The sequence below is a fragment of the Phacochoerus africanus genome, chromosome 9, assembly GCF_016906955.1.
Source record: "Phacochoerus africanus isolate WHEZ1 chromosome 9, ROS_Pafr_v1, whole genome shotgun sequence".
Lineage (NCBI taxonomy): Eukaryota > Metazoa > Chordata > Mammalia > Artiodactyla > Suidae > Phacochoerus > Phacochoerus africanus.
The window spans coordinates 97,949,001-99,089,128 of NC_062552.1; the positions used below are offsets into that span (position 1 = coordinate 97,949,001).

The 1,140,128-nt window shown below is 44.7% G+C and overlaps 5 protein-coding genes, 2 long non-coding RNA genes, 1 other non-coding gene and 2 pseudogenes across 22 annotated transcripts; 6 read left to right on the forward strand and 4 right to left on the reverse strand.

The window, feature by feature from the left end:
* The first annotated feature begins 23,349 nt into the window (after window positions 1-23,349).
* On the forward strand, window positions 23,350-583,558 carry RGS6 (regulator of G protein signaling 6). 5 transcript variants are annotated; one of them, XM_047795886.1, is made up of 19 exons: window positions 23,688-24,156; window positions 51,859-51,962; window positions 403,857-403,956; window positions 484,231-484,281; window positions 487,504-487,610; window positions 488,826-488,877; window positions 495,719-495,783; window positions 499,076-499,152; window positions 501,963-502,044; window positions 503,955-504,020; window positions 505,484-505,582; window positions 506,671-506,732; window positions 525,432-525,542; window positions 533,961-534,086; window positions 542,367-542,553; window positions 557,992-558,081; window positions 561,900-561,953; window positions 574,442-574,508; window positions 583,231-583,532. In XM_047795886.1, exons 2-19 carry the CDS (start codon window positions 51,879-51,881, stop codon window positions 583,395-583,397), a joined length of 1,647 nt encoding a protein of 548 aa, XP_047651842.1. In that variant the 5' UTR covers window positions 23,688-24,156; window positions 51,859-51,878; the 3' UTR covers window positions 583,398-583,532. The 5 variants fall into 5 exon arrangements, with proteins under 5 accessions (XP_047651841.1, XP_047651842.1, XP_047651839.1 ...); XM_047795885.1 differs by lacking the exons at window positions 23,688-24,156; window positions 574,442-574,508 and adding an exon at window positions 23,350-23,465 and having other exon boundaries at window positions 503,955-504,029; XM_047795883.1 differs by lacking the exon at window positions 574,442-574,508 and having other exon boundaries at window positions 23,692-24,156.
* LOC125135613 (uncharacterized) lies at window positions 55,538-71,708 on the forward strand. The gene is made up of 2 exons (XR_007137013.1): window positions 55,538-56,844; window positions 71,466-71,708. It is a non-coding gene; the product is annotated as an uncharacterized LOC125135613 (long non-coding RNA).
* On the reverse strand, window positions 578,850-624,530 carry LOC125135611 (uncharacterized). 4 transcript variants are annotated; one of them, XR_007137011.1, is made up of 7 exons: window positions 624,452-624,530; window positions 601,942-602,051; window positions 589,313-589,435; window positions 584,365-584,522; window positions 583,069-583,358; window positions 580,009-580,196; window positions 578,850-579,913 (listed from the first exon to the last, which is right to left on the reverse strand). It is a non-coding gene; the product is annotated as an uncharacterized LOC125135611 (long non-coding RNA). The 4 variants fall into 4 exon arrangements; XR_007137012.1 differs by lacking the exon at window positions 589,313-589,435; XR_007137009.1 differs by lacking the exons at window positions 589,313-589,435; window positions 601,942-602,051; window positions 624,452-624,530 and having other exon boundaries at window positions 584,365-589,292.
* Window positions 624,531-642,068: 17,538 nt separating this feature from the next.
* On the reverse strand, window positions 642,069-912,099 carry DPF3 (double PHD fingers 3). 4 transcript variants are annotated; one of them, XM_047795002.1, is made up of 12 exons: window positions 912,031-912,099; window positions 797,135-797,295; window positions 776,550-776,657; window positions 765,843-765,902; window positions 757,293-757,420; window positions 750,737-750,832; window positions 740,231-740,309; window positions 718,979-719,116; window positions 699,934-700,062; window positions 653,248-653,360; window positions 643,290-643,371; window positions 642,069-642,773 (listed from the first exon to the last, which is right to left on the reverse strand). In XM_047795002.1, exons 1-12 carry the CDS (start codon window positions 912,060-912,062, stop codon window positions 642,703-642,705), a joined length of 1,197 nt encoding a protein of 398 aa, XP_047650958.1. In that variant the 5' UTR covers window positions 912,063-912,099; the 3' UTR covers window positions 642,069-642,702. The 4 variants fall into 4 exon arrangements, 2 of the variants coding, with proteins under 2 accessions (XP_047650958.1, XP_047650959.1); XM_047795003.1 differs by lacking the exon at window positions 765,843-765,902; XR_007136912.1 differs by lacking the exons at window positions 642,069-642,773; window positions 643,290-643,371; window positions 653,248-653,360 and adding exons at window positions 686,283-688,002; window positions 695,682-697,106.
* Window positions 663,037-663,580, forward strand: LOC125135191 (ferritin heavy chain-like; annotated as a pseudogene).
* Window positions 912,100-949,030: 36,931 nt separating the features above from the next.
* DCAF4 (DDB1 and CUL4 associated factor 4) lies at window positions 949,031-980,196 on the forward strand. Of its 3 annotated transcripts, XM_047795693.1 has the most exons (14): window positions 949,031-949,147; window positions 960,550-960,646; window positions 963,076-963,176; window positions 963,614-963,771; window positions 964,495-964,577; window positions 965,713-965,815; window positions 968,485-968,628; window positions 969,527-969,576; window positions 974,414-974,493; window positions 975,803-975,901; window positions 976,022-976,119; window positions 976,961-977,134; window positions 977,457-977,571; window positions 979,132-980,196. In XM_047795693.1, exons 2-14 carry the CDS (start codon window positions 960,558-960,560, stop codon window positions 979,323-979,325), a joined length of 1,488 nt encoding a protein of 495 aa, XP_047651649.1. In that variant the 5' UTR covers window positions 949,031-949,147; window positions 960,550-960,557; the 3' UTR covers window positions 979,326-980,196. The 3 variants fall into 3 exon arrangements, with proteins under 3 accessions (XP_047651649.1, XP_047651650.1, XP_047651651.1); XM_047795694.1 differs by lacking the exon at window positions 949,031-949,147 and having other exon boundaries at window positions 960,639-960,686; XM_047795695.1 differs by lacking the exons at window positions 949,031-949,147; window positions 960,550-960,646; window positions 963,076-963,176; window positions 963,614-963,771; window positions 964,495-964,577 and adding an exon at window positions 964,632-964,820.
* Window positions 980,197-984,211: 4,015 nt separating this feature from the next.
* Window positions 984,212-1,041,627, reverse strand: ZFYVE1 (zinc finger FYVE-type containing 1). Of its 3 annotated transcripts, XM_047794792.1 has the most exons (14): window positions 1,041,394-1,041,627; window positions 1,039,038-1,039,950; window positions 1,014,522-1,015,026; window positions 1,008,998-1,009,212; window positions 995,145-995,251; window positions 991,947-992,055; window positions 991,325-991,422; window positions 991,123-991,240; window positions 989,432-989,602; window positions 988,274-988,454; window positions 987,647-987,760; window positions 985,140-985,875; window positions 984,671-984,741; window positions 984,212-984,571 (listed from the first exon to the last, which is right to left on the reverse strand). In XM_047794792.1, the coding sequence occupies exons 2-12, from the start codon at window positions 1,039,548-1,039,550 to the stop codon at window positions 985,643-985,645; spliced, it is 2,364 nt and encodes a 787-aa protein (XP_047650748.1). In that variant the 5' UTR covers window positions 1,039,551-1,039,950; window positions 1,041,394-1,041,627; the 3' UTR covers window positions 984,212-984,571; window positions 984,671-984,741; window positions 985,140-985,642. The 3 variants fall into 3 exon arrangements, with proteins under 3 accessions (XP_047650748.1, XP_047650747.1, XP_047650750.1); XM_047794791.1 differs by having other exon boundaries at window positions 984,671-985,875; XM_047794794.1 differs by lacking the exons at window positions 1,008,998-1,009,212; window positions 1,014,522-1,015,026; window positions 1,039,038-1,039,950; window positions 1,041,394-1,041,627 and adding an exon at window positions 995,427-995,722 and having other exon boundaries at window positions 984,671-985,875.
* On the reverse strand, window positions 1,005,928-1,006,064 carry LOC125137043 (small nucleolar RNA SNORA21). The gene has a single exon (XR_007137351.1). It is a non-coding gene; the product is annotated as a small nucleolar RNA SNORA21 (small nucleolar RNA).
* A 7,188-nt stretch (window positions 1,041,628-1,048,815) lies between the features above and the next one.
* On the forward strand, window positions 1,048,816-1,049,133 carry LOC125136530 (cytochrome c-like; annotated as a pseudogene).
* Window positions 1,049,134-1,068,649: 19,516 nt separating this feature from the next.
* On the forward strand, window positions 1,068,650-1,130,874 carry RBM25 (RNA binding motif protein 25). The gene is given in 23 exon segments (XM_047794653.1): window positions 1,068,650-1,068,836; window positions 1,080,184-1,080,300; window positions 1,080,413-1,080,533; window positions 1,086,619-1,086,668; window positions 1,087,963-1,088,130; window positions 1,091,526-1,091,583; window positions 1,096,655-1,096,815; window positions 1,103,346-1,103,531; window positions 1,108,301-1,108,354; window positions 1,108,592-1,108,675; window positions 1,112,134-1,112,420; window positions 1,114,588-1,114,813; window positions 1,115,178-1,115,244; window positions 1,115,247-1,115,266; window positions 1,117,968-1,118,041; window positions 1,119,584-1,119,734; window positions 1,121,229-1,121,503; window positions 1,121,505-1,121,551; window positions 1,121,927-1,122,103; window positions 1,122,106-1,122,200; window positions 1,122,524-1,122,622; window positions 1,124,125-1,124,172; window positions 1,129,295-1,130,874. Coding segments are annotated over 22 exon segments (2,583 nt in total). The 5' UTR covers window positions 1,068,650-1,068,836; window positions 1,080,184-1,080,258; the 3' UTR covers window positions 1,129,388-1,130,874.
* Window positions 1,130,875-1,140,128: the final 9,254 nt, after the last annotated feature.

Genomic DNA, 1,140,128 nt, shown 5'->3' on the forward strand with positions numbered 1-1,140,128 from the left:
GAATTCTTCCATCTCATCTAATAGAGAAGAGAAAATCTGGTTTGAATATTATGGTGAGTAACTGTTATTTGCTGTAGAAATCCATTAATTCATTTATTGACAATGAATGATGTGTTTATTCCTTGCTAGTCACTGGATATACAAAGATCATTAAGACATTTCGCTACCCTCTAGGGGCCCAAGTTTAGCAGGAGACAACAGTCAATAAGTGAGCATGATGAGGTATCACAGGCCCACAGAGAAATATGTCCAGGGTACAATGTGGCCTCAGAAGAGGGAGTGTCGGCTCTGTGGAGGCAAAACTTCCTAGGGGTTGTAAATTGACTTCTAAGTTGGGTCTTGACCTATATAAGTCAGTGTTGGTTAGGGGAATGGGCAGTGTAAGACTGATGGCCAACAAAGTTATAAGATTATCTGGTGTGGAATTCCTGCTGTGGCACAATGGGATTGGAGGCATCTCTGCAGCACCAGGACACAGGTTCGATCCCCAGCCTAGCACACTGGGTTAAAGATCTGGCATTGCTGAAGGTGTGGTGGAGGTCTCAACTGTGGCTCGGATCTGATCCCTGGCCTGGGAACTCCACATGCAGCAGGGTGGCCAAGAAAATAAAAAAGATTACCTGGCATATTCTGTAAAGCTGAAAACTGAATGCAATTTAGTTGGAGTAGAACATACAGTTAACCTGTGTGAGTGTGTGTGTGTGTGTGTGTGTGTGTGTATGTGTGTATGTGTGTGTGTGAGAGAGAGAGAGAGAGAGAGACAGAGAGAGACAGAGACTAGACTGCATATTCTCTGTTCAAGAAGGTGCAATTGAAGGCTTTCAAGCAAGGAGATATGTTCAGAGCTACATACTGAAAATCCAGGCAGCTGGGTAGAGGATAATTGGGTTGGGAGGCGTTTCTAAACTACAGGTAAAGAGACTAGTGAAAACTCTATTACAAAGGGTCCCGGCAAGAGAGGATGAAGGCAGCAGCAGTGGGCAAAGAGCAAGGGGACAGATTCAAGAGGGATTCAGGAGGGTGTGATGAGAGAATGAGTGATGTCTAGGAAGATGCCAAAATTTCCGTCTTGGGTGATTGAGCCGTGGTGCCACTTAAACCCAAGAGGAAAGCTGCAGTTTGGGGAAACATGAATTTGTTTTGGAACTATGTTCCCTGGGGCCTGTATGGCCAAGTGACAGGGTATGGAGCAATTACGCTTGAGTTTTTTCCCCAGCTCTGTTGGTGTGACCTTGTTAAACTTTCCAAAGTCTCTTTGTCTGTAAAATGTACTGCCTGTCCTGGCTTGATCTGAGGTCTCAAAGAAAAGAAATATGTGAATGTGCTTTGTAAATGTCTTCACAAATGTAAATATTTATGTCTCTAGGGAAGTACAAAGTGTAAAAAGCAGAGTCATCGGCACATTTAGCTTATAAATGGGCAGAGTGCGCGGCTGCTTTGCATTGTGATCCAGCATCCAGCAGAGATTTCTCTGTGAAATTGCCAATATCACTGCTTGTCCTCCTGACCAAGATGGCTTAATTCCTAGGAGACTAAGGTGTATTCCATTGCCCTGCAACAGTCCAGTTCAAGAAACAACACATATCTTTTTTTTTATTATTATTCTTTATAATGATTTTTTATGTATTTTCTAAATCTTATTAAATCGCTTTCCAGTCCTACTTGCCAGGGTGGACTAATCATCTATCTTCAGTCAAAACTGAGATTCCCATTGGATCACATAAAAAATCCCATTTTTCATTGACGAAATGAGTTGGGTTCAAGGTATGTAGATAGGTTAAGAAATATTACACGGGCAGCCCCTTGCATGAATGGGGTATACTAATTGTCCTAAGTTCAGGCAAATCCATAACAACTGTTAGTTCAGACCCAGGTCTTTGAAATCCATTGGCTGAGAGAAAAATGAGCCTGAAGTACCCCTATCCCACAAACCCAAGACAGCTCAGCATCCTTATCATCCAGACCGCCCCCCCCCCACACACACTGTTACGGCAGCTGCCCAGCAGCCCTGCACCCCAGTGTATCAGCTCTAGCGACAGCCCTGTGGCTGTAGCGTACTGGCTCCAGCAGCTCTGTGGCTGCAGTGTATCAGCTCTTTCACTGGGCGAGAAACCAAGCGAGCACTCGGAGAGTTGGAGACCTCAGGTTTGTTATGCTGGCGGGCTCAGAGGAGATTGCTCTCCAGAGTCTGAGCCCCGGAGATGGGTTTCACAAGGCTCTGGACCCTCTTCCAGGTCCATGCTTGGCTGGTTGGACTGGGGTGAGGTCAGGCAAGGGAGTAGATGAGGAAACAGGTTTACAGAAGCAGATGTGTGTGTGTTGGGGGGTGGGGGCCGTTGGCTGGACTTTGCTTAATCATGGCCGGGGTCTCTCCTTTCTACCTTTTTATCGGGGCATTTTCTCCTACACACAAATTGGGGATTTACTCTGTTTTTGTGTTCCCAGTTTGCTCTGGAATAACCATGTGACTTATAAATGAGGAGGGTTTGTAATGCCAAAAGTGTGGAGAGGGCCCAGAGGGACACAAAGCCCCCAAACTAAACCACTGAGGGTGGGAGTTGCTGAGGAGGGAGGAGGGTTGAATGTACCTGATGGAGCTGAAAGGGTAGGAAATAAAGACTTTCTCAGAAAAGGAGGCCAGAATAGAGAAGAAGAATGAGAAAGTGTTCTGACTTCATTGAAAATAATCTTTGCAAATTGGGAAACTATCAGCATGGGGCAACCACCCTTAGAACAAATATTACTGATCAGTATTTTAAATGCTAACTCACCTCCTGGGAGAAAAGACTTAGAACAGTGCTTCTAGAGAAGGATACATGTACTGCTGGCAGCCTGTGAGATGGCTCTTGGAGTTTTCTTTCATCTCAATAGTTGCATATTTATTTTGATTATCATGCTCTTTGGCAAGTCATGATAGTGTTCTGTTGAAGGCAGTGAAGCTTTCTTTTAGAATAAATTTGTTTAAGGAAAAAATGAGCTGATTTAAAGAAAAAGTATTTATTAAAAGAAACAGGTGAGAGTATGGAAAAATAGAAAGGTAGTATTAGAATGATTAAAGTTGAGGGAACATCAAGAGTTGTGCAAAATTTGGTAGAGGGGGTAGGAAGGAAGGGGAAGGAATTGACATGTTTTGTGACAGCCACAGACAGGTAATTTCTCATCAGGTTACCTCATTGCAGGAGCTTTTCTCTCATGAAGATCATTCTCTAAAAATGCAAATAATTCGAGGAGAGCGTCATATCTAACGTTATGTATATAAGCACATTTCTTAGTGAGCCACTTACACTCTGGCGGGGATGTATCTGGAGGTCAGACAGGACTGGGCTGTAGTGGGAGTGGCATGGATTGAATTCCCAGACAGTTCACCAACCTTATAATTCTGTCCAGGTCTTGAGTAGACTCTTTGGCTGGCAGTGTTTACCTGGTGCAATGGCTGGTTAGTGGATTGAGTTCAAATGACGAGAAGGTTGAATTTTAATGTGATGATGAACACCCCTTGAGGGTAGGCTTGAGGCATTGTGGCAGGTTTTTTTTTTTTTTTTTTTTGGTTTGGTATGTAGACCCTGTAGTCCTTAGACTAGTGCTTGGTACATGGTTCATAGATGCTCAATACATAGTTGCTAAGGAATACCGGTGGAAAATGGCACAATATATTATGTTTATACTTGCAGATGAGTAGAAGGAGCCCAAGAGCCCAGGTTTGAAATGATAAAGAACTGAATTCACAGCCCATGTCTGTCCTTTACACGCTGTGTGACCTTGGGCAAGTTACCTCTCTGAATCTCATCTATTAAATCGAACTAATCAGTGAACTAATCAGTGATGCGCTGGGAAATGTTTTACAGCTGGCTCTCCAAGAAGAAGCAAACCTCTGCTTTGTAGCACTTGCTGATTTCTGGGGCATAAATATTCCCATCAAGCTAGAAACTGTTTAACAGCTACCTTATAAAATTCCTGCAAATCTAAAAATCAGCTCTCATAAATGACAGGATACAGTCATCCCTGGAGGCAATGGTACCAAGCTCATAGGGGTGTCAGTTATTCTTGGAACACATGCTACCTGCTAGCACTGTGCTTGGATTATCTTGTTTAGTTCTCATAACAATGCTATGAGGTAGAAACTATTGTTATCTCTATTTTAGGGATAAGGAGACAGAGTGTTGCAGAGATTAAGGGATTTGCATATCAACACGTAGCCTCTATCCTTTCTGCTAGACTGTCTCCCTTGTTCCTTGATTGAATCAAAAAGGACAAGTACCCCATGCAGCATCTGGCATATAATAGATGCTTAATTAATGTTACTTTCCTTTCCTTCTTTACCATTTCTTTTGTGTGTATGTATGTGTCTTTTGTCTTTTTCAGGGCCACACTGGCAGCATATGGAGGTTCCAGGCTAGGGGTTGAATCAGAGCTGTAGCTGCTGGCCTAGACCACAGCCACAGCAATGCTGGACCTGAGCCGAGTCTGCAACCTACACCACAGCTCACAGCAATGCCAGATCCCTAACCCTCTGAGCAAGGCCAGGGATCGAACCTGCAACCTCATGGTTCCTAGTCGGATTCGTTAACCACTGAGCCACGATGGGAACTCCCTTCTTTACCATTTCTATGAAAAATGTATTAGAAGAAAATGTCCTGGACCAGATCCCAGATAGCCCTGGGAAGGTCTAGTCATAGACAATAACCAGAAACATTGTTTTTTTCTTACTTTTCTTTTTGTCTTCTTAAGGCTGCACCCAAGGCATATGGAGGTTCCCAGGCTAGGGGTTGAATCAGCTACAGCTGCCAGCCTATGCCACAGCTCATGGCAATGCAGGATCCTTAACCCCCTGAGCTAGGTCCGGGATCGAACCTGCATCTTCATGGATACTAGTCAGATTCATTCCCGCTGAGCCATGACAGAAGTGTTTTTTTCTTTTTTTATTTTCGAGATTGCATGTTAGGTATCGGGGAAGGAAAAAAAGAAATACATAAGAAACTATGACGATACAATAAAATCCAGGTGTAGTTTTAAGTACTTCATACATCAAATTGTTGTCTAATGACCCATTTAACAAGCCAAGCTCTATGAGCCTCTAGGGTTCTGAAACTGACAGCACTTGTGACTTGAACCTAGCCAGAACCCAGACTGGGACTTGAACCCACGTGCCAGCACTGAAACCCAGCCAGAACCCAGATTGGGACTTGAAACCCATGGTAAAAAAATTAGAATCACTCTCCTAATGTCTGAACTCTTTTTGCCTCAGTGCAGAAAGAATTCAGCAAGAGACAATGTGATAGGCAAGAGACAGATTTATTAAGATAGGGCACTTGTGAGAGCTGCAAGTGGGCAGGCAAGGAAGCTCTGCCCCGGGGATTAGGTGGGTCTCAGTTTTCTCATCCAAGGGGAGTGGGGGTGGGAAAAGACTGCCTCTTCCTCTTTCTTCAGGTAGTAGCTCCTCCTCGGTATCCATAAGAGAGTATTTGACCCTGTTAGGTCAAACTAGGCCTGTCCTGGTGCTTATTCCAATCAGCCGAAGGGCGGTCCTCAAACTCCTGTCCTTGGTCGGAACCGGAACCGAATGCAGGCCTCGCCCCATCCCCCACCCAATGACCCGAGGCCTATCTCAGGCGTCCACTCGTCAAGCAAGCCTGCCCTGTTCTGACGGCCCTCTTGAGCAATTATTACCTTACAGGGATCTCCCAAAGTTCCCTTAGGCGTCTATCTGGGGTCCTTTCCTGGGACTCCTACAACTACCTGTGTAACCATCCTACCCCATCCCTTTCAGTTCCTTGGCAGGAGGGTACATGCTCCTCCACCAAGTCCCTGCCCAGGAAGGGAGCTTTGTAATAATTCACCAGCCAAGTGAGAGCCTCTTCCCTGCCTGTTCTCTGTGCTGTTGGTGTATCAGGCTGTGAGAAACTAAGAAGTTTGACATCCAGCTGTTCATTAAATATATACTATTTGGAACAAAACTGATGTATTATGTTTGCTTCCAAAAGAGTATGAGATATTTTCTTCACATGGGAAATATGGGCATAACTTGGGTTAGAGGCAATTGGGCTGAGGGGATTTGACTAAGGGCTAGAGTCTCCTAGCCACCAGTTTCCCACAGCCTCCTGCCTGGCAGAAGCAGCTCCAGGAGAAGCTGGAAAGGCCAGGTACTTTTCTTCCTCTTCTTCTTCTCCTCCTTCCCCTCCTCCTCTTCCTTCTTCTTCTTCTTCAAGGGCCACACCCACTATTAAACTTAAGCTCCTAGGCCAGAGACTGAATCTGAGCCACAGCTGCAGTATAACAGCATGGCTGTGGCAACACCGGCTCCCCTAAGCCACTGCATGGGCCGGGAAATTGAACCAGCATCTCCACAATGATCTGAATTGCTGCAGTCAGGTTCTTAACCCACTGTGCCACCGTGGAAACTCCAGGCCGGGTACTTTTTTGAAGGGAGCATGGCCAAATAACCCACCCAGTTCTGGCCAATGAGACTTAAAGGGAAAGATGCGAAGGAACAATTGTCTTTACTGAATAAAGCAAAGACATGCAAGAATAAACTCCACATCTCCCTACCTGCTTTTTTTTTTTTTTTTTGTCTTTTTGCCATTTCTTGGGCTCCTCCCCCGGCATATGGAGGTTCCCAGGCTAGGGGTATAATCGGAGCTGTAGCCACCGGCCTACGCCAGAGCCACAGCAACGCAGGATCCGAGCCGCGTCTTCGACCTACACCACAGCTCACGGCAACGCCAGATCGTTAACCCACTGAGCAAGGGCAGGGATCGAACCCGCAACCTCATGGTTCCTAGTCGGATTCGTTAACCACTGCGCCATGACGGGAACTCCCCTACCTGCTTTTTGACATTGTCTTCTGAGGATGACAGACACGAAGTCTCTAACTGGATAGTTAGCCTGGAGGTATCTACCTCCCTATTTCTTGTTAAATAAGATAAAGAAATATCCTTATTGTCAAAAGCCCGTTTGCCATGCATTCTCTATTTTGCAGCCCAAAGCCTCCTGTACCAATAATTAAAATGGATTATCAAGTTTTCCTACTAGAAGTTAACTGTTAGAACCCAGGGTTACCAAAAAGCTTTGTGAAAGAGAGCTTTCTGCTGCAAGTAACTCAAAGTTCTGACTCCAACTGGCTTTTCACAGGGAAGTTTATCACCTCATGCAGCAGGAAGCAGAGTTAGGGTAGATTTTAAGTGGCAGGCACAGGGCCTGGCTTTGCTTCTCTGAGACTCTCCTATTCTGCTGTCCTTGGTGGCTTTGGTCCTCAGGCCAGCTGACTGCCAAAGTCTAGGTGGCATCACAAGACAATGCTCAGTAGAAGAAGAGGACTTGTCCATTCCTGTGTCTCTTTCAGAGATGTGAAGAAATCTTTTTTTGATGCTGATGTTTCATTTTCCATTCTTTCCTAAGTCGTTCTCTACCACTGGGAACATAAGATCTTCATGGGCTATGTTTGCAGAGGAATGAATATATTTAGGGGAATCCACACCAAAGACAAGTGTCACTTTTTATTTTTAAAATGTTTTTCCTCTTTTTTTCTCTTCAGGGCTACACCTGTGTCATATGTAAGTTCCAGGGCTAGGGGCTGAATTGGAGCTGCAGCTGCCAGTCTACGCCACAGCCATAGCAATGACAGATCTGCAATCTATACCACAGCTTGTGGCAATGCTGGATCCTTAACCCGCTGAGTAGGGCTAGGGATCGAACCTGCATCCTCAGGGACTGTGTGTCGAGTTCTTAACTCACTGAGCCACAACGGGAACTCCCAAGTGTCACTTTTTAAATATCCCTCCTCTTGGAGATCTTTCATGGACCCTGGTGAGTTTGTTTTCTATGTTGAATCTCTGCGAGCCTTAATTGATCTTTTGTTGTTCCCCTTCTAACTTCGTCTTGAGATTTAACTCATTGAAGTCCCTCCCTGCTGACAAGTGTTTCTTTAATTTTATCCTTTGGTTTCTCTTAAAAGAATTGGATCCTTTTTGCTTCTGGGTTTCTATTCTACCCCACCCCTAGAAATTATAAAACAGGTGTTCTTTTTAAAAAAATGGGGTGCCAGTTCCTTCCAAGAAAAAAAATTGTAATGTACAAAAACTACTGTTGTCATAGTTCAAAATGTTTTATCTCTATTTCTTCTTCTGCTTGAGCATACTTTTATGCTTATAAAGAAAATAGGCACCATGCCTTTAAGAGGTGATAACTGTCAGATTTTTAGATTGATATAAAATTACTTAGGGAATCAGAGCAATTAAATGTGAATGGACTTTTATCTTGGGGAAACTTTAAGATTCAACTTGGAGGAGAAAGGTGGTAGGGAAACTCGTGGGTCAGGTAAACCCTCTCCTCATTTGATGGAAGCCCTGCCCTTTTCATCACTGCTCACGGCTCCTTTTCTTGTATCCACATGCAGCAGATTAAGCACCAAAGACTGACTTTGTACCTGGTTTTTGCTGCTGTTAGACTCCCCGGGTGAATTTTGGGCCAGCAGTAGCTGCTTCGGCTGTTGGAAGACTACCCCACATCCTGTTCCTCCTTCCCCGCATCCTAAAGGACCCAGGGACCACCCTGCCCCACACTATGTTCCTGGGGGGACTCTGATGCCACCCCCAGCTTCAGGGTTGGGAGTAGTCAATCAGCAGTCTGCAGTCACTGGCTCAGGGCAAGCAGGTGGCAGTCATGGCCTGGTCAGGAGGAATCACAGGTTGTTTTGCATAGAATGCTATGGTGGACACATCCTCTCCCCCTCTCTGGTAGGTGGATATGGAGTTGGGTGCTCCTTACATTATGCAAGGCAAGTAGAGAGACTGAAAGCAAAACAAAAAAAAAAAAAGCAGATGGAAAGAAACTGAATCAAGACAGGCTTGGGGCCTGACCTGGCTCTGGACCTTCCAGTGACACATGGGCCAAGAAATCTCTTTATTGTTGACTGAGTTTTCTAGTCGCAGCCACCCAAAGGGCTGCACTTATGCCACAGGCTGAGGGAGAATCTCCTCTCAAGAAATTTTAGTAAATAGGCCTATGTATTTCATAAGTCTAGGTTCCTCAAGGCAAGTAAGTTATTTGCCCAAGAAAGGGAGGAAAATGAATCTTTTGTGTTTTGAGGGTTGAAAAGAAAATTAGCCTGATTTTGAGCCTAGAGCCACAGGCCTGGGAGATAAAAATGGTTTAGGAATTCTTTAGAGGCTGAACCCTCACCCATTCAGATGCAGCGAAGGCATGGGATTTCTAAAGGGACCAGCCAGCAGGTGCCTGCAAGGACTGGGCAATTAGGGCATTGAAGGCTGCTGTGAACCTGGCAGAGTAGCCATGGAGGTGCCTGCTGGCCCAGTCAGGTAGCTTGTCTGTGTCCTGGGTCAGTAGTGCAGGGCAAAGTGTGGAGGACCCATGATGCACAGTCATGCCGTTTGTTAAAATGCAGATTCCCGGGACACACCAAAGCCACTGAATAAGAATGCCTGGGTGCACAGCCTGGAAACAGGCATTTCAAGAAACATCCCAGCCGAGTTTTAGGTGAGTACCATTTGAGAGCCCACGCCTTAGAGTGTACAAAGGGTTGAGGAAACTCAGTCCACTTGTCACTAGCCAAGCAGGAGAAGGACCAAAAACAAGTGGCAGATAGCCCAAGGTCAGGGTCCTAGCAGATCCGGAAATAGAATGCCATGGGTTACCACTTGGGGTGATGGCCCATGTCAGGGTCATGTGGTCCTTAGGACAGACCTCACTGCAGACTGGCTACAGGGTTGATGTCATGCAACCTTCTGCTGCTGTTTTAAAAAGCATATATAGCCGTTTGGCAGGGAAAAGATTTTTACCACCACTGTTTGCAAGTGAAGACAGAAGCATGGCATTATTAGACTTCTCCAAGGTCAGGCAACAGGGAGTTTGGAGATATGGAAACTGCAGTGGTTTCTGCCTGTGACCCTGTGAACCCTCAAGCTTAGGAAAGGTCGTGGCCTGGGCAGCAGACCCCCAGGTGGGCCTGCGGCTCCTCCATCATTATTTTTGAGTCCTGAGTGTTCTTCAGCTAAAAAAGCAACACAAATACAAACAACAGTGGAAACTTTGACAAGTGCCTTTAGGAAGAAAGTCGGGCTGGAACCAGGAGAACTAAGCTCTGTTTCAGCTGTAAGTCTTCAGCATGCCACGATTCTTTCTGGCCCTGTTTATTCATCTGCAAAATAAGTAGCAGAAACTCAATGGCAAATGTTATTATCCAAACTTCTAACGTTGGTGTCAGTGTTTCCTTGTGATTTTATGTCTCCCATAGAAGTCCGACTTGGAGGAATGTTCTAAGTATACATTTTATACTAGTCGTGCTTAGATTTTTCAACTTGAGTTTATCTCATTTGGACAATGCGTCTCCTATCTACCCACACGGTGTAATTAAAGGATGAGGCTGCACTCACCATTTACAAGCTTGTTTCCATTTGCTTCATTAAATCTGTTGCTAAACCCTTGATTCCATGAAAGAGTTAGCCAATAGATTCTTTTTCTTCATTTTGTCTAATTTTAGAGGCCTTCAAATGGAATGAAAATGCATCATTTACCGGGATTGGGATTTTATTGCCACAATTCTTCATTAATTGAGAGGAAAGAGATCCAGAGATCCAGTTTACCCCCAAATAATTTTGTGTTCCCGTTTGGGTTGATTCAGTGGTTTAAAAAAGTCTCCTACTTAAAAATATTCCCTCGGTGTAAATATTTATGTGTGTATATTTTCTTAAACCTCGATCTTTTTCCATTACGTGAAATAGTTTTCATTCTTGGTAGGAAATTCCTTTAAACAACCTCATGTCCTCAAAACCAAGCACTCTGATAATTTCCTTGGGGATTAGTTTTTTTTTTTTTTCTCTTTGCAGAGAGTATGTAAAATATTTATTGATTCAGAGTCACACCTAATTTACTTTCTTGACATTGATTATTGTATTTTTTTTTTGTATCAATTAGTGACTAAAGAAACTGCCTCTACAATAAGCTGATTTGTGAAGTTAGTGTTGAGTTCCCATGGGGATGAACTCCATTTGGTCGTGTTAAACCTGCAGTACCATTACTACTGATATAGTAAAATACTTTAAACATTTTTTGTAATTGAGCCATAGTTGGTATATAATATTCTATAAGCTTCAGGTGTACAACATAGTGATTCACAATTTTTAAAGGTTATGCTGCATTTATAGTTATTGTAAATTTTGGCTATATTCACTATGCTGTGCAATATACCCTTGTAGCTTATTTATTTTAGACATAGTAGTTTGTACTTTTTAATCTTTTACCCTATATTGCCCTACCCCTCTTCTCTATCTCTACTGGTAACCACTAGTCTGTTCTTTGCATCTTTGAGTCTGCTTCTTATTTATTATATTCACTAAAGTGTTTTATGTTTTAAATTCCACATATAAGTGACACCGTAAGTATTTGTCTTTCTCTGTCTGACTTATTTCATTGAGCACAATACCTTCCAAGTCCAACTATGTTTTTGCAAATGGTGACATTTCATTCTTTTTTATGGCTGAGTAGTATTCCTTTGTATATAAATACCACATCATCTTTATCCATTCATCTATTGCTGAACACTCCTTGGGGATTAGTTTTTAATCACCATAGTCAATTTTTCAATTTTTTCGAAGAAGTATGACTTTATTGCATTAAAAGGATACATATTTAAAAGAAAACCAAGTATAATACATAGCAAGCAGCAGGGACTTGAGTTACTATGATAAAGATTTGTTTGAAACCCACCTGAGATACAGAATAGCTGTGGTTTCTAGGTAGTTCCATTTAAAATATTTCGTTCTTCTCCTCTTCTTGGTTAAAGAATAATTTTTCTTTTTCCCAGAAAGAGATATTTGCAGTCAAATCACATGTGATCCACCCTCATGCTGGGGGTAAATAGGAAAGAGAGAAGGGCCCGTTTTCTTTATGGTCATGCTCCTGGAGAATCTTGGGAAACTCCAGGTAAGGAGTGGGTTTTGTCATTTGTAGCTTGTAAATCCTCCACAACTGCTCCCAGTCTCTCCATGGCTTCTTGAACAGTCTCAGCCTTTGAAGGGAAGAAGAAGGAGAGCTGATTCTTCCCTTGGCTTGTTCAGTTTTCCAGGGTAATGCATGTGGGGGTCAGGGCAGGCCCTCCTCCTCTTTCTATCACAGGAGTCCTCAAGCTCTAGGCTGCATCAGGACCACCTGAGTTATCCATAGATCTTGTTACATCACTGATTTTCAGCCCCCAATGCCGGAATTTCTGATTCAACAGAACTTTGGGGCTGTGAACCTGTGTTTTAACCTGCCTGTCAACAAGACATATATGTGTTAGAGGTGTATTTGGACAGGAAAGGAGGCAGTTCATCAATATTTGAAATATCCTACTCAGAAATGCCCATTCCAGGAGTAGTTAGGAAGCCCACAGAGACTCTCATCTAAAGCCAATGTGTGTTTCCATCCCAAACCCCCAGCACATCCCCCATCCCGCAACCTGTCTCATTTGGAAACCATAAGTTTTTCAAAGTCTGCTATAAAATTGAGTTGTGATGATTGTACAACTATAAATGTAATAAAATTCATTGAGTAATAAAAAAATAAAGTCTGCGTGTGGGGGGGTTGGGCGGGCTTCCTAAACACAGCTTCAATGGCCTTTATCTCCCATTACAGAGGATTTGTCAGTTAGCAAAATGCGCATTGGAAATACTTTTTCGTTGTGAAATGAGTGGCCAAGACAGCTCAGAAGCCTTATCATCCCGGCTCCAAAACCGAGGATTTAATTTTGATTGCTTCTGTGTTCACAGTTCACTGTAGAATAATTATGTTCCTTACACGTGAGAGGAGTTGTAATGTCAACAGTGTGATCAGGGTCACAATGGAAGGAAAACCCCAAACTGAACCACTGAGGGTAGAGGCTGGCGAGGAGGCCTGAGAGTTGAGTGCACATGATAGAGATGAACTTTATGGAAGAGGAAGAGGTAGGAAATAAAGACTTTATCTGAAAAAAGAGGCCAAAACGGAGAGCAATAGGAAAAGGGAAGTTTTTTTGAGTTCATTAAAATGAACTTTTAAAATATTTTTTCTTGAAAATTGTGAAAAGATCAACATGGGGCAACCATCCTTGGCAAAGCATTTCTGATTAGGGTATTTTAAATGCTAATTGCCTGCTCATGTCTATATTAAACCTAATGGACACACTTATATCTTGTTGAAATGCAGGCTAAAATGCATTAGTTTCTGATGCCCCAGTTGGATGCCTCATAAGAGAGACAAGGACAGTGATTTTCAGTGGGAGAGGAAGGCCTGTAGGTATGTATGAGGATATCTGTGTGTGTGAGAGTATGTGTAATTTAACACAAATTATATACTTTGAGAATTCTCTACAGCTCTTTAACCCTCTTTTGTTCTGTGTAGACACTTAGGAAATTCTCTAAGTTCCATGACTTTAAGTCCGACCTATTTTTTTTCTGCAGCCCTCATTTCTCCCTCAAAGTACTGAAATGAACATACAGCTTCCCAACAGACATGTCAAACCAGCATGGCCCCAGACTGAGTGCTGGTCTCTAGCACCCCTGTTCCATCTCATGGTTCTTCACTACGGTAAATGACACTAACCTTTTTCCTGGATTCTAAAGTTAGAATCATTCTTTTTTTTTTTTTGGTCTTCTGTCTTTTCCAGGGCTGCACCCTCAGCCTATGGAGGTTCTCAGCCTAGGGGTGGAATTGGAGCTGTAGCTGTCAGCTTACGCCAGAGCCACAGCAATGCAGGATCCTAGCCGCATCTGTGACCTACACCACAGCTCAAGGCAACACCAGATCCTTAACCCACTGAGCGAGGCCGGGGATGGAACCCACAACCTCATGGTTCCTAATCGGATTTGTTAACCATTGAGCCACGACGGGAACTCCATCAAGTTAGAATCATTCTTAACGCCTCTCTTTTTCTCACAATATTTATACAATCTGTCAACAAGTCTTATCAGCTCAATTATATCCTGATCTCAACCATTTCTCATTGCTTTTATCTCTATCACTCTACTCCAAGCCAAAACACCTTCCTTGCTTACCATGCTGGCTTACCATGGCACAGTCCTTGTGCTTCCCCCTCCATGGTCTATTCTAAACACGGCAGCTAGAATTTAAATAATAAATATGATTATGTTATTCTCCTACTCAAATCCCCCAAACAGCTTTCCATTTCACATCAAATAACATCCAAAATCTTTATCACGGCCTCGATTCTGCTGTGACCTGAATGTCAGGTACTTCTCTGAACGTGTCCCCTTCTACTTTCTGCCTGAATTCTGCTGCTCTTTGAACATGCCAAGCTCATTCTTACCTCAGAGCCTTTGCTCTGTTGCTTCTGTCTCAGAAGGGTTCACCCTAGATATTTGCATGGCTCGCCTACCCTCTTCAATTCCGTGCTCAAATATCACCTTACCATAAATACCTTCTGTAACCTCCTGCTCTTTTTTTTTTTTTATTTTTAAAATAAATTTTATTGGAGTACAGTTGACTCAGAAAGTTGTGTTCATTTCAGGTGTACAGCAAAGTAAATCAGTTATACAGATGCACATATCTGTTCCTTTTCAGATTCTTTTCCCATATAGGCTATTACATAGTATTGAGTAGATTACTCTGTGCCATACAATGGGTCCTTGTTACCTATCTATTTTATATATAATAGTGTGTATATCAATCCCAACCCCTAATTTATCCCTCCTGCCTTACATTTCCTCTTTGGTAACAAGGGAGTTTGGTTTCAAAATCGTTGAGTCTGTTTCTGTTTTGTAAGTTCATTTGTATCATTTTTCTTAGATTCCACATATTAGTGATCTCATATGATATCTTTGACTTACAATTTCTTTTTTTTTTTTTGTCTTTTTATCTGTTGTTGTTGTTGCTATTTCTTGGGCCGCTCCCGCGGCATATGGAGATTCCCAGGCTAGGGGTTGAATCGGAGCTGTAGCCACTGGCCTACGCCAGACCCACAGCAACGCAGGATCCGAGCCGCGTCTGCAACCTACACCACAGCTCACGGCAACGCCGGATCGTTAACCCACTGAGCAAGGGCAGGGACCGAACCCGCAACCTCATGGTTCCTAGTCGGATTCGTTAACCACTGCGCCACGACGGGAACTCCTGACTTACAATTTCTAGGTCCACCCATGTTGCTGCAATGTAACCTCTGGCTCTAAATAAAATTATCCAGCTTTATTTTTTCTTCATGGCATTTATTATTGTCTGACAATATATTTATTTCATTCTTTCTCTTTTCTTTCTATTTTTATCTTCCTTACTACAATATGAGCTCCACAAGGACAGGCTTTTTTTTTCTTCTTCTTTTTATCTGTTTTGTACAGGGTATATTCCTAGCACCTAAACCATGCCTGATATCTAGTAATAACTCAATAAATATTTGTTGAATGAATTAAAAATCCCTCAAAACTATCCTAAGCACTTGAAGTGAATCCTTTAAGCAATAAACCGCAAAAGGCTTACGACATTCAAAAATAGTCTATGGCCCTAAAATTAAAAAAAGAAATAGAATAAAATTAAACCTACAGGAAAGTTATGATGATAGGGCAGTGTTTCCTTATACCCTTTACCCAGTATTAACATAACCATGGTACATTAATCAAAGCTAAGAAATTACACAGGTGTAATACTCTTAACTGAACCGCAGATGTCCTTTGCCTATCATCAGTTTTCCCACTCATGCCCCTTTTGCATGCCAGATCCAATTCAGGATACTAGTTTGCATTTAGTCACCACATATTTTTAGTCTTCTCCAATCCATGTCAGTTTCTCATTTTCTCTTTGCTTATTATGACCTTGACAGTTTTGAACAGCACTGGTCAGGTATTTAGGAGAAGGTACCATGCTCTTTTTATTCATTTGCCACGGAAGCCAGTGCGACAGGAAGCCAACAAAGGGGAACCCCAAAGCCAGCTGAAAATTTTGCTCTAGCTTACCTCCAGTGGGCTCCTGTGTGAATGAGTTCCTACTCTGATAATTAGGAGGTCGTGGAGACGAAGGCCATCAAGAGAGCAGGGATTAAGAACCAAGACGTTTTTCCCCAGAAGCTTCCAGCAGATTTTTCTGTCAACTCACATTGGTCAGATAACATGGTCACTGAGATGAAATTACCATCCTTAGCTTAGTCTAATGAAGATCCGCTCTAGTGGAAGAGAGATTTGGTCCCCTACCCTGGCTCATGCCACCGGAAATGAGAGAAGACAACAAAGAAGGAGGAAGTTGAGGGGCATAGGGGATGGGGATGGGCTTGGTAGACAATCGTGTCTTTTAGAGTCTGTTAATATATTTGGTGTAGCAGTCAAGTTCAAATGGGGTCATGGCATCCTAGGAGAAGAGCATATCAGAAGTGCGATGATGATCCAAAGATGGCTTCTGTGGAGAAACAGGCTGGTATCTTCATGCAATGAAATACTACTTGGCACTAAAAATGAATGGATTGCTGGTACATGCCACATCATAGATGAATTTCAAAGGCTTTATGCCCACTAAGAGAAGCCTGACACACAATTTTGTATACTGTATGTTTTCAATTACATGACATTCTAGAAAAGGCCAAACCATAGGGACAGAAAACAGATCAGTGGTGGCTCAGTGAGGGTGGAGGGAGGTGACTGGATGCAAAAGGGAATGAAGGAAATGTGTGAGGCTGATGACAGTGTTCTAGAGAGTAAAAGAAAACTGCTATTGGGTTTTGGGTGATGGTGTGAGAAAGGACGAAAGGGCTTTGCAGGAAAGTTGACTTTGAGCATAGGGTACAGTTCGGTTTTGAGAAATGGTCATCTACGCAGGTTTTGGTTTGAGCAAATGGCACAAATTTCATTTCTGTGTTCTTTAGCACATCAATTAGAAGTAGGCAAACACAGACTGCAGAGGGCTGAGAAGACCCTAGGAGCCGAGTTCTGATTCTTAAATATTTGCAAAAGATTTTGAATGAATTAAAAACAGTTCCATTAAGAAAGCTTTGTCATGTTTTACAGACGGTGTTGAAGTGCTCAGTTTGGGGGGACTACCTGTCTGTAACTGGCAGGTTTTGCTTCTACAAAGGATCTTTCTTGAAGTACATCCCCAACTATTTACCCCAGTCCCAAACAAGTATGTTTGAAACTATTTATCAAAAACTGGGAATCCCAGAATCTAGCATCAGCGAGACAGGGTAGAGGAGAAGAATAGATACTTTTGATTGGGGGGTGGAGGCTCTCCACTACTTCAAGTCATATCACACAGATAGATGGCTATTCTGTGACAATTCTGACCCCAGCATCCTGGATGGTAATCACTGTCTGAAATGATGCCCAGGAGGTGATTGAAGGGAGAAGCTTGGTCTGAACATTTGGTGTAAAGAGAATCCCATGGTTTGTTTGGGGCTGGTGTAGGGTTCAAAAACCTTGTTATTGTTGATATAAATTTTCTCCCATGTGCATGGTAGTACACACATGGAACCCTGCATCTTGATCTTGAACACTGGGACTTTGTAAATACACATTCCATGCTGGCCTAACTTATAAACTTCTGAGTTTCAAAACATTACCATTCCAACCTCGTGATATAAATACATCCATTCCCAGGCACATGATGTTCAAAGCTGCAGATCAAGTACTAAACTGTATAACCATACTGGAAAGAGAAAAAAAAAAATCTACTTCATATTGTAGTTAGCTGGCCTGCCATAGACCTCACCTGAGAAGAAGATGATGCAATTAACAGTAATGGAAATGCCGGGCATTTTATGGAGGAAGCAACCCACAGATTGTGGGTTTGTCACAAACTGTTGCAGGATATGACCTTTGGTTGACTTGTGAGCTGACCCTTGGCAACCAGAGTCTCCCCACGGCCTCTCCTGACCTTGCAATGGACTTCTGCCTACTATTCTCGCAGTGTTCTAAGAATGCAGGCTGAGAGAGTAAGGTGTTTGTTGAGATCACCTGGATGATATAGGGGACTGCACCCAGGTAAGGCCTCTATATAAACTTCTAAGATTCTATATGTATAACTGAATCAATTTGCTGTACACCTGAAACTCGCACAACATTGCAAATCTACTATATTTCAATGAAAATTAACTATAAAAAAGAAATTACAATAAAAATATTCTAGCAGAATGTGGAAATCTCCCAGTCTTACAGCTGCTCAAGACAAGCCTCTTATGTAAGTCCCCTGGCTTGTTAAAACTGCCAACTACCAATCTGGAGTGGTCTGCCTCTTTCTTCAGTGTCTCACGGCCCTCCATGTATATGGGCCAGTTCTCAAAATGTAACCAAGTAGGACTTTATGGGGTCTCCCCAGGACAGACCCCCCTATCCCACATCTTTGGCTGCAGCTCCTCCCTGAAGTACCTAGATAATGGTATCTGGTGCACAGTTCCCAAGTTGTATTTATGGAGGCTTAAACCACCACCAAATGAAAGGAATTAACTACTTGATGACTGGCGCCTAAGCATTGATAAAATTAACCTGTGTGGCATTACCCTATAACCTCAGTATCAACATCAACCAATCAGAGAACTGTGTGGGAGCTGATCACAGTACCCTGGGATGCCCCTCCCAGGATGCCCCTCCCTCCCCCTTCCTTTAAAATTGCTGAGCTGTGGGCGTTCCCATCCTGGCTCAGTGGAAATGCATCTGACTGGTATCCGTGAGGTTGAAGGTTCCATCCCTGGCCTTGCTCAGTGGGTTAAGGATCTGGCATTGCTGTGAATTGTGGTGTAGGTCACAGACACAGCTTGGATCTGGCTTGGCTGTGGCTGTGGTGTAGGCCAGCAGCTATAGCCCCGACTCAATCGGTAGCCTGGGAACCTCCAGATGCTGTGGATGCGGCCCTAAAAAGACCAAAAAAAAAAAAAAAAAAAAAAGGCTTTGCTGAAACCTATTCCAGAGTTTGGGTGTTTTGAGCACTAGTTACCTTGGACTCCTCGCTCGGTGCCTTGCAACCAGTGCTGCTATTTCCCTCACCACACTCGGCATCAGTAGACGCACTTTACCGCATGCAGGTGAGCAGACCCAAATTTCCTTTGGTAACAAAACCAGCACAAATATTTGCTCATAGGCAGATTTCCAGGTCTCATCACTACAAATTTCAACTCAGTAGGTCTCAGGAGGTACTCAAGAATCTTTACTGCCAAGTTTATTTACCCTTTGGTTTTTTTTTAGGGCTGCACCCGTGGGACAGGGATGTTCCCAGGCTAAGGGTCCAATCAGAACTGCAGCTACCGGCCTATGCCACAGCCACAGCAACGCCAGATCCAAGCTGTGTCTGTGACCTATACCACAGCTCATGGCAACGCTGGATCCTCAACCCACTGAGCGAGGCCAGGGACTGAACTCATGGATACTAGTTGGGTTCGTTACCACTGAGCCACATGGGAACTCCTACTGCTAAGTTTTAATAAGTACCTCCAGGTGATACAGATGCCTTGGCCTTGGAGCCACCCTTTGAGAAAGACCCTTTTCTAAAATATCTAACCAAAAAAAATTATTTTCCTTCAGGATTTAACAGGGGCAACACCTACTGAGAATCTTTTTTTCTCTTATTGCTAAAGTATAGGGAAAAGAGTCCTTAACTCAGAAAAGAAGACTACACTAGTGAGTTAAAAAAAAACGTAGGGGCTTGAGGAAAAGCAGCATCAGCTGTCAAGAGTCACAAACTCACAGTCCTGGAAAACGGGCCACAAGGTACCAGGTGATTATCCTCCCCAAATCCACTGCCATAAACACATGCACCAAATGCATTGATACTAACCATATTTTCCTACCTTGGCTTGCCAAAGCAATTGAAACTAAATCGTCAACTCATTTTCATTCTTTTGTTCAATTTGTCACCCAGCTGGAGATCTATACCACAATCAATTCTATTACATACTTTCCTGAAACTCCTCACTCGATAGTGAAGTAATCAAAAGATTCAGGATTTTTACCTATAAATGTATTTTATTTTATCCTTTAGATGACTTTTGGGAAAGCGCCTTATAGGCAGGATGCCCTTAAGAAATAATTGCTGAGTGAACGAATGAGAGGCTGGGCTGAATCACATTCTCATCTATATTTACAAAATTGTAGAGCGAACCATATTTTCCATAGAGCTAACAGTTGATTTTTAAAGAAAACCCATGATAAACATTCTGAAAAGATAAGATGGCTTTGGAGGGTAATTATCTTTTTTTAAACCTTTTATTTTGAAATCATTGTAAATTGCAAAAAAGCTGTAAAAAGAGTTTAAAGAGCTCCCTTAATACCCTTCAAGTTGTTAACATTTCTGAACCATTTGAGAGGAAGTCACAGATGTGATGCCCCCTTTCCTTCATATTTCAGTGTGTATTTTCTAAAAAAGAGATTCTCCTAAATACAGTGCAATATCAACATCAGGAAAATAACATTGAACCAATTCAACAGAATGCACTGAAATATTGCTGCTTATTTCATTAATGTCATTTATATGTCTTGGACCCATTCAAGATCACCTCTTGCATTTAGTTGTCTCTTTAGAGTCCTCCAATCTGGAATGATCTTTGAAGATTATATATTTTATCAGGAGGCAAAACAAGTTGACTTTTCCCATTACTGTTTATTTATGTAAACTTTTGCCAGTTAGTTAAGACGGTATCTCCCAAGTATTACAGGGGTAATGTTAATTAATGAGTATGTTGTGCTTATTAATAATTGGTAATATATTGATAAGAATGAGTAGTTTTAGGGATATGACTTAAGACTTTTAATATCCTGTTCCTCATCAAACTTTTTACCTACCAATTTTTTTATCCATTGATGATCCTGGCCTGAATCAATTATTATGATGATGGTTGCAAAATGATGATTTTCTAATTCTATCTTTCCTTCTTCATCTATTGCATTCTGTTAGTAGAACTTCCTTTCTTTTTTTCTTTCCTACTGTCATCATGGACTCATAGATTCTTATTTTACTCAGATGTTGCAACCTGTTGATGTCATTATTTATTTTGAGACTTAAATGGTCCTATATTTGGCCAGTGAGAACCCCTTCAAGCTGGTGCCTGTATTCTTTTGAACTTTCTCTATAATTAAGTACATTTCTTATTTTCTTGTTCAACAAATTATTCCAGTTCCGCTCCCTAACCATGCAACAATAGTTCCTTTTGGTAGAGAATGGTATTTAGAAGCAAAGTCTGAGTTCTAGGTGTGTTCACCCTACTGGGGTGCTAATGCTTTTAGGATCTCTCAATGGACAGAGTTAGAAAATATCTCAATGTATATATACACACACATATGTACTTATATTTTTTCTGTTTACCCAGATAAATTAAAAATCATTTCATACCATCTCCTTTAATTTCAAGCCACATCACTGGGTTTATTCTAATCTTTCCCCTTTTGATATCTGTAATTTCCTTCTCCAACAGTGAGAAACCTGCCTCCCAATATCCTTCATATATTTACTTGTTTGTTCAATTTCCCGTTTTGTAAGCCAATCTTTTGGCCATGCCAGCACAAAGTGTGGCCTGTCTGTACCTAGTTATTTTTTATCTATCTATCCATTCATCCATGTACAAATTATATTTATAATAATTACATAAATTATATAAAATTATCAAATACATGTAGTATATATGTGTGATATATGTACATATATGTGTGTAATCAAATGTCTTATATGATATCAGATGTTCTCCATATGTATATAAGAAATTTTTTTTTTTTGTCTTTTTGCCTAGAAGGGCCATTCCCGTGGCACATGGAGGTCCCCAGGCTGGGGTCCAATCAGAGCCGCAGCCGCTGGCCTACACCAGAGCTACAGCAACGCGGGATCCAAGCCGCGCCTGCGACCTACATCACAGCTCATGGCAATGCCAGATCCCTAACCCACTGAGCAAGGCCAGGGATCGAACCTGCAACTCCGTGGTTCCTAGTTGGATTCGTTAACCACTGAGCCATGACGGGAACTCCTAAATGAGAAATTTTATTCAACTTCTTTGCCTTTTTTTTTTTAAAAAAAAATTATTGTTGATTTACATTGTTCTGTCAATTTCTGCTGTACAGCAAAATCTTTGCCTGTTTTTTAATCAATTTTTTTGCTATTGAGTTGTATGAGCTTTTACTTATTTTGAATACTTTTTATTAAATAGATGGTTTGAAACTATTTTATCCCATTCTATAGGTTGCCTTTTCATTTCGCTGTTTCTTTTGCTGTGCACAAGCTTTTTAGTTTGACATAGTCTCATTTATTTTTTGCCTTTGTTGCTTGCATTTTTGGTGTCCTATTAAAAAGACCAATGTCAAGGAAATTGTTCTCTTCTAGTGGTTTACAGTTTTGGATCTTATATTGAAGTCTTCAGTCCATCAGCAGTTACCCCCATCTCTCAGTAAGCAGCCCATTCTCTAAGCGTGGAGTTGCAGCCAGCTTCTCAGCTGCACTTAAGTCAAGTGCTAAATCTGGGGGAGGAAAACATTTATATTCAAATTTTAATAAATGAAATGGCTGGGGCACCTATTGAAGTTATATTTTGCCCACTGGAACGGTATGGTTTCCTTTACTGGCAGGTTTTCCTCTAGGTTTGGTGGCACCTCTCTAGAGGACTAGCCCATGGTAATGCACAGGTCTTGTGTACTGTTGGCCAGGGAGCCTGGACAGCAGGTGGTGTTCTTTTATCCATTGTAGTGTTTAGCAAGGCACGTGCTAATTATTGTTTATTAGATGACAGAATAGATGCATCCGTTAATCAATACAGAATGGTGGGAAAGGAGAGGCATGTTGGGATGGATACCCTGGACCCACATGGATGAAGACAGTCCAGGGTATCCATCCTTAATGGAACTTAGGTATTTTATTTTCAAGCTTTTCCCCTTGGTGACACAATACGATTCAATAATAAATCTTGAGCTCATCCTTGGTATCGCTAACACTGATACTGCACCAACTCCAAGGTTACCAAGTCCAGCACCAACAATCTTGTTTATGTCCACCTGCAGCTTCCTGAATCTTTAAACATCGAATTTCAAAGCTCCCACAATTAAAGAATGCCCTCAGTTCAAGTTACCCTTTCTCAGTTTCTGTCTTCAACTCTTTCTCTTCGTTCCCTGAGATGATTCGCAGAGTTAAATATTCTTGAAATTTCCTTTGTGGTGTTCCAGATAAGAAAAACCATAAAGCACTCCAAATACAGCATATGGTGTAAATGTTGAATCAATAAAAACGACAAGGTTAGTAACACTATCCCTGACGATCGCGGTGGCCCGTTTTAATTTAGAGGGCGCCAGCTGCACGTCAGCGAGGGATTCAAAAGCTAGCGGGCAAACCCCTCCGGGCCAGGAATCACTAAGACAACCCTGACGGAACCAAAGTTTCCAGCCACGGCCAGCTCTCCGAATGACGAGCTTCCGCCTCCCTGAGCCGCTCTGCCAGTTTTTACGTGGGAACTGAAGCATCAGAAATTTCTAGGGTTTTTTTTCCCCCCCTTCCTGGGGCAAATCTCCGTCTGCACCTTGCGCGGCGCTTGGGAACAGGTGAGCCGGGCGGCGGCGCCCTTGGGACGCGCACAGGTGCTTCGGCCCCGCCCCGCCCCGCCCGGCGCCGCGCCTATCAGGGCCCAGGTGCCGGCACCCAGGTGCGCCCAGCGCGGGCTGCAGCTCCCCTCGACACCCGACAGCGGGCGCCGCTGTAGCAGCTCCCCGGGCGGCGGAGCTGAGCGCCTTCGCGAGTTGGGGCAGCTCCTGTGCTCGGCCCTGCTCGGCGGCTGGAGCTCCGCCCGGACGCGGGGTTCCTGGAGCTGCAAGAGCGGCCGGGCGTCGAGGGGGCGGTCGGAGCTCCGCAGACCCCGCTGGCCTGGGGCGGGAGAGGCTGGCGAGAGGGGAACGCCCGGGAGCACGGAGAGCGGGGCCAGTCCCCCGGCGCGCCGAAGACACCCGAGCGCCCCGCGCCCTGGCACCATGAGACCCGCCGCGCCTCCTGGCCGGCTCCCGGCTTCGCTGTTTGCTCTCTGAGCCCCCGCGCTCGCCACCGCGGAAAGTCGGAAAGACCAGGCGAGACCTTGGAGAACCTCACGGAGACGGACCCAGACGTCCCCTCCGCCCCCAAGAGGCTGCCGCCCCTCGATCCCTGGGCTCCTCTAGCTGTACCATGAACCTGGCGTAAGCTTGGCGTTAGGAGAAATTCAGAAGCCGGAGGGGGAGTCAAGGCAATTCTTTGGTTGCTAAGGTAATTGTAGTTGTGACAAAAAAAATGGGCAAGAAACAAATGAGGGAAGGGATGTGTTAAAATGATATGCCCTCTTCCATTCATGTGTGTCGATTTCGTTGCATCTCCTGGGTGTGGATGCTTGTCCATTTCAGATATGTGACAGGTGTCGGTGTGTGTGTGTGTGCAGTTTGGGACTGTAAAGGCACGAGATTACATAAGTGGTTAGGCAAGCTGGCGTGTGGAGTTGTGTGGGATGGGTGCAGGTCTGCATATAAATCATGTTCCTGGGTTTCTGGGTGTGAGACACTCCTTGGCCGGGACGAGCTTGCAGAGGGTATGTGCTTTTTAGGTACTTATAATCTTCTGATTCTGTCATCACAGGTAGGGCAGCTTCACCTCTAAAGCCGATGTTCATTAACTTTTTCTCTGAATTTGTGGTTTGGAAGAAAAGAAAGCGAGCGGTGAGGTGTGGAGAGCAGGGGTGGGTGGTAAGGTCTGCTGTTCGGGGACTGCGGCAGGAAAGGGACAGTAGGTGTTTGCTCTGTGAGGATGACAACTGAACGGGTTGCAGGAGACAGTGTTTACCGTCCCTATCAGGCTGCATAAGAAGTGGCCCAGGGAGATGCGGAAGAAAAGGGACCCAGAAAATGTAATTTTGTTCAGAAGGGAAGCTGCTGAATTTTATTATTTTTTAATTTGATGGAGTAGGAACATTGTTCCTTTCTCTCTTGTGGAGAGAAGTGGCGTTTCCGTGCTACAAATTGAAGGTATTTCGGGTCTTGTTCTTGGCTTGGAATTGTTCCCTCAGCATTTATCAATGCTCAGCAGCTGGATCTGCAGGTAGTTTCTGATCAATACCTTTTAGCCATCCCAAAGTGAAACTGCCACAATAAGCAGTAGTAGGTAAAACCTCACCTCCGGCCCTTTTCACAGCAGAGGGGGATGAAGGATGGAAGCCTAAGAACCGGGCTTGTGAGTGTCCGAATGGAGTTAGAGACTGAGCTACAAGTTTGTGTGTGTTCTGTCCAAAAGTGTTAGACTGAAAGGAAGCCATTAGATTTGGCTTAACAGGTCAGGCTTTTAGAGATCAGTTTGCACAGGCAGATAGGTTGTCATGGGGAGTGGGCACTGGGGGGTTGGCGAGTGGTATAGTCGTTATGTTACATTCTTTCTTCTTCTTCTTTTCATTAACTTGTTAATTTTGCAGTGGGTGGGACTGCCCTGTGAGAGAAAGCAGGTAAATTTGAGACTCTTCTGGACGCACCTTTGTAAGCAAAAGCTCCAGTGCTGAACAACAAAAACCGAGATGGTAAATACTTTGAGTTTAGCTTAGTAAAGCGAAACCGTTGTGTACATTTGATAGTCTTGTGTATTGTAAATGTTGAAATATTACTGTGTATATAGACATAATAGTAAAATGTATAGTTTCCCCAAATAATGTCTTTTCCTGAAAGTGTCTGTAAATTCTAGAAATATCAGATCTGATGAGGTATGTTCAGGTATGAACTAGGTAGCCACTGGCATTTCCTTTTTCAGAGTAATTACATTTGTCCTTTACTTCCCTGTCTCCTTTAAGAAACTTTAATTAACATGCACTGAATTTATATTGCTGAGCATTTCGGTAAACCAATGCTAGCTTTTCTTCAAGCAACGCATTAGTCTTATCAAGTGAAGTCTTACACCAATGCTTTTGTGGCAGAAATGTCACTTTAAATGAGACAGTCTTTATTTAAATTTTTTTTTTTTATAATTTGTGGAATGAGATGGAAAACAGATTTTTTTTTAATGAGAAAATATTTCTTGAGAAAGAAAAAAATTTGTTAAAGGATAATTAGGACAATGAAATTTGCCAGTTCTTTTGGATGTCTTATGGGCCACAGGGATAGACTTTTATGTGAACGTAGGATTATTCTCTTTCCTGTTTCTCTGAGAGTCTCCCACAAATTTTATTCCCTGAACTCCCTAGACTTTGCCAGGAATTTTCAAACCTTCTGTTTTGTGCTAGAGGTTAAACACAGGGAGATGTAAGGAGCAATGCGTCACATCAATGTTTTTCAAAAGAGATGCTTTCAGAGATCTCAGTACTGGGATTAATTTTTCCTTTAGCTTCACAGTTAGCTCATCTTAATTCATAGTGCTTTGAACCTAGGAAAGCATTTAACCTCTTCATTTTCCATGCCAGTTGGGAGGAATATAGTTACTGAATTTCATCTTCATTGTAACATATGGCATGGTATAAATAATTACTATACACACACTATCCTGCTATATAGAAAGACATCAAATTACAAAATAAACCTTTATGTTGAGTGATATGGATGTAACATTTCAAAAATGGTTTTACTTTTTCTTGATGGCAAAAGTAATAAATAACCATTGGGAAAAATTCAGGAAAATACAAAAAAGAAAAAAAAAAAGATCATTTGTAAGTCTCTCACAGAAAGTGAACCACTATTGACATTTCTGCATACTATATGCTCTTCTAGACTCTATGCTATTCTGATCACATTATTCATTGTATTTTCACCTTTCTCTCTACCTACCACCTCCCCCAACATCCCCAATTTTTAAATTGTAAATGAAACTTGGGTGTATGTTAAAGGTTTGGGGAAAAAATTACTGATAGTTGATGGATGGCTTTGATAGATCAGGTGTTAATTTTTGTTAGTCTGTGGTCTTTATTTTCAAAGAGAGTATTTTTTTTTTCCTGTTCTCGTTGAAAACCATGGTTTATACTTTGGGTCAGCAATACTTGGTGTTCCTTATAAGGTTTAGGGATTGAGCATCAGAAGAGAAATAGACCATTGGCCATGCAGGGGTAGGGGTGGCAGTGGCAGTGGCAGCAGGAAACCTGACTTCTGGTTTCAGTTTCTCCACCAACTCCTCATGTGGCTTTTGGCCTCTGGGCCTGTTTCCTAAAGGACAAATGACACTTTTTGATTTAGCTCAATAAGCTAACCACATATTAGATGTTTTGATGTTTGATGAGGGTCATCTTTGCGTGAAGCAGACTTTTTCAAACACGGGCTTGGGATTCAGTGGGTCTGGGTGGGGCCTGGAAATTTCCGTTTCTAACACAATGATCCCCAGATGATGCTGATTTCACTGGTCTGGGGACCACCCTGAGAACTAGATGGTAAGCTCCCAGGGGGCAGAAACGCTGTTGCACTTTTCTTCACATCCATCTGCCCCACGGCCAGGAGGGGGCCTGCCAGGAGGTACCCAGTAAACACTGGTTGAATCAATATCCACTTTCCCCATGGAGGAAAAACTTTCCGAAGTGGTCAAGATAAAAGAATCATCCAGAATTTGGAACCATTAAATCTATAATAAAAGTAGCAATCAGTCATGAAACCCAGTTCATCCCACTGCAGTGAGAGCGAAACTGATCACAAGCAGGCAGTTAAAATGCACATTAAACCTAACGAGTTACATTAAGTAACAACTCAGAGTACCTGCTTGAGACATTACAAACCACAAGGCTGAGCCAGAGCTTCCCAGCTGCCTCCCTGGGACCTAGAAGAGGCAGTCATTTTCTACCACACACACATTCCAATACGGGGGAGCACATAAACTGTTAATTATCCCAACTACCAAGGCAGCAGGTAAAGCAAGCTGTGAATGGCCCAGACTCCCCATCCCACCCGCAAAGGCAGCACAGGCTCCTCAAAGCATCTTGACGGTTCTCCAAGGAGGTAGGTCCCCAACTTCTGCCAGAGGAAACAAGAAGAAGGCATTGAGTTGATGCATTTGCTAGCGAGGATGTTCCAGCTAGCTGAAATGCCCCAGCCAGAACTTGTCGGCCTTCCTTGTGTGGCTACTTTGTGACTAGAAAATTAATCCTCTCCTTCCACCTCTGTGCTAGAAACACAGGGTGCTGAGGACACCCCTTTTTATGGATGGAGACTGAAAACTGCATAAATATTTGACTATGAACAGAAGTTCCTGGGAGGGAGGCTATTCAGATGAGTTACCATCGGGACAACTGTCTGGGCATTCGAAATACGTTGGTAAAACTGTTGCTGAAACTCGGACTCTGTGCACTGGCACCAAATTGAATCACAGAGACAGTTTTGGGTGAAGTAGAAAAGAATCACTTCATTGCTTTGCCAGACAAAGGGGACCACAGCAGGCTACTGCCCTCAAAACTGTATCCAGCCCTGGAGAGGCTAGTGAGGAGTTTTTTTGTTTGTTTGTTTGGTTTTGTCTTTTTAGGGCTGCATTGGGGCACATGGAGGTTCCCAGTCTAGGAGTCAAATTGGAGCTGTGGCTGCCGGCCTACGCCATAGCCACAGCCATGCCAGATCCTTAATGCCTGGAGCGAAGCCAGGGATTCAACCTGCATCCTCATGGATACCAGTCAGTCTTTTTTGCTGAGCCACTCCTAGTGAGGCATCTTTAATAGTTCAAGGAGCAGGGTGTGATCAGCTCCTGGACGTTCTTCTGATTGGTTGGTGGTGAAGTCATTGGGCATCAGCATCATTAACCTCCTGGTTCTAACCTGTCTGGGGCCCCTGAGCTTGTGGGTGGCCTACAGTTAACTTCTTCCACCCAGTGGGGGTTTTAGCATCTGCAAAACAGCTGAAAAGACATGGCTCGGAATATTATCTGCAGTCTTTGAGAAAGAACTAAAGGTCCTTGGCTTCACTGAATGGATAAAGTATTATTATTTTGTCTTCCCTGACCGTTTTCCTTTCTGCATTTTCTCACCTCTCTGATCACATTTATTCCTCAACTAAAGTTTTTCTACAGACAAAAGGCAGGCAGAGGACATGGCTGGGGGTGTAATCTGGGAAAGCCTCATAAGGTCCTGCTCGGTTACAAAACCTTCAGAGGAAAAAGCCACCTTTAGGTTGTGCGTGGTAGCGTCCCCTTGTCCACCAGGACATGTCCTGCTCTAGAGGCTATTTTCTGCCGCAGGAGGAGGCACCCATCAGAGCCTCCTGAGATGAGAGGGTCCTGCATGAGTGTGGACGGGGGAGGGAGTGCAGGGGTGGCCGCCCTCGGAGGTACCTGGGGAGCTTGTACTGCACTCAGAACAGGCCAGCGCTGAGCCCACACAGAAGGGCAATCCAGAGTGCTTCAAGTAGCACAACAGACATTTTAAACCTTTGTTTCTGAACCTCAGTGTCCTCTGTAAAATAAAAACAAAATGTATATCCCATGAATACGTGTGGCTGTGAGAAGATGCTAGGATCCCAGACATCAGCATCCTGGGGAGGAGCCCTGGTGGCTGCGGAAGAAGGGCCCTGTGACACCTTACTTGCTATTTTCAGAGTTTTCTTTTTTGCCTTTTTGGGGCCATACCTGAGGCATATGGAAGTTCCCAGGCTAGGGGTCAAATCGGAGATAACAGCTGCTGGCGTTTATCACAGGCCAGCAACACTAAATCTGAGCAACACTGGATTCTTAACTCACTCAGGCCAGGGATCAAATAAATCCGCATCCTCCTGGATACTAGTTGGGTTCCAAACCCACTGAGCCCCAACGGGAACTCCTCTAATGGTTTCGACAATGAGCTGTTGCTCACAACCGTGGTTGTTCCCTGGGAAAGATCTGAAACCAGGCCCCTTGCACGAAGGCCAAGGAGAAGGAAGAGGGAAACCCTCCAGATTGGCAGTTAGCGGATGTAATAAGCAAGGAAATCCACATAAGAGGCTCCTCTTGGACACAGCAAGAAGAGTAGACCTCCTTATCTACTCGCCAGCACCTTAACAGTTTTGGTTTTTTCGGCCCCTGCTTATATTTTGAGGCCTGAACTGGGCTCAGTTCCGTCCAGATGACTAAGGTCACCTTCCTCTTTCAAGGCTACCTCCCTGCAAGTGCTCTGGGGGTGGGTGGGGGCGGGGAAGGGTGGGCAGAGCGCATATTCCCAGGACAGGGGAGGGGGTGGGGCCTTCCGTGCCCGGCTTCAGCTCGAGGGTCAATCCGAAGCCATGACCTCTCTGTGACCTCCTCCACCGTGAGTCTGTTGGGTAATAAATATTTCAGGGCAGTGGTTTCCAACTTTTCCCCTGTTCCTGCGGGCTTGCTCCGTCAGCCTAGCATTTCAGAAACTCCTTGGTCCCTTGGACAATCTTGCTGTGAGGTTCCCTCGCTGGGTGTAAGGAAGCAAGCGGCCCAAGTGGCAAGTGGCAAGGGGCGGAGTGGGACCGATCTTCCTTTGTGGCAGCCAAAGATGGATCTGTTTCCTTGAGCCTTAAGGCCATTCACCACCAGCAGGAAGAGAAGCAAAAACCAGGGGGCGCGGCTCCATGGATATCTCTTGCACACCCGGATGGGGCCCTGTGCCATCTTCCTCTCCTTCCTTGGTATCTCTTACAGCCCTTGGCACATGGTAGGGGTTTGGTAAATGTTTGTTGGGTTACTGACGTGCAGAGTGACAGCTATGGGTGGGTGAAAATGGAAGGAGGAATGACTGATACTGGTGTGGGTGCCCCGACTGGGACCAAGATGCAAATGATTGTAACCCCTTTCCTATTGTTTGCTTGATTTTGCCTTTTTGCCTGGCTAGATCCACCTGAGATCTGGGATATAGTGAGGCCCTCGTTTGTAATTATGCATCAATGTTTGTCTCTCCCACTGGGCTGTGGTGGTTTTTTGTTTTGTTTTGTTTTGTTTTGTTTTGTTTGGCTTTTTAGGGCTGCCTCTGTGGCATATGGAAGTTCCCAGCCTAGGGGTCTAATCGGAGCTGGCCAATGCCAGAGCCACAGCAACTTGGGATCTGAGCTGCGTCTTTGACCTACACCACAGCTCACAGCAACGCTGGATCCTTAACCCACTGAGCAAGACCAGGGATGGAACCCGTATCCTCATGGATTCTAGTTGGATTTGTTCCCGCTGAGCCATGATGGGAACTCCCCCCCCCCTTTTTTCCTTCTTTTTGCCTTTTCTAGGGCTGCACCCATGGTATATGGAGGTTCCCAGGCTAGGGGTCTAATCTGAGCTGTAGCCCCTGGCCTATGCCACAGCCACAACAAGGCGGGATCTGAGCCATATCTGTGACCTATACCACAGCTCTCAGCAACGCTGGATCCTTAACCCACTGGAGTGAGGCCAGGGATAGAACCCACAACCTCATGGTTCCTAGTCAGATTCATTAACCACTGAGCCACGACTGGAACTCTCCTTTTTTTTTAAACCATGATTTTATCCTGCCCCCATCACAAGGCAACGCACATAGTAAATGCTTGAGAGAAGTTGGTTCCCTAAGCCAAAAGATGTCCAGCCTACAAAGCCATGGGTCTGTCATACAGCAATGGATTGATCTTATAAAATAGCAGTCAGCACTTGCAAAGCTTTTTGTAGAGCAAAGCCCTTTAAAGAGAATTAGGTGGTACTGCTCCCATTTTACAGGTGAGGAAACTGAAGGTGAAGAAGAGGTTCAGCCACTTGCCCTCGGTCACATTGTTACTGAGTGGAGAACCAGATTTTAACCCAGATCTTATCCAACTCCCAAATCTCCAGTTTCGCCGGTCTATTACAAGGTCAGGGATAAACAAAGGCGCTTCCCATGAGATCATTTCAGTTGTTTTGGAGAGAAATAAATATATAGAAAAGAAACCAAAAAGAAACAGTTTAGGGAAATCATGCATGGAATTCTAGAAGTCAGATTAGGTAGCAACCAGGTGACAGAGACAGTAAGTACAGTTCAGTTCAGAGAGCGAGCGAGCGGACATTGTATAATCCGACCTGGAAGAGGTCTGGGAAACAGACCTTTGGGAAGCAGGCAGAAATTTCCAGGTAAAGAAAGAGAGAGGACTGCAGGCATCTCAGGGAAGAGGTGTACATAATAACAAGATTAATTATTAAACCAATTCTTGTCAGCTTTCAGAGTAAGAACTCCTATTGTAAAATATTCATCGTCGGAGTCCTCTCAGACCACCGTAGCTGAAATAGTTAACTCCTGCCCCTGCACAGTGCTCTTTGTGGCCTCCTCTGCTCCAGTTTTCTTCAGCGCTTTGTCCTCATGACATTGCCCTCTATGTACTTGTGTGTGTTTTGTCTGCTTCTGTCCACTAAAATGCATACTCCCTGAGAGCAGGGACTCTGTTTTATCCCCTCCTGTGGCTTCAACATCTATCAGAGGCTGGTTAAGTAATTGTTTAAGAGGTATTTTTGGAAGGGAGAAAGGAAGCGGGGACGAGAGGGAAGGAGGAAGAAAAAAGCCTTAGAAAATGGGCTGTCCACTCAAACACTCAGCCCGTTAGGTGAAGCAGATGAATGAACGAAGTGGGGTTTCTTTCATAATGGTGACTGCCGTTGTGTTTTTTTTTTCATCAAAACCATGCTTTGTGTGTGTGTGAAATATATAGAAAGTTTTTACTCCCAGAAAGAAATGTATTTATACCCAGTATTCTTGAAATATGGGGCTCTCTGCCTCCTTTTTGAAAACAATATGGGTATCAAATAACACTTTCCTTTTTTTTAAAAGCCAAATAGCCACAAACAGTGATGATGAAGGGCATTTCGTGCTGGACCTCAAGGTTGGGAAGCATTAGGGACGGGTGAGGACTGTGTTAAAGGAAAGAGTATGTGCTGCTCAGAAAGCCCTCTTGGCATCCATTTTTCATCAGTAGCAACTAATTCCAATTAAGGAAATAATATATGGATCTACACTGCCCAACAGAAACAAAACACTTGTTTGAGTTGGTTGTGTTTTTTTTTTTTTTCTCTTGAGACCTCTACAGAAGAAAGACAACAACTTAAAAAAAAAATCATGTTTATTTCCCCCCTAAACTCCTATATAAGTGCTACTGTGTTTAGATTCCAAAGCAAGCAGGAAGCTACCATTATATTATTTTGCTGACCATACATACATCCGAAAACAAAGACTGATTCAGCAGCTGGTCAAAATAGAAAGGATGCATTCACAAAGAATACATTTATTGATTATATTCGAGCTTTTTTTTTTTTTTTTTTTTTATAAGAGGAAGGCACTTTACCTTTCAGTATGGCAGGTAGTTTAGGGGCTTGGCTGCTGGTTCCTCCCCGAAGCCAGGGGTTTGTGACATTAGACAAATCGTTTAATGCTGTTGATCTGTGTTCTCCCCAGGTACAGAATAAGGCTGAGAAGCTGTGATTGCTTTGATGGCATTCCTGAAAGAGAAAGTATTACTGGAAATCTGTGATTTAGTCAACTCTTATTTAGGGGTGGGGACTTGGGGAAGGAGAGAGGGTATTCCTACCCCAGGTCACAGTTGGTCTAAGGTCACTGCTGTTCTTCTTTTTTTCCTTGCTTTTTAGGGCCACACCTGAGGCATATGAAAGTGCCCAGGCTAAGGGTAGAATCGGAGCTGTAGCTGCTGGCCTATACCACAGCCACAGCAATGCCAGATCCAAGCTGCATCTGCAACTTACACCACAGCTCATGGCAACGCCAGATCCTTAACCCACTAAGCGGGGCCAGGATTCACATCCAAATCCTCATGGATACTAGTTGGATTCGTTTCCACTGAGTCACAGTGAGAACTCCCACTGCTGTTCTTCTTTGCTCCTTGTCCTGCTTGTCCACGATGACCGAGGCCTCCCTACTGAAGGGCCTTTTCTAGGTGATGATTAATCAGATACAGCTTCTGTGTTCAAGAAGTTTAAAATTCTGTTGGAAGGAGAAAGATGGAGAAGCCATGTGGTAAGATAGGCATGTGTAAATGGAACAGGGGAGGGATTGCTTCCCACTGGGAGATTTCATTGAAGAGGTTGAATGGATGAATTGAATGTTGGAGGACCAATCTGTTGGGGGCCTGTAGAGATGAGGCAGGGAACAGAGAGGTTCAAAGTGTGCCTGAGACACTTCAGTGTAAGTAAAAGTATAGAGGTGACAATGTGTGCAAAGAATTTTTTTTTTTTTTTGGTCTTTTTAGGGCTGCACCCATGGCATATGGAGGTTTCCAGGCTAGGGGTCAAATCAGAGCTGCAGCTGCCAGCCTATGAGACAGCCACACAACGTGGGATCCGAGCCATGTCTGCGACCTACACCACAGATCACGGCAATGCCGGATCATTAACTCACTGAGTGAGGCCAGGGATTGAACCTGCGTCCTCATAGATGCTAGTCAGATTCGTTTCCACTGAGCCACAATGGGATTTCCTTTTATTTATTTATATTTATTTTAAATTTATTTTTAATTTTTAAAAATCTGTGTGTGTTTATGTGTGTGCAAAGAATTTTTAATGTCTCTGCTGAGAGTCAGGTCCTGAAAGACCTTTCAGGCAGAGGAGACCCTGTTGATGAACCTAGAACTTAAGTGAAACACAGGGATAGGGGAAATCTAGATTGTAAGCAAATTATTTAAATTTTGCTAAATATTTATGTTTACTGAAAGTAAAATGAGAAAGCAAAGTAGATTGAGTAGCATTTTCCTCACCTTACGTTGGTAATGGAGGGTATGTCACAGTGAATTTCTAGCTACTTCTTACTAGTACCCAAGAGATTTTTCCCCTGCAGTGAAATGCTTGCAAGTGGTTTTGAGTTATTATCGTTGATGCACAATTCCCATGCAAATGGCTATATCTCCCCAGCTGCGTCGGACTCTCAGTCCAAATGTTCATTGCCTTTTAGACTTTGAGACTGAGAGCCTGACCACTGACTCCCAAGTCCTCCTGTGGCTCGAGGGTAAAGTGGCTACATCTTGGGATAAACTTCATTTAACTTGCTTGGCATGACTGTTTAGGAAGTTCTCAGATATCTCACCCCAGTGCGTAGGGTATTTTGCTTCATGCCAAAGCATATGCTGTCAATTCTAGGTTTTCATTTCTTTGGCTTCCTTTAGCTCTCAAGAGCTTTTCTGCAAAAACCACTTCCCTAGCCTGCCATCTGCCTTACTCTCCCACTTAAAAAAAGCCATTTCGATTCCCCAGTTTCTTATAGTTTCTAATTACCTTTAACAGGATTGATCAGTTGGCTATCAAAATTATATTTGGAACAGGTCGTTTTAAGTTGAACTTTTATTATTGGGAATTCTTGGTTGGGGAAGTGTCTTGTGGTTGAGATTGGCCATGGTGTTGGTTCTGTGAGGATGAATAGTGATTGACAAGACTAGAAATGCAACTTGGAGTCAGTGTATTGAAGGACTCGAACGCCACATGTCTGTAATAAAGGTGACGGTGATCGTGGTGAGTCAGAGCTCTCTTGGATGTAGACAGAAACCAAAACAACTGCACTAAAGCAAAATTCAAACCAACTCAAGCACAAAGGAATTTATTGGACTAATCTATCTGGGAATTCAGGCATGGCCAGCATCAGGGATTTAAATGAAATCAGCACTTCTTCCTTGCCACCTCATTGTCTTGATTCCCTTGTCACTGGCATTGGGGAGAAGAAGATGGTCATCAGTCTCCCTCCCGTCATATCCTTTCAGTCCAGTCCATCACAGGGAAGGGGACTTGTTTTCATCCAGTGTTCTCATCTCAGTCACAAGGAAGGACCCTGACTGGTTCTGATCCTGATCAGGACCACGTTTCTACCTTGGTCCAATCAGTGTGTCCAGTGATATGGCATAGTCTGCTGAGGGCAGTTCACAGGCCCATCTTTTTATCAAAAGTAAATTTAACAGCAAAGTATATGTTATATACACACACTCACCCATACGTACAATGGGCAAAAAGGCACGATAATCTTCTTAAGCTTATCAACTGGCTGAAGGGCTTTGGATTTTATTTGCCGGGCAGTAAAAAGTTATTAAGAAAATGTGCAGAGGAGTTCCCGTCATGGCTCAGTGGTTAACGAATCTGACTAGGAACCATGAGGTTGCGGGTTCGATCCCTGGTCTTGCTCAGTGGGTTAAGGATCCGGTGTTGCCGTGAGCTGTGGAGTAGGTCACAGACGTAGCTCGGATCCTGCGTTGCGGTGGCTGTGGTGTAGGCCAGTGGCTACAGCTCTGATTAGACCCCTAGCCTGGAAACCTCCACATGCCACGTGAGCGACCCTAGAAAAGACAAAAAGACAAAAAAAAAAGAGAGAGAGAGAAAACGTGCAGAGTATTTCACGTTGGTGACGGTGGGTCTATGTCTACCCACAAACATCCGGGTTGGTGTGTTTGTACAGCCTCTGGCTCCTCCCTCACCATCCCTGCAGCTGCATCCCTGCAATCACATCACTTTTTGCCTGGCTGAACCTGAGATGGCTCGAGTGCCACCTCGAGAATCAGATGGCATCCGAGATGGAGTCAGAGATGCTATATATCCTTTTCCCGGAATATTTGTGCTCTGTACAGAAAGTACAACAATCATTCCTCAATGACTTTTAAAACAGTAAACACATCCATGTTATTGCCCCCAGGTTAAGAGAGAATCTTATTACCATTCCCCCAGAAACTACCTCAGGCACCCTCCCACCTCCCAGTGGTACTCCATACCCTTTTTTCCTGGTGGTGACTGCTAACCTGATTTCTAACACCATAGCATTCTCTTTTTAAATATATGAAATGAAATATATGGAATTAAATATGTATATATTCTCTTTTTTTTGTGGCTTCTTATGCATAGCACTGTTTGAGAGGTTCATCCGTGATGTGATAGGGAGCCATAGTATATTTATTTTTACTGCTGTGTAGCAACCCACTCTGTAACATTTCACACTTTATCCGTCGACTGTTGATGGGCGTTTGGGACATTTCCAGTTGAGGGCTGCTGTAAATAATGCTGCCATGAACTTTTTTCTATGTGTTTTTTGGTGCACATATGAACACATTTCCGCTTGGTATGCACAGAAGCCTGGGTTTTTGGGACCTGGGGACATATGTTCAGCTTCAAGAGGTCCTCATAAAGAGATTTCCTAAGTGGCCGGACCAGTTTATCCTCCTATCATCAGTATATGAGTGTTTCCATTTCTACACATACTTGTGAACACTTGGGATTGTCAGACTTTTGAATTTCAGCCATGACGGTGGGTGTGTGGTGGTGTCTTACGTGGTTTCAGTTTGCTCTGGTGACTAATGATGTTGTGCCTTTTAGTATTTTTTGGTCACTTTAATCTTTTGTAGTCCCTCTTCAAGTTGATTGCCTGTTTTTCGGTTGGATTGTTTATCCTTTTCTTACCGATTTGGAGGTTTGTTTGCTTGTTTGTTTGTTTTTAATTCTGAATACAAATATTTTTACCAGTTAAATGCAGCTAAAATGTCTTTTCCTATTTTGTGACTTTCCATTTGGCTCTCTTTTGATGAATAGGAGAGCTTACTTTTAATAATCCAATTTATCAGTCTCTTCCTTTGTGGTTATTGTTTTCCATGCCTCATTTAGAAAGTTTTGCCTACCCTAAGGGTCATGAAGCTATTTTTCCGCTTTAATTTACAGAAGGCCTAATGTTTTGCCTTTTATTTTTAGGTAAAAAAAAAATCTGTGTCGTAAGAAGATCTGTATTTTTCTGGTTTTCCATATATATATTAACCCAGCCCCACTTATTGAAAATTCTCTTCTTTTCCTCTGCTCTGCAATGTCATCTTCACTATAAATCAGATGATCATGTATATGTGGGTCTCTCTGTCCTTTCCAGCCCCTTCCATTGTTCTGTTTGCCTATTTTTATAGGATATCACAGTGTCTTACTTAATATAGTGTAATAATAAATCTTGATATTTGGTAGCACATCTCCTCCAGCTTTATTATTTAAGAATAGTTTAGTTATCCTTAGCTATTTGCATTACTATAAATATTTAAAAAATCGTCTTTTGATGGAATTTTGACTGCACGAAACCCCTAACCCAAATTGGGAGTAAATTAATATCTTTAGAATGTCGACTGTTTCATTTTAATAATGCAGTGTATCCCCTTCATTTATTTAGAGCTTTCATTTCTTGTAGTGTTTTGCATTTCTGTGTTGTAAACACATCACACATCTTTCTTTAGAAATAATCCTTGTGTTTGAAGGTATTTGTTGCTATGATAAATGGTATTTTTTAAAAACAGCGTTTTCTGATTGTTTGTTGTGGGCATATAGAAAATAAACTTGACTTTTATATATTGACCTTGTATCCAATGACTTTGCTAAATTCACTTGTTAATCCTGTATGTCTAATAGGTGTATTATGATGGGTTTCCCATGTATACAGTCAGATTACCTGCAAAAAAAAGTTTTTACTTTTTCCTTTGCAATCCCAGCGCCTTTTAGTTCTTTTTCTTGCCCACTGCATCGGCTGAGACCTCTAATACAGTGGTGAGTAGAAATGGTCAGAGTGCGCATCCTTGTCTCATTCCTAATCTCTGTGGGAAAGTTTTCAGAGAGTCAGTCTATGTGTTTTTAAAATACCCCTCATCAAATGAAGCAAGTTCCCTTACATTTGGAATTTTCCCCATGTATTTTCATGAGCAGATGTTTTATTTGACAAGATACCTTAAGGGGTTATTGCATAGAATGTCCACGTCCCTCTGCACTTCCCTTTTTCTTTTGGGTCATGGCCCCATAGGTCCTCCTTGCCTCAGGAGATCTTTCAAAATTTTACCAACTTTTCTAGTTCTCGAGGGTTGTTGTAAGGTAGACCTTCATTGTGGGGGAATGGTACATTCGACTTGTACTATTTTTTTTTTTTTGTCTTTTTGCTATTTCCTGGGCCACTCCTGGGGCATATGGAGGTTCCCAGGCTAGGGGTCGAATCAGAGCTGCAGCTGCTGGCCTACGCCAGAGCCACAGCAACGCGGGATCTGAGCTGCGTCTGCAACCTACACCACAGCTCATGGCAATGCCAGATCCTTAACCTGGTGAGCAAGGGCAGGGATTGAACTCTCAACCTCGTGGTTCCTAGTCGGATTCGTTAACCACTGAGCCACGGCAGGAACTCCTCGACTTGTACTATTTTTGTCTTCTATCTACATAATATGAGTAAAACTGTAAAACAGATCCTCAGGAACCCATTCAGTTGTTCCTTCTATGACCTATATTGCTCCTGCCTGGTGAGCTTTATGAACAGATCCTTCTTTTGTGAAGTCTTGCTGTCTCCAGAACGGGACAGCCTACTACGGTGACCCCAAGTCTAGGGATACATAAAAGAGCTGGACCCCGTACTTCTTTATTTCTTTATTTTTTAACTCCTCCCACAAGTTTTATTTTATTTATTTATTTATTTTGGAACCCCTGCTTTTTGTTTTTCTTAATTGTTATTCCCCAATAAATTTTTTTTTTTCTCCTACTGTACAGCGTGGTGACCCAGTTAAACATACATGTATACTTTTCTCTTTTCTCATGGACCCTGTATTTAAAGGCCTCGTTTTACCTAGACAGGTAAAGATACTGATTTTATCTGTTCTTCAAATTTTAAAGAGAAAAGTAAAATCCCGAGGAATAAAAGTGACATTCTCTTTTAAAAAACGCCAATAGGACGGCTTTTCATCTTGGGTCCCCTGAGAGCGCCTCATCCTCTTCAGCTCATAGTCATCTCCTTCTCGTGCATAGAAATCGGCAAAGCTTCTCTGTCACTCCTACCTCTTCTCTAGCCATCATTCGCTCTTTCATGTGAAGGGAGAGAATAATAAAATGTTATTTCTGCCGTCCCTAGAGGCAGTAGTATTAGTCAGTGGTATTAGACGTTATAATTATAGAACCCATACTTATAAAATGTAAGTCCTCTCCCATGAGAGGACAGACCCTTGGCATCTGAAGACCTGAGGTTTCATGCTGGCGCTGTTACTGACCAGGGAGGATGATAACATTAGAATATAACTCTTTCTCCCAGGCCTGGGTTTCAGCCTCTGAAAAATTAAGTGATTGGCCTTGTCCAGGGAACAGCCCAATTTTTGTGCAAAGGATCAAAGAGTAAATACTTTGAGCTTTGTGGTCAAACAGAGGCCACATGGTCTCTGTTACAACTACTCAGCTCTGCCATTGTCGTAGGAAGCAGCCAAGGCAATAAAGTAAACAGATAGGCATTTATTAGTAAAACTTTGTTTCTGGACACAGAAATTTGATTTTTATGCAGTGTTCATGAGTCCTAAAATATGGTTCTTCTTTTAACTTTTTTCAACCATCTAAAAAGGTAAAAACTATTCTTGGCTTACAGACCATACAGCAACAGGCTGCAGGCTAGACTTGTCTCATGGGCCTTAGTTTGTTAATCCTTGAACTAACCCTTGATTGTCAAGGGCTATTCCAGGGCTCTGTGTTAGGCATTGATGTGATAATCTTTTTGAAAATATTTTTTCTGTCCCATGAGCATTGTTCAACAGAGTCCTATTCCTTTCTCTTAGATCAATTTAGAATAAGAAAATAAAAGATTTTCTTTGCTTTACTTCTTCCCCAATGCTTGCTCTTATGGTACGTCCAAGTTTCTGACCGCTATAATTTTCCTCTGCCTGAAGAACTTCTAGCATTTCTTGCAGGGCAAGTCATATAGTGATGAACTTACTCCGTATTTATTTGTCTGAGAAAATTTATTTTTCCTGCACTTTTGAAGGATCGTTTCACTAGATGTAGAATTCTAGGTGAGTATTTTTTTCTTTCAACATTTTAATTATTTATGCCATTCTCTCCCTTATATGATTTCTGATGACAAGCCCCCTATAATTCTTTTTTTTTGTCTTTTTGTCTTTTTTTTTTGTTGTTGTTGTTGTTGTTGTTGCTATTTCTTGGGCCGCTCCCGCGGAATATGGAGGTTCCCAGGCTAGGGGTTGAATCGGAGCTGTAGCCACAGACCTACGCCAGAGCCACAGCAGCGCGGGATCCGAGCCGCATCTGTAACCTACACCACAGCTCACGGCAACGCCGGATCGTTAACCCACTGAGCAAGGGCAGGGACCGAACCCGCAACCTCATGGTTCCTAGTCGGATTCGTTAACCACTGCGCCACGACGGGAACTCCATCCCTATAATTCTTATCCTTGTTCTTCCATTGGTAAGGTTCCCCCCCCTCTAGTTTTCTTTCAAGATTTTCTCTTTGTCTTTGATTTTCTGAAGTTTGAATATGATGTATCTAGGTGTATTATTTTATTTTTTAATGTATTCTGATTAGTGTTCTGTGATCTTTCTGGATCTGTGGTTTAGTGTAGGTCATTAACTTTGGAAGATTCACAGTCATTATTCCTTCAAAGATTTCTTCTCCTTTTTCTTTCTTTCTTTTTTTTTTTTTTTTTTAGGGCCACACCCACGGCATGTGTATTTTCCCAGGCTAGGGGTCTAATCAGAGCTGTAGCCACTGGCCTACACCACAGCCACAGCAACGTGGGATCCAAGCCACGTCTGCGACCTACACCACAGCTCACAACAACGCTGGATCCTTAACCCATTGAGCAAGGCCAGGGATCAAACCTGCAACCTCCTGGTTCCTAGTCAGATTCATTTCCCCTGTGCCAAGATGGGAACTTCCTCTTCTCCTTTTTCTTTCTTTTCTTCCTGGTACCCCAATTATACCTATAGTATATCTTTTGATATTGTACCATAGTTTTTGGATGTTCTCTGTTCCATTAAAACAATTTTTTTTCAGTGTGGGAAGTTTCTATTACTCTCAAGCTCACTGAGTCTCCCCTGGCCATTTGGAGTCCACCAATGAACCCATAAAAGGCAATCTTCTTTCATTACAATGTTTCTGACTTTTAGCATTTCCTCTTTTAAGGAGTGTTTTTTAAAAAACAGTTTCTATTTCTCTGCTTTCATTACCATCTATATTTTCATAAGAAGCCTTAACATATTTAATTACAGTTATTTTAAACTTCCTGTCTTATAATTTCAACACCCGTGTCCTAGCTGAGTTTGGTTTTCGTAGCTGCTTGTCAATTTAGATTGCATTCTCTACTTGCCTCTTAGAATGGCTCATAATTTTTTGTTGAAAGCCAAACATGATGTATCAGTCAATAGGAACTGAACTGACTAGGACTTTTGTGTGCAGTTTTATTTAATTTGGCCAGGAGTTGGGCTGTGTGTAAGGTTTACTATAGTTGTTGGTGCCAGTAGCTTCAGATTCTCCTGGTGCTCTTGTTTTTACCTTCCCTCTTGAGTTAAGGTTTCCTTACATACTCCTCAGAGAAGGAGGGTCTTGTAGGTCTTCGAATCATAATCCACTGTTATTAGATTGGGACCTGTTGGTGTATAAGAAAGGAGCAATGTTCTTTCACCTTCCAAATAGGAGCGAAAGTGGGGCGACTTCCCTTTGGTAGATGTAGCAACGCTTCCCCTCTTGCAAATAGGGGGAAAGACCAAGAACATGAGGGCTTAGATGCGGATGTCTCAAGATGAGGGACTTACTTTCTGCTGGCTTCCATTTCTTCAATGGATTTTGAATGAGCCCATCCACCAAGATCGTGTGCGGAGACGTTATGTGCTAGCCAACTCAGAAAGGCAGAAAGCAAGCTTGGCAGGAAAACCGTTCAGGTTTGGTGGGCAGTATTGACTAACTCATTAAAGTTTGTGCTCAAGAATTGACAATGCGGCTCTTCAGCCTAGTTGTGTGATTTCCTCCCCACCCTGGAGTATCCTCCTGCTCAGATCTGAGCCTGGATGTTCAGATATTGGGTGGCTACCGTGTGGCGGAGAGTTGAGGTCCATTGGTGTTGAAGTTTTGTTGGGAAAAGGGACACAGGAAGGGGAGGTCAGGGCGTTGAAGATATTTGCAAGGGAAGGATGATGCGTGATTGTAATGGTGCAGCCAGGGAGAGAAGCAAGTGGAGGCAGAGCGAGGAGCAGGAAGGGAGAGGATAGAAGGTGTGGTTGAAATGGACTGAATGTTTAAGTTTGAAGAATGTTTGTAGTGAAAGAAGAGTAGTTGATCTGGAAGGAAGGACAGTGGACAGAGTGCACCTTCTCTGTCTTGGACTTCGAGGTGGGACAGTCACCAGGGATGGCGAGGGTCAGCATATGACTATGTGAGATGGTGGCTGAGGAGAAGGGATAAAAGAAAAGAGTTCAGACGAGGGAAGAAAAGGGCAGAGAAACCGGCTTCGATTCTAATGCCAAGGGTTGGAGAAACCCTCTGAGATCTGGAAGCTGGAATCTTCAGAAAATGAAAAGGTTGAACAGGAAATAGCGGTGAGGATGGGTAGGCAGTGGCATAGCCAGATGGTCCGAGTGTCACAAGGGCAGGAGTTCAGTAGGAAGATGGGAGGGAAATCATTTGAAGCAGCAGTGCAGAACCAGGAGGAGGCTTACCTTCCTTTCTGGTCTTGAGACAGATGGGATGAGGACAGCGAGGCTCCAGAGGAGGGAGTGTCCTTGGGGGAAGCCAGGTTTCCATGAAGGTCATAGAAGGTCAAAGTTCAGAGAGGAGGTGAGCGGCCATAATAGGCATATTGTTTACAGAGGAAGAGCTCAAGAGGCAGGAGGAGTCAGTGAGGAGTTGGCAGGGTCTGAGATGTCCAGGGCAGTGTGGAGTTCAGAGCCCTGGTAAGAGAGGATGCCCTGTGAACTTGACTTTGAGCACCCGCTGCAGTAACAGGACTGTGGGGCATGTCTGTTACATGGCCAAGCACATCCTTTTATGTGAAGAACTTTCCACTTCTCCCTCCCAGCTTAATTTTTTAGGACTTTGTTTAATATTTTTCCTTTCTTTTCTTTTTCTTTTCTTTTTTTTTTTTTGCTTTTTAGGGTCACATCTGTGGCATATGGAGGTTCCCAGGCTAGGGGTCGAATTGGAGCTGCAGCTGCCGGCCTACACCACAGTCACATCAATCCAGGATCCAAGCCGTGTCTGCGATCTACACCATAGCTCACGGCAACGGCAGATCCCCAACCGACTGAGTGAGGCCAGGGATGGAATCCACGACCTCATGGTTCCTAGTTGGATTTGTTTCCACTGTGCCATGATGGGAACTGCTAATATTTTTCTTTATAAGCAGCTTTGGTAGATGAGTTTGTTTAGGCTGTCAGGCAGCTGAACAACTAAGGGAGGACTGAATTTATTTTTATGCTTTCAGATAGGATTAGTATGGGGAAGTCAACTTCACTGATTCACTAGGAAGAAGGAAAGAACCACTAGTTAGTTGAGAAGCCACCATGTATCCACTGTACTATGTACCAGAAGGTCCTACTACTAAGTATGCTCTAATTAGTATATAGGTGCTAAATTTTGTACATTTAAGTATATACTTAAATTGTGTATGTTTACAAAATTTTGTTTTATAGCCTTTATATAGGTGATTTCACTGGAGACCAAGCTGACCTGTTGGGAAGTCTATGGGCATTGCAGTCAGTCCTGGATTTGAATTCTAGTTTCTTGGGTGACAAGCTGTTTGACTTTGGGCAAGTTCTTGAGCTGTTCTCGAACCTATGTTCTCGAGCTGCATTTTTCTCCTCCATAGAGTGGGAATGGTAACACCCATCTGTTGGAGTTGCTGTGTGGCATTTTCCAGGTGATTCCAATGAGCAGGCAAGACTGAGAACCACTGGGAAAGGTCATGTGTATTGGTTCCATTTTATGGATGAGGCAACCAAGGCTCAGAGAGGCTAAATAAGCATAGCAACAAGTTGTTCATGGTCACGCCGCTCTTAGGACTGAGAGACGGTTCTTTGACCCCCAGGATCCTGGCTTTATCCATGACAGTGGTTTCGGGTCAAATGAAAGGGAAGTGAAAGGAGCCCCACCTCAGCATCACTGTCCAGTTGGCAGTGAGGGGTGGGAGGAAGGGGTCAGGCGAAGAGAAGGCAGACTCTGTGGAATCTGGGTCACTGGTCCCCCAACCTGACTGTGCTTCCAAATCACCTGGGGGATGCTCCGGTGAAAACCTCCAGGGACCGTACCAGGCCTCCTGGATCAGAATTTTTGGAGCATGGGGACCTGGAGCCTCTATCTTTAGAATCTTCCCCAGGGGGCTCCAAGGCCAATAGTCTGGTTCGGGTCCTTGGACCAGCTTTTGGGAACCCTTGAATTTTAACCAAAGTCCTAAAATGATCAAGTGGTTACTATCCAGCAAAATACAGGGATGCCTGGCATTCAGCAAAACGGGTCCCTGGGGGGTTGAGCTCTAGCACCGTGTTTTCAGCTTGTTGTTGTAGCACCTGAAGCAGTCGTGGAGTGTCTGAACTTTGAGGATAGAGGAGACATCAAGTTGGCAGACTCTGCAGTAGAGTGTGTTCTTTAGAGCTGCTGTGCTTCCTTCTCCCCGCTTGAGGACCCTGCCCACTCCGTCAGATTAGAGCCATATAAACAAGCTGGCCCTACGGAGCTAGCACACATCTTATACATTGTTTTTCTTTTCTGAAATGCTTAACATTGCTGATGTCAGAAAAAAATCCACCAGGTTTTAATGGACTGAGGCAAACAGTGTGAATTGGATATCCCCTGGGGGAGAGGAAAGAACATCAACAGGAATGCTTATTTGGCAGCAGAGATACTCAGACTGTGTGGGTACCTCTCCTACCAGGTATTTCCCTGAATAGGGTTTTGAGGGCTGGGCACCAGGAGTGGCAGGTGTCATGCGTAGGGCTTTTAGTTGTGTGCGATGCTGGTTTTAGTGGTTGTGGTGTAATCGCAGTGGTCGGCCATTTAGTAATGAGATCACCCGAGAAGCTGGTGAAACAGCTGCTGGTTCAGTCTCAGATGCACCGAGTTGGAATACCTGAGGCAGGGGAGGGGTTTCTCCAATGATCCCAACGTCAATGGCCTGGGAACTTCACTTGGCCAAATACTGGCCAGAAACAGGACTGTTAGCTGGTTGCTACTTTCATTCTGTGCCAAGGAAATTCATTCTTGTTTTATTCCTTCTTCAAAAGCAATCCTGCAAGGTAGAGGGTTCTCTGCTTCCAGGTGATGAGCTGGAAGTTAGGGCGGAGGAGTCAGTTGCCAAAGGCCACACAGCAAGCGGCCTGGGTGTGGCCGAAACTGAGATGTGATTTGAGGTCTGACGTCAGAGCCCCTTCCTTGTCCACATCATTGAAGTCCTTCCACCCTCCCAGCTCAGTATCATTACCCGCTGGGCCCTAGGCTTTGCTTGCTCCAGAGAGGCCACCATTCCCAAGGAAAAACAGCTGGCATTTGTTGTAGCTGAAACTACAAATGCAATGCAAGTTTGGAGTGAATTGCTGAAAGTCTTGATTTGCAAAAGGTTTACTAATCAGAGTTTGAGTCATAGAGGCGCAGTTGTTCTGTTCTTCACAGGGTCTCTCCTCGCTATACTTTCCACCCACCCCCCATATTCCTTCTGATCTAAATTGCTCATGAATTCCAAAAATGGATTCCTGAGTTCAGGGCTGGCCCCTATCAGTAAACTCTGGGGAAGACCTTCATGTGTAATTCCATCCACAGGTCCTTATTTGTTGAGCAGTTGTTATGGCTCGTTATCCAGATGAATTTCCAGGAGGAGTACACTGCATCTCAGTGAAATCTTACCAGTTCTGTCATTCATTAAAAATACTCGAGTACCTTCCAGGTGCCTGTCATAGAGGGGTGACTCCCCACCAACCAAGACCGCCCGTGCAGACTCCTCTACCAAAGTGGCTTTCTGGTAGAGGAGATCCTGATAAACAAGTGAGCAAAGTCATGTGAATTCAGATGGGTGCCGCTCCCTGTTCTTTCACTCTCTGTATTTGGCTCCCACCTAATCTCCTTGCGATCACATCATTGTCATGGTTTTCTTTTCCCGGGTGTCCAGCACTTCTGCGGCTTGAGAGGTCCATGCCTGTGCTGTGACCCAGGCTGAAATGGCCTCTTCTCCCTCCCCAGACTCCCACTCATCCTTCTGCTCTGATCTTCGTTGCCACCTTTTCCTGCCCTGTGCTGTCCTAACTGAGCACAGTATCTTGATTTTTTTGGACATGTCTGTCACCCCTCCTGAACTCTGAAGAGTTTCAAGAGGAAGCATCTGTGTCTCCTTTATCTTTCTATCTCCGAGACTTGGCTTCGGGCCATTGGATCCTCAGTGTGTTTGCACCAAGCGTGAATGTTGAGTCCCACGGCCCCTCGTGGTGGGGGGTGGTTTTACATGAACTGCTTCATGGGGAGGGATGCCGAGTCTCCCGGGGGATCCAGCAGTTTGGTGACTCTGAGAAGTTCAGCAGGAATGTCATCGTGAATGGAGGAGTTGAACGGTAGGGATGGAGGAGAGGCAGCATGGAACATTCTGGTGAGTCTTTGAAGATAAGTTAGAAATGTGAAGTTCTGAGCTTTTAGGTTGGAGCTGGAGGGAATACTAGGGATGTTTAGCTAATGTCCAGGTGGGGTCCAGAGAAGCTGTGGCTTGACCTGGTTGCACATCATGGGGGCAGGGATCCAGGCTTCTCAGTTCGGAGGGCTTTCCACCACACTGAGCCTGTGGGCTGTGACAGGTGAGGAAACAAAGGCACAGAGGTGAAGTAACTTGCCTGAGATCACACAGTCAGTGGCGGAGCCTGGATTCAGACAAGATCTTGCCAGTGACAGAGGCCAACTTGTGACCCATAAGCTGTCATGTCTCTTCTTGGAGGTTATGGAATGTGTGATTGTAACACCTTTGCGTTTTTTCTTTGTTAGTTGTAAGCCATCATAGGAAAATAATATTACTAACGTGTTTTCTTTCTACTGAAATGTACTTCTGTGTTTTCAGAAAAACAATACATTTTTCAACTATGAGAAGTCCTCAAAGTATTTACTTTGTGTATATACATGTACATATCAGTAACATTAAAAAGGTTTTTTATTTTTCTCAGCCGCTGAATTGAAAATACCCCTACTTCATTTTTGTTGTGCTTCATTTAAAAAGAAGTTTTTATAGTATATTGTAATGAATGAAAATCTAGTCCTTTAATTTTGGGAACCCCAGCTCTGTAGTTAATGATTTAATTAGAACATCCTTACCTGTGTAGGTTTCACATCTTATACTCTCTAACATCTGCTGACGTATAGGCTAGAAAGTGGTTACAGCGCTATTTTAGAAATGATTCTTCCTAGACACAGGAAAGTTAAAGGACCTGTCTGAATTTCAAAAATGAATTGATAGAGGAACCCAAAATAGAAGCTTTTCTACTACATATTAGACTCACTAAATTTCCAGACCTGGATGCTATCTGTATTCACTGAGCAATCTGAAGTTCAGACCCTGGGATGCCAGCCGCTTCTAACACACAGGAATGTTGCCCTGGGGGGTGGAGGGGGGGCCAGGGCAAGGAGGAGGGGGGCTGACATGATTGTTTCTAGGTCGTTTCTAACCTTGCCATTATTCCACGGTTTCCTGGGTGGAGGATAATATGCGCAGTAAAGTGAAAGTGTTTGTTTTAAAATAAAGCAACAGAAACCCCAGATGGCTCTGTGAGGTAAAGGAAACACATAAATGGACTCAGTTTTGGTTTCTCATGTTCTGTCGTATTCTGTGTTCAGGCAAAAGAGTAGGTAAATCAGTAGTTTTTTTAAAAATACAACAGTGTATTTTTCATTTAACTTTAAAAACTACTGATTAGAATAATCATCAGAGTTTCCATGTAGTACAGTATTCATAGAAATACCGATCACAGTGGGTAGAGATCATAGAATGATGTTCTTTATCTCTGCTTGTTAATCAAACTTAAAAAAAAATTTTAAGGCCACACCTGCAGCATATTGAAGCTCCTGCGCCAGGGATTGAATCTGAGCTGGAGCTGTGACCTATGCTGCAGCTGTGGCAACTGCCAGATCCTTTAATCCCCTGCACCAGGGTGGGAATCAAATCCATGCCTCCACAGCCACCTGAGCCACTGCAGTGGGATTCTTTTTTTTTTTTTTTTTTTTTTGCCATTTCTTGGGCTGCTCCCGTGGCATATGGAGGTTCCCAGGCTAGGGGTCGAATCGGAGCTGTAGCTGCCAGCCTACGCCAGAGCCACAGCAATGCAGGATCTGAGCCGCGTCTGCAACCTACACCACAGCTCACGGCAACGCCGGATCGTTAACCCACTGAGCAAGGGCAGGGATCAAACCAGCAACCTCATGGTTCCTAGTCGGATTCGTTAATCACTGCGCCACGATGGGAACTCCCTGCAGTGGGATTCTTAACCCACTGTGCCACAGCAGGAACTCCTCTGCTTGTTTTGTAACTTTTCAAATGCATCCTCGGAGTTCCCTGGTGGCTCAGTAGATTAAGGATCTGACATTGTCACAGCTCTGGCACGGGTTTGATCCCTGGCCCGGGAGCTTCTGCATGCTGCTGGCATGGCCAAAAAATAAAATAAAATACATCCTAATTCATAAATGATGAAGAAAGTAAGCAGCATTATTCAAATGGGATATTTGGGGCAATTAAATTCTTAGCATAAATTACAAATTCCTGTCTCTTCCCCATCTTCTGCCCAAATTTGTTTTTATGGAGTGACCTTTGGTACCAATTTATTTTATAATAAAATATTTCCTGAGTTTTTATTTTAAATTGAAATGGCCTTTTCTGTCAAGTATGGTATTTATAAAAGTTTCTTTGATGAAAAGCCTATGAATTTTGTACAAATAACCTAGTCAGGCTCTTAGATTAGTGATAACATTTGTATAGGACTTTTACGGCTTTATATAGTACTTTACCCTAGATTTATTTGACCCTTACCTATAAGTCCTCAGTGGAGTTCACATTTTACTGATGAGAGCAATGCAGGGGAAGGCAACTTGGCCTGATTCTGGGCATATAACAGGCATTCAGCACGTTTGCTTTCAAAGGAAATTAACAAGGAACACAACAGGTTATTTAACTTGTTCAAGGTCACCCAGCAATTAGTGCATCATACCAAGAATTGAACTTGCTTCTTTAATTCAGAAATTCCCTGTGCTGTTATTGTCTCACTGCTGTCCTTTCAGGCTGTTTAAAAGGCCAAATCCAGAGTTCCCACTGTGGCTCAGCAGGTTAAGGGCCTGACATTGTTTCTATGAGGATGGGGGTTCCATCCCTGGCCTGGCTCAGTGGGTTAAGGATCCAGCATTGCCACACGCTGGGGCATAGGTTGCAAATGCAGCTTGACTGCAGTGTTGTTGTGGCTGTGGGGTAGGCCGCAGCTGCAGCTCTGATTTGACCCCTGGCCCAGGAACTTCCATATGCCACGTAAAATTCATGTGACTTAAAATTAATCTTAACACATACGTTTCAGTGGCATTTAGCACGTTCACAGTGTTCTGTAGCCATCTCCTCTATCTGGGTCAAAAAGGTTATCATCCCTAAAGGAGACCCCCATATTCATCAAGCAGCCATTCTGTTCTCTCCTTCCCCCAGCTGCTGGTAACTATGAGTCTGCTCTCTGTTGCTGTAGATTTACCTATTCCATATATTTTATGTAAATGGAATTGTACAATATACAATTGTCTTAGACCATTTGGGCTGCTCTAATAGAATGTCATAGACTGGGTGGCTTACAAACAATAGAACTTTATTTCTCACAGTTCTAGAGACTGGGAAGTCCAAGATCAAGGCGTAAGCAGATCCGGTATCTGGTGAGAACTCACTTCTTGGTTCTTAGATGGCTTTCTTCTTCACTGTGTCCTCACAGGGTAGAAGGGAGATCTTTGGGATCTTGTTTATAAGGACATAAATCCTAGTCACCAGGGTTCTGCTCTCATGATCTAATCCTATCCCGCCTAATATCATCAAATTCGGGTTTAAGATTTCAATACAGACGTTTTAATGGGACGTAAATATTCAGTCCATAGCAGTGACCTTTTGTGTCTGGTTTCTTTTACTTAGAGTAATGTTTTCAAGGTTAATCTACGTTGTAGCATGTATCCGGACTTTATTGCTTTGTATGGCTGAATTATATTCCATTGTAGGGATAGACCATATTTTGTTTATCCTTCATTAATTGATGGACATTGAGTTGTTTTCATTTCTGGTGACTAGTGCTGCTATGAACATTTGTGTTCAAATACTACTTTGAATGCCTGCTTTTAGTTCTTAGGAGTAGAATTGCCAGGTTACGTGGCAAATTCTATGTTTAACTTTTTGAGGAACCGACAAACTATTTTCTTTCTTTTTTCTTTTTTGTCTTTTTGTCCTTTTAGGGCTACACTCGAGGCATATGGAGGTTCCCAGGCTAGGGGTCTAATCGGAGCTGTAGCTGCTGGCCTATACCACAGCCACAGCAATGCCAGGTCCAAGCCGCGTCTGTGACCTACACCACAGCTCACGGCAATGCCGGATCCTTAACCCACTGAGCGAGGCCAGGGATCGAACCCTCAACCTCATGGTTCCTAGTCGGTTCTGCTGGGCCACGACGGCAACTCCCGACAAACTATTTTCCATAGTGACCAACCCATTTTACATTCCTACCACAACAATGCACAAGGGTTCTGAGTTCCCTGTAACCTTGCCAATGATGGTAAACATCCTAGTGGGTATAAAGTGGTATCTCCTTGTGGTTTTGATTAACATCTCTTTGATAAAATATTCATATTTTAACGTGTGGAATTAATCATAAAATGGGCTGTGCTAATACAAAATCAGCATCAAAATGATTGGCTTCATCTGTCTCCAGGAGATTATTTAAGACTGGCACATGATCACCCCTAAGAGTGCGTGATTCTGGGCTGAAAATAAAGACGTTGCTTTGGAAGTAGAAGAGTGTATATAGATAAGCCTATATAGTAAGAATTATCCCTTACTTAAAAAAAAAAATACGACTTAAGAGGTTCCTGGTGGCTCAGCAGGTTAAGGATCCTGTGTTGTCTGCTGTGGCTCTGGTCTTGGCATGGGTTTGGTCCCTGGTCTGGGAACTTCTGCATGCTGTGGGTGTGGCCAAAAAACACTACTTAAATTAATGAGAAAAAAGAAAAAAGAAATTACATCGTGTTTTGTTTTCATGCCACCTGCCAAAATATACTTAGTTCTTTGCATTGCCAAGCTTTCTTTTTGTAATTCTTTCGTGTCTTAATGGTCTATTCATTTATTTTCGCAGGACAAGTGAAGACATCCAGCATGGCTCAGGGATCCGGGGATCAGAGAGCAGTGGGGATCGCTGACCCAGAGGAGAGTTCTCCAAATATGATAGTCTACCGCAAAGTAAGGCATCTGCTTAAATGCGGGGGGCGCTGCCTTGTGTGTATTTGGGCTCTGTGTAGGGTTGACTGATGGTTGACTGCTGGAGTCATGTTTATTGCCTGAACTCCCTTGACTGATACATGAATATCATTTTCTTCTCATATCCTCCAATTTTCCCATTAAACACTTCCTGGAAGTTAACTTTTGCCCTGCTTTGCATTGAACACTTGAAAAATATTATATGGATTAGTTTTCTTCAAACCAAAGGTGGCCTACACAATGCAGATAGACATGGCATTGTCCCTCTGCGGAAAGGCCTTAGTGTAACATTAGTTAATTGAATGCTCTTCAAAGCCATAGCACACACAAGATCTGCTCTAGGTGCTGTGGGGGACGGGGAGTGCAAAGGTATGTGTGGGTGAGATGTTTTACAGTTCTTGGAGACATAAGCTATACACGGATAACTGTTATAGAGTCTAAGCGTTAAAAATTCCCCAAAGAGAAGCGAGAGTAGAGTGTTACCTCGGCGGAAGGAGGGTGGGGGGAGACGATTACTTCCAGCCTCCCAGGTCTGGATTGGGCTGTGGAGGATGCGCCTTTGAACTCAGTTTTAAAGGATCCATAGGATTGCTTTATATGGAAAACAGAAGGAAAGAGCTATGTTCCAGGCCCCGAGATGCCTCCAGCAAAGGCAAAGAGCTGGAAAAAAGTGAAGGGCAAGCAGAACCTGTGAGCTTGGGCAGAGGATGAATTATGAGTAATTGGAGTAAATGGAGGTGAGATTTGGGGACGAAAGTCTGGATGGAGCCAGATTTTAGAATGTTGAGTCATAGGCAGTTGAATTTAATTTGAAATACTTTAGTGCCAGGAGATGTAAGATCAACATTTATTTGGAATTATGAGCCTTGCCCCGGGGTGCCAAGGGCACCGTGGAGGCTTTAGTGGGGGTGTTTCTGTTTATATGAGAAAGGTGAAGCGGACACGAATCTAGCAGGAAATGCCCCTCAGAAATGAGTGGGGCTGAGCAGAGCGATTCAAGGGTCTGAATTCACAATGACTTGAAAACAGAATGAATATAACATTAGAAGGTGAGTCACAGATGACTGAGTTTTTGACCTTGGGTAATAGAAACGCATCGGTGCTATTCATTCAAGTAGGAATATTTGGAAGAATATGTTTTAAAGGAAGGAAAGATGCACGTAAGGTTTTATTTGTGCATGTGTTGAATTTGAGAACCTAATTGCTGCTTCTTATATGTCTTTTTAATATTTGCAATGCAGTGAAAATCTAGCCTGACCACATCACATATTAATAAGGAAAATGTGTTCATGCTCATTCATTTCACTAAATATTTGAGTTGTCTGCTAGGTTCTGTGTATTCTGCAAGATTCTGTTCTGTCTATGTTAATCATATGCATAATGTTGAACTAGATATTCCTGGATGCTCAATATGGTGAATTTTTCTCTTCTCCTTGTGAAAATAGAACTCTCAAATGAATCTCACTTTTGGTACCAAATTCCTTAATCCTTTGCTTTGCAAAAGAATGCTTAGATAACCTATCTTTAAGAGAGATGCTTATCAATTATAGTAAAGAGAAAAGAGATTAATGGGGCCAACCAAGCCAGTGAGGCATACAGAATAATAGACATTTATTCACCTCCTAACCCACCTCAAGCTAGGAAACCCTGTGCCATCCTCATAGGAACATGGAATTTGGAGTGAAGACGCGGGTTACATTGCAACTCTGCCACTTCCTAGTGGTATGTCCTGGAATTGGTTATTTAACTTCTGTGACTCTCCGTTTCTTCATCTCTAAAAGGGGAAAAAAAAAGTGGGAGAAAGGATAGTACCTCATGGAGTTTACTGTGAAGATTCATTTGGATAAAGCACATAGAGCATTCTACCCTGCTGGGCATAGAGGTGGTCCATAAGAACGCTTCTTTTATCTTTCCCTCTTGTAGAGACGGTGACCCTTGGAGAGGAAATAAATTATGCAATGTATAAATGTTGGTGCTGTTAATAAGGGGACTAGAGTGCATTCATATAGTGCATTGCTTTCTAAGACACAGGAAAACAATGCACATATTTTTATGTTCTGCAGGAGATTTCAAATCAATGGATTATTAAAGGTTAATAGGAAATGCAAAGGTCATGGAATCCACACACCTTTGTGCAAGAAGGTTTGGGCTTATGTTGAAAGGAAAAACTTGCCACAGGTTTCTGCGATCTCGATTTTTTACTTTTTAGGTGATATCAGGGGACCCTTCATTGGATCTGTCCAATCTGTTAGAAAGAAAGGAGGCACACTTGTTGGCCAGGATGGGTCCAGGACTTGGAGTCATTGAAACCTCATTAACTCGACAAACTTAAGCCATAGTTGTGTTTGAAACAGGGGCTATTCACCTAGTTCTCTGTTGCAGACCAGACATTAGCTCAGACCAAGACTTACCTACCACAGGACACTGTCCCCGAGGTGTAGGCAAAGACTGAAACTTGAAACCGAGGTCGATTCAAAACATTTTCTATGGTTTCTATGGACGTCCTCTTATGTAATGATTTATTCAAGGTCGAAGTTAGAAAATCAAACCTTTTCCCAAGGTCTGCAACAAAAATTTACATTTAAAAAAATGTGCAAATAGCGCTTTCATTGTAATCGTCTTTCTCTGGCTCGTTGTTTCTGTCTCTTGTCAGATGTTTTCAGTGTGAAATTTTTGCTTGGACTGTGTTGTGTTGATTCAGATGCTGACATTTAAAAAGCTAAATCTAGAGAACGGAGCTTTTCGGTAAACCTCCGACTAATAAGTGGGGTGACTATGTCCATAATGTTGTTGTGACTTTTAAATGCCATTTAGGATGGCAACCTTCTGACACATGAGTAATGATGGGTGGGTTTCCTAAGCCTACACCTCTCAGAATCCTCTTCATTTTCTTTTCATGTTTTCTATGTCATTAACTGTGAAAAGTTGTACTTTCTCAAAGTATGATTTATTTATTGACTTGAACAGACTTTCTAATTTGTTTTTTTACCCTTCATATTCACATTTTGGATTGGAGATGTGCATGAAAAATGTATTGGTCTCATTAAAAATCAATTGAAAAGAAAAAATTATTCATTAAGTCGCCTGGAACCGTTAACTTTTTTTTTGGGGGGGGGGGAACTATTCCTGGATCCAAAAGATCTTAGGATCATTGAATTGCCCAATGTTGTGATGATATTGGCTGTACATCAGATCATTTAGGGGTACCTTATAAAAATCCTGATCCTCAAAGGACCCCCTCAAGGTATTTTTGTTAATAGGTCTGAGCTGGGTCCTAAGAATCTGAGTTTGAAAGTGTCCTCTGGAGAATCTGATGCCCAACTAAGCTTGAAACTCATTTATTTAGTATCTTTTAAAATATCCAGATGGAGTATGTGTTGCAAAGAATTAGGGAAGTTGGTGTCTTTTTTTTTTTCTCTTTAGGGCTGCACCCGCAACGTATGGAAGTTCTAGGCTAGGGGTTGAATCAGAGCTGCAGCTGCTGGTCCACGCCACAGCCACAGCAACACCAGATCCAAGCTGCATCTGTAAAGTAATGTCCACCACAGTTCACAGCAACACTGGATCCTTAACCCACTGAGTGAAGCCAGGGATAAAACCCGCATCCTCATTGGACACCACATGGGGTTCTTAACCTGCTAAGTCACAGCAGGAACTCCTGGGAGTTGGTATCTAGGTTTCTGACTTTGTCATTTTTTGCAGATCTTTCAAGAGGTGGAAGAATGAGGCTTTTAGAGTTAGAATTCAGGGATTTTAGTCACTTCATCCTTGGGATTTTGTAGTCAGAACCTTCCTTCTATAAATGGGAAAACTGAACCATGGGGATGTGTGTAACTTGCTGAAAGTTAGTTGGCAATTTCCCAGTGAAGCCACGGTCATGTCCAGGTGACTTGACAGCCTCAGTTAGTGTCCTTTCTTCCATCACATCATCCACTACAGACTACCAGCTCTACATTGTTGGGGCTGCAAGCTGTGGTCAAATTAAATAAATGAAAATACCACGTGGAAGATCTTTCATTTTCAAGGTTATTCTCAGAGGTTTGATAGAACTTTTGAACAACGGTCATGCTCAGGTCTCATTCTACTTGCTAGTGCTCTTGTTTCTTGGGTTAAGGTTTTCTGAAATGTTTCCTTTCTTTTGAGTGAGAGGAGGTTGCTTTCTGATTTTATTTGGTTTTCGGAGTGGTATTAATAATGTCTCTTGACAAATTTCCAGTGGGACTGGAAATTTGATTTGGTAGAACTCTGGGAAATTAAGTGGAAGGTGGAGGAAGAAAATTGCAGCTTAACATGATCCAGGCTTGGGTCAGGACATGGTTCAGTGTGATGGAAGGGGCCAGCAGGGAGCCGAGAGCTCTGGCTTCCTTACTGCTTTGGTTTTCCTGATGGGGAACTTCATCTTTCTGGCCCCGTTGCTTGTTTCACCTTCCTTCTTTTTCTCTTTCTTTTCTTCCTTCCCAGCTAACACGTATTTCTCACACAAGAGGGATGTATTTAGTGTCTATGTAAGATAGAAAGAAGCATCATAAAATGAACAGTTTACCCACAGAGTAAACTCAGTAAATACACTCAATAAATAAAGTAGTGTTTTGGCTTCATTTCCCCTTATGTAAAGTGATGGGATTGGACTAACTAGTGTGTGCAGAACCTTACTGCAATGATTTCAAAGTTGGGTTCTATAAATTTTTGATCTTTCAAAAGTTGAAACACTTCCTTGATATCAAAACAATGTGGTGAGGCTATTTACATATTTAAGGGCTTTTTAAACTTTTCAGAAATATTTCAGACAGTCCTACGTAACCGGAAGTGGATTGAGATTAAACCTAATACAGTTAGGAAGCAGAAGAAAAAAAAATTAGTTGCAGTGATTTAACATTAATCTGTAGCAGTATCTTCTCCGTGGTGACCCGTGTCTTCCACTCACTAATAACATTTAAGACATTTGTACAGTTAACATTTTGCAGTGCTAATTGTATGTTAGGCAGAGAGCAGGAGCACTGTTTAAACAGCCAAACTGGATATTGTCATTAATATATAGTGTCAGGGATCAATTAGGAGTTTTGATGGAAGAAAAAGAAGCCAAAGTTCTTGTAGATGAAAGAAGTTGTTAAATAGCCTTGTCATTGCTGCTATTTTCTAGTTATTCACTCCTTTTCTGCTGGAGCTTGGGTCTCACCTTTGTGTAACTCTGAACCTGCACGTCACTTGCCATAATGATCTAGGACCCTTGAAGTGCTGGGCAGAAGTTGGTCGAGGCATACTTGCAGAAAGTAAATGGGAGTTCCCATCGTGGCGCAGTGGTTAACGAATCCGACTAGGAACCATGAGGTTGCGGGTTCGATCCCTGGCTCTGCTCAGTGGGTTAAGGATCCAGTGTTGCCATGAGCTGTGGTGTAGGTCACAGACGTGGCTCAGATCTGGCGTTGCTGGGGCTGTGACGTAGGCCAGCAGCTATAGCTCTGATTCAACCCCTAGCCTGGGAACCTCTATATGCCGCAGGAGCGGCCCAAGAAATGGCAAAAAGACAAAAAAAAAAAGGTAAATGTAGCAAGAATGGGGGAAATCATGCCTAGAAGATGCAAGGCTGGTGAGAAAGCTAGGAACAGGCCGTTGCTTTGGAATTCATTGCGGACAGTTGTAGCAGTGACCACAGTTGAGAGTCAGAGGACCTGCACACCCTGGTGGCCAAGGCGTGATAAGGATTAGAAACTATTTAATTAGCAAATACATATTGAATGTCATTTGTGTGCCAGACACTGTTAGATGCCAGGAAGGCAAGACGAATACTGATCCCTGAATGAACCCATAGGCCACTGTGTGTGTGTTTGAGGGGGGCGGGCAGACAGGGGTAACTAGACAGTTGCAGTGCACATGGAGGTAAGCTGAGGGGTCCAGGAGCAGTTAGAAAGGTCAGGAGGCCCACATCAGGAGAGAGGATGATGATGTCATAGAAGACATCCAGAGGATTCGGCACCTGCATTGATTCGGCCTTGATTCTTGAAAAACAAAATGAATTTGGCATTTGGCATTGATTCTTGAAAAACAAATAAGAATTCACCTCACAGAGAAGTGTTGTAGGCAGAAGGACTAGCACATGCAAAGGGACAGAGCTTCGACATCGTATTCTGAGTTCTAGAAACTTCAGAGCTGGGTTTCTGTGATGAAGGGTTGAGAAATAAAGCTGGATAGGTGGGACAGGGCCAGATCATAAGAGGTCTTGTCCATCAGACAAGGAGTTTGGACGCTGTGCAGTTATCTTCCCTTTGCACCTCCATCCCTCTATGTGCTCCTCACTGTGCCATACAGCTACAGGCCTCCTGTGACCTCTGGCTTTCAGTTGAATTTGGTCCAGAGGAGCCTGGGGAGAAAGGGAGGGAGGAGGAAGAGCAAGGTCAGGGCATTTCTTCCCCTGGCTCCCTCTTGGCGGGGTCTCGCACTGTGCCCCTTGACTGAAGGTCATTGTACCTCTTTAGCCAGACTGCTCTCCTCCTTTGGACCTGATCCATTTTTCCTCTACTCATCCTTTTGGGCCTTGGGGTGGTTCCAGTTTGAATTAGTACGCATTGGCTTAAATGCAACATTTATTGCCACGGTTTCTGTGGGTCCAACATCCAAGGGCAGATTAGATGGGTCCTCTGGCTCAGGGTCTCTCACAAGCTACAGTCAAGATGTTGGCTGGAGCTGCAGTGTCATCTGAAGGCTCAGCTGGGGAAAGGCATACCTTCAAGCTCACTCCTGTGGTTGTTGGTGGAATTCAGTTCTTCGGGGGCTGTTGAATGATGACCTCTGTTCCTCTCTGCTGCCTGGAGGCAGACACCTCCATCCTTGCCACATGTGCCTCTCCATAGAGAAGGTTACGGCATGGCAGCCTGTCTCATCACAGTGAGCAAGGAGAAGTGCAGGATGGGGGAGTTGGGAGTGGGAGTCCCCCTATCTTATAACCTGATATTAGACACAACATGCCGTTCTTTTTATTAGGGACAAATCTAACCCTTAATCAAGAGCAGGGGTTTCTCCCAGGGCACAGATACCCAGAGGCAGAGGTCATTGTGGACCCTTTTAGAAGCCGTTTACTGCAGGGTTACACTTCTGCAAGCCAGAGGTTTTTGAATGTTCCCTTATGGTTCCCACAGAGCCTGCCACTTCTTTATACTTGGTCCTTTTCTGAAATAATCCTTCCTTGAATAGTCCTGTATTAAATGTGCCATCTGTATTGATAAGCCTCTGGCTCATACAGGTCTTATCCTTGAAGCAAAGGGAATCCATTGATATCCTGTTTTTTTCTTCATAAGGAAATTCTCCACAGAAGGATTTCAGTCAGGGAGGTTGTATGTTCAATGTGGAACACAGGCCTGTGGAGGGAGGCTGCAAGAGAAATGGTAGGATTAGGAAGCAGAAGAATAGTTTGGGGAGTTCCCCTGTGGTAAGGAGTTCCCGTGTGGCTCAGGATCAACAAACCAACTAGTATATATGAGGATACAGGTTCCATCCCTGGCCTCACTTAGTGAGTTAAGGATCCAGCATTGCCGTGAGCTTCAGTATAGGTCACAGATGTGGCTCGGATCTGGCGTCACTGTGGCTGTGGCGTAGGCCGACAGTTACAGCTCTGATTCGATCCCTAGCCTGGGAACCTCCATATGCTGCAGGTGTGGCCCTGAAAAAAAAAAAAAAAAAAGAATAATTTGGTGATTTTACAGGAATTCATGGGAGGAAAAAATTATGTCCAAATCAGTGGCAGTGATAATGGAAAGCAAGGACGTGCTTACGAGATGTTCAGGAGGTAGAATCAACACGATTTGGTGACTGATAAGTTGTGGAGCAGATTTGAGGGTAACAAGTGGGAGCAAGGAGCGATCTTTTCCCTAGGGTATGCCTGCGCGTTGTCTCAAGGTCTCCTGGGACCAACAAAATTTTGAACCAAGTAATTGTAAGAACTGGATTGCGTTCCCCTTTTCCTTGCGTGTAGATCAATCAAGCATGTCATGGAAGAGTCTGACTGGACCAGGAAGTCTGGGTATTTATTGTCGCTGCTTTGCTAGTTCACTTTTGGTCATGCACAAGCTGTTTCTACATCTCACTGAGTCCAGTGTAGTCATTTGTGAGTGAAGAGTTAACTAGGCTGGGTGATCTCCAAAGCACTTTCAGTTCTGACCTTCCAGGGCTTTGATTATCCACAATGAAGAAAACCCCATTGTATTATCTGTTTATTTCTTCATAGCCTCCTTTGCTTTCTTTTTAATTGTCTTTAAAAAGTTAATCCAAATAAAACTTGAAAAGCAGGAAATTTAGTATGTTTAAAACAAATGCCTTATGTTCTTGAACAGAGGGCATTATTTCATTTTCTTTTCTCTTCTCTTCTTTTGTTTTCTTTCTTTCTTTTTTTTTTACCAGTAAATAACATTCCCAAGGATGAACTGCAGAGAGTGTTCTGGGTAACTAATTTAAATTGTTCAATCTGTATTTTAAGATTTCTTTCATTAAATATTTTGAAGTTTTTTTAAAATTGCCTTGGGGAAAAAAATGGCACTGTTTTCCTTTGTCCCTAGGATGAAACTGGTGAGGGGAAAAGCTCCCCATCACATAATCTTGGTTGGCAGGAGACAGGAGTGCAGGCAAGTCCCAGACCAGTGGTATCAGGGTCCACAGATGAAAGGGATGGTATTTTTAGTGTGGAGAATAGCTCAGTGTGGTTTAATATGATGTGTTTCCCTGAGAATAACTTTCTAATTTGAAAGCCTTTGGTGTAGTTAAGGCTTCACTTCATTTTTTTTTTTCAATTTTTCCCCCTCATTTCATTTCAAAGAGCCTAAGATTTTACACTTTGGCAGGCAGTTTTTCACTCTAGCTATTGATACTCCTGAATGCTTACATTATAGACAACCTGCATGGCCACAGAATAAATTCCCCTTTCTCCGGATTTTGAACAAGAAAAACCAAAAGCGAATACATATCTGGGAAAGAAAAATAAATGTGTTCAAATCCTCAGGGGATAAGAAGGTTATTTCTTCAAAAATCATTTACTTTGCAAATACCCATCAAAACTGTGCATGCAAAGAGAGAAATTAGCTATAGACATATACCCACTCCAAAAGAACATCCACCTCTTTGGTGTATGATAGCCAAAGATGGAAATAAATCAAAGGTCTCTTGAAAGGGAATAGTTAAGTAATTATGGTGGAATAAGGGTCATATCTGGTATGATCCCACAGTTAGGTTACTGGACTTCTATTCTGGGAGACCTAATAGTTTCCTTGAAAGGGAGATGGTTACTGACCTCCTCAGATATGGCCAGAGTGACTGGTCTTTATTTTTAAATCCCTTTAAGACTTTACCATTTTTATTTGCTAAATGTAATGGTTATGTAGATGTATTAAAAATTATTGTTTCCATTGTTCTTTATTGCATCTCCGTGCTTTCCTCTGGGATCATTTTTCTTTTGTCTGAAGAACTACATTTATTTATTTATTTGTTTGTTTATGTATTTATTTATGTCTTTTTAGGGCTGCACCGCACCCATGGAAGTTCCCAGGCTAGGGGTCGCATCAGAGCTGCAACTGCCAGCCTACGCCACGGCAACGCCTGATCCGAGCTGCATCTGCAACGTACACCACAGCTCCTGGCAATACCGGATCCTTAACCCACTGAGTGAGGCCAGGGATTGAACCCGAGACCGCATGGATACTAGTTGGGTTCTTTACTGCTGAGCCACAATGGGAACTCCTGAAGAACTACCTTTAGTCTTAAGTACAGATCTGCTGGACATAAATTCTCTCAGTTCCTGTTGTCTGAAAATGTCTTTATTTCATCTTGATTTTTTGAAGGGTGTTTTTCCTAGACACAGAATTCTAGATTGTCAGTTATTTTCTTTTCACACTTGGACGACAAGGTTCATTGTCTCTTGGCTTCTGTAGTTTCTTTGGGGAAGTTACCTATCAGTTTTATGGTTACTTTGAACATAATCTCTTTTTTAATCTTTGACTGCTTTTAAGATTTCTTTCATTTTGGTTTTAGCAATTTTACTATGGAGTGTTATTTTCTTTTTATTTAGTATCCTTAAAGTTATTAGCACTTCTTTTTATTTGATTAGTGTTTGGAAAATTTCAAATAGTGTTTATGCCGAGTTTTCTCTTTTTTTTATTTATTTTTATTTTTATTTTCCCACTGTACAGCAAGGGGATCAAGTTATCCTTACATGTATACATTACAATTACCTTTTTTCCCCCACCCTTTGTTCTGTTGCAACATGAGTAACTAGACAATGTTTTCAATGCTACTCAGCAGGATCTCCTTGTAAATCTATTCTAAGTTGCGTCTGATAAGCCCAAGCTCCCGATCCCTCCCACTCCCTCCCCCTCCCATCAGGCAGCCACAAGTCTCTTCTCCAAGTCCATGATTTTCTTTTCTGAGGAGATGTTCATTTGTGCTGGATATTAGATTCCAGTTATAAGGGATATCATATGGTATTTGTCTTTGTCTTTCTGGCTCATTTCATTCAGTATGAGAGTCTCTAGTTCCATCCATGTTGCTGCAAATGACATTATGTCGTTCTTTTTTATGGCTGAGTAGTATTCCATTGTGTATATATACCACCTCTTCTGAATCCAGTCATCTGTCGATGGACATTTGGGTTGTTTCCATGTCCTGGCTATTGTGAATAGTGCCGCAATGAACATGTGGGTGCATGTGTCTCTTTTAAGTAGAGTACTCCTCTTGGGATTTTGTTCATAGGTTATGACTTTTTCATCTGTGTTTCATGTTTTTATTCCCTTTTCTATGTTTTTTATTCCTTTGTGTTTCAATATGGATCTTTTTCTACTGACTTATCCTCCAGTTCACAAATTTTTTCCTTAGCTGTATCTAACCTGTGGTTAAGTTCACTCAATTGAATTTATAACTTTATTGCTTTTTTAAGCTCTGAAATTTCCATTTAATTCTTTTTGATAATTTCCAATTTACTGCTAAAATGCTCTATTTTGACATTTAATTACTTAAATACATTAATCATAGTTAAGTGAGCACCTGATATTTCAAAATCTATATCACTTGTTGACTGTTTATATTGTCTTTAAATTAAAAAAAATTTTTTATTAAATTCTGGACATTTTTTTATACAACTGACCTTGGAGAGGTAATTTCTAAGGCTCTAGGGGAATGTCATTTTACTCCAGGGAGGACTTAATTTGAACTGTTTCCTTTTTTTCTTTTTCTGCTAGTTAGGCTAGGGGCAGATTACTTTAATCTAATCAGATACAGAGATTATATGTAGCTGAATTTTAGTTCTTGTTAGGGATAGTGTATTTCTAGATCACCTTTACTCTTGGGTGTGAGCTCTTCTGGTCCCAACAAAACCATGGATGTTTACTCAGTTTCCTCATCTTTAGTGGACTCTGGCCTTTAATTTTTGTCCCTTAAGCTCCATGAGACTGCTGAAGGCACTGATAAGCTTCTCAATCATGCCTTTTGCTTAAGAAATTGGTGATGTCTTTGAAAGGAAAAAGAAATTCCAATAGGCAGGCTCATCGTCTTAGCTTTCTTCTTCTTTCAGGTATTGGGCTAAAATTCTTACTGCTTTGGTAGCTCTCCAGTGCCTTTAGACAAATTTAACAAAACCGCATTTTTTCAGTCTTTCTGATTACTCTCAGCAGGCAGGTTATTTAGAAACATTTAGTTAACCATTGCCAGAGGTTGAACCTCAGAATGGTGGCTCAGAAGGACAATAGATCTGTCTCTTACAGTCTCAATTTTTAGGGTAGGCATTTCCTGAGTGGTTTATTGGTCTGGGGAGGCAGGGAAGATGAAGAAAATGAGAGAAACTCCCAGTATATATAGGCCGTAGGATTGACTTGGAGGGTGCGAGAGAAGGGTTCGAGGCTGATGACTAGGATGTGGGCCTGAGTAGCTGGCTGGCTGGTGGCCCCAGTCACTGCAGTAAGTAGGGGGAGGAAGATGACGCTCAAGGGTAATGTCACCGCAGTACTCAAGTAGCATTTATTCACCCCAGTGTAGTTCTGCAGAACCCTACAAAGGGTTACCTATGTCAGGCAAATAGCTCTCATATGAAATGGGCCTGAAAAGAAACTCTATCTTGGGGAAATCTTACCTGGCTCCAAAACCCTTTTTGGTCTAGAAAACAGGACGTCATTTTTGTCTGTCAGTATGACACGCCTACCATTTCTGTATTTGTTTCCAAGGGCTGCTGTGACAAATTACCACAAATCATTTTAATCTGTGGCATAAAATAATAGAAATTTATTCTATCACCATTCAGGAGTTTAGATGTATGAAATCAAGATGTCATCGGGGCCATGCTCCCTCTGAATGCTCTAAGGAAGCATCCTCCCCTGCCTCTTCCTAGCCTCTGGTGGCTGCCCACTGATCCTTGGCATTCCTTGGCTTGTAGAATCATCGGTCCAAGCTTTGCTTCCATCCTCACATGACCTTCTGCTTCTGTGTCTTCATGTGGCCTCCTGATAAGGTCATTGGATTTAGGACCCGTGCTAATCCATCCGGCTCAGATCTACCTTTACTTAACTAATTACAGAGGCCTCCTTTCCAAATATGGTCACATACAGGTACCAGGGGTTAGGACCTCAACATATCTTTCTGTGGGACACCCGTAATAGTTGCTTGCTTGCTTTCTTTTTCTTTCTTTCTTTCTTTCTTTCTTTTTTTCCTTCCTTCCTTCCTTCCTTTCTTCTTTCTTTCCTTCTTTCTTCTTTCTTTCCTGCCTGAGTGAGGCTCAATGATCCTTGCAAAAAAACAAATCAACAAGTAGTTTATTTATTAAAACATTTGTTTTTGTCTTTTTAGGGCTGCACCCACGGCATATGGCGGGGGGGGGGGGGTCCCCAGGCTCAGGGTCCAATTGGATCTGTAGCCACCAGCCTACACCACAGCCATAACAACGCAGATTTGAGCCGCATCTGCAACCTACACCACAGCTCATAGCAATTCCGGATCCTTAACCCCCTGAGCAGGGCCAGGGATCAAACACACGTCCTCATGGGTGCTAGTCAGGTTTGTTAACCACTGAGCCACAACAGGAACTCCAGCAAGTAGTGTATTTATTGAACATCTGCTGTTGGCAAGGCACTGTACTTACTCCCCCTCCCTTTATTGAGAAGGACTAAAAAATAGAATACCACATGGTCCCTGTCCTAGACAATTTTATAGTCTAGGTGGGGAGACTGGGGATGGTGCAAGATTAAGGAAGAAAATAAGCATTTATTGGCTACCCACTGTATACCAGATATTATCCTGAGTGCTGTGCATACACTGAATCATTTGATCATTAGTATAACTTCTTAGGTAGGTGGTGATCACCCTACATTACAGACAAGGGAACTGAGGATCAGAAGGGTTAACTAACTCCTACTGGTATTTGAATCTGGACTTGTTTTATTTTAAAGCATGTGGTTTTTAAAAAAGTAAATTGAATTATGTAAAAAAAGAAAATAAAGGAAATCTCAAGGCTGCTTGTACGTAATTAGAGGAGCATTGGTGTAGACAAGATGGGCTTACAAAGGAGGAAGACATTTGAAGAGAAATGACATGGATTGTATCTTTAAGAAAGGGTAGGGTTTGGTCTGTTAGACAAGCCAAGAAATGATTCTAGGTAATTGGAGCTGTGTGAGCAAATGTGAGATCATGAGAAAACCTAGCTGTATTTAGGAGATAGAGAGTATGTTTTATAATTCGCTGTCTATCCTGTGGAGTTGGAAATAATCACATGCTTCTTTGTATGAAGACCCTGAAGGAAGAACTCATAAAACGTTTTTAGTTTGAAACTCACCTAACAAGATATCAGTAGAGCTGAGATTTCCACCAACTGATTTTCTTCTCCTTTTCCTCTTAAAAAACAATCGTTTTCCATTTTAAAAGAATTCAAAAAAATTCAAATTTTTAAAACCCAATTTTGAAAGAATCAAAGCATGACCTATAGAAAAAACATCTCACAAGTTCCTATCGTGCAAATATGACTACGGTTAACATTTTGGTCTGTTTCCTCCCAATTTTTTTTTTTTTTTAAGGGCCACACCCACGGCATATGGAGGTTCCCAGGCTAGGGGTTGAATTGGACCTATAACTGCCAGCCTACACCAGAGCCACAGCAACATCAGATCTGAGCTGTGTCTGCGACCTGCACCACAGCTCATGGCAACGCCGGATCCTTAACCCACTGAGCAAGGCCAGGGATTGAACCCGCAACCTTATGGTTCCTAGTCGGATTCATTTCCCCTGCACCACGATGGGAACTCCTCCTCCCCGTTTTTCATTTTGTATCAGTAGCATATATGTCATACATCAATCTAATGGATAATCACAGTGCATGTACTAGTTGATATTTCCCTACCATATCCTAGTGTTAATCATTATCATAGTTTTAAAGGTTGCATAATATCCTAAGTGGGTAATGAGCCATAATTTAATTATTCAGTCTCTTGTTATTAATAGCAAAATTTAGAATTCCTAGGTCAAAAGGCATACAGTGTGTTGCAACTCCTAATATACATTGTTTTCTGGAAGGTTAGTCTTGTTTTTTTCGTAGGTACTGGGTTGCCCTGGGTTGCTGTCAAAGTTCTCCATCAGCAGACTACAGAGGGAAGCAGGGGGCGGACAAGATTTCTAATAAGCAGGGCTAGTGTTTTCTTTACTCTTGACTTTTAAACCAGATCCTCCATGTCCTGGCACCTGATTAACTCTGTGGCACCAGCCTTGTCTTAAGAGCATCAGTGCTGGGGGATTCAGAAATTTTCAACTTGGAACCTTTCCAAGCCATTTGCTATTTTATTCTCTATTTGTTTTTCTTAAGTAACTAACTAAATAAGAATAACATTTCAGCCTCTTTCTACTCCCCACGGCATTTTTCCTGCCTGCGCCACCTCTGCCTCCCGTTTAACCATGGGGTTGCTTCTTATGTTTTAAAAGCTAAATACAAAAGCACAGTTCTGAGAAGCAGCCAAGTTCTGCAGCCAAGTTTGAAGAATAAAACTTTAAAACAGCTCTTCTGTCACACACTCGAGAGGGGAGGCAGGCTTTGCTATAAATAAGTCACATTCCATTTCTATCTCATCCTTTGCAGCCCTCTTGGGTAATGCTTTTCATATACGACTGCAGTGTTCTCAGACTGCCCACTCACCCCCTTTCAACCTACCATCTTATATCTCATTTTACTTAAGTGTTGAGGAGTTTGGGACTTTAGGGACCCTGCACAAGAGAAGGATAGGACTTTCCTTCGTAGGTATCAAGAGATAAAGTGACTGACTTGTTAGAAACTACACTTTACCTGGAACATTTTTAGCAGCTGCCTGTATTAGTTTTCTGCTGCGGCTGTAACAAATTACCACCACACTAGCAGCTTGAAACAAAACAGATTTATTCTCTTAACAGTTCTGAGGTCACAAGTCTAAGATGACTGGGCTGGGCTGGAGGCTCTTAGGGAGAATCCACTTCCTTGCTTTTTCTAGAGGCTGCCTGCATTCCTCAGCTCGGGACCTCTCATCCCTCTGACCTCTGCTCTGGCCATCGTGTCTCCTTCTCCCACTGACCCTCCTGCCTTCCTCCCCTAGGAACCCGTGATTATGTGAAGCCCATCCAGCTGCCCCAGGATAACCTCCCCATCTCAAAACCCTTAACTTAATTGTATGCGCCACGTCCCTTGTGCCATGGAAGGTAGCATCTTCACAGGCTTGGGGAATGAGGATGTGGACATCTGCGGAAGGGGCGCTTATTCTGCCTCTCACGCTATCTTGGAAAAAGGAAGAAAAATGATTTTAGAAGTCTGTTATTTTTTAAATTTTATTTTTACGAGTATAGTTGATTTACAGAGCTGTGTCAATTTCTGCTGTACAGCATCATGACCTAGTCATATATATATATAACAATTCTTTTTCTCATACTGTCTTTTATTTTTTTTCATAGCTAGGGAGGGGGTGTGCTGAAGGATTGGTCTTCTTTGCAGTGTTTGGTCGATAGTGGCAACCTAAATTAAATCTGGATTCTCCGCTTGTATTGGGTCAAGTCTGCTTGGGGGCAGAAAAGAAAAGCGTTTTGGCAACCGGCCCTGAGGTTGGGAGGGTGTCTCTGTCAAAGACCTTCCTTCCTCTTCACTGGGGGCTCATATTAGGCCCTGCTCAGGACACAAGCAAGCCCTTGCCATTGAAGGGAAATGACCAAGCAGGTGCTTTCAAAATAATTGAAGGAAACCCTCCTTTACTGGAGCCCCGTACAGTGTGGCCTCCTTATAGGACTATTTGTTGCCAGTTATTTTATATTTGAGAATCTATAAAAATTGTGATACTGAGCAATATAATTAATAAACACTTTCCTCGTGGCTGGCCAGCCAGTGCAGTAGAAGAATGTGACCTTACATTTTTCCCCCCAGCAATCAGAGAGAGCGCTAGCAAAATGCACTCGCCTTTGCCTGAGAGAAGTCAGTCTGCTTGTTGACTTTCCTGAGGCCTCACGTTCCACCTTTTTTCATGTGCTGGTGAGGAGCTGTGACATGTAATGGCCGAGAAAAGGCACACAAGTATCGTGCTGACAGTAAAACTGTCCAGGAAGGGCCTGGCCCTGGATGCTCAAAGGACTCACCTTAGAAGAGCCCCTCCAAAGAGCTAGTCAAGGAAGCAGATGGTAGAGCCTAACTGTCAGCCAGGGGTTGGAGGGGCCTTTTTCTTCCTGAAAGAGAGTGTTCATATCATTAACTTCGCTGCCTTCCTGGGAAGGAGAGGTCTGCAGTTGAAAAAAAAAAATCTACTGTGGCTGATGACATATTAAGACTTTAAGATAGGGGTTGGCCAACTCCTCGCCCTTTGTCCTAGCCCATCAATGCTTTTTTTTTTTAAAGCATTTGTGCTAAGGGTGGATTTACCTTTTGAAGTGGTTGGGAAAAATCAAAAGAGGAGCATTGATGTCAAAAAACTTATGTGAAATTCAAACGTCAGGGTTCCTAAATCACATTTTATGGAAACAAAGCCACGCCATTGCTTTACCAATTGTCTGCGGCTTTTTTTGTGCCTCCATGGAGGAGCAAGTGGTTGTGACAAGAGACTGACCATATGACTGGCAGAGCCTAAAATATTTACAAACTGGCCCTTTGCAAAGCAGTTTGCAGCCTCTGTGTAGGGAGGGGAATTGGAAGAGACTGAAGAAGCATCTGCCAACGTCCTTGTTGGGACAATATTTCCATAGGAACCAAGACCCAGGGATTCTGCACAGTGCTGGCCCATTTCCAGAAACCCAGGGAGAGTCTAACAGCAGAATGGGGATACGGAGAACCTGGGGATCAGAGTGCCTTCACCTGCATGAAGAACATATGGGTCCTGCCATTCACCCCTTGGATAGTATGTTCCCCTCTCCCGAGGGGTCGCAGACTTTACACCTGTACTTTATCGAAGAGATTTTGGTTGGTTGGTTGGTTGTTTTCTTAAATAAAAGAGAGCATATTGAGCTGCTGGAACTGTTAGGCTTTGTGTTCTGAAATGTCCTGGTAGGAAAAGCACCAGCTCCCTATGTTTTAGATACGACTCCCCAGTGGCTCTCATTCCTCCGGGACCCGCTTTGTCTGGGTGACTGGCAGGGCTTCTGCTCGTGATCGCTCCCTCTGACAGCACCTCTGCGGGGCCGCTGTGCTCATTCCCGCTCTGCCAGGCCTGAGAGAGGCTTCTGATGGCCAAGCTCGTGCCGGGGGTTCCACTCCAAGTGTGAAGCCACTTCTTCACAGACCAGACTCTTCTCACAAGACCTGGGAGGCACAGGCCAACCCCCCGGGGAGCCGCTTAAGTCTGATCTTTTCTCTAGGCCAATAGGGCTTTTACAACCTCCTCAGCAAAATGTTCTCACCGCTGAGTTATAGCATCAGGGAGGATACTGACTTCTACGGGTGGCGGATACTGAGTAGTTTCTGTGTCTTGGGGAAGGATGCGGCAGCAAACGTGGGAGTGCAGGGATCTGAGATCCTGGGCTTCTTTTACCTGGATGCATGCTCAGAAGTGGGCTTGCCGGACCATATGGGGTGTTGTATTTTTAAGTTTTTAAGGCCCCCCCATACCTTATTAGCTGTACCAACTTAACACTCACTCGCCATGCACAAGGGCTCCCTTTTCTCCACAGCCCCACCAACGCCTGTTGTCTCTTGTCTTTTTGATAATGGCCATCCGAACAGGTGTGAGGTGATATCTCACTGTGGTTTTGGTTCAAGAGCCAGGATGTGGAAGCAACCTACACGTTTGTCGATGGATGAGTGGATAAAGAAGTGTGATGTGCGTGTACCATGGAATATCGTTCAGCAGTGAACCACGAAGGAAATCCTGCCCTTTACATGCCTAAACCTGGAGGGTGTCATGCTAAGTTAAATAAGCCAGACAGAGACAAATACTGTATGATCTCACTTATGTGTGGAATGTTAAAAATAACAGGGGAACTTGGAGAACCAAAGAGTAGAATGATGGAGTGGGATCAGAACCACCAGGGGCTGGCGGGTGGGGTAGGGGGGGCGGCTAGGGAGATACTGGGCAAACCTCAACTTTCAGTTACCAGATGTGTAAGTCTGAGAATCTAAAAGGCGGCAGGATGAATATAGTTAATATGAGTGTATTGTGAATAAGAAATTTGCTAAAAGAGTACATCTTAAGCATTCTCCCCTCCCCTCCACACAAAGGTAACTCCATGAGGTGATGGATGTGTTTCTTAACTTTATTGTGGCAGGTGTTTCACAGTATATACATTATGGCAAACCATCCTGTTGTACACTTTCAATATATACCATTTTATTTGTTAATTATACCTCAGTCAATTTGGGAAAAACTTAACTTCCATTTGACAGTGCCTTCCAACACTCCTTATCTTTTATACTATGTTCATGAGGTATTATTTATTATCTGCCTTGTGAGCGAGGGAACTGAGGCTCAGAGCCATTAAGAGCCTTGGTTGGGGTCAGCCAGCTTTTAGCAGCAGAGTAGTAGACCTCTGGCCTGGAGTCTGGGGCCCTGTTGCTACGTCCTGTGCTTTCTCTACAAGGCAGGGCCTGGCCTTCGGCCACAGACCATGTCACTCAAACGATCTTAGCCGAGGACCGCGCTCCATCCAGGCACATGGCACTTGGGCTCATCCTCAACCGTGGCCACCCATTGGCCTCCAAAAGTGCATTTGACATCCTGGGTGCTTTTGGACATGATTTTACAATTGTGGCTCTGTTGTACGCAGGAAGGTACGTGCTGAATCCCTTTCTCTTCCCTGTCCCCACATCTGTTGCTTGCATTTCAGCCCAGACAAAACCAAACCAAATCAAACGTGGATTCCCATTCACGTGATCCGTACCACATGGCATCATGCTCATGTTCTGCTCAGAAAAAGGCTGAAAAACCGTAGGGAAATGCATTGTCCATGAACCATACGAGTATGTACCGTTAATCACAACTATCACTTAAAGCTAAATGAGTTATTAAAACACCTCGTCTTAAGCTGATTTTAAATGCTGGAGAGGGAGTTCCCATCGTGGCGCAGTGGTTAACGAATCCGACTAGGAACCATGAGGTTGCGGGTTCGGTCCCTGCCCTTGCTCAGTGGGTTAACGATCTGGTGTTGCCGTGAGCTGTGGTGTAGGTTGCAGATGCGGCTCGGATCCCGCGTTGCTGTGGCTCTGGCGTAGGCCGGTGGCTACAGCTCCGATTCGACCCCTAGCCTGGGAACCTCCATATGCCGTGGGAGCGGCCCAAGAAATAGCAACAACAACAACAAAAAAGACAAAAAAAAATAGTAATAATAAAATAAAAAAATAAACGCTGGAGAAGAGCCACCTCAGGCGTATGTAACACGCACTCTGTCCTGGTCTCGCCCCAGTCTTGCCCATTCCTTCCCAGGATCTGTCACTGGAGTAACCTCTTCTGGCCTCCCCAGGATCCTTGGCCTCCTTCCCTTCTGCATATGTCTGGGGGCCACCTCCTGCTCTCTGAACACTGATCTAGGGATCCCCACAGAGCTGTCCCCTCTCCAAACTCCAAAGGCCTGTGTCCCGCCCACCAAAAGGACACCTCTGAGTTCTCCTCATTTACCATGCATGGAACATGTAGAACGTAATTCCTTGTTTGCTCTCTTGAAGCTCCTTCCTCAGGGGGTTGGTGGTTGGTGTAGCATCATTCACCGGTTAGCATCTCAGTAAGAACCTGAACCGGATTCTCCTCGACAAGAACCGTCACTCACCCCTCTGTGCCATGTCAGTATTTCAGCCACTGCATGTGTTACATTGTGTGTCCATCTCCCTATGCTATTGTAAATGCTTGGCACCAAGTAGGCACTTAATAAATGTGTGGCGAACAGATGTGTTGACTGAACCTTCCTAAAACATATCCCATTTTCTTTCCCAGATGAGATTTGGTGCCACATGACTTCTTTCCGCTGGGTAGATGGTGAAACTCGATCTTGGTTCAGAGATTGGTGGTGTCTCTCCAAGCTTTGCAAACTTATTTGTCTTAGGAATTACCGAACTTGGCTGCTGTCCACATCATGTAACAATTCTGCTAACAGAATTGCTTGCTTGCTTTCTTCCCTCTCCCCCATCTTTTACATTCCTCTCTGTGAGAGAGAATACGAAGAAATGAAGACAAGAATACAAATCTGTATTTCTCTCACCAGTTAAAAATATCTTTCTGTTTTGTTTTGCCATTCAATGTTTTACTTCTATGTCATAATTAAATAGCTTCTTTTCTTCGTGGTTTCTTCCAATTTTTTATTATTGCAGAAATAATTCATGTTTGTTGTAAGAAAATCAGAAATTAGAGACAAAAATACAAAGAAGAGGCATTCTCCTTATGGCTCAGTGGTAATGAACCCAGCTAGTATCCATGAGGATGCTAGTTTGATCCCTGGCCTTGCTCAGTGGGTTAAGGATCCAGCGTTGCCTTGAGCTGTGATGTAAGTGGCAGACAGGGCTCAGATCTCATGTTGCCGTGGCTGTGGCATAGGCTGGCATCTATAGCTCTGATTGATCTGACCCCTAGTCTGGGAACTTCCATATGCCATGGGTGTAGCCCTAAAAAGACAAAAAAAGAAAAAAAGAAAAGAAAATATGTAACCCCTCACCCCTTAATCAAAGAGCTATAGTTAACTTTTGAAGTACCTACTTCCATATCTTTTTTTTTTTTCCTAATTGCATATTTTAGCAAAAATGGAGACTGTTTGCTGTTGGGAAACTTCTTTTCACTGAACAGATTGATAACATTTTCTGAGGATTTAAATACTTCTCTAGATCAGGGGTCGGCAAACCTTTTCTGTAAAGAGCCCGATAGTAAATATTTTTGGCTTTGTGAGACATACTGTCTCTGTTTAAGTTACTCAACTCTGCTGTTGTAATGCAAAAGCATAGACAATATGTAAATGAATGAGCACAGCTATGTTCCAATAAAACTTTATTTACAAAAACTTGTAGTGGGCCAAGTTTGGCTCATGAGTTGGCCTGTAGTTGGCCTGTGTTTGCTTTAGAATATCATTTTTAATGGCTAAGTGGCATTGTATTGTATCAATATATCATGATTTACTTAACGGATCAGAATAATAGCTAATGTTGTTTGAGCCTTTATGCTGATCTGGATGCATTGTTGGGTTTGCTCCATATATTTTCTTACTTTTCCTGTGAAGAAAGATATCATTCTTTCTATTTAACAGATGAAAAACTCAGATAAAGAACAAGTAGGTAATTTGCCTCACCTTAGATGTAAGCTGAAAAGATAGAATTTAAATTTGTTTGGATTTTAGAGGCAATGCTCTTAACCACTCATTATGTTTTTATGCATATTGGTGGTTATTTTCTTTGGATAGATCCCTAGAATTAAAATAACAAGTGCATTTTGTAGTTCCCTTGTGGTGCAGCAGGTTAAGGATCCAGAGTTGACACTGCTGTGGTACAGGTTTGATCTCTGGCCCGGGAACTTCCACATGTCACAGGCATGGCCAAAAGAAGCTAACGAAAAAGTATATCATTTTAAGGCTTTTGATCTGTGTTACCAGGCTGATATGATGGCCATTTCTCAGGTTGCATAGAGTAGGGCTTTGTTCCTCACACCTTTAAGCGGACTCTTAAACTTTTGTGATAACAGGTAAATCAAACCTCATTATTTTAAATCACATTACAAATTAGAAATGCTGATAAACAGTAATGTTATGCACATTTCTCATCTGTATTTCTTCTTAGGTGGATTTTCTTTATTCATGTCTTTTCTTTCAGATCATTTGTCTCTTCTCTTGATTTGTTGGAGGCTTTCAACTAAGGGATTCCTTTGGTGTTTGAGTTAATGTTACTTTGCTCATTATGAAAATAGTCTATTGAATTTAAAAAGATATTGTCTTTATAATTGAAAAGTAATTAAGCAGAAACATATCCTGCTTTTAATGTAATAGCACCAGTTAGACTTACAGAATTTTTTTAAAAAACAGAAGGAAAAAAAAAAAAAAAAACCCTGAAAAATCCATAAGGTAAGAGAGAAATTGTTTCTGCTGGGGAACTTATTCCTTGAGTTTCCATCTCTTAAGTCACTAGGATTTATGTTCTTTAATTGGAACTACTACTTTGCTGTGGCCATGGCAACACATCATAGCTGCCATGAGCAGCACACACCTTGACAAAATATTTTTTTAGAGAGTGGTTTGTAGATGGAATTCATTATCCAGCTTGTTCATGGAGAGTCTAGATGAATTAAAGGGTCGTAGATGCATAATTGTGTAATAATAATAGTAGTAAAAATAGTAAAATTAACAGTTATTATCTACTGATCACTTACTGTATTCCAGCCACAATGCTCAATGCTTTATATTATTTAGTTTGCTCTTCACAGTAATCCCAGGTTGTGGATATTGTTATTATCTCTATCTTATACATGGAGAAATTGAGACACCAAGAAGTTAAGTGTCTTGCCCTGGGCTATGCAGGTGGTAAATGCTGTCACTTGACTTTGACCCTGAAGAGATACTGTCTGAATTTTACAGGCTTATTCCAAAAGGATGTTGGGATGTGTGTTTTCTTAAACAGTGTTAGCATGCATGGCAAATATATTGACTGTAAAACCTGGAGTTAGCACTATTAGACTTAGATAGCACTAGGATCAAGGGCCACAGTGAGTCTGACCCAGGCGTTCAGAACCTGTGCTCTTGTAAAGATTGGAGTTTTGATGCTTCATTAAATTTAAAGAGCTGCCCAAAGGGTAGCTGCTCCAATACAGTCTGTCTTGGGCTTCTTTTGAGGACCATCAAATTGGAAGAGGGCCTCTGACAGGGAAAAGGTAGAATCGTAAGGTATCCTAGGGACTAGGACAGAAGAACCACTTTTTTCTTCCAGTTTTATTGAAATATAATTGACAAAATTGTGTGTGTGTGTGTGTATAAAACACAGCATGGTCATTTGATATAAGTATACATTATGAAATATTTTCCATGGTAAAGTTAATTAACCCATCTGTCATCTCACATAGTTACTTTTTTGTCTGAGAATGCTTAAGATTCTGCGAGCAAATTTCATGTGTACAATACAGCAGTATTAACTATAGTCACCATGTTGACTGTTAGATCTTCGGAATTTATAACAGAAAATCCAGTATCTCTTCACTTTCCGTACACCTCAGCACCTGGCAACCAGTTTTCATAATGACATTTATGAAAGAGATTATTCTTTTCCCATTGTGTGTTCTTGGTGCTCTGGCTAATGATTAGTTGGCCACATATGTGTGAGTTTTTTTTAAGCTGTCTGTTTTGTTCCATTAGTCTGTGTGTCTGTTTTTATGCCAGTATCATACTGTTCTGATTACTACAGCTTTGTAATATAGTTTGAAATCAGGAATTGGGGAGTTCCTCTCCTGGTGCAGCAGAAACAAATCTGACTAGGAACCATGAGGTTGTGGGTTTGATCCCTGGCCTCACTCAGTGGGTTAAGGGTCTGGCATTGCTGTGGCTGTGGCATAGGGTGGCAGCTATGGCTCAGATTAGACCCCTAGCCTGTGAACCTCCATATGCCTTGGGTGGGGCCCTAAAAGGAAAAAAAGAAAAAGAAATCAGGAATTGAGATGCCTCTGGCTTTACTCTTCTTTCTCATTATTGCTTTTGGGCATTTTGTGCTTCCCTATAAATTTTGGGATTGTTTTTCCTAATTCTGTGAAAAATAGCTTTGGAATTTTGATAGGGATTACATTGTATGTGTAAATTGTTTTGCATATTGTGGATATTTTAACAATGTTAATTTTTCAATCCATGAACGTGGGATATTTTTCCATTTATTTGTATCCTCTTCAGCTTCTTTCATCAATGTCTTATAGTCTTCAGTGTACAAATCTTTTACTTCCTTGGTTTAATTTATTCCTAAGTATTGTATTATTTTCAATGCTATCATAAATGGGCTTGTTTTCTTAATTTCCCTTTCAAATAGTTCATTTTCAGTGTTATAGAAATGCAACTGATTTTTGCATATTGATTTTATATTATGCAACTTCTCTGAGTTTATTAATTCAAACAGTCTTTTTGGTGAAGTTGTTAGAGTTTTCTCTCTCTAAAAGATCATGCCATCTGCAAACAAAAGTTTTTACTTTTTCCTTTCCAGTGTGGTTGCCTTTTATTTCAAACAGTCTTTTTGGTGGAGTTGTTAGAATTTTCTCTCTCTAAAAGATCATGCCATCTGCAAACAGAGGCAGTTTTACTTTTTCCTTTCCAGGGTGGTTGCCTTTTATTTCTTTTTCTTGACTAATTGTTCTGGTTAGGCCCTCCAGTACTGTGTTGAATGGACATGGTGAGAGTGGACATTCTTATTTTTTTCCTGACTTTAGAAAGAGTGTTTTCAGTTTTTCACTGTTGAGTATGATGTTAACTGTGGGTGTGTCACATATGGCCTTTGTTATGTTCAGCTACCCTTCTTTTATACCAAATTTGTTGAGGGTTTTTTTTTTTTAAATTCATGAATGAATGTTGAATTTGTCATATGCTTTTTCTGAATCTATTGAAATTATCCTGTGATTTTTATCCTTCATTCTTTTACTGTGTTGTATCACATTTATTGATTTCTGTATGTTGAACCATCCTTGCATCCCAAGGATAAATCCCACTTGATTGTGGTATATGATTCTTTTAATGTGCTGTTATTTTAATGTGCTCTATTCAGAGTTTGCCATATTTTTGTTGAGGATTTTTGCATCTATGTTCATCAGGGATATTGGCTTGCAATTTTCTTCTCTTGCAGTGCCCTTGTCTGCCTTTGATGTCAGGATAATGCTGCCCTTGTAAAATAAGTTTGGGAGTGTCCCCTGTTCTTCAGGTTTTTTTTTTTTTTTTCTGGAAGGGTTGATATTAATTATTTAAATATTTGGTAGACTTCACCAGTGAAACTATCTGATCCTGGGAGGCTTTTGATTACTGAGTCAGTATCCTGACTCATTATTGGTCTCTTCAGATTTTCTTTTTTTTTTCAGGACTCAGTCTTTAAGGCTGTATGTTTGTATGCATGTATCTATTACTCCTGGGTTATCTGACTTGGTGTATAACTGTTCATAGTAGTCTCTTATGATCCTTTTATTTCTATAGTATAAATTGTAATGTTTCGTCTTTCACTTCTGATTTTACTTGTTTGTGTCTTCTCGTTTTTTTCTTGGTCTAACTAAAGCTTTGTCAATTTTGTTTATCTTTTCAAAAAACCAGCTTTTAATTTTTTTATCTTTTCTATTATTTTTCTCACTTCTATTTCATTTATTTCCATTCTGTTCTTTGTTATTCCCTTTCTTATAACTTGAGAATAGTTTTCCTTTTTCTGTTTCCTTGAGGTGTTATTTCCTTAGGCTGATTATTTGAAATCTTTCTTGTTTCTTAATACAAGTGTTTGTTGCTATAAATTTACCTCTTAGAACTGCTTTTGCTATATCCTATAGGTTTTGGTATGTTGTAATTCCATTTGCGTTTGTCTCAAGATATTTTTTGATTCTCCTTTTAATTTTTTTCTGTGATCTATTGGCTATGCAGAAGTGTTTTGATTTCTACATATTTGTGAATTTTACAGCTTTCCTCCTGTTATTGATTTCTGGTTTCATATCATTATTGGGGGAATAGATACTTGATATGATATTAATCTTCTTAAATTTCTTTTTTTTTTGGTCTTTTTGTTGTTGTTGTTGTTGTTGTTGTTGCTATTTCTTGGGCCGCTCCCGCGGCATATGGAGGTTCCCAGGCTAGGGGTTGAATCGGAGCTGTAGCCACCGGCCTACGCCAGAGCCACAGCAACGCGGGATCCGAGCCGCGTCTGCAACCTACACCACAGCTCACGGCAACGCCGGATCGTTAACCCACTGAGCAAGGCCAGGGACGGAACCTGCAACCTCATGGTTCCTAGTCGGATTCGTTAACCACTGTGCCACGACGGGAACTCCTTAAATTTCTTAAGACTTGTTTTTAGCCTAACATATGATCTACCTTGGAGAATGTTCCATATGCACTTGCACATATATATTCTGCTGCTGTTGGCTTGAATGTTTGTATATGTCTTTTAGGTCTGTTTTGTCTACTGTGGGGTTTTAGTTCAGTGTTTTCTTATTGATTTTCCATATGATCTATCCATTGTTAAAAGTAGAGTACTGAAGTCCCCTACTATTATTGTATTGTTGTCTGTTACTCTTTTTGGATCTCTTAGTGTTTGTGTAATATATTTATGTGCTTGATGTTGGGTGCATATTTATTTGCAATTATTATATACTCTTGATGAATCGATCCCTTTATTATTATATAATGACCTTCTTTGTCTCTTGTTACAAATGTGACTTAAAGTTTATTTTGTCTGATAAGTGAAGCTATACCTGCTCCCTTCTGGTTTCCAGTGGAAAAGATGGAATATCTTTTTGCATCCTTTTACTTTCAGCCTGTGTTTATTTTTAAAGCTGACATAAATCCCTTGTAGGCAGTATATAGTTGGGCCTTTTTATTTTAATCCATTGAAATACTCTGTCTTTTTAAAAATTATTTTATTTTGTGTCTTTTTAGGGCCACACCCCCAGTATATGGAAGTTCCCAGGCTAGGGGTTGAATTGGAACCATAGCTGCCTGCCTATATCACAGCCACAGCAACACAGGATCCCAGCCACATCTGTGACCCACACTGCAGCTCATGGCAATGCCAGATCCCCAACCCACTGAGCATGGCCAGGGATCTAACCTGCATCCTCATGGATACTAGTGGGGTTCGTTGCTACTGACTCCAGCAAATCCATGTCTTTTGATTGGAAAATTTAATCCATATAAAGTATTGATAGATAAGAACTTGCTACTGCCATCTTGTACCTGGCAGTTTAGTAGTTCCTTTGTTCCTCTCCTGCTGTCTTCTTTTGTGATTTAATGATTTTCTTTAGTGATATGTTTAGAATTCTTCCTCTTTCTCTCTTGTATCTATAATAGTTTTTTGCCTAGAGGTTACCATACATGTTATAGTTATAACACTCTATTTTATGGTGATTAACTTCCATCACATACAAAATTCTACCCTTTTATGCTCCCACTCCTACCCATTTTATGTTTTTGATGTCACAGTTTATATATGTATATATTTTTTGGTCTTTTTCCTTTTTTTAGGACCATGGCCGTGGCATATGGAGGTTCCCAGGCTAGGGGTCTAATTGGAGCTACAGCCGCTGGCATACACCAGAGCCACAGCCACAGCAACATGGGATCCGAGCTGCGTCTGTGACCTACACCACAGCTCACAGCAACGCTGGATCCTTAACCCACTGATCAGGGCCAGGGATTGAACCCACAACCTCATGGTTCCTAGTCGGAATTGTTAACCACTGCACCACGACGGGAACTCCCACAGTTTGTATCTTACATCATGTATCCATTAACAAATCATTGTACCTAGAGTTATTTTAAATCCTTTTTCTTTCTTTCTTTCTTTTTTTTTTTTTTTGTCTTTTTACCATTTCTTGGGCTGCTCCCATGGCATATGGAGGTTCCCAGGCTAGGGGTTGAATCAGAGCTGTAGCCACCAGCCTACGCCAGAGCCACAGCAACGTGGGATCCGAGCCGCGTCTGCAACTTACACCACAGCTCACGGCAATGCCAGATCCTTAACCCACTGAGCAAGGGCAGGGATCGAACCTGCAACCTCATGGTTCCTAGTCGGATTCGTTAACCACTGAGCCACAACGGGAACTCCTAAATCCTTTTTCTTTTAATCTTTATATTAGAATAATATGATTTACATATCACTTTTACAGTATTAGAACATTTTGAATTTGACTACATACCTACTTTTACCAGTGAATTATGTACATTCATATATTTTTATTCCATTAATTAACATCCTTCCATTTCTGCTTGAGAAATCCTTAACATTTCTCTTAAGGTATTGCTCTTGGTGATAAACCCCCTCAACTTTTGTTTGTCTGAGGAATCTTTATCCTTCATTTGCCAGATAAAGTATTCTTGTTTGGCAATTTTTTTTCTTCTAGCACTTTGACTATATGATCCCATTTTCTCCTGCCCTGCAAGATTTCTACTGAGAAATCCACCGAAATCCCCTGAGGGTTCTCTTTTACGTGATGAATTCCTCTTACTTACTGTTTTAAAAAATTCTCTTAGTCTGATTTTTGACAGTTTTATTATAATGTGTTTCCATGAAGTCATCTTTGCATTGAATCTGAGGACCTTGGCGCTTCATGTATATCCAGACTGGGGAAGTTTTCAGTCGTTATCAGAGGAACTGCTTTTATTGACCACCTAAATTACTTCTAGGTACCTACCCATTTACATACAAAACTCTGTTTCCTGCCAATTAAGGTTTCCCAAACTATAATTTTAGTCTTCTATCGCATGACTCCCAAACCTCTTTGGGCAAGTAGACCTGAGCCAAATACAGCCTATGCTCTCTCTCTTCTTTGTTCAACCTGTTCCTTCCTCTTGGAATGTCTTCCGTTTCTCCGTCTCCCTCCCCCAAGTCTCCATCCTTTAGAATTCTGGGCCTCCCTCAAACCCTGGATCAAATTCTACCGAAGGATCAATTCTTGATTTTTGCAGACAAAATTGACTTCTTGCCCCCTATTTGATTCTTATAGTACTTGTCTTACTTTCAAGTTGGTTATAACCTACTTGTTTGTAGGATAGCTTCTGTGTTCATCCTTTTCCTCCAGCTCCGTTGGAAGGTCCTTGAGAACTGGGATGAAATTCATTTTTATGTGCTCTAGGATGTATGTGGTTTCTTTCTTTCTTTCTTTTTTTTTTTTTGTCTTTTTGCTATTTCTTTGGGCCGCTCCCGCGGCATATGGAGGTTCCCAGGCTAGGGGTCGAATCGGAGCTGTAGCCACCGGCCTACGCCAGAGCCACAGCAACGCGGGATCCGAGCCGCGTCTGCAACCTACACCACAGCTCACAGCAACGCCGGATTGTTAACCCACTGAGCAGGGGCAGGGACTGAACCCGCAACCTCATGGTTCCCAGTCGGATTCGTTAACCACTGCGCCACGACGGGAACTCCTATGTGGTTTCTTAAACAGAGTAATTTGCTATAAATAAATGATGGCATGCCTTAGTCCTATTCTTCAGGATTCTGATGGGAAGAAAGGGAACCTCCAGTGAGAGCTTCGTTACAGATTGGATTGTGTCTCCCCTCAAAACCACACATTGCCTCATGATGTGTCCTTATTTGGAAATAGAGTCATTCTTAAGTATAAATAGTTAAGGTGAGGTCATACTGGAGGAAGGTGGGCCCCTAATCCAGTGTGACTGGGGACCTTATAAACAGGGCAGTTTGGACACAGACACACACAGGGAGAACACTGTAAAAACTGGGAGTTATGCTACAACAGACCAGGGAGCTACCAGAAGCTAGGAGAAAAGCCTCGAGCTGATCCTTCCCTAGAGCATTCGGAGGAAACAGGAGCCTGCTGACACCTTGATCTCAGACTTCCAGCCTCCAGAATCATGAGACAGAACATTTCTGTCAGTGTGTGGCCCTTTGTCACAGCAGCCTCAGGAAACTAACACCAGCCTGGTGTTTTCACCATCCTCAGAGCAAACAAGAGGTGGCGTTTTAGAGGATCCTTTGTAGGTGAAACAGAGGGCTGCGGTGGGGTGGCCAGGTGACAGAGTAACCAGAGCCTTCTCTGTTATCTGCACTCCTGGTCCACAGCTCCAGCCCCAGCGTTCTTACAGGTCTCTGGGCAGCTTTAGCCCCAGAAACTCCCCAGGTCCAACCTGGACACACAGGGTTTCACCTGCAGACCTCTTCCTCCATCATAAGTCCATCCCAGCTCTTGTTATTTATAGCTCTCCTCTCAGTCCCTCTGGCCAGAGCCTTCCGCCATCCCCCCTTTCTTTATCCCCACTTAAAAAAATCTAGGTTTCTACCTACTTTTGAACAATAGGAAGATCTAGCATCCTTATAGCCTCATTACTGCAGGGTGATACTTGGCCAGATTGAGGGCCAACCCTTAGCACTGAGAGTGTGTTGCCAGTCCTGCCTGATAGCACGTAGGCATCGGCGGCAACGGAAGGCTGGCAGGGGGAGGTGGGAACGGCACCCCCTCCTGGGGATGTAAGGGCAGAGCTTCCGGTCCTGGGCTCTGAGTCAGCTGCTGCTTTGCTGCTTTACCCTCTGCAGTGTCACTTCCTGGTTGGGGGCTGCATTCAGAGGCTTCCTAGTCCCCCTGGGTCTCTGGACACTGATCTGTAGATGAGATGATAATGATGTCTACCTCCCAGGAGCCTTGAGAGGAGTAAATGATTTATGCACATCAAGAGATCAGACCCTGGCCTGTAGCATAACCGGTCACTTGTGTTGTCAGAGATTCAGGAAAATCTTGTTGGCATTTATCCGACCTGCTTTATTGTTTTTCATGAAGAAGGGCATGGTGACTCCCCAGTTTTCCTTTGCTTCTCCCCATCCCCCACCAGTTTCACACACATTAAGATGTGTGGCGGGAGTTTACACAGAATCAGGGAATGTGGAGCAAAGCCCCTGGGTGTTTCCTGGCAGCTGAGTCCCCTGCGTACCTGCCTTCTGTGTTTAGGTTCCAATGACCAAAGGCAGAGCTTGGTGACTGGCCTCCTGAGGCCTCCAGTGTTGCCACGGGGGGTGGGGGTGGTGCCTCTAATTAGGTACACTGTTGGGCACGCAGGCACTTACCCTGGGGCCAAGGACAGCTGCTCGGAATAAGCGCTTAATGTGAAATGCAGCCAGTAAGCCCCTGTTAGTTAGAAGCGTATTACCTATGAGTTGAGGCATTGGCAGAGCCCAGACAAGCAGTGAGGACCCTGCTCCCACCCCAGTTGTTTCCAGTCCCTGGATCGGGCTTCTCAGAAGCAGAACTGACTCGTTAAGCTGACATCCATTGACTGAATTTTCATTCATCAGTAGGGATTTACTAAGCAATTCCTGGGCATCAGATACAGAACCAGGCGTCAGTGATAAATAACCATAAGACACAGACCTGATGGGAAGGCATTTACAGGCAGAGAATGGAGAGATGGATGAGACAGCAGTGGTGGCGGGGCTGGGGGCGGGTCACAGAGCTGGATTACGGGATCCCAGGGTGGGGGTCCAGACACAGCCTGGGACTGGGCTGGCAGCAACCGAGAGATCATCATACGTGTCATTGCTGATCTAATGTCCCTGTTAGATGGAGCTTTGTTGGGACCAGGGTTGTGCCTGTCTTTGTGTCGCTCTGTCTCAGTTGCTAGCCCAGTGGTTGGGGTATAGTAGAGGCTCAGTTAACATTTGATGAATAAGGGAATCAAATGATATCTAAAGTGAGAACAAAAGGGTGACAGGCTAGCTAGCAGGAAAGTGTGCACGTGTGTATGTGTGTGTGTGTGTGTGTGTGTTTTGGGGGTGCGGTGGATACTGGCAGGAGGAAGTAGGGTGGAAGGGAGTGGCAGGAGGACGGACGTTATGGGGAGAGAGTGGCAAGAGCTCCTTTGGGGGTGGGCAAATCTGTAATTCTGGGAACGCTGGCTCACATGGTTGGGGGAATGGTGCCATTTCAGGGAGGTATGGGGCAGGCTGATGGTGAGGTTTTAAACAGAGGAAAGACATAATTAGATTGAACATGCACGTTTTTAAGCACATAAGGTGCAGGAGATGGATGGGAGCAGGCAGAGTGGAAGCAGAGAGGCAATTTGATGGCTTCTGCAGCAGTCTTGATTAGAGACGGAGGTGACTGGACAAATGACTGAGACCTGATATGGGGATGCAGACAGATTCAGAAGCAATGAGGGCTGTAGAATTGTCAGGACCTGGCATCTGTCTATGGAGAAGGGAGGAAAGATGTCTGAGTGATGTCACATCTTCTCATTTATGTAGAGGAAGCAGTGGCAATGTAAAACCACAAGTGGACACATGGCGTTTGGGTTGCCCATGGGACGTGCATACAGCCTTAACCTCGTGAGAATGATTCAGTTTGAGATACAGGTTTGGATATTCGTTGGCGTAAGAGATCAGGGTTTCATAAACTAGAGGTCCATGGATACGATTTCAGCAGGCTCATGAACCTTAGAAATTACTTGGAAAATTTAATGCATGAGCATTCGTCTGGAGAGTTAGCTTTGTATCCGCTTTCAAAATGTCCATGTCTCCAAGTAGGTTATGCCTCGATCTGTGTGGTTACTGGAGGTTTCTCAAGCTGAGTGGGAATCAAAGAGAGCCGATGGCTGTGCTGTGGGCCCGGGAGGCTCAGTCAGGGGGGAGCAGAGTGTCGGGGAGGAGACGACAATTTACAGAAAATGTTAGCTTTGCTGTTTATAAGACACGTTTCACAGATATTGTTGTTTCATGTCTCAGTGACTCAACGAGATATTTATCATTTGTCTCTGGGTCAGTTAGAGGTCAGTATGAGACACAGAAACTTGGCTGTAAGTTTTAAACAAGATGGGATTTAATACAAACCACTGGGAGGGCCACCGGGAAAGATTTCCAGAACAATATGGAATCGAGCTCAGAGCATACCCCTGCAACTGCCATTCCAGCTCTGGGAAGCTGGGATCAGAGAGGGACACTGCTGTGGTTAAAAGTCTCATGTTTCCATGACCTTCCTTGACAGCAGCGAACAGTCAAGAAGGAGCCAGAAGATGGCTTCCATCTTACTCCCACTTTCTAGAACTCCTTGCATTGAATGCATCTGTTTAGTGGAATCCCCTTTGACCCGTGTACCTCTAAATTCAGGGAAGTCCCCTCTCCACCTAAAACTCGTCCCCTCTCCACCTAAAAGTGGTGTGAAATAGAAGTAGAGAAGGGGTATTTTTTCCTAAGGGGCCACATAGTAAATATGCCTGTCCCAGTGGGCCATGTGGTCTCTGTTGTAGCTACTTGAATTTACCATTGTAATGCAAAAACAGCCATAAAAAGTACTTAAATGAATGAGCACGGTCGTGTTCCAATAAAACTTTATTTATAAAAATGAGTGCTGGGTTGAGTTTGGCCTAGGGGCCATAGTGGGCCCACCTCTGAGGTAAGCAAGCCACATCGTAACAATTACCATAGGTTCTTTTTACAGGTGAGGGCACTAGAGTTGGAGAAATTCAGGGTCGTTTAGCCAGTGCAAGTGAAAACACAGTCTAGTTATTTTGGTTTCAAAGTCCATGCTCTTGGAGTTCCCGTCATGGCTCAGTGATTAGTGAATCCGACTAGGAACCATGAGGTTGTGGGTTCGATCCCTGGCCTTGCTCAGTGGGTTAAGGATCCAGTGTTGCCATGAGCTGTGGTGTAGGTTGCAGATGCGGCTCCGATCCCGTGTTGCTGTGGCTCTGCTGTGGTTCCCCTAGCCTGGGAACCTCCATATGCCACGGGAGCAGCCCTAGAAAAGGCAAAAAGACAAAAAAAAAAAAAAGTCCATGCTCTTTTCAGCAAACCATGGTGTTGAGACCCTTCCTTTCAAGACTTGTGATCTAAACTAGGAGAGAAATGTGCATTGTCACAGACAATGGTAAAAGCCTCAGGAATGCAGCAAAATATTTTTGCAGATGAGGCATTTTGGACAGGAGGATTCAGGGTAAGTTTCATTGAGAAGTAGTTTGAGCTAGGTATTGAAGAAGGGTGTAATTTTAACAGGTGGAGATGGTCTAGGGGTGGAGAGATAGAAACCAAAGAGCATTTTGGCTGGAAGGAGAAACTTCAAGGCAAGTTAGGAAAATAGCTAGGAATCCAAACTCATATGAACATTGTGACCATCTAGGATTTTAGCAGAGATAAGGATGGATTATGGAGAATATAAGATGTTAGGCTTAGGAATCTGGACCTGAAAAGCAGTAGCATAGCAGTTTTTGAACAAGGCTGTGATACACACATTACGCAGGGAGAATTATCTGGTACCATTGCGGAGAATTATCTGGTACCATTGTGCAGAATTTTTTGAGAATCAGAAGGTCCTGGTAACAAGAACCTGTATCAGAAGTTATTGTGTATCTTTGCATGAGATTACAAAAGAAGCAGTGGATATGAGGAATGTCTTGAGCTATTCCTGGAACTTGTAAAGTTGTATGTGGGTAGAATAGAAGGACGGCTTCGATAGTGAGAAATGAGGAGAATAACAAGGCTTCGCAAGCTGGGAGGAGGAGTTTGGTTTTGTAGGAAAAGTGGTGGGTTCCATCTTGGATGTAATGTGCAGAGGGGATAAGTGGACATATGGAGTTGGCAACTGGAAATCTGGGCTTGATCTTCGAAACAGAGGTGGTTGGGAACTGTCACATCCAGCTGGACAGAGAGCCACAGAAGAGCTCAGGTGTCCGAGGGACTGCGGGTAGTGGACGATGCCCAAAGCAGAATCCAGAGGCCTTAGGTCATCAAGAACCAGGAAAGGGACAGGGATAAGAAAAGAGAGGAGAAGGGGTAGGTGAAATGCCAGCATGGGTGCTGTAGGAAAGGAGTTGGAGGAGGCGCTGTTTCCAGGTAAAGGACTGGTCAGCCGTGTGAGCTGCCGCGGGAGGTTGAGAAGTACTCATGCGGGGCCACTGGCCCCGGCGATCACACCGTCGTGGTGGGTGGCCACCCGCAAGGAGCCATGTCGAGTGTGGTGAGTAAATGGAGACGAAAGGCTGGGGACTGTTCTCTTGAAGAGTTTGATACTGAAAGGAAAGAGGAGAAAAGATGGCAGATTGAAATATTTGTTCTAGAGTTGATTCATTCTTCAGTGCCTAAATACCACCCATCATTTAGGCGTCCACCTGTCTCCTGAGTTCTCCCCTCCCCACCAGACTCCCTAACACAAAAGTAAGTGGAAAGGGGCACATATTCTAGTTCTCGACTTCTCAGGTCCATTGTCTGCGTCGGCCTTGCCTGTGCCTTTGGTTCTGCGGTGGCCTCTACCGGCACCCTGTGTGGTCACACTCCCGTGTGCGCCGCGGTTAAATAGCTGCTCAGAGCCGTGTGGCTGGGCTAAATTTGGAACATGTATTCGTTCCAATCTCAGTCCCCCGTTCAGTGGGAAGAAATCAGCCTCCGACTTTGAAATCTCAGAGGTTATACATTTGTGGAATATGAAATCAGCGTGTTGATGATTTTTGTCTTACCTCCCTGATTCCTTTCAGCTCCACTAGAGAATGGCTATGCCTGGTTGTGAAAATGTAGTCTCTCCTAAGGAGAAAAAAAAAAAAAAAAAAAAAAAAGGAATGCCCAAGCTTCAAAAAGAACTGAGTGTTTTCCATCAGTCCTTTCTGTGATAATAAACACAACAACCACAACAATCAAAACAAGGCAAACTCTGGAGTTTCAGGTGGGAATGATTTCATCAGTCTAAATTAAGGACACATTCTAACACTTATTTCCTCTCACACCTTGATCTGTGGCTTCTACAACATAATCAGTTTGGTCTCCAATGAGTTATGAAATGGATGTAAGAAGAGGCAATTCGGATTAATATTTTTCTCTCAGTGGAATTCTCTTGCTCGCTCTCATATTTAAACAGCTGTGTTACACTTAAATGGCCCTGAGCTATGTTTCTGCAGAGCTCTTTAGAGATGAGAAGCATTGCCGTACTCTTTCACATTTGTATAGAATTGGTTTTTGACGTCTTTAGACAGCCATTAATCTCATTTGACCTCACAACAGTCTGTGAGATAGGCTGTGCACGTATTTTCCTTAAGCCCATCATTGCACATAAAAGACCTGAGATTCAGGGTAGTTAATTAAGTAGCCCAGGGTCACACAGGTTGTGAGCAGCAGATTCCAGACGGAAGGTCAAGTTTCCCAGTTCCAAATGCATTGTTTTTTTCTGTTATGCTTTGGGCGGCGTTTTTGACATGAAAGTTTTCTTTCATTCTTAAGCACGTCAGTGTATGAAACTTTGCATACCATCAAGTTGGTTCCTGACAGCGCATTGATTGCGGAGGGCCGGGAGCAAGAAACCACAGACCCTAAATGACAGTTAACTCTTGTTGGAGGTTTGGCCTTTATTGAATGGAGGTCTCTTGCTAAAGGGAAGGTATACATTAATATAAGGGGCTTGCCAGTCTTCCCCAAACGGGAAACTTCTGGGCTCCCTGGGGACGGCTAAGGATGATGATCACGGAGGAGTTTGCAAATGCAGAAGTACTTTCTAAATGTTGCAGGAGTGGCAGTGGGTTGTGCCCTTCTGGGGAGATAAAATATTTGCGTATTGTTCTCTGGACCCTGCTGCCTTTGGCACAGTCTTGTTTGAGAAATAAGCTTGTTCTGCTCCTCTTAGACATGGTCTGTTACCTCGCTTCATGGTGGTTTTCTGTGCGTGTGAGCGTGTGCGTTGGTGAAATTAAACACTGTGCTACCACAAAACTGAATTTAGTGACGTTGCCAATATCTTGGCCCTCGAGTAGTCTAAATATTCTTAGCTCTGGGAGCTGGCCCAAGAAACTGCTTATTCTCTTTCCTGTGCCACTCAGCATATAAATCCTGAATTACTGCTGACCAAAGATGCGTAAAGTACACATCAGTGACCATTAGTTTCTGTGTTTTAGGGGGTGAGGGAAAGAAAACCCCTGGATGAGGGCTGAAAAATATTGTCATTGTTCTGTGGATGAATGAGCCGAGGCTGTTTTACTCACCTGTTACCTCCATGTCGTTACACTGCACTGAAAGGAACTTTTTTAAACAGCCTTATTGAGATGTAAGTCACATGTCAATAATGCACCCATGTGGTTTGTAATTTTATTTCTCATGAAGAAGTGGTTTACCTTAATTTTTTTTGAAGCAAAATCAACTCGCAATATTATATTAGTTTCAGATGGGAAACAGTGATTCTGTGTTTGTGTACATTATGAAATGATCACCATTTTACATCTAGTTCCCATCTGTCGTCATATGAGATGATTTCAGTATTATCGACTGCATTCCCTATGCTGTGCACTATAGCCCCATGACTTAACCTATTTTATAACTGGTGGTTTGTGCTTCTTAATCCCCTCCACCAATTTCACCCAGCCCTCCTCACCTCTCCCCTCTGGCAAACACTGGTGTTTTCTCTTTATCCATGAGTTTGTATCCTACTTTGTTTATTCATTTTTTTTTTTTAGATTCCGCATATAAGTGAAATCATATAGTATTTGTCTTTCTTTGACTTATTTCACTCAACATGATACCCTTTGGGTCCAGCCATGTTGTCACAAATGACAAGATTTCATTCTTTTTTATGACTGGATAGGTTGCTTCCATATCTTGGCTATTGTAAATAATGCTGTGCTGAACATTGGGGCGCACATAACTTTTTGGATTAGTGTTTTTGTTGTTCTCCATAGTGGCTGCACCAATTTACATGCTCATGAACAGTGCACAAGTGTTCCCTTTTATCCACATCCTCACCAACACTTCTTATTTCTTGTCTTTTTGAGAATAACCATTCTTACAGGTGTGAGCGATATCTCATGGGGGATTTGGCTTGCATTCCCTTGATGATTAGTGATGTTGACCATCTTTTCATATGCCTATTGGCCATCTGTATGTCTACTTTGGAAATATTTCTGTGCAGTTCCTCTGCCTATTTTTTAATCAGAGTAGTTGGATTTTTTGATATTGAGTTGCATGGGTTCTTCACATAGTTTGGATATTAGCCCCTTGTTAAACACATCACTTGCACATATCTTCTCCCATCTAGTAGGTTGTCTTTTCATTTTGATGACGATTTCCTTTGTTGGGCAAAAGCTTTTGGTTTGATGTAGTCCCGTTTGTTTATTTTTGCTTTGGTTTTCCTTGTCTAAGAATTCAGAGCTACAAAATTACTGATAAGAGTGAGGTCAAAGAGCATACTGCTATGATTTATTCTAGGAGTTTTATTATTTCAGGTCTTACATATAGGTCTGTTAATCCATATCGAGTTTATTTTTGTATATGGGATAAGAAAGTGATCTAGTTTCATTCTTTTAAATGTGGCTGTCCAGTTTTCCCCGACACCATTTGTTGAAGAGGCTAAATTTCCCCCATTGTACTATCTTGCCTCCTTTGTTGTAGATTAGTTGACCATATAAACATGGGTGTATTTCTGGGCCTTCTAGTCTGTTCCATTGATTTGCATGTCTGTCATGGGTATTTTGATAAGAATTGCATTAAATCTATAGATTGCTTTGAGTAGTATGAACATTTTAACAATATTAATTCTTCCAATTCATGAGCACGGTATATCTTTCCATTTGTTTGTGTCATCTTTAATTTCTTTCCTCTGTGACAGAGTTTTCAGAGTACAGGTGTTTCACCTCCTTGATTATATTTATTCCTAGGCATTTTATTCTTTTCGATGCAATTGTAAATGGGATGGTTTTCTTAATTTCTCTTTCCGATAGTTCATTATGAGTACATAGAAATGCAACAGACTTCTGTGTATTAATTTTTTATCCTGCAGCTTTACTGAACAATTCACCCATTTAAAGTATACATTTTAATGATTTTTTGTATATTATGTTATTAATTTTTGAAAATTGTGGTACAATGATGGTGGAAAATTGTGGCACGGAACATAAAATTTGCCGTTTTAACTTTCTGATGTACAGTTCAGTGGCGTTAGTTACCATCACAATTTCATGCAAACATCACCACTATTTTCGAAACTTTCTCATCACCCCAAGTGAAAACTCTATACTCATTAAACAGTAACTCAACCTGCAAGGATTTTTGAATCTGCTTTGGTAACTACCTTCTTCAGCTTTTGAGGAAGATTTTGTTTAGTTTACTCTTTCAGAGGAAGTTTATTCTTTTAGGGGAAGTTCCATGTAGGACATGACTTAGGTTGGGTTCCCTCAGGAAGCAGCCTCAGAGATTGGTGCTCTGGACACTGTTAGGGAATCTCACAGGGTCCCCCTTGTCGGGGAGGGGCAGAGGCAAAACTGGCCAGAAGGAGAAGAGGGGCTCCTTTGCAGTCCTAAGGCCTCATCCTACCCAGTGGGAATTCTAGAACTGGGATTTCCTGGGGTAGGGCAGCTAGGAAGGATCTTTTATATCTGCACATCTTCCAGTCACAGGGTTCGGCAAGCCCAGGAAGGGACATGAACTTAAGCTAGTTAACTCTTTTCAGCCAAGGGCTGACAGCTGAGGACTACAAGCCTGCAGTGTTCCCAGCTGCTAGGGGATGAGAACTTCACTCAGTAGTTCCCATTGAGCCACCTGGGCATCCTCCAAAATACCAGGCCTGGTTTAATTGCCCTGGGGCGAGAAGCAGGCGTCCGGAGTTTTGCATGAACCCGCCGTTGGGGCGTGCCTGCCTTTAGTGCTGAAGAGGCATCAGCATAGTCCACACCGCTGTGGGACAGGCCTGAGATTTGGAGGCAGCAACGTTTGAACATAGCTGGATGTTTTTCTAACTCTGTGAGTTCTTCTTTATGTTCTGCTGATAACACTTTGCTGCCAGGCTATTTAAAAACAGGAATGGATGTGCCTTTGGGTGGGAGGGCACTTACAAATTGATAAACAAAGACAGAGAACACTTCCATGAACATTTGGCAAACAGCAAGGATGCATAATTCACAAAGAAGTTCAAATGCTCTCTAAACATTTTAAACTGTGTTGTCTTATTATCTTTTGTGTCTGAAGAAATGAAAATTAAGACTGTATGTACTTACAGTACTCAGTGACGGTGAAGGTGGTGGCTGGAGATTTTTCAAACCCTTGTGTGAGTGTGCATTGATACAGCAAAGAAGCTCTCTAAAATGTCTTTTGACATAACAAACCTGAGGAAGTGATGGGTAAGTGTGCAAAAGATGTGTGCATAAAGATGTCAAAGCTGAACCTTGTTGGCAGTGATGGAAAATTGGGAGCGGCACAAATGCGCATTAATGATATTGATTAAATGAATTATGGTACATACCTACTCAGAAACTAACTATATAGTCATTAAAAATGATGTGGGGGGGACACGTGTTTACAGAGGAAGCTAGCCACCATGTACTTTTTCATGAGAGAAGCAGTTAATAAAAAAAGCATGAGCCTAGTCTTGCATTAAAAATCATATTTGCATTGAAGATGCCTGGGAGAAAAATACCAGATGTTAATAGTAAACAGTGTTTTTTCCCCTGAGTGAAAGAATTACAGGTGAATTTTACTTTCTACCTCATCCCTCTCCATAATATGTAGACTTTAAAATGTGTTACCCATATATGAATTTAATATTTGTCTGTTAATTTTATATTCATGAAAAACACAGAGCCATTTCCAAAAACGACATATTTCCAAAATTACACATACATATACGTACATATGTGGTGTAAGTATATCTCTCCACCTATCTGTCTAGCAGTGTAAAAGGGTACAGTCTATAATCCAGTTTGCGGTTATCCCTAGAATTTAAGGTCATGGGTGATTTTTCTTTCCTTCTTATGTTTATTTAGAGATTTTTATAATAAGATTGGATCACATATAATGAGAAATGAGAGTGGCTTTTACATTCCAGCGTGCTCGCCTGACCTCGTTTTCCATCCACTCTTTAAAATGTGCTTTGCATCTGTTTCCTGTGGAGGGACCTTTGGTTAGCATTTCTTTCTCTATCTCTGTCTTTCTTCTTGTCTTCTCATGTAAGGAATCCCTATTATGTGTTGGAGAATTGTGTGCTTTATTAAATTAGGGGAGTTTATTCCAGCTTTCACATTTGTTATCAAGCTGTGCATTTTCACTTTATTTATCATTTCCCCCCCGTTCACTTTGACCTTTACAGGAGGCATTCCCAAGCAGAGCATTTGTCATCTACCATTATGCTTTTGATTCACCTATTAAATGGTAATGTGTCCTCCAAAAATATTGATATTAAATTAAGTTGTTCCATATTTGCTCTTAGGAAGAGCCTTGGGGTTATTGAATTTACCAGATGGGTAGGATATGCAACATGAGAAATGCATGGGAAGCTTCCAGCAGGCTGGGGCTCTTCCATGTGTCTGATAAGTCTCATTCCTTGCTTTAGGCCCTAAGTTACACATGCATCACTTTCCCTGTCACACCGTCTTGACACCTCCAGGGTAAACTGGGGATAAGTTCTCCATATGTTCTTTATGGTTCTTATTAAATGTTATTGTAAGTCGTGTTGATGGGTATTTTCCCATTAGGCTTGTAGATAGGAAATGTGGTAGCTATCCAGCAAGATGGTCCCCAGCGAGCCTCACGTCCTGTGCCTTTGCAAAGTAGATTAGGACAGAAGTGATGGTTTGTCATTTCCAAGACTAGGTTATAAGTGACTGAGGCTTCCATCTTGGGCTCTTTCTCTTGGGCTGGTCATTCTATAGAAAGCCAGTCACCATGTTGGGAAGACAGCCAGGCAATCTATATAGAGAGAGTCACTCCCATGGCAACAACTAATAAGAAACAGAGTCTGGCAATGACCACGGGAGTTAAGAAGCAGGTCTTCCCCACTGAGCCTTCAGATGTTATAAGTCCCACCCCTCAGCTTGATTTCAGCTCACCAGAGACCCTGAGTTAAAACCATCTTTCTAAATTTAGGTTCCCAATTTCTGACCCTCAGAAACTATGTAAGACAATAGATGCTTGGTGTTTTGGTTGGGGTGGCTTATTACACAGCAATAGGTAATTAATAAGATTTTGATACTAGAAGTGGGTGTTGATGTAATGAAACACTAAAATGTGGTCGTGGCTTAAGTCTTGGCAGTGTGTAGTGGAAAAGCGGTAAAGATTCTGAGGAACAGGTTAATAAAAGCTTAGAGTGCCTTGAATACATTGTCTCTAGAAGTTTGGACTTTGAGGAGGCTCCCAGTGAAGGCTTATAGGAAAATCATGTTGGGACTTGGAAAGGGAGAATCCTTGTTATGTGGTAGCAAAATATTTAGCAATACCGATGCCTGAAGTAATGTGGAAAGTAGAAAATGTACCTAATGAATTAGATAATACAGTTAAGGAGATTTCTAACAGACTGTTGAAAGTGCCTTATATGTATATTTTTTTCCTGTTGCTTATAGTAAAATTGCAAGAAGAGAGGGAAACTGAAAGCAGAAAGTAAGCAAAAAAGAGCTAGGACTTGCTGTTTTTGAAGATTTCCAGCCTCTCCAGACAACACATGATAATAAAGTTAAGAAACGGCTTCTGAACAAAGATCAAATTCAGAGCACTTTTAGGAAAACACGCTTCAAATGTGAAGCCAAGGGTATGACTGTAAAATCTTAAGATCTCAGAAATCAAAAATGGCGTCTCAAGAGTACCGAGCACTCAGCCAAAAGGACCTCTAAAGAGATGAAGGGTTTGCCTTAGCAGATCTTCTTTTTTTTTTTTTTAAAGGCTTTCATTTATTTATTTATTTATTTATTTTTGTCTTTTTGCTATTTCTTGGGCCGCTCCCGCAGCATATGGAGGTTCCCAGGCTAGGGGTCGAATCGGAGCTGAAGCCACCGGCCTACGCCAGAGCCACAGCAACGCGGGATCCGAGCCGCGTCTGCAACCTACACCACAGCTCACGGCAACGCCGGATCGTTAACCCACTGAGCAAGGGCAGGGACCGAACCCGCAACCTCATGGTTCCTATTCGGATTCGTTAACCACTGCGCCACGATGGGAACTCCCTTAGCAGATCTTCTTGATCAAACAGCAGCCCTTCTTGGAGGTTCAAGGACATGGTATCCAGCAAAAGCCCAAGGTTGGGAAGGACTCATTGCAAAGGTGGTAGGTGTGGTTTTTGTCTAATGGGATGAAACCTAAAAGGAGTCACAGAAGACTCTCCGAATTTTTAAGAGACACCATCAGCTTGAAATGAAAGGGATGTAGAGTAGAAAGTGAAAAGATGCTTTTGAACTCCTAGGTATCAACAGGAGGTAAGAAGACTGAGAAAACTACTCAGCTGCAAATGCCTTTTACTGTTTGTGAGAATGAAAGAAGAACTGAAACGCCAAAACCAAGAGTCCAGGGGGTGGAGTTAAGGGTCATATAGAACTATTCTCAGCCCTCAACTCGAGACCTAATCAAGGAACTTGAAACATCTGCTTGGCAGGACTTCAGAACTGCATTCCCTACATGCCTCCCATCCCCCGCTCTGTGAGCAGAAGTCCTCTACTTGTCCCACCGTTGCGTGTTGAGTATGTGGGGGCAGATAACCTGTCACTTTAATCACACACATCCACAGATAGAGAGGAACCGTATGTCTGGGACTACATCTGTACCCAGGCCTGACTGAGATGATGAGAGTCTGAACTTAGAACCGATACTGTGATGGGATGAGACGTTTAGGGACCATGGGAGGGGTTAGTCTTTGTTGCATGTGGGAGAGGGCCAGAGGGTGGACTGTGGTAGGCAGCCTTCAAGATAGCCCCCCATGACCACTGAGTCTTGGCACCCCCTTTTCTTCCCACATTGTAGTACCTTTGGTCTTTGTGACTTTGACATTAAAGACTGTAGCTTCCGTTTGGGGTGTGTTCTTGCTCATTCTATTTGGGATGACTCGCCAGGGGGAAATGCCAGCTGCTATATGTTGAGGACATGCAGGCCCCACGCAGGGAAAAACTTCCAGCCCCTAGCCACGTGTGTGGGTTTTCTTATGAGTGTATCTCCAGCTCCAGTCAAAGCTTCAGATGACGGTGGCCCAGCTGACAACTTGATGGCAACCTCGTGGGACACTAAGCAGAAAAGAATTAACATAGGCCTGAAACCGGGGTCCTTAGAAAGTCCTGCTTGCAAGATTTCGAGAAAGGCTGGCATCTGGGAACTTGGACTTAGGAGGGTTCCCACCATTCTGTAACTAATGGTGAGAGTGATTGACTGAGCCTGAACTGGGCAAACAGTATAATTTATCGTACTTTCTGGGCCTCCGGAATCTGGCTATATGCTAGACAGAGGCCGGGTATGTGAACAGCCACCAATGAAAACCTCTGTCACTGAGTCTCTGATAAGCTTCCCTGGTAGATAACATTTCACAATTTGTTGTCACAATGTGATCTGGGAGGAATTAAGCCCATCCTGGCTGACTCGGTGGGGAGAGGACGCTTGGAGGCTTGTGCCTGGTTTCCTATGGGCTTCGCTCCATGCACCCTTTGCTGATTTTGCTGTAATAAGTCAGAGCCACGAAGGACACCCTAGGTGAGTCCTGTGCACCCTTCTAGTGATCGCTGAACCTGGGGTGTGTTTGGGGGACTCCCAACACGGAGACCCTGAGCCAGAGCCACCTACTCTGAAACTATGAGATAACAGGTGTTGGTCATTTTACGCTGTTGCGTTTTGGAGTAGCTTTTATCCACTCAGTCGTAGGTAAAGTGATACAAGAAAGCCTGTCACTTCTCTCTCCTCAGCATGTAGCTCTGTGTCTGGAACATAGGTGTTAAAGAAATGTTTTGGAGCGAATTGGTACTTCTACCTTTGAAGAATTTTATAGTCTATCTGGCTGCTTTGTGGGAGAAATGGCAATCCTGGCTTGGTATAATGAAGCAGGCTTCCCTTTCTTTTGTCTGGAAGGATCCATCCCAGGGGAGCCGCCGCCTTACAGTTGTCACTTCTGCCTCTGGATGAGGTCCACGTGTGTAAGAACCAGTGTGTGGCCATCAGACCTTGCTCCTCCCTGGTCGGACGGGATAGATGATTTCTTGATTAAAACCGCCCTTTTTTTCTCCTCACTTCTTAGGTCCCCTGATTTTTTTCCCCTCTTTCTCCTATGTCTTGGTGATGAGCACTATTCTTACCCTTCAAATGAAACCTTCTTCCTCCTGAAAAAGTAATTCCCCGGTGTTTCGGGTCTTCATAAGATGTTAATATTTCTCTCCTGAGCCTTGCCTCTCTGTCATGTTACTGCCTCAACAGAAGTTGAGACAAATGAACTTTTCTTGTTTTAATTGTCCCCTCCTCTGCACACTCTCTTGAAATAGACCTCTATGCAAAGATAGCAACCATTCAGGCTAAGATAGCTTTAATGTGGGAGAAAAATCTAAAATATATACTAGAAGTGGACTTCCTTGAGTTATTTACAGTTTCTTAGAGAAGTATTTTAATCAAAGGGTGTGTGTGTGCTCATGTATGGGTCGGTGTGCACCACACCCCCTATACACAACCACACACAGATACATACACATACAACCGCACACACACACAGCTACATACACATACAACCATACACGCACAACCACACCCGCCACACAATTACATACACATACAACCACACACACACACACACACACAACTACACAACAGCCTGTTGATCCCTGTGGCATAGCTTTTGGTTGTTATCAGAACCTTTCCCTCCTTTCAGATCGTCTTCAGTCTTAGCGGATGACCTTGATTCCTGCTTTCCTGATCTGTTTATTCCTGTTTTCCTAAGCTCTCATTTTGATCCTAACCTCATTAAAATGTTCCCCCCTCTTTTATCCAAAAATCATCTGTTCTTTCAAAGACTCCCCTCTCTAGCCTTTCGTTCCTCTTCCTTTTTAACATTATTCATCATTGTTTTTCCCTCTTGCATTTTCTTTTTTCTACCACTTTTTATAGGGATGCTCAGGTAGAAACCTTTTTTCCTCTAACACTAAGTAGAACGACCACCCTTTTCCTTAGACTTGCTTTCTCTTGGAGCTATACTTCTACGTGTCTCCTTTATTTTCCTGCCAAGCTTAAAAGGAGTCCCTTCTGCTGGCTGCCTCCCCCTCGTCATCCCCCTTCCACTGCTTCACCCTCAAAACTCACTGTCACCCTTTCCACTCTGAAATTCCCCTCCAAGGTATTTTAGTGACCAAGTCTATGAACCGCCCTCTGCCCCCGCACACACATAGATCACTTACCTTCTTCAGTCATTTTTTATTGTTGGTGTTGCCTTCTTAGAACTGGCTTTTTCTTCTTTTCTTCTCAATTTGCCTTTTGACGCACTTGCCGTGCTTCTGTTCCTATCTTTTACGGCTACATTTCTGATTATTGACTAATGGACCAATCAACCAAGATGAATCCAAGTTGAGAGAAACTGGTCTCTGGAATGAATGGTCCCTTATGGGGAAGGGAGAGGGATGGACTGGGGATTTGGGATTAGTATATGCAAACTATTACGTTTAGATGGGATAAGCAATGAAGTCCTACTGTTCAGCAGAGGGAACTATATCCTATCTCTTGGGATAGACCCTGATGGAAGATAATATAGGAAAGGGCATGTATACATGCATATGACTGCCTCACTTTGCTCTACAGCAGAAATTGGCACAGCATTGCAACTCAATTTAGTAAAAAACTTAAAAAAAAAGGTTCTGTGCCCTCCCCAGGATTTTTTATTCCCAGGTGCTCAGTTGCTTACATGGAGCATTGAATTGACATGTATTGAATAACATGACATTGAATGAGCTGTCTAGGTACTGTTGGTGGGCAGTCTTGTTTGTTCCATTTGGATATTGACTCCAGACTTGTACATTTCAAGCCCCATATTTCACCCCAGAGGTGATGGTTCCTGGAGCTCATCAGATTCTATCTAACCAAAACCAGGGTTTTCATTTTTCTTTCCCCGAATGGCTTCTCCTCGTGATTCTCTATTTCTGGTTCTCACATGGGGATCAGCTTTTGTCTTCCTCTTCTACTCCGCGCAATGCCCAGATCTTACAGAACTACTTATATGACAGTTCCTCTCGCTGATCTCTCTTTATTCCCAGTGACAGGATTACGGTCTCCCAACTACTGTCTTTGGCTCCATTTATACTTTCAATTCCCTATATTTGGACGGATGGCTCTTTCCACGCAGAATCTTCACCCCATCATGGCAGCAATTGAAAACCATCAATTACTGTTTCTCCATAAACAAAGGAGAAATGTCTTTCTCCCCCTGCCCCCGCCTGTGTGCCCTGTGCTGTTTGACCTGCTCTGGCTGTCCTGCCTATATTTTGCTCATGACTCTCAATGATTGGTCCATTAGTCAATAATCAGAAATGTAGCCGTAAAAGATAGGAACAGAAGCATGGCAAGTGCGTCAAAAGGCAAATCGAGAAGAAAAGAAGAAAAAGCCAGTTCTAAGAAGGCAACACCAACAATAAAAAATGACTGAAGAAGGTAAGTGATCTAGGTTATACACGTAGAATCCAGCTTTGCAGGCAACTCTGGAGATTAAACACAACATCAAGAGTTTGGAGGAAAATTAGTTTTTGTGAAGAAATACACATACGCACATCATTTTACCCGTCGAAGTCACTTTGCCTTTGAGCCTCATCTCCTTTGCATCTGTTTTCCCCCATGGAGGCTTTCATGGTTTCCCAATGATGGAATCCACTTTCCTTTGGGATGTGTAATACTTTATTTCCAGCACTCTGTGACAGTGTTTTTCTGCTCTGTTGGTATTCAGGAGTTTTGTATGAAAATCCATTAGGATATGAAAATAAAATATTAGAAAATCATTATTTTATTTTTTTAAATGTCTCTTTATGAAACTTTAAAATGTACATAGAGCTAGAGAGTATATGTCATTTCAAAATAACTAAATATTCATGTATTAGAAGTACATGTCCAGATTTTTAAGTGACTGGGGAATACATTGAAAAGATTTAGAGGCCAATAGCAATTATATATCACTAGTCGCTTTATAAATAGTCTTTGATATTAATTTTTGGATATAAGTGATTTGACTGACACCTGTCAATGTGTTGATTATTACATGGGTTTCTGCTTTTTTTTTTTTTCTTGGGAAGGGGCTTCTGCCTGTAGAGAAAAATTTTTTTTTAATTTGGATGAGCAAAAGTTAATAAATTAAAATCACCTATAATATAATAACTCAGATAACTATTATTAAGATTTAGTTGTATATTCCTTTCAGTTAGATTTCTGTACATACACACATGATTTTCTTTTTAAAAAGGAAAGGTTGTGTTATAATTTTTATAAATTTTGTACCTTGTTCTTTGCACTTTAGAAGACCATGAATATTTTTTATATTCTTTTTCCGTATATTTTATTGACTTTATTTTATGAAGATATAAAAATAATTTATCTACCTTAATTCTCATGCTTTGGGATTTTTTTTTAGCCTCTTCCAGTTTTTTTTTTTCCCCCTTCTCTTTTTACTATTTAAACAGTTCTATAAGATGGTACTATTAGCCATGGGTTTATGTATTCGTGACATTTCTTATAAAAGTTAAAGTTTTACCTCCATCTTTTTTTGTCCCTGAGGCAGTTTTGTGTGTGGTGAAGAGCGCAGATCAGAATTTGAATTGTGTCTCAACTATTGGCTAGCTATGCGGCTCTGGGAAGGTTTTGAACCTGCCGATGCCTCATCTTCCCTCATCTGTAAATTGGGCATAAACATATCCACACTGCTGTATTGTTGAGAAGACTGAATGAGTTAACTTGTGGAAAATACTTAGTAGTGTAAGTAAGAAAACAAACAAACAAAACCTTTAGCCGTTATTTGTAGTGGGTGTCCCTTGCTGGGTAAGCCAAGTTGATTGTCAAATAGCTCCTGTAAATTCAAGTGTGGTTATATTCTTCAATAAGCTGTGTTACCAAAATGACTCCATTTTTAGCAGTTCTAATGTCCAGGAAGCATGAACAGGCAGTCTCGGCGTGTGGCAGCTGATATAAAGGAAAGTGTATGATCTCTGTCCCGGCCAGATTTAAAAGGTACCTTTTGTAAGCAGATCCCAATTTACTCCACACTTGATGAGGGCTGTTTCAGGTCCCCATTTATGAAGCAGTCTAGCACTGGGCCATCACGGGCACTCAGTAAATACTCGCGAAGTAAATACATATCCATGGACTCATCCGTCGATGCTTTGTTGAAGGTACTGCAAGGTATGTTGTGAACATAAGGAAGCCTTTGCTCGGTGAGCCGACAAGGGGCAAGGGCATTCTCGTCTGTGGAGTGGGATGGGCCCTTGCAGGCCTTCCTCCTGATTTGTATTGGATTTCAAGGTGAGCAGATGCAGAAATCACGCAGGCGAGGGTTGCTCCTCAGAATGCCTCCTCCTCTGCCCACCTGATTCCTGTCCTGTTCCCTCGTGGTGCCCTGTGCTTATTGCAGCTGCTGGATCCCACCTCACTGTGAAAATAGTGTTTCCTTTCTGCCGACCCACAGGGTTCAGTGTTTGATTCACAAGTTTCCTATTTTCTGAGCAAAATACCTAGGTAAATCCCCCACCCCCCCACGCCTGGCACGAGAAGCCGCAATAATTTACAGCCATCGCGGGAGCCCTGTGTTGAATGGCGTGCTCTTTGTAAGCATGTGGTGTCATTTACAACGCTGGCTCCAACATCCTTCACTGGGCTCTGCATTGACTCCCAAACTAGATGACATTGACAGTCAGGAGAGGAATGACTTTAGTTGCTACTGCTGTTGAATTTTTTTTTTTTTTTCAAATCAGATTTACAGTATAAATGGATTTTACTCTCTTCAAAGTGGTGACCTTGGGATAGATGTAATCCTTTGATGTTTCCATTGATGTTGCTATTGCCCCAAACATTTCTGGAATCCTTCTTTGTAAGTTGTCTTCAGAGCCCGTGGCATATTCTTGGGAATATTTTCGAGTCTGACAAATATTCACTCTCTGCTGGAGGCTTTGATTTTTGGAAAAAGGGAAGAGGCAGCCTTGAGTCCAGCGGCTGAGGTGGGTGATGAGGCTGGGGAGCGCTGGTCCTGTCCAAGGCAATGGAGAATTTTAGATGTCTGTTAATGATGTCATGAGACTGGTCCATTTTTGTTCTGAATGGTGTGTTTCTTTTAAAAATAATGTTTCAAATTATAAACATATCAGTGTATAGAATACTATAGGAAACTGTATCACAGATAGGTTTCCAGGACTGATGTTAAATGATTGCTAAGGTTTTTTTTCTCCAAGCAAATTAGTTTATGACATGAATATAGTATGAGGGAGTTCCCTGGTGGCTCAGCAGGTTAGGGATCTGACATTGTCACTGCTATGGCTCTGGTTACTGCTGTAGCAGGGGTTTGATCCTGATCCCTGGCCTGGGAACTTCTACTCCTTGGGCCAAAAAAAAAAAAAAAAAAAAGAATGAAGGATTCTAGTGTGAGCTTAAGTTTAAATGATGCAGGCTAAACATTAACCAGACCAGACCACAAGCCAGATGTGAACAAAGATGACCCCAGCTGTGCCTGGGTCATTGTTGCCCCAGAAGCGAGGAATCCACAGACTCCAGGCAAGGACTGGAGATCAAGAGGCCAAGTTTGCATTGTCTGGCTCAACAGAGATCTTCCCTTAAGACTTGTATCCCTCCCAAACAAGCTGGGCATGAACTGAATTCTTCTTTAAAGGAGGGCAAAAAACTCAATTTTACCTAGTTCAACTTTCCAGATTACATAGAAAGTTGTAGATATCCACATCTGTGACTAGTAACATTTTGCTCTGTTTGTTGGCATGTGTCCATTCTTCTGTCTCTGAAAAAAATAGATTTTAGGCATTCCTAAAACCCTACCCCACTGCCTGCCCATCCCCCGCCCTCCCTCTGTAGTCACACCTCTGCAGAGTTGTCCTGCTTCAGTCCCTCGTGTGTTCAGGCCTTTCAGAAGGCATGTTTTAAAAGTGACATGAATTGTATTATACTGTATATTTCCCTCTGACTTTTTTTTCTTTTTTTTTTGGAGATTTGTCCATGTCGATTTGTTTAATTGCTCTGTAGGATTCCAGCATATGAATAAATCAGTTTATTCGTCCACTCATCTAAGAGAAAGTTAAGAAGATGCCACCGTTTTTTTGTTCTTGCTTTTTTCTTTTTCTTTTTCAGCTGCCCCATAGCATGTGGAGTTCCCTGGGCCAGGGATCAGAGTTGAGCCACAGCTGCTACCTAGGCCACAGTTGTGACCTCCGCCGCAGCTGTGGCAATGCCAGATCCTTGACCCACCTTGAGGGGCTGGGGATGGAACCTGCGTCCCCGCATTCCAGATTTTGTTGCACCACAGTGGGAACTCTGGGCCCACCTTTTTGCTAATACAGACAGTGCTGCAGTAAACATCTCTGTGCCTGTTTATTGCTTAGGAATATGTGCTAAAGCTTGTCTGATGCACGTACCTGGAGGAGAAACTGCTAGAAGAGGCACATCCTCAATTTGGGGTGTTTCCAGACTGTTCTCCAGAGCAGTTGTAATTATGCTCCCATTAGCAGTTACCGTTTCTCCATATCCTCTTGGTTTATAAGATTTAACTTTTTTTCCTTCTTGATGGCCATGGAATGATATCTCATTGTTTTAATTTGCATTTCTCTGCTTCCAGTGTGATTGAGCATCTATTCATCTGCTTAGCGGCCATCTGAGTTTCCTCTTTTGTGAATTGCCCATTCCTATCCGTTGCCAAGTTTTCTGTTGCCACTGGCTTTTTTATTAATGATGTATGAGAATCATTTATATTCCCGATATGAGTTCTTTGTCAGTTTGACGGACTGCAAATATCCTCTAGTCTGCCGCTTATATTTTCACTTTTTTATGATGTCATTTATTCAGTAGAAGTGCTAAATTTTGATAGTCATGTTTATCCGTTTCTCCTTTATGGAATATGTATTTTAATGCCTTGTTGATGAAATTCTGCCCTACCTCAATGTCATGAAATGGTTTCCTATACATTCTTCTAAACATTTGAAATGTGGTGTTTACCATCACCTAGAGTTGATAATTTTTAACTTTTTTTTTAGGGCTGCAGGTGCAGCATATGGAAGTTCCCAGACTAGGGGTAAAATTGGAGCTGTAACCACTGGCCTACACCACAGCTCACAGCAACACCGGATCCTTAACCCACTGAGCGAGGCCAGGGATCAAACCCGCAACCTCATGGACACTAGTCAGGTTCATTACTGCTGAGCTGCAAAGGGAACCCCTAGAATTGATGTTTGTGTATAGTTTGAAACTAGAATCTACTTCTTTTTATTCATGTGGATGTCCAGTTGTCTCAGTCCGTATACCGAATCTTTGTACCACCGCCAGTCATACAGCACTTTGCCGTGTGCATGTGTGTCCCTGCTTTTCTGTTCTTTGTCAGTGATGTGATTGTCCAGCCCCCCTCTGATTACTTTGGGCTCATAGGTCTGAGTTGTTGAGTTCCACCTTCAGAATTGTTTTGATAGTAGCCTTTCTTGTCTTATCACTGACTCTAAAGGAGTTTGTGATGCTGTGCCATCAAGAATGATGCTATCCATAGGTTGGGGTGCCCTTTACTGGATTAAGAAATATCCATTTATTCTTAGATTTGTAAGAAATATTTTCCTGTTTGCCGTATTTTGTTATTTTGAAGAAATCATGAATGAATGTTGAATTTTATCAGATTTTTGGCATCTGAGAAGATTTTTCTCTCCTTCTAAACATACTAATTACATTCTCTTTAGCTCGTTCTATTATTGCCAGTTCTTGGGTCTGTAATCCTTGTGTTCAGTGTGCTTTTATCACCCGTGAGCTGCCTGGGTCAGGCTTTTCTGTGGGAATTGTCTGCAGTATGGGTTGTGGGAGGTCTGTTTTCTTTGTTCCCAATGCCCATCATTGGCCCAGGACCAGTTTTTATGCTGAGTTCTTACGCTGGGCATTTCCAGACTGTAGCCTAAATTTGTACTACAAGTGTTTCAGAAGCAGAGGTCTGAAGTTTCAATTTTGCAGGAAGCCTTTTGTTGTCTTCATTTCAAGCTAGAGATAAACATCAAGCTGAACTGATGGGGAAAAGACGTTTAGCCCGTTTGTCCTATGGTTGTGGCTCTTTTGGGGGCCTCACTTTGGGCAGCAGCCTCCTCTCTTGGGCAGGACCCAGGCTTTGCCTCTTGTCCGCATTTGCTAGTTGACATCTACACCCTTACCCCCTGTCCCTACCCCCATCGCTGCTGTTCTACTCCTCCCTGGTCTCCGTGGTTGCTCTCACCCCCAGGGCAGCTGCCCAGTTGATTCCTTTGCTTACGGTTTTCAGTAGTTGCTTTGTTTCCGGCACCTGGTAGTTTCTTCTTCATTGCAGGCTCAAGTATACATTGGAAAAAAATATTGTATCTGAGATTTCTAAATGCTTATAGCAGGAATGTTTGAATGTGTGTGTCATCTTAGCGCAACACCTTGCTGAAATGAAACGTTGCTCTCTCAATGCCATTTCAGCACTGAAAACCCAAAAGCTCAACAAAACCCAATAAAGCCAACCTCGCCCCCCCCACTGGATCCTCAAAGAAATGAACCGTGAGCTAGGCAGCATATGAAGTCCTCTGATTTTAGCTCATGTAATTCTTAACTCTTAACTCCTCTAATTCTGTAAGTGGAGAAGTTGAGCAGGTGGCCCAGCCATGTCTCAGGGGCAGAGCCAGGCAAGGAACTCAGCTTTACTGGACATTCCCTCCTCTTACATGGTCTGAGCATCAGTACCACCAAGTACGAAGTGTGTCCCTTCTCAAAGTGACTACTGCGAGGGTCTACACGATTTCCATCTGACATTCCTGGTATATTTACGTAATTATAAATTATTTACGTAATTATAATTGTCTCACTTCGTAATTCCAGGATAGAACCATGGTTGTATTTGTCTACAAGAATTTGCAGTTTTGGGTGAATTTCAAGAAAAATCTGAAAAGCAGTGGCCGAGGGGCTTTTAACAGTTGCAAAAAGGAACATGAGCACGCTTTCTCCCGAGCATCACGGAGCTCCAGGGAATTAATAGGGACTCATTGTTTCCCATGTCGACTTTGGAGAAATTGTACCTCACTCCCAGGCTATTAAGACAGGTTTCAAGGATATATTGTCATGCATGTGGTTTCTCGAAGGCCACAGAGAGGTGGATTTTTAGATCCCCTCTCGGTTCATTTACTCATACTCTGAAATTAAGGCTTCTGCAAAGATGGAGTCAGTGGTCATAATATTTCGTGATTAGAGGGTTGCAGAGGTGGCTGACATTTTCATCTTGGTTAATGGCCGAGGATGGACTCCAGGGCATGTCACCTTGTTCATGATCTGATTTAGCGGCATCTTAATTTGAGTTGAAAGATAGCCTTGGGGATTTTTGCTCCGTGCTTGCAAGAGCATTCTGGAATACTGCCCATTACCTGATGCTACCTGAGAGGAGGTGCTTGGGCGATCCTGACTTCTCTGAGCCCTGATCTGTGTTGGCGAGGTGGAGGAGTAGTAGAAGTTCTGTTCTACCAGCAGCATGTGTCTGTATCACTATGAAGCTGTATTAATGACTTTGCCAAGTTTTCTCTATGCACAGTAGGCATATTTGCGAGAGGAGCTGATCTTGCAATCCCCCTATATCTGGAGCAGTCAATTATGAATCTCCTAATTAGCTTGATGTTTGGTCTCCCAGTTAAGTGAGCTCCTGTGAACTCTGCCAGAATCTGGATTTCCAAATGATCTGACAAGAGGAAAGGGAAAGATTGGGCCAAAGAGGCCATTGCAGGTTAATTTCCTGTAGTCAGAAATTTACTCAGCCCAAGCGCCTGCCTCTTCTGTTGCCACAAAATCCCCATTCTTCCCCTTCCATAGGTGTTAACCTGTCCCAGTATGAACTGGATTTACCTCCCTTTTTTGTTTGCAGTATTAGGATTTGAAAGAGCCTATGGCCACATGTTCAAGGTCCAAGGTGTGGCCTTCCCTGGCCAGATCTCACCTCTCTTCCCTGCCTTAAAAAGGAATGTATATATGGGTCCCTATGTTGTGCAGCAGAAATGGACACAACACTGTAAATCAACTATACCCTTTTTTTTTTTTTTTAAAAAAAAAAAGAGGCCCAAATTTCTAATTCTTCCTGGTGTGACTGTTCTGGGTTTAGCGCTTCCCCTCGGCCTTTCTCTTTATAATTTCTTTGAGATATTCACCAATAAATGCTAATATTTATTGAACATATTCTCTACGTCAGATACTTGTGAAAGCGCTTTCATAAAAACGACTCATACTATTGAGCATCTCCCGTGTGCCAGGCACGGCTTCAGGCTCTGGGGACGTGGGACAAACAAAACAAAGGCTGTCCCTCCTGGACACGTGATTTCTCGGCAGGCAGCCGGATAATGCAGCCTAGCAGTACACAAACATAACGTCAGCTAGTTACACATGTGCTGTGAAGAAGTAGGGGGGGAGACGGTGCATGTGGGCCTGGCCAGGGAAAGCTGCTCAGAGGAGGGGGATGCTTGGGAAGAGCAGAGTCTCCAAGGAGATGAAGGAGCAAGCGTGCCTGGCCTCAGATTCCTCCTCCCCACATCCTCAGATTCCTCCTCAGATTCCTCCTCTCCACATCCTGCCGACTCAGAGCCTATCTGATTTCCTCCCCCCCCCCCCCCCCCCGCTCCCCGCCACTAATGGCACCACTTTCCCCTGGAGCCCAGGTTTGAGGCTTGAACCCCAAGCCTTCCCTCCTCTTTCCTTGTCCATTGTCAAACCTCCTTGACCTTCCTGGGAATGGTTGTGGCATCCTGGCCACTGCCTTTACAGAAAGGAAACTGTTGCCTGGCCAAGTGCTTTTCTGTTCCATTTTAGAATGACTGGAACAGCCTCCTAAGTGATCTCCCTCGGCCCAGAGCCTCTCTTCCCACCAGCCCATTACCATCCAAACGCTGGAAGGTGTCCGCTGTCACCTGAGTGCTTCCTCCATGTGGGGCATGGAATCCCCCGCCAGGATCCTGATGCTGCTGCTCTTCCGATTCCCCCCATTTTACAGACGAGGAAACATACTCCCTTTAGGTGACTCGCTGATCCAGTAGGTGGTTAAGCTAGAACTTGAACTCGGGTCCAACTGCACCCACAGGCCTCTTGTGGCCAGGAGCCCAAGCCTCGCCCTGCCCTTGCGAGTGCCCGGGAGCCTGCTTTGATCACGCCTTCGCTCAGAATTCTTTCTCGCTTCCCATCACCTGCGGCGGGAAACCCAAACATCTCGGAATGGCTTTCAGAGCCTTTCCTAACTGGGCCACGCTTGCCCTGGCTGCAGGTTTTATATCTGGGTTCTGCCTGTGACAGCCTCGGTGGGTGTCCTATTGGTAAACACGGAGATAGCTGCGCTCACAAGGCACAGCGGCATTCCAGTCCCTCTGAGTAAAGTCCCTCTCCATGCCCGGCTCAGACCCCTCCTCCCTGACCCTCCTCTGCGTCCATCGTTGCCTCCAGCCTCCACTCAGAAGAGGTGCCCTGCCTGTCTCGAGTCCCAACATCTGATGGCACGAGGCCATCTCTGAGCACCTGGAGCCCTCTTAGTTCTGATCACCAATTGGCCATTCCCGGGAATTTCCTTAGGCCTTTTTCACATGTGATCCTAAAACACTGAGAAAACCCATACGTCTAAAACGAGTATGACTCGGGAGATACGTACTTATTTCACTAAACCTTCTCAGAGCTCCAAGCACATTTGGAGGCGCCCCCTCTGCTAAATTGCCTTCCAGCTTCCCAAGAAAGTCAATTTCCTCCTTTAATAGCTGTGACACATTTTTGGACCCATGACAACACGAAACCCAGTTCACTCACCCATCTGAATCCCCAGGAGGTCCTCCATTTAAAATTTGACAATTTCCCTAAATCACATCCATCCTCAAGAGATTAAAAGGAGAGATTCACTAGAATGTGCCCCAGGAAATTCTGAAATAAGAGTTCCGAAAATGGTCATTGAAAATGTCAGGGGCTGAAAGGAGGAGAAAAGCAGGGCTAGAATGTTCCTCTTATGTCTTAATTCATTGTCCCTCACGTACCTGCTTCTGAGTGGAAAGGCAGAAAAGGAAGCATGGGAAGGAAAAAGGGAATTATTCAGAGGCAGTCGGAATCACAGGAAGCAGTTAAAATACACAAAAAAGAAAATGAACATTTTCTCCCAAATTCAGTCCTTCCTTGGGAGAGAATGGAGCAGGGAATTTCATTTTTCAAATGGAGTGAGAGCTGCTCTGGTGCAATAGGAAAGACAGAGGCTAGGGACAGGAGGCATGAGGTGCAAAGGCCTGGGTCCCCTGGGGCGAGGGGATGCTGGTTATTTGCAGACAGTTCTCCTGAGGTAAGGGAGGGGATGGTACCAAGCAGAGGGCTTGGTCCAGGTTGGATCAGGATCTTGGTTTTCTTTACTCTTCGGGCTACAGGCCACTCTTTTACTTGGCAGTTGTCTCAACAATGAGCTTGCTGAGAGCTGCCACTGAATTTTATTCTACTATGTACATCCAGCACTTAGCCCTTGTCTGGCCCCTCGTAAGGACTCAATACATATTTGCTGAGTGAATAAATACAAAATACTTGGTTACTGGAGGAGTTGAGAGGCTAATTCTGTGCTGTCATTTCTGGTAGCGGCCACCAGATGGTGCCTTCCTAAGAGCAGAGGCCAAGGAAATCCTGACTCTTGGGTGGAGGGCTTAATAGAAGACCGGGGTCTCAAGTGGCACCCTCCGTGGAGTGTGCATGTCCTCCTGCAGCTCATCACACTTTCTTATTCTTCCTGTTGAAGGTGTCTGCAGAGTTCAGACAAATGGTGAGCCCTGCCTTGCTTGACTCGGAGTCAGTTTCATAGGAGACCCAGCAGAATCCTTGGGAAGTAATTCGTTGATGGCTGAACCTTGGGATGTGAGACCAGTTTCATCCCAGGTCTGCACTGTGTCACATGGGTTCCCACTGTTCCTGATTATCCCCTGTTCGCCAGGAGGCAAACATCTACTCTCACCGATCCGGTATTGTCTCTCAAATTCTCCCCTGAAGTCATTTCCAGCCTCACACCCAGCTCTGGCAGCCTGTGGCTTGAAGTGCCGGCACCCTTGCCTCCTTTAAGCTGCTACCCGATGAGTCCCTACTCTGTGCCCATGGTTTATATGTGCACACTCTCAGAACCATCCCATAGGGTGGGCACAAAGCAGAATACCTGCTCAGCGGGCTCAGGCAGCCTTCCCAGAGTGACATGGCCAATCTGTGGGAGAGGGGACTCAAACCCAGGGCCAGCTGCCCACAGGCCTGGCTCTGAGCCTTATTACATTTTATAGAGAGGGCAGTTTCAAGTATCTGCGTGACTGAGATCCGGGGACAATAATGACAAGACAAAATCCACATCCTGAGAAGCCAAGTCTTATAGAGGGAGTGTAGTTCAGCGTCTGTGTGAGCAGACATGCTCAGCTCTTGTCAGTTTTCAGACAGTTTCAAAGGAACAAAGGCACAGCCTCCTTTGTGCCCATAAACCTAATTAAAGATACTGGAGATTTTGATTGGCAAGGGCTGGGAATGGAGATGCTGTATAAGATGGGGTGTGTGTGTGTGTGTGTCTGTGTGAAAGAGAGAGAGAAGGAGGGAGGGAGAGAAAGAGAATGTTAAATCACACGAAGATCTAGAAAATGATCCTTGTTGCCAGGACTAGATTTAGGCAAAGCAGCAAAGTTACATGGACTTTATCTTGAACCTCTAGGTCCACAGAGCCCTCTGCCCTCAAAGAACCAATTCAGTTTCTGAATGCCCTCTTTAAGACTTACCTCTCCTAACACATCATTGTAAATCAACTATACCTAATAAAATGAAAAAACAAAACAAAACAACAAAACAAAACCAAAAACTTACCTGTCCTGATTTTGGCATCTCAGGTTTCTGCTTTATAAGTTGCAATGAATGGTACAAAGTTAATCAAATAAACAGATCAACATAAAGCACTTGCTAAGTAGTGTTTCTTTTGGGAGAAAATGGTTTAACTCTGTTACCAAATCTCCAAGCATGAGAGAGGGTAATGTTGGCGGTGTCAGGAGTGATTGGCCTGCGGGGGAGGAAGGAGGTGGAAACCCAGGTCTCAAAGGACCGGGTTTTAGGGTGCGCTGGACGAAAGGGGATGGGCGGGTTTGGGGTCAGGAGCTCCTTTTGGAATCTCTTATTTCAGACCTTCCTCTGCCTTTCTGCAGCGCCAAGCCTGATCATCCTTGGGTTTGTGGTCCTCAGTGTCTTCTTTGAGCCTTTCCAAAACGTTCCAAGTAGTAATATGCATGATTTATACTTTTAAACAGTTAACGTTGCTAGAAATTGGGCACTATTTCCATATCCTTAGAGGAGCCCTGGGAAATACTGTTATTCTTTCCTCCCTTCCTTCTTTCAGTTAATGAAATGGAGATTCAGGAAGGCCATAAGCTAGTTAACATTAGAGCCAAAATACAAAGCCAGGACCGTGTGATTATAAAGCCATGCTCTTAACAGCTGTATTGTGCTATGAGAATCAAGTGGCAAATCTTAAAATAAAAGGACTCATTATCAGTAATCTAGCAAAAAAAGAGGCCCCAACTATCGATTTATTCATGCAACATGAAGGTACCAGGTTGGGGAAATAGGCAACCTGATTGCATGGCGTTTACCTCACAGACGAATAGAATAAAAGTTTCCCCAAACTTGGGCAAAGCCTGATTGTTCTGTAGCCATGGTAACAAGTAGCCATCAGAACCAATTTTCAATCTGTTCATTCGGTCAACAGCAACTTGTCTTGGTGAAAGCTTGTTTTAAAACCAACCAGTGTCAGCCCCTCCCTTCTGGAAGTCAGCCAATCAGGGACTGACGCTCTCCGGAAAACCTGCCAATCAACATCAGCCTTACCTCAGCTCCCACCTGATGTCAGCCCAGGATTGCCTCTGAATATCCGCCAATCACAGAGCTCCATGCTTTCCAAAGCCTTTTGTGAGATCAGCTTTGAGAGACCTTTTGACCAGCATAGCCGTTCCTTATTATGTGAGCGATAAATTCAGCCTTGTAGTTCGATTTCAGAGTGGTGTTCTCATTATCCTTTGACAAAACAGACAAGTACACACGTGTCAGGTAGTATCTGGCTGTAGAGACAATAGCACAGGTAAGAGGTTAGAGCATCACAGCATGGGAAGGTCAGGAGAGGCTGTTGGGTGGTGGAATGTTTTCAGAGAGACGGGAATGATTGGAGAGGGCTCCGGGCAAGTGAAGATCTGGACCTGGAGCTTTTGGAAAGAGGGAGGGGGCCCCGAGGAAGGAGAGGATGCCCTGAGCATGGGGAAGGAGGAGAAGAAGAGGCTGGAGAGGAAATGGCTGGAAGCTGAGTTTTCAGGGCCGTGGGGGTTCAGATTTTGCTCCAGATGTAAGGGGGAGGCAGGAAACTACCGAGGAACGGACCTTGTCCTCCTCTCTACAAAAGATGTGCACGTACCTGCAGATGTGTGTACACATACAACACACATTCTAAAATTAGGTTCGAAGGGAGTGCCTGTCGTGGCGCAGCGGAAACGAATCCGCCTAGGAACCATGAGGTTGCAGGTTCGATCCTTGGCCTCGCTCAGTGGGTTAAGGATCCAGTGTTGCCATGAGCTCAGGTGTAGGTCAAAGATGCGGCTCAGATCTGGCGTTGCTGTGGCTGTGGTGTAGGCCAGCAGCAATAGCTCTGATTTGACCCCTGGCCTGGGAACTTCCATATGCTGCGGGTGCAGCCCTAAAAAGACAAAAGAAAAAAAAAATTAGGTTTGCAGATCCTTTAGGTCTATCTCCGTGTTTAGACCATTGGGCATGTGAATCGGTCTGTCCACTTCATCATAGAGCTGCTGCATTTGTCAGGTACGTAGTCTGGGGAGGCCGGGGTCAGTGTAGAGCCCCAAACTGCTGTGAAGCCTGCCCAAGTCTGAGGTAGGGGTGATTTACTCCCAAGTACATTAGCCAGTTGTTTTTCTTGATCATTGCATGTAAAGCTCAATGTCTATTTCTCACTCAGGCTTTATCCTGATCACCACTCTTACTGAGGGGATAGATGCCAATAGAAGACTGATGTATGCTGCATTTTAATCACTTTTACAGTTGTTCCTTCTGCAAGACCTCCTGACCATCTTCTGCTGGGAGTGTTTCTGTTAATTTGTGAAGCATGATTTCAACTGCTGGAGGCTGTGAATGTCAGACGTGCTCACTGTTTTCCTTTGGGGACTATTGCTGCCCTGGAGGACTGCATGTGGGTGCTGCTGGCTCTTGCTGACGTTGCCATTGGATTTCCGCTCTGCAGTGATGACAAGGCTAGCCTCGCAGTTTCGTGGGGCTGGGTAGGCTCCTCTCTCATTTCTGGCTGCTTTGCTCTTTGCTTCTCATCAGGCCTGACCATTGAACCCATTCCTTCAGCCTCATGGCCACAATGCTTTGGACACTTGGGGTTGTGTTTTGCTTATTCATATTTGAATTGCAGCCTGGTTGGTTGACATTTTCTCCCCAAATTGGCAGTTGTTTGCAGAATTCCGTAGTACCAATTATACTGAGTAGCAGGAAATAAAAAGTCAAGAAGAGCTACTAGAGCTCAGAGCTGGCTCTTGATCATTCTTCCTTCAAGCTAATACATCTTATACTTATCTCTGAAAGGAGAATTTATTTAAACATACTAAATACTGTGGATAGTGACTTTTATCTTTGTCATAATATTAGTACTGCTAATGCTACCCTTAAAGGTGCAGTGAATAAATCTTTAGAGAAATATCCTTATACTATAGTTTCAAAGGACATGCAACCTTCTGGAGCATACTGCTAAAGTAGTGTGTTTTTTCTTATGAATTAACACAGCCATTGTAATGTGTCTGTAATGGGTATGGAAATCTTATGTGATTCAGTGTAGGTAGGTGAAATAACTAGATGAGACTTAATGCTTTTTTGGCTTTGTGGCTCTGGTGAAATTCTCAGAAATTCTCAGAAGATACAGTTGAAAAATCAACATGGTTTGACTCTCTCTTCTCATTGTTGCTTTTGATTGTTTAGTGAATCAAAAAACATGTACTCCTCTTGAAGTCTTTCTGCCCATTCCTCATTTATAGGTCATGTTGTAATTGAAATATGCCCTATGTGGTTGGAATCATAAAAAGTGGAATTTCTCTGACACATGAGCCAATTTCTAGTACCATACTCTTTGTTTTTTGTAGGAAATGGTTTATTTTTTAACACTTTTTTTCATTTTTAAAGTTTTATTGACATATAGTTGATTTACAGTGTTGTGATAATTTTTGCTGTTTGAATCACAGCAAAGTGATTCAGTTATACACATACACATATCCATTCTTTTTCAGGTTCTTTTTCCATATAGGTTATCACAAAATATTGGATAGAGTTTCTATGCTATACAGCAAGATCCCTGTCGACTCTTGATGTTTGGGTTCCATTGATAAGTTAGGCAGGATTGTATTTTATTAAGAATCTCCTATCATTCGGAATAGTCAATAGTGGATGGATAATGTGTTGGATTTGGACATTGCTTGTAAGTCACAGTGCACTAGTAAACGTTATTTATTGTCATGTGTAGATGAAACCAGTTGTTCATGATCCCTCTTGCAGAGACTACTAGCTGGGTCTCTATAACTGACGTCTATAGCACAGTTTCAAGTGCAGTAGCAGCTGCATAAGTCTTGTCACCCAACGACTGTAGGTCTTTCCAGAAGTTGCATAATAGTGGCCTTTCTGATTGCTGAGATGCATTCATCTCGTCACTTGGCCATGTGAGAAGAATGAAGACTCTGTGTCTTCTGAGTGTGATTCAACCGCTGGGTTTCTTGGTCATGGAGACAGCAAGACCACCCGATGCTCATCGATGTGGACCTCTGTGAAAGTTCTCGAGGCTTATTCTGCTTGGTTTCTAGAGTTGTATCCTTGCAGAGAGGCCCTTCCTCTTGCACACTCTGTGTTCGGCATCCATAAGTGCTCTCCTTTGCTGTAGGAGCAGGAACTGAACGGGAAAAGAGCACACCAAACTGCAGATGTGGTGGAAAATGTGTTTCCTGGTTCCTGCTCACTAGTGGTATGATGTGATAAATAAACTCCAGTGCAATGCCTTGTGGAAGCGTCCCCCCCCCCCCCCCCCCGCCTTCAGTGATGAGAAGCATGTTTCTCCCTTTCTTTGGATGGAGAGAGGGGCTCTAGATAAGAAAACAATTGATATTCTTGGGGCTCAAGATGGGGAGAAAAAGGTCAAATTTAAACTAGAGGCTTATGTTGAAGTCTAAGTAGTGATGGAATTTTTCTTTTTTCTTTGAGGAGGCCAGCAGTCTGCTGTCAATGACAGAATGCATATCTGAGCTCCAGGCAAAATATCTAGCCTTTTCTCTCCCTTTAATTCTTCATGTTGTCTATTGCTCCCTCAATCATTCTAGAGAGGCTTAAAAGAGAAGGAGTTCTACGGTCTTCACATTGTCTGGGGGAGTTCCCGTCATGGCTCAGTGGTTAACGAATCTGACTAGGAACCATGAGGTTGTGGGTTCGATCCCTGGCCTTGCTCAGTGGGTTAAGGATCCAGCGTTGCCGTGAGCTGTGGTGTAGGTTGCAGATGCAGCTCGGTTCCTGCATTGCTGTGGCTCTGGTGTAGGCCGGTGGCTACAGCTCCGATTCGACCCCTAGCCTGGGAACCTCCATATGCTGCGGGAGCGGCCCAAGAAATGGCAAAAAAAAAAAAAAAAAAAGCATTGTCTGGGAAGAAGTAGAAATATCAGTCGATGTTAGCCTTTGATAAGTTAATGAAGCATGTTGTAATTGTTAGAATAACCTCTAAAGAATAGTAAGAGTGTATAATTTCCATGACAAAAGGCTGAAAACAAAATAATTAAAAATAAGCCAATGAGAATGAAGGAAGAAGAGAATTTAAACAGTGGGACAAAAGCTCTGCACACAATGGTAGATAAAAGCCCCAATATTTCAGTAATTATAGTACATATGAATGGACTGAATGTTGCAATTAAAAGACAAAGACTTGGAGTTCCGTCGTGGTGTAGGGGTTAACAAATCTGACTAGGAACCAGGAGGTTGCAAGTTTGATCCCTGGTCTTACTCAGTTAAGGATCCAGTGTTGCCATGAGCCGTGGTGTAGGTCGCAGATGTGGCTCGGATCCCAAGTTGCTGTGGCTGTGGTGTAGGCCGGCAGCTGCAGCTCCAGTTAGACCCCTAGCCTGGGAATCTCCATGCCGTGGGAGCGGCCCCAGAAAAGACAAAAAAGAAAAAAAAAAAAAAAAAAAAGACAAAGACTGTCTTGTAAACTTTCAGGAGATATATTTAAAAGGTAATGAATTAAATTTTTTTTAAAAAGTGGAAAATGTGTTATGCAAATATAACCCAGGAAAGTAGCTATAGCTGATATCAATGTTGATCCTATCATGGACATGTTTGATTCTCATATGGATTCGTGCATTATGTTGTGTCTTTTCATAATCAGAGTTTCTTATAGGGAGAAGAAAGGATCAAATTTTATGGTTAATAGAAAACATGTAATAATTGTAGCTGATTTTCTTTTTCATAAAGATGTAGGTTTTTTACTACATCTGAAGAGGTCTTTCAACCATTATGTAAACTGTACCATTACATAAGAAATTAGAACATAATATTTATTTCAGCCATTGTAATTTAGTTGGAAATATCTTACGTTAATATCATTATCTTTTTTTTTTTTGTCTTTTTGCTATTTCTTTGGGCCACTCCCGCGGCATATGGAGGTTCCCAGGCTAGGGGTCCAATCGGGGCTGTAGCCACTGGCCTACGCCAGAGCCACAGCAACGCAGGATCCGAGCCGTGTCTGCAACCTACACCACAGCTCACAGCCACGCCGGATCGTTAACCCACTGAGCAAGGCCAGGGATCGAACCTGCAACCTCCTGGTTCCTAGTCGGATTCGTTAACCACTGAGCCACATGGGAACTCCTTAACATCATTATATTAATGGTGAAGAAACAGGGAGAATGCAGTAGAAACCAGGTTCCCTGGGGAATAGGCTCTGCAGCCAAAAGCAGAGTCATTCTTTTCCTGACCTACTACTTGACTTATTTTTTAGTAAAAGAAGTCAATGGTGTTCTCTAAGTAAAGCAAGATTTAATTGAATTCATTTGCAGCTGCTATGGGATTCAGAGTCTGAATAGGATTTGGGTGTTAAAATCTAGAAAGAATGAGAAGTAAGACATTTAGCAACAAAAAATTTCTAGGAGAATTTCCTGTTGTGGTGCAGTGGAAACAAACTTGACTAGGATCCATGAGGATGCGGGTTCGACCCCTGGCCCCACTCAGTGAGTTAAGGATCTGGCATTGCTGTGAGCTGCAGTGTAGGTCACAGACATGGCTCAGATCCCTCGATGCTGTAGCTCTGGTGTAGGCCAGCAGCTGCAGCTCCAGTTCAACCCCTAGCCTGGGAACTTCCATATGCTGCAGGTGCAGCCCTAAAAAAATTTTTTTTTCTAGAGTTTGAGACTAGTTAACACAGGACACATAGTGTTAGGTTGTAAATTTGTGAATAAGCATAAATATACACTCTATAAATTAAAACATTGGCCAAATAGCTCTCATTTTTTCAAAGAAGCATGTTTATTTGAATGGATAATCTCTTCTTTCTGGAAAACTTTTGGTTTGCAAATTTTAAACGATAGAATTTCCTTCTGAATATTTTTTTCTGACTTCTATGCTCTTTAAGGAATGTTATTTTACCTGTTAGAGATCATCTATAAATGCATGCTATTTAAAAAACAAAAACATAGGACAAATTCCCCATATATCCATCAAAAGATAATCATTTGGGGTATGTGTACTTCTAGTCTTTTTTCCTAGGAATATGATGTTTATAAAGTAAAGGTATTCTCATATATATAATTTTTCTTTTTTTCCCTAGGAATATGATGTTTATAAAGTAGAGGTATACTCATATATGTAACTCATATATATATACACACATATATATATATGGATACTCATAATATAAAAATATATGAGTGTTCTTTTGTACTATTTAATGTAATTAGCATTTTCTTAAGGGGTAGAGGTACTGTATCAGTCTAGATACTGTGGTAACATAACTCCTCACATCCGAGTGACTTAAAACACAATAAAGATTTATTTTTTTTCTCCTATTGCATGTCTAGTGTGGATGAACAAGGAAACTTTGTTCAGTTGAATTCAGGCATCTGTGATGACTCTGATGGAGGCTCCATTTGGATATAGGCATCCGTAGTCACCTAAGCAGAATAAACGAATATGGTCACTCTTGCACTGGCTTTTAAAGTCTTCTTTCCAGAAAGAAAACATCCCTTGCTTACATTTCATTGGTCAAAGCAAGACACCTGGCCTTGCTGACTTAAAAGAAAGTGCCCAGAAGAAAGAGAACTACTATGTGTCCTGAAGGAAGAGAGCTGGAATATTTGGGAACAGTTCTAGGGACTGCCCCCAAATGGCCCTTGAATACCTTTTTTAAAATAACTGGGACAATATTTCAATGAACACCTATACCATAGATTACAGAGTTAGCCCTTCTATTTACATTTCCCATTCCAATATTGTATTAATAATGCTGAAATGAACATTTTGGTATGTTATCACACCTCCATCCTGCCCCCTTTTTGTGGTACTTAAATTAATTCTTACAGACTATAGCCTGGATTCATTTCCCTGTTATAAAGTTTCATGGCCTGCTGTGCACCTGCTTTGTGACACTTCACTTCTGCCTCCACACTGTAGGTTTCATGTAGGGATCATGCCTTTTTTTTCAGTGCTGTGTCCTCTAACTGGAACATTATAAATGCTAAATATACATTGATGAAGGAAGGAATACCTTAGGAGAGAGCGAAGTGTTTTATTAGAATATAAAATGGTAAAGCTATTATTAAGGCTTTTTCTGTATGTTGTTAAATTGTTTTCCAAAAAAAAAAAAGGTTAAAGCTGTGCACATGTCAGTCAGCAATGGTTAATCAATTCACTGCTGTTGCTATCATTGGTAATTTTTTCTTTGCTATATGGAAAGGCAAAATAAATAGTATTTCAGTGTATTTTCATCATTTTAATTGGCATGTTTTTGATTACCAGTAAGATTTAGTATTTTTTGTCCTTTTTTTTTCTTATGGTAAACATCATGTAACATAAAACTGCCATAGGAATGATTTTATTTATTTATTTACTTATTTTTAATTTTATTGGTGTATTGTTGATTTACAATGTATTAGTTTCAGGTGTACAGCGAAGTGAATCAGTCATACATATACATAAATCCATTTTTTTCCCATATAGGTTATTGCAAACTATTGAGTAGATTTTCCTATGCTATACAGAAGGTCCTTGTTAACCATCTATTTTATACAGCAGTGTGTTTGTGTTATTCCCACCCTCTCAACTATTCCCTCCCATCAACAGTGTCACCTGCGGTAACCTAACCTTAATTTTGAAGTCAGTGAGTTTGTTTCTCTTTTAAAAATAAGTTCTTTTCAGAGTTCCCATCATGGTGCAGTGGAAATGAATTTGACTAGAAACCATGAGGCTGCGGGCTTGATCCCTGGCCTTGCTCAGTGGGTTAAGGATCTGGCATTTCATGAGCTGTGGTGTAGGTTGCAGACGTGGCTTGGATCTCCTGTTGCTGTGGCTGTGGCATAGGCTGGCAGCTGTAGCTCCGCCTTGACCCCTAGCCTGGGAACCTCCATATGCCATGGGTACAGCCCTAAAAGGACAAAAGACAAAAAAAAAATCATCTTAAAAAAAAATTCCTTTGTATCATTTTTTATCAGATTCTACATATAAGTGATATCATATGATATAATTTTAAAAGTGTACAGTACAATAGTGTTAACTATATGCACACTGTTGTGCAAACAGTCTCTAGAACTTTTTCATTTTGCAAAATCAAAACTATATCCATGGAGTTCCCGTCATGGTGCAGCAGAAACAAATCCGACTAGGAACCATGAGGTTGCAGGTTTGATCCCTGGCCTCACTCAGTGGGTTGAGGATGTGGTGTGGCTGACAGCTATGGCTGATTGGACTCCTAGCCTGGGAATCTCCATATGCTGCGGGTGTGGCCCTAAAAGGACAAAAGACAAAAAAAAAACAAAAAACTATTTCCATTGAACCCTTCTCCCAACCCCTGCCCCATTTTCTAAGGCTCAGGCAACCACCATTCTGCTTTGTAAGAGTTTGACTAATTTAGATACCCCATGTAAGTAGACTCATACAGTATTTATCTTTTTGTGACCGGCTTATTTCACTTAGCATAAAGTCCTCAAAGTTCATCCATATTATAGCATGTGATAGTATTTTCTTTCTTCTTAAGCCTGAATAATATTCCATGTATGTATGTATTTTCTTTATCCTTTCATCCATTGATAGACATTTATATTATTTTTACCTCAGGCTATTGCAACTAATCCTGTAATGATTATGTGTGCTGATAGCTCTTTAAGGTCCTGTTTTCAATTCTTCTGGATATATATGCAAAATATTAGAAGTGTGATTACTGAATCATATGGTAATTCTATCTTTAATTTTTTAGGGAACCTCCATAGCAGCTGCACCATTTTATGTTCCCAGCAACAGTGAACAAGGGTTCCAGTTTCCCCACATCCTTGCCAACCCTTGTAATTTTGGTTTTTTTTTTTTTTTTTGATAGTGGCCATCCTCATGGGTTGAGGGGTGATGATATCTCATTGTGGTTTTGATTTGCTTTTTCTTGATAGTTTTAACTGAGTCTCTTTTCAGGTTTGTTGGCCATTTTTGCATGTTCTTTGGAGAAATGTCTATTCGAGCCCTTTGCCTATTTATTTTATTTTATTTTTATTTTTTTCTTATAAATGATTTTTATTTTTTCCATTATAGCTTGTTTATAGTGTTCTGTCAATTTTGTACTGTACAGCAAAATGACCCAGTCGCATATACATATATACATTCTTTTTCTCACATTATCCTCCATCATGCTCCATCACAAGTGACTAGATAATAGTTCCCAGTGCTATATATAGCAGGATCTCATTGTTTATCCATTCCAAAGGCAATAGTTTGCATCTATTAACCCCACATTCGCAGTCCATTCCACTCTCTCCCCCTCCTCCTTGGCAACCACAAGTCTGTTCTCCAAATCCATGAGTTTCTTTTCTGTGGAAAGGTTCATTTGTGCTGTATATTAGATTCCACATATAAGTGATATCCTATGGTATCTGTCTTTCTCTTTCTGACTTACTTCACTTAGTATGAGAGTCTCTAGTTCCATCCATGTTGCTACAAATGGCATTATGTCGTTCTTTTATATGGCTGATTAATATTCCATTGTGTATATATACCACATCTTCTTGACTCATTCATCTGTCAATGGAAATTTAAGTTGTTTCCATGTCTTGGCTATTGTGAATAGTGCTGCAATGAACATACAGGTGTATGTATCTATTTCAAGGAAAGTATTGTCTAGATATATGCCCAAGAGTGGGATTTCTGGATCATATGGTAGTTCTATATTTAGTTTTCTGAGATACCTCCATACTGTTTTCCATTGTGGTTGTACCAATTTATATTCCCACCAACAGTGCAGGAGGGTTCCCTTTTCTGCACATCCTCTCCAGCATTTGTTATTTGTAGTCTTATTAATGATGGCCATTCTGACTGGTGTGAGGTGGTACCTCATAGTAGTCTTGAATCGTATTTCTCCAATAATCAGTGATGTTGAGCATTTATTCATGTGCTTGTTGGCCATCTGTAAATCACAACAGATATTGCAGAAATACAAAAAACCGTAAGAGAATACTATGAACAATTATATGCCAACAAATTTGACAGCCTAGAAGAAATTGGACAACTTTCTAGAGACTTGACAGCCTGCCAAAACTGAATTAAGAAGAAATAGATCAACTGAACAGACCGATCACTAGAAATGAAATTGAATATGTATAAAAACACTCCTGCAAACAAAAGCCCAGGACCAGATGGCTTCACAGGCAAATTCTAGCAAACATACAAAGAAGGCTTATACCCATCCTCCTTTAACTTTTCCAAAAGGTTGACGAAGAAGGAATACTCCCAGAGACATTCTATGAAGCCGCCATCACCCTAATACCAAAACCAGACAAAGAAGGAAAATTATAGGCCAATATCTTTGATGAATATAGACACAAAAATTCTCAACAAAATTTTAGCCACCTGAATCCAACAACATATAAAAAAGATCATACACCACGACCAAGTGGGATTTGTCCCAGGTTCACAAGGATGGTTCAACATATGCAAATCAATCAATGTCACACACCACATTAACAAAAGAAAAGTCAAAAACCACATGATCATCTCAATAGATATAGAAAAAGCATTTGACCAAGTCCAATATCCATTCATGATAAAAACCCTTACCAAAGTGGGTATAGAGGGAACATACCTTAACATAATAAAAGCCATTTATGACAAACCCACGGCAAATATAATACTCAATGGAGAAAAGCTGAAAGCCTTCCCACTAAAATCTGAAACAAGACAAGGATGCCCACTTTTCCTATTTTTTAATCAGGCTATTTGTGTGCCATTGAGTGTTAGGAGTTCTTTATATATTCTGGATATTTTGGATATTCTAGATAACCTTTTATTAGATACACAGTTTGCAAATATTTTCTTCCATTCAGTAGGTTGCCTTTTGACTCTGTTAATTGCTTCCTTTGCTGTGTGAAGTTTTAAAGTTTAATGTAGTCCTATTTGTCTATTTTAGCTTTGGTGGTCTGTGATTTTAATGTCATATCCAAGAAATCATTGCCAAATCCAGTGTCATAAAGCTTTCCCTTATTTCTTCTTCTATAGAAACCTATAGTTTTAGGTTTTACATTTAGATCTTTAATCCACTTTGAGTTAATTATTGTATGTGGTATAAGGTAATGGTTCAACTTTATTCTTTTGCATACAAACATGATTTTCCACTTTTCCCAGCACCATTTGTTGAGGAGACTATTCTTTTCTGTTTGTTTAGTCATGGAATCCATGTTGAAAATCATCTGACTATGTACCATAGGGTTTTATTTCTGGCCTCTCTATTCTGTTACATTAGTCTGTGTATCTGTATTTCTGTGAGTACCATGTTGTTTTGATTACTGTAGCTATGTAAGAGGATTTTGAAATCAGGATGTATGAAGCCTCCAGCTTTGTTTCTCTTCCTTAAGAATGTCTGGCTATTTCATTTCCTTTGAGAGCCCATATGAATTTTAAGATTTTTTTCTACATTTGCAAAAATTGCCATTGGGATTTTGATAGAAATTGCTTCGAGTCTATAGTCACTTTGGGTTGTACAGACCTTTTAACAATATTGTCTTCTAATTCATGAACTTAGAATGTCTTCCCATTATTTGCATCATCTTTATTTTAGCTTTCATTGTATATGTTTTGCCTCCTTGGTTTAAGTTTATTTTTTAAAGTATTTTATTCCTTTTCATACTATTGTAATTGAGATCGCTCTCTTAATTTCCTTTTTAGATTACTCATTGTTAGTGTATAGATACACAACTGATTTTTGCATGTTGATTTGTGTATACTGAACTTTGCTTAATTTGTTTATTCTAAAACATTACAGTATTACAGTGTTCTTTATTTGTTTACATATTTACCTTTAATAGAGAACCTTATAGTTTTGTAAATGTTCATGTTGCTGTCTATTGTCCTTTCATTTCAACTTGAAGGACTCCCTTTAGAATTTTTTTCTAAGGTAGGTCTAGTGGTGATGAACTTACTCAACTTTTGTTTACCTGGGAAAACTATTTCTCCTTTATTTCTGAACCACAGTTTTGAAAGATACAGTATTCTTCATTGCAATTTATTTCTTTCAGCACTTTGAATATATCATCCCACTCTTTTCAGGACATAATGTTTTTGCTTAGCAATCCACTGATAATCTTTTAGGAGTTTCCTGGTGCATGATGTGTAACTTCTTTCTTGCTGTTTTCTCTCTTTGTCTTTTATTTTTGATAGTTTGATTATAATGTGTCTCCATGTGGGCTCTTTAGCCTTATCCTAGTCAGAGTCTGTTGAGCTTCTTGAATTTTTATGTCTATTTCCTTCCTTATTTAGAAAGTTTGGGGCCATTATTTTTTCAAATAATCTCTTTGATCCTTTCTTCTCCTTCTGGAACTCCCAAAATGTGTTTATTTGTTCATCTGATGTTGTCCTATAAGCCATTTATATTCTCCTCACTGTTCTTCTTATTTTTTAAAGAATTATTTTGCTCCTCTGTTTGGATACTTACAAATGACCTGTTTTCAAGTTCACTGATTCTTTCTTATTCTTGATCAGATCTGCTGTTGTTCTCCTCTACTGGATTTTTCAATTCAGTTATTGTATTCTTCAGGTTCAGAATTTCTGTTTGGTTCTTTTTTATAGTTTCTTCCTTTTTGTTGGTATTCTCATTTTGTTCATTCATCATTTTTTCTAATTTCATTTTTTTGTCTATCTGTGTTCTCTTTTAGCTTATTGAATTTTTTTTTTACTATGGCAATTTTGAATTCTTTTTAAAGTAAGCAATAAATCTCTATTTCTTTAAGGTCAGCTTTGGATGTTTGTTTTACTCCTTTGATTGGACCATGTTTCCCTGCTTCTTCCTATGCCTTATTATTTTTGCTGGGATTTGGCCATTTAAAAAAAAAGTCACCTCTCACATTCTTTACAGACTGGCTTCATATAGGAGAAGATCTTCCCCAGTCTGTCTGACTAGACAATCTGGAGACCCCCTTTCTATGCATCTTCCCTTGGCTTGTGTGAATAATTTCCCAATTAGAGACGTTTGCTAATTTCTTTTTCTGGAGCTCATTATCTCTTGTGCCCTCTGGTGTCCCTCTGCATTACTGGAGGCTGTTTGGTGCAGCAACAAGCCACCAAGTTCTCTTTTGTTCTTGGTAGCTCCCAGGCATCCTAATTATTCCAGTTCCCCATTAGTGCTCTGAGTCAGGCCTTCAGGTAGCTCCCTGAAAAGTCAGAATGTTGGATCTACATTATACTCTTCTCTTCTTTTTCCCTCCTGAGCCACAAGTCAGGTGCTTTCTCCTGATCACACTAAGCTGTGCCAAGGAAAATCTTATTGAGGGTGAAATGCAATCACTTTTTCTTACCCATTTCAATGAAGCTATTCTTGACCTTTTGCTTGTCTGGAGTACTGTGACTTCTTAACTGGCTTCTGGAGATCTCATAAAGTCTTTTTGGACCACTGATAAGTCAGTATCTTTATGAGGGAATGATATCTGAGGCTTCCTTTTCTACCATCTTGCTGACATCAACTCCCATGAAGAAAAAGAACCCCCCCCCCCAAAAAAAAAAACGAAAAAACTCCCATGAAGTTCAAGTTTTATACCTGTTGTTGTAGGTCAGGGGGAAGATTCTTGGATTTAAAGTCAGGAGATGAGGTTTCATCCTTGTTTCCATAACTTATGGTAGAACTACTCTATCTTATAAAAATTATAAATGATGCTAGAATGGAGATTATAATGTCATATTGTCAAAACTATAAAATCCAAATGACTGTGTTGCTTGTCTTCTGCCTAGTCTCAGAGTTTTAACCGTAAAAAAATTTCTTTTAATAATTTTATTTTATTTATTTTTTTGCTTTTTAGAGCCTCATCAATGGCATATGGAAGTTCCCAGGCTAGGGGTCGAAGCAGAGCTACAGCTGCCGGCCTATGCCATGGCCACAGCAGCATAGGATCCGAGCCACATCTGCAACCTACACCATAGCTCACAGCAATGCCAGATCCCTGACCCACTGAGTGTGGCCAGAGATCAAACCCACATCCTTGTGGATACCAGTCAGATTCGTTTCTGCTGTACCACAAAGGGAACTACACCTTTAATAATTTGAGTGTTTTGCTAAATATGAACCTAATGAATAGTTATAGTTTTATATATCTATTATAATAATATGTATTAGATATATTACTGTAAGCATTCATTAAATTCATAATTAGAAAATTATTCTGTAAAAATCATCTGTAGCACATTCAACCTGAGTAATAACTCTTAACATTTGGAATATTTCATTTCTATTTCGTATTTATCTGTATGATATGTTCAAAATTGTGTAACTTTAAATGTTTTCTGTACACAGTTCTGTTCACTCTGATCACCAGACTTTATATAATGTACCTTTTTTCCCCTTCATAAACATTTAGTGATTTTTCAATAGCTACATGTTATTCTAATACCTTATTTAACCATATAACCACATCTCATGTTTCTATTTTGGGAACTTATTATAAATATGGGACCATGTGCATCTTTACAGGAATATTTTATATGCTTTTAAAATATGCGATTTCTTTCAAATAGATTACTGGAAATGAAATTCCTAGGTCAGAGAAGAGTGTGGACATGAATGGTTTTAAACTTTTTCCTGTGATTTGTCAATTGCTTTGAACAAAGTCTGACAGTGTCTGTTACATTAATTTTTTTGCCAATTTGATAATAAAATTTATATCACATTTTATTCATATTTCTTTGTCTATTACCAGAGCTGAGCAGGTTTTATGTATTTATATATTAACTTCTGCTTTTGTGGGTTATTTATTCTTATCCATTATGCCCCTTTTTTTTCTGTTGGGATATTAGAATTTTCCTTTCAGTTAGTTTTTGCTCTTTATGTATTATGGGCATTAATACTTTCTTGGCTTTGTGGTAAATATTTTCCACTGACTTATAGCATATATAGCTTTTAATTTTATCTCCTGTTCTAGCATTCAAACCTTTTATTTTGTCAAATATACAACTTTCCATTAATGATATTTTTCCTTTTTAATTGTGCCTACAGTCATGTCACAATCATGTACTAGCTAAATCTCCACATAGGGTAAAACACACACACACACACACACACACACACACACACACACACACATATGTATATATACAAATTTTTGACTAATACCAATTTTCTTCTTGAAGAACTTCTTTGGACATTTTTTGTAGGATAGGTCTATTGGCAATGAATTCCCTCAATTTTTATTTGTCTGAGAAAGTCATTTTTTTTCTTCTCTTTGAACAATAATTTTGTTGGATATAGAATTCTAAATTAGTTTTTCCTCCCTTAACACTTTAAAATTTTCACTCTGCTCTCTTCTTGCATTGTTTCTGACAAGAAATCCACTGTGACTCTCACCTTGTTTTTATAAGGTAAGATTACCCCCTCCCCCATGGCTTATTTCAAGATTTCCTTTTTAGCTTTGGTTTCTGGCAGTTTGAATAGAGTAGCCTAGATGTAGACATTTTGGTACTTATCCTGTTCAGTGTCCTCTAAGCTTCCTAGATGAATGTTTTGCTGTTTGTAATTAAATTTGGAAAATACTTGGTCATTGTTACTTCAAATATTTCTTTACTTCATTCTCTCTTTTTCCCCCTTTTGGTATTCCAATTAAACATATGTTTCACCTTTGAAATTTCTACATGGGTCTTGTATGGTCTCTTTTTTCTCTTTGTCTTGTCGCCTTCTCATCCTCTCCCTTCCCCTTCCTTACCCTCAAATCCTTTCAAATACCTTTAAATTTCTCTACTACTCTTGCATGTGTCTCTTCTATTGTCTTTTGGATTCCCCCCAAATTCCTCAGATAGAGTCTGTATCTTGCAGCTCTTCAGCTGTAACCTACTGTTATGATACTGGGAAAACATGGTACAAAGGTGTGGGAGGAAGGGAAACATTCTGTGACCTTCATGGGTGTTTCTTTGATTGATTGATTGATTGATTGATTGATTTTTGCTTTCTTAGATAGGCAAAAAGGCTAGAAAGTGTTGACATGAGAGAAGTGTCCTTCCTTCAGATGGAATAAAGCTCTGGTAAAGACTTTTCTCCTGGGGAGGAGGTCTTTGTATTGAGAATATTCTGGCTGTATTTCCCAATAGTTGCTGATATGGACTGAATGTCTGTGTCCCTCAAAATTACTATGTTGAAGCCCTAATCCCAGTTGGGATGGAATTTGGCGATGGGGCCCTGGGAAGATAATTAAAGTTAGATGAGGTTATGAGGGTGTGGCTTTGATCTGATAGGACTTGTCCCCTTGTAAGAAGAGACACCAAAGTGCTTTCTCTCTCTCTCTCTATTTCTTTATGCACACAGTGGGTAAAAGCTAGGTCATCTTCAGGCAAGAAGAGTGCCTCATTAGAATCTGAGCATGCTGGCACCCTGAACTTGAAATTCCAGTCTCTAGAATTGTGAGGAAATAGGTTTCTGTTGTTTAATCCACCTGGACTATGGTATTTTTATAACCTGGCTAATACAGTTATACCTCGCCTTTCTTTGCTAGAACCATGAAGGAATCTTTGCAGTTCTTGGAGGTAAGACCATGATAGTAGGAGAGTTCTCCTAAGACTACAATTATTTGGGAGAACTACCATATATGTGTTCCTACCAGTATATGGCTCCAGCAGCTTCTGCTTTAGGTAATCTTATCTTGGATGTGACGCACTGGATTTGTCAATGTTTCAAGGCTGACAGCTTTCCTTGCAATCTCAGTTCTATGACGGGTCCAAGAAAAGTCATTGTACACTTCCTCAGTGTAAGGATGGGAGTGATAGCTACTCAGTTCTTTAAATATCAGAGCTGAAACAGGAAATCTTTGTTTTTAGAGTTTTGATTTTTTTTCCTTTGTGCTTTATAAAATATTTAGTACTGTGAGATCAAAGAATTTCCCCATAAATTACCAATTAAATAATCCATCTCTTAGTAATTTTTTGGATACTTTATCATGTTAAATGCACTTACATTTATTTACACTTGCCTCAGTAATTTTTTTGCACTATTCAACTTGCTCTGCTGTTTAGTCTTTTTTTTTTTTTTTGCACATAAGCCATGCCATTTAAATTTTTTATTCTTCATAGTACATTTTACTATGAGGCAGGACACCTAATTCCTTGTTAACTCTTCTTTTAAATCTTCCATCTGCACTAAAAATTAATCCAGATGAATGTGGTCATTTTTGACATTTCCCTAAACTCATCCTTCCCCAAATCAATTACAGAGGGATCTTGGTCTGAGCTATAGGCTTAATAGCCTATAAATTGATATGGGGATAATTATCATGGCATGAATAAGTCAAGTTATAAAAATCTCTAATGCATTTAAAAAGTAAATGTTATTTTAGAACATTTTTTGATTTACAGAAAATTTATAAAGTTAGTACAGAGAATTTCTCTACCCCCCACCCCAGTTTCCTTTATTATTGATTTGTTGTGTTAGTTATGGCACATTTAGTCCAAGTACTGAACCAAATACTGGTACATCTTTATTCACTAAAGCCCACACTTTATTCAGATTAGCTTAGTTTTTACCTAACGTCCTTTTTTTTAGTTCCAGGATCCCATCTGGGACACCACATCACATCTAGTAAGTCCTGTCTCCTTACGCTCCTCTTGGCTATGGGAGTTTCTCAGTCTGCCCTTATTTTTAATGATCTTGGCAGTTTTGAGGCATACTTCTTAGATACTTTGTGGAAGGTCCCTCAGTTGGGCTTTCTTTGATGTTTTCCTTGTGAGGAGACCTAGGGTGGCGGGTTTTTGTGAGGGGAGACCGTCATCACATCATATCGAGTGTACACACGATGGACATGGTTTATGGCTGTTGACGTTGGACTTGAGCCCCTGGCTGAGGTAGTGTCTGTCAGGTTTCTTCCCTGGGTTACTCTTCCACCCCCTCTTCACACCGTCTTTCTCAGAAGGAAGTGGCTGTGTGCAGCCCACACTTATGGGGAGGGGAGTTACAGTTCCCTCTCCTTAAGGACAGAGCAGCTACATAAATTAATTGAAAGATTTGTCTCAATTTATTAGTCACTTGTTTATTTCAGTATAGACAAATGAATATTTGTTTTCTACTTTGGGCTCTAATTCCAAATACCTCTTTATTTTGTTGCTCCAGTTTGTTCCAGCTGGGAGTTCTTATATTGAAACTGACAGGGGACAGGGGAGGGGGTGGTTAGTGGGGAGGAAGGAAGCTTTGGGATAGAAAGATCAGAAGAAGCCTCTCTTAGGAGATGACATTTGAGCAGTCATTCAAGAAACGTGGCAGAAAAGTTAAAAAAAAGTGGAATGAAAAATGCTAATTACAGGATTTTTTCTTAGGGAGATTTAATCTCTTTGTTTGGAAGAAATGTCTTGATAAGCCAGTTTAAAGTAGCAGATGGAGCCTCCAAAGGGCTGACTCAGAAAGTTCAAGGGGCTGATTTGCTCCAGAAGCACAGTGGGAAGAGGAGACCCAAGGGGAAAGAGGGGGGCCCGGCAACAGGGGGTATAACCCTCGGTGTGGACTCCACCTCCAGCTTTCCGTGAAGTCTCTGAACATATGGACTCCTCGGTGGGCACACGGAGAATCACAAATGGCACATGTGGTTGGAGGACCACAGGGACAGGCAGATCCTGGCTGAGACTCAGGGAGGCAGTTGGGTAGCAGGTCACAGAAGGCAGGCGGGTGAGATGCAGACAACCTGAAAGCAGGTCTTGAGACAAATGGAAGATCAGACAGTGGCAGTGGAAGCTGGGCAGAGGGTCTGTGGAAAGTTAGCGCTGCCAGCCATTCCTACAAGCATACTTTCTAAATTTAAACCAAACCTCTCTATCCGCTTGAAAGTCAGTGGATTAGTACTCAGCTCTTATGTGGGCCTCTGCCAACTCGTGTCTATCATAGTTGCTACTCATTTACACAGTGCTTTGGTGTGTTCTCTTAACATGTCTTAATTTATGGTGACCATAGTTCTAGCGTATATCCTAGAAGGTGTGGTGTGTGTGCCTTTATGAGTGTGTGTCAGTGTAATTGGGGGTTGGGTCCTGGGAAATTCAAGCAGTCTCATATTAGTAAAGTCCTTGGAGGTCTTAGGTCTCTCCTTTTTTGCTTTAAGTCTCATTGGCATCATCTGTTCTTCGTTATGAAGGTCAAAATATTAGTCAGCATTTCCCCCAGGGAGTCTCTCTCTCTCTCTTTCTCTTTTTTTTCCCCCAAATTGTCAAGCTAGTGTTAGGGACATATTCACTCGTTGAGTCTTGTTTTTTGTTACCTGATTATGGCTGTAATGGTGAAATTTCAGTTTTAAACTTTCAGGCATGTCAGATACACACATCTCTTATTGTATTGTATTGTATTGTATTGTAATTGCTTTTTAAATTCCCATATCCAACATCTATTTTTAATCTTATATTTGGTAACTTGAAACATTTTATTTCTAAAATTAATTCTCTAATTATATAGCATTTGCATGGCTTGTAATAAAGACATCAGTTAGGAAGAGTCTAGGATCCAACCCTAGTGTTTTAAGAGTAAGTTACTTATTTTGCTGATATGGGAAGAGGAGGTTGACAGGTGCCAATATGGGATGTAGTGTGTGCAGGGTGTGTGTGTGTGTATACATTTGCTCCCCTCCTCCTTCATCTTCCTCCTCTTCCTTCTTCTTTTCCTTATCCCCCACTCCAAGGAGTTATGCTGGCATTAGAAATATCCCTTAATGACTGTACTTTTCAGATACTATTTCAGAATTTGCTAGCTGATTATAGGAGGATTCTAGGACAAATGTCATGTGGAATCAGATTCTGAGTTCGAACATGGAAGAAATTTATCTCCCTCTATTGAAGTCATACTCATTTTCAGCTACACTGAGCAACTCATGGCCTTCTGATATTAACAAATCATAAAAATTGACTCTACATTATAATATCTTTATTCACCTAGTCTTATGGCCCACTGATTTTGTTAGATGATCCAGTCACTGAAAAATGCACCAGGATTAATGCTCAAATAGTAAATCCCCATTTTCTATAAAGTAGATGCTTTCTACCCCAAATACCAGCTCTAGTAGTAATTTGAGTAGGCAGCTGTTTCCACAACATTATAATGTCATGTACAACAAGAGCTATGGCTGCCCCAGATAACATTCTGCTTAGGCAAACTCTGGTATCTGGAATTTCTACCTAGATGCTTTGGATTGTTAAGCCCTAGAAGTCCATGATTAAAGTGTGTTGTTTCTGAAAAGAGTAATGGAATCAACAGAAATGGCCATTACTCAGCAAGTACTTACCATGTGTCAGGTCCTGCACCAAGGGCCCCACATGCTTTATTTTGTTTAATTCTTCACAACAAACTTGGCTGGTTATTATCTCCACTTTGCACAAGAAGACCCAAAGTTCAAACAACGAGTAAGTGGAGCTGGTAACTGGTAGCCACTAACATTTATTAACTCCATCCTACAGACACACTTTATTAGGTTGCTTAGCTGTGGGAAGGGGGCAAAGGAGAGGTACATGATGGCAGAGGACTCGGAGCAAAGATTCATTCTCACAGGACTGCAAGTCTAGAGTTACTTGAGATGCTGCCTGACAGATGCAGCAGCAACGGTGGTTAATAGGCTTATTTTTTGTTTGTTTGTTTTTGTTTTGTTTCATTTTGTTGTTGTCTTTTTGTCTTTTTAGGGCCGAAACTGTGGCATGTGGAGATTCCCGGGCTAGGGGTCTAATTGGAGCTTTAGTCACCGGCCTATGCAACAGCCACAGCAATGCAGGATCCAAGCCTTGTCTGAAGCCTACACCACAGCTCATGGCAACATTGGATCTTTAACCCACTGAGCGAGACCAGAGATCGAACCCAAAACCTCATGGTTCCTAGTCGGATTCATTTCCGCTGAGCCACAATGGAAACTCCCCAATAGGCTTATTTTTGAATAGGATATCTGACCGTTGCTTTCCATCATGGTCTGAGTTTGCAAACTTCACAAAAGGGGGTATCACCTCATATGTTCCTGGAGGAGGGTCTCAAGTGCTGCCGAACCAGGAGTTCTCCAGGCAAAGTGAATCAAACCTAAAAGAATATTGACTCAGACTTTTCAATGTTGTCCCACTTCAGAACAGGTTGTCACAGCATGTCCTAGAGTAAATAACAGCTAAATGATCACGCTTTGTTAACTGTTCTCACTTTAAGGGAGTTACCCAATGGGACTTGGACTCTAACTTTCTGTCAAGCTTCAGGACTACACATTTCTTCCTTAGTCTTTCTAGGATTTTCTGAGTTAGCGAAACCCTCCGCCCACTTCTGCAGGCATCACAACTCCTGGAGTCTTTTCTTTGCCATGCGTGAGTCCACTCTACCTTCGTCTTACCTCCTTTTAGTGGAAAGTACTAATTTTCCTGGGTTCTGCTGCCTTCTGTCTCCCCTGGAATGCAGCAGAAAGAGCAGAGAATCATGCAGCAGTATGAAATGGGGGATGTCCTTGGGCCAGTTTTCCTTGTGAATCAGGATGGAGATTTATGGCCATCCTGCTTTCCATCAAATATTTACAAGTTTTCAAGTAATCTGTCCTCTTATCGGTGGTTCTCGCAGGTAATGCTAAGTTAGCCTGCTCTCAGTATAGACTGTCCCTTGTCAGAGGGACACCTTTTCTTTTTTCTTTTTCTTTTTCTTAATCAGAGGAAATGGAGATATAAAATTGTTTCCTCAATCTCTAAAATAACAGACCAAACCATCATCATTCCTATTTTTCTTGTTAAACTTTTAAATTTCACCAATAACACATGGCAATTGTAGACATTAAAAAAAAAAAAAAAAGAAGAGAGAAGAGCTAAAAAAATAAAGAAATAAAAACCTCTATAATTCCACCACCCAGGGATAAGGTCTGACCTCATTCATCTCACAAGTACTACGCAGCTATTTCATCCCATGTTGCCTGCTCATTAAATATTGAGAGACTAATATTATTTTTATTACGATGGTGATTCGAAAATAATTGCTCAGAGCTAATTCACAGAGATTGGAATCTCTAGCCCCAGTAGAAAGTCAGGATTTTATTTTCTCAATTGGAAAGTAGATAGAAATAAAGATGTAAGGAGTTCCCATCCTGGCGCAGTGGTTAACGAATCCGACTAGGAACCATGAGGTTGCGGGTTCAATCCCTGGCCTTGCTCAGTGGGTTAAGGATCCGGCGTTGCTGTGAGCTGTGGTGTAGGCTGGCAGCTACGGCTCCGATTAGACCCCTAGCCTGGGAACTGCCATATGCCACAGGTGCGGCTCTAGAAAAGGCAAAAGACCAAAAAAAAAAAAAAAGAAAAAAGAAAAAGAAATAAAGATGTAACCAGGGATTTTTTTTTTCTAAGTGTGTATTTGTATCGGGTGGTTCCAACTTCAAGACAGAGAAAGGTTTTTTTTTCATTCCTGCTTTCCTGATTCATTCTTAGAAATAAGTAGAATTGTTTCTTAGAAAAACCTTGGAAAACCCCCAAGAAGAGAGCCACTGTGATAAGAGACATATGTAAGTGAAAAATGGCAAGTTGAAGGATGTGAATTTGGAAACTGCAATCATTTGGAAGACAGAGGAGCTGGCCATGTCATTGGGCTCAGATTGTCTTGTTTTATCAAGGCCAGTAGGTTCAGAATGAAGGAGGGGTTTCAAACCACAGGTCGGGATATTGGGAAGGTTCAGCAAAATGGTATTAAGTCCCTTATATCTATGGTAAAAACAGATCCAATCTTTTTCAAACCCTCTAAGGCCCACCCGTAGAAAGTGAAGATGTGGGTGAGTCAGGAGCAGTCAGCCAGAAGAAAACACGTGGGTTCAAACATGGTCACCCCAACAGCTGACACAGAGTGACTGGTAGCCACATTTGCCCTTAGAATGCCCTTGGTGGTCGCAGTTGGAGCTTTGTCTCTAAGCTTTGTCCTCTTGTAGTCATCTGCTTCATTTGCTGATGGGTTTCTTTTCTTGAAACTCTGTAAGGGAAATCTTCTATTGACCAATCCCTACTTTTCAGACAGGAAAGGACAAACAATTTTACATACAATGCATTGTTTCTGAAAATTTCTTTGAAGATTTTCTTTATCAAAAAAGCAATTTAAGAAAGTGAAAAATATAACAAACAAAGAACACATACAGAAAACCCCCACAGCTGAACAATAGATTTGTCTGAAACTGACCAGCTAGATGATCTTGATGATGGAGTAAAGACATGGTTATTCTGTCAACAAGAAAAAAGAAAGGCAATTATAAATTCTTGGGAAAACAAAAATTTGCAAAGGGAATTCCAGTTCAACCATGAAGTAAACCAAAATGTGAGAGAATTCTGAGTAATTGATGATGTATGTAGAAAAAGAATACATTTGAACTTCATGCTTGGAACTGGTATAATGATTGTATCTCCTTTAATCGATCTAGTGCACTATCTGAATCACACTGAATAAAAATACTTAAGTAATTGCAACATTAGAAACATTTTATTTTCGATTTTTAGAGTTAAGCTATTTGTAGAGCAGGAAAGATGAATTACACTTACTGAATAAAATGGAAACGCTGTAAAGCTTGCCATTGTGAAATAGTGATATAGGTGATAAAATGTAAGAAATAGAAGGGGCTAAAAGGTGGAATAAAGCATAAGGGCATACATTTTCTCCGACTTCATGATGTAGAGTTGAATGGTATTCTTTAATCTTGATAAGTAGAGATAGAGGTTTTGGTAGATGACTGTATATTAAGGTAATCAATATTACACATATGAAGGAGACAAAAGGGGAGGATGGTGTATCCTAAAATCTTTTTCTCTCGTGTTAGGGAATCAATATAAATTGCTTAAAGTTGATAGAGGTATATGGGACAAAGCCAGCTCATACTTTTCACTCTATGTCCTTGTTCAGACCAAAAAAACACAAACAAAACCATATGCCTCTTTCAAAATGAAAATAAAAACAAGGTGAACACATGATCTGTAAGAAACTGTGATCGGGGAGTTCCCATTGTAGCTCAGTGGGTTAAGAAGCAGACATAATACCCATGAGGATGTGAGTTCCATCCCTGGCCTTGCTCAGTGGGTTAAGGATGCAGTGTTGCCGCAAGCTGCAGTATAGATCACAGACGCAGCTTGAATTAGGCATCGTGGTGGCAACTCCATTTTGACCTCTAGCCTGGGAACTTCCATATGTCGCAGGTGCAGCTATAAAAAGAAGAAAAGAAACAAAAAACTGTGATTGGCAATGACACCAGCAAAACTTCACTGAACTTCCCTATTATAAGACACAGAGTCCTAGATACCGTAAAGAAGCACAGTCCGCCTCTGTGCTGTTTACAGGAGAAGCCCCTGAACAAAAGGGTACCAAGTTCGACAGGCACAATATCTAGGCAAGTGGCAGGCAAAAAGAAAGCAGGGACAGTTTCAAGGGAAAAAGCATTAATGGACAAGAGGGGGTTATTACTTTTAATAGTAAACATTAGTGTCCATCAAGAAATTGCTGTAGTCATGGATCTTTACCTGTGAAAAACCAGCACTAAATTGTGAGCAGATAAAAGAATTAATGAGGAAAGAATATTAGCGATAGAAAAATCGGAGTAATAATTAAATGGCTTAATTTCTCATACATAACCAAATATACTTTTACAAAGGTCTGTATCTCCAAAAGAATCTTGAAAGGCAAGGCTCTTGGGAGTGGGAGGTGTTGAGGCGTCCAGGCAGGTTAACCTTAATCAGAGGTTTCAGACACTTTCCAGTGGAAGGAATGAAAAGTTTTATTTCCGTGACATTTTCTCATGGTAAAATTCCATAACATCGAAAACTTTGAGATAAAGGTATTATCGGGAAATGCTGTCATGGTTTTTAGTATGTGAGCTATAAATTCCGTTCTTATCACTAGGTCACTGAGCAGGAAGACTGCTGATTTTCCCAACTCAGTAAAACAGAGTGACCTAACCAAGAAACGATTCTATTGACCTTCATTCTTCTCCGTCCAACCCTAATGCCCTTCCTGCGTCTATAGATTCTAGCTGATATAGAAATTTCAGTGGCACGGCTCGTTTCCTCTAATGGAAATAAAGATTGAGAGCAAAGAAGGTCTGCTTGGTCCCTATGCAGATGTCAGCAGGTGGGGAGGGGGCAGCAGGCAGGAGACTGAGAAAGATGGGCTTTGAGCATCAGGAAAAGCTCTTCTAACATTAGAGACCTGGAAGAGAAATCTTCATCTAAACCAGAAGGGCTTTTTTTTTTTTTAAAGATCAAATAGCATTGTTGTCTTACTACAATCTTTGGATAGTAGATGTTTTTAGTACATTTGGTACTTAACATAGAACTTGTTAATGTGCTGTTTTATCAAAAAGCTTTAAAGGAATTTCTTAATGGATAAGCAGAAAGAACATGCATGGTAGAAGTGCCTTATTCTCACTCTTCACCCTCCCCCCCAAGACTTTTCATAATTTATTGATTTGAAACATTTGTGAAATCAATATAGACAAATTAGGGAGTGCCTGGGCCCAGGTGTCCAGCTGCAGTGATGAGGCTCATTCTGGATCAACTTGATACCAGATGGTATATAAGGCTTATTTTAACACATGGAATGAAAACAGGGCAGATCAGTGATCAGAATCATACCTGTTTAGGTGCTTCGTCTGTTAAAGTCTCCAGGAACCAGATGCCTCAGCTTGAGGAATTTTTCTTACTGCATTTTTTTTCTTTAATGGCCACACCCATAACATATAGAAGGCCAGAGATCGAATCCGAGCTGAAACTGCGACCTATCCTGCAATTGTGGCAATGCCAGATCCTGTTTTTTTGTTGTTGTTGTTTGCTTGTTTGTTTTGTTTTTTAGGGCCATACCTGGCATATAGCCCAGGCTAGGGGGTCTAATAGGAGCTGCAGCTGCCGGCCTATGCCACAGCCACAGGAAGCAATGCCAGATCTGAGCCATGCCTGTGACCTACACCACAGCTCATGGCAATGCTGGATCCTTAACCCACTGAGCAGGGCACACATCCTCATGGATACTAGTTGGGTTCACTACTGTGAGCCATAAGGGCAACTCCCAGCACCAGATCCTTTTACCCCACTGTGCCAGGCCGAAGATTGAACCTGCACCTCTGCAGTGACCTGAACTGCCGCAGTCAGATTCTTAACCCATTCTGCACCACAGTGGGAACTCCTATCTTGCTGGATGTTTAAATGCCCTTATTTGACATTGGTTCATTTAAGTTCAGACATCAGGAGAGCTAAGAAAAGTAGCCTTGTTGAGTGGTTAAAACTGGCCCAACACTATATTTTTGCTCATGTTCCTAAACATTACTATCAGGTTTTATAGGAAAGAAAGCGGAGGTATTTTTGCAAGGGGATTAACTCTCAAAGGCCACACATAGGATCTTTTCAGATGTGTTGATAAAACTGAGTGGATACCATGTCAGACCCTCAAGGGTTCTTTCAATATGTCTGATATCCAGGACAAACCATATTTTTGTGCAGATTTGCATCATAAGTTAGAAGACAACGTTTTCTACCAGGTGTGTTCTGGAGTCTTGCATCAGAATGGCCTCGGGTGCTTGTTTAGAAGGCAGCTTCCTGGTCCTGTGCCCTGGTTTCTGCACCAGTAGGTCTGTTAGGAATCGGCATTTTAGCATGGTCTCTGGGAAGTTTGTAGGCATCCCAAAGTTTGAGAATAATGCTAAGGGCCACTGTGTTTCTGCAGGCAAACATATTTTTCTGTTTTCTTTTCATGTCATACATAAGTAGGAGTCTAAGAATTTATTTTCGGTGAAACTGGAATACTGTCTTTAGATTAATAAGAGCCTTGTTGTGTAGGGTAAATCACCCCTTCAAAATTCCTCTATGAAGTTGATCTTAAAAAGACGTGCTGACTCAAATGCTAGACCAATCTGTCCTCTCTCCAACTGCCACCTGTCAGAGTTGCGGACCTGAGGCTCGTGGATTCAGATTACTTCCCTGAAAATCAAAACGTATTTCCCAAAGTTTCTAATGGAAAAGAACTGAGCCCATCACCTGCTTTTTAAAGGAGGAAATTGAGATAAGACAAAACGGTTCAGGTAAATTTTACATCACAAGAGTAGAGGGAAGAATAAACATTTCCATACCTGCTCTCAGTTATCTTTTGAGTGATGTTATCATGAAATAAGTAACTCCCCCCTCCCCAAGCCACACTAGATATTAGATAAGGCCATCCTGCCTAACGATGCCTCCTGTGTCAGAGATTAAATTACATGCATTTCTTATAGAAATATGAAGAATGTAACCCTTAAAAAAACTGGGAAATGTCATATTAGAAATTGGGTGGGGTTTTTTTTTGCACTTATTTGGAAGATTTTTTTACCCCCTCTGCTTCTTCCTAGCAGTTCTTGGTAAGCTGCGCCAGAAGCACCTTGGCTGACGCCATGATACCAGTTCTGTACCTTGGCCTGACAACGTTGAGATTCTTGCTCCTAAAGTGAGATGGAACCAATAAGATGGAGCGATTCCAAGTTATGAACATTTGACTTTAGTATTGTTCACAGAACAAATGACCAATTGGAAGAATTGTTTAATTGTTCAAATCGTCCCTTGAATTTCCTTCTCGCTAGATTGGGTTCTGTTGTCTTTACTGCTAGAATTTTCCTTTCCTTCCATTCTTTGGAACTCTAGTGTACAGAACTAGAATAATCCTAAGTCTAGGTTCATGACATACCAGCAATTCTCCATGCATAGCCACCTTCTTCTTCTTCTTCTTTTTTTTTTTTTTTGGACAGCGCCCGTGGAGTATAAAACTTCCAGGCCAGGGACTGAACCCGCACTGCAGCAGTGACACAAACCCGCAGCAGTGACACAAACCCACAGCAGTGACAATCCACTGAACCACCAGGGAGCTCCCCATGGCCTTCTTTTATTTTACTTATTTTTAAATGGAAGACATTTAGAAAATATATATGAACACATTGAATCATTTAAGAAGCAGAACATGGTTTATTTGTTGCATCCATCTCTACAGTCCTTCTTTATCTTATTCTTTTGCCTCTCCATCCTCTGCCACCAGAGGTAACCACTACTCTGAACATTGTTGTTCTCTTGCTCTACCTGCCTCTTCATCTACTGATATGCTTAAAGTGATATATTGTTTCATTTTGCCTGGCTTTGAACTTTATGAAGAGGTATCATCTCTGGCTTATACAACTTGTGAGACTCCCTTTTTCATTCTACATTGTGTTACTGAGATTCATCCATGCAGTCACTGCTGTGTAATATTTTGTTATTATATTGCAATTCATCCATAAATTGTAGTGTCATTCATACTATGACCTATTCATACTCCTATCATCGAGCATTTAGGACATTTCCAGTTTTTGCTTCTCTGACCAGGGCCGCTCTCTGGTCCCAGTGTGCTGACATTTCTCTTGTAGAGGTAGAACAGCAGCCACTGCTGTTATGGCAGAATATGAGATTGCTCAACTTTGCAAGATAACAGTAAAAGTGCTTTCCAAAGCCATTGTATCAATTTATGTTCTCACCAGCGGCACAGAAAAAAATCCTGTTAATCCACATCTTCATCAACTCTTTGTATTTTCAGATTTATTTCATTTAGCTAATTTTGTGGGTATGAATCTACTGAAATACTTTTACAGTGTTTTGTCTATCACTTAGGAAAAAGGCAGAGAATAAAGGCATAAGATCTGATTCCCTTCATCTGTGGTGGTTGGAAAACAATTACATTTTCGTATCACAGTATCATGCCTGCTTTAATGTCACCCTAGATTTTTCTCCTGGTTATCTCTCTGTAGGTAGTTAACAATTTCCACCTCCCCCCCCATGCTTGTTAAAAATGTTAAAACCTTGCCTGCACAATGGGATCATTTGGGAAATTAAAAAAAAATACTAATGTCTAGACTCCACTTCCAAGGACCTTGAACATAGGGTGCAGCCTTGAACATAGGGTGCAGCCTTGAACATAGGGTGATTTAAAACTTCCCAGCAGATTCTAACGCGCCATTGGGGTTGAGAATCCCTGCTTTACATTATACAAAATCTTGAAAAGCAAGTATAAGCTTGGGGCAGCCTGATCCTGTTATTTTTCCTCTTTTCTAAAGTATAAAGTTTGTGTTACTTTGAAGCATTCTCTGGCTTCTGATTTTAAGTTGAGCAAACTTTGAGGTGTTTATGTTGTTGTTTTGTTGTTGGTAGAAGTAAACAGTAGACAGTCAATGAAATTTACTATGGACTCTCATTTTTGCTTGGCCCTTACTTTTTGTTTCCAAACTGTGGATCACAAAGTTTAATGTATGTGAAATTCTCCTGGGAAGTTTTTGTTGTTGTTGTTGTTGTTGTTGTTGTTGTTGTTTTTTTACAATGTAGACTGATTCCAAAGGTCTGGGTTTGAGCCCAGAAATCTGCATTTTCTGATAAGGCTGTCAGGTGATGGTGATGTGAGTGTGTCTAGGGGCAGTCTTAGAGAAAATCTGCCCCCTCACAATCCTGAAGTATAGTTGGGATTCTCATCTATGGATGAGGGAATGGATGGGAATCTCGGAGGAGCTGAGAAACCTGCTCCAGGTTGCACAGCTGCCTAGGCACAAAGCCTTTGCTCTGCTTGCCCTTAGCCCTGCTTCTAGTACTCCTCCATCAAGACACCTGGGATGTGGGGACGTCTTCCAGAGTTTGGAACACCTGTTATCTTCTCTGAACTTAATTTTTTAAATCTAAGGAGAATGCTTCCCCTCCACCCAAAACAAAAACAAAACGCAAACCTTTGATGTCTAGCAAAAGTCACCTCATTCCTGTGGACCATTGCTCCAGACACAGCCCTGGGTGCCTCATGTTATAGACTGTAACCAAGAGCAGATGTTTTCTTTGAGAACTTGCAGGTATAGGTTTTGTTTACCCCGGGTTTGGATTATTTGGGACACTTCGGGTGGCCAGGGAGAGGGTACCCAGACAAGCAAGCAGAAGGAAACTTACTGGCTGTAACAAAGAGCAGGGTGGGGTGCTGCTGGGGCTCGGGGACATGTCAGCACTCAGGATCCCAAGAACCTTTGTCCCTCTCTGCACGCTGATGTCCTTCCATGACTGGCTTCTCTCACTTAGTGGCAGATGTGGCTTTTGACCCGCACAGCTTTGCTGGGAAGGGGGTGCATTGTTTTCCAGCTCTGGGGTGTACACCCTGGGAAGGCTCGGACTTGGCTTTGGTAACAGGCCAGGATGGGTCAGCTGCACGGAGGTGGGGCACTAGGATCATCAGCCTTATGGTGTGAATGGAGAAAGGAGCAGTTTTCCTGTGAAAGGGGGGAATGTGCCCCAGGAAGGGGCTGGGGGCTGCTGGGCGGTCAGGGTGGCTGATATCTCATTCAGGTGCCTGTGATTAATTTGGGAGTGGCAGAGTGACTTCATGGCTCTGTGGTATTTGGCTTTTTGTAGAGTGAAAGTGTTGAGCATGATTCATGCATAAGTAACTTATTCTGGCACACCCGTCCCCACTGATAAACCACCCATAAGGCTAAAAACCTTTACTTGCAGGCCATTGGCTCAGGTCTCTTGAGTTTAAGGCGGATTAAGTTTTCTGAGAAAACTGTTGATAGAGGCTTTATTATAAACTGAGATTGAAAAAAACAAAACCCAGTGTGTTATAGCTTTGTTCTTTTAGGGCCTCAACCATGGCGTCAGTGGACAGTGACTTCCCTGCAACTTGAAGAATTAGTTCTAAACAAGAGGATGGAAATATTTCTGTGCACATTTTAAAACCTTGTATTCTGTGCATGCTCTCCTCCCCAGATTAGGACTTTGCCATGAAATCTGGGCCCTTGGCCTATGTGTTTTAAATTATGTTGGTATTGTGCTACATCTGCGACCGTCTGTCATCCAGCTGTGTATATCTCCATGAAACACAATGTGCATTTAAGTTTCCTTTCCACTTGTGAGCAGATGGTAGCTTGTCGAGGAAACATCATGACGATGGTCGTGTCCATATTTTGCTGTGAAAACCTCATAATCTCTCAATCGTTATGTCTCCTCCTCAAGTTACCTGTAATCAAGGTCATGCCATCACGTATGCGGGCATGTTGTGCTATATGTTCTTTGCATGCAAAGAATGTTTGCTACTCTGGGCACCTCTGCATCCGACTGTGGGACACATTAAGGGAGTATTCCAGTTTGTGTCTGAAGCTGCTTCCGTCAGGAAGGGTGTCCCTGCGTCTGTGGTTATGGTCTTACACAGCCCCCTGTCTCGGGCAACCACCAGTTTGTTCTCTATGAGCTTGGTTTTTTGTATGTTTGTTTTGTTTTTAGATTCCTCTTATAAGTCAGATACAGTATTTGTTTTTCTCTGTCCAACTTGCTTCACTTAGCGTAATACCCTTCAGGTCCATCCATGTTGTTGCAGATGGCAAGATGACCTTTTTTGTGGTTGAATAATATTCCATGGTTTATATATATATACCACCTCTTCTTTATCCCTTCACCTGTCAAGGGACGCTTAGGTTGTTTCCATATCTTGGCTGCTGTAAGCAGTGCTGTAATGAACATGCGGGTGTGTGTTCTTCTCTGAGCTAGTGTTTTTTGTTTTCCTCAGTTATGCACTCAGAGGTGGAATTGCTGGATCATAGAGCAGTTTTAGTTTTCATTTTTTTGAGGGCCCTCTGTACTATTTTCCATAGTGGCTGCACCGTTCATGTTCCTGTTCTCAGGGCACGAGGCTGGTCTCTTCTCCACATCCTTATCGACACTTGCTTGTTGTCTTTTTGCTAAGAGCCTTTCTAGCAGGGATGAGGGGATAGCTCATTGTGGCTTTGATGTGCTTGTCCCTCGTAAGTAGTGTGACAGGGATGTCGAGCATCTTTTCACATAGCTGTTGGCCACATGTATGTCTTCTTAGGAAAAATGTCTATTTAGATCTTTTGCCCATTTCTAACTGCCTTTTTTGTTAGTTTTTGTTTTTTTGCACGGACAGTGAATTCTTCTCATGTGGCTCCCTAAAGCCTTCATCCCAAGACCCTTTTAAGGGTCACTTTGTACTTAAAGCGCACAGGTAGTACAATGTCAGCTGCTGGAGGGACACTCCTGGCACCCACGGTCTCTCCAAGTGCTCAGTCTATTCGGAAAGTTAGAATTTCATTCTTTATAGAATTTCCATCTGCCATGGCAACTAATGCTGGATTAACTCTGCATTTGCTCTCTCCAAGTCTCTTGAAGGAGATGCTAGCCTCTTTGCTGGGCTCAAGCCCAGAACCACAGTGACATCTATCCGTAACTGCTACTAAATCTGCTGTGATGAAACCATTAGCTTGTCCCGGGAAATATTGCTGGTTATCATATTGTCAGTTTGTAACTTTTTTTTTCTTTTTATCTTTGATGTGAGTATTTTCAGAGCGTAGGCATTGACATGCAGAAGACATGGCTGTAATCAATCCAGTTTTCTGAGATGTGCTGAAGCTTCAGCAAGCATCTTAAAAAGTTGTGTTAGGATACCCATCTTCAAAACATTTTCTTTGACGTTGATTCAGGGAAACAGCTGTCGATTGAGCCTGTGTTTTAGGGTGGTTTTCCGTTAGTGGGGGGTGCGCTCATCCTCACATCTTCCCAGTGTTCCTGGTGTTAAATGTTTTGAGAGCGGGTTAGAGTTGGCGGAGGGATCCTCCTTTGGTCATGACATGATGATGACAAATTCTAAAATCACATCGTTATTCATCTATAAAAGCATCTTTTTTGGCATCCATTAACTCACTTATCCTTTATAACAGCCTCTGTGAGGTAGGTATAAAAATCGCTTTTTGTTTTGGTTTTTAGCCAAGTGTGACTTAAAAGTGATCATAAAACTCGGGAGTTCGCATCTTGGCTCAGTGGTTAGCGAATCTGACTAGCATCCATGAGGATGCAGGTTCGATCCCTGGCCTTGCTCAGTGAGTTAAAGATCCAGCATTGCCGTGAGCTGTGGTATAGGTTGCAGATGTGGCTTGGCTCTTGTGTTGCTATGGCTGTGGCATAGGCTGGTAGCTACAGCTCTGATTTGATTGCTAGCCTGGGAACCTCCACATGCCATGGGTACAGCCCTAAAAAAGACAAAAAATAAAAAGCAATCAAGGAGGTTCCACCATGGTACAGCGGAAATGAATCCAACTTGTGAACCATGAGGTTGTGGGTTCAATCCCTGGCCTCACTCAGTGGGTTAAGGATCTGGCATTGCCGTGAGCTGTGGTGTAGGTCGCAGATGTGGCTCGGAGCCTGAGTGGCTTTGGCTGTGGTGTAGGCCTGCAGCTACAGCTCCGATTAGAACCCTAGCCTGGGAGTCTCCATATGCCATGGGTGCGGCCCTAAAAAAACCAAAAAAAAAAAAAAAAAGCCAATCATAAAAGTTGAGAAAGGAAAAACTAATTAGTGATCACCCAATCTAATTCTCTCATGTTACAAATGAAGAAACTGAATTTCAAAGAGTTGACGTCACTTGCTTGTGGGTGCGTAGCTAGTTGGTGATCCAAACAAATTTTTTCCCAGCCGGAAGATGGGTTTAAGGATCAAAGACCGTTGTTTGAGACCCAATTCTCTTTTTTTTCCCAAATACTTTTTTGTCTTTTTGGGGCCTCGTCCACAACATATGGAGATTCCCAGGCTAGGAGTCAAATAGGAACTGCCTATGCCACAGCCACAGCAATGTGGGATCCTCACTGCATCTGCGCTAGGATTCTACACCGTAGCTCATGGCAGTGCCGGATCCTTAACCTACTGAGGGAGGCCAGGGATTGAACCCAAGCCCTCATGGATACTAGTCAGGTTCATTAACCTCTGAGCCACAACAAGAGCTCCTCATTTATTTTTTTCTTTTTCACCTGCCCGCCTCAGCATATGGAAGTCCCCAGGCCAGGGATTGAATCTGAGCCAGAAATGCAACCTACAGCACAGCTGCATCAATGCTGTATCCTTAACCCATTGCACCAAGCCAGGGGTGGAACCAGTGCCTCCACGGAGACAAGTGGGATCATTAACTCACTGCACCACAGTGGGAACGCCCGTGTTTTTTCTCATATTTTTGACTGGGTGATGTTTTATCAATTATCTAACATTGCTGGGCCTTGGTTTTTTCACCTGTAAAATGGATTATTGGGAATATTATATTAGGCTGCCTCTAAAAAAGCTATTAACCCACTGCTTAGCATCAAATAAGTTGTTAATTTATGTCAGCAGTTCACAGCTGATTTTATTTTCAATATTCTTCTCTCAGGAGCTTTGGGAGGGAGAGCAGGATGGCAGTTTTTCAGCTTTTATAGTGTCTTTGTTTGGAAGCCTTGTATATATACATCTGTTCCATCTTTTAAAATTCTCCTAATGCGATTTAGAAGGACTTATCCTGAAAAAAGAGCAGGGACATTGTCTGGGAGAGTCTGATGAAAAGTTGTTACATGTTGGTTCACTGAAAAGCTGGATGAGTTTCTTTCTTCTTGCTTGTGTACTCTGATTTCGCTTAAAACAAGGTACCATGTTGTTTTAGACCTGGTCATGTGATTTGAACCCACGCTTCAGAGAAGAGCCCATGTTTCATTAGCACCCCGTCATGGCCTGTGTTATCTCTTGTTAGGGACTAAATGTATCATCCCCCTTTCCCCATTGATATGTTGAACCTTTTACCCCCCATGTGATGGTATTTGAAAATGGGGCCTTTGGGAGGTGATAGGGGTTATATTGGGTCTTGAGGTTTGGGATTAGTGGCTTTATGAGGGGGTGACAGGGCCAGGGGGAGTGTTGGGGGAGAGAGAGGGAGATTGCAGTCTCTGAGCACAGAGGAAAGAGCGTGTGAAGGCTCAGTGAGAAGGAGGCCATCTGCAAGCCACGAAGAGGGCTCTCGCTAGAAAGAGAACCCTGCCAGACCTCTATCTGGACTTTCCAGCCTCCAGAACGGTGAGAAGAGCAATTTCTGTGGTTTAAACCACCCAATCTGCAGGATTTTGTTAGGGCAGCCAGAGTAGATCAAGACACTTCTCCAGATGGTGTGTTGTTCAGCTACCTGCTTCCTTGTTTGCCTGCACATTTTCAGTAGGTCTCCACGATGGAAGAAGCATGACTGTTCAGATGCATTGAGAATTTTCTCTTCTTTATCCACCAATGTCCTATGCTGTGAGAGGACACTGGGCCCTGCACTCAGAGCCATCAGTCATCTAATTCCTTTCTTTTTTTAATTTTGTTTTTTATTACTTAATGAATTTTATTACATGTATAGGGGTACAACAATCATCACAACCAAACTGTACAGCATTTCCATCCCAAAGCCTTTATCTCCACTGAGAACAGACTTGTGATTGCCAAGGGGGAGGGGCTCAGGGAAGGATGGATTGGGAGCTTGGGCTTAGCAGATACAAACTATTAAATATTGAATGGATAAACAACAAGGTCCTACTGTATTCCATGTATACGGAATACATGTTCCATGTTGAATACAGGGAACTCTATTCAATATCATGTAATAAACTGCAATGGAAAAGAATATGAAATATAATATATGTGTATATATAATTGAGTCACTTTGCTGTAGAACAGAAATTAACATGACATTGTAAACCAACTATACCTCAGTAAAATAATTTTTTTAAAAATCTCCTCTGAAATGAATCAAGAGTTTGGGCAAGTGTCCATGTCCGTAGTTGAAGTATAGGACATGAACACTTTGTAGTAAAATTATTTTGTATATAAATAATTGCCCCTTAAGCAGTTACTCTTCATTTCCATAATTGCTTATAATATTTTCTTTATATTTAGCATTCCTTTACACACTCCTCTCCCCCTCACCCTTTTTTTCAAACCCTGATCCACGTGCTTTTATGTAACCTGAGCCACAAAGACTAGAGTCCTGCAGATATTCCTCCACTTTCATTTTACCTGTTATATCTGTCATTTTCTTACGAAGGGCACTTAGCCTGTCATATACAAATCTCTGCATAGACACCAACACATTTTAGTGATTCATTAATCTTATCTTGTTCCTTTGGCTTCTGATTCATCTTTAGCTGCATTTGCAATCATCTGAGGTCAGTGCTTGTTTTTATCCAAGTGGATAAAAGCAGCTAAACCTGGATCAGAGCCAAGAAAGATTTTTACATCAAGTATCAACAAAATTAGAAGCATTACCAAGGAAATATCAGCAGAGTTTTTGCCGTGTCTTATTCTCAAATAAATTTCACTCATTGGTGACAGAAGTCTTGGGTTGCTCTTGTGAAACTCCAGGAAGTGTAGCATAGTTTAATTTTACTTTTTAATTTTGAAACATGAAGTCTTTCCTTTCTTCTTTCCAGGGATTTTGCCACCAGGGGTTGGGACTATCCATCGAAGGCCAGTTGTGGGTTCACATGTGTGACTGGGTAGAATGTATGAGGTAAACAGGATGTCTTTACCCGCTATTTGATCACAGTCATCCAAGGCTCTGGGAGAGGAATGCGGCGGTCATAAAGGCTTGGAATATTCTGGCAGGATTGTGGGAATTTCACCTTCCTTCCTCTTTTGAAGGCAGGAGGGAGTCATGTGACTTGCTTTGGCCAATGAAATGTGAGCAAAATATTGGAGGCTTTGAGAACTTATATGTGGCCCACCACAGTGATAAGAAGGCAAGTGATATGAAACTCTTATCTTTCTGGGTCCTTAATTGACCTTGATAAATTGAATTGTAGCCAACCTGTTTTAGACATGTATCTTAAGCAATATTCTTTTGTTGGCATTTTTTGAAATAAGGGACTGTGATGTGGCATACTCAGTGCCACCTAACCTAGTCCATTGTAGGGGGTCAGGGAAATAGCCTTATATTCAGGGAGCTTGTAATGTAATTGGGCAGAGAAGATGCGTTTACATCATTAAGAAAGAACTAGCCACTTCACCTGATTTAGCCATGCTTATTACTGGACAAGAGAGAAGTTGATTTGTAACATAAGATTCAGCCTTTGAGCATATTCCTGAGACATTAATTTCAACTGGGAAAAATAACTTTTTTTTAAATGAAACTTCAGATCATAACTGATGAAAACACCTGTTCAAGGGATTAAGATTTGCTCTTAATTAGCTGGTGGATGCATGAGATCTCTAATCCGAAGCTGGGGGGTAAGAAGACCAGTTATGAATTCTCTCTCTTGTTCCTTCTATCCTATTATCTACCTGGGAAATAGAATGAAAAGCTTTAAAACAATACATATTTGCATTGATGGCATCTATTAATCAAAATTGTGCTTTATCTTTTTTGGTATGTGGAGTCAGCCTGCCTGACTATACATATTCAAGCTCATATTGGTTAAATTGCTAATTCATTCAGCAAACATTTATTGGGCATCTGATATGAACCAAGCCCAGCTCTAGATGCTGTGGGTACAGTGTGAACAAAACAGAGTCTCTAACTTCATTTTTCTTACATTTTAGTGAGGGAGTTGGGGAATAAACAAGAAGTACCATAATGTCAGTAAAGAGTGCTATGGAGACAAAGCAGGGGATGAGGTGGAGAATGGCCACGTGCATGATTTTAGGTAGGGTGGGCAGGAAAGTCCTCTCTGAGAATGTGACGTATGAGCAAGAAATTAAAGGAAGTGAGGGGAAAAGCCCTGTGAGCACCCTGGGGAAGAGTATCCCAGGTGACAAAAGTAGCAGTGGTGAAGGCCCCACGGCAGGAACATTGTAGGGTATTTGGAGAAGAGCAAAGAGGCCGTGTGGCTGAGAAGGGGTGATCAAGGGAGAGACTGAGGGGAGATAAAGTCAAAGAGGTGATCAGCAGCCAGATAACCTGGGCCTGCTGGACCTTTTCCACATCTCATGGGAAACCATCAAGGCTTTGAACTTGTGTGAGCCACGATCTGCTTTTTGTTTGTAAACAGATGACCCCAGAGTCATCCATGGAGGGTGGGAAAACATGAAGATGGATTAGGAGGCTTATCGTGAATCCAGGTGGGAGATGATGTAGCTTGGATGCCCCATCCAAGTGGGTAAGTGGTGGTTGTAAAAAGTGGTTGGACTCAGTATATATTTTGAAAGTGTTGCTGCTAGGATTTGCCAATTGGATGTGGACTTTGGCCTGAGCAACTGGCTGAATGATGATGCCATTTTCTTAGATGAGGAGAACTTCTGAGATGCTGTGACCTGTTCAGGAGGCGACCACTGCCTCTGTGTGCCTGGAACGCAAGGGAGAGGTTAGGGCTGGAGGAATAAGGTTGGGTGATCAATGGGTAGGTGGATTTAAATCCACAAGATTGGATGAGATTCCTAATAGAATCAATGTAGTGGGCCAGGAGAAGATGCCTGAGGACCAAGTCCTGGGGTCCAGCATTTAGAGATTGAGTAGCTGAAGAGGAACAAATTAAATGGACTAAGAAGGAACAGCCCCACTGAGGATAGGAGAACATTTGGGCAAGTGAAGTGTCTCAAAGCTACGAGGAGAGTGCCAAAGATAAGGGAGGAGTGAAGAACCACTGGGAACCCTACTGAGTGGCTGAAGACCTTGACCATGACTTGGACTTCGGATGTAGCAGCATGAGATCATGGTGATGTTGACACTGTCATTGTCAGCAGTTGGTTAGGGGGAAAAGCTGACTGGAATTGGCTCAGGTGAGAATGAGAGATGAGGAAACAGAGACAGTGTATCTTGAGAGATTTTTTTTTTTCCTATGGAGGAAGTGGGGAAGAATAACGATATAGGATGTGAGGTCAGAAATAGCTTATTTTTTTTTTTAAAGATGGCAATTACCATAAGGTGTTTGAAAATGTATGAAAGTTATATAGTAGAAAAGAATATACAGAGGGTCTCCTCTAACAGTCAAGAGGAGGTAAAGCTAAGGCATTGCATGTTCTCGACTCATACAGATGCATACAGATGAGTATGTATAACTGTAGGAAGATGCAGTGTTCAAATCTTTTGCTTGCTTCTGTTTTCTCAGGAAAATAAGAATCAAGATCATGAGATGAGTTTGAGGAGTGTGTAGAAAGTATGAAATAGCTTTCCAGAAGCAGGAGTGTAAGTTGGTCAGGGAAGTGTGGTAAGACCATTAAGCAGAGCTGAAAGCCTTTTGAGATTGGTGCCTGATCTTTAAAGCAAAACCAGCTGGTAGAGTTTATTTTCTCTGCATTAGGTCAGTTTCTCTGGGGTAGGGAGAGAATCCAAGGATAATTGCATTTAATCAGGGTGGTGGTTTTGCCAGCTGAATAATAGGGAAGCAGCAAGAGGCTAAGATGGACTGGGGACAAATGCCCGGGCCTGATTGCTGTGTGGCAGGATGGTCCAGGTGGGATGTCAAGGAAGGTGAAGCTGGGAGGCTGGGGTTGACCATGAACAGGTGGTCAAGTCAACAGATTCCGGGTTCACTGACACAGAATTGTTGAAGTTCGGGCATTAGAGGGAATGAGCTGGAAATACCTTTGAAACAAAAAATGGAAGTTTTCCTCAAGCTAAATATCCAAAAGAGAGATTTAAAAAATTACTTACTTTTGCTGCATGGCTGGGGAAAAATATATTTTTCAAATGTGACTTCGACTCATTTTGTATCAGGATATTCACCCTGATATTCTTGGGCAAGTCATGAAAATTAGGCAACTATTTCTGTGTCTTCACTCATAAAAGGAGACGAGTGGAAAAGCAGAACTGAATACTTAGTGATTGTTGGATTCCACTGAATTGCACGGCTTTGTTGCCGTTTAACTGACAGGCTGGAATTGCAGGCATGTCATTTCAGTTAAGCCGTGGAGCCTCACATAAGGAGATAAAATCGGAATATAAGGTCTTGGTTGGCACAACAAAAGAAGCTTTGGCGTGTCACAAATTAGAGATCATGGGATAGATGTCGTCTCTTTGTTAAATAACAGCACGTGAAGAAATCTCCCTCCTGAAGATTTGTCACGTGTATTTATCTTGTGAAGCATCAGTGAATAAAAAAAAAGCAAATTTACTTTGGAAATATAAAAATGTTCTCATCAAATATATGGCAATTGTAAACTTTTATATATATGTAAATATATTTTATATATATGTAAATATATTTAATGTATCTTACGTTTTCTTTATAGAATCTTGGGCATGGAACTATTACAATAGTCAGATTCATTTCGCATTTATTGAAAAGCTACTGTGAGCATTCTCACGTACATTGTGTTTTTAGGAGAAATGCTACTGATGATTAACATATGTTGTCTAGAAGTAGAGCCTTCTGAATTGAAACTGAAATATGATAATTGCCACTTTTATTAAATATCCAGCTGGCACTCTTTGAAAATGTTATCTCAGCATCTAGCATGGGTTTTATTCTGGTTTCCCACTTCCCTATTTATTCTGTTCTGTTGGGGTAGGGGAGTTAGGGTTACAAATTTTGTGTTTTCCCTGCATTATTGCTTGTTATCAGATGGTTTATAGGTCAAGATTCATAGACCTGTCAGGGACTTTATCTCAGAAATGCTGATAAGAGTTATTTCTTGGAATAGTTTTAGATTAATTCTTACAATAATATATGTTTTTGGGTGAATTAATGGTACAATACCTTTAGTCTTGATAAGATGTTTGGTTTAATTTGGTAGCGTCAGGAGGAGGCTACTCATTGCTTGCTTTGCCCATCTTTAACTTCCCAGCAGAATTTTTCCCCTTCAGAATTCTCTTTATGTTGCCATCTTCTCCTTGTCCTTCAACAATAACAAACTATGAACAGTCACTGGGATCCTCAAGGTGTTTCTTTATTTTCAGACCTTTGACACAGCCTCTCCTGACACTGACGGTTTTTCAAGCTGACTGTTTTGAAAGGAGCAGGGAGTGGAAGGCACTTAGGCATCGTGCAGCTTTTGAAAGTGGCTCTCATTATTAACTCATGTCTCTGCCTTTTTTTAAATTTAATTTAAAAAAAAATTATTTCCCCAATATAATTTTTTTTCTACTGTACAGCATGGTGACCCAGTTACACATGCATGTACACATTCTATTTTCTCACATTATCACCCTCCATCATAAACGACTAGACATAGTTCCCAGTGCTACACAGCAGGATCTCATTGCTAATCCATTCCAAAGGCAATAGTTTGCATCTCTTGAACCCCAGGCTCCCCATCCACCCCACTCCCTCCCCCTCCCCCCTTGGCAACCACAAGTCTGGTCTCCAATTCCATGCTTTTCTTTTCTGTGGAAAGGTTCATTTGTGCCCTATCTTCGATTCCACATAGAAGTGATATCCTATGGTATCTGTCTTTCTCTTTCTGACTTATTCACTCAGTAGGAGAGTCTCTGGTTCCATCCATGTTGCTGCAAATGGCATTATGGCGTTCTTTTTTATGGCTGGCTAGTATTCCGTTGTGTATATATACCACATCTTCCTAATGCGATCGTCTGTCGATGGACGTTTGGGTTGTTCCCATGTCTTGGCTATTGTGCATAGTGCTGCAATGAACATGCGGGTGGCATGTGTCTTTCTCAAGGAAAGTTGTGTCCAGATATATATACCCAAGAGTGGGATTGCTGGGTCATATGGTAATTCTATGTATAGATTTCTAAGGTCCCCCCGTACTCTTCTCTGTAGTGGTTGTACCAGCTTACATTCCCACCAACAGTGCGGGAGGGTTCCCTTTTCTCCATACCTCCTCCAGCATTTGTTACTTGTGGACTTATTAATGATGGCCATTCTGAATGGTGTGAGGTGGTATCTCGTGGTAGTTGTGATTTGCATTTCAGTGCTCAGAGGGAAGTTCATAGCAATATAGGCCTTCCTCAAAAAAGAAGAAAAATCTCTGCCTCTTTATTGGTCTGTTAACTCTTTACTTTATGGACTGAGGTCAGAGGGTCTACTGCCCATGCTTGGGAGTAGGCCTTCCTTCTGTGCAGGTGAGGTTTAAAAGTCCTTCATAGGAGTTCCTGTCATGGTGCAGCGGAAGTGAATCTGACTAAGGAACCATGAGGTTGCGGGTTCGATCCTTGGCCTTGCTCTCTGGGTTAAGGATCTGGCATTGCCGTGAGCTGTGGTGTAGGTCACAGATGCGGCTCAGATCTGGCATTGCTGTGGCTCTGGCGTAGTCCAGCAGCAACAGCTCCAATTAGACCTCTAGCCTGGGAACCTCCATATACTGTAGGTGCCACCCTAAAAAGACAAAAAAAAAAAGACAAAAATAAATAAATAAATAAATAAAGTCCTCCATAAACGCACAGGAATCTCAGGAGCAGACGGAGCCATGCCCGACCACTTTGTTGCTGCCTTCGAAGTCTGTACTTTTATTCTCCGATGGCGTGTAGTTTCGCTGTGGGGAGGGAACAGGCCCCTGGAGACATGGCTTGTCTCTCCAGGTTCCATGTTTTGAGAATCAAAGGTAGATAACTGTTTTGTAAAACCCTATATGGGGCCAAAGATTTTTTCTACAGATTTTTTAGGTCTATATTTAGCTCTGTATGTTACTAGTTCAAGCTTAGCAACTGGCAGTTTTGGTTTCACTGAGATTGTTTTCTTTAAATATACAAGGTAATAGCATTTTCATACAAACTGCGTTATATATATGATTTAATGTCATCAAGAGGTTTTAAAAAAAAAAAAAAACTGGTTTTAAGCTAATTTGGCATCCACCTCTTTCTTTCCAAAGAGTAGCCTATCCAAGGAGATGGCCCAGCTTGGGAGATGCTCAGTGGCTATCCACTTAAAAGCTGAAATTAGGTCTGTTTATTTTGTCTTCAGGTAACAAAAATAAAACCCCAAGTGAGTAATGACTTGGGATTTCACTTAAGTACTTAATTTCTTGGGGAAAAAAAAAAGCAGTTTTTGAGACTGAATAATTATTATGCTACTGAATAATTACATTTTCTCCTCTGCTCCCAGTATCCTTAGACTTTAGAGACAAATGTTTTCAAAAAGACCACAAAAGCTTCCAGGACAGATATATTTTGGAATTCAGGGTTCTAGCAGGGTCTGATGTGTTACTTTCTAATCAAACACACTAGGATTTCTGCAGTCAAACCTGAATATCCACACGAAGTAGAATGAAGATGACAATAACCTCACCTCAGTTCAGGTGAGGTTTTGTCTCCTACTGAGTCTTGGCATCAGACTTAAAAACTCAACCAACCAACCAAACAAAACCTTGTTTTCAAGCACTGTGTGCCTGATGTGTTACTGATTATGACCCTGAGCAGTAAATGTTCTGCTTCAGGGTTTTCTGGGCCCCTGTTTGTTATACAAATTGGTGCTGCAAGCTTGCATGGATTTTGGTTTGTTGTAATGAAATCTTAGAATTGATTGATTATTTTCTTCTTCCATCCACGGCTGAGATTTGAGACAGGCAGAGTTTCCTGGCACTCATCCTTGTGTTGTCCATGGTGGTGGTGGTGGTGGCATTTATAAGGGACTGCCCTATATACAGGTGCGAAGCTGGGTAAACGGAGCACAGGCTGGATTCCAGCACTTCCTTGTTTGCCGTGGCCCTGCTGCTGGGCTCTAAACCAAAACTCAAGGAGCCTGGAATTAGACTGTGACCTCAAGGCAAAAGTGCACTTCAATGCATATCTTAACTTCACCAGAATCATATATATACATGTGTGTATATATCCCGTATATATATGAGACTCAATGTGTGTGTAGGTATGAGATGCTGTGCGTGTATAGGGATGGAATAATTTGTGTATATAGGCATATATTTACACACATAAGGCACATATATATACAAGACTCTATGTGGAGATAGGTATATACATGAGACTCTGTGGAGACAGGTGTTTATATGAGACTACGTGTGTTGCAGAAACTGCAAAAACTGTGGCAGTGGAAGGAGACAAACAGCACTCGGAGATATGGAAAAGCAAGGTTTATTCAGCACCAGTGAGGGCTCAGAGGAGTCCCCTCCAGAGTCTGAGCACCAGGTCTTTGTTCTCAGTAACTTTTATACACTACAAGGTCTTGATTTTCCCATGTAAGCATCCCGGACCTCCCCCCATCCCCAAGCAGACAGTGTTCCTCCCTAAGAAACTGAGCAAGCAAGGTTACAGAAGCGGAACTGATAAGCAATGCTGGGTACCTGATTAGCAGGGCTGCTGGCTTGGACATAGGGCACACAGTTGTTACATTATTACAAGAAGGGTGGTATAGTGATGAGCACAGCTGGAAAGGCTTACAGCTGCCTTCTTAGCCAAGGAGGGTTGCTCTTTAGTTAAAACTCTGTTTCACGTGGAGATATAGGTATATATGTAAATACATGTGCAGATATATATATATATATATATATATATGCACATATCTATACATGTACATACACACACACACATATACACACACATATATATAGCCAGTAGATATGAGACCTTTTAAAAAGAGAATGACATCAGGGTGTGGGCAGCATGACTAGTTCTTCTTCTAGTGCTATTGGAACGCATCAGCCTGTATTCACACATCCGCTCCTTTGATTGGAAGGTAAATGTAGGTCTGGCATGCTTGATGTGTTTTAAATTAGGAGGTAGGAGCTCTCTTCTGAGAAAGCTGTGGTTTACAGTCCTTTCAGGTAAGCACCCGTCCTCCACTCAATTAGCAACCTATCTATGATGTACAGATTAAGTTAGTTTCAAATGGATGTTAATTTTCATGTCAGAATATATTCAGCAGCCTCCCATTAGCGTTAAGGTGAGCCTTGTGGTCCTTAGAGCAATATGGCATTGTGCTGTGTCTCTCAAATCTGGCTGCACGTTGAACCTACCTTAGTAAAAATACTAAGGCACCCCAGAAGCTCTCTCTGGTCTGGATGCAGCCTGGGACATCAGTGGTTTTCAAAGCTCCCCAAGTGCTTCTAATGAGAGTTAAATTTGAGGATTACTTGATAGTAGTTCATCATATGGGTGCCGCATTCAGACTTACTGGGTTCAAATCCTGGCTCTGCCACTCACTAGATGTGTAACCTTGGCAAGTTTCAAAATGTCAGCTTCAATGCCCAGTTTCTTCACCTGTAAAATAGGGGTGATGACGACAGTATCTCCGTCTCAAAGTGTTGTCGTGAGGACAAAATGAGTAAATGTATGTAAAATACTTAAAGTAGTGGCTGGCACAAAATAAACACGTATCATTATTTTAAATGTACTACTAATTAAAAATTTTTACCATTGTTGGCTATTTTCTGTCTCACAAGCAATTGGAGGAGACTAAGCAATGAAATCAAATCAAGTTTTGCATCATACCAACAAACTTTGGTGTTTGGTTGGTTTTGTTTAATTTTGTGTTCTGAGGCTTTATTTAAAAGTTAATCCTAGGGAATTCCCTTGTGGCACAGTGGGTTAAGGATCTGGTGTTGTCACTGCCGTGGCACAGGTTCGATCCCTGGCCTGGGAACTTCCATATGCTATGGGCATGGCCAAAATAATATAAAATAAGAGTTAATTCTCATCACCCTCTAAACTGAATGGTATCTGCTGAAGTCATTTAAGATGTTTGTTTCCAAAAGAGTGCAGGAATTAAAAGAAGATATTTGCAGAGACATGTTTGATAGCTTGTTGGTATGCTAGAGAAAGTACTCCCTGCCATAGTGAAAAGTTGAGTAACAGAGAGCATTTCCTTAAAGTGGAAATCAGTAGCTAATTTAACATATACCACTATTGATGAAAACATGCAGAGTTTAAGAGGAAATGTTCAGTAACATAACCGTATATATATTTGAAGTTGTACCAGTGTGGAGCCTGTTTTTGTGAGGATCTATGTACTAAGTGTGTTTTTTCTGAGTTTTCCACTTTGTCCTCAGGGTTTTCTATCCTGTACCATATACAAAGAGGTTTAACTGTTTGGTGTTCTTAGCTTTTTATTTTTAAATTTCTTTCAAGTGGATAGTCAGGTGGTCTTCCATACAGGTTGCATTTGTAAATCATATTCTGTTTTCCCATTACATTTCTATGATAATTTCAGAGAAAATTTATCCACATTTTTGATTCATTTTCAACTGATAATCCCCTTTATTTCAGGTTCTATATTTAGTTTTTGTTCTTCCTGATGTGGAAACAAACTTTCAAATGCACTGCCTTTTCTATAGAAGTATTTTAGTAAAGTGAAGTGTCTTTTGTAATGTAAGTAAAATTTTGTTCAGGATTTTCTGGAGAAATCTTTCATGTTCCTTTAAAATTTTACCTCTGTACTGGATGTGCCTTCATTTATTTATTTTTTTTCATTGTGGTTAAAGTATGTAAAAACATATTTTCTGATTACTTATTTTAGTCTGATCTCTCCAATTAAATATCATTATCACTAAGAAAATGAGCTATTTTCCCATTGAATTTAAAAGTAAACCAGATACAAGCAACTTATACAACTCCACAGCAAAAAAGCCAATAACCCAATTGAAAAATGGGTGAAAGACCTGAATAGACATTTTTCCAAGGGAAGATGTATAGATGGCCAACAAGCACATGAAAAAATGCCCAATGTCACTGATTATTAGAGAAATGCAAATCACAACTACCACGAGATACCACCTCACACCATTCAGAATGGCCATCATTAATAAGTCCACAAGTAACAAATGCTGGAGGAGGTATGGAGAAAAGGGAACCCTCCCGCACTGTTGGTGGGAATGTAAGCTGGTACAACCACTACAGAGAAGAGTACGGGGGGACCTTAGAAATCTATACATAGAATTACCATATGACCCAGCAATCCCACTCTTGGGTATATATATCTGGACACAACTTTCCTTGAGAAAGACACATGCCACCCGCATGTTCATTGCAGCACTATGCACAATAGCCAAGACATGGGAACAACCCAAACGTCCATCGACAGACGATCGCATTAGGAAGATGTGGTATATATACACAACGGAATACTAGCCAGCCATAAAAAAGAACGCCATAATGCCATTTGCAGCAACATGGATGGAACCAGAGACTCTCCTACTGAGTGAATAAGTCAGAAAGAGAAAGACAGATACCATAGGATATCACTTCTATGTGGAATCGAAGATAGGGCACAAATGAACCTTTCCACAGAAAAGAAAAGCATGGAATTGGAGACCAGACTTGTGGTTGCCAAGGGGGGAGGGGGAGGGAGTGGGGTGGATGGGGAGCCTGGGGTTCAAGAGATGCAAACTATTGCCTTTGGAATGGATTAGCAATGAGATCCTGCTGTGTAGCACTGGGAACTATGTCTAGTCGTTTATGATGGAGGGTGATAATGTGAGAAAATAGAATGTGTACATGCATGTGTCACTGGGTCACCATGCTGTACAATAGAAAAAAAAAATTTGTATTGGGGAAATAACAAATAAAAATAAATAAAGGACTTGTGACACTATGCTAGTCATAGCATTTAAAAATATTATTTACTTTATTTTTTCTTATTGTAGAGTTTTATTAACTTGTAAATTCACTTATTCATTCATTATTTGTATACCCAATGAGATAATGTGATACACCTTTGCACGTAAGGATTTTATAGTCTAGGAAAAAATACACATACACACACACTGAGTCTAAAGGTATGAATAGACGTAAAATGAAGATAAAATCCAAATCAGGCTTTTACATTTTATCTTTCCATAGTCTAGCCTGTTTTTTTCTTTCCTACTAAAGAGAATGGATTACTTTTCATTATACACATAATTCATGCTCACTGTAAAAGAGAGAGATTAGGAAAAGTATATAAGAGAGAATTACCTGTGATCCTTCTACCTAGAAGAACTCTTGTTAACATTTTGTTATTTACTCTTATAAATTTTTCTGTGTAGTCACTTTTTTTTTTTTACTTGCTTTTCCTCTGTGTATTCACATGCTGCCTCGGTTGTCCCAACCCACACCAGCTTATGCAGGTCATCAGCATGAGTTCTTACCATTGCTCAGTCCTGGGTACCTTGGGTCTCCTCCAGACAGCAGTGCAGGGGTTGGAACTGGCAGGCCGATAGGAATATGCAAAAACCTAATTGACTGTCTTTACATACCTGGCCAAAATCAGTGGGAAGCACAAGAACTCAGTGATACCCAGGAGTTCTTCCCAACACAGGGCTCAAGGTAACTTTGATGCAATCTTCAAACTCCTTTTCCACAGTCTAAAGCCTTTGACTTTTTTGGAGGTCAGCATGCTCCCACACTCCTATCTAGACCTTGTCTCTAAGAGGTCCAGGCTAGAGCATGTGGGAATTTAGCTCTGTCTTTTTTTTTTTTTTCTTTTTAGGGCTGCACCCGTGGCATACGAAAGTTCCCAGGCTAGGGGCTGAATTGGAGCTGTAGCCACCAGCCTACACCACAGCCACAGCAATGCGGAATCTGAGCCACATCTGCAACCTAAATCACAGCTCAAGACAACGCTGGATACTTAACCCACTGAGCAAGGCCAAAGATTGAATATTCATCCTCATGGATTCTAGTTGGATTCATTACTGCCGAGTCGCAATGGAAACTCCCTACCTCTGTCTTTACAGCAGTTACATTTCGCTCCTTCATTTTTAGAAAGCTTGTACTAGCAGAAGAACAGAGCACTGCCAGAGCAACCGCTACGTGATGCTTCCCTGTGCAGCCTCCACAGGTACCTTGACCTTGTGAGGTTAAATTCCCATTCTGTTCTTAACTCCGTGGGGTAAAAAGAGGATAAAGTATGCTGTGGCCACACCTTTTCTCTGTTCTTGTTTGGTCTTCCTCACTCTCACTTTATTGGTAATCTTACTAATTACTTTATGATAAAATTTTAGTTTTTAATTCTTCAGTTTATTTTCTAATTGAAGTACAGTTGACTTAACAGTGTTCTGTTTGTTTCAGGTGTACAGTGAAGTGATTCAGTAATACTTACATATATATTTTTTCAGAGTTTTTCCTTTATAGGTTATTTAAAAATATTGGGGAGTTCCCGTCGTGGCGCAGTGGTTAATGAAACCGACTAGGAACCATGAGGTTGCAGGTTCAGTCCCTGCCCTTGCTCAGTGGGTTAATGATCCAGCGTTGCCATGAGCTGTGGTGTAGGTCGCAGACGCGGCTCGGATCCCACGTTGCTGTGGCTCTGGCGTAGGCTGGCAGCTATAGCTCTGATTCGACCCCTAGCCTGGGAACCTCCATATGCCGCTGGAGCAGCCCAAAGAAATAGCAAAAAGACAAAAAAAAAATATTGAATATAGTTCCTTGTGCTATACAGTAGGTCCTTGTTGGTTATCTATTGTATATATAATAGTGTATATATGTTAATTCCAAACTTATAATTTATCTCCTTACCTCTTTCCCCTTTGGTAACCGTAAATTTGCTTTCCATGTCTGTGGGTCTGTTTCTATTTTGTGTATCAAATCATTTGTGTCATTGTTTTTAGATTCCACATATAAGCAATATGATATGATATTTATCTTTGTCTGGCTCACTTCAAATTACCAGAAATTAAAGATAAACTATTAAAAGCAACCAGGGAAAAGCAACAAAACAACCTACAAGGGAATTCCCATAAGGTTATTAGCTGACTTTTCAGTAGAAGCCCTGCAAGGCAGAAGGGAGTAGTACAATGCATTTAAAATGATAAAAGGGAAAAAAACGGTTTTTAACAGTTATACAATATTCTATTGTATGGATGTCCCCTTACTTAATCAACTGTTCATGTAACATTTTAATTATTTTTAGTTTTTCAATATTTTAATTAACTCTACAATGAATATCCTTTTACTTGGGACTATTTCCAGATAGAGGATTGCTGGATTAAAAGATATATACATGTAACACATATATATATATACACATATGTATATGTGTGTATGTGTATATATATATCCAAATTATCCTATGGAGGAATTGTGCCAGTTTAGATTCTTACAAACAGGGCATTATAATTTCTTTTTCCCAGAGCCTTGCCCACACAATTCTTTCAAGCTTTGTGCATAAGATAAATAAAAATATATTGATTTATAATTGTTTAATAGAGTTCAGAATCCTCCTATAGCTTTCTTAGACTTTTGTATATAAATTTCCTCTTCATATTTTTGCCCACTTTTTCACTGAATTGTTGTCTTGATGTTTAATGGCTCTGTATATTAGTTAAAAACACCAGACTTTGCCTATTTTACATAGTACAAATATTCTCCCAGTTTTCCATCAGTCATTTAACCTAAGTTTAATTTTATTCGTCCTTCTGAAATGCTGACCTTTTTTTTTTTTCCTGTCTTTTTGCCTTTTCTAGGGCCGCTCCCCATGGCACATGGAGGTTCCCAGGCTAGGGGTCTAATCCAGGCTGCAGCCACCGGCCTACGCCACAGCCACAGCAACACAGGATCCAAGCTGCGTCTGCAGCCTACACCACAGCTCACGGCAACGCTGGATTGTTAACCCACTGAGCAAGGCCAGGGATTGAACCCACAACCTCATTGTTCCTAGGCAGATTTGTTAACCATTGAGCCATGACGAGATCTCCCTGAAATGCTAACGTTTATGTAATACTATCTTTCAGTCTTTTTCTTTCCTGTTTTGGCTTTGAGGGCATGCATAAAAAGCCCTTCCCAACCCAAAGTCATAAAACTATTGGAAAATGATATTGAAATGCCACTCTTTATATGTATTAAATGCTCTTGCATAATTTAGTCTATGTTGAAGTCCTCTGATTCTTCCTTCAATCTCTCTTCCTATGTCTGTTCCTTGCTGTTGTGAGCATAGCAGGATACCTATTTATACCTACATATAAAGACATATGGGTTCAGCAAATACACCTGTTACTCATCTTTAAACATTTTTTTCAGCCTATTCTTGAATGTATATTCTAGTAAATGAGTATTAAACATTTTGTAAAGTTCCAAAAATTTTGTCGTTGCATTTAGTTTACATTACATTTTTAGCTAATTCATGGGAGAATCAGCATCTTTGTAGTATTAGGTCTTTCCATCAAAGCTAGCCTATAAGCACTGACTGCCTTTATTTTCTTAAGTTTTTTTTTTAAATTCTCTATGATGGTATCAAAATTCTCCAATCCCTCTGCACCAGGATTCCTTTCCCCTGGAACCCGGTGTCAGCTCCCTAGCCCGAGGTTCCCAGCCTGATGTTACACCGAAGACCACCTTTCTTTACTCTTCTGGATCCACCTCTCCAACTTCATCCACCCATCGTGGTTGTAGCTTATATATTTAATTATTTCTTCTACCTCCTATTACAGTTAATATTGAACACTTTCTATTTTCTCCCTTTCTCCTTTTGCTGGATTTAGCAGAATTTGTAATTTCCTTTACCCCTAATGATTTGTTCATTCAATTAAATACATCTCTTTTGTCAATGCTTATCGTTCTGTCTTTTAGCAGTCATATATCAGGCCACGCTTCTCCACAGATAAACCAAAATTAAAGAACATCTTAAATATCCACCTTCAACTAAAGTGCTTATTACCATGTTCCAAACCCACATAATTTCCCCAAAGTGAGGCAGGGCATGTAAAAGGTTTTCATGTCATTATCTGCAACCCCCTCCCCCTTCTTCCTAGAAAATCCTGGAGGTAGTTGGATTAATTTACAATTTTAATTTGAAGATACACTTAGCTTTTTAATTTTTTCTTTTTTGGCAGCACGCCTCTATTGCTTAAAGGATTAAAGCTTTTTAAAAAAACATCACTTTTATATGATCTACTTTGACTTAAGTACATTATCACATATGTATTCAACCTATTTTCCTAAAAATACTGCTCAGCCCTCATCTTTATGCTCTACATCTTCCCCTTGAGATCTTTGCTTCTGCTTAACTTTTATTTGATTGGGATGCTCTCTTAGAGCCCTGTGTTCGTATATGTTCTTGAATTTGTTTCCAAAAATACCTTTTTTCCCTCAAATATGTATTTCAACCGTGTGGACTTGGGTGCACTTCTCTTCCTTCACACAGCGTGTGAGCTCTGTTTCATTACTGTTCACTATCCAGTGTTGCAGAAGAGAAGTCCGATGTTGGAGGAATTATTTTTCCGTTTGAAGTTAGCTTGCTCTGTCTCTGTGGAAGATTGCAGAATTTCCCCCTTTGTCCTTGAAGAAATTTCTCCCATTGACTTTTCTATGGAGCCTGAGTAGGATTTCTGAGCCTTTTTATTCTGAACATGCAAGTCTGTCTTCAACTCAGTAGAGCTTTTCAATCTGAAAGCTGAAAGTCAGTGAAGCTTTCTCTCCTTGAAAACAATTATTATGACCTACTTCTTGTTCCTGTATCTGTTGACCTTAAAAGCAAGAAGAAGGTAAGAAAATAATGCAGTAAATTTTTATTTAGCCCAAGCAAGAGTTAACTACTAGCCTCCTGTCATTTTTTTTTCCCAAAAATGTTAAAGTAAAATATATTTTAACATATTACTTAGAAGAGTTAGAGCCCTTCAGTTATTTCCTAATAGGACTTAGACAGCTGTTTGTGATTTATAAGATGATAACAAAGAATGTCAGAATCAGCAGAAAGAAGTCCTGGAGGAAAATAAACACATTTTACAGTGTCATGGGAACTTGAATCTTGGATGACTGTATTGTTTTATAAATATTTGTAAGGCACAATACAATAGAATGTTGTATTAGGTTGCTTTTGGCGGCAAGTTACCAGAAACACCCACTCAAATTGGCTTAAAGAATAAAGAAATGGTTCCTTTTCAATAACCAGGGCTACTTTGGCTGCACCTCAGGCCAGGCCCTCAGGCGTCAGTCACATGATAGGTACCACAGCTCCAGGTGTCCTTCCGTCTGGGTACATAACACACCTCCAGATGTAACGACGTCCTGAAGAGTTAAGATCACCATCTGCCTTTCACGTGTCTTGTTTAGGAAGGAGGAAGCCTTTTCCAGAATGCCCCTAGAAAACTCACCTACAGGGTCTCAATGCCCAAAATTCACGCACAGGCTTAAACCAATCCGAAGAAAGAAGAGAATTCCCATGGTTGACATAGACCAGCAGTTCCCAGCTAGATTTTATCCCCAAGGGCCACTGGGCCATGTCTGGAGACAACTGTGATTGTCATAGCAGAGGGATGTTGTTGGCATCTAGTGGGCAGGGGCCCGGGATGGCACTCAACATTGTACAGTGCTCAGGACAGCCCCACAGCAGAGAAGCATCCAACCCCAAGTGTTGATGGTGTTGAGGGTGAGACACTTGACAGACAAGTCAGAATTTCATCCCTCAGAACTGAGGAGAGGGCTGTTTTTCACTGAAGCACAGGGCTGAGGAGGAGATGGGTGGGTGTCGTAAGGACCACGAAGAGAGGCCACTGCAACCCCCGATGCTCCCTCAGATGGAGCTGGTCTCCTGAGCGTCTCAGAAAGCAGGGCTCAAAGTTGTGGGTTTTGGGCTATTACTAAAAATTAAGAGGTCCCTAGTGGCCAAGTTGTTAGGGATCCGACATTGTCACTGCTGTGGCTCAAGACACTACTGTGACGTGGATTTGATCCCTGGCCCAGGAACTTCTGCATGCCACGGACATGGCCAAAAAAAAAAAAAAAAAAGGTAGGAAAATAAATAAAAATTAGCTGGCCACATTGCATTTGAATTTCATGCTATTCTGAGGTCTTTTTGTTGGCCACACTTTCTGCTAAAGATATTTCTGATGAAAGTAAGCAGGTCTTTATTAAAAAAAAAAAAAAAATCTTAAAGTTCCCTTTGAGGCTCAGCAGAATTGAATTCAACTAGGAACTATGGGGTTGCAGGTTCGATCCCTGGCCTTGCTCAGTGAGTTAAGGACCCGGGGTGCCGTGAGCTGTGGTGTAGGTTGCGGACGCGGCTGAGATCTGGTATTGCTGTGGCTCTGGCGTAGGCTGGCAGCTGTAGCTCTGATTAGACCCCTAGCCTGGGAACCTCCGTGGGTGCAGCCCTAAAAAGACAAAAGACCAAAAAATAAAAAAAAAATAAATAAATCTGAGAGCCTGGGTGTTGCTTGACCAGGAGCCAGACGTGATCCATGGGGGAAATGGCTGGAATTAGACAAGCTTGCCTCTCCCTCTTGTACTGGGCACTGGGACAGTGTGGGAGACAGGCAAGGGGGTGCTCAAGCTTTACGGAGACGCTCGCTAGTACCTGCACCTCAAAACATTAGGGTAGAGAATTGCCAGAAATGACAAAGGTCATGTGTTGAAATTTCACATTGCATAGGCCTTTGCCTTTTTCCTGCTAGAAACACGGTAGTTTTGGAATGAGTAATGGACTAGAACCTTCTAGATTAAGCAGTCAAGGGCCTTCTGCAAATTCTAGGTCGACTTGACTGTTTTCAACTTTGGGTACCTCATCTGCAAAAATAAAGAAATTGAATTATAAGATGGAGCAGTCCTGTGAGCTCCCTTGCCTCAGATGAAAAATTGATCCCTTTCTCAGTTCAAGAGCATGCATGATTTTGATGGCAGCTGCTGTGAGCATTTGCTTGTTGCTTTTATTGTGTTTAGCAATCAGTGGGCAATGCATCAGGTGAAATCTCTCAGGCCTGCGTATATCTGAGCAAAGCTCATTTATTGATTTTTCTGGTGAAACTTGCACATATATAAAAAACGAAGAGGCCAAAGTTAATTTTCAGCGGCTCAGTGTCTAGGATTGTGGCTGCTCATCTCCCTGAAGCCTGAGTTGCTCTCAAAGGATAAAGTAAGCTGTAAAATCTTTAAAATATTTGACCAGGAGGAAAGCATTTCTGGAAGGATCTTAGTGTACCCGATGTTTAACCTGAAATCCCCCCTGCCCACATCCCTGACTTGTTTCCAGGAGAAAGTTGCCACACAAAAAGTTCACTACCTTGAGCCTCGTTATCCTCACTGTTAACATGGATTATGCTAAATAGATCGTTAATTACTGTGTTTATTTGAACTCCGTACATGTAGAATGGCTGAGAGTCATTATCTTTGCAACAGTAAGGCATGAGGGTAGGGCATCAAGAACATAAAAGGGAAAGGAATCAATATTTATTGAGTGCTGTCTGCTTGACAGCCACTTAAATATCTTAAGGTAATAATAATAATGACTTAATATAGCATTAATTTACGTGTGAGGAAATTATTGCCCAGAGAGATGAAGTAACTTGCCCAATGTCTCTCTGTATTAATTGGCAAAGCAGGGATTCCAGCCCAGGGCTGCTTTGGTCTCACACTCTTAGCCCTGAGCCCCTAGTGCCCATAGGAGGTGAGGTACCCCATCCAGAGGCTCTCCTGGTCTATCACTTCTTTAATGAATGGATAATTTCCAAGAGTGCAGACACTGGGGCTGGGCCTACAGGAAGAAAGCACGCCTTAGAAGGGTTCAAATGACCATCAGGAGGAAGAAATTTCCTGACTCGCAGCACGTTCCTTTTGGTTCATCTCACAGTAAATGAGAAAGTTTGCCTTCCTTGGGCTCTCGCGTATTTTGGTCTTTTTCCCCTCCTCTTCTTGTTTGTCATGCCAAGGCCGTGGTGGCTCTTTTCCCTTGGAGATATACCAAAGCCATTTTTTATTTTTTCAGTCTCAGGCATAAAATACCCTGAATGATTGCTGTCCTCAGAAAAGCCTCCAGCGAAGCTGCGCACACATCCAGGAAGGCAGCAGGGGAACCAGTTTCTGTTTTCTGCTCCCTACTGCTAAGATGCTGTGGGAGAGAAAGCAGCTTCCCTAGAGTGTTCTAGACCCCGGACACACTTGCTGGAGGACCCCTGTGGCCTCCTTTGGACTAAAAGCATCAGAGTTTTTCTCCCACAGTGTTCGGTTTTGTCATTTTTTTTCTTTTTGTTTTGTCTTTTTAGGGCTGCACCCACGGCATATGGAAGTTCCCAAGCTAGGGGTCCAATTGGAGCCTCATCTGTGGCCTATACCGCAGTTCACGGCAGTGCCGGCTCCTTAACCCACTGAGCAAGGCCAGGGATTGAACCTGCATCCTCATGGATAATAGTCAGATCCATTTCCTCTGAGCCATGATGGGAACTCCCAGTTTTGTCATTTTTAATTTATGACCAGTTGGTTCTTGGGGTTTTTTGGTTCGTGCTTGCCTCCTGGCCCCAGAAGAAACCGGTTCAGACACTTGAAGCTTGAAGCTGGATGTTTCCACTTTGAAACCTTGAAAATGTTTCCGGGGACATTTTGCTTTCTCTTAAGCCCTTCTCCCTCTCTTCTTTGCTCTGACACCTTCTCTTTTCACTTTATTTCACTTGATCAGAACATATTTAATTCTTCTCTCCCTCAAAAACACCCCAAATGCTGACCAGGGGATTTATGGCGTTTAACTCAAGCAACACCCTGACAAAGCTGAAGCTGACCAGTCCCTTTGCAGTTAAAATCTTGTGAACGGATTCTTAAAAGCGTGGACTAAAACATGGAGAGTTCTACCTGGAAGTGAAAAATAGACATTTTCTCTTAACTTTGTTCTTAATCAGTCAGCTAAATAGTATCCGAATATTTATAGCCGATGAACAAGGCCCCAAATATCCTGACCACTAAATACCTAAACCCCAAATTCCCTGAGTGTTTATTACCATGTGTCCTTAGGACCATAATTATAAAATGCTGAATTAGAATATTTTGCTCTGAGTATTTTTGCTTCCTTTATCAAATAAGATGATAAACATTTGTAAAAATATGGAATGCATTGGTGCATTATGATGGAGTGAAATATGAATAAATCGTAAATACTCTCCACATGGAAAAATCTTGGTGATGACTGGGAGGGCAAAAGCAAGTTTCAGAAGAACACAATGAGTATAATACCTTTTTCATCAATGTCAGAAATAGGCAAACTTCAACAGTACTTTTTTTTTTGGGGAAGGAAATAAACATGAAATTTGGGAGAGGGGTTATGGGAATGGCAGAGAGTGAGCACATAACTAAAGATTGGTAATGTTCTAATTTTTTTATTAAGTCATAAGTTTATGACTTCATTTTATTATTATAATTTATTTTTTTAAAAAAAGGCCCACATATGGGCCAATGATGATAGTTTCTCCTGATTATGAGCAATCAATTCTGATCATCCAAGATCTTTGGAACTAGGTCACATGATGAGCTCATCCATTCCAAATTTGAGATTTTGGAAGTTTCTGCTGTTCTCTATTTTTTTGTATTTATAGCTGTTATCCTCAGAGAACAGTTAAAGAAAAAATTATCTGGATGCTTGTTAAAGATAGTAAGCAGGACCTCAATTCGTGTGCGCATGTGTGTGGTGTGGTGTGTTGTGGGGCTACTGCAATAGCGTTTTCTAGAAGGGTAGAGAGATCAGGCCCAGGTCTGCATACAGCGAGGGCGGGGAGTGGGGGGAATATATAGCCAAGGAGCAGAGTGAGGGGCCCCTGGATGGAGCATCATCAAGGGGAAACCTCAGGGGGAGCGAGGAGGATTCTTCCTAGAGCAACTCCGCAGGATTCAGGCAGGCCAGAGTGATAACATATTGTGGGTAGGAGTAAAGAATTTGATCAAATACCAAGGATGGGGGATTTTCACTGAACTGACTTGGGATTCTTGCTAAAACTGGAATAGGTGGGACAGAGCCCAAGGGCCAAGCCTGGTGAGAAAGACTCCAAGGAGCCTGAGCAGCCTGATTCAAGTTTGGTCAAGGACAAAGCCTCTGTTAGAGCAGATGGGCCTGTTGCTACTAATGGCAGAAATACAGGTTAAGAAGGCTTGAAGCCATGGGGCCATCCAGTGTGAGAATGTGGGAATGGACCATCCAATAACAGAGGGACCTGAGGAGGAGTTGGTGCTTTGGCTGACCAAAGTGAAGACCAAGTCTTTTTTGTTTTTTGTTTTTTTTCTTTTAAGAGCCGTACCTGTAGCATATGGAGGTAGCCAGGCTAGGGGTTGAATCAGAGCTGCAGCTGCCGGCCTATGCCACAGACACAGCAACACTGGATCCAAGCCACATCTGTGACCTATGCCACAGCCACAGCAATGCCGGAGCCTCAGCCCACTGAGCAAGGCCAGGGATTGAGCCCACATCCTCATGGACACCATGCCAGGTTCTTCACCCACTGAGCCGCAATAGGAACTCCAACCAAGTCTTTTTTTAAATTTTTTAAACTTTTATTGACATATAGTTAATTTACACGGCTGTGATCATTGCTGCTGTTCAACAAAGTGACTCAATCATACTTATATACTTATCCATTCTCTCTGATTCTTTTCCCACAGATTATCAGAATACTGAGTCAGGTTCTCTGTGCTATACAGCAGGCAACCAAGTCTTTTCGAATGGTCTCCTCTCTGCGTTTAAGAAAATACATTTATCCTTACAGATAAAGGTGGCTGCCCCAACCCTGTGTGTTGCCAGCACCCAAGCTACCTTTAGTGGCAGATTATTGATTAGATGATGTGCTTTGCTCATTGTGGACCCAAAATGTGGGGCACATTTTTGTTTCTAAGAAATAAATGTGGGTGTCATCCCTTTGAATCAAGGGTGAAAATACAGCTGTGACACTTGCCTGTTTCCTGTTAGCACATCAGCGTGTTTCTGAGTGCCTGGCTCCCTGTTGCTGCAGGTGCTTCCCTTCCAGGTGCCGGCCGAGAGCTTCTCCCAGCTCAGCACTCACCACAGAGCAGGACGTTTCTACCACGGCTTCCGCTCTCTTTGGCGAAACAGAAGTGGAACTTCATTTGAAATGATTCGGGGAAATGCTGCAAAGAGGGCCAGGAAACCATCTCCCCGGCAGCTTTTGAGATCAAGTCACTGTCCTCTTTTGTCTGCACAAGTGAGAGGCTTCCCTGCTCCTTTTATGCTCCCACCGCCTGGCTTCCCAGCCCATTGCTGTCCTCAGCCCCCGTGATCTTTAGAAGGCTTGAATTAGACCAGCTCATTCTCTCCCTTAAAAATTCTCCAATGGTTTCCCATTGCTCTTAGAATAACACCCGCACTTTTATTATGTGCTAGAGGGGCTTTCTGCCTGTGCTCCTTGCCTTGTCTTGTGCCATTTTGCCCTGTGTTCATTACGTCCTTGTTACCCTGGTCTTTTTCCTCGTCCTCGGTGGCCCTAAGCTCAGTCCCTCCTCAAGGCCTTCACTCTTCCCTTCCTAGAGGGTTTCTGCTCCAGAGCTTTGCAAAGCTGTCACAGGCTCATCGTTCCCAGAAGAGAACCACCCAGTCTAAAGTAGCCCAGCTCCCACCCCTCGAGGGACACAGTGTCATTGTCCCTTTGTATTGTTTTCATCTCACTTATGGCTGCCTGAGATTCTTCGAGTCACGTGTGTGTTCATGGTCGCCCCGTTAGAAGTAATTTCCATGCGGGGAATGGGAATCTTGAATGATGCCCCGTTGAATTCCTGATGCCTAGAACACTGCCTGGCACACAGGAAGTGTTCAGGAAATGAAAGCAGAACGGAAGGTCGAAACTCCCCCACTGTTATGTATGTATGTCACGCCGATCCCTTCCAACGAGCATGGGGGAACCTTCCCATTTTCCAGAGTAATATTTCAGAGCGTGGAAAATAAGTGCACATAGCTGGAACAACACTCAATAATGCTGGTGTACATTTCAATAAATACTGTCAAATGAATTAGGACAACGTCAGATGATCTGAGCTTATATTCCTACACATTGTGTGTTAGTTTCCTGATGATCAAAACTGGGTTAATTAGTCTATGCTATGTCTTTTCTGGTAGGGGTATGAAGATATCTGCTTTAGCCAATTTGTTTTTTCGCAGCTGAGAAATCATTGTGGACTTTAAAAGGCAGCTTGCTTGGCCCTGTTTCCTGATCTTTTGATGGAAATGGTTTAGTGGGGGAAAAAGTATTTCCTAGAACCAGATCATTAAATTGTTTTATGTATTTTTTATATGCTGATGCTTTTCAGTTCCCTTAAAGGATAACTCCCTCTTCTCATCCTTTCGCTGCGCCTCTGCCGCTGGTCAGGTCTGGATCTTCCTCTTCGCCCTCAGCCCACAGTTCAGCTTCTTGGGGCCACGGAACGGTCCCTCCGCCCCCTTCACCCACTGCCATACACACACTCGGGCTCCAGTTCCCAAGTGGGCTGATGGGAAGGGAGATTGAAAATGGGCTTTATACTGAACTGGTTCTTTCAGGAGGCATGTTGCAAGATGTGTTGAAAAATTATCAGTGTTGAGGCTGCAGAGAACAAAGAGCTTTATTTGTGGAGGGTCTTAAGAACTGCAGTGTGGGGGACACGGATTCTGGTAAAACCAAAAGAGCATTCTGGGGAAGAGGAAGAGTCAAGGACTCACAAAGGCAAAGGCCCCAAAGTTGTTCAAGAATTGTGATTGGCCCCAATGTAAGAAAGGACATACTTGTCCTTAAGGGATGGGCTGCCATGAGTTATTTTAGAGTGAAAGGGTCCAGTACGTTTCTTGCATTTCTGGAACATTGGACAGATGTTCTGGAAGCCTGTGTTAAGACAAGAAGTGGTCAGGAGTTCCTGCTGAGGCTCAGCTGGTTAAGAACCTGACTAGTATCCATGAGGATGTGGGTTCGATCCCTGGCCTTGCTCAGTGGGTTAAAGGATCCAGCATTGCCTTGAGCTGCGGTGCAGGTTGCAGATGCGGCTTGGATCTGGCATTGCAGTGGCTGTGGGGTAAGCCGGTGCCTGCAGCTCCGATTTGATCCCTAGCCTGGGAACTTCATATGTGGTCAGCGCAGTCCTAAAAAGAGGGGAAAAAAAGAGAGAGAGACAGGAAGTGGTCAAAAATTCAGTTTCCATCTGGGCTGAGATGTGCAGAACTCATACTTCCTCAGGGTCACCCCCACCCCCCCACTGCTCCATTTCACCCTCTTAACATTACTGGCTCCATTTTTATTTTCCATTCACAGATATTAGGTAGATAGAACATACCAAATTTATTAACAATAAACATTCTTTAAGGAACTTCATTTCGATACAGCAACTCTCTTAAATTCTCTTTCAACCAAAAAGTACATAAATCTGAACATGAATGAATGACCACAGTAGCCGTCTAGTCTATAACTATTGACCTGGAGTCAGATAACCTGGATTTGAGTTCTGGGTGGAGAAGCCAGGGAAGGAGGGTTCACATGTGTTGACTGTGCTTGGCTCCATCCTAGGTATTTGTACATCTCATCTCAGTTCCTCCTCATGTCTCCATAGGGGAGATATTACATGTTGCCTCCAATTGGATAGAGCGAGGCCGAGTGCTTTGATGTGACTCACTCCTAAGTGACAGTGCTAGTATGGGCACTTGAATGTGCAGGTCCACCACCCCTGGTCCATTACAACATACATTCTCTGGATCCAACACTTAACTGAACTCTTTGCATGTTAGTCCCTTCATATGTGGAAGGGGGTAAGCATGCTGTGGTACCTACCTCCTGAGGGGTTCTGGGAATCACATGGAATGTAAAGTAACTGTGAAAGCCATTTGCAGCTCTGCAAACACAGAGATGATTAGAACGAACACTCGGTTTTATTAGTCATCGAACCCAGACCCATATTCCCCCCCGCCCTTCTCCCTCTCTTCTTTCCGTTTATTCTTCTAACCCCTCTTCACCTCCTCCCTCCACAGTGAGAAATCCTTCTTTCTGTCCCTTTAAAGTTGCCTGATGGCAAGACTGAGCTTAGACCCTAGAATGTACCCTCTTTCTCTCTGCCTAGCTAGTCTTTAACTCACTGCAGTAGGGCTTTGCCCCTGCTACTCTGCTGAAATCACCAAGTTCTTCCCAAGCACATTTGCCCCATCCCTTCCTCTGAGGGGATGATGCCATGCAGGCCGGTGTCCTTTTTCAGTCACCAACTTGTGCAACTGGCTTTGAACAGTGAACGCAGCTTTGGCAAGGTCATCAAGGACCTCCTACAGGCAAAATCCAATAAACGCTTTTCAGACTTCATCTTGAGTTCTTTTTGATTTTGGACATGGTTGAGAATTCCCTCATAGAACCAACCTCCCTTCCACAGTGAAGCTGATATCGATGTTACTTGTTTCTCCTCCTGAAGATCTCAAATTTTCTCTCAGTCTCCATGGGCTCTTCTTCCGGGAGCTGCTTCTAGGTTCTGTCTGTCTTGAGCTCTCTGATTTCTCACGCCGCCCCTTCCCCCAACTGTTTTTGGAAAGGCTTCAAGAGTGACCAGACGTAAAACCTGAATCCCTTTAGATGTCTCACAGCGCCTTCCTAGTGACTTTATTCCCTGGGTTCTTGTGGGCAGTTCTCCTTTGAATGACCAAATGCATGCATGGGCCAGTGAAAAATCAGGTCTTCTTCGAGAAAGTTAAAGGGCAGTTAAAGGTCATTCCCACAAGGTTCGCTTTTCAGAGACCTTCAGGCTCTGTGGAGGAGCATAGCATTAGCTGCTCTCGGCTAGGCCTTGTTGATGTCCTTCGTCCGTGACCTTGAAATCTGCGTGGGATGGGCTCGTGCCTTCATTGCCACACTCCATGAAAATCTTCTTCCGCCCCAATATCTCTCATACCCAGGGCTCTTTCCTTCTCTTTGTCATCTGGGCACAGGAATCTGCCTCAGTGACTTCCACTGAATCGACAGACCCCTGCTCTGAGCATCTGTGAGTGTGGTGGACTTCACTAGAAACCAAGGAGGGGATGGCACAGGTGTTCCTAATGTACTAGGGCAGTAAGGTCAATGCCAGTTTTAAGAGGCCCTCCAGGCACCCTGTCACAAGAAGGGGACTTTCCACTGGTGACTTTCCCAGGGACCCTCCACCCCCTTACCACCTCTCAGGCTCCTGGCCTCCTGTCTTCTGTCTGCTCTCACGCAGAGCCTTGGGGCCAGGCCCTGTTATACTGGCCGCCTCCCTGGCGGTTGCCTCCCTAGGATGCCTGCCTGTGGGGACACTGCTGAGGTTCCAGTTCCCTTGTTCCCATGAGGAGGGCATTGCATGCTTTTAGCATTTGATGGGACATTGTGGAGTGAGGGGATCTTAAGATTCCTTGACTTCTCAAGACCCAGCTTAGCTCATCCTTAAGGAAGGAAGCCGCAGAAGCAGAGCGCCAGGCTTCTTGCAGGCTCTACATTTCTGTGACTTTTCATTTCATCTGAGGTTGGCTTTGAGAACGCAATCTCCTTTTCTTTTTTTGAAACAGTGGATTTCATCATTTTTATTGTTTTTTTGCTGCAAAGGCTGTTTTAGGTCATCGCAGACTACTAAACCAGTTGTTTAGTGATTTATAATGATTTAGGAAGCTTTCTTCTACTGCCAATATCTTTTTAAAAAATTGCAACATAACTGATTTACAATGTTGAGTTGGTTTCTGCTGTACAGCAAGTGGTTACTTTTAAATATATTGAAATTTATGTGGTATACCGGTATATGCTGTGGATTTTTTTAAAAAAAATTTTACTCTATTTGAAAGAGGATGGGAGTAGTTTGACTGCCCTTGACTATGACACTGGGATAAGCTAGCAGGACAGAGAACCTACAAGGAGAGAGAAGCTGGGGAGAGGAGAGACATGAGTGAACAGCTCGCCCTGGGCCCCTATTCTCAGATGCTCATGTCCTGGGAGGGACATCAGGTTTGACTGTCCAGCTCTTACAAAAGGTGAACTTAACCCTGATCTTTGAGGGAAATCCAACAGTCTAGGGGATGTATTAACTTTGTTCTTTATTTCTTTTGTCTTTTTGCCTTTTCTAGGTCCGCACCCGCGGCATATGGAGGTTCCCAGGCTAGGGGTCGAATCAGAGCTGCAGCTGCCAGCCTACCCTACAGCCACATCAACGTGGGATCCAAGCCGTATCTGCAACCTACACCACAGCTCACGGCAACGCCGGATCCTTAACCCACTGAGCAAGGCCAAGGATCGAACCCGCAACCTCATGGTTCCTAGTCGGATTCTTTGACCGCTGAGCCACGATGGGAACTCCTTAACTTTGTTCTTTAAATTCCACACACTTGGACCATATTATCTTAGCTTCCTATAGGAAGGTTCTTACTATGCATTGTCAGTTTGCTTTACCTTATCCTTTTTGGAAGGATCGCTGTTAGAAAGGTCCACTTGCAGAATGTTTTTGTGCTGTTTACTTCTTTTAAAATATACATTATTTTAGAATGGTTTTTGGTTTACAGAAAAACTGTGAAAGTAGTTTACAGTTTCTGTACCCCCTGCACCCAGTTTGACCTACCTTTAACATCTTATGTTGCAATAGTACATTTGTTACAATTCATGTACCAATACTGTAGAGCATTATCAACTACAGCCCACTCTTTTCCCATAATTCCTTAGTTTTTACCTAATGTCTTTCTTTCTAGTCTAAGATCTTACCCAGATGACCATATGCACTTAGCTGTTGTCTCTCCATGTCTCCTTAGACTCTTTGCTATGACAATTTCTCAGAAGAAATCCTTCAGGCATTCAAACAATGTTTGTGCATGTATATATACATTTATATCACCAATATGACCGCTGTTCAGCCTCAGAAGGCGAATACTGCTGACATGATTGGAGCTCTGTGTGTTCCCTGCTCTATCCCAGTCTCCTTGCTGCTCTAAAGACAGCCGGTATCTTAAATTTGGTATTTCTGTCCCATGCATGCTTTGAAACAATTATATATAGTATTATTTTGCATATTTTTAAATCAAATTTATTTTTTCCTGGGTATAGTTGATTTACAGTGTTAAGTCAATTTCTGCTGTACAGCGTAGTGACCCAGTGTTATATACATCTTATCTTCCATTACGGTCTATCCTGAGAGACTGGATACCATTCCCTGTGTTTTATAGTAGGACCTCATTGCTTATCCATTCTAAATGTATTAGTTTGCATCTACCAACCCCAAATTCCTAGGCAATCCCACTCCCTCACCTTTCCCTATGGCTACCCCAAGTCTTCTCCATGTCCATGAGTCTGTTTCTCTTTTGTAGACAGGTTCATTTGTGCCATATTTCAGATTCCACATATAAGTGATATCATAAGGTATTTGTCTTTCTCTTTCTGACTTACTTCACTCAGTATGAGAATCTCTAGTTATATCCACATTGCTGCAAATGGCACGATTTCATTCTTTTTTATGGCTGAGTAGTATTCCGTTGTGTATATGTACCACATCTTCGTGATCTGTTCATCCGTTGATGGCCATTTAGGTTGTTTCCATGTCTTGGCTATTGTGAATAGTGCTGCAAATGTTATCCTGTAAGCATTGTTCTGCAGAATTTCTTCTGTCATACGTTGTTGATCTATGTTGCTCCAATTTATTTTAATTTCTGAGTCATATTCTATTGTATTAATCCACTCTCCTATTGGTAGACATTTGGTTTTTTTCATTTTTGTTGTTGCCATGGTCATTGCAAACAGTGCTAGGCAGACATGCACATGTGTATACAGCCTACCTTAGGGTTTGAGGGGGAGGATTTCTAGATGTGTGTCAGAGCTTTATCTTTGACAAAACAGTTTATCCATTCATTCATTCAATAAATACAGATTGAACACTTTTACATGGGTCAGAAACTGGACAAGGATCTGAAGGTAAATAGAACAGAAATAATCCCTCCCTCCTCAGGGGTTTACAGTATTATTTGGCAGGAGAAACAAACTAAAGAATTCATTAAAGATAAGCATGAACTACATAGATATATTATAAAAATATAGACCAATAATTAGTGTTGTATGCCATGAGAAAAAAGATAAGGGTTAGTGAGAGATGGTGAATGTTAATATTTATCTTGATATTGTAATTTACCATAGAAATTCCCTGCAAGGAAAACACTGCTCTCTTCCTAAATTTATGTACTTCCTTTCATCAAAAAATGGAAGCAATGTAAAGCAAAAGATTTCCCTTTTTGTCTTAGCTACCAAGAATCTCACATTTAAATGTAATGCCCAGCTACAGTGCCAGGCACATCCCAGTTACTTTTAGTTATGTTTGCGTTTTGGCTTTTTAAATAAAGGGTTTTCTTTTATTTTGAAATGCCTTGTTTCACATTCTCAATCTTTTTTTTTTTTGTCTTTTTGTCTTTTTCTAGAACCGCACCTGTGGTATATGGAGGTTCCCAGGCTAGGGGTCGAATCGGAGCTGTAGCCGCTGGCCTACGCCAGAGCCATAGCAACTCGGGATCCGAGCCCCTTCTGCAACCTACACCACAGCTCACGGCAACGCCGGGTCCTTAACCCACCGAGCAAGGCCAGGGATCGAACCCGTAACCTCATGGTTCCTAGTCGGATTCGTTAACCACTGAGCCACGAAGGGAACTCCTACATTCCCAATCATTTTGGAAGTAACTAAGGTATAGATCTTAGAGGGAAGGTAAGATGCTGGTCATCCCCATTTCTATCTTTTCATACATAAACAATCTTCCTTTTCGGGGGCTTTGCAAGGTGTGTGTAGAGGTCTTGCTTGATTTCAATATGAATTCTCCAAATTAATTGACTTTCCATCAACAGGCAGTTTGTTCCCTAAATACTTCACTTAGACCATGCTTCTTCTGTTTAATCACCACCAACACACACACAAACAGAACTCCTTAGCAATTCCACTTGGCTCTACTGCTATCTTTAGGAACATTTGTCTTGTCTTAACTACTCTCCTTGTAGTTAAGACATCTAGTTTTCTGTGACATTGTTTACTTTCATTATGCCTTAATTATGGGATTCTGATAACCATGGAGGAGTAGAGAGACAATAAATGGGGTTTTGTGGGTGATTAAATGCTAAAGCAAAGCTGAGATGTTTGATAACCACAACAGTTGTTTCTGCAAGTATATTCCAAAAACAGGAATATTATGGTTATTACACAACAAGCAAGGAAAAAAAAAAAAACCCTCCCACAAATCACTCTGCTACTTTTCTCAACCACTGTGCTTTTGAAAGTCTAATGCTCTTTTATCTGCTGCTTTTTTTTTTTTTTTTAGATTGTCAGTCTGAGTAGCTGGCTCTTGATGGCAGAATGCTATTTAAAGCACAGTTCTCAGTGTGAATAAGTCACTTATCTAGACGAGTGGTTGAAGTGGGCAAAAATGTACCTCATCATCAACCATGTGGAGCGTAGTATAGTCTGAAGGAAAATTGTATTTGAGGAGCTGTAATTGAACTCAATCTTACAAGGACTTACTAGGTTTTAATGGATAACAGCACTATTGAGAAGAAATGCATGTGACTGCAGGTAATGGAGAACTGAATCAGTGGTGGTTTTAACAAGCAGGGTTTATTTTTCTCACATGACAAATCTAGAAGAGACGGGCAATTTCTAGGCTTCTTCAGCTGCTTGACAATTCCATCAGAAATCCAGATTCTTTAGTGCTTTCTGTCCTGCTCTTCCTGAGGTGTTAGCATTCATCCTTATGCTTATTTTTTGTTTTATTATTATTTATTTTTTTACAAAGTAAATTTTATTGGCATGTAGGTAATTTACAGTGTATCCTATCCGTCTATTTATTGCCTCATGATTGCTGTGGCAGCTACTGTGCCTGCGGGTAGCATGGCCGTATTCTAGGAGGGAGATGGAAAGTGGAGATGCTGGCTACAGCTCTCTCCCTTTATCAGGATAGTAAAAGTTTCATCATAACGCCCCAGCAGACTTGGGCTTCATTCTAAGTGGCTCTAACAGGGTCACAGGGGTGCCCTACTTTCAAGGAAGGCTCAGAACATGCGATATTTAGCAGAGACATTAAAGTTTCAAACAAAGTGGAAGGCACAGACAAGGAACGCACAGGAAAGGATACTGATGGGGCAACTAATTGCCAATCATCAGCCTGTCATATATTGCACACGAGAGTTTCGTTGTCACGCATCAAATGTAGCAATGAATGCCATCTCAATGAAAATGAAAATCACTACATTTTTATGTCATGCCAATTCCATAGCTAAAATGGAAAGATGGAACATGCTGGGGCAGTGCCTGTATCAGTGTATGTGGTTGGTTAATTTTATCAGCGCAGAGGATGCTGGTGAAGAGAGGATGACCTTGCTGTGTTTCCAAAGATTTTGCTTTTCGTTTTCCCAGCTAAAAACTGACCTTGAAGATAATTATGAAATGGAGCTTGTTAATTCTGTATATGTTCTTGGGAAACACATGCTTTTATGCCTTGATTATCTTTTAGGTGATCACTAGGGAAAGGGAGCAAGAGATAATGAATAACTACATTCAATTAAAAAAAAAAACTGAATTGGGCTGCAAATTTCAATCTCATTTACCTTGTTGCTACAGGTTAAAAAATAAAAACAAAACAAACAAACAAAAACCTCTTAATTTCAGGCTTTCCTTTTCTCCTTGGCATTTGTCTTCCGGTCATGTCTCGCTGTGTAATAAGGCACAGTGTTGTGGGTTGATGGACTCAGCTGAGTGTTCTTGCTGGGGCCTCTCATGTTCCAGCTCTCAAAGGGCAGCTGAGGTTGGAGTCATTTGAAAATTTGGGCTGTGCTAGACGTCCACGATGGCTCCTCATGTGGCTGGCAGTTGATCTTGAGCCTTGGTTCTTGCACGAGGTCTTTCTGTGTGGCATGGTCTTTTCACTCTCTCATGGTTGGATTCTGAAGCTGGGGGTTCCAAGAGATCAAGGCAGATGCTGCAAGGTTTCTAAGCTTAGAGGTCATGCAGGTTTCACCTTCCATTTGGTTATGAGGCACAGCCCACACAAAGGAGAAGGGAGGTGGGAGACATGGTCAACTAGGGACTGTCTTTAGAAATCAGCTATTGTAGTCTCTCCCTTTCCTCCTCCTGGGGATTGAAAGAACCATTAGAAACCAGCCAGAGAATAAAAGGGCGAGGATACTGCCACACATAGCAAGTAATGGAGCCCAGAGGCTAAGATTTGCCATTCTGGTACCCTAGGGTATCCTTTTCATGATGTTTTGAAACATGACAATAGTAATTGTGAGTAGAGTTGAAATCTTTAACTTTATATCTTTAAATTTTTCCCTTTCAGAGGAAAGAGAGAAAAAAATGTTAACTTAAAAAAAATCCTTTTTATACTAATAGTTACAGATAAAACACAAAATGTACAATCCCAAGCTTGACTCAAAACCAAACCCTAGCTTTGTCTTGATGTGCAATTTCCTATTCTTCAGATGTGAATATCTCCTCTTGTACTGGAGGTCAAGCAGAGAACATTCTAGTCCAAAATAGATGAGATCAAGATTGATTTTATTAAGTGCATCATCTTCCTTTGTGCCAAGACCATAGGGACACAGTTAAATACATCTGCATATAACATTGGCACTTCAAATCATTCTCTTTATGTTGGCCTTTGGTGATTTTTTTTCATCTTTGCAGCCTTTTCATGTGAATGAATGGCAAAAGCAGAGCAAGTTTTAAGCATCTTAAGGGATCTTTAGAGATCCTTATCTTGCTGAGACTCAGGAAGGCCATAATTAACAAACAGACCAAGAATGAAGAGGTGGAAAAGAGGGCGGGTATCTTTGCTGCTATAAACTACTAGCTTTCACCACTCTATGCCTTGCCTGTTTCGCTGCTGCTACCTGGAACACCCCTGCTCCCACTTCCTTGCCTGGCAGACTCCCACTCAGCCCCAGATGCAGCCCAGCTGGTGCCTTCTGCGCGTCAGCTGCCCAGACAGGGTGCTCCACAGCTATAATCCCCGGGGCTGCTCCTTATATCTGTATCAGTGTCCCCCTCCCTGCATTGTGGCTTCTTAGGGGCAGAGACCACTCTTAGTTTAATGCCATCCGCCGAGAGCATAGTGTTCAGGGGCTCAGAAGAAGTTTGAAAGCAGATTGACGGTCAACTACACTGATTTGTGGGTTATTTTATGGTGATTGGCAGCGACTGTGTTAGGTGACTTATACATGGCCCTGATCAAAACAAGTCAAATGCTAAAAACAGCAAACTGGACCATACAGTCTTTTCTAATGTCAAAGATGGGAGAAATGGTATAAGAACATGAGACAATTGTTCCGTTGCTTATTTGGCTCTGTTATTAGAGCATACCCCTCTATCTTCTCCAGTCTCCCCATCTTCGTGGTCTGATTGAAGAGGCCCCCTCCTTGTGGTCCTCTTGGAGTCCCCGGGATCTTGGAATCTCCCTTCCTGTCAATCCTTATGGAGCCTTGAATAGACACCACACAGTTGAGCAGGTCTAGACAGCCTCATGTTGCTATCATTTCCCTTGACTATGTCTTGCCTCTTGGCTAAGATGTAAGCCCCCATCCTCACTTTTTCTCTGTCCCTTGAAGGCTAAGTAGGGTGGATATGTGGCAGGCACCCTCTGGACTTGCCCTTGACCGCCTGAAGCCCATGCCTGTGTGGTTATGGCTGAGCACAAGCACTTCATACCTTCACAAGTCCCCTTAGTGGGAGTCGATTTTTCAGAAGGTGTGGCCTGGGAACACTGGTTTAGGGACATTGTTTGTCTTCACACTTAAAGAGCACAAACTTTTGGTCAGTTCAGCCAAATTTGTCTCACGGATATGTCTCAATTGACCCACACAGATTATTTAAAAACAATCAAAAGAGTTTCGACCATTTAACAACACAGGAGACTGCATGTAGGAATCCAAAGTACCAGTTTCTGTTGAAAATTTGCAAGATTTGGCAAAATTGGACTTTGATTCTCAATTAGCAATAATTGCTCCTAAGCAAGTGTTGACTGTTCCCTTCAGACGGGAGATGAATCCTCTCTTCTCTCTTCTCCTATAAAATCATATCTACACTCTCTTCCCATTTATATTCTTGGCTAAATTATTCGAGAAAAGCCTATCATATGTCATATGTGTTACTAAGTGCAAAAAGCCCTGGCACTCGCAAGGCTGCCAAAAGAATGCTTGATATACGAACAGCTTATATATGGATTCCTTAGTTATTGTACACATTTTCAGAGGTATCAGGGTCCTCTGTGCCTCCTGGGGAACTGCATGGTGTTTTCCTCAATTGGCTTATTTAACCGTGATCACAATGGCGCCCTTTTTTATTGAGCACTTGCTGGGTGCTAGTTCCTATTTGGAGCACACATTACCTCATTAATCTCCCAATGACCCTGTGAGATGGGAGCTTTTATTATCCCCATTTTCTGGATGAGACACCGATAGCTTAAGCACCAGGTTACAGAGCCAGGAAGTGGCCTAGCCGGGCTTTGGGCTCCCACACAGGTGGAGGGATTTACACATCTTTAAGATTTATTTCCAGGACAATGTCCATTTCTTTCAATGGCTGTTTGATGGGCATTTAAATGTGCTCAGATGTAGATATCTAGGGTTGTTTGTTTGTTTGTTTTTGGAGGTGGGGGAGTGTTTCTGTTGTTTATCCACAGCGCTAATTCCTGATGTGAGTAGAACATAAAGATGACTAGGCTGAATTCAGATCTGTTTTTTGTTGTTAAGCAATCTGCTCTAAAGAAAGTTCAGGAGTTCCCATCGTGGCGCAGTGGTTAACAAATCCGACTAGGAACCATGAGGTTGCGGGTTCGATCCCTGCCCTTGCTCAGTGGGTTAAGGACCCGGCATTGCCGTGAGCTATGGTGTAGGTTGAAGACTCAGCTCGGATCCCGCATTGCTGTGGCTCTGGTGTAGGCCGGCAGCTATAGCTCCGATTCAACCCCTCACCTGGGAACCTCCATATGCTGCGAGAGCAGCCCTAGAAAAGACAACAAGACAAAAAAAAAAAAAGAAAGTTCAATTTGGGCAGGGTTTCCTAATGTTTAAAGTTTTCAATATAATTGATCCTCAGAAGTCATAACCTTTCTCTCTCTCTCTCTTTTTTTTTTTTTGCATGAATGTAAAAGAGAAATTGGTAGTGAAATATTTGCCAAATGAGGGATTTTGTTCTCTCTTTCACGTCTTTGAATCCTTCCTCTGCAGCCACCTACGTGTAGTGCAGATTCCCTATGATCCATCGGAGACTCTGGTTCTTGTTTTCCCTTCCCTCTCCTCCAGCACCTCCTCCTTCTTTTGCTGCTTTTCTTACTCTTCTCTTTCACCTCTCTTTTTAAAATCTCTCCCAAAGTCTTTATTGGGTGCTAACATGTCAGGGAAAAATATGATGATTTTCTTCTCTCAGAAGACTTAGTTTCATGGAGGCAGGCAAACCTCAACAAAGAATCACTTTTTTTGAAGCTTCACCTCATTTTTCCTCAGTCCTGTGCTCAAGGATACAAACAAACAAACAAACAAACAAAAAATGATTCCTAATATTGGCAAAACTCAAATGGGGCCTCTCACCTATTACAACTATTAGCACATATTTGAGAAATTGAAAAGTCTATAGTGTTTACATTATCCATGATATTATCAATCAGACTTTCATGAGCTTCAAAGACACTTTCACTTAAAACACATTAGTCCATTGAGTTATAGGCATCTTTTAATAGCCCATCCCCGAGACAGTTCCCTGAGGAAAAGAAGGGACCCTAAGGTCCATCTAAGGCACAACTTTTGGGGGGACAGGCTAGACCAAAGTTAGATATTCTGGGTGTCTCAGGACAATTTGTGGTTTTTCAGAGTAGCTTTTCTGCAGGCAGTATTTACACAGCAAGGAAACCACGGTGGGTGAAGAGCATGAATGCTGAGAGCAGAGAGAATGAGACTTGCTTGGAAAATGACGGAGGTGAAAAAGGGTCCTGTGCACAAGAAACACATCTATATACTCATCAAAATGATCTGACAACATATATCCAAAACCCTCAGGGCCCATTTCTTTTGATCCAAGAATGCAGCTTCTGGGAATCTAATTTTAGGAAATATTTCAAACTATGGAAAAATCCATATGCATGGAAATTATTCATTTTGGTTCTATTTATAAAAGCCCCAAACAGGGAGTGCTCTGTGTGTCTCTCAGTAGAGACATGCTTACGTAAGTTGAAAACATTTTCTTTGTGGAATGTCACGCGGCAATTAAATGATGATCTTCAAGACTCTGAAGTAATTTGAAAAATGCTCAAATAATTTAAAAGAACGATAACAGTTGTACACTGGGACCAAAACTATGTAAATGTTCTCAGGGGAAAAAAAAGATAAGCAGGAAATATAGCTCAGTGTTTGTAATTATTGTGTTAGATGGGGGAATGTGGATGACAGTGGTTAATTGTTCTACTAAATGCCGGATTGTGTGATTACTTTAACTATGAAAATGACATACCTTAAAACATTGAACAGTAGTCCTGTGGTAAGAGTGTAACCGAAGCAGATGCAGGCACCTCGCTGTGAGGTGTGAGCAGGGACCACGGGAGCTTTCCCTGGGCCATAGCCGGGATGAGTCAGGGGAGGGGGTGGCTTGAACCAAGGGTCCAGGAGATGAACAGGGAAGGGTTGCAGAGGTGGCGGCTGAGGTCAGGCAGTGGTGGCTGTACAGATGTGAAAGTGTCAGCTGTGACATGGTGTTTGTGTCCCAAACATCAGGCCACAGCCGATGTGCCCAGGAAAATGTTGATTTTTCCCTGCCTCCTCTGGAGACCCTTTCTTCCCCTGGATTGGCTCAGTAGGTCTGGGTTGCTCTCTTTAGGAGCTATTGATGCCCTAGAAGAAGGTCGAGCCAGACACATTGATGGCTCTGCCATAGGTCTTGTGAAGGACTCGCCTTCTTTCTCCCTAGGGCTTTGGCTAGGATTATTTGTCGTTGGACTCATTCCTTTGTATGAAGGTGATGAAGGGGTAATCCTTACAGTGGTCATGGCTGCCTCGTTGGCACCTAGTGTCAGATGTCACAGGAAGCACTCTCAAACTCCCTGTTTTATAGATGAGTGCATGGTGGCTGAGCTTAAGCAATTTACTAGGATTATACAAGTCAGTAGAAGAAAGACAATTAACTTTTAAATGTGTCCATTATTTTAAAAATACCTTTATTGGCTAAAAGTCAGTGGAAGAAATACAATTAACTTTCAAATGTGTCCATTATTTTAAAAATACCTTTATTGGCTAAAAGTGGCAACCTAATGTCAGTCCCTCAATCGTTATTTTTTTCCCCCCTAAAAGTCTACTTGTTCATGAAATCACAGGGCCGGGGAAACCCTGGATTATTTTTCGGAACCCCAAACTTGGGGCCCATGATTTGACAGTGGAACAGAATCTTTAAAATTGGAAACATTCCAGAAAACACAGACGGCAAGATTGCTGAACGGCTCAGAAGAGAGAAGCGGGGATCTGGCTTGCTGCTCAAGAGTTGAATACCATGTACAAAATATCTCCGGGGGAACTGAGAGCTGCATCGTTTAAGATGCAGGAAAGAGCCCTTTCTCAGCGCCTGTACAATCTTACCTGACTCTTCATGGGCCGGGCTCCTTCACAGCTGCATGCCAGCCAGCCCAGGGCCCTCCTTTCCCAGCGGGAGGCATCTTGTAGACGTCTCCAAATGGCTGAGCGTCAAATGTGGCCTGCACTGTCTTTAAGTATCACTTAAGAGACGCAAAAAAATCTCAGCACTTTGAAATGATTTCTTAATATTTTGGTGGAAAATGTCCTGTCTTCTCTGTGCACTGCCACACCTTTTGTGGAATCTTAGTCAAGTTCTTAAAAACACAGGAGGAAAACAACTTTTCATTGCATCTCCTTTTTTTTCCCCAGGAGCAGCAGTCAGCAAGCTAATGTCTACCCTCTTCCTGTGCCGTGGAACTCACGTATTTCTATATATACAACAACTCAGGGAAAAACAACCATAGAGGAAAACATCTCCCCTGGAGCGGGGGTGGGGGGTGGGGGAACTTGCAGAAAATCATAATTATGTTGTATCCCGTGAGGAAAGAAAACCACAGTGTAAAAAGCTTTTTCTCCAGGTCGAAATGACTGTGCCGGGACTTGCCTCTGTGGTCGAGACGGGATTCCCAAGGCTGTGCTAGAAGCCTGCCAGGCCCCTGGAAGCCTAGACTGAGACACGGCATCCCCTCGCTTCCACTGTGGTCCATTCGTCAAAGCAAGTTACTAAGTAAGACCAGCCAAATTCAAAGGGTGGACAACCAGGGGCCACCCATGGGTGAAGGAGTGTGGCTGTTTTTACAATCTACCAAAGGAGGAGTTCCCGTGGTGGCTCAGTGGTTAACGAATCCGACTAGGAACCACGAGGTTGTGGGTTCGATCCCTGCCCGTGCTCAGTGGGTTAAGGATCTAGCGTTGCCGTGAGCTGTGGTGTAGGTTGCAGACGCAGCTCGGATCCCGCGTTGCTGTGGCTCTGGTGTAGGCCGGTGGCTACAGCTCCGATTCAACCCCTAGCCTGGGAACCTCCATATGCCGTGGGATCGGCCCTAGAAAAGGCAAAAAAAAAAAAAAAAAGACGGCAACAACAACAACAAAAACAATCTACCAAAAGAGCGGCTCTGCCAGAGGTTATTAGTAGACTCAAATGAGTTAATGTAAGTAAAGGGCTTAGAAGAAAGCTGGGTACTAGTTTCCTATTTATTATTAATGTCATTACTATTATTATTTCTAGATATTTCCCCAGGAGCTTATTGAAGATCCTTTAATTTTGCCTTTGTTTTGTTTTTTAAAATGATGCGGGAGGAAGAGCAGGGGAAATGTTATTTAAGGGCCGATGTCCTCTGTCGCAGGAAGCAAAGACACAGTGTGTGAGATGTTTCTCGATGGTGCTGTCACCCTGAGGCCAGGTATCCTGTGTCTTCCTGCTTTTTCCTTTCTTTCCTTTTCCTTCCCTTTCCTGCTTTTTCCTTTCTTTCCAATCCTTTATTCTCACCCTTGTAGTGTTTCCCAAATGTGAGTGATAATTCCCTTTTCCAGGAAAGCCGTCTTGTGAAGTTAGGTGTGGGTTTATATTTTTATTATACTGTAACTTAAATATGTACAAACACAAAGCTATACATAAACTAATTACGCGCGCCCATAACTTTTATGCATCCATAAAATTAAAAAAAAATTGCAAATGAATAGATTTAAAAGTTAAAGGCAAGACAAACCTGAGAATTTCAAAGGAATGGGATTTCCTTAACATGACAGATGATGCTGTTTTTACTAAGATTATCTGCCATGGCCTTTGATGCCTCAGTTCTCCCTCAGTTTTCTCTGTTCGGATGACTGCAAACCCCTCCCTCACACCGTGTGCTGTGACAGTATTCAGCCTCGTTTGAGCTCATGGTGAGAGCATCATTTAGGTATCAAGTCCACCTCTGTCCCTTCTCTGTAGCCTGCAATGAGCAGAGGAACACAACTTGGTATCAACCTTGACGGGAAACCAAAGGCCAACCCTGGCGTCACCTGGCAGGGCTGGGTCATCAGCTGGCTCTCTGGTTTCATGCCTTTCACATTTTTTGTTGTTGTTGTTGTTGTTGTTGTTATTGTTGTTGCTATTTCTTGGGCCGCTCCCGCGGCATATGGAGGTTCCCAGGCTAGGGGTTGAATCAGAGCTGTAGCCACCGGCCTACGCCAGAGCCACAGCAACGTGGGATCCGAGCCGCGTCTGCAACCTACACCACAGCTCACGGCAACGCCGGATCGTTAACCCACTGAGCAAGGGCAGGGCCCGAACCTGCAACCTCATGGTTCCTAGTTGGATTCGTTAACCACTGCGCCACGACGGGAACTCCTTGCCTTTCACATTTTAATGAGCAGAGGAATCACCTGAGGGTCTTGGTGAACTGCGGACTGGTTCAGTAGGACCGGGGTTGGGCCCAGGAATCTGCATTTCCAATAAGCTCTCCAGCACGGCTCCTGCTGCGGTCCAGGGACAGCACTTTGAGTCCAAGGCTCTGGTTAGGCCTCTAGATGAAATTTTTAAATAATTATTATTTGAACAAAGATTATTATTTGAGCAAAATAGACATTTAAGGGTCCATAGAACATTCACATGCCGACAGCTATGTCCATGGTCCCGAACCTAAGAAGCACTGCACTGAAGCACAAATGCAGTGTTTGAGTCCCCACAGGAATCAAATCCTGACCTAAGTATGAAACTGCACATGCCATTGAATACCAGGCATCGGCCTGGAAGAGAGGAGGACGTGTGGCTCACGTGAAGCCCTTTCTAGATATTCCAGACATGACTCAGAGATAATTCCTCTACCGGTGGGGCAGGCCAACAGTGTTTTTGTCTCTAATAAATCAGGTCTCTCTCTTTTTTCAGTCGTTCCTCTTCTACATGACTACTCATATTTTGCCGGGTCCTAGAGTTTAAAATGTGGTGGAGCTTTTTCAATTTTAATGTCCGAAGGGCCAGGATTATGTTCTATTCATTTTTGTACTTTCACACAGCAGGCGTGTAAACAGTTGTAGAATTGAATTTATTAGCTTGATAAATCTTGTGAGTGCCCTTTGATTTTGAGTTACCAAGGCTTGATTTTCTGAAAATTCTAGGCCTTTCACTTTCTCTTTTATTTTGTAGGACACTTGTTATTTTATCACGTCTGTTTTTTATTTTTTTCTTCTTTCTAGGAAATATTCCTAAAACTTAAATGACAAAAGAACAGTTTCTGGCTTTTGAACTTACACCACATTTTTATTCTTGCCTCTCAGGTGCATTTAGCCTTTTATTTTTATCTGAGGATAAATATTGAGAGCATTAAAAAATGCTTAGGGATAAATACTTGATAATTTGTGGGGCCAGGGTTTATCTTTTCTAAATAGTGCCATAGCCATCTTCTGGAGAGAAGTCCTACCAGAAGATGCAGTAGAATGAAATTTTCTTTAATAAGAAAGTGCAAGATTGTAGAGAGATACCCAAATGTGCATATAATATCTTTCCTATGAGGAGAAAGAAAACAGTGTCTGATCTTATCAATAAACCATTATGAGGTGTCTTCAACATGGGCACCAAGTACATTCCAACTCTTCTTCTGGATTGAGAAAATTTTACATAATGATTGGAAGAAAAAGATCCAGAGGTCACCATCAGATACTTAGCAAACATAAGTTGTGCAGCACATTCCTGAAGAGAGAGAGAGACCAGGTGTACGATATATGAAAGGCAGGGCAATCTTCTCGTGGCATTAATATGATTTTTCCCTAGTTGTACTTATCTATCTTTCTACCTTCCAAATCCCTCCATACACCCAACCCACCAACCTGCTCATCATCTCCATCCATCTCAGCCATCCCTCCATCCCACCCATCCCATCTGCCCATCCCATCCATCCGTCCCATCTGCCCATCCCATCCGCCCATGCCATCTACCCATCCCATCTGCCCATCCCATCTGTCCATCCCATCCACCCATCCAATGCATCCATCCAGAAAAGCAGCAGCAACGTTGTCTTAGAACTTGTGAGGAATACACATGTTTGAGCTTCTGTGGAGACTTATTAAATCATAAACGAGGGAGGTGGGGGTCTCTTGAAACAGAGCGTTCCCGTGCATGCTAGAGTTTGAGACCCACTGGCTTAGTGAACTGTTATAAGGTAGACATGTTTGGTAACTACCACCTATGTCAAGAAATAGAACTTTTCCAGTTACTTCACAAGTCCCTCCACATGCCCTTCCCAACCTCAGCTCCTTCTAAGAAAACCACTCTAAGTTTTATAGTGATTTCTTCCTTGTCTCTATAATTTTTTCACTGGATTGCACATCCCCAGAATCTCTAGTTTCGTCTTTCCCATGGATATTAACTTTGTGTCCTTCAATGTACAGTTTCCCTCCATTGTCACTTTCTTTATCATATAATTTCTGTTGAAGAACCCAGGTTTTTTGGCCTGTTGGAGCTTCCCAAAGTGTGGATTTTGCTGATTGCATACTCATGGTTCACCTCAGCGTGTTCCTCTACATTCTTTGCATATTGGTAGCTGGATATATAGGCTTTATCAAGCCCAAGTTTGATCCTTTTGCCAAGGCTATAGGTGGTATTGAGTTCTTTCAACCAGAGGCACACGATGTCTAGTTTTACTCTTGTTTTATGTTGACGACCACAGAGGCTGAATACCTAGACTTCTGGGAGATGTATATTGACAATACTCTGCCATTTCATTTCCATTCATTAGCTAGAATAATTTATATGGAATAAATCTATAGCCACTATATGGCTACTAGGTGATAGGGTTCATACAGCAAAGCAGAACAAATGCTCATCTTTCCTTACATCAACCTGATTTCAAGATGGTGAATTATTTCCCTGTCATGTTCAGAAGATGGCCAATTAATTTTTAAAAAATATTGTTATGAACTACTAGGTTTAAATATATTGGAAGAGTATCAAACAATGGAAGATCTTATCTTTATTAAAGCTCAAATGGCTCCATTTGTTGGCCCGTGGGAGAGGAGAGAAATATCCTAAATGATTATCTTGGGAAGGAGTCTATCCTATCTAATGAGTCTTTTTTTCTTTTTCTTTCTTTCTTTTTTTTTTTTTTTTTTCATTTTTGGCTTCCCTGAGGCATATGGAGCTCCCAGGTCAGGGATCAGATCTGAACCATAGGCGTGACCTAAGCTTGCAGCTGTGGCAATGCTGGATCCTTAACCCACTGGGCTGGGCGGAGGATTGAACCCCCGTCCCAGCAGCTCCCAAGATGCCACCGATCCTGTTGTGCCACAGCGGGAGCTCCTGTCTAATGAGTCTTGTAGGAGGGAACAGCCACTTTCGTTTTCTTGCCCCTTCCCTTTCTCCCTCCCTCCCTCATCCATTAGTTCATTGAGCATCAGCGTGTAGATCAAGTGGATGCTCCTTGCTTATGGCAACAGAGCCATTCTCGTGCCATTTTCTGTGTAAAATTTCCACTTGAACTCTTCACAGCCGGTTGCTTTGGTGTCTAGTGCCATAGAAGAAGCAATAGGTAAGATCAGGAATGTTTAAAGAAAAAACTTTTAGTCTGATCCTTTGTAGCTCTTGGCCCACACCTCACCAGGACCATGTGAGGCTGGGGCAGGGGCAGGAGGCCTGGCCTGCGCTTTGCCGAGCCTTCATCTTTTCCAGGGCTACTCACGGCCACGAGCTTCCTCACTTGCCTTCTTGTTTTGACCTTTATCCTTCTCAAACCCATCAACCCACCAACAGACCCTCCCAAACTCTTCTTTCCCTGGATCACGTTCCTACCCAATACCCATATGTGCTTTCTCATTGTTCCCCCAATCCAATCAAAACGCCTGCTGGACTCTCCAGTCTCTCTAATCATGCCTCCCTGAGCTCGTTGCTAGGACCGCTAGCGTCACAATGGCCCGTAATCCTTCTCTCCTTTCCAGCCCGCCCCTCTCTGACCCCTTTTGCTTTTACTGAGTGACATTTTCTTTTCCACGGTTACTGTAAAAGAGATCGATTCTTTTTAGCTAAAGTAAATTACATCCAACTCTCCTTACATGGAAAAAAGGCACTAAAGTGCTGACGGATAGCATCTCGGGAGTGGATGGATGGTCTTGCTGTTTTCCTTCCAGGATGATCAGAAACAAATTTAACTGGTGAGTGGCCATTCCACGTGGAAGGCAAGTGGTAACTGATGTGAAATTACACCTCCCAGTAGAATTCACAGCATTTCTATAAAAGCTGCCACTTACAAATTACAAATATAATAGAATCTCAAATGGGAAGACAGGACGGGTTGTATGCTCTGCCTACATATATCTCTTTAAAATTAAGTTTGAACAACAGAGCCACAAAAACATGTTTAAAGGCCTGTTAAAATTTCTAGAACATAGTGGGACTTCAAACATTCCAGTTACCTTTAGGTATTACTCTTGGGACCCCCACAAGAGGGTTTTGGTAAAAATTCCTTTTCCTGGAGTTCCCCTGTGAAGCAGTGGGTTCAGGATCCAGCATTGTCACTGCAGTGGCTCAGGTCACGGCTATGACACAGGTTTGAGCCCTGGCCAGGTACAGCCGAAAAAGAAAGCCTTTTCCTGACAGAGGTTTCCAACACAGATCAAGAGACCTGGGGAGGCCCACATTTGCATGGGTGTGGCCAGCAGCAGTCACAGGGTAGGGTGGGGGTACATGGCTTGAGGGGGCTGCAAATAGCCAGTCAACCTGGACTCAAAAAGGGAGCCTGGAAGGAGCATTCAGACCTACTGCTTAAATCATGGTGTGCCCATCAAAGGTGGCAGCTTCCATGAGCGATCTGGTCATTAATCCATGTCTACGATGTGTCTAAACTAACTGTTACAGCAGCTGGGTGGGGTTGCTCTCTTGGGCCAGTTCTCAGCTTTGCTCTTCTCCTTGGCTACTGTGCCCCTCGTGTCTTTGGTATAATCTCTCTGAGAGGTCAGAACCCACTGGCGGGGCTCTGGGTCTTAGAGAAATACGGCTGTAAAACACACGAGATTTATTCCGATGGTGCTCGTCACACGGGGCAGACGGTAGCATTTACCGTGTTGAGCGGTGAGGCGTGTTTGCACTCCCAGCCACAGATGGGCTGGGAGGGCCCCCCGGCAGCGTCCCTTCCACACCCTCCAACACACGGGGGCGGTGAGTTAGCTGCTCCCTCGTTTTGTTTCTTTACGCTTGTGTTTGTGTTTCTTTCATGTCACATTGGTGGTGGTGATGGCCGTCTGTTTTGATGCCAACTCCTATGAGGCTGTCAAGTCTTCAAGGGCAGGGACCTGGCTTCTCCTCCAGGGGTTCAGAGGTTCCGCTCTGTGCTCAGGGTCACCAAGCAGGAGTGGCCGTGATGCCGGGTCTGAGTGTCATTCATCAACCTCCAAAGTCTCGTCTCTTAATGAGAAGGCCTGTCACGCCATGGAAACAATAATGGTCCTCAGAGGGCAGCATAATGGGCGTGAAATAGTCATCATCCAATAATAATTACAGGAGTAAGTGTTTATTAGATTCCCAGAAACCGCATGAATCATTATATAGACGTTACTTCAGCGAATCCTTCCAATCGTCCTGTGTGTAGATGACACCCCTCCCCCGACTCCATTTTCTGATGAGGAAACCAAGGTTCCCAGAAGTTAAAAGACTTGCCCACAAGGTCACACAACTAGTATGTAAGCTCCCCCTTTAACCCAAATGGGTGTGATTCCAAAGCCTTGTTGTTGGCTGCTGCGCTTTAGTGCCTGTTGGCACAGGTGGCCCTTAGACAGCCAAGGGACACTCCGGTCTGGGAGCCCCTCATCTGTGTGCATCTCTCTTGCTTTACTGAAGCCCAGACTCTGGGGGTCATTTGTTGTTACCTTGAAAACACACAAAGGGGTGAGCCCATGTTTATGACTTGTCATACACCTGAATCAACTTGTAGAAAATAATTTTCTTATGGGTTGTCCCACTTTTTATGCGAACTCATTGGGGAGCTTGGGAGGGGTCACTATAACCTCTCTTGAGGCCACAAACACCCTCTGCTTCTCACTTAGATTACGGCGAAGGAGTGCCTCTGCAAGCCCTGCCCACCACGTGGGTGACGATGAGGAGTGGTGGTGGGGATGGCGGCAGCGATAACGTACATCCGTGTACCCTGTATTTTCACATGTCTTCTTATTTGGTCTACTTCAGGGGTTGGTTCACCAAGCAGTATGCGTCATTCTTTTTTCCTTGCCCAGGAAGAAACTGGATCTCAGGGGTGCTTAAGTGATAGAGCATTGGATCTGAACTCAGGACTTCCATTTTCTGATGTAGCGTAGATTCTGTTGGAGTCACTGCTTTCAAACTGTCTGCATGGTGGTGTCTCAGAAGCTTCCATGATGAGTGGTGTCAGGGAGCTCAAGGACCTCAAGCGGAACAGATCCACCTTCATCTGGTTGATCTGTGGGACTCTGCATGAGGTTTCAAAAGGGTTCTGGCATTCTCAGTTTGCTATTTGGGTAACAAAGCTTTACCAAACGTAGTTATCTTCATGCATGCGTGTGCAGGCTGGCAGGAGTTTGGCTGGGCTGTGCGAGGCTGCACACTTGAGGCTGCAGCGGCGGGGCCCTCCTGCCTCTCACTTCAGGCGCATGGCTCTGCCATGGTGGCTCTTTTCCATTGGCCGCTCTTGCCTCCTGGACCTGTGGGCCAGCCAGGGCTTGCTCTTCACATCTCCTTCCAGGCTTGGGCTTGGGTCTGGCATACTGTTCCTTCCAAAGCTAGTCACATGGCTACACCCAAAGTCAAGGAATAGGGCAGGTCATGGCTCACCGTGAGGCTGACAGGGGTGAAGCATTAGGGCCAATGACATATTTGACTATAGGGGCTTTTACAAAGTGTCGTATCACTGCACTGTCTAAATCTGAAAGTGGTTGAAGTTCTTCAAGCCATGTGTACCTCTAGGATCCACAGGAGGTGGCTCTATAGTAAAAACGGATCTGTACCCAGAGATCATCAGGCCTGGGAATGTTGCTTGTGAGCGGCTGCTTGTTTGAGTTGTGGTCAGTGCCTCATCTTTTCATCACGTGCTCAGGTAGGATAATGTTTAAGTATATATGTGTGTGTAGGAGACAGAGATAGAGATGCAGGGTACAAACATGCCTCGCCTCCCAACCCTCTCTGCTTCCATCCTTATTTTACCTGAAAGCTTTATTCCATGCTTCATTTTCCCTCCCACCCTACTCTCCCCCAACCTGCACATTAGGTTGCTCTGTGGATCTAGTTTCTCCTCTGCCACCGTCTCCTTGGTTGGTGTCAGACACACATCTGAGCGCTAAGCTTTACCTGCTGCAAGCCATTCCTAGGAGGTTTGTACCTTCTGACCCCAGACTGGCTAATTTGCCTTCATAAACTGTCAGATTCTGTGAAGGTCATTTAATTCTGTCTTCTTTGTAATATGGGTTCAAGAAAAGTGGCTAAGAGGCCAAACAGAGAGAAGTCTGCCCTGAACACAGCATGCCAGCAGTGTTCTGTTTCATCACTGAAAAATATCAAGCAGGATATTTATGAAGATGGACTCCATGTGGAGTTTGTAAGGACAAATGGAAAATATTCAAATGAAGAGAGAATCACAAGAAAAAATTAATTCTGGAGGATTGGGACAGAGAACTTCCCCCTCATCCTACTGCTCTTTCTCCCACCATGTTTAATTACTTGGGTGACAGTCGTTAAACATTGCATGTCACGCTTGCCAGGTGATCCAGAGGCTCTTCACCCGACATCTGAGTGGGAGGGTGATTACCTTGTGGGATAAGTGATTTTGATAAAAGAAAACAAGTAAATTGTTAGGTGATACAGAAAGACGTGCATCTATTCTGTTTAGTCAAAATCAATTTCAGTAACATTTAAAAAGATGGAGAGAATCCTAACCATAGGCACTGTGTAAGAACGTCCCCTTTATCTGATTTAGCAAGCCACATCTTCTAATAATCTGGAGGCTATGCTGAGTGTATCTACATGCTAAAATTCATGTCTTCCTAATAAGATGCCATCTACCTGGATCTCAATAACGTGGCAGTCTTGTCCACGCGGAACATGTCTCAGTACAGAAGGACGTGGTGGCCAACCCCAGTGTCTCAGCCAGGTTTGATCAGAGAAGCAGAGCCCCTAGGCTTTATGATCTGGATTTCGCTGATGCAGTTGTGGGATCTGGTTAAACAGTCAGTGGGAGGTTGTTGCCTCTGTGTCTGAGCCTGGGGCCTGAGGTGGGCAGGGCAGGCCATGGGACGGGAAGATGGACGTGACATGGAGGAAGCAAAGGTGAACTGGGACCCTTGAGATTAAGCTGGACTCCAAGAGGCTGGGCTGGAAGCCATTCTGGTCTCTTGCTGCCTCCAGGCAACTTCCATGATGGGACGACCTCCAAGGAGAAGCTGACCGACCTTCATCATGGAACTAGGTGAACACCTGGCCGGGGGTCAAAGAAGGTAGAGGAGGCGTTTCCAAAGGGCTGGACAGGCTCGTTCGCTGTCGTGTACACACATATAAGCTACAAATAATATACCGCCATCAATATAACAGGGAATAGCCATGACACAGCTAGGTGGCCAGCAGACAAATGATAAATAACACACAAAAGCTGTAAACGCAAAAGCACCGGAGCAGCCACTGCACTTCCTTCTTTTAACTTACACATGGAACGAAGCCTCTTGTGGTCCATGTCAAGTTGGAATTATGCCCGAGGGGGAAGTTTGGGAAAGAGTTTCAGCTGAGCTAGGTTAACACAGTATAAATCTACCACCCTTAGTCTTACAAGCCCATGGGTCACATGTCACCCACCTGGACCGGAATGATCCCTGTTGGTTCACCGTTTTGTAAAGGCCACTCTTTACCTGGTTTACTCAATTAGGGCGCTGGAGTCTTAGATGCAACCATCAGTTCATTATTGCCTGTTAAGGATCCACTTACCTGATGATCTATTTTGTATATAGTAGTGTGTATATGTTAATCCCAAACTCCTAACTGATCCCTCTCCCGCTGATGGGAATTTGTAATGACATCAAAAGGATTATTTGAGAAAAACCAGTAAAGCAGTGTAGCATGCTGCAAGGATAGTCATATCTGCTGCGGCTACGTAAACATAAACAGATGCGAGTATTATGCATACATGTGTGTTACAAATGATATACTGTTATTGATATAACATGGTCCAGCAATGACTCCTCACCAGTGAGATCCAGGCACAAGAGTAGCTTAGTTGGTTAGCAGATGTTGATTGAACGAACACCTCCTGTGTGTCAGGTAGTGCTAAAGGCACAGGGGACACAGCAGTTAATGGAACAATGTTGGCACTAAGCTGCTTACATTCTATTCCAGAGCATCACAGGCAAGATGCTGTGGACTGAATAGTTCTTTGTGGTGGGGACTGTTGTGTGCATTGCCGAAGGCTGAACAACATCCCTGGCCTCTGCCTACCAGGTGCCGGTCCTCCGCGCTCACTCCTCTGCCAGTGCAGACAACTGTCAGATGTCCCTGGCAGAATCACCTGCAGCTGAGAACTACCATCTCCAGGGGAAGGTCAGATAATAAATACCGCTGAGATACTTTCAGGCACGAAGAGATGCCGTTGAGAGTGTAAAGTCAGGCTGTGTGTTTCCATGACCACATCCGGGGTAGTTGGGAATGGCCTGGTGGAGGACTGGCGTTTGACTTGAGACCCAGATAGCCCTTCAGAGGTCTGGGGGCAATCCTTTGAGCAGAAAGAAGAGGCAGTGCGCAGGTCCTGGGGTGGGGGGAACAAGCTTGGGGGGTCGGAGGACAGAAATGCCAGGGGACTTGGAGCACATGTGCCCAGGGGTCGGGGAGAAAGGAGCACATGGGGTGCAGGTGGGGCTGAGTTGCAGGGCCATGGTGTGGAGTCTGCATCAGGCTACTACTTAACCCTGGCTGTTCGGGAAGATTTGATCAAGGGACTGATGTAATTGGATTTATTCTTTAAAAGGACTAGGAGGCCACTGTGTGTGGGGGGGGGGTGGGGTGGACAAATGCCTCATTGTCCTGCAGTGTCATACACTCTGCTTCCTCCGTCCAGTAACCTGTAGGAATCCATGGTAACTCCCTGCAGCTCACTGTTTTCATCTAATAAGCCAATGGTAGAGGGTTTCGAGTCTCTGTGCCAATGATCAAAACTGAACTTGAAAATCTGGCGCTTTCATCATCGACATTTCTTAAGTGCTGGCTGCTTCTGTTTCTGGCCCTTGTATCTACACATCAGCATCCTTGCTCGAGTGCTGGGGCCCATCCTCTGCCCTCTTTTAAAAACAGGCCTTCTATGTAGCCTTGGTGAATATCAAGTTTTCCCTAAGGCTCTAATGGGAGGGACCCCCATAGATTTTGCATTTGGGCGAAATAGGAAAATAACTTACTTGATGACTGCCTATAATATCCTTTTTTTTTTCTTTTTTTTTTTCTTTTTGGCCATTCCCACGACATGTGGCAATTCCCAAGCCTACACCATGGCAGCAACCTGAACCACTGCAGTGACAATGTGGGATCCTTAACCCACTGTGCCACAAGGGAACTCCAATATTCTTTTCTTTTTGATCAAAATGCCTCCACCTATGCATCTACCTCCTTCCTCCCAGCTTCCATCTCCCCACCCCCATACCTTCACAAGGTTGTACTGGTTTTATGCCTATTCATGTTTGCATTCCATAGCATGAGCATCCATCCTCTTTCCAGAGAAGGGGCACTCTCCTTTTCCTGGAAGAGATAATTTGCTTTCATTTGGGACACTGTGTGAATGCAGCCAAGTTGTCTGAGGAGAAGCAGAAAAGTAGATGGTGAGAAGAGTCCTACTCCAGGCAGTGGTGAGATGTGGCATCTGACAGCCTGTGAGCAGGACAGCAGATTCAAGACTCAAAAACACCTCCCTGAGGTCAGTATGGGGTTACTAGCCCTGGACACTACCACAACAAACTCATCCCGAGGCTTTCTTTGTGTGATAGGCCTGCATGACAATGGATTTCCTAAACAAGATCATGCGACATCAAGATAAAATTAATTTCTTTTCACAAAGTTGCCCTCGTGGCTCAGTGGGAACAGACCTGACTAGTATCCATAAAGCCACAGGTTCAATCCCTGGCCCTACTCAGTGGGTTAAGGATCTGGCGTTGCTGTGAGCTGTGGTGTAAGTTGTAAATGTGGCTCAGATCCCATGTTGCTGTGGCTATGGTGTAAGCCAGCAGCTACACCTCCAATTTGACCCCTGCCTGGGAACCTCCATATGCCACAAGTACAGCCCTAAACACACACACACACACACACACACACACACAATTTCATTTCTTCTCGACATAGTCCAGATGCAGGAAAATGTTACACTCTTTAGTTACACTTTAAAATGCTAAAAATTAAGAGTGCTTGGGGTGCTTAAAGAGTTACTTAGGGCAAAAAAAAATTGATTATCCAGAGTGCTTCTCTAAAGGTTACTCCTCCAAATTTTATTATTTGGCATAGGTGTCCGTGGAATCTTCCAAAAGGTATTAATCCATTCTCTTGCTTCAATGCATGTTTTCTTGATGGATAGTACCTATTTTTCTGTTAGATTGTAAGGTTTCCAGGACACATAAAAGATGGAGGATGTGTGGTCGATGCAAAATCATTCTGGAGAGTGATGAGATTGATTTGGGGAGGTAATGTAAAGAATGCAGATGCTTTTCTTTCAGTTTTCCTGAGTAGATGTGAAAAGAAAGCGAGGGAACAACATCTGAAGCTAAGGAGGGATACCGTTGAGCTGAAGACTAACTAAATAGGAGCAGACTGAGCTTTTTTTAACACAGTTCTGAATAGCAGTTGACGTTGACCATGGGCAAAAACTAGCTCTGCAGGCACTTAGGAAGCATTTTATGTTAGATAGTATGGGGCTTGGGCAGGAAATCATACCATGGTTGTCCTCAAAGAAAATCAGCACTGGGTTTTCCACGGGCCATTTGTGCCCGTGCCGGTGGTAGTTTTGTGGGAGGCGAGATTTACAAAATTGACCATGTATTTGAAAGGTCATTGAGGGGGTTTAGGCTTGTGAGTGAATGTTCCATGGATGTCCTTTAAGTTTTTGCTCTTTCTGTGAACAGCCTGAATTTTCATTTGGTTTAAAGATTTAGGGAAACAACAGCCATACATACGCACAAATCAAATTCAGCCAGTATTGATTTTAGCCTTGTAGGAGTGAGGATTATTTTTGGTGCTATACGTGAATCGAAGGGAGCGAGCAAGGAAGAGGGGAGACTGGCTGTCTCTGGCTCTTGGGATGCGAAAGTGAGGACACAGGTCCATACACAAGTTCTTATGATACCACACACGTGGACGGCACGCGTTCCAATGGCCATGCAGAAATATCCCAGCGAGTTTAGGGAGGTTTCTAGAAGGATGGAGACTTCAGCTGGGTTTAAAAGCCAAGGATGGGACCTTGGCAGATAAGATTGACCAGAATAGTCTGGTAGGAGAAAGAGCTTGGGCGAAGGTGCTGCACTGGCTGTTGTTGCCTGTTTTGTTTTGTGAAGACAATTCCTGCGATTGGAGTAGTGGCGGACGTGGAGGTCCTGCAGGTGGTCCTTGATCAATGTCCAAACCGACTAGGCGAGCAGTTGTAAAGGTGTTGCTGACGGAGTTGTCTTGTCCATGCACCACAGCAGCCGTTAGAGGGGTGTGAATAGGAGAAACATCTAGAGGACTAATTTAGATATAAACTATGAAATATTTCCCTAGAAACTATTAAAGAATTCTAGTATCTTAGCACTAAAAAGGACATTAGAGATTATCCATTGAGGTGTGTTTCAACTATCGTGTGGAACCCTTCAAATATCAGGTGGAACAAAAGCCCTCTTACACAAATGCCTCATCTGTAAAACAGATGAGGAGCAGTTCTGGTGGAAACGTGATGGGAAGAGTTTTGCCCGTGTCGTTTTCTCCTCGCTTCATCCCACTAGCAATCCCCAAGTTACCTGCGGAGGAAGCCTAGAATCATGGAGCAGGCTGCCAGGTGAAAGATGAAGTAACTCCAACGAAAGGAAAACCCATGTTTTACAAAAAGGCATGTTCACTAATGTTGCCTTATTTATAACAGTTAAACACTGGACCCAACCCAAATGTCTATCAACGTGCAAGTAGATAGACAAATCGTGGTGTACTCACTCAGTGAAATAGTACTTAGCAGTAAAGGAGCACCCTCTAGATACAGGTAACAATGCTGATGAATCTTTAAGTCAAAGAAGCACAACCCCCAGGAGAGGGAATGCTCTCCCTCCAAACAGAAAGAGCCACCTAGGTCACGTGACCCACGCCCTGTAACTGCATGTCACCACGCCGCAGCTTGGAAATGAGGATTAGAACCCATCCTTCTCCTCTCTGCTATCCTCACCCTTACGATTTCATCCCAAAGAGAAACTGGTGGTGAATTGCACTGTGTCAAAGGGGCCTTTTTTGCAAGTTAGTTGTTTTGAGTTGATGATTCCCCATAGAAATGGATCCCACCCAACTTTAAAGAAAAGAAAAAATAAAAAAGGTGTGACACAGAGAGTACACATTGTGATTCCATTTATATGACATCCAAGAACTAAAACTAATCAGTGGGGTAAGGAATTAGGAAGTGTTGCCTGGGTGGCAGGGAGCAGGATGGACTCGGAAGGGGCACAGAGGAACTTTTTGGAGTGTTGGAAAAGTTTTATATCTTGTTTTGTGTAATGGTTACACTTGGTATTCATTTGTCAAAACATCAAACAAATGCCAAAGATGTACACAGTTCAGGGTATCTTCGTTATACTTTAATTAGTAAAAGTTGAGTTATCAAAGGTCCTTAGAGGGAAAGTTACCCAGCTCCCATAGGCAGTTTCAAGAAAGATGGGAGCTTAGGCTTCCTGGATTCTTGGTCCAGTGCTTCTCACAGTGTTCCCCTCTCTCAGACTCATGCATCCTCTTGACCAACACAGCGTCAGTACTGACTCACCAGTCCCACCGCACCCTTCCCCCAGCTCGAAAACTTGACTGTTGCTGAGATGTATTCACTTGACAGTACTATAGAATTTCTTTCTTTCTTTTCTATTTTTGACTTTTTGTCTTTTTAGGGCCGCACCCGCAACATATGGAGGTTCTCAGGCTAGGGATCGAATTGGAGCTGTAGCCGCCGGCCTACACCACAGCCGTAGCAGTGCAGGATCCTAGCCTCGTTTGCAATCTCCACCACAGCTCACACACAGTAATGCTAGATCCTTAACCCACTGAGCAAGGCCCAGGATTGAACCCATGTCCTCATGGATACTAGTCGGGTTCATTAACCACTGAGTCACAACTCCAGAAAGTACTATAGAATTTCTGACTGAGACTTTAAAATTTTCCTGCAGTGAGACCAGAATTGGCAAACACAGCCACACGTTTCTTAAAACATACTTCATCTGTATTGCCAACCCACTGACAAACAGTGCTCTACTCCATGGGGTGGGGTTGGGGGGCAGGGCTGGTGCTTGTGTGACATGGCCATTTTTTGCTGGTTGGGAATGGAGCAGAGGAGGAGGTACTGGTGGCTTCCATTACAGACCTGTCTACACTGGTGGAAGGTCACCTCTCAAGGCACACCTTGTTGCATAGTCCAAAGGGTCACTTAGATGGATGTATGGTTTAGCTCCATCAGTGATTACTGGCAGAGCACCCCACACGGCTGAGCTAACTGGCCTGTATGTCAAGAGCATTGTTCTAGGCAAAGGTGGGAGGTGGTGAGAGTTTAATACTGACGTCTTGCTCATGGAAACACTGGACAGCCTCAGTGGGTGGATGGCTGCTCTTCTGGCTTTTTTGCCCTCTTTCTGGGCCTGTGTGTTCATGGTCTCTGCCTGGGGTGCGCTGGGCTGCTGCATCTCTGGTATCACACCCATTCACATCAGACTCACTCTATCTACTGAGACATTTTCAAGGGCTGGGACTGTATCTTTATTATCTTTGGGTTCCCAGAACTCACAACGGTGTCTTAGTTTGAAAGAAGGGACTTAACTAAGAGCTATTTTGCCCCCATCGCCCAGGGGATAGTCTGTAATGTCTGGAACAGTTTTTGGTTGTCAGCTTTGGTTGTCAGCAACTGGGGGCAGCATCTTGCTGGCATCTACTGGGTGGAGCCCAGGGAAGGGGCTAATAATCCTAAAAAGCACAGGATAACTCTTCACCACAAATTAGTGCACAGCTCAAAATGTCAGTGGTGCTGAGGTTGAGAAATCCTGATCTAGAATATGCTTTATTGTACAGAAAATGATAAACCAGCAACATCATGGAATCAGCACTTACTCAGAGCTAGGGCCAATGCTACTATTGTTGATTCTCTAAGCATCACGGTCAGACTCTCTGAGATTGAGGGGATATAAGACTGAGTCATGCAGCCACTCACCAAACTGGACCAACCAGCCCATCTCAGTCTATCTCTCATGGTTGCCTTGACTCAGTTTGGGGTGTCTCATCCATTAATCTGTGGCCAGATAACAAGGGCCTTGGACCAAATCACGGCCATCTGCCCATTCTGCTTAGAAGGGGTCTGTGGGGGTGAAAAAATGAACTCACAGATTAAATTGACTTGCCCAAGGCCCCACAGCTAGTGTGTTTTGGCACCCAAAGTCATCATTTGTCAGCATGCATGCCTCCTTTTCACTTTCTTGGATTTCATTAAATGTTTCCACCCCCTCCCTAAGAAAATTGGTTTCCTCTCGTCACCAACTCTCTAGGAATCTTGGTTCAGGGCTTAGTCTCTTAATTAACTGCAGAGATACCACTATGTTTGTTAGAAGCTGTAGTTTCACCTCTTTGTTCCAAATCAGGCCAGCACTCAGGGTTCTACTTTATCTTTTTGTTCAGTTGGCACACTTTGTAAAAATCTTTTCTTTTGTTTAAAGTTAAAAAAAAAATGGAGGGAAAAAATGAAATAGAAAACCAAACATTTTCTCGTGAGGTTATAAATTCGTTGTGTGGCTAAGAGCAAGCCATTTACACATCTCTCATTTTTTAAATGAGAAACAAGATTTCCTTCTAGGTCTTAGAATTTATGATGAGAGGGCTATTTTTTTTCTTTTCCTTTTTTTATTATAACGTATTCTCTTTTCTTTGTTTCAATCTCTGGTATATGACAGATTCAGAAAGAACAAGCTAAAGCAGAGAAATTAGAGAGATTTCTACGCAGTTGGTAGAAATCATGAACTGTAAGTTTTAACCTTTGTCTCTGGATTGGGAAGCTATTTCTCATTTCTCTCAGAAAACTTACCTTCTTAGTCTGCCTCAGTTTCTATGTGTTTTAATGAGAGGACCAAATGTTACATGTGACGTGTGGTCACAAGGAACATATGACTGGCATTTTGGAAACCCAGTGTGACAAACATCACCTAGAATCGGGTAAATTAGGAATTTCCTTTCGTTTTTGTGATGAAAACGTATTTGTAACGCTGAAAGATTAATAAGCGGGTTCTTGAAAAGGACAGGCCCAAGCGTGGATTTTAAGTAATGTGACTTTCAAAAAAATCTGACCTGCACCAACCCTTCCACAAGCACCTTGTGGAAGGCATAAGGGTGCTGTGTCTCTGCTGAGAAATAAATAATTGCTCAAAACCTTGAAAAACATTCCGATGAAAGACACAGACATGGACGGTCCCTGATCTGGTCAAGGACTCACTGGGCCAGGGCTGGATTCCTTTGAGTAATGACTGAAATGACCCCACAATCGCAATAAACAGCAGAATACACAGAGTCACCCAAGATAGCAGCCACTTAAAAACGTCCCCGGAAACTCTTGGCCGGAGCACTAATTAACATCTGCAATGGAAACCAGGTGACATGTGCTTTGTGATCTCCTGCAGCAAGAGTCTAGGACTGAGTTTTTTCCCTCACTGTCTAATAATAATACCAGGCATTTAATCTCTTTGCTAATACAGTCTCTTTTGCTTTCCTATGTTTCTTCCATCTGAGCTTTCAATATTAGTTATAAAAATGTCACTGTGAAGGCAGCTGCATTTTTCATCCTATAAACTCCCAGGGAGCTCATCAATTTAACCTGCTTTGTACAGTTTGCAGCAAACCACTGCAGGCAAGGATAGTCTTAATCAAACTTCTTTCTTCATAATGAACACAATGCTCCGGAAAGCATAGCAATGAATGAGCCGAGGATTCTAGGTAAAGACTTCCTATGTGAAAATCTATATTTAAATTAAGGGCTTTGCAGTAGGATTCTTAACTAACTGTGTGAGAAAAATCACTGTAGGATGCCCCCAAATAGCAAGTGTGTCCTAGGCATTTGAAATAGAATTTAATCTATGAACAGTTTACCCTAGGTTTTAAAAGCAATTCATTGTTGGTAGAAAAAAAAAAATTTGGATTCTTTAAAATAGAAATAGAAAAACATTTGCAGTAACTGGCCATTGTTATGGCTACAGAAATACACAGGTACTTTTCTTTTGTATAATTTTTGAATTATAAGTTGTTTATCTTTCCATAATAGCATTGATTGTAGAAAGAGCTCTTTTTCTTGCTCAGTTTACATGAAAGGGTCTAGAACAGTTCAGTGACAGAGACGCTAGAAATTGTGGACTGATGGAGTTCCCGTCGTGGCGCAGTGGTTAACGAATCCAACTAGGAACCATGAGGTTGCGGGTTCGGGCCCTGCCCTTGCTCAGTGGGTTAAGGATCCGGCGTTGCCGTGAGCTCTGGTGTAGGTTGCAGACGCGGCTCGGATCCTGCGTTGCTGTGGCTCTGGCGTAGGCTGGTGGCTACAGCTCCGATTCAACTCCTAGCCTGGGAACCTCCATATGCCGCGGGAGCAGCCCAAGAAATAGCAACAACAACAACAACAACAAAAAGACAAAAAAAAAAAAAGAAAAAAAAAAAGAAATTGTGGACTGAATTCAGACTGCTGCTTTCTTCCCCCGACCTTCCCACCCCAGGTCCTTATCTAATACTAAGTAGTATAAGGGCCAGAACTCAGATGAAATGACGTGAAAAGAAAAGGTGACCACACAGGGGCAAGAATGAGGAGAGACACCAGTTGACATTTTCCAAAGATTTTTAATGATAATCATTTTCAAAGGTTCTCTTTCACTCGTCAACACATATAAACCTTCTCAACCCCCTGCAGACTCCAAATGTTTGTAATAGAATTAGAAAGCGCTCCAACCCTTGTTTCCTGCAAGGGAAGTCCTTGTGGGCATGGGGGCTGAGCCAACCTCCCCAGCCTGGGGAGAACAAGCTTGCCTGGCTTCAAGGGAGGAGGCCACAGGGATTTAACCTCAGCAGATGCTGGACAGAGCTTTTCCAGACTGTGCCCACCTGGCAGGGGGATGGTGATGCATTGCACACTTCCTCAGTAGTGCTGTAGACATGCTAAATCTTTAGTTTATGGGAGTGCCTGTCATGGCTCAGTGAAAACGAATCTGACTAGTATCCATGAGGATGCAGGTTCGACCCCTGGCCTCGCTCAGTGGGTTAAGGATCTGGTGTTGCCCTGAGCTGTGGTGTAGGTCGCAGACACGGCTCAGATCTGATGTCACTATGGCTGTGGCGTAGGGCAGCAGCTATAGCTCCGATTCAACCCCTAAACTGGGAACCTCCCTATGCCGCGAGTGCAGCCCTAAAAAGACAAAAAGACAAAAAAAAAATCTTCAGGTTATGTATTAGGTTGGGGTTTCCAGAATTTCAAGGGTGTGCTCTGAGCACTGCTGGGGAGCTGCCTCCTTACCTTTCCCAGAACTCTGCAGCCCCTCACCTCCATTCCACTCTCAAGTATAACAGGTTGTCTTCTGCCTGAGTGGTACAGTGACCGAGGGGATGCAGCTTCTTCTTACATCCTTTTCTGAGAAGTCTGGGGTGAGACTCTTTCTTCCTCTTCATTTCCCCTGCAGAGACAGAGGTCCGCGTTTCCCTTACATGTTTATTGTCTGCAGTGTAGGGTCATGGCAGGTGGGCCAGAAGAGGGCTGCCTGCTGGGCGTGGCATACCTCCCAGCAGGGACCTTTGTGTAGTGATGTGGCCGTGTCCACTGGCAGCTCTATCAGGCGAGGGACAAAGCCCCTGTGTGGTCCTGAGGACTGCAGCCCACAGGAACTGCCTGTCTCCCAGCAGCAGCTCCAGAGCACGGGAGGCATCCAGTTAGCCTTGCCGTGTCCAGTCATAGATGCCTCCTGCCTTCTCCAGGGCTCACACAGGGCCTTTGGTAAAGAAGTGGTGCTCATTGTCCACAAAAGAAACCGGATGATGGCTTTACGTCCTGCTGCTTAGTCTTTGGGCACCAGGAGCTATTTTGTTTCATTTCGTATTTGGTCATCTGATACCTTCGAATTCCTTTGGCCTTTGGCGGCAGGTGCTAGTTGGGCAATTCTTACTAAGAAAATTGGAAGATGCTTGTGTCATGTTCTTTTCTTTGCACATCATGATCTTTAAATCGGGGCGCTGGAATCAGCTGCCTGCATGCAGCCAATTCCATGAGGCTTTTTTTTGTGGGGGGGGACTTTTACATCTGTTTTTCTTTTCCATTATGGTTTAGTATAGGATATTGAATAGAGCCTCTGTGCTGTACAATGGGACCTTGTTGTCTTTCCATTCTATATATGACAGTTTGCATCTACGAATCCCAAACTCCCCATTCATCTCTCCTCCACCTCCTCTCCCCCTTGGCAACCGCAAGTCTGTCCTCTGTGTCTGTGAGTCTGTTTCATAGATAAGTTCATCTGTGTCATATTTTAGATTCCACATACCAGTGATACTGTACGGTATTTGTCTTTCTCTTTCTGACTTACTTCACTTAGATGAGAATCTCTAGGTCCACCCATGTTGCCACAAATGGCATTATTTCATTCTTTTTTAATGGTTGAGTAATATTCCATTGTGTACACACACACACCCACATACACACAACCACACCCACACCCCCACACCCACATCTTCTTTATCCATTCATCTGTCAGTGAGCACTTAGAACTACATGCTGCTCAAGATGATGCCCCCACCACTCCATGTAAGCCCCCATCCCTGCCTCCATGCCTCTTCATCTCTCATCTTATCTGTCAGTTCCAGCCCACCCCATGGGTGGGGGGAACAGGGGAAGCATGAAGCTGGAGTGGATGTGTGGGTCGTTTATTATTCAGGAGAGAAAAACTGAATACTTTTTTTTTAAGGTTTTGAGAAGTTCCTAAGTCAAAAGAGTAATGTTAAAATTGTCTTGTCAAAATGTCTTGTCCCTTTGCATTTTCCTGTTTAAAGAGACTGCTATGAACTCTAGGGCCTGCCCAGGGGAGGGTCCTGAGATTGTGATTTAAAATTAAGGTGATAGGGGAGTTCCCGTCGTGGCGCAGTGGTTAGCGAATCCGACTAGGAACCATGAGGTTGCGGGTTCGGTCCCTGCCCTTGCTCAGTGGGTTAACGATCCGGCGTTGCCATGAGCTGTGGTGTAGGTTGCAGACGCGGCTCGGATCCCGCGTTGCTGTGGCTCTGGCGTAGGCCGGTGGCTACAGCCCTGATTCGACCCCTAGCCTGGGAACCTCCATATGCCGTGGGAGCGGCCCAAAGAAATAGAAAAAAAAAAAAAAAACCAAAAAAATAAAATAAAATTAAGGTGATAGGGAATGTGATGAAACTAGGGGAAAGAAATCACTTGGATATAAAGACAGCAACCTATTAAGCCACTTTGAGAATGGTGGGCAAAAATTGCAATATTACTTTAAATATGTAGGAATCATTACCTTTACTTTGAAATTCGTATGAAAAGGAATATTTTGTTTACTACATTGGTCTTTAATTTTTTCCTTCCAGTTTTATTGAGATATAACTGATAGACAGCCCTGTATAAGTTGAAGGCGTACAACACAATGACTTGACCTAGGAACATCATGAAATAATTACCACGTTTAGTGAATTTCCATCATCTCATATAGGTTAAAAAATAAAAGAAAAATGTCTAGTAACCATCTGTCACCATACAGAGATATCACAGAATTATTAACTATATTTCTCATGCTGTGCATTTAATGCCTATGACTCAGTGATTTTATAACGGGAAGTTTGTAGCTCTTCCTCTTCCTCACCTGTTTCTCTCATGCCCTCCACCCCCTCCCCTCTGGTAACCACCTGTTTGTTCTCCGTCTCTGTGATTCTATTTCTGCTTTGTTATGTTTGTTCATTTCTTTCTTTTTAAGATTCCACATATATTTGAAATCAGATGTTATTTGTCTTTCTCTGCTGACTTCTTTCACTTAGCATATTATCTATCAGGTCCATCCATGTTGTTGCTAATGGCAATATTTCCTTGTGTGTCATTCATTCACACATGTGTATATATCTCACATCTTTATGTTGATGGGTACTTCAGTTGCTTCCTTATCTTGGCTATTGTAAATAATGCTGCTATGAACATCAAGGTGCTTGTATCTTTTTGAATTAGTGTTTTTGTTTCTTTGGAAAAATACGTAGAAGCGCAATTTCAGGATCAGAGGGTAGTTCTATTTTTAATATTTTTAGGAACCTCCATTCAGTTTTCCACAGTGGCTGCAGCAGTTTACGTTCCCATCAACAGTGCACGAAGCTTCCCTTCTCTCTACAGCCTCACTAACAATTATTTGTTGTCTTTCATTCTGACAGGTATGAAGTGATACCTCATTGTGGTTTTGATGTGCATTTATCTGATGATTAGTAATGCTGAACATCTTTTCATATGCCTATCGGTCATCTGTATCTCTTCTTTGTAAAAATGTCTTTTTAGGTTTTAGGTTTTCTGCCCCCGCCCCTTTTTCTCTTTTGACAACTGCATTTGTGGCATATGGAAGTTCCTGGGGCTAGGAGTCAAATCGAAGCTGCAGTTGAGGCCTATGCCACAGCTTCAGCAACACCAGATCTGAGCCTCAGCTTGTGGCAATGCCAGATCCTTAACCCATCAAGTGAGGCTAGGGATCATCCCAGATCCTCACAGAGACAGTGTCAGGTCCTTAACCCACTGAAGCACAGTGGGAACTCCCAGTTTTCTGCCCATCTTTAAGTCATTTTTTTTAATATGTTGAGTTGCATGAATTCTTTGTGTGTTTTGGATATTTATCCTTATCATTTATATCATTTGCAAATATGTCCTGCCATTCAATAGGGTAGGCTTTTCATTTTGTTGATAGTTTCCTTGGTTGTGCAAAAGCTTTTTAGTTTGAAGTAGTCCCATTTGTTTATTTTGGCTTTTGTTTCCCTTGCCTGAGGAGATAGATCTAAAAAAATATTGCTGAGACTGATGTTAAAGAGCTTACTGTCTATGTTTTTGTCTAGGAGTTTTATGGTTTCACGTCTTACATTTTGAGTTTATTTTATTTATTTTTGGCCACACCTACGGCATGCAAAAGTTCCTGGGTCAAGGATTGAACTTGTGCCACAGCAGTGGCAATGCTGGGTCCTTAACCTGCTGAGCCACCAGGGTACTCCCACTTTGAGTTTATTTTTGTATATAGGGTAAAAAAGTGATCTAATTCACTCTTTTGCATGTAGCTGTCCAGTTTTCCCAACACTACATATTAATGAAGCTGTCTTTTCCCCGTTATATATTCTTGCCTCCTTTGTTGTAGAATGACTATGAAAATGTAGACTCATTTCTGGCTCTCTATTCTGTTACATTGATGTATATGTCTGTTTTTGTGTGTGTGTGTGTGTGTGTGTGTGTGTGTGTGTGTGTGTGTGCCAGCACCATACTGTTTTGATTCTTGTTGCTTTGTAGTATAGGTTGAAGCCAGGGAGTATCATACCTCCAACTATGTTTTTTCTCAAGATTGTTTTGGCTATTTGGGGTCTTTTGGTTTCATACAAATTTTAGAAATATTTGTCCAGTTCTTTGAAAAATGCCATTGGTATCTTGGCAGGGATTGTATTGAATCATTAGATTGCCTTGGGTAGTATGGTCATTTTAACAACATTAATTCTTCCAGTCCATAAGCATGGTATAGCTTTGGATTCATTTGTGTTGTCTTCAATTTCCTTTATTAGTGTCTTATAGTTTTCCAAGTACATGTCTTTTAACCCTTAGATTTATTCCTAGGTATTTAAATGTTTTTGTTGGTAGATAATATTTTTCCTTTTTTTAATATATTAAGGTGTAGTTTATTTACAGTGTTTATTCAATTTCTGTTGTACAGCAGAATGACCCAGTCATACACAGTTCCCTGTGCTGTATAATAGGGCCCCATTGCCCATCCATTCCAAATGGTATTTTATTCTTTTTGATGAAATTGTAAATGGGATTGTTTTCTTAATTCCTCTTTGTGATAATTTGTTATTGGTGTATAGAAATGCAGCAGATTTCTGTAAATTAAAAATTTCTGTAAAGTAAAAATAGTATACAAGGGAGCATTTGATTAACTATACCATTCTTCATCTTTAATCTTAAATTATGAGATTTATGTCATCTGGGTACAGCCTGAGTACATTTTGATATGTAATTGTTTAATTGTTTTTCTTCAGCTGCGATAAAAAAAAACGCAATAATTGGGCCCAATGTGGTGGTGGCAGTAGGGGCAATGGTTTTGACAGGGGATTAAAGAAAAAAAAAAAAAAGGCAAGTGATCATTTTAAGCTGGATTTCATTACTCTGGGAACAGTGTTTTGTCATAGAACACATTAATACTTTTAAATTGTAAGGTCATGAAAGACTTTTTTTTTTTTTAAATGAAACACTTAATTTTGAGGTAATTGTGATTCACATGTAGTTGTAAGATATAATACAAAGTGATGTCATATTTCCCTTTACTGTCCCCTCCCCCCACTTCATGGTAAAATCTTACAAAACTATAGTATAATATCACAACCAGGTATGATAACCAGATGTGATGATTAGATGATTGACATTGACACAATGAAGTATAGAATGGGTAGCAGACATTTGGTGCCGTCCAAAAAGTTCATAAAACATTTGGTCCACACCAAAATGTCCTTGGACATATTTGGTCTATGCCAGGTTTTTTTTTTTGTTTGTTTGTTTGTTTGTTTGTTTTTTCTTTTTAGGGCCGCACCCACAGTATATGGAAATTCCCAGGCTAGGGGTCAAATTGGAGCTACAGCCTCAGGCCTACACCACAGCCACAGCAACGTGGGATCCAAGCCACATCTGCAAACTATACCACAGCTCACAGCAACACTGGATCCCCAACCCACTGAGCGAGGCCAGGGATCAAACGTGCATCCTCATGGATCCCAGTTGGTCGGGTTCACTAACCACTGAGCCATGAAGGGAACTCCTATGCCAAATAGTTTTTGACAAGAACCAAACATCAAGAACTTTTTGGCATGGACCAAATGTACACATGGACATTTTGGATAGGGCCAAATATGACCAAGTATCAAGGACCTTTTTGTGTGGACCAAACGTCTCATGGACATTTTGGACAGGACCAAATGTCCTGCAAGTGCTCACAGTAATTCCATTAACACATGGCTGCTTTAAGTTGTTCTTTTATCACCAAACCCCTCCCGCCATATCTGACCTTTGGCAGTCTGTTCTTTGTTTCTATAATTCATCATTCTAAGAAGGAACCATACAATATGTGACCTTTTAGGATAGTTTTTTTCCCCTCAGCAGAATTGCCCCATGATTTATCCAAGTTGTCACATGCATAAGTAGTTCATTTCTTTTTTCTTTTTCTTTTTTTTTTTTTCAGGGCTGCACCCATAGCATATGGAGTTTTCCCAGGCTAGGGGTCTAATTGGAACTACAGCTGCTGGGCTATGCCACAGCCACAGCAACATGGGATCTAAGCCGTGTCTGCGACCTATGCCACAGCTCATGGCAACGCTGGATCCTTACCCCACTGAGTGAGGCCAGGGATCAAACTTGCAACCTCCTAGTCACTAGTCTGATTCGTTCCTACTGCACCGCAGTGGGAACTGCTCCTTTCTTTTTCTTGCTGAATAGTATTCCGTGATGTGGATGTACCACAGTTTGTTTAACCATTCACCCATTAAAGGACATCTGGGCTATTTGCAGTTTTTGCCTATTAAAGAAACACAAACAGGACTTTTGAAAAACATGATTATAGAGATGCTTATCGCTATGTCTTATTACAAAGTATTTATTGGGCTGGAGAGAGTAAAATTAAAGACATAGAGTCATTTAGGACTAAAACATATGTTAAAACCTATTGACAATCTAGCTCAAAGGAGCTTGATTCCATAAATGTAGTTATGGTGTTTAGACAAATATATGTTTATTGTGTCCATCAATACAGCTTGTGCCCATATTTTCATTTCTGTTTTCCACCTAAATGATCGCTCAATATATACTGTAAATACTTGCTTTTATTAAGCATTGCTCACACATGTCATTATTTTCATTTGTCCTAGCAATGTGAAAGCACACGATTATGTTGATATTTTTGCTGCCAAGTCCAATTGTTGGATGTTTTAAAAACATTAAATACCCTTATGCACTTGGAGTCTCTGATAAAGAGGCTCAATTAAATAAACAATCCATTATGAACAGAAGTGCCAGCACAGCACAATCCATGAAGTGTCCTATTTATTGATAGATACCAGGTAATCAGTCGAGACGCTCAGAAGCATGTGGTTATGGTTGTAGGAAGTGCAAAGAGCCTGTCTCCTCCCCCTTGACCCCACAAAAATTATCTCTGAGCACCTGCTCATGCACCACATGCTGCTGGCACAGCAGATACTCCTCGCAATGGTCATTTGTTGATGTTGCTTTTAACATAATCCGAAGATTTCTAGGCAAACACATCTTAGAACTCACAGTAAAATGTCAGGTCCTTAGGAGATTTTTCCTGAAAGTTATATAAAGTTTTTTTTTTAATTTCTAGTTTAACCTCAAAGCAATCTTTTGGAAATATTGTTAGTTCCCTTTGAACTTTATTTAAAGATGGAGAAATTGAAATACGGGGACCAGGTGGGTCTGGGAGAACTTTATGGATGAAAAGAAATGAGTTGAATCTCCCTTGCCCTAGAAAGTAGGGAACTTAAAGGAGGGAAAAGTTCTAGAGGATAAAAATTGACAGCTTTACAGAAGAAAGAAAAAAGTGAAGGAGATGATTAGGTTGGAAGCTCCCTGAAGGCAAGAATTGTCTTTCATCTGTGTCCTCAGTGCCTGCTTAGAGTCTAGCCCCAAGGAAGGGCTCTGTAAATGTTTGTGTAATCCATGACTAAGCAAAAGGACGAACAAACAGACTGAAGTGATTTTTGATGGTTAATAAAAATGCCTTTCTCAGACTCTTCAGTGCAACTTACCCTGATAGTGTTGTTTGTTGAGTACCTATGGCTGTATAAAAAACCATTCCAAAACAGAGTTGCTGAGGATAACAGCAGGTTCACTGGGTTCAACTTCCGGTTTTCCAGGGTATCTCTCTGGCAGTGGGACTGGAGTTTCTGGAGGCTCCCCCTGCCTACAGGATATCAGGCCTCTCTTTCCCCATCTGGTCTCAGGGCCTCTTTTTCTCTTTAGGGCTGCACCTGCAGCATATGGAAGTTCCCAGGCTAGGGGCTGAATCAGAGCTACAGCTGCCAGCCTACACCACAGCTCATAGCAACACTGGATCCTTAAGCCACTGAGTGAGGCCAGGGATCAAACCCACATCCTCATGGATACTAGTTAGGTTCTCAACCCACTGAGCCACAGTGGGAACTCCTTGGGCCTCTCCTCTTCAAGTGGCCCAAGAGGAGCTAAACTTCCAAAGGGATGGCTCAGGCCTCCTAAAAGGTACAAAAGTGGAAGCTGTCAGGCCTTTCCAAGGCTTAGGCCTGGGACTATCACTGTGCCACTTTTCACCTTCTTCCAGCTGAGCAGTCCTGGGGGCCAGCCCAGACTTGGAGGGAGGGAAATAAACTCCACCTCTTGATGGCACTCCACTGTGGTTCTCCAGTAATTCTCTAACACCAGCTGGGTGTCCTGCAATTCAGTTCAATTCTGATACCATCTGGAGTTAGCACAGACCCCACAGGTTAAAGGCTCCACCTCCTAAGTCCGCATCCCGACTCAGACACCAGCCACAAATGAGGTATTCCCAAGTTATCTGCTTTTCTTCCCAGCCCACTGTGTTTGTTTCTTTTTTTGTCTTCTTGTCTTTTTAGAGCCGCACCCGCAGCATATGCAGGTTCCCAGGCTAGGGCTCCAGATGGAGCTATAGCTGCTGGCCTACAGCAGAGCCACAGAAATGCCAGATCCGAGCCACATCTGCGATCCACACCACAGCGCACGGCGATGCTGGATCCTTAACCCACTGAGTGAGGCCGGGGATTGAACCTGCATCCTCATGGATGCTAGTCAGATTTGTTTCCACTGAGCCATGATGGGAACTCCAGCCCAGCCCACTGAGTTTGGGGATTTACCCCAGTACCACCTCAGGTTTAATAATTCACTGGAATGATTCACAGAACTCAGCAAAGCACTCTATTTAGGACTATGGTTGACTATTAAGGATACAAATGAACAGGTAGATGAAGAGACGGGGTGAGGGCTAGAGGATGCTGAGTGAAGGAGCCTCTGTGTCCTTGGGATAGGGGTGACTTGCCCTCCTGCTATGTCATGTTCCCCAACCAGGAAGCTCCCCAAACCTCTTTACTCAAGCCCTCATCACCTTGGCATGATTGATTATATCATCAGCCAGAGGTGGTTGAACTCAATCCCCACCCCTGTTCCTCCCCCTGAGTAGGAGGTGGAGCTGAAAGATCTTACCCTGTAATCGATAGCATGGCCGGCGCCTCCCTTGAAACCATCCAAGGGCCCACCTGGAGTCCCCTTGGTAGCATAAGCTCAGCTATCATCCAGAGGGGTTTATGATGAATAATAAAAGACACTCCTATCACTTCCAAGGAGTTTTGAAGCTCAGTGCCAGGAAGCAGAACTGGGACAGAGACAAAACATATATTTTTATTATACCCTAGGGGTAATGACAAAGAATTCATAGCTGGTTTTAATCTACTACATGGGCATCCACAAATTCAAATTGGCCTGTTACCTGACCCAAAATAGATGGAATTTTAAAAGTCACTTTTCCTATCATTCGTTTGGAAAACAGCCCTACTGTGTATCCTCATTGTCACTAGAGTAGGCTCCCAGAACCAGCCTGTATGAATTGATGTGCGTGAAGGGAGAGGGTGGTGGGAAACCCCAGTGACACGTCTCGGTGTTGGACTGGTTCCCAGTAAGGCTCCTGTGCAGCTACGTCCCTGTGCTCCCCCATTCTCACGTCCGCTAGGCTCTGTCTGGAGCAGAGAGCGAAGGCTTTTCGTTTCCCTGGACCAGGCTGTCTCCGTCATGTCCCTCCTCGCCCTCGTCTTCCATTCACCCAAGCCTGAATCCGACCTTTTGCTAACAGATTATTCCCGTGGGCTGGATTCCTAGCCTTCCAACTCAGTCATCTTATAATGGCTTCTCATTTTTTTTTTTAATTCGATCTTGCTAAAAAGTTATTTTGGGATTTGACGGTGGCTTTGGGGCATCATTATCTTACTGAGTCTCGCTGGGAGGTTGCTCTGGGATCTCTTGCTGGAGTCTTGTCTTTAGAGGGTTTTACCGTCCACATTAGCAGTATATAGAATCATTTTGTCCTGGGAAGAACCTTAGTGTCTCCATTCAGTTATTTAAAAATCCTTAATGCCCAGCATCTAGGGTTTTATTTTTGAAGGGACATTTTCTGATTAGCTGCCAGTGGTAACCTAGAACATGATCCCACCTACCCTTTGAATGGAACAGTAATTTTTATGAGATAATTTTATCCCCTTCTCTCACCCTGTAACAGAAATCCTCATGAAACATGTGCATCTCTCCCACATCCCAGAACTAGCTTGGAGTTTGGCCTCAGGCAACAACCAACTAATAGTACCTTGAAGATAATTCTCTGGGGAATTAATTAGGCTAGACTGAATAATTTAAAGGGCAGTCTTGGTGAGTCAAGTAGATAAGAGAATTTCAATGTCAAGGTTAAAGTATCCCCTCCTCCATCATTTCAGCTGTTACCTCTACTTCCTTAATAAACATAAACTTTTCTTTAAAGTAACCCTGTTTTAAAGATTTGATGCTCTAAATTTTGGTGCTTACGGTGGGCTCACCATTGGGCTGGGCTCTGTGGAAGTTTGAGTCATGATTTTAGAGTAAGTTTTTAACAATTGTATGGTAAAATCCTAGGCAGTCTTCAAGACCCATCCCAGAGGCCACCATCTCCTGAAAGTCTGACTGGTATTCTTCTTCAGAATTAGTCATTCTCGGAGTTCCTGTCATGGTGCAGTGGTTAACGAATCCGACTAGGAACCATGAGGTTGCGGGTTTGATCCCTGGCCTTGCTTAGTGGGTTAAGGATCCGGTGTTGCTGTGAGCTGTGGTGTAGGTTGCAGACGCTGCTCAGATCCCGCGTTGCTGTGGCTCTGGTGTAGGCCTGTGGCTACAGCTCTGATTAGACCCCTAGCCTGGGAACCTCCATATGCTGCGAGAGCGGCCCAAGAAATGGCAAAAAAAAGACAAAAAAAAAGAATTAGTCATTCTCTCATCCCTACCTCCTTTAACTTTTTAGACAGTTAGACTACAACTCTTCAGATGTCATCTTGTAATTATTTGCAATTATTTGTTTACCAACCTGTCTTTCTTAGCAGATCTGATTAACTTGGCGGTGGAAACTGTTGGCATCATTCTTTTATGGAATCACTTTATTAAGCATCTGATATGTATCAGGAATGAATTTTGTCCATGTTTCAAAGAATGAAGAAAGACAATCCCCATTTGGGGTATATTCTGTATGTTTATTGCATGTGTCAATCATTTGGCAGGTGCATATCCACTTGACATGCCCTTTTTTTATCAACAGTTAAATTCTTGCATTTTGAAAAATTACTTGATTATGATGGTGGGTGAATTTTCCTCTTAAGCTTTGTTAACACATCTCCAGTCAGAGGTTCAGAAGCTAGTCCTTCTTTGTGGTCTTGTCTCTGTCAGGCACAACCTGCACCAACAGCTTCTGATGAACATCTTGAGACCAGAGACTTGGCTTCATCCATCTCAGTATCTTTGGCAATGTTTTGTTGATTGACCACATTCAGTCAAAAGATATTTGGCCTTGGACTAAAGGAAAAGTATGCCATTGGCATTTATATCCCAGGGGTTTATTTTCAGAGCTGTATTTTTGTGGTATTTGTTCTGACATTCAATGCACTGGGATGGCCTCCTCTTGGAAGAAAGAACCCAGCTGATCAAGGAGATGTGGCAGAACCACATGTGATGTGTTCATCTCTTACTGAGCAGTGACAGCATCCATGCTGCACCTGTTCCTGCATCACCTAGAATGTTCCTTTTTACCTCTTCACTGGCTGCACATCCCTTGAGTTTGCCAACTACTGGAGTGGGATTAGTGTCTTGCTCTTTATGGCATTTAACACAATGTCACCAACAACTTGGCCTAAAGCATTTTTTTAATGATAAACTTCAGAGGATTTTGGTGTCTTAAACTTCCTGGCCTTGGGGCAAGAGATTCACTTGGTTCTAGACCTGGCACAGTACTTCCTGGCTGCTACTGTGGTTTCACCAAAAGACATAGGCCTCAGGTGTCTCAGCTGTGAAATGTGACAATGCACTTGAACAACCACCAAGCTCCCTTCCAGCTCTAAACTTCCCCAAGTCTTCCTTTCCTCTGCTCTGTATCCTCCACTTTCTGGAGTGTCTTTCATGTTTAATATTATGAAATTGTCCCCACTTTAAAAGCTGTTTATAGCACGAGAAAGAGGTGAGGCATAGTTAACAAAAATGTACTCTGAGCAACCTAATTCCTTTTTTTTTCCTGCTAAAGTTCTCCTTCCTCCTCTTCCCCCGACATTTTGGTGGGGGGTGGTTGGATGGGTGGGTGGCTATAGCGGTACTGATATTCAGAGAGGAGTAAAGAATGCAGAATTGCAAGGGTTCATAACAGATGGTTCTATGGTGTCATTTTAGGAGGGTTATTAAAATAACATCTATTTTCCCGAATAGTAGGATGTCTTAAGTGTTTAGGCTTAAACCGGCTATGGAAATAGAAAAAGGAGGAGGAGGAGTCAAGGAAACACCTAGCTAGAACATTTTTGCATGATCTCAATTTTCTTGTGATTCCTGAGCAGCTGACTTGGACAGTGGTGTGTACTTGATTTTTTTAAATGATCTTTATTTTTTCCATTATAGCTGGTTTGCAATATTCCATCAATTTTCTATACTGCACAGCAAAGTGACCCAGTCTCACATACATATATATGTTGTTTTTCTCACATTATCCTCCATCATGCTCCATAGCAAGTGACTAGATATAGTTCCCAGTGCAATACAGCAGGATCTCATTGCTTATGCATTCCAAAGGCAATAGTTTGCATCTATTAACCCCAGATTCCCAGTCCATCCACTCCGTCCCCCTCCCCCTTGACAACCACAAGTCTGTTCTCCATATCCATGAGTTTCTTTTCTGTGGAAAGGTTCCTTTGTGCCATATATTAGATTCCAGATATAAGTGATACCATATGGTATTTGTCTTTCTCTTTATAACTTACTTCACTTAGTATGAGAGTCTCTAGCTCCACCCATGTTGCTGCAAATAGCATTATTTTGTTCTTTTTTATGGCTGAGTAGTATTCCGTTGTGTATATATACCACATCTTCTTAATCCATTCATTTGTCAATGGACATTTAGGTTGTTTCCATGTCTTGGCTATTGTGAATAGTGCTACAATGAACATGCAGGTGCATGTGTCTTTTCCAGGAAAGTTTTGTCCAGATATATGCCCAAGAGTGGGATTTCTGGGTCATATGGTAGTTCTAGTTTTAGTTTTCTGAGGTACCTCCACACTGTTTCCCATAGTGGTTGTACCTGTACTTGATTTTTGAATGCTAGGAAATCTGTTGCACCATTTTTCCAGCAGTCATCATATTTCCCTTTTCTAAATCCTGCCTTACTGGAGCTGCCTCCTCCCCTTGCCCAGATGACCTTGTCTGCCCCTGTCATGGATGCAGTGGATTGATGCAGCCTTTCTCCTGAGGAATTATGTCACTCTGGCTGGATCCAGTTCAAGTTCCCACTATCCCACAAAGGATATCTCTGTACTGATACAAAGAAGGAACTGACCTTATATCTTCCAGTGCAGAGTGAGTTTGTGGTTTGTTAGGTCTTCAATAAAATTCTTTCTATCTTTAAGGGAACTGAGATACGAAGAATTGAAACTTAGCAAACTTCTTGAGGAAGTTTCTTTAGGAACGATGTCTTTGAATTTTTTTGTTCTGCGCATTGGAAGATGCCGCCCACCAAATTGCCTCTTCGGTGGATTATCATTCAGACATTCAGTTATTTTGACATAACTTTTTCTTACATGCTCACCTTAGCGCCTGCTCCCCTGAAAGATGTTGTCCCGTGTAGTTTGTAAGTGAAATGGAGAGAGGGCGCCCTGGACTATGAATTCTTTCATTTTTCCATTCCAGCTCCTTTTTCTTTCTAACCGCACCCTGCACACTTTTCAATGACAGAAAGCCGTTTGGATGGCAGCAGCTCATGGCCCTTGGTGAAGGACATGCTGAAACTTCAGAGGATCCCCACGTTCTCAGACACTACACACTGAGGTGCAACCACTGGGTGTCAAGCTGGATTTCCTCACCAGTTCCATGCATATTTTTGCCAGGGGCCTTCCATATGTTATTTTGTAAAATCCTTTCTATAGTCCTATCTAGTAGGTGTGAACACTGTTATAAAGCAGGACCACATGTAAAGTTCACACGCTAAGGCTAGAAGATACACATGTGAAATCCTCAAGTGCCAAGGGCCTGCTTGATACTCTGAATGCGAAAAGTTATGGTCACATGTTCCTGAAAACTGGAACACAAGCGGGACCTTGACCAAGATCTCTGCAGAGAGAGTAGTTTGATACCTTCCTAGCAGCATCTCAGAGGTGGACATCATGAGTACACCCAGGGGAAGGGGTGGTGTCTTCAACACCCTCCCTGTGATAGAATTGTATTCGCATCTTCCCTGATGGAAATACACTTTACTGCAGTGGGTCTTTACCGGGGTTTTTCTTTCTTAGAGGGAGAGCCCTTCTCTCTTAGAAGCTGAAATGGCTGGATACTCCATCTCCCTGCCCCCTGATGGCGAGAGCAGGGATGTGTTACTAAGAATCGGTGTTTTCATTCTGCACTTTGGAGCTGGAGGAAGCATTGTAGAGGCTAAGGGACCTTTAGAAAAGTTTTAGGGCAGCAGTGTGGCCCTGCAGTGAGAAGCAGCCTGCAGGCCAGTGTCCTGGTGCCGACGGCCACGCCATAGGCAGGTAAATCCTGGGGCAGCCACCCTTGTTTCTGCCTGGTTTTCTAACATTTCTGTCAGTTCGCTATTCTTCAGTGTTCTTCCAACACATCCCTTTTCTGTTTAAGGTAGCCAGACAGAGCTTCTGCTGCTTACAACCAGGGACCCTGTATAATTCAGTCACTTAATATTGTCTGGCTTTGCTTAGTCGTCTGGCATAAACTACCTTCTGTTCAGGCAATTTAGAGACATCTATGGTCTATATATGCATCAATATTAATTTAACTGTTATGTTGAAACCTAGTTCCTTGTAGGAAACCATGATTATTTTCATTTGCATTTAAGAAGCAGAAAACAAAGAAATATTGTTGGTACCGAGCATTAAAATATAAAGCAAAAAAAAGCTGTTGATAGGTAGAGTTTTAGTGCAGCTCCAAAGGTTTATGTGTATATGTTTTCTGCCTATCTATTCAATAGAAACTAGAGAAAACCTTGGCAAAGAGAAAATAAAGCATCAAAGAGGATAAACATATTGAATAAATTATTCAAACCCCCAGTACTTAAATCTTTAACATTCATTATGAGAGTACTTCACATTTCTCAGGCAGATCTTTTTTTCCCCCACCGCTTGAGATTCTGTGCCTACACTTGCATATTAAATAGTAATTTAAAAATCACAGAAAAAGTGGTCAGGCTTCCCCCCACCCCCATCAGACTCTCTCTTATTTCAATTCAATGAGACTCGTTAAGAAAACCATTTAAGGGTTATGAATGCCACTAATTCATTCCAAAATAAAGATGAGAATTTCTCTCACCAACTCCAAGTTTAAAAGGTCCTGACATTTCTCTATGGAGTACCCATCGTGGCTCAGCGGAAATGAATCATGAGGATGCAGGTTCGATCCCTGGCCTCGCTCAGTGGGTTTAAGATCTGGTGTTGCCATGATCTGTGGTGTAGGTGGAAGATTCAGCTTGGATCCTACATTGCTGTGACTGTGGTAGAGGCCAGCAGCTGTAGCTCTGATTGAAACCCTAGCCTGGGAACCTCCATATGCCGCAGGTGCGGCCCTAAAAAGACAAAAGACAAAAAAAAAAAAAAAGAAAAAGTCCTGACATTTCTCAATGGACTTGGCCTCTGTGATCAGTTACCAGTGACCATCTCACTCCATGCTAAGCTGCTCCCCTTGGAATGGGCATGGTCTTTATACAAGGTGAGAAGAAGCTGCATGGGCACTAGCAACCATAACTAGCTTCTTGAAAAGCAAATCAGACTCACATTTGCTTGAGTGCTGGGTAAGATCTTTTATAGGTGGAAAATGAACTATAGCCCCATTACTATTCCAGCTATCATATATCAAGTCTTTAGGGTTGAACAAAGCTTTAGCATCATTTTCATTAGTGTTTTCTCTCCAAAGTCCTGGGCGTGACATGACTGGCACTGATTTCTAAGGAAACTGTGGTTAGTGTGATGGAATTGACACAGGATACTAATTGGTGGTGAGCTGGTGATGGCAGCTGAGTGATGGCAGAGGATTTATTCCATAGCCGAGTGAAGCATGCTGTTTTCTCCATTTTTAGAGGCCTAGGTGCGGTGGAGAGAAGGAGCTGATGACTATTATTATAATAATTAAAAAGGGCAGAAATAACTTCCAAATCATCGTTAGAAATGTCAACAGAAGTCTGTTATAAAATTAAAGCAGGGCACCTGCCGAAAAGCACCCTTGAGAACATTAGCCAGCTTCTGAGAAGATCACATTTGGACTTGCCTTTTTCCAGAACAGCTGTTCATACAGGCTTCTTGTCTTGGCCCCACGTTTGCAGCTGGACTTTTAAGCAGGCTGGACCTTGACCCCAGGAGTAGGTATGGGCCTCTTTGCAGGGGGCTGCTGGCAGGTGTGTCTCCGTCCTTCATTCATAAGCGTGGACTTGATGCCTTACTGTCTTTCTTTTGACTTGAGAGAGGTTATTGGACCCTTTTAACTCCTTCTGGGTAAAATATGCAGTGGTCCTTGTCAAAACATAACAAACTGTATCAGAATATGCTTTCCCAGTTTACTGTTATGTGTAGATGGAAAGTCCCATGAGGGCAAACACCCTGTCATTCCCTATTTACATCATAAGCCAACATTCAGAGACTGGGGCGTATTCTGAGTCCCAGACTTCACCTTGAGTTTCTGGGGCCATTCTCTCAGTAGATGGTGACAGTGGCACAGGGAGGAGACAACACTTAGCTGAGGAGCATCAACACAGGTTTTTTTGTGCCCCCTTCTTCATCGTGCTGACTCGTCTGTGACCCTGGAGCTCCCGGCATCATGCAGGCTCCATTGCCCAGAGGACTGGTGTTAGGAATACTGCTCCCCAGCTCACCCAGGACGCTCTCTCCTCTGCACACAGCCCTGGAGCAGCTGCGTCTATCAGCCTCCCCCAGGGCTGATGTTTCCCAGTCTTCTCTTTGGTCAGTGGCCAGTCACAGTGCCCCACTCTGAGAGTCCGCTCTTCTTTGTAGGAGGTGATTTTCTAGACAACATCTTAAGCTCTGTAGAGCTGCAGAGAGACAGAAATCCCTGATAAGTCGCATAGTTGTCACCCTGGTAGTCCTCCTCGATCTGTCTTTCCCTGGGCAGTGAGGAAGGGCACAAGGCCAGTCAAAGTCCTTGGAGAGGTGACGTCTCATACTCTCCAGAGATGTCCCTCCCTGGGGGTACCTTTAAGAGCCCATTGCTTCTTATTGGCTGTGACACGAATCCTGAACACATCTTTGTAATGCCTGCCTAGGACCTGGGACTCATAGAAAAGTTTAGTGCCAGAAGTAACTTCAGGCTCCCATGTCCCACAGGCCTCCTTATGGACTCAAATTATATTCCTAGATTATAGATTTTACATTAAAAAAGTTTACCCAAGTCTTTGAGAGCACTTTGGACCCTTCATAAATGCTTTTTAATAATGAGGTATCCATTAACTATATACTGAAGTAACTTTTTCTCTGATGTCCCTCTCTTCATCCCTGCCATTAACTTCCCTACTTTGGGGAGCCTCCTAGACAGGACTTTCTGAGAGAGAAGAATGGGTATATTTAGTAGTCATCAGATAGTTACCGCTATGGTGCTGAGTTTTTAAAAACCTGTTAATTGTACCAGCTTAAGGCTAAATTACATGTTCTTCTCTTCCTTCAGTGTTGATGATGATTTTATAAATGCTGGTTGGATAGCACTGTAATTAGTGGGCACCAGCTTCTATTTTGGTAACAATTTATTCTTATACCACATTTAAGAGGTTTCTCCCTCCTGTGGCCACAAAGAGGTAAAAAAAAAAAAAAAAAGGCATCCTTTTTAATAAGGCATCCCAAGCAGTCTTGGTACCTATGAATTATAAATGAAAACTTTTCAGTGATTAAAATAAATATACTGATGCAGTCCCCTTCCCTGCGTCATTGCTTCACGAGGCTGGCATGAAAATTGCCCAGGGAAGTCCCGTGGGTCTCTGAGATCACTTCCATCTGTTTTGTGCATGTTTGTCATGTAAACCAGAGAGAATCAAGGGCAATGGCATGTCAGCTGGTGTGAGCAGAGGGGCTCTTTCTTCCCAGAAGAGTCACCAGCCAACTGCTGATGGTCTTCCTATGCTAGTTGGAGTAGCAGTGGTCGCCTGGTATAGCCAGATCCAGGTTTTGGTCCCTCAAGAATCAATTTACACATTTACTGTTCAAAGATGGCTCCATTCCTTTATTCCCCCCACAGGTGGCATCATGCCTCCCAGTTAGTAGTAGCAGGTGCTGGGGCAGATGGTTAAGGTGTCCGTTACACTGCAAGAGAGGCTCGTAAACTGAGAGTTTTTGAAGATTGAAATAAGAACGGAACACAGTATCAGATGGACACAAGTCAATGTTAATTAATGTGGTTTATCGGAATTCTTCTTTTCCATCTCTCAGACTTAGAGTAGAACTCTTACTGTCATCAGGGGCTGTTGTATAAGAAGTTGGTAGCAGAGAAATAGCCCTCAAAGACCAGAGGCGGTACCTGAAGGAAGTGGGGGGTGGGGGAGCCTGGATGGAGAGGGAAATTTTTCTAGCTCTGTTTCTTCCTCCCTGACCTCCATTTGCCTGTTACTTGATCCATTGTTGATTAAATAACATTGATTTCTGTTGCAGAATTGTACATAAGAGATGACTAGCCTTTTGCTGTTCAAGTCAGAAAAGTTATGAGGATTACAGGTCAACAGTTCTAAGATCGCCCATTGTACCAACATGATTAACAGCTTTGGGGTAGTAATTAATGTCAAGGTGAAAACAATGAACCCTTCAGCAAATTGGAATGAGCCGAGAGAATATTCACCTAGCTTTCCATAGACCTTTCTCCTTCCAGGACATGTCTTTAAGGTCCAGTGTCTAATATTTTCAACTTTTTAGTCCAAATTCCTAACTTATTTAGAGTTATTTTGATGGTTTGTTTAGATAATTAAATTGTTATTTTTTAAACAATTAGGTAACAAAAGTAATACAGAAAAGACAGTGCCTAATTAAATTTTTGTTTAATATCAATGATATTTATTGCCACCAAATTAGAACCGAGGTAACACCAGATTAGTAAGTGGTGACTTTTCGGGATGTGAAATAAAGAAGATCAAAGAAGTTGAAGAAACAACTGGATTCTCCTTTGGAGAATTTCAAAACCATCAATGAGGCACTGGCAAAACTGGGAAAATTATGTCTGAATCTCAAGCCAAGCAGACCATTTGGCTATTACGTGTTTAGGGGACTATCATGTTTCTTGGTGTATTTAGTCTAAAAAACTTTTACCCTAAAAATTAGGGAAAACTTACAACCATAATAGATTGGTCTCAAGTGCCTGGATTCATGACACCAGTCTCTTTCCATTTCTTTCTTTTTAGTGTGGTTTATTACTACTGCCCACTTACAAAACACTGGGAGTCCATAATGGACAAAATACTAAAACTATTGGACTCTTATGGAAAAGTTTGCAAAGTTACATCTTCTGTTTTTAAGTCTCTTTCCCCAGTGGACCTTGCCACAACTCTAGGAGAACCTTCCCTTTCAAGAACTCATGGATCATCAACAGCGGGAAAATGGTTGTGTTTTTGAGCTTTGAGGTTCAACTTTTTTCTTTCTAAGCTTTTTATGCTATAAGAACCCTTTGGTGTGATTTGAAATAGCCATCTCTACTCATTCATAATTTATTGAAAATCTATTTTGGGAGTTCCCGTCGTGGCGCAGTGGACTAGGAACCATGAGGTTGCGGGTTCGGTCCCTGCCCTTGCTCAGTGGGTTAATGATCCGGCGTTGCCGTGAGCTGTGGTGTAGGTTGCAGACGTGGCTCGGATCCTGCGTTGCTGTGGCTCTGGCGTAGGCCGGTGGCTACAGCTCCGATTCGACCCCTAGTCTGGGAACCTCCATATGCTGCGGGAGCGGCCCTAGAAAAGGCCAAAAGACAAAAAAAAAATCTATTTTGAACAAGGTATTGTGGTAGATCTAAAGATAGAGAAGAAAATGGTCCATTCATTCAGCATATAGTTGTTGTGCACACACTGTGTGGCTGAGAACTAGGAATAGAGTGGAGAGTGAAAGAAGACACCATGCCTGCCCTGTTGGAGTTCAGTCTAGTAGAGGGGATACCCATGAATCAAAAAAAAAAAAAAGAAAGAAAAAAATCACACATAGAAGTATAGTGTGCGATATATGATGGCAAATAGAGGAGTTTCCTGTCAAGGGTTTCCCTGAATAAGTGGTATTTAAGAGTATATGAAGGCTGAGGGGAAACTGACTCAGGAAGGAGTGGGGTACAGAATTATATTGCAAGTAGAGGCAGCAGCAGGTGCTCTTCTTCTGTGCTGAGGGAGAGCACAGCATCATTGAAAGAGGGTGCTGGCCATGGTGCTGGAGCCTGGAGAACAAGCAGGAACTCATACTGAGATGAATCTGGGATGGGAGGCGGGGCCAGACCATGCAGGACCTTATAACCACTTTAAGGATTTGGGGTTTGATCCTAAGAGCCATGGGAAAATCATCAAAGGGTTTTTAGCAGGAAAAGCGAAGAAAACACTTTCGTGTTTGCAAAGGCCACTCTAGTGCCACTGGAATGGAATGGTGGTAAGATCAGTTGGGACACTATTTTATCCAGGCAAAAGAAGACAGTATCTCAAATGGACATTATAAGGAGGGGGCTGCATGGATTCTGGAGATGTGGAAGAGGCATAAGCAATGGAACTTGGTATTTATTTAACAGAGTTTGGGGAAGGGGTGTTAGCTTGACCTCTAGGTTTCCAGCTTGCTCAGTAGGGTGGATGGTGGTTCCTGAGAAAAATAGGATGAAGGAAGATTTGGGGGGAAAGTTAAGTGTTACTTTGGACATGTTTAGTTTAACTTGTTGCATGGTGCCATAAAGTAGGCTCTTCTCATATAATCTAAAAAAAAAAAAGGATTTTAGAAAGGTTGAGGTGGCCGGAAATAGAGTGCTCCAGTCACTTAATGCTGCATAACAAACACCCAAAAGTTATGGTTTTAAACAACATTTATTTTGCTCATGAGTCTGCAGTTTTGGTAGGGCTCAGTGTAGCTGGAAGGCTGGGGGCTGGAATCACCAGAAAGCCTTGTTCACTCTATGGTAGTTGATACTGGCTGTTGGCTTGAACCTTCACTGGGGCTGTGGGCAGAACACCTACACATGGCCTTTTCCTGTGGCTGCTGGGCTGCTCAAAGCTTGGTTGGCTGGGTTCCCTGAGTGTCACAAGAATGACGCAAGAGCTGGGCTGAGGTCTACTACCTTTCACACCCTTGCCTTGGAAATCATCAGCATCACTTTCACTTTCCACTACATTCTGTTCATTAGAAGTGAGTCACTAGGCTGGGCTATAGGGTTCTAGGTCAAAGGGAGAGGGATTAGAATCCACTTTTTGATGGGAGGAGCATTGAAGGATTTGCCAACATGTTTTAAAATGACCACTTGGGGCAAGGGGTGAAGAGAAAAAAGCAAAGAGTATTCCAGCTGGAGGGAACAAGTTGAAATAGGAAAGCAAACTGTACTCAGTGGAAGTTCTATTCACTGAATTAGAGAAGGTATGAGGGGTCATGAATAGCGGGGAATATAAGTTAAAAGAAAGATTAGGGCCAAATTATGATGGAACCCAATTTCCTGAAATCCATTGTTTTGAACCCTGAAATGAGCCGTCAGAGAAGGATACAAGTACAGATTCACTATAGAAAGATCAAATGTAGAGATAAAAGTTCAATGAATGGAGTGGGTTAGGAAGAATTCTACTTGATGATAAAATGATTACTGCCAATTTTCTGGTTCTAGTCTACAAATTGTAGATCAAATGTCTGCAGGCATGTTCAAATATCTTCATTTGGGCTTTGTGGGTTGTCTTGTGTCAACTGGAAAGATGAGTCAAAAGAAAGCATGCCTGGGTGATTCCATCAGAGGGTGGGCCTCCTTTATCCCTTAGTGGGTTAACTGCAGGAGTCTTGGTCTTTCTGTTCCACATATGACCTCAGGTTCCTCCCATCTCACTCTTGGACTACCTCACAAGAATGGCCTCAGGACAAGTGTACTGGGTTGAATGATGTCCCCCCGCCCCTCCAAGTTCATGTCCACCTGGAATCTGAGAATATCACCTTATTTTGAAATAGAATCTTTGTAGATATCATTAATGAAGGGTCTGGAGATGAATTCTTCCTGAGTTTAGGGTAGGCCTAAGTCCAGTGACGGCTGTCCCTATATGAAAAGGAGAGGGGACACAGGGACAGAGGGAAGAAGGCCATGTGAAAATGCAGAGGTAGAGACTGGAGTTACGCATCTATAGAACAAAGTTTGCCAGAAACCACCAGAATCTGGAAGAGGCCAAGATGAAGGCTCTTCTAGAGCCTTTAGAGGGACCGTGACCCTGTCAACACCTTGATTTCAGACTTCCAGCCTCCAGAACTGACAAAATAAATTTCTGGGTTTTTTTTTTCTTTTTTCTTTCTTTTTTGTTTGTTTGTTTGTTTGTTTTTAGGCCACCCAGTTTGTGGTCATTTATAATGGCAACTCTAGGAAACTAATATCAGGAGTTAGAGCCAGGCATAGAAAATATTGGCGTGTGCCAAATGCCAAACAATTTCGAATCTGTTCATAATTGTGTATCATTTTCATTTCTTCTATCTTCAGGAAATCAGAAAGTCTAGGATATTTCTGAATGTACTAGGTATGTGAGTCCGGGAGAGGAAATAAGTAGTCCAAGTGGTGGGCTTCCCCAAAGCGCCCTCATGGAACTCGGGCTGGCCCTTTCTTCTGCCTGGTAGATGCTCATAACAAGGGAAATGGTACAAGAGGACCCGCAGGTGTAACCTGATGCCCAGCGGTCCATTCACTGCAGGAGGCGTTGCTACCGTTCTTTGTGTCTATGACAGTAAATAGAGAAGAAAGCAGGCCCTCCCGTGGGAACAGGGGACTGTTAATGCAGGAAAGGAGACAGAAGACGTGTCCCAGTAGAGAAGGAAGTGTGTCGAAATCAGATTGTGCACATAATTACTTTCTCGGACCTTCCTGACATTATCAGCAAGACTGGTGTTTTGATGACGAAGCATAATTAAAGCTTAATTTTTTAACTGGGATATATGCAGCATGTTTATAGGAGGATTGAAATCAGGGCACTGTGTAATTTTAATTGCCTTCAAGAGGTGTGCTTCATGGAGGTGAGTGTGGGGAGGAAGAAGCCACAGGGCTGGAATGCGTGGTGAGTGGCCAGGATGCATCTCCAGCATCTGCAGGCAGTGGGGGCTGTTTGCCTGGATGGAGTTTTCCCTCCTTTTCCGGGTGATGGGGCACAAACTCAGTTCCATCGCTGGCACAGCAGCCAGGGAAGTAGTGGATCTATTCAGGAGTGTACCGGTCAGACCACACTTGATTATGTATTGTAGGCAGAATGCTGATTTTTAAAATATAAAGTTTGTTCCCTCCCCAGAGGGAATCCAGATGTTGAGCAGCAGCTTTGAAATGCTGATCTCTGAATCAGTTCTATCAGAATCATCTGGTTCTGGTTCACTAAATCTGTTTGACAACTTGTGCATTTCTATTTTTTAAAATAGACCTTCCCAGGGGATTCTGGGAGTCAGGTGTGGGAGCTGCAGGTTTGTAAGGAAAGGAACGTGGACTTGGAAACAAGTGAACATGGCCGTGCCCTTTCCTTCTCATGTAGGTTCAAGGTGATGGTTCTGCTTCCTCCAGCCGATGGGATAATAAACTTAACCTGATGGCATTTTGTGATCATCAGAGATCATACCAATGAAGTGACTGAGACATAGTAAATGATCTCAAAATGATAAAACTGCATAAGAATTGAACCAGGCTTCTTGCTTAAATTGGGAGAGATCAGACAGCTCTCTTCAAATACGTACAGGGCAGCCACGTGGAAGAGAGCGCAGATTTATTTCTTGTGGCCTTTCTAGGTCAGACTCAGGCCCAATAGGTAGAAATCAGAGGGAGATAGATTTCAGTACAATATAAGGTGGAACCTTCTAGCAAATGGTCCAGGGATGATGTGGGCTTAATTAGAGGGCAGTGCCTTCCTCATCACTAGAGCAGTTACGGCAGCTGCCCTATTGGAGCCACCCCTGGGTAACCAGGAGGATCGGCTCTGTAGTGGGGTTTCTGGCTTGCTGGGGAGCGGTGGTCAACGTACCCTTGTTTTGTGAACAATCAACACCGTTTTGGAAGTTCTAGCAGAAAGCACGCACAGGTCAGACATCCACGGGCAGTGGTGACTTTTCGGGGGTTCGCCATCAGGGACGTTATTATTACCCTTCCCCCGAGCCCTTCAGAAAGGAATGGGGCGTACTTAGGTTTCTCTAATGACCTGGAGCGCTGCTAGCATTTTAGGGGTGGGGACTGCCTCTGAAAAACGTGCTGAAAAGAGTGGGACAGTGCCAGATAGGGAGAAATGCCTCCACCCCCAATGCCAACAGTGCTCCATGAGAACCCGCGCCTTGTTGACACCCAGTAGGTGCCCTTGAACTGGCCCCTGAGGGTTCTTTTTGGAACATAGTTTGGAAGCTCTGGTGTGGGATGGGCCAGGTTCTAGGGCCTTCCATCCTGGCCCTCCCTGGGGCCACAAGTTTAAAGCCTAGCGTTAAAACGAAGGCGAACTGGGTCTGGCACAAGGCTATCTGTTAAGAGTGGCAGAATGTGAAGGTAGTTGACCTCCTGTTTCCTGGGGACCGGCTTTGCATGAGTGCTGACTCACTTTTGAGAAGCAGGCTAAACTGATTTCCCAGATTATCCCTCCTGTTATCAGTGAGGCATTAGGGGACCATTCAATAGAGAAGAGGGGAGTCATTTGTGTTCACGGAGTTGGATCTCCGTGCATGGTGCACTTACCAGGCTGTGCGGGGAATCTGTTTTTTGACAGCCAAGTGACACAAAAGTCAGTTGTCATTAATTTCGTCCCAGCCAACTCAGGTTTTCAAGTAGATGTTCCTGCTGCCTGCCTTATTTTATTTATTTCTTTTGCAAATGCCTGTCTCTAGCTGTTTAGTTGTTTGCTGTGATTGTGCGGAAAGAACTGGAGACCCTTCTCCACTGGCATTCCGGGTGAGGCGGGTCGTCACAGGGGAATCTTTGATGAGTTACAAGGGCATGGCCAGGTTACCCAGCAGCAGGCTAAGAAAAACACTTCTCAGGGGTGCTCTGCAAGCCAGGGAGAGGTGACACAGCCCTCAGTAGTGGGAAGCGACAAAAAAGCCCCGTGTAGATTTGGCCCTCCACGGAAAGGTGATCAGAGCAAACACCTCCGCTGTGGCCCAGTTGGCGCTGCAGGCTTCATTGTTGGTTTTCTGGGAAGCCAGGAAATAAGCTGGAGAAAGGAATTATTTCCTCCTGAGTGCAGGGGCCCCTCTCACCCACACAGTCCTCCTAGCTGTCACTTTGAGTCACGCCCCCGACTTTCTGGAACCTCAATGATTGTTTCTAGTGAGCTCAAATGTTGTAGGCATGCCGGATCCAACCCATGACATTGTCTGAACAGCAGGCCATTCTGTTCTTCCCTGTCTGGCTTATGCTCTCTGGTGCAGAACAGTGGCCCAGGCAGACCACAGGCCCTTTGCTTCCTAGCCCTCTCTGGAACCCTCCGAGCTTGTCACCTGGAATCAAGGACATGCCACACTGAAGAGGATCTTAAAGGTCAGATCATTCAACCTCCTGCCCAGGTTGTGCTTATGCAGTACTCACAACCCACACTGCAGATTAGTAATATTGTTTTTGGTTTCTCAACGTAGTTGTGTCATTTCAGGGGAGAAGACTTATCCCCAGGGTGCCATAACACCAGTGTCATGAGCTGGGCAGTGATGGAGGTTTATTCTGGTCTCCAACTTAATTATTCGTGGTTTGAATTCTTTAAGTTTATGATGGGTTTTCTGGTTATCAATTATGATGCACTATATGCCATTTTTAAAATATAACATGAAGCTCTGACCTACTTTCAACCGCACAGCGGCAAATGCCTAACAATTGGCGATTTCCCTTCTAATAGCAGCCGTTGGAATCATCCCGCCTACTGGGATGGCTGGGAACTGCTTGATCTTCACTCTCTGGCTTAAGCATTACTTTCTGGTAATGTTATTGCCCACCTGGGTGCAGCTCTGTGCCGTGCTGGGACCTCAGCTCTGTGCCAGGGAGGAAATGAAGACCCACTGGGGAGACGGTCTTGAGCCATTGTTCTCAGACTTGACTGCATGGTAGATTCACCTCTGGACCTTTATAGAAATGCTGATGCTTGGGTTCTGTTCCCAGAAATTCAAATATTATATTGTCTGGGTGCAACCTGGGTCTCAGGAGTTTTCTCATCTCCATGAGTGATTCTCGTGTGCACGCAGGTTTGTGAACCAGTGACTGAAGGGACTGACCATCATGGAGGGCAGTGGCTAAGGGGGGGTTACGAATGGGCTGGTGATATGTGAGAGCATTTTCACCCTAGAGGTCTAATTAGCAGGAGTTTCGGGGGAGTGTTTACTCATTAGGTTGATGAGTAAACAGGGACAGGATATAGCTTCTGAGGGTCAGATTGATGGTGAGGACAGGGCAGATTAAAAGTTCTCTAGCGAATCAGATGGGATCTTCAGTTCCAGCAGGAAAATCTCAAACACGGAACAGAGACACAGGGAGGTGCCATGGGCTGTGTCCACAAGCTGTGGTCAGAGGGAGAGGCTGCAGCCCATTTGTCATGCCCACGTTGGGTCTGTCTCTCCGAGGCACAGTGAGGCTGACTCTAGAGCCTACCTTCTGGCTGGGTGACGGGCTCCTCACTTATCTCCTGGCTCAAGGCTGAGCCTACAGGAAAACAAAGACCGGAGTTCCTTTGTGGACCAAGACCGAGACAGTCAGAGACCAACGGACTTGGACCCAGAGGAGTTCTGGATGAAACAATTGCTTTTAGTCTGTTGTCCTGATCAGGGCAGTCATTAGGACTGACTGGGAAGGTGGGAATGTTCTCAGCTGTCTTCTTGTGAAAGTAATTTCCTCTCCCAAACCAGGCTACCATCACACCCTTCAGCTCTCATGTGGGAAGTGTTGAGGTAGGTTATGTCTCTAAAGATCTCTCTGGATTCCGCAGAAGAAAGATCATGTGGACACTATGCCTGGGCAGGAACGACGGTGCCATTGCACTAAAGCACAGCCCCATGGCATCCAGTCTTCACCTCGAAGTGGACTCCCGCAACTAGAAACCAAAGATTCGACACGAAAAGGCTGGATATTTAACCAATGGAAACAGGGATGTGGTTCAGGATGTGACGCACTCGAAGGCTGAGAAGACTTTGATACCAGGTGTGTGTGCTTTTGACACACTTGAAGCTGGAGAAGGTCTCTTGGGTCGACAATCCAGCTTCTTGTCCTCTAGCAGCAGTGGTGGTCTGTGTGGCTGCAGAACTTCCTCCTTGTTCTGGGGGGGTGAGCACCTGGGTTTCCACTCCCACGATGCCATGGCTGGGTGCCACTCTGGGAGGAGGTTTCCTGTTCTAGGACTTACAGATGGCAAGGATTTTCAGGACCCCTTGGGAAGGATTTGAACTTTTCCCTGGAGACAGCGGGGAGCTACTGGAGGTATTTGGCCAGGCAGGCAACATGCTGAAAGAAATATTTTGGGAATATGGATTTGGCCATCGTGTGTAAATGAGGGACGATGACACTTCAGTGCTGGCTTGTGAAGCTTAAATGAAATGATAGACGTGAATGTGAGGATGCGGGACTGCTGTTCCTTATCCATCCTGTTGCTTTCTTTGAGGTGTGAGCCCCCCCACCCCAAGGACACAAGAGTCTCTTGACCAGTGTCTTAGTTTGCTGGGGCTGCCAGAGCCAAGGCCCACAGACTGGGTGCTTTACACGCAGAGGTTGACTCTCTCATGCTTCTGAAGGTCCATTATCTCAGACCAAGACGTTGGCACGGTCAGTTCCTTCTAAGGGGCATGAGGGAAGGATCTGTTCCCAGCCTCTCCACTTGGCTTACTGACGGCCATATTCTGTCTTCCTTCTGTGTCTGTGTCCAAATTTCCTCTTCTTGGGAGTTCCTGTTGTGGCTCAGCAGTAGCAAACCTGGCTAGTATCCATGAAGACGTGGGTTCGACCCCTGGCCTCTCTCAGTGGGTTAGGGGATCCGGCATTGCCGTGAGCTGTGGTGTAGATCGCAGATGCAGCTTAGATCTGACACGGCACTGGCTGTGGCCTAGGCTGGCAGCTGGCAGCTGGCAGCTCCAATTTGACCCCTAGCTTGGGAACCTCCATATGCCCCAGGTGCGGCCCTAAAAAGCTAAAAAAAAAAAAAGTTCCCTCTTCTTATAAGGACACAAGTCCTATTGGATTAGGATCCATCCTAGTGACCTCACTTTAATTGAATTACCCCTATCAAGACCTTACCTCTGAATATGATCGCATTGTCAGGCGCTGGGGGATTTAACTTCAACATACGAATTTGGCTGAGGGGACACAAATTCAGCCCACAACACCCAGTCTTTTTGGAGACTTCCCCTTTTAGGTTCTTTTTTTTTTTGTCTTTTGTCTTTTGTCTTTTTAGGGCTGCACCCGTGGCTAGCGGTCTAATCGGAGCTATAGCCGCCGGCCTACGCCACAGCCACAGCAACTTGGGATCTGAGCCTCGTCTGTGACCTACACCACAGCTCACGGCAACGCTGGATCCTTAACCCACTGAGCGAGGCCAGGGATTGAACCCACAACCTCATGGTTCCTAGTCGGATTTGTTTCCGCTGCCCCATGATGGGAATTCCACCTTTTAGGTTCTTATTCTTAAGTAATTACAGGCTATTTTAAGAGATATTTCAAGACGCAACAACCCCCTCCTCCAGCCACCATCCACCCCCAAAAATGTTTATCATCCCTTGTTACCTGTTATTCCATCACTAGAATTGCTTGATTGAATGAAGTAGTATTTTAAGATAATTTCTATAAACATGCACCCCTTTTACAGAAGAGGAGTAAAAATAGATGCCAGTGAACTACTGGATGAATTTGTTCACCAAATGACAAACAAGTACTAATGTATAGTAGCTAGTTGGGGAACTGAAAATGTGTGACACAGCATCGAACGCTTAGAATATCCTGTGTGACATTGTGGGAACTGGCAAGGGCTCTGAAGCCAGTCTACCTGAGTTTGAATCCCAGCTCTGCCCCTATGTTTCTGTGTGACCTTCGGCAAATTATTAATCTATCTGCTTATTTGTTCCATCTGAACAATGGGCATAGTAGCAGCACCTGCCTCATAGGATTTTTTAGATGATGAGCTGATACACATAAATCGCCTTGTCTCTGGTCAGCTGTCAATACATGTTAGCTGCTATTACTATTGTTGTGGTTATAGTGTTTCGTGGATTACAAAGCACATCCCTATCTGTTTTCTTCTTTGCCATAAAACAACCCTGTGGAGTAAGAGAAATTAGTCCTACTTTATGGATGGACAGACTGAAGCTCTAAAGCATTAGGTGGACCCTCCCAGGCCATATGGCTGTGTTCCTAAGTTCTAGTTCACCATTAAGGATGCTTATTAGAAGAGAAATAGAAATCCAAAATGACAGGTTTTCTCCAGGAAAGTGAGACCAAAGTGTGGGCTACTGTAAGATGGCCTTGGCATAGAGTAAGCATTGAAGCTCCTGAGCAGTGATCAGAGAGGCGATTGTTGGGGGAGAAGGATTTTAAAGAAGAACGTGCCTCTTGGTCAGTGCATCCATCCCAGCTTGTAACACTGTCCAAAGGGCTGCACATCGAACCCTTCTTGGCTATTTGATAGTAAAGGCAACCTCTGAATGTGATGGTTTCCTAGATCAGGTTTATGGAATCCAGCTCCCTCAGATTTCCCCGTCCAGTGCCAGCTCTGCCAGGTGCCTCCATGTGTGGGTTTCATGTTTCCAGTGCTCAACATATGGCCTGTGATCCTTTTTCTAGGATTCCCAGTGATACAGTCAGTGCACCAGAGTGGGAAAAAGTTCCTCCCTGTTCTCCGAGGTTTGGTTCTCACTGGGGTTCTTAGTGCATCGTCATGCATGGACAGCAAAAATACACGGAGAGAAATCAGCATTCCCTTAGGGATGAGGCAAGGCTGAAGGATGACATCATTAATATGCCATGTACTGCCAACTTGGAACTTTGCAGATATCTGTGAAGATGGCCAGTCTTGCTAATTTCAAAAATTTTTAATTCAATTTAAAGCACTTTATAAAATTATTTTATATCTTACAAAGTATTTATCATTCTAAATTTATCCATATGTCTTTTACCCATTAGATTATGAGCCAACTCATGGGTAAGCACCAAGACCTACTTACCTTTGTACCAGATTGCTCAATAATGCCTGGGAAATAATAGGCATTAGTAAATGACAAATGTTCAATTGAATCAAAAGCTTAGGTATAATCTGTACCACCTCCATGGGCAACCAGCAGTGCCTATATTGTGCCTCAAAGCACAGTGATTTCGGATACCAAAATAGAAGTGATTTTAACAAACCCAGTGTGCTTTAACGAAGGCAGAATTATAGCTGCTTCTTTTTCCCCAATCATCAAAGCAATCTATAAAATTGGAAGAGAATAAATACTTCCAATAAAAGAGTCATCCAGTGCCATAGGAGAGGACTAGTATTTGGTTTACGGATGATTCCCGTTGTTTAATTGCATGTGGCAAGGATGGACCGAGCTGGTGTCAGGTGGAGAAAGACTCTGCATTGCTGGCGAATCATTCACTGTGACCACTGTTATGGGCTGATATGAATTCCCCTAAAATTCATATGTTGAAGCCTTAAGAATGGGACTGTATTTGGAGACTAGGGCTGATGAAGAGGTCATTAAGTTAGGAGGAGCCCGAATCCAATCTGACTGGTGTCCTTATAAAAAGAGGACATTTGGGCATGTAGAGTGACACCAGGGATGTGTGTGTACAAAGGTCACGTGGGGACTCAGTGAAAGGGGGGCCATCTGCAACCCAAGGAGAGGGGAGGGCCTGTGAAGAAGCCAAACCTTCCAACACCTTCATCTCGGACTTGCAGTCTCCAGAGCTCTGTAAAAGGCATTTCTGTTTTTTTAAAAAATTTTATTTTATTGAAGTATAGTTTATATATAATGTTATGTTAAATTCTGCTGTACAGTCAATTGATTCAGTTTTTTGTGTATGTATGTGCATGTGCCTGCATTCACGTGTGTGTGTGTGTGTGTGTGTGTGTGTATATATATTCTTTTTTTCATATTCTTCTCTGTTATGGTTGATCACAGGATATTGAATATAGTTCCCTGTGCTGTACAGTGGGACCTTGTTGTTTATCCACTCTGTATATATATTAGTTTGCATCTGCTAATCCCAAATTCCCATTCCATCCCTCCCCACACGTTTGTTCTCTTTGTCTGTGAGTCTGTTTCTGTTTCATAGATGGGTTCGTTTGTGTCATGTTTTAGATTTCACATATAAGTGGTATCATATGATATTTGGCTTTCTCTTTCTGACTTACATCACTTAGTATGATGATATCTATGTTCATCCATGTTGTTGCAAATGGCATTATTCCATTCTTTTTCATGGCTGAGTAGTATGCCATTGTGCATGCGTGTATGTGTGTGTGTGTGTGTGTGTGTGTGTGTGTGTTCACCACATTTCTTTATCCATTCATCTGTTGATGGATACTTAGATACTCGATTGTTTCCATGTCTTGGCTATTGTAAATAGTGCTGCCATCAACATAGGGGGGCATGTAGCTTTTTAAATCATAGTTTTTTCCCAGATATATGCCCAGGAGTGGGATTGCTGGATCTTATGGCAACTGTATTTTTTAGTTTTTTGAGGAATCTCCATACTGTTCTTCATAGTGGCTGCACCAGTTTACGTTTCCACCAACAGTATAGGAGGGTTCCCTTTTCTCCACATCCTCTCCAGCATTTATTATCTGTAGACATTTTACCCATGGTCATTCTGACTGGTATGAGGTGGTACCTCATTGTAGCTTTGGTTTGTGTTTCTCTAATAGTTCACTTCTGTTGGTGAAGCCCGTCTGTCTGTAGTATTTTGCTGTGGTAGCCCTAGGGGACTAATACAAACCCCCTGCGTGCAGTATTGGCAGGATCCAAGAATTAGAGCATGTAAAACATTTTAAAAAGGAGGTGATAGTAGTAGATGTAAACCTTTTCTTGTTTAGTGGAAGTTTTCTAAGTATCACCGTGAACTATGAAAGAGTCTGTGTGAACTTTGCTTGTTTCTCTCTATCCCGACCCCAAAACCAGGTTTGGAGGAGGCCAAGTGGGATCTTCCACGCAGGTGCCATGGGCTGGGGGCTCACGAAAGACCCTGATGAAGTCGTTGTTGAGATATTCTGTTTCCGTGAGGTTTCCGCGTGTCATTCTGGGCCCTTCCCCTCCAACCCTCGCAGTTAGCAAAACAACAGGAGTTCTAGGCAATGATATCTTCCACGCAGAATTGGGTTTATGGCCAGCCTTGCTTGAACTAAACTATTTGACCATATCCACCTACTAGAGTGCTGGATAATGAGCGAGGAAAAGGAAATGCCGAGTTCTTTCTTGCCCCGTACAATGGTGCTTCTGTTTTCCTTGTTTTCCCCTCAGTCTTAAGTTCTGTGGGAAACCCACGGGAAGTAAGAGATTCTTCTATCCAGGGTATTTGGCTTCACATCATTTCATCTCGTTTGTTCTTTCTCTCATCTGTTCCACTGTGTTTTTATAATATGCTCAAGGGCAAGATTAATAGCCGAGCAGAATTCTGCTATGAAACTCGAGTGACGTGAATTCTTTATCAAAATTCTAAGAACCAAAGCTTTGACTGTGATCTCGCCCCTAATTGGCACTTGTGTGCACTTGACACTGTTAATTTACATTAACTAGAATAAAATGCCTAATGAGTGCAGCAGAAACATGGGAAAAAAACATGCTATCTGGGGAAAGGGAAGTGATTGCTCTTCTGTTACTCATGGGAGGGGAGGGTTGGATTTAGGTGCACTAGTTATTTAGGTAAATAGTGTTAATGAACTTTCTGGAGAGTGAAAGGGACGGACCCTGGCCTGCCTCCCATTCCCTGCAGTAGAGGTCTGGAAGGATGCTGCAGAACAGACTCAAGGCCAAATTACTCTGCAAGATGAATTTGGAAGAATTTTGGGAGTTCTGGAGCGTGGAGAGAAGAGGGGTGATGTATGATGGGAATGGGGCTCTGGGTGACCTAATGTTGGGAGCCGGGGTCCGAGGAGCTCAGCCAGGAGATGGTCCCTGAGGTGGGGGAGGGGACAGCAGGGAACTGCAGAACAGCAGTGGCGACTGTTACTGAGCTTTGCTGCTCCGTAACCTTTGCTACCGCACTCCCCCACACCCTCACCCAAGCCTACTGTGCACACTAGGGATCTGTTTCTCAGAAATTAAAACTCAGATGGTTCCTATGTTCGAGTTAGTTTGAGGTAGCACAAGAGAATCACTACAGGAGATGAGATGCACATGAGATTCAATGGGACCCACAAATCCAAGTCAACAGAGGACAGAGGCTGTCCACCCGCCAGGAATCCAACAGCACTTTGAAGGAGGGCATTGGACTTCCCACAAGTATGTGAGATTGGTGGGGGTTTCATTTGAGTCATCAAAAATAAATGCCTGGGGAGTTCACCTCATGGCTCAGAGATAACAAACCTGACTAGTATCCATGAGGATGCAGGTTCAATCCCTGGCTTCGATCAGTGGGTTTAGGATCCGGCATTGTTATGAGCTGTGGTGTAGGTCGCAGACGCGCCTCAGATCCCGCGTTGCTGTGGCTGTGGTGTAGGCTGGCAGCTGTAGTTCCGATTCAACCCCTAGCCTGGGAACTTCCATATGCTGTGAGCACAGCCCTAAACAAACAAACAAAATAAATAAAAATAAATAAATGCATGAATGGAAATACCCAGAAAGCTCAAGATCGTGGGGAAACTGCAGGTGAGAGACATTTAGGTTTAAGCATCACTGCAGTTACCCAAGCTTTGAAATCCCTGCTGTGAGAATAGGGGAAGAGGACATTTCTGCTCACATAGCATTTGAGACACAGGCTCTTTTACTCTTTTCCAGGGGTGGGAGTGGCAGGAGGAAGGGGTACAAAGCAGGAGGTAAATAAGATGAAAACATTCCACGTGTCAGTGGCTGGTCACCTGAGAAGGTTTTAGAAAAGAGAATAAAAACCTGCTCTAGCCCCCAGCTGACGATTAAACCTGCCCTCTCCTACCCCTCCTCGCCTCCATCCTGCCCTTTCCCTTGGAGCCCTTTGTATTCTTTTATGCAGAGCGATATCCTCCTGAGAGTAAAGGACCGCCCTGGGGAGGAAAGGCATTATCTGCCTCCCGGCACAGGGTCTCAGAACTGTACTGCTCGGTGGTCGTAAAAAGAAAACTGTGTCTTTGATTCGCAGGTGGTTTGTTTTGCTCACGGTATCAAGTAAAACTTTGGCGGAATATGTCATCCGGCTGCTCTCTGGCTGTTAGCTGCAGCCTGGGCTCGAGCAAGCCTGGGGGAGGAAGGAAGAGCGGGGAGAGACGGGGTCTGGACCCCGTGGCCGGAGACCCGTCTCTGTGTCAAGCACCTGGAGTGAATCAGCACCCCGAATCCTCAGCCCGGCCCTTGGCTATAGGGATGGTGCTCCCTTTTACAGATGAGGGCATGGAGCCTCAGCTCCATCTGGCTCTGCAAGTAGCTCATAGCTACGAGGTGGCACCGTGCAGTAAAGGGCCGCAGAACAGGACTCTTTTGCCAGAGTGGGGCACTTCGTGACTTAACCCTCCCGCCCTTCCTTCCTCATTCCTTCTCCTCCTTTCCTTCCTTCCTTATTTCCTTCCTCCCTCCCTCCCTTCTCTCCTTTTTGTTGTCTATCTTGAGAGGAATGGTAATAACTCATACAAAGTAGAGGCACCTTTTGAATAAATAACCCCTTCAACGTGTGATTTTGCACGTCTAGAATTTTAACAAAGGCAACATGTTTGAAGTTATTTTCAAACCGATCTGACAAGGTGGTGTATGACCGGGACGGCTGTCATTTATTTTCTATTCGTAAATTCAGGGTAAGTTTGCAAATGTCTAGAAAACAGGGTGTGAGCAGCCAACGAGGGCTCTGACGGGACCAGGAAGGTGAGGTGTCCTTATGGGTCCACATCCCCTGTCTAAAGGGTGCCTGCTTCGCGGTAGCTCAACTGATACTTGGTGAGTTCAGCAAGGAGCTATGCTAGGGGTGTTTCCCAAAGAAGCCAGGGTGCTCACCTTGTGCCCTGTATTGCCCACCAAGCCTAGAAGGTCAGTCAGACCCAGGCAAGGGTGAATCACACATCACGTGTGTGTGCTCCGGCCTGGAGATGCAAGGACCACCAGACAGGTGGATTTGGTTATGGGGAAACATGATATGCACTAGGTTTTTTAAATCTGGCTTGACCCATAATGAGCAGGACTGTCTCCCAGCACCTAAGCTGCAAATAGTGATGCTTTTCAACCAGCGGCTGCCTCTGAGCTCATGGTTTAAAAGAGTGCTGCTGGGTTTCCTTTGGGCCCCTGCTTTTATTTGTTGTGGTCTCATGGTTGGTTCTGGCACAATGTCCTGCATGGGATTTTACATCTTGCTTCATGAATGGGCGTCTTTCCACCCAAGCAGCATATTTACAAATGCCAGCCCTTCATTTTCTGAAAATACCGCTGAAATGAGCAACTGTGCTGGGCTGAGCATGTGTTTGAGGAGGCCAGGCAGCCAGCCATGGGCGTTGGCTCTTCGTGGTGACATGTCTGCTCAGAATCACTCTTCCTTTTGCCTGGTTCTCTGGCACTCCAAAATCCCCCAAAGGGCCTGTCCATTGTTGACATGCTCTTAGTTTGTAAGGTCTGCTACGCTTAGTGTAAGAATGCACTGATATAAATTGCTTGCACATTCTAGAAAACCCCTTTGCATAAACTCCCTGAATTAATGAATTTATCCAAGCTTCCTGGAGAACATATTTGCAGAGACCTTAGAGTTAATCAACAGTACCTAATCTGAATGTTTTCAAGTTTGTGTTTCTTGTGTAAGTCCTTTCAAACTACCCCTCCTTCTAGCCCCATTTTTGAGAGAGAAAGACCAGACAGACAGACCTCATCATACTTTGCCGGTTTTTAAGTGATGGTCGAATAATTCCCTCCTCTCTGTTTCTTCTTTTATCTTCTTTCCTTTAAAAACCTCGGCTTCTGTTGTGGTTTTCTCTTTCTTTGACTAATTTCCTACTTTTGAAAAGTAGGAAATATAGTAGGTGAGTGGAATTCACCTATGTTCAAGGGTTTCCAATCATTTCTTATATTTGCGAGCCCCTTCTATGCATGTATTTTCTCCATGCTAATCTTCAACATAGACCGGTAAATGGAAGAAGAGATAGTAGGGAATTACGTTGTTTCACACACTCAGGAGCTTCCCAGTTCAGGAATTGTCTGGATGGGGAAGATTTCACTGTATGGGGACACTAGCCTCCAAGCGCATTGCAGAAACCTGTCTCTGACAGACTTCAGAAATAGACCAAAGATGGAGGAAGGCTTGAGAAATCTAAGGGAACCTAGGAGCCTTTCTTAAGGCTTGGGGGTCAAAAATGGTTGGTAGCAGTGGGTCCAGCTCACAATTTGAAAGTGCTGTAAAGAAAAAAGATGCACTTTCCTAGAGATCTCCTGATTTTAGCAGACATCACATGGGAGGGGGCGGCGGTCATTCTACCATTCTGTTTTCTTCCGTGTCACACGCTGTCCATTTGTTGTGAATGTTTTTTGTGTCCAGTTTTTGGTTGCGATTTTTGAGGACTGGTAGCTGGACTAATTTAATTCATCTTCATTCATTCGTTTATCAAATCATTTTGTGTGTGTTTTTGCCAGGTCCTGTTTTAGATATTGGGCCCCACTTTAGAGTCAGTAATTTAACGTCTTTAACGTCTTTCAATTCCTTACAAACCTACTTGCACGTTTCAAACGAATAAGTCATTTTTTTAAATTTTATTTTATTTTTATTAGGTATAGTTGATTTACAGTGTTGTGTTAATTTCTGCTGTACAGCGTAGTGACCCAGTCATTCATATACATATATGCATTCTTTTTCTCATACTATCTTCCATCATGGGCTGTCCCAAGATATTGGACATAGTTCCCTGTGCTGTACAGTAGGGCCTCTTTGCTTATCCATTCTAAAAGACATGGAAGCAACTTAAATGTCCATCCACAGATGAATAAGTCATTTTTAAAGGGAGAATATTTTTTTAAAGCGTGAATGTCTGTTTACTGGGTGTAAGGAAAAGATGGTTTCTGTGGTTTATTCTTGGAGGGAAGTACAGAAGTGTCAAGTGGGATTTAAAAGACTCATCCGAAAAAGCGAGAGGTGAACCCCAGCACCTCCTCCCCAACTGAGTTTCAGTCCTTTGATAAGACACACCCAGCCCCCACCCGCCGGAGTTCTGCCTGTGAGATCAGCAAGGCTAATCCTTTGAGGGTCCCTTTCTTGAAAAGCTAGTGCTTCAGAACTAGTGGACTCATGTTTTATTAGCTTAATAGTCTGATCCTGGTTAGAAATATAGGATTGAAGTTCTAAAAATAAAAATATTTTCTTGGACACATTATTTTTTTTTTGGAACAAAATGGCCTCAAATCTATTGTACATTTAAGCTAGATTTTTTTTTTTTGGTCTTTTTGTCTCTTTAGGGCCACACCCAAGGCATATGGAGGGTCCTAGGCTAGGGGTCAATTGAAGCTGTAGCCACAGCCATAGCAACGTCAGAACCAAGCTGCATCTGTGACCTACACTACAGCTCATGGCAACACTGGATCCTTAACCCACCGAGCTAGGCTAGGGATCAAACCCGCATCTTCTTGGATGCTAGTCGGGTTCGCTAACCGCTGAGCCACGACAGGAACTCCTAAGCTAGATTTTTTTAATGTACAAAAATAAAACATGGACAAGCAACAAAACTAAAATAATACAAAAGGTTATATAAGTAAAATAAAATCTTCCCTCTCTCCCCCTGAATCTGAATCTCTTTCTCTCAAGGTAATATCTGCTAAGAGTTTCTTATTCTAAAACTGTCTACATGTATACAAATTTATATGTGTATTATGCAGTTGTGCACATTTCAACCAAAACACACTTGCTAACTGTCTTAGCTATACATTACTGTATAACAAAGTACCACAAACGGAGGTGCTTAAAACAACACACATTTATAATCTGATGGTGTTGATGGGTCAGGCATCTGGGCATGGCTTACCTGAGTTGTCTGTTTCAGAGGGTCTCATGAGGTGTTGTCCAGGACTGGGGTCCTATCTAAAAGCTTGACTGGGAATGACCCACACTTAAGGTCATTTTTATAATTGTCAGCAAGATTCAGCTCCCTCAGGGCTGTTGGGCTGATGTCCCTCAGGTCCTCGCAGGCTGTGGGCCAGAGACCACCCTCAGTTTCTTACCAGATCATCCTCCCCATCGTGGCAACTTGGTTCATCAAAGCCGGTAGAGCAGGGAATCTGCTCGCAAGACGGGAGCTATAGTTCTATGTACGATAGTCACAGAAGAGACGTCCTATCACCTTTGTCATATTCTGCTGGTTAGAAAAAAGTCACAGGTCCTGTCTACACTAGAGGAGGGCATTCCACACATGCATGAATACCAAGAAGACCGTCCTATACTCTGTCCTCTACGTTATCTGAACACTGAACCGTGATTTTGTTTTAATTATATCCGTACTTCTACCTAAAGGACCTTTGCAGAGGAGAATTCACTGAATGCCAGATGCCACCTCTGGTCTTGCTTTCTTCTTCCTTATCCCATCCATGACGAGGACGAACAAAACGTAAGGGCATGTCCGTGGTAAAACAGAATCCTTATTCCAGAAATTGAATTAACAGGCAATATGAAATAAGGACCATGTGTTTATTGTGGGCAAACAAAAACATTAGCACAAGGAGAAATGGGTCTGAATATGCAAAATACAGTGGCTAGTACTGAAGAGCTCAGGGTGGTGGGATAATGAACAGCCTATACAGCGGGGAAGTTGATCAGTGGCTCTGGTGCTATTGGAGCACCTGCCTCAAAGATCCTGGCTGTGCCTGAAATTAACTCATGGGGTGCATGGTGGAGCTGGGGGAGAGCTGGCTCCAGTCTGCATCCTGCTCCCCTTCTTTTTCTCTCTTGCCTCACCAGTCATTGTGCAGTGCCTGGCACAAATGCATGGGATCCAGGCTACATTCAAAGCTCCACCCACACATCCCTCAAACAGCTGCTCTTTGGTCCCACTCAGACCCCAGAGCCTGAGTCAGGCCTGGCGCCCTGACAGTGGACCTGGGATCCCATCAGGAATTCCACTGTCCATGACCCAGAGCTTGACCCCAAATGCAGCTACGTATAAAGCACACACAGGACTAAACATGAAAGCTGAAGAACACAAACTATCTCATTAATGTTTTTATGTTGATTACATGTTGAAATGATAATATTTTGGATATATTGGTTGAGTTAAATAAAATATATTATGAAAATTAATTTTGCCTCTTTCTTTTACATCCCAGTGTGGCTACTAACAACTTTAAAAGTATGTATGTACATTGCATCGTGGAGATCTAAGACGTTTGCATTGGGAGGAATTGGGTGGGGACGATACGGGGACTATCTGGGCTCTCTTTGCAACTGGTTTGTAAATCTGAAATTATTCTAAAATAAAAGCATTATTTAATAGAATAATAAAAAAATTAAATATGGAGTTCCCGTCGTGGCTCAGTGGTTAACGAATCTGACTAGGAACCATGAGGTTGTGGGTTTGATCCCTGGCCTCACTCGGTGGGTTAAGGATCCGGCATAGGCTGGCAGCTGCAGCTCTGATTAGACCCCTAGACTGGGAACCTCCTTATGCCGTGGTGCAACCCTAGAAAATACAAATAAATAAATAAATAAATAAATAAATAAATAAAATAAAAGTATGTATGTGCATACATATAATAGATAAACAACAAGGACCCTGCACTATAGCACAGGGACCAATACTCAATATTTTGTAATAACCTATAAAGGAAAAGAATCTGAAAAAATAAATGTATATGTGTGTGTGTATAATTGAATTACTTTGCTATACTCTTGAAATTAACACCTTATAAATCAACTATACTTTAATAAAAAGGTAAAGAAAATCCTTAAAAATAGGACAAAAAATTTTTAATAAAATTATGTAGCTCACAGTTGTGGCTCCCCTAACTTTTTCTTGCGCTGTGCTGGTCTAGAAGGAGGACATGCCTTGGGGACCTTGGTCTCATTTGCCTGAGAGGAGGAAGATCCAGAGCAGAGGCCTCCAAAGCATGGGGTCCCGGGTAGGGGCCCCTCTTGCCCAAGGGTGGTTTCGCTTTAAGGCGATGTTCATAATTGATTTGCTCCTTCACCTTCTCAGAGCTGAATGACTTCTAGATTCTGTTCCCATTTGCTCACTGGTCGTTTTACCTGAGGCAAGAAGAAAGGCCTCCCATCCCCCACTGCCACATCACACTCACTTTTGAATCACTATATAGACCAGGCATAGGACGTACAATTATTATGTATTAACCATTGTCTTTTGAGAAGGTGTTTTTCTTTGGATAAGACAGAATCCAATCACTAAGCAATTTTTTTTTTTTTTTTGGCAGCTTCCAAGCCTCTTCCCTCCCTTTCTCTTCAGTTTGGAGAATACATTAATCTTTCTGAAATGATTCTCCTAGTAGAGTGATGACAAAAGGATCAGGAATACTTGTTTTGGACTCAAAGGGGTGAACATTCTCCTGTATGTTTTAACATAAATTCTGCTGGATTACAATACAGATATTTTTTAAGAAGAAAATCTACTTATCCAATCTCTAGAGAAGGAAACTTTAGACTATCCCTTATGACTTGTTTAATAATATGTAGGGCCTATTGCTTTATGACAGCTTTAAGAATTTACGTGGATGCTTTAGACTTAAGCCTTCAGAGTTTCAACCGAAACAATGGCTTATTTGGCGGCAGCTGCGGGGGCGGGGGCGGGGGGCGGGTGGGGGGGTGCCTCTTGCTCCTGAGTAGATTAGATTTGAGCTTACAAGGAGGATTAATGATTTAAATGTTTGAAATCTCTTTAGTTTTTTGCTTCTTTTCTTATTGTAGCAGAGAGCAGCTGTTAATAACAGTTTTTCCTCCTGAACACACAGCTGGCTTATATTACCCAGCCTCCCTTGTGTTAGGTGTGGCCATGTGACTGAGACTGGCCAATGGGGTGTTGGTGTAGGGATGTACTCCTGCCCACACTATCATTCACTCTTCCTCCTTTTCTCCCTCTGCCTGCAATGCAGAGGATCCAGGGAAGAGATTCAGAATATGGGTTTGAACCAGATCCCCAGGTGACGCCTACGCACGTCAACATTTGAGAAACCCCATCCTAGGAGATGACAAAGTCACAAGATGGAAGGAATGTGGGTCCCTGCCTTGTGGCTCAGAGGAGAGCCACCCAGGAGAGTTGCCCCTAGGAACAGCCATCTCAGACTGGTACATATGCTAGTAATCACCTTTCATTAGTACTAAGCAATTAGCCTTCCCTGACTGATACATTCACAGAGGATTTGGAGAGCTTCGTGCATCTGTAATATATCCTCTTCTTACTGATAGGCTTTGCCACCGAAATGATCTGATTGTATTTTCATTATCCAAATTGTTTAATAAATACCAAGGTGGACCTTAAAAATTGACACGAGTGAAACCTTGTGGATACTTTTAGAAATCACCAGAATTACAAAACATTGGCAAATTTGCATTTATCCTATATATTTTGTAAATTTTCCACTCTTTCCTATCTTTTTTTCCCCCCAACTACTTCCTTCATGTCCCAGTAGAACCAAAATTAAAGGGTATAAATTGCCTTTGCTTCCTTGAATGGGTGAGGAGACCACTCTTTTGCAAAATCACATGGAAGCTGAATTCTAAGAAGTTGCAGATGCGTATTTCCGCTGTGGTGCAGCAGGTTAGGGACCTGGCGTTGTCACTGCATTAGCTCAGGTCACTGCTGTGGTACAGGTTTGGTCTCTGGCCTGGGAATTTCAACATGCTGTGAGTGCTACCAAAGGAAAAAAAAAGAAGATACAGTTGCAAGAGTATAAATTTTCATTTCTCTTAACTCCATCATCTTATTTTCATTTGACTATCTTCAACTTCTTCAGGCCAACAGTGATTTCTGTAGCTTAATTATCCAAGTTAAAAATGATCAAATGTATCTTTTTGTTATCCTGAAGGTACAGTTATTTATATATTCATCTATTCATTCCTATTACGGAGACTAGTCCAATCAAGAATAATCTCATGCACCTGGGACAGGTAAGAAACACCCCCAAGATTAGCCTCTAAGGTGTTAATAAGAGATTTACTGATTTTTTTTTTTTTTTTTTTTTTTGCTCTGTAGAACTGGAGATGCAAGACACTCACAAGATGGATGAGTTTACTGGATATCTATGTGAATAGCTGTGTGTTGGACTGGACAGAGTCAATATTTTATTTTATTTTATTTTTTGTCTTTTTGCCATTTCTTGGGCTGCTCCTGTGGCATATGGAGGTTCCCAGGCTAGGGGTCGAATTGGAGCTGTAGCCACCGGCCTACGCCACAGCCACAGCAACGCGGGATCCGAGCCGCATCTGCGACCTACACCACAGCTCACGGCAACACCAGATCCTTAACCCACTGAGCAAGGCCAAGGATCCAACCCATAACCTCATGGTTCCCAGTCGGGTTCGTTAACCACTGAGCCACGATGGGAACTACAAGACTCAATATTTTAAAGCTTCATTAGAATTTCCTATATATATATATTAATTAAGAAATCTAGGTAATTTTTGCTTATTGGCTTACATTATTCTTAGAGCAAAATTCTTAAAATTAAAGCATGTATAAGCCTCATTATTTTCCTTAATTAGACAATATATGTGCACACACAGGCAGACATGTCCGTATGTGTGCATATGTGTGTGTATATACATGCATGCATGTATACACTTCTCATTCTCACACATACACATGTGAAGACAAGAAAGAGAAGCTAAAAGGGTTTGTGCACCTGTGCCTTCACACACATGCACAGGCCTGCATGCACACAAGCATGAGCACACACATTCCTTCAGCTTCCTTCTTGCAGCCAGTTATTATAGAGAGGAATGACATCTGTTGCAAAAATCCGAGCAGAATAATACCATATGCAAGAACCCACAGCCTAGTGGTAGAGAAGAGAAGATTCTTTGGGGCTTTCTGTAGTTGGTCTACACTAGCAGTAGATCACTATTTCCCAACACAGGGATCTCTCAAGGTGTTGGAGAGATTAGGAACCACTGTGGTAGAAGTTTTATCAGATCTTAGCGTTCCATCACTTCTCACCTAAAACATCTTGGGGGTGATATATACTGACATTTTGTTTTTAAGGTGAAGTGTCTCAGAAATCAGAGAAGGAAAGACAGGTCCTCTGGTTTTGTGATAAAGCATCATAGCCTGAGAGTGCATCCTGGCTTCATCATCATAATATCTAGTGGCAGAGGAGGGAAAACAGTACATAGCAACCCCAGAATAAGGGTTCAAGTAGCCTGACCTTTATATTAAAATCTGAATTATGAACAAGTGCTGTGTGTGTTTCTCATCCAATCCTTACAACAAGCCTATGACATGGAGACTGTCTCTGTATCATTTTGCAGAGGAGGAAACTAAGGTACAGAGAAGTGACCTGCCCAGCATCTCGTAGGGGTCTAACACAGGCCATCTGGCTCCAGGAGCCAGGGTCTTGATCACGTTCCTCTCCTGTGGACCTGATGAGCTTGCCCATGCCTCGTGGTCATTCTCTGAGGCTTTGCATTTTGTGATTCTGGGTCTGGCTAACTCACTCAAATGTGGGAGTTTCACAGAGATTCAGACGGCTCAGGGAGATGAAAATGACTCATTGGCAGGGTGGGGCTTCCAAGGAAATCAATTTCATTCCCTACCTAATGGGCTGTGCGAGTTTGCAGAAATCAAGAACTGGGATGATTTAAGATGCGTCTGAACTCTTTTAGCTTTCCACAGAACCTCACTCAGCAGTCCTTCTGAGATGATGTCATAGTTCTGTGTAAGCTAGTAACGCTTCCAGGGAGGAAGCCAGTGTATTTTACAAACGGTATCCTTACGGTACCCTTGAGGCTTCGCGAGCGCTGTTCAGTTGCCGTTTGGCGGACTGTAAAAATTAGGTTGTGGTTTTTAAAGTTTATTTTTGTACCATTGAGAACTCCCACTCTTACATGCATATACTATCTAATAGTCTGTATTCTATATACACACACATAGGTATATGCAAACGTTTCATGAAACACTCTTGGTATGTGTGATGAACTTGGTGTATGACATCCTGTTCTGTTCCACTGAGAAGAACGGTGCTTATGATCCACAAAGCTGACTTCGAATGGGCTACAGTCTAGAGTTTGAAAACCATGGCGCTGAGGGGACAGCCCAGCACTTATGGACATAACCCAGGTGGCGCCCTGCTGACGCCCTCCTGATAGGTAGCAACTACCACCCGCTGTGACTCTAAAACATTAGCTTTCTAAGTACATGAAAAGTTAGCTGTATGGTGTTAGATCTCGCACTGTGTCCTAGAATCCCTTTCACGTACTTGTTGGATATTCATCCAGTGCCACCTGCGAGCCAGGCACTGGCATTATGGCAGTGACTCACAGAGTCACTCCTCTGGGGGACTTGACCGCTGAGTGGGCAGAGCCACAGAGAAAAAAAAAAAATAGGCATCATCTTTCCGGTGGTGGTGAGGGCTTCTGCAGAAACATCAAGTGTGCTGCGCGACAGTGATATCTGGGCAGAGGGCTCCTTCCCACCTCTTTCTGCTCTCACCTTATCTGAGGCTTTTCTTGCTCTCAGGTAGCAGTTTTCAATCAGGGGTGACTTTGGCCTCCCAGGGGACATTTGGCAATATCTCTTGTCACAGCTGAGGCCAGGGAGTGCTACCCATGTCTGTGGGTAGAGAACAGGCATGTGGCTAACATTCTACAGTGCACACAGCAACCGCCCCCCTCTCCGACAAAGAACTTTCAAGCTCAGAATGTCCATGTACCCCAGTGGAGAATCTTTGCCCTAGAGCCATGCTCAGGGGTCCAGGAGGCGTCCTGAAGTGGGCATGAAAGGCAACCCCCTCCCCCCGCCCCCCGCACTGAGATCCCTTTTTCTGGCCCAGGAAAACCCATGTCATAGCCTGTCTCCATGAAAATTGTTTTCTGCAGAGCCCCAGTGTTTTGGCACCAGGATGTGCCGCCTTGGCACTTAGACTTGCCAAGGAGCCTCTAGAACAAAAGGCGCGTTCAGGGAGAGAGCATCGTGACACGGCATATTTTCCATTCTTCTCCATCAACCTCGTGCTTTGAAAGGATGACAGACCTTTCAGTAGGAGCTGGTCATCTGGGCTTTGGACCTCCCATGCATTTTATTTAAAAATGCTCCATAAGCCCCAAATGCCTGGGATCAGAACCTGTGGGCAAAATCCTGCCCCCTGCCTTCCATATAAGAGTTAAATAGAAGCATCTTTGTTACAGCTGTGGCTCCAAAAGAAAAGTTCACCTCTTTTTTCAACAGCACTTCCTATTTCTTCCTGTTGTATCCTTGGCTGCTAGAATTTCCCATCCACTGAGTGATTTGAGAAGATGCTCAGGCCTTCCTGAGGCCCTAGGAACCTAAAATAGATGCCTAGGCCCCAGCCTCATGCTGTGTGTAGGGTGCACAGCTGCAGGCTTCTTGCCTGCCCCCGAGCATGCAGGGGGGTGGCCAGCATGGCGCATTCTCCCTGGAAACATGCCTTAGTCCCAAGTGCTCCTGAGGGACAGAAGACCATGCAGGACTGTTAAGTGACCTGATACAGAACAAGATGCCTGGCTCTCCCACCATTCTTTGGTAACTGTCTCTGAGCCCCCCAGCCATAAGGCAAGGAAGCTCAAGGATGTTTTCAGGAATAAACTTGAGAAAGAGGGTCTCAAAAAAATCTCCCCAAAATATTCACGTGACCCAACTCTTGCGGAAATGCCACTCTCCATCGCAATACCTAGCCAAGCCCAAGGTGGACCTGCTAGGGTGTAGGGACTGTTTGCTAAGGCTTCAGCCCGGGCCCTCACCCCTCCTGCAGGCCAGGAGCCTCCCAACTACCCCAAGATCAGGAGCGACTTGTCCCTTGGATACAGCTTCAGATGGCCACGGACCCTTTAGAGCTGATTAACCAGGTGGTAGCCTGGCTGTGAGCTAGAGAGTCACAGTGACATCAGGAGATGGCAGTTTTGCCGGCAGCCTTCACAGAAGCCCTTGTACAAAATGGACTCTGTTGCTTTTACTCCCTGGATAGGAAGTGGAAAGGGATACAGGACATTCCATTGCTGCCCTCAAAGGAAAGGAGGCAAGAGGACTCCCAGGCAGGTCTTTTTGCTGGGGACCACAGTAAGGGATGGATGTGCCCCTCCTGGAGCAATTTCAGATACAGGGGAGGGACTATACTGTGTGTCACGGGGTGGCCATGCACGTATAGATGTTTTCCTGGCACCTTCTCTGCTTTGACTAAGAGTCTTCCTCCACCCAAAGCCATCCTCTCCGTCCATTCAAAACCCTGTATAATTCTCTCCTTCTGTTTGCCATTTTTATACCATGCACACGGAACTCTTGTGTTCTGGTTAAAATTTCCAACACGAGAAGGAAGAAGGAGTTCCCTCCCTGGCACAGTGGGTTAAGAATCCAACTGCAGTGGCTCAGGTTGCAGCCATGACTCAGATTCAAAATCTGGCCTGGGAATTTCCATATGCCATGGGTGTGGCCATAAAATAAAAGTAAATTTTTTTAGAAAAGTAAAGAAGCAAAAGAAGGCAAAAGAAAGTGTGTCTGAGCGCACTATAATTTTTTAAATTTTCAGCTAGTCATAGTTATATTTCATGGCTTCTGTGCCAATAATCAACCTTTTTTTGAGGGATTTTTTTTTTTATTTCCACAATACATTATTTTTTTTCCTACTGTACAGCATAGTGACCCAGTTACACATACATGTATGCATTCTTTTTTCTCACATTATCATGCTCCATCTTAAGTGACTGGACATAGTTCCCAGTGCTACACAGCAGGATCTCATTGCTAATCCATTGCAAAGGCAATAGTCTGCATCTATTAACTCCAGGCTCCCCATCCATCCCACTCCCTCCCGCTTGGCAACCACAAGTCTATTCTCCAAGTCCATGCTTTTCTTTCCTGTGGAAAGGTTCATTTGTGCTGTATGTTAGATTCCAGATATAAGTGATACCACCAATAACCAACTTTTTTAAAAAGGGTCAGGCTAAGGAGGATGGTTGTAACCTAATGACATCTGTAGTGACTTGCTTCATTTGTTCCTGCATGCGTGCATTCCTTCATTTGACCAGATTTTATTGAGTGCATATTATGGTCTAGGCTGGGGTGGGGCTGGACAAGGGGGAAATGAAAAGATGAAATAAGACCCACTTCCCTTAAGCAAGTTTGAGTGGAACAGAGAAGACTAGGCATTGGCTTAGAAAACTGTACCCTGTCCTAGGAGACAGTGGGTTCGGATGAAACAAGCACGAGCATCAAATGGGTAGTCTGCTCAGCCGGACTGGGTGAGAGGTTCTTCAAGGGTGGCGACTGTGCCTAGATGGTGCTGAGGTGTTGCTGGGTTTCCTGGTGGCTAGCATGTGCCAAATGAGCTGCCACAGTATTGCCGGGGGGATGAAGTGAGGGAGATGCTTTCTGGAATGATCCGTGGAAGAATAGAAGTTGAGGAGACCGGCCTAGGATGATGGGCAGTGCTGGTCTCCACGCTTTCTTAATCTGATAATGAACAAACTCTCAGCCCATGGAGTTTGGCTGCATGTGTCCATATCTTGATGCCTTGAAGTATCACAGAAACGCCCATCCTTGCTCGCCTAGGTTACTGCCAAGGCTCCTCCTCCTCCCCATCTCAGGGCTAATGGGAAGGATGTGGGATCCCATGGAGGGAGCTCTCAGGTGAAAACAAAGACCATAAATGCCTCGGCACGTCTCCTGTGGAGCCCCAAGTCACCGTGCAGATTCTTCCAGTTCACACCTTAGCTGGAATGAGGCACTGTCCCTCCTCCACTGGCCGTGGGGAGAGATGACGCAGGCAAGCGTCCCCACAGGTTGGCATTCTGCAGGAAGGGAAGAATAACCTTCTGCTCCTTAACTTGGGTTTGCTAAGGATGGACCTGCAGACCTGCTCATGTTCCTTCAGAGCAAGCGGAAAAGACCACAGAAACAGACACCACCAAAGGGGCGAGGATTCCAATCAGCACAGGAACCGGTTGAGGACATGGCCGCGAACCAGCTGTCTTGTGTCCTGTCTCCACTAAAATGCTTTTACTCAAATCCCAGCCTTTTCTCTGTCTTTTCAGCCAAGAAAAGAACCAAGAATAAGCCTGAAGCCTGCTGGGAATTCAGACGCTAGGAAGTGGGGGGCAGGGGGGAGAGGCTGGAAAAGAGCCAATTAAGGGCTGTGAACAGTGATGAGTTAATGAAACTATTTGAATCTTCCTGAAAATTTACCAAGAAAGAACATTTTAAAATAGAAGAGCCTGAAACTACAAAGTGCACTAATCTTATCTGTCTCAGTGAACTTTTACACACATAGAGTACACACAAACACACCCCTAGATCATCCTCACTTGGGTCAAGATGGGGCGAACCCCAACATCGCTGATGGAGTGCCTTGTGCTCCTTTTCGATCAATAGCTCTCCAGTGCAACCATTATTCTAACTTCTATCACCACTGATTAATTTTGCCTATTCTTATTCTTGAACTTCACTAAGTGAACTCATGTAATATGTACTCTCGTGTCTGGCCCCTTCCCCTTCACAGAGCATTTGTGAGACTTTTCCATGTTGCTGTATGTGTCAGTATTTTTTTCCTCTTTTTAAATTCTGTGCACAACCCTTCTTGTGAATAAACCACCACGTGCTTATCTCTTCACCTGTTGATGGAAATTTGAATTGTTTCCAATTTGGAAACAATTGCTTTGTTGTTGAAATGGTGCTTTGGAAGCACTGGTTGGTGCTTTGGAATGAAACTGCTGTGACTATTTCTCTTAGATACGTATATAAGATTGGAATGAAGCATTGTAAACTGGGCCTAGGTGTAGCTTTATACCTGGTCTGTTCTGTTCTTCTGCCCAGGACGGAGGCAGTAAACAGGGTCTCTGGGGAGTTCCCGACATGGCTCAGCGGAAACGAATCTGACTAGGATCCATGAGGACGCAGGTTCGATCCCTGGCCTCGCTCAGTGGGTTAAGAATTCGGTGTTGCCATGAGCTGTGGTGTAGGTTGCAGACACGGCTTGGATCCCATGTTGCTGTGTCTGGGGCATAGGCTGGCAGCTGTAGCTCTGATTCGACCCCTAGCCTGGGAACCTCCACATGCTGCAGGTGTGGCCCGGAAAAAAAAAAAAAGACAAAAAATAAACAGGGTGTCTGAAAGCAGGGAGGTTGAAAAACCTCTGTGAGCAGGGTAAGTGGATGCCTTGTGCAGGGGCGGAAGAGCAGGTGCTGGAAAGACCCGCCCAGAGGAAGCCTGATTCCAATCCAACCAGAGACTGAGGAAGACTCATTAGGAATCGCCTTTTACTGTGTCTTGGTTCAGTGAAAGCTGAGTCATGTGGCTAAGGGGCAGGTTTAAGAAATTGGAAGTTTTTAGTCTGCTTTCTAGTTTTGTCCACTAGCACAACACACCATAATTGACCTCGGGCATATCATAGGATCTCTCAGATCCTATTTTCTCATTCATAAATAAAAAGGCTGTACAATGTAATCCATAAATGACTTTTGAGCTCTCATCAGCTCATAGCTGTGTGAATAGTAGCTTGTTGTCAATGATCAATTCTAGTGTGAGAGAAAACCATATGGGGATTACTAAGAGTAGCCCAATTACTTCTTTCTGTTGTCTTAACATCTATCCCTGGATATTACAAGAATATGAAAATATGTCCTTAGGGTTTTCCTCATTAGACCAAACTGGCTACATGCTCTTGGTTCTTCATGGGAAATGGCTAAGCTTCTCTCCTCTCCCTCCACTTTTTGTATCCCATCAGGGAGCACTGTACCCCAGTATTCCCCACAGGTGCTAGTCCATTTCCTCCCCAGCTCTCACTGATTCAGCCGCTGCTCCTGGCTGGTCCACTGACCTGTCACTCGCACTGAAAACCACATCTCAGGACAGACATAGGAGGGTGGACAGTTTTTCTTTCACTCATGCATCCATTCACAAAGTAACTCCAGTTATGGCCACCGTAGCCAGCACCTCACACACTGAACTGTCTCTGACACCCAGCCCCTGTCCACTCCCAGACATGGCACTGCCCTTGCCCTCCTGTCTTGACTTTGGCCAAATCACCAAAAAACCAGCATCCCCCAGAGGACACTCCTGTATCCTAGTGCTTCTCCCTCAGCCTTTCAGCTCAGAGACTGGAGAGAACAATCAGCCCCAGCCTCTCCACTGCCCATCAGGGGCTGTGAAGTGACCTTCTTGCCAAGATTGGGGGGGCAATGCTCTGGAGGAATAGGGTGGGACTCGTAAGGGTTGCTAATTCATAGCCTACTGGATGGACCCCATCCTGGGTGATACCTCCAGATGCTTCCTCCACTCAAACAGCCCAACCTTCTGCAGCCAGGAGACCCCCTTTCTCCTCAGGCTACCCTGGTCCTGGGAATAGATGTATCTTTCCTTTGGGAAGAGGCCATTTGTTCCCGACCCCTCCTACCTGAGACATTCTAAATCTCACTGAGTTCTAGTTTCTTCTTTCTTTCCAGAGCTGCATTAAAATATCTTTATAACGTGTGTTTATTGCTTGTTGAAGTTTAGCTATTTATAATAAATCATTACACTTATGATAATGGAAGGGCCATGTGCGTCCATCTTTCCTTTCTTGGTTCCTAGCTTGATATCCAGGATATACAAGCCCTTCCTACTGAATAAAGAGAAAGTGGAACGTAGTTTTGCCAAGAGCCCTGCTCAAGGTGCTGATGTATTATTGCCACCTGGTGACAAACTACCTAAATTGCAGGAATAGGCAATAAGACAGGATATTGATCCATCTCAGGTAACACCTCAGAATTTTTAAAAGGGAAAAAGTCTTTATAATTTCTGTAAATAACCCCACATTTCAGACTTAAAAGAGCACTTGTGGCAGTGCTGTTATAGATCAAGCAAGAATTGATATATTCTGATCTTGAGGAAAGTCCCTCTATTAAGTTTGTCTTGAAACATTTATATACCACATATTTTTATGTAGACTCCAGCACATAAGCCTGATCTGGTGAAAGCTAAGAGAAACTCAGTCATAAAAATAATCAGAAAATTATAAAACAAATCTAGCTCAAGCCTACTTCTTAGGAAAATAAGATGCTGCTTTGAGGAAAAAAAAAAAAAAAAAGTTCTAGCACCGTAACAGATTATTCCAAAACTGCAAGCAAAGATCTCTTTCCCCATTATGCAAGTTTGTCACCTTTGCTCCATTTCTAGAGCTAGAATGTGTGCTTATTTTGCATGTGAGCACCAGTCTCAAGTGTGGTGGATCTGTTGGGATCCCTCACGTCTAGCTGGTGTGGTCAGGGTAGATGTCAAGTTTGATTCAGCAATCTCTGCCTGACCACTTTGGGCCAGCGAGCACTACTCGGTTTATAATAGTGCCTGCCCCGTGGTGGGTCCAGTGTTAAATGAACCAGCAGATATTTCCAACTGGTACAGGCAGCGGTACTGGATGTGAATAGTAGTGTAGCCCCACAGCAGGGACAGGAGAGGCAAGCCTTCCTTCTCTGAGCCCCTGCTACACAGAGGGCACATCTGTGGTCACCAGGGAAGGAGGGGATACTCAGCCAAATATCTGCACTGCTACCTGGAAGCACCAATTTTGTATGACCCAGATCCACACACACCCCTGTATTCCCCACCCCCCGCCGGGGTGCTGTTTGCACCATATTTGAAGGGGCTGTACTTTCAGGTTATTTGTGAATTGAGTCCTCTCCTATAACAGTGATTCCCAAAGTTTAGTTCTTGAACCAGTAGGATAGGGGTCGCCTGGGAACTTGTTAGAAATGCAGGTACCCAAGACCTACCTCAGACCTGCTGCATCAAACATTCTGGGGGTGGGGCCAGTAATCAGTAGTCTGATAAGCCCACCAGATGAGTCTAATGCACCAGATGAGTCCAATCCCCGCTGCCAGTAACTGGGCATCACAATTTTGAACCCATTTGTTCCAGTGACCCAAGGGCGCTCTGTGCTGGTTCTTGGGCTGATCATCTCTACTTGGGTTGAGAATAACTCGGGTTTTCAGAATTAGAGGTGGGATGCGAATGGGTGATTACAAAGGAAGTTTGGCCTTTTACTGGCGGGAGAACCACAAACCAAGTTCTGTTCTTCCCCTCTACTTAATGTGGTGATGAAAACTGCCAACGATACGGAGATCTGTTAAAACTTGTGTGCCTTACACTTCTGCCTTCCTGTGAGTCGCCATTTGGGGACTTAGCACTTAGGCAACAGATGGGTCCCCCAGGACCAAAAATCTTGAGTTGGACTAAATAAAAGCACAGTCTCCGCACTGCAGCTGTTGTTGGGATTGAAGGTAAGAGGTGTCCAATCGATGCTCCTTTAATTGAACAGAATGGATGTGGTACTTAAGGGGCTTGCTGCAAATCTTATAAAAGACAGACGATGGCAGCTTTGATCTTAGCCTTTATGATACATAGCCCTTCTTAGTTCTCTTGAGAAGATCTTGGACTCAGGATTTTCATTATGGACTCAGGCTGTCATGGGAAATTCTGTCTCAGAAATGCTCCAAAGTCTCTTCTCCTAAGGCATAATTTGGTTCATCATTGATTTTAAAAATGGAAGATTCACGCCCTCTATGTTGAATATAGCCAAGAGAGCCAAAAGGTAAGAAACCTACTGTCTCACAATTCTCTACCGCTGTGTGTATTTAGGTGCTCTCTCAGTTCTGGAAAGTCTGGTCAGAGGATGGGAACTTGATATGGTAATGCGTCCTTAGGTGTCTCTACAGCGTTGATTTAATTAAAAACACTCTCTTTTATTTGTCCCCACTTAATAATAATTCACATCTCAGGATGCCATTGTTGGGACTTTTTGGTTAGTTCAGTGTGGGAAATGGGATTTTCTCATCCTTGACCTTCATGACCAGGTAAGTAACAGGTGCTGGGTGGTTATTATGCCACCAGGATAAGTCAGGCTCAGTGACTTGATGTTTTGATCCAGGCCCTTGTAATTGCTGTGCGGACAGTGTTCAAAGCCAGATTCTTCCTGAGCAGAAGGTGCTGACAGGACACTCATTTTTGCCATCATTCAGCGCACTGCAAGAGAGCAAATTACTTGTTACCTAAATGTGTTTGCCTTTGAAGAATAAAAAGCTGAATTGACACTGCTGGGATTTGAGCTCCAGGTGTAGGGATTTAGGAAACCTATGCATGCTGCAGAATGTGGCTTCGCAGGACTAAGCTGATTCCTTCAGCAAAATGTATTGTTATTAAAACGGTTGCATTGTATAGAGGGAAGCCTTCTTCATCCGGATTTGGAATTTTCGAGGAAATATCTTGATGCGACGGTAAAAGAATCAGGTTCTCTTTAAGCTGGAAACTTAGCAAGCTGTTTCTTTGAGAGTCCTCTTAACAATATGAGGTTTGTTTTCTTTTTCTAACCAGCATTTGAGTGCCTTTCAGGTGCCTGATACAAGGTGGAAGACTAATTCTCATTACAATTAATTGGAGTTACCAACAGTGTGTCTTCACTATACAAATATATAGTGGCGACAATAAGGGTGCTTGTCAGTCATGAGTGTGGCCAATTTTCTACGAAAAAAGGGAAAGGAAAATTACTGAGATGTGTTGCTTTCTGCGCCTTGTTTTCCATTGTGTTCAGTTTGGATTTTCACAACAATTCAGAGATGAAAATTCTTCTTTACATAATGATATCAGGTTTGAGTGTTCCCCTAATTTTTTTCGTCTAGAGAACACATGGCTTATATTTTCTGTGCACTCCAAAAACCCCATAAATTTTAAAATGCTAGGTCTGTGCTGGGAGTACAACCCAGCAAACTGTGGCTTTTTAATTCACCGAGAGAGAGAGAGCGGTTGGGGTGTTCCGGAAACTGCCGAGAAGAACACCCGTCCACATTGAAAGTCGAGTGGAAACATATCCGAGATGAGAGCAAATTAAAATATGGATGATATTTTCAAAGACGTGAGAAGCAAATCATAGAAGCACACACACTCTTGTCGATAAGATCCACAGACATTTTCCAGGGTGTAAGAGAGAAAAAATCCATTCCGGGGAACCCTGCCGATGACTGTTTCTGATTCAAGGTTGGAATGAGCAAGATTTTGCCGAACTTTATAAAATGTATTTTGAGGCATTTAGAAAAACCTATGGGGCTGTGGTGATTGATGATTTTTTTTTTCATACCATATCTTGTTCAGGATATCCGCGAGTATACGAAAGAATAATGTCATGTCAGTTCACATGCCACCGCTCACCCCAAGCTTAGAACCCTTTTCAACCTTGTGGTAAATTCCCCATAACATTGGATGGAGACTACACAGGGCAAAGGTACATGCTTCTGTGGCTGTGATTCTGGAAATATATATTTTTTGGCCTTCAGATATGCTATTAATTACAGTTCAGAAATCCTCTTCTATTTGATCTGATAGGATAGTCTTACTTCAAGTCACCTCAAAATGAGGTCAAGCTAAGTACCGCAAGATATCAAGTATTCAGTAGCAGTACTCCCTTTCTGCAGGGGACAAAGAAAGCTTGGCTTAGGTAATTGCACTGTAATGCTCAAATCTGGCTGCATTGCTTCTGTCCCTGCAAACGACTTTCCACTTTTACATTCCCAGACTTACCTCTCTCCTGCATGTAGATCCAAGCACCCAGCGTAGCCTCTTGTATAATTTGTGTGATTAATGGACTCTGGGTCTGACCTATTCCTTTCATTGTAGGTCTATAAATTATCATAATAATATAGGCATAATTGTGGGTACGTTTTTATATCTCTCTGGTTCTGCAGTGGTCTTATCATTCATTCACTAAGAACAATTACTAATCTTCAACCCCAAAGTAGGACATACAATTCCAATTTGGTCCATACGTGGTGCATCAATTTATAATAGGATGGGGGTGAGGGGGGGTCACAGTGTAGTTTAATGGGCAGCAATAATATACTACACCTGGGAATGGGGAGGGGGCTTATAGCACGTGGGGAAAGTGATTGCAGAGAAATTTAACAACAAAGAAGAAAAGAGAAGAAATATCACGGCAAAAGTGCTGACCATCTCAAAGTAGATGTGAAGAATTCTTTGTCGCTCCTCGGTGAGCTTGAGCTGCCTCTGTGTGACTTCATGTGCCTTGGGGATCCAGGGGGTTTGGCAAGTGTTGAGAAAGAAGGCCTCTTGGCTTGAAAGGTGTATTTGCTTGTATTGGTTCAACTCTGGATGAGTATTCTAGATGATTTATGGAGTCGAACCTGATAATGTGCCATTTTTTTTAAAGAACTGTTTATTAGCAGTTTACACATTTTAAGTATTTCCTGCCATTGGGCGCCCTCTGTAGTTTTTGTACCATTAGCTCCTGATAGGAGTTTTCTAATTAAAAGCAAGTTTATGTTCCTGTGCCTTGTCTCCGTGTAGCCCCATCTCACACATCCTTTGAGGCACTGGTCAGATGTTGTTTCTCTTGCAAAGAGTTTCTCATGGGCAAGAACTGGGCTGCTTTTATCTTTTTACCTTATACAGGACTTACCATAAGTATTTATTGAATAAATGAATGATGCAGTTTACCAAGAAAGTCTCTGAGGCTTACAAGCCCCCTTTTTTTTTTTTATAAAAAATGGATTTTATTGAAGTGTAGTTGATTTACAGTGTTGTGCTGGTTTCTGAGGTACAGCAGGGTGATTCAGTTATACTCACATATTTATGCTCTTTTTCATATTCTTTTCCATTATGGTTTATCACAGGATAGTGAATCAAGTTCCCTGTGCTGCACAACAGGACCTTGTTGTTGGTCCATTTATATATAATAGTTTGCATCTACTAACTCCAAACTCCCAAATCCATCCATCTCCCCACCTCCTAACCTCCACCCCTTTGGCAACCACAAGTCTATTCTCTAGGTCTGTGACTCTGTTTCTGGCAACGCTTCTTTAAGGTAGTTAATAAAGCAATAAAAAATACTGGCATTTTGTGATTACCTGTTCCTACAACAAAAGTTTTCTATACACACACGCAAAACCCAATCTAACAAACCACTTCAGGGAAACCAATAAAATATCATTGCTACTAGTTATTGAGTTCGTATTTGATTTATGCTTCCTTCTGAATATGTATTATACTCATTATGTAATAGCTACAAATAAACAGTGACCGTTTCTTTGCCTATCACAGATATTCTTAGCCTAGAATTTTTTTTTTTAAACCAATAGGAGAAGAGGACTTGGTTATGTTCCTTTATAAAGTCAGTCTTGGGTTTCTTATGGAGTGGATGCAAAAATGCCAAGTTTGCTTTTCTGTCACTTGGCAAAATTTATTATTTTCCTAAGCACATGGAGGTACATACCTTTCTCCTATTGACACAAAGTATTATTTGCACAATTGTAGAATTCTGTTAGGCATATTTATATGTATATTCCTATCTGAGTGTGTCTATGAAGAACATGCTTCATTTTGAGACAGGTCCAATCCTATTAAAATGCCCTCAGAGAAAACTCTTGAAAACCCTGATAGTCATATCCAAGTCCTCTCAATAACAAATTTATTTCTGTCAGTATTTATTACCACAAAATGCAATGCTCGAGATGAAGGATAGGGTGTGGTTAACTGGCGTGGAGGGTGAATTCCATGAACGAGACGGTGAAGTAGATAGAAACGCTCTACGTGAAAGATATTGCCATCATTATAGATCATAAAAACGTGTGTGTGATTTTCAGATGTATCAACCACTTTCCAAACCCTATGTCATTGATCCTCAAAACATCCCTTGTGAGCATGGTTGTTACCGCCTATGTAAAAGAGGAAATGCATCTCAAAGAGGTGATTAGCCTTTAGCTGGTCAGGAGGGTGTTGACTATTTGAGTTCAGTGCCTTTGACCCCAAAGCTTATGCCTGGAGATGTCTGTTAAGCCCAACACACCACCCTGCTTTTTTCAGGTCCTCCCCAACCCCAAGGCAGATGGCACCACCTCATGCCATTTCTCTCTCTGAACCAGACAGAGCCCAAGAATCCTTCTCAATGTAGACAAAAATCTGTCTGCTCTCCTGCCCTGGGTTCTTTCTCAGCATCTTTTGCTGAGGGTTAGTGGAGATAAAATGCAGCCAGGGTTTGCATAAGAACTGCACAGCCTGTCACCAACCTGCAAGCTGCCCCTGCTTAAAGGAGGTAGACTTCCTGTAAAAGGCTCGGATGTGTTTACCTCCTCCAGGAAGTCTGGGCCGCCTCCTTCAGGAGGGGAGAGGACTTCTGCTCAACATCGACTCCCTTTCTTTCTGACTTCACAAGAACTTTTCTCTAATTGGCCAACTTGGAGCGTGCCGAGGCGACCTATTTCTGTCTGGGATAACAAAAACATTCCAGATGACTGACGCCTTTTCTTGGGGACAATTTGACCTTATTCTAACCCTCCCACTCTGCTTGCCAAGGAAGATGATCGCTGACAGGCCTTAGCGCCGACCTCTTTTTATTTCATCTACATTGTTTTTCTACTTTCTTGCAAAAATAGCCAACTTGTCCAAGTGCCTAGCTACTATGGCAATAAGTGCTATTTAAGTAGATGCTGAATGCATGTGTCCCAGCTTCAGTGAGTCAGTGGAAGCAGCCGTGGGATCTGATTGCATAAATGCATGGGAATAGTGTTTGTCTCTGGGGCAACAGAAACTCCTTTTGAGCCCCTGAGAAGACTGTGTGCAGACATCAAAAGGCTGATATAATGATTGTACATGTGCAGGTGGAAGGTTCAGGTCCTCCCTGAATGGAAAATATCAAGAAATGGCCATTTGGATTTTCTGCTTCGTAATCAGAGCAGATGCCTCAAGAAAAAGAATGAACAGGGAAAGCCCTCAAAAGCTTTAAGGGGCTTGGAAAATGTAAAGCCATTATTACTGGTTTATGGTCTTCATTTGGCTAAGCAAATGTCCTGGCTTATTCAGACACATGGGTTTTTGTTTGCTTGCTTGTTTGTTTTTTAAACACGCAATTGACATTAAGAAACTTGAACCTAAATTAATGAGAATTGCCTTACAGGACACTGCTGAACATGTCTCGACTACTTTGGGAAACCACACTGCTGTACATAATTATAAAAGTAGAACTTGGTTGGCACAAAGATGACATTTTTTCAAAGCTGCCTCTGTCACGTGGCTACCAGCATGTCATGCTAACTCTGCCACCCTTAAACTGCACAGGGCACATGGGTGGTCTATTAGTGCTAGTTGGTTCTTATTTCTGCCATAAAGATATGGCCCAGTTCCTTAGATTAGATTCTTGCAAAGCTGGCAGTGGACTTGAGTGCACAGTGATGAGCAGTCTTTTTTTGTCTTGGCAGTAGGCAAAGTAGCAAGCAATGGCCCTGAAACTTCCCTTAAACAAGTTCAGCATTAGGAAGGCTTCCTGATTTTAAACACCCACTAAAGTTCCCTTTAAAAAAGGTCTTACACACTTTCCCACCACTCCCTCCCCTCTGTTCCTGTAACCTTTTCCTATTCTTTTCCCCACCTGTAAAACAGGGGAACTAACAATACATTCAATTCAGTCTTCGTTATTCGCAGATTCCATATTCATGAGTTCACTACTTGCTAAAATTTGTATGTAACGCCAAAGTCAATACTTGCAGCTCTTTTGCGGTCATTTGCAGCCATGCTGCAGAGTGGAGGAAAATTTGAGTCACTAAGTGCCTTCAGTTGGCTTGTTTTACCTCATACTGTGAACGAGCATCCTTTTCATACTCTACTTGGTGACACATTTTTCGCACTTTTGTGCTTTTTGTTGATTTCTCTATTCAAAAAGGCCCCAAGCATAGTGCTGGTGTGCTGTCTAGTCTAGTGGTCCTAAGCACAAGAAGGCTGGAATGTGATCTAACAGGTGTGTTAGATCAGCTTTGTCCAGACATGAGTCACAGTGCTGTTGGCCATGCGTTTAATGTTTGTGAATCAACAGTACACATTAAATAAGACGGCTCTAAATAGAAACACACATAGGGAGTTCCTGTTATGGCTGAGTGAGTTATGAACCGGACGAGTATCCACAAGGATGTGGTGGCGATCCCTAGCCTTGCTTAGTGGGTTAAGGATCCAATGCTGCCATGAGTTGCAGTGTAGGTCACAGTGCAGCTCTAATCCTGTGTTCCTGTGGCTGTTGTGTAGGCCGGCAGCTGCAGCTCTGATTAGACCCCTAGCCTGGGAACTTCCATATACCACAGGTGTGGCCCTAAAAAGAAGAAAAAAAAAAGAAAGAAACACACATAAAACCAGGTTTGTATGGTGGTTAATTGATGAAAATGTTGTGAACAGAGGCTTGCAGGAACCTAACCCTGTATTTCTTGTAGGAGCAGTGGTGTGGTTTTCACTAATTCAGTGTTCAAGACAACTACCTAGCACAGAGTTACCACAAATATGAGAACTGGCTGTACCTACGTCTTAGGATTGTTGTAAGGATCACACAGCATGATGCCTGTGAAATGCATGTTGCCTGGCATAGTGCTCAGTAACCACAGGTACAGCTGTCATTGTCGTCACCGTCGTCGTAAGTTAAAACCCAACAAAGGAAGAAATTACCACTATTTTATCTGAATAACAGGCCTCACTTTGAGTCTTCCTTTCAGTCTTCGTTCTTCCACATTCTCCTTTTGACAAAAGGGCATTAAAATGCATACAATTTCCAATTTTTTTTCACTTGCCATTCTGTCCTGCACTCCGTTCTGTTATGACACAGCCTTCATCTCCCTGGTCTTGTTGACTGAAAGTGTTGAACGTTTTCTTCCCGGGATGACTTAAGAGCAGTCCTTTTCCAGTATGAGTCTGATTAATCTCTCACAACCCTGACAAGCTTTGAAATTCTGTGATTAATTGTAAAAAAAGAACTCAGCAATAGAGAGGAGACTCTTACCGAGCAGAAACATTTATTATGCCATCTTTCTTATCTCCAGTGGCAAACTGCATGCTTTAAGCCAGAGAGTCTGGGTCATTATTCAGTGGAACAAGGTGTTGTGGGCGTAGAAAGGAAGAATAATTCTAACCTTAGTGAAAGTGATGGTCTCATACAGCGGTGGTAAACTTTTTCTGGTTACGACCAGATAATAAATTCGTTAGATGTTTTAGGCCACATGATCTCTGTCACAACTACTCAACCCTGCATTGGGGCTAGAAAGGGGGCACAGATAATACCTAACCACATGGGTGTGACCATGTTCCAATAAAACCTATTTACAGGTGAAGTTCAATTCCAAACAGAATGTCTAAACACCAAAGTGGGCAATTCCTTCATTTATTCTGTTCCCTCCACAAAACTTAGAGTATGTGTCAGGTCTTATACTGGTTGAGAGTAACATCAGGAAGGGTAGCAAAATAAGAATTTCCATGTCTTATGAAGTTTATAGTCTGGAACGGGAGATCTTAATTGTATAAATTAATGGGCAATTAGTCATGTTAATAAAAGCCATGAAGGAAGAGATAAGAGAACAATAAAACTATACGTATATATAATGAGAGATCCAGGCACTAAATTTAGAGAGAATCTACCTCGAGGTGACCATTAGGAGCCCACGGAAATAGTAGGTCCTTGATCATGGTGAAATAAGTGGTATCTATTTGTAAGAACTTAACGATGTACATGCCTAGCAGTAAGTAAATGCCAACTCTTAATAGATTTTCAATGGTCAGTTGGTCATTGAACGAGGGCTCCCCAAAGGAGGTCTTCTACCTTGAACTAATAATCCTGCCAATGACCCTTCAACTTTCATTGTGTGTTGTTATAACAACCATGCCATCTGGATTCTTATTATAAAACCCAGAATTTTTTTTTTTTTTTTTGGTGCTTTTTATGTAACACCTTTTTTTTCTTATAGTTTTCCTTGCCAGCTCCTCATTTGCTGGCATGGGACTGGATTTATTTGCATCATCCACTCCCTTATTATTTTATTTTTTGTATTATTGGTCTTTCTAGGGGCAAATGAGTGTGGTCGAGACATGTGAAAGGTTAAGGGCAACAGCAGCGGTTCAGCAGCCCTGCTCTTTCAAGGGCAGTGATGAGTCACCAGGGTAATGGCCCAGACCCTAACTCTGCTCCAGCTGCACTGGGGCAGGGCCTGGGCCTCCCACATGGGGCTTCTGGGGATATGTTTATGAAGATACGTGGGAGAAGCCCAGAGACTTCTAGAAGAATATGGAGGAGAATCTCAGGGGTGCTTTGTAGGGGCTGAGAATTTGAGATATATAGTTTATTACCAGTAATGTGACCCCAACTTTCCAACTGGCTGTGTGGCCCACGAAAACAGGGATTGCGGTATTAACATGCAGAAATTTCTGATGGTGCCTCTCATCTGGCTGTTCAGTCCTTACATTAGGCCTTTCAAAATCTATGTAAATCCTTGAGTTGAGAAATGTTAAGTTGTCCCATAGAGTGAACTTGTCAAAGCACTACTCAGCAGCGATGAGAAATAGGTTTCTTTCTCTTTACTAGCGATATGTTTATTTTCTCGGTGGGTTTTTTAACTTTTGCTCGTTTTCTATGGAAAGGCTACCCCACTCTTCCAAGTGAATTTTACAGTATCTTTTAAGGGAGAGGCAACCAATCATGTGACTCCCTTGCTTAAAACCCTTCATAATTCCCCAGGGGGTGTTAGGATTAATGGGGCGGTGCCAGGGTGCCATATAAGGGAGCGTCCAAAGAGTCAGTAATCAAGATAAAAAATGTTGAATGCACTATTCCTTAAAAATCTGATAGGCAAACTGTGGCTCACATCTATATTTATAAATGAGGTCTTGACCTACACTCTTCGTGTCTCTGAGAGGCCGCCTCCTTAGGCTTCATCATCATACCTCTCTGTTTCCCTTCATCCACACTGACCACTGTGGCCCCTCTCCTTCCTAGAACTCCCCAGGCTCCCTCCCCCTCCCCCCGTGCCCCAGGCCCTTGCATGGGTTGTTCCCTTTCCCATACCTCCTGGGGCCGGCCCCCCTGCTCATCCTTCAGAACTCACTCAAGTGTCCCTTCTCAGGGTCAAGCTCCTCTGCCTTACGTCCTCATGGATGTGAGTGCTCTGCCTTGAGAGCATTTGGCCAGGAGACATGCACTGGGTCATTCTGTTTATTGACATCTAACTCCTCCAGTTTTTAGTTCCGTGAAGTAGGACCAAGTCTGTTTGTGTGTGGCTCTCATAGCGCAGTACATTCTCACATGAGAGTTTGTAACTCTCATAGCGCAGTACATTGACGATTAATGAACAATGAAGGGGGCATAGCCCGATGACATTGGATCAGAGACTTGAAATAGTTGTTTTCCTGGTGGTGGGTGTGACACAACTGCCTTGTTCACTATTGCAGAGTTTTTCCCTATCTTCACAGTAACTTGGGCAGAGAGATTAGGTTGTGTCATAAGCTCTGTGAACAGCTGTGTCAAACCAATACTTTAGAGGAGGGAGTAGTAAAAGCAATGAAGCCAGCCCCCTATAGGTGAGGAAAATGACTCTCAGAAAGGTTAACTGACGTGCTCAGTGGCCTGCAGCACAGCAAGGTCTCTTACCTGGGTTTTGTGACTCTAGGCTTTGTCCTTATTCCACTCCCCTCAGCTCCCTCTGTCAGGAGAAGGTCCCTGAAAAGATTCACCTTTCACTTTCCAGCAAAAGGACAAAAGAGATTAGGAACCTTTTCTTAGCATTAACACCTTACCAATTTCCGGACCACCTTTCCCACTAATCCCTTGAAACAGCCAATTTGCACTTTGTCTCTGCTCTTAGAGGCTGAGTGTTTGGTATAAGTGCCACAGTGAATAAAACACAATAAAATAAATAAATAAATAAATAAAAGGCAATAAAAGGTATCTCCTGGTGGAACATAATTTTCTTTCTCTTGTTCACTCTCTCAGGCTCACTTTATCCTCTTCACTACAAAGGGCTTAATTGGAACTGGCTCTCTTATTAGCCTTCCAGTGAAACTGGCTTCCGTGGAGGGAGTGTCTCCTGTCAGGCATGTGTACTTGATAGACCTTTGCAGAAGTTGAGCACAGACGAAAGTATTCATCAGAGTGAGAACCCAACACTGGGCCCAAATGGTTCTATGTGGCCAAGGCGGATGCCCTAGGCTGCCTTCTGCCTGACCACTGTGGCTCAAAGTCAGGCCTTGAAAATATTCTATTAGTAGCTCTCACTCCCTCTGATCCGAGGCCATAGCCTTTCCTCCATAGGGAGTAGAGGCCTCAGAAAGGATTGTGTGTGCTCTCAATGGGTTTCCATCCATTCATTGATTCACTCATTAAACAAATAGACACTGAGCATCCATTGTGTGTTTGGCATTTCTGGACCGTGGAGATGCATGGTGAACAGCTCAAAGATCCCTGTCCTCTTGGAGTTTGCATTCTCATGAGGGAAACAGTCAATGACCAAGTAGTCAAGTAAGTTTTATTTCCAATAATGAAGGCTGTGCAGAAAAATGAATTAGGGCCAAGAGGGATAATGCATGATGATGGTGGTAGATGGCAGATGGGGTGGTCAAGGAAGGCCTCTCAAAGAGGTGACATTTGAACAGAGGCTTGGGTGATGGGAGAAGAGGTACAGAGCTCATGTAAAGCTCTGAGTCCAACAGTCAGGAAGAGGCCACTGTGGCTGGAAAGCATTCTGGCTTCTGCGTGCTGTGAAGAATGGATTCAAGTGGAGCAGGACAAGAGTGGGACAGGGAGAGGTGAGAGGCTACTAGAATAATCCAAGTAAAGATGAAGTTGACTTGGAATGGGGTGTTAGCAATGGTGATGAGAAGAGGTCAGATCCTTGTGTGTGTTGAGGGTCATGCTCACTCAACATGAGGGAGCTGCTGGGCCAGAAATGGGCTATGAGGACAGAGATGAGTTAAGCCTCGCCATTAGTTCATTTACAAATATTTATTGATGACCCATCAGAGACCAACCATTGTTCTATGTGTGTGGATGTACCAGTGAACCAAATAGTCAGAGATTCCTGCCCTTGTAGAGCTGACATTCTAGCAGGGGAAAGAAAGAAACAGAAAATTAATTTAAAAAACAATAAATTATATAGCATGTTCAGAAGATGGTATATGTAAAAAGATAAAATAGAGGAGGGACACGAGGAGGGGAACAGTTGCAATTTTAACTAGAGTGGTCAGAGCAGGTCTGTTTAAGAAGTTACTGAGGTTTTTGGCCTGAGTTGTTAGATGAGTGATATTGTCTGAAAAGAATAAATAAATAAAACTGGAGGAAGGAACATGTTGGAGGTTAGAGAGGTGTGATGTTGACCCTTGAACAAATACAGCTGACCCTTGAGCAACAAAGGTTTCAATTGCACAGGTCCACTTATACACAGATTTGTGGATAAAAGGGAAACTTATTACACGGTTGGTGGGAATGTAAATTGGTACAACCACTGTGGAAAACAGTATGGAGATTTCTCAGAAAACTAAAAATAGAATTACCAACAATACCACTCCTGGGCATCTATCCAGAGAAAACCATGACTTGAAAAGATACATGTACTCCAGCGTTCATTGCAGCACTATATACAATAGCCAAGACATAGAAAGAACCTAAATGTCCATCGACAGAGGAGTGGATAAAAAGATGTGGTACATATATACACAATGGAATATTACCCAGCCATAAAAAAGAACAAAATAACGGCATTTGCACCAACGTGGATAGACCTAAAAATTATCATGCTAAGTGAAGTTAGTCAGACAGCGAGACACTAACATCATATGCTGTCACTTACATGTGGAATCTAAATAAAAGGACACAATGAACTCCTTTGCAGAACAGATACTGACTCACAGACTTTGAAAAACGTATGGTTTCCAAATGAGACAGGTTGGGAGGTGGGGGGATGTGCTGGGGGTTTGGGATGGAAATGCTATAAAATTGGGTTGTGACGATCGTTGTACCACTATAAATGTAATAAAATTCATCGAGAAAAAAAATGTGAGAGTCCTCAGAGTCTAGAAGGTTTTTAAAGCCATAGGACCAGAAGAGATCTCCAAGGGCATGCGTGCAGAGATTGGAAAGAGAGCCAAGGACTAGCTATTGGGTCCTCCAAGGGGAAGAAAGAAAAGGGGACTTAGCAAAGGTGGACCTGAAGTAGCTGTTAGGAAGGCAGGAGGAAAATGAAGAGTGTGCAGAATAAGTGAAGGAAGAGTGTAAGGGGGAGAGAGCAATCACCCGTGGCCGAAGCATCAGGTAAGGTGGCGGAGGGGTTGGGGAAGGGAACACAGAGGTTTCTTGTTCACAGGCTACTCCTTGAGCTGCAAGGAGTAATCAAGTTACCAGTTACCACGTTGTTGCCATTTAGCTGCAGTGCGTAGAGTCACAGAAGGGTATCCCCTCACTGCGCCCCTGGAAACACGAGGGCGGAGATCCCTTTGTGTTGGCCAGTTGCCAATGTGGTTGACTTCAGAATAAATGCTTATTCTGCAAGGCAGTGCAGTGGGTCCAGGTCCTGGAGACTCTGCCACACAGAAGATTATGGACTTAATGTTTTAAGCAGTGGGATTTAAGGTGAGATTTTTAAGCCAGGGAGTGACATATTGGAGCCTATTTCATGTAGCTATTTGGGGGGTAGCGGAAGGAAAGACGGGTTGAGATGGAGCCAGTGGTAGGCAGGGAGGCCAGGTAGGAAGACTCTTTCAGAAGTTGAGCCGTGAGATGGGGGAGGGTCTGAACCAAAGGAGAGACAGGGAGAAGGCAAAGGGGAGGAAGCGTCAGAGAGACACCGAGAAGGTAGAGTTGGTGCGTTTGGTCCGCAATTGGAGAGGAGAGACGGAAGACAATGCTCAGGTTTCTCTCTGTGTGACTGGGGCGATGGGGGAGGGATGTGCAGACCCTCATTGTGGATTTTTGCCGGGAGATCAAGGCAAGGGGCTGGCAGATTATCCAGTTTATGGATTAATTATTAAGGCACAGCAGGGCCCTGGGAGCAACCCTCCTCCCTAATTCGCTAGCTGGTAATTAGGCAGTGGCTGATTAATGCTACCGGCTGCCCCCTGGGGGGTGGGAGGAGAGGAGCTGAGCCACCCCCAGCGGGCTGCAGTGAATGAAAGAAGGGGAACCCCGAGTGCCTGTGATTATGGGACATCCCCGCCATCCTCCCAGACACCCAACTCTGAAGGGGTCGCCTTGGCACCAGATTTTCTCTTCCTGTAACTCCTCAGATGTTCTCGGCTGAATGGAGAAAAAGCAAGGGAAGGGGAAAATGTGTATACCCGAGAGTTCTCCTGCCAGTGGTGGTGTTTTGCAGAAACACCATGGCAACCTTCCTCTTCAGCTCCTTGGGATCTGAGTCTTGTGCATGTGTCAAGGGCACATCAAAGTTGAATGTTCTACTTTGGCATTACGACTTGGGTTCTGCTTCCCCCATCCTGCACTTCCGTCCTTCTGAAACGTGCCTGTTGTGATACAAAATGAAAGTTTCCCAAGACTGAGATAGCAGCTTAATGCGGAGTGTTGTAGAGTGACCCTAAACGGAATGTGGTAAATGCTTTTGCATCTATAAATTCCCTAGAGACCCAAGTCACTTTAATTTATGAAGCATCTTCTGACCTCCTGTCCAAGCAGTGTGGGAACTCAAAGGGGGAATGGGTTAATTGTTTAGGATCCCCCTCTCCAGCCCCCTCAATCCCAAACATTCTCGGATTGTTTACCTCCGATACCATGACATAGTGACTATCTCAGATGTCCTTAAATATCCATCTCAGGCAGGAGTCCTGCTTCCATCCTGTGATGGACACTTAAAACACTTTTCAGTGCAAGAAAAAAAGGCCCAGGGAGACGGGGGGTAGAAAGAGCAGAGGGTACTGGCGGGTAGAAGATGGGCAGGATGAAGTCTTTATTTAATAATATTTTAAAACCTTAAAATCAAGGGCCAAAGTTTAAAAATCAGTATTTTATTAAAAAAAAATCCCAATAAATTCCCCAAACCTCAGTAAATTGGGAGTCTGGGATTAACAGCTGCCCACTACCATATATAAAATAAGTAAGGTTTTACTCGATAGCACAGGGAACTACATTCAATATCTTATAATAAATGATATGGAAAAGAATTGGAGGAAAAAGATGATTTATATATCTATAAATCATACTGAATCATTTTGCTGTACACCTGACCCTAACATAATATTATAAATCAACTATATTTCAATAAAAAAATTTTTTTTCAGAGTTCCTGCCATGGCGCAGTGGGTTAAGAATCCAACTGCAGCAATTCAGGTCTCTGTGGAGGCACGAGTTGGATCCTGGCCTGGAGCAGTGGGTTAAAGGATCTGGCATTGTGGCAGCTGTGGTATAGGTCACAGCTGTGGCTTGGATTTGATCCCTGGCTGGGGAACTTCTGTATACAACAGATGCAGCCATAAAAAAAAAAATACTGTAATCCAAGTAATCAGAAGATATGTCACATGGGGGCCAATTTCTATTTGGCATGTGTTACCTAGAGATGAGTTGATGTCCTTCAGAACTTGGGGCATGTGTGGTCCCCAAGCGTCACACTTCCTACCACACTTTGTTGTCTCCATAGCTCTTCCTACCACACTTTGTTGTCTCAGAATTCGCTGATGAGTGATGTTCTTCCAGAAGCCTTCCTTGATCCTTCAGGTCAAGACCTTGCCCACCACTGCTCCTAAAGGAGCCAGAGATCTTTCTCTTTGTATATAAATATTATGTGTATATATATGTGTGTGTGTGTGTGCATGTGTACATATATATAAACTGTAGTAAAAGTATACAATGTGTAGAAAAAAATATACATATAAAATTTATATTTTAAAAATTATTATTTTTACATACACATAAAAGTTTTACTATTTTTATCATATATACAGTTTTTTACTATTCTGTTATAATTGCTTGCCAGTTTATCTCAGTCCCCACCCCTGTGATTTAGGCTCCATAAGAGCAAGTACTTTGTCATGTTTGTTTTTATACCTCCAACATCTTACATAAGGCCCAGTGCAGAACAGGCATTCAAATAAATTAATTTATAAAATAGGAACAGCAGACAAAGTGATCTCCAAGGTCCATTTTCATTGTCATGTCCTGTTGCAATGATGTTCCTGTTTCAATGAACAGGTACCCATGGCGTTGCCATCACGGGTGACACAGCTGGCCTGCCTCTGTGAATGTGAGCACTGGGCTTTGGTTAGGTCCCCCTTTTAAAGCTCAGAGCAGTAGAGGTTATAAGAGGTGGAAAGGCTCTTGGAGTTCAGCCCCCTAGTTTGCAGCTGGGGAAACGGAGGCCCTGAGAAGAGAAGTAACTTTCTTAAAATCACACAGTTGTAACACAGCTTAGAACTAGAGCCTTCAGAGAATAGCCTTCCTGCCTCATTCTCTAGTCTGGAGGAGCCACTGATCCATGTCAAAGGAAAGAATAAAGTGAATGCCCAGTATCACCCGAATAGTGAAAATAACACATGCTAGAGAGGTTTCAAAAACTTAACTAGGTTTAAGGAATCCAGGGTCCCTGGTAATAGTTCTCAAATTCAGGGGTGCTCAGGCCCATTCTCAGAGGACTCTGAGTCCTCTCTGGAAACAGTGACAACACCTGTATTCATCTGCTGCTGAACCCCAGGGCTTTCATTAGTTTCTACAGGCAGGTATGAAACTATCCTGGCCAATGAGGGGGAGAAGGACAGAGCACTGATTTGTAAATGATGTGAACACACTAAGCCAAGGCCCAGGGATGGCACGATGCTGTTTTGCCATGCTTGAGGGCTGTGGCAGTTAGTGGCCTTTTTACATTACAAGCATGACTTCATTACAGCAAGACACCATGATCCATTGCATCATTTTATTGCAGTGGACCATTATTGGTTTTGCATTTCATTTTTACATTTATGTTGGTTTCAGAATTGTAAAAGAGCTGTAAGCAAAAGCACTTGGTATTGAGTTGTGTTTGTTTTATACATATTTAAGCAACATTGCGATAAGAGTAATCTAAAATGATGCTGAAGCTCCAGGAGATTTTATCTTTCCTTTAAAAGATGTCTATGCATTATTTAAGGGTGTTGTATACTGACTTTCTTTCACATTTGTATTTAAGTTATGAGAAACCATTGGCACAAGAGATAATTTCTGTGGCGTGAGCTCTTTTGCTGTCAGAGTGAATTACTTAAAGAAACTTGATGTGAGACATGTGATAGGCTCTTCCCTCAATAAGTGGCTGTTCCTACAAGCAATCCTAGAATCTAAGAGCTAATTCTATTACTTTGAATCCTTTGTAAGATGTTATGATATACCAGGTCTGAGAGGTGAAAACGTGTATCTTCTCTTTCACGTGATAGGAGGCAGAGTTCAGCAAGCTATAGCCTGAGGACCAAATTTGGTCTACCAGTTGTTTTTGTAAATAAAGTTTTATTGAAATTTAGCCACACCCATTTGTTTGCAGATTGTCTATGGCTGCTTTCACACTATAATGGCAGATAGTTTTGAAACAGAGATCTTATGACCTGTGAAGCCTAAAATCTTTACTATCTGACAGACCCCTGGTGTATACCTTCTAAATACCATCATTTCTACACTGTGCTTTCAGCTTATATACATTTCATTTGTTTGATTCTCTAAAGTGACTTAATTAATCTGTCCTGTTTAGGCAATTAGGAAATTCTAGCTGGTTGTGGCTTTGTGTAAGATTCCTTGATTTCTCTAATGAGGGAATCTGCTCTGTTCTCACCATTAATTGCTACTTTCTTTAAACAGTTAGGAAATTGGAGGTTGGTGAGAGGCTGCTGTAATCATAGACAGCTACCTGGGAGAGCTGGCCTGAGGCTCAGCTAGGAATTAAATGCACACATTTCTATCCATCAGCCCTCCTTTGCTGGGTCTCCTACCTTCACCCTGTCTTTCTCTCATCATCTTTGAGATGCAGCACCCTTTGATTTTTCTAGCCTCTCAGCTATATCAAGAAAAGCTCTGGTCTCAACAAAATAATAGCAAACCGAATCCAACAATACATTAAAAGGATTGTACATCATGATCAAGTGGGATTTATCCAAGGGATGCAAGGATTCTTCAATATCCACAAATTAATCAGTGTGATACACCATATTAACAAACTGAAGAATAAAAACCATATGATCCTCTCAATAGATGCAGAAAAAGCCTTTGACAAAATCCAACACCCATTTCTGATAAAAACCCTTCAGAAAGTGGGCATAACGGGAACCTACCTCAACATAATAAAGGCCATATATGACAAACCCACAGCTAACATCCTTCTCAGTGGTGAAAAGCTGAAAGAATTCCCACTGAGGTCAGGAACAAAACATGAATGTCCACTCTTGCCACTACTATTCAGCATAGTTTTGGAAGTCCTAGCCACAGCAATCAGAGAAGTAAAAGAAATAAAAGGAATCCAAATTGGAAAGGAAGAAATAAAACTATCACTATTTGCAGATGACATTATACTATATCTAAAGAATACTAAAGACTCTACCAGAAAACTGTTAGAGCTCATCATTGAATTTGGCAAAGTCACAGTATACAAAATTAATACACAGAAATCAACTGTACTATATATACTAACAATGAAAGATCAGAAAGAGAAATTAGGGAAGCAATCCCGTTTACTATCGCATCCAAAAGAACAAAATACCTAGGAGTAAACCTACCTAAAGAGACAAAAGACCTGTACTCTGAAAACTATAAGACACTGATGAAAGAAATCAAAGATGACACAAACAGATGGAAAGACATACTATGCTCGTGGATTGGAAGAGTCAATATGATCAAAATGACTATACTACTGAAGGCAATCTACATATTCAATGCAATCCCTTTCAAATTACCAAGGACATTTTTCACAGAACTCAAAGAAAATATTTTAAAGTTTGTTTGGAAGCACAAAGACCCAGACTAGCCAAAGATATACTGAAAAAGAAAAATGAAGTTGGAGGAATCAGACTCTCTGGCTTCAGACTATACTACAAAGCAACAATCATCAAAATCGTATGGTACTGGCACAAAGACAGACATAGAGATCAGTGGAACAGGGTAGAAAGTCCAGAATAAAACCCACGCACCTACAGCTAGCTAATCTATGACAAAGGAGGCAAGACTATACAGTGGAGAAAAGACAGCTTGTTCAGTAAGTGGTGCTGGGAAAACTGGACAGCCACATGGAAAAGAATGAAATTAGAACACTTCCTAACACTACACACAAAAATAAACTCGAAATGGATTAAAGACCTAGATGTAAGACCAGACACTATCAAACTCTTAGAGGAAAACCTAGGCCAAACCTTCTCTGACATAAACGACAGCAACATCTTCTCAGATCCACCTCTTAGAGTATTGACAGTAAAAACAAAAATAAACAAATGGGACTTAATTAAATTTAAAAGTTTCTGCACAGAAAAGGAAACCCTAAACAAAATAAAAAGACAACCCACAGAATGGGAGAAGACATTTGCAAATGAATCGACTGATAAGGGATTAATCTCCAAAATTTATAAACACCTCCTACTGCTCAATACCAAAAAAACAAACAACCCCATTAAAAAATGGGCAGAAGATCCAAACAGACAATTCTCCAAAGAAGACATAAGGATGGCCAAAAAACACATGAAAAGATGTTCAACATCACTCATTATTAGAGAAATGCAAATCAAAACCACTATGAGGGAGTTCCCGTCGTGGCACAGTGGTTAACAAATCCGACTAGGAACCATGAGGTTGCGGGTTCGGTCCCTGCCCTTGCTCAGTGGGTTAAGGATCCGGTGTTGCCGTGAGCTGTGGTGTAGGTTGCAGATGTGGCTCGGATCCCACGTTGCTGTGGCTCTGGCGTAGACCGGTGGCTGCAGCTCCAGTTAGACCCCTAGCCTGGAAACCTCCATATGCCATGGGAGTAGCCCAAGAAATGGCAAAAAGACAAAAAACAAAAACAAAAACAAAAACACACTATGAGGTACCACCTTACACCAGCCAGAATGGCCATCATAAAAAAGTCTACAAACAATATGAGCTGGAGAGGGTGTGGAGAAAAAGGAACCTATTACACTGTTGGGATTGTAAATTGGTGCAACCACTGTGGAAAACAGTATGGAGATTCCTCAGAAATTGAAAACAGAACTACCATTTGACCCAGCAATCCCACTCCTAGGCATCTATCGAGAGAAAACCATGACTCAAAAAGATACATGTACTCCAATGTTCACTGCAGCACTATTTTCAACAGCCAAGACATAGAAACAACCTAAATGTCCATTGACAGAGGAATGGCTAAAGAAGATGTGGTACATATACACAATGGAATATTACTCAGCCATTAAAAGGAATGAAATACCAGCATTTTTAGCAACATAGATGGACCTAGAAATTATCATGCTAAGTGAAGTCAGTCAGTCAATGAGTCACCAACATCAAATGCTATCACTGACATGTAGAATATGAAAAAAGCACAGAATGAACTTCTTTGCAGAACAGATATTGACTCACAGACTTTGAAAAACTTATGGTTTCCAAAGGAGACAGGTTGGGGGGTGGGGGGATGCATTGGGGGTTTGGGGTGGAAATGCTGTAAAATTGCATTGTGATGATCATTGTACAACTATAAATGTAATAAATTCATTGAGTAATATAAAAAATAAGTTTGTAAAAATAAAAATAAATAAATAAAAAGACAAGACAAAAGAAAGAAAGAAAAAAAGAAAGCTCTGGTACCTCACTTTTATTTCCATTTAAATTAATTTAGTTTATTCACTTCTTAGTTCCCCCCCTTAAAACTTTTTACACCTACTGTGGAATAAGTAGCTTTGGCCTGTCTTTAAGATTTGACCAATTTAGAGGTATTGATAAGACTGGGACGATTAAGGTAGCCCAAGGAGGGAGAGTGGGGACAGGGATTTTCCTGGAAATGGCCTGAGTCCCCCTTGGTGACTATGGGTCAATACATCAAATCCTGAGTTTGCCATGAAGATCAGAGTCTACGCCTCCTTAACCTCAAAGCCCCACATCTTCAGGAGGATTCCAGACTTGAAAAATAAATTCTCTCAATGTGGTTACCTTATTTATGTAACCACCTGAGACTGACACAAAAAGCAGAAGTTCAGATGCTATTTGGGACATTTGACTGGAGATGACTTCCTACTCAAACATGCCTAGGGAAATGATCAAAGATCTTGTGGAGTATTGTAGGATTTATAGACAGTTCCTAAAAGAAGACATCTACTGCTAAATATATGTTGCTAGAAAAATAAAAAAGAAAGAAACTGTTGGCTAGAAAAATAAAAAAGAAAGAAATTGTTGCTGTAACCAAAATAATGGAAGATACTAGAACGTTCTTAGCCAACTGAGGCCATTTCTGATCATGCCAGCATTGCCCACCCTCTCAAGATTAGGTGGGCTTTTGCTGAGAAATGATACCTCAGAGAGCCAGCACCTGAAAAGCAAAGGCAGGTGGCCACTGAGGCGCTTATTTGGATCTAATTTTTTTAATATAGAGAGACTAGAATCCTACAATCTGTTCTTACCATTGAAATACCTCAAAATTATGTCAGGATTGTTGCCAGTTAATTGCATACTCTAGCAACTAATAATTTTCGCATATATTCTTGAGTTTCTTCAACTAACATTGAGCACCTACTGTACCAAAAGCCTTGGCACAGTGCTAAATACCATTTTTTTATCTTTGGGGAGCTCATAATCCAATGAGAGTAACAGATTTGTGAATAATTACCATCTAGGCTAGAGAAATTAGGAAAATTCCCCTTAATATTGCATTCCTCTCACTCCACACTGAATTTGACATTTTTAGGGTCTTTTTTGCCTCTGTTAATTTTTCTTAATTGAAATATAGATGATTTACAATGTTGTGTAAGTTTCAGGTGTACAGCAAAGTGATTCAGTTAAACATGTATATTCTTTTTCATGTTTTCTCTTATAGATTATTACAAAACATTGAATATCATTCCCTGTGCTATGCAGTATGTCCTTGTTGGTTATCTGGATATCCATTTTATACATAGCCATGTATGTCTGTTAATTCCAAACTCCTAAAATATCTCTCCCCTCCTTTCCCCCTTGGTGACCACAAGTTTGTTTTCTGTCTGTGAGTCTAATTCTGTTTTGTATAAAATTCATGGATATCACTCATTGTTTATAGATTCTACATGTAAACAATATCATATGGTATTTGTCTTTCTCTGGCTTACTTCACTTAATATGAAAATCTCTAGATGTTGCTGCAAATGGCATTATTTCATTCCTTCTTTATGGCTGAGTAATATTCCACTGTATATCTGTACCACATCTTCTTTTATCCATCCCTCTATTGATGGAAATTTGGATTGCTTGCATGTCTTGGCCATTATAAAGAGTGCTGCTATGAACATTGGGATACATGTATCTTTTCAAATTAGACTTTTAAATTCAACAGTGATCATGTGAAGCCTGAGCTCTTTAGATTGATGGATTAATAGTACTCCAAGTGAGTCTACAAGAATTTCAATTAAAGAAATGAATTTGGATATGTTCAAGTTGTAGCTCATTAAGCACTTTCTCTGCTCTGTATCCCCCTCACCGTTTCCACATGCCATATAATTTTGGAGGGCCAGAATAAAAAGGTCAAGAGCAGAGCTTGGCAAACTACAGCCTGAGGACCAGATTCCTCCTGCTGCCTGTTTTGATAAAGCAAGTTCTGTTGAAATAGACATGTCCATTCATTTAGGCAGGGTCTGTTATCTGTAGTTGCTTTGGAACTACAATGGCAAAGTTGAGTAGTTTGAAGAGAGACAGTCTGTGGCCAGAAAAAGCTAAAATAATTGCTATCTTGATTTTCACAGAAAAAAAAAAAATGCTAACCCTTGGTCCAGATTATACTAGACACCTATATAAAGTAAAGAGTAAAATTATTCAGTACCTCTGACTGGGAAAACAACTTGAGAATTGGTACACTGTTCTTTTAACATTGATTAAAAATTCAGAGAGATTTGGGTTTAAATTGAAATCAAATATCTACCTCTTCTATGGCAAATATTGGATAGTGGGCTAAGAAATGTTTAGCATGCGTGTACTCTATGTCTCTCTTGTTTTGCAGTGTGTCTCTTTCTACAAATTAAGGCCTGCTAATACATTTATCCTGAGGCAAGTCATCGTCACCAGAGGAAAGTAAAAATACCCAAATCACTGATGCTGAAGTGAGCAGAAAGGAGGCTGGGTCTCACCCCCCACTGCACAGTTAGAGGAAGGGCCAAATTCATCAGCCCAGGGCACAGAATCTCTTTGGAAGAGAGGTATTCATTGAGAATAAGAGCCTATGTAATATATGTCAGTGAAGATTCCCCTGACTTCCAGATTCCCCCGTGGGCCTGCAAAGAGTTCGCCCTCTAAGGGGGGCCTCTCTGGATCTGAGAAGTTCAGCTCTTAGCCACTCCACAGGCCTTTATTCGGGGACTCAGGGGAGAACTTACACAGCGGTCTGTGTGCTGGTTTTCACAGCACAGTTTTCAACAACTGATTCTCCTAGTTTTATAGCCAAAATCAGAGTCAGCAAGGTCACTTCCTCTCTGGGGAGAGGAAGCAAGATGAGTGCCCAGATGTCCCTGCATGGTGACTTTGCCTCTAGCTTTGCTATAGGCTGGGAATACCTTTCTCCATTGGGACTAGGGATGCAGATCCCTGGAAGGAAGGAAAAGGGGAGAGCAGGAATATGTTAACAGGGGTAGAAGATGGAAGCCTGTACAGCTGTGTTTGCCCCCTGCTGCTTAAGTGGTAAGTTGGTCCCCTGATAAGAAGTCAGACGTCATGCAGAAGGAATCCTGTTTGTTTAGAAAAAGCAGACTGTTAGTGTGTCACCGTATGTATTGTCCCTAGCAGGGTGAATACCAGGTACATAGCACAAATTTGTAGTTAAGTGACTAAATGAATGAATGAATGAAGACCTCAGACTCTGAGGACAGGCAAAATTGTGTTTCAATCCCAACTTCACCAGTTAGTAGCAGTCAGTTATCTACAGCTGCATAACAAATTGCCCCCAGATTTAGCAACTTGAGTTTTTACTCAGTTTCTGTGCATAAGCACTCTGGACATGACTCCACTGGATAACTCTGGTTCAGGGTAAAACCTAATCTCAAAAGTGACTGTACAGCACAGGGAACTATATCCAGTCTCTTGGAATAGAACATGATGGAAGATAGTATGAGAGAAAGAATGTATATATACGTATGACTGGGTCCCTATGCTGTGCAGCAGAAATTGACAAGACACTGTAAATCAACTATACTCTAATAAAAAAAGGTTTTTTTAGAGATTTAAAATAGTGACATACCATCATTTCTAATCGTCTCCTTGGAAACGAGTCACTAAATCCAATCCACACTCACAGGAAGAGGATTTTCTCAGGTAAGAATACCAGGAAAATGGGTTTCCTTGAGGGCCATTCCAGAGGCTAACTACTGTAGAAGCTATGTGATCTTAGGCTTAATCTCACTAAGCCTCTGTTCCATCCTTTGTAAATAAAGCACAATACTGTAGAACAATGCTCATATCCAAGAGGAATACCACTGAATTCCCACATATCAATATGAGATAAAATGCACATCCTTAATGGAGTTCCCATTGTGGCTCAGTGGGTTACAAACCCAACTAGTACCCATGAGGATGTGGGTTCAATCCCTGGCCTCACTCAGTGGGTTAAGGATCTGGAGTTGTCATGAGCTGTGGTGTAGGTCATAGATGTGGCTCAGATCCCATGTTGCTGTGGCTGTGGCGCAGGCCAGTAGCTGTAGCTCCGATTCAACCCCTAGGCTGGAAACTTCCATATGCCGTGGGTATGGCCCTAAAAAGCAAAACAACAACAACCATGAAGTTTGATCACCTTGGATTCCAGTCCATGTCTTCCTGCACAGCCTCTCGGGTCCTCCATGATGTTTCAGTAACTGTCAAGTCTTTAGACCTCTGAGAGCACAAGCAGATAGAGGACAGAAGCAGAGCAGAACCAGGGAGATCGAGAATGCAATCTGTAAATATTCATAGTATAATCTTTATGCAGAGCAGAGATTCCTCTAAAGAAGCCTGCACTGGATAACACCTCACTCATATGTTCGCATCGTATCACCCCCGCACCCCCACCCCTCAGTCACTTCTGTTCACCACCAAGATGCTCTCCTTGTTTCCATTAGGCTTTTACTCTTTCCTCCAAGCAAATCCCCAAATATTTCTTTAATGCATCTCCTCTCTTTCCTGGTGAGCTTCCTGTGCAGTGAATAAGAAACAGTCAGTTCCTCTGAAGCACTGTACATGGCATTATACAATGAGTAAGCAGACTGCTTTTAAAACTTTCTTTAGGAGTTTCCGTGGTGGCGCAGTGGTTAACGAATCCGACTAGGAACCACGAGGCTGCGGGTTCGATCCCTGCCCTCGCTCAGTGGGTTAAAGATCCGGCGTTGCCGTGAGCTGTGCTGTAGGTCGCAGACGCGGCTCGGATCCCGCGTTGCTGTGGCTCTGGCGTAGGCTGGTGGCTACGGCTCCGATTACACCCCTAGCCTGGGAACCTCCATATGCCGCAAGAGTGGCCCAAGAAATGGCAAAAAGACAAAAAAAAAAAAGACAAAAAAAACCCCAAAAACTTTCTTTAAAATTTCCAAAATGGCATTATGTATTTCCATTTTTGTCACCTCTGATAGATCAATCCTAAACAGGTCGGAGTTCATTCCAAACACCAATATATAGGTGAATTCTGAGTTTACCATACATTCAGCCATTTCTGTATACTTCTCCTTCTGCAGCTCTATAGGAGACTATCCATTTAGATCTGTAACTAATCACTTGCAAATTAATTCAGATAATTGCACTTTTAAGCCAAAGAAGTAAATTGATATTCTGTACCAAGTTTTCCAGTGATAAGTATTTTGCCAAGTCTATTAAAAACATTTAAAATTGAAATAGTTTCCTGGCGAATGCTCAAAAACCAGAAATAATGAATGAGCAATGTTTTTCAAAGTGTGGTCTATGAACGAAATGCTGTTTGCCCACTGACCAAAATCAAATTGATAATCCCTAGGGTTGATGAGAAACCATAGACTGTTTGCTGCTGGGAGTATAAATTAAACTTGCCTCTAGGGAGGCAAATTGAGTTTCTATCAGAATTTAAAATATATATCCCTTTGACCCAGAAGTTCTACTTTTAGAAATTAATCTTGCTTCATCCTTGCACATATACAAAAGGGAACATTATACAAGGAGTTTCACTGCAGTACTGTTTACAATAGGGAAAAATGAGAAACTGCTCAAATGGTCATTGACAGTAGACCAGGTAATTCAATCACAGCATGACTCTATTTTGAAGGACTATGTAGTGGTTAAAATAATGAAGCAGATTTTTATGCCTGCACACACAAAGATGGACATCTTAGTTTGATACTTGGGTAAAGTTAAGTCCTGGAGCAGTGTCTCAGTAAGATTCCTTCTATAGGAACTATTACATATATATATATGAATAAGATATATGAAATCATATATATGCCATATCCATACACACACATATACCCACATAGATTTGTTTGGAAGGATACATAACAAAATGTTAATTATATTCCTCTTGGGAAAGGAATATAATTTTCTAGAGAATTGGAAGGTTGCTTCCCCCTTGACTGATATATACTTGCATATTGTTTGTATTTTTTATAGTTAGCATTAATTGCTTTTATAACTTTCATAAAACAATTTAAAAATTACCTTTCAAACATATACAAAAGTAACATGTTTATTTATTTGTTTGTTTGTTTATTATTATTATTTTTTGCCATTTTTTGTCCTGTCTAGGGCTGCACCTGCGGCATATGGAGGTTCCCAGGCTAGGGGTCTAATCAGAGCTGTAGCTGCCGGCCTACGCCGCAGCCACAGCAACGCCAGATCCGAGCCACGTCTGCGACCCACAACACATCTCACAGCAACGCCAGATCCTTAACCCACTGAGTGAGGCCAGGGATCAAATCTGCAACCTCATGGTTCCTAATCGGATTCATTAACCACTGAGCCATGATGGGAACTCCAACATGTTTATTTTTAAGCAAAGGAAAAAATCTATAATCCCTCCACCCCAATACAATTACCATTAATCTTCTATATCTTTTTCTAGATGTGTATTTTTTAAATGTAATTATTTCATGCAGACTGTTTTGCAATCTACTTATTCGAATTCAAAATGTACAATAAATGTGATTATTCCCCCAAAGCGTTACAGAAAAAACACATTTATGTGTCAGTAGATACTAAATTTTACTACATCTCTTGGTTATAATATTATGGTTTTTAGGTACATGAGATCATTGGAAACTAGGAATTAGAAATGGGACAAGATGAACTTTTAATGTAAGGGCCTATTACCTACAACCATACAGTCCACAGTTGATGCCTGAGCTCTGTTACTGTCTTGAATAAAGTCTTTCAAGGCCACCCATTGTCTCCACCAGAGCTCCCAGCAACACCAGAACCTTGACCCACTGAGTGAGGCCAGGGATCGAACCTGCAGCCTCATGGATACCAGTCAGGCTTGTTTCTGCTGAGCCACAACAGGAACTCCTCTCTCCTTTGTTTTTTATTCAACCACCCCTCTGGTTTCCACAGCATCCTGTGCTTACACTGCATCTCTTGCTTTTGCCACCCAACAGGCACTCTCCCTCTCTTTCCCTGAAAAAAATAGCTCATCGTGTGTGGAGCAAGGATAGTAAGCCAGTTAACCTGGAGCAAGTTTAGTAAGCAATTTGTGCTTCAAGCTCACCATCTCTTGCTAGGATAATAACAGTCTGCACCTCCCAAAATCACTAATTGGAGGAAGTGAATTAGTACATCTCAGTGGCTTGGCAGTGCCAGGTACATAGTAAGGGCTCTCTGTGTGGCTGCAGTTGCTGGTACTGGAATCACCTCTGTCTTACTCAGTCTGTCTTGTTTGGTTGAGATAGGTTCTACTCTCTGCTCTAAAAGTAGATTCTTAACTAACTAAAGTGACCGGTTAAACTCTTCATCATAGATTGTGTAATTGGCTCCAAAGAGGACACACAACCCCCTTGAGCCAATGGGAGTCATTATGAAAACTGTAAATTTTGAAGGAGAGAACATCTCTTTTTTTCTTCCAGGCTCGAGCATATGCCAGGCTTCTGGCTGCTGCATGGAACTAGCACAGAAGCAAGCCGAGCAGAGCAAAAACAAAGCACTGGTTTCCTGGGGACCCCGTGTGGGGGCCCTTTCATAAAACACCCCTGATCAGCTCTTCCCTCAACCCTTTGGTCATTTGAGCCAAAATAGTCCTTTTTTGCTTAAACCACTTAGGGTTGGATTTTCTGTCTCTTGTGACACAGGGTTCCAAGACACATGTCCCGTGTCTAACCAACATCATGTGTTAGCATGCCACTCTGCCTACGGGTCTTTCCTCCTTGTTAGATTTTAAGCTCTGTGAGGAAAGGGCCTGAGTCATATTTACCTTTGTATCTGCAGCCCCCAGTGCCGTGCTTGAGTATTCTAGAGGCTAAGCCTGTGTTGAGTGATCAAAATATCTCAGAGGCTACCTTGAGAATTTCAGCAGAACCTGGTCAGTGCCACGGGCTCATCCAGGCTTAAAATTCTGCTGATCAACATAATAGGATAGGGGATGGGAATTAACACTATCAAAGATCTATTAGGAGCTAGGAAATGTATACAATACTTTATATTATATCATTTTATCAAGAAGGCTAATTACCCTTCCTGTTTTCTCTCCCATGATGGGGGATAATTTTATCTATCAATGAAATACTATGAAATCATGATTGAAGTGAGTGATTTTATCTGTTAATGAAATAAGAACAAAATATGAACTATCTTCAGGCGTCTAATACCAATGAAAAGCAGATTAAAAGCACGTAAGCTTTATTCTTTAAAAGGAAGCAATTATTTGAGTCTTTTGAATTGAAGATGCAAGGTTTTATAAATTATTACTGTTGTTTTTGAAAGGAAAGATTTCGATAACATATGCCATTTTAATTGCCAAGCATTTCAATTCAAGTTCCCCTAAGATACACAAAGGGAAGGGCTGGTAGCTAGCCGTATTAACTAGCTGAGGGCAGTGATGTGGTTGTCTAAGTATAGGCCAATGTGAAGGTCACAAGAAACCCTCTGCCCTCTACAGGCTGCCAGTTTATTACCCCGTATTTGGTGACATTCAGTTTGGGGACAGTTGGCCAGGAGAGAAACACTGAACAGCCTTCAATCCAGGTTTTTTGTGCTGACTCAGTCCCTGTCTTGTCCTGCTCAGAGAACATTCAGTAAGAAGAACACCTAAATTATAATGCTTGTCCTCCATCAATGGCCAGTTTGTATTTTTTCAGGTTAGATTTTCAGAAATAAAGAATGAAGATTACACTACAGCCCAGCTCTTTCTTGCTCTTTCCAGCTCTTTATAAAGCATCTCTAGGAGTTCCCTTTGTGGTTCAGTGGTTAACAAACCTGACTAGGATCCATGAGGTTGCGAGTTCAATCCCTGGCCTCACTCAGTGGCTTAAGGATCCATTGTTGCCATGAGCTGTGGTGTAGGTCACAAACATGGCTCAGATCCTGTGTTGCTGTGGCTGTGGTGTAGGCCGGCCGCTGTAGCTCTGATTTGACCCCTAGCCTGGGAACTTCCATATGCCGTGGGTGCAGCACTCAAAAAGAAAAAATATATATTTATAAATATATATATAAATAAATAAAAGTAAAGCAATCTATAGAAATATACTAGGCAATAAATGGAGTTATTTGAGTTATCTGCATGATGTACTTAAGAATTATTGAAACTCATTATTGCTGTATTTATTCAGTAAATATTTAAACAGCATCCCTCTATGGATCAAACTTTGGGGAATACAAAGATTCCTAGAGTATGGTGGATTTCTTCTTGTCTGCAAGGAGTGATAACCAAGTTGAGCTGTCTTTGAATTAACTTTTTCCTTTATAGTGGGAATTTTGATGGGTAGCAAAATTCATCCAGAAAAGTGTTGAAGAATGTGGCTTCTGCATGTAGGTTAAGGATTAATTTTTAGTGAGAGCTATAGGCAGCCCAAGCACACAGTTCTTAACTCCAAAGAAGCTAGTTATTCAGAGAAGGAAGGGAAATGGCAATTCCCTTTAGTGCCTTTTTGCTCATTGTCAGAAAGGTGAGTTTCCAGAATCTTCTAGATCAGATTGCTTATACCTTTCTTGCATAGTTTGGGGCTCCACAAACCTTCATTTTATCCTCAAGTTTGCCCTAAGTTTCACACCTCTTTGTGTCAAATCAGAGCAGGACATGATACCATGTTACAAGTACTTGGTGGAAAATCTTGGAGGAAAATAATTTTTGTCCTTTAGAAGAAGAGTTTTCCTTTTGAGTCACTTCAGTTCTGGCGTATTGAAGTGTCTTTGTCATTTCAGGCCTTTATTCTGATAACAGATTCGATTTTATTTAAACGCTGTCTCAGGGAGAATATTCTTGGGTAACTTTCAAGTTACTGTATCCTATAACGGAGAAAATGAGATGCAGCTTAGCAGTAGAATGCACTTTAAGGACTGGTCTACTAGGTCTTCTGCTTTTTCCTTTCTCCATCCTGCTCTGTCTTAAATCCCCAGGTACTCCAGCCCAGCACTCTTCTTAAACTACTGACTGTCCTGTCCTTTTCTAGTTTGTTTTTAAACTTTTCATAGCTCCCTAACAAGTGTTCTGTAAGTGATAAAGGATTGTAAACCTTAATTTGTATGTATCCATGTTTCCAATCAGCATGCTTAACAAAATATCAGTAGAAAGTGGACAGTGTCAGATTTTTCATCCTTTGTCAAAATCAAAACCCTCTCTTTTACCCTTTGCTTTCAAATATGGGAGAGCCTAAATACCTACCAAAAGGCTAAACATATCGAAGAAATGGAAACAAATATATTTGAAGAGAGGAGGACACTGACACTAATCTTGGCCCCAGGCTGGAGTTATTCAGAAAGGGTATCAAGAAACAAATCTTGGAAAGGACAAAATAATGCCATTTGCAGCAACGTGGATGGAACTAGAGACTCTCATACTAAGTGAAGTCGGTCAGAAAGAGAAAGACAAATACCATATGATTTCATTTATATCTGGAATCTAATATCCAGCACAAATGAACCTTCCCACAGAAAAGAAAATCATGGACATGGAGAACAGACTTGTGGTTGCCAAGAGGGAGGGGGAGGGAGTGGATGGACTGGGAATTTGGGGTTAATAGATGCAAACTATTGCCTTTGGAATGGATAAGGAACGGGAGCCTGCTGTATAGCCTTGGGAACTATATCTAGTCACTTGTGGTGGAGCATGATGATGTGAGACAAAAGAACGTATACATGGATGGGAGGCGTGACTGGGTCACCTCGCTGTGCAGTAGAAAATTGACAGAACACTGTAAACCAGCTATAATGGAAAAAATAAGAAATCATTATTAAAAAAAAAAAAGAAAGAAACAAATCTTGGGAGTTTGCAAAGGCCAGAAAAGTGAGGAAAACCTGGGTATTGAAGCGTCACAGAACCTACGGGTAATGTTTCAAGGAGGAGGAAGTCGTCAAAGCGTCAAGGGCTACTAAAATACCAAGTGTAAAGAGAACTGAAACTATAGTTTGGATTTGGAGACTTGGCGTTCTTAATGACCTTTACAACATTGTTTTACGGAAGTTGTGGGGCTTGAAGTCAATGTGGTAGGCTAAGGAGTAAGTGAAGGATATGGAAACTGACATGGAGCTATGGACATGTCCTTCAGATTACCTGTGAAGAGGGTTATAGGATGGTAGCTGGAGGAACATAAGGCCTTAAAGACTAGGAAATTATTTTTATTTTTTTTCTATTTATTTTTAAAAATGGAAGTATAGTTGATTTTCAATGTCATGTTAGTTTCATGTGTAGAGCACAGTGATTCATTTTCAGATTCTTTTCCCTTATAGGTTATTACAAAATATTGAGTAGAGTTCTCTGCATTGTACAGTAGGTTTTTGTTGATTATCTTATATATAGTAATGTGTATCTGTTAATCTAATGCTCCTAATTTTTCCCTTCCCCTTTCCCTTTTGATAACCGTATTAGTTTTCTGTGTCTGTGGGTCTGTTTTTGTTTTTTAAATAAATTCATTTGTATATATGCATATATACACACATATATACTAAGATTTCACATATAAGTGATATATAATATTTGTCTTTCTCTGACTTCACTTAGTATGATAATCTTTAGGTAGATCCATGTTGCTGCAAATGGCATTATTTCATTCTTTTTATGGCTCAGTAATATTATATTGTGTGTGTGTTTGTATGTATACATATATGTGTGTGTGTGTATATATCATATCTTCTTAATCCATTCATCTATTGATGGACATTTAGGTTGCTTCCATGTCTAGGCTGTAGACTTAATACTTCATTTCAGATGAGAGATACTTGGACAGGTTTAAAAGCTGATGGGAAGGATTCAGCTAGAAGGGAGAGGTTGATTGAATAGTGAAGAGAGAGAATATAATGCAATAGATGATGTTAAGTTCCTGAGATTCACAGTGACCCCAAACCCAAGAAGCATCTCAGGATATACCTGAGATAAAGGATTCACCTGGGAAAGATGCTATCTTCAGATGGCCTGAGAATTTAGGGCTGAGGTTCCCCAGCCTCTTTCAAGTTTGAAAGGAAGAAGAAGGCTGAGTTACCATTTGCTCCTTCTCGGACTTTAAGGCACAGAGTTAATGTTAAATATTGCATCAAGCTTTGGAAACTAAGGGACAGATCAGATCGTGAGGATGCATAAGATTAAAACAAAAAACAGATGTGGCCCATAAAGTCATTACAGGTGAATCTAGCTTTGTCATAACCCAAGAGAGGTGTGTGGTGGAGCAGCTAGGTTTTATCTTGAGTTGAACTTGCAAATATTAAGAGCTGTCAGCAAAGAGACAAGTGTGGAACCAACACATTAGCTGAGGAAGAATGCCTAGAGCCATAGATCTTTTGCCTGGGAAAGGCCAGAGACAAAAAATAAATAAATAAAAATAGCTGTGACCCAGGAACAGTGCCCTCCTGGCACCTCCATTGTTTATCACTCTGTCTGTGTCCATTTTGAGGACCCTCCACCAAGACTTCTAAACTTGAATCCCTGGGCAATGCTTTGGGGATGTGACAGTGCTAATTATGCAAAATATCCATGATTAGCTATCTAATCGTGTAGTTATATTGATAGCTTGACCTAATCAAAGACTCACTTCAGCCGGGCTGACCTTGCTGATTGCCTGTGATGGTTGCCAACAATTTCATCAGAGAGGAGGGTAATAGGGAAACGGGAGGCAGATTGTGTTATGATTTATGTGGGGCCATGAAGGTAGTGTTTTTGTCAGCAGGAGCTGTGAATAGATGCTGTGGGTAGCTGGATATGGTTGAGATTTTTCAAAAATTGGCAGGCGTGTTACTTTTAGAAAATTTCCAGTGAAACATCAAAGATTTAATATTTTTTTTCCAGTTTTGTGTTCTTGCTTTCTGTGACATCTCTCTCCTTTATGCTTAATCAATGTTGGTTCCCCAGTATGTGTTTGTCACTGTTCTCAATTTGGGAGGACGGAAGAAAACCCACAAATTAGCACATGCCATCTAGGAATGATTTTCTAGTTTTTTGCTTGGGCACAAACCCACAGAACAACCCCTGTTGTAGCCCATGCAAGAGTAAAAGAATTCTGCTTCCCTGACACTGGGACAGCCCAGTCCCAAGGGTGGCAGTTGGTACCCTGTCGTCTGTCAAGAGAAGGACAAGAGCATCTTCCCTGCCCATTTCCATCATTTTCTGAACAGCGGGAGACCTTCCAGAGGCAGGACCATTCACAGATTCTTGACCATCAATCCCTTTTGAAGCCCCTCCTGTCAGGCCTATCAACTAATTGTACTGCATTGTCCAGGTGAAGGAGTAAAGTGGGAGGGAGTGGAGAGGAGACCAAAACCGGCGAGACCAGCCTTCTCCTGGGTTATTTTATGGTTGCTTGTGTTAGCCCTGGGAGTCTACCTGTCAGGCCGGTGGTTAACTAGGTTTCTTCTTGGGGGAATATAGTCTCACCAGCATCTCTGGGCTGCCTTCTCACTTCCTGCCACTACTCCTGTATATTCCCCCTGGAAAGCTACTGAATTGGCAGGGCGACTTCCAGGCTTTCCATGAGTGCCTCTCTGATGCTCTGAAATGGGCCAAGAGAGACCCTACAGCCAGACTGACCAGGGGGGTGAGTCACATCCTCTTCTCTGCATCTCAGGCTACACTCTATTGTGTTGTCCTATGAAGCACCCCGGGTCGCAGCACCGTCTAGTGGGAAAGTAGGCCCTTCTCTCCAAAGACCTCTGTATCATCATCACATCCTCATGAATAATGTCTCAAGGGACAGTGGGTCAGGGCAGACTTTTCAAGGGGGAACCAAACCATAATACACTGGCAGCTGCTGTTGCCTAAAGTCTAACAGTCATGGCAGACAGTTCCATGTAGGTGATGCTTTATTCACAAACAAGAGTGGCTTTTGGTTCCGATGGAAATTTCTCTTAACTGCTGATAGTGTGGAGCTTCACCTACGATTCTGGAAAACAGAGGACGATGACGAAGAACCATTCCCCCACCCTCTTGTATTCTGGGAAGCAGTTAACTGCAGAGTCACCTAAGACTCATGGGTGACCCCCCCTTGTTTACCTGTGACAAGGCCAGACACAGACCCTCCAAAGTCCTGTTTTGGGTCTCATAAATGTGAAGCGAATGTGCCGCCCTGACCTCTGGACAAAATGCCTGCTAATTTGACACGCAACTTTAGTTAAGCCCAGAAGCCTCCCCTCATCCTTGAGGTTGAGCAAGCCACGGAGTACAGAGCAGTCCCTCCTGAGTGGTCCTGCCTGAGCGTCTGCTGGCTGCAGACGGTGCCCCCTGCTCAACGCCCCGCCCCTACTCCTCCCAGTCTTGTTCATTCCCCTATTGAGGAGAAGCCCTTTCTGCCTGACCTTGGATCAGACAGAGGCTTCTAGATCTTAGGGTCTGAGCATCGTCCCCATTGCACTCGTTCTCTCCCCTTTTGAAGTAGTTTTTTTTTTTTTTTAAATAAAGTTAACTAAGTCTGAGTCGGTTTTTATTTGACACTGCTCCCTCTGTTTTCTCATTGAATACTGAGTCTTTTGAACATGACTATTTCTTAATGACCTGGCTTCCTCCTGAGACTGTGAGTCATGATGTTGTGCTCAAGAGGTAGTTGTTGATGATAAAGCCGATTCTGGGATATTGGCTCATCTGGCAGTAACACTGGAGCTGATGTATCTCTGCGACAGAGCAGCTACTTTCTTCCATGTATTTTTGAGTTACACTGAACTCATTTGGGTAGGGTATAATGGAGAACTTTTATTTGGCCAGGAAAAATCCCAAAACACTGTTTGAAAAAAACAGTTTTAGGAGTTCCCATTGTGGCACAATGGAAAATGAATCTGACTAGGAACCATGAGGTTGTGGGTTCGATACGTGGCCTCACTCAGTGGGTTAAGGATCTGGCATTGCTATGAGCTGTGGTGTAGGTGGCAGATGTGGCTCGGATCTGGCATTGCTGTGGCTCCAATTCGACCCCTAGCCTGGGAATCTCCATATGCTGTGGGTACGGCCCTAAATACGCCAAAAAAAAAAACAAAAACAAAAAACAAAAAAAACACTGTTTTAAAGACTACTTCTAACACCGTTTAAAATAGCGTTTAAAAAAAATCATAGTTTACATTTTCCATCTAACCTATGTATACAGGCACATGAATATATAAACACACACACATATACACACACACATACATATACATGTATACATAAGATCCTTGTGACTAATTTCTAAATATGTATTTTTCATTTTATAGATGTACACATATATGTATGTATATGTATCTATACATATATATTACAAGAGCTTTTGCTTAGAAATTAGCGATAAGAACCAGATAATGTGAGCTAACTTTCTGTAGGGCTGCTGAGATATAACACAGGCATCTGGCTGCCGTTTTATTTTTACCCCCAAGATGCGAATGTTAGCAGAAAAAAAAATGAGTAACATTGATAATATGATTATTTAATTATACTTGTAATATCTGGAGGAACATGTAGGTATAGTCCTTTATCAGAAAGCAGGTAAGGAAAGAAGCAGGTAAAAGTAGAAGAAAACCATCTTGCCATGAGGCTTTAAGAGCCGTGTGATATTGAAATTATTCCTATTTTATATATGTGAAAAAAAGAGATTTGAGAAATTGTGATTTACATGAAATCACCCAACTTGTAAGAGGCAGGGCCAGGCTTGACCTAAGTTATTCTATGTTCTAGTCCAGGGCTCTCCCCAGCACGCCATGAAGCCCTCCCTCTAGTGAGTTTCTGGTAACAAAGACCAGAGAAGAACCCACATTTTACTCTTTGTTAGTCATTTCACTGTCAGACTTTGCAACTTGTTGCCTCAGTTGTGTTTCCGGCACCAGGGACTGCTATTAACTCCTCCTTTCCGGCCAGCACTCTTGTTCAGGCATGTGGGAGCTCATTGACTTCCAGCCAGACAGAGACATGATCTCCATTCTGTCCGTTACCTCTTTGCAGCTCTGTCTATTTCTGAGTGCCTAGGGGGCCGCTGCTTTGCTGACAGAGGTGGGGATAGAAAGAGAAGAGATGCTGTGTTCCTCTATCAACTTTCCAGATCTCCTGAAGATCCTCCTGAGCTTCTGGAAGACAGAAAATATCCTAGATGCTGAAATAGCAGTGTATTCCACTCAGTGTCCATTCTGTCATCAGAAGACCTCATGGCCAATGGTACACAAAAGTGGAGTCTAATTCTCTTTTGAGAATTACATGGACTGCAGGAGTTCCTGTTGTGACGCAGTAGTAACAAACCCAACTAGTATCCATGAGGACGCAGGTTCGATCCCTGGCCTTGGTTGGTGGGTTAAGGATCCAGTGTTTTGCCACGAGCTGTGGTGTAGGTTGCAGATGCGGCTCAGATCCTGCATTGCTGTGGCTGTGGTGTAGGCCGGCAACTATAGCTCCAATTCGACCCCTAGCCTGGGAAGTTCTGTATGCCGCAGGTGCAGCCCTAAAAAGCCAAAAAAAGAAAGAAAGAAAAAAAAAGAATTACATGGACTGCAAATCTTGTCTATTCCATGGAAATAGCATTTTCATCTCAGAGAGACTGAGTGGTATCCCCAAGGCCTCACCTGGTAAGGGCAGTGCCTCACCCAGAGCAAGGTGCTGTCTTTAGCCAGCCTCACTGGGTGCTGTCCAGTATTTCAGCTGTCGGATCATGCGCTCTCTAAATGCAGAGATGTCATGTCTATTACAAAGGGACCACAGATGGATTTAGAGCATGCAGGCTTTGCCATTTATCTTAAGTCCTCCTAATAGTTACTGTAGGGACAGAAAAACAAATGTAAGACACAGCCCGGGCACACAGGAGTTATCAATCTTATTATTGAGGGGAGAGCAGAATCCTCCCATAAAGGGTAAATTTCTTTCCAGACTCTTTCCACATGAAATGCAATAAGATAGGTAAAGTTCGCTTCACTAACACGTAAAGGAAGCTATGAACATGTACTCACTAAATCGCAGGTCTCACAATTTTGGTACTATGGAAACAGTAATTAAAATATGTTCAAAATGATACTTGCTGGCTGGGAACAGATCCGTTGAAATAAGGAACCTGTAGAAATACTATTGAAGAGCTCACCAGGCTTAAGCCCCGATTCCCTCCCTCTCTTTCTTTCTCTCTGGTTCTTGCTTATCTCTTGTTTTGACTCTCTGCTTCCCAATGTCTGTGTCTTTCATGAGATACATCATTTTTACATTGGGCAACAAGGTCACAGTGCTCTTTAGTAATTACATAGACTTGCTTTTGGAGGGGAGAAACATTTACTTTGTGAATGTAGACAAAAACGAACGAGCCTTGTGGCAGAGGTCGCTGAGACCTTCCTTCGGCAATGGAAAGAGGCTGTCGCTTGTCTGTGCAGGGAGCGAGGAGAAGGTGGGGTCTCATTTTATAGTGATGACTTCTCCTAATAGGGATCTCCTGCGGAAAACCACAAAGCTGTGGGTTCGTGGGGCTGGCATCAGACCCCTTCCCCTGACAGGTTGAAGACAAGGAAAATCAAGGTGCCCCCTGAGGCTTAAATGAGATTAAGCCCCCACCCAATGCATGCCATTAACCATCTGTGGTGGGAAAGTAACAGATTTTCAATCAATGCGTGGTTGAAGAGTTTGAAAATACCCAGGACTCCAATCAAGGTGATGCAGGAGTGATCCCCTGGAAGTAGAACTGAGTGATGGCTGCTTTTAGCTGTGAAAACCTTACCAGTTGTATTCTCATGGGAAAATGTGGTGAGCAGGAGGGTGATGTCAGCCTAGAGCTGGATTCTCACAGCGTGGCCCGAAGACCACCAGCCCAAGATGCTCCTGGGGTGCCTGTGAAAGTGCCAATTCTGGTGCTTCATTGCACAAACACTGAAAATTTGGGGTGGGGTAAAAGAATCTGCATTTTTTTTTAAAATTCAAGTGAAGTGTTTTTTTTTTTATATTTTCTCTTAAAAAATAAAATATGTTTATTACAACTAAAGATGCAAACATTATGAAAGAAAAATAAATCTTACTGGATCCCTGTTTATTCTACCCTGAGGTAGCAATGTGAGTAGCTGGTGAACCTCCTGCCTCATTCACCATGCTACTTATCCAAACATAAAAGCAGTTTTAGAGGCAGTGGTGGCGGTTTTGCTTTTGTTGTTTGTTTTTATAAACTAGGTCACATTATACATATTATTTTGAAATAGGTACTTCTCAAGTCTTAATAGAAAACCCTCTAGGGTGGAAAAAAAAAAAGTCCATATGTTATGTATATACACATACACACATGCACAAACACACCCGTTTTTGGAAATGCAGGTTTACTCCAAGTTGGAAAGCTCTAAGGCTAAATATTGACACAATAGTTAACAAGTAACATACAAAAAAAGTTGAAAAAAAAACTTTGAAGAAATGTATATATAAATTCTTTTAATTATTATATGATTTTCCATGGTATGGATATATTGAGATATTTAAGCATTTCCCCATCAGGGAACATTCAGGTAATTTCCTAATGTTGGGTGGTTTATTTTGTTGCCATTACAAACAATGCTTCTATTTGGTGAGGAGAGATTTGCAGAAATGGCATTTCTGGATCCAAAGCTACATTCATTCTTAATTTTATCAGTATTGAAATATTACTTTCCTAAAAGATTGCGGCAAATTACAGCTGATTGTCGTTCCACCTGCTGATGTCCTATGAAAGTCATTGTGAGCCCTGAAGTGACTATTAAGTCGTTAGAGGAATTACAAGGTTAGGTTCCTGCCAGCTTCTGGACCCAACATTTTTGTCAGCCAATCAATATGTAACTTTGTTTCATGCATTTCTGTTTAGATACAGCTTTTTTTTTTTTCTTTGTAGGGCTGTACCAGTCATCCTCTTATTTATTATGTGTCATTGATTCATTAACATTGAACTCACAGCCAACAGCACTATAACTCATGCCTGCACCATGACTCAGGTTTATAATTCAAGTTTATCTCACTCGCATATTTTCTCTGAAAACATCTCACAGTCTTCTCATGTTTAGAAATTTTAGACAACACTTCAGCATTATGCTTGGAGGCCGTTTAAAACAGCAAAATCACTTTTTACAAAGTGAAAAAAATGCAAGAAACATTCACTAACTAGATGGTGAAAAGGACAGTTATTTATAGTGTGAGAGCTAGAACAAGAAAACAGCAGATCCCCTTGTTTGACCTTAGTTGGAAAATACATGTCAAATGATTCTCTAATTTTACTGTTATGCACATGCCCATGAAGGCTGCATCTGACTGCAAAAGCACTGCGAGTACTCATTTTGGAGTTACAAATAAATTTTAGCAAATAGGAGAATTTGTAAATATAGAATCCACAAATAATAAGAATTGGCTGTATTCCCATCAGCAATGTTTATCATGCTTACGATCCTTCGTCTTCACTCAATGTTATTGTTTCTCAAAAATTTGCGGAATTTTTGTGAAAAAATATTTCCTATTTCCTTGTTGCTAACTACCAGTGAGGTTGAGAGCATTTTCTTGCCTTTTTTTTTTTTTTTTGTACATTTTCATGCGGTCTTTGACCACTTACCTGTTTATAGACTTTGCCTTTTCTCCTATTAAGTGGCTTATTTCTTCTCATCAATTTATAGGAACTTTGTATATTAGAACTGTCAACATTTTGCCCTATGCTATGCAGATATTTTTCCACTCCATTACTTGTCTTATTTATAATTTGAATATCTGCCACATTTTTAAATAATCAGGTATGTCTGTTTCCCTTTGGTGTTTGAGGCTCCCTGTCTTGTTATATTTCTAAGATTACCCAGACTTCAAATTTTTCTTCTAGTATTTTTATGATATAATTGACATTTGAATCTTAAATTAACATTCATCACACAGATCACTAGCCCATGGAACAGAAAATAGAAACCTGAGAAGCCACAAGTTGAAAGTAGTATTCAAGCACTATGCAGGAAAAAGAACACCCTAGCTCAAAGACATGATCTATGTGCCTGCCTGCCTAGTAGGTGCATCTCTTAAATCAACTAGGACCCCATATTGCAAACATTAGACAGCCAAATTCAAATGGCATAGCTAATAACAAATTCAATCCCTCACTGGAAAATTCAAGGTAAAATGGGTTTTTAGGTTGCTTTGATCCAGTAGCCCAATGGTATTTCAAAGACTAAGTTTCTTTCTACTTGTGCTGAGCCTTCCTCAATGTCAGTTTTAACCTAGGGTTGGCTTTCCTCATATTCGTAAGGTGTTTACTAACAGCGAGAAGGAGGCCTACATTCTTTCTTGTTTTTGCACAGTGGCTGTGGTGGGCGTATTTCTATACTGATACGGTTCTCCTAGCATGGTTTTGACAGGGTTCCTAGGATCTAGAACCAGGGAGCACAGATGTCACATGATGAGCATCAATGTCAGTGATGTGGTTGAGTGTTTTTTCTTCTCTGGGTTGTTTCTGGATCTGCAGCATCCGAGTCTGGTGCCAATGCCCTGCCAGAGATTCTGTGAGCTACGTTTATTAATTTCTTTCTACTTAGCCTGGTTAAAGTAGATTCTGGTTTTTGCAGCTTGATTTTCAGCAAAGAATAGTAATCGGTGCTAAAAATGTTTTCACATAACAGACCATTAAGAAAATGGGAATCTGAGATTAGTTATTTAATCTAGTTGGGGTTGAAGTCATGTGGAGTGAAGCATTTTCTCAAATATTGGCTGTGGGTAATTGGAGTGAAGTGTCTTTTGAAGGCAAGGCTTTGGTGGGCTCAAGTAGCTGCTTTCACAACTGTTTTAAATAAGTATGGTTGTACTAGCTACATGTAATTGTGCTAGAGAGCTTAAAGAAAGAAAAAGAAAACGGGCTCAGGGTTTTCAATTCTTGCCTCAAAGTAGGCTCAGAAAACCAAAAAAAAATTCTATGATTGGCCTAAAGGAACATCGTATCTTATAGCCACCAGCTTGATGAAGCTGAACATCAAACATATGCTCTGAGCCTATGCTTTGTTGAATTACAGTATAGGCTGAATTCACAGACTGGCGAGGTTCCTTTAGTGAAAGGGCACTGGAGTGAAAAGAATGGGACCCTGAGAATTGAAATGGAGACATTTGGGAGGACTAGGTGGCTCATAGGTCACTCACACCTGAAGACCCTAGAGAGGATATTCATTCCTCGCCACCCACTCCTGTGATCCCCTCATTTGCTTCCATTCATCTCTCTGAAATCAGATACAAGTGTGTCACAGAGAGCTAATCATAAACTCATACCTGGGAAGAAAAAACTTTTCTTCCAATATTGCTGCTATACTTAATTTTTACATGTCAAAAAAATTACAAGATTTTTCAATTCATTTCTGCATCAATCTCTATAACGTTATCCATTATACACCTTAATTTTCTTCCGAACAAGAACCTCTGTTTTTTGTTTGTTTTGGTTTTGTTTTTGTCTTTTTTTAGGGCCACGCCCACAGCACATGGAGGTTCCCAGGCTAGGGGTCAAATCGGAGCTACAACTGCCAGCCTACACCACAGCCACTGACATGCAGGATCCGAGCCATGTCTGTGACCTACACCACAGCTCATGGCAACACCAGATCCTTAACCCACTGAGCAAGGCCAGGGATTGCACCAGGAACATCTCTTTTTTAAATGACTCAGCTGAAATACTACATTTCCCAGACTTCTTAACATCTAAGGATGAGCAGGGGACATAGGCAACAAGACAAGTATGTCTGCTGATTATTTCTTTAAAACCTTTTCTTTCCAAAGTGCTGCTCTTCCTCTTGTACCTTTTCTCTTTATCTTCTGGACCTGATCATAATGTGTGAAGCGGGGCAAGTCGTCTTCGCTCATGAGGGAGAGGCCAGGAGAGCTGCCAAGACCTAGAGCTGACTTTTGAAAGTCCCTGACTGACAGCAGTTACTGACAACTGTTTTTCTTGATTACTCCATAGGCTGGAAAAAGGAACCTAATTTGTTTAAATTGTTTAGTTGAATTTACTTTTATATCCAGCCAAACTCAGTCATGAAAAAGTAGTGTGCCAGATGGGAGGCATCTGTTTCCCCCTTAAAAAGGTGAAAATCTCTGAGCTTCACTGATGGGGTCACCTTTGATCCCATACCAACCCTGTACCAGTTACTTTGGCAAGAGAAATGCCATGTGCCAATTGGTTTAGTCCAGTAAGGACCCACCTTTGGAGGTGGGGTAAATCCCTTTAAACCTATTGTCTACAGCTCCATGGGGGCAGGGAACAGGTAAATCCTGACCGGAAAAAGTAAGGGGAGTTTGGATGTAAAGCAGATAAGGACCGTGTCCAATCCATCCCAATTATGGATACCCCATTAAAATTTAATACTAATTACCCTTAATCTACTTCCATGACCACTGAACAATCTACTGGTTAGATTTTACTCCTGTGTAATTTATAACAGAGTGATAGACACTATTGATGGGAGCCTTGTGTTTTGATTGCTGGTTTAGTTATCTTTTAAATCTTTTAAATTTAATCTTTTAAATCTTTTTAATCTTTCTAATGCAAGATTTCATGAATGAGCATCTCTGAGTTTAATTAATGTGAGTCCTCCCTCCCCACCTCTAAGATATGGATCTGGTCTGCCTGTAATAAACCAGGTCTTGAGTCTGGAAGGATGAGGGCCAGAGCCCAGACCAGGCACTTCTCCAGGTAAATTGCTGTCCTGGCATCCAGCTCACCTGCCTCCTGGGGATCTCCGTCCGCTATACCTAGCATCTACCTAAACCCTTAAAACTGTCATGAGTGCTGTGAGTGTCACATTTTCTTTCTGAAAGATTACAGGAGTAGATTTGCTCCATCTCCACGAGAGCCCAATGTGCAGTGCAAGGTGGAACAGATCCAAGTTGTACCTTCATAGAGTCAGCATCAGTCCAAAACCTTCACCACTATAAAATGGAATCATTTATTTGATCACCTGAGTTCAGTTTAAGGGTTCTTGGCGGATATAACCAGGATTATACCAATTGCAGAAATGTAGAGTGAGTTTTAAAAAAATGTAAAAAGATTGCTTCTGTAACCCTTATGCCACCAGAGCCTAGCAAGGGAATCTGGGCTATAGGCTACTGGCTCATATTTATTGAGTGTAATAAGATATATATCTGACTAATGGAGATCTTATTAATAGTAATCAATAGGACAAAGAGATTTCTAACTGGAAAAAAGGAGCCCTAAGTGCTCATTTTCTTCAGTATGGATGCAACTGTGACTAAATCACCTTAATTGAATAATCTTCAAGTTTCCTTTCAGTTTCAAAACTGAGTACTCATTAAAGTTAAATATTTCCTGAGTTTTATTTATCTCATTAATTTTCTTAAAATGACCTTTCACGGAGATTCAATTTTTTTTGTTTTTTTTGTTTTGGAACAAATTATAATAAATTGTGTGTTTGTGGAATCCAAATTAATGAGGTCTAACTGCATGCTAATTAAAACTCTTTAGAATCCTATGAAGACTTTCCCTTCAAGAGTTCAGATTTGTTGATGAAATTTTCTCATTAGTCTTCATGATGAGCTTGGGAAACAAATGTTCAGTCTGTCACCCCTAAAAAGAAAAACTCTGGAATATTCTTCCCATTTTTACTATGGAAGGCAGTAACAGAACAGCATAGATACTGAACCTTCTGGTTTTAACATCTTGCAGATAACTCACTCTCTTAAAGAGACTCTTGTAATGATTTAAAGCCCCACTGTAATGTAATGGAGCTGTGACGCTCAATTAGGAGATTCATTAGTTAGGTCTTGATCACACTTCTGATTGTCACCTCTAATAGATTGCATTAAAGTGTTCATTCATTACAGTCATTAGTCTCTGTCAACGATAAGAAGATAGGTGTTTGTGTTCAACTTCTAACCAGGGTGTTAAGTAGTGTCTCTGCTTAGAACACGTACTGGTTGTGGTTCAGGGTGGTGTGGCCCATTTGAAAGCCATTCATTCATCTGTCAATGGACATTTAGGTTGTTTCCATGTCTTGGCTATTGTGAAGAGTGCTGCAGTGAACATGTGGGTGCATGTGTCTTTTTCAAGAAAAGTTTTGTCTGGGTATATGCCCAAGAGTGGGATTGCTGGGTCATGTGGTAGTTCCATGTTTAGTTTTCTAAGGTACCTCCATACTGTTTCCATAGTGGTTGTGCCAATTTACAATCCCACCAACAGTGTAGAGGGTTCCCTTTTCTCCACACCCTCTCCAGCATTTGTTATTTGTGGTCTTATTAATGATGGCCATTCTGACTGGTGTGAGGTGGCATCTCATAGTGGTTTTGATTTGCATTTCTCTAATAATCAGTGACGCTGAGCATTTTTTTCATGTGCTTGTGGGGCATCTGTATCAACAGATGAATGGATTAAGAAGATGTGGTATATATATACTTAATGGAATACTACTCAGCCATAAAAAAGAACAAAACAATGCCATTTGCAGCAACATAGAGGGAACTAGAGACTCCCATACTGAGAGAAGTAAGTCAGAAAGAGAAAGACAAATCCATATGATTTCACTTATATCTGGAATCTAATACGTAGCACAAATAAACTCCACAGAAAAGAAACTCATGGACTTGGAGAACAGATTTGTGGTTGCCAAGGGGGAGGGGGAGGAAGTGGATGGACTGGGAATCTGGGGTTAATAGATGCAAACTATTGCCTTTGGAATGGATAAGCAGTGAGATCCTGCTCTAGAGCACTGGGAACTATATCTAGTCACTTATAATTGAGCATGATAGAGGATAATGTGAGAAAAAGAATGTATATATGTATGTGTGACTGGGTCACTTTGCTGTACAGCACAAAATTGACAGAACACTGTAAACCAACTATAATGGAAAAAATAAAAACATCTTTTTAAAAAAGCAGGAGTTCCCATTGTGGAGCAGCAGAAACGAATCTGATTAGGAACTATAAGGTTGTGGGTTCAATCCCTGGCCTCACTCAGTGGGTTAAGGATCTGGCAATGCCATGAGCTGTGGTGTAGGTTGCAGACAAGGCTCAGATCCCATGTTGCTGTGGCTGTGGTGTAGGCTGGTAGCTACAGCTCCAATGAGACCCCTAGCCTGGGAACCTCCATATGTCATGGGTGTGACTCTAAAAAGACAAAAAAAGACCAAAAAAAAAAAAAAAAGAGCCACTCATACAGAGATAGTCTGGGGAGTTTAACTGGAACAGCTGAGAAAAAGTGACGCTACCCAAACTAGTACTAGGAGAAGAGGATAATTTGGAAGGCCAGATCTTCCAGAGTCAGGAAGGAAGGTAGTTTACAGGAAGGAAGGTAATTGTTTCAACCCATCTAGAAGGCGATTTTGCAATGGAAAGACGAGTTCTATTATGCCAGCTTTACTCTAGATATGGTGGGAAGGACACCTGCATCAGAGTCATTTAGTAAGTTTCTAAAAAATGTCTGCCCTTGGGCCACACTCCAGAGCACTGGGGATAGGGCCCAGGAATCTGTGCGGTTGAACTCCTTAGAATTCTTTGTGCACCTCGAATGTGCACTTCAGATGGGTGGATAAACAACAAGGTCTTATGAATAACACAGGGAACTATATCCAGTCTCTTGGGATAGACCATGATGGAAAAGAATATTAAAAAAGAATATATATGTGTGTAACAGTCACTTTGCCATACAGCAGAAATTGGTGCAACCTTGTAAATCAACTAAACTTTAATAAAAAATAAAAACTTTAAAATTAAAAAAAAAATTTAAAAAGGTGATTTCTGGGCTCACTAAAGATTGAGAACCAGCACAGAAGATGCCTGTAAGAAGAGGGAGGGAAGCAAATTAGATGCAACGAAACCTTCAAAATAGTTTGTAATAAAGTACTGAGGAACCATTTAACTTGTATACATTATTGAGATTTTTACACTAAACAAATAGAGATAAGCTATGAAGGGGAACAGGAGTCAAATTTGTGACAGCTAATGAGAATAGATTTTCTTTCTTTCTTTCTTTTTTTTTCTTTTGTTTTGTCCTTCAGAGGTTTTGGTTTTTCTTTTCCTGCTTTCTGTAGTTTTATTTAGTTGTATGTATTTGAGTCAGCCACATAACATAGGTGTTTTTTTTTATTATACATACAAGAAACACAGGTGTGCTGGAATTTTTTTCTCCTACTTCTGAAAAGCTGTGCATCAGTAATTCATAATTTTTTGTAGGGTACTTTACATTCTGAGAATCTGATAAAGGGCATGGCTTCTGATTTCCACAACTGCATGCCCATAAAGATAAAAAAATTTAGATTTAATTTCTGGGGAGGATTTTTAGACCTCCCCCTACCTGATCTGTGGAGCCCAGATTGAGAACCTCTGACCTGAACTTAAGCCACAGCAAGAAGGAAAGAGGGGAGTTCCCTTTGTGGCTCAGCAGTTAACAAACCTGAATAGGATTCTTAAAGATGCGGGTTCAATCCCTGGCCTCGCTCAGTGGGTTAGGGATCTGGTGTGGCCGTGAACTCTGGTGTACGTAGCAGATGTGGCTCGGAGCCCGCATTGCTGTGGCTGTGGTGTAGGCCAGCAGCTGTGGCTCCAATTCAGCCACAAGCCTGGGAATTTCCATGTGCCCATGAGTGTGGCCCTAAAAAAAAAAGAAGAAGGAGGAGGAGGAGGAAAAAGGCATGGTCTATGTGGAACAAATAGGTGACAGCCACCAGAGGAATCCAGTGTCCCTGAGTGCCTTGACCCAGACCCTCAAATCTGTCAGAATTGCCCCTAACTGATTTGCTTCTACCCGAGGATATTAGAGGCTTAAACTATCTTGGGTGGCAGGTCCCAGATTTCCCCCTTTTTTTGCTCATCAGGGAACCGTAATTAAAGGCAGGTTTAGTATGTTTGGTCCCCTCCTCTAGGGACTGTGGGCTTCTTGTCAGGTTTAGCCTCTATATTTATATTTTGCTACAACAAATGAAGATGATGTTTCCTAGCATTTGGGTTTTGCAGTCTCAGAGTTTAATCTGGGTATATGTGGAAATGACCCATAGCTTAGTCTGAGCCCATTATATATTAGATTTTTTTTTTTAAAAACTGTCTACTTGGGAAAAAGGAAAAATCAAATCTCTTCTAATACCACTACCAAAACTACCTAGTATTATTTAGTGTGTTACTCTAGCATATATTCTGTACCTTTTATTTTCAAAAATAGAACCATACTATACTTAGTGTAATCAAATCTGATTTCTTCACTTCTTAAATATCTATATAGCAATAGATACATCTATTTTATTATATTTACAGGCTGCTCTTATTCTGTAATATTTATTCATATGCTTTATCCAACAAAGTGCCCATTAATGAATGCTCAGTCTCATTCTGTAAATTAGATTTTTTAATATCTTTCTGGGCTTATAGCCATTAACATTTGGGGATTCTTGCTGCTGTTAGGGCTTATCTTGACATCTCTGAAGAAACAAATGCTTTTGTAGAATCCAGTTTTCTTGCTTAAAAAAAAAAAAAAGAATTCCTCAGAGTCAGGGGTATTTAGATGTACTTTTCACTTTATTCGCAAAAACTAAGAATAAATAAAAATCCAAATATATAACCAATGCCCACCCCTCTTGTGAAAGTGATCAGCTTCTGTCCCTGAAATTTCAAAGGAAAAAAAAACAAAACAAAACCCTGAAAATGCCACTGAAATCATTTTGAATTAGGCATTTAGCAGTTTCTAAAGCAAGTTATAAATTGGCCTTCAAAAGCAGTATTTTTTTTAAGAAGGGAGCATTTTAATTGGTATATTCTTGTTTAGCATTTTGCATCAGATGGTAAAGTTTTAGACTTTAGATGTCATATCAGAGTGTACAAGACCAAGACTATAATTTCTTCTGCCTTCTAACAAGCTAAACCATGGCACATAAGCGGATGTGTCTGTGTGGATCTATGGGAGGAAAAGGAAACTCTTCTGTTAGATTTGGCTTGATATTATGTTTGGGGGCCCCAGAGCTGCCACTATCACATAAGCACTTTAGAGCCCCTTAAAATGTGGTCCATGGACCAGTGGCATCAGCATTACCTAGGAGCTTGTTAGAGGAAGGGAACGTCAGGTCCCACCCCAGCCCTCCTGAATCAGAGGCTTCATTTTAGGAAGACCATCAGGGGCTTTTCATATACTTTAAAGTTTTGAGAAGCACTGTCAAAGAGGATACCCAATAAATCAAACCAATCAAATATATGTACAGCCTCCATCTATTGCTCGCCACTAGATATGGAGCATTTCTTTCAAAGGGATTGCTTCTTGCAGTAGTGTTTATAAAGTGACAAACTATGACGATGGTGTTTGTGCCTTAATGTTGGAATGCATGCATTCAATCAAACTGACATCAACAATTTTTGCAAAGAGTGATTCTTATCTCCTACTTTATTTTCATAGTAAAATTATATGTTTCCATATTGAAAAAAAAATACCCTAGTACATAAATATGAAGAAAAAAGTGAATTAGGGTGCCTTAACATCCAAATGGAAAAGAAGAAACTGTTTTTCCAAAGGAAGGGCTAATGCTGACGTGGGCAGAACAGTTGGTGTCATGTTAGTTCTGCATGGATCAGGCAGGTGAAGAGAGAGGGAGTGTCCCTTGGTACCGATAGCGGTCCCCTCTGGAAATTAGGGTCAGTGTTGGGAGAAAAAGATAGTGATGACTGCAAGCCGAGAGATGTTTATAGGTGTGAAGTTGGAAGGAGTTCAAATCTAGTAGCTTTAATTGTCTTTGTGAAATACAAAACAAAGTCACCTACTAAAAGAAAGTAGAGCCAAGCCAGGAACATGAAGAGCTAGTTGAGGGTTTGAAGAATGCCGAGGGGTGTAATTGACCAGGGACAACAAAAAGAATCACTGAGAGTTGTTGGATACCTAAGTGAGATTGGAGGTAGAGATTGGTCAGGGTTCTCTGGAGAAATATACACAATAAGAGAGATGTGTATGTCTGCATATTCTTGTGTGCACAAACATATGTATATACATACGTCTCCAGGGAGAAAATTGCTTCAAGGAGTTGGTTTACACAGTTGTGGAAACCGGCAAGTCCAAAATCTATAAAGCAGTCCTTCGGGATGGAAACTCTCAGTCACGAGCAGAGGCTACAATCCACCAGCATTATTGAGAATGGTGGTCTCCTTAACGTCAGCTGATTGTTGGTAATCGCCACATCTATAAAATACCTTCACAGCAACACCTATGGTGGTGTTTGATTGGACAACTGGGCACGGTAGCCTGGCCACAGTAACACATAAAGCCACGTCTCACAGAAACTGTAATCTGTGGACCAATCCGTGTGATATTTGATTATGTTTCCCCCCATCAGTTCAACAGAGCCAAGCGTCCAATGTAGAGGAACAGAGAAGTTGAACTGTTAAACTGATACGAGATTAGGGGGATTTTCAGCATGGAAACACTGGAGGCTAAAGGGCAGAAAATAGGGAAATGCTATTGAAGAGTGGCTGAACCACATCCCTCAGAGCCAAGGCTATACTGAGAAGTTAGTTCCCAATGGTAAAGTGGTGATAAGAATATCAACCACATAGGTTAAAATAAATAATGCATGAAAAACACTTATGTTGGGCACTAAACTAAGTACCACATTAATTTTGAATTGTTAGCATTGCTGTGGTTTCATTTCACTGTCAAGGAATTGAGGTAAGAGAATAAGTGTGGGACATTGGAGTTTCTCCACTTGACCTTGAGCATCAGTGATTCTCTGGCTATCAAACGCTGCCTCAGGGTTGACCTCCAAAAGGATAGAGAATTTCTCAGGTGGGTAAATTATTTATGGACTTCAAGGCCTGTAGTACTTTAAAAACTGTTCATAAATGTGGAATACCATATTAAAAATGAATTGAGATCAGCTGCTTCCACAGTCTTTGCATATGAAACGTCACTTAAATTTAAATTCACATCAAAGGATCTGGGTTGATTCTTTATGTCCTTGAAATTGGCACAGTTCTTATACTATTTTCAGCAACTATTTTTCAGGACATGTTCGGTGGGGCTGGTCATCCATTAACCTTCAGGGTGAGTGGAGGGACCGCTGGTGCCTATTTCTGGTTTCAGCTTCACAGCCGGGAAGGGAGAGGGTTGCAGGTTTGTGTGAGACAGACTGGAGGATAACGGGGTTGAAGCGGGGTGGGGGTTGGGGGACAGGAGGGGGCAGACAGGACCATGCTCCTCTCTGCCCACAATAAGAACATCAGCTGAACTGGGCTCCTTGGAAGACAAATCCATCTCCAGGGTCACGACTTTTTGTGGTGATGGTGTGAAACACGCAATGGCTAGATGTCTTTCCTGGGTATCCGTGGTGCAGGGGGACCTCAACCACAGCATTCAGAGGTGGTGGCCCAGCTTAGAGATGCTTCCAGAGATGGAGAGGCACGGTTGTGGTTTGCTTGACAGCAAAGTTCAGGGTCCAGAAGGAATGTGAGCTGAATCCCGGTGGTGGTGTGTGGCTTCTATGTTTCATTTAGCACCTATTATGCTCCGTGTTCTGGTAAGCAGTTAGCATGCACTGCCTTTAATTTTCTCAATCATTCCATTTTATACTTTGGGAAGGCAAGTAGTGAAGATAGGCTGGCCCCCTGACAGGACCCCACACAATGACCATTTTCCAAGGTCTGGATCCCAACTGGGTAGGTTCACAATGCCGGTTTGTAACCAGAGGTGAATGAGTGTTTAGGAGACTGACACACAGTATCCTGACTCATAAGGGATTGATGTATAAAAACAAGACTGCCAGCACTTACCTTGCCATGAGGAAGAAAATAATGAGGAGAACCAGATCCATGCCATGAGGAAGAAAATAATGAGGAGAACCAGATCCATGTGTTATTTGACCAGACATTCTCTCTGAAGGCAAGTTTATATGTGAGCACAATTTAAGATCATAAGGTTACTTATGATTATGAAGAAGCATAGGCTGGATAAGGAAGGGGATCTTACTGGCTGGGTCGCAGACTTGTGAGGGTCTGAGGCTGATGCCACAGCCACTCCTACAGAGAGAGGACACCAGTCTCAGCCTCTCTCATTCTCTACTTTCAGTGCCTTTCCAACACTAACTGGCATCCAATGGAGCTAATACAGGCTTTCTTTAGAAAAGAGAATTTTAATCCTGGTCCTTCAATCAAGTTGTAGTCTCACTTGGAGAGTACGGTTTCTCTTTGTGTTGTCTTTGCATATCACTGTTTCAGTCCATTATTTTTGTTACACAGCTCTAAAGTGTTATTGCTCTGTTTCCAGATTCATGGGGAAGGGTAGGAAAGGGGGGAAGGACCACACTGTCAACCTCACCTCCCACCCAGGAGAAGGCACTATCATCTCCATCTTACAGTTGAGTGAAGCAGGTCATGCTGAGCTCCCACTGCCATCCTATGGGGTAGTCCTTCAGTTGCTTGGTTATTGTCAGTTTCTCCCATTCAAAGCCAAGCGTCACTTGAGTGGAATCTCTGTTTTACTCCCTACCCGGCTCCCAGTACCTGGAACAGTGCAGGGCACAAAGTAGGTGCAGGCAGAATAAGTATACATTGGGTAGATGAATGATCAGTTGCTCAGTCTCTGCTCTGTCTGGCTCTAAAGACCTCATTTTGCTGAGATGATGGAGGAGGAGGAATCTGAGAGTATTTGAGCTCAATGAAAATCAAGTGAAGATCAGGGCATGTTCTGGGGCGTGGTGGGGGGGTGGGACTTGTCTTCTGACTTCTTCTAAAAGCACCAGGGTGGCCTGGCGAGACTAGTACTGGTGACACATAGTGACACAAGAATGTTGAAGGCCTTTCTCTGACATGATTGAAATCAACTTTGAAGCTAAATAAGGAAACAATTTGTCCTGCTTTTAATATCTTTTAGATGACACGTGAAACCTTGTATCATGTACAAGTTCTACTTCCTTTATCATTTTTATTTCAAGTATTTCTATCGTGTCACCTCCAAAGATGACAGCATTTGCCAGGTAGCAGCCCCCTGAATTTCAGATATTAACCTCTAAAAGAAAATACATTGGCTTGGAGTTGCCTTTTTGTAACTCCCAATCCAGTTTGTGATTGTACGGCTCCAAGATAGTCTGCTCATTTGCTGGTTGATGGACCTATGTATGTACTCTGCACACTTTATTCTGTGAATAACCCACAGAATTTTAACTCATGTCTAGTACTACCTATCACATGTACGTTTTATAGAGAGATACATAAACTGTCCTGTATTTATTGTATTAGAAAGTGGGATTATTTTCTCTAAATATTCTTAAAAGCCATTAAAATAATATCTTGTTCCAAATCAAATGGAGTGTCTTACTGCCAAAGACTTTTGTACCTTCTTCAATAATTAAAGAAAGCAAGATTTATAGACAATGCAATCTTGATGATGCATTGAAAAATGTGTTACTATAGCAGCTGTGTTTATTGCATACTTTCATTTCCTTAATATCTTAAAATTGCTTTTGGCAAAACGAAAGGGCAGGGTGGGTGGTCAGGGACCCTCCCAACACTCTGTTAGGATAATTTTCATACAAACAGAAAATCGAAGGAATTATACAGTGAGTACCCATGGACCTACCACCTCTATTTTACAATTAACATTTTTCTATATTTACTTTATGCATTATCCATCTATCCGTTCTTCTCTCCACCTTATTTTTTTTTTTGGAGGTGGGGGGAATCAATCCATTTTATTGAGGGATTTGGAGGGAGAGGCGAAGGGCTGGGAGGTCAATGAGATTAGCCAGAATCTCCCATTTTTGATACATTTTAAACCAAGCTTCAGAAATCAGTATACCTCAGCCCTAAACAGTGCAGTATGTATCTCATCAGCCAGAGTTTAACATTCATTTATAGTTTTTATTTAGGTAAAAATGTACATGCAGTGATATATACAAATTTTAACTTTTACGTTCAGTCAGTTTTGACAAATGCATATACCTATATAAAGCCAATCACACAGAGATAAGCAATGTTACAATTTTTCTCAACATGCCTTAATTAGTTTAGCCTCTTCTAGAACTTCATACAGTTCTAGAATTACAGAGTATATACTATTTGGGATAAATACATATAATATACACTGTTTTGCATAAGGCTTCACTCTGCATATTTTTGATATTCATTTTTGTTTGCATGTATCAGCGATCAGTGTCCTTTTAAAGTACTGAGTCCTTTGTTCACAATGTGTTTATCCATTCACCTGTTGATGGATACCTGGCCTCTTTGCAGTTTGGGGTAATTATGAATAAAGCTGCTGTGAGCATTCTTATGTTAAGTCTTTTTGTAGGCATATGTTGCTTGCTTACTTTCAAGACCCCTAGAATATGTAGCTTCACAGGGTCTACAGCCCCCCTCCCCAAAGTGTCCCTGAAAAACTGGCCTTTCCGCAGTAGTCTTGAGTTTTTGGATTGAGGGAATCCTTTATATTAGTGTGATTTTCTACCTCTACACTTCATGTAGCAGTTCCAGCCCTGATGGTAACCTCCCTCGTCGCCTCCTACCCTCGTTGACGGCAAACCAGTGAGCAGGCAAATCAACTGTGTGTTAACCAGTGGAAAGATTTACTGAAATTCATTCCTGGGGGATTTTTAAATGCAAGCCTAATGTCTAAATGCAACTCTGATTATGGTTCTTGGCTAACTGAAGTGACTTCATTTGGACAGAGAGCTGTTTTGCTCCGCAAACAGAACAGAATCTGAACAGCAGCATAATGCTTTCAAGTGACTCTTCAGGCTATTAAACTGCCACTTGCTTTGTTACTGTTGCTGTTAATTAAGTTTACAGCCTCATCATTAGTTCCTGGCTCTGCTATTGTTATTAATTATGGTGATAAAAATTTATAGTGGTAGGCAGTTCCTCATGGAATTTTTTAAAGTTGTATATTAAAATTAGAAACAATATTTAAGTTTCCTTATCAATATACTGAGTTTGGGATTTTTATTTCCAGCACTTTCTACATTGGAAAGATTGTGTGATGGTTTGAGAGTTGAATTTTTAATTGCCTTTCCTTTCCTTCCTAAAATGTTATCTTTGTGGTTTGCAGCAGAAATTTCTGTAACACTTCCATGTGTGGTTTAGCATTTTAATGTTTACCTCTTTTCATAACCTGTGGCTCATTTCAAGAATTAAAATTATGCCTTTACAAAACAAGGAAAAGAAAAGGACCGGCCTAGAAGTTGGTATACAATAAGGAACTCAAAATTGTTTGGCAAATATGAATGTCAACAGGTCTATTTTTATATTGGGGAGAAAGAATTTTCTTCTACTCTTCAAAGATCCTTTCAGCTCATCCAGTAATCAAATTGATATGACATAGATTAACAGGAGAAAAACTAATTTAATTTCATACATATGGGGAACCCATATGAGAGGTTCAAAGACAGAAGCATAAAATGAAGTATATGTATTGCCATCCTGCACTAAGAAATGGAAAAAGGGCCTGGGGCTTCCAAGGGGAGGAAGGCAATTCACAGGACAATACAAAGAGCAGATGTCTGGTAATTAGATGTTTGCCCTGCCATACAGATGGGTCATTCAGATAAAATTTATCCCTGGTCATAATTCTCATTCTGGGAAAGACTGCCAATTTAAATTCTTCTAGGAAGTGTAAGAAGAGGCAGAAGTTTCTCTTGAGCCTGCAAGGTCTCAACTGTCTTTACCTCAAAATAACCCACATGCCAAAGTGATACATTTTGGGAAGGCCCATTCTGAACCCCCTTCAACAAAAACAGCCCCTTTAGTTAGCAGACTGTATCCTTTTATATTTATTTTTGAAAAAGCTTTAAATCCCTCCCTGTTCCTTGATTCAACTCCCCAAACAATATTTGCTAACTGGGTCCATAAATAATTACTGTACATTTTGGTTTGTTCTTTTACCAGAGCTTGGTCCTTTATTTTTTTATCTTCTACTAAGAAGAAACAAACCATCCATAATTCTCCAATTCAGAGAAAACAACTATTGGAATTTTTATATATTTCTTTCTAAATGCCTTCCCAAGTATATATAACAAAGGTGATATAGAGTGTACCCATTTTTTGACTTTATTTTACCCATTAATATTTTAGTTAGCTATTCTTTATTATTGGATATTCAAGTTTTTATAGTTTTTGTCCTTGTAAAAGTAAATATATATTGTGTTGGGTAGCTCTTTAAATAAATATTTGAGAGCATCTCTTATTGTCTCCTTAGATGTCTAGAAATCAAATTTTCATGCTATAGTCATGAACATTGTTTTTTGTTGTTGTTTTTTTTGTCTTTTGTCTTTTGTCTTTTTTTAGGGCTGCACCTAAAAAAAGTTTCCCAGGCAAGGGGTGGAATCGGAGCTGTAGCTACAGGCCTACACCACAGCCACAACAGTGCCAGATCTGAGCTGCAACTGCAACCTACACCACAGCTCAAGGCAACACCAGATCCTTAACCCACTAAGCAAGCCCAGGGATTGAACCCACATCCTCATAGATACTAATTGGGTTCATTAACCACTGAGCCACAATGGGAACTCCAAGATATAAATATCGTTAAGGCTCTTGATACATTGGAAAAATTGCTTTCCAGGAAATTGTGTGAATTTCCTGTCCACTAGTAGAATTTCAGGAGGCCTGACTCACTACAGCCATGTATCTAATAAACTAATAATAATATTGTTATCAAACCAAACTTGAATTCTGCTTGCTGGTGCATAGAAAAGCCAATCTGCTGACATGGGCTTCTGGTGAAGTAAAGTACAGTGGTTATTGCAGGGACCCAAGCAAGGAGAACAGGCAAGGCAGCTAATGGTCAAAAACCTGAACTCCCTGATGGCTTTTAGGGAAGGGTTTTAAAGGCAACATTGGGGGTGAGGGTTGTAGGGTGTGTGATCAGCTCATTGACTTTATTTTGATTGGTCAGCGGTGAGGTAACATAGTGGTTTTGGAAATCTTAGTCATCAAGCTTCTGGTTCCAACTAGTCTGGGCTCTTTGTACTTGTGTTCAACACATGATTACTGTCCTCTACCTGGGTAGGGGTCTTTAGTTTCTGCAAAACAATCAAAAATTTGCATCAGACTGTTTTATACACACACACACACACACACACACACACACACACACACATATATCCCTTGAAGAGGAAATAGGACTCTGTTTTATGATCATTTGACTAATGCTTAAGCTATCATCACTTTTCTTGCTTGACTGCTTTTCCTTTGTTTCCACACTCCCTCACTTCCCTAATTAGAAACTGCATAATTCTGCGCCTTGGAACTCAGGGAAGGCCTAAAAGACTAAAGCTTTTTTCTACAAACAAGAAATGGGGGACACAGAGAGATTTGTCACCAGGTAGGCCTGCAGGTTCTGCTTGGTTTTCATATTCACTTATTAACATAACAGTTTTGAATTCAGAAACTTAATGAATGACATACACTGAAATATCAAATAGGGCCTGTTTTCAAACTTCACTTTGCTCTCGTTGGGAGGAAAAATTTTCTTCTTCTAACTTGAGTGCCGTGGTTGGCGTCATGCAAATTAACTGACAATAAATTAACAGGAAAAAAGACAAAGTTTATTTACATATGCACTGGAGAGCTGCTCAGTACTGTGTATTTTTCTAAGTAACCAGAGATACATGTTTGTATACCAGTTTAACAAAGGACATGGGAGTGGGGGTAGGGGCATGTTAGGTCTTCAGTGGGAAAATTTGGAAGGTTCTGTTGGGCTTTTTGATGTTAATGGCAAGGGGCATCTGTCTCCATGGCAGTTGAGTTTGTAGGGAACTTCCTCAGAGGGAGGTTAATTGCAGCTATATATTGGGGAAGCTCTGCTTTAGATAAAGGAAGTTTAGATAAGATTTCTTTCTATATCTTCTATAGCTCAAATGTTTTCACTTTAAAATAATCTTAGCGTTCCCATCATGGCTCAGTGGTTAACGAATCTGACTAGGAACCATGAGGTTGTGGGTTCGATCCCTGGCCTCGCTCAGTGGATTAAGGATCCAGCATTGCCATGAGCCGTGGTGTGGGTGTGGCCCTAGAAAATACAAAAAAAAAAAAAAAGGTAAAATCATCTTTATTACTAACACTGGGGGGGTCTGTGTCCCCACACTTTTAATTTTTTTTTTTTTTGGTCTTTTGCTTTTTGAGGGCTGCACCCAAGGCAAATGGAAGTTCCCAGGCTAGGGATCTAATCAGAGCTGTAGCCACCAGCCTACACCAGAGCCACAGCAATGCCAGGTCCGAGCTGTGTCTGCAACCTACACCACAGCTCATGGCAATACCAGATCCTTAACCCACTGAGCAAAGCCAGGGATTGAACCCACAACCTCATGGTTCCTAGTTGGATTCGTTTCTGCTGCGCCACAACAGGAGCTCCCCACACTTAATTTTTTAATATCACAAGTAAATATGCTCAAAGATTCATTTTGCTATCATGAATTATGCTGTGAATTAAGAGTAGTGGTATTTTATGCCATTTTAAACAGGTAAGAATTACCCTTGAGGGATGATATTGGAGCATAAAAGGGGAAAAGAAAGGTTACAGGGATAATTTCTATCACAGATATGAATATATTTGCTTGGAACTGACAACTACTTTCAGAAGAAAATTAGGCATGTGTTGACTCTAGTGTATGAGAAACTGACACTGACTTGAACCTAGCCAGATCCCAGATTGGGATTTGAACCTAAGGTTTTTATTTTTTGTTTATTTTGTTTTTTGCTTTTTAGGGCTGCACTCATGGTATATGGAGATTCCCAGGCAAGGGGTCTAATTGGAGCGACAGCTGCTGGCCTATGCCACAGCCACAGCAACACCAGATCCGAGCCACATCTGTGACCTACACCACAGCCCATGGCAACACCAGATCCTTAACCCACTGAGCAAGGCCAGGGATCGAATCCACACCCTCATGGTTCCTAGTCAGATTCGTTTCTGCTGTGCCACAATGGGAACTCCCAAACCCAAGGTTTTTTAATTAGAATCACTCACCTGGAGTCTGGACTTACTGAAGTTCGGGTTCCTTGTGTCTCAGCACAAGAAGGAATTCAATGAGAGACAAAGTGATAAGCAAGAAATGGATTTATTAAGATAGGACGCTCGTGAGATATACAAGCAGGCAGGCGAAGAAACTCTGCCCTGAGGATTAGCTGGGCTACATTTTTACAATCCAAGGAAAGTGGGAAGGGGACTGCCTTCTTCCTTGTTCTTCAAGTAGGCGGTAGGCTTACCTCCTTAGCTCCTCCTTCATATCCAGTAAGAGAGTATTTGACCCTGTGAGGGCAAACTAGGACAGTCATGATGCTTATGCAAATCAGCAGAAGGGTGGTAATGTATGCAAAAATATGTTGAATCATCTCAGGTTTCCATATAATGAGAGGTTTCCTATTTTGGAAGGTCCTCTTTCCCTTAAACTCCTGTCCTTGGTCCTAAGCATCATTATCTTGCTGAACTTGAATGCAGGCCTCATTTTCTCCTTCACTTATATGACCTGAGGCATGTCTCCTGCCGTTATCTATGGTTTTATAGGTAAGCAAGCCTGCTTCATTCTGATGGCTTTCTTGAACGAGTATGAACTTCCAGGGGTCTCCCAAAGTTCTCTAGGCTTCCCTCGCTACCTGTGGTTCCTGCTGGGACTTCTATAAAAACCTGTGTAACTATTCTACTCCATCCCTATCACTTTGGAATGCCATCTTTCTCTTCAATTCTATCCTTGGTCTTAAGGATCATTATCTTGCTGAACTTGAAGGCAGGCCCCGTTTTATCTTTCATTGAATGACCTGAGGCATATCTCAGGCTGTTATTTATGGGTTTATTAATTAAGCCAGCCTGCTTCATTCCAAGATGTAATGAAGGCTTTCTTGGGCAATTAATAACTTACAGTGGTCTCCCAACGTTCACTAGGTTTCCTTCTCTATCTGTGGCCCCTACTGGGACTCCTACAGTTACCTGGGTAACTATCCTACTCCATCCCTATTCTGTGGGGGTGAGAAGGGACAGTAGTTGTGGATTTCAAAGAATTTTTAGCATACGCTTTGATACAGTATTAGCCAGAGTTCACTTATTTCAGTTTGCAGTCATGGGGTAGGTTTAAAACTTCTGAGTGACCCCGCTTGGAATAAATAGCCATGAATATCAGAGATGGACAGTTAAATTAGTTTCTTCTTATTTCGATGTTCACCTAGGAAACATTTTGTCTTACGGATCTTATTCAGTCAAATCTCAGGTTTGTGTATCTTGGCTTTTGCAGCCACCCTTGATGTGAACATCCATCCCATAGCAGCTTTGTGGATAATGTAGTGTGAGAGACATAATCAGAAGGTTTGACAAGGGAGAAAAAGGGCTCATACCTCAAAACGAAGGCTTGTTATTCCTGACATTGAAAGGAAATAACAATTACCCCTTTTTCCCTTTAAGATTCTTTGGCTGGTCTGATAATTAAACTGATATGAGACAGATTAACCAGAGAGAAACAAATTCCATATGTGTAAGATCCCCATAAAAATATGAGACCCAAAGATCAACCAAGTAAGCGAGGTTTGTATAAGATCCTGAGTTAGGAAAAGGGGTAAGGGCTTGGGGCTGCAAAGGGTGGGAGATTGGCAGGAAGGCAAAGGAGATGTTTGGAAAACAAAGGTTGCCCTGTTTATAGATGCTTCTTGGGTAAAAAGATATCTCTGATAATAGCTCTCTTCCTGGGCCCCCTTTCCAATGTAAATTTAGGCATTTGAGGGGAGGTGTAGAGCTTCCCCCAAGTCTGCTGGGGTTGATTACCTTTAGCTCAAAGTAATCCTCCTGTCAAAGTGGCATATTTGGGGGTGACAAATTCTGTTCCCCTACAACATTATGTATTATACATGAAACTCACTTGGGGCTCTCCACTGCATAGTTGACACATAGATTCATTGCTTTCCACCTCTTCCAAGATCCTTTGCAAGTCCTAAAGGCATAAATCACTCAAGTTGGAGGGTATTTCCATTTCAACCAGATAAACTCCTTCCCCTTCTTTTAACTTTAATATGAAAATTAAACGCATTGTTCACTATGAACTACCTTGTTTCCTTTTATGTTGTTTGGAGGTAGGGGTGGTATTTAAACATTTCTTCTAGGAAAACATCTTTTGGCTCTGCCTTCATAACCCTGGTATCTGGTGTCAATGATCTAGCTATTCAGTCTGGGACAAAGCAACTTTTAAATTTCTAGAGCTATGAGGAAGCTATAAAGGGAATGCCCCTCACTCTGTTAGAGAAATAACAGCCTCAGGGACCAGAAACGTTGCTCTCCAAAGGTTTGTTAGAGCTTTACTTTGAATTGTATTCCTCAATGTTTTTGTTGGTCTGAACCAGTGACTCTAATTATATATAGTAGATAGAAACAGCAGATATATTTAGCAAGTTAGAAAAATCCCTGTGGCCTAGTCTAGGAACAGCTAAGCATCGGGAGCCAACCTGAGACTCTGAAGACCCTATTAATTCCTTGGGAGATACTGATGACTTAATAGCCTGGGAAACACAACAGAGCTGGAACTCCAGGCAAGAAAATTATCTGTGAAGGGATGACACTATGAGGTCACGTATAGCTTGTTATCCAACCGAACTTGGGTCTGCTTGCCTGCAGCACAGCGAAGCCAATCTTCTGGCCCCATGTTGTGGTGAAGGAAAGTATAGAGTTTATTTGCAGGGTGCCAAGCAGGGAGAATGGGTAGCTCACACTTAAAAGACCTGAACTCTTTGGTGGCTTTCAGGGAAGGGTTTTTTTTTGTGTGTGTGTGTGTCTTTTTGTCTTTTTGTTGTTGTTGTTGTTGTTGTTGTTGTTGTTGTTGCTATTTCTTGGGTCGCTCCCGCGGCATATGGAGGTTCCCAGGCCAGGGGTTGAATCGGAGCTGTAGCCACCGGCCTACGCCAGAGCCACAGCAACGCGGGGTCCGAGCCGCGTCTGCAACCTACACCACAGCTCACAGCAACGCCGGATCGTTAACCCACTGAGCAAGGGCAGGGACCGAACCCGCAACCTCATGGTTCCTAGTTGGATTCGTTAACCACTGTGCTACGACGGGAACTCCTCAGGGAAGGGTTTTTAAAGGCACTGTTGGGATTAGGATGGTAGCTCATGGACTTTCTTCCGATTGGTCAGTGGCAAGGTAACAGACTGATATTTATGGAGTCTTAATTATCAGCCTCTGGTTCTAACCAGTCTGGGGCTACATGCTTGTGGTCAGCATTTAGTCATCATCCTCTCCCTGGGAGAGAGCCTTAGTTTATGCAAAACGACACAAAGATATGCTCAGATTGTTTTGTACATTCCTTGAGGAGGAACTAGGGCTCTGTTTTACTGCTGCACAATTGTTTAAGCTACCCTTACTTTTCTTACTTGACTGTTTTCCCTTTGTTTCTGCATTCCTTCACCTCCCTAAGTAGTAACTGCTTAAGTCTGCTCTTTGGAACTCAGGGAAGACTTGGAAGACTAAAGTCCCCAAACAATAAATGGGGGACATGGAGGAGCTTTTGTACCTGGGAGGTCCCCACAGGTTTCTGCTCCATTTCACAGCCAATCCCCTTCTCCTTGAGGGAAAGGTAAGGAAGCCCAGGATAAGGATTAGGTAGGATTATAAAGCTGTGAGAGCTAGTATTCCCCTGGTAGCAGTTTTCTTTGGAAGTAAGTATGGGTTATTTGCTTAGAGAGAGGGAGGTAGGGTTGACCCTTGCGGAAAGTAGTGAGAGTCTGATTCAGAAAATCTCCAAAAAAAAAAACAAAAAACAAACACCCCGCTAGGCAAATAATACACAGAACCATGGGATAGAGGCTGGGAATTCTCCTGGAGGGTTCTTGCTGAACCTTTGCTCCAGACTGAATAGCTGTCATCTGTGGAGCCTTCACTGGGAAGTTGCCCCAAGAAGAGTCAGTCCCTACCCACAGCCACTGGCTCCTTCCTTCACACCCGGAAACTGATTAGAGTTAGAAAGTAACTGAATGGAAAAAAGGTGGACAGAGAGCTAGTGCAGGACCTAGAGAAAGTGTCCCCCACCCCAGCACTGCTACGCCTCCTCCTCTTCTCTCTCATGTTCAAGCCTTTGGTGGTGAACCAAAGTGAAGCCATAGGCGCCACTCACCTCAGATGCCAGCAATAATGGGTGTGTTGTTTTTGGAAATTTTTAAAACATTACTGAAACTGACTAAAAGTTGATCTGGTTTTTATTATCGTGTTCCAACAACTCTAAATGATGAACATAATACTCCTCCCTAGAAAATTATTTTTTAATTAAAAAAATTTCACTGAAGTATGATTGATGTACAATATTTTTTGGCTTTTTTTTTTTTTGTTTTTTTCTAGGGCCACACCTGCTGCATGTGGAGGTTCCCAGGCTAGGAGTCTAATCGGAGCTGTAGCCACTGGCCTACACCAGAGCCACAGCAACGCCAGATCCAAGCCAGGTCTGCAACCTACACCACAGCTCACGGCAACACCGTATCCTTAACCCACTGAGAGAAGCCAGGAATCAAACCCGCAACCTCATGGTTCCTACTCAGATTCGTTAACCACTGAGCCACAGTGGAAACTCCTGATTTACAATATTATATTAGTTTCAGAAGTGCAGCATAGTGATTTGCTATTTTTATTTATTAGACTTTATAATAACTTTAAATGAAGTATAATCTGCAAAAAAATCTTGTCTAAGTTCTAAACAATTGCTACAGTGATCTTTGAGTCTTAATAATAAAGTGGCACATTTACGATTTATCCTTTCAGAAATTTTTTTTTTGTCTTTTTGTCTTTTTAGGGCCCACCTGAGGCATGTGGAGGTTCCCAGGCTAGGGGTCTAATCAGAGCTGTAGCTGCCAGCCTACACCACAGCCACAGCAACACCAGATCCTAGCCATGTCTGCGACCTACACCACAGCTCACAGCAACGCCAAATCCTTAACCCACTGAGCGAGGCCAGGGATCGAACCTGCAACTTGATGGTTCCTAGTCAGATCTGTTTCTGCTGTGCCACAACAGGAACTCCTATTTTATTCTGCTTAAGAGTTGATTCGGGGGACTCCAAGTTATGCATTTTGATTCTGTACATACATGGACTCAACTCTACACAGTCAAGTGTGTGTTAGTTAACTTTCTATGACAATTTGACCATGAGGTGTCCAGATTGATCATTATTTCTGAGTATGTCTGTGTGAGAGTGTTTCTAGATGAGATTCGCATTTGAATCACTGGACTCAGTAAAGTAGAACACCCTCTCAATGTAAGTAGGCCTCATCTAACCCGGTGAGAGAATGAATAGAACAAAAGGCAGAGGTAGGAATAATTCAACCCTTCTTTCTGCCTCACAGCTTGAGCTGGGACATATCATCTCGTTCTCATGCCTTCAGACTAAAATTTATATCATCAGCTCCCCTGGTTCTCAGGCCTTTGGACTTGGTCTGAATTATACCACTGGCTTTCCTGGGTTTCCAGCTTGTAGATAGCAGATCATGTGACTTCTCAGCCTCTGTAATGTACAATCAATCAATGATCTCCTATTGCTTCTCTTTGGAGAATCCTGACTTATACAAAGTGTAAATTCATAATGACAGGACTCATTTGAGATTGCTTCCAGAAGATTTTGTGTCTCTAAATCACATGACACCACATATTTCTCTGTTTAGAGAGTATTTTCAAAATGAACAAGGATCTCACAACAACTGTAAGTGTACAGAAACAAGACCGGTCTTGCTTCAGTTCTACGTGCAAATCATTCTCTGAACCTTGTGGCTTTTATTCCTTTCAAAGCACTTCTTTTCCTTCCTTTCCTTTCCTTTCCTTTTTTTCTTTTCCTTTATTTATTTTTGCTTTTTAGGGCTGCATCTGCGGCATATGGAAGTTCCCAGGATAGGGGTCAATTCGGAGCTGCAGCTGTCGGCTTCTGCCACAGCCATAGCAATGCCAGATCCTTAATCCACTGAGCAAAGCCAGAGATTGAGCTCACATCCTCATGGATACTAGTTGGGTTTGTAAACCTGCTGAACCACAACAGGAACTCCTCGAAGGTCTTTCAAAAGAAATACTTGAATGTAATTAAAATGATTAATCCATTATTTTCCCTCCTTTTTTGGTATTATAATTACTGGCCTAATTACATGTGCAAAGATTAAGAAAAGACAATTTTTCTATGTTTTCTTTTCCGGCCTTTATTACAGCTTGTTTTATTGTAAGATCATTTCTGAAGATAATTCTGTTGTATCAATTCTGTGGTCTTAGGATCCATTCTGGGTACAGTCCTGCCCCTGTTCCCACCACCCCTGCTCTCCCTCTCCTCCCTTCCCCATTCCCATGCCTCTTTAAACACCTAGAAACACTTTACTTCTATGAAGACTCGTCTGATTGTGATGATCTAGGGGTTGGGGAGCACAGGGTGCAGTGGGTTGAAGCGGGATCTTAGTTCCCTGACAGAGAATGGAACCCACACCACAATGGAGAAAAGCACCCAATCCTAACCACTAGACCATGGGGGTCAGCAGGCTTGAAAGGGAACCTTGGTCCTTGTTGTCTTTGAAGAAAGAATTCAGCAAAGAGACAGAAGGTAGTGAAGCAAGTAAAAAGCATTTATTAGAAGAAAAGTATGTGCAGAAAGACACACAGGCAGGCTTGGAGAGGGAGTTGCATACTTTTGGGGTAGCTTAGATGATTTAGATGGGGGACGTCTTCTGGATTCCCCCTGGCCAATCATCATGCTGCCTCTTGCTTTGTGCCCATATTTGGTCTGACTCGGGGTGCTCCCCAGTGTGTGCACACATCTTTTAGCCAAGGCGGATTCTAGCATGTGGGTCTCTGGGAGGTTGGCAGGCCATATTATGAGTATAACCCCCTTCCTTTTTGACCCCTGGGGTACCTTTTTGTGCCTGTGTGGTGGGGGAGGACTCCTTGGCCTCAATAATGGAAAATGGGGTCCCCTTGTCTTTTTACTCCAGCAAAGCTCAGCTCTTCCCTGCTCCTGCCTTTATATTTACCTTGAACGTCCGCAGGAGACAAGCTCCAGCTGCTCAACCTGGGGCCTAGCTGTCTTCTGTATGGATTCCACCTCCTTTCTTTCTTTGAATTATTCTCACGTGTTACAGTTCCCCACAAGATGTAGCATGTGGTTGTTTGCCACATGATTTGTTTTCTAAGATTTTTTTTTTTTTTGAATAGGTTGTAAGCTCCTTGAAAGCCTGGGTTATGCCCCATATTTCCTCTTTTGTGTCCCACTCAACACACCGGGCAGAACTATGTGATTGATTAAGATATCTGCTCTGTAGCATCAACTCAAATTCTTCCAAAGCAACTCCTTTACCTTTAAAAACGTCATTGTACTTGCGTAACTTTACAGGATCATTTTTCGTCAGGTTTTTCTGGAACTTTGATCTGGGTGACCAAACACAGCTGCTTTCTTCAGATATTCATTCTAAAGGCACATGGGGAGACAGAAGGAAAATCAATACCAGCACTCAATTTCTGGCTTTACTCCCAAATTAGTTACTTTTACAACACCGAAGAGGTACTCATTGAAAAGATAACAGCAGACTCTAAGCTGTGACAGTGAAAGCTGTCTTTATTTGTATATCCTGTCTCAAGCCAGCAGTTCTCAAAGTATGATCCAGGGAACCCCAGGAGTCCCAGAGATCTTTCAGGGGCTCCATGAGGTCAAATGATTTTCATAACATTACCCAGACATTGTTTACCGTTTTCACTCCCCTCTCACAATCTGAGCCACTGAATCAGAATCTTATAAGGGCCAGGCACCTCTCCTATATTCTTAAAGTGTTGGTGAGATGATTTTATGCATAGTGGGAATCAGGAACTTATGACACAGTCAAATACGTGATCAGATCTCAAAACATCAAGTTTTCGGTAGATAGATTCAATCATGTACATTTAGCTTTCATCTATGGCAGAGGCCCACCTGAAGATTTCAACTCAAGTCTTGTTTAATACATGAGTGTTTTATGACCTTATAGGCTAATTGTTAAAGCCAGTAAGAAACTTGTTGAAGGTGGGAAAATTTTTTTCAAATCCTCAATTATAGTTTACTCCCTGGATAAGCAATACCATTGGAATGAAGGCTTCAAACTATACTAGGAGGAATGTGTTAGATTAATTTTTGCACTACAGGACTGACTTACCTGTGTTTCTTTGGTGCAGAAACTCCTGTGCCAGAGATCCCTAAGGTGCCATCCAAGCATCAAGCATTACGTATAAACAAAATATATAATGTCATTCCCTCGCACATATGTCAGGCATTCTTTTTCAAATGTTATGTATGGACTTGTTGACAGAAAAGATAAAAATTGTTTAAAATCAGTAGGTAACAGAGGACTCCTTTTATCGATTAGTTTAGAAATATTTAATGAGCATCAACTATGTGCTAATAAGCCCCTAGAATACAATATTGAACAAAACAGCCCCAAGCTACAGAGACACACAGATTAACGGATGATTGCCATCAAGTGAATTCAGTGCCAATCCCATTATAGCTATCTGTGGTATAAATTTAGGTGTCTGTGATTCTAGAAAAACTGCCTCTAAAGCCAGCACATCTGCTCCCATCTCCTTGTTAGCCTGTACAAATCTGCTCAAGTGTTAACTAGCAATCCCAGGAGAGAAGTACTATCTTTCACAATTGTTTCAAAATCACCTTTCCTTAAAGTAAACAGTCGCTTGCAATTGATGGATGTTATGGTTTTATCCAAAAGCATTTTCTCAGTCTATTGTTACTCTAAGTAGAACAATAGTCATGGTGGAGGAAGGGCTCAAATGGTGGGGGGAGAGGAGGCTCAAAATGTGTAGACGTGAACAGGCTGAAAACACGAATACTGGTCAACTACATCATTTTATAAAGGAGGACTCTGAAGTTCAAAGAGAGACTTATTCTAGATCCATGGTCTATTAAGGGTTTTTTCCATAGTGCTGAACTGACTCTTGCACAGCAAGATTTCTTAAGGTCCTGTGCCATTCATTGGTGCTGCCTGAACTGCTCACATGGTAGGGATGGTCAATTGTGTTATTGTTGCCAATCATTACTCCTTCTCTACAAAAGTATTACACATCACTGCACATAATCAGGTAACTGATAATGCCTTCTCATGGTGGGAAGTCTGTATCTGTATCCAATGATGTCAGGCTGGGCCACGTGACTTTCATTGGCCAATAAAATGTGAGCAAAAGCATATATCTATGCTTAAGCTTTTAGAGCCATTGTGAGATTCAGCCATGCTCTTTTCTGTCTGCCATAAGAGTAGTGTATTTTAACAGAGAATACACCATAGCCCACATCAGAGCCATGGCCTGCCCACAACTGACATACAATGAGAATGAGAAATAAACCTGTGTTTTTGTAAGCCCTTATGATTGGGATTTCTTAGTTGTTAAGCATAACCTAGTGAAAGCCAACTAATACAGTAGGCTAGAGCTCTGCAAACTTTATCTTAAAGACTAGATAGGAGTTCCCGTCGTGGCGCAGTGGTTAACGAATCCGACTAGGAACCATGAGGTTGCGGGTTCGGTCCCTGCCCTTGCTCAGTGGGTTAACGATCTGGCGTTGCCGTGAGCTGTGGTGTAGGTTGCAGACGCGGCTCGGATCCCGCGTTGCAGTGGCTCTGGCGTAGGCCGGTGGCTACAGCTCCGATTCAACCCCTAGCCTGGGAACCTCCATATGCCGCGAGAGTGGCCCAAGAAATAGCAACAACAACAACAACAAAAAGACAAAAGACAAAAAAAAAAGACTAGATAGTAAATACCCAGGCTTGTGGACCATGTACAGTCTGTGTCACAGCTGCTCAACTCTATGGCTAAAATAACTATAGACACTATGTAGACAAATGCATATTGCTATGTTCTAATAAAACTTTATTTATAAACACAGTTAGCTGGCCCATGAGCTTTAGTTTGCCAATCCCTGCTGTAGGATTTTACTTTCCTACCTCCTTAAAGTTGAATGTAGCTAGTGATGTTGAACATCCACTTGCTTTGGCTAGTGGATCACAGTCATTTTAAGATCTGGTGCACTGAGGGGTGGAGTGGGTGAGGGATAGGCTGGTGGCTTGGGATGGAAATGCTGTAAAATTGTGTTGTGATGATTGTGGTACAACTATAAATGTAGTAAAATTCATTGAGTTAAAAAAATAAAAGATCTGATGCATGTGGTGGCAACTCCATCAGGCTAAGTCTCAAGAGAGAATACTAGAAAGCTGAGTACTGGTCAACTCCTGATGGGTATTTGGCATAACTAGGAAATAAACCTCATTGTTTTAAATTATTAAGATTTGTGCATTGTTTATTACTCCTGCACAACTGCTTGTCTTTACTGCTGTAGGTCCATCTGGCATGATATTTTAGAGAACCCCTTCTTACTACCATCCCAGTGGACCCCATGCGGCATTCGAAGTTACTCATTTCTTTATGATGTTTGGGTTGTTGATCACAATGATAGAATTTACTTAGATGATGTTTAGATTGTAATACCAGTATGTGTGTGTGTGGGGGGGGGGGTGTTCTATTGAACCAGTATGACCACAAATATTTTATAAATAGATCAGTGAACTTAATGAGCTCCTGAATATTTTCAGAAGTATGAAATCATCTGAAGTAGTTTTTAAGTTCAATTTGTGGTGGGTGAAATCTGTCAGCTGTTTGGTTCACACGGCTGCTCTCTGAAAAAAAGACATAACAAAGACCACCACACTCTACATACTTCTCTGGTGTGTGACAGTTAATTATAAACTCTTACCTGGTGAGGAAAATGTGAGTTCATCGAAGTCATTGCATTACATGACCAGAAGCAGCCTGTCTTCCCCACTGTCAAACTCAGGCCTCCTCTGCGATGATCAGCTTGGACCTGAGGCTTCCTTTGCCTTAATCCCTTTCATGGGGAGCCCTATCTGCTTCTTGGCAGTGGGTATATGAGAACTGTCCTTTCTGCAGCCTCTTTTCCTCTCCCAGGTCTGGTTCGTCGCTTCTCTGGGCAGTGTGTTGTCCCACTTGAGCTTGTCAGAAACCCCTCTGCACCTACTCCGTGAGCCTCACTGTTATTTCTGGAAAACTCCCAATTCACAAGGGGCTCTTTGCTTCCCTTCTTATGCCCAAGGGAGAACACATCAGAGAGAAGCAGCAAATCCTTCTGTGTCTCAAACTACACCTCCCAAAAGGAGCCATAAAACAAAAGGCAGAATCCCTTTGTGGCACAGAGGACATCCAGTCCCAAAGGGTTGGGCTCATTGGTGCCACGGCAGAGACTTAGGCTTTCCAGACACTCCTGTAGCATCTCCTACAAGAGTCTTAAAGCTTTTGTTTAGAGTGAAAAGTAGTAGGCTGGTGTTTTGATTATATTGCCTTGGATGAGGCATGGTGAGGCCAGATGCAAATCAAGAAAGAGAAACCAGAATGAGCCTCATGGTTTTGTCACTCGCGGTTCCCTGTGAGAACACAGCACACCACACAGGGCCACTCTGGTGAGGCACCAGCGTCGGTCACCAGGAAGGAGGGGTGGGAAAGGCAGTGGTTAAGTCCATTTATTATGGTTTCCACGGGAAGGAAAGGGTGTGGCAGAGCGCCAGTTGTAGGATTGGCTAATTTGGATAACTCAGCAGATGCAACGGCAAAGGGGGCTGACCTTAGTGGTCTGGGACTTGGCTCCAGGGCGGTTCGGGCAGGTGCACAGTGGCCTGGAGTGTGAGAGAGGGTAAGGGTAGGTGACTGGGAGTGTGGACTCACTGACTTACTGACTGCTAATGAAGGGGAACTGACCGGCCTTTGGCCAAGGCCTCAAAACTAGGTCAAGACAGCACCAAAAAAACTGTAGTACAGTGCAGATACCAAAATACTGGGGGCCTTGTGCCTGCTACAATTCTTCCAGCAATTGATGCCTTATAATGTCTAGAAAGAGTGAAACTAGTGGGATATTAGACTGAAGTTTGTGTTTGTTTAGACAGAGAGATTCTGAATTTGTTTCTTCATTGGTTCTTACAAGAGACGGAGGGAGACACTGGATGTCAGGCAGGCTATGAATGGGGCACTAACATTTTTTATTCAGTTGATACTTTTCAGTGAAGGCTTCCAAGTAATTTAGTCATTTTTCTTTTACGAAAAATTTCATCCTTCTTTCTTTGTGTTCACAATAAGCATTTAACACGTACACTGTCTATAAAATAGCATTTACTTATTTGGAAAACTTGCATTTCCTTCTCACATTTTGCTACCAGTCCTTACTAACTAGAATGAGTTGTTCACATTCAGTAGGAATAGCTTACAAGGAAAGTCTTATTCACATATGTATATTTTTATGTCAGTAAAATATTTCCTCCTTTTTTTGTAGCTTTCCTTTGCAGTTTCTTTTGTGATTTCAGAAATATGCAACACCTGTTGACACATATGAAATGTTTTAAAATTTAAGTAGTCAGATAAACCACTTGTTCCCCCCACACACACACACACAAAAACAGCATTACACTATGCTTTATTCGGTTTTGGAGTTTCATTTGAACATAACTAAAAACTATCAGTGGCTGTCAACTTACTGATCCTGAGGCTGGGGCAAGGCTTGTAGTAATAATACTCTGTAACATACACGTGCACTCCCAAAGCATGCTATACGGATGGGTTAATGACAGCAAGAGGAGTGCTTTTCAAAAAAAATTCATATGAAGACACTTTCTACTTCAGTGGGAGTTTTGCTGGTGATATTAGAAGTTGCTGTGGAAACCAGAATTAGTTGGCACTTATATTTTTGATTTGTTTTAGTGATATTGTCATGTCCCTCCTAGATTATCGCCCAGCACGAGCCACGTTCTAGGGAGCCCTGAGATTCTTCTGAACTACGTTAGACATTCCTCTAAACATCTGGATCACGTTAAAGCAACCTCAATAAGAAGATAATAGTTGAGGAGCCCTGAGGGTTGGCCATTCTAGAGGAGAGAGGGGAAGGGTCAGGCTGTCCCTAAAGCAGCTCTGGTCCACGAGGGGCAGCCCACCCAGGGCCAGCCCACACACCTCCCTCCCAGTAATCACCCAGCCACAGAGCACTGGAGTTGTGTGCAGTGTTTGGAGGAAACAGTTCTGTGGCTTAAAGGTTTACAAAAACACGGTTCTACCATGGCTTATGCGAAAAGAAACTAAGAATAAGAACAATACTGAATTTGAACTACTAATTCCTTAAGACCTGGGAACATCCTGTGCTCTCATAGTTATAATTTAATCCAAATACATTGGACCCATGCTGTAATTCAATTCTAGGCAAAGAGCACAGTTTTGTACACGGCAGATTCATTCTGGGGCGCTCTCCAGGGACTTGGCTACGGAAAAATTCAAAGGCCTTCTTTGGGCTCTTTCACCCGTATGTCTCCCCCACCTGCAGGGTCCAGATTTGAGAGACAGCACTGCAGCAGGGGCGTCTCTATGCCAGGAAATACCACTTTATCTTCCAAGACACGTTTGAATTGCATCCTTTATCTCATGTGCACCCATGTTATATTTGGCCAGATCCTGTAGGCTGGTTCTCAAACTGGGGTACCATCTCGGCCCCCTAATTTGTTGTTGTCAACACAGTGGGTTTTAATGCCTTCAGAAAGGGTATGCTGTATGTACCACTCAGCTCCAGGGGGGCACCATTTGTATTGCGATCACATTGTGTTCTAGGGATCTGTGCCCCCCTCCCAATGCAGTGACTTGGAGTAAGGCCCTCCCCAGCTTCCACAGCATCCAAGTCTGGGTTGCGTCTGGGTTTCATCTGGGTTTGAGATCTCTGCTATGTGACTGCCTTGTTTCTACGAGTCCATAGAGCGAGCACTTGGCGTGGAGCCAGAAGATGTAGGTTGGGTCTTTGCATTTCCTGATTCACGTGTTAATTAATTATCATCAACTCAGTTAACCTTGTGGAATTTCAGTTAATTCACTTATCGGTGGGACCAATAATGTCTATTTCACACAGGTTGTGAAAATCATTTATACCCTGCTTTTATTCCGAAAAGGATCCATATGTTTGTATAAAATATAGCAAGATGACATGAATGAAAAGTGGCTGAGAAAGAAAAAGAGGGGGAAAAAGTATAAAATGGGGCCAGGATGTACCTTCTTTCCAGATCTGCCTGCTTCCTAGGAGGAGGCCACAGACTTTCTTCTGTCCTTCCAGGTAGCCAAGGAGAAAATGGAAACTAGGTCATTTTCTTTCATCACAGTGTCCAAAAGATCCACAGGCTGGTGTCTAGGCAAAAGTATTCCTCTTCCAAATACCTTCACCGAAGGAGACTGCTCTCAAGGGTCTGCTTGGAGGGGACACTGCAGAAGGCAACCAGCAATATCTGCCACAGAGAGAGGCTGCAAAAGGCAGCCCACAAATGTCAGCATTTGTAGGGGCTTTGTTTTGGTTTGGTTTGATTTGATGTCTAAAAAACTTGACTCCATAGTTTAAAAAAAAAATTGATCAACATTAGGATTTCCTGTTGTGGCTTAGTGGGATATGAACCCCACTAGTATTGTGAGGATGCAGGTTCAATCCCTGGCCTCGCTCAGTGGGTCAAGGATCCAGCATTGCCATGAGCTGTGATGTAGGTCACCCATGTGGCTCGGATCCCGCATTGCTGTGGCTGTGGTGTAGGCCAGCAGCTGCAGCTCGGACTCAACCCTTAGCCTGGGAATTTCCATATGCTGTGGATGTGGCCATAAAAAAAGCAACAACAAAAAAATCAGTCAATTTTATAAGATATGATTTTTTAGATTTTCTTCTTTAAACAATGAGATGGTCAGATAACTTCAGAGCTGTGTGTCAAAAGCACTGAGTAGCAGCTGCTTTTTTTTTTTTTTTTTTAATGTAGTTTGTGATGTCAGGTTCACCACAAGCCTTCCCACTCCTTACTGCCTCATTTCCTGCATTATGTTACCTACTTGATAACTTAGGCATCTGATTTATTGACTCTTATTCTACAACATTCTTTGTGTAGGTTTAGCATTGTGTTGTGTCCTGAGAGGACTAGCTGAGAAAATGATGGGAAGATGCTGGCACGCTATGCAGCACTGTACTATAATGGACATGTAGAATATTGTCGTTATTGTTAGTCTCCTGAAATTATATAACTGAGCGTTAAAGTGTTTGACGAACAAGTGTGAGAAACAGTGAACTTCAACAAAGTCAGGACTCTTCCCAAGTACTCTGCTGCTAGCTTACCCAGAGTATCTGCTCCATTTTCTTTTTAATCCCCAAAAGTTAAGAATCTTTCTATGGGAGTTCCCGTCGTGGCGCAGTGGTTAACGAATCCGACTAGGAACCATGAGGTTGCGGGTTCGGTCCCTGCCCTTGCTCAGTGGGTTAACGATCCGGCGTTGCCGTGAGCTGTGGTGTAGGTTGCAGACGGCTCGATCGCGTTGCTGTGGCTCTGGCTAGGCCGGTGGCTACAGCTCCGATTCAACTCCTAGCCTGGGAACCTCCATATGCCGCAGGTGCGGCCCAAGAAATAGCAACAACAACAACAACAAAAACAAAAAAAAAAAAAAAAAGAATCTTTCTATGAATAAATGTGCATTACTGTATATTTTAATCAGAAAATAGTATTATGGCGAAGCTATGTTTTAGTATGCCTTTAATGTATTAAGTATGATGGTTAGACTCTGTTAGACGACTGTAACGGTCATTCCTACTCAAGTGGAATCCCTGTGAAGTTGGCATTTTAAGTCAAGTTCATGTCTGGCTTTTAGACTCATTGAGTTTGGTGGCGCTTTCAGCACTGAGTTGCTAATTTTCCAAAAGCATAATTGGAAGTGAGGATGTTGATGGGACTTTTCCAATTATCAGAAGGTATTAATACTCCGAGTTGAAAATGAGTGATAATTATCTCATGTTCTGAAACACGGTGTTAGATGTGGCTGTGGAATGTTTAGTACAAGATGTCAAAACTGGTCTTGTGACTACCAGCCCCCAAGCTCTAGCTGGTATTAGAGATGATTAGTGATTCGGGAGGAGATTGAAGACAGCCATTTCAGTGAGGAGTTGTGGCCTCCTAAAGAGTGCGGGGACAGCCCCCTCCCATTGCCATGGAGAAAGGAGAGGGGGGCTGTCCCCTCACCCCAAGAGAGAGCAGCTTCAGTCAAGAGGTTGGGGCCATGGCGGCAATGGGAGGTTGACATCTCCCCTTCCAGTGCATGCCTGCTGAGTTCCGCCAGCCCATCGGGGTGGAGCACAGCAGAGACTTTGACTGCGGGGTGGGTATGAATAGAGAGGCAGGTGCCTGCTCCCCACGTAGAGATTTGGGGAGCTAGGAAGCTGCTAAACCAGCCCGTGAAAGTGAGGCGAGGAGAGGGCTGTCAGCAGCAGCAGTAACCTCAGCTTCCACCAATTGGCAGAGAAAGATGTGTGTGTTGTCCTTGAGTCAGGCAGTGCTAGGAGAGGTTGAGAAATTGAGCAGTTAGTTATTGCCAGGCCCTTGCCTGGGAGGTGGCCTTTGGGGGTTAGGTGATCCAGGCAGTGAAGTATCTGCTGAGAGGGTGTTGGTCACTAAAGGCCAATCGAGTGGCTCTTCAGCCACATTAGGGAACTGGGCAGGGGGAGTTCCATGCAGGGCTTCTGAAGAACCTATAGATTCTCCCCTTGAATGTATCAGTATGTGACTGTTGCCTCACACAGACAACTTTGATAGACAAAAGAGAACTGCAAACAGGACCGACCTGTGTAAAAAGACGTTCGGCCCCTTCTGCGCTGACGTCACTTGTCCTTGTGTTGACCCTAGAGGAGCTACAAGCAGCAGGTGGTGGAGGGGAGCAGTGAAAGAGGGGGAGGAAGGTGAAAGGGAAGGCCACGGGCCCCCTCCCCAGTCCAGGTCTTGGAGCTATGGCAGGACGGAGGAAGCTTTGAATGGGCTGAGATTCAAGTTTGGAGGTGAGATGGCTAGACCTTTGGTAAGTGAGCAACTCTTGGTTTCCATGGATAAGCCTGTTCTTACAAGTAGAAGTCATTGAAAAGCTCCAGGATATTCCAGAAAGGCTATCCAGCCATAGAGAAGGGAGCTCCCACAGAAAATGCAACAGAACTTACAAAGAGAGTGGTGAAAGAAAGTGAAACCATATCCTTAAATTGCCACGATTCCATAAGCCAGTCATGACCCCAGGGAACTCACATTGTTTGAGGAGATTCTACTAGGAATCTTTCCACATAAGGAGGCCTCTTCTCTTACCATCTTATGCATCTTGTACATGGTTTTGAGGGGGCAAGTGGGGAGGGGCTCATTCAAACCTGAAGTCTTGTGACCAAAAAGTCAAAATCATATGCTTCTGGGCTTTTCTTGAAAACATTTTCTCTTACAATTGAATTGGTTGTCTTGGTTAATTCAGGTCAAAGGTGACTCTACTCCAGAGATAATTTTTGAGTCATGATACATGATAGTTCAAAACTAGATTTTGATTTTGATCTTCAGGCATGGTGATTTCAAATGAATGACTAAATCGCTGTAACTTCATGGTTTGTGGAAGAAATTAACCAAAAGCATCCTGGATTGCTTCTCTATCATGTCACTCATGCCTTCTAGCACTTCCAGTTTTGTGGAGGCAGACTCTGGCTTCCTGTTTATCCTCCTCATGGCTTTTCCTTTTGGGGGTGTTGGTAGTAGTGTGGGGCTGAATGTGGTGACCCTTATAATGTGACTTACTGTTGAGTTGACCCCCCCCCCAAGAAACGTCATAGGGAGAGTATTAGCTGGCTCAGGTTGCATAACAAAATACCATAGGCCCAGTGGCTCAAATAACAGAAATTTATTTTCTCATAATTCCAATGTTAGAAGTCCAAGATCAGGTGTCATCAAGGTTGGTTTCTGGTGGAACATCCCTTCATGGCCACTTTCTTGCTGTGTGCTCACTTGGCAAGCAAAGAGGGAGAATCAGAGAGAGAGAGAGAGGGGGAGAGGTTGAGAGGGAGAGAGAGAGAGAGAAAGCGCTGGTCTTACTCTTCTTATAAAAACACCAATCCTATTGGATTAGGACTCCACCCTATGACCTCATTTGACCTTAATTACCTCCCTCCAGGCCCTAAATCTAAAAATAGTCACATTGGGGATTAGGGCTTCAATATATGAATCTGGGGAGGACACAATTCAGTTCATAACAGGGAAGGAGGATGCGATTCTTTTAAAGTTTTCTCTTTTTAAAGTTGCCATTTCTAGGAGTTCCTTCGTGGCTCAGTGGTTAACGAATCTGACTAGGAACCATGAGGTTGCGGGTTCGATCCCTGGCCTTGCTCAGTGGGTTAAGGATCCGGCGTTGCCGTGAGATGCGGCTCAGATCCCAAGTTGCTATGGCTGTGGCTGTGGCGTAGGCCAGCGGCTACAGCTCCAATTCGACCCCTAGCCTGGGAACCTCCATATGCGCAGGAGCGGCCCTGGAAAAGGCAAAAAATAAAAATAAAAAAATAAAGTTGCCATTTCTAAAAAAAAAAAAAAAATTCAAATTTAGGAGAGTTCTAGAGACACTTGCTTGTGGAATTTTCTTTTATAAGGACTGGAACCTAGCTCAAGTTAGCCAAGAAAAACTGGACATTTTTTGGCTCACATAGCACATGGCTGAGGGTCAAATATGCCAGCCACAGCTGGATCCAGGGTTCCTCTTGTTATGTGTCTGTCCTCTCCCCCAGCCCTATTTCCCACTGTGTTGGCTTCCTCCTCAGGTGGGTCCTCTCCCTGTGGTGGCATCAGTGACCTGGGGCAGCTCCAGGCTGACCCCGTGCTAATATCTGCGAGGGATGCTCTCCCCCAGGGGAGCAGGGATGCCTGGGGTAGGGAGGCTCACTGATGGCCTGAAGCCCTGAGGGTGGGAGAGGACCCAGCTCTCAAACAGAGAAGATTCTGGCTGGATTAATCTGTAAGACATGCTATAGTCTTGCCCTTCCAAATTTCTGAGATAAGACAATGTATCTGTCCTTTTTTAACGTCTATGGTTTTGTAATTGACAGTTCAGGGAAGGTTCAAATGAGTTCATCTTAATCATACTCTAAGAGATTCTTTCTTAAGGTTGCTAGACTCTTTTGGAAAGCCAGCTGGCCTCACCTCTGCAGGAGTCTCTCTGCAGCCCCTTCAAGTTACACAGCCTTGTCACCGGTGGCAGATGTGCCTCCGCTTCTTTGCTACCTGCCAGCTGTCTCCAGGGATGGCCTGCATCTCTGTCCTCCTCTCCTTTCTCCGCTCCCTTCTGCACACCTAGAGTAGCCCCTCCCATGTGGGTATAGGTGCCTGAGCCCTCACCTGAACATCTTGGAGTCTGAGATAGCTCTCATTTAGAAAAGTCACACTGTGCAGATACTGTATGTAGACACTCCTAGCAGGTGCAGTGGCCAGATTCCCACTCATTCACATTTCTGCTGGGCAACACGTGAATGTTGACCCTAAGTAGGAATAAAGAAAGTCTACAGCAGCCTGGCATCAGTTCAGGCCAGGTTTGGCCACCAAATACATTATGCAAGATTTGTTTTCAGGGCTCGTTGTGTTTCAGAATTGGGAACAAGAGGGCTGGACCCGTATTTACTTGTACAGATAGCTTGTATAGTGGGTGCTTACGAATCCCTCTGTTGGAATCTCAGTAGCTCTGACTGGTCTCCATGAAATGTAAAACCTAAGAAACCTTTTAACTTACAGCAGTACTTTCCAGTGTTTCAAGTATATGAGTGTATCTGTGGGGGTGGATAACTATGAAAAGGAACGGATTTTGTGTCAGTGTCTTCATCTTGAGAGGGTCCTGGTAGGCAAAGAGTTAGAAAGCCACTAGACCTGACATTAAATTTTTCATTTATTAACTTCTTTAAAGGACCACTTACCATCCGGTGGGGAGGAAAGCAACCTCACCAACAATGCTTATTACCAAGTGAAATGAGGGGGGGTTCACAAAAGGATTTTTCACATCTTTTGTCTTTGAGCACAGAAATTCGACAACACTCTTACCAGAAGTGGAAGCATTTCAAGCACACCGAAATAAATTAGCTTACCACTTGGAACCCTGAAGTTCAAGAGAATTTCCAAGTTTATAATGCTTGGTCTCGCCCAGGGAGATGAGGAGGGCAGACTTGATTCCAGCTTTGCTAATGTTCCTGCCAGCTTTTGTCAACCATTTACCATCACGATGTCTCCATTATCCCATCTGTCAGCGAAGAGTCTTTGCTGTATTTCAACATGTCATGTTTTCAAGAACTTCTCAACGCTACCTTCTGGTGCCTGGCAACTGTCATGGATGAATTTGCTGCACCTCTTTCTGATGCCTGCCGGGAGGGAGCTGGAGGAAGGGTTTAGAGCATCTTCTAGTAAATCCAGCTGATCATATATCTGCTGCCATGGAGGTGGGAGGATGGAATTGGGGGCAGCTGTCTTATTAGCACGGTGGAGATTGACTTTTCAGATATTCTGTATAAAGACTTTAGGGTTGGCAGAGTGTGTAGGAAATGTCCTGATCTGGAAAAGACTCTTTGGATTGATAAAAACTAGGCCTGTTTTTTTAAAAATGGGGTTGGGTAGGATGGTGGCACAGGCTTCAGCATCTTTGTGTAAAGGAGGCATCAGAAAACTGGCACACCAAGGAGATTTGGCAGCACAGCAGCATTTCGGGCACAAGCCCATTGACCCCATGTTTTGCCTCCACTTCATGGAGAACCTGCCACCTGGTTCAGCCACAGGCCTGGTGATTCAGATGGAGCATTTCCTGCTGGGCGCTGGTCCATGTACTGCAGGGCAGAGAAGCCCTTTGGGGGCCACCTGCCTGTACAAAGCCTCCCTTTCAGTTTCTTTCCTTCCTATAGCTTCCCCTGATGACTCCAGCCCACACTGATCTTTTCCTTCTCTGAATTTCAGTCATGCTACTTGGAGGCGGGAGGCAGAATGGGGAGCGCGTCTCTTCCTGCTGTCCTGCTTACCAATGTTATGTAACAGACTACCCCAAAATTTAGTTCCTTAAAACAGTAAACATTTTATCATACCTCCTGGTTTTGTGGATCAGGAATTTTGGCAGAGCTCAGCTAGGAGTTTCTTTTGCTCCTTATGGACCTTAATTGAAACCCATGGTTTCAGTTGGCAGGTAAGTGATCTAGAGGATGCTGGATGGATTCACTCACTTACCTGGCTTCTTGATGGGGCCAGCTGGAAGGTGTGCTCAGCTAAAATGTTCCTGAACCACCTACATTGTTTGGTCTCATTACAAGGCAACTGGCTTTGCTCCAGAGGGAGCATTTCAAGAGAAAGGAAGTGGAAGTTATAGGTATCCTAAGCCCAGACCCAGACTCCCTTCTGTATTCTAAAGGGCAAGCAGTTACAAAGTCCTCCCAGCTTTCAGAGAAGAGAGTCTAGACCCCACCTCTTATCGGTGCTGTAGCAGAGTCAGCCGTCATCTTCAATCTTCACACTCGCCTTCTTTGTTACCCAGCCTTCTTCAGCATTGTGCTGCTTTCTGCAAATTAGATTGTCTCATACATTTTTGGTACTCAGGGCAGGATTTAAGCAATACCAGTTGAAAAGAGTTGAAGGAGGGGTTCCCATTGTGGCTCAGCGGAAACAAATCTGACTAGTATTCATGAGGATGCAGGTTTGCTCTCTGGCCTCAATTAGTGGGTTAAGGATCCGGAGTTGCTGTGAGCTGTGGTGTAGGCCACAGACACCACTGGGATCCCAAGTTGCTATAGCGGAGGCATAGACTGGAAGCTACAGCTCCGATTCAAGCCTTAGCCTGGGAACCTCCATATGCTTCAGGTGCAGCCCTGAAAATACAAAAGAAAGAAAGAAAAGAAAAGAAAGAAAGAAAGAAAGAAAGAGAGAGAGAGAGAGAGAGAGAGAGAAGAAGGAAGGAAGGAAGGAAGGAAGGAAGGAAGGAAGGAAGGAAGGAAGGAAAGGAAAGGAAGAAGAAGAAGGAAGGAAGGAGTAGAAAGGAAGAAAGAAGAAAAGAAAAGAAAGGAAGAAAGAAAGAAAGAAAGAAAGAAAGAAAGAAAGAAAGAAAGAAAGAAAGAAAGAAAGAAAGAAAAGAAAAGAAAAAAAAAAGAGTTGAAGGAAAGAAAGTTAGCCCCTCTAACCACTTTCTCAAAGAGACCTCAGGGCTTGAAACAATTTAGGGATACTTCTAACCTCATAGCTTGGGACTCAAAGCTAAGCTGGCAGGCGTTTCTAGATTTCTTCCCAGGTACGACAGACTGAGGGATGCGAGGTCCTGTTCTTTCTACCCTGGGCTCAACCGTGTTAAGGCTGAGCCAGGCTCTGTGAAGGTTCATTTACCTTCCAGGTCATAGTACCTTAGAACAGGGGCCAGCAAACTGGACCGCAGGCAAAATCCAGTCTGTCTCCTGGTTTCAATATAGCCCGTGAGCTGATTAGGGCTGATGTGACAAGGGGGGAAGAGGCACCATTATGAGCGTTAGCAACAAATGTATTTTGTGTCATTCCAACTCCAAGGAGCCAATGACTTAGTAAAAGTCCGAGGAGACACTAATTATTTGAACTGGGAGAAGAATGAAAGACTTCTGTTGTTAGACTATTCCGAACACTTGAATCTTTTCTTTCAGCCCACTATATATTAGTGAGTCTTCATATCAGCCAAAAAAAGGATTTCTGTCCCCATAGCCAATTAATTTCTATCCTGAAGCATAGAATCTGATTATTTCTGTCATTATCTTAGTTTGCAGAGCCACCGATGATTCGGTGACATGCGTATTCCCACACTCACACACACTGCATGTGACCATTTATCAGAAGAATGTCACAACTTTCAGGAGTGAGAATTTCCCCCTAATTCTTCTACACGTGACTTTTAGAGTACTTTTATTTTATATATTGAAATTTGCTGACATTTAGGCTTGTCGTGTAGGCTGTCATTCTAGCGTTCAGAAGAGCCCCTCCAGCTCCTAGGGAGCTCACCTTTCCAGAACAGCACTATCCCCTTGGGTGCCCCTCTCTTGTTAACATAAGAATGACAAGCCAGTACCTAAAGGTGAGTGGCTTTCCTAAGGTATCATACTGAGAACGTGCCATTCTCCTCTTTGCCTCTTCCCTGCTTCCCCCCCCCCTTTCAAATTCCATAGCAATGTTATAAAAACCTCCAGCACAGTTTGATGGGCAAGAACGTTCTCTCCTGGGTGGTTTCCACCTGAGGGAAATGCACTAGCACCCCCGTGATATTTCTCTGACTTCCTCCCACTCCGCATTACAAATCAAAGAGAAAGAGGCTGCATCCGGGAGCTGAGCTCTGGCTCTGTGCCACGTGCCTTTTCAGTCACTCTCTCCCAAAATAGAATTTCATTCACCAGTTACTGCAAGTTACTTGTGACTCCTAATAAACTTTGCAGCAGTACTTCATTTGCTCTGGGCTTAGAGAGAGAAAGAGTTTAGGTGAGCAAGGATGGCTGGGAGAAGGGAGGTTGGTACCAAGGGGGATAACGAGCTTCCTGCAGTTATGTTTTTATCAGGAAAGATGCCACCTTACATGGTATCCTGGTTGAATCTTGCAGTAAATTCTGTCAACAGGCATTACCCAATGCAGTGGGGGAAATTGAAGTTCAAAGGGGTTAACTGGCTTTCCAGGGATATACAGCCCAGTAATGAGACCTGATCTTCCTGCCAAAGCATACTTCTTCAGGCTTCTCGACCTCAGTCACTGGTAGTGCAATGCTCATGTTAAACCCTGAGATGGGATTCTGTGTTTGTTTCTCTTGCATCCTTCTTTTAGTCTAGTCTGCTGGCTTCCTTTTTTTTGGGGGGGCGGTTATAACATTGTATATGTTTGATGTATGCATATTATAATTTGAATCCTGTGTAACTATGTAATGATCACCACCAAAACTTTAGCTTCCAGCCATCACAATACTGTGTTTTTTTGTTTGTTTGTTTTTTTGGGTTTTTTTGTTTGTTTGTTTGTTTGCCATTTTCTTGCATATGGAGGTTCCCAGGCTAGGGGTCCAATAGGAGCTGTAGCCACCGGCCTATGCCAGAGCCCCAGCAACGCGGGATCCGAGCCGCGTCTGCAACCTACACCACAGGTCACGGCAACGCCGGATCGTTAACCCACTGAGCAAGGCCAGGGATCGAACCCTCAACCTCATGGTTCCTAGTCGGATTTGTTAACCACCGAGCCACGACGGGAACTCCCATCACAATACTGTTGACTCCCGCCCTTTGCCTACTTGGCCCTCCCCCACCCCCTCTCCTCTCTCGTAACCACTACTCTGTTAAAATACACCCAGAATCCATCACCTCTATCACTCCCACTCTGTTCCAAACCAGCATCATCTCTTTGCTGGACCATTGTGATAACTTCCTCCCTGATCTCCCTGTGTCTGCCCTTGTCCCCCAAAGTCACTTGCCAGCATGCAGGCAGATAGGTCAGATCAAACTCTTAACTGGAAACCCCATTTCATTCCAAATAAAAGCAGACCTCTACATGGGGCTGCCTCCCAACCCCATGACCCTTCTGACCTTCCTGCTATCTTCGTCCAGGCTTGATCACTCAATTTCAGGCACACTGGTTTCCTTGCTGGCTCTTAAATAGTCAATATCTTTGCACTTGCTCTTTCTTCTGCCTGGAATACTCGCGTCCCGCAGAGCTGCATGATTTATTTTCCACCCTTCTTCATGTTTTTGCTGGAATGATGCCTTTTTAAGGACTATCCTATGTTAAAAACTTTTCCCACACCCTCACCCCACACCCAGAATTCCTCTTTCCTCCACTGCACTTTATTTTTCTCCATAGCACTATTCATAATCTGGCATACTGCCTATCACTCAGGTATTTGTTTATTGTCTGTCTCCTACTAGACTATATGCTCCATGAAAGCATGACTTCTGCCTGTATTATTCGGTGCTGATACCTCTCATAATGCCTGGCACATAGTAGATGCTCAATAAGCTTCACTGGTACATGAATGCATTTTTCAATCTTAGGACCTGAAATCTAAGCATCTCTGTCTTTTCCAGATGCTCACCAGGCTGCTGGTTAATTTTTATATGATTACATTGATAGAAAACAACTCATTTCAGGAAATAGCTCAAGAATGCATGTACAGAAGAGGAAACTGGCCCCTGATTTCTGAAATCCATTTAGACTTTGATATTCTGTGATCACAAAGGCTAATTTTGTGATGGAGAATTGCTTCAGTGTCCCGAGGATGTGTTTTCAAGATGTAGGGTGTCCTGAGGCTGTGGATGTCATCTCTCTGGTCCTCAGTCTTCCCAACTACGGAATATGCAAGTTGGGAAGTTCCTGTTGTGGCATAGCAGAAACAAATCCACCTAGTATACATGAAGATGTGGGTTTGATCCCTGGCCTCGCTCAGTGGGTCAGGTATCTGGCATTTCTGTGAGCTGTGGTGTAGGTCCCAGATGCAGCTCAAATCGCACATTGCTGTGGCTGTGGTGTAGGCTGTCAGCTGCAGCTCCGATTGGACCCCTAGCCTGGGAACTTCCATAGGCCATGGGCGTGGCCCTAAAAATTAAACAAACAAATAAATAAAATATGCAAGTTAGTAGATAATCATTACCTTTCTTTTCACATCAAAAATTGTATCATTTGGAGTTCCTATTGTGGCTCAGTGGGTTCCGAACCCAACTAGCATCCATGAGGATGCTGGTTCAATCCCTGGCCTTGTTCAGTGGGTTAAGGATCTGACGTTGCCTCGAGCTGTGGTGTAGGTTGCAGATGTGGCTCGGATCCCACATTTCTGTGGCTGTGGTGTAGACTGGCAGCTGCAGCTCCGCCTGGGAACTTTCATATGCCGTGTCTATGGCCCAAAAAGGAAAAAAAAAAAAAAGGTTCATACTCAAGTCCTCTTTCTTTCCCTCTCTGCCTTTTTCCTTCCCTCCCTGATTCCACACATGCACTCATTTTATCTCAGTGAAATGTCATGTACCCTTAATTTAATGCATCAAATATGGATTTAGCTCCTACTGTGTAAACTATTCTGAAGGGATATTAGAGGATAAAAAAAGGTAAAAAAGGTAAAAGGATATTATATATGTATAATCTCCCACAGGAAGTTTGCATTTTTAAGGGAGGAGAAAACAAAAAGCTAGAATTCATTGCATGTGCCAAAAAAAACTTTCAAGTGAAATGCTGTGCAAGGGAACCATTTGGCAGAAATCCCAAGAGATTTCCTGGAGGCGGGGCCAGAAGAGGAGACCTTGGTATTTGGGCACAAGATCAGGTTTCCCTGTGCTACATGTTCCTCATTGCATTCAAAATGCTCCTGTTTGCAAGATGTCAGCTCCTGTGCAACTTTCCTGGCACCCAGCCATCGTCTAAAACGACGTTCATGGTCACAGTGTTGGTCTGTGGAAAAGTCTGAGATGGGGTGACAGCCAGAACAAATGAAATCCTCCAAGGCGGGGAGAAAAATAAAGAGAAAGGAAATGAAATGGCACGATCCCAGGAACTGCCACCGGGAAAGGGTGGGATAGAGGAGAGCGGGCAGAGATGATGACGTGTTGGTCATTGTCAACTGTCCAGCCTTTCAGATGTCACCCGAGGACATGGCCACGATTAGCATGCAACCAGACAGTGCACAACGAGTACACATTTTGGCTTGGTTGGCGGCAATGGGCTGCGTTTTTGACAAAAGCAGTTTCAGCTGCAGATCTGGTGCCAGGCTTTCAGAGAAAGAGAATAAATTAGGCTGCTGTGACAAGCTGTTCCATTGCAACAACAATAGTTCGGATGCCCATTGCTGCCTGTCAACCAGGCCTCAAAATACGTCTTCATTTATTGCTGGGCAGTTGGGGAAGGTGAGTCATTAAAGAACCCTGTTATACATCAAGGCCACGATTCTACCTTTTATGCACTTATACCTTACCCCAGCCCTCGTTCTGCCATAATGAACTTTTTAGGACACCAAAAGTTAGGTAGAATCCCTTTCCTTTCTGTGCCAGGTGCTTTTTTTTTTTTTTTTCTTTTGAGAACTGTGAAAAAACATCTGCCCTTCTCTTTAGGAATCAATTTCAGTTCCACAGGCATTCATTGGCCACCTACTGTTTCCGAGCATTATGATGGTTGATGGATGAAAAAGTTATGGTTGGAAAGCCCAGGCCTGTCAATCAGGTTGTCAACAGTTCAAGACAAGTAGCGCCAACAATGAGTTTGGGAGGTAGGAAGAAGGAGACATGGTGCTTTTGAGAGAGTGAAGAACTATTGACTCCATCCCCCTTGTTTCCATTGTAGATATGACCAGGTTCATAGCTGGTCAAGGGTCAGAAGGAACTAGTTGGAAAGTGGAGTTTTATTTTTGTTTTTGTTTTTTAACGCTTATGGTCGCGCCAGCCAACATGGGATCTGAGCCGCATCTGCAACCTACACTATAGCTTGCGGCAACATGGGATCCTTAACCCACTGAGCGAGGCCAGGGTTAGAACTTGTATCCTCATGGAGACTACATAAGGTCCTTAACCCACTGAGCCACAATGGGAACTCCAAGAATGGAGCATTTTAACATGTGACAGAGTTGTGTAGAGTCGTTCCAACTTCGTATTGGTTTTCACTGGCTGCTGTAACAAATTCTCACAAAAATGGTGACTTAAAACAGCACCAATGAGGTGCAACCACTGTGGAAAACAGTACGGAGACTCCTCAGAAAACTAAAAATAGAACTCCCATTTGATCCAGCAATCCCACTCCTGGGCATCTACCCAGAGAAAACCAGGACTCGCAAAGACATGTACTCCGATGTTCATTGCAGCACTCTTTACAATAGCCAAGACATGGAAACAACCTAAATGTCCATCGACAGAGGAGTGGGTCAAGAAGATGTGGTACATATACACAAAGGAATATTACTCAGCCACTAAAAAGAACGAAATACCGGCATTTTTAGCAACATGGATGGACCTAGAAACTATCATGCTAAGTGAAGTCAGTCATACAATGAGACACCAACATCAAATGCTTTCACTGACATGTGGAATCTGAAAAAAGGACAGACTGAACTTTGCAGAACAGATGCTGACTCACAGACATTGAAAAACTTATGGTCTCCAGAGGAGACAGTTTGGTGGGTAGGGGGATGTGCCTGGGCTGTGGGATGGAAATCCTGTGAAATCAGATTGTTAGGATCATTATACAACCACAGATGTGATAAATTCATTTGAGTAATAAAACAAAAGTTTAAAAAAAAAAAAACAGCACTAATGATTAGCTATCAAACAATTAGTTCTGTAGGGCATGGGTCAGAAATATGGCCATGGATCTCGCTGAGTTAAGATCAAGGTATTGATAGGGTATGTTCCTTCTGGAGGCCCTAGGAGGCTATTTTCTTGCCTTTTGCAGATTCTGGAGGCTGCCTACACTTCCTGGCTTGTGGTCCCCTTCCCTCTCCAAACCCAGAAACAATGAGTCAAGTCCTTCTCAAATGACATCACAGTGACTTTTTTTTGCCTCCTTCCACTTTTAAGGACTCTTGTGGTTCCCTGGGTGATGCAGGATAATTTCAATTATTAAAAAATTGTTCATTAGCTGAGTTCCCATTGTGGCTCAGTGGGTTAAGAACCTGACATAGTATCTATGAGGATGCAGGTTTGATCCCTGGCCCCGCTCAGCGGGTTAAGGATCCAGTGTTGCCACAAGCTGTGGCATAGGTCAGAGATGTGGCTTGGATCCAGCATTGTTGTGGCTGTGGTGTAGGCCTGTAGCTGCAGCTCCAATTTGGCCCCTGGCCTGGGAACTTCCATTTGCCATGGGTAGTTTCATTAAAAAAAAAAAAAAAAAAAAAGAATGGTTCTTCAGCAACCTGATTCCATCTACAGCCTTACTTCCTTTCTGCCATGTGACCTAACATATTCACAGGCTCTAGGGTTTAGACTATGGACTGATTGGGAGGAGGAGGAGGTGAACATTATTCTGCCTCCCACAAATTCTCATCCAGCCTCCAAAACCACTGATTGTGATCAGGTTAAGGAGATGCACTTTGGGCCCAGGAGAGAGGAGGGTTGCCTGGCCTTCGCAAGAGTGACCTCATCTCACCAGACCCGGTGCCAATGAGGTTACTGAGGCAAAGGAAAAAGAAGGGGCAGCCTGTTATGTGGAAACAGCACTTGCCTGGTAATCAAAATACTTGTATTTTCATTTCTTTTCTGAAAACTAACCGCCAGCTGACTGTGGGCAAGTTGTTAGACCTCTCTAGATTCCCACTTCGTCCTCTACAAAACAAAGGTAGGGAATTAGACATTCTTAAGTCCTCTTTCAGTTTCTAGTTCTGGCTCGCCATAATTACTTTTTAAATTTTTTAAAATTAATTTTTTTTTCGCCTTTTGGGGCCACAGGTGTGATATATGGAAATTCCCAGGCTAGGGGTTGAATCGGAGGTACAGCTGCCAGCCTATACCACAGCCACAACACCATGGGATCTGAGCCACATCTGCGACCTACACTGCAGCTCACAGCAATGCCACATCCCCAACCCCCTGAGCAAGGCCAAGGATCGAACCTGCATCCTCATGGATACTAGTCAGATTCATTACTGCTAAGCCACAATGGGAACTTCCTTGTTTTCATTTTTAAATCATGACTTTTTGTTTTTTTATTTAAGCACTTTTTATTAGCATATAGCTGATTTACAGTGTTGTGTCAATTTCTGCTATATAGCATTGTGACCTAGTCATACATACATAGATATATGCATTCTTTTTCTCACACTACCTTCCATCATGTTCTACCCCAAGAGATTGGACATAGTTCCCTGTGCTGTACAGTAGGACCTCATAGTTTATTCATCCTAAATGTAATAGTTTGCATCTACCAACCCCAAACTCCCCATCCATCCCACTTCCTCCCCCATCTCTGCTGCCAACAAGTCTGATCTCCATATCTGTGATCTGTTTCTATTTTTTAGGTAGAACTACCACATGATCCATGGCTTTTTACTAGAAATGTTTTACTAGAAATTTTTACCACAAATGGAGAAAGGCTGGCCTGCTGAAAATGTACTGCCATCATTGCAGCGTCAGAATGCTAGAGCCCGTGTACAAATAGTTGTTATCTACGTACAACTCACACTCTGTACTCCTTTTCCTCCTTCCTTCGTGGTGCCCTGGATGACTGTAATGCAGTGTCCGCTCCTAGCCGTTTTTTTTTTTTTTTCTCTTTTGGAAATTATCCCAAAAGAGTCATACCAGTGGATTAGGTGAATTAGAGACAAAACTGGCTCTCCAGTTGAAACACAGCTTTTAAGGAAAGTCACTCAGAGATGTATGAGGTCACGCATAATTGAAAGTGAGCATTCAAGAGTGGCTTGAGAAGGTTGGCTCAGCCTTTCAAAGCTTGCTTTATGGGCAAGAAACCTGAGCCTAAGAAGAGATAAGATGCATGTGGGTGGTTAGACATTATCTTTTTTTTCCTTTAATCAAAGAACTATACATATGAAAGTAACTGGATCTCCTCTTCTCTCCTTCTTTTTCCTTTAATCACAACTGAGAGGAAAGTTTCCAGCTCGGCATTGAATTGGGTCAACAGCTAACACAGTATGAGCACAGGTGACAGGGACAGCAAGTGACATATACACAGGAAATAAACAACACTGTGCAGGTGGCATGGCTAAGCTGGTGAATAGTGCAGGAGCCCTGTTAAGATTTAAAGTAATAAAAGACGAGAGGAAATACGGTCACCAGCCACTGATAAATAGCCCTGCCTTCGGAAGACGTCCATCTCACTTACTGGCTTCTAATGCCTCAGGTATAATCTCTCATGGTGACCTTTATCCTCCCAGAGCGGGCCTAAAGGACACTTAGGAAATGTCGCCTTTGCAGTTGCTGGGAGAGAAAACCCGTGTGGCTGTGGAAAGACCCGAATATATTAAGAATGGCAGGTAAGTGGAGTTGCATCTGTTCGCAAAATTGTTGATTCAGCGTAAGGAGGTATAGAAAAGATGTCCCCAACCCGGGTAGGTGAGATAGTAGTGGAATTTCATCAGGAGTATATTTGGAAGTGTGCCAAGCTGCAGAAGGGCAGGTGTCTCCTGCTCAGGTGTGTAATGATTCAGAACCATTTATTGTTACTCCTGCCCACTGATGCTTCCTCGCCATGGAACTGTGCTACTATTGGACCAGGGAAGTTCATACAGTTGGTGACAAGGTCCTCATCATTCCTGGAGATGGGGGTGGGGGGGTCATTCCTTCCCATGCCACGGCCAGTTAGGAGTGTCCCAGAGAGTCATGCACCCCCAGGCACACCTACAGTGCCCAAGACAACGGATTAGGAGTGGTTCTAGCACCAGTCTACTCAGAGTGCAGACACATCCTTTCCCTCTGACCTAAGGAGTAGAATCATGGCCTGCTTGAGTCCATTAGGTCAGTCCTGAGTCATCTTACTGCCCACCGATGCCACTGGAACTCAGGTGCATGTTCCTGGGCTCTCAAACCAAGGCCCCATCAGTGCTACACCCAGGGCTAGTGGGTTCTGCTCCCTGCTCTCAATGACCTTGAGATTAGGGCAGCTCAACCCTCACCACCAGCACCACTCCAGACCTTCCATTGCCTCCAAGAATGAAAACAAAGGCCACAGGAGTTTGTTCTCATCAGACGCAAGGCTTGCATGGTAGACAGAATAATGGCCCTCGTGGATGTCCACATCTGAATGCCCAGAACCTGTGTATATATTACCTGACGTGGCAAAAGGGACTTGACATATGTGAGCACGTTCAGGATCTCTAGGTCAGGAGATTAGCCTAGATTTTCTTCCTGGGTCCAGTGTAATCAGTAAGAGAGTGACTGGAGGCTCCAAGTCAGAGAAGGTGTTGTAGTGATGGAAGCAGAGGTCAGACTGATGCTGCTGCTGGCTTTGAAGAATAAAGAGGCCACAGCCAACAGCTGAAAAGGGCATGGAGATGAACTTTGGTCTAGTGCCTCTAGAATGGACCCAGCCCTGCTGCCCATTTTAGATTTCTGACACCCAGAACTGTAAGGGAATTAACTTTGCCTTCCTTTAAGTCCCTAAGTTTGGGATGATTTGTTAAACAGCAGTAGGAAACAGATGCAGCTTACCTGGTTCCCTGCCTCAGGATTAACCACTTTCTGGGTTAATCAACAACAGCGCATGTGTTTTTTTTAAATGAAAATTTATCCTCACCTACCAGAGTGAACGTTTACCACCTGGTTTGAAAATATACCACAAATTGGGAGTTCCCGTCGTGGCGCAGTGGTTAACGAATCCGACTAGGAACCATGAGGTTGCGGGTTTGGTCCCTGCCCTTGCTCAGTGGGTTAACGATCTGGCGTTGCAGTGAGCTGTGGTGTAGGTTGCAGACGCGGCTCGGATCACGCGTTGCTGTGGCTCTGGCGTAGGCCGGCGGCTACAGCTCCGATTGGACCCCTAGCCTGGGAACCTCCATATGCCGCGGGAGCGGCCCAAGAAATAGCAACAACAACAAAAGACCAAAAAAAAAAAAAAAAAGAAAATATACCACAAATTGACAAAACATGATAAATCAACTACACTGTAATTTTTTAAAGAGTAAATTTAAAAAAAAAGAAAAGATACCACAAAACATGGTTGCATCAACTGTGGGCAGGTCAGCAATGAACAAAATGTTTGTCTTATGTGATGATTATAGTTGGTGGGTGGGATTACTACTTCTACTCTTTGGATTCTCTACTTCTTTAATGAGCATGTATTAATTTTGTGATTAAATGATATAATGAAACATTTTTAAGGAAAAGAGAAATTTGTCATTTTTGTAGTGTCCTAATCTGTGTGACCTAATCATTAATGAGGACAGTAGTATTGTTTGCCCAAAAAGTAGGTCAAAAAGAGCAGCCCTGGAGTTCCCGTCGTGGCTCAGTGGTTAATGAATCTGACTAGGAACCATGAGGTTGCAGGTTTGATCCCTGGCCCTGCTCAGTGGGTTAAGGATCTGATGTTGCTGTGTGCTGTGGTGTAGGTCATGGATGTGGCTCAGATCTGGCGTTGCTGTGGCTCTGGTGTAGGCCAGCAGCTACAGCTCTGGTTATACCCCTAGCCTGGGAACCTCCATGTGCTGCCAGTGCAGTCCTAGAAAAGACAAAATAAAAAAGAGCAGCCCTCTAAGTGAAAGCAATTACCTTGTATACTAAGAGCAATGGGGAAGAGTGAGTTTTGCCTGTGGATATCTAAATCGTCATGAATCTAATGAGGACACTGTAGTAAGCAGTTCTAAGAAGAGAGCCTCCAAGGGTGTACTTGCTTTGCAAAATCTCTGGATCTATCAATATGACAGATTTTACTTCTATGTTGAGCTGTGTTATTTGGCACAGATTTTTATGACAGGAAGCCTGTTTGGCTGGGCTTGACCTAATCACCCAAACCCTTTAAAGACAGTTTTCTCTGACTAGTAACACAAAAAGGAAATCAGCCCTGAGGCATGGGAAGGATTTTTCCTGCCATCCATGGATATCTAGGATCTATTAGTAAAGCTATTCTTTCACTTCTGCCCTCTAAACTTCACACATGAAGGTCTCTTGTGGCCCATTCTCATCAGATGCCTACAGAGCAGGGAATTCTGGGAAATGTAGCTGAGCCTACCCAAGTTGACACATTGCAAAGCCACCAGAGTCTCTAAAGAGAAATTGTGTCTTGGATCAGGAGGCTTTAGCAGACTTAGAACAATTGATGGCCCAAAAACAGACCTATAAAGGGCAAAAGACATTCATGACAAGGCTCAGGTAGCTGTGGAGGCTGATAAGTCCCAAGATCAGCAGGGCGAGTCAGCAAGAAGGAGGTCCAGGAGAGCCAAGGTGTAGTTACAGTCCTGTGACCGGCAGGTGCAAGACCCAGGATGAGAGAGTGTTTCTGTTCAAGTTTGAAGACAGCAAAAAAATATCCTATTTCCAAGGGCAGTCAGGCAGGAGGAATTCCCTCTTAATCAAGGGATGCTTGGTCTTTCATTCCATTTGAGCCTTCAGCAGATTGGATGAGATCCACTCACCTTAGAAAAGGCAATCGACTCTATATTCAGTCCATCAATGTAAATGTTAAACTCCTCTAAGAGCACCACCACAGACACACCCTCAACAGTGTTTAACAAACCGTCTGGGTACCTTGCAGCCCAGTCAAGGTGACACATAAAATTAACCATCACATCATGGTATAAATATGGTGTGCGTTGGAGTAAGGTGTCAGCTTTGCCATCCTGACCAGCCTTTTGTAATCTCAGGCTCTTCAAATGTGAAGTGGGGGTGATATATTTATATCCCAAACAATTGTGATGACCAGCTTCTCATTGCAGTTTCTCAACAAATGTGGTGAGCACCAACTGTATACCAGGTCCCTTTTCCCACACTGCGGACGCAGTTAGGAAGAGAGAGCATGTCCTCGTTCTCATGGAGCTTATCATTTAGTGAAAAGAGACAGATCAAGCAAATAAACCAATTTATTACCACTCACCCAGTGCCCAAGGTCACAGAAGTTATGTTCACCTGCATCCTGGGAAATAGTTATGATATGCCTTTTCTTTTTTTTCCTTTTTTTTTTTGTCTTCTTTTGCTATTTCTTTGGTCCGCTCCCGCGGCATATGGAGGTTCCCAGGCTAGGGGTCAAATCGGAGCTGTAGCCACCAGCCTACGCCAGAGCCACAGCAACGCAGGATCCGAGCCGCATCTGCAACCTACACCACAGCTCACGGCAATGCCGGATCGTTAACCCACTGAGCAAGGGCAGGGACCGAACCCTCAACCTCATGGTTCCTAGTCGAATTCGTTAACCACTGCGCCACGACGGGAACTCCTGATATGCCTTTTCTAAATGCTGAAACAGCATTGCTTGGCTGAGACTTCTCTGCTACCAAGTGTCAGCCCAGCTCATCTGACTCCATGTCCAGCACTCTTCGTACAAAGCCCTCTTCCAATAGAAAACACAAGCCTGCCGGTCTCGCATCCTTGCAAAACTTAAGTGGAGTCCATTATTTCCTGTGGACAGATGGTTATGGCTTTATACACTTAGAAAACCTATTTAGGCAGATGTTTAAGTGACAAAAAGAGGTGTAAACAGGACCCTAATTAATGGATTTGCAGAGAGTTATTGGTTGCTACTAATTCAGAGATAGCTATTGGTGTATTAATGCAGGGAGTAAGGCATCAAGCTAAAAAGTGAGAAATAAAATAACGTTCTTGGGGCAGGAGAACCCACTGGGAACTTGCCACATTTATTTCATGAGTTTAAGTGATACTGAGTTTCTACTTCTAGAGTGATAAATGCAGTAAGGAAGATAGAAGCCCGTTGTAGGAGAGAGTCTGTAAATGCAAAGGCCCTGAGACAGAAGGAGTGTGATGTGCTTGAGGAACAGAGTGATGGGTGGCTGGGAGTTGCTGAGCAACTGGGACACAGTGACCCAAGCACCTGGAAAGGTAGAGAAGAGCCAGCTCCTGCAGGGCCGTGTAGCCCACTGGGAGGGATTTGAATTTCATACACAGTGCTAGAGAAGCCACTGAAAGATTTTAAGCAGGACTGAAATGATCTCATTTGTGTGTTGTTTTTTTCTTTTAATTCACTGTAGCTGGTATAAAGTTATCAGTTATAAGGCACTTCTAGACATTTAGCTCTGTTGAAAGATTATTGTGTTCTGGATAATTCATGCATTCCAGACTTGAAGTGGATAAGAGGAAGAAACATGGGGTCTTATAGAACATCGGTAAAGACTGCCGGGGTCCTGGCTGGGGTGCAGACCTTTGAGTTGTGGCATCCACGACAGATGGTTGTGAGGACAGTACAGTCCCTGGTTTGTCACTTCTTTCCATCAAACATACCTGATCTTCATATGACCCTTTCCACTGCTTGGTGACTGCGTTCCTATGGATTAGCATTGACTGGTTTTCAGGTCACTGTGACAGATTGTCAATATGTTACCCTTTTCAGGTAACAGAGTTCCTTAAACCATTTGAAATGCCCAAATGTCCAGAAAGCCCTCAATATGTGGCTGTAACGGAGTTGGAATTGCCTAGTCTGTAGCATGCCCCTAGGAGAAGGGTTGGAAGACAGAACAGAACACAGAGGCAGTGGTGGCCACCCACTCTGCCTGTGCCTGTGCTTCCCCTAGTTTAAGACATGAGCCAAAATTTCCTTTCAGCTGGTAGGATAACATAAATATTATATGTGTACAATTTTTAAGTCGAGTTATTCTTCAGGGAGTTCCTGTCGTGGTGCAGCGGAAATGAATCTGACAAGCATCCATGAGGATTCGGGTTCAATCCCTGGCCTCGCTCAGTGGGTCGGGGATCCGGCGTTGCTGTGAGCTGTGGTGTAGGTCGCGGATGTGGCTCGGATCCTGTGTTGCTGTGGCTGGCAGCTGCAGCTCTGATCCCACCCCTAGCCTGGGAACTTCCATATGCTGCAGGTGCGGCCCTAAAAAAAAAAAAAAAAAAAAAAAAAAGTTGTTCAAAAGGTACTAGAAAACTCAGTTCTTACTTTTAAGACTCTTCCACTATACTTGTGTCTTGGTTTCTTAAGTAACACCATAATACTGAAATCCATCCATGACGTGCTACTATTGAATGAAAGGGATCCACTGCTGCATATAGTCTTGATATTTGACCAAGGACAACCTCCAATACTAAGACAGGTTAGCTCCAGGGCTGCCCCTAGGAGTGATAAGCAGAGGAGAAGGTCACACTGGTCCAGTTGGGATGAAAAAGCAACAACCCCAGTGGTCTGCCAGAGCCTCCAAGTCAAAGTGGAAAGATGAAAAGGAGGAGGAGGAGGTCAGAGTCTGGGGAGAGAGAGTTGCGTACTGAGCAGAGGGACAGTCCACCATGCAATGGTGGGTGGCAGTGAATGTTGCTGCCACGGAGACGTAGAGAATGAAATGAGGAGGAAGGCTTGGGGGCGAGAAGGCCAGGTACTTTAGAAGGCTGAGGGTTCTAAGAAGCGCGGGCAGGAGTGTCCAGCGGAAGGCCGGCCCCTTGATGCAGGTGCGTTAGCGTGCTCCTGCCAGAAATGTCCTTGCTGAGACAGAATTTTTAAAGGGAGCTCATTTCCCTGGTTTTGCTCTCTCTAGGTACCTGAATCTTGATTCCAAGACTTAGACTAGGTCCACTTGGTCTACATATTTATAAATGCCAATGTCCAGGGGAGTGTTTGAGCAATGGTAATGCTGTAAAGAGGGCGACAGGCTCTTTGGAGCCACTAAACCCACATTTCGAAAGGAGAATTATAACCAGGGTATATACAATAAGCTAGAAAGGATTATATAGTATTTTCTGATGTCAGTCTTTACATTCTCCCCACGAAGGAACTGGTGTTCATCAGAAGCTCTGCGATTTCTTCCTAGTCCAGTCTAGACCTTCATTTCTCCTTCTCCTCTGCTCTCTGGTGATTGCTTTCTCCCCACTTGATCTGGAAAGTGATAGATGATTCCAAGCCCCTTAACCTCCCTCTCTGTTTCCTTTGGCTCCCATGATCCCCTGACGGGGTTAGTATTTTCTCTCTTTCTGCTGTGGTGTTGAAAGCGTGTTGTCAGGATGAGCCCTCTATTACTTAGAACCCAATCTGTTGATGAATTGCCGATTTCGCAGAAGCACGACTGCCATGCTGCTTCCTGGCCATACAGACAAGTTGCAATCCCCTCCCCTACTCTTAGCAAAAGTTCTTCAGGATGGTATTGTTTAATTGCTAGGTGCCCAATGATATAGAAGTTATACATTCACTTGCTTCCTGGAAAATGTTACTGTAAATGCTGAAACAAAGGTCCCTTACCCAAGACCTCTCTGCTACCAAGTTTCAAAGGTAAGACACAGCCCAGGTCTTCTGGCTCCACATCCAACACTCTTTATGCAGCCAGAGCCCTCCTCTGATAGAGAATAAAAGCCTGCCATACTCACATCCTTATAAAACTTAAGTAGCATGTTATCTCATGTGGACAGATGGTTATGACTTTATACACTGAGAAAGCCTATTTAGGCAGATGTTTAGTTGATGACAGGAAGTGTAAACATGACCCTAATTAATGGATTTGCTGAAAGTTATCGGTTGCTCCTTGTCAGAACTGTTGTTTTTCCTGTCACTCCTCAGACTGGATACGAAAAGGAAAATTAAGCATGGAGAAAATTGGCATTTAAAATGTATGTATTTTTCACCATCAAGCCAAAACAAACTTTTCATTCAAAGAGGAATGAATGAAGAGTTCTTTGTGCTATAGAAAATCATCCATGAGATAGAAGGGATAGAGAAATCCCAGAAAAAGCCATCTCTCCTAAAATGAGAGAGGAGGAAATAGGAGAAGACTTCTTGCAAAGAATTCTGCAGGGGCGCAAAAGCTAAGATTGGACTGATCTCCGATTTTGAGAGGTACACCCAATCTGCCACAGAATCCTGAGCATCCTTTGGACTCATTCTCAAGAAGGTGACACCATCCCCATGTCCCCTACCTGGTCCACCCCAGTGCAGGCTGTTCTAGTTCTCCCCTCCTCATTCCCAAGCAGCTCCCTCATGCCTTCATTAGCTTTGAACCTAGCAGGGGGCAAAGTTTCCTTCAGACTGTCTGCAGGCCCTCTGACCCTCAGCTCCATCCTTTTCTGCAGCTTCAGCTGAAGGCATCTGCAAGCCCCTCTGAACTGATCATTGCTGAGTAGACCCCTTTATGCGCCCCAGACTTTTAAAAGTTCTTGGACTCCCAAGAGCCCCTCTTTGAGGGGTGACTTGCTGATACATCAGCGTTGCTTCTGTCACTGCAGAAGCTGATGGAAGGCTAGACGTGTAGTGGGAGAATGCATGTTAATTAGAAAACCGTCCTCATAGAGGGTCTCAAAGGAAAAGTTCGATTTGCACCTATCTGAGAAGATCCTCACGTGAATTAATTAAAAGTCACTGCTCCCACCAGTGAAACCTTCACGGCTGGGCTGAATTGTCTGCAGCTGCCAAACATGTACAAAGGGGAAAAAAGTTTGAATCTGGGTTCTTTCCACTGCAGAAGGTTCTTTCCTCTCAAGGGAGAAGATAGGGAGGAGGAGTTGGGGTGAATTTTCCTCCTGTTTCTCCTCCCCCCAGATGACCATGGAGCCTCTCAGGGGCTGTAGCTCACTCCCTTCCCATCCCCACCTGCCCCGGCCATGGGCCGGGCTATGGCCAGGCCCTTGTCAGTGAGCTCCCGACTCTTAATCTTTTAGTTCCTCCTTCCCTACATTGTTTCATTCAAGCCCTTAGCCCGGCACTGCTCTGGGACCTCCCTGAGTCAGTCTCTGCCCTCATGTCCTTGCAGGAGCTTAGCAGGCCAGCCAGGATCGCCCATGCTTGTCTCTAATGAACCCTGTTCCCAGACCCTCACTCCAGCCAAACTGCCCTTCCTGTCTTCCTCAACTTAAGATTTTCTAACTCTCCATGGCTGTGTTCAAATCCACTTCCTTCTCTCCCTGCTAAGAGCTCTTTGCTCTTTTTGTCAGGCTCCTAAAATACTCTTCTTATGCCAGCATTGTAGCTGTAGCTCTCGTTGGTTCTGATCTGTGTTACAGGCATTTGCGTGGCTGTTCTCCTCACTAAATTTCAAGTTTTCAAGGCTTGGTGCTCATCTTATTCATCTCGGTAACCTCACGGTACCTAATAGAGCTCTTTGTACAAAGCCAGTGTGGAAAAGTGTGTGTTGGATTGAGAACAGCAGGCCACCCTTTCTGATGAGCCAGAAAGAGGGAGCAGATTAGCTTTTCTAAAGTTGCGAAGGGCAAGGCTGATGAAAAGCTTGTTCTATGAAAGGTTTTTAGGACCTTTTTGGACCCTCATCACTTCCCCATAGCAGGTTTGAAAAAAAATGTCAGGGCTGAGTGCCTCAGTACTACGTATTGTGTGCACGTGTGTACAGGGCCAAATGTCAACTACGGCAGAAAGTCACAGAGGGAAAGAGCAGATGCTTTGTTGTACCTTAGGAGCTAATCATTTTCCAGGGGTTTTCATCGAAGGCCCCAAAGTATATTTTGTTGTTAATCCTGAAATAGTTGTGCATGAATGTCCAGCTGAACATATACACACACACAGGTATGTGTGTATATGTGTGCATGTAGATGTGTGCATATACACACATGCATGTGCATATATATATATATATGGGTATGTGTATTGTGTGAGTGTGTGAATGTGTGTATATGTATATACATATACATGTATGTTTGTATGTATGTGATTGTATATATATGTCTATATATGTGTGTTTCTACATGTATACATATGCATGTGTATTATTGCACCTATGCATGTATATCTGTATTATATTTGTATATATGTGTGTACTTGTGTATATGTGTATGTGTTATATGTTTGTATATACATGTGTATAGTGATGTGTATATGTATATGTATGTATGTTACATGTGTATATTGCGTGTATGTGTGTAGACATGTATGTGTGTAGACATGTATGTGTTATGTGTGTGTGTGTATATATATATATGTAGTGTGTAGAAGGGTATGTGTGGAGATGTGCATGTGTGTCTATATGAATGTGTGTGTGTGTGTGTGTGTGTGTTTTTAAAAGCCCGTGTTAGGTAGCGCATTCCAGAGAAACCCAGGGCTAAGAGCCATGAGCCCAGTACGTCTATTGGACCCACTGCTACAGGGCAGCGATTTCAGACCGTCCTGAGCAAAAGAGGCTGTTCGTGGAGATCCTCGCCCCAGGAGATGTGGAGGCTGCTTTCTTCAGCTTATTGGTTTTCCATGACAGCATGGAATCAAGTTAATCCCCACCAGGGCTCCGAGCCTTGTATTTGAGTAAATTTGTATTCGAGTCACCAGCCCAGATTTGACACCTCGGTGTGGTGAGCTCTGACTGCCATCTGCCCGGCTCTTCTCTCTTCCTGCACAGTCGCTGAAACCCAGGTCTCTGGATGTCACCAGTTTTCACACTTCCTGACCACAGGCACAGAGGAGTGACAGCCTCATGTCCCTCCACCAGGGAAAGCCAAGAAGTTCAGACTCTGGGGCTACAGAATGAAGGCTCAGCTACAGCGAGGAGGAATTTAAATGGCCAAGACAGTCCCATACACTTAGAATCATCATATCCACAGACTGGAGGGAAAGGAGTTCGTCCATGTAATAAAATAAACCTTTGAAAAAGACAAAAACAAACAAACAAACAAAAAAAAACCCACCAAAAAACCTGGAGTTCCCATCATGGCGCAGTGGTTAACAAATCCGACTAGGAACCATGAGGTTGTAGGTTCGATCCCTGGCCTTGCTCAGTGGGTTAAGGATCCGGCGCTGCCGTGAGCTGTGGTGTAGGTTGCAGACGCGGCTCGGATCCCTCCTTGCTGTGGCTCTGGCGTAGGCCGGCGGCTACAGCTCCGATTCGACCCCTAGCCTGGGAACCTCCACATACCACGGGAGTGGCCCTAGAAAAAGGCAAAAAGACAAAAAACAAACAAACACATAAACAAAACCAAGTCCCCCTTCCTATGTCCGGTTTACTGACATTTTCCCCACCACACTGTTTAAACAGTGCCCTCTACAGGCTGTTTCCAAAACTACGGCCCTCTGCAGGCTGATGTGCCTCCCTCCTCTTGTTTAGGAATTCCTTCTGCAGGATGGGCTGAACCCAAAGCTTTCTTGATGCAAGAACTATATGACTAATTTGTAGCTTCTTTAGAGCCATAAAAGTGAACCCTCTCGTTTCGGCGGAAGGAAGGACTCTCATCCTTGTAAGAGATTTCTTTGTAAAAGTCCGCCAGGATTTCAAAGTCTCCTGAACAGGGAAGAGAGGCCCAGAGCTGTTCTGGAAGATGTGACACAGGAACCTTGACACAGGCTGATGGATTGAGAACACGGTCGAGTTTTCTGAACACATCTCTCTGCTCACAGCTCTTAGTTGTCTATGAAGTGCTCTTTCTCATCCTTGGAGCATACTGGTTTTTCTCTGGTGATATTTTTATTGTGATTATTCTGTAAACATCAGAATTTCATCCCTTTTTAACTCATCCTTTGCCAAACAAACGAAAAAACACTCTGAGCTTGTTAGTTGCTTTTACCCTGTTAAAGAAACTGTGAAGAAACATACCCTGAATATAGTTACATCGAAGAGGTGTTCTTACTAAATATTCCCACCAGAAACCCACCCCCCAATCCGTCTTAGTTCCTTCTAAGCCACTCTCTGTAACACGTTCAAGAAAATTGTCTTTTCATCCCCAATTATTAGTCACAATCCCTGTGCCTGTTGAAGATCACTGAAGCAGCACAGAAAAATAAATAGTAAAGCAACCGATGAGGCCTACTTTCAAAAAACTGTGGAACTGCTACCCAGCAGTCCTCAAATTGTGACTGGAGTGACACTTTGAAAGTTTCTTCCTGTGGCTTAGAGTTTGGCTTTTCTTCTTTCTTTCCGCACACCCTAAATAGAAACAAAATCATACATATTCTTGTAATCAAGAGAACTGATTTATCCTACCAGAGAATGCATTGCTCAACATTTGGGGGTTGAAATTCTACAGGATCCCAGCATTACATTGTGTTTTCAAGTAAATGTTGACAAAGTGGCTGAAGTACCCATTCAGCTCCATCATTTGAGTTGTGTATCCTGTACTTTTCATTGTTTGGGTAATGTGGTAGGTTTCCTTTACTTTATAGACACATGCTTCTAAAGAAAACAAATGATCAGACATGGGCTAAACCAAGGTCAGTGAACTTTTTCTGTAAAGGGCCAGATAATAAACATTTTCACCTTGTAGGCCTTATGATCTCTTTGTTGCAGCCCCTCAATTTTGCTGCTGTAGGGCAGAAGCAGCCACAAATGGGCATGATTGTGTTTGAGGCCAGGCCTGTTTTGACAGAGCCCAGCCAAGGGCGGATGTGGGACCCAAAATCCCACCCATGCTCTGCTTCTCCCCTCTGACCACAACGGGCACTCGTTACAGTCTGCATGAAGGTGCCATCTGCTCACAGACTGTCCACCCAGAAGGAGCACCCTTCTTAATGTATTAGTCAGGTTTTCCAGAGACACAGAACCGGTACAATGCATGTAAACAGCAATGATTTATTATAAGGATTTGGCTTGCACAGTCATCGAAGCTGGCTGGCCCCAAGAGCTGAGGGTGAGTCAGCAAGCAGGAGGCCCAGAAGAGCTGATGGCATCTGAGCCCAGAGGTCTGTGAACCAGGGGAGCCGAGGTTTCCGTTCCAGTCTGAAAGGCAGCCTCAAGACCTGGGAAGAGTCCGTGTTTCGTTTGGAGTCCGAAGGCAGGAAAGATTCCCCCTCACTCATCACGGACTCAGTCTTTTTGTTCTATTCATACCTTCGACTTTACTCAGTCCACTGATCCAGATGTTAGTCTCCTCCAGAAATGCCCTCAAAGTCACTCTCTGAAGAGCGCCTGACCAAATACCCAGACACTCTGTGGCTCAGTCAGGTTGACACAGAAAATTAATCCTCACACTTAAGGTGTAAAAAGGTGCCAAATGTGCTAACAGTAGAGCTGAGTACTTTGCCTTCTTTGCTGGGCTTTATTTTCAAAAGTAGCCTCTCACTACATCTGTTTTAGTATCCACCTCACCCTCTACAGACACAGTCATTGTCCAGAGAGTAAATGAGCCGGTGCCGTCATCAGGACCACTGACTGCAAGGACTGGAAACCCATTCAGTCCCCCAAGGCCAGGGAGGGGACAGACAATAAAGGACCAAGCTATGTGGTAAGAGGTGGGAGCCGTTCCCTCTCCCAGAACCCCACGTGGCCCTCCCATTCTTGCCTCTCTTAATTTCTTCATTTTCCCCCACTTGTACTTGCACAGGGTCTGCCCCAGGCCTGTCTCAATGGGGCCTTTCACTGCAGGCATCTACACGCTTACCTCCAACCGTCCAACTGATCGATTGCTTGTGGTCCCCATCCGAGCTTGGAGGGAGAGGGACCTGATTTTCCTGGATTAAGACCAGGTCACCTTTGGAGCTCCTCGACTGTTACTGAAGGGCGTAAGGTCATGTGATTCAAACATGGCTTCCTTGACCCACGCCTAGGTTCTGGGAGTGGGGGATGGGAGCGATGTTAAAAGAGTTGTAGACAGGGCAGGTTCTCCAGGTGAGAACCCTGAAGAAGGTGAGTTCATTTGGTCAGGGATTGCTGTGTTCTGCATATTCGTGTCTGTCTCCAAATTCATATGTTGAAACCCACCCCCAAGGTCATGGTATTAGGGGGTGGTACTAGAGCTCGTGACGGTGGAACCCTCATGAATGAGACATATAAAAACTTGAGAAGACTCCTTTGCCTCTTCTGCCCTTTAAGGCCACAGCAAAAAAAAATAGCTGTTGGTGAACAATTAAGCAGGGTCTCTGGAGTTCCCGTTGTGGCTCAGTGGTTAACGAATCTGACTAGGAACCATGAGGTTGTGAGTTCAATCCCTGGCCTTGCTCAGTGGGTTAGGGATCCAGTGTTGCTGTGAGCTGTGGTGTAGGTCGCAGACTCAGCTCAGATCCCGAGTTGCTGTGGCTCTGCTGTAGGCCGGTGGCTGCAGCTCCAACTGGACCCCTAGCCTGGGAACCTCCATATGCTGCGGGAGCGGCCCAAGAAATGGCAAAAAGACAAAAAAAAAAAAAAAACCAAAAAACAATTTAAGCAGGCTTTCACCAGACACCAAATCTGCCAGCACCTTGATCTTGGACCTCCCAGCCTCCAAAACTGGGAAGAGTAAGTTTCTGTTGTTTCTAAGCCTACTAGTTTATACGGTATTTTGTTATAGCAGCCTGAATGGACTAAGATAAGGATCTTGTTAGCGGTTTTTGCCAAAACCAGAATCCCCTCAAAAAGTTTGTCCTTGGAGTTCCCTGTTGGCCTAGGGGTTGAGGACTTGGTGTGATCACTGCTGTAGCATGAGTTCCATCCCTGGCCCGGGAACTTCTGCATGCTGAAGGTGCAGCCAAAAAAACAAAAAACAAAAAAATTTCTGGTCCAAAAATTGTGACTTAAGCTACCAAGTTCTATCTTAGATGGGGTAGAATATTAAAAGTAGGAGGAAACAAAGCATGCTTTTTCAAATTTTAACATCAGAATCCTTTTCTCAAAATCTTGCAAGGAACTCCAGTAAGTGCAGCTGAGAAAGTGGGAGTTCTCTGGCACGACTGGAGATGGAAGAGGGAGAGTGGGTCTCATTGCTTTTTTCTCCTCATTGGCCTCCTGCCTGGTCCAGAGGTGGCCTCCGAAACTCCTGCAGGGAACTGGTTTGAAAGCCACTGCTACCACTCTGCATGAAGAAATGAAATAATTTGGGGCAATAACATCTTCTATCAGCTTTTGTGGGTAGAAAACACCTTTTCCTTTCAAATTCCCCCACTGTATAAACTTCGTTGCATGTATATTTGGAATATCTTTATAGAGATAAATATAGAATTGTAAGGCTGAATATGATATTGGCATCTGACATTGTGTTGGATCGAAGCAGCAAGGGGGAAGAGAGTAAATAAAAGTAACTGCACTGCTATTAGTGTCTGTTTACATGTGAATGAAATAGCTGTGCATATAAACATCTTGATAGGAGTTTTTCAGTTATTTGTTTAATTGAGGAATATTTACATACAGCGAAATGCGTAGCTTTCAAGTGCACAGTTGGATCTGGTGTCAACGAAGGTGTATACTTATGTAATCCACCACATTATCAAAACACACAACATTTTTGTGGGTCAGGACCTGGAGAAAAAAGAACCCTTCTACACTGGGAATGTAAATTGGTGCAGCCATCGTGGAAAACAATATGAAGCCTTCGCAAAAAAGCTAAAACTAGAACCATCATGTGACCCCGAAATTCCCCTCCTGAGTATATATCCAAAAAAGAAAAAAGAAATAGAAAAAAAACCCAAAAAAAACAAAAACGCTATGTGTGGTCCAAAAAGCAAAATTCATGTAAGAAAACAAGTTTAACAAATTTAACACCTGTAGTCAGTCCCTCACCTGGGCCTGCCCACCTTAGAACACAGGCCTCAGACTCCGCCTCTCCTCCCACCTGCCATTTCCCACTCTTCCCAGGCCTTTGGCTTTTTAATGGACATATGTTTTCATTTCTCATGGATAAATACCTAGGTGTCCAGCAGTTGAATCATAAGGGCGATGTATGCTTCCCTTTTTTAAAAAAACCGTCAATGAATTTTCTAAAAGTGATCACCCGTTTTACACACTCACTTGGCGACATCCTTGCCAGGGCTTGATGCTGTCAACCATTTAAATGTCTGGCTGTGCATCATATCATCTCATTGCAGTTTTAATTTGCATTTCCCTCAACCAGGGGTGTTGATTGCCTTCTCAAATATTTATTGGCCGTTCATCTATCCTTTGTGAAATGTCTGTTTCCTGGTTCATTCTGCTCCAGAGTGCACCCCCTGTGGGCCACTGCATGATGTGCAGTATGTATGACTAACACCTGCCATCTAGCTCAGCCGTCTGGTGTAGGGTATGGTGAGTCCTACCGCTTCCTACTATTTAGGGCAGGAGATCCCTGCCTCACCAGCTGAGTGAAGGGGGGATGATTCGAACAATCCCATGTTAGTATGGAAAGCAATATCTTATTCTTCTTAATAGCCGCAAAAAGTTCTACAAGTACAAACTAATTTATTTATCTTGTTCACTATTGGTAGACATTTAGTTTTACTCTTTGGTCTTAGAGCAATGCTTTAGGGAATTTTCCTGAACAAATGTCCTCTCACATCCAAAGGAGTGATGTCTCAGGAGGTTTAGTATGGGTCCGAGACATGGCACATTTAAAATTTGGGTCAACATTGCCACCTTGCTCTCCCTAAAATGTATACCAACTTCAGCTGTCATAGGTTGTGTCTGAGAACCTGTTCCCCACATTCTTGTCAACCAGGATGTCATCAAACTGTCTAATCTTACCCAAGATGGTAGGTGAAAAATGTCAAGTCACTATGCTTTTCGTCTACATGCTTATTAGAAGTGAGGGTAAGTGTCTTTCCATATCCTTAAGGGTCATTTATTTTTCTAGTCTTTTTCTTCCTGACTTGAGGAAGCTTTTCCTATATAAAGTAAACTAGCCCCTTCTCTGTAATATCGAGGTGAAAACCTGTCATTTATCCTTTGACTTTGTAGGTTTTGCTTTTATTTTGTTTTGTTTTGTTTTATGTTGTTAAATTTATTTTCTTACATTGATTCTGTTTTTTGGATCACACACAGAGATGTCTCCACTTTGTAGTTGTGTAAAAAAATTCTCCTGATATTTTTGCATGGGTTGTAATGGGTTAGTGATTACATTTAAATCTTTGATTCATCTGGAATCTATACTGATGTGAAGTATGAGATAAAGATCCACAGCTTTTCTTTTTTCAGTTGAATACCTGTTTGAAAATAATTCATCTTTTCTCTACTAACATGCAGTATCACCTTTATCAAATTCTAAGAGACGGTTTCTAATCTGTGTTCTGTTCCATGAACCCTTTTCTTTTTTGCTAATGTAAGTATATGTATATTAATGTAACTAACATCTGTTATTATCTGCATTTGTCTTCTTTTTCTTATTCACACTTGCTTTGTTTTCCATATAAATTCTAAAATCATCTTGTCTATAACTTCATGGACAAATCCATTGTTGTTTTTGTTGAGATTATATTAAAATTATGTATTAAGAAAATTAAATCCCTAATATGCTGAGTTTTCCCATCAAAAGATGTGTTATGCATTTTATTTCTTTAAAGGTCTTTATGCTCCTGAACCGTCTTTCAAAGTCTAGTTCATGCAGCTCTTGCACATTTCTCATTATACTTTCCCCAGATATTTATTGTCTTGTCTTCCTTTAAGATTTTTTTTTTTAAATTCTGCTTTTCAGGGCTGTAGGTGTGGAATATGGTAATTCCCAGGCTAGGGGTCGAATCAGAGCTACAGCTGCCAGCCTACAACGCAGCCACAGCAAAGCAGGATCTGAGCCACATCTGTGACCTCCACCACAGCTCATGGCAATGCCGAATCCTTAACCCACTGAGCAGGGCCAGGAATCGAACCTGCATCCTCATGAATACTAGCCGGATTCATTTCCACTGCACCACAATGGGAACTCCCTTTAAGATTTTTTAAATTGGTTATAATTTGCAAATATTAAGGCTCCTGATTTCCAGATAGGAGCTTCCCCTAGCCATCTAATTGAATTTTTATTATTTGTCATAGTTTTCCAGGTATACAGTCATATCATCTCTAAATAATGATGATTTTTTTTCTTTGCTTTCATTTCTTATAGTCCTTATTTCTTTCCCTTGTCTGTTTTGAGTTGGCCTTCAGAATGACACTGAGTAAAGAGAGAGGATCCCATTATCTTATTCATTTTTTTTTTTTTTTGGTCTGTTGTCTTTTTAGGGCAACACCTGTGGCATATGGAGCCTCCCAGGCTAGGGGTCTAATCAGAGCTGTAGCCGCCTGCCTACACCACAGTCACAGCAATGCCAGATCCAAGCTGCATCTGTGACCTATACCACAGCTCACGGCAACACTGGATCTTTAACCCACTGAGTGAGGCCAGGGATCGAACCCACAACCTCGTGGTTCCTAGTCAGATTCATTTCCACCATGCCATGACAGGAATTCCCCTTTATCTTATTCTTGACTTCAGCTTCTGTGGTTTCCCTACACCAAATATCAACAAAGTGACCTCTATATTCCAGGGACCAGGATCGAGCAAATCCAGCTGTCATTCAAAGACTCAACCCAAACCCACCTTCTTCCAAAGCTCCTTTTGATCACCTCAGGCAGAAGCTGTCTTTGTGTCCTCTGAGCTTCAGATTTTGGTCTCCTGTGTTCCTTCCTACAATGCATCCTGTTTCAGAATTATTTGTGCTCTTATATTATCCCCTAAAATTCTATAAGCTAGAGAAGGCAGGGCCTTTGGTGACTTGTCCCCTTGTACCCAGAACTCAGCCTTATATGTAGCACATGCTCAACACTGTGCTGCTTGCTTAATTAATTAGCATGAAAATCTGCTCAAATTAATGCTAAACATCTGTTCAAATAAAATGTGGGATTCTCATACAGAGCCCTTAGCTATGAATAATAAATGTAAATCCAGCTGACAAAATATATACATGTATTCATACTCATCACTAGACAACCAGGGGTGCAAGATTTACACTTTTGCTTGTTACAGAGGGAATAACATAGAATGGATAAAGCTGCGTGCACCCAGAGAGCTGGGAAGTTTTGAAGCTTGGTCAGTTCTTTAAATCTAGATGAGTCACATAAATCATCAAGTCATGCCTTTTAGGTTTAAGCTCAGAATCTTTTTCTCTGAAAAGCCTCTCTCGCTGGGGACAGCAGAACTAGTGACCTCAGTATCAGTGTTTGGTTTCTTTGCAACGTGCAATTGACTTTATCTGGTATGGAATGTCCTTTTAATTTTAAATTTCTATCTTTAGCTTCTCCGTACTTTGTGTTACGTGTTCACTCTCACTCTCCATCCCCTCACACCAAGGATCCACGCACCCTTTGTACATCTATATAAAAAGGTTTCAGGCAGAGCTAGAGTGGTCTGGGGGGAGGGGGGAGCTGTCATCAGCCTGCCGGCACCTGCCTTCCAGCATCCTCAGGGCCTGAGTGAGGATGGACACAGGGACATGGGGGTGGGAGCCTGGATTTCCCAACTCCTCAGGTTTTAAGTCATAATAAGAAGGGAGTGTTTCAAGGCCAGGGACCATGATTTGGCCACTAGAACCTAGTGGCCACGCTGGCTGGCTCACATTTGGCTCTTAAGGAATGTCTGTCCATGAATGAACCACTAAATGTAGTGAATGAGTGAACACGCTTGTGTGTCAGCAGGAGATGGATCTCGACCTGACATTCACTGTGGGCTCTCCTAATTTGTCAAGATGATTGAAGTTGGCAGCTTGTATGCTTGCACTTGGTTTAGGAAAGTTCCATTAAGCTGGTTCTTGAGCGACACTGTGAACTTTAGGTTGCTTACGTGATAAGTATGGTTCTAGTATTAATTCATGCATTTCGAAGAACACACCCATTGAAAGCAACAGCAAATCCTTTTAAGCTCTATGCTCTGGCGAAGAGCTTCTTTCTTTCACACTCAGGAAAAAAAAAAACAAAAACAAAAAACAAAACAAAACAAAAACCTAGTGATGGTGGCAGCAGATCAGTCCCCTGAATCTCTGCTCTCGGCCACTGGAGGAGAAAGCCCACAATGACATGTCACCTTGGCCAAAATCGTACGGTCCGTGTTTAAACTCAAAGAATGGCTTTGTGACTGGAGACCTATTCTAGGTCTTGTGACTGTTTGTCCCAACCTTTATTTTCTGGCAGATCATTCCCAACTCTCTTCTTTCCCCCCAACGTTGGCGTAAACTGCATTTTGTGGGTATACAGCTGCCCGTGTCGGCTTCGTGAGAGGACAGCTCCTCCCCTCCTGCCTCCCTGTCCTGTCCCCTCGGCCGGCTCCTCACACCCCATCAGGCATCTATTATTGATGACCCTTCAGCACCTTGTCCCCGCCAGGGTTCCCCAAGCCCTTGTGCACCGCTGAGCGGAGACAGGTGCAGGGTCTGGTGGGGGGCCAGGACTGCTGCTCCAAGGCTGCCACTATGCCTTTCTCTTCCTGCTGCCAGAAAGGACGCCTGGCACTGCAGATGTGATGGCAGCGGCAGCAGCCAGGACCCGGGAGGGTTTGTTTCTCTTGTCTGTTCTCTAGGAAGCAAAAGGTTAAACCGTTCATTTTCAGAGACCTCCTGGGTATAAAATCCTGAGCCTTGTCTTTCTGGAGTGGGCCGATTCCTAGGCTCTTGACCTTTATTCCAACACATCAATAGCCCATCCCTTAGAGTGGGTTCCGTTACCTTCTATTTGATCAGAACAAAGGAGGCTAATGTGTGTCGTTAGCTTAGTTATTGGGGACAAGCTTTGCAGAAAAGAAATGGATTCTCTGCTCCCCCCTCTTCTGATTCAACCAAGTTTTAACAAGATGCATGGCGTGAATAATTTCCATGGAGTGCCCTTTCTGCCTCAGATTCTCTGCCTGAGGATTCCATAGAGGAGGCTGGAGCCCCGCTGCCCCACCGGACCTGGCCACCTTCACATTTGTATGCATAATTTACACACACGCAGCTCCAGCCACACGTTCACAGCCAGCCTCCCCCGAGGCTTCGCCAGACACAGGCTGCTGCTTTAGAGAATGTTAGACGCACACATCCCAGGGACTCATCCGACTGGCTTATCCCATTCTGATTAGATTTCACTTCTGCGAATTCAGAACTCACAGGGCCCAGGTTCATTTTAGGAAAAGACAACCAGACATCTACTTCCCAGGTCCCAGAAAGTAAAAGAGCTGTTATTATTCTTGAAAGAATAAGAACAGGACCTAGCTTTGTCCCAGGCACCCAGCAAACTTGACTTCAAATTTTATTCTAGAAAGAAGGGAGTGGAGTGCCTGTCATGGCTCAGCAGAAATAAATCCGACTAGGATCCATGAGGATGCAGGTTTGATCTCTGGCCTCACTCAGTGGTTTAAGGATCCGACGTTGCCGTGAGCTGTGGTGTAGGTCATAGATGTGGCTTGGATCCGGCGTCGCTGTGGGGTAGGCCAGCGGCTACAGCTCGGATTCGACCCCTTGCCTGGGAACTTCCATATGCTGCGGGTGCGGCCCTAAAAAGACAAAAAAAAAAAAAAAAATAGAAGGGAGTGATTTGTGTGCTGACTCTACATTAGGAGTGCAGAGAGAAGGGAAAATCCTCCCTTGATTTCTAACCTCCTGCAGGGGACCCTGCACTTAAGCTTTTCCAACCTTGTTCAAGATTGCGTCACAAAAGGAACAGTTCTTTGCTCTAGAAAATATTTTAATGACAGCAAAACAGAGACTGAGAGCCTCATGTAATACTGGTCTTGCCCATTTCCCATCTTCAAAGGCCTGTAATAATCTCTATTATGTGGCTATGTGATTTTTATCACACAACCTCAAACTCTTACATTTTTTAAATAATTCACCAGCAAGAACCAATGTCAGAACTAAATGCTAATAAGATTTGGTCTGGGAGGCTAACATGGTAGGATTGTTAATGTTTAATGCACTCACATCAAAGTGGGATCATCCTGCTATTGAAGGTCAAGAGAGCTTTTTTTGAGGAAAAAAAAAAAAGAAGGAAAGAAAACATGATTGTAGCTGTTCCGTTTTTCTCACTCAAACAAATCCAGCATAAATGTATTATAGCCAAGCCCAGGAGAGACATTTCCTGGCAATCTGGCAATTTCCCTTGTATTGTTCATGTGGTTTGTCTTTTTCCTCTTCCTCTTTATTTCTAATGATGATGATGAAAAGCATCTCTGGACGATGCCGTGTCATCCAAGTACTTCTTTCACTGTCACTCCAAAGGACCACTGTTGGGTTTGATTATGATCATTGATATATGCCGTTCATTTGCATACAAAATTGTGGTTTGGTTTTAGGGCTCTGGTGGTGGAAGTTATCACTGCTGATGAGATAAGGAAGAATGACCTTCAGCCAGGCAGGAGGAAATTGCAAAGAGTTCTGCCCCTGGTTCCCTTGCTAAATCAAAAGATTACAGGGGTCAAGATCGATTTCTTCATTTTTTTTTTTTTTTCAGCTTTTTGCTATTTCTTGGGCCGCTCCCGCGGCATATGAAGGTTCCCAGGCTAGGGGTCGAATCGGAGCTGTAGCCCCCAGCCTACGCCAGAGCCACAGCAACGCGGGATCCGAGCCGCGTCTGCAACCTACACCACAGCTCACGGCAACGCCGGATCGTTAACCCACTGAGCAAGGGCAGGGACCGAACCCGCAACCTCATGGTTCCTAGTCGGGATTCGTTAACCACTGCGCCATGACGGGAACTCCTTTTTCTTTTTTTTTTTTTTGATTTCTTCATTTTCTTTAGGCAGTACTCTGAAGAGGCCCCAGCAGAAAACTCCAGTCCTAGGATTTCTAGTAATTGAAAAAAGAAGCAAGTGTTCTTGGGGACCATGTGATGCCCATAAAATGGCACTGGCTCCTGGGGGAAGCCTGTAGTCACTGGGTTCAGTCCACATGTGTACAGGGATGGCCCCTGCAGGGTTTGGTGGGGGCACTCTGGTGCTCCATATTGAGCTTCCCCACAAGCTTGTAGGGTTGCTTTATTTGACTGGTAAATATTTTCGTGGTACTCAGCCCCAGTTTTCTCTGGCAAATAGTGTTCCATAGCTTTGAGATAAATGCACCTACTGAAAACGCTGGGATAAATCTTCATGCCATTCTGTTATCACTCATCATGTAGCCAAGAAACGTTCATGAAGAAAGCTCTGAAGTGGTCGATAAGTTTTTTTGTTTTTTGCTCATTTCGCCTTTTCATCTTTTTTCTGTTTTAATGAGGGAAGGATCCATCTCAGGTGATAGGGCCAGCCTCTGGTTTTAGCTCTGCCCGCTAACTTGATGTGTTTCTCTATGCAAAGGTCTGAATCTTTCTAGGTATTAATTTCCTTATTTGTCAAATGACCTAAGAATACCTGCTCCAATTGACCTAGAGCAGTAAACCAAGCACGGGGCCCATCAGAGCCTGGGGTCCAATGCAACTGGGCAGGTCACACCTATGAAGCTGGCTCCAGCCACAGTTCCAGGCACAGGGGCACCCTGCAAAGACTCAGCAAAGACTACTGCTTTTTCTTTGCTTCTCTCCTTTTCTCTCCTCTTTCCTTTTTAGATATACATCCCTAGGGAAAGTTGGTTTTATTCTCAAACCCCCTTCTGCAATTTCTCCCACAGGCCTCTTAGGATGGTTCCCTCTGATGATTAAATTCCTTCTTCCTTTCTGCCCCTAAAATCACAGAGCCAGGTGGTAGGACTGAGGAAGGGTAGCTTATATACACAGCCCTCTTACCTCTGTGTCTGTATTTTCCAATCTCTTTAAAAGGTGGCCCAAGAAAATAAAGAACTGACAGCACTGTGACACATAAAAAGAGGCTAGTGTGTGTGTGTGTGTGTGTGTGTGTGTGTGTGTGTGTGTGAGAGAGAGAGAGAGAGAGAGAGAGAGGGAGAGGGAGAGGGAGAGGGAGAGGGAGGCTTGGAAGCAGACCACTGCCTCAGGGACTGGACACCTTGCAGACATCATGGTCCGTTTCTGCTCTTCTCTTGGTCTTTCCTTCAAGGTCACAAGATGGCTGCTTTGGCTCCAGGCATCACAACCATGGTCAAAAGAAAAAACATGGGAAATAGCAGTGTCAACCATCTTGTTTCCTTTACTCATGAAAGTTAAACTTTCTCTGGCATACTCTGTTCTGCAGAATTCTGCTTATGTCCCTTTGGCCAGAACTATGTCTCATGGAAGTTCTTAGCTATATAAAAGACTGAGAAAGAGTGTGTTTATTTTTCTAGCCTTTACACTGGAGGTGATAGAGAAGGGTGTTGAGACACCTCTTGGGTGAAGCACACAACAGTGTAGGCTCTGTGACACAGATAGCAAGTGGCAGGGCCAAAGACTGGGCCCAATTCCTCTAAGCCTGTGTTTAGTGATTTTACCAACTCTACCACATTGCTCTTCTTTTACAAATGCGTTTAGCACCATCCCACTTAGCCACTTCCTGCTGAGATAAGCAGACAGAAGTCACTCCTCATTATGGAAATTTAAAAACAGGGAATACATAAATACATTTACTATGTTTGCCTTAAGGCTCCTCAGAGAAACTCCTGCAAGTTGTGTAAAACTGAGAGATAGGTGGCAGAGAGATTTTTTTCTTCCCATGAGAAATCCTGTGTGTTTGAAGTTTCATGAAACTAGTTGTAGTGTATTTGGAAACATGTAACAGAAATTGTAAGACATTGCTTCAGGCTTTGTGCCCTTCCAGTCTTAAGCTGGCCTTCTTCCCATCCTGCTTCAAGTGACAACCAACTTGTTTTTTGGCAGGAACTATTTACATATGAAGATCATATCTGGATTTCCTTAGTAATGTATTAGACTTAGTTTCCTAAAGCAAGACCAGAGTCAAAAATGTACATAAATATCAGCTTGGGAGATTAGGAACAAAAGCCAAGATAGAATTTCTCCATTGTCATTACCATAGGCTGTTACCACAGCAGGGGAGCTAAGCGGAGTAATTCAGTCCAAGGTAGAAAAATAACAGAATCTTGAAATGTAAATATGTTTCTGTTGGAGATTCTTGAAATAACATTATTGCCAGCTTCCTTTTTTTTAAACTGAGGTATGCTGTATGAGGAATTTTTGTTGTGTTTTCTTTAAACGCTCCCGGCAGTAAATTGGAAATGTAGCACCTGCTAAATGTTTAGTCAGTAGTTGAAAGATTGAATAAATCATGAAATCAGTAGGTGAACTGAATAATAGCTGCCCTGGAGAGAATTATAATTCAGTGTTGACAAAATAAATCCCCTTGCAGTTTTCTGGGGAATCTTTTATTCCTAGCAAGAATGTTTGATAGTCCTAAGTTAATTAAGAGTTTTGACAGATTGGAATGTTATTGAACCTAGTGGTAATGTTTAAGAGCTGCCATTTTTGTGCTAGGTACCAAGGCAAGCAATTTTGTAAGCATTGAGTCATTAAATTCTCTGCCAGCACTGTAGAGTCCTCAGAGCCGTATCCATTGATGAATAGCCAAGACCCTGAGTGGTTGTGTGAGTTACTCCAAGACCACACCTGGGAAGGAGTAAAGTTCATTCACCACTTCTTCATAAAAGTGAGTTCTTCCCCGGCAGTGTTGGGGATCCAACAGCTTGGCTCACTTAACCTTTGTCACAGCCCCTTCTATCTTGTCTGCTCCCTCCACAGAGGCCAGAAACCTCAAATGCTCAGCTTTCCTTGTGGCTTGGCTTGGGGTCACTGGTAGACACAGTTCTATCCAATGATATATAGACAGAGTACCCTGGGAAAGCCCCCCTGCTCCAGTAGGTAAAGGCCCCTTTGGCTTTTGCCCTTTGTTCAGGCATCCAATGACTACTCTTGACCATGAGAAGGAAAGTTGCACAGTTAAGGCTGGCGCAGCAGGAAGACCAGTGCTTTAATGGCATTCTTGACCAGTTGTGCTAGCCCTAGACTGCCTGATGTTAGATTCCTTGTTACACAAGAAAAATAATAATTTCTTCTTGTACTCAGGAGGCCATTGATTGGTGTTCTGTCTCTCTGCCCACCTCCCCATCCCCACAGACAAATCAATACACCTGCATATCTCAAAGTGTGGCTCCTAGTGTATAAGTTGTTCTCCAGGTAAAGATAACTGAGAAGGGTAATTACATATATGTATGGTCAATGTTGCTCTTAGAATTAGGATGCAATTCTATTAAAATGATAGTGCAAATTAGGTAACTGATGACTAATAGTGATTAAAATAAAGGAGGTAATAAGAGGTAGACCTGGGTTCTGGTGCTGGCTATACCCCTTATTGGTTATGTGACCTCGAGCTAGTTAGCTTAACTTAATAAATCTCAGTTTCTCATGTATGTTTGGGAATAATAATAGCCCTACCTTATAGGGAATTTGAGGAGGCCTGTGACACTGGCTCAGGCATGTGATATCCACACAGTTGGTGGTATTAATGTTGCTAATAATAGTAGAATTATTCAGGACTTACAGATTGACAGAACGGTTTTGAAATATATAACGACCAAGGTAAGAATATTCTAATTTTCTCTGAGTTCGTCTGTTGTGGTCCCTTTTAAACTTAATCTAGCATTAGTATCCTTCCACAATTAAACTGATTTTTCTTAAAGGTCAATGATTTCTCATCCTGGAGAAGTTTCTTTGGGCCTTTGCATGGGAAATATGTGTATGTTTGCCCCTTCTCTCTATTTCCATTATCAAAGGTCTTAGCTACTTCACCTAATTACTCTAGCCAGCTGCTTTAGGCCCCTCTTACGGCCTCAAAGTTCAACCCTTGATTTAGTTCTTTTGACTCAAGTCCCCCCCCACCCCCCGCCCCCGTGTTGTACTGATTTGTAAAACAGTGATTCTAAATGCTAAAACTGGAAAGAGGAGCCACGTGAGTCTGTTCTATACTTTGGAGTAGTAAAAACAGCATGGTGCCCTTTAGATTTTAAGATTTTATCAGAAAGAAAGCTCTTCCCATTTTACTCTTGAAAATAAAGCAGAAACACCAGAGGAAAAAGCGTTAAGTCCCATCTTCAATAAAGCTGGGAGATTCTTTATCTACAAACCTCAACATGTGACATAGGGCTGGCCAAATGCAGCAGAGCAGGATTTCAGGAAGAGCTAAGAGATAATGACTGTGATCAGGCTGTAGATTTTAACAAAGCAAATAGAAAATATATCACGCCAAAAGTGGCACTCCAGAGTAGCAGACCCTAAAGAGTGAAACCAACAACCCCTTTAAAATGGCAAGAGTATTACAAAGTGGAAGCAAATGCATCCTTAGACCCTTCCTGAGCCCATGTAGTAGCAGATGAAGGCGAATGGGTAAAGCACAGTTATGCTGAATAGATTGGTTAAGACATTGCTATAGCCTGTTGGCTGAGAATAAGTATAGCAAAAGCAACACATAAAAGCACAAACCTTTGTAATGAGATTTAATTGTGAACCAGGGCAAATTTTTACCAACGCATAATAACATCCTGCTTCCTATCCCACGTAAACTTCTTTCAAGTATCTGGATTAAGAAGAATTCTCAAAAAAAAAAAAAAAGAAAAAGAAAAAGAAAAAAGAAAAAGGGAGTTCCTATCATGGCTCAGTAGAAACAAATCTGACTAGTATCCATGAGGATGCAAGTTCGATCCCTGGCCTCGCTCAATGGGTTAAGGATCTGGTGTTGCTGTGAGCTCTGATGTAGGTCACAGATGTGGTTTGGATTTGGCATTGCTATGGCTGTGGCGTAGGCTGGCAGCTACAGCTCTGATTTGACCCCTGACCTGGGAACTTCCATATGCTGTGGGTGTGGCCCTAAAGAGACTAAATAAATAAATAAATAAAAGAAGAATTCTCCACATTCAATGAAGACTAGCAATAAAAAGGTAGGGAACCAGCCCAGAATACTATAACATACTACACACTACAAAGATGTTGCAATAAAAAGGAGAAAAAGAACTGGGAAAACAGATAATAAATGAAGAAAAGTCGCTACTAGTGATTCTAACAGACAAATGAAAAAGATAATGTGACCATGAACTCAAAAAAAAAAAAATTTAAGAAGAGTTCAAAACAGAGATGAAGAAGTCAGGGATGATATGGTGAAGTGGGAGGAGAGGAGAGAAAAATCATAAATAATACAGTTCACAGAAGACATGAAGTAGGAAAATCATCACAGATATAAAGATGATTTTGAAGCAATGTCAGCAAAATACACACTGCTGAACATAGAAAAGCGAATCTGAAGGACAGATTATCCAAGCAAATAAAGGAAAATGGAAATAACAATTTAAAAGAATTAAAGATGAAATGGTAGATGTGCATGACGAAGAAGATCTTGCAGACACTTAATAAATCATCACTGAAGAAGAGAACTAAAAAAGAAACAAAGATATAATTGCACACAATTTTTAAAAAATAAAAGATGATTTGAATTTATAGATGGAAAAGGTCAACCATGTTCCAGAAAAATTTGCAAAAGAGCCATTAACACTATGCTTTCTATGGGGTATTAATAAGCTTGAAATATAAATAATCATTTGGTCAACTTAGCAGGAATATCAAGTAACCTATATAAGACCTATTTTTTTATCTTTTTATATTTTTTTAATTTTTTTATTACTCAAATGAATTTGTCACATCTGTAGTTGTATAATCCTGTGAAATTGGATTGTTATGACCATTATACAACTACAGATAAGACCAAATCTTTTTAAAAGTCAGGCTAGCCTAAGGCTTCCTAACAGAAGGATTCAAAAACACGGAGATAATGCCTATGAAGTCTTCAATGAAAGAAAAAAAAATGTGTGCCCCAAGAATTTTATGCACAGCCAAACTGTCATTAAATAAAGATGGTATATAAGATTCGTCTAACATTTAAGAGCCCAGAGACGTTAGTTCTCATGAGTCATTCTTTAAAAAAAATTTTAAAGGAAGGACTTTAGCTGACTAAGAGATGAATAGGGAAAATCTGGAAAAAGTACTTCCAAGTGAACACTGAATCCATTTAGTTTTTAGATTAAGTCAAAAATAAATATGGAAATTTGGTTGCAAAAAAAGTATAAGCCCTGAATATAGAGAGATACTATAATTAATATAATATTAAGGATGGAGAAGGAAGAAGGTGGTATGTGTTGATTTTTTCATCATTTATAGGTGAAAGTCAAAAGGTCTCATTTAAACATGATAAATCAATTAATTGATCTATAAGTACTTTAAATATAGAATGATAAAAAGTGTAAGACTATAATACATACATATATAAACATATATTGCCTTATATATATCTATATCAATATATATTTTAAATGAAATTCATGTGATGGAAGGAAGAAAAAATGGAGAACAGTTTTTTTTTTATTGGAGTATAGTTAATATACAGTAGTAAGATACAGGTATACAACAGTATTCACTGGTCATAGTGGGAAGTTAAAAGTCAGTGTTTCAAGAAATAGAAAATTTATTTATTTAGTTAGCTTTTTGCTTTTTAGGGCCACACCTGCAGCATATGGAAGTTCCCAGATTAGGAGTTGAATCGGAGCAGCAGCTGCCAGCCTACACCACAGCTATAGCAACGTGGGATCCAAGCCTTGTCTGAGACCTACATCACAGCTCACTCACAGCAACACAAGATCCCCAACCCACTGAATAGGGCCAGAGATTGAACCTGCTTCCTCCTGGTTACTAGTAAGGTTCATTACCACTGAGCCATGATGGGAACACCAAGAAATAGAGAATTTAAATAATTAAATAAAGTTTAGTTATAAAGGTGATCACTGGAAGAATTAATCATCACACAAACCTGCCCAGTCAGTACAAGAAACACTCTCAAAAACAAAGCAAAGCAAATATAGACCAAAAAGTATAAGACTTTTTAAAAACAAAGCAACAAAAACATAAAGCATGACAGAAAATACTGTGAATTAGGAATAAACACATCTGTTATACCAATAAATATAAGTAGGCTAAACTCACAGTTGAGTAATTAAGTAAAGCTTAACCATATGCTAAAGACTAGATATAAATTTAAACCAAAGTGACTCAGAAACATGAAAGTAAAAAGACAAACAAAGAAATATTATCAAACATCAACAAAAAGGAGAGGAAAGGCCATGATCTTAGTAAATAACAAGGTTGAATTTATATCAAAAAGTGTTAAGCGAGAAAAATAAAGATACTTGGTGATAAGATGTGTTTTTCAGAAGGCAGATCCAGCTATACCAACTAATATAGCATGCAAAGTCATTAAACAAAACTAAGAAAATACAAGGAAAAATAGAAATACTTTAGTTATAGGAGGTTTAACAAATAAAATGGACCAAAAGAAAGTAATGATATAAATGGCTTAGATAACATAATTAGCAAAGTTTCATATGTCAAACTATCCCTAAAAACTGAGAATACTTCATCTTTATTTACATTATCCAAAACTGACTGTACTTTAAACCACAAATAAATTTTCCAAACTTTATCCTCTAATCACTCTAAGTTTAAAAAATAATTGATTAGAAATTATACAATATTTAAAATCTATGCTACAGATTATAATCATGTTATATATGTAGTTATAAGGGACCAGCTAAAGCAGTTGCTCAAAGGAAAATTCATAGACATAAGTACTTAAGCAAAAAAGACAGGAAATCATTGTCTTCCACTCATGAAACTAAAAATAAGAAAAAATTAACCTAAGAAAGTTATAAGGAAGAATGAATGATAAAAGCAAAACAAACAAACAAAAACAATCCCCCCCTCCCAATAAATTAGGGGGAAAAACAACAAATAAACGTTAGGAAAAAAAGCAATAAATTTTTGGTAAATTAATCAAGATGGATACAAATAAATCACTTTCCAGGAAAATGTAAATTTCCAATCATGATCCCTGATGGAAAAAACCTAAACTAGTTAGCATAGAAGAAATACAGAACATGAACAAAAAGCAGACCTCTCCAAAGAAAGTGCCAGAGGCAGAATATTTTACAGATTACTTCCAACAAACCTTTAAGGAAAATGCAGGTCCAATATTATTTACACTCTTGTAGAACTGAAGCTAGTATATATCAATCATAAACTGATAGACAACCAAAAAAAGAAAATATTGCTAATAAATATTGGTGAAAAAAAATCCTAATAAAAACATTAGCAAACAAATCCAAGAGCTTACAAAGACAAGAATTGACTATGACCAAGTGGGATTTTTTTTCAAAGGATAATTTTTACAATATTAGTTTCAGGTGTATTACATATTGATCAAAATTTGTATAGTTATACTCCATTTAAAGTTTTTATAAAATATTGGCTATATTCCCTGTGTTGCACATTATATCCTTATATCATGTTTATTTAATACCTAGTAGTTTATCCCCTTCCCCTGTTTTGCTCCTCCACCTGCCCCTCTCCCCATTATTATCCTCTTGTTTGCTCTTTGTATCTTTCAGTCTCTTGTGTTTTGTTATACTCATTTGCTTATTTAATTTTTTTTAGATTCCACAATATGTCTTTCTCTGTCTGACTTCACTAAGCATAATATTCTCCAGGTCCATCTATGTTGTTGCAAATGGCAAAATTTCATAATTTTTTATGGATGAGTAATATTCCATTATATATATATAACGTACACATATCGCATCTTCACTATCCATTCATCTGTTGATGGATACTTAGGTGGCTTCCATATCTTGGATATTGTAAGTAACACTGCTATGAACATTGGGGTGCATATATCTTTTTGAGCTAGTGTTTTTGTTTTTGGGGGTATATACCCAGGAGTAGAATTGCTAGATTATATGGTAGTTCTATTTTTAGTTTTTTGAGGAGCCTCCCTACTGTCTTCCACAGTGTAATATACCAATGTATATTCCCAAGTGGAACTTAACCTTTAAAAAAAGGTAAGACTGTTTCAAAACTCAGAACCGTCTTAATTTAATAAAAAAGTATTTCTGCATCAAAGAAAATACCATAAACAAAAAAAATGACATATTGAGCAAAATAATTTGCAAAGGACTTTTTTTCACATATTAAAAATGATAGTTAATTCAGTATTGTACACTTAAAAATTTGTCGACCGTGTAGATCTCACGTTAAATGTTCTTAACACATGTACATACACATACACAAAAAAGAACAGAAAAATAAAAAAGAAGCAGAAGGAACCTATTAGAGATGATGGATGTGTTTATTAGCTTGATTGTGATGATGGTCTCACAGTTTGGAGGCTTATCTCCAAACTCATCAAATTATATACATTTAATATGTCTAGTTTTTTGTATAGCAGTTATACCTCAAACAAGGCTGTTTTTTTTTTTTTAAGTAAAAATAAAAAGGACAATGAAGTTGGTACTTCCCCAAAAGAAATACTCATGAAGCAAACAGTGGAAAAATGCCTAATCCCACTCAAAATGAGAGATTTGAACATTAAGCCTCCTGAAAATGCTTGTTTTCCAAAAACTTACCAGGTTTCAGATTGACATGAATCAAAAAGCTTAATTACATATTGTTGGCCACACTAGGGAAGTAAGGTACCCTCATAGATTTTTGGTGAGACCATGAATTTTTACAATGTTAATTAAGAAACAAATTGCTAAGGAGTTCCCATCGTGGCTCAGTGGTTAACAAATCCGACTAAGAACCATGAGGTTGTGGGTTCGATCCTTGGCCTTGCTCAGTGGGTTAAGGATCCGTTATTGCCATGAACTGTGGTGTAGGTCACAGAAGTGGCTTGGATCCCGCGTTGCTGTGGCTCTGGCGTAGGCCGGCGGCTACAGCTCTGACTAGACCCCTAGCCTGGGAACCTCCACAATGCCACGGGTGTGGCGGCAAAAAGACAGAAAAAAAAAAAAAAAGAACAAATTGCCAAATATTTACCAAAGTATAATTTGCATGTGTCTTCTGACTCAGAAATTCCATCTCTGGAAACATTCATACATTGCACTTGTACAGTTGTGTGTACCTGCACTTGTATGAAATGATGTATGCGTAAGAATATTCATTGCCACATTGTTTGTAAGAGTAAAAGATTACAAACGGAATGATCATCAATATAGACTCATTACCACAAAGATCTAGTCAACCTAAACAAAGGAATCTATGTTCTTTATAGGTATGGTTTCTAAGAAAACGGTGCTGTCAGTACTGTAGGGTAAGATACCATTACTGTAAAATAATGATGAGAATAGTAATGATTATTATATACAAAGTGTATGACACAAACATGATACAGTAAATGCCTCAGAGTGGAGACTTTTGTGGCTGGGGTCTGTGTGGAAAGGTAGACTTACTTTTCATTTATGTAGTTATGTATTTATACATTTATTTATTTTTGCGTTTTAGGGCCGCACCCGCAGCATAAGGAAGTTCCCAGGCCAGGGATCCAATCAGAGCTACAGCTGCTGGCCTACACCACAGCCACAGCAATGCGGGATCCAAGCCATGTCTGCGATCTACACTACAGCTCACAGCAATGCCAGATCCTCAACCCACTCAGCAAGGCTGGGGATCGAACCCACATCCTCGTGGATACTGGTCGGATTCGTTTCAGCTGCGCCACAGTAGGAACTCCCTAGACTTATTTTTTAATGTACCTCTTTTCTGTTAAATTTTGTATCCTGTGTGTGTGTTACCTATTCAAATGATTAATCAACTTAATTTAAATCGCGGTTCAAATCCTATGATCTGCTATTTCAGCCTTGTGACCTTGAGCCAACCAACTCTTCTTTCCCTCTCGGGGAGCAGGGATGATCATAACTGCCCCCCCACCCCCCAGCTTGTGCTCAGAGCCGCAGGAGCTGATCATGGGAGTGCAGGCTGCACAGAGCCTGCCAGTTACATGGGATTGCTTAGTAAATGCCCTCCACCGCTTTTCCCCGAGAATTAATAAACTTAATAAACTGCATAATTGAGCTTCGCTGTGTTTTTAATTTTCTCTGTGATACACGAATGACTTAAACATCTGGCTTCCTTAAGCATAATTAAGTAAGAGGGAAAGCAAGACAGATCACCAGTCAGGCATTCATTCCCTGTTGTAAAAGTAACATTTTTTTTTTTTAAATTTCAAGAGCCAAGTCTAGGTGTTAACCAGTCCTTGGCACAGCTAGAATAAGGTTAAAGGACTAAAACCACCCAACCAGGAATCTGTACTGGCTGTTCTCAAATTCCTGGATTCAAACCCTGCCTCCATCACTCCTGGCTGCCACTTGGCAGCTGTTTATCACTAGAGACGTTCTGATACTTCTCCGCCTTTCCATAGTGTCACTTTAAAATGAGAACAACCACCTCGCAGAGGTGCCGTCTGGAAAAAAGGCAGTCAGTCCGCCTAGAAAAGCGCTCGACACATACTAGGCACTCAACAAATATTTCTGGAAGAATAATAAACAGCTCTTCTTTGCCAGAACCAAGAGATGGTCCTCCCTTCAAAATCCTTACAAATGAAGAGAGGGGGTGAAACCAAGACTCAAGTGACTACGGCACCAGCCATTTCGTGGTAGAAAATGAAGAGGCAAAGCGGGACTAATAAAGAGGCAACCAGTGGCCACGTTGCCCAACTATACGCGGAATGCCAGGGAAGAGAAAAGCCAGCATCGGGAGGGCCAGCCCTACACACTTCAAACCCGTAGAGCGCTCAGGAAAGCCTAGGGCTGCTAGGAACAAAGTGAAAGCTGGGATTTAAGAAGTAACAGAGACATTTAAACATTTTCTGCTTTCATGCAATACATTAAAATCTTACCTGACTCAGAAAAATGTGAACTGTATGCAGCATTCACACACATACGCTTAGTTGTTATTTTCGGTCTTGGAAAGTCAATTAAAATTCTTTTGCTTATTCCTTTTTATGCACTCGTACACACATGTGTACATGCATGGACTCAGAAACATATGCATGTATATATGTATATATACAAATGGACATACACACAAACCCACTGTGCGCAGGCACATACATGTGCACTCTGTGGAGTTTCCTACTCCACATATGGTAATTTGGTGAAATCTCGATGAAGAACAAGGGAAGTCTCCAACCACACCTCCGTCCCAGGTTTCCTGGGACCCGCGCACTCCAGGTAGCCAGGGCAGCGTGCCAGCGAAGGCAGCACTGCCTGCTCGCGGGGAAGGTTCATAAAAAACAAAGGGGCAACTCCCACACAGATGCCTTCCCAAGCAGGCTTAAGCTGGCATTAGATATCCAGACAGTCCCTGTCTGAATCCTTTTAAAGGGAAGGCAAGTATCAATTGATTAGCAACATAATATTTTTCATTTTAGAAAAAGAGGAAGTTCCTAAAATTGTGGAGCCCAGGTTAGGTTCATTCGAGCATTATTAGTGGGTTGGCGAAACCCATGGCAGGGAAGAGCAGGACAAATGGGGCCTCCAAGTGAAGAATCCGGGGGGACAGGTGGGGACCACCATGAGGGCAGTGAGCACCTATGCAAAGAAGGAGGGACTGCCAAGCTGAGGAGGAAGGGGCTGTGTCCTCAACAGGGTCTTAAGACCTGACATCATGGGGCTGTTCCTCTTACCACCGCAGACTCTACAACGTACTACTCTCCTCTGCACAAGGAATTCTGAGGTCACAGGCCATTCCATCAAACTTCCAAATGGTGGAAAGGCTCCTTCCTGCGTGGTAAAGCATAAACCCCTTAACGGTATCCTACCCATTTGTGTTCTCCACGGCACCAGACTCAGCAGGTGTGCAGTAAATGTTAGTGTGGGACCAACATCGTAGATGCAAATGTTTCTCCAGCATCGGGAGCCTTGCTAGCATCTGCCATCAGGATCCCGATCCCAGATGATGGTGTTTGGTTTTTGGTTTTATTTTTGTTTTTTTTGCTTTTTTTGGAGCCACCCCTGTGGCATAGGGACGTTCCCAGGCTAAGGGTCAAATCGGAGCTGCCTCTGCGACCTACACCACCAGCTCCCAGCAACACCAGATCCTTAACCCGCTGAGCGAGGCCAGGCATCGAAGCTGCATCCTCATGGATACTAGTCAGGTTCGTCCCTGCTGAGCTACAATGGGAAGTTCCCCAGATGATGGTTTTAAACCTTCCAGTCCACTTCTCCCCAGGGACCAGACTTTGCCCACAACAGCAAATGCACTAAATGCATGTATGAAATGCCCACCTTCTGTGTGTAGCACACAGAAGAGTGGGTGTTAGGGTGGCCCGGCAGAAGGAACCGCACTTGTCTTTCCTTGGCCTGACTGCGTTTCAGCATACCTCGCTGTGTCCTCCTCTGTAGGGGGTCGATCTAAATAAGGGGAAGGGTTGGAGAGCCTGCGTGAGTCCCTCCGGCCAGCAGCACCCTCAGCATCAGGAGCTGGGGAAAATGGGACACGCACGGAAGATGAATACCCTCTTAGCACGTCTTCCCCCGCATGACAGGGAGGTTGTTGGCAAGTTGAAAAAAAAACAGGCAAGGCTTCTGCCATGTTTCTCACTGACTTTGATTCATCTGCAGGGGCATTAACTTTTCATATGCCTCAGCTAAGTGGGATTTTAAAATCTGTGTTAGTGACAGGATATTTAATTTCAGATCCACAGGGCTGGCATCTAAACTTTATATTGCATGCTTGTCAGAACAACTTCCAAACCCTCTGGTCGCAGCTATGCAAGGGATCTGGGGACTCCTGGCCAGATGGGGGCATCAGGGGTTCCAGCTCAGCTTTCAACTGAACGCCTGCAGGGATTTTTTTCTTCGGAGACAATGTGTAAAAAGGTTTTGGTGTGTCCTGTCTTCCCAGACAACGTTCGCGTTTCCATCAGTCTGCATGCTTTCCAAGGCCCCATGGTCTGTCATGGAGCTGGCTTTCCCTTGCCCCCAGTTAATCAATTTATTATAGACAGTGCAGACAGGCTGCAGGCCCAGGCCAGCAAGGGCTTCCGACTGAGACCATCTGGAGGGTCAGTCTGGAGAAGGGCACGATAAAGGCAGCCAACAGATCGGGGATTCTGCTAGACACAGAGAGGAGGCCACCTGGCCAAAAACAAAGACCAAGAAGACTCAAGAAGAGGGTATGGGTCCACCTGACGGGCTTGCTGTGGGAAATCGCCAGGCTGAAAGCCACGCTATTGTTCCAGGAGTTTGAGCTGTTTGCCCACGGAGTTGGAAGACTTTCCTTCCTGAAGGTAGCAGTGTTTCAGAGAACTGACTAGGCCTTCAGACTTCATTTGCAATATCCATGAGGCCAACAGATTGCCTGTTCTCGAGGAGTCTGTTTACATCCTCAGCTTTGCAAGATGAACCTGCCCAGCGAAGCTGTTACTAGAGAGGGTTGAATAGGATGACGTAGTTGTTGCCCGTCTCCTGGCGAACAGCCTACAGAGCTGCATTTCCACGTGGTGTCTGCCAGGGGCTGCCTGACCTGGGGCTTCAAGCTTCTTTTCAGACCAAGGCTCCAAGGTCGAGGATGGTCTGCCCTTTTCTTTCGTTCTCATTCTCCCTCCGTCTCCTTTCTATTCCCTCTGTCTTACCTCACTTCTGGCACTCTCTTTGGAGCACAGCACAAGTGGTACCTCCCACCAGCCTTGAGAACCTCTCTTTAAGGCTCCTCACCACCCCCTCCACCCCAGCAGAGGAGAGAAAGGGGACATGTGTCCAACTTATCATTGTGACAAATGCCCAATTTTGTTTTTCTCCATGGGCTGTCCAATGAACATTTCTTTTACCGTTTGTACTTGCAATGTTTTCTTCCTGAGGGAAAAAAACCTTTCGCGAATGTGAAATTATTCTGATCTTCTAATCTGTGTTGCCTTCCTCAGCAATGCAAAGAGTTAAATGATGCATGAAATCACCTGTCAGCCCCCATTAGATGGGATTGTGTTTACATACCCGGGGTGGCCTATGAATTATTTAACTGAAGGGACTCTTGGCTCTGCATCCAGCCAGACACGGTTCAGCCCGAGTTACTTTGGAGGTGCCGTTTGTGGCCCCGGCTTCCACTTGGCTGAGGAAACTGTCTGACAGACACTGCAGGCTGCTGCCAGCACCGGGTCTCCTTGAGAACAACTTGAACTAAGCTCTTACAGGCTCCAGATGGCTTGCAAACTACACTGGAGCTTTGCAGAGTCCTCAAAGCTTCTCCAATAAAGAAAGTTGGTGATGTTTCAGTCTCAGCAGTAAGGTCGCCCTCATGCTGTGAACTCAGGGGTTATTGTTGGGGTTTCAGAGAAACTGTTTAATAACACCCTTGGTCCCCATGTGGATTTGGAACCAAAGAGAGAGGGAATGACCGAGGAGTGGAGGAAGGTCAAGGTCAAAATATCACCTTATTACCGACTGACCTACCAGAGGGCCTGGCACGTTCTGTGAACCCCAGGATGGAAGCACATGTCCTCGCCCAGTGAAAGACCATAAGCCTCACCCTGTGGGTCAGGATCCCAGTTCCTTTTATGCCAGGAGCAGAGATGAGCCGTATTTTCCACAAGCACCAGGCTCCCAAGAAGCAGCAGCCAGCGACCAATTTTGGGGCCTATACAGTCGGCCTTCCACTTCGGTGGACTTCCATCCATGGTTGGTTGGATTGGTTGAACCCACAGATACAGAGGGCCAACCATACTACACCCTTTTAGATAAGGGACTTGAGCATCCTCGGATTTTGGTAGGGCTGGAACCAATCTCCTGTGGATATTGAGGAATTACTGCACTCATCTTTCAGGGAGGTTTCTCCTCTGTCCTTTTGAGAAGCAGTAGGGTAGAGGCTGTGGCAAGAGAGCCATCTGGAGAGGAACCTTCCCCAGGGAACACAGCGTAACGTGTATGTCCTGAGGGGTCGTGTCAAGCTGAAGATTTGGAGGAAGCGGTAGTCGAGATTACAAGCTGGAGAGGACTTTGGAAGCCATTGAAACCCTTTTCCTTGCAAAAGAAAACTGAGGCACAGGCTCACACATGGTTACACAGCTAGTGAAGAGCAGGGCTGCGTTCTGCATGGCACTGTCTAGTTTAACCACTCCCCGTCCCCAGGGGATGGGGCACAGCATGTGATGGATGGCACAGCAGAGGGCTGTTCACCCCACTATGGATGCCCACACTGGTCCATGGGGGCTTCATCCATTGTGGGTCTCAGCCCTCAGTCCCATCTCCACCCCCACATCTAACCCCTTTCCCCCCACAATGTGTTATACTTAGTGGACTCACAGTAATCTGCCTGCTATTCGTAGCGAATTATAATTTAGGAAAAAAATTGAGTATCATGAGGTTGAGTCAAATAAAAGTCTTTGCTGATGCTTTGTCCTTGAGCTTTTTCAACTCTGAAGAGACAGTCGGGAATGAAATCAGCTCCTGCCTGAGCCATAGGGCAGCTTCGGGGGAGGCGAGGGAGGGGAGGGGACCTAACTGGTGTGTCACTGGGAGGATGCTGCTGCCTCCCAGTCAGATGGGGATCATTGTCACACCTGCTTCTGCAAATGCTCAGACTTCCAGGCAGCTCTGCGGCTTCTTTCTGTCCTCTGGACCCGGCCCTCCCTGCTGGATCGACCTCATTGATAATTTCCACTGTCAAAAGCATATTTCTCCCAGCCACTCAGGATGTTGCTAGCTTTGTGCACTGTCTTTTGCTGGTGTCTGGGGCTCCAAGCCCGAACTGCTTTGGCCTGGGCCCCTGTGGAGCCCTCACGCCATGTGTTGGAGACACAGGAAAGGGGCCTTCTCTGTGTGCCTTGTGACCATGGGGAGGCGACGCCTTTGCCATCACACCCCCAGGGGGCTCTCGTGCCCTCGCTGCCAGAGGAGCCACTGAAATCTAAACACTTGCCAGCTGAGTTTTATTCCTAGCCCGGCAAGGTAACAAGTACACACACACACACAAGTACACACACACAAAGTACACACACACGGACCTGATTTCAACTCCCATCAAATCTCAGCATCCCCAGTTGACCTACACGTGGGCAAAGGCTTTTTATCTGTCAGAAGCGATTATCAGATGGAAGTTCTCTTTCCATGGCACATGCATTATCACAAATGCAGGTAATGCTGTTCTCTCTCCATCTCTCCACCTCTGCCCCCAAACCGTACCCCAACCCTGGCTCCCCAGGCTCTTGAATGCCCAAGGAGAATGTCTGAGGCCAGCATGTAATTGGCGTCCAAAAGGAGGCCCCTGGGGGAGAAAAGGACATTTTTGAGGGCACCCACTCATATTTTTTAAATGAAGCTGTCCTTCCCTGTAAGGCTTAGTGTGGAAAGGCCACCAGCCATGCCAGAGCCCATCCCCCCTGGGGCTCAGGCTGAACCCCTCTTCTCTCCAGGGCAACAGGGCCTGGGAGCTGGGCTAAGAAGCAGCCCTCCCAGCTCTTAAAAGTGCTTCCCTATGGAGTTCCTGTTGTGGCTCAGAGCTAATGAATCCAACTAGTAACCAGGAGGATGGGGGTTTGATCCCTGGCCCTGCTCAGTGCTTTAAGGATCTGGCGTTGCTGTGAGCGGTGGTACAGGTCGCAGACGTGGCTCAGATCCCTACTCCAGTTCGACCTCTAATCTGGGAACATCTATATGCCATAGGTGTGGCCCTAAAAAGAACAAAAGAAAAAGGAAGAAAGAATTTCCCTGTACATCTCATTTGAACCCTGTACCAACCTGGGAAGCAGGGGCAAGTGAAGGCCACAGGGTAGACACATCAGGGAGTGCTTCTCTGTCCTAACTCTTCCACCCCTGCCCATGGGGCCAGCATTCATCCTGAAGCAGGAGGGAGGACTGATAGTCTGGACTGGCCTGGAAACACCCAGAAACCCAGATAGCCCCCCCGCCCCATGAAGGCCTTTGGACTTCAGGGAAAGGAGGGCTGGCTGGCTGAAACATTTTCTGCAAACATGCGTTGCATGATGGAGCTCATCCAATTCATTTATAAGGAGACTGAGATTCTCCGAGGGGGAGTGATTTCCTTGTGACAAAGAAAAGGTAAGAACCAGATGCAGAAAAGCCACCCTGAGGGCTTGTGGAAATGAGACCTCCCCACCCATCCACCCATTCAGCATCTCCTCTCCTTCTTGGACATGCAACCCCCGCCCCAGGGCCTGCACTCTCAGGCCTCCCCTAGCTCCAGAAGGGCCCTTCCACCCCACCCTTCACCCATAGCCCCTCACCCGGGCCTGTCCACCTTAGAACTCAAGCCTCAGACCCAACCCCCCCATCTCCCACTGTCCCCAGCCCTTTAGGGTGGCCTTGTTCTCTAAGGTTTTCTGGTGAGAGTTCATCTGAGCATTAATTCATCCGCAGGGAGGACTGGGGTAATAGGTTAACAGGTTTCCCTTCCAAGCTGACTTAGTTGCATTTTAAGGAATGGAAGTGGCTCCTAGGGACCAGGACCTAGGCTCAAGAAGTACTTCTAGAGCTTGGCAGTAGCAGATCAGAAACTCTATGTAGAAAGGACCAAGACGTGCTCCCGTCATGGCGCAGCGGAAACGAATCCAACTGGGAACGATGAAGTTGAGAGTTTGATCCCTGGCCTGCTCAGTGGGTTAAGGATCTGGCATTGCTGTGAGCTGTGGTGGGTCACAGAGTGGCTTGGATCTGGCGTTGCTGTGACTGTGGTGTAGGCTGGCAGCTGTAGCTCCGATTGAACCCCTAGCCTGGGAACCTCCATATGCCACAGGTGCAGCCCTAAAAAGCCAAAAAAAAAAAAAAAAAGGACCAAGAACTTCAGCCTTGCTTGGAAGCTGCTTTTGCAAAGAAAACACACTCTGTTATTATTATTAATGTCATTGAATTATAGTTGATGTACAATATTATGTAAGTACAGGTGTACAATACAGTGATTTGCAAGTTTTAAAGGTTTTATTCCATTTATAGTTACTATAAAATATTATCTATAGTCCCCGTGTTACACACTGTGTCCTTGTAGCTTACCTATTGCAGATGTAGTAGTTTGTATCTCCTCATTCCCTACCCCCATGTTGCCCCTCCCCCTTCCCTCCCCTCACTAGTAACCATGAGTTTGTTGTCTACCTCTGTGAGTGCCTCTTTTTTGCTATACTCACTAGTTTGTTGTGTATTTATATTCCACATATAGATTATATCGTATGGTATTTGTCTTTCTTTGTCTGACTTACTTAACATAATGCCTTCCATGTCCATCCATGTTATCGTCAATGGAAAAATTTCATTCTTGTTTATGACTGAGTAGTATTCCATTGTGTGTGTGTGTGTGTGTGTGTGTGTGTGTGTGTGTGTGTGTGTGTGTGTACATATATATGACATCTTCTTTATCCATTCATCTATTGATAGACACTTAGGTTGCTTTCATATCTTGGCAGCTATAAATAATGCTGTTATGAACATGGGGATGCATGTATCTTTACACATTTGTGTTTTTGGTTTTTTCAGATATATACCCAGGAGTGTAATTGCTGAATCATACGGTACTTCTGTTTTTCGGCTTTTGAGAAACCTCCATATTGTTTTCCACAGTGGCTGTAACCCGTTTACATTCCCACCAACAGTGTCAGAGGATTCCCTTTTCTCCACATCCTCGCCAGCTTCGTGACTTGCAAACACACTCTTTTCACTTGGACTGTGGTGTTATTTAAGTTGGTAGATATTCAGGCAGAGGGACTGAGCACTGTCCCGTCATGTAATGCTTCCCCAGGGTCTAGGTTACATGCTTTTACACTTGCTACAGTTTGTGGATGTTCTTGCAGATCTGGTGCCAGTCAGGAACTTGGTTTTCCCAAGTGTGTCCTCCTCAGTACAGACGAGGGCCCCATCACCTCCCTCGCTCAGATCCCTATGTTTCTGTTAATGCATCCTATGATCAAATTGACCTTTTTTTGTTTGCTGTTTGCTGTCATATTACATTTTTAGTTGACTCAAAGGAAAAATATCTAATATTTGGGCTGCTAAAGCATTTATCTCTCAAATGATGTGCTCTTCCATGTTTCTGTGCCCTAAGTATAGGAGTTGACATTTAATCCTTATTCCAGATAGTTTTAGAACAAACAAAAACTAGCTCTGGCTGTAATACTCCTCCTGATTCTGGAAAATAGTGTCTTCCTGCCCCTCCTGATCTCAAGTCTAGTCTATGAATCTGGTATTTATTCTCTGCCCTAATGTTAGACATGGCCTCGGCTTTTAGAAAACAGAGCTTTGAAGTCGTATGCTGTGTGGCTTCCTGGGAATCAGACAATATGCAAGATGTCAAATGAGTCAATTTGGCACACGGGACACTGTCTAATCTGGAAATAATTAGCCATCATCTCTTGAGAGAAAGAATGTGTGTGTGTAGAGGGTGGGGGAGGGGAGAGGCAGGAGAGGCAAGGAGCACAAGAGGAAATCATTTTCATTGTGCACTGAACAGCAAGAGTTGGAAAAAGTTCATTTCCATGATCTGTAAAATCACCTGAGGAGTGTCAGGTTTGCGGGGGCTGCCATAAGAAAGTATTACAGACTGAGTGGCCCAAACAACAGGAATCTGTTGTCTCAACGCTGTCTAGCAGATCGGGATCAAGGTGTCTATGGGGTCGGTTCCTTCTGCAGGCGGTCATGGGCGGACCTGTTCCAGACACTTTCCTCCACTCTACTCCGCCCGCAGGTGACTGTCTTCTCCCCATCTCTTCATAGCATCTTCCTTTTACTTCTCTCTGCGTCCAGACATCCCCTTCTAAAGATAGGGCTCACAGTATGACCTCATTATAACATGAGAGCCTCTGTAAAGACCCTGTCTCCACATCAGGCCACGCTCAGAGGCACTGGGAGCTCGAACTTCAATGTAGGACTTTGGGGAGGATGGTTCAGCTCCTAACAAGGTGCTTCACAAGGTGGCATCATAAGAACAGCAGCGATGCAGAGGGGGCTCCCGTAGAGCCGGTAGAGCTGCGCTGGTGGGGACGTCACACCTGAGACGTGGCCTTTCTGATGTGGTCCCACTCTGGAAATGGCCCCAGTCCCCACCACCCACTAGCCAATTCCATAGCCCTGCCAAGAATTTTAGGGCCTGGGAAAACCTTGCTTCTTAGGTGGGAGAGAAAACCCTCTCCCTTCTAAATGGCTGTGGTCAGTATTTCAAATCCAGAAGGTCCTCGCATTCGCATCCCTCCTCTGCACCTCCACCCACAAGCGGAGGAGGGAAAAGGTACTTTTCATTTAGGCAGGAGGGGCCAGGTACTCTACAGATAATTTTTCCTCTCTGGTTCCTCCTGATGACTGGATGGGGTCTTAGCACGTCTCCCCTTAAATGTAAAGTATGGGGGCGTGGCCAGCTGAATGACTGGCAAGCTGCAGGGCCACGCCCCATCTGCCCGGCCTGACTCTGCTCACTTGTTGCAGAAGACCTGCAGGGAGATTGAAAAGAAAAAAGAAAAAAAAAAGTGACTACAAAAGCCGCTTAATCTGTGCATTAACCGAAGTCATTGGCAAAATGACCTCACTGTCCTCTAAGGAACTGGTAGGGTTTATTTTCAGATAAGGGTGTTTATCCCATAGATTTTCAGTATGTGGCCAGCAGTGCATCACCGGCTTCCCAGAGTCGCTTGGGCTCCTTCCTTGATTAAAATCGACATTAAATCAGATGCATACCATATTAAATCTCATTTTCTTGGGAATGAAAAATAAGTCCGTGAGGCAAAGGACATGGAAATAAAAACACCACTTCCTGGCCTAAAACCTCGTCCTTTTTGCAGACAGGTGTGGACTTCTTGGTAAGGTGCTACTACCCACGGCCAGGAAGGTTCTGCCGCGCATCCTGCCATGTAGTGGGACTGGGAACAGGAGGTGGTAAAGTGAGGCTTCCCAGGGGAGCCCGACAGAACTGCTGCAGAGTTGGTTCAAGGGATGACCCTCTCCCAGGTAGCTGGGAACCTACACGGAGGGGGCTCATTAAGTGGGAAGTGACATCACTGACCCCTCTGTGGAAAGCTTGACTCCTCATCCCCATCACCTGTCCCCTAAGGCAGGGGACTGAACACTGAAGAGCCAGTCACATGCACCTGAAGGGAGCCATCAACTCTTCTGTGGTTACTTGTTTGTTTCTGATAGAAGAGGAAGTTAAATCTGTTTCGAAGGAGGGGAAATGAACATTTATTGGGAGCACCTCGGTGCCGGGTCCTGTGCTACAAGCTTTGGCCTACTTCTTCCTTTACAGTTTAGAAATGAACTGTTATTCCTTAAAATGAGTAAAAGTAGTTCCTGGATATTAAAAAAAAGTTGCAGGAATATTATAAAGCAAAGAAGAGAATAAAATTACCTGCCTTAGTCTGTTCCATTTAATCCTCGGTGGCTGAATTGGTAGGGAGAGACGAGCCAATACAAAAAGATCAGAGGGACCTTCTGCTTCTTTCTGAGTAAGGTGAGAAGGTGCAGGGGGGCATTTTATGGTGCAGGAATGCAGTGTAGGCCAACACCCAAACTCTACAGGGGAGATGCAGCCTCTGGGCATCAGTTACCGACCAGGAGGGGTACTCTGGCATCACTCAGAAGTGTGTTCCTGAAAACAGCCCATGGGCTGGGGTGTTCTGAGCAGCATTCATTATCAGCAGAAGAGGCTTGAGACACAAAACCCAAAACAGGATCCCTGCTGCTGTCCCTCTGGCAGCACAGGCCGGGGTTGTCCTAGGCCCCACCCAGCAGTGTCCAGCAGGACCCCAGGTCTCTGAGGGCAGTGCTCAGGGCACCCTTCAGAGTGGAGGCAGGAATTACCTGAAATCAGCAATGTAACCACATATCCTTCTGCGCAGCTCTGTTGAGGCCTGTTCCTCTTCTTCCATAGGCTCCTTTAAAGTTTTCTTTGGGCCTCCCCGCTAAAGGTGAGCACAGAGGGAAGGGACCCCTATGTCCTGTGTCCCAGCACCTGTCACCTAGTGAGCACTCACATGCATCTGGAATACATGATGATTCCTCTTTCCCCTTTAGGACTGTCTTACCTGCTTTTGCCTGTATAGAATTGGAGTGGGGGGGGCGGGGGTTGTCCCTTCTGGTCTACCCCAGTCTCTCTTCCCCATGGTGACTCTCTTGTGCTTTCTGGAGCAGTTGGGGGCTCCATTCATCCAACAGGAAGAAAAGTGACTGGATCAGGGGGAGGCACCATCTGAGGAAACAGTGGAAAAGAAAGGGTTCCCACAGGACAGGTCAGGAGGGGCCAGGCGAACCCAGAGACACAGAATCACAGACAGCTGGGCTGAGGACAGGTGGGCAGGCTTGCCCTCGCCGCTGGAGGGCAGGGTGGCAGCGGTAGTAGCACTGAGAAGTGGTGCCACCCCTGGGTTCTTCCGAGTGTGGACATCAGGGGTTCCAAGCAAAGCAGATGGGGCCTCTGGGGATGGGAGGAGCAGGCAGCTGGGCAGCCAGCAGGCACGCCTGTCGGAAGCGGTGTGGACAAAGTGAGAGGGGAGCCCGCGGACCACTGGGACCCAGGTGCGGACTTCGTTCGCTTTTAATTCTCTAAAGCTTCTCTGGGTGTTCTGGTGTTCCCAATTGTGCAGGAAACTTCATTCTGGCCCTTCTTGTTCCATCTTGAAATACTTTTTTCTCCAAAACTCTGAGAGCCTGTGAAGGGCTTTCATTTCCCTGAGATTAAGGGATGAATTTTCCATTTTAAGGGATGAGTAGCATCTTCTCTGTTTTCTATTTCCATTCAGTGGAGCCCAGGTGTGGAAGACCAGGACTCATCTTCAAAGATGAGAATTGTCTCTTCCCTCCAGAAAGTTCCATTCTAGAGGGAAAGAAGCAGAACTGCGGCAACAGAAAATAAGCCCCAAACAGAGGCATGTGGCACTTACCACTGTTGTAGAGGGCGAAACACTTTATTCTAGTTCTTACCTAACATTCTTGGGATGGAAAAGGGAAATAATACAGACATTCATAATGCATATGTAGGCATGTGCTGGCAAAATCAAGTGACATTTCCTAGAAGAAGAGCTTTGAGCAGGACCTGGGAGTGTGACAAGGATTTGGGTGAGTTTGTGCAGGTGGATGAGTCATAGCATGATCAGGGAGTTGTTTGCAGATAAGTGTGTCCAGGAACCAAAAGGATTGGTGGAGCTGATGCTGGGAAGGTAGTTTGATGCCAAATCATAGAGGACTTTGACTTCCATAAAGGAAACTTCGCATTGATTTTGTAGCAGTAGGGAGCCACAGCATGTATTTACATACATGATTTCAAGCCCTAAAATTCACCCCTCCGCCCCCCGCCGTGGGCCAGTTCAGTTGTTCAGCTTAGAACAGGGGAAGGTGTTGAGGAAAAGTCAGAAACGCTGAATGATTTCAGAGCCCAGGATGTTCTTAGGGGCAGAGGGAGGACAAGGTCTTATGTTTCATGCTCCAGGAAGAAAACTATGTAGTAATATTCCAGGACACTGGAGGGATCCGTTTTCTTTGGGAACAAAGATACTGACCTCTTTCCAGCAGTAAAGGAAAGGTGATTTGCATGTTAAACTAGAGTATTTTGGTAGGAACTTAATAGGAAAGGCTTCGTGTTCAAATTGGGAGCATTTTATGGTGCTGAACTAATTAGTTGGGCAATGTTGCCACGTGAGGTTCCTTGTACAATTCTCCTTGGTAGGTAGGTTGAAGAATGTGGCAATATTTGGGACATAGGGTAGTATTGGGGATGGGAAATAAAAGTGTAGTTGTTTTTCTGTGTGTAGCACGTGGAGTTGGAGTTAATGAATGGGTCACTGTGACCCACTTAAGAAGCTCCTGGAAATAACTTCTGAGCCACCCATCTAATTGGTCCCAGGTAGACCAAAAACTGAAGCATTTAAAATGTCATGGAAGCAATTACTTTAGATTATAGACAGACGTCATCCTTGACATCTTCCCCCAAGCAGACGGCCGCAATTCCTGGTTGACCATGGGTTTGGCTGTTCGGAAAGATCAGAAAGCAGCAGAATATGGGGAAATCTACTCACTTCCTCTGCGGAAGGAGAAAACATTAATCTGTTTTGAAAACAATATACTTATTTTCTAAACATTCACTCTTGAATAGGGGCCACTATTGCTGCTGTAACAAATGAACCACAATTTGAATGGCATAACACAACCTAAATTTGCTCTTTCACAGTTCTGGGGGTCAGAAGTCTGAAATGGGTCTTTCTGCGCTAAAACCAAGGTGTTGGCAGGATTGCATACCTTTTTGAGGGCTCTAGGGGACAATCCGTTTCCTTGCCTTTTCTGTCTTCTAGAGGCTGCCTGCATTCCTTGGACTCTGGTCACTCCCTCCATCCTCAAAGCTAGCAAAGTCCCATCTCCTTGACCTTTTTTCTGTGGTCCCGCCTCTCTCTTAACTGACTGCAGCCGGGAGAAGTCCTCATCTTTCAAGGACTCATGTGATTAGACTAAGCCCACCTGGATAACCCAGGATAACCACTCCATCTCAAAGCCCTAAACTCATTACATCTGCAGAGTCTCTTTCGCTGTAAGGTATTATGTTCACAGGTTCCAATGTAGAGGTTGTGCACATCGTTGGGGAAGGGACCAGTTTTCTGCCTTCTACACTGTGTATTAAACTTTTAAACATAGGATGTGGCCCCATCTTTTGCATCACCTTAAAGCCTTTGGTGAACCAAGGCTGCCCGGGGAGCTACTGTGGCACTAATGTAGTGACCAGAGCGCCAGCTGTTTAGCAAGACTGCCTGGGTTTCTTACCAATAATCCCATCATTTCAAGTCTTGGACAGTTAACCTTCCCTAAGTATCAGCGTGCGTATCTGTAAAAAGGGGAGGGCTCCCCATCAGAAGCAGATGGCACACTCAAATTAGGGTCATTTGTGATTCTAATAAAGAGAGTTTAGGTCCCCTGACATTTCTGGAATGTTTCATCGGTCAGTGTTCATTTTCCTCATTTGTATTGTATCTGACCTTCCGCAGTTAGAGGTTCCTTGTTCCAAAGGACCTGCTCCACTCATATTTTCAAACAAACAACGGATTCTTCTACAAGAGAGATGATGCCTTCTAAGGCTTAACTATTCCAGCCAAGCTCACGGGAAAGTCATTTCCTCTAAAGTGGCATCAGCAAGCCATTTGTTCCCTGACCTAGAATGTCATTCTTGCCTGCTTTTCTCTTCAATTAAATGGGAGAAAATGTTTTCCATAAAAGTAATTTATGAAGCACTACATATGGTAATATTAAAATCGTAAAAATAAGCTTCCAGAGACAAAACAAATAACACTGCTTCATCCTTCTAGCCTGGCACCGCCCCTGGGTAATGTCAGGCTCAGTACATTGAGGAATTGGCTCCTAGTTCAACTGGTACTTAGGTGCCTGTTTAGCAGTTCCTTGAACATTGTTGCTAAGGTTCATGGAATCTTGAAATTTCTGTTTATTTACAAAGCAGAATTATCTTGAAAATGCAAATACCAAATTTATTATAAATTGCAGATATCACTACCCCCAAGACCCTAATATATGAAGTATCCTATTCAATGCCGGAATCCAAGATAAAGTTTGTTAAGAATGTAGCACTCACGTCATGGATTCGTTCATTTACAGATGCATTCATTCTATAATTCATTCAATAAATGTTTACTGAGCACTTACAATTAGGATTAAATGATAAGCAGAACAGTCTAACAGGGAATGCAAGTATGAATTAAAGTGATAATTGATACAGAGAAAGATAGCGGGTCCCATAAAAGCTTATAACAGACAAAGCACTGAGAAATCATAGACAGATTTTAAGGAGAGAAATTAACAGATCAAATTTTCCCCTGAAGAGCATCACACAGGCTGCATGTAGAGAACAGATCAAAGATGATTCAACATCTTCCCAACCATCCTTCATGAATCTCCTCTAATACAAGTTCCTTGTGGCAGGTAATGTTACTTGGTTAACCCAATCCCATTTCTCTTCTCCTCTTTGCATACTTCTATGTGGTGTAGAGGGTGGAAATGCTGGATACCCTCTTCCCAGGTTCCTTTGCAACCACCTGTAGCCATGGGATGCTGTTCTGGCCAGTGATGCTTGAGTAGAGATCTGTTAGGATCTTCTGGGAAGGAATATTGCTTTTCCAGATAAAAGGAACAAGTACAGCTGTACCAAAACTCCCCGCTTCTTCCCATTTTTTTCTTCTTCTTTAACACAGAAGCGATGTCTAGAGCTGGGGTAGCTATCTGGAAACCATGAAGGAAAGACCAAGATGCGTATTCACATAGAAGTGAGTAACTGCGGTAACAAGCAGCCACTCATGTACAGAATGCTTGTTATGCGAAAAAAAAAAAATCACCCATGTTTGGAGTTTGGATGTTTTTTTAATCTTTTATTGAAGTACAGTTGGTTTTCAGTGTTGTGTTAGTTTCTGGTGTATAGCAAAGTGATTCAATTTTATATATATGTATATAGGTGTGTGTGTATGTATATATGTATACACATATACATCATGTGTGCACATACATAGTATGTATATGTATACATACACATACATATATACACACATTATTCATATGTATATATACACATACATATGTATATATATTCTTTTTCAGATTCTTTTCCATTATAAATTATTACAAGATAATGTGTATAGTTCCCTGTGCCATACAATAGGACCTTGTTTATCTGTTTTATCTACAGTAGTATCTATCTGTTAATCCCAATCTTCTAATTTGGACACCCTCCTTTCCCCTTTGGTAACAATAAGTTTGTTTTCTATGTCCATGAGTCTCTTTCTGTTTTGTATAAAACTCACTTGTATAATTTTTTAGATTCCACATGTAAGTGATATCATATGATATTTGTCTTTGTCTGACTTAATTTCACGTCGTATGATAATCTCTAGGTCCATGTTGCTACAAATGGTATTATTTCATTTTTTATGGCTGACAAACATTCCTCTGTGTGTGTATGTGTGTGTGTGTGTGTGTGTGTGTGTGTGTGTGTATACTACATCTTTTTTTTTCTTTTTACTGCTGCACCTGCAGCATATGGAAGTTCCCAGGCCGGGAGTTGAATAGGAGCTGCAGCTGTGGCCTATACCACAGCCTTGGCAACACAGGATCTGAGCCACATCTGTGACCTATGCTGCAGCTATGGCAGATCCTTAGCCCAGTGAGCCACAACAGGAACTCCCCACATCTTTATCCATTCATCTATGGGTAGACATTTAGGTTGCTTCTATGTCTCGGCTGTTGTGAACAGAGCTGCTATGAACATTGGGGTGCGTGTATCTTTTTAAATTAGAGTTTTCTCTGGATATATGCCCAGGAATGGGATTGCAAGATCATATGGTAACTCTATTTTTGGTTTTGTAAGGAAACTCCATACTGTTATGAGTTTGGAATTTTTTTAACTTTCTATCAAAAGCATTCTAAGCTGATACAGTTTAACTGAACACAAATTAGCAGACATTGCCTTTATTGTCATAGCTAGCACAAAGAATCTCAAAATTCTGCTCCTGCCATTGAAATCAGTCTTTTGAATGGGTGGAGAAAAAGGAAAGAAGTCTTGCTGGCTTCCCCTCTGAGTGCCTCTGGAAATGCTATTTCTTAGTGTCTCTAGCTTCTTTGCTGTCTCCAACACATCCTTGATCCCTGAATCTTTCTGAAATTTATTAGTCCATGGTGAAGGGCAACAGATTCTGTTTCTTACCAACTTTTTGTAACCATGGACACTAAATCAGTACCTGGCACTTTGTAGGTGCTCAGTAAATGTCCCCTAAACCAGTAAGTGAATCTGAGAGACATTTAAAAGTTGAGAATAGCCATGTGCTGTGTTTTTAAAAATAAAAGTGAGAAATGGCCTGATCTTCTGGAACACATATGGGATAGAGCATGCTCAGTGAAGCGTGCCCATTTTGGATTAAGAAATATGATTATCATTTGCCAGCTCTGATTCCTGCCTCCAGGCTGATAAGATGTGTCCAAAGAATTATTTTTACTCATTCGCAGACACCAAAACAGAAGGGGTCTTTAATGAATGCAGGCACTAAAGTGACAGCCATTAGTAGCTAGAAATAGGCAACTGATTGCAAAGTCAAGATGAAATGCTTCAATAAAAAAGACCTTTACGCCTAAGGCACACTCTGACTTTTGTTGAAGTTGCGGTGGGTTTTTTTTTCTTTAAATAATAACAACATCGTTTACCTATTCTTGAAGTTTTTTAATCTTCCACTGAGGAAAGGCTGGAGGAGCTAAATAAATTAGTGATCAGATAATTAATTTACACCAACAATATTAGCCTTTAGTCACTTCTGTGGGGAGTTCCATCTATCTAAGCAGAGGTAGAACTGGCCAAGGAGGGGCAGTGTCAGCACCTCTTTGGGTCATGTCTCTGTCTGGCTTCTGAAGCCATCTGTCCAAAATTTTTTCTAAACACCTCAAACATCCCTGGTCCTGCCCAGCACCTTTCTCCCACCTCACACCGCTTAGCACAGGGACACGTTCTGTCTGTATCTCCCTGGCAGATGGGCAGAGTGGGAACCCAGCGGCCTAACTGCTGGTCCTCTTCTTTCCTCAGACACAGCTTTGCATTTGTCAAGTCAGAGAAATCGCTCATGTTTTAGAACTAGAAATCTTGATTCAGCAACCAGGCCTATCACTATCACTGTAGAGAGGAGGGAAGTGAGGTCCAGAGGGGCTAAGTCCCTTGCCCAAGGTCAACACAGCAAATCAGGGAAGCTGAGGCTGGCATTTCTCTTGGGTCTCAGGCCAGTGTTCTTCCTATTGTCCCAGGATGGCTCCAGTTTGTAAAAAAAAGAGGATTGCTTTTCGCTGTGCCTCTTCTTACACCCCCTGGCTGTTTCAGTGAATTGTGTCTACTGTCCTCATAATATTCCTTATTTCAAAGAAAAGCCAGCTGTGGTGTAGTGTTTTCCCTTTTTCCTGCTGTTTGGAAGAATGTTTTACCTGTATGTCAGTGCTAAGCTGTGAGCTCCTTGGAGAAGGGCATGTGGTTGTTGTTAGCCATCCAGGCAGAACTGGCCAAGCTGGCCACGTGGTTTCTCTGCATGGCTTGGCTGTCAGATAAGGGCCACCTGCTTGTTGATGGGCACAGTGTAACTCAGGTCCAACATGCTCCCTAATGACACAGAACTTCACACTAAAGGACGGCAGGGAATTGATGTTGCTCTTCTTTGCCACAAAAGGTACCAGAAGTTAGATGGAACTGAACAGTCAAGAAAACAAAAGCATCTACCTCCCTTCTCCTCTTTTCCAACCCAGGAGCTGATCTTCCAGGAGAAGACAAATCCAAACTAGCCCCTGGGAAAAGAGAGAAAACATCCATCTGTAGTCATTGGGCCCAAATAAACCCTGAGGTGGTTGAAAATCTGATTACCTGAATCAATTTCTCTTGTTTCTCCTCTACCGTATTAGGACTGAGCTAAACTTTCCTGTCAATGCAGACAGTATTTAAGTGCCCTGTATTTAAAGGAATGTCTGCAGGCCCTGGTTGAGGAGAAAAGATGCATCTTAGATTTGATAGTGCTTGGGCACTGGCGACAGGAAGACTTGGGTAAGAATCCTGACTTTGCCATGTACTAGCTGTGTGTCCTTGGATAAATCACTTAACCTTTCTGAGCCTTTAATTTTAAGACCAAGAAAAAAAGCAGATAATTTATTTAAGATACCCAAGACAGTCTTGTTCATAACGTAGATGTTCTGAAAATGTTTGTCACTATAATTTATATAAGCTTCTAGGACCCCATTTTTGACTTGGGAAGGGGGTATATATATATATACTCTCAGCATTTCTCCAGAAACCATGAAAAAAAAAATTCAGAGACAGTATTATTAACTGATGTCACAGTGAACCCTATAATGGAATCAAACTTAGTGATCACAAATTTGCCTGTTGCAGTGATGGTGGAATAGGCCCCAAGAATGTTTATACACATAGTAAATGGTGTAGATGGAATTTCTGCATTCTTTAAAAGAATTGGACTCTGGGATACCCCACCTCTAAGATGTATTGATTCTTATTACCGGATATTTGTTGTGGCTTCAGCAATTTTGACAAATGCATTTTTTTCAAAGCCCTGTGTATCAGCTCCTCCACCCCAGACTCAGTGGCCTACAACAGGAAGCATGTATTTCTCACTCACAAGTCTACAGGTCAGCTGAGTTTTGACTGATCTGGCTATGGGTTGGGTCCCTTCTGCTCCAGATGTCTCTCACCCTCCTTGGAACAGCACCTAGATAGATTATGCAGAAAGGCAAGAGAAGGGGGTAAGCATTTTCACACAGGTACATTGAAAGCCTCTGCTCACATCATGTTCAATAACATCCCATTGGGCAGGTCACATGGCTGAGCCCCACAGTCAAGAGCAGACCTTCTGCCTATCATGAGGCCAGAGCAAGGATCTGGGTAAATATTAATACTGTGGAGTCAAGAATTGAGGATCAATCGAACATTCTTCTCCATCTCTGATGTTGTAAAGTATTCCTGGAACCTTATCCCCTTTCTGTTCACTTAAGGGGATTGTCCTTTGGATCTGATGAGTGATCTACCTCTTGGTACATTGTAGCCAACATAAGAAAATAGGTCTTCTTCTTTAGTAATTAAGTCCTTTAAAGATTCAGTGGTGTGGAAGTTCCTGTTGTGACTAGCGGGTTAAGAACCCAACTGTATCCATGAGGATGCGAGTTTGATTCCTGGCCTTGCTCAGTGGGTTAAGGATCCGGCATTGCCGCAAGCTGAGGTGTGGGTCATAGATGCAGCTTGGATCTGGTGTTGCTGTAGCTATGGTGTAGGCCAACAGCTGCAGCTCCTATTCAACTCATAACCTGGGAAATTACATATGCTGCAAGCGTGGCCCTAAAAAAGAAAAAAAATGTCAGTGGTGTGATAAAGCAACTAAACAAAGGAGAAAAGAATCATGGAAATGTCCCCTGCTTAGCCAGTCTTCAAATCCAATCCACATCAGCATAGACTGGAAATTGCACTAACTAATGTCAAGTCAGGGATCTAACTGAATGGAAATATTGGCTTCCCTCCAGTTCCTAGTGATTTTCAGACCATTCCATAAAAAGCAGCAATGTAACTGATACTTCTGGTTTCATATAGCACCCTAGATCAAAGGCATAGATTGCTTTGAATATATGACCATTTTTCTAGGAATAGCTCTCCTTGGCTATCAATAAGTAATAAACACTCAAACTACTCTGAATTGTTGGTTGAGTTTAGAGAACAGAAGGCAGGGCACTAGCTGAGACTAGTAACAAAAATGTGGATGAAAAATCCTGCTTATCCTGTCATTTAACAGAAGGCCGATCTTCAGAGAATGACCCTTCTTTCTGGTGTGATATATTCAGCCACTGCTTAAGGGGCTGGGAGCTCAAGATTCTTTCTCACTACCAGCATCACTTGTCAGGGAAACCCAGAAATATCCAGAGGAGGGTGGTCTCCCTGCTTGGCTAGTTCTCTGAGACTCTTATTGGGTGAGAAGAGCATCTCAGGGGTTAGAAGCCTGATTTTGGGTCTGGCTGCATTCAAGTTCAGATCCACCCCTGGGTAGCTTTGTAACCTCGGGAAGGTCATTTAACCTATGTGGTGTTCACTGATGCTGCTCACAGATGGGCAGCTCACCTCTCTTCCTGGCACCCGGAAGACTAGACCCCTGGCTCCTTTGTGGTTGGATGGTGACTCATTCTGTCCAAAGAATGGAGAGAAAATGTGTTATAGTAACATCTGGGCTATAACACTTATGCAAGACTCTCTGGATTCTCTCTTGTCCCTCTAGCACACTGACCAGCAGCATTCAAGGTGGTGGCTTCTCCATCAGCCTGGGTCCCAGAGTAACTAGGATGAGCAGATTCCCCTGATGACCTCTGATAGACTTGCAGCATGAGAGAGAAATAAATTTGGTTGTATTAAGACATTGTGATTTTGAGGGTTATTTGTTACCATAGCTTAACCTGGTCTATCCTAATTGATACACCTCACTAAATCTCAGTTGCTTTATCTGAAAATGAGGATAATAGTAGAACCTAGGTTATGAAGTAATTGTGGGAATTAAATAGGATAATATGTGTATAGTACTTAGAATTGTACCTAGCACATATAAATTCTTAAAATATTTTGGTTACTGTATATTATTATTACATTATGTCTTATCCTAATTTTGTAACATGTTACCTATTTCTTTCAGATAAATTGTTAGTCACGGACTTGGAGAAACTCATCCACAAATTGCTAGATAAACTACAGCTTTAAATTTCTAGACTTATAATTATGTGACTCTATTAAGGAAGCACTCAGAGAATCCATCTGGTGTTTCAAATATATTCTATTGCTTAAGGGAACAAAATATGTCAAAAAACTAAATATCATCTTCTCCCCTTTTCCAGTTGCCCTCCACCCAACAAAAAGATCTATGTTCTCGCTGAAGGTTGTTCCGTACCCTATTCTGAGGTCTTCGGCCCAGAAAGTTACATCTAGCTTGTAAATTCTCAGCTACAGTTAGGTTTCCCAATTTTGGCACCTACCTCCTTGGTAGTCTGTCTCTTCTCTCTGCTCTATTTACAGTATATATACACAATATCTTGTTTTATCAATACACTTTCACTTGGCTCCAGACCGTAGCCCCCCATGGCCTTTCTCCTGAAAGTATGGTCCCCACGCCGAAAGGAGAGGGCCCTGCTCTTGCTCTGTGGCTCAGGGTGACCATTTTCACACCACCAGTTACAACCCTGAGTCTTGTCCTCCAACTTTTCCAGATCAGCACTTTCCGTGTCTTTATTTACACTTTTTATTTCTTCCCAGATGTGACTCTGGCTGGATCCTTCTCTGGTCCCAAAGGCAGTCCCTTCTGTACTTCCAACAGCAGTATGTTAATATATTAGGTTAAACTATAGGAAATTATCATTTTTAGGTTGAATATGGCAATTTCACATGATTCAGCTTATATATAAACTCAGTTTGTGATGAGGGGGAAATCCCATCATATACATATTAAATTACATGTTGGATCCCATCAAGAATTTCTCCCTCCTTATCTTCCTGAGCTGGGGGCAGGGGGGAGGTTATTCTTACAGACTATGCTATATACTCTCTCTCTATAACCCCATGACTTCCCCACCCCCAGTCCTTGGCACATAGCAGAATCTTCTACATTTATGGACTGAGATGGAGGATTTTCCTGCTACCTGTGGTGAGCATCCATGTTCCCACATTTTGGCTGCTTATAAAGGTTTACTGCTACTTTGTGAAATGCAATACTACTTGTTTTCTTTAACCTCTTTCAGATTGAAGACATCATTACAAAGATGCAAGATGACAAGACAGGGGGTGTTCCCATCAGAACAGTCAAGAGCTTTCTCTCCAAAATCCCCAGTGTTGTCACAGGTAAATGTTCTCCTTACAAAGTGTTGATGGCAACAAGAAAATATTGCTGCAATGTAGTGTAGCCTTGATTGTGACCTGGGGGGTGTCTAATAATCCATGACTAGTACATATGATTTATTCAATGTCCTTCTTAAGTCTAGTTCTGATCCTGGTTTCTAGGAAGAAGCTATTCTTTACCCATCATTAAGAATGATCTAGGGAATTCCCGTAGTGGCTCAGCAAAAACAAATCTGACTAGTATCCATGAGGATGTGGGTTTGATCCCTGGCTTGGCTTAGTAGGTTAGGGATCTGGCATTGCCATGATCTGTGCTATAGATCACAGACATGGCCTGGATCTGGCATTGCTGTGGCTGTGGCAGCTGTAGCTCTGATTCAACCCCTAGCATGTGGAAGTTGCCAGTTTTTTAGGGTAGGTGTGGCCCTAAAAAACAAAAACAAAAACCAAAAAAAAGGTCTAACCATGACAAGCCCCTCTGTATATGGGTTGAGGCTTCATTCATAAACTGACCAGCCCATCAGCAGTTTGATCTGTGTGGTGTATACAAGCACAGAAATATTAAAGAAATTATTTTAGTTTTAAACAAGCTTTAAGAAAGTCTTATGTTCAAATTCTGCAAAATGCTTTTAAGTATCTAAACTCACTGTACTTGAACTCTTAAAAGAAGTAGTTTTGAAAAGTTTTTCTGCATTACTTTGGGGATTTTGTGTGCTTTGTGTGCTTAAATCTCTCTTAAAATTGTTAATTATGAAATCTATCAAACACACGGGTATAATTTCAAGAAGAAAACAGGTGACACGTACCACCATGCTACTTCATAAATAACACATCATCAGTATCTTAGAGCCTCTGGGGGAGATACTGGATGGCATCTACCTCCTTTTCTACCAGAGGAACCCCTATCTACTTTCTAAACAAATTGTTGCTTTTCTTCAGTCTCACCACATAGGCATGTATCCCTTACTATCCAAATAAATAACCAAGTAAATTAAGATAAAAATTTAAATGACTCCCTAACTATCAAATATGGCAATTTGTTTTCCAATCTGGGGGGACCAAAAGAACTAAGTTTCTACTGAACACCTATAGAATGGCTAAAATGAAATTCCTGACGATACCAAGTGTTGGTAAGGCTACAGAGCAACTGGAACTCTCACATACTGTTGGTAGAAAAGTAAAATGATGCAGCTATTCTGGAAGTTTCTTATAAAATTAAACCTACACTCACCATATGATCTAGCAATCCCACTCCTAGGTATTTATCTTTAAAAAATGAATTTCAGACATGAATATAGACAAAAAGTTGCCAGTATTGATAGCAACTTTATTCATTATCCCCAAAGACTGGAAACAAACCAGATGTCTTGCAGAGGGTGAATGAATAAAAAAATCTGTGTTATAGCCATATCCAGCAATAAAAAGGAAACTGCTAATATATGCACCAACTTGGATTAATTTCAAAGTCATTGTTATGAATGGAAAAAAATCAGTCTCAAAATGTTGCATACTATATGACTCCATGTATAGGACATTCTAAAAAACAAACAAACCAAAAAGAAAAAAGAAAGAAAGAAAGAAAAGAAAAGAAAAGGAAAGGAAAAGAAAAGAAAAGAAAAACTGTAGTGATGGAGAACAGATCAATAGTTCCAGGGACTGAGATTTGTGGGACAGTGTTACTATAAAGAAATAGTCTGAGGGTATTTGATGAGGTGATAGGACAGTTGTGTATTCTGATTGGGTTGGTGGTGATGGCATGAATCTATACAGAGGTCAAAATTAATTGAACAGCACGCCTAAAAAAAAAGAGTCAATATACTGTATGTTACTTTAAAAAATAAATACACTCAGTTGAAGTACCCATAAGTATCCCAACTGAGTATTCAGACTGTCACTGTTGGAACTCAAGTACCAAGTAGGTTTGGCTAATGAAAAATGCTTGTGTTCTTAGTTTTCTAATTATGAAATTTATGTAAATGGAATTATACCAAAATATTGACTATGATATATTATATTTTTCATGCATTTCTGGGCTTTGCTTGATAACATGTTATTTAGGATTTTTGTATCTATTTACAGGGGCAAGACTGGTCTATTGTTTTTCTTACTTTCCCTCTTTCTGATTTGGGTACCAAATTTATGCTATCTTAGTCAGGTGAACCATGGCATATATCTATTTCATTGACATTGTATTGTTCTCTGAAAAATCATTTTACCTTTAAGGTAGCTTTTAGTTGTTTTATTTCAACAATTTTATTTTTATTTCTAAAAGTTCCATTGGGTTCTTCTTTCAATATGCTTGTTGAAATATGGTCATTTGTTCAACAAATATTTATTGAATGTTTATTATTTTCTAAGTTTTGTTGGGCACTGGGGATTCAGAAGTAAATGAAACAGATCAAAATTTCTTTTCATGGAATTTAGATTCTAGTGGAGGAGACAAGAAAATAAAGAAGGAAAATTTGCAGAATTTCAGTAGTAATAAAGGCCAAGGAGAAGAATTAAATATGAAGAGGGGATAAGAGTATTAAAAAATTTTGAAACTAGTGGCCAGGCAAGACCTTCCTGAGAAGGAGACATTTGAGCAAAGTTGGAAGGAGATGAGAGATTGAACTATGTGACTATTGAGAGAAAAGGCATTCCAGAAAGCCAGTGCTAAAATTCCAGGGAAGGCATGTTCCTGGAGAAGAGGGAACTAGGGTTGAGTGAAGAAAAGAAAGGACGATAGGGGTGAAGTCAGAGTGATAATGGTGAGCTAGATCATGTAGTCTCTTGGTTAATATAAAACCCCTGGAGTATTGTGAGCATGGGTGACATGCTCTGACTTAGATTTCAATAGGATCACTCTATTGCTTTCCACATACCCTGGGAAACTGGGAGATTAAGCCCCACACAGGATGCTGCTATAAACATGGTGACTCAGACTAGGCTATTAGCATTGGAGATATGTGAAGTGATCAGATTCCAATGCAAGTTTAAAGGCAGAATACTATTTGGGGAGAGATCAGATGTAGAATATGAGAGGAAGAAAGGAACTGATGATAACTCTATACTTTGGGGTTTGAGTGACTAGAAGAATGGAGTTGCCAAGTTCAATGAGGAATACTGTGAGTGGGGCAGGGGGTTGTTGGTCTGTTTGTTTAAATTGTAAGAAATTTTAAAAAATCATTTTTAGATATGTTAAATTTTACAGACCTATTATACATTCAACTGGAGGTAACAAGCACTTGAGTTTGTGAATCTAAATGTTTTAAAGGAGAGTCTGAGCTTGGATATAAATCATTGGCATATAGATGGCATTTAAAGCCATGGGATTAATGAGTTCACCATGGGAGTGAGTGTAGAACATAGTCCAGGTCCTAAAACTTGGGATACTCTAGCATATAGAGGTCATGGAGAAAAGAAGTCAACAAAAGAAATTGAGAAGGTAGCTGGAGACAAGGAAAGTCAGGAGGATAGGGTTTCTTGGAAGCCAAATTTTCTAGAAAGTGTTTCAAGGAAGAGAAGAGTGGAGCTCCTATATCACATGTGGCTGATAGTCAAGTTAGATAAGGACTGAGACTCAACCACTGAATTTAGCAATGTTGGCTTCACTGCCGACCTTGGTAAGTTCATGTTCCATGAAGCAAAAAACCTTACTGGGGTGGGTTCAAGTCACAATGTGAGGAGAGCAAGCCAAGGTAGCACTATTAATCTTTATAGGCATTTTCTTTAAAAGGAAGAAATGTAGTAATATCTAAATGGATAAATGAGATTAAGGTATGTTGGTTTTTATTTTATTTTTTAATTTATTTTTTAATTGTTATTTTCCCAATACATTTTTTTTCTACTGTGCAACATGGTGACCCAGTTACACATACATGTATACATTCTATTTTCTCACATTATCATGCTCCATCATAAGTGACTAGACATAGTTCCCAGTGCTACACAGCAGGATCTCATTGCTAATCCATTGCAAAGGCAATAGTTTGCATCTATTAACCCCAAGCTCCCTATCCACCCCACTCCCTCCCCGTCCCCCTTGGCAACCACAAGTCTAATCTTCAAGTCCATGATTTTCTTGTCTGTAGAAAGGTTCATTTGTGCCATATATTAGATTCCAGATATAGGTGATATCATATGGTATTTGTCTTTCTCTTTCTGACTTACTTCACTCAGTATGAGAGTCTCTAGTTCCATCTAGGTTGCTGCAAATGGCATTATTTTGTTCTTTTTTTATAGCTGAGTAGTATATGAAAGTCACAGTATGTTTGTATGATGATGGGGATGATTCAGTAAGGGGGAAAATGGTGCAGGAGAAAGAGGGAAAATTCAAGGAGGGATTTCAATAGGGAGGTAAGGGATTGAACCTGGGGCACATATGGGTGAGCAGCTTTAGCTGGAAACATGTACAGTGTATTCATAGGAAGAGGAGATGAGGCATAGTAAATGCACAGATGTACATAAGCATGGATGGGTGGTGGGAGCTTATAGAAGGTTTCTTCTAATTGTTTAAATGTTCTTAGTAATATGGGAAGCAAAGAGATGTTGAAGGACTGAGGAGAGACTAGAAGCTATGAAATCATCATTTAGGAGAGTAAAGAGGTTACACTAGGGAGACAGACTTTTGACTACTGGGTAGGATTAAGGACCCTCTTTATCATTAATATTTATGAATTTAAGGAAAGGCAAATCCCACCAACCACATTTAGTTCTCTTGATTTGGGCATGTATCAGGCAGAAAGTTATACTTCATTAAAAGTCCTCAAAAGGCTCTAGCAAGTATGAACGTATGATAAATCAAGAGAGAGGCAGGAGAACAACTAAAATGAGTGGCCATTAAATTTTAACTAAGTAAGGAGGGAAGCAAGAACATGAGATGAAAGAGAACAGGGAAGAGTAACGATTCCAATGAATGTGTAGGTTCCAGTGGCAAAGGAGTTTTAGAGATTGAGGTGAGAGAAAGAGAGCTGGAAATACAGGAGAGGGTGACTGGATAGTGGAATGTTTGAAACTGAGATTGTAGAGGGGTTGCAGTGCGTCAGTGGTGACAAGATGTAAGGTGTGACCATGGGAATAAGTGACTGAGATGGGATGGAGCTCAGGGAACTAAGAGGTCATGATTTTGGAAGGTTGAGATCTCCAGATATTGAAATCACTGCTGGGGGCGTTTTAGAGAAGGTGGTTGTGCGTCTTTATGCAATGAGAAGTAGAGACCCAGGGATCACAGCATGGGTACAGGTGGTTTAATCCGATGTCATAAAGGTAAAGCTGAGTGTTCTTTAGAGAAGAGGGGGGGATTGAAGACAGTCTGAATGAAGCCATGAGAAGCAAAGAGATTGCTTACCTGCCTTCAAATTCCATAAGCTATAAGGCATGGGGCAGGGAGGATAGCCACCACCGAAGAGGGCTGCAGGGAAGCAGGACCACTGGGGAAGGGCAAGAAGATAAAGGGACTATTAACTGCAAAGGATGAGGATATAAAAAAAATCTTATGATTGACCATGTACTCCAGAGGGCAGCTGAAAGCCTTTCAGGAAGTCGTGAGTGTGTGACCCGGATAACAGATGATGTGGCTGCTCTGTACCAAGCACCAGAGCAGTCACAGGAGATGTGAAGATGAGTAAAAACCTGATCTCTGCTTTTCAAAAGCTGTTAATGTAGTTAAGAGAGACAGACACAAGTAGACCGATAGTTATATGAGCTCCATGTTCTAATAGAAGAATTAACAAAGCAAAGAGGAGAGAATCATGACTTTTTCTGAGTATATCTAAAACATTTCTCTGAGGACGTATATCAGTCATCCGTTGCTGCATCAGCAGCTACCACAAACTATAATGACTTTTCCTTTTCCATGATCATGATTCCATGAATTAGCGATCCAGGCAGGTCTTCTCCTGGCCTCACCCATGGGGCCCTAGACATCTGACGGTTCATTTGAGGCTAGAGGGTCTGTGACGGACTCACTCCCTTGCTTGGCAGGGGTGCCAACTCTTAGCCAAGGTTCAGTTCTCCATATCTCCTCATATCCCTCAGGAGGCTAGGCTGGACTGCTTCACAGCCTGATGGCGTCAAAGTTCCAAGAGGGAGAGTATAAAAACAGAAAGACAGGAGTTCCTGTCATGGCTCATTGGTTAACAAATCCAACTAGTATCTATGAGGATGCAGGTTCAATCCCTGGCCTCGCTCAGTGGGTTAAGGATCCGTTGTTGCCATGAGCTGTGGAGTAGGTTGGAGGCGTGGCTCAGATCCCCTGTTGCTGTGGCTGTGGCGTAGGCCAGTAGCTGCAGCTTCGATTAGACCCCTATCCTGGGAACTCCATTTGCCACAGGTACAGTCCAAAAAGACAAAAAAAAAACAAACAAAAAAAAAAACCGGAAAGGCTTCCTGTTGTGGCTCAGTGGGTTAAGTACCTGAAGCTGTCTCTGTGAGGATGCAGGTTGGATCCTCGGCTTCACTCAGTGGGTTAAGGATCCAGTTTGCTGTGGCTGTGGCATAGGTCGCAACTGTGGCTCTGATTTGACCCCTGGCCTGGGCACTTCCACATGCTGCAGGTGCGGCCATAAAAAAGAAAAGAAAGGCTCAGGCTCTAGATCTCATGCAGTGTCAGGTCCACCACAGTCTATTTCAGAGCAAGTCACAAGACCAGCCTGGATTGAAAGGGATGGAGAAACCAACTCTGTCTCCTGGTGTAGGTGTGGCAATGTCACATTGGCATAAGGAGATATGATTCATTGGAGGCCATTATTTTAACAATCTACCACATGAAATAATTTTAGTACTAGGCTTTACTCATGAGGAGAAAACTGGGAAAGTTCATTTCAAATGGAAAAAAATGGAATTTTTATAGGCTCAAATATATGAAACTTGTGCCAGGTTTCAGTGAAGATGAGCTTCTTTATGTGGTTGGTGTTTAAAATACAAAAAAATAAAATAAAAAAATAAAATAAAATACATTTATGTGTGTATACATATTAGGAGAGTAACACACGGACGGAACAGCCACAGGAATGAAAAGGTATGAGATTTAACCTTAATAACAGATTGTAAAGGATTTTATCCCAAAGGTAATAGGCTGCCATCAGATGTTTTCCAATAGGATAAATCATATCTATGTGTTAGAAGTGGGTGAAAGACAGAGAGGAAGAAATAGGATATCTGAAAGTACTTGGAGAATCTTTAGACGAGGGAGTCTAAGCAGAGAATAAGGAAGGCATGTTACCAACTGCCATAGCATCGCTGAAACTACAGCTTTAGAGCCATATCTTATTTAATCCAATAAGAGAGAAACTGGTATTTCCATTTTATAATCGAGGAACCTGCAAATTCAAGAGCAGGCATTACTTCTCCAAGGTCACACTGCTAGTTAGTCGCAGGACCTCTGCCTAGAGGGCCTGCGGTGAAAGAAGAGTAAGATTCAAGACATATGAGGAAAAGGTAGAATATAGAATTGATAGGACTTGGTGACTAGATGGGGGCATAAAGGAACTCATTCAAAACAGAAAATCATGGACTTGGAGAACAGACTTGTGCTTGCCAAGGGGGAAGGGGAGGGAGTGGGATGGACTGGGAGTCTGGGGCTCATAGATGCAGACTGTTGCCTTTGGAATGGATGGGCCATGAGATCCTGCTGTATAGCCCTGGGAACTATGTCTAATCACTTCTGATCAATCTATACATGTATGTGTAACTGGGTCAGCATGCTGCACAGTAGAAAATTGACAGAACTCTGTAAACCATCTACAATGAAAAAATAATAATAAATAAATAATAAAATTTTTAAAAAATGGACCCAAGTTAACATGATGGATTGACTACAGTCACCTTTTCTTTTTTGAAATGCCACAAAATCATAAATGATTTTTAAAATGATACAATCCCAAAGTGGGAGGCCATTATTATAACGATTGAACATGGAAAGTCAACATCATCCTTGGATTAAATATCCTTGAAAAGATTGTCTCATACAAAAGACAACCAACGCCTCACTCTCAAGATGCGCAACTATGTGAGAGATCCATGGAGAATTGTTTCCAAACACAGACGACAGTGACCACAAAATTCAGGAATCTGACAAGTAAATGGATAAGTGGAACCGACAGCAGCCCTGAGACAACCTTAACCATCACTAGACAGTGGGGAAAACTAAGAAACAACTCTGTTTAAATGATGGAGTCTTTCAAAGGCTCCAATACTGGGAACATTAGCAGATCATTCTATTGGGTTAGAATGCATTTTGCCATCATACTCACCTTCTGATTACTCAATACTGCTTAACCAGACACTAGTAGAAAATCAGCTTCTACTGTCTAGCAAGATCAGGTCCCATACTGCCAACACAGCTCAGGCTGGGGTTGAGGTGAGCAGTCAGACCCCAAGACAGAAGGTAAATCTCATGCTCAGCCTGTTCAAAGAAATGAACGTATAATCCAGCCAGTACCTGCTGTGATACAGAGAACAGTTAGCGACTAGAACGCAGGAAATCCATTTGGCAATTCCAGCCATCACCCGAGATCTTCTGTCTGCACCAAGGACGAATTCCATTGTAATATTGTGAAGCAGAGCCACAGTTGCATCCAGCCCTGTGAGCATTATGTTCAGATCTACAGCCAGGGTGCATCTCCCAGCTTTGCACCCCCACCAACCTCCTTGAGAGAAAAACCCTGGGATGATATTTCAGGAAATCAGTATTCCTCTTTACTCTCCTAAAGTTGATGGTAGTAGAGTGGAGAGCCACATACGAAGAAAATCCAGATCACTGAGACCTTCAGGTAACAAACCCAAGGTGGCAATTCGCTAATATATGGCCACTGTGATACTGTGCCTCTGGAGGCTGTGTCTGCAGAAGAGTCATTGGCCACATTGCAACCTTGTTTCCTGATCAGAAACTTCTGCCAGTCTTTCTGAGCATTTTTGAAGTAGCCAGTGTCCCATCACAAACCAGCAAACACCTTTTCAAACATTTTAGGAGTTTTATCACCACCAACATTGGAGTTTCCCGTTCATGAGCTACAGCTGGGAGTGGCATTGTCTCTTCTGCACTGGGACTCCATTTCCTTAGTAGAGACTTAAAGGTAAAGATTAAAAATGATGGGCATAATGAGGCTGGTGTAACCAGCACAGCGTTTCTCTCTTCCGTTGCCAGACAACAAACTGTTCATACCTACCTGTGACCTACCACCTGAATAAACCAAAAGTGACTTCAGTGGGAGAAGGCAAGAAGAGACAACGCAATGATGAGGGTCCTCTGGTGACAGCTGAAAAATGCAAGATTCTTCCCCAAAGACTGTATTGATGAGGAGCATGTAAGGTGTGTCCCACTGCATCCAAGATGCCATCGCCAACACAAGCTCTAGAAAGAGAGCTTTCACCCTTTCTCAGCGGCCTAGTGAAAAGTCAAAAATGAGAATAACATTCATCTGCAAGGAATAGTCCTGCTTGAAGGCCCATCTCTGCACTGTCCAGCTACTCCACTGAGTTGAAAATCTTACCAGCTTACCCAAAGGTTAAAAAAAAAAAATCAACTGTTAATGACCTACACCAAATAAATAAACATAATACACAGAAACACACAGATGTGTACATCTGTAACAAATGAGTGAGTCTGGGTGAGAAATTCCAAACTGAGTATAAGAAGTTCGCAGAGCAAGATGTATTTGCCGAAAGAAAGAAAGAGAGAGAGAGAGAAAGGGAGGAGGAAAGGAAAAATATAAACCTGGGGGTATGGACATTGAAAAAAAAAAAAAAAGAATTGGTGAGGAATGTGAACAGAGGTCAGGGAAAGAGGCAGAACACCGAAATAAAGTTTTCTAGAATGCACGGGTGGCCATCAAAGGGCCCTGTGGAATCCAAAAGATCAGAGTTGAGTGGGTGTTATTTTTCTCAGATGAGTCCTTTTTGAAGCAGGCTTTGTGGTGCATTTGTTTACAACCTTCCTAATGTTTCAGTGCCCATCAGTTGGAATCCATGACACAAGAGGTGGCGGGCATCTCTTAGCCTTCTACCTTACGAATTATACGTATCGGGTGAATTCCTGCAGGACCCATACAATGCCTGCAGAGAAACAGCTCTTTGAATTATTGATGCTGAAAAAAAAAAATCCTTTTCCCAATGTGTTATTTTCTTCTTTTTCTTCCTGCCTTTAAATATCTAATCTGGAGTTCCCGTCGTGGCGCAGTGGTTAACGAATCCGACTAGGAACCATGAGGTTGCGGGTTCGGTCCCTGCCCTTGCTCAGTGGGTTAACGATCCTGCGTTGCTGTGAGCTGTGGTGTAGGTTGCAGACACGGCTCGGATCCCGCGTTGCTGTGGCTCTGGCGTAGGCCGGTGGCTACAGCTCCAATTCACACCTCCATATGCCTCAGGAGTGGCCCAAGAAATAGCAAAAAGACAAAAAAAAAAAATCTAATCTAACCTTGTTGGTCAGATCCTTATTAAGAATAAATATTTAATAAAAATAAATTTACATTTAAATAAATGTATGGCAAAAGTAATGATAACCTTTGTTGACGTACCCCAATATAAAGACTTGAGGAAGTTTTAGGTTTGGGGGAGAAGACATAGGAAACAGACTGGATCATGTTAAGTTGGAGGTTTTAAAGGGGTATTTAGGTGGTGCTGTCCAGGAGACAGAAGTGAGGACTGAAATTCTGGAGAACATTTTCTGTAAGGAATATGGATGCGGGAGTCACCAGAGCCTAGGTGGCAGGGGTGTCCTGGGACATGACTGGGTAGTAAAATTTATCCATCTTCCTCTCCCCGCTGTGCGCCAGTCTATCCCCTACTTAGTCCGAGATAATGTGCTAACCCACCCCCAGCTTCTATGATTTGGACTTGAAAATTTCATGCTGACATCAGGAAATCATCTTCCCTGCTCAGATAGGAACTCGTAGATAAATTCACAGACCTTGGTAGGATGAAGAGAGTGGAGGAATACCCACTGGGTCACCTGTGGGTTAGATGTCTTGGGGTTAGGAGGGCTCTCCCAGGGAGTAAATGTACTGAGATAAGGAACGGATATATTTAGGAGAAGATCGAACACAAGAGATAGTCATGAGAACACAATTCTTCCCTCAAAAGTGAAAAACTAAGAGCTGTAAGAGGCGAGGCTTAGCAAATAAATGACCTTCAGTAAACACAGATGGAGAATTAGAGAAAGAAAGGATAGGGAAGAAAGAGAACCCACAAGCCAGGCTCTTCGGCTCTGGGGAGAGAAGGCTCATTTATAAGAAACAAAACTGCCAACCCATCTCACCTTCCAGAGGCTTGGTGTTTCTGGACAAGGTGCTCACAGAACAGGCTCTTCCTGAACACCCTACCGCAGCCTTTTCAGGACAGAAGATCAGGCTCCTCGGACCTTCCCTTTTGAACAGTAACTAGGTAATAAAGATGGGAGTTGAAGCCAAGATGGGGAGGTTTCTGAGGTTCCAACTTCCAGCCAGCCAGCCCTCTCCACTCCCCACCTGCCCTGCGTGTGATAGACATAGCCTGGGCCGAATGCCCACCAACTCCAGGAAACCAGCCAGCTTGCACGGCCTTGCCCGGCTGTCTTAGACAGTTATTCCAGGATAATTCTCCGTCATCTGCATGTCATGAGGAATTTTCTGGGCACTTTTTAAGATTAATGTCTTCCAGGCCACCCTCAGAAACACAATTGCCCACCATGTACGAGCTGTAAGACACATCTAGTCTAATTTTGCAGAGAGGAAAATTGAGTCCCAGAGACACGACGTCAGGTGCTCAAAAATCACACAGCTTGTTTGGGACCAAACAAAGATAGAATCTGGATTCCTTGCTAGCATGATAGTGCTGCTTCCATTACCTCATGAAGGAAATGCTAAGACTCCCAAATTGGAACCGTTCCTTGCAAGTGTCTGATGCCTTCCCCCGAAACACGAGAATCACTGGGGTAGCTTATTAAGGATACAGATCCCAGGACATCTCTGTGTGCCTGGGCTCAGGAATCTTTACTTTTGATATCTTCCCAGATTATCTAATACGGGCTGTTTGAATTTGGGAATCAGTACAACCGCCACATGCCTGCCAAGTGCTCTCCAGCCTCAGCTTTAAGAACCTCCAGTGACGAATATCATCCCAACTCTTTCCAGCTTTGGACAATTATGACGTTTAGAAACTTCTTCCTTATAATGAACTGAAAGTTACCCACAACCCCGTAGCTTCAACCCATTAGGCCCAGTTCTGCCTCTCTCACAGTCAAGGAGCAGAGGAATGAATTTGATTAAAAGTATGCTCCCATAGCTCTCCTTGTGAATTTTTATTACGCAAATAATTTTCAGATGGTAATGTTAGGTATATACATGCCTTTTATTTTGTATCTTGGTGTATCTCTCATGTGTATATTTCTATCTCTTCATAGTCCACAAATTTTTTTCGGGGCTTTATGTTGACATAAATATTTAAAAGTATTTTCCTTATGGCTCCTTGGCAGTACAGTTTGAATGAGAGTCTAGAGCTGTAAACTGCTGTGTGACTATTGATCCAGTCACCAGCCTCCTTGGGCTTCAGTTTCCCCATCTGGTAGTTAATAGATTTGAGTAGACAATATCTGTGGTCCATTCTGGTTCTGACCTTCTGTGATTCTTCATAGGATGTATATGAAATATGTCCGAGGTTAGTTCTTTCCACTTAGTTCTATAGATGTTCTAAGTGAATCCATCCTTGGGTTAATCCAGGCCATCAGTTCTCTCTTAAACTGTGATTCTCTCAGAGCAGAATACACAATAACTAGTTTCGGAAATTGATCCACATTTCTGACATTTGTTAAACTCATTCTGCTTCTGTCTTATTGAAAGAATGGGGGACTGGGAAAAAATGGCATTATAGAGATAATTTGGGGTGCCTTAGTAAGCTGATTAGTGGTCCCCCAGTATTATAAGGCCCTAATTCTTGAAACCTATGAATATGATCTTCTATTGATAAAAGGTCTCTGCAAGCGTAATTAAGTTATGGATCTTAAAATGGGGAGATTTTCCTGGGTTATACAGGTGAGCCCTCAATGCTACCACAAGTATCCTTGTGAAAGAGACTCAGAAAGCTGCAGAAGAGGAGGCCATGTGATCATGGAGGCAAAGATTACAGTGATGTGACCGCAAGCTCATGAGTGTCAGAAGCTCCTCAAGAACCTCCAAGGGGCATGTGGCCCTTCCAACACCTTGGTTTTGTCCCAGAATGGTGATAGAATAAATTTCTGTTGTTCCAAGCCAAAAAGTTTGTAGTGGTTTGTCACAGCAGCCACAGAGAACTGAGGTTAGTGCCAAAATTGCACTGCAGGAGTTCTCATTGTAGTGCAGCAGAAACAAATCCAAGTAGTAGCCATGAGGGTGTGGGTTCAATCCCTGGCCTTGCTCAGTGGGTTGGAGAATCAAGCATTGCCGTGAGCTACGCTGTAGGTCACAGATATGGACTGGATCCCACATTGCTGTTGCTGTGGCATAGGCCGGCAGCTACAACTGCTATTCGACCCCTAGCCTGGAAACTTCCACATGCCACAAGTGTGGCCCTAAAAAGGTGGAAAAAAAATTGCACTACACACATTGTAGCATGAAGAAAATGACATTTTAGGACATTCAGATGTGATTAATTGAAATAAAGAAACACTCAAGTTTACAGACAAATTTCTTTCAAAGTTTTAGTGGAAAAATACAAATTATTATATTAATTCTGAAGGCAAATTGTACTGACATGTACCTGTGTGCTATAATTACTCCACAGGTATTAAGCCTAAGTGGTTTAATAATGCTAAAACACAAATCTTATTTATCAAGTCCTAATGCAGTTTAGTATACCTTTTAGATATCCTAAGTAAACCTATGAATTAAATTCAGCCAATTAGTAGTATGTAGTATAATTTATTTTTAATTAGTGTGCCAGAATATATGCATATATAGGTATTATTCCCTCCAAATAGTCACCTTGAAAAGTGGCATATTTATTTCAAAGCTATCATTGCTTGGACTGTTTTCATAATTTCTCTCTGATAAGAGTTTTTAAAGCTTCTAGAATTTGTTAAAATAGTCTCAGCAGAGGCAAAGCCATAAATCCATATATGTATCCACATACACACACACCTACATATACAGATATAATCAAAATTGATTTTGTGACTTCTGCCTTGGAGACTAGCCTACTCAAACCAACCATCTGGCTAAGAGCAACCATAAAGGCTGGGAGAAAAGTCGACTTGATGTCTCTGGAGAGCTCAAAGGAGAGTGAAGAGTTACTGGGCCCAGAGTCATAATGATATGGAAACCCATAGGTATAAACCTGGCTTTTTGGACAGTTTTTACCCTGGGGCCATTTGACATCCAGACAGGCAGCTGCAAAAGCTGAGTAGGGCTTTTGATAACGTCAAGGGATGAGGGTCACTGAAACTGGATCTGAAGACCACTGAAGATGAGGACCCTGAGAAATTCACCGTACCTTCAACCAACCCTCTGAAAGGCGAAAAAGTGAAATGAAAATAGTCAACTTCATACGGACTCAAGGCCAACTTTCAGTAATCATGATAGGCCAGAAAAATCTAAATTCTTGATATTGCTGCCCTTGGGCACTTGGGAAAGCAAATAAAAATACTTTTTGGAGGAAGATAACTTTATTCTAGTCCTCCAATTATTTCCACCAATTGATTGAGTCAGTACACAATCAAAGACAACCAGGCATCTAAGGAGAGAAGTTACCATGAATGAGAGCTGGTAGGAACAACAGATGATTGAAACAAACTCAGAGGGGCTCCAGATAGTGAAATTATTAAAACCCTAACTTTAAAATAACTGTTATGACTACTTCATGACATAGATAGAAGGCAGAAAGTAAATGTTCAACAGAGAACTGCAAACTGTAAAAATCCCATATAACATTTTTAATTGAAATTCTAGAATCAGACAAATTTAATAACCAAGATTAAGAATTCGGTGCATGGGTTTAATGGCCTATTAAATGTGGCTAAGAAGAGAATTTTTGTACTGGAAAATCATTCAGGAAAAATTTCAGAATAAAGACAGAACTGAATAGGATGAGCAATTGAGAAGCGAGGGTGGTAAAAGACATAGAAATATGAAAACATTAAACAAATGTTTAATGGAGTCTTATATGTGGAAGTGAGAGGGAATGGGGCAGAACCAATACTTGAGGAGAAATTGAGAATCTTTTCAAAACTAATAGGAGACACCAGCCCACAAAGTCAGGAAGCCAAACAATCCTCAAGTAGAAAAAAATCCACACCTTGACACATTGTAGAAAAATTACAGAAAACCAGAGACAAGGACAAAATTTGTAAAACAGCAAGAGAAAAAAGACAGGTCTAACTTTAAAAAAGCAATCGTTAGACTGATAGCTAATTTTCTTGAGGAAACAGTTGAAGTTGAAAGACAACAAACTAAAAGCAAATAATTGCCAATCTAAAATTCTGTATAAAGCAAAAATAACTTTATTCCAATGAACTTAACAGCATAAACAAAAGGTAAAAATTCCTTGAAACACAAATTACCAAAATTGACTCATGGAGAATTTTAAAATTGAGTAGAACCAGACTTGTTTAAAGGAACTGAATTTATAATTAAAAATTTCCCCACAAACAAAACTATAGTCCCAGTGGGTTTCCTACGTAAGGATATAAAGGAAAAAGTAATACCAGCTCTATGTCGAGAAGATGGGAGTACTTCCCAGCTCATTTGATGAAGCTAAAATTATCCTGATACCCAAAATAGAACAAAACATGACAAAAAAGTATAGCACATCTCTCATAAAAATAACACAAAATTTTGAAACAGAAAATTAACAAATTGATCTTTACCAGCTTTAATTTATAGTTTAGTTAATAGTATTTTACCAATGTTAATTTCTTGGTTTTCATAATTATACCATGACTTAGGTGTTATCATTAGAGAAGGTGAGTGAGGGAGTATATGGTAATACTCCAGTCTTTTAGTAACTATTCTAATATTCCAAAAATCTGAAAATTCTTATATATATATGATTTATTATATATAATATATATATAAATATATAAGAATATATATTCTTTTTATATAAAATTCATATGTATATATATATCTCAATCACTAAATCACTTTGCCATACACCTGAAACTAATGCAGCATTATAAATCAACTATACTTCAATAAAAAGCTGTTTGGGGGAAAAAGCTTAAAAAATAAAACTTACAATAGCATAAAATACATGAATGTTTAGGAATAAATTTCACAAATGTATACCCGACCTGTACACCAAAAACTATAAAACACTGCTGAGATAAATTAAAGATGGCATAAAGAAATAAAGAGATCTGTCGTGCTCATGGAAAAAAAAATTAGCAAATTGAATCGAGTAATATATCTAAATCAGGAGTTGGCAAGCTTTTGCTGTGAAGGCCATGTGGCAAGTACAGTAGGCTCTGTAAGCCATAAAATCTGGTACAGTTATTCAGCTCTGCTGCTGTAATGCAAAAGTAGCCATAGATAAACATGTCAATGAGTGGGCATGTCTGTATTCCTATGAAACTGTGTTTCTAAGAATAGATCACAGGGCATAGTTTGCTTACCCTTCCTTTAGATGCATTTAAAGGAACAAGATGTTGAGCAAAAGACGGCAGATGCAGAAGGATATATACTGTAGGATTCCATTTATAGAACATTCAAAAACCAACCTATGGAATGATAACATCGAGGGATAGTGATAAAAGTGACAGGAAAAGGGTAGAAGTGACTACTATTTACCTACGGGCAGGTATTGTGATTGGGACAATATATTCAAGGAATACCTGGAATGTTAGGGAAATTTCTTTTAACTTCTCTTATGGTATCATGAATGTTTTCCTTAAAGAATTTAAATAGTACATATTATATGCAATATTCATGATAAAAAAAATAGTTTTTTAAATGAAAAAGTAACTTGAAGTCCATTTGGTGAATAAGGTCTGGGTAAGGCCCACTGCCAGTGAAATTTTGGTTTAAATAAGGTATGACTGAATGAATGAAACTGGTTTTCTTATTGTCCTCAGAAACTGATACATAGTTTATTTCCAAAGAGATTTACAAAAATATTTGTAGCACAGCTGATCAATACTGGTTGAAATAAGGGTGTAGCTTCTGAGTGGCCAGCTCTGAAAAGAACAGTGCTTAATACTGACTGTGCTGTGTTTGCCTTAACCTGCTATAACACATTTTCTTAAATGTATGCATTTTCCTTTCTTCTTCTGAAGTCTGCTTCAGTAACAACATCCTAAAATCCTGTCAAGTTATAATCGTGAAAGCAAAAGGCATACCTCTGATATTCTTGGCCTTTGTACCATTAAAATCTGACTCCAAATGTCTCATTAATTCCTCCTTTTCACGTTTTTCCTTGTTTGACTTTTTTTCCTCCTTCAAGAAGAAATGGTAAGTAGAGTGAAAAAAGAAAAGACAGCCTATTTATTAAAAGTGAAAATACACCACATCCCCCTCTCCTTTGGACTCGAATATTTCTTTTTCAACACTTCTATGAAAAAGTCTGTTTCAGAATAAGACAGCATTTAAGGAGAGCGTGAATTCCAAATTCATTATAACTGACCCAGGGTGACTGAGTCTTTTTAAAAAGAAAGAATCAGAAGCTGTCATGGACACCATACCTGTAACAAGGATGGTAGGTTAGCAACGATGACTATTGATTTCATTGAATCAACTGTTGTAGCACAGAGTCCTATACACTGACACAGCTGCATGCAATGCTGGTAGGCAGTCTATGCAAAGACTGTGAGCATGTACACCATTAATTTTCAGCTTAGCTTCTTGTACAGTTGATGTTGTCATTTTCTTCTATTGAGGACCTTGTGGCCTGATAAAGCTTTAATTTATGGAAACAGAAAACATTTTTATTGTTAGATTAAAATAATTATGGTATGTGTTATATATAAAATTTTTACGCTGAATGTAGAAGTTGTTATTGCATCATTCGTGAACATTTTTTTTTCTTAAACATATTTATGTTACTAAGGCATGCTCTACACAGATAATGCCTAATTCTCCCCTCAGTGGCAGCCAGAAGAAATTTAAAGATATTTTTATAGAAAACTTGGATTATAACACTTAACATAGTTTAGGTTCTAAGACATCAGTTTCTAGATTCAAGAATGATATCACTGGCTCAGGATCTTCTATATAGTTCTGCCCTATATGTTCTTCAGATAATATACCCCTTGAGTATTATTTTCCTGAGAATTAATGATGACAGCAACATTTGTTGAGCTCATCAGAGCTTGCACTTGTTGATTAACAACATTGTCTAAAATACTCCCCCTTTATCCTGATGTATATAAGCAAACTGCTGGGGCGGAGAGTGGGTTGGGGATTCCAAAAAGGACACTCTTTAGAATCACTGTTGTAGATTTTTCTAAAAATGCTTACTAAGGCCAAGTACTTCCTCTCTCTAAACCAAGTGAGAAGGGCTCCAAAAAATCAGTCATGACAATTAAGGGTGCCACAGGGAGGGGCACATTGGCTCCTCTCCCTAACTAGATTCTTCTTGAGCTCTTGAACCCATAGTTCTTTCTTGCTTCTGCCATCAGCAAGGAAAATGTGGAAAAATTCATGGGAAGCTTGGCAGGTATCTCTTTGAGTTTGTGGATATACATGAACCAGGAGTGATGTCTGCTTCTTGAAGCTAAGAGGCTTGGATGGGGCAGCCCACATCAACAGGCAAATAAGAACCACAGTGTGGTGTGATATCCAAGGAGAAAGATATGGAACGTGGTCCCCCAGGATCCCTGTGACCCTTGGAGGCTCAAGGAAAGATCTCTGTGGAGACCAAAAAAGAGGTAGAGAGAGGAGAAATAAAGAAGCACAGCTCACTCTGTTCCACTACAAGTCCCTCTGGAAAGGGCTGGTAGAAGGGAGAGAAATAAGAGTTAAATTGGGATTTAAATTTTAAAAAGAACTAATGCATGTAACCAGAAAGCTAAAGGGTCTACCCATTAAACAGTGACAAAGGAGATATGACTTTTCATGTTTCAGGGCAGTGATTAGGGAAAAATAAAATCATTTTGTGTTTGTACTTCAGTGCGTTCAGATTGTTCAATAAACTAGATATAAGTGATAAGACGAATCAGGGACTTCTCTTTCTGGGCACATAGCCAACTAGATGTCGGAAGAACAATCTATGGTCAGACACTGAATTGATAAGAAAATATGGGAATTTTTAAAGGCTGTAAGCTGGAAAGTGAGAATCCAGGAAAGTTAACTAGTTTAGGATTAACCTTTTCTCAGAGGACTTCCATCAGTCCTAGGTAGTCCAGAGCCTGAATTTTAAGAGCCTGTGCATATGGGTGTTGAATAACAAAATTTTGTAGGGAGACAGTCATTTTAGAGACCCCTGGGGGCAATGCCATTATTGGGTGAATTAGGGATAAAGAGCCTCAGAAAAGAGGGTGATAGGTATAATCATTTAGCCTTGGTTATTATTAGAGTGACAGAAAGGAGAAAAAAAATGTCTCTCTGGACAATTCCTAACACCAAATCTGAAATCTCCTCTTGCTGGCATATATTTTCAAGCCCTGTGTGGCCAAAAAAAAAGCCAAGCAAAAATATAGTTTTTCCATTTCAATACTGCCCCCAGGCACCTGGCAGAAGCAAACACATCTCCTCTCTGGAGGAACACATTTTAAATATGGACCTCAAAAATTCCCAGAAGGAAAAAAAAGTCACTAGAAACATAAGAAAATAAACCAATATGAGTGAAAGTCAGAAAAAAAGTTCAAAAGAAGAATCCAACCCACAAAGATTGTGGATGTTGAGATTATCATATACAGACTAATTGTTAGATCAGAGCATATGAAATTGTCCTTTTTTTTTTTTTTTAACTCTCTACCTGCAGCATATGAAAGTTTCTGAGCTAGGGACTGAGTCGAAGCTGCAGTTGTGACTACACCTCAGCCACAGCAACACCAGATTTGAGTCACATCTGCAAACTACACCACAGCTTACGACAATGCCGGGTCCTTAACTCACTGAGCAAGGCCAGGGATCAAACCTACATCCTCACAGAGACCATGTCAGGTTCTTAACTTGCTGAACCACAGTGGGAACTCCTGAAACTGTCATTTTTGCAAGTCAAAACTGGTCAGGCATTCTCTGGTGGTTCAGTGGGTTAAGGATCTGGCATTGCCACTGCTGTGGCTCAGGTCACTGCTGTGGCATGAGTTCAATCCCTGACCCAGGAACTTCCACATGCAGTGGACATGGCCAAAAAGTAAACTAGTCAATATCTATAATTTCATGTATTTTACCTAATGTTTCCAAAGGAATGAGAGGATATTGAAAGAATCCTGAAGAGTAAGCATTATGTACTCTCAAAAAGGACAGTAAGATTTGATAAGGAGCCAAACAAAAATTCTAGAAAGGAAAAATATAATAAATGAAATTAGAAACTTAACAGAAATATTCAACAGCAGATTTGACTTAGCTAAAAAGAGAAATGATAAACTAGAAGATATAGCAGATGAAAGTTCACAGAATACAGTATGGAAAGGCAAAAACATAAATAAGATGAAAGAAAGGTTGTAGAAAAAAGTGAGAAATTCTAACACCTAATTAAATTTTGAGAAGGAAATAATAGAAAAGCAGGAAGGGCAGTTCATCACCATTTTCTCTATTACTTCCTTCTTGCTTTAAAGTTAATAGTTGACAATTTTCCAGAGTTGATTAAAAACTTCAATCCTGATATTCCAAAAGACAAATGAATTCCAAAAAGGATAAATGAAAGTAAAACCATATCTAGAAAGTAAATGTATTTATACTGACATTAAATTAGAGAAACAGAAAAAGAAGATCTTCAGAACAACTAGAGAGAAGAGACAGATTGCCTTTCCAAAAAAAAAAAAAAAAAAGATTGGCAGGTGACCTCTCATAGGTAAAAATGGAAGCTACAGGGCAATGGAAGAAAATCTTCCATATGTTTAGAGAAAATAACAATCATTTAATGTTCTACATAGAGTGAAACTATCTTTCAACAAGAGCAGAATTATCTTATTAAAATGAAGAGAATATATTACTTACATACATTTACCAAAGGAATTTTCTATAGAATGTGTATCAGGATGTAGGAAAGTTAGCCCAAGGAAAGTCTGAAATGCAAAAGGGAATAGTAAGGAAGGAACACAGTAAGCATGGTTTAATCTAAACAAACAAGGACTATATAAAGCAAAACCAATAATCTCGCCTGTGAAGGAATTAATTAAAAAATAAAATCACTTCTAAATACTGGAAAAACATCCAAATTGAGAGGGGATTGGTGAGTTAACATATATGAAGGTCTGCATTGTTTAGAAACAGGATAAAGACACTTTGTATTTCTACACTGGCAGTGTCCAATGTGGTAACTACGAGCCACATGCAGCTTTTTAAATCAGAACTAAAGTTAAATAAAATATAACAATTCAGTTCCTTAGTTGTACTAGTTTCATTCCAAGTACGCAGTAGCCACCTGTGATCAGGATAGAAATATAGTATTCCCATTCCTGCAGAAATGTTTATTGGACAGCACTACTCTGGCCTTTAATATTTATATACATGTGTATTAGTGTATTATTGCTGCTGTAACAAATTACCACAAAGAGTTGCTAAATCAGCACAAAATCATTATCTTATATTTCCAGGGTCAGAGTTCAAGATGGGTCCTATGGAGCGAAAATTAAATTATTGGCAGGGCTGTGTTCCTTTTTGGAGGCTTTGCAGAAGAATGTGTTTCTTGCCTTTTCCCCCTCCTAGAGGGTACTCATGTTACTTGATTTATGACCATCCCCAATCTTCAAATCCACCAACACCTACCTGAGCTTTTCTTAGGCCCTATGACATGAATACTAAGTCCTCTGCCTCTTCCACATTAAAGACCCCTTATAATTACATTGCCTGCTACCCACCCCCCAGGTAATCCAGGATAATCTCCTCCATCCCAAGGTCCATAATTACATTTGCCAAGTCTGTTTTGTCATATAAGGTAATATTTTCACAGATTCCAGGAAAAGTATGTGGATATCTTGGGGGGTGAGGGGCATTTTTCTGCTAGCTACCATATTGTGTCTTAAATTTTCTAGAGAACTTCTAGAAGAACAGAAATAGAATGTAAACATTTGTCTTCAGAAGAGAAGAAAAACCTTAATCCAACAAGTGTGAAAAAGGAAAGTACCTATATATAAACAAATTGAAAAAACAAACCAGAGAAAATATATAATTATGCTAGTGAGAAATCTATCTAAATACTTGAATAATTATTATATATAAATAGTAAACACTGCATTTAAAAGAGCAAGATTGTAAGATTGCATTTTTTGTAAATCAAACTATATGCTATTTTTAAGAGATTGTCCCCAAAATACAGAAAAACAAGAAAAATAAACCAAATAGTAACTAAAAGAAAGCTGGTATGGCTATGTTAATATCAGAAAAAATAGGACTTAAAACCAAAAAAAAAAAGCATGATTAGAGAAAAGAAAGGTGAGTAAATACAAATAAAAAGGTTTTTTACCAAAGGGACATAAAAATTCTTAATTTTTGTGTGCCTAATAACATAACCTCAATGTATGAAATACCAAAAATTATAGCCCTACAAAGAGAAATCAACATATCCCTAATTATGATGGAAAATATTGATAAATCTGTTTCTATAATTGATAAACAGAGTACAGAAAGTACTATTAGAAGACTTGAACATTAAAATTAGCAGGCTTGGGAGTTCCCATTGTGGCGCAGTGGTTAACAAATCCGACTAGGAACCATGAGGTTGCAGGTTCAATCCCTGGCCTTGCACAGTGGGTTAAGGGTCCAGCGTTGCCCTGAGCTGTGTTGTAGGTCGCAGACGCAGCTCGCATCCTGCGTTGCTGTGGCCCTGGCGTAGCTGGCGGCTACAGCTCCAATTCGACCCCTAGCCTGGGAGCCTCCCATATGCTGCGGGAGCGGCCCAAGAAATGGCAAAAAGACAAAAAAAATAAAAAATAAAATAAAATTAGCAGGCTTGATCAAATGGTTATATATTTAAAACATAGCCAACAATTCAGAATTCACACAAAACATTTATTAAAAACTAAGCAAATAATAGACCATAAAACAAGTCTCAACAAATTTAAAGATTTGGTATTACACAGGCCATATTTACTTATAGCTATGCAATTAACCTGGTAATACTAATAATAGAAGACAGATAACAAATAGGATTGGAAATTTAAAGCCTAAATACCACAAACCCGAGGAGAAATTATAATAGAAATTAGTAAATACTTCAAACAATAATGAAAACCCTGCATAATAAAACTTATAGGATCCCGATAAAATGGTACTTGGAAATTAACAGCTAAAAGCAAATGGGCTATGATTCTAATTTGAGAAATATAAAAATAATAACAGAATAAGTCATAAAAAGTATACAGGTAAAGAAATTAAAGATAGTATAAACTAATAAAACAGAAAAAAAAAATAGATCGAAAGGGCCCAAATCCTCTTTGGAAAGACTAAGTTGACAAACCTTAGGTAAGATCAATCAAGAAAGACAGAAAAAGAGATGTATATAAGAACACATAAATATCAGAAGGAAAAGGAGCTATAGCCACAAATGTAGATGAGATTAAAAACAACTTTATGTCAAAAACTGAGATTTATGTGAAATGGTCAAGTTTCTAGACAAAATATCCTAAATTACCAAAAATGACTCAAGAAAAAATTTTATGAATATTCCTCTAACTTTTAATGAATAAAATTTTAAAATACTCCCACAAATAAAATACCTTTCTAGGTTTTTGCATATAGATTTGCAAAAATTCAAGAAACAAATTCAACCTTAGATATTCTCATAGAAACAATAGAAAAAAGACAAGTCTTTTTCTACCTCATTCTCTGAGATTAACTCAGTCTTGCTATAAAAACTAGGCAGTGCCAGAGTGACATAAGGAAATTACAACCCAATTTCTTTCTAGAATATAGATTGAAATCAATCCTAAACAAATTAATAGAAAACTAAATCTAGAAACATTGGGGGGGGGAAATCATAGCTTCATAGCAATAGAAAATTAAATCCAGAAACACTGGGGGGAAAAAAATCCTAGCTTCATAGCTTTTGGGGGGTAAAGAAAATAGAAATTTTTTATTTTTACTTATTTATATTTGTCTTTTCGCCTTTTCTAGGGCCGCTTGCGGCAGCATATGGAGGTTCCCAGGCTAGGGGTCTAATCGGAGCTGTAGCCACCAGCCAACGCCAGAGCCACAGCAACTCAGGATCTGAGCAGCACCTGTGACCTACACCACAGCTCACGGCAACGCCAGATCCTTAACCCACTGAGCAAGGCCAGGGGATCGAACCCGCGACCTCATGATTCCTAGTCAGATTCGTCAACCACTGAGCCACAATGGGAAATCCCTAAAATAGAAATTTGAAGAGAGGAAGGAGTTCTTATAGAGAACAGGATGCTGTGGGTTGTAGATTCAGGGGATGGTAAAGACACCAGTACAAGCTTTCTTCCTTTTACCGCTTAGAGGGTACAGGAGTGGTCATCTGATTATCATTATATATTTAACACTGGTTTATAATTGCATGGTGATATCTATACTTTAAATATACCTATATCTTTTATTTATATATTTTATTGATATAAAATTGACATTATAGCATCATATCAGTTGTACAACATAATGATTCAGTACTTATATCTATTGTGGAATGATCCCCACAGTAAGTGTAGCTAGCATCCTTCACGTCACCGTATATAGTATCCATCACCATACATAGTTGCAAACTTTTTTTCGGTGATGAGAACGTTCAAGACCTTCTCTCTTAGCAACTGCAAATATACAACACAGTATTATTAACTATGGTTGCCATGCTGTACATTGCATCTCCAGGACTTATTTATTTTATAACTGGGAGTTTGTAGCTTTTGGCCCCCTTCGCCCATTTCATTCACCCCTGCCTCTGCCTCTGGCAACCACCAATCTCTTCCATGAATCTGAGTTCATTCTTTTTTTCTCCCCAGATTCCACGTATACTTGAGATCACGCAGTATTTGTCTTTATCTGTTTGCCGTATTTCACCGAGTATAATGTCCTCAAGGTCTATCCATGTTGTCCCAAGTGGCAAGATGTCCTTACTTCCTTTTTTATGGCTGAATATTTGCCATTGTGTTTATATATGCACACACACACACACATACACACACACACACGCACACACGCACGCCATTTTCTTTATCCATTTATCCATCAGTAGACATTTGTGTATTGTGATGATGCATTTCACATCGCCTTTTTCAGGAGTTTACGACAGTATATATGCATATACTATTACTACAACAGTGTAAAAATCATGTGTAAGTGCACAAGAATGTATGGATGGGGGGGAGAGAGGGTGGGGGGAAGAGAGAAATAGAAAGGAAAAGAATTTAAAGAATATAAAATAAAAATATGTCGTGAAATGGAGATAAATGTAGAAGATGAATTGGAGTTTGCTGTGCTTTCAGATTGTACCCCTAACTCATAAATCTAACTTTGGGCTTTTAGCGGACAGGAAACCACTGAAAACCATTCAAGCTAAAGTATTTTTAAACAGGCTGTCCTACTTTGGGTGTTGTGTGTTTCACCCACGCTGTCAAACTTCCGTAAACAAACCTGGAGCACAATCCATCTGATTGACGGCTCCCTCGGCATTACCCAATTATCACCTATTCCACCCATTAACAGCCTTAGACAGGAGATATTCCTGCATGGAACACACAGCCTCCTTTGACTGGCCCCACGTCCAGCTCTAAGCAAGATTGTGAAGGAAAAAAGCAAAGTTCATGTTCAGTACCAAGCTCTCACCTATTCTTTGTTTCACTCCTTCCCCAGGAAGGTCGTGTGTCCCCTCCCAGTGGGGGGAGGGAGACACCATCTGCAGAGAATTTAAAAATAATAACAATAAAACTGAATTAAAAATTGTTCTGATAATAAATCCACAAATAACAAGTGCTGGAGGGGGTGTGGAGAAAAGGGAACCTTCCTACACTGTTGGTGGGAATGTAAACTGGTACAGCCACTATGGAGAACAGTTTGGAGATACCTTAGAAATCTATACATAGAACTTCCATATGACCCCGCAATCCCACTCTTGGGCATCAATCCAGACAAAACTCTACTTAAAAGAGACACGTGCACCCGCATGTTCATTGCAGCACTATTCACAATAGCCAAGACATGGAAACAACCCAAATGTCCATCGACAGATGATTGGATTCGGAAGATGTGGTATATATACACAATGGAATACTACTCAGCCATTAAAAAGAACGACATAATGCCATTTGCAGCAACATGGATGGAGCTAGAGAATCTCATACTGAGTGAAATGAGCCAGAAAGACAAAGACAAATACCATATGATATCCCTTATAACTGGAATCTAATATCCAGCACAAATGAACATCTCCTCAGAAAAGAAAATCATGGACTTGGAGAAGAGACTTGTGGCTGCCTGATGGGAGGGGGAGGGAGTGGGAGGGATCGGGAGCTTGGGCTTATCAGACGCAACTTAGAATAGATTTACAAGGAGATCCTGCTGAGTAGCATTGAAAACATTGTCTAGTTACTCATGTTGCAACAGAAGAAAGGCTGGGGGGGAAATGTAATTGTAATGTATACATGTAAGGATAACCTGATCCCCTTGCTGTACAGTGGGAAAATAAAAAATAAAAAAAAATTGTTCTGAGAGTTCCCGTCGTGGCTCAGCGGTTAACGAATCCAACTAGGAACCATGAGGTTGCAGGTTCGATCCCTGGCCTCGCTCAGTGGGTTAAGGATCTGGCGTTGCCATGAGCTGTGGTGTAGGTTGCAGATGCAGCTCGGATCCTGTGTTGCTGTGGCTCTGGCATAGGCTGGCAGCTACAGCTCTGATTAGAACCCTAGCCTGGGAACCACCATATGCCTCGGGTGTGGCCCTAGAAAAGACAAAAAGACAAAAAAAAATTGTTCTGTTTTATGTTATCACCTGCAATTCTAAGTAACATTGGTGTTATCATACTCCTCCCCCCCAAAAAAAATTATTTTTTGGTCCAAGAGATCCTATCTGCTACCATTACTGTTAAGTAATAATACCATTTATGTATATGTAAGCTTCAAATTAGTACATTTTAAGTACCTATCCTTAATAACCTCATATTCTACACGGAAGCTAACTCAGAGAACCAGCAGTTACAGGGGCTTCTCAGCACACTTAGCGCCAAGCATTCACTGCGAAAGTCAATGCTTGATGTTTTGATATTAGGAACAGTCCATGTCTCAAGCCTCTATGGCCCTGGTTAAACCACGTGAAAATAAACACTGATGGCACAGTGAATGGAGTAAAGATGAAGAAAGAGAACTTAGTTCACCTCTGGCATTTCTGTGTGACCACTTGGATTTTACATTTGTCCTTAAATTTTGTATCTGAAATTGAAAACAGTGAGAATCGTGAAAACAGCAAGGTGCAGTATTTTTCTTTGGTAAATATTTCAGTTTCAGTTCAAGCATGAAATATTAACTGTATTTTAGAAATAGTGTTGATAAGGAAATGTATTCTCTTTTTGGTCCTTTTTTGGCTTTAAAAGTAAACACAAAAACACATCAAGAAATGACATTATATGACTGAGTGATGCAATTTGACCTAAATCATGCCTTTTGCAGATGTGTCCGTTGTATTGAAGTTCACTTAGTGGTCATTGTCAGTGAGGAGAGGGTGTCCAAATGACCTGCCCTGGGTCTCAGACACACAGCTCTACCCTGAAATCTTCTTTCCCTTTCGGCTCCCCAGGAGGCCAGGGGAAATCTAGAGCTTAGATCAAGAGGAAGAGGCTGCTTTACTGGAGGGGACATGGCTGGATTTTTTTTTTTTTTTTTTGTCTTTTTGCTATTTCTTGGGCCGCTCCCACAGCATATGGAGGTTCCCAGGCTAGGGGTTGAATCGGAGCTGTAGCCACCGGCCTACGCCAGAGCCACAGCAACACGGGATCCGAGCCGCGTCTGCAACCTACACCACAGCTCACGCAAGGCCAGGGATCGAACCTGCAACCTCATGGTTCCTAGTCGGATTCGTTAACCACTGCGCCATAACGGGAACTCCAATGGCTGGATATTTTTAAGGGAATCTTCAGCTCGTGCAACTTTTCCTAATCTTGGCCCACCTAAGAACACACCTTGTTTGCCATTTCTCTTATGGAGCAGTCGTGTCCCTAACAGTTTAGGGATGACTCCAGTCTCCAAGGTGTAGTCAAAACTATATGTCAAGCTTGGGTGTCATAGACATCACACCTGCAATTACATCCCTGTGGCCGTTTCAATATCCTTCTAAATGTTTAGATGTTATGTTTAAAATACGTAAGGGGGTGCCTAGCGTTTCAGATTTCTTTCAGGGATGTCTTGAGGAAAAAGTTTCTGAAGACTGCTGCTGTAAAAAAGCAGTGTTAGCAGGGAGGATGCACGTTTGAGGAGGGGTGGGCTTTAGCAGCCAAGTAGCCAAGGGTCCTCAGTGTTTCTTACCAAAGAATCTCGAGAAAGAAATTTCAGGCAATGGGGATGTACTCCTTAAATCACAGTGAGTCATGTTATTGGGACTTTGCTCCTGGTTAACCAGCACTTGATAAGTGTTTTCTTTCTTGCTTGCTTGCTTTCTTCCTTTCTTTCATCTTTTTAGGGCAGCACCCATGATATATGGAGGTTCCCAGTCCAGGAGTCGAATCAGAGCTGTAGCCGCTGGCCTACACCACAGCCACAACAATGCTGGATCCGAGCAGCATCTACAACCTACACCACAGCTCCCGGCAATGCCAGGTCCTTATTAACCCACTGAGCGAGGCCAGGGATTGAACCTGCGTCCTCATGGATACTAGTCAGATTCGTTTCCGCTGAGCCGCGATGGGAACTCTGTGTTTTCTTATTTAATACTTCGATAAAGTGAGGCGTGGCCGTGTGGGGCCCTTTTGATGAAGGTGAGGCTGGTGGCCAGGGCTGACTCACTCTGCTGGGGGACCCGGGGCTGACTGGCAATGGGCTGAGATCTTCGCAGCCATGGGCATCCCCCCCCACCCCCTCTGTCCTGGGTTGAGACCTGGCTTTGACCTTCAGCATAATGCTGGACAAAGGATTCTAACAGGACAGGTGGACAGGCTGCCTTTTAATCTGTAAGCACAACCAGAATCTGCTTTCAACCTGTACAGTTTCCGTCATGAGGGAGGGTGGACAAAGCTTCTGTCCCAAGTTGACTTTTCATTGTGCCACTGAGAAGCTCCTCGTGGATGTGCTGAAAGACCAAGTCCTCACCTGGGGGCTTGGCAAACCCGAGGAACTGGGTGCTGTCAGATAAGCATTTTCCCTCCTACGAGGTAGTCACGGGGTTTTCCTACCACAATCACGACTCATGCAGCAAGTGATGGAAAATGACCAACCTCTTGGGCGGCAGGGGTTGCCGACCTTCTATTTCCAGTCCTGGCACCGATGGCATGCCTCGCCTTTTTGTCTCACTTCCTCCCACCTGAAAACCTTTGCGGAGACATATCTGATGGCAGCTACTTTTACAGTGAATGCTACTGGGGGGATTGTCCCAGAGTGTGGGGAAGCTCTTGTCCATGAGCTCAGTCAGTGAGCAAAGCGCCAGTACAGTGTCCATGGGGGCCAGAGCCCAGATGGGTTTCCGATCCTCACCACTGCTTCTCATTGGGTGTCGCACTGTGTGGCCCTGTTTCCTCTTCTGGAAAAGTGGGACCTCTGCATGGAGTTGTTATGAAGAGTAACTGGGCAAATGTCCACCCAGCCCGGCAGAGTGTTTACCAAAAGCTTCTTCCTGGGTCACTGTCACCATCTGTACCACCACTATGAAAGAAGCACGAAATGGGGTGATTCCTGGGGCCCACTTCAAGAGCCATTGAGAGCCTCTCTTACCACCCAGGAACCCAACATCTGGGTCACTCCTGACCCCAGTAAAACATCCCTCTCTTCCCCCACCCACCCTCCGACCTATATGGATAATGAGAAAAGAAAGAAACTTAATCGTTGTCTCAAAATTGGCCAGTAGTTATAAGAATACCTATATAATCCTTAACTGTATATCCTAAACTGTAGGATGAGTCTTCATTTTTAACATAGGTTTTCTTGTGTGTGTGTTTTGTTTTGTTTTTGCTTTTTAGGACCACATCTGCACCATATGGAAGTCCCCAGGCTAAGGGTCGAATAAGAGTTGCGGCTGCCAGTCTACACCACAGCCACAGCAATGCAGAATTCGAGCCACATCTGCAATCTGAGCAGAGCTTAACCCACTGAGCAGAGCCAGGGATCGAACCTGTGTCCTCAATGGCGCTAGCTGGGTTCGTTACTGCTGAGCCACAGCAGGAGCTCCTTGACACAGGTTTTGAATTCCAGTAAGTCTTGGCCCAAGTGAAGCAATGTCTTGGTGCACAGCAAATGCCAGGGGACGTGCCCTATTTCTGACCACAGATAAACTCAGAGGAAGGGAACTGGTTTTAAGCCCTCTGCACATTATGACGATAAAGAGAATGGGCCCAGCGTTTACTGAGCTGTCTGTGGACATCGAGACCATTGCCTCACAACCCACCCTAAGGGAGGCGGTGGCAGTGGCATCTTACAGACTCTGTGTCTGTACCCAGAAGGTTACCAGGACTCAAGCACAGATCTGTGAGGTCCCTACCTCATGCTTTCTTCACCACACTATCCTGTGTAACATTTTGCTTTTACCTCCCTAGAAATAAAAAGTATAATTGAAGAATTGTTTTAAAGTATGGCACTGCCTTTTTACTTAAGAATACAGCAAATATTCCTTCTATCTGAAATTCTAAAAAAGGCAAAAATGGAGTTCCCGGGTGGCCTAGTGGTTAAGGATCTGGCGTTGTCACTGGTGTGGCTCGGGTTTGATCCCTGGCCCAGGAACTGCCATAGGCATGGCCAAAAAAAAAAAAAAAAAAAAAAAGGCAAATCCATCATGACACAAAGCATACAGTGTTTTCCTGGAGCTGCAGGTGAGATTGGGAAGAGAATCCACAATGAAGAGGCACCACAAAAAAAAATTTTTTTTTGTATTTTTAGGGCCACACCCACGGCATATGGAGCTTCCCAGGCTAGAGGTTGAATCAGATCTGTAGAAGCCAGCCTGCACCACAGCCACAGCAACGCCAGATCCAAGTCGTGTCTGTGACCTACACCACAGCTCATGGCAATGCCAGATCTTTAACCTACCGAGGGAGGCCAGGGATTGAACCTGAGTCCTCATGGATTCTAGTCAGATTCGTTTCTGCTGAGCCACAATGGGAACTCCACAAAATTCTTTTAAGGTCTGAGAACCGTTTTATCTTAATCGGATGGTGATTACACAATTTTATACAGTTACCAACATTCATCAAACAGTACACTTAAGATAGTGAATTTATGGGAGGTCCCACTGCGGTGCAGCGGAAACGAATCTGACTAGTATCCATGAGAATATGGGTTCAATCCCTGGCCTCGCTCAATGGGTCAGGGATACTGAGTTCCTGTGGCTGTGGCGTAGGCCGGCAGCTGTAGCTCTGATTGGACCTCTAGCCTGGGAACTTCCATGTGCCGCCAGTGAGGCCCTAAAAAGAAAAAAGAATGAAAGAAAGAAAAGAGGTCCTTTATTTATTTACTCACCTTGGTGATATTTGGATTTTCTTTTTTTAACCAGGAGCATATATTTATAACTTGAAGAATATATATGGGAGATATATATGTATATATGTGTGTATATATATATATATTGTGTATATGTATGTGTGTATATATATATACGCACACACATGTGTACATATACACATAAATATTTTATTAATAAAGCAGAGATCATCTATAGACCAAATACTGATGAGATCAGTAGACTGATTTCCATGATTTGGTCTCCATGATTTGTACCTTGTGAACTCTATCTGTTCCTCTCCACGTTGATGCCGTAACTAACACAGTCCTTACACACAGCTGTGCGGGAATTATAACTTTATTCTTCTGTAGCTGAACTTTATTTCCGTATGGGACTCCTTTTCTCAGGGATGCATCTAAGTTTGTGGGGGTAGGGGGCAGGGGGCAGGGGGCAGGGGGCAGGTTGTGGTCTCCAGCAGGAAAGGTGGGCAACTCTCCTGGACCTTGGCCAGAATCTGTGGTCATTTCCCCAGGATGGCATCCATTGGGGAGCCACATCCTCCCCACTACCTGTCCTCCAGTCCACACATGTCATTGCTGTAGCCTCTTTGTCCCAAGTCTAAGGCCTCTTCAGTTTTGACTCTGGAGCTAGACTCCCTGGATTTGAATCCCAGCTCCACTTATTACTGGCTGTGTGCCCTGGCCACTTTACTTAACCTCTCTGTGCTCAGTTTCTCATTTATAAATTAGAGCTATTTATAATAAAAGTACATACTTCAGACTGTGGGGAGGGTAAGTGAGTAAGTAGGTAACAATATTTAAAATACAGTCTGCCGCATGGCAAGAGCTCTATTCCGTAAAATGTGCCCAATTATTAGCATCATATTTTTCTTGTTATTTCATGTGCTTCATTGAGCCTTTATTTGGAAGCACAGAAAATACTGGACTTACCCCTGTTAACCATGAAAATTCTACTGAGAGTTACAGGCCCATCTGCCAGACACATTATTTCTGCTCCTACACCGTGCTGGGAATACAGATTGTGGGGTGGGGGTACAAAGAGATGTGGGACCTTGCAGACTCTCTGTATTTCCCTTAGGAGATGGAGGGATGCAAATTATTTCTGTCCCAGAGTTCCAAATCTTTGCCCTCAGAGAATGTATGGGCTGTGAAGTCTCAGACTCAGAGCTATGACTCTTGGTCCGCTGGGTCTGCTGAGTTTCTGCCTCCCGGGGCAGTAAGTGACATTTCTGTGGCTGCTCCCTGGGGCAAGAGGCAGGACACAGGCTGGGGGATGGAGGTGTGTGGGATAAAGGCTCTTAAATTAATGTACTGAAATATTCTGCAACACCACCAGGGAAAGTTTATAAAGGTCCCTTCAACATCCAAGAGTGAGATTCTATCACCCATGTCCCACAGTCAGACCCCCCGGGCCTGACACACGGCACAGGGAATATTTGGAAACTAATTGTCATGAGTGGTAACCTCTTCAGTGGTATAATTGTTTACTTCTCAACATCCACCGATGATTATGGCTGGTTCGCTTGGTTCTTTAGTCATTTAGACACCAGCCCCACAGTCTATATTCCCAGCATGGTGTTTTTTGAGACTCAGGGGGAAAAAAAAACCTCAAAACAAAACTGTTTGGATGGCTTAGATTCTATTTTGAATGCTCTGAGTAAATTAACAACATTGAAGCCTATCTCATGTGAATAAAAACCTCGGAGTCACATTAATTAAATGAGTCTATTGCATTAATTTTCATCAATTCTTCAGAGTCAACTGCACATCCTCAAACTAACAATAAAAGTCAAACTAGAACTTAAAGTTTGGGTCCAAGGAGAGCACATGCTGAATAAACACGCTTGTGTAGTTAAAGACTCAACAACAGATGGTAGGAACGGCAAAGTGCAGGAAAACTGCAAAAAGTTTTTTAAAATAAATAAAGGGCCCTTAAAATAGATGAATGCCAAACGTCTATTGCCAAATAAAACAGAAGACTTCAAAGAGCCATAGTTTTTAGTGGAGACTGAAGCCTTTCACGTCAGCTATCGCAGTGCCTGGAAGAGTCCCACCTATGGATGTGAGGAAAAGGTTTCATGGGGAGAAGAAGGAGAACATTGGGAGATTTGTGAAAAGTTTTAACTGTAAGACCCACTGTCATGGGGAAGGTCAACATAAGTACTGATTTCATAAATTTAGCTAATGCACCAGTCTTCTCCAAAGTCATTGTCTAATTAAAGCCATTTGCCATGATAGTTGCCAGAAAGGATACACCTAAAATCATAACATACCAGAGTTCAGAGGTCCTTTGTGATCTTCTGGCCCGGGTGACTCATTTTACAGGGAAGGAAATGGAGCCTCAGAAGCTGGCTAAGCAGACTCCCCAAGGTCTCCTGACTAGGCAGTGGTGAAATCAAGGATTAAAACCAGGTGTCTGGCCATTGGTCCAGGGCTGAGATGTGGACCTGACCTGTACAGGTTCCCAGCTACTTCCTGCTGGGGCCACAGGTAAGCACTGATCTTCTCATGTGCCAGGGTTGTGTCCAGGGAGGAGGAGGGTGCTGTCCTGGCTGGAGGCAGAGACTGTGAAATTCAAACATGCCCTGGCAAATAAATGCAAGCACATGGATACATCAGCTGAAATCAGGGCAGAAAGCTTTTCTTACTTAAATTGCCATTGGAAAGAAAGGTGAGCCGTTGACCGTCCTTCAAGAATGTGTTAATTTTTTTCTCTTCCACAGACACTCCCTGATTTATTCCGAAGGGAATGATACATTTCATTTCCAATTCTACTTTTACTTTAAAGAAATTCAGACTTCGAGGAAAAAAAAATCAACTGTATTGTGATTGCTTCAATAGTAAAGGATATCAGCTGTCACGACTTGGGAAACTCATTAGCAAAAACTGGCTGTGAAAAAGGGAAATCTGTCTAGTTCACAACCACTATCCATCTTACATAAGTTAGTAACTCCTTCTGTCTCATTGGAGAAAAACGCAGCACCAAACTGTGCTGTTGAGATCGGCTTCCCCATTGTGACTGACCCTGAAGGCCCCTCAGGCCCGGCTGGTCTCCAAGTCTTGACTTCCTTTACCTCTTTTGCCTCTGCCATCTTCTTCACCTGTCTAGTGTCTTTTATTTATTCATTTATTCCACCGATCGTTCTTATGCCAAGGAGAAAAGTTCACTGCATACCAAGTTCCCTGCATACCAAGCAAGTCTAGGTGTAAGGAACACCCAATGGGAAGCAAAACAGCCCACCCTGCCCTCCTGGAGCATATAATCCAGTGGAGGGAACATTAGACAAGAAATCCCACAGACAGATGAACTGTCATGCTCGTGATGATGCTCAGAGAAGCCCATGGGTAGGAGATCACCACAGGAGAATTTCACTAGGCTAGCATTCAAACGAATGAAAGATAAGTTGGTGTTAGCCAGGTAAAGATGGCTAGAAAGAGAGAGAGAGGCAGAGGAGACAGCAAGTGTAAAATGCCTGCTGTGGGCAAGAGCACAGCCGGGACATGGGATGAAAAGATGACCTTGATGGGAGCGGAAGAAGGCAGAGGAGCATGGTCTGGTGGAAGGCTGGAGGGGTGCCCAGGGACTTTGGTCTTGAGAGCCGTGGGAAGCCACTGGAGGTTTTAAATCAAGATGATGTGATCCGATGTGAGTTTTGAGAAGGTCTCAGAGGGTTCAGCCAGAGAAGAACACTAGGATATAGCACTGCGTGTATGGGTGGGAGTGTGATAAGCGTAAATATGAATACATGTGTTTGTTACCAGGATTTGACTGTGGTTGCTAGTTAGGCGGTCTCTGTAAGGCTATTATTGCCTTCACATCTGGTCAGCTGATATTGGAGCCGGGCATGCAGAGAACAGGCCGTCGGCCAGGGATGATGGATGTAACGTAGGGAGAGTGAGGACTAGCCGGTACCCACACGCACACGCTGGAACCTGTAAGACTGAAACCGTGTGGGTTCTCACTGCCTCCCTTGATGATACAGTTGCGCTGATGGATGATGCCCCCATCGTCATAGAGATAAACACACACCTGGTCCAGGAGTCAGAGAAGCCAAAGGAAAATCCAGGGGAAGGTGGAGCTGTTGCAGGCCTGGCTGCTGCCTCCCACCCCCCCACAATGAGGTGAGCCTGCAGATAAGGGACAACAGGTATGTCCTCATCTGCTGTTTCATTCCCGCCCTCCATTCCACACAGGCATGCCCCTTGTGGCCCATCCTAACTGGAAACACCAGGAAAAGGGAGCCTGGGGAAGGTGCTACAGTCTCCCCATATGATGTTTCACAAAGCTACCCTGGGAGCCTGGTTGCAGCCTGGAGAGCAACACCTTCCACCTTCCCCTCTGGCAGCCCCTCCCCTCGTCTCCGGGGTCAGGCGTGGGCTGTCAGGGCAGGTAGCCTCTCCACTCTGCATTGCCAGCTGTGTGGGGGAGAACTCGGAATTCCCAGGCGAGCTGCCAACAGGCAGAGATTGGAAAGCAGCAGCTAATAACATTACAAGCCGTGATGCAAAAACCCCACCATCACAGAGCAAGTGAAGGGAAAAGAGAGTCCCTTAACGGCTCAGTCAAATACAGGGTGGCAGGCTTCTGAAGATAATATCGAACCCTGTGTGACGTGGCCATGGAACAGAGTCTAACGTCATTCCATCTCTGGTTTGTCTGCCCAACAGATAGGGGGTTTTTGTATACCTTCTCCTGCCTGGGGGTCTCCGAGCCACACACCATGAGAAGATCTGACGTAGTTTGACCACCTCTTTTCTCAGAGTGCTGGGGAGCCAGGATGGGAGAATATTCCATGATGTAGACAAGTATTTTGGGGGATCAGGTATCTCAGTGGTCTTTACTTCTGACTGTATCTTAGAATCTAGGTAGTTCTGTAGCCTTTCCAATGTCCTGGCTCCCCAGAGCTTGGGATGGGGACAAGGCAGCACCAGTTGGGGGGGTGCTTCTAACATGCAACCAGGATCAGAAGCCAGGGGTCCAGTCTAGCTCTCTTGTTTCCCGATAACGAAGCTGAGTTGTAGAGAAGTTAGGTGTGTTGACCAGCAGGGCTGCAAGTAAGAGAACCCCGGTCTCCTGACTCCGAAACTCATCACTTTCTGCTGGGTATCCCACCACACCCCTTGTCAAAAATAACAAGAAACGTACATTAAAACTGCATTCTCTACTGTGACTGACAATGTCATGAGTTTGAAAATATATGTTATTTATTAAGACAGGCGGTGAGACTGGTGCTCAGGTATTCATTTAAACTCCAAAAGCATGGAGGCAAACACATGTGACCTGGTGGTCTTCATACTTACAGACAGACTTGGGCTATTAGCTTACCTTGTCCACAGCATGAGAAAGGGAAAGAAAAAGAGATGAGTCTAGGAATGTATTGTTCAGGGGTGTGCATTCTGCAATGATTCTATAAATTCCAAGAGAGTTTTAATAGCCAGTAATCAGGTCTCCTAAAAACAAAGCCATCGTGGCTCAGCGGTTAACAAATCCAACAAGTATCCGTGAGGACGTGGGTTTGAACTCTGGCCTCACTCGGGAGGTTAAGGCTCCGGCATTGTCATGCGTTGTGATGTAGGTCTCAGACGCAGACTTGGCTGGGATCCACCGTTGCTGTGGCTGTGGTGTAGGCCGGCAGGTGTAGCTCCAATTCGACCCCTAGCCTGGGAACCTCCATATGCCGTGGGTGTGGCCCTAAAAAAAGACAAAAAAAGAAATATAAATAAATAAATAAATAAATAAATAACATATTAACACGCTTAGGGCCACATGCTCCGTCTAAAATAGAGCCTCTGTGACAGTCCACTTCAAAAAAGAAAAACAATAGAAATGGTGAATCAGAATAAGAAAACTTTTTTGTAAATAAGCAAAGCAACATTCAACCTACACTCTGTCCTCATAATTATTATTATTGTTTTGTTTTGTTTTTGTTTGGTTTTTAGGGCCGCACCCTCAGCATATGGAGGGTCCCAGGCTAGGGGTCCAGTTGGAGCTACAGCTGCTGGTCTACACCACAGCAACAGTAACATCACAGCCAAGCCACGTCTGCAACCTGCAACCTGCAACCTGCAACGCTAGGCAACGCCGGATCCTTAACCCACTGAGCAAGGCCAGAGATCAAACCCACAACCTCATGGTTCCTAGTCAGATTCGTTTCCTCTGTGCCACGATGGGAACTCCCTTTTTTTTTTTCATTTATTATTTTTTTTAAAGAAACAAAATCAAGTTATTAGACATTTTCAATCTGTGGCAATAACATGATATGCCAGTATCTACTTTTACTATTTCCTTATTTTTTAATTTAAAGGAAAATCACAGTGCTGTTTCTATAAAAACCATACATACTCATTCCAAAGAAGTCAACAGCTGCAGAAAAGTACAAAGAAAGAAATAATCTTCCAATTCTTACCATCCAAAAATGCCAATATTGAGCTTTAGGTAGACATAAATTTAGACCATTTCAAACTGTGTGTGTGAGAGAGACATAGAGAGGGAGAGAGAGGAAGAGAGGCTGGCTAGCTAGATAAACTATAAAATTAGGATCACGTACTCAGGCCTTTTTTAAATTTTAAAGTATGTATATTCAGATAAATTTTACTTAAATACAGAAGTAAAGGAAACTGAAGTAACACTGAAAGAATTCTGAACCTCATGTAAATGTTTCTCTACTACCCCAAATATTGTTTCCCTAGAGATGCCTTAACAGAAATTATTATAAAAGTCATGGTAGTTATACAAATTTTATTAATCGCATGGTTCAGTTTTATATAGTATCAATCAGCCTCCTGCTGTGCAAGGATATTAACTTCTGCCCATTCCTCTATACCCTCCTCCCAATATTTATAGTTCTTTCTCATTTTTTCATTCAACATGTATTCTGAGGGTCTACTTTGTGCAAGACACTTTCAAGGCGCTGGGCCAATAGCTATAAGCTATAGGCAGAAGGGACAGAATTCTCATCCATCACGGTCCTTGTATTTTAACCGGGAGAAAAAATAAAAGTACACTTTTGATATAGTGCAGATTCTGTTCACTAGCCATAAGTCTCATAATTGCTCAGTATTATTTCTATATTCAAATGCATTCAATGATTATACACATGTAGAAGTCCAACAGACTAGAGAGACAGCCAAAAACACTTTTATGAAAATGGCATACTGTAAATTCATCTCCAGCATAGAAAGTCAGCCTCATCCTTTATGTACCTTCTTATACCTTCATTTCTCACATAAACATCTCCACTTCTGCCTCTTTAGAAGGAAAAGTTCTCTCCTTTCCAGATTCACAGGGAACGTTTCCCCATCCTGCCAACTCCCAGGTTTGACTTTAAGGAACAAGGTTAGGCTGGGTTGGCAGTTGTGGGCTGAGGCTTTCTCCACTGTTTCTGCGAAGAAATGTCTTGACTGACAGTTTTGAAGTGTGTAGTATTACCCCGAGTCTCTTTCCTTCTTTGGTTGATGCTGGTAAACGTATTGATTGGCTTTCACTATTTTGATGTTGTCATTGTTAAGTTAGAGAAATGGTATGATCAGTCTTTGCTATCCTATCTTTACCCAAAGTCTAACTCTTTAAAATACCATTATGAACATAAACCCCTGATACAAAATCAAACCAGGATGTGTTTCCTAGAATAGGGGTAGAGAGATGCATTGACTCAATTTTCCTTGTCGGCTTCATGTTGGATCAACTCCTAAAGAATAATTTCAACTCTGTCTCTTGTCAGCTTTCCCAGCCCTGGCTTGTTCTCCTGAAGAGCTTCAAAGCAGATGGGAGAATCTATGATTATTGGCAAGGTTCATAAGACTCATTATTGCAACCCACTCCATCATTTGTGAGGGTATCACAACTATGTTGTTACTAGAAATAAAGAGCAAAATTCACACATGATTTTCTATGTGTGAGATGTTGCCATGTGGGAAGAGGTAGAATGAGAAGAGGTTGACCAGATGACCTCCCAGGTCTTTCCAACCTTGAGTTTCTGTGGCAGTTTGGGATTTCCAAAAGATTCTAACGAGAAAGACAAGGAAAAGTATCTAAATAAATCAGAAAGCTATGTAAGAAGCCTTCCGAAAGGCCCAGGAATTAGAAGGATGCATGCAATGAAGCAAAGGAAGGTGAGGAGAAATAAACAAGAGTATCCAAAGCTGAAAGAATGATATTCAGGTAGGCTAAGGCTGAGATGGGTTGGAGTCTTATGAACTACCCCCAAATCAAAAAGAGCAACAAAAAGACACATATTTGGACTGACAAGAAGGATGGATGAGGGTCCCAGAGGAAGCTAATAGTTCACTGACAATATTCAAGGATATTTTAATAAAAAGGTTTTTAAAAGGTATGGGGAGAGTGTAGAGAACATAACAAGAGATGGACCAAGTTGGAACCTGATGAGAGTAATTGTTTGGGAAGGGACTTGAGACAGAAGCAGTGCCTGTCAGTGACGGACCCCAGCCAGCCCACAGAATCGGGCAAGGAGTCAGCTGACCCCACTGTCTTTCTATTCTCCCACCTTCCTCTGGTGCTTCCTCCCCCCAGCTGCACCCAACCAGAGGGCAAGGGGACCCACTGAACCAGTCTACCCAGGATAACCTCTCCAGGCTCAGAGCCAGGTGGACAAGGCAGTGATTCTGGAGAGACAAATCGAAGATATCCAGCAAAAAGGACAAAGAGGAGACAGAATTACTTACTATTTAAAGAGGCTGAGTTATTATAATACTTAACAGTGGAGTTCTCATCATAGTTCAGGGTTAACGAATCTGACTGGGAACCATGAGGTTGCAGGTTTGATTCCTGGCCTTGCTCAGTGGGTTAAGGATCCGGCGTTGCCGTGAGCTGCGGTGTAGGTCACAGACATGGCTCAGATCCCGCGTTGCTGTGGCTCTGGTGTAGACTGGCGGCTACAGCTCCAATTCGACCCCTAGCCTGGGAACCTCCATATGCCACAGCTGTAGCCCTAAAAAGACAAAAGACAAATAATAATAATCATTCTTAACAGTGAGAAAGTGATGAATTCAGTGTCTACTTCATGTTTAACTTTTCTATCGAAGACAAAGATCTAACCGGAAACAAAAAAGAACAGAATTGAAGGCAAGATGAAGCCAAGAGGATGAAAACAATAAACCCACACTTACCTCTTTCAAACCTGCTCAGTCTATGGCCTTAAAAGAATTTTCCTCTAAGAGTGCTGAAAAAAATTTTGTTCAATTTACAAAGAAGGTCCAAATAATGTATAGTTGAATCTATAATAAAATGACTCAAAGTAAAAGAAATGTTGAAGATCTTAGGTATCTTAGCCTCAGGAAAATATTAGAATATTTCTAGAGAAATGTTGGTATACACTAAAGTTGGACTTACCCAGGGTGAAGAGTGACACAATGAATGTTAATTAGTAGTGATGTGTACATGGCATAGAGGAGAGAGGGCACAGAACCTGTTCATAGTTTTGTAAAGGACTTGAATGAAGATAGGATATATATTCATATCAAAGTTATGACCAATTCAAAGCTAGAAATGAAAAGCAATTCTAAGCAAGTCCTTAAGAGGCCTTGGGGTATGATGCTATGGGAGGCTGGATGGATGGAAAAATACTACTACCTGAAAAGCTTGAGGGAAGGTGTTTGATGACATTTTCCTGGTACACTCTGGATGGAACCAGAGCCAGAGTGTTCCTCCTCTCTTGGTCTAGCACTGCCGCTGGGCTTCTGAGCTTGGCCCATCACCCCTCAGGGGAACCCCTGTTGCTAGTCCCTCTGTTGCCCACCCAGATGCCATGTGAGCTGTCCCCACGAATGCAGAGATGCTGCCTGCAGCCCTGCGTGCCCCAGGCAGTGGTCCCATAGGGCAAAAGCATGACAAATAGGCCAAATGACAAAATTTTAAAGATCTCTACTGATGGACCAAATTAAATGAAATGTTATGTAATGGAATTTTATGATTAATAGAGCTAGTTTGTCTATCATCTGCTGAAGATGAGCCAGAGCGAAGACCAGAAGAGTGACAGGGATGCCACTGCTGTGGCTGCCGCAGTTGGGAAATACAGTGTCTAAATTAAGGGGAGTGAGAGTCCTCTTGTAGTCTGACAGAGCAAGAGCACTGTCAGAAGTGCTGTCTATAATATGAGGGATCCATTTCCAGAGAACAATGACAAAAGCTCAGCGTTTCCCTGGGAAAGTGACCAGCAGAGTGATGAGGCTGGAAAATCTGTCAACATGAAGACAAGTGAAAGGAACTGGGGACCCCAGAGAAGAGAAAAACTGAAAGGGATTCACAAGCAGTGGAAGAGGGCAGAACTCAAAGAGATGAAGTTGCAGAATAACTGATTTTAAGATCAGTGTAAGCAAAAAATCCTTGAAAGAGATGTTTCAGAGTGTAGTTAGCATCTCTGTGAGATGGGGCCACTAGAGTAGAAATGTGGGGGCAGGGCTGAATGACATCTTTCAGAGGGGCTAGAATTTATCCCCACCAAGTCTTGGCTACCTTCACAGTGCACTCATTCACGAGACTCCAAATCATGAGGGCTGGTGGAAGGCAGCATGGAAAAGAGATGAAAGAGGACCTTCTCACCTTACTGTCACTCTTCCCCTTCCCTGAAAAAGTGACTTGTCAGTCTACTCTTAGAAGGAGAGAAAACTGACCCCAAATGACTATAAGATAATAATAATCCCTTACATTTGTTTAGCTATTTAAACTTCTGAAAGGACTTGAACAAAGCAAAGACAAAAGAGCTTGCTTTCAGGAGAGCTGGGTTCAGGGTCTGGCTCTACCAAAGAAAAACTCTTGCCTTGGGCAATTATCCAAGCCTTAAATTCCCTCCTGGTAAAGCAATGCCATCCACCTGGGTTGGCTGTTGAGAGCTTAGACACAATGACATAGACAATAGTCATGCATGTACATATACAGATGTGAGTATGTACAAATGGTGGCCACCTCAAACCCATGCAGCCTCGTGTCACCACAAGTAAACACACTGAAGCTCCTAGTGACCAGAGTTTGGGGGAAGCACAACCTCACCACTGACACTGGGCCTCCCTGCCCCCAGCCACACCCTGGCTCAGCTAAAGGAATCACTGCCGGGGCTATCCTTTGGTGATGGAGTTTAATGTCCTACTCTCTGAAATGTAATTGGCTTTCACTTCTGATGGTGGTCTCTGCCTTGTCCCTTCTTTCCAAAATCAGAATGTGGCCTCAGTGTCTCAGGGCTGCTGTTTTCTTTGTCCAGCACAGCCCTCTCTTTTCTAGGTGTCCTTGGTTTGCTGAGAATGTGTGAGTCCAGATCTTAATGTTACTGTAGTCAATAAACAGGAGGGGACTGAGAGGGGACATTTAAATATATTCAAAGACATGGGGGAAAGACTCTTGACTGCAGAAGAAAATGCTACTTAGCGAAACATCAGCTAAGCACTTTATTGTACCCCTCTGAGTGTTTCTTGCTGTGAAAACAGGGACAGCGGAGGACGTGTGGGGCTGTAGGTGACCGAGGACTGGAACTGCACAGAGACTGGTATTTGCTTGTGAGCCGAGTATAGGCTGGGGCTATTTTCTACTACCGGCTATCAGATTTATCCCTAAGATGGAAAGATCCCCATCAGTAGTGGCAGGTTCCAATTTTGTGTTCTCTTTCTGTTTGACAGTGTCTGTTCTTTCCTTGCAGTCAATGAGCAACTATATAGGTGTTTTCACTTGAGTATTTCAGAGCAGGCTTACACACCAACTACACAAGGTGTCTATTGGTTATAGGTACAGACTCGGGGACATCAGCCTCCTTGAGGATGTATTCACCAAGGAGGGCAGTGGGCAAGCAGCAGCCACCCCTTGGTTTTTGCCCATCATGGGCATCCTGTCTTGATGTCATAGCTGGGTTGGTTCATGCTGCTCAGATATCCATAGGTAACGTTAACTCAGACTTTATGAAAATAGCTCATGAGAATGACCAAAGTCACATTTGGTAATGAAAACTACATGCAGTTTTCTTTTGTTACATTGATATTGTTATATACTATTTGTAATCAATTATATTGATTTGTATTTATCATGTCATATTGCATTGGAGCTTCTAATACCTAGTCCCGAGATTTTCCTCTCTTAAGCATCAGTGACCACATTTAGCCCCTGTGGCAGAGCACTTCCAGTTCTGGAATGATCTGAGTCCTCTCCTGTCTGTCCCATGCAGCACTGCCCCAGGTCACCTGTGCTAGGGTGCCTACTACATGTGTAGGCAATGCAGTATGACGTGCGTGTGTGTGTGTGTGTGTGTGACCCTCTTTGTCTTTGCATGTACATTTGTGCAGGAAACTGTCTTGCAGCAGTGATTCTGCCTTGCTTCCCTCCAGGACATCTGGTATTGCTGCTCCCTGCCCCTCTGTTGAGCGCTGTATTCCTTAGCTGCCATGTTCACCCCAGCACAGCCGGTGTTATTGCAGGCAGTGACCTAGAATAGCCTCCCTTTAAAGCCCTCTGTGTCAAGAAACATGACTTTCTTTTAGAAGCCAACCTCGTGTGGGAACATAGATGCCATGACCTTTCCAATGTGATGAAATTAAAATTCCCCCAACAGTGGAAGCTCAAGAGAAAGGAATGTCTCACAGCCTCTCAAGAGATAAGGGCACCATTACCATTGTTGTTTTTTTAACCTATGCTCCACTCTTACCTTAACATTGGACACAGTCTGTGTTAACCAGGAGGTGACCAGTGTAGGAAAGGGGGCCCTAGACTTGAAACAGCTCAGCCAACTAATTAAGCCATAACGTTTGCTTTGCTTACTGACATCAGCTGGCTTTCCCCTCTACACCCGCCGGAGAGAAGTAACTTTATGCAAAAGATGTGCTCCCCCAAAAGTTGAATTTAATTCAAGTTTTAGTAAACCAATTCACGCTGGTTAATCTACTAATAACACTTACCCTTTAAGGAAATGTTGAGAGTCCTTTTTTGTTATTCTGTCATGAAGACAGACTTGCACTAGACATTTTTAAGTCGAATCCGTGCTGTTTATGCTAAGATCTAGACACCCCCTGGTGGTTCTCCATGATTTGAGGAGTTGCAAATACTACTAATTTTATTTTAATTTTGCAGTTTTATTTTTATGATAATTGTTTTCAATTCTTCTGATGATCTTTTCAATGTAACCTACATGATTATATTACCTGACATATTTATTATATATATAACCCAATACCACCTAAACAACTGAGTACTACCAGGGTATTTCAGTGCCTGTGTTCTCAGTCCTACAGGAAACTCAACATCATCTAAAATGACATCATTTAACTTTAAATATCTGCAAGGTGTATAAGGCTGTCATTTGCTCGATAGCACCCATCTTGCACTCATGTTGAACTGTATTAAAATCTGTCACCAGGTGCAGAAGTGAAACATCTCTTTTGCCATGATAGGAACAGTTGAATGACATTTTTATAGGCCAGGAGGTTAATTTCTTAGCGCCGTTAACAGATCGATCCAGCATCATGGAGATGACATAGTATATCAGGGTCACATTCGACTTGAAGTGTCACAGTCTAATGATAAAGGACAGAAAAGGGCATATTAGGTAATTGGTACATTTCTGCTAAATGAAGTCATGGCAGGCTGAACAAACAGAAGTTTCACAGTAATTTGGAAGGAGAAGAATGATGGGGGAATTGAGTCATCACAGGGAGTCTGCCCTGTGGCATCATGCCTGCTTTACTGTGCTAGCAGGTGTCTTTCCTGGGTTCCACCTGGGTACATACCATTCTAGCGACAAATACCAAATCATTCTTATTTTGATGAAACAGAGGTTTCACAATTATAGTTGATTTACAATGTTGTATTAGTTTCAGGTATACAGCAAAGGATTCATATATCTATATCTATATTCTTGTTCAGATTCATTTCCATTATAGGTTATATCTTGTAATATATCTCCCTGTGCTATGCAGTAGGTCCTTGTTGTTTATCTATTTGAAATGTAGCGGTGTGTATATGTTAATCCCAAACTCCTCATTTATCCCTCCCTCCCTTTCCCCCTTGGTAACCACAAGTTAGTGAAACAAAGGGTTTATTTTTTTTAAGTTTTAATTTTTTTATTTTTGTTTTTTAACTTTTTTATTAAAGGATAGTTGATTTACAATGTTATGTCAATTTCTGCTGAATAGCAAATTGACCCAGTCATACATATATACACATTCTTTTTCTTATATCATCTTCCATCATATTCTATCCTAAGAGCTTGGATATAGTTCCCTGTGCTGTACAGCAGGACCTCATTGCTTGTCCATTCTAAATGTGATAGTTTGCATCTACTAACTCCAGACTCCCAGTCCATCCCACTCCCTCCCTGCTCCCCCTTGGCAACCACAAGCTGTTCTCCGTGAGTCTGTGAGTCTGTGAAACAAAGCTTTTAAATATGTATTTCAGGGTACACTTGGATTGATTATGTAAAAACTAGTACATTATTTTTAAAATAATAACAAGAATAATAATACAGACTCCAGTGAGGGGGAATCCATCTTGTTCAGAGTCCAAAGATTAAATTCAATAAAAATGGGATGCATAAACTCCTCTTTATGCCACTCTTGTGACTTACAAAAATGGCAGCTGCATGTGGCTTGACCTCAGAAGCACAAGGGTGGCTGTTCAGTGTCAGCAAAGCAACATCCATCACAAGAATAAATTCTTCTTAATTTGAATTTTACCCATCTGTATCTCTGCGTTTAGTTGTGCATTCATTCACTATATACTTGTATAAGAACTAAAAGTGTAAAAAGTTTAATCCTAGTTCAATGTTTGTAACATTGAAATAAAAAGCATGTAAACCAGTGCTGGAGCACCAGGAGAGCTCTGGATACATGGCTCGATTTTGAGACACCTTGATCTGAATATTCCTATCCCTCTCGGGTCCCGAGCCCAGTCAGCGGGTGTTCTGGCTGATGTCCTTCTCTTCTTGTCCCGTGTTCTCTGCTCAGCATGCGTCTCTTGCAAATACGTGAGCTCTGCGCACCAAACCTAAATTCTCACAGAGCATCAGATTTGTAAGTGAATTTGGCTCTCTGCATTTTAGTTGCTCAAAGTGTTTTCAGTTCATAAAGTTAACCCCAGGATATAAAGGGACCTCCCCCCCCCCCAAAAAAAAGGTTAAACATAAGTCATTCTGTTTAGAGTCTTAGGCTTTTTGGTGGAGTGCAGGGGGCTGTAAAGCACCCTGACCTGAAGCTTGGGTGCTTATGCAGCCTGAGTCGGTAGCTGCCCACTGCAAAGAGGACACTCATCCCCAGACCCCGGCTCAGGAAGATGCGAGAAGCTCTGTCTCGGAACACTCTGAGCCAGCTGGAGGGTCTGCTGGGCTTTGACAACAGACTTCCTAGGTCCAGATCCCGCCTCTGACATCAGGAACACGACTTTCTTAATCCCTCCATGCCTCAACCACAAAAGTAGGTCTAATGATCGTGTGAATACCCCCATAGCGGTGTAAGGATTAGACAGGTTATTGGGTAAGTGTCCTTAGATGCTTAGAATAGTGGCTGGCATGTGGTAGGCACTCAGTAAAAGTTAGCTGCTAGCATCACTGTTTCTTTTACTGCTACTGCTGCTACTGCAGCATGCACGGGCAAAGGAACCGAACCCTCCAGGCGGTGGATCAGCATCGCACCCTGACTGTGAGGTCTGCATAAAAGGAAGAAACGGATGGCCACAGCCAGTCTTCTGGTTTCTGAATTGCGTGGTAAGCACCAGGCTCTGAAGGAACGGGAAAGATGTATTGAGATATTGGTTATGACTTTGCTAAACATTCCCAGTCCACGGAAAGACCTGCCAGCCGCCGGTGAGCCTGAGAGGGCTCAGCCCCTCAATTCCTCCATTTCTTCATGCACCTCCATTCCATCCCTCAGCCAACAGCCGACTGCGGTTCAGTGCATTTTGGAGAAGGCAGAGGCGAAGCCGGAAAGGGGATTTGGCTGGAGGCTGAGAAGGGGCAGAAAGCCAGGTTAAAGATCTTAGGGTGCTTTTTTTCCCCAGACAGTAGAGATCCTGGGTTTGGAGACTTCTAAAACCTCTAGCACTCTGTATGAACAGTGCAGCTCCAAATAGATCACTCCTGGGGAGGCAGGGTAACTGGGTGGAAAGCATGGATATGGAGCTGGTTCTGGGTTCAAATCCCAGTTCCGCCACTCATAGCCTGGATGATCTTGGACCAATGACTCAGGAAATCTGTACCAGTTTCCTCACCAACAAAATATAACATGAAATACACATACAGAGCTGCTACGAGCCTTGAATGAGTTAATCTGCGTAAAGCTCAAGGAATGGTGCCTGGCACGTCCACAGGCCCCCTCACCTCTTTAAGCCTCGGTATCCACATCTGTAATAGGAAGCACATGGACCGCATACCTTCACTTGCTTCTATACTCGGGGTTTTGATCAGCAGCTCTAAGGCTGTGCTTTCAGTTTAAGGCGGTGGGGGTTAGAGGGTAGCCTGGAGGAGGTCCGAGAGCTTGGAGACAGGAGGTGAGGTTAGGCTGCCCCTGCTTCCAACACTCTCTCCTTCCCTCCATGCCCCCAGCCCGGACATCCCGCAGAAGGAGCTTGCCTCCCCGGTTAGTGCCAGTGTCTAAACGGCAAAGGAACTCCTTTGCCAGGAAATGGAATTGGGGGACGTGGGGAGAAGGACATCAGTGCAGGGTCAGGAAGGTAGGAAAATGTTTTGTTTTGTTTTGTTTTCTGTAATCACAGTGCAGCCGGGATGCTGATGGAGCGGGCCCAGATGTAGGGAGGCACACCCCCCGCTGAGCTCTAAGCCCGAGCGAGCACATCCCCAACCTCGCTTCCCAGGAGGTGACTTGGAGTCCATTTATCCTGCCCGGCTGCTGTTCCTTCTCACCTCTCTTCATCACTTTCCCTGTCTTCTTCTGTCCTTGAGTCCCAGCAGATAAAAGCTCAAATCTGCTGAGAGAATGCATGTCCCAAGCGGTCAGGTGAATGACAGCCATAACTCCATATAGATAAGCGCCCGCGCTGGCGCCTGGGCTGGCCCGGGAAGGGACGGGGTGACACTCTCCATTATCAAATTGTGCAATTTAGCAAATGGGCGGTGGCAGGCTGGAATGATAGCGAGTTAATCTGTTTTCCATGCACTCAAGGCTTTTGCCAAACAGAGATTCTCTCTGAAGATGCGGAGCTGCAGCCCACCGATAGAGCGGGCTGCTTGGATTGCATTTCCCAGCCCACTACAGTGGACGCCAGGGAAGCTAGCCAGAGAGATGAACGGGCATAGGGATAAATACAAGGGTGTTTTTTTGTTTGGTTTTTTTTTTTTTTTTTTTTACCATGAAAGTAAGATACTGCTAATTGGCAAAACGTCCTCAGGTTTTTATATTGTAATTAGTAACAACAAAAAACTGTTCAAAGCCAGCATTTATGGACAGCTTACTGTGTACCTGGGGTACTTTTTCAAATGCATTATGAGCACTAGCTGGTTTTATCCTCACGGCATCATGGAAATTCACTGGTCTCATTATCTTCAACACATGAGTGAAGCAACAGAGATGCACAGAGAAGTTTGGTAACTTGCCCAAGTTCACACAGCTTGGAAGTGGCAGAGCCGGACTGTGAACTTGAGCAGTCTGGCTCCAGAGTCTGGGAGCGAAGCACACTGTAAGCCTGCCTATGCTGTAGGACAGAGGCAGTGTGAGGGACCAGGGACCAGGGACCAAGTCCTCTCAGTTGGACATTAGAGCAACTTGAAAGTCGAGCCCAGATCCTCTACACAAAATATAATATGTATGTGCATGTGTGATGGTTAATTCAGTTACCTGTCTCCTGGGTTCCTGCTGTGTCCCAGCCACTGGGATGGACTCTGTGAGGTGGAAGAATCAGATGCAAAGCTTCCCCTCAAAGACCCAGTTGGCACAAAAAAGCTCCAGAAATCATTAGAACACAGGAGAGAAGAGGGTAGATGCTAAAAGAGAAGTACATTAAGGACAGGGAGACTCTTTGCACCCGTGATATCAGAGAGGGCTTCTTGGAGGAGGTGGCCTTTGCACTGGGATTTGAAATAGGAGTAAAACCTGGAAATGGAGTGAAGGGAAGGAAGGACCCTCCAAGCAGGGCAAGTTGAGCAAAAGAGGAGAGGTGGGAAAGGGGGTTTGATTCAGGGTACAGTAGAGGATCCAGGTTGGCTGCCTGTGGGTGTGAGACAGAGAGATGCACTCGTAAGTCTTTCACCAGGGGGCCAGGTGGGAGGAGGAGAGATATTGGTCAGAGTCGGAATAGAAGTCAGCCTAGCTAAATGCCTCAATTTACAGAGGATCGCCCCAAGACCCGGCCAAGCACCTTGCATGATGCAGTAATTAGTGGCAGAACTAAGTCCCCAGTCTAGGGCTTGCCCCGGATTTTCTTCATACTCTTCACCCAGTGCAAACACGTGGGTAACAAGGCTCTCACCATGTCAGAAAAGCTTCACTTTTTAATAACATGTTCTCTGTAAGGGTCTCCAGATACGGGGAGTTTGTCTTAGCCAATCAATACCCAGTATTGCAGACAGAGATCAGCCCCCACATATCCTGGGAGAAGCTGAGGATTTGAGAAGCCAAGGTTCGAGGCAGATACTCTGAAAAAGCTGGGCCTCCCCGATCCACGGAAGCTGCTGGCTTAATTACACTTCTTTAATAACCAGTCATCATGGCTGCATAATTTACGAGGCCTGGTGAACCGTGGTTCCGCCTGCTTCAGCTAACTCTGCTTCCCCTCCTGCTGTCCTTTAGGAAATCTAAAACTATCCTTTCCCGCCCACTCATTTTTTTCCCTTTTATCTTTTGGACCGCCACAATTAAAATGTTAATTTAATCTATATAACCTGAAGGTCCCACTTTTAATCTCATGAAAAACCTTCACATGTGACTTATAGCTATAACCAAAGTTTTCCCTTGGCCTTCATTATTTGCCTCTATAATGACATCAAACAGACTTCATATCTTTACCTCTGGAAGTAAGAAATTAAGCAGCTATTCAGAACACCAATGATTATTAATTTAAAAGAAGTAAGAAATCAATTTCCCAATCCCTGATCCCGGCATTTTCTCTAACGGGAGACTCCGCCTGCTGAAGCATCGTGGCTTTCAAGGGCAACAGCGCCACCGTGTGGTCATAATGTGCATCGCATCCCAGGAGCGGTTGAAATGCTGGCCTCAAGCAAGGACCCCAATTCACCCCCAAATAACTTCTGCTTTAAATCGACAGGCTGTGGTACCAAAAACGGTGAGTGCTGTTAGATTTGATTGTGCTGATATTCCATCTTAAAATTTGGAGAGGATTTCTTTTTTTTCCTTGTGAAACTAGGAAGGATAAAACAGGGAGCCACGTGGGCTGGTTGGAATACTTTCCATGAGAGTGCGGAGTAAGGGGAAGGGGTGGAGTTGGAGGGGGAATGAGCTGGCCGGATGGGAGAAGATGAGTGCAGCGATGAGGTGTGGTGGGATGGCCGGGAGACAGAGAGTAAAGCAAGGGTAGGGTGAGGTTTTCAGACGGGAAGTATGGAACATGCAATCGTTTGTATCTTAAATTAAATCAAAGGCTGCCCAGAAATATCTTGGACGCAGAACAGAGAAGTGCTGTTGCCAAAATTCAGAATTCCCAGCTGTAACATGATGCCTGGGTGGCTACCTCCCCACCTCCAGCTGACCTTCCACACCCACTGGACAAAGGATTTCGTTTCTCCTGACTGTGAGCTGAGTGTGTGGGATGCTGTCCCTCCAGTCCCCTGCCACATCACCTTGCCCTGACTTCTCGGGGGTGGCGGTCAAGGAGGAGAGCACAGGATTTGAAACCCTGAGGCTGGAATCCATTCCCAGCCTCCATGGGGTACCAAGGAGAGAGGGTATTCATGGCTGATATTCTTTATTGTTCTTAAATTCTCTGTGGACAACACACCCCTGAGGGCCCGCCCCCTGCCTGCCACCCCCATTGCCTCCACCCTCAGGGGCCACCACACTGCTTAACTTGTCATGTACCACACGGAAGCTGAGGCTCCCATTTTCTCATCTGAAACATGAGAATAATGCCCCCTGCTGACCTCACAGAGTCGTTTCAAAGGTCACGTCTCAAAGGGATGTGAGAATGACATTCCTATGTCATTGTAACTATAATAGGCAGCTCTATATCTGATATATAGTATAAATTCATATATAATATAAAAGATACATAATATCCTTATTATACATTATGCATAATAAAGGAGTGACATAACTCCATAATTTCTTGTTGGCGGCTGTCTTCTTGGAGAAACCAAACCTAGAGTCTGAACGTTTGCTGTGGAAAGATGGCCCTCGGGCTGGAGTTGAGTGAGTGAGAGGAAGAAGTCCATTTTTCTCAGGAGAACTCATGTCCAGATCAGTGAGTCAACCCCAGGAGCCTGAGAGCATCTGTGTACTGGGAAGCGGGTGCCCATATAAAGGTGTGAGTGGGGTCACATTGAAGCATATCCAAGGGGCAAGTAAATCAGTGTCATTCGTGGAGGCATTTGCCGCTCAATAGCCTGGGGGGGTCAATACAAGTCACTAGTAAGAATACAAAGAGGGAGTTCCCGCTGTGGCTCAGCAGGTTAAGAACTGGACACAGTATCCGTGAAGATGGGGATTCAGTGCCTGGCCTTGCTCAGTGGGTTAAGGATCGTGCGTTGCTGTGGCTGTGGTGTAGGCTGGCAGCTACAGCTCCGAATGGACCCCCTGGCCTGGGAATTTCCATATGCTGTGGTATGGCCCTAAAAAGAAAAAAAAAAAAAGAACGTGAAGAGGATTGAGAGAAGGACTGTATGAGGACAGGGACAGGTAAGTTCAAGAAATGCTGAGAATGACCAGACACCACCAGAAGCTGGGAAAGAAGCATGGAAATGGATTCTTCCCTCCCAGCCTTCAGAAAGAACCCACTTTGATTTCAAACTTCTGGCCCCTGGAAGGTGCTCCCTCAGTAATGTTCTGAGTGAGAAACAGAACTTTGGAAGCTTCCTTCAGGAGCCAGTCGTGTCTGGGCTGACGATAGACGAACCTGTGACATAGGCAGGAATCCGTCCCATGGGCAGGGCCTTTTCCTTTCTGCCCGGGTTTCCTCCGTGTAGCATTTGCCGGCTCTCGCGCACAGGGCTGGATTCTCCTCTCAAAAGTGAAAGGCTGGTCCATAAGTCTCAGGTATGATGTGAATTAGAAAAGAACAGTCGTTTGTTCCTTGCAGAATCCTCTATCACATCCAAGTCAGGCGTCAAGGTCCCTGCCCACCCTGTGCCCTAGACATTCATGGAATAACTGAAAACTGCCTTCCCATCCATTCATTCACTCGGCGCTGGACGAGGGTGACGATGAGCTAACATAGAACCTGTCCTGCTGTGCAAGTGGCTGGGGACGTGCACGCAGGCAATGAAGCCATGCAGGTGGCGTTTCAGGTATGAGTTGGGTCCTGTGAAAAATGAAGGTGGGAGTCCCCTGGGGCTGCCGCCAGCCTGGGGCGTCTCCTGGTAGGGCCTGATGCTCTGCCCGGAGACAAGCCCTGTCTCCCTTACCAGGTCATGAGGACCGGCCGAGTGGTCTGTCCTGTACCGTCATGGCTAGACTGTCCCAAGTGCTGTGGGCTCGCGTCCGTCATGCTTCCTGCAGGGCACTCATCCTGGGGTGAGTTTTCTGTGGATTTATGATGTTTTCCTTCAAAAGAAAAAATAATGGGGTAGAAAGAAGTCAAGTGCAACAGATAAATAATCCGAGGCTAGTTCAGTTTAGGGGTGGCAAACTGAGGTGTCAGCAACGCAACCTTTCTTGAGTCGATGAGGTCCAGCCCTCGGGCAGTAGCCCCGAGGTGCTGTTTCCTCACTTACAGGCCTTTCACAGCGAAAACCCTCAAAGGGAGGGTGACTCCTCCCAGGCTGAGATCCTGCGATTTGGAGAGATCGTGGAAAAAGGGTCCTAGGGCAGAGACGATAGCTGCCTTTAACTTACCAATGAAATGAAAAACCACCTCATTGATGAGTATTCCTTGGTGTGGAACAAATGCAATTAATCCTTTCCTTGGTGTCACTGCAGCCTCCTCACTCACCATGTTCACAGAGCTCTCCCCTCAGCATCGCCATGCTGATACGACTCCTTGTAAAGTGCCCTGTGAGCCAGGAATCGGAGCTCTGGGTGGCATCGCTGCCCTCTCTCCTAAGGTCCAAGCCTTCTGGGCCCCTGGCCTTTGAATAGAGTGGAATGTGTTTGGGGTTTTGCTTCTTTCAGTTTATAAACCCTTCTGTGATAAATGTTTTCATTCTGAGTTCAGCTCTATGCTTTAGATGATGCTTCAGTGCTTAGAACCATGCCTGGCATGTAGGAAGCATCCAGTGTTTGATGAACAAATGAGTGAACGAATTCACCAAAAACTTATAGAAGGCTCCTTGTTTAAAAAAAATCTTGACAATATTTGCAAGAGCAACACCAAAGGCAGAAACCATAAGAGAAAGAGCTGATAGATTTGAACATCAAATATTTAAAAACTCTACCTCTTGAAGCACCTCAACTGTAAATGACAAATTGGAGGAGGGAAAATTGTGGAGTACAAACTTCAGATAAAATGTTAGATCTTTCATGCTTATAAAATGATATCTATCCCAACAGAAGAAATACATAATATAGTCAAAAAATGTATTGGAGACATTGAATATTCACTTTAAAAAAAAAAAAAGAGCGATTTTCTCTACAATGAGGTACCACCTCACACCAGTCAGAATGGCCATCGTTAATAAGTACAAATAACAAATGCTGCAGAGGATATGGAGAAAAGGGAACTCTCCTACATTGTTGGTGGGGATGTAAATTGGTAAAACCACTATGGATAAAGATATGGATGCTCCTCAGAAAACTAAATGTAAAACCACCATATGATCCAGCAATCCCACTCCTGGGCATATATCTGGACAAAACTTTCATTCAAAAAGATACGTGCACCCCTATGTTCATAGCAGCACTGTTCACAATAGCCAAGACAGGGAAACAACCTAAATGTCCATTGACAGATGAATGGATTAAGAAGATGTGGTACATATACATAATGGAATAGTACTCAGCCACAAAAAAGAAAAAAAGTAATGCCATTTGCAGCAACGTGGATGCAACTAGAGATTCTCATAGTAAGCGAAGTAAGTCAGAAAGAGAAAGACAAATACCATGTGATATCACTTATATATGGAATGTAAAATATGGCACAAATGAATCTAACTACGAAACAGAAACAGACTCACAGATCTAGAGAACAAATTTGTGGTTGCCAAGGGGGCGGGGGAGGAAATGGGATGGATGGGAGTTTGGGGTTAAGTAGATGCAAACTAATACTTTTAGAATGGATGATCAATGAGGTCCTACTGTATAGCCCAGGGAACTATATCCAGTCTCCTGGGATAGACCATGATGGAAAAAAATATAAAAAAAGAATGTGTATGTATGCATGACTGAATCACTGCCATACATCAGAAATTGGCACAACATTGTAAATCAACTATACTATAAGTTTTTTTTTTTAAAGAATGATTTTCTTAAATGGGTTATCATTTCTCCCAGTCAGATTGGCAATGATAAACAAGAATGAGTGTGTATACTTCCAGAGAGTTTGGTTCAGAATATTCCAAAACCAGTTGGGCCATAGATTCCCAAGCCTTGAAAATGATCCAGAAGTTTCACTTGCAGAGATTTATTTTAAGAAAATCATAGGCGGTATGAAAAGATGCAGCTATTTATTGCTACATCGTTCATCACCCCCCCAAAAAAATGGAAAACTACTTCCACTGGCTAGATACAATATAAAATTTTATTCTTAAAAAAGAGGAGAAAGAGATGATAGAGGGAAAATCTGAGGGGGAAATTTATGTGATTTTTATTTTCTTCTTTAAGCTCAGCTGCTTTTTCTGAAGTTTCTATTAAAGTATTTTACTTTTGTATTCATAAAAATGTATTTTTTTTCTAAAATAAAAAACTGTGGGGAGTTCCTGTCATGGCTCAGCAGTTAGTGAACCTGACCAGCATCCATGAGGACACGGATTCAATCCCTGGCCTCACTCAGTAAGTTAAGGATCAGATGTGGCCATGAGCTGTGGTGTAGGTTCGAGTCGTGCGTTACCGTTCTGGCGTAGGCCGGTGGCTACAGCTCCAATTTGACCCCTAGCCTGGGAACCTCCATATGCCACGGGTGCAGCCCTAAAAAGACAAAAAGACTAAATTAATAATTAATTAATTAATTTTAAAGCTATGGCTGCTTCTGTAATAGTATAATTATTACCAATTAATATAACTCATATTATTGACACTTTACCATAAGCCTCTGGGTTAATCTATATCAAGTTCTTCCTGTAATTCTCGGGGTTATGAAGAGCAAGTGGTTAATCCCTCCCCATGACAAGACCGAGACTCAGAAAAGTTAAGTGGCTCTTCAGTATGGCACAGGTGATCAATGAAGTCCACAGTGCAAGACCGACAGCCCAGTGAATGCCTCCTCCTCTGTGGTCTGTTCCTTCAGAACAAAAATCCAAGGGACCATTAGACTATTGATGGCCTATGAAAGTGTAGAGCTAGCCGTTTTGTCGTTTGGGGAACACTTACCCAAGCATGAGCCCATTTGATTATTAGTGTCGAGCAGGCAGGTAAAATTTAATACTCCCATTTTACAGATGGGGAAGCTGAGGCTCAGGGATGTTCTGTTCCTTTCCCAAGGTTGCACACAGTCGGGGCGAAGTGGAGATTTAAACTTGCTTTTAGTCCACATCTCTTGCTCTGTGCACTTAAGTTTGGCATAAGAAGCTCTAACTTCATTAACATCTCTCAGTCTGTCCAAACGTGTTCCTAGAGGCTGTGATCAGCTTAAGTCCTCCTTGAATGCCCTTTCAAGATGGGTGACATGAGTTAACAAGACTTCGGGGGCTAACCTTGAGTGGCAGGTTGTATTTCCAAAGATGTCTGTAATATTATCACCCACCCCACATGCTGTTCTTCTAGAACTCTGTCATCTCTGCGTCCCTAAAGATGGAGCCAACAGAGTATGGCGGAAGTAACCCTTCAGAACATGGTACTTCATGTTAGCCAAGGCCAAGTCATAAGAAGCCCATGCACTTCTGCCTCATTGTCACGGGATGCTTGCTCTTGGAATGTAGCCACTATGCTGTCAGGAAGCCCTAGTAGTCCCTGGAGAGGCCCACAGAGACAGGAACGAAAGCCCCCAGCTTACACCCTTGGCTGGATTCCCAGCCATTAGCCAGAGGTAACTTGCAGTTGTAGTTCACTTTCAACTTGAAACCTGCCCCTAACAAGCCACCTCAGCTGGTGCTGCAATATGCAAAGTCAGTTGAACCCATCATGCTCCCCTCACATTGCAAATTCCTGAGTAAAATAAATCATTGTTTTAAGCCATTCACTTTGGGAGCATTTTGTTACGCAGCAGTAAATGATTCATACATCAAAGAACCACATCCCTCTTTTAAAATTGATTCGGTATAAAAAATGTATTTGTGTTTATCAAGCACCTATAATGTGCCACACTTTTTTTCCCCAGGGGTTTGGGAAAACAAAATTGATGAAGATCCTTGCCCCTGTGAAGGTTGTGTTTCAGTGGGGAGAGCAGATGAGATAATAAGCATAAGTAAGGAGCATCTAGTACGTGAAAAGGGATAAGTGCTTCTGAAAAGGGAATCAAGGGAGCAGGGTTAGGGCAATTTGCTGTGTTAACAGTGTGGTCAGAGAAGCCTCGCAGAGAAGATGCCATCTGAGCAAAGATGTCATTTCATCCTATTGGTACCCAGGGGAAGAACCTGAGTGGGGTGTCAGATGATGTAGTCTTGTTGGCCTTATGAGAACATGGGCCATCTCAGGGTTTTGAGCAGATCTGTCCTGACATTTTTAAAGCATCCCTCTTTCACCATGTGAAGACCCACTGTAGGAAATCGAGGATGGATGCAGGAGACCAGTTAGGAACAGGCAGAAGACTAAGGCTCAGTCATGGGCAGGAGCAGTGAAGGTGGTGAGAAACCCTAGATTTCAGGACATATTCTGTTTTGTTTTGTTTTGTTTTGTCATTCAAGCAGCATGTGGAAGTCCTCAGGCCAGGGATCGGACCTGCACCACAGTAGCAACACCAGATCCCTAACCGCTAGGCCACCAGGGAACTCTGGCGTATTCTGGTGTTGGAAGGCAGGGCTGAATGGAGTTCCTGACTAATTGGTTGTGAAATGTGAGAGGAAGAGAGAATTGGGGGATCACTCTGAAATTTGGGGCCTGAGCAACTATAAGGATGGGGTTGCCCTCAGCGGAGATGGCAAGGACCAGGAGTGAGAAAGAGGGGAAGAGGGAGAAGGTCAGGAGCCCATCCTACTGCGTTGTCCAGCATTTGGGCTTTATGAGGTTTAAAGGTCCATTTGTTCCACAAATGTTTATCAAGTCATTACTGTGTGGTGGGCACTGAACTTGGCACTGGGGATTTCGAGATGGATAAGAAGCAGTGCATTTCTGGTGGCTCATGTATATGGTAAGAGGAACAGATATCCGGACAGCATATAACAAGCAGTTCAATAGAAATGCACCTGTATGAACTGTGGGACCACATGGAGTTGGGGGTGGGGAGTGCCCTCTGAGCCAAGGTCTGAAGGTGGTATTAGAGACATGCAGGCCAAGTGCTGTGAGCAATGGTACAGCATGTGCAAGGGCCCAGGGGTGGGCAGGAAGAGGCTGGGGGTATAGGCTTGGCCTTCTGTAGGTCCTACTAAGAGTCCTGAACATGGCCTGTTAAAAGCAGGACTTCTCCTGCTTGGCTGGAGCTTGGAATGTATTTGAAGAGGCTATTCTCTAAGAGAAAAAAGATGTTTAAGTGGTTGCACAACCTTGAGAATATCCATTATAATGTATTCTGCATTCTGGCGCCCTGGTCACCCTACTCAGTTCTGACTCCACCTGGAATCTCCGTGCAATTTACAAATGGGTAAAATGATCTGAATTTGAAGGTTATCAGAGTAGAGGACAGACAACTGAGAAGCAAGCATATTTAATGGGTTCCCCGCATGAATAATGATGTCACCAAGCATAACAACAAGATTTGAGATGGAGCCAAAGTCTTCCATGAAAGAGGAGAGATTAACAAAAAGAGAGTTGATAGGCCAGAGGGGTAGAGAGAAAACGGATGGAATATGTAAGCCTCAAATAATCAGGAATTCTTGTGTAGAAAAAAGACATGAAGGACAAAATGATGCCTGCTTTCCTCCTAACCTCAAATTAAGTTGGGGGGGGGGGGCAGAGAGGTGGCACAAGAACAAAGGGTACTGGGGACAGTGAGGGGGGGTAAAGACCACCAGGTAGAGGGATCCTTTTGTGCTGCAGTGAACAGAGAGAACAGAGGTTCCAGATGTGGGCATGGTGAGTGGGTGAGGAGCCAACTCCGGGAAGAGGAAGCACAAAGCAACATGGAGATGAGAATGAGAAATAATGGGGCTCCAGAGGCACTTGGGTTTTACTCACTGACTAAGGATGTAGGGTCGGAGCAGGGGGGATTAGCAGGTGCCAACCTTTCTAATAGCTCAAGTTACAGTTAACCTAATACATACTTGTAGATTAGTTGGATAGAAGGATGGATGGATGGATGGATGGATGGATGGATGGATGGATGGATGGATGGATGGATGAATGGATGGATGGATGGACAGACAGATGGAAGGACTTATTTGTCTCTGGAAGACTCAGGCTTACCTGGAATGATGGTGTTTCTGAGAGAACTCTTGCAGGTTTTGTTAGATCCCTGGCCTTCGCTGCATGTAGGAAGCAATGGATGGTCAAGGAGAGAGAGCCCCCCGAATGTGCTCAGCCCTTTCTGGCACCGGGTTTGTTCTTGAACTTGTTCTTAGCAATCCTGGGGCTCTCTTCTTTTTTTTAATGTGTGTGGTTTTCTTTTTTCATTTTAATTTTACTGGAGTATAGTTGACTTACTGTTGCATAAATGTTTTATTAGTTTTGGCATTCAGCAGAGTGAATCAGTGGTACATGTGTATATCTGGGGTTCTCTTCTGACTTTGCGTCCAAGGTGAACGTCCTCCTCTGTGTTTAGCCAGGACCAAACTTTCAGATATAATCATTAAAAGAGAAACTAACTGGGACAGTGCTCATGTCCCCTGGTGGGACAACCCCAAATCTGGGGAAGGGTCCTGGGAGTGGTGGGGGTGTCTTTCACGGATAACGGTCGGTGGAGAAATCTCCCTTGATGTCATCTCTTGGAGGTGGACACTGTGCACTCTGAGTGGAGGGAGCCATGAGAACAAAGGCCTGGAGGCAGGAAACCCCAGATGCACTGAGCAGTGTGTCTAGTCCTGGGCTGAGTGGACAAATCTGAGAAGTAGCTGAGTCATGTGGTGGAGGAATGTGAAGGACTTGCTTAGCCGTAGACACCCACTGCCTTCGTAATTCGTTTGGCTCTTCGGACAGTCAAGCTACTTGGATTAAGATCTTTGACTCTAAGAATTCCTGTTGTGGTGCAGCGGGTTAAGAATCTGACTGCCGTGGCTTAGGTTCATGTGAAGGCACAGGTTCAGTGCTCGGCCAGGCACAGTGAGTTAAAGGATCTAGCATTGCCACAGCTGAAGTGTAGGTCACAGCTGTGGCTCAGATTCAGTCCCTGGCCTGGGAACTTCCATATGTGGTGGGTGTGGCCATAAAATTAAAAAATAAAAAATAAAGGTATTTGACCTTACTTATTAAGAATCTCTCCTCCAGAGTGGGGAGGGAGTGGGATGGATTGGGAGTCTGGGGTTAATAGATGCAAACTATTACATTTAAGATGGATAAGCAATGAGGTCCTACACTTTAGCACAGGTAACTATATCCTGGGATAGATCACTATGGAAGATAATATAAGAAAGGGAATGTAGATAGGTAGGTAGGTAGGTAGGTAGATAGACAGATAAATGGATGACTGGGTCCCTTTGCTATAGAGCAGAAAATGGCACAACATTATAAATCAACTATATGCCAATAAAACTTTAAAAATAATCTTGCTCCCAAAAGCTTGCAAATTGGGGTGGGGGTGTGTGAAAGTTTACTTCTCTTTGATCCAAATTAATCCCTCTGCAGTTTAGAGCTCCCGCTATGACATTTCTCATGGTTTTGTAGAGAACTTTGTATTTCTCTTTCTCCCTACCAGACATTAGCCTTTTGAATCCCATCTGATTGCTTTCCAGGTTTCCTGCCACCACTCCTGGAGGCCTGAGTGAGACACACAGGGAGGGCTCTCTAGGCAAGTGCCTGCCTAGTTCTCCAAATGGTGATCCCCGTTGGGCCTCCTTTCCTCCCTTTATGCTGCTGGTGGTCCAGGAAATCCTTCTGCTTTCTTTCTCATAAGACCTCACCCTGGCCTTGGTCCTGGGATTTTCCCATTCTGAGTTTAAGGGGAGGAAGCATAAAGGATGCTTGTCATTTGTTTTGTCTATCCAACCTCCAAATGTCTTGCTTTGCTTAGGAAATCTTCAAAAACTGGGTGTCACAGGTGGCAAAGACCACTTCCAACTACAGAAGTGGGAAACACTAGACATGCTCTTGCCCAGCTCCAGGTGCAGCCAGGACGTAGGATGTGTTCCAGGCTCTGCCAATCAGATCTGCCCCAGCAGTCATTGACTGGGAGCCAAGGACACAAGGGACAGAGTAATTTCCTCCCCGGAGCCTGTTCTGGATCATGTTGATGGACATTTCCCAGTTGCCTTGTCTCAAGTCTGATTTTCTAGTCTCCGTCAAGGGCAGACTCGGTAGAACTCCATGTGGCCCAAGGACATGAGGGATGTCATTTGATGAGAGGGAGACAGCTTCTTCCCTGGCCTCTCACCTTCCTGGGGGAAGACTTGTCTCCAGAAATGGACAGCTCTGAGCTGGGGTCATGGCTATGATGCATAAGAGAAAAAAAATAGTGGAGGAGATAAGACATCCAAGAACAAGGATATTGGAGAGAAAACTAGGCATCATTTGCCTTAACCGGACCAATTTATAATTTTTGGTCCATGGCAGAAAATACTCTTCTTTCCTTTGTACAGCAACTTTAGAGTGCATCCTTGAGGACCCCACTTTGTCCTTGCACCTGTCAAACCTACTTTCTCCAGGGGGGCAAAAAAGGAGGATGGTCTTCATCTCACTCAGGTTGAAGCATCTCTCCTTCTGGGGAGGGGGTGGTGGTGAGTGAGAGCCATAAGCCTAGAAAATAAGCTATGTGCTCCCTTTGCTGTAGTTGGGTCATTGTTTATTATAACAAAATTTCTATGACCCCAGGACCACACTTCTAGGAGCAGGCACTTAAAACAGGAAATGTTTAACCACTTTCTACAATTGCAACCCAGTATAATGGCAGCCAGTAGGTGATGCTAGAAAAGAAGTGTCAGTCCCCCTTCCAACCAGAATGATTCATCATTCCACCCCAGCTTATCTGCATCTGGGAATGGAAGTCTGAGAACGTAAGTGACGGCCTCTTTCTTTTCTTTAGCTTTGCACTTGACAACTCACCATAGCTTGACTGGCAAGAGGGGTTTGCAAGGTTGAGATGAGTCAGGTTGGATAAAGCGGTTTTCTGGACTGCAAATAATTTGCCACACTCTGCCTGTTTTCTGTGTGGCCTGTTCTCATTGCCTGTGAAGAGACCATAAGTTGAAACTAGAAAATCCTTTTGTCTCCTAGGCAGCTTGGGGACTAGCCACCATATTTCTTAATTTAGTAAGGATAGTCCAGGAAGCCAAGAAAAGCCTAACTGTAAAAGTCTTTTAGGCAAGAGAGCATCCTAAGTAGACTGGAAAGGAAGCTCATCCTTAAATGGTCTCCTATAATTGTCAAGTTCTAGCTTTGCTTGCCTCCTGAATCATACCCTCCCCTCCTTGCCAACCCTCCCCTGAGCTGTGCAGAATGATTGACTCCGGAGCCAAAGGGCCTGGGTTCAAACCCTAGCTTTAAAGGCCATGTGGCCTCAGGCAAGTACCTACCCTCTCTCCACTTCACTTTCTTCATCTGAAAAATGAGATAATGACAGTACCTACTTCGCCAGGTTGCATATAAATGAGTCCATGTGTGTAAAGTGTTTGGAACAATGCCTGGCACATAGTAAACACTATATAAATGTTTGCAAATATCATGCCCCATGATTCTGTGGCTTTGAATATGCTGTTCTCTCATCCTGGAGTGCAGTGCCTGCCCCCCACCCACCCACCTTACTATTGAATTCCAACTTGTTCTCCAAGATTCAGCTCAGCCAGTGCCTCCTCCAGCAAAGCACTCCTGGCATCCAGGTCTGATGTAGTCTCCGTTGTCTTTGTTCCCGGTGTCCTGCAGATGTATCCATCACAGCACTCAATGCACTGAGGTACCATCATTGGTTTACTTGTCCATCTTCTTCCAAGGTTATAAGCACCTTGATCATAGAAAGATCTTATTGGGCTTGCATCCAGTTGTTAACTTAATCCTAGGACATAGAAATCTCTTGTGTTGAATGAATGGATGAAACCATACTGAAATCCATGAAATTCATAGGTTTATTCACTTGCTCATTTACTTCTCGTTCATTCAAGAAAACCTATTGAACTTCGGTGATGTACCAGGAGTTCTTTACAAGTGCTTTTTTGATGATCTATCTGTAATTTCTGTATCCTTGCATTTAGCTAGGACAAAAAGAGAAAGTAGATTTTGACTATAGCTGCCCACAGTCTGACTTTACTAAGAGTAACTTTGAAGACCAAAAGTCTTCCTGATAACTGAGTTACTTCCTACAAATTCAAAGCTCCATTTTAGACCAGAGACTTCACAGAGGGGCTCGGATATATCTGATTAGTAACTTGCAGCTGAAACAGACATTATAGAGAATGTTCTGCTAAAAGAATTACTTGAATCCTCTTTTGAATCAGTCATCACAATTTTTAAGTCTATTGATGCTACTTTCTTATGTATGTTTCCTCAACATGGATTCAAAGTGTTGCCAGTTCTATTGTGAGAAGAATACTTTTCTTCTGTGCTAAAGCCAGAGACCTTGGCATTTGTGTTATAACTCCACCTGCAGCCTGATGTCACTGACCCCAACATCTGTTTTCCTTCCCTTCTTAGTAACATAGCTCCACTTTTGGTTAAGCACCCTGCTCCCCAGAATAAAACACTATTTCCCTGTGTCCCTGGTGGCTAAGTGTGGTCCATGTGACTGAATCCTGGTGTCTGAATCACGTGTGTGTTCATTTCCTATTGCAGCTACAACAAATTTAGTGGCTTAAAACCATACAAGTGTTATTGTCTTATAGGGCTGGAGGTCAAAAGTCTTCAGTGGGTCTTACGGGAGTAAAACAAGTGGCAGAACTCCGCTTCTGAGGCTCTAGGGGAGAATCTGTTTCACTGCCTTTTCCAGCTGCTAGAAATTGCCTGTATTCCTTTGCTTATGGTCCTTTCCTCTGTTTCAAAGCCAGCAGCTAACTAGTGCTCTCCTCACCCTACCCCACTCTCTCTTCCCCCACCCCCCATGAACTCCTTCAGACACACACACACACACACACACACAAACACACTTCTTCTGTCATAATGCCTCCTCTTCCTGACACTCCTGATGCTCTCTTATAAAGATCCTTGGGATTACATTTGTCTCACCTGGATAATCCAGGATAATCTCTCCATCTTCAGGGTTCACAGTTCTGGGGGTTAGGACACAGATGTCTCTGGAAAGCTGTTATTCTGTGCAGTCACAATGTGTGAATAGAATATGACACTTCTGAAAAATGTGCTTAAAGGGAGATGTCTCAACTGGGAAAGGCGCTATTTAGCTCTTCTGCTTTTCTTTCTTCCTCCTGTCTGAAGCTGGGATGTGATGGCTGGTGCTTCAGCAGTTATTTTGAACCCATGAGGTAACTTTGGGGAATGGAAGCCGAGAGCATCAAGAGTGAAAGAGAAACATTAAAGAGTGGAAGAGAAATATTAAAGTGTGGATTCCTGAGGACCCCGTGAAGCCACCTCCACACTTCTTTTACCAAATATACTTCTATCTGGTTTAAGCCCCTATTATTTTATTTTTTGTTTGTTTGTCTTCCTGGAATGTGCAGCCGAATCTAATCCCAATCCCTCAAAACTGTACATGGCTGTTGTCTTAATAAACTCCACATCTGAGTCTCTCAAACTCCTATGCTCCCATGGGTGTGATATGACCATTACTGAAAAAATGTTTTAGTAAAATGTGCAGTGTTTTTATCCATGTTATTTGATCAGATACCAGCCTTTACTTCTGCCTGTAGGCTGAGCCAATACAACCTCAATATTAATCTGGGCTTTTAACATTTTTCCAGAGCTTTGACCATATTCGACTGTAATACCACCTGGAGAATCAGGGTAGGCAGGAATGGGCTCCTGACATATCAAGTTCTGGTCCTGAATAACTTAAAATAGGGCATGGCTTGATGCCCTCTTCTCTAACATACATGTAAATAATCTGCCATAGCAAATAGCGAGGTAACTTTCCGCAGTGAAGATCTGGCCTCTTTTACTGTCAAGATTCAGAAGCAACCCCGAGACATAACCAGCTCTAGCACAACGAGCATCTAGAAGAAAAAGCAGCACAGTTATGATGCCAAAATTCGAATCATTGATTTTGGCCCTCATACTTCAATCAGATGTTCATTGGACATCCCCAATGTGCCCTCTGCAGGGAGTCAGGGAGGCTGAGCTGAGGAGACAGGGTCTCTCTTTAAGGACCCCCCCCCCCCATGCCATGCACTAATAGAGAGACAAACCAAGACATGAGAGCAGTAGACTTTGTTGTTTTGTTTTATTATTTCCAGGACCCCTCAGTTAAATTCTGTGATCACTGACAGCAGCCGTCCATCGCTGGCATTCCTCATCCAGCTCTCTCCTCATTCGTGGTGTGGGTCTTGAATACTCTTGATTAATTCTTGCAATATCTTTAATTATTCACTGCCTCAAGTCTAATCCACTTTGGAAGCTGCCAACACTTGGGGCACGGGCAATGATGAAGAAATGGGGCAGGAAGGAAGACACTCCTGATGGATTTTACATTCTCTGTCCTTTTCCTAGTTATGCAGATGCTCCATTTGAAACATTCTCCATACACTCTCCGAACAAAAGCCAGCTTCTCTTGGTGCACCTGGAGGTGATGGGTATGAAGTGAGGCTTGTACATTAGAAAGAAGACATTCCACCCCAGGGTCTCTAACTCGAGTGGGATCTGGAGCTCAACGTCACTCCCAGGCTGTGTTCACCCAGTGATGCTCAGCCACAGGCAGCTCCAGGCTCCAGCATCACATAAAATGCTTCCAGGGAATTTAGTGATGGGAGTAAAGCAAGTTTAAACCTGTTAGAAATCAGAAGAGAACACAGAAGAGAACTTGGCTGTCTCTTTGGGGTGGGCAGAGCTGTCAGGTGCTGTGAGTGGAGGTCAGGGTCGATTTTTCCCTGAATTGCAGTGTGAGCAGGAAAGGGAGGTGGCGCTGAGGGTAGGTTCCAGGTGAGCCTGGCAGACGGTCTAGAGCTTGAGCCTACCTTTCTTGCTGTCTCCTGAGGAAGGGGAACAGATGATAGGATACGTCACAGAAGAGCAGAGCCTGGCATTCAGGGTGGCAGAAGGCACTCCAGAGTGAGGAAGGGCAGCCCCAGGTCCCCTGCAGGCTTCGTCGTTGCCCAAGGCTGGGTTCCAACCTTCTCCTTCAGTGACTCACCAGCCTTGCTGCTTGAGGTACCTTCTTCCACACTGGTGACTCCCCAGTACTGTCTCCAGCCCTCTCTCTCCCTGAAAATCCGGATTCAGGTGTCCAGTGGTGGACTCAGCACTTCCACTTGGACGGCTGCATATACCTCCAGCTCAGGCAAAACAGCCAATAATGAACCCAGGTTTCCTCCCTGCCCTACTTCCCCATCTCCTGTAGAGTGAGCTCCACCCACATCCAATTAGTCAAGGCAGAAACCCAGACAGAAGTCAAGTCTGTCCACCAGAGCAGGCCAGGGGCCCTGCCTCCAAGACAGACCTGGAACCCATCTCGCTGCCATCACAGAGCCCAGCCAGCATTAGATTTCATCTCTAACCCACTCAAAGCGGCTGCTGGCTGGTCTTCTGCTTCTCCTCCTGTCCCTTTGTAGTCCCTTCTCCACCCAGCAGCCAAAGCCATCATTTAAAAGCAGCACCTGACTCCACATATTAGTGACCTCATATGATATTTGTCTTTCTCTGTCTGCCTCTCTTCATTTAGTAGGATGATCTCTGGGTCCACCGATGTTGCTGAAAATGGCATCAGCTCATTCTTTTTCAGTCATTCTTTTTTATGGCTGAGTAATATGCCATTGTAATAGTATATAAATACATATATTCATATTCCAATAGTATATGTATTATTCCAATAGTGGTAATAGAGATACTGAGATAGTAATACTATGTTAATATTATATATATCTTATGTATATATTACATGGGTATGTGTGTGTGTGTGTGTGTGTGTGTATTAAACATCCTTATCCAATCCTCTATTGATGGACACAAAGAACCTACTCACAAAACAAACACACTCAGAGATTCTGAAACCAAATGTATGGTTACCAGAGAGGAAACGTTTCGGGGGAGGGATAAATTGGGAAGTTGGGATTGACATACTCACTACCATATAAAATAGATCACTAACAGGGACCTACTGTATAGCACAGGGAATCTACTCAATACTGAGTAATAACCCATATGGGAAAAGTATCTGAGAAGGAATGGATATATGTATATGTAATAAACTCATTCACTTGCTGTACACCTGAAACTAACACGTTATAAGGCAACCACACTCCAACATAATTTTTACAAAATTGAATTAAATTTAAAAAATAAAAACACACCCGAGGACCCTCCCCTACTCCAGCCCTCCAGAGGCTGCTGGGAGGCGGGTCCCTCCCGCTTCCATCTTACCCCCAGTCACCTTCGCCCTCCTTCTGCAGGTTCTCACCTCTCTGCTCTTCCTCCAAATACCCCCCTAATCCTTCCTGCTGCTCAGGCCTCTGTGTAGATGTCACCTCGCTCACCTCCCAATCTTCACAGCCCCCAGTTACCCTCTCCCCATCACCCTATGCTATTTTCATTATCATGCTATTTTTTTCTTACCCAGATGCCCTAAGAATAAAAGGGGCTAGGGATTTTAGGAGGAAGGAGTGGGGCAGGGAAGGCAGGCATGTGGCTTGACGGCCACCTGCTCCCCAATGGCCTGTGCCCCCATTCCTTACTGATGACTTGTTTTCCAAGGCCCTTGCCAGCCTTCAGCAGGGTTGAGGACACACAGGGCTCTGACCAGCTCCTGTCACTTCTACCACTGCTTCTGTTTGTGGTCGTGACCATCCACCCCCAAGACAGCCCAGCTCTTGGCTCCCAGGACTTGAGGCTGCCATTGGGGGTTGGGTCAAAGGGGAAGGATCCTTGGAAGCAAATGGCAGCAGGCCACAGAGAAGCCCAAGGCAATGACCCTTCCCTGAAAGACGGCAGGGAGGGGCAACAATGGTGGTGTCCAGAACTTGAGCCCCTCTGGGGTTGGGGGGCCTCTTTGTAGGCACCTGAGCAGGGGTCCAGCATGGTAACCAGCAGCAGAAGCATAGGGGCTGCAGGCTGACCAAGCCACCCATCACCTCCTGAGGCTGACTGCAGAAAGGGATCATAGCACCGCCAGCAGTGGCCCTGAGCCCAGGTCGAGGGAGGGATGGGGAAAGGCCATCGTCCTGGCTCCAGGAAAGCATGAGCTCATCCCCAGGCTGCTCCGACACCATCTTCCTGTAGCTCAAGCCTGGTTCTTTTCCTCGTTCCTGCTGGACCCTCAGCCCCTGGGGTCTGGCTCAGTGCTTTGCACGTAGGCGATGCCAGAGCATGCTGTGACTTCTGCTCTTCTAGGATGCATTTCCTTTCCACCTTGGCCTGGACATAAATGTCAGATGACACCTAGTGCCATTGGGGTGGTTGCCTTGAGCAGCTCTCTTAGAGTCCTTGGCTCTATATTCAATACTCTCCTCTTCAATCTTTTCTTTTCTTTTTCTTTTTTTTTTTTTTTTCATGACCTCACCTTAGAATATGGAAGTTCCTTGGTTAGGGGTCAAATCAGAGCAGTAGCTGCAAGCCTATGCCACAGCCACAACAAACCCAGATCCTTAACCCACCAAGTGAGGCCAGGAATTGAACCCACATCCTCATGGACACTATGTCAGGTTCTTTACCTCCTGAGCCACCATAGGCACTCCATTCTCCAGTCTTTTCTCACGATTTCTCGCTGATCCTAAGCACCCCCTTCCCTGTGAACTGTCTCCTGATGCTGGGTTGGCTAGAATTACATTCTTTGTGGCCCATAGCAACCCACAGATGGTCCAGTCCAGCCCTTGTAGCCTGCGAGTGGGCTTTTTTATTTAAGGACAAAGCCACCTTATTTATTATTCCAAGTAAATGAATGAAATTGGTCCACTCGGTAGTAAGAACAACAGTAACAGTAATAATAAAGTCAACACATGCCGACCACTGGCTCTGCGCTGAAGGACACGGGGCTGAGCTGCTTACAGGAATTATCCCCGTGCCCACCCTCTCAGACTGTGTTTTTATCGTGTCTTAGAGAAGCTGAAGCTTAGAAGGAATAAGGCACAACCCCCAAGGTCGCAGAGCTGGTAGGAAGGTCACACAGCACCGATTCAGATGCAGGCTGCCTGCCTGGCCACTCCTGTGGGAGACTCAACTGCAGCTGGGAGGGAGAAGAAGAGATCACGGGGTTGCTTGGGCTTCTTCTGATGTTTTGCCTCAGGAATTAAACTGGGAGTCAATCCTCTGCTGATAGAGAAAGCCCCGGACAAGTTTTTGAAGGGATGGGCGCTTTTATCTGAAAGAAACAGAGAAGCTTGACAGAGCAAAGCTAGGACCAGCTCTGCAATGTCTAGTCCAGGTCCACGAGGCCTGCAGCACAGGCCTGGGGAGGAGCCTGGAGAAAGGCCTGACCTCCACCTGAGGCTCTCTGTCCAGGAGATCAGCTCTAAGCCAGACGCCACTCCGCGCAGAGGGAGGTGTGCCTCCGCGAGTGGAAAGAAACCAGACTAACCCATCGAGCAGCATCCCAGCTGGTACCCAGGACTACTGAGTGTCTAACTCCCCTTCCTCACTTATACACTCAGAACACAGTCTGAGGAAGATTCCGTGAGTGACCCATTCTGCACATCGGTCAACCACGTCTCAGGCTGGTTGAGTAACCCTTCCAAAGCAATGAACTAGCAAGTTGCAGAACCAGGAGTTGAACCCGGGTCTGTCTGAGTACAGACACCAAGAGTGTCCCACCAAGCCAGAGCTCCGGGGCGCTGCGGCTGACACGAGGACAACACCTATCAAGTCTTGGCCCAAGCGCCTGTGTGGCCCAGGCTCTGCTTGGAACCTGGGCTGCTCACACTCCCCGCCGTGCAGACCCTGCCCATCCCAAGCTGGTGGCAGGGATCCAGCGCGCTTTCCAGACTTAGGCCTTAAAGCATGCTCTCGGAGCATCAGCATTATTCCCTGACAGTGGGTTAGACGGATCCGATTCCAAGTGACGTGACTGCAGCCTGCAGACCTGGGCATCATAAAGGCTACCTCTCTTGCTCCCCTCCAGAAAGCCTTAGCCCCTCGGGTTAATTTAAATATAAATGTTCACAAACCGCATTTTGGGTTCACATTTGCACAAATGAGATGCCCATTAGACAACACTGGAAGGCAGTGAAGCCCCTGACACCTCCCAGCCATGGGTCCCCTCCAGGCCTCCAGGAAAGGCTCGGCAGCCTTCAAAACATGTACAAGGCTCTGCTGAACACCTGGCATTAGCTCATGTCTTTCTTGAAGCCGCAGATCTGCTCATTCGTCTTTTACCGCTGCCTTCAGATTGAGTGGAAGGCCGTCATGGTGGCAGCCACCCTCAGGACACAGAGGCGACACCCGCGGTGACCAAGATCTTCTGCCGGCACCGAGGCCTCTCAGCGAGGCCGCATTCAGCCTTCCCTTTAATAAGCTGATTGTGGAGCTAAATCCCGGGTGTGCTCCTCCTCGCCCTGGACGCTTTTGATTGACAAAACTAATCTCTCCTCCACCCCCACGTCTGCTGCCGCCCGCATCCTCTTGCAAATCATGTACTCGGCGGCTGACAATTGGATAGAAGACTTGGGATTCGGACGCAGGAGGGTTATGAGGTTATGAATCAATCGTGGGGGCCTGGGTGTGATAACAAACCAGGGGAACCCATTTCAGACACCTAGCCACAACCCTCAGAGCCTCCGGTTGATTTATGAGTTGGTAATAACCTCGCCTGGTCCCCTGCCCCCTATTATTTTTCATAATGCACAGGGAAGCAGGGAAGCATAGTCTGAGCAGGGGTGGGGCTGGCGGGAGAAGGCCCACCAGGGGTTCCTGTCCTCCTCTGCTGGCTGTCATTCCTGCTGTGTGGGCTATGGGTCGCCGAGGGGCGCAGTTGCCACATGCCCGTGAAGGCCAGCCGGCCCATGTGCCTGGCCTAGAAGAAGAACCCAGGGAGGTGGTCCCCGTGGGCCCTGCTTTAGGTCTGGATAAGGTGGTGATGCTTGGGTATCACCAGGTTCAAATTCATAGTCTGTGTGTCTAGATTTAATTGCTCTAACCCGTTCAAGTCAGACTGACACAAAAGCCTCCTGTTCAAAAGGGAGAACCGTGCTGCATCAAAGCCGGTTACAGGCAGCGTGCGTGAACTCTGCAGCCTGGGAGCTAGCGGGGGCCAGGGGCAGAGACAGGCAAGAGGGAGGAGGGGGATCGTGTCTTTCAGCCCCAAGAAGAGAGTTGAAGACCCCACCTTTCTTTCCCGCCACTCACTATGCTCTTCAGGCGACAGCCAGCGTTGAATGAGGAGGAGGAGGCAGTTCACTATGCTGCCCAGTGGGGTTGGGGGGGGCTCTGTTTGACTTTTTGTTTCATTTTTTATTAAAGTACAGTTGATTTGCAATATTGCGTTAGTGTCAGGTATACAGCAGAGTGATTTGATTATACATATATGTATATACATAGCTGTATTATTTTTTTAAAATTCTTTCCCCTTCTAATTTGTTACAAGATATTGAATATAGTTCCCTGTGCTATTCAGTACATCCGTGTTGTTTTTCTCTTTGCCTAATGATTTTTTTTAAAGCATTTGTTTGTTGAGATTTCTTTTTGTAAGAAGAGATGTGGTTTTTGAAAGAAAATGTCAATGGATGAAAAATCCTGAAACTTTCCACCTTGGCTGCAGAATGCCCAACCAAGGTTGGTGCTGGTCTGTGATGAAGTTTCCATGGGCCACAATTATATACATATATATACAAATACATGTGTAAAAATTTCTCAAATTTTATATATCTACACACACACACACTTATATATGTATATATATAATTTTTCTCAATTTTTATATATGTTGCTTTTTTAGAGCCGCACCCATGACATATGGAAGTTCCCAGGCTCGGGGTCAAATCAGAGCTGCAGCTGCCAGCCTACACCACAGCCACAGCAATGCAGGATCCAAGCCGCGTCTGTGATCTACACCACAGCTCACGGAAACGCTGGATCCTTGACCCACAGAGGGAGGCCAGGGATTGAACCCACATCCTCATGGACCTAGTCAGGTTCATTAACTGCTGAGCCATGCAGGGAACTCTGAGAAAAATATTTTAAATGTAAAGAATATGTGCCTATGAGTAGCCATGTATTGTACAATGCCCATTTGAATGTAACTATTGATCAATGAGCATTTATTAACTCCCAGCTTTATGCCAGGTCTTTGCTTGGTGCCAGAGATAAAACAGCATAACAGAGCCTTGCTCTCTCAGACCTTGGGTTATGGGTTGAATTTTGCCATCTGCCAAATGTATATGTTGTAATCGAACCTCCAGTGCTTCAGACTGTGACCTTGTTTGGGCGCAAGTTTGTTGCACGTGTAATGAGTTAAGGTGAACTAGTTTAGGGCAGGCCCTGATCCAACCTGACCCATGTCCTTGTGAAAAAGAGAAGGTGGGCACAGAGGCACGCGTGCGGGGAGGACGCCCCGCGAAGGTGAAGGCGGAGGTCAGGTGACGCTCCTACTGGACAAGGAACACCGAGGGCTGCCAGCAAAGCACCAGAAGTGTGTGTGTGTTGGGGGAGCTGGAACAGCTTCTCCCCACAGCCCTCAGATGAACCAACCCTGCCCACACCTGGACCTTGGACTTCCCATCTCAGAACTGAGAGATAGTAAATTTCTGTGGTTGAAGTGGCTCAGTTGGTGGTACTTTGTTAAACTGTCCTGGGAAACTCACCCAGAAGGGGAGGCAGACATAGACCAGTTCGTCACGTGGTGGACATCTAGTTCCAAACCGAGATAAGTGCCCCGAAGGGAGGAAGGTCCTCACTTCTCGGAAAATGTCTTCCGGAGGAGCAAGGCCACAAAAGCTACCAGGCCAGGAGGTCTTACCCCTCTGTGAGGCCCTGTCAGCCTCCTTAAATTTGCCTGCAGCAAAGCCCTCTTTTTTTTTTTTTTTTTTTTTGGCCATGCTCATGGCACACGAAAGTTCCCAGGCCAGGGATCAAACCCACACCACGGCAGCGACCCAAGCCACTGCAGTGACATTGCTGGATCCTTAACTGGCTGAGCCGCACGGGAACTCCTGTACCTCCCTCTTTTGTTTCTCCTTCTGTCCAACAAACTATCCATCCATAAATCCCTTCCTAAAAGCATCAGAAGACCTGAGATTCTCTAAGACCTGAAATGAAAAGGCGGCAAATAGTAACTCCCAGTTCCTGCTGCTTCTCCGAGCCACGCCGATGATTAGTGGGACACGTGGCTCCAATCTGGGTTTAAAAGACAGACTCTCTGTGGCTCACATGTGTTATGCTTATTACATACCGGCACTGCACTGGCGCTGCACATACAGCATCCCCTTTAACCCCAGAGCCTAAGCCGCAGGGTCTTCTTATTGTTGTCCTCCTTTTCGGATGAGGAAATGAGGGCACAGGGCAGGTAGGTGACCTCATATTAAAGAGGCCATTTCAGCAAAACCAAGGGCCAGGCGTTTGGAGAGGGCGTTGCATACATGATCCTGTTTTCTGCTGGAAGGAGGCCGGGTTTCCCCCAGGTGACCCATGAAGATGGAGATTGGAGTGGGTGGAGGTTAAGGGGTCAGCCCAAGGGCACATGATGTGTGAATGACATACCGTGAGTTGAACCCAGGTCAGCCTGTTTTCGTAAACCATGTGCTTTGTTGTTTCACCTGCTTGCTTGGTAAGCAAGAGTCCATCGCCGTTTTCCTTGGAAAAAGTCGAGCCTATTGACTAAACACTATCTCTCAAAAACGCCACTAGGCTTTTTAATCACACTGTTTCCCCCGCCTGTATTCCTCTGTTTTACTGCCAGCTGGTCATTGTGTCCACCTCCACAAAGCCCAGCTTAATATTTTTCTGTGAGCTAACTATTGCACGTTTTACTGTTTTTTTTAACTCAGACCTAAGAGGAAGATCTAAAACTGCAAAAACTGCCCTACTTTGAGTGTCCTTCATTTCATCTGCAAAATGTATTTACACCATAGTGTTTTTATAAGAGTCATTCCAAAGCTTGGGATAGAGAAAGTGCTTGATAGGAGAGTTCCTGCCGTGGCTTGGCAGAAACGAATCTGACTAGTATCCATGAGGACGCAGGTTCGATCCCTGGCTTTGTCCAGTGGGTTAAGGATCTGGTGTTGCCATGGAACTGTGGTATAGGTCGCAGAGGCGGCTTGGATCTGGCGTTGCTGTGGCTGTGGTGTAGGCTGGCAGCTACAGCCCCGATTCGACCCCTAGCCTGGGAACCTCCATATGCCGCGAGTGCGGCCCTAAAAAGACCAAAAAAAAAAAAGAGAGAAAGAAAGAAACAGAAGGATGTTCAATAAATTATTAGCTCAATAGCTAACAGTAATTATTATTATCACCAAATCAGTGTCTCTGCTTCAGGAAAGAAGTTGAGTACAGAAAATAACTTTTCCAATTATGCTTCTGTCTCCCAACTTGGAAAGTCGCTCAGAGGGGCAGAATGGCATAGTGGAAATAATATTTGATGTGAGATGGGCTCTGTTAGGTACTCATATGTGACTAGGGACCTCTCTGGGCCTCATGTTGAAAATGGGTATAATAGTTACTGTATTTTACATAATTATTGTCAAGATGATGTGTAGACAACAGGGTTAGTTGTCCAGCTCAGCCTAGTGCACAGTGGGCACTTGGGAATATCATCCTTCTTGATGGGCATTGGCCTGCACAAAGCACCTACATGCGTGATGAGGTGGCACAAAGCTACCCTCTCCACACACTGGTGCAGCTGAGACCTTGGCAGGCCTGTGAAAACCCAGTGGAGGATGGAGTCAAAGCCTGGTCTGCGGGGCACTGGGAGCTCACTCACAACAGGAACCACCTTGTCTTTGATTGGTCTCCAGAAACAGTTTTCTCAAATCAAAGTGTCTTTTCCCCAGTGGTGAGGACTGATGAGTAAGTTATCAATTGCTTCAGTAGTGGGATATATAAGCTATCAAGTTGCAGGTAACTTGAAATTTGCAGGTGACTGGAACCAGTCTTTTCTCAAGTGTGCATTATCTAATTTGGGCTCAGTTTGATTCAAAGCTGTGGAGAAAATGAACGAAGTGTTTCATACTAGGACCTGCTCAGGTTCTGACTTATTTCCAAAGAAGTTCCAAGTATCCCTAATTCTTTAGGAGAGCTTAAAATACCTCAAGCCCAGAAAAGACCACTTTTTTTTGTCCTCACCTGCTGCCTGCAGAAATTCCAAGGGCAGGGAGCAAACCCATGCCACAGTAGTGATCCAAGCCAGAACAATGACCATGCCAGACCCTTAACCTGCTAGACCTTCAGGGAGGTTTTATAATAAAGATCTCTCCCAAACCAGAAAGCGAACTCCTTAAAATCTTGGAAGATCTTGGCATTTCCATTGTGGCTCCTCGGGTTAAGAATCCATGAGGATCCATGAGGATCCATGAGGATGTGGGTTCACTCCTTGACCTCACTCGGCAGGTTAAGGATCTAGCGTTGCCACAAGCTGCAGCGTACGTCACAGATGTGGCTCGGACCCACGTTGCTGTGGTTGTGGCAAAAGAAAATCTTGGAAGGTCTCCCCTGCTTACTCAAATCCAGTTTATATTGATCTAGAGTTAGCACAGCCTGGGGAGTTAGCAGGAAGAGGTCACTGAGTCTCACTCGAGACTTACCGAGTAAATAAGCAAACAGACCCGAGGGAGGGGCGCCAGGTGTCACTGTTGTCCAGCCCCTCTAGAGTCTATAGAAGGCCACTCTGAGGCTTAGCACCGGCCAGATGGCCAGAGAGAGTGGTTTGAGGCTCATGAGGAAGACTCCTGCTGACTACACGGCCTCGCCATTTGTCCGCAGCCCTGTCCTCTCCTCTCTCTGGTCTCAGAGGTTGATTCTTCCCTCTGCTCTTTAACACATAAAGCCTTTTTCCTAATGCAAAAGTAATATGTTAATGTTCCACGAACACCACGTGATAAGGAGATGTAAAAAATAGACATGTCCCGGAGTTCCTGTCGTGGCTCAGCAGAAATGAATCTGACTAGTATCCATGAGGACGCAGGTTCGATCCCTGGCCTTCTCAGTGGGTTAAGGATCCGGCGTTGCCGTGAGCTGTGGTGTAGGTCAAAGATTCGGCTGGGATCTGGCATCGCTGTGGCTGTGGCCTGGGCTGGCAGCTGCAGCTCCGCTTCGACCCCTAGCCTGGGAACCTCCATATGCCACAAGTTCAGCCCTAAAAAAGCAAAAAAAAAAAAAAAAAAAAAAGGAAAGAAAGAAAGCTAGAAAGAAAGAATAGACATGTCCCATAATTTGACTTTCCCCCTCTCAAGATAACCTAAAGTTAACTGTTTAACTATACTTCCAGACCTCTCTCCATATCTGTCCATATCTATAATATATAAATAATAGAATACAAATGTAAATATGTGTTTTCGATTATAACAATGTCATTATATAGTATTCGCTGTTCTCAATGTGCTTTTTCACTTAATACGAAGGTGTTTAATAAATATTTATTGGGTGGGTGAGCCATAATTTATGTACTGCATATCCAAGTTGTGTCCAAATACCCTTCCAGTACACACAATTATGTACACATATGTGATATATCAAAATACAGGCACACAACACATATAGAAACATAAAGCACACCTGCATATGATAAATATATAATTACCTATACTAACAATCCACGCAGGTTGTGAAGAAGTGTTTCAGGTGCCCTCTGGTGTAGTTCATGGATATCTCTGGAATATATGTTGATAAATTAGCCTCAGAAAGAAAACTCTCAGCCCAATGTTTTAGGATCTTTGGGAATAAAGTATGGCTGTCCTGCCCTTGTGTCTAATGTTTTTTCTATTGGCTTTAAGTCCTTGGCAGGCAAGGCGGCTTGGCAAAGATAAGAACCAGACTCCAATAGCAGTAACAAAAGGCAACAGTCAATTTTAGATAGGACAGAAAAATAATCTGCTACAAATCCGTATTAGAATAAGAAGGAAAGAATGAGTGGGAGAAGGAAGAAAGGAAAAGAATAAGAAAGAAAGAATAAGAAGGAAAGAATGAATGAGAGAAGGGAGAAAGGAAAGAGAAAAGAGAGGAGGATGAAAATGCTTTCTCCTGTTGGTGATTTAGACTGTACTGCCCTGATTCTAGAGTGGAATCACTGGCGATCTCTTAAAGGGCATCATATTATGCCAGATTTCCCCTCCTCACCTGTTCCTGGAGCTGAACATGCAGTGGTTCACTGCCTGCCATGCTGGAGGCCAGCCCCTCCTGAGTTAGTCTGAGGAAGCCTAAAATACCGCAGGCCCACGGACACGAGACTGTCCGCAGCCCCGAGCATCCTTGTGTGTGCTCGGATCCACCAAGCAGTGCCCACGCACGTCAGGGATGGCAGCGGGGTGGCTGATGCTACAGACTGAGGGCAGTGGCCCAGGATGGCCAGGGGCGGCAGCTCAGCCCCCCTGGGGCTGGAGGACAGTCACACAAGTCCCCAGATGAGACAGTGACTGTCATGGTGGCTGCACCAGCGACAAGAAACCCAGGTCTGTGGTCCCCACAGTGCTAGGGGAGAAGGCAAGGGGTTTTTGTGACTTTCCTTTCTTTACCAAAAAAAAAAAAAAAAAGTGCTTACATGTGATCCTTCAGCTCTGTGAATGCAAACCGGAACCTGCTGGACTGGGGAGAACAATTGGGCCGGACATGAGTACAGAAATCCAAAGGGGAGTAGAAACCCAGACAACAGTGCCACAGGCTGGGGTGGGATGGAGGGGGGAGCGGATATGATAGCAAGGAAGGAGTTTCAATGTGAATGAATACTAATTAGTGACATGGATATTAATGATGACAGTAATTAACAGGGGAAAGGAAGGGCTGTCATTGTCCCAGGGTGAGTAATCAATCTTGGCAGGTGATAAATAATGGTTCAGCAAGCTCAGCAGAAAGATAATCCTCCTGCCCCGGGGGGAGCTGTTGCTGATGCTGGAAACCTCTCCGTTTCTAGGCAACCCACAAAAAAAAAGGACTATTTTTCTTTTGAGGGAAAAACAGGTTAGAGTCTCTCCCCCCACCCCAACCCCCAACGTGGGATTACAGTTCTTATTTGATTTCTGCTTTGTTCTTCATTTCCTAGGACAAATGTTGAACTTGTATAATTTGGAGGAAGTGGACACACACACACTCTCTCTCTCTTCCTTTTCTCTCAAAGAACGTGAATGAATAGTAGTGTTTTTGATCCAAAGTTTAGTTCACAGATGCCATCCAGGTGCAGGAGTGGAGAAACGCTTAGTGATCTTGCTTTTGAGGTTGCAGTGCAGGGATTTTGCAGGGCCATGTCCATGGGGGCTTGTCCTGGAGGAAGCGCTGGAACAGTAGGAGAGTCTACTTTGCAGGCAGGGTTCATACACCTTCCGGAGAGCCGGCGAGAAGCAAAATGTCTGGGCACGCAGGTCTGTGCTGGCCTCACTTCCGTCCCCCGGTTAATTTCCAAGCAACCTTCCTTCCGGGAAAAGGGCAGTCATTCGTTCCACCCCTTTGCTGGCTCCCCATCTCAGGAGTCAGCTGGGAGTCCATCTGGGAGAGCTGCTGGCAGACTCTGCCCCTCACACCAAACCCCAAACCATGTCTAGAAATGTTGCCCTTTGCAGATTGTTTTCCATCTAACATTCCAGCCTGAGGTGATAAAGCCACCTTCAAAGATCCGCCCTGGTTTAAAAAGAGATTTGGGGGTGACAAAGGGAGGTTGCCCAGAAGTTCAGATCCTTCCGGAAAACTGGCCTCCTCTACTCTCCCACGTGAACTGTGCTGCCCTAAGAACTTGGGTTCCAGGTGCCACGTTTTCGAAGAGAGGCAAAGGGAAGCAAATATATTCAGAGAATCGTGACCAAAATGGTGAGGGACTCCAGATCATGTCATGAGAAGACCTGGATGAGGGATCCAGGCAGGTTTCACCTGGAGGTGAAAACTCGAGGATGACATGGATAATACATTTGGCGGACTGTCCAGATATCTGAAGGACTGTCTCACAGCCTAAATTCATTTTTCTACCATCAGGGGACGAAACTTAGACCAAAGAGAGGAGGTCAAAGAAGGGTAAATTTCTGTTCAGAGAAATCAAAGATGATTTAACTGGGATAGGCTGGCTAGCAGGCCGTTTGTGAGTTCCAAGGCACTAGGGTTTTTCTAAATGGAATTATAGCAGTTCTCATCCAGGGTGTTATGAATGGAGCTCATGCGTGGGCTTGGAATAGAGAAGCTTTAAAAGTCCCTTCTGATTCTTCTGATTTTACGTTAGTTAAGGTAATAAAAACAGATAACTCTCAAATGTCTGGGGCTCAATATGGCAAAGTTTATTTTTCAATCAGGACAGAGCCCAAAATAGGCATCAATTTTCACATTTGTTCAAAACTCCAGGCTCATTCCACACTGTGGCTCTACCCTCCCCTAGGCCCTTGGAGTTCTTCCCATTCAGCCAGCAGATAGGGATGAAAGGGTCTGGGGTATGGAGGGTCACATAGGAGTTTTATGATCCGGGTCTGGAAATGGCATATGGCATTTCCACCCACATACCATCATCAGAACTCAGGCCACACCCCACTGCAGAAGAGTCTAGAAATGTAATCTACCTGTGGCCCAGGGGATAGAAGACAGAAGTTCTAATGAACATAGAGAAGTTTCTCCCAAGACACAGGGTCTCATTTATTCAGGATGGGCCCAGGTCAGGAGAAGAATGTTTTCAGGAACCTGTGAAGACATCTGTATTGGGCAGGCCTTGTTAGTAAGGAGAAGGAGCTAAAAGAGGCCTCCTCTCTCCAGAAATGGTCTGGGGGGCAGGAGTGATGAAAATTCCTAGCCTGTCATCAAACTATGTATCTTCTCAGCACATCCCCTACAGAATCACTCTAGAAATGTGGACATAAAATCAGAAGTGGATTTGGGGAGGAAAGAATGGGATTATGACTATGGAAGCATATTAATGGATGGAAAGGGTTGGTTAGGATGGAAAAGCATCAAGTCTACCTAGCTCTTCACGTGTGTGTTAATTGGAAGTAGGAGCCTCTAGGGTAAACATAGTTCTTCTGGCCCAAAGTTAAACACCCATGAGGTCTTCAGCTGAAATTACTTTATCATTGCAGGTACTGACATTGTGCAGTGGCTTATGAAGAACCTTTCCATCGAGGACCCAGGTACTTGACCCTTGACCCTTGACCCTGACTTTACCCCCATGATATCAGTGAACAACCCATCACCAAGTCCCCAGCCAGATTCTCCTACCCTCCTGAGAAGTGGGCTGATAAACGTGAGTTCCAAGATGTGGAATCACTCTATTCACAAAAAGAATTAATGTCTTTTCTCCGCGAATTGCTATCTTTAAATTCAAATCACCCTTGGAGGAAACGAGCAACTATTCAGAATGCCAAAGAGCCCAATACGATAATGTGTGAAATGAAATGGACTCTGGTTGGCTACAGCAATTAAAGATAAGTTGTAGCACTGTTGCCGAACAGCCTTCTAGGGCCAGCTCTTAAAATTACATTGCCCGAGCCACAATTAAGAGGTTTAATCATTTGCTAAGACTCCTGTTCTCTGCTTCTGCAAGAAGTGAAGGAATGATTTTTTTCTCAACTTTCCCGGCGCATTTCAATTAGGAAAACCTCACCAGAAAAACAAGCCCTGGCCAGTATACCAATTTCCAAATCTGTCCTCCAAACCAGCAAATAAGCAGTAAAATTTATTTTCTCAGCGTAATTAGAAAACGAAGGGTTCCAGGAAAAAAAAAAAAAAAAACATGAAAATTCTGGATAAGTAAAGCTTATGATCCATACGTTGTTGGTGAATACTTTTCTGACTTTCTTATACACTCTCCATTTTGACTGAGTATTCTTGATGCCGGCAGGTCCTATTTATAAACATCCATTAATGTATCTGGGTGTTCTTGGGGATTAGACCTATCTGCCTTGAAAGAAATGGCCTTCAATTGCTATGCTTTGTAAAGATTTTGTTCAAGTGCCCATTCCAGGTGTCTGACCTGCAGCCGTGATTCCTTCAGCTGTGGTCCGGGGTCAGTACATCAGCTCAGGAGTTCCTATCTTTTAATCAGATACTCCTAATATACTATTGACTATGAAATAAAACAATTTACATAGGGTTTCATTAAATATAGTTGCCAGAAGTCTGGTAGGTCGTTAATGGAAGTGACACTAGCCTTTCTTACCATCATAATTAATGGCCACTCTCCTGACTAGTGAAAATTCTTAATTCTAGTCAAGTTCTTAATCCACAAGGGAAAACTATAACTACTAATCCTTTTAAGGAAAAAACCTGAATCAGCTCTCTTCCGAGCTTGCCTTATGCTGTTTGGACTTCCGATTGATCCCTTGTGAAAACTGGACTGAATACGTATCTACCAGTTTAGTGACGTGTATTTAGAGCCACCCTTCTTCTTGGTGGTCTTTTGTTTTCCGAGGGCTCTCTTTTCTTGGCCCTTCTGAATTAATCATTGGATTTCTGACAAGTATTTTGTTACTGTCATTCATGGTGGAAGGAGAGCAGAGACGGAGAACCCCAAACCACCTAGTGGGGGAACAGGCTTTGGAAATTTTCTGGCCCCAGTATGAGAAGCTTATTGAAAGGTCCCAAATGATAACAGAGCTTCTCACCTATGAAGCTCTGTTATACTTCAATCCCTTGGGAGGACACCAAGGTGTTGGAACCCAGTGGGGCTTCTGAGAAGTGGTTGAGTAGGAGGAATTGAGAACAGTTTACCAGTGGAAATGAGGCAAACCAAGGCCCTGGGAAGTCGGGGATCCAGTGTCTACCCCACCTCCCTCTTTCCTTCCCATCTGCTGCATCTCTAAGCAAAGGCCTTTTTAAGAATGAGATGAGACTTCTAGCTCCTCAATTGGTGACACAAAAGTCCCCTTCTTCCTGGATTTTGTTCTTCCTTCCCTGGAGAAGGGAGCAGCTGCAGGAGATAAAACTTCCCTTTTCTGCTGGACCCATGGTGCTTGAAGCATGTAGACCTAAAAAAGCAGCCTGGTCTCAACGAAGCAAGTAAAATACAACTGCATTCATTCTGATTCCACCAGTCACAAGTGTATGCTCCTTCCAAAGGAGAGAAGCAGGTTTGCAATATGCAAAACGCCTGCATTATATACAACCTCTTGAAGGTTGCAGCACTGTCACTAAACACCAACTCTTAAAATTACATTGCCTGGTCCACAATTAAGGGTTTAATGATTTGCTAAGACTCTTTTTTTTTTGGGGGGGGGGCTCCCTGCAGCCTATGGAGTTCCCAGACCAGGGATAGAAGTGACTTTATGCCGTATCTGTGGCAATGCCGGGCTGGAGATTGAACCTGCGTCCTAGCACTGCAGAGTCACCACCAATCCCATTGCACCACTAAGTAGGAGCTCCTGTTTGCTAAGACTATTAAAAAGTTTGCACATAGCACCAAAACAAGTCACTTTTAAAAACTCAGAGCTAATGGAGAATTCTTAGAGACTTCCTGAGCGTGTCAATAATTTCTACATCCCAGTAATTTTTATCAGTAAGAGTACTTTTATACTTGTGAAAGATTATGATGCATGGTAGAACCATTTAAGTTTCTTTTTTCTTATCTCTTCTCAGAAAAAATATTAATTCTCAGCTATGTGAATCTATTTATGGCTAGTGCTAAAGTAGCAAAAGAACAGGTTGATTGTGGCAAAAATATAAATATTTCTATTAGGTTGGCCTGCCTATGCCACTGCCCACTGCGCTGCCCTTCCTCAAATTCTTTTTTTTTTAATTTATTTCATCACAATCCAATTTCCTCAAATTCTTTAAGAATGTGAGGTTTCCCTCTATGTCCATAAGAATAAGCCTTCCTCATTGCTGGAACTCTCATGTCAAGAAATGTAATCTGAGTCCAGAGATTCTATAGGCTGCATGCTCCTTGCTGGGAGTGATTTAAAAAAAAAAAAAAAAGGATGAAACTAAAAATATAAATCAGGGCTTACCCTGCACCGGACACTGCTAACCATGTTACGTGAAGCATCTCACTTAATAAGTGCAGGTTTATCTACACCAAAGCCCATGGTCTTAACAGCGAAGCTGGGTTTTCTTCTAGAAGTTTTGAGTGGGGTTTACACAATGTCAGACTCTCAGAGCTGGGATCCAGAGGCGTCACAGACATAGGTGGCCCTTCCTACCTGTTGACATCTCCCCCCAGCCCAGTGCAGTCCTACCATCAGGCATCAACCCATCAATCAACCAGCCAATCATACAGTTATGGGGGTGATGACAGATGACTTCCGGTTGCCTTTCTGCCCAACCCCTGCCCCACCCATGGCTGACATTTCAGCTAAGTAGCCCTGCATTCTGACAGCTTCCTAATTACTTCTCTCTCTTCTGCCTTGTCCCTGCAGTTGAAGCAATACACTTGGGAAGCCTTATAGCTGCCCAGGGCTACGTCTTTCCGATCTCAGATCATGTTCTCACCTTGAAGGATGATGGCACCTTTTATCGTTTCCAGGTAGGCCTGCAGCTTCTCCTCCTGAAGAAACTTCTCTTCTCATCATCAACTGATCTCAGATTAGAACTACCTAAAAAACTGACAGTATTTAAGAGAGAAGCCCTTACCTCCCACCAGCACCAGGAAAACCAAGCAAATTTTGGGCTATTTTTTTGCCCCACCCACATGCTTTTTACTAAAAAGCCCTTATGGAGAGCCTACTATTCATTAGGTGCTTTACACATTATCTTCCCTTCTATTCTGAAGAACAAACTTTGGGGGAATGAATATCACCCATTTTACAGTTGGGAAGACTGAGGCCCTGGGAGAATTAATGGGGCATTTAGTAAATTAGGAGACAGCCTTGATTTGAACCTAGGTCAGCCTGTGAGCAAAGTCCTTGATCTTTCTACTATATCGCGCTGCCTTCCTGGTGTGAAATCTCTATTCACTACCTGCTAACACTTCCCAACCATCTCCCACTCCTCTTCTCAGACCCTGTCCTACCAGAAATTGAAGCAGAGGATTAGGATTACATCAAGGTCTAACCCCAAGGGTTTGAAAGTGGAGTTCTTCAAACAGGGTCATAGAATGTCTAAGTCTGCTCAGCTGCCATAACAAAATGCCACAGACTGGGGTGGGGGCTTACCCAGCAGAAATGCATTCCTCCCAGTTCTGGGGGTTCGAAGTATAAGACTGAGTTTCCAGCGGGGTCCAGTTTGTGGTGAGAGCTTTCACCCTGGCTCTCAGACGGTCAGTTCTCGCTGTCTCCTCGCATGGTGGACAGAGAGAGAGGGGTGGGTTGCTAGCTCACTGGTGTTTTGTCTTAGGGGACACAAATCCTGTCTGATTGCAACCCCACCCTTGTGATCTCATTTCACCCTAATCACTTCCTTCCTCCACATACAATCACCCAGAGGTTAGGGCTTCACATAGAAAGTTGGGGTAGAGGACACCATTCAAAAGGATAAAGGAACTTGGGGCTTGCGCCTCTATAAACTCTACTTGTCTGACTTCTGCATTAAACTTCTGTTGTCTTGGGATAAGACGTATTTGCCCTGTAAGCTTCTCATTTTTGCATTTATTTGGCTCACCTCGGATTCCATTTCGCCTCGGATTAAAATGTTGATTAGCCTCCACTGCATTAAGAGCCTGTCATAGGGAGGGGTCCTCAGTGGGTGCAGGGGAGGACAAGTGCTGGGGTCTTGAGTCCTGACACCTGTTGCTCTTTTGTAGGCCCCGTACTTCTGGCCTTCAAACTGCTGGGAGCCTGAAAACACCGACTATGGTGAGCCGTGAAGCCATGACCCGCACTTAGTGTTATTCCTGGGGATGCCGAAAACAAATGCTTGCTGTCTAGGTGACGTGGCACATGGGGAGGAGGGTCTTTGCCCTGCTTAGCCTTCTCATATTGTTGATGTGTAATTAAGGTTCTCCTTCTGCATAATGATAAAAAGCAGAGCACACTGAAAGAGGCAGCCGTTGGAAGGGAATAAGGGAAGGAAAGAAAAGTTCGATTGAGTGTGGCCAATGTGCCCATTCTGTGGGACCATGAAGGACTAGGACAGTGGTGATTGACCACTCCTTCCTGGGAGGGGGTTTCAGGGATGGCTGGATCAAGGGGCCATATCCATCCCCTGGCCCTTTCTAGTCTCACAGACTTGTTAGGATGTTAATAACTCAGTGATGTTTTTGATAATTGGAAGTTAGGGGAAAAGAGTAACAGACAATGGAGGGGTATACAAGTTACCCTACCCAGAAAAACAAAGAGTAGCAATGCTGGGAGCTGGGAAAGCAGGGAGTTACTTCTGTCCTGGCAAGGGACAGGGATCCATTAGATTCTTGCCATATGTTCTCCATGAAGACCGATACATCTATATGTCAGTCTTCTAAAGTTATATTATCCCTATACTTCAGGTCATGCTGAGGCCAGAGAGGCCACATCCTCACACCTATCATGCTATATTCTACTTGTCTGGATGCTTGGTCAATTGTAAGCGCCCTAAGGACAGGGCTGGTCCATCTCATTCATTCTCTAATCTTCCAGTGCCTAGTGCATGCCTGAGGCATGGTTGACACTCAGGAAATATTTGCTGATGGTTCTGGTTCTTTTTTTTTCCCCCATGTTTTAAAGTTGTACTGAAGTTGATTTACAATGTTGTGATAAGTTCTGCTATACAACAGAGGATTCAGTTATACACATGCACATATCCATTCTTAGATTCTTTTCCATATAGGTTATCACAGAATAGCGGGTAGAGTTCCCTGTGCTATACAGCAGGTTCCCATTGGCCAATCATTCCATGTACCGCAGTGTGCATATGCCAATCTCAAATCCCTCTGGTTCTTTATTAAAGGTGATGCATAGATACTCAGTAGAGGAAGCAGAATTTGAACTCAGATGCTCCTTTCACGGTCTTCCCCTCTGCACAGCACCCTTATTACTGACTCATCTCTGGGGAGCCCCCAGGGCTCTTCCTGGACTGGGGCACGAGATGAGACCGCAGCTTCTCCTTGGGTTCTTTGCCAGGTGGTATGTACAGGAAGGCAGAGGCAGCTGCAGCTGCCTGTCCCTGTGACCTTGTGATAAGCGATACCCTCAGGATTACACAGCTGAGGGAGGGGAAACCAGCAATTGGGAACCGAGTGAGGATGGCATTCGGGCAAGTCATTGCCTGTGAAGGCTACACTTGTTCTGTTTCCAAGTCTGGAGGATGGCCCGTATGCCAGGGCAGAGTCCTCTGACTGTCTCATCAGCTGTCTGCAAGCACCACTGTGGCTCCCTCTGGGGCTCTGCTGCGCCCTAAATGATGTGATAAGTGGATCTAGCCAGGCTTCCGTCTCAGAACGGGAGCAGCATTTGGCTGCTCATAAAATAAGTGCTTCTGGGGCTGCAATACTGCTCATGAAAGCCTAACTCAGAATTTGAATGATTGTAGCTCAGTTCCATGCAGCAGCCATGTGCCCTTGTGAATGTGAAATACAATATTTTTCCAGGCAGTTGAGAGGGCGGGAGGAGGGCAGGACCAGATAACTGGGCTCAAGTAAGATTCAAATATTTACTTGACTATAAACCCACAAAGCTTGGCCGTCTTCCCCATATACAGCAGGGCACCAGTTCCCTTTCTCTACAGGCTTTTGTAATTTGAGTTGTGCAGTAGGAACAGGGATGGAAAGAACAATTTCTCTCAGGCTCTCGCTAAAGCAAAATTATTTTGAACTCCTTTGTCTCCATTTTGGCAAATCAGATGGTAAAGGTAGAGTGTAGGATGCAAAAGTACTCATGGGCATTTCCAGTTTAGCCAGAAAATCGCCACATATCTACTAAGAAAGAAGTCAACACAATGTGCCCATTGTCAACTGGCTCCCTAGCTGTGTGATCATGGCAAGTTAGTTAACCTCTCTGTGCCTCATAAACCTCATTTTAGGAGTTCCCATTGTGGCTCAGTGGTAACAAATCCGACTAGTATCCTTGAGGACACGGGTTCGATCCCTGGCCCCGTTCAGTGGGTTAAGGTTCTGGTGCTGCCGTGAACTGTGCTGTAGGTCACAGATGCAGCTTGGATCTGGTGTTGCTGTGGTTGTGGTGTAGGCTGGCAGCTGCAGCTCCTATTGGACCCCTAGCCTGGGAACTTCCATATGCCACACGTGTGGCTCTAAAAAGCAAAAGGAAAGAAAGAAACTTCATTTTAAAAACAGAGTAATAATCGTTCTTGTCTCCCAGTGTTGTTTTGTTCCTTAACAGTGGGTGTAAGCTTTGGTGTTTAGCGTGCAGTAAGGAGTCAATACAAACCATGGCGGTGGAGGTTATTTTCACCTTCCAGGGTGAGGTTTGATGGTATTTGTTCTGTGGGTGCCCTCTTGCCAGAAAGGATGTGACACTGAACCTAAGAATTCAGCATAGGTATTTGGACTGATGAAGAACCAGAAACTCATTCATTCAACAGGCATTTCCTGATTACCTTCCCTGGGTCAATTGCTGTGTCACAGATTTGAATAAGTTCCAGGTTTGCCCTCCAAGCATCCCAGCTGGGGGACATGGCACGACGGGGGCAAGAGGATGGTGAGGAGTTGGCCCTGAGGACTGAAGGTTTTACCCTGAGGAAGAGTGATTGAGAAGGTCGAATGCCTGGGGAAGGGCGACTTTATAAGCAGGCCGTCGTCGTCGTCAAGGAGAGACATTCCGAACACATTCAGCAGTTTGGGAGAGCCATCGTGGGCCCCCAACAGTGGCAACATACCTGAAAAATTCCCCTGTCTATAAAACTAGGATAATAACAGAACGCACCCCATAGGTTAGTATGAGGATTAAGTAAGCGAATATTTGGCAAGTCCCTAGAACACGGCCTGACATTCAGTGAGCTCCCTATATGTGGTAGCTGCTATTATGGTGATGTCCCCAGTACCTACAATACTGTTTGGCGCGTACAAGGCACTCCAAGTGTTAAATGGGTGAGTGAGTAACTCAGTGAATGAGCGAATGGGCCTGTGAATGTCACAGTGGCGAGTGCTCCGAACCAGACCTCCACTCTAACCCCACCTCCACCTCCACCGTTAACTAGTCCATGGCTGCATCCTTTCTTCGCCTCTCGGAACCTTTCCTTTTTCCAGCTGTCAGCGAAGGGTCTATACTTGATGGTCACCAAGATTACTTACACTGCTAAAATCCCATTGTTCCAAAAAGTCATGAGAGGGTCTGCAGACAATAGAGAAATAAGAGAGTTCTATGTTCCCTAGTTTAGGAGGTTAGGAACGATGACGTCACCCGTCGAGACAGAGGTTTGGAAAGGGTGTCGGGTTTTCAAAGACATTGAAATAGGATAAGTTCAATATCTTCAAGTGTTTTATTGTACACGGTGTATGTGAATCTGTTCACGCAATAGCATTTTTTATTGTGTTCTGTTTTTGTCTTGGTGGGATGCGGTGAGCTTGAGGTGGCTGTGGGTCACCCAAGTGAGATGCCGGTGTGAGGGCAGGAAGGCAAAGATTTGTCAATGAAAAATGATATCTCGGAGTTCCCATCATGGCACAGTGGAAACGAATCTGACTAGGAGCCATGAGGTTGTGGGTTCGATCCCTGGCCTCGCTCAGTGGGTTAAGGATCTGGCGTTGCCATGGCTGTGGTGTCGGCCAGCAGCAACAACTCCCGTTAGACTCCTAGCCTGGGCACCTCCATATGCCGCAGGTGCAGCCCTAAAAAGACAAAAGACCAAAAACAAAAAGAAAGAAATTATATCTCTAAGAAAAAACAACATCTGCATTTAAAGCAAGCCCCCCAGTGCCCTGATAGGGGACTTGGCTGTTGCCAGCAGTCACTTGACTGGTTAGACGTCCGAGGGAGCCCTGCTAAGGCACCAAGGAAGTGCAGACAAGCCCCAGGGAAGGTCTGTGCCAAGAAGAAGGTCCACTCTTCTCCAGTCATGGTGAACAAACTGCCCAGTATGTGACCTTAGCCACCCAGGAAAGGGGCTGCCAGCACAGGACCATGTAACTCGGGGTCATCGCGAGAGGTACCAGCTTTGCCCTCGGTGCCTGGTACTTGACTTCTCAAATTAGCTGGCGCATTTTGACCCAGGTGGGTGGAAAATTTCTTAGGATAATTCTGCTTAAATAAAGACCCAATCCGAGTTAGACTTTCCTGAGTTTCACATTTGGCCAGTACAAAATACCATCTAGGGTGACATTGTCAAAGCAGCTGCCACCCCTACTGACCTGCACTGCTCCTGGGTCATTGAGACCAGGTCTTTTGGGGCTGGTGACTGGTGACACACCAGGCTCTCTGCTGCAGGTTGCCCCCAATTCCACAGACTGCCTAGCTGGTGGCCCAAGAGACTGAAGGAGGCTCCCTGTAGTAGAGCAGACACCCCTTTACCTGACACAGTGCAGAGCTGCTGCTGTTTGGTTCACTGGAAAAGATGATAAGTAGAGAATCCTGGAAAAGTGATACGTACATACCATATGTACATACGAATGTAAAATATTCAAAGAAACATTCATTCAACAGCCTTTCGAGGTAGGACCAAAGATTCTTTGTGATTCTAGATCCCCATAAATTTTTTTTTTGTCTTTTGTCTTTTTTGTTGTTGTTGTTGTTGTTTTTGTTGTTGCTATTTCTTGGGCCGCTCCCACGGCATATGGAGGTTCCCAGGCTAGGGGTTGAATATTGGAGCTGTAGCCACCGGCCTACGCCAGAGCCACAGCAACGCAGGATCCGAGCCGCGTCTGCAAACTACACCACAGCTCACGGCAACGCCGGATCGTTAACCCACTGAGCAAGGGCAGGGACCGAACCTGCAACCTCATGGTTCCTAGTCAGATTCGTTAACCACTGCGCCACGACAGGAACTCCTAGATCCCTATAAATTTAAATGTCTTCCTTAAGTAAACCACACTCAAAATAAACCATCCAGTTTGGGCACCTTTAAAATGCATCAAGAATTTGAAAAATACTTTTTTAAAGCAGCTGTGTATTGACCCCTCTCAGATGTTTAGTATTTTTTCCCATGTTTTTCAGTTCTCCTGTACCAAATTCATCAGCAGTTGTCTTAGCTAACTCTTCTTCATCAGGTTGTTCCAAACCATTCAACTGGGTCTTCACAGGAACAACAACATTCTCTCTTTGCACATTAATTTCATCAGTGCATGTAATATTTAGTGAATGTACACTATTAAAATAGCAGGTGTGCCTGACATAGCAGATTTGAGAACAAACATAACTGACTCACACAGACTTGACTGGTGTGAGTCGAAGTGTGGGCGTACAGAGTAGGCTGTTATGAGAAGGTTCTAGCAGTTTCCAGCTGCATCAGGGAATTTTATCACATGGAGAAAGTGGGTTAACCTAACAAGGAGTTGACTAGAGTTCCTGATATAATTAAGTTGTCAGACCACAAGTCAACCCCCCATCCTCTCTGGCCTTCCCTCCTGGTCGTTCTATTTTTCATTTTTACCAATCATCAGTTGTCTCCCCTGAATCATTCTACTTGGCCCTGGAGAAGGAAGGAGATACTGAAGAAGCAGAGGCAGGGAGAGGAAGCAATGAGGGTCATGTCTGAGGAAGATCATCCTGGCAATTGAAGGCCAGGAACCCTTCCTGAGCTTGGGAAGAGAGACTTAAATTGTCCTCCCTTTCCACTGTCTTCCTGCTTCACCTGGCAGGCCAGGCCCTGGTCCTTGGTACAGGGGTTCATGCTGAGCAGGACACGGCCTCTGCCCTAGAAGAGCCTTCAGCCTAGAGCAGGGACAGCTGGTAAACCCATGATTACAGTGCAATGGAGTTGAGTTCCATGATTGAGGATGGATAGATGCTATCTGGAATATCAAGCTGGACTTTCAAAGATTACTAGGAGGTTTCAGATAGAGGGAAAGAAGACAGAAGAGGGAAAGGCCTCCCATGCAGAGGACACATACACAAAGGCATGGAGCTGAAAGGGGGTTGGTAGCCTCACACACCTGAGTGAGATAGGGAAGCGGTTGACAAGATAAGCAGAGACTGGATTTTTTGGTTGTTTATTTGTTTTTGTTGTTTAGGGCGGCACTCAAGGCCTATGGAAGTTCCCGGGCTAGTGGTCGAATTGGAGCTGCAGATGCTGGCCACAGCCACAGCAACACAGGGTCTGAGCTACATCTGCAACCTACACCATAGCTCATGGCAAAGCCAGATCTTTAACCCACTGAGCAAGGGCAGAGATTGAACCCCATGGATGCTAGTTGTGTTCATTACCACCGAGCCACCACTGGAACTCTGATACTGGATCTGGAAGAAACAAATATGCCTCTATAAGGAGCCAGACCTTTCTTCTGAGGTCACTAAGGAGTCAATGCAGGGAATTTAGGCAGGAGGGGAACATGGCCACGATAATGAAAGAGCACCCTGATGGAGAATGTTTGGGATGAAACAGAGTGAGGAGGGTGAAGGGGGGTTGTCAGGATTGGAAGATGGGGTCTTCTTCTGATCCTGACCTTCAGAAAAATTCCTAGAGGTCAAATGTCATGGCTTCCACATGGAAACGAATTCTTCACAAGACAGTGCTGGGCACATAGTGAGAGATGGGTGGATGGATGGATGGATTTATGATTCTACAACACTGCTAGTTTTGTTTGTGTTGTAATTTCTCTTCTTTTTTCAGCCATCTATCTCTGTAAGAGGACAATGCAGAATAAAGCAAGGCTGGAATTGGCAGATTATGAAGCAGTAAGTATGATTATTTTCCAGGAAAGTTATGAGGGGAAAGTATAAAATTATCCACAGCTCTCTTTCAGCTTGTATTTTTCCCTCCCCGACTATCACTCAGCATTAAAAAATAACTCAACTTAAAAACTGACAAAGGGGAGTTCCTGTCGTGACTCAGTAGTTAACAAATCCGACTAGGAACCACGAGGTTGCGGGTTCAATCCCTGGCCTTGCTCAGTGGGTTAAGGATTGGGCATTGCCGTGAGCTGTGGTGTAGGTCGCAGACGCAGCTCGGATCCCGCATTGCTGTGGCTGTGGTGTAGGCCAGTAGTTGTAGCTCCAATTCAATCCCTAGCCTGGGAACCTCCATATGCCATGGGTGTGGCCCTAGAAAAGACAAAAGGATCAAAAAAAAAAAAAACTGGCAAAAGACTAGAACAGAAACTTTAGAAAAGAGGACGTAAGGATGACAGAGAAACACATGAAAAGATGTTCATGTGCCTTTAGAGAAATACAGATTAAATCCATGGTGTGATAGCACTACATACCTATTAGAATAGCTAAAATTAAAAGTACTGATAGTGCCAAGAGCTGGTGAGGATATGGAGCAACTGGAACTCTCCTATATTGCTGGGGGGAATGCAAAATGGTGCATCCACTCTGGAAATGGTTTGGCAGTTTCTCATAAAGTTAAACATACAATTCCCATATAACCAAGTAATCCCACTTTTACATAACATAGCCTAGAGAAATGGGAATTTATGTTTATACAAAAACTTGTGCACTTAGTCCGTAGCAGCTTTATTTGTGATAATCCAAAGCTGGAAATAACCCAGATGCACTTTAACAAGTGAAAGGTTGCATAAACTATGACCCAGCCATATACATATACTGGAATACTACCCTGCAGTGAAAAGGAATGAGCTATTAATCCAACCACTTGGATGAGTATCAAAGACATTATATTGAGTGAAAGAAGCCAGTCTCAAAAGGATTGCAAATTGTGTGATTCCATTTACATGACACTCTTTTTTTTTTTTTGTCTTTTTGCCATTTCTTTGGGCCGCTCCCACGGCATATGGAGGTTCCCAGGCTAGGGGTCTAATCGGAGCTGTAGCTGCCAGCCTACGCCAGAGCCACAGCAACGCAGGATCCGAGCCGCGTCTGCGACCTACACCACAGCTCACGACAACGCCAGATCGTTAACCCACTGAGCAAGGGCAGGGATCGAACCTGCAACCTCATGGTTCCTAGTCAGATTCGTTAACCACTGCGCCACGATGGGAACTCCCCATTTACATGACACTCTTGTAAATACAAAGTTATCATGAGGGGAAAACAGATCCCCACTTTCACTGCCTCTGCCTTCCCAAACAAGCATGAGGCCCTGTTCTATCAGACTTGTCACTCTTGGGTACCTATGCCCAAGCCCACCAACCCACTGAGCCACTGCTTCCTTCTCCACAACCTGGGGGAATGTCATGAGAGAGCAGGACCCAGGTGTGTGGCCCTGCACCCTCTTTGATCCCAGTATCATCACAGACCTTTGAATGGGGGAAACGGTAGCACAAGATGCAGTACAATCCAGGAGCCTCAGAACCTGGCTAAAATGTGTTTATCCATGGGAGCTGTGAAACATGCATATGTCGGAATGTTATGGTCTTTCCAAGAAGCCCCAGCACAGCGGTCCTTTGGCTCTGAGCACCCTAGACACCCAGTCCCCATCCCATCTTCCTTCAAGTGCCAGCAATCCCTTCTTCTAGAAGACTGCTGTCTGGCTCCTGGCTGCACCCAGTGCAAAGTGCTTTACCTTCAGTGTGACTGCATCCCTTCCCAAACCCGACCTGCAGGAGCAACCCAGGCTGAAGAAGCATTGGCCCCTCCATCCTGGGTCTTCCTCCCCAGAGTTCCCAAATCTTAAATGGATACAAGACAGCACCACCTCCTGCCATATTTTATTCTGTTTTCTCTTCTCTTGCCCCACAATATTTTACTTTGGTGTATGTCAAGAATATGGCCTTAAGATGTTCTTTCAGGTTGAAGTTCTGCCTAAGAGTGGTTAGAAACTAAAACGCGCTTTTTTTCTATAAATTTTATTCATTTTTTTTCAGATGACATAGTCTTTTTGTAAAAAACAAGAAGTTCAGATAACAAAGAAATAAAATAACCTGTTAGTCTCTCTCCCCGCTAAGCTTTTTTCTGTATGTACATTTTTTTTCCTAAAAAAAAAAAACAAAACCTTGAATCACACTGTAAACCTTATTGAATAAGCTACTTTTTCCCCCAGCTGTATACTGTAAGGACATTGGGATTCTTTCTACATCAGTAATAATAATCTCCATCTTCATTTTCAATGTCTACGTATGTTCATTTTTAATTACTACGTCATAATTTATATCACTGCTGCCCAATTGACTGACATTCAGGCCTTACCAGCGTTGCTTCCCATGAACAGTGGGAGACTCAAAGGGACAGTTTTTTGGAGGTCCTTGTACACCAAGTCAGGGTCACCACTGGGTTTCGTGTGTTGGTCTTCAACCAAAGCTCCTTTGCTATTAATAATCCACTAATGGGGGTAATCTGTTAGTGCTGGCATGAGCTCTGCAAAAATAGACGGCATAACTCGGGTTCTTGCCTTGTATTCCATCAGAATTAGGTGGATCATTAGGGGGTCTGTCACACCCCTCCTCTCTGTCCTGTTGTGCCACTAGATAACTCTCCAGACTTCCTCCAAAGGTGACCCTGGATGCCTTTTCTTTCTTTTTGTTTTGGGGTTTTCTTTCCATGAATACCACAAACCTAGACACTCCCTTCTTTCCCACTTTTGAATTTGGACTGTCAAAGGCATTAATGCCAAGTCTTCTGGATTTTCCTCCCCTGCCACCTTCCGTGCCCCCTGCCTGCTGGAAGACAAGTCTTGAGAAATCTATTCTTGGTTTTGCTCTCGGAGATCTCCAGTCACCCGTCAAGACCCCCTCGTCCCTTCCCCAAATCCTGCCTGAACAACCATTCTCCCTGTCTTCATAAGTGCTCTGTGAACGGTATTCTTGTAAAACACACAAAAAGAGAGGAATCAGGGGAGCCACAGAGGCTTCAGACTGAACAGGTGCATAAATGAATATTAATAGTTCTGCCCTGTACAGCAGGGTCTGGTGCAAAGTCAAATTGGGCTCATGTCCAGTGGATTTAAAGGGGGGCCCTGCTGTTTTCCTGGGAGTAACCAAAATAGATGGCTGCCTTGTAATAAGCATAGGTGTCGATGTGCAAGCTTACAATGATTAATGCCGTCTTGTTGATTTTCATTTCTCATTAGGAAAACTTAGCAAGACTCCAGAGGGCTTTTGCAAGGAAGTGGGAATTCATCTTTATGCAAGCAGAAGCACAAGTAAAGTAAGTGAACTTAACAGAGACCTTTGCAAAGAGAAAAAGACTCTCTGGGAGTTCCCTGGTGGCGCCGTGGGTAAAGGATCTGGCATTGTCACTGCTGTGGCTCCGGTCACCCAGGGCTGCACCATCTCAGGCTGTGTGGGTGACCTTGTGGTGTGCGTTCAATCCCTGACCAGGAACTTCCCCATCCCACAGGTGTGGCTGCGGGGAAAAAACAAACAAACAAACAAACAAACAAACAAACAAAAGACTCTTTGGAATTTAGAGGTGCTGTAAGAGTGGGGTTTCCTTCTGTGGCCAGCCAGCTGTAGTTAGTCACTGTGTCTCTCATGACAGCAACTGAGCAGACATCAAGGTCAGGATGGATAAGTTGCGATTCTGCCAGCCATGGCACTCTAAAATAATTTCAAAAGTGCGTGTTCCAACAGGTAATGGCATGACCTGCTGGAACACGCACTTTCCTCCCAAACGGAGCACTCTGGTTCTAAGAAGATGTACCTAATCCCCCAGGAGATTTCCAGATTTTCTTCTGTGCTTGGAGGCTAGAAAACATCATACCCATTTTTACCTGCTGGTCCAGACATTTCCTCTTCAGAGGAGAACATACTGAAGTCTTATAGGAGGCCAGCCCCTGTACCATATCCTCCCAGGGCGGGGCTTCAAAACCAATCAGCAATTAGGCACAGACGTCAGACATTTGGAGTCCAAAATGTCAGATCGTCACTGATACAACTAGTATAACATGATTTTGGATCTGTGACCACAGATCTTTACCCTGAAGTTAAACTCGCCCATCCTGGGCAGAGCTGGGTGAGGGCAGGACCTCCCCAACCCTCACCCCTCAGGGCAGAGTTGAGCCCTGGAAGTGGACTGCACACAGAGAACAGATGTCCTGAGAGCGGACTGGCCCAGACAGGACCCAGAAGGACCGACCTCAGCTTTCACAATTTCTTCTTTTAAATCTGCCAGCAAGTTAGGTCAACAAGAGATGAAAGGAGGAGACAAGCTGGAGGGTTTTTCCCTCCCAGGGAGGAGAGTGGAAATTCCTTCCTCTCTAAGGAAACAAGAGAAGAAGGCAGTAAGTGTCCCCTGGGCCATAAATACGGTGTCAGCCGCACCGCTTTGACTGTGGGAAATGGACTTGCGCAGGTGGGCTTCTCTCTTGTCCTTTCCGGCAGTGGCCTCTGATTCAGCTGCCGTGTTCACAGAGAAATGCTACAGAAGGGATGGGAAAGGGATGCTGAGCTGGGAGGGGGCGAAGGCCTTTTCTCTGGGCACTGCTGGCACCTGAGCAGCCCCCATGGGTCCTCAGAAGACCCCTGCACACTCCGGGCAGCATTGTAGCCCATCGCATCTCAGGCTGTGTGGGTGACCTTGTGGGTCATAGCTAGAAATGACTTGAGGTCACTGGGCCCAGTGGGCTGCATGGTATCATCACTCTCCCCCTCCCTCTGCAGTCTCTGCCCCCCACCTGTGAACCCACACACCTGCCCACCACCCTCGTTCTCCCAGCAGCCCCCGAGGGGGCTGGGCAGCAGGCACCGGATGCTAAGCTGCAGCAGGAGGATCCCTGGCCCCTGAGGAAGGAACAATCGAGAGGGTGGGTGAGAAAGAGGCTGGACTGAGCCAGTGCCCTCAGAAGCCACCAGGAAGCAAAGAGGGGGGCTCATTTACAGTTGCAGGATCACACAGCACTGCACGATATGAAAGGAGGGGAAAGTGTCACTTTGTACACATACAGTATTTCTCAATTAATTTTGTGATGAACTCTGTGATTACATTGTAATGGTGGGCCATTTAAGTACACAATAATTATCAGAAAAATCACAGAGTTGTTATGGGTTTATTTCCATCCAGTAAAGTATTCCCAGGAGAGCCAAGAACCAGAAGTTACATGGCAATTAATCTGAGTTACATTTACTTAGAGAGAAAATATGAAGTGATAGGGGCTTTATTTTATAAGGCTCTGATCTGATCAAACATAAAGAACCTGCCCACCTTGCAGTTTGTCCCCCATGCCCACCCCTAGCTGAGGCCAGTCGTATTTGCCTTCTGGAACTTGTCACACCACTAGGGCTATTACACTGTCCTTCAAAAGCCAGATGGTTTAAGTGACTTTTAAAGCACACAACTGCAGCCTTTGGAAGACATTTCTACTGACTCTGACTCTAAAGCAAACTCTCCAATTCGAGGATAAAGCACTGCCAGCCTATGGTTGTAGTCCTGCCCATAATTCAAATACACAGTATCGGATTTGATGGGGAGCATGGCAACAGCTAATTCAGTGCTCAGTAATTCAAATCTTTTTTTTTTTTTTTCTTTTTTGGCCGCCCAGAGGCGTATGGAGTTCCTGGACCAGGGATCAGATCTGAGCCACAGTTGTGACTTACGTTGCCGCTGTGGCAACAAGGGATCCCTAACCCGCTGTGCTAGGCCAGGGATCAAACCTGTGTCCCAGCATTCCAGAGAGGCTGCCAATCCCATTGCGCCACAGCGGGAACCCCTCCAAATCTTAATACTTCAAATGCACCCTTGCATTCTTGAACCCTCCTTAGGCTCACCCTGTTCATTATACATATTCGGTACTCGGCAAACTAGCCAGACAAGCTCTCTTATGATGTGTGGGCTTCTTGAGGTTTCCTTGAGAGAACTGTACACCCATATTGCACAGCTCTGCAGAGAGCAGGGACCACACAGGTGCCAAGAGCCCTGCGCACACTGAGCTTCTAAAAACAAGAGCACAGAGCTGGCACGTGGACCACAAGGAAAAACAGACTCAAAAGCCTCTGATCTCCCTTGTTTTACTCTTTCAGGATTGATCGGAAAAAGGACAAGACAGAAAGGAAAATTTTGGATAGTCAAGAACGGGCTTTTTGGGATGTCCACAGGCCAGTGGTGAGAAAGCTCTCCTTGGTTCTTTAAATTTTTAAGTTTTCTCTCTTCCTTCGCTTAAAAGAAAAGACTGTCTTTAGCCACCAGGAGTCTCACTTTTAAGAAAACTGCTAAGCTTTGTGAAATTAGTGTTGCCATTCATTCACATAACCTCAGTAGATTTTCTGGAATGTATGTCGGTTCCACTTTTCTTTTGCTTTGTTTTGTTTTTGTTTTTGTTTTTGTTTTTTGTTTTTGTCTCTTTAGGGCCACACCCGCAGCATATGGAGGTTCCCAGGCTATGGGTAGAATTGGAGTTGTAGCTGCCGACCTACACCACAGCAAAGCAACGCTGGATCCTTAACACACTGAGCAAGGCTAGGGATCGAACCCGTGTCCTCATGGATACTAGTCGAGTTTGTTAACCACCGAGCCACAACGGGAACTCCAGTTCCACCTTTTAAAAGTTATCCATCCACAAACATACAGAATTGGAAATGGGGGAGCTGTGGGAATTCCATCTGGGGAGCTTTGGACCCCCAAGGTTTAGAGCCCTAAAATAAGGAATTTCCATTTCTACTGTCATTCAGTTCTAAATCTTAGAATATTCTCTTTCGAAGGCAACCAGTTGCTGTAACTCATGGGAATTGTGTTCTATAAAGCCACCGAGAACACTGAATCAGCAGATGCTGAGCCATTATCCTGGGAGAAATAAAGGATTAGGTTCCTCCAAGTGTCTGGTCACATTTTCATCAACGAGTGAATACATAACCTTGTTTAAAGTGTGTTTCAGTTTAAAGAAACCTTACTTAATATATTTGGTTGATCGCCAATATTGAACTTGCAGCCGGTGGCACTATAGCCCAGGCCTGGATGGAGCTTATCTCATACACCTACTCTCTCCATAAGACGGCACATCACAGCCACCCTGCACGTAGGAGCACTGGGCAGCACCTCAGCACTAGGCTTGGGGGCCATTTTAAACCACAACAAAACACAAAAATGTGTAAAACGTGGTGCTAAATAAACTGTGAAAAGGACGCTTGTTTACAGCATGAGGTGAAACAGGAAGGCAGAGTGTTACCTTGTTCGACCTCACCAGGAACACACCCACAGGGCAACTCCACACTTGCTGCTCTGCACACGTCCACTAATGACAGATAATGAGGTTTAAGACATTTCTAATTTCATATTATTAAAACAAATCTTGCATTTTTCCTCCCGAAACAGAACTCAAATGAATACACTATGTCAGCCTTCCTCAAGCCTGATTAAAATCAAAACCAGGAGTTCCCCTTGTGTCTCAGTGGTTAACGAACCCAACTAATATCCATGAGGACTTGAGTTTGATCCCCTGGCCTCACTCAGTGGGTTAAGGATCCAGTGTTGCCGTGAACTGTGGTGTAGGTTGCACACGTGGCTCAGATCCTGCATGGCTGTGGCTGTGGTGTAGGCTGGCAGCTACAGCTCCAAGTCTACCTCTAGCTTGGGTACCTCCATATGCTGCAGGTGCAGCCCTGAAAAGACCACAAATTTTAAATAAATAAAATAAAAGCAAAACATAATAAAAATAATACTTCTCCATCCTGATATTGGAGTGTTTTTAGATGGTTAGATATGTGAAATAACAAGGACTATGATTGCAGCCATCTGCCACTTTGAATGAATGTTCTCCTATAAACTGTACCCTATACCCTCTACCTGTCATCCTTAGATAGAATGAGGTAAGCTGTTGGATTTCATATGAGAGCTCTGTGAAGGGACGCCTATTGAGGATGAAACATCTTTGTAAAAAAAAAAATTGCATGGCAAAATGGAGATAATCAGGTATCATCTGTAATGGGAAAGAAAAGGATGGGTTCTGAGGGTGTCATCTGAGCCTAGTTGGAAGGTATGATTTTCGCTTAGTAATGTGTATGATTCGTTTTTCTCAGCCAGGCTGTGTGAACACAACAGAAATGGATATCCGAAAATGTCGACGTCTGAAGAACCCGCAAAAGGTTAAAAAGGTTCGCTAGTTTGGCGGAATTAAAAATTCTTGATGGGAATCACCCCTCCATTTCTGGTACCGCTCAAGTAACAATTTGTGATGTGTAATTCTTCCCCATTTGGTCCTTTAAAACCATTTCATTCATTCATTCTACAAATATTTATGCAAAGTCTGGCGTGAGCTTGGCATTCTTCTGGCTGTGGAAACACAGTGGCGAGTCCTCTAAAGCTCACAGCCTGGTAGGCATGAGGCAAGGCAGCAGGCAACAGTGAAAAGTCCGGGATGGTTCGGGAACGCCAGGAGGGGGCGCCAGACTGGAGGCTTCCTGAAGGTTTCCATAGCTGGCTCAAGGGGGCTGAGAGAGCAGAGGGGTAAGCAGCAGGTGACTCTGGGGAAGCTGAGATGAAAGGAAATAGAAGAAACGAAACGTAAGGAAATCCCACAGGTGAAGGCCAACGTGGTACTTTGACGCAAATGAAAGTATTTTAGTCACAGCTAGATTACCCAAAGTTATCACCGTCTTGCCCAACTGCAAATGAATGATCCAGTGGTTATTTGTGTTTCATTGAATCAGAGGGGCAGTGGTGCACTCTCATTGATGTATGTACCATGACATATATATCAACTTCTTGAATTTACTTACCTATTTTGTTCTTCATTGAGATATTGATTCCCACTGTATTATACTTTGTGATTAGTCTGAAAATGTCCTCACTTAATCTTTAAAAGTCCCCTAATTCTATCCCACGTCCACCCTGTCTGAGCCTTTCTTGACTTTATAGATTTTAGCTATAAATTGCATATCCTTCAGGGTTTTCTTTCTTTCCCAGGACAAAGATTGTCTTTAATCTGTCTCTAATTACTGGAATAGATTAAAATGTAGCCATAGCTGTGAGCTTGTGGAAAAACTAAGTCCAGAAAACTGGGTAGCATGGAAGGAAAAAGTCTGAAGCCCTGCCCTCTCAGGTTTGTACCAGATGGACATGTCATCTGCTGACCAACAGAAAATCGACAGAGGCTCTTGTGTGTGTGATCTCCCACAGTTGTTCTTAAACTTTCTTGTGTCCCAGAATCGCCTGGAGCATTTCATAAAAGTGCAGGTTCCCAAACCCCACCTACAAAGATTCTGCTTCAGTAGGTCTGTGGGAGAGCTCAGCCATGTGCCTCTTTACCAAGGACCCACGATAATTCTTTCCACATGGTCAATGGACCACATTTGAAGAAACAGGGATATACAAGGAGACCATTTCCGATCCATAAAAGGAAGGATTTTCTCATGGTGGCAACCCAGAGATGGGACCAGTTGTCTCAAGAGGCAGAATTCCCATCCTTGGAGAAATTTAAGCAGAGGCTGATCCCTTATTGTCAGGATGTCATAGAGGAAGCATCAGAGAAGTGCTTAGACGAGCTGACCCGTTGGGCCCCCTTCAATTCCGAGGGATGCATGATTCCATATTCTTGTTTCTTCTCTAGTCAGTGTATGGCGTGACTGAGGAATCCCAGTCACAAAGCCCAGTGCACATCCCCAGCCAGCCCACCAGGAAGACGACGAAAGAGGACGTCCGGAAACAGGTGAAGGCACTGGCTACTTCGCTCTCAGGAGGGGATGTGGGCAGTGTGGAAACTTTCTGAGTGTTTACCTCTGAAGGCCCAGTGAGCTTGGAGTTCTTGGAAAGCACAGCGGAACCCAGCTGTGGGTCACGCAAACCTTTGAGAACCATGTGTGAATAATTCACGGAGGCTGGAGAGGGAAAATTCTCCAGTTACTTCAATCGTTGTCAGTAAAGGACAAAAATGAGTCACCCCAATACCAGGGCCTGACTGCGGTAGTCAGGTTTCCCACCAGACCCCGTGAGAACTGGAGGGTCCTTGAAACCGTGCTGTGCCTCCAGGGGAAGCCAGCTTAGGACCACCAACTTCATTGCTCCAATTCAAAAGGAGAGTTGGCGAATAAAGCAAGCCCTCCTCCCAAAGCCATTTCATCATTGTTTGGTTCCCTGTCATCATCCTTCATGACGAGGCGTTAACTGGTCAACCCAGGGGTCAGCGTACAGTGGCTAATTATATCACTCCTTTCCTGGGGTTCAGTGGTAATGATGTGACTTCAAGGTCTACTCTTCATATTGTGCTTTACTGGCTTCTGGGGGGCACCCAAAAGGGTAAATTGTGAGGTGCCTGCTCTTGACAAGTTTATTATTGGCTGGGGGAAAGGAAACAGGTGTATGCAAAATAACTACTTAATGATTCTAATCAAGTACTCCAAGCATGTGAGGGTGATATAGAGGTGAAAGCTGGGTAGAAGATCACTGGAGATTAGTTAAACCAAATATTTATGGTGTGTGTGTTCCCTCCATGCTGTTGCTAAGCTTTGTAGAACATATATCACCCTTAAGTTTGCAATCACTTTTGGGAATCAAGACTTAAGCTATAACACAATACAGGAGAACGTGAAACATAGGCTAAATTGTAGCGTGCATGTTTCCTAAATGTGATAGGAATTTCCAAAAGAGCAAACTGGTTGCTGGAGTGTAAAATTGGAGGGCTAGAGAAGTCTGTCCAGAGGAGGTGTTTGGGTCTTGATGGAAATATAAGATCTGGGTTCTTGAGGTGAAAGGAAAAAATTTTTCTAGTTTGGTCTTAACACTTCTGTCTTTCTCCAGATAACATTTTTGAATGCACAGATTGACAGACATTGTTTAAAAATGTCCAAAGTGGCTGAAAGGTATGTTTCCCCTTGGTAAGATGACTACTTTCTTCTAATTTAACAAAGGAGAAATGCAATAGGGCTGTGGCTAACAAGTGTGTGCCAAGAAGCAGATCATACTCACTTTGTATACTGATGGGTGATAAAACCACAGGCTCTGTGTGAGTACAGCTAAGATAGCAGACCTCCTTTGAACGATGCCAAGAAATACTCTGTTGTAGTTCCCGTTGTGGCTCAGAAGTAACATGCCCGACTAGTTCCATCCCTGGCCTCACTCAGTGGGTTAAGGATCTGGTGTTGCCATGAGCTCTGGTATAGGTCGAAGATGTGGCTCGGATCCCACATTGCTGTGGCTGTGGTGTAGGCCGACAGCTGCAACTCTGATTCAGTACCCCATCCTGGGAATTTCCATATGCCACACCTGTGGCCCTAAAAGCAAAAAAGGAGGGAAGGAAGGAAAAAGAAAAGGAAAGGAAAGGAAAAGAAAAGAAAAAGGAAATATTCTGTTGCTAAAGCTCTTCCAGGAGTGGCCCCAGGGACCTTGTCAATCAAGGAAGAATGTCCTTAAAAGCTACATAATGCACTTTTCCCTGCAGCCTCTTGATTAATTCAAATAGAATTGCTCCTTTTTTAGCTATAAAATGCCCAGATTCACTTTATAGGGGGAAAGAAATTATGTGTGCCCCTTGAGGTGCTGACTGTGCAAACAGGAGGGGACTGGACCGTCGGGAGGCGTCCACCTCCACCATCAACCACCGATCTGCATTGAATCAGCTGTAAGGAAATAGCTGCCCCCCAGCCTGGCTTCCACAGGAGCGTTTGCACTACAATCTGCACCAGTAGCTGATTCCACTCGGCTCGCGGGAGGCTCAATTTTGTCAACTAAACAGTCTGTTTTTGAACTCTCAGTGAAGAGGGGAGACCACTTGGGGAGTCTGCATGGAATAAATCTGAGCAGCCAGCCCCAAACCGACAGTTTATTCATCCATATGCTACTGGATACTAGTCAAAGCAATGACTAATATCTGAAGGATCAAGGACTGAAGCCAGGTCTTGGTATTTCTTGGCTGTCACAGTAAAGAGGGTCCTTTAAGCCTGCCTCACACAGAGGGCTGGCATGTGCTGAGCTAGCAAGCCTTTCTCTGCTGACCTCTGGGTTGAGCCACATCTTCCTTCTAAATAAACAACAACAAACTGAGGCAAAGAAAATTCCTCCCCAAACCCCCAAATGGAATTCACACGTTGCCCTCAGGTGGCCAAGGACATCCATAGATATGGGCTCATCTCTTTGATGGCATCTTGTATCTATGCCAGGACTTCTCAAGCATGTCATGACTGACATTCTGGGCTGAATACTTCTGTGTTGGAGGAGGCTGTCCTGTGGCATCCTTGAACTCCACCCACTTGATTCCAAAGCCCTACCTCACAGTTAGGACAACCCAAAATGCCTCCAGACATTGCCAGATGTCCCCCAACAGGAAGCAAAATCAACCTCATTGAGAATACGTGATGCACGTGCTTGAGAAGTTCACCATGGCCAGAGCTCACCTCATGTCTAGACAAGTGTTCTGGCATCATGGTTTTAGCCTGGGAGATGGGGAGCCACCTTGCCCCACTTTCATCATTAGGGCTTTCAGAGTACCAGGCTCAAAAGTTGCTTTTTAGATCTGTGTTTGCCTTTGTGGGAAAAGAGTGCTTGTGAGTGGAAAATCTTGACTCCATTGGTATCATAGCCTATGAGGAACTACAAGCTTCTTTTCTGGGAAAATGGGATGGAAATGGCTGTCCTGGTATAACATGAAGGTCACAGCTAGCAATATCTGGCCTTGGAAGGACTCTTTTAGAGTTTGAAATCCTAGGAGAGCATGGGTGTGGGAGCGTCTTTCCTCGGGTCTGGTTACTAGGGTCCGTGGATTTGAGCGTGTCATCCGCAGCAGGGGTGGAGATGAGAATGGAGATTCCCAAGCAGCCATGGTGCTAGAGAATTGGATTCAGTGGGTCCAAGTGGATCCGAGGAACCTGCATTTTAAAAAAATTTTTTATTATTATTTTTAATAGTTATTTCCCCAATACAATTTTTTTCTACTATACAGCATGGTGACCCAGTTACACATGCATGTACACATTCTATTTTCTCACATTATCATCCTCCATCATAAGCGACTAGACATAGTTCCCAGTGCTACACAGCAGGATCTCATTGCTAATCCATTCCAAAGGCAATAGTTTGCATCTTTTAAACCCCAAGCTCCCCATCCACCCCACTCCCTCCCCCTCCCCCTTGACAACCACAAGTCTGTTCTCCAATTCCATGCTTTTCTTTTCTGTGGAAAGGTTCATTTGTGCCCTATCTTCAATTCCACATAGAAGTGATATCCTATGGTATCTGTCTTTCTCTTTCTGACTTATTCACTCAGTAGGAGAGTCTCTAGTTCCATCCATGTTGCTACAAATGGCATTATGTCGTTCTTCTTTATGGCTGGGTAGTAGTCCGTTGTGTATATATACCACATCTTCCTAATGCGATTGTCTGTCGACGGACGTTTGGGTTGTTTCCATGTCTTGGCTGTTGTGAATAGTGCTGCAATGAACATGCGGGTGGCGTGTGTCTTTTTCAAGGAAAGTTTTGTCCAGATATATGCCCAAGAGTGGGACTGCTGGGTCATATGGTAATTCTATGTATAGATTTCTAAGATGCCTCCATACTGATCTCCATAGCGGTTGTACCAGCTTACATTCCCACCAACAGAGCAGGAGGGCCAAGGAACCTGCATTTTTAATAGCAGTGGACTGGCCAAGTCTCTGAGGATTTGGGGAAGCCACAACCCACCCCTCACAGTGACCTGGAAGCTCGCATCAGAAGGGACACCCAACTTGGTCTTATCTTTGGGGTGTCGGGAAAGGCCAGTGCGCGAGGGAGGCCAACCTACCTGGCAGGTGTGCTGAAGCGGGAAAGGAGACAGCCCTGGTGGGGGAGGGGAGCCTGGCCTCTGCCTGTTGTTTGTTTGTTTACATGCAGCCAGGGAGGGACCCCACCTGGTCTAATTAGGCTTGAGAGGCTGCTCACGCCGAAGAGATTATTCATTCCAGCCCTCCACTCCTCACTCTCCAGCTTGAAGCTTTCAGGAGCCTCCGCCCAGCAGAGACTGGATTTTACTCCCAGCAGCAATAACTGGCAACTTTTCAATGTGACATAAGGGTTTTTCATTACAGCCACAAGGAAACCCCCAGACAGTGGAGGAGGGAGAGGAGATGGGAGACGGGTGTTAGTGGGAGATAAAGCAGCCTTGGTCTGTCAGCAGCTCTGCAGGGGTGGGGACAGGGAGGTGGTACAGGCAGCTGGCCTTGGCTGCGACCAATCTGCTTGCCAGAGGTGGAAGCTGTGCTGTCTCAGGTGGACCCGCGTTCCCTGGACCTGCTCCAGGTGACAGAGGTCGTAGCCAGAAGCCATCAGGCAAAGGACTGCAGCCCCCTGAGAACAGGTGCGTGTCGTTTTTCACTTAGTTCCCTGAGAACTCATATTAGGGAGAGACAGGAGGGCTGGTGATCATAAGGGCCCAGTTCTAAAAAGACACGCGTCAAGGCTGGGTCAAAAGGTCCCAGACCCAACTGGGAAGAGAAAAAGGAAACTTTGCGAACCAAAGAGGCAGAACAGAACAATTTAGAGGATGGGTGTGGAGCCAGCCATCTATGTTGGGATCCTGTCTCTGCCACTTTCTAACTCTGTGACTTCAGGCAAGGTGCTTCACCTCTCTGTGCCTCTGTTCCACCTATTTAAAGGGGAGAAAGCAGTGGTACTTCACTGCTTTCATGAATTAATCCAGTGGTGAGGGCTTAATCCAGTCCTTGGCACTCACAGCACATGCAATGAATGCAAACGATTATTATTTTCTGATGTGGTATTTAATGGTGCTTTGGAAAGGAGCAGAATTCAGGTGCATGAGATGGAATGAACCGGGTGGGTGGTGTTCGGAGGAACAGAGGGCAGGCTAAGGAAGGAGGCTGGCCCCACAAATGGCAGTTTTTGAGCTAATGCACTTCTTCCCACCCTCTCTCTTTTCCATCTCCGGCACAGAGAACCCTAGGGGCTGCTGAAGGCTGGCTCTGCAGTCCGCAATCTGTGTCTCCCCTTGGCTGCTTCCTGTGCCACCACTAATCCAGTACCTTTGAGGAGGGAGGAGCCATACAAAAGAGGCTGGCTTTCCTCTACAGATTTTCTTGGGTCATCCCGATTTCAACTATTCTGTCTCCTTGGCCCCATGAGTGGTCAGGTGTGCCTGAAATGCCAATACATTTCCTGGAAGCAGTACCCAAGCCTGTCTGAAGCGTCACCCAATTTTTGCTTCGGAAAGTATGGTCCCTGCACACACAAATGAAAGTTCCAGATAAAAAAAGGTTTGACACCTTGAGCTCTTCATTTAACTCTTTTGAATGAGAATCTTTCTTAAACATGGCTCATGCTCTTGCCTTCTTAAAGAAAGGACACTGCGTTTCAGTTAAGTTTTCTGGATAACTCAGGGTCAGTGTTCTTATATTGGGCTCTAAGACTCTGTCAGTGATCTGGGTCTTATCAAGTGCTACAGAATGTTTCACTTTCTTTAAATGGCCCCAGACCATTATGTTCTTTGAATATCTGTTTCTGCTTTTTAGTTGCTGGCTTGTTTTCTTACTCCTGTCAGCATCACTTGTCTCCAGAAGCCTTTCTTCTTTTCAAAACAGCTCCCATTTCCAACCTGTAGCAGACCAGGTGTATCTGTCAGCTATTGCTGACAGTAATAAATCACCTCAAAATATAGTATCTTCAAACAATAGGCATTTACCACTGCTCACATGCCTGTGCGCCAATCTGCGTGCTTGCGTGTCTATGTACATGTCTTTGTACACATATCTGTGTCCACTGGGTCCCTTTGTGTCTCTGTACCTTCCTGGATTGGGTTGGCAACTCTGCTGATCTGACCTAAGCTCTCTCACATATTTGGTTCAGCTGCTTTCGGGTAACCTCAGCTGGGCTCCAATTGGCAGGGTCTCCCACCTTCCAGCAGGCTTGTTTGATGTCTTCACATGGGAATAGCAGGATTCCAAGAAAGAGCAGAAGCAGGCACAGCTTCTTGAGGCTTAGAACCGGCACTCTGTCATTTCTGCTGTGTTTTATTGATGAAAGCAAGTCACGAGCCCAGACCAGATTCAATGGCTGGGGAATTACACTCCATTTTTTAAAACTGATCTACTACACCAGGAAATCAAATAATCAAGTTCCTTTAGCCTCAGTCCTAAAGCAAGAGCAAAGAGTCTTTCATGATGTGTGCTCTTCCAAATAATAGGCAATGAGCCTTGGGGCGCAGAGTTTATTGCATTATAGACTCTGTTCAGAGACCCTCTTGGTCACTTATCTTGCCTATGTTTCCTCAATCGTTGAAGTTGCCAGATAGATGAGCTCTTACTTTTCTTTGCAAGAGTCCTCAAGGGAGTCCCTTTTTATCCCCCCAAGCCTTACAGCACTGGACAAACCAACTTTGAGAATGCAAACATCTACACCTTTTTGTTCCAGATTGTCTGCAAAGTCCCTATATTTGGCTACATTTCCCCAGAGACCCCACTGCACCCTCAGTGGCACTGAGCTCCGCCCCGGCACTGCATGGATCACATCACACTGCTCCACACGGAGAGATGGTGCTGTGTCACTTTATATCTGCTCCTGGACTTGGCTTGTTCTGACCCCGTCCCAGCCACGTGCGTGTCACAGCCAACTGGCGAATTGATTTTTTACTGTCACCTTGTTTGCCCACGTCTGAGATCACTGCTGCTCCCTGAAATTGGAGCTGGTTCCTCAGCTTCCTGACCCTCTGTGATCATGAAATGTAATTAATGAGATGATATAAGACAGCAGGGGACCACATACCCTAAGAGTCTATTAAAAACTTGCTAGGGTGATAGAAGTCTGTGAACTTCATGTCTAATGATAGTTCCAGGGGAGGGAAAAAAAAAGGGCTCAGGAGGTCATTTTGACTTTGCTTTTATATGATTTCAGAAACCACAGGGCCTTTGCCTCTCCTTTCTCCCAGCCTGTGGTAGGTGATAGAAAAGAAACCATCAGAGGTAATATCATAGCCAGGGTGACTGTATCCAGACCAAGATCTAGAAGAGGCAAGATACCTGGCCTGGCATATGCTTTTCTTTCTGAGAGGCTAAGTTCACCTTCAGGTCCTTTCCTTCACCCTGAGTTTCTCCACTGCATGTATTTTCTCAGGGGGACCCATAATTAAAGCATTCTTTATATTCTCTCTCGTCCCCTTTTTTTTGCAACATGGAGGAAAAAAATAGATGAATGAATTAATGAGAACCCAACTTTCTTCTTTCTTGTCTGCAATGCTGCTCTGCTTTTCATTCCCTTCCTAATCAGATCTTCTTCTTCCCGGTTCCCGTTTGTGCCTCATCATGTAGACACGGCACATACCAAAGGGGCTGCAGACACACTCTGCTATTCACGCCCTCATATTCAGCCTCCAGGTTTCCTTCCCACTGAGAGCCTCCGATTCTCTAAGGGACACAGTAGCACATTTGTGTCGTATTTCTGAAGAAGGAATGATGGTCACTATCCTATAAGGCTTTCTATTCCATACTTTTGTTTCTCTTGAATAATCGTTTCCCACAATGACAGTGGACATCCCTCACTGTCCATTTTCCCTGGAGCCTAACAGTTATCGTCCCATCTTCTCCCTCACCTGATTGGTAAATCAATATAAATTCCATTATAGGGAGTTCCCGTCGTGGCGCAGTGGTTAACGAATCCGACTAGGAACCATGAGGTTGCAGGTTCGATCCCTGCCCTTGCTCAGTGGGTCAAGGTTCCGGCGTTGCTGTGAGCTGTGGTGTAGGTGTAGGTCGCAGACGCGGCTCGGATCCTGCGTTGCTGTGGCTCTGGCGTAGGCTGGCAGCTACAGCTCTGATTCGACCCCTAGCCCGGGAACCTCCATATGCCGCAGGAGCGGCCCAAGAAATGGCAAAAAAAAAAAAAAAAAAAAAGACAAAAAAAAATTCCATTATATATTTCACTCTTGGGATTCTGCGTAGAGAAAAAACTCAGTCTTCCTTTTCTTGTGGTTTTGTTTTTTTTTTGTTTGTTTGTTTTTGTTTTTGTCACACCTGCAGCAGGCAAAAGTTCCAGGACCAGGGAGCAAACTTGTGCCACAGCAATGACCCCCACCACAGCTGTGGCAACAGCAAATCCTTAACCCATTGCACCACCAGGGAACTCCCTCCTGTGTTTCTTCTTTATTCTCACACTGGTATACTCACAGCATTTCCGATACCAAATATGTGGGGATTTTTCCCACACCAGGCCATTCTCTGACACCAGCTGGGTGTCCTACAGTTCTAACACTGTCTACCTGGAGGTAGTGTCAGATTCCACAAGTTAGATGGCTCCCAACCTGCTTCAGATGCCCGTCATAGCAGGTCCTCAGGTTACCCACAGCTCTGGCTGACGTGGCTACAAACGAGTGGTTCCCATGACCCCCATCCTTGGGTTTGATTAATCTGTGGAATGCCTCACAGAATTCAGGTAAACACTTGCTTTCACTTCCCATTTTATTAAAGGATATGATAACGGATACAGATAAACAGCCAGACGAAGAGGTACACAGGGTAAGGTCTGAAAGGGTCCTGAGAGCAGAGCTTCTGCCTCTGTGGAGTTGGGGTGCGTCCCCCTCCCCATGTGGATGTGTTCACCAACCTGGAAGCCCTCTGAACTCCATGCTGTTGGGATCTGCGGAGGCTGCCTCCTGTACACAGGATCAATTGTTAACTCCATTTCCAGCCGTGCTCCCCTCTCCAGAGAATGGGGGCTGGGACTAAGGATTCTAAGCTTCTAATCATGGCTTGGTCTTTCTGGTGACCAGCCCCCAACGAGGAGCCCACCCAGAGAGGCATCATTAGAAAAGGACATTCCTATCACGCAGGAATCTATGAGTTTCAGAGACTGGGGTTAAAAAAAAAAATTGTATTTTCTATTATTTCATAGATTCCTTCCTAGGCACCCTCAGCTCATGATGGACAGCATCTCTTCTTCCGCTCTCTCACCCATCATACTTTTTTTGTCAAACTCTATACCATTTGCAGAAAAATTGAGTCTTTTGTTGGTGGTGTTAAGGAAGAGAGGATGAATTCTAAAATATTTTTCTCAAGATTTTTCAAGTGGGTGGGTGAAAGTTTTCTAACTTCCCTTCTATTACTTCTTTCCTCCTCAGGTTTATCAAAAGTAGATCTTAATTAGCCATCTAAATTGGAAAGGTATCAATAGCCCCCCATTCTATGTAATATGTTTAGATAATAACTCCCCTGAAACACAGTATATAGTTAGAAGCTGTGACTTTGCTGTTAGCTCAGTGCCATCACCTTCCTGTGACCCGGAGAGCTGTTCACTATTTCATGACGCCAGTAGGTGCTGAATAATGCAGCTGAATGACTGGCTGACCACAGGCTATATCCCCGGCCGCCATGTGGCAAAATTTTGCCACTTACCATAAGAAGAAGAGCAGCAATAGGCACACAAAACAGCCAGCCCCAGACTGCCACCTGAGAACTGTTTCAAAGTACCCGACAACAGTGGATAACACATTCACTAGCGATTGGTACATCTGCATCTTCTAATGATGTGATGGATTTGTCATTTTAAAATAACAAAACCATATACTGATCAAGAGGCAGGGATAAGGGGACCAGGATGTTAAAACTGCTTAATGTAGAGTTCCCATTGTGGTTCAGTGGGTAAAGGACCAGACATAGCGTCCATGAAGTTGCAGCTTCAATTCCTGGCCTTGCTCTGTGGGTTAAGGATTTGGTGTTGATGCAAGCTGTGGCTTAGGTCACAGATGAGGCTCAGATCTGGTGTTGCTGTGGCTATGGTATAGGCTGGTGGCTGCAGCTTTCATTCATCTCCTAGCCCAGGAACTTCCACATGCTGCAGGTGCAGCCCTAAACACACACAAACACACACACACACACGTGCAACACAAAAAACCCCGCTTGGTGAGAAATACTGTTCATAATGGACCGTTTCTGGATTTCCTATGTTTATTTCATCTTTTTCCCCATCTCCTCCTGAAATAGTTCAGGCTGCCATAACAAAACACCACAGTCTGTGAGGCTTTAACAACATATATTTATCTTCTCACAATTCTGGAAGCTGGAAGTCCATGATCAAGGTGTGAATGGGGCTGGTTTCTGGTGCGACCTCTCTTCCTGGCTTGCAGACGGCCACCTTCTTGCTGGGCCCTCACATGGCCTTTGCTCTGTGCATGCACAGAAGACAAAGAGCTCTGGTATCGCTTCCTCTTCTTATAAAGACAGTCCTATCAGACTAGGGGTCCACTCTTATGACCTCATTTAACCTTAATTATCTTCTTAAAGACCCAGCCTCCAAAAATAGTATGTTGGAGGCAAGGTCTCAGACATATGAAATTTAGGAGTGGGGGAGACACAATTCAGTCTATAACACCTCCCAGTTCTGCTTCTGCCTGCCGGTACCCAACAATCTAGGCACCCTTGTTGCTTGTGTGCTGTTATATGCCTAGCATTCTTCACAGCTCTATCCATGCCTCGCTTTCAGTCTCCTTCTGTGCTTTTCCTGTCCTGTGCTTTGTGTGGTTATTGGTATTGACTTTGGACTCTAACAGTGCTTTGTATTGACCATTGCTCTTGCCTTCATTGCCTGCCTGGATTTTTCATTGTCTTTGTGCATCCCGAGCAGACTCTGTTCATCTTGTGATCTGTGCCCTGCAAGGAAGCACCTGTTCTAGGGGGAAGGAAACTTCTGCGGCCAAAACGACAAGGGGCTGCCTTGATGAATTGCCTTCCCATCCCCATTACCCTCATCCCTTTTTCAACTGTGCTTATTTATTTCCACAATGAAACCCCTACTTGAACCCAGGTCAGCTAAAAGAAGCATATATTGGCAGAATACAGGGAGGGGCTGCAGCTGACCTCTGGGACAGGCCGTGATGCTACTAAGCTCAAGAAGAACTGGAGCCAGGGCCTCGATCTCCACTTCATCTCTGGTCCTGCTCTAGTTTCCTAGCTGGCCTCATCCTCTTTCATCACAGATGGGTGTTAGGAAACACAACTGCCTCCCACCCCTGAACTTTGTAGCTGTATTGTTGCCACTGCTGACACTGTAGAAAAGGGAGGTTAACCCAGTTTGGGTCAGATGTCCATTCCTGAAGAAATCAGCCATGGGCAGGAGCAGGGCATATAAGGATATTGCAGCCCCTAAAGTCATCCTGTGTACATACTGAAGTGCAATTCCCAGCAGGTGGGTAGAATCGGGCTGAAACCCAGAGATGACCTCTGTGCCAACTCACCCGTTTTGGAGGACTTCTCACCTTCCAGGATCCCTTCCTGCTTTACTCAGACCCCGAGAAGACATAACACAAGGGTCCACGCAGCCAGGCACACTCACTAAGTCCCTAGAAGGTGTTTATGTCACCATTTTCCTCTCCTTTCACACCTAAGAACTGGCACTGGACAGCCAGAAGCAGACCCAAAGTCCTTTTACTCTCTACATTAAGCTGAGATCTTATCCTAAGTAGCCAACTCTTTGTCTCTTTCCTATGCCTCCCACCTTGGAAGCTCTAGTTCCTAAGCAGAGGCGGCTCTAGCACAAATGAGGGCGACAAGTGAGCAAGGGAAAAGCAAGCAGCTCTCCCTCTCCCTCCTTGCATGGTTCCCATCCTGTGTGATGACACAGAGAAGCAGAAGGGGAAGGGAGACCATCTTCCCTCTCTGCCTGCGAGGGGTATCCTTCACCTCCTCCAGTCCTGTGCCTCCCCGGTTGTGGACTTGACCTTCTGCCACTCCCTCTGGGAAGGATCAGTCCCCACAAGAGGGTAGGAGAACAGTTAAGGCAGCAGACACAAACCACCCACTGGCACGGCACCTCCAAGAGAAGGCGCTTTGCCATCTCCTGTCCTTTCCGTGCAGTGATGATGGCAAACAGGACAAATGAGGGGACCCAGATTCATGAACACTGGGCTTATCTGCATGGGTTTTAGCGATGGCAGTAAAATAAACCATGCTGGTGCCAATCCCAAAGCGTCCCTGCAGGCCTTGTGTGCACCTCTCGTCTATTTCCACACCCACCTCCAGGTGGCATCATTCTCAGCCTCCTGCACACTTTCCTTTCATATTACACTTGTGGAAGACAGAATAGCGGTCCCTCGAGGATATCTGTGTCCTAAGCCCCAGAGCCTATGAGAATGTTCGGTTATGGGGCAAAAGGGAATTGAGGTTACAGATGGAATTTGGATTACTAATCAGCTGACCTTAACAACCTGTGACCTTAGCATAAGTGTGCTCTGTGTAACCAGGAGAGTCCTTGATTGTGGAAGAGGGATGCCCTGTGAGAAAGGCTTGGCCGAGGTTTGCTGGGCTCAGAGATGGGAGGAGGCCATGAGCCAAGGAAAGCCGGCCGCCTCCAGAAGGTTGACAAGCGAGGAAATGGATTCTCCCCGGAGCCTCCAGAAGAAACAGTCCTGCTGACACCTTGATTTTAGCCCAGAAAAAAAAAAAAAAAAAAGCCATTTCAAATTTCTGACTCATAGAACTAGAAGAGAATACATGTTTGGTGTTTTTAGCCTCTGCGTATGTGGCAGTTTGTTACAGCAGCCATTGGAAGCTAACACAGTGCCCGGTCTCTCCCTTTGCCTGAGAATCTCAGGAACAAACTGCATATTCTCCCCTTTAAAGTGTGTGCATCTCCAAGTCTCACTGATAAAGAAATTCCATCTGGAGACATGTACGTCATTCTGATGATTCAATACATCCAACTTCCACCAATAAGACACAATAGTGCAAATACACATGCCCATATAATTGTACTGTTTCCTTTACAGCCGTCTCAACGTCTTTATTTATGTAACTGTCCTTGAACAAAACAGCTTTTCCTCTTCCTCCAATGAGTTTCCCTACTGACTGCTACTGCCCGCCAGTGGACTGGCTGACTCATCAGGGATCCTCCTGTCGGGCATTCCTGCAGGAAGTTCTTAGCCCTCTCTTCATGTGTTCTTCCTCCACCTACATGCTTGATGGCTCCTGGGACGCTACTCTGAGGAGGCAGGACATGGGGCTAGGTCATAGGAACAACTTCATTCACATGTAATGCCTGTTACCCAGTCATCTCTTTGCTCCTGGGTAGTTAATCCCACCTTGGGCTCTCAAGCACTTCTCTTGAATCAACATCTCTGTTGTATCTCACCACTTCTCCCCACCCACTCCTCTGACTAGCCCCAAATTTCTCTAAAAGAGAGACTGGGAGCTTGTGATGCTCAAAGCTGCTGTCTTCCCTCTTATGACTCTGCTGCCCTAGGCTGGACAGTGGACCTCTGCCTTCAATGCCTTTCCTGCAGCAACAGGCAGCCCACGTGCAGTCTCCTCGGGCGCCCGAGTACAGCTGACCCTTGAGTAACTCAGGGCTTAGGAGATATAACCATCATGCAGTTGAGAATCCATGTATATAGTGTAGTTGGCCCTCCGTATCCACGTTTCTGCGTGTTTCTGCATCTGCGAATTCAACCCGTGGCAGATCGTGTAGTACTGTGGTCTCTCTTATTGAAAAAAAAAACTCGCATGCAAGTGGACTGGGACCGTTCAAACCCATGTTGTTCAAGGGTAAGCTATACTCACTTGAGCCTCCCCACTGTCCCCTCACCCCAGGCATTCATTCCTGGCCCCATCTGGGGGCCTAGATGTGGTACCTGACTTGGCTGGTTGGACCTGCCTTCCCAGGTTGTAGGTGCGGCCATGTGGAAGCACTAATAAAGCATGAGCTGGGCGGGGAGGAAGTCTGGAAGAACCTCCAGCTTGTCTCAAGAAATCTGAGGAAGGGTGAAGGAAAAAGGGGAGGAAAAAAAAAATTTCCCATCCCTATATTTTACTTCTGGCAAATCCATTGAGTAGGATTTAGGTCACCTGCTGCACCTGCTCATTTGTGGCTGTGCCCATCCAAGCGCAGGAGTCAGGGGGTCAGCTTGTGCCTGGCCCATCTTCACATCCAGGTGCTTTCACGTTCCTTGTAGTGGGTTGCATAGAGGTCCCCTCCAAAAAGATAGGTGCAAGTCTTAACCCGTGTGCCGGAGGCCAGCTCCGGCGGCCAGGGAGCGTGCACTTCCCGATCGGAGAGGGATGCGGCGTCGGCGAATGTACAATGACGGAGACAGCCTCGTTGTCCCTTCTTTCAGGGCACTGGACTGCTCCAACTTTATTGGCAACAGTGGTTGATGATATAGACAGTTTTTCACTATAGATTACATTACAGTGTTAAAAGTACATTGGTTAACTATTACATGGTATAGCAGCTATGCATCCTATTTTAAGATCTCTATCTTAACTAAACTTAGTGAGTACTTTGAAGAGGCCAGAAAACACAAGAATTTAGCATTTACAAACTTTGTAGACTGATGCTTATCTTCAAAGCATTATGGCAGGGAGACAGTGTAAGTAAATATAAACCAACTTAATTAAACTAGCTATCACTAAAAGGCTTTTAAAATCAAAGACAAAACTCACAGCTAGGTTTTTTGGATAAGATATGGCTAACTTCTATGGACCTCATTAAAATCCTAACTCTAAAGTTTACTATATAACTAGTTAATAGATAAACACTATGTTTTAACTAAGTTGGATTAAAATAGGGGAAAGTCTTTCAGGGTGAAATTCTTATTATATTATTGTTGCAACTTTGTTAAATCACAAATCACCACAGGAAAATAAGAATGGAAAATAAGAATAATAAGTAAATAATCAGGAAAGACTGAGGAAAACTGAATAGCAAATAAAACAGCAGGAAAGACTAGGTCACCCGAGAGACAATCCATGTTCTCCAGCGCAAACATGGAAATGGGTTTCCCAGGAAAGCCCCAATTCTTCTCCATCAACATCAAAATGAGAGCTGTGTAACCTGAGGCCTGCCCTCGGCCTGTACCATGCAGGCAGGCTTTTATCCTGACGAGAGGCCCACCTTCGGCATGCACCGTTCAGGTGAGCTTTTTTCCTGACCAGAAGCCCACCTTCAGCTTGTACTGTTCAGCTGAGCTCCCTTTCTTGGTTAGGAACCTGCCTTCAGGTTTTTCTGCCATCAGGCAAGGTCCTTGTTTTGAGTCCCTGCATCTTCTCGGCTCCCCGCACCCGTGGAACCTGAGAATGCATGTGACCTTCTTTAGGGAAAGAGTCTCTGCAGATGTCATTAGACCTCTTGAGATGAGACCATTCTGGATTACCCAGGTAGACCCTAAATCTGATGACAGGTGCACTTAGAGAGAAGGCTGAATATGGACCCAGAAGAGAAGGACCATGTGAAGACAGAGGCAGAGGTTGGAGGGAGGCAGCCTGAGGCCAAGGACCCATCACCTGGAGCCACCAGCACCTGGAAGAGACAAGGACAGAGTCTCCTGAAAAGACTTCAGAGGGAGCTCGGCCTCAATTTCAGACTTGTAGCCTCTGGAAGTGAGAGAGAATACATTTATGTTGTTTTAAGCCATCAATTTCATGGTCATTTCTTACAGCAGCCCTAGAAAATGGATATATTCCTTCATGTGCAACCCCATTTCTTTCTGCAGAAATGAAATTAGCCCAAGTGGCAAAGTAGTGACTTCCCATCGAGCTGTCACAGCACCAACTCATGGCCTGCTCCTTCCTGCCCCCGTGCTCACCCCCTGCCTGTCCATTCTCACCTGAGAGGCTGTTCAGCTCATACATTTTGAGTAGCAGTGAGATGGAGCGTCACATTCTCAGAAATAAGCGACTCGGCCATGCTTGTCCTTTGCAGTTCAGCAGGAGGAATTGTGGCTCTGAATCTGCCATCGCAAAGGAGCTTGGTGACACTCAAGCTGGTGATGCTTAGAGAGAAAGTTTTTTTGTGGATCAATGACCAGAAAAACAGTCATACCTTGTGGCCCAATAATTCCACTTCCAGGTGTTAGTGGAATTATAAATAAATGACCCCAAAGATGGAAAACCCTATGCGACCGATAGTGGTCTACTACAGCCGTCACTATGTAGACTTAAAAAAATAATAATAACAATTTTAAAGTCTGTGCCTCATACAAAGGAGATGATACATAAGTTAGAATAAGTTCAAAAAAACAATATTGTGGACATGTGTGTATCTTCTCTCCCTCCCCAAAAGTAACATGTCCATAAAGGAATAAAAATTGTATGAATTCACCAGGTCAACAAATTAATGGATTAACAGTTTCCACATATTTTTCTAAGACGCAAAGTGTAAGGACTTGGGGAGCATGACCGCTGGCCTCAGTCTCTATTTGTAATGTTGTATTTCTTTTTATTGGGTGGTGAGTGACAGTGATGTTCTTACACTTTTTATGCTTTTCTTTAGGCCAGAAATATTTCGAAATTTAGTTTTTAAAAAAAGAAGTGGATAGAGACAGAGTAAAGAACATTATGATCTGCACGTTAGAGGTGGGAGGATGATAACAAAACCAATTTGCCCAATAAAATCTGGGGCTCACCCCAGAGGAATAGGCAAAGTCTGCCTCTGGAGCCTTCGGATCCCTAGAACCATGCCCCATGGGGGACCCTGTCCCCAACTTCCCCCCATCACAGGAGAAATTGAGTCACATCAGCTCAGAACTCAGACACATCCCATCATAAAAGGCTGGGTGAAAACAAGAGAATTAGCGAGCAATCTGTGTACTGAGCTGTGGGACCCTTGACCCCTCCCCTTCCCTGCTCTCAGCCCTCCAGGAGCCAGAGGTGGATGTCCATAGGCAAGAGACTGGCAAAGTACAACCAGTGGGCCAAGTCCACCTACTCCACTCTCTGTATTTGCAAATAAAGTGGGGGGTTGAGGGCTTTTTGTTGTTGTTTGCTTTTTTTTTTTTTTTTTTTTTTTTTTGCTTTTTAGGACTGCACCCATGGTATATGGAAGTACCCAGGCCAGGCATCAAATCAGAGCTACAGCCTCCAGCCACAGCCACAGCCACAGCAACACAGGATCCGAGCTGCCTCTGCAAGCTACACCACGGCTCACGGCACACTGGATCATTTAACCCACTGACCAAGGCCAGGATCGAACCCACATCCACATGGATACTAGTTGGATTTTTTTTTTTCTGCTGCACCGCAACAGGAACTCCCTACAAGTAAAGTTTTATTGGAACACAGTCACATGCGTTTATTCACAAATTATCCATGGCCACTCTTGTTCTACCACAGATCAAAATAGTTGCAACAAACACCATCTGGTCTACAAAGCCTAAAATATTTACTATTCTGGGTCTTGTAGAAAAAGTTTGCCTATGGTCTTGAGAAAAATCAAAATCCCCCGAGGAAAGACTCCAGATCCCTCTAGTGAAGTGACAAGCAGGCTGCCCTGACCCAACAGTGAGGCCTGTCCGTAGGCAGGTCCTGTCCACGCACACACTGAGCCTCCAAGCAGGTTTTGGTCCCTCACTCTTTAATTTTTTTTTTTAACTTTTTTTGTCTTTTTGTATTTTCTTGGGCCGCACCCGCAGCATATGGAGGTTCCCAGGCTAGGGGTCGAATGAGAGCTGTAGCCACTGGCCTACACCACAGCCACAGCAACTCAGGATCCGAGCCATCTCTGCAACCTACACCACAGCTCACGGCAATGCCAGATCCTTAACCCACTGAGCGAAGCCAGGGATCAAACCTGCAACCTCATCGTTCTTAGTCGGATTTGTTAGCCACTGAGCCATGACAGGAACTCCTGGTCCCTCACTCTTAAGCACAGATGGATGTCCCAAGATGTTCCAGACACTCAGAAGGAGCTCCAGTGCGAAGGAGTGTGATCAAAACAGACACAAAGGGACTTGGAGGAACCAAAACTATTCAAGGAACAAAAGAAACTGACAATAAAAATATAAAATTTATATTCTCAAAGATATGAGAAGATATTTCATCCATAAAACAAGAACTAGATACTACGATAAATAAGCGGGTACTCTGGAAACATAAGAAAATGATAGTCCAAATTGAAAAAAATAAATTTCGGAAGACCCATCAGACAGAAAGACAAGAAGATGCCAAAGTGGGAGGGAAATTTTAGGAATATTGGATTACAATTCCAACCTTTAAAAGAATTAGAAAAAGAGAAACAGGGAATGAAGTTTATAAAATTAACGAAAAATTGCCTTAAGATTTCCAGGAAATATTTTTTTAGTCTATTCATTGCCCATTGTGCCCAGGACAGTGCATAAAACTGCTGGCAAGGGTCACGGTGGGAAATTTGAGAGCGCCACAGCAATAAAGAGACGATTCTAAGCTTCCAGGGAAAAAAGAAACTAAAGGGGGAAAAAATGGATGCAGATTTCTCAATAACAATTCAGTAACTCTGGATACAAATAAATAAATAAAGTAAAGCAATGCATTCAAAATTCTGAAAGAAAAAGATTTTTAGCCTAGGGTCCTATGTCTCGTACGATCAGTCAAGTGTAATGATAAAAACATTTTTAGACCTGCACTTCTAGATGTCCAAATACTTAGCTCTTACGCATCCTTTCTTAGGAAACTACTGAAGGATACGCTTCAATGCAACCAGAAAGTAAAACCAATAAACAGACCTGAAATCCAGGAAATCCAGAGCTCTAACGTAGACGTGAAGGAAGGTCTTGACTTTGCATCAAGCCTATAGAGTCAACGGTCCATTAGAGCAAAAGGACTTAAGACTCTGGAGAGTGGGCCTCTAGGAGACAAGGAGACAACCGATTATCTGATGTTTAAGATGTGGAAAATTATTGCTAGATCTTTTATAGATTTGTGAGAACACTTGGAAAAGGTCATGTACTACTTAGCTCAGCAGCCAATAATTTTTACCTGGTTTAATAAAGTGAACACTGACTATTGATTTAACAAAAAGCGTTATATTTAGAAGATCATGGGAGGAAATGGTGGGGTGAGTGGGGAACTGGTGAGTAGAAAATTAAATCCTCATTTGAAATCGACATTCAAGAGCGTAATTTAGAAATAAAAATGTAATTTACAAATATGCAGGTCAATCCAAAGAAATCAGGACAGAAAGTAAGTGCCTCTGTGAGAAGGGATAGGAAGAAAAGGTTTGCTATTTCTTTTTTGTACAGGAAATCATTTCATATTGTTTTATCTTTTTAACTACATGCATTTTGCGGAAATTAAAATTTAGGTAAAAAAAAGATTATGTGGCCATTTAAATTATAACTGGAAAAACTAAGTTGCTTTTTGGAAAAATGCTTATAATATGTTAACTCTCTTGGTCTGCCAGGATTTTAAAGTCTTTATGATGAGGAAGTCCTCCGGTTGGGAATGCTGGGTAGGCAGCCTGGAAAAACTGTAGCATCATCTGTGTGTCCCAGATGCCTTGAGATCTATCGGCTATGGGAGGGCAATCTACAGGAAGATTTGAACCAATGTACCAGTGAAGCTGGCATAACCAGGGAGGGATGCACCAAGTTTCAGGGAAAGAGTTAAATGGGAAATGGTATAAAATGCATATGTATTATATGACTGCAATAATGCAAAAAATGATATGTTCATCATGAAAAGGGAACAAGGACAATGAAAACAGCTGGAGTTGTCAGAAGTGAGAGTGAAGCTAATTTTCCCCCTGTAACTTGGAATTATATGAAGACTGATAGAATGTTTGTATAAAACAGACACGAGTTTTTATAGGAAACCAGTGGCATTCTTTGCTCTGCTTCCTTCCTGCAGCCTAATTGCTTACACAGAACAGTATGTGGAATATGACCCTCTGATCACGCCGGCTGAGCCGTCCAATCCCTGGATCAGCGATGATATTGCTTTATGGGACATAGAGATGAGGTAAAAAAAAAAATATATATATATATATATATATATATTACTGTTTGAAAGCAGCGGGGGGAGGATGCATGAGATTATGAGAGTATATTAATTTGACTCTTTTAATCAGTTGAACAGAAACCCCTCCAGGAACCACCCAACTGTGTTCCTTACTCATGGTTTCTACCTCCTGAGAGCTTTGTACATGGATCCTTTGTGGCTTTCCCCGACCTCTTACTGGCCCTATGAATGTGATAATAAGTAGAACAGTCTCTCATGTTTCCTAGTTCTGATTCCCAGAGGGTAAGAATCTGTGGGTCAATTTGGTTTTTATATATTAGCAATAACAGCAATAAAGACAGCTAGCACTTACTTTGTGCGGGCCACATAGTGTCTTCCATTGACTCCCCACAGCAGGTAAACATTATTATTCTCATAATTGAACAGATGGGAAACTGGGGCCCAGTGGAGTTCATGAGCTTGCTCAAGGTCGCACAGCAAGTAGATGACAGAGTTAGGATTAGAACCGAGGCGGAGGACTCCAGAGCCATGGTTTTCATCACTCTGATTTTCTGGACTAGTAGCCCCTTGCCTGTAAGAGAAGCTGGTATGTATGTTTACTTAATAGCCAAGGAACCAAAGCCCAGAGGGACCCCGGTGGCAGTCACAGAAGGAAACCCAGTAGGGGGTGTCTTTGCACCCTTTGCCCCTCTGCTGGACAGCTCTTTGTTTTGTTTTCCCTTCCTTTATCTCCCTCTCATTCACTTTCATTCTAGCTCTTTTTCTGGCTTTTTTTCTTTTCTTTTTAGGGCCATACCTGTGGCACATGGACGTTCCTGGGCTAGGGATCAAATTGGAGCTGCAGCTGCTGACCTACGTCACAGCCACAAGCCACAGCATTGCGGGATCCGAGCCGCATCTGCAACGTATGCCACAGCTCACGGCATGCCGGATCCTTAACCGACTGAGCGAGGCCCAGGATCGAACCCGCATCCTCATTATAAGAAGTAATAGGAGGAGTTCCCGTCGTGGCGCAGTGGTTAGCGAATCTGACTAGGAACCATGAGGTTGCGGGTTTGGTCCCTGCCCTTGCTCAGTGGGTTAAGGATCCGGCGTTGCCGTGAGCTGTGGTGTAGGTTGCAGACGTGGCTCGGATCCCGCGTTGCTGTGGCTCTGGCATAGGCTGGCGGCTACAGCTCTCATTCGACCCCTAGCCTGGGAACCTCCATATGCCACGAGAGTGGCCCAAGAAATAGCAAAAAGACAAAAAAAAAAAAAAAATAGGAGTCCTAGATGCTTACTATAAAAAGTTCAAACTGTTCAGATGTGCTCAGTAAAGAAAACTCTCTCCTTCCAACCCAATCTCATTTCCAGAAAGAGCCTTTACTGAGAGTCCAATGCCACGGTCCCCATGCTGTACCAGGCGTTCTGGGTGACTGCAAGGGAATCTCAAAGTTACCACGAGACGGTCTTATTCTTTTTTGTTTGTTTGTTTTTTAGGGCAGCACCTGCGGCATATGGAGCTTCCCAGGCTAGGAGGTCGAATAGGAGCTGCAGCCACTGTCCCACACCACAGCCACAGCAATGTCAGATCCAAGCTGCACTGAGACCTACACCACAGCTCACAGCAATGCAGATCCTTAACCCACTGAGCAAGACCAGGGATCGAACATGCGTCCTCACGGATGCTAGTCAAATGTGTTTCCGCTGAGCCACAGCAGGAACGCCAAGACATTCCTAATCTTTGAGGAGAATACAGTGAGGTTCAACCTCTGTCAGATATGGTACAAGCCACTAGCTTAGGATAGTTCACTCTTTTCAACATTAGCTCACATTACATTCCTTTCAGTGACGTCATAGCTTTGCACATCTGGGTTTTCGGGGCAAGTACTGGGTGAATATCAACATGGAAGAGGACATGAGGGTGGCAGGGTCTCGACTGATTCCAAAGTTTGAGCAGATGGGCAGCGCTGCACACAGCACACGAGTGGTTCTTTAGATATGAAGTAAACATATTGTTTTTACTTCTGATTTATCTGTATTTCAAGTAGCTATTAAGTTATTAGGATATAAATACACATTTGTGTCTTTGACTTTCTAATAAACCAAACTGTTAAGGTTTTTGTTGTTGTCGTTTTGGCCTGGGGCACCATGAAAACCTTCCCAAGACATGAAAGACACCATGAACTAAGAATGTGGGAAAACCTTTGATTTAGTGTCTATCTCTTTAGATTTGTGTGCATACACAATAACATATTCTTTTGGATAAATCAGTTCATTTTATATATATAGTCTCATAATGTTTTAAGTAACAATATGTCATGGCTATCTTTCCATGTAAACACAAATAGATCCTCCTATACTTTTAAAAGGTTACATAATGTCCTCTTACATGAATCTAGTATAATGTATTTAACCAATCTCCAGGTCATAAATATTTAGGTTAAAACCTTCGATTGTTGTTGTTCTCATGAACCGTGATGCAAGGAACATCCTTATGTACAAGTCCAATTATTTCTTTAGGATAAATTTCCAGGGTTGGCATTGCTAGGAATGGTATGCATATGTTAATTTTGGTTCATGTGACCAGATTCCCCTGAAGCAAAACCATAACAACTTTTTTTCAGACCCACAACTTAAAACTGCCCATTTCCTCACATCCTCACCAACCCAAGCATCTTCATCTTTGCAAATCTGATCTTTGCAAAATCTTTGCAAATTGGTCTTTGCAAATCAGATGGATTAAAATAAAAATCTACCTTTACTTTCATTTCCTTGCTAACATACTTGAGAATCTTTGCTCATGATTACTAGCCATTCATTCGTCTTTTCTGGCTTGGCCACTTCTGTGTTCTTTGCCCATTTCTCTAGCGGTGTGCTTTTCCTTGGACATTGGGGTAGAAACAATCACTTCGACTTGGATCATGTAGTTAATCTTTTTCCTGATACTTTATGTTTTCTGACTCTAATTTTTTCTTGTTTCTTTTTCTCTTCTTTGACTCTCACCTAATTAATTGTTTTGTATTAGCTTTTGTTACTCTGGTTTCTAGTCATACCTCTAAATGTTTTGTTTTAAAGTCTTCATTTAATGCAAATAATAATGAAATATTAACAATGAAAATGAAGTTTTTCTTTACCTCTTCCAAATACCATTCTTCCCCAGAGCTCTGTTAACCTGATACATTCTTAAATGACATTTTGAGGCGTATTTCTTGATCAACATTAAAAGAAAAAATAGTATGGGGAGTTTCTATTGTAACTCAGCAGGTTATGAACCCAGCTGGTATCCATGAGGATGGGGGTTCAATCCCTGGCCTCGCTCAGTGAGTTAAGGATCCAGTGTTGCCTTGAGCTGTGGTGTAGGTTGCAGACAGGGCTTGGATCCTGCATTGCTATGGCTGTGGTGTAGGCTGGCAGCTGCAGCTCCGATTCGACCCCTAGCCTGGGAACTTCCAAATGCCTCAGGCACTGCTCTAAAAACCAAAAAGAAAAAGAAAAGAGAAGGAAAGAAGGAAGAATGGAAGGAAGAGAAATAGGGAGGGAGGGACATAATTTGCTCTTGCCACATGGTCTAGATTTGGCTTTCTCTCTCTTATGGGCAACAGGCACATGAGCAAAGAGCTACCAGGAACCTGGCTCATCCTGCTTGGCCAAAGTAGCCTGACCTGCTGAGAGGCAGAGACCATCCCTGCGCTGCCCATACACAACAGGTTTGGTAGAAATGTTCATCCAGGGTTTTAGTCAGTTTCTTTCCCCATGGTCATCAGTCTCCAGATAGGGCCCCATCAGTGCCTTCCCTCTTTGTATGCATGGGCTGCTTCTTACACCAAAAGGGGACCCCTCCCTCCCTTTTCATCTGGGCTGGCCTTGGTGCCTTATTTAATGGAGTATGGCAGATGTAACATTCTCAGAACAGACCATAAAGCAGCTCTGTGGCTTCTACCTTGATCATCTGAGACATTCTCTCTTAACACATTCCTTCTTGGAATCTGTTGACCAAGCTGTGAGAAACCCAAGTCATTAGGGAGACCCTGAGCTTGACAGCCTCAGCAGAGCTCCTGGCCAAAAACCAGCATCATCTGCCATGGGATCAGCCATCTTGGATGTCCAACCCAGTCCAGCCGTCAGAGGACACCACCCCCAGCTGCTAACTATAACTCCTTGAAAGACCCAAGTAAGAATCACCAGCTAAGCTGGATAAACCCGTGGGATACTGAGATAAAAGAATAAAGCATTAAACCACTGAGTTTGAATACAGTTTGCTACACAGCAACTAATAATAGGACCACTCCACACTGAAGTATTTAAGATCATCCAGTTTGTTTTTTCGGGGCATTAAACAGAATTGTGGTTGTTCCTTCAATAGCCTTGGTCCTGAGAAGGGGTCATTGGATATTTACTCTTTAAGGAATAAACCCTCATTTTGTAATTTTTCTAATAACTCAAGTATCTTTTTGAAGATAGCTGAGTGTTTTTATACATAGCTGCTTCTTCTGAATCTGGCTTTTTTTCTCAACGTGGGAGATTTCCTACCTGCTCTTTAGTTGGGAGATCAGCTGGAATGAAAGGCAGACTTCCTTGGAGAGCCACCTGTCTGCTGTGTGGGTTTGGGCTGCCCAGTGGGAGGCAGGGATTTGGTAAGAATCAATGGGAAAGCAAGACAAATTAGAGTTAGAAAACGGCATCCAGCTAGTGATTAGAAAATGCTGTCAGGAGGATAGGGACACAACACCCACATCACTATATACATTTTGTTATTGATTTTCTCTTAGTGTTAAACACTCGCTGTGTGAAAAGGGCTCTGATGAATACAAAGTGCTATGATGAATACAAAGATGCAGTCTCTGACCTCAAAGAGCTCACAAAATAGCTAGAGAGACAATGACATAAACCCTTGAAAAGCTAGATCATGGTACAGAACTGTAATTAAAAATACGTCATAAGGGAGCCTTTCTACACAATGGTTGTAAATCAAGGGACTGTGAGTTCCATGGATTATCTTTTTGAGTTGGGCCAAGGGAAAGTCATTGTACCAGTCACTTGGGGATGAATGTTCCAGAGATATTTTACTTTTCAGAGTTATTTTATAACCACAGAGACCACCCCAGATCATGTTCAAATTTGATCTTGAACCTTAAAGTGGATGATGCTTGGAAATAATCAAGTGATACAGGAAAGACATGGATAGAAAAATTGCATTCAAGAAGCTTTTAATAGAATAGATCCCAATGACCAGATGTACTAGAAGAAAAGTTGCAGATATGGAGTGTCCAGATACAGAAATAGGATTGTGAATAATGGATAGTTGAAGGAACCCAGACGTGCTAGGTTGAATAGGGTCACCTTAATATTCAAGTCCTTCCCAGAATCTCGGAATGTGATTTTATTTGGAAATAGGACCATTACAGGAAAAATTAACACCACATTGTAAGTCAACCATACTTTCACTAAAAAATAAACTTTTTTAAAAAGATGCAATCAGTTAAGGTGAGGTCATTCTGGGACAGGGTAAGCTCTTAATCCAGTAAGACTGGTGTCTTCATAAGAAGAGAAAACAGAGACACAGGCCCACACAGAGTAAATGCTTTGTGAAAGACCAGATATAGGGGGATAACACCAGGGGATGATGGAGGCAGAGATTGGAGTAATGCATGTGCAAGCCAAAGAATGCTAAGTATTGTTTGCAACATCAGAAACTAAAGAAGGCATGGAACAGATTCTCCCCTGGAGCCTTCCAAGAGAGTATGGCCCTGTTAACACCTTGATTTAGGATTTCAAGCCTCCAAAACCATGAGAGAATAAATTTCTATTTTAAGCCACCCAGTCTGTTGAGACTTTGTTATGGTCACCCTAGGAAACTACCACACCTGGGTATCTTGTCTCTCTAGACCTTGTTTCTGCTGAAGACTAAGCTTGCAGCTTTCTAGATGTTGCAACCTCTGTCCTAGGTCTCTGATTCTGCATCTAATGTGACATGCCCAATGTCTCTGGCCCTTATCCCACCCCTGACACCACCAAGGAAACTGGATGAATATAGACTCACTGCTTGGGTGCCAGAAAGTGGTGATGCTGGTGATGGGTGTGTATCCATGAGGCAGTGACCACATAGATGGCACAACTTTCCACACCTGGCTCTCTGGGAACAGCCTTTGTTTGGGGTGCAGTGGCCACCAGCACCATCCTCCAGAGCCCTTCAACCTTAGTGGCAAAGAGAAGATATTGGAGCTCACTATAGGTCACAGCATGACCCTGGCAGACAGAGACACTTTCCTGCAGCTCTCTGGGGCTTACATCCACCACTCGCCTCAACCCCAGAAGGGATTTCTCTATTAATAGTATTTTTTGTCCTCTGGAAAGCTATAGAGTTTGACTGGTTCTGTGGCTTGGGTTTGAGTGAATCTAGGATCTATCTTCTTGGCTTGTGCAGAAGGCCCAGCCTGGCACTTTGAGAGAGATCTTTCATGGAATTTCCCATTGTTTGACCTGGTGGGCTTAGTCTTCCACTGTGGCCCTATTGGGCTGTCCCTAGAGATTCACAAGAGCCTCCCCAAGTCCCAAGGACATAACTCAGAATTAGAAGATCGTGCCAATGATGATTACATCTAGTGATGCAGAAATGGAAAAGTTGGGTTTGAATCGCTTAATTCCAGAGCCTTGCTTTCCAATACAATAGCTACTAGCCACATGTGGCCACTTAAGTGTAAACTTTAACTATTTAAAATTAAATAAAATTTAAAATTCAGTCCCTCAGTCACCCTAACCACATTTCGAGTTCTCAGTAGTCACATGTGGCTGGCGGCCACCATATTGGAGAGCACAGACGTGGAATCCTTCCATCATCACAGAATGTTCTATAGGCAGCACTACTCTAGCACTGTTTGTTTTTCCAAACCTTTCCACACACACGCTCACTTCCCCTTTTGACTAAGTGTAATTTTCTGAAATAAAAGTTGCGAATATATCAAATCCGTAACATGAGGAAACATGATTTTATTCACTTAATGTCTGTTGGAGGTACTAAAAAGAATGTGTCTATTTTTTAAAAAAGGAGAAGTAAGTATTGCTGGACCAATGCTTTTTGGAGTTTAGTGTGCACTTAAATCATCCAGGGATCTTGTTAAGCTGTGGATTCCAATCCCACGTATCTGAGATGGGGCCCAAGATTCCACTGCTGGTCCATAAACCACCCCTTAGTGGGAGGTGGCGGCATGACGGCTTATGAACTAGGGCCCCATTGCTGCTTGAAGGAGTCAGAGGAATAAATACAGCAAGTAAACTGTAAATGGAAGGACAAAAGCTGAAGGAATTAGTCTCATCTTCCAACACCAGATGAATAAGACCAACCCCACCTTGCCCCCCCTCCTGTTTTGATTGAATAAGAGGGAGTATGGCACAGCTAAGAGCTATACTCTGGAGCCATGCTGGCTGGACTTGAATCTTTTCTTTCTTTCTTCTTTCTTCTTTTTAGGGCCACCCTGCAGCATATGGAAGTTCCCAGGCTAGAGGCTGAATTGGAGCTGCAGCTGCCAGCCTATGCCACAGCCACAGAAATGCCAGATCCAAGCCACGTCTGCAACTTACACTGCAGGTTGTGGCAACGCTGGATCCTTAACCCACTGAGTGAGGCCAGAGATCAAACCCACATCCTCCTGGACACTATGTTGCGTTCTTATCCCACTTAGCCCCAGTGGGAACTCCTGGACTTGAGTCTTGACTCCATCACTTCCAAGTGTCTCTTTGGGCAAACCGTCAATAGGCCTCAGTTTCCCTATCTGCAATATGGGGACAATACGCATATAGTTTTCACAGAGTAGTTGCAAGGACTCAGTGAGTTAACAGATATGAAGCAATGGGAACAAGGCCTAGACCATTGTAAACACTGTGCAGATGGTTGTTAAATCAGTGAATGAATGCAACATTCTGCTTCTAAACAACTGAGCAGAGTTTATCCTGGATGAATGGATGTATCTCTGACCAGGTGTACATCCGTTGAACCTAAACAGAACTCTGTTTTTCCCTTATGGATTGAGGAAGGGGCAGGAGGTGGGGGCAGCCTCTTTGATGAAAGGTCAGATTCACGAGGAGATCCTCAGTTGTTTTTTTAAATGAAAAAAAAAAAAAATGGATGGAGTCAAAAGTGGGCCTATAACTGATGAGAATGGCCCAGGGAAGCAGAGCCCATGGGGTGGTCGTATTTCCTGTATGGCCCTGTAGACAGCAGCCCACTTGGCAGGCATCCTGGTGACCCTCGCCTAGATGTGGCTCCTTTCAAAGGCCTTCTTTAAAGAGTCTTTTTACTGTGGGCCAGTGCTGGTGTACAAAGTCTGCATTTGGGATTTCTGCATGGCAGCAAGATTAATTTGAGTTGTTGGAGAGACTGTGACACAAGCTTTTGGCTGGTATACTGATCACCTCTTAAACCTTTGTTCCCTCACAAAGCAAAGAGCCCAGCCAGCAGCGAGTGAAGAGATGGGGCTTCTCTTTTGATGAGATATTGAAGGACCAGGTGGGGCGAGACCAGTTTCTACGATTCCTGGAGTCGGAATTCAGTTCAGAAAACCTCAGGTAAGTCTCTCCAAGGTTTGAGTCGTGTGCAGAGTGTACATGAAGGAACGTGCCGCCTTGGTGTCTCTTACTACCTCCTTTTCTCAATCATTTTGTTATGATTCAAATTCGAATTCCGGTTCATCTGGCGAAGTTGCCATGGAGAGCAAACTTTATGGGCAGCTTTGTTATCACCAGATTAGCACCTACTAACGCCAGCATTTTTGCTTCTTTAAATCCAGATGGCATTTATTTAAGTTACAGGAAACTTGTTTTCAATAACAAGTCAATGGTCAAATGGATTTGATGACACCATCCATTAAAACCATAAGACCATGGAATTTCAGAGCGGAAAGGCAGATTAGAGACCCTCCCCTTCAGAACTTTGCAGCCCAGATTCCTGACTTTCTTCTGGAGGCGAGCCGCAAGAAGGGCTAGTGGACTTATTTCAGAATTTCAAATAGCCTAAGTAAGTATCATTCAATAACTGGAGAGGTAACTGTAAAAGCTCATTTTAACATCCTTTTCCTTTTGAGGAGAATTCTGGCAACTCCATGTAGTGCCCACTCTGGTCACCGGATGCCAAGGAGAACTTCCTCTGGTTGTTTCTCTTGGTCTGTGACTAATCACGACAAGGGGAAAATGTACTGATGTATTGATAGTTACTGTTTAGTAGAAAGGGAAGAAAACTTTCAAAACATGGAGCCCATTGTCAGAGGAGGGGAAGTGAGTGCATTAAAACGAGTAGGGATCTTGGTCATGAAGATTTGGGTCACATGTGGTTTCTTCAGGCGGTCCTTGTATTAGATGCAGAAATGGAGGCGTGCAAAAAACGTGACTGATCTAAGACCCCTTACTGACCTTAGGCGGGTGATGACTTCTCAGAGGCTAAGATGGAAGTCTCCGGGCTTCCTTGGCACTGGGTTCTCTTTTATGTGCCAGGTTCATTCCCATGGTGCAAAGGCATTTTTTTCAAAGAGGGGCTTTATTAATTTTTTATTGTTTTTTTAAAACTTTCAAAAGAGCACATACTGTGGGCAAAGGACGGTCTGCTCCAGTGTTAATGTGCAAAATTCATGTTATTTATTTGGAGTTAGAGACCATATCGGCCCGGTACATCAATCAAATGATATTTCTTACACAGCTATGCTGTATCCAGCCCCAGAGAGTCTGCTGAAGGATGCAAGAAAGTAAAGATGCGTGATCTTTGCCTGCAATGACCTTGTAGGTTCTTGAGGAAAAAGCACAAGAAACTCTCGAATCATTAAATGAATATCAATGAGTAGTAATCCCAAGAACCATTTTGGAAGTGTTTTTTAAAAGGAGGAACGGGAGTTCCCTGGTGCCTTAGTGGTTAAGGATCCAGCATTGCCACTGCTATGGCTCAGGTCACTCCTGGGGCTCAGGTTCAATCCCTGACCTGGGAACTTCTGCATGCCTTGGGCACAGACCAAAAAAAAAAGGGAGAGAGAGAGAGGATGTAAAACAGTAGGCAAATCAGAAGTTGGACTTTGAAGAATATATAAGATACTAAGAGACAAGAAAGCAGGAGAGTAAGTGTTCTAAGCTGGAAAACTGAGAGCAAAGATGTGGCAGTGGGACCCTCCCACACCACAAAGTCCTGGGGGGATGTGTAGATGCTGGGTAACTGTAATACAGATGCCCGTCTGTTTTTTGTTTTTTGTTTTTTTTTTCGTCTTTTCTAGGGCCGCACCCACAGCACATGGAGGTTCCCAGGCTAGGGGTTGAATCAGAGCTGTAGCTGCTGGGCTACGCCAGAGCCACAGCAACTCAGGATCCGAGCCGCATCTGTGACCTACACCATAGCTCACAGCAACACCAGATCCTTAACCCACTGAGCAAGGCCAGGGATCGAACCCACAATCTCATGGTTCCTAGTCGGATTCGTTAACCACTGAGCCATGGTGGGAAGTCGGGTGCCTACTGTAAACCAGATACACTTGAATATCTGATTTCAGGTTATGACACAAAAGAGTCCTTTCTCTGTGCCAGTGTGTTATTCCAAACACATCTCAGAGTTTTGCCTCAGTAGCAGAAGGCTGGACTCTGAAACTCTTTGTCAGGAAGGTGCTCAGACCAGCCTCCCAGGTGCCTGCAGGTGGGTCCTGCGTGGGAAGCCACGCTTCCTGCGGCCAGCATGATGCACCCAGGCAAGCTCTCTGTGCTGCCTGTGCAGCCCCAGGCCCCACCCCCAACTCCATCCCCAGGAGCCTCTGGGAGTCCCTTCTCATCCCTGTCCTCTGGGTCCCCAAGATGGACCAGTATAGAGTACCTGACTATTTCTTAGCCACCTGCACCATTATTACACAGACTTTGAAGAATGACCACAGGGTCTTGGTCCTTGTGAGGGACTGGGGAGTGGGGGCATCTGCTGGCTCAGCACTGCCTCATCCAGTCTGAGTGTCACCACAGGCACATATCCGTTCAGGCTAGTGTCAGGAAATATGCTTTGCTTTTCCAGCTGGGAGTGCACGGAGGAGAGTGGTCCTGGCAGGTGTTCCGCGCCTCATCCTGCCATTACCTCTTGCGCCTCTGCCAGCATCTTGCTCCCGCGCTGGGAGGACTGCATTCAGTCTTGGGTGGGAGCATGTGAGAGCATGAGCACACGTGCCGGTGGCTAATCGCCACCCCCAGCGTGAATGCATAAATCCAGGCTTAAAGACGGTCCCCTCTGATCCATGACAGGAGAGAGGATAAAGGAAATAGAACAGCTAGAGATAAAAAGTATAGCCCAAGAGCTTCTAAAATCCTCTCTAAAAGTCCCAATTCCACTTTTATGATATTCAGCATAATTGGATATAAAGGGGGAAGCTGTTTTAAATCACACAACTTTAGGACTCTGCTGTCACCCATCACCAGGCACCTTGTAGTCATTCCTGCGGCCACAGATATTGGCTTGGCATCCACCATGACCGGGTCCCCAGGGTCCACCTCCACGGTGGCCCCTGGAGTGGCGGTCCCCAGAACCAGGCCATGTGACATAACTCGAGGACCCTGCCCATCAGTGGTGCCAGCCACCCTGGGGTTGTCCTTTCTCCCCAAGACTGGTCAAGCCCGGGCAGCTGGCATCGGAGCAAGGAAGGAAAAGAGAACTCAACTGGATTCATTGCAAAGGCCCCTCCATGTCTGTCTTCCCACACTCCCTGCATCTCTCTGCAGAGGAGCTCCTTAGAGCGTGCCATTCTTACATGACACCTGGAAAGATGTCGCCAATTGAATACCCCAGAGCTTCAGAATGCAGAACAGAGGGCCCCCAAAGAGACATGGGTATTGCTCTCACCCCAGCAAAAGGCACCCCAGATCTTTAATGGGAAGATGTCTGGGATCATACAATGGAAATTGACACCCCCTTTGATCATCCTTTGGGAGGAGCCTGTGAGGTGAGGGAGGGGCGGCGTCTCCAGGCCTGGGAGGGGGCGTGGCCAGCGTGGTTTGCTGCAGACAGCACACCTTTGAATGCATGCTCTCTGCAGCACCCTGGGCAGAGCCCAGGGCTCCATTCGGACCAGATGGGGCCCCCATCCCAAGACAGCTATTTTCCCCAGCCTCCAGAAGGCAGGTGGCCTCTCAGGTACAAGGTGGTACCTCCCAGGGCTGAAGCAGGGAGTCCCAGGCAGTGACCTGACTTGGGTGTTTTCCTAGAGTGGTGACAAGAGCCACTTGCCACCATTGCCTCCTCGCCATGTCCCCTGCATAGACCTTCGTCTTCCCTGGTTCCACACCCGCTGCCGCACGGCAGGGCATGGGTTAAAAATCAAGACCCGCAGCAAAGAGCATCCCTCCGTACATTTTTTATGAGCTGTAACCTCTCCTGAGAGAATGTGGTTGTTCGTCTAACCTGCAGATTGATTATCCTGGTTCCACACAGTGTCAGCTAAAGGGAGAGGCAATTAAAGAGAGCACAGGGGAGTGTCCAGGTTGGCCCAGTGAGCTCCCACCTCCGCAGTTGCCCTGAGTCCTAGGAAGAACCCAGAAGGTTCACCAGGCCGGGCAGGGTTCTCTGCCCAGCAAACACATGGTTAATGGGAATGGAGGTGCTCACACAACCCTGGGACAATCTGTGGCCTTTCAGCCACGGCCCAGCGCCCATGGCCCAGCTTCAGTGGTGTTGCTGGTGGGGGGGTTCCAGCCCCGCCAGAGACAAAGTCAAGTTGCATCCCTTTTTCCTGAGTCTCTTTGGACCAGCGGAGGGCACAGAACCCCTTCCTTCTGTGTGGAGTTGGCTTTTCCTGGGGAACAAATTGAAAGCTGGATTTTTCTTCTTTTTTTTTTTTAATAATGATTTTTATTTTTCCCATTAGAGCTGGTTTGCAGTGTTCTGTCCATTTTCTACTGCACAAGCAAGGTGACCCAGTCACACATACATGTATACATTCTTTTTTCTCCCATTAATCTGCGCCATCATAAACAACTAGATATAGTTGCAGTGCTATACAGCAGGATCTCATTGCTTATCCGTCCCAAAGCTGGATTTTTCTAACCTATGGAAATCCTAGTTTAGGAACAGATAAGTACGTGAGGGACTGAGGAGGCTGCCCAGAGCTGCTAGCAGGAGGTACACGTCCTCTTCTTCCAGCCAGCCTTGAGGAGGAAATCCCACTTGTTGGCAGCACCCTGGCCCTGCGGGAGCCCGGAGGCCCCCTACGGCAGCCCCCCACCACCCTTGAGTCTCATCCATCCCTGCTCGGCCGGGGGGGTGTCTGAGCCCGGGCTGTCTCTCTGGCAAGGCTGGTCTCCACCTGCATGACTGAGCCAGCAACGCGGACCACATGCTGCCAGCGGCTGCCTCCCCAGCCTGCTGGCCGCGTGAAGTAGGACAGGCGGTCTCCTGATCCCCGCACACCCTCATGGCCCATCAGTCATGACAGCCCTTCTGCCACAAGAAGCCACAGCGGCTTAGTGCAGGCCGGGTGGGTCCATTGCACCACTGGCACCTTCCCCCCAGGCTGGTGCCCTAGAGGAGCGGTTCCTGAAGGCTTTTGATAAGAGCAGAAGCCGCACAGGCCTCAGTGGGCCTCCTGTCTGCAGTAGATGTGGGAGGGGAGCTCCTGCAGCTCTTTCCAGGGGAAGGTAGCTGGGCATCCGGGGCTTGGAGCCCTCAGCTAAGGCCCCTGGGCTCACAGATAGCAAATACAAACCAAACCTGTTCTGAATTTCAAATTGACACAAAGCTTCTTCAAAGCCACTGATGGTAAACACACATGTGGGATGTCAGGATGCTGTTGTGACAGCATTTTTGCTGTCACCTGAGAGGGCTAAGACAGGTCATCTCCTAGGCAGACAGAAGGCTGAGATAGTCCCCACATGCAGGGAGAGGAACCGGCTGTCTGAGGAATGTTGCCCCCCCCTTGCCTCCCCCCACCTCTTCTTCCCCCTCCTCCTGAATGCCTGTTGTTTCTTTTTGTCCTTTTTATAAAATTCTGGGTTTTACCTGACAAAGGGGACCTTTTCATTTTTTATGTAAAAATTTATTAAATTTGATTCGGGGCATTCCTGTCATGGCTCAGCAGAAACAAATCAGACTAGGATTCATGAGGATGCAGGTTCGACCCCTGGCCTCGCTCAGTCGGTTAAGGACCTGGCATTGCCCTGAGCTGTGGTGTAGGTTGCAGACATGACTTGGATCTGGCGTTGCTGTGGCTGTGGTGTAGGCCAGTGGCTACAACTCCAACTCAACCCTTAGTCTGGGAACCTCCATATGCCGCGGGTGCGGCCCTAAAAAGACAAAAAAAAATTTTTTTGATTCAGAAATTTTCATTTACCTGCACCCCAGACCTTCTCTCTATCCGGCTGAATGATGTGCATGCATGTGACTGCCAGCTTATTCTGCCAAAGTGATGCTGAGGCCTCGGGAATCACGGGGAGCCTGCCCCGCTCAAAAGCTGCCGGGTCCTCAGGGCCTCCCCCAGAGGCCCTCCTCAGAGCAGACTGGAACAAGGGACAGAAGGTGACACCCACGACGTTGAAACTGAGGGAGCAGGAAATTGCCTGAGTGACACTTGTGTGAGAAATGGCAGAGTCCGGTAGGCTTGGGAAGGATGCTGACCCAGAGAAGTTGCTTCTAGTCCAGGACTCAGCCCAGAGGTGACTCCCTGGGGCTGCAGAGAACTCACCGAGCTTCCCATTAGCCCTCCTCTACTCCTTTGAGGAACCAGCACCAACTCCTTTCTTTAGAGCTGGGTTCCTAAATTGTACCTGCCCATCAAACGCTGTCCTCTGGGACAAGAAAGGCTTGTAGGTCCTGTCACCCCCAGATGGCCAATTTCACCTTTAAGCACTTGGCCTCCTCTTTCATGTCATGGTGGACCTGGCAGGGGGTGGGGCTGGGGGGACAGTGAGACTTAAGGAACCTAGGGAGTGGGTGGCGGGGGGGGAAGGGGGGTGTAGAGGACGCCCCTCCCAGCTGCCTTTCAGGGGCTCTCCTGAACAATTGAGCAGTTAGCTCCCTTCACACGCTGCCACTCACCTCCCCTCTGGGCTTGGGTGACAAACCATCACTGTTTGCTTCACGCCAGGGAGCCAGAGGACCGGAGTGCCAAAGGCCTGTGGCAGAAAGACAGAGGGATGGCGTTAAAGGGCAGGTGATGGCAGATGGCCGCGGCAGCAGCCTGAGCATCTTCTTCTCAGGCCACCCAAGAAAGAGGTGACTTGGGGGCTCAGACTGGTCTGGGATGGACCCTGTGGCTGCCATGCTTCTCCCTCCACAGCTCCCACCCACGGGGCCTGAAAGCATTTCAGTTACACCTGGATGGGACGGGCTCAGACCCGTGTCATATAGCCCTCCATTGTACCATGAGGAAAGAGATGCCCAGAAAGATACAACAATTCCAAGGGAGCAGCATAGCCAGGATGTGAAGATTCCTCATCTTCTGGTTGAGTGAAGTCAGGACCAAGGAGGGAATCCTGAGAATTTTCTTTAAGGACACCGTCAGAATTCCACATGGCAAATCAAGGGGAAAGTCGGAGCACATTTGCACGCACTCCCAGTCCTCTCCTTCTGGAAATGGAGCTGCGTTACCTAAGGTGGCCACTGGGTGGCACCTTCGGGCCATGCACCGGGCTCCAAAAACAGTTCTACGAACAGCAACAGAAAAACATGCTTAACCTTTAAAAAAAAAAAAAAGAATACATCTTACTCTGGGTAGGATTCATGTTTAGCTTCTTTTGTCCTTGCCCTTTCTTTGAGTTAAGAATGTGATTCCTGTGGCTGCGGGAACCACAGAGCCAGGGGCCTGTCCTGATATCTCATTGATGGGGACACTGGACGGTTTTTTGTTTACAGGTCACAAAAAGTGCCATCCAGACCTGAGTCCTGCTGAAAGTCCTCTCCAGGGCTGCCTTGGGAACCTTGCCCATGACCTAGGGAGCTGTAGTCCAATTGGTGCTGGTTGCCGCCGCTGCTGCTCTCAGCAGAAAAGAGCTCACAGCTCATGCCCAGCTCTCCCCACACCATGCTGAGGCTCGGGGATTCATGAGAGGCAGATGCTCATGAGAAGGGGGTGGTTTCTCTCCAGTGATCCCTGGAGAATCTTTTGGTAGAGAGGTTCCCCATGTATGTCCCTTCGGCTTTGTTCCAGATGAGTCCATCTGCAATCCCACAGACATTTATCGAGCACCTACTATGTGCCAAACATCATGCCTGATGCTGCTGTGGCAAACAGGCTCGGTTTCTGCATCTACAACCTGAATGACTGGGTTCTTCCAGCTCGAATATTCCTAATGGCTCCAAGACTCTATCTGCTTCCGTGATCTCTCCTTCTTTTTGATGCCTCTGACGGATCCCAACTAGACACTGCAGAGAGACTCATGTTGTCCATGCAGTGGCATCTGTGTCAAGTGGTGGTTCTCAACTAGTGTTACCTCCCAGGGGACATTTGGTGATGTCCGGAAACTTTTCTGGTTGTCAACACTCAGGGAGGGGATGCCACTGGCATCTGATGGGTCAAAGCCAAGGTTGATGCTAAACATCTCTCAGTGCACAGGGCAGCCCCCACAACAACGAGTTTCCAGCCCGAAAAGGCAACAGTGCTAAGGCAGAGGACCCTGGATGTAGGGGGAGATAAATCTCTTTTTGGTAACCAGAAGCATAGTCATCTTCTAACACGCACTAGTGCGATAATGGAGCACCTTTGTATGCTCAGCAGTCCCTGCAGCCTTTGTGACCTGTGACGGGGCTGCAGGGAAGGCTGGGGGATGCAGCAGAACGAGTGCCCTGTGATGTCAGTTCTGGGAGCATGTCCAGCAGAGTGGCTACTGACTGTCTTTGTGCTTCCATTCCAGGTTCTGGTTGGCTGTCCAAGATCTTAAGAAACAGCCCCTCCAGGATGTGGCCAGGAGAGTGGAGGAAATCTGGCAAGAGTTTCTGGCTCCAGGGGCCCCAAGTGCAATCAACCTGGATTCTCACAGCTACGAGATAACCAGTCAAAACGTCAAAGATGGAGGGAGATACACATTCGAAGATGCCCAGGTTTGCTTATCTAGTCAAATAGTTCTGTCCCCAGATGTTCACGTGTTCACTTCACCACCCCACCCTTTAATCCGAGTCCAAGGCATTGTATGGAGTTAGGATTTCAGGTTTTATTATTTATAAAGCCACCAGTGGAAACCTTTCCACACAGATGCACAATGAAATTCCAGGAGGACTGTTTTCCTGAGTTATGTATTCCATAGAAAATTACTGTTATACATGTTATCTTTTCCAGGAAAATCTCAAAGTGTTTTGCAAAACCTAAAGTCCTGTAATAAATGATAGTAGAATCTGGAAACCAGAGCACCACATCAGCAAAGTGGGGATAGTAAGCTGGCAGGGCTGGGGGGTCAAGCCCACACTCATAACTACCACCCCGCACTGCTTCCACAGTGACCTCCAACCCTGGGGGCTGATGAGGGAGTGTGTCTATATTCCATGCCTTGTTCCATGTGATGAGATATACCAAAGCCCCTGTCTGAGAAGTTAAAGGCTGGTAGAGGAGAAAGACAAGGAAATGGGTTAATTTCACCAATAAATGAAGTGCCTCAAAAGAATGAGCCCTAGAGTGTAAGGAAGCCATAGGTAGGGGTGGGGGAGACTGCCAGCCCTACATAATACAATTAGTGCGGAGATGCTGGTGAGGCTGGCGAAGAAAGAAACTGAATTCAGAGAATCCACGCTAAACAGCAAACCGAACTTGAGGGCTGGGAGGTGCCATTTCTGAAAATAAGCATCAGATCTGTTTCTCACTTCCTAGCTTCTAATTTTTATTTCCTCCAGCCATGCTACACCTGGTGACAGGGCTTAAGGTTTTGCTCTTGTCTCCTATTCTCTCACCGATGGGGTCCCCAGGTGAGAATTTGTCTAGATTGCTCTCCCATGGACATTATTATCTAATTTAGGAAACTCAGTCACTGATGCAAATAATGGCATGAGAACACAACCAGTGTCCCTCGTCATTCAGATTTGCCTTGTCATTTGCTCAGAACTTTGGTGTGGAAACACCTGCCAACCTCAATACCATGACTATCTTTTTTCCCTTTCTGGCCATGAGTTAGGCTGAATGCCTGTGCCAGGTAGATTTGGTTTTGTGACGTTCACTGACTGCTTTGTGAAAATTTGAGTCCTTCACACTCTTTGCAGCTTCATAGCAAAATATTGAAGTTATGCTAAATCTTTTTTTTTCTCATAGACTTTTGTATGTGTGTGTATGTATGCTCCCGAGCACATAGTGACGTATCCTGGTAAGAAGAATGATGGAGAAGCTCCATGGGTGATGGAGAATCTCCATGGATGATGGAGAATCTCCGTGGGTGATGGAGAATCTCCATGGATGATGGAGAATCTCCGTGGGTGATGGAGAAGTTCCGTGGATGATGGAGAAGCACCATGAGTGTAGAGAAACTCCATGGATGATGGAGATCTCCATGGGTGATGGAGAGTCTCCATCAGTGATGGAAAAGCTCCATGGATGATGGAGAAGCTCCATGGATGATGGAGAATCTCCATCGGTGATGGAGAAGTGCCATGGATGATGGAGAAGCACCATGAGTGTAGAGAAACTCCATGGATGATGGAGAGTCTCCATCGGTGATGGAAAAGCTCCATGGATGATGGAGAAGCTCCATCGGTGATGGAGAAGTGCCGTGGATGACGGAGGTGCTCCATCGGGATGGAGAAGCTCCGTGGATGATGGAGATGCTCCATGGGAGATGGAGCATCTCCGTGGGTAATGGAGAAGCTCCATGGGAGATGGAGAAACTCCATGGGTAATGGAGAAGCACCATGAGTGTAGAGAAACTCCGTGGATGATAGAGAAGCTCTGTGGGTAATGGAAAACCTTTCCAGATAAACAATCTGAAGCACAAAACTCAACTCTCCATTATTCATGAAACATGAGAAAAAGGATATTGGTCAGAACCATGATGCTCCCCACCCAGTGTTATAGCTCCAAGCAAGACTTCAGGAAGGATTTATCTTAATGTTTTATTATGGAAATTTGTAAACCTGTGGAAAAATAGAAAGAACAGAGGGTCTAACTTTTGAGGACCCTCATCCAGCCTCAGCGATCATCAGTACAAGACTGATGTCATTTTATCTGTCCCTACCTACTTTTTCATCTACCACTGGGTTGTTTTAAAGCAAATATTCATCTGTAGATACTTAGTGATGTATTTCTAAGAGACACTGACCCTTTGGTTTTAGCATTACCATCATACCTTAACGAATTAGCAGTTATCTCTCAATACGCCAAATGTCATACAAGTGTTTAAATTCACAGTAATTCTCCAAATGCCTTTATAAAATCATTATTCAAAAGCAGAATCCAAATAAGGCTCACACATCACAGTAGATCACCATGTCTTTTAAGTGCCTTGTACATCCTCCCACCCCCACCACCAACCCCTTGCAATTTATTTGATGAAGAAATTGGATCCTTGCTGGAGAGATTCCACAGTCTGGATTTTTCTGATTGCAACCCTGTGGTGCTATTTAATGTGTTCTTCTATCACGTCTTTCCTATAAACTGGTTGTTTAACTTAGATATTTAATCAGATTTAAGTTTGATTTTTGTAGGCAAAACTACTTCTTAGACTATGTTGTCCTCTCTTGTCGGAAGGTACCTTGTGTCTAGTTGTCTCTCTTTGTGGTTGGAGCAGCCATTGATGTTTATTGCTTAGACCCACTGTTAATCACGGGTCATAAAATGGTACTCTAATACTGCTATTTATTAACTGAAATACGAATAATCAAATGTATCTACCATCCGATTATCTAGTAATACAATTCACATGGGAAAGATGGGGAACAAGTTTGGCTCATCCCCTTTATCTGGCAGTATTGGAAACACAGTGGTTTACTGTCATCTTCCAATGGGCATCAATTACGGTTTTGGGTATTTTTTTAGTATCCTTGCAAACGCATTGGTTTCAACATACTTGATAAATTTTAATCCACTTCGGTTATTATCTTTTTTGATACTCCAGAAATGGAGGGTGTCATTTCTGCTCAGTTGGTTCCTTCTGATATGACCCTAAGTAGTCTTCGATGTCACCCAAATATCAAGGAAGCTAAGATGATCCAGGCTCTTCCCCAGACCTAAAATCAACTAGTTCTCCGAGAATCCCTTGTTCCCCTCAGTGGGAAATGGTCTTTAGAGATCATAATCTGGGCACTTAGAGGCACATATTGTTCCTGGGTTGGTCATCATGTTTAGGCCTTTCTAGCGGACAGAGCAAGGAAATAAGTGGTGGTTGTTTCTGATACAAATACGTCATGAATTCATACTGATATTTATTTTCAATTCACATTCGAAACTGTAGGGGATTTTATCTAACCTCTTCTTTCTTAGGTCTGTGTCTCTTTTTTCCAGGCTGAGAATCCTGGTTCTCAAGGATGCCGTAGACAATAGCATTAGTACTTCATGTCATTCGCTTTATTTACCCTGCCTTACCAAAGAACAGTCTCAAAATCACAATGACAGGAGTTCCCTTCATGGTGCAGTGGTTAACCAATCCGACTAGGAACCATGAGGTTGCAGGTTCGGTCCCTGCCCTTGCTCAGTGGGTTAAGGATCCGGCGCTGCCGTGAGCTGTGGTGTAGGTTGCAGACGCGGCTCAGATCCCGCATTGCTGTGGCTGTGGTGTAGGCCGGTGGCTACAGCTCCAATTGGAGCCCTAGCCTGGGAACCTCCATATGCCACGGGAGTGGCCCTAGAAAAGGCAAAAACACAAAATAAATAAATAAAAAATTTAAAAAATCGCAATGACAACTGGCAGCAGTTGATATGATCATTGCCTGGTTCTTTCATAGCTCATAGTATTCCACTGTGTGGAGGCACCATGGTTTAGCCAACCGGCTCTCTCTTCTTGACCTTTCTGTTGTTCCTAAGTCAAGAAATATTGATGGGAGAGCTTGGGAAGTCAGCACGTGGTGCCTTGGCATATTCCTGACTACACAGCCTTCAGTAGCACAGTGCTCTGCCCTTTCTCAGGTGCATACAGCCAAACGTCCCGTATCTCCAATGGGCATCAATTAGGGTTTTTGGTATTTTTTTACTTGGCATATTCCTGACTACACAGCCTTCAGTAGCACAGTGCTCTGCCCTTTCTCAGGTGCATACAGCCAAACGTCCCGTATCTCCCCATCGAGGTGACCAAAGCATCTCTGACCTCCTCATTGTCTGTTAGGACAGAGCTTCTGTGAATTCTACTAAAACGCTCCTCCTAAACCCGTTTCTGTTTTCAGCCTGTTCCCTTTTGTTTCTGAAGTGTGTTTCCATCCTAAGCGTACAATGTGACCTCGGGCAAGTGACTTAACCTCCCTGAGGCTTCTTTTCCTCACCTGTAGAACAGAGTTACAATGGTACCTATATCGTGGAAAGGGAATTAGGTGAAATGAAGCATGTCAATGACCCACAGTGTCTGGCCCACAGTAGATATTTACAATTTTGTTTTCTTAGTGTCATTAATATTCTTTTCTTATAATTTTATGTTCAACAAGTTTGGTGAGGCGTTCCTACTGTAGCTCAGCTGGTTAAGAACCCAGCGTAGTCTCCGTGAGGATGCAGGTTCGATTCCTGGCCTTGCTCCAGTGGGTCAAGGATCCAGCATTGCCACAAACTGGGGTATAGGTCACAAAAAAGGCTCGGATCCCTCGTTTCTATGGCTGTAGTGTAGGCCTGCAGCTGTAGCTCTGATCTGACCCCTCGCCTGGGAACTTCCATATCCCGCAGGTGTGGCCCTGAAAAGAAAAAAACAAAAAGTCAGTGGAAAATTCAAATAATTGCATGTAACCTCAGGTACCTGAGATAACCCCTATTCTAGTACGTTTTCTTTGTCAATGAGTGTGTAGAGAATGATGATGCAAATACGGTGATTCTGTGGCCTGCCTTTTACACTAAGCTAGGAGTTGGTTAAAAAGGCTAAATTTCTTCTGTAAAGGGCCAGAGAGTTTAAATTTTGAGCTTTGTGGGTCACATGGTCTACTCCCTTCTACTCCGCTGCACGAAAACAGCTACAAGTGTCATAGCATCACAATGTAAGATACATAAATTAAGTGTGTGTGGCTGCACTGAAAATCTTGATTTATGGACTCCAAAAGTTCAATTTTGTATAATAGTGAATGAGATATTAGTCTTCTTTTGATCCTTTTTTCAGCCACTTAAAAATGTAAAGAGCATCCTTAGCATTCTTAGTTTATGGGACATCAGGAAATAAACAGCAGGCCAGAGTTTGAGACCCCTGTGCTGAACAATATATTATGAAAATCATTGAAACCCTTCAATAAATCCAGAAAGATAGAAGATAGAGAGTTAGGAGTGGCTGATCTTCCATTTATCCGGGCGAGTGCGTGAGAGGCGACGTCTTGGTACGATGACAGCAAGCCAGCCGTCTCTAGGAATGTTTCTGCTTCGGGGCTGAGAATTGTTTCTGCGTTGGGGTAGAGATCACCAACGGGAAGTAGCCCTCACCCTACCTCCCACCTCTTGCCCAGCACTGCTGCCCGTGCCAGCTACACAGTGTGACTCTGAAATTTCCAGGTAAGGAGAAGAGGCTACGATCCAACCAGGAGTTGCTCTCGGATCTCTCGACTTGCTGGCCAAGAGCCTGCTGTTCAGGTCACACTGCCCCTGGGTTATTACAGCCAAGGGCTTGGTTGTCATGTGGAGACCTGGAAAAGCTCTGGTCCCTAGAGATGGTCACCAAGCTAGGGAGCAGGCTCTGATCCTGTTTCCACCATATGCCTTGTCTAGGATTGTAGGATTGTACCTGTTGGTCCTGTAAGCTTGCACTCCTCAGTTTGCCCATCTGAGAAGTGGGAATGGTGACACCTAAGCCCTCTGAAACACCTTCCTCCAACTTCCCCGTTGGAATCTGGGTTGGCTTCCTCAGCCGGGACAATGGTTCTCAGAAGCCACCCAGCAGTGGTCAAAATGCCCATAGAGACATGAGGCGCGTGTCCTGCTGTTAGGGATGGGTAGCCAGGGTGAAGTCTCAGTCAGATATACGGATTTATTTGAAACGAGGACTGGAGATAGAGTGCGGGCTCCTCCTGAGGCTTTTGTTTTTTCATTTGACCGCGTGCATTGTTATAGCAAAGTTAATTGCCTGTTGTTTGCTTCCTGTGGAAATATCTCACAAGACACCCCATCAGCATGGTCCCAACATTTGCACTTGTGTTGTACAGATCCATTTGGCTTTTTTGAAAAGTTGGGCCGTGATCAAATCTTCCATAAAGTTCTGTAGGCTGTGACCATAGCCCTCAGCTGTTTGCTGTGTTGTTCCAATTTCAGATTTAGCCTTGTGAAGAGGAGGAGGTGGGGGGATAAAAGAAAAATGAGCCATGAATTTTTTTTTTTTTAAGGATTCAGTTCTTTATACGAGGGATTGAATTCTCTGTTCTCGATCTTGGAACATCAGGAGAGCTGCCTTGCCATCTACTTGCTAGGCGGTCTCAGGCAAAGATCTCAACCTTTTGTGCCTTAGTTTTTCCATCTGTAAAATGGAGGTGATGTCTTCTCTACAGCCCTCTGAGGATTTTTGAGACATCAGATGAGCTAATAGCCCTGAAAATGCTTTGAGTAAAAAGTGTTAGGGAGTTCCCGTCGTGGCGCAGTGGTTAACGAATCCAACTAGGAACCATGAGGTTGTGGGTTCAGTACCTGGCCTTGCTCAGTGGGTTAACGATCCGGCGTTGCCGTGAGCTGTGGTGTAGGTTGCAGATGTGGCTCGGATCGCGCGTTGCTGTGGCTCTGGCGTCGGCCGGCAGCTACAGCTCCGATTGGACCCCTAGCCTGGGAACCTCCATATGCTGCAGAAGCGGCCCAAAGAAATAGCAAAAAAATAAATAAATAAATAAATAAAATTTAAAAAGTGTTACACACTTATATGTGTGAACTCATTAAAATTAATGGTGTTAGTATTCCCTGAGGTCTCATAATTCCAAGCTAGATCTAAAAAGAATTCTCCCAAGAAGATGTCCACTCTTGGAAGGAGGGAGTGGACATCTTAGGGGGGATACACAAAGGAAAATATGTAGGAACCAAATCTGGGGGGTCTTCCTAAGGAACCTGAACTTTCTCACCATGGAGACAGTTGAAAGCCTTGGAGGCTTTGAGCTAGAAGAGGAGGAATCAGGTGGTGATGGGCAGCGCCCTCTGGAGGCCAGAGAGATCCGAACCTCAGGGCATGTAGTCTGAAGCTCTGCTGGCAGCTTTTGGAGGACGAAGGCTTCCTCTTAGGGCATTCACCTTAATCCAGATGCTCCCCAGGCTTCAGGAGAGAGAAGGGAGTCAGCTGGCTGGCACGGTGGCCACCTGGCTTCAATTTTAGAAGTCTCGAAGTATCTGAGGATGTTTCAAGGACTGTGTCACGGGGGCTATTCAATCATCCATCCATCTCCCCATCTATCAACATTCGTTCTCTCTTTCTAGTTGAGAGACCTTAACCTATGGCTAGAAGAGGAAAACTGTAAAAGATATTGGAGGTCCACCTGGTTTTTTTGCCATTGGGCAGAACTCATCCAAGAGCACATGATTCTTCTTTTTTGTTCCATCTTTTTTGGAGGGATGGCTGCACCTGTCACATATGGAAGTTCCTAGGCTAGGGGTCAAATTGGAGCTACAGCTGCAGGCCTGTGTCACAGCCACAGCAACGTGGGATTCAAGCCACGTCTGCAACCTACACCATAGCTCATGGCAATGCCAGATCCTTTAACCCACCGAGCGAGGCCAGGGATTGAACCCACATCCTCATGGATACTAGTCAGATTCTTAACCCGCTGAGCCATGGCGGAAACTCCCCAGCACATCATTCTTTACAAAGGAAACAAAAGAGGCCTAAGAAAACACTTCATTGAGATTGGATTGGACATCTGTCTATCAAATAGATTGACAGCTGAATGGGCGAATCAACCCAACTTGTTGACTTTGGTCTCTACAGGTTCCCATGTAGGTTTCTCAGCTGTCCAAGCCCCCCTGCTTCCTGACCTGCTGAGAGGCCCCACCCAGACCTATCCCTGTGGTGTCTGGCCTTCCAACACCTCTGGATTTCAAAGTTCTTTTCTGGGAACAGACATTTGGTCTTCCTTACCTTCTATAAATCCCTCTGACACGAAAGCAATGCTCTGCACACAGTTGTGGTTTTTAAAAAAAAAAAAAAAATTTCCTTGACAACTCAGTCTGCAGTTATAATACTCTCAGCGGTACCTATCATTAAAAAAAAAAAAAAGGCAATTTGTCACTGGTCTTTCCACTTTGAAAAATCTTGCCATGCAGCCTTGATTAGCACATACAGTAAGTGATCAACAAATCCTGGATTTCTACAAGATGCCAATTCAGCAAAAACTTGGACTATCCACTAAGGGCCAGATGCTCTAGGCTCTGAGAATATACAGATACATAGGTGGGTCCCTTCCCTTAAGCAAGCCCCAATCTAAGTTACTGAAACTCTACTTGGCCATCACCCAGGCACAGAATGATCAAAGAGCAACTTCAAGGCCAAAATGAGGTCAGGGTGATACAGGAGCTGAGAGATACACCATCAAGTTACACCCACCTTGAGCAGACAAGAATCCACTAGTCAGAAGTCACTGTCCTAAACTTGGATGTTGAAAAACAACTTGACTAAGGAATGCGCGGCTTCTAACATTTGCTTTGTTCAAAAGCCAGAGCCCAATGGAGTTCCCGTTTATGTTTGCCCCAGATTACTCAGAAGCAGATGTCTTCCTAGCTTGCTGAAGGCTGCTGATCTTTGCCCCCTTGGTGGAGGTGGTGGCATTGTGTGGCCGGTGTCACAAGACTGCCCCAAGTTTCCTGATGTTAATCTCCATTTGGAGGGTGTTTCCTGGTAGACTTCCTGTACTAGACATATTTTCATCAAAAGTGCCATGGCCCTGCTTGCTCCAGGAGTTACTCATTTTATTCTGTGGGTGGTTTTATTTTCGGGAGATGCACAGCAGTGGGAGGGATGTGTTTTGAAAAGAACAAATCAGTTGTTTGTGACCGGGTTCTGTTTATTACCACACAGACCAGCAGTTCCTGGAGAGAAGGCGTCAGAGAATCCCTAAATTCCAAAAATTTCTTTGTTGATGCTTCAGAGTATAGATTTCTTGCATCAAACCCCATGACCTTCAAGAGGAGAAGGAAACACTTGCCTGAGTTAATACCCATGGTATTTGGGTAGGTGAAAGAAAATATGCAAAGCTGTCTTTGAAGCTACTCTTATCTAAGAACAGGGATTGAACAGCATCAAAATACTGCGCCCTTTGGCCAGTTACACTGAGCGTGTTTATACAGATGCTTTGCAGGGTAAAGGCAAATGATAGCTTACACTGTCTCATGGTTGGGATGTTGCATTCCATGGGAAGTGACCCCCACGTCCTGTTTAGAGGGTCAAAGAAATCCAAATGGGGGCTTGCTTTTAAGACGCACGTGATCCTCGGAGGGTCATCCAAAGCCGCTCCCATGAGGACAACAAGCTACCTTTCACTCCAGTGGGTGTCCGTATGGCTGTGGAATCTTTTCTGTTTTCTAAGCAAATACTGTCTTAGGACCCCCATCACGTCCTTACCCCTATGCAGTCCCACCCTCATCCTCCTGCAGGACCCACGATGAGAACAGTGCCTTTTCCCATCCTCCCCTAACCACGCCTAAGTTCTGAAGGACTTTAAGATATTCAAGAGTCTCTCAAAAAGTGAGACTTAGGGGTCTCCTGGGTAACTTTCTGTGATACAGACTTGCTGCCGGTGACTTCCCAGGGGCCCGGTCAGCCCTCAGAGCTTTGCCAGGTTGGACCTTCCTGCTGGTGTGGAGGTGAGAAACCAGAGCCTGGGTCACCCTGGGTGACTCGGCCACTGCCGTCACTGACAACAGTGGTGGCCAACAATTCCCAAAAGGGAACGGTGAGCAGCAGCTGCATCTCTCCCTAAGATCCCTCAGATTAAAGCTGAGAGGTGGCCCTTATGTTTCTGCTGAGGCCTTAGTCTCGGCCACACAGTGTGACTCCCTCGAAACCCCAGATCAAGGACCATGCACAGCAGCATGTGCCAAGAGAAGAGCATGCACTTTGGGAGCACAGGGTGCTGGGCTCTATGCTTGGGCCAGGCACTCCACCCTGTAGAGCTTTAGTGTCCTCATCTGTAAAATGGGGTTGTCGAAACCTAAGCACTGATTCAGAGCAACAGAAATAATACAGCTGGACTCTGCTCCCCCACGCTTCTGCTCCATCGTTCCTCCTGCCAGGGAATCTTCCAGGAAATCTTGGTTTCCTCCCCATGTCATCCCTGGCAGGGACAGCCCCAACATGAAGGCCCGTTATCGTCATTACTTTACATGTACTTGGTGTTTGTAACATGTTCACTTCTATTCCATCGGTTAATTGTGTGCTCAGGGGGGGCTATAAAAGGCAGAGTCGGGATCTGAATCCAAGCCTTTGGCCCCCAGCCCAGTCCCCCTTCCTGCACCCCATGCAGCAGCATTGCATCCTGCCCCACAGCCTAATCTTCCTAAGAGGGACCCAGTAGTCCCCGATGTCCGGATGTTGTTGCAGGAAACTTGGGTGTGGGGGACAGAGGTGTGGTACATACATCTGCAAAAAAGAGAAGTAGGGCACTTGAACATCCCAAGAAGGGCTCTTGGTGGCTGTGCGGTGCTCCAGTTGAGTAGTCTCCCACTCCAGGAGGGTGTTCTAAAGCTGGGGGATGAGATTCTAGCTGTTCCAGGAACCCACAGCGAAGAGGAGGACGCAGGGTGTTCTTAAGGAGTCCAGCTGCTCCCCATGCTTGGGGCCCAAGGCCCGGGCATTTGTCTGATTAACTTCCTCAACGCTGTGAGGGCCACTGTGTGTTTTCTAAAAATAAGGGAGATTTCCAAATGAGGGCTCTCACTGCAGTGTGGCTTTGAGACAGCTTGCACTGCTCCTTCCCTCCAGCTCCCACGTGTGTCTCGTACTCCACTGATTCGAGTTATTTTGGGTTTGGGAGGTCTTGTGTTTTCTTTCTCTCCATTGCTTTTTTTGGTTTTCGTGTTTCTGAAAAATCCTTTTTTATTGAAGGATAGTTGATTTACAATATTATTTTAGTTTCAGGTATACAACATTGTGATTCGGTCATTTTATAGATTACACTCCACTTAAAGTTATTATAAAATATTGGCTATGGTTCCAGTTGGTTTTGCTTCTGCCTTCACACCCCAAGTAAGCAGCGCTCCCATCCAGGGCCACGCCCAGGAAGGGACATGTGGGTGGAGTGTCTCATCAGGGCCACATCCCTGTACCATAGATGCCAACCACCACAGGGCTGTGATTCCCTCCTCCCACTAAGAATTATGGCTAAGATGTTCCGTGTGACTTAGGGCCCGAGGGCATCAGCTTCTCAACCTCTAGAGAACCATCCTCACCCACCCTGGAGCAGGTGACTCTCTGGGCATCAGGACCCTGCTTGTTCTGCTTGTTTATCGTCAACTCAATCACCTCTTTTTTATAAAGAAAGAGGGAGGGAAAGAGGGGTGAGGGCAGAGAAGGAAGGAAGGAAGGAAGGAAGGAAGGGAAGGGGGGAGGGAAGGCGGGAGGGAGAGAGAGAGGAGAAAAAAAAGACAGAGAGGAAGGGGAGGAGGGATGGAGGGAGGAAAATAAGACAAGAAAATGCAAAGAAGAGAAGCACAGACTTCTTCCTCTCTGGCCCCTTAGAAATCTTGGTGGGGGCTCACTGGTTTTGCCAGTGGCTCTCCTGCTTTTTGCAAATTCTGGATATACATTTTTCTTAAGACTGGTTGTCTACAGAGCAGGGGAAACAAACCAGAACCCCTCATAAATCAGTAGGGGTCACTGCCAAGAGCTTTGTACACTTGCTGTCCCTGGCAGTGATAAACTCATCGCATTTGGGAACTGGCCAAAGACCCTGAGTCCTATCTTAATTCTCATTCCCAGAAAAACCTCAGTGCTTCATTCCCCCACCTCCTGTTTACTGTCTTTGTGTTTCTTCGACAAAGCTGGCAAGGAGGCAGGAATAGAGCTCCCTAACTGGGTACATCAAAGGCTCTATTTCTTTGTTTGGGGGAGGAAAGGAGGGCAGGGGAGAGCCCTGGATCTGAAGACTGTGGGAAAGGAGGCCCAGGCCAGAGGAGCCCGAAGCCACAGGCCCTGCAGGGGGCATGAGGGATCTGCAGAGGTTCTTGGATTCTGTTTTTCTTAGACCACGCCTTGCACCTGCTATTGTTGCTTTGGTGGCTTTTTGCTCACAGGGTAACTTGAGATGGTCGTAACGATGGCCAAGGGGTTGCCAGAGTGAGACCACCTCCTACAGGCCATGTTCTCACTCCCTACTCTCTCCCTACCTAGTCCCACCTTGGCTCTGGCATTGGCAACAAATGGCCAGGTTGCCCTGTGATGTAGGGAGGATGAGCGTGGTGCCCAAACTGCTCCTCTGACCGTCAACACCCCACCACCCCCAGGGAGGGGCCACCACTGCCTGGTGCTCCTTCCTCCTGGGCTCTGGATGGTCCTTCTTGCTCTGGTTGACCAGACCAGGAATTGGGAGACTCCTTCCTGCCTGCAGGGCTCTCCCTACCTCGATGAGGCTCTTTCTGGTTGATGGCCGGGGAGGTCATCCTCAGGCCTTTCCTTTCACAGCACCCTGAACCTGCCCTTCTTCCCTGTAGCCCTTGGCTCAGTTGGTCAGGCACACCTTGCACAATGGGACCTAAGCCTTTTAACAGCAGGGACCTTTTCTCTTTTGGTCAGGCTGTGATCTCCATGCCGGACCCACTGTCTGGCACCTAGGAGATGCTCAACGAGGTTTGCTGGATATATTTTTTTGTCGGGGGAGGGATCAAATGTTGAAGCATCTGCTTTATCCTGCTCTCTCTTAATCAATGAGCTCTTTCTTTCAATGGACCAGTCTTTTCCTGATCATGGTGAGGCTGGAGGAATTAGCTGGGTTGGGGGTGAAATGTGTTGCCAAGGCCAGAAGGGCTGGGATGGGAGAGGTCCCCTTACTCTTCTCAGGGCAGCAGAAGGGGTATTTGTGAGATATCCTTGGGGATTTCGATTCCTCTGAGAAGTCAGAACAGGAAGCAGAGGCCTGTGGCCTTGGCGAGGGGTTTGGAGAGAGTCCAAGCCTGAGTGACAGGCCTCTTCAGATGATCCAGGAGCCACTTGGCCCCGCCAGCCAGCCAGAAGCCAAGCCTGAGACAAGAAGAAGGCGACAGTGACCGATGTTTGACATTTGTACCTAAAATGTAAATGTTAGGCCAATTTAAAGGGAGGACAAATGCAATGACCATGATGTCCCTCAGTCTGGGCTCTGAGGCCATTAGGGGCTGAGCCAAGGCGTCCATGTATGGACTTGCCTTGGGGTGAATGTGAGCCCCCCACTCTCCTTCCATACAGAGAGCAGGAACTGATCTGGTCGTAAATCAAAACAATTTTTGAGCCCACAAACTTGCCGAATATTAAACTCACACCAGCATTTCAGTGAACCAAAAAGCAACATAAATTAAAGTCACAGTTGACCCTGTGCTGGATGCTATGCACACATAAGAGACTAAAAACCTAATGTTCCTTCAAGGAACTTGAATAAGAATGGGCTGGATTTGTGTCTAAATTTGCAGAAAAGTGCTCAGTGAGACATGTTCTCATGAAGTTTATTAGATCAGAACACATCTGGATTATCAAAGCAGAGGCATGTCAGAGCTGGTGTTTCATTTCACTTGGTCCCTTGCGGTGGTCATATTCCCCTGAATAGGGCTGTACCCTGCTTTTGTAAATGTGGGGGCATCTGCGCAAGAATGAAGCTGGTATCCAAACAGATCTGCATGTGGTCCTGCCAAAGTGGGGGCGGAGATGCACATGTCGCCAAGATGATTCTTGCTCTCCACTTTCACTTTCTTTTGAGGGGGACAGGGAGAGGGTCTTGGCAAGCCCTCATCATTACCCAGCTTCCTCTGGGATGAACCAGCAGTCCGGCCAGGCATCTCTGTGTGCCCGGCCTAAGAGAAGCCTCTGCCTGCCCCCACCCTCCTCCCGTAAGAGGTCCTTCATGACCGGTCCAGCCTCTCTGCTGAGCATTCTCTTCAGGGACCAGCTCTCCATCCCCCTGAGCACTGGGGCCCTTCTCCAACTTCACAGATGAACGATAAGTGTACATACATCAGGGAAGGTGCTTCCCTGCCCAACGATCCCACCCTCCCTGGGGAAAGGCCACCTCCTCCTAACAGGTCCTCTCTTGGGGCAGCCAGGTTCCTGAGCAGCTGAGCTGCCTTCCATTTCCACTGATAAAAAACCCTTTTTCAATTGACAAGCTCCCTCTTTTAATGAACCAGGCTTTTCCTGACCTTAATGAGGACAGATCTACTAGGAAGGGATCATAAGGCTCTAAGAAGTAGCTGAAAGTCAAGGGTAAAATTCATCACCATGGCCAGAATGCGGTGCCTCTAGGAGCCCAGGGGCACCACGCCATAGCCATCTGCCCCTCCTGGATGGAAGATGCAGGCCTGGCATAACTGCCCACATGCCCCCAGGATCTCGTTCCAAGGGCACCCTTCCAGGATGGGACGGTGGCCCTGACATGCACAAGCTGACCCAATTGCATAGTTGCTTGTGGACCTTTTTTTTTAATTAAACAGTTTATTTTGAGATACGTCTAGATTCACAAGCATTCGTAAGAAAGAATACAGAGATATACCATTTAACCTGTTTCTCCTAACAATGTTGTCTGCAAAATTATATTACAGTATCCCGGCCATGATATTGATGTTACTGCATCCCCTGAGTTTATCAGATTTCCCAATTTTCCCTGTACTCATATCTGTGTGTGTGTGTGTGTGTGTGTGTGTGTGTAGTCTGTACAACTCTATCACATGTGTAAGATGTGTCAGGATACAGAGCTAGTCCATCACCACAAGGACCCTTCCTATTGTCTTTTATAACCACACCTCCCTCGCTTCCCCTCCCCCTCCCACCCCTAACCTCTGCCAACCACTAATCTGTCGTCTGTTTCTATAATTCGTCATTCCAAGAATGTCCTCTCAGTGGCATCATACCAGATGTAACCTTCTGGGGCTTTTCTCATTCATTACGATTCCTTTGAGCTTCATCCAAGTGGTCGGGCTCATCAGTAGTTTCTCCCTGCTCATTGCTGTGCCTGTGGTTTTAATCATTAAGCAATACTACATCCCAACATGGCACCAAGGCCCAATTACAAAGCCCCTGGGACACGATCCTCAAGGATCTTTTACTCTAAGAGAGAAATTAGGTTCGGGTTGGTGTTTCTGAATGAGCGAGAAAACAAAGCCACGCGAGCATGTTATCAGTTTGCCCAGGTACATGCAAGCATGCTTCCATTCCTCAGTTTCTTTCCTACCTCGATGGCCAGCTGGGTTGCCCTGAGTGTTGGTTGACGGTTCTTTCTTGTGTCTTCCCACCTCCTGCCTCCCAGGAGCACATCTACAAGCTGATGAAGAGTGACAGCTATGCCCGCTTCCTCCGCTCAAATGCTTACCAGGACCTGCTGTCGGCCAAGAAGAAGGTATCTCTGGGAAGGGCGGCCTCGCCTTTCTTAGCGCTGTTGACCTTTGCCTGCTGCTTGCTGCTGGTGTGAAATGAGAATGTCATCCCTTGGGTTTTATTTCTTTTCTCTTTTCTTCTTTTCTTTCTGTACCCACTCTCGCTCCAATAGAAGACCAATTAGGACTGTCACCACCCCAGCCCACCTCCAAGGTCCAGGGTATGGCCTCCTCTCCCCCGGGCCCCAGCATCTCCATCTGCATGTTCCACCCATAGAGGAGAGTGTGACCAAATGCTGAGGCCACAGTGGCTCGGTCCAGGAGCACAGGGCTGGCAGTGACATCAGCCAGTCTCTTAGGAAGCCAGAGAGAGCTGCTCACTGCAGTGTCCAGCCCCCTCCCCACAGATTTCCCTTCCCAGCCAGCTCAGAGATGCGAATGAGGCAAGGACTGGGGCAGCGCCCTCAGGAGAGAAACCCTTAAGAGGTTTCCAGGGGACGATCTGGCACTGGAAGTCATTCCTGGAATGGTCCCCCTTCCTCTCCCTCCCCTGCTCCACCCCATTTGCCTTTTCTTTTAACCAAGAAGTAACTGCCTCCCAGCTCCTGGCTTCCTCCCTTTCCTCCACCTTGAATGAAGGCATGGTTTCCCTGAAGGACTTGGTGTCTGGATTCGGGGGTGCAGGGACCCCCAGCATGCAGGCGGTGAGGGGTGACCAAAGCAGGATGAACTCAGCTGGGTTTCTGGGCGGGGGCTGGGGGTGGGGGTGGAAGGACGAGCCGGGAGGGGCCCAGGGTCTGGGGAAGGGGAGGCAGGAGGGATGGACGGCTCCTGCTTCCAATCCACCTGCAAATCCTCTGCACTCTTCGGTTCTGCTCTAAGGCCCACTTGAGGTTAGATGTGGCTCTCCTGGCACCGAATTCCGGACTCTCGCCACACCGCTTAGGACCACGCGCGCCCCTTCCTCTTCCCTCTCAGCCTCCCCACAGAAATTATAGTCCAGTATCACGGCCATAATATTGACATTGCTGCATCCCCAGAGTTTATGAGATTTCCCAGCATGTGGCTGTCCATCAACACGCTGTCTGTCGGGCTGTCTCCCTCAGCCACGCAGCTCCTCTTTCTGTGTACTGTCCACCTCGCGTGCCAGGATCCTGTCTGCGTTTCTGGCTGGTACCACGTCGCTTCAGGTGTATCCTGCTCGCCTGCCCTGAGGTAGCCCTGAGGGCGCCCCTGACAGTCTGAGAAGGAGAGGCAGACTTTTGGGGGCACACGGATTGTCAGAAACCCAGATTTCTTGTTGGCCTGCGTCCCTTCCATCAGGTGTCACTCCTACAATGGAAAACGTGAAGCCTGGTCTCCAGCCGGCTGGCTTGCAGCAGGGCTTAGGTGCAGGGACCCTGCAAATGGTTCTCAGATGCCCAGTTTTCGTTTTGTTTTATTTTCAAGAAAGGTTATGGAGACTTTTGGTATCTCCAGCCCAGATCTCAGAGGAGAAAGTCAAAGTAAGTGTTCCTTATGCATCTTGTGGTTCAAGACCCTGAACCGATCCCAATGTGGGGAAATTGTGAGGCTCTCGCAGTCTGACCCATCTGGGCCTGTCTACACCCCAGAAGAAGCCAGAGGCCGTTCAGTCTCCTTGTGAGTCTGAGCACAAAAGGAAAACACCCCGGCGTAGGGAGTGGGGCTGAGACACCTGTGTCTGCAGGTCCCCCGTGCAAGAAACACTTCTCAGAGGAGGTCACGAGTGAGGAAGGAACAGGCAAGGCCACCTTGGATCCTCCCAGCCCCCACCTGAAGGGACGCAGAAAGCTCTTGCGGGTGGCAGCAGCCTTTCCATATCCAGGGGTTCATTGTTCCAGAAACAGTGGCCAGCTTATGTATCCTTCCAATTCTCTCTGAGCGTCTCCAGGCGCAGACTGGATGTGTAACCCAGCACTTCCAGGTGGGCCTTAGAGCATCTTCTGATTTCAGGGATGGGCTTAGCACGTGATCCAGATGTCCAAGTCAGACAGGTATGTGAGCCACCTGCTCCAGCCAAGAGACGGGGTGTGGATTGGCCTCACCTTGCTACAGAGGAAGGCCCCTGGGGGGAGTCTGGAGGCACAGCCTGCTCATCCTTCACTCCTAATTCCTCTGTCCTAGTATTTTCAGAGGTCACATTAGTCATTCTGATGAACCAGCTTCTCAAGGGCAGGTGCACTGGCTCTTGAGGGCCCCTCCAGAACTCTTAGGTACCAGCTCAGAGGGCCCATGTGTGGCAGAGGAACCCGAGTGAGCAGCAATTCAGTAGCCAGGGGACAAGAACGATAGGCTCAGACTGCTAGCTGCAGGGCCTAGGACTGGCCTGCCTTGAGTCAAATGGATGGCCTCCAGGCTGCCCAGTGGATGGAGCTGAGGCCTGGTGTTTGTCTGCCGAGTGGAGACTCGGCATGGTTTCCAGGGCCGAGCACGGATCCTCCAGCTCCCTCTGCCTGAAGGAGGAAGGCCAGGCCCGCTCTGCGGCGGTGTGTCCTTTGTGTTACGTTTTCCCTCTGCAGCATCCTCTCTGTCTTCCAGCAGCCAGCTGAGGGGACGGGCATGACGGCCAGGGGAGCGCTCTGACCTTGTCCATCCAGACAGTGGCTGCCTTTTGTCCCCTCTGCTTCCAGCACATCCTGCAGACCCACAGACACCTGGCTGCTTCTTCAGCTCTCTAATTTCCATTATTAGCTCTGTGTGTATGTGTGTGTGTGTGTGTGTGTGTGTGTGTCCCTGTGAGTGTGGATGCTCTCCAAATTTCTCAGTCATGGATTCAGGACCCTGGAACTGGGCTCTAGGAAAAACTAGCAGGTATTTGGAATATAATCCCCGCCTCCCACCCCCCAACACACACCCACACACCGTTGTAAAAGCAGGAACCTTGGGAAGAGGGTCAGATGTATCCCACATTTCTTCTCCTCCAGTAGAAGAGAGCTGCTGGGCCTGGTGGGGTGGGGGGCAGTGGTTGTCCAAGGCCTTTGCCTCCTCTTCCCCCCTGTGTGGGGGGGCGCCCTCAGCTCAGAGTCCCCAAAGGTTCCTGAACCTCCTGTCACTTGCCTTGAGTAACCCTTGGAAGAGGTCACCTGGGCGTGTACTGTGTTTTCTGTCCAGAACACTCCTTCTGAGAGGCCCTGGGACTTTTGTGGTTGCAGATCTGGGTAGAGCCTCCTTGCTCCAAGGACACATGTGAGAGTCATGAAGGGACCAGGAGGATGTCACTGACGTTAGCAAACTTTCTGGCTGCATCGGGACAGGAATATCTCAGAGAAAGTCCCAGCCCAGACTTGCAGAGGACTTGGTGACTTCACCTCGCCCAGGGCCACCTCCTGACATCTCAGCAGCATCCCCCACTCACCTCACCGGCCCTGGGAGCTGGTCTGGTCTGTGTCGCCTGTTGGCTGCCTGCAGCCTCAAGGACACAACCACCAGGGCTCCTGTGCACGGGCCAGTCACAAGCAATGAGCAGGCAGGCGGCTCCAAACTGCTGCGGAAGGGCCCGGCTCAAAGCCCAGTGGCTCCGACTCCACCCCTGAAGCACGATTAATGGCTCTTCTAGAAGCAAAACACCCCTCTCTCCTCACTGCTCCAAGGAGGCGGCCCCACCTCTCGGGCTTCTGTTTTCTGTCTTTCCCGCTGACTTTTGCATACAGCGCTGGCTGCTTCTCTTTTCCTGGTTGTTGGTTTTTTTTTTTTTTTCCCACCCTGTTTTGCTTTGTTTTGGTTCATTAGCTGCCGCTGCTGCTCTTGGGAAACCACGTGTAAGCTGAAGATTTTTTTTTTTCTGTATTTTTCTCCCTATCTTTTTTTCCCCCCCCTAAAGCCAGAAAGTGAGCAAGGTCGTAGAACTTCCTTAGAAAAGTTCACTCGCAGTGTGGTAAGTTCAGCTGGTTTTCTTTGGTTTTTGGTTTCAGTTTTTTTGTTTGTTTTTTTTTTGTTTTTGTTTTTTGTTTTTTTGGTTGTCGTCCTTGTCGTTGCCTTTGGGGTGGGAGGGAGTCCAGTGCTTTCCCTTCAACACACCCACCTTTTTGCGAGTGTCTGCAGCTTCTCTCCAGGGAGGGATTTGCGAAAGACCAAGCAGCTCCCTCTGCAGAAGCTGTACAGGGGACCGCCCAGCCTCGGGCCTGGCGTGTGATCTCCTGTTCGGGGGCTTTTGAGGAGGAAGGATCACCACCACCCCCCGCCCCACCCCCAGCCCTTGGGGCTGTGTGGTTTGTACATCTTCTGCAGCAGCCCAGGGAGAAGGCCATTGAACTGGACCATGAAATAAATTGGCTCAGAACCATAGCTCATCTAAAAAAAAAAAAAAAAAATTCCAAATTTCCCTCCAGGAACTCTGGCAATCATGCGGATGCGGGAGGCGAGCTGATGCTGCTACCTAGGCGGCTTTTGCGTGTGCGGAAAGCGGCCCTGCTGCATGGGTTCCAGCAATGTGGTCCAGCTGGTGTGTGTGTGTGTGTGTGTGCGCGCGCGCGAGCGCGCGTGTGAGTGTGAGTGGCCTCTGCATGAGTCCCGGCAGCTCCTTGTCAGCCTCATTTGCATAGCGTGACAGGGAGAGGAGGGCAGTGGCCATGGGATGGAGTGGCCATGGGTGGGTCTGCCCCCATGGTGCATGGTGGAGATTCTGTGCTGTGGTCTGCAGAACAGCGCAGGCCCATCTCCCCTGCCATCGTGTTCTCTGTAAGATTGGGGCGTGGGCCTCGGTGCACCAGAAGCACTCAGTCTCGCTCAGCCCCTCCTTCCTCTAAAACGAGCTGCTGAGTTCATGGGACCCAGCTTGCACTGTTCACAGCAAACCAGGCAAACCAATATGGCAGCCGGGGAGCAGGGATCCCACGCATGGAACTGGCCAAACTTCCCTTCCCAAAGGGTGGAAGCCCACCGATGCTAACTTGCCTTTTTCCCCACTCGAAGAGGAAAGTCCTTGGACACCTGACTACTCTGTCATTAGCATTCTTATTTCATCCTTTTAACAAAGGTTCTAAGAATTTGGGTTGAAAACAACCTGGTCATTTACCTATTAGAGCGAGATGCATTTTAACTGGATTTAAACATGATTTTGAATGCGCTAGGAGTAAACGTCCCGGGAATCCAGGGGGTAGTGATTAAAATATGGGTGTTCACCCCATCTCTCCTTTGACCTTCTCTCTCCTCATGAGAAATCAGAACTTGCGGAATGTAAGGCCCGCTGGTCCCCTGTCTGCTGGTTTGCCATGGCTACAGGGCTCCACACACCAAGAAGGTGCCACGGGTTGTTAGAGGCAAGGCCAGGAGGCGTTCCTCCACCCCCCGAGGAGGCTGCTAGAGAGTGCCAGGCTCCCAGCCCCTCCCCCATCTCTTCGGAGGCCTGAAGGCTGTGGGTAGAGGATGTTTAGGGATTTTGTTGACAAGCCCAGGGTGAACTGTAGAAAAAGCAGAATTCCAGCTGCTGCCCAGGGAGGCCCTGAAGTCAAGTTGACAGCATGGGCTGAGGGTGTGAGAAAGGAAGCCTGGTCTTCAGATGAGGCATCCAGACATCTCCAGGCCACTTTTCATGAGACGTGGGTATGGGGAACGCCAGCATGATTGCAGTGAAGCTCTGTGAAGAGCGTTTATTGTTGTCCTTTCATCCCAGAAGTGGTGTTGGTCCAGTGGTTCTCCAAGGTCTGTGAACAGTGTTTGCAGTGAGAAAGTACCAGACGCCTTCCAGGCATTTGAAGTGTGCCCGTGGGAGAACTCACACAGGTGTTTGCAGGGCCACCTAAAGGAGAAAAATCTCCCAAGTTCCTGAGATATTCAGAATCTATTTTCAGGAAGGCCCAAGCTTCAAAACCGAAAAATTCCTAAATCCCCTGCTATTTTTCTATGACGACTCTAGTGGGTAGTGCGTTCCGATTATCTGCTTCCAGTGATGGAGGTGGAGATGGATTTGCATCAATCCATCTATACTCCCTATGCTCTTGGGGTAACGCCACATCCTCCACAAGATGAGACTGTATTTGAGGAAATGGTGCACAGCCGTAGCCCAGTAGCAACTCTCAGAGTACTTGAGGCTGGAACCCAAGAATACGGTCTCCACCGCCCCGTGCGCTGGTCAAAGGGAACTAACCAGCCAACAACATGGTTTGCAGTGTGATAGCCATGTTCTGGCTACAATATACATGAAGTGTGTGGTTTCTCTAAAAGAAGGTCTACATGACTATTTCATCTGCTCCATACTGCAAACTGTAAAACTCAATGCAAGGCTAGTTCAATAGCATCCTCTTGGTGCCGGGAAATACGTGTAAAAAGACCATCCATGTCATGGGGCTAATAATGGGACCATGAGGGAGTGAAGCTGGACCCAGGATGTGAAGCCAGCTACCGTGTGAGACTAACCAGTGGCAAGAAATTTTGATCCAGATGGCTGGTTATCTCAGTTGGCTAACTTCTTATCAGGACTAAACCTGGATCTAGAATCTCATGCCAAGGTCCTTTCTTTTTTTTTCTTTTTTTTTTTTTTTTGGTAAAGGAGGAACATTTGAGGAAAGCAAATTGTTCTTTCCGAGACTGAGCTGTCTCATGATATGGAGGACACAGATGATACAGATGCCTCTTTTTACACGAGATCCTAGGGAGTAGTTCCATGTGGTTCATGGAAGCCACTGGGGCCGTGCTAGTTTGGGTGCAGAGGAGCCTTACAATCCCCAACAGAGGCATTTCTAGGTGAGCTGCTCTTGCCCGTAGAAGCTTCACTGGGAGTCACCCTGAACTTGAATATCAGAGCAAATGTGGAGGGATAGGCTCTCCCAAGGCATCATGTAGCTTGGCCTCCTGGAGCCACAGAGCTTGCTTAAAAGCTTGTTTTTGGACAGGGAAGGCCCAGGTTCAGCAGCAAACATCACTGAAAGTCCATGGCCTGGTACAATCAGCCCAGACCACTCCTCTATTCAGAGAAGAAAGTAGGACCTCCTCTGCTGGGCCCACCTCCACAGATGCCCAGCTGACCAAGCAAAGCACAGCTGAATGTCTGCCCTTGCGCAGTGGACAACTCACACCATTGTACATGGTGGCCCTGGTCCCAGAAGCCCCAGGCCCAGGAAGAGCTGTAACACACAGCAGCCCCTCAGGTCAGGGGAGAGGCAGACATGACCTCAGGTCAGCTGGATGGAGCCTGTCTCTCCCATGCACTGTCCGCTGGGAAGCTCCCCTTCACAGTGGCTGTGAAATATGAAAGTCACAGTAAGAAACATCTGTGGGTTGCTTGATCACCTCCCGTCTCCTCTTCAGACTCATTGGTGGGAGGTCCCAGGTGTTGCTGAGTGTCCGGAGGAGGCTCTTCTCTAACTAAAGACCACTTCCTACTGCTCAGCACCGGCTGGCCTGCCGGCCTCCACTGTCTTCCTGCTTTTGCTGTCTACAGGGACGGTGAGGGTGGGAGGGTGGCAAAAGCCGAAAGGCTCTCCATCCCTCTGCCCTCTCTTAGGCATGCTCATTCCTTCAGGGTCTGCCACGAAGCAGGGAGGGCCCCCCAGGACCCGACCCTGACCTAGAGGACAGCAGATGCGTGGGACAAGGGCAAGAGGGAGCCAGGGGCCATTAAGAGCAGCAATTTGATTGTCCCTTTTAGGACGGTGGCCAAAGCCATCTGATGAGAACTCCAGCCTGGGAAGGGAAAGCTAGAAAAGGTCCTTTTGTGCACAGTTCCCCGGAGGAGCGGCAGCCCCTAGTGATGGTGGCCTCAGCCTCCTAGGACATCGTTGCTGCCCTCCTGGGAGCCTCGCTCCCAAGATGGGAAATAGGGTTGCTGATGCCCGAGCAAGCGCCGGAGGCCTCAGGGGAGAGCGGAGGTGACGACCAGGCCTTCATCCCCTTCCTAAGAGGGCAGCACAGGTGGGCTTGGTCAAGGTGCTCCTTGGGATGGAAACAGCAAGGAGTGGGAGCCGAGGGAGCCTCGGCGTGTGCCAAGCGGCACCTCCACAACAAGCGTTTCGGTCCTGCCTGCCAAGGAATGCAGCAAGAAAGTCAGATGGAGGCCGGGACGCTCTGGGAGCCAGCTGTCACCCGCCCGGCCTCCCCCTTTCCTCCCGCCCCAACCAAAAGCCAAGGAAAAGCTAATGAGAGCTAGAACGCTGGCAGCTCACCTCCCCCACCTCCCAGGCAGCTCTGCAGGAAGGAGCCCCCCAGCCCCCTGCCCAGGTGCTGAGCCTCCTGGCAGGCGAGGCAGAAGGCAGGCAGCCAGGGTGCTCAGCCCACCAGGCACGGCATCTCCTTCCCCGAGGGAGCCTGTCGCCCCCTCCCCCTCAGCATCTCGTGGGGCAGAGCCTGCACTCTGGTGGAATGAGTTCTCAAATACCTAGACTCAGCAGAGCCCCAGAGGGCTTTGACCTCAGTGGAAAAAAATCCTTTCAGGCCTCCGGCAAGGAACAATTGGCTAAAAATCTTTAGAGCTGGTTTTGATTGCAAACTGTGCTTGGGCCCCGGTGGGACAAGTGGGTCACAGATTGTAATGCCAGCCTCTCCCATCTCAGAGGTCCAGCAATTATGGGACCCTGCCTAGAGAGGGAGGAGGATGGATTCTGTCGCAGAGCTTGGGAGGGAGAGCGTGAAAACTTGCCTCACTTGCCCAACAAGGACTTCCCCTGAGACTCTGAAATGTGACCTCAGCAGCCCCCGCACAGGGTGGCTCCAGCTTGCTGGCAGTGTGACCTTAGACCCCTCGCTAGCCCTCTCTGGGCCCTGGTTTTCTCCTGTGTTCACCGGCATGGACGAGAACATTTCCGTGGACCTTTTCAGCTGGGATGTGCTATGGATCTGTGCTTCTCTCTAGCCTTAGATTTTTCGAGTTATGCTAATCATCCCTGAGCAGGAGAGGAGCTGCCTTTCTCCCGGGAAAGCGGCTGCCCACCTTTGAGGCTGGGAAGTAAACTCGGGATAGAATGGAATTGGGTGTGTATTTAAAATCCTTTGATGAGGATTTGCAGTTAAAGCACTGATGGAACTGAGTGTCATGCGGGGCGGAGCGGGGGGCGGGGTGCCGACCCACAGGCCCTGACACTTCCACCCTTTGGGGCTCACTCTGCAGTGTGACCCTCTGGAGGCCAGGGAGGGAGAGGTCATAGAGACCAAGTGAGCGTCACACACCCTGTCAACCTCACCAGTTCTGGCATCCCCACCCCTCCGGGATGGATGCCCAGCCAGGGGAGATCAGGTGGGCAGAAGGATGGGCTCCAGTGTGGGTGCTACAGCATTACCCCATGTGTTGTGGGGCGTGGGAGAAAAGCGATGTGTGAGCATCTGAGGATCTCAGCACCACTCTGCTGCTCACCCGCTACCACACCTTCCGGTTCCCTGGAGAACACCGGGCCAGCTCACCTCTGTCCCCTCTTAGAGATGACGAAAAAGAGGTCACCAGAAAGCACATTATCCCGGGTACATTCCACGAAGGGTCAAGCCTCCTCTGCTCTCTCTCCCTCTCTCTCCACCTTGGATCCAAGTGAAGTTTGAAAAAAAAAAATAATAATATTATAGTTTGTAGCTGGAACATGAACATGGAAAAGTCTATTTTTTATAAACCAACTAGGATGTAAGACAGCCAAATCAGCTTGGTTGGCAGGATCCCGAGAAGACAGATAAAGTCTGCGGCAGGGGGTGGGGTGAGGGGCTTTCTGAGAACTCTGAGGAAGGGGAGATTTTTTATTCATCGCAAAGAGTCAGAGGTTGTTGGCATTTTTGAAAAACTCAGCCCTAGACCCTGCCACTTCTCTTGGAAGGAGGAACCCCACCTGTTGCCGCTGATGGTTCAACCTGTCAACCAAAACCAGCCCCAGATGCCCTCCCCGTGGAGTGCTCACTCCGAGAAAAAAAATGCAGCCGTGACTCAGCCTCCTGACAGAGGGGACAGCTAGGCTGTGCAAAACGGCTCCTCCTCCCCTCACCAGCCCTCCCCTGCCGTCCCCAGACCCCGATGTGCCGAGCAGCCAAGTGAAAAACTCCTGTGAGGCAGAAAGGCACAGCTGTGTGTTTACAGCCACTGATTCAGATCCAAATCGCATCCCTGCCAGTCTCCCGCAAGGCAGGCTGGGGGCACACTGTGGATGGATGTGCCAGGCGGGAATCTATTTCGGGAGCTGACCTGCAGCCCTTTGCCGTAACCGAGCCTCCCCCCACTCCCCACTCAGGAGAGACGTCCTTCTAGAAGGAGCTCTCACTGTAGAAGTGGCTGATGGGGTGTGGAATTTCAGCCTGTTCCATGTCCCTCGTACAGTCAGATTTCTGGCACCGGTCCCCAGGCAGCCACGTGAAAATGGCCATGGGCTTCCCATCTGTCCAGTGAGAAGGCCGAGGGGGAAGGTGACCGACCGCATGGATCTCAGTGGGATGACCAGCGGGGCGTGCTGACCACGGAGGGGACAGGGCGCCTGCATCCACAGAGGACAGGATCCACCTCGGAGCTACCAGGGGACCGGCGGCACCCCCGAAGGGCCAGGAGAGAAACCTCTAGGCCTTGGTTCATCAGGTTTTGGAATAGCAGGAACCTAGGAAGGGGACCAAGCTGCCAGTGTCACAGTCAAGGAGAAGAGACTCACGTCTGCCTTTGTCCAAACTGGAGGGTTCGAAGTCAGGGAGCTCAGTGTCTGACTTTGAAGGCTGAGAGGTGAGGCAGTCGTGGCCTTCTCCCAAAATGAGGTCCTGGTCAAAGCAATGCAGGGATCGTCCCCGTTTTCCTACGTGGCAAGTGAGCGCCTGTGGTTCAAACCGAGTTTGGGAAGCGCGGTATCGTGGAAGGAAGGCGGGGTGCAAACCCATAGGTGGGAACAACCTGGGGAACTTCCCTGTGAGGCAGAATGCTAACTGGGCCCCCGAAGGGAAGCTGAAAAGAGCTCAGAGCCGTGTGATCGTTGGGTGATGTTACCCGAAGGCCAATGAGAGAAAGACCCTTGAGTGTTTGCTTGTTTGCTGGCTCCCCCCGTGGATGGGAACAGGGCAGGGTAAAAGGCAATGGTTCTGCCACACCCCCTCGTCACAGTCAAAGCATTCTGACCTGAGCAGAGGCACCACAGCCCCAGACAGGAATGGGCGTCATTGGTGCAATATCTGCAGTCACTTTCCACACTCTCCTTGGGAGCCTGGCTTCCCGGAGATGGAGGACCTTCAACCTACATCCCCTGCCCCAGAACAGACTTACTGGTAACCAGACAGCAGTACCACAAGGTTGAAATTAAGGCCCATTCCTGCCCCTGGACCCCCCTCCACCTCCGCTCCCTCTGTGTTTGACCATAATTAGGTAAAGCAAGTATATTCACTGCACCTTGAAGGCGGGTAAGGGGGTGTATTAGTAGATCTATGTCAATGGGAAGGGCAGTTTCTGGTTGTGGCCACAAGGGTCCAGCCACAGCCCTATTTGATCCAACATTGTTTTCAATGACCCGGATGAAGAGACAAACATGACCAGCTGTATTCAAAGATCCAAACCTGGAAGATATTGCTCATTTGATAGACAATGGAATTATATTGAAAAGTATCTCCTTCAGGTGGGATGGTGGGTCCAAAAGAACCAGATATAATTTAACCAGATAAAACTTATTGAAAAAATTTAGTCTTACAACTACAGGCTGGCATTCCTGGCCTTCACTGTAATTCAAGGTAAAAAAAAAAAAAATCTGGCATTGTAATTGATTGCAAGCTTTACAAGACGCAAAAGCAGGATGCAATCACTTTTTTAAAAAAGCAGCTTTAGGTTGTAATAACACCGTCAGAAGAGAGAAGTGTGCCACTGATCTCTGTGTTACTCTAGGCTGTGTTGAGTCTTGATTCTAAGACAACCCCCACCCCCATTTTATCAGGAACTTCAATGAACTAGGGAAGATTCAGAAAAGAATTTCTGGGGACTCTGGAAACCACGTCAGATGAGAGAAATTAAGATGCCTAGGAGGAGTTCCTGTTGTAGCTCAGCAGATTAAGAACCTGACATAGTGTCTGTGAAGACACAGTTCAACCCCTGGCCTTGCTCAGTGGGTTAAGGATACAGTGTTGCTGCAAGCTGCAGCATGGGTCGCAGATGCAACTTGGATCCAGTGTTGCTGTGCCTGTGGAACAGGCCGGCAGCTGCCGCTCTGATTCGATCCCTAGCCTGGGAACTTTCATATGCCAAGGATATGACCCTAATAAGAAAAAAAAATGTTTAACTCTACAGAGATTTGATAACCACCTTGAGATCTATTTGTGTTCGTTTCCCAGAGTGAGTGGACAGTTCTGGAAGATTCCAGACAAAGTTAAAACAGATGGGGAGAAGGTATGAGGAGAGTCACTCTATTAAGAATACTCTAACCGTGGCAGCTTCCCAACTGTGTTATGTGTCACCTTCAAGAATAAGGAGCTCCTGGGAGTTCCCGTCGTGGCTCAGTGGTTAACAAATCTGACTAGGAACCATGAGGTTGTAGGTTCGATCCCTGGCCTTGCTCAGTGGGTTAAGGATCTGGCATTGCCGTGAGCTATGGTGTAGGTCAAAGACACGGCTCGGATCCCATGTTGCTGTGGCTCTGGGTGTAGGCCGGTGGCTACAGCTCCGATTAGACCCCTAGCCTGCGAACCTCCCTATGCCATTGGAGCAGCCCTAGAAAAAGGCAAAAAGACAAAAAAAAAAAAAAGCTCCCTGGAAACATTCAGCGGCCTTATGGCCAAGGATACTGTAGAGCAGGTTTCTGCATTGGATTCCATCTCCCAACTGGAATCCTCAGGTGTATTAATTCATTAAATGATCCTACTGCACTTTATTGTGTGGTTTATAAATCCGCAAAGGAAAAGGAGAAAGGGTCGTATGGGGGAAGTTTGCTGAGACCGGAGAAAAGGCATCCCGAGGAGTCAGTTAGACTCTGCCCTGGGGGAAGAAAAGCCAGATGATGATACAGTCAAAGCAAGTCCACTGTCAAGAGGTGGGATTCCTGCCCTTCACATGTCATCCTTGCTTTTTTGGTTTTGTTTGTTTTTAAGCCAATTGCTGCTGCTGCAGCAGAGCCCTGGGCAACAGGGCTCTCTCCCCTGAATGCCAAGGAGGAGGTCCGTGAGCAGAGGACACCTGTGCCCATTGGCACAGGGAGGCCGAGCAGCTGCGGTGCAGTCGGACTGAGCACAGCGGGGCTGGCGTGGGTGGGCTGCCCTGGCTCTGGTTGGGAGAGGCTTGGCCTCTCTGCATTCCCCTCCAGAAAGGATGTTCCATTGAAAGCGGAAAAGATAGGATCAAGGCAGTTGCTTTTTACCGGATGCCAGTGCGCATTCCAGGTGGACAAGCTGGCACCCAAACTGGCTCAGCCTGGCCAGGAGAAGAACATGCCCTCGGAGTTCCGAGACCCCCCTCCCCGGGTCCCCTCCTCCTGGGCACTGCCACGAGGACTCATCTTCAGCCCAGCTCAGGAGAAGGGAAGGGCTCTCGTGTCACATTCTTTCCAGCTGTCCTGAGGACCAACCTGATTGCAAATGACACTCCCCTCTCTCTCGGGCTTTGCCAGGGCTGCTTTCAACTCATCATGGGATTGTATAATTATGGTGATTACAGCTTATGGCTTTTTTCCTCTCCTCATCTTTTGCTTTCAAATTCTTTGAGGCCGCTCATTAAACATGGCGATCCCGATAAAGTCAGCAAAGTTTTAATAAGACATTTTTGAAACCAAAGAAAGCCCAGTCAGAGCTGATTGTGACTAGGTTCCCTCATCTTGTCCTTTAAAACTCTTTTGGGCGTGATTGATGCCTGGATAGGAGAGGTAGGGGAGAGAGAGGTGTGGGGACCTAGCGGTGCCCATACTTTCTCACAGGGCTGGAGCAGTGTTTTATGCCACACCCCTGGCTTTTCTTGTTTGCACCAAGAGCCTGGTGCATCCGAACCCCCACGCCTAGGGAGCAAAGACAGACCATCAGGTAGGACAGAGGACCTGGCCCTTACGTCATAGCAGATTAAGTTGGGGAGTAGAGATGGATTAGCCAATACAAAGCTCAACCCAACCTCATAAACTGCAGCAAAATTAGAGGGGAAATTCTGATGGATTCTCTCTCCTGGATACTGGAGGCTTCCAGGGCATCCATACTTCTAAATATGTAAAGGATTCAACCATTAGCACTTGTGAGTGGTCACCCTCCTGTGGTCATAGCTTCCATGGCGGTTTCCTTGGTAATGACACAGCTTCAGATCCCATCATTTGCTAGCCCTCAATCAAAGCATTCCTGAATTGTTTCTAGATGTGCAAGACGTTATGAGAAGAAGGCGGGTGGGTGGGGTGGTGCCCGCTCTTCAGCAGCATTGTTCGGATTTGGGGTGAGGGTCCTCTTCCTTTCCATGCCCCCAGTGCCACACAGATGACTGCCCAGGGAGGTGCATCTTTCCCAGGCAGGAGTCTGTTTGAGAGGCTCCAGCTGGCCCCTCGTGGCTGACTGCCCTGCACCGTCCACACTGCTCCTTGGCCAGCAGTCTGGGGTGTGATTGAGAAGCACCAACTATTTGAGGTGAAGTGGCAGAACCCCAGCAGTGATATTCGCCTCCCCGCTGCATTCTCATCCCCTACTGAAAATGACCTGCTGGGAACAATGTCCCCCAGGAACAATGTCCCTTTAGTGCCCGCCAGGGTGTAGAGAGTGGGCTCAGGGCTAGGGCTGGGCAGCCCCAGTCCACTCCTGTTGCTCTGCCTAAAGTTGCTGTAAGATCGCAGGCAAGTTGCTCCCTTGCCCAGTGGGTATGATGACACCAACTGCCTGGGGTGGATGTTGGTGCTAAATGAGGGCCTTAACAAGAACAGCTGCCACTTCCTGGGACTCACTGTGTCACAGTGTGGGCACCCCTGTCACCAGGAGCCTGGCCCAAGAGGGACTTAGGTGCTACTCCCGCTCCTCCATGTAACTGTGTGACTCAGGCAGCGCTTCCCAGCCTCGGTTTCCTTATCTGTAAAAGGGAGATAAGAACAAATGATGAGGAGGGGAAAAGATACCCAAGGTGCTTAGAATAGTGTCTGCAGTGTATGTGCCCCGGGTCACTTTTTGTATTTTCATTGTGATGTTACCTGCAACCCATGCTTAGCTCTTAATTTCCAATGATGTTCTATGAGGTAGGTATTACTGTATTTATTTTGCAGTTGAGGATGGGGACACAGGCATCTCATATATGACAAAGTGGAAAGAGTATATTCGTTTATTAGAGCAACCAGCTCATGGGACACCTTGATAAATGGTCGCTCTTATCATTGACTTACTTTCAAAGTTGACTCAGGGAGTTCTCTTGTGGCTCAGCAGGTTAATGCTGTGGTTCAGGTTGCTACTGTGGCACAGGTTCGATCCCTGGCCTTGCATGCTGCAGGTGTGGCCAAAAAAAAAAAACAAAAAAACCCAAACAAACAATCAAAGTTGACTCAGCCAGTTTCTCTGCTTTCCCTGGGAATGGAGGTGGGGGTGGTTTTCCTCTGGTGCCCAGCAGGCCAGCTTCTGCCCCATGGTCAGTTTCTCAGGGTCCCTACACACTTGTCAGAAAAGCTGTAGGGGCCAGGGGTTTAGGGCGTGGAGGGGGGGGGGCAGGAAACGCTGCCTTACATTGTCAGGATCTGGCATTTGTCCCCAGCTGAGGGGCAGGACCCTAAGACGCCTCCTGCTTCCAGATCACACAGATCAAAGATGGGTCTCCCCAGTGAGAACATGAAATCCAGCCCTGCTGATGTAGGGGTCTGCTCGGCAGAAGCCTTGTTCCCAGAAACCCTCACCTCTCAGCTTTCTGCCTGCCTGGAGCCACCCTGAGCAAAACAGCCTCATCAAGTCTGGACGCCCCATCTGCCAGATAAACAGAGGTTTCTATTTTTGTTACTACAAAGTGAGTTGTTGGAGGAGTCAGAACCAAGCGGCAGAGGATGCTTTGAAAGCCCTCATAAACCAGCCCGTTTAGGGTCCATGCTCCTGTTGCTGGTAGTGTTGACAGAAACAGAAGCAGAGACACCATTTCCACTGACACAAATGGCTTTTTCTTGGGGAAAGGCAGGCCTCTATATGCATCTTAAGGTACATGCTTTAAGTTTGCAGGGTTTGTCAAAGACTGGCATCTTAGGAGCCTAATGTAAATAAAGCTCTACAGCCAATCACGTGGTCGCTTATGAAGCTTGCATGAGATGCTTATGTAAGTGCCGCGCTGTAAACATGCACATGTGTGTAGCTGCATGCACGGTGCACCTGCTGCCTGCCTAATATGCACCTCCGTGTTCAGTGTATGGTACAAGTGTAACATACGCTGCAGAACTGCATGCGCCTCTGCGCATGGACCGCCTGCCTGCTGCAGCTGGGTGTGTGTCTGGGCAGGGGCTCCCCTAAAGCCACAGGTCTTCATGGTTTCGGCTGGATAAGTTATTCTTCACTTCCCTTCCTAAAAACACAATTGCCTAGTGCTGCTGGCGCAGAGTCAGAATGGCCGCTGCATTTCACCCCCGAGGTGGCTTCCTTCCAGCAGTGGGTGAGTGATCCCAGCGTCTGCACTCTCTAACCTTCTTTGGGCTCCTTCTGCACAGAAGGTGCTCCTAAAACCAGAAGAGGTGATCTGTTTGTCCGTGGCCTCATCTCTACCCACCACTCCTGTGCCCACACCCTAGTTCCATGGACAGTCAGCAGCACCCATTTGGGGTGTCCCCCGTTTTCCTGCCTGGTTTTTTTATACCCATAGTTGTAAGAAACAAGAAGCTGAGGGGTCTGGAAATGACACTGAGATGCGTCCCCTGCCCCAGAGGCAATGTACCAATGATGTCTTTAGGTTTGGACCCTGTAAATTGCTTCTCCTGGACCCCTAGCAGAAACACCCACTACCTTTGAAGATGCTTTTAAATCCAACAGCAGCATCCTGAGGCTTCATCTCCAGCTACAGCTTCCATTACTCTTCCTCTGTGGCCCAGGGTCAAGCCGTGAGGGAAGCTTGGAAATCTCACTCTTCTACCTACTTCTAACTACTGGACCACCAGGGGAGGAGCGGGCTGGGGAACTGCCCATCCTGTCCCACAGGGATGGAAGGCATGGCAGAGACATGGGAAAAGCATTTGTAGGGAAGTAAGGTTCTCTGTGGCTCGGAATTCCACCGGCCCACATTTCTGTCCAGAAATGTCTTTTAAAAATGCCGCTTGACCTGTCCCCTGCTGCACTTTTTCAGGTTAGACACACAGATCTGATAAAAGGCCACCAAACTGCATTCCTGATAGTAGGTAGGAAAGGGAAGGGGGCCAGCCCTCCTTGCATACGCATCCCAATGGAAAGAAAGATTATGCTTTGGGGCAGTCAGTGTGCTGACTGCCTGTACCTCTGAGACCCTACCTTGGCAGCTGGCTTAACCAAAGTCCCCAACCCATGGATGTGTTCTGGGTGGTCAGATTTGCAGGAAGGAGACAAGTGCTTAGGAGGGTGGGGTTCGAATCTCTGTGGGTCCTGAGAAGAACCCCACGCTGCAGAGCAAGTGAGGCTTCCTCCTGTCTTGTCCACTAAACTTCATCTTCTCCCCTGTAGCCATAGTCAAAGGTCACTTGAACTCCCCAGTTGGGGAAAAAACTAGCATCAAGTTGTCGCCAGTAGCAACTCAGTCCTGTCCCTATTTCCTTTGAGTGTTTTGGCCTTTGCCTAATTTAGAGTGAACCAGCGGCAAGATGCCAAAGCACATTTAAGGAGGAGGAGGGGAGGAAGAGGCAAGGCGAGCCTGGGCTACCGGAAGGCATGCTATTGAGGGGCTTCGTGAAAAGAATGCCCTCCTCCGCTCCACCCCCAAGCCCACCAAGAACTTGCTGCAAGCTGAGTGTAGAAAGAGTACCAGGGTTGTTCAGTCAGAACTAAAGGAAGGAGATGAGAGATCCGGTGATAAAAGGAGGACATTTCTTCTGCAGGGGGAGAAAAAGCAGCAGGGAAAGTGGAAATGCACCACTTGGACAGGAGGCTGGGGAGTCTGTGCCTGGGCATTGTGCCACCAGTGTCAGGCACAGCTGCTGAGCCCTTGTCACTCCTGGCATCCGGCATGGCTGCCTGGTTCCAGATTTGTCTCTGCACAGCTGGGGACCTGGAGGAAGGTTTCCCATCACCCACCCAAACTAGCAGGCAGAGGTCAGACTTTGCAGAGAGCCCCGTAAGTGAGGAACATGATGGGAGTGGGGGGCATAGGAGTTAGAAGTGCCAGGAACAGCACCTGGAAAGCGGCCCCAGCCAGCTCCATTTAGACGCTTGGTTCTAATTGGAAAAAGGCATCTGGCTGCCCCTCCTTAGGAAGGTAAACAGTACACCTGCTTCCCTCCTCCCTGGGACCGTTGCTATGGAGATCCCAGAGGCACTGGCACCAATCACACAGGGCCACAAATACAAGTGCAGCTTCACTGGCCTGCCCAGCAGCCATTATTTTAAATCCATGAGCACCAGGAAGTGGGACCTGTGCCTCAACTCAGCACAGGAGCCAAAGTCCCACTTTGCCTGTCTTGCCAGCCAAAAGGTGGCCTCTTGTCTTTCTCAGGAGTCCCCACTGTGATAAAGGGAAGCACCTAAGGCAGAACAGAAATGCTTGGGTGGGTCCCAAGTGTGCCTAAGACCCGATGCATCTTTCTTGGTGCGGTTGAGAAAATCACCCTTGCTGCCCAGAGCGGTCTTCTGGTGTGGGTGGGCATGAAGGAGCCCTTAGTCCTGAACACCTACCTGCCTCCATCCTTGAGCATGACTGTCATGTGCCAAGGAGAAGGTGTACAGGCCGTGAAGGCTAGTGGCTCAACCTCACGTGTCCAGTGAGAGTTAAAGGAACACTTAACTGGCAAGGATGCTGTGGACATTAGCACGGGGCTCTGGCACATGCCTAGGTGCTTGACCCACAAGACCTGCTCAATCAGCAACTGTCCTTAGCAGCTAACCTGTGTCCCAGTAAGGGGACCATGCCCACGCTGCCACCATTGAAGTCTGGGTGACTGGAGGGGGAGGCACTTGAGAAGCGAGGGTACAAGGGGTACCACACCACCCGCTCGACAGGAATAAGACATTCAAAGAGAAGGTCCCTGGGAGATTAGGGGATAGGATGGTCCTCTCATATTTCGTTCAGATAGGAGGGCTGGCAACTCACCTTTTCTACATTAAAAAAAAAAAATGAAGTTCACAGCATTATAAATCAACCATCCTCTAATGAAAACATTTTTTAACTTAAATTTTAGAAAGGCACTGCTAGTTGCCAATACTGGCTAGAAAAACACGTCTGAACCGTCTAATGGTCCCAGTGACTTTTTTTTTTTTTTTGGTCTTTTTAGGGCTGCACCCATAGCATATGGAAGTTCCCAGGCTAGGGGTCAAATCAGAGCTACAGCTGCCAGCCTGCATCACAGCCATAGCAACGCAGGCTCCCAGCCTTGTCTGAGAACTACGCCAAAGCTTATGGCAACTCCAGATCCTTAACCCACTGAGCAGGGCCAGGGATCGAACCTGCATTCTCATGGATGCTAGTCAGGTTCGTTTCTGCTGAGCCACAACGGGAACTCCCCAGTGACATTTTGTGGAAATTGCTCTCTGCGAACAGCGACTGCTGGCAGAGTCCACAGACTCACCTTTGACGTGACAAAACCTGATGTTTGTATGACTGCACAGAAGACAATGGGCTGTTGCAAAGGACTCCATTGTTTTTATTTCAACCATGTGCCTTACTTTTTAAATATGTTTATCTTATAGTAATTCTTCATCCAATGGGCTTTTTTAAAACACATTAATTCAACTTCCACCTCTCTCTGGATTTGGGGGGGGTGGTGTTGTTTTATGTTTGTGGTATCCTGTTTTTTAAAAGTCAACTACAGAGAATATTTGAAAACCAAATAAAATGCCCTTCAGCTCCTGAGAGAGATCAGAAAGCTTGGCAAGGACCCAGGAGTCATACAGACCCCAGGAATGGATCTTGTCACAGGCCTTCTGCCCCACCCCCACCACCGAGGCGTGAGAAAGCCGGAAGCAGCCTCTCTTCCCCCGATGCTGCTCCGGCCTAACTCTGCCATGGGATTAGCCGTGGGTAACCATTGGCTAGTCCCCATTTCATCTGCCCATCTTGGTGATGATGAAAGAAGAAAGTTGAAGTGTTTTCAAATTATTCTATATGAAGTATGGGTTTTCCCACCATCTCCTGCCAGAGTTTCTCAGCCCTCTAAACTGCCCCCAACCAAATGGCACTCTCTCCCCAGTTTTAAACATCGTTGGGAAAGGAGAAGCCGAAGACTTCTTTACATGGTTCCCTTTGGAAAACCTTCCTGTGGCTTTGCCCAGTGGGGAAGGAGCAGCAGGGGCCCCAGCCTCCAGGGAAGTCACCCCCTAAAGTTAGGCAGCTCCTTGGCTCCTCCTCCTCCTGACAAACCCAGGCCAGGCCCGTTCCTTTCCACCTGGCTCTCAGCCAGGGGCTGGCCACTCTCCCCAGCAAGTCCCCTACAGGCCTGAGTCCACATAGGCTCATCCTTCATGAACCCGAGCATCGTCTATTCACGGGTAACTTTCCGTCTCCTTGAGAGGACAGCTTATCTCCGGGGCCTCCCAATTCCTGCCTGAGGAGGTCACCTGGTCAGCCCTCTTCAGCAAAACACCATTTTTCATTAGCAGGGATGAAAAATGCCTGTGTGTCACCACAAGGTGATCAGTTTGGATCGATGGAGACTAGAAATCATGTTCCAAATTCCTTCTATTGCAAGTTCTAGTTCCCCTAACAAAGGACTCTGGACTTCCCCTCTCCTGGAAGGGGAAGCTCTGAATTTAGCCAAAAGGCATATTTTCTGGGGCAGCAATTGAAAAAGAGTAAGGGGTAGGAAATTTCAAAGCAGAGATGTGATAGCTGGAATTTTTTTTTAATCGTTTTTCTTTTCTTTTGAGGCATAATTGCACATGGCAAAATGAATAGATCTGAAATGCATGGTTCAGTGAGTTTGACAAATGTCTGTATCAATGTAACCTATACCCCATTACCCTAGAAAGTTCCTTCACGCCCCTTTCCAGTCAATTCCATCCCTCTCTCCTAGAGGCAGCCACAGTTGATTTCTGTCCCCCTGGTAGCATGGATTTTTAGAGTGGACTTAAGATCTGTAACGCTGGTCTTAGGTCATCTGGGCAAATCAGCAAGAAAAAAGTCTCAGCTGCAGCTCAGGTGTCTTTACTTTCCTAGTGTTGAAAAAGGTTCTGCTGGAGCCACTAGTGCTTGGCTCCGCTGCCCCCACATGCCATCTGACTCCCAGGGCTCCTCTCTGAGCCACAGCCCTTCTCCCAGCCAAAGAGGTTAGCATCAGTCTCCGAGGTAAGTAAGTGGCAAAAGCTCTTGGTAACCCGGGTGGTGCATGCTTTGTTGATTTAAGATCTGGAAGTACGATGCACAGAGCCTCAGCATGTCAAGCAGCATGTTGATTTTTTTTTTTTTCCTGAAGCACTGAACAAAAGGGAGCGATTCCTTTTGTGCATCTCCTGTTAGAAACAAAGGATTCCATGACCACCTTCTTCCAGGCTTCTAGCCATCAAGAGGGCTGCAGAGCTGAAATGATTCGTCAGAGTAGAGGGTGGGAATTGAACGTGTAGGCGTTTGTGAACCCGGCACTGAGCAGTCCATGAAATTGAAGGGTCCCAGATTCTAGTGGATGAAACTTAGCCAAATGTCTTGAAGGTGAAAAGCCCTTTGTTTGAAGGCAAAGCTTTGGTGTCTCCGGAATGTACCTTCGGCAGCTCAGTTCTTAATCACCGTATATTTTTTCACTTGGACAAAGGCTGCCTGCTAATAGCATTTTCAACCACCTTCAGCTGCTTCGCTCAGCTACGCCAGGGCCTCAGGCTGAGCTGGCTGCAGTTTCCTGGCACCATGATCCATTCCCAACTGACCAGCATTGAGGAACAGTGCACATTCCCATCCTAAAAAAAAAAAATGCCTTCCCCTGTAACTATGCAAGATGTCAGGTAGAGGCAAGATTACCGCTCCCCTTCCTAAATGTCTCCTATAGACTCACCCAAACCGGAGGCAGGACGGGGTGAAGAGGAGGCAAGAAAGAGCCCTAGAGGGTGCAGGGCGGGCACTCTCCTCTCTCTGGACAGAGTAGGTAGCTCGGAGCTCCCAGCAAGCCCCCAGCAGCACAGACCTCAGGGCAGCTCATCTCTGAATACCGGTAGCCTCTGCTGTCAGATTTCACTTTGATCCCTGAAAATTACAAGAACCTCAGCTCTTCAGAAGAGAGGCAGCTGCTGAGCCAGTGTGATTGCAGGATTTCTCCCCCAAAGCCCGGGGCCAGGCATCTAACCTTGCCTGCATCCTGCATGAGTAACCACCTTCCCGCCTCACCCGGGAGGTCACTGCCTAGTGGACAGATTGCAGCTGGGCTGAGCTGCCCCCTGAGCCGACCTGACCCCTCGCAACCTCCTTTAGCAGCAGAACTGGCGTTTGGTAAATGCGTGAGTGAGGGAGCGGGAGAGGGAGACAAAAATGCCAAGGAGCACCACCCGGATGGATGAGAGGTTGGGGAAATCTCAGGGCATATTCTCCAGGCGGGTCAGCTGCACCCACCCCTACCCCCACCCCCTCCCCCTCCCCTGAAGCCCTGAGCGATGGAAGCAGCTGGGGAAAGGGAGGGGGAGGATGGATGAGCTGGCCACAGGTCCTTGGAGTCAGAGCTATGAGGCTGAGCTCCAGGATTTAGGCAGGAAGAGATTAATTAGCGCCTCCCAGCCCAGCCCAGCCCGCTCTATAGAACCGGGAGGGGAGGAGGGTAGTGAGGCTCAGGGCCAAATTCACCTAAAACAGACAGACACACACTCCTCCAGAGACAGACTCCCTAACCTCCCTCCGCCACAGCCCGCTCACCGGCCAAAATGACCTCACTAATGAGAATAGAGCTTTAATGAGGGTTTGGATGCCTGGTAAACCTCACCTTCTTTGTCTCTGGGCTTTTGTAACATACGCACAGGCAATGGACCATCATTCAGCTTTAGCGATTCCTCTTATTCCACATCCGCCAGCTAAATCAGAGCCCCAAAATGCCATGTACGGCAGACCTGGAACATATACTTGGGTACAGGGTGTGTAATTTGTGGCCCTGGTGGAGGAGGGATGGGAGGAGCTGTATTTGGTGTGTGGTTTCCACAGCAATAAGCAAAACCCAAGAGGAAAGCGATATTGGTGCCTTTCCTGTGAGCAGGGATGGCCAAGGGTGGAAGGGGCCCGGGGAGGTTTGGTAGAGCCCCCAGACCAGGAGGCCCCTAGACGCATCAGCTCCACATGCCCCGTGCTTCCTGCCTTCAGCCCTGGGTGGTTCCCAGGTAGGCCGCCCAGGTGACAGATGCCTCCAGCTCCGTGTAAGAAAAGGCAGTCGAGGAACATCCCAGTGTGTGTGTGCTTTAGCACCCAGGCTGGAGGGCGTCCTTGGAGGTCAGCCCCTGCCATTGATGAGCTATTGTGGCACCTGACCCACTCCACAAAGAGAAGTAGCCATCCCGCTTTTAGTGATTTGCAGAGACTGGCAGTTAAAACCCTCCAGGATTTTTTAAAAAAAAAAAATCTGATTAAAAAATCCTTAGCCCAGTATAAATGTATGCAGCTGCAGGCTAAGGTTAGTGTATCTGAAGATTCAGATAAGGTTGCTGATGGGGAGATTTTGTGTTGTGCGTGCATGTATATGTGCATGCATGTGTATGTGTGTGTTTCGAGGAGAAAGAAGTGAAAAGTTTTGTCTCCCTAGTGACAAGGAGGAGTGAAAAGGAAGAAACAGAGCAAAGGGAAGGAGGCTTCAGACTTCCCAACCGCCTGGAGGGTGTATCCATTTCTAAACACGCTCCCATCCCCCGCCGTGGGGATTCTTAAAGTGGAGCTGGAGTGTCCTTCCGCGGAGCGCTAAGCCAAATGACATCGAGTCCTGCATCCAGCCCTTGTTGTTCCTTTGCTGGAAATGCCCATTATCCATCAATTCATCAATCAGCAGGTGTATTGAGTATCCTACCAGGCTTCACAAACCTGATCAATTTTTCTAAATTACACCCAGCTTACACTGCAGCCAAGCCCCGTAAACAAGACGAGCCCTTGCACCCCGCCTTGGAAATGGACATGAGGAATTCTGGCCCTTGCGATCTCACTACCAAACACCGCAGCCCATGCTGACCAGCCACCCTGTGCTTCCCCGTGCAGATGGCCCTGGCGTCACTGACCCCCTGTCAATAATAGGATGAGTTCTGAGTCTTTTTCCAGACATGGCGATCAATCTGCTTGGGTCCAGCCATATCTCCTCTAGACCCTTGTCCAATGCTATGGATTTCTGAAGAGGGTGAGCAGGGGACGGGCACAGACTATGACCAGGGACATGAGCAGAGCCCTGAGCTTGCTCATCCTCCTCTTGGCACCCGGTCCCACATCAAAGGCTCCTCAGCCACCTCCGCCCGGGGCATGTGAAGGGCTGGCCTCTCTCAGGACCTCTGTGTCCCACATACCAGGCCTCAAGGTAGAGGTCATCCTTTTTGCTTCCAAAAGGATGAGAACAGCTCCATCGTTTGTAAATGAAGGGCTTGTAAGGCCTCCTGATGTGGAATCATCAAAGTCAGCTTCTGGGTACCACAGAGGGGGACCAGGAACATAGATAGGAAGGCAGTGCCCTGTGTCCCACAGCAACACCTATCTGCCAGCCTGGGGCCAAGACCGGAGGATGCCCTGCCCTTGCGAGCCCCAGAACCCGTCACCAAGAGGACCCCCAGAGAGCTCGGGCCTGCCTTTCCAACAGGATTCCTAGGTCTTCTGCCTTCCTCAGACCAGTTTATCCATTCAGCCCAAGTCACCCAGAGCCTTAGCCATCATCTCGTTGGGTCACCCTCCCTGAGCTTACTGGGCCCCAAGCCTACCTTTCCGTCCTCACTTGGATAAAATCAAGTTCAGGGGAAGCCTCCAGGCCTTAGGAGACACTCCACCGAAAGGCAGAAATGCCTGGTTTAGAGGAAGGGAACCCCACCCGCACCCCTAAAGTGCAACACCCCACCCCCACCCCCTAGCCTGCCCCCACCCCCTAGCCCGCCCCAGAGCCCTGGTTGTTCACCTGTCTGTGGTTAAGGTGCCCCCATGCAGAGGTCAGAGGGGTCCGTGAGCTATTGTGTGGCCTCCGAGGCTCGTGCACCAGTTAATCCACCTGTCTGGCTCTCTGTCTCTGTCCTCTGTGTGTGTGTGCGCCTGTGGTGCCTCCGTGTCGCTGTCTCTGCAGGGAAAGTCGCTGGCGGGCAAGCGGCTCACCGGCCTGATGCAGTCCTCCTGACGGTTCCGCCCGCAGGGCTCGGGCCCGAGGACCACACGGGCAGGCGGCGGCGCTCCACCTCTGCGGACAGAGTCTCCCTGCGGGGAGATTTGGTCACTGTGAAAGAGAAAGAGTGAGGGCCGTTCCGGGCAGCGTTGGGGAGACGCAGTGGGGGACCCAAGGGGGGCCAGAAAGAGGCGGCGGAGCCTGGGGTCGGCCCAGTAGAGACCCCTGTTTACAGCCCTCTCTTCCTTGTACAGTTGTGTGCCGACACCCCACTCTCTAGGAGGTCCTGGTCCCTAACCTGTTTGGGGAGAACACCCAGTGGGGCTCCCGTTGTGACTGTCCCCTGAGGTTATATTCCGACCATCACCACTCCTCTAGCTGTCTGGGGGACCATGCCTTCCAGCAAAGTCAGCGGGGACCCGCTGACCCTGAGCACATCCAGTATTCCACCCACCTTCCCCCGCCTCTCCTGGGCACCCACCCCAGTCACGCCACCGTGTCCCTACCGCCTCCCCCATCTCCACCGCCACCACGTGTAAGGAGCCAGGACCTGGCCACCCTTACACCACACACCCCGGCCCCATGGCCCTCGCTCAGCCACCCCCTGGATTTGCGGCATCTCACGTTCTTCCAACCCCCTCTGAGGCCACCTTGCAAAAAGGCCTCCACGGGCACTGGCGGTGGCCCTCGGCTCCTGTCAGATGTCTCTAGGGTCCAGCGCCAGAGGAAGCACGGGTGTAGATGAAAGAGCTTGTGGTTTAACAGCCGTGAAGGTTCTGATCATCTTTTAAAATGTTTATTATTTCGTAACTTATTCCGTTGTTGCCCCTCGCTCCTTGGTGTGTTCCTGCGTCTTACTCAAAATAAATGTGGCCACGAGCACAGGGACCATTGGGACCCTCCCCTCCAGCAGCCCCCAGTGGAAGCGGGGAGGGTTCCAGCCCAAGGGGCTGGGGCCGAGGCTGGCAGTCCTGGGCGAGGCCAGGCCCAAGGGTTCTCTGATGGCCCAGCAAAGGCACCACGTCCGTGATGGCAAACATCAAGGGAAACGCAGACACAGAGCTAAACCCGCAAACACCTGCATAAGACCCCTTGTACCTCTTTCCTGTGTGTGTCCAAACGACCATCTGCCATTGGCGGGGCGGGAGTGATGCAGGGCACTGCGTCGGGTGCCTGGCGCGTAGTAGGTGCTTCGCAAACGGTAGCTATTCCTCCTCTCATCGTGGTCGCTGCCATCATGGTGACTCCCAGGAGCCCTTGGACAGCGTGGCATAAGCAACATGCTTTTGCATTCAGACACAACCCCCTCACCTGCTCTGACCTTCCTCCTTTCATCTGCTTTTGGCGGGAGGTGAAAAATCTCCCTTGGGAATAGACACACAGCAAACACAGAAGCAAAACAGCAATGACGGGTATTTCTTCACTCATGTGGGCAAATGCACCAGCCAGTGAGGCACATAAGCTTGTCTGCAGAGGCTGCTTCCCCGGTGTGCCCTTGGGACCATCTTTCCCACCCCACTTTCATGCCCTGTCTCCAGGGCACCAGCTTCCCTCCCCAGGGTGGGGCCACTGCAGGCACGAGGAGTCGGGACTCCAGTTGTACCCTGGTGGATTCTTGCCCCTCATGCCTCAGTTACCCCTGGTGGCAGTGGTTGCTCCCACCTCAAGGTACAGGGGAAGTGAGAGACATTATGTAAGGATCTCAGAGTGTTCCCAAGGAGAGCACTATAGACCCTGACTCTGGGGAAGACACCCCCTCCCCCTCATGTGGCACCACCTGGGCACAGAGCCTGACCCTTGGCAGACCCTCGGCAGCTGCCCGATGAGTCACTGAGCTATGTGAAGCCCTATCCCATATTATGGGGTCTTCTGACCCCTCCTCTCCTCCCCCCACCCTTTTCTACCCCCTTGCTTTTCACACAGACCTCCTGGTTCAGAACAGAATCGCAGATACCCAACATTGCCCAAAGGCAGCCCACTTCCTGCCTGGGTGCCAGGCTGTGCTAACACTGATGCACTGGGTATGCGGACAAAGGCAGTTCCAGAAGAGCAGATGCCTCTGTGCCCTCTGGGGCATAGAGTTGTCAGGGCAAGGGCTGGGCTGCCTCCTGTCCTTCCTCATGGCTATAGCCATGGCTGTGTCCCCCTGGCCATGGCTTCCGAGGCTTGGCCCAGCCTGGGGGTCCCCAGAGGGTCCTCCCAGAGCCAGGTGGATTGCTCCCCCGAGATGGAGCAGGCTTCCCGCCACCTCTGAGAACATCCAGCAGGCTCAAGACATGTAAGGGCACCTCAGATGGATTCAAATCCAGAGCAATAACCCCCTCCTCCCACCTTCCAACCAAGGCCTGCTCAGTCCTGGGACCACCACCCTGTGCTCCCTGGTAGATCACGTCCAGCAGTGAAGGGTGGGATGGAATTGCTCCACCCAAGTTGGCCAGTCCTAGGGCAGTCTACCACGCAGGCCCTAGAATGCAAGAATACTTGCAAAGTCTGGTCTTGGCCAGTTCCCTACTGGCCTGGCCGACATAGCCAAAAGTTCAGACCAGATTAGATTTTCGAAGGCAGTTCTGTAGCAAAACAGATTTTGCTCTTTTGCCCTGACCTGCCTTAGCTCCCCTAACTGGGCACCATGGTCTCTGGGCCTGGGACTCCTCCCAGTGAGGGCTCTTGGGGTAAATATCATGTTGGCAGCCCCAGGGCTAAAGCATCAGGGCAGTCTTAGGAGTGACCACCCACGCGTCACGGCACCAGGCATCTGACTGGCATAGACTTTGCCTACCTGGAGAGAGTCGAGCTTGTAGGTTGATGCACGTAGGTGCCCTGCCACGGCCAGAAGGCCTGACCAGAGCAGCAGGCGCTCTCTGGACTGGGGAGAAGGCTCCTGCCCTTCCAGGAAAGGATGCTTTGTTCTGCTGGGGAGCTGTTGCTGTACCCCCAGAAATGCAGCAGGCTCCAGGCCCACCACTGCCAATGGGTCAGGTAAAGGCCAGCACCCGGGAGGGACCTCTCGCCACTCTGCATTGCTTCTTAGACCAGTGAACACTCGGAGACATGCTCCAGGGGCTTTTCCTGCAGCAGCGTTACTGGTGTGTTCAAACTACCTCACCAACAGGGCATGAAGCAGGAGGCTGCCGCCCATCTGGCTCCTTGGCTGGTTGTAGAAGTTGGTGTTCTCCCTAAAATGCACCCTTCTCATTATACTCCAAATGCATGGACTTCCAAAGCCACCACGAGGAAGGCTTCCTGGAAGCTTGGAAAGGATTGAGGGCTGTTGGTCTTTGGGTCTTGCAGGATTTATTGAAGGGCATTTCCGATAAAATCCAGGAGCTGGAAAGCCCTGTGGGGGCTTCAAAGAAACTGGATGAGCTGATTATGTAGCAAAGGACCATGTGTGGCACAGTCGAATAGTGGCCAAATGCATCCCTGAGAACTCACCATGGGACCCTCTGAATTGAGGTCTGTGCTTGTGTAACCATGGCAACGGCAGACGCCAGCAGCCTGCTCGTTAGTACCACCCACTGATAAGGCATCCTCTGGGCATAACCCAGGGGCCATAAAGTAGCAAAGTAGCAAATGTAGCAATAAGGAGCCCAGGGCCGTAAAGGGACAGGGTCCAAATGGCCCAGCCTCGGCCCTCTCCCCAGCCTCACTGAGGGCTAGATCCAGCTGCTGTCAGCAGTCCAAGGAGGGAGGCCCTGCTCCACGCCCAGGGCTCCTGGTCTGTATTCTATGCCCACTCACTGCATGATCACAGACACGTTGGAATGGCCTTCTCATAGTGCATGTGGTTCTCATTAGTTTATTTTTCTGGAATTTGGGGATTGGACCCCAGAACCAAACATGCTGGTACCTTCTAAAAATAAATGACTTGAACCTACTATAATCCATCTAACTCTGTGTGGCTTCTTGGTTTGGGATTTGCTGGGCAGGATTTACAACTAGGGAAAAAAATCCGCCACCCCTCTCCACTCTCCACCCTGCCCTCACACACACACACACACACACACAGACACGGCCTGTTTCCCTCTCACTCCCAAGCAGGATGTTGAGTAGCTCAGAAAACCTCTGGGGTAGGGGACACATCCTGGTAGATGTGGGACAAAAGTGTCACCAAAAGGCTGAAGCCCCTGACTGCTGGGGTCCTCTTGGCTGGGTGGTCTCTATGCCCCGTTGTCTGTGCTTGACCACAAAACCCAGCGGCCTGGTGAACATCATCAGTGGCCGGACCCCATTCGGACACTCTGAAGTCCTAAGATGGAAATCTGCTCTGTACAGACAGGGATCTTGGTTTCCTGAGCAACAATCTCATCTCCCACTCATACCAAAGCAGCGGGACTCTGCGAGCCTGGAAGCCAGGCTGACAGGAGGAGAACGAGAACAAGATGCAAAGGAACCACAGCACTGTGATCCTATGAAGGATGAGGCCGGCCCCGAGCAGCGCGCTTCAGCCACAAAGATCTGCTCCCGAAAGTAGAAAATGACCTCAGAAACGTGTGAACTCCTCTCCCCACCACTGAGCCATCTCCCAGAGCAAGACTTCCTGCCCCACAAGGTCAAGATCAAGGTCACCCCTGCAAGGGCACCTGAAGGGTCAGGTCTGTAGCACACCCCTCTATCAGGTCCTGGCTCCCCACCGTGAAAGAGCCACACTTCCCTGTCCTCCTTGGACGTGGCCGCTCGCTCCAGGGAACCCGGAACTCTTTCCCAGCTGAGCCATCTGACTCATTTCCAGAATGTTTTTTTAGCAAGCTGTCACTGAGCACACAATCCCGCTGACCACCAAGGACAGAGGTCTGGTTCAGGTCCAAGGTGGAGGTGGAGCTTTGGGGCTGCTGGTTATAACAGTCAGAGCTGTGCCCACCCACAATTGTCTGACATCCTCTCCCCTCGACTGCTTCCTCTCCCCCCTCTCCCCCCACATCCTTTTGGGGACGTCTGGCATAAAGGCCATCAGGCTGTCCCTTCCCCTTGTGCCAGCTCCCAGTTGCTCGGGGCCTCTGATCGGTGTTTCTTGTCCTCAGACATTTCCTGGGATGAGGCAGCTTCCAAACTCTGTGGCTTGGAGAAGCATCCAGGAAGCCTTCTGAAGGGCTTGCTCCTTCCTGGGCCCCAGAGTTCTGTGATTTGCTTCCCCCAAGCTGCCTTCCTGAGCGGAGGCGCCCCTGTGAATGTCTGGCACCCCTTCCTGGGACTTCTGGCGCCTGTGCCCACGCCCTCTTCCTGCGTCCAGTCCTTTAGCACCCACAGTGGGATTATAGGATCTGCCCCAGACTCTGACCGTTTTTGAGGGGCAGGACTCTGACCATGGAGAGGCTGCAGGCTTTGGCTTATTTGGAAGAGGCGTGGGGTGGGTGAGGGACCTCGGCATGAGCTCTGCCTGGAGCGGGGCTCTGTGCTGCTCCTGCCCCTTAGGGCCCAGGGTCAGTGCCCTCATAGCCTGGGAGCCAGCCTGGCTGACAAACAGAGCACCGGCCCCGACTGCAGTGGCTGGGCACACACCTCGCTCTGAGCACTAGCTTCCTCAATTGGAAAACAATGTTGAAGTCTGGTGGTTGTTGCGAGTTCATACAGAGGTTTAGCTTGTGCCTGGCACATAATAAGTGCTCATGGAATGGGTGCTGGGATTAGATGCTGCTGCGTCTGAGAAGCCCGGGGAGGCAAAGTCTAAGCACGTCTGTAGATCCTGCTGGGCAGTTTTCCCCTGCCAGCCTGAGGTGGCCTTTGCTCTCCTCCTCCCGGCTAGGACTTGGTTCCGTCACTGTGTGACCAGAGTGGCCTTGGTTAATCGTCCCACATTAGGCCTGAGCAAAAGCAGGGCAGAGGCGGGGGCTCCTCCTGCAGACCCTGGGTGGAGGTGTGTGCCCTCCACCCACATTCCCGTTTGTCTGACAAGCCAACATGGCGGCTTCAGTGGGATTTGAATTCTGCGCTCTTGTTCGGAGATGTTCCACTTATGGCCAGTTACTCAGACCTTGGACCTGGGATGAGCACCTGGGCAAGGCCTCTGTCCTCGGAGAACCTCCATCAGGCGCAAGGATGCACTTACCTACCGGAGGGAGGATCTCGTTCCTAAAACAGCCAAGGAAGCCTGTCTCCTCTCTTTCTCCATCATGGGAAGGCTCTGCTGAGTTGGGGGCAGTTGGACGAATCAGGGAAGGAAGTCGAAAAACTAGAGGAGTGGAAACCGTAACGGATCATTTGTGATGGAGCAGACGGGAGATGATGGGAAAAAAAGAATGGATATGGATGTATAGCTGGGTCACTTTGCTGTGTAAGAAATTGACAGAACACTGTAAATCAACCATAATAAAAAAAGTTTTAATGAAGAAAAAAAGGAAAAGGAAAACGAGAGGAGATCCTGGCTCTCTCTTATTCCTGCCCTGCCCGTGACCACACCTACCATACAGAATCAGGGACAGGCAGCCCTGAGAGGACCCCAAAGATTTCCTAGTGGTGATTTCCAATGGTGAGTGTGTGTGTTTTACATTTTATTTGTTTATTAAGGTATAACTTACATACAGTAACATTCAGCCTTTTTAGGTTTAGAGCCGATTTTTTTTTTTTTGTCTTTTTGCCTTTTCTAGGGCCACTTCTCGTGGCACATGGAGGTTCCCAGGCTAGGGGTCAAGTCGGAGCCGCAGCCACCGGCCTACGCCAGAGCCACAGCAACTCGGGATCCAAGCCGCATCTGTGACCTACACCACAGCTCATGGCAACGCCGGATCCTTAACCCACTGAACAAGGCCAGGGATCGAACCCGCAATCCCATGGCTCCCAATCGGACGCATCAACCACTGAGCCATGACGGGAACTCCAGTTTAGATCTGAATTTTGACCAACTTACTCAGTGATGTAACCACCACCAAAAAATCCAGAGAGTAATTCTGTCACCCCCAGAATTTCCCTCCTGCCCCATTCCTGGCAACTATGGATCTGTTTTCTGATGCTAGAGTTCTGCCTTTTTCAGAAAGAAGCATAAAGAGGATCAAACAAGGAGTCCCCATCGTGGCTCAGTGGTTAACAAATCCAACTAGGAACCATGAGGTTTCGGGTTCAATCCCTGCCCTTGCTCAGTGGGTTAAGGATCCGGCGTTGCCATGAGCTGTGGTGTAGGTTGCAGATGCGGCTCGGATCCTGCGTTGCTGTGGCTCTGGCATAGGCTGGTGGCTACGGCTCCGATTCGACCCTTAGCCTGGGAACCTCCATATGCCGCGGGAGTGGCCCAAGAAATGGCAAAAAGACAAAAAAAAAAAAAAGGATCAAACAATATTGGCCTCTTGAGACAGGCTTCTCTCACTTAGCACAACGTACACTGCCACCTGCGTCATATGTTCCTCAGTGTTTTGTTTTTCTACATAAAGACACTGGGCCCAACTCTACCCAATATTCTCTAATAACCTATAAGGGGAAAGAATCTGAAAAGGAATGGATATATGTACATGCATAACTGAATCGCCTTGCTGTGCACCTGAAACTAACACAATATTATAAATCAACTATACACCAATATAAAATAAAAATTAAATTTAAAAGATTTTTGTAGGAGTTCCCACCATGCCTCAGTGGAAATGAATCTGACTAGTATCCACAAGGATGCAGGTTTGATTCCTGGCCTCACTCAGTGGGTTAAGGGTCCAGTGTTGCCCTGAGCCATAGTGTAGTTCTCAGGTGTGGCTCAGATCCCGCATTGCTGTGGTGTAAACCCATGGCTATAGTTCCGATTTAACCCCCTAGCCTGGAAACATCCATATGCAGAGGGTGTGGCCCTAAAAAGACCAAAAAAAAATTGTAAATAAAAATTAGGAGTCCCTGCAGTGGCACAGTGGCTTAAGAATCCAACTGCAGCAGCTCAGGTCACTGTGGAGGCACCGGTTCAATCCCCAGCCCTGTGCAGTGGGTTAAAATGATCTGGCATTGCCACAGCTGCAGCTTAGGTCACAGCTGTGGCTCAGATTCAACCCCTGGCCCGGGAACTTCCATATGCCACGGGTGTGGCAATAAAATAAATTTTTTGAAAGATAAATAAAATTAAAATTAAAAAAAGTAACAGAGGCCCAGAGGGAGATAGTAAGAAGAGCTGGAGGATCGGGCTGGGAGTCCACGTTCTCACTGCTACTCAACCCTCAGGCCCCTTGACCACAACGTCTTCAGGAAAAAGTTATCGTTTTAATCCCCTGACATCCATGAGCTCCTGTGTGAGAAAGCACCTGATCATAGGACCTGCACACTGAAGAGAATGTGTGATTCATGGTCTAACAGCAGCAAAGGGGAGCAATGGTACCCACTGGAGTGAGGCATCATTTTTCAGCTAGCGAATAGTGCTTTGGAAACCACCTACCCATAACTGGAGCACGCCCATGCCCTCTCCAGAGAAACAAAGTGATAGCAGCTGCCTGGAAGCAAAGTGCTGGAACGGACCCCACGGACCTAGGGATCTGGGACAGAGTGGTGTGGCCTTGAGACCCAGGCCACGTAAGGGGACCATCTGGGTTTCTCTCAGTTAGAGATCTCAAAATCCAGAAGTTCCCAATACGCGGTGTGTTTAAAGCATCATTGTGAACACATGAACTTAAATATATTTGGTCCATTTCAATCCATCACATTTAGTGTCCTTATTACTGTCCAATGTGCTCCATTTGTGTGTGTGCGTGACTACTACTCAGCCATAAAAAAGAAGGAAATACTGTCATTTGCACAATGTGGATGGACCTAGAGGATAATACACTTAATAGAATAAGTCAGACAAAGACACATGCTGCATGATATCAGTTATATGTGGAATCTAAACAATAATACAAATGCATGCATGTGCAAAACAGAAGCAGACGCACAGATGTAGAAAACAAACTTGTGGTTGCCAAAGGAGAGAGAGAAAGGTCAAGGGACAAATTAGAGGCCTGGGATTAATAAATAGAAACTATTATATATAGAATAGATAAGCAACCAGGATATATTGTATAGAACAGGGAATTATACCCATTATCTTGTAATAATCTGTAATGAAATATGATCTACAAAAAATACTGAATAATTTGTTGTACACTTGAAAACATACAATATTTTAAATCAATTATTCTTCAACTTAAAAAAATTTTAAAGAAAAAAGTGCTTGTCATGGTACCTGATGCAGGGAGTTTCCTGCTCAGTGGGTTAAGGATCCAACGTTGTCACTGCTGTGGCTCTGGTTACTGCTGTGGCATGGATTCAGTCCCTGGCCCAGGAACTTCCACATGCCATGGATGTGACCAAAAAAAAAAAAAAGGTACTCGACACAAAAATATACAAACGGTAGCTATTAAAACTACCAGAATATCAGCAAAAGCGAGGTTATAAAAGCCAAATCCACTGGAAACAGACATCTCTTCTTCAACCAACTGTATGGCACCTGCAGACTAATCTAATAGTGACCCCAGATAATCTAAACGTATAAATAATCCAAAAGATCAAATAATCCATATAAAATTATTTACAACGGGGTTTCTAGCATAATAAAAACTTTGTGCTTCAAAGGACACCACCAAGAAAGTGAAAAAACAACCCCCAGATTAAGAGAAGTTATCTGAGAATCATACAACTGACAACTACTTGTATTCACAGTATATATAAAACTCTTAAAACTCAATAATAAAAAGACAACATAATTAAAAGATGTGCAAAGTATCTACATAGACATTCCTCCAAGGACGATGTACAAAAGCACATGAAAAGAAAAACTCAGCCTCATTAACTAGCAGAGAAATGTAAATCAAAAACACAATGAGGGGAGTTCCCATCGTGGTGCAGTGGTTAAGGAATCCGAATAGGAACCATGAGGTTGCGGGTTCGATCCCTGGCCATGTTCAGTGGGTTAAGGATCCGGTGTTGCCGTGAGCTGTGGCGTGCGACGCAGACGTGGCTCAAATCCCGCATTGCTGTGGCTCTGGCATAGGCCGGTGGCTACAGCTCCAATTGGACCCCTAGTCTGGGAACCTCCATATGCCATGGGAGTGACTCAAGAAAAGCCAAAAAGACAAAAAAGACAAAAAAACCAAAAAAACAAAAAACCGTAATGAGGGAGTTCCCATCATGGTGCAGTGGAAATGAATCTGACTAGGAACCATGAGGTTGCAGGTTTGATCCCTGGCCTCGCTCAGTGGGTTAAGAATCCAGCATTGCTGTGAGCTGTGGTGTAAGCCAGCAGCTGTGGCTCCTACTTGACCCCTAGCCTGGGAACCTCCATGGGCTGTAGGTGGAGCCCTAAAAGACAAAAAAAAAAAAAAAAAAAAAAATTTTTACAATGAGATCCTGCCAAGTAGCATTGAGAACAATGTCTAGATACTTATATTGTAATAGAACGAAGGGTGGGGAAAAAATGTATACATGTAAGTTTATCTTGGCCCCCATGCTGTACAGTGGGAAAAAAAAGCCAATGAGGAGTTTCCTTGTGGCACAGCAAGTGAAGGACCCAGCACTTCCACTACTGCAGCTCTGGTCACAGCGGTGGCATAGGTTCAGTCCCTGGCCTGGGAACTTCTGCATGCTGTGGGCATGGCCAAAAAAAAAAAAAAAAGCAATGGGATACCACATCACATCTTCACATCCACTAAAATGATAATTAAAGAGCCAAATAATAACAAGTGTTGGCAAGGATGTGGGGAAATTGAAACTCTCATACACTGCTAGTGAGAATGTAAAATGCTGCAGCCACTCTGGAAAAGTCAGGCAATTCCTCAAAAAGAGAAGCACAGTATTACCACATGACCCAGCAATTCCACTCCTAGGTATGTACCCAGGAGAAATAAAAACATATGGCTGTACAAAATTTTGGAGACTAATTTTCAGAGCAGCATTATTTATAATAACAAAAAAATAGAAATAATACAAATGTCTGTCAACTGATAAATGCATAAACAAAACATGATATATCCATACAATGGAATATTATTTGGCTACAAAAAGGAATAAAGTACTGACACATAACACAATATGAATAAGCCTTGAAAACATGGTAAGTGAAAGAAGCCAGTCACCAAAGACCATATATTGCATAATTCCATTTAGATGGAATGTGCAGAATAGGCCAATCTATAGAGACGGGAAGTAGATTTGTGATTGCTTAGGGTTGGTGGGGGTGGGGGTCACTGCTAATGGCTATGGGGTTTCTATACGGGGTAATGAAATGTTCTAAAATTGATTGTGGTGTTGTTTGCACAACTCTGAATATGCTAAAAATGACTGACTGGTACACTTTCAGTGCGTAGATCACACGCTATGTGAATCATATTCCAGTAAAGCAATGGGGGTGGGGAGAGGGAGGAGACAAATGGAAGAGGGAAGGAAAGAAGTTGAAAGAGCTGCAGAACAGGAAGCAAGCCAACTTTTTCTAAGTTGCCAAGAGAACCAGCCCGGTCCTTAGCGAGAGCAGGTGAAGGTTGCCACAGAGGACTTTGAAATCCTGCCTAGTGTCAAAGACAGGGTCAGCAGGTGCCCAGCCATCCCAGAGCAAGTGGTCCATTTCAGCTACGTCTGCATGTTCTGAGAATTCAAGCCCCCTTGTAATGAAATAATTCAATTTAGTGGATTAGTGGTCTGCAGGACAAGCAATCCACTCAACACGCTCTCCTGCATCCAATATGAGCCTTGTTTCTCAAAGCTTTAAGCCACAGGACATTGGGGCTGTAGAAGACAATGCCCTGGATGGAGTCAGAAGACTTGGGTTGTAGTCTTAGATTTGCCACCATGAGCTGGGTGGCCTCAGGCAGTTCATGGCAGCCCAGCTCATCTGTGGCACCTGTTAAGAGTACCAGGCCCTGCCTCTGAAGGTTCCAAATGAGACGTTTTGAGAAGAACACCAAGAATTTTCTTTTTTTTTTTCTTTTGTCTTTTTGCCTTTTCTAGGGCCGCTCCCGAGGGATATGGAGGTTCCCAGGCTAGGGGTCGAATGAGAGCTGTAGCCGCTGGCCTACACCACAGCCACAGCAACGTGGGATCCTTAACCCACTGAGCAAGGCCAGGGATTGAACCTGCAACCTCATGGTTCCTAGTCAGATTCGTTAACTACTGCGCCATGACGGGAACTCCAGAATTTTCATTTTTAATAAGGAATTCTATCTGTACAGCAAAGGAAATTATTAACAAAATTAAAAGGGAAGGGGAAGAAACATTTGCAAATTGTATATCCAATAAAGGGTAACATCCAAGAGATATAAAGAACTCATACAACTCGAAAACAAAAAACCAAGCAGTCCCTTTAAAAAATGGGCAGAGAAACTGAGCAGACATTTTTCCAAAGAAGACACACAAATGGTCAACAAGTACATGAAAAAGTCTTCACTGTCACAAACCACTGGGGAAAATGCAAATCAAAACCACAGCGGGATATCACCTCACGCCTGTTAGAATGGCTAATAGCAAAATGATAAGAGACAGAAGGTGCTACTGAGAATGTGGTGGGAATGTTTATCGGTTAGCCGCTGTGGAAAATAATGTGGAAGTTCCGCAAAAAATTAGTAGAACTACCATTCCACTTCAGGGTATATATCCTAAGGAAATGAAAACACTTTCCTGAAGAGGTGCATGCACCCCCGTGTTCATCACAGAACTATTCACGATACTCCAGACATGGAAGTAACCTAAGGGTCCATCAACAGGTGAATGGATAAAGAAAAGCAGTGTATGTATACAACGGAATATTATTCAGCCAAAAAAAGGAAATCTTGCCATTTTAGATCACCTGGATGGACCTCGAAGACATCGTGCTAAGTGAAATAAGTCAGGCAAAGACAAACACTCTATGATCGCACACGTGGAATCTAAAAAACCCAAACTCATAGAAACAGAGAACAGATTGGTTGTTGCCAGAGGCTGGGGTAGGGAGTAGGGGAAGAGGGTGAAGGTGGTCAAAAGGTACAAACTTCCCATTATAAGATAACTAAGTTCTGATGATCTAATGTACAACAGAGTGACTATCGTTAGCAATACCGTATTACATATTTGAGAGTAGCTAAGAGGGTACATCTCAAAGTTCCCATCATAAGGAAAAAAACTGTAACTAGGAGAGGTGATGGATATGAACTTAGCCTATTGTGTGATCATTTCCCAATATACACATATATCAAATAATTATGTTGTACACCTTAAACCCATACGATGTTTTATGTCAGGTAAATCTCAATAAAACTAGATAAAAAGGCAATCCCAGGTGATTCTGCTACAGAGTCAGATGAGAAACGCTGGACCAGATGCTTCCTGTGTTTTCTTTCAGCCTGAGAACTATATGGGAAGAGGGTTTGATTGAAGTCCAGAAAACACATATAACTCCTCCCCACTTCTTTTCCAGTCAAAGATTCCTACCTCCAATCAAAGATCTTCCCCAGGGTAAAGTCTATGCAATTCAGTCTGGCTGTACCCAGAATTTTCCTCACCAGCTCCAACCCCCCCTCCTGGTTCTCTGCTTGCTATGCTCATAAAGCAACCAATCCTGGGTTCCCCACCCAAAAGGAAAGTCCCTCGTTTAAGGGTTAAGTATGCTCCATGTACACACACACACTCACACTCGCACATACATGCACATGACTATGAGCTAATCTATTGAGTAGTTAAATACTTCTATTCATGCAATACTTTGCCAAAGTGAACTCACTGAGCCTACAGATGGATACATCAAGTCAGAAATAAAGGGGAAACACCGGGATCAACCCAAAAGATAAATTGTGAATTGGATCAGTGGCTCTTCCTCTCGCTGTGTTGTGGAGGCACGTTATTAGCTGTCTGGACATGCCCAGTATCTGGCAACACCCCACCCCCCCCACCCCCCACCCCGCACACACATACATGGCATCCCCACAATGCCCCTCCCCCATCAGGCAGGCAGCAGAGATGACCTTGACACGTCTCATACCTAAGCCTTTAGCACTAAGACTCGTGATTGCGCTCAGGATTCTGAGCTTTGGGCAGAAAAAACAAACTTTCCCTTTGGCTCTCCCACATGGTACCAGCTGGCGAGCCCACAGAACTTCTGCCAGTTCACTCACACAGTGTTCTGTGCCACCCCAGTCCCTGCTGCCCCCTCCCACCCCCTCCACAGCCCAGCCTCCTGTTTGGCAGAATAGGAATGGCCAAGCCAGCAGTCAGCCCTTTGGAGGAAGAAGGAACTGGCAGAGGACATTTCCCCAGAGAAGTTAAGTAGGAATGAGGCAGGATTTGATAGCTGACCTAAGTGGCCCAAGGAGTCAGGTCTGATGGAAGGCACGTGCTGGGAAACATACATCGCTAAGTATTTATTGAGATTGGCCATGTGACAGGTGCAATTCTAGCTGCTAAGCTTACAGAGTTGAGTCAAAGCGGTTCTTGTCTTCAAAGACCATACCTTCTACTAGAAGATACAGGAGTTCCCATAGTGGCTCAGCGGTAACGAACCCCAACTAGTATCCATGAGGATGTGGGTTCGATCCCTGGCCTCGCTCAGTAGGTTAAGGATCTGGTGTTACCATAAGCTGTTGCTGTGGCTGTGGCATAGACCGGCAGCTACAGCTCTGATTATTGGACCCCAGCCTGAGAACTTCCACATGCCGCAGGTGCAGCCCTAAAAAGCAAAAAAAAAAAAAAATGTGAGCCTCTATATACACAGCCCACCACCACATGTAGGGGGTCTCAGCAACAAAACAAGGTTGTGAGATTCTGCCCCCACACAAAGACTGCACACAGAGTCTTTAATGAATAACATCACCCTTAATCTCTAAGAGAAGTAAAATAAACGGTGGTAACTCAGAGCACAAGGACCCAGGTCTCCAACACAATCATGCCATTCCTTTAACGCACTGTGAAAGCAGCAGACAGTTTAGGACACATCTGTAATTTCACAAGATGCTTTCTGCACCCTGAAGCAGAAACCCTTTTGTCTGCGTGCTTTGATCATATGGAACAGAAAGTTCACTTCATTTGCAGAAATGGCATCAGCATGAGTATCCGTAATGATGTAGTTTTGTGATGCGGGGCTGTCCCTAGACCCCGCTGCGACCCCATGGTGTGACAGACTGGGAGAGAGGGAACCTGCCTCTCCTCTGCTCACTGTCCATCAGAGCTTCGCAGCAGCCTGGACCCAACTGCCCTGTTCCAGGCCCTCGGTGCCCTCTACCTGCTGTCTACCGTGCCCCGGGGGGAATGAATGATTTTTAGAGGAAATCTGAAATGTAAGCCAGTGTCATCAGTGACATTAGTTTACACCGAATTCAAAGTCTGTGCCCTGGTTTGAGAGCCTAAGGCTCTGAGATGGCTTATCCCTTTCAGGTGAAATAAATTCATGGGCTTTGTGACCGCATTGACTTCGCTTTAGAGAACTCCTCCCTTTATTCCTGGAACCATCGGTGTGATCTAAAGAGTGAGGCTGCTGGTAGAGGTCCCCCGGGGCTCACGTGGCTGATCCCCTTTTTGTTTATTAAGGTCATATTCATGCACGTCTGCCCTGAAATGCCCAGCACAGGGCTGGGACAGGCAGAAAAGCTATTTGACACCAACCACAGGCCTAAACTGTCTCTAATTTATACTAACCCTATCAACACTTTTCTCTTGCCCAGAATTCCATATTCATATGCATATGAAATTCATACCTCTATGAAAATTGTCTGAGCAAATAGGTTGCAAGTTTGCAAGGGTGATCTACTGTACGTAACTAAAGTCCAGACATCTGAACAAAATCTCTTGAGGAAGAAACAGAGTTCTCTACGTGTGAACACGGCCAGGGTTCCACAGGCTTGTAGCGGGCACAGCACGCATCTCTTACCCCTGTCTCGCCCTCTCTCCTTTCCCCGACACCTGACCCCTTTTGGCCCCACCCCGAAAGATCACACACATTTAGCAACAGTTCTCTTTCCCATGTGACCAGGCAATAGCTGAAATGTCACCAGGAAACATCCAGACGAACAGAATTTGAAGGAAGCTGGATTAGATTGGTCTGTAATAAGAACACAGCAAGGCAGAAAGGTTTTCAGCATCACATACCTGTCTAAACCGTGACCCTGGAGCTCCAGGCTCACGTGCCATCCAAAGCACCCCCCACCACCCAGGACTAAGAGATGACATATTTCCCGGGGTCCTTGGAGCCCAGTGTGGACCCCACAGGAGAAAGCCACTTCCTCATGTCACTGAGCTGCTATTGTCAGGTCTGAGGGAAACAGTCACAGCTCAGGCTAGTGCGATCTAACCCAGGCCATGCGCCCCAATGACAGCTAGGCATGGCTTTCGAAACCTAAATCATATCTTCCTTGAAACAGAAGAAGAAGTTGGAGCGTGTCTCTTTCAAGCCAAGCACAAGAGGCGGCATGAGTATCCTGGGAATTGGCCCAGGATACAAGCCTCCCCTCTGCCTCCAGGGGTTGGAACCCGGCCCTTCTAGCAGGTGGCTGAAATGCGCCAGCCTTCCCTTGCACCTGGATGGTGATTCCTAGCCTGTGTGTTCCTCTCCAACCCAGAACACAAATAGACAGTCTACTGCTCTGACCTTTAGAACGTCATTTCCCTTCTTTGAAAGATGCTCATGTACTACTTCGGAAAAAGACGCGTGCTTCGAATTTTTCTTTGGCTTGGAAGGACTTTAGCTTTCTTCTGGGGCACACCCACATCCTCCTGCTCCCTGTGAAATGCCTCCCCTGATGGCACCCACAAACCCCACCTCCCAGCATCAGCCTCTAATGCGCCCCCTCCTTCAGCCTCCTTGTCCCACCTGACATGGAATCCTTTAATTTCTGCTTCATTTCATCTTCCTGCCTCCACCTTTGAGGAGGTCCAGAGCGTGGCTATTGGAGTCATATCCCTGCCTGGGACCAAAGGCCTCCAACACTATCCAAATACATTCATTTCCTGCTTCAAACATCTCGACAGCTCCCTCTGGGCGTTGAAATTCACCCAGTTCAGGAGTTCCCATTGTGGCGCAGTGGTTAACAAATACGACTAGGATCCATGAGGTTGCGGGTTTGATCCCCGGCCTTGCTCAGTGGGTTAAGGATACGGCGTTGCCATGAGCTGTGGTGTAGGTTGCAGACGCGGCTCGGATCCAGCGTTGCTGTGGCTCTGGTGTAGGCCGGCGGCTACAGCTCTGATTCGACGCCTAGCCTGGGAACCTCCATATGCCTCGGGAGTGGCCCTAGAAAAGGCAAAAGGCAAATAAATAAATAAATAAATAAATAAATAAATAAATAAAAGAATTCACCCAGTTCAATTCCACAAAGTGTGTCTTAGACTCAGAGCATGCCAAGCTAGTGCTGAGGACAGAAAGGTGAACGAGGCGGGGTCTGTGGCCTGAAAGGGGTGGTGGGAGCCTGCCCGTGGCAGTAACACTTAAGTGAATGTGGCTTCATGTGAGAAGCACTGATGTGAAAGGAATTCTAAGACATTTTGGAATTCTGGGGGCCTGGAATTTCTTCTGCGGAAGAAACTACAGATGACTGATGGCATGTGAGCTGAGGCTTAAGGGGTAAAGAGGCATTTGCCAAGTGGATACTGACGAAAGGGACGCTGAGGGATTTTTCAGGAAAAGGAAAGGACTTGGACAAAGGCAGGGAATCATAGACGCCCCTGAGAGGGGGCGGGGGGAGGGGGGATCAGGGCTTCCGAACAGGTAACCATTGGCCCTGGCCATCACTGTCATGTGCCACACATACCATCTCAAGCTGAAGACCATCAGAATTAGGTCGAAGTGCAGCACTCTGTCCCAGCTGCAACACCCGGTAGGAAGGAAGCCAGTCATCCAAAAACAAACCCAATTCAAGATGCCTCCCTCCTCCTACAGACCTTCTGAGGGGCTGTGGAAGGGCAGAAGAGGAGGAAATGTCCAGCCCTGATGCCCAGAGACACTAAAAGGAAGCCCATGGACCAGTCTTCAGTGGCATCTCTCCTGGGATGAGGCATTCCCGCAGTCCTTGGATGACGATATCCAGTGACAGTGACCACTGATGCCCTGGAGACGCATCCCTCATGCTGGCTGCTCAGAACTAACCAAGTGGCACAGGAGGCCAGCGATGGACCATCAAGGGCATTGTCCCTGAGCACAGAGAGCACCCAGTGAGTGGCAGCGAATAAGAAAGTTGAGTCTATGACAACTTCGGGTCACAGCAATAACTGAGCTCTTCAGACAGTAAAGTCACGGGTATGGGCTGGTGCCAATGGGGTGGGTTCAGATAGACGAGGGGGGCTGAGCTGCTCCATGGAAGTCGGGTGGATTGGGACAATAATAATAAAAAAAAAGAGAGAGAGAGACAAAGAGCAAGCTGAAGGAACGCCAGCAGCTAATGCATGAGCCAGGTCACATGGTCCCTCAGACCTGGAAGACATCCCATGGCTCATTCCATCCAAATTCTATGCCATCGCAAGAGCCCTCCTACCCCTCCTGCAGTGCCCCCACCATGCAGGCTCTTAACTGGCCGCCATCAGGGAGCCGCCGAAAGGAAGTGAATGGAGACTGGGCAGCAGACACAAATCTCTCTATGCCCTCTCCCCCGATGGGGATGTCTTTCTCCAGGAGGCCCACTCCCTAAATCTTTAAATCTGGCTTTGGGGCTCAGGGGACAACCCTTCCCCCAACCCCATATCTCAGCAGAAACACCATCCCCACCCAGGGCGATAGCTTTGCCCAGCAGGATGGAAGCAATCATTGCCTCCTTCCTGGGCATCCATATTCATGGGAGTCGTTGGAGCTCTGACCTGTAGCCCTGTGCAGGATGCCAGCCGGGGAGCCAGGGCTGATGGTCCCCAGAAGGGCACTTCAGGAATTAGCCCACAGCCATCTGCGTCTCCTCCAAGTAACTCGGGCCCTGGGAGGAATAAACAGCTGTTGTCACTGCAGGCCCAGAGCAGCATGAAAAAGGTTGAGGAGGAGGGGGGGGTGGGGGTGGGGGCGGCACCTTTCGGAGCCAAGGCTGCTCCTGAGAGTGTTTGAAGGTTATAAGTGTGGTTATAATCATGCCGTTAGCCAAGTGCAGGTGGAGAATGAAGTGGCTTTGAAATTGCTTTCCTGAGAAAGCAGATCCTGTGTTGGCCTAATCTACACATACGATCCCTTTCAAGTAGGTCTTCAGCCTCCTACACCACCAGGAAGGTGGGGCTTGGGTCCCCAGCTAACCCCAGTCAGAACTCTGCCCCTCTATGGCCCTCAAAGGGGATCAGGGCTGCCAGCCAATGCCCTGCCCTCTACCTGTTCCACCTGCCCCGTGTGAGCAAGCACAAGCCGGGGGGGCCCTTCTCATACACCCGGCCAGCATCCAGAGACACTGCTGGCTCATATGTACATCTTTTTAGTTCACAGAGAGGTCCCCTCATTCTGCACCCCAGGTTGGGCAATGTCCTGTGCCCAGTCTGGCCATCCTGTCCCCTTCAGTCTTCCTAAGGGGACTCGACAGACCCTCATTTCTGGGGAGGCCTCCTGATGAAAGAAGGGTCCTCAGAGTCCCCATAGATGAAGCCCCCTGCCCACACCCTCTTCTTCTGAGGCTGCAGAAAGAGGAAGTGACACTCTCACCTGCTTCTCCTGCAAGGTCCTGGTCTTTGTTCACGGCACCCCCAGCCACCCATCTCCCCATCAGAGTTTCTGTCTGATGCTCCCTGTCATCCTCTATCCTTGCAGCTCTTCAGCCCAACCATCCCCCCCTCCCCACTTCCACTCCAGTCGTTTCTGGCTCCCACTGCAGCAGCCTACCCAGGCCTCTGCATGCAGCTCTGTCTCCCTCCAGGCCGTTTCCCACACTGCAGCCAGAATCATCTCCCAGAAACTTCAGGTCTGATAGTCCAACACCTCTGATCCATCTTCCATAGCTCTCATCCTTAGGATGCTGTCCCAATGCCTCCGCTAATTCCTTTGAGCGCCACGAGCCTGTGCTGTGGCCGTGGTGCCTGGTAGGTCTGCCTTCCCGCGCTAGCAGCTTTTGCACGTGCTTCTGCGTCCACCTGGAATGCTTTTCCTTCTCCTCCCTGCTCAACTAACTCCTATCCTTCCTTCAGAGCTTGGTTCAGGTCTCCCCCCACTCCAGGAGGCTTCTCCGATCCCTCTTTCCCCCACACTTGGGATAAGGGCCCCTTTTATGGACTTGCTGCAGTGTAGTAGTATGTGTTTCTCTCTCTCCCTGCCGTCTATACGCTCCTTCAGCACAAGGATGCTGTTGTAATCAACGCCGGATCCTCATGCCTATTACAGCATGTAGCACTTTAAAAGCATTTCAGGAGTTCCTGACGTAGCTCAGTGGTAATGAACCCAACTTGTATCCATGAGGAGGCAGGTATGATCCCTGGCCTTACTCAGTGGGTTAAAGATCCGGCATTGCTGTGAGCTGTGGTGTAGGTCGCAGGCATGGCTCTGATCCTGCTTAGCTGTGGCTGTGACGTAGGTCAGCAGCTGCAGCTCCAATTCGACCCCTGGCCTGGGAACTTCCATATGCTGCTGGTGCAGACCTAAAAAGACAAGAAAAAAAAAAAGGCATTTCAAAAGCATCAAATGGTTGAACTCATGATAGAAAATAAAGGAAGAGGTTGAAAAGCAATCCATGACCCAAAGGGCCAATGGCTTGGGGTGAGATATTGGACATGAAGATGGGAGAATCTGTGTGGGAAAAGATGGCAGAGGAGTTTTGGGCATTAAGACGGGAGAATGGATGCATGTACATGTATAACTGAGTCACTTTGTTATAGAGCAGAAATTATCACAACATTGTAAATCAACTATACTTCAATAAAAACTTTTTTAAAAAATGAAAAAAGAAAACAAAAAAAGCTGGGATAATCACGCATATAAATCACACGTGCACACCTAAGAACTGTTTTCGAATGGAGTACCTCCAGCTTCAACTCAAAGTTTCCCCTACACTTTGACTGGTGTATTCCCCTTGGATCCACCCAATCAAATGTGTTGACTTTTGGTTCTGTGAGTCCTATCACAGACCCAAGAGATAACATTTGGTAATTAACACATAGTGTAGCCTCCCTAGTGTTGGATGAATGACTTGGCTATGATGCAAGGACTAAGAGCATAATCATAGCCTCCACCCCACACTGTCCCCTTACCACGGGAACTCTGACATTGAAGATGTGCTTTTCAACCCTGGGTTGGGTGAAATAACCTTGACACAGTCGTTCACTCTTTCCAAGTGGGATGATGGGAGTGATGCAAGAACACAATCTTCTGAGCTGGTGTTTTCTGGTTTCTTGAATAAGTGAAGAGAGGCCAAATGAATTACATCCCAGCTCACAAAGTGGAAACTGCTCTGACTGGCTCAGGCTTCTTGGGCCAGTTTTTCTGTCAATCCCTCCTTGGTGCCCCCGGGCCTCCCCAGGTCTCTTTCACAAGCTGGCAGATGTTTTCAGCGCCCTGCTGGCAAAATGACATACAGATGATCACCCATATGGTGTCAGTTTGGATCTGCCTCCTGGAGAAAATTCTGGAAGCCCACTCATCTATGAAAGACACCCACCAGCTTCCTGCACTAGGTCCAAAGCTGACTGCTCAGGAGGACACAGGTGGGAAGCAGGTGTTTCACATAAATGGACCACCTTCTGCTAATCACCACCAATCGAGCCAGTGGTGCAGGAGAAAACAAAATGAGACGGAATCATCATCCAAGTAAACTGGTGGCCAAGGAGGCAGGAGATGGGTCCAGATTCTCCTAACACAAATAGCCATATTTTAGGCAAGCTTTGCTTCAGAGCACTCCAGAAACCTGGAGACAGCGTGTGGGAGACTTCAGATTCCATTCCAGATGATACAATATCTGGAGGTGTTCAGTCTCTTGTGTTCAGTCTAATCAGGGTCTGTAATAGCTGCAGTGAAGTCTGGCCTAAGGTTTCGGCCAACCTCTCAGGGGGCTCTGAAGCTGGGAAGCCTCTCAGAGTTACCTTGAACTGAGACAAGGTGTCTGAGATGAAGTTCAGACATCCCTAATGTTGACCAGTCATTGGAAGGAGGGAAAATGGACGTGACCTTGGACAAGGTAATTATCTTCCACCGGGGGCAATTCTTCCAACAGCTGGAGGGATAAGTCCTTCAATCCTGAGGAATTCCAAGCAGCACATCAAAGCATCTACTTCTTCTCCCTTCTGCATCGTCTCCACCATCGCAATGAAAGAAAAGACATGTCCTGGGTGCCTTCCTTCTAAACATCTCCCCCAGCCACCCTCTTCTCTCCTTCCATCTTGCCACTAGTTCAAGTCTCAGAATTACTCAGCTCAACTAGGTCTTCAACATGCTCTCCCTGTGACCCTCTCCAGTCTATACTCCGCACGGCTGCCACATGACCGTCTTATGTTTCTGAGACAAATCTGAGCCTGTTGCTCTACAGTTTAAAACTCTTCAGCAACTGTCTTCAGAATAAAACCTGAGTTCTCTACAGGATGAAATCTGAATGTCAGATCACAGAATTCCAGATCCTTCATGACCTGGTCCCTGTTGACACCTGTGTCCTCCTGCCTCTCCATCCCCACCCGTGGACTCTGCCTTTAGCCTTTCTCATGACTTAATGCTCCCTAAGAATTCCTTCAGACATGGGGTTCTTTGTTCAGGAAGGTCTTTCTAATCTCTACCCTCTCTGATCTTTATGACTCATTGCGGGGCTCACTCTATCCTGGAGCAATATGCCCATCATGATCCATCCACAGTCCCTACCCCACCCTCACCCCTGCCCCCAGGTCATCTTGCTCTTCCCCCCATCCCAGCGTTCACAGCTCTCTCATAATGACCTAACGCCTTGTCCCCTGTGACACACCAAGATCCTTGAAAATAAAGGCTGTTATCATAGTCTTTATAATATCCCCCAGGAGTATCATAGTACGTAGCACATAATAGGCACTCAGTAAATATTTAATGAATGAATCAAGTGGTCAACCAATGAGAATAAGAGAATAAGTTGGTAATGTTATCAACTTGATGCCAAAACAAGATACTTGAAGAGACTTATCCACCCAGTAGGGGCATAATAGCCCCAGGAATGGACCGATTGAATCCTCACACCAGGCCAACAGCCCCGGGAGAGTGTTAGGACTGTGTGCAGCCATGATGCCCCATGACCCCTGAGCATGGTGTTAATATAAACTGAGGGTCAGCAGTGTCTCTGTGGGCTGTGTTCGTGAGAGGCCCACTGGGGCTCTCCTAACATTCATGCCAAACCCCTCCTCCCACGCATTCCTGCGCTGCAGAGACTGAGCCCTGAAAACCACATCCATTTCTAGATCCCGTGTGACCTACTTTCCACCAGACAGTCAGAAAGAGGATGTGAGGGATAGGAAGTGGCAGCCAGGTGCTAGGAGACCAGAGCTGGTGACAGAGGTGCTGAGTTCAGGGGGGAAAGCCATGGTGGACGTTCCACTGCCTGTTCCCTGTCTCGGAGATAATGAAGTGGGTCCAGGTGGACCCAGCAGTGGGTTTCTGCTCCAACAGTCATTGGGTGTTTCTCTTGGGTGATTTCTTGACTCCAGTAAAATTGACGCCATACCATGTAAGTAATCCCTTTATCCTTAAACTAGCAGCTGAACAATATACCCATTTGCAAGGAGGCCTGTGACTTCTCCTTGGAAAGGGCTCATCCTGGGGGGGGAGAAGCAGTGATGTCATCAGCTTAACCCAGCATCAAAAGCTCTGTCATCAGAAGGATAATTCTGTCCTTTGATGTGTCTGCGGCCCAGCCCACCAAGGCTCCTACCTGAATCCCATGAAGAGTAGAACTGTCAGTAAAATAGAAAGAACTGTCGACTAACAGCATGTAAACCACCGAGGCTTAGCCAGCCTGGTTTGGCTACCTTCCAACACAGGAAAAAGATGGATTTTACCCAACTTCAAATTATTAGGCAGCTCTGGCATTCCAGAGGCTCCAAAGGCTTCCATTAGAGGGGGCATCACTCCCCCCCCAAGAGAGGGCAGCGCCCCCTCAGATGTCCAGTGGGAGGCTCTAGAACCCACAGAGCCCAGAGCTGGGGCAGAGGCTGTGCTGACAACGGGAGGCCTTGTTTGTGAACTCAGTCGCAGCTCTCCCTGGGGACTCCTGGGGTACAGATGTGAGACACTACCTGGAGACCCCCCATAATATTGGGGGAACTCTTACCTGTGAGACCCTGCCGGATTCCCCCTGGGATTCCCAGAGATACTAAGGGAAGATTTGTTTGTGCCCTGATGTGCGGGGCCTCCCCAGGGACTCTCAGAAATGTTGTCAAGCGGGCTCTCATTGCGAGCACATGTGGTGCACACCCTAGGGATTCCCAGAAAGACCTGGGAGGGCCTGTCACTCATGAGCTCATGGGACATATCCCTGGGGACTCCCACCTCTACATGGGGGAATTATTGTGAGACTATGTGAGGCACTCCCAGGCTCAAAACATTCCGGGGGGCCCTTTGCAAGGGTGAGACATTCTGCATGATCAGCTCGAGGCAGGATCCCAGGAAATGTGAGGATTGTGGCCCATGCGACCTTTTTACCCACAGGCCTGGGGGCATTTTGACATTCATTTTGATTACTGAGAACAGCCCCCCTTTCCCTGCCTCCTGGGGACAAACTTATTATTTAGGTCTGGCAATTCTTTTGTTGAAGTTACTATCAAAACTGGCTGGCCCGGGGGCCATTTCGACCCTGTCTGGTGACCTTGCATATCACTGTTGTGCTCCATTGGGCAAAAAGTTACAATTTAACTTTTAGACGGCAAGCTTCGTCCCCCCTCAATGGGGGACAGGGCACCCCCCCTTACTATTTACAGAAATAAACACAAGCTGTCACAAACTAGGTGGCTGTGTGAAGGGAGGAGTGTGCAGGTCCCCAGGGGACCCGGGGACCCTGCTCTCTGGTCGGTGGCCAGCACACATCTCCCCATCCCTGACTCCAACACCAAACATTTTCATCCACTGCGATCTCTTTACAGAGTTGGGAAATGAGGCTCAGAAACCCATTTGAGAACAAAAGACAGGAATAAAAAATTCACAGAGGAGGAAAACAAATGACTGCTAAACTCTTGGAGGGATATCCAACCACACTAATAATTTAAGAAATGCAGCTTAAAACCAGCTACCATCAACCACCCATTAAGTCATCATTTTTCCCCCAGATAAGACTATCCAGAGCCAGCAACAGTGGTATAAATTTGAGTTTTTCACCTGCCACTGTGCCAGTTTAAGCTGGTGTAAACTTGGGAAGCAATTTGGCTGTAGGTATCAAAAGCCCTTAATATGCTCTAACTTTTGACCTCATGACTCTGCTTCTAGGAATCCATCCTAAGGAGCAAACCAGATTTTTGTAAAAGGCTATGACTATACTGTTATTAGGAAAATCATAAAACAAAAGGTGGAATAGAAATGTCCAATAAAAAGAGAGCTATTTAATAAATAACGATACATTTGCACAGCAGAATATTAACAAATAATAAAAATATTTTCAAATAAGTAATTGCACGAAGAGTTGCTTACAATACAATATTAAGTTGGGAAAACACAGGGTTCAAAGACACATGGGACTAGCTCACAAAAGTCTTTACTCAAAAAAAAAAAAAAATCTTAGAACTAAGAGGATAACCCAATTAAGAAGTGAGCAAAAGATCTGAAGCCACTTCACAAAGGAAATTATGCAAATGGACAGCAAGCACGTGAAAAGATGCTGAACATCAGTAATCATCAGAGAAATGCAAATTAAACCAATGAGATAACACTCCACACCCACTAGAATATCTAACATTACAAAGAGGCATAATACTCAGTGTACTGCAAAGACAGGGAGCAACCGGAAATCTCACTTATTACTGGTAGGAGTTTAAAATAATCCAAATTTGAAGAGCAGTTTGGCAGATTCTTATAAACATACTTGTACACAAAGCCTAGCAAGCCCACTCCTAAGTATTTAACCAAGAGAAATAAAAGTGTATGTCCATTAAAAATACTTGAATATAAACATCTGTCCCTTCGTCAAAACTGCCTACAATCCAAATGTTCACCAAAAGGTGAATGGATAAACAAATTATGGCATTTACATATAATGGAATATTACTCAGCAATAAAAAGAACCCACTAATGATATATACAAAAATCTCACAAACATTGCACCAAGAGAAAGAAACCAGACACACAGTGTACATACTGCATGTTCCATTTATGTAAGACTCTAGGACAAGCAAAAAATAGCCATTACTTGGGGCTGGGGAAGGACAAGGATGTAAGGATTAACTGGCAAGGGACACAAAGGAGCTTTTCTGGAGAGGGAGATATTCTATGTCTTGACTGTGAAGCATTTGTTAAAACTCAATGAGCCATATGCTTAAAAGGGGCACATTTTATTTTCTTTAATTATATCTCAGTACAATTTTTTTTGTTTAAAAAAATGTATATAAAGACTCCAGTAAAAGATGGCATATTGGGGAGTTCCCTGATGGCTCAGTGGGTTAAGGATCCAGCTTTGCCACAGTAGTGGCTTGGGTCACTCCTGCAGTGCAGGTTCAATCCCTAGCCTAGGAACTTTGGCATGCTGTGGGTATAGCCAAGAAAAAAAGATGACGCATTAACTGCATTTGCCCCTTTCCAAGTCCCCACTAAATGACAGAAAAGGAAAAAAGAGCAAGTAGGGGGCTTAATTTCAAGAAGATGTGGGCAAGTTGGAAATCGGACAGAGGTGTGATAACTGGCCCAGCAGGGTGATGGGCCCCTCACTCTACAGCACATTCACTGGGTAATTTGGCCAAAGGAAGAAGACTGGGGACTCAGAAATGCCAGATGGGAATAAAGGCAGAAATGAGGCAAGGGGGTGACTGCAGAAGAATTAACTGAACATCTATAGGTGAAGAGTAATCTGTTCTAAGAACCCCACCAGGCTGTGGCACAGAATGTAATCAGGTATCTCCTACACCACCCCCAATAAAACATCAGTGTGTTTCACACTTAAATACACACACACACACACACACACACACAGAGACAGATATGTCAATATAAAGGTCCCAAAGAAAATTATGGGAACCCAAGAAAGTAAATCAAAATTTTAGAAAACAGAAAAGGAAACCAAGGTTCAATTGCAAAACTCCAAATCCAGATATTAGGCATTACAGGGAGGCCAGAGAAACGTTAGAGAAGAAATTACCGAAGAAATAATACAAGAGACAATTCTAGAACCAAAGGACATGAACCTGCAGAATAAAAGGACCCAAAATGCCTAGCACAATGACTGAAAAGGGACCTGTACTTGGCGTATTATTGTAAAATTTCAGAATACCCTGAACAAAGAGATAATCCTAAAAACTCCCAGGAAGTTAAAAAAAAAAAAAAGTCATCTTATTTAAAGAATCAGAATCAGGTTGGCCTCAGGCTTCTCATCCACACTGCAGGCAATGATTTCAATGTTCTGAGAGTAAATGATCCTAAATTTAAAATTCTATACTTGTCATAGTAATCAATCTAGTGTTACGGGGGACCATTTAAGGGCCCAAAAAATGTACCACCGTCACACCACGTTTGGAGGTTTTTTGGCTTGTTTGTTTTTTTCTTTTTCTGTTTTAGGGTTTCACCTGCAACATATGGAAGTTCCCAGGCTAGAGGTCGAGTCAGAGCTGTAACAGCAGGCCTGCACCACAGCCACAGCAATGCCAGATCTGAGCTATGTCTGTGACCTATGTCACAGCTCACAGCAAGGCCGGATCCTTAACCCACTGAGCCAGGCCAGGGATCAAACCCTCATCCTCACTGATACTATGTTGGGTTCTTAACGCCCTGAGCCACAATGAGAACTCCCACGTTTTTGGAAGTCACTTGATGTACAGCAACCCAACAGAAACCTAAATAAACGAAAGCATGGAATGCAGGAAAATAAGGAATCACTAGGAAGAGTGTGAGGATGTCTCAGCTGCAAGGGGTGCAGCGGGCTCGGGGCAGTCCGACTAAACTGGAGCGGAACAGAGGCCCTGGAGGACAGCCTCCAGAACAACAAACAACAAACTTCCAAAGCAACAAATTTGAGGGGTTACCTGACTGGCTGGAAACATGGGGGCGAAATAGAGAATTTGGTGATGACAAAGAAAAGACCTAGGCAAAACAGAGGGCTGTTTAGACACAGCAAATGTCCCCTTGGAGCACTGCTTGGCTCTGCAGGGAATGGCAGGGACAGAGCCCCAGTGACATAAAACACTGCTGCTGCTTACTTTTCCAAATGGATTTATAGGAAAGATGGAAAACTTAATTGCCGTGGACCGCCACGTACATGGTGACATGGAAAAAGCCAAAGAATGGCAGCAAAAGTTGATCTATAGAGGATCGGGAGGAGAACTGAGAAAGGGGTGTGTCTGTGTGTGTGTGTCTGTGTGGGGGGGGGTGGAGGAGGAGGATGTTAATACCCTCCCTGTAGAAAGTGAAGGATCAAAAACAACTATACAGTTGAGAGAACAAGATTAAAAAGATGTAAGTTTGGTGCTTACAGTAAAAAGTAACCAGCGGAGGAATTCCCACCCTGGAGGAGACGCAGGCAGAGAAGCCACACCATGAGAGCAGGAAGTCTAGCAGATACTGTCTAACACTGATAAGCAGGAAGTAGCGGCAGACCCTTGTCAGCTGGAGATACAGGCGGACATAACCACCCGAAGAAAATACCAGAAGGGCTAGAAGCAGCCGCCTCAGAGGGTCAGGACTGGGGTCAGACTTCTCATCTTAAGCTCTTCTGTATTTGTCATTTTTATTCAGTCATGTGCACATATTACTTCATTGAAATTAAAAAAAAAAAAAAAGTTCTCTTGAGGTGCAGCAGGTTAAGGATCTAGCGTTGTCACTGCAGCGGCTTCGGGCGTGGGCTTGGGCTTGATCCCTGGCCTGGGAACATCCACGTGCCAAAAGTGCAGCCAAAAAAAAAATAATAATAATGCACTTTACTCAGCATGTGGTTGCCAATATTGTAAAATATGTACAAACAAATTCATAGAAAAAAAAGACATGAAGGAAATACAGTAGCCATATCTAGGTGGAAGTTTTACCATATTGTTTAGTCTTGTCCTTATACGTTTCCATTTCTCCAAAGTTTCTATAACAAGCATCCATTATTTTTAGAAACAGAAAAAATGTTATATAAAGAATCAAAACGGGAGTTCCTGCTGTGGCTCAGCAGGTTAAGGAGCAACGTTGTCTCTGTGAGGATGTGGGTTCCATCCCTGGCCTCGCTCAGTGGCTTAAGGATCGGGCATTGCTGTGAGCTACAGTGTAGGTTGCAGATGCAGCTTGGATCCCCAGTCGCTGTGGCTGGGGTGTAGGCCGGCAGCTGCAGTTTCTGTTGGCCCCCGAGCCTGGGAACTTCCATATGCTACAGATGCGGCCTTAAAAAAAGAAGAATCAAAATGACATTTAGCGACAGCTTTTAAATGATATTGGAAATGAAGTGACGGAAACAAAATTGAACATAAAAATGAATTTGATTATTAAAACAATATGCATGAAAGTAGAGGTAAGAAAATATTAAAATAATTACCTTAGTGGTGGAATATGGCAGATTTTTTTTTTTTTTTTTTTAAGGGCCGCATTAGCAGCATATGGAAGTTCCTAGGCCAAATCGGAAGTACAGATGCTGGCCTTCGCCACAGTCACAGCCATGTAGAATCTGAGCTTCTCCGTGATTGAGTGTGCCTCGCGCTCCTGGAGTCAAGTGTGGTTGGATGATAAAGATTCCCAGGGGTTTGTTGCTATTCACTCCATAGCAACCTACACCACAGCTCACAGAAATACCAGATCCTTAACCCAGGGATTGAACCCGCATCCTCATGGACCCTAGTTGGGTTCATTAACCGCTGAGCCACAAAAAGAACTCCTGGGTTATTTTTTTTTTTTTCATCTTATCGTTCCTTTCCTCCCCCCAACATTTTTTTTTTTTTTTTCACATGAGCATATTAAACCAGGTTTGGCTGGAAAACTAAATTTGATCTCTCCATTGGCTTCAGGCCAAAATAACTATGTAATGCCTCTGGGTGGTTCTGACACTTAGAAGGCCTCATACTCCTGGCATTAAGGGAACTAAATGCAAATGAGCTTCTCTGGCGACTGTTTCTAATTGAGTGATTGGCTTCAGTCACCCACTCAGCATGCATCTAGTGCTTACCGCACCCTGCGACCTGCAGGAGAGGCTGCGTGGGTGTTGCCAGAGGAGGGTGCCACAGACTGATCTCGTTGTGTGGCAGATCCATTTGCAGAAGAGAATAAACACCCGCAGGTGAAAACAGATTGGGAAACGTGCCCGGAGCTACAACGAACAACAATCTAGCCTGCAGAATGGGTATCTTGTCTGTCAACCCCACCTCGGAGTCCCTGATGGAATCCCAGGCGGCAGCCTCTCCCCTCCCCTCCCCCAGCAGAGGCCCCGGGAAGCCAGTGCCCCTCCTCCTCCCTGGCCCCTGGAGGTGAGAGTCCTGCAAATTACCAAGGGAAGAGTGAATAGCAACAAACCCCTGGGAATCTTTATCATCCAACCACACTGACTCCAGGAGCGCCAGGCATACTCAATCATGGAGAAGCAGAGAAGCCAAAAGGAAGAAGGTAAATAAAGAATACCCAGAGCTCTCTGAAAACGCTGTCCAAGGGAAAGCTCAGAGGGTCCCAGTGAGTGTTCTGGCCAAGTCCATCCACAAGACTTTTTGTTTTTGTTTTTGTTTTTGGTCTTTTTAGGGCCGTACCTGAGGCATATGGAGGTTCCCAGGCTAGGGGTCATATTGGAGCTGTAGCCACCAGCCTATGTCACAGCCACAGCAACACAGAGTCCAAGCCATGTCTTCGACCTACACCAAAGTTCATGGCAACACCGAATCCTTAACCCACTGAGCGAAGCCAGGGATTGAACCCGCGTCCTCATGAATACTAGCCAGATTTGTTACTGCTGAACCACAACAGGAACTCCCCTTCCACAGGACTTTCTGATGTTCTCATGCTGGCTCCCAAGAGACTGTCAACAACACGAAATGCATGGCATGAACAAGGATGCCCAATGGTCTGTACTGCAAGCCCCAGAATTTCCTTGGCCGTCTCTGTCTCCACCTGCAATTGCATCAAGACCAAAGTAAATATTTAAAAAATGTTAAGTTGAATGTTTCACCTGAGGCACCCTGCAACAATAGACATGGCATTACAATTTGGTGCCAAAGATGCACATTTTCAAGGTAAGATCCAAAATGAACTTGGATCTTCTCAAACTTCTCACCTACACCCACACTGAGTATATAAAAGCTCTGGCTTTTAGAGATTGAGAGGATTTGTAGAGAAGATGAATTTAGGGGAAAAAATGATTGACATACTGCCAGCTTCAGCCCTTCCAAGAGGGAAGGTGAGAAGTGCCTTCTCAAAGTTGGATGAGGGGCCCAGGTGACTAGTGGGTCAGCGTAGACCCTCGCTGGCTTCCAGCCCAGAAATCTAAAAGGCAGGGAGAGACAAGCTGCTCCCACTGTGATGGAAGGAGCTATTTCTGCAGCCTTGGACTGACCTACAAACGCCCAGAGTGCATCTGGACAGGGACACCTGAGTTTGGACCAGATGTGAGTTAAAGGTTCAAAAGAGAATAGGTGTGGTGACCTTGGGCCCAGTCCAAGGGGGGCCACCTCAAGGGGTGAACAACCCTCAGCAGGGAAAACCTGAAATGATCTCCAGTTCCCAGGAGCTGTGGGAAGAGTTTTGTGATGAGCTGGACAAGAGGGACCACCCTGGACAAGAGAGCTGCAGGGGACACTCCCAGTGATAGAGAGCCCCCTATGGACCAACCACACCTAAGAAAAAATATAAACCTTCCCCACTGTCAGTCAAGTAAGAACCTCCCTGGCCCTCCCCTCTCTTCTCCCTTGCCTGCTCCAATTCAGCATCTCAATTTTTTTTTTTTTTTTTTTGCTTTAAAGCCTCACCTGCGGCATATGGAGGTTCCTATGCTAGGGGTCCAATCAGAGCTTCAGCTGCCAGCCTGTGCCACAGGCATAGCAATGCCTGATCCGAGCTGCATCTGTGACCTGTACCACAGCTCATGGCAACGCTGGATCCTTAATCCACTGAGCGAGGCCAGGGATTGAACCCACCACCTCATGGTTACTAGTCAGGTTCAGTAACCACTGAGCCACCGCAGGAACTCCAGGATCTCAATTCTGAATGAGGAGTTACAGGAGGAAGAAGGGAGGAAGAAAGCAGAAACCCCACCATCCCACCATTCTCCACTTCACCAGCCACAGGCTTCCTGCCTGCAGCCCTAGCTACTGAGTTGTGGGTCATTGCCTGAGCCTGGGCATTCTAATGTCTGAGTGGAGACAGTGTCTGGTGACTTAGCATGACTGCGAGACTTTTTATCGTCTAAGAGGGAGCAGAAACGCCATGGAATTGCATGAGTTTCCATCCGGGATAAAGAAAGAACCTTCCTCCATCGGTACATTGGAAAGGGACACTGGAAATGAAAATAACGCTGCTTTATACTTACGGCTCAGGGGTCTTGATTGTTCAAAGTCCATATCACCGTCTCTGCCCTGGAATCCACTGTTTCTCCCAAATCTAAGAGCCCTCCTTCTCACAGCTGAACTCAGTTCCAGTTCTTTATAGAGCTATAGACTGGCTAATAAAAACATTCAAAGGGTCTGAAGAGGAGATCCCAGAGGAAATGAGGAGGATTTTATGTGTGGGAAACCCTACAAAGAAAGGTGTCAGGTTAGTCAAGCAGGCATTACTGTTCTCAGGACCTGGATAGTCCACAGAACCAAGACAGGAGGTCCAGAAAGTTCTACCAGCCTACCAGCAGCACCAAAAGGAAATAATCATGGGTAGAATTATAATTTGGGGAGGGCAGGAGGAAGGAAAGAATGAAACCAGTATTTTGGCAAGCACTTAACATACACGGGTACCATCTGCACACATCATCTCACTTAATTTGTACCACTGTCAGGCAAAGGAATACCATTATCCCCATTTTGCAGAGGAGATGGAGAGACTTCAGAAGTGACTTGCTCTTGGTCATTGTCTGTTTGTAGAGCCCAGCTCCCTTCCACCCTACCAGGCTGCCTCTCGTATTGTTAAATATCTAATGCAGAATGTAATGCAATGGACTATGGGGGCTTGGCTGATGGCTCTCGGAGGGATGCCAGAAAGCTAACACAGAAAGACCGTGTGCCAGGTAAGCCAGGCCCCAGAATCCAGGCCCCTGCTAAGGGCCTCCTTCCCACAGCCCTTTGCTGAGAGGAGCAGATCCTGAACTACCCGACCTTCATCCCCAACCATGGCACTGCACCCCAACCATCACACCCAACCCAACCATTGCAACCCAACCTTTGTACCTCAACCCAAGGGAGAGAGGCCTATGAAGGGATCTTGTATTAGCCAGGGTTTTCCAGAGAGACAGAACAAATAAGAGATTAGGTGGAGATATATGGGGGGGGTATTTATGATAAGAAATGAGCTCGTGCAATTATAGAGGTTGAGGAGTCCCAAGATCTCCAATCAGTAAGCTGGAGATCCAGGGGCCTTGGTGGTATCATTCTAGTCCAGGTCCAAAGGCTTGAGACCCAGGAGAGCCAAGGGTATAAGTTTCAGCTCAAGTCAGGAGAAGACCAATGTCCCAGCTCAAGCAGTCAGGCAGGCCGAGTTCCTTATCTACCTACTTCTGTTCTATTCAGGTCTTCGACTGATTAGAAGAGGCCCACCCACATCTGGGAGGGCAACCCGCTTTACCCCCTCAACCCATTCAAATGCTCATCTCATTCAAATACATCATCACAGACACACCTAGAATGTTTGACCAAATGTCTGGGCACCCCTGGCTCAGTCAAGGTGACGCCCAAAAAATCAACCATCCTATGTCTGAAACAAAATCTCTACCCAAGGGACAATGGAGATTAACCAGCCAAACTGATTCTCTCCATACAGGGCAAGAGTCAGGACACAGGTGTAGGAGTAGAAGCCAAAATGAACACCCAGAAAAGCTCCAGGCAGATGCAGAGTGAGCAGAAGCCAGAGAAAGAAGTTATAATATGGAGCAAAGGGGTCACAACAGGGGGTGAGCTGGTTGATTAGCAGTGGCAGGAACAGCAGAAATGGAAACCAGGAGTTGGATCTCCAAAGTGGCAAAAGCACAGGAATGCTTGCTGCTGAGGAGACACTGGGCTATATCCAGCCCCAAAGGCTCAACAGCCCCTGCCAGTTCCCAAACTATAGTCCAACACCCGAGAGGATGACCCTTACGATCTGGCACATTCAGTCATCTAAGCCAGTGTTTCCCAAACACCTCTGGTGACCAGAAACAATCCCTGGGCCCACCCTACCTTTTCTGAATCAGAACTTTCAGGGAAGGAGTTCCCATTGTGGCTCAGTGCGTTAAGAACCTGAGACGGTGATCCCTAGGAGGCGGGTTCAATCCCTGGCCTCACTCATTGAGTTAAGGATCTGGCAGTGCCATGAGCTGTGGCTTAGGTGGCAGACGAGACTCAGATCTGGTGTGGCTGTGGCTATGGTGTAGGCTGGCAGCTGCAGCTCTGATTGGACCCCTAGCCTGGGAACTTCCATATGCTGTACTTGCAGAAGAAAAAGAAAGAAAAAGAAAGAAAGAAGGAAGGAAGGAAGCAAGGAAAGGAAGAAAGAGAGAGAGAGAGATAGGAGAGAGAAGAAGAATAATAAAGAAGAAGAAAGAATAAAGAAATAGAAAGAAGAAAGAAAGAACACTGTAAAGGGGAGAAGAAAGAAAGAAAGAAAGAAAGAAAGAAAGAAAGAAAGAAAGAAAGAAAGAAAAAAGAAAGAAAGAAAAAGGGTCTAGGAGAGGGTCTAGGGAGCTGAGTCGCCCAGAGACTTCTTCTATAATAAAGGAACCCGGTTAGTGGTGGAGGTGGGGCCAAAACGAGGTAATAAGCTCTCCCTTTGCTGGGACCGTAGTTTGTCTCCCCACAAGCCCCCAAGATAGTGTGTGTTTACTAACCACCTCTCAGTTCTCCTAACAGGGTAGGACTTTGTGTGTTGAGCATCTGGCCCTTACTTTACCCTTACTCCCAGAGCAGGTAAAGGGAACAATTCAAATACAGTGGAGCAAAGCTTCAAAGCAGGGTCCTCCCACCCCCAAGGGCAGCCTCCTCTTCCTCTTCCTCTTCCTCTTCCTCCACCCGCCTCCGGGCAGGAGGTCCACTACAATTCAAACACTGTGGCCAGAAGTAAATAGATTTCCCCCTCAGTTATCGGACTGTTCAGGAAACAAAAAGCCCGGGTCCAGCTGTGCCCTTGAGCAAACTCCTGACAGTTCTTTAGTTAGCTGATTGCTTCCCCCTCCCTGCCTTCTAGAAAGATCTTAACAAGTTCTATTTATAGTTGACCCAGAGAGCACTGACTCTCTCCTTCCTCAGGCTCTTGAGGCCCCTATCGTTAGGCTATCGAGGCTCTGATATTCTGAGTGTGGCAGAGTGGGGATTAAAAAAATTTTGCTGGCTACCAAAAGCCGTGATAACATCACACCATCTCCGGCTGTGTTAGGAGGAAACCACTTCCTCCCTCTCCTGAACTGTTTGTGTATTTACAAGTTAATTGCCCAAACCTCAGTTTTGTTGAATTAATTGCCTCTTCAGCTGGCCTCTCTTCCTGTGGCCTAGGGTGGGAAGGGGAAGGAAAGTAAGGCGAGGGACCCCCTTCTCAGGCAAGGGACCCTTGCAGTGTGGGTACCACCAGGGGGTGACTCCCAAAGGCTGCCCCCCTCGGGCTCCGCCGCCGCCCACACATTTTCGCTTCCACCTTAAATCCTCCCAGTGTGTTCAGGCCCATTTCTGTGGTCAGCCGTCACGCTTGAAAGCCATCCAGAAATAGTGACTGAGTTGCCCTTAACAGCCATATTTTCATAGTCTTTGCTAAGCATGGTGTCTTCCATCAATGATTCATGGGGGGACTCTAAGTGCATTTTATTTTCTAATAACCATCTCTCTCTGCCAGTCCATTATAAATGAACTAAGATACGGAAGAGTAGTGAACCCTTAGGAAAGATTATGAAAGATTAGCCCCTGCACGCCCAAAATGACCACGCTGACCTCAGCAATATGAATCCCTGGCCCAGGGTTGCTGAATATGTCATACACATCCCAGGTCACTGGAACCACGGTTCAGTGCGTTTTCCTATCTGGATTAAGTAACCTGTGTGGAGGGTTTAATCCATGCGTGTGAATGTGCAGGCCCAAATCACAACTCCTCCATCCTAGCATTAAAATGTGGCCTGACCTGCCAGAGGTCATCTGCAAAGGCATTGCATAAATCATTCCAGACAAACTCATAGGCCACCTCTTGTTTTTTTTTTTAAAAAAAGGTAACCCTAGGAATAAGAAGAGGTCCAACCTTTTTCTGTAATCTGTTTTGTGGCGAAGCCGTTCCCGCAAGAGTCCTCCCACTGTTGTGATGGATTTCCTCCTTTGTCTTTCGTGCAGAAGGAGACCAGCCCACTGAAGGAATAGGCTGATGTACCTTCAGTAAATTATGCGATGGTGCCCGTGTTTACACGTCTCTTTCTCCATCAAGGCACCTGTTTATTTAATTGATGGCCTCTTGCCTTCTTTAAAGGTTACTCTGATATTTAGCAGGGTGTTGGGAGAGGCTGAGAAGTGATCAATTACACCTGCATTTACTCTTCTCCATCATCACCGCCGTCAGACGATCACAGACCCTTGCAGTCTGGACGCCATCCATTCTGGGCTGGTTAGGCCGCTTGCCGCTATGGACAGTCACCGCTGAACCAATAACTGCTAAACTTAATGGTCTTTTCCTGGTTCTGATATGGCTTGAACTCTAAAATAGTCACGTGAGGAGCACTTGAAAAAAACTGGGGTTATACAGCCTAGAGGAAAAGACACTTGGGAACGGAATGCTGGGTTCAAGGATCTGATTTCCTTGGAACGCCCTGGTATTTGTTTTTCTAGTCAATATTTCTGTTTTCTATTCATTTTTCTATAGCTATAACAAGCTTAGTGCCTCAGAGCAACACAAATTTATTATCTGTTGGTTCTGAGGGTCAGAGGTCCTAAAATCCAGGTGTAAGCAGGCTGCGCTCCTTTCTGGAGGCTCTAGGGGAGAATCCACTGTCTCACCTTTTCCAGTTTTAGAGGCTGCCCACATTCCTTGACTCCTGGCTCCTTCCCCATCCTCAAAGCCAAGCACGGCTGGCTGAGTCTTTTTCCCATCACATCGCTCTGAAGCTGACTCTCCTGTCTCCTTCTTCTATCTTTTTTTTTTTTTGTCTTTTGTTGTTGTTGTTGCTGTTGTTGCTATTTCTTGGGCCGCTCCCACGGCATATGGAGGTTCCCAGGCTAGGGGTTGAATCGGAGCTGCAGCCACCGGCCTATGCCAGAGCCACAGCAACGCGGGATCCGAGCCGCGTCTGCAACCTACACCACAACTCACGGCAACGCCGGATCGTTAACCCACTGAGCAAGGGCAGGGACCGAACCCGCAACCTCATGGTTCCTAGTTGGATTCGTTTACCACTGTGCCACGACGGGAACTCCTCCTTCTTCTATCTTTTAAAGACCTTGGTGTTTATGTTCGACCCATCTTTACGATCCAGAGTAATCTATTTTAAGGTCAGCTGATTAGCAACCTTAATTCCCTGTGCACTTCCCCTGTGTCATGTAACATAACAGATGCTACAGATTCTGAGGTCTAGGATGTGGACATCCTTGAGTTGCCAGGATTCTGCCTACTGCAGCCTCTATCTAACTGGTAGGGTTAGGGCCAGCAGATGGAAATTACCGAGAGTCCAACTGCAGTCCAGTCCAAAAAATCAGGAAATACCTATTTTTTTTTTTTCTTTTTAGGGCCGCGGGTGTGGCACATGGAAGGTCCCAGCCTAGGAGTCGAATGGGAGCTGCAGCTGCCGGCCTACGCCACAGCCACAGCCACTTGGGATCCAAGCTGCATCTGTGACCTACACCACAGCTCATGGCAACACTGGACCCTTAACCCACTGAGTGAGGTCAAGGATCGAACCTGCATCCTCATGTCAGGTTCATTACTGCTGAGCCATGACCGGAACTCCCAGGAAATAACTTTTTAATAGGATGGCCTACAGGTAGAATTGCCTGCTATTAAAGACTGACTCTCCAGTCTCTACAGAGCTTCAAGCATTGGCCAAACAGCCACGTATTCCTAGATAAGTGGTTACAACATGCCAAGGACTCCACTAAGCACTGGTCATACCTTACACCACTAATCTTCACAAGAGTCCTACTAGATAGAAGTTATTATTTTAGAAAAGATAAATCTGATGCTCAGAGAGACTTACATGATCATCCCAGCTCTGCCTGGTATTAGCTTCATGACCTCAGGCATCATTTACCCCATCTGTAAAATGGGTAGAATAATGGAACCCACTTGGAGGATAATGAGGATTACACGTGATAACAACAGCATCTAATTCATTGATTTGTTGAATCTTATAGGAAATATGCCAAGCCCAGTGTCTGTCTCATTGTAAAGGCTCAGTAGCTCTCACTATAATTCAGTACCTTACACTTGGAAGGAGGTGGTAAATCCTTGGGTGTCTACCCAGCACTTGGAAACTTCCCCTAGAGCCAAACTCTGGGTCTCAGGCAGCCATGTTTCTCCTCCACGGCGCTGACTCCTGGCAATGGCTGATTGGACCAGCAGTGATCCCCTGGCTCAAGCCAGATCAATAGATGTTCTCACCCAGGAATCTGGAATCAGACACCTGACAGACATTTAACTCAGCCTCTGTGAGTTACTCTCCCTCGACTTGGTGCTATGGGACATTCATGCTCACTGAGGAGCAAAGAAGAATCCATCTCTAGAGAGAGGATTAAAGCCATTTTCCAGAAAGAAGCTGAGAGAAAAGATGGAGGGACCAGACAGCTCTCCCCACCCATCTCCCCTCCCCCCTTGTTGTCTTTTTAGGGCTGCACCCACGGCATATGGAGGTTCCCAGGCTAGGGGTTAAATCGGAGGTGTAGCCACCAGCCTACACTACAGACACAGCAACGTGCAATCCGAGCCACGTCTTTGACCTACGCCGCAGCTCACAGCAACGCCAGATCCTTAACCCACTGATTGAGGCTAGGGATCAAACCTGCGTCTTCATGGATACCAGTCAAGTTGCTTAACCACTGAGCCACGATGGGAACGCCTCCCTTCCCCTTCTAAACCTGCCCCACTGCCACTCATGTTTTCTTGAGACACCCATGTGTCCTCCCCACATGTCACTCTATTTCAATTTAGTGGCCTTGAGTTAGTATGTGTTATTTACAACCAAAGAGCATTAACACACAGGTGTTCACAAACATTTGCAGACCGTGGGAGCAGAAAGGGACCTTCAGCCCCTCTCTTTGTTTACCCATCATGGGCATTGTGGTGCAGAGAGGTTAGGCTCACTCCAGGTGACACTGAAGCAGTGCAGAGCCAGGATCAGCATCTAGAACCTCCTGGTTACCCAGGTTGAACTCTGCCTTCCGCCCCTGGCTATCTCCAAATTTGTTCCTTCAGCTCTAATTCCTAGGGTTTGAGACAGTAACAGGACCTGAGGTGGGGTAGAGCTAGGGACTGGGAAGGGTCCCGGGGTTCTGGAAGGAGTTCAAAGGAAATTTCAGATTGGGAGATGGAAAAAAATCCAATCAAAAGGCCAGTTTTGATGCAGGATCTGGGACTTTCCAACAGCACCTGGGCCTGCCTGGATGATGCTGGAAAAGAGAGGAGCCAGGCATTCATTTGCATATATGCAAATGAGGCCCTCCACAGCTGCCCAGAAGCCACCTCTGCTTAGAGCACCTCGCTCAGCAGCTGGGGCTGCTTTCATCTGTCTACTCAGCCTTGGAAGACAGGGAGAGGGGAGCCTGTCAGAGCTTCCCAGCAAGCTGACAGGGACACAGAATCATCCCAACACCCCTGGGCTAGAGGAGCAGAGTCCAAACCTCCAGAGTATGGGCGGGATTCCAGCAGAGGCGCCCACCACAGTGGCAAGCACTTCCCCAGGCTTTGCTGGCAGGAAAGCTGCAATTCTTTGGGGGCTCCCCCATTTTCCTCTCCCTGGCCTCAAAAACCACCAGGCCCATAGCTTCTCCTCTGCAAGGCCTACCCTTCGCCTGGGAGCCCAGGGGAAGGAAGAGACCAGACAATGCCCAGGGGTTGGGAGGCCAGACCTGGGACCCAGCTCCGCCATTGGATTCCCCATCACCTCAAGCAAGCCTCAGCCTCGGCTTTCTCGTCTATAAGTTAAAAGGAAAAGGAGCTTAGAATTCATGTTTTTAGCCACAGAACTCCTTCCCCAACAAAAATGTAGGTGGATCACCAGTTCCAGCTGCCACAGCACTTGGGGGACAGGGGTCTCTCAGCCCATTTGAAACCCACCGGGCTGGTTGGTCTCTAAGGTCCCTTCCTGCTGCCATTGGGGGATTTCAAGGCCAGGAACAGTGGCCTGGCAAGTGTGGGCGGGCAAAGGGCAGTGGGACCAAGAGGGGTGAGGAGGGTTTAGTCTGACGCAAGACCCAAAACCAGCCAACCAGTCCCTGGGTTAACACCCACTCAGCCCTCAAGGTCATGCCTCCCGAACTGCCCTGGGAACGTCCTGGTGAAGACGCTCAGCCTTGGGAAGACTTCTAAGCCTGTGAGGCAGCAAAGGGGGCGCTTGTCCACCTCGAGGCCCTCAGGTGCCATCTTCAGTTTCTCTCTCTCTCTCTCTCTCTCTCTCACACACACACACACACACACACACACACACACACACTCTACTTGTCCTGGACTTCAACACCTCCCCTCTCCTCCCCCCTCTGCCCCACCCCCACTCGGCCAGCCCAGCCCAGTCCATCCCTGGGAAAGAATAGGAACAATACCTGGAGAAGGGGATCAGGTATCCTGGGGGGCGGGGGGCGGGAGGTCTGGCCCCTACACAACACACAGATGGTTAATCCCTGGGCAATTCTGGGCTTTTTTTCTTCCCCTCCCCCCATCCGTCTCTCCTCTGTTCCCACTCCTGGGCTCCCCGCTCCCAGCGCGCTGCGCTCCTGACAGACATACTTTTCAGAAGAAAAGGTAATTTGCCCTGGATGGCAGTTAACCAGTTGTGGGGCCCAGTGAGTCCCTCTCCAGCCTCAGCTCCCTCATCTGCGACACGAAGGGGCTGCATTGACGGGCGGTGTTCACGTTTGGGGTGTTCCAGATCCCTTGGAGAACCTGAGGCCACCAGGCGGACAGACACATACACGTACGCATAACACCCTTTCACAGACAAGTCGAAAGCCCATCCCGGGACTCGAGGAAGGTTACCCTAGCGGGCTGTCCAGGCTCAAGGTCGTAGTCTAGGACGCGGGGCCCAGCTCCGTCGCAGCTCAATCGCCAGCTGCCCCTCCCATGCCCTGGGAGGCAGATGCCAAGGATTCGCGGGGGGGCGGGGCCAGACCCAGGGGCCACCCGCACTGGCCACTCCCACCCCTTAGCCCCTCCTCCCTCCCCGCCCCTGGCTGGGGCTCGGCTCCAGCGCTCCTGGCACATCCCCCACCCCGACTCCCACCCACCTCCTGCTGTCCCCAGCCTGCGGCAGCTCCCCAGAAGGAGAAGGAAGAGGAAGATAGGAAAGGAAAGGAAGAGGAGGAGTGGCCCCTCGTGGGCAGGGCCCAGAGCAAAGGAGCTGCCTCCTCCGGCCCCTCCTTCTCCACCGCAACCCTCCTTCCCCGCCCCCCCCGCCCACATACCCTGGGCATCTGGAGGTCTGTCCTCCTGCAGTCATGGGCAGGCTGAACAACAGGGACCTGGTCAGAGAGCCAGGGGCCTCCCCTAACCCCTTCTCAAATCCAGCCAGCTCAGCGCAGGTCGCTCGCGCGCGCGCACACACACACACACACACACACACACACACACACACACACACACTCCCCTCGGGAACTTTAGCAGCTCTCCGTTGAGTTGACGTTCCCAACTCCGTTCCTCGCTGAAGGCTTTCTAGGTCAGACTCCAGCCACAGCCATTCCTGCCTTGGCTCCTAAAGCTCCTGTCCACACCCGCCAGCCTGCCCTGCCAGCCACATTTTCTGGTCTCCATACACGTGCCCGGAATAATCTCTCTCTCCCTCCTCCTCTCATCACCTCGTGTCCAAATTAGCTGAAATGCTGCCTCCTTCTTGGAGCCTTCCTGGATATCCAGTTGGAAATCCTCTTCCCCTGAATTCCCACAGCACATTCTCTGCCCGCTCTGTGGCCTTTGCCACATTCATTTTGTGAGTAAACTTGACCATGCGGGACCATGCAACTATTTAGTGGCACCTATAATGTGCCAGGTGTGGGACCAAGAGCTTTACTGGAGTTGTCTTATTTCATCTTCCTACAAATTCGAGAGAAAAGGTAGGTGTAATTACCTCCATTAAGAGACAGAGAGGTAAAGCCACATCTTGGACTCCCCAGCCACGTGTTTCTTTGGCCCTATTGTGTCACCTAAGTTTCTTTCTTTCTTTTTTTTTTTTTTTTGGTCTTTTTTTTTTAAGGGCTGCACCTGCAGCATATGGAAGTTCTCAGGCTAGGAGTCAAATCGGAGCTGCAGCTGCCACCCATAGGCACAGCCACACAGGATCCGAGCTGCTTCTGTGACATACACCACAGCTCACGGCAACGCCAGATCCTTAACCCACTGAGCGAGGCTAGGGATCGAACCCACATCCTCATGGGTCCTAGTCAGGTTTGTAACTCCTGAGCCATGACGGGAATTCCCTGTTGCCTAAGTTTCTCAAGGGACAGGATCTTATTCACCTGTTTTCCTAGACGGAAACATTAAACGGTGAGGGAAAGGGTGGTGGAGGAGAGAGGAGGACGCTGTGTGCAAGGCACTGCACTCACGTGATGGTCTTCAGTCCTCACTGCCTCTCTGCAAAGTGGGCATCACTATGCCCAGTTCATTGAGGAGACAGCTGAGGCCCTGAGAGATAATGGGACATACCTGCTGGTAGTCACTGTCAATGGCAGCACCAGCCTTCTTTCCAAGCTTTCTCAGGCCTCGAAGCCCCCTCGGCCAGCAGTTGCAAGCTTCATAGTGTTCCCCGAAGCAGGGATAAGCTTTCCCGGTGCCTCCCTCCTGTCAACAAATGAGCCCTCAAGTGTAGAGTCCAGTGACTTTTGTAATTGAAATGTATTTTCTTACTAACTTCCATTAGGTGATTGGAGCTGTCTTCCCAGGGGTAATAATTTTGGCCTCAAGACATAATTAAAAGCATGCAGGAGTACAGTGTATGTTTTTTAATGGCACAACTAGAGGAAAGCTAATGATTTTATGACACAACAAAAGCACAGCCCAGAAGCTGCATCCACCCCCTCTCCAAAGTTAGAACCAGTTGGAGGAAGATGGGCCTTAATTCTCACCTAGTCTTTTAAAAGCAAAGAGCGGTTATAAACTACCAGTTTTAAACCCTGTGCTTGTAGGTACTCTTTATCAATGACTTTGGCCTGTGGTTGTCTGTTGGGGACTCATCTAATAATGCCTTTTTTTCAGGGTCCTTGATGAGCTCTTTAAAGAGAAAGTTGGTCTTTTTCCCCCAGAGAAGTATGGCGATCATGTTCATAATTTATTATTTCTTTAAGTGCAAAGTGGATTTCCTTTAAGAGGAACACAGCAGGGCCCACTTAATATAGATCCTGTTAATAATGCAGTGGGACCTGAAGGAGTCAGGTTTTAAGTGGGCTGCAGTCACCCAGCAGAGAGAGGTGAGTAAAGGACCAGCCACCCAACGGAGCCGCCTCCCCCAACAGGGGCCAGGGGCCACGGCAGATCTGTGGCTGATTTTTCCAGGGCCTTTTCCCAGAAGGAAAAAGACCTATATCTGTGAGGCAAACTGGGCTCCACACCCCACCCCACTTTTCTTTCCTCTGATTTGCTCATTCATCCATCCCCTCACTCCTGTATCCATCCATCCATCCATCCATCCATCCATTCATTGAAGAGGTACCTGGGCAGTTGGGGTTCCACAGCGAAGAGAGACAGTCTGTGCCCTCAAAGAGCTCGGTCTGATGGGGGAGGCCAGTGAGAAAGCTGACAAATGGGGCAGGGAGTGCCAGGTGCTGTAACAGAGGTGTGTGCCCGACGGGGCGGGAGCTCTGAGGAAGGCATAGCCGCTCCCTGGGCAAGTCAGAAAGGGTTCCGTGAGGAGAGAGGGCTGAGTGGAGCCTTAAAAGTGTTTGTAGGTGGAGCGAGTCTGAATGCAAGAGGGAGTGGCAGGAAGGATAGTGGCAAAGACTAGAGCGTAAGGCTGGAGAAGCTCTGAGTAGCTGCGGGAAATAAGAATTGTATAAAACCACCTAGATGGGGGCGTGGGGGGGTGGACTGGGGGTCGGGGGCTGGCATATGCACACTGAGGTAGACGGAATGATGGGCCAACGGGAACCTGCTGTAGAGCACAGGGCATTCCACCCAGTGTGCTGTGATCATCTATGTGGGAAAAGAATCTGAGAGAGAATGAACATGTGTATATGTGTGACTGGGTCACTTTGTTGTACAACAGAAATTATCACAGCCTTGTAAATTAACTATATTTCAATAAGAAAAAAGAAAAGAAACCACCTAGAAAGGATGCAAACTAAGGACCAAATTGCTGGGAATTGCTGAAGGATCTGCCCTTCAGGAGGATGCACAGAGGGTGAGGAGACGAGTAAGGATTACAAGGGTCCAAGCCCCCACTTCAAACAAAGTGGCAGGAGAGATGCTGCAAGACCTCAGACCCATCTCTTGCGGATTAAGGACTCTGAGAGCCTCCCAACTAGCTCTGCCTTCAGACGAAGGCCCTCTGTGCGGTGGTGATGGCAACTGGGCTCCATGGGAGAGTCTGGTCTAGATCTGTGAGGCAGCCTGGGTCACAGGCCGGAAAACACAGGCCCCGAGCCAGCCCAGTGTCCCTAGAATAAAGGGGAGTCTTGGCTCCATGGTCCCCCCACTTGGAAGGCCCACTGCCAAGGTCCTCCTCACTGCTTCCTGGCCCCGCACATCCCCGCAGCTTCTGCTCCAGCACAGCCAGCCCTCCTGAACCTGCCCTCCCCCACCGAAGTCTCAGGGCCATACATCTGTCCTTCCATCCCGAATTAGAGCCACTTGCTCACATGCCCGTCCCCCTCCTCCGCTGGCGAGCTGTTCCCCTTGGGAGGTTCTATTGTTGGTGCAGAGCTCTGGGAGACTCCCCCAGGCTGCAGCCCACAGCAGAGGTTCAAGTTGCAGGAATCGCATTGGCTTAGGTGACCCCTCTGAGCATCTCCATGGACACAGAGCACCTGGAGGTGTGAGGGGAGCAGAAAGGGGAGGGGAGCAGAAAGGGGAGATGACAGGGCCGGGACCCCCGGCGGGGCCCCCCTCAGCACCCCCAGCCCCCAGGGAGGCTCTCTGGAATTGTGTTTTCCCTCTGTTTGGGGTTGAACCTGCGTTTAGTCCCCAGAGGGGAGGGCATTATTTTCCTCAAGGTTTCCAGGGGGTTGAAGAGCGGTTCATGTTTCTCTGTTTGGCAAATAGTCTGTCCCCTGATTCCCCTCCTAGGAATCAGGATTCCCAGAAATTAAAGCCAGAGGGACTCGGGTTGCTTTCTGAGGAGGGGCTGCCCCCGCAGATGCCAGTCGAGAGCGCGCACAAGCGGGGGAAATCCAGCCAGGAGGCGGGGGTGCTGGGTGGGGGGCACCGGGCCTGGGGTTTTCTCCGTGGGGGTGGGAAGGGAAGGAAGAAACAGCTCTATCTGGATAAAAAGGCCCGGGTCGCGGAGGGCCGGCTCGGGTGTCCCGCTCCCGCAAGACCCCTTTCATTCAGAGCTGGGTTGGGGCCACGAGGATCAGCGCAAGCCGCTCGGCTCCCTCCTGGGGGCACGTTTCTCTTTCGGTGGAAGGGAGCGTGTAGACGGCAGAGCTTTTGTGCTGGATCGGGGGCGGGAGGAGCGCGTCCCAGCTGAGAGCGGCGCCCGGGCCCAGATGCCAGCAGACGGAGCGGGCGCGGGAGGAGGGATGGGGCTGGAGCGGGCTTCGGAGCCGCGCTCGGAGATGGCAGGCGGCGGGCGGGCGCCTGAGCGAGGAGCGGAGCTGACACCTGAACCCCCGCTCGCCTCCCCCCCGAGAACACTTTAATGAGGCTCACAGCTGTAACAGCACAGAGCGCGCATTAACAATGCTAATTACCTAAAGTTTAGCCCGAACGTTCGCAACCCACCCGTCTTGGGAGCACATTGTTGTTCTGGCCCTGCTGCCGCACGGATGGGCCCGGGCTTATGATGAGGAGGTGACAGCGGAGCGCCAGCGCGGGTCAGGGTGGGAGGGGGGCAGGGTTGGAAAAGGGAGGGTCGTTTGTGCTGCCGGCTGCGGTGACCCCCATCAGAGGAGGAAGAGGAGTCTCCCGATCATGAAGGACGGTCCTTCTCTTAAGAGAAACCCGGGGAGAAGCGCCACTGATGCCCCCTTTGGAGAAAGCTGGGAGCGGAGACCATGGCCATGTGTTCCAGGCAGAGGGTTGTGGGTCCTTGATGGCCTCCTGTCCCACCACACGTCGTTTGGCAGCCTAAGGGGCCACCTCCTACCATGGAGCCCCAAAGTGCTTGTCACACTGGGGTGGGTGTGTGTTTAAAGCAGCAGAACAGCAATATATGAAACAGATGAAATCAGAGCAGCACTGATCAATGGTTCGAACTCAAGTTGGGGGCTTTGCCCCCTGAGGCCTCTGGACATTCCCAAGGTCCCCTCCAGGCCTCTGCACTGGGAAAACCTGGGAAACCAGTGCTATGGAACCACCTAGACTTCCGGCTGCATTGTGTCTGGCGTGAAGTCATGTCACTCCCAGGGGCTGCCGGAAGTCAGGCATTGCTGGAGTCCCAGGGCCTCTGACCAGGCCAGAGGGAGGACAGGTGTGGACGCTGGCATGCATGGCCACCTGACCTGTGGGCTCCTTACCCAAGCCTGCCTGAGTCCGGGGCTGGCCTTATAGACACCAGATCTATTAAAGTCAAAGGTCGCCCAGCAAGATACCACGAGACTGAGACCTCCCCACTCCTTTCTGCTCCCTCGAGAAGGGGAAGCCATACTCCCTCTGCCACAATGCTTAGCCCTTAGATTCTAACACAAGAGGTTATCCCATCGGTCCCTTCTTCTTAGTCCCCTGCCCCCCATGCTTTTTCCTCTCCCCAAGGAAAGAAGACAGGAAATCCATTCTGCCCTGAGTTTGCTTGAACATAACTTGGGTCCCTTCAGATTTCCCCTCCCTCCTCCATCCCTGTAACTCCCTAAAGGAACATCGGTGTCTGTCTGAGTTAAATCCCTTTCCCAGGCCTCCCCTGAAGCCCTCCCCCCAAGGAGGCCTCCCCCGAGAACTCTCTCAGCAACTGGTGAATTGAGCTTGGGATGCCACGTTGGTTCCCTGGGGTCAGAACAAAAATATCATGGCCCCCGTGTGTGTGTGGGGGGGGGGGGGTTGTGCCATCTTCTCCTACCTGAACTTTGTCGTGAGCCTAAGTCCCCCCATGACAGCTCAGCATGGCCAACCCAGCTCCCGCCTGAGACCACTCTGGATGAAAGGCAGGCCTTTTTTTTTTTTTTTTGTCTTTTGTCTTTTTGTTGTTGTTGTTGCTATTTCTTGGGCCGCTCCCGCGGCATATGGAGGTTCCCAGGCTAGGGGTCGAATTGGAGCTGTAGCCACTGGCCTACACCAGAGCAACAGCAATGCGGGATCTGAGCCGCATCTGCAACCTACACCACAGCTCACGGCAACGCCGGATCGTTAACCCACTGAGCAAGGGCAGGGACCGAACCCGCAACCTCATGGTTCCTAGTCGGATTCGTTAACCACTGCGCCACGACGGGAACTCCGGCAGGCCTTTTTGCTCCAGCCCCTGCATGGGGACGTCACTCCTTCTGTGGCAATGGCTCACCCACCTGCTCGCTGGCCCACGTCTGCAGCCACAGTCAACGGCTTCTCGGCTGGAAATAACCGCCCCGCACCCCGCTTCCGAAAGGAAAGGCTGAAAGCAGGCAAGGACTTAATGAAGGAAGGGGAACCCTTAATCAACAGAGGGACCAGAACTGATCTGGTCTTTCCCCATGGCCGTGTCCACCCGTGTCTTCACAAACCACAAGTTGACTCCGACTAAAAGCTGCCTGACTGACTGAGACCAGAAACCCCAGCTCGTGGTCACCCCCCTTGTGTCCCTTGACCGTGTCCATCACATGTTCTCTTATTGCCTGGGTGGTTTGTAAGCCAGGGGGGCGGGGCCTTGTCTTCTCTGCTGTGTCCTGAGTGCCCAGCTCATGGGAGAGGCTTTATCACTTCTTTACCTTCAATGTGTTTGGGGAAGACTGCCTTCTAGCTTGCAGCCTCCGGAAACCAGTGTGGGAGTCTCGCACCCAGAGGAGGCTGCCAAGCAGGCTTGGGGACTCTCAGGGCAGATGTGTCTCCTGCAAAGCCTCGTGCCCACGCCCAGGGCAGCCATCTCCCAGCCTTTTGTGGAAGGTGGTTTCTGACCCAACAGGAGGAGCAATGACTCAGCTGGCTTCTAGATGGGCCCTGAGCCTGAGGTCTCTCTTCCCCTCCTTCGTCCCCCACCTCAGCTGTGACTCATCTCTGAATCATCGGCCTCCCCTCCCCCAGAGGCTCCAGGAGGTTCTCTACCAAAAGCCCTGCCATTTTCTCAGAGGGCTCCTCTGATAGAGCTTGTGGTGGTGCTGCCTGCTGTCCCCATTAAAGCTGCCATGACTGTGGCTTTCCCTGGAGCTTGTGTGTGACGGAGTCAGAATTCCATGCCCAAGAACAACGGGACCAGGAACGTGTCACTTTTGGAGTCTGCTTGCAAACATGTAACCTCCAGCATTTCTCTGCAGCCTGACACATGCATCTGTCGCCACACACACACACACATGCACACGCACGCACACACACGCTCACACATGTAATCCCACTAGACACTACAACATGAAAGGGCTCTACTTGCACAGGATCTGTATATTAGCAACTGATTTTTTTTTTTTTTTTTGCAATTGATTTTTAAAGATGAGGGTGGGGGAGTTCCTGCTGTGGCTCAGCAGTAACAAACCCGACTAGTATCCATGAGGATGAGGGTTCAATCCCTGGCCTCACTCAGTGGGTTAAGGATCCAGCATTGCCATGAGCTATGGTGTAGGTCGCAGATGTGGCTCAGATCTGGCATTGCTGTGACTCTGGTATAGGCCGGCAGCTACAGCTCTGATTCACTCCCTAGCCTGGGAACCTCCATATACCGAGGGGAAGGCCCTAAAAAGACCAAAAAAAAAAAAAACACAAAAAAACAAAAAAAATGAGGGTGGGTGTGGAGGGGCAGGGGGAGAATAACCAAAAGAGTTTGAAAGCCTTTTATTTGTTTACACATTCTCTAAATTTCAGACAAAAAGATCTACTATGTAGGTTATCAACACTGCTAACCAACCACAGAACGAGATACTAACCACAGCAAGGAAGGGACGGGGCCTCTGACTCAGTCTTCGTGGACGTGCAAGGGCTCCACAGAGGGGCTGGGCTGTCCAGGGGTCTCCAAGATAAAGGCTGCTCGATGCTCACCTCAAGTTGGCTACAGGGCTGGACCTCTCCGGGGAGCCACCCCCAGGTCCCAGTCAGGACTGGACAAAGCCTGGCAGGGAGGGAAGAGTCCTGGTTCACGACAGCTCTTCCAGCCGGCCCTCTGAGTGAAGCCGTGGGGACTCCGCTTCCGGGCCAGTCCTCGTCCGTGGATCCAGATCCAGATGTGGGCTCTTTCCTACCTGGAGCTTCTCCTGGAGACTCACGGTCCACCCACTCTCTGGGAAGTCACAGCACCCACGTGTCCCCTTGGGATGGCGGGAGACGTGGCCCGGCCCCACCTCCAGCACGGAAACACTGAGTGATGGTGAAGCATCCCTCAGACAGGGCAGAGACGTCACAGCAGCCTTCACACCAGGAGCCACAAAAGAGTGGGCGCTTGGCACACGGGAGAAAGGAGGATTCCCCAGAGGGCAGAGGGGCAGGAGTGGGGCACGCAGCTACAGACAGAGACAACAACCACAGCACACCTGAAGGGGGTGGGGGGGGGGGAGGGGTGGCTTCTGCTTGTCCGTGGCTGGGGTGGCTTTTTAGAGGAGTCAACGGAGATCGCTTCTTCAGACCATTACACACAACTTCCTAAGTCTGGAGCCCTTCTCTCTCATCGTGAAAACTGTGTCTGCCCAGCGCTGGACACTGTCTGAAGTAAACTGAGCTGCTCGGGGTTGGACCACTCTAAGCTGTCCATCCAGGGGGAGGTAATGCGGTGCTGGATCCCAAGGTCCAGCAGGGAGGGAGTCCAAGGGAGCATTGGAGGAAGATGCTTGTTGGCCGGCATTTCTGTTGCTGGGGGCCAACTCAGCCACTATTTTGTGACTAAGGGTTTCAGAGAGAGTTGAGGCAGGGAGGGTAACAGAGACAGGAGAGCATTTTGGAACCATAGGGATACCCTGTAAAAGCAGCCTCCTCTCTGGTGCCCACAGCTGGAAGCAGGGACCCCGACTTTGCATCTCCTCTGCTCGCCCAGAGATAGAAATGGAGCCACGACAACTGGAGATCACTGGAACATCTCCAGGGGTTCCCCTTTCTAGCCACAGCCACAAGCAGTCCAGGGACAGAAAATTCCTGAGGCTGCGAGGCACCCAGGGTCTAGTCACCAGTTGGGACAGGCAGCTTGAAAGCTGAACCAACCCCTTCCCAGGCTTCTCACTCTCTGATTCAACCAGAGCCTGCGCTTCCTCCCCTGCACTGGAACCAGTGTCACCCCCTCCTGGGGGACGTCTTCAGCCTTCCTACTCCAGGGCCAAAAGCCCACCCAGAGGAGCCACGGGGGTCCTATGTGGTGGCAGCCCCACCAAAGTGGCCAGGAGCAGCCTCCCTCTGGGGAGAACCACGCTGGGGTTTTGGCCACTAGGAGAAGAACATCAATTTCTTTTGGTTTCCTGGCAGAGATGTTCCATTTCTTGGCTCTCAAGAGGGAATGTAATAGAAACTGGGCTTTAAAAAGGCCCTCAGGCTAAACACATTGGGAAAGGGGGCGCAGACCTGGCTGAAGACTCATTCTGGCTCTTGCACGATAGACTGTGACGTGGATGGGACAGTCCACTAGGACTCCGTTGCCTAGCTGGTCCAGTGGGTCAGCATCAGGCTGGGAAGTGGTCTGATCAGGCTGGATCCTCAGCCCAAGAGTGTCCTTGGGTGGAGGTGGAGGGGAGACCATCTCAGAGCTCTGCCCCTGGGCCAACAGCGTCCACCCTTCGTGCAGCCTGTGGGCTCAGGGTCCAAGGCTGGCTGCCCCGGGATGGTGCGGCCTGTCTGGCCTGGACGAGATCCAAGTCAGACGGGCTTCCATTCTCCCTCCTGCCAACACAAGGGACTAGTGAAGCTGGGTCAACCGGAATAGCCTTGCCCACAGGCTCTCAAATGAGTGAGTGGATCAAACCCCAGAATGCATCTTAGGTTCTCAAGCACTTTAAAGCCAGACTCCCAGCCAGGCATCAGGAAAGCTTCATGTCCCTCACTCTCCCAGAGATCACCAGACCACCAGCTGCGAGCCATGTGCTGTCCAGGGAAGGGCTGTCCCCAGAGCCTTCCCCGCAGAGAAGCCAAAGGCTGCTGTAGGCAACTCTGAGCCGACACCTACCCAGCGGTGGATATGTGACTTGCGCCGAGCCCAGGCGCTCAGCTTGAAAGCCAGCTTCTTTGGGGAACAGCTAGAGGCTGGGAAGTGGCTGTGTCATGTGCAGAGGAAAGGGGAGCTGAAACAGATGGCCAATTTCTAATGCTGTCAGTGCCGACAATGGCACGCTAGTGGAGCACAAAACTAGATCTGGCGAGCACCTGGCCAAAGGAGGGCGTAGCAGGTTTACTGAAAATGCCTTTGACATTGGGCCTCCCTCACACACACCAAGCCAGAAACACCCACGAAGCTGAGACAGCCTGGCTGGGGTCTCCGTAGGAGTCCACCCACCCCCTGCATGAGGCTGCCACCCCGCCACTCCCCGGCTCAGCTTCCTCTAGTGGGGACTGGATGAGACCATCGTGTGTGTCACTTTCTACCTCTGATCACGTCCCATCAGTCACATCTGCCTGCCTGCCACTGCAGTGATCCAAAGGCAGCATCTGGAGGCACAGGCTCAGAGTCCCTGTGGCTGGTGACACACTCCAATTAGGCAGAGGTCAACTGCACTTCTCCCCAACTCCCAGAGGGTGGAAATAAGGGGCCACCTTCGCTGCTCATCTTCTATGAACATGCATTCTAAACAGAGACCCAGATACACATACACCATCCTTGATGGCACCTGACATGTGATCAGGGTGCCTTGGGAGAGTGTTGTTTTAGGGCTGGAAAGCAACCTGAAGGCTTCCTGAGTCCAGCCTGTATAGTATCTAGGACACGGCTTGGCACATAGTCCACGCCCCGCCAAATGTTTTAGCCAGTGCCAGCCTGTCCAGCAACCCCTCATGGCAGGCGAGAAGTGTGTTCATTTTCCTCTGGAGGAAAAATGCCCAGAGCAGGTAAACACGACAGATGAGTGGTGGGCAACTAGGACAGACCCCCTCCCTTTCCTGGCCTGAGTCACAAATGGTCCCTGAGCGTCTGAGCATTTATTGCCAAAGCCAGACTCACTGCTTTCCCTAGTGCCCCGTGGACCAGCTCCTGGGTGAGCCGGGATGCTGCCTCCCAAACTCGCCTCTCTCCAGCCACCTGCCCTCGCCTCCTCTGCCCTGGGATAACTCATCTCTGTCTTCATGCTCTCACTCACACATTAGCTAGCAGTGTTTCTTTCCTTTTTTCTAGTACCTCATTTAGACCTCTTCAGCTACCTGGTGAAAATGTGCAAGGGGTATATTTTATTTTTCTTCTGCGCTACTGTTTTTTCCCACCACCAACCCACCCTTCAACATCTAGCATGGCAGGAGGGGAGGGAGGGGAAGGTGACGGAAGGGAAAAGGCGGGAGAAGGAAGAGGAGAGCCAAGCGCTCGGTGGGGAATAATCGTGAAAGGGCAAAGTCGACAAAAACCACAACCCAAGTCTACCTATGAAATCTCTGCATCCCTTCAAAAAGCTGAATCAAGACTTTTTCCCCCCAGGTCCTCAATTATCGCCAAACATCTTCCCCAAAGAAGCAGAGGTGAGTCGGGGGGAGAGATGGAAAGGTCCTTGCAGCCAATGGCTTTCCCAGGATGAGTGTCCCTTTCCAACTCCCTGCGGCGATGTGGGGCTGCAGGTTGGGGGAGCCAGCCTGGAAGGACCACGGGGAAAGGAAGCATCTTGTCTGGCAGCTCCTGGCTACCGGCAGGTTCTCCCTCTCATCCTGGAGCAACACACAAGGTGCACTTTAGCTCCCTAAAGGAGGTGTGTGTGAACGTCTCTGTTCTCATCATCCATACTAACCACATTGATTGGAATTCTAGAGGTGCCGAGAGGCCAGCAAAGGGGCTGCGGTGAGTGAGGGTAACCTGGAGATGTGAGGTGTTGCGTGTTGAGGGAGAACAGAGGTCCTGGGGCGCACACACCCCCATTTCATACATCAATCGCCTACCCCCTCAGCCTCGCCACCACAGCAGCTTTTGTTGCCAGACTGGGTTGGTGCCGTCCTGAATGGTCATTTTGCTCGCTGCCTGGGCTAGAGGTCACGGTTAGTAATTATATCTCTGTCGAGGAGGGTTCTGGCTGCCCGCCAGTCCCGGTCCCTGCCTTCCTCTGGCCTGCCCGGGAAATGTCACCATCAGCACAAATACTTCCTTCTCTTGGTGGGGCCAACGAGGGGGGAAGCCTGCAATGACCCTCTTTCAAAGCACTGGAGTGAAGAAAGGGAGGGGGCTGGGAAAAACGGCTGTGACCAGGGGCATTCCTGTGCCCCCTGACCCCCTTTCTGCCCCTCACAGCCTCTGGAGACCCCAGGGAGGTACCTCAGGTCTCGGCCAGCTGAGGAGACACAGCCAGGGTGCCCTCAGAACCCAGAGAGCATCTTATCCTCTGGGAACCCGCCCACTTCCAAAGCCTTCCCTGCGCACAGGGAGCCCCTGTTCCTTCTGGGAAACCAACTGGATGATGAAGGGGCCCGCCCACACTCTCCCCCTCAGCTTCCCTGGAGTCACTTCCTTGGGTCTCTCTCCCTGGCAGCCTGGGCAGGAAGCAGGGGGACAGTGCCAAGTGGCCAAGCCTCCCTGGGAGCAACTGCTGAGATGCTCAAAGGACGTTCCTATCCTGCAACCAAGGCACCTGGGCAGCACCCGAGAATGTCTTCCCCCCATCTTCCCCTCCATCTCCCCCCCACCATCTTCCCCCCCAATCTTCCCCCCCAATCTTCCCCCATCTTCCCCTCCATCTTCCCCCTTGTCTTCCCCTCCATCTTCCCCATCAGGGCCATGGGCCCGGGGGGTGGGGGGGGGAGCTGTGCAGGTCCGGGGCAAATGAAAGGATCTGTTGCTTCCCACTCCCTTCCCTACTTTTCCAGGCATCCAGATGAAGCCGGATTAAAAGGAAAACCCAAAGCGCACTTGCGGGGTGGGAGTGAGATTCTGGAATGGGAAACACACCACGGGGACAGGGGACCAGCCAGGCTCCCTTCTGTCTTGGTGTCCCAGCTGTTGGCCTCCTGGGCGTGAGGAGCCAGTCTGGGGGAACCTCCCAGGCCTGACCCCTCTGGAAGCAGTGCCTGGAAATCCTCTGCTCCCAAGGTTGTGGGCCGGGATCCCGCCCAGGATCTGGTCTGTCCTTTGCTGCAGCCTCTTCCCCCACCAAGCCGCTTCCTTCCATCCAGGCCAGGAGGGACCTCAGCTGCTGGCCTCACTAAGTTGGGACACTTTCCGCAGGGGGGGGGGAAATCCACAGAGGACCGACCGGAGACCCTCGTTACCTCCCACCCCTAGCTGGGTGAGGGGCACCACTCCTGCCTGCTTTGCCTCTGAAGTCCCCCAACCCATGGGGAATCAGAGGCCAGGGGGCTCCAGAAAGGAGGAGCTAGCTTGGTGTCCAGCCTGATAAAGGTTGGGCCTTCAGGAGAAAAAAAAAAAAAAACAGAAACACCATGTTGCTAGGGTTTCAGGCCTGAGGAGGAAAAATGGGTTATAATAACCCTTCCTTCCCCTGCCCTCTCGTTATTTAGTGCAGGAAACCAGGTCTCAGGCCCCCTCCTCAAGGGCCTTCCCTCTTCCCGTCACTTTGCTTTGCCTGGCTCCAAAGACCTTTGATCCTCCCCACTCCGTCCACTCCTCCCTCCGTCCCTCTCCAGGGATGAAAACCCTCCACAGGTGACACGGATGCCCAGCTCTGGGATGGAGGCAGGCGGAGCAGTCAGGGCATCTTCACTGGGAGGGTGGGCATGGCTCTGGCCCAGGGAGACGAGGGCTCCTGGGAGAGGGGACAAGGGCTTCTGAGGGCGTCAGGGAGCAGAGAGGAAAGGAGGCTGCTGCCAGCACCTGCAGACAGGCTGAGGGCTGCCTGGGGCGGGGGCATGGGGAAGGTGGTCCTTAGGCTCCCCCACTCCACCCACAGACTCAAAGAGCAAACCAGGGGCCCCTCTTCTCTGAGCCTTGAAGCCTAAAGGTACCACCAGTCTTTTTTCAAGAGCACAGGCCTGTCTCCCAAACTTGCCCCCAGAGGAAAAGTAATAAGTAATAATAAGCCTCTCTGTCTTCTTCCTTAAAACATCTGCACTTTTCAAAGGAAGAGTCAAAAGGAATCGTACTGCGTTCAAAGCACAAAGACTAAAATGCACCGCGAGTGTAAGTCGAGGGGGTATTGTGAGGCCATCACTGTGAAACCCAAACCCTCCCCCAACCTAAAACCTGTCCTCTTCCTCGGCTCTGAGGGAATCTGCACACACACACACACACACACACACACACACACACACACACACCCCGCCCTATCCTCCCTCCCCCAGCTCCCTATTTTAACCGTAACAGAGGTTCCAGACGGGCTGAGCTGAGCCTGGAGAGGCAGCTGCCCCAGGGCAATGACAAGAGCAGGGCACCCTGGGACCTGCTGCCCCCAGCCCAGGGGCTCTGAGTCCCTGGGGAGTTGAGAAGGAAAGCCAGAAGGGGCCCAGTTTCTAATTCCTCAGTATGGTGCCTGCACTGGATTTGCTGCAGGCCCAAAGAGCAGCAGGTCCAAAATGCCTACAGAAAACCAAGGGTTTAACTTCTGGCTTGGATCCTGCAGCTTCACCTCCTCTCTATTTGGGGAGCCACAACATTGGGGTGGGGCAGAACGAGGGTACCCTGGCTGTTCCCAGGATTTGAGCTGGGAGGCACCAGCTCATTGTTTCGGTGTGGTGACCTCTGCACACAGTGACTGGAGCTGCCCATGGGGCGCCTTCCCCACCCGGGCCCCATTCAGCAGCATCACTCTAAGCCCTCAGCAGCTCTGTTGGATAGAGGCTCATGGATGTGGAAAATGAAGCCCAGATAGGTTAAGTCATTTGCCCAAGGTCAACCAGCTAGAAAATAGCAGAACTGGGCTTTGAACCAAAGTTTTTAAGTGAATGTTACACTGAACGGAATGACAGCCCTCTCCAGAAGTTAGCCTTCCTCTCTAGGCTGCGCTGATCTTGTAGAAGGAAGTATCTTCATTCTGAAATCCCCAGCCCCAGGGTAAATCCTTCACCTTCCACCATAGACCCAGGCAGTCACTGTGTTCTTGTCACAGCTTGACCTAGGGGCCCTGATCACAGGCTGCCTGGCTCTTAAAACGTCAAACCCCCTTTGTCAAAATGGAGATTCCAAGAAGTGTCTAACCTTAGCTAATTCACACAAGAGAAGGGGGATAGAAATCATTTGGGGTCCCTACCTGACCAGCGCAGCTCTCCCACAATTATTGATATAGCGTTATGCTTTTTCAGAGTCCCAGTGTTACTATGGAAAAGACAGGACAAGTCTTATTACCTCCATTTCACAGACAGGCAAACTGAGGTTCCGAGATGTTAAGTGACTTGCCCAAGGTCACGCAGCTACTCGATGGCCGGGGCAAAATGAAAACCCTGACCATCCACATGCACCTTGTGATATTCTGGCTCTTTCTCTGGGGCCCAAATAAAGAGCAATGTGAAGTTGACCAACGCCTTCCTTTTTTCAGTACAGAAGGCGATAAAGGTGACAGTCACTTTTGTTTGCTTGCAGTATCCTGCAGGTGCCACCCACAAACTGGCTTTGCTGCCCCCACTTTCCACGTAGAAACTGAGGTCTCTGAGAAGGAAGGGGTCAGGCCCATCCTGCGGGAGTGAAACCAGGAAGGGAACTCTGGGCCTTCCTGATGTCCAGTCCAGAGCCCTGGCCACCCTCACACCTGCAGGAGGTTACAGCGCCCTCCTTGGCCGGCAAGCTGTCACAGCAGGCATGCCTGGAGAGAGAACAGGACCACCCCATCATGTGCCTTGAGCTGGGGAACAGATGTGCAAATGCTCTAAAGGGGATCTGTCACCTGGAGGGCCACTGTTTTGGTTTCAAACTTGATTTTTTTTTTTTTAACTTTTAAGCCATTCGTGGCTTTTGATGACTGATGTGAACATTTCGATGACTTTCTTCCTAAAATTAAACCAAAGTGATTTTCAAAACCAATAGCCAGCCTTTGAGGACACCCACTTCGGGGTCTGTGGGAAGACAGAGAGCCGGAGCGATCCGTGGGGGACATCTGTCCTCTGACGAGACCCTCCCAGATAAAGGGGTGATGAGACCACATGGCCACTTCCCAAACTCTCTCTGGGCCTCCAGAATCCCCAACAGGTTCACCAAGCAGCAGGGGGAGGAAGTATCCTGCAATGAAGATGAAAATCCCATCTGCTGGGGCCCTTAAACGAGATCATCACATATGGGTGGAACTCCCTCCACGGGGCCCCTGCAGGAAAGGGACCCCCTTCTCTCACCACGGGTCACCCTGCCAAGGACCGGGGGAGATCAGCACGGCTCGGCTCCGTGCCAGGCTGCCCTGGGTCTGCGGGCCAAGAGCAATTAGCCCGGAAGGCGGGCTCTTGGCAAGTCCGAACGCTGCGGCCGGACAGGAGGGGCCCAAGTGGCCGGAGCCTCCGGGCCTCCAGGGGCTTCTTCAGGAGCCGAAGGACAGAAATAACACGGGTCTTTGTTGTAAGCAGCTGGCCACGGAGATGGAGCTGATTTCAGGGAAGCCGAGCATGCGCCAGGGTCCCGCTCACCGAGACCTGCCCTTTGGGCAAATGAGTTTTCCAGAAACGTGTCAGTTATTGTGTGTCGCTGCTGTGGCCCCTGCTGCAGAGAGGCAAAGGCAACCCGGTCTGCTCCAGCCCCCAGGGCTGACTTCTAACACAGACTTCCTGGAACAGCTCTTTCTTCTCGAAACACTTGTTCAAAAGGAGAGTTTGGCATCTAGTGGGGAGCGTAGGAGACCAGGGCAGCCCTCGGGCTGAGGGTTCTGCGTGACTCTCACCCGAGTCATAAGCTATCACATCACCCCAGTTCTTTGTCAAGGGGACCCTCCTTTCTCCCCGATCCTGAAATTTCCAGAATCAGGTCTCAGTGGGCAATGACACACACACACGATGCGGAGGGAAGGAATTACTTGGGAAAGGAATTCGCAGTGTCACATCAATACTGCAGGGTTTCTCAGCGGCCGTGCTTGGTACCGTCATCCAGACTCTTGACCTGGCAGCCCTTTCACTCACCTTCCTGGTTCCTGAGTCCCAGTCGGGGAAGCTCCAGACCCAGGCTGAGTGGAAGGCTGAGTTTTGGCGTCTTCCTCTGCCACAGGCTCCCTCTCCTCTCCTCAAGGAGGCCCCAGCTCCGAGGGGCTGGTCCCTGGCAAAGCTGCACGATGGACAGCAAATACTGACCGGCTCCAGCGGGGCCTCTGAATTATCTCAACATTTCTACCTGCCCCTCCCCACTGCCCCCTCCCTCCCCAGCCCCATCCAGAGGCCACCAGGCTGTGGATGCCCCTGGACATCCAAGGGGGGCCCAAAAAGCAGCTCTTCCTCTTCACAGAGACCAAGGAGCAAGGAAGGATTTCAGGGCTCCTTCGTCTAGATGGCCTCGGGGCTCCGAGTCTAGAAGTTTCCAGGGAGGCTTGTAATAAATAAAAACTTCTCCACAGCCCTTTGCTCCCAGGCTGAGTTCAGGATGAAGAGACTAAGCTGGGGGCAGGGAGGCTGGGCGAAGATATCTCGGAACACAATAGATAGAAACACCAAACTGCACATGAGGGACAGATGGGTCGTCACAGGGTGCCCAGTGGTTCTTTGCGACGGGGACCAGTGCGAGCAACACAGGGCTGGGGTGAGGGCGAGGGGCCTCCATGGGGCTGCGGCTGGGCTCGTTCTTCGACAGTTTCCCATCTTTCTGGCAGAAACAAGGGGGTGCTGGCTGAGTGTGGAGACCCGTGTGTAGGAGGTGAGCGGACCCCTCACCCTCTTGCTTCCACGTGTCCACGCCCTCTGTGGTCACTGATGTTCCTAACAGTTGGTCTGTCTGGATATAAGGGAGTAGGGGCTCGATCTGGTTTGAACTGGGCTCAGGTTCAGCCTCTCCAGCAGCAAGTCACATCCCGTGACCTGGGGCCCTAGGCCTGGCAGCCGAAGGCCGAGGCTTTTTCTTTGAGCAGTTCCCAGCATAAGTGGCAGCTCCAGCTCCCTGCAAGAAATGAGATGGCGTTACTGGCTGCCCCTCTCCAACCCCTGGGCCCTAAACCCTTTGCAAGCCCTCTTTTATTGGACTTGCATGATTCAGAGAGGAGGCCCAGGCCTGAAAACATTCTGGAGTCTGTCCCTCAGCTGAGAGTAACGCCGCTCTGAAAACAGTAAGTGCTCAGAGATGGTCAGCTGACTGCTGGGAGGACCAGCCCTCTTGGCTGTGCCTTTTAACCAGCATCCCTGGGTCTCCCCTTTCCCCTAGAAGCTCACACCTCCCCTCATCTCAGCCATATGTCTGGGAATCATCTCTCTGGCCCTCAAGTTGAAATCTCTGGTTGAAGCTGTGCCTCAGTTTCTTCATCTGTAGCATGGTAGTGGTCGCACTGACCTCGAAGGGTTGTGATGATTAAATGAGACAAGACATGTCAAGCCCTTAGCACGAGGCCTGCACATTAGCGAGGGCTCGGTAAGTGGTGGAAGTAGCTGTTGTTGTTTTTGTCAACCCCATCATCCTTACCTTCTGGGGGTTCAGCCACTGGGGGATTTAAACAGTACATGTGATAGCCGCGGTCACAGTCATCGCAGAAGAGCAGCTGGTCCTGGTGGAATGCAGAGAAGATGGAGAGGAGGAAAGACTGAGTTATTCAGAACCACACCTCCAGCCATATTTTCATTATCCATCTTCTAGGCCCCATTTGGGGTCGTCACTGTTCCCTGAACATGCTTTGTGCTTTGCCCACATCTGGAATCCCCCCTCTATCTCCCGAACTATACGCATCCTACCCCCACATAAGAGTTCTCAAATCATAGCTCCTCCAAGAAGCCCTCCCAGAGCACCACTGCACAACCAAGCTTAAAAGGATCCCTTGTCCTTCTGAACCCTCATAGCCAATGACTCAGCCTCCATTAAAAGTGGAAAACTAATTTTATACCTTTCTGTATTACCCAGGGTGATTGCCTAGCACACAGAAAGTCCCCCCCCCCCCTTTTTTTTTTTTGGTCTTTTTGCCTTTTCTAGGGCCTCTCCCGCGGCATATGGAGGTTCCCAGGCTCGGGGTCTAATCAGAGCCACCGGCCTATGCCAGAGCCACAGCAACGCTGGATCCAAGCCGCGTCTCAGACCTACACCACAGCTCATGGCAACGCCAGGTCCTCAACCCACTGAGCAAGGCCAGGGACCGAACCCACAACCTCATGGTTCCTATCAGATTCGTAAAACACTGAGCCACGATGGGAACTCCAGAAAGTACTTTAAATGTTCGCAGATTTTAACCAAATTCCTCTGAACCTCCCTCTTTCCGTTTGTGAGATGGGCAACAACTGTGCTTAATGGTGACATCCGTGGCACCTCAGGACTTTTCCAGGGTTTCCTTATGTGGATGCAGAGAAAGACATGGAATGCAATGCCACCTTTCAGCTCCCCAAAGCCTCCTGAGGGGCTGGAGGCTGAAGCCCAGATGAGAACTGGACACTCCTGCTGAGCTGTGGTTAACCCCCAAGGGCAAGGTTGGTACCTTTGCTCCTGCAGTTCCCTCTGCCTGGAGGCTCTCTCAGTCCCCGACTCCTCTTCTGGATCATTCCCCATTCACCGTTCAAACCTTTGAACACTTCCCTTCCACAAAGACTTCACTAAGCTACCTCAAGTGGAAGTCCTCCCTCCCTTCCTGCAGTCTCATACTTTCTCTTTCTTGTGACATTTAATGGCACTTTCCTTTATGCTACAAAGCCTGGGATGTGGCAGACACCTACACACAGTCCATCTGGAACATGCCTCTCTTGTCCATTCCTGTATGAATTGCAAGGCCCTTGGGGCAGACCGTGTCTTACCCAGCTCTGCATCTCCTTCAGAACTCCCTTGTACATCGTAGCTACTCAGTAAGTGTTTGTGATCTGTCTCCATTCTCCAGGTTCAGCCCTGTTCTATTCAGTGATCTCTGGACCTGCTTGGATGGCTTATGAGACGTCTGTAAAGTTAAGTTTTGTATCATATCTGGAGTTTCCATCATGGCTCAGTGGTTAATGAATCATACTGGGAACCATGAGGTTGTGGGTTTGATCCCTGGCCTCGCTCAGTGGGTTAAGGATCCGGCGTTGCCATGAGCTGTGGTATAGGCTGCAGATGTGGCTCAGATCCCGAGTTGCTGTGGCTGTGGCATAGGCCAGCGGCTACAGCTCCGATTGGACCCCTAGCCTGGGAACCTCCATATGCCTCAGGTGCAGCCCAAAAAAGGACAAAAAAAAAAATTTTGTTATCAAATCTCACTTTGGCTTACACAAGTGGAGAGATCCTGGATAAAGCAGATATAGAAGTCAGAAACCCCCTGAGCAAACAATGAGGCAGGGGAGATCATGAAAGACTTTTTTTTTAATCATACTAAGACCTTTCAGTAGGACAATAGGAAGCTTTCGAAGCATTAGCCACATAGGAGTGGCATGGTCAGACTTGCAATTTAGGAAGATCTCACTAGCTCTTGTATAAGAAGACACACCCAAGTGGAGAGAGATTGGTTCTTGAGGCCAGAAGACCACTTAGGAGGTCTTACCCTAGTCATCCGAGTAAGAGATGATGGTGGCTGAACTAGGGTGGTGGCAAGGGGGAAAGAAAAGAGTCTTGTTCCCATTTAAGAGTCATTAATTATTGTATGTATGACTGATTCACTTGTAACTAACGCAATATTGTAAATCAACTATACTCTAATAAAATCAAATTTTAAAAATTCAAGTCATTAATTAAATATGGTGATAAGGAAGAAATCAAGGTGTTCTAGGTTGTGGCTTGGTCGGCAAGCCGGATGATGTAGCCGTCCACTGAGACACGGGCAGAGGAGCAGACCTGTGGGAGGCAGAGGCAACCTCAGCTACACCCATGTTCTGCAGATCTAAGGTAAGGATGCCCTGGATGATGAGGGTGAGCCGAGGATGTCCTGGAGGTAGCAGGAGATCAGGGAAAAAGCCTGAGCATTGGTGATTACATGGCAATGGAGGTCTTAGAAGAAGCAGCCCAGAGTATGTGAGAGTAGCTGCCTTTGAACCTGTGCTCATGGAGGGGCATTCATGAACGTCTTGAAATTTGACGTACAACTTTGGGCATAGGGACAAATGCGCGTTTTTCTGACGAAAGAGTAAATCCATGGCTTTCAATGAATTTTCTGAAAAATCCACCACTGAAAAAAAGCCACGACTCAAAAAAGTTCTAAGAAGCCCAAGAATAGATGCTTAGGGAACACCATTTAAGGGACAGGCAGAGAAAACAGAGACTAAGAAGCGGCAGTCAGAGAGGTAGAATGGTGTGGTTTAATCCAAAGGAGTTACACCATGACCGTCGGAGCTGAAGTAAGCTTTATGACGATATGACTCACGGGTAATGTGAGGAGAAACAAGTTAGGACAGGGACAGAACACGGGGAGAGAGAGACTTGTCAGAAACAGTACTAATGTTTGAAAGATATTGATAACTCCTCCTAGAGTGCTGACATGAGAAGCAGAACGAGGTAGAATACACCGGATTGGACCTTCCCAAGGGAAACCAGGCATCTGTGGGCTTGAATGCATCTTTCTTGGGTTAATCACTGTCTAGCACCCTATTCTCTTCCATTTCCTTTTCAGGGTAATTACCTGCCCAAACCACCAAGAACTCCCAGCTCAGACGAACTCCCCTGAGAAACACAATTGAAGGACCTCTTCTTACTCCCAAATATTCAAGAACCAGGATGGCTACAGTTCTACTAGAATGGAAATCCCTTTCTGGCTTACGCGGGGTAAATCCCTGGCTGTGTGAGAGAAACCCTATTGCTCAAGCAGCCTCACTCCTTGATTCCTCCCCTAGGGCTCTGCCAAGTCAACAAGAATCTTCTGCATTAATGCTATTCATAAAGCCAAAGACCAGAATCAACCCAAATGTCCATCAATAAAGGACTGGTTGAATAAATTAATGAAGAACTATACAGCAGTAGGAAGGAATGAAGATTATGTCTATATATTGCTGTGGAGTAATTCCAGAATATTCAGTGAAAAGGCAAGGCAAAGAAAACATGTATAGCTTTTTACCATTTCCTAAGAAAATGCATTTATTTTCCTGTGGAGTCATATGCACATACATACGATTCTGTTTGAACAAAATGGAAAGAAAATCACAGTTTTTTAAAGATGGTCCTATAAGCAGAGCGTGAAAGAAATAGTGATAAAAGCTAGACTTCTTTGAATATACTGTTTATTTTACATATTTGATTCTGGAACCAGGAAATATTTCACATGGTCATAAAGCAAAATTCACATAAGAATTGTCATTTAGAAACAAAAGAAAAATGAAATATGCATTAGTTGGTGGCATAACCACACAGAAAGAAACTATTCCAAGTGACTTTAAAACAAGTAGGTTAACTGTACATCCTTAATCAAATATACCTTAGGGACAAAAATAACTGCAAATACGCATACATAAGTATTTTCAGCAATCATATTGTTGCTGTTAATAGCAAGAATTGATATCTTTTTATGTGTATATCAAGTGAGTGATTATGATGGTACTGAGAAGCAAAAATCTTGACATGGTTAAAAGGAAATACAGATGTAAGATTGATGAGGTTAACTAAAAGCCCTATAGTTAGTTCTGGGTCTGAATTGAAAGTATCTGTATAAATTCACAGTGTATTTTATCTTTAAAATAAGCAACACATATATTCTAGCTTTGTCCTTTGAAAATGTCCCCAAATAATGACTAATGCAGTAAAAGTTCCCCCCCCCCATTACCCATATTATGTCTTCTAAAGACATTGCCCACTAAATGGAACTAGGAGTCCTTGGAGAAATGGCTGATACGCATTTCTGGAGCATGAAATGTGTATCTTTACATATTGGAAAGCAAGGAAACTAATAAATACTATTGAGGTCATGTCAAAAGGACTCAGTCCAGCCTGATTATGTTCCCACTGGCCAAATGGGACAATTTTAATTGGAATGGATTGAAACAAATCAGTATGTTTAAATCCTTGAGTTCATACAGCTACTATTAAAAAAAAAACCAATACTTTGTGGAGTTCCCTTCATGGCGCAGCGGTTAATGAATCCAACTAGTATCTATGAGGACGCAGGTTTGATCCCTGGCCTTGCTCAGGGGGTCAGGGATCTGACGTCGCCGTGGGCTGTGGTATAGGTTGCATGCACGGCTCGGATCCCACATTTTTGTGGCTGTGGCATAGGCCGACGGCTGCAGCTCTGATTCAACCCTTAGCCTGGAACCTCCATATGTCACGGGTGTGGGCCTAAAAAGACAAAAAAGAACAAAAAAATCCACTTTGTCACTTTGGTAAGAGGCTAAGGAAACACCTCATTATTATTTAATTTATTATATTGAAATGACTTCAGTCTTAGAGAAAAGTTGCAAAAATTCTGCACACACTTTACTGAGCTTCCCCTAATGCCAGCATCTTACTAGCACCACAGCACAGTCCTGGAAAGCAGGAGTTCCCATTACCATCAGTGTGATACTGTTGATAAATCTGCAAACCTCCTCTCATTTGAATTTAACCAGTTTTCTCCCGTATATCCTTTTCCTCAGGATTCAATCCAGGGTCCTACATTGCATTTAGTTGTTAGGTTCTCTTAGTGTCCTTGGACCTGTGACAATTCCTCGGTTTCTTTGTCTTTCATGACTGTGACACTTTTCAAGAGTCCAGGCCAGTGGTTTAGTAGAATGTCACTCAGCTCAAGTTTGTCTAATCTTCTCTCCATGAGAAGATTGAGGCTATGCATTTTTGGTAAAAATACTACATAACGGGGAGTTCCCATTGTGGCTCAGCAAGTTAAAAACCCCACTAGTATCCAGGAGGATGTGGGTTCCATCCCTGGCCTTGCTCGGTGGGTTAAGGATCCGGCATTGCCACGAGCTGCGGTGTAGGCCAGCAGCGGCAGCTCTGAATCGACCGGTAGCCTGGGAACTTCCATTTGCCACAGGTGCAGTCCCAAAAAGGCAAAAAAAAAAGAGAGAGAGAGAGAGATGCTGAGCCCTTCTCAGTGCATCATATCGGGGGCATGGACACCAGTGTGTCTCATTACTAGTGGTGTTACCCTGATCATACTGTTAAGGCAGTGTAATGCCAGCCAGTTTCTCCAGCATAAAATTATGAGTTTTCCTTTGTAATATATTAATAAGTAATCTGGCGGGGGAGACACTTTGAGATCCAGCAAATATTCTGTTTCTCACTATACTTTTGCCCAGTGATTTTAGCATCCATTGATGATTCTTTTTTTTTAATTTATTTTTACTTTATTTTATTTTTTCCATTGATGATTCTTGCTTACAACAACCATAACCACGATGTTCGCCTCTTGGTGATTATTGTCTTCCTTCTACATTCGTCAGTTGGAATTCTGCTTTAAGGAAGAGTTTCCCTCTTCCTCATTCATTCATTCATTCACTTATTCAATTTTTTAAATATGAATGTGTTTTGTTCTCTGGGTTATAATCAAATACTATATTATTTACTTTGTTGCTCAAATTGTCCCAGATTTGGCCATTTGGAGTTCCTTCAAGTTGGTCTTTTAGACATGCTACATCAAATTTTTTTAGCTTTTCCTTACTTTCTAGAACCACAGGATGCTCCAACCTCCTCTTATATTTTCCTAGCTCCATTTGCCTAGCTCTTTTTACTCCCATTCCCACCCACCCCTGTAGATAACCAATCCCCTTAGTTTTTTGTTATCCTTCCTGTGTTTCTCCTACACAAGTAAACAAAGATATGCATATTTTCTTATGCCTTTCCTATAAGAATGGCAGCATAATTTAGATATTGTTTTTACTTTGTTTTTTTCAGTTAACAGTATATCCTGGAAATTCATAAAGTATATCCCTATCAATTCATAAAGATCTGCCTCATTTTTTTCACAGCTGCACAGCACTTCACTGAGTGGCTATGACATCATTTATTCAACCATTCTGGGCATCAGCATTTAGGTCACATCCAATGTGTTGCAATTATAAACAATGTCATAATGAACATTATGCATATGTATTTTCATAGAGTTGTGGGTGTATCTCTAGGGTAGATTCCTATAGGTGAGATAACTGAGTCAAAAGATAAGTCAAAAGGTGAGTTGTGTTAGGTATGGCTAAATTTCCCTCTAGACAATGTATAAGCGTGTCAGTTTCTGACAATCTCATCAACAAAATACTTTTTCCTTTTTCCCATTCTATAAGTAAGAAGTGATATCTCCATTTTGTTTAAATTTGAACTTCTTTCATTTTGAGTGTGTTCCAGCATTTTCGCCCAGATATTTGAGGGTCATTTTTATCTCTTGTGAACTATCTCTTGCGTCTTCCTCCCATTTTCTATCAGATTTATGGTCCGTTGTCCCTCAAAATTTTTTTTTTTTAGGGCCGCACCCGCGGTGAATGGAGGTTCCTAGACCAGGGGTCGAATCGGAGCTGTAGCTGCCAGCCTACACCACAGCCACAGCAATGTGGGATCCGAGCCATGTCTGCAACCTACACCACAGCTCACAGTAATGCTGGATCCTTAACCCACTGAGCGAGGCCAGGGATCAAACCTGCAACCTCATGGTTACTAGTCAGATTGTTTCCACTGCACCACAACAGGAACTCCCATTGTCCCTCAAATTTTAAGAGCCCTTCATATATTAAAATTACCACCTTTATCTGTGGTATATGCTGCAAACATTTTCTCCCATTTTGTCAGTTGTCTTTTTACTTTATTGTGGTTTTTACTATGCAAATATTTACGTGGTCATATTTGTCTACATTTTCTTGTATTGCTTCTGAATTTTGAGTCACAGAAAAATTTTCCTTACATTTGGATTAAAGAAGAATTCACCCATATCTTCTTCTAATACTAATATGGTATTATATTTTATATTTATATCCCCAGTCCATGCAAAGTCTGTTCCTATGTATTACATGAGGCATGGACCAATTTTCTCTTTCCCCCAAGTGGTCATCCCATTGTCCCAGCATTATTCATGAAAATGTCCATTTTTCATCCAATAATTTTAGATGCAACCTTTATCCAGTACTAAATATTTGGATTGACTTAAAGGTTTTCTCTTCCATTACATTAGTCTATTTGTCTAGACTATTTTAATTACACAGGTTCTTTGGTATGTTTTAACTTCTGGTAGGGCTAGTCTCCCTTCACAACTTGTTGTTTTTCAGTGTTTTCTTGGCTATTCTTGCATGTTTGTCTAGTTCCATTAAAAAGCGTGTTGGTGTTTTTATTGGGTTTGAGTTAAATTTGTAAATTAACTTAGAAAGGACTGACATCTTTACAATACTGAGCCATTCTATCCAAAAACACACACACAATGTCTTTCCATTTGTTCAAGCCTATTTCTAAGTCTTCTTAGAAGCACTTTATAATTTTCTTCATATAGGTTTTAAATATTTATTGTTAAGTTTATTTCTAAGTATTTTTTATTTGTAGATATTGTAAGTGGAGTGTCTCTACCATAATGTCCTCTAACTGGTTATTATTTGTGCATATGAAAGCTTTTTTTTTTTTTTGCTTTTTAGGGCCACACCTGCAGCATATGGAGTTTACCAGGCTAGGGGTCCAATTGGAGCTACAGCTGCCGGCCTACACCACAGCCACAGCAACATCAGACCCAAGCCGCATCTGCAAACTATACCACAGCTCACGGCAATGACGGATCCTTAACCCACTGAGCAAGGCCAGGGATTGAACCCACAACCTCATGGTTCCTAGTCGGATTCGTTTCCTGCTGCGCCATGATGGGAACTCCATAAAGCTATTAATTTTCGTCTGCTAATTTATATCCTATGATCTTTGATGTTTGAGTTAGCTTTATTACTGATGCTCTAGAGTTTTCCAGATAAACTATTTTTATGAAAGAGAAAAATTTTCTACTATCCTTATACTTCTCATTACCTTCTCTTGTCTACTTGCATAGCTGATATCTCTAGAATAATGATGGGTAGTAGTAGAGATATTGGGCATCCTTACCTGGTTCCTGACCTTCGGAGAAATGCCTCTAGTATTTCCCCATTAAATAAGATAATGGCTTTAGTTCTAAGGTATAAAAAGTTTATCATGCTAAGAAAGCATCCCACAGTTTCGATTTTCTTGAGTTTTTTTTGTCATGAATAACTATTGAAACTATCACCTTATTTTGAAAATCGATAAAGGTTAAGAATGAAGTTTTTATTCTTCCTTTTCTATATGATCTAGACCTGAGAATCACCCAATACAAACCAGAAAAGTTTCTCACTATAGAATCACTCCAGTTAGGAAACAAAGAAGACTTTACGAGTGAGAATATCACCCTTTGCAACCCCTAATTAAATAGTTAATGTAGGCAAAGATCATCAATAGCTACCTTTGCAAAAAGAGAGATACCAGGTATTACGTATGTCCTGAAGAAAGTAAACACCACTATTATGAAGTAGTCTGGCTCTGTACATAGATTAGAGACAGAGACAAGAGAGACAGAGAAAAAAGAAGGAATCTGGATCTGGTCAAACCTCTAGCTCCAGGAACCAGCGTACAAGATATAAAAAACAGAGGAAAATGTCAAACACCACCGTAAGGATGCAGTCAGGAAAATACAGTCATGGAAAACTACTGAACAAGTAAATCGATTTCTTCAAAAACTGAAGGGGAAAAAAAGAGAGAAATGGAGGGAAACCCTATATATTATAAGAAACTTTAAAGATAGAATCAAGTAATTGCAGTCTATGGGCCTTATTTGAATCCCAGTTCAAATAAGCAGGCTATAACAAAAACATTTAAAACAACTGAAGATAATTAAGACAGTGTTTAAGACAATGGAAGCAATAGGAATGTTGACTGGATGTTTGATTAATTAAAGAATTGGTTTTTTTAGTCTATGTTAATATTTTGGTTATTTTTATTAAAAGTAAGTCTTTGTCTTTTTGAGATACATATGAAATATTTACAGGTGAAATGATATTATGACCAGGATTACAATATTGTGGAGAAAGAGATGGCCATATCTATGAAACAAGATTTGACATGTATTGATCATTGTTGAAACCAATGATGGGGTACATCAGTTTCATTATTTTCTCTATCTCTGTATATGTTCGCAATTGTCCACAACAAAGAGTGGTTATTTTTTAAATTCTGCATCTATTATACTTAACATTTAGACCAAATGAGATGACACACTCCAGAATGTGGCATAAAGAGCCAAGCACATCCCTACTATAAGCAGTGGGTACCACTGTCAATCACTGAATCCTTGAGTGCTAATAGCCAGCAAGGCAGTCTCTGGCCATCACCTCCTGTACCTCTCTCCACAGGCACAAAGAGTTCCCAAGGTCCCTGTAGTGCGAGGGTCCCGAGGGTCCCAAGGGTCCCGGGGGCAAAGGTCAAGGGGAGGCCCTAGATAAGCCCAGTGATGAGTTTTGCCTTCCTCTCCAATCCTCAAAAGACTCCTAGCTCCTAGGATCTCCCCCTCCCGTGCAGGAAGCCACACACTCACATCATTCTCCGAGGTCCCACAGAGGATGCAGGATTTGCACTCGATGCACTGCCACTTGTAGGTCTTGACGGCCTCGGTCATGTTGAGGGTGAATTGCAGGCAGGTGGGGTGACCTGGAGGAAGCAGAAACGGCAGCATTAGAGCCACAATATTAAGCCCAACTTGGAGGGAGGGCGGGATAGCACCGGTTGGGAAGCAAACTCAGGACCTGTACACACCTCCTTACCACCACCCACAGTTTCATCAATCCACACCCAAAGAGAGGGGCGGGCATTGCCCCTTTTGCTGGGGAGAGATGTCATCCAAGTCCTCTTGCCCTAAGAGCCATGTTCCCCAGGGGTGTAACCCGTTGATGAGGACAGAAAGTGGTGATCAGAGGGAAAGAGAAAGGAAATCGCACAGCTCAAGGTGAGTCACCAGCATTATGGCCCCAGCCCCAGCATCGATAGCAGGGGAGCAACACATAACAGCTCTTTGGAGCTGTCCCTTCTGACCTGCAAGAGCTGGTCATGCTGCCTCAGGACACAGGGGAGGTCAGAGGGGGCAGGTGAGGCTCCCAGGGACAGAGCTCAGGGGCACTGCACTGCCGTCTGAAGTGTCTGTGCCCACGCGTGGAAGCCTAGCGGGAGTCCACACTCTGCACAGCAATGGGAGCTGTGCAGGGAAGTGGCCTGGCAGTGCGGGTGAAGGAGCAGCACATCACTACAAAGGGCACATGACGGCCAGGTCACTCCTGAAAGGACCCGTCACTGGCTGGAACTCTTCTCGCCATTCCAAGTATCATGTTAGCCAAGTCAGTAGCAAAAGCAGGGCCTTTGACTTAACTCGGCCTTAGAGCACCGGGCTCCAGCAGACCAACACCCGAGACTTGGCCTGCAGAGCTGGGCTCTGCTCTCAGCCATAGCGCTCCCCCACCCCCCAAAGAGAGATGCCAGCAGCAAGAGGACAACTGTGAGCCACAGGATGTGAAGACTTTGACCTTCTATTTGGCAGGGAAGAGAAACTTGGATGACATCTCCAGGTTTCCCAGGGTTGTGAGTCAGATGGGAATCAGCCCAGAGTGCGCAGGGCAAAGGCCATTACTGACTCTGTCAAAAAAGATTTGATAGTCTTGCCTATAGCTGGGGTTTGGTTCACCCTTCTCCAGAGCTCCCAACTGCCAAATCCACCACATAGCGCATCATGTTGCCTCTTTCACATGAGGGACTGTGTGCTTCTCAAGAAGTATAGCCAGGGGGCGCCAGTGAGGGGCAGCTCTGCCAACCTAGTGTCCCCCACAGAGAGTCAAGATCCCCCATGGCACAACCGCTCTTTGGCAAAGCCACATCCCAGCAGGAGGCCCCATTTCCTCTCTTCCAAATCCTCACAGAGCTGGTTCCATCATGGTCTTTGGGGGGAAATACCAACTTTTCAGTCAACATAAGAACCCTTCAGAACCCATAAGAACCCTTGGGGCTCCACCAAGGCAAAGCGCACTGAATTAGTTCTGAGAGTGAGAGTGGGGACGGAAATGACTCACGGTGAGGGAAGTTGGGGACACTTAGCAAATAGCAAGTGAGAGCACTAAGAAGAGGACTGATCTAAAAGTTTTTCCAGGACTTCTCAGGGCCCATGCAACTTAGAAATCGCCACGGCTCTGAACCGATGACCCTCTCAAAGTGACACCATGCCAGTGACCCTGGGGAGAGAGAAGCCTTACATTAAAAGCCTGGGTGAACATCCAGCTAATGCTCTTGAAAGCAACTCCAAGAACTGCCTAAGAAGAACACTGGCCAGGGTTGCTCCCCATTCCAATCTCTCTCAGAGAATCCTGGGATGGGAAGAAGAAATACGGGTCTGAGATTCTAAGTGGTTTGGGCTACAGATGCCCCAGTTCTCAGATAGGATACCTACGAAGGCTGAACATGAATTCATGGACACCTAGGTCGGCAGGCTGACACTGCCTAGTTCCAGGGGCTCAGGGAACACCCAGCCACACCCAGCCAGCTTACAGTAATTGTTCATGAACAAGGGTTTTAAAGCACCTGCTGGGCCAGCCATTGCACTAGGCAGAAAAGATACAGTGGTGAGCAAGACACTCCCTCCCCAAATCCCTCTAGTCTGGTCAGAGAGAACTCAAATTAATAAACTACACACATACCCATTTACTTAAAATTGTCGGATAAGTGCCATGAAGGAAAATCCTAATTGGCAATGAAAACTCATAGGAGAATGAAATCTAGTCTGAGTTGTCAAGGGAAACCTTCTCTAAGAAAGAGCTTTAAGCCGACACCTGGCAGATGAGGAGGAGTGATAGCTGGGTGGGGGGAGGATGCCGAGGGAGGAGAAAGGCAATGAGAGAGGGGCTCTGAGCAGTGGAGAAGCTTGGTAAATTCAAGGGAAGGGAAGGGCCAGGAGGCAGGGGCTCAGCGAGCAAAAGGAAGAGGGCGAGAAGTGCCCGGAGAGGTAGCTGGAGTCAGATCACACGGGCACTTATCTAAGGATTCGGGGCTTTAAAATCATCAAAGCTTTTTAAGCAGGGCAGTGACTGGATTACCTTATGTTTTTGAAGGAGCATTCCTTCAGCTTGAGGGATCTTTTGAGTGATGCAGCTGTTCTGAAACTTGATTGCAGCGGTGGTGACATACATGATAAGTGTGCATAGAACTATACACTGTACACGTGTATGAACACACGTGTGTGAATGTAACACCAATAACATGTGAGTAGGGTCTGTGATGGCATGGATGTCAACTGCCTGGTTCTGTGTACTCTGGTCACATCAGATGTTACCATTGTGGGGAAGTGGGTGAAGGGTGTATAGGACCTTTCTGCAACTTGCTATGAAGCTATAATTGTTTCAAAATAAAAAATTGAAAAGATCTTTTTAAATAGGGAAAGTAAAAAATCTAAATCCTCAAGAGGAGGGAAGGGAAAGGAAAGGAAGAAAGGGAAGGGAAGGAAAGAGAAGGGAAGAAGTGGGGGAGGGGTGCAGGGGAACTGGGTGAGGAGCAAGGGGAATGTCCAGATGTAAGAATTGTTGCCAAGAAGCTAGTTTGGAGGTGGATGCTGCTGCCAGGACAGAGACAAGGATGATCAGACTGAGGTGGAGATTTGAGAACTATTAAAGAAATCATTGATGGGACTTAACTGCTTTTTGGATGTTGGGAGTGTGTGAAAGAGAGATGATGAGAAATATCCTTAAGATTCCAACCTAAGAAACAATGTGGGTTGCAGTGAAATTTACTCAGATGAGAAAGACTATGGAAAACATAAAGGGATCAAACGGAGGAGGGGGAGGATTCACTCTGTTTTGAGCTTGTTGAATTTGGGAAGTCTCTGAGACTTTGGATGGAAATATCAAGTGGATAGTTGAATACATGGGCATAGATCTCAAAAGAGAAGTACGGACCAGACGTACAAATTTAGGAGTTTTTGCTAAATCGATGGTCATAAAAACTATGAGAATTAATGAAATCGTTTCGGAAAAGGGAAAAAGGAAAAAGCATTTAGAACTGAACTTTGAGAAATTCAGCTATTTGAAGATCAAAAGAAAGAACCAACAGAGGAAGGGGGGGAAGAATGCCAGAGAGAGGCACACTGGGCAAGTATGGGTCACAGTGGCCAAGAGAAGAGCTTCCATGAAGCAGAGGGTGGTCAGCTGCATTGCCCCCTACAGGTCCTTGAGTTTGTCACGGCTCAAGAAGGCCCCTGGGTGAGAGCGTGTTGACAGAGCAGAGCAGAAGCTGCCCTACTAATAATAACAGCCTTCAGCAGTGTCGCCTTCCCTGGGAAGGAAGGTCAGCACATTCCAGAGCATGCCATGGAGCTCCACAGCCAACTGTGCATCTGGATGCCTCGGGGGTGGGGGGGGGTGGGGTGTGTGTGTGCATGTTTCGTGCAGCAGACAACACTCCATAAATATTTGCTGAGAGCCAACTCTGCTTAAGACCTCGCCAACCCCTGTGCTGAGCTCTGAAGACATTTTCTGGGCTAGCTTTGGAACAGTAGCAAGTGGGCTTGAGAAACTCCTGTTGGAAGCTCTCCAAAAATCCCATGGGCTTCCTCTGCATTCCTGTCCTGAGAAAGTCACCAGCCTCCCCCAAAGACTTCAAAGCCAAAGGAAGGGATCGAAGTTCCCCCAGCCTCCACCCCAGGTAAAATGCAGAATGAGCCTCAGCTCTGGCTGCAGAGCTCAGACATCACTTGGGTGCAAGAGGAAAGGAGGGGATGCAACTTCTCCACCAGGGAGCGTGAGACATGAAGAGTTAAGTCACCCAAGCTGCCAGTAGCAGGTGCAAAAACTGTGCTCAGCACAAAGTCCTCCTTTCCATGCCACCGGAACCGGTTGCCTGTCTGCTGCCTGTCTCCATAAACTGACAAAGTCATTTCCCAGATCACACCATAAGGATAAAGCTTCTTACCTACCACGGAAACGACTGAAATGATGCCTGTTGGACAAAAGGGAAAATTTCTCAGGAAAGTGTGAGAAGCCTATTTCTAAGTGTTACTGTTAGAAGTCCTTATTTTTGCCCTAGAGTAGTTTCTAAAATCCTTTGAAGCAAGTGGATAATAGTCTTTACAATTCAAGGGTGGTACAAAATAAAGAGGCACGTTGGCAGTAAAGCAACTTATTAATGGTCACCCACTGCTTAAAGATTCCTGTTTTAATATACGCACTACTATATATAAAATATATGGGTAACAAGGACCTACTGTACAGCACAGGATAATCTACTCAATACTGTGTAATAACCTATTGGGAAAAAGAATCTGAAAAAGAATGGATATAGGTATATGTATAACTCATTAACTTTGCCATACACCTGAAACTAACACAACTTTCTAAGTCAACGTAGTCTAATGAAATTTATTTTTTTAAAAATAAAAAAGATACCTGTCTTAATCTCTTTCGTAAAGTTAAGCAGGAGTTCCCATTGTGGCTCAGTGGTAACCAACCCGACTAGTATCAATGAGGCCCTGGGTTCGATCCCTGGCTTCACTCAGTGGGTTAAGGATCTGGCATTGTCGTGAGCTGTGGTGTAGGTGCAGGTACAGCTCAGATCTGGCATTGCTGTGGCATAGGCGGGCAGCTGTAGCTCCGGTTCGACCCCTAGCCTGGGAACCTCCATATGCCACGGGTGCAGTGCTAAAAAGACAAATAAATAAATACATAAATAAATAAATCAAAGTTAACCAGCATTCTCTAACATGCTTGCTTGGAAGTCTAGGTTTTCCGTATTTCCAGTTTTCTAAAAGCAAGGAATACCTGCATTATTACTTAAATAGCCCAACGGAGTAAAAAGGAAACAACGCTTCCCAGGTCCCCCTGGGTGAGATGACTCAACAGGACATTTATAAGAGTCCACTTACCAAAATGGATCTAGAAAGAGGCATGGTGTGCATGATTCATCCCAGCTGGATCATTAAACACCAAGTCCTCCCTGGGTGTTCCTCCAAATCTGGTCTATCAGGAGGGTTCAATACATCAATAAACCCTCTGCTCTCCTGTTTAGTTGGTCCAGTGGTGAACTTGGTGTGAAGAGACCTTCTGAATCCAGCCCTAACCCCTTACAAAACGGACCCCAATCCTCCCTAAAAGTTGAAACAGGACGTGTAACTCACAGCCACCAGAGGCAGAGACCTAACTTCTGGACAGGGCTTTTGGACAACAGAAATGAGGCTTCAGGGAGACGAGTGGGGTGTGAGAAGTTTCTAGAAAGATGGTTTATGAGGCTAGAATGTATGAAATGACAGTCTACAGAACTCAGGGGAAAAGAGAAGGCAAGCGTCTGAAAGCAGGGACTGCCCCCTTGCCACCAGAAGGACGCATCTCCTGTCTTTTCAGAACCCACATGCATGGACACTGAGAATGTTCCAGGGACGGTACAAGCGTTGGTATTTGAGTGAGAAGGCACACAGACAAACATCCAGACAAAACCAGTGGTCGTTTTCTACTCATAGCTGCCCCCTTGCACATGTGCTCATATACAACTGCCCACACCCATGGATATTTCCAAACTTTTAGGGACAGAAATAGCTAAATAGACCTTTTGGTTGAGTTCACGTTACACTGTAACTTAGAAGCCAACAGAAGACATTAACTGGTCAGTGTCACTCTATGGATATTCAGCACAGCGAGAGAAACACAGTTCGTTTTCAACAAACCCTCAGCAAAAAGAAATCTACAAACTGCTATGACATGTGTCTCTTACATTATGATTCTTAATAAAAGAGTTTTTTATTTCATTATTGCCAATATTTAATTTGGACTAGGCTAAGCTGCATCACTGATTAAATTAGAGCTCCAGGGGAAAAAAAAATTATCTCACTAGGTATGTGCTGAAAACATAAATAAAACAAATACAAATAACTATGGAACCAGCAAGGTCTATTATTTATTCATTGTGAAATTATAAATACCCAATTATATTTTATTACCTTATTTATCAATGTTGATCTCTTAAAAACTAATTTCTTGGGAAAAGAGAACCAAAATATCCATGGTTCTCAGGCAAGCAAGTGCAAAATTCAAATTGTGCTCCTTGGTCTGATGCCTAGCTTATAGAAATCATATTATATAAAATATGTAGGATCAATTCCAATCTGAAATAGCACCCAAAACAAGTCTCCATAGGCATTTGTTACAAAATAATTTGGCTCAAATGTCTAGCAGTTCTCTATATTCATACACACATACAATTTCTAATATTTACATACTGCAAAAATATATAAGAAGCTCTAGCTAAAGAATTTATGCACAGCGCAGTCAAATCTGAATCATCCATGCTAAAGAGTAATTTTAGGAGGAAAAAAAATATTCCTAGCTTACTTTGGGAAGCCATCTCACTCCATCAATCCATTCATTCTCATTTCTTCCCTCTCCCTCGCTCCTCTGTCTCCCTCTGTCTCAGTCTCTCCCTCCCTCCTTTCCTTCCTCTCTTTCTCTCTTTTTTTCCTCTTTTCCTGTGTCTAACCCCCTCCACTTTGAGACCCAGTTTGTTGAGTGGAGAGAATGAGGCTCTGAGATATTACACTTAATCTGTAAAAAGGGAGAACCAATTCTAAATAGTCAAGAGTTCAACTTCTGTGCACATACATCATGCCAAGCATGTTACCCAGGCACAGCTTTCTCACACAGATGACTTCTCCGACCCTGCTTTGTAAACCTTCTGCAATGGTCTGCAGGCTCACCTCTCATCTGCCCCAGACGTTACCTCTAACACTAAGACATCTACAAAATCCATGACCACGATGCACTCCAAGGGCACTTGCATGGCTCCTTTTTTCCTCATTTTTAAGGTACTTCGAAGAGGGCAAAGAAGAGAAAGAGAGTAGAAAGGATAAAAACCAAACAGACCAAAAAGACCAAAATGCGTTAAAGATAAATGATGGTGTGAGCTTTGGCTGATTTTTGCTTGGCTAAAACACGTTACCATCAATGAGTTCAACCCATCTTAGAGGTCTGCTTATCCTCCCTTAAAGCCGTCAAACTGTAGGCCACCCAGGTACCACACAGGAGCAAGCCACAGGGATTGTTGCTTCAATTATCATCAATAACCACAATGAGCACATTTATGCAAGAACTCAGGAGCACTTTTAATAAGTTCAACAGTGAAGGATTCATGATGCCATTTTGAAATGGCCCTAGAAGTTCCCCAAGTTTTCATGGTCAAGTGTAGTCTGAGTAGAGTCTCATCTATAAACCTGAGGGCATTGTGGTTGGTCCTCAAAGTGAAGTAAGGGGATGGGACAGCCTTGATCTGGTTTGATGTAACATAGCTGAATGGCCCAGGTTGGGGCCAAGGCACAGCACCAGAAAGATGTCAAGAGCCACAGTAATGATTCCAGTGCCCTAATGAGTTACAGCAGCTGAGGACCAAGGATCATTTACTAATTTCCTCAACCGTACTTATTGAATAAATAAGTGTGGCTGGCACTCTTCTAGGCACTGGTGATACAGCAGTGAGAAAAACCAAAACCTACTCTCGTGGAGCGAGCATCACAATTGGAGATACATTATAGCATCTGAGTCCCTTGAACAAGTCACCTGACCTCTCTGGGCATTAGTTTGACAATATATTAAACAAAAGGATAGGACTCTGTTATCCATGAAGCTGTGGCTCTGTCTACACCACCCATAAAGACTATTTTTAGAGACACTCTTGATCCCAAATTGCCCATCTGACTGATGGAATAAACAAGCCTTCTAAAGCTTTCCAGCTGAAACTCAAAGTGAAAGAAACTAAGAAGCAAATTTAAATAATCAGTTAGTTCTGCTAGAATTCCTGGCAACTCTTTAACTGAACTACACCACTCCTTGTCCAATACCATGACAGAAATCACAAGAAATCTATAAACCAAAAGCACTTTTCATCAACCACACTATCCACCCCCATGCAGTAAGTTGGGCCTAAAAAAATGGGTTGTCAATGAATCTGCAAGCAGCAGAGAACTTGGGTAAGGCTTCACCCATGAGCAATATTAGATCTGGGTTGAGCTGCTTGTGTGACAGTAGGCAGACATTGCCAAGCAGGGAATGGAAGAAGAAGATCGTCAACATGAGCAACTCAGGTTGACCCTTCTGAATTCTTAGCTGGAATTGTAGATTGTAGGCAACCATCTACCAGTGATGCTTGTCCCACAGCAGTGTATGGAGACCAGTCTGAGTCATTGTCCAGAGCTCAAACTTGTATTTGACGTGACTCCCTGACATTGGCTGTGCATTTCAGATCTTTTGGATATCATGAGCAGATGTCCATGGGCACTGGCTAAAGGCTCTGGGTTTTCTTTACAAAAGTGAGCCTGAAGAAGAAATTGTTGCTCAGATCAGAGACCTTGTCCTGGAGGATTTTATGGTATAATTGATGGGTACCTGGTAGAAAAAGAGCAGTGATTTGTGAACCTTGATTATCTGTGATCCTCTAACTGCTGATCTTCCATGAATTGGAGGATGGAGTCACAGGTGGTCTAAGTTCTCAAATTGTCTGAGGAGCTTTCAGATGGCAGTCCATTCTTTCAAAAATATTTCAGAGTTGTACCAAGTTAGAAAGAAAAAGACGTTTGCTTGCTTTTCTGTCCTTTTCCACGAGACTGGGAAGCAATCATAAAAGCGCCTACAAATAGGGGACTGATAGTGTGTCCTCTTTGTCTTAGACGCTTTGTCTTTATCTTTTTAACCATTTTTAGTCTAATCTTGAGGGTTCCTCTGACTTTGCAATTCACTTTATTGTGATCAGGCTCTTATAGAAAAGTAATTCTACTGAATTTGACCAAATTCGCTGAGCACCTACACCTGCCAGGAACCATACTAGGTGCTGAAATTTCAAAGATGAATGAGGCATGGATCCTGCCTTGAGGAGCTCAGCTTTGGGAGATGTGATAGGCAGCCTCCGAGGTGACCGCCGACAATCCCCCTCTCCTGGTATTCATAAGCTTGTGTAATTCTTTCCCTTCAGGGTGGGCTGGACTTACTGACTCACCTCTAGCATGTAGACTATGACAGAAGTGATGGGATGTCACTCCTAATATCAAGTTATAAACAACAGTGGCTTTCATCTTTGACACTGTCTTATGCTTTCTCACTGACTTGCTCTAAGGGAACTCAGCTGCTGTGTTGTGAGATGTCCTTGGAGAAGTCTTGGTCCCACAGCCTAGGAGGAAATGAATTCTGCCAAAAACCATGAAAGTGAACTTGGAATTGGATCCTCTCCTAGTCAAGCCTTCAGATGAGACAACAACCCTGAATGATGACCTGACTGCAACTTCATAAGAGATCACCACTGCCACTTCTGCCTCTCAGCCGCCCACATGACAACCGTATTCCCCTTGCAGATGCACTGGAACTACCACCAGGCCTCAGAGGCCACCATCAACCACCAGATCAACCTTGAGCTTTATGCCTCCTACATCTACTTGTCCGTGTCATACTATTTTGACCACAAATAATGTGGGTTTTCCAAATATTTTCTTCACCAATCTTGTAAGAGAGGGACTATGCTGAGAAAATGATGAAGCTGCAGAATCAAGGTGGCTGAATTTTCCTTCAAACTATCAAGAAACCAAGCTGTGATGACTGGGAGAATGGGCTGAAAGCAATGGAATGTGTACTGCACATGGATAAAAGTGTGGATCAGTCACTACTGGAACTGCACAAACTGACCACCTACAAAAAAAAGTGACCCGCATATGTATGACTTCATTTGAGGCTCATTACTTGAATGAGGAGGAAAATCCATCAAAGAATTGAGTAACCACATAACAAATTTGTGCAAGATGGGGGCCCCCAAATCTGGCATGGAAGAGTATCTCTTTGATAAGCACATCATCGGGAAACAGTGATAATGAGAGCTAAGCCTTAAGCTGGCTTCCCACAGCCACTGGGTGATTTATCTGGTCACCAAAGCAGTGCATATTTGTTTAGGCTAACTTTACCTTTTCTATAAGTCATACCAAAACATCTACTTGTTCTTTCCTTAGTACCATTCCTTCAAATAAAGTAACTTGGTGCCCCCCCAAAAAAACAACCAAAAAAGCAAAGGCACTCAGCTAAACCACACCTAGATTCCTGATCCATACAAACTATGAGATAATAAATATTTATGTTTTAAGCTGTTACATTTTGGAGTAATCTATTATGTAGCAAGAGATAACTATTACAGGTTATGTATATATTTAAATGACTATAATACAACTTAATGAGTGCTATAACATGGAAATTAATAAAGTGCTTACAAATGGAGAAGCCACAAATAATGAGGAGCTTGGGGAAAGCCACTGAGAGGAGGTAGCATTTGAGGTGGGCCTTGAAGGATGAATAGGAGTTTTCCAAGTAAAAAAAAAAAGAGTAAAAAGAATTATGGGAGAGGAAATTACAAGAAATGTAAGGTACATGGTTCATTCAGGCAAAGCAGAGTAGCCCAAGAAGACCAGGGGAAAGGGGGAGCAGCAAAAGACAATGCTAGACTGTGAAGGGCCCCTTATACATGTATACTGATTTCAATTTGACTCTGTAAGCAGTGAGGAATCCTTGGAGTTTTTTAAGCAGGGACCTTATTTGCTTGTACCCATGCCTTAGAGAGATGACAGTGGTAGGACAGAGGTTAGATACAGTGAAGACAGCTAGGGCAAGATGACCAGTTACAATATCCATTTATTTTTTTTTTAAGTTTTTTTCTGAGCACTTAAAATGTTCCAGGCACTGTGGGAGGTGCCAAACAATGAAAAATCCAGACAAAAGCTGCTACTCTTATGCAGTTTATGTTCTGGTGGGGGTACTAGTCTAGCACCAGCCTAGTAACCATGGTGATAAATGTAGGGAACATTTGAGAGGTAGAATTAGTCAATAGGACATGATTCCTGCCTGGACATGGGTATGAGGGAAGTCAAAAAATGACACCAAAATTCTTAGTTTGGGCCACAGCCTAGTTAGGTGAGATGGAGACAACAGGTTTGCAGAGAGTAGCAGTAGATTCCAGGTTGGCACATTTCATTTGTTGTGATGGGACAGTCAGTAGAGATTCTAGGGGTCAGGTGAGAAAATATGGGTCTATACTGAGGAGAGAGAACAAACGTAGAAACATATTGGAAACAAAATTTAGAAATCATCAGGTGAGGGTGGCAGATGAAGCCATGATACTTGGTGAGATATTCAGGGAGAGAACACAGAGTGAAAAATAAAAAGGACCTCATTGGGAGGAGGGGGGAAGGTAACCACTGGAACAGAAGACATGGAAGGGCATCGAGAAGAGAACGCAGTGAGGAAGACAGAGGTGACATGGTCACAGGAGGAGGAGAACCTGGAGAGAGCCCTTCATGGCGTCCGAGAAGGAGGAGGAAGGGTTGGTCCCCACCATCAAGGCAGAGATGAAGTAAGATAAGAACTGAAGAGAATGTATTACTCTGAGAGCCATTGCTGATTAGAACTGGATAAAGTGATCCCCAGGAGTGGTGGACCCTCGTGCCTCTCTGGACGACTGGGTGGTTTCAAAGTTGTGGAGGGAAGAATTCAACAGTAGGCCAGGACCAGCTCACAACATGCTTCTCCTTCCACGGGCTTTGCCTGTCAGGCTCAAATTTGGAACTACCATACAAAAATAGTCTTAGGAATACTGCCTTTATCTGATTCCATTCATTGATAACAGGGGTCACTTTTTTTCTTGTATCTTTTTAGGGCCACACCTGCGGCATGTGGAAGTTTCCAGGCTAGGGGTCGAATCAGAGCTGAAGCTGCTGGCCTACACCACAGTCGATCCTTAACCCACTGGGCCAGGTCAGGGATCAAACCTGCATCCTCACGGACACTATGTTGGGTTCTTAACCCACTGAACCACAATGGGAACTCCGGGGTCACTTTTCGATGTAGGCCCCAGGGCCAAAGCTAGGTCCTAGCAGCATCACTTTCCATCCTTTCCCTAGGAGATGTATCACATCTCTGAAAGCCAGTTCTTTCTTTCTGACCTTGGATTGAAGCTCTTTGGTCCCAGATGTCAGAGCCCTGCCTGCAAGGCTGGGGCAAGTCCTGGTGGAGGCTTCTCCCACACAGCTCCAGAGTCTAGTCAAGTGGCCCTGCATATTCTCCAAGAACAGCCAAATCCAGGAGGGACAGTGGTGCCGCAGGCAGGACAGCAGCATTGCAAGTCAGATGGAAGAGTATAGAGGATGGAAATGATTGCCAGGCAGTAGTGTTGGTTGCTGTGATGCTCTTTAAAAATGCCATTGAATTCTTTGAGCCTCTTCTTTTCAAGAGGTGGAGAGGCTATTCCCCAAACATCGAATGATTTGTTTTAACAGACACAGTAAAAAGGAAGTGACAATATGAAGCTTTGGAAACTAAATTATAAAAAGACTCAGGTTTCCATTTTGGTTTCTTTCTCTCTCTCTCTCTCTCTGTTCCCCTCCCTCTATCGCTCCCTCTTCCTGCTCACTCTGAAAAAAAGTCGGCTGCTATGTCATAAGCAGCACTATGGAAAGGCCCACACAGCAAGGAACTGAGGGTGGCCTCTGGCCATCAACCAGTAAGGAACTGAGATCCAGATGAGCTGAGGCCAATCAACACATTGTGAATGAGCTTGGCAGCAACTCCCTCAGCTCCGGTCAAGCCTTGAGATGACCACAGCCCCATACAACATCTTGGCCACCACCTCATGAGAAAACACGCACCAAAACCACCCAGCTGAGCCATTCTCAGAATCCTGGTCCTCAGAAACTATGCCATAATATCAATGTTTGTTGTTCTAGGCTGCTGTCTTTGGGGGTAATTTATTATGCAGCCACAGATGATCAAAAGAGTGGCAAAGAAGAAACAGTAAGGGGTCTTGTGGAAAGGTTCTAGAAAGGCCAGGCACTTGATAGGACTCCTGCTGAGGCAGAGTCCCAGCCACAGCAAGGCCCAGCACCAGGGTGAGGGGTGAAGGGTGGAGGTGGGGGCTGGGATTTTATCTCATTTCCTCTCCTCCAAGTAGGGCTGCTACTTTTTAAATGAATCTTCTTTAAAAGAACTAATAGTGGGAACTAAGGTAATTTACACAACAGTGTGGGGATGACTAAAAAAAAAGAGTGAATAGGTGTGAAACCTCACCCTGGGGCAAGACTACATCTGCAGCTTCCTGGGCCTAACCTGTCTGCACAGTGTGGACGAGAGGGGAACTCTCCACTGCAGAGGCTGCTTTCTTTGGGCTCCAGTCTTGACCTCTATCCTCACCCTCACCCTGCTCCACCCTCCTTCCATCTTCCCGGGCCTCTCTCTCACCTCCAACAACCTCTCTATGTAGGTTCTCTGGAACAATTCTCCCATATAAGAAAGTCAGGGACTTCCTGGAAATTCCACAAAGTGATATGAACAGAGAAGCAACATACAGCCAGTATTTTTGGCCTAAAGAAAGCAATGCTTGGAGATTTAATGATAATTCTCCTAACATTTTCAAGTGAACATCTTTCTATTCACTGGTTTCCTTTGATTCCCCATGATAATCCTGTGAGGCAGGCAGGACAGATAGAAATACTGCTGATTTACAGGTGAGGAAACAGAGGCTCAGAATGGCGCAGGCAGAGAGCAAGTCGTGGAGCCAGGGCTAGTAGCCTTGTCTTCACCCTTGAGCCCTTTGGACTCAACTTCCCATGTGGTCTCTCACCACATCATGATCCAAGACGGCCAACCCAAATGCAGTGGCCTAACTTGAGTTCAGCTCCCTATTTTAAGCTGTTAAATATAAGAACATTTCCCCCTTTTGTTCACAAGGAGTTGGCTAGGGCCTAGTAATGTAGGTCACTGCGTTTCTCTGTGCCTCAGTTTCCTCAGTTCATACCACACAAAGCTGACTGGCTCTCCCCTCAGGCCTTTTGGGGCCTCAATGTTCCACGCCCCGAGCGAATTCCCTCAGGAAGCCAGGCTTGCTCACACAAGGCAGGGCATCATGTCCTCACCATCTGGCAGTGACTAATCCTGGAAAACCCTGGGGAAGAGTGGCCCAGGAGTGAGCCAGTCCAGCCCACACAAAGGGGCCCTGGAGGCTGCCAGAAGTAGGTCGGCAGCCTGTGGTGGCATTATTGGGCTTTGGCTCCTGAGAATCTCGACAGAGGTCCTCTGACCTCATTGGCCACAGCCCCTCTCCCAGAGGCTGGAGTGTGTGTGTTGGGGGGGGGGAGTGTCCTTTCCCTCTCCCCACCTCATCCTCCTACTCAGACTTCTGGGCCATTATCCCACGTGGAGCTACCCTGAATGGACAGCCCGTCACCACTCCCCCAGGAGAGCCTCTGTGAGGAGCACAAAAAGACATCTGGCATCCAAAGCCAATTTTCACATCAGCCCCGGAGATCTCAGTTATATTGTCAGTCGAGAAAGGATAGAAATGTTCTTCACTTTATTTAGGAGAACAAAAGGCAGCAAGAAAGGACCCCATTTTTGCCTTCACCAGACTGCACCACAGTCAAGATGCCCACAACCCTATCCCCCTGGCTTCCCCCCAGAAGCCTCAACAAGGGTTCGCCACTCCTTTTAATTATTTTCCCCCTTCACCCTTCAATTCCCCCATGTCGCTAATCCACTTTCCAAGTTGTGATGGCAGGAGAATGAAAAATGAGAATGGCGGTGGTGACAACCAGCTTCCCCTGAAGCTGCTCATCCAGGCTCCTTGGACCCATGATATCCTTCAACAGTCTCAACAAGAACAAAACAAAAATCTTGCTGCACCAACCCTACTTAAAGGAGAAACATCTTTGGGCTCCAGGGAAGTACAGCTAAACCCAGCACCATCTGTCTGGCCTTGTATTAGTTCAGCATTTGCTTCCAACCCCCAACACAAAGGCACCACGAGCTCCACACTTGCCCTGCATCTTTGGGCATTCAGTCCCACTCATAGACCATTTTCCAGCAGCCAAATTCTCATCTAAGATTAATCTGACTTTTCCTTACAATCAAACAAATATTTATCCAACAAATTCATGAATGAGAATTGATCTCGCTGTTTGTTTAGAAAACTAGAGGAGACGATTTTATTTTTTTTTTCCCCTCTGGATAAATTAGGGAGCTGAGATAGAACAAGAGAAAGCAAATCAATGGCTATTTCCAGTTACCAGCATCTGTCTTCAGATTTAATAGAAATGATGCCCTAAGACACGCAGTATATTCAGTACAAAAACACCCATCGATACTGGGGTAATGCAAAAGGAGAGCCTTTCCTGGTACATCGTAAGTGTGGACAAAAGCCTCATAACTGTTTGGAGATTCCCAAAACTCTTCTGGGTAAGTGATGATCAAGACAATTCCATAACCAGGGAAATTAAGGCCCTGAGCATTTCTGAAATGGCTCTGGTTCACCCGGGGAATAGATGTGAGAGACTTAGAATATTCACCACCAGAAATCTGACGTCCCTTCAGAGTAAGCTCAATACCTGTGCCACTATTCCATCCCGTGACACGGTGGACATCAACACCCAGTGCAACTTTCTCTGCACTCCTGGTGGCTGAGACCTTGGGATCCTTCTCAACGCAGCACTCCAATCAACCATGACCAGTCTATGGTTTGCACACAGGGAGAAAGAGAGTTGCCACCTCTGAGCCAGAAGCTGTTAAGCTTAGTAGGTTAAAAGTCTCATGTGAGAATTAAGTATTCAAACTGCAAGCAGGTCACCAAAGAGATACTTAACTGCTGTTTCCCTTTCTGTGAATCAGAGATCCTCTCAAAACAACTAGGACCACAAACCAGAGGGGGGCCTTGTTTAGTGGTTGGACTAACAGACAGTATTCCTATGGTCATGTATTTCTGTGTTCACAGAAAATCATCTGGAAGACCCTTTCTAAAAAGAGGTGTTTAGGGAGTTCCCATCATGGCTCAGCAGAAACAAATCTGACAAGCATCCATGGGGACGCGGGTTCGATTCCTGACCTCGCTCAGTGGGTTAAGTATCTGGCATTGCCATGAGCTGTGGTGTAGGTTGCAAGCACGGCTCGGATCTTCCATTGCTGTGGCTGTGGTGTAGGCCAGTGGCTACAGCTCCTATTTGACCCCTCACCTGGGAACCTCCATATGCTGCAGATGCAGCCCTAAATACACCAATAAATAAATAAATAAATAAATAAATAAATAAATAGAAGTGTTTTTAATAGTGATAAATGTTTTTCTCTACTTCATCAATTATGAGGTACTAACCCACCCCTCCTCAAGTAATTCCTATGTCTTTCTCACCCAGGCAGGGAGTAAGCTCCTTAGCATGACAAGCCTCTTTGCTGCCCAGTCACAACTGCCTTTTTTAGATTCATCTTCTTTCATGACCACTGACCCAACCACTTCTACACCCTATTTGACAGTCTCATGGGAAAGTACCTGCCATAATCCTCCCCTCCCCGCCCCACCCCCCAACCCCCTGCTCTTTCTGCACTTCACACCTTTGCACACCAAGGTCTCTTGGTCCTGTGTCTCAACTCCCCTTCACAGCCCAGCTGTCAAGCACACAGTCTACACTCTGGCTAGGTGAAGGGTGGTCCACCAACCAGCAGCATGAGTATCATTGGGGGGGCTTGTTAGAAACACCCCCAGACCTATGGACCTAAATCTGCATTTGAACAAGATGCACTGCCCTAAATTCACTCCTTCCTTTTCTGGGATACCCACCCAGTCTTCCTTCTCTCTAACCTGACTTCCCTCCCCACCTCACCATCAAAAATACTCTCACTGAATGAGTGAAGCTCTCAATTCCTAGATGAGTAAAAGGATCTATGAAATATCGCCTCCACTTGGGCCTGCTCTTGGAACTCCTACTCATCTTTCAAGTCCGGCCCAGGTAACCCACTTCCTTGATGACATTTCTGCTCTCCAACACAGACAAGGAAACCAAAGTGGGCAAACTGTCTTACCACACCCTGTGCACCCATAGCATGCTGCCTTTAAGAATGACATCAGAAAGGATGCCCCTGGCCTCCCCCCAAAGCCCCTCATGGCCACAGTCAAGGGCAGAACTCCATGGCTAAAACAAGTATGGCAAGTTGCAAGCTGCTTTGTTGACAAGGCCCCCATGTGGGCTGATCTAAATCAGGTTCCCTTGTTCAAGTTCTTAACCACTGGGGCACCCTCTGCCCAGTCCCTCAATCGCCCTGAAGACCATTGTCTGCTCCTTCCTTCAACACAATCCCAAGAACCCTCTTCTTTCACTCTCCCTTGCCCAAGGGGGAATCAAATCCTTTTCCTCTGAAGAGTAAAGACCTCAGAGAGGAAATATCAGCTGCTGGTTTTCCCACTTCCCCAGGCCATGGCAATGCCATTCTTGTGACCCAGTAGCTTTCCAGCTTGAGAGGACCCGGGAGATATTTTAAACATGCAGCTCCTGATGCAGAGCTCCTTGGGCTGCACTTGGTGACCTCTGCTTCCTAGACTCTGCTCAAGGCTCCTGCATGCCAGCAAGCCGTGCCGTGATGCAGGTGTGTAGGACCACGGGCAAGTTCACCAGCAACTCTGACCTTGAGTTCACCCTTGGTCATAGGAGGGCCCCACGACCCTTCCTGCCCACCTCATCCTTTTATTGCGAGGATCACAGCAATAGGGTATGTGCTTCGGCTTTGTTAACATAGAAAACATTCTTAGGGCAAGGTTTTTTCACTCTTCTGCTTTGTTTTGGCACTAACAAATAAACCTCTGTTCCCATTCCCAGAAATTCTGAGTTTCTCTCAACCTCAGAGTCTACTGTCAACATACTCTTAAGTGCTTCAGACAGTCCTGTGATTGTTGGATACAAAGGACGTCATACTAGCCAGTATCCAGACATAAGCCATCTTCCTGATAGCAGTTGTTTGGCGTTTTTTTTGTTTGTTTGTTTGTTTGTTTGTTTGTTGTCTTTTGTCTTTTGTATTTTTAGGGCCACGCCCACAGCATATGAAGGTTCCCAGGCTAGGGGTTGAATCAGAGCTGTAGCTGCTGGCCTACACCACAGCCACAGCAACACCAGATCATTAACCCACTGAGCGAGGGCCAGGGATCCAACCCACAACCTCATGGTTCCTAGTCATATTCATTCCTGCTGCACCACAACTGGAACTCCTCTGATAGCAGTTTTGTTTGCCAGAGACCTCGGGGTCTTGTGCATAAACAGGAGGTCTTAGCTTCCTCTTAGCACCTGAGATGGGCAACATAGACTCGCTCCCCAAGATAAGGCCTTTCAGACCACAAAGCACTTGAACATTCCCTTTGTGCCAATAAGAACAAGCACAAGTGCCCATTCCAGGGTTTGTGGGACTGATCCAACTCGGGTAGGAAAGAAGTAAGATGCCATTTCTACTGTGTCATTATGAACCATTGAAGACCTTTGCAACCTAATTAAAACACACTCATTGAATGATGAGTGAATCCAACAGCCCCAGAACAAGCATTGCTTTGCACCATCTTCTATTTTAGTGTCTATTCAACTATCTTAAGAGGGATATACCAGAGCCAAAATCAAAAGAGCACAGCTAGTAATAGCTAGCGTGGCCTTCGCTTATTGAAGATACCATCAACTCGTGGGATCCGAGGAGGCTCTAACCCGCTGACCTCACTACTTCTTACCACTTACCTCCCTCTCTGTCAATGGCCTCTCATACACCCATATCCAGAGGCGGCCATATCCATCCCTAAAATCACACCCTTACATCTATCTGCTTACCCTTTTCTCTCTCATTCCTGCTCATCCCAACTCCAGTTAAGCCCTACCTTCCATCTGCTCCATGCTGAACCCAAGTGAGAAAATCACACCACTGAACTAGCCGGTCTCACCGAACACAACCATCAATCTTGGCAGTGCCCCATCTTTCCCTGGTCAAACATTCTCCCACATCTCTCCGTCTCAGGTCCCCCACATCCTCTCCTCACACTCTTCTGATTTTTTTTTTTCTGAATCTATTTTTATTTTACTTCATTTTTTTCTTTCTTTCTTTTTTTTTTTTTGTTGTTGTTGCTATTCCTTGGGCCGCTCCCGCGGCATATGGAGGTTCCCAGGCTAGGGGTCGAATCGGAGCTGTAGCTGCCAGCCTACACCAGAGCCACAGCAACGCGGGATCCGAGCCGCGTCTGCAACCTACACCACAGCTCACGGCAACGCCAGATCGTTAACCCACTGAGCAAGGGCAGGGACTGAACCCGCAACCTCATGGTTCCTAGTTGGATTCGTTAACCACTGCGCCACGACGGGAACTCCCCATTTTACTTCATTTTTGAAAAGGCTCCAACTTAACAATAAAAAATGAACAACCCGATGAGAAAAATGGGCAAAAGAGCCGAGAGGACATCTCACCAAAGAGTTTGCAGATAACAAACAAGCACATGGAAAGATGGCCAACTTCAAGTATCATTAGGGAATTATAAATCCAAATGACAATGAGATACCACTACACACCTTATGAGAATGTCACACTCTTCTGATTGAGCTGAGAAAACATATAAGTAATAAGAGTCAAACGTCCTTGTCTTCTCCACGTGCTCCCACCCGCCTCCCTGCACCTGCTTCCCTGCACCTGCTTCCCTGTGCTTATCTCCCTCCTGTCACCAGAACCAACTCTCCCAGCTCCTCCTGGCACCTGGATCCCGACCTCTCACACCTGCCCAAGAACTCTGTTCCTGCTAGAATTCCCTCTTGCATCATCAATTTCTCTCTCTCTCCTCAAGTGTCCTGCCAGCATACAAATAGGCTACAAAGGAGCCTGGCTTTCAAAGAGACCAAGTACCCCCTCCATGGAGGACCCAAGTCCTGCTCCTCTTTTTAGCCCAACTCTTTGCAAAGGCCAGTGCTCTCCGTCCCCCTTTCTGCACCCTCTCACACTCACCTGCACACTCCCCTGCCCTCCTCCCTCCTCCCTGGCTGCCCTTCCTCTGTCTCCTTTACTGGATCTGCCTCCTTACTCAAGACTCTTCTTTTCATCTAATTAGACTCACCTCCCCTAAATATCACCTACACACTTGTCGCTCCCAGCAAAGACCTCTCCCCTGTGTCAGACTCATACATCCACGTGCAAGTGGTTGGGAGCCCAAAGAATAGAAAGTAAGAAAGATCCAAAATGGCAAAAGATCACTGTGGGAAAATTCCCATCTCAAGGAGTGGTGGGGACCCTGCGGCGAGGAAGGGAGCCTGCCGCTGGGGACTATAGTATCTTTGCAGAGGTGGGAGGTGGAACTCACAGCAAGCGGAAAAGCTGATGACGCCAGCTTTCGGAACGCCCATAATGCGTTTTGCTTTTTTATTCTTTTTATGGCCGCACCTGCGGCCTATGGAGGTTCCCAGGCTAGGGGTCCAATCAGAGCTACAGTTGCCAGCCCACACCACAGCCACAGCAACGCGGGATCCAAGCCACATCTGCAAACTACACTACTGCTCACGGCAACGCTGGATCCTCAACCCGCCGAGCGAGGCCAGGGATCGATCCCAAGTCTTCATGGATGTTAGTTGGGTTTGTTACCACTGAGCCGTGATGGGAACTCTCCAGAAAGCATTTTGGATCATGCATAAGTAAAGAAAAAAGGTCACCACAGGTTCCAGAATCATGAGAACAGACAGGAGAAAGTGAGAAGAGAACGAATTAGTAAGTCTTAGGGGAAGGAATTGAGGAAGAGGAAAGGAGACAAAGAAAGAGGTGGGAGACTAGAAGGCAGCTGGAAGCACTGGGCAAGCGAGTGAGCGTAAGAACACTTGCAGAGATTCTGGTCACGAAAACAGAGAATTTGGTCCTTGCTTATTCAAGAGACTCAACCAGAATTCTGGTTGCATTCTTAACAAGATGCAGAAACTCAATCCTCTGAGTCTTTGCTAGAAGGGTATTAGTATTATTACTACTAATGGCCACCATTTATCAATGTGCTTCCTGGGTGCCAGGCATTTTGAACACACTTCCTAATTGAATTCTTTTTTTTTTTTTTTTTGCTGCACCCATGGCATATGGAAGTTCCTGGACCAGGAGTCACATCCAAACTGTGACCTACGCCATAGCTGCAGCAATGCCGAATCCTTAGCCCACTGCACTGGGCCAGGGATTGAATCCTAGGCCACCTTGGAAGGGGGTGGCAGAAGCACGATGCAAACCCACAGCTTATCCCAACCTCCACCAGGGTAAGCACCATACCCCTGAGCCACGGGAAACAGGCAGTGAGGAGAGACCTTCTCCCGACACAGGGGGGCGCTGGGGGGCCTGAGGAGCAGCGCCCCCCCTCCCTAGAAAGCACTGACTATCATGGGCCTCCAAGTCAGAGGGCTGCCCACCTGCACCGAGGTCCTGCTGTGCTCTCCACCACCCACTGTCCCCTGTCCACACTCCAGGCTGCCCTTGAGGGGAACGTGAGGACGCAGCAGAGCGGTGTGAGGATTTGGGGGAACTGCTTGTCCCCAGCCCTGGCAGCTAATCTAGGACGTGGGATTAAAAGCACTCCCGAATTATCCTAGGGCAAAACCAGGTCAAGGCCACCTCCAAATCCCGCCCTCACAGAGTTAAAGGGGAGGAACTGGAAGGGCTTAAAGGGCAAAGAAGTTAATTAGCTCCGTGAAACCAAAAGGGGAGAAACAGAGCCTGGATGGTGGGGGCGGGGGTGATGGAGGCAAGGCAGGGAGCACCCCGCTTGGCCCCCAGAGCCCGAGGTCTTGGCAATGACTCTCCTGTGTCTCCGTCTCCTCCTCTATGGGATCAGGTCTGAAGGCTCTTCTCTGCGCCTCACCGCTGAGGACAGGGCAGACTATGGGGCCAATGCAGCCTCATCTGAAACGGGCCTCGGGATGGGGCGGTTGGGCCTGACTCTGGAAGGTCAGCGCTGGGAGGGACCAGTGATTCTCAACAGGTGCGCACCCCGCAGGTGCCAGGACCCATGGGAAAGATGCCCTGTCTAACCCTAACCCAGCTGGTTCTCTATCTGCCTCTTCAAAGAGGAGAAGAGGGGGATGGAGTCAGGGGTCAGGGGAGTCACCAATGTGGATGGACAGAGAGAGGACAAAGGAGGCATCGACCTCCAAGACATGATTAGTGGTCATGTTGGGTCAAGGATGGCAGGGGGTGGGGATGGAGTATAAGCGGCCATCGCCCCTCCAGAGACCCCTGTGACAGTGCCTGAAACTTCCACCACTGAAGCAACCCCGGGGGCTTAAAAACCTGACCTCCAAAAAGCCACAGTGAAAATGCAACCCAGGATAACGTGAAATCAAGTTCCTGACCTAATCCACCTGAGCCTCTGACTGTCAGCCCCAGAGTGAGCCTCACCCCTTCCTCAAAAACTACAAAGAAACTGAGCCCCCAAATGATGAAGCGATGGGCCCAGGGTGGCAGGACAAGGTGGCAGCAGGGCTGGGACTCTTACCCAGCCCTCCTAAGTCTTTCCTCAGCATGGACTGGCCCCTGGGAACATTCCGGGGGAGGGAGGGTGGCTGCCATCTTGGTGTCCTCTTTTCAGGGCTCCCCCTGCTCCTGTTCAGCCCCCACAGCAAACAGGAGCCTCTGGGGCCTCACCAGCTGACTCCTCCCTGACCCTGCCTTCCGGAAGGATGAACACACATCAAAACCCTGGGGCCAAAATACTCCTGGGTACTGTCTGCTCTGCGCCCAGCTCCCTTTTCCACAGCCTTCTGGGAGGGAGAATTTTCCAGAAGGGACAGCCCTCAAGGCTATCACAGAAGGGGCACTCTCCTAAGAAACATTCCTCTGTTTGCAGAGTGGTGATAAGACAGGAGCATGGGGAGGGAAAAAAAAGTCATATTTTAACATGTCACATTCTCACTGAAATGGCACCCTGGAACTTTTGAGTTCATCTGACCAATGCCAGGTTGGGTTCCTTAGTTACAAAGACAGAGGCTGAATGTCTTTTGAAGCAGGTCAATTAAATGATGCCTGGGGGACCTTAAAAAAGAAGTGATGAAGGGAAAGACGTCCCAGGAAAGGAAAAGAACCTGACCTGGGAGAGAGAGGGAGCTCTCTGCTCCCCTCCCGACAGGCTCATAGCCACAGTCCTCCGGAGTGGCACAGCACAGGACAGCCTGGCCAGGGCAGCTGGCTTTTGCAACTGCCCAGTCTGGCCTTTGCTGGGAAATGTGGATTCCTTAGCACAGGCTAAACTCACAATGCTGGCCAGCCAATGGGTAACCCGACTCCCAGCAAGGATGGATTCACCCAGGAGCCAGAGGGACTCCTGTCACTACAAGAAAAAGTAAGTTCCCGGAGGAGGAGGAGGTCAGAGAAGAGGAAACAAGAATGAACAGAAGTTCAGAGCATATGATTTAAGGAAGGAAGGAGAGGATGCAGGAGGGCCCCCCTCCCTGGACAATGGTCAAAAAGGAAAGAAAGGAAAAAAAAAAAAAAAAAAGCAGGAAAGAAAGCCTGGCATTTGAAGTCAAATAGACATTTGCCTGGCTAAGGGCAAACTACTGCTTCTCCTTTCTTCACCTCAGTTCCCTCAGCTGTCAAATGGGCCCAAGACCACAGGTCGTTAAAGGGAATCGGGAGATGAGAGAACCTCTGATGACATGTAACTGGTGCTCAGTGAGCCCGGCTCCCCTTTTCTCCTTGGCTTACAAAGCCAGCCCCACGTGGTCCCAGGAAAAGCCCAAGAGGAAACTCTCACCAGGGAGCCCTGGACAAGGCACGGGGGCCTTCCAGGGAAGGGGACAGTGATTATCCAGCGGCTATGGGCTGACTCATTGGGCCAATCGTCCTTATTTTCCTCCTCACATTTTGGGAGCTCTGGAGTGCTCTTCCCCCAAATGAGGCATGCAGCAGAAATGAGCTGTGATTAGCACAGCAGAGAGACCAGAAGGATGGGGGAGGATGGGCGAGCAGCTGCAGTTTCCTGGAATTAATGGAGAGGGAGCAGGGAGGGCAAGTTGCTGTCTCTGAAGATCTGTCTCCCTGTGCCAATCACCAGGCAGAGACTTCTCTTAAAGCCAACCTTCTCAGGCTCTGCAGGGCGGAACCCAGTCTGAGGGCTGCCTGTGATAGACCCATGCGCCATTAGAGAGGCCTAGGGTGTTCTCTGCGGAGCATCCAGCGAAATTTCAAGCCAGGGGGTAGGTGATATAGATGGATTCATAAAACAGACGCAGAACATTGAGCCAGATGCAGTTAACACTCAGCCCCGGAACATTGGCTGTATCCGATCTACAGCAACGCTACAGTCCAAAGGCAGAGGAAGCAAAGAGTGATTCCAAAAGTGTTTGGTGAGACAGTGCTGTACAAGGCCCAGGCGCTGCCCAGATGATGGAGGTGGGAGGGGAACGGGTGGATCCAGGGGCTGGCATCCAATCATTTTTCAAGGGAAGGTGGATATTACCCCACTGTGGGCTGCAATTCCGTGCTGTCAGAGGACCTTTTCAGTCCAGGGCTCTGCCACCTTTGGCCACGCCTAAGCCAAGGCAATGGTCACTGAGCAAGCAATGGCAAATGCACTCATATAAATATCAGAAAGAAGATCTGGAGTCTGGGCTCTACCACGTCTGTGGTCACCAAGTCACTTAACCCTTCTGAGTTTTGGTCTCTCATCTGCTAAGTGGGACAGTAATCCCTGCCAAGGCTGCCAGGAAGATTGCAAGGAGAGTGCAGGGTCACTCTCTCTCAACATGTCAGGAAGAGCCAACGACATTTGGCCACCATGGAGAAGGTTGCCCACAGACTTTGGACTCACAATCCATATGCCTCACACATGGCTACACCTCTCCCAGCCTTAGGGGCCAGTGAGGGCTCCATCGACCAGATGACGTGGGGAATACGAGCATGGGAACAGAAATGGAAGTGAGGACAGGGCATTGCAATCTCACCACTTCCTCATCCTTCAATATGTAAATCAGCTAAGGGTGTCCAGATAGCGGTACCAAAAGAAGCTTCTACCTCCAAAAACCATGGCTGGAAGCTAAGCCTGGTTGCCTTGATTTTTCTCAATGACCTTCATTGACCTTTCAGTCTAAAGGGTACTTTTTCAAATAAACCCTTTCTCGCACTTCACAAGGAGGCCGATCATAGATTTTTGATCCCACGTTTCAGTTGGCCTCTCAGATAAAAAGCTCCAGTATAGGCTAGGCCCATACTCCTCCCCAAATGCATTACAAACCAATCAGTAATATAATAGCCGTTTCTCTGGTTTCAGAATACACCTAGTGGGAAACGCCCATGGAATTATCTGCTACTAAGCAAGATGAACCTTTTCATCAGTTGGGCAAGTGTCACGCAGAAGACAGGATACACTGGGGTTCTGTTACAAGTCCTTTAGAAGGGATTCTGATCACCCCCTTTCCCCACAAGGGCTAGGATCCTTTACCCACAGAGGCAGCCTGGTGAAGAAGCGTGTAAGAAGCCAAACTTCTTGACATGCACAGGGAGGCTATCCTCACAGAACTGTCCTAAACATCACATTTTCCCTGCTCAAGAACTCACAGCTCCTCGGCTTCCTACGGTTCCTATTCCCTTTGCTGTGGATCAGGCCCCACCTCGTGCCTCCCCACTCCATTCGGGCTCATCTCCTCACAGACCTCCAACCTAGTGTCGCGCTCATGTCCGAATTTGCTCAGACGTCTCCCACCATTGTTGTCAGCCTGCCTTCTCCCTGCCCACCCGACTCTACTCATCTCTCCATGAAGACCTACTTAGCCTGCGCTCCCAACTCCCTTTGCTGAGTCCCTCTGATAGTCACATTTTGCACCAACTTGGCACTTAATTAGATGGTCTTGTCTAAAATAATACAGCGGCCACCTGTCTCTCTTCCTCATGAACAGAAAAGATGTCTTACACCGTGGAGAGAGTCTTAGCGCCAGAAAAATCCTCGACTGGGAATATCAGGCTTTAGCAGCTGTGACTACTTTTGTCACCTCCATCTCTCTGAACCTCAACTTCCATTTCTGTAAAAAAGGAATTACAGTCTTAACCTGAAAGGACTAAATATGGCTTTCACAAGCTAACATCTGTTAAGAAGCCTATTGGCAACTAGCACATAGAAAGTATCCCCCCAAGTTTGTTGCAATTTCCCTTGGCTTCTCTTTTATGCCCCACAAAACCTAGCACAGTACTGCAACAAAGAAGGCATTCATTAATTGATCAGCAACCTAAAGCGAACCAATAACTGAAGGGTCATTATGCAAAGTAACAGTATGTGGTCAACACGTATTGATCTATTTTTCAATTATGGATGAAAGGTTGACGTCTACGGAGGGAGCACAATCCATTTTAACTAAAGAAGTTCGCAGGATTGCAAACTGCCAGTCTCTCTGAACCCATAACCCAGCCAAGCAGAAGTTTCAACATGAGCATTCATGCCAGCGATTCATCATACCCCTCCTTCACCCCTTCAAGTTCCCTTCATTGCCAACCTCTTTTACATTCCTGGCCCACAGCAAGTTGATTTCCTGAACTAAATATAGTACAATCCTTGCTACAAACACCACGCAAAACTATTCTCAGTTCTTTTCTAAGTTACTTAGAAAGCACCCTGATCAATGCCGCTCCCCAACAGAATTTTATCTAATATATATACATAAATAGAAAATTAACTTTGTCTTCTAATAAGACTTTTCTTCCCCTGCCAAGGTGGGGAGAAGGGAGTAGACAACCATGAATATTAGTGAGGTCATTCGACCGAAATCCAGCTGAGAATAATATCCAGCAACTATGAGGTCCATGTACCAAGGATGACGCTGGCCATGGCAGAGTCCAAGGATATGAGATTAAAGGGGAACTCAGGAGGAGTTCCAGCTGAACCATTTCCCTTTATGGCCTTTTGGCTTTGCTGTCCTTTTCTGCTGCTTCTCACTGTTCCTTTTTCACATACTGGGTGTTTCTCTGGAGGAAAATGTCTCTTGCCACCACATTCGCTCTCCAGTTGGTGTCTCCCACTATTAGAGCAAGAGGAGTCCCCGTACAGGCTTGGGACACGGCTCCAGGATGAATAGGAGCCAGCCTAGAAATGTAATTTTAGTTAATGATCGTGATACACATTCATGAGACTAATTTTCCCCACGCCTCCCACTCCCAGGTGGTGAGTCAGGCGCTAACTCTTTCAGGTTGCCCAGCTGCAGTTCAAAGCAGTGCAGAGCTAGGCAGGTCCCCAAGAGGTCATCTAGCCCCCGCCCTGAACTCCACACAGGAGAAACACTTGTCCTTGGTGAGCTCCATTTCAGCCTCAACAGTCAAAAACTCTTGATGTCAAAACCCTTAGAACAACTGGCTTGTTCTAAGCCGCAAGGTGCTTCTCCTGTCATTTCAAGAGACCAAAAGCAAGAGTATAAATTGTTTCTTTTTCTCAGCCATACCAATAACAATGGTTATTAAGTGATCTCTAATTCTCTTCCCCAAGTTAAACAAGCCCAAATCATTTCACCTTTTCATAAAGGGCTTACTGTCCATCCTGTTAAACCTGTTATTAATACTGTTCTCTGTATCTTTTAGTTTTTCCACAGTTATTTTCAGCTAATTCAAACACAATGGTATCATTTTTTTTTTTTTTTTTCCTTTTTAGGACCGTAGGTGCGGCATATGTTAGTTCCCAGGCTAGGGGTTGAATCAGAGCTACAGCTGCGGGATTCGAGCCGAGTCTGTGACCTACACCACCGCTCACAGCAACGCCGGATCCTTAACCCAAGCGAGCGAGGCCAGGGATCAAACCAGCATCCTCATGGATACTAGTTGGATTCATTTCCACTGAGCCAGGACAGGAACTCCTGGTATCAAATATTAAGCAGGGGTGGCGAAGGCCTTCCCAGCCCTTGTGTGTTATTCCCAATATAACACAGCCTGGCATCATGCTTATTTAAAAATAAACAACACAATTCTCCTCCAGCTAGTGTTCCGCTAGGCCTTCCAGATCCATCTCCACCATGATTATGCCTTGCCAGCGACACTAATAGCACAGTCCACACAACTGTATCAGGCAGACTGGTGCTAAACCACTGTTGACACTGCTATCACTTCTCGACCAAGTATTTTCTATTCTGGTTTAAGGAAACACCAGGTAACCAAGGGACGGTGCCACTCACACCATGTTTATATAAAATACATAACAGGATTTTCTAACTTGGTCTGAAGCGCTTTTCTCCTTTTTTCAGTTTGTGCCTAATAACTGACATCCGGGCGACCTCAGATGTGATCACGGGGTGGAGCGTAGAGCAGACGGAGCAGACAGACAGCAAGCCCACCCCAACCCGTGCCCCTTTGAAGGAAACCTGGAAATAACAAGGGGGGCTTAGCAATGAGTGCCACTAAGAGGTATCCCGAGATTGAAAACGTACAGATCCTTTCCAAACAACGGAGCATCTGCTAGTAAGGGGGCTAGAGAGGAGATCGTCAATAAATTTGGGACAGCTGCTGCCACCTAGCATGACTGGCTCAGAGGCCACCCTTCGGTTCATCTCATATTCAATTTGTAACATGGTTTTAATTCAGTAGGATGTCTGGTATCAGGAGTCTTCACCATCATCCAAGGAGGAAAATTAGGCCTTCTCAGTTCTTTGGGGATGCGGGGAAGTCTCCTGATTCTGAATATGAGCACCAGAGTCTGAGTTCTTAGGAAGAAATGTATTGCAGCAACATCCTCAACACCTCATGATTAACAATTTCAGAGCCACAGTCATGGGAGAACCAGAAGGCATCAGAAAGAGACCATTTCTCTAGCTGCAGCAACTCCACACCGCCTGTGTCAGGCTCCACTAAATCCCCTTCGTTATTTGTCTCACTGGTGACACTCTAGTGTCCACGTTCACCAGGCCTGCAGGAGCCCTTTGCACAAATTCGGCTATTTTAAAGTTGGCCTTTTTTCATACTCAAGTTGCCAGAAATGAACACCATTAGTCATCATGTCGCCAGAGTCACTATTATGCATGGCTATCACACAGACTAGCTGGATTATTGATAGATTCTTTAGGTAAGCATTGCATTATTGTCCTTTGAACTTGGCACCAAAACTGGAAAATCTAGTCGACGCTTTCTAAAATCTTGTGATGGAATTTTTTGGCTCTGAAACATTTTTGCACATAGGCCTCCATACAGCTGACACTGCTGAGTGTGAAACACGGCCCTAGCCCTTCATCTGATGATGTGAAATTCTTCCCTTTCCTTAGTCCTGAGACCTAGAAAATGCCTTGAATATTATCACCACCACCCCCCAAGTTAATATAATAGTCTCTTTCAAAATCAGGGATAAGCCAACCATGGCCCCTGGGCCAAATCTGGCCAGCTGCCAATTTTGGTAAATAAAGTTTTATTGGAATACAACCACGTCCCTTCATTTACATGCTGTCCAGGGCTGCTTTCATGCTACACCACCAGAGTTGAGTAGTTGCAACAGACATTTGGCCTGCAGAGTCTGAAATATTTACTGTCTGGGTCTTTATAGGAAAAGCTTGCACACCCATTATAAACCACGAGGAAAACAAATTGCTTATCTAGAATAACCATCTCTCCACCCTGACAAAAGAAAACAAAACCAAAAAACAACTCAGACTCAAGTGAGTAGTTTTTACACAGGACTTTGCCAAAAATCTGGTCTGAATCTCTGTTATAAAGTGTCCTCTGATACAAGATACCCATAAGATGTAAAATACTTATAAGACAAATCTAAATAAAAATCCTAGAGGGTTTATAATACATGTAAATATATATTTATATGATCATATAAATATATTTATATGATCATATAAATATATATTTATATGATCATATAAATATGTTATAAGTGATAAATATATACAACTCTCCAGAATTTTTGTTATTTAAATTTGTATTTTACCTCTTATATGTACCTTCCTTCAGAAGACTCTTTGTAAGATTTCATATATAAATATGTATACATATTTCTTTAACAAAAGATGTGAATTTGCTAGTTTGGGGATACCATAAAACTTGAATTCAGTTCTATTCATATGGAATAATTTGAAGTTCTTAGACAAGAAGGGTAAAAGGAATATAACAGCCCATCATCAATAATAAAGTGAAATAAAAAACGTATTTCTAACCTGTCCAGCTGTGCCCAGAGTTTTAAAGGGGAGACATTTCAGAGGGAAAAGGACTGGATGGCAGAATGTTGTTTTACTGGAACTGCACCCTGAATCCCTAACATGTGGTGGCTAACGACCTAGCTCCACCCAGAGAGCAACCCAGGGACCCATTCCCAGCACAAAACAATTCTAAGTCAGGATCCCTCTAGACACATCCATAGGTTTAAGTCAACGATCTGCTGTCATGAAGAAGTTGGGTCAGGGCACCTTAACCTCGGCTTCACCTATAACCAGCCTGGCAGCCTTTGCAGAGCTGCCCTGAAGCATCAAAGGGTGTCTCCTACATGCTCATGTCTGGGTTAGTCCATACAGAGTTGATCTTCAGTGTTTGTTTTTAATTTACAGTCAACATTTTGAAATGGGGAAATTGCATCCAAATTTTTGAATTTTCAGCTCCTCTTAAAAAACCAGAAGGCCCCACTGAAGTCACAAGTCATGAGTGCTCTCTGGCTCTACATACCTCCTGGCCCCCTCTGTCATCTCCTGTGCCCTGAAGCTGAGCATACGGGCTGGGCCCTGTCTCCCTGGCACTGTTAATTTTCTCACACGTGACCTATAGGCATCTGAATTTCAAACCCAGAGCTAATCCTTTATACTAATATGTTTCTAAATGGATGAGGAAAAGTGAGTTCTTTTTCTCATTCTCTGGCTCACACGTATACTTGTCCCCTCCCTCTTGGTCAGTGACCACCTACAGACAGAAAGCACATGCATTCTTTGCCAACAACTCACCGTCAGACATTTGGGAAAGGCAGTCCCTGCCCTCATAACCTGACATTACAGACATTTGATTCCCTGGGTCTCCTCTCTCCTTAGTTATTTACATTGTTACTACAGCTCCATGCTAGACATCCTGTCTCTATAAGCCCAAAGACAGTCTCCCCAAAGAAGCCTTAGTTATAAGGTAAGACACACTTTAGGGAGAGAGTGCCCATCAGAATCAAAGCACCCTTTTCCAGGGTATGAAGCAAAAGGAAGATTTCAGGTGCAATCACTTCCCTGCTAGGAAGATATTGAATCCCCAGGTGACCTCTGAATTGGATCTAGTATCTCAAATTTGAGTTGCTGTAGGAAGTGAGTGGTGTATAATAAATGCACAAAACTTCCTTTTTACTCTCAGTATGTAGAAATAGGTGAATGGATTTTAAAAAATGTGATATGTACATGCAATAGAGCATTATTCAGCCTTAAAAAGGAATGAAATTCTGACACATTACGACATGAATGAACCATGAAGATACTGTGCTAAAAGAAACAAATCTCTCACAGAAGACCAAATATTGTATGATTCCCCCCCTTTTTTTTTTCACTTTTTAGGGCCACACCTGCAGCAAATGGAGGTTCCCAGGCTAGGGGTCCAATTGGAGCTACAGCTGCCAGCCTACACCGCAGCCACAGCAACATCAGATCCGAGCCGCATCTGCGACCTACACCACAGCTCATGGCAATGCCGGATCCTTAACCCACTGAGCGAGGCCAGGGATCGAACCCACAACCTCATGGTTCCTAGTCAGATTTGTTTCCATTGTGCCACAACTGGAACTCCCTGACTCTACTTATATGAGGTACCTAGTCAAATTCATAGAGATGGAAAATAGAATAGTGGTTGCCAGGGGCTGGGGAGAGAGGGAAATGGAGAGTTAGTGTTTAATGGGTATAGAGTTTCAACAGAAGACGATGAAAAAGTTCTGGAGATGGATGGCGGTGATGGTTGCAACAGTGTAAATGTATTTAATGTCACTGACTCTATACTTAAAAACAGTTAAAATGGTAAAGTTTATGTCATGTATATTTTGCCACAATAAAAAGAAGAAAACCTAAGGAGGGTACATTGAGAAAAAAAAATCCTTTGGCTGCTAGGGAAATGTAAAGTCCATAATAAATGTCACAATGTGACGTTCATTCTAAAGGAAGATAGAACATGCTAGCAGCAGACTCACAATGTCACGTTCCATCTTCACGTGGCCTTGGCGTGGGCTGGCAATGCTCAGAGGGCGAGACCTGGCCTGAAAAGCTGGGCTGGTTCTCTCTGCCCTAGAGGACCCATCAGAGAAAAGCATCTACCTCCACATACAAGGAAAAACCTATCTCAGTTGGGCTGGTTTACAGCTACATCAACTGGCAACTTGGAGAAGCAACACCAAGAGCACCTTTCAGGCAATGGAAATACTAACCTCTCAGCTTTTGCCCAGCACGCACTGAATCTTGCACTCTTACGCAAAACTATCTTGGCATGGCTGTGATGGCAACATTGGACAGGTACATTAAGTCAGTACGTATGACCAGGCTCTCCATAAATCCACGTTGGCCATGGAGAGGGTGACAACGGCCATGGTGATGGTGGGTGGGTGACAGCAAGTCTGGACTCAAAGCTCAGATGCTGGTACCAATCCTGGACAATCCCCACTTTCCAAGCACCCCTTTGTCAGCCAAGCCAGTGGCCACCTCTGTTCTAGACTGGGCTTCTCGACAAAACAATAGGGCTCAACAAATCCTGGCCACACAAACGGGCAGAATCCTTTCAGGAGTCTCTTCTATAGGACGCCATGAAAGTTGAACTCCTGTAGGATGAGGTTGGAAAAGCAAAATTTACAGAGATGCTATAGGAGCATTGGAAACAGACTTTTATTTAACAGAAACTTACACAAACTTGATACAAACCCTACATTATGCAAAGCTTTATCACAGTTCTACACATGTTATAACTTGTGGGAGTTGGTTGGAGAGTGGATTATTATTATAATTATTAGCATTTTGAAAAAGGACATTTTCTATCAGAAAATGTCACAGAGAGGGCGACAAAATGATACAAAGACACTCTTGGTGATCTCCCCTGGGGACTGGTCTTAAAAGGGCTGGCAGGAAGTCTTGTGCCCATCCAACCTCCCCTTGCAAAGACAAAAGAGAGACCGGCAGGCTCAGAACCACGAACACGGCCAATCAAGATTTTGCTGAGAGCAACAGCCAGCATTAGATTGTACCAGGATTATAGTGACTCTGCTGACCAGTGAGGGAAACTCAAGGGCATGAACACATAAGACTGGGAGTAGCCCAGTGGTCCAGCCAGTCACCCCGGTTTCTTGACCAGGCTGCAGACACAAAGTTGAATGCACTTTACAGGCCACAACGAGTGCTTCCACCAATAGGGCTGTAAAAGGACAGGCCAGACCACTTGCCTTTCTCCTTTTCACCCCCACCAGCAACTGAATTTGAGGTTCCTATCTTTCAGGGTGGCCTTCCTCACCCATCTCAGGCCCCCAAAGCCAGCTCAGCAGAAGGCTTCCTTTGCAAGTCTCCTCTAGCAGCTGTTAGGGAGCAGAATTAATATCATCCCAGCTGATGCTTTTTTTTTTTTTTTTCTTCTTCTCCCTTCCTTCACTGTATTAGTTTAAACAAAGCTGTCCGTGTTCGAATCTGTTCAACTTGCAAACATATATTTAATCGCTAGAGGGAATTTCTTTCAGAACCAGGCCTTGTCAGACAAGATAACCAGGCTACTTCTCAACATCAGATAAGAGGGGCTTGCCTGGGCCGAGGGGAGAGGTTTGTTTGTTTGTTTGGGGGTGGAGAGACTGGAGATAGCCTTTGTGGCTAATTTATTTTAGACAAGTCTTAACACATAATCAAACACTTTCAAAATACTTTTGAAGAAGGGGAAAAAAAGCCTGATCACTCCTCACTTACCACATCCAACTTGCAGAAATAAAAAAATACCTAAAGCACATACAGGAATGGCTTTTTAAAAAAGCCTGAGAGAGCAGAGTTGATCTTTATTCTCGTATTAAAAATGTGGGGTATTTTTCCTTAGAGTTAATATGCAGTCTTTATTTTACATTAAGTCCTCTTTTGATTTGCATGTCTTCACAAAATTGCTTTTAACTTTTGAAGTAGAAGGTACTTTAAACAAAAATACTGTGCCACTTCAGCACCTTTTCTTTTAAATATTGAAATAAATAAAATAGTTAACTCTTTTTTTTTTTTTTTTTGTCAGTTTGTTTGTGTTCAGTTATTTCTATTGTAGAGCATTTCCAGTCTGACCTGGATGTTTTCTCACAGATACTTAAAGAAAATGAAGAATTTTAAAAAGAAAAAAAAAAATCTTCTTATTGCACAAAGTGAGGCCATTCCCGAGACTTCTCTGAGCTGAGCTGAGTTGCGCTGGAGGTTTTTCCACAATCCAGGCTCCTGTGTTGGCGCAGGAGGGGGCCAGGCTAGGGAAGAGGAGGAGGAGGAGCAAGGCGTCGTGGCTTCTTTTCACCTTCTTCCCAAATGGCTTGCTTGAAGGATGCCGGAGTTCCCAGGTCATAGCGTTGACTGCAGAGGGAAAGGCAACAAAAGATAAAACAAAAAACAATGGCACAGGACCGCTGTCTAAAAAAGAAAGATTTAAATTAAGGGAGTGATAGAAATGAAATGAACTGAAAAGAAAAAGAAAGAATGAAAACAACTAAATTGCTCCGCGAATAAGGCCACGGCGATATACAAGGTGAACCAGACTAGTGTCTCTTATGCTTTCAACACCAGCAGCTCAAAATCAGCCAAGAATAAGGCAGGTCAGCTGCTCTTGGGCAACGGAATGACACAAGAAACAGAGAACACGACTGGATTTTCAATTCCTAGGGGGCGTAGTAGGCAAAACTGGGAGTTAGCAAAACCTTTTTTTTTTTCCTCCTCTATGTGGAAATGAAACAAACTGAATCTTTTCACTGTTAAAATACTCTAGAAAGACCATTGCAATATAATCTGTTGCCTGTCCCCTAAGTGGAAATGAGTAACTACAGGACAAGTGGCAGCCACAGAAAATCCCAGTGGATGCCCCATTTGACCAAAAGCCAAAAGGACACTTCTTCATGCATCCACCGTCACCTCCAATCCTGCCCCAAGTGATTCCAGGGTGTCAGAATTACTCAGAGAGAGAGAAGCAAGCCAAGATATTTGTTTCAATCCTCAACTAGCCCAGTGACCCTAAGGGTCAGCCTTGGAACCTGGTGGTGGTTCAAACCAGGTAGGTCCTTTATCCTGGATGGGTACCAGCCAGGCATGGATTTTGGTTCTAGCTGAAACGAAATCTGCCAAGTTATTTTGGTCTTTGGAATGGAGTCATTGGCACAAAAGAGTAAGCAATAAAATCAAATACTATCACATTTCACCCCAGAAGCAATTCCCGAGGGCAGAGATGGGCGCCCCTAATAGGGTCTAGTTCACTCTGAATGAAGTGACGGCCAAGGGAGGAAGGGAAGGCGGGTGTGCAGCTGGAAAGTGGCCAAACCAGCAGGGAACAAAGTTCGAAAGCAAATGAGCAACTCAGCTTCTTCCAAATTGAAACTCCCTTCCCCAGCCTATTTACTCACTGGTCAGGTGTATAAGATGAATTAGATGCATTTCCAAAGCTAAGACACTATCCATTTACCTAGGCTCTCAAAGGGAGGCTGAGAAGGGCCTGACTTCTACCCACCACCAGGCCCTCCCTGCACACCTGTTCCTGTCTCTTTCCTTTTCGTCCCTTCCCATCCCATCCCCTGTTTCCCTCTCAGATCTGCTTCTCTCCTGTCCCTTTCCAGGCTTTCCTCTTCTTACCTCATGTTCATCTCCTTGCTGTTCCACCTGCCTCCGGCCCCTTCACTGCAGCGATAGACTCAATTGGCCTTTCTCCAGACCTCCCATAGGGTGCCTGCTAAGTTGGGCATCCAGGCAGATTTCACCCCCTGCCAGAAGTCCTCGTGTCCCTCTTCCAATGCCCCAGACCTCCTGGCCCACCTGCCACTCATTTGGTGAGTCTGTCTCATAACAATACCTGCACCCTTTCTGTTTTCTCAAATTTCTACCTTTGACTCCATCAACACACACACACACACACACACACACACACACACACACACACACACACACTTCTTTTGCCCCATTTAAGCCACCTAGAAAATAGAAGGTTGGTTCCCAACTTTGTGCTTCTATATCCATTTTCTCTTTCTGGGCCAACTGCAGGCCACTGGGAATGTCCTATTTGTGTCTCGGTCTTCTGCTCTCTGTCTCCTTCAGGGAGGCTCACCTTCCATCCCTCTCCACATCTTCAGTGTCCCCCTCACCCCATCCTCACGTCCTCAGTCTCTCTCCCTCAGCCCTCACCACCACTTCACAGCCTCCTGGCTCTCATCTACCTCCTTGACTTGACCAGTGGATGCTGAGTCCAGATACAACTTCAACAGTTCTGCCAACCAAATTTCTCGAGCATCCGCTCTGCACAGTACAAGACACTAAATTCTTCCACTAATTAGCTCAGAAACATTGCTCAGTTCTGTTTATCTTGACAAATAATTATGGCACAATGGTACTGTCCCAGGGACGTGAATGACATCATCTTTGCCCTCAAGGAACACACCATCTGTTTGATGAGAAAGACTACAAAAAAAAAAAATCATAATACGTTGTGGTAAGCATTAATACTAGTGACATGAACAAAATGCTACAGAACACTAATTAAGCACTTTTTTAAAAATATTGTGATTTTTGCCATTTTACACATTTCAGGTTGTGCTTCCTAGCTTTATTTTCTGTTCAGCCCTGTCTCCATTCTCTCTGACAACAGACGTTCTTGCCTACAGATTAAATAACAATAGTCAAGCTAGAGCTCTTTGTTGATCTGGTGGCTTTCTCCAAGAAAATCTCCCTGACTACTGGGATCCTCAGCCAAAGTAATCCCATGCCACCCCGTGACACTCTTACACATTTTTAACTACTTATGAATATCTAGTCTGTCCAACTGGATTGCAAATAAATCCACTGGACCATAAACCCATTGGCCCCTTGTTTAATTTCGTCCTATCCTTCACAGGGCTGAGCTGCTATTACTCAGTCCCTAGCCACCAAATGAACAAAGTATTATCCTCCAAGGTCTACAAAATCCTAGCCTGAATCTCACCTTCAAGACCCCATGTCTGAGTCACTTGTAATAGAGTAAGTCAATCACGTGCCCCCTGATACTGGGCACTAAGAAAGATACAACCTTGTTTCTGTGGTTTTCTTTCTAAAAATGCATAACCTTAATCATTAGGAAAAGAGCACACAATCCTAAAGTGAAGGAATATCTATGAAATGATAGCCAGTGTTCCTCAAAGGTATCGAGGTTATGAAAGTCAAAGGAAGACAGTGGAACTAACCACCTCAAATTAAAGGACTTGAAGACGACATGACAACTACATAAAACATGTGATTCTGGATTAGATCTTGGACTAGAACGGGGACATGAGACAGTTGGCAAAATGTAAATAAATCTGTACACTGTAGTATTGCATCCATGTGAATTTCCTGGTTGTGATCATTGCACTGGTTGTGGTTATTTGAAGAATCTGGGTGAAGAACATGTGGGAATTCTTTGTATTATTTGTGCAAGTTTTCTGTAAGTATAAAATTATTTCAAAACTTAAAAAAAATTTTTAAAGTCTTAGTCATTGGTTAAGGGCCAGTGTTGAAATATTTTGAAAGCCTAATTGCCAATGCTTTCTAGCTAATAATTCAGTTTTGACGGGGATCTTCCATCATTTTCAGCTGTTTTGTAAATCAATCAAGCCAAATGGTTGTTGGTTTTTTTTTTCCTATACTGTTATTTTGAGTAAATGGTCAGAAATCACTCTTATTAAGCACAACAGTGTCATATAATTTAATGTTTCAGGGTTAGAATTACCTGGGTATGTGACCAAAACAGGGCCTGAGTGCTCAACCCCTCCCACCCTCACCCCCACCCCGGTGTCACTGCCAGCACATTGACCATTTAGAAAGCTCAACCTTAGTTCTTTGGGAAAGTTCATGAAGACTTAGCCACATGACACTCTTACACATTTTTAACTACTCTCAATAGGATTCTAAAATGATCACTGGTTGGGTTTTTTTGGTTGTTTTTTATAGCAATGAGATGTCTCTTCTCAATCCACTGAGGTCTTGAATGAAAGACCTCAAAGCCCTTTACTGATCTCGCTCAAGAAATCTTCAAAATGAGATCAGTGGAGACGTCAGTACAGACTGAGAAAAGAGAATTAGAAGATCCAGATACCACTTATTGACCTTGGAACTTCAGAGCAGTCATTAACCTGATTGAACTTTGGTGTCCTCATTAACAAAATAGTAATAAATAACATCTCTTCTACCTCATGGGGTTGCTTCGAGAATCATGGTGAGATAATGTTGGTTGAATGTTCTGATAGGGTAAGGAATCTCCATATCCTAGGAATCAAGAAACTTAGGCCGAGATTCATAGAAACAAACTCACACTGGGATTAAGTCCAGAACTCAGAACTTTTCTACTCTGGGCTTCTATTCACTGGATCAAAAATGCCTCACCCAGAAAAAAGTAACTTCACTTCCAAAGGCTAAACAAAATTGATTTTCCCCACAGAAAAATTCCTAATACATGAGTCTGCTCAAACTTTAAGTACAAGCTCAAGATCATATTCATCAGATGTAACAGGAGGCATATTAGGATAATATTAATTAATTTTATTCCACCATGAAATGAGAACCTCCAAACAGCCTTTAGTTCTCTCCCTGAGTAATGATCTTGTGTTCGTTCCCTCAAGTGCTATATAAAGGCAATATCAGGCTGCAGCCCATTAGGTGCGAAGAGATGCAAAGTAAGCAGGAAGATTTAAAGGGATACTATTGATGTGACCGTCATATTTTTATTAAATCCTTCTCTCTAAAATACCAGTAGCAAATTACATTAGTGATTTTAAAGTACCTTTTAAAAATTAAATGCATTATTTCTCACTCCCAGTGTTAATAGTGATTAGAGGGTCTGATCTCTACACAGTCTCAGTAACAGATGTAAAGGATTAGGTTGTCCTAGGTAGGAAAAAACAGTAGATCAACAACAGCGATAATCACCTTTACATCAGCAGTTCCCCCAGGAGATCTGAATGTTGTAACAAATTTAGAAAGTTCTATATCTTTGATTCTCCTATCTTTGGGCTAGGATTCAGAAAATTAGGTGACATTTCTGAAGGATTTGGGATGGTGCGTTACTGAGCTGGGGACAAAGGAAACCAGTCAGCATTTTTATTCTGATGACTAATTTCTTTCATATTAATACTTAAGGAGAAATTACTTATTTAACAAAAGCAAAAACAACAACAAACAAAAAAACAATACATGTGTTGACTGCTCACACAACTCTTGCAATATCTGAAGTCACAAAAAAGTAGATCTTTGTCCCTAACAGGTAATCAGGAGGGAGTTGCTAGAAATGATGGTTTAGAAGATGAGCTCTCAGTAAAACTCTGCAGAGAATATTAATTGGAATTATCTTTTGGGGATCTAATTGCTTACTCTTCAGTTTTGAAATTGCTTTTTTTTTTTTGGCTTCATTCACAGCATGTAGAAGTTCCCTAGCCAGGGACAGAACCTGCACCACAGCAGTGTCCCAAGCTGCTGCAGTGACAATGCTGGATCCTTAACCCACTGTGCCACAAGGGAACTACTGAAATTGCTTTTCATAAGGTTACTTTTTAAAGTTATATTCAGGGAGTTCCTCTCATGAATCAGCGGAAATGAATCTGATGAGCATCCATGAGGACGCAGGTTCATTCCCTGGCCTTGCTCAGTGCGTTAAGGAGCCAGCATTACCATGAGCTGTGGTATATACATGGCTTGGATTGGGCATTGCTATGGTGTAACCAGTGACAACAGCTCCAATTCGACCCCTAGCCTGGGAACCTCTATATGCCACTGGTGTGGCCCTAAAAAGACAACAAATAAATAAATAAATAAAGCTATATTCATTACAAATACATGGGCCTGAGAAAAGGGAAGGGAGAGATATATACATACATATTCACATGGGCCTGAGAAAAGGGAAGGGAGAGATATATACACACATATTCCTATATATGGAATATAGACATATTCAAGGGGCAGCACAGAGCAATAATAAAATAAAGGGTATAAGTCCTGGAGTCAGATTTCTAAGGATTGAAATCTACCTCCTTATTAGCTGTGGGGCTTCCAGTATATTTCTTAACCGATTTAATAAACCTCCGTTTCCTCATCTGTAAACTGGGGATAATACAAGCTCCTCGTGGGTAGTCATGAGGATGAAATGAACTATTCCAGGGAAAACAGAACAAGGTCAGACATGTTGGCCATTGTTATATTAAGAAAGGAGGATAAAAATCTAACATTGACCATCAGGGCACTTGGAAACCCACGACAGCCGGCTTCCTCCAGCCATGCCTCCTTTCTGAGTTTTCTTCTCTCATCTCAATACATTTGCCTCCAAAGCAACGTCCATTCCACCCTCTCAAAAGTAACTCAGCCTCTCTGGGCTGATCTTTCTCAATGAAAAGTGAAAGATTTGAAGTTGCTCATCTTCAAAGTCCCTTCCAGTTTTTTCTGTTTTTTTTTTAAAGCATATGAAGTCTGAGTCTGTTGAAAGATACTACAAGCAATGTGAGACAAGGTTCTCAGGCGATATTAAGATACATTACTATGCTCCTCTTGGCGACACCAACTGAGAAAAGTGAGGACATCTACCACCGCGAGGAGCAGACACTGTAGATTGAGCTATTCTAGTAAAACAAAAACAGATACGCGATAGCCATCCTCAGACAAATCTTTCCATGGGCATTTGCCTTTTTAGGACAGTTCACTCTTGGGTTCTGCCTCAGAGCCCCAAGCTAGACTCTGAAATTAGGCGACCTCTTATCATTTGTTTGGGCTATATGGGTTTTTTAAATTTCAAGTTCAAAGGCAAGCAGTCATTGAGAAGTTCTGGACTGCAAAAAACTACATAGATTTCAAATGACAGTATAGATTGGTTGGACGTGTCTTTATCAACACAGAAGCTCACGTTTCATCAATGAGATCAAGTCGTAACGCTATGAATCCAATATCTGAGTCAAAGTAACAGAACAGATGAAGTAAAGAGGTGGAGAATGACAGCAGGGCAGGTTGTACTCCCTTAGTGAAACCAACTGGCACCAACTACGTTGGCTTTTTCACACAGACACACACACGAGCATGCAGGAATATTACAACATTGGAGGTTTGGGCCATATTTCCTAGGACAGGGCCATGTACAGATTAGGCAGAACATCCCCAAAGTGGGTGAGGGGGTTAACTTTCATCCTCTCACACCTGAGCACAACTGCCCAGGCAAGCACTTACAGATTGCAAGCAGGAGGAAAGTAGAAGCCCTTTCTGTCTCAGGTTACCAGGGACACACAAAGAGTGCATTTGTGGGTTTCTTTGCTGGGTCCTTGCTTCTGTTGGGTTGGTTTGTTGTTTTAATGAGAGGTCTAATTCATGAGGCTCTGCAAAGGCTGGATTGTCAAAGCAGATCTTCCCAGTTACAGCCTGTTGCCTCTTTGACCCCCAACCCAAGCCAAATGGCAGGGCCTGGGTCTCCAGACCTACGCTCTTGCTCTCATGAAGGCCAGAGGCCCTGACTGACCACCCTCACTGGGAGCTCCGAATTGTCAAATCAACTGAGTTGATGTTTTGCCTAATCAGAGTTCTTTAATTTGTTTGCATCCCCTTAGCTGTTGCATTGGTGCCTGGGAGCAAGGAATTCCACTCTAGACATGCAATCCTCTCACTCCTACCCGCGTACAGCAGCCAGTTCCAACCTCAGTTCCCTGGACTCCACTTCCAGGTGTAGCCAAGGGAAGCAGAGTTAGCCATGCACTCCCCCAGGCATTTTCTCATGACGTTGAAACCAGAAGCCCTCCCTTCACACAGAACCCCCCTGTTTCCCCCACAGCCCAAGCAAGGCTCGGATCCCACACGGAGGCCCAGGCCTGCAGAGGTATGCATGCACACACAGACAGCAGGTAGCTGGGCAGAAGAGGCTCCAGGGGCCACTCCCCCACTAATTGAGGGGGTCTGAACCCAGAAAAAGAACAAACAAGTTAGGAGGGGAAAGGAAACAAAGAAAAAAAGAACAAACTTAAAAAAAAAAGAAAATGATGCTTTTCCCTCATTGTAAGACAGGACCGCCAGAAACATACCTTTTAACTAGGACCGCACGGCTGTTCATCCTTGGGACTGCCAACACGGTGGACGGTCTTCATCACCCCGGGGGCCTTGAGCAAGTGATGCTTTGGTTTATTTCAGGAGGTGCTATTGGAAACACAAAACAAAGTGCCTGGGGGGCACTATAAAAAAAAGTAGAAGAAGAAATACGGGAGACTTGATCGTCCAACGGGTTTGGATACGTTTTTAAACAGGGACGAGGGGAGAGGGAGACACACTGTTGAGGTATCATCCTTTCTTCCGCGAGCATGGCCTTGGGTGGCTTTGTCCCAGCTGAGTCCATGACTTGCTGCTTCTATTCCATTCCTGCATTTGGAAATTGCTCTTCGCCAAGAGGAAAGTGAGGAAAAGACCAGCAACAACAAAACGGCAGCGGCAGCGAGGCCAACGGAGGAAGAGGATACCCGGGAGGCGCTGCCGGTCAGGGCCCAGGTGCTGCAGGGAGGCCACGCGGGCGGCCCAGGCTTCTCAGGAACTGCTGACATTCCCTCGCAAGCAAGGAGGAAGATGGAAAGGTGGCGGGGGGGAGACACAGGGAGGGGGGTCTGGCGCGGGGAGCCACAAACTCCGTGGGGCACGGCAAGTGCAATTCTTTCCTAACGAGGAAAGCCTCCTGCCTGGGGCTCCTTGAATCAGTCCCCCTCCCCAGGGGCTTTCTTCTAACCAGGATATGACTTCCATTCCTTTGATTTCCCTTCTCTCTCTCTCTCTCTCTCAAAAAAAAAAAAAAAAAAGTTCTGCTTCTAATAATAGTTAGAATATATAAATAATAATTGTTTAATGTTATTTGTTGTTTCCAAACCCAGCGCACCTCCTCTCTTCATTGTTGCCAATAAATAGGAAAACAGGAAATCAACTCTGCTCATGTCAAAAAGATCCCCCCCCCAAAAAAAAAGACATAATCCGCCTAACTTCCCATGTCTATGGAAAATAAATAGTACATGACGCTGCCATCTCTCTGAAGGACTGTTATTCTGCTCTTTTGTTCTCTTTTGTTTCAGTAGTTTGTGCTTCTGTTGGACGTACCCTACACAGAGGGAAAGGGGGCAGGGGCACGTGGAAGGTGAGAGGGAGAAAGCCAGGATGAAGGGAAAAACCTAAATTGTCTTTCATTTAAAAAATATATATATCAGAACCAGAACAATGACCAAAGTCAGAGGGTGATGGCTAATTGCCCAGAGAGTCTGTTCCGTGCGTTTAGCAACTGCCCTTTTTATCTGCTGTGGGCGAACCCCGGCCACTGCGGCGTCCTCGGCAGGAGCGAGGCTCTTCCAAATCGTCCTCATCAAAGCCGTGGAAAGTTGAGGTGTCACTTTCTGACGTGGAACCGAATAAGTCCTCCGTGGTGCGTGCTGCGGCCGCTGCCTCCTTCTCCTTCCTGCCTTCTCCTCCCAAATGAGCTGACACGTATGATGAATATATCAGCACATGGGTTAAGCAACAGACAGCATTATTAATATTCTTATTACATTATTACAGTGTTATTCTTAATAGCAAGATCAAAAACCATTTCACACCAAAAGGAATTAACTGGGTACATCACCTGGCGACAGGAATTGGGGGTAACGGGACAAAGCCAGCATTTCCAGGGAAAAGGATTCTCCCCTCCCCGAAAAGGCACCATCTCTACCACAACAGAATTGTCTACAGCTCTGACAGCGCAAGATTCAACCACGATCTTTCTTTCTTTCCTCCTTCTCGTCACATGCACGCTCCCTCAACCCCGCCCCAGACAATGTGTTTCCTTGGTGGTTTTTAAGCCTGGTTGGTATTTCTTTGGTGTTTTCAGCTGGCGTCTCTTTGCACAATGTTTGTCCTTCACTTTGACAGTCAGCTTTACAAAGGTATTACTGTCAGATGACCCAGTCAAGGTGGTTAAGCCTCCATCCATTTTATTTTTATTTTTACCCGTTTCTAATCCCATTCTTTCCGTACCCTTTCAATCCTGCCCTTACATCATGTAGTTCCTTTGCACTGAAAGTGAAAAGAGGTTGGAAAGTCTGATAAGTGGTAGGTAATAAAAGAGCCTCTGGTCTTTTTTAACCACTGGAGGACATCTCTGTGATCTGCCCACACATACACGCGAGTGCACACGCATACACGCATGCGTGCATGCAGGCATACCCACACACACACTCCAGCCATGAAGCATGCCCAGGTCTTAGGAACTCCAGAAAGTCCAGGCTGAGAGCACTGAGAAAGTGGGACGTAGAGGTGGAAAAGCCTAATAAAAGACAGTATCCTGAAATCTATAAAACTCAGGTTGAAATTTTCCACATTCTAAATGGACCCCAGGACAGCCCCCTAATGGGTCATAATGTGCCATTTATGGTGCCAATTTCAGGAATCTCACTTTTTCTTCCAGGAAAAGGAGGTCGTGGGGTAGATGGGAAGGAAAAGACAGCTCTTCCGAGCTCCACACTCCTCCTTGGAAGGACTCCAGGGAGCCCTTAGAGAAGCATTCGCCCACCTGCCTCAACGAGCATATTCCATGGGCTACTGCCACCTGTTTATTCCCAAGGCAGCAACTATTTCAGGAACATCAGAGTCAGACCTTGACTAAATTATGCACCAAAATAAATCCCCGGCAAATGCAGTGAGAATACCTAGGCTGGTATACAATGGCCCCCTGAGTCACACAGCAGAGAGATCCTGGGAAGAAGAAGCTGAGTAAAAGCTGTGAAAAGAAAGGCTTTGGATAGAATAAAACCAACTGCCCACTTCTGGTCCACATGGAGCAGATCCAAGTAACCCAACTTTTGTAGGAAAGAAAGGGGAAATTTCAGCAAATTTTCCCTGAGAATTCTGAAGCTGCCCTCTCTAACGCATCCCAAACTCACAGCAGTCATTATACTCTGCCCGGAATATCATGCCACCAAGTAACTTTGCTTCTGGCAGTAGAGACTTTGTCTGATCGCTTGCTTCTTAAAAATGCTGACCTGGATTTCAAGTGCATCATTCCCTTTTTGAGTACCAAAATCCCAGGTTCCACGATCACATGGGCCCTCTCTTCTAAGCTGGCACCAGTAGGGTAAAAAGTTCAACATTAGGTATCGTGTTTAGTAAGTAAACAAACTGACAGAATTGCGCAAATAGGCCACCCGTCAGGGCCCTTAAGGGTTAAATGTGGAGGGTTGTGTGCAGTGGAAACCACAGCGCTTTTCCGATTCCTGATTGGCCGCTCCAGTCAGTCGTAGAGCTTAAACAACCCAAAACCCAATATAAAAGGACTCACGCTAAAGTTTGCAGACAGAGCAAGGGAAGAACTGGGCTGCTACAGCAAAGCCAGGTGTGGGCATCTCAGGCCTTCCCTCAGGACTAGGAGTAGAAAAGATGCTGGCTGGAAAGATGGGAAGGAGGAGTGACTGATGGCTGCTGGAACCAACCGCCCACAGAACTGTGTTTCACCTACTAGTCAGCACTTGATGAGACTACAGATGAGTCTGAAACCTTCTCTCCTCCCTGTGTTGCCCTTTGGCCTAGTTATAGCATATAACAAATACGAAAGAGCAACCACGACCAGCCAAAAATAATGGAACTGCAAAGCAAAACGACAGCTTGAACAAAACGTGAAGGCCTGAATTCTTTTTAAGAATGAAAAGAACAAGACCAATTTCAGTCTTTGGCTAGCTCAAAAATGAAAATTCAAAACATCCCAGGTCCAGAGGAGCCCTAGGAGCACCTGCCTTTCGCCTCCTTGATCTACCAGGCTTTCTTTTGTTTTCCGTATGAGACGATGGGATGAGTGGGCCAATGGAGGTGATATGTATGCAGCTGCCCAGGAGCCCAGGGATCTCTGGCTCCCACACATCCGGAGGTGGCTGCTCTCCCAATATTCATGTGTCTGTACTCTTCCGGTTTGCCCCGGGCACGTCCGCGGAACCAACACATCTTTTTGTTACGTGCACATCAGCCGATACAAGGAAGCATGTTGACTGTGTCTCCAGTGTTCCCACTGTGTCCCGCGGTCATTCACAACAACACACGAGGAAATAGCCACCTCATGGAAAGGCCAGATAGACACTGGCCAAAACCTTCTTTCTTTTTCCCTGGATCCCAGGGTGTAACTTTTAGTTCTTAAGAAGACAAAAATCAAAATAATCGGATACCCCTCTCCGCTTAAGATATCACCACTATCGCTTCTGCACCCCCACCTTTCAGCCCCGCCCCCCGCAAGATGGCAGAGGAAGGCGAGCAGAACAGTTCCTGGTCTACAGGCACACTCACCAGAGCGTCCACAGTCTGCACAGGACACCAGCTCTTCCGGCCTCCCACTCTTCTTGTTCATGTTAGAGCCCCCCAAGCAGAAGTCACAGTAGTTATTGGGAATGACTGTCCCATCCGGTCCTTTCTGGGCTGTGGAAACATTTTTTTAAAAACATCCAGTGTTAGGCTGGGGTGATTTTTCCACTGGCCCCTCTTCTCCCTCGGTGTGCAGAATCTGCTCCGGAAAGAATATGAAATTTAGAATCTGAGGTTTTGTTACAACCAAGTTGTTAACTTGAGCTAAGTTTTCTTTGTGATCCTCCTCAGGTCAACAGTACTAACAATGTCTTACAAGCCGTCCAGAGTTGAGTTTGATTCTTGCAATATTTCCCAGTTCTGGGTTTTTATGGAAATGACTTTGCTCTTCTTACTGCATCCCCGGGTGAGCAAAGCATCCAGAAGGCCTACTGGGCAGGTACATTTCTCTCACCTCCAAACAACCAGCCACTGGGGCCAAGGCCCCAAACGTCAGATGGTAACCATCAACAGTGGTGTGCCTAGAAGAAGAGCGGACAGGCACCGCCTAGGCCCTGCCCTTGGGAAAGATGGTCCTTTAGGGACATACTCCTTATCTCCGAAAAGGAAAACACAGAAGCACTGATGGGGGAATCATTTCCAGGAAGGACCCTGAAGATGCCCTTGGGGACCTCATGCACATCATCTTGGAGGGTACACAGGTGTCCACTCTTGTCCAGGCTCATCTCCCTAAAGCCCAGACTCACTGGTCATGGAAAGCACCCAGGACTAGTTAATCAGCAGACCACCCTGAGTGCCTAGAAGCAGAACCCGACACTTGGCCTCACATCAGAGATGGGGTGAGCATGTCCTGAGGCTAAAGGTTTTCACAAGCCACCCATGCTGAAAGGCCTTACCCAAAGGCAAAGGAGTGTCGTGGGACATGATCTTAAAAACAAAGCCTTGTGGAAACAGCGCATGTCCTCAAGCACTGAAATCTCCATTTCTAAGGAGCTGGTTAAAAAGGTTCTTTGCACAAAGAGAGATGCCTCCATTTTCCTTAGTTTTCGACCCGGTTGTGGACCTCTCTTTGTCACATTAACAGTCCCTGTTTGTGACTAAGAAGAAAAGTCTCTCTGTGTCTGGGATCAGCCTAAACCACCAGGGTGTCTTCGTCCTCGCTCTACTCAATGTCTGCAGCTATCTTTCATTATTCACTGGCTAGCATTAATCAGGGTCCCGTAGGGTACAAATCTGTACAAGGAAGCAGATATGTGAGCAGAAATACCATCCAGACAGTAAGTGATAAACGGATTCACCCACCTTAATATGATTCCCCCTGGCCTTCGCTTCCTCCCTGCCTCTGCTTTGCCTCCAGGAATAGAAAAACTTACCTGGGGAAGGCGGAAGACAAAAGCTCACAGAATTACATTAGAGAGGGTTAATCCATTTATCAGTTGCTATTTGGATTGTTTAATCAGTTTCTAAGTCATTGATTTTCATCTTCAGGGAGGCAGACAATTCTCTGCAAGAAATGTGGGGGCTGTTTGGGGCAGACAGAGGAGATGGCCATACCAGGTGGCCTGGGGAGTGTGGGTTTTTCTTCATCAGTCACTGCATCTCAAAGACATCTGTGTGTCATGGCAAATAATCTCCCCAAATCTGGATGTCCACAAATATTTTACTCTGCTTATAAAATGTTCATTGCCCACATCCAGAAGGAAGTCCCTTTCTTCTTTCCCTCTTGATGGCCATCTTGGCCGTTTTTAGAACTCTCTCAAGAAAATCCAGAGTTCCCATCATGGCACAGTGGAAACAAATCCAACTAGGAACCTTGAGGTTGCGGGTTCAATCCCTGGCCTTGCTCAGTGGGTTAAGGATCCGGCATTGTCGTGAGCTGTGGTGTAGGTTGCAGACACGGCTCAGATCTGATGTTGCTGTGGCTGTGGCTGTGGCTGTGGCGTAGGCCAGCAGCTGTAGCTCCAATTGGACCCCTAGCCTGGGAACCTCCATAAGCTTTTTTATGGAGGGTGCGGCCATAAAAAAGCTTAAAAAGAAAAAAAGAAAAGAAAAGAAAATCTAAGCATGTCTATGAAGCAAATACACTCAGGGTTTTCTCATCAAGAGACTATCATGAAAGTTAATCAAAAGGTGAACAGAAAGAAGTGGGTTACATTAAATGTTGGGGCTGAGTGTAAACCAAAGCTCAGTTTCATGATTGGTATGAACTACATATAACATGTGGAGATGCCAGTCACAACCTGGGTAGCTTCCTGCATGAAGAACTGTCAAAGAATCCCAAGTATACCATCCCGCTAAACCTCGCAGGAGACCCAGACTCACCGTCTGTCTCTTTCCTGTTCTCTTAAGGACTCCCTATTGGTCAGATTTTCTCCCCTCAGACAAAATCTTTAAGCAAGTAAAGAATCTAGTTTCTCCAACACATTGTATCCTTTGTGATTTATGAGGATAAAGAAGTAGAATATAGAGCATAAGAATATCTGGATAATTCTTTACAGTTTTTACCACCCATAGACTATTAGTAAAATACCCTATTGAATCAGGGACTCCAATATGGCAAGAAATTAAAAAAAAAATTCAGAAATGATCTAGTAGAGCAAAGCAGACAGTGATGGAGAAATTGATACTATGAAGAAAGACCAAAGGAACAGAATTCACCTGATGAAGAGAAGCTTCTGAGGAGCCTGAAGCAGAGCAGGGTCCCCACATGCATTTGGGTTCGTTATTAATTATACAAAGTTCCGGATCAAAAGGATGAAGAAGGTGGTAAACTCCCAGCTGCAGGCCCTGGTGTGTGCAGCTGGGACATGCCAGGATGCTGGATATCATTTACTTCAGCAATGGCCCAGCATAGAAAGTGATGGTGAGCAGTTAGACTGCATTTTCCAGCAAAATCCTTTCTGCTTCAGTCCCTACTCTCTGCGAGTGACAATGAGCTAAAGCTTCCTCCCACTTGGTAAAATGGCATGGGAGGGACTAACCAATAGCTTTTGCATCTGGTTCTCTTACCTTTGGGGGTATTTAGGATTGGTTTCAGTGTAAAAGTTCTTCCGTGGAGCTCTCTCAATTCCCCAGCCAGAAATGACCAATCAGGCCTTGGGGAAAGCATGTTGCTGACATCATTTCTATGACCCTTCTCTTGTCCATGCGTGAGTACACCTGCCTCACCCCTGCCCCCCGCCGTCTTCAATGGTTTACTCCTTCAGATGGGGGACTACATCAGCCCGTTGTTGGAAAACCTGTGTGTCCCGTGTGCTTGGTTAACAATGATGTGTGAGATGAATGGCTTAGAAAAGGACAGCAGAGAGCTAAGTAGGCAGCCCAGGGCTGCCTTGGGAGCTCCCCCTAGGGGGACGGAGGCAGAGTGGTGTGTCATTCTGAGTACCACTCACTGCCTGGTATAATTTCCCTAGTTTCCAGAGAGAAGAGCTGGTCCATGTTCACATGGATGGGTCAGTTGCTTGGCTTGGGTCATGTCTAGCTCCCAGAGTACACAAGAGTGGCCTCAGTTGCTGGAAGATGGAACAGGGTACTGTACCCCACCTGCAGTGGGTGAGACATCATCGGGTACACAAACATGTCAGGAAAGTATAAGACTAGGATTCACTATCCCTTGAGAAGGGGACACCAGTGCCTGGTTCAAATGCTTTGTGAGACAAAAAAGAAACAGACGTGTGTTATCCCACAAAACTGTGACAGATCTTACATTGATGCTGTACATACACTATTTCATTGATTCTCATAGAAATTTTGTGAGGTAGGAAGCCTTGACAGATGAGGTACCTGAAGCCCAAGGAGATGAAGGGGCCAAAGAAGCAGAGGAGGAGGCAGGATTCACCCCTGGATAGTCTGTGCCCCCAGAGACTCTGTCTCTAGTTACACTTCTCTCCCCCCGCCCCACCCCGGGAAACTCAGAGCCAACCTTGCACGTAAAATAGTTCATAAACTCTTTGCAGTCAACGTGATTCACCCATTACTTTATTTAGGAAGCCCAAAGCGATAAAAAGTATTGAAAATGGCCTAATAAAAGTGGAAATCCCCTTTGAACTTAAATTTAATGTACCTACCACAATAATCCATCCCACTGACCCTATTTATTGTCATAGACTCCATGAAAACACTTCTCCAGAGAATTCCGAGACTCATGAAGGAATCTTTTTAAGTAAAGCTTACAATGTGGCTTGACTGGCCTTTGGCCTGACCCATCCGTGAGCAGTTTCCTGGCACCATCTATGAGATCATTATAAAAAGGATTTTACTATAAATAGGAAGCTCGTCCAGACCTTGCCAGTAGGATTTAAATCGAGATTCTGCTTCTGCTTATGGGAAATTGAGTCCTGCTTTATAGAACAAGATGACAGGGAGGCCAAAGACCCGAGTGGTATCTCAATGGCAGCGTCCACGGTGATGAATTTGGTTTTCTGTTGATTGATGCTCATGGGCTGAGATCATGTAAGTGATACAAGGAAGCTGCTGAGAAAATAAAGTGAGCCTTGAGAGTTCAGGAGTTTACCTGGGGGAGATAACTTTAAAAAGCTCAAAAGAAAAAAAAAAAAAGGAAATTAGGAACAATGTTCATGAAAAAAATGGGAAAAAAAATAACAGAAGGTGTGAGGGAACATTCAAATAAATCAAACCAAGAGAAAGGAAAAGCCGAACCCCAAAGAGTCCCAGCAGGACACTCAGGAATGGAGGAACAGTTATTCTGGAAAGGTATTAGGGCACACGACCACACGACAAGATTTTTATTTATTTATTTGCTTTTTAGGGCTGCACTCGTGGCACATGGAAGTTCCCAGGCTGTGGTGTAGCTGCCAGCCTACACCACAGCTCAAGGCCACAACAGATTCCTGACCCACTGAGTGAGGCCAGGGATCCAACCCACGTCCTCATGGATACTAGTCAGGTTTGTTTCTACTGCGCGGCAACAGGAACCCTCATGCTACAGGATTTTGACTTCCATCAGGCCGCATGTCAAGGGCAAACAAGGCCCCAAATCTCCCACAGAACTACCACCCAGACAAAGCTGTCTTTCCCCCTTTCGGTCTGATTTCTGCCTCGATACGCCTGCCACTCGTGAGAAGAATGAGCGGTGGGGACAGGCTGGCCACCAGCAACAGCCCTTCACTTGCTTCTGCCGAGACCAGAGCTATGTCCCTAGTGTCCCAGGGAGAGAGGAAGCAAGCCAGAGGTTTGGGCTCCTCTGTGGCACATCCACAAAAGCGTGACTTCACATCCTGAGCAGACGCTCCAACCACCTGTCAGGGCCTGGTGTGCAGAGGCACAGCCGTGTTCCCTGCCCACCACGCAGCCTACCCCAGCCCCGGGCCAGCAGCTGTCCTCCCAGGGCCTGCCAGCAGGGGTGTGCAGTGCTTGGGGAACCCAGGGGGCAGGGAGAAGGGCCCTGCAGGAGGTGCTGTGCCTCTCCTCGCCCCCTTCACTTGTTCCCCCACCAGCCTCCACGGCTGACAGTTCCCATCCCTCCACAGGTCTGACATGTTGCCATGGCAACCGGAATCCTGGGCTCCGGCAGCCTCTGGTCTTGCCACCTGTTATTACTTCATCTCTCAAGTGTAAAGCATTCTAGTCCGGAGCCACTTGGCTGTGCAGAGCGCATCTTCAGTGGATGGAGTGAAGCGAAGGGGAGAGGAAGAGAAGCGGGAAAGCGGAAGGCGGCCCCAAGCTGGCCACACAGGGCACCCTGCACAGGCCAGGCTGGAGCAGGAAGCTGTGGAGACGGGGAGGGTGAGGAGGGAGGGTGAGCCAGCCGTGCTCTGATTCCCTTCAGAATCAGAGAGCAGGCCTCAGCTGGAGGCCACCGCCCGCTGCCTGCTCCCTTCCACCCAGCCTTTAATGAGGGGCCGGGGAGGGGGGGGGGAGACGGCAGAAGGCTGTGGAGAGATCCGAGTCGGGCCCAAGTGCAGTAAAGCCAGGAGAGGGTTAAAGTGACGAGATAAAAACGGTGGGGAAGGCTGGACCAGAGGGCACGCGGAGCCTCCAAGCCTGGATAAATGGCCTTAATTCTCAGTCTCTTGCTCACCCCACTCCTTACGTGTTTACTCATATAAATTATCCCCAAGGCCTGACACCCTTTCTCATTGCTTCTGTAGAACTGATGAAAAAATAAATCCCGCAGATCCAAGGAATAAAAACGGTGGGATTCCATCCAGGCTGGTTCTTCCTGGCCACCTCATAGCAACGCTGGTCCCACCCCAGGGCTCCGGAAGGAAGACAAATGATGCCTTCCTCCCTGAACGTGGAAGGCGGAGCAGCAGGGGAGGCCGGTGGGGGAAGACGGACACGAGGGTCCCCTCAGCGCGTGACCGTCAGGCCTCGCAGGCCATTTTGCCCCCTGGCATGGAGCACAGCGTGCATGGAGGGTTGGGATTCAGGAGGGGATACTGCTCGTGCAGAATGATTCTGGGCCCTGCCGTGAGTCCTCCTGGAGATGAGAAGGCCGAGGACTGATTTAATAAGTCAAGTTTATAGATGGACCTAAATCGCTAGATTCCGTATTGTCAAGGACAATGGGAGACAGAGGGAGCGAAATGGCCTTGAGGGCTACAAGAAAGCTGGACACGAGGGCGGTTCAACAGGCAAAGCCACCGTCAGAGAAGGAGTCTTCTCTGGAGAGGCCTCTGCACCTGAGAAGGTGACCCTGACCTCGGGTTTGTTTGAGTGCCTGCCTATCTAGAGGCAAGAGAATGTGCTAGATGATGTCTTAATGCCCCTTTTAGGCCTATTGTTTGAGGACTATAACAGGGTGAAGAAAGAACCAGAAAAGTGAAGTGTTCCAAATGCAGTGGAACTCAGCCTTTCATCACCGCTTCATATTTGTGTATGTGTCTCTTTCCCTATTAGCCGTGAGCCCCCTGAGGGCAGGAGCGGTGTCTTTAATCTCTGAATCCCCAGCACCTGGCACAGTGATTGACACAGAGCTGACAATAAATACTTAATGAAAGGGTGGGCAAATCTTCACAGAGGCTTTTTGGAGGGGGGAAGAATGTCTGCCAGGCAGAGGGAAGTCAAAGACCAGGAATCTGGTGGATACAAAGCGTCCCCCAAGCCCTGAGTGACCAGCCTAAGCACTGCCAGCTTCAGTTCTGGCCCTAACAGGGCACTTAAAGAGTGAGGGGGCAGGGAGTTCCCGTCGTGGCTCAGCGGTTAATGAACCCGACTAGCATCCATGAGGACACAGGTTCGATCCCTGGCCTTCCTCAGTGGGTTAAGGATCCAGCATTGCTGTGACCTATGGTATAGACACGGCTCGGATCCCGAATTGCTGTGGCTATGGTATAGGCCAGCAGCTGTAGCTCCTTTTGGACCCCCAGCCTGGGAATCTCCATATGCCGCAGGTGTGGCCCTAAAAAGACAAAAAAAAAAAAAGTAAGAGTGAGGGGCAGAAGTAACATGAAGAGTCGGGGACCAACTGAGGGAAGGAAGCAGTGGTGGAGAAGGCCAACAGCTCTGCCTCCTGCGGGAATCCTCTCCCTCAGGCATTTCTTATAAAACCAGGATGGAAGGAGTTAAGAACTCCCAGACTCACTTGGCCCCCAGAGCCCTTTGAACCCCATGTTTGGCCTCTCACCAGAAGCCTGGAAGCAGCCAGTGAGAATATAGGGCCTCTCTTACTATGTGCTTTGGTGGCTGCAGAATCTTACAAAAAATTTTAAATGTGTCAGTCAACTCACCCTTCCCTGTACCTATCTTCTTCTCCTCTGTCTTGATGGAACACAAAACTCATGCCATTAGACACACACCTTGTAAATCTTTATTCTAAGGCACTGTGCTGTTAAATCAGAAAACACATGTTTCTCACATTGATGCCTCCATCTTGATGCATGTATTTGGTTAGAGTTGCAGTTCGCCAGCTTGGATAACACAGTCACCAGTTCTGGGACTAGATGGTCACATGACCCATCAGTGATGACTTTTGTGCTCCAGCCTTAGGCCAGCAACCCCGGGTCGGTCAACGATGCTTCAGAAGAGCAAGGAAAAGATCAAGCAAAGCTGATGAAGGCAAGCCCAAAGAGGTGTTTCCATTTTCGAGGGGAAGGTCACATGGGTCAGTTCATGCCCTAGCGTAGCAACTTGTTACAGCCACCAAATGAGTCAGTGGAGGTGGAGAATGTTTCATTTGAGAAGAACTATGTCAACAGGGCTGTGAATGAAGTGGGATCATTCCCCTTAGAGAATTGCAGGGCATCCCAGTGTTTTTGTGCAGGAAAAGCTTCGTCCGTTTCAGTTGTCAGGATATGACTACTGCAATGCCAGAATTCAGCAAGCCGCATCCTCTCTTGTTTAGCCTTGCCTCTCCCCACCCCTCCTCACCACCCGCTCCACGGGACTCGGGTATGTCAACCCCATCAGTCCGCAAGGGACCAACGGTGTCCTTCAGATTAAAGAGCAATACTCAGGGAAAAGAAAACGATGAGCCTCAAGTTTCGGACTTGAGGATTAGGAGAGAGTCAGATTAGGACAGAGCTGAGGGGTGGCCCAGCCCAGGCATGAGGGCCAAATGAGAGTACACCCAGAAAGCGAGTGGGGATGTGGGTGTTGGGAGCCATAGGGACCTTTGCCCAAAGCGGGACAGAGCCTTAGGACAAGAATGGAAACCAAGTTTATCCCCTGGATTTAACAATGCCACCTGATTCCTGGTTACCTGACGTGGTGCATCCAAAAAAAAAAAAAAGAATTAAAGGGAAATACTGACTAGCCAACAGTCATCCAAATCTGGGTTTCTCTAAGGCAGAGGTTCACATGGGGATTTCTTAAAAACACAAATTCTAGGCCCCCACCGCAGACCTACTGAATCTGAAATTCTGGGGTGGGATCTGGCAGCCTGCTTTTTAAGGAACGGGTGATTCTGATGCTCTCAACCAGGAGAACTGGGGCTTTAATGAGACTAATAAGAGTCCTATCACGTTGTGTCCTACACACTTCTGTTAGTGCTGTGTTTTATGTGAATTAACTTATTTAATCATCTCAAAACCCTATGACATAAATGCATTAATGTTCAGCGATTACCTAGGTGATACCGAAGGCACAAGGAGGCTTGACTAAAGTCACACATTTGTAAGTGGCTACGTTGGCTCTGAACCCAGGCAGTGACACTCTTGGCTGGCCCACCTGATACTACCCTGCCAGGGGCATATACGACCACATACCTGAGGGACAGCAAGTCAGAGTGGTCAGGCCCTGGAGGCCAGGGCTTCTCAAATGTGAGTGCTGTGCAAACAAATGACTTTGGAATCTCATGAAAATCCAGATTAGGATTCATAGGCCAGGTAGTGCCTCAGAGTCCACATTACATGTTCCCCCACAGGGTAGCCAACCCTCCAAGTCTGCCCAGCACAAGGGCTTTGCAGGGCACTGAACTTTCAGTCGAAACTGGGAATATCCTGGGAAAACTTGGACAAGTTGGTCACCTGAGTCCCAGGTTATGTTGATCCTGCTGACCATGCGTTCAGAGGCAAACACGCAGGCCCTCAAGGCAAAGAGTTCACATTGCATTCAAGTGTGATGAAAGTTTTAAAAGCATGGCATGGCCTAATCTATTCTATACTTTAAAAAAGACCATTTTGGCTGCTCCGTGGAGAACAGAGTATAAGAGGTAAGAATAAGGCCCTAGGGACCAATAAAGAAGTTGCAATGATCCAAGCAGGAGCCGCTGATAGAGATGGAGAAAGGGAGACTAATTTGGGGTGAAGGAAAACAGCCAAGGATGAATCTTAGGATTTTCACTTTAGGTACGGCATTATTTTTTTAGGAACATGATCGAAAAGAGATAGAAGAGCCAGGAAAGGCTGAGACATGGAATGAGAGAGAAAGATGCCAGAAAAGTGCTGAACTGAGTGTTGCATCATTCTTTTTCTAGAGCAAAACTCATTTACAAATTAAAGTTCCAAGTAGAATTTGTAAAGAGGTGGGTCCCTATAACATCCCAAACAGCTAAAGATCGTTCTGAGATTAAATGCACCTATTACGGACTGATTTGTTCCCCCACCTCCACAAATGCTTATGTTGAAGCCGTAACCCTCAATATGATGGTATTGAGAGATGGGGCCCTTGTGGTGGGATTAGTACCCTTATAAGAAGAGACATCAGAGAGCTTGCTTCTCTCTACAGACATGGACAAAGGAAAAGTCATGTGGGGACACAGCAAAAAGATGCCCATCTTCAACCCAAGGAAAGAGTCCCCACCAGACACCGACCCCACCATCACTTTTATCTTGGACTTCTCTGCTTCTAGAACTGTGAGAAATAAATTCCCATTGTTTAAGCCACCCAGTCTATGATATTTTGTTATGCAGCCCAAGTTGACTTTGATACTGCCCATTAATCTACTCATTTCTTTTGAAAAGCCACTATGAGGCACTTTTCAGTTGGCCTGTAGGGGAAAATTAAGGGTCATCAGTAGGACCATGACAAAGTTCCTAGGCTGAGATTGGGATCTGCCTCCTGGGGTTCCAACATCTTCCTGACAAAGCACATTCACATCTCAGCTTCTCATCTTGCTAACCGTGTGACTTGGGGCAAGTTTCTCAACCTTTCTAAGCCTCAGTTTCCTCATCTGTAAAATGAGAGTAACAGTGTGGGCCTCATGGCCTTGCGAATGTTACATGAAATGATGTGTGTAAGGTGCCTGGCACCTCATAGTTACTCCGTCATGTCTTTCCCTCTTTCCTTCCCTCTGTAAAATCATTTTAGTTCTGAAAAGGCAGGAAAAAAAAAAAAAAAAACCAACCCCAAACCAAAGGCCTAAATAGGTAAACTTTCTCAAGAAGGAACACGTGACTGGAGAATTCACATTCATGCTTCATGTCCGAGGGCACACCACTTGGTCTCTGTGTGCCTTGGTGTCCTCTAGGGGACAACAGCACCTACCTGGTAAGGTAGGAATGAATGAGACACACGTGGCACAGCTAGCACAGCGTCTGACACATTCAGGACTGTCAGCATGTATTATTGTCACTGTCATTGATCCAGACATGGAACTCTTCAATCCTGAACATTTTAGGTAATTAGGCCAAAAATGTGAGACAAATAAGAGAAGCTCCCAGAAAGACAAGTGGTGGGGAGATGCCTAATCCTGGGGAAAAGGGACAGTAAGTACAGGCACACACACTTGGCTGGATTCCGCTCTCGACTTCCTCTCATATGGTTTCGTGTATCCCAATTAGATCAGTAGTTGTCCTAAGGGAGTTCCCGTGGTGGCGCAGTGGAAACAAATCCAACTAGGAACGAGTGAGGTTGCGTGTTCAAATCCTGGCCTTGATCAGTGGGTTAAGGATCCAGCATTGCTGTAAGCTGTGGTGTAGGTCACAGACGCGGCTAAGATCTGGCGTTGCTGTGACTCTGGTGTAGGCCGGCAGCTGTAGCTCCGATTAGGCCCCTAGCCTGGAAACCTCCATGTGCTGCAGGTTCAACCCTAAAAAGCAAAAACAAACAAACCAACAAAAGACCGAGACCACATGTTATGCCTTTGTGGAGACCCAATTACACTTGGCCCCACGAGTGGGTACATGCACAGTGAGTGCTCAATAAATACTCAGGTTTAGCTTAGATGGAAGGATTGGTGTCCCACATCTAAGATTTAGCAAAGGATGTGCCAGGGCCAGGTCAGGCTCTGATCGTTCTGCCTGATGCCAATGAGACCCCCATGGGCAGTTAGCTTCCCAGCACTGCACAGCCACAGACAGGCCCTGATTCAGATGAGCCGTCTGTGGTCCCAGACATGCTCTGTTAGTCTGAGCAGCACCGAGATGGGCTATCAGCACACACAGTGTATGGAGCTGGTGCCAAATACCACAGTTACCTCACTGAAGACTCACAGCAACCCCACAAGGTCAGAATGATGGCTCTCTCTATTTTAAGGATGAGGCAATGAAGAAACAGAGAAGCGTAGTAACCGACCGACATTTACACAAGACAGATGATGGCAGGGTGGCAGGCTCATGATTCACACACTGGCCCAGCCAATTCCAATGCCATTTTCTTAGCCACTGGCTCAAAAGTACGGATGACCCACAGGTCTGGAGAGTTAACTCCAAGTATACTTTCACGGCCAGAGCAGCCCCTCAGATTCTTCTTTGCTTGGCAATCTGCAAACTGTTTAAATAATAATGCATCTAAAGAACCCCTGTTGTTAGTTTCCAAATTTGTTCCTTAGAAAGTGAGAAGCGGCTCACTTTTCCAGACAGAGCCCTGGGTCTGCATTGTCCTCTCTCAGCAGCCACAAAGCCTGACCTTCCTGCATCAAGGCTGGGTGAGTGGTGAGTGGTGTGGATTTTATGGCTTTTCAGGCACCTTTCAGAGTGATCGAAAATTCTTAAGCTTAGGTCCAATGTGACTTTCACTCTCTCTTCTAACGCTGTGCCCTTTGCTCCTGGGCTGTATGTTAGAGGACAGAGATGTCAGAAGACTAACATCTGTGAGATCTTTCCCATCATTGTGGCAATGACATCATATGCTTCTTTTAGATAATTTGCACATTATCAGACTAATTTTCAGATTATCTAATCAGCCGGCATTATCCTTAATCAAGTCAGCCCTCCCCTCTCAGCTCTGCAGAATACAACAGGCCCTCCAAAGATGTGGGGTGGGGACTTTTCTCTTCTTGACAGGTATTGAGAGCCTAGCTATATGCCAGGCACACCACTATCAGACAGAAGACTGCGACATCCTGGGACTGAGGACAACCCACCTTCCATCCCAGGGGCCTGAGAAGGAGGCTTGGAATAAATTTTATAGATCCATATTTTAAAACACATTTCCCCCGTAGGAGTTCCAAGTATGTTGTAGAGAGCATTTTATATTCTTTCCTGTTATTAAACAGGAGATATACCATATAACAACTAACAATATGCCACACAGACTTCTTATAAATCATCTGTTCTTACTTCGAGTCATTGCTCCCACGGTTCTCCTTTTCCTACAGCATGACAACCACATGGCCTGGCATTGGAGATGCTTCCAGCTGTGGCCCTGCCCACGTTCCCACCATCCCTCCAATACTATGGTCGATCCCATTACCTCCAACTATTTCCCACCTCCCTGCCTTTGCACATACAGTTCCCTCCACGTGGGAAGCCCTCTCCCACCCAGTCAATTTTTCCTCATTGTTTAAGGGCTAACTTAAATGTCACCTCCTCAGGGAAGCCTTTGTAAATCCCCTAATGCTTTTTATTTATTTTGGGGGGTTGTCTTTTTTTTAATTAAAGTATAGTTGTTCCCTAATGCTTTTTAAACATTCTAATGTTTCTGAAGCTTTCAAGTACACCAGAATGCCCTGCAGGCTTTTTTTTTTTTTGTCTTTTTAGTTTTTTTTTAAGTATGGTTGATTTACAGTCTCGTGCCAATTTCTGCTGTAGAGCAAAGTGACTCAGTTGTACACACATACATTCTTTTTTTGTAGTTTTTTCTATCACGATCTATCCCAGAGGCTGGATATAATTCCTTGTGCTATACAGTAGGACTGTGTTGTTTATCCATTCTAAGTGTAGCAGTTTGCATCTACTAACCCCACACCCCCAATCGATCCCACTCCTTCCCTCCTACCCCTTGGCAACCATAAGTCTGTTCTCTGTGTCTGGGAGTCTGTGCCATATTTTAGATTCCACATATAAGTGATCTCATATAGTTTTTTGTCTTTTTCTTTCTGACTTACTTCACTTTGCATTATAATCTCTACTTGTATCCATGTTGCTGTTAAAGGTGTTATTTTGTTACTCTCCAAAATATACCAACAATTCACACAACTCAACAGCAAAAATCAAACAACCCAATCAAAAAATGGGCAGAAGACCTAAATAGACATTTCTCCAAAGAAGACATATGTATGGATGACCAGCAGGCACACGAAAAGATGCTCAACATCACTAAGTATTAGAGAAATTTAAATCAAAACTGCAATGAGATACCACCTCATACCAGTCAGAATGGCCATCATTAAAAAGTTTACAAATAGCAAATGCTGAAGAGGGTGTGGAGAAAAGGGAACCCTCCTACACTATGGGTGGGAAAGTAAGTTGTTACAATCATTACGGAAAAATAATAGAATTACCACATGATCCAGCAATCCCACTCCCGGGCATATATCTGTATAAAACTATAATTCAGAAAGATACCTGCACCCTATGTTCATAGCAGCACTATTCACAATAGCCAAGACATGGAAGCAACTAAATGTCCACTGACAGATAAATGGATTAAGATGTGGTGCACATATATAATGGAATACTACTCAGCCATAAAAAAGAACAAAACACTGCAGGGCTTTTTAAAACAGACTGCTGACCTGCACCCTCACAATTTCTGTTTTAAAGGTCAGGTAGAGCCAAGAATCTGCATTTACAAGTTCCCTGATGATGCTGATGCCACACTGAGAGCACTACTGACTGCCCTAAGGAGCAGCAAGTGTGCTATGACCTTGAGACCTTGGCTTCCTTCACCATTCTATACATACCCTATCACATATTCCCACTCACAACTATGAGCTCCTCAAGGACAGGAACCAAGACAGTATTCAGTACATGGTTACTAAACCAGTAGATGGATAGGTGGATGAATGGACAGATGGATGGATGGACAAATGAATGTATTAGACTGAATTTATTCAGAGAGCTTTTCCATACAGGTCCATGAGCTCATAAATGCCCCTACTCACCCTACCTCCAAAAGGTACCTTGAAAACATCATCATCTACAATAGAGTCCCTCTGTGCAGAGAAGGTGAAAAGAAACTCAGGAAGAGTTCTGACATGTGAGCGTGTGTCAAAGGAGTTTTAAATTCTAACCTAGCCCTTTTTCTTCTGCCCCACTTACCAAGGTGGCATGTGGGCAGTCACAGCAGGATGCCTCTAAGTGGTACCTCTCAGAGTCCTAACCTGCCCAAACCCTCCCTCCCCTTATTCATATGTAGGTAAGTCCACGCGTGTGTTTGTATCTGTATGTACGTACATACACACATGCACACGCATGGTGATTTCATTTGTAGAAAGGAGATGAAGGTGGTCAGAGAAATAGAAGGAAGAAGAATCCAGCCTCCCACCAGGAGGAGAAGGGCAGCAGCTCAGCAGGGAAGACCCCATCCGGAAAGTCCTATCTTCCAAGGAGGGGGTAGGTGTCTGAGCTCCAAGCATCCTTAGGCTGCCTGGAGTTAAGACAGAGAGGCAAGGGCACAAAGGAAAGAAGACAGACCTTCAGAGGAGACAAGAAGTGTGTATTCAGGAGAAAATGAGGGACTGGGAGAGGAACAAAGGCGGGAGAACATCAGCTGGGAGGTGGGGGACGGGAGGAATGGCAGTGCTGAGCTGGCAGCGCAGGGCAGCGGGGGCTGGGGGAGGTCGGGGCGGCTCCAGCACTCCGCTCTGCCCTTTCAGCCGCAGCAGGAGCAGGGATGAGCAATGGGCTTCACCGGAGACCAGCTGGGGGTGCAGCAAGGGACAGCAGGAGGACCAAAGTCAAAAGGTCTCTACTGCTGCAGGTGGTGCAAAGCAGATGCCCATGACACTGACAGCTCCGGAGTCTGTAGGGCTGTTTTTCTGACAGGCCTGTGCTCGCAAGCAGCTTGGGTCCCCCTGCAGCTCTGCTCAAGAAGGAAAAGTCAGCACTCCCACCCCACTGGCATCCAGAACTTTCCCTGGGGGAACCGCAGATTAGTCTCGTGGATTAAGCCCTGCTGCCCCCCTCCCCCACTCCAAAAGCCTGGCCAAGGGACGATCACGAAGCTGAGACCTTAGGACGCTGCAGAGCTGTCACATTCGATTCACCACACAGTCCCAGTGGCATTTAGGGGCAGGATGGATGGGAGCCCACCCCACCCCAAACAGTGGGAGCAGCTAATGACTGGGTATTAGTGATGCTGGCAATTATCACTCACGAGAAATTGGGGGAGGGGGGCCTCACCAGGGGACCGTGGGAGGGAACAGAGCACACGTTTGGAGCAGCAGACAGATTGGTGGCATTTATGGTGCAGAGAACCTGGGAAGAGCTGCGGTCTCTTGTATTTTCCAGAGAAATGGGGGAAGAGGACACAGGATGGCTTCTGGGGACACTAAGGGCCTTTCTGCCCCACACTCCCTGCCAGTAAAATTAGACTTAATCACAGACTTCTCAGAGACCTGTGTTCATGAGGGTTCTGGAAGCTTCCTCCTGTGAGAAGGCTCCAGAGGAGCCCAGGTACAGCCATTCTTTTCTATGCAGTTTAAAACCCCTAGGGAGGCTGATGATCCTTTTCAAAGAACCCAATTTCTCATCAGCAGGGTGAAAGGAGGGGAGTGGGGAGGGGGCTGGAGTGAGAGTGCCACTGACAAACCCACAGAGAGAGGCGCGCACGCAGGGACACATCTCCATCCAGGAGAAAAGACGCAGCTTCCTTCCTGAGCAAGGCCGCCCAGCCTGACGGTAAGGACCCCAGGAGACAGAAGATACTGACCCCCAAGACCACGTGGGGGAACCTGGTGGACGGAAGGAAATAGGGGTCAGTGCCCATCACAAAAGTCGCCAACCAGCAGGGAAGGGCCCGCGGGAGTCACCAAGGAGGAGACCCCCCAGATCCACTTGGGGCCCTCAGTACCCCCGCAGGTCCACAAGGAACCTTCCTCTGGAGCTGCCACCACCGTGCACACACATGAAAGAGAGCCACACAAAAGAGAAGCACTCCAAACCCAGCGACGCCAGGAAAGCACGTATACACGGGGACCAAGAGGGCCCAACATTTGAAAAGATGTAAGGGAGATAAGCCAGCGCCGGGGCCAGTGGGGAATAATACTGAGCCAATGAATCCTTTAGAGAGAGCAACCATTGCTCATAAACACTGTCCAGGTAGCAACCCGAATCAAAGGAGGTCATTCTCGGCCTCCTGGGCAGGAGACAATAGCCACGCATGGACCACTTAGATGAGAGAAGGGTTAAGAGGAGAGACGGGGAGATGCACAAAGCAGCTGATGGGTACAAGTCCATATATTTTGCCTCCTGGAAGACAAGGGTGACTGGACCAAGGGAACCTCTCCCCAGGGAGCAGGCAGAGAACTCAGGGTTGTAGCTACTCAGAAGCTGGCACAGGGAGGTGGGCACCTCCTGCCTGCTTTTCAGGTTCTGTCCAGAGGATAGTTAAAAGGCTCTGTCACAGAGCTCCTGTCGTGGCTCAGCAGTAATGAACCCAGCTAGGATCCATAACAATGCAGGTTCAATCCCTGGCCTCACTCAGTGGGTTAAGGGTCCCGTGTTGCTGTGGCTGTAGTGTAGGCCAGCAGCTGCAGCTCTGATTGGACCCCTAGCCTGGGAACCTCCACATGCCGCGAGTGCGGCCATAAAAAGCAAAAAAAGAAAAAGGCTCTGTCACGTGAGAGACCTGAACCCTAAAAGAGAGCAAGAATTAAAGAAGGTGCTACTGTCTGAGTTTTCAAAATTCACATGCTGAAGCCCTAACCCCCACCCAGTGCCTCAAGATGACTGTATTTGAATATAGGGCCTTTAAAGAGGTGACTAAAGAGCAAAAGTTGAGCCGCAGTATAGGTCACAGACAAGGCTTAGGTTCCGTGTTGCTGTGGCATAGGCCGGCAACGGCAGCTCCGATTCAACCCCCAGCCTGGGAACTTCCATATGCTGCAGCTGCAGCCCTAAAAAGCAAAAGAAAAAAAAAAAGGGAAAATTTAAAATGAGACTGTGAGGATGGGCCCTGTCCAATCTGACTGGTGTCCTCATAGGAGGAGGAAATGTGGACCCACAAAGAGTCTTGGAAGTACCGTACCCAGGAGGATGACGGCGTGAAGAGGCAGCAAGACAGCAGCTGCCTGCAAGCCAAGGACAGAGGTGTCAGGGGAAACCAACCCTGATGGCCCACGGATCCGGGACTTCCAGCCTCCAGAACTGTGAGAAAATACATTCCTGTTCCTTAAGCCACTCAGTCTTTAGTATTTTGTTAGGGCAGCCAAAGCAAACTAAGACGGAAAGCAATGCTACAAGGGTGGATGTTAGAGGAAGACCACGCTGATCCAAAGAGAGTCTTGGCCAAGGTGTGTTCATTGTTTCAAATATTTGGTGAAGGCCACCAATCAACATCAGCTAACTGAGCTGATTGAAAGATACAAGAGTCAATCTCAAACCTTAGAGTCCGAATATCTTTAAAGGTCTGATCCCTTGAATTACACAGAATCGTTCACTTTAAGAACACCTACCACAAAATCTTGCGAGCAAAATAAACACATGGCACATCTACAGTTATCCTTCACCTCATGATCCTATAATGACCCACCTCTTGAAGCAAACCCTAAAGATGCCATGAGCCCATCCCCTTCTGAGTTTGGGGTAGGCCCAGAAACCATAAGGCATGCTGTAGAGGGAAGTCATAGGGTGAATGCTAAGCCCTTTGTGCCTCCCTAATTCATAACTGGAAGTGAGGAAGGGAAGAAAGAATAGAAATGGAAACACAAATCTTCAGGATCGTTTTGGGTCTTCAGAGCCCAACATCCCCCCAAGGACAAGGGCACTCAGATTACGTCTGCTGATGGCTCAAGCATGGGGGTTCCAGGGCAATGTTTCTAAGCAGGAGAACCCTTACCAAAACTATGACCTTATCGGACTAAGACAGTAGGTCAAGAATACTCTCCACCTCTTGGTGACCAAGGGGACCTGTGGAAGGTCAGTCTGAATGGACACACCCCAGGGCTGTGCCCAACTCAGGTCAGCAGCTGTGAATGGATCCTCTGGCGCTGAGGGGAAGGAGGAGCAGGTCCAGCATTCGACAACCGCCAGGTAGGGATGTCTCCCTTCTGCCCTAACACTTACCTCCCATCATCTACAAGCAGAGCTGGGTGTGCCAGCCCTGACCAGCTCACTCCCCAGCCTGGGGCTCAGCTGACCCATGGGCCATCTGGGGCTGGGTTGAAATAGCCAACTCATCACAGCTCACTGCGACCAATCAATAGGTGCCACCAGAAGATGACAGAGGTGAAAAAAAAAGAAATGTTCCATAGGCCCTGCCCACCCACCGCACCACTCCCCCAACCCAACAACTGGGAACTCACGTCTGTGGTTCTCGTTTCTGTGGTTAGTTGGGGACCGGGTCTCCTGATCTTGGGCTTCATCCCCCTCCTCGCTGGCCAGGTGAGTGTGAGCGTAGTGGTAGCTGAGTCCCGGCCGGTTCTTGTAGCGCTTGCCACAGACTAGAGGGAAAAGGAGGAAAAGAAAGGAAAACACAAATGTCAACACCCTCTGCAGCCACTGCCACCATTCCCCCAAGCAGTGACTCCCCGCCGTCCCCTCAAGCTGGGTTTCTGAAAAACAGGTCTCCCGCTCCCAACACCCGTCGCCCCGCTAGACAGAACCAACACCGATGTAACAAAGAAAAACCATAGCAGCAGAAGAGGGAGGTTGAACTGTTAAGGACACTACCATTTCCCAGCTGTGAGACCCTAGGGAAGTCACTTGCCCTCTCTGTGCCTCAGTTTCTTCAGAGGGAAAGGGGGAATAATAACGGTATTTAGCTCAGAGAGTTGCTAGAATGAGTTCCTCTCTTTACAAAGCACCTAGAGCTGGGCGCATGGCAAGGGGGATCATTACTACACTTTGGAAGTTGAAGTGCAGTGGGACTCTATTTAGTCCATCACCCCATGACACAGATGAGGCAAGTGAGGCCCAGCAAAGCTAAGCGATTTGCCTGGGAACACACAGCTAGTTGTGGCAGAGCCACAGGAACCCAGGTCTCCTGGATTCCCAGGCAGTACTCCTTCCACCACCCTGCAGTCAGCTCTGTACAAAGTACCGAAGCTTTATGTACATATTTTTGATGTTATCACCCAGTGATTTTGTGCCAGAAAATCAAGTTCCACTTCCACCATGAAAACCATGAATCCTAGGCCTCCTTGGTAGATGAGGCAACCAAGAGCACGTGACCTTGATGGCCCGGGAAGCCTCTGATACCCCAGACCTCTAAACATGTATCTTGATAGGCACTGCCTCTCAAGCGGACAGTAGGAGAGGGCACAAGCAACACAAATATGGTTTCTTGGAGCCAAGAAGAAGCAAGGGGCAGCTGCCTTTGTTGGCTGCTTAGTAGCTGAGAAGCAGAAGTCTGGCTAAATGGCTCAGACAAGACCACCCCCCCGCAACACACACAGCCTCCCCCGCCCCACCACTAAGCCAATATCTCAGCCCCTAGACGGATGGCTCTGCAGGTAGCAGAGGCCTCGAGGGTCTTCAGTAAAAATCCTGTGCCAACTCTCTCATCCTGTCCCCACATCTCTCATCCTGTCCCCACGTCTCCCCATCAGAGCAAGCCACGCCCCGATCTGCAGGAGCACCTGAGGTTGCAGCTTTAAGAGATTCTCCCTTCACATGACCGAGTTACAGCAGGGACTTACCACTTCACAAAGTGGTAAGCGCACAGACTTCATCATAAGACGTGGGTGCCAGAGCTGACTGGCAATGTGACCCCCAGAGCACAGAGAAGAGTTGTGACCCGGCCGTCTTACCCCCTCCTCTCATTACTACTCCTGGATCTACTTTCTTCCTAGATGCTCTTAGGTTTTTCAGGTATTATAATCGTTGCCAAAAACAGATAATGCTGGCGTTCCCGTCATGGCTCAGGGGTAACAAACCCAAATATCCATGAGGACGCAGGTTCGATCCCTGGCCTCGCTCCGTGGATTAAGAATCTGGCCTTGCAGTGAGCTGTGGTGTAGGTTACAGACAAGGCCCGGATCCCACATGGCTGCGGCATAGGCCAGCAGCTGCATATCAGATATAACCCCTAGCCTGGGAACTTCTGTATGCTGCCAGTGTGGCTCAAAAAAAAAAAAAAAGTTACCTCTTCTTTCTCATATTTATATGAATTATCTTCTTACCTTAATTCATTTGTAAGAATCACCACAACAATATTTAAAAACAGCAAAAGTCAGCTTTTCCTATTGTAATGAAGTTGGATTTAGGGGTTCATGGTTTAGAATTTTTTTAGTCAAGTAGTTCCTCTTATTTTCTGATTTAGAGATTACAGGAGGATTTTACCAGCCACCCTTTCGGCATCTACTAATTTATGACTCTCTGTTTGTTTGTTTGTTTGTTTGTTTGTTTTGCTTTTTAGGGCCACACCTGTAACATATGGAAGTTCCTAGGCCAGGGATCCAATTGGAGCTACAGCCCAGCCAAAGCAACTCAGGATCCCAGCCACATCTGTGACCTACACCACAGCTCACAGCAATGCTGGATCCTTAACCCACTGAGCAAGGCCAGGGATCAAACCCACATCCTCATGAATACTAGTTGGGTTCGTTATTGCTGAGCCAGAACAGGCACTCCTATGACTCTCCCTTAATTTGTTGATTTGGTGAATTATGTTGATTTCCTAATGCTTCTGACTATGAGCCATTCTTGCATTCCTAGAATGCACCCCATTGGGTCAGAGGTGTATTATCTATTTGATATACAGCTGCATTCAATTTTCTAATTTTGCACTTTCCATCTATACTCAGACTAGAATTTTTGGCCTTTTACCACAATTCTCAATTGTATGGTTATGCTGACTCTCAAAAACAAAATGAAGAGTTCTGCTGTGTGAAACTGGACAAGACACACAATCTCTCCAGGCTCTTTTAAATCTGAAAATGATGATAGTACTATTTACCTTGAGGGACTATAGATAATAATTGTAAAGTATCTCACTCAGTACCGAGCACCTAGTAGATGCTCAATAAACGGTAGTGAGGGGTGAGGGGCTTCCGCGTGACCTGCCTCATCTTAAGCGCTGGACTCTCATGAAAGCGGGACTTTGACCCTTACCTCTGCTATGGAATCTGGCAACAGGCTGGACTTAGGAAGGGGAGAGTCTGAAATTTGGGTTAATGATCGAGGTGGTGACCTAGTGACTATAAATTCACTTCCTATAACTGGCTTCCCTCTCCCTCCCTCCCTCTCCCTCTCATAAATATTTCAACAACAATAATAATAATAACATGGCACTACCATCTCAGTTCCATTGGATTTGGAAAGTGGGCCTGAGGAGGCCGCTGAGACACACTGTGGGCCTTTTCTATTTAAGTTTTCAAATGATCTAAGGTCAATAAACAGCAAATTATGGGCTATAGGATAAAAATCTATTTCATTACCAAACATCTCTTTGGTGAGGAATAAAGGTTTATTAAAAATAAGGACAGTAAAGTCAGTATTTACTCGGGGAAGGCCCCACTGCCTCGGCAGACCTCCCCACACCTCCCCACGGCTCACTCCACAGCATTTTACTTGGGCCATTTTGTTGCGTCAATTACCACTGTCTCCCCTAATCACAGAATTTCAAGAGCTTCAAAGTCATGTGGTCTAAGTACATATCAAATTGTGTTATTCCCACTCTAGACGCCTTCCTGGAACAACTCCACTGATGGGGAACTCACCCATCTGAGTAGGCATTTCTTCTTTGATCTCCTAAAACTATAGTCTTGACGATACTGGAGGACCTCTTTCAAGGAGAGTGTCATATCGATTTCACCTTGATATCAACAACTCCACCTCCTGTGCTGCCGTGTACATTTTACACCTTCGAAACACATCCACTGAATAGGTGATGAGTAAACATAGAAACCCTTTGTGGGAAGCCAGCGGGTTGGGGAGGAGGTAAGCGCGTTAGATCTGATCCATCTATCCACATTAATCTCACACTAATAGTTCTTAAAACCTACAAAACCAAACCCAAGCAAAAAGCTTCCCTTATCTCCTTCCCCAACACCATAGAGAGTAATTATCTTTACAGCAGATCCTTTCGCTAGAAGAGAGATTCTCGAAGAGTAGTCCCCAGATCAGCACCATCAGCATCACCTGGGAAGTGTTAGGGATGCAGATTCTTGGGCTCCACTCCAGACTTAACCGAATCCGCCGGGGCCCGAGCCCTGGCAGCCTGTGTTTTAACAGGCCCTGTTGGCGATTCTGATGCATACTACATTTTGAGAACCACTCTGCCAGGAGATTGAATACACTGGGGCTTGATGCTGCCCACCCTGTGTGCACCTGCCCCTCTGGATGGATGGAAGTGGCAGGCAGGGGCAGCAGGAGGCAGCTCTCAGACCCACGTCCGATTATTAGAAGAAACAGAACCAGAGAGCACACAGAGGTCCTGGGAACCAGACCCTTGAGCCACGACCCCTACATGCAGAGCTTTCTGGGTGGAGCTTCATTTTTCACCACCTGCTTATACCACATCTTTCCTTCATTACCTGGCCTTCAAGAAAACATTTATTAAACACCTAACATGCGCCCGGCCTTGAGGCATCAGAGGACAAGGATGAATGAGCCCCAGTCCCCTCCCTCCAGGAGTCCGCAGTCTGGCAGAGGAAATACACAACTAGCAAGGAGGGAAGTGGGACAGATGTGCCAGTGTGAGGCTGTGCGCCGCAGAGGAGGGGCCGGTGCGAGGGCTTGAGGGGGTGCAGGGCCGGCTTCCTGGAGCAGGTGGGGAGCTGCACTTGTGGGAGAGCAGGGCAGCGGCGGGCAGACAAAGGAGGAGGGCATGCGGGCATCAAAGCTCATGCCGCCAGCACACTTGGGGAGCTTCAGGATATTCCGTAAAGCTGGTGGGAAGGGGGTGCCAGGGAGGGATGTGGAGGGGGACTAAGGGGAGGAAGGGGGGCAGGACTTTATCCTGACAGTGGGGAACCAGGGCAAGATTGTATGGATCCCAGATTTACATTTTAGAAATACCGCTCAGGATGACAGTGCAAAAGATGGATTTGGAGGGGACAAGAGGCTATTTTAACTTTCAATGTGTGAACAGTGAGGACTTCAGGATAGGACCAAGGTTAAAGAGAGAACCTGGTGGAAGAGAGAGCAGGTAGGAGTAGGTGGCAAGGAGAAGTCTAAGATGACCACCGCTAACCGGCCTCCCTGGTCACGCGCCACCCAGCCCCCATCCACTGCCCAGCCTCACCTGAAGCCACAGTCCACCTCCTTCTCAGCCCTCCCTCCCGCTGGTCTTTTCATTTCTTAGGCATTTTTCTTTCCACCAGAGCCTTTGCACAAGCTCTTCTCTCTGCCCCAAATTCCCCCCAGCCTCAGTTTGCCTGATTTTTTAATTTAATTTAATTTTTTTTTTTGTCTTTTTAGGCCCGCACCCACAGCATATGGAGGTTCCCAGGCTAGGGGTACAATCAGAGCTGTAACCACCAGTCACAGCCACAGCCACAGCAACGCCAGATCCGAGCCGCGTCTGCGACCTACACCACAGCTCACAGCAACGTCGGATCCTTAATCCACTGAGCGAGGCCAGGGACTGAACCCTTGTCTTCATGGATGCTAGTCAGGTTCATTACCACTGAACCACAGTGGGAACTCCCAGTTTGTCTGATTGAGGCATCATCATCCTTCGGTTCTCAGTCTCCACGTCCTTCCCCAGGGAAGTCTTTCCAATCAAAATGATGCCCCCTCTGTGTTACCTTCCCAGAACGAGTCATGTGTCAATATGTGTCCCATCAGTGGCAGGTGTGGCAGGCCCTGAGGGTTTGCCCACTGTGACAGCCCCAGTGATTAGCACAGGGCCTGCACTCGATGTCAGCTAAGGGAATCGAAAAAAATATCCGGGTTTTTCTAACTTGGCCAACTGAGTAGAAGCATGTAGGAAGAAAATCGGATGTAAGGAAGGAAGGGAATGAATGCAGTCTGGGACTGGCTTATACGCCTGGGGCTTAGGAGAGAGATGGGGATGTCGGAGCAGACAGGGGGGCAATGGAAGTTACGGGTGTGGAGAGAAGGGCCAGGGGAGCTTGAAGAGAGAAAGAAGAAAGGTGTGGGGACACAGGACAGAACTAGGAAAACACCAGTATTTTAAGAGTCTGGTGGAAAGAGAAACTGATTTTAAAATTTTGTTAAGAAAGACTCACCCAGGAGTGAGAAATGTAGGCCAGAGGAGCAGGATTTCCAGGTGACGATCGCAGCCCCTGCTAACAGCCACTGAGTGTGTACCACGTGCCAGGCCCGTTCTGGTGCTTCGAGTATATTTACTCCAGCCACCCGCATCCCCATTTTGCAGAAGCAGAGCCCAGGTAACGTCGGGTGCCCCAGAAGGGCCAAGAAGGACAGGGACTGTGAAGACATGACTGGGTTTGACAATGAGGAGGTCACTTTAGTGAGCAGGGAATCCACAAGCTGGTAGAGGACGAGGCAAGACTACAGGGAGCCAGGGGCTTCTGGAAATGAGGACGTGGTGATGGGGCGGACAGACCATTCCCTCCAGGATGGCTGAGGAAGGGGAAAGAGTCAGCTGGTGGGTGGACAAAAGTGTGGGGTCTAGAGAGGCTGAGCGGGGCTTGTCCTTTAACAGAAGAGATCTTGAGGAGGCTTGTGGGCTAAAGGGAAAGGGGCAGAAGGAAGGGCAGTTTGAAAGGTAGGGTGAAGAGAGATTGGAATTCAGGGAGCAAGATGCCTGACCCCAAAACAAAGCCTCTGACCCAAGTCCCAGTCCTGCGAATGACTTCATCCTAGAGACAAGAGATTTCTGAGATTTATTTTGGTTGAAGAGCATCTGGATCAGACTGCTACATTGAGATGAAAAGAAATGCCTTGGAAATCCTGCTTTGACGGGCTTGGAAGAAAAGGAAAATCCAGTACTGTCTCACCTCCTATCTGTATTTCATCACATCTTCCTGTCACTCTGAACACTTGTGGGCCAGCTTTGTAGACATGTGACCTGTCCATTCAGACAGGGTCCCGAGCTCAGAAGAGCCCCCCATGCTGAGTTCAATCTTTTGCTGTTGCATCTTGAATTTTTGAATACTTATTAAACAAAAGGGCCCCTCAGTTGCATTTTGCCCTGGGCCCTGTAAATTATGTATCTGGCCCTGGAAACCTGTCGGGGCGGGGGACAGAGATCTAGGATTAAGTTCTTCCAAGCAGCCCCTCTCATCATGCAAGAGCTGCCACAGTGAATGCGGGATCCAGCCAGCTCTCGTTGGGAGGAAAAGTCCCCTCTGCAGTAACCTAGAAAGGCAGCCAGAGGGGCTAGCCACACAGCACTGGCCATTTTAATGTCACTGATGGCTCTGGCCCTGCTTCTGGGTCAACCTCGCCTTCAGAGAGGCAGGATCTGTATTGGTATATGGGAAGGATGGATCTGAACCGCCTGGGTTTTTTAAATCCCAGCCATGCTGCTGACTGTGTGATCCTGGGTGAGTGGCTCAACGTCTCTGTATCTCAGCATCCTCTCTGGAACATGGGGAAGGTGATGAAAGCACACCTACAGCACAGTTGTGAGGCTACGTGAGCGAATACGTGTAAAAGAGTGAGGGACTCACAGTAGACCTCAGCCAGTGTGAGCTGTTATTGTCAACACTGTGGATCCGCAAAGGGAATAAACCCTAAAGGGAAAGGGGAGGGGGGAACACTAGCAGTTTCTTCTCTGAGGTCTGGGGTGATGGAGTTGCTAGAAAAAGACTATCGGGAAAGATACATTCTGAAAATAAAGTATTAGAACCATCTGCTGTCCTTTTATCACGTCAGCAATCTCACTCTGGAATTATCTGTCGTGCGGAATCAGACCGAGCCCCAGGACTGCTGAGGCATTCAGAGAGGGCTGTGCCCCCACCCTCCCTCTCCAGTGGCCCTCCCCAGGCAAGCTCTGTGGCTGCCTGCTCCTCTGAAGCCATCATCCCTAGGACCAGTCAACCCTGCCTGTGCACAACCTAAGGTCCTTCTTTTCACCTTGTCAGCACACACCTGGATTGTGTGTTCCTGGCACAGCGCACATGGAGAGGAACGGCTATGACAATAAGGAAGGTCCAGCTTGCCTTCCCCCAACCCCAACCCCACCCCCCATCCCCAGGGGGGCAGATCCATCTGTCAAGCTGCAGATTTAGTGCTTGCCCACTTCCCAATCCAGAGCTCGATGCTCTAGGCAAGACCTCCTGTCCGGAGTTACGAATACCTTCAGTGCTGCCTCAGAATTTTTATAGCAAGCCTGCCCCCATCCCCCCAATTCCAACCATCCACCACTCACCCCTTATGGGGATGAGGAGGAGGGGGAGGAGGGGAGAGGAGGGAGGAAGAGGAGGAGGAGGAGGAACAATCAGGGGCAGTTTGTGTGAACAAAGCCGGCTGCAGCAGACAGCAGAATCCTTCCTGCCGGGGAGAAGCGGCCGCCTTCCCCACTGATAACTTAATGACTCTGGCACATTTTCATCAGCCCAACTTGGAGCACGCAGTGGGTATCTGAGCCAGTGGTTTCCGAGAGCCTGAAAGCAGCGACTGAAAGCAATTACGGGATGAGCGGCCAAGAGACAAAGCCTGGGCCTTGGGAGTCACCAGGCCACATCTCTTTCCCAGCTCTGCCCCGTGGCACTTAGAAACAGCCCTGAGGACGCCACTCCCTCTCTCTGTGGCTCGACTTCCTCATCTGTAAAATTGGCCCAGCGGTGCCCATCAACGGCCGCTGCCTCCAAGGCCTCATCCTTACAGGCCATCAGGCAGGCACACATTCTTATGTGGAATCTCACAACAGCCCAGGAGGTAGGGCTTATCATCCTGTTTTGAGGAGGAGGAAACTGAGTCTGGGGGCGTTGATGCAGCTCACTGAATGGCAGAGTCAGGATCTGACCTCAGGTCTGTCTGACTCTGAAGCACACAACTCAAAGATGTGCTAGTGATTCTCCACTCACCAGTCCTCCCAGCGCCTGGAGTTGACCTCCCCGGCCTCTTGCCCTCTGTGCCCAGGAGAGTTTTGGCCATCGGGGGGCACCAGCAGGAGAAGGGAGGGTAGAAAGGGAGGAGCTGGCGGTCTGTGCCCTGCCCCTCCTGCTCTGGCAGCATCCCCAGGAACCACATGTCAAGGAGCCCCCTTGTTGGTGCCTTTTCCTGCCCACACTTCCACTACCACTGCGTCATCGAATCCTCTCCCATTCAACCCTTCTGAGTGGAAGCCTATGGCCTGCTGGAGCCAGGACAGATACAAAGAGGGGGATTTTGACAGAAGGATCACATCCTACCAGACTGGTTCAGATGTCTGGGACCTCCCCCCCCAACACACACCTTCACAAGAACCCTCGGGTTTCTGCAAAACCATCTGGGGGGCAGAGGAATGTCTACACCAACCCCCCAGGTGGGAAGAAGCCCCGGGTAAGAAAAGCCCTGCTATGAACCAGCTTGGGACAAAACCCAGGGGACACTGCAGAGAGCCACTGGCTCAGACTTGGGCACTCAGGGTGGGGCGTTAATCCCCACAACTATTTTAAATGCCCAATGATGGCTCCGCGGAGCTTAAGCGATAAAAGAGGTGGCTTCACAAATGGCCCAGGTCCTGCAACATTTAGGCACCAAGAGGCTCCTTTTGGGCAAGAACAGGTGGGCTGCCCTCCCCTCCCCTCTCGAGGCAGAGGCCAACAGTGTGGGGGGCCCTCTGCAGACCTGGGGTCTGGCCCTGGCTCTAACCCTGATTCATTGTGCACCCTTAGGTAAATCTCATACCTTTCTGGGCTTGGTTCCCCCATCTGTAAAATATGGCAGGTGCATCGGACGATCCCTAAGTCTTTCCATTCTAACACTTCTCGACTCTTTTTTCTCTGGGTCCTCTGAGGTCTATGTGCCTCCTGAAGCAACAATTCCCTCAACTGTGACAGAAAAATGACACGGGTTCCCAGCCATAGGACCCACCCAAAGGCTGCCTACGCCCCTCTCCCCACCCACCAAGCCAGGTGGCTGCCTTTCTGTAGCTTCACATCTTCTTTCGGGCCCTCCTTGAGGCTTATTTTGTGGGTTTTTTTTTTTTTTTTTTGGCTTTTTCTAGGGCTGCACTCTCGGCATATGGAGGTTCCCAGGCTAGGGGTTGAATCAGAGCTGTAGCCGCCAGCCTACGCCTCAGAGGCTTATTTTAAACTGAATTCGTCTGGACAGAAACACAAGGGGTCGGAGTAGGGGTGGGTGTAACATCCTGATTTTTCAAAGCCACATTCCTCAGAGCCTGGCATTGACCCATGTGTTAGGAGTGAGCCCAGAGCCAGGATCTATCAAATGCCAGTGACCCACAAGTCCCGTGTCTACATCAAGGGACAGCGATCTGCCTATTTCAGGAATTTATTGTACGTGGCTGTGACTACCGGTTTAAAAAAAAATAAAAACAAAAAACAGGGAGAATGGAGATAAGCAACAAAGCTTTCATCTCAAAATACCATATGACAGAATTTCCATGGTGGCTAAGGGATAACGAACCTGACTAATATCCATGAGGATGTGGTTCAATCCCTGGCCCGTTCTGTGGGTTAAGGATCCAGTGTTGCTGTGAGCTGTGGTGTAGGTCACAAACACAGCTTGGATCCTGTGCTGCTGAGGCTGTGGTGTAGATTGGCAGCTGCAGCTCCAATCCGACCCCTAGCCTGGGAACTTCCATATGCTGCACTTGCAGCCCTAAAAAGAAAAAAAAAAAAAACATATATAACCTGATTCTGGATCCCCAGAAAAGAAATGGAGACATTCTCAAAACCAAAGCATTAACTATGTTAGTGGAATTGGAACTCTTTCCTGCCCTGCTGAGAAGCCGGGTAACGGAAGTCAGCTGAAGTCTGGGGTCAGCCATCCTAGGTCAGCTAATTGGCAGTGTGACCTTGGACAAGCTACTTAATCTCTTCAAACCTCAGTTTCCCTGTCTGTAAAATAAGGATAAGAGTTTGTAGCTCGTAGGAGTATTTTGATAAGTGCGTGAGGCCATCCTTGTAAAGTATGGCATACACTGCCTGGCATGCAACAAATGTCCAACAAACCAGCTATTTCTGATCATTCACTGGACTCTATCAGAATGCCTCCCTGGTTCCTGACACAACTCCAGCAGCCAGAGCTGCGGACTCAAATGTGAAAGAAGAACCCTCTGTTGACTTAACATAAATTTATTTATTCATTTATCTACTTAGCATATTTATGAACCAGGCAGTGAACTAATTATGTTTACACACTGTCTCATTTTACTCTCTTGAAAACCCTCTAAGGTTAATCTTATTGTCCTCACTTGACAGAAAAAGAAACCGAGGCTCAGGGAAGTTTTTGTCATTTGCCCAAGGTCATGTCTAGGGAGTATTGCAGCAAAGACTCAGATCCTGGGCTTCTGATTCAAGAGCCATCTCCCTCCGGCCACCAGCCCTTGAGGAGACAGTATCTTTGAGTCCTTATCCTAATGAGTCATGCATTAGCATGTCCTTAATTCACTTAAAGAGTAAAATATCATTATTTTTAAAATCCTCATTGAAAATAATTTAAATAATAAATATAACTGTCAATGTTTCTGGGGAAGGTAGAGAAAGGTGAAAATATCAGATGCAATACCATAAAGTGTGGCAGCCCCCAGGCATTTGGGACTTTGGCCAGTGTGCTCTTTCGGGATCTGTGGGTGAATATCTGACATAAACACCCCCTCAGATGCTTTATTCGTGAGTTCCGACCTACCTAGGGTGTCTCAGTGACCCTTACCTGGTGCAGGCCCCCATCTGCCTATGACATCGGTGTAAGTTCCTCACCAACTCTGGGGAAACAAATGTACCTTAGCATCTGCTAGACATTTCTGCCTGGACATCCTGCCATTTCCCCAAACCCCTATGTCAGAGTTTCATCCCTCCCCAAAACCACCTCCTCCTCTTCTAAAATGGTCCGGGTCAGCCTCCCTCAGGGCTCCACGACTCAAGGCTTCAAGAGTCATTGTTGTCACCTCCCTCTCTCCTGTTCTGTGGATTTTTCTTTCATAAAATCTTGCTTGCTTGCCCTGTTGTCACCATCGCCTAGACTTCACGTCTTCTCCTTCCTGACTAGAAAAGGCTCCTCTTATACACAAGCTTCAGGCTCTCTCCCTGAACACCTAATCCTACAGATTAACCATTCCAGAGATGTCTCCAGAATTACCCAAAATTCGCCATTGACTGTACAAGCCCAACACTAAGCAACTCAGCCTGGCGTTCCCAGCATCCTTAAGCTAACTCTATGCTCCCCAGTCTCCCTACCCAAACACTGCTCCGGCCATACTGGGCTATCTTCTGTCCTGGCAGGTGCATCCCACATTCATCAACATTTAGGGAGCAACCACTGTGCTGGGGCTGGGATGCAACTTGAATGTGACATGGTCCCTGCCCGCAGAAGGCTCACAGCACAGCTTAAAGAATGGACAAAAACACACTGTTATACGATGTCAGAGGTGACCTGAGCAGAAGTATGTACAAGGCAAGGCAGATTCCAGGAAGAGGGGTGGGGGTAAGAGGAGAAGGATTGCCGAGGAGGGAGAGAAAGACTGCTGACTGGGATCAAATCCTGGCATTGCCACTCGTTCACTGTGTGACCTCAGGAAAGTTAATTAACCTCTCTCTTCCCCCCAGATTCCTCATTGGTAGGATGGAGATGACCACACCATCTACCTCCTGGGACCCTGGTGAGGATTAAAGAATTAACGTAGGAGTTCCCATCATGGCTCAGAGGAAACAAATCTGACTAGTATCCATGAGGATGTGGGTTCCATCCCTGGTCTCGCTCAGTGGGTTAAGGATCTGGTGTTGCTGTGAGCTGTGGTGTAGGTCGCAGACTTGGCTTGGATCTGCGATTGCCGTGGCTGTGGTATGGCCCAGAGGCTATCACTCCAATTCAACCTCTAGCCTGGGAACCTCCACATGCCACAGGTACATCCCTAAAAAGACAAAAAAAGAAAAAGTATTAATGTAGATGAAACCCATAGAACATTTTCAGCCTGTAATAAAAGTCAACAAATTTTGCCATGCTATTACCTCGCCCCTGATTCCCACGCATACCCCCGCCATCCCTAGAGACCTCAATCAACTCCATACACCTTCACTAAGGACCTGCTTGACATCCTAGGGGAGGCCCGTCTGACACCCTATCCCCCAGCCCCAGACCACTCCCTCCCCTGGATTCCCTCAGGGCTCCCTCCCTGCTCAATGAAAACTGCCTGGGTCAGCTCCTCATGGGATACCAGCCTCATCTTCCCAACTGCACTGGAAACCGAAGAAACAAGGAAAAGGCAGGGGGGGAGAGAAACATTCATTGAGCACATGCCATGTGCAAACATTTTTACAGACATTATCGCATGTAACTTTCCAAACACCGTGTACCATCCCCACTCCACATCTCAGGACAAGGGACACTCCCAGCAGCAAGATGATTTTCTGGAAAAGTTCCGGATAACAAGCTAACAAGCAGTGGAGCCACAAATCTGACCTCAGGCTTCTCACTCCAAAGGCAGCACATTTCCTTCCCCCCTCAGCTTTCGCTCACCTGCTGCCCTGAGCCCCCACCAGGATTTGAAATAAGAGAAATCAAAGGCTCTGCACCAGGCCCTCTGACCTCACAGTTCTGCTTCTAGGAAATAATAAAAGCATTATGCAAAGATACAGCTACAATCTTATTTCTAATAGGGAACGAATTTTCAACTGTCTAAACATCCAACAAGTGGAACAATGATTGAGCAAACCGAGGCATGGCCATATCATGGAACCCCATACAGCCTTAAAATCTGGTCATAAAAATGTCTTTATTGACAAAGAAGGATGTGCCTTGTGTGTTGCTGAGTGGGGGGATGGGCTCAAATGGTATTTACTGGGGGGAGGGAGCGTAGACAGAGACAGAGAGAATCCTAAAATAGGGTACAGCAAAACACAATGGAAGTTAACTCTGAAGAGTAAGATATGGGTGACTTTTCTTTTTCTTTTTATGTTCATCTATAATTTCTGATTTTTCTGCAATGAACATATACTATTTCTAACTGGATGAGAAAATAATTCAAGACATATGAATCAAACTTATAGTTACCAAAGGGGAAGAGGGAATAGGGATGAATTAAGAGTATGGAATTAGCAGAGACACACTATCGTATATAAAATAGATCAACCCACAAGGATTGACTGGATATCGCAGGGAACTATATTCAATATTTTATAATAACCTATAATTGAAAAGAATTGAAAAAAGGTGTGTGTATAACCAAATTAGTTTGCTATACATATGAAACTAACATAATATTGTAAATCAACTGTATGTCAACTAGATAGATAGATAGATAAAAGAAGGCATGTTACAGCCCAGAAAAGGCAAACCAAGGTTTGGTGGTCCATGGGCAAGGTTCTTGAGAAAGCTAGAGGGACAGGGCCGGGGGAGGGGGTCTATAGGCAGGAGGAGCAAAGGAAGAAGAGAAATGAAGGTATGAGGTTATCAAAGAGAAATTTCAGCCTCCCCCCAGCCCGTCTCTGACCAGCCCTGCTGGGACAACTCGCAACCTGGGTCCATGACAGGAGGGCATTTAAATATTTAAACAGACCCAGATTTGCCAGAACGAATGCCCTTGATCTCCAGGGATCCATCCCATGCCAGGGGCCCTACTCCATAAATCAAGTTTCTGGGGCACGGAGCTTTTCCCGCTCCTCCCCCACCACACCCCATGCAAGGGCCAGCAAGATAATAGCGGCAACGACTGAGTGATGAGCCCGGCTTCCCTTCAGCGACAAGGGCAGCCAGGCTGAAGGCCGTGTTATTGGCTTTTCCATTGCAGCTTGGAGTTAAACGCACGTGAGCCTTGGAGAATGTGGAGCCTTAATGCCCTCAAAAAAAATGTTTAATGAGACCACAGCGGTCATCTGCTTCTTCCTGTGCACTCAGGTACGGGGGAAACCAGGGTGATTTTAAGGAGGTTGGGGTCAAGCAGATTTTCTGGACTGCCCCGGAGCAGCTGTGGCCTCCTCAGGCGCCAATGCAGCCAGTCCCCGGCTGCTCTTGGCCGTCCTGGTCCCACTGCCCAACACCCTGTCTCTCATAAGAGCCTCACGGTTAAGCCTGGGAAGAAAGAAGCCCACGGTGTGGGGAAGGGGGCTGCTGAGGAGGCCTAGAGACTCGAGAAAGGAGCTTCCCACTCACTGACAGATGAGGAATACGGCGCCAGAGCCACCAAACACAGACTAGACCCCCAGACTCTTTGCTGTTGGCCCCATACGTTCTCGCTCGGGTATACCACCCCCCAGAACAGGAAGGGGCCCAGACTCGATTCAGACACTCCCCCACCTGGACGGAGTGACGCCCGACGGGACTGCTAGGAGGGAAGCAACACTGCGAAGTCACAGGCCACATGATCAGAAACACACGTCTGTGGGGTGAGGGTGGCAGAGGACCAAGTCCATGCTGATATGGAGACGGAGCTGAGAGGGATCAAACCAGATGTGGGAACACCTGACATGACTCAGAGGTGAGTCACACTCCTGGGAGGCCTTCAATCACTTGCCTTTTGTCACTAATCTACCCTAATGACCCAGCTGGGGGTAGGGGAGGTGATTGTAATAGATTTAAGTTTAAAAGGCTCAAAATTATGTAAACTATCCCCTTCCACTTCAATTGTAATTACTACCTGACTCCAGCTTGCTGACCTGACACCTGGAAGCCATCCGTCAACAGTGGACAGGGCTTCACCTCAAGAGAAAAAGGGGCTTGCTCATTCACTCACTGTCAAAGTGTGTTTTTTCCTCAGCTCTCAGGACACCCAAACTTCCCATAGGTTGGGAGGAGGGCATTTTAGCCAGCAGTTTGTACAGTGATGTCCTGGGGTGTGTCCGCTCTAGAGTTGAAGAGACGAGGGTTCAAAACCCTGCTTTAGGAGTTCCCATCATGGCTCAGCGGTTAGCAAACCTGACTAGCATCCATGAGGATGCGGGTTCCATTCCTGGCCTTGTTCAGTGGGTTGAGGATCCGGCGCTGCTGTGAGCTGTGGTGTAGGCTGACAGCTGCAGCTCCGATTCGACCCCTCCCTGGGAACCACCCTGTGCCGTGGGTGCGGCCCCAAATAAAAGACAAAAAAAAAAAAAAGCCCTGCTTTAGCACTGACCAGCTGTAAGACCTTGGATAAGTCCCTTCACCTCTCTGAGCCTGTTTCTTCACAGTAGTGAGGTCAATTGTCCCTGTGTCTCAAGGTCAGTGTGGGATTTATAGAAACATTGTATGTAAAATGCTTAGCACAGCGCTCCCCACACATAAGCACCCATTAGCAGCAGTTAGCAGAAAAACACAGGGGAAAAAAGACAAGTGTTGGTGAGGAGGTGGCAAAGTTGAAGCCCTCGTGCACTGTTGGTGGGAATGCTAAGTGGTGCAGCTGCTCCGGAAACAGTACGGAGGTTCCTCAAAAAATTACAAATAGAACTATCATATGATCCAGCAATCCCACTTCTAGACGTTTATCCAAAAGAGTTGGCATCAAGACCTTAAAGAGATATCCATACTACTATGTTCACGGCAGCATTATTCCCAATAGCCAAGATGTGGAAAACACCTAAATGTCCACCAGTGAATGAGTGGATAAAGAACATTTGGTATATACATACAATGGAATACTATTCATCCTTTAAAAAAAAGGAAATTCTTCAACATGCGATACCATGATGAACCTTCAGAACATGCTAAGTGAAATAAGCCAGTCATAGAAAGACAAATACTGCGTAATTTCACTTACATGCATTATCTAAAAATAGTCAAATTCATGGCATCAAAGAGTGGAATGGTGGTTGCCAGGGGTTGGTGGGGAGGAGGTGATAGGAAATTGCTAACCAATGGGCATAAAATTTCCATCAAGCAAGATGTGCAAGCCCTACAGATCTGGTCTAGAACAATATGCTTATATTCAACAATATATATTGTACATTTAAAAATTTAAGAGGGGGAGTTCCCATCATGACTCAGTGGAAACGAATCTGCCTAGCATCCATGAGGACATGAGTTCTATCCCTGGCCTCACTCAGTGGGTTAAGGATCTGGCACTGCCAAGAGCTGTGGTGTAGGTCACAGACTCAGCTTGGATCTTGCGTTGCTGTGGCTGTGGCATAGGCCAGCAGCTGTAGCTTTGATTCAACCCCTAGCCTGGGAACCTCTGTATGCCGCAGACGTACCCCTAAAAAGACAAAAAAATAAAAAATTAAGAGGGTAGATCTGAGGTTAAGTGTTCTTTCTACAATGTCACTAAATTATATTTTTTTAAGTTTAAAAGAAAAAAACTTCACAAATCACTTCCATTGTGCCCAGTAGAAGGGCAAATGGTAGCTTTGTTCCTCCCTAAATGGCTGAAGCTTAGAGGAAAAATGTTCTCCCTCTCTCCCTGAATATCACCCCATCGCCACCATCCTCTTTCCTATGATGCTCTTTGAACAAAGAAAATGGAAAAGTGGGTCTCTCATCAGGAGTCTGCCCCAGTGATGCTAATAGAAAATCCAGGGTTGGGAACAGTTAGGAAGAGAAGTGGCAAACTCTTGAAATGATTTTAAAAGGTCCCAGTAGCCCAAACCCAAGGATTTCTTTCACATGTCTATCCCCAGTTATCATCCCACCTCTAAAAGGGAGTTAATTACATTATCAGGAGTTAAAGCAATTAAGTAAATTAAAGTCAAGTGCTAGATTGCTGAACTTTATATTGGACTGCTGAGTTTTATATCAATGTTGAAAGAACAGGAAAGGAAAGAGTCTAAAGAGACCAACTAAAACAGCAATTCAAGCCAGTGGCATCCTGCCTGGAGAATTCCTGGAGACTCCAGAACTTCCAGATGCAAAAAGCAGGGAATAATAAAAGGGCTGATGAGTCAGAGGCCAGAAACCTTCAAATTTGAATGCGGCAGATCGGTCATTCTCAAAAGTCAGTATAGCTTTCAGGACTGAGAGGCTGGGGAGATCTCGGCCGGAGAAGGATGTCGTCGCTCTTACTGTCCTGTCAGCCCTTTGACCCTCCCCCGAAGCCCCTCAATCAAATGGCTTGATCCTCTCCCTGCCAAAAAATTCAGTATCATAAGTATCATAAATCCCCTGAGCAGCTCTCAAAAAATGCAAGTTTCTGGGTCTGCTCCCAGTGCTTCTGAGGCAGGCGCTCTGGTGAGAGGCCTGGGAGTCCACATTTTAATAAACATCTCAGTTATCCAGGTCGTTCAGGTCCACACTTTGGCCAAGACCATGAGCCCTGCCCACAAAGTCATACTCAGGTGCTTTGCTTGTAGGTAATGAACACTTTCCCTTTGGCGAGAGATTTAAAGGGAAGAAACAGAACTTTAACCCTGAAGCTGGGTAAACTTTTCAGGATAATTAATAGAGATTGGTTACTTGCTGGAAAAGTAACGCACACCATGGATTGGGTAAAAAATAAATTATGTTCGGATGATTTAATACTTCTCTGAGATAGAATAAATTCAAGGGCTGAGTGAAAGCTAACAAGCAAACTATCCATCACCTGAAGTTAGCAGCTCAGATAATATTTCAGCCACCCATCTTGAAAGGGAAGCCTGGACCAAGACCAGAGCAAGGCAGCTATCTAGGGATAGATACCAGGAAGGGTTAAATACAATCACATCTGAAAAACAGCTGCAATTACTCCACATAAACCCAGAAAGAGGTGGTGGGGTCCAAGGTGGGCCTAATATTTTCATAAATAACTCAAAAGATGGAGTGGGGATTATGCAAATCAAACCACAGATGATACAAAAATGGCAGGGATTGGGAATCTGTGGAGAAGGAAATTTAACTACTGGGCGATGTCTTTAAATTTGCCTTTATTGAATCTTGTATATTGAAGTCACATATTATTGTATCTCTTTATAGAGACTCAGTAGGGCCAAATGCCGAGTGATTTATGGAAGAAGGAATAATCAGATGCCTAAGTGGAAAAGAGGACACACCTGGAGAGGCATTAGCCCGGGGCTCAGGGCAGGCGCCGAGTGGGAGGTGGTTGAGATGGTGCATAGTGCGAGGGGGCGGCCAATTATTTCTATTCTCTATAGAAGTGGGAGGTATTAAGGGCTGATGTGTAAAACAAACAAGGAAAAGTGTCTGTCACTCTTTGAACCACTTGGCCTTGGGGCTACGTCCGATGAGAGTGCTGAGCTTAAATTAAACCTGGAAGGGAATTCAGAGCAGGCCATCACAGAAATTATGGGCTGTGTCTCTAGGTAAAGCAAGAATACAAGGGGACGGTTCGAGGGTCTCCAGCACAGATGAAATGCTGAATGTGCCTGTTTGTTGCAAAAAGATGCACAAAAGCTAAGGGGGCCGGCAGGAGAGAAATTTTTCAGCTCCTATTAGGAAACAAACAATCATTCAAAGCACAGTTGGAATCACGGAAGAAAGGGCAGCTTATGGTAACACCATCCCTGGGGACATTCAAGGAGGTGACCAGACACCTCTCTGCTTAGGATGCATTAGAGATTATTAAAAGCATTCCTTGCTCAGTTCGGGGGTGGGAGGTGGGCCTCGTGACCTCTCCAAAGGTCATTCCTATCCCAAAGGATCACATGTCTGAAGGGCAGCAGATAAAAATAAAGTCTATTAATCACGGAGCTGCGATACAGTTTCCTAAGAGAGCCAGGACAGAGAGGAGCGCGTTCTACAGTGGACCTTACTCTGCTGAGGGAGGAAGAGGGAGGCAGCGCCTGTGCGGGCAGAGCCAAGGCATCAGCCGCTGAGCCCTCCAGAAAGCCTGCATCAGGCCTGCAATTAGGCCTCCCAAGCGCCACAGGGTAAACAGGAGGAGGAAGAGACCCCGTGGGAAAGGGAACAGGAAGCAGCAAAGGGCATTGAGAGCCCCTCACAAAGCCACAGGAGCTTGGGGGAGAGGGTGTGAGCCAGGCCAGAGAGGGACACCCACAAAGGGCGCCTCGTGGGTTTCAGACTAAGGAAGCAGACAAAGGACTGAAGACAGGAACCGAGGGGACGCGGGGTCGGGGGGGCGGTGCGTGCAGGTGTGTCTGGCTGAGGGTCCCAGGAAAGCTGGGGAGATAGAGCCAAAGGTAATCCCACTAGTTGCAGTAGCAGAAAATCACCTAAGAAAAAACAGCTTTTTAAAAGAGGAATGGAGGGGCAATGCCCCTGTCCCAAAGCAGCTGTTGGCATTCTTGATGGCGGGGCTGCTCCAGCCAGGCACAGCCACAAAGCCTGCTTCCTGGGGTCTGAAGGACCCTCCTCAGCCCAGAATCAGTCTCCTGAGGGCTAGCCCGCTTGGACTGTTAGGCATCAGAACAAAACCGAATCCCACCCAGGAAGCGGGCACCTCCTGGTTCTGCCAAGGGGCAGCAGACCCCACGCCGTGCCCCCTCCTCATCCTGGACCAGCATCGCTCTGGGATGGAGACGTTACCTGCAGGAGTTGTCTCAGGAATGGCATCTGCACGGAGTATTAAGCAGCCAAAGTGGGGTCATGGAGTTTGAGTTCTTCTAGCAAAACGTTCTCCAACCAGCTGTCACCCCACCGGGCACAGAACAACTTTTTAAAATCAAAAGAGGCCAGTGAAGAAGGAGGAAAAGGGCCCCACCCCCGAAGGACTCTCTGTGCCCCCATCTTCCCCGGGCTCTCTCCTGCTTTCACGGAGACTGCAGGCGCTGGCAAGATGGGCAGGGCGCCCAGAGGGACCACCTCCGAAGCCTCCATCCCACGTCCTCACCGCGTCTCACCATCCGCACTGTGGCCCCTTCTCGCCCATGGCAGGGCTCCGTGTCCTCAGAGAGGAGAAGATGGGAGGGGAAGATGGTCGCAGTGCGGTTTTGAGGCTGCCCTTTCCCTGGTACGAGCAGATGGCACCCGATCTGGTGAGAAGATAACTAGGACAAGAATTTTAAACCCACCACTCAATGCTCTGGTAGGTGAGAAAAACAAAAGCTCTCTCGAAAGCTGCAGGTCTCTGGAGGCCCACCTGCCACCACTGTCCCCGCTGCTCTGCCCCTCAGCCCCTCCCCCGCCTCAGCATTGTCTCCGGTCCCTAAATCCAGGAGCCGGGCAGTCACCTGCCCAAAAGATGTTTCTGAAGTAAGCAAGCAAGGCTGGAGATGGATTGAGGGCCATTTATTAAACTAAGTCATCATCAGAGAAAGATTCATAACTTGCCCTACCTAGCATGGGAGAGAGCGAGAGAAAGGAAATTAAAGGGAAACAAATGAAAAGCCACAGGAGCCAAGTACCTTTGTTGGAGGATTTTGAGTTATGCTTTTGTTTGTACCTCTCTGAAACAGAGAAAGAAGTAGAGGATGCATTTTAAGAAGAGAGAGAGCCAGAGGAAAACCACGAAGGAGGGCCCTGCAGAGAGGAGCTTGACATCCAGGGGGGAAGCCTCATGGGCTTGTGTCTCCCTCACGCAGAAACCCCCAGAGCCAGCAGCAGGGACAAGAGGAGATCAGGTGGGGACTGCTAGGAGGCGATGAGGCAGCAGGCAAGCGAGCCGGGGTGAGGGCCCAGGAGGAGGAGCCAGCCAGCCCCGAGTCTGGGGCTGACAGCCAGGGAGGCACAGGGATGGGCGGGGCCGGGGCCAGGAAGGGGGCATCTGCCATACTTACTGTCACAGACGTAAGGTTTGTCGTGGTCTTCTTGAGAGGCGGCGTCGTGCCTCCTTCTGCCACCTGCAGAGCCACGGGCCTGGGGAGACAGTGGGATACCAGGATGCTTGTTATGCTGAGCACCACGCCGGTTCCTGAGCACGCGTCCTGTGATCACCCCCCCACCACGCTCAGTCTCATACAATATTTGTACCCAGGCCAACCCCACTTTTAGGCCGGGAAAACGGAGGCCCAGAGGTCAGGTAATTTGCCCAAATCATTCAGCTGCTCAGTTGTATCACTTCATTAAAGGCTCACAACTCCAAGAAGCAGATGCTGCTATTATCTCCATTTTGCAGATTCGGAGATGAGGCAACAGAGAGGTTAAGTAGTTTGCCCGAGGTCCCCTGGTCACTACGGGCAGAGCTAGGACATAGACACAAGACAGTCCGACTGCGAAGCGGACAGGGACCTAGTTCCCGTCCTCTACTATTGCCCCAGGATCTCTTCTTCCACCTCCTTAGCCTTCCGGCTTCGCTGACATACATGCGGATGCCAACCCAGCTCCCTCAGCGGCCCAGATGATGGCGTATTAGAGCAAGTAGCGAAACAGCAGTCGCCACTCCAGACGCCTGTGTCCACACCCCGCTCCAGCCCGTCTCTCAAGAGCCAGCCCAGGCCTGGCATCAGGACCTGAGCCCGGGCGTGGGGGCAGCTCCCCTCCCCGCTGCTCAGCCTACTCCAAAGGGGAGAGCTTCAGCTGAGGCCTCCCTGTGTGGTCTACCTCGGGGCTCCAGTCAGTGACAGAGACCTTGACACCTCACAGTGTCCCGGGGCTGGACCCTTGATCCCCCCCACACCCCGTGCGGGTCTCCAGCATCGTCTGGGGAGGGGGTGGGATGAGCTCTACCTCCAAGGACACAGAAGAACCGCCAGAGAGGGAGCTGGCTGCTCAGCAGCCCCAGGACAGTGGCTACAAGAACCTGGCAAGGTTTATTTTTAAACCTTTGTAAAGTCCCATACCAGTCACGTGCGTAGCACCCTAGCCTCCTCCAAGTCATTCTCTAGTCATGACCAGCAGCAAACTCCCAACCAAGGAAAGGGCCTGCTGGGGTCTTTAGGGACTGAGGAAGGCGCAGCAGGTGAGAAATAAAACACGGCAGCACCTGGTGTGCAGGGAAAACGGGGCAGCCCTGAGGGCCTGGCCTGCAAAGTGACCCCAGGGGACTTCATGGTCCAAAGGCCAGAGGTGCTCTCTCACACACACACACACACACACACACACACACACACACACACACACTTTCATGGGGACATCATCACAGTGGAAAGGCTGGTACCCCAGCCCCACTATGCTCACACTCTCCCCTCCCCCCCCAACACACACACTTCACAACCAACACCACCTGCCAGCTACCCCTGCCACCACCTCCTCAGCAATCTCTCTCCAAAACAGATCACAAAATCCCACCTCCCTCCGTCCCTTCCCCCCAGGGCTCTTTCCCTCTTAGCCTCCCCCATACCCCCACCCCGGCACAAGCACCACCAGCCAGGGCCCCCTCCCCTCGCCCTGATTACTTGGAGTGGACCCCACGAGGGAGCTGCTCGGCCCTGGCAGTCACCTCGAGGCACTGACAGGCCTCCCTGCCTGCCCGCACAGAGGGTGGTCACCCTCTGCTGCCCTCACCCCCCCAACGCCCTCCCCCACCAGAGAAGCGGGGACAGCTTGACGTGTGCAGCCCGCAGTCCTGTCACAGCCGCCTCGGAGCAGGTGAAAGCAAGTCAAGCAGAATGACAGGGGCGACAGCAGACTCGGGAAGGGGCTCGGGGAGACTAAAAATACCGCCCGGGAAAAGAGGAGGAGCTGGAGCTGGAAGCACCGGGCTTCTGGGGGAGCAGCCAGCGGGAAGCGGGGGGCTGCTGAGAGCCAGGGTCTCATTTCACTCTGCAGCCCGAGGGGCGGCGGCTGCTCCCTCTCTCTCCTTGGACTGCCATTTCCTCAACAGCAAAATGGGGGTCAAGGCTGTCGGGCCCTGAGGGACAGGCCAGGGATGCTTCCTGTGGCTGGAGCGCTCCTCTAGTCTCCCGGAATATGTCTTGCTCAAAGGTCGCCTCCTCAGAGAAGCCCCCTTCACCAGCATGTGTCCACTCATCCCCTCACTGGTCTCCTTCCCCATCCTGCTTCATATTTCGTCCCAGCACTTAGCATTGTCTGACGTTATATTATTTGTGTGTTGGCATATTGGTTTTCCATCTTTCCCACATCAGGGTGGAAAACATGCCTATTGGGGCCACCATTATACTCAGAACCTGGCACAGGGCCAGTCACCTAAGCAGCACTTAATAAGTGCTTGCTGAATAAATGAATCAAACCATCAGTTGGCCAGTCAGTGAGTTAATCATCTTTGGTCCTTCTTCATTCTCTGTATCCAAGTGCTATTGTGTCTTCTTTCAAAGGCCTTCTTGGGCTTTGCCTTCCCCTTCTATTTCACATCTTAATCCAGGAGCTCATCAATTAACCCGTGACCTGCTCGAAGAACCCACCAGCTGAGGACCTACCTCTGTGTTGCCTACCCAATCCATCCTGCATGAGTCTGAGACCAATTAGACAAAGGGAGTGAAGGACAGGAGCCCATGGTCATCCATTCATTCATGCATCCATGCTCTGCCATCTAAAACCCACTGACATATCCAGTGACCATCTAGTGCCCATCCTACCAGGCTCATCTCATGCTCATGCTATATCCAAGTCTTCATTTTGATGGATCCCTCTCATGGATCAGCCTCAACTCTGCCCATCCACAGCCGGTCCATGCTTTAGTTCGGCTGACATGCCACTCCTCCAAGAATCTTCCTCTTGCCACATTGAGGAGTAAAACTAGCATCGGCTTTAAAGTCAGACAGATATAGGTTTAAACACTAACATGTGTTTTTGGACAAGGGAAGCATTAGTCTTCTCAGCTGTAAAATGGGCAGAGCAACATCTACATGGCAGAGTTGCTGGAGAGCTAATAATGGGCTGAGAAACCACAGGGGACAGCGCTAGGTCTACAGGAAGCACTCGATTAATTATTTCCCCTCCTCGCCCAGCTGACTTCTCTTTCCTCTGAAATCATTGCATTTGGTTAGCACACAGTCAGAAGCCTGCTGCTTTCTAATTGTATCGTGTATTAGCATTTTCTCCTCAGTTTAATTCCAAGATCCTTGAGGGCAAAGATGGCACTTCATACTTGCTTAGGAACCCCTGACATTGAGCTTTATGCTGGGCACACAGCTGCCAAAGCTCTTTCACACATGTTAGCTCAGTTCATTCCTACAATAGCACCTGAGTTTAACCAAGGAATATCATCATTCCCACTTGGCATTTGGTGAAATGGATTCTGAGAAGGTTCGTGACTTGTCCATAGTCATAGGACCAGGAGAAGGAGGAGGCTTAGGTTTCTAGCATGTGCTGCAGAAAACTTTGAAGTGGATGTCCAAAAGAAACAAACCCTCCCTCCCTCTCTGAGAACAGCCCTCTGCTCTCCAGTCCTCCTCCCTCCACATCCCCATTCCACATGGGTGGGCCGTGGCAGCCATGACTGTGCCTCATGGCCCTGCCCCCCTGGCCACAGTTGATTGGCTGGCTCAGGAGTGGCCACGTGACCCAAGCTGGATCAATCAGACTCTACCTCCAAGGGACTGCGAATTGGGAAACAGTGGCTCTAGTTAGTACAGGTCACTTGAACTGGGGACTCATAAATTCAGGACCTATGAGGCCATGTGCACAGAGAAGCAAGAAAGGCTATCTTGTGAGAGAAAAATGAAGGAGGAGGAAGGAAAGGCCAGAGCTGCCTGGGTTCCTTACTCTTACCCACGCCTAAATCGCTGCCACTTTCTTGTCCTTCCTGAGTCTCTAAAAATTATTCAAGGGAGTTCCCGTAGTGGCTCAGTGGGTTAAGAACCTGACATGGTGTCTGTGAGGATGCAGGTTTGACACCTGGTCTTGCTCAGTGGGTTAAGGATCTGACATTGCCGAAAAGTTCAATGTAGGTCGAAGGTGCCGCTCGGATCTGGCATTGCTGTGGCTGTGGCTGTGGCATAGGCCTCAGCTGCAGCTCCAATTCAGTCGACCTCTAGCCAGGGACCTTCCATATGCCACAAGCACAGCTGTAAATAGAAAAAAAAAATCATTCAAATTTGGGGCAATGGACCAGTAACTTTTCAAATACTTCCAATTTTGTGTAAGCCATTGAGTTTCCTGCAACTAAAAGACTCAGTCCCAAGCAGAGAATTAGGTGCTCTATCTCAGTTGTTCTCAAAGAGTGGTCCAGGGATGACTGAGCGTTCCTGAGACCCTTTCAGGGAGTCTCCAATGTCAAGACTATTTTGGTAATAGTACTAAAATGTTATTTGAAAGTTTGCACTCTCATTCCCTCACAAGTACACAGTGGAGTTTTCCAGAGGCTATGTGACACGACAATGTCATCACTCTGTGTGCTCGTGTATTCCTAAGTTTCACATTTTTTTCAGTTTTAATTTCTAATATGCATAGTATCACTAGTAATAACCCACCGGACCCACAGATTGGAGGGGGGGGGGGCCGCTCTCAGTAATTTTTAAGTAAAGAATTCCTGAGACCAAAAAAGTTGAGAACCACTGCTCTACACTCTTGCCATTTAAACTTCGGTGCTCAGACCAGCAGCACTGGCATCACCTGGGATCTTGTTAACCAAGCAGGATCTCAGTCCCCATCCACCAGACGTGAGGCATCAGAATTTACACTTGAACAAGACCACTGGGTGCTTTATATGCACATTAACTTTTGAGAAGCACTGGACCACACCCCAGCGCAGCATAAATACTTCAGATTGATAAACTGATTGATAATATCCGCATGGATGACTCCTAGGAATTTCACGAACTTTAAAGAGCTCTGATTTGTTCGGCCAAAGTTACCATAGACACAATTATTAATTGTTGGGTCTAAATTTCTCTCACTCCTCAGAGAATCTCCATTGTCAAAGTTCTGAAAGGTGTTCCCTTTCCTTGCACCCACCTAACAAGATCTAGCCTTTATTAAGCACTCAGAATTGGTTGTCTATTATGACCCCAATTTCAGTGCTAAAGAAACCGAGACCCAGAGTACTTACATCATTTGGTCATGGTCACAGAGGTTGCGTAATTCCTACAAAGTCGAGTAAGTGGTAGAGCTGGGATTTGAACTCACAGCTCAAACAAGGCAGAGACTGTTCTTGTGTTCACTACCTTAGCCCTGACTTCCTCGATGAGCATACAAAATACTTGGAGGACTTGTTAAAGTACTGACACTAATTCAGTCCATCTAAGGTGGAGTCTGGAGTCTGAATTTCTAACAAGCTGCCAGGTGACACTGATGCTGTGGTCCAGCGACCACACACTGAGGCGTATGGCCTTAGACTGCCTCTCAGTCCCAACAACAGAAAGAGGGGTGACCGTCCTCCAGGAGCAAGCAGCAGCCTGAATACAACACTTTAAAGGGTGGCTTAATTGAGGCTGTGGGCGAAACAGCTTCGTTCCTTATTCCAGCACAGGCAAGCTCACCTGCACTTTTCAGGTCCTTCCTTGACTCCCACCAGGGGTGACATGCACTCAATGTCACCATACAATGTAGAGCCATCAGTCTGCCCCTTAGCCGGCCTCAGGTGGGCTCAGAACTAGTTTAGGCCCCATTCAGCCCCCTTGCTGTGTTCAGGCCATCTCTCAACACTCATAAAGCTGAAATATGACTTTTTATTTCTTTTTCCATCATTCAATCATTCATTCAAAACACTGGTCAAAGGCCACATGGTAGGCACCGGGCCATGTGTGACCCAGTGGAAAAAGCACAGACCTGTGTTCAAATTCTAGCTTCTTCCTTATTAGGTTGGATTACCTTAAACAACTACCTTTACCTCTGGAGGAATAATAATACTCACTTACGGGAATGAAAGAAGCAGTGCTGACCAAGAGAAATATAGCGCGGGTCATGTGTCATTTTAAATTTTCCAGGAGCCACATTTTTTAAAAAATAGTAAAAAGAGAAACAGAGGAGTTCCCTCCGTGGCTCAGCAGTGAATGAACCCGACTAGGATTCATAAGGATGGGGGTTTGATTCCTGGCCTCGCTCAGTGGGTTAAGGATCCGGCATTACCCTGAGCTATAGCGTAGGTCACAGACACGGCTTGGATCTCATGTTGCTGTGGCTGTGGTGTAGGCCAGTGGCTATAGCTCTGATTCAACTCCTAGCCTGGGAACCTCCATGTGCCACAGGTGTGGCCCTAAAAACCAAAAAAAAAAAAAAAAAAAAAACCAAAAAAGAATTACCATTTCAATACGTAACCAATGTAAAAATATTAATGAAGTGTTTGCCATTCTTTTCATACCGTATCTTTGAAATCTGGTGGACATTTTATATTTACAGTACATTTCAACTTGGACAAGCATCATGTGGCCAGGAGCTGCTGTAACAGACCGTGTGGAAAGAGAGAACACAGTGAAAAGTATCTGTCCTGTCACTGCTCCCCATCTGGGAGCTCTCCTTGTGAAGGGCCTCCTCACACTGCCTAGTGTATAGTACGTGTACAGTAAATGCAAGCGGCTGTGGCTGCCGCTTCTGCTGGTGCACTTACAGAGAAGACACCTGGTTCATGTTTGCTGGCTCTGAGGTCAATGTCTAGATCGCGGCTGGGAATGGAGAAGATGTGAAGAGGACTATTCTCCACGAACGACTAGAGTAAGTTGGGCTTGTGCTGAGGGAAGGGATGGAAGTGGGCTCAGAGGTGCAGAGCAATTGGAGTTCACAAAAGGCCCCCAAATTCTGTATCCTAAAGGCTCCCTCAACGAGGGATTTAGATGTTCATTACTCTGTAACCCCCCAGTGAGGTCATGGGTCCAGGCAAGTTCGGCAGCGGCCACTAAGACTGTTAGGTGACAATGTGATAGGGCACTTTCTAAGGAGAGATCTGGCTCACGACACCCAAATCCACTGATTAATTTCACCCCCCACTGAAAGCAGAACAAGTGGACAGCATATGCCTTCAGATGTGAAGCAATAAGAAGCACACCTCATACTTAGGAAAGATTCTAGCCCCACCAAAAAATAGTTACACACACACACACACACACACAAATACCCCAAATCCAATCAAGTCTCCCATCAAACCACCAGTTTTCAGGCAATGAAATGGATCAAGGGACACATTAGACACCACCAGTCGGCCAGACCTAGAACATGAGAAATTCTACAAGCCCAGCTGCCTACGTGCTTCAACAAATAAACAGCATGGAGAAAAAATAATGTATGTGGTAGGACATGTCAAGGAAGAAATATGTCACAAAACACGAGAGACTCAAGTTTCAAACAAACCAACTGCAAAAAGGAATCTTTGAGAAAATCAGAGGGAAATGATCAGAAACTGGATAGTAGATATTATTTTATTGGGTATGATAATGATATCTGTTAGAGATATACATTGAGGTAGGTACAGGTTAAGTGAAAAAATGTCTAAGACTTGCTTTCAAATATTCCACACCAGAAAAGCCCACAAGCTCAGGACAGCCATCATCAAAAAGTCTACAAACAATAAAGGCTGGAGAGGGTGTGGAGAAAAGGGAACGCTTCTGTACTGTTGGTGGGAATGTAAATTTGTGCAACCACTTATGGAGGACAGTATGGAGGCTCCTTAAAAAACTAAATTTAGAACTACCATATGATCCAGCAATCCCACCCCTTGGGCATCTATCCAGAGAAAACTCTAATTTGAAAAGCTACATGTACCCCAATGTTCATTGCAGCACTCCTTATAATAACCAAGACATGGAAGCAACCTAAATGTCCAGCGACAGAGGAATGGATAAAGAAGATGTGGAATACTATTCAGCCATAAAAAGAATGAAATAATGCCATTTGCAGCAACATGGATGGACCTAGAGATGACCATACTGAGTGAAGCAAGTCAGACAGAGAAAGACAAACATCATATGATATCACATATCTGGGATCTAATAAAATGATGCAAAAGGGGAGTTCCCGTCGTGGCGCAGTGGTTAACGAATCCGACTAGGAACCATGAGGTTGCGGGTTCGGTCCCTGCCCTTGCTCAGTGGGTTAAAGATCCGGCGTTGCCGTGCGCTGTGGTGTAGTTTGCAGACGCGGCTCGGATCCCGAGTTGCTGTGGCTCTGGCGTAGGCCAGTGGCTACAGCTCCGATTCGACCCCTAGCCTGGGAACCTCCATATGCTGTGGGAGCGGCCCAAAGAAATAGCAAAAAAAAAAAAAAAAAAAAAAAAAAGATGCAAAAGAACTTATTTAAAAAAACAGAACCAAACTCACAGATTTCAAAACCAACCTTATAGTTACCACTTGTGACATCGTTGCAGGGAGAGTAGAATTGGGAGGGTGGGAATAACATATACACCCTATTGTAAAAAAAAACATATTAACAAGAACCTATTTTATAGCACAGGAAAGTCTACCCAAGGAGTTCCTGTCGTGGTGCAGCAGAAACGAATCCAACTAGGAACCATGAGGTTGAGGGTTCGATCCCTGGCCTCTCTCAGTGGGTTAAGGATCTGGTGTTGCTGTGAGCTGTGGTGTAGGCCGGTGGCTACAGCTCTGATTAGACCCCTAGCCTGGGAACTTCCATATACCATGGGTGTGACTCTAAAAAGCAAAAAAAAAAAAAAAGAAAGAAAGAAAAAAAGAAAGAAAATCTACCCAATAGTCTGTAATAACCTATATGGGAAAAAAGAATGGATATATGCATATATATAACTGATTCACTTTGCTGTACACCTGAAACTAATACAACATTGTAAATCAACCATACTCCAATAAAATTTAAAAAAAAAATTTTTTTTGGTCTTTTTGTCTTTTTAGGGCTGTACCTGAAGCATATGGAGGTTCCCAGGCTAGGGGTCTAATCAGAGCTGTTGCCACCAGCCTACTCCAGAGCCACAGCAACACGGGATCCGAGCCACATCTGCAACCTACACCACAGCTCCCAGCAACTCCAAATTTAAAAAAAATTTTTTAAAAAGCCTACAAGCATACAAACCAACAAAGAATGGCAGTAAAGACTAAATGAGCATACCAAAAGCTGAGTTGTGATGCTCTAATGTGTGCAGCATCAGAGGGCTGCCCTGTCCAGACTGAGAAATTCCAGCTCCCGTTCAGGTCGGATGCATCTTAGCTCAGCGTGGGAACTGCTAGACTGCTTGAACCAGTCACCTATAAGTCACCTATAGGTCACTTGCTTATAACACAGCTTTCCATGCCCCATCCCAGACCTCCTAAGTCGGGATTCTGGGAGTGGGTGCTGGGAGTTTGTATTTGGACAGGCTCCCTCTTGTGCCTGCCGACTCTGGTGTATACTCAGACACGAGAACCCCGGGAACAGAGGGGCTTGTCTTAATCATCACTGGCCCCAAACCCAGACTAGCCTCCGGGACTAGCTTCTTGTCCATGGGAGGGTAAGTGTCCTGCCTAGAGCCTGAAGCAGCCAGACAGCCTTAGAGAGTTATTTCTCTGGATGGAAGGCACCAACTCATGCCCGTAGGTCCCCCTCAGATGCTCCTGCAGACCCCCGAAGGTGACCACAGAAAACCCCTTTGGGCTTGAACGTGAGGACTCTGGGGGAACAACCTGAATGCCTGAGAGCACCCCTCAGGTTTGGCGCCCTCCTCAAGGGTCCCCCTCATATTTTCATTCCTTCCCCCGTGGGTTTCCCCTCTGCCATTCCCCAGGCTTCAGGCCTTTTTTTATTTATTTTCCACACTTCCAGGCCTACGAGCCTCCAAAGCCCCTGCCACATCCACTTGGGGACCATCAGCTGAGACACTCCTCCAGGTTTTCCCAGCTTGCTCCCACTCTCTGCCTAGTGAAACGCACCCCAAAGCCTGTGTCCTGACCCTATCCTACTGGGGCAGCCCCAGGGACAGGAAACTTTTAGCCTCCTCTGTGACCGAGGGATGGGTTAGCAGTTCCATTCTCATCCTCCACCCACACCCAGACCCTCACTATCCCCTGGGGCACCCTCTGCCTCTTCTCCCTCTCCAGCTCTAAACTCTCACAGGCTATCACTTGGGATCAGAGCTCATCTGAAGGTTTCCTCTCTAGGGGTTTTGCAAGGAAAACGAGTTACAACCTCTACCTAGTTGCAGTGGGACTTTTTAAAAAAATACAAATTCCTTTTTTTTTTTTTTTCTTTTTACGGCCACACCTGAGGCATAGGGAAGTTCTCAGACTGCAGGTCGAATTGGAGCTGCAACTGCTGACCTACACCACAGCCACAGCCACATAGGATCTGAGCTGCACCTGCAGCCTATGTGCAGCTTGCAGCAACACCGGATCCTTAACCCACTGAGCAAGGCTAAGTGTCCTCGTGGACACTATGTCAGGTTCTTAACCCACTGAGCCACAACAGGAAATCCTGCAGTGAAACTCTGAATCCGGGGACCAGTTGTCTGCCAGGCTCTGCTCCCCCGCCACCCCCGATCTCTTTTCCTCCCTCACGCATCCCCAGCTTACTCGTCCTCTGGTCCGATTCTTCCGCTTGGGAATATCCTCTTCTAAATCCTCTTCTTCATTTCCTTCTTCTACATTTTCATCATTTTCCAAAACCCTCTGAAGTGACAAAAAAAAAAGAGAGAGAGAGAGATAGAAGTCTTGAGAAATAAAATGTAAACACAAAAACCATCAGAGAGTAAACGGCAGGTGTTCTATTTTGGTGTTGTCTTTCTAACATGGTGAAGAGGCTACCATGGCTTGAGAGGAGTTGGAGCTCTTGGTGGTACCAACTCCCTCTCAAACCCCTGGGACCCTTCCGACCAGAACAGTGATCTTTTCAACTCTTTTTACCCAAGAACTGTTTTCTAAAAAGAAAATACTCTGGTAGGGGTACTCTTCCATGTGGGCCCAAGATGTCTGGTCAAAACTTAACTTTAGTGTAAGTTTCTCTTTGTTCCTAGAAGGCCATCTCAAAAGATGTGAAAATGTATCTCCTTTCCCTGGTGTTCTGGAACCTGCCCTATTTGATGAAAAGGAGGAACTTCCGGTCCATCTGACCAGAATTTGACATGACTGTTATTCACAATCTTCCATTGTTATTTTTTTTAAGAGAAATGGATTTTCATTATAGCACATTACTTGTAATGGAGCTTAAAGATCATGAATTTAATTCTCTCTCTCCAACAGCCCAATGAGTCACACTGCAGCAGAGAACCAAATTTCCATTTTACAGGTGAATAAACTGAGGCTGAAAACAGTTCCAACTGCTCAAGATAATATAGCCCACTCCATGACTCCAAGCAACGTCAGGTTCATCAGCTCAGAGCTTCCCATTTCTTTCAAGCACTTGTGTCTGAGAATTCCAAGGTGTATTAAGGTTCTTCCTGCAGAATCTGAGCACTTCACTCCCTTTGGGGTAGGGAAGGGAAGGGGAAGTACCATGAGTGTCTCTAGGTTTAAGGAAGGGATGAGAGACTGTGGCAGAGGACTTAGCCCCCCAGAATGGGGGTAGGATGAGGGGAGGGGGCATGGAGCCCATGGAGTCCATGTCAGGAGCCCTGGGGGCTTCTTTATAAGTTCACTGTGTGACCTTGAGTGAGTCATCATCACTTCATGCCTCAGTTTCCCCAATTATCAAAGAGGAATTCATTCATTCATTCCATTGACAAACATTCATCTACAGCTGATGACACAGCAGGTGCTATGTTAGGTCAGCCACAAAACAGCTATTGTCCCGGCCCTAAGTGGACTCCACAGTCTAATGAATTCTAATGAACAGATTCAAACCACATACAGAACCATATAATTACAACTGCTGTGAAAACAGTGACAGGCAAGTTCAAGGTGAGAGGTTGTTAGAAGGGAACTGTACCTAATGTGAGGTCAGGTAATGCTTACCCAAGAAAGTGAACTAAAGGAGCTGAGATGAAAAGGATGAACAGAGACTAACCTTAGGAATAGGGAGGGGAGGGGAGGGAAACGGGGAAAGTATTCTAGGCAGAGGGAACAGCATGAGCAATCTCCCTGCGGCAGGGAAGGGAACATGGCTTGTGCAGGGAGCAGAAAGAAGCCCATGTGACCAGAGCTTGTGGCTCAGGGAGAGAGTGGCCTAAGATGAAGCTCGAAAGGTTGGCAGACAGCAAGTTATACAGGCTCACAGCATCCACCCATCCTTGTGGTGATGGTGTGACAATCACATAACCTACACAAGGGCTTAGAAAGCAGCATGCATGGTACTACATGTGGTATCCCCATCACTGACAGAATGGCCTCCTGGACAATGCCCTTGACCTGTCCTCAAAGCAGGAAGCCCTGAGGTGAGTTTCCAGTGACCTTCTCCCACTGCCTTCTTGTCAGAGAGCTCCATTCTGATCACAGGGGTCAGGCTATTGCTAAATACCTAATCCTCCCAAAGAATTCACAACAGGTCTAGTAAGTTCTTCTCTGGCTTCTCTACTAGGTTGAAATGGGAAGCCATCAGCTGACAGCAAGCCCTCGGGGTCTCCAGGCAGCCTTAGCCATCGAACAGAAAAGCAGCAGCCTGTGCAGGACACGCCCTCTGGCCCACAGCTAGGAAATGCTGGCGCAGGTCCAGAGCGGCCTCCTAGCCTCTCTGCACCTTGGCTCCCTGAACCGCAGGTGGAAACATGAGCAAAACAATGTCAAGTCAGATGCTCCGCAGCCTTTGGTGAAAAGACGTAGCATAAAGATGAGGTGTCGTTTTTACCACTACTGTGGCCGTCTGTACAGCCATCTGGCCAACTTTCCAGGTCTTGAAGTCATTTAATCTTGGGAAGTTCCAAGTGCCTCGGATTTAAAGGTCATTGCCTCTGGCATCTCAGTACAACTCTGACTCCACTTTTTTTTATTATGAAGGTATTTATTACCTGCAACATGGACGCCGGGTGGAAGGTAAAAGAAGGGTAAAGGCAGCTGCACGAGTCCCCAGACGTGCCGCACAGTCTCATCGTCTTGGAGTAAACTGACTTCTCCCTCCCTCTTTCCAATTGGCCTCCCTGTGTCTCTAGAACCTCTAGTCCAAGCCTCAGGCATCGCATGTGACAGCAGCATTTCCTGTGTATCTGTACTTCCGGCAACAGGGCCCTGACACCAGAAGCCTCTCTACATAACCCGCGAGGAGCTGGGAGTCCTAACAAACAAAGCTCATATTCGGGGCTCAGGAAGCAGAGGGGGTGTCCTGTGTTAGGAAGGAAGGGCTGGGGTGTCCAGCCAGAGATGCAGCTGAACCCCAGGAACACACTAGCTTTCCCTGTCCAAGGACATGATCTGGAAAATAAATACATTTTCAAATAACTTTTCTCCCTGTTAGTCTTCATGGTGATGATAATGGTTCGTGGTTGTGTTGTTTTTTTTAAAGAAGGAATTCCTTTTATTTATTTTTTCATATCAGAGGAATGCCTTTTTAAAGACTCCATTATCGCTGGCCTGGAACAGTGCAAAATTCTCCTAACTGATTTCTCTCCTTCCACTGCTGGCCCTGCCTCCGGTCTCCTTTCCATGCAGCAGCCAGAAGGATCTTGAGGAAATACAGACTCACTGCTCTGGTTAAAAATCCTCCAAAGGGCTTCCTTTTTCACGTCCCATGAAACCAAGAGCCTCTTCCTGGTCTAGCTCTGCCACCCTCTCCAACCCCATCCTGGGCCCTTCTCTCCGTGGCACCAGGCTCTTGCCAGGCTCTCCTTCTGTCTCACCTTTCAACACAAGGTGCTCAGACCTACAGCGAGGCCTTCAAGAGCCGCTCCTCTGCCCAGAAATCTCTTCTCCCGGTTCCTCACTTGCTGGTGCCGTCTCATCTCACAGACCAGGCTGAATCCCTTGTCTCCCTTAGGACGCTACCTAGAATCTGTTCCTCCTCTTATACTGACTCTTTACCCTCTGTTCCTTTCGGGGCATTGATCCTGCAATGCAGTTATTATACTTGTTTGTTTACTTGCTTTCTGTCTGTATGTGACACTGGAATATAGCTGTCACAGCTGAGGGAACAGGTTTCTCTTGGTCTCTCTATTTCCCCAGAACCTAGCACAATGCTTGCTCAGAGGAGGTACCCAATAAACTTTGATGGAATGAATGAATCAATGGGCAAATGAACAAAAGAGTCCATTTGCTACATGTGCACTTTAGTTTTACAATCAAAGCCAATAAGAACATGCAAACTCATCTGGCTTTTGCTCCTGGTTTTGGCTTCTGGCACAGTGAGTGGCAGCCCCATGCTTTGCATAGATGTTCCGTTTACATTGGGGATGACGGTGAGGACAATGGTCAATGATGAAAACCTGCGCGCTGGCCTGATGCTGCCTGAAGGGGACTCGAACCCAGAGCCAGCGCCGAAAGGAAAGGGCTGCCTGTCACTAGAACATCAAGGCTTCTGGGCAGTGGTTCTGTCCCTGCCTTGACTCAGTCAAATTATACTCACTGAGCGAAAATACGCTTAGCGGGCAATACAGATGGGACAGACATAGACTTCAAAGATCTGAAAGTCCAAAAATGGCGGATAATAGATGAAGAGCAAAAAAAAAAAAAAGAAGAAGAAAGTACTAGGTGTTCTAAGTGCCAGCGGTAAAAAGAGAACTGGGAGAGTGGGGGTGATCAAGAAAGGCTTCACGTGGAAGGTGGTATCAGGGCTGAGCCTAATAGATGGGGGGAATTGTACACGTGGAGGCAGAAGAAAAGGTGCACCAGATAAAGGGCACAGCATGACCAGAGGCACGAGGGGAAGAAGGCTGAAGAACAGAGGGAGTAAAGGAATCGTGGGAAAGAAGCCTGAAAACTAGGTTAGGAGCAGAGAGAGGAGGCCCAAGAAGATCACACTCATCATTTTGGGTGTATCTAGCAGGAAACAAAAGTGTTTTAGCCAAGTTTTTTTACACAAGGGTGTTGCGCAAGCAGAGTTGTGTTTGGGTGTGAAAGGTCAACCAGCAAAGTAGCTCAAGTTAGAGAGAGGACCCAATGGGGCAGGAAACTCCTAGGAATCTGGTCACTCATGCATCCACGCAATAAATATGTACTGTGCACCTACGATGTGCCAGGCACGGTTGAGATGCTTGAGATACATTAGCAAGCAAGATAGACAAAGACCCTCTCCCTTGAGGAGTTATGGTCTGTTGGAAGAACACAGAAAATAAACACTAGCATAAGGCAGTAAATTATGAAGTACGTTAGACGGTGATAAAGGCCATGGGGAAGAAGGGAAAGAAAAGGAAAGCAAAGTAAGAGAACAGGGAGTGCTGGGGGTGGGGAGGGCACAGGATGTGGTAGTACAGACAGTGGTCAGGGTGGACGGCAGAGAAGAAGTCACAGGAGCAAAAGCCTGAAGAAGGTGAGAGGCCAGTGGATGTCTAGGGAAAGGACTCTGCAGGCAGAGGAAACAGCCTGGCTAGAAGCAAAGCGTGACTGGTGTGTGTGTGTGTGTCTGTGTGTGTGTGTGTCTGTGTGTGTGCAGCAAAAAAAGTCGGTGTGCCTGGAGCTGAGTGAGAAGGAAGCGAGGAAGCACCAAGGTAGAGGGAGGCAAAAGGGCCAAGACGTAGGCTGGCGGCCACAGCTCCGATTAGACCCCTAGCCTGGGAACCTCCATATGCCGTAGGAGCGGCCCAAGAAATAGCAAAAAGACAAAAAAAAAAAAAAAAAAGGGCCAAGACTTTTCCTCGGGAGAACAGGGGCCAGTGCAGGGTTCCGAGCACAGGAAAGGCTCCCTCTCAGCCATCAGCTGGGAGGCTACTTAGACAGCAGTCGCAGCAGTTCAGACAGGAGATGCCGGCGCCTTGGCCCAGGGAAGCAGCGGTGAGCGTGGTCAGAAGGGGCTATGCTCTGGGTTTGTATTGAGGGCACAGTGGACAGGACTCCTGATGCTCAGATACTGGGTGTGAGAGAAAGACAGGGGGTTGACGACGACTCCAAGATGTGTCAGACAAATTAAGGTTACAGTCAATAAGGATCTTTACTAAGGCTGGAGCTCTGAGAGGTAGAGGAGGAGCAAATACAGGCCTTGTTGTGACGACCCAACAGAAAAGACGTGACCATTCATCTGATCGCAGGAACAGCAGAGCAGGAGGCCACATTCACAGATTCGTTCAACACTTTATTGAGACCCGACTCCGCTGAGCATGTCCCAAGCACCAAGGGAACAACAGTGAACAAGATGGTGTGTGTGGCCCCTGACTCGAGAGAACTCACACACTGGTGGGACTTAGGAAGCAAATCAAAAATTTAACTGTTAGCCATGTAATTACAAGGTTAATAAATTAATATGTAAATATAAAGTTGGCTATAAAATTAATAAATGTGTAATTTTATAATATATGTATAACAACATATACATTTTTAATATAAAGTGGAAATGTAATATAATTTTAATACTGTAATTATGTTTTAATTATTAAAAACTATTATTTCATATTTGTTTTTATTGATAGTGGTGCAATCTTCTGAGCCAACCATTGGATTCAACGATGAGAATTCAAGATACATAAATAAGAATCAGTCGGAGTGTACCATTGTCATTCTGTACAGTGACCCTGCGGGGTGACAGCCTTAGCAGTGCTGTGCACAAAGGGTGATGAATCCACGGGGACAGGAGCCCCCAGCCCTACCTGGGGGGTGACATCTCGACTGGTTTTGAAGGATGAGCGGGTGGTGCTGGGAGAGGACGAGAGGCTGATGAACTAGAGCTGGGGGGTGGTGTGAGGCAGGGGTGGGGCAGGGACTCCCCAGGGACTGGCTGCTGCAGACGGCCATGGTTTCAAGTCTGGGCTGTGGACTGCTGGCTCCCAGAGGGTGAGGATTCAGTCTGTTTTGTTCACCACTGCGTCCCCAGGACCTAGCATGGTACCTGGTGCACAGTAGGCTCCAGAACTACATTTTGAGTAAATAAATAGGGAGAGGGAGGGACAGGTTAAATCAGAAAAGAATTTGCAAGCGTCCCAGCAATGATGCCACGAGGCAGCTAAGACGCAGCCCCAGCTTTTGAGAAGAGGACCAGAGCCAGGGGCTGGAGTTCTGGAAGCGCGACAGTGATACTCGGGGGCATCCCCCAGCCCCCACCCGACAAGCACAGAAATACCTGTATTTCCTGGATGCTTTCTTCCTCCCTGGTGTCCACCTTCTTCTCAACGCCCTCGCCGCGGAGCAAGGCTTCCAGGGTGGTGCTCTCTGAAGTGAACCCATCCTTCTTCAGGGGTAGCTCCACTTCTGAAAAACAAGGACAGAAAAGCAATGTCAGGCTGCTCAAAGCAGGAGGGACAGAGGGGTGGCCCTCGAGGGCATGCAGGAACCAGGGCTCCTGGGTGGGACTCAAGTCGGCCTGCGCGCTCTCCTCTTGGTGGAACAGGAACACTGGAGTTAGGTCCAGCTTTTCCATCTCCCGTTCAAATCCCAGCGACAGAGTCCAGCCCTGCCTGCTGCCCCAAAGACAGCAGAGGCAGAACAGCAAAGGACACCTTTGGTGGACACGGGGCTGGATGGCCTGGTCTCTGTCCCGCCTCTGCCACTCTCCGACCCTGTGACTTTGGGGCAAGGCGCTCAAAGATCTCCAAGCCCTTTTTCACATCTACAAAGTGAGGGGGACCATGCCCAACCCCCAGTAAGGCCTATTTGTGGAGCATAAATGTGTTCCTTTACAAGTAAGTGCTTTGAAAACTCCAAAGCAGCACACCAATGTTGGCCTCGAGTCTTATCATCCTCTCCCTCTGCGCCAACTCTCATCTGGCAACTCCATGACCTCCCCCCGGCCATGCTGGCTGCCCAGCTTCGGTCTGCTCCATGAAAAGCTATTTCAACCTCAGAGAGGCTGTTCTAATCAACTCACCAGGGAAGTAAAGGCCTCTAAAGCCTAGAGAAGAAAAAAAATGAGAACAGATGCCTAACAGGCCCCAGATTAGCAGCTGGGAGCTGCAGTGCCTGCACAACAGGGCATTCATTCTGAAGACATCCCAGTTAGATTGGCTTCCTGGGGCCTGAGGTCATGGGGCCACCTGCACAGTGGCAGCCAGAGCCAGCCCCCCGCCCCCAGGTGAGAAACCCGAGGGAGACATTGAACCCCTTTCTCAGGATGTCCCCACAACTCCTAACCCAAAGGAGGGTAGTTGGGACTTTTTTTGGAGGGGGAGGGCAGAGTTCTCGTTAAAAACAGAAATCTCAGGTAATAGATGAACATAGTTGAATTTGCTACCAAATATTCTCCAATAGCTCCTCTGATCCTGTAACTCATACTTCTCCCCACCCTGTAACTAAATGCGCGGTCCCTACCCTGTATCAGGTACGATGGGTGCCAAGACCATGAGGGAGTCGTGCCGTGCAGACGGTCAGGGAAACTGAAGGTTCAGGGTGAGGGCTACTTACAGAGGGATAGATAGGAGTAAGGGAACAAGCGCCCAGGGGAGTCAACAGTGGGGACCCATGAGCACCGCTATTGGGAGAGACAGGGAGAGTGTTTGCAAGGCCTGGAGAGGGCACCACGGAGGGCTCTGTGAGCCTGGGGGCCAGAGAAACAGCACACGCGCCCAGCCTCTCTCTTCTTCCATCCTTGTCCTTCTGCTCTGCCCTCCCATTGGCTGACCTCAGCCAGGAGCCAGAGGGCAAGGGAGCCTCGCTGCTGCAGCCGAGGTCAGCTTCCTAAGGCACAGGCCAGTGGAAAGAAGGACAAAGAGCCGATCTTGGAGAGCAAACAGAAATAACCAGCATGATCAAGCCATGTTCCACTGGGTTTTATTCTGGCACAAATGGAATTCCACCTACCAGTTCTGTCTCCTTCACCAGGACCTGATGCACAAGGAAGGGTGCTCGGGCAGCCCTTTAAACTGAAGAAACTCACACCCCCAGAAGGCAGTGGCAGGAAGGAGAAACAGTATCTAAAGCCCCTTAAAAGACCAGGTCTTGGGGATTTTTCTTCCTAAAAAAAAGACAAGCAGAGGCTCCACCTCCATCAAGAAGCACTACAACCAAATCAACCACCTCTGAAACTCATTCACCCCTCTCTTCCTTCAACAAATACTTGCTGAGCACCTCTGCATGGCGACCACCGCTATGCTAGGACCAGGTACATGGAAGGGGAACCAAATAACCACCAACCTGGCCTTTAGGTGGTTTCCAATCTAAAGAGACAGACATTAAATGTCAAATACAAAATAAATGCGCAATGACAGGATGTCATACGTGCTGTGGAGGAAAACAACAGAGCAGAAATGTGAAGGAAGAATACAGGGGTGGGGGGCTGCTGAAGATCAGGGGGTCGGGGAAGGTCTGTCCAATGAGGTTATGTCTGAGAGTCAGAAAAAGGGTCAACTGCCTGCTTTAATGAGTTCAGAGTGTGCAGCTCCAGAGCCGGCTCTGAGGACATATTACTCTTTCTCCCGAGTCAGGAAAGGCTTCCAAATGTGTCATCTAAAACAATTAAAATGTGTTGCCTCATGTCCTGTCCTCAGTTAAAAGAGGACAGCTGTTCCCTACCCCTCAGACTTATACTAATCATATATTTTGATATATCTATAGAAGTTCATATTTTAGTAACCCCCATTAGCCTTTTCAACACTAAAGAAATCCTATTTCCAGAACTGCATAGTATTTTAGAGCTGAAAAAGGCTTATAGATATTCTGCTTCAATCATCTCATTTTATAAATGAGTCACCTTAGGCTCAGAGAAGTTAAGTGACTTCACCAAAAGCACACAGCAGGACACAAATGTAGCCAAATGATCTCTCCTAGACAAGGTTAAGATGGTGATAAGAGCCCCACTTGTATTCTTTTTTGCTTTTTAGGGCTGCACCATGGCATATTGAGGTTCCCAGGCCAGGAGTCCAATCAGAGCTATAGCTACTGGCCTACACCACAGCCACAGCAACACCACAGCCACAGCAACGCAGGATCCAAGCCTAATCTTCGACCTACACACACCACAGCTCACGGCAACACCAGATCCTTAACCCACCAAGCAAGGCCAGGGATCGAACTTGAAACCTCACGGTTCCTAGTTGGATTCGTTTCCACTGCACCACAACGGGAACTCCCCCACTTGTATTCTTTTTTTTTTGTCTTTTTTTGTTGTTGTTGTTATTGTTGTTGTTGTTGTTGTTGCTATTTCTTGGGCCGCTCCCGTGGCATATGGAGGTTCCCAGGCTAGGGGTTGAATCGGAGCTGTAGCCACCGGCCTACGCCAGAGCCACAGCAACGCAGGACCCGAGCCGCGTCTGCAACCTACACCACAGCTCACGGCAACACCGGATCGTTAACCCACTGAGCAAGGGCAGGGACCGAACCCGCAACCTCATGGTTCCTAGTCGGATTCGTTAACCACTGCGCCACGACGGGAACTCCCCCCATTTGTATTCTTATTAGTAGTTTGCAGGCTCGGGCTGAGCCCAGATGAGCACAGATAGGCTAGTGTACATGCAGAGTGCTTGGCACAGAGTAAACATTCCAATGTGGCCGTCACTACTGTGATAGATACTTGATCCCCACCACCACCCAAGAGGGGAGCACAGGTATCATCCACTTTACAGATGAGGAGGCTGCAGCTTAGGGATCCTTAGAACTTGATCGATGTCACACAACCAGTAAGGGGCGAAGTCCAGCCTCGACCCCAAACTACCTCAGAACCCACTCACTCAATCTCTCGGCTCTATGGACCACACCTTGCCTTGCTTTGGTCCCTCCATGAGAAGACTTTCCAAACTTTTGTGCATGTTCACTGAATTCCTGGGCCCTCTCCACAGTTTTCATATTTCAAGATAAAAGGCAGATCTTTGCCAAGGCTGAGGGCAGGTTTGTGTCAACGTTCTGGCCTCGGTTCTATATGAACATCCCCATGTGGAGCTCACTCTGCACAACAGTACTGACCTCGTGGAAATTTCCATCCCTCCCTCCTCCTCCTGCTCCTTCTTCCTCCCCTGCTAACTATTCCTCCATCGTGCTTTCCCATCGGGCAATCTACCCTCTTGGTCCTCTGGTCCTCCGAGATGGGCACAGAGACAGAAGCAAGAGAGAGAAGAGAACCAAGATGGGAAGAGGGAACTGGGCTTTCCTACACGCAAAGAGCTAGAAGGCACCCCTGACAGTAACTACAGTCCAGTCCCTTAACAAGGAAAGCAGAGCACAGAAAGACGGAGAGGCTCTCCCGCAGTCACGGAGAAATTTAGTGGCATGACCCTTGACTAATTACCAAAACATTTAATTGGCTCATAGAAGTTCTGCTTTCAGAAGCCCCTGGAGTCAAACCCTGGTTTGGCCATGTATTAGCGGAGGGGCCATAGAGTAGTTACTTGAACCTTTAAGTCTCCCTTTCCTTATGTATTAAATGGGAATGATTACAGTATCTATTTCGTAGTGTTGATCGCAGTATCTATTTTGTAGAATTAACCATGGTAATACACTGCAAAAAGATCCACAAAAAAAACTAGTATGAGAAACAGTGGAAAATGAGACAATTTTTGTTTTGTCTTTTCTCTCCTCAAAACTTAAGATTCATTGGGGATAATAGATGCAAACTATGGCCTTTGGTGGATAAGCAATAAGATCCTGCTGAATAGCACAGGGAACTATACCTAGTCAGTTGTAATGGAACGTGATGAAGGATAATGTGAGAAAAAGAATGCACGTATACATTCAGGGCCACTTTGCTGTACGGCAGAAATTGACAAAACAGGAGTTCCCGTCACGCGCAGCGGAAACAAATCTGACAAGGAACCATGAGGTGGCAGGTTCAATCCCTGACCTCCCTCAGTGGGTTAAGAATCTGGCGTGGCCGTGAGCTGTAGCGTAGGTCACAGACATGGCTTGGATCTGGCGTTGCTGTGGCTGTGGCATAGGCCGGTGGCTACAGTTCTGATTAGACCCATAGCCTGGAAACTTCCGTATGCCACGGGTGCGGCCCTAAAAAGACAAAAGACAAAAAAAAAAAAGAGAGAGAGAAAAGAAGTTAACAGAACATTGTAAATCCACTTTAATATAAAAATATAAAAAAACCCTTAAGATTCAAAATTAGATCACCTATGATAAACCATAATGGAAAAGAATTTTAAAAATTGTGTGTGTGTATATATATATATATATATATATATATATATATATATATATCTCAGTCACTTGACTCTACAGCAGAAATTAACACATTGTAAATCAACTACACTTCCAATAATTTTTTTTCAAAATTGATCATATGTGTAAAGAGCCTGGGTTATTCTGGAGTTCTGTGGCTCAGCAGTAATGAACCCGAATAGTATCCATGAGGTTGCGGGTTCAATCCCCAGCATCGCTCAGTGTGTTGAGGATCCAGTGTTGCTGTGAGCTGTGATGTAGGTCACAGACGTGGCTAAGAACTGGCATTGCTGTGGCTGTGGTGTAGGCCGGCAGCTGCAGTTCCGATTCAACCCCTAGCCTGGGAACTGTGCCTCAGGTGCAGCCCTAAAAAGACAAAAAAAGAGCCTGAATGTTCTAAGTGCCCTATATATGCTACGTGTTATTATTATCAAAGTTTGAATGATTCTGACTTCAATGAGACAGCAGCACTGTCCAATAGAAACATAATGTGATCCATTTACATAATTTTAAACTTTCTAGTAGCTACACTTATAAAAATAAAAAGCAACAGGTGTAATTAACCTTAATGTATATTTTATCTAATCCAATGTATCCCAAATAGTATCACTTCGACATGCAATCATGTTTTAAAATTATTGTGAGATACCTTGCTAGTTTATTTACATTAAGCCTTTAAAATCTAGTGTGTATTTTACACTTACCTCTCCATTCAGACTAGCCACATTTCAAGTGTTCCACAGCTGCATGTGGCTGGTGGCTACTGTATTAAACACTACAGGTTTAGAGCATTAAAAGCAACATTTGCTATAATTTTGCTTCCCCCCAAATGGAAGGACTTTAAACAGGTTCTTAGTGTTGTCTACCTGATCCCCGGCGGAGCGCCGTTCCAGAACTGCATTCTAGCTGACTCCTGGCAAAGCCTGGTTTCAAAGCACTATGGGTAAAGCTCACAAGGTCAGGGTGACAGGCTAACCAGTGCCCTCCCAACAAAGCAGCAAAGGGTACATTCTCTGGCTCTGAACCACAGGAGGTTCCAGAGTGAAGGAAAAATAAGGTAACAGGTCCAAGCTCTTGCACAACATACATCCTAGACACTCTCCCTATGGAGTCCTAAGGGATTTCATTGATTCAGTTTTAGTCTAATACAGCTCATCTGGATACAGGATTTAGCAATTCTTTAAAATTGTACTCATTTTGACCCTCACACAAATTTGGGGGCCATGTAACCTGACAGAAGCCATCCGACACTTAACATTCAAAGAAAATGGTCTAAAACACACACATAATTCATCTTTAAATTAGCCTGATTTTTATACACATGGATATAAACCCACGGATCGTTACTCTCTCCAGAGCAGCAGCAGCTGTCACCCAAGCCAGCCGCCTCCCCGGGCCCCCGTATGCAGCTCTGCCTCCACTTCTAATTGGGAACAGAGATACTCCTTGGGTGACTTCCAGCACGATCCATCACACCAGAGACAGCTTCTGTGCAAACCGAAGGAAATCGGTTTCCAAATAAGAAAAAAAAAGCCTCTTAGACAAACAAGGATTGAAGCATAGAAAGTCTTTTTTTAAAAAAAGAAAGAAAGAAAAATGCAAATAAAAGGAAAGCAAAAAAACAAAAAAACAAAAAAACACCAGTGAAGACCGATGGCTCCTCTCCAGGGCTGTGGACTGGGCAGCCATCCTCTCGGGTGGAGATCAAAGCCACAGGCTTTTGACACAGGTGCTCCAAGCCCGCCACCCAACGCACCAAATGCAAGACTTCCACTGGGTTGTGGAGCCACTGAGCTCATTAACAGGATGCAGACAAGACGAGCCCGAAAGTGCAACATGGGAGCACAGAGAGTAATTAAATCCCAGGTCATTTAAAAATGCAAACACTTGGATGTCACAGGCTCATGAAGCCTCTGACTCCTTGTGCATTTTTTCTTTTTCTTTTTTTTTCTTTGGCTCAGGATGGAGGACCAGGAACCTGCAAGTCATATATGGATTATAATAAAATATGCCATATAAAAAACAGATTAAGACAGTTCTTCTTTGGGGAAATACACAAAGAGAGGAGCTGTCTGTTAGCTGTCGAGTTTGCAAGAGATACCATCTTCGGGGAGGATATGCTCTGCCAATAGACAGACTGCCCCAAGGGAAATCGTGGTGAAACACCCCGACAAGGCACATCCATCCATCCATCCATCACAGGCTCTCTCTGACGCAGGAGCCTGGTGATAGAGTTGTGGTGCCAAGAGGGAGAAACCCCACAGACAACGGCAGACAATCTTCCTGCTATATCATGAGTGCGCAGATTTTTTTTTTAACCTGCTTTCAGGTTTTATTTAAAAATACAAATGTGGGAGTTCCCATTGTGGCGCAGTGGTTAACGAATCCAACTAGGAACCAGGAGGTTGTGGGTTCGATCCTTGCCCTTGCTCAGTGGGTTAAGGATCGGCATTGCCATGAGCTGTGGTGTAGGTCGCAGACTCAGCTCGGATCCCGCGTTGCTGTGGCTCTGGCGTAGGCTGGCAGCTGCAGCTCCAATTAGACCCCTAGCCTGGGAACCTCCATATGCCATGGAAGCAGCCCTAAAAAAGACAAAAAAAATTTTTTTAAAGAAAAAAAAAATTTTTTAAAAATACAAATGTGTGGTTTTTTCTTCTGGGGGCTTATTATTTTGAAGAGTTAAGCTCATCACATTTCCTTGGATTTACACATGAACTTATCCCAAGGAGCAAGAAGCTTAAGCATTATTATTTCATTTATCCCCTTCAGACTCTCAGGCTCATGGAGAAGGGGGGGGTATTGTTATCTCTCGCCCCACAAGGGAAGAGATTGGAGGGGACCAAAGCTCTGATTTCCTGAGATGGGCAGGCTCGGGAATCCATCTGCTCTTCCTCAGGGGTGCCATTTTCTTGGCTGCGTTTGACTCTCTGTTTTGTGATTCATAAAGCTCAAAATAGATGAGGTTTGCAATGAGGACCCATCACCCGGGCTGCACCCTGCAGGCCCTCGTTACCAGATGTTCTAGAAGCCCAGGATATCCACACAACATTCCCCCAAAAGGCCTGTGGTCGCCACTCTCTGCTGTGACTACCCACCCTCCCCAAAGCCAACATGTAAGGATGGGCCCCCTGGAGCCGGTCCCCAGAGGTCAGCCCCGCAGATAAGCGTTTTCCCATCCCCGAGACACAGAAAACACCCACACTGTCAAAGGATGCTCACCACTGGGCTGGACCCTCAGCACTGGACTGGCCAGTAGACCAAGTCAACACAACTCAGCAGGAAGGGCAGGGAGGAGAAGGATGATGGAGACGCACTGAATGGTGAAATGGTTCGAGGGACTACAGATCACTGGAAAGTGAGAGAAGCCGTCTGGGGTGAAATCTCAGCTCTTGCTGCCTACACTGCACACTTGGCCTTGACCTCCTCATCTGTAGAACAAAGCCCACTTCCCGGCGGTGTTACAGGGCCAAACAAGATAATGCATATGAGTATTTGCCCAGGGAATATGCTCAATGAACGTGAGCCCCTCCTTTTCACCTCCTAGAGCCTCTCTCTCCTTGTACTTCTCGCCAAATCTCCTCACCTGAGGCTCTCAGACCATCGGACACGGTGGGGCGCAGCTCCGCCTGCCTGAGCGCAGGCCCTGGGGGAACAGAAGCAAAGAAGTCAAGTCTGGAGCAGTTAAGAGGACAGAGGAGGCAGAGGATGGGACACGGCTTGTAGGCCAAGAGGCTGCTCCAAATCCAGGGGTGGTAGATTTGGAAATCAGAGCAGAACCACATGGAAGAGGCCTTGCTCTGCTCATTCATTTGACAATGTGCCAGGCTCTATTCTAGGTGCTGTGAAGACACAGCTTTCTCTCTGTGAACAAGACACAAAAATTCTTGCCTCACACAAGTTACAGTCTAGTGGGGAAGAAATAAGACATAAACAAGAGACCCACAGAATGACAGGGGGTAATCGGTGTTTGGGAGAAAAGCAGAGCAGAAGTGGGGAAGCTGAAACATCAGGGAAGCTGGAAGGGTGGTGACACTGTTAGATGTGGGCCGGGAGCCCACCCTGCTAATCAGAAAAGGACTTTCTAGGCAAAGGAGCCATCAGTGCAAAGGCCCTGAGTCTGGGGCCTGTCTGCCCAGAGCACAGAGAGCCTGAGGGAAGAGTAGGAGCCCAGTTCAGAGAGTTTTGGGGCCTCAAAGGGCTGGGTAGGCCACTGCTGACTTCTATTCTGCCATCTGAAGCCACTAGCAGTTTCAGGCCAAGAGTGGCTTTATGATGCCAATATTTTAATAGGATCATTCTGCAAATGATGAAGTAAGGTGAGGGCAGGCGCGAGGAGACCAGTTAGGAGGGACAGCAATTGGTGTGGAGCCCTATCACCAAGCCGGAGCTTAGGAGAGGGTCATGTGTGACACAGACGAACCCTGCCCTAAGGTGCCTACATCCTGATTGCCAGATACAGCCAGAGGGCAGTGATCTGCCCCCGAGCAGGGTGCAATCCCCCACAGGGAATCAAGACAGAGGCTGGGTGTGGAGGCTGGGTGCCCAGTGCCAAAGGGCAAAGGGATGGAGCCATACCAGAGTGAGTCCACAGAGGAGCAGCTCTCTGAGAAGGCAGATCAGCCTAGGCCAAGGGCAGGGAGAAGACCCAGTCAGACAGGCCTGACCTAGCACCATGGGATGACGGGTGTGAGGAAAAGCAGAGAGGATGCCTTCCAGGTTTATCTTTGTGCCCCGGGCATTGATGCCAGGCCTGAGTTCTGGGACATGGGGGAACTTGGGCAAGCTGCGGTTCTGGGAAAGGTAGATCCCACAGCCAAATGCCAGGCCTTCTCTCCTCAGTATTGAAGATACCAGACTTTTAAAAGACTCCAACGCAAAATGCATTCCCATTCTGCCCAGACAGCACACGCCCTTCCAGCTGGGCGGTGAGCTGCCTGCCATGAGCACATCACTGGGACTGGGGACAGGAACAGCATCAGCTGAGACCCCCTCCACCCATCCCACAGGAAGCACAGGGTGGCATCTGGTGCCTCCTCCCACGTGCCAAGTCCTCCAGCTCCACCATCCTGAGAGATTCTCAGAACAACCCTGGGAAGCAGGCAGGGCAGCTGCCGTGATCCACATTTCACAGATAAAGAATCGAGGCCAGAGTGGTTAGATAATTGCCCCAAATCACAAGCCAGTGGGTAGAGGGGTCTGGACTTGAACCCAGGCCTTTTTGGTTCCTACTTGGTGCCTTTTTCTCCTATAGAACAGCCGTTCCAAACAGTGAAGACCCCTAAGACCTAAAACCAAAGAGAGGCGAAGTGGCAAAGCTGGGCCAGGCCCCACAGGCCAGGCTGGGAACTGGGTGGGGAAGTCAGGTGCGAAGGCTCCTCCTCTCCCACTCAGTCTCTCTCATCTGTGAAATGGGCATGAAGAGAGCCAGCCATATTCTTCAAGCTTGAGATCAGACACCAGGCACTTTTCTTTCTTTCAACCCTTTAATAAATCTTTGCTGTCCATCTACTATGTGCCAAGCCCAGCAATGGGTGCCAGGATCCAGGTGAAGGATTTGGGTGGGCCTCTGCCCTTAAAATGTGTACCTTCCAGTGGGGAGAACACATGGGAGCAGACCCTGGGATAACAAGGTGATTGCTCAGGCTGAACGGCCCATGCTCTAAACGTGGCTCTGTCAGGTCCAACTGCAAAACACGGCCATGGAGACTCTGCAGCAGCTGTGCACACCGCCCGGCTGCCCCCCAGCTGCTACCATTTCCTCGGCCAGCCCAAGCTCCCAGAGCCCTTCGGGGACACAACAATTTTGGAGGCCCAGGCTCAGTACCCCAGACCCAGGTCCCTTCCCCAGACTCCCAGAAAGGCAAAAGGAGCATAAACAGCCCCGGCATGGCATGGGGGCTGGAGTGGCCCACCCACCTCTCTCTGGCTCCCCTGCTCACAAGGCCAACCAACAAGAGCTGAAGAAGCTGCTATTGCCGGCCTCCAGGATGGATGGCTGCAGCTCTGACACTGCAGGAAAGAGATAGATGACCGGTCATTTCCCCCTGATGCACTTGAAGGCATCCATTCTCCCAGCCGTACCAAGCTCAGGCAACCCCCGCGCAGAGACAGATAAGCACTGACAGATGGGGGTGGGAGCCCAGTGTCCTTCCCCCTGGAAGGACACAGCCAGACTCCTCTGCCAGCCGGGAGAAGGTCACATTGTCTGTTGGCTCACACCTGGATGGGGGCTCCAAGGGTCCCTTCCCCTTGCCTCCCCCCATCTCGCCTACCCCACGGCACCCCCCGCCCCCCACCCCCACCCCCACCATCCCTGTGAGGAGCACACAGGAGAGGGGGAGGCGGGGGCAGAGGGAGCCAGCTGACAGGCTCATCAATCTCAGGCTACATGCTTGGCACATCAGCGTTCCTTAAGTTGTTCCCGGACGGGGAGGGTGCTGGAGGAGTCGGGGGACTGTCTGGAGGAGAAGAGAAATCACGCCGAACATCGGACAGCAAATGGTGGAAGGAGCCCGGAGACTATTAAAATGTGGGCCATGTACAAAAGCAGTAGGGAACTAATTAAGATGCAGGATTTTCAAAAGCTGGGGAAGTTGGCCACAGCCTGCTCCCATCTGTAGAGTTCTGGCAGCTCAGAGCAACAGGGACAGCACCCTAGGCGGGCGAAACGGGCCTCTCCACCACTGCCCAGCAGGTGGGACTCAGGCCTCTCTGCCTGGACCACCCCCTTGGGGGGACACCCCTCCCTGGGCCCCCATGACTTGCTTGTTGGCCACCTATGGCACTCCCTGCTATACGGCACCCTAGCCGACCAGCCTTTCAGGGTTCCTGACCCACCGTTCTTGTTCCCCCAACAACACGTGGTGGGGCGGTGATTATCCTGGCTATTCATGCCCAGGCATTGCGAGGCTGCCAAAAAAAAAAAAAAAAAAAAACCCAAGAGAAAGAACTAGGACCCTATTCGTGGCTGCCTTCCTCCCCATCACCCTAGGAATTTGGCAAGGGTGGCAAAGCGCCAAGCTGTTCCCCAAGTGTCCTGGAGCAGAAGGGATTTGCAAGGCCTCAGACACCTGCCGGAAGCCCTTCTGATCTCAGAACAGCAATATGAATGTGCGTGTTGAGTCCTGGAGCAACGTGGTACCAGTTCCAACAGGTTCCCCCATAGGCTTCTCTCCTTGGCTTCGCCACGGATATCCCCTGGGGAATTAACTTCCTAATTCAGCACCTCAGTTTCCCAACCCTAAAACAAAGGTAAAATCTGCCCTAGACTACAAGGACCAAAAGGTCTGGGGTTAGACGATGCTAAACTGATCTAAGCAGATCATCGGAGTATTTAATCCAAAAGGACAAAAGGAAAAATTTGATCCCAGCCGCTTTTCTTTCTTTCTTTCTTTTTTCATTCAAAACAAAAAACAGTGACTTAAAGTCTCCTTTTTTTGATCAGCTAGCTTTTGCCCAATGCCTGCCATGCTTCAGGGCCTTCTGGTAGATATGTACCATCCACCTTTCTCTCCTGCCAGCTCCGCTTCCCCTTCGCATGGACAGAGCTCTAGTCTCAGGGAAATGGTCCAGGGGAGGCCCTTCACTGGCACCGGGCCCCTGCCCATGTCATCATGTTGCCTGAACTGCCATGGCTGTGCCGTGAAACACCTTGCGATTGCCTCTGCAGCCAAGCACAAGCTGCAGAGAACACTGAACTCCATTGTCAGTCAGCAGAGAGAAAAAACGTTGCGTGTGCTGTCCTTCAGACATCGAGGCAAGTAGGAGATTGCAGGATGTTTATTCCAGACTGACTGGAAGGATGATGTTAGGTGTGAGAACCACAGAGGTCCAGGGACATTGAGAAGGCTTTCAAATCCCAAAGAGCGCTCCCCAGCTCTCAGCCTCAGTCCCCAACACAGACACATTTTTATTTTCAGCAAGTAGTAAAGAAACAGAGGCAGGCTGGCATATTCACAGTGAGGGAGATGGGATGAAGCCAGCAGGCCTGGGGAGTACTCCATCAGTGTATAATTTAGCTCAAGAACAAACGACTTCACAGCAGCCACCATCGCCCGCCCCCCCCCCCACCCCCCATTCCCCACACTGCAATGTCACAGATGAGCTCTGTGCTATGTGCCGCTGAACCAGGAGTGGATGGTTCTGCAGCCCTGGCCTCAGACCTTCTCCAAGGTCCCTCGACAGTCCTGAATGGACATCCCTTCCCCTTGCCCTGACCTGGTTTCCAGACAAAGCTCTCAGTTCTAAAGACCTAGGGTCAAGGACAACCTCAACCCACGTTTCACCCTGGCCTTTGTTGCTGAAAGCTGCCCACCATTGGCCGGACTCGGGCAGGGATATAAAGGAAGATGGGAGGGACAAACTGGGTTGTTGGCATGACCAACTGCTTGTGGCATCTCCTGATTATGCTTGGAAAGGTCTGACATGGAAGGAAACTGAGACAACTCCACTCGTGGCTGGTGCCCCTGGCTCTCATAAATCAGGGGAATGCCTCTCTCTCCTCTGAGGACACGAGGGGGCCCAAGAGAGGCTCCAAAAGTCATGGGATCCAGCCTGTGCTCTCCTCACCCCCAGAAGGGGCATCATGTATTAGTGTCTGCCCAGAGGGGGCGCCCTCTTCCACTTTTACACAAAGATGCCATAGAGGAAGGCCCTTTCTGGAAATGCTGGGTTGTTTGGAAAATTCAAAGGCAAAGGCGTGTCACCTCCAGGAAGAGAGCGGTACACTTCTCTGGTCATGCTGCTTTGTGTTCTCTAAATGGGCCCTAACCTCACAAGGCCCGAGCCTAAGGCTCCTTATCACTGACTCTTGGATACTTCCCTGGCATCTTTTTTTGTTTGTTTTTGTCTTTTTAGGGCTAGGGGTTGAATCGGAGCTGTAGCCACTGGCCTACACCACAGCCATGCCAGATCCAAGCCACGTCTGTGACCTGCACCACAGCTCACAGCAAGGCCAGATCCTTTAACCCACTGAGCAAGGCCAAGGATCGAACCCACGTCCTCATGGATACTACTCGGGTTCATTACTGCTGAGCCACAATGGGAACTCCTTCCCAGTCGTCTCTATTCATAATCTACAGTCACAGGCTGGTGAGGTGGTACATCCTGAGAGCCAGGCCCAGCCCAGGGATACAGACTCAGAACAGGATACAGAAATCGCAAACATATGGCGCAAGGCTTAGGGGGTTTTGTTTTGTTTTTAGTCAGCTTAGTAGTAGGTCTGATTACCTGGGGAGGGAACAAGTTCAGATGAGAAGGATCTTTGTCATTCAAAATGTTGTTTATTCCAGCCCTGGACTGTTGACGGTTCCTCAGCCTCTAGAGGCTGGCTAGAGGAGCCAGCCTGCCTCGGATGGGTTTGACTTGGCTGGGGTTTTTTGTCACCTTGGGATGTGGCTACACCTCTGAGGATCCATCCTCAACCAAGATAGCGCTCATTCTTCCAGAGAGGGTCCTCTCACGGGACCCTCGCCGTCTCCACGTTTGGGCCTTTTCCACCTGAGGCCTGGAACAGCCACCTTGGCCTCTGCTCCAAGAGTGAGGGCAGAGCCCAGGAAAACCTTTCAAATGATCCTATACAGACAGGGTGCTCCTGGGCACTTGGCTACAGCACACCACCAGCCCAGGGGTCCTCCTTTTCCCTCCCCTGCCACGTCATGGCAGACCCAAGGATGGGACAAGTCCGAAGCCAGCTGTGACCCCAGATGCTCCACATTTAGCCACTGGGAGGCCAGTGTGCCCGAAGTAGATGTCTGTAGACAGAAGGACCAGACACTGGTAAAGTGACTTCTTGCCTCAGTCCCACCAACAGTGAGACTAGAGGTTCTCCGCTGACAATCTGAGCAGCACAGTAAATGCTTCTTGGCTTTGCCAGCAGTCTGACTTCTCTGACCTGGAAAATGAGCCTATAACACCTTTACCCTCTTCCTTCCCTGTTCAGATACTGGTGGTGACGGTTATGATGATGATGGTGGTGGTTCAGTCAGAGTGCCCCATCCGCTGGTGGCAGTGACTGGTGGGAGGGACATAAACCTAGTCCGCTAATCAGTCCTTTCAGGGACTTCTCTGCCATAAATATTGAAGGGGACCACCTTTCTGCTGAGTGTGGTGAGTGGTGAATGCTGAGTCTGGGCTGCTGGGGGCCACCTTGTTTGCCCCATAAGAAGAAAAGAGTGTTAGAGGTGGAAAAAGAGATGCAAAGCCCCCACTACAATGTTTGAGCCCCTGGAAGCAGCTATGCCTGAAGCCCAGATCAACTGGGGGATTCACTGTTACATGAATTAACTTCCTTTTTTTGCTTGGGCAGGTTTGATTTGACATTTATGACCAAAGAAATCAACTACATCTTGGGTATATTTTAATAATTAATATATTAGTTTTCTAATCAGAAAATGAAGTTTTAAAGGGAAACAGTCTGTAAAAAGTTTAAGTTAGTATATCTGTCAGCAGCATGAGGAAGCAAAAGCATTGACCAGAGAAATCAAGCAACCTAGATTCTTTGCCTGTTCCCATAGGAATTGCTGTGTAATTTTGAGCAAGTCTCCCAAACTATCTGGACCTCAATAAAACAAGGAATTGGAGTTAATGATAGCTGAGGTATTTTACAGTGCTAAATGTCTTTGATTCTATAAAAGACAATCATCAGTTAGTGTGATATAAAGTGTTCTTACTAAAGACTTTTCATATAAATGCTAAGAATAAAGATTTTAGGGAGTTCCCATCATGGTTCAGCAGTTAACGAATCTGACTGGCATCCATGAAGATTCAGGTTCGATCCCTGGCCTTGCTCAGTGGGTTAAGGATCCAGTGTTTCCATGGGCTGTGGTGTAGGTCACAGACGTGGCTCAGATCCTGCATTGCTGTGGCTGTGACATAGGCCGGCAGCTACAGCTCCAATTCGGCTCCTAGCCTGGGAACCTCCATGTGCTGCAAGTGCAGCTCTAAAAAGCAATAATAATAATAATAATAATAATAATAATAATAATAATAATAAAGATTTTTAAAAAGAATGACTAACAATTTAAAATTAGTGTCAAAATTTATAATAAAATTCCTTAACAAGTTACATATGAACTCTCCTAATATACCTGTAAAATATTCATTGCATCCCGGGTTAAACTGGAAAAATTTGCAGCAAAAATTGGGTATAGCCTGGTTAAATAAGTTATGGTGCATTTGTATGATGGAATATTGTATAATTGTGAAAAAGCAATGAGGAAACTATATATTGACACGGCCAATGCCTGTGGCGCCTTTTTAGTAAAAGGGCAGAATGCAAGGGGGTTGTCCTGTGTAAAATGAGGAGGGGAAAGTCATATAGCTGTAAATCAAACTCTCTCTTGAAGAATCCCCCAAAATTGGTACCACTGGTACCTCTTTGGAGACTGGGTCTTATTTTTCATTCTACAATATATCCTTTTATCTTTGGAATGGCAAAACATGTGACTGTATTACCTGTACTACCTGCTCAATTCGTTTTAAATTTTTAATTAAAAGGGTAAGAAAGGACAAATACTATCACATTTGAGCCTCATGAGGAACTGCAGGGCTGGCTAGGAATCTCAGGTACCACTGTGCGATTTACAGATGGGGAGATAAACCCAAGGGGTTCACATACTTCTTCACAGAGACACATCCAAACAGAGACAGACACCCGAATAGCACCATCACTCAAGTCCACAAAGCCAATGGGCATGTGTCGCCCTCTCGCTATAGCACCAGTGCAAAGCTCTGAATGGGGTAGAATTAAATTGGTCCGGTTAAGGATCAAACCAGGGATTACCTCATCACTTATCCATGCCACGTCCAAGAGACCAGGGCCAGCACATCTGGAACGAGAAAGGAGGGAGCCCACACCTCCAAAATAAATTTGTTCATAATGACAACTGTTTATGTTTAATAAAGAAACATAGATGCATAGATGGAGTGGAGTCATGCCATACTGATTTGTGGTCTGGCCACCTGTAACTTTTCAAAACCAGGGTTTCTCAAACTTCAACAAGGGTTCTGGGGAGGAAGTCCTAGGGATTTGATAAAATACAGATTGTAACTCAGCAGGTCTGGGGTGAGGCCCAAGATTCTGCATCTCTACCAAGCTCCCAGGTAACGCCTGTTCTGCTGGTCAAGACCACACCTGGAATGTAATTCTAGAACCACGCTGGCTAATACGGTCACCACGGGTGCTCGTGGCAATCGAACACATGAAATATGGCTGGTGTTAAAAGCATAAGATACACACTGGAATTAAAAAACAATGCCAAAATAAATAAAAGTTTGTTCTTAATTTTTAGATTTGATTATATGCTGAAATGATAATATTATCGATAGGTTAAATAGAAGCCATCGCTAAAATTAATTTCACCTGTTTCTTTCTCTTTTTTTGTCTTTTTAGGGCTGCACCCACAGCACATGGAGGTACCCAGGCTAGGGGTTGAATCAGAATTGCAGCCGCCGAATTCAGCCACCGGCCCCAGCCCCAGCCCCAGCCACAGCAACGCAGGATCTGAGCCGCATCTGCAACCTACACTACAGCCCACGGCAACACCAGATCCTTAACCCACTGAGCGAGGCCAGGGATTGAACCCGCATCCTCGTGGATACTAGTCAGATTTGTTTCTGCTGAGCCACAACAGGAACTCCTCTTTTTCCTTTTTTTAATGTGAAATGACACATGTGGCTTATAATCCCGTTCCAGGAGACTTGGCTCTTCCATACCTGCATCTCAGGGAGTGTGGGACAACCTGGGTCATCACCCTCGAGTGTCTGCAAGGGTCTGTACATTGTGTAAGACTATTTGAGAACTTGAGTGGAGCACCCACCCCTGACAAATAAAACTTCCCACAAGTGAAATCTGGGTGAAAGTGAACAACTGAAGCCTGCTTAACAATGGAACTGTGAGGAAGCATCCCAAACAAGAGTAAGCAGAGATTTTGCAGAGAAAACGCAGCCAAAGGAAGCCAGTGTGGAAAGGCAGGCGGGAGGTAACGTTGCCAAGCAGCCAGCCTTGCCAGGTTTGCGTTGTCTGGTGACAGTGGAAGGGGGGCATGTCGCTCTGCCTTTGCTTCACTTAACAGCGCTGTTGCCACCACTCTGAGTCACGTCCCAGCTCTGGCATCCCCCACACCACAGGTGCCCTTAAAACTAAGGACTTAGGGTAATCACTTGGCTTTGCTGCAACCCACAAAGTCTGAAGACAGCCACCTAGTCAGAAGTGTAATAACAGATCAGCAGTCAAGAAAATGGACTTCCTGTTGTGGCTCAGTGGTTACTAAACCTGACTAGCATCCACAAGGACGTGGGTCGGATCCCTGGCCTTGCTCAGTGGGTCGAGGATCTGGCGTTGCAGTGAGCTGTGATGTAGGTCACAGATTCAGCTCGGATCCTGTGTTGCTGTGACTGTGGCATAGGCTGGCAGCTACAGCTCCAATTCAACCCCTAACCTGGGAACTTCCATATACTACATGTTCGACTCAAAAATAAAAAAAAATTAAAATTAAAATTAAAAAAAAGGAAAACTAACCAATTCCTTCCACGTGGCCACGAAGCAATCAATATCACCTAGAGGCAAATTTTGAACTCAAACTTTCATTTCCATGTCCCAGATGGTCCTATTTTTTTTATTTCATTTTTTTTTTAAGGGCCATACCTGCAGCTTATGGAAGTTCCCAGGCTAGGGGCTGAATGTGAGCTGCAGCTGCTGGCCTATGCCACAGCCACAGCAATATCGGATCCTTAATCCACTGAGCGAGGCTGGGGATCAAATCCGCATCCTCATAGATACTAGTCAGGGTCGCTTCCACTGAGCCACAACAGGAACTCCCGGGGCCTATTTTTAATGACTGGCCCTTCTTGTGTGAGATGGGCTAGAAGTTCACTCCCATTGAGGGTGGGAGAGGGTACCCGGTGTACTGTTCTCCTTAGAAATATACAGTCTGGGATGAGATTTCTTTACTTGAAGTCACAGGAAGAATCACCCGGCCCAAAAGAGCTGCAGCTCCTTCGGCTCTGCTGGGAAAGTCATTCATCCTGGGCCTGTTCCCACCCGGTGCCTGCTGGGGCAGCAAGAGAAAGACAAAAGGAAGAGGAAGGCCAAAGCCACCCAGAGGAGGAGAAGCTTGGGGGGCCGGGGGACATGTGGATCTGTTTATTCCTGACACCACCATGTGGGCACCTCGCTCTCCTGAAAAACTCAGCGCTACTGACAAAGCAGCAAAGCAACCTTATCCTCGGCCTGCCCAGCACGTCCCGCCTCTCCCTTCACAGGCCTAGCCAAGCTCCACGGGGCACTGACCAGGTTTTATTTCCAGCAGCCGCAGCTTCGGATCCTCAGGCGGGTGCAATCGTCTCTTCTTACGCCAGCAGCGGGCAGGGTATGTGTACAGCTGGCCAGGGGCGAGGCCTGTGGACAGAGACAGTGTAAAGGTTAAAGGCTCCAAGCTGGAAGGGGCCTTGGACACCACCCTGTCTAACCTTCTCGTTCCCAGTGAGGGGAAAGTGAAGCCCAGAGGGATGAAGTGGCTTGTCAAGGTCACGCAGCTGGTAGGTGCTAGAGCCCAGGCAGAATCTAGGTCATCTGACCCCAGGACCCTTGCTGTCTGCTCTGCCCTGCTGTCTCAGTGAGCACATGCCCAAACGAGCCATCACTGTTACCCAAACCAGTGCTGCTCTCCCAGCCTGGGAAGACGATCAGAAGGCCCTCCAAACCACAAGGGGACTTTTCCAGATTTAACCTCATCGCAATGTTTCCAAGGCCGTGCATATCCAGCTACTGCCCATCAACTGCCCGTTCAAAGTGGAGCAGCAGAAGTCATTCTGTCTACATATGGACAGCCTGGGTTGGGAAACATTTCAAGGAAAGAGGATCCAAGAGCCAGATCTCCTATGCACTGGCTTTTTCCACACCGAGAGCAGCTGGAAGCTCACTGAAGCCAAAGGGAGCCATGTATAACTTCCATCAGAGTGTAAACCTGCTCCTGTGCCCAGGCTCCATGCCTGCACAGCCAGCACACCTGTACATCCCTGCCTACCTGCCTGGGCCTCACAAAAAGAAATGGGCTGAAGTCCAGTGGCTGGGCTTATGTATCACTGTCTCCCAACAAGAATCTCCACTTAGGAGTTCCCGTTGTGGCTAAGAGGGCTAAGAACCCCACTAGTATCCATGAGGATGTGGGTTCAATCCCTAGCCTCACTCAGTGGGATAAAGGATCTGGCGTTGCCTCAAGCTGCAGTGTAGGCTACAGATGTGGCTAGGATCTGGCGTGGCTTGACTATGGCTGTGGAATAGGCCAGCAGTGGCAGCTCCCATTTGATCCCTAGCCCAGGAACTTCCATATGCATATGCCATATGCCCCTTAAAAAAAAAAAAAATCTCCACTTAGATTTGCCCTTTGACACCAAATTTCCACACCTACATCATCTGTCATGCCGAGCACCCCATGAGGAGACTTCTTGCTCATCAGACAAGATTCTTGTGGCTCCTGTGACACACAATCTGGCAGTCAAAGGCTCTAGAGCAGCAGTGACACCCCCCCCACCACAACATACACACACTAGACCATAGTCTGTTCCCAGAGAAAAGGGCAGGGGGTGGAGGCTGAGGGGAGAGGAAGAGGGCTAAAGATGAGTTCAGGCCATTTGCAGACTTAAAAGGCTGCCCAATGCACCCCCAACTGACCTGCTCTCACAGTGAAAAGCTCAGGGAGGACAGAGACTCTGTCCTGTTCATGTCAGAATCCCCAGAACCAGAACTGTGGCTGACACAGAGAAGAATCAAACTAAACACTTGCTGAATGAATGAGTGAGTGAATGAGTGAATAAATGGATGAATGAGTATGTTCCAGTCCACTTTCATGGCAGTTACAACCCAGTCTTCTGTAGATAAACAGGGCACATAATAACTTTGATACAGGCAGCATCCCATGAGGGGGGCACTTCCAAGACCTAGGCCCATGGGTGAAAAACATCAGGACCCTATTTCCATCTGCTGTCTTCCATCTGGGGGCGTTTAAAAGTCAAGAGAATAAACTGGCTTCATTTTTGCATTTTTCAGAGAAAAATCTACAAAAGTTTCATGGCTATACATTCATTCATTCATTTTTCATTCCTACGTGTCACCTCTACCCATGTATGGGTTTGGGTCCAAAGCAGAGGCAACTATTCCAGCATTACAGGAAACAAAATTTTCAAAATCTTTTTATGTACTAAGTTTCATTTTTAATCACACAGCTGCTCCCACAGGTTACTAGGCTGTGAACAAGCTAGAGGTTCTGTCTCTCCCCCCTTTGATTCTTAGAAACCATTAAGGGTGATGGAGGCTACAGGCTCCAGAAAACTCTCTGATATTATAAGCCAGGGCTCATCATGTCCTAGAGTCATTCTCATACCTGACTTTGTTGTTAACTGCAAGATCTTCTACACAGTAGGAGGATCCTGAAGCTCTGACCAGACTTGTGGCTGATTTATAGAAAACTAAAGGAATCCAAAAAAAGCAGCTTGGTCTCCTTCCTAAATGTGGTTCAGTATTGACCTCTGTTCGAGGGAGGGCATCACTAGGAATAGTTGGATGTTTCTGGTGTTGTTCACTCCAAGGCCATGTCATCTCTCACCCTATAATTCTTGAAAGGTTACACTGAGTTGGACTCCCTTCCAGATGTTTTGGCTACTTCTGGGGCTGTGTTCCCAGAATCTCAGAGAAGGCCAAGTTCAAGGACTAGGCTACTGCTCCATATTCCAGAGCTGGTCCTATAATTCCTACCCATCTTGGGTTAGCAGTTCTTTATCCAGGCTGAAGCTAAAAGTCACCTAGAGAAATTAACACCAATGTCCCAGATCCATGTCAGACACACCCAGTTTGAAAGTAGGTGGGTGGGGGAATTGAACTTTATTTTAAGAACCTTGTAGATTGTTACAAAGTCTGACAAAGAATCTCTGGATGTCTAAACATCATTTAGTTACTGCCTGGATGTTCTCTCTGATTTATCAAGACTAGTCTAATGGTTTTTCCAGTAGGTCCCCAAGGGTCCCTGTATTTTTCCCAAGGTATTGCTATTAATTGTCTGCTTACTGGGTGGTCATCCCCACTGGTTTTATATGATCCAGGATGACAGGAACTTCATCCATCTCAAGTATCCCCAGTGCTCAGCACAGTGCCCAGCAGGCACTAGAAGAAATACTTATCAAAAGCGTTCAACCAGAACTGAACAAGCCTCAGAAATGCAGGGACTAGAGTTCCCATTGTGGCTCAGTGGTAACAAACCCAGATAGTATCCATGCAGATTTGGTTTCAATCCCTGGCGCTGTTCAGTGGGTTAAAGATCCAGCATTGCTGTGAGCTGTGGTGTAGGGCAAAGATGAGGCTTGAATCTGGCATTGCTGTGGCTGTGGCATAGGCCAGCGGCTGCAGCTCCAATTAAAACCCTGCTTGGGAGCTTTCATATGTCATGGGAGTGGCCCTAAAAAGACAAAAAAAAAAAAGAAGAAGAATAGAAAGAAAGGTGGGAGAGGGAGGGAAGAAGGAAGGAAGGAAGGAAAGAAAGAAAGAAAGAAATCCAGGGACTGAATGAACATTGGCCCCTGCTATTTCTGGCTCCAGGAGATGCCTCCACCAGCATCCAAACCACCCAAGAAGGACTCCTCAAACTGGCACAGAGTCCACCCCACACACCCCAGATGGAAGTGTCTGCCTTAGGCTCCTTCTTTCCCCACAGGCTGCTTCATGGTATCTCCAACCTGACCAAAAGCAAGTGAGTGAGAAGGAACTGGTCCAGACCAGCACACACCAAAGGTCTAAGTGACAAGAGGTAGAAATGATAATTTGTCCAGGTCCCCTGCCCTCCCCGAGACTGCACTTGTTGGTCATCTGCCTCAGGCCACTCAGTGTGTAGCTACAGGCTCCTTCCCCTGGGAGAGTTCATTTCAGTAAGGAGTTTGAATTCCAAAGGAAGGGACTGTCTCTACTTCATTCTTTAACTTTCTCTGGTGGATTGGAGAAGCTCCACGGTGTACAAGAAGAACGCAAGTCCTTAGACCGCTATGCCCTGTCACTTTGGAAATCTCATCACACCTTTCTGAGCCTGTCACCTGACCTGTAAGATAAGGGCATTAATAATACCTACTTTCCAAGCACTGCTGTGGGGATTAGGTTATATTCAAGAAGCAACTCTTTGTTTTTTTTTTTTTTTTTTTTTGGTCTTTTTAGAGCCACATCTGCAGCATATGCAAATTCCCAGGCTAGGGATCAAATCGGAGCTGCTGCTGCTGGCCTACACCACAGCCACAGCAATGCAGGATCCAAGTCACGTCTGTGACCTACACCACAGTTCATGGCAACACTGGATCTGTAACCCACTGAGTGAGGCCAGGGATCGAACCCACATTCTCACAGATATTCGTCAGATTCATTACTGCTGAGCCACACCGGGAACTCCAAAAAGAAGCTTTTTATAACCCTGAAGCTTTGTGCAAATGTCAGTTACTAATTATCATGAGTTAGCTGACTTAGACGAGCCTGGACTCTCTACCCACGTGGCATGACAAGGCCCCCACCGGGCATGACGAGGCTGCCTTTGCTCCTTTAGCCACAAGGGTGAAAACCGGCCTCCCTTTGATGTCTGCTTCAACTCGTATCAACAAGCAAATGGCCCCAAGAACTCTCTTGGGCCTCGCACCCGCTTCCTTGCCCTCCTCCCTAGGCTGACAGGCACCACTGGTGCCTTTATAGGGCTGCTGCCACATTCGGCCCTGAAGTTCCACTTACAGAGGGATGAGCAGAGCCCCGTGAGAGTTATGTTGTTTATCTCATTAGAACAGGAGGCACATAACTCAAAGCCCATGTGTGGTGGAGGGAGGAGGGAGGAGGGGGACGAGGGAGGAGGGTGGGGGGGGGGGGGCCCAGCCACAGCCAGAAAATTAACCTGAAGGAGTGAGCCAAGGGCAGGGTGGAGGGGAGATATGGAGGAAGGAACAGGGAGGCAGGAGACACAAGGGAGCACCAGTCCTCCCAGTAACCGAGGCCACAACAACCCCGCCATTCACACACCCCACTGAGCAAACTGCTCTGCTTTCGCTTTGAACTGCCACTCCAGGTACACTCATGTGCAAGCACAGGCATGACAGCCACACACGCACAAGCACACATCCACACAGGAGCTCAAACGCTGGCTCCTGGGGGGAGAACGGGCTCCATAGGAAAATCCAGCAAGATGAGCTTGATGCCTGTGCAGTCAGCAGACACCAGACAAAGTGCTTGTTACATGCATGGCCCACGTTCAGCAGGTGGGTGCTGACTGTTAGGGGGCATCTCTGACAGACACAGTAGGAGCCACTAGAATTCAGAAGATGAAATGAGATGGGAACAGATTTGAAAAGAAGAATCAGAGTGGCTTCCTCGTCCCCCCAGACCAGAGCTGAGCAAGGGCTGACTGCAGCAGCTGGGAGAGGTGGTCCCGTGGCTGCCATGATCCTTCCCTACAATAGAAAGCTCATGACTTCACAGGACAGACTGTCCCACTGTTGGCCAAGTCTTTTTGTGATCAAGAGTTTCGCTTTGCCCTTATTTTGAATCAAATTCCGATTAGATTGTTCCTGTTGCGTACTTATGCCAATTTGTCCACCTTCTGTCCCAAGAGTGGACAGGTGTCAGTTGCATCCCAACCATCCGTCCCATCCACCACTTGGATTTGAGGGAGAGCTAACTGAGAAAATGAAGAACTGGATGGAAACGGGAATTAGAGGAAGAGGCAGTGACGACACCTGCTCGTGAGCCTGGGATTTTCATCAAGACAGGGCATACAGTAGCTATTGAAAGGGGCAGATGGCTTCCTTCCAGGCCAATCCTACTGAACCAGAATATCAGAGATTCACCAAGGCAGGTGTAGTTTGAAAATCCCCCACACGAGGAACTTTGCACTGCATCCAATCTTCCCCGTATTTATTTCCCCAGGATGAAGCACATAATAGGTACTCCGTTAACGTGTGTGGCTGAAAATGCCAATTTGGACCAACTCTACAGAACTGGAGGGATGAATGATAAGCCCTGGGTAGAGACTGAGGGGCAGGGAAGATGTATTTCACAAGCACTTACAGCCATGTCATTTTCTGCCCTCCCCTCGTGGCTTATTTAAGAGCATCCCTAATCTCATGGACCACCGCTTCAGGGAGGCATTCCTGAACCACCCCAGGCTATCCCACTGCCTTTTCTCTTCCTTGAAAGACTGGAGTCCTGGGCACTCGGCACCACACATCAGCACTCTGTGTGGCTCTCCATCTGACTCACCGACCAGCCCCTTCCTGCCTTCCCTCCCATCCTTCTCTGTGAGCTTCCATCTAAGATTCAACTTCAGTATCCCATGTGCCAGGACTGCCCTGGAAAGGTAGACCTCAAATTCAGAAGGCCTCCTGCCTCTTCCAGCCCAGAGGTTCCCAAGCCCCTCACTGTCCTATCAACTCAAAAGCTGACCCAGTGACAGCAGCTAACATTTACTGAGCTCTTAATCTGTCCTAGGCTAGCACCTCATGGTCGCTCTTAACTCATTGTGACCACAAGCCTATGAGACATTTAAAGGATGAGAATAGTGAGGCTAACATGATTAAGTAACTGGTGCAGAGTCATAGAGCCCATAAGAGTAGCCTAGTGCCCAGGCCACACTCAAAACCTCTCCACTGAGCCACCTCACCGCTGGTCCACATGTAGCAGGCTTGAAACACAGAGTGCTGGGAGCTCCCTATGTGGCTCAGTGGTAACAAACCTGACTAGTATTCATGAGCACGTGGGTTCGATCCCTGGCCAACACTGGGTTAAGGATCCAGTGTTGCTGTGGCTGTGGCGTGGGCTGGCAGCTACAGCTCCGATTGGACCTTTAGCCTGGGAACCTCTATATGCCGCGGGTGCAGCCCTAAAAAGACAAAAGAAGAGCAAAGACAAGCAGAGTCCTGCCCATGAGGAAGCAGCTCCCCACGCACCAAAGCTCTCAGGAAAAGAACCCCTTGGTCCACTCACCCACTCCTATCAAGCTGCTTCTTGTGAAATTTATTTTTCCTTTCCTACCATGTCACAGACTAAAACTGCTCCTAGAGAAATGCATTCTGGTAATATAAAAATATTGTAGTTAGGCATATAAAATGTATGGAGAATTAGATACTCGCCAGGACATGCTTTCTAAATTTGCCAGAAGAAGAATTTTTTTCAGTGAAAACATTATAATGTGGGGGTTGGGGGAGCTCAGAAGTTATTGGATCTGACTTTTACCTGATACAAGAATTCCCTCTCCAATATTCCTGACTAGAGTCTCCACCTTGGCCTCTGCTTCAATAATTCTAGTCCTTACCCTTCCATGAAGCAGTCTACGGTGCTGTTGTTAGAAACACGCCCAGCAATCTCATCCACCACTAGTGAGAATGCAAAATGGTGCAACCCTATGAAGGAGAATTTGGCATATCTAGCAAAACTGCATATGGATTTGCATTTTGACAGAGAAATTCTACTTCTAGGAATCTATATCACAGATTCACATGCGAAAACACAAAAATATGCAGTCATTATAGTATTTTCAATACTGGAAAAAGATTAGAAATAATCCCATGTCCGTCTATAGGGACCTGGTTGAATAAACAATAGTATAACCACACAATGGACTATAATGAATCTGCTGACAGAGAGACAGGGAAGTATACACTGCAATGGGATGAGTGAAAAAAGCAAGCTGGAGAACAGTGTGCATAATACACTATCATTTCTTTAACAAATAGGGATATACACACATATTTATACACATACAAACACACATACATACATAAGGTGAGTGTGTGAGTTTGCATAGGGTTTTTTTTTAATGGAAAGATACACCAAAAACAAAGTTTTAAAAAAGTTATCTACAGAGCAAACAAAAACAAAATAATAGTAACAAGAAGAAATGAAAGATGTCTGTAGAAAAAGGAAAGGACCAAGGTAAAAGAATAGAGATAGAATAGAGCTAGACTCTCTCTGAATATACCATGCTTCGTAGATTTGCCTTTAGAACCATGTCAATATTCTATATAATTACAAAATTAAAATATAAGAGCAAGCACCTGGAAAGGGCCAGACATAGCTTTCCACCTGAGACCAAGAGAGAAGAAAATGAAACAAAAGTTTTCAAGACACCAGACAGGAGGCAATGAAGGACAGTAACCCTCAAGACACTGGAAATGAATAAGATGAGCGCTATGACTGCCCAAGTTTACTTCCGTGAGAGAGTTTCCAGAGGGCAGCCCAGGGACAGGGAACATGGGTAGAACCCAGATGACTTTCAGAGTCTAAGCTGAAGAGAAAGAGCTGAGCGTCTGGGAAGACCAAGGTGACTACAATTCAAGGAACAGAAGAGTAAGCAGAAGAGAGCTGCACAGAGGAAGAATTGTGGAGATCCACAAAGGGTCTCCTTCAAGTTTTCAGCTCAGAACTGATCAGTGCATGCTTGTGAGGAAAGAGCCACTTGGAAAGAACAGAGCTGTGAAGAAAAAAATAAAAACTTCAAGAAAGGAGTTCTCTTATGGTGAAGTGGATTAAGGTTCTGGTGGTGTCACTACAGCAGCTTTGGTCACTGCTGTGGCACAGGTTCGATCTGTCCTGGGAACTTCCACATGCCACCGGCACAGAAAAAAAAAAAAAACCAGAGGTGCACCTGGTGTGGACAAGGGGCTGGGAAGAGTCTGTTCCCACCAGCAAGTTGGGAAAGCCTCCTGGGTAGGGTACAGAGAATGGTCTTGCCTCACCAATGGGAATAATTAGCCCTAAACTAACCACTGCTCCAGTTCCACTTAACAAATCTTAAAATCAAGATAAGAAAAGATCAAGCTGTTTCTAGGTAACTTTACTGTGTCCCCAAAGTTTCAGAATATCTATAGGAATAAAAAATACACAGTTACCAGCAAGGTAAAATCTACTATGTTGGGCATCCGATCCAAAATTAAAAGGCAGGTAAAGGATTTCCCACAGTGGCTCAGCAATAATGAACCCAATGAGTAACCATGAGGATGTGGGTTCGATCCCTGGCCTTGATCAGTGGGTTAAGGATCTGGCACTGCCATGTGCTATGGTGTAGTTGGCAGACGCAGCTCGGATCTGGCGTTGCTGTGGCTGTGGCGTAGACCAGCAGCTGCAGCTCCGATTCGACCCCTAGGCTAGGACCCTCCATGTACCACAGGTACAGCCCTAAAAAGACCAAAAAAAGAAAAAAAAAAAGGCAGGTAAAGAAGCTAGAAAATATGACCTACAATGAGAGGGGGGGAAAAATCAATTGAAACCAACCTAGAATTGACACTGATATTAGAACTAGCAGCAAGGGAGTTCCCATCATGGCTCAGTGGAAATCAATCTGACTAGCATCCATAAGGACGTAGATTCGATCCCTGGCCTAGTTCAGTGGGTTAAGGATCCAGTGTTGCCATGAGCTGTGGTATAGCTCGCAAATGTCGCTCGGATCTGGAGTTGCTGTGGCTGTGGCCGTAGGCTGGCGGCTACAGCTCCAATTAGACCCCTAGCCTGGGAACCTCTGTATGCCGCAGGTGCGGCCCTCAAAAGACAAAAGACCAAAAAAAGACCAGCACAGTGGGGCAAGTTCAAACAGCCTAATATATGTGTAATAGGAGTCCCTAAAGGGAAGAGAATGAAGAAAAAATATTTGTAGAAAGAAGGGCTGGAAATTTTCAAAATTTAAAGAGAACTATAACTAAGCACAGGAAACATGGAAAAAACTACAGCAAGGTGCATCCTAATAAAAACTGCTCAAAAGCAGTGATAAAGAGAAAATATTAAAAACAGCCAGAGAAAGGAGCCATGTTGCAAATAGAAGAATAAAGATAAGGATGACCACTCATCAGAAACAATGCAATTAATTTTAAAAGATCTACTTTTAACATAAAGACTCAAATAGGTTAAAAGAATGGAAAAAGATAACACCAAATTAACACTAATCAAAAGAGAGCTGGAATGGCTATATTAATATCAGATCAATATTACAGAATAAAGAATAATTTTAAAAGGTCATTACATAAGGACAAAGAGATCAATTTATCAAGAGAAAATAACAATCCTAATCATTTATGCTCTCTGCTCCAGACCATCAAAATATATGAAGCAAAAACTAAAAGAACTATAAGAAGAAATAGTCCAACTCACCATTATAGTCAGAAATTTCAATTCCCTCTCTTGCTAATTTATAGAAAAGAGGAAAATTGGTAAGAATGTATATTTGAGCTATACTATCAACAATTTGACTTAAATGATACTTACAGGACATTCCAACCACTAACAGGAAAATATACATTCTTTTCCAGGCCAAAGAGAACATTTATCCAAGAAAGACCATATTCTAGGCCATAAAACTAGTCTCAGCAAATTTAAAAGGACCCAAATCATGCAGAATATTCTCTGACCATATGGAATTAAATTAGAAATAAATAACAGGCATATCTCTGGAAAATCTCCCAAATGTTTGGAAACTAAATAATCCATGAGCAAAAAAGAAATAAAATGGGAAATTAGAAAAATATTTCAACTGAATAAAAGTGAAAACGATATCAAAATTTATGAAATAAGGCTAAAGCAGTATTCACATTTAGGAAGAACTTATATTAGAAAAGAAGAAAGACTGCAAATCACTGCCTTCAGTCAATACTTTAAAGAAGCAGCAGAAGAGCAAATTGAATCTGAAGTAAATAGAAGAAGGAAAGTTAAAGATCAGAACAGAAACCACAAACTATATATAAAACAAAAAAAATTAAGAAAATCAGTTATACCAAAAGCTATTTCTTTTAAGAAATCAATAAACCTCTAATCAGACTGATCAAATGAAAAAGAAAATTCAAATTACCAATATAAGGAATGAGATGATATACCACTACAGATTCTACAGATATTAAAAGGATAATAAACAACAGTATGAAGAAAATTTTATGCAATTTTGACAAATTAGATGAAATGGACATATTCCTTGTAAGTTACAAACTACCGAGCCTCTCTTAAGATGAACTAGATAGCCTGAAGAGCCCTATATCTACGAAGGAAATTAAATTTATAGTTAAAAACATTCCCACAAGGAAACCATCAGACCCAGATGGATTCACTGGTGAATGCTACAAACCACTTAAGGAAGAAATATCAATTCTACATAAAACTCTTCCAGAAAACTGAAAAGAGGGAATACTTCCCAACTTATTAAATGAGGCCAACCTCATCCAGATACCCAAGCCAGACACAGACAAAAAAAAAAAAAAAAAAAAGAATAGACCAATATCTCTCATAAACATAGATGCAAAAGCTCTGATTCACTAGCAAAGTGGAAGTTCCCATTGTAACTTAGCAGGTTAAGAATTTGATATAGTATCTGTGAGGATGCAAATTCAATCCCTGGCCTTGCTCAGTGGGTTAAGGATCCAGCACTGCCCCAAGCTGCAGTGTAGGTGGCAGATGCAACTCAGATGTGGCATTACTGTGGCTGTAGCACAGACCGGCAGTTGCAGCTCTGATTCAACCCCTAGCCTGGGAACTTCCATATGCCGTGGGTGCCGCCATAAAAAGAAAAGGAAAAAAAAAAACTTTGGCAAAGTGAATCTAACATATATAAAAAGGATAATATATAATGACAAAGTGGGGTTTATCCTAGGAATGCAGTTAGCACAACATTCAAAAACCAATCAATGTTAACTCATCCTATTAACAAACTACAAAAGCAAAATCACATAATAATCTCAATGGATTTAGCAAAATCAGCCAATAAAATCCAACATCTAATCATGATTTAAAACTTTCAAACCAGAAGCAGGAGCATCCTCGAGCTGATAGAGAGCGTCTACCAAAAACCTACAGCTAACGTCATACTTAATAATGAAAGGGTGGGCTTTCACCTTAAGATCAGGAACAACATAAAAATGTCCATTCTTACAATGTTTACTTAATATTATACTGGACATCTCATCCTGTGCAATAGACAAGTGAAACAAATAAAACTTACCCATGTTGAAAAGCTTTCTTTATTCACTAACATCAACTACGTAAAAAGGCTATGGAATCTAATAGAAAGCTACTAGAACTAATAAATGAGTATAGCAAGGTTGTAGCATACAAGTGAATACACAAAATCAAACATAAGAGAACAAAGAAAAACCAGAAAAAGTAAATACACAAAAATAATTGTATTTCTGCATACCAGCAAAGAAAAATAATAAATTTAAATACTTAAAAAAAAAAAGAGAGAGAGAGAGCTCCCATCATGGCACAGCAGAAACAAATCCGACTAGGAACCATGAGGTTTCGGGTTTGATCCCTGGCCTTGCTCAGTGGGTTAAGGATCTGGAGTTGCCGTGAACGGTAGTGGAGGTCACAGACACAGCACAGATCTGGCGTTGCTGTGGCTGTGGCATAGGCTGGCAGCTGTAGCTCCGATTAGACCCCTGGCCTGGGAACCAGCCACATGCCATGGGTGCGGCCCTAAAAAGCAAAATAAATAAATAAATACCTAAAAGCCATTTACAATGCTATCAAAAATATTAAGTGGAGATAATTCTGACAAAAATGTGAAAGACCGGTACACTGAAAACTAAAACTTATTGCTAAGAAAAATTAAAATAGATAATAATAAAAGGTGAGATATATAATATTCATGGGTTAAAAGACTCAATATTCAGAACTGTCAGTGTTCCCCAACTTGATCTATAGACTCTACACAATCTCAATCAAAATCCCAGAAGATTTTTTTGTAGAAATTGACAAATTGATTATAAAATTCATATGGATGTGCAAAGGATCTAGAATAGCCAAAATAACTTTGAAAAAGAAGGACAAATTTGGAGAGGTCTTGAATCTAGAACATATAAAGATTACTAATTTTTATTAATAAAAAACCAACAAACAATCCAATTTTAAAATGGTCCAAAGAATTGAACATTTTATCAAAGAATAACATGGATGGAAATAAGCACATGTAAAGATGCTCAACATTATTAACTCGGAAAATGCAAAGTAAAAAAACAATGAGATACCACCATATAATAATTAGAACGGCTAAAATTTTAAAAAACTGACCATACAAAGTGTTAGTGAGAATATAGAGGAACTGGAATTCTTGGGTGTTGCTGGAGTGGATATAAAATGATACAACCACTTTGAAAAACAGCCTGGCAGTTTCTCAAGACGTTAAATATATACCTTCTTGATGGTATAGCCGTCACACTCCTAGGTACTTTGCCTAGGAGAAATGAAAGAATATATCCATACAATGATTTATACACAAACAATCATTGCAAAAACTGGAAACGACTCCAAATGTCCACCAACAGATGAATGGATAAAGTGTGATACATCCATACAATGAAACACCACTCAGCATAAATATAAGTGAGTCACGATATATGCTAGAACACGGGTGATCTCAAAATAATTATGGCTGAATAAAAGAAGCCAGGACCCCATCCCACCAGCCACCAAAAAAAAAGTACATATTGTATTGTATGATTCCAAGGTAGAAAGCCTGCCTGGGAGATGGGAGTGATGAAAGCAGAGGAAGGAGAAAGAACAGAAGGGAGGAATTACAAGGGACAAAAGGAAACTTTTTTTTTTTGGTCTTTTTTGCTATTTCTTGGGCCACTCCCGTGGCATATGGAGGTTCCCAGGCTAGGGGTCGAATCGGAGCTGTAGCCACTGGCCTACACCAGAGCCACAGCAACTCGGGATCCGAGCTGAATCTGCAACCTATACCACAGCTCACAGCAATGCCGGATCCTTAACCAGCTGAGCAAGGCCAGGGATCGAACCCGCAACCTCATGGTTCCTAGTCGGATTCGTTAACCCCTGAGCCACGATGGGAACTCCAAAAGGAAACTTTTGAGAATTATTGGATATGTTCATTATATTGATTGTGTGATGGTTTCACAGATCTACACATCAAAACCCATCAAATTATGTGTTAAATATGTACCGAGTATTGTATGTCAGTTATACTTCAATAAAGCTGTTAACTTTTTTTAATGAAAAAGTAATCCAGGGACTTCTGCTTTGCAAAAGATAGAGTAGATGTAACCTTCTATGTGCCTCCCACTAAGTACAACTAAAACTCCTACACATTGCTTACACACAAAAATAAGAAAGGTTAAGAGAACAAGGCTGATCAGCTAGAGACATTCGGACTCAAAGGACAACAAGGTGGTGAGTTCCCCGGGCATTTTTCTTGCTTTATATATCTCAGAGTGGGTTCTGGAAAAGCTGATAACCCAAAAACACTAACAAATGCAGACCAAAAAAACCCCAAGAAAATCCTGCTCTCTCTAGTCAAAGGACCAGGAAAGGCAGCCTCGCTGGGCATCCCAGTATCCTTGTGGGGTTGATGTCAGAGAAGGCCAAGTGATGAGCTGACACCCTGTGGTGTGAGTGGAGGCCACTTAGGGGATAGTACTGGGCACCGCCCCCCAATTAGGATGGTATTGGTGAAGGCTTAGTGGGGAGCCTGAACCGCCATCTCCACACAGCAATAATGAGGTACCCCTCCCCCACCAGGGTGTGAACAGAGGCTGAGCGGGAAACCTGAACTTCTACAACCATCTGATCGTAACGACGAGCACCTCTCTCCCCCTGCGGGCACAGTGTCAGGGAAGGTCTGTGAAAACAGAAGATGTAAATAACACCTAAGGTCTTATAACATTATAGCCAAATTGTCCAGGATTTAATCAAAATCACTGGCATGATGAACCAGGAAAATCTCTCAACTTGAATGAGAAAAGACAACAGATACTAACACCAAAATGACACGAATTTAGAATTATCTGATAAGGATTTTAAAGTAGACATCATAAAAACGTTTCAAATAAACATTTTTGAAGACTTAAATGAAAAAATATAAAGTCCCACAAGGAAATAGAAGATATAAAGAAGAACCAAATGGAAGTTCCAGTTATGACTCAGTGGAAACAAACCCAACTAGTATCCATGAGGACACGGGTTAGATCCCTGGCCCCACTCAGTGGGTTAAGGATCCGGCGTTGCCATGAGCTCTGGTGTAGGTTGCAGACATGGCTCGGATCTCACGTTGCTGTGGCTCTGGCATAGGCCAGCAGCTACAACTCCGATTAGACCCCTAGCCTGGGAACATCCATATGCCATGGGTGTGGCCTTAAAAAAAGGACAAAAAGACAAAAAGATACATGTACCCCAATGTTCATTGCAGCACTGTTTACAATAGCCAAGGTATGGAAGCAACCTAAATGGCCATTGACAGAGGAATGGATAAAGAAGATGTAATACATACACACAATGGAACATTACTCAGCCATAAAAGAATGAAATAATGCCATTTGCATCAACAGGGATGGGCCTAAAGATTATGATACTAAGCGAAGTTAGTCAGACAGTGAAAGACAAGTATCATATGATATCATTTATATGTGGAATCTAAAAAGAGGATGCAAATCTGCAGAACAGAAAAAGACTCACATACGTTTGAAAACAAATTTATGGTTACCAAAGGGGGGAGGTGGTGGGGAGAGGCATGAACTGGGGGTTTAGGATTGGCATATGCCAATGGAGACCTGCTCTATAGTATAGGGAACTCTACCCAATATATGTGATGGTCTATGTGGGAAAAGAATCTGAAAGAGAATGGATGTGTGTACATGTATAACTGAATCACTTTGTTGTACAACAGAAATTATCACATAATAAATATACTTCAATAAAACTTTTAAAATGAAATAAAAATAATTATCACCTCACTTATGAGAGAAAAGAATTTGGATGACAGCAGATTTCTCATCACGAACTACAGAGGCCAGAAGGAAGTGGTAAGACATTTTTCAAGTGCTAAAATAAAAGGGCTATCAACCCAGAATTTTATATGCAACAAAAAAATATCCTTCAGGAATGAGGGGAGAATCAAGACATTCTCAGAATAAGGAAAACTAAAAGTTGTTAGAGTAGTTTTAAAAAGCACTTAATCAGGAGTTCCCGTCGTGGCACAGTGGTTAACGAATCCGACTAGGAACCATGAGGTTGCGGGTTCAGTCCCTGCCCTTGCTCAGTGGGTTAACGATCCGGCGTTGCCGTGAGCTGTGGTGTAGGTTGCAGACGCGGCTCAGATCCCGCGTTGCTGTGGCTCTGGCGTAGGCCGGTGGCTACAGCTGCGATTCAACACCTAGCCTGGGAACCTCCATATGCCGCGGGAGCGGCCCAAGAAATAGCAACAACAACAACAACAACAACAAAAAAAAGACAAAAAGACAAAAAAAAAGTACTTAGAAAGAAATTGTAAAAGCAGGCATCTTGGAACATCAGGAAGAAAAAACAACAAAAGAGTAAACACAATAGACATTTCTCTTAGGTTTTCTAAATTATGGAAGACAGTCAGAGCAAAAGGTTTAAGTCTTTTTGGTGTGGTTTTCAGTGTATGTAGAGGAAATATTTAAGATACTATATGATAAATGCAAGAGGATAAAGGGATTTAAATGAAGAGAGGAAGAGGTGGGTATGAGTGTAAAGGGGCAGGATGACGGAGATCTCTGTGGTGATGGACTGGTTTTATATCTTGATCGTGGTAGTGATTCCACAGATCTATACATATAGAAAATGGCATAGAACTACACACACATTTCACCAATGTCGATTTTCTGGTTTTGATATTGTACCATAGTTAACACAAGATATATCCACTGGGGAAAATTGGTTGAAGGATATAGGGGATCTCTGTGTACTATGTTTACAACTTCCTGTGGATCTGTCATTATTTCTTATTTATTTATTTATTTGTTTATTTATTGGCCACAGTGTGCAGCAACTTGATGGGGGATCTCAGTTCCCAGACCATGGATTGAACCTGGGCCATAGCACTGAAAGCACATAATCCTAACCACTGAACCACCAGGGAACTCCCTATAATTATTTCAAGATAAAAAGTTAATTAGAAATGACAAAGTATTTAAAATTCAAAACAGACCCAGCAATACATCGTAAGTGAAAGCAAAAATGAAACAAATCAATCCAAATATTCACTGAGTTAGTGGTGTAACCACACAGAAGAACTATTTCAAGAGACTTTAAAACATAGTTATTTGGGGAGTTCCTGTCGTGGCGCAGTGGTTAACAAATCCGACTAGGAACCATGAGGTTGCGGGTTCGGTCCCTGACCTTGCTCAGTGGGTTCAGGATCCGGCATTGCCGTGAGCTGTGGTGTAGGTTGCAGACGCGGCTCGGATCCCGAGTTGCTGTGGCTCTGGTGTAGGCCAGTGGCTACAGCTCCGATTCGACCCCTAGCCTGGGAACCTCCATATGCCACAGGTGCGGCCCTAGAAAAGACAGAAAGACAAACAACAACAACAACAACAACAACAAAAAAAAACCGTAGTTATTTGACCCATCATCCTTAATAAGAAAGGTGCTTAGGACCTAAAAAAGTTGCAAAAGAAAGAAAAAAACAATCAAACAATTTTGGTAACTTTATTGTTGTTAGTTTCATTTTATTCTGATATTGTTGTCTGCATATTGTGGACTGAAGCAAATAAGTAATTATGCTGGCATCATTAGGAGCCAGAATTTTTTTGTGTGTAGGGGAGAAAGGAGATAGAGAATTAAGAAAGTTCAGTTAAAACTGTGTAAGACTTGGAGTTCCTGTCGTGGCGCAGCAGAAACGAATCCGACTAGGAACCATAAGGTTGCAGGTTCAATCCCTGGCCTTGCTCAGTGGGTTAAGGATCTGGCGTTGCCGTGAGCTGTGGTGTGGGTCACAGACATGGCTCAGATCTCGTGTTGCTGTGGCTGTGGTGTGGGCCAGCAGCTACAGCTCTGATTAGACCTCCATATGCCACGGGTGCAGCCCTAAAAAGGCAAAAAGACAAAAAAAAGAAAAAAAACTGTGTAAGACAATTGAATGGGCAATATTAGTATATTTCATGATGTATTTTCTCTTAAAAAGGAAAAGAAAAAAGAAATCATATCTCTTAGTTCTGCTCACTGAACAGTCCTGGAAACAATGACCAACCCAGGAGCAATGAGCATCACCAGACTGTGGTCTCTAAATAATATTCCTACAAAGAGGAAACAGGATTTTTTAGAGAAATAGTTGATTCCAGGTCTGGGGCAGGATGCATACAAGATGAGCCTGAAACATTTGTCCCAAGATTAAGGTAGTAAGGAAACTATTAGAAAATACTATGTGGTTTCAAATCACCAGCACTGGACAAAACCCCTACTGGCCAAAGATAGGAAAATTTAAACATCAATAAGAATAATAGCTGCAATGGATTAAAATGTATTCAATATGTTTAAATCTGTGAATTCATGATGGAACTCAAAATAATACCTTTATTGATCACCTTTGGAGAATACGAGGGAAACAACTCATTATTTTGAAAACTGATAAAGGGGAAAAAACATTTATCCTTCCTTTCATATGTGAACTATACCTCACAATAACCAAAATTTTAATGAGGAGATGTTTCTCTTTATAAACATGGTAGAGCTAAAAAATGAAGAAATAATAATAGCCTCGAATTGAATGTCCCCATTTTGCAACCCTTAATAGAATAAAGGGTCTAGGCAATTTTCATCAAGGGCTGCTAGCCTCCTGATGGAACTATATATTGTCACTTAGGAACTGCTCTTGCCCCAAAAACTGAACCTGAGTCTGCTCTAACCAATTCACAGGAATAACACCATGGCGGGGGGGGGAAGGGGGAATCAGAAAATCCAGATTCTGGGAAACCTTACAATGCAAAACAACCCAGTTTCTTTCACAAATTATGTGTGGGGAGGGGTGGGAAGGAGGGAGAGAGAATAAGAGAGAGAGAGCTATAGATTTAAAGAACTTGAGAGATACATCACAGGAGTTCCCTGGTGGCTCAGCCAGTTAAGGATACAGCATTGTCACTGCTATGGCTCTGGTTACTGCTGTGATGAGTGTTCAATCCCTGGACCAGGAACTTCTTCATGCCACCAGGGCAGCCACAAAAAAAAGGGATAGACACATCAGCCAACTGCAGTGTAGGAGTCCTATTTGGATCCTAATTTCAACTATAGGGGAAATAAATATTGAACAAATATTTGATGCTATTAAAGTCTTGTTAACTTTGAGTTTTGATAGCTATTGTAGGTTGTTATATTTGTTTATATTCTTACCAATTAGAGATACATACTGAAAAATTTACAGATTAAATAATATGCTGCTTGATTAGCTTCAAAATAATCAAGGTTTAAGGAGGAAAGTAAGAGGTGAGTATTAATGAAACAAGATTGGCCATGAGTTGATCACTGTTGAGGCTGGGTAATAAATACATAGAAATTCATTTTTTCCACTTTCACATGGCTTTGAAATTTCTCATCATAAAAAGTTTTTCAATATGCCCATATGGACTAGAAAACTGCATTCTTCTAATTGCCTCCCTGGGAGTTCCCTTCATGGCACAGTGGAAACTAATCTGACTAGTATCCATGAGGATGCAGGTTTGATCCCTGGCCTTGCTCAGTGGGTTAAGGATTCTGCATTGCCGTGAGCTGTGGTACAGGTCGCAGACACGGCTAGGATCCCGTGTTGCTGTGGCTGTGGTGTAGGCCGGCAGCTATAGCTCAGATTTGACCCCTAGCCTGGGAACCTCCATATGCTGTGGGTGCAGCCCTAAAAAGCAAAAATAAATAAAATTTAAAAATAATTGCCTCTCTGATCTCTACTCATTGGTCTTTATTCTGTACTCTGGAGCCTAGAGACTAGTGTCACAGTAATAGTAATCACCATCATCATCACCATCAATATCATCATCATCACCACCTTCACCATCACCATGACATCATCATCACCATCAACATCATCATCATCACCATTATCATCATCAACAACATCACCATCACCATCATGACATCATCATCACCACCAACATCATCATAATCACCATCATCATAATCATCATCATCACCATGACATCATCATCACCATCATCATAATCACCATCATCATCACCACCTTCACCATCACCATGACATCATCATCACCATCATCATCATCACCACCATCATCATCAACACCTTCACCATCACCATCAATATCATCACCATCACCATCATCAACATCATCATCACCAGCATCACCATCACCATCATGACATCATCATCACCACCAACATCATCATAATCATCATCACCAACATCATCATCATCACCACCATCATCATCGCCATCATCATCACCACCATCATCAACATCACCACCTTCACCATCACCATCAATATCATCATCATCACCATCATCAACATCATCATCATCACCAGCATCACCATCACCATCATGACATCATCATCACCACCAACATCATCATAATCACCATCATCATCATCGCCATCATCAACAGTAACAGCCAGTATTTTGAAAGCTCATACTTAACTATGTGCTCAACTTGGGTTATGAGATTTTTATGAAGATTTTCATTCAATCCTGACAAAATCTGGAAGTAGGTACTATTATTATCCCCATTTTACAGATGAGGAACCTAAGGGGGACAGGTTGATGACAAAGCTTAGCCTTAAACCAAAGCCTGCAGATTTCCAGCTTATAACCACAAAGCTACGTGAAAAACACAAGGTGAAAGGTGAAGACAGCTGTCAGGACTTCTATCTTCCCTTTTAGGGGTTAAATATCCTGAGTTCTTTCATTCTGCCCCTCCCCACCAATGTGGCTTCAATGTCCCACACCAATCTCGAAGCACCTGCCAAGAGTTACAGAGTTGAATTTCTATGAAGTATCCTGGGCTCCCCTTACAGCTTGCCCCACACCCGCACCCACCCATTGATGGCAGGGATTCCCTAACAGTCTCTGGTGGGCTTGCCTCCAGACTGGGAGACTGAATCTGTGCATGTCCCAGGGGTGGCTTGGCTCACCTGGGCCTCGGTGCCTCTTCTCCATCCAGATGTAGCAGTTGTTCTGAGCCACCCCAGTCTGTGAGTCCAGGAAAGGGAGCCGCACGCTGCGCTCTGCGCACAGGCGCGAGTTATAACTGCGGCAGTGCTCAATGGCTTCCTTGTAGAACTGGTCCCCGAGCCTGCCGGGAGACAGAGAAGGAAGAATGAGGCCAGAGGAAACCAAAGCACACCCAGAGGGAAACTGATGTTGCTCACCCACCTCCCTGGGAAGATTTTGCAGTGTATCAAAAGACAATGTGTATCCAGAGCCTTGTCAAGCGGCAGAATCTGCTTCAATGTCTCCAGCAGGTTCTATTTCCCATAAAAAACCCACAAAGGAACTAGAAACCCCAAGAATAAACCGCCAGTAAAAGTAATATGTCCTGGAGTTCCCATTGTGGCTTAGTGGGTTACAAACCCAACTAGTATCCACGAGGATGCAGGTTCAACCCCTGGAATCGCTCAGTGGATCCAGCATTGCTGTGAGCTGTGGTGTAGGTCGCAGACCCAGCTCCAACACCGGGTTGCTGTAGCATAGGTCTCTGATTAGACCTCTAGCCTGGGAACTTCCATGCTCTGCAGGTGTGGCCCTAAAAAGCAAGAGAAAAAAAAAGTAGTGACATGTCCCTGTTCTAGGAAGCATGAGGTCTTGCTCTAGAGTGGAGGTAGTTCTGGAACAACCTTCTGCCTGGATCTACTGCGACATCAGGCTTCTAGAGCCCCCTCAACAGTTATCATCCCCCCATTAGTCACACTTTTTTCTGGTAACCAGCAAAGAGTCTAGAAAGAACCCAAACCACCAACATAGATACCAAGATTTCCACTACAACAGAAGAGAAGTGCTCCCTATAAAAGACCAGAAGGTCAAAGGAAACACTCTGTAAAAGCAGAGCCCTCATAAGGAGAAGGAGGTGAAGCAGGCATGTGGTTTTAAAACCACACACGTAAAGAAAAATAACTTGCTGTTGGAAAACAAACAGAAGCATCATTTAAAATAATAATAGTTGAATTTTGAACTCAAAATAATTCAATTCCCAAAGTTTAATACACAAATAGAGAGACCTTTCTGGTGTGCTGGAGTGGTAATCTGATTAAGCACAGTAAATTTTATGTTCCTAAATCTCTGGCATTCTTGGATATGTGGTGATGCTACTAATTTTAAGATAATGTCCTTTTCAAAGATTAGAAACATAGCATTGATATAATGTAAAGCACAAACACAGTCGATGAGACCAGATATCTAACAAACAGAAGAGAGGCACGTGATGGAGGTTAATAAATGGCCCGACGTAGTACAAATGTAAAAAACAAATGTTTGCCAAGCAAATTGGAGCTTCCTGGGTGCGGGGTGGGGGAGGCCGAAAGCCACAGGGATTGCCCAGCCAAAGGGGAGACTCCAGTAGCTCATTGTGAAGGGGCATTATGAATGTCCCTCTGTTTTGGTCTATGTAGATTCGAGGAAACTAAAATGGGGGGTGGGGGTGGGAGGAGATCTAAGTTTAAATAAGATATTTCTTATCCAAAATAGATAGAGGAGTAAAGAAAGATATGAATTAAATGAATTCATCTGTTCTTTTTAAAATTTTTTTATTGAAGTAGAGCTGATGTGCAGTATTTTATAAGATTACAGGGGTACAATATAGTGATTCACAATTTTTAAAGGTTATATTCCATTTATCGTTATCCTAAAATATTGGCTATATTCCCTGTGTTGTGCAATATATCCTGGCAGCTTATTTTATACATAATCATTTGTACCTCTTAATTCCCTACCCCTACACTGCCACCTCCCTCCTCTCCTCTCCCCACTGGTAACCACTTGTTTATTCTCTATATCTGTGAGTCTACTTCTTTTTTTGTTATATTCACTGGTTTGTTGAATTTTTTAGATTCCACATACAGGTGATATCATACAGTATTTGCCTTCTTCCTCTTTTTAAAAAATCATTGGGTCAGATTCTACCAAAAAGTTTCAAGGAAATTTCTTATTCTGGGAGGATACAATCATTGACGCTTCTGAGGCATCTTTTGGAAACTGCTGGTAGAAATGCCTCCTAAAACAGCCCTTTGCTCCTTTTTTACCTCTGGGTATCTTCCCTCTCACAGGGAAGGCACAGCAGCTCGGAAAATGTCTAGCGGTTGCAAAACCTAACTGTAATCAAATTATAATAGTCACACAGCTGGAAATGAATTGGGGAGGGGGGATGAAATCCCATCAAAATGCTATAAAACGGAACTGCACATACGCTGATGTAATCAAAGTTAGTAACAAGGATCATGAGATTGATCAAAAATAAAGAACCATTTCCAGCAAAGCGTTCGCATCTGTGTCCCACCAGCTTAAATGCCTCCTTCTGCTAAGGCGGTGCAGCTCAATCTGACAGAACTCAGAGCAGTTCAGCCCAAGCGAGATGACACACAGCCTGTCCAGCGTGTCCTGGAGGCTCCAGCTTCCCTCCATGAAACAGAGGACCAGCCACATCACGTGGATGAGAACTGACAAGAACACATGACAGAGAGGTGACCGATGTGAGAAACTGTTATCTGGTTTCCCACGATCTTTTGACAGACTGCCCAAAAAGATGTTAACTATTCCAACTCCAGAAATTCTGCTGGAAGAGAAGAAACAGGAAGGAAGGGGAGGGGAAGGAGGGAGGGAGGGGGAGAGAAAACTGTACACTAAAATTCATTGACTGGAGAAGAGACTTTCCATTTTCAAAACAAACGTCTGGAAGTCAATACAAAGAAATCTACAGTAGAATCTCAAATTAGACTTTTCCCAATACGCCCAGAACTCGCTTCCAACAGCTTCAATCCCAAAAAGAGAAGCAAGAAAGTAAACTTGCTAAAAATGAGAAGTGAGTTTGGCCAAGTCCATGCCCCACACCAAATGGAACGAAAAAGTCAAACAAAGTGGTTCACTGGGTGAAAATTAATTTCATCTTAAATACTTTCCACTCCCATGACATGCAATGTTATTGGTAACGGGCATCCTGGGGAAAATGTGTATTTTTAAATGTAATCTTTGTGTGAATGATACCTCTCTTACGTAAACAGGAGAGATTTTCGGAGGACTGGAACAACTGTATTAAAGACTGAAGCTACAAAAATGTGACAGCCATCACCCTCTCTGCCATCGTCTCCAGGGAAGTCACTTTTAAACAGACCAGGCGATGGCAGAGATTTGGAAACAAAAGTTTAAAGCCTTTTTTTTAAGATTTGAGAGGAAAAAAGAGACTTTACCCTCTTTGATAAATTCAAGGAGCACTTCTCTAAAAGTTAATTAGCCAAAATCTTCACAGGGCTTGTTCTGTTCTCTGGAAGAAAAATCAATGGCCAGGTCTCCCTAACCCATGGAAAGCAATTTAAACAGGAGAGGGGACAAGTGTCCTTTTCAATACTTTTTTTTTTAATTGAAGGAGAGTTAATTTACAGTGTTGTGTTAGTTTCAAGTGTATGTCAAAGTGATTCAGATATATATACATATATCCTCTTTCAGATTCTTTTTTGTTTAGAGGTTATTACAAGATATTGAGTATAGTTCCCTGTGCTATTCAATAGGTCCTTGTTGTTTATCTATATTATACATAGTAATTCATATATGTTAATGCCAAACTCCTCATTTATCTCTCCTACCCACCCCCATCTAATAGGGTGTTTCTTAAAAAAAAAAAAAAAATCCCCCAATGATAGGATCCCAGGGGTGACATCTACATTAGAGTTGCAAGGGACAAAGGGAGCAGGGAAAGGCTGGCAGCAAATGATTCATTTTGTGCAGTGGTGACCAGTGCGCCCCAGGCTGGGTCAGGCACGGCCCAGCCTTAGCCATCACCTGTCTGCACCGAAACAAGGGGGCTGGATTTGCCACAGGATGATAGATGTCTTGGGCTCCAAGAAGCTGGCACAGGCAGGGTAGAATGATGTTCTCATCAACAATTGACTTCAGGCTACTCAAGGCTGCAATCAGAAGCAGGAAAGGCAGGGGGAACAAATTGCTAGGCTCTCTGCCAGAGCAGGGACCCCATGGCCTGCTGCTTGGAGCAGTGCTGGCTGCTGGGTTCTGGGACCTTTGGGAGGGGTTTTGCGGGAGCCTTAGTGATCCCTTCTGGAGTGAGAGAGCCATCCTAGCTCTGGGAGCTTTCCAGTGACCCTCCTTGAGCTTATCTGTGGAGAAATGGATTCCCGGCACCAGAGGATTCAGAATGGAAAAAATAAGCCTGCTCCAAAAGGACTGCCAAGGAGACTCTAAATGTGATTTTCAGAGTCAACCATACCCTCTTTAGGACCCCCTGCTCCCCCTTCCACATTTCACCTCCCACCTGGCCTCTTAGATGCCATGTCCACTCTCTTAAACCAACTCCTGGCACCAACCCTCCTACCTGGACACATGGGGCCCCTCCCTCTTCACTGTCCCTCTGGTCCTGTGATCTGACCAGAGGACAAGTGTCCTGCCCTTGCTCAAACATGTATCCAGAAGCAAAGTCCTCACGCCCTGCCAGAGCCTGCTCCCTCCCCAGAGTCTCCCCTCTTCCAGGGTTGGAGTTGGGGGGTTGGGGGGCTGTCTCTCCTTGACCCTGCCCTTGCCTTCATCCCAGCTGGCACTGAACTCTTTCAAGTCTCGGCGAGATGTCCCATTCTATCCTTTCTCACTGCGTGGCCGTAGGTCCCTTTTGGCTGTAAAAACAGGACCTTGGCCCCTCACGGCAAGTTGTGCACATAAACAGAGATAAGGAGAGATAAAGAAGGGCCCAGGCCTGTGGCAGCATTTCTGGCCCCTCTTGTCTGCAGACTCCTGGCTTTCCTGCTGCCTCACTCCACTGCCCACACTTCCACAACCACCTGCACACACACATTACAACTCATCTACAGCAATATGCTAACGTCCCCCTGTTTGCATTGAAACATGTTTAACTCTGACTGTGGCACAGAAAGCCGTCTCCCATTTGTGTCACGTTCTGTAATAACTAGCTAGAAGGAAGCGATATTTGGTAAGTGGGGGGAACCTTTTCATTTCCCTCACAGTTACACTGTTCCTAAAGCTGGCCTTGAAAGAAAAGCAAGTTTAGTGTTTGCTGTGGACTGAATTGTGTCCCGCACCCCAAGAATTCATGTATTGAAGCCCTAACCCCACAATGGATGGCACTGGGAGATGGGGCCTTTGGCGATACATAGGTCATGAAGGCAGAGCCTCTGTGATGGATTATTGCCCTTATAAGAAGAAAAAAGTCACTCACTTCCTCTCTCTTTCTCCCTCCCTTTCTCCTCCTCTCCCCCATCTCTCTTTCTCCCTCCCTCTCCACCCCCCTTGCCCCACTTCATGTGAGTTCACCATAAGAAGGCAATTATCTGCAACCTAAGCAGAGGACCATCCCCAAACCTCACCCAGACCATGCTGTAACCCTGATCTCGGACTTCCCAGCCTCCAGAATGGTGAGAAATGAAATGTTTGAGCCTCCCTGACTAGGGTTATTTTGTTACGGCAGGCCCAGCTATGACAGTGTTTCTTATATGAAAGAGGAAGGGCTATAGAGGATGGGTAAGAGAGATTCAATCCTTTCCTGCCTCCTTCTGTCCTCTTCCAACAAAGACAACAATAATACTAGTAATGATGTCAATTTCAACTCAATTCAATGTTTAATATTTGTCTTCCCTTCTAGACTATAGACTCCATGATGGCAGGGACCACATCCACTGGGCCACTGCACTCAGCCACTCAGATGTGGCACTAAACCACACCAGGGGGCACCATTCATATAAACTTTGATGTTCACCATACTCCCTTTATACTCCCTGGAGCAGTATAAAGTATAACCTCATGGCCTTGCATACCTGGCCTGTTTACTGATTCACTTCCAGCATCTAGCACAGAGCCCAGCACACAGTAGGTGCCCAATAACTCTTGGTTGAATTGCTTTCAACCACCCATATATCACTCACTTATGGCAGGTGTTAAATCAGAGCCGTAAATCACATGCTGCCTGCATGGGCATGGTCTCTGAGTTTGTTGCACATATAGGCTGGTGATTTAGATTATATGACTGTCTATTAGCAACTTAAAAAGAAAAATAGAGAGAATGTTTGTAGGCACTCTCATTTAATCCTCAGCACCCAGCCCCTGATAATTGCAGCAGCCTCCTGACTGCAATCCCCATTACTCTTCTCTTAGGCAGCTGACAAAAAGAAATCTCCCTTGAGCCCAGTTTTCAGTCTTGTATTCCTCATCACAGAAGCCACGATGGCACGCATGGAGCCCAAAGTCCTCTACTTAGCTGTCAAGGCTCTTGGAGAGCCTTGGAATCAAGCTCAGCAGAGTCCAGCTCGGAGTTCCCGTCATGGCTCGGCAGTAACAATCCAACTGGGATCCATGAGGATGTGAATTCGATCTCTGGCCTCGCTCAGTGAGTTAAGGATCTGGTGTAGCTGTGAGCTGTGGTGTAGGTTTGAGACATAGCTCAGATCCTGTGTTGCTGTGGCTGTGGCGTAGCCAGCAGCTGCAGCTCCGGGGAACTTCCATGTGCCACAGGAGCATCCCTCAGACGCAAAAAAGAAAGAGTCCAGCTCTACTGCTTATTGGCTACACAACCCTGGGGCAAGTTACTTACCCTCCTGGAGCCAAAATTCTCCTTCCAGCAAGGTGGGTACATAACTCCTACTTCAGGCCTGAGATAATTAAATGAGATAGAACCTCTGACTCACAGAGGTAAATGCCTATAATCAATAGTGATTCCTTCCTCCTTCTCCCAAAGAGCAATATTTTTCTGCCGCTTTGTGACATGACGCTCTGCCTAAGCAGGTCGATGCCCTTCATGTGATACACACAACACCCACTGTTACAGTGTCGTGGAAGCTGTCAGGTGCCTGCCCAAATCTCTGCCCCGAGACATTTGGCAGCGGGGTGACGAGGCCAAACCTCAGGCATCAAGGAGAGCAGAGTGCCGCCAAAGCCCACCCCAAATGCAGAGACCACATCTGGCTTGTTTGCTGCTCTATTCCCAAGGCCAGCCCAGCGCTTGCTGTGTTGGGTTGAATGATGAATGAATGAATGAATGAATGAATCCTCATCTGACCTTCCTGTATATATAAAGAAGAAAACCCTACCCTGCACCCCAACAAAACATTTATTCAGGCCCTCCCTCCTTCCCAGAATTCTTGCCTCCTGTCCTTGGCCTGGCTGATCTTACCCTATTTAAAGGCTGCCCCAAGTCCTGCTTCTTCCAGGAAGCTTTCCCTGTTATTCTTGCCCATTGCCATTGCTCTCTGCCTCTCTGAGCTCCCTAATCATCTCACTCATGTTCGGCCGCTCTCCACCACCCTCTTCATCTCTCCCCTCCCAACGAGATCATAAGCATCTTGAAGACAAGGAGTTATATACTTAGCACTACCCCACCGAGCACAGGGCTGAGAATGTAGACGCCTGTGACCAATACAGATTGCTTGATTGAAATGTCACACCACCCTTAGTAAACTCCTGGAAGCTTCACAGTTGAGAGATGCTGGGGACCCTCTTCCTCCAGATGAAAATGAGGTGAGCCTGAAGTTATGTGCCTTCTCCAAAGCACAGGATTAGGCATCTGAAAACAGATATCCCGTAAGTTCAAATCCTACTGAATTCTCTCCATCTTCTTAAAAAGGGTCACTTCAGCTCTTGAGATTGCATTTCTCCATCTACAGTATTCATACTAAGATGCAGAACTAATAGTCCTCGTCTCTCAACTTCCTAAGAAGCTCATTGAATACTGTGCTGTGTTATCATCAAACCACCCCAGAAAGACTTGCTCCTACGGAGCATATGGAGTTCCCGGGCCAGGGATCAAATCCAAGCTGCAGCTGCAACCTATCCTGCACCTGCGGCAACACCAGGTCCTTAATCCACTGTGCCGGGCCGGGGATCGAACCTGTGTCCCAGCGTTCCCAAGAGGCTGCCAATCCCATTGCACCACAGCAGGAACTTGGAAATCTGAACTTTTGACAGATCCCCCAGTGATTCTGCGAACTATGAGATGCGGTGGTTGAAGGTTAGCTCTCCAAAACCCCCCCAAGCCAAGGCAAGAAAAAGAGAGCCCTGTGGTACTCTTTGGCCATGTTTTAATAGCCAAACAGGACAACCCGGTTAACTGACTTTAACTCAGGTCGTTTTCCTCCTGCAGGAAACCTGGCATGGATTAACCTGGCAGCGCTTACCTGCCGCAAACTAGTCCCATAGAGGTGCTCGTTTCTCACAAAATACCCATGAGGCCTAATGAAGGCAACTGTACGCAGATCCTGACATCCTTAGAGTGGTCACTCTGGAGGCGTCCCTGACCTTCCTAACATCACAGGAAAGGCACCTTGGGGACAAGGGTATCACCTTGCAAAAGCCAAGGCAGATGAAGCATCTGAATGTTAAAACTCCCATCATGACTTGAAACACCACTTGGTCTGACGTTCAGGCCCGCTAGACCCAATAAATCCCTTTTCCGGCATCTACTCTGGTGAAGACTTTTCAGGGACTTATTATGCAAAGCTGCCTAAGCAAGACGGAATTTATATTGAACCTAGCCATGATTTCTGAGCTGCCACTGGGTGTTCTGATGACATACACAACTCGGGGTTGAAGTCAAGGGGCTGCCAAGGACAGGGGACTGGAGGCAGGAGGAAAGCAGTGTGATGCCTTCCAGTAAATAATGGGAGACTGGGGCGGGGGGGCGGGGGGCGCGCGGAGGGGAAGGGGGAGGTCAGGAAATGGGGATGCTCTGGGCCGGAAGAACACTGTTGCTTTTCTTGTATCCAAGGTTTGCCTTTCAAATGGCATCCAGACGTGACAAAATAAATCTCTCCTCTAGAGGCTAAAGAATGTGTAGAATGCAAGCAACTTTCAAAAGAAAAAAAAAAAAAAAAAGACTTCTTTATCTAGGGTGAGGCATACCTAGAAAGAAAACGCATACCCATTACGGAAACGTCACCGACTGAGCAAGTATTCTTAGTCTCCCCGGTTCATAGACCGAGTCCTTCCTGAAACCCCAGCTACGAGCTGGGCACCAGCATGCCGTCCACAGAGTGGGATTACCAGGAGAAGCATGGATTAGAGACAATTCTTGGACAAACACATCCTCAGACCCCATCTTTGTGGCTGGAATATAAGAGCCTCAATGCTGCCCTCCCCAGTAAAGGGAATATTGGTTTGGCATTTAAAACACAGCCACAAAGAACAGATCCTCTGGAGGCAACTCTCAGCACAGAAACCCAAGGGCTCTTTCTACAGTGGAAATCAGAACGTGACATTCTCCCTCTTAAATCCACCCAGTGGCTTTCACTGACCTTGGAATATAATCTGAACTCCTTCCCGTGGCTACAGGCCCCCAGACCACCTGGCCATGGCCACCTCTCCTACTTCCTCTTGTCTCCTGCCCCCCTTCCCTCCTGGACTCCACCCTCACTGCACTTCCTTCTGTGCCTCTAATAAACCAAAATCATCTCACCTCAGGACCTTTGCACATGCTATCCCCTTTTCCTGGTGTACATTTCTCCCAGATCTTCTCATGGCTGGCTTCTCTTCAAAGAAGTCTTTTCTGACCCACCCAATCTAGGGTACTCACCCTACCCCACTCCTGCTCTAGCCCTTACTATCTCATATTCTATTTTATTTTATTTTATTTTATTGTCTTTTTGCCATTTCTAGGGCCGCACTCGAGGCATATGGAGGTTCCCAGGCTAGGGGTCCAATTGGAGCTGTAGCCACCGGCCTACGGCAGAGCCACAGCAACGCGGGATTCAAGCTACGTCTGCAACCTACACCACAGCTCACGGCAACACCAGATCCTTAACCCACTGAGCGAGGCCAGGGATCGAACCCACAACCTCATGGTTCCTAGTCGGATTTGTTAACTACTGAGCCACGAAGAGAACTCCCTATTTTACTTTTTTATGCTCTTTACCACTATCAGAAAGTTTCTCTGTTTTCTCTTGGTCTGCTGATCCTCTCTTCATGATGAAACTGTGAACTCCAAGAGAGCAAGGTCTCTAGCTCTCTACGACTGGTTCTTCCACCAAACACAGGATTTGGCATATAGGAAATGCTTGGCAGGTAACCCTGAACAAATGGAGGGTATGAGAGCCCAGTCTTCTGGAGAGCAAAGAGGTCAGTGCTAAGGAGAGGCCCCCAGCACAGGCAAGGAGAATCACCCTCTCACTGATCCTCCTAACACAGTCATGACGGCGGGTTAGGGACCCAGTTCATACCCAGATCCTGCGCAAGGCATCACAATGCTATCTGCGCACCCCCAAACCTGGAGAGATGTGGGACCAAGTGGATAAATGATGCCGTTCGTGACATCAGCCACTCCTCTCTATGCCCCAAAAGGACATTCCAGGGCTGATACTGGCACCATAAACTAGCAGTTCCCAGAAGATGGTCCCCAAAGTAACATACTACAGTTCCCTCAAAGGGCTTCTCTCTGAATTAACCTCCTCTGCATGTTCTTTCTCAGAGAGCTGATCCATGCCCCCTTCCAGAGCCCCGAGCCCGCGGGTAGGGGCAGGGGCAGGAGCAGCATGGGGGTGGGGAAGCCCTGCTTGACAGGAAATCAATGGAAACTTGAAGGTCATCTGGAGGGCGCTGTCTCCCCATCATGCACCTGCTGGGATGGGATTTGTGGTCCTGACCTCGCTTGGGGGCCTCTGCCCTCCTGTCAGAGTTGGTTAAAATCAGCCTGCAGAAGCAAACGCCCTGCAGACCAAATGATCTCTGGGCCGTCCTTCTAAGGGACATCAAGCCAAACTAAGAAGCACCACATTTCATTTAACCTGCCACAAGGCTGAGAGTCACCCCAATTTCTCTTGGCAGCACCCTGGGAAAACGGTCTTAGGCCTGCTGTTTTCTGAGGCACATACTTGTAAACCTTTTAATAAGGACAAAACAAAGCCAGACTATCTAAGAGGCTGGTTGTGCTCCCAAATAAGTCCTCTGATGGAAAAGGGAGAAATATCCTGAAAAACCAAAACCAAGAGTGAAAGATGAGTGCATTCTAGAAATTCCTAAATCTGCTCTCATAACCTTTACATCCCAAGATAATGACAAAGGATACCAAAACCTCCATCCTGCTTAAGGGAGGTCCAGCTTTCTTCCCATCCCAACAACTATTAGGAAACACGGCTGGATTTAGAACCTGATTCTCCTTTCTTCATGGATCTATTTTCCCAAGTCTCCTTTCTTTCTTCCTTCTTTCCTTCCTCCTTCCCTTTCCATGCCTTTCCTGGTCTTCTTCCCCCAGTCTTTCCACTTCATCAAGAGTCACTTAATATATAGAGACGGGAGAAAAGCATTCAACCCACATCTCCAACCCCAAAGCGAATGAGGAAAAGACATGCGCAACATATTTCTAGAAGAGTGACATGATGATAATGATCAAAAGAAAGAGAAATAGTGGCAAGGCCTCCATTTATTGAGCACTAACTATGTGTACAGGCACTGTTCTAAGCACTTTATCTGTATAATCTCATTCCGTCCTCACAGCAATCCCACCTGATCATTTCCCCCATTTCACAGAGTAGAAGATCGAGGCACAGAGCACTTTAAGTGATTTGCCCAGGGTTTTAAGCAGCACTGTGACGATATAAACCCAAGCAATTTCAGTTCAGAACCTTGCTCTTGGCCACTATACGATCAGCCTCACACAGGGACACCGCTGCCCCTTCACAGTGAGGTGAGCCTCCAGAACTAGAATGACTTGAACAACACATCTTTTTGGGGAGGCATCTGGTTTCTCTAAGAGCATCACTGATTTCCTGGGTCATCTTAGCTATTTCTCTTCTGCCAAACAGTCCAGAGGGAAACTTTCCTGTCATAGAGTCACCTCTCAGTAACTTAAGGAGTAGGTTGCAGCATTCCCATTGTAGAGCAGTGGAAACAAATCCAACTAGCATCTATGACAATGGGGGTTCAATCCTTGGCCTCACTCAGTGGGTTAAGGATCCGGCGTTGTCATGAGCTGTGGTGTAGGTTGCAGACACAGCTCGGATCCTGTGTTGCTGTGGCTGTGATCCTGTGAGGTAGGCTGGCAGCTACAGTTCCAATTCGACCCCTAGCCTAGGAACTTCCATATGCCGTGGATACAGCCCTAAAACACAAGAAAGGAAGGAAGGAGGGAGGGAGGAAGGAAGGAAGAAGTAGGTTGGTTATGGGGAATGCCTAATAAGATACCATAAGAGAAATACAAAATGCTACTACTTGATTTAGAAACCAAATCCATCCCGAAGGTGGATAAGTGGTGATGGATTCTGAGAGGGCCTGTGGTTCTGGACATCTACTGAAGGGAGGAAAAGAAAAATGCCAGGTTATCATAAACTAGAGTCAGATTAAAGAATCCCAGAGCGTTAGAGGTTGTCTAGTCTGATGTCTCTGCTGTAGTGCAAGGAATAACCAGAAAGGCTAGAGTTCCCTGGTAGCCTAGCAGTTAAGGATCTGGCATCGTTACTGCTGTGGCTCAGGTTGCTGCCATGGCACAAGTTCAGTCCTTGGCCCAGGAACCTCCGCATGCCGTAGGCAAGGCCACAATAAATAAATAAAGAACAAGAGAGGTGAAGTGACTTCCTCCAGTCACTTCAGGGGCAGGGCTGAGATTAGATTTTCAGTGTCTAAGCTCCTAGTTCAGGGATTTCTCCATGGTTTACAACAGTAGTCTGCAAACCACAGTCCCTGGGCCTAATCTGGCCCACCATGAATTTCTATAAATAAAGTTTTATTGGAAGACAGTTATACTCATTCATTTAGATATTGTCTATGGCCCCTTTCACACAACTGTGGTAGAAATGAGGGGTTCCAATGGAGACTGCATGGCCTGCAAAACCTAAAATATTTACCTCTCTGATCTTTACAGAAAAAGTTTACTGACTCCTGGTTTATAGTATAAGCTGTTTTTTTGTTTTTTTGGTTTTTTTTTTTTTTTTGTCTTTTTGTCTTTTTAGGGACACACCCGTGGCATATGGAAGTCCCCAGGCTAGAGGTCTAATAGGAGCTGTAGCCACTGGCCTACACCACAGCCATGGCAATGCAGGATCCAAGCCACATCTGTGACCTACACCACAGCTCACAGCAACACCAGATCCTTAACTCATTGAGCGAAGGCAGGGATCAAACCCATGTCCTCATGAATGCTAGTCAGGTTCGTTAACCACTGAGCCACAATGGCAACTCCATATAAACTTTGAATAATGAAAAGACCACCTCTGGAATGAAAGAAACTAGAATGGGAGGCCCAAGAGCCCACATGGCTTAAGCAGATAGTTTTACAATTATTCCCAGCTTGGTACAACTTAATAAAAACTCATAAATACAGTTACAAATGAGGAAAACAAGCACTAGCTCACCCTACCTATTTAATAATTATCGTTAACCACAGCAAGCAAAATTTACCGCTGAAAATTTTTTTCTAGGCTCCCTTGAAACCCTTTCTCATTTAGGAAATGCTCTTGGCCAATGGGCCAAATGATGCTTCACACATCCCACAGACCTCATTCCCGCCTGATGAGTTAAAGCCTACTGCTGAGGCAGCAGGGGAATTGAGAGCAGTGCCCCTCCCTGGGGTGCTCTCTGTCAAAGAGGAGGTGTCAAAATCCACTAGCCCCCCGCCTCCGCCAAATAAAATCTCCAGAAACAACAAGGCACAGCAGAAACTCTCATTTACACTTCTTCTGCCTCCAGTGCTTCCCTGTCTCGGTCATCCAGCTTTCTCTTCTGCAGAAAGCGATCAGAATCAGCATAACGGGAGTTCCCGTCGTGGCGCAGTGGTTAACGAATCCGACTAGGAACCATGAGGTTGAGGGTTCGGTCCCTGCCCTTGCTCAGTGGGTTAACGATCCGGCGTTGCCATGAGCTGTGGTGTAGGTTGCAGACGCGGCTCGGATCCCGCGTTGCTGTGGCTCTGGCGTAGGCCAGTGGCTACAGCTCCGATTGGACCCCTAGCCTGGGAACCTCCATATGCCGCAGGAGCAGCCCAAGAAATAGCAACAACAACAACAAAAAAGACAAAAGGCAAAAAAAAAGAAAAAGAATCAGCATAAGGCTGACAGAAGCATCACAGTCTTTGGCTGTCTGGGTGGGACGTTCCATCCCACGGAGCAGAGGGATGGGGTTGAGGTGGGAATCAAGGCTGGACCTTGGATCCAGGTCGAAGTTGGAACATAGTCATTGTGGGTAGTAAGTCTCTCAAACTCTCTAGGCCCTGAGCTCTTTTCTGTCCGGTGGAGAGACATCACCCTCCCATATTGCACATGACAGAATATGTCAAAGTAAGGGACCAGGCAGGCCAGTCAGGCAGCATCCCAGGTCTAATCTCTAAGCCACAGCAGCCACCACCAGGAAGGCAGTAAGTTGGAGAGGTTTATATAGAGCAACATCGTTTCAGGCAAAGAACTTTAAGAAGTAGGACGTGGTTTGTGGGGAACAGTCCCCGTTCACATCAAAGTCCTGGTATAATTGTTAATAACTCCTGCTTTCCCTCTCAAAAGTGCCTTTGCTGGGCTGGTAAATAATCAGGTCACCCTACTGACAAACTGTTTGGGGTCAGAGAACAGTGAGATCCTCCCACCCAGAACCCAGTCAGTGATGGCAGTGGACGGGCTTCTAAGGAAGACAGGTCCAATTTGGTCAAGAGTTTGGGTGCAGGTCTGGGGCCAGAACTGAATTGTTCAGGACAAGAGAGGAGAGTCTTCTCCAGCAGCCCTGCTTCTCTGGTGGCCCCTCACCAAGACCTCTGCCTCTTCTTACATTTGTTAAATAAATATTTAGATGATTGGACCCCTAGTCTGGGAACCTCCATATGCCTCGGCCCTAAAAAGCAAAAAAAAAATTAGAGAATCTCAGAATCCAGGGAGGCCCTGGAGAGAAGAGGAAGCTTTGGAAAGTGCTATAAGAGCAGAGATGTACTGACAGGTAAGTACCCCCTGCCTGCTCGTGCCAGGCACCTGACCTACATCCCCAGGACCAGGTCCGATCCCAGCCCTTCACAGAGCCTGACCCTGCCTCAGTAAATGCTCCCTCCGGGGATGAGAACCCAAGCAAAGTTCAAAGCCCCCTTCTCTTCTTAGACTCTCCTCCCCATGGGGGCTCCACCTCATCCACCAGTCCTGCTGAGCCACAGAGATGCATGGGGCCATGCTGTGTTCTGGGAATATTAGGAGAGCTAAGAGGCAAGCAAAAAGAAAGGCCCAGAAGAGCCAACCTGAGCGGGAGGCTGAGGTCCATGGGGGAGGAGGGATGAACAGGGCAGTCGATTAGACGAAAGGCAACAAAGGAAGAAGAGGGGGGAGGGGGGCGGGGGACAGGAGTCAATATTGTGGAGAGGGAGCAGCCTCCAGCCCGTGCCTGCCCCACAGCCATCAATATCTCTTCCGAGGACAGGTTATCTGGGGAATTTATGCTCTCTAATAATTACCTTGCAGAGGGTTCACTTATCTTACCAGAAGAATCTGCCAGTTGCCAGACACACAGGGTTCTGGTTAATTCCATCCACACTGCCCTCCACCTCTACCCGGGCCTCCCAGCTCCCCAGCTCCTGTCCTCTGACCTCTGACCTTTCCTTGACTCTTAGGCCTGCAGGAAGTTGAGGGTAGAAGAGTCTCAACAACCTCCAGCAGATTTAAGGCCTCACAGGAGCTGACCCTGAGGAGGTTGAGGGGCTGTCGGTATTGACAGCCATGAGAGCGAAGCCCAGGCCCAGCCTGGGGAGCACAGACTGTGGCAAAGGCTGCATGGGAAAAGCAGAGGCAATGCTTTAGGGCAGCAGGTTTGATGGTTCTTATCTTCACCTGACTGGTGCCATCAGATCGGCTTAGTATTCATTTTATTTTAGAGTTCCCTGATTGCCTAGTGGTTAAAATTCAGTGTTGTCACCGCTGTGGTTTGGGTCACTGCTGTGGTACAGGTTCGATCACTGACCTGGGAACTTCCACATCCCTTGGGCATGGCCAAAACAATTTTTTTTAATTAAAAAAAAAACTTTTTTCTTGCAGCGAAAACGAATCCAACTAGGAGCTGTGAGGTTGCAGGTTCAATTCTTGGCCTCACTCAGTAGGTTAAGGATCTGGCATTGCTGTGGGCTGTGGTGTAGGTCCTAGCCAAAATAGTTTTTTATTGGATTTCCCACCGTGGCTCAGTGGGAAAGAATCTGAGTAGCATCCATGAGGACACAGGTTCGATCCCTGGCCTCACTCAGTGGGTTAAGGATCTGGCATTGCTGTGAGTTGAGGTGTAGGTTGCAGACATGGCTCAGATCTGGTGTTGCTGTGGCTGTGGTGTAGGCCAGAAGCTACAACTCCAATTGGACCCCTAGCCTGGGAACCTATATGTGCTGCAAATACAGCCCTAAAAAATACATAGTAATAATAATTTTGTATTTATCTGTCTTCACATCCTTCCTCAGAACCTTCCCATCCCCACCTGAGCCCTCCAATGATGCCTCCCTCCAGTAATGGTCTGACCATGTATTCAGTAACTATCACATACCGCCTTGGGTGGCCAAGACCTCTTTAAACACATGTCCAGCCCAACTGTGAGCTCCTTGAGGGCAGTCCTTGGCTCACGTCCCCTTGTGCTGGCACTGCGCTTGCTCCTGAGCCTTAGCGATGCCACTTCCTGGGCCAGGCTCTGTTCCAGTGAAACAGTGATGCATTACATCTGCACACCAGCCCCATGACAGAAATGCTCTTCCTACCCCCCCATCATACAGGTGAGGACACTGGGGCTCAGACAGTGTAAGTCATGAGTCCAGGGTCACCTAACGAGTGGCCGTGTCATCTCAGAATCTGGCTCTTCACCACTCCACCCCATGCTGCCCTGGCAGTAAATGTTTGTTGATCCATCAGAACATTTTATATTGTATCTACCCACTTATTTAGTCCACACTTTTCTAAAACAATCATTTTTTTAAAGTGATGATAGGAACAGCCAACAGCTAATGGTCATGGTGCATTCATAGGTGCCCGTCCTCCTGTTTACCCAAAGGGAGATGCTGCCTGTCTGCTCCAGAAACACCAGTCTCCTTCTGGCTCAGGGCCTTTGCACCTGCAGCTCCCTCTGCAGGCACCATCACCTCATCTTTGCAGAGCTGACTGCTCCTGCTCCTCCCAAGAGGCTCAGCCCATTCCCTCAGAGAGGCCTTCCCTGAATGCCTGATCCTGAACACCCATTCTTTTTTTTTTTTCTTACTTTTTTTTCCCTTTTACGGCCGCACCTGTGGCACATGGAAGTTCCTGGGCTAGAGGTCAAATTGGAGCTGCAGCTGCCTGCCTATGCCACAGCCACAGCAACACAGGATCCAAGCCACATCTGTGATTTACACCATAGCTTGTGGCAACATTGGATCCTTAACCCACTGATCGAGGCCAGGGATCGAACCCACATCCTCACAGACACTATATCTGGTTCTTAACCTTCCGAACCACAATGGGAACTCCAACACAGCGCCTATTCTTAAGCCATCACTCTGGTTTATGGTCTTTTTAGCACTTTGCCAACTATCAACAATTATTTTATTTATATGTACTTGCTACCTGTCTTCCCCCACCCACACACTAGGTACTTGAGCTCTCTGGGAGAAAGCTTCGTTTGCTCCTGCCTTCCCAGTGCCTAAGCCTGGGTACCTGGCATAGATGAGACCTGATAAACATCCTGTAGGCACTGGGTATATGATACCCCAACAGGCCTTACACAATGCATGGTGGCTGCTAGGCTGAAATTTTCATGTAAACCGTTCAATCTTCATTTGTGGAGCCTTTACAGTGTACCAGAAACCTTGCTGAATACTTAGTATTTCACTGCACCCCACTATGAGACAGAAAATGTCTTTATCATTCCCATTTTATAGATGAGGAAACTGAGGCCTAGAGAGATTACACGCTCACCAAGACCACACAGAAGCTGGGAGAGGTCCCCCACCACCACCCGTTCTCTCTGCCTCGCCTAGACTCTCCCATTGGCCCCTCCAGGTCTCTCTCCACCTGGAGTCCTGTATGGTCAGCCACGTATCCCTCCCCTCTGCTTCTGGTGGCATGGGCCAGCAGCTGGTGCCCATGGCAGATCAGAGAGACGGAAGAGAGCGAGATGCAGTATTTGTTCCCCCAGCTGCCTCCTCGCTGGGTGACTGTGGGGTGGCTGCATCTTCTACTGAAGGTCACAACTACTGTTAGGCAGCGCTTTCCACACTGCTACCCTCCGCCATCCCAGTGACCTTCCCCTCTCCCCTTGACCTCGCCCCACCCCGCTGCCACCCCTTTGTATGCCCCCTACCCATACGTTTATAAATAGCCATCTTACTAAATACTCCTTATTGATTCTGGGTGAATGTGCCACTTTCTGCTGGGACCCTGAGTGTCCAACACACAAATCTCACCTGCCATCTGCACCTCCTCCAGTCCCCCCCCCACAGTCACTGCCCCCTCCCCGCCGCCCCTGCTCACTGCAGCTGCCTCCGCCAGGTCCATCCTCACAGCTTGAGGACCGTCTGTCTCCCTCTAAGACCTATAAATAAACATCGACTTGCTGGCTGGAAGGTTTTCCTGGCAGCCTCTGCTCTTTGCCAACCACTGGGGCAATAATGGGGGGACAGGGGCACCCAGGGCAACTCTGCAAGGACCGCAGCAAGCGGGCTGCCCGGGACTAGGATGAAGACAGAGATTATCAAGTTCAGGCCAGGGGTCTCCTTTGCTGGGCTCACGCTCCGCCTGGGAGGGCTGTTGGAGGACCCTGCCGATGGTGCGCCAGCAACTCCAACAGAGCCAACCTCCCAGCTTTGGTGACCATGTACCATTTGTTGGACCACAGCAGGGTGGCAGGTACAGAACTCAGCTGCCACATGCAGACATTCCCTCTAGAATTCACAGGTGAGGAAATGGTAGCTCAAAGAGGACCGGGGATTTAACCCAAGTCATGAAGCTACTAAGTGGCAGAGCTGGGCTGAGAATACAGGTCAGCCCTCATCCACAGACTTCCATTTCCTGCCGGTCCACGCGGCCTCACGGCCCAGCCCTTCATTCTGCAGGAGGACCACGGACTGCAGTCTGGGCAGGCAGCTCAGAGTCGCCAGCTAGGAGGGAATCAGGTGGAGTGGGGCCCGGGCTACGGAAGGGTGTGGAGGGCTCCGTGCTGCCTGGCGTCATTCGTCCAAGGGGCATGACACAGCTTGGCCCCAGGAAGTGCTGAGCAGCCGGGGAACTGGAATGTGTCCCCAGGCTCCCTCCTGCAAAGTCAGCAGGGAGCTGTGTGCTCATCCTCGGGCACACGCCACCATTTCCACAAAGCTCACCCACAGACTCAGACACTCCAGGCCGAGGCCCAGGACGGTCACGCGGAAACTCGTGGAGAGGAGAGCAGAGGGACTAGGTGGCAACGAAAAGGGAAGAAAGCTTCCTGCTGTGGGACCTAGACCCCCCTCCCTGCAACCAAAATTTCTCTTCCCTATTAGCACAATTCGAGGACTAAAGACTTTTTTTTTTTTGCTTTTATGGAAGGCGATGGAAAAAAAAATAAAACACATTTTTTGCCTTGAGAGTGATTTTTGGAGGACATACACTCATGAAGACACACACACACACACACACACACACACACAAGCTCTGCCACCACACAGCCCAAAATAGTCCCTGCTCCTGGAGAACCCAGCTCAGCACAGCCTCCTGACCTCCATCCACATGACTGCTGGCTGGCGTGTTCCCTAGGGTAACAAAGCACTCACTCCCAGGACCCCGCAGCAGTGACACCTGCTCCTACAGACTGTTCCACCCCCACCAGGCTCGGGTATCGCCATGGCCCTGAGTGATGTGTCCTGACAGGACAAGGTCCAATTAGCAGAGGCCATTTCCTGTGACCCAGCGTGAGATGGGGCCCAAATCTCCAGTGCTGTCCTGAATCTCCTCTCCTTCAGTCCCTCTAAATCTTAAATCATTGATGTGACATCTCTAGGTGAATGGCTCCCACAGCATTTTATAGACTGGAAAACATCCAGAACCAAAAATGTTCTTTAAAAAAAAAAAATGTTGAAACACAGAAACCTAGGTTTTAAATCTGTACACTGCTGGAATCTGAATACTCACACTCCAATCCAAAACACTTCCCACCTTTCCCATTAAACACCCAAAATGTAATCTCCTCTAAAGACAGGAGAATGGCAAACATGATTAGACCCAATTAATATACGGGGAAACTGAGAACGAAAGAAGGAAAGTCAATAGAATTGCCCTGCTCTGACCGGTGCTGCAAATGAAGTAATAACTTGAGGGAGATTTGGAAAGGAAGGGACCAGACACTGTCAGACAGCAGTCATGGGGCAATTTAACAAAGCAGCATCGTCCCATCTTACCTGGCTGGGCAAAGAAGACCACTAGGGCTGACAAGACCTTCCTGCGGAAGGCGGGAGGGGCAGAGGCATCGGGGGTCACCTGCCTTCTATTCATTAACTGGCATGAGCCTCCTCAGTGGTAAATTATCTTCTCTCTCACAAAAGCAAGACATAAAAGAAAGCAAAAGGGAGGAAGCATCCACACAAGCTGCCAGTCTATTAGGGATGTGGGTAATTTCTGGGCAGGCAAAGGCCAAATGGGCTCCCCCTGCAGCTTCACACCAAGTTTAACTCCATCATCACTCTCTCCTCCCACCTCTCGTCCATATTCAAGGAGGAAGAAAGGAAATTAACAAGCCCACACCCCCAACCCTAGTTGGGCCATTTGGAGCATCCAAAGACGGGGTGAGGGAAGCCCCAGGAAAAGGGAGACCTTGAGAGATCACCATCCACACCTCCTGCTCTGTGCTTGGAGCTCTGCTGGGGAGAAGACACTAATGAACTCAACAAGAATTTCGTTGGGCCTGCCTGAGAGTCCAGGTATAAGATGCTAAAGGAAATAACCAGCTTCATATTACCTTTGCACCTGCAAGAGTAAATTCCTTGCTGTCCAGCTGGGTTTCCAGGCAGCCCCTCGGTCTACCATGACACCTCTGGATGAGGCTTCACAAAGCTGTCCCTGGCCTATCAGTGACAGCCACTCATTCGTTTAGCCAGCAAACGTGTAAGGAGTGCCTATGTCATGCATGCCATGCCACCTGAGAGGCAGCAAGGCATATCAGGGAAGGGCTGGGTGCTGGCATTAGGAGGTCAACTTTGAGTCCCAGCTCCTCATTTATTGGCTTTCTGACTTGGTGACATCTCTGAGCTTCACTTTCCTCATCCGTAAAATGGGGATAATAGGACCCTCCTCACAAGATCACTGAGTGCAGATACGATAACCTCACTGGAAGTGATTGAAAAGTGATTGATAAATATTAACTGTTATTACTATGATGTGGGGTCCCACCTCCATTCAATGCAGAAAAGATAGCTGGGGTCACCCCCAGACAGTATCGTCTGTCCCACTGGCCTTTCTGTCCACAAGGATGAACAGTGTCAGAGTGTATTAAAATATGAAATAGCTCAAGGTGATTGGCTCAGATTGTACTCCCACCACCAGTCAGCTGTCTAGCCAGTAAGTCAGTGGTCAGAAGCACAACCACAAGTGTGTGGATGATTCAGTGCAAACCATCACACCAGCAGGAACCAAACTCATAGCACAGATCTCCCCACTAGTGGGTTAAGGGCACCTATCCTCTTTGCTTAAAGGGCACTTAGAGAGTTCCCATGGTGGTTCAGCGGTAATGAACCCAACTAGGAACCATGAGAATGCAGGTTCTATCCCTGGCCTTGCTCAGTGGGTTAAGGATCCAGCGTTGCCATGAGCTGTGGTATAGGTCGCAGGCGTGGCTTGGTCCAGTGTTGCTGTGGCTGTGGTGCAGACCAGCAGCTGCAGCTCCAAACTGACCCCTAGATATGCGGCAGGTGTAGCCTTAAAAAGCAAAAAAAATTTAAAAAGATTAAAAAATAAAGGGCACTTGGTCACAAGGGAGGAAAACCTTAGCAAGCTAGAATTTTGGAATATTCAACAGGACATGGTATTCCATGGCTGCAGTAACAAATGACCACAAACTTGGTGCCTTAAAACAACACAGATTTATATCTGACAGTTCTGGAGATCAGAATCTGAAATGTGTATTAAAGGGTTTAAAACTGAGGTGTTGACAAGGCTACATTCCCTTAGGAGGCTGTAGGGGAGAATCTGCTTCCTTGTCTTTTCCACCTTCCAGAGGCTGCTCACATTCCTTGATCTGTGGCTCCCTCCTGCATTGTATCACTTCGACTTCTGCTTCCATTGTCACATCACCATCTCTGACTCTGACCCTCCAACCTCCCTCTATAAGGATCCCTGTGATTTCACTGGGCCCACCCACATAATCCAGGATTATCTCCCCATCTCAGAGTCCTTGGATTTAATCACATCTGCAAAGTCCCTTTCCCTGTATTCACGGGCTCCAGGGATTAGGGTATAGGTATCTTTGAGGGGCCCCTATTCTGTCTGCCAGAGATGGATAGCTGTTACAGCAGTGGTGAGAGACTGCGGGGAGGAAGGTTCCACCTTAAACTCAAGAGTACTGAAAATTGGAGTTCCTGTTGTGGCTCAGCAGGTTAAGGACCTGATGCTGTCTCTGTGAGGAGGCGGGTTCAGTCCCTGGCCTCGCTCAGTCACTTAGGGATCTGGCATGGCCACAAGCTGCGTTGTGGATTGCAGGTCTGGCTTGGATCCTGTGTTTGTGTGGTGTAGGCCAGCAGCTGCAGCTCTCATTCGACCCCTAGCCTGGGAACTTCCATATGCCATGGGTGCAGCCATAAAAAAAAAAAAAAAAAAAAGGAAGAAGAAGAAAAAGAATATTAAAGGTGTACACCTGAAACATATACTATTGTACATCAACCATCCTTTAATTTTAAAATAAATTAAACTAATAAATAATAAAAAGAATACCGAGGACGTCCCACTTTGAGGCAAAAATCCAATTAAAGTGTAAGGTATACGGTACTTAAGAGCAGAGGCTATGGACACCCAGCTCTGGCGCCACTACTTACTGCCCGTGTGAGCTTTTACACAAGGATGTACTGACTTTCTACTTACATCATAAGGCATAAAGAATAAAATATGCCGGAGTTCCCGTCGTGGCGCAGTGGTTAACGAATCTGACTAGGAACCATGAGGTTGCAGGTTCGGTCCCTGCCCTTGCTCAGTGGGTTAACGATCCGGCGTTGCCGTGAGCTGTGGTGTAGGTTGCAGACGCGGCTCGGATCCCGCGTTGCTGTGGCTCTGGCGTAGGCTGGTGGCTACAGCTCCGATTCGACCCCTAGCCTGGGAACCTCCATATGCCGCGGGAGCGGCCCAAGAAATAGCAACAACAACAACAACAAAAGACAAAAGACAAAAAAAAAAGAATAAAATATGCCCTTCTCTCCACACCAGGCTCACAATAACTGCTTAGTAAATGGCAACTAATGAGCCGCCGACTAGTCCTTTCAGCCAGTTACTTTGCTCTTATCAGGTCCAGTCATTAAACCAGTTTGACATGAACTCCCTGACTGTCAGCAGATACCGGCAGGTCCTGACAGGCCCCAGGAAGCAGAGGGGCCACTCAGCCCAACGCGGAGACCACTTCTCTTCCACAAACTTATATTCCGCCCATTCCCCTACGTGTCTTTCTCTTACAAATAGTTGCACACTGTGTTAAATTATGTTGTGGTCCATTTGGGCTACAGGTTGCAGTCAACAATTCCCATCATGAATTTGTCCCCCTTCCCATTTTGTAGTTGGGCAAAACTGAGGCAGGATCAAAGGAACAAGGATTTTATCTTACATCATCTTAAGTCATTCGATTCCATCACTAAAGTATAGCAGGTGAAGTTTAAGAAAGTTTTAGAATTTAAAGCTCACATCTGCTAACTAGCTGTGTGACTTCAGGAAAATTATATAACTGACCTGAGCATCCCTTTCTTCGTCTGTAAAGGAAACAGGAAATTTTGCCTCTTACGACTGTTGCATGTTTAAATGTCACACAAAATTCCTGGTATGTTGGATTTATCACGCCCTTATTATGTCTCGGATACTGTGCTAGGCATTATGTGCATATTAATTCATTTAATCCTCACACCAACTCTGTGAGGCAGATTTGGCTTATTATTCCCATCTTTCCAGAGCTCTTTGGTGCAAGGATATCTTTAGCCCCTAACTCAAATACCCCATGAGTGGTAAATGCAATCTACAAAAAGGGTTTTTGCCAATAAAAGGAACTAAGAGATCAGTTGAGTCTGGAATTACTCCCAGAAGGTTTTGTGAAGGTGGGATCTGAATAGTTAGCAGAATTAGAGAAAAAGAAAAAGGAGAACAGGTAGGTCTTCCCAACAGGGTTAAGGTGAGGTTTGGAGAAGTGACAAGAGATGCAAGGCATGTGGGGGACAGGATTAAGCATAGCACCCAGATAGGAGACTAAATAAAATGGCCATCCTGCAGCTAGAGTCTGCTAGGGTACACTCACTGACTGCTTTGGCCAAAATGTGGAATACAGCAGAAGCTAAGTTATGTAGTTCCAAGCTAGGGCCTTAAGAAGCCTTGTAAGGCATTCCCATTGTGGTGCAGCAGAAACGAATCCGACCAGGAACCATGAGGTTTTGGGTTCCATCCCTGGCCTCGATCAGTGGGTTAAGGATCTGGCGTTGCTGTGAGCCATAGTGTAGGTCGCAGACGTGGCTCAGATCCCACATTGCTGTGGCTGCGGCATAGACAGGCGGCTACAACTCCGATTGGACCCCTAGCCTGGGAACCTCCATATGCCTTGGGTGTGGCCCTAAAGAGACAAAAGACTGAAAAAAAAAGAGGCCTTGCACGCTTCCGCTCTGCTCTCCTGGAACCCTGCCTAGTTGCTTGGCATGTGAACAAGCACAGGCTAGCCTGCTGGAGGGTGAATGTAGACGTTGAGCAGAGACAAGCCATCCTGGCCAAGGCTATTCCAAACCAGCCAGCCCACAACCCATAGAGCAGCTGACCAGAAACACATCACTGAGCCCAGGCAAGGTCAGAAGAACCATCCAGCTGAGCCCAGATCAAACTGCTAACGCACGGAATAGGAAGCAAAATAATTGGCTACTGTTGGAAGTCACTAAGCCTTGGGGTGTTTAGTAAGCAGTAGACTAATAGGAATCATTGTCTCTTTCATCGTTATGTCCTGGCATAGTAAATATTTCACTCATTCAATAATGTATTGAATCGATGAATCAATAAAACCATTAATTAATGAATGGCATGCTGGAAAGTTGAAACTAGTCAGACCAGAAAATTCTACAAAGATAGTTTAAGGAGTATTCTCAGATTAGGCCACCAGATAACTGATTTAAAAAAAAAATAAAAATAAATAATTTCTTTATTCTCAGTCAACATTCTTTTTCATCGCATTTAGTCAAGTAAAAAAGAAATTTTCACATGAGCTTATAACTTAGGATACGGTGATTTAAAAAAAAAGCTAGACTAGTTTAGAAATCTGGGTTCTAGGCTCAACTCTTCTAATAATTGCAAGACCTTAAAAATTCTCTTAATCACCTTTATACCTCTAAAAATAGATATAGAGGAGTTCCCAACATGGCTCAGTGGTAATAGACCGGACTACTATCCATGAGGACACGGGTTCGATCCCTGGCCTTGCTCAGTGGGTTAAGGATCCGGCTTTGGTGTGAGCTGTGGCATAGGTCGCAGACTCGGCTTGGGTCTGGTGTGAATGTGGCTGTGGCTGTGGCGGCAGTTACAACTCCAATTCGACCCGTAGCCTGGGAACTTCCACATGCCACAGGTGTGGCCCTAAAAAGACAAAAAAAAAAGATACTAAAAAGAAAATAACACCCTTCTGTGTCAACTTCATTGGGTTGTATAGCACGAGATAGGGTGCGAAGGTGCTTTGGTTCTTTCCGCCATCAATAATTCTTAATAAGCCATCAATAATTTTTTTTTTTTGTCTTTTGTTGTTGTTGTTGTTGTTGCTATTTCTTGGGCCGCTCCCGCGGCATATGGAGGTTCCCAGGCTAGGGGTCGAATCGGAGCTATAGCCACCGGCCTACGCCAGAGCCACAGCAACTCGGGATCCGAGCCGCGTCTGCAACCTACACCACAGCTCACGGCAACGCCGGATCGTTAACCCACTGAGCAAGGGCAGGGACTGAACCCTCAACCTCATGGTTCCTAGTCAGATTCGTTAACCACTGCACCATGACGGGAACTCCCCATCAATAATTTTTAACAAGCAGAGTTTATTTATTGACAGCATCATGTTCTTTTATAAATATGTCCTTTTATGAGCTCCAATTACCCTTTTCCTGTCTTCTTTTTAACATTCTGCCCTCTGGTAGCCATTTTTTTCAACAAACCCCCCCCTTCAAAAAACAACCAAAAAACAAAAACACAACCAAGGTAGGAAACAGTTAAAGTTATCCTTCATGGCAAGGGGGAAACTGTTGCTCAATCCAAAGAGGGGTGATATTTCTGGCACTGAGGCTTCCACATGATGAAGGGCAGACCTGACATCTGCCCGATTTACTTTCTGGGACCGAAATCCCAGTGGAGAACTCTGGGTCCTCATTAGGTCCACACCATGGGGCTGCCAGCTACTGAGGAAGGTCCCTCTTTCCTTCTAGCAGTGTCTGCCCAGGGTGGGAAGGCAGAGGCTCCAAGTTTCAAGGATAGCTCTTCCAATGGCCTCAGTTCCTGCCTTGGGCCAAGACAGGGGATCAGGAGAGCTGAGTTCTGAGCCCAAGTCAGGCACTACGGAAATGAGTCTCAACAACTCCTTCAACAGCAGGATCAGGTGGAAGTCCACAGAGCACTCTGAGCCCTTGGCGACCCTCTGGTGTTACTGTCCTCTCCCCAAACTCCAAAACCAATGAAAGTCACAGTTCTGCGATGAGTGTCAGGTTCCCTTAGACCCAAGCATTTGGGGAATGTATAGAAGGCAGAGCAGGACAGGGTCTGCCCACTAAGCCCTGTGCTGTCCTCATTCCATACCTGATGAGCACTGGACAGAGGTTGGGGTGACCACGACTCAAACCAGGGGAGAGGCCGGAAAGGGTAGGCAGCTCTGGTCCTGCTCTGTGTCCTGGGCCTTGCTCACGGGAAGAGCCCCGCCTGTGCATCAACCCATCCACGCTGTGCTGGGTCGTCCGCCCACCAAGCTGCCATTCCACCTCCTTCCAGTCGCAAGACCTCTTTCTTCCTCCAAGGAACCAGCTTCCCCTCACCCCCACCAGCTAAGTAAAATCACTCCATTCCATCCCTCAACTTGAGAGAGAGGCTGGTGACCTGGCCCTGGCCAGTGACAAAACCACCTCCCTGGGCCTTTGTGATTGCTTCAAAGGTGAATGAACATGTGGTCCAGAGCAGGCAAATTAGGGTCAGACTAAGAATTTCTATGAGAAAGAGGCCCTTTCTTTCTCTTAGTATCTAAAGCTGCTGTGAAACCCCCATGAAGCCAGCCCCTCTGTTAAGGAGGCCACTGTAGAGGAAAGCAGAATTAAGAGGGGAAGGGGAGGTGGACGGGATCCAGGGAACCTTGCTGAGCCCCCAGATCCAGGCCCAGGTGAAGCAGAGGTACTCCTGAACTTTCACTTACATGAGCCCATGCATTCTTCTTCGCGCCTAAGCAGTTTGAGTTTCTTGCTATTTTGCAACATTTAAAAGCCTTGCCTGATGCGCATTCCAGAGTTTGGTTTTACCAACAGACTCTACACAAGGCTAAGGAGAGGCCAGGGGCCCCATCCAAACGGCTCTAGGCTGCTCCAACTCAAATGCTTTTGAGGCAAAGATGGTTCGCTGTGGCCACCAGGTGGCACGCATCAAACCTGAGAGGAGGTCAGAGTCAGGGAATGTTGTATATGGCAGCTCGGTCAACCGCACTCTCGCCACAGTCCCCACCACTCCCTATTGTATTTAAAAAGCCCATTTTCCTCATTTATTTTATCTGCCTGGTCCTTGAAGTACATAAGCTTACCATCTCTTGTTGGATTGGCGGATGGACGGATGGATAGATCAGTTAATCAATTAATGGATGGATGAGTGAATGGGCAGACAGGCAGGTGGTTACGTATTTGCAAACTCAAGACTACACCCAAACAGGCATGAGACAAAGAATCATACCCTCAGGCCACTGCAGTCAGGGATCACATGATTCTATAGGAAAGGGAATAAGCACAGGCTTACTTCCATGTAGCTTTGGTCTTTGCAACACTGGGGGACGAGACTCTCTGGGTACCGCTCACCCCGCAGTTGTTCTCCTCCCTCCCAAGCCAGGATACTGCAGCACAAGAAGAAACCATTCCTGGCATTCAGAGGCGGCTACATCACGTGAAAAACTGGCCCTAGGCAATAGCTTCTCCTCAATCCTCAGCATCTGCTCAGATCTGGGCAGCAGCCACAGAAACAGAAAGAGCTAGCAGGGATGAGAGTGCTGTGCTTTGGTGTCTAGACCTGGAGTCGTTGCGGGCATATGTCCACAAATGTATCTATGAGGCCCTATCCCTAAAACAAGGACATGAAGAGCCCAGGGTGGCCATGGAAGAACATCAAGTTGCTCAGAGAACTGAAGGGGGAAAAAAAAAACAAAAAAACAAAACAGAAAGATAGTGACCTAGAGATGAGGCTCAGAGCCAAGACAAGGCCTGTTCCTCTGCTGCCTGGCTGAAGGCATCACCATGACCTCAGGGAGGTAACGGGTGATTCACACAGGACTGCACTGTGCTTGTGAATGCTCACAGTTCAGGCAATGGCTCAGGAAACCATCACACTGTTCACCCCACTGTGAATCGTACTCCCCCTTTCACTGTCTTTGTGAAGTCATCTCCAAGTTCTGAGCAAAAGGATATTCCTGGGGATTACTGGGGGGCGGTCCCATAACGTGGTGGGTTCAGCTGTCTCTTTGCTTGGGATGTGAGTGCTCAGACCAGGAAAGCAGCACCCGTACTCAACACACCTGGACAAGGCCTGGTCATGCTGGAGAAGCCACCCCAAAAGTGAGGTGCAAACACACCCCAAGCGTGAGAGCTCTGTATCTCCTCTCTTGTGACAGCTGGGAACTGAATGTACACGTAACCACTCCAAAGACATAAAAGGAGCGTAGCTGCAGGGAGGTAAGGAGCGCTAGCTTCCCCGGGAATAACCCTGGTCGGCAGATACCATCCCTGCCAGGCGTCCACCCTTGGGATGACTCAGTCCCAGAGCCAAGGAATCACAAGCACCAGATGAGCCGGGGAAAATCAATTCCTGCTGAGGAGCAAAGGGAAGGGCACCAACAAATGGCAGTGTGTGTGGTACCAGGCAGCAAATGTCCTGTGGCTAAGAGGAACAGCTGGTGTGCAGACCTGTCATCGGCCCCCTGGGGTCCTATAAAAGAGACACGGCACATGGTCTCTGCCCTCAACATGCTTGTGTTTGAGAGAAGCAACAAAACCAGTGAGGATATGGTCACAATCAACCACCTACAAGCTGGGAGTCAGGAGACCTGGGTTTCATCGGGCTCTGCTGCTCTGAGCATGAAGCGTATCACTAAGTTTTCGGGGCTTCCGTTTTCTCATCTGTAAAATGCGACCCCCCACACCAGACAAACCAGCTGCTCTCTGAGGCCTGCCCAGGGTTTCTACATCATGCTTTCGAGAGTCATGGAGAAATCAGAGTTCAGAATTAACTCCTGGGAGTGGGAGCAAAGATGCTGAGCCCCCAACCCCTCCTATCGGCACACACCTCAAGGCACAAGCCCCCAAGCAGCCCCAGGCCTGAGACACACTTCTGATGGGTCCTGAGTACACAGACGTTCAGCCCTGGGTGTTCATTTTAACGCAGCAGGAGAAAAGCATTTGGATTCTTTTTTAAATGTACATGAAGGGAATACATTTGTTTATCTTACAGAATGTATTTTCAAATACAATTGGGTGAGCAGCAAGGCTAAAGACTACTTCTTCCTCTTGGCTGGTGTGACTGCAATTCCTCCATGGCCATTTCTCCAAAGGCCACAAATGGTAGAGATTTTCAGTCTCTCATCCTCTGATGTGTCTCAGTTTGCTACCCTGCTCATGGGGAACTATCTCGTCATCCTTCAGGACCTCGGTACTCTCATAACCACATCCTGCATCATCAGCCCTGTGGGGATGCAGGGTCCCTGCCCACTGCCCACCTTTCTACCCACCCTGCCCTGAAAGGTCACCAGATAAAATAAGAGCCCCCAGTTAAATCTGAATGTTCCATAAAAACATAAATTTTTAAAGTATAATATTTGCCTTTTCAGGGGGCAAAACTGAGACAGGTCAGATACCTTCCGAGGATAGAAAAGTTCCTTTCTCCTTCTAAGCTTGTTTACAGAACCTCAGCCCAGTGGCCCTTGTGTTCCCCAACTTCAGTGAAGCCTGCCTTTGCATCTTTAAGGGGGAACTATGAAGGCCATGGCCTCTGAAGCTTATGGTAACAAAGGTAGTCCTCCCATTCAGATGCCAACAGTGCTTGGTCAAAAAAACTGCTTATGGCTAGAGTCCAAAATGTTTCTACACATAACTACCAGCTCCAGTGCAGAAGACTCTGGTGAGAGGAGGAGGTGAGAGAGGTAGAAGGATGAGACAGGTACTACAATAAAAATCTCCAAGGGAGATTTCAGGCCAAGAGATCTCAAAAAAAAAAAAAAAGGTGTTAACTGAAGATGGCTGGCACATGGGCCCTGATGATCTGGTCCTAATTTCTAGCTACAGGAGACAAGGCCAGCATGTCACCCAACCCTGGATGACCCATAAGGGGGGGACAAGTGGACCTAACAGCACCTGTAGATCTTTTCCCTGCCTACATGGGCACCTGGAGTGGAAGCTCCATGAAGGCAGAATGGGTGGCCCTTTTTTGCTCATCACTATAGAGTCCAGGATCTGGCCTCAAGCAAGCACTCGATGAGCTTCTGCTGAATGAGTGAGTGGATGAGTGGATGAATGCCTATGTAAACCAATATGTCCCGACAAGTAACATGAGCTTTGGCGTACTCGGGCTCTGAACAACTCGAATGTCCAGTGAAAGGGGTGGATGACCTCTGAGGTCATCTACAAAACCATAAGCCCTTGAGCCTGTCTGACTCAGGCAAATAACTTCGCAGAAACAACTTTGAACACTTCCTTCAACACCCTAACTTAGCATCTGTGGCCGAAGTCCTCAGAATAGGCCCAGTGGGAACCCTAGGAGGGAAGAGACTAGAGAAGCCAAAAACAGGAACTTGGTGAGGAAAACAAGGGATGAACAATGGGGAAATAGGACACAGGTGGGTAAGGATCCAAAGAGCAAAATAAGAAAAATAATTCAAGACGCAGCAATGGCTGCCCAGGACACACACACACTCACACAAGCACAAAGATTCTCCCTCCAGATCCTCAGTGTACCCCCCCCCACCCCACCCCACCCCATCATGCTATGACAGTGCTTCTTTGTGGAACAGAACAATAGGTACATTATGCCAACCCATAATTATCCTAGGAGAAGCGATAGTCAAGTCAAGGCATTACGTGAACACTGGGATACTGGATACCATCCCACAAGAACAACAGCAAAACAACAACAATCCACAAAATCTCTAATTTAAATAAAGACTGAAAACTGCCCAAGCCAGTACCCTTTCACATTTATCCAAGGGCAGGGTTTTTTTTTTTCTCCACGTGATTAAGTACAAGGCCTTCTTTCATTGGAAATGATAGCGTATTGGGTGAAGGAGTAGGGAGGTTGACTTTTTTGTTTTTCGTTTTTTCAATAAGGAGACAGAAGTAGAGGAAGTGATGGGGGGTGGGCATGAGAAAGTGCCAAGGCTCGGGTATGACACACAGGAAGCCCTCAAAGATAGTAGAATCTGATTCTACTCAGTGAACCCGTCCCATTAATAAAGAGATGCCACTTTACTACTCCAGTAAAACTAGCTTCCAAGGACTTTGGTATAAAATACACAGACCCCTGGGTGGTGTCATGGAAAAAACAGCGACCAAAAAAAAAAAAAAAAAAATCAGACTATCTGAATTCTCTTCTATCTGTCACAACTAGTTGTTTCTTTGGTTTTTTCAAGAAACATGTATTCATGGAGTTCCCGGCATGGCTCAGAAGTAACAAACCCAACTAGTATCGGTGAGGACATGTATTCAATCCCTGGCCTCACTCAGTGGGTTAAGGATCTGGTTGCAGACTCAGCTCGGATCCACGTGGCTGTGGCTTTTTTGTTGTTGTTGTTGTTTCCTTTTTTTGGCTTTTTGCTTTTCTAGGGCCGCTCCTGCGGCATATGGAGGTCCCCAGGCTAGGGGTCTAATCGGAGCTGTACGCCACAGCCAGAGCCACAGCAATGCGGGATCCGAGCCACGTCTGCAACCTACACCACAGCTCACAGCAATGCCAGATCCTTAACCCACTGGGCAAGGCCAGGGATCAAACCCTCAACCTCATGGTTCCTAGTTGGATTCATTAACCATTGAGCCACGACAGGAACTCTGTGTGGCTGTGGCTGTGGCTGTGGTGTAGGCCGGTGGCTATAGCTCCAATTAGACCCCCAGCCTGGGAACCTCCATATGCCACAGGTGCGGCCCTAAAAAAGACAAAAAAAAAAAGAAAAGTGTTCCATTCTGCCACATGTGGGGCATCGAGCTAGTAACTGAGGGAAGCAACAAAGAGGTAGTCACTTTTCTCTCTGAGCTTTGGTTTCCTCCTATACCAATGAGAGTCCCTACCAGCCCTGGAGACACACACGCTTCTAAGTTCCAGGTGCAGCCCCAGCCCGGCGTGGGACCTGCCTCCACAGGCTGTTATGAGGAGGGAGGACGTCCCCCGCTTCTAACCCGGAGATGAAGCCTGAGCTCAGAGCAAAGGAGCAGGAGCAGCATGATACGGACACACAGGTTCCACTTGGGGCATCCTGGCAACAGCACGGGGGTGGAAAAGAGGTCCAATTTCTAAGCCAAAGATGTCCCTTCTTTCCAAAGGGGCCCATCCTCCTAAATTGTGGCCTGTATTCCTCCTCTCTCGGACTCCAGGCAGGGCTTCCTGCTGCTCAGGCACCTTCAGCCACTACTCCTTTCAGCTGCCTCACGCATAACACAGGACGGCATGATCATTCTTTTCAATGACCCTTCCTAGCAATGACCCCACCTTGTTCCCCACATTTACTGAAAAGCTCCTCAAATATATAATATTCTCCAGTGTCCATTTGCCGAGCTCTTAACCATCCTTCCTCAGAGCAGCTCGTTCATAATTGCTAATTTCCTCCCTTTTTTGACACTTCCTGGTCATGATGCTGCCAGACCAACGTTTGACAGTATTAACCATATATTCCTTGAAACCTACAGAACCGTGATTCTAATCTTCCATGAAGTTCCCTCAATGAAAGTCCCCTGCATCTGTGGCCAGATGGTGGGGAGAGGCCAGGGCTGGGGTGATAATAAGATGCAGTCCTCACCCCTCTACTCAAATCTCCACACCCACCACCTTTGGCTCTAACTCCCACCCACATCACCTCCTGCCACAACCAAGTCCAGCCCTGCAAACTCTGGGAACACATGTTACATTGTCCTAATTTCCTTCACTGAGAAAGAGAGGGTATTCTTGCGATGATTCTGGAATGTACGGGAAACATCTAGTGGAAGTGCAACCAAATGACGCCTGAAATGTGATGCGACTTTGTAGGTCATTCTCTCCCCAAATTCCCCGCTCACTGAGCCATTCCCCCTGAGTCCGGTGTGGTGTGCTTTCCCAGAGTTAACTGTGTCGGTCTCCTCTGCATTGTGAGTCCTGGAGGGCAGGAACTAGACTGGTCTCTTTTTAGTCCCTATACTGCCCTGTGCTTAAATATTTGTTGAGACACAGCAAGATCATGGAGAAATTCAACACCAAATCTCATCATTCTACCATCTGTCCCTTTGGAAAACTGTTCCCAGGTTTATTTCTAGCATGGCTTAAGGAAAGGCTTGCCTTCCTCCCTACAGGGCTAAGGAGGAGGGTTTTCTCTGATTTGGGGCATTTCGGAGGCCACAGTCACACCACGCTAAGATATCCAAACAGACCCACCAGGCGGACATCCACGAGGAGGTACCCGAAGGAAATAACTTTACCTACTCAGGACGCAACTATCAGTAATTCTGTAGCTGCCTCCCTTACTGTTTGCCCTTGAGCAAACTCCTTAAGATGTTTGTTCCTGTTTTCCCATCCATAAAATAAGGATTAAAATACCCAACTCCTAGGGTTGCTATGAGGACTTGACAAATAAGCACTAGAGACAGTGCCTCATGCTATGTTTAATATGAAAGAAAGGCTCAATAATTATCATTGACAAGTTAGAAAGGGGGTATGATGTTGACTCTAGCATAACTTTCATGCTGCCCTTTGACTTGGCTAGTTTTGACGGAAGGGCCTTTTGACATTGCCTAAAAAACAAACACTAAACTTTGGTTTTTAAAAAATACCAGGTTAATGTGAGAAACAGATAATCTCCCTTCCTCCCTGAGGCCACCCCATCCTGACCTTGGGGATGGGAAAAGATAAGCTCAGAGATGGGGTGAGGGAGGCTGTGGGGGTTACAACTGGGATAAAGGTCTGGGATAGAGTGAGAATTAGGAAAAGGAGGGTCGAAGACAGATGGGAGGTTTGAAAGTGGGGAGAGATCAGACATGGAGTAGGGTCAGCATTGGAGAGCAGCAGAAATGAGGTGAAATTAGGACAATGTGATTGATGCTCATATTAACAGTTTTTCACCTCCCCCCCCCCACCTCCCCCCTGACTATAGAGTCAAAACGTCCTGCTTTGTAACAGAGGAGCACGTGTGTTGGGGGTGGAGAAGAGAACCCTGAACTGGGTGGACATTTTTAAACAAACAAGACATTTTGAACTCAAACAGTAAAAGCCACTATGCTGGTCAAATCCCACTGGTCCTTCTCCACAAGTGGGGCTCATAAGCGAGAGGGACTGGCAGGAAGATTTCTAGTAACTAGCTCTGCCCTCAGGAGAGAAAATGCCTGGTGAATTTTGCATTCCAAGGACAAGAGTTTTCCAAATTAAAACTTTAATAGTGTGTGAAAATAGTTCACCATTTACTTTTAGGATGAGGTAGTGTTTAGAGTGTCAGCCTGGAAATCCAAGCTAGCATTTTCAGAGATGCTGTCTATTCTGGGTGTGTTGGGCAAAGGGGGGTGGTGGTGGGGGGGGTCCTAGAAGCTTGTTGCTTCTATCTAGACCTCTGAGAACTTGGACTCAGAAAGAGAGAGGGGTCTGAACAGTTTCTTCCGTCAAGGAATGAGTCAGAGGTGTCTGGATTTACAGAATGTATGTTTCAGAAGCTGTGACTTGGATTTTGATCATCTTGGGAGTTCAGGAACAGTGCTATGGATTTGAGTTCCAGCCATAGCCATACCACCTAGGTGCCGTGCAAACTCAGGCAAATGATTTCACCTCTCCGAGCCTCTGTTTCCTCATCTGGTCCTTCTGGACAAGCTTAACTTGGCAGTGCCTTTCAGTTCCAATACTCACTCAGTCCAAAAAAAAAAAAAAAATTGAGCACCTGCTGTATGTTAGACACCCAGCAGGTTCCTTCCTTTATGGGGCTTGAATTCTAGCTCTGATGTCTGATGAGCTCCTAAAACCCCATGAAGAATACACCCTGTATGATGTGCTTGTACATCTCATAAAAAAGAGATGCGGCAGGGGCTCCACAGGATGGAAAGAAGAGCTTAATTAAGTAATTGTCTTAAGTAAGTAATTGTGATTAAGTAATTGTTGCCCAGTTAGTAAGTAGGACAATAGAACTTCCTCCTTCTGCACTGGGTTGTTGTTGCTTTTTGGTTTGGGGAGTTTTTTTTGGGGGGGGGGGTCATTTTTTGTTTTTGTTTTTGTTTCTGGTGAGGAGACGCAAAATGGAACTGTGGAAACAGGAGAGGGTGAAGAGCCTTGAGGAAGGTCGAACGCAGGCAGAGGAAGACAGAGCAGGGAACAGATTTGTGACTCTAATGGAGGCCCCTGGGAGAACCCCAAACTTCTGTCAGGGTCAAAGATTTCACTACAGAATTTTAATTCCCTTTCAGTCACGGGAAGTTTTAATATCACCCAACAGAGTTCAGGCCTGCCTGGCCCTGCCCGGTCACTGCCTGATGACCTAAGACCTGGTCCCTCCACTGGGACCTTGGAGCAGAGTGGATCAGGGGAAGGACATGGGGACACGGGGAAAGGGTGAGAAGACAGCAGGCCAGCTCGGGTCACACAAGCCTCCTTCTCCCACCCTGTGTGCGAGCCTGTGTCAAGAGGGAACAAATTTTTCTCTACCCTTCTAGGTTCTTCTAGCTGGTCTAAAAATTACCTTGACATTAAGACAGATGAATAGGAGTTCCCGTCGTGGCGCAGTGGTTAACGAATCCGACTAGGAACCATGAGGTGGCGGGTTTGATCCCTGCCCTTGCTCAGTGGGTTAAGGATCCGGCATTGCCGTGAGCTGTGGTGTAGGCTGCAGACACGGCTCGGATCCCGCGTTGCTGTGGCTCTGGCGTAGGCCGGTGGCTACAGCTCCGATTCGACCCCTAGCCTGGGAACCTCCATATGCCGCGGGAGCGGCCCAAGAAATAGCAAAAAGATTTAAAAAAAAAAAAAAAAAGATGAATAGGAGAAAAGCAAACAAAAATTTATGCATGTATACATAGGAGAAACCCAGGAAAACTGAGTGATTCCCCAAAGTGACCAAAGTCCTCACTTTAATTTTCATTCTCAGCTAAAGAGCATGTTGGATGGGGTCGCGGGGAGAGCATGTTGGATGGGGGGGTGCGGAGGGTGGAGAGTGGGAGGGGACCAGGAAAAGCACAGTTGAAAAAAAGGGTAAGTTTGGAGTTCCCTTCGTGGCTCAGTGGTTAACAAACCCAACCAGGGACGAAGGGAGGATATGGGGCTGAGAGCACACGTGCCCTGCATTTCAGACCCCCTCTGTGGGGAGGGCACAACCTGGGTGGAATAGGAAGGAGGCAAGAAGGCAAAGGGCATGGAGTTCCCATCGTGGCTCAGTGGAAACGAACCCGACTAGCATCCATGAGGACATGGGTTTGATTCCCAGTCCCACTCAGTGGCTTAAGGATCCGATGTTGCCGTGAGCTGCGGTGTAGGTTGCAGACGAGGTTCAGAGCTGGCGATTTTGTGGCCTAGGCCAGCAGCTGCCCCCCTAGCCTGGGCACTTCCATATGCCTCAGGTGTGGCCCTAAATAAATAAATAAATAAAAGAAGGAGCAGGGGAGGAAGCAGAGCCCTGGGAGGGGTTCTCAGACCAGAGTGTATACTAGAGTCCCTGGGGAGCAACTTAGATTCCCAGCCCCTCCCCACTCTATCCTGACTCCTGGAGGGAGACCAGAGGCCTGACTTTCCACTCTGCCCTCCAGGTAATTCTGATGCAAGTGGGCCATAGACCACCCTTTGAGGCCCCCCTGTGGATAAGAGAGTAGGAGTTGAGGTTCTACTTGAGAATCCTAGAAGTCCCTCATTAGCTGAGTGGGGAAGTTTACATTTCCTTTATTTCCCTTTAAAACCTCAACGGCCCATCTGTGAAATATGGATAAGGAAAGTACCTGTTTCCTAGGATTATTGAGAGAATAAATAAGAAAAAGGATGGAAAGCACCTAGCATTGTGCTTGATACATGGTAAGGATTCAGTAGATTCCCTCTTTTTTATTATTCAGAGGGTGATTTTTATTCTTTTTTTTTTCTTTTTTCTTTTTAGGGCCGCACCAGCAACATATGAGGGTTCCCAGGCTAGGGGTCAAATCGGAGCTGCAGCTGCCGGCCTAGGCCACAGCCACAGCAACGGAAGATCCAAGCCATGTCTGCGACCTATACTGCAGCTTGTGGCATTGCCAGATCTTTAATCCACTGATCAAGGCCAGGGATGGAACCTGCATCTTCATGGACGGGTTTATTAGGGATGAACCACAACGGGAACTCCAGGGGTGATTTTTATAATCTCAGTGGCCTCTTCCTCAATTTTGGAGCAGGTCATGCAAAAGATGGGAATGGCCAGCAGTGAAGCTTCAGATACAGAAAGCAGGGCACCAAGGTGTCCCTGTGCCCTCACAATAGCACCAACGCCGTGGTCCAGGAATACCTGCCACCCAGAACATGATTTGACATGCAAGCACTCGGGGCAAGGGGGGTTGCGCATGAATAAAGGGGACCCCATCAGAGATGTGTCTGGGAGGAGACTGCAGTGGGGGGCAAAAAGGATGACAAGAGGAGGAGAGGAAGGGCAGAGAACGGGAACCACATCCACCCCGCAGTGTCCTGCACTGGCAACTGTGTACCCACGCTTCAGCATTGGAAGGAAGGTGAGTTCTGTGTGTATGGGGTCAAAGTCTCAAAGGGAAAGCAGGGCATGAAAAAGCAAGTGGGTAAAAGAGAGTAAAAACGGGTCCTACATTTGGGTCTTTCGCACAAATAGAGTGATTTTACTTAGCAGGAGCTACGCAGAAGGGGAAACAAAAAACAAAACTACCTCTAGAACAAAACTCCCTCACCCCAGATCCAAGAATGCTGATTAAAGTGGGTGCCCTCACCCAGCAACAACCTGCATCTGCATCAGAACGCTTTTCTCAGCCAGGCCTGGCACGCTGCCTTGGCCTTCGCTGTGCTCCTCTAGACTCTGGCCTCAGAAGACCCCCACCCACCGTGTCAGGGAACAGGGCCATTGAAGATACGATTAGTTATGTTGCAGGAAGGGGAACTCCCTCTAGGGTCCGAGAATGGGCTCTTGTCTAATACCCAGAGAGGAGACACGTGCTGACAACACAAGAGACTCTGCTGGGAAGGGGTGCCGGGGCTGGGGGGGAGCAGCAGGTAAGGGAACCCAGGAGAACTGCTCTGCCACGTGGCTCGCAGTCAGGTTTTACGGGAATGGGGCCCATTTACAGGTTGTCTCTGGCCAGTCGTCTTGCTTGGCCCTTCCTTGGTCTGGCTCAGGGTCCTTCTTGGTGGCACATGCACCTCTCAGCCAAGATGGTTTCCAGTGCCAAGGATCCTGGGAGGTTGGCTGTCTCCTCCCTCCTGTGGGCCCCTCCCTCATCCTCCTGGTTAGTCTTCAGAGCAGCACAGTTCCTTATCAGGGCCTCCTGTTGGAAGACAGCTCATGCGTGCGGCTATTGTAGTGGGCGGTTTCAGTCAACGGTCCCCTAACAGAGTGAGGTTATTAGGGTGGGCCCGAATAAACATCTGGTGTCCTTATAAAAAGGGAAATTGGCACACAGAGACATGCATACAGAGACGGTGCCATGTGAAGATGAAGGCAGAGTCCGGGTGATGCTTCTACAAACCAGGGAGCACGGAAGGTTGCCAGCAAAGCACCAGAAGCCGAGAGAGACCTAGAACAGCTTCTCCCTCACAGTCCTCGGCAGGAACCAACCCTGCCAACACCTGATCTCGGACTTCTGGCCTCCAGAACAGTGGGGCAATGAGTTTCTGTTGTTTCAGCCACCCAGTCTGTGGTATGGTGTTACAGCAGCCCTAGCAAACTGATGCCTTCATAGCCTTACTTGCTTCACAACACTGACCAATGGGCAAATCGGAAACTGTATTTACTTTTCTATCCAACGGACCCACGTGGTGGAAGAATTCAAAGATAAACAAAACAGGAGTTCCCGTTGTGGCTCAGTGGTAACAAACCCATCTAGTGTCCATGAGGAAGCGGGTTTGATCCCTGGCCTTGCTCAGTGGGTTAAGGAGCATTGCCATGGTGTAGGTCGCAGACTGGCTTGGATCCCATGTTGCTGTGGCTGTGGTGCAGGCCAGCAGCTACAGCTCTGATTCGACGTCTAGCCTGGGAACCTCCATATGCCGTGGTGTGTATATTTTTAGGGTTTGGCCCTAAAAAGACAAAAAAAGAGAGAAAGAGAGAAACAAAACACAGCCCCTGCCCTCCAGGAGCTCACAGGGATGCAAATGTTTGCTACTTTACAGTTTACAAAACTCTTTCACACACTTGGTCTCTTGCAGATCCCCAGACCTTAGATTAAGGTGGAGAGCCAGTCATGTAATTCCCTCTGGTGATGAGAACAGTGAGTTCTGGAGGGTTGGTGACGTGCTCCAGAGCACTCAGTAGCAGGAAAGCAACTGCAGCAAGCTCTTCTGAGTCCAAGAAGACGTTTGGTGGGGCTGTATCCTTTCACTCTACCTTGTTGCCTCGTGTCTCTCCTGCAAACAGAAGCCGCACGGAGGCAAGTGGAAATAAGATGCTGGTATCCAAAATCTGTTCCCAGCAAGCTCCAGAAGGCAAGAAGGGAGGCCAGCCAGGGAGCGGAGACGGGCAGCCTCCACCCACCTCTCTCAGCACCGCTGCTGCACCCACCACCCCACCCCCAGGCCCCCAGCCACTTATGGCTCACAGGTCCCAAAGGTTCCTGGTAACGGTGCCACCCAGTGTTGTCAAAATAGTGAGCAGCTGGAAAGAATTCCAGAATGAAATCTATGTGCCTCTGCAGCTTCCTAAACGGCTGCAACTGTGGCGGCTAAACCCGCTAATGTGCTAAGCATTTTCTGGCAGGGCAAGAAGGCAGGGCTGGTATTTTGGGAGCGGGGAGGGGCTTAGAGGCGTCATCCTTGGCAAGTCCTAGAAGGAGGTGGAGGCAAAGGGACCCAACCCAGACCGCTTCCCATGAAGCCACCGAGAGCCACCGGGGCTGCACTTCAGGATTCCTGGAGTGCTGCTGGTGGGCAGAGAGGGCGCTCAGCCTGGTGAGGAGGGCCAGCTGTGCACAGGAGTCTCGCAGGCTGGGGAAGGGTGGTCGGGGAGGGGATGCAGGTGAGGGCAGGTGATTTCTCTGCTGATGCAGAGCAGTATGTGATGCTGTCTGAGAGGCTGGGCAGCCTGGGCCTGACCCTAAGGCTGTTTGCCTCTGAGTTGGCAGGGGCAGGGCCCACGGTGACCAAACAAAGGACAAGAAGCCATTGCCCAGGACAAGTGAGCAAGACTCCCTGAGAGGGGGTCTTGGGATAAGGGCTTTCCAAGTGGTTGGAACATTGGAACAGGATCAAGGACAGAGGGAACTTTCATGCCCAGCACCCCATGATTTCCCAGGCACCCTCAAGCCCTTCAAGCACTAGCTTCTCATGGTGCCCTTGTTTTCGAGGGCTTTTTTAAAAAAGTGAGACCAAGAAAAGGAACAAATACCCAAATCTGGATCAAAACGAGGTCCTGGCATTTCTTTGTCCCCAGTGTGCTGGACTCCACACTTCTTGTAGAAACCAGAGGGTTCTACAAAAGAGGTGGGTGTTGGGGACCAGAAGACAGAACTGGTAAAGAACTCTTTCTCAGGGAGGCACTGGTGACAGGAAGTGGTGTGAGGGCATAGCCCAGGTGAGGGGGACCTGGGTCAACCTGGGAACATGGAAGCCAGTAAAACTCCGACAGGATTCAATCTGGAGGGAGGAAATCCAAACCAATAGAAACTGCTGAGAGCTTGCAACTTTTAAAGCCCTTCTAGCAAAAGGATCTTTGGAAGCTTTGCAAACCATGACCACATAGCCAGTCAGCCGCAGCCTGGCCCACAGCGCTGAGTATTTCTGCTAAATCAGAACAAGCCCACTCACAAACATCTCGTCCTGACCTCCCCCTGGCACCCATTCCTTTTGGGTCCAAGTGCCTGCCTTCCTCGGAGATGAAGTTGTCTCAGAGCCATGCGGGAGGGCGCTGCAGAGGCCGAGGGGAGCAAGGGCCCAGACTACAATCTTGGCTCCGCTACTCACTAGCAGTAGCGGCTAACCCTGGGCAAGGCATTCAACCTTTATGGGTCTCATTTTTTAATCTGCAAAAGTGGAAATAAAGAAGCTGGGATTGCAGAGGTGATGAGAGGACTAATGAGATGGTACATTCAGGATGCTGAGCACAGAGCCCAGGGTGCTCCAAGAGGGCAGGGCCCCTCCTCCCCCACTTCTTTTCCAGGGCCTCCAGCACCATCTCCAGTTGGGGGGGAGGATGCAGATCAGTAGGAGTTTAATTAAAAGGTTGCAGAGACAAAAGCATACTCATATAAAACAACCCGTCTTGAGTTTAATAGAATCCCCTCTAACACAGAACACCTGACCACCCCACCTGCCCTCCCCCCAGGCTCTGAGCGGGTAGACTTATTTTTAGCAGGGCCACTGTGTTTTACAACTCTAAGTGGGCCCCATCCACGTTCTAGTCCAAGTGCACTGAAGGGAGTACCAGTAGCTAGACTAGCATTTAAATAGCGCTCCCAGAGGTGGGCAAGGTTTCAGCCCTGCTAAAGTGTTTTGTTGTTGTTGTTGTTGTTTTTAATTCTTTTGTCTTTTTAGGGCCACATCTGCTGCATATGGAAGTTCTCAGGCTAGGGGTCTAATCGGAACCGTAGCTGCCAGCCTACACCACAGCCAGAGCAATGCCAGATCCAAGCCGCACCTGCAATGTACACCACAGCTCACAGCAATGCCAGATCCTTAATTCACTGAGCCAAGGCCAGAGATCAGACCTGCATCCTCATGGATGCTAGTCAGATTCGTTTCCGCTGAGCCATGATGGGAACTCTGTAAAGTGCTTTTTCAGTGTCACCACCTTCAGGAAGAATTTTCTGAGGCCTTCCATGGCCTTTTCCTTCTTGGAATACCAAAAGCAGTTCATCTTGTACTTCCCTGATGGAGCTCATCAACCTCTGCTTTTATCAGACTCAGGTTGTGTTTATGCGTGTGATCCCAGCAGGGGGTGGATCTGACCTTCATATTCCTTGCAGCACCTAGCACAATTCATTTGTGAGGCCAGTATTAACCTGGTACCCTAACTAGGCAAAGGCATTACCAAATTTTTTTTATTTTAGAAACCATAACCCAAGTTCCTGTCATGGCTCAGCAATAACAAACCTGACTGGTATTCATGAGGATGTGGATTCAATCCCTGGCCTCGCTCAGTGGGTCGGGGGGCCAGCATTGCAGTGAACTGTGGTATAGGTCATAGACGCAGCTCAGATCCTGCATTGCTGAGGCTGTGGAATAGGCCAGCAGCTGTAGCTCTGATTCGACCCCTAGTCTGGGAACTTCCATGTGCCATGGTCTCGGCCCTAAAAAAGCAAAACAAACAAACAAAACCTTAACCCTTACCTCACACCATATATAAGAATTAACTCAATACAGATCATGCAGCTAAACATAAGATATTTATATCTTACATTAAATACATGAAATTTCTGGAAGAAAATGTAGAAGAAAATCTTTGTGATTTGGGGTAAAGCACATATTTCTGAACACAAAGGCCCTAAGCCAGGAAGGAAAAAAAAATTGATGTACTGAACTTGATCAAAATTTAAAACGACTGCTCTTTGAAAGCCACCAACATGAAAATTAAAACACAAGCCTCAGGCTTGGAGAAAATATTTGCAAAACATATATCTGATAAAGGATATGTTGTCAGAATACATACAAAAACTCTTAAAACTCAATAATAAGAAGACAAATGATCCAATTTTTTTAATGGCCAAAAGAACTGAATAGACATTTCACAAAAGAAGTACTACAGATAGCCAAAAAGCCTGTGAAAAAATGTTCAACATCATTAGTCATCAGGAAAATGCAATTAAAATCACAATGAGATACCACTAAACATCTATTATAAGGGCTAAAATTAAAAAGACTGACAATGCCATGCACTGGCAAGGATATAGAATAACTGGAACTCTCATGAACTGCTGGTGGGAATGCTAAATCGCACACCCAGTTTGGAAAGCATTTTAGCTGTTTCTTATAAAGTTAAACATACACTTATGACCCACCAATCCCACTCCGAGGCATTTGCTCAAGAGACATGAAAACATATGTCCACATGAAGACATATATATGCATATATATATATTCATAGCAGCTTTACTCATAATGCCCCCAACTTGGAAACGACCTAAATGTTCCTCAATTGGTAAATGAACACACAGGTGGTGATACATCCATACAATAAATGCAACGATACATGCACTAACTTGCATGAATCTTAAGTGCACCATCTTAGTTTCCCATGTTGTTATAATGAATAACCACATCCTTAGTGGCTTAAAACACCACACATTTACTATCTCATAGCTCTGGAGATCAGAAGTCCAAAATCCATTTCCTTGGGCTAATGTCAAGGCATTAGCAGGACTAGTTCCTTCTGGAGGCCCTGAAGAGAAAAATCTGTTTCCTTAGCTTTTTTCAGCTTCTAGAGACCACCTGCCTTCCTTGGCTCATGTCCCTTCGTCAAAGCCAGTGTTGGGAGCATCTCTCTCTCTCTTTCTCTTTCTCTCTTTCTCTCTCTCTATCTCTCACCTCTGCTTTGCAGGAGCAAGACTTTGACCAAAGGCACGGAGGCATAAGGCGTTTGGGGAATTTATTAGAAGTTCCGTATTTCCAGAGTGTATAAGGTAATATTTCAAAGATAGGGAAACAGATTCAGCGAGATCAAGTATCTCACCCTAGGTGGAGAACATGGTGAAAATCATGTTCAAACACAAAGTTCCTGAATCCAAATCCAGAGTTTTTCTCAGTATATGTGAGTCCTCGGACATCCCCACAGTGAACTTAAAGGCCTCCAGGCTTGGAGGCTGAATGGGCATCTTCCCCGCATCTCAGAGCCCTGCCCTCCCTTCCCCTCTCCATGGGAGAGGGCCCCTGCCTCTGGACGCCTCAGCAGCAACTCACTCTGTGGAGTCAGCAGGATCCTGCATCTCCCCCTCTTCCCACCCTGGGACCAGCCGAATCCCAGCTCCAGTTTGATGAAATTATAACCTTAACTAAGTGATATTTGCATCCTGCTTTACATTTGTTGGCACTCTTTCACGTAGGTTATTTGTACAGATATTGTCAACCCCGCTCAATAGATAAGAAAGGTGAGGTGCTGAGCATGGGAGGAGGCTGGCCACACTCACCAAGCAAGTAGGTAGAAGCCGAATCGGAATTTACTGTGGACTCTCTGCTCCCCATACTACAAGTGCCTGTAACTCAGAGAGTAAAATAAGCACAAGCCTCTCACCTGGCTGAGCCTCAGCTTCCTCACCTGTAGGACAAATAATGGGGTGACTTCTGCCCTACCTATCACACCATGCATGAGTGAAAATTTTTCAAAAGGAAGAAGAAAATATTCCAGAAGCATTTTGGAAACTTTAAAATATACAAATTATAAGGAACTCTTCTGATTATACTCTCAAGGAATGTCATAAATTCTCTCTAAAAGTATCTTTTGGAAGTTTCTGTTATTCCTTCAGAGAGCCAGTCTCTTCTCCTGCCTTCTTTATTTCTGGTTAGACCAGAGATGTTCTACCCAACCATCAACCCGAATCTCAAGGTCAATCTTTAATTCCCCCTTCCAGCTTCAAGAACAGGCAATTCCCTTCTCCACCCCATCCCATCCTCTCTGTTGCAATCAGTCCCCCTTTAAAGGGAGAAATTGCCAGCTCCCACCTTCTGTCCTCATCCCTCTTGTCTAACCCCAATCAGAATCAAGCTACACGTTGCTAAAGCATTGCTCTCATATATCTCTCCGTGGCTCGTGAACCCCAAGGGGACAGAGTCCAGGGGTCTCCACAGGCTGCCACTGTCTCTACCAGCCTCCCTGTCTTGTCTCCCACAACTACTCCTTCCCAGGCAATCCCAAGGGGCACCCATTTCACAAAAGCTCTACCCTCTTCATACCTTAGGTCCCCACTAGGGACTCCCTTTTCCTAATAGTAACTATTGAGGGGAAACAAATTAGTCTCTAAACTCTTAATTTACATATTCTAAGTAAAACAAAACAAACCCAAACAAAAAAACTAAGGAGTTCCCTAGTGGTCTAGAGGTTAGGATGCAGAGCTTTCACAGCTGTGCCCCGATTCAACCTGGTCTGGGAACCGAGATCCCGCATCAAGGCATTGCACGCCACAGCCAAAACAAAACACAAGCAAACAAAAAAACCCACTAAAAATAAACTTAAAAAAATTATATAGATGAAATTATATACCTGAATATCTATCTGATAGCTGAATAGGGGTGTGGAATTTCTAAGCTAAACAAGAATGAAAGAAGTCAGTGGCTAACAAAAAAGAATGATAGTTAACATTTGCTAATTTTGACATATTTTAACTGGACATTGGTATTAAAAATAAATAAAACTCAAACTTGACCTCACACACACACAAAATTCCAAATGGATCATAAAATTAAAGTAAGTACTAAAATTATAAAACTTCCAAAAGAAAACATAGGGGGAAATCTTCATGACCTTAGTGTAGGGAAAGATTTCTTAGTACACAAAAAGCCAGAACCACGAAAGGAAAAGAATAATTTGAACTTCACCAAAATTAAAAATTTCTGCTCTTCAAAAGACTATTGGAGTTCCCGTCGTGGCTCAGACGAAACAAATCTGACCAGCATCCATGAGAACACAGGTTCAATCCCTGGCCTCACTCAGTGGGTTAAGAATCCAGTGTTGCCGTGAGCTGTGGTGTAGGTCGTAGACCCGTCTCGGATCTGGCGTTGCTGTGGCTGTGGCATAGGCTGGCAGCTACAGTTCCATTTGACCCCTTGCATGGGAACTTCCATATGCTGCAGGTATGGCCCTAAAAGAAAAATGACTCTTAAAGACAGGAATAGTTACCCAACAGTGTAAATATAATTGATGCCACTGCATTGGACACTCATTGTAATTGGTGATTAAAACGGCACCTTGTATGTTATATATATTTTACCACAATGAAAAAAAAAAGACACTTAAGAAAATAAATAGGCAAAACACAGACTAAGAGAAAGTGTTCGTCATAAATACATGCGACAAAGGACCTATGTCCAGACCCAAGCATCTCAGTAATGAGAAGGCAAACAATCCAATTTTTTTTAATTGGCAAAAATTTGAACAGACTCTTCACAAAAGAGCACAGCCAATAAGCACATGAAAACATGCTTAGTATCACCAGTCATCAGGAAAATGCAAACTAAAACTGTAAGATATCACACCCACTAAAATGGCTAAAATTTTTTGAATTGATACTATTAAGTGCTGGTGCAGATGTGTAGCAACCAAAATGCTCACATACCGCAGATGGGAATATAAAAGTCACTTTTGGCCAACCACTTTGGAAGAATACGGCAGTTGCTTATACAGAAACAAGTACTTGCTATATGACTGAGCAGTCTCATTTCTAAGCATCTACCCAAGAGAAAGGGGGGGAAATATGTCTATACAAAGATTTATACACAGATGCTCATAGCAGTTTCATTCATAGCAGCCAAAAACTGGAAACAACCCAAATGTCCATCAACTGGTGAACAGATTAAAAAAACCATTCTATATGCATATAATGGAATAAAAAGAGAAAAAACTACTACCATACAATAACATGGATAAATCTTTAAAAAAAAAAGGTAAAATAAGCTAGATTCAAAAGAGTATATACTGTATGATTCTACTTAATGTGAAATTTTAGAAATGAATCTCATGACAGAAAGCAAATCAATGGTTGCCTTGGGCAAGAGATGTGGTGGATTGCAAAGAGACACAAGAGAATTTGGGGGAAATGATAGAAATATTCTGCTCTGGTTGTGGTTACATGAGTACATAACATTTGTCAACACTTGTAGAATCATGTCCTTAAATGAGTGGCATTTTATGTACGTAAATTATTCCATCATAAAGTTGGTTTAAAAGACTTTTTTTTTTTTTGTCTTTTTGCTATCTCTTGGGCCGCTCCCTCGGCATATGGAGGTTCCCAGGCTAGGGGTCTAATTGGAGCTGCAGCCACCAGCCTATGCCAGAGCCACAGCAACACGTGATCCGAGCCGCATCTGCAACCTGCACCACAGCTCACGGCAACGCCGGATCCTTAACCCACTGATCAAAGGCAGGGACCGAACCCGCAACCTCATGGTTCCTAGTCGGATTCGTTAACCACTGCGCCACGATGGGAACTCCTAAAAGACTTTTTTTAAAAGTCCAACCACAAACTAATGAAAACATTTGCCACATATGACAGATATGACAAATCACTATCAGTAAGTGCACACACAAATTGATGTAAAAAGCATTAAAACTTTAACAGATAAGAGGCCAAAGGACACAGAACAGCCACAAGAGAGGAAATAAGAATAGCTAATAAACAAGTAAAAAATTAAAGCAAAGAAATGCCATATATCATATACCAAATTAGCAAAGTTTTTTGCTTGTTTTAATAAGGCTAGTATTGCAGGGTAAGACAGGCATTCTGCTGGCAAAAAACTTAAAGAGGTACATTTCTAGGACAAAATTGGCAATAAGTATCCAGAGACTTAACAATTTCCAAATTATCTGACCCACTTCTAGGAACCTACACTAAAGAATAATCAAAACAAGAGATCAGGAGTTCCCATTGCAGCTCAGGGGTAATGAACCTGACTAGTATCCGTGAGGGGGCAGGTTCTATCCCAGGCCCTACTCAGTGGGTTAAGAATCTGGTGTTGCCGTGACCTGCAGCTTAGGTGGCAGATGAGAGACTCAGATCTGGTGTAGCTGTGGCTGTGGTGTAGGCTAGCAGCTGCAGCTCTTATTTGACCCCTAGCCTGGGAACCTCCATATGCCACAGGTAGGGCCCTAAAAAAAATTTAAAATAAAAATAAAAAAGCAGAGACCAATATGCAAGAATTTTAATTGCTGACTTAGGACAAGCCACTGGGCTGAGTAAATATAAATAATGAATATAATGAAAAAGAAAATATTTGTCCATAACAGAAACTTAACAAATATTTCTTAAATGTACTTAATTTATATACTATATAAGAACTTTAGGAAGGAGATACATAGACGACTTACACTCGTGGGTAGAGAAATGTATACATAAATTTTTTCATTACAGCAAAGATTGGAAATCACCAAAAGGTCTAACAGGAGAAGTAAAGTTAAATTATGGTATATCCATGCAATGAAATATCATGCATCTGTTAAAAATAGGATAGACATTTAACTATTGATATGCATCTCTGAAATATATTGTTAAATTGAAAGAGCTAAGTGCCAAACAGGACATTTAGAATGCAACAATTTTAAGGGAAAAGAAAAGGACAGATATACATTTATGCTCATAAAACATCTCCAGAAAGACACCCGGAGGAAACAAAATGAGTGACAGTGGTGGCTCTGTATTGAAGAACTAGCGTCTAAGGATGGGAGGGAGACCTAGACTTACTTTCTCTCCTGGTTTACTCTCTGTAGTATTTTAATTTTTTATCACACGGAGGTTTTTCTTTTTCCAAAAAGTAAAAACTTAAAAAAAAAAAAAACACTATTTTTACAAGGAAGGGGAATGTTATGAATTGAACTGTATCCTCTCAAACACCCCAGTATCTCAGAGTGTGATCTTATTTGGAAATAGGGCCATTGCAGACCTCATTAGTTAAAATGAGGTAATTAGAATGGGCCCTAATCCAACATTGCTGATATCCTTATACAAAGGGGAAATTTGCACACAGGGAGAACGCCGTGCAAAGATGAAGGCAGACACTGGGGTGAGGTGTCTACCAGACAAGGAAGGAACGCCAAGGACTGTCAGCAAACCACGGGAAGCCAGGAGAGGGCTGAACCGCACTCCCTCCAGCTCTAAAGATTCTACCCCCACTGACACCTTGATCTTGGTGGACTCCTGGCCTCCAGAAGCGCGAGGCAAAACATTACTCTTCTATAAGCCTCTCAGTTTGTGGGACTTTATGACAGCAGCCCAAGCAGACCAACACAGGCAGGAATAGTAACAAGAAATCAAACCAAAAAAGATTCACAAAGATCAAACCAACCATCCTAGAAACAAACATCCCCAGCATCTTGTCCCATAACCAATTAACACATCACCTAACCCCACTCTCATGCCTGTAGCTTTGGGGTAAATGTTTCACATTCTCTCTCCACCCCCACCTAATTTTTTTTTTTTTTTTGATGTTTAGGGCTGCGCCTGTGGCATGTGGAAATTCCTACGCTAGGGGTTGAATCGGAGCTGCAAGTGCCAGCTTATGCCACAGCCACAGCAATGCTGGATCCTTAATCCAATGAGCGAGACCAGGGATCCAACCCGAGTCTTCATGAATAACAGGTTTGTTACCCCTGAGCCACAACGGGAACTCTGCACATACGCCTAATTTTAAAATGTAAAACAAGAATTCCCATCGTGGCACAGCGGAAACGAATCCAACTAGGAATCCATGAGGTTGTGTGTTCGATCCCTGGCCTTGCTCAGTGGGTTAAGGTTCCAGCATTGCCAAGAGCTATGGTGAACGTCACAGATGTGGCTCGGATCTGACATTGCTGTGGCTGTGGCGTAGGCTGGCATCTGTAGCTCTGACTAGACTCTACATGCCGTGGGTGCAGCCCTAAAAGGCAAAAAATAAAATAAAATGTAAAACAACAAAGGCATTTGACTTTATTACAATCCTGTGCATGTGTCAGTACCATCCCACTCACCTACAGAGAATTGAACCATTGTCCAGAATCTCATGGTGTTGCATTAAAGCACTGGAAGAAAAGAACATACCAGAAAACCCTTGGTAACTCTAGCTAGAGACTCAGCTTTTGTCTTCAGAATGGAAACTCTCCTTTCTAACAGCAACCAAGACAACTTCAACAGGGAAGCTATAGCTTCCACAACCGTATAGCAGTTCTAGCAGGCGCTGTATCCCTACGCATCCCCAAACTGCCACTCCCAGAGCAAGAGCAGTCACAGCAGGATCCCACACCATCTGCCTCCCCACACCTCCAGTGCAGGCTCCAACCCTCAACAAGACCTCACCGAATGTCCCAGCAGCCCTTGCTCCCATCAGGCTAGGATCTTCCTTCCAGTGGCCTTTCCTTTGCTTGTCCCAGTTTCTGTCAGGGCAAAAAGCAGAGACAGAAAGATACAAACGCCAAACTAAAATCTTGGTCATAACAAGCAAGTGAAGCTGGGGGAGATTTTATAGACGGTTGTACGTTCACAAGGCCCTTTAGGCGAGATTTCAAAATGGCAGCTCGCTAAATGCCATTTGGTCTAAATCTGCTCACCCAAACCTCCCCCCCATTCTCCAAGGGGTGTCCATAATTACACGCACAGCCACCTGCAAACGTGAAATCTGAATCTCTCTTCTTTCACAGATTAGAGAGGTGGGAACCACAAAGATTAGCTCCCAATGCCAGAGAAGAAGTTAGAGAGGGGGAAAGAAGGAGAGAAGGGACCTTCACGGCAGCATGCAAGGACGTGGCGGGCCCATCCCATCCCGTATCTCAGCTACTATGCATTCCCAACTGGCTTGGCCAAAATCCAGGGAGACTCCAGGCTGGTGAGTCTGTGAATGTGAGGCAGAGATAAGCGACTCGGAGAGGGGGAGCTCGCCCACAGTTATATATGGGCTGCGGCACTGTCGGAGCAAAGAGCCAAGGGAATCTTCCTGCTCCCCCAGATTAAGAATTCTCTTTCCTGGCTTCCTCCTACTCTCTGCAAGGTAACTAAGCAGTTATCTGGAGAACCCGAAAAGTCAGGGGCTTTGCAAGGTTTTCTTAATGTGCTAAAAACACATTGACCCTGGCTACTTGTTTGTAATAAAACTGGGTTGGTAGCAAGCTCCATTCCTTCCTTCATCTCTGGGACAGCCATCCTGAGGCCAGCTCCTGAGAGACGGGGGGTGGGGGGGCGTGGGGGGGGGCCTCTCCAGCCCTGCCCTCAGCAGTGGGGATATGCTTTGGGAGCTTAGAAGAAGGTGCATTTCCTTCCAGAAGGAGGCTGGGCCTTTGGGGAAGGATGCAACTGGACAAACAGAAATAAGAAGACAGCCTTCCTAGACAGGGAGCTGTAGGAGTAAAGCCCCAGAAGAGAGTGATGCTTGTCCAGACAAGGAGAGCGGCTGGGGGGCGGAGGGGCAAACATCTTTTCTCTTCTCCTCCTCCTCTTTTTAATGGCTGCACCAGAGGCATATGAAAATTCCTGTGCCAGGGATCAAATCCAAACCATAGCTAAAACCTACACAACAGCTGCGGTAACGCTGGATCCTTAACCCATTGCACTGGCCCTCGGGGATCCAAACCTCGCCACCACAGAGACACCAGGTCTTTAACCTGCTGCACCACAGCAGGAACTCCCGGCAAAGAAAATATCTTATGGAAACGGAGGGATCAGGTGCTGGGAGCTGATCCACCCCACTTCGTCAACTCCAGGGCATCCCTGTATGCGTCCTATGCGCCCTCATCCAGCAACATGGGGCCCTCGTGAAGTCTAGAGGAAAGGAATGTCTGCCCCAAGCCCTGCCCCAGGGTCAGACGCCTGGAAAAAATTCCTGGGATTATTTGGTGTTGTCTGAGATGGATTTGGAGCCACCCTGGCTGAAGACAGAAGTGGCTTCGGGTGGGGCTCCCAGGCCTGGTCTGTGGCAAGCTGAGGGCACTGTCGTGTGTCAAAAACGTGTGCCCTTGCTGTTTACCAGTCTGGATCTGCTTGTCTTTCTCTTCTCTGTTCACTGAATCCTTAAAAACCATCTCCTCCCCAAAGCTCTCCTGATCCCTTCGTTCAGAATTAACCCATTGCCCCTTATACAAGTCACTGTGTCTCTCCTTCCGTGTGTGCTTACCTGTCTTATCTCACAAGACCTCAGTGCTTAAATCTCAAGAACCAGGTCTTACACATCTTTTGATTCCTAGCACCAACTCTTCCACATCAGACAGTCAGTACTTCCTGAGTTGAACACACAGACCCATAAGGAGTGACCTGGTACTGGCTGACATTCCTTACTCCTACATCCATTCATTCGTTTGTCCAAAAAAGCAGGTGAGTGCCCAGGATCCGGCGAGCTGGCTCATCGCTCACAGAGCACACTCAACTCTTCAACCAATCAGCTGAAAAACGATGTTCAGTGTCCAGGCTTCAGTACAAGGGCTTCTTTTCAGGTCTGGGACATACAACATTCCACAGGATCACTGGGCAAAAACCTGACTGCGGCAAGGTGGGTACGGCCTACATCCCGCTGCCCATATCTGTCCAGATGGAAAGTCACACCCCCAAGAAGGACCCCTGGGGGAGACAGATTGTCTGGGGTGTGGATGAGGGCCCTCAAGGGCTCTGGCCAGCCCAACCAGGGCAAGCCTAGATATGCCTATCACAGAAAGGGGCAGAGTGACGATAGTTCCTCCTTCAACGTGCACAGTACTCCGAGGAGGCCAGGTCGGGGGCTGGTAATGAGGGCCGTGGGGAGGGCTCTAGGAAGTCTTCTCAGCAGAGTACACACGATCATGGAGGTGGGAGAATTCACTGAAGTTCATGAGAAAAGTCCCCCCTGCTCAGAGATCAATAGGTGTGAGCCTCTTGAGAAACTGCTCTATGGGGGAGGGAGGAGAGGAGAGGAGAAGGGAGAGGGAGGGAGTGGGTGAGGGACATTTATCTCAGGTCTCTCCCAGCATCTTCCATCCTCCTAGTCAGGTAGAGGATCCTAATCTGAACCTCCCCTGCCAACAACTGGAAAGGTGTCTGAGACCAGGGACCGTTGGAGAGAAAGTTGACCCAGGGGGCATCAAATAATAAACCAAGAAAAAATCCTGAAGTCAAAACAAGGGATAAATTTTCCTTATCTCTCCAAGACATGCTTCAAAGCAGCTAGCTGCTGTCTGCCCAGCTTGGGAAGATGATAATGGTTTTTAATGGCCTGGAAACAATAGGACTGGCCTTTGTAATCAAGTTTAACCAATTAAGCCTTTAGGCTCCCTTCTGGAACCCTGTGGGGCCCCGCCACCACCCCCTGCTCTGTGACAGGGCAACCTTCAGTGGTCTGAGAAGAGAAGGGATCCAGGCCCAAGATGCACTGCCTCTGAGTCCTCAGGTGGCATCCAGAGGAAAAATGAAACCTGGGGGCAGCAGTGAGGGTTGGTTGCCCAGACGGAGTGTCAAAGAAAATTGCCTTACCCTCCATCTAGGCAAAAGGAAGAAGAATCCATCTTTTCGGAAAACACCAAAAACAAGAGCGAGACATGGCACACCAGGGAACTGGATTAGAGAGAGGTAAACTTCAACCTTTCTCATTCTTTCAGCTAACACCCGTGTACACCTGCCATGGTGCTAGGCCCCTGCAGGGGGAGCAGAAGATGCAAAGAAAATACCTGCCCTCCACGGAATCCCGGTCTGGTGCTGCGAATAAGGTAGATACACAGATATTGACAATAAAGGTTAGTGCAATAGTATTTGCAAAGTGCTGCCTATGCCCAGACCTCTATTTCCGTTTCTTTTCTTCTTACTTCGATGTACCCTGTTCCATGTAGGTGACTGGGGCAGACAATATTCAGAAAGAAAAGAGGACATGAAAGAAAAAGGAGACAAGCTCCTCCTTCCCTCCTCTCTAGGTTCAGCCCCAGTTCTGGGAAAGAAGAGGACCTGTGGTCACTAAAGGCCCAAGCAGGTCCAGGCCACTGAGTCACAGTTCATGCCATGTGTGTTCCTGTACCAACAAGGCATATTTTTGCTGAATTGTGCAAAATTCTGGCCATCTGGATTTTTCTATCTGGTTTACCAGCTCCCAGCACCCACCAACTCTTAGACATGATGTGTGAATGTGTGTACACACGCACCCAAGCACACATGTATATGCATAAATACATGTGCACACACGTTAATGGTGATATGATGGAGGAACTTCTAAGGCTTTTCATCCACAGTTCCAAAGCTAACTATCTCTCCCTTTGAAAACAATGACAAATACTCTGTTTTGCATTGTGTAGCTCTCATTTTTTAGTTCTTCAATAAATACTATCTCATGTTCATGCCACAAGCAACCTTGGGTGGTAACAACGGACAAACACTGTTATCTCCATTTAAAATTTTTCCTCCTCCATCCATTTGCTCTCTGCTCAGCAACAGTCGAGCACCTCCCGTGTACTAGTAGGTGTATAAAGTTTATAAGACTGAGCAAGACAAATGCAGGCCCCGCCTTTTTTGGCTTCACAGCCCAGTGGTGGAGAGAGATGGGGACCTGCACTCTGTCTCCAGGATTTGGGGCAACTTCCAGAGGAGATGATTGAGACAAACGTTAAAAGACACATATGATTTCGCCAGGTGGAAAGGAGATTCGGGGGAGCCAGGCCTTCCATTTGTGCTCAGAGAAGAGTGAGCTGTCTGGTGTGTCCAGACCACAGGGTAAGTGGCAGTGAAGGGCCCCGCATGAGAAGCGAGACTGGAGAGGTGGGCTGGGCCCAGACCGTGGAGCTAAGAAAGTCTTGCCAAGGAGTTTGGACTTTGTCCTGTGGGCAATGAGGAAACCACTGAGGGCTTTAAACAGAGGCAGGTGACATGATCAGATTTATGTTTTAGCAAGATTATTCTGGCTGCTGAGTGGAGAGTGCACTGGAATAGGAAGAGACTGAGCAGACTCTGGAGACATTTCCAAAATAGAATTAACAGGACTGGGTGTCCCATTGGAGGCAGGAGGGAAAGGAGGTGTTGGAGACAGCTTTCTCATGTGGGCTTGAGGGGCACTCATCCAAGACAGGAAACCAATAAGAAAGCAAGAGGCAGAGAAAGTAAGTGCTTTGCCTAAGGTCACATAAATTACATGACGGCAGACCCAAGCCAGAAATCTAAAATTCTTTCTGGTAGAAACCTCTGGGTTTGGCATGTTAGCATCAACCAGGGACTAAATTTAGCTATCATCTGCCAGGCTATTTCTTTGTTCCCTACTAGTTTTACGCGTGTTCACTTTTTACCCTATGGCAATCACAAGCCCATGGAGGCAAAACTCCTTTGACCTCCTCTAGGGCCTGGCACAGACTAGGCACCAAGTGGTCAATAACTATTTGTTATTAAATCAAACCTCCGGAGCCCCAAGAGCACCTTAGGCGTTGCCTTAATTGCAACACGAGACCATTTCCTTCTTTAATTTTTAACAAAGAGTATTTTTAAAATAATACCCAGGGGAGGCAGGATAAGTTAGGAGGATAGGAATAACACATACACACCACCGTATAGAAAATAGATAATAGTTCTTGTCGTGGCTTAGTGGTTAATGAAGCCGACTAGTATCCATGAGGATGTGAGTTCTATCCCTGGCCTCACTCAGTGGGTTGGGGATCTGGCATTGCCGTGAGCTGTGGTGTAGACCGCAGCTAGAGATTCGGCTTGTGTGGCTGTGTCTGTGGGGAAGGCCAGCAGCTGCAGCTCCGATTTGGACTCCTAGCCTGGGAACTTCCATATGCCATGGGTGTAGCCCTAAAAAGACAAAAAGACAAAAAATAAAATAAAAGTAAAAATAAAATAGATACTAAACAAGGACCTACTGTATAGTACAGGGAAATCTAATCAATAGTCTGTAATAACCCATATGGGAAAAAAGAATGCATATATGTGTATGTATAACTGATTCACTGTGCTATATACCTGAAACTAATACAACAATGTAAGCCAATGATCTTCCAACAGAAATTTTTAAATAATAATAATATAAATAAATAAATAAATAATACATAGATTGAGAAATTCTCAGATGCAATGGATTTCACAGTCTAGGAAATTTTTTTTTTTTTTTAATTTTATGGCTGCACCCGAAGCATATGGAAGTTCCCAGGCCAGGGATTGAATTCAAGCCCCATCTGTGACCTTCGCCACAACTGCAGCCTTGGGCCAGGGATTAAAACCGCACCTTTAACCCACATGCTGGGCCAGGGATTGAACCTGTGCCTCCACAGTGACCCAAGATCCTGCAGTCAGATCCTTAACCCACTGTGCCACAGTGGGAGCTCCCAAAGTCTAGGAAACTTTTAACAGGAAAAAAAAAATTAGAGGGATCACCATAGCTTTGCCAACTTTTTTTATTTTGCCAAATAAGAACATTCTAAAACCTTACTGCCATCTACTACACTGCTTCTTCAAAGAAAGGACATTTAATACATATCACAAAAGTCAGAATAATAGAATTTTAAGATTAAAGATAATCTTTCTATTAAGATCAGAGTTCCTCAATCTTAGCACAATTGACACCTTGGGCCAGTTAAAGCTTTGCTATGGGGGCGAGGAGAAGCGGGGAGCAAGATCCTATGCATGTGGGATGTTCTGCAGCATCCCTGGCAACTACTCATGATATGCCAGAAGCACTCCCAAGTTGTGACAACCACCAAACGTCTCCAGGCTTTACCCAATATCCCCTGGGGGCAAGATCATCTCAGCTGAGAACCAATGAATTAAATAAAGTAAGCCTTATTAAAAGTCTAGTTATGGAGTTCTCGTCATGGCTCCGTGGCAACGAACCCGACTAGTATCCATGAGGACGTGGGTTGCCGTGAGCTGTGGTCTAGGTGTAGGTTATAGACACGGCGTAGGCCAACAGCTGTACCTTCGATTCGACCCCTAGCCTGGGAACTTCCATATGCCGCAGGTGTGGCCGTAAAAAGAAAAGAATAAAATAAAATAAAATCTAGTTATATTATCTGTATATTTTATTTTATTTGGCCACAACTATGGCATGTAGAAGTTCCTGGGCCAGGGATCAAACCCAAGCCAAACCAGCAACCCAAGCCACTGCAGTGACAATGCCATGTCCTTAAGCCTCTTTGCCACAAGGGAACTCCCAATCCTTATGTTTTAGACCAGGAAAACTTCATTACAGATTGGTATCAGTCCACAAACCAGCTTTGAGGAACAAGAGGCAGAGAGGTTAAGAGAATGGGATTTGAGGTCAATTCTGCCTTACTCATTGCCTGACTTTGAGCAAATGCCTGCCTTTCCTCTCCTGTAGGATGAGGACAGCACCTTGCATCAGAGCTGGGAGGATTAAATGGAATTTGAGGTAACACGCTTAGCAGCAAGCCTGGCAAGTGATGGTTGGCAGAGCGGGGTATGATCATTACTAATTCATTTCTACCTCTTCTATAGCACATAGCACAGTGTCTGGCACATTCATGATCGTGACCCAGATCTAGGGCTTCTGAGCTAAATGGACCTTGCTCAGAATGTAGAAGTTCTTGGATAAGCATTTGCTGAATGAATAATGAACCCCCGATCACCCTGCTCTCACCAGTTCCTTTGTTCAACTCCACAACATGTAAGTCCTTTCCTCTCTTACCAGAACTTTCTCAAATCCCACCCATGGGGATTAAACCCACAAAAGTCTGGCCAGTCCAAGAGCCTTGCCCCAGATCTGTGGATGGAACTTTGTGGAACCCTCTAGCGATTAGTATCAAGACAGCCCCCTCTCACTCCCTGGACTTTGAATAACTCTCAGACCACCCACAAGAGTGCGGCCTTGCTTAGGGCCACCATTAAAGTCACCCATTGCCTCCATAGCATCAGACTGCTGCCGTCCTCCTGAGATATTTAAACTGGAGGTGGGCCAGGGACAGAAAAAAGAGGTGGCACTATCCTTGAACAAATGTAGCTATAAAAGGGCGTGGGAAACGACAGGGCAAACGACAAATTAAACAAGCAGGCAACCTCAAAGGAAGGGGAGGTGGAGAGGCTCCAACAAAAGGGTCAGAGGTCCCGCGGCTTCTTCCCTCCCCACCAAGCCCACCCCCTGCCTCAACAGACAGAGCACTGGTAGCTCTTACAAGGGGAAAAACACTCTTCTTATACACCAGACAGGGCCAGAGCCCAGTCAGCATAAATTTCTGGGGTTCATCTCAAAGTACATTAAGTATCTTGCAACAATTCCCCAAAGGACAGAGCTTTTCTGGCCATCACAGGGTGATAGGACAGGAGCATGGGGACAGGACTTCAAGAGCAGGTGGCCCAAGCTCTCATTCTCTAGATGGGGAAACTGAGGCTCAGAGAGAGAAAGGAACTGACTCAGGCTCATCCCAGTAGGCTCCAGTCAGTGGCAGCACAGAGCCGAGAGCTCGAGGCTTCAGTTTTGGCACAGAGCTTTGCTAGAGGCTGGCAAACATATCCAGAGAAGAGGAAGATGTGTTAGGAACTAAATTGCACCCTTCCTGAAAATACAGTTGATCACATTTGCAGCCTCAGATGAGGAGAGGATCAACAAGTTCTCAGAAGGGACCACTGATCTGGTCCTGTGGCTTCTCTATCCATCTGGAAACTGTTAAGAGAATAAGTCACCAGAGACTGCTGTCTCTGCCCCCACCATGCACCATCTGTCTTCTCCAGACATCTGACACATGACCAAAATCAAAGAGAACTATAAAGACCATTTGAGGGAGGAGGGCATTGGGGTGGGGGGCACACACATGTACTTAAAATGGAAGGACAGACAGGAAACTCATGAGGCCAAATGCTAATAAATGGTGAATCTAAGCAAAAGGTCTAGAAATGTTCAGTGTACCATTCTTGCAACTTTTCAGGTGTGAAATCTTTCTAAGTAAAAATTTGCAGGAGAAAAAGTGCTAGATCAAAACCTGAATTACATTTTTTAAATTATTTGTTTGTTTTTGTTTTGTTTTGTTTCAGACGTGCCCGTGGCATGCAGAAGTTCCTGGGCCAAACCTGAGCCACAGCAGTAACCTTAGCCACAGCAGTGACAACACCGTGTCCTTAACCACTAGGCTTCTAGGAAACTCCATAAATTTTTTTTTAATTTTGTTCACTTACTAGTTTTTGTTTTTGCTTTTGTTTTGCCTTTTAGGGCCACACCCGTGGCATATAGAGGTTCCCAGGCTAAGAGTTGAATCAGAGCTACAGTGGCCGGCCTACACCACAGCCATAGCCACATCAGATCCGAGCCATGTCTGCAACCTACACCACTGCTCATGGCAACACCAGCTCCTCAACCCACTGAGCAAGGCCAGGGATCCTAGTCAGGTTCGTTAACTACTGAGCCATGACAGGAACTCCAAAACTCCATAAATTTTTCAAATTATTTGGAAAGGATAAGAAATCTCTCCTTCAATTTTACGCAGTTTCTCTAAGGACTAACCGCCTCAGAAAAAGTTGTAAGACATCCCAGAGCTTAGAGGTGTGGGATCCCAGACAAGCATGTGATCTATTGTTCACAGTAGCCAGTAGCGATGGCAACCTTGAGATCCAAAACTGATTTCAAATGTTTCATCCCATTAGCTCCCAAAATACGCGTTTGCTTGTACATCATGTATCCTGGTGTCTTTGGTTCACAAAGTAACTTAAATAACAGCAGGTTATGGATGGGGCAAAGGTCAGAATTTTCCAAAAGAGTTCATCACCTTTACAATATACAAGTGATTCATAAATACAGCAAAATGCAGTTTAATTTCTATTCAGTGGGGAAATTCTTTCACATAAATAAATTATTGAATCAAAATCTACATCTGACCTATGATCACCATGGTCTCTATTCGTAGCAGTATTTAATTTGGGCCATATGAGATCCATAATCCAGCCCTGAAAATCTACCTTTGACCATGTATACAAAATCATGCCAATAGCATGGCACTCAAGGCATGGAGATTTGAGGGAATGCGCCCCATTCAAGAAACTCAAAGGAACACACTGTAGCTAAAATAAAGGTTGCAGGGAGAATGAGCAAAAGAATATGAGGTTGGAAAGATAGGCAGAGGTCAGATCTAGGAGGGCTCATATGTTCTACAAAGGAATAAAAAGTCTGTCCTTTGGGCAACAAGGAGCCACTAATGGGTCTGAAGATGGGAGGAATATAATTGGATCACTCTGGCAGAGGATGGATCGATGAAAGTAACTCAAATGTCTAGTTGGAATGACAACCATCTGAACAGTCAGAGTAGGAGTGAAGACCTGAGGACAAATTAGAGAGGGACATTGAAGATAGCAAATGGACAGTCCCCGGCGGCAAGAAGGCAGATGCACCTGAAAGAGAGGAGTCCAAGATGATTTCCAGCTCGGCCGACTTTGTAGCTGCTGCTGCTGGCCATCCAGATGGGGAAGCCAATCCAGGAAAAGGCTCAGCAGAGGAAAGGAGCAAGTTTGCAACATGCTGAGATTCCACCACGATATGTCAATATGGAGCTCCAGAGAGAAGCCTAGGTTGGATATATGCACTTGAGAGTAATCAGCATATATACAGTCACAAGTGTTATGGGCGTGGATGAGGTCAAGTGGAGAGAAACTGAGAGCAAAACAAGAATTGAGTCAAGAATAGAAACTCTGGGGAACAAAACTTTTATGGGTAGGCAAGGAAGAGGAGACCCCTAAGAACACTGAAGAGTGGCCTAAGAAGCAGAGACCTCAGCCCACATTTAAGTGACCCACTAAACTCTTCCGTGCTGGAGTAGAAGAAGGAACAATGATGTATTAAAAAAAAAAACAAAAACAACTCACCTCTTGGAGTTCCCATTGAGGCTCAGTAACGAACCCGATTAGTATCCATGAGGATGCGGTTCCATTCCTGGCCCCACTCAGTGGTTTAAGGATCCTGCATTGCCGTGAGCTGCAGCAAAGGTCACAGACATGGCTCGGATCTGGAATTGCTGTGGCTGTGGTATAGGCGGGCAGCTGCAGCTCCAATTCAACCCCTAGCCTGGGAATCTCCATATGCCACAGGGGCGACCCTAAAAAGACAACAATAAAATAAACTCACTTGCTAACAACAAAAAGAGAAACAACTTAACAACAACATGGGCAAAGGATTTGAACAGACATTCTCCAGAGAAAATAGGCAAATGGTCAATAAACACGTGAAAAGATAAACAGCGTTATCAATTAGACAAATGAAAATCAAAACCACAACGAGATACCACTTCATATCCACTAGAATGGCTACAATCATAAAGATAACCACAAGGGTAAGCAAGGATGCACCCTCATACATCGCTGGTAGGAAAGTAAAACACTACAGCCACTATGGAAAAATAGTTTGGCAATTCCTCAAAAAGTTCAATATAGAGTTATCACACGTCCCAGCAATTCCACTCCTAGGCATATACCCAAGGGAACTGAAAACACAGGTCCACACAAAGACTGGTACTTGAATGTTCACATTAGCATCATTCATAACAGCCGAAAAGTAGAAAGAGTCCCAATATCCATCGACGGATGAATGGACAAATAAAATGTGGTCTATCCACATCAACAGAATATTATTCCACCATAAAAAGGAACAAGACACTGAAAACATGCTAAGTTAAAGAATCCAGACAAAAAAGGCCACATGTATTGCCTGATGCCATCTATACGAAATATTCAAAACAAAGAAATCCATAGATACAGAAAGCAGATTCATAGTTGCTGGGGCCCGAGGGAAGGAGAGAATGAGAAGTGAATGTTTATTGGCGTGAGATTTCTTTTCGGTGTGATGAAAAGGTTCTGGAATTAGGTAGTGGTGATGTCTGCACAATTTTGTGGATATACTAAAAGTCTTTCAACTGTACGGTTTAAAATACTAAAGACCAATATTTGAACATTGACTGGACGTAAGTGTTGTAAGGAATTATTTGTTGTTTTTTAAGTGGAAGAATGGCATGGTTCTGTTTTTATTCTTTCTTCTGTTTTTAAGTCCTTAACCACTTATATAAATAAATAATTCTTTTTCTTTTTCCTTTATTTTATTTTATTTTATTTTTTGCTTTTTAGGGCCATACCTGCAGCATATGGAAGTTCCCAGGCTAGGGGTCAAATCAGAGATACAGCTGCTGACCTACACCACAGCTATAGCAATGCCAGATCCAAGCTGTGTCTGTGACATACACCACAGCTCATGGCAACACTGGATCCTTAATCTACTGAGCAGAGCCGGGAATTGAATCCGCATCCTCCCAGATACTAGTTGGGTTCATTACCACTGCACCACAATGGGAACTCCCAAATAAATAATTCTTAAAATAAAATACTAAATAATCAATGAATGATATGTGGTTAAAACAGTGAATTTTATGTTGAGAATTTTATCTCAATAAAAAAAAATTTTTTTTTTAGGCAATAAACTCACTGTACAAAAATACCCATAGCCAAGAGAAGCTGGGTAAGCAATTTCTCCAGCTCACCCAAATATTCTGACTAAAGAAGCCAAAACTCCAGATATTCTAATTAAAGAAGCTAAAGAGCAATGCTTCTCAAAACACTCATAAACGTCTTAAAATGCCTTTAAGACATTTGGGGGTGGGTGGCTCTGCTGATGAGTAGAGACAAGACATGAGCTTCATAATAGCCACTAGTGCCTTGGTCAGGCTGCCTCACTTCTAAGATGGCAAAATGCCAAACAAGGAGTTCCCGTCGTGGTGCAGTGGTTAACGAATCCGACTAGGAACCATGAGGTTGTGGGTTTGATCCCTGGCCTCGCTCAGTGGGTTAAGGATCCGGCGTTGCCGTGAGCTGTGGTGTAGGTCGCAGACTCGGCTCAGATCCTGCGTTGCTGTGGCTCTGGCGTAGGCTGATGGCTACAGCTCTGATTAGACCCCTAGCTTGGGAACCTCCATATGCCACGGGAGTGGCCCAAGAAATGGCAAAAAGACAAAAAAAAAAAATGCCAAACGAGCAACTATGATTAGACCTACAGAGAGACAGCAACCAGGTGTGACCTGGGCAGAGGTATCCCAGGAAGACCAGGAGAAATGATTTCTGAGCTAGGGTACCAGAAGCCCCAGTGTGGCAACCTCCCCGTTCCTGCTCCTTACTCAACACCCAAAACCCCTGCATTGTGTTCAGGATGACCTCACCAGACAGCATGCCAGGCTGTCCAGGACATCAGCATTCATTGCAGATCTAGCACCTTTCTGTCCAGTGGCTCTGAATCTCTTTGGAGCTTTAGACACAAGTGACTCTGAAATTAGCACAACTTACATGGTTGACACCCAGCTCAACATCGTCTTCTGCAGAGATCAAGGTCTGAAGAAGCCGAGGGAGGGACCAGAGACAGACTGTGCATTTATTGGAGGAGCTCAGGGCCTCTGGGGCACAGAACCTGAGGATGGAGCACCGGGGTTCCACACAACTTCCTGATGATGATTTCATCTCTCTACTTCCCTCTCCAGTGATGTGCTTCCCTCTTTTTGCTCCCCCTCTCCCGCCAAACTCCCAGGGTAACCCTGGATAATAAAGCACCAGAATGAAAATGCTCTGAGGTGGCACCCCACCACCCCAGAGAGACTGTCAGAGTGGGGAGGCAGAACTTCTGGAGTGAAAAGCCAAACCTCTGGCCCACGCTAGCCATTGGGTAAGCAAACCCTCCTCCAGGCCTTCCTGTTCTGCCCGACCCAAAGGGAAATGGAGCCCAGTGAAACCAGGTCTTCCCTTGGGGTTCTGACCACCTCGTGGGGAGACTATGATTACCCTGCGGTTGCCATGCCTACTGTGATGTCATTCCTTTTATCAATCCATCTGGGTGGATTTTTTTTTCCTTTTCTCTAAAGGACATCTCCCATCCAATGCCTGGGAGCCCACTGGGAGCTCCAGCCCTTGTCTTGTCGAGACCCAGGTAAACCACACTGTCTCGGGACCTCAGAAGACTCCGCAGCCCTAATGGAAGCAAGGAAGGGTTAGGACAGCTCCCAGGACACAGAGAAGCTCTCCTCTCAAGCTGATCAATCTCTTCCTACATTTAAGCAGAACCAAGCAGAGCATGGATTTCACCAGCTCTCAGAAATGCAAACAGGAGAGGGATGTATGGTAAGGTCCTATCAGCTTTATTTAATTGGGCAGAAGGAAGTCACTTTTGAAGTAAAACAAAGGCAAAGAAGAGTAAGGATAGAGAAAAAGGTGTACAAATCCCACTCTTATCAGGCACAGAGGAATGCAAAGAAAAAAGAATACTTCCTAAATAATTACTTTTTGCACTATCTAGTCATGGAGCTCTAGGGGTTCCCTGTCAATGAAAAGTGTTTCTTTGGGTTCCTACTGTGTGCCAGGCACTGGGCCAGGTACCGGGGTCCAGTCTTCAAGGAACTAAGATGACTGTTGATGATCATGACATCTACACAAGCTGGTTCACAAGGATTTTGCTCCACTAGGAAGATAGGGAAACTGAGGCTCTGAAAGACCAGGCAGTTTGTCTGTAGCCATGAGGCTCAGGTCAGGGAGCAAAAGTGCAGCCATGGGCAGGCCTTGTTCCAAATCCTCAAGTAAAGACTACAGCCCGCGGCACGCTTTCTACCCCTTCCATCTTCATCTCTGCCGGGCAGTGAAGGAAGGCAGCAGGCAGTGGCTCCAGTTCCAGCTGCCACAACCTCACCAGGGGAGTGGCGACCATCTGCCATCCTGAAGGGCAGGAGAGCCCGGGGAAGGCCATCGCTGAAGCCAGCGTACCCTGTGTGGCCAAGCTAACCTTTGTGAAACAGGACCGCTCCTGCAAGTCGTCAATGCCATTGTTAAGACACAGGACCCTGCAGAAAACTGTGGTCCTATAGCACTGGAAACGTCAAGACTTATTAAATAAAAATGGCAATTGCTATGGTGCCAGCAGAGCTGTTGTTTTCAGCCAAAACACACAGAACTGGCCTTATCTTTCTAAATATATAACATGCCTCTTGTTTTTTTTTTTTTTTTAATATACATCATAAATACATCCTTTTACTCTTAAGCAGGAAAAAAAGCCAATCCTCCTCTTATGAATGAGGAAACCAAGGCAAAGAAAAAAGAAAGGTCATCCCAGGACATCCATATGAAAAGTGAGATTTTTATCTTTAGTAGTCACTTTGGGGGAAGCTTGGGGACAGCACAGGTGCTCAGCAATTTGGGTGGAAGCCACATTACCAGGCCGCCAAACAAGCCACTACTGTTAGTTCTTTTGTGTTTAGTGGAGCTAGGGGCAGGGGGTGCGGGCAAAGAGTAGGAGACAGATCCCCATGAAAGCGCAAGCATTTACTCCCCAAGAGGCTGCTGATACAATTCGGGGGCCAGATGTCGGGCTTGGTAACACTGTCCTCCTTTTTAACCGGCCAGTCTGCCTTTCACCTGTCCTGAGGTAGGTGTCCAGATGCCCTACTTTTCCACATAGCCCTGCTCCTCTAGGAACAGACACCTGAACAGATTGCTTTGCCCTGGCACAGGTAAGAAGCTTTGCCATTCAAAACCAGGCCAGCAAGTACACACAGGAAAGAGTCACTGTTTGGTGGCTTGGTTGGTTTTAATAGCAAAATGTGCCCTTTAGGACCCATACCTTGAGAGAGGCCCCTGCAGAAATCTCAGTTTGGATAACAGCAGGCTGGCCCTGATCACCCCACAGACAAGATGTGAACTCAGAGGTGTGATGAAGCCTATAAAGCACGAGTCCTGGAATCAGACTTGGCCTTGAGTCTCAGCACCATTCACTCACCATGTGACCTTGAGTGTTTGCTCTCGGTTTTCCTCATCCATAAAATGGGGATACAAATATCTAACTTCGAGAAATTATAAAAATGCTAGCAGGCAATAGACACCTCAAAGATGGTGCCTAGGATCATCGGTTTACCGGTGTGCCTGTGCTCTACATCTACAGCCACACATCACATGTCCCTGATCTGCTTCTGACCCGGGTACTTCACTTGCAACATAACTGACCTGGAGGGGAAAGCCTTCAGCCTCAGGACTGAGCTCTCACCCTTGTCAAGCTAGCCAACCCACATAGGGTTCATAGCCTTGCTCTTTTTGTTGTTTGTTTGTTTGTTTGTTTAGGGCCACACCTGGGGCATATGGAAGTTCCCAGGCTAGGGGTTGAGTCGGAGCTACAGCTGCTGGCCTACGCCGCAGCCACAACAACGCAGGATCCAAGCCACATCTGTGACCTACACCACAGCTCACAGCAACACTGGATCTTAACCCACTTTGCAAGGCCAGGGATCAAAGCCGCATCCTCATGGCTACTTGTCAGGTTGGTTTCCCACTGAGCTACAAAGGGAACTCCCACAGCTTTGCTCTTATTGGAACCATTCTTTTGATTGTTTGACTTTTTAAGTTAATGCATGTACTTTTTATGAATTTCTTTCTGCATATGTGTATATACCTATAATTTATTCAAATGCATTTTATCATGTGCTGTTTTCCTATACTCCCACATCAACACCCTATCCCCAACCCTGCTTTTCCCCAGGTGGCCTGTGTTAACATTTAATCTGTCCCCTTCCACATTTTTCCCCATACCTATGTCATTTTCCCCCTACACACACAGTGAGTAAATTTTGGAAAATCAGCAATCTCACTGATGTTTGATTTTCTTTTTTTTTTCTTTTTTGTTTTTTTTGTCTTTTTGTCTTTTTGTTGTTGTTGTTGTTGTTGTTGTTGTTGCTATTTCTTGGGCCGCTCCCGCAGCACATGGAGGTTCCCAGGCTAGGGGTCGAATCGGAGCTGTAGCCACCGGCCTACGCCAGAGCCACAGCCACGCGAGATCCGAGCCGCGTCTGCAACCTACACCACAGCTCACGGCAACGCCGGATCGTTAACCCACTGAGCAAGGGCAGGGACCGAACCCGCAACCTCATGGTTCCTAGTTGGATTCGTTAACCACTGCGCCACAACGGGAACTCCTGATGTTTGATTTTCACTCAAAAGTTCCCTAAGCTCTAAATTTCTCTCACACACACACACACACACACACACACACACACACACAGTGAGAGTTTTCTGGGGGGTGGTTATTGTCTAACAAAAACAGAATTAAATATCCTTTACCCTCTTCTCCCTCCTGTTTTTTCTGCCATACTTTGCCAAAATCCCTTTAACTGTAATGATCCACGGTATGATGGTACCATTGCTACTGGACCATTTCTCTTCTGATTGGTATTCACTGAGTTTTAATTCTTGGCCAGTGCAAACAAAAACAGCAATAAACTCCTTGTACATATGTTCAAAGATTATTTTCTAGCCAAACATAATACCCAGCTCCAGGATGTGAAAGTCATCCAGCAAAGGGACATGATGATGAGCTCCCAATATGGTCACGAAATCCTTAAAAGTCCCCTTAGGAGAGGACTCCTCTGCTCTTAGAAGTGCAAATCTAAGAGGAGGCATGGACCTGGCCTTCAACCCCCAGTTCTTCCAGGGTCTTATTGGGTCAGGTCAACTCTGCAGGTCTTAATTTTCCCATCTGTAAAGTAGTAAGTGCCCAGCGGTACAGGATTTGGTAGTGCTTTTGTGAGGGGTTCTTGTGAAGACGTAGTGTGTGAAGTGCTATTTTTGCTGTTGCTCTATGGGATGTTGTTTCTAGCTTGCTGTTTTGAGGGTCAGGGGAGGGAGGGGAAGCCAAAACTAACAGTTTCAATTAAATGCTAAGACTCAGAGGTCCCTCTTTAAAAGTTGCCGGGGCTGGATGGGGAGGCCTCTGCTTCTCTGCATTCCCGAAGCACCTTGCGCTGTTGTTTACAACCCAAAGTCAGGACTAGATGCAGGGACTTTCGACTCTCCACTTGCTGGGCTTGGTCACATTCTGAAGAGTGGCAGCTATAATTGAAGTTATGAGAGGAATGATCCAGTGAGTAAATTTTGGAAAATCAGCAATCTCACTGATGTTTGATTTTCACTCAAAAGTTCCCTCAGCTCTAAATTTCACTCAATAAAAGATGTAAGGTTGGAGGGGGTGCTGCTTTTGCAAGGGGTGCGGCATTTAGCATTTTCTGTTCTTGAAAAAAAGGAGACACTTTGCAGGGAGGACGGATTCCTGCACCTTCCATGTCAGATCGCAGTTGCAAGAGCCTCCCTGAAAAGAAGCAGTTACGGCAACTCAGAGGAATTTTCCTGGTGACCATCTGGCTCATAACGCCCAAGAGGGGAGCCATAGGAATGGTAAAATCAACAGAACTGGTATAATGTTATTCTGCTTTAAAACCCAAATCAAATGGAATAATTTGATTATTCCGTTTGATAAATTATGGAATAATTTTCTTCATTAACTTCAAGCAGGTGATGGGTACTCCTACTCTGGACGAGCTCTGGGCAGAACTGAATCCTAGTGAACACAGCCCACCCTGCGACCTAGCCATCTTACTGGCAGGAGTGCACACTTCAGGTCTCCAAAAGGCAAGTGCCAGCATGTTCGCCACAGCGCAACTCAGAGAAGTCCCAAACCAGAAACCACCACCGCCCATCAAGAACAGAACAGGCAAAGAAATCATGGCACGCTCTCGAGATAGAATACCACACAGCACCCAGAACGTACACCCTGGATGTGCACAGCCAGCACTGTGGATGAAATTCACAATATCAATGGGGAAATCCAGACACTAAGGTGGACTTATTAGAAGATTCCGCTCCATGGGTTAGAATCAGGACAGTCGCCCTTGCTGGAGTTGGGTAGGAGGTGTGGCAGCACCGGGTGGGCTTCTGTCCTGTTGTTTCTTAATCTGATGGCAGAAGTGGTTCAAGGTGTCAGAATTTATCTAACTAAATAAATGTGCACTTTTCTGTATGTATGCCACTCTTCAAGTTTTAAAAAGATTTTCAATAAGACGTTGAACAAAAATAAAGGTGATTAAGAGTAAAATAATCAGGTGGACAAAGCTCTTGGAGCTAGATTTTACCCGGCATGCGTCCTTCCCCGGAGCTCTTCTGTCTATGCAAAGACAGGTTAGCAGAAGAGGCTTCTGTGAGGGGACATGAGAGGGCAACAGAGAAACTGGCATCTTCTTTGGAAAAGAGTAATTTCACAAAATCTAGATGTGCAGCCTCCATCCAGGTAATTAATCCAATGCACTATCCATTACAGATGGACCTAGGTTTACTTCAAAAAACATTTGGGGTTTGGGGGGGGGTTGCTTTTCTTCTCTTAAAAAATCCTTGGGATGTGGGAGAAAGGAGTCATTATTTTATATGGAAATCAAATCTATTTTTACAGATAGAGACTGGAAAGAAAATCTGATCAATGGTGACAAAGTGGAAGCCAGAGATGGAAAGAGAATCTCTCTTTTATTTATTTTTTTTATTTTTTATTTTTTATTTTTTTTTGCTTTTTAGGGCCACATCTGTGGCATATGGAGGCTCCCAGGCTAGGGGTCAAATTGGAGCTACAGTTGCCAGCCTACACCACAGCCACGCGGGATCCAAGCCACGTCTGCAGCTTATACCACAGCTCACAGCAACGCTGGACCCTTAACACACTGAGCAAGGCCAGGGATCGAACCTGTGTCCTCACAGATGCCAGTCAGATTCATTAACCACCAAGCCAGGGTGGGAACTCCAAAGAGATTCTCTATAAGGCTCTAATACCACAGGCAAACTTAGTTTCCACTCGGTTCAATAACAATATTTATAGTAACAGCTAACACCTTTGCAGGGTTTACATATGCTAGGCATTGCTCTAAGTGCTCACAAAAATCATTCATTCAGTCCCTATCTGTGAGGTAAAGACAGACATAACCCCACTTTGCAGACTGAGACTGAGGCCCAGAGAGGTTAAGAAACTTGCCCAAAGTCACACAGCTAATAAGTGACAGAACTAGGCAGAGTGGCTAGAATCTGTCTTCTTAACCATTACACCCTACTGCTTCCTAATAAGCATTTATTAAGCCCCTATTATGTGCTGGGCACTATACTGGTCAAGAGAGGTACTGCCCACAGAAAACACTAATCCATGGATTATAGGATTAGTCCACACAGTGACAAGGCTAATACAGACACCCAGAGGTCTAACTCCAGAACGTAAAGTTAGAAAACACTCTCCAATCACCTGGATATAAGCTTTCAATGACTAAAAACACTGCCCATTTTCTCAGTAAATTCTAAGCATAAACATTCCTTGACACCCCACCCATTTCTGGGTCATAAGACTCAATAAAACTCTCTTCTTTTTGATTGGAGGGGGAAAAAAACCTATGTTTGTTTACTCTTCCTGAATTGCTCTCTTGTGTAAAATGGATTGCTCACCATTGATCTAGCGGACTCAAAAACAGGGCCTTTCAGAAGGTGAGAGAGACGCAGGTGTTCAAGTTATTACAACATTGCAGAAATGCAAAGCAGAATTACTACATTTATGACACAGACCTCCAGATACTACACTCATGCTCTTGGTCCACCTGTGCTGGCCTCTCTACAGGCACAGGGGGGTCCTAAACACACACCAATCTTCCAATACGTGCTCTCTTCTCCCATGTGCATCCCATTACCTGGAAGTTCATCAGATGTTTTTAGAAAGTCAAAAACGGTGCTTATACTATTGTATATGGAATGGATGGTCAACAGGAAACTGCTATATAACACAGGGAAGTCAATAGTCCTGAGTTTTTTACAGATGTAAAAAACTGTAAAAGAATGGATATGTGTATATGTGTAACTGAATCACTTTGTTGTAGAGGAGAAATTAATGCAAAAGTGTTAATCAACTATACTTAAAATGGGAAAAAGACAGTCTTTTCAGCAAGTATTGCTGGGAAACCTGGACAACTGCATGCAAATCAATGAAACTAGAACACACCCTCACACTATACACCAAAATAAACTCGAAATGGCTGAAAGACTTAAATATAAGACACCATCAAACTCCGGGAAGAGAACATAGGCAAAACATTCTCTGACATCAACCTTACAAATGTTTTCTCAAGTCAGTCTCCCAAAGCAACAGAAATAAGAGCCAAAATAAACCAATGGGACCTAATCAAACTGACAAGCCTTTGCACAGCAAAGGAAACCAAAAAGAAAACAAAAAGACAGCTTACAGAATGGGAGAAAATAGTTTCAAATGATGCAACTGACAAGGGCCTAATCTCTAAAATATACAAACAACTTATACAGCTCAACAGCAAAAAGGCCAACAACCCAATTGAAAGATGGGCAAAGGACCTGAATAGACATTTCTCCAAGGAAGATATACAGATGGCCAACAAGCACTTGAAACAATGCTCAATATCCCTGATTATTAGAGAAATGCAAATCAAAACTACCATGAGATACCACCACCTCACACCAATCAGAATGGCCATCATTAGTAAGTCCACAAATAGCAAATGCTGGAGGGGGTATGGAGAAAAGGGAACCCTCTTGCACTGTTAGTGGGAATGTAAGCTGGTACAACCACTATGGAGAACAGTATGGAGGTGCCTTAGAAAATTATACATAGAACTACCATATGACCCAGCAATCCCACTCTTGGGCATATATCCAGACAAAACTCTATTTAAAAAAGACACATGCACCCACATGTTCATTGTAGCACTATTCACAATAGCCAAGACATGGAATCAACCCAAACGTCCACTGATAGATGATTGGATCAGGAAGAGGTAGTATATATATACACAATGGAATACTACTCAGACATAAAAAAGAACAAAATAATGCCATTTGTGGCAACATGGACGGAACTAGAGACTCTCATACTAAGTAAGTCAGAAAGAGAAAGACAAATACCATATGATATCACTTATATCTGGAATCTAATATATGGTACAAAGGAACCTTTCCACAGAAAAGAAAATCATGGACTTGAAGAACAGACTTGTGGTTGCCAAGGGAGAAGGGAAGGGAGTGGGAGGCTCTGAGAGCTTGGGATAAACAGATGTTGCCTTCAGGATGGATTAGCAATGGGATCCTGCTGTGTAGCACTGGGAATTCTGTCTAGTCAATTATGATGAAACACGTAATATGAGAAAAAAGAATGTATGCATGTATGTGTAACTGGGTCACCATGCTGTGCAGTAGAAAAAAAATATATATATATATGTATAAAGAAATTTTAAAAAAAGAGAAAAAATGAAAACAAAACTGAAAACTTATGCCTACAAAGAAGACCAGAGAAAATAGGGGAAAATGGTGCCTATTGCGTCCACTGTGACATGGCATCCTATACTACTTTCCAGAATAGCATGAGGTTCAATTCTAAGACCTGGACGGGGAGTCAGATATGAAAGCTCCTCGCACCCAAAGATGAAACAGTGCAGAAAGCTGGTTGAAATGTCTATTTTTCTGCTAAAATCTATCCACTGTGTGAGTTGCCAAGGAAAGTTAAGGCTCTTGTTCTAAAACGAGGAAGGTTCTCTTTCCACACGACACCTGTAGAAGACAGAAAATGTGATACCCTCCACATATCATAGGACACCAGCTCCCTGTAAGAGGACACCCCAGTTCCTGCCAGTACAGCACCCAGTGGGGGCAGCTCCTCCATTTCTCTGCTCTTGCTGAAGGGGCCAGAAGGGCCAGGGCCTTCCCCAAAGTTCTCTCTGGCCCCTGGTGAGGCCTCACAGTTCGCTAACCTTTTTCTTTAGCTAAGTAACAGAGTTTTAAAATAATTTCTGGATCTTTTTACTTGGAGACACACTCGAGAAGAGGCCTGTGGACCATGTGCTAAATTCACTGGCTCCTATTCAAGCTGCAGAAGGCTAAGTGTGGCCCTGAAACATTCTAAATTCCTCCCCTCCATCCAGTCCAGGAAAACACAAATTGATTCTATCTTTTCAAAACATCAGCCACTTCAAATAGCTTTGTTGACCTTCCTTAGCGTTTCTCAGTGATAAGAGGGGCCCAGGATTCAACACCCAATATTGCATCCAGAGAGACAAGGCCTATAGAAAGATGTAAAACTGAGACAGGTGGTGAATCCAAGAGCACTTCCTCAGACATCTTTGAGTCAAGTGACTTTCTCGAACACATCTCACCTTCACTCCCTGACAGGAATAGTTTATGCTTTCTGAGCCCTGACTCTAGCTCAGATCATGTCCAAAAAACTTCATGTGGGTTAACTCATTTAATCCTCACACCAACACTGTGGGATAGGTACCAGAGGTAAAGGAGAGAACTAGGATTTAAACCCAGAAGTCTGATTCCCAAACCTAGGCTCCCATGAGAACCACAACATATTTCTCAAAGATTACAGCTGGTACCCTTAAAAGAAACATTTACCTAAATGTGTTCTGAGAGTTCATTTACTTCTCTCTCTCCCTGACTCATAAATTGCTATTTGCCACTCAGTATTCATTCTCCCTCTCCCTTTTTATAATTACTTCCACCCTGAAGTTTTACCTGAGTACATGGTCATCTGCTGCAGACTACAGTTCCCAGTATCCCTTGCAGCTACATGTGGCCATGTGACTAAGTTTTAGCCAGTGGGATGTGAGTGGACGCCTCTTGATGAAAAGCTGCTTGCCTTGTATATCCAGACAAAACTTTCTTTGAAATAAACACATGCACCCATATCTTCACTGCAGCACTATTCACAATAGTCAGGACATGGAAACAACCTAAATGTCCATCGACAGATGGATGGATTAAGAAGATGTGGTATATATACACAATGAAATACTACTCAGCCACAAAAAAGAACAAAACAATGCCATTTGCAGCACCATGGATGGAACTAGAGACTCTCATACTAAGTGAAGTCAGAAAGAGAAAAATACCATATGATATCATTTATATCTGGGATCTAATATATGGCACAAATGAACCTTTCCACAGAAGAGAAAATTATGGACTTGGAGAACAGACTTGTGGTTGCCAAGGGGGAAGGGGAGGGAGTGGGATGGACTGGGAATTTGGGGTTAATAGATTCAAAAAATTGCCTTTTGAATGGATAAGCAATGAGATCCTGCTGTATAGCACTGGGAACTATATCTAGTCACTTATGATGGAGCATGATAATGTGAGAAAAAAGAACATATACATGTATGTGTGACTGGGTCACCTTGTTGTACAGTAGAAAATTGACAGAGGGAGTTCCCATTGTGGCGCAGTGGTTAACGAATCCAACTAGGAACCATGAGGTTGCGGGTTCCGTCCCTGCCCTTGCTCAGTGGGTTAACAATCCAGCATTGCCTTGAGCTGTGGTATAGGTCGCAGACGCGGCTCAGATCCCATGTTGCTGTGGCTCTGGCGTAGGCCAGTGGCTACAGCTCCGATTAGACCCCTAGCCTGGGAACCTCCATATGCCGTGAGAGCAGCCCAAGAAATGGCAAAAAGACAAATAAATAAATAAAAATAAAAATAAAAGAGAAAATTGACAGGATACTGTAAACCAGCTATAATGGAAAAAATAAAAACCTTTAAAAAAAAAAAAACATAAGAAAAGCTGCTTGCCTTGGAGTTCCTCACCTCGTACTTCTCACATTTTGAAAGACTTCGTGATGAAAAATGATAAAAAAAAACAAACAAAACCAAAAACTAAAAAAACCTGGGTCCAAGAATGACTTCATGGACTTAACTTTGCCAGCCTGCTATAATCCCCCTAGGACTTATATGAAAGAAATGAACCTGTCTTATTTAGCCATTCTATTTGAGGATATTACAGCAGCTTACCCTACTTATGATATTTGCCTTACGGTGCAAACCTTGTCTTATTCTAATTAGCATCACCAAAACCCTCTCTTAGTGTTGGGAACATCGTAGTTGCTCAGCAAATATTCGTTAGAGGAATGAAAACACCATCATGTAAACCAGCGGTCCTGGGGCCAAAGAGACTTACCCAAGCTTAGTAGATGTCCCTTATCCAGGTGGGTGCAACGTCTCTCACTTTCCTGGCAAACAGGAAAACAGGCCAGAGAGTCTATGTGTAGGGAAGGGTCTATGACAGGGGAGGGGTAAACTTGTACTCTATCTGTATTAGCTCTCTGCTGAGACGATGGATTTTGTGCTTACACCACAAGTTAGCTGAGGTTAATGCTTGTCTCATAACAATGATGAGCTCAAATTACTATGGGCAAGGTAGGTGCGAAGCACTGCACACACATTAAAGCATTTGTTTTTACTTAATCCTCACAACGACCCTAGAAGGTAGGACCTTTTATTGTCCCCAAATGAGCAAACCAGGTTCAAAAGAAGTTAAGTAACTTGCCCTGGCTGCATGGCTAATAAGTGACAAAGGTCAGATTCAAACCCAAATTGAGCCCTAAACTTAACTCTCCTCTTACCCACTAAGCTACTCTGCCTCTCTCCATGGACGATAGGCGTTTGCTCCCTACTATGATCACTAAGGGCCGGGCTTAGTGATCATAGTAGGGAGCAGGGCTGGGCTACGTTTGCGCTTATCTGAATAGATGCCTAATGCACAGAGCTTAGTATGGGCGTGACACTTTTCCTCTGTGCACAGTTGGTGAGAGGCTGCACACACCCATCAGTCTGCAGCAGGGCAGAGGGCACACAGCCTCGGGCCCAGGCCCCACCTAACTCCCTCTTGCTTTCTCCTGCTCCCCGGGCTGCCCTTGCTGCTGCCTGACCTCTGCACCCCTCTGCCCGCGCTGCCACCACCTGCATCCTTTTCCCTGGGTTGCAGCCCATGGATTTGCCCTCCTGCCCCCCTCTGTGCTCCATTCTTGCCCGGCCTGCAACTCTCCTCCTTGAAGCCTCAGGGTCCAGATCTGCCCGCCTAGCCTGGTCATGGTGTAGTTCAACTTTCACCTCCCACCTTCACCCCAACTTTGTCCTCATAGCCATTCTTCACCTCCACCAGCCCCTTCCTCCTGCCCTAAACTCAGCAGAGTCAGCAGCCAAGGAGGGAGACACCAAGCAGGCTTAATCTTAGAGTTTTGCAAACCTAGGGCCTGTGGGCCGAATATGGCTCCAGAGTATGTTGTGTTTGGTTGTACTATGCCTTTTGCAAATTGAATTAATTATGTCAAAAGTTGTTAAGAGTTTTGTTTTATATATACATTCAGATTTCAAGCCTCTCTTGAAAAATCAGGAGTCCTGCCAACAATGGACTCTCCTTCCCATGTGGCAACTGGCTGAGTTGAATTTGGACATCCTGATGGGTGGACATGAACTTCCAGTTCACCACAGTCCTCTCCATTCCCTGTTCTACTTTTCCCATTCGGACATCCCCTCACACATTTACCGGGGCTGCCTGGCCCCGTGGACATTTGTGTTTGAAATACCTGCAGCGGTGTCTCCATTTTGCTGATGAGCAAACTGAGAAACGGAGGAGAAAGATCATTCTTCCAGGTCTCGAAGTTGAGTTCATCAGCAAAGCTAATCACTAGATACTATTTATCGAGCTCCTGCTGTGCCAGGCGCTGTCCAGAGCATCACAGAGGTTTAAATACAGGTCCTGGAGTTCCCTTCGTGGCTCAGCAGTTAACGAACCCGACTAGGATCCATGAGGATGCAGGTTCAATCCCTGGCCTCACTCAGTGGGTGAAAGATCCAGCATTGCCGTGAGCTGTGGTGTAGGTCACAGACGGATCGGATCTGGCGTTGCTGTGGCTGTGGCATAGGCCAGAGGCTGCAGCTCCGATTTGAGCCCTGGGAACCTCCATATGCCACAGATGTGGCCCTAAAAAGAAAAAATAAATAAATAAATACAGGTCCCTTAACCCTGCTTCTCTCTAGTCACTCCCCACCTCCCCATTGCTGCCCCACACATGGGCATGCCAAAGAAAGGCACTTTATTTTTCAACTCATAGGTCACAAACACGTCTTTTTTTAATGCTAATCATGATAATCTGATTTTCCTCATCTCACCCCCAGATTAACTTTTCTCAAATCTCTCATTCAGATTATGCACTCGGAACCTGCTGAGACTGCTGAGACGTGACCTTTCTATGAGGTAATCAATCCTCTCTAGGCCTGAATCCTGGGTGATGGGTGAGTGCGAGAGTGACTTCGCACACAGGTGAGGAGTCAGCATTTGCCCCAAGTGGTGACCCAGTGTCTGTCCCACTGCCCATCAGAAGGGGCAGCAGCTGCTGGTGGCGCCCTGATGGAATGAAGGCTCAGGCTGCCACATCGAGTTTCCAAGAATCCAGGAATATAAATTAGCAAAATGAAACAATGATTTCTATTAATAAGATTTGTGCTGAGAAACAAGCTCCACCCCCACCCCAAGTGCTTGAGAGACTTTATAAGGATCAGGTGCCAGAGTATGATGGGCACACCAGGCAATACAGGCATCCCTTGAAACACCCCATTGGAACGGTCAGCAGCAGGTCCTCTATCCCTTGTTCCATCCTGACGCCCATCCTAGGACTTGGAAGAGGACCCTAGCATGCTTGTCTGGCTTTGCCCTCCAAGATGTTTGTTTGTTTTTTCCCTAACTCCCTGCTGGGGCTTAAAACAAACTATTTTTTTCTTTTTTTTTTTTTTTGTCTTTTTGCTATTTCTTGGGCCGCTCCCGCGGCATATGGAGGTTCCCAGGCTAGGGGTTGAATTGGAGCTGTAGCCGCTGGCCTACGCCAGAGCCACAGCAACACGGGATCCGAGCCGTGTCTGCAACCTACACCCTCACGGCAACGCTGGATTGTTAACCCACTGAGCAAGGGCAGGGACCGAACCTGCAACCTCATGGTTCCTAGTTGGATTCGTTAACCACTGCGCCACGACGGGAGCTCCATTTTTTTCTTTTTCTTATCCATCATCTCCTTAGAATCCTCGGGTTCTAACTCACAAAGCATTATGTGGATCTTTCCTCTAAGTAAGTTGCAGCTTCCATTTCTTTAAGTAACTCTAACACAGAATTCATTGAGATGAAAATGCTTATTACGAACCAGGTAACATCCTTTTCTTCCCCAAATCACATGCAATTAACATCTAAATGGCCTGGCAAAGGGGCTGCTTTGAGAGGTGGTAGATTATAACTTCTTTTGCTCCTTCATTTCTAAAGCTTTTTTATTTTATTTTTATTTGCTTTTTAGGGCCATACCCGAGGCATATGGAGATTCCCAGGCCAAGAGTTGAATCAGAGCTACAGCTGCCAGCCTATGCCACAGCCACAACAACATCAGATCCGAGCCGCCCCTGGAACCTACACCACAGCTCACAGCAACACCAGATCCTTAACCCACTAAGCCAGGCCAGGGGTCGATCCCGTAACCTCATGCGGAACAAACCTAGTCGGATTCATTTCCACTGTGCCACAACGGAAACTCCTAAAGCTTTTTTAGAGAGAAAAGAACAATTTCCAAACGAGAACATGTCACAGATGGCCACAAACTGGCTTCTGGAGGGATGATCATTTTGATGCAAATACTCTTCCTCCAAGTGGAAAAACGTACGATGTACAAAATGTCCACTTGAGGATCTGTGCCTCCTATTTGGGTGATCACCCTTCTACGGTGGGTACTGAGCAGGCAAACGATATGCCCAGAGAGAGAGACAGCCAATGAGAGGCGCGCTGGCCCTGAATCCCGATTGGCCAGGCCTGGCACCAGCTGGTACCAGGGCCAGCTTTGAGGACAGCAGAACGGACTTGATAGGATTCTCTCTTCAAAGCATACAGCAAACATCAATTAATCCTCAAAAGATGCTTTCAAGGAGAACATTATCCCTTTTGAGGATGTGGAAGAGAAGAGGTGCTGCAGGTAGATGAAGGGAGGGGCAGAGGAGAAAACAAAGCCCTGGGCTCCGGGCCCCAGATCTGTTCTCGAGAGAGAGTCAAGTTCTGGGAGAAGAATGAGCCTACAGAATTGGGGCAAAGGAGGAGGTGGCAGAGAGGGTGCCCCTAAAGGCTCCCACTGTCCCAGCCCAGAGGAGGCTGCAAAGTGAAACAGGGTGGGAGCCCTGAGCCCTGTGTGCACCAAGCTGGGAATCAGAGAGTCGAATGACTGGATTTGGGCTCCAAACACCTTCTTTAGAGCCTAATCGCCCTGGACATGAAAGAAAAAAAAAACTGAAACCTGGATCCAATTTGCCACACTGAGCCTGTTTTGGTGCCCCCATCCTGTTTCTTGGAAGGGGGAGAGGGAGGGTTTGTGTGTGTACACAGAGGCCATCCCCTGCCTGGTGGGTCTTTCCATCTCAAGAGAACCAGTCCAGAGCTTCCCCCAGCTCACACTCGCAAGGATCACGGCCTGTCACTGTGTTTGGCACTAAATGCCACACATTGTCACCATTACACGTTTATTCGACCTTTAATATTTTACTCTGAGATACCTGGGAAAATTGTATGCCACTGATAAAAATGTTATAAAAACACCCCACAATTTCTCCTCCACACACAGGCAGTGACCTAACACGCTGATTTCTACAACAAATGTTTTTGGTCTGTGTTTTGTCAAAAACTTAGAATAACTTCCTTTGCCACACACTGTGTTCTGTTTGCATCACTACACAGAGCCCATGCCATGTGTGAATTATAGGCGTATTGGAGATGTTTTTATAGAAAGCATTTTCCCAAAGGGTCTGAATGCATTTGCTCTCAATTTACCATATAGACAAAGAAGTAAGGGAAATCATCCTAAAACTGGCTTTTTAAAAAATTCAACTATCAACAGCTATTCGGACATGGCCTTCTGTATACATGTGTATGCTTTCAGAGGTCTAGAAAATATCTGAAGGGATATCTGTGGGGAGCAGAATGTGCAGTAGAGGAAGAAGTCCTTTTTTTCCTGTTCTTTTTTTTTTTTTTTGTCGTTTTATGCCCTTCTGTACTGCCCATTTTATATAATCAGTGTGTCACTGCTTAATTGCTAAAAATCATAAAATGAAAAGTTGCTCTAAGATCATTTTTTACCCCCATGCCCATGCAAAATAATCCAGTAAGATTTTTTGTTTGTTTGTTTGTTTGTTTTTCTTTTTTTAGGGCTGCACCTGTGGCATATGGAGGTTCCCAGGCTAGGAGCTGACGGAGACCTGTAGCTGCTAGCCTCCGCCACAGCCACAGCAAGCCAGATCCAAGCAGTGTCTGCTACCTACCCCATCGTTCATGGCAACACCAGATCCTTAACCCACTGAGTGAGGCCAGGAATCAAACCTGTGTCCTCATGGATACTAGTCAGATTCATTTCCACTGAGCCATGACGGGAACGCCCGGCCTGTAGGTTTTGAAAATACCTTGCTGTCTTTTACACAAAAAAATTACAAACTTTCACCACAATACTGTCAACACTTGGGTTGCTTCATCCAGAACGCACTAAGCTAAGAAAGGACACACTTAAAACCCACTTTGCAGAGGAGGAGGGTGAGGCTGCATCAGACAGATGAGGCAAAAAAGTAGCTCAAACACATGGGAAACAAGTGAGGCATCTGGACTTTACTTCCTTACGGACTATCTGAGAAACACAGCTGAAAAGCATCATTATACACAAATCAGATGCAGCTCCTGATCCCCCCACTTTCTTTTTTGTTTGTTTTTTGTTTTTTGTTTTTTGCTTTTTGCTTTTTTAGGGCCACAGGTGTGGCATATGGAAGTTCCAGGTTAGGGGTCGAAACAGAGCAGCAGCTGCCAGCCTACACTATAGCCACAGCAACTCGGGATCCCAGCCACATTTGCGACCTACACCATAGCTCACAGCAATGCCGGATCCTTAACCCGCTGAGCGAGGCCAAGGATGGAACCTGAATCCTCATGGTTCCTAGTTGGGTTCGTTACCACTGAGCCACAACCGGAACGCCCCTGATCCCAATTCTTGATCCCTAGAAATGGCCAGAACACACAAACTTCACAAAAAGAACCAACTGGCTAGAATCTCTCCAATTATTAAAATGATCTTTTTCTTCTCCAAAAGAATAGACTTTTCTGGGAGTTCCTGCCAGAATCTGACTGCAGTGGCTTGAGTCGCTGTGGAGGTGCAGGTTCCATCCCGGCCCAGTGCAGTAGGTAAAAGGATCCAGCATTGCCACAGCTGCGACATAGGCTGCAGCTGGGGCTCAGAGTCAATCCCTGGCCAGTGAACTTCCACATGCCACAGGTGTGGCCATAAAATTAATTTAAAAAAAAAAGAAAGAATGGACTTTTCAAGTGACACCTACATCTTTTTTAAAAATATGTGTATGCTTGCTGATCTAGAAATTCCATTCTAAGGATTTATCCAAAGGAAACGATTTTTCTTTTTTTCTAGCCATGCCTGCCACATGTGGGAGTTGTTAGGCCCAGGACTGAACCCATGCCACAACAGTGACAATGCTGGATTCTTAACCCACTGCCCACTAGGGAACTCCGACACCAACCTCTTTCATCATTAAGTGTTTATTTAGCGAATACATCCATTGGAAGCTTGAAAAATGGAAATCTAATCTCAAAAGGCCCTCACCAGATGCCAAGTAATTAGAAATTAAGGGGAAAAAAAAAATCCCACCAGGGTTGAAGTGATGAAGCCAATAGGAAAATCCAATTCATTTACAACATTTTCACTTACATCTGTTTTTCTCACAAATACAACTAGATAGAGCTGTTATCAGCAAATCAGTGACTGGGAATCTGAAATGAAGGAAAATATACACTCTGGGTCTCTTGCACTCCTAGTATTTGGCAGAGCTGGGCAGCAGAATCAAATTGTCAATTGCAGCCTGATCCTGAAATCAAAACTCTAATAGTCACAGAAGTTCCGCAGCTCATCAGTTACTGTTCACACTTCACTCATCACAATCCTTAAAGTCACCAGAGGGAGCCCGAATTTGCAACAAACCAGAATGCATTCCGTGGGGGGGCTTAGATGTCCTTCCAATTCTACTTTTGCCCTCTTCTTCCAGAGACTGATTTAGAAACGAAGGGAAGCAGGCTGAGAAAACCCTCACCTTTAATATTAATAAGAATTGTGCAGTTCCCGGATGATCAGAGCCCAGACTACACAGGACTTGAAAGAACGATTGAGACTTTGATATGGAATATGAAAAAGTAACAGGCAGGAGGGGCGGGGAGACCAAACTGGGAGGCCCGGGGCCCAGCTTCTGCCGGCTCCAGTGCTCGCTCGCCACTGAGGGTCGCTCTGATTTATTAAGCAAGGATGATGTACACTTACTTCGCTACCTTTTTATCTGTGAGATGAATGAAATGATCTCTCAAATGGTTTATTTGTCATGGCATTAAAAAAAAAATACAATACAGTACCATACAAATAAGGGAACTAGGAACTGAGCCCACGCTTTGCCTCCTTTTCAAAGAGATTTCACAGATGCCATCTCATCATTAGCCCTGGTGAGACAGTAGACTATTATTATTAGCCCCACAGAAAGAGCACCTGAGGCACAGGGTAGTGAACTGAATGGAGTGTGGTTTGTAGACGCAACATTGGTCAGTTAATAACACTGAAATGCACTCTAGTGATATCGGTCCATGAAGACCTCTTGGGTTGTGTCTAGAAGACTCAGCCACCTGGAGATACACAACTCATGCCTCTTCTGTACCAGCCTGGAGCTCTCTCCTTGAGCTCACCCTGCTTCTGTAGAGAGACTTTTAACTAAGTTTCAGAGTCCCACTGGCCAAGAGGGTAGTAGGGAAAGCAAAGGTCTCTACTGCCTTTTAACCCATGTGTCAATTTGGTCCAAAGCAAACAAGGACATCCCTGGCTCACGAGGCCAGGAGGGAAGGTGGTACCAGGAATGAGCACCTGGTGCCATTAGCTGGGACCTCACACCTCAGGGGGTTTTAATGGCTCAAGGCAGGAGTGATCCGCAGTAGCCCCAAATCATGATTGCTGCACTTAGGTATAATTTCCATTCTTAGGAAATGTCAGGAAACTCATGTTCTTGAATCTAAGATCCACCACTACTAACAAAGAGCTGGGTGAATTGGACGGAAAGACAGAAGGTTTAATGAGCATCTCCGATGGCCTGGCCTGTTCTTTGAGCCCTCATGTAGCTCATCTCATGAGATAGCTTCAGGCAAGGCATGAAAGGGCCTTTCTCCATCGAAGGAATGAGGAAAAGGATGTCTCTGGTTACTTCCAGCCCCACACATTATCAGTCACGGCCCCATCCCCATTCCATTGCCCATATTCTCTTTCAAAGGCATCGCAGGATGCTGCTGGGGCTTCACCGACTCCCACGAAATCCCCCCCGGACCCCTCTCTCTGAGGCAGAAGAACATCACCCCCTCCTCTCTTGTCACCCCCATTGTAGCCAGCAGGACTCCCCACCAGAACACCCTCAATTGACTTGGGAATCCGTGAGGCAACTTTGGGGGTGGCGAGCAGGGTGAGGAGAGAGAGGAAGAATGTCACAGTGGCAGCCTGCCACTTCTGGAAGCAAGCATTTCCCAGCCTGCTCTGTGAAGGCTCCCCCCGAAATCCTGCACGGGAGGGAAAGTGCATTCCAGGAATTCCGGGGGATGCTAAACAGACTCAGGTGGAGCATGGACCCTACCCTGCAGGGGACGATATTTTGAAAAACGCACACACTCGATCCCGGAAGGAGAGGCCACACTGAAGACCTGCCCCCGCCTTTTCCCAGCCTCAACGTGGAGCAAACGGTGAAGCCAACCCAAACCTAGAAAGTGTGACTGATGCACGGAGCCAGCTCGCAGGCCTCCCGCTCAGGAAGGCGCGTCAGGCTGCAGAGGTGGCCTCCTCACCCACGCAGGCCATAGGTCTGCTGTGATTCCAGCACAGCCCTATGCTCCTCAGTAACCATGCGAGGGAAAGTGGGGCTCCCCAGGAGAGGTCTGAACTGTGGGGGCAGGTCTTATGAGTGAACAGGGAAGTGCCAGCCATCCAGGGACAAAACCAACAGTTGGAGTGATTTGTGAGCCCTTTTTTCATGAGTTAATTTGCTTCCAGCAGATTCCATTAGTGACCTGACAGACCCACGGCCTGGAGGAGGGCCTGGGCCGGGCTGCTGAGTCAGCAGACTAGAGCGGCAACCAGGAAGGCCAGATGTCTTGCACCCAGCCCTTTGCCCAGCATTTCTATTTGAAGAGCTTAGAATAATTATTTGCAAAGCTCTTGTTAAGGCAGCACCACTAGACTACATACAGAGAGACGACACATGAACCTTGACCACCAAACAGCCAACCAGAAGCTGACGCAATACAGGAAGAGGACTCCCACATGAAAGAATCTGCTCTTCCCAAAGGCAGAAAGAAAGCAAAAGTCAAAGTTACAGACTCTGTTCCATCTGCAACCAGGAACCTGAGGGGAGTAGAGCCAGAGTAGAGCAGGGAGACGGTGGAGGCTTCTTTGAGTTGCAGTTGACAATTCTAGTAGAAAAAGAAAATAGGAGCTCCCGTTGTGGTGCAGCAGAAACAAATCCAACTAGGAACCATGAGGTTGCAGGTTCAATCCCTGGCCTTGCTCAGTGGGTTAAGGATCCAGTGTTGCCATGAGCTGTGGTGTGGGTTGCAGACGCGGCTTGGATCCCGTGTTGCTGTGGCTTTGGCGTAGGCCAGCAGCTGTAGCTGTGATTCGATCCCTAGGCTGGGACATTCCATATGCTGCAGGTGCGGCCCTAAAAAGACAAAAAGAGAAAATAATGATACTATTACTACTGCTGCTGCTTTTACTACAGGTAATAATAACAATTACAGTTAACAGATATATGCACCCGGCGGGTGCTAGAAACCACGCTATAGGCTCTCTAGGCGTTGTTATATCTTTTGCTGTTACCAACAGCCCTTTGAGGCAGGTAAACTGTGGGTAAGAGATGTCTCACAGTCACCAAGTCACAAGAAAGAGCCAGAGCAGAATCAAACCCAGGGATGTCTGACTCCAAGCTTGTGACTGAATCGCTTCGTTACAGCACAGACCCATGGGCTGGAGAGAGAGCTCTGAAACAGGACTAGGGAGCATGGGCTCCAGCCCCACATTGTGGGATCTCCGCAAGCGATTTCAACTCATGGGCAATCCTATTCTGTAGGATGGTTGAGTGAGTTCCTAAGGGCCCCCTCACTTTAAACTACAGTTACTAAACCAGCTATAATAGAAAAAATAAAAATCATTAAAAAGAAAAAAAACTACAGTTACTGGAGTTCCCGCTGTGGTGCAATGGGAACCAGAATTTAACTGCAGCAGCTCGGGTCGCTATGGAGGCCTGGGTTCCATCTTTGACCCAACGCATTGGTTTAAAGGATCTGGTGTTGCCGCAGCTATGGCATAGGTCACATCTGCGGCTAGGATTCAGTCCTTGGCCTGGGAAATTCCATATGCTGCAGATGTGGCCCAAAAAATAATGATAAGAATTTTAGAATTGTTTTAATTTAAAAAATACATAAACTACAGTCAAGACTCCCTGAGTGCCACCTGAGGGATGGAGGAGGGGAGTATAACCATGACCAAGGCAGGCCCTGCTCTCAAGGGCCTTGCAGTCTAGCCCTTCCCCATGCAAAAGCTCAAGAGCCCTGGGTGCCCTTTCAGCTCTAAAATACTATTCGGGGACTCCTTTTCAATATAAAAAAGCATTTCTGACAGTATTCATACCCATCTTATGTTTGTTCTTCTTTGTAAACATAAGCATGGAGAGGTGTCTGAAATGACGTCTAATGGATTCAGGGTGATAGTTTTGCTCTCATCTTTTGACATTTTTGTGTTGCTTGAATTTTTAGTGACAAAGACATCATTCTTATAAAAATACTAAATTTATATTGAAATACCACTACAGCAATAATATATATATTTATATGTGCACATACACATACAGACAGACATATATTTTAACACTAACTGGATATTTTACTATATTAAGAAGTTATTGTTAACTCCAATGAGATTGTGACTGTGTTTTCAAAAAGAATCCTTGTGTTTTGTGGAGACATACTGAAATATTTACAGATAAAATGATGTCTGGGATTCATTTCAAAATAATTCCTGGTGTGGGAGGGTTGGGGGAGGCTGTTGGTGAGGCTGGCTATGAGTTGCTAATTGTTGAAACTGGGTGATGGTGATATGAGGTGACTTATACTATGTGTGTTTGAAATTTTTCATAATATACAGCAAAAGAGGAACCTCTTTCAAGGCCACCAGGAAGCAGTATTTCCCCAAAAGCTAAGCTGAGCCCCCAACCAGCAATCTTTTCACCTGAGCTTTTCATCATCCTAGGCTAACTCTTCTCTTTCACTCTTACAGTTGAACTCCATTTTTTTTCTATGGCTCCCTTCCACTCCCACACCATTCTCCAAATCTTCTGGAATCATCCACCAGGTTTGTTGGTATATTCTGGTGCCCAGGCCACTCTATGTGACCTTAGCCTTGCCCAGGGGACAGACTGTACGGGCCTGAGCAATACTCCCACACACCTCTGTTCAAAGTCAGCTTCTCTCAGGTTCTGTTTATTTAGAGGCAGAACAGCTTGACGGCTGGAAGGTGAGGGGCGCCCCTTTCAGCTGTCCATTCAACAAATACTTGCCAATCACCTACTTTGTGCCAGGCACTGAGTCAGGGGCTGGGGATCAATGGTAAATAAGATAAAAGCGCCAGCCTTGCAGAGTTTTCATGCTGGAGGAGCAGTGTGCCAAGATTTAGGGTCAGGGTGTATTCTCTAAGACATCCCTGAATTACGTGGGATCTTGTCCAAAATAAAGACAGACATGATCCAATGCTGAGAGATATAATACCACCCAACAACCCACCCCAACCCAGTTCCCCACATCATGAAACACAAGGACCAAAACAAGGCAACCACGAGGTAAATAAATGAAGGCAGAGGAAAGGGCACTTACCAGGCCAGGACCACCACAGGCCACATGCACAGCGGAGTGTTTCAGATCTTTGCTGCCACTTTGACAAAGGTTTCACATCCACAATCGAGGCTGAACTAGGTAAAGTTTTACTAGCATGCATGACTGTAGCAGTTTTTAAGAACAAAACTTCCCTTCCAGAAATGACGTATATGACCTCAATAATACAACCAGCTTATTCGAATGCTTGGTCATGGGAAAATGTTTAGCATTGTTCAGTGAATCACTTAGGCCTGCACTCAGAACACAAAGACTTCCAAATCAGACTTCTTGGGGGAAAAAAATTCTATTTGGAAAAACCACATCTTCAAATTTTCTTGTGTTATCACAACAATGGCAATTGAGTGTCATGAATGAAGGTTTTAACTTATTCATCAAGACATAGGGCCTATTTTCACATTAATGGTGGTTTTACCATTGTTCTAATAAAAATGTATGCTTTGCACACTTTCCCCCATTGACTCTGAGCTCCAAGAGGTAAAACACCTTTCAGTCCTAATTTTGTGATTTATCCTCAGCACCTAACACAATGTTTGGCATATAGCTGGTGCTGGTAAATATTTCTTGAGTTGAATCCAAATATGCTTTAAAATAAGTATTTTTAAAACATTAAACCACAATGACACAGGTCCTGTGTTTCTAGAGCAATTAATCTGCATCCAGGTCCCAGCAAGACTCACTGCACCACATCCTAATCTCCTCCCTGGGTGGAGGTCCCACAAGGGCAGGTGTAGCAATGCCCCTGCCTATTGGACAGTCCCATCTGGATGCTGAGTCAGCATCTCAAGCCTAACAAGGGCAAAGCTGGACCCATACATGCCTGCTGCCCCACGATCCCCACCATCTCTGCAATCCCATTCTTTTATTTGCCCAGGTCAAAAACCTTGGAGTCATCCATGATGCCTCTCTTGTTGTCACACCCTATTTCCAATTCCTTTGCAAAAGCTAGCATCCCTTTCTGTAATGCGTATTCCAAATCCAGCCATTTCTTAAAACCTTGACAATTACCACCCTGGTCCTAGGTACTGCCTCCTTACTGGTCTCCCTGCTTAGCCCCTGCTTCCTCTGTTTACTCCCAATTCAGCAGCCAGGGTGATGCTGTAAAAACCCTCCAGTGGGTTCCCAAAGATAAGCCAAAGTTCTCCCTACTCCTGGCCCTCTCTCTAACTCTGCTCCATCCACTCTGGCCTCCTTGTTAGTCTTCAAAACATTGGGCACATTTTTCCACCTCCGGACCTTTGCACTTGCTGCTCTCTCTGCATGGAAACATCCCCCAAATGACTCTCCAATGTCACTTTTCAGTGAGGTCTTCCCTGGCCACTTTATTTTAAACTGTCCTCCCCCAAATTTACCTATCCCAACTCCCTCATAGACTTAGCACCATCCCAGTTATTTACTACTTAGATTACCATCTGTCTGCTCCCACTTGAACGTAAGCTTCGAGAAGGCCAGGCTTTGGGAGTTCCTGTCATGGCTCGGGAGTTAACAACACCGACTAGTATCCATGAGGACTCAGGTTCAATCCCTGGCCTCGATCATTGGGTTAAGGATCCAGCTTTGCTGTGAGCTGTGGTGTAGGTCATAGACTCAGCTCGAATCTGATGTGGCTGTGGCTATGGCGTAGGCCGGCAGCTGTAGCTCCGATTCCACCCCTAGCCTGGGAACCTCCATATGCTGCAAGTGCGGCCCTAAAAAAAAGGACTCCCCTGCCAAAAAAAAAGAAGGCTCATTTTACTCACTGCCAATGTTTAGCACCCAGAGTAGTTAGGGCTAGGTGCTCAGTAAATACTTGCTGAATTAATAAATTAATCCCAGGACATATGGAAATATTTCTAACTTCTCACCATGGAGGGAAAAAAAACCACAGAATCCCCTTGAAGACACATGATCCAATTCATAGCAAAACATATATATTTCAGGATTTTCTCAAGCAAACAAATAATCTCTAATGAATTTCATTTCATTTTTATTCCCTCTCACCCTTCCTAAGTCAGGGAGCACCTTCCCTCCTCTCGCAGGCCCAAAGCTGGAAAACATCTGCTCAAAGCAGGAGGAAGAGGTGTGCAGGTGCCTCCAGACCTGAAGGCAGTTACCACCCACAAGTCTGAGGGGAAGAGAAGATGACTGAGAATGGGAAGAGAAATTAGCAGTGAGATTAAAAACACATGTTTAAAAACCCTTCCCAGCTCATGAGTCAGCTGAGTGAAGCTGGCACCAGAGTGACAAATTAATTTCATGACCCTCTTGCTTTCATTAGGAACTGCAGAACTTTTTTTTTTTTTTTTTTTGCAAGCAATTGATGTGAAGAAAAAAGGCATGTATGTCTGCCCATATGTCTATACGGAGTGGTCTGGTAACAAAACAAGATGTTTTCCAACAGAATTTGCACTGAACATGCATTAAACCACTTACTGTGTGCCCAGTGCAAGGTGCCGAGACCCAGGAAGGTCTAAGACGCAGTTCCTTCACACAAGGACTTCTGGCAGGTAGAGGTGACCGGCACAGGCACAGCTCACCAGATGTCATCGTGCGAAGCGCTCAGCTGACATGAACAAAGTGCTATGGGACCTGCGGGGGGCGCAGGGGGCAACTGGTTCTGCCTGGAGGCAGCTCAGATTTGAAGGGTGAGGGGAAACTGCAATAGTTGTTCAGGAAGAGGCCCAGGGGTGAGAGGAGGAAGACCTGGCAGACACTGTCAGAGAAGCAAAGGCCCAGGGTGGAGAGCCCGTGGTCTGGCATGATTCAAGCTCAGAGTCCAGGAGTTCCTGTTGTGGCTCAGCAGGTTATGAACCCAACTAGTATTCATGAGGATGCGGGTTCCAGCCCTGGCCTCATTCAGTGGGTTAAGGATTCAGCGTTGCCGTGAGCTGTGGTGTAGGTCACAGTCGTGGCTCTGATCTGGCATGGCTGTGGCTGTGGCATAGGCTGGCAGCTGCAGCTCCGATTTGACTCCTAGCCTGCGAACTTCATATGCTGCACCTGTGGCTCCAAAAAGAAACAAAGAAAAAGCTCAGAGTCCACAGATAGGCGATGGAAGAGAAGCTGAACTGTCACGCTAGGGAGTCTGGCATCCTCTGAGGAGTTCCCGCTGGTCCCTCCAGGAAGAAGGGAAGAACAGACTCCTCCCCTCCCCTGTATCCTACTATGCCCTGTACAAGAAGGCGCCAGGTGCCACCACGTACACACTCCCCCAAACTCTCTCCCAGGCCAGCAGGGCCTGGGCACAGGGCGTTGGTACTTCCTTCTGCTTGGAATGCTTTCCCCCTAGTGCCTGCAAGTGCCACTCCCTCCCATCCTGCAGGTCTCTGCCCGAACGTCACCTTCTCTGGGAAGCCATCTCTGAATAACCCTCTCAAGGGGGCAACCCACACGCACACCCCTTACCTTGCTGTATTTCCCCATTGCATTTATACCTATGTATTTGCCCACTCTGTCTCCTCCATTAGAATGTGGGTTCTGTGAAGGCAAGGGCCCCAGCACCTGCAGTGCATGGCACATAGTGGTAACTCAGTAAATAGTTGATGAATGAATAAAAAGCACATGGAACACTTGAATAATCAGGGCTGTTAATACCTGTCCCCACCTGTAAGACTGAAAACTGATATGAAAGCAAAGACTGTGCTCTCGGTTCTCTACCCAGCATCTCCCACAGTGCTGTACAGGGTTGGCACTCAGGGACTAGCTAAATGGATAGAATGGTTAGATGGGTGGATGGATGGGTGAGTGGGCAGATGCATGGATGGGTGGATGGATGGGTGGGTAGATGGATGGGGTCCACAATCAGTAGGTGCCACTGAAACTATAAAGAAACTGAACAGTGCAAAGCTCTTCCTGTGGGTAGTAAGGACAGCCTAACATGGGAAGAGATTACAGGTTGGGAAGACAGTTAGGAAGCTCCCTCAGTGTCCCAGTGAGTACTTATGTTGCCTGAACGAGAGGTGAATGGAGGAGGGGACAGAGCCCAGAGACAATGCCAAGGTTGAGTCATTAGGGCTGGGGGACTAAGTATATGTAGGAGTGAAGAGAAAGAAGAACCAAAGATGACCCTGAGATTTTTACTTAAATGTAGTGAACCCTGAGGGGAATAAATAGTTTCGGGGGAAAAAGAAAATTTTATTTAGAATAGAAGTTTGAGGAGGGACAACCAGATGGAGTAGAGTAAGCAGCAGGACAGTTGGGAGGAGAGAGGAAGCGCAAAAACAGGAGCGCTGGCCTTGAAAGCACGGGAATCCATTCATTCATTTGTTTGAGCGCCTTCCTTTGCTCCAGGCGCCTACGTGTGCTAGGACTATGGATGCTGTGCTGTCATGGAACTTAAATTCCAAGAGCAAAGGCAGGCATAAGACTGGTGAACAAACAAATACATTAATGTGATTTCTGACGGTAGTATGCACTGTGAAAAAATATATACCAGGGCAATGGGAGAGTTAATGCGAGGACAGTATTACATGAAGTGGGCCGGGGAGGCCCCTCCAAGAAGGTGGCTTTTGCTGTGATGAGGCAGAGAGCAAGAATGACAAGGAAAGAGGATAGAGATGGTTGTCAGGTAAATGGTAAAATACTGAAACAACTGCTGTAAGGAAGAAATGGAAAGGGAAGAGAAGAGAGGCTATACTGGCCCTTGAGGACCTAGCTGAGGACTGACACTGTGAATGCGTAAGGGAGTCTGTCAATGCAAAGCATATTCGTATTTCACAAATATTACATATTGCTAAAGCTGTACATCCCTGCAGCTATATTGAAACCAGAACTAATACCCTAGTAGGATCCAGAATCTCCACTCCTACTTGGTATGAGATGGGTTTGCCAGGGTGTTTATTTGATTTTAATTAAGTCTGATGGGCTGTGAGGGTTTTCATTACTCGGTTTGACCAGGCGCATTCCCACCACCACCCCCTCGTAGACACCAGTGGCTTCCTGCCACAGCTTCCCCACTCACGCCATCCTGCAAATGAATCACCCTCAACGTCCATCCTGCCATACCTTAATCCCCAACACCTACAGGATCAGCGCAAACTTTTCACACAGGTGTCTACAATAGGTTCTTTGTTACCTGTCCAGCCTTCTCTCTCCCCTCTACTCATTGGTTGGTATTCACACTTCCTTTCTGACCCCAAGTTCATTTGGACAGACAGACCCAGGTCCGTGGCTCAGGGTCTTAGGCAAGTTGCTTAGAGTCTTTGGAGTTTTTTCATCTATAAAATAGTTAACAGTGTCTGCTTCCCAGGAGAATTAAATGAGTTCATGTGTGTAAGCACACCTCACCAGACTGCCAGGCAGATGTGTGTTCAAGAGACTGTAGCTGGAAGGAGTGTGACTATTACTTTAAAAGCTGCCTGTAACGATGCAGTTATCGCTGCATCCAGGACACGGCCACACACAGCAGACATTGGGAACATGGCCATTAATATTGTGACTGTGGGCTGCTTTGTGATTCAGCTCTTAGTTTCCATTGCCCTCTTCTTCAGGCTTATCTTAAAAGTCAACTTGCATCTTACAGTCTTAGAGTCTCCCACTTATATTAATATTCAACATATGCCTTGTCCCTCAACCTGACAGAAAGTTCCTAGAGAATAGAAATTGTATCCTCTGCGTCTCAGCATCCCCCTCACTGTGAAGCGCAGAGCCTTCCACTTCAGGAAGTGCTAAGTAATTCCTGGTGGATACACGGTGCTGAGAGGTGGGCTGGTTCCCTCCTTAAAGGGAAGTCTCCTCCATCCTCAGCTCCCTAACTTCTGCTCATCCATCAAGACCCTCTTCAACGCTGCCTCCTCCAGGAAGCTAGCCAGTGAAACTGGTTTCTTCCTTCCTTGAAAGTCTATAGCACTTACTAATTTTTCATATTTTGCCTTAGAGCTTCTAAAACTCTAAAGGAGGCAGATCTAAGGGAGACTGAGCTTGCAGTCCACCTTGCTTGCTTTCACCAGTACTCACAGGTGTTTTGTTTTTTGGTTTTTTTTTTTTTTTGCTTTTTAGGGCCGCACCCACAGCACATGGAGATTCCCAGGCTAGGCGGCCACTCAGAGCTGTAACTGACAGCCACAGCCACAGCCACAGCAACGCAGGATCCTGAGCTGCGTCTGTGACCTATACCACAGCTCACGGCAACACCAGATCCTTAACCCACTGAGCGAGGACAGGGATCGAACCGGCATCCTCATGGATACTAGTCAGGTTCGTTAACTGCTGAGCCACGACGGGAACACCCAGGTGTATCTTTTCTAGCCAGACCAAGAGACCTCCAGGCTACACCAAAGGTCTTTTTCACAAAGAGGAAACAAAGGCCCAGGAGGTCAAATACTGGTATTTCAACCACCAAGGGTCCAATGGGGTTTCTGCCCCACAACTTCACGCTGGGAAACAGTACAGCAAAAATGCGCAGAGACCCTCTGAGCTGTGTGAGGAAGGCAGGGTTGGAGGACCTGCATTCCAGGCCTGGCTCTTCCTCTCCATAGCCATCTGGAGCCTGAGGACTCTCCCCACATCTTGCCAGGCCTCTGCTGTCAGCTCCAACAGCAAGGGAGACTACCAATAGTCTCTAAGGTATTTCCTAGATCCGCAATTCCAAGCAATAGCTCTGCCCAGGAGCTATACTGTTGGTGGACAAACTGAGTCAAAAGCGCTTTCTCCCCCTCTGGTCATTAGCTGGTGGTGGGGCTTTGAAAACTTCTCTGTTCCTGCTGCCCACTCTCCTATCAGGTATTTCATCCAAGGGACACAGAAATGAGAGTGTCACAGAGCAAAGCCTGAACAATTGAAAAGAGCCCGCCTGCCTTGTGGCTGTTGAAGGTGGGCTGGGTGATGGACACGTGGGGGTTCTTTATGCTCTTCTATTTCTGTACAGGTTTGATATCTCCCATACTAAAAAGTTATAATAATTATAATTAAACTCACCTAACTCTACCCTTTCGTGAACTAATTGGATACCCACTTTCAAGATGGATCTCATGAGCCCCCCAAAAGGTACTGGATCTTTATTTTATTTTATTTGGCTATGTCCACAGCATGCAGAAGTTCCCATTCCAGGGATCGAACTGGCACCACAGCAGTGATCCGAGCCACAGCAGCGATAACGCCAGATCCGTAACCACTAAGCCACCAGGGAACTCCTGGATCTTTTATTTTTTATTTATTTTTTTTACTTATTTATTTATTTATTTATTTTTTTGCAGCTTTGGTTCTCACTTAAGATCCAGTAAATTTATTTATTTATTTATTTATTTATTTATTTATTTATTTTGTTTGTTTGTTTGTTGTCTTTTTGCCATTTCTTGGGCCGCTCCCGCGGCATATGGGAGGTTCCCAGGCTAGGGGTCAAATCGGAGCTGTAGCCACCAGCCTATGCCAGGGCCACAGCAGCTCGGGATCCGAGCCGCATCTGCAACCTACACCACAGCTCACGCCAACGCCGGATCCTTAACCCACTGAGCAAGGCCAGGGATAGAACCCGCAACCTCATGGTTCCTAGTTGGATTCGTTAACCACTGCACCACGACAGGAACTCCCTGGATCTTTTATTTTTTAAAAAGGAATGACATCTGTAGATTATAAGTCAGTACTTCTTAACCTTGCCCACTGGAGAAGAGAGGTGCGAAGAAAGAAAGGCCAAGTCAAGTCCTTGGAGTCACACCCTGGGTGGAGCCCCCTCCTCCCACCACCTCCATCACTTTATGACTGTGTTAATGAGGGTACTGAAGTTACCAGAGCCTTGTCTCCCCCAGCACATTACCATGAGGCCCAAAGAAGACCTTCTGTGCCTCGAAAACACTTGGTACCCTTCTAACTAACCCCCCACCACCTAAAGCATCTGTGCACTTACTGACACATGTGCAGAGTTGGAAAAACAGCCGTTCTCAAGCATTAGGAGAAATAAGAATTGGATGGCATGGCCTCACCCCTGAGATTCTGTTTCAGTGGGTCTGGGAGGCAGCTCAAGAATCCACCTTTCACCAATCACACCCATGCCCCTTGCATACATAGTCCTCAGGCCACCTCTTCAGACATTTAAAGGACAGTTGTAGGGAGCCTCAGAGACAGCAGGGAGAGGCAAACTGCTCCCAACTCTGCTCGGGAGGAAAATAGATCTCTCCACAGTATCAAAAACTTCCAAGGTGGGGGCGGGCTGTCGGCTTCTTTAAATTACCAAATGGGACAGAGAATGAGCAGAAGGAGGGAAGCAGTTCAAGGGAAAGCTCTTTTGTCACAACCTTGTCCAGCTAATGCCTTGTCCTTCATGGACATGCACATATCTCATTTCTATTTTCTAAATTTTATCCAGAAAAAGCCTCCTCAGAACTCATTCATTTCATCCTATTGCTAAAGCTCCTTGTAGCCAGGGAGAAATTTTTAGACATGAATTGGATTAAGTCAGTTCCTGACTTAAACCCTTCCACAGCTGCTCACTGCTCTTAGGAGAAAGTACACATCCTTAAAATGTACATCAAGTTCCTGTGTGTTCTGGTACCTCCTGACCTCTCTGACTCTATCGTGAGCCACACTTTCCCTTTCTCTCTTGTGCTCCAGTTACAGCAGCCTTCCTTGGTTCCTCCAGCGTGCCACAGGACTTTTGCACATGCTATGCCCTTTGCCTCAGACCAAACGTTGCCTCTTCAAGGAAATTTCCCTTCAGACTAGAACATTTCCCTTTAATACTCTCTTATGTCTTCCTGGACTTTCCAACTTTGACACAGATTCAATTTTTATTTATATATTTATGCGATTAATGTCCATCTCCCCAACTGGACCACAAGCTCTGCAAAGACAGAGTTCATGTCAGTTTTGCTTACAACATACACCCAGTGCTGCAGTAGCTGGTACCTTGTACATACTCAACTAATACAAGATAAATGCCAAGTGCATGGTCTGGAGAGATGTGTGAATGAAAAAGAGATATGACACACAAAGCTGGAGAAATTCACAAATGAAAGGCCAGCCTGAGATGGCTCACTTTCTCCTGGACATGGAGAGCCGAGACTCTTCTCCAGTGTCACAAGGATGGTGGTCACTGGCCGCCACAGATGCTTAAATAAGAGCATCTGCCGTCTAGGACTGTCCCCAGAGAATGATGAGAATGTAACTTACCCCTCGGGGAATGTGGGGGCTGAAAAAAACGGCCAGAAGAGATTGTGCGCCCCACTCCTCAATGCCCTTCCTGTTATCGCTTGGAGAATGTCACTTTGTCCCTCGCTATCAGGACTCAGACAGAGAGTGGGGAGGAGAAGGTCGCAGACAGAAAGGCTCTGCCTCCCTCCTATCTGGAGCCACAGAAACAGGCAGGCTCAGGTTATCTTTGTGTTCACTTCTGTTCCCCAGGGATGGGCAGAGGGTGGGGGCAGGCAGGAAGATTTAGCCCAGGCAATTCTGAAAACAGGGCGTTTTTCTGCTTGGTCATCAGACACATGCCCATTCAAGGGAGGCAAAACAAGCTGAAGTTTAGATTCTCCGACGAGGCTATCGAGTCCCATCAATTACACCACGTGGAAAAAACTTTGGACAGTTAAAAATAACATAGGGGTCTGGTGTTTGGAAGATCTGGAGTTTGGAATGCCAGCTTGTCAAGCACAGATCACTGCCCACAAAAAGCGTGTGCTGGGAACACGTATACATACGCCCACCGGGGCCAGGAGGGCTGAGATCAGCAAGGTGTCTGGCCTCCCACCCCGACAACGGGACACATGGGAGACAAGGCCAGCTCTCACCCCCACACGTGTTAGTCTGAAGGGTGTCCAAGCCCATTTCTAGCTGTGAAAAGCAGGGCTCATTCAGGCACGAAGCCCTCACCTCCCCTTGGAGGAAGCAGCAGTGAATAGATGCAGAAGCTGGGAGTTCAGTCACGTCACTGTTCACCTCTGTGTGTCGTGTTTCTGCATCTGTGAAATTCTTGTTCTTGCTCAGAAGGACCCGGTATCAGCACCAATTCAGTAGCAAGCAACACCCTGAACTCCTGGACAAAGCATCCCATAGCTAAATCTCTCTCAAAGTCTCTTCTAGCATATTTGTTCTAAGAGTTCCAATCATAATGCGGCCAGTACGTGTCAGAAGTAGTTCTAGAAGTTCTTCTAAGAAAATCAGAGCTTCAACTTATCTCATTTTCTTTAAGACGCCAATGTGGGAAAAATCAGCTCATGTGTTTGTGCATTTTATAGATAGAAAAACAGGGTCACTGCCAGCATCTATTAAGAGAGGAAGATGTGCCAACTCTTCTAAGCACTGTACATATATTAGCTTATTTAATTCTTCCAACAATCCTCTAAAGGCAGAAACCCTCACTCCCACCTTACAGATGAGGAAATTGAGACACAGAGGGGGTAGGAATCCCACCCACGCTCATGGGGCTTGGATTTGAACCCAGACTCTTTAGCTCTTGAGCCTGTACCCAAGCTATAAGCCACATGGCCACTGCTCGCTGCACTCCTGCTCCCTGGACATCCGAGCTCTCAAAGAGTTCAAGGCTCCAAGGAACCTGAGGACTGGGGTAACACCAGCCTCCCCCGAAAGCACGCTCCCTGGGGCCCAGGTCTTAGAGCTGGAGGGAGGGCACAACATTAGGTGGGCATATAGCACCCATATTCTGCGATCATCTATGTGGGAAAAGAACCTGAAAGAGAATGGATGTGTGTACATGTGTAACTGAATCACTTTGTTGTACAGCATAAATGACCACAGCCTTGTAGATCAACTACACTGCAATAAAACTTTTTTAAAAATGAAAGAGAAAAAAACATTACGCGGGCAGCTTGAATGGCTTACAAGGTGCCCATGTGCCTGCGTGGGAGGAGAGAAGCATTACCTTCACTTCCATCCACGCAGGGAGAAACACAGTCTTAGGGACCTATAGCCTCACTGCCCCCCAACTCCCCACCCTCCACTCCCACCTCACCCCCGATCCTCTCCTGCTTAAACCATGAAACTAATCCTTGGAACACCAGGTGCTGATGGAGCTCCGACGGCCGGGTCAGCATTTAGGTTTTCCGCCCTAGACTGGATTTATATATTTTATTTATAACCATTTATGGGTTGTTGTTGTTGTCATTGTTTTTGTTAAAAGAAAGGGGGAAAGACGTCTAGATCCACCACTTGGACGGGCTCTAGCCTACAACCCGGCCCCGTTTAGCAAATCTGCCCAAGCGGCTGCCCAGGGCTGTCCTGTACCTGGCGGGGGACAGGGGGCGCCTCCTCGCAGGCCCCCATCAGTCCCCACACTCCCGCCCCTCTGAGGGGGGTCCTGGGAAAGACCCAGAACAGATAACCACAGAAACCAAGAACGAGGAATCAGCGAGAGGGCATCTCTGGCGGTGGACAATCCTTCCTGCCAAGAGGACAACACCCACCTCCCCCTGAAACCTCTCTTTTGGCCTCTGAGATGTGCAAGTACTTCCCAGGAACTGGCTGCCACACTGGGGCTCCACTCAGACCGACCTGGCCCTGGGCTACTTCCCATCTTTCCTTTCTGTTCATGGGCCCCCCCACTCCCATCCAGCCAAACGGATCCATCCATTCGCGGTCCTCCACACCATGCTTCCCACCTGCCCCCCCACTTCCCCAAGGAAAAGGGTGCTGTAGGAATTACTCGAACGCTTCCCAAAGCTTTGGTCACCTCCCTTTCCAGCCTGTCCTTCCCCATCCTCACCCTCCACCACTCCTGAGCCTGACCAGGTCCCCACTGTCCCTCCAAACTCAGCTCAAAGCCACCTCCTCCCTGAAACCTTCTCTGCCCCCCCCCCCACGAAACTGCTTCCTCTCTTCCAATTTCACAGACCCCCCTCAGGGGCTGGACTGCTCATCAATCACAGCTATTCCCGCCCCATCCCCTCACGCGTGCTTTTTCTCGCCCATTTGCTGTGTGCAAGCTTCGCCTTTTCTTCCTCCCCTCTCCCGCTTCCCACACAAGACTGAGTGTGCCCTCCCGGGGGACGAGGCGGAAGAAATATTCTTCCCTGCCTCTTGCGCCTCTTCAATGCTTTTTGATCAAGGTGCAAGGCACAAGGCAAGGAGAAAGATGTCACTGGGGCGCAGATGAAGGAAACAAGAGGTCAGAAGGAAACCGAGGCTGGAGGTACAAACCTTGATTTGAAGCATTAAGTGGATTATTCCTCTATTCAGGGCTCACAGAGCGTTGGGGAGGCTTAGGTCTGAGTCAAGAAATGAAATAAGAAGCAGAAAGCAAAAGAAAATAAAAGAGTAACCAGGGGGCTTTTCCTTCCTGGGGATTTGAAAAGCTACGACAGAGCCTGGAGGAGAGATGCTGGGAAGGTGAACTGCCCGAGGCCGCCCGCACTGGGTCTTGGAGCAAGACGGGGACATTTCCGAGTTTTTACATGGTCCAGACCAGTTCATCTGGGTTGCAAAGGAGACAGAAACTCTGGACAACACTGGGCAGTGGTAGAGATCGCTGCATTGATTGAGGAGCTTCTTTTGTTCTGTATTTCCCAGGAACCTGGACACATTCTAGGCAGATAATGGGTGAGCACAAATGATCACCAGAACCAGGATCTATATAATTGGGCAGATCACCAAATAATAAAGTAAGAATCCTATTGCTCTAAGGACAGCAAAGGCTGGCTCAGTCTCAGAAAAGTTCCTATATTCAGGCTCGCAGGGACATGGAGAAGCCAGGATGATTGAGATTTTCCTCTCTCTCTGTCAATGTGAAGAATAAGGACCCTCACATGATCCCCAGGACCTCATCAGGCTCCAAACCTCCCTGACACTGGCTGGGCTCACCAGGCCCTGAGATGGCAAACAATGCCCCCTGGTGTGCTTTAGACCAGGGAACTATGGGAACTTTGCGAATTTCATAGAACTCCAGAGATCAGGGCTCATCTCAGCTACCCGGTGCATAACTGACCTAAAATCGAACGATCCAAACCTGTTTCCCATCCCCCAAGAGATGTGTGTAATTAGATCAAATGAGGACAGAATATGTATAAGTATCTGTTATACTGGGATGGCTGCCCAGAAAGGAAATGAGCACCAGGAACCGGACAGCCGCCTGCGCACCCTCGTACTGAAGGGCTGCACCCGGGACTGAAGGAGAGTTAACGTCCAGAGTACGCAGCACGACCCCTTGAGTGCACATCCACTTTGGTACGATTCTGTTCCTCCGGTCTATACTCGCGCACTATCAGTCTTTTTTCTGGCTCTCCCCATTGAAGGATGTCCAGTGGATGAGAATCTAAATTAAAACTTGACTTGAATAGCCTGTCTCCACCTCTGGCCTTCACTTCCTCCGGACATAGAACCAGCCTCTCCAGGGTGGCCCCAACACTGAGTGATCTGGAGGGTTGAGAAGTGGCAAGAGGACATACAAAAGTTAGGATGACAGAGATTTTCATCTCAACATGAAGGATGAAGGCCCTCAGGGCATCGTTTGTTGTTTCATTGCCAAATGAATTTACCTGCATGGAACATGGTTGGGACGGAGTTATAGGAAAATTATTTCTATGTAGGCATTGCGAAAGTAGGTGAAATTCTCTCAAAGAATATATATCTGAAAACAGTGACTGAGGGGTTACAGTTACCTCCAAAGTTCAAAAGGACAGGCAGCAGCTTCTCACTGGATCCCAGTTTTGGATTAAACCATTATAGTACTTGCACCTTTTGGTCTCTTCCATCTTAAAAACCCATAAAAATCCTCAGGTATAAATAAAACTAAAAATAATCCCATACACAGCTGAGCATGTAGTAGGCACTTGGTGCCTATTTACAAGTCCTGGTTTACAAGTCCCTGAAAGATAGCAAAGCAAGAAGACTTGCCTTTAGGAGTTCCCATCGTGGCTCTGAGGAAATGAATCTGACTAGCATCCACGAGGATGCAGGTTCAATCCCTAGCCTTGCTTAGTGGGTTAAGGATCCGGCGTTGCCGTGAGCTGTGGCGTAGGCTGCAGACAAGGCTCAGATCTGGCATTGCTGTGGCTGTGGTGTAGGTTGCAGACGCCGCTCGGATCCCCCATTGCTGTGGCTCTGGCGTAGGCCGGCGGCTACAGCTCCAATTGGACCCCTAGCCTGGGAACCTCCATATGGCGTGGGTATAACCCTAAAAAGAGAGGAAAAAAAAAAAGACTTGCCTTTACTTCCTAAGACCAAAGGGAGGGACAGTCAAGTTTTTTAGATCCCCAAGGATGAAGTGGTAAAGAAACAAGGACTAGAATAAATGACGCCGACATTCATCACAGCCTCACATGCTACATGTAAGCAATGCAACAGTTATGCCTGTTTTCTAACTCCTGGAAATAATTTGGGGAAAGGAATTCTGCTGTCTTTTCCAAACTCCTGAGAGGGAGAGAATGAGAAACAAGTCAACTCTAAGGATCTAGAAGCAAATTAGACGGGAAGGGCAGTATGTCTGCCTGCTGGCTTCATTTGTGCAGTCAACATTAACTAAGTGCCTGGTATGCCAGATGCTGGGATAGAAAGGCACAGACAGCCACCACCACCCCCAGCCTTCCAGGGCCTCACATTCTAACTAACTAGAGTTATATATTTCAGTGGCCAGGAGAAAAGCATATGCTTGGGACTATGGGGCCAAGCAGGGGTGGCCAATTCTATTGCGAGGGTCAGCAAGGGCTTTGCTAGAGAATAGGAGATTTTGAAACATCTGGAAGATGAGAAGGTAGGTAATCATCAGGTGCATCTGGGGCCGGGGAGGGCTGAGGAGCCACAAGCAAGGGCAGTGGGAAGGGTGCTACCTCTCTGCACAGGCATACAGAAGCATCCTTTCAAGATAACAAGTTCATCTACATCTCTCATTCTGAGATTCTTTTTTTTTTGTCTTTTTTTTGCCTTTTCTTGGGCCGCTCCCGCGGCACATGGAGGTTCCCAGGCTAGGGGTCCAATCGGAGCTGTAGCTGCTGGCCTACGCCAGAGCCACAGCAACACAGGATCCGAGCCGCGTCTGTAACCTACACCACAGCTCACAGCAACGCCGGATCGTCAACCCACTGAGCAGGGGCAGGGACTGAACCCGCAACCTCATGGTTCCTAGTCAGATTCGTTAACCACTGCGCCACGACGGGAACTCCATCTCATTTTGAGATTCTTAACCTGGAGCCCATGGACCTCTAGGGCACCCCTGATGGGCTCTACAAAGTCTATGAACCCTGTAAAACCATACACAGATGTTCACACCTATATGCTTTTTTTTTTTTTTTTCCTGGGGAGATGACATGAAACTTCCATAGGATTCTCAAAAGAGCGTGTGATGGAGTTCCCATTGTGACTCTGAGGAAACGAATCTGACTAGCATCCATGAGGATGCAGGTTTGATCCCTGGCCTTGCTCAGTGGGATAAGGATCTGGTGTTGCCGTGAGCTGTGGTGTAGGTCAAAGACGCAGCTTGGATCCCGTGTTGCTGTGGCTGTGGCACAGGCCGGCAGCTACAGCTCCGTCAACCCCTTGCCTGGGAACCTTCATGCACCATGGGTGCAGCCCTAAAAAAAGCAAAAAAAAAAAAAAAAAGAGTATGTGATCACTAAGGAAAAGTGAAGAGACAATCGATAGGACAGGGAGTAGCCTGAACAGCAGACTGGGATGTAGAAGCCCTGGTTTTCTGTCTCTGTGTCCTTTAGTATTTGACATATCATAGGTTTTTAGAACTAGCAGAGCTCAAGGGACGAATACAAGAACATGGAAAGAAATGGCCATTTCATCACCAAAACACAGTATGTAGGGACATTTGTGTGTCAGTCAGTGGGCTAGATTTAACCAACCAGCATCTCTTTCCATAAAGGCACATGGAAAAATATCTTCTCAACTTCCTGTTTCCAGAGCCAGGATTGCCAAGCCAAGTCCCTAAATGTGGATACAAGTCACCCAGGGCAATTCACTGCAATCCCCAGATCGGGCTCAAACTTTAGCTGGCAGTTGCCTAGCAACGAAGAACCCTAAAGACACATCACCAAACTGAGGTGCCAAAAGGGCGCTCTGTGGACAAGCTGGTTCTGAAAACTAGCCCCCACACAAGTCTGTCTCTCTGCCAGGCCTCTCTGGGACTGCTGGGGGAAGGGGTAGACTTTGCAGCCAAAAGGAAGCTGCAAGGAGAGGCAGGAAGGTGTTTGGATGGTGGTGTGTAAGAAGCAGGCACAGGAAGAGGGAACCAGGGTTGGGGGAGAAGGGAGCCTCAAAGAGAAAAAGCAGTTGGTGCCTCTGCAGGTCCTCTTTCAGAAGTACCTACAATTACTCTTCTGAGCAGTTGCTGGGCAAATCCAGCCACATCTAAAGATGCAGAAAATGGCACAAAGACACGACTGCACCTACATCTAGCCCTGCCCTGAAATCATCATCCTGCGGCAGTTCCATGGAACTACGCCAGGTTCGGGTGGGCAAGGTGACAGACCTCAAGCCCAGGAAGAAGTTTTTATGCAACTCTCCAGGACAGCTCACTCCCTGATCGAGGCAGCAAGCACAAAAGAGGCAAAGAGACCTCATTTTCTAAAATTCAGATTTTTCTTTTTCTTTAATGAAAAGCTCAGAAACTCCTTCGGCTGAGTCAGGTGAGACTGAGATTCCTAAGACAAAGATTCTAATCCAAACCGTGACACAGGCCAACACTAGGCACCTCTCCCTGGACAGATGGTAGAAAGCTTGGGCCTTCTTCAGAACCTATCGCCCCTTCTCCTGGAAGGTCTTGGGGCCCAGGGAAAGGGGCAAACAAATATATCAGCCTGGAAGCGATTCTAGATGAACAAATGCGGAAGTCAAACAACAACAAATAAGGCGGATATAAATCCAGATAAAATATTAAAATCATTAAAGGGCTGCTGCTCCCTGAAGATTGGGAAAAATGAAGAGAGTTAATTAAAAGCAATCTCCATGCACTGCTGAGCCAGCCGGCCCTGATAAATCAACAGCTGGGGCTGCTGTGGAGGGCAGTCAAGGGGCTTCAAGAGTGGGGGGTGCTGGCCGGGGGAGGGGGCTGCTGCAGAGAGGGCAGTGACGTCGAATTGAACATAGTGACTTAAGTTTTGTGTCTTATTGAATATTTGATGACCACTGAACAAAGCTGTTCTTCCAAGAGGGAGACAGTGATCATTCTGGCGAAACAAAAAGTGAGAAGGAAACGGGTAAAAAGGTACTGTTTGTTTTGATTCAAAACATACTTGGGCCTGGGAGGTCAGCACCTCTGATCTTGCCCCCAAAGGCAAAAGCTTCTGTTTCTTCCCTCTACCTGATCTGCACAGGTAGGTGCATCTTGTAAAAGCTCTCTGCTAAACCCTGGGCTCTGTTTGTTTGGGAGGCTGGGGAAAGGAAGGCCAAGTCAGGGAAGGGAGTGAAGAGGAAGAAGGGATAGAAAGACCTTCAAAAGCCTCAGCGCTGATCCAAGCCAGACTTTTAGCACAAAATGAAAAGCTCAGCGGAAATGGTGGGAACTTTTTTTTCTTGCTTGCTCTCCCCCCCCCCTTTCCTTCTCTACTTCCTTCCTTCCCTCTTTTTCTCTACAGTCAGATAAAGTTTTTTGTTCTTCATCTTAAATACAAAAGAGCTCAGAATTTGGGGGACCAATTTAAGTTAAAAAAAAAAAACAGCAATTTTAGAAGTGTTACAAGAATGGCCCTTCTCTATTCTAAGGGAACCCGCCAGTTCTTCCCTGATGGAAATATAATCAAGAGAAATGATTGGGAGAAAGTGTTTGTTGTTTTTTTTTTTTTTTCCTCCTCCATAGAATTGGGATTGGAAGGGGAGTGTGTGCATGGAGAAACATAAGGAATTATGCATTTGGATATGCATTTTAATTAGGTGGACAGAAGCAGCCGCCTGTTAATTTTTCTTGCTTGTTTCCACTTAGCATTCATCACAGGCAGAACCACCATAGAGCGCTCCCACGATAATAGATGGTTCTGCATTGGCTAAGTCCTCGGGGAAAATAATTAGCAGGAGAGAATATATTCTCTCCACTTCGACTACCCCATCCACCCTGCCCTCCCCCATCTCCAGCACCGCCCCGCCCCCCACCCACAGTGGTTTCCCTAGAAGTCTAGGGGAGCAGTCCATCGCCTGGTTTATAAGCACTTACTTTGTCCTGCCAAAGAACAAGTGTCTGGAAGGAGAAACAGACAGACTGGAGGCCCTCCCTGGTGTGGAAGCTCCTAGATGCAGCGGGGGAGACTTCTAGGCTGCTTAGTTTCAAGGGGACAGGCTGGCAATCAGCACTGGCCAGACAGGATGAAGAAAGCTGCAAAGAGGGTTAAACAGTTCTCAACTGAGCTCAACTGGCAGCAATCAAAGATAGGTAGAGTCTTTAGTTGAGAATTATGGGAGCAGGGATGACTTTTTCACTTAATTTGCTTTTATAAAGAAAAGGGATGCTGGGTTTTTTTGAGTTTTTTGATTTGTTTTTGTCTTCTTAGGGCCACACGTGTGGCATATGGAAGTGCCCGGGCTAGGGGTCAAATCAGAGCTGTAGCTGCCGGCCTACACCACAGCCACAGCAACTCGGGATCCAAGCTGCGTCTGCGACCTACACCATAGCTCACGGCAACACCAGATCCTTAACTCACTGAGCGAGGACAGGGATCGAACCTGAGTCCTCATGGATACCAGTCGGGTTTGTTACCCCTGAGCCATGATGGGAACTCCAGGACACTGTGGCTTTGTAGCAAGCTTGAATCAGAAGCATTTCCAAGGCTGGCAAATAACTCTATCCTTCTGAGATTATTGCCTCTCGCCATGATGCTGTCCATAGTCTTGTATAAAGAATTCTTGCCATTGACCCCCTATGTCAAGAGCAAGCCCTCCTTGCCCACTAGCATATTTGAGCCCCGGCCCCACCTTCACCCCTTCTCTCTCCTTGAAATCTTCTTGAGAGGAGGAGCCAGAGACTGGCTGATGACCAGAGCTCGAGTTCCAGGAGAACACTCCCTCTGCCCGCCAGCTTCGGCTTCCTCTGATCTCGGTGAACTCTGTACAGGGCTGACAATGGGAAATGAAATGAGGGCTTCTCTTGAGCTCCTATTCGCACCTATTTCAAACCCAGATGATGGGAAAACCCCACTGAGATCCCAGGGCTATTTACACACAGCTGGATGAGTAAGGCTTTACATTTCCTGAGAAACAATGATGCGACATGATGTGTAATGCCAGGATCTTTTCGTTTCTTTTAGTTTTAACATAGTAATGTTTAATACATGAGATAGTGCTGACTCTCTGAGAAGGCCTCAGTTAACTACAGGAAACTTTGCAGTTCTAGTTAACACCTCACATTTGTACTTTACACATTCTGAAATGCTTTTATGTCCATTATTTCATTTGGGCCCCTTGAGGGGCGGGGGTAAGCAGTGCTGGGTGCAGGAGAAGTGAGGCGAAAAGAAATACAAGCCCTTCTCACCCTATGAAAAGATACACCAGATTTACTAAGACTTGGCTTTCAAGCTATCCTTCGTCCCAGGTGTTTCCCCGACCCAAACCCCCCATTGCCAGATGAACCCGCTGCTCTGCCTAGGAAACCTCCACTCCACACCTCGCCAGGTAACTACTACTGCTGCAGCTCCTGGAGTCTCCCCGAACCCAAATCCTGAGGCCCAGAGGGAGTCCCTGCCTTCAAGTGGTGGGGGTGGGGTGGGCATGGAGGAAGGCAGTCCTTGTGGCCGAGGATGAGAGAAGTGAGTTTCTGGGTTCCCAGGGCATCGCTGCCCTCTGCCCCCAAATAGTGGTATTCCTATAGGGGAGCGGGGGGAGGAGGTTGAATTCTATGATACCATCAGTATTTATTTTTTAATTTACAAAGAAGGAGTTGCCTGCACTATCTAAAAATGTAGTCCCTGAATTTTAATGAGTCTAAAAATGAAGGAGGAACTAGGCATAGAATTTCAAAAAGAATTGAAAGCAGGGACTCGAACAGCTTTCGAGTTGTTCGAGTTTAAACACCCAAGTTCAGAGCAGTATTATTCACAATAGCCAAAAGGTGGAAACAACCCAAGTGCCCACCAGTGGAGGAATGGATAAACAATATGGGGCCTATACATACACTGGAATATTATTCAGCCATAAAAATGAAAGAAATCCTGACATATGTTATAACACAGATGAAACTTAAAGACATTATGCTAAGGGAAATAAACCAGTCACAAAAGGACAAAGAGTTTCTTTTTTTTTTTCTTTTTTTTTTTTTTTGGAAGTTCCCAGGCCGGGGATCAAATCTGAGCTGTTGCTGCAACCTACAGCACAGCTAAGGCAACACTGGATCCTTGACCCAGCACATCACAGTGAGAACTCCAGGACAAATATTGTATGATTCCATTTATATGAATTGCTTAGAATAGACAAATTTAGGAGTTCCCTTGTGACTCAGCAGGTTAAAGATCCGGTGTTGTCACTGCTGTGGCTCTGGTTACAGCTGTGGTGCAGGTCTGAGCCCTGGCCAGGTAACTTCTGCATGCACAGGTGCAGCCAAAATAAAAGGGCAAATTCATAGAGACAGATAGCAGAATGGTGGTTACCAGGGACGGGGACTGGATGAGGAATTATTGTTTAATGGGTACAGAGTTTGGGGTGATTAAAAAAATTCTGGAAATGGATAGTATGGATGGTTCCATAGCATTATCAATGTACTTAATGCAAGAGAACTGAACACTTTAAAATGGTTAAAATGGTACATGCTAAATATATACATGTTACATGTATTTTACCATAGTTAGAAATTTAAGGGGCTGCCTCTCTATGCTAGGGGTCAGGGTGACCATTTATTCTGTTTCTTCTTTCATTCTGCCTAACTCTCACAATTTAGGCTTCTATGAATTCTCTGATGGGTTTTGCAACCCCCTCTTCCTCTTTTAGGCTTGCAGAAAACTGCCAAGGGAGCTTTAAACCAAAGGAAAGCCTGACAATAACGCCCCCAGAGGAATCTGGAATGTTCTGGAGACATGGCACTGAAGGAGAGGCAGTGAATTTCAATTTAGACACTGCTAATACCCACCAGGGTCTGGCTAGACTCTGTGTGTCTGCTGGACACCTCCATTTCCTCAGCAGTATCATGGGACACAAGGGGGGAACCTCCGTAAGACATCAGCACAGGCCCATCCACTTCTGCTCAGCAAACAGCCAGGTGTCTGCAGCCTTCCAAAAGGAAGTGAAATAAGCACTTTATTTCCACGTTAATTGGATGGGGGCCGTGATGGAGGAGAGAACAGTTCCAAGGAGGTTGTGGATAAATGAAATGCAAAGAAGAAAAATCTTTTGCCTGGTTTCCTTTCTCCCTCTATAGATTTTATTAAAAAAAAAAAAAGGAGAAAAAAGAAAAACAGAAAGAAAAAGATGTTCTTGGTAATTCCAGTCTTTTGCACAACCAGAAACTTTATCTGAGTGCTTGTAAACAACAAAATAGGCCAATCAGTCTTCCCACATCTCTCTCGTCTCCATCCTCTGGTCAGAGTGCTAATGAAAATAAAAGTAGTCAAAACAGAGAATCAGAAGAAAAGTCCACATTCTAAACGGGCCACCACCTGGTCCTCAGCCTTAGGCCCTGAGAAGGAAGAGGAAGCCTCATCCTGGTTAGAACCCCAAGTGGTAGGTAGGTAGTACAATGTGACAAGACTGAACTAGAGAGGAGGAAACTATGGAAGAGTCTACCAGGCTTAACTCCCCTTTAGAGCCACCCTTTGAAAAAAAAGAGGCAGTGGGAGTGGTCTCAGCAGCACTAGAGCACAGGTTCGATCCCAGGCCAGCATAGTGAGTTAAGAATCTGCCATTGCTGCAACTGCAGCTCAGATCTTATCCCTGGCCCAGGAACTTCCATACACCACAGGGCAGCCAAAAAAGAAAAGGGAGGGAAAAAAAAGCAAGAGGAGTTCGAACTCTGACCCGTGACTGTCCTTCATGTCCTAAGAGCCCCGAAGTTTTTAACTTGAAAGGAATTTTGACAATCAAGGTGCATCGCCCTCATCTTAAAGACAAGGAACATGTAGTTCCAAGAAGGTCTGTATCCAAGATCACACAGCTAATGGGTGGCAGGGCTGAGAACAGAGCCCAAGGCTCTGAATTCCTTTCCCAGAGCTTTTCCTCCTCCATTACCCTGAAGTCACCAAAGCTACAAAAGATTAGCCACTGGTAAGAAATAAAGTGGAAGAGGGAGGGAGTTAGAGATAGGGCCGCACTGATGGCAGGTGAAAGTCTGAGGACTGAAAAACACTTTCCAGTGGCACTTCCAATCGCAGTTAACACACACAGCAGATTTTCAAGCGAATAACCATAAAAAAAATTCGTCCATTTCACAGCAACCCGAGATGACCACAGTCTCTGGATTCAGGGAGGGAGGAGAGGGTGTAAAAGGGGGATTAGACATGTGCCATCATTGTTCCCAGGGCTCAGAATTGAGGCCTGGGTGATGGAGGACTCAATGTGGGCTATTTGAACCCCATTATTAGGAGCTGAGAGCTTAATCCCCTTGTCCTCCCTGCTTCCAAATACAGCCCCCTAAGTCTTAGCCTCAAGCCTTCTCTCTTTCCTTGCCACCCCCACAAAGAACCTAGAAATTCTCAGCACAGGCTGCTCCCTACCCCCCCACCCCCCAACACCTCCTAACCACTGCTTTTAAAACTCTGATGCAAATCACAGGCTTCAAAAACCTTCATTCAGTGACAGTTTTACGATGCTAGCTCCATTCATCCATCTGGTTTGACAGACTGTGAAACACTAGTAACTTGACCAATAAGAAAAACAAATTACAAAAACACCACAACACCTCATCTCACCCCAGTTGCTCATACAATGAAAGGAAACTTTGGAACTTGCAATAGATCATAATATCAGTCTCTTGCTGCTCAGCCATCATCTTTGCAGAGTTCCAGACCACACAGTGGTTTTATCCACCCACCTATCCCCTCCCCACCCCTCCAGGCCATTCTTTTATCTTTCCTTGTTAAATACCTACATGTTTAAAGACTATTTAAAGTGAGGGTCATGCTTACATGGGCCCCCGCCTGGAAAACCCTGGCTGAGCAAAAACTATTTCAGTGGTTGTGGCATTTCTTTGGCCAGGGGCTTGCCACGTTGGACTACATTTCTGTCTTCAGGTGACTTTCAGAACACTCAGAAACCACCAAAGTTACTTCACAGAGGATGGGATAATAAACAGACCTAGATTCTGATGCTGTTTTATGACCCAGTCCCCAACACTGCTACCATTAAAACATTAGCCTCAGTTTCCTTTCTTTTTCTGGTGCACGTTCAAAACAAAACATGTTGACTGTGGCATTTTATTTTTTGCATTGATCTGAGCAGATGGCTCTGAAACAGCTTTAGACATTATGGTCTTTCTCAGATGTACCTAAATTCCAGCTACCTGCATGATTTCAGAAAGACAAAGGAAGATGAGAAGTCTCCAATTAAGTTGCCTCTGAATTCCAGCCCCCTTTACAGAATCGAGCAGCTCCCCTTCAAGTGGCGACCTTGGATGTCTCCCAGGTGGCCTGCAGGCGCGGCAATTTTCAGAGGTTTACCCTGTGACAATGCCTTCATTTGGGTTCTGGCAGAAATTAATATCCTTTATGGGTATCTCATCAAAACCAGACATTCTTCCTGCTGAAAAATAATGTGTGCTAATGAAGTTTGGAGAATTTAAGGCTTTTTTTTCTCCCCCAGTGGCAACCAGAAGCAGATGGAGAAGGTGGTTCTTAGGCATCTGTTGCTTAAAATGTCTGAGGGTCCTTTTTCATAAGGGGCTAAAAAAAATACCCATAAAAGGCTGCAAGTTCACAAAGTCCTAACCCCAACGTTCCCTACTTAGTGCCTACCCATGTCCCCCCACCCTGACAGCAAAAGCCAGGAGGAGATTAGAACCAGGAATGTGTCCCCCCTACACTGTCCCCTCTGATATCTAAACTGAGTGCCTCAGCAAGAGTGAGGTCTGGCTTCTAAGTGGCGACAATTACACAACTTTCACAGGCACAGAACCACTTTAGATTAGAATACACTGTTTCCGGGTCATAGAATGTATGAAAAGAAGAATATTTGAGGTACATCTATACACATGACCAGTTGTCCAATCTTGGCTGGGTAAATACATTTGCTTCTCCCAGAGTTGTGTCCTTAATAACAAAACAGAGAGATAAACACATACCTCCAATCAAGGGAAACTTTTTACCAAAAAAAAAAAAAAAAAAGTTTACCAAAAAAAAAAGTACGTTCACATGTTATAAGCAAGATCAAATACTTTACTGGTCTCATTCTCTAAAGAAACAAATAGTTACTTGGGGGTAAATCCTTACTGATTTATACAGAATAATTAAATAATAAAAATAGTCATTCTTTTCTAAACAGGCAGTTAGTATAATAGATACATGTGTGCATAATCCCGTCTGGCAGAAGGTGGCAGACATTCCTAGATAAGCGCATACAAACCAGGGTTTTGATAACTCAATAAAAGAGTAAGTTGTTTAAAGTACTGATAGCAGATTTGGGGAAGGGTGGCTAACCTGAAGTAGAATATCGAGTAAGATTAGAATTTATATTAAACAAAGTGTTTCCTAGGTATGCAGAAGTCAACAAGAATACAGTAAGCAACACAAAAGACTTACACACAGACCTTTATCAAATCCGTATTTACATTACCTACATATGTTTACTTCACTACAAGGCCCTTTTCTTGCTTGTACCTGTAAGAAGTAAGGGTAACTCACACATCTAGGCTCAGACAATGTAGCTGCTAAATTAAATAATGTGTAACACCTATTTACACATCATACATGTCCATCAATGCTTTAAATTCTATTTGTCCAGATGTGACTGCTGGCTTGTGGGGCCACCTGCTGCGTACCCTTTGTGATCTGATCAGTCCAGGCAGCTCCTGTTTCTGCCTCTAACACCCTGTTGGGCAGTAATAAGATGTTAAAGGCGACAACAGACAGAGAAGCCAGGCTGTCAGCTTCAGAGAGGAAGGGGGTGAAGGGTACAAGGAGGAGGAATAAGAAAGGGAGTTGTGGGGAGATCAAAGGCAGGCAGGAAGAAAGCTAAACTGCTGAGAGAGGAGATGTAGCCCTAGGAGCTTGGGGCCCTAGAGAAGACCCCAAAGCAACGAAATTCAAATTGTGTCATCCAGTTACTCCGGCTATTGAATTATTGAATGTCCCGCATGGAAAAAGCTAGTATAATGAAAAATAGTCCATACTCAGATGAGGCAGAGCCCTACAGAAGTGTTGCATGAAGCCTGGGCTTGTTTCTTCCCAGAGCATAACCTACCACCACTTTATCCCCCAGTCCTAGAGGAAACCTTTGTATGACCAGTTTCTATAGGGGGCGTCCTTGTTGTTGGCTTTTTTTTTTTTTTTTTTTAAGGGAAAGGAGAGAGAGACTCAGAAGGCACGCAGAGAAAATGCTAATGTCGTTCAGCCCCGTTTCATTGTCAGGAGGGACACGTGAGGATAAAAACATAGCTCTCCAAACCTTTCTCCCTGCTCCCCTCCTCCCAGCACCGCCATCTATCCCTTCGGCCTGATGTGTCTCTGCGCTTTGTTCTAATTTATCCCATGCATAATTTATTCATGTGTGTATTGTTTCCTGATAAGCAACTTTTAAAAACAAATGAAATATACAAGATGATCTATTAAACAAAGTGTTTTTAAAAATAAAGGCAGATGATGTAGATCTCCCGGTAACAACGTGCGTGCCCCTGCGCTAGAACTTTAAAAACCGTCCAAGGCACAGAAGGCTGGGCTGGTAGGGGTATTGTTTATACCTCCTTATCCCCAGGGAAAGGGGTCAAGATGCAAAAAGGAGCAGCTAATTATAAATGACCACTCAACTCCCACCTAGAAAAAGCAGGCTGGATGTCAAGGGTATGCTAAGATGTAGGTGTGTGTGACGACACAAAATTACAAATACATCGCATTGCAACTGTTTCTAATTATACAAAGTACAAGTGTAATAATTCAGAACTAATTCCAATAACCAGCCTGCTTCTCTCTCCCTTCCCCCACTTCTAACCCCACCCTACACAGATACCCTCCCCAAACATGTAGTCTTCTGCTGTCCAAAAACAAAAAACAAAAAACCGGAGCCGGTAGTAAAGAGCTAAAGAGCGTAGAAATATTGCCCCCGCCAGCGTATAAACGGGCCCAGGGGTAACTAGGGTACTGCTTTCCCAAAAGGAAACAAACCTGGCACACATGTGAAATAGATCCTCTAACTTGAGTTTACCAGGTGGCATCAGCTCGGCTACGCGATTTGGGCTGGAAATGTGAAAACTGCAAATCAGCTGTGGGTTCGGTAAAAACTCACAGCATCAGCGGTGTAGCAGCGCGAGGGACCGGGAGAGAGGATGCGGTGAAGTTACGCCCATTTATTCTGCCATAAAACATTTTCTATCTTGGGTGAAACGCTGTAGCGTTCAAGTGTAGTGTATCAGAGCTTCCAAGCGAGAACTGAAGCCGAGAGCTGCTCTCTAATCAGCCTCAGCTCCCAATGTCCTCTTAGGGTTAATACATATTTATACATTTAAAACTTCAAGATCTGGGACATTCCTAACCTTTTCTCCTACTACCGATAGGAGATAAGCTGGTGCAAACACGTCCCATTCTCCCCGCGAGTTCCTTCGTGTTAAGAACTCCCCTGCCACCCCCCTTCCCCAGTGCGAACCTGGCTTTCAACTCCAAGAGGAGCCTCGGGTGCGAACGTGGATGCGCTGAGTTGAAAGAACCTAGGTGGGCATCCTCCAGGCACTGGCGAGAGAATTCGCCATGAAATGCCCTCCCCCGCACCTCCCCCTCCCCTTGCCCGCGGCTTCCAGCCTAGCTGCGAAGTCATAATCCCAGGGGTGCAAGCCCCCACCCACGTCGCGCTGCGATCCGGAGGGAGTGCCCCTCTGCCAACATTACTGCCAAGAGCACCCCTTTTAGAGCGACGCTAGTTTTCCGAAGCCACCCCCGGCTCCGCGATCGCTAGCGGACTTGGCGGCTTAACAGTTCCACGGATTGGAAGGAAGGAAGGAAGCCAGGATAAAAAGGAGGGGGAAGGAAGGCGGGCAGGAATTGGCTGTCGGACCTGGGGACTGGCCCCCGCGTGTCCTCGCCCAGCCCGCCCCCCCTCCGTCCCGGATCTGGGCGTCCGTTCAAAGTCTCCCGGCTGTGGCCAGAGGCACCTGCCCCTAGCTCTGGCCGAGAGCAGACGCTACCCGCTCAGGCGGGGAGCCCCAGGCTGCCTCTCGCCAGCCTCGACTATTCACCCAGAGGAGGCAAGAACACCATTCATAAGACCTGCAGCTTCCCAGTCTCCAAATCAACCCCAAGTTAACCCGAGTCGTTAATTTATTACAGGCAGTTCCCCACAAACAACACCCGGAGACACACCGGCGACCGCCCGAAGCGCAGTCAAGCTCTGGGGGCTGCCCCGGCAGGAAAGCCCCGGGCAACCACCTGGGCCCCAGGGCTCCCGGGACCCGGTGCTCCCCCTGCGGTCCTCCCAACTCCGGAAGGTTTGCACAAACTCCCCGCAAGCGATCAGAAGGCGGAGAGCGCCCTGAAAACTCCGGAGCTGCAGCGGTCCGCTCACCCCCGCCGACCTAGCATCGGGGCGGGGGCTGCGGGCTCCAGAGGCACCGGGCTCAGCCAAGTGCACCCAGGCGGCCCCAGCCTGGCGCTCGCCCCCAGCTGAGCCGCCCCCCGCGCCGCGCTCACCGCCCGGAGAAGCTGGGCACTCTGGGGACCGTGCTGTCCCTGAGCTGCCCAGGATCCCCTCGCTGTAGAGCACTCGAGCGCCTGGCTCCCCTGCCAGTAACCCCTCTCCCTCAGTCCGCCAATTTAGAAGAACACAAATGTACCAATTTTCCTCTTCTTAATTGCCTCTCCTGACATTTCTGCGCGCCCGGGTTAAAAAAAAAAAAAAAATGAAGAAGTAAGAGCTGAAAGAAAAGAGAGAAGCCCCACCGCGGCTGTAGGCGCCTGCAAGCGCAGTGCATTGGCAGCGCTCGGCACGCAGAAGGCGCCTTTTTTTTCATATTGAAACCACGAGGAAAATGTACATTTTTTAGTCTTACTTACGCTTTCAGGGGGTTGTGAATGACAGTCGCCATTTTGCTACAATGTAACAGAATATTGTCTGTCTCAGAGTTCTAAAGGTTCGCTCAGGGGAAGCGGCGAGCCAATCAGAGCACGGGATACCGGCCCGCCGGCCAATCGACGCGGCTGGTCGCCAGGTGGGCGGGGCCTGCACGGTGGTAGTTATTAGGGGAGCTGTCAAAGCCCAGAGGTCACTCCCTTTTGTAGAGCCCGAGAGCAAGCAGGTCTTAAAGGGGCAGTACCGCGCGTAGAGCTCCTTTTCGGATGAGGGAAAGTGGAGACGCACGAGAGTATTCTAGTTTGGTTTGAATCCTTACTTTCTAAACAACTGCAGAGAGTTGCGCTCCTGGACAGAAATATTTAAGTCCTGGACAGAAAATACTTAAGTATTGCAAGCAAACCGTTGAACCCTATTCATTAGCTTTTGGCTTTACTGTTACGTTTTTAATCCCCCAAAGGGCAATTCCCCTCGTTCCAGTGCAAAAATTGGAAGGGTGACGTTTCGTCTAATTACTACACGTGTCCTGCCGCTTACTAATGCTCTGGGTCCTGCGGCTTTTTAATATTCTCATTCCTGAAGTGTTGTCTTTATCTCGGCCACCTTCCTCTGATTTCTTGGAACTGGTGCCGCCGTTCCTGGCGACTCCAGGACAGCAACTCCCCTCCCCCTGGAATGTCTCAATGTCAGGCTCGTTCCCTCCAGCAGCCAGGCTTTCCTTACTTAATACGACGCGGTGGTCACTCAGGCAATTGCCCACTGCCACCTCCTCGGTCCTCGCACAAACCAGAAACTTCGGAAATTAAATGGTCAGAGAGCTGGAGAGCCAACTGGGGCCTGGCGCTCTGACCTTTAGGCTTAGGGGAGGGGTGGTTTAAGAGAACTTTTGCAAACGCTTTCTGCTCTTCTTCGGAAAGAGTAACGAGACAAAGTTGTGGAACCTAGATGGGTGTTGCCAGGGTCCCTTTCGGGGAGTAGCATACGCGATTCCGGCGTCACCTTTCACTGATTAGATAAAAGGTGAAAAGAATTTGCTAATGAATAATCAGATGTGACCTGAGGCGTTCAGAGAATGTGTCTGCTTCAAGTCCGTGCGAACTCCTCACTGGCGAAGCCCTGACAAAACTGAGAGACTTCTGTGAAGCCAGGCTTCCACTGAGGAGCCAGGCAGCTCAGGGTGGATGAAATCGCACTAAATCATGAATAGGGGCCTCGTTAGCATACAGAAATCTGGCTACTATCCAAAATTGTTTAATGAGGTCAAATAGCTAAGATAGTGGGGGAGGGGTGAAAAGGGGGGAGAGGAGATGCCAAATTGCCAGTTCTTCAAAGCTGTGCCCTCTCACTTCCTTGCTCAGCACTCCATCCAAGCAATGAATAAAATAACAAGTTTTTAAGTTCCAGAACTTTCAGAATGCAACTGCATATACTATCAGAGTCACAGATAAACAGGACTGAATCATGTGTTGGTAAGACTTGAAATTTTTAACCCCCTTTTTTGCCTAGTCAATACCAGAGTCAAGTTCTATAGATTGTTCTGTAACTTCTTTGCACCACATCCTGAAGTTTGAAAAAGTTATCCTCTTTTCTAAAATTAAAGTTTGAAAAAAATCCCTTATTAATGCCAAGGGATTGGTTGAAAAGCTAGTACTTTGCCTGGGATGGGCCTTGTCAACATTAAAAACCGAACACTGTTTTCTGACCCAAGAGGTGTAAGCTTGAAGTATCAGTCAGAACTCCCAACAGCCTCTTGAGATATTAAAAGCATAGCAATTCAGACTGGAAGACAACAGCATGTTTTATTATATGCAGCTTGACAAATAAGCAACAAATATAGCGCCTGCCCTAAAAAGGGCTGACAATAAAAGAGGAAAAACAAATTTATATAACACATTAAAGAAAAACCACTCTAAACATGTATAGTCATTTATTGAGCTAAGGCTAAGATATAGAAACAAGCATAATTCCTAAATAGCCAGCATACTTGAAAATGATATACCAGATCTTTCTTAAATTTTAATCCAGAATTTAAACATTAAGTTACATTTTATATGACTGAATTGAAAAACTTATAAAGACACAGTTTCAAGTAGTACAGCCTTTCCTTTTGTAACCTAATGGAACGTCATTTTAATTCTCTTAAATAAACAAGACTTCTGAATTCACCTTTTATCAATTATAAGACATAAAAGTTATTATCATTAACTTTGGTTTTTATGTCATAGATCAAGATTTTTTTCTACATTAAGGTAAGTTCTGTCAATTTGCAGATGGTCTGACCCATCTATGACAAGGCCAAATTGTTCAAAGGTACTGGTCTCACCCCACAAAAAGGCACATTTTTGAGCATTTTTTGCCAGAATGCTCAAAAGCAAGGGAGTTTAGAGCAGATATTTGTTTAAATAAGAGCCCTAAAATTTTTGGAAGAATGTTAAATTTTACATTAATTTTGCAAGAAGATGCTGTACATAATTTAGAAGTATGGGCTCAGGAATCCACCTGCCTGAGGTCACTATTTGCCAACTGGGTTATCTTGGGCAAGTTTACTTAGCAACTTGAATGTCTCAGTTTCCTCATCTGATAAATGGCAGTAATAATAGAACCTACTTCCAGGACTGAATGAGGTAACATAGGTCAAGTGTCTGGCACATAGCAAGCTCTCAATACACGCTGCTGCTGCTGCTGCTGCTTACTATTGGTCTTGTTAGGGCCGCACCTGTGGCATATGGAAGTTCCCAGGCTAGGGGTCAAATTGGAGTTGTACCTGCGGACCTACATACACCACAGCTCAAAGCAATGCCTTATCTTTAACCCACTGAGTGAGGCCAGGGATCAAAACTGTGTCCTCATGCATACTAGTCAGGTTCCTTACCACTGAGTGACAATGGGAATTCCCAATTATTATTTCTTATATAGCTTTTGAATCCTTTACTGTTGGCTTAAACAATGAAGGGGATCTGAATAAAAAGACAACGGAAAGTGAAATTATCCATCAAGTTTATGTTTTTTTGTTTTTGTTTTTTTGTCTTTTTGCTTTTTCTAGGGCCCCATCCCCCGGTATATGGAGGTTCCCAGGCTAGGAGTCTAATCGGAGCTGTAGCCACCAGCCTACACCAGAGCCACAGCAATGTGGGATCTGAGCCGCCTCTGCAACCTACACCACAGCTCACAGCAATGCCGGATTGTTAGCCCACTGAGCAAAGGCAGGGACCAAAGGTCTGCAACCTGCACCACAGCTCACGGCAACGCTGGATCCTTAACCCACCGAGCAAAGGCCAGGGCTTGAACCCACAACCTCATGGTTCCTAGTCAGATTCGGTAACTACTGTGCCACAATGGGAACTCCAAGTTTATGTTTTAAACTCATTAATAAAAATGAGCAGAGAATAACTTTGATGAAAACAAAATAATAAATGGGACTATTATTGGGAGTCATGTAACTACTTAAACCAAAAAAAAATCCTCTTACTGACTGTAATAGGGAGATACCTTTCAAATCCCATCACCAAAGCTCTAGAGACAGTCACATATTGGAATATATTCTATCATCCCTCCCCATGTCTTTCACCTTGATTTAGTTGGTTAGGTAGCTTAATCTGGAGGACAGAGCAGGCCCAGGATAACTACTTCCCCACCCCACCTGGAGAGCCTAGAGCTGTGCTGTCCAATGTGGGAGCTATGAATCACAAGTGGCTCCTAAGCATTGGAAATGTGGCTAGTTGGAATCCAGATATGCCCTAAGTATAAATACACACCAGACATCATAGACTTAAGACCAAAAAAAGAATGTAAAATATCTCAATAATTTTCATATTGGTCACTTGCTGAAATGACAATACATTGGCTTTACTAGATTAAATTTTAAAATGTTATTAAAACCAATTTTACCCCTTTCTTTTAATTTTTTTAATATAGCTACTAAGAAATTTTATTTTTTTTCCATTATAACATGCCCTCATTTTCTTCTATTTATTTTTTTATTAAGGTATAATTGATTTATAGTGTTATGCCAATGTCTGCTGTACAGCATAGTGACCCAGTCATGCATATATATACATTCTTCTTCTCCTAATATCTTCCATCATGTTCTATCCCAAGAGGTTGGTAAGAAATTTTAAAATACTCATATTGTGTTTCTATTGCACAGCATTGCTCTAGATAGTATAGGTGACTAGGGAAAAAAGGGTGAGGCCTCTCTCAATCGTGTTAAACCATCCTGTGTAGCCTCTTCAAATTCAGCTTTGATATCAGTTAGCAAACTCCCTGGTCCAGCTTAAGTATGTCTTCCAGGCCACCTGTCCAAAGGAACATCTGGGGTGCAACCAAGGACCCCAATACCTGAACCAATAGGGGCACTGGAATCCATTTCTCCTGAAAAGTTTAAAGACTGTTTCAGCAGACAAGGAATCCACACTGTGAGGAGATGCTCATCCAGAAGCATGGAAAATTGGCATTTCTTTTTTTCTTTTTTTTTCTTTTTTTTTTTGTCTTTTTTTACCTTTTCTAGGGCCGCTCCTGCAGCATATGGAGGTTCCCAGGCTAGGGGTCTAATCAGAGCTGTAGCTGCCAGCCTACGCCAGAGCCACAGCAACGTGGGATCTGAGCCGCGTCTGCGACCTACACCACAGCTCACGGCAACACTGGATCCTTAACCCACTCAGCAAGGCCAGGGATCGAACCCGCAACCTCATGGTTCCTAGTCGGATTCGTTAACCACTGCGCCAAGACGGGAACTCCGGAAAACTGGCATTTCTATATTAAGTATCGGGGGCCTTTCCAGCCGATTTCTTTAAGGCACATGGAAATAAGAGAGAAAAGTGAGAGGAAATGCAGGGCTCCACAAAGAGTTCATTTGAAAGAGGAAGTGTACCACAAAAGCATCCAAAATAAAGGCAGTTCCCAGTGGGCTCTGGAGCTGAAGGAGTTTGAAGTCCCGTGGGTTTAAAAAAAAAAAAAAACAAGAACAAGCTCACCCTCAATCCCTCCATTCACCCACAGAACAGTCAATCGTGGCCTTGGCAGCTGGTTGGCCATCCTGTTCCCTCAGATCCAGAAACTGGCTCTGGTATGTTCTAGGCACTGAGCTGAAGAGGGGGCATCAACACTTGCAATCTGTTTTTCTCTTTTCTTGGGGATGTAGGTGGAGGGGTTCTTAATCTATTTACAAAACCTCAAAGCACGGGGGGAAAAAAAATATATATATATATATACACACACATATATATATACATCAAAGTCTGGATATGGGAGATATTTCTAGGACCAGACCTCTGAAACCTATTTCAGGGAACAGTCGAACTGAAACCAATGCATATTGCTTCCACTGTCCCAGTGCATTCATTCATTCACCTATCAGAGGCTTTCTATGAGGGAACCATTGTGCTAGGCACAGGTGGTGAAATAAAAATAAACCAGACATGGAAACAACCCTCAAAAAGCAATTCTTATCCATCTGGAGAGAGAATAAAAATAGTAGGTCCAACCCTACAAGCAAGCAGAGTAATTACTTGATGTGACTTAAAAGGGAAAAGTGGCCTGCCCAGGCGGTCTCGCCTTGGCATGGTGCCCATAATCTCAATGGCTGCATCCTTGGGTGTTTACGGAGTACATTCACTCCTTTGGGTTTTCAAGGCTTCATAATAATGAGATTTTCATAAATTGGTATAAAACAAGGGATAAGTGGAGTTCTCGTTGTGGCTCAGCAGTTAACGAACCCGACTAGTATCCATGAGGACATGGGTTCCATTCCTGGCCTCGCTCAGTGGGTTAAGGATCTGGTGTTACTGTGAGATGTGGTGTAGGTCACAGACATGGCTCAGATCTGGCATTGTGGTGGCTGTGGTGTAGGCCAGTGGCTACAGCTCCAATTAGACCCCTAGCCTGGGAACTTCCATATGCCAGCGGTGTGGCCCTAAAAAGACAAAAAGACCAAATAAATAAATAAAAACAAGGGAGAAGTGATATATGCCAAAGAGCTTCAGTGGAGTTCCTCTCACATTGGGGGAGGGAAAGGCTTCATGGAGAAGGTCACATTTCATTTAACCTTGGCTGGGTAGATTTTAGAAATGAGCCAAGGAATAAAAGGCATTCCAGACCCAAAACATTATCTAAGAGCAGCTAATTCAGCAAATATTTGTAGATTCCCTATTCTGTGCCACCATGCTCCTTTCTGCTGGGCCTTGGGGTACACTGAGACCTGCGACAGTCCCCATCTTTAAAGGACTCATATTTGAAAGGGAGAGGAGGGGGGAGCAGGCAGTGATGATGCCATGAGGCAGAAGAATAGGGGGCACCAACCAGACAGGAAGCCCAGGGTTGTCCTCTTAGAAGAGGTGATCCCCAAGCTGAGTGTCTAATGACCTGTGGAAGAAAAGATGTTCCTGCAGGGGTGGCGGCACATATAAAAGCCTAGGGGAGATGAGAGAGGGCATCGTGATTTCAGGGGATCCCTTAGTAAGAAGGCAGTTGCAGGGGGATGAGTGAAACAGAAAAAGTTAGGCAAGTTGGGTGATGGTGTGCCAAAGGATGCTAAGAGATATGAAGCTTTATCTCAAAGGCAAACAGCAACACTGAAAGATTTTAAGCTAGGAGTGAAAATGAAGCAGTTGCCTTTTTAGAAAGCTTATTTCAGCAGCAATATGACCATGGATTAGAAAGAGGCTGAGCTGGAGGGCTGGGAACCTGCCAGGAAGCTGTGGCACTGGGGCGAAGATAAGGGGCAGGATCAGTGATTTCTAAGTAGAACCTGCAGGACTTTGTGATCAGCTTGCTGTGGGCTTGAGGGAGACAGGAAGGACCCAGAATGATGCCAGGTTTCTGGCTCCTGGAAATGCCAACAGCCACCTGCCCTTGACTAGACAAACGTAAAGTCAAGGCCAAGGCAGAAGGCTGGAGACCAACAAAGTCCTTGGACTTTCTGTTGTGGGAGAGGGGCTTGCTTTATCAGAAATCTTAATCCCTTATCCCCCAATCTCCCCCTAATGTTAATTTAAGTCTCTTCCCCTGAGGGAATGGTGACACAAGCTGGGATTCTCTTAAGCCCCCTTCCTTTGCCTTTTCCTTTCTCAATGGACTCTACCTTCCATGCCCTCGGCCCGCTCCTTTCTCAGAATTCTTCTCTGCAGGAGGACCTTGCCAGTGGATTAGATTTAGGTTGTAAAAGCTGCCGGGATTTCAGATATGGTATCCATGTGGATGGACTGAGGGAGGGCCTCTTCCAAGTCCTGTTCTGCTAATCCCTACCCTTTCCCTAAGGGATTGCTCTGAATCAGCTTAAAGAGGTCTTCCTCCTGGGTAGTTGCATCTTAGGAGGGGATTCCAGGACACCCCAAAACCTTCACAAGGAAGAGATCAAGACTTTATGGGGCAGGCAGGCGCGCACACACACACACACACACACACACACGCAGAAGCAGTGGCTTGATTAGAATCTCAGGCACCAGGAAAGGCATCAGATGGGATATTTTTATACAGGAACTTTCTCCACTCAAATCACCCAGAGTAATCACAGTCTACTCTGTGAACTGGCCCCAGCCCCTTTTCTCCCTCCCTAATGCCAGACAATCACAAGTGGGCCTCTGCTCTTTCTAAGAGAGGCACTGGTTATGGCACTCTAACCATGTCTCTTTTTTTTAAGATAGCAACCCCCCCATCTACCTGCCAAATCCAAATTTTCCAAGTCCTCCCTCAGTCCATCCACATGGACACCGTATCTGAAATCCCGGCAGCTCTTACAACCTAAATCAAATCAACTGGCAAGGTCCTCCTGCAGAGAAGAATTCTGAGAAAGGAACAGGCCGAGGGCAGGGGGAACTTCCTTCCACCATTACCACCATGGGGAGCAACTAGAACCATGTTGGGACTGAGACATCAATGAACCAATTTCCCTTCAGACTGTACCCACCCTCTCAGCCATTTCCTAGGTTAAAAAAACTTTTCAGCTGCAAAAGTGACGGCCCTGAGAGCCCCCAAAGAGGGCTTTCTGCAGGGTATTGCTTTAAGCATGGTGACACTCCAAGGCACCTGTTTCCCTCACTCACACCACTGACATGACCTCAGGCTTCTACTCTGTCATTAGGCAGGACTCATCCAGGAGAAGTGGAAGAGCCAAGCACAGGAGAGCATTCTCAGTCCGGTTGTTCTGCAGATATTTACACCACCATATAAAAATAGGTGTCCACAAGCAGGAGATATGGACAGAAGCCACAAGACCTAAAATGTCCCACACCCTGGCAAAGAGGGGGATAGAGGCCTGCTGAATTGCAGATGTTTTCTCTTCTGACGCTCTAGGCAATGAACTCTAGCCTGCACAGCTAGCTGCAAAAGGACTGCAATTCCATATTTACTCTACTCAGGAGGAAAAAGGAAGGAGGTGAGAAAATGTTCCTGGAGTCCACAGAGGACCCAGTACGTTTTAAATGCATCTAAGCCAACAGGGGCAGCCAGCCTGGGACCGCTCCCCCAAGAGGGTCTGGAACAGCAAAGAAAATAATAATAGAGGATAAGTGAGGTGGGACTGCTAGAAAGGAGACAAAAATGGAAGCAACTGGTTCTGGTAAAGAAGAAAAGCAAACATCCAATGAAATGAGATTATTACGGTCTAGACAAGAAATAAGATTTATTTTGGTACCTGGATTCCCAGAGTCACCATATGTTTTCTGTTCTCAGCAACCAACTGATTTTATCCCGGCACAACAGACAAAACTTTGTATAAATTCCATATTGAAATAGTTGGAACTCACCGATAATTCTGAAAACCAGGACTATTTTCTAAACACAAGTGGGCTCACTCAGAATGACTCTGAAAACCACGTTTCTAAAAAGGCTTTTTATAAATCTGATATTAAATACTTTAATTGTATCCATTTCATAGCTTGGCTATAAACCTAGGTAGATTAAATGGATCTCTAAGTAGTCACTTGCTACTTTTAGCTTTCACAGATTTTTATCCATAGCTATATTAAAATATACTTACGAGTCCCTGCTGTGGCTCAGCGGGTTAAGAAACCAACTAGTATCCATGAGGATGTAGGTTTGATCCCTGGCCTTGCTCACTGCATTAAGGATCAGCAATTGCCACAAGCTGCAGTGTAGGTTGCAGAAGCGGCTCATCCCACAATGCTGTGGCCTGTGCTGTAGGCCAGCAGCTGAGGCTCTGATGTGACCTCTAGCCTGGGAACTTCCACATGCCACGGGTGCAGCTGTAAAAAGACAAAATATATATACATACACCACCTTTTGTTTATCCATTCATCTGTTGATGGGCATGAACATTATTCAGATGAATGGATAAACAAAAGGTGGTGTATCCACACAATAGGATATTATTCAGCCATAAAAAAATAAAGTACTTACTGATACATGCAATGACATAGATGATTTTTTTTTTTTTTGGCTGTGCCTGCATCATGCAGAAATTCCCAGGCCAGGGATCAAACCCATGTCACAATTGTGACAATGCTGCTAGGCCAACAGGGAACTCCTACATGGATAAATCTTGAAAACGCTATGCTAAGTGAATGAAGTCAGTGGCAAAAGACTACACTCTATATGATTCCATTCATATGAAAGTCCAGCACAGAACAACCCATAGATACTGGAAATATATTAGTGGTTCCTCAAGGCTGGAGAGGACAGGTGCAGAGGAATAGGAGGATAGTAGCTAAAGGATACAGGACTTCTTCCTGAGGTAATGAAAATGTTCTAAAAGTGACTATGGTGATGGTTGCACATATCTGTGAATACAACAAAACCCATTCAATCGTATACTTTAACTAGGTGAAATTGTACAATATGTGAATTTATATCTCAATAAAGTGTTTTCTTAGTCTCTATTCATAATATATGCTAGAAGCCCACTAACCCAGAAATTTCTATGGCCATTTCTTAGAACTGCATTAGACAGTAGAAAAATAGACTACTGGAGGGAATTCAACTTTAAACGTGACAATTCTACATTCATATTAGCCTCTCACTTCAAACCAAGTAACACAGAAATTCCTTGCCATGAAAAGCTTGAACTCTTAAAGTTATAATTATGACCAAAGAAATGAGCTCATGAACAGAAATTCTGAAGGCCTCTGGATTTCTGGTAAGTCTTTCTATAAAGACAAATGTAAGTATTGTAATCTTATATATTAGCCACCTTAGGATGCATCCTAAGGTGAAATCTCATAAAGCAAGGACTGAACAAATAGTCTATATCACGTAATGACCAAAGCTACTCTTATTCCAAGTTTGATTTCTTTTTAATCCTTAGTTATACTGGGTGCAGGAGGGCTGGTTTCATCAGTACTAGGGTCCATTTTCATTTTTATAATGTTTTTAGCTAGCATTTATCATAAATTGTGGCTTTTGGTTAAACTTTCATATGGTAAAACCAAGGAACATGACAAGGAATGATATGACTAGAAACACAGATGAAAACACTCTGAGAGTATGAAAGTCTGAGGAAAGAGGGAGGTCCAGAAGCATAATCCTTGAAATTAAATCCTGGCTCTTACAAGGTACACAACCTCTGGCCTGTGATTTAATCCTGAACCTCAGTTTATTCATCTGTAAAATGAGGACATTGATACCAGTGTCTAAGGGTTGCTGGAAAGAACACGTTGATAGTGTAAGTAACATAAAGAGGAGCAACCAACAACCGACCATAGTCAACACTTGAGAAATACTTCTCCCTTCTCCTTAGAAAAAGGATGAAAAAGTAGGTACTGGTACAAGTACCAGTACAAAGGTACAAAGGTACAAAAGGTACAGAGGTACAAAGGAAAAGAACAGAAGATAAGGGATTGTGAAGTTCAGGGGAGTCAGAAGGAAATGATCCTGGGCCTAAAAGGGGGGCAAGATGTCCCCATGCTCAAGGGAAAAGGGCATTAGAAGTAACAGAAAGCAAAATGAGAACCAAATTGGCCTGTCAGTAAATTCTGTGAATTTATAAAGGAGTTAGTCCTTCCAAGAATTTCCTATGGGGATATCATGGAATTAGATGTGGATGTGGTAGATGACAATAGGATGTGATTAAATGTCATATCTAGGATGTGAGCACTGGCAAATCACTCGCTGTTAGCAGGAATATTTCAGGGATTCCTGAAATGTTGATTTTCAAGGAGAAAGCTGTAATAGTAACCAACATCTAGTCCATGTTAGAACATATTCTCTTTTGACACCCCATTAGAAGGAGGATGGAGTTGTACAACCCTTCTTTACTTAAAAAAAAAAAAAAAAAAAAAAAGCCAGTGTCTTGAAATAATGCACAAAATCCAAGGGCCCAAATTTGTTACTGGCAATTGAGCGCCCTCTAGTGTCAGTTGGTGGGGAAGACAAACTTTGAAAGTGGCAAAAGTTAGGAAATCCTGGAGGGTTCCAACCCTGGAAGAAACTGCCAACAACAGCAATGTTTACCTGGATACATCCCAGGCAGAAAAGAGTTGAAAAAGCATCACGATGATACAGGTGAGTCCTTCTGACATGAAGCTCTGGAACATCGTAGGTATTCACAAAATGTTTGTTGAATGATTTAATGGCATTAAGTTCATGGCAGACAGTACTGTGTCATTACAGGGCATTGACGTGTAATGAGTACGCCACCTGTCAAAAAATACAGAAATGGAAAACTTGATTGTCAAATTTCAGGATACTTTCTGAGTGATGCAGTTGAGTAAGAATCACGGCACGGTCACCAGGCTGAAATTAAGGAACTGCTTCACCGGGTCAATCAAATGTGCATGGTATCATAAAAGCAAGTCACCTTTTCCTGAGTTTCAGTGAATCCTTCTACAAAGTTGAGGGAAGTGGGATCATGGTTTGCCTCTGAGAAAAGATTACCCATAATCCCACATACTGTTAAAGCAGTAAAGCATAGTTGATTTATTTGTCATCCATGCTGAGTCAGGTTGGGAAAAAATGCCCAGTTCCACAGCCAAAGCTATTTTGGCATTAAATCTATTATTCTCTATGAGGGGAAGAAAAATCAACCACAGAGACTTACCTCAAATCACTTGCCAGTCCAGTTTCTTTTGTTGCCAGAAATTTATTATTAGTGAATTTGGCAATATATGGAGCAAAGACTCCCTGGCTACTCCAATTTTGCCCAGGAGGATTGCAGGTTGGTTTTTGTTTGTTTGTTTGTTTGTTTCGGCCACACCCATGCCATGCAGAAGTTCCAGGGCCAGGGATTGAATGCACACCTCAGCGGGACCTGAGCCACTGCAGTGACAATACCAGATACTTAACACACTGAGGCACACGGGAATTCCAGATTTTTTAGGGGGAAAAAATCCCCAGCCCTGGCATGCAAGGATCTACTTTGATCAGAGTACCTGGATTGCTGGGATAGTCAGCAAGGCACTGGAACCTTCATTTTCTCTGCTTTCAGAACTTGCAGAGACAAAACCTATACAACTTCAGTGTGAATGTATGACAGGCACCATGTTAATCTCTTCACTTATGAAATCTATAACACCCTTTACTTCTTTCCATGAGAATCTAAGTTTTTTCTTCAGCCCATATTTATGGCCCCTGAATGGTCAATTACTTGAAATTGAAGATCCAGCAGAATGGCCTAAGATGCCCGGCCCTGCCTTTTGGAAAAGCTCCACAGGCCACGCCTCTTGATGGTTGATGCTTCCCATGACTATCCCTTTGGCCGAGAAGTCAGACAGATTTATGCCTCAGACATTCTGGAGAGAGGTGCCCAGAGCACAGATTGAGAACTCAAATGATCCCAATCTTCTTTCCAGGACCAAGAGAATAAAGGGAGACCAGATGCCTTAAATGCATCCAGGGAACATGGTGCTGCTAGGAAATGGATACAAATCTGTCCCTCAGACAAAGCCCTTTCCAAAGTGAGGCAGACAGGTGAGCGCTGGCAGTAAAAAATTCAGGCTATCACAGGTCAGCACAACTAACTGGTTTCTGTTTTAAAAGAAATGGGGAGGAGTTCCCGTCGTGGCTCAGTCGTTAGCGAATCCAACTAGGAGCCATGAGGTTGCAGGTTCGATCCCTGGCCTCGCTCAGTGGGTTAAGGATCCAGCGTTGCCATGAGCTGTGGTGCAGGTTGAAGACGCAGCTCAGATCCCGCGTTGCTGTGGCTCTGGTGTAGGCTGGTGGCTACAGCTCCAATTTGACCCCTAGCCTGGGAACCTCCATATGCCAGGAGTGTGGCCCTAGAAAAGACAAAAAAAATAAATAAATAAAAGAAATGGGGAATGAGGTAGGAGAGGGGCAGAGTCCTTCTGCATTTGCTCTGCACTCCCACAATTGTCATTAAGCAACATGGTGCTTTTAAAATCTGGAAGCCCTGCAGGGGGTTTCTTTTGCTAGTTGACAGCTAGCACAGGAGGAATGAGGCCTTCTCATCTCCTGCCATCTTTTCAGGGCTCCAGACCTTCCAACACTAGAAGTGTTCCCCCGCTGGATGGGTCAAAATAGCTTATCCAGAACTCTAGGGAGGATGAAGGAGGTGCAAAGTAATGGCATTCTAAGACTCTGCTCTCAGAACTACAGAGGTCATACAGGTGATGGGACTTTATAACTGGATGAAACAAAACACCAAACCCAAGAGCAAAATCCCCTAATTCATCCTCATCATAGTATTGAAATGGTTTTTTTAATTATTAGAAAAAGACACCCTTGGAGTTCCCACTGAGGCTCAGGGGTAACAAATCCAACTAGTATCCATGAGGATGCGGGTTCAATCTCTGGTTCAATCTCAGTGGGTTAAGGATCTCAGTGGGTTAAGGATCTGGCGCTGCAGCAAGCTGCAGACACAGCTCAGGCCCCACGTTGCTGGCGTAAGCCAGCTGCTGCAGCTCCAATTCGACTCCTAGCCTGAGAACTTCCATATACCACAGGTGTGGCCCTAAAATGACAAAAAGAAAAAGACACCCTGGACAAAAACTGCGAGATATACCATAGAACTATACTTTCTATGTGTCCATACCCAAAAGAGTAACACATGATTTTATTGAAAACCACATTTATTTAAGGAAATCATACGGGGGGGGGTTGGTTTTGTTTTTGTTTTTTTGTCTTTTTGCCATTTCTAGGGTCGCTCCTGCGGCATATGGAGGTTTCCAGGCCAGAGGTCAAATCACAGCTGTAGCCACTGGCCTACACCACAGCCACAGCAATGTGGGATCCAAGCTGCATCTTTGACCTACACCAAAGCTCACGGCAACACTGGATCCTTAACCCACTGAGCAAGGCCAGGGATCGAACCTGCAACCTCATGGTTCCTAGTCAGATTCACTAACCACTGAGCCACGACGGAGCTCCCATAAGTATTTTTAATATTCTATCAAATCCCTAAGTCTCATCATGAGGCAACTATAAGTAACCATTGACTTAATTTTGCCACCAAATAGAACTCGTGCCCTCAAGTTCACAGTGTTGAGTTAAGTATTACATACAAAGTTATTCACACAGTATCTCATAATCTTAAACTATTTATCAATACCATATATTATTAGCCATTTCAAAAGAAAGTGTGTACTGTACAGTCAAGCCCAACCTATGAGAAAATATTGATATAATAATATAAATAACACTTACGTCGTGCTTCCCAAGTAAAAGCCCTGCTCTAAAGCACTTCATCCACATGAGCCCATTTAAATCTCTAACGACTCTCAGACAAATTCTCGGGCTGCTCATTTTACAGGCAGAAAAGTTTGGGGTTTTTTTTCCTTCGGTTTTCAAAAGGGTAACGGAATAAAAGCAAATCCAGGCTAACTACCTGCATCAACTTAAAACTAGGTCAACAAGTTTCCCAATCTCTAAACCCCAATCCAAGTAACTCTTCTCTCAAGTCCAAAACAAAAAGCAATGAATTTTATTCTCAAATCTAAAATTTGCAATGCTGAGTTTGTAACATCACATAATGCTATTTTCATTAGCCATCTGCAAAGCAAGCAGGAAACCTCTTTCTCAAATGGATAAGACTCTATACTTTCAAAGCAGCAGGCAACACTGAACCAGTGAACCCAGCTGCTGGAGAGGTCTCCCGAACTCTTCCTTATACTGTCCTTTCCCCTCTCACGACCTTCCAACCTCCGCTGTGTTCTCCCAAAAAGAAAAAACAAATATCCCAATACCCAACTTCTACTGAAAGTTTCTAAATGTTTACAAAAAACAGCAAATAATTCTGCTGACACAGTGAAACCAACAAAAAAAAAAGGTACTATAACAAATATACGTGCAACTTTAAACATTTTCCCAGCTGCCCCATAATTTGCAATGGAGTCAGTACTTCAGAGCAATAGATCCTTTGCATTGTTCACTCTTTTCCATCCCCTTTTTGGGCCGAGTCCCCTCCAAACAACTATAAATAAGAATGTGTGTGTCATGGGCCATATTAGGATTTCTAGTTTGATGTTTATTTGGTTTTTGTTATTTTTATTTTCAAAACGAAAATAACTTCATTTCCTTCCTGGATATAAAAACAATACATGTTCATTATAAAGAATTAAAACAATATATAAAGAAACAACCGTGAAAATAAAAGTCCAGGAGTTCCCATCGTGGCACAGCAGAAACGAATCCGACTAGGAAACATGAGGTTGAGGGTTCAATCCCTGGCCTCGCTCAGTGGATTAAGGATCTGGCGTTGCTATGAGCCGTGGTGTGGGCTGAAGATGTGGCTTGGATCTGGCATTGCTATGGCTGTGGTGTAGGACAGCAGCTGTAGCTCCAATTCGACCCCTAGCCTGGGAACCTCCATATGCCATGGGTGAAGCCCTAAAAATATAAAAAATTTTAAAAATTAGAAAAATAAAATTCCACTGAAATCTCATCATCCTAACGAGTGACACTGAGGTGAACTTCTTTTGGGGCATTTACATACACACATACGTATGTGCATACACACCTACGCACAAAGAGTCCCACAGTTTTCCAGGAAACTGGGATTATATCATACTTGCTGTTTTTATCCTGGGCAAACTTTTCCCTCTTTTCCTCTCTTCCCTCAACATTAACAAGCTAGAGTGTGTCCACATACAGTTCCTTTTGTTATCATACACACTCACAAAGACATATTCACATACAGCACATATTTAGGAGGTTTTTTTGGTTGTTATTTGCCATAATGGAATCATATTACACTCATTTTGCATCTTGCTTTTCTCACTCACCAGTATCTCATGGAACTGTCTCTCTGACATCTGGCAAGGCTATAATTCATTCCATTTAATGACCATGAAATATTCTATGGAGCAATAAATTTTAATTTTTCAGCCATTCCCTGATTAATCGCCATTCACCGTGTTTCCAGTTCTTGGCAGCTACAAACAACACTGCAATAAACATTCTCACACACATGTCCTTACAAATTAGTGCTTTTATTTTTATGGAATAGATGCCTAGGAGTAGGAGTCTGGGGTCAAGGGGAATATGTATTTTTAATTTTAATAGATATTGCCAGATTGCCTTCCAAAAGGGCTGGAGCACTTTACAACCTCAGTATATGAGAGCACACTTCCCCCACATCCCTGCTGGCAACAGGTATCATAGCTTAAGTTTTTGCCAGTTCACTGCTATAAAGCAATATTTTATTATTAATTTGCATTTCTTTTAGTCTGGACCACAGCATGCCTTGTGTGCTTGCACACAGTGAGATGGGGCTAAAATCCAGCTCATAAATAGCTCGTAAAACCCAGCATCTCTGCTGTGTTCAGTGGAGAAAAGACAGGCCCTGATCTTTTCTAGTTTATGGAAGTTTCTGCCAATGGCCTTGTCCTGACCACCAAGAAATCTGAGCATCTTTTTATATGGCAGAGGATATCTGGATTTGATCTGTGAATTTTCTCTTCATATCTGCTGCTCATTTTTCTATTGCATTACTTAGTATTTTTATTGTCAATTTATAAGAGCTAAAATTTGTTAAGATTAACTTTATAGAAATTAAGTCTTTTGGAGTTCCCATCATGGTTCAGTGGAAACGAATCTGACTAGTATCCACAAGGACACAGGTTCGATCCCTAGCTTCGCCCAGCAGGTTAAGGATCTGGCATAGCCATGAGCTGTGGTGTAGGTTACAGATGTGGCTCAGATCTAGCATTGCTGTGGCTGTGGCATAGGCTGGTGGCTACAGCTCCAATTCGACCCCTAGCCTGAGAATCTCCACATGCCACAAGGCCCTGAAAAAAAAAAAAAGAAAGAAAAAAAAAAGAAATTAAGTCTTTGACTACCATCAGTATTACAGATATTATGATTTGCCCGCTTAGTTTATGGCACCATTTATAATATAAAATGTTTAAAAAATTTTAGTCCAATATATTTATTTTTTCTAGGTTTCCAGTCCTGGTTAAAAATATCTCCTCAATCCTCAGAAAATACATGTAGCCTCCTAAATTACCTTACAAAATATTTATTTTTTACATTTATCTTTTTTCCATCTGGAATTTATTTGTGGATATAAAGTAAGCTAAGGGTCCAAATTTACTTTCTTCTGGCAGAATAACCAGCTGAATCAATGACATTTAAAAAGTAGTTCAAACCACTGCTCTTCAACATAGTTTTGGAAGTTCTAGCCACAGCAATTAGACAAACAAAAGAAATAAAAGGCATCCATATAGGAAGAGAAGAGATCAAACTGTCACTGTATGCAGATGACATGATACTATAAATAGAAAACCCGAAGGACTCAACCCCAAAACTACTTGAACTGATTAATAAATTCAGCAAAGTAGCAGGATATAAGATGAACATTCAGAAGTCAGGTGCATTTCTGTATACCAGCAATGAAATATTAGAAAAGGAATACAAAAATACGATACCTTATAAAATTGCACCTCACAAAATCAAACACCTCGGAATACACCTGACCAAGGAGGTAAAGGACCTATATGCCGAGAACTATAAAACTTTAATCAAAGAAATCAAAGAAGATGGAAAGAAATGGAAAGATATTCCATGTTCCTGGATTGGGAAAATCAATATTGTAAAAATGGCCATACTACCCAAAGCAATCTACAGATTCAATGCAATCCCTATCAAATTACCCATGACATTTTTCACAGAACTAGAACAGACAATCCAAACATTTATATGGAACAACAAAAGACCCAGAATCGCCAAAGCAATACTCAGAAACAAAAACCAAGCAGGAGGCATAACTCTCCCAGACTTCAAGAAATACTACAAAGCCACAATCATCAAAACAGTGTGGTACTGGTATCAAAACAGACAGACAGACCAATGAAACAGAATAAAGAATCCGGAAATAAACTCTGACACCTATGGTCAATTAATCTTTGACAAGGGAGGCAAGAACATAAAATGGGAAAAAGAAAGTCTATTCAGCAAGCATTGCTGGGAAACCTGGACAGCTGCATGCAAAGCAATGAAACTAGAACACACCCTCACACCATGCACAAAAATAAACTCAAAATGGATGAAAGACTTAAATATACGACAGGACACCATCAAACTCCAGGAAGAGAACATAGGCAAAACACTCTCTGACGTCAACATCATGAATAGTTTCTCAGGTCAGTCTCCCAAAGCAATAGAAATTAGAGCAAAAATAAACCCATGGGACCTCATCAAACTGAAAAGCTTTTGCACAGCAAAGGAAACCCAAAAGAAAACAAAAAGTCAACTTACAGAATGGGAGAAAACAGTTTCAAATGATGCAACCGACAAGGGCTTAATCTCTAGAATATATAAACAATTTATACAACCCAACAGCAAAAAAGCCAATCAATCAATGGAAAAGTGGGCAAAAGACCTGAATAGACATTTCTCCAAAGAAGATATACAGATGGCCAACAAACACATGAAAAAATGCTCAACATCGCTGGTTATAAGAGAAATGCAAATCAAAACTACCATGAGATATCACCTCACACCAGTCAGAATGGCCATCATTAATAAATCCACAAATAACAAGTGCTGGAGGGGGTGTGGAGAAAAGGGAACCCTCCTGCACTGTTGGTGGGAATGTAAACTGGTACAGCCACTATGGAGAACAGTTTGGAGATACCTTAGAAATCTATACATAGAACTTCCATATGACCCCGCAATCCCACTCTTGGGCATCTATCTGGACAAAACTCTACCTAAAAGAGACACATGCACCCGCATGTTCATTGCAGCACTATTCACAATAGCCAAGACATGGAAACAACCCAAATGTCCATCGACAGAGGATTGGATTCGGAAGATGTGGTATATATACACAATGGAATACTACTCAGCCATAAAAAAGAATGACATAATGCCATTTGCAGCAACATAGATGGAGCTAGAGAATCTCATACTGAGTGAAATGAGCCAGAAAGACAAAGACAAATACCATATGATATCACTTATAACTGGAATCTAATATCCAGCACAAATGAACATCTCCTTAGAAAAGAAAATCATGGACTTGGAGAAGAGACTTGTGGCTGCCTGATGGGAGGGGGAGGGAGTAGGAGGGATCGGGAGCTTGGGCTTATCACACACAACTTAGATTTACAAGGAGATCCTGCTGAATAGCATTGAGAACTTTGTCTAGATACTCATGTTGCAACAGAAGAAAGGCTGGGGGAAAAATGTAATTGTAATGTATACATGTAAGGATAACCTGACCCCCTTGCTGTACAGTGGGAAAATAAAAAAATAAATAAATAAATAAATAAATAAATAAAATAAAAAGTAGTTCATCCTTTATCTACTGAATTCAGGTGCTTCCTTTGTTATGTATTAACCCCTTGTGTGTAGCAATTCTAGATTCTCAGTTGCAGTCCACTGCTCCAATAATTCGTTACCAACAATTCCTATGCTAATAAGTTCTGGTATCTTTTTTTCCACAGTATCTCAGTTATCCTTTGTGTAAAGTTTTAGATTATTTGATCTAATTAATAAAAACCCTATGGGCACCCCAAATGGAACAGTATTAAATATATATACTGTTTTGTGGAGAAAACATTCTAAATTACTATCTTTATATCCAAGAACATGACATGCCTTTGCATTTATTCAGATCTCTGTATTTTTATACTACTAATAAGAATATATTACATTTTTCTTTATCAAGGTCCTATGTCTTATTAGATTTATATCTAAGTATTTTATTATTTTTGTTGGTATTGTAAATGCAATGCTTTTTCCCATTTCTACATCTAATAAAGATCTTGAGCTATATACTTATTTTAAAATCTATTCCCTCTACTGAATTATCTTTTTTTAACTAGTCTCTCAGTTTTTCTATGTAATCCTATCATCAGAAACAAAACAATAATATTTCTGTTTTCCAACTTTCCAAATTATAATGGTGCTTTTAATGGAAATTATTTTCATATTTCACCATGAAGGACAATATTTACTGTTAGTTTTTGGTAAATAGCTTGTGACACATTTGTTTCATTCTATTACCATTAGAGTTTATTAGGAATGAGATAAATTTTGTCAAATGCATTTTCAGCAGCTATTGATATGATTATATGGTTTTTCTCCATTATTTAAATCATGGATTTTATTGAGAAATGTCCTGATATTAAATGTTGTTGTTGTTCTTGTGTGCGTGTGTCTTTTTAGGACCACACCCACAGCATTTGGAAGTTCCCAGGTTACCGGTTGATTTGGAGCTGTAGCTGTCAGCCTACAGCACAGCCGTGCCAGATCCATGCCGTGTCTGTGATCTATACCACAGCTCACTGCAACACTGGATCCTTAACCCACTGAATAAGAGAGGGATCGAACCCTTAACCTCATGGATACTAGCCAGGTTCATTACCTCCAACCCACAATGGGAACTCGGAATGTTGAGGGGTGTGTGTGTAAAGGGGAGGAAAATTTCTAGGTTCCTTTTGCTAGATTCTATTTGCTGATATTTTATTTAATACTTCGGCCAATAAAGGAATTCTCTTTGTGGCACAGCAGGTTAAGGATCCTGTGTGGTCACTGCTGTAGAGAGGGCTCAATCACTGGTCCGGGAACTTGCACATGCTGTGGGCATGGCCAAAAAAATTTCTGAAACACATATTCATTCGTGAGACCAGTCTATAATTCTACTTTTGCACTTTTTTTTTTTTTTTTTGGCTTCTTAGGGCCAAACCTGCAGCATGTGGAAGTTCCCAGGCTAGGGGTCAAATCCGAGCTGCAGCTGCCAGCCACAGCCACAGCAACACAGGATCCAAGCCACATCTTGTCTTCAACCTAAACCACAGCTTAACGCGACATCGGTTCCTTATTAACCCACTGAGCAGGGCCAGGGACTGAAGCCGCATCCTCATGGATACTAGCTGAGTTCACTTCCACTGAGCCACAACAGGAACTCCTTGCACTACTTTTATCAAATTTGGTTGTAAAATTATACTGGCTTTGTAAAATGAATTGGAGGATTTTAATTTTTTCTGTAAACTTGAATATTTTAAATAACATCAGAAGCATTTATTCTTTAAAGATAATATGCAGCTTTGAATCTAGCTTGGCCCCCTTTTATTAAAAGTAATTTCATTAAATGTAGATTTTGAGGAGTTCCTGTTGTGGCTCAGTGGAAACAAATCTGACTGGTATCCATGAGGTCACAGGTTTGATCCCTGGCCTGGCTCAGTGGGTTAAAGATTTGGCATTGCTGTGAGCTGTGGTGTAGGTCACAGACACGGCTTGGATCTGGTGTGGCTGTGGCTGTGGATTAGGCCAGAGGCTACAGCTCCAATTCGACTCCTAGCCTGGGAACCTCCATATGCTGCAGGTATAGCCCTAAAAAGACAAAAAATAAAAAATACGTAATGGTAGATTTTGAATCATCTTTATGATTTCTCCTATGATAAGTAATTTAATCTGGTTTTTCATTTCTTCTTGGGTCAAATCTGATTGTTCGTTTTTGTTTTGTTGTGTTTTCTTTTTGCCAGCATGTGGAAATTCCTAGGCCAGGTATCAAACCCACACCACAGCAGTGACAACACTAAATCCTTAACCTGCTGCACCACAAGAGAACTCCCCATTTGCCTTTTTCTAGGAAATAATCCATTTTCTCTAGGACTTCAATTCTGCTGCCATAGTTGTATATTACAGTCTCTCAAAATTCTTCTGTACTATGCTATACCTCCCTCCTCATTCCTAAGTTAATTTTTGCTTTCTCTTTTTCCTTTCAATCCCCTCAAATCAAATGTATATGAGAAACAGATGCATTATAAGCCACATTCAATACTGTTTTCCTATAAATTATAAGTGTATATGGTATGAAATTTAAAAGATAAAAAGAATATATAGTGAAAAATAATTCTTTATACTTCTGTTCCCCAGCCACCCAGCACCCTCCTAAGACACAACCATTATGGTGTATTCTGTTTCTCATTTCTTTCTCTCTTTTTTTTTTTTTTTTTTCATTTTAGGGCCGCACCCACAGGATATGGAGATTCCCAGGACAGGGGTCCAACTGAGGCTTTGGCTACCAGCCTATGCCACAGCCACAGCAAAGTGAGATCCAAGCCACATCTGCAACCTACACCACAGCTCATGGCAATGCCAGATCCTTAACCCACTGAGTGAGGCCAGGGATTGAACCAGCAACCTCATGGTTCCCAGTCGAATTTGTTTCTGCTGCACCATGACAGGAATTCCCTGTTTCACATTTCTTGAAGGTTACTGCTTATCTCATTATCAGTCTTTCTTCATTTTAACATATGCATTTAAGTATTTAACTTCCTCTAAGAACTACTTTAGCTGAATCTGAGGATTTTAATACACTGAGTTTCTAAATTATTAATTTTTTCACCTAACGTTCATTGTGCTTTCTTCTTTGAATCATGGGTTACATAGAAATGGATGTCTTAAGTTGTAGATATATTATTTTTCTCAATTATTCACTCCCTCCTAAGCAGAAATAGGCTATTACATGCCCATTCACTTTGGAGTTGACTATGTGGCTTTTTTTTTTTTTTTTTTTTGCTTTTTAAGGCCACACCTGCAGCATATGGAAGTTCCCAGACTAGGGGTCAAATTAGAGCTATAGTTGCTGGCCTTTGCCACAACCACAGCAACACAGGAGCCAAGCCTCGCCTGTGACCTACACCACAGTTCATGGCAACGCGGGACCCTTAACCCACTAAGCAAGGCCAGGGATCGAACCCGCATCCTCATGGATACTAGTGGGATTTGTTTCCACTCAGGAACTCCCCAACTAAGTGGCTTTCTTGGGCCCACGTTATATGTATGCTATACTGGAACAGAGCTTTCACATTAATTGTGTGCTTAGCTTTTTGCACTCCAGCGCTTCTGCTACAAGACATGTCCCACTTAGAAACTGCTCCTTCAGCCCGGATCCCAGAATAAAAAGACACACAGAGCAGACCTGAAGCTAACCCCTATCTCAGATTGAGTGGAGCTACAACACCGACGACATTAACATGAATGAAAAATAGATGTTATAAGTCAAGGAGAGTGTGAGGTTGTCTGTTTCCAGGATAAGCTAACTAAAGATGCCTACTATGATTTGCATACACAAGGGGATTTTTTTTTCTAGTCATCTTTTTGTTATTGATTTCTGATATAACTGCTTTTGGTCACAAAACACATAGTATTATTTCAATCATTTGAAGTTTGTCAAGGATTGCTTTATAGCCTATTATACTCCAAGTTTGGTAAATACTACTTGGTCCTGAAAAAAATACATATTCCTGCAATTATTGGATGCAGTGCTGTATATACTGATACATCCATTAAATTAAGTTTGCTCACAATGTTGTTCAAATCTTTCATGCCCTTCCTGATCTCCTATCAGTTATTGAGAGACAGGCATTAAAATAGCCCATTATTACACATTGGCCAGTTTCTCCTTGTTCTGTCAATTTTTGTTTTATATATTTTTATATATTCAAAGGTAGATTAAACACTTCGGGGTATAATTCTTACAAACAAGGACATTCCCCATAATTAACCAAATGCAAAAGCAGAAAATTAACATTACACATTATCACCATTTAATCTAGAGACCCATTCAAGTTTTGTTAATTGTTTCAATAATATATTCCAGAACACTTGAAGATCCAATTCAGGTGACATGTTGCATTAAACTGTCATAGCCCTTTAGTCTCCTTCAACCTGAAATAGTTCCGCAGACTTCCCTTGTCTTTCATGATTTTGGAACTTTTGAAGATTATAGGACAGCTATTTTGTAGAATCCCCTTCAATATGAGTTTTTCTGGTGCTTCCTCATTAATTTCAAGTTAGGTGTTTTGAAACATCACAAAACGTGATGCTGTGTCCTTCTCACTGCATATGATCAGATGGTACGCAATCGAGATTTGTATCATTACAGGTGACATTAAATGATTACACGGTTAAGGTGGTATCTGCCAAATTTCTCCACCATATAAATTACCCTTTTACACTTTCCCACTTTGTAATTAATTATTTTAAGGAGATATCTCAACATTTTATATGTCAACATTATATATATATATACTTATATATATGTATATCCTTACCTCATCAAATTTTTACCCTCTAGTTTCAGTATCCATGGACATTTCTTGGCTGAACTATTTCTATATGGTTGACAAATAGTGATTTTCTAACTCCATTATCCCTTCTCCATTTATCTGTAGGCATTCTACTCTTGGAAAAATTTTTCTCCTCTCTTTGTTTATTCATTGAGTTAGTTAAATCAGTATGGACTCAAAGGTTCCTACTTAGTCAATGGTTGAGAATCCATTACTACCATCATTCATGCTGATGCTCAAATAGCCCCAGATTTGGCCCCTACAAGTCCCTTCACACTGGATATTTCAGATTCACCTTAGACTTTCTCTGCCCTAACCCTGGAATCAGGAATTTCTAAAAAGCAAACCAACAAACAACAACAACAGCAAAAACAGGTTCCATTTACTAGAAAATAGTGTTTAGGAACCGAGATCTGAACACTAAATATGCTTATTGCTATTAGGGTGTTGCTTGCTGCTCCCAGGCCCTCTCAGCAGCCAGAGAGATGGAATACATGTGTGTATACACATACACACACACATTTACATCTGTATTTGTTATTCTATGTATACATATTGGAAACCATGATTTCGCTTTAGTACCTCAACTCCAATCTAATTTTCTATCATTCTACATTTATAGCTCCCTTCTCCAACAGTACAAACCCTGTCTCCCATTATCCTCAATATGTGTGTTATGGGCTGAGTTGTGTCCCCCTCCCAATTCACATGTTGAAGCCTTAACCACCCCCCCTCCCCCACTCCCGTACCTCAGAATGCCACTGTATTTGGAGACAGGGCCATTAAAGAGGTGATTAAGTTTAAGTGAGGCCCTAACTTTAATTTTAGACCCTAATCCAATCTGACTGGGGTCCTTATCAGAAGAAGAAATGTGAGAGAGACACAGAGACTTGGAGAATATATGTACAGAGAAAAGACCATGTGAGGGCAGTGAGAGAGAGGGTAGATCATCTGCACGGCAAGGAGAGAGGCCTGGGAGAAACCAATCCTGTCAACACTGTGATCTTGGACATCAAGCCTTCAAAACCTGTGAGAAAATAAATACATTTCTGTTGTTTAAAGATACCCAGTCTGTTGTATTTTGTTATGGCAGCCCAAGCAAACTCATACTCATCAATTCCTGCCCTCCCTCCCCACCCTTCCACGCCAGCCACAGTTGGTAACCTGTCTCCCAGCACTGCCCCCCATTCTCCCCAGCCTACTCCTGGGCCCACTCTCCAGCAGCCTTGCTGCTACTAATAACATTAACATCCCTTGTCTTCTTATATAAGCCCTCCTTGCCCCACTCAGGATCTGACACCCCCGTCACATGGCTATTTATTTCGCTTAGCCTTACTTAGTGACTTCTGGACCAAACTCACCTTCATTCTTACAAGGTATATTTCACCTCTTCCAGGCCAGCTTTCTCCAGGAGGAAGGCCAACTAGAAAAACAGGTGAGGCTGCAAGGATGTGTCCAATTTATTACCCATATTGCCTAGACCTACGTCGCCAGGACAGTCCTATAGAAATCACAAAATTCTCCAACAACCAGACCTGATTTCAGTATTCATACAATATAAAAGTCTTTCTTCCTTCTGCTCCCTTTTGAGTCCACCTAGGTTCCTGACTGGTACCTCACTCGCGTAGTCTGACAATCTAGCTCCCCTCCACACTCATTATAATTGGGGGACCTAGATGCTTCTTCCCTCCTGGTGATGCCAACTGAAGCCAAGGAAATATGAATCTTTCATTTTCCTTGATCTTTTTTTTTTTTTTGGCGGGGGGGGGTCTCTTTTCCTTATTTAGTTACATCTCCTTATTTCTAAAACATTATTAGACCTTTTATATTTAACTATACTGCTCATCAGAGTGGGCACGAGGCTGCAGAGATCTGTGTCAGGAACACTCAGATATGCAGGGAGGAGAGATGAGAGTTTACATAGCTCTCAAAAGGCAGAAAGTCACCTGGGATCCTGATACTCCAGGTCCTAATTCCAGTGTCACCTCCTCCTAGATACCACGACGTGTCCCAGAATCCTTCCACTAAATTCTGCTTTGACTGGCACTAGCCTGACTGGTTTTCTGGTGCTTTGCACAAAGATGAGTGATTAGGACATTCATCCACCTGTAAGCCTCAGTCCATCTAACCCAAAACATCCTCATTTAAAATCAGCGGCGAGGGAGTTCCCGTCATGGCGCAGTGGTTAACAAATCCGACTAGGAATCATGAGGTTGTGGGTTTGATCCCTGGCCTTGCTCAGTGGGTTAAGGATCTGATGTTGCCGTGAGCTGTGGTGTAGGTCGCAGATGCAGCTTGGTCCCGCGTTGCTGTGGCTCTGGCATAGGCCAGCGGCTATAGCTCAGATTCCACCCCTAGCCTGGGAACCTCCATATGCCGCAGCAGCGGCCATGGAAATGGCAAAAGGACAAAAATAAATAAAAATAAAAAAAATAAAATCAGCGGTGACAAATGCTTTGTGATGGATTGCCTAGGCTGCCTTAGGCAAATTCTGAGAGGCATCTATTCCTGTAGCAGTCTTGTGTTCATACAAATTCAGCATTCTCTGCCAACCAACTGGCCACACAGAATCTCAGGGTATCTGCAGAGGCTGGTGGTTTGGTCTTATGGTTCAGGGACCAGTGGATTTTGTCACATTTATTACATGTATATTGCACTGTGATGGACCCTGTTCATTCTGAAGATCTCCTCCATGGTTCAGCACCTACAATGCATATTTACTGAGCACCAGAGAGTGTGAGCTTTCACCAGAGAGTGCCAGCTCCGACAAAGAAACCAACCCAGAGATCATTCCTTAATAGGGAACTGCTCAAACTGTTACCCTCTTAGGATGTGTCCTTTCAATTGCACTACCATATTACCCTAGCTTATTCAACATTACAGAAACTTAAAAAATGACTCTAAATCATAGACCTTAACTCCTTTATCTCACCCATTTTTATTCCTCTTAGAATTTATGTCCTGACTTCACACTCTAAGAATGATTGCTCTGGCTGCTTGCACTGCACGATCTGCTGGGGGCGGAAAGCCCCAGCTGTGCTTTCTCTGCCTTTGACACCTCCCCTGGCAATAATCAGAACTCTATCAGGGCTTCCCTAATGGCTCCAGCAGCAATAGGCAACGCTGCAGCTCATTACTAGTGGCACTATCACCATGGGGCTAGTGGGAACAAACATTTATTTGGTTCCAGAAAATGAGCCAACCCCACCATTAGACACTGTCCACAAAGGTGCAGTGAGAAGAGCCATTTATAGAAAAAGAAGCTGATTTTGCTGAAGCCTCCACTGTAAAATGAAGTGGTTAAAGCTTCATTTTTAAACCCACCATGGCTGCCACTTAGCCTCATTTAAAGGAGCTGCCTCTTCCAAGGAGACGGAGAGAAACCATACCCATGCCTCAGAATGGGAAGACGAGCCTAGGGAACCACCCTCTTCAATTCTCCTGTCCCTTCCCTGCTTTCTCAAGAGGGTACCACTAAGCTGATAGGATGTCACTGTATGGAAGAAGGTTATAACGCAACTTTGGGAGTTCTGTTTCACTGAGTTCTCAAGTGTGCGCTGTGGGTCAGGCATTGATCTAAGAGCTTTGCATAAATCCATGTGTTTTTAATCCTCACATGGAGACGGATATCCTTAGTATCCTCATTTTTCATCTGGGGAAAGAGGCTCAGAGAGGTCAAATAACATGACCAGGGTTACACAGCTAAACTGTGAAGGAACAGGAATATGAACACAGGCCAAATGGCACCACAGCACACAGCCTTAAACTCTAGACCATATTTCAGATGATGGTTAATAATAGTAAACAACACTATTTAAAGTGTCTTCCTTACTACATAACAAACACCTTCAAATATGCTGTCTCATTTATCCACAGTGTAATATTTCTCTAATCTGGAAAAGTGGGGCACAGTATCTCATATTATCCCTTTAATGCATGACAGAGGACTAAGTAGACAAATCTAGGACAAAACAAGGAAGAACTTAATTTAGTGTGTGTTGATATTCACCTGGGAGATGGTGAGCAGACACAATTTGTGGTTGAAGAGATTCCTTATAACCTTCTTTGTTTACTTATTGTCTACATATATGATTCCAGAAAACACAACAGATCCCTCTCCTGGGATCAGGAACAGCATTCCCACAAGATTTTTTAAAAGCCTCTGCAGCCTTAAGTACACATGGATTCCTTGATGAATTCGGCTCTGCTTCAAGTCCTTCTTTAGTTTCCTAAGTCTAAACTGAAGCCTTCCTCATGTCCCCTAAGGGCAAGCCTGCTATCAGTGTTAAACAGAAATTCAAATGCAAGAAGAAACCAGGGAGGCAGTAAGATCTGCAACAATTACATGCCTCAATTTTTTTTTTCCCTGCTCTTATTCCCGCAGGATTTTTTTTTTTTTTTCCTTCTCTTAATCTATAGCTTCTTACTTCCATAAAGCTGTTGACACTGATAAAGCCAGGCATGGGAAACAATGCACATCCTTTTTTTTTTTGTTTTGTCTTTTTGCCATTTCTTGGGCTGCTCCCGAGGCACCTGGAGTTCCCAGGCCAGGGGTCGAATCGGAGTCACAGCCGCTGGCCTATGCCAGAGCCACAGCAACTCACGCAGCTCACGGCAACGCAGAATCCCCAATCCACTGAGCAAGGCCAGGAATCGAACCCGCAACCCCTTCGTTCCCAGTCAGATTCATTCACCACTGTGCCACGAAGGGAACTCCAATGCACAGTCCATCAATCTTGCTGAGGAAATGAATGAAGCTCATGGAAGCTACAAGAAGGTACTCTTCCTGCCAGCCCCATCTCACTCTCCAATCTAGACGAAAATCCTCAGGCTTGTAACTCTTTAGCAGAGTAGGGGAAACGTTTTTTAAATTATTTGAAGAATCCTCCAAATGGAACCACAATGCTTGGCACTAAGTAGACAAGGCAGTAAAATAAAAAAAAAAAAACTTTTTTAAAAAGTAAGCTCCTGCAATGGCCTGTGCATCTAAGAAAGGGCTCCATTGACTCCTAATGGCTGAGAACCCTCCCTGGAGGGGCAGGGAGCAGAAAAAAGGCACAACTGAAGGCAAATCCTGATGCAGTCTATATCATAAAGAGGCCAAAAATGGCATTTCTTGGCTAATCTGGATGCCTGGGGAGTAGTCATAACAGCGTGCAAACCACACCCTTGAAAGCACAACTTAAGCTTCTTAGGTTTCAAGTCAGGGGCAAGGCAAGAAGGGAATCCGTTCTGCACACAATTCCAGAAACACCAACCTGGTTAATATTTTCCTTTTTTAACTGATCGAATAGAGTTTTTGAAGATTATATTGTATAAGAATATGTATTTACCTGAAAAAAAAATCATTCACAGTAATTGTTTAAACAAAAAGTCTTTCCTCAAAGAGCCCTTTCCTAAAATAGACTCCAACTCAAGGTTCAAGCGACTTTAATGAGGTACTATTAATAAAGGTATAAACAGGATAAAAGGAGACAACACCATTGGGGCCCCCATAAGCTAGCAACAGCAGGACGCCATTACCACTAGGGGCCTTGAAGGGACAAGAGGAGGAAAGGGAATTTTTGGAGGCTGAAGAGAGCTGGAGCCAGAGGAGGGGCCCCTATCAGAAAAGACATCCCAGAGCAGGCAAGGGGCTCTCTCTCCTCCCACTCACCCACCTCCTACCAGCTGAACTCAATCAGAAAGCAGGCTGCAGAGAAGCCAACATGCATTCTGTAGATAAGGGCAAAGCAGGGCAAAGAAGGATGGGGATGGGTGCATAAACAGAATCCACATCACCAACCCACAGCGGCAGCCCAGTCAGTTATTATCACATTATCCAGTTTTATTCCTTTATTGCATTTATCATTACCTCATGCTTTATTTTTCTTTCCTTTTTTTTTTTTTGGCCTTTTAGGACTGCACCCTCATCGTATGGAGATTTCCAGGCTAGGGGTCTAATCAGAGCTGTAGCTGCCAGCCTACACCACAGCCACAGCAACGCGGGATCCGAGCCACATCTGCAACCTACACCACAGCTCATGGCAACGCCAGATCCTTAACCCATTGAGCGAGGCCAGGGATCGAACCCGCAGCCTCATGGTTCCTAGTCGGATTCATTTCTGCTGCGCCATGACAGGAACTCCTATTTTTCTTTTTTTGTTCCCCTTCTCTCACCATTTGAAAGTAAGCTCCTTGAACGTAACGATTTTCTCTCTCCAAAACTCTCTTCTCATATGGAATGTTGCAGCCCTGGAGGAGTGAGGAAAGTATCCTCTTTGTGGGGGATGAAGTGTATGGCCCAGCACAGGTTCTCAGAACCTGTGGGGATTAGGAGGGCATCTGCACTGGGGGGGGGGTGGTGGCAGGGACTCTTATATATGTGGCCACATACAGAGAGATTGTTCAAATGAGTCAATAAAATAAAAATAATGGGAATCTCACTGTTGGGGAAAGGAGATACAAATACAGAAAAGAAAAAAACTTGAATGAGCCCTGTGGTGACAGACTGGAATTGGAGGTATTGGTGTGAAATCATGGTTTTCAGGATCAACCGATGGATCAGTCAATCAATAAGTAAATATAGACGTAAATGTGTACATGTGTTTGTGTTGTGTGGGGGAGCTTGTGGGTATGTATTCCCAACTGTCACCCTGAGTGGGCCTTGGAACAGGGATATCCTAATAGCAACGAGTACACTTAGCACTCAGATCTTGGCTTCTAAATGCCAACTTCCACTAAATGGGACTGAGACTCCTAGAGAAATAATTCATTCCAGGCCTGGGCAGAAAAAGCACAAGAAGAGCTTGCAACATCTTTTGCCAGAAAAGAATGATGACGCCATGTCAAAAGGACACAGAAGGTGGTATGAAGAACTTCTACTAGCAAAACTGGGACTAATTGAGCATCAAAATAAATAAGGATGGATTTAACCACTGAATAACACAGAGAACTCTTAAGTCCATAAATAAAATGAATGTCTGATAAAGAGTGGAATATTTACAGACTCACAAATACTAACCAAATTACAAAAAGTATTGTACTATTTTTTTTTTCTTTTTTAGGGTCATACATACGGCACATGAAAATTCCCAGGCTAGGGGTCAAATTGGAGCTACAGCTGCCGGCTTACACCACAGCCACAGCAATGCCAGATCCTTAAGCCACTGAGCAAAATCAGGGATCGAACCCCAATCCTCATGGATCCTAGTTGGGGATCGTCAACTGCTGAGCCACAAAGGGAACTCAAAGTATTGTACTATTCTTATATAAGATGTCATCACTGGGAAACTTATATGAAAGGTACATGGACCTGTCTGCTCTATTTCTGCATCTTTCTGTGAATGTATATTATTTTAAATTCAAAATTTTTTATTTTTTTAATTTAAAAAAAAGCGTAACAATACATTGGAGAAGGCTGGCTGGCATTACTTTAATCAAGAAGTGAAAATTGGGAGCTCCCGTCGTGGCTCAGTGGTTAACAAATCCGACTAGGAACGATGAGGTTGAGGGTTCAATCCCTGGCCTTGCTCAGTGGGTTGAGGATCTGGCGTTGCTGTGAGCTGTGGTGTAGGTTGCAGACACAGCTCGGATCCCGCGTTGCTGTGGCTGTGGCATAGGCCGGTGGCTGCAGCTCCGATTGGACCCCTAGCCTGGGAATCTCCATATGCTGCGGGAAGCAGCCCAAGAAATGGTAAAAAGACCAAAAAAAAAAAAAAAAGAACTTAAAAAAAATTAAAAAAAGAAGTGAAAATTAAAATTATATCATCCATAATAGGACAAATCAAAATCATGTGTCACCTGACAGGATGCAATGAGAATGTCATGTCACTTTTCTGATTTTCTTGTTGAGGGTACAGTCTGAATCTAATGATGGAAAACATCAGACAAACCCAAACTGAGGGATATTCTACAAATTAACTGGCCTGTAATATTCAAAAGTGTCAAGGTCATGTAAATTAAAGAAAGACTGAGGACAAAACATTGTGAATCAACTATACATTAATAAAATTTTTTTTTAATTTTGTTAAAGATTGAGGAACTATTCTAGACTGAAGGAAACATAAGTCTAGATTCTAAACTGATCTTTTGCCATAAAGCAAAGTATTGGGACAATGGGTGATATGTGAGTGGGGCTAAGGATTAGGTAGTAGTGGTATAAAAATGTTATTTCCTAAAAAATGTTAACTTCCCGGAGTTCCTGCCGTGTCGCAGCAGAAAGGAATCCTACTAGGAACCATGAGGTTGCAGGTTTGATCCCTGGCCTCACTCAGTGGGTTAAGGATCCAGCGTTGCTGTGAGCTGTGGTGTAGGTCACAGACGCAGCTCGGATCTGGCATTGCTGTGGCTGAGGCTCTGGCATAGGCCAGCAGCTACAGATTCAACTCCTAGCCTGGGAACCTCCATATGCCACGGGTGCAGCCCTAAAAAGACAAAAGACAAAAAAAAAAGTTAACTTCCTGATTTGGATGGTTATATTGTGGATCCGTAGAATGCCCTTGTCTGTAGAAAATACAACTAGAAGAATTTCGGTGGGAAAGCTCTCTGTACCACAAGTGAAGTTTTCTATTAGTTTGTGATTGTTTCAAAAAGAATTATTAAAAAAAAAATACATCACCAACACCTAGAATAGGCATAGCATTCCAAGGGCTCGATAAATATTTGTTGAAAAAATTAATGCACCATATAAACAACTACAACAAATATATGCTTAGAAGTAAAGACATCCAAATATTAACACTGGTTTTTTGGAACTATGGATTTATCATACATAACTTGGCTAAATTCTTTATTGTGCTTAACTTTCTTAATTTTCTAAATCAAGTATGTTTTATTAATTGTTAAATTGATGGGGCTGATAACTAGCTAATAACATTTCAGAAGAACCACAAGTCTTCTTAGTTTTGTGGGGTCCAACATTTGACATTATTAGTTATTTGCACCAGACCCTTGGAAACACTTCAGTCTACCCACATACATAGACTACCAGTACTACAGCTTAGTTACTACTAGGATGTTATTTCCTGGTGTCTAGAATATTCTTGCCCATTCCTCAGGGCTCCCTCCTTCCCAGCATAATGTCCTGAATAGTAGAATCAGTCATCAGCAGTTTGGTGAACATGTAATCATACAAAAAGGTTTGGAGGATTTTGTGGGATATTTGATTCACATTAGGGAAAGGACCAGAGAATTATGGATCCCGATTTCCAGTGACAAAGACATTCACATCCCTTGGATACTACTGAATAAATATTGACAAATTCTGATGAAAAGAGTCCTTTCTCTGGGCTCTGGGTGGACTGTTATCACATAATGAACATGTTGATTATGTTTTTCCTGTATTGATTATATTTTGGATTAGTGTCTCCACGACAGGCATCCTAGTTCCTTTAGCAACATATTTGCATGTCTCCTCTTAAAATGAATACCTTCTATAGTGGGTTGCAGTAAGTAATATGTAGATTTGGTTAAATTAACATTTAAATTTTATATTTTAATAGGTAATATATGCACTTAGTCAAAGTTTTAAAGGTACAATGGTGTAAAAGGCTCTCTCCCATCCCTGTCACCTAACCACTCAAGTTCCCTCCATAGAGGTAACCGATATTATCATTCCTGGGAAATAGATATACACACATTGTCACCCTATACAATACTTTATACAATGTCTTTCACCCTGCCTTTTTCACCAAGAATCTATCTTGGAGGAAATTTTATATCAGTATCCAAAGAGCCCCCTCATTTTTTTTTAGTGCACAGTCTTCCACTGAATGAATGTACCATCACTTTTTTAATTAGTCTCCAACTAATTAAAAAAGTGACTTTGACTATTATACAATGTTCCATGTACCTAAGTCACTTTGCACACAACCAAGTATATTTTTAGGATGAGTTCTTAGTAGTATAACTGCTAATGGAAAAAAAAAATCATTATATTAAAAAAGTATAACTGCTGGATCAAAGGTATGTGCATTTTTAATTTTGATAAATATTGATATATCACCAAATTGTCTCCCTTAGAGCTTGTATGAGAGCCTCACTGGGTAGTAGCAAAGTTCTGGATTTTGCCTATCTGATTATGAAAAAGGATTATGTCAGAGGAGTTTTAAATTACATTTTCCTTACACTGAGTGAAGCTGAGCATCATTTCATTTGACTTCCTTTTCTGTATTATTGGTATAGCTACTGCTCCTTTTTCTATTGGGTTTACTTGAAGGAGCACTTTACATTTTGGGAAAATGAGCCTTTTCTGTGGTACAAGTTGTAGATATTTTCTGCCAAATTCGAGTACGTCTTTTGACTTTCACTATGAGCTGCCACTCAGAAGCTTGAGCAAGTTAAACTCTCTAACTCAATTTATCAGCAAACTGGTAATATTAATTGCACCTGACTCACAAGAGGGTTGTAATTAAAAGAATGAATATATGGAAAGGGCTTAGAAAATATGCGGGACATGTCAAAGATTATAAAAGTATTGGGTGTTTTTTTTAATGTAGTCAAATTTAATGCTGGATCATTTTAGATGCCATTTCAAACGAAAATTTGTCTTGGTTTCAAATTCTGGAGATGAAATTTTAAAAAGGAATTATTTTTACTTTTGATAATAATATTCACTATTTACACACCAAACCATCCACATAAAAAAGGGTGGAACGCAGACCGAGCAGTGAGGTCCTTTACTGTCACTGCGTTAACTCCTCACAACAACCCTTCAGTGGGTATTATTATCCTCATTTTACCTAAGAGGAAACTGAGGTGCAAAGAGGCCAAAAATACTTGCCCTAGGCCCAGCTTCCTTTGTGCATTGATTTGCAAATATTCTTAAATCTTTTTTCTGTGTGTGCCTCCTACAGGTCCCAAGGCATATCCTGTGCCTACGCCCCAGTTCCCCCAGTGAATATTCAAGAAAGTGTGCTGGTAGGCGGTTTGCCACTCATTCATTCAGCACCACCAAGCCAACTCCTTCTGACTTCCTCTAGCTCTTCAGCAAGGAATCCCAACTGACTCCTCCCACAGAGTTCCTCAGGTCTCCCAGATTGTCCCCAGCTCTGAAAAAAGTCTGGCCCCTCTTTTCCATTCCAGCTGCCACCACTCTGGTTCAGCCCTACCTTTCACAGGGACTGAGGCTGCAATACGCTTCTAAGAAGGCTCAGCTGACTTCCCCAATCTTTCCAGAGTCTTCTCCAGAGCTGCCCAGGTGATTGCCACAAAGCAAAGCTCTAGTCTTATCACTCCCCAACTCTCAAACCTTCAGAGGCTCCCCTCTGCTAGCTCCTTACCCTTGACATTTGACCCAACTTTTCTGCCTGTTTTGCTTCCAAGACTCCCCTCCGGTGCAGTCAAAACGAACGCCTCACTATTCCTTAAACAAGCGTCCAGTCAGCTTGTTTAGCTTAGAATTTCTCTGCTTTCTCTTCCAGGCAGCTCAAGCTTCATGAAGCTGTCCTTTATTCTGGCTGTCCTGGCTTCTCATCATCTCTTCCCATTCCACACCCTTTTTTATATAAAATTCTTAAGAGGAGACATTCTACCTTCCTTGTTATTGAATGAAATGCTTTCACACATGGGTACAACTGATAAACCCCACAACCTATTTTCTGATGGATCCCGCCACTCACAGGGGCCTGGGTTAACAGGGCACAAGGTGTGCCAGGCCGGCTCCTGGTGACAACCAAGCCTGGCCCATCTGAACGCAGCTTTCCTCACAAAACTGTCACTTCTCGTCAAATGTCCACCACAGGCTTCCATTTTCCTTTCGGATCTGTCCGCTGTCAGCGATTCCGAGAACGAGCACAGCACGCAGAGACCCTTCTGGAAATATTCGTCGTATGAACAAACTGCGCTAGAGAGAACATCACAACGTTTGATCGACTTTCCTTGTTTCAACAGACGAAATCAAGGCCCAGAAAGGGAAAAGACTCGCCCTAGGTCACAGCAAGAAGGAAACAGAACTAAACCCAGAACCAAGATCTCCTGACTGAAATTCAGGGCACGCTCCTCTGCACCTTGGAGCCACGCAGATCAAGGGTCAGCAGCCTCAGCGACCAGAGGTCATGAACACACGTCAACACCTGTTCCTTTTTCTCTCACTCACCTCAGAGCCTCCTTCGCCCTCTCCAAAATACTTCCTCCTCCCTAAGTCTCAGTTTTATAGACAGTGGTCCAGAGCGGCAAGAGGACTTTCCTGACCTGGATCAACCGGCTTGGACAGAGAAAATACCCGGTGTTGGGCGAGGTACCCACCGCTTCGGAAGAGGCAGCCTCAGAGCGCCCTAGGTTTGAACTCAAGACACCCGCGCCCGCGGGTCGGACCCGGCCCCAAAGCACGCCCGGCCCCGCCCCAAACGCGCGAGGTCCCGCCCCAAACGTGCATGGCCCCGCCCCAAAAGCGCCGGGCCCAGTCACGCCTGCCGCCGATTCGCTGCTTCCCAGCCAGGTCTGGGGCGGAGCCGAGGCCTCAATCCCCGCTCCCTCCCTGAGATCCATCCTATTGCCATAGACAGTCAGAAGACGTGTCCAATGAGAAGGAAGGGGCGGCCGCCAAGGCCCTATCCGCTGCGACAACATGAAAACCGACGCAACTAACTGGCGGACGCTACGCCTCGGTCTTTCCGGGTCCTTGCACGCTTAGTCCCCACTTCTGCTGACCCTGGGCCCGAGGGAGAGCCGGAAGGGACCCTCTGATCAAGTAAGTCTGAGCTGACTGAAGTGATCGTTGGCGTTGGTCTGGGGCCAGCTGCTGCTCCCGCGACAGAGTTCGGGAGAGATAGGGCGTGGGGGGAAGGCCCGAGAAAGGGGCGGGGAGGAGCAGAGCACGTGGAACGCCGGCCTGACCGTGGCGTGGGTGAGGGGCTGGGCCGGCGAGGTCCCGCCGGGTGGGATTGGTGCGCGCGTGGAGCTCGCTTGCCTTGTGGGAGGGGAACCCTGAGTGTCGCCGCTCGAGTCTGACGTGAAGGAGCGTTTTTCTAAATCCTGAAGTGAACGTGCCACCCAACAACCTGTCAGTGGCTGGGCTGCGGGCGCTTGTTGGCGGTTTACCTGAAAGTTCAGGTTGAGAACTTTTTCAGGCAGGTCAGTATAGCAGCGAACATGGGCGCCTGAGTGCTGGGCTCTGATGACCGCTTTACAAGCACTAAGCTTTCTATACACCAGCTCTGTGAGGTGGGTGGAAGTACCTTAGACTAAAGAGCCCTAGGGAGGTTGTCACTTATCCGAGGTAACCCACGAACTAATGAGCGGTGGAGCCACCGGATGAACCCAAGCTTCCCGAGTTCACCTCCGCACCGAGCCGCGCTGGTGATCAAGTCTCCCCTTCCACTTTGGCGTTCGCGGTGTCTGGGAAGCCTCCAGTTGACCTCAGAAAACTTGACACCCCCTTCCCCTGGACAGGCATGGGACCGTCCCTAGCCCTTTGTCCTGTGCATCAGACAGCAAGAAGGAAAAAAAATGGAGATGACAACTAATAGGAGGAATCACAATTCCAAAGCCCCAAACTCTAGTTTTAAGTAGCTGGAAATTGTAGTTGAGGTGGTATGTGTGGGTGATGAAGCCCTGAGGCCAGACCAGCAGGGGTGGAATTCCTTTTCCATCAAGTACTATGTCTTTCTGGGTCCGGTGCCTAGTCCTCCAATCCTCACTTGTAAGGTAGAGTTTAGGAGTATCAACGCAGGGTGGGCCTAGCAAGCCCCCTGTAAGGGGCCATTTTATGTTGGGTTTTCCAAATCAGTGGCGTTGGCATTTTCCACGCTACAGTCCAGTAGTGTCTTAATTCATCTGCTGCTAGATATTTAGGATGTTTCTCACTTAGAAATATTACAGAACTGCTGTAGTAAAAATCGGTTTTGTTTTTGAGATATAATTCACATGTGCCAGGAGTTCCCATCGTGGCCCATCGTTAGCGAACCCGACTGGTATCCATGAGGATGCGGGTTTGATCCCTGGCCTCCATCAGTGGGTTGAGGATCCAGCATTGCCCTGAGCTGTAATGTAAGTCTTAGAGGCGGATTGGATCCTGCATTGCTGCGGCTGTGGTATAGGCTGGCGGCGACAGCTCCAGTTCGACCCCTAGCCTGCGACCTCCATATGCTGCGGGCGCGGCCCCAAAAAGCCCCCCCCCAAAAAATCACCCCTTTACTGTGTGTGTTGGGGGGGTAGGGGGCATGTGTATTCCCAAGGTCATGCGGCCAGCACCACTGTCTTATTCCAGAGCATTTTCATCAACCCAAAAAAAAACCCTGTGGCCCCAGCGGGGACCCGTGTCTATAAGAGGTGATGTTGAGCTCCCACCTAGGGCCCCCGATCACGTTCTCCGTTCTCGGAGAGATGGTGAGGCCCAGCTGCTCCGGTGGGGGCAGTGGAACCTCGCCCTCTCTCTGAGTTTCAGACCAGCCCTGGCGGGAGCCTAGACAACCCCACCAGGTGCTGGGCACGCCCGGCGGACCCAGAGTCGCCTACGCTCTGCAGGCTCGGGCCCCAGCGGCCCCCAGTGAGCAGAGGCAGGAGGGAAGCTGTCTGCCACCTTGCCTGGCGCAGCGCAACCCCCACCCCACGAGCCTTGAGGCACTGGGCCCACAACGGTGTCTTGGGGGAGGAGTAGGAAGCATCTCCTGGAAACTGTAGGCGGCTCAAAGGCGGAACCTTTCAGAAAGCTGTGCCTAGTCTTTGGTGCAAAGCAAAGCCAACGTTCCAGTGAATGAGCTCCCCAGGAGGCCCTCATAGAGAACCCAGATTTGAAGCAGGGCCTGAAAAGCCGCTCACGAGTTTGCAGAACTTCAGGATTATCCACACGCCACCGTTGAGAGACTTGGCGCCAAAGTAACCGGTGTAAAAATGAAGCAGGATGACTCAATAGCGGAGGCAAGGATAGAGACTCTAAGCAGCTCCTGCCTGAGGTAGAGTCAGCACACTGATCGCTGGACCCATTTATAGAGAACTAACAGTGGATGCTATGCAAACAACTCTCATCTAGAAGAAACTATCGGCGATCTTGGAAAGCATAAAGCAAAGAATATAAAGACTTTTCAGAATTTATCACTACTGAAATGCTGTTTTACAGCAAAAGCTTTAGTGGTATACACTGCTACCTACCAAAATGTATAAAATATTGAGAGGATTCAAAGTTTTCGGAAGCTCTAGGTATCCACCAGATGATTCATCTCATTTAGGTATTGTAAGAGCAAATTCAGAGTTCCCTTTCAGAGATTACCATCAGTACACTTCTTATTTCCATTTTCATCCTAATATGACTCAGAATTCAGGATTGCGGAATTGTAAAACTTTATACTGGCTTGCTATGCTAAACATCAGAATAGAATGCTACTGAAAATGGGGGAAAAAATTAAAGGATGTTTATACTGACCCCAAATGAAGGTTTTAAAAAATACACACCCAGTAATTTCAACCTCCTACCTAGGGATATCTTTTTCTATAACTCCCACACCTTTTTTTTTTTTTTTTAAGATTTTGGGATTCAAAGTATTTCGTATTAATGTACTGTGCCTGTTTGGGAGTCCTATATATAGTAAGCAGAGATCAAAAACCAGATCTACCAATTCCACTTAGTTATTTTAGACTATACGAAAGTATCCTATCTAGTCATTCTGATTAAATATAAATTCTATTTCATGAAGCTTTAACTAAAAAGACAAGTTTTTAGTTAAAGCTTTTTTAAAAAAACCTTTATTGAAACATGAAGTCTCATAATTTTATCTGTAAATTTACCTTTCAACAAGTGTATAATCAAATAGAACAAAGGAACTTGACACTATATCCATGCTTTACAGGTGTACAAACCATTAATTTTAAAGTCACGTTCAACTTGATTCTGGCTTTAAAACAAATAAAACTGCTATCATACTAAAGTATTATATGATGCTACAGCTTTTGGAAAGCTAGTAGTTTGGTGGAATGTTGCCTGAGAAAACATTAACAAGAACACATGAAATACCATAAATCATTTAAAATTATATAAAATTTTTTTCTCTGCTACCACCGAGATAATAAAAGGATATAACAATTACTCTTATTCTTGAATACAAAACAACTGAATCAGAGTCTTCTTCAACTCATTTGAAATAACTAGAAAAAGCAATTATTCATAATAGAAAAATGGCTGCACCTGCAGCATGCAGAGGTTCTGGGTTCAGGGAGGGAACCTGTTCCATAGTAGTGACCTGAGCCACAGCAGTGCCAATGCCAGATCCTTAACCCGCTGAGTCACACAAACTCCCAAGAAGCTTTTTTAAAATAGGCTCAGGACCTGTGTACTCCCCGTGCTCTATGCCTTCTTCCTTCAGCCCCTGGAAACCACTTGTCTTCATCTCTGGATTTGCCTATTCTGGACATGCAATATATACATCAAATAAATAATACAATATGTGGCTACTTCATCTAATTACCATGGTATTTTCAGGGTTCATCCATAATGTACATATGCCTCAGTTTACATTCTTTTTATGGCTGAATAACATTCTGTTATATGGATGTACTGTGTTTTGTTCACTGATTCATCAGTTGATGGAATTTTGGTTTGTTTACAATTTGGAGCAGTTATGAATAATGCTACTGTGAGCATTACTGCCCAAATTTTTATATGGCCATGTTTTCATTTCTCTTGGATTTTGCTAGGTCATGTGGTAACTGTACATTGAGCCTTTTGAGGAACTGCCAGATTGTTTTCCAAAGTGACGGCAGCATTTTACATTCTCGCCAGCAGTGTATGAGGAGGGTTCCAGTTTCTCTGCATCCTCACCAGTGTTTGTTTTTTTGTTTTTTGTTTTTGTTTCCTGATAGGTATAAAGTGTTACATCCTTGTGCCTTTGATTTGCATCTACCTAATGACTAATGATGTTGAGCATCTTTTCATGTTCTAAGTGGTCATCTGTATAACTTTGAAGAAATGTCTACAAATTTCTTATTTATTTTTTGTGTTATTTTTATTTTCTTGTTGAATTGTTTGTATCATCTGGATTCTAGAGTCTTATTAAATATACAATTTAAAAATATTTTCTCCCATTCTTTGGCCTTTTCACTTTCTTAGTAGTGTTTTTGCACAAAAGTTTTTACTTTTGATGAAGTCTAATTTATCTATTTTTTCCTGTACTTTGGGTGTCATATTTAAGAAGCCATTATTCCAAGTTTATGATGATTTACACCTTTGTTTTCTTCTAAAAAGTTTTATAATTTTAGAGCCTGGATCCTTTAGAGTTAATTTTTATATATGATGCGAAGTAGGTCTCCAAATTTATTCTTTTGCATGTGAATATTCAGGTGTCCCAGCAGTAGGAAAGACTATTCTTAAAAGAAACAATAAAAAAAAAAAAAGACAACCTATGGAATGGGAGAAAATAGTTGCAAACAGTGCAGCCAACAAGGGCTTAATCTCCAAAATATACAAAGCAGCAATTCAACAGCAAAAAAAAAACAACGCAACTGAAAAATGGACAGAAGACCTGAATAAAGATTTCTCCAAAGAAGACATACAGATGGTCAACAGGCACATAAAAAAAAATGCCCAACATCGCTCATTATTAGAGAAATGCAAATCAGAACTACAGTGAGATATCACCTCACACCCATAAGAATGGCCATCATTAATAAGTCTACAAATAACAAATGCTGGGGAGAGTGTGGAGAAAAGGGAACTCTCCAGCACTCTTGGTGGGAATGTAAATTGGTACAACCACTATGGAAAACAATATGGAGGTTCCTCAGAAAACTAAATATAGAACTACCATATGATCCAGCAGTCCCACTCCTGGGCTATATCTGGACAAAACTTTCCTTTTACTATTCTCTGTCCTTTCCACTTCCATATCGGTTTCAGGATCAGCTCGTCCACTTCTCCAAAGACGGTGGTTGGAATTTTGATAGTGGTTGCATTAAATCAATTGGGAGACCATCTTAAGTCTTCCAATCCATGGCATGGATGTCTTTCCATTTTTTAGGTCTTCTTTAATTTTTTCAACAGTGTCTTACAGTTTCAGTGTACAAGTTATGCACTTGTTCATTCCTAACTACTTTATTCTTTTTGATGCTGTTGTAAATGGATTTGTATTAATTTCATCTTTAGATTGTTCATTGCTAGTGTATATAAATACAGTTGAGTTTTTATATATGAATCTTGTATTCTGCAACCTTGCTTCACTCATTTCTTAGCTCCAGTATTTCTGTGTGTCTTTAGGATTTTCTGTATATATAACATCATGTCATCTGCAAATAGAAATCATTTTGCTTCTTCCTTTCCTATTTGGATGTCTTTTCTTTCTTTTCTTGCCTAACTGCCTCTGGCTACAACTTCCAGTACAATGTTGAATGAAATGGTAAGAATAGATATCCTTTTCTTATTCCTGATCTTAGGAGAAAAGCTTTCAGTCTTTCACCATTAAGTATGATATTAGCTGTGGGTTTTTTGTAGATGCTCTTCAGTGCCTAGTTTTTATTGTGAAAGGGTTTTGGATTTTGTCCACTGTTTTTTCTGCATCTATTGAGGTAATCATGTAGAAGTTTTTTACTTCATTTATTCTGTTAATATGGTGTATTGTACTGTTTTTTTGTATGTTGAACCAGCCTTATGGTTAAGGATTTGTGTGTCTGTGTTCATAAGTAGGTTGATTTATATGCAGTTTTCTTGTCCTGTGATACCTTTGTCTGGTTTTGGCAACAGAAATTCTAGTTTCATAAAGTGAGTTGGAAAGTTGTAGCAAATGTCTTACATATAATTTTTACAGTCTGTTGGATTATTTTTTTAGGATCAATTCCCAGAAGAAGTCATGTACATTTTTAATAAGTTATTTGAGAAGTATTGCTCAATCATTTTACAAAAAGTTAAATCATGTTTGTTTGTTTGAGATTAACATTGTCTTTTTTTTAGAATAGTGGTCTCTCTTTTTTTTTTTTTTTGGCTGCATCATGGCATGTGGAAGTTCCCAAGCCAGGGGATTGAACCTGCAACACAGCAGTGACCCAAGTCATTGTAGTGACAGCACCAGATCCTTAACCCGCTGCACCACAGTAGGAACTCTAAATTAATGGTCTCTTAGAAATTATTCTTCTTTATTCCTTCAAATACTTGAAAGGTTCTCTGAATAGCAAAGCCAAACTCACCCTCCCACAACACATCTTACTCAATGTCTGTGCTTGGTAGAATGGCTCCAAAGGAGCTGGGATGTCGCATTTCACCCAGCAATTATTATTGAGGTTTCTTAACCTCAGCACTATTTGGGGCTGGATAATTTGTTGTAAGATGCTGTCCTGTATTGTAGAATGGTTTCCAGCATCCCTGGTTTCAACCCACTGAATGCTTTAGCACCCCACCCCTCCGATCACCCCCAAGTTGTGACAAACAGAAATGTCCCCTGGTGGGTAGAATTGCCCTTGGTTGGTTGAGAAACACCAATCTACAAACTGATTGTGCTGATTTCGTGTTACTGTCCAATGAAATTTCTCTTAATTTTCAATTTTAATCCTCACTATATATTTGGCTTTGGAGCCACATTTGTCTCAGTCTTTCTCCATGTGCTGATGACTTTCAAATTTATATCTTTAGCCTCATTTACCCCTCTGAACTCCCAGACCCTAATTTGCAAACATCTTGAGATTGGTTTGTTCAAAATCAGACTTACCCTCTTCATTCCCCAAACTGCTCTTCCTCCTTTATTCTTGGTCTCCCAGGTCAGGACACTACCAGTTATTTACTTACCAGTTCTCAGCTGCTCTCTCTCCACCTCTCCCATGAAATTCACCTCCTAATCTTCCTAAATTCAGGGTTCTCTCTCCCAGGTATCACTTCCATGTTGATGCGTTCATCTCACCTGAGTTGCTGCAGCAGTCCTTAACTTCCAACTAACTCCCTTCACCACTGCCTTTACAGTACTCTCTCTAAAATGCAAGTCTAGTCGTGTTACTCACCGAGCACCAAGAGACTTCGGGCTGCGACCCTACCTGCCCTTCCAGCCTAGTCTCCCAACCCCTGTGCTTTGGCACTGGCCACACCAAACTCCTTCAGGCCCCTCGTCCCGCCACCTTGCCTGGCAGGCTGAGTCTATTTAAACTCTCCCTCCTGGTCCTTCCACTCAGAGCAGTCACTCCCTTCTCTCCCACTGCACCTGGGGAGACCTGAGTCTTCACCCTCAAGATGTACTGCATGAATTGGTTCAGGCATGCATCTCCCCTGCTTAACAGCAAGTGCCTTGAGCATGGAAACCACAGTTTATTTATCTCTGCCTGCTCCCCAGTGCCTAGCCTGACGTTGTGTGAGCAATTTGTAAATGTATGTTGAACATCAAATGAACATACCCAGAGCAGAAGGAAGCTCTGGGTATTTAACCTGGGATTTAATGTAGCTGCAGTATTGGTTGGTTGGTTGGTTTTAGCTTGATGAGAGCCACCTAGGTCATGAGTGCTAGGAATAGAAAAAAGAACAAGGCAGGATCTTTGCCTTAAAGAATTCATATCACATCTAATACAGGTTAGGAGTACAAAGTTCAGTACAGAGTGATGGGTGCACATGAAATCCATACGGTAGAGTTTGAGAATGAACTACGTTTGCATTTGGAGAGGACACACTCCCTGAAATTGGCTTCTTCGAAGTACAAAAAGAGTTCCCATTGTGGCACAGCAGAAACCAATCTGACTAGTACCCAGGAGGATGGATGCAGGTTCCATCCCTGGGCTTGCTCAGTGGGTCAGGGGTCCAGTGTTGTCATGAGCTGTGGTGTAGGCTGGCAGCTGCAGCTTCAGTTTGACCCTTAGCCTGGGAACTTCCATATGCTAAAAAAAGAGAAAAAATTTTCGAAAAGATACCGTTTCATCCTACTCTTAATTTTTTCTGTTTGGTCAGCTTCTATTTATGGTGACTTTTAAAAAAAATGACTTTGGCTTGATCTTGGTTATTAAATCAATTGATGTTATTAGCCTCCCTTATTCTGTTGCAGTGCCTGAACCTGTGCTTGTGTGAGTCGATCACTTAGAAATATTGTCTTGTGGCCAGAATCAATGCTCCCTCGCCATTTATTTTGTTATTTACTGTGTCCTTCTGATTGTGCAGTCCCCCATTGAAGACAGTGGTGCAGTCGGGCCAGTGGCCCTGCCTCCTGATGAGTGATCTGAAGCCTTTCACTCAACATTACTTGTGTTTTTTACTGTTCATGTATCATCTCATAACTAAAGCAAACTAAAATCATGTAAGTAATTTTTATCTTTTTATGGAGTTGATAATAATAATCATCTTATGTCAATACGGCTTATTTTTCCTACCAGCTTTCTTAACCCTGGCCATACCTGTTTCCCTTCCTATGCACAGTGCCGTTGGCTTATAACTTAACTAGTTAATAAATAGAGCTATTCTTTGAGGCATAAAATACTTGAGCTAAACGGAATCCTGCGCATGTAGTTCAGGAGCCGTTAATGTGGTTGCTGGGGAAAATGAATAAAATTGTATTTTTGGACAGAGGTGAGGCAGTGGTAGAATTTCAGAGAATGGAAATATGGATCGTGAAAAAGCAGACGCAGACTAGGACCTAAGGAGAGATCGTGAACTCCCTTTGGAACATGTTGCATCTGCTAGGTCTGTGGAAGTAGACAGGAGGTGGCCTTCTAATAAGAACTTGATGCTCTGGAGGATTGCTAGTTTAGAGATGAAGCTGTGTTGGCAGATGAAATGTATGAAGTGAAGAGAATCTAGGACAGAACAGTGGGAAACACACACAGGCTGGGTAACCCAGAAGAAACCAGAAAAGGATGAATTTGACAAGAGGAATGGAAATTCCCGTGTGGTCCAGCAGGCCAAGGATCCAGTATTGCTACAGCTGTCATGTGGGTTCAATCCCTGGTCCAGGAACTTCCATGTGCTGTGGGTGCAGCCAAAAAAAAAAAAAATGAGGACAAGTAAGAGGAGAACAAGAGAAAGATATCCCAGAAATCTAGGGAACAGTGAAGCTTCATGTGTTGTAGGAACAAGGGCTAAAAAGAAGACACTGACTTTGGCAAGTAGGTCAATCATTAGTTAATACCTCAGCAAGAGTGTTTTAGCAGAACAATGAAGATGGAGGAGGCCTGACTGCAGTGGGTTTGAAGAGTGATTGGAAAATCAAAGGGGTGATTCAGAATATGACTGACTATACCTTTTAGACTAGAGGTGGAACACATACAAATTAAAAACCTGAATGTGTTTATAAACTGAGATAAGACTGATTAAACATATATGGGTACAGATGTCTGCAGAGTTTCGAGAAGGAAATGAGATCAATAGCCAGGAGGGTTGGGCTTGCCTGAAAAAGGTACAGGGACATGTGTTTCTCCAAGACGGAAAGGATGAGAAGGATTAGTAAAGGATTTGTGGAGTGGATGGGAAAGAAGTTGGGGTATTGGTGCTGGTAACATCTCTCTTCTTGGTGAGGTAGGGAGCTCTGCTGTTTACTAACAGTGACGGGAAGGAAGTGTAAATGGATTTTAGGAGAATGATAAGACCCTGGATTGTCAGGAGTGACTTAAACTAGGAATAAATAAAATTAGGTCAATTTATAATGTCCCAGCGGAGAATGAAAGTGAGACATTTATGATGACTCCAAGTCAGCATGGTTATATCACTGGTTTTAGTAGCGCTTACATTCTGGCACGGGACTAGAGAGTGGCTGGTTAAACTAATCCAGATTGTGGAGTGACCCAGGGTGGGAGGCAGACTGACTCTGAAGCACACAAATCAAGGATTTTGTTATGAAATTCATGAAAAGTTGGGTCAAGTGCTATACTCGCTCTCTTCCTTTGTATCAAATTAGCCCCCAACTCATAATCACAGGTTGACATAGAATTTATTGGATAAATACTGAATTCTAGAAATGTAGATCCAGACTTCTAGTGTTCTTTTTTATACTAACAGGAGAAGTTGGGAAATAAAGACAAATGATTTTTTTTATCTATTCTGGGATTGCATTCTGCTCTAGAGATTTTTTAACTTTGTTAAGGCATTTGAATATATTTTTAGTGTGTTCAGTAAGATGTCACAGTGTCTCCAGTGGGTGGGAAAGTGTGAAATGCAAAGCAACTGGTCCATGTACTGTATGTAATTCGGTCTTAAATTTCTTTTTTTTTTGTCTTTTGTCTTTTTTGTTGTTGTTGTTGTTGTTGTTGTTGCTATTTCTTGGGCCGCTCCCGCGGCATATGGAGGTTCCCAGGCTAGGGGTCCAATCGGAGCTGTAGCCACCGGCCTACGCCAGAGCCACAGCAACGCGGGATCCGAGCCGCGTCTGCAACCTACACCACAGCCCATGGCAACGCTGGATCGTTAACCCACTGAGCAAGGGCAGGGACCGAACCCGCAACCTCATGGTTCCTAGTCGGATTCGTCAACCACTGCGCCACGACGGGAACTCCCGGTCTTAAATTTCTTAATGGGATTCTCAATGTTAAAACTTCTGATGATTTGATGATTAAGTGATAGATTCAGGCTATGCAAGACAAGACCTGAAAAAAAAAACACTCGAAATAATCATGGCAACATCAGTATTATTAAAACCTCGTTCCTTATTTCAAAAAATGCATGTGCACATCCTTTCCTTTAACAGGTAACGTGCTTCAGGAAGCTAAAGCAATCTCTAAAGCACATTGAGAAGTCACACATAATGGCCCTGTTTAATTTGTTCAGTTTTCGATTTGATACTGAAACGAAGTAGGAGGACATGTTCACTGTTAACAATTCTCTTTGAACAGGGATGTGTTTGGATTGAAAGAAAAATTATGCCCTGTGTTAATGTGGTAAGGAAAAGAAGACTAGGAGGGTTCTCATGCCAGGCTCAAACTTTTGTCGTAAAGTAGTTGTGAGACTCTGCCAACACACAGTGACCCAGGGCATGGAGGTTGGCAGGTCGTCGGGCCAGTGTCAGCTGTGAGGTAAAAGGACTGCTGCCGGAGAAGTGGCTCCAGATGTGTTGGGTTCTATCAGTGGCAGTCTCTTCACAGGTGAGGCTTGGTGGCGGCTTTGATGATAACCCAGGTCGGGCCATCCTTTTTTTTAGTTCTGAGCAGGAAGGAACTCTTATCAGCAGGCAAAAAGTGTGCACACAGGCATGTATTTTCTTTTTTTTCCTCTTTTAGGAACTGAAATGCATAAAAGCAGCTGGCAGAGCAGAAGACGTGGGAGAAGAAGCCAGCAACAGAACACTTGGTTCAGACAACCTGGTTCTCACGAGAGGCAAGTGCTGCCCAGTGCCCTCCTGGCATTGAAAGCACACGTGTGTATACGCAGCTCCCTCGGGATCTTGGCAGAATGCGGGTGTGAGGTGGGGCTGGCTAGAGTCCGCATTCCTCACAGGCTCCCGAGGGGGTGTCCCTGCTGCAGGCCAGCCTGCCGGCCACACTTCAAGTACCAAGGAGATGGCCACACTGTCTTTCTTTTCAGGGGGACCATGACTTCTGGCCAGAGCCTTAGCCACAGGCTTAGAATTAGAAGTAAACATCTGATGCAACCAGAAAGCTGTTTCTCTTTTTTTTTGTCTTTTTTTTTTTTGCCATCTCTTGGGCCGCTCCCGCGGCATATGGCGGTTCCCAGGCTAGGGGTCTAATTGGAGCTGTAGCCACCGGCCTACACCAGAGTCACAGCTACTTGGGATCCAAGCCGAGTCTGCAGCCTACACCACAGCTCACAGCAACACCGGATCCTCAACCCACTGAGCAAGGCCAGGGACCGAACCTGCAACCTCATGGTTCCTAGTCGGATTTGTTAACTACTGCGTGACGACGGGAACTCCGTGTTTCTCCATTTTTTAGATGTCTTTTCCTTGTTTTGTTTTGTTTTTTCAGTCTATGAAAATAACTTTCTGGAAATCTAATTTCATTAATTCAGCCAAAATCCTAAGTAAAGATATATAATATGTAGTATGATATAGTATTCAATAAACACAAAAAGATGTAAAGAATAATACAGTGAACATCCTATATCTACCACCAGCTTAAAAAATACAACTTACTGTATACTTAGGTGAGGTCCCCATAATTAAATAATTTCCACACTCTGCTTATTTTTCTCCATGAATGAAATACCAACAGCCTATTCTCAGAACATGATACATCCCAGCCCTGAAAAGGACACCTCTTCACAGTTCAGGGCTGTGGGTGTGACTTCTGGCCATAGAAGGTCTTTGCACAGCCCCTTCCTCACCAAAGGAGACTTGTGTGCCAGTTTCAAAACTCTTCCCCACTCCAGACCTCCTTTTAAAAATAGACAGATTTCTAGTTTTAAGGTCAGAAGATGTCAAATGTCAGGATGCTTATCTAAAACAGATTAACCCAAACAGTTTTTTTTTTAAAAAAGCATCAAAATGTTGTGGAAGGAACAAGGGAATCAGGAGGTCTGGGTTTGATACTCTTTTTTTTCCTGTGTGAAATTGGGCAAGGTACTCAGTCACCCCTAGTCACTCATCTTATGAGGTTCGAAAAAAGTATGTAAAGCCTCATCAGGCTGCCTGGCTCTGAGCAGGCCTTCTGTACATGGTGGGCCTCATTAGGTGCAGAATAAAATATTGCTCTGAGCCAGAGTCCCAAACTTGACCTGTATTGTGAAAAGATCCAGACAGGACCCGGTGTTTGTATGTTTTATATGGAGAACCATGGATACTTTTTGGGCCTCAGGCCTTCACACAAGTGCACAACGTGTAGCAAAAGGTGATCTGTGCAGAAAGAGTCTTGGCTCAGCTTGGCAGGGTCATGTGGAAACACGCTGGACAGCCATCTTCTGGGTTCCACGTGGAAAGAATGGGGCAGCGGCCCTTGGCCTGAAATGTAGGCATTTGTCAAGACTTAAACCTTCCTCCTCATTCTGCTGATCACAGCTGACCTGCCTCAGGAAGCTCTGGGCTGTAAAAAGGGAGAATAATTTTCTCTGAGTTGCATGGTTAGTGTTTATATACAAAAGAGAAAGTTCTTCACTTCCTTTAGCCTAGTTTTGCAGTTTGTATTCTTTTTGGAATACAAAAAGAATGTTGTGTTGTGGAGGACAGGGGAAGTTCTTGATTTTAAAGTGGATTTTATCCAAGGTTCTAAAATCGGGCCTTTTTGTCCTATCGTATCTTTCAGCCTGTAATTGCCACAGAAGCTGCTTGTAGCTTTGCAAAATGAGTGTTTAAACCATGGTTCTATCCCAGTATTACTGAGCAAGTCACCTCTGTGCTCTGAACCCCAGTTTCTCCATCTGTAGGGTTGGGTAGGCAAGTAAAATTTAAACTCTACTTCTGAATCCAATAAAGAATGAAATTCACCTGGCCTTATAACTGCTCTTGAGCTGACGAATGAGCCCAGCTGGTAAAATTCTTATTGGCCAAGATTTCTGTTCTCATTTTCATCTGGAAAATTCCAAAAGACCTCCCCAAATGCTCAAATGAGGAGATATGAAAGGGGAACTACTGTGACATGCATCCTCTTAAGGTTGAGAAACCAAAACCTTGCCCTAACTTGGGTCTGTCTGCAGTAGGTAAACTGCTACCAAGGAAAAGAGGGGTCAGTGCTCCCCAAATAATCCAGTGTGAGAGGTTCAGGGGTGAAGGCTATGGAACTGCAGGACCCAGAGGCAAAGAAAGACTGAGACTCAGGCCCTTGGCAAAAGTTACCCTGGCTGTGTGTCAACAGGAACAACGCAGGGGCACAGCAGAGCCCACAGGGGTCCAGCCGCAGTGATGATGAGGCCCCCTCCACCTCATCCAGCTCAGCTGGCAGTTCTTCTGTGCCAGGTAAGGCAGCCCGCTGGACTGGGCTCCCCCAGCCCTGCCCATGGACAAAGATGAAACCTCCTCATCGTCATGCCTCATCCTCTGGTCTGTCCCTTCCAGCTGCCCTCCTCCTCGGCCCTGTGTGTCTTCACTTGTGTGTGGATACACTCCATGTGTGTCATCAGTCCGTTCTTGGCTTGAAAGAAATTTCTGGAAGCAAATTGAAACACTAAAGGGAGGAGCCGGGTGTGTCAGGAATGGTGATCGAGGCAAAAGCTGCTCCCCCCAGGACTGAACTAGGCCCAGGATGGTGACTGGCAGTGCCAGCCCACCTCCTGCCCCTGAGGAAGGAGCGGTGACGGCGGCGGCTAGGAGGGGTGGTGGACAGGCCCCTGGGCTCCTCACTGGGTGGCTCAGCACATGATTTGTAAGTTGGATTTTATTTTTTTTGACTAAAGATCTGCCAGGTTATTACTTTGATCCTGAGAAGAACCGCTACTTCCGCTTGCTCCCGGGACATAATAACTGCAACCCCCTCACTAAGGAGAGCATCCGGCAGAAGGAAATGGAGAGCAAAAGGCTGCAGCTGCTAGAGGAAGAGGACAGGCAGGGAAAGGTGGGCGCCACACCCCCGGGGCTGCCCGTCCCCTCCACTCCTGCCAGCGTCCACCCATGGCCACCAGGAGGTGCCAATTAAACACCCCTGTGACAGCGCATTTTAGGGAGGGTGGTGTCGAATTTCCCCAAAGGAACCTGATAAGAGAATAAGAACAGGCAAGAAATCTCCTCCCACCACCACCATCCTTTTCTTTTTTGCCGGATTTCATCAGTAGTTCTGATGTTTTGTCCTTCCTCAGGCACCTCGGTAGCAGCCTGATAAAGCTTCTGTAACCATATATTTTAAATAGGAAAGCAGGGTGTGTGGTTTGAATATGAGGATCCTTTCTGCAGATTAGATGCCAGGACATTTTGCAGATATGAGGGCAGTGGAATGGAAAATCCACAGTCACCATCGATTGAATGCGAAGCACGATGCAGACCTGAGTGTCCAGTGCCATTCCTGCACTCAGCAACTCGGCGGCCTCATCTCCTCGGGAAGAAATCGATGGGAGGCCTAGAGAGCGGTGCTGAGCAGACTTCCCAGCTCACACCTACTTTCTTGTGATGGGCTTGTCCTCTTTCCAAGGAGAGGAGACTCACAGAGGAGACCATCAGATTTTTATGCATATAGTTCCTACAGTCTTAGTACATGTTTCTTCATTGTATCCTGTGGAATTATGAACATACTCCATTTTCTGATAACATAAAACTTGACTGAATTTTACTCTTTTTAATTTAGAGAATAGCCAGGTTGGGATTTAATGCATCTTCCTTGCTACAAAAAAGCAAGCTGGGTTTTCTCAACGTCACCAGTTATTGCCGGTAAGACAATGCCTCATTGTTATGTTTTCTTCATGAATGTTTTTTTTTCCTATTTCTGTGGTCCAAGAACCCAGTCAGGCTAGCGCACATAGCTACTCTGTGAGGAGTCTTCACAGTGGAGGAGCTTCCACTCACAGCCTGCCTTCTGCTGCCAAAGTCAGCCCTGGGCGAATCCTTCCTCTGGACCAGGCGGGGAGGCTCTTGCAGGAGGCCAGGAAGAGGGAATCCAGGCAGAGAAATTAGGTAGAAATTTCTCAAGATGTTTCCTCTTAGTTACTTGTAAATCATCTTTAGTTTAGTAAAATGTCCTCTAACTTCATCCCATCAGGCTTCTGCCTCCTTTTCCCTTTCTAATGAGTTGTCACCAAAAATGGAACAAGAAATGGTTGTGTACTAAACTTTAAAGACTTGTGATGTCTGGTACAGTTGAACTAAAACCCTGGGAGATGGCTGGGTACTTCCCCAGGTCCCAGAAGAGGCAGACTCAGAGTGGAATGATTTGCTCAAGGCAGAGCTAGAAAGGGTGGGCTCTGTCTCCCTCCCAGGCCTGAGCGCCTCACCCCTGCGTTCTGCTGCCTCCTGTGTGCCTGGGCCCGTGAAGAAACAGCTCGAATGAGGGTGGCTTACCAAGGCGCCCCCTTCAGGGAGAAGACCAGACCTGCAGGCCGTATCAGCCGGGGCAGGAGGGGTGCGACTCTCCTCTATTTCCCTCCTTCTGAGAGGGCAGAGTCAGAAGTCTAGTTAGATCTGTTCTCCACCCTGAAACATGCTGGGTCCTCAGTGGAGGAAAAGGGGCAGTGGGATGGGTGGCTGTCTCATTTCTCAGGCTTGTTCTCTTTGTCTCAACAGTTGCACTTGTTGATCCAAAACAAATCCCTCTAGTTCTAGTTCTGACTTTCTTTGAGTGAAAGATCAATTGAGCCACCCATTTCTTTGCCTTAGTTTCCCTAAGAGTTCTAAAATTGCGATTCTTTGGGGCCTTGCCTAGCTCCATTGCTGACATTTCATGTGGAGAGGAGAGGGCCGACCAGAGAAGACGGTCTTCGGGTGTGGGGCAGAGCAGAACCCCTGCATCTTCTCCACAGATGTCTGGGCACGGCATCCCTATACCCCCCGCTGTCTTTCTCGTCTGCAGTTTAGCCCATGAGTTGCGAGTGAGCTGCATGCAGAGGAAGAAGGTCCAGATTCAGAGCTCAGATCCCTCCGCTTTGGCGAGTGACCGATTTAACCTGATACTGGTGAGTGGGGGGAGCTCTCTGGCTGCCAGGGGTATGTTTGCTGTCTCATGGATGATTCGTGGCTTAGCATTGGTTTTCATCTAGCCTGGCTGCATAGAGCCATAAAATAGGTTTTACGGTTTTAACAAACACCTACCGGCTACCCATTGGCAGACGCCAGGCTGTTCTGTGACCATCGTCAGCTCATCATTTGACTTTAGAGCTGGGGCCCACCACACGTTGACTGAGAACCATTACAGAGTGACTTTCCCTTGGGTATGTTCTGTACACAATTGATAAGGTACACAGTGAACCGGGGGCTTCTCATCCTTTCTATACTGGGCAGGATTTGGTGGCCACCCCTGAAGCTTCACTGTCCTTCAGTAGCAACAGCGTGTTAGTCTCTTGCTTTCTGTGCCTGGCCTCATTAGCAGGGCCTACAGGCCGTGTCCCTCAACCTGCACATCCAACACGCCTCCACCGCATCGTTCATGAGGAGCTGAAAGTCGTCTTCTCTGCTGCTGGTTAGACCCAGGCTGGAAGCCAGGGCTAACTCTTTAGGCCCAACACTCACAGAAATGTTGGCAGAGGACAAGAGGTCCACTGCGGACAGAAGACGGCAGACCTCTCGGCTAGATTAGGAACTCAAGGCCCTTCTGGAGGCTGAGGGGCAGCCAGGGAGAGTGAGAAAAGGACACAAGATAGAGAGCCTCAGCCTGGTGGTCTGCTGCCAGGACTGGAACTGAGGCTGCAGAAGGGGCCGCCTCAGGCCAGGACTCTTATTCTCTCCTGTGTTTGGGGTATAGCTTGACCTGGATCAGGTAGAATGCTTTCTTTTGGTGGATTCCCCTGAGGAGCCCCTTCCCTGGGGGGTGTTCAGTAAACCTGGTGGGACAGTGGAGGTCACTGTGCACCTGCTGCTGAGCATGGCCTGAGCTCCCCGTCCTCATACTTTGTTGCACTCAACTTGTGTCCTGGCCCTTGGAAGAGCAAGAGTTACAATGACTGGATGGCTGGTGTGACCAGAGAGGTGGGAAGGGCAGTTTGTCACCTAGGGATCAATTTTCAGCTCTGTCCTTTTTGCAGATTCCACATGTCAGTGATAGCATTTGATGTTGGTGTCTCATTGTCTGACTGACCTCACTTAATTAGCATGCTAATTTCTAGGTCCATCCATGTTGCTAAAAATGCTGGTATTTCATTCCTGTTAATGGCTGAGTAATATTCCATTGTGTATATGTACCACATCTTCTTGATCCACTCCTCTGTCGATGGACATTTAGGTTGTTTCCATGTCTTGGCTATTGCAAAGAGTGCTGCAGTGAACACTGGAGTACATGTGTCTTTGCGAGTCATAGTTTTCTCTGGATAGATGCCCAGGAGTGGAATTGCTGGATCAAATGGTAGTTCTATTTTAGTTTTCTGAGGAATCTCCGTACTGTTTTCCACAGTGGTTGCACCAAATGACAATCCCACCAACAAGGTAACAGGGTTCCTTTTGCTCCACACCCTCTCCAGCACTTCTTGTTTGTAGACTTTTGGATGATGGCCATTCTGGCTGGTGTAAGGTGGTACCTCATTGTGGTTTTGATTTGCATTTCTCTAATGATGAGTGATGTTGAACATCTTTTCATGTGTTTTTTGGCCATCTGTCTGTCTTCTTTGGAGAATTGTTCGTTTAGATCTTCTGCCCATTTTTTGATGGGGTTGTTTGTTTTTTTGGTATTGAGCTGTAGGAGGTGTTTATAAATTTTGAAGATTAATCCCTTGTCAGTTGATTCACTTGCAAATATTTTCTCTCATTCTGTGTGTTGTCTTTTCGTTTTGTTTAGGGTTTCCTTTGCTGTGCAGCAACTTTTAAGTTTAATTAAGTCCCATTTGTTTATTTTTGTTTTCACTGTCATTGCTCTAAAAGGTGGATCTGAGATGTTGCTGTCGTTTATGTCAGAGAGTGTTTGGCCTATGTTTTCCTCTAAGAGTTTTATAGTATCTGGTCTTATATCTAGGTCTTTAATCCATTTGAGTTTATTTTTGTGTATGGTGTTAGGGAGTGAATTTTCCAGCTCTGACTCTTGTCACTGGTAATGATTCTTCAGGAATAACTATTCTTCCTGAGTAAGCTTGCAAAGAGTGTGTTTTCACGAGCACCCAAATCCCTGTGTATGTGGATATGTTTATAAATAAGTATGTGAAAACATATATATTAAGGTTTTGCTTTGAAATAATTTTTAACATTTTTTAATGAAAAAAATCTTACAAATGGCCCACATTCCAATGCCTTTTTTTTTTTTTTTTTTAACTTGGTGGTAATCACAGTGCCTTTGTGATAGGAATGCAATTTTGTATTCTCCTTTTATCCCTTAGCAGTTACAACTAGCATTTTCCACATTGCTGTGTGGCTTTCATCGTGGCCACCTGCTCTGTCACCATGTGGTTCATCAGAGCAGTTCCTCTGAGTGGACCTTAGGACTCTCCCAAACCCACTTCTGAGTGGGGTCAGTGTGCAGACCTCAGACTTCCTGGCCACCTTCCCTCATGAACTGTTAGCTTTGCCCAGTGATGGCTGTGCCGGGTAGGGGCACGTTAGGTCATGGCACCCTCCCTGGTGGATGGGAGCCCTCACCTGGTGAAAAGGCGCTGAACATGGGGGCTGGGCAGATGGTCACCCACAGTCCACTTCCCCTCTCCAGGCAGACACCAACAGCGACCGGCTCTTCACAGTCAACGATGTCAAAGTCGGAGGCTCCAAGTACGGCATCATCAACCTGCACGGCCTGAAGACACCCACGCTCAGGGTGCATATGCATGAGAACCTCTACTTCACCAACCGGAAGGTACACTGCTCCGCCCTGCAGCCCTGCAGCCCACTCTGCCTTTGTTTGGATCCAGGGCACCGCAGTCATAGCCAAATTCAGAGTAGAGGAGAGAGCTTTGTGCATAAGGCAGTGCTCAGTTACCTCATTTTCCAAAGGGAAGAAAATGGAGTTTTAGGTCCGAAGATCTCAAAGGGGAAGAAAAGGGCCTTATTAGTTTCTTGTCTTGGAAGAGAAATGAATTTACGTGGGGGAGGACTTGAAGCAGTGCTGCTGTAAGTGTGGCAAGGACTCCCTTCCAGGAGGGTTGAGTTGATCCACAGGAGCCCGAACTCATGCTACGGCACAGAATTCCTGGGAGGTGGGCCTCAGTGCACAGAGTGGAGGGTCCTCCCGGTGCATCAGGAAGTGTGTCCACCTCCCAGCCGGTCTGCAGCCAGCACTGAAATTTAAAGAAACGCAAGGAGGTTGCTTTCTAGAGGGCAGTGGGGTGACAGCTGCATCTGTAGGAAGCTGTGACTCTTTGTTCTGTTGAGACACGAGCCACAAGATGGACACAGGTTGAAAATGGCTTCTGGGTGTCGCGAGATGCGGGAGGCCTTCAGAGCTGGGTTTGCCCCTGCCGTTGCAGAGCATTCGTCCCCCCGCAGAGGGTACACCAGCTGTCTCACTGTGAGGCCCGTGCTGACGATGAAGGCCTGGGGCCTAGGGTTACTTCCTCCCTTTTCCTTTCAAGGCTCAAAGTGGTGGGGCAGGGAGCTTCCTTGTTCTCAGAATGCTTGTCCCAGCCCCTGTTCAGGGAGTGAGACCTGAAGCCTCAGTCACCTGTCTGTATTCCACAAGAACGCAGTTGTCTCTTTCTCTCCACGAGCTGGCAGTCAAACCAACGCTCCCGTCTTGCTGTGTGCTTCCTCACCAGGTGAACGCTGTGTGCTGGGCCTCACTGAATCACCTCGATTCCCACGTTCTGTATCTTTTGGCCGCTGGAGAGGTTTGGTGGGGAGACCACACCCTGATGTAGACCTGGGCATCTGTGGGGTTTGTGAGGTGGTGTCTTGGTGTCCAGAGGTCTGGGCCACGACTCACCCAGAGGAAAGACCGTGTATCTGGCAGAAAACAAGGATTCCCATGGAGCACAGAGAGGTGGTTGAGGTCTCGGGCTGATGTGGCTGTTGCTGTGTGCCAGACACTGTTCTGGAGTTGGTGCTTCAGCAGAGGAGCCCCGAATCCTCCTGAGGCAGAGGAGGAGGAGACCAGAGCTGCAGTTGCCTGGGGCAAGGAGGCTGATGGCAGGCAATAGAGAAGGGGTTCCTTTGACAGAAGACTGGGGCTCTGGGCCTGGGTTGCCTGCTGGAAGATGGCCTTCTTTGGGTCACTCTTTATTCCAGTTTCTGCCTTCCCTTCCCTGAAAGCCATCTGGGCTTTGTAGGAGCACAATCATGCAGTGTCAGGGTGCCCAGGCCCTTCCTCTGAGACCCCTGGGAGCCCTTGATGCACAGGACAACTGTCTATCGTGGCCTTCATGGAGTGCTGTTTGCTTGAGCCAAAGCCATGTGTTAATGAGTCTTGTCATGGTTCATTTCCATCATAAATGAGTTCTTGAAACTGACCACTCATTATACCTAACACCAGCTTCGTAAGTTAACTAGTTAACATGCGTGGATACATTTAGCATAGTGCTTGGGCCCGTCATGGGTCCTCAACAAATGATGCCTGAATCAGAACCTGTCGGGGTGTTTTGTTTGTTTTCTATTTGTTCCACAACACTGTTAACTGAGGGTTTTAAAGCCTAAAAGCATGTTAGAGATCTCATAAATTTTATGTAAGACGAATACAAAACTTGTGTGTTCTGTAAATTGAAAGTCTGTATGTGGCTCTCAGTTGCTTGGGGTTCTGTAGAGTGATGGAAGCACCTGTTACTCTGTCGATTTTACCAGAGGGCGGAAGAGATCAAGCCTTAAGAGAGAGAAAAAACAAGAACCTCGCTCTCACTTAAGATCTTTAAACAATATGGCATTTTTCCATGTTTCTATCTAAGAGGATAAAAATCTGTATCTAGAAATACCTCAGAGCTATTGTGGGTTTGGTTCCAAACCACAGCAATAAAGTGAATATCACAGTAAAGCAAGTCACAATTTTTTTTTCGTTTCCCAGTGAATATAAAAGTTGTGTTTACACTGAACTATAGTCTTTTAAGTGTGAAATAGCATTATTTTGTGCAACAGCATCCATACTTAAAAGTACTTTAGGAGTTCCCATTGTAGCTCAGCGGTAACAAACCCAACTAGTATCCATGAGGACTCAGGTTCAATCCCTGACCCCACTCAGTGAGCTGCGCTGTGGGCCGCAGACGCAGCTTGGATCTGGCGTGGCTGTGGCTGTGGTGTAGGCTGGCAGCTGCAGCTTCAGTTCGACTCCTAGCCTGGGAACCTCCATATGCTGCAGGTGCAAACCTGAAAAGAAATATATTTTATTGCTGAAAAATGCTAGTCATCGTCTGAGCGTTCAACAAGTTATCTTTTTGCAATAGTAACATCACAGATCACTGATCACAGAACACCATAACAAATAATAATGGAGAAGTTTGAAATATTGTGAGAATTACCAAAATATGACGCAGAGACACAAAATAAGCAAATGCCATTGGGAAAATAACACCAGTGGACTTGCTCAACAGACCAAGTTGCTACAGACCTTCAATTTGTAAGAACAAAGTGCAGTAAAAAATGAAGCACAGGAGTTCCCGTTGTGGCGCAGTGGTTAACAAATCCGACTAGGAACCATGAGGTTGCGGGTTCAGTCCCTGCCCTTGCTCAGTGGGTTAACGATCCAGCGTTGCCATGAGCTGTGGTGTAGGTTGCAGGCGCGGCTCAGATCCTGCGTTGCTGTGGCTCTGGCGTAGACCGGTGGCTGCAGCTCCAATTCGACCCCTAGCCTGGGAACCTCCATATGCCGTAGGAGCAGTCCAAGAAATAGCTAAAAAGACAAAAAAAAAAAAAAGTGAAGCACAGTAAAGCAGAGTATGCCGGAAACTGGGTTTAAAGAGGGTGGTCTGTTGTAGTTTGATGGGCAGCTTGCCCTCTGGTGGTCGCTTCAGGTCCTTTTCAGGCTGTTGTGCACCTGCTGTTTCTGTTGTGGTCATGAGCTTTCTCCCTTTACAAAAATGACACCTGTAGGGACCTTCACTCTCTGCTTTTCCCCAAAGAGTGGTAGAAGATTAGACTGAACTTTTTCTATATTTACCAGGTTCTTCATTGACCTGTGGCCTGTCAAAGCGTTAAATATATGCTACTGGTCCTGTGAATACCATACAAAGTTTGGTTGTATCCTGGCTTTCAGCCATAATACCTAAAAGTGCATGTGGATAAGGACTTTCTCCCCATATCCTTGCCCTTCAAACCTAGGAGGAAAAGGAATTTATTTCAGAAAGAATTGAGCTGCCCAGATAGAGTGTTCTCATTTATAGTTTCAGCAGCCTCTGTACTGGAGGTATTTAACATGGGGCGTACCGCCTAAGGCAGCATGGTACCTGCACATTCAGACGCTCGGCAGAGATGTACGTTTTTCATCCCACCAACCTGTTTTGGGCACATACAGTCCCTTGCCAGGTGCCGGAGCTGGGCAGCTCCACAGGTAATCAGTCTTTGAAGAGGTGTCTGTGGGACAGTTGGATGATAGGGTGCAGGGGTTGGGGCGGTCTTTCTGGAAGTGATTCCCACTTAGGAAAAAGGAGGGGACAGGGCTCCCATCAGAAGAATGAGAAAAGAGCTTGGCACATTTGGTATCAGTGATGTCTCTGGCTAGGTGGGGCTTTGCAAAGACCAGATCCTCGGGGCTGTGGGTGCCCTGGAGGTTTGTGGTCATGGCTTCACTTCCCATAGAGCAATGCGGATGATGGGCTGGTGAAGGTGGGACCTCCGGCAGAAGGCTGCTGCAAGACTAAGGCGCGCAGCAGAGGGTGTGAACCGATGAGCAGAAGTGGACAAGGGGCACGAGTCCGAGAGGCTTAGGACCTCAGCCAGGGGATCTTGGTGGTGGGAGAAAGACCAAGGAGGGGTTTGTGGTTAGAAGTTGTGCTGCGGGGCATCGGGCAGGACTGGAGAGTGTTCATTAGAAATTAAGAGCTCGTTGAAAACCTTGGGGAGAACATCGCTGGAAGGTGATGGTCAGACCTGGATTTCAGACGGTTGAAGAGTGAAAGAAAGGTGAGGAAGTGGGGATAAATTACATACTCCTTGAATGTCTGAAAGGAAAGGCAAAGGAACCAAATACATCGGAAGACAGTCCAATAAAACAAAAAAGTAGGCAAAGAGCATAAAAAAGCAGTTCAAAGAAAGGGAACCCCAGATGACTAATCAGATATAGTCCAAAAATGCAAGTTAAGAGGAGATGTTTTATGCCCATTCAGATACCCACAGTTTTATTGTGATGGTGCCAAGTTTTGGCAAATGTGGAGAATGGGGGAACTGGCTGGTGGAAGTTAATGATACGCCCACTTCAAGTTGGACACACGTGTGCTTCACAACCCCGGTCCCACCCTGGGTATAGTTTGTTTTCAGACTATGAGTCATGGCCTGTCAGTGGACTGTGAAATCAGTTTATTGAGCAGCTTTTTTTTTTTTTTTAATGGAATAGACTAGAAAATATCAGTTTCATATTTAGTAAGGGTAATAACTTTATGAAACTTGTTTCAAGTGTGTGTATATGGCTCACTGTAGTGTAAAATGAAATTCTCACCCCGGGTATAAGAAACGGCCTTAGAGGAGCCTCCCACACATAGGAGTAGGAGACATGAGGCTACCAAGAGAGGCTCATTCCAGCAGCAAAGGGGAAAAAGGCGAGAACCACTTCAGTGCCCATCACCAGGAGACCCTATAGATGAATTGTGGTCTGTTCACATAAAGGAATGCCCGGTGGTGAAAACAGATCAGCTGGAGCTACAAACATGAATACAGTTGCATCTAGGAGTCAGTGTACTTTGAATAGTTGTAGAAGATTCTGTGTGATGGCATTTTGGTATGTTACAAAATTTTAGTTCTTTATATTGCTGTGGACAGATAGCGTGTAGTGGAAATATTATGGCCCAGAAGTCAGACCAGTTTCAGAGTAGCAATTCTCTCTGGGTGGGATAAAGTTAAAAGGGGCCTTTCTGGAGTTCCCGTCGTGGTACAGCGGTTAATGAATCTGACTAGGAACCATGAGGTTAACCCCTGGCCTTGCTCAGTGGGTTAACAATCCGGCATTGCTGTGAGCTGTGGTGTAGGTTGCAGAGGCGGCTCAGATCCCACATTGAGGTGGCTGTGGTGTAGGCCGGTGGTTACAGCTCTCATTAGACCCCTAGCCTGGGAACCTCCATATGCCGTGGGAGTGGCCCAAGAAATGGCAAAAAGACAAAAAAAGGGGGAGGGAGGGGCTTTTCACTGTATCTTTCACGTTGTTTGTTGCCTTAAAAAAAAAAAAAACGAGTTCCCATCATGGTTCAGCAGAAACGAATATGACTAGTCCATAAGGACGCGGGTTTGATCCTTGGCCTCACTAAGTGGGTTAAGGATCCCGTGTGGCTGTGGCCCTGGCGTAGGCTGGCAGCTACAGCTCCAATTGGACCCCTAGCCTGGGAACCTCTATATGCCACAGGTGCGGTCCTTAAAAAACCAAAAAAAAAAAAAATCCAAAACTAAACATGGAAGAGGTAAACGTGTTAAATGTGGGTGATGGGTATTACTCTTACGTTTTTTTGGAAGGTACTGATGCCCACTCTCCTCCCAGAGGCAGCCTTGTACTTGACTATCCTTAACAGCTTTTCCAGGCTGTGTCTCATGGGAATTGCAGAGACTCCAGGCTGTGCCACCTTGCTCCCGGCATCACTGTTTGTCAATAGTCATCCAGGTACAGGGGGTCCTTTTCCTTTGGATAAGGAGGTGTTCTGAGGGTCATCTTTGTCTTCTGCTTCTCAGGACCTGCAGCTACCAGCCTAAGCTCTGCGGTGCTGATGTGGACAGGAGGGGTGGGAGCCGTGGGCCACGTGAGCCCAAAGCCATGCTGGGAGGTTGGGGATAGTCTGCAGGGGCACCTGGGAGGTTCCTTAAACCTGACCCAGGATTTGTGCTAGAAGCATGTGCATCTTCACTTATTTCCTCCTTTGGGATCATTTTAGCAGCCAGAACAGTTAAAAGTACACGAGATAAGAATATTTATTTGAGCTGCCTGCACAGATCGTCCCGAGAACATCTGTTACGCTCCTACAGTATGGCAGGTGTTGTCGGGGATGCTTAACGTTCTGTCTGGCCGAAGGCAGTCCAGGTGCCTGGCAGCATGCTGGACATTAAGTTTTCAGTCTTTCCGTGAATTAAGATCAATTAGACAAGAATCAGGCCTCTACGACTGCAGGCTTCCGACAGACCTGGCAGGAATCCCAGTTCTGCCCCTTACCAGCTTGAACAGATTGCCTAACCTCTGTAAAGTAAACATCTACCCTCAGGTTATATGGGGGATTAAATGATTTAATGCATACTTAGCCTGGTGCCTAGCGGTTCATCATACAGCAGGCTTGTAAGGCAGGAGTATATATTATTACCATTTTACAGATGAGGAAACTAAGGCAAAAAGAGGTTCAGAGTTTGCCTTACAAAACTAAGAGATGGTATTGGAAGTCAGGGTGGTGGCTTCCTATGAGGAGTAGTGGGAAGGCTAGTAATTGGGAGAAGACACGAAGGGTACTAGCATGTTCCATTTTCTAACCTGAGTAGTGGCCACATGGCTGGCTGTACTTAACTTTGAGATTATTCATTAAACTGTGTACCATGATTTGTGTCCTTGATGTACGTTTTATCAGTTAAAACATATTCAAAAAAAGTTTGCATGAGCTCACACAGTTAATAGTGTGATCCAGAATTGAAACCCTCTTATCTGTGACATATACAGCCTCCCTGATAGCTGTTAGTATTTCTAACGCTGCTGCTGGGAAGTCAGGGAAGATTCATGTATTACTCTCAGAATAACCATTTTTGAGCCAGGCACCTGGCCTGAGTGCCTCTTTTTTGCTGCCACAAAACCCAGAATGGGGCCACGGTATGGACCCTCCGAGCAGCTGTTCCTGGAGGTTTCGCACACCTGCTGGTCACTGCCTGGCAGTGTGGAGGGCAGATGTCCAGCCGTGGAGGGCAGCCACGTTTTACACTCCCTGTTTCCTCCGCAGGCGGAGACCGCCCTGGAATGCTCTGCAGCTTCCGGATCCCCGGGGCCTGGTCCTGTGCGTGGTCCCTGAACATCCAGGCCAATAACTGCTTTAGTACAGGTGAGCCACCGCTGCCCCCACAGGTGCCCAGGGTGAAGGATCTCGGGCCCCTAAACCACTGCCCAGAGTCCCTCTCCCCAGACCACCGGTGACACTGTCTGTCTTTTCCACCTCCGTCAGGCTTGTCTCGGCGAGTCCTGGTGACCAGCGTGGTGACCGGACACCGGCAGTCGTTTGGGACCAACAGTGACGTCTTGGCCCAGCAGTTTGCCCTCACGGTTAGCTGGAGGGGGAGGGCATAATACAGTTCCCCAGGGGTGGACGTTTGCTGGATTGCAGTGGGATTGCGCCGAGGGGCCACTGGTCCTCCTCCCTCTTTCACAGGGAAGGAGAGGGCATTAGAAGGAGCAACGGGTTACTTGGAGAACAGGTCGGCACGAAATGAAATTTGGCTGATCCAGAAAGGCCTGGCTCAGCTGGCTTGAAACAGCTTTCAGTTAAATGAATTGTTAGCAATTCTTGAGAACTTGGATTAGCCAACAGGACAAGTAATTTAGGTCTCAATTCATAACTTTTATATGCAGCTGTCAGGTACACATTTTAGAAATTTAAAAGTCAAAATTCTAGTCATTACTACATTTCAAAAGCCTGACCTGTAGAAAATGCCATCTTTCTTTAAAAGTGCGGAAGATGTGCTGACCCGCTTTGGGCAGTAAGCACAGAGTTCATTATTCAGGGTTTTGAGCCATCTTGCCACTCTCTCGGGGCGCCCAGGTCTTACCTGGATCTCTCATCTCTTACTCCACACTCACCCCCCAGCTTCTCACTAATGACCTGGGAGGAGACAGAGCACCATCACCTCACAGGGAGGGGTTCAAGGGGAGGCCTTAGGGACCAGTTGCAGCCAGCAGGGAGGACACTGGAGGAATAGAACAGGTAGCATCCAGTTTTCTGACAACTTTCATAAGGAGCCCTTCCAACCACTGAGGCTCAAACCCTACCAGCTTGTCTGCACCTGTACCTGTGACCCAGGGGCTGGAGAGGAGGCAGGAGCTGTATTCTGGAGGGCACACCTCTCCCAGCCTTGGGGCAGGTACCGAGCAGTCCCTCTTTCTGCAGGCTCCTTTGCTGTTTAATGGCTGTCGTTCCGGGGAAATCTTTGCCATTGATCTCCGTTGTCGAAATCAAGGCAAGGGTTGGAAAGCCACCCGCCTATTCCATGATTCAGCAGTTACCTCCGTACGGATCCTCCAAGAAGAGCAGTGCCTGATGGCATCCGACATGGCTGGAACGGTATGGGTACCACTGACTTTGTGCAGCCACTGCCACTGGCTCTGGGCCAGGTGGAGGGGCTCTACAGAAGAGACCCTCCTGCCAGACAGTGGCAGGGAAGGGCATCTGGAGCCCAGGCAGCTGTGCAGGGCAGCTATTCTGCTGCCCACTGTGAAGCTGGTGCTTTTGATGGACTCGGGCTCAGGAATTTGAGACTTAGATTTTTCTAATTTGAAGAAGACTTTGGAGACCACCTCGCCCGCCCTCTCTGGCCTCCGCGCCTGGGCTTCACCAGTGCACCTGCCGGATCCTCCCTCATGGCCCCCTGTGCTTCTTCCCACAGATCAAGCTGTGGGACCTGAGGAACAATAAGTGTGTAAGGCAGTACGAAGGGCACGTGAACGAGTATGCCCACCTGCCCCTGCACGTGCACGAGGAAGAAGGAATCGTGGTGGCAGGTACCTGGGGCCAAGGAGATCTGTCCCATCAAATACTATCCCTTAGGACCTCCAGCAGTATTAAGAGATGAGGGAGAAATTACTCCAAAACAAAACCAACTAAGAGGGATTTGGGACTGTTGGGGGCAGGGAGTCAAGGTGGGATGTAGAGTGAGGCCTTAACAAGCAACAGTTCCAACAGTCACCAGTTGGTCAGCCCTTTGTCCCCACTTCGGCGGGCAGCACTTCAGTAAAGGCGAGTGAAGTGCAGTCAGGCATCGTGGCTCAGGAGACCTGGGTGTGGGGTTTAAGTCTCTTCACCAGATCAGCCTTCAGTGTGACCCTCGTCTCATCACGCGGCCATCCTGCCAGAAAGCGTGGGTGCCCTGTCCTCTGTGCTTGCACGTCCCCTAGAGGATGCTGAGGAAAGAGACTGAGGCCATTGTAAAGGAACCAGTGCCTGGTTCCTTTTAACTCCCATTGTGAACCCATGATTTGTAGAACGGAAGTAGAGCTTTCTAGCACCAGACCCCTTTGAAAGGAGTTAGGAGTTGAGCACAGATGATACTGTTTCTGAGCCGTGGAGTATACAGACAGTGTGAAAGTTTGGCCATTTGACAAATGAACTAGTCAGCCCTTGGCATTAAAGAGCATGTTCTCAGTCTTCACAGATTCTCAAATTTTCCAGTACTCCTACAGAAAGGACGTATTTGCTGGGAAACTTTTTTGTGGCTAAGAAACAGCACTTTGCTAGAACTTTCTTGGATGTATTTACTCCTCTCACCACCAGCAGCAATTAGCTTCCTTAAGTCTATTTTCCACAAGTTTTCATCTCAGAAGAGTTTGTTCTGGGTAATAGAAAAGACACGAGCCTTACGGAGAGGAGATACGGGTCGTGGGCTGGCTGCAGTAACCCTTGACCTGCACAACCTGCAGTGACCCGCCCCTAAGGTCATGGAGTCAACTCAGGTGGTTGGAAGCACACACTGAAATCCTTGATACCAGGTCTGTCCTCTTCCTCCTGCTCCCCCGAAGATCTGCAGTGGTGCATACTGCCTGTCTGGGCTGCCCAAACCCGGGCTGTCAGGTGTCATTTCCTCTCAGCTCTGAACCCTGAAGACTAGACAGACCCGTTAAACCAGAAGACACCCTGAGGAGAGTTGTCACCTGATTTGTCCCTAGATGTAATGAAGTTAGATTTTCCTGGTTAGTGTCTCACAGAAAGGAAATCAGCTGCGTATCATCGGAACCAGGTGGGCGTGGCTCCCTCTTGAACAGCCCTTAACACCAGGAGACGCAGAGGCCACCTGAGAGGACGCCCCACCCAGCGTGTCACAGCCAGCCGGTGCCTCTTGTTACTTGGAGTACCTGCAGTTAGTGGTTCTAGAGCACCCAGGTGACCTGTATCTTTAATTTTTAAAAGGGACATCTTATCAGTAGAAATCACTGCTGTTTGTGAGTCTGTTTTGGCTCAAATGGAGTCACCTTTAGCCCTTAGGAATCGTAGGAAGCCAGGGCCACAGGCCCACGAGTTCTCCTGTGCGTTCTCTCCTAACCTGCCCTGTGTCTCCCCTCTCTTAGTGGGCCAGGACTGCTACACGCGAATCTGGAGCCTCCATGATGCCCGCCTGCTCAGAACCATACCCTCCCCACACCCCACCTCCAAGGCCGACATTCCCAGTGTGGCTTTCTCTTCTCGGCTTGGGGGCTTCCAGGGAGCGCCAGGGCTGCTCATGGCCGTCCGACAGGACCTTTACTGCTTCTCTTACAACTAAATCTGCAGAGTGCAGCCTGAGGGATGTGGGTGTGACTCAAGGGAGCAAAGGAGGAGCCATGTTTTTGCCACAGTTGCTGTTTCCAGTGACAGTATTTTAAATGGATGCTCCATGTATGCATGTCTCATCCATCCAGCTGCTGAGGAAAAGGTGCTGTGTTTTATGTGGAGACACTTCAGTAAGTTATTTCAGCTAAGTTGTGTGTTCAAAAGCTTAAAAGTCCTTTTCATAAAAGGTACCTATTTCCTTGTTGAATTCCTCAGAATAGTCCCTTCTTCCCACCCTCTTTTTTTTTTTTAAGCAAAAAATACTTTTCTAAGGGCGGATGACTGACAATAACTAAAGCTGCTACTTTCACCAAAAGCCCTTTCAAGAAGCCTCATGATGAGACAGGGTGAGACTTGGTAGACAGTGCCCGGATCTCAGTACATGCCTCTGTACTTGAAAAGCCAGCTGGAGGGAAGGGGAAGTCATTTCTCTGAGTCTCTGGAGAAGGATTTAAGCCTGGAGTTGGGGGTCATTAAACTAGCCTTCTCAAACTCCCCTGATACAGTAGCAGATACAGTATCCCGTCTCGGGGGTTCTCCTTTTGACGGTTCATAGGCATGGGAAGGAAGGATGGATCCTTTTAGATGCTAAAGGTTTTAGACAGACCTTAGCGTGCCTTTGTCAAGGCACCTTCCAGGATGTTAAGTACAGCGGCTCCAGTTTCTGTCATGGGGACATAAATGTCAGATTCAAGGGCCCCATCTCAAAGAAAGTTGGCTTTGACCTTTTGTAATCTAGGAGAAGCACTTTCTAAGATGTTTATACAAAGTATTAATACAAAGAGCCTGTCTTTCGACCAAACAATAAACTAGAAAGAACCACAGCATGGTGTGTTGCTCTGTTAATGATGTAGAAGATCATGATGCTTGGCTGCTGCAGCCACAAACCAGCTACACTAACAGCTACTCAAATCTTGGGTGAGGAAAAAAGGGTAGAGTCTAGGACCGGCATTAACGGCTTGGCTAGAGAGCTGCCCTGTGCCCCGAGCAGCTGACCTCTGTGGACTCGTCAGCAGTCTCCCCAGCCCAGATGGGTCCAGCCAGTGGGACACAGCAGCGGGAACGCAGGCGGCGGGAAGGGAAGTGTTAAGTTCCCTGGCTCTCTCCTGCTGGGGTGTGGCGGACCGTGGCTCCGTTCCCCTACCCAGGGCTACAGCCTCTGCTGGAACACAGCTCTCTGGATGCCAGGTCTCACCTTCTGTCCCTTCAGACCTGTCGCGGGTAACTGCACCTCACTGTTGCTAGCCCAGGAGGCTTCACCAATTAAACTCCCTTCCCTTACTCCCTTGAGGGTCAGGCAGCAGTGTCCCGCCAGAACCCTGCTACCGCTTCGCGTACAGAGAAAGCAATCCAAACACCACGATGACAGCAGATTGGTCATCCTGAATGTCGACGCGTGATATTTTAGTACCTTGGGTTTTATGCTCTTCCCCCACCTACCTGACTTGATCCTTCAAACAGTTCATAAGGGAAGTGGGACAGTGTAAGGATATAAACATTACTAGCATCATTGCCGGGGCACAGAGAAATTGAGTGACTGGCCTCAGACCACAGACCTGATGAAGTGGAGAGCTGGGACTCGGACGCAGAAGAGATGGTGTCCTCCACCCTCACGCTCCTCCGCTCGCTGACGGTCCCTGTGCATCACGCACAGCTAGTGCTGGGGAGAAATCAGCAAGTGGCTGGGTGCCGATGTCGACACATTCAATCGCCAAGTAAATGAACTTTTCTGACACTTGCCAAAAAGTAAGAAGCTTGCGGATACCAAAACTCTTAAGTGTTCAATCGTCTAGACTTTCCCCGCTTTATCTCTGCAGCCCTGGCAGTCTGACCTGCACATAGGGCCCAGGAAACAGCTGTATGACTGAAGGGTCTAGGTGACAGTCACAGCAGCATCTTTTGTATTAATTTTGATGGCATGCCTTTTCCCCAAGAGAACCAACAAGAGTGAATGCTAAGCCAAGGAGTTCCTGTTGTGCTCAGTGGGTTAAGAACCCAATGCAGTGTCCGTGAGGATCCAGGTTCAACCCTTGGCCTTGCTCAGTGGGTTGAGGTTCTGGCATTGTCTCAAGTTGCAGCGTAGGTCACAGATGTGGCTCAGATCTGGCATTGCTGTGGCCGTGGCATAGGCCGGCAGCTGTAGCTCTGATTTGACCCCTAGCCCACCAACTTCCACGTGCTGCAGGTGCAGCCCTGGGAAAAAAAAAAAGGTTTCAACTAATAAATGCTGAGCCAAGACCCCAACTTCCACTAATAACTTTCGTCCCCCCGAGCTGTAAGTCCTCACAGTATGCGTCTGTCTGCTACACGTGTGCTCTTTCCAGTTGCTGGTATCGCACGTGTAGTGCAGAGCTTTTCCCACAGTGCAGACTGGCTGCTTCAGTGGAGCTGAGCACCCATGGCGGCTTTTCAGTCCGGTGTTGATTTCACAGACAGCCAGCCGAGTCCTCAACACGAGATGAGTTCTGACATGGAGGGCTCTACCCCTCCTAGCTTCCCTGCTTAGCAGCTGTGCCATAGCCCAAGTTCTTGCTAAGCAAATAGAGTTGTCCAAGAATTAGTTTTGTTTCCATCAGGCTTTTTAAAAAAAATGTAGGGGACATCTTCGGAACCTCTAATTTAGGAGTTCCCTGGTAACCTAAGAGTTAAGGATCTGGCACTGTCACTGCTGTGACAAGGGTTGGATCCCTGCCCTGGGAACTTCCACATGCCACAGGTACTATCAGCCAAAAAATCAAAAATCAACCTAGGAGTTCCCATTATGGCTCAGTGGATTAAGAAACTGACTAATATCCATGAGGATGCAGGTTCAATCCCTGGCCTAGCACAGTGAGCTAAGGATCCAGCACTCCTGCAAGGTGCAATGTAGGTCGCAGACATGGTTCGGATCTGGTGTTGCTGTGGCTGTGGTGTAGGCCGGCAGCTGCAGCTCCAGTTTGGCCTCCTAGCCAGGGAACTTTAATATGCCACAGGCGCAGCCATAAAAAGCAAAAAAAAAAAAAAAAAAACTAAAAACCTTCCAATTTAAACTTAGCAATGTGTTCTCTGTGATTAGCCATCATTGCTCCTAACATTTGATGGAGATTCTATGAAAAGTGGCTACATTTGGCTGAGATGTTGATTTAAGCATTTTGGATGTTTGCTTGTTAGTGTCCCGAAGATGAGTATGTCACGCACACGGTCTGGAAGCCTTTTTCACTTGCAGGTCTCTGAGAGCGCTGTACCCTGTTCCCGGGAGACTGGAAGGGAGAGAATAAGCAAGAGGTGGTGGCAGCAGCACTGAGCTCCAATAAACCCTTTGCCACGTGCTTGCCCGTAGCCTTCTAAACAGATGAGAACACTGGCACAAACTGGTTACCAGAAATGCCCACAGATAAACACCTGCCTCCAGCTCCATTGTGCTCTGCAGCCGCCCGAGAGTCCAGCTGGCCGACGTGTCAGAACATGGGGACACTGATAGCCGCCTCGGTGTCCCAACAAGGGTGCCCAGAAATGTCCTTTGAGACCAAGTTAGCTCCACTTATCTGTCAGCCCTCACTTTCCTGGCCAAAATCTTTCACATAACCCTCTGAAAACAACTGCAGGCTAAACTCAGTTTGTTCTTCTCTCTCTCCCCATTCACGTATGTTGGTAAAAGCCTCTGGGCCGGGCCCACGCCTCTAAGTCTGCCTCTCCAGGCCACCCACTGCATAGCCACTGGTACAGGAATGACTTCCCCAAAAGCTGCCTGTGTTCAGCAGTTTCTGGTGCCTGCAAATAAAGGAGTGGCTTTAGAGACTTGATCACGAGCCTCACCCTGTTGCCCTGCTCCACTCCCACCCGTGCTCTCAGGATACAGGTTGCAAGTCCCTCCCTCACCTGGGCCTCTGCACCTGTTCATCTGTAAAAGCCCAACTGCTGTTAAGTCTCAGCTTCACAGAAACCTCCAGGAGGCTTAGTTTGCACAGCACTTGCCACACCTAGACCAGTATCCTGAAGGAACGATTTCTGCCTGCATTACTCCCTTTTAATTCTTAGGACCCTCTGAGGTAGGTGAAGGTCACTCCAATACACTGGAGAAAAAACCTGAAAGCAATTCACCCGAGTCTCCTGCTAATAGGTGGCAGCGCCAGCGGGGTCTCCTGCTCAGGTCCAAGAATTTATTAGGGCCCTTGCATTCTCATGAGCGAATGGAATTTTTACTTTTCCTCTGGAAGTTCAAGATCTCCTTGAAATAATTTCCCATTTTTTCCTCTTTCCTCAAAATCAGCCCCCTCCATCTTCTGCAGGGGCCTCTGGACATATCTCCTTGCTGGTTCCTACCACCCACACACCTGTACTCTTGGCTTCACCTGAATCAAAGCAGCTGCCTCAAGAGCAAGGACACTGGCTGTCTAGGGCAAGAAAAGAACTTCCGGTTACTCTGACACTGGGCTACCTTTCTTTCCTCTACTGGCGCAAGGGCAAGGAAGAGCGATCAGAAGACCTGCTCCTTCCTGTGTGGTCAGGCAGACTCGCAGGCTCAGGAGCGCCCCCACACGACAGGACAGAGGAGAGTGGTGAGCAGCACGGATCAAGAAGAGCCCAACAAAGCCAGGCAGGGCAGAGAGACAAAGAGGGAGGGACCGACAAAGACAGAAAACAGTCTTTTCCCAGTGCTTCCTCAGGTCACTGGTAACACCCTAGACTCCTCTACTGCGCCAGAGGAGTCCCCGGGGAATAAAGTGAGGTATTTACAGGTAAAATATGCCCCTCGCTTGGCATCTACTCTGAAAACCACCAGCTTCTTCCCCACTGACTAGGAAAAGAGGCAGCCAGACGTACCGATGGAGTTAAAGGAATGAGGCAGCACAGTCAATGTTCCGCAGGAAGATTCCTTTATGAGGGCGCATTTCATAATACACAGTACTGGAGCAGGGCCGCAGTCACGGGGCCACAGGAGGCAGGAAGGGGGCAGGCCTGACAAGGACCAACACGTTCCAGGGCTCACGTCACAGGGACTCTCAGGCCAAGAAGGACCGCCACGTACCTCCCTGAGGCTCGGCCCACCCACAGTTCAGTCAAGAACTATGTCACTTTTCATTCTCCGCTTTTGGCCACTGAAGATCAAATCCACCGGGATGACAGGCGACACACAACAGTCTCTTTCCAGCCATGACAGACATGGGGGTCCCAGCTCTCGAGGAGAAACTCAAGTTCATTTGACTTCTCTTGCCAGGACTGGAGAGATAGAATTTTTCCTTAATGATCTGTTGAAATATTTATTTTTATATATATATATATATATATGTACTTTAAAAAAAAAAAAAAAAAACTAACAGTCCATTCTGTGCTGTTTTCCTGGAAGATTTCTCATGATCACCCCTCCAATAGCTAGAGGAGTCTTGTATCTGGGAAACAAAGAATTAAGACACTTCAAAATAAGCAAAAATCCCAGTGCAACACTCAGCAAACAGGGGGCCCGAGGCGGGGAGGGGGAAGGAAGCAGGTGCTCTGTTTCGGGGCAGGAGAGCCAGGCGGGCACGCGGACGGAAGCGTCGACAGGCAGGAAATAGCGCTGGGGAAGGCCCGCTCAGGCCGTGTTCTCCCCGGGGACGAGGGCCGTCCCGTCACCTGCACTTGGGACTTCTCAGGGCTGAGGACCCTACCCCTCACCCCCCACCCATCCGTGACCTGCACACTAAGCTGGGTGGTCTCTGACTGAAACAGGCTTAGGCCAAGAGTTGGGATCCAACTCAGGGCGATCCTCCCCAGGCTCTTCCACGCAAGAAGTTCCTGGGGAGCTCACCTCCCCCAGCAGCTGAGGGCCGCGAAGGCTTCAAAGGCTCAAAGAGTGACAAGCAACGCAGTGGCCTTGGACCTGGCTTGGTTTTGTGGGGAAGACCTGCTGCCACTGCCACCTGATCCCTGTGCTGGGGACAGACTGTGCAGGTCTTTGCAGCCGGCAGCAGCCTGAATATACTCCACGTTCCTTTTGTAGGTATATATGGATAGATGTATTTATTTATTTATTATTTTTATCTGAAATAAAATGCAAGAGATTCGGGTTCATTCCCCTTTGCTATAAACTGCTCGGTCCCCTGCCCTGAGGGGTTCACGCCTTCGGTCCTGCCGCCAGGCTCACCCCGGCTCGCCACCTAGCCCACCCCCCGCCGCGGGAAAGTGGCCCCAGGATGAGCAGAGAGGAACACACCCCAACAGGAGACCGGGAGGAGGGCCTACCTCAACGAGACTTCATTTCTAACCCTGAGAATCTAAGGAATTGTGAAGGACTCGGAGAGGGAGCTGGGGTTAAAGGTCACCGGGCTTTTTATTGCAGTTAAAGCAGACTCGGACAGGATGGTCCCAGCCTCGAGAGGGGACAGCCCGGCGGTCATGGGAACACTCGTCACAGAAGCCCTGTCCGCAGGCACGGCAGTGGTGCTTGGAAAGCTTGACACTGAACTCCTTCCGGCAGTTGTGGCAGTGCAGGATCTCATGGTCAGGGACCCAGTACGCCGGCCTGGCCGCATCCTTCACCAGACCTACAGCAGGAAAGGAGCCATGACGGATGCGTGCAGAACCCAGCACCCAAGTCCCACAAGGCAAGAGGCCATCCCTGGACACCACTGGCTCACAGTCCAACGACACAGAACCACCCCCGGAGCTTCGACAGATGCGGACGCCTGGCCTTCTCCCTGCTACCACCCAGGTCAGGACCTCCGGGACCGGGGCCCAGGCCCTGACATTGGTGTATCTGTGGCTCTCCAGGTGAGCCGAAAGTGTGGCTAAATTCAGAACCACTGGAACAACGATAAAGAAGCCTGGGCTTTGGAGTCAGGACATATCATCCTAGTTCAGCTGAGCCCGAGTCTGTTAGCAGCTGCGAGATTAAGAGAAGCTCCTTGAATTCTCAGTGCCTTGGTTTACTCATCTTTAACAACCCACCTTCAAAAGCCAGTGCAGGAGTACAAGAAATGATGTGCATGACGCATTGGGACCCAAGAGCCAGTGAGTGCTCTGCAGCTGGGTCCCTGTGGGCACAGGTGGCAGGCTCTCTGTGCCAAGGGCAGCCCTGCCTCTCCCCGTGACTACTGAGAGCATCAAGCCTGGACAAATCCATCGATTCCCACATCCCTGTAGCAAATGTTTACCATCAGCTCATTCTGTGAGCCAGTGAGTAAATCTGATCCAGGCAATTTTCATCACACCCACCCAGGACCCCTTGGTCTCCCCTTCTCAGTGGGCTAAATACCCCGAGGCCGGGCCAGCCCTGCCTAAGCCCTCCACACACTACCGTGGTTGCCTTCCTCCTCCTCTCCCCATCCTGGTTATAAGCACCCCAGAGGTAAGTAGCTCTCTTAAATTTTTTTTTATTGTTGTTTTTTTGGTTTTTTGCTTTTTAGAGCTGTACCCGCAACATATGGACATTCCCAGGCTAGGAGTCAAATCAGAGCTGCAGCCGCCGGCCAGAGCCACAGCCACAGCCACACAGGATCCAAGCCGTGTCTGCAACCTACACCACAGGTCACGACACCACCAGATCCTTAACCCACTGAGTGAGGCCAGGGATCAAACCTGCATCCTCATGGACCCTAGTCAGGTTCGTTACCACTGAGCCGTGAAGGGGAACTCTGCTCTCTTAAATCTTAAATGAGTAACAGCTTGGCTGGTGTGGCAGATTAAAGATAGCCACAAAATCTTTGATACCTTGACCCCTCCCTCGAATCGAGGCAGGCCCTGTGACTACAGGACACTATGATAGAAAAGCGAGTTTCTAGGCCCAGGCCTGTCTCTTGAGAGCCCTGAGCCACCCTGGAAGAAGACCACCACCACTGGAGAAACAGCTGGAGAGGCCTGGAGAATATGGAGCTAGGGCGGTGGGGGTGCTTTACTGAGCCCAGCCTTCCAGGCATCCCCGCCAGGCTACCCAGCATGTAAGTGAGGTTGGCTTGGCCCCTCCAGACCAGTCTAGCTGCCATACTGGAAAATTTGGCAACAGCTCCAGGCAATGCCACTCAGAGCAGAAATAAACTACCCTTCCTGTAAGACATGATAAAATGGGGGTTGTTTTAAGCCTTTACATTTTCAGGAGTTTGTTACACAGCAATAGCTGGCATAAGACGATGGCCTCCAGGAATAAACATGAAACCACTCCCGTATTCAGCAGCAACAAGCAAATGTAAATTTTCAGTCGCCACCTTGCTGCCCAACTCAAGCTAGGTCACCAAGCCTTTGACAAAATGACAGACCAAGGCACTCCCAAAGCCCTCATCCCGCATCCACTGCACCCAAGAGAGGCACTGCCAGGCCCACCTAGTGGTATGTCAATGGCTGTCACCACGGCTCCCAAAGTGTTCTGCACGGCCTCGCCCACCTTCCGAGCAATCAGCGTCCCGCCTTCATCGTCCGCCTGTGCCTCGGTAACAGCTGCAGACAGTGATAAAGGAAAAGCCATCATCCCTCGGTCATTTCTCAAATGGAAAATTTTGCTTCTGCCCCTGAGCATTCCAGATGCTTCTCCCGGGTAGCCCTGTGCTGTCCTGCAAGGATGGACTGTGGGTGAATCAGCTCAGAAACTGCAACCAGGGACGTCTGTTAGTCCTTCACCTCAACCCTCTGTGGCTATTTTATAACCTTCCTTTAAAGTGAGCCAGAAAGGTTCTAGAAGCTTGACCTAGAACCTCCTCCAGGGGAAAGACTCAATCTAAGCCTGTGGTAAACTCAGAACAGGTTTAAACACCGCCCACCCCCCTGCCAAAGAATGGTACCCCTAGGACTCCATCAACAAAGAGCTTAGAGGATGACTGGTGAGGACCAAGGGAGCAACTGCTCTCAGGAGGGTGGTGCGGTGAGGAAGGGGGCTGGGCACGTGGGAATCCCCTCCCCAACACCCACTGCCAAGGAGAGAGCGTCCCCTCCAGGCTCCAAGCCTCATATTACCTAACTGGACATTCCTGGCCTCGTAGCAGTTGTCACACACCCGCACGGGTGCAGGGCCCCAGCCCCGCTCAGGCACTGGCCGGGTCTTGGACGAACAGCTGTCACAGAAGCCCTCCCCACAGGCCCGGCAGTGATGCTTGGTGTCGTTATCTTTAAAGGATGTAGCGCACTTGTTGCAGCTCTGTTCCAAGCCCAAAACAAACAGAGAGGCAGGTATCATTCAAGTCTGCTCAGCTGAGAAAAGTCAACGAGACCCAGGGGTGGCCCATAGGGCCATCTCGGAAAGGCAGGACCTGGATGGTCCCAACACAGGGGAGCCTGAGGCCTGCAGCCAGATGGAACACCCCTACTGAAACACAACTGTGATACGCATTTTCTTCCAAGAAGGGCCTGAAAAGGTAACTCAGGTCCATTTGGCTGAGTCACAGGGGTCTCAGAAGGGACTATGCTAATTCTAGCCATGAGAGTAGTGAGAATTCATCTCCTCCACGGCTTCTCAAAAGAGCCTCTGGGAAGGTGACGAAGAATGGGTCTCCTATGGCAAGTGTTCAGGCCAAAGCTGGGTTGCTCCCTTGCTGCGGGTGAGGTAAGATGATTTATCAAGCTGAAGATGACCCTAAATGACCTCTAAAGGCTCCATGACCTCAGACATCTGACCAATAACTAGCCCTTGCAAGGAAGGAAACTAAAATCCACCACAAAGAGCATACTTGCAGGAGTTCCGCTTGTGGGCTCAGTGTAACGAACCCAACTAGTATCCATGAGGACGCGGATTCAATCCCTGGCCCTGCTCAGTGGGTTAAGGATGTGGTGTTGCCATGAAGTGTGGTGTAGGTCCCAGATGTGGCTTGGATCATGAGTTGCTGTGGCTGTGCTGAAGGCCAGCAGCTGTAGCTCCGATTCGACCCCTAGCCTGCTGATTTCCATATGCCTCTGCTACAGCCCTAAAAAGACAAAAAAAAAAAAAAAAAAAAAAAAACCATACTTGCATAATAACAAAGGGAAATCAGTGAGCAAATCGGACATGTATCCTACCCTTTCTAATACTTTGGGAGCTAGCCTGACTGGGAGAGAGATTCCAAGCCTCCCTCAGAGAACAAGCTTATCAGGACAGGGCGAAGCGGCAGGAGCAGAATGCCACACCAGGCCCCATCATACCAGGATCTGGGAATTGGGCCTCCAGTAGGCAGGGGCGATCTGGTCTGTCAGCCAGGACGTCACAGCCTTGGTGGGCCCAAGGCTAAGCTCAGACACCGATTGGGCCATGAAGTTCATCCCATCCAAGAGGCGCTGGGCAGCGTTGTTGTTGTCCTTCAGAAATCCATCCGTCTGCAATGAAAAGGCAGGCTCCCATCATGCTCTGAGCGAAGGGAGTTAAAGGAAGGAGGGAGCAGGATCTCGGGCAAGCGGGACACTCATCTCGGCCAGCCCAGAACCACGAGTTCCCTGGCAGAGAAGGATGGGGACAGGTCAGGAGTCCCTCTGGCTTCTAGGCGATATCACACCCTGTGAGTCACTGCTGATATTGCTGACGTGGTCATCTTTTCAGGGTGACCATAGGCTAGTGCACAACTGTTCAATTCAGACCTCTGACTATGAGATTTACACCCCCAGGAAATACTCATGTAAAGAGGACAGACACCTCCTCCAAGAGACCGCCCATCCCAGGCTGGGTCAGGAACCCTTTATCTCAGCTCCTCGAATCTGCACCTCTCTAGGAATCCTATTTCCACACGTAAGCACAATGTCTGTTTATGCATCTGACTCCCTCTAGAACTGAACTGAAAATAAAATTCCTTTCTCTTTTTTAAAATTTTCTGGCCACCCCGTAGCATATGCAGGTCCCGGGCCAGGGATCAGATCCGAGCTGCAGTTGTGACCGACTGTGCTTGAGTCTGGGGATCAAGCCTGTGTCCTGACACTGCAGAGATGCTGCCGATCCTGTTACACCACAGGGGGAACTCCCAAAGCTCCTTTTTCATTTTTGTATTTTTTCAATTCTGGGCACACAGCACTCACAATGTATACTGATGATGAGTGAACAAACAGAAGTGAATAAAACAAAATTGTGGTGTGAGAAAAAAAGTTAAATGGCACATAAATTATAACTGCATCGATACAAACACATGCATATGGAAAATGAGTGAGGTAAATACAAAAAAGTAAAGTTTTATTTGCTGAGGCAGTGTGTGTAACTACCATCAATTTTTAGTTTATTTAAAATTGTGCTTCTAGGAGTTCCCATTGTGATGCAACAGGATCAGCAGCATCTCTGCAGCTCCAGGACACAGGTTTGCTCCCCAGCCCCAGCACAGTGGGTTGAAGGATCCAGTGTTGCCGTAGCTGCAGCTCGGATCTGATCCCTGGTCTGGGAACGCCACAGGCCATGGGGCAGCCAAAAAATTTTTTTTAATTAAAAAATAAAAAGAGTCATGGTTCTAATATCTGTGCAAGAAGAAACGGATAAGGAGTTCCCTCTCTGGGTATCTTGGGAGCACTAAGACATAGGTTTAATCCCCAGCCTGGCACAGCAGGTTAAGGATCCAGTGTTGCTGCAAGCTGTGGTATAGGTCACAAGCGAGGCTCAGATCTGATCCCTGACCGGGGAACTCCATATGCCATGTGGTGGCCAAAAAAGAAAAAAGAGAGAGAGAGAAGAAGAAGAAGAAGAAAAAGAAATGGAAAAAGTTAAGGGTCTAGAATAACAAAAGCTCTCCAGATCATGCCTTCCTAAACCACCAACATACTGAAATTCATGGTCAACCTTAACTATAAACAAGTTTCATGTTTCCACACCCGGGAATAACTGGACAATACAAGAGAAAATAGAAAAATAAAACAGTGCTTACTCCAGGCCACACATGCACAATCTCTGTCCGCACCACCGTATCCACAGGATCTTGGTTCCCAAACCAGTACTGCCGGCTACGATACACCACACCACAGTTGGGACATTCGATCACATACCTACAAGAAAGGCAAATAGACACTGTGACCCCGCCAGGTGCCTAGAGAGACAAACACACCGAACAACTGGGCATTAAAACTCACCCGGACCAGGCATATTTTGCAAGACCCATCCAGGGAGAGTCGGTGGAAGCAGCCGTCTTGGGCACCACGCTGACTTCATTGCCTCTCTCGTAGCAGGCCTGAAACATGGATCCCTGCCAGCTTCTGCTCTGTCCTCCAGAACCCTTGGCCTCTCGGCATCCCTGTCCAGCCCCACTCCCACAAGCCATACCAGCTGAGGGTTTACAGACCCCGAGTTTAGCATATCAGAAGAAAGTCCTTCTCTAAAGAAGTCGGGACCCTGACTAAGAATTGAATGTATACCCATCCCGTGCCCCAAAACTGAGCTATAAATTATACACTTGTCACAGACAAGAGAAATCCATCAAAACTGGGTTCCTACAGGGCAATTCTTTCCTCAAGGATGAAGAGTCAGTGTATATGACCCTTGCAAACAAGCTCAATAGAATAAAGGGGGCTTAAGAAAATAAACCAAGGAGATCCCGGCACAGACGTGTGAGTTCTCATAGTTGCAAGTTCCAGAAATACTGAATTTGAGTATCAAATACTTTGAGATGCAGCAACGAGGAGCCCAAGCTAGTCTTCCCCAAAGGAGAGTGTGACCAGCAAGCCGGCTGCTGGAGGAGAAGCTGGGCGGACTCACCTTGCAGGTGAAAACGCGGTTGTCATACTGGTGGGAGTATCTGCAGCGGCTCTTGGCTTCATGAGGTACTCCTTCTTTCCCGTGATTCATGCTGTTCTTACATCCAGCCCTGAGTGAAGCCCAAACGCTGACAATGAGGTGGCTAAAAGGAGCCAATGCCACTTAGATCGAAGAGTCTGACTCTGAGACAAATGCAGGGCCAAAACCAGACCTCTGTTGTCAACTGGGCCCAAAAACAGAGAGGGCAGTCTGTTTTGGAAACCCACGGGCCTCTCTGTACTACTGCGTACTACTGCTGTACGTTACAGTGTGTCAACGGCACTACACAGGCAGAGCAACTGTTAGCCCTGTACAATGAGAAAGCACGAAAGGAACAATCTCTTTTTGGAAAACCACCTGGCCCCTCAGGAGGAATGGAGGAGCCAGAAGACACTACCTTGACAAGAGAGGAGACCTCAGTGGCCTTCAGGGAAATCAAAAATCCAAACAGCATGAAATGGGACGTTTAACTAGAACAGATTGCCAAGAAGCAAAACAAAAACCAACCCTCAAAATTTGGCAATGCGTTAAGACGAGGTTTCATCACAATAGCCAAGACGTGGAAACATCCTAAATGTCCATTGACAGATGAATGGATTAAGAAGATGTGGTATATATACACAATGGAATAGTACTTAGCCATTAAAAAGAACAAAATAATGCCATTTGCAGCAACATGGATGGAACTAGAGACCCTCATCTTAAGTGAAGTAAATTAGAAAGAGACAAATACCATATGATATCACTTATATCTGGTATCTATTAATAAACAGCACAAATGAACCTTTCCACAGGGGGAAAAAACTCATGGACTTGGAGAACAGACTTGTATTTGCCAAGGGCAAGGGGGAGGGAGTGAGATGGACTGGGAATCTCAGGTTAATAGATGCAAACTATTGCCTTTGAAGTGGATAAGCGCTGAGATCCTGGGAACTATATCTAGTCACTCGTGAAGAACAGGATGGAGGATAATGTGAGAAAAAGAATGTATGTATATATATGTGCAACTGGGTTAGTTTGCTGTACAGTAAAAAACTGACAGAACACTGTAAACCAACTATAATAGAAAAAATTAAAATTATTAAAAAAAAATAAAGAGGTTTCAGCTGAACAAGAAAACCTTCCAAATGAACAGTGAGCTCTGCTATCCTGACAATACAAAAACAGAGATTAGGACTTTAGAATTTCACTGTGATAGAAGGGAAAGTTCTGGAAATGCTGGTGAGGCTCAGAATGGAAAAGTGATGAGTCAACAGAGCCTAAGCTCCTCCTCCTGGGCTCATGGGACAAGCTAAAGGAAAGTTAGGTCACTCTGGCAACTAACGTTCCTCTTTCCTCTCCAAGATAACCCTTAGTTCTCCCTAGCCCAGACTCTATAATCCAAGAGCCAGGTCCTTTTTAGAAATTCAGAGCCAAGCTGGTGGCCCAGCAGGTGGCCTACAGGGTTCAGTGCAAAAAGGCCATTCGTAACGGAAAAGGCTCAGATCTCAGATCTCCTCTACGCAGGCAAATGTGAAGGACAGGAGCAGCCACCCTGATGTGGGCAAAGACAATTCAGTGGCGGGGGGGGTTGTCTACAAGATCTGACCCCAACATTCTGCATTATTTATTTATTTGCTTTTGCTTTTTAGGGCTGCACCTAAGGCATATGGAGGTTCCCAGGCTAGGGGTTGAAACGGAGCTACAGCTGTTGGCCTATGCCACAGCCACAGCAAAACAGGATCTAAGCCATGTCTGCCACCTACACCACAGCTCGTGGCAACGCCAGATCCTTAACCCACTGAGCGAGGCCAGGGATCAACCCACATCCTCACGGATACTAGTCGGGTTCGTAACCCACCGACCGAGCCATAATGGGAACTCCCGGCATACTGCATTTAAATCCCCTGAGCTCCATCAGACAAGTCGCTGGACTGTGACTGATAGCCATCAACAGCTCAAATTAATCCACTGGGCCTCAAAATGTGGTCCCCATCCAGCAACATCAGTATCACCTGGGAACTTAACAGAAATGCAAATCATCAGGCCCTACATCAGACCTACTGAATCAGAAACTGGGAGCGGAAGGGCCAACTATCTGTTTTAACACATCCTTCGGGTTTTTCTGAAGCGTGCTAAAAATTGAGAACCACTGCTCTGTTTCCCTGGTAACAGAGTGTGATCCATGGACCAGCAGGATAGACATCACCCAGGAGCTTGTTAGAAATGCAAAATCTCTCCCAGATCTGCTGATTCAGAATCTACATTGAACAAAATCCCAAAGTGATGGACACATAGATTAGATTAAAGTCTGAGAACACTGCCCTAGATCAATATTCTCAACTCAGGCTACATATCAGAATCATCGGAGGAACCCTTTAAATACATCAATGCCGAGGCCCCACCCCAGATGGGTTTCAAGGTGAATCCGTAGAAGTAAGGCCCAGGCCTCGGTAATTTTGAAAGTGCCCCCAGAAAATTCTAATGTGCCCTCATAGTGAAGGGAATCAACTAGGACGGATACCTACTCCAGTGCTTTGCACACACTGGGTTATCAAGTATTAGTTGAATAGATGGAATGACTATAATTGAAAAATCTGGTGGGAGAAACAGAGAAAACAGGAAACCTCAAGTTTTCTGTGGTAAAAATTACCAAACCCAGAAGCCAGTCAATTTGACATCTAAACCTGGTTGGAATTTTCTTTTTTTTTTTTTAGAACCAGCAGCATATAGAGGTTCCCAGGCTAGGGGTCCAATCAGAGTTGTCGCTGCCGGCCTACACCACAGCCACAGCAACACCAGATCCAAGCTGCATCTGCGACCTACACCACAGCTCATGGCAACCTGGGTCCTTAACCCACTGACTGAGGCCAGGGATCGAACCTACGTCCTCACCGATACTAGTCAGATACGTTTCCGCTGAGCCACGACAGGAACTGCATAAACCTGGTTGGAATCTTCAGGGGATCCTTCATACCATGCGTCCTGGGGTCCCCCGCAACCTCAAAGTGTGGTCCCGGAACCATCCAGATCACCTGAGAACTTGCTGGAATGCCCTCATCTCGGGCCCAGCCCATCCTTTAATTAACCAGACTGCAGGTGATCTGCGTGCACACTGACATCCGCGAAGCACATTTCTAAGGCTTTTCCCAAAGTGGGGAGGCGGCTGGACTCACTCACCCGCAGCTGAGGCACAGGGAGGAGCAGGTGAAGTACTCATCGGGGAAAAAGGAGCTGTGCGCCATCTGGTCATCAGGGATCTCCCCGCTGAAGCGGTCGCTCAGCGCCTGTGAGGAGGGAAGGCGACAGGTGAAAGGACTCAGCCAGCAGAGAGTCCTGAACTTTGGCCCTTCCACCACCTGCCTAATACACCCTCCCCGCTGGCCTACTGCCTATGGGCTCCGCAGCTCGAAGAGGGAACCCAGTGACTTCTGCTCCTTGCTCTTGACCTTCCTGGCCTACCTTGCACCAATCCTCACCACAGGAAACCTCAGAGAGAACCAGCCCATTTCCCAAGAGGCCCGAAGTAAGTTAGTGTCCTCTCCTAACCACCTTGGAAGTTATAAACACACTCCATCTTTCATTCAAAACCACCAGATACCGACTAATGCCCACTTCATCTGTGTGAAGCTGGGACCAAGAAACCAGCGCTTAAGGAGGTGGCTCATGTTTAAGTCAGCGTGAGGCAGAGCTGAGGAGTGAGCTGGGAGGGTCCTGGGCGGGCCTGCCAGACCTAACCACAAACGCTTGCTCGGCGGTGCTTACTGGGTCACAAGACTCAATGTAGAAAAAAGGGTTATCAGCCAAAAAACAAGGAGGACTTATCATAGCTTTTGGCAGCCTCTTGTCAACTACAGTAACCTAAAAGACAGCAAATGGCCAAAATAAATGCCAAGAAGAAAAAGTATTTGCAGAAACAAATTGTTATGTTTAAAAGCAGCTTCCACTTCTAATCCTGTTTTCACTACTTTATACTCTAAGTATTCTTCAGGCTGACTTTTTTCCCTTCCAGGCCCTCAGTCATATGCAGTGTGCAAAGTTATATAAATTAAACAGAAATGGGTTTTCTAGGCTTGAAAACTTAATGCTTTCTGTGCCAAGCTTCTAGCCCTTCATCTCTCATGCTGAGGCAGCCAGGCACTATTCAGGGGAAGAGACAGAACAGCAGCCTAAAACAAAAGCACAAGATGTGACTTCCTTTAGAGAAAAGGCAAAAGAAATTTTAAGATGAGATTTGGAAAAGGTGCAGATTAGGTTTTAAACTAAAGTTCAAGCTCTAAAGGGAGTATCACTTAAGGGGAACTTATTTACTAAAGTTCCTTTTCCTTTTCTCAATGAAGTCTCATACCCTGAGTTGTAAACCCAAGTGTTTACAAAAGCACGTGCTCTCAATGTTGAGTCAGATTGGGCCTAAGACAAGAGTGATGGCAAAGAACACGCCAACTCTGGGTGCAGGACTCACACGTGCATTCAGATTCAGCTTCTTCGAGGGTAAACACAGACCCATGAAACACCATCTGCCTGCGATGGCCCAAGCAGCAATCCTTTACTTTGACCAAAAAATCAGCACAATTATACACATACATACTGTTCTCTCGGGTAGTTTTGCAAAGGGTATCTTAGAGAAAATAACTAAGATTTTTGAGAGAGACTATAAAGGAATATACACAGGAATATTAATGAGGATAAATGAAAAAGCAAGTGAAGCCACTCAGGAGCCTACACCATGCTCCTCTGTCCGACTTCAGAATGTGACCCATCCTTCAGGGATTTTTTGTGGTCTCACCTTTTCCATAAAACCTTCCAACCACCTTAGAAAGACTATGCTTTGCCTTCTCTGAGCACCTGTGGTCTTCAGCGTCTGAGCCAGTTACTGAGTGTTCAGGAGATGAGGCAAAGCTATGAGCCTCTTGCATGTATTTTACCTCTCAGACTAGATCACAAACACTGTGAAAGACATTTCCTACCTTTATAATCTCCTCTATCCCCTAGCAAAGGTCCAGCAAGGTACTCAACTAGGACCTCTGGCATGAAGTGCCCCAGTACCAACCCCTGCACACACCTGCCCCTGCCCTCCCCTCACCTTGGCCCTGCGTCTCTTTCGGGCTCCATCCCAGGCCAGTGAGCTCTCTCTCATTTATGGCTACCTACTCCCTGATTGGCCAAATTACTGACAACTCCTGAGGCTGTAATATTTCTCAGACAGGTGTGTGTGTAACCCCCTGAGGCTAGCTGGTAGAAAAATAGAGCATTCTTTTCCTAATGCATTAATTTACTGGCAGATTTGGGGAGGAAGTTATTTTTATATAAAAAACAAACATGGATACAGTATGAAACCAAATAGAAAACTTGCATAACTAAAACATAAGACCCTCCCCCCAAAGTTATTTCAGCTTGTAGTTGGCAGCTCTGTACTCTCTGTGCCTCGATCAGTGGGTTAAGGATCTGGCATTGCTGTGAGCTGTGGTGTAGGTTGCAGATGTGGCTCAGATCCCGAGTTGCTGTGGCTGTGGTGCAGGCTGGCAACTGTAGCTCTGATTAGACCCCTAGCCTGGGAACCTCCATATGCTATGAATGCGGCCCTAAATAGCAAAAAAACAAAATAAGTTGAGGTATATTACAAGCATTGTAAAGGTACCTTATATATCCTTAAGTGATAAAAGCACCACCTTTCTCGGGAGGGATCTTCGTGGATTACACTGTTAAGATTAAATGAAGTTCCTCCTGTAGAGCACTTGACAAAGACTGAGAGCTCAGAAAACACCAGCTGCCATTATTAATGTCACTTTTATTGTTTTTTTATGCTGAGAATTCTCTTCTTTTCTCCCTAGATGCCCTCATTAACTAACCCAGATAACACAGATATAAGAACTTCTCTCCTTTCACTGATGGCTCATTGGTCTTCATGGCTACTTGCATTTGTGAGTGAATATTGAGCTGCAAAAAGATGTCTGTGTAAATTTATCTTCAATAAAGACGCTTTCCTTAAGGTTAAAAAAAAAAAAAAGATGCCTATGTATCCAATGAGGTGTAAAAATAAGAAGGAAAACAGAAATGACGAAGACATGCAGAAGCTACTAAAGAGGTGTAAGGGAAACCAAAAAAGAGCATTTTTAGCCCCAGTTCTTTTTTTGGCTATGCCCATGGCACACGAAGTTCCCAGGCCAGAGGTTGAATCAGCACCACAGCAGTAACCCAGACACAGCAGTGACAACACCATAACCCACTGTACCACCAGGGACCCAGGGTTTTTTCTTTTAAACAGGTAAGTGAGGAGTTCCCATCGTGGCTCAGAGGAAACGAATCTGACTAGCATCCACGAGGACCCACGTTCGATCCCCGGCCTCGCTCAGTGGTTTACGGATCCAGCGTTGCGTGAGCTGTGATGTAGGTCACAGATGCGGCTTGGATCTGGCATTGCTGTGGCTGTGGTGTAGGCCAGAAGCTATAGCTCTGATTCGACCCTTTGCCTGGGAACCTCCATATGCCACATGTGCGGCCCTTAAAGAAAAAGTAACTTAAAGGATAACCTAGGTACTAGTTTTCCTTGGGGAAAAAAAAAAAAAATACCAAATTTAGCATGAATTCAACATCTGGGTTGAATTCAGGAGACATGCCACTCCCTGATAAATATAAAATTGCAGCCCCCAAACAGTGACAGCCCAAGTTATTTTCTGTTTCAAACCCAAATGTCCAGGTGCATTCCTCTGAAAGTTCTTCAGAAAAATGGGAGGCATTTCTAAGTACCTCAAGGCTTAGCATAAAACAGTCTGCAGCCTGATTCCCATGGGACAAATCCCCACAGAACTTCCATCGTCACCTGCCCTAGACAAACTAACGTTGGCGTACGCTGACCAAGGAGACAGTGACTTCTTACGACATCAGAAAGAGAAGCACTCCTGGACCAGGCAGCCTCATCGCTTCAGACCTGGTCTCCTATCCTCTCAAACACTGGGTAACACAGTAAGTATCTCACTTCGCTCCCAAGTCACTGAAGAACTGGCAGTCGGTGATGAATCAGACCTTGACAAGACTCAGGAGGACTCAGATGAATCAGGAATATGGGAACGTAACAGTAACTGTTTAAAAAAAAATCTGATGTTTGTGTGTTTTGGATACAAGGGTAAGGAGACACTGTCTTCCTTCCTCTATAACCTGACTGTTCCTCTCCAGTGTGGACACTATCCATTCACTTCGTCTTTCAAAAATTCCAAACTTCACATCATTCCAGAGCTTCTTGGGCTCTCCTCCTCCTTCTCTGCCTCTTACAGGTCCCAAAGCTGTGAGAGGCAAAGAACCTTTCTGAGAAAGCCTGGGAAAGTAGTTGGGGCCAGTATGGAAAAGGTTGCTGGGAGATCAGATGATCTTGAACTTCAGTTGTCTTGGCAACAGTACAGCTCTTACTATTGAACCTGTAAGTTTAGCCCCAGTCATCGAGGGGCAGCAGTGAATTTTCTCATCCAAAATGGAGACTCTTATATAATCCATGATGCCACGCCCCCAAGAAAATATAATAACTTTATACATATTTCATAGGTGCTTGCTGATGTGACAGAATTGGAAAGTCAGAGTTTCTACATTTAGAAATCAGAGGCTAGGAGTTCCCGTCGTGGCTCAGTGGTTAACAAATCCAACTAGGAACCATGAAGTTGTGGGTTCGATCCCTGGCCTTGCTCAGTGGTTAAGGATCCGGCGTTGCCGTGAGCTGTGTGGTATAGGTCGCAGACACGGCTCAGATCCCCAAGTTGCGGTGGCTCTGGTATAGGCCGGTGGCTACAGCTCCGATTCGACCCCTAGCCTGGGAGCCTCCATATGCCTAGGGAGTGGCCCAAGAAATGGCAAAAAGACAAAAAGAAAAGAAAGAAATCAGAGGCTAAAGGAGGTATTACACAAAACCTATACAAATTCAACTTTAAAATGGTTGAATAATGTGTATTATTATTAGAACTGTAAATACAGGCAATGGTTATCAATTCAATGTTCAAAGCCCTTATTAAATAGGACCTCAGCATCCCTTTGCTTTAAGTAGACCTACTTATCAGTGAGAATATGCTCTGCTGGTAGGTATCTGGGCTGTTGCCACCGTAGAAACTGAGCAAAGGAATGAGTGCTCAAGAAGTGGGAAATGAAAAAAAAGAAGAGGAGGAAGTGGGAAATAACGCAACTGGGAAAAAGGGACTGGGGCCTGGACCACAATGTGGCTGAACAGCAGGAGGAGTGATCAGGTCAGCAAGGTGAATCAGGAAACATGAGCAAGAGCAAGTCACTGGAGCAGACAGTGACTGCAGATTACACACTTACACACACACACTCTCTCTCTCTCCAAACTCCTCAATCTTTCTTATTAACCATGTTTCCTGTTCAATAATGAACATGAAAACAGCAACTGGGTTCTCTTTGAATCCAATCAAGTATAACCTCAAAAATAAGACATAACTAATAATTTCTTTTTTTTTTTTTTGCACTTTTTAGAGCCGCACCTACAGCATACAGAGGTTCCCAGGCTAGGGGTCGAATCAGAGCTACAGCTGCCAGCCTACACCACAGCCACAGCAACTTAGGATCCAAGCCGCGTCTGCAACTTACACCACACTTCACGGCAACACCAGATCCTTAAACCACTGAGCAAGGCCAGGGATTGAACCCACAACCTCATAGTTACTAATTCATTTCCGCTGTGCCACAACAGGAACTCCACTAATAACTTTTAAAAAATGCACTATGGCGTGAAAAAGAATGAGGTATGTATTATGAGCTAATACAGAAAGATAACCAAGATTAAGTGAAAAAAAAACAAGTTGTAGGAATAGAGAATAGTGTGGATAATATGATGGGAAGGGGAAAAAGATATATATATATATATTTCTAGAAGCACATCCAAGAAACTACTAAAATGGTTATCTGTAGAATGGAAAGAATATGGGTAAGGAAAAAGGGATTTAACTTCTCTATGGTCCGATTTATTTAAGGAGAAAAAAAAGTTTACATTCTATACATAGACTTTTTTTTTTTTTTTTTAATGGCCACACCCAAACCAAATGGGAGTTTCTGGACCAGGGACTGAATCTGAGCTGCACCTGGGACCTACGCTGCAGCTGTGGCAATGCCGGATCCTTTAACCCACTGCACCAGCCAGGAGCCAAACCTGTGCCTCTGCAGTGACTCAAGCTGCTACAGTCAGATTCTTAATCCCCTGTGCCATGGCGGGAACTCCCTATACATAGACTCTCGCATGCACTTATGTAGCATTGACAATTTCTAGAAGCATATACAATAAAGTATTAAAACAATTATCATACAGCGAGGGGGAAGAGAAGAGAAAGGAATTTAAGTCATATGTTACATATTTCTGGACAGTCTGAATTGTTTATTGTGAACACACATTGCTTTTACAATTTAATTTCTTTTCTTTTTCTTTTTGCCTTTTCTAGGGCTGCAACCGCTGCATATGGAGGTCCCAGGCTAGGGGTCTAATAGGAGCTGTAGCCGCCGGTCTACACCAGAGCCACTGCAACGAGGAATCCGAGCCGTGTCTGCAACCCACACCACAGCTCACCGCAACGCCAGATCCTTAGCCCACTGAGTAAGGCCAGGGATCAAACCCGCAACCTCATGGTTCCTAGTCGGATTCGTTAGCCACCCCACTTTTACAATTTAAAAAAATAACTTTTTAGGGAGTTCCCATCGTGGCACAGCAGAAACGAATCTGACAAGGAACCATGAGGTTACAGTTCAATCCCTGGCCTCACTCAGCAGGTTAAGGATCTGGTGTTGCCGTGAGCTGTGGTGTAGGTTGAAGATGTGACTCGGATCCTGAGTTGCTGTGGCTGTGGTGTAGGCTGGCAGCTGTAGCTCTGATTCAACCCCTAGCCTGGAAACCTCCGTATGCCTCAGGGCATACGGAATGTCCTTTCTAAAAGCAACTGGCAAGATGCATCAGGACCCTTTAAAGATGACCACACCTTCTGACCCTCTTAAATGTGGAGTAACTATATAGCACAGGCCTTTAAGCACAGACTTGGGAGCTGGACTGCCTGGTTCAAATTCTCCGCCACTTACTAGAGGAGTCATTTCAGGCAAATTAATGAACCTCTCTGTGCATCTGTTATCTACCTCAGAGTTGCTGTGAGGATTAAATGAATAGACATGCAGGGCAGAGCACAGTACATGTCATACAGCAAATAGTCCAGAAAGGTTGGCTAGCAGTAGAATTGGGAATAATTTATCCTAGAGAAATAGGCAGAATGTGGACAATATACTTAAATACATAGAAAATATAACAATAATAGAAAATATAATAAGGAAAAAAATGGAAACTGCTATTTAAAAAAAGGCAGAGTAGTTCCTGCTGTGGCTCAGCAGATTAAGAATCCAACTAGCATCCATGAGGATGCAGTCTGATCCCTGATCTCACTCAGTGGGTTAAGAATCCAGTGTGGTAGCAAGCTGTGGTGTAGGTTGCAGATGCAGCTCAGATCTGGCAGTGCTGTGGCTATGGCATTGGCCAGCAGCTACAGCTCTGATTCAACCACTAGCCTGGGAACTTCTATATGCTGCAAGCACAGCCCTTAAAAGAAAAATAAAATTAAAAATAACAATAATAAAATAAGGGCAGAACTACTAAATGTAAAAAATGACCAATACCAATAATGAAAAAGCATGCAACTATTTTAAAAAATGTTTTCATGGAATATTTAATAGCATGAGGAAATGCGAGGCTTCAATGTTCCATTAAAAAAGAGCAAGGTGGAGTTCCCGTCATGGCGCAGTGGTTAACAAATCCGACTAGGAACAATGAGGTTGAGGGTTCGATCCCTGCCCTTGCTCAGTGGGTTAATGATCTGGCGTTGCCGTGAGCTGTGGTGTAGGTTGCAGACGCGGCTCGGATCCTGCGTTGCTATGGCTCTGGCGTAGGCTGGCGGCCACAGCTCCGATTCAACCCCTAGCCTGGGGACCTCCATATGCTGCAGGAGCGGCCCAAGAAATACCAAAAAAAAAAAAAAAAAAGAGCAAGGTAGGGAGTTCCCATTGTGGCTCAGCGATAATGAGCCCGACTAGTATCTATGAAGATGCGGGTTCAATCCCTGGCCTTGCTCAGTGGGTTAAGGATCCAGCATTGGCATGAGCTGTGGTGTAGATATCAGACACGGCTTTGATTCTGCATTGCTGTGGCTGTGGTGTAGGTCAGCAGCTGCAGCTCCTATACAACCCCTGGCCTGGGAACTTCCACATGCTGCAGGTGTGGCCCTAAAAAGCAAAAAAAAAAAAAAAAAAAGCAAGGTATAAAACTGCACATACATACAACATAACAGCAATTCTCTTTTTAAAATAAGTAACAAGAGTTCCCGTTGTAACTCAGCAATAATGAACCTGACTCATATCCATGAGGACTCAGGTCTGATCCCTGACCCCACTATTGGGTTAGGGATCCAGCGTTGCCAGGAGCTGTAGTGTAGATTGCAGATGCGGCTCGGATCTGGTGTTGCTGTGGCTGTGGTACAGGCCCGGCAGCTGCAGCTCCAATTCAACCCCTAGACTGGGAACATCCATATGCCATGGGTGCAGCCCTTTAAAAAAAAAAAAAAAAAAGCAAATAATTATATAATACTTCAATTTTATTTACGTATTTTTTGCACACTTAGTTTGCTTTTTTCTTTGCTATTACAAAGACTGCTGCTACTAACATCCTCACGTGGGATTCTCTGTGTTCCTGTGGAAGAGCTTCTTTAAGGTAAGTTCCTAGAAACAGTTTGGTTACAATATGTGGTTACAATATGTATTATGCATACCTTTACACGAGGTGTTTCTAAAATTGCATTTCAAAGTGGTTGTACTCATTTTAACTTCACCTGCTAGTTTATAAGAGTTTACATTGCTTCATATTCCTTTTGACATTTTATTGCCAGACTTGTCAGTGTCTGCCCTTGCATAATTTCCATTTCTTTGATCACTAAAGAGTTGAGATTTCTTTATTTGTGTGTCACAGTTTTAGGGGTTTTTTGTCTGGCCACACCCGCAGCATGTGGAGGTTCCCGGGCCAGGGATCAAACCTGTGCCATGGCAGTGACCCAAGCCAGAGCAGTGACAATGGATTCCCTATCCCACAGGGAACTCTTTGATGTGACTTGTTTCCATTTTCCCAAGAAGTTTATACATTTTTCTGCTAACAACATTCCTACATATTTTATACAAGATGAAGAGAAAAATGATATAAGAAACAAAATCATAGAAATGATACTAGAATATTTCCCTAGGTATCCTGAAGTATTAACTCAGTAAGTTTATGAGGATTTGGATAAGTTAAAGAATAAATACCAGTAGAGAAAGAAAAAAATGGAAAAAACAGGAAGCCATAAAAGCTATTTTGGCACTGATAATTTATCTACTTATGACCATCCCCCCCCCTTTTTTTTTTTTTGGTCTTTTTAGGGCCACACCCGTGGCACATGGAGGTCCCCAGGCTAGGGGTCGAATCAGAGCTGTAGCTGCTGGCCTACACCACAGCCACAGCAATGCAGGATCTAAGCTGCATTTGTGACCTACATCACAGTTCATGGCACCACCGGATCCTTAATCCACTGAGAGAGGCCAGGGATCGAACCTGCATCCTCATGGATACTAGTCAGATTCATTTCCACTGAGCCACAACGGGAACTCCCCCACTCTTTTGTTCCAAAAAGGCTTCAAGGTTAAAAGTACGATGAGGTACCACCCCACATGGGTCAGAATGGCCATCATTAACCAGTCAACAAATAACAAATGCTGGAGGGGGTGTGGAGAAAAGAGAACCCTCCTGCACTGTTGATGGGAATGTAAATTGGCACAACCACTATGGAAAACGGTATGGAAGTACCTTAGAAAACGACACATAAAACTACCATATGACCCAGCAACCCCACTCTTGGACATATATCCAGACAAAACTTTCCTTGAAAAAGACACACGCACCCGCATGTTCACTGCAGCACTATTCACAACAGCCAAGACATGGAAACAACCCAAATGTCCATCGACAGATGACTGGATTAAGAAGGTGTGGAATACCTATATGTATACTTACAGAGACACAATGCAATACTACTCAGCCATAAAACAAAATAATGCCATATCATGCAAAATAATGCCATTTGCAGCAACATGGATGAAACTAGAGACTATCATACTAAGTGAAATAAGTCAGAAAGAGAAAGCCAAATACCATATGATATCGCTTATATCTGGAATCTAATACATGGCACAAATGAACCTATCTAGAGAAAAGAAACAAACTCATGGACATGGAGAACAGACTTGTGGTTGCCAAGAGGGATGGGAAGGAAGTGGGAGTTTGGAATTAGTAGATGCAAACTATGGCATTTAGAATGAGATCCTACTGTATAGCACAGGGAACTGTATCTCATCACTTGTAATGGAATGTGATGGAGGATGATGTAAAAAAAAGAGTGTACATACATGTATAACTGGGTCAGTTTGCTGTACAGCAGAAATTGAACACCGTAAATCAACTATAACAAAAAAAATTTTAATAAAATGCAAAAAGGATTTAAGGCTACTTGTGGAAAAAAATAAGGAGAACAAACGGCCATTATATTATATACCCTGCAATGAACTATGAAGACTTCAATTAGAGTGATTTTTTTCTTTTTTATTTTTTTTTTTTTTTTTTTTTTTTTTTTTTTTGCTTTTTAGGGCTGCACCCATGGCATATGGAAGTTCCCAGGCTAAGGGTCAAATCAGAGCTACACTTGCTGGCCTACGCCACAGCAGAATGAGATCCAAACCACCTTTGCAACCTACACCACAGCTCATGGCAATGACAGATCCTTAACCCACTGAGCAAGGCCAGGGATCAAATCTGCATCCTCATGGATACTAGTTGGATTCTTTTTCACTGCACCACAACGGGAACTCCTAGAGTACATATATATGTGTGTGGGTGTGTGTGTATATTGTTTTTTTTTAAACTTGTCACACCACCGATTGAAGCAAAACAGCACAACTTGCTGCCACTTCACCAAAAAGTGGTGTTTTTACTGTGCCCTTTCTTGGCGGCTCAAAGGGTCACAAGCAAAAGGCCCTCTGAGTGCTTTTAGAAAGGGGAATAGAGTATATTTTAAGAGCAATAAAACTTTCCTGGGTCAATATGCCTAATGCAGACCGTAAAGATTGCTTCTATTAGAGTGATTATCAGGCAACCTCTAATTTAAAGACAAGGATTAAAAATAAAATAACCAGAAAAAGACAAAAGCAATTTTTTCAAGGATTTGAGTAAACTGCAAGATCCCACAATTCCCTGGGGAGAGCCCAAAACACGCTTCAACAGGTTACTGCTTCCCATGGACGGAGCAGAGGGCCCCACATCTCAGTGCAGCACAGCCCCTACCTCAGAAAACAGAAAATACAGGGTCCAGGTAAACCTCTGAGGACAGCAGTTACCAAGAAGCCTCAAAACTTCAGCTGACCAGGTTCATTTTAATTCCAGAAAGCTTCATGAATCATATCACCTCCTGAGAATACAGTATAACTATATTTTTCTCAAAGGTGCCTATCAAACTGCCTGGAGTGGGACATCCAAGACGCGGGAAGGTAAAATCCCTGAGCACTAATTACTGCTTCCAGCTCTTGGTGTCCCTGAAGGCCTTATTTAAACATAAAGCTGGGTTAGCTTTGAGAAAACCTAAGGAATTCTACAACCCAGCCACTGGCCTGGTTGTCAGTATTCACACTGATCAGACTTATAGCCATTTGTGGAACACAGTATGGATCCAGCCTCTTTTAAGAATGCCCAGGGAGTTCCCGTCGTGGCGCAGTGGTTAACGAATCCGACTAGGAACCATGAGGTTGTAGGTGCTATCCCTGGTCTTGCTCAGTGGGTTAAGGATCCGGCGTTGCTGTGAGCTGTGGTGTAGGTCGCAGACGTGGCTCGGATCCTGCGTTGCTGTGGCTCTGGCGTAGGCTGGCAGCTATAGCTCCGATTAGACCCCTAGCCTGGGAACCTCCCATGTGCCACGGGAACAGCCCAAGAAACAGCAAAAAGACAAAAAGACAAAAAAAAAAAAAAAAGAAAGAATGCCCACAGATGGAGCTCCCACTGTGGCGCAACAGGATTGGCAGTGTCTCTGCAGTGCCAGGACACAGGTTCAATCCATGGCCCCACACAGTGAGCTACATGATCTGACACTGCCACAGCTGCAGCATAGGTGGGGCAACCAAAAAAAAAAAACAGAAAAAAAAATGTCTGCAGAGTTCCCTGGTGGCTCAGTGGGTTAAGACCTGGTATTGTCATTGCTATGACACAGGTTTGATCCCTATCCCAGGAACTTCCCACAGGCACAGCCAAAAAAAAAAAAAAAGGAAATGCAGCAGGAAAGAAAAAGAAAGAAAGAAAAAAGAAAAAAGAAAAGAAATGTTGGCAATACTCAGGTGTAATCTTCCACTTGACTACCTTTGAGCCATTACAAGGACCCTAGCTTAAGTATACTTCAACCCTAATCTAAGTATATTTTAACCCTAAATTCTAATTAGAAATATGTATTTCATGAATTATTCAAATCTAATCATTTTATATAGTTTTTTCCTTAATATTATTCACAATACTTAACATTTATTGAACATTTACTACGTACCAAGTACTTTCTTTCTGAAATTATATATTCTCATTTAATCCCCTCCTCAACTTCATCAGGAACATTCTACTATTGCCCCTATTTTATAGACAAGGAAAAAGGTTTGGAGAATAGAAGGGCAAAGACTATTTTCTGTCTTATTCTCCACTGTATTTCCAGCACCTCAAACTCTACCTGGCACAGAGATGCACTCCTTTATTTGCTGAATGAATGCGGAATGAATGAAGGAACGAAAGAAGAAATAAACTAATTTCCTAAGACCAAGCAGCAGGTAAATGGCAGAACTGGGAGTCCAAGTGACTCCAGAGCCCAAGCTTTTATAGTCCATTCAGGCTGCTATAATAAAACACCTGACTGGATAGCGTATATAGACAACAGAATTTTATCTCTCACAGTTCTGCAGGCTGGAGTGGCATGGTTGCCTTCTATCAAGGGCCTGCTTTCTGGTTCACAGATGATGCTCTCTCACTGTGTCCTCACTTGCTGGAAGGGGCCAGAAGGCTCACTGCGGCTTCTTTTATAAGAGCATCAATCTCACTTCATTCATGAAGCCTCCATTCTTAGGACCCAATCCTCTCCCAAAGGCCCTCTTCATATCATCACACTGGGTGTTAGGATTTCAACACAGGGATTTGGGGAGAATACAAACATCCCCCCTGTACCAACCACTATGCAAAAAACATAAATCTTTTTTGAGGGGTAACTTTTCATTTTGATAATAATTTCAAACTTGTAGAAAAGTTGCAAGAACAGTTCAAAGAACTCCTGTCTACAATTTACCCAGACTGACAAATTGTTTACACTGTGTTCCACTGCAAACATTTATAACTCAATGAATTAAGCAAATCAGCTTAATTAAGCAAGCTCGGAGTTTGTTCCTGGGTATACCAGGGCTGGCCTAGTTTTATGCCAAACCCGCTTCTCCTATCCCTTCTGTCTCGGGCCCTACGCCCTAACCCCTGGGGCATCCACATGTACCCAGCTCCAATCTTCCTGTCAACACTTCCCCAACCTTTCTCGAAATTCCACACTCCCAGCACTGCCCCAAAGACCCTGCCCTCTCCCTCCTTCTGTCCTCAGCCCGCAGGCGTGGTAACACAAGTGTACACAGAGCAAACCACAAAAAGGAAGCAGGACCGGCAGGGACTGATTTGATGAGTTCACTATAAAGTTTCTCTCCAAGATGAGGACCTGTCACCTTTTAACTACCACCCAAGACTCCTTGGTATTCATGCTCCTGGCAAGATGAGGTTGTGCAACAGGTGCAAACTCCGTCATGCCTTTCCAATAGCTTCTCTTTCCAGCCCAGGTTTCTAATCACCAACACCAACAAAAGCTGGAGAACTCAGTGTTCTCACCACCCACTGGTATCCTAATGAGAAGCGCACGGGGCAGAAGCCAACTGACCTTCAGGGCTTTGAAGATGACCCCCGGGTGCCGGGGAGAACGGGTGGTGTTGTTCTCCAGTTGCTGCTCCAAGGCACGCCGAAGACCAGAAAAGTCTGTGGGAGGGTTGTATGTCCTCGTTCCCTTGTAGTGAATAGAACTGAAGGCTTCAGGGAAGCGGCCCAGCTTCCGGAACCGGTCCTGGATGAGCTTCTCGGGCACCTCGGAGGGGTGATCTGGACAAGCAGAAACAGGGAGGTGATCAGTGACCATTCTTAAAAAAAAAAAAAAAAAAGTCTCCTGCTTTTCATTATAAAAGGAATATGTATGTATAAAGTAGATAAACAGGCAGAACTGATCTACGCTGTTGGAATTCAGGCCACCTCTGCCTAGAAGGGAGCACGAGCGGGGCTTCTGTGAAGTGGGTGCTGGTGTGTCATGATATGGTCCTGCACTCACGTGTGCTCAGGCTGTGGAAATGTGTCAGGTATACACTTTTGATATGATGCGTACTTTTTAGTATTTATGTTACACATCAAGGAAGTGTCTTTTTTAATAAAAATCTGCTCTTTATAGCTTCCTTTGCTGTGCAAAAAGCTTCTGAGTTTAATGAGGTCCCATTGGTTTATATGGTATCACTTACAGGTGGAATCTAAAACATGGCACAAATGAACTTATCTGCAAAACAGAAACAGACTCACAGACCTAGAGAACAGACCTGTGGTTGGTTACCAAGGGGGAAGGAGGAGGGAGTGGGAATGCACTGGGAGTTTGGGGTTAGTGGATGCAAACTATTCCATTTAGAATGGATAAGCAATGAGGTCCTACTGTACAGCACAGGGAACTAGATCCAATTTCTTGGGATAGAACATGATGGAAGATAGTATGAGAAAAAAGATGTAAATATATGTCTGACTGAGTCACTCTGCTGTACAGCAGAAATTGAAACACAACACTGAAAATCAACTTTCCTTTAGTTTTAAAGAAATTTGTTCACCGTAAAAAATCCAAACACGTCAAAGCACAAAAGGAAAGAAATGTATGTCCTCTGCTCCTCAAAGGTAATTACAACCCGATATTTTACCCTTTTAGACTTTTTTTCCTACACAATTACCAACACGTACGTAACTTGCTTTCGTCACTTAATAACATACACGTATATATGTCCATGTCATACCACACTCTAAGAAGTTCCTTATTATTTTTTTTTATTTTATTTTTTTTTGCTTTTTAGGGCCACACTTGCAGCATGTGGAGGTTCCCAGGCTAGGAGTCCAATCGGAGCTACAACTGCCGGCCTACACCACAACCACATCAACATCAGATCTGAGCTGTGTCTGCGACCCACACCACAGTTCACGGCAACACTGGATCCTTAACCCACTGAGCAAGGCCAGGGATCAAACCCACAACTTCACAGTTCCTAGCCAAATTCACTTCCACTGTGCCACAACAGGAGCTCCAGTTCTTTACTATTTTTAATAGCTACATCATCTTCCATCCTATGGAGTTACTTCATCAGTCACGCACTAACGGACATTTAAAATAAATAACTACTTTGAAAGTGCTGATCTTATGCTGGTGAAGCTGTAGACAAACCACCAATGTGGAGGGTGTCAGCCTCCCCATATTTTCACCAACATTCACCCAGAAATTTGGGGAATGGCAGTATACACGGTTTCAATAAATATCTTGAAGGTAAAATTTGGAAGGGATTCTTGTTTTAATTTAATATCTCAGGCAGCAGCAGCAACAAAATCACTCCAGTTAACACCAGGAAGGAGTTCCCTTGTGGCACAGTAGTCTATGGATCGGGTGTTGTCACTGCAGCAGCTTGGTCGCTGCTGTGACTCAGGTTCAATTCCTGGACCAGGGACTTTCATATGCTGCAGACATGGCCGAAAAACAAAAAACAATAACAACAAAAACACTGGAGATGTGGCTATTTAGCTCATAAAATCATCAAGGAAATGTAGCCAAAATTCTGCAGTTAATCCCTAACCCCATCTCCTGGAGCACTTTTTTTTGGCTGTATCCACTGCATGTGGAAGTTTCCAGGCCAGGGATCAAACCCAAACCACAGCAGCAACCAGTGACGGCTGGCTGCGACAGCTGCAGTGACAATGCCGGATCCTTAACCCGCTGAGCCACCAGGGCACTCCTGGAGCAGTCGCTTTTGAAGATGGGAGCAGACAGCATCCCAGGGTAGCACCCCACTTGCAGCATCTGATGAGCAAGTGCCTTCCTCCCAAAGCCACCCAGGAACACAGCCTGTCCACCTTCACTTCCTTCCAACATCGTCTCCCAGCTGGACCCTGGACAAGCTAATCGCTCCTAAATGATTATGGGAGTTTGGTCTGCTCATTTATAAAAGAGAGATAATTCCTTTGCCTACCAACCCCAGCTAGGAATCCTCTGTCCAAAAAAGGAAAACAATCTAGCAAAATCAGAAAGCCTACAAGACAGGAGAGCTGCTATAATGGCCCAGAGGTTAGCAAACCCGACTAGCATCCATGAGGACACAGGTTCGATCCCTAGCCTCACTCAGTGGTTAAGGATCAGGCATTGCCGTGAGCTGTGGTGTAGGTCGAAGACGTGGCCTAGATCCCAAGTTGCTGTGGCTGTGGCGTAGGTTGGCAACCACAGTCCCAATTGGACCCCTAGCCTGGGAACCTCCATATGCCGTGCGTGTGGCCCTAAAAAGACACACACACACACAAAAAAAGTCTACAAGACAGAGGAATCTAATTATCAATTTGCCTACAATTCTGGCACCTCTCCTCCTATGCTGCATAAACTTTGGCTATCTTGGTTCAGGGAACAGCAACAGTATTCCAGAATCAATTCTGGATTTCAGAGTCAGAAGACCTTGTTTTGAATTCCAATTGTGCAAACTGCTAGCTGGAACCTCCTTGGTTACATAACTCAAGCAATCTGAGTTCAGTTTCTTTATCTGTAAAATAGGGCTGCTGTTGACCAGGCTGAATAACAAAGATACATTAAGTTAGCATTTATAAAAAATAATGTGTCCTTGTTATTCCGCATGTATAAAAATAAACACCTAGCACAGTGTGAGGCAAAAGGAAAATGGAAAGAAAAAAAAAATTACTTTTGAAAGGCTAGTTATTTCAAAAACCTGAACTGGAAATTAGACCTTCCCCTCACCAAAGCTGTAAAGATCCAAAGTGGTATAAACATGGTGCTCCAAACATTAGCATTTCCAAGCTCCTCTCCTTACCTTAGAGGCACGTGCTAATAAGGCTCTTCTTCTGTTCTGGGACATTTAGATGTCCGTCTTCCATTAGAAGCAGGTCCTTCAGGTTCTAACTCCTTAATATGGTCCCAGTCTGTCCACTTCCCTCCTACTGCTCCTGCCCCGGCTCAGGCCCCATCGCTCCTCACCGGGTGCGGCACAACCTCCTGGCTATCTCCCTGCCTCCAGGCACGCCTCTCTAGTTCATCCTGCAACAGGCTGCCGGGACCTTTTGAAAATACAAATCTAATCACATAACTCTCAGCTTAAAATCCTTCAGGGGTTCTTGTCATACTTGAGACTTGAATTAAGACCATCCAGGCATGATCCAATCCCTGAGTACCTCCGGCATTCCCTCCCGTACAAATCTCTGCTTCGAACACAATGAGCCTCTTCTCAGCTAACACCTGATGAGAGCTTACTGTGCATCAAGCATTTGGCCAGGCTCTTCAGGGGCCGCAGTGAACAAGACAGACAAGGTTCTTGCCTTTGTGGAGTTTCCATTCCAAGGAGAAAAGAGCAAAAACTAGCAAGCAAACACAAAGGATGATTTCAGAGAGTGATAGGTGCCCCGATGCCAACAGAGTGATGCAATAAGACTGTGACCAGCGGGGGTGCAGGGAGGACCACTTCGAAGGAGACCTTGAGAAAAGGCTCCTGGAAAAGCCTGCAAGGCGGGGAGAGTGAGCTGACTCTGAAAGAGTGTGGACAGCTGGGGGAGGATGTTCCAGACAGAACAGCACATGCAAAGATGGGAAAAGAGAAAAGGCCAGTAGAGCTGGTGGAGAGAGGGTACCCACACTTTGCAGGCGCTCATGTGGGCACACAGAGAGGGAGGGCATCTGGTGGGCCGGGGGAGGGGATGAGAGGGGGTAACTGGAGAAGGAGTTCAGAGGCGCATAGGCATGAAGTAGAGTGAGGACACCGTAATTAGGAGTCCGGATTTCATTCTAACATGGCGGAAAGCCACTGACAGGTTGAAAACAGGAATATGACATGATCGAAGAAATTAAGCTTTTAAAAAAACATCACTCCAGATGCAGAGTCCACATGTCACCTCCTCTTTCCTAGATCCCATTTGGGGGTGTAAAGTGGCCCTGTCTGCACTCCCAAAGCTCCAGGACCTACATTCACTACAGAATAGAATGTGTGTGGTCTCCCCAACTGGACTATGAACTATTCGAGGGTGGGAACTATGTCTTTCAACTTGGGGCCCCAGTACTCAGCACATGACATTGCGCACTTAATAAACTTTGTTGACTGAATGAATATAAATAATGCAACTGTTTTAGGGGCCAACACCACTGTCCTCATCTGTATCCAGTCACTGTCACTGTACCTGCTCCCTCATCCTTCCACTCAGGTGATGCTCTTGTCTTCTATTTCTCTAAGATAACAGAAACTATAAGACAACTTTCACACACACATCCACCACATCTACCTACTCGCCTGCCACCATGTCCATAAAACCTCCCTTCTCTCCTGTTGTTACGGATAAACTCGCCACGCCTCCTAGGCCAGCCCTCCACTGGTGTATCACTCCAGCTGTTCCTGCTCTCTCGCTTACATCTGCACTGTTTCCTTTCTACTGAATCATTCTCATCAGGACACAAGTATCTACAATACTTTACACCTTAATTTTTTTTTTTTTGTCTTTTTAGGGCTGCACCCGCAGCATATGGAGGTTCCCAGACCGGGGGTCTAATCGGAGCTGTAGCCGCCAGCTTACATCATAGCCACAGCAATGCAGGATCAGAGCCACATCTGCGACCTACACCACAGCTCATGGTAACACCGGATCCTTAACCCACTGAGGGAGACCAGGGATCAAATCCACAACCTCATGGTTCCTAGTCAGATTCGTTTCCACTGCACCACAACGGGAACTCCTACGCCTTAAATTTTTTAAAAGGGAAAATTTCTTGAACACCAGCCTCAGCTATCACTCCATTTGCCCAATTCCCTTTATAGAACCCTTTGAGAGAGGTGAATATATTACCTTAAGTCTTCTCTTTCTATTCTCTCTTGATTCCCACTCTGATCAGGCTTTCAAGCCCACCATCCCTGGGAAATGGTCTTACCAGATCACCAAGGAGACCAATCGCCAAAGCCAACTGGCAATTCTCAACCCTCACCATAGCACATTCTGACACGGCTGACTGCTCCATCCTTCTTGAGGCACTCCCTTAGGTCTTGCCCAGACAGGAATTTTTCTGGGCAATGCGCCACCACCAAGTTGCTGTTGTATCCCAACATCCCCAGAAAGGTCCACGTGTAACAGCATCTACTCACCAGAGCCCAGCAGCTGAGTGTGCACAGTCTCATGGAAAATGATAACCGCAGGGCCCAGGGTGGACAAGGGGACATCCAGGCCACAGCGGGCAGTGGTAGCCTTGAGCTCCTTGGTGAAGTGCTTCAGATAAGCCTCTGAGGCATCCCCAAGGAACTTGAAGAGGTCGTTGTGCAGTCGGTCTGCATGAGTTCGATAGATGACGAGGTCTGAGATGGCCAGGACCTTAAGCAGCAGCCGTGTTCTCTGGCTTAGATTCACTGTAGCTCCCAAGAGCCCTTCCGTGTCTATCACTGCTACTTTGTGGACCGGGTCATATGCTGCCCACACTCCCACAGTGCAGGACTCCTGGGCGGGGGAGGTTTTGAAGACTTCCCGGCCATAAAAGAAAGTGTGGTTGAGGGTATGAGACTTCCCATCCCCAGTATTTCCAAAAATAGAAACCACCTTCAGATGCTGATCAGGTTTGCAGTCCAATTTCCTAATAAAATCCTCTTCATTTGTTACCTTCCCAAAAAAAAAAAGGAAAAAAGACAATGAAATATAGCAACTACAAATAAGCTACAAATACCTGCAAGAAGAGCAGGCACTTCCCAGGGCCCCTTGATTGACTTGTAAAGGTGACAAGGAAAAGAAGCCCCAGGATAACAGCCTCCCCCCCAGCACTTATCCCTGCAAACAACTAATAGGAACTTTTAAAGCCTTGGTCAGAATAACAACTTAGAAGTCATGAAAGAGTCAAAACTATAAACTCTTATAAGACAACACAGAAACAAATCTTTGTGACCATGGATTAACCAATGGTTTCTTAGATATGACACCAAAAACAATACAACAAGAGGAGAAAAAATCAATAAAATGGACTTCATCAAAGTTAAAAAAAAACTTTATTTAGCAAAGGATACCATCAAGTGAAAAGACAACCCAAAGAATGGGAAAAAAAAATTGCAAATCATATATCTGAAAAGGGACTAGTGGTCCAAAACATAAACAACTTTCATAACTCATTAAGAAAAATAATCTAAATATTAAGCAAAAAATTTGGATCAACATTTCTCCAAAGATTTATAAATGGTCTATAGGCACATGAAAAGATACTCAACACCACAGTTGAGAAGCAAATCAAAACCACTGTGAAATATCCCTTCACACCCATTAGGATGGTTATGATCAAAAAAATAACAGCAAGTTTTGATGTGGATATGGAAAATTTTCAATGCTCACACACTTTTCTCAAAAAGTGAAACACAGAGTTATCATGTCTCAGTAATTCTACTCCTAGGTATATACCCAAGAGACCTGAAAACACATATCCATACAAAACTTGCACATGAACGCTCATAGCAGCATTATCCATAACAGACAAAGGTGATGATGAATGAGTACACAAAATGTGGTATATCCACACAATGGATTATTATTCCAGCCATAAAAATGAAGTACTGATATATGCTAACAGTATGGATGAACCTTGAAAAAACTATGCTAAATGAAAGAAGTCAGCCACAAAACATTACATAGTCTATGATTTCATTTATACGAAATTTCCGTAACAGGCCAATTCACAGGACAGAAAATACACTAGGGGTTGCCAGAGGCTGGAGGAAGAAGGAAATAGGTAGTGACTCCTAAAAGGTACAGGATTTCTATTTGGGGTGATGAAAATGTCCTGGAATTAGATGGTGCTAAGGGTTGCACAACTTTATGAATATACTAAAAACAATGAATTGTATATTTTAAAAGGATAATAATACATGGTATATGAATTACCTCTAAATAAAGCTGTAGGGAGTTCCCATCATGGCTCAGCAGAAACGAATCTGACTAGGAACCATGAGGTTACAGGTTCGATCCCTGGCCTCACTCAGTGGGTTAAGGATCCAGCATTGCCGTGAGCTCTGGTGTAGGTCACAGACACGGCTCGGATCTGGCATTGCTGTGGCTGTGGCATAGGCCAGCAGCTGTAGCCCTGTTAGACCCCTAGCCTGGGAACCTCCATATGCTGAAAAAAAACAGCAAGCAGTTCTACTTCAGCTAAAGGAGTGATGAACCTTTACACCTAGCATTCTCTAGCCATTACAGAAAAAACTTGTACCTGATTCTCAAGAGTGTGCTGGTTTAATAAAGAGAAGTTAGAGAAATGTAGACAGACCACTGGATGTGATAATAAGGCATCTTCATTTCCCATAATCTCAACAAGATGGTAAAGTGCTCATTATTCTTTTTTTTTTCTTTTATCTTTTTAGGGCCAAACTAGCAGCATATGGAAGTTCCCAGTCTAGGAGTCAAATCGAAGCTGCAGCTGCCAGCCTACACCACAACCATTGCAACACAGGATCCGAGCCATGTCTGCAACCTGCACCACAGCTCACGGCCAGGATCAAACTGGCAACATCATGGATACTAGTTGTATTCACATTACAGCTGAGCCACAGTGAGAACTCCACTTTTTTTTTTTTTGGCTGTGCCATGGTATGTGGAAATTCCCAGGCCAGAGATAGAACCTATACCACAGCATCGACCTAAGCCACAGCAGTGACAACACCAGATCCTCAACCTACTGCACCACAAAGGAACTCCTCATTATTCTATTAATAACATCATTACTGTTATATTAATAGCCTTGATGTTAATGATAACATTAATGATTTTATTTACTAAATGCCCACTGCAGTGACAGTGCCCTTCACTAGATCCATGAGGGCAGTACCAAGCCTCTCTTTACATCCCTAGTACTTGGGACACAGCCTGGCCCATAAGAGGAGCTCAGCATCTGGTTACTGAATGAATGAATGCCAGGCACCTTGCTAGGTACTTTGACGACATTCCTCCACCCTACATCTTCCATAGGGCTTAACACTCAGCAGCATCGATAAACTTGGTGAGGGGCTCACGTATCTCCTAAGCAACTGAGAGGAACAAGAAGCTACACAGAACAGCCCACTTTGGAGCTGTCACTCAGCCAGCCTGGTTCCAGGCTGTTAAGCTGGCCATAACAGAAACAAAACAAAAGTTCCATAAATCTGGCTCTACCAGCAAGGAGTTAGATAAGGTCAGAGTGGCTGACTGCAGGAGCCCTCCACCTTCTCAAACAGTCCTGGGGAAGAAGATGGCCTAGGGATTTTCTCCCCTGGGAATCTACTCCCTCATAAATCTGTTAGCCCACAAAACAACTGCTACCCAGGACACTCAAGGGTAGGCACCTGAAAAGGGGCCTGTAGGAGCCGTTAGGTACAGAATGAAATGTCTCAAGATTCATATTGGTTAAGTACCCACCAAAAGATGTACGTAACATGTGTAACTCATTCAGGCCAGCATTTGGGTGTATTATTTTGGCACCAGGTGCCTTGGGGTATGTTAAACATACAAGTTTATGTGCTGGGCAAGTGCAGAGGAGTCCAGTGCAGAGAATTCTGGGAGGAGAAGCTCAAAGCCTCAGGCTGGCTTTTCTACCAAGGAGCCCTGGATAACCATTAAATATGCACTGACTGCATTTTTGCACATGTAAAATTAGGCTATAGCTATCTTTGTCTCCCCTGACTGGGCAGTGGTTGCTAACCAAATCAAAGATGAATGAGAAAATGCCTGGCAAACTGAAACCATGCTTCATTTTCCCTTCTTCTTTCACATCATTTTGCCTCCTGTTTTACTACTCAATTCATCCTTCACCTGAGGGCATTTTCCCCTGAACCAGAGAGGAGAGAATAGCCATGGAGGTAGCACTGGTTTTCAGTCAGAGGAGAAAAGGGTCAAGAAAAGATGGTAAGATTCCCTTTTATGACGAAGGGGCCAGAGGGAATAAAACTCCTGTTCTACTTGTTCTGCCTGTTTGCAACCAATGATCCCACTTTGCTCCATTCCTGGAGTAAAATTAACTACCTGACTCTGAGCCCTGCCAACTTGCCACCCCACCCAACTCGACATGTTGGAAATGGTCCTCAGCCCTTACACAACAGCAAAAGCAGGAGCAACACCCCAAAGCACTCCTCCCCGGCCTCTGCCTTCCTTTCTCCTCCAGCTTGCTTGGACCTCAGGCAAGTCAGAAACACCCCAATTCCACTCCTGGCTTTGCCACTGTGTGGCCTTAGAAAAGCTACTCATTTCTGAAGCCTCAAAGAAACAAGATAATAACAGATTCTACAACCCAGAGGGCTACTGAGATAAAGCTCACAGTAAAGGGTATAGCACATTGCCTGGCACACGGTAAGCAGCTGATCAATATCACCCGCTATTTTCTAAAGAGGAGCCCGCTGGGAAAACACGCAGGCACAGCAGGAGCAGCTGGGCTTGTGCCCGCTTAGGGCTCAGAAGATGCTCATTCAGGGGCTAAATCAGCAATGCAGTGAGATCTAAACTGAGTCCACCTGAAAATGAAAGCTCTCACTGCTTGCTTCTGACAACCTTTCCATGGCCGCTAACCAAAACACAGAAGTATTAATACTGACATTATGGCTGATGCTTAGTCAAGGGACTAGCTAATATACCAATCGCTTTTTTTTGTCTTTTCTAGGGCCGCATCCATGGCATATGGAGGTTTCCAGGCTAGGGGTCTAATCAGAGCTATAGCCGCTGGCCTAAGCCACAGCATGTGGGATCCGAGCTGAGTCTGGGACCTATAGCACAGCTCACGGCAACACCGGATCCTGAACCCACTGAGCGAGGCCAGGGATCAAACCCGAAACCTCATGGTTCCTAGTTGGGTTCGTTAACCACCACACCACAACGGGAACTCCCTATCATACCAATCTTGAAGAAAGCAAAGAGTATACCTCTCTCCCCATCTCTGTCTCACCCACAAGGTGAAAAGCTAGTTTCTAAAGGAGAAACGAACAGTTTCTGAAATGAAATGGAACAGGACTCAATGATCTCCCCTGTTCCTATTCTGAGTTCAGAGCAGCTTACAGCAGTGAGAAGTCAGCCTCTGACCCAAGCAGCCAAGGGGAATGACAACAGTCTCCCTCGAGCAATTCCTTCTTGGCCCTCGGAGAATCACTCCAGGAAGAAGGACCACATGGGCTTTGTTCTGAGGAGGCCTGGGAAGGGAAAAGCAGGAGATGGGAAGGACACGGAAGTAAAAAGGCCCTGGAAGGAGGAAAGTTAAACAGCGCACAGAGACCCCCAAGACACCAGAAAACACTGCAAAGGAAAGCCGTTCAGCACTGGGCTCCTTTCGGTTCTGGTCTCTCTGCGTGAAAAGGATCGGATTTGTACCAACTCCAATCTTACAGTCCTCTAAATTTTTATTAAAATGTTCCCTGTAGCTGAGGGCAAAAATAAACTCCTTCCCCAAAGTAATGGGAAGCACTAAGGGAAGCGTGGCTGTGCCCCCATCACAACCTAACACTCACAAAATAAATCCCACCCCTGAGCCAACAAAGATGATTTTGTACCTCTCCACTGAGATCCTGAAACTAATAAATCAGTAAATTATTCCCAAAGTTACGTTCCTAACCATGACTTTGATGTGATGGTCTCTGGTATATTCTGCTTTCATTCCCCTTTTGCCTGAGTTCAGAAGAAAAGACAGAACTCAAAGAAACCAAACCAGATTCTTAGTCTTATCAGACCTGGGACCACAATCCCAGGAGGAAACTTGAACTTGATTACTTCATTTTGAGACCAAAAAAAAAGGGGGGGAGGCAGCCATTTCAGTAAACAAAGAATGTCGCCTGCCATACTGAGTAAATAATGAATGTTGCCCCCATCAAGCCATCAGCCACAGCAGCACCCTACCTCTCCCCACACGGTTCAACTGGGGGGATTCAAGATAGAGAAAAGCAGGATCCTGGCCCTCGATGGTGCAGATGGATATCAGAGGAATAATTTCAGTGAGCCCAGACCTTGCATATTCCCGTACATAGAAAAGCACTAAAATCATTAACTTAGATGTCTGTTCCTTGTGATGAGCACTAATGGTTGACATCGGACTGCAAGATGCTTTTTTTTTTCCCTGCAAAAACTTCCTCGTATCCTGGCTCCACCTCATCCCTTGGAAACAGTTCCTCGGGACTGAGAGGCGGTCTCCCAGGCTGCAGTCCTCGGTAAGGCTACTGAATAAAACATAATTCTCAACTTTCAGGTTGTGCTTTTTTTTTTTCTTTCAGTCGACAAAATTCACAGACGTGTATCTAGCTTCATCTAGTGTCTGGCACTGAACTGATGATATTAGACCAGCACAGGTATAGAATTCAGGAAACATTTTCCTTCTTCTGTGAAAAGGAAAGAAGTGGAAAAGGAGCGATTTCTTCCTTGAAAAATCTAGAGCCACTTCCATCATGTTGAAAAGAACTCCATGATTTAAATCCATGGCCAAATTTTCAGATGGGATTTTACATAAACAATGCCAAGCAGATAAGTAACTAGTCTTCTTTTTTTGTTGTTTTTTGGGGTTTTTTTTTTTTTTTTTTTTTGGTCTTTTCAGGGCCTTACCCATGGTATATGAAGTTCCCAGGCTAAGGGTTGAATTACAGCTGTGGCTGCCCACCTAGGCCACAACCAGAGCAATGAAGGATCCAAGCTGAGTCAAGATCTACACCACAGCTCATGGCAATGGGGAATCCTTAACCCACTGAGCAAGACCAGGGATCAAACCTGCATCCTCATGGATCCTAGTCGGGTTTGTTACAACTGAGCCATGATAGGAACTCCTCCAGTCTATTTTAAAGTCCAAAACCAAAGGAAGTTCCATTCCAACAGCAAACCCCCTATTGCCAGAGAGTTCTAGTAAATGTGTTTCCCCAACCCAGTTAGTTCAGAAAATTTCCCTTCATTCTGTCCTCAGATATCTTTGTGTTTATCCATGTATGTGTCAACAGAATTTCATGTAAAAACAATTGTTTCTCAATCAATTGTTCTCTTAAGACCACTGAAGTCACAAGATTGGCCTCACAAACACATTAAGCACATTTGGAAAGGGCAAAGATCACTTTCTTCCACTCCAGCATGCCCAAAGTGTTCCATTACTTGAGAGGTCAGGAATTCTCCTCCCATGTCTTATAACCAGCAATGGTGCTTCTGACACATGACCTTACAGCACTGCCGGCAGCTCCCCTCCTCCTCTAGGAGAAAAGAGAATGTTTCTGTGCGGAGATGATCCACAAAACGAATTCTTTTGAAAGGGTCATTTTTTAGCTCCATGGTCAGTTTCTCTGACGTCACCCAACTCACCTAGTCTGGCTCTCCATTTATATCTGAATAAAAAGCTTTCTAAAGCAATGCTGAATTCTGAGGACACACTGGAAATACAAAGTCATCCTCAAGACCCACATCGTCCTCAAGGGACTCTTCCAAGGAGCTTCCAGATGGAAGAATCAGGACGCTTTTAAGTGGCATGGCAAACCCTTATCTGGACAGCTATAAACACAGACACAAGCTCTGGTAAAGGCTCTGAGACTTAGCAGGAACACCACCTGGCTAAAGAGAAGATAAGAGAAGTTCAGATCCACCTCTGGATCACACCGTGGACAACTTACTCAACCCTTCTCCGGCTCACAGCCTCCATTCCCCACCACCTCTGTTAACATCTTCCCATTATTCCTAGTTCTGAGCTTCCTACTGGAAGGTATGCCAGGCTGGAAGGATCTCGGCTGTGCTGTTCACCACTGTAGCCCTAGCCCAGGGCCTGAGGCATCATAGGAAATCTACACTTATTTGTTAAATAAGTGAATGAACACAACACAGAATGTCTAGATGCTGATCCTCTCTGGGGAAGGGAACGGCACGGTATTGCCATTAAGGGTTCAACCAACCTACCTCTACCACTCACTAACTTTAGAATAACCTTAAAGAAGTTATTCTCTGGGCCTCTGTTTACTCACCTGCAAAATGAGGATAACAACACAATCTGCCTCACAGGGTCACCGTGAGGATTACGTGAGATAATGCGCATCAAGCATTCAGCACTTGAAGGCATGCAGAAAATGCCAGAAGAGTGCTGACTGCCATTACTGCTGCAGTGGTCCTGGTTTGCCTCTAGGCCACACTCATCACCACCCCACAGACTTTCATTCCAACATCCCCAGGAAAAACCCTCCAGAGGGATGGTTTCCTTTAAACACCTCATTAAAGAATTAGGGAAAATGAAACGAGGAAGATACCGGATGCCTACCACTCTCTCCCTCAAAAGGATGTATACTTTCAATTAAATGAAAAAAGCTGTTATAAGATTGCATTATGTTATACATTATGCATAAGAAAGCACTGTCTTCAAAACAATGATGTGACATGATGCCAAGAATTATTATCACCCTAGAAACTCAATACAGTACATTTCTCACAGTTTATGTCAAAGTTTGTTTTTTTTTTTTGTCTTTTTAGGGCCTCACCCACAGCATGTGGAGGTTCCCAGGCTAGGGGCTGAATAGGAGCTGTAGCTGCTGGCCTACACCACAGCCACAGCAAAGTGGGATCCGAGCGGCATTTGCCACCTAAACCACAGCTCACGGCAATGCCAGATCCTTAACCCACTGAGCAAGGCCAGGGATTGAACCTGTGTCCTCGTGGATGCTGGCTGGATACGCTTCTGTTGAGCCATGATGGGAACTCCTATGTCAAAGATCTTAATAGATGATATAACTTTTTCAGGAAACCTTTGTTGCCTGAGGTGGAGACTGAAAGGGGCCTGGTTTCTATTCTATGTGGAATGAGACAGTGAAGCCCTGGGGAAGCAACAATATAGCAAATAACTATTTAAAGCCAATAACAGTAGTAACCACTCCATCAGTATCACCATCCTCTGAACTCCCATAATAACCTCTCTAGATTGCTCTGACATCACCACCTCTTATCTATGTATTTGTCTTCTATTACCAGTCAACTGTCCTCTCCCCAAGGGCAAGCTCCGAGTCTTAGAGCCACTTTTTTTTCTTTATCTTTTTTTGTTTGTTTTTTTGGCCACACCATGCAGCAGCTCTATGTTGGATCTCAGTTCCCAGAGAAGGGATTGAACGAGGGCCACAGTGGTTACTGTGCCAAATCCTAACCACTAGACCACCAGGGAACTCCCTTTTAGTACCACTTTCTGTCTTCTCCAGTTGTCAGAACATAGTAGGCATTCGTTAAACGTTTGCAGAGTTAATGATTAAACTAATTTATTCTCATTAGTGCATTTCATTCAGTCAACAAATATAATTTGAGTACCTACTTTGTGCCAAACACTGCTCTAGATGCAGTTGAACAGAACAGGAAAAAAAATCACTGCCCAATGAGAATGTTCTAAAATTGCCTCTGATGATAGCTGCACACACATGTGAATATACTAAAAGCCATTAAATTGTATACTTTAAATGGGTGAACTGTATGCTATGTGAATTATATCTCAATAAAACTGTTTTTGAAAAAAACAAATGCCATATTAAAAAGGCTTGAGATACTTTATTATAAAATAAAATGAAATTGCATATCTTTCTATAGTTCTGTATTTTCGGTATTTTAACATGATGAGGCTATTTTTTGTTTTGTTTTGTTTTGCTTTGCTTTTTTGTCTTTTCTAGAGCTGCACCCGCAGCATATGGAGGTTCCCAGGCTAGGGGTCAAATCAGAGCTGTAGCTGCCAGCCTATACCACAGCCACAGCCACAGCCACAACAATGCAGGCTCCAAGTCCGCATCTGCTACCTACACCACAGCTCATGGCAACTCGGGATCCTTAACCCACTGAGCGAGGCTAGGAATCGAACCCACAATCTCATGGTTCCTAGTCAGGTTCACTAATCACTGAGCCACAATGGGAACTCCCAAGTCTATGTTATTTTTATTTTTGTATTTCGAAAATAACAAGCATTGTATGAAAAAGACCAAAAAAAAAAAAAAATGAAGAGTTTCCTGCAAGGATTCCAAATTGTCATTGTAGCTTGGGTTCAACCCCTGGCACCAGAATTTCCAACTGCCACAGGTGTAGCCAAAAAAAAAAAAGACTGCCTTCTATAATGGACTGCTTAACAGGACAGGCACAAGTTTTTCTTTGGGGATGATGAAAATGATTCAGAAATAGATAGAGGTGGTTGCACAACATTGCGAATGTACCAAACACCAATTAACTGTTCACTTTAAAACGGTTAATTCTTGAGTTCCACTGTGGCATAACGCATTAAGAATCTGACTGCAGCAACTCAGGTAACTGTGGAGATGTGTGTTAGATCCTAGCCCAACATAGCGGGTTAAAGGATCAAGGACAGAGTTCCCATTCTGGCTCAGCAGTAACCAACCTGACTAGTATCCATGAGGATGTGGGTTCGATCCCTGGCCTTGCTCAGTGGGTTAAGGATCCAGCTTTGCCATGACCTTCGGTGTAGGCCACAGACATGGCTCGGATCTGGCATTGCTGTGGCTGTGGTGCTGCAGCTCTGATTCAACCCCTAACCTGGGAACTTTTATATGCTGCAGGTGTGGGCCTGAAAAAAAATTTTTTTTTTTTTGTCTTTTTGCCATTTTTCTTGGGCCGCTCTCGCGGCATATGGAGGTTCCTAGGCTAGGGGTTGAATCGGAGCTGTAGCCACTGGCCTACGCCAAGCCACTGAAATTCGGGATCCGAGCCACTTCTGCAACCTACACCACAGCTCACGGCAACGCCGGATCGTTAACCCACTGAGCAAGGGCAGGGACCGAACCCACAACCTCATGGTTCCTAGTCGGATTCGTTAACCACTGCACCACGACGGGAACTCCCCCTGAAAAAATTTTTAAAAAGGGGGATCAGAGCATAGGTCAAAGCTGTGGCTTGAATTCAGTCCCTGGACTGGGAACTTCCATACGTCCCAGGTGCATCCATTTAAAAAAAAAAAAAAGTTAATTTTATGTTATATGAATTATACCCCAATTTTTAAAAAATCACTGCCCTCATGAAGTTTACATTCTAATAAGAAGAAATGAAGAAATTGCAGTATATCCATAAAATGCAACACTATTCAGCAATACCAAGAAATGAACTTAAACACGCAACAAAGGAGATCCCGCCGTGGCTCAGTGGTTAACAAATCTGACTAGGAACCATGAGGTTGCGGGTTCGATTCCTGGCCTTGCTCAGTGGGTTAAGGATCCGGCGTTGCCGTGAGCTGTGGTGTAGGTTGCAGACTCGGCTCGGATCCCACGTTGCTGTGGCTCTGGCCTAGGCTGGCAGCTACAGCTCCGATTTGACCCCTAGCCTGGGAACCTCCATATGCCACAGGATTGGCCCAAGAAAAGGCAAAAACAACAACAACAAAAAAACAACAACAACAAAAAAAAACATGCAACAAAATGGATGGCCCTCAAAACCATAGAGTGAGTGAAAGAAGTGAGACACAAAACAGTACTGCGTGACACTGTCAACACGAAGCTCTAGGAAAGTCAAATCTGTAGTTGTAGAGAACAGAGGCATGACTGCTGGAGGCACAAGGGAATATTTTTGGAGGCTGGAAATGCTCTGCATCTGAATTGCTGGAGAGGTGGTTCCACGTGTATACACACATTTGTTGACACTCACAGAACTGAATCATGTGTAAATTATACCACGAGAGTTGACATAAGTATATGTTATGTCAAACATTGATGAGTGGAGTGAAGAAAAACCAGGAGAGGGGACTAGGACTACAAGGTACAGGCAGGAGTTGCTCTTTTAAACATGCTGGTCAAGGAAGGTGGCACTGTAAAGCCAACACCTCTTTAGGTCAATTCTTTTGGTTTGTTTGTTTGTTTGCTTTTTTTTGCCTTTTCTTGGGCCGCTTCTGCGGCATGTGGAGGTTCCCAGGCTAGGGGTCCAATTCGAGCTGTAGCCACTGGCCTACGCCAAGCCACTGTAATTCGGGATCCAAGCTGCGTCTGTGGCCTACACCACAGCTCATGGCAACGCCGGATCCTTAACCCACTAAGCAAGGCCAGGGACCAAACCCCGCAACCTCATGGTTCCTAGTCGGATTCATTAACCACTGTGCCATGACGCGAACTCCTCTTTAGGTCAATTCTTTAAAAAAAAAAAAAAAAAATGTAGCAAACTCAATTCCTGTGGTAGTGAAAGGAAGAGAAATGCATGAACAATCAAAACAATACCTAAACCTACAATCATTTGTATATAGTTCTAGAAAGAAACTTTTTTCCTCTGGCAGTGGTAGATTTAACTTCTTAATTCATGAAGGAGGGAGAGGGGAACAAGAAGAAAGGAAGAAAGAAGGGGGAAAGAGAGAGAGGAAGAGACAGAATTAGGGAAGGAAGGAAGGCAAGGAAAGAAGGGAGAGGGAGGGAGAGAAGGAAAGAGAAGCAGGCCTTCTTCGGCCTGTCTGTGTGTCAGAAGATCCATATCCAAGTAACAGCTGACTGAGACAGGGGAAAAACAATGACACACCCTGTGGCCTACTGGCCACAAACTAAACCTATGGTCCCCAGGACCAGAAAGTGTGTACTGAAAGAATCACAGATCCCCAGCCTCTCCTCAGAGACAAACACTAAAGAGAGAGGGGCTTTGCCAGGGGTGAAGGCCTCTGCCATCCCTCCCCAGTCTCGCTTACCCTCTGAACTTTCCTTTTCTTTTAAATTATTTTTATGACTTTAATTTTTTCCATGATAATTGATTTACAGTGTTCCGTCCATTTCTACTGTACAGCAAAGTGACCCAGTCACACATATATATGATCTTTTTCTCACATTATCCTCCATCATGTTCCATCACAAGTGACTAGAAAGAGTTCCCTGTGCTCTACAGCAGAATCTCACTGCTTATCCACTCCAAATGCCATCGTTTGCATCTATTAACCCCAAACTCCCGGTCCATGCCACTCCCTTCCCCTCGGCAACCCCCAGTCTGTTCCCCAAGTCCTGAACTTTCATTTTAAAATATTTCTCACAGGGGAGTTCCCACCGTGGCTCAGTGGTTAACAAACCCGACTAGCAACCATGAGGTTGCGGGTTCGATCCCTGGCCTCACTACGTGGGTTAAGGAGCCGGCGTTGCCATGAGCTATGGTGTAGGTCGCACACACAGCTCAGATCCCGAGTTGCTGTGGCTGTGGTGAAGGCCAGCGGCTGCAGCTCTGATTCGACCCCTAGCCTGGGAACCTCCATATGCTGCGGGTGCGGCCCTAAAAAGACAAAAGACAAAAAAATAAAATAAAATACTTTTCCTAGAGAGTACTCAAACTAAAAACGCACATAATTGACACTCCATAAATGTTTATGACCACCACTGAATGATACATGCTAAACTGAATTAAGCTCTTTGAAAGAAAATGTTATGAGAGATTATGGAAAACATTTAACCATGAAGATGACATATTCACCAGGCAGAAGAGACTGGGCTGAGAAGTAGAGGAATTTCTACAATACTCTAGAACTGATGAATTGCTCAGGATTATGTTCTTTCTTAACTTGAAAGAAAGAGGCTGGGGTGTCTGTGACTACATGCCAGAACTAGGCTCTGCCTGTTCTTTTCAAGTATTCTAACATCTGGAGTCAAATTCTCTGGGAAAGATAGCCCATAATTCAGTTACAAGCAGAAGGAACTGAGGAAAAAAAATTCCAGAAGCTACCAGAAAACAGAAACATGTTCCAGTGACGTTAAGCCAAAGGTCAGGTGCTTACAAATGGCAGGTGTACATACTTCTCTTCCCAAGAACTCTAGCCATCACCAAGCTAACCTTATAAACTAGGCAAAAAGAGCCTCTTAATTACTGGTCAAAAGCCATTAAGAGGGGCAAAATGAACAAAACATCCTCCAAGGAAACATCCACCCTTTCCTGCCTCCAAAAATCCCTCTGTGCCCCTTCCCACAGGTCTTTCCAATGCTTCTTGACTGAAACTTCCTATATCCCTGTGTTCTTTCCCTTCTTTGGGGTCTCAGCCATTACCTTTCCTCTGGTTGCCCCTCACCAATCAAATGTGCTAATACATTTAGCAGTTCTAACCTCAGAGAGAAATGATCTTATAGGAGTTCCTCCCAATTCAGGCAGGTCTCCCTAGAAAAGTCCAGCCAGCCATCAGGAGGCTTCCGTGTGACACAAGCTACAGAATAAACTCAAAAGTGGCTCAGCCAGGAGATGCATCCACAGGGAAAACATATAACATCAACTTAAGAAATCTGCCTATTATAGTAACCCTGGTTCAAGAAGCAAAATGTCTGCCGAACTTCAGAAAAAAATCAATCACTTCTTGGAACTGACAGGCCAGGAAAAAAATCAGAATCACACAAACTGAAGGTAACTTGAAATAGTTAAAGACAGGTTCCCTGAAAAGCTGACTCACGGTGGTTTTGATGGCTTGTATGGGTCAAATTTTAAACAGCCCTGTACTAAACAAAATAGCCTCCCAGGTTAAATGCCAGGAGCCTGTTATAACTGAATGAGCCCAAGGCTGAGAAGGCTCAGAAGATGCTGAGCAGAAACTAGAGGCATATAATAGAGGCTCTTTCATCTTCCTGTTTGTCTGAGTCACCCTCAACCCTGGTTTCCCAGGAATACCATACAATGCCCTCCCCCCACTACTATTTCTAAACAAAAGGGCCTTTTACTTGGGTTTTTTGGTGAGTAAAAGGTGGTGGAGGGGGAGGGAGCCTCTACTGCTCTCCCAATTACTGCTTATTATTTTGACAGACAGCTCCAAAGCAGATCTATGGGGAATTGTTTGTTACATTTTGTAATGTGGCACCTATTAACCAGTAGTAAATACATATACATATTTGTATTCTGACCAGAATTTGCCAAAATGCTAACCAGCCACAGCACCAAAGCTAGTCCTTACACTATAACAGTTGGATCATTCAAGAGAAAAATGGGGAAGTTTCACAATTTAGAAGGCTATGATCCCCAGGCTTCTGGCCTACTGACCAGAGTTAAGTCCTGGAGGGGTTCTGACAGCCTATCGAAACAGAGGTCCTGGAAAGAGCAAGCCCCAAGAACATACCCTAGGCCAGGAAGCTGGGGACAAGGCCAAAGGGTCTCCAGCAGATGAGTCTCACAGAGCACAGAAATGGGGCAGCCCAGCACAGCCAGTTTGTGGTCAAGGATTCCCATACAGTGTAAAAACATCCTCTGCTGTTTTCCATTCCTGAATCCCACTAGAATACTGTCTCTTTTAGCCAATTAAAAAAAAAAAAAAAAAAAAAGCCAAGTCCCAGTATTTCGAGCCACACTATTCTGGGACTGTAAACAAGTAAAGCAGCCAAACAACGTGATGGATCTTCTTAAAGGAACGGTCTCAGGAAGATGAGGTCCACCACTGACTCCTCCGAGAGAGGACAGGAAGACTCACCTTGGCCTTCCCTTGCAGTCAGGCCCCAAGGCTATGTATTTCTGAGTCCAAGAGGGCCAGCCCCAGGGGACACTTTCTTAGCTTCTCTTTGACCACTCCTGGGTCACTGGGCTTCCCTATCCCCCTGCAAGTTCATCATGAGGGGATTTAACTTCAGGAGACTTTTAGCATGAAAAGCTCCCTGGCTCTCCTATCCTCAGGGGTCGTCAGCATGAAGATGAAACACGTATAACCGCTTGTCAGTGTGCTGCTCTAGTCTCCTAGGAAGAGGGCAGTTAGAGGAAGTCTGTAGAAAAAAGACAATGTGGGAATGGAATGGCTGTGAAAAAAAGAGAAACCTGTATGACATTTAAATATGCATATATTTATTTATTTATTTATTTTTAATTTATAAGCCACCTCCTGGAGTAATGGAAATAAAAACAAAAATAAACAAATGGGACCTGATTAAATGTAAAAGCTTCTGCACAGAAAATGAAATCATTAAAAAAAAAAAAAAAAAACCAGAATGACAATCCACAGAATGGGAGAAAATCTTTGCAAACAAAGCAACCAACAAGGGATTAATCTCCAAAATATACAAACAGCTCATATAGCTCAATATCAAAACAAACAAAAAAAATAATCAAAATATGGGCACAAGAAAGATCTAAATCAACATTTCTCCAAAGAAGACATACAGATGGCCTAAAAGCCTATGAAAAAATGCTCAACATCGGTAATTTTTAGAGAAATGCAAATCAAAAGTACAATGAGCTATCACCTTACACCGTCAGAATGGCCATCATTAAAAAGGCCACAAACAGTAACTTCTAGAGAGGGTGTGGAGAAAAGGGAACCCTCCTACACTGTTGTTGAATATGTAAACTGGTACAACTTCTATGGAGAACAGTACAAAGGTTCCTTAAAAAACTAAATATAGAGGAATTAATTCCCTTGCAGTGCAATCAGTTAAGGATCTTGCATTGTCACTGCTGTGGCTCAGGTTGATGCTGGCGCAGGTTCAATCCCTGGCCCAGGAACTTTCACATGCCACTGGTGTGGGTTAAAAAATATATATATATATGTGTGTATGTATGTATGTGTGTATATATAGAACTACCATAGTCCCAGCAATCCCACTCCTGGGCACAGACCTGGAGAAAACCATAATTCAAAAAGATACATGCACCCCAATGCTCATGGCAGTACTACAGCCAATAGGACTTTACAATAGCCAAGACATGGAAACAACCTAAATGTCCAACAAAAGAGAAATGGATAAATATGACATTATATATACATATATATAGAATGGAATTATTACTCAGCCATAAAAAAGAAATACATAATGCCCTTTTTAGGCAACATGGATGAACCTAGAGATTATCATATTAAATGAAGTCAAAAAGAGAAAAACAAATACATGGTATTTTATTAGACATGTGGAGTCTAATAAAAGATACAAAAGAACTTATTTATAAAACAGAGGAGTTTCCATTGTGGTGCAGCAGAAACAAATCAGACTAGTAACCATGAGGTTTCAGGTTCAATCCCTGGCCTAGCTCAGTGGGTTTAGGTTCTGGCGTTGCCATGAATTCTGCTTGTAGGTCGCAGACGTGGCTCGGATCCCACGTTGCTATGGCTATGGTGTAGGCTGGAAGCTACAGCTCTGATTTGACCCCTAGCCTGGGAACCCCCATATGCCATAAGGGAGGCCCTAAAAAGCAAAAAAACAAACAAACAAAACAAACCACCAGAAACAAACTCACAGGCTTCGAAATTAAATTTTGGGTTACCAAAGGGGAAACTGTGGTGGGAGGGATAAACTGGGCAGATAGGATTATCACCTACACACTATTATATATAAAATAGATAACTAACAAGGACTTACTGTATAGCACAGGAAGGTCTACCCAATGTTCTGTAATAACCGATATGAGAAAAAGGAATGGATATGTATGCATATGTAAAACTTAACTTTGCTATATAAATCTAAAGCTAATGCAACACTGCAAATCAACTATACCCCAAGTTTTTTATATATATATATATTTTTTAATGTATATATATAATTTTATTGTACACATGTAAACGTGATTTTTTCACTTTTCTCCAACTAGAAATATTCCAGTAAGATGTCTGAATTCCTCACAAGACCCAACAGAGAGGAAAATGCCGTCCCCTACCTCCATTAAGAACTCTGTAATTGTCAGGACTTTATTCTTCTAACCTTTGAATTATTTGCTAAGGGTGTTGTCTCTAACTTCAAGAGATTACAGATGACATGTGAGTGTGGATCATTTACTTATTGCAGATGCTAAATAATGGACTCATAAGTCCTTTGGCTGTCCAAGTACAGTTCCACTGAGGTCTAGAAAAATCAATGAATACAATGCAGAAAGTCTAACCATTTCACCACAGAGAGGTTACAAAATATGTCAAAAGAGAATCCTGGTTTCAGCTAAATTACTTCTAAGGAGCAAATGGAACCAAAAGAAGGAGGAAAAACTGGTGCACTGGTTAAATGTTTTCTACTTCACTGGAATCCAGATCTCCTCCCAGATCAAACCTTCACCTGTTAGATCAGTTTTCTCAATCTCAGCACTATGGACACTTTGTACCAGAGAATTCTTTCTGTGGGAACTGCCCTATGCATTTTACGGTATTTAGCAGCACCCTGGCCTCTACCTACAACCCCCACAGCACATAATCCCCCATCCTTCAGCTGTGACAACCAGAGATGTTTCCAAACATTGTCACGTGCCCCCTGGGGGAGCAAAATCACCACTGTGTTAGCTATTGCCAAATGAGATTATTTTAACTCTCTCTTTATTGTGTAAATTGAGTTTCTTAAAGACTAAGTTTTATCAATTTGAGTCAAATCTTGGGGTATTAAGCACATGTTATTTGCACAAATCAAATGCCTGGGAGTCACCACTGAGTTCTCTCATTCCCTCGCTCCTCCACCCAACATATTGGCGTTCCTGTTTTACATCCAAACTCTGTCCCAAATTCAGCAGTGTCTTTCCAGCTCACCGTGTCGATGATTGCACCAAACTGAAGCCAACTCTTTCCTCATCATCTGCAGCAGCCTCTTAAGGGGTTTCCCTGCCTTCCCCTCTTGCCCTCCCACAAGCACTACCATCTAGTCTTCACGCCAAAGTCCAGAGCCATCTCTTAAAAACGTCTATCAGCTCATGAGACCTCCAAGCCTAAAGCAGTTTGGTGTTTTCTGTTACATTTAAAATCCACCCTTATTTCCGCGGCCTACAAGGCCCCACGTGACCCGGCAGCTGCTTACCTCTGCACCTCTATCCTCACCCCTCTGCTGGCTCGCTCCAGCCACACTGGCATTCTTTCTCTACTCAAATATGCCATGCCACCTGCTTTTTGTTCTCATTTCCTCTCTGTCTGAAGGTCTATTTCCCCAGATAGTATTAACCATAAGATCTCTGCTTAGAATTTACCTCTACAATAATAAAACTTTCCCTGACCATCCACAAAAGCGGCTTCCCAGTCAATCGTCCTTGATTATACACCCGAACTACCTTTGTATGTGTTTTACTTGTGTGAACTCTGCTTTCCTCACCAGAATGGTAAGCTCTACAATGACATGAACCAAGTCTTATTAGTCATGCCCCCCTAGAACACAGAAAGTACCTGGCACCATAACATATACTCAGTGAATGTGATGAATGAATGAATGTTTTTGGCTACTTGGCCAAATGTGTCTAGAGCCACAATGAGTTCCCTGGTGGCTCAGCAGGTTAAGGATCTGGCATTGTCACTGCTGTGGCTTGGGTCGTTGCTGTGGCATGGGTTCAATCCCTGACTTGGAAACTTCCGCATGCTGCAGGTGTGGCCAAAATAAATAAATAAATAAGTGCCACCCATGACTCTCTGCTTCTGGGACCAAAAGTGAGACTCTTCAAATTTGCCCTTCTAGTATACACTCACATGGTGACAGGGTAATGATAAAATTTTTCTTTTAAAAGAGACCTTTCTTCCTTTTAGGCTTTCCAAAAGACACTAAATAATATCAAATATCAGGAGACTGTAGGCCATAGAATTTGAGGGAGCCACACATCACAGTAACAGCCTACAAGATGCTAAAATAATCACTGTGTACTACACTGAAAATGATCGAAACCCACAAATGCCTAGAAACATGAAGAGAAAAAGAAAGTTGGGGCCTAAATCATGGACTCTTCACTGCAATGAGGAGGAAGTTCTTCAGTGATAACAGTCTTGCATTTATATAGAGCTATGTTTTCATGTGATCCTCAGAGCAGCCATGAGGAATTGGTGAGCTGACGCTATTGATGAGAATGAAGTTTAATCAGAACGTTTAAACGACTTGGTAAGCAATGGCAGAAGTATAAACAGAGCAAAATCTCAAATCCTCTGCTACTTATTATAATTTGATCTTGGCAAGTTACTTCTCTGTGTTTCAGTGCCCTCATTAGGAATATATAATGTGACTGGGAGCTCCCTGGTGGCCTAGCGGTTAGGGACTCAGCATTGTCACTGCTCTGGCTCAGATTCAATCCCTAACCCAGGAACTCGTGCATGCCAAGGATGGAACTGACAAAAAGAAAAAAAGAAAATACAATGCTATAGATGAAACACTTGTATCCTCCCAAAATGCATATGTTGAAATCTAATCCCCAAGGTGATGGAATGAGAAGGTAAGACCTTTGAGAGGTGATTAGGTCATGAAGGTAGAGCCCTCATGCATAGGATTAGTGCCCTTATAAAAGAGACTCCAGAAAGTTTCTTTCTGTGATAAGAAGACATGGTGAGAAGACAGTTGTCACGAACCAAGCCCTCTTCAGATATCGAATCTGTCAGAGCCATCATTTTGAACTTCCCAGCCTCTAGAACCGTAAGAAATAAACTTCTGCTGTTTATAAGCCACTCCATCTGTGTTCTGTTACAGCAGCCCAACTGACTAAGACATACAACTTACTCCACAGGCTGCAGGAGGCTGAAATTGCCCCTTTGCCCCACCCAGGCAGATGTCCACATCCTAATGTCCAGAACCTAGGACTATGTCACTTCATGGGGCAAAACAGCTTTGCATATATGACTGAATTAAGGACCATGAGGTGGGGAGATGATGCTGGATTACCCAAGTGGATCCAATGTAACCACAGGGATCATTGTGAGAGAGGAGCAAAAGGGCCACAGACACAGAGGCAATGTGACAACAGAAAAAAAAAAGACAAAAAAAGGACTGGAAGACGTTACACTACTGGCTTTGAAGCTGGATGACAAAGCCACAAGCCAAAGAACGCAGGAGGCCTCTTGGAGTTAGAAAGACAAGGAAACAAATTCTTCCCTAGAGCCCCCAGAAGGAACATAGCCTTATCGACACATTTTAGGACTTCTGACCTCCAACCTATAAACTCGTGTTGCTTTAGGCCACTAAATTTGTGGTAATTTGTCAAAGCAACAATAAGAAACTAATATGCAGAGTTATCATCAGGATTAAATGAGCTCAAACGCTAACAGTGCCAAGCACCCCAGTAAGAGCTCTTTAAATTTTTAACTACGATAAGCCATGACCAGAACCCAGGGGAGACTCAGAGAAGTACTGCAGAAGCTAAAAAATAAAGTTCAGAAATTGGTAATATCGATCTAAGTTAAAAATGCACATATCATTTGACACAAAGATTCCATTTCTAAATAGATTTACAGGGTAGTCAATACATCCTTGGTTGTAATAACGCAAATATCCATTAATAGGCAAAAATTATAGAAAAACCATTCAGTAGATACTAGGCAGCCTTTAAATCATGAGGTAGACCTCAATGTGCTGATAAGGAAAGTTGTACAAGATGTATTCTTTAGTGGAAGAAGGTGGTCATGAGCCAAGGAATGCAGGCAGCCACTAGAAGGTGAAAAAAGCAAATAAGTGGATCTCCTCCTGGAACCTCTAGAAAGGAACACAGCCCTGCCAACACCTGACTTTAGCCCAGTGAGACCCATGTCTGACTTCTGACCTATAGCACAGTAAGATAATAAATTTGTATTGTTTTAAGCCTCTAGAAAAAAAAAAAATGTATCCTTTAGTGAAAAGCAGCCAAGGACAGAACAGCAAGGACATCAGATTGCCTTTTTGTTGAAAAATTAAAAGGACACACACACATATTCATAAGTATATGTGAAAGAAAATTCTAGAAGGGCATGTGGTTAACTGTTAATGGTGATTGGTATTTGTTTTGTTTGCATTTATTTATTATTTGCTTTTTATTTATTTATTTTATTTGCTCTTTTTTTTTTTTTTTTTAGGGCCACAGCCATGGCATATGGAAGTTCCCAGGCTAGGGGGCCAATCAGAGCCACAGTTGCCGACCTGTGCCACAGCCACAGCAATGTGAGATCCAAACTGTGTATGCAGCCTACACCACAGCTCAGGGCAACACCGGATCCTTAACCCACTGAGCAAGGCCAGGGATCAAACCCACATCCTCATGGATGCTAGTCAGGTTCGATACTGCTGAGCCAGGACAGGAACTCCAATGCTGACTGTTCTAACAAAGGAGACTTTAAGGTGTGGAACAGGAGGGAAACTCGTCTTTGCATGCCCTTTTATATGAGCTATATTTTTTCACTAAGTATGTGCGTGATACTCATTTCTAAAAAACTTAAGATGTGACATCATTAATCAAGTATTTATATGCTGACAACATGCCTACCATTGTATATGATTCAGGGCAAAAGACGTGATCCTGCTCACCAGGAGTTTACAACCTAGCTGAATTTATCATCTAGATTTGTATCAGTCATCTCTCTGCTTTAGACATTCATTTTAGAAAGTGAACTAGACGTCTTCTCTAAGTACTTTTCCACTATGACTCTATAAAAAACAAAGTCCCACCTAAAACCCTCATCCAGTCCATTATTCCCAACCCACGCTGCTTCCAGTTAAACTGTTATTTCCTGGGAAGTGATTAATGTTTATGAAGGGAGAAATCTTTAAAAAACGACCCAATTGTATACATATGACACACTAAGGAGTTCCCACTGCAGCACAGTGGGTTAAGGATCCAGCATTGTCACTCGGGTTGCTGCTGTGGCAGATTCAACCCCTGGCCCCAGAACTTCTACATGCTGCAGACATGGCAAACAAATAAACAAACAAAACAACACATATTACACACTACAAGAAAAAAATGCACAAATAGGATCTGTCTTCTTTAGTACACTTCCTTTTATTTTCTTACTTCTCTATTAAGAAACAAGTATTAATGCTATAAAAAGAAACATACATATACATCCTCCTCCCCTCAAAAAAATACTCTAGTTGCTATTGACCCAATAGCCATAAGGGTTATTGGTTCATCCCAAATCTTCCTCTTACTTTGCAAAAGTGACAACCATCCAAAGTATGACTTTCCAAAGGCTGACATTAAAAGGAACTGGTGGCAAAACCAACAAGAATCATCCAAATCCAAGTGTTCCATTTATAAAATATTTAGTCCACACTGTCACCCAATTAGAGCATTATCCACAGTGGAGACATTATTGCTAACAAGGGAGGCAGAATGGGATCTGGGTCACTCTTCCATAACTTGATTCGGTCGTCTCGGCCAAGAAAGGAAAAAAGTCTGTGTTAGCAAAGTGTGTAGCTGAAAATGGAAGTACATAGGAATTATGATGTCATTCATTTCCATACTTTTATCTAAGGAGGACAAAGGCAGATGAAAAATATTTCGTGGGTAATTAGAACTTTCAAATGGTAACTTACAAAGGTACTCCTCCAATCGGGAGTCCTGAGGAGTCATCACAGCTAAAGTAATGGATCAATGTACCACAAATACTCCCTGATACTGACACGTACAACCAACTAGTGCTGGACTCCATGTTCCAGGCCCTGTGATAAAGGGCCTTTCCATTTCCATTCCTAATCTTTTGAGCCCCCTCAAAGACTATTCTCATTCTACCAGACGGAGAAGTGAAATTGAAGCATGGAGTTCAAATAACTTGCCCTTGGTTATACAGCCAGTGAATGAAGCCAGCATGTGAATTCAAGCAGTCTTCATAGGCAAGTACAGACATGACAATGTCACTACCTTCACTGGAAAGTATAAACATTCTACTACCCTGTCCCAATCACCCCTAACGGTCATACACTTCCATCTCCCCAGCTTGCTGCTGTCACAGGCTACCCTCTCCCCTGCTCGAAATGAAATCAAATATTCTCTAGTCCTTCTGTAATTCCAGATGCCCTTAGTGGCGTCTACTGATCAGAAGCCAGTACATGAAAATAAGGGGTCATCAAGAGAGAATACTACCCTTAGGAAAAGCCACTTTTTTTTTAGGGCCACAGGTGTTGCATATGGAGGTTCCCAAGCTAGGGATCAAATCAGAGCTACAGCTGCTGGCCTACATCACAGCCACAGCCCGCATCTGTGATCCAGCAACGCAGGATCTTTAGCCCCCTGAGTGGGGCCAGGGATCAAACCTATATCCTCATGGATACTAGTCGGGTTCATTTCTGCTGAACTACAATGGGAACTCTGGAAAAGCCACTTTTTTTTTGTCTTTTTTGTTGTTGCTATTTTTTGGGCCACTCCCGCGGCATATGGAGGTTCCCAGGCTAGAGGTTGAATCGGAGCCGTAGCCACCGGCCTACGCCAGAGCCACAGCAACGCGGGATCCGAGCCGAGTCTGCAACCCACACCACAGCTCACGGCAACGCCGGATCGTTAACCCACTGAGCAAGGGCAGGGACCGAACCCGCAACCTCATGGTTCCTAGTCGGATTCGTTAACCACTGCGCCACGACGGGAACTCCCCATGGAAAAGCCACTTTTTAAAGACCTACCTCTAAAGGGAGCTGGCAAGGTTATGACTTACAGCCTTGCACGCCCATGGAACCCAACACAAGTCAGTGTTTCCTTCCCCAGGGAACACACACAGCCCCTCCCCCTTCACATGTATTCACAACTTGCCAAAGTGCTCTCATTCAGAAAATAGTTCTAAATCAGTTTTTCCTAATAATTATCCTAATAATAACAATGACAGCTACCATACACTGAGCATTTATTACGTAACAGGCTTTACAAACACTGTCACTTCCTCCCTCCTACAACCCAATAAAGTAGACACTGCCCCAAGCTTATAGAGGAGAAAACTAAGAGAGGTAACTTCAGCCCAAGGTCATGCAGCTGGAAAGTAATTAAATCTGACTCCACACAACTTAACCTTTCAGGAGGGTCCTGCCTTTGAGTCACTAGATTTTCCCTTAGAGCCACCTGCCAACAAAAGATCTGCTCCATCTGCCACCGCGTGAATCCCGCTATCCCTGAGCACTTACCTGGATCTCTTCATTTTCATCTACTAGGAGGAAACTCACAACCTTCTCAGTCATCTTCTTCCTCTTGGTCTCCTCATCCATCCCTTCGTCCTCCAGCAACTCCTGGACCTTAGCAACATGGTACACAGTAACGGGGTGCCTCCTTTTGCTACCCCCAGAATGAGTCCTCTTCTGGCACTCCAGGCACAAGTTGATTTTACAGGTCTGGCACCTCACCACTGCCCTCTGCTTCATACCTGGGGAATGCCCATTGGGGCCCTTGCAGGGGTCACAGTAAGGGACATGGCCGGCTTTGAGTCTGATCCGCTCATGGTTTCTCAGGCGCTCCTGCCGATGGAGCTCCTCCTCGCAGCGGAGACACTGCAGACTACAGCACTCATCACACTCGAAGACAGCTTCATCGGTCCCACTGCACGTGTAACTTTCCTGGCACAACAGCCCCGGATTCAGGCCCTTCTCTGCTGGGGAAGTCTGGGCACTCATACTCAGTTTAGTAAGGAAATCACCCACCATATAATGGTACCTGGGCTTTCCCCAGAAGTGAAGACAAAGGCTTTGAGTCTGAAGACTGCACAGACCTTTCACAGGGTTCTGAACACCTTAAAAAAAAAAATTCCTTTTTTAAAAAAACAGTTAATGTCCTACTAGAATCTTCACACGCAAATGTTCAAATGTTTAATTTTCTGCCTCCAAGCTTCCTGTATCAGCAGCAATGTTGATTTGGTTTGATAGTTTCATCTTCCTTAAAGTGCAGGCAAATATGTAGTCTAAATTAACTTGGAAGGGTCTTTTATGGCTATCTGAGAGAGATCTGGTGGGTTCACTGAGGTGGGCTCATGAGTGGGACCTCAGCCACAAGATTTTGGTAATGAAAATGTAGTCAGGAGCTTTTCAATATAAGTCAAGGGGACACCTAGAACAGAGACATGAAAAGGATTTCACTCATCCAAAAACAGAAGTGCACCTTTAAAAAAAAAAAAAGACTGTAATTAAATATGAGGCCAAAACTACCAAGAGAAACCTTACTTTTTTTTTTGTGGCTGCACATGTGGAAATTCCCTCGTCAGGGACGGAACCCAAGCCACAGGAGCAACCCAAGCCACTGCAGTGACAACACCAGGCCCTCAACCCACTGTGCCACACAGGAACTCCAGAACCTCATTCTTGCTTGTAAAACTTTCACTGGCTCATTCTTATCCTAGAAATGTCTTCTCAAAATCATGGTTAAGGCTCCTCCTTTTGAAAACAACAACTATCTCTAGGCTCAAGGCATCTAAGAGATTTTGCTGCTTAATTTCCCAGACTGAAATCCTCTGTTCATCAAAAGCACTAAACAAAATAGTCCTTGGAGGGACAGCCCTCTGCACCCCACAACTGGGAGAGGTGGAGAAAGATGGCTGTAAAAAGTTAAACAAGAATAAACTTCAGCTCCATCAAAGTCCTGGGCAGATCCAATTACCCTTGCAACTGGACTGTTTCAGCTCTAAACAGATACCTATTAAGGACTCTACACTAGAAACACAAGTCACCATTCCATGTTTAAAAACAATTAAAAACAATTGTACTTCCTTTTGTCCTTTTCTCTAACTGCAAAAAAGGTGAGCAACAGGAAACAGAATTCCTCCACTATGCACCACCACAAAGCCAGGCCTGAATGAGTCAAAACAAATAATTTTTCTCTTTGTCACTCAAAACCCAACTTAAAAATAACTTAAAAAAAAAAAGAAAACTGGGGCAAGAAAGGGGCTTTTGTCACTTCTACAAATTTTATATTCCTAACTCCTCTTCGCCTTGACACCCATTCTAATGCTGGCAAAGCCCTCCTTGCAGGTATTCATTCCTCCAAACAGTAATCAATCTATCAATCTTATTTTTAGATAAATAAGGAAGGCGAAGGGAGTGACTAGGAGACCTTATTTACACTCCACAGACGTGCCTAACCAGCTCTCACAGCGGAACCAAAAATCAAAATCTGCCACAATTGAAAAAAATATAAAACCAACCTTCAAAAGGATACCTCACCGCCCACCAGACCTAAGCAAACAATCTGCCCACTCGGGCTCCCACCTCGACGCCTCTCTCCAGCCAGGGATTCCTCACCCTTGCTTCCTCCCGGGCACCACCACCGCTACCCGAGGGGCAGAAGCAGGGTCTAAGAACAAAGAAGGTCCCCCAAAATCCGCCCCCAACGCTGGCAGAGGCCAGAGCTGAATCCATTGTTTATACCACCCCACCCCCACCCCAGCCGCACCCGCCCCCCCTTCCACCCCGGGGCAGCGGGAGCTCCAGGGATATCGCTCTCCAGGCGCAGGGCCGTGCCCTTCCCTCCCCGCCCGCGGCGGCCCGGGGACCCCACCACGGAGCAGCTCTGCTGCGGCAAGACTGCGTCGGAGGACCGCGGGGTGCCGGTGGAGGCGGGGGCTGTTCCTCAGGGCACCGGTGGATCCATCCTCATCTCCATCTCCGCCCCCCTCCTCCTTCGCTGCCTCCCGGGCTTCCTCCTCTCCCGTTGTCAGTTAGGATCAGCTGATCGAAGTGAACTTCTCCCAGCTCGGACTAACAGGAAGGCGTGAGCACTGCAACCCACTGAGGGAGGAGCGGGAGGGCTGGAGCTTGACGACGGCGAGGGCGGAGAAGGGCGCGCACAGCTTTCTGGGAAATGTAGTTCCTCTGAAGTGCGTCTTTCCCCAACATCCCGGAAGCGAAGCCCGAGAATAACTACAATTCCCAGTACAGAAGAAGACATTCTTGTGAGGAGGCGATAGGGACAGGCCTCGGAGCATTTCGGGACTTGGAGTTTTTGCAACGAGTGTGGTTTCCGCAGGTTTCCGCAAGTTGTTTTGGGAAGGAGTGGCGTTAAATTAGAGAACTGATATAATATGTAGTATAGGCGAGGCAAATAATTCGATTTCAGGTAACCCTTATTGCACACCATTCTTTAAGAAGTATGTAAAGACAGGCCGTCTCCAGTTACCCAATTTCACCTTGCACAAACTAAGAGGCCAGAAAGAATTTTTAAGAGAATATAGGTACTTTTGGAGGAGTTTTGTTTTCTCTTCATGAAAGCCAACCATTACTTTATTTTTCTGACCTTTCCTTACATATTTTAAAAACTGCCGAGTTTTAAATGGTCTTTTAGTTAGAGAGGTACATTTATTCAGGTAAGCTTTCAGGTTACAATACAGGCTAATGGTTAACACTGTTATCTCTCTTCTTGTAAATGGCCTTATGTTTGTGCAGTGCTTTCACTCTTTGTTTTTTAATTTTGTTTCTTACAACAACACTGAAAGAAAGCCTGATATCAAGAGCATTGGTCTGAGAAACTGACTGGGTGCTTGTTCTAGAAAGCTTAGTATAAATCACACAACTCTCCATGAAACAAAGGGATTGTATTGTGTAATTTCTCAGGTCCCTGCAAATTCTAATGTTCTATGTTTGTATCATGATAGTTGTTAAACAGGGAGAGAAAAGGAAGGTTGAGTGACTTGTCTAGCTGAGTCAAGAACCAATCTTCTGACTTAAAGTGAGATAATTTTTTACCTTATGATTCAAGGGACATAGAAAGTAATGAAACCAAATCTAGGGGTTCCCTAGTGGCCTATCCAGTTAAGGAGGGATCACTGCCACCTGCTGTGGGGCAAGTTGGACCCCTGGCCCAGGAACTACCACATCGGGTGGGGGGAGGGGCAGTCAAAAAACCCAAATACACAAAATAACGAAAAAGCCATGGAGTTCCCATCATGGCTCAGTGGTAACGAATTGATATGGCATTGCCCTGAGCTGTGGTGTAGGTCACAAATGAGGCCCGGATCCTGTGTTGCTGCAGTTGTGGTATAGGCTGGCAGGTATAGCTTCAATTCGACCCCTAGCCTGGGAACTTCCATATGCCTCTGGTGGGACCCTAAAAAAAAAAAAAAACTCCTAAAAGTGTGTGGAAAGCAGTTCCTTCCAAAGAGAGCAACTAAGGTGAGAAAAAAGAGGAGTTCCCATCGAGGTGCAGCAGAAATTAATCCGACTAGGAACCATGAGGTTGCAGGTTCCATCCCTGGCCTCCCTCAGTGGGTTAAGGATCTGGCGCTGACATGAGCTGTGGTGTAGATTGCAGATATGGCTCGGATATGGCATTGCTGTGGCTCTGGCTATAGCTCTGATTAGACCCCTAGCCTGGGAACCTCCATATGCTTCAGGTGCAGCTCTAAAAGATGAAAAAAAAGGCAAAAATAAATTAATTAATAAATAAAGCCTTCTTACATTTATTAAAAATAAAAGAGAGAAAAGAAAGACATTTTTTTTTTTTTGAAAAAAAAAATCTGAGCTGTGTGTGTGACCTACACCACAGTTCACAGTGCCTCGGAATCCTTAACCCATTGAGCAAGCCCAGGGGTTGAATCTGCAACATCATAGATCCTAGTCAGGTTCATTACCACTGAGCCGCAAGAGAAACTCCAAGAAAAACTTCATTTAAACACACTTATACTCTTGAAATTACTATTTAAGTGCAATATAATATGTCAATAACAGTGAAAAAGACTAGTTTACTTTTATTTATTGTAATAGATCGTTGCAATTATCAGACCCATTTCTGTTGTCTTGTGGGTTTTACCATTCTCATTCTTTGTGTGCTTAGTTATATTTTGCTATGAGCTGCATTTTCCCTGGAAAATCATTTGTGGGGGAGTTCCCGTTGTGATGCAACAGAAATGGATCCGACTAGTATCCATGAGGATTCGGATTTGATCTCTGGCCTCACTCAGTGTGTCGAGGATCCCACGTTGCCACCAGCTGTGGTTTAGGTTACAAATGAGGCTTGGATTCCGAGCTGCTGTGGCTGTGGCTTAGGCCAGCCCCTAGCCTGGGAACTTCCATGTGCCACAGGTGTGGCCCTGAAAAGCAAGAAAAATAACAATCATTTGTGGGAAGTTTGAAGGCTAGGATATAGTTTCGTTACTCCTGAGAAGATTTAGTTTTGCTTCATCCAAGAGATCACTTTAAACTATCACTGTTAGGGAGTTCCCATTGTGGTGCAGCGGAAATGAATCTGACTAATATCCATGAGAAAGTGGATTTGATCCCTGGCCTCACTCAGTGGGTCAAGGATCCAGTATTGAGCTGTGGTGTAGGTCACACATTCGGATAGAATCTGGCGTGGCTGTGGCTGCGGTGTAGGCCAGCAGCTGTAGCTCTGATTGGACCCCTAGCCTGGGAATCTCCATCTGCCACTAGTGTGGCCCTAAAATAAATAAATAAATAAATAAATAAATAAAAACTAGTGCTGTTGGGGATTTTTTTCAGCCACTCCCCGGTGTATGGAAGTTCTCAGGCCAGGGATTGAATCAGAGCCTCAGGTGTGACCTACACCTCCGATTCCATAACACCAAGTCCTTAACCCACTGTGCCACAGCAGGAACTCCATGGGATTTTTTTTTTTTAAACCTCCAGGAGATGTATATTTGGGCTTCATATCCCTGAGAGGGCTGGCTTAGGGGTCTAGTACCCTCTCCACAGCTCCCCACAGTCTTCCCTTCCAAGACAACTTTCTTTACAATCTGTTAGATGGGGATGTGTTTACTTGCAATTCACCCTTACACTGAAACTATAGCTCTTTGAGGTCCCAGCTTTAGACTTCCCTCTTCTACCAGGCCCTGGGCTTAGCCTTCTATCCCACTTGTCCTAGGCCTAGAAAAATAGAAGTTTAAGTTCTCAAGTAAGACACATGCCCTAGGGTAAAATTGACATTACTCTATTTATTCTCTGCATCCTGCCTTCACCTAGATTTTGGTCTGATTATTCCCTGTCTTGTTGACTCTTCACTATTTGACCAGCATTTTTCATCGTTTCCAGTAGGATGGCTGATTTGCCATATTATGAGCCATTAAACAAAAAAGAAGGCGTTCCCGTAGTGGCACAGTGGACACAAATCCAACTAGGAACCATGAGGTTGAGGGTTTAATCCCTGGCCTCGCTCAGTGGGTTAAGGATTCAGCATTGCTGTGAGTTGTGTTGTAGGTCACAGATGCGGCTCAGATCCTGCACTGCAGTGGCTTCAGTGTAGACCAACGGCTGCATCTGCGATTCAACCCCTAGCCTGGGAACCTCCATATGCCACAGGTGCAGCCTTAAAAAGCAAAATAAATTTTAAAAAATTAAAAATAAATAAATAAAAATAAATAAATTACAAAAAAGGAATAGTCAAACTAGTGTTTAGCTCATGAAGGGAGCTGAAATAAGGGCACATGGCAGGTATCTGGGTGCCTGTTGGCAGTGTTCTACTCTTGACCTTGGTGGTGGTTGCAGCAATGTTCATTTGACACTTTTCCTTTAAATAATTTATGTTGTTTATACTTTCCCATTTGTATATCTCACCATAAAAATAAAATATTTTAATTAGGAAAAAAATGAATAAAGTAAAAACTAACAAAGTAGAATCTTCAAGGTAAGCAAAGCAAACTTAGATTTAATAATTTCCTCAAGTGATTCAACACAGCATACTTTTTTGCCTTTTTTTTTTTCTTTAGGGCCGAACCTGTGGCATATGAAGGTTCCCAGGCTAGGGGTCCAATCAGAACTACAGGTGCTGGCATACACCACATCCATAGCAACACCAGATTCGAGCCATGTCTGTGACCTACACCACAGCTCATGGCCACGCAGGATCCTTAATTCACTGAGTGAGGCCAGGGATCAAACCTGTGTCCTCATGGATGCTAGTCAGATTAGTTTCCGCTAAGCCACGATGAAAATTCCTTTGATTTTATTTTTTTATCAAAGCATATTTATGAAGTCAGCCATACAATGAGACACCAACATCAAATGCTTTCACTGACATGTGGAATCTGAAAAAAGGACAGACTGAACTTCTTTGCAGAACAGATGCTGACTCACAGACATTGAAAAACTTGTGGTCTCCAGAGGAGACAGTTTGGGGGGTGAGGGGATGTGCTTGGGCTGTGGGGATGGAAATCCTGTGAAATCAGATTGTTATGATCATTATACAACTACAGATGTGATAAATTCATTTGAGTAATAGGACCTTCTCCGCTGAAGACCTTTTCTTTTTTTTTTTTTTGGTCTTTTTGCCTTTTCTACGGCCGCTCCTTCGGCATATGGAAGTTCCCAGGCTAGGGGTCTAATTGGAGCTGTAGCCACCAGCCTAGGCCAGAGCCACAGCAACTTGGGATCCGAGCCGTGTCTTCGACCTACACCACAGCTCACTGCAACACCGGATCCTTAACCCGCTGAGCGAGGCCAAGGAGCGAACCCGCAACCTCATGGTTCCTAGTTGGATTCGTTAACCACTGCGCCACAACAGGAATTCCCTGAAGACCTTTTCGACTACATTATGCTACTGTTACCACTGCACTCTCAGTGACGGCAACTGTGGTAGGCAGAGTAATGGTCTCCCAAATGTCCACGTCCTGATTCCCACAACCTGTACAAATGTTAGATTATGTGGCTAAAGGGACTTTGCACATGTGACTAAGGCCAAAGGCCTTGAGGAAGGAAGAGCAGCCGGCATGAACCAGGTGGGCCCAATCCAATCACAGAGCAGAGAACCTTTCTCAGCTGTGGTCAAAGATGGGCTGAAAAAAAGAGTCAGAGCTGCCAACTTTGAAGATGGAAAAAGGGTGCCCTGAGCCAAGGAATGTTGGGGGGGCTCTCTCAAAGTTAGAAAAGACGAAGAAAGAGATGATCCCCTACAGCTTCAGAAAGGAACACAGTCTTGCCCACACCTCAATTTCAGCCCAGTGAGACCTGTAACTGATATCTGACCTATAAAACTGTAAGATAATTTATCTGTGTAATCTATATTGTTTTAGCCACTAAGTTTGTGGTAATTTGTTAGAGCAGCAACAGAAAACTAATACAGCAGTGCTGCTGTGAATAATTTCTTAACTGTCTCTACATCTGTGTATGTCTCTCAAGAGTCAAAATCCTGGGCAGGAGACTCTGTCTCACATGGATCATATATTTGTGGCCTGGATGTAATCAAAGTGGAGAGAGGGAAGAGTCTCTTCTCCCGAGTTATAGAGGAGGCATGACATAGTGGGAGATTCCCTTCAACTAGGAAAGGAGGTTGAATACTGGACCACAAAATGACAAGTGTCCAAAAGAGGCACTCCTATATTTTACCAAGAGGACTTTGCTTTTTCTATATTTAAATGACTTACTCCATTCTTGTTGGTAGTTTTTCTTTAAATATGGTAATGTATTTCAGCAGATTATGTTTGACTCTACTGCCCTATGAATTAGATAAATTAGAGATTGCAAATCAAGCTGCCTTAATCAATAAAAGAAATGTATTGGCTCACATAACTGAACAATCTGGCAATTACGGTTTCTGCCAAACCTCAATCTCCAAATCAAATAACATACTCAGGACCTTGTTTCCTTCTCTATTTCTCAGCTTTAAGAAATGTGCTCAACCAGTTTTTGACAGGTGCAAAATTGATTCAGTTACAAAAAGGATGGTCTTTCCTCTATCCTAGAAGAAGGATGGTGCTGGAGTAACTGAACAAAAAATAGGGCCTAGGAGTTCCCCTTATGGTGCAGTGGAAATGAACCTGACTAGCATCCATGAGGACGTGGGTTCAATCCCTGGCCTCTCTCAGTGAGTGAAGGATCCAGTGTTGCCGTGAGCAGTGGTGTAGGTCACAGAGGTGGCTCAGATCCCACATTGCTGTGGCTGTGACATAGGCCGGCAGCTGTAGCTCTGATTGGAGCCCTAGCCTGGGAACTTCCATATACCACAGGTGTGGCCCTAAAAAGCAAAAGGAAAAAAAAATAGACCCCCAAAAATTAACAGCAGGAGCTCCCATTGTGGCTCAGCAGTTAAGGAACCTGACTAGTATCAATGAGGGTGTAAGTTCAATCCCTGGCGCCACTCAGTGAGGAAAGGCTTTGCTGTGGGCTGTGCTGTAGGTTGCAAACGTGGCTCAGATCTTGTGTTGCTGTGGCTGTGGCATAGGCCAGCAGCTACAGCTCCAATTTGACCCATAGCCTGGGAACTTCCATATGCTGTAGGTGCAGCCCTAAGAGAAGAAAGAAAAGAAAGAAAAGAAAGAAAAGAAAGAAAAGAAAGAAAAGAAAGAAAGAAAGAAAGAAAGAAAGAAAGAAAGAAAGAAAGAAAGAAAGAAAGAAAGAAAGAAAGAAAGGAAAGGAAAAAATTATCTCAGGAGTTCCCACTGTGGCACAGTGGGTTGAGCATCTGGCATTGCCACAACTGTGTTGTAGGCAGCAGCTTCGGTTCAGATTCAGTCCCTGGCCCAGGAACTTCCATGTGCCATAGGTGCAACAAAAATAAAAATTTAACCTCAACCGGAACCTCATCCCTTACACAAAGATTAATTCAAAATTGATTGTCGATTTAAATAGAAAATAGAAAACTAGGAGTTCCCGTCGTGGCGCAGTGGTTAACGAATCCGACTAGGAACCATGAGGTTGCGGGTTCGGTCCCTGCCCTTGCTCAGTGGGTTAATGATCCGGCGTTGCCGTGAGCTGTGGTGTAGGTCGCAGACGCGGCTCAGATCCCGAGTTGCTGTGGCTCTGGCGTAGGCCGGTGGCTACAGCTCTGATTGGACCCCTAGCCTGGGAACCTCCATATGCCGCAGGAGTGGCCCAAGAAATAGCAAAAAGACAAAAAAAAAAAAAAGAAAAAAAAGAAAACTATAAAACTCTAAGAAGAAAACATAATGAGAAAATTTTCAAGACCAAGACAGCAGGACGTCAGGCTTGTGAGTGGCCACTTGTCTGTTACGCTGGGTGAAAGAATGATTTTAAAATGGGTGATACTGAGAAGGGCAAGAAAATTTTTGTTCAGTAGTGTTCCCAGTGCCATACTGTAGAAAAGGGACGCAAGCAAAAGACTGGTCCAAACCTCCAGGGTCTGTTTGGGTGGAAGACAGGTCAGGCTCCTGGATTCACTTACAGAGATGCCCACAAGAACAAAGGCATCCCCCGAGGAGAGGAGATACTGATGGTGTACCCGGAGAATCCCAAGAAGTGCATCCCTAGAAAGAAGATGATCTTTGAGGGCATTAAGTAGAAGGGAGGAAGGGAAGACTTCGTAGCTTAGCTCAAAAAAGCTACTAATGAGTAAAAGTTGGCCACCGCCTTATTTATAACAAGACCGAAATGCTTCATGACTTTCATGTGCATACCGTATTTAAATTGATCTCATACACTAGAATTCAGAACATGTGTGGCTGATGGAAGGTTTCTGTTAGACCGTCCTGATTTATATAAGATGGGTTGCTGGCTAAATGAATATGGCCAGCTTTTTTGAATTTTAGTAGTAATTCCAGTTCAGTAAGTACTACCACTGTTTTCCCCTTCTACAGAGATGATTAAACTTGAATGTGGAGGGTTAAACTTTTCAGGAAGATGGTGACTACCTTCTCAGAACCTATAAGAGATTGGTTTTATATTTAGATTTCTTTAACTGGTTATATTAATATCTTTAAATGCTGAGAAGATCCCTTCACTATCTCATAGAACAGAGCAAGATTTACCTGTGTTTCAAGTTCTGGTCACAAGCCTGTTAAGGCGTGAAGTGAAGATAAACTGACAGTGTCCACTCTATCTTTTTGGCCGTAACTATGCCAATTTCAATAAAATTACTGGTATCTAAAAAAAAAAGAAGAAGAAGAAGAAAAGAAAATGTTCAAGACCTAGGCTAGGTGAAGAGTTCTTAGGGATGACACCAAAAACACAATTCATAAACCAGAAAATTGGTACAGTTAGACCTTAACAAACTGAAACCTTTTTCTCTGTTAAAAAGACACTAGAAAAAGCCCATGTGGACCATAGCATATGTTGAGAGAATAAACCAAAAATATGGCCAAATTAACATAGGAATCCAGGCAGTATACAAACATCGTCCCTTGGAGTTCCTGTCGTGGCTCAGCGGTTAATAAACCCGACAAGTATCCATGAGGATGGGGGTTCAACCCCTGGCCTTGCTCAGTGGGTTAAGAATCTGGCATTTCCTGTGAGCATGGTGTAGGTCGCAGATGTGGCTCAGATTCTGAGTTGCTGTGGCTGTGGTGTAGGCCCACGGCCGCAGCTCTGATTTGACCCCCAGCCTGGGAACCTCCATTTGCCATAAAAAGACTAAATAAATAAATAATTAAAACTAAAAAATAAGTAAAGAACAAACATTGTCCCTTTATTTTTACTACTAGGGCTAAAACAATTGTATCAATTGGACCTGCTGAACAATAAACTCTTTTGAATCTCTGTAGTAGATAAATACCTCTTGGGCGTTCCCTAGCCGTCTAGAGGTTACGATTTGGTGCTTTCGCTTCCATGACTTGGGATCAATCCCTGGTCTGGGAACTGCAGATCCCACATTCAAACCACTGGCCAAAAAGAAAAGAAAAAGGAAAAGAAAAAAAAAACTCTCAACATATCCTCTCCATGAATAATTACTTTACCTTTGGAAACTGCCACATCCATGCACAGAGATAGGCCCTGACTAGTGACATTTGTGTTATATCTAGCTCTCCAGTCAGAGTCTCTGCCCAGGGAATTTAAAATTGACATCCAAAAATACTTAATAGGTAGAATTTGCTACTGAGAATGTACTCAACATGTAATCTCTTTTCTGTGTTTGGAGATGTGTCTGTTGTTGTAAGTGTGGAGATATCTCTGTTGGGTAAGTGTGGAGATATGTGTGTTGTGTAAGTGTTGATGAGGCATTTGTTCACCCAATGGGCTGACTATGTACCATGAGTCCAGAGTAACAACAGAAATAAATAAATAAGAAAGAAACAGTTTGGAATTCAGAACGAGACTTCCATTTCTAAGAGTATGCCTAACATGATATTCTAAAAAGACTTATGTAGCAGAATGCCCATTTGTTGGATAAACTACAACAAGTAGTTTAAATACATGACTGAAGTGACAAGAAAATAAGAGGAATCTTTTTTTTTTTTTTTGGCTTTTAGGGCCACACTCGCAGCACATGGAGTTTCCCAGGCTAGGGGTCAGCCTACACCACAGCCAGAGTAACGCCAGATCTAAGCTGTGTCTGCGACCTACACCACAGGATCCTTAACTAGCTTAGTGAGGCCAGGGAGCTAATCTTCGTCCTCATGGATGCTGGTCAGATTCGTTTCCACTGAGCCAGGATGGGAACTCCAGGAATCTTATTTTAGAAAGAGAAAGTAAAAAAAGGAAATTATAAAGCCCCAGAGCGATAAATTAGTGGGGAAGCCCTGAGGACTGTCCTAGAGTCTTGATAACCTAATAACTGTGGAGAACAGGAGAATAGACTTTGGGCAATAAAAAAGAGCCCTCGAGAAAGAAAGCTTGGTCTTGGTGGCCTAGTGGGTTAAGGATCCACCATCATCACTGCTGCAGCTTGGGTTGTTGCTGTGGCAAGGGTTCAGTCCCCAGATTGGGAACTTCTACATGCCTAGGGCAGGGCCAAAAAAAAAAAAAAAAAAAAAGTGGATTAGAAAAAAATTTACCTGCCAGTAGGGGGAGCAAAAAAAGAAACCTGTCTGTGTGTGACTAGCTGGGTTATTCCATAATAATGACAATCACATGAATCTCTTTGGAGAATTTAGAAACATAGTTTTATCATCATCAAATTCTGAGGTTTAGTGGTGGTGGTTTCTTTTTTTTTTCTTTTTTGGCCACACCTGTGGCATATGGACGTTCCTGGGCTAGGAACCGAATCTGACCCACAGCTCAGACCTACCCCATAGCTGTGGCAACGCTAGATCCTTTAACCCACTGTGCCAAGTTGGGGGCAGGCTGGGGATCGAACCTGCACCACCACAGAGACAACACCAGATCGTTAACCCATTGTGCCACAGCAGGAACTCCTCATGATGAGGGTCTGAGGTTTTAATTGCCGGTAGTGCAATTTGGCATACAAGTATAAATGAAGACCCTCTCTAGAGGGAAGCATCCTCTGCCCAAGCTTCTAAGTATTAACATAGACAAACAATCTAAATATTAGCTAAAAAGTTAAGTCCCCATGGGAGTTCCCTTCGTGGCTCAGCAGTTAACAAACCCGACTAGGACCCATGAAGATGCTGGTTTGATCCATGGCCTTGCTCAGTGGGTTAAGGATCCGGCATTGCATGAGCTGTGGTGTGGGTTGCAGATGCGGCTTGGAACCCAAGTTGCCATGGCTGTGGCAGCTACAGCTCCGATTTGACCCCTAGCCTGGGAACTTCCATATGCTGCGGGTGCAGCCCTAAGAAGCAAAAAGAGAAAGAAAGAAAGAAAGAAAGAAAGAAAGAAAGAAAGAAAGAAAGAAAGAAAGAGAAAGAAAGGAAGGAAGGAAGGAAGGAAGGAAGGAAGGAAGGAAGGAAGGAAGGAAGGAAGGAAGGAAGGAAGGAAGAAGGAAAGAAAGAAAGAAGGAAAAAAAGAGAGAGAGGGAGGGAGGGAAGGAAGGAAGGAAGGAAGGGAGGGAGGGAAAAAGAAAAAAAAGTCCCCATGAATAAGAATTAGCTGGAAGTAAGACTCTTTTACCTCTAATACTCTCTGTTATTATTAGCTATTAGCTATTATAATTACCAAATATGTTAATTATACAGAGAGAAATTTTCAAGTGGTTTGGTCAAACTGACAAGAAATTCTAAGACATGAAAAATGACCAGGCAAAACTTTTAGGGGAAAAAAATACTATAATTTATCTTTAACATTCAAAGGCCTGCTTTTGCATATGATACAGTAATAGGGACCAGATTGACCCTCCCACCCTAAACAAGTAGAAAACTAGACAAAGCACGTGAACAATGGTTTTGAGACATTAGACTACAATCAACAAAAGATAATGATCTCTGAAAAAAGAGAAACAAATGAGGCGAACACTACAATTGTCCCATGTTACTACCTGGAGAGAGTTCCCAGGTGTCGTGCAAAGGAAGGAGAACCCACACTGATTCCAGCAATTTCACTTAATCAAAGAGACAGAGTTCAGAGTATGTGGAGGTTATGGGGACAACGATTTACCGGGGAGGAGGTGGGGTGGGGAATACAAGAGAAGAGGGAACTCAGAACTTGGGAGATCAATAGAAGGATCCTACCCAAGTCTTTGTGTGAGAATGTGGGGAAAAGAAAAGAGAGAGAGAGGAGAATAGAACAACTTCTGCAACTCACACTGTGCTTGAATATTTTATGTCCCCACCAGCAAAGTGGAAAGACCTTTAATAGATGAGACATCCAAATGTCTTCAGAAAGGTATTGCCTGAGTAATGAGGTCAAATTAGCCTTGAATAAAGCCCTAGACCTATACTAATAAAGTTTAAAAAAAGCAAGCATGGGAGTTTCCTGCTGGCTCAGTGGGTTAAAGAGCCAGCATTGTCACTGCTGTGGCTCTGATGACTGCTGTGGTGTACGTTCAATCCCTGGCACAAGAACTTACATATATCTTGGAGTTCCCGTCGTGGCGCAGTGGTTAACGAATCCCACTAGGAACCATGAGGTTTCGGGTTCGGTCCCTGCCCTTGCTCAGTGGGTCAACGATCCGGCGTTGCCATGAGCTGTGGTGTAGGTTGCAGACGTGGCTCGGATCCCGCGTTGCTGTGGCTCTGGCGTAGGCCGGTGGCTATAGCTCCGATTGGACCCCTAGCCTGGGAACCTCCATATGCCGAGGGAGTGGCCCAAGAAATAGCAAAAAGACAAAAAAAAAAAAAACTTACGCATATCTTGAGTGCAGCCAAAAAAAACAAACCAACAAAACATACCAAAAAAGCAACCAAACAGGATCAAATTCTGACTAACTTAATTGTATCCCATAACAAAGTCCAATAGTATAATAAAAGTAAAACAAAATCCAGCAACAGGAGTTCCCGCTCTGGTGCAACAGGATCAGTGGTGTCTCCGCAGCGCCAGGACTGTAGCTTCTATCCCCGGCCAGCACAACGGGTTAAAGGATCTGGCATGGCCACAGCTGCACTATAAGTTGCAGTTATGGCTCAGATTCTGGCCTGGGAACTCCATATGCTGAGGGGTGGCCAAAAAAGAAAAAAAAAAATCCAATAGCAAATAGCAGATGATGTTCACAATAGCCGACATCCAATTAAAAAATTACCAGATCGGTGAAGAGGCAAAAAAATATGAGCAATACCTAGGAGAAAAAGCAAGCAATAAAAAAGAACAAGGAGTTCCCTGGCCCAGGAACTTCTGTATGCCATGGGCACAGTCAAAAACAGAAACAGAAAACCATAACCAAACATGACACAGGAGAGAGACTTAGCAGATAAGGATGTTAAAATAGGTATTATAAATATACTCAATACATTCAAGAAAGTAGAGAAAAGCATGCACGTGATGAAGAGAGAAATGAAATTAAAAAAAAGAAAAAAGCAAGGTCCAACTATATGCTGTCTACGAGAAACACTTTAAATGTGAAGACATGATTGAAAAAGTTGAAAACTATAAAAACATTAGTCAAAACAAACCTGGAGAGGGAGTTCCCTTTGTGGCACAGCAGAAATGAATCTGACTAGGAATGATGAGGTTTCAGGTTCAATCCCTGGCCTTACTTAGTGGGTTAAGGATCCGGCGTTGCCATGAGCTGTGGTGTGGGTTGCAGACAAGGCTGGGATCTGGCATTGCCGTGGCTATGGTGTAGGGCAGCAGCTGTAGCTCTGATTTGACCCCTAGCCTGGGAAATTCCATATGCTGCAGGTACAGCCCTAAAAAGCAAAAAACAAAAACAAACAAACAAAAACAAACCTGGAGTTTCTTGTTGGCTCAGCGGGTTAAGGACCTAGACTTGTCACTGCTGCTGCTCCAGTTGCTGTTGTTCTGGATTTGATTCCTGGTCTGGGAACTTCCACATGCCAAACAAAACAAAACTTGGAATACCACATTACTATCAGACAAAAATATTTTAAAATAAGAAATATTACCAGCTTTAAAAAGAGACAAATTTTGTCAAGGGACATACACATTCACCTAGTAATGGAGCTTCAAAATGTATAAAGCCTCAGTAAACAAAATATAGAACTACCATATGACCCAGCAATCCCACTCTTGGGCATATATCTGGACAAAACTTTCACTGAAAAAGATACATGCACCCCTATGTTCATGGCAGCACTATTCACAATAACCAAGACATAGAAACAACCTAAATGTCCAACAAAGGTGGATGGATTAAGAAGATGTGGTATATGTACACAATGGAATACTACTCAGCCGTTAAAAAAGAACAAAATAATACCATTTGCAGCAACATGGATAGAACTAGAGACTTTCACACTAAGTAAGTCAGAAAGAGGAAGACAAATGCCACATGGTATCACTTATATCTGGAATCTAATATATGGCAAAAATGAGCCTTTCCACAGAAAGGAAACTCATGGACTTGGAGAACAGACTTATGGTTGCCAAGGGAGAGAGGGTAGGAATAGGATGGACTGGGAATTTAATAGATGTGAACTATTACATTTGGAGAGGATAAGCAATGAGATCCTACTGTAGAGCACTGGGAACTGCGATGGAGCATGATGGAGGATAATGTGAGAAAAAGAATGTATATATGTATATGTGCGACTGGGTCAATTTGCTGTACAGTAGAAAATTGACAGAACCCTGTAAACCAACTATTATGGAAAAAATAAAAATCATTTAAAAAACGAAAACATATAAAGCAAAAAAAATGAAAGCATTGAAAGGAGAAATAGATCCACATAGATCTGTCAATAATTGATAGAAAAAGTAGGAAGGAAATCAGTAAGGATATGGAAGATTTGAACAACATTACCAACCAACTTGATCTAATGACATTACCCAACAACAGCAGAATATATGTTCTTTTCAAGTGCATTCAGGACATTTGTCAAGATAGACCGTTAGGCAATAAAACAAATCGCAGCAAATTCAGAAATACTGAATTCATATACAGTATTTTCTATGACAGCAATAGAATTAATCGGAAATCTATAACTGAAAAGTATCTGGAAAATCCCCAAATATCTGGAAATTAAACAATACACTTCCCTCTCTCTCTCTCCCTCTCTCTTTTTGCCACAATCATGGCGTGTGGAAATTCCTGGGGAAGTGGTGGAACCCATGCTGCAGCTGCAAACTGCACCACAGCTGGAAGCAATGTAGGGATGCTTAACTCACTACATCACACTGGGAACTTCCCAAACAATACACTTCTAAACAATGCTTTGGTCAAAGAAGCCACAAGGGAGATTATAAAATGTTCTGGGCTCAATGAAAATGAAAACACAACAAATAAAGACAATGCTTAGAGAAAAAATTCTAAGATATATACTGCTTGTCTCAAAAAAGAATAAAGGGCTCAAAGCAGTTACTAGGCTATCATGGCACAGAAAACACGAACAAGTTAAATTCAGAATAAAGAGAAGAAAATAAGACCAGAACAGAAATTGATGACATAGAAAACAACAGAGGAGTTCCCGTCGTGGCACAGTGGTTAACGAATCCGACTAGGAACCATGAGGTTGTGGGTTCGGTCCCTGCCCTTGCTCAGTGGGTTAACGACCCGGCATTGCCGAGAGCTGTGGTGTAGGTTGCAGACGCGGCTCGGATCCCGCGTTGATGTGGCTCTGGCGTAGGCCGGTGGCTACAGCTCCGATTCAACCCCTAGCCTGGGAACCTCCATATGCCGCGGGAGCGGCCCAAGAAATAGCAACAACAACAACAACAAAAGACAAAAGACAAAAAAAAAACCAAAAAACAACAGAGAAAATAATCCAAAACATGGTTCTTTGAGAAGATTTTTAAAAGTTGATAAATTCATATCTAGACTTACCCCCAAAAGAGAGAAAAGACACAAATACTGTTACAGAAATGGCAACGAAAACCATTACAAATCCTAATACATTAAAAGAATAATAAAAAAAATATTGGAGTTCCTGCTGTGGCTCAGTGTGTTATGGATCTGGCATTGCCACAGCTGTGGTGTAGGTGGCAGCTCTGGATGGGATTCCATCCCTGGCCCCAGAACCTCCACGTGTCGCAGGTTTGGCCAAAAACTGGGAGGAGAAAACAAATATTATTAATATCTTTATGTCAATAAATTCAACTACTTAGAAGAAATGGCCAAATTCCTTAAAGGACACAAACTGCAAATATGGTTCAAGGAGAAATATAACCTGAATAACACTTTATTTATTAAGATGAATTTTAGGAGTTCCCGTCGTGGCACAGTGGTTAATGAATCCTACTAGGAACCATGAGGTTGCGGGTTCGGTCCCTGGCCTTGCTCAGGGGGTTAACGATCCGGTGTTGCTGTGAGCTGTGGTGTAGGTTGCAGACGCGGCTTGGATCCCACGTTGCTGTAGCTGTGGTGTAGACTGGCAGCTATAGCTCTGATTAGACACCTAGTCTGGGAAACTCCACATGCCACGGGGAGCGGCCCTAGAAAAGGCAAAAAAAAAAGATGAATTTTAGTTTAAAACCTTCCTGGAGTTCCCGTCATGGCTCAGCTGTTAACAAATCCAACTAGAAACCATGAGGTTGCGGGTTCGATCCCTGGCCTTGCGCAGTGTGTTGAGGATCCGGCGTTGCCATGAGCTGTGGTCTAAGTTGCAGACTCCGCTGGGATCCTGTGTAGCTGTGGCTCTGGCGTAGGCCAGCGGTTACAGCTCTGATTCGACCCCTAGCCTGGGAACTTCCATATGACGCGGGAACTGCCGAAGAAATAGCAAAAAGACAAAAATAAATAAATAAATAAATAAATAAATAAATAAATAAATAATAAAACCTTCCTACAGGAGTTCCCATCGTGGTTCAGTGGGTTAAGAACCCAACTAGTATCCACAAGGACATGGATTTGATCCCTAGCCTCACTCTGTGGGTTAAGGATCCAGTATTGCCATGAGGTGGGGTGCAGGTCTAAGATGTGTCTCAAATCATCCAGCGTTGCTGCGACTGTGGTGTTAGGCCAGCAGCTGCAACTCAGATTCGACCCCTAGCCTGGGGACTTCCATATGCCACAGGTTCAGCCCTAAAGAGAAAAAATAATAATAAAAATAAAATAAAATAAAACCTTCCTACAAAGACAGTTCCAAGGCCAATTGGCTTTGCTGCTGAATTCCACCAAACACTTAAGAAAGAAAACAAGTACTAATTCTACATAAATTCTACCAGAAAATAGAGGAAGAGTGAACACTTCCCAACTCATTTTTTTTAAATTGAGGTATAATTGGCATATAACAATATATATACCTTTTTTTTTTTTTGACTTTTTGTCTTTTTGCCATTTCTTGGGCTGCTCCCACAGCATATGGAGGTTCGCAGACTAGGGGTCAAATCAGAGCTGTAGCCGCCGGCCTACGCCACAGCCACAGCAATGTGGGGTCCAAGCCCCTTCTGCAACCTACACCACAGCTCACGGCAACACCAGATCCTTAACCCACTGAGCAAGGCCAGGGATTGAACCCGCAACCTCATGGTTCCTAGTAGGATTCATTAACCACTGAGCCATGACGGGAACTCCAACAATATATTAATTTCAGGTGTACAACATGATTCGACATGTGTGCACTTTGAAAATAATCACCACAATGTCCTGTTAATATCTATCACCATGTATAGTTACAAATTTTTTTCTTTCTATGAGAATGTTTAAAATTTACTTTAGGTTGGAGTTTCCATTGTGGCTCAGTGGGTTAAGGATCTGACATTTTCTCTGTAAGGATGCAGGTTGGAGCCCTGGCCCCCTCAGTGGATTAAAGATCAAGTGTTGCTGTGGCTGTGGCTTAGGACATATCTTCAGCTCTGATTTGACCTCTGGCCCCAGAACCTCCATATGCCTCAGGTGCAACTGTTAAAAAAAAAAAAAAGATTTACTCTAGGCATTCCCTTGCGGCACAGCAGGTTAAGGAACCAGCATTGTCACTGCAGTGGCTTGGGTTGTTGTTGTGTCTTGGGTTCAATCGCTGGCCAGGACTGAACTTCCACATGCTGCAGATGTGGCAAAAAAAAAAAAAAAAAAAAGATTTACTTTAAACTTTCAAATATGCAATGTAATATTACTATAGCCACAATCACAATGTTGTACATTACAGTCCCATGATTGGTTCATTGGTTGATTGATATTGGCCACATCTACAGCACGTGAAAGTTCAGGCCAGGGATCTAACTCTGACTTATTGATTTTTTTTTTTTTTTGTCTTTTTGCTATTTCTTTGGGTCACTCCCGCGGCATATGGAGATTCCCAGGCTAGGGGTCGAATCGGAGCTGTAGCCACTGACCTACGCCAGAGCCACAGCAACTCGGGATCCGAGCTGCGTCTGCAACCTACACCACAGCTCACGGCAATGCCGGATCGTTAACCCACTGAGCAAGGGCAGGGACGGAACCCACAACCTCATGGTTCCTAGTCGGATTCGTTAACCACTGAGCCATGATGGGAACTCCCTGACTTATTGATTTTTATAACTGGAAGTTTGTACCTTTGGCCCCCTTCACACATTCTGTCCACCCCTCAATCTCCACCTCTGGCAACCATCGATCTGTTTTCTGCATTTTTTTTAATGATTTTTATTTTTTCCATTATAGTTGATTAGCAGTGTTCTGTCAATTTCTACTGTACAGCAACGCGACCCAGTCACACACATACATATATACACGTTCCTTTTCTCACATTATCCTCCATCATGTTCCATCACAAGGGACTAGATCTATTTCCCTGTGCTCTACAGCAGGATCTCATTGCTTATTCTCTCCAAATGCAATAGTTTTCATCTATTAACCCCAGATTCCCAAAAGTCCATCCCACTCCCTTCCCTTCCCTCTTGGCAATCACAAGTCTGTTCTCCATGTCCACGGGTTTTTTTTCCTGTGGTAAGTTCATTTTTGCCATATATTAGATTCCAGGTATAAGTGACACCATGTGGTATTTGTCTTTCTCTTTCTGACTTATTTCACTTGGTATGAGTGTTTGTAGTTCCATAAATGTTGCTGCAAATGGCATTATTTTGTTCTTTTTTAACGGCTGAGTAGTATTCCATTGTGTACATATACCACATCTTCTTAACCCATCCACCTTTGTTGGACATTTAGGTTGTTTTTTATGTCTTGGTTATTATGAATGGTGCTGCCATGAACATAGGGGTGCACGTATCTTTTTCAGTGAAAGTTTTGTCCAGATATATGCCCAAGAGTGGGATTGCTGGGTCATATGGTAGTTCTATATTTAGTTTTCTTAGGTACCTCCACACTGTTTCTATAGTGGTTGTACCAATTTTCATTCCCACCAACAGTGTAGGAGGGTTCCCTTTTCACCACACCCTCTCCAGCATTTGCTTATTTGTTAACTTGTTAATGACGGCCATCCTTTACAGGTGTGAGGTGGTACCTTGTAGTTTTAATGTTTTTTTTTTCTTTTTAAGGCCGCACTCATGACATATGGAAGTTCCTAGGCTAGGGGTCCAATCAGAGTGCTACAGTTGCCAGCCTACACCACAGCCACAGCAATGCCAAATCTGAGCTGCATCTTTGACCTACACCAAAGCTCACAGCAACTATGGATCCTTAACCCACTGATCGAGGCCAGGGATTAAACCTGCATCCTTCCTCATGGATACTAGTCAGATTTGTTTCTACTGTACACATCAGGAACTCTTGTTTTCTGTATCTTTGAGCTAGGTTTTGTTCTCATTTCTTATACTCCACATAAAGTGAGAGCATGGAGTGTCTGTATTTCTGACTTATTTCACTTAGCATAGTGCCCTCTAAGTCCATTCTTTTTTGTTTGTTTGTTTGTTTGCCTTTTCCAGGGCGTATGGAGGTTCCCAGGCTAGGGGTTGAATTGGAGCTGCAGCCACCGGCCTACACCAGAGCCACAGCAATGCTGGATCCAAGCTGTGTCTGCAACCTACACCAGAGATCATGGCAATGCCGGATCCTTAACCCACTGAGCAAGGCCAGGAATCAAACCTGCAACCTCATGGGTCCTAGTCAGATTTCGTTAACCACTGAGCCACGACGGGAACTCCTCTAAGTCCATTCTTTTCTAAGTCAAGTTCTTTTCTGCCATTTGAGGATATAAATTGGCAACTAGTAAGAGTGCCCTCACCTGGCCATGCTGGCACTCTGATCTTGGACTTCCAGCCTCCAGAACTGTGAGCAGTAAATTTCCGCTCTTCATAAATCTACCTACTCAGTAGTATTTTGCTATAGCAGCCTGAATATACGAAGACACTTTATGTTTGGCAACAATTTCCTTTGTTTTTTTGGCCAAGCACACAGCTTGTGACCTGAGCTGCTATGGTGACAATGCTAGACTCTTATTAATCTACTGTGCCACCAGGAAATTCCCAAATAATCCAATTTTAAAAGGGCAAAGGGGAGTCCCCATGTGGTTCAGTAGGTTATCTCATGTTATCATTGTAGCAGCTCAGGTCAAAAAAAAAAGGAAAGAAAAAGCAAAAGGGGGGGGGTTCCCATGGTGGAGAAGCAGAAATGATTCCAACTTGTATCTATGAGGTTGCCGGTTCGATCCCTGGCCTAGCTCGGTGGGTTGGGGATCTGGCGTTGCCATGAGCTGCAGTGTAGGCTGGTGGCTGTAGCTCCGATTCATCCCGTAGCCTGGGAACTTCCATATGCCAGAGGTGTGGCCCTAAAAAGCAAAAGAAAAAGAAAAAAGAAAGAAAGAAAAGAAAAAGATAAAGGGGGGTGGGGACCAAAAAATGCAAATAGACACTTCTCCAAAGAAGATACACACAGGACCAACAAGCACACGAAATATGCTCAACCTCATCATTAGAGAAATGCAAATTAAAATCCCAATGACATACCACTTCACATCTACTGACAGGTATAATTAGGGAAAAAAAAAAATCAAAGAATAATAAGTATTGGCAATGATGTGGGCAAATTGGAATCCTCAAACTTTATTGGTGGTAATGTAAAATAGTGCAGCTGCTGTGGAAAACAGTTTTTTTGTTTTTTTTTTTTTTGTTTTTTTGCTTTTTAGGACCACACTCAAGACACATGGAGGTTCCCAGGGTAGGGGTCCAATTGGAGCTACAGCTGTAGGGCTATGCCACAGCCACAAAAACTTTAGCTCTGAGCCGCATCTTTGACCTACACCACAGCTCACAGCAACGCCAGGTCTTTAGCCCACTGGGTGAGGCCACAGATTGAACCCACAACCTCATGGTTCCTAGTCGGATTCGTTACCACTGCACCATGACAGGAACTCTGCAAACGGTTTGATAATTCCTTAAAAATGAGGACTACTGTATGATTCCACAATTCCACTGCCAGCAATATACCCAAGAGAGATGAGAATGTATGTTCAAACAAATTTGTACACGAATGTACATAGTGCCCTTGTTCATGATGCAAGCAATTCAAATGTCCATCAACTGATAAATGAATAAATAAAATGTAGCATATGCATGCAACAGCATGTTGTTAGCCAAGAAAAGGAATGAAGCACAGCCACGTTTCAACAAGGATGAACCTTGACAACATGTTGAGTGAAAGAAGCCAAGCACAAAAGGCCACATATTCTATGATTCTCTTTATAGGAAATGCCCAGAATAGGCAAATCTATAGAGACAAAACCAATTCATGGTTGCCGAGGGCTGTGGGGAGTGGGTAATAGGGAGTGACTATTCAATGTAGAGAGTTTTATTAGGGGTGAGGAAAATGTTCTGTAATTAGGAATTCCCAACTATGGCTCTGTGGATTAAGAACCTGATGTTGTCTCTGTGAGGATGCAGGTTTGATCCCTGGCCTTGCTCAGTGGGTTAAAGATCCAGCATTGCCACAAGCTGTGGCATAGGTCACAGATGTGGCTTGGATCTGGTGTTGCTGTGGCTATGGCATAGGCCAGCAGCTGCAGCTCCAGTACTACCCCTGGCCTGGGAACTTCTGTGTGCTGCAGGTGCAGCTGTAAAAAGAAAAAAGAAAGAAAGAAGAAAAAAAGAACAGAACAGAAAATGTTCTGGAATTGGTGGTGATTATTACACAGCATTGTAAATGTACTAATGTTTAACGTTGTGAATTTTATGTGAATTCTACTTTTAAAACAAAACAGGAATTCCCGTTGTGGCGCAGTGGTTAACGAATCTGACTAGGAACCATGAGGTGGCGGGTTTGATCCCTGCCCTTGCTCAGTGGGTTAACGATCCAGCGTTGCCGTGAGCTGTGGTGTAGGTTGCAGACGCGGCTCGGATCCCGAGTTGCTGTGGCTCTGGCGTAGGCCGGTGGCTACAGCTCTGATTGGACCCCTAGCCTGGGAACCTCCATATGCCGCGGGAGTGGCCCAAGAAATAGCAACAACAACAACAACAAAAGACAAAAGACAAAAAAAAAGGGCAAAAAAACAAAACAAAACAAAACAAAAAACCCCCCACACAGTGGAGACAATGATGAATGTGGTTTTGCCTGAGTTGGGTTTGAGGTGTCCAGGGAATATCCTAATGGAGATAGTAGGGAGCTGGCCAATGAGAGAAGGGAATTCAAGTGACCGAGGCTACAGACATAGGTCTGGGAATAGATGATTATTGAAGCCAAAGAGTAGATGAGTCAGCTGTGGAGTCACTTAGCATAAGAAGAGAGGAAAGCCTGCAACAGGACACCGAGGAATACCAACATTTCAAGATATGCGCATAGGAAGAGAACCCTCCTAAGGAAATTGAGGAGAAAGCAGTGTGGTAGGATGAAGCATGCGGAAGCCTCGGAAAGAAGATTTGTCAAAGGTAGTAGTCAGAGGAGTTAAATGAGGGGTGAAATAAGTTAAAGACTGAGGACTGTCCATTGGACTGAGCAAAAAAGTAGACATAGTTTCATTGGATCGGTGGAGACCAGGTTCAGATAACAGTTGTGGCATAAAATAATTCATCTTCACTAGGGGAAGTCAGGGAAATGTAAGTTAAACTAAATTAAATGTCATTGTCTCCCATTAGAGTGACACGTATATATGTATATGAATAAATATGTATTTAAGTTTAAACTATTTGTAGAAATTTAACTGGTATAGCCCTTTGGAAGAGTTATTTGGTAGTATCTATTTAAATTTAGAAATTAGCATACCCTTCCCCCTTTCCTTTCCACTCCTAGGTATCAGTCCTAGAGAAATGTGGACACGTATTTTGAAGGAAACATGTATAAAGATGGTAATGGCAGGATTGTTTAAATGCATACAATTTGGAAACAAATGTTCATAAATATGAGAATGATTATTTTAAACTGTATGGTGAATTTATGGTTGCCTTCTCAGTGTCCATTTCCCTCTTCCTCTTTTCTAACAGAATTCAAATTTAGTACAATTTTCCAAGCACAGACCTTAGATTTCAGAGAAAGCCAACCCATTTCTTCACTGAAGGAATAGGCCTGGTTTTCTAAGAAATTTTGCATCTATCTTGCCAATTATTATTTCAGGCACGAGGAAGAAACTCAGTTTAGGAGGTGATTCAATTGGTTCCTGGGTCTGCTGGAAGTTCTTTGATCTTATTCTGGAAGAACTTCTGAAATTCTCTTATACACTCTCCTGAATTAAAAAGGACTTGGGGGAGTTCCCGTCGTGGCGCAGTGGTTAACGAATCCGACTAGGAACCATGAGGTCGCGTGTTTGATCCCCGCCCTTGCTCAGTGGGTTAACCATCCGGCGTTGCCGTGAGCTGTGGTGTAGGTTGCAGACGCGGCTCGGATCCCTCGTTGCTGTGGCTCTGGCGTAGGCCGGGGGCTGCAGCTCCGATTCAACCTCTAGCCTGGGAACCTCCATATGCCGCGGGAGCGACCCAAAGAAATAGCAAAAAAGACAAAAAATAAAAAATAAATAAATAAATAAAAATAAAAAGGACTTGGGGAGTTCCCATCGTGGCGCAGTGGTTAATGAATCCGACTAGGAACCATGAGGTTGAGGGTTCGGATCCCTGCCCTTGCCCAGTGGGTTAACGATCCGGCATTGCCATGAGCTGTGGTGTAGGTCCAGACGCGGCTCGGATCCCGAGTTGCTGTGGCTCTGGCGTAGGCTGGCAGCTGCAGCTCCGATTCGACCCCTAGCCCGGGAACCTCCATATGCCGCAGGAGTGGCCCAATAAATGGCAAAAAGACAAAAAAAAAAAAAAAAAAAAAAAAAAAGAAAGGACTTGGGCTTGAAAGTTCCCATTGTGGCTCAGCAGGTTATGAACCTGACTAGTATCCATGAGGATTTTGTTCTATCCCCGGTCTTGCTCAGTGGGTTAAGGATCCAGATTGCTGTGAGCTGAGGTGTAGGTCGCAGACGTGGCTTGCATCTGGCGTGGCTGTGGTGTAGGCCAGAGGCTACTGCTCAGATCTGACCCCTAGCCTGGGAACCTCCACATGCTGTGAGTGCGGCCCAAAAAAGACCAAAAGAAAAAAAAAGTGGCTGAATCCATAGTCTCAAATCTCTCTTCTCTTAGCTCTACTTTCTTCTGTGTTGGTTTCATTCTTATCCCCAGTATTTTTTTCTTTTTCTTCTTTTCTTTTCTATGCTCACAGCATGCAGAAGTTCCTGGGCCAGGGGTCAAACCTGAGCCACAGCAGTTACAATGCCAGATCCTTAACCTGCTGAGCCACCAGGAAACTCCTCCCCAGTACTTCTATGCTTAAATTCTCCCAGATTTAAATTAAGTGAAGAAAAAGTGCCCTCCCCCCATTCCCCACCCCCATCTCTCTTAAGCATTATTTCTGACAAGATGAGGCACACAGTGTAAATGGCTGAGAGCATGGACTCAGGAACTAGATTGGCTCTATCAATTCCTTTCCCTATAACCTTGGGCAAATTATTTAACTTCCTCAAGCCTTCCTTTTTTCATCTGGATTACAATAGTTTCTGCTTCCCTGAGTTCCTGTGAGATTTAAAGTTGCTGATAGTTGCAAGATGCTTATAACAGTGCCTGATACAATGTAAGAGCTAAATTATTGGCTCTGATTGATCCTAAGTCTGTCCTGGTATCTGAGGGTTCTGGCTAGGGTTGGAACTTTGTATTCGAACTACAAAGATCTGCAGTAGTGGAAGCATTGTTAATTTTTTTCTTTTTTCTTTTTCTTCTTAGCTTTTTATTTTTTTGCTTTTTAGGGGTGTATCTGTGGCATATGGAAGTCCCCAGGCTAGGGGTCAAATTGGAGCTGCAGCTCTGAATCTGAGATGCCTCTGTGAGCTACACTGCAGCTCACAGCAATGCCGTTGGATCCTTACTCCACGGAGCTGGGGCCAGGGAATGAACCTGAATCCTCATGGATACTAGACGGGTTCATTACTGCTGATCCACAACAGGAACTCCCAAGGATGGTTTCTTCTAAGAAATTTGGAGTGTGTGCCTTTACCAAACACCAGGGAATGGATGCTGGATCAACATAAACAAACAAACGTCTACTATAGGAAAGTAAGCAAACTGTTGCTTGAGACAACTTCTCTCCAGTAATACATGTATAATGTCTAACAATATATAGGGATACAGAGTAACCTAGAGCATTTCTCTGTTTGTGCTTGAGATTGTTACAAAAAAAGGTGGGGTGGGGGGAAGAGTTCTCTTGCAGCATAACAGGTTAAGGATCCCGCATTGGCACTGCAACAGCTTGGGTCACTGCTGTAAGAAGGGTTTAATCCCTGGCCTCGAAATTTTCACATGCTGCGGGCATGGCCAAAAAAAAAAAAAAAAAAAGAAAAGAAAAAGAAAGATAAAAAGAAAAAAAAGAAAAAAAAGGGGCAAACTTTTTTTTTTGCCATTTCTTGGGCTGCTGTCACGGCATATGGACGTTCCCAGGCTAGGGGTCTAATTGGAGCTGTAGCTGCCAGCCTATACCACAGCCACAGCAAAACAGGATCCAAGCCATGTCTGCCACCTACACCACAGCTCGTGGCAAGGCCAGATCCTTAACCCACTGAGCAAGCCCAGGGATCAAACCCACATCCTCATGGATACTAGTCGGATTTGCTAACCACTGCGCCATGATGTGAACTCCAGGGCAAACTTCTTATTTGTAAAATGTAGCTGGCATTTGACTAGCACTACTAAAAAAATATCTTCTCTCTCTCCTTTTTTTTTGGCCACAGTGTGCAGTGGCTTGATGTAGGATCTTGGTTCCCAGACCAGAGATTGAACTGGGGCTGCTGCAGTGAAAGTGCTGAATCCTAAACACTAGACCACCAGAGCATGCCCTGAAAAAGGTATTTTCATGGGCCTTAGTTAATTTGATCCTTGCAATAGCGCAGAGGAGTAGTTATTATTGGTCTTTCTTAATGGTAATAAACCTAGCAAGCAGAAATGCAGGATGTTATTTTACAAACGGTGGTACTGTTATAGCCTTTCCTATTAGTCTCCCATTGCTTTTTTTTTTTTTTTCTCTTTGTCTTTTGTCTTTTTAGGGCCACACCCGCAGTATATGGAGGTTCCCAGGCTAGGGGTCTAATCAGAGCTGTAGCTGCCGGCCTACAACACAGCCACACCAGATCTGAGCTGCATCTGCGACCCACACCACAGCTCACAGCAATGCTGGATCCTTAACCCACTGTGTGAAGCCAGGGATTCAACCCACAACCTCATGGTTCTTAGTTGGATTCATTTCTGCTGCGCCATGACGGGTACTCCCTCCCATCGCATTTTATGTTCTGTTGATACCGGTGTATATTCATTTCTTTCAATCAGCTATATATTTATTGAGCACTTGCTATGTATCAGGCGTTGTTCTTGGAACGGGGGAAACTCAGGAGTGAACAAAACAGACAATACTGGCACTCCTTAAGTTTACATTTTAGCGGCATATGGGCAGACAAACCATAAAATAAGAAAATTATAGAGTAGATGGTTGTAAGTGTTATAGAGTAAAATTAAACAGGAAACGCAGGTGGGGAGTGTGTAGGTAGGATCAATTTTATATGCAGTAGTCAGAGTTTGTCACCTCTTCTGCTTTGTTTGCAGCTCTTCCAAACAACAACAACATCACTCCTATTTACCTCCATATTTCCAGCACCAGGCACTTAAGGGAGGCAATGACTGCATACTGAATAAATTATAATCCTTCTGAGAAGTAAGCAGTTAGGAAACAAAGGCCTGTAAATAGATACTAACCATACAGTCCATAAACTGAAGAACCTAATCTTTTGTGATTAGTTCATTTCCATTAGTTTAATAATCTTTATAGCACGTTTACATTACAGAATGAAAGCTGTATTAAATTTAAAGGCCGTTTCAGTAATTTCAAGCAATGTTTTTTGGCCCTTTTAGGGCGCGAAAGCTGTGTATTGGAGGTGTGTGTGTTTCCATTTTTTGAAAAAAATCACCCCTTGCCCTATCTCTTGGTATCAAGAGTAGCTGTTTTCTAAGGAAACATTAACACTTGGGGTTTCTACGGAGGTGCTGGGTTATCAGTCCATCGAACTTCAGTGAGCCACAAAACAAGGTTCTAAACCTCGAAACACAAACTACAAAAATCGAGAAATCCTCTAACAGTCCTCGGGCAGGGTCCAGCCGGAACCTTGACCTCAAGATGGCGTCGCCTAATCATAAGATTCAATCAGCTCCAATCAAAAATGGCAGGGTGGGTCTTAATTTACAGCTTAAGCCTTTCTAGCCCTCACTAGGCGCTCCTTCTCTTTGGTTGTTCGCCGCTGATTCAGAGCCTACAGTGAAGACTATCTAGAACGCTCGTCTCTATGATCTTCCTCTCCACTCCCCCAGCCGCAGTGCACGCCGGGCAATAGGAAGACCTCCAGAAGCTCCCCGCGCTGCGCGGCTGTGTTTGCGGCCTGTGGGAGTAGGAGCCTCGGAACCAATCTCCCGGCGAGCGGTGCGCAGAAACCTCGAACCGGTGGAGCCCACTCGTAACCTGGGGCCCACAAGGCCGCGAAGACAGTACCGTTTTCTCGGCGGCGGGTGAGTTCACGCCTCTCAACGCGTGTGGAAACCGGGAGACGGGGTAGTTTGGCTGGCGGAGAAGGGAAAGCCGCCGGGGAGGCTGCGAAAGGGCCGGGTGGGATGGGGATGGGGGGGGGGGGGTTGGGTGGGGGAGGGGACGGGCACGAGGCTTAGGTTTCTCCACTTCTCTAAGGCCTCGAAAACCAGTGGGCCCAGCTATAGCCTGGGGACGCCGGACCTATTGCCAGAGCCTTCCTCCTTGCATTGCTCCTCACTTTCCTTTTCACGGCCCGCCACGAAGTGGCCTCGGCCCTTTCTGGGCTCCACGTTTACCACAAAACGATCGGTCGGCCCTTGGGGAGCTCGTCTCTTTGGCCCCTTTCTAACCCGAGCCTGCGGAAGCCCTACGGTAGATATTCTGGGCCTAGGATAGGTTTGCACCGGGCTCTGCCTAGAAGCCGGCCAGCACCCACCCTTTTCAGCGAGGTCACCAACTGATTTCTTTCCCTTCCCCTTTGGTCATCTAAAGCCCGCCACCGAGTGAACTGCTCCCTCTCTCCCCGCCCTGAATTTAGCTACTGCTCACCTTTTCTAGCACTCCCTTGGTTGGTCTGCCTGTCTAAGATTGTGATGAGTGTTGTGGTCCTGCCCCCTTCCTCCACTGGAGGTTCCCGTAAACTGTATCCCCATTGATTCTCAGGGATGACCAAGCTCCACATTAAAATACGTTACGTCGTTCTCGTCCTTCTTTGCTCTTCAGTACTACTTTTTAAATGCGTTTTTTCGAAATAGTTATAGGAGTGTGAAGATTATTTCGGAGTTATGTAGTATGGATTTATGTAGCCATGGAAGAGCCATTTTAATATTGGACAGAGTGGAGCAGATCCAAAGGGGGGAGGAGATTGGACTTCTCTTGCACCAGACTGCTCTAGTTTGAAGTACTGTGAATTGGGTAGTTGGCAGTAGTTTATAAACAATTTTTATATTGTTTTGAGAGCTTTAACTTCTAAAAATATTCAAAGGCCTACAAAGACATTCAGTTGGTCATCAGTTCCTCATGATTCAGTTAGATACTGTGCCATTCTACTTAATTTAACTTAAAGCCTTGGGTTTCTTCACCTGTAAAATGAAGATTATTAACTATTATCCACCTCATAGATTATTTGGATTGGGAATTAATTGAGAAAACCGTATGTAAAGTCCTTAGTGCAGTGCCCAACTAACCTAGTAAGTGTTTAATCCCTATTAACTGTTATTTGTTATTTGAGAATTTTCAAAAGTGACATAGGAGGCTGACTCTGACTCTAACATTTTCCAGTGTACTCTGGATAGACTTTTATAAATAAAGTCAAAGTTAATTGTTGGTATGTTACTCGTAGAAAGAGGCATTGTGATAAGCGAAAGAGCCTTTGGATTGGTAATTTCAGGATAGTAGAGACCTTGGAGTCCCTTATTGTGTTTCTTTGGACAAGTTAGCTTCTTTATCTGTAAATGAAGAATACTATAGCCACACTAGGTAATTTGGGAGATTTATGAGATAATGTATAATGAAAGGTTTTGTAAACAAAAGTAAGTAAATTAAGATGTTAGCTGATTTTTTAAGAAATTGTTGACTTACATTTTCTAAAATTAAAAAAAATTTTATTATAGTTGATTTACAGTGTTCTGTCAACTTCTGATGGACAGCAAATGACCTAGTTACACATGTATATAGATTGTTTTTCTCATATTGTCTTCTATCATCTTCTATCACAAGTGATTGGATATAGTTCCTTGTGTTATACAGCAGGACGTCATTGCCTATCCATTCTAAACGTAATAGTTTGCATCTACTAACCCCAGACTTCCAGGCCATCCCACTCCCCCCTCTCCCCGCAGTTGCAATTCTGTTCTCCATGTCTGTGGGTCTGTTTCTGTTCTGTAGATAGGTTCATCTTTGTCATATTTTTTTATTTTAAAAAATTTTTGCTTTTTGGAGTTCCCATCGTGGCGCAGTGGTTAACGAATCCGACTAGGAACCATGAGGTTGCGGGTTCGATTCCTGGCCTTGCTCAGTGGGTTAAGGATCCGGCGTTGCCGTGAGCTGTGGTGTAGGTTGCAGACGCGGCTCGGATCCCGCGTTGCTGTGGCTCTGGCATAGGCCGGTGGCTACAGCTCTGATTTGACCCCTAGCCCGGGAACCTCCATATGCCGTGGGATCGGCCCAAAGAAATAGCAAAAAAAGACAAAAAAAATTAAAAAAATTTTTTTGCTTTTTTAGGCCCACACCTGCAGCGTATGGAAGTTCCTAGGCTAGGGGGGGAATTGGAGCTGCAGCTGCTGGCCCACACTGCAGCAACGCCAGATCCTTAACCCACTCAGTGGGGCCAGGGGATCAAACTGGCATCCTTGTGGATACTAGTCAGTTCATTACCATTGAGCCACAGTGGGAACTCCTGTGCCATAGTTTAGATCCACGTGTAAGTGATATACGGTATTTGTCTTTCTCTTTCTGACTTCACTTAGTATGAGAATCTCTTATTGTATCCATGTTGCTGCAAATGGCATTATTTCATTCTTTTTTTATGGCTGAGTAGTATTCTATTGTATATAGGTACCACATCTTCTTAATTCATTCATCTTATTGATGACATTTAGGTTGTTTCCATGTCTTGGATATTGTGAATAGGGCTACAATGAACATAGATAGGGGTGCATGTATCTTTTTGAATAAAAGTTCTGTCCTGATACATGCCTAGGAGTGGGATTGCTGGATCATATGGTAGTTCTATACTTAGTTTTCTGAGGAACTTCCATACTATTTTAATCTTTTTTAGCTATTTTTATTGAATAATTAATCTTCTTAGTTACCAAATTTCCTTTTTTTTAGCTACAAGCAAATTAGCTACCTACCTTTTTCATTCACACATGATTTAGAGAAAAATTGCATTGACTGGAAGCAAAAGTAATCATTGAATCTTTTAAGATCTTACAAAAACATTCTGTTTGTTTTTTTAATCTCGATTGTGTTTTCTGAAACTATCATTACCATTCATGTGAGGATTTTGACAGATTCCTCAAACTATTTTTTTTTTTTTTGTCTTTTTAGAGCCATACCTGCAGCACATGGAAGTTCCCAGGCTAGAGGTCAAATCTGAGCTGTAGTCACTGGCCTATGCCACAGCTGCAGAAATGCCAGATTTGAGCCATATCTGCGAGCTACACCACGGCTCATGACAGTGCCGGATCCTTAACCCACTGAGCAAAGCCAGGGATCAAACCTGAGTCCTCATGAGTACTGGTCAGATTCATTTCCACTGAGCTACAACAGGAACTCCTACTCAAACTTTTTGAGTAGCTTTCCCCCTTCTTTTTTTTTTTTGTCTTTTGTCTTTTGTCTTTTTTTTTTTTGTTGTTGTTGTTGTTGCTATTTCTTGGGCCACTCCCGCAGCACATGGAGGTTCCCAGGCTAGGGGTCCAATCAGAGCTGTAGCCACCGGCCTACGCCAGAGCCACAGCAACTCGGGATCCGAGCCGCGTCTGCAACCTACACCACAGCTCACGGCAACGCTGGATCGTTAACCCACTGAGCAAGGGCAGGGACCGAACCCGCAACCTCATGGTTCCTAGTTGGATTCGTTAACCACCGCGCCAAGATGGGAACTCCGTTTTTTGTTTTTGTTTTTGTTTTTTTGTCAGAATCGCTATTATTTCTTGCAGAGATTTTTTTTTTCTTTATTGGCAAATTAATGTTCATTCATGTCAGTGATTCTTGCCAGAATTATTGATATTGCCTTTTAACTTTTTCTTTTGACATAATTTCAGACTTAAAACTGTAAGAACAGTACAAAGAATTCTCAAATATCTTTCACTCAGATTCTCCAAATGATAATATTTTATCAATTTGCTTTATTTTCCTCTCCTCTTTATCGCCATAGCTTCCTTCTGAAATCTTCCGCTAGTAAGTTGCAGCTGTGGTATCCCTCTTAACCTCTTAATACTTAGGTGGTATTTCCTGAAACCAAGTTTATTCTCTTAGCAACAGTACAGTGATTAAAATCAAGAAGTTAATATTGATAAAATCTATAGGTCTTAATTGGATTTTACCTGAAATTCTGAATTGGTGTTGCACTTTTTAAAAAAGTGGTTTTGTTAAGATATAGTTGCATGTAAAATTGATTTATTATAAATGTACAGTTCACTTATTTTTAGTAAATGTTCAGAGTTGTTCAACCATTACCCTGAGGGGATCTCTCTTTTCTGTTTGCAAGTCACTCCCTGTTCCCAACCCCAGCTCTAGACTACCACTAATCTTTCCCTATAGTTAGTATTGCTTTTTTTTTTTTTTTTTTTTTTTTGGTCTTTGTAGGGCTGCACCTGCTGTGAGGCTGCCAGGCTAGGGGTCAAATCAGAGCTACAGCTGCTGGCCTACACGACCGTCACAGCAACACTGAATCTGAGCCACATCTTCGACCTATACCACAGCCCCTGGCAACACCAGATCTTAATCCACTAAGTCTGGCCAGGGATTGAACCCGAATCCTTGTGGTTCCTAGTCGGGTTCATTAACTGCTAAGCCACAATGGAAACTCGAGTATTGCTTTCTTTTCTTTTCTTTTCTTTTTTTTTTGGTCCCTTTTTTTTGCCTTTTCCTATGTTCGCTCCCGCAGCACATGAAGGTTCCTAGGCTAAGGGTCTAATTGGAGCTGTAGCCCCCGGCCTACACCACAGCAATGTGGGATCCAAGCCTCGTCTGCGACCTACACCACAGCTCACGGCAATGCTGGATCCTTAACCCACTGAGCGAGGCCAGGGATCAAACCCGAAACCTCATGGTTCCTAGTTGGATTCGTTAACCACTGAGCTACCATGGGAACTCTGAGTATTGCTTTCTTAATCATTAAACTAGTAAAATAGCAAAATAGAAGTTTGAGAAAAAGATCAACTTCCTTTTTGGAGACTCAAAACACTTGAGTATCTTCATATCTTTGAAGTTTTCCTGTAAAAGAAATGTTTTGTTAAGTAATCCCATTCTTCTTTGGTCATGGAACTTTTCCTAGGAATAGTTCCTAAAGATTCCAGTTCTGTGGAAATTCAGTTGAGAAATTTTTTTTTTTAATTGAAGTATAGTTGGTTTATAGTGTTGTGTTAATATCTGTTGCACAGGAAAGTGATTCAACTATACATATATATATGTTCTTTTTTTAAATACTCTTTTACATTATGGTTTATCTTTGAATTTTGAATATAGTTCCCTGTGATACACAGTAGGATCTTGTTGTTTATTCATTCTATATATAATGCCTTACATTTGCTAACCCCAGACATTCATTCCATCTCTCCTCCAACCCCTTTTCTGTCTTTTGAATCTGTTTCTAGATAGGTTCACTCCCTTTTCCCACCCTAGCTCTAGACTACCACTAATCTTTCCCTATAGTTAGTCTTTTTTTTTTTTTTTTTTGGTCTTTTTAGGGCTGCACCTGTGGCACATGGACGTTCCTAGGCTAGGGGCTGAATCGGAGCTGTAATTGCTGGCCGGTGCTACCACCACAGCAACACAGATCCAGGCCTCATCTGCGACTTTACCACAGCTCACAGCAACGACAGATCCTAAACCCACTGAGCAAGGCCAGGGATCAAACCTGTGTCCTCATGGATACTAGTTGGATTCATTACTGCTGAGCCATGACAGGAACTCCCATTTGTGTCATATTTTAGTTTCCACATGTAAATGGTATCATATATTTGTCTTTCTGATTTAGTATGATAATTTCTAGTTGCATCCATGTAGCTGCACACAGTATCATTTTCTTCTTTTTTATGGCTGAGTAGTATTCTGTTGTATATATGTACCACATCTTTATCCATTCATCTGTTGATGGACATCTAGGTTGCTTCCATGTCTTGCTGTTGTGACTAGTGCTGTGAATATAGGTGTAAATATATCTATTTTGTAAAATGTTTTTTATGGCCACACTCATGGCGTATGGGAGTTCCCAGGCCAGGGGTGAATTTGAGCTACAGCTGTGGCCTACACTGCAGCTATGGCAATGCCAGATCCTTTAACCCACTGTGGTGGACTGGGGATCAAAGTCATGCCTCCTCAGTGACGCAGGTCATTTCGGTCAGATTCTTAACCCACTCCACCACAGTGGGAACTTGCATGTATCTTTTTTTTTTTTTTGTCTTTGTAGGTCCGCACTCATGGCATATGGAGGTTCCCAGGCTAGGGGTTGAATCAGAGCTGTAACTGCAAGCTACACCTCAGCTCATGGCAACACTGGATCCTTAACCCACTGAACAAGGCCAGGGATCAAACCTGTGTCTTCCTGGATATTAGTTAGATTTGTTTCCGCTGAACCATGATGGGAATACTGATGTACCTTTTTGAATTATAATTTTGTCTGGATATATACCCAGGAGTGGGATTGCTGGATCATATGGTAGTTCTATTTCTAGCTTTCTGAGGAACCTCCGTACAGGTTCCCTTTTCTTCACACCCTCTCCAGTGTTTGTTATCTGTAGAGTTTGTTTTTTTGTTTTGTTTTGTTTTTTGGCTGTGCTCACAGCTTACAGAAGTTCCTGGGCTGGGAATGAAACCTGCATCACAGCAGCAACCCAACCCACTGCAGTGACAACACCAGATCCTTAACCCACTGTAACTAAGTGAACTCCTGTAGAGAAATGTGATGAAGGGCTTGCTTTGCTCAGGCTGGGGCAGTTAATGTAGGCTATAAGCAGAGCAGTAAACAGTGCATGCTATAGTAATGATCATTTATATTTAATGTGGAGCCACTGGACTGGATGTATAACTACACATAATAAGTTAAAATTTGCTCTTTCAGAACTAATAAAAAATAATGCTTAGGAAAGAACCTGGCACATAATTGTAGCTACTGAATGAATAAATTGTGTATGAGTGTTTGCTGAGGAGAATCTGTTGGTTCATTTGCCTCTTACCATTTCAGAAATTTGGCAGTGTCCTGAGGGGGTTAGCTTGTAAATTTATTCCTGGTGAAATGCTTTATTTCTATCAGGATAAATCACCCTGTAATAGAAGAATGCTTATAAGCAGTAATGTTATTCTCATGACTGAAGAAAAAGAGTAGTTTAAAAAAATAGAGTTAAAGAAGTGAAAAAGAGGAGTTCCCGTCGTGGTGTAGTGGTTAACGAATCTGAATGGGAACCATGAGGTTGAGGGTTCGATCCCTGACCTTGCTCAGTGGGTTAACGATCCGGTGTTGCTGTGAGCTGTGGTATAGGTTGCAGACGTGGCTCGGATCCCATATGCCGTGGGAGTGGCTCAAGAAAAAGGCAAAAAGACAAAAAAAAAGTGAAAAAGAAAAGCATCATGCATGCATATGTTGAGTGGTAGAGATAAATCTTCATTAGACGTTTTTTTTGGGAGTTCCTTGGTGTCTCAGCAGGTTCATGATCCCTCATTGTCACCACAGTGGCTGAGGTTGCTGCTGTGTGGGGAACTTCCATATGCTGCTGGTGCAGCCAAAAGTTTTCTTTTTTGGTGGGGGGGGCACCAAATTTAGTGAGAAAAAATTTTCGTGCAGTAAAACACACCCACTCTAATTTCATGGATTTTGATGAATGCATAAACCTATAGGACCAATGCCACCCTACAGATAGGGAACACTTCCAGCATAGGTGCTAGTATTTGTTACTTTGGGCCATAAGGTTTCATAGTTCATAGGTAAAAAAATGCTTTGAACCTTCTAAAGGTGAAGCATTACTGTTCAGATATTCTTAATTTTAGTGCTAATAAATAACCTCTGTATCTCTCTTAACCTCTGCATCCCACACACAATCCCTCAGCAACTGGCTACATCCAAAGTAATCCAGAAGCCAATAACTTGTTACCACTTCATTGCTACCACTTGTTCTAGCCCACCCTTCTCTTGTCTGGTTTATTGCAATAGTCTTTTGCTTCTCTACCTTTGTTCTCTTCCAGTCTTATCTTAACATAGTGGCTAGTGACACTTAAAATATGTCAAGTCAAAAACCTTTCAAGAGTTTTCCATCTCATTCAGAGTAAAAACCAGTACCTTTACAGCAGCCTACAAAGGCAGCCTACAAAGACTTAACACTCTTTGAACCCCCTCCCCATCTCCAACTTGCCACCAGAACTATGCTCCAGCTGTTGGCCTTGTTATTCCTTCTGCAGACACTGCATACCCACTTCAGGCTCTTCATATTTTGTTGGAAGGCTATCACTCCCAGATAATGAATAGGGTTTCCTGCCTTGTTCTCTTTCAAGTCGTTGTTCAGATGTTACCTTCTTGGTGAGACTTGACTGTGTTTAAAATAAAGCTTTCTGTAGCTCTCTTCCTACTTCATTCTATAGAGTGCCTACTAACTTTGAATATCTGTATAATTTATTATGAGTATATTATAATTTACTGATCACCTATAAAAATCATAAGTTTTGCTTATGGTTATAAGTTTGTTCTTAGTCATTTTCACATATGTCGAAACATACAAAACTTTATGTTGAAATAAATGGTACTCATTTTAGGATGTTAAAATGAACATTAATATTTATCAGAGGAGTTCCTCAGTGGTAAGGAACCTTACTGGAATCCATGAGGATGACGTGGGTTTGATTCCTGGCCCTGCCCAGTGGGTTAAGGATCCAGCATTGCTGTGAGCTGTGGTGTAGGTCGCAGACGTGGCTCTCAGATCTGGTGTGGTTGTAGCTGTGGCCGGAAGCTGCAGCTCCTATTTGATCCTTAGCCTGGGTACTTGGCCTTGGGTACAGCCCTAAAAGGGTGTGAGGGGGATTTTATCAGAGGTCACCAGGAATGTTTGTTTTCTGAATTTCCTTAGGAGGGGCTGATCACCTTTGAATAAGCAAGTTTTGAAAGTTCCAGATATAAGTGAAATATTGCATAGAAAAATTAGAAGTGAATGAAATGAGTGTATTAGCAGAAACTAAAACATAATCTGGTTAATTCTTAACAGAATGAATGATATATTTGAAAACCATGAAAAATAGTTTAAACCCTTCCAAGAACATGGAGAGAGGGTTTTTTTAAAAAAGTAGTATTTATATTTAATACTCAGGAAAAAGTGATTCTAAAGATGAATTCAGGGCCCAATCTTTGTAACCATTGTGAGGCTAAGCACTGGGTCATTGCTAGAATAGTGTCTGGCACATGGTAGCTTCTAAATACATTTATTTTAAAAGATTCTCAGAGTTTGTTTACTGATTCATTCATTGATTATTTATTCAACAGGTATTAATACCAACTGCCCTTCTAAGAAAGTGCTGAGATAGAGTATTATAATGATAATACAAGAGCTTCTGTAAGTAGGACAGTAGCCCTCTCTGTTTTAAAAGGATATATACTCCTGTCCCCTTCCATATAGAATATTTGGTTTTTTTGGGGGGGGGGCAAAAGAATGTTAAAATAAAATTATTAAAATATTCAATACTTTTACAATCTTAAATTAGTTGCATTTTTCTTTTTAATTTATGTGGATACCTACTTAATATTTTAAGGCATTTCCAGTACCTTATTTGCTAATGTATGACATCATCCTAGGAATTTACTTGTAAAGCTTTCTAAGTATTTTAAGTATAATGTGTTTTTTGCAATTTAAATTTTATAGAATATTATATATTCTAACTCAGTGAAAAGAATACTCTTGAGAAAGAATAGCTGTGAGGGTGAAGGACATGCTTTTTAAAGAAATGTCTCATAAACATAAGCTCATTGTTAATTAGGGAAATGCAGGTTGAAACAAGAGAATATCTTTTACGTATCAGATTGTTAAAATTTAAACACTGATTCATTCCAGTGATGAGGAAAGGGAATACCCATGTGCTGGTGGTGGGAATATTAATTTGTACACTAGATTTAAGAGGATGGTATGAAGGTAAAATGTAGATACATATAGTATTGTATGTCCAATATGTCCAAGAATGTTTAACATTATTTGTAAGAGGTAAAAATGTGAAGTTAACCATCAGTGTTGGTTAATTATTTTATATCTATAAAGTGGTAGTTTACTGCATTATGAAAAATAGAACATTTTGAACTGACATGACGAGATGTTAATTAGGGAGAAATGCACGTAACAATATAGTATGATTATATTGTTTGCAGAAAAACACAAATGATTATATATTAGCTTGTGTATAGAAAGATACTTAGAAGAATACAACGATTTATACCAAACTCTTGGGATTAGGGACAAGAAAGTGGAAGACATGCACTTTTTATCCTCTCTCTTCTGAAGGGTGAGTAAAACAATACATAAAACACAGAAAAGAAAATAGAGAAAAACATATTTTAAAAGCTTCTAACAATTCTAGACTTCCTCAGTTACAGAGTAGGTGGAGAGTTTTTCCAAAAGAAGTATCTCCTATTAATCAAATCACTACTTTTAGCATCATCACTGATATGAAATCAACCCCTTATTTGGGCTGCTTTTTAAAGTTGGGGCGTGGAATCCTACTAGGACCTTCTAACATTGTTTTTCTACTTCTTCCAATAGTTTTGGAAACTTCTTAGATACTTCTATTCATTTAGCTAAAAGACAATTTATTTTAAGTAATAATATCACAAACCAAATGAAACTGTTCAGTGTGTTCTTACATTTTTAAAAATCATATGCCAGCATCTCATTCTTGAATTTTATTCTCTCTTTCATTCATTGAATATCATTCAAGAATGGTTAAAAGTTTGCTTTTAAATTTAAGAAAAATTATCACTTTTTTCTTATTGTCATACATTATATATGTTCTCTTTATATTTGAATGGTTACTATGTGATCTGATAGCAGGAGGTTCTCTGCAATTCTCATGGCCTCAGGTTTGTAGAATGTCACTGAGACATTCATTTGTCCTTGAAGAATTGGCCAGCATTGAATCAAGGAATACAAATACTGTGTTACTTTGTAAATTTAGTTTTCAGGGTGCTTATGTGTATAAAAATGTATGCATCAGAACATTTAAAAAACCTGTTAGATATCTCCCTGGATTCTGAGTTTGGTTTAAAAATATTCGTTGAGGGAGTTCCCCTCGTAGAGTAGAGGAAATGAATCCGACTAGTATCTATGAGAATGTATGTGGGTTTGATCCCTGGCCTTGCTTAGTGGGACCCGGCCTTGCTGTGAGCTGTGGTGTAGGTCGCAGACATGGCTCCGATCCCTAGTGGCTGTGGCTGTAGTGTAGGCCAGCAGCTGCAGCTTCAATTCGACCCCTGGCCTGGGAACTTTCATATCCCCTGGGTACGGCCCTAAAAAAAAAAAAAAAAAGCAAAAAATAAAAAAGTAAAAAGATTCATTGATATTTGGTATTTAATTTTTGGATATTAACTGAACTTCAAAATTTTTTTCTTCCTTTATATGTATTCCCATATGATTGTAGGAGTCTATCCTGAACTTAGATCGTGTACATTTTGGGAAGTTATTTTAGAAAAGATCTAAGTTTAAAAAATTCTCAATGGACAGACAGAGAAAAGAGGGTCTTTGCCAACTCCTTTGGGTAAGAAAACTTTAGAATTTTGCAGATACTCTAATAATGAAGGCCAATGCACCAGGCGTATCAAATTGTTAAGTTTTCAAATAACATAATTTGTCACAATTTCTTTCTTTAGACTGCTGCAGTAAGAATGTCTTTCCCCCCTCATTTGAATCGCCCTCCCATGGGAATCCCAGCACTCCCACCAGGGATCCCACCCCCACAGTTTCCTGGCTTTCCACCACCTGTACCTCCAGGTAAGTTTGTAGATATTGTTGTTTTGTTTTCTTTTTTGTTTTTTTGAAGTAAAGTTGTTTTACAGTTAGTTTCTGGTGTACAGTGAAGTGATTCAGTTTTTTATAAATATACTTACATGTATTTTTTAGATTTTTTTTTCCCTTATGGTTTATTATAGGATTTCGAATATAGTTACCTGTGCTGTACAGTAAATCCTTGCTTATCTATTTTATATATAGTAGTTTGTATTTGCTAATCCCAAACTATTCCCCTTCCACTCTTTGGTAACTGTTAATTTGTTTTCTATGTCTATGAGTCTGTTTTGTAACAAGATAATTTGTATCATCTTTTAGGCTACATATGTAAGTAATGATATTTGTCTTTCTCTGACCTTCTTCACTTGGTATGAGAATCTCTGGTTACAACCATGTTACTGCAAATGGCATTATCTCATTCTTTCTCATGGGTGAATAATATTAAGGCATAAAACTGAAGTTTAAATACTATCAGTTTAGTATCTCATGTAACAATTACTGAGTTTTAGTAACTTAACTGCTCTGTAATGGACTATAAAGGTGTTTTGCTGAAAAGAGGGATTGAGAACATGTTAACAGAAAACTGTATAATAAAGTTAGTTGTCGGAGTTCCCGTCGTGGTGCAGTGGTTAACGAATCCCACTAGGAACCATGAGGTTGCGGGTTGGATCCCTGGCCTTGCTCAGTGGGTTAACGATCCGGCGTTGCCGTGGGCTGTGGTGTAGGTCCAGACGCGGCTCGGATCTCGAGTTGCTGTGGCTCTGGTGTAGGTCAGTGGCTACAGCTCCGATTGGACCCCAGCCTGGGAACCTCCATATGCCGAGGGAGCAGCCCAAGAAATAGCAAAAAGACAAAAAAAAAAAAGTTGTCAACCATCAAACATTAATTACTTGAGAAGGATAGTGTCTAAGCCACTTTCATTTGGGCATCGAGTTTTGAGGGGCTTCCATATATTTTGTTTGTAGATATGTAGTCTCATAATAATATATATTTTTATTTTTTTTTTTTTGGTCTTTTTGTCTTTTTGCCATTTCTTGGGCCGCTCCCGCGGCATATGGAGGTTCCCAGGCTAGGGGTCCAATCGGAACTGTAGCTGCCAGCCTACACCAGAGCCACAACAATGCAGGATCCCAGCCGCGTCTGCAACCCACACCACAGCTCACGGCAACGCCGGATCGTCAACCCACTAAGCAAGGGCAGGGACCGAACCTGCAACCTCATGGTTCCTAGTCGGATTTGTTAACCACTGCGCCACGACGGGAACTCCTAATATATATTTTTAAAATTTCATGGCTGTACCCATGGTATATGGAAGTTCCTGGGCCAGGGATTGAATTTGAGCCACAGCTGTGGCAGTAATGGATTCTTTAACCCACTGTACCAGGCCAGGAATTGAACCTGCACCTCCACAGTGACCTGAGCCGCTATAATCAGATTCTTTTTTTTTTTTTTTGTCTTTTGTTTCTTTAGGGCTGCACCTGTGGCACATGGAGGTTCCCAGCTAGGGGTCTAATTGGAGCTGTTGCTGCTGGCCTGTGCCACAGCCACAGCAACACCAGATCTGAGCCATGTCTGCAACCTACACCACAACTCACCATGACGCCAGAACCTTAATCCACTGAGTGAGACCAGGGATCCAACCCGCAACCTCATGGTTCCTATTCGGATTCTTTTCCACTGCGCCGTGACGGGAACTCCATGTAGTCAGATTCTTAACCCACCACACCACAGTGGGAACTCCAAGATTTTTGCTTGTTTTTGGTTTTTTTTTTTTTTTTTTTTTTTTTTTTTGCTTTTTAGGGCCACAGGTTTGGAATATGGATGGTCCCAGGCTAGGAGTCAGATCAGAGCTGCAGCTGCTGGCCTACAACACAGCCACAGCAGTACCAGATCCAAACCACATCTGCCACCTACACCATAGCTCATGGCAGTGCCGGATCCTTAACCCACTGAACAAGGCCAGGGATCGAACCTGCGTCCTCATGGATGCTAGTCCGATTCATTTCCGCTGAGCCACAATGGGAATTCCAGGGAAGCATCATTGAATGATAAATCAGACTTTAGTTGCAGCTCATTCACTATTTGCATTCTTTTGCAGCATTAGTACTTGAAAAAGTAAAAAAGTGAAATACATGCTAAATTGGTATAATTCAACACCACAACACCCATATTCATGTATAATTTTTTGTGTTGCCTATTAGTACAATTACATGAACTCTGAGATAATGTCTGTGATTTTCACATTATATATTAAGTGAGAAAGTAAGTTTGAAAAAATGTAATTTTTCTTTAATCATGTATATAGAAAGAATGTAGGGTTCCCCCTCCCCTTTAATTCCTGAGAGTTCCCTTCCCCTAGTATAACCTTTCTTAACAGTTTTTGGTATGTAAGTCCAGAGATGCCTTGCTTATCCCAGAGTGTTTGCTTATGTTTATGCGTCCCCTGCTTGTGTTTTGAGACTAGTGCATACACTCTTTACACTTGGCTCAATTTGCTTTTTTTTCCCAATATAGCATGTTTAGATCTTTGTAATGAGCTGCAGTACATTTTTCAGTGTGAATTCTACATTGTGTGAAATTACTAGGTTGAGGTAGGAAACATACTACTAGACATGTAGTAACTGTTGAAAAGGAAACATTTTTTTGAAATGTTTTTTTCTGAGTATTTTCTTAAATAGGAAGTTTACTTTGTGGAGGAAGTGCCACAAAGTTGGTAAATGGGTATTTGCTTTCTTTTTTGCACAGTGAAAAGTGAAACATTTAGATGTGAGTTGATGATAGTTTTGAGTATCCACTGTATTTAAGTGCTCCAATATAAATGATCTCAGTTAATCTCATAGGAACTCTGAGGAAGTAATTACCTCATTAGAACTGAGGAAACAAGCTGAGGTTAAAGAGCTTGCCCAGGGTTGCACAGCTAAAAGTGATAGAACCAAGTAAGAATTGAACCCAAGTTAATTCTGCAGTCTGTTTTGATCGATTTCATACAATCTTCCATAGGCTTATTGATAGGAATCTTGATTTTTCTTTTCTTTTTTGTCCACACCTGGGGTATGTGGAAACTTCTGAGCCAGGGATGGAAACCACACCACAGCAGTGACAACGTTGGATCCTTAACCTGCTGAGCCACCATGGATTTTTTTTTTTCTTTTGTCTTTTTGCCTTTTCTGGGGCCACTCCCATGGCATATGGAGGTTCCCAGGCTAGGGGTCTAATTGGAGCTGTAGCTGCCAGCCTACACCAGGGCCACAGCAACACGGGATCTGAGCCTCGTCTTCGATCTACACCACAACTCACGGCAACGCCAGATCCTTAACCCACTGAGCAAGGCCAGGGATCAAACCCGCAACCTCATGGTTCCTAGTCGGATTGTTAACCACTGAGCCACAACGGGAACTCCAACCACCATGGATTTTTAAAAGATAAAAATCAAGATTCCAGAGTTCCCTGTGTGGCTCAGCAGGTTAATAATGACCCAGTGTTGTCACTGTTGTGGCTCAGGTCACTGCTCTGGAGTGGGTTTGATTCCTGTCTCAGGAGCTTCTGCATACCATGGGCATGAACACAAAAATATCTTATGTTAAAAATTGGGAGTTCCCTTTGTGCCTCAGTGGTTAACGAACCTGACTAGTATATGTGAAGACAGGGTTCAAACCCTTGCCTCACTTAGTGGGTTAAGGATCCGGCATTGCTGTGAGCTTTGGTGTAGGTTGCAGACACAGCTCGGATCTTTCGTGGCTGTGGCCAGCAGCTGCAGCTCCGATTTGACACCTAGCTGGGGAACCTCCATGTGAGTGCAGCCCTGAAAAGCAAACAAAACAAAATTAAAAAACCCCCCAAAATAGAAGTTATTTTAAATATATTATATTGGAAAAATAAATGGACATTAGTTAAGTGTTTAAGATGTCATTACCAGTCTTTTTTTTTTTTTTTTTGTCTTTTTGCCATTTCTTGGGCTGCTCCCGTGGCATATGGAGGTTCCCAGGTTAGGGGTCGAATCAGAGCTGTAGCTGCCGGCCTACGCCAGAGCCACAGCAACACAGGATCCGAGCCGAGTCTGCGACCTACACCACAGCTCACGGCAACGCCGGATCATTAACCCACTGAGCAAGGGCAGGGATCGAACCCGCAACCTCATGGTTCCTAGTCGGATTCGTTAACCACTGCGACACGACGGGAACTCCTTTATTACCAGTCTTGATGGAAAATTAAATTAATGCTAAATTTGAATTGAAGAGTGATTTTTTTTTTCCAGTTGATTTATTTATTTATTTTTTATTGTTATTTCCCCAGTACAATTTTTTTTCTACTGTACAGCATGGTGACCCAGTTACATATACATGTGTACATTCTTTTTCCTCACATTATCATGCTCCATCATCAGTGACTAGACATAGTTCCCAGTGCTACACAGCAGGATCTCATTGCTAATCCATTGCAAAGGCAATAGCTTGCATCTATTAACCCCAAGCTCCCAATCCACCCCACTCCCTCCCCTTGAAGAGGGACTTTAGAACTTCCTGAGGGAGTTGTCATCGTGGCTCAGTGGTTAACAAATCCGACTAGGAACGATGAGGTTGCGGGTTCGATTCCTGGCCTTGCTCAGGGGGTTAAGGATCGGGCGTTGCCGTGAGCTGTGGTGTAGGTTGCAGACACGGCTTGGATCCAGCTTTGCTGTGGCTGTGGTGTAGGCTGGCAGCTACAGCTCCAATTAGACCCCTAGCCTGGGAACCTTCATATGCTGTGGGAGCGGCCCTAGAAAAGACAAAAAAAAAAAAAAAATTCTTGAGATATATTTAGAACATTTAAAAATTTGTTTTTAAAAAGTAAACATCTTTCAGGGATTTTCGCCTTCATTGCAACCTTTTTTTAAAAACTCAAGTGGTAAGATTTCTTCATTAGTTACGTACCCAAGGACTCACTCAGTACAGCAGCTATTGATTAGTAAACAGTGTAGTTGAAAACAGAATGCAGATTCTACTAAGATATCAATAATGATAGCCTGTCGATAGCTGTTAAACCCTCAGGACAAGTAGATGCTTGCTTTAGAGTTTTTCTCTTTGACAGTGACTGAGATTACTGATCTTTTTTTCGTGAATTTTGCTTTTATTAAATAACCAGGAATAACGAGATTCTTCCTAGGTTTCCAGAGTAATTCCTTATCTCATCCTTTTGTTTGTTAACTCTAAAGAATTTTTTTTTTTTGTCTTTTTGCCTTTTCTAGGGCCACTCCCACGGCATATGGAGGTTCCCAGGCTAGGGGTCTAGTCAGAGCTGTAGCCACTGGCCTATACCAGAGCCACAGCAATGAGGGATCTGAGCCACGTCTGCAACCTACATCACAGCTAAACCCACTAAGTGAGGCCTCATGGTTCCTAGTCAGATGCGTTAACCACTGTGCCACAATGGGAACTCCAAAAATTTATTTTTACTTTTAAAAGATTTATTAATACCATCGTTCACCATAAGTAAATTTGTACTTGTGGAAGTTTCTGGTTTTGAGGATGTACTGAACTGGATGAACATGAATTGATGACCATCCAGAATTTTATACTCCTTAAGGCAAAAGCAGGTTATAGGTAGTCTTTGCTTTTAGAATAGGTTTTTGTTTGTAAGTCTTTTGCTTTATAGGGCCGAACCGCAGCATATGGAGGTTCCCAGGCTAGGGGTCTAATGGGAGCTATAGCTGCCAGCCTACAACAGCCACAGCAATGCCAGATCCTAGCTGTGCCTGCGACCTACACCACAGCTTATGGCAGCACCGAATCCTTAACCCACTGAGCGAGGCCAGGGATCGAACCTGCAACCTCATGGTTCCTAGTCAGATTTGTTTACGCTGTGCCATGATGGGAACCCCTGTTTGTAAGTTTATGTAGACCAACCTGATGCTGTGTTGCTTGTGAAAATAAGGCATCCATCTGTATGTCATTTTCCATTAGTCCTGCATTTCCCCTTAAAAGAACTATGAGGATACTTATTTGTATGGTATATAGTTGATATGAAGTTATTGTATATATCATACATAATTGTATATATTATAATCTTAAGATTCATTATGCTTTTTTCATAGGGACCCCAATGATTCCTGTACCAATGAGCATTATGGCACCTGCTCCAACTGTAAGTATAACTTTAAGGAATTAAGACTGATGCTGCTTTTAAATATAAACAGCTTCATGCATAGGAATTATTTTAAATGTTTAAAAGAATGAAAGGAAAAGAGTAAGAGCATCCATGTATATCATACTGCTTATTTGAATGAGCATTTTCATTCAAGTGCATACATGCTGGTGCCCCTAAATATGCTCCTTAAATAAATAGATTTGTGATTTCCCACTTACTCTATAAACTGTTCATATACTTGTTATTTTCACATTTAGGCATTGGCTCTTTCACCATCCTCTCATCTTGTCTTGATCCTGGGGGATAGGAAAAGTGATGTGATATTTCTCTATCGCTCTCTTGCTTTTTTTTAAATTTTATTTCCTTTTTAGGGCTGCACCTGCAGCATATGGAATTTCCCAGGCTAGGGGTCAAATTGGAGTTGCAGCTGCCGACCTATACCACAGCTCTTGCCAACACCAGATCCTTAACCCACTGATTGAGGCCGGGGATTGAACCCTGGATCCTCATGGATCCTAGTCGGGTTCGTTACTGCTGAGCCATGACAAGGGAACTCTTAAAAAGAAAAAAAAAGTAGAAATGATTTAGCAGAATTTAAATTTTGAAATGAAAATTGAGTATATTTCTACTCTTTGCTTCCCCCACCCTAATTTTTAGCTTCTACCAGACTATTTTTTTTCTGTCCTTAGCATGATACCTTCAAACTTTACAAAGTTTTATTGAAGCCTTCACTCTACTGAAGTGTTCTATTATTCTGTCCTATGTCCTTTTTTTTTCTTTTTTTTTTTTTTGTCTTTTTGCTATTTCTTGGGCCGCCCCTGCGGCATATGGAGGTTCCCAGGCTAGGGGTCGAATCGGAGCCGTAGCCACCAGCTTACGCCAGAGCCACAGCAACGCAGTATCCGAGCCGCATCTGCAACCCACACCACAGCTCACGGCAACGCCGGATCGTTAACCCACTGAGCAAGGGCAGGGACCGAACCCGCAACCTCATGGTCCCTAGTCGGATTCGTTAACCACTGCGCCAGGACAGGAACTCCCCTGTCCAAGTTATTTTTATTCACTTCTCCAAGTTGTTTAAAAGAAAGGTAATGTAATAGTGGAATTTTATTTGTCATGCATATTTGCATTAATGAAAAAATGTGTTTCACAGCTTTATATTAAGTATGTAGAACCTATAATAATATGCTATATGTTTAATAATTTAAAATTGATGTTTTTACCCTGTTACATTAAATATGATAGCAAATTTATTTACAAATTCATATCTTATTGCCTTTATTAACTTTAGGTCTTAGTACCCACTGTGTCCATGGTTGGAAAGCATTTGGGAGCACGAAAGGATCATCCAGGCTTAAAGACTAAAGAAAATGATGAAAACTGTGGTCCTACCACTACAGTTTTTGTTGGCAATATTTCAGAGAAAGCCTCAGATATGCTTATAAGACAACTCCTTGCTGTAAGTTAAGCTGTTTATTTTTCATTCAAAATTTTTCTAATAATTTTCTCCTTTTTATTTTAATTTTTAAATTTTTATAGTTGGTTTACCATGCTCTGCCAATTTCTGCTGTACAGCAAAGTGACCCGGTCATACACACATATATCTATATATACACACATTCTTTTTTTCACATTTTCCTCCATCGCATTCCATCACAAGTGATTAGATACAGATCTCTGTGCTATACAGCAGGATGTCATTGCTTATCCACTCAAAATTCGATAGTTTGCATCTATTAATCCCAAAGTCCCAGTCCATCTCACTCCCTCCCCCTCCCCCTTGGCAGCCACAAGTCTGGTCACCATATGTGCATGAGTTCGTTTCTTTTCTGTAGATAGGCTCATTTGTGCCGTATTATTAGATTCCAGATATAAGTGATATCATGTAGTATTTGTCTTTCTCTTTTTGACTTAGTGTGAGAGACTCTAGTTCCATCATGTTGCTGCAAATGCATTGTTCTTTTTTTTGTCTTTTTAGGGCCATACCCATGGCGTATGGAGATTCCCAGGCTAGCGTTTGAAATGTAGCTGCTGACCTATGCCACAGCCACAGCAATGCCAGATCCACGTCTTCGACCTACACCACAGCTCATGGCAGTGCCAGATCTTTAACCCACTGAGCGAGGCCAGGGGTCTAACCTGTGTCCTCGTGGATACTAGTCAGATTCGATTCGTTTTGCACTGAGCCACATTAACTCCTGTTTTGTCCTTTTTTTTTTTTTTTTTTATGGTTGAGTAGTATTCCATTGTGTATATGTACCACATTTTCTTTAATCCATTTGTTTAGGTTGTTTCCATGTCTTAGCTATTGCGAATAGTGCTGCAATGAACATAGGAATGCATGTTTCTTTTTTGGTGAAAGTTGTTTGTGTTAAACATGCCTGGGAGTGGGATTGCTGGATCGTATGGTACTTCTGTAGTTTTCTGAAATATCTTCATACTGCTTTCCATGGTGGTTGTATCAGTTTACATCCCCACCAGTAGTGTAGGAGGGTTCCTTTTCTGCACACCTTCTCGAGCATTTGTTATTTGTAGACTTACTAATTTAATGACGGCCATTCTGACTGGTGTGAAGTGGTACCTCATGGTAGTTTTGATTGGAGTTTGTCTAATAATTAGTGATGTTGAGCATTTTTTCATGTGCCTGTTGGCCCTCCATATATCTTTGGAGAAATGTCTGTTGAGGTCTTCTGCCTATTTTTCTTTTTTTTTGTTTTTTTTAGGGTCTCACCCACGGCATATGGAGGTTCCCAGAGTAGGGGTCCATTCAAAGCTGGGATCCGAGCCCACGTCTGTAACCTACTCCACAGCTCCCGGCAACGCTGGATTCTTAACCCACTCAGCAAGGCTAGGGATCGAACCCATGTCCTCATGGATGCTAGTCACGTTCGTTAATTGCTTAGCCACGATGGGAATTTCTTCCGCCCATTTTTCAATTGTTTTTTTGCTGTTGAGCTGTAAGAGTTGTTTGTGTATTTTGGAGATTACGCTGTTGTTGGTTGCATCATTTGAAACTATTTTCTCCCATTCTGTAGGTTGTCTTTTTTTGGTTATGGTTTCCTTTACTGCGCAAAACCTTTTAAGTTTGATTGGTCCCAATGGTTTATTTTTGTTTTAATTTCTATTGCTTTGGGAGACTGACCTAAGAAAACATGGTTTGATTGATGTCAGAGAATGTTTTGCCCATGTTCTCTTCTAGATTTATGGTGCTTGTCTTAAATTTAAAAGTGTTTAAGCCATTTTGAGTTTATTTTTGTGCATGGTGTCAGTGTGTGTTCTAGTCTTACTGATTTACATGGAGCTGTCCAGTTTTCCCAGCACCACTTGCTGAAGAGACTGTTTTTTTTCTCATTTTACATTCTTGCCTCCTTTGTCAAAGATTAATTGACCTTAGGTGTCTGGGTTTATTTCTGTGTTCTCGATTCTGTTCCATTGGTCTCTGTGACTGTTTTTGTACCAGTACCACACTGTCTCTATTACTGTAGCTGTGTAATATTGTCTGAAGTCTGGGAGAGTTGTGCCTCCTGCTTGTTTTTTTTTCCCCTCAGGATTGCTTTGGGAATTCTGGGTCTTTTATGATTCCATGCAAATTTTTGTATTATTTGTTCCAGTTCTGTGAAAAATGTGATGGGTAATCTTTTTTCTTTTTTAAATTTCAATCTTGTAAAAAAATTACATGACTAGAGTAGTGAACACCCTTATAACAAATTTTGCTACATTTACTTTTTCTATCTCTCCACATATACACGACACTCAAATTTTTTTTTTTTTTGGTCTTTTTTGGTCTACTTAGGGCCACACCCATGGCACATGGAGGTTCCCAGGCTTGGAGTCAAATTGGAGCTGCCGCTGCCAGCCTGCACTACAGCCATACCAGGTCTGAGCTGTGTCTGTGACCTACAGTTCAGCTCGCGGCAACTCTGGATCCTTTAACCCACTGAGCGAGGCCAGAGATTAAACCCACGTCCTCATGGATACTAGTCGGATTCTTAACCTGCTGAGCCACAATGGGAACTCCATTTTTTTTTTCTCTTATCTTTTGTCCATTTAGGGCCGAGCTTGTGGCATTTGGAAATTCCCAGGGTAGAGGCTGAGTCAGAGCTACAGCTGCTGGCCTGTACCACAGCTTATGGCAAGGCCGAATCCTTAACACGCTGAGCCGGGCCAGAGATCTAACTTGTGTCCTCATGGATGCTAGTTGGGTTTGTTACCACTGAGCCATGAGGGGAACTTCAAGACAGCTGCTTCTTTTTTCTCTTTTTTTCTTTTTAAAGTGGCATATCGAAGTTCCCGGGCCAGGGCCAGGGGTCGAATCGGAGCTGGAGCTGCCACCCTGTGTCAGAGCCATAGCAATGCCAGACCCTTAACCCACTCAGTGAGACCAGGGATTGAACCAGCATTTTTACGGACTCTGTGTTGGATTTTTAACCTGTTGAGCCCCACAACAGGATCTCCTAGACAGCTTCTTTATTATAGAACAGTTCCTTATTCTTTTTGTTTGCTTATTTTGGTTTTGTTTTCAAAGCATACAAAACAATTGCTTTTTTTTTCTGTAAATCAGAATCAGTAAGAATTTGTTTTTCTTTAAAATGATTTGTTACAGTTATTTGATAAGGAACTAGTTATTTAACCAGTGTTCAAATGTGAAATAAATGATGAATAAATATTTGTTTACAAAATAAAATAATTTGCTATATACCTATAATAGGTTTGTGGGAATTGCAAGAATTTTAAGACATTTAGTTGTCCACAGGATCTTTTTTTCTTCTACTTTTCCTGTGGGACTGTAATTGTGCTCTTATTTGCATTATAAGTTAGCCTAAGTAGTAAGCATCTTTTTGTTTTCTTTTAAAGAAATGTGGCTTGGTTTTGAGCTGGAAGAGAGTACAAGGTGCATCTGGAAAACTTCAAGGTAGGTAATTTTTTCCTTGTTAATTGAGATCATCTTAAGCTGTTTGCATAAATCGTGTTTACATTTATACCCGTTGTCCTTAGCCATAGAAGAGTTCTACTAGTACTCTGACTTCACGCTTATAAGACTAGTATTAAAAGCCATCGGGGAGTTCCTGTGGTTTGGTGGTTAACAAATCCAACTAGGAACCATGATGTTGCGGCTTCGATCCCTGGCCTCGCTCAGTGGGTTAAGGATCCGGTGTTGATGTGAGCTGTGGTGTAGGTCGCAGACGGCACTCGGATCTGGCATTGCTGTGGCTCTGGTGTGGACTGGCAGCTTCAGCTCCTATTTGATCCCTAGCCTGGGAACCTCTATGTGCCGTGAATGCGACCCTAGAAAAAGGAAAAAAAAAAGCCAATGGGAAGATGTTGGCTGAAAGTTCAAATTAAAAAGTGAAAAAAGATAGGAATTTCCATCGTGGCTCAGCAGAAACAGATCTGACTAGCATCCATGAGGACGCACGTTCAATCCCTGGCCTCACTCAGTGGGTTAAGGATCCTGCGTTACCATGAGCTGTGGTGTAGGCTGCAGACACGGCTTGGATCTGGTGTGGCTGTGGCATAGGCCTGGGACTACAGCTCCAATTCAGCCCCTAACCTGGGAACCTCAGTATGCCACAAGTGCAGCCCTAAAAATGACCAAAAAAGGGGGGAAAGTATAACTGGAAGGAGATAAGAAAGGAAAACGATTTTCAGATTAATTGGTTTCTTGTAAGATTACTTTTTAAAAAGTCCTTTTTGTCTCAGAGCAGTATACGATCAAGATGGAACAATTAGGACTTAGGAAGAAAGTAGAAGAGATGATGAGATCCCTATTAGTCTTAAAAATAAACTATTCTTTTCGTACTTGGTGGAAATACCTGTTTGATATAGATGCGCTCCCCACCCCTTTTTCAGCTACATTTTTGGCATGTGGAAGTTCCCAGGCCAAGGACTGAATCCTAAGTGCAGCTACAGCAATGCCAGATCCTTAACCTATTTCACCGCAGTGGGAAATTGTGATATACAATCTTTAAACACTTTTGTTATGGAAAAATTCATATAGAAAATTAGCAGACTAGTATGATTAACTCTCGTACTCACCACCTACCTTTTTATCATTTATTAACTCATGGCCGGTTTTGCTTAACCTGTACCTGAACCATTTTATTCTTCTATTATTTTTGAGTAATCCTGACACCAGATTATTTTGTCTATAGATATTTAGTATGTCTCTAAAAGATAAGGTCTCTTTAAGAAAACATATCTAGGAGTTCCCATCATGGCGCAGGGGAAACGAATCCAACCAGAAACCATGAGGTTACGGGTTCGATCTCTGGCCTTGATCAGTGGATTAAGGATCCAGCGCTGCTGTGGCTGCAGTGTAGGTCGGCAGCTTCAGCTCCTATTCGACCCCTAGCCTAGGAACCTCCATATGCTATGGGTGTGGCCCTAAAAAAAGACAAAAAAAAAGAATGACTAAGAAAACATATCTAAAGTACTATTTTAAGACCTAGAAAGAAGTTCCTTTCATGGCTCGGCGGTTAACAAACCTGACTAGTATCCATGAGGTAAGGGTTTGATCCTTCACCTCCATCAGTAGGTTAAGGATCCGGCCTTGGCGTGAGCTGTGGTGTAGGTCGCAGATGCAGCTCAGATCCCGCATTGTTGTGGCTGTGGTGTAGGCCAGAGGCTATAGCTCTGACTGGACCCCTAGCCTGGGAACCTCCATATGCTGCGGGTGTGGCCATCAGATAGCAAAAAAAAAAAAAAAAAAAAAAGATCTAGAAAAATATAACTTCTCTTAATTATCAAGTCAGTGTTTGGATATCCAGCGTTCAGTTGGCATCCAGTCAAATATCACAAATTTCAATTTTTAAATATTTTTTTGATTTAGAATTCATATAAAATCTGTGCATCAATAGTGGTTGCTATATTAAGATTCACTTAATGTTTTAAGTTTTTCTTTTTCTTTTTTTTTTTAAGGGCCACACCTGTGGCATATGGAGGATCCCAGGCTACGTGTCAAATCAGAGCTGCAGCTGCCGGCCTGCACCACAGCCACAGCAACGCCAGATCTGAGCCACATCTGTGACCTACATTACAGCTCACAGCAATGCTAGATCCTTAACCCACTGAGCGAGGCCAGGGATCAAACCCACAACCTCTTGGTTCCTTGTCAGATTCATTTCTGCTGCACCACGACAGGAACTCCAAGCTCTTCTTTCTTTTTTCCCTTACAATTATTTGCTTCAGGAACTGGGTCATCTGTCCATAGTGCTTCCTCAGTCTGGGTTTGCCGATTGCCGTTCTAGTAGATTATGTCATGCATTCCTTTCCTCTGTTTTGAAATGTAAACTGGGTGGTAGTTGTATCTTTAGACTTAATTAGTTTTGAGTTTGTGTTATTTTTGTTGATGCTTTTTATATGTTAAAAAAATTAGCATTTTCTAAAGGTAGTGTTCTTCCATTAGAAATCATAATTGGGTTGGTACTTTTTGTTTTAATGGTTAGTAGCTGTTGATTGGCAGTGCTTATGTTGATGCATTCATTGGGAGGTTGCAAAATATAAGAGTCTATTTGGAAGAGTTCTATCATTCCTTCATTGAAGAAAAATCTTGTTAGTAGAATATATCTATATGGATACACTTCCTCCTTCATATACTATTTGGTTACTTAGAGGTATAATTTATGTAAGAAAAATAGGATTAATACTCTGGTTCTTTTTTCAGGAGAATGAGCTTGTATTTTCAGCATTCTCTTGCAGTGACTTTTTTTTAAGAGCCATTTTGAACTTGTGAGTTAAGAGCATTTTCAGTTAGTTGTTATTGTTATATTTAATATGGATTGTCTTTATAACTAGTGAAGCTTAAGTTGTCTTCAGTTGCGTCTGGAAATTGAATCTTCAGTGATTTTGACCCACGCCTAAATGTCTTTGATAGCTTCCGCAATGACAGGGTATTCACAGCTCAGCTAGTAGTTTTTCTGCCCCAGACTTGGAATCAGCCATTTCTCGAATAGCTCTGGCTCTTTTTTTGTGTGTCTTTTTAGGGCCGCACCCACGGCAAATGGAGGTTCCCAGGCTAAGGGGTCTAATCAGAGCTGTAGCTGCTGGCCTACACCGGAGCCACAGCAACCCCAGATCCGAGCAACATCTGCGACCTACACCAACAGCTCATGGGAATGCCGGATCCTTAACGCATTGAGCGACCCAGGGATTGAACCCAGTTCCTAGTTGGATTCGTTTCTACTGCGCCACAACGGGAACTCCTAGCTCTGACTCTTTGAGTGGGAAGTTGTTTTCAAAAATCACAATCTGGGTATTAGGTGTCCTCATATCAGTGCACATTAATTGATTCAAAATCAGGACTAAAAGGTTTTTAATCTTTTTTGTCATATGTCTTTTTTTTTTTTTTTTTCTTTTAGGGCCACATCCACACATGTCATGTGGAAGTTCCCAGGCTGGGATGGAATCAGAGCCGTAGCTGCCAGCCTGTGCCACAGCCACAGCAATGCCAGATTCAAGCCAAGTTGCAACCTGCACCACAGGTCACCTACACCGTAGCTCATAGCAATGCTGGATCTAGGGATCGAACCAGCATCCTCATGGATACTAGTCAGGTTCACAACCACTGAGCCACAACACGGAAACTCCATTTTTGTCATCTATCCTTATTTTCTTCCGCATGCAGAATTCTCAGCTTTGACACTGGGGATGAAGGGTCGTGAATAATTATTGGCTTGCTTATCTGATACTTCACAAACACAATTTCAGACCAGTAGCACCAGTATTATCAGCAATGATATGATTATTGAACTTTACTTTTTTATTGACAGGTCTTTTTGTTTTTAGGATGTAGCACACTAAAAATATTTGGTCAAAGTTTCAAAATCACTGAAAGGGAGTTCCTGTTGTGGCTTAGTGGTAACGAACCCACCTAATATCCCTGAGGATGCGGGTTTGTTTCCTGGCCTCGATCAGTGGGTTAAGGATCCAGCGTTGCCATGAGCTGTGGTGTAGGTGGAAAATGAGGCTTGGATCCGAGTTGCTGTGGCTGTGATGTAGACTGTCAGCTGCAGCTCCGATTCAACCCCAGGTCTGGGAACTTCCGTATGTCACGGGTGCGGCCCTAAAAAGACAATCATCAGTCAGTATCACTCAGAATATTTAGTTATGTCACTGACTATATGTATTTGGACTCATTTGTTTAATTTTATTTTCAATGTTTAGATTACTCCTTAATTTTGTTTTAATATCTGTTTAACTTAAAGTCATAGTAAAAATAGGGAGACTAGGGAGTTCCTGTCGTGGCACAGTGGTTAACGAATCCGACTAGGAACCATGAGGTTGTGGGTTCGGTCCCTGCCCTTGCTCAGTGGGTTAACGATCCAGCGTTGCTGTGAGCTGTGGTGTAGGTTGCAGACGCGGCTCGGATCCCGCGTTGCTGTGGCTCTGGTGTAGGTCGGAGGCTACAGCTCTGATTCGACCCCTAGCCTGGGAACCTCCATGTGCTGCGGGAGCGGCCCAAGAAATAGCAACAACAACAACAAAGACAAAAAAGACAAAAAAAAAATAGGGAGACTAGTTATTAGAATGAAACAGATATGAAAAATTCTGCTTATAACTAGAATAAAAGATCAGTAATTTTGTATCTTAATATCGCAGAATTGAAAAGTGCTGTATTTAGTTTCATTCACCCTGTTTTCACTTATCTGTAGCAGTTAGAAAGTCTGGGATGGGATGAATTAATGAAATTATTAACAGAATCAATCGTGAAATTTGCTAATTCTGCTAAGTATTTCATCAGCACTTCCAATAAGTAACAGTTTGCCTGGTGAGACTTTTTCTTCCTTTCTCCTGTTTTTGTTTTCTCTTTTCTTTTGGTTGTTGGAGGATGCTAGAAGTGAAATCCGCATCGGAGGTAGTTGGAGGAAAGGGAGGAGTAGTGACATAAATAATGTTTGATTTCTAATGATTTCAGTTTTCCGTAAATATTTTTTATCTTTCATAATCGTATTGATATTTCACTAATTCTTTACATCCTTTGCTAGCCTTTGGATTCTGTGAGTATAAGGAGCCTGAATCTACCCTCCGTGCACTCAGGTTATTGCATGACCTGCAGATTGGAGAGAAGAAGCTACTTGTTAAAGTTGATGCAAAGACAAAGGCACAACTGGATGAATGGAAAGCAAAGAAAAAAGCTTCTAATGGGGTATGTTTTCTATAGTGTTATCTTCTCTAGGCCAACCGTGCTCTTTCAGTGTAAATACTTCTCATTATAAATGAATCAAATACGGGGCTTCGAAAGGTCATCAAGAGGGTGTTTTTATAGTTTATAGTTGTTTTAAGTCTTTTATCTACCCAAAGTGGGTGGGTGACTGTTGGTTTGCTTGTTCCAGGTTGGGAATGAAGGTAGTAAGGGAGGCTGGTCCAGGTTATCTTGCCAGAGAAAACACTGGTACAGACTATTCCAAACAGAGCTAATTCATTAAGGCAGCTTTGTAAGTAAGTACAAAATACATTTCAACCTACGAAATTTTTATGAGTTCCCCTCTTTTTTAAAGTATACAGGTTCTAAAATCAATGAAAGTCAATCTTACTGGTTTCAACAGATGGTGGCTATATTAAGTGAAGCTAAAGTAAAGGAAATTTTTGTATGTTGTGTTGTATACATTATTACTCTTTCTCAGCAAAGCCAAAAATAGCTAAAACCTTGAGTGTATATTTCCTTATTTTCCCTTCTTAGTTCTTTTTGGCACCTCAAGCTGAGTGGATCCCAAATAGATTCATTATTACATTTCTGTCTCTAAAAAAAACCAAAATAGCCTTTTTTGCTCTCTTTAGGTTTTTCATCATTTTTCAAATATAAATAGCTTTCTTGGTTCTGCCCATTCCTCCTTTACAAAAACATCATTTAAAAATCTTAAAAATGAGTAACCCAGGGAGTTCCCGTCGTGGCGCAGTGGTTAACGAATCCGACTAGGGACCATGAGGTTGCGGGTTCGATCCCTGCCCTTGCTCAGTGGGTTAACGATCCGGCGTTGCCGTGAGCTGTGGTGTAGGTTACAGACGCGGCTCGGATCCCATGTTGCTGTGGCTCTGGCGTAGGCTGGCAGCTATAGCTCCAATTCGACCCCTCGCCTGGGAACCTCCATATGCCGTAGGAGCAGCCCAAGAAATGGCAAAAAGACAAAAAAAAAAAAAAAAAAGAGTAACCCAAGAGTTCTCGTCGTGGCTCAGTGATTAACGAACCCGACTAGGAACCATGAGGTTGCGGGTTCGATCCCTGGCCTTGCTCAGTGGGTTATGGATCTGGCGTTGCCGTGAGCTATGGTGTAGTTCTCAGACGTAGCTCGGATCCCACGTTGCTGTGGCTCTGGCATAGGCCCGCGGCTGCAGCTCCTATTGGACCCCTAGCCTGGGAACTTCCGTATGCCGAGGGAGCGGCCCAAGAAATGGCAAAAAGACAAAAAAAAAAAAATTGTAACCCATAAAGAAGACATTCGGTACCACCCATAATTCTTTTATCGTTAGTAACCACTGTAGACTTTTGTGTTGTGTATTCTTCTAGGCATTTTTCTGTCCATGGATAAATGTAGGGGTTTTTGTGGCCCCCCCCTTTTTTTTCTTTCCTGGCCCTTCCTGCGCCATGTGGAAGTTCCCTGACCAGCGAAGCAAGCTGCTGCACTGTCAATGCCAGATCCTTAACTCATGCCATAAGAGAACTTCTGGATGAATGTAGTTTTAATTGAAAGACATGAATTTGTTTTTCTCTTATAAATACAAGATTGAGGGTATTTTTTTTTTCCCCCTTGGCATGTGGAAGTTTCTGGGCCAGGAATTGAACCCTTGCCTCAGTAGTGACCTGAGCCGCTACAGTGACAAAGCTAGATCCTTAATCTGCTGTTGTTTGTTCAGGAGAAGTCCCAGGATTGAATTCTTTTTTTTTTCTTTTTGCCTTTTCTAGGACCACCCCTGTGGCACATGGAGGTTCCCAGGCTAGGGGTCGAATCAGAGCTGCAGCCACCTGCCTATGCCAGAGCCACAGCAACTTGGGATCTGAGCCACATCTGCAACCTACACCACAGCTCACGGCAACGCCAGATCCATAACCCACTGAGCAAGGCCAGGGATCAAACCTGTAACCTCATGGTTCCTAGTCACATTGGTTAACCACTGTGCCACGAAGGGAACTCCTTGAATTCTTAAGTATTATTTTGGAAACAGCTTTTTTCCTCACTCCTGATTTTTCTACATTTAGTTTCTTCTTATTTACCCGTTAACAGTGCTGCCCTGTATTTCTAAAGCATATGTCTGATTATGTCAGCTTCCTGCTCACGTATCCTAAATGATTTTGAATTTCTCAGAGTATCAGGCCCATATTCTGGCAGTTCCCTTGTGGTGCAGTGGATTAAGGATCTGGTGTTGTCACTGCACTGTCTCAGGTTGCTGTGACTGGCGCCAGTTCAGTTCCTGGCCCAGTGACTTCCACATGCTTTGGGTGCAGTCAAAAAATAAAAATAAAACTCATATTCTTTTTTTTTTTTCCCATGGCTGCACCTGAGGCATAAGAAAGTTCCCAGGCCAGGGATCGAGTCTGAGCTGTAGCTATAGCAGTGCTGGATCTTTAAGCTGCACAAGGCTGGGGGTCGAACCCATTCCTCCACAGGGGCTTAAGCCACTGCACCACAGGTGGAATTCCCCATATTCTTCCTTGCACAGCATGCAACACTTTCTCTAGACTACCTTTCTAGCTTTCTCTATCAGTCCCCCTCCAAGTTTCAGTTATACATCCTTACAAACTTCCTTTGTGCTTTGATGTCCTTGTTACCCATTCAAGCTCTCTGTTGAACTTCTGTCTTTATAATTAAAATGTTGCTTGATTCTTGTAGCCCTCATCAATCCTACCTTTAATTCCTTTCCTCTCTTCTCATATAAAGCAGGTTTTTATGTCAATCTGCTTTGTAGTATATGTTATTTGTATTATTCTCTCACAGCTCCTTGTACCCTGTTTCATTCATATATCCCACATTCTCTGATTACAAGATAGGGCAGTACATTCACAGGCTGTGTTTTTTTCATTGTTTACCTCTACAGAACCTAGGACAAAGTCTTGGCCTATAACAAGAATGGAGTTAACAGTTGCAGTTCTGTTGCTCACCTGATAATCTTACTATCTTTACTTAGCTTTATAAGGAAGTAATACAGTTTACACTCCAGAGAGATTGTAGTTTATCTCATATGAGCTCTATTGTCTATCATATCACTAAAACCTTAAAACGAAAAAAACTGCAACAACATTTTTCAGATTGTTCTTGCTGCAATGCCTGAATTCTTATTTAAAATAAAGCATGGGGAGTTCCTGTTGTGGCTCAGTGGTTAATGAATCCAGCTAGGAACCATGTGGTTGCCGGTTCAATCCCTGGCCTCACTCAGTGGGTTGAGGATCCAGAATTGCTGTGAACTGTGATGTAGGTCACAGATGCAGCTCAGATCTGGTGTTGCTGTGGCTGTGGCGTAGGTCAGCAGCTGCAGCTCTGATTAGACTCCCAGCGTGGGAACCTTCATATGCCGTGGGTACGGCCCTAGAAAAAGATTAATTAATTAATTAATTAATTAAAAAAATTAAGCATGGGAGGTCCCTGTGGTTCAGCAGTTGCTTTATTTTTTAAATTTATTTATTTATTTATTTATTTGTCTTTTTCTAGAGCCAGCTAGTGTCATGAGGATGTGGGTTTAGTCCTTGGCCCCACACAGCTGCAAGCTGTGGTATAGGTCACAGACATGGCTCAGATGCTGAGTAGCTGTGGCTGTAGTATAGACTGGCAGCTGCAGCTCAAATTTTGATCCTTAGCCTGGGAACCTCCATATGCCTCAGGTGCAGCCCTAAAAAGCCAAAAAAAAAAAAATTAAAAAAAATACATAAATAAAGCATGGATTCAGTATCTTTAGAGTTTTTGTATAATTCCCTGGGACTCGTTTTTCTGCTTATGCAATTGTTTAAATTGTGGCATTTGCAAATGGTGTGCTCTGAACATGAAGTGAACCACATCATGTGTATATATGTAAATAGGGAAGTGTGCAATTGTGTGACTTTGATTTATGTTGTAATCACCATTTGTAAGAGGAATCAATTTAAATGTTTTTTTTTTCAAGAATGGAATTGACACCACCTCTAATAAAAACTGAATAGTTATTAACGATAAAGTGAAAAAGTTTAAAAAAATTAACAGACATAACTTCTGGGTGCACTTGGCATGGTGCCCAGGGGTACTTGAATTCATAAGACAAACAAGGCATGTTTTCCTGGAGTGTTGATTTTATACAATAATCATAAAATGAAAGTGTTAAGCAATTCTATCAGATAAAATAATTTTCAAACAGCTTAAGCAAATATAAATATAGTGGAGTAGATTGCAAATATGTCATAATTTTTCAGGAATAAAAAGTGAAATATGTACTTGCTCTTTTTCTTTAATTGTTGGCTTGTTGGAGAAATGTAGAAGACAGTGACTTAAAGTAGATGATATAAGAATTAGATATTGAAGAACTTTTTTTTTTGTCTTTTTGCTATTTTTTTGGGCCACTTCCGTGGCATATGGAGGTTCCCAGGCTAGGGGTCGAATCGGAGCCCCCGACCTATGCCAGAGCCACAGCAACGCGGGATCTGAGCCGCGTCTGCAACCTACACCACAGCTCACGGCAACGCTGGATCGTTAACCCACTGAGCAGGGGCAGGGATCGAACCCGCAACCTCATGGTTCCTAGTCGGATTCCTTAACCACTGCGCCACGACGGGAACTCCTGAAGGACTTTTTATGTTACCTTATTTCAGGAATTTTCCTGATTTCCAGGCAAATGAGAGAATGTGATTTAGTTGTATAGTTCTCTGACTAAAAAGGAAACTTGAGTTTGTCTAGAGAGAGTGAGATATTTTTTCTGACCTGGAGTATTAAGAGAAATTATGGGCCTAGTGTAGTAACTCAATTAAAAACTTTTATTTAGAGTTTGCAGATTTTGTAGAAGCAACTTTTTTGACCTTCAGTAAAAATACTTCACTTGAGGTAGCCATGCTGATCTAGTCCATATCCTTTCATGAACTTCTGCAGCAGTAGTGTTACGGGAATAGAGATAGCTGCTTGATTGTCACAAGTAGTGCTTACTAACCACACATCAAGAATGAATTCTGCCAAGTGTTGGAGGTACAAATGATCTTTGAAAAGAGCTGTTTGCTTTATATCTTTTTTTTTTTTTTGGTCTTTTTGCCATTTCTTTTTTTTTTTTTTTGTCTTTTTGCCATTTCTTGGGCTGCTCCCCCGGCATATGGAGGTTCCCAGGCGAGGGGTCAAATCAGAGCTGTAGTCTCCGGCCTTCGCCAGAGCCACAGCAACTCGGGATCTGAGCTGCATCTGCAACCTACACCACAGCTCACGGCAACGCCGGATCGTTAACCCACTGAGCAAGGGCAGGGACCGAACCCGCAACCTCATGGTTCCTAGTCGGAGTTGTTAACCACTGCGCCACGACGGGAACTCCTGCTTTACATCGTAATTGAGGACAGATCAGATACTGCAGGTAGGAACATCTTTGCATCTTTGCCTGGAAATTTGCCTGCTTGAATCTACTTTTTCTCAAAAGAAGGAGCATTTGCTTTGTTCCCAAAGAAGTTCTTATTTTGGACTTTAGAAGTCAGTGCCAAAGAGAGAACATAAAGAGCTATTTTCTAACTCTCCAACCAGTAGCTTTACTAGGGAAGCTTTAATTCCTCTGAAGAGAGAAATAGGTGGGCTGCATAAACATCTCAGATACCAGTTGATTCCTTTGAACCTCTTATACTGCTAAATCTTTTACTCTTCATTATTACTGAATGTGCTTTCTTCTGAAGTGGAAGAAGAAACTAAGTTTTTTTTAAATGGCCACACCCTTGGCATGTGTAAGATCCCTGGCCGGGAATCAAATCTGAGCCCCAGCTGAGACCTATGGTACAGCTGCAGCAGCACCTGATTTTTTAACCAATTTCACCTCCACCAGAGCTTCTGCAGTCAGATCCTTAACCCACTGTGCCACAGAAGGAACTCTGTTTTTATTTTTTATAATATTACATGTACAAATCATGTGGAGAAAGATATGCAGTATTTAGAGTTGATTGCTAAATTTTTAGTGATAAGTATATGAGTTTTCTAAGTGGTATTCCCATATTGTAGAAAGCAGAGGGGAATAAGAAGCAGCCATCATTTCAGCCTCTGACCTACCTGCTGCTTGCATTTTTGTATATAGCTGTCAAGTGTTTTTTGTTTAACCTACATATGCTTTTTATTTTAAATAGTGGCGATCGTGGTACATAAAATTGTATTTTGCTTTTTTTCACATAATATTTATTTAGTAAACATCATTAGTTTGTGCAGGTATTGAGCAAGGCAGTCTGAAAAGTTATGAACACTTTGCAAATGTGTTGTGTAATATGCTAGTTCTGTGGTTTAATCTTTCTGTAGCTGGTTAAGGATCAGACTACTAGCTGTCAAGGGAAGAAAGGAAAAGAAAGATAAAATACAGTTTATCTGAGGAAAAACAGTAAAATTATGTTTAGTTTTTTGAAGCTAGGAATAAAACCAAATTTGCATTTAATAGATATTTTGCAAAAAAACTTGTTTTGTGTACTAACTTGTTTCCGAATGATTTTGATTTTCTTCCTTGATTTTCCTTCTTCCCTCTCCTGAATTTGCCTTTTTTTTTTTTTTTAAGAATGCCAGGCCAGAAACTGTCACTAATGATGATGAAGAAGCCTTAGATGAAGAAACAAAGAGAAGAGATCAGATGATCAAAGGGGCCATTGAAGTTTTAATACGTGAATACTCCAGCGAGCTCAATGCCCCCTCACAGGAATCTGACTCTCACCCCAGGAAGAAGAAGAAGGAAAAGAAGGAGGACGTACGTGTTACTGATTTCTTTCTTTTTTTAAAAAAATTATTTTATTAAAGTGTAGTTGATTTACAGTGTTGTGCCAATTTCTGCTGTACAGCATAGTGACTGACCCAGTCATACGTATATACACATTCTTTTTCTCATTTCATCCCTCATTGTGTTCTATCCCAAGAGATTGGACACAGTTCCCTGTGCTGTACAGTAGGACCTTATTGCCCATCTATTCAAATTTTTTTTTTTGCCTTTTTGCCTTTTTTTTAAATTATTTTTTTTTAATTATTTTTTTTTTATTTTCCCACTGTACAGCAAGGGGGTCAGGTTATTCTTACATGTATACATTACAATTACATTTTTCCCCCCACCCTTTCTTCTGTTGCAACATGAGTATCTAGACAAAGTTCTCAATGCTATTCAGCAGAATCTCCTTGTAAATCTATTCTAAGTTGTGTCTGATAAGCCCAAGCTCCCGATCCCTCCCCCTCCCTCCCCCTCCCATCAGGCAGCCACAAGTCTCTTCTCCAAGTCCATGATTTTCTTTTCTGAGGAGATGTTCATTTGTGCTGGATATTAGATTCCAGTTATAAGTGATATCCTATGGTATTTGTCTTTGTCTTTCTGGCTCATTTCACTCAGTATGAGAGTCTCTAGTTCCATCCATGTTGCTGCAGATGGCATTATGTCATTCTTTTTTATGGCTGAGTAGTATTCCATTGTGTATATATACCACCTCTTCCGAATCCAATCATCTGTCGATGGACATTTGGGTTGTTTCCATGTCCTGGCTCTTGTGAATAGTGCTGCAATGAACATGCGGGTGCATGTGTCTCTTTTAAGTAGAGTTTTGTCCGGATAGATGCCCAAGAGTGGGCTTTTTGCCTTTTCTAGGGCTGCTCTTGTGGCATATGGAGGTTCCCAGGCTAGGGGTCTAATTGGAGCTGTAGCCGCTGGCCTACGCCACAGCCACAGCAGTGCCAGATCCCAGTCACATCTGCGACCTACACCACAGCTCTTGGCAATGCCAAGATCCCCAACCCACTGGGCGAGGCCAGGGATCGAACCTGCAACCTCATGGTTCCTAGTCGGATTTGTTAACTACTGCGCCATGATGGGAACTCCTGCCCATATATTGTAAATGTAATAGTGAGCATCATCTATTAACCCCAAACTCCCAGTCCATCCCATTCCCTCCATCCCCCTTGGCAACCACAAGTCTCTTTTCTCGGTCTGCGAGTGTTCCTGTTTTGTAGATAGGTTCATTTGTGCCATACTCCTTTTCTAATGTTTCGTTGTTAGTATACAGAAATGCAGTCGATTTCTGAATATAAATCTGTATCCTGCTGTTTTGCTGAATTCATGTATCAGTTTGAGTAGGCTTTGTGTGGAGTCCTTAGAGTTTTCTACATATAATATCATGTCATTTACATAGAGTGATAGTTTTTACCTCTTCTGTTCCATTTTGGATACCTTATATTTCTTCTGTTTGTCTGATTGCTGTGGCTAGAACTTCCAATACTGTGTTAAATAAAAGTGGTGAGAGTGGGCATCCTTGTCTTGTTCCAGATTGTAACAGAAAGGCTTTCAGTTTTTCTTCATTGAGTATTATATTGGCTGTAGATTTGTTATAAATGGCTTTTACTGTGTTGAGGTATGTTCCTTCTATACCCACTTTTTGGCCACCCTGTGGCATATGGAGTTCTCAGGCCAAGAATCCTATTGGAGCTGCAGTTGCAACCTACGCTGCAGCTGTGGCAATGCCAGGTGCTTTAATCCACTGTGCTCGGCTGGGGATCAAACCTGCATACTGGAGCTACAGAGACGCCACCAATCCCACTGTGCCACATCAGGAACTCCTGATTTGTGACAACAAAATCATTTCTACAGTTTACTTTTAGTAGTGTCACTCTTTTATTACTTTTATTGCTTTTATTACGTTCCAACTTTTTTTTTTTTTTTTTTCTTTTGGGAGCCATACCTGTGGCACATGGAAGTTCCCAGGCTAGGGGTCATATCAGAGCTGCAGCTGCCAGCCTACACCACAGCCACAATAAAACGGGATCCAAGCAGGAGTCTATGACCTATATCACAGGTCACAGCAGTGCGGGATCTGTAACCCACTGAGCGGGGCCATAGATGCTAGTTGAGTTTGTTATCTCTGAGCCACGATGGAAACTCCTATGTTCCAACTAGAATTGACTAGTATTTAACGCAACATACTGTTAAAGCTAATTTGACCATTTTTTACCAGCTAACATCCTAATTTTTTTTTTAACCAAAATGTACTTGTTTTGCATGTTTGAAATACAATGGCATGGAAGCTTGTGTTTCATTAAGAAAAGGGGGAAAAAAACTTAAGGAGTTCCCGTCCTGGCTCAGCAGTTAGCGAATCTCACTAGCATCCATGAGAACGCAGGTTCAATTGCTGGACTTGATCAGTGGGTTAAGGATTTGACATTGCCATGAGCTGTGGCAACTGCTACCCCTCAGATATGACCCCTAGCCTGTAACTTCCATATGCTGCGGGTGCGGCCCTAAAAAGCAAAAAGCAAAACAAACAAACAAAAATTTAGTGATGAATAGGAGCTGATGATGTTAAGGGATAAAGTAGGATAATATTTTTTGGCCACAAAGGGCCTAGCCTTGTTTTGCCTTACTCCCTAATTATTGTTGCTCTGTCTCTGCTCCAAGCATGAAAATAATGAGGATTTTTTGTTTGTTTGTCTGTCTTTTTTTTTGCCATTTCTTGGGCTGCTCCCGTGGCATACGGAGGTTCCCAGGCTAGGGGTCTAATCGGAGCTGTAGCTGCCGGCCTACACCAGAGTCACAGCTACGCGGGATCCAAGCCGAGTCTGCAGCCTACACCACAGCTCATGGCAGCGCCAGGTCCTTAACCCACTGAGCAAGGGCAGGATCGAACCCACAACCTCATGGTTCCTAGTCGAATTCATTAACCACTGCACCACGACGGGAACTCCTTTTTTTTTTTTTTTTAAATAATGAGGATTTTGACCCATTTAAAAACTTGAGCTACCTTTCCTTACATGCTTCATTCTTTTCCATGAAAAATAATGCCATTGGCCTTAGAACTGAAGTACTGTGGAAGAGCATAAGATGAAGCACTCCTCTCCAGTGAATTATATATTATCACCCACTTTTTGTCAGCCTCAACTAATTGAACAGTAGGGAGTCCAAGTTGAAAGAAACTTGTTTAGGAGTTCCCGTCATGGCCCAGCGGTAACGAACCCAACTAGGATCCCTGAACATGCGGGTTTGATCCCTGGCATCGATCAGTGGGTTAAGGATCTGGCGTTGCCGTGAGCTGTGGTGTAAGGTCACAAGCATGGCTTGGATCAGCATTGCTGTGGCCGTGCTGTATAGGCCAGCAGTTACTGCTCATATTCAACCCCTAGCCTGGGAACCTCCATATGCTGCGAGTGCGGCCCCATAAAGCAAAAAGAAAGGAAGGAAGGAAGAAAATGTTTTTGTATTTCTTATGTTCATTTCTTTGGGGATATACTTAAATTATGGAAAGTATTTTAGAAAATTATTGGAAGTATATTATATGCATGGGTTGTATATACTGTGGAAAAGTAGTACTATGAAACATATATTATGACTTAATATCAAAAGGGGTAGTTACAGTTCATAATGTTTTGGATTTCATTGCCTTCAGTTTTTTTGTTTGCTTGCCTTTTTTTTTTTTTTTTGTCTTTTTGCCTTTTCTAGGGCCATTTCCGCAGCATATGGAGGTTCCCAGGCGAGGGGTCAAATCAGAGCTGTAACCACCGGCTTAGGCCAGAGCCATAGCAACTTGGGATCTGAGCCTTGTCTGCGACCTACACCACAGCTCACGGCAATACCGGATCGTTAACCCAGTGATCAAGGCCGGGGATTGAACCCACAACCTCATGGTTCCTAGTTGGATTCGTTAACCACTGCGCCACGTCGGGAACTCCTGTCTGCTTGCTTTTTAGGGCTGCACCTGAGGCATGTGGAGATTCCCAGGCTAGGGGTCGAATCAGAACTACAGCTGCCAGCCTACACTACAGCCACGGCAACACTGGATCCAAGTTCATCTGTGACCTACACCACAGCTCATGGCAACGCCGGATCCCTTAATGCACTGAGCAAGGCCAGAGCCCCAAGCCTCAAGCCTCATGGATACTAGTTAGCCTCATTACTGCTGAGCCTCAGCAGGAACTCTTTTTTTTTTTTTTTTTTTGGTAATCTTTAGTTTTCTTTATGGCCACATAATTGGCTTGTTCTTCCTCATGTGGCCATAAAAACCTGTGTAGCCAAGTGCCAGTCATTGGTAATAGTAATTGATTAGAGTCAGTCAGCTATAGGGTAATTGAGACCCTGTAGAGTTTGTTCTTCCTCTTCCCTCAGTAATGGAGAAAATAACTAGACATATTTGTTTGATACGGGTTGGAAGGAGAGAATCAAGGTGTATTCTGCTTTATGGAATTGTGGGTAAATTCTGTTGTTATGATTGTTTCCTCTGTCTTGGAAGAGATCAAGGAAAAAGTAATGCTAGGTTGAGACCCTTTTTATTCCATTGGTTGGGAATGTTAGAGGCAGAAGGGTTGGTGGGTCATGGGAAGAGTTATAGAGAGTGGGTGCAGTCTTTTTTATTATCAAATAATTTTAAATTAAGATTTACAGAATTCTTGCATGGTTTACAGTATAAATATATAGAAAATTATTTTTCAGAGTAATACAAACTCTTGTTTGGTTTTTTGGTTTGTTTGTTTTAATCTTTGTGGATTTTTCCGCAGATTTTCCGCAGATTCCCAGTGGCCCCTCTGATCCCTTATCCACTCATCACTAAGGTTCGTATACATTACAGTCTTTGACAATAACTTGATTGCTAATCACCAGATTTGTGATTCTTGTCCATCTAAATTCTTTACTATTTAACTTAAATTGTTAGATTTGTTACTATGTAAGCTCTGTTTACTCCTGTATTTTGTAAAACCTACGCACAGTATCTAACCTTTAATTTTTATCTGTTTGTATCAATGTGGATTGATCTTTATGCATTCCCACCTTTTGCCCTTGTCTTTTAGGAGGATATAAATGCCATAGAAATGGAAGAAGACAAAAGAGACCTGATATCCCGAGAGATCAGCAAATTCAGAGACACACACAAGGTAGTATTCTTGTTTTTTCACTTGCTACCAATCTAGACTTTTTACAGAATCCAAAGCAAAGAGACAAAAAAAGAAAAAAATCAACCTTTCAGTAGAATATAATTTTTAATGCTTTTTATAGGTTTAATTGATATTTAGATAGGAACAAAGGAACAGAAGACTAGTACCATATTAGAGTGGTCCTTGGCGTATTGTACATAGTTTTTTTCAGTTACTGACTACTCTGCAGTCATCTCACTTTAATATGAATAAAACCTAGTTTTATCTTTAGATTTCAACATAAACATCAAGGTCAGATTTAAACTAGATTCAAGGGGGCAGCAGGATAACATACACTGTAGTGTATATCTGGGGGCAGTTACTTAATCTTAGGAAAACCTTTTCTTTAGAGCTGAGATTAAAATTTAATATTATTATTTGTATAGACTTAAGTTGAGAGGGGGAGATTTTAAAAAGTAGGTCAGTGGTTACCAGACTTACCAAATTTTAGATGCATGGAAGAACTGTAAATTCCCATAAAGCTAATCTATTCATTGACCCCCACCATTATGATAGAGATCATATGGTGACTAATGCAAGATGAAACTCTCAGCTTGGAAAGTAACAAGGAATAGGATGTAAGTATGAGCTTCTGTTTTTTATTATATTTATGGATGCCCCCTCAGAAAAATATGCAAAGGGGTAACTGGCTTGGAAATGGGTATTTATGCATAGTAAATCCCACTCACGAGTTTTGCCTATTGAAAGCTTCTCTCAATGACAGTGCATCTGTGAATGTTCGCTGATGTTGAAGGTGATGCTTATAGATGGTGAAACGCAAACACTGCATGAAATGTATATTGATGTGAGAGATAATAAGGTGTTACTGGTTCCTACTCCTGAGATTGACCTTTAACTTAGTGAAATGTTGTGTTCATTTTTTTTCTTTTATTCAATCTTTCTTTTTCTTATAGCTTTCAAAATCCCATGTTGACAATTAATGCCATTGAATCAATGCTACAGAACACTTATTATTCTTATCTACAATCATAGCTCACATACACAGGACCTTTTCAGGAATTAAATGTCTTAATGCACAAATGTAGTTCTCCCAAATTAATTTTCAGCGTTAAAAAGGTAGTCCATGGAAATTCATTTCAGAGTAATACTTTTGGTTAGGTTCTATACTGAAATTCAGAGTCTGAGTAAGCTTGAAAATGGTATACAGTTGTGTGTGTGGTTTACCCCCTTTTTGTTGTTATTTGTTAAATCCTGTCATATCATTGGTAAAGTATGAGGTTTTTAAAAAATTATTTCAAAAGATATTTGCTTCACAGTTTGAGAAGCTGTCAGGCCTTTGACTGCCTTACGCATATTTCACTGTGGGGAGAATGTTTTGAATTTCCAAAATGTGTTTTAAAAATCAAAATCGAAATGAAAAAGAAAAATAGTTCTTTTTATTGGGTGGTATGGTTAAAGGGAATACTTGAAACTTTAGTAACAAAATTTGAGCTCAGTGAACCTTTGCATGTTTTGGTATGAGTTTATTAAATAACCACGGACTGTCAGGGTATCAGCGTGGCAGGGGGCGTCCATTTACAGCACGGACGAGTCTGAAGAGAGAATAAGGTAAGATTTATGATTTTTTTTTCTGTCCTTTCCTCTTCATTATTTCCCTACTTTCTTATTTCTTTTAGACTTGCTTCATTTCCTCTTTCTCTAGTTATTGTCTTAAAAAATACATGTATGTGTGTATCTGTTACTGCATATAAATCTTATATACTCTTTTAGAAATGCATTTAGTATGGATCAGATTCACTCACTTTTTCATTTACTTAGAACAAAACTTTTGAAGTGCGTCCTGAAACAAATTATTATTTAAGTGGAACTACACACTTAAGTAAACAGTATAGTGAATAAGCAAGAGTAAAAACAATTGAGGGAAATCTACAAAACAAATTATTATTGGAACAGCTAAAATAATCTGTAAGTATCTGTTATCTCAGAAATAAACAAATTTCTTTATATGACACTGAGGTAAGTTTTATGTAGTCTGGCTACATACATTTTTATATTCCATTAGAATTGTTTCAAAAATTAGAGTTTGCCACTTTAAATAGTTTTCAGTTTCTGTCCTTTTTCTGCCATTTCTTTTCTCTTCCCTTTGTAATTCCAATGTATTCAGTATTAGCTTTGCCTACATTCCACTTTGATATAGACTGGCACAGCAGCTGAATATATTGATTTCTCATGCACTAGCTTTTCTTTCGTAATCCTCTATCAGTTCTCTGATCCATGAGCAAGAGAAAAAGAGTATAACAGGTAAGATTGCTTTTTAAAGTTGTTTTAAATGCTTTACATGACTGAGAAAAGAAAAAAAAATGCACATTTTATTGTTGCAATTTAAATTTCGGTGACACTAAACATGGAACCAAAGGAAAAAATGTGTTTTGTTTTTCCTGTTTGGGGTATTTCTTTTCTTTTCTTTTCTTTTTTTTTTTTTTTTTTCCTGAGTTTGTATGGAAACCGTGTGGTACACTGGTAATCTTGTCAGGGTACAAACTTGGTCTGACTTTGTTATTTGGTTTATTTGTGAACCATGTACTTGCTCTTCCTCCCAGAAGCATAGCTTGTAGGCAAGGTTAATCCAGTGTTGGCGATCCATGTCCTAGCACAGCATCTGTAAGTTAATACGCAATCGTTCCTTCCAAGGATGGATTTATCACTGTTGATATATTTTCATTGTCTTCTAGACATAATGGGCATAAATATGTTGCTTTTAAAATTAAGCCAAAATTAATTTAATTAAATGAAAATATGATTATGTACATTTTTGCTTGAAGTGAGTGATTGAAAATTTTTGTATTTGGTGGGCTGTCCATCTTGTAATGGTGGGAGTAAATGTTTCCATAGATAATAGGGCAGATATTGGCTAAACTCAGCTTATCTTTTGGAGGGTGGGCAAACCAGAGGGCAGAAGATTATTTAGTTGCCTTCCAGTGACCTCTCTTCCCCCACCTCCCCTTTAAAACCCTCAAGTAATAACCTTTAGTTACCTGGGGTTATAGATAGTACCAGTAGTCACACTGATTTAAATAAATTCATAATGGGAAGAATTATGGTTTAGCCAAGTGATTGTATTTCTAGAAATTATTATTAACCATTGCATTCCTCATAGTCATTTTAGTTACTACATGACCGTTGAGTGGTCAGCCACACTTGACACAATCTCCCAGCATCCAAGATTGGAGATTCCTGATCTGTGTAGAGTATATGGTTTTGCACGAAATCTATCTAGGCTTATGATTGTTTCAGTTTAATATGTCAAGTAAAACCACAAGTATTTAATATTAAAGTACCAGTGGTTTGTTTGTGGGTTTTTTTGGTTTGTTTGTTTCTAATATTGGGCACTGCGCCGGGAAAATCTTGACTACTGGAGCTACAGAGTTAACTCTAAAAGTACTTTTATTGGTTTCTAGAAACTGGAAGAAGAGAAAGGCAAAAAGGAAAAAGAAAGACAGGAAATTGAGAAAGAACGGAGAGAAAGAGAGAGGGAGCGTGAAAGGGAACGAGAAAGGCGAGAACGGGAACGAGAAAGGGAAAGAGAACGTGAACGAGAAAAGGAGAAGGAACGGGAGCGGGAACGAGAACGGGATAGGGATCGTGACCGGACAAAAGAGAGAGATCGGGATCGGGATCGAGAGAGAGATCGGGACCGAGATCGTGAAAGGAGCTCAGATCGAAATAAGGATCGGAGTCGATCAAGGTAAGGCTCTGTAGAAATTATTGCCTGATAAAGCTTTAATAGAACTGTGGGTTAGTATTCGCTTGGGCCATTTACATTGATGTGATGAGAGAACTTCCTGAGCTACAGAGCATGTGTGGCTTGGTATCTCATGCAGATGTAAAACATTGGTTAAATTAACAATTTCAACATTAAGGTTAATTTCTGTCTGAAGACAGTTTAGAACTTGCCAGCTGCCTACCTGGTGTTCTGAATGGGCCTGATTCCTTGTTGTCTCTCTTGGTCGGGAGGCGTTTTTTCCTAGTCACTGTTTGATTGAGATCACCTAACTGGGAAATCAGCTCTAGAACCACTGCTTTTAGTCCCCGGTGTCTCTTTGGTCCTTAACGCACTGGATGGCCACAGCTCACCTTAGGCTCTGAGTTTACTTTCTTTATGGCCTCCAGTAATTTCACTTTTGTTTTATTTAAATTTCTTTCATAATTATATTGAATTCATTTGATGTAGCATCTCAAATTCTTTAGGAATGAGGCAGAGCAAAAACAAAGGAAGTGGAGAAGGGAGCACGGAGGAGAGAAGAAAGGAAAGCTCACCTTTCTTTTTTTGTTTGTTTTTGTTTTTTCACTTTTGTGGCTCCCCCCTCATGGGCCAGAGATCAGATCAGTCGAAGTGTAAACCACAGCTGTGGCAACGCCAGATCCTTAGCCCGTTGTGCTGGCTGGGGACAGAACCTCAGTCCAAACCTGAGTCGCAGCGCTCCCAGGTTGCCCCCAATCCCGTTGCACCACAGTGGGAGCTCCTCACCTTTTGCTTTTCAAGTTAGTTGTCAAATATATTCGTTACTGTGTTGCAGATATTCTACCTGATTGTAGCTGAAGTGAGGCTGAAACTGAAGTTCAGTGTTCTTAATCTTTAGTGGGTATTAAAACCCTTCCCATGTTTCTATCCTTCCCTAGAATAATCATTATTTTCTTGAATAACCAATATTAAGAATTTAACATGTTAAAATCAGTGGTTTTAAACTTTTACTACAACTATAAATCCATAAACATGTATTGTTTTACATACATGTACTTAGATTCATGGTGTCACAAACCTGCAATTTGGTTTTATCACTCTGAATTAAATACTTAGAAACTGGAGTTCTCTGGTGGCCCAGTGGTTAAGGATTTGGTGTTGTCACTGCTATGGCTCAGGTTTGATACCTGGCCCAGAAACTTATGCATGCTGTGGGCACAACCAAAAAAAAAAAAACCAACAAGTAAATACTTGAAAACTTTTTATTGCTGATAGATATACAGTTGACCCTTGAACATTGCCTGAGTGAGGGTGCCAACCCTCTGTGCAGTCACAACTATAACTTATAGTTGGCCCTCTGTATACATGATTCTTTCATAACTCTAGTTCTGTGTCGTGGATTCAACCAATCGTGATTCAGCCAACTTCAGATCATGTACTGCAGTGTTTCTAGTTGAAAAAATCTGTGTATAAGTAGACCTGCACAGTTCAAACCTCTGTTGTTCAAGGGTTAGCTGTAGTTCTAGTTTATCCATGCAACAGGCCGAAAGGCTTTTTGCTTTAAACCTATGCAACATCTTTATTCCTTGATCACTATTAATGAAGCAGACTATCTTGCAACATGTTATCCAGGTTTTTTGTGTTTTTCTCAGATACTGATAAGCATTGAGGGAAAAAACTTTGAGTTTAGAATGCAGTTCAGAATGTGGGGATAGAATATTCTCTGTCTTTTTTTTTTTTTTTTGTTATTGTTGTTGTTGTTGCTATTTCTTGGGCCGCTCCCGCGGCATATGGAGGTTCCCAGGCTAGGGGTCGAATCGGAGCTGTAGCCACCGGCCTACGCCAGAGCCACAGCAACGCTGGATCCGAGCCGTGTCTGCAGCCTACACCACAGCTCACGGCAACGCCGGATCGTTAACCCACTGAGCAAGGGCAGGGACCGAACCCGCCACCTCATGGTTCCTAGTCGGATTCGTTAACCACTGCGTCACGACGGGAACTCCTCTCTGTCTTTCTGACTTCTACTGTACTTCTACAGAAAACAAATGCTAAATTCTGGCTTGTGAGTTTGTATATTATTTCATAATATGTGTTGTTCTCCTTTCTCTTGGTTTTTAAAGAAAGCGCAAAGGAGACTAATAGATTTTTTTAAAATCTTTTGTTTATGTAGAGAAAAGAGCAGAGATCGTGAAAAGGGAACGGAGAGGGAAAGAGAGAGAGAGAGAGAACGGGAACGAGAAAGAGAACGAGAACAGAGAGAGAGAGAGCGAGAAAGGGAACGAGAACGTGAGAGAGAAAAAGACAAGAAGCGTGACCGAGAATAGGATGAAGAAGATGCATATGAACGAAGGAAACTTGAAAGAAAGCTCCGGGAAAAAGAAGCTGCTTATCAGGAGGTAAACAGAGGGACTGTTTTTATTCTCAAAGCTTGGTACTTAATAGGTTAGTCAAAAAGAATTTTTTTTTTTTTTAAGCTATTTCTTGGGCCGCTCCCGCGGCATATGGAGGTTCCCAGCTAGGGTCAAATTGGAGCTGTAGCCTCCGGCCTACGCCAGAGCCACAACAACGCAGGATCCGAGCCGCGTCTGCGACCTACACACAGCTCACGGCAACACCGGATCCTTAACCCACTGAGCAAGGGCAGGGACCGAACCCGCAACCGCCACGACGGGAACTTCTTTTTTTTTTTTTTTTTTAGCTATTTCTCAAAAAGAATTTTTTTGTAGACATCTTTAAAGCTTTGACAATTTCCTTTTTTAGCGCCTTAAGAATTGGGAAATCAGAGAACGAAAGAAAACCCGGGAGTATGAGAAAGAGGCTGAAAGAGAGGAGAAAGAAGAAGAGAAATGGTAATATTCTAGGTTAAAAAGTAAATGATTTTTCAGATATAAAAATCAGATCAATCTTTATGGTTAACTAGAAGTAACTTTATAATTTAAAGGTATGATCTCAGTATAGATAATTTAATTTTTATAAATTTCAAGTAAACGAGACAATTTCAGTACAGCAAAATGTTTTTCTCTCCTTTTTTTTTCTTCACATTTTTGCTACCTATAAGCTAAATTATCTTTTGGCATACTGTTAAAGTAAATCAGTCATAGAGTAATGTTTAAAGTGAGAACTTACAGAACATTCTTTCATTAAGAATCTACATATTTTTGAATTTGAAGAGGCTTTGATATCATTCTGTATTGGTGCAGTACATTTGCGTGAAGGAAAGTGTCATGAGAAGACCTTAGTTTTTAGAAGTCAAAATTGTCTTCAGTATGTAACATTTATGAATTATTATTTTTCCTTACATTACTATGTTATCCTTCCTTTTAACTATATGATAATAAAAATGTATTTTTTTCCATTTACACTATTTGACAAACTGTACAGTGAAGCAGTTGGCATAGGTTGTTAACTAAATAAAATGACGAAAAGATAATATATTTTATCACAGTATTTGCTTCAGTAGTATGTTCCATGTGTTCTATCTTTGCCAGAATTTCATGAAAGTTTCTTTATCTCCAGTTTGGAGATTATTCTTCCAAAAACTTCACTGAAGTTAGGAATCTTCTTCAAATAGCTTTTGAACATGAGACATAGAGGGAATTTTTGTAAGTAACCAAAAGGGTGCATGCAGCAATTAGATAGATAGTATGGGTTTTCTGGATAGTAGATCTTCTGAGCTCCTAGAGTTTTTTAAAGTAATTTGATTTCCCTAGATTGTTGCTCCCATTCTAGAATTTCTTATAAACCTAGGAAATAGAGAATTATCTAGTAAGAGACGTAATTATTGAAGAAATATTTCCCATCAAAAACATGTGTTAATAGATTTGAAGTTATTCTGCATCCTACAAGCAAACCTGAAACCTACCTTTCCAGAAAAAAAAAACCTTTTTGTTCAGGAGCTTTAAAAAAAATCCACTTAAAAAAGCAGTTACTTGCTCATTAAAAAATATTCAAGTAGCTGAAGTATATGGTGTAAAAAGTAAAAGTCTCTATTTCTCATGAGTGGTAGCTTATGTCACTATTTAGTGTGTTCCTTATGGGCCTCCCTGTGTTTTATTTAGATATTTCTAGGTATTGTCATTGCTACCTGACAGTCTATTTGCGTTTGAAAAATTTTGAATGTTCATTATATCCTAGCCTTGTGCTAGGTACTGGGTATACAAGAAGAAATAATGCTTCAAACTTAAACAAGTGGGTAATATCATCAGAGAGATAAAGTAGTTACTGTATTGTGTGTGTGAGTGTTTAAAGTATGACAAAGGTGTTCACAGTATTTTGGGAGTGGAATACAGGGAAAGTGATTAATTTTGTCTGGGGAAGGACTTGGTCAAAAGTAGGTGGTTAGATTGGAAAGTCTTTACAGAGAAGTAACATTTAATCTGGATGAAATGTGTTAATATTTCACTGTCAGATAAAGTCAGAAACCTACGTATTTGTATGTAGGTGTAATAGTTGTTAACAAAATAGAGATGTAGATTATAAATTTTTACTAATTGTTTTGTGTGTATATATATATATGTGTATGTATATATATATATATATATATATATATATATATATATATATATAAAATTGTATTTAAAATTCCAAAAATAGGAGTAAGAGATTCATGTATTTGCATGGTTTGTGTACTCAAAGCTAGGTAGGCATTACCTTTAGATGCATAAATATGATTTAAATTTTAAATCCTGGAGTTCCCATTGTGGCTCAGCCTTAACGAACCCAACTAGTATCCATTAGGATGCAGGTTCAATCTCTGGTCCTGTGTTGCTGTGGCTATGGTGTAGTCTGGCAGCTGCAGCTTGGATTCGACCCCAGCCCAGGGACTGCCATGTGCCACAGGTGTGGCCTTAAAAAGAAAAAAAAATAATTTTAATCTTATATTTCATGAAAACTACTTCTTGTACCATCATCTACCTGTAAGTGAACTGTAAAATATTTTGGTCCAGTTAACAGATTGAGTTGTGATTCTTGGTGTGCTCAGGTTTCATTAGAAAATAATTATTGCACTTTGAAAATCATATTCAGAGAGGAAATTTATTGTAGCATACTGTATGTGGCTTTAATTTCACAGAAGTTCTAAATCTGACTTGCTTCTGGTTTTTTGTTTTGTTTTCTTATTTTGTCTTTTGAGGGCCACACCCAAGACATAGGGAAGTTTCTAGGCTAGGGGTCAATCGGAGCTACAGCTGTCAGCCTACACCACAGCCACAGCAATACCAGATCCAAGCTGAGTCTTCGACTTACACCACAGCTCATGGCAATGCCAGATCCTTCAACCCACTGAGCGAGGCCAGGGATAGAACCCAAATCCTCCTGGATGCTAGTTGGGTTTGTTACCACTGAGCCACAACGGGAACTTCCTGACTTGCTTTTAAAGGTTAAAGATTTTTAAACATCTAATGTTTATTTATATTTAAATGTATAAAGTTTATGAGTATTATAAAGTTCAAGTGGTATGGATAAGAAGAATCTATTCCCATGAAAGAGGGGGGTGTAGTGTAAATTGCTTTTATATTAATTTTGCACGTTTTGTCCTTCATTTCCTCAAAGGCAAAAGAAGCTAAACGACTAAAAGAATTCTTAGAAGATTATGATGATGATAGAGATGATCCCAAATATTACAGGTAAAGAAGCCATACTTTTAAGCTTTTTATTATCTGCGTTTACTCTTGTCTATCAGAGGGTACAAGGTCACTCAGTGGAATAAGGAAGAAAGAAATCTTTGCAATTATTTTTTAACTATTCCCCCCCCCCCCCCCCCCCACAATAGCTGATAATGGTGTTTTCCAGGGGAGAAGGGTGGGAGTGCTATTGGGAAAGGATCAACAATTCTATGCAGCTTCTTTGGGAGACGGTCCCAAATAGTATTACAACAAATTAACAAAGTTCAGTTTTTATAGCCAATTATAACTTACCTTTATGATTGTCTAAGGTGGTATAGAAATTTTTGTCTTTAAGGATTTCTAGAATGCTATAGTGATATGAACACCCTCTCAATTCATAAACTGTTAAGTGAGAGTAGTGAAGCCTGCCTTTCCTCATCACTGCTCTTGTAGCATTCCTATCTTCCTTCTTTTTTGCTTTTTAGGGCCACATCCACAGCATATGGAAGTTCCTAGGCTAGAGGTAGAATCAAAGCTGTCGCTTCGGGTGTACACTGCAACAACACAGGATTTGAGCCACATCTGCTACCTATGCTACAGCTGATGGCAACACCAGATCCTTAACCCACTGAGCGAGGTCAGGGATTAAACTGGTATCCGCAAGGATACTATTCCTGTTTGTTACCGCTGAACCACAGTAGGAACTCCCATTAGTCGGGTTTTTAATGCGTTGAGCCACAACAGGAACGCCTTCCTCCCATAGCATTTCTAAACTACCTTTGTTCTTTTAGCACTTCGGTACTATGGTGAAATTGTTTGCTTTGTTCTGCTCCCTCCATTCCAAACTGTCCCCTGAGATATGGACAATATTTCGATTTTTTTTTTCCCCCTCTCTAATGTGCCTGAAATGATCCAGGTATGTAGTGAATGCATTTAATGTATTGTAGCCAAATTAATAATTAAAACATTGGAATGACAACATAAATTGGAAGAATGCCAAGGATATGACTTTGTGGAGAATGCAGTAAGATCAGTAAAAATATTGGATCATAAAATGGCCCTCCATTATTTCAACATTCTGAGATAAAGTGCTAGGTATAGTTTTTGCTTTCTGTTGATTATATCCTACGTCCTTTTGAGTTTTTTCAAAAAGGAAAAGATATGAGTTAAATTGAAGATAAAGAACTATTATTAGGGGTATCATTACTGTGTATTAATATACATCTAAGAAAATTCAAATTACATGGTAGTTTTCCCTGTGGAACAGGTATAAAATGCGACCATTGTTCTTTCCTCTGAATGCTGCTTTTCTATTTTCTTGTTTTAGATACTTATTTACAATGGCTTAAGAATGAGGCATAGTGATATGACAAGACAATACGTACTAAACATTAACATAGAGAGCACACTGTCTTGGGTGTTCTGCAGATACAGAACATTCTCTCAGCTTTAGTCTCTTATCATGCAGCCTTTAATATGGAAAGAAATTGCTTTTGGAGACATTATGTGTAATAGTTGATAACCTAAGTATTAAATAAGGCCAGTTAATATTTGCTTTTGCAGAGGAAGCGCTCTTCAGAAAAGGTTGCGTGATAGGGAAAAGGAAATGGAAGCAGATGAACGGGATAGGAAAAGAGAGAAGGAAGAGCTGGAGGAAATCAGGCAGCGTCTTCTAGCAGAAGGGCACCCAGATCCAGATGCAGAGCTCCAGAGGGTAAGAAAACATAACATCCATAACAATATTCTTTTTTTTTTTTGTCTTTTTGCCTTTTCTAGGGCCGCTCCCACGGCATATGGCAGTTCCCAGGCTACGGGTCTAATTGGAGCTGTAGCCACAGGCCTACGCCAGAGCCACAGCAGTGCGGGATCCAAGCCGCATCTGTGACTTACACCACAGCTTACAGCAACACCAGATCCTTAACCCACTGAGCATGGCCAGGGATTGAACCCATAACCTCATGGTTCCTAGTCGGATTCATTAACCACTGCGCCAAGACAGGAACTCCAATAACAATATTCTTTCAAGATTATCATGTCATCTTAAGAAAACTAACTATGATGTAGTTTAACTTATAAGGAAAGTATTTATACTTTGTGCATCTTGCTTTTTTGGGGGGAGGATAGTGGTATTTTATTTTATTATGTAAATCATCAGAATTACTTGATTTACAACTTTATTTTAAACATCTTTCATAAATCTTGTTCCTTTATTTCTACAAAGTATTAGATGAATTATTATTAGATGAATATCTTTTAATGTAACTTTACTAGAAACATGTTCTTCCTATATGTGCTCCCACACCTAATAGCATTATTTATGTATGGTGATGTATGTATGTTAGGGCTGCACCTGCGACATATGGAGGTTCACAGGATAGGGGGCAAATTGGAGCTACAGCTGCCGGCCTTCTCCACAGCCACTGCATCGCCAGATCTGAGCCATGTCTGTGGCCCACACCACTGCTCACGGCAACACAGGATCTGTAAGCCACTGAGTGAGGCCAAGGATCAAACCCAAGTCGTTGTGGATGCTAGTTGGATTTGCTAACTGCTGAGCCATGACAGGATCTACTTTCGTTATTTTGGGGGGGGGGGATGCTCCGAAAACTTACTGATGATATTTATCCAAGTTTTTATAATGATCTTATGATGATTATTTTTTGTAATTTCAGGGGAAGTGTTCGTTTTGGTATATAGGTCTCTGACTTCAAAATTCTCCCTCCCTGCCATTTCTTCCTTTTCCTGTTTGTTTTTGAACACGGATGTGACTACCAACTTCAGCCATTACCTAGAAAGGAAAAATGATTATATATGACCAAGCTGAGGATTTGAGTTATACCTCTTATGTATTATCTGTAGTGTTCTAAAATAAAATTTTTGATTATAATGTCTTTAGCAGTATAGAAACATACTTTTCTCTCTGAATTAGCAGACTATTAGTAATTACCTTTGTTACCTCTGAAGAGTGAATACAAGCCACTGAAGAATGGTAATACATGTGAAATACTAAAAAAAATTTTGTGTAGTTCCTGATATACTCTATAGATTTACTTGGTTTTCTGATTATAGGAGGCAATGTTTGTTTTTCCTCTGAAAAAAAGGAAAAAGAAAAATAGAGGTTTTGTGAAAGATAATGTAAATTTTGTAAAGATAATGTAATGAATGACTATAGTTGTTTGTTTCAGTTAATCAGATCTTTTTGGTTTAGATGGAACAAGAGGCTGAGAGACGCAGACAGCCGCAAATAAAGCAAGAACCAGAATCAGAGGAAGAGGAAGAAGAAAAGCAAGAAAAGGAAGAAAAACGAGAGGAACCCATGGAAGAAGAAGAAGAACCAGAGCAAAAGCCCTGTCTCAAACCAACACTGAGGCCCATCAGTTCTGCCCCATCTGTTTCCTCTGCCAGTGGCAATGCAACTCCCAATACTCCTGGGGATGAATCTCCCTGTGGTATTATTATTCCTCATGAAAATTCACCAGATCAAACAACCTGAGGAGCATAGGCCAAAAATAGGACTAAGTCTTAAACTAGGTATGTTAGCATTTCCTTTCTTCCTTTTTTCATTCATTTACTCCCCATTTCCCTATAAATACCTGAATTTTGCCTTAAGGAAGAATAAATGTGTGCTGCTTGGTAGGTAGATAGAAAATTATTCAAAATGCCTTTCTAGCTCACAATTGTTTCATAGTTCTACTAGTGCTCCTATATCTGCAGCTGCCTCAAGTTCTGAGAAGAAGTGAAAAGTTAAATTTTCTAGCACTTGTGAGTAGTGAGTTATTTTTTATAGTTGGGCTCTTGCTCTGAGTTTATAAAAGTACATTTTACACTGATTTTGAGGGATGGTGGATTATAAAATGTAACATTTGAAAATTAATTCATCATGCTAATAGAGTGTTTTTACTATAGGTGCTTCCAATAGTCCTGGTCAACCTAATTCTGTGAAGAGAAAGAAACTCCCCGTAGATAGTGTCTTTAACAAATTTGAGGATGAAGACAGTGATGATGTACCCCGAAAAAGGAAACTGGTTCCTTTAGATTATGGTGAAGATGATAAAAACGCTGCCAAAGGCACTGTAAACACTGAAGAAAGCGCAAACATATTAAGAGTCTCATTGAAAAAATCCCTACAGCCAAACCTGAACTCTTTGCTTATCCCTTGGATTGGTCTATTGTGGATTCTGTGAGTAGCAAATTGTATTTCCTCATTTTACTGCAAGTTTTCATTTTAAATATAGCACACAAACTCAGTTGATTCTATAAATGATAAGTAAGGGGTGTAATATGACTAGAATCTTGACATGGTCAATAATAGTAGATTATAATAGTAGAAATTTTTAGTGGTTCTTGACGTCTTCATAAATTGGAAGCAAATAATTGTATCTTGATACATACCTGTCTTAGTTCAACTTGTGAATGATCATTCTAAATTATGAGTTTATATAGGTTTTTTTAGTAAATGTAATGGAAAGTTCTTCAATTTAGTAACCATGCGTTATTTTGCAGATACTGATGGAACGACGAATTAGACCATGGATTAATAAAAAAATCATAGAATATATAGGTGAAGAAGAAGCTACATTAGTTGATTTTGTTTGTTCTAAGGTTAGTCTTTTATTCTCTCCACCCCCAACATTTGTTGAATACTTTAAAATGTTAAGACACGGAGTTCCCGTCGTGGCGCAGTGGAAACAAATCTGACTAGGAACCATGACCTTGCGGGTTCACTCAGTAGGTGAACGATTCATTGTTACCATGAGCTGTGGTGTAGGTCGCAGACGCGGCTCAGATCTGGCATTGCCATGGCTCTGGCGTAGGCTGGGAGCTATAGCTCCGATTGACATCTAGTCTGGGAACCTCCCTATGCCACAGGTGAGGCCCTAAAAAAAAAAACAAACCCCACACGTGCGCGCGCGCGCACACAAACACACACAAAAACAACATTAAAATACTTTCTAAATTGAAAATATTGCAGGGCCTAATCCATGATAATTTTTTTAATTAGGAGATTCATGGTTAATTAGGTGAACCCCTCCATACTGCTTCAGACCCCATGCCACATGCTTTCATCTCAGAGGGTCAAGGAGGACAGAATTGCTGCCTGCTACCAATTTTGCTTTCTTCCTATTCCTGAGAATGCCTTGCCACCCTCTTGTCTTAATAGATAGAATGTTGCTCAAGTACAGTTGAGAGTTTTGTGGGGACACTTTGCCTCAATTTTTTGTCAGTCATCAATCCTTTGGAAGAGAAGTAAAATAGTGCCCTTCATCGCATAATAATAGTGTTAACTGACTGGTTACTCTGTGCCAGGTGTTGATCCTGGCAGGTACCATGTTAAGCATTTTACAGAACTTCATCTTCTTTAAACCTTCTAGCAACCTAAGGAAATGTAAGTTACTAGTAGGATCCCCATTCAGTACATGAAGAAGTTGAGACATTGTGTCTTGAGCATGATTACCTGATAAGTAGTACAGCCAAAACTGTGAAACTCGATGCTCTTAACCACCATGGTTTACCACATCCTTTCATTGTCTCTTGAAGGCAGTCTTGTCTTGAGATAGTTATCGTAGTAGAAGCACCATATTTCTATAAAAGAATAACTAATTGCATTTTAAGGAAATGCTATTTTTTTTTACCAGCACTTCTCTTTAACATTAGGAATAGGAAATCTAAGTGGCCCTTTCCACTTGTAATTATTGTATTATTAACACTTCTAAGTCTGAGTTTGAATTAGAAGGCAGATAATGTGATTAAGTTTTGGTGTCAAACTTCCACTGAAAAGAAGGATATTTTGGTAATTAAGAAATCTGTAGAGAGTTTGCTCATGGCACATGGGATTAAGGATCCAGCATTGTCACTGCAGTGACTTTGGCCACTGCTGTGGTGTGGGTTTTGATCCCTGACGTGGGAACTTCTGCATGCCACAGGTGCAGCCAAAAAGAATAAAAAAGGGGGAAAAAAAAATATATATACATATATATAGAGAGAGAGATTCTTCAGTCATGAGAAATTCTCATGCTAGTTTGAGGGCACCATGAGATCTTTTTTTCTACTATATTACTAACATTTAGTTTATTTTCAAAATGACAATTTTTTTTTTCTTTTAGGTTATGGCTCATAGTTCACCTCAGAGCATTTTAGATGATGTTGCCATGGTAAGTTAGAAATTTACTGTTATTAACATTTTAATATCAATGTGAACTGACTTTTCTGAATTTTATTGATTTATCAGTCTTTGCTGTCCTCTGCCATTGGTGTTTGTGTATAAATATAAATTCTGGGAGTTCCCGTCATGGCGCAGTGGTTAACGAATCCGACTAGGAACCATGAGGTTGCGGGTTCGGTCCCTGCCCTTGCTCAGTGGGTTAACGATCCGGTGTTGCCGTGAGCTGTGGTGTAGGTTGCAGACGCGGCTCGGATCCCGCGTTGCTGTGGCTCTGGCATAGGCCGGTGGCTACAGCTCCGATTGGACCCCTAGCCTGGGAACCTCCATATGCTGTGGGAGCGGCCCCAAGAAATAGCAAAAAGACCAAAAAATATATATAAATTCTGGATCACTTCATACATTCAGAGAAGAATAAGTACTTACTGGGTAGAGCAGTGTGCTAGAAGCATAACAAAGGTGGAATATTTGCCCTTAAAGAACTAGCAGAGAAACAGGTGTGCCAATATCGATGCTGTAATATACTTAACATAATGGGGATATGTAAAAGGATAACGGGGGCAGAGGAGATAGAGCATCTGATGGTGTTGAGGGCAATTAGGGAAATCTTCATAGCAGTTAGCATCTAAATTGAGACTTGAAAACTATATAACTGTTTTGTCACTTGGACAGGTGTCCATTGGATTGGCTGTAGTTAAATATCAAATTCCCAGCTATATTTAATTTGAATACTAGGGTCATTGGCTGCATTGATATATGAGGGAGGAAAAAAGGAGGAAGAGAATTGATGGTAAAGGTGAGAGAGAGTGATTGAATAGACTATAAACTCCAGTCTAGGAGGAGAAGGAAATAATATTGGAATGGAGCTGGTGGCTTGAATGAATTAAGGACTGATGATTTCTGTGAAGTTGTGAGAGATGTATTTGAATGAAACATTTGGAAAGAGGTTTAGAGAGTAGAATATTTAACAGTACAAGTGGTGAGTCAGTCCAGATGATGGCAAGGTGCAAAGTATGGCTCTGGGAGGGAGTTTCTGGGGCAGAGTTGATGTCATTGTTTGGAATATCAGTAAGCTCTAAGCTGGGTCGTAACACATAGAAATTAAAATTCCTGGGTGTTGGGACTGGGATTAGTGAGAAATACAAGAACAAGCTGCCAGAGAACTCATTTAATGTGCATGTCAAATGAGATATTTGCTGGACAGCCACTACTGGAGTGAAAAGATGGTGTAGTGAGGTCTCATGAACCTCAAAGGAGAAGCTGTTGACGAGAGAGAAATAGTGAAGATCCAGTGGCTTCCCCTGTCTTGGGGAGACTAAGGCTTTGAAAGTGAGGAGCTTCCAAAGGTACAGGACCGTCAGGGTCTTTAGGGGACATACGAGATTTTCACGTAAGCAGAGCGTAAGTAAAGAAGTTGAGGATGGTTAACATGAAGTGGAATAGGGTCCAAAGGGCAAAGTGGGAAGGGGATTCAGGAAGGCAGGAGAAATATTAAGCATGATTGAGATGATAGGTGACTGGGGAGACTTGCGGGGACTGTGGTCAGTGTTGGGGAGTGGCGTGGTGGAGTGCCTGACCACAAGGGGCTCTAGGTCAAGATGTTTTGCGTGCAGGCACGATATGATGTCTAAGTTTTCCACTGCTCAGCCAGCCCAGTGCAGCTGTTTTAAAATTCCTGATAAACCATTTGTGAAAAATTTGTTGATGCCATAAGGCTGAGCCTTAGATGAAAGGAGAAACGTAAATATGGAGTTCCCGTCGTGGCGCAGTGGTTAGCGAATCCAACTAGGAACCATGAGGTTGCGGGTTCGATCCCTGGCCTTGCTCAGTGGGTTTAGGATCTGGTGTTGCCGTGAGCTGTGGTGTAGGTTGCAGACGCTGCTCAGATCCGTAATTGCTGTGGCTGTGGCATAGGCTGGTGGCTACAGCTCCGATTGGACCCCTAGCCTGGGAACCTCCATATGCTGTGAGGGTGGCCCCAGGAAATGGCAAAAGACCAAAAAAAAAAAAAAATAGATCCCAGTCTTTGGGAATAGAATCTGAAACTTCCTTGACTTTCCAGCCTATTTAAAACTTATCCTAGGGAGTCCTCATTGCTCAGCGAAAACATCTGACTAGCATCCATGAGGACGCAGTTTCAATCCCTGGCCTCACTCAGTAGGTTAAGGATCCGGCGTGGCTGTGGCGGAGGCTGGCAGCCATAGCTCTGATTGACCCCTAGTCTGGAAACCTCCGTATGCCATAGGTGTGGCCCTGAAAAGATAAAAAACAATAAAAGTTATCCTTGGGTAAAGAGAAGAGAATTTCATAGTTGGGCCTGAGTTAAGGAATTTATAAAATCAGTTTTGTGGGTTTTTTGGCCTTGGGAGAGATATAATCATTGTTGGTGAGGATGTTATGGGTCAGTGTTAATCCATTTTGATCTGTTGAAATACTTTGATGTTTGGAATATAATTAGACTCTTTACCTCCTGATCCTGTATATGTATATTTTTTTTGTCTTTTTGCCATTTCTTGGGCAGCATATGGAGGTTCCCCAGCTAGTGGTCAGTCAAATCGGAGCTGTAGCCACTGGCCTACGCCACGGCAGTGCGGGATCTGAGCCGCATCTGCAGCCTACACCACAGCTCACAGCAACGCCGGATCCTTAACCCACTGAGCAAGGCCAGGGATTGAACCCACAACCTCATAGTTCCTAGTCAGATTCGTTAACCATTGAGCCATGACGGGAACTCCTTATGTTATTTTTGATTATTTTCTGGCTTGTTGATCAAAGTAGGAGGTGGAAACCAATTGAGCTAGTATTGTCAACCAGTTCTGGTAATAGCTCATTAACCCACTTGAATAAATTTCTTGAATAAATGAGATTGAATGTTTAGCTCAAGTAGTATTTTACTCTTATTAGAAATCTATCTTTTTCAAATTGTACCTTCTTCATTTTACATCCGATAATAAACTTTGGTTACATATATGTGCCAGTGTCTATATTATTTCTGGGGTACAATTTCCAAATTAATGTTGCAACCTAGTTCTTTTAAACTGTTGGTTAAGTGTGGCTTATAGATGTCTTATTTAAAGTTCTTTGTCATCATGAGAAATATAGGGAAATTCTCAAAAATCAATTTTTTAATTTTTACTTTTTGGTATTTTTTAGGGCTGTTCCCTCAGAATATGGAGGTTCCTAGGCTGTGTACCAGTCGAAGCTGTAGCTGTTGGCCTCTGCCACAGCCACAGCAACATGGGATCCAAGCCATGTCTGTGACCTGTACCACAGCTCACAGCAGCTCGGGATCCTTAACCCAGTGATTGAGAGACAGGGATCAAACCTGTGTCCTCATGGATGCTAGTCGTGTTCGTTAATTGCTGAGCCAAGACAGGAACTCCTCAAAAATCAATTTTTGTGGGTTAAGGATCCCACGTTGTCACTGCAGCAGCTCAGATTGCTACCATGGCCTGGGTTTAATTCCTAGCCCCAGGAAGTTCTGTATGCTTCAGATGCAGGAAAGAAAATTAATTTTCTGGCTTCTCTTTGGTACTTATTGATTGATCACTCAGGTACTAAGTACTCTCCAAAGCACTTTGTAGATATCTACTCTTTTAATTCTTACAGTAAAACCAGTATGACATAGCTCCTATATCCTCTATTTACAGATAAGAGAACTGAGGCTTATTGTGATTAATTAACCCAACCAAGGACAAGTAACTAATAGGAAGTAGAAGTGGGATTTGAATCTGAGTTCTGACTGGAGATCTGATTTTAATTCCTAACCTGACCTGTCTCCAGAGTCCTGAGCCTTAGTCCACATGCCGTCATGACAGTAGTACTCATGTAGAAGGACCCTTGCTATTTCCATTTTACTGCACAGCAGCCCTGGTGTGAAGTGCCACATGTGTGGGATGAGGACATGATTCTGTGGTTAATGAACCCAACTAGTATTCCATGAGGATGCGGGTTCGGTCCCTGGCCTTGCTCCGTGGGTTAAGGATCCAGTGTTGCCATGAGCTGTGGTGTAGGTTGCAGACGCGGCTGGGATCCCACATTGCTATGGCTGTGGTGTAGGCCAGCAGCTGTAGCTCTGATTGGACCCCTAGCCTGGGAACCTCCATATGTCTTGGGTGTGGCCCTAAATGGACAAAAAAAATCAACAACAACCTAACTCAGAGATAATTTGATCTGTCAAAGGGGAAAGACCTTTTATTTATTCAGTAGTCTTGTGTCCTTTGAGATGATAGTATTCCCTTTGTTTATTGGGTCCTATACACTATATTAAAATGCTATACAGTAAGTTCCCATTGTGGCTCAGTGATAACAAACCTGACTAGTGTTTGAGGATGCAGGTTGGATCCTTCACCTCGCTCAGCAGGTTAAGGGATCCAGTGTTGCCCTGAGCTGTGATGTAGGTTGTTCGCAGCTGTAGCTCTGATTTGACCCCTAGCCTGGGAACTTCCATATGCTGAAGGTGCAGCCCTATAAGCAAAAAAAAAAAAAAAAAAGATATATGTATTCTCATTTAGTATTTCAGTGTCACATAATAAGGACTCGATAAATGTTAAGATTATGGAGTTGTTGGGAGAGGTAAATGAGATGCTCTTTAGTTCTGTAAGTAGTTCTGTGTAACTTGCAGTGGTGTTTTCAAAGACATGTATAAATGTAGTGTTTGTAAAGATAAAAGTTGAAGCCGAAAAGTACTGTGGTCATAATGGGGGGTGATATGATAAAAAGAACGTGTGTGTGTGCGCGCGCGCGCGCGGAGGAGTGTGAGTGAGAGAGAGGGAGGGAGAGCGGATCACTGCTATACAACAGAAATTGACACAACATTGTAAATCAACTATAAATTTTTTAAAAATCTTTTTAAAAAGCACTGCTGTGTTAGTGTTAGTAAGCCATGGGATTTTGCTCACTGCCTCTTTTTTGGGGGGTGGTTATTGTACTACTGAATACATTTCTCTCGATAGACAGATTTTCTTCAGGTCATTTTATTTATTTAAAGTAAATTCTTCTTGGTAGATAAAAGCCTTTTTTATTTATACCAGTCATCGTTGTTGGGAGATTCTGATAATTGCTTATTTTACCTGTGTAACTGTTTTTTGTGTTTTTCCTTTTTCCTTTTCTAGGTACTTGATGAAGAAGCAGAAGTTTTTATAGTCAAGATGTGGAGATTGTTGATATATGAAACAGAAGCCAAGAAAATTGGTCTTGTGAAGTAAAACTCTTTTAAATTTAGAGTTCCATTTCAGATTCTTCTTTCCCACCCTTCAAAGGACTTTGAGATTTTTTTTGTCTTCAGAGACATTTGTGAGATCTGTAATTTTTTTTTAATGTAGAAAATGTGAATTTTTTTGTCCTCTATAATTTGTTGATGCCCTGTGTACTCCTTTGGTTGTAAAGACATCTGAATCTTATTTTGGTTTTCTTTATACTCACCAGGTACAAATTACTGGTATGTTTTATAAGCCGCAGCTACTGTACACAGCCTATCTGATATAATCTTGTTCTGCTGATTTGTTCTTTGTAAATATTAAAATGACTCCCCAATTCTTTTGCAGAATTGCACTTAATATTGAACTGTACTGTATAGGCACCAACATGAACATTTTTAATTGAAAGAATATCAGTCACACCTATTACCGCCTTGATCAACAACAGCAGGCCCTCATGATGGCATGGAATTTAAAATTAGAGTGCGAAAATTAGTAGACAATCCATTCCTGTATCTCTGTATGGGTGTGTTTGTGTGAGTGTATGTATAAAAGTCTTACTTTTCCCTAATTGGCTTTGGAGGGTTCCCTTAAACATTTCCTAATTGAAGAATAGAATTGTAAAGGAAACATGGTATCGTGCCAACCCAAATGTCTGGGATAATTAGGTTATTAGTCTCCCAGAGCATGGTATTCTCTTGTGGCAAGCCAGCAGAATGTTGAACAGAATGGTTTGCTTTTTTTTCTGTCAATGGCTGTGTCGGCCCTCTCTTTTAAGTGAGTGTGAATCATAGTGATATTTCCCCCCCCCCCCCCATTTCATTGTTCAGAATGAGGCAGATCCTTAGATTCTGGAGAGCTTTATTTAATGCATTTTTGCACTAATTGGTCCTTGATTTAATTTTTATGTACCCTTTTGTTAAAAAAAAAATCAAAACTATAAGTGAAAAAAATCCTTTAAAAAATCAGCAAAAGATAAAAGTAGGCATTTTTACAAGCTAGGAACATTTGACAAAAAGTACAATAGAAATTCAGCATGGCAATTTATAGACTTTACATTCTTAATTCTAAGAATAAATTGTTTAAGGCAGTTACCACTATTTGTTCTGTAAAGGGTTTATATCGTGTGTGTGTATATGCAGACACACACCTCGTTTACCTCTGCTCATCAAAACTTTAAAGATATTGATGGGGATTTCTTTATTGTAGATCAGAACTTCACAAGGGAGCAAAATTACCTGAAAATGTAACAAGTTTTAAAACAGTTCTTAACAGAAATTAGGTGCAGCTATTCCTGTGTCCTGAATATTTATTTTTTAAAAAAGATAAAGATTGGGGGAGCGGTGTTAAAAAAAAAGCGTAACTGAGTTTGAGTTACTAGATTTTTTTTACATCTTAAGAGGACAATTGAAAACACTGTTCTTAACATTGGACCATGACATGGTTCCATTATGTAAATATTTCAGATATTAAAAATGTATATATTTGATCTCGGAGACTCATTCTTCCAGAGTCTTGTTAAATAAATGGCATCATGTTGTAATTGTGTACTGCATACTAGAAACTTAAGTTGAAAATACAGGAGAATTTTTGATGGACTTGATTTTTGAATATTAGAAGCTGAAAGTAAGAGGCTGTTTTGGAGTTCCCGTCATGGCTCAGCCGAAATGAATCTGATTAGTAACCATGGGGACACAGGTTCGATCCCTGGCCTAGCGCAGTGGGTTGAGGACCCAACGTTGCCGTGAGCTGTGGTGTAGGCCGGCAGCTACAGCTCTAATTTGATCTTTAGCCTGGGAATCTCTGTATGCCTCGAGTATGGTCCTAAAAGGAACAACAACAACAAAAAAAGAGGCCACTTCCCTTATTTTGGATTATCTAAACATCTATGGAGATACCCCTTTCAGTGTTATAATATTTTAAATTGTTTCTCAAGGGAAAATTTCAGAAATATGCTCTTTGCCATTTACAAATTCATTGTCTTTTCTGATTGACCCCCAGTGTAATTTCATTTGAGCAGTTTATTGCGCTACTCCATATTGTCATATTATTGCTGCTACTGCTTTTTTTTCCCCTTTACTGGAGCACCTGTTGCACGTGGAAATTCCTGGGCCATGGATTGAACCTAAGCCGCAGCTGCGACCCAAGCCACTGCAGTGATAACACCAGATCCTTAACCTGCTGCACTACAAGAGAACTCTGGTATTGCTTCTTAAGGCATCATATTAGGTGGTTTTTATTTAGCCAGCATTAGCATGAAAGTTTACTCAAGCAGCTTTAATTTTCCTTGCTTTGGTCTCTTTTGCTCTTTCACTCTATTTACCTTGAAAGGGCCCTTACGTGAAACCCTTAGATTTTCATACTGTGTACTTCATAATACCTCAAGTGAGGTTTGTGTCAGGCTCCCAGATTTGTACATTAACGTTTCTGCAGAAGAACAGGAATGATCACAGTCACTGGGTTAATAAGCTACATTAATAGCTTAATATCAAGTCAAGTCATGTTTTGCCATCAAGCTTATACTTTGAGGTTTTCAGGTTTGTATATGAAGAACTGGACTTGTATACGCTGGCATATTCTAGTGTGAGGATGAATATACCTAAGAAATTTTTACTAAATTGCTTAAACTTTCTGGGTTATCTTTACCATTTGCCCATAGATTAATTACAATTTGGAAATCTTAGTTAATCCATGTTGCCTATTCAATTTGATATAAAATGACATGAAAGTCTTGACAACCATTCTTGATGTGGCAGTTAAGGAAACCAACATGTTTTTTCCTCAGTTGACCCTATAAATAAAATAATTTTATATGTGTACATCTGTCTACAGGAAGAAAGTAGTTTTTCTCAAACTTTAACATGCACCTGAATCACGTGGGGGATCCTGTTAAAATGCATACTTAGTAGGGCTAGAGTGGGCCTGAGATTTTGCTTTTCTGACCAGCGTCCACATGATGCCAGTGCTAATCCATCTAAGGACTACCTTGAGGTACTCAGTACTTTTTTTTTTTTTTTTGTCTTTTTGCCATTTCTTGGGCCGCTCCCACGGCATATGGAGGTTCCCAGGCTAGGGGTCGAATCGGAGCTGTAGCTGCCAGCCCATGCCAGAGCCACAGCAACGCGGGATCTGAGCTGCGTCTGCAACCTACACCACAGCTCACTGCAACGCCGGATCGTTAACCTACTGAGCAAGGGCAGGGATCGAACCCACAACCTCATGGTTCTTAGTCGGATTCGTTAACCACTGCGCCACGACGGGAACTCCGGTACTCAGTACTTACTGGCATTTTATCCTGACAGACTGTACAAATGGAGTTTTTTTTTTTTAAGTAAATTTTAAAGAGAAATTTTTGTTTACACCACAGCGATAGCAATGTGGGATCTGAGCTGTGTCTGCAACCTACACCACAGCTCATAGCAACTCCGGATCCTTTAACCCACTGAGTGAGGCCAGGGATCGAAGCCATGTCATCATTAATACTAGTTGGGTTTGTTACCGCCGAGCCACAATGGGAACTCAAGGAAAACATTTGAGGCAAATGAGTTATTTATGTTTATAAAGTAATCTTCCAAAAATGGTCCCTGAGAACAACCCCAATATTCTAAGTTTTATTCCCTGACAGCCCCTGCACTTCTTTTCCTTTGAGAACTTTGTTGTTTCTCTGAATCTTATCATAGTGCTTCCTGATAAACTTTATGTGGCAGTAGAGGCTGATGATTATTTTGTAGAGAGTGCTGTTTCAGGTGCTAATCAGGCAAGCATACTAGATGTGGTGGGCTGATTGAGAAAGCAGTGAGAGTCCAATTGGACTAACACTGTAGTCATTTTTTTCTCCTTTATTATAAAGTAAAAATTTTAAATGTAAATAAACATAAGCAGGTATGCAATGTGTACACGAGGCTATTTATTTACCCAGCTCTTAGATAAGTTCTAAGAATGTTTCCATTTTCTACCCCAAATCTGCTGAAAGGTTTTATATCAATATGTTTACACATTTTTCCAGGTCATATTTCAGCCTTCTGTTAATATGAAATTGAGAAATTGCTTTGCTTAGCAAAAGATAGTGAAATTGAGTTTCCTTTGTGGCACAGCGGAAAGAGTCCAACTAGGATCCATGAGGTTGCGAATTCAATCTCTGGCCTTGCTCAGTGGGTTAAGGATCTGGTGTTGCCATGAGCTGTGGTGTAGGTGGCAGACGTGGTTCGGATCTTTCGTTGCTGTGGCTGCTGTAGGCCAGCAGCTGTAGCTCTGATTTGACCCCTAGCCTGGGAACCTCCATATGCCTTGGGTGCAGCCCTAAAAAGCAAAAAAAAAAAAGGATAGTGAAATTGATTTGTGAATGCCACTGACTGTAAAGGGTATTAGAAGGATTCCGAAATAGGCAGTCTCAGTGTCAGGGGAGAAAACTAGGGGGATTCACACATACATAGTTTAAACCCAAAAACTATTATGATTATATTCATACCATAGCCCAATGTGAGCTTATTTTTGATAAACTGGTAGATTTTTTGAAATGTAATTATGTTAGATTGTTGAAATGTTTTTATTTGCATTTGAATGTTTACATTTTCATGTTTATTTAATTGACAGATTCTTTGTCATTCTCATTTTATTTGACTCATTGAAGGCTAAATTAGGAATGGCTGTCTAAAATGCCCAGGAAGAAAAGATAACTTCTATAAACAAAAATGAATAAAAATTCTTCTCAAGCCATATTGTTTGAATTAAATGACTTTTCAAGTCTGCCTACTCTGCCACATCGTGTATTAACTAGATGGATGACTTTTAGTTTCTCTTGCACCGAGTGATAATAAGCAGGTAACCCTTTCATCTTTCTGTGTATAATAGCCATTGAAGCACACTTAATAAGTGCCATTCAAGTTATAAGCTAAGTGGAGTGGTAGACAATATCCTTCTAGTAGCTGACAGTCTCGAAGTAGAGAAGAAACAATGAGAGGGTCATTAATAAATCGAATACCATATGAACTATCAAACTTGATGAGCTAACTTCAGGAAGCATCTTAGCAGAGGGAGTAACATGTGAAGGGGACCTTAGAGATCACACAGTCTCTCTTGCTTTTTAGGGCTGCATCTGAGACATGGAGGTTCCCAGGCTAAGGGTCTAACCAGATCTACAGCTGTTGCTGTCCTACAACACAGCAACTCGGGATCAGAGCCACGTCTGTGACCTACACCACAGCTCACTGGATCCTTAACCCACTGAGCGAGGCCAGGGATCGAACCTCCAACCTCATGGTTCCTAGTTAAATTCATTTCCGCTGTGCCAATGCAACACTGCTGCAGTGTTCTCTACATGGGGTATCTAGAGGTCTGCTTATTGGATTCTGACTCATGACCTAGATCTGCACAATCAAGGTTTTAAATTTATTAAAATATACAACTTAAGTTTTTCACACTAACCATGTTTCAAAAGTTCAGAAGTCACGTGACTAACTTGAATTAAAAAATCCAGTTTTGTTGCAATGTTTGTATTTCAAGTGCTCAACAGCCATATAGCTAATGGCTACCAATATTAAATGAACATTGCAGATTAAAGAACATGTTAATTGTAGAAAATTCTATTGGCTAGGTATGGTCTAAATGCTAATACCCACCTTAGAACAGAGGAAAGTTCTTGTTAGTAAAGTTTCCCCATGGGAAGCATTTTTAGAAAACCTTTGTTGAAGCGAAATGTATTGCAAATTAAAAAATAGCTCTAGGAGTTTCCACTGTGGCGCAACAGGATCTTGAGATCGGTAACATTTCCGCAGCTCCAGGGTGCAGGTTGGATCCCCAGCCCTGCACAGTGGGTTAAAGTATCTGGCATTGCCACAGTTGTGTAGGTTTGACCCCCGGCCTGGGAACTTCCATATCCTGCTGGGAGGCCAAAAAATAAATAAATAAAAATTTTAAAAGCTTAAAAAAAAAATCTAAATAGGAGTTCGCTGGTGGTGCAGCAGGTTAACGGTCTGGCGTTAGCATTTCTGTGGCTCTAGTAACAGCTGTGGTGCAGGTTTGATCCCTGGCCTGGGAACTTTAGCATGCCATAGGCAGCAGCCCCCCTCCCCCTGCACCAATCTAAATTATTTTTCCGGTTTTTGTTTTTGTTTTTTTTTTCCCTAATAACAAAAGCAAAAACCAGTGAACACTTAACATTGTAGAATCTAGAACTATGAAAGTTCATTTTTTTCCTGCCAATTTAAAAACATTGGCCAATTGGCGTTCCTGTTGGTGGGCTAAGGATCATGAACTGTGGTGTAGCTCTCAGACGTGGCTCGGATTCCAAATTGCTCTGGCTGTGGTGTAGGCTGGCAGCTATAGCTCCAATTCGACCCCCTGGCCTGGGAACTTCCATATGCTAAGCTAGCGGCCCTAAAAAGACAAAAACAATAAATAAAAGTGAAGTTTTTTTGTTTTTTACTTTTTAGGCCTGTACCTGTGCACATGGAAGTTCCCCAGCTAGGGGTCAAGTTGGAGTTGTACCTGCCAGCCTACACCACAACCACAGCAATGCCAGATACGAACTGTGTCTGCCATCTACACCACGGTGCTGGGCAACACCGGATCCTTAACCCACTGAGCACTGACCCGGTTTGAAGCCTGCTGATCCACAATAGGAACTCCTTGAAATACATACTATTTTTTGTTGTTGTTGTTGTCTTTTTAGGCCTGCACCCATGGCATATGGAGGTTCCCAGGCAGGGGTGGGAATCAGAGCTGTAGCCACAGCCGCAGCAACACCAGATCCAAGCCAAGTCTGAGACCTATGCCACAGCTCAATGCCACACCGTATGCTTAACCCACTGAGCGAGGCCAAGGATCAAACCAGTGTCCTCATGATGCTAGTTAGATTCATTTCTGCTGAGCCATGAGGGGAATTCCTGAAATATATTCCTGAGGCGAGTTTTTTAAAAAGAGGGTCTAGTTTCTTTGTAAAGAAGGAAAATAGATTTAATAAAATACAGCTCTTCCTCGGTACTGCCTGCAGAGGTGGCAGCCATCTCTCACTTGGCATCATGGTCGCCCCCAGACACACCTCGTGAAGCCCAAGAGCATCAAAAAGGATCAGGAAGTCCATCCAGCACCAGACTGATGTGAAGTTAGGTGAAACTGGTGGAAACCCAGAGGCATTGACAACAGGGCGTGTAGAAGGTTCAAGGGCCAGATTTTTTTTTTTTTTTTTTGCCTTTTTAGGGCTATACCCAAGACGTGGAGGTTCCCAGGCTAGGGGTCAAATCGGAGCTGTAGCTGCCAGCCTATGCCACAGCCACAGCAATGCCAGATCTGAGCCACGTCTGCGACCTACACCACAGCTCACGGCAATGCCAGATCCTTAACCCACTGAGTGAAGCCAGGGATCGAACCTGCATCCTCATGAGTACCACTCAGATTCGTTTCTGCTGAGTCATGACAGGAACTCCCAAGGGCCAGATTTTGATGCCTAATATTTGTAATGGGAGCAACAAGAAAACAAAGCATATGCTGCCCAGTGGCTTCCAGAAGTTTCTGGTATACAATGTAAAGGAGCTTGACGTGCTGCTGATGTGCAACAAATCTTACTATGCTGAGATTGCTCATAAATTCTCTTCCAAGAACCACAAAGCCATGTGGAGAGAGCAGCCCAGTCGGCCATCAACTTCACCAATCCCTGTGCCAGCCTTCACAGCAAAGAAAATGGACAGGAGTTCCAGTTGTGGCTCAGCAGTCAAGAGCCCACTAGTATCCACGAGGATGCTGGTTTGATCCCCAGCTCCAGAGAGTTAAGGATCCGGCATTGCCACAAGCTGTGGTATGTCGCAGATGTGGCTGGGATCACACGTTGAAGTGAATAGACAGGTCATGAGCACGTTGTATCTGTGTTAATAAAACCATGAAACGAAAAGTAACAAAATTAAATATTGACAGACATACAGAACTGAAGACTAAAAATACAAGATGGGTAATAAGAAAGCCAGCCCTTCATCTTGAGCTGTCCCAGTCTGAGACAGATTGTTGCAAAAAATTAAAATAATTTGAGAGCTAGTAAGATAGAATGTGGCCAACCATCCAGCCCTGATATCTCATATATCCTTCTTCTTTACTCCCATAGTGAACAGGGCAATGACGATGTGTAAATAAAGGCAAACTACATTTATGTGGAAAGTGTTAATAAACTGGATTGCCTTGCAGTTAAAGAATTGGCTTTGATCCTGACTTTATGGACTTGTGACTAATGACTGCTCTCACTTCTCTAGTCCCAAACAGCTCCTCTCCCCAAGTAGATATAACAGGTCCAGCACCCTGGATTTCTCATCTGCTTCATCTTTCACTCCTTACTATTAAGTTTTGCCACCATTTATTTTGTCCTTTGTTTCTCCATTCCTACTCCTATATTCTAAACACTTCTGGGGAGAATGTACATGCATCACTGCAGATAGTTTGGACCCTCAGTACTGTTTTTCTCATTCTTTTACTGAACTTTAGTACTTAACCATAAACACTGCAGCTTTTACTGTTCTCAAACCTCTAGTGCTGCGGTAGGTAGCTATGAATGAGTAAAAGTCTTTTGACTTTCCCCCTTACTTAGTAAGTCACTCAAGGTTAACAAAACCTTAAGTTGAATAAAGTCATTTAGACACATTGTCTCCAGTTGTCGTTCTTTGCTTTACAATGACATACATCATAATGTAATTATGCTTTCTGCAATTAATTATAGGTACTCCACTCATTCTATCCAGAAGACCTCTCCCACTCCACTGACTCTGGCTTCTAACTACAGTTTGCAGTTTCTTTTTTATTTTTGTCTTTTTTAGGGCCACACCCATGGCATATGGAGGTTCCCAGGCTAGGGGTCTAATTGGAACCTGTAGCTGCTGGTCTAAGCCACAGCCACAGCAATTCGGGATCCAAATCGCATCTGCAACCCACACCACAGCTCACAACACCAGGTCCTTAACGCACTGAGCAAGCCCAGGGATAGAACCTGCATCCTCATGGATGTTAGTCAGATTTGTTTCTGCTGTGCCACAAACACAGATGGGAACGTCCCAGTTTGCAGTTTCTTGAGTCTTGCTCAGGTGTTTTCATTATCTTTCTTCCTCCAGGCTGGAATAAGTTTTGAAGAACACAGAAACTTAGGTCCTCTCCTTTTCACTACACTGGAGATTCCACAAAAAGTAGCTTATATGTGCCCTCCAAATTTCTCAAGTCTCATTTAATGTTTATATTGGTCCATTCCACTGGTGACTTGTGATAGCCTGAGACTCTGGCTTTGTAAAAGCCACACCCTAGTTTCTACCTTAGTACTACGGACATTGCTGTTGGGGGACTCTTCTTCCTTGGTGTCTAGGGTGTCATTTTAGCCTTGTTCCTCTAGTCATTCCCAGTATCTTTTTCCTGGTTCCTAGTGCTTTCCTGGTTTCTATACTCTGTGAAAATGTGAAGAAGTACGGAAACGCGGAGGAAATTTTCTGTAGTCCAGTTATTCAGTCACCGGCTGCTGTTTTAACCATCTGTATTTCTTATTTGTGGGAATGTGTTTTGACATATGCATAAATCTTATGTCTATTTTTTAAAATTTAATAGGATGGGAAGGTTTCTGTTACATATAATCTTCATAAACAATTTTAATGACATTCAGTGAAGGAGATGAGTGATGATTTATTGCAGAACTTTTTAGCATTCCAATTTTTGCTGTTAGTAATACTCCAAGAACTTCTTTTTTTTTTTTTTTTTTTGCTTTTTAGGGCAGCACCCATGGCATGTGGAGGTTCCCAGGTTAAGGGTTGAATCAGAGATACAGCTGCCGGCCTACAGCCACAGCCGCAGCAACACATGGCTGCAACCTACACCACAGCTCACGGCAATGCTGGATCCTTAATCCACTGAGCGAGGCCAGGGATCGAACCCATGTCCTCATGGATCCTAGTTGGGTTTGTTAACTGCTGAGCCGTGATGGAAACTCCCATCCAAGAACATCTTTGCACAAAATTTTTGTATTAGGGTTGTTTGTCGGAATAGTTTACCAGCATATTTATTATTTTTGTCTTTTCTAAGGCTGCACCTGCGGCATATGGAGGCCGCCAGCCTACTCCACAGCCACAGCAACTCGGAATCCGAGCCTCGTCTTTGACCTACACCACAGCTCGTGGCAACGAAGGATCCTTAACCCACTGAGCAAGGCCAGGGATCAAACCTGCAAACTCATGGTTCCTAGTTGGATTCACTAACCACTGAGCCACAACAGGAACTCCCATCCAAGAACATCTTTGCACAAAATTTTTGTATAAGGGTTGTTTCTAAGAATAGTTATCCAGCATTTTTAGACTTTCTATTCACATTCTAGATTGCATTCAAAGAGATTGAACTAGTTCACAAATAAATGGATTTTAGCTTATGCTTGAAATGTTTTGAACTGTTTTGTGTGCTAGTCATTGTTTTCAGCACTTGCAGGCAAACTAACAGGCAAAAATTCCTATCCTTGTGAAGTTTAGGGAAGGAAGGGGTAGATGAGGACTTAAAAAAATATTTTTGGAAGGGTATCAACTTTTTATTTTCCCAACTTTCCCTGTGAATGGAAAAACTTATTACTGCTACTTGTGTTCTTCAATATGAAGTTGTATGTAAAACCTTTTTAAATCCAATCATGTATTTGAAGGGGGCAGGAATAAGAGGGGGTTTGGGAATTGATGCTCTAAGAATACGGAAGGTTATCTTGGGGGAAGAATTTAAAAGAAAGAATCTCATTGGCCATGTTTTTGATTTCATT

What these genes read in the sequence shown, in the direction of transcription:
- RGS6 (XM_047795886.1), top strand. Translation starts at nt 51,879, where the DNA reads ATGGCTCAGGGATCCGGGGATCAGAGAGCAGTGGGGATCGCTGACCCA. An exon ending in CAAGCAGAAGCACAAGTAAA is followed by an intron (nt 499,153 to 501,962) that starts GTAAGTGAACTT and finishes TTACTCTTTCAG; the next exon opens with GATTGATCGGAAAAAGGACA. An exon ending in TTATGGGACATAGAGATGAG is followed by an intron (nt 525,543 to 533,960) that starts GTAAAAAAAAAA and finishes TCCCTCACAAAG; the next exon opens with CAAAGAGCCCAGCCAGCAGC.
- DPF3 (XM_047795002.1), bottom strand. Translation starts at nt 912,062, where the DNA reads ATGGCGACTGTCATTCACAACCCCCTGAAAGC. An exon ending in AGAATCGGACCAGAGGACGA is followed by an intron (nt 740,310 to 750,736) that starts GTAAGCTGGGGA and finishes CTGTCTCCCCAG; the next exon opens with GCCCGTGGCTCTGCAGGTGG. An exon ending in GTGGGACCTCGGAGAATGAT is followed by an intron (nt 643,372 to 653,247) that starts GTGAGTGTGTGG and finishes GCATTCCACCAG; the next exon opens with GACCAGCTGCTCTTCTGCGA.
- DCAF4 (XM_047795693.1), top strand. Translation starts at nt 960,558, where the DNA reads ATGCATAAAAGCAGCTGGCAGAGCAGAAGACGTGGGAGAAGAAGCCAG. An exon ending in CCCAGCAGTTTGCCCTCACG is followed by an intron (nt 976,120 to 976,960) that starts GTTAGCTGGAGG and finishes CTCTTTCTGCAG; the next exon opens with GCTCCTTTGCTGTTTAATGG. An exon ending in CATCCGACATGGCTGGAACG is followed by an intron (nt 977,135 to 977,456) that starts GTATGGGTACCA and finishes TTCTTCCCACAG; the next exon opens with ATCAAGCTGTGGGACCTGAG.
- ZFYVE1 (XM_047794792.1), bottom strand. Translation starts at nt 1,039,550, where the DNA reads ATGGTGGGTGATTTCCTTACTAAACTGAGTATGAGTGCCCAGACTTCC. An exon ending in ATGAAAATGAAGAGATCCAG is followed by an intron (nt 1,015,027 to 1,039,037) that starts GTAAGTGCTCAG and finishes TTTTTTGGGAAG; the next exon opens with GTAACAAATGAAGAGGATTT. An exon ending in ACCGCGTTTTCACCTGCAAG is followed by an intron (nt 991,423 to 991,946) that starts GTGAGTCCGCCC and finishes TCCATGTTTCAG; the next exon opens with GCCTGCTACGAGAGAGGCAA.